Source organism: Schistocerca piceifrons, chromosome 1, assembly GCF_021461385.2.
Source record: "Schistocerca piceifrons isolate TAMUIC-IGC-003096 chromosome 1, iqSchPice1.1, whole genome shotgun sequence".
Lineage (NCBI taxonomy): Eukaryota > Metazoa > Arthropoda > Insecta > Orthoptera > Acrididae > Schistocerca > Schistocerca piceifrons.
This window is the reverse complement of record NC_060138.1, coordinates 896,687,072-897,760,008: the sequence shown is the minus strand read 5'-3', so window position 1 is coordinate 897,760,008 and position 1,072,937 is coordinate 896,687,072. Positions and strand designations below refer to the sequence as shown.

Genomic DNA, 1,072,937 nt, shown 5'->3' with positions numbered 1-1,072,937 from the left:
TTGAAACTGTGTGAACATTTTCAAATATTTGTGAGTCATGTCACTGAGGTGTAACATGGGGACCAGCCCCATATTCACCTAGTGGGATGTGGGAAACTGCCTAAAAACACATCCAGGCTGGTGAGCATACCAGCCCTCGTCGTTAATCCACCGGGCGGATTCGATCTGGGGCCGGCGCGCCTACTTGAGTCCAGGAAGCAGCACATCTAACACTCTTGGCTACCTTGGCGGGTAAACTATTGTACTGTAAAAATATTGGAAATAAGAAATAATGGTAAAAGAAGGGAACAGTAAACTGTCGTTCAAGCTGAAGCTGAGTACCTGGATCAGTAGGAAGTCCAATGTTATGGAACACACCTCAAAATGCAAGACACCCCTGTAATTATTACAACCTACAATGTATTGGTTATTCAACAGAGACTGTTTCATTCAAATGAACCCCATATGTTTTGGTCTGAAACAAAGAGCACAGCACATGATGACTGTGGAAAGCCTAGTGGGGACTTCATATGACAGATCTTCCATCACTCAGTATACCTCAACTGTTATTCAGAGTGGTCTGAAAAGTATGAAAGGCTGTTGCAGGGGACATTGTGTTGAGAAATAATTGATAAGAAAAAAATGTGATACATTGCACTATTTCTGACTTATTTAGCATCTAAGTTAAGCCATCAAGTCCGCAAATTCAAGCAACCTGCCACAAATAGTGTTGTTTGTTTCGTTTCCTCATAACAAATAAATGTACCTTTACCTCTCCTAGCTTAAATTTATCACTTACTTAAAAGGCACATTTTAACTGGTATAGAGGATTTGAACAAGTGGTAACTCATAGATGTTAGAGTAAATAAATCAGAACTGTAAATAAATCAGAACTGTGTTTCCTCTCCTTTCGTACGGTGGTGCTTGGTTCCATGTTGTGAATTTGCTCCTAAGAGTTTCTTTATTTTCCATGCTCTTACTCTATGAAGTTTTTGTTGCTCCTATGAGTCATATTTTATACATTAAAGGAAGAAGATCACTATTCCTAAATGTGTTGTGCTTTTGCTATAAAATTATATCCTAAGTTCAACCACAACAGGTTATGGGCCCAGATTTGAATGCTTCAGGTTCTGAGCATTATGGTATTCGTTTGCCAGACTATTTTTCCATTTACCAGGATATTCATGAGACTGCAAAATTTTTGGAATAGCAAACACATCACTTCAGTTGGATGATGATATTAGTCGCACAAACATTCGCAAACTGTCAAGTGAAGATCAGTGGGAAACATGGCAATGGCAGATTCAACTTTTTTTAAAGGAACATTCTCTTTATTTGATTGTAGATGGTACACAACAGTGTCCGTCATTAGCGGAAGGTGATGAATCGTCCGACGGTTATCGGCGCTGGCAACAGGACAATGCTCGGGCAGCTCCTATCATTCAAACAGCGCTTGGTGAGGAACGTAGTGATTATTGAATTCTCAATTCTGGGATACAACCAATCGGTTTTGACGTCAGAAGTTACCAGAGACGATGTATTGCACAGATTTAACACCAAAGACGAATGTTGAGAAACAAAAGAATGCAGGACAGAGGAAACACACAGTAGACATTTCTCACATAAATTCAAATTTCGAACATAATGTTAAGTATATCGCTGCTTTGAGTCCTGGTATCCTATTCTTCAGTTGACCTGTATAGCTCAACTGAAGAATGGGATATACCTCAGTTGACATGTACGAGTTGTTTCTCGAACTTCAGTTGATCTGTATAGGTTAACTGCTTAAGGAATACAAATTTATCGTAAGTCGACTTTTTCAGCTCGGTTGACCTATATAGGTCAACTAAAGTGTTGGATACAAATTTTACAGGTGTTTCATTTTTTGCTTCCGTACTACTAGTATCCTATTCTTCAACTGATGCTAGGACTAGTGAAAATGAAAAGCGCGGCATACGTAAAATTTGTGTCCCATACTTCAGCTGACCTATATAGGTCAACAGAAGAATAAGATACTAATGCTAGTGAAGATGGGATACACTTTTTTTTCCGACACTAATAGAATCACTGAACGTTATCGTTGTAGTGCTAGCGACGGTGTAGAAACCTACAACAGTAAAATTTGTATCCCATACTTCGGTTGACCTATGTAGGTCAGCTGAAGAATAGGATACTAGTGTTAATGATGGCGAAAAACTCGACATGCGTAAAATTTGTATGCCATACTTCAAATTGAACTGTACAGGTCAACTGAAGAATAGGATACTAATATTAGCGCAGGCGAAAAATAGCAACATACGCAAGATTTGTATCCCCTGCTTCAGTTCAGCTATATAGCTCGACTGAAGAACAGGATACTACCTCCGTATTTCAACTGAGGTACAGGATGCCAGTGTTACGTACAGTATCTAGCTTTTTTCGTCTTTGCTACTACTTGTATCCGGTATTTCAGTTGACCTATATAGGTAAACTGAAGTATGGGCTACAATATGTCAGTCGTTTCGCCTTCGATGGTGCTCATATCGATTGAGAAATACTGAAATGAGTAATAAGTGTGCTAGTGAAGGCGAAAAATAGCAACAGCTGTAAAATTTGTTTTCCGTACTGTTGACGAATCCTGCTTAAAGTGTTCCATATTCATAGGAATAGATAAATCCATACCTACAAACGAAAATCAAAAAGTAAAAATTGTACAGCACAAAAACACTTCTACCAAAATAACTCAGACTCACTAAGAATGAAAATAAGTACCGAATGAACTGAAATGAACAAATGATTTAAATTAATACAAGCGACGAAAATCGTACAGAATGTCTAGCACTGTCGTTTAAAAACACATTCATTTATTTCAATTTACAATGATGATGCCTCACCACAGAAGATAACATTTATTATATATGGCTCCAAAATAAAGACATTAATATCTCCGAATAAACTACGACGTTATTGTTCAAAGCCGACGGGGTTATACCCCGTTCTTTCAACTGACTGCAAAATATTTGGAATGGCAGACACAACACTTCAGTTGAGTGATGATGTTAGTCGTACAAACATCAGCAAACTGTCAAGTGAAGATCAGTGGGAAACACGGAAATGGCAGTTTCAACTTTGTTTAAAATAACACTCTGTTTATTCGATTATAGATGGTGTCCGTCATTAGCGGAAGGTGGCGAACCGTCCAACGTATATCGACGGTGGCAACGGCACAATGCTCGGGCAGGTCGTATCATTGGAACGGCGCTTGATAAGGAACCTCCTATTAATGTAAGAAAGAAGACTAACGCAAAAGAAATTTGTTGTACCCTTACGTCAGTATATGAACAATCTTCATTGCAGTTACTATATACGTTGTTCGATTGTTTCTTTGACATGTCAAAAGATGACGTCACGCCTATAACATAACACACGTCGCTACTTGCGAATATTTTCCATGACTTGTGCCTTGAACTAAACAAAATCAATCCAAATGTAACTTTGCTCCTTTCGCTGCTCCACCATCGTATTTTCAAAACATTAGGGACCGAATATCAGTTTTACAGGTCGACCTGGTATCGTGTTCCTGAACCTGAGCAGACGGCACAGGTTCTAATTGAGAATTTGCGTTCGATTGAGAATTCGCTAGCTACACAGGCAGCTGGTGCTTTCTACGCAAAATCGAATGAGCAACATCAAGAAGAGAAGAAATTTGCAACAGAGGGGAGTAAGTCAAAGAGAAAGAAAGTCGTACGTGTCTGTATTGCAAGAAAACTGGACATTCTATCGCAAACTGCCGAAAGCGCATGGCCGCAGAAGAAGCAAAAGCGACAACTAACAACAATAATAATTTGAGTTACAGGTTAAAAGTGAGCAACAAATCAAATACAGGGTGTCCCACTCAAACCTCCCTGATTTCAAGGACCCAGGAGAGAAAAACCACAGTAGATACGACAGTGAAAAATGCACCACATTGTAGTGTAGAGTATCTCAAAGAAATTATATTCCCACGTCAGAAGTGTCAAGTATCGTCGTCAGAGCGCAGCACGATCGTATGAAGTGAAAATGATGACCCCACAGCAGCGCGTGCAAGCAGTCATGTGGTTTGAAGAAATTATCGTAGTGTGTATGAATGTGATCCACCTGATGTGGAAACAATTGAGGAATGGTATATGAAGTTTCTGGCAACAGTAAGTGCTCTGAAACATTCTGGCAGTGCACATTACAGAGTTTCAGAAGAGACTGTGGAGGACATCAAACGTTTCTCAGAAGCCCACGTAATTCAATTCATCAACCATCTAGGCAACTTGATGTGTCTCGATCAACATTGCAGTTCACCAGTGTCTTCGTATGTGTGCTTACAAAGTGCAAATTCTGCGATATCTGACGCTGAACGACAAACCACACTGACAGCAATTGGCTGTGGATATGCTGCAGCTTAATGATATGGATGCCAGCTCCCTGGAAAGATGTTTATTGTCAGATGAGGCAACCTTTCATCTATCAGGAAGGGTTAATAGGCATAATGTTCGGATTTGGGGTTTACAAAATCCGCACATTGTCATTGAACATGTTCGTGATAGCCCTTCTTTGCGGAACAAACAATGAATGGATCAGTGTATTTGAACATGTTGGAGCAGTTTGTGTACCCTCAGATACAAGACTTGCAACCCAACATCGTTTTTCAACAAGATGGAGCTCCACCGCATTGGTTAATGGCTGTTCGCCAGTTCCTGAATAGGAAATTTCCCAACATTGCATCTGACACGGAGGACACATTACCTGGCCGCCACGTTCACCCGACATTATGTCACTTGATTTCTCCATGTGGGGATTTGTGAAGGACCGCGTGTATGTGACCAAAGTGGACAATATTCCCGCATTGCAACATCTTATCACTAATGCAATTGCAACAATAACACAGGAAATGTTACAAAGAACTTGGTAAGAAATTGCATATAGACTCTATATTCTTCTTGCTACAAATGGTTCACAATCAGAGGTGTATTCATGATAAATAAATAAATTCTTTGTGATGCTCTACAATTTGGTGCATTTTTCATTATTGTATCTACTGTGGTTTTTTCTACCTGGGTCTTTGAAATCAGGGAGATTTGAGTAGGGCACCCTGTACATTTCTAGCCACTAGCTTGTTGTCTCATGTTAATTTTGATAATGCAGATTATTGGTTTTCAGACTCTGGCACGACACACCATATTTCACCAAATACACGGCATTTCGCTACATTTGGAAAGTTTCCGATTCCACAAAATGCACAGACAGCTGGCAGAGAAGTTATTTTTGCACTTGAGACTGCCAGTTTCATATTAAAATATTCATGGATAAAAGGTGGAGACCTGCTTTACTTGAAAATGTCTGGTATGTACCTGATGTCAGACACCAACTTTTCTGTGTCCATCAAGTTACACAACGTGGATATAATGTAATTTACGATAACAAAGGTGCTATCATTGGGCGACGTTGTGAAATAGTCGCGATAGGTAGACTAGTTGGTTCAGTATACATTATGAACATGCGAGTTTGTCCTCAGGATTCACAATTTATTATTAACTTAGCCACTTCAGAAGAACAACCACAATGTTGGCATGAGAGACTCAGTCATCAAGATAAACGTCATGTACGAGATGTGCTCTCTCGTTTTAGTATGTCTGTTAAGTGTCCTGATACCACATCGTTTTGTGATAGATGTGTTCTTGGCAAATCCCACCGTGAACCATTTAGCCATCGCAGAAATCGTCCACAAACTGTCGATGAGTTGATCAATGCAGACGTTAATGGACCCATGTCTGTTGATTCTATAAATTTTTCGTTACTATGTGATTTTCAAAGATTATTATTCTCGTTTCGTTCGGATATATTTCATGTGATATAAATTTGTAGCGGCTAACAATTTGAAAACGTTTTTGAAGGGGTGTGATGCTGTTGGCCATAAGTAAAAGTATTTCGGTTTGACAGTGGAGGAGAGTTTAATTGTAACAAGGTAGCAGCTGTGCTACGAGACCGTGGTATTGAGTTTTGCTCAATGTTAACGTCTAGCAAGGTACCTTAATCATGCATGTGACAGCCGTTTTTCTGCCAAATCGTACTGGGAAGTTAAGTGGTCAAGGTAAAACACCTTTCGATTTGTGAAATGACAAAGTGTTTAACAGTTTTAGCTATCTACGAATTTTTGAATAAAAATTTTATGTTTATTTGCCCTAGAAATTTCGGTCTAAGTTCTATGATGAGGCTATACATGGCGATTTCATTGGTTACCTGAATGACAAAGATGGTTTCAAAGTGTGGGTTCCATCAAAACATCGTGTGATGAAATCACGCAAAGTTGATTCTCAAACAGAAAAGCTATGTACAACTGGAAATTCGATTGAATTTGAATTTAAATCCGTACCTGAAGAAACAGGAGAGAAACATGAATCTACTGTTGATCAGATTGAAACTAGTGACCAAGAATATTCGAATGAGTTACCAAATCGTCGTCCAGTTCGTCAATTACGTCCCCCAGTAAAATTTAGTGACTACGAATTAGAATACCAGCATCACCATTCTCAAGAAGCAAATGCATTAGTTTGCCTGACAAAAGCAATCCATGAAGAGCTTGCACCAACAAACTTCAACGAAGCTATGGAAAGTAGTAGTTCCAGTAAGTGATTTATGCGATAAAAGAAGAAATGAAGGCATTTGAAGAAAATTGTACCTGGGACTTGGTAGAACTGCCTAAAGGAAAACGTGTTATTAATAATCGATGGGTACTTCATATTAAATATAAACCTGATGGATCGATTGATCGATACCGTGTTCGTTTGGTTGTGCGCGGTATGTTTCAACATGGCGGACTTGTTTAAGCTGAAAGTTTTAGTCCAGTTGCTTGGTATGACGCTATTCGTGCTGTAGCAGCGATTGCAGCAGAAGAATATTTGAAACTTTGTCAATTCGATATTAAAACTGCATTTTTATATGGTGACTTGGGTACAGAAATAGGCATGGTTCAGCCAGAAGATCCGATGACAGGTCAGGTCGTGTTTGTCGCCTCAAGAAATCATTATAGGGACTTCAGCAATCACCACGTTGCTGGAATAATAAGTTTCATTCATTCATGACAAAAAATGGTTTTATTAGTTCGACAGCAGATCCTTGGATTTACATTCGACAAAGCAAAACAGAAATGGTGCTGATTGCTATTTATGTCGATGATGGACTTACCGAGGGAACAACTAAAAGTGCCGTGAATTCATTTTTAGATATGTTAGGCCTGAATTCAAAATAACAGTGGGATCCTAAGATTCATTTTTAGGTATGCAAACGGAGCAACGAGAGTCTGGCTTGTTTCACAGCGAGCATACACAGAGGGAATTCTACAACGTTTTAATATGGCTGATTCAAAACCATTAAAAGCTCCATGTGATAATGAACCATTAGACAGTGAATATAGCAATACTCTTGACAACAACGTTCCTTACTGTTCGTCTGTGGGATCATTAATGTAGTTGGCGTGCTCTACTCGCCCAGATCTCTCTTATGCTGTTTCAAAAGTTGCTCGATCTATGGCTAAACCCACTTCTTCTGATTTAACCACTGTAAAACGTAATTTCAGATAACTCAGTGGTACTTCAGACTTAGGTCTCTTCAATACTTCACTGGGCGTTAAACTTTGTGCCTATGGTTATGTTGACTTTGCTGGCAATACTAAAATACGACGATCGACAAATGCTTTTGTTTCAATGATTGGCGACATGTCTGTATCGTGGACATCTCGACTGCAGAAATCAGTTGCACTAATCACCACTGAGGCGGAATTTGTTGCTGCAAGCGAAGGAGCAAAGGAGTTAGTATGGCTCAACAGACTGCTGTTGGAGATCAGTAGAAAAAGAAACATGCGCACATTGTTCATTGACAATGCAAGTACCATTAAAGTAGTGAAAAACGCTGAGTTCCACAAACGTTCTAAGCACATCGAAGTATGGTATTATTTTGTGCGGGAAAAATGGGGATATCAATGTGGAATATATATTTTCTGAAAATCAACATGATGACATGTTTACAAAGCCTTTAAAATCAAACAAATTTAAAACAATGTGTATCAAGATAGGACTTCGTAACTAATGTGTTTTGACTTGTTACTTTTTATTTAAAAGTTGCTCAGTGCATCACAGTTTGACTTGCGGGAAGTGTTAAATCAAATAAATCAGAACTGTGGTTCCTCTCCCCTCCTACAGTGGTGCCTGGTTCTGTGTTCTTAATTTTTTTGCTCGTAAGAGTTCCTTTTATTTTCCATGCTTTTACTCTATGAAGTTTTTGTTGTTCCTGTGACTCGTGTTTTAGATATTAAACTAAGAAGATCACAGATCCTAAAAGTGTTGTGTTTTTGCTGTAATATTATATCCCCACAACAATGGACCTACAGATGTGTGTGCATTACCACATTTTAGCAAATGCGGTGCTTGAATTTGTGCGCACAGTGACCCGATCGACTAATTTCAATGTTAAATAATTCGGAAATCGTGCAACGTGTCAAATTCTTTTCTGAATATTTATTTCTCAGCACAGCCTTCCCTGCAACACCCTTTCAGGCTTTTCATACTGTTTCTGTCCACCCTGTTTATGTGATGGATGCCATTTTCTAGAAAGTGTCATTATACAAGAACAAGACATGATGAATCTGTGGCATATTAATTCATAAGTTCATTGCAACTAAATTTTTTCATTCTTTTTCGAACTGATGGTACTCATAGGATTCTTATCACTAAAAGTAAACATTCTCTGTCTCAGACAGTAAAGCATAAAGAAAAAATTTCTACTGGTGTATAACACAGATGAAAATTTAGGTTACAAAGGTCTTGCTGCTTTTCAACACTCTTTCTAAGGCAATTGCAACAATATGATTGATATTATGGAAAACATTTATCTCTATCTTCCACCATTGTTAAGATACATATCATAATCATACACATTAAATATGTAAAACACTTTCTGACAGCTGATACAAGATTTATTTTTATCATAACTCTGATATTATTTATAAAAAAAGGAAAAAGAAGAGGCATCCAGAGTTTTGATATATATATTGGATATTCATTTAATATATATCATATCATTGTTCAGAAGATGATTCAAATCAGCTGCAAAGCTGCCTCAAGAAAGTACAGAGCCAAAAGTAATAAATTTAACTGAAACATTTTCATTACATTGGTTAACTTTATTTAGGGTGTCAAAATAGCATCTTTAAACAACCATTATTCTACCCACACTAATTTTAATTTAAAATGTACATGTTCAGCTGTGAAGATGCCTGAAACTATCAATGAAACTTCTTAAGAGCATCTCTAATTTTAATCTGCTGTCACAAATTATATTCCATTAACTTGATATATTTTTCATTAAAGTAACACATTCTGCCTAATGATGTTGATTTAGGTATACCAACAGCACATAAAATGTTCTTCAAAAGCACAAGAATCTTCCTTCTCAGGCCAAAAGAATGACACTGCTGGTCCAGGTAGGTGGAGAAAAAGTAGTTCAATGTCTTCTTCTTCATCACCGACATTTCTGATGAAGGCAAAGTACCACCTGTCATCATATACAACTGCTAAAAAAAGAATTGTGTTGAGGATGAGTGCATGTCCATTGCAGGGCATTTTCAATTAATGAAAAAATCAAGGAAGGTATTTCAGAAGAAGTTACTCTTCTAATCTCTAAGGAATCACAAGAAAATGGTTTGTAATGGTGAAAATTCCTCATACCGTTTATTGTGCAGGTTGTCGAAAATCTCTTCTCAAGGTTCTTTCATAGAAAATCTGCATTGACTTACTCTATGAAGTGAAAAAAATTGTCAATATTAGCTTTGCAAAAATCGTAAACACTAGATGCAGTTGTTATTTGTGCACATCTACTAGTGAAGACTAGCTCTTTTCAATATACATTTTATATTTCCTCCCAAACCATTGCACACAGATTTACCATGGCTAGTAGTAGAAAAGGAATGCTCAGCATCAATAGAAAAATCGTTTTTGCGCTCACACAAATTTTTAAAGCTTTTTCTATTCTTATATTGAGTAGCACATTGATCAGTAAAATAATGCACTTTCTACACTTGTGGGTAATGCTCTGCCAGCCACTTAAACATTTCTTTCTGACAACATTTACAAATCCTACATCATGCTCCATATCATCACTTATAAAGCAGTGGTTCACTATTACCAATTTACTTTCTTCATTTACCATATAAACACACATAGGATGGATTGTACATCTGCTTCTTGTCCAGTGATAACTCTGAATTTCATTCAGAATTACATAACTGTAGTTCTCAGCAAAGTCCATTAATATGAGTGTTGGGACCTTAATAGTGGCAACTATTTATTTACAGTTCGTACAAAACAGATACATGTTTCAAAGTTTTACTGACCTTCAGAGTAGTCACCAGCATTGTGTATAACCTGTTGCCAGCGATGTGGAAGTTGTAGGATACTCTTTGCAGTGCCCGTTGTTTTGACAGTTCGATCGGCGCGGCATATTGCCCGACGAATTTGTAGCAGCTTGAAGTGCTTGAGCACTGTCCTGCAAAATGATGGTCAGATCTTGCAGAAAGTGTCATCACTTCTGTCTCTATTCTGTTCGTTTTTGGAACACAAACTTCGATCAGCTTAGAGACATAAGTGATGACACTTTCTGCAGGACCTGAGCATCATTTTGCAGGACAATGCTTAAGCATACAGTGCAAGATGTTACTGATTTGTTTGACTGATCGGGCTGCCAAGTGCTATACCACCTACTGCACTCCCCTGACTTAAGCCCTCGTGAGTTCAACTCGATTTCTAAACTGAAGTAAACACTTGAAGGCATTCGCTTAAGAACTGCTACGAATTTGTTGGCAATAGACCGCACCGCTCGAACTGTCAACACAACTGGCACTGCTATGAGTATCCTACGACTTCCACATCGCTAGCAAAGGGTTATACACAATGCTGGTAACTACGTTGAAGGTCAATAAAACTTTGAAACACGTATTTATTTTGAACGAGCTGTAAATAAATAGTTGCCACTATTAAAGTTCTAACCCTCATAGAATTGCTTTTTCCAGGATGAGATTTTCTTTCAATTATTTTCAGTGATTTTGACTGACACAAAGACATAAATGAGTGTGGCTTAAGTGCCTGTAATTTTGTTACCTACGAGTCTATGTGTTCATTAACGGTTGCAGACTGCTTTACCAATTCTACCCGATGATCTATGTCTATCCACTGGCTGAGCTCAATTTCGTCATCAGCATCTTTGTAAGCTAATTTCTGTTTCAATAATTCTGACAGTTGGTCATCACTGGGACAATTATCACAGTGATTTAGCATGCTGTCATACTTTTCAGGGTCATACAGGCTGCTACAAAAAGGTACGGCCAAACTTTCAGGAAACATTCCTTACACACAAAGAAAGAAAATATGTTATGTGGATATGTGTTCAGAAACGCTTACTTTCCATGTTAGAGCTCATTTTATTACTTCTCTTCAAATCACATTAATCATGGAATGGAAACACACAGCAACAGAATGCACCAGCATGACTTCAAACACTTTGTTACAGGAAATGTTCAAAATGTCCTCCGTTAGCGAGGATACATGCATCCACCCTCCATTGCATGGAATCCCTGATGCGCTGATGCAGCCCTGGAGAATGGCGTATTGTATCACAGCCGTCCACAATACGAGCACGAAGAGTCTCTACATTTGGTACCGGGGTTGCGTAGACAAGAGCTTTCAAATGCGCCCATAAATGAAAGTCAAGAGGGTTGAGGTCAGGAGAGCGTGGAGGCCATGGAATTCGTCCGCCTCTACCAATCCATCGGTCACCGAATCTGTTGCTGAGAAGCGTATGAACACTTCGACTGAAATGTGCAGGAGCTCCATTGTGCATGAACCACATGTTTTGTCGTACTTGTAAAGGTACATGTTCTAGCAGCACAGGTAGAATATCCCATATGAAATCATGATAACGTGCTCCAATGAGCGTAGGTGGAAGAACATGGGGCCCAATCAAGACATCACCAACAACGCCTGCCCAAACGTTCACAGAAAATCTGTGTTGATGACGTGATTGCACAACTGCGTGCGGATTCTCGTCAGCCCACACATGTTGACTGTTAAAATTTACAATTTGATCAAGTTGGAATCAAGCCTCATCCGTAAAGAGAACATTTGCACTTAAATGAGGATTGACAGATTGTTGGATGAACCATTTGCAGAAGTGTACCCGTGGAGGCCAATCAGCTGCTGATAGTGCCTACACAAGCTGTACATGGTACGGAAACAACTGGTTCTCCCGTAGCACTCTCCATGCAGTGACGCGGTCAATGTTACCTTGTACAGCAGCAAGTTCTATGACGCTGACATTAGGGTTACCATCAACTGCACAAAGAATTGCCTTGTCCACTGCAGGTGTCCTCGTCGTTCTAGGTCTTCCTCAGTCGCGAGTCATAGGCTGGAATGTTCCGTACTCCCTAAGGCTCCGATCAATTGCTTCGAACGTCTTCCTGTGGGGACACCTTCGTTCTGGAAATCTGTCTCGATACAAACGTATCGCGCCACGGCTATTGCCCCGTGCTAATCCATACATCAAATGGGCATTTGCCAACTCCGCATTTGTAAACATTGCTCTGACTGCAAAACCACGTTCGTGATGAACACTAACCTGTCGATGCAACATACTGATGTGTTTGATGCTACTACTCTAGAGCAATGAGTCGCATGTCAACACAAGCACCGAAGTCAACATTACCTTCCTTCAATTGGGGCAACTGGCGGTGAATCGAGAAAGTACAGTACATACTGACGAAACTAAAATGAGCTCTAACGAGGAAATTAAGCATTTCCGGACACATGTCCACATAACATCTTTTCTTTATTTGTGTGTGAGGAATGTTTCCTGAAAGTTTGGCCGTACCTTTTTGTAACACCCTGTATACAAGAATATAATAAGTTCTTTGTATATGTTTCTTCAATGCACTCTGCATCCAAATGCAGTTATGCGTTTTGGTTGATACCACACACACATTAAATGAGTGCTGGCAACATGAGCTAAAATACACCACTTTGGTCTTAGGAAACAAAATTTAGAAACACCAGTGTTAATGTTTGGATTCACTCAGTTAAAACAAGAGTACAGTTATCTTAACTTGCAAAAGATGAGTCATTTTGCATCTACACTTCCTTCTGAATGCTAACTTTGTGCTTTGCTCCTAGTAACATCTAGTACATTCATCATTTTGGTAGAAATCAGTGACAATCTTTACCACTTCATCAACAATAACTTTCCCCCTTAATGGTTTAGGAATTGGCAAAATACCCATTTCTGTTGTCAGTTTCCTTGCTTGTTGAACCATCCACTCACAAACCTTGAATTCGGACATAATGTTTTCTTTTGGACAAGAGGGTGGAACTAGAGTTAAAATTTTAATTTTTTCAGTTACTTTTATACTAGCTACTTTCTCTTTCATTAACAATATCATGCTATCAAAATCTTTCGCTTTTTTGACAATTCCATCATCAAATTTTTCTTCTCTACAGTAAGAATCCTCAATACTGCACTCTAAAACCTGGCACGGTTTTCTTTCCAGAACATGCTTCACTTTTTCTTGCTTCATATTGTCATATGAAGGCTTGCTGTGAATTGGAATGGAGTGAAGTTTTATGGGAGAGCGCTCCAAATTATTTAAGGTTTTATTTGCATCCTCAACACTTTGACTTTGCAGTACTGATTCAAGAAATGTCACCTTGGGATCATCTGCATCACATTCATTTCTGTCACTGATGTAGCTTTTCTGTTCACAAATCTTGTGCCATATTCACAGTTTTTGGAATGGTATTACATAGATTCTTTTATCACTTAATGTTTTAGACAAAGACAAGCAAATGAACATTAAATATTTTTTAACTGTTTGTCTGTGTTTCTGACTTTCATAAACTTTTAAGGAATAGTATTTGTGATGTCCACATATGGTAGCACTTTCTTTATCTTGTGGAAAGCTTACATTGGATCACAGCACTTTCAAAACTTTTTGGTCTTCTCTCAGCTCTTCTATTTTTTGTGTACAGGTATAAGTTATCAAATGACATGGCGTTTTTAGTAATTTTCCAACTGTGCATGAATTCACATTTTCCATTGCAATTAACTGAGCAATAATTCAATTTAAACATGCTTTATACAAGTGGAATGATAGGGCCCATCACAAGCAGGTGAAGCCTCTCTCATAGAAAGACAAAGAGTGACTGAGGCCAAATGTTGCATGCCATTTATTCTCAACAAAGAATTTCAGCAATTGTTGCATTGTTTTTGTGCCTATAAAGGTTTCAAGCAATGTACTGCTGTCTAAGAACACTTTTTTTTTATCCCTGTGAGCACGTGATTGGCTGAACACATAAATCATATATATTACAGGCTTTAAAAAAATCCTGAATTACTTAAATGAAAGGAAATAAATTTTCACACTTACAGTTAACTTGCCTGCCAAAATGGGTTATACATAAATATGCTAATTTCTTGGAGTGCACAGTGACAAGAAAATGAAATGGTCTTAGAATAGTATAAATCTCTGTAAGACCTTAGCTCTGCTATGTATGCTTTATGGGTTGTCAGTTGTAACGTTCCCTGGCAAACTCACGCTATTAATGAACAAGAGTTTATTTGTACCATATACGCCGCTCTGAGCAAGTTGTATATACCGTAATTATTGAACAAAGAATATTATGGAATTTTGTGTAAAAGACATTTGTTATTATCGTAATATTTTTTGTAGTAATATTCTCTCTGTATTTAGGATAGTAATTTTTCTATATTTATTATGTGATTGTGAAATGTGTCTGTATCTGCGATAACAGAGATGTGAAATTTAGCCAGAGGAGAATAATATTGTCAAATTACAAAGAAATGTTAATAGTCAGCAGTAGTATAAAAGAACCATGTACAGCGTATTCTTTGGTCTTCTCTGTGTAGAGCTGAATGCGAGAGGAAGCTGTGTCGAAGCGATTTATGAATGGGTAGACTTCTTTTGTCTCTGTCTAGATTTAGCCGCCATTAGAGCAGAAGTTACAAATTAATGTGACTTGAATTATTGTTTGATCTAAATATATCATAATTTATCAAAAGTGTGTATTATTAATGTAAATTAGCTTGCCCATGTCATCTATAAAATTTCTTTAAAGAATTTTCAGCATTTTTAGCGGTGTTGCTGGGCTGTGCCGCGACCAATCGATTTGCAGCGGCGGCACATTTAAAAAATTGTTCCGCTAAAGGAAAAATCAACCAAACCCGTAAATCGGGAACAGATAGATAAAAATTAACAGTGAATTAAGAAATTGTTCTTCTTTTACAGTGATCCTGAGACTGATGAATTTTAAACTAATTATACGTTTGTGCATTCGTAGGCAGATAGTTAATTTTAGTTAACATTGAAATTAAACAATTTTGGTTCTTTCAAATAACTTAAATGTATAGCGAAGTAGGTTTGATCAGTGATAATTAAATGTTGGCTTGGCAATAATTAACCATTTTCTGCTAATAGAGATAATCTTGTGTTCCATAGCTAACGCCGGGATAGAATTCAGTAAATATTTAACAAAAAAAAACCCACTGCATTTAGAAAATGTGTGCCAAGGCCGAATTATGTAAAGGATTTAATTCTCAACTAAATATTCTTAATCAGTTAATATGAGTTCACGTAATTCTTAAATGTACGTAATTCTTTTGAAAATGCATTTTTTTTTATTACCACACATAAATAAGAGAGAGGTTCTACAACAAAGTTCGTACTTACAGAAGACAGTTAAAGAGAGGCAAATTAATTAACTAAAAGCAATAATTATTATACTATCTTTAACGAAAATAAAAGCAATTTCGTTAACCAGTACATGTATTGAATCTAACTGCAAAAGTGGCTTACAATGGCTGTTTTCACTCACTCATTGAATGCGGCATTATTTTTTGGGCAACTAACCATTAGCAAGGAAAGTGCTCATTGCTCAGAAGTGAGCTTTAAGAGTTATATGTGGATAGTGCCCAAGAGACTCATGTACAAATAACTTTCAGAAACTTAAAATATACACAACAATATGCCAATACATTTTTTGTCGCATGTGTTTTGTCTATAAAAATATAGATATGTTTCAACCAAACACAGAGGAAGAAATCTGAGCTTGGTGCAAAAGGGTGTCCACTATACTGAAACAAAACTCTTTAATTCTTTTCCTCCTGAAATAAAGACAGAGATTCATAACAAGAGTAAGTTTAAGAAATAATCAAACATATTTGTTAGAAAAAGATTTTTACAGTCTAGATGAATTTTTAATCAATAAATTGTAAAATTTTTATATAATATAATACAAATTGACATAATGCCAGTAAGAATGTTATTTAACTTGACCTCTGTGCCCGTTTGTGCTCTGTATCTGTTTTCCTGTAGTGCTTTAATGAGTCTAAGAATATATGTATCTTCTTTCTTCTGTATTGCTACTCAAAGATATTATGCATACATTTTTATATAATTATGTACTCAAATGTCTGTATATGCTATAAGATTATCATATGGTATTTGTTGAAAACTGACTTGTTCCACATCCTTGTGAACCCAACACAATTGGACCTATGGAACAAGAAAACAAATCAGATCAAATCAATCAGATTTGAAAAAACTTTTTGCTCAATTACTGTGGTATCTACCTTCAACAACGAGATGATCTTCACTGTGTCCTACTCGAAATATTATTTGGGTGTCCCATTTCCATTATAAATTTTAAAAATGCCTTTTAATGTCACGACCAACTTTTTTTTCAGGAATCGGTTACTTCACTTCGTTTTTCATGTAATTATGTGTCTTCCTCACAGAACAGATAGTTGATTTTAAGACAAAATTTCTGAATTGACGATCGATAAATGGGGGACTCTTTCTCAACCATACCCTTTCTAGCATAATAATACTTCCAATAAGAATTCCTGCACCTTACATGAACAACACCAGCGGTATAGTTCTTCAAAACAAAGTGTTTACCAGCATTTCTCATTTTAATCCTCTCAATAAGCATTTGTAACTCTTTTTCTTTCACTGTGATCGATCTACCCCGTTCCTAACATTTTCACCACAACTAAAACATTCAGACATCACGCTTAGTTCCATTAACTAAACAACAGTAGGTTGACTACTGATGCCTGCTCTATTGCCAGATTTAACAGTTGTCAGTACAGGACCCAGCAAAAAGCACACGTTTTCGACAGCGGAGCAATTAAATACAGAAAAAGATTGTACCGAAGAAAACACCAAGAACGAATATTGGAAAAAAATAGTGAACGAAAAGTAACAAATTGTTGGTCATTAACAGCACAATGTTCATAAACGTGATAACGGCGATATTTACTAACCAGTTAGGTTTTACGCCACTTTCTTTGACTTTTCGAAAACACATTTTAATGCACTACAATTATTCACCTAGAATTTTTTTCGTCGAATTAGCCAGTACTCAGATATTGCACGTTTTATAGCGACTGAATAGGTGTTTACTGAAAAGTGAAAAACTAGCGTTTCCTGGTGTGCCGTGAAAGGGGTGGAGATAAAAAACTTTCTTGAATACGTTCACATTCAAATGTGGTGTTTATTTGTAGTAATGAGGATACAATTTGATTAGTTCTGTACCAACACTTACAATCATTTCAGTTGACTGCTAAGATACAAACAGCACGAGGATTTCCAGTTTCCACCGACAAATATCGTCAGAAAAGGTGGCGAAATTGCGAAAAAGCTTTTTCATGCTATAATTGTAATCAGTAGGCCTAATGTACCGACAAAAGTCGGTAAACCTCGTTGAGTTGCTGGCTATCGGCAACCTTAATTTAATTTCACATACATTACTGTCAATAAGAACCACATTTAAATGCAAATGTTACAATTTGCGCTTTCACGAAGGCTTGCAGTTTTAACCTGACATTTCTACAATAGCACAGAATGCGGTCGTATAGATCCTAATGCACTATTAACCCTGGAGCCAACTATCCAGATTTGCGTTCTGTTTCCGAGTATATTACTTTCACTAAGGTATTGTTCATGTCTAGGTATTACAACTTAAGAACAAGAAAAATTGTCATACGTGCTTACAGGTCCAGTTTGACAAGATGAGACAGGTAGTTGGCTGAGCCCTTATAGTAGGAACCATTCAAAAAACCACGGAAAACCTAAATTGGGATGGCCAGATGAAAACTGAAAACTCTACCTTCGTGAATACAGGACCAGTCAGTTTAAAACCATGCTATCTTATTCAGTTTATCACTAGTGTACTGTTTTACAAAGATGTTATTTAATAACATAGAAGGCTAGTGCTACACTGTTGTTTCATTTTTCACTCCGACTCACTGTACACCTACATTGTTTCATAATGTTACACTACACAGTTGATATCAGGACAATATCAATGATGTTTAGGTTCCCTTTTGTGTATTACAACTTCCCATTCGCTTGTGTGAAAAACTGTGTCAGCATCCCTCTACAATGACTGCAATGTTGAGCTCAGAAAGATCGTAAGTGTTAATATTGTACATTGCATAGTTTTGGCAATAAGTTTTTCTGGAAAAGGAAAAAGAAGAAAAGAATATAGTGTGAAGGTATCAAAAGCTTTAGAAAGATCTAAAAATATGCCTGTGTCAGACTCATCTTTGCCCAGAACATCAAATACCACCTTGTGAATTCTACTATGGCAGATTTTGTATTTCTATCACTTCAGAAACCAGACTATGATTCACTTAAAAGGCTGTATTTAGTCAAGTAATTCATTAATCTGTCTTTCATAACCGATTCTATCTTTGGTAGTGGTGGTGGCATTTTAAATATTCTGCATATTTCCTTGATGTGAATGATTAATTTATTATGTTTGTTATGGAAGCTTGTATGCTTCATATGCATTGTTTCAGCATACACACTGGTACTTCACCTAAATCTATTGCTTTATACAGTTTTGCTGATCTCATGCTCTGTAGTTAGTAGGAACATCATGGTACTTAGTGCTTAATTATTTAAAGGTGTTGTGGGTATTTTTCTTGTAAATTTTCTGCAGTAGTCGAAAAATGCACATTGACATAGTTTGCTAGGTGTGTGGATCATTTATTACTTATCTCTCTAGCTTATCAGAATGTTATTATACCTTTGTTTGTCTCCTGTTATTTCCTTTTTAATGACATTCCACATTGATTTGTTTTTTTTTTTCTCTGCACTGTGTATAAATTTGTCATAAAATGACTTTTTTGCAGCAAATATTTTTGACCTATGATAGGAATTTAAGAAATTTATCTCATTATGACACTTTTTCATTTGACTGAGGTACTTAAGGGTTTGGGATGACTTCTTAATTCCTATTTTTGACAGACATTGTTACTGATGTGGGCACTTTTGGAAATGTCTTTTCAAAGTTAAATTTAAATAATGTTGAGAATTTAAGAAATTTCGCATTTACATTACTTTCTATATATGCTTCATCCCAATTTTTGTTTGTTAAGTTGGAAAAAGAACATGTGTTTTAGATTTCTGAAAAGTGTCCTCTGTAGGCCTGCAGATTAGGGATTTTTGTCATACCCAATTACACTGCCGTTATTGGTCTGGAGTTGACTTATATTCAAAGACCTTTTACAGCTACAGCACTGTTATCGCTGTCCATATTTGTGGCCACATTGTCAATTACTGATGCAGTCATTGTAGCAATCCTTCTTGCACTATTCACCAACATGGCCATGCCAGACTCTGAGAGATATATATGCAGAAGCTAGTAGTTTCATTTATGATATTTATCTTTATGTCTCTACACATAAATTATATTGACTTTTTTACTTGGAACTACAGTTTCAAAGTCTAATAATGGATTAAAAATAGTGTCCACATTACAGCTGGGTAATTGATACACACACAAAATGATCAATTTCTTGGTGACGTCAAGCACTGGTGATTCAATAACTGAAATTACAAAGTGTTTATCTTCACTTACTGTGCTGTGGTCATGTCCTAATTTAAACTGTGTTCGTTTCCTGACATAAATGCAGGATCCCTCACCCTTTGAAGCAATCCAACAATAAGAGTCTGTCATTTGATACAGTGATAATATTACATAATGGATTTCTGTATCTCTACATCAGTGCTCAATGACATAAATTACTATGTAGTTAAAAGATTCCAGTTCAACTTCAAATTGCTGTACTTTATTTTTTATCAATTGCGTGTTTTGACAAAAGATTCTTAAGTCTGTGAAATGTTCCATGTTCCTTTTTGCAGTAGTTTCTCTATCTTTATCACGTACAGTACTGTGTCATTTGGTGTGTTAAAATCTGTCTTGTAACTGATTGTTTCAGAATTTTTCGACTCTAGGGGATCTTCTTAGACTGAGAACCCTGCTGTGTGGATTTATCCTACAAAAGACCAACACCCTCTACCCATTCCAACAGATATTAACTCTGGCAATGACAGATATCTGTTATTTGTGTTCATAATGAAACTATTAGATTGTGTTCCCTTTCTTCCTGCCTTCCTACTGTCTGCCAGTTCCCAGTAACCCTCTTCCCCTCTATCTCCCTTGATCTTGATCAACTACTACCCGCTCCTCAATCAAAAATTCCTGCTACATACTCAGAGTGCCAGGAAAGAGACCCTTCAGTTTTCCCACTGTTCTCCCTACTACACTCTCCACCTCCTACCCCCTTCCCCCCATCCTTCCCCACCCCGTGTGAAAATATTTCCTACACATTGGCAACACATTCCCTAATTACTACTCAATAATGGCTCTTACATATATCTCACTCATGGTCAATTGAAAAAGAAGAATTGAGTTTAACTTTTTAAAAATGTATTAAGTTGGTCAAAGACATATGTTTGGTTGTATGTAAACAGGAATGATACTAAAGTGTTTTGTGCTGTTGTCACTGTTTTTGTACTGTGTAGATGTAATGATAGAAGAATGAATTACGAGGGTTAGTCAATTATTGTCCGCAATTTAGTTATATTTTTGTTTATTTTGGGTGAACTGTCGTTTAAAGCTAATGACGCATGCTTTGTTTATTTGTTGTTATATCTTTGCAATTTACAAGCTGCTAGGTTAATTTCGTTATCACTGCCTTGTTGTTAATCATGGCTGCTCCGCTGTCTATTTGCACCAAAGAAGAGCAACGTTCAGTGGTCCGTTTCTTTGTGGTCGGAAGGCGTATCAGGGCCTGAAATTCATCGAAGACTTTCTGTACAGTACGGGAACAGTGTTTTGCCACAACGGAGTGTCTATGAATGGATTGAAAAATTCTGCACAAGTACACTCCTGGAAATTGAAATAAGAACACCGTGAATTCATTGTCCCAGGAAGGGGAAACTTTATTGACACATTCCTGGGGTCAAATACATCACATGATCACACTGACAGAACCACAGGCACATAGACACAGGCAACAGAGCATGCACAATGTCGGCACTAGTACAGTGTATATCCACCTTTCGCAGCAATGCAGGCTGCTATTCTCACATGGAGACGATCGTAGAGATGCTGGATGTAGTCCTGTGGAATGGCTTGCCATGCCATTTCCACCTGGTGCCTCAGTTGGACCAGCGTTCGTGCTGGACGTGCAGACCGCGTGAGACGACGCTTCATCCAGTCCCAAACATGCTCAATGGGGGACAGATCCGGAGATCTTGCTGGCAAGGGTAGTTGACTTACACCTTCTAGAGCACGTTGGGTGGCACGGGATACATGCGGACGTGCATTGTCCTGTTGGAACAGCAAGTTCCCTTGCCGGTCTAGGAATGGTAGAACGATGGGTTCGATGACGGTTTGGATGTACCGTGCACTATTCAGTGTCCCCTCGACGATCACCAGTGGTGTATGGCCAGTGTAGGAGATCGCTCCCCACACCATGATGCCGGGTGTTGGCCCTGTGTGCCTCGGTCGTATGCAGTCCTGATTGTGGCGCTCACCTGCACGGCGCCAAACACGCATACGACCATCATTGGCACCAAGGCAGAAGCGACTCTCATCGCTGAAGACGACACGTCTCCATTCGTCCCTCCATTCACGCCTGTCGCGACACCACTGGAGGCGGGCTGCACGATGTTGGGGCATGAGCGGAAGACGGCCTGACGGTGTGCGGGACCGTAGCCCAGCTTCATGGAGACGGTTGCGAATGGTCCTCGCCGATACCCCAGGAGCAACAGTGTCCCTAATTTGCTGGGAAGTGGCGGTGCGGTCCCCTACGGCACTGCGTAGGATCCTACGGTCTTGGCGTGCATCCGTGCGTCGCTGCGGTCCGGTCCCAGGTCGACGGGCACGTGCACCTTCCGCCGACCACTGGCGACAACATCGATGTACTGTGGAGACCTCACGCCCCACGTGTTGAGCAATTCGGCGGTACGTCCACCCGGCCTCCCGCATGCCCACTATACGCCCTCGCTCAAAGTCCGTCAACTGCACATACGGTTCACGTCCACGCTGTCGCGGCATGCTACCAGTGTTAAAGACTGCGATGGAGCTCCGTATGCCACGGCAAACTGGCTGACACTGACGGCGGCGGTGCACAAATGCTGCGCAGCTAGCGCCATTCGACGGCCAACACCGCGGTTCCTGGTGTGTCCGCTGTGCCGTGCGTGTGATCATTGCTTGTACAGCCCTCTCGCAGTGTCCGGAGCAAGTATGGTGGGTCTGACACACCGGTGTCAATGTGTTCTTTTTTTCATTTCCAGGAGTGTATTACACACAATGAAGGAGCCGGACGGCGATTTACCTCCACAAATGAAGAAACCATTGAGCGTTCATGTGAAATGATTCTCTTAGACAGACGATTAACTATTGACAAAATGGCACATCGTCTGCAAATTATTCACGGTTCTGCCTACGAAGTCATCCACAACAGGCTTGGGTTTCATACAGTTTGTGCAAGATTGGTCCCAAAACAACTCACACAGCTGCATAAACAAACACACTTGGACATCTGCAAAAAACATTTGGACCGCTGTGGTAACGAAGGGGACAATTTCTTAGACGGGATCATTACTGGTGACGAAACATGGATCCACCATTACGAGCTGGAGAGTAAACGGCAAAGTATGGAATGGTAACATCCAAATTCGCCATGCAAGGAAAAGTTCAAGACCCAACCGTCCGCAGGAAAACTGATGCTTAAGGTTTTCTGGAACGCACAAGGTCCAGTACTTGAACATTATGGGGAAAGGGGCACAACAATAAACAGTATACGTTACAGTGAGATGCTTACTGTCAGACTAAAGCCAGGAGTTAGAAGCAAACGCTGAGGATTGCTGTCAAAAGGTATTGTGTTGTTGCGCGACAATGCCCGTCCGCATATTGCTGCCCACACTGCTGAAACGCTCCAGAAACTCAAATTTGAAGTACTGGATCATCCTCCGTATAGTCCCGATCTTGCCCCTTCTGACTATCACTTGTTTGGTACACTCAAACAGGCATTAAGGGGCCGTCGATTTGCCTCGGACAAAGTAGTGAAAGAAACGGAGCGTACTTGGCTCGCTGCTCAAGCGAGAACCTCTTATGAGGGCATCAGGAAGCTTGTACAACGATGGACCAAGTGCGTTGAAATGCAAGGAGACTATGTCGAAAAATGATGTTCTTGTAAGTTTCCTATATGATTACGATAAAATTTTATAACTACTTGTGGATAATAATTGACTTACCCTCGTAGTAGTTGCTTTGTTTTTAGAAAAATTGTGTTAGCAAGATTATTTGTTTAGTATTTTAAACGTTTATAGCTGAGAAAATTTAGGCCTTGATCGCATCCATCCAACTAGCAAAGAATACGAAATGTGTTCAGAAATACGATTTAGAAACGTTTAATTAAACTTTTATGGCGCGATTAGAAACTGTAAAAACCAGTAGCTGATATATGAATTTTAGCCAACTAATATGAGTTTTTGACAAATAATACGGAGAATTTAGGGGTGGAAATAACACTGTGGCACTTAATTTGAGGGTCCATTGTGTCTTGCATCAAGTGGGCACAAAGATCGAACCACAGTCACGTTTCGGTGCTAAGTGTGATACATAGAAGGAACTACAAGAACAAGATGTCGGCTCTGAGATACATACTGATTGTCTGCTTCATTTTTTCTGGTGGTAAAACACTGGTTGTGGCTGGGAGAGCAAAATATGTTAGTATTGGCTTATAAGCTCTCTGATTGGCATCTACTTTTGTCCTCCACCATTGCTCGTATAGACCGCATTTGTAAGGGAGAATGTGCTGAAGATAAATATTCATCACGTACTGAAAGTGGCACCCTACAACGATAGTCCATTTTCACATGAAGGGTAGCAGATAAGCACTCTGAAGTTGTGTAGTTCGAGTCGTTCCTCATACAAAATTCTGTTATTTACTTACTACACTTTACATGCTAGTGAGAAAGTATCATTTCACCGTTTTTCAGTATCGGTAAGTAATGAGTGTATGTTAAATGGAGCAAAAAACTGCTACAACTGTCATCATTATTCCGCTGTGTGTCTATTTTCCTTAGATCATGAACCAGAATTATGTTCCCTGCTGGCTTTAAAACATTCTAGCTGCTTTATGAAACATATGCTTACTTGTCCAGTTTACCAAACACGTTGATGATATTTCACATGTTCGTGATAATCCTTTATTTAATATTTCTTATATGGTAGACGTTGGTTTACTGATAGAAAACTGGGGAAGTGCAATCAGTCTATAAAGGAGATTTCTTACAAATCACTCGTCCGACCCATTCTAGAATATTGCTCAAGTGGATGGGATCTGTATCATATAGAACTAACAAGGGATATTGACCGTATACAGAGAAGGGCAGCACGAACGGTCACAGTTTTGTTTGACCCATGGGTGAGGGTCACAGAGGCGCTGAAGAAACTGAACTGGCAAACTTTGCAGATAGGCGTAAATTATCCTGAGAATATCTACTAACAAAGTTTCAGGAACCGGCTTTAAATGGTGACTTTAGGAAAGAACTAGAATCCCCTACATATCCCTCACACAGGCACCGCGAGAACAAGATTAGAATACTTACAGCATGCAGAGAGGTATTCAAACAACCATTCTTTCCATGTTCCAAACATGGATGGAAAGGGAAGAAACCCTAATAATTGGTACAATGGGACGTACCATGTGCCATGCACTGGGCTATGGAAAAACGAGAGAGTTTTTATTAGACTGAATTTCAGCCAATCGCTGTTTGTAGTATACATCTAAACAAAGCAAATCTTTATAAAGTTCATAGGAGTGCTTTTATCATGTCAGGGTTTCTTCCGTTCTGTTGTTGGTTAATTTGTGGAATAAAAGGACACTTAGTACTTTCCTGTTATCAGTCTGGTCTCATCTGTAAGTGCAAATACTGCAGTGTTTGCTATTTATTTTCGAGTGGACATGGAGATGTAGATAATACAGCGGTGTAATTGTAGAGAATTTGGATGAATTCACAAAAAATTCATGATTCAGTAGAGCATGGGTTATTAAAGGGAGAGCAAACACCACATTCGTCATTACCTCCTGTCTCTTAATTAGATATTCATTGGGAAGATCTCTCAGAGGGGCGGCATTAATTACTACCTAGCTAGATAGGTGATCCTGCGTATCTTAACAGTCGCGATATGGAAGCGACTCATATTGTTGGTGGATACTGACTTAAGGTAGCATCATGCAGTGCAGCTCATTAAAACTTCTCTCGCTTTAACTGAGAGATTACCTTGTTATGGTCCATCATCAGAAAATTTTATTTTGATTGGGATTCCATCAGATCAGTGAGCAGGCTGTCCGGCGTCATTGTTCGAAAGCGGTAACCGATCAGACCCACGCAATCCTCACAATAAAATTTTACGAACAGCAAGGGAAATGACTGGAAAGGGGTTCTGAATTTCTGTTGTAAAGCAGTTTACAAAAGAACACGAATAATGTTTGATTGTCCCCCTCTGAGCAGTCTTCCGCAAACTTCTTTCAACTTTTTTTTGATGAAACACATTTAAAAGATACAATATAAATTGATTAAACGAGATAGAGACAGGATGGTTGTCCTTGTGAAATAATTAACATGATTAAATATGGAAAAATAGATCATTATTAAGCAATCAAAATTACACGCTACCCAACTTACATCTATTCTTTTCAAGGTACCATCAATGAAAAGACACACTGAAAATGCAAAGAAAAGTGAATCATCTCTATCTTTTATACTCAGCGACATGTCAGAAAGAACAGACACCATATCCATATAAGTATATAGTTCTGGCAATACCGGCCATGACCTTCTTCTGTGCGGATGCACACACATTCCTCGAACTCTTACGGGACTTGGTAAGAATGTCTTCCACGAGTAATGAGTGTGTTGGGGTGGGACACTTCGTATGTAGTGTGTGGACATACAAGATGAGAATGTGGTCTCGCGGGAAGCGTGCGCAAGATAGTCCCTGCAGTCGCACTATCCTCTGTGTCCTCGGTGGCTCATATGGATGCCGGCACGGTAGCTCAGCGTGTTCGGTCAGAGACCTGGTTGGCCTCTGTAATGAAAAAAACTGAGTGGAAGGGTCAACTAACGGACTGGAACAGATGTCACGTGACATCCGTAACGACCAAATACAACGATTAACAACAAACAAAGGAAAAAAAATAATAAAAAAGATAGAGCGTCTGCCATGTAAGCAGGAGATCCTGGGTTCGAGTCCCGGTTGGGGCACACATTTTCACTTGCCCCCCCCCCCCCCCCCAATATGTTTAGTGGTACCTTACCCATCTTTTAAAATAGATCACTACAGACATCAATTAGATAATAAGAAGATAATAAAAATAAAGGGAACCACTTCACATGTAAGAGTTCTGATGCCAGACCTGAGCGACATAATGGACAGACCAACTTAACATTTACCCAACAGAGTATAGGGAGCATGTTTTTCAAAAATTCCCAAATGTGTGTGAGTTCCTAAGGGTCCAAACTGCTGAGGTCATCGGCCCTAGTCTTATACACTACTTAAACTAACTTATGCTAAGAACAACACACACACCCCTAGTCGATGGAGGACTCGAACTTCCGGCGGGAGGGGCATGTTTTTCAGACCTCAAGGATACGGTATTGGTTGGTACTGCCCGTAAAAGTGAAACGTACACTGATGTGCAAAACTTAAGAATGAAAGTACTTTCGCATGATGTGCTCTGCCAAGTAACAAAGCTGAATGAAAATTGGGCCATACACTGAAAAAAAGCCATAGTATACTGCAGAAGGTAAATGAAACAAATATATCGGAAATGTGAGAGACGTGCAGAAACGCTACTCAGGCTTAATGTGATCTCATCCGAGAAGAGCACGCGACCCCGCACCTCACTGATACAGGACCTATGTTGTCGACACCATCAGAAACAATACCACCAATGTGTGGGTATCAACGGAACGCAACGTATTGGTTGTCGGCCAAAGCCGCCCGCTGTGGCCGAGTGGTTCTAGGCGCTTCAGTCCACAACCGCGCAACTGCTACGGTCGCAGGTTCGAATCCTGTCTCGGGCATGGATGTGTGTGATGTCCTTAGGCTAGTTAGGTTTAAGTAGTTCTGAGTTCTAGGGGACTGATGACCTCAGATGTAAAGTCCCATAGTGCTTAGAGCCATTTGAACCATTTGTCGGGCAAAGAGATCACCACGTGCAGTCGTTGTGCCATTGTGGAGCGTGAGACTGAGTTTCTTGCTGTCCTGTTCAAGTGTGCTTACAATAATTGCATTCGCTGGTTAACGGGGGTGCTTTGTTGTTTGCTGCACAATGTAGCGGTCGTCTGGTGTTCTAGTTGACCGTGGTCGAACACTTCTGGCAGTAGTGCCTTTGGTTCGGAAAATCGAAATGCTACCCATGCACGTGAAACAATGCTGTGAGCAATAAGAAATTGCTGGATACATTAGTCACGCTTCGTCGTTCTTCCAGTTTCCCGACCTTCACAGTGCAGAGGCATTTAGTTGCCGTCTCTGAGCCATGTTGTTTTTTTTTTTTTTTTTTTTTTTTTTTTTTTTTTTTTTTTTTTTTTTTTCACTTGCCGCCCTGATTTTACGACCCACCACCTAAGTGCTTAAGGTGGGTCTATTTTGACCACTTGGCCGCTACGACCGGTGTGCGGACTGTGATGTAGTTGATGAAACTCACACCAGTTCCCGCATCCGGTCGCACCGTTGCCCGTGTCCCGCCACGTGGAGGCGGGTCTGTGCTTTTTTTTTTTTTTTTTTTTTTTTTTTTTTTTACTTTGGCAGCTTTCCCAAAACCGATTTAACAAAAATTTTACAAAAATTAATTTTGAATTGGAAGAAGGAAATACAAGGAATAGTTTAGTCTGAAGAGGAGAAAAGACGATAGGAAAGGAAGAGATGATAGTCCCACCACCGTAGGGGACTGAGGATGAGCGTCTTGGGATTTATCTTCAAGCCTCTGATCCTCAGTCCCCTAACCTTAACCTAGGAAGTTCTATTCTATTCTAGTTGTGGCGTTTGATATCTCTATTTATGTTCTGTCTGGTTACTTGTATACAGGTTTAGAGTGCCGTGGTAGCTGATGGCAATTGCGACGGTGCGCCGACACTGTTTGTGTCTAATTTTATACATTAATCTATTGTCAGTTTTAGGTCTACTTATGTAAGTCTATTGCATGTCAGTTGTTTTATATTGAGACTTAGTTTAGTTCTTCCACACTATGGTGTCTGTCTGGGTGCTGCATATAGGTTTATTGTCTGTATGGTCTTCTGTTCCTGTATTCTTTGTGGCATTCGTCAGAAATTTTGTCTGTTAGTGCGTTCAGTATGTCCCAAAGTTCAGGTGTTCTGATCGCGTCGTATATGTGTTCCTCTGTCTGTAAGTGTTGTATCCCAGGTGTGTTCCTGTGCTGTCCGTATTTCCCGCAGAATAGGATTGTGTGTTCGGGGGTTCCCATACCTCCACATGTACACGTTGATGTGTCTCTAAGACTCACGCGATTTAAGTGCGTGGGATAAGGTCCGTGGCCAGTCAAGAAATGCACCATGCCGCGGCTAGGATCGGCATGTTTCATTCTTAATCTTTCCGTTATGTTCGGAAAAAATGTATAGACTCTCCGTCCCTTATCACTTGTGCCCCATTCCTGTTGCCATGTGTCGATTTTCCATTTTTTGAGGTCCCGCTTATTGTTCAGCGGGGAACCAGTCAATATGTTGACCTGGTCTAGTCTACCCATCTTTAACCAGTACAGAGCGGCCCGATATTTGATTGTGATATCTATCGGGAAAATTCCTAGCACGACACACAGTGCTTCAACTGATGTAGTGCCGAAGGCTCCCGATAGTCGCAGAAGGACGCTTCTCTGCCCTCGCCTAACCGCTGTTCTGTTTGTGACGAGGTTGAGTCTGTGCGCCCATGTACTGGCCGCAAAGCTTAGCACTGATTCGAAGAGTGCGCAGTGGTAAGTTCGTGTGACTGACAGAGGAAGTCTGTATTGTCCTGAATTAATCCTTGCCAGTTTATGTAGTAATTTTTCTGCCTTGTTTGTTGTTATTCTGATATGTTCATGGAAGTTCAGCTTCTCATCTATGTATACGCCCAAGTAGCGGGTTACCGTCATTCTCTTTATGTTGTTGTTCTGTATTTTAATAGATGGATTGCGTCTGAGTTGCCCTTTGAGCAGTGTGTATGTTGTTTTGTTGCCCGCTATCTTGAGTTTGTTTGCGTTGCACCATTGTGTTATTGTCTGCAGTGTGCCACTCGCCTTCTCCTCTAGCTGGGCTCTTGTATTTGCTGAGATGACCACCAGTAGGTCATCTGCATAGGCGACAGCACCGTCTGTCCTCATATCCTCCTCCAGCAGTTGCAGGAGAGGTTCAAAAATTATGTCCCAGAAGATGGGTCCACAGATCGATCCCTGCGGACATCCCTTGGTAATTTTCCTTATTACCTTCCGGTTGCCCACGCGCCATTCCACTATTCTGTCTCTGCAGTAGTCTAAAAGACTGTTGTATAGGGCTGCGGGTACTTCCATCTGGCGTAACCTCAGAAACAGTGCTGGCCACCACAGGTTGTCAAATGCTCCTGCGATGTCTATCATGATTGCCAAAGAGTATGTTTTATCTGTGTTTTGTGTGATTTCTAAAGCTCTGTTTATTGCATCATCGATGCTTTTCCCTTTCCGAAATCCAAACTGGTGGGGATTCATTCCAAGTAGGGTTCTGTGAGCCTGCAAGCGGTCACACAGTAGCTTCTCTTGGATTTTTGCCATGGTGTTTATGAGGCATATTGGTCTGTAGGATTTCGGATCTGATTGGTCTCTGTCTGATGATTTTCGTATGATGACTGCATTTGAGGTTTTCCAGACTGTCGGTACACGGCCTAGCCTTAAGGCGTCGTTTAGTAGTTCTGTTAAGTATGGGGTGATCTGTGGTGCTAGCCTCTTAAGCACTTCTGCATGGATCCTGTCGGGTCCAGGTGCTTTTTTATTCTTTAGCTCTCTTATCGCTACCGCAACTTCCTCGTGCGCAAAGGGACAGGTGACGGCGTCGGTGTTATACTGTTCATGAAGTTCTTGTCTGAGTGTGATCTGTTCCTGTGTGTCTGAGTCTGTGGCATCTTCCGGGAGGAGTTTGTTCAGCAGATATTGTGCTGTGTTTCTCCATCCCACTGTCATTGTGCCGTCTTCCTGCCGTAGCGTGCTTAATGCCAATGGGGTCTTTATTTTTTCTGTCAGGATCTTGTATTGTTCCCCCCAGATATTCTGTTGTGTGTGTGTGGTCAAGTAGCTCTCCCAATGTTGTTTCCTGGTCTGAAATAATGTCTTTTTGAAGAGTTCTTTGGCTTCCCTATATGCAGCTAGTCTCAGTAGTTTGTCTCTTTGTATCCATGTCCTCTGGTATAGTTTTCGTTTCCTTGTCATGTCACGTTTGAGTCTGGTTAATTCGTCTGACCATGGTGTTTCCCGTTGTTTGCTGTGTGTGTGCGTAGGTATTGCTGTTTCTTGTGCTGTTTGGATGATTTGTGTCAGTTTGTGTGCTCTGTAGTCCACGCTTCCCTGTATGTTGTATATATTCTCATTTTGAACAATTTGTTGTAGTCTGTCCCAATTCGCTCTTTTAAAGTTGAAGTGTGTTGTATTGTGTGTGGTGCGATAATTGTTTGTTGTGAGACTTATTTCTATTATGTTGTGATCACTTGTGGTCAGAGAGTCGTGTATGGTCCATCTTTGCAGTCGTCCTAATGTTCTGTCATTCGCCAGAGTAATATCGATTTTGGTGGCAGATCCGCCTGGACCTCTGTATGTAGGTGTAGGTCCGTCTTCATTTATAATATGTAGTTGTGTCTCCTGTATGACGTCGTTGACTTTCCGTCCTCTGTCGTCCGTTCTGTCCGAGTGCCATAGTGTGGATTTAGCGTTGATATCTGCACATATAATTAGGTTCTTATTTCTAGAGTATTCAGCAATGTCTTGTATCATATGTAGGTATGGCTCTATGTCGTCACTGTACTGTGCGTATAGTGATGAGACCACCCATGTGTCTCGACCCTTAGTTATTTCTGCTGTGGCCAGATGACTGTTACATAGCTGCGTAATCTTAGTGATATTTAAAGTTTTGTTGAGGACAACTATGGCAGCCTTGTAGTTTCGTCTGTCTGAGATTGTGACAGCGTCCCAGGGTAGGTTAGTTAAGTTTCCCTGGGTTGTCACATAAGGTTCTTGCAGGCAAAGAATATCCGCCTGCAAGTCCAGAGCTACTCGCGGCAGTTCTGCACTAACGAGTGTGCTTCTATTAGCATTAAGTTGTATTATTTTCATGGGTGTTTCACATGAAGGTAGAATTTGTGTCCTGTTTGCGAGTAGTCAAAGTCAGTTCTGCCATGTGCCCTCACTTGGTCCTTGTACACTTGGTGTGGGTTATATGTTTCCCCCCTCCGACTACACGCTAGTATGACTAATTTTTCTAGCTCTGCTGGGTCTGTAGGTGCGTTTGCGGTCTTTAAAGTCATTCTGTCAGATTGTTCAGTGGTCGGGAAGCATACATAGCTGCCTAATGGGTGAAGTAGTCTGGTTAGCAGTCTTTGTGCTGTGATGAAAGTATCCTTATATTCTAGCCTACTTAGTCTTAAGTTTAGTTCTACATTGTTGTAGTCAGCATGCCATGGTGTTTGGCCGACTTCTCTCTTCTGCTCTTTTTCTACATATGGGATGATTCCGCTATATTTATCTCGAAGTGCAGATGTCACCGGTGTGGTGTCTTGTTCCGTCTTCAATGGTGGTGAGGCTGATGAGCTGTTACCTGCGGCTCTTCTTCTTTCACCTTTACTTTTTCTTATGTTTACACTACCTATTGCACTGTCGTCACCTTTCTTTTTGCTATCACTATCTGTACACTCATCGTCACTATCGTGATTACCCGTAAGTAGGTTTGTGTCAAGGACTACTACCTTTTTCTTATATGTCTCGTTACATCCGGTCATCTGTTGTGTTTCATTATGTTGTTGAGGTGTTATGCGTTGTTGTGTATGATCTGCAGGGTTAATTATCCCTCCAGATACAAAATTCACTGGTTTTATATGTCCTATACATCTTTTTGTATTATACCTTTTTGGTGTGTTGTCATTTACTCTTTCTTCGCTGCTAGCTTTGGCATAATCAGGTGTTGCGTGAGATTTCTGTGTATTGTCCATTTGTTCGTTTTCCGTGTGTTTGTTTAGGTTTACAGACTTGTCTGTGTTCGTGTTTGTTTGTGTGCTATTGTTTTGTATTCGATCGGTGTTGCTGTGTGGATTGTATAGCACTTCAAATTCCAGCTCGTCAATTCTTGCCTGCAGTGATTGCTGGTAGCTGACCCAGTATTGCATCTGTTTTTTAAGTTGTTTGGCTATGTTATAATGTATAGCTCCATTAAGTACCATGTCGTCGATGAAGTCCATGGTATTTATATAACTGTCATGTAATGCGTGCATACCTTGAAGAGATGGGATATCGTCTGTGTGTGTGGGGTGAGTGGGAAGCAGTCCCATCTGCCTGCGCCAGCTTATAGCTCTTTGGTGGTTTCGATTAATAGTCGATGGTGATTTATAGTTCGTTTTTTGCATTCTTGATTGGGGCAGTGTTGGGCTGCTTTCATTCTCCATAATCGAAGCTCTGTAGCAGTCGATCTTGGAGGAATTTATGTGTTTGACAATCAAGACCTCTTCGTCTGGCACACAATTTGCCTCGGATTCTGCAGGGGATGCAGATGTCTTGTTCTGCTAGTTTGCACTGATTTCTTATGTGGCCCTTCCCTTTGCAATTGGAGCACGTGATTTCGGTGTCTTTACACTGCTTTGTGGTGTGTCCAATATCACAGCACTTGTAGCAGGTGGGGACTTGGGCGAAATTTTTGACAGTTAGAGACTGGAAATCTATATAGACTCTATCCCGTTTTGTCAAAATTTTGTGCAGATTCGGCGTGACTTCAATAACTTGATGATTGTATCCCCGCCCTCTTGGTCCTGTTCGGAATTTGATTTTTGTCTCTTTCAGGAAAGCCTCTTTCTCAACTTCCTCACTAAGGTTCAGTTCATAGAGGCTTTCAAGAAAGTCTTTGTCGCTGATTGTGTCTGGCACGTGGTGTATGATCACTAGCGGTCGTCTCTTCCGTGGTGGCTCGCACTTGATTGTGTTAATGTTCTTTGCTGACTCGAGCAGTTTTTTACAGTCGTCCTGTGTTGCAGTCTCAACTATGACAGCTGTTGCTGTAGTTTTGACTGCCTTAATTTTTATCTTGTCCTTTTTTGGGTCAAGTTTCTGTGTAAGGGTTTGTCGCACAGTTTTTGGGTCCTTATTTTCTGTCGAGGTGATGAAGAGTGTTGTCGCTTGTTTTGCTTTGGCGTGTTCTATTTTTAGTGTTTCTTTGGATTTCGGTTGGGATTTGGTGATACTGGCGAATGTTGGTATTGCTGGGAGTATTGTCTCTGGTTTAATTGTTTTTGCCTCATCCAGTTCTTTCTGTAGTTCTTGGTTGTCTCTTTTTAGTGTAAAATTTTCTACCCTGAACTCCTCTAATTGGACGGACAGCTTGTTATTCTCGTCTTTGAGAATATCAATCTGGCCCTCCAGTCTCGCATGTATGAGCGAGTCTGTTGCTTCAAGGTCATGTCTGGCTGCTGCAATTGTTTGTATTTCTACTTGTTGTCTTAGTCTTGCGTTTTCTTTTTCTAGGGCATGAATTTGTCCCTCTAACCTAGCTTGTGTCACTGCGTTGCCGATTAGCTTATTTCTAAATGCTGACAGTATGGTCAGTGACACTTTTTTTGCTTTTAGTTCTGTTTGTATTTCAGCAATGAAGGTGTCGATGGCATCGACCTTTTCCTCGTCGATTTTATTGGGCTGATCCTCCATGTTTGCACATTTTCGAGGAGTCCCCGGCGTGCTGGAGGCGTTGCTGGCTCTTCTCCTTACAGAAGCCAGCTTGACAGCCGCCGAATCGGCCTGTCCCGCGCTTCGCTCCAGTTTTCACACTTAGTGCGAAAGTGGAACGTTCGGTAGAGTTTTATTGTCCTATACCGGAGAAAACACCTACCATATGTTGTGGTTTTTGGTTTGTCACACGAGATATTTTGTAATCAACGTACTTTGGGCACTTCACAAACAGCGATTAGTGTTGTTAGTAATGTTAATACTGTCTGGGGTTCCTAGGGGTGTTAGTAGTGTTTTTCAAGTGTTAGTTGTCGTTTAGTACCTTTGTTGAGGTCCAGTTCCGTGCGTGCAGTCTCGAACTCACTGTGCACCGTTTTCTCACATAAAAACGCTTTTGACACTGTGTCACTACACACTGCACTGAAGATAGTCACTGTTGCTCACTATTTATGTTCAGTTTGGCGCGATTGCACCAATATAACTGACGCGAAAACTATTTAAGCAAGAGCGCGCGCGCGACACGTCCGCTCTATCCTAAGAACACCAGCACCATAACTACTCCCTGATCGACAATCGTTGTCTTTTCCCATTCCTTCAACTGCCTCGTGTTGTGAGGCAGTTCGTTCTCGCGCTATAGGCACGCTGACCTCAGGCCATGTGAGTCCAGCGTCCTGTGCACGACTTGGAGACCTCTGGCCAAAGCTCCCAGCACTTTCATCTGCTTCCACTGATTAACTGATATGTTACAGTATTTTATTCATCTCGTCCTTAAGTTTTGCAGAGCAGTGTATTTTGGAGGCGATCTCAACAGAAAATGGTTCAAATGGCTCTGAGCACTACGGGACTTAACATCTGAGGTCATCAGTCCCCTAGACTTACAACTACTTAAACCTAACCAACCTAAGGACATCACACACATCCATGCCCGAGGCGGGATTCGAACCCGCGACCGTAGCAGCCGTGTGGTTCCGGACTGAAGTGCCTAGAACCGCTCGTCCGCGGCGGCCGGCGATCTCAACAAACCATGTCGGGCCATTTTAGTAGAAAACTGTAAGCCACGTAGAGCAACAGCGTAAGTGTTGTTGCGTACAGCATTCGGCACGCAGTCATGCAAGCAGAAGACGCCCATTGCGCACAATGCAAAAATGAAATGAAATGATCGTATGGCACTGTTGGCCGGGAGGCCCCATAAGGGGAAGTTCGGCCGCCGTATTGCAAGTCCTTTTCAGTTGACGCCACTTCGGTGACTTGCGCGTCAATGATGATGAAGGACACACAACACCCAGTCATCACGAGGCAGAGAAAACCTGAGCCCGACTGGAATCGAACCCGGGAGCCCGTGCGCAGAAAGCGAGAACGCTACCGCAAGACCACGAGCTGCGGACAAGGCAAAAATGACATCCCACTATAGTCGCTCACCGCCTGTACACTGCAGCTCGTTAGATCATCTTATAAGAATGTTAGTATCGCCCCATGAATCAAAAAACCCCAGAGTAATACTTAGTAAAATCCAAACAGAACTCATCCAACTGACAGGTCTACTTATGACAACTAGCGTTGTGGTTTCTTTTTCACAACATTCTATTTTGTGAAAATAGATGCTTGGTTCACCTACTAGTTCTACTTAATATTCGCTGTTAAACATCTAATCAGGTTCAGTTTACATCGAAATAAACTGCTGAAATTTGAAGAGTAAACATTGAACATTCTTCTTCCTTAGAACTCTCGTTTCAAAATAACTATTGGTGCCTGTGTCATTGGTGCAGTTTCAATCCCGAGCTACGACCTTTCGGAGTGAGAGACACATCTGATTTGAATCACGCTTATCAAACACAGTGCAATTTAGTTGTGCTGAATAACTCAAACAATGTTCGAAGGAGAGAAAATTTTAGCTATCAGGAAGAAATCAAAAGGGAGTCCAACGACGTTCAATTGTGCGTCTACTCGTATTCCTTGTCTACCTGAATGATACTCCATTTTACACTCCTCAAACAGAATTGGTATTTTTTGCACATTATACTAGTGCTATAATAAAACCCATTCTAGAGAAATCTTGCAGAAGAGGTTGTTAATAATGTGTTTCAAAGAAATATTAAATGGTTTTCTGAATATGGAATATCCCTAAATTTTGAGAAAACACACTATATCCATTTCTGTACAACAAATACGAGTCTTACCAACAACAGATGTAGCACATGGGTAGGAATCAGTAACCAGGGAAGAATGCTCCTAATCTTAGGGCATACATTTGAGTGAAGACTTGAAGTGGAAAAAGTTACGTTTAGTTACTTTCGCTTTTCGTGTACAGTAATTGCTAGTCTTAGAAACAAACGAATTATCCTTCTGATATATTTTGCATATTTCCACTCAGTAACATCTTACAGAATATTAAAATCGTGAATACACAGTATTAATGTTCCACAATAATATGCATTTAATACTTCGGTGTGAACCGGCTTTCAGCTTCTTAGGTCATCATCAGATAACTTACCTGTTATCTGACGCTGGCCTACGAAGCTGAAAGCCGATTCATAACCAAACTGTTAAATAAATATTATTGTGGAACATTAGTACTGTGTGTTCAAGTATTTAATATGTCTAAGTTCCTCCAAGAATAGCATTTTTTAAAAAGATCTTGTGGAACGATATCCTGACGTAACTCTTCACTTACAAAGAAAATATTGATTCCACGAAAAGCTTCGTTAGCTGTCGGACTTCAGGCCTGGAGTGATTCCTTCAAATTGAATCACATGTATTCGTAATTGCGAATACAATTACACCTCTGTTGCCTAGTGGATTAGTGACAGTGAAAATTTGTTCCGGACCTGGACTCGAACTCCGATTTCCCACGCATCACGAGCGGTCGCCTTAACAACTTTGTCTATCCGAGCACGCCTTTAGGACCCACCCAAACTTCCTGTTATTGTTTGTCTACGTTCTGCACTTGCTCAGCTGCTGTGTTTCCCGTGAAGGGAGAGGCTTTCATTATTATTGTCGTGGCCTTGTCTAGGTGTGAAAAAAAAAGGTTTAAATGGCTCTGAGCACTATGGGACTTACCATCTGAGGTCGCCAGTCCCCTAGAACTTAGCACTCCGTCGTCAAGCCACAAGTGGCCCATCGGGACCACCCGACCGCCGTGTCATCCTCAGTTGAGGATGTGGATATGAGGGGCGTGTGGTCAGCACACCGCTCTCCCGGTCGTTATGATAGTTTTCTTTGACCGGAGCCGCTACTATTCGGTCGAGTAGGTCCTCAATTGGCATCACGAGGCTGAGTGCACCCCGAAAAATGGCAACAGCACATGGCGGCTGGATGGTCTCCCATCCAAGTGCCAGCCACGCCCGACAGCGCTTAACTTTGGTGATCTCAGGGGAACCGGTGTATCCACTGCGGCATGGCCCCCCTAGAACTTAGAACTACTTAAACCTAACTAACCTAAGGACATCACATACATCCATGCCCGAGGCAGGATTCGCACCTGCGACTGTGGCGGTTGTCTAGGTGTGAAATAATATTTGCAGTGTACATGTTGCATGTGTTTCTGAAGGACATGCATAGGTCATCGTCTAACACAGAAATTGCAAATACTACTCCTTCAAAGCGGGCTCGAGAGGTGTATTGTCCCATCGTCCTGAGCTTGTGGTACGACTGGAATTAAACCTAGGCCAACGGGACGTAAAGCTTTATCTTACGGTACTCCTTTCAGTGACATGCGGAGCTTTGTAGGCTCGTGGTGGTGCGCATTTGGACAAAACAGTCATAACGTTATGCTAGTGGGCCATGTGTGTGCCGGCTGCCAGGGCTTCGGTTAACACTGGCCGCTCTGTTGCCCTTATCAGCCGACGAGCTGTTGGCAACTCCGCTCGTCTGGCTTGGCATGGCTTGTAAGCCCATTGAGGGAACGAACTGGCGCCGGCCCGTCGACGTTAGTGCGCGCGCACTGTAGGTTTTTCCGCTAGAGTTGCTCTAGCTACGCCCTCTTTACACCGGAAAGTACGAAAGCGAACACAAGCGAATGCGCACCGGCAGACAAATCGTCTCTCTTTACTGAAATTAGCTTGTATCGTTGAACAAGCGTTTACACTAGCGGGAACGGAAAAGAACACGAGATAACAAATCTAGTCGATGAATGCTGCGTTATTGTTTTTTGGTGCTAATAACGACGATGCAAGACTCTGATATTCAGAGAGGATTATTTCGCACGACGAGCGTAGTGTTTTTGACGAAATATGCTAAATGGCCTAGGAAAGGAAGAATTTATGTGTTACAGTCTGTACGTGAACATGAAACGTGTGGAGGTAGTGCACTTCCTGAATTGCAGCTCCAGCATTCCTTAGCATCAGTCCAAAACCTTCCACGTTCGTCGATTTACACATTTCGCTGATTTTCATTGCAGTTAAGAAGGAAATTTCAGAGCAGAACACTAATTACCGACGACCGACATAATCTGAAGAGAAACTGCTTATTAGCAACCGGAGACATTAACGTTGGCGTCTGTTTCGCATTCCAATAGCTGCTATATATCCATGGATGTACGACATACCTCTGTAATGACGTGTGGGTAGCATTTCACAGATGTCAATAAAATATTATTGTTGAAATGTGAAATGCAAGGTGGTCAGAAACAATCTGAAAATTTGTAAGAGTGTTGTAGGATAGATTGTCCTGAGAAGTAATTGTTATGAAGTTAGCCAATTAGGCTATCGCGCGCAATTTCATGTGGCCCACCAGATGCAATTAGTGTCAGTTGTTCTCACAGAGTAGATGATAGCGCACGAGAGTGCTCAGCGTTTGACTCGGTTTCGATACCTACTACCCTCTTACGTCCAGTTTCTGTATCGCTCTCTTGTTACGTTTTAGGAAACCAAACGAAAAACACGTTTGGCGACAGAGTGTCCGGCAGGCTGTATGAGTGCAACGCTCTGATTGGATAATTTCAATGCCAGTTAAAATGTAAATGGAGAAACGTATCGATTTTTTTCTTAATTCGTATTTCTCAGCACAACCTACCCTACAACACCATCACAATAAGCTTTACAGACTATTCGTGAACACTCTGTACTTCCATGGAGGTATAATATATATCCATGTACATTTCAGACAGGTCTGCAATGACGTCTACAGTGCCGTATGCGAAGTGATTCAGGGGCTGTATTGAAACACGTATAAGGACCATAATGTCAATAAAATATGATTAATTAAATGTGAAGTATACATACGATCTGTCACATAGGCTACTTGATAAAATCTCCTAAAGTATGCAGTTCTTTAGAGGGCAGATAGCGTGATCCTAAGCAAACCATTTTCATTTATCATCAAAAATGTCTAACGTGACAGTGACATGTCAATCATGGAATTACATACCATGACCGTAAACAACGAGAATGATCAGGTCTTTGGTGCATTTTTTATTTTAATCAGTACGATAGATAAATGTTCGCCTTCGCTTACTTATTGTGCTTTTCCATTTTAATAAAAAGCTTGTGTTTATTCACTTCGTTGCCGCCTGGTGCAAGCATCTAATGAATTTATCGTCTTTCTCATGTCCTCTATAGGACGTTTCAGTGTTTTGGCAATTTTCTGCCAGTCACATTTCTTTTTCTTCGACATTTGTGCTGTGGATATCTTAGATCCCAGAAGCACGCATGATATCTATATTCTTGTGTCAGCAACATTACCTCCCCGTCAGACGACATCACTTCATGACACACACCTCACGTCAACAGCAAAAGCGGGCAAGTCAGCAGAAGAAAGCCTTCTGTTCTGTTAGCGGATACGACGCGATCTTCTTTTAAGGATCCACTAAATGCCAACAACCAGCAGAACATAAGCGAATGCGAACCGAACAAGACCGAATGTCGATTGCTCACGCCTACCTAGCATTTACACAGAGAGAATTATCGTTCGTTGTTGCGCGTTCGATCGTATTCTTCTAAGGTGTACGCCATGGGCATCTATAGAATACTTTCCAATGGGAGCAAAATTCTAAAATTGCCAGTTTTGATATAACTGAGCCGGTGAGTTTGAAAACATGTCGTACCACAGTAACTAAACCTGACAAGTAGAACACAAGACTTTTATTCCCTGAAACGGCAGACCGTTACTCACTCGGTGCTTTAAGGTAGATTGCTTTGATTCATAAATAGTAAACATATCACAATAGTATATGCAAAGTGCATCTTTTTATGTTACTAAAATGAATACGGATTTCACCATTCTGATCTCATACGGTTACATCCAGGGTGACAACTGAGTTATGAAATAAACCTACAAAGTATTCATTAAACTTTTATTAAAATTCACAAACATGAAAAAAGGTGAAAAGGATTGAACAAATTTTGTTGGGTAGCAACAAAAATCTATACATATTATCAAAATGTGTGTGTGTTGTGTTCCACATCTCCACCTAAACCACTTGTCCAATTTCAACCAAGCTTGCTAAACGTGTCCCTTACGCTCAGGCAAGGGGGTAAGTTCAGGAGATACGACGTCATAAGCAATTAGATGCATGAAAAACTTCCGCACTATGCATAACTTTTAATTTATTACGTCTTTTCTACCAACTCTATTTGCAACATATTTTGCAAGCAGTATCCAAACATGCCGCTGAATGTACCTATACAAATACGTCATTATACGACACATAGCTCAAGAGGTATGACGACGTAAACACTGAGATACGTGAGAAATGTCGCATCATGCATGAAGTTTTATACTTTTATTCTTTGCTACTAAGACAATCCTATAGTCGAGTCAAGTTAAGGAAATCCCTGATATCTGACAGCGATTTGACAGCTTTCAACTGCGAAACGCAAACGGCTGTAGGCGAGGAAGACAGCCAGCCGTCTATAGGCAACGCCATCTAGGTGGCGTTGCTATAGGACTGTGAAGAGGCCTTGCCATAGAGGCGTTTACAAGATCGCTTTGTAGGCACGCAAAGCACCTGCTCCCAACATACAGTAACTGTCTTGGATCATGTTTCTTGATTTGGATACAATGCTTATACATTTGTACATTATGCATATCTCTTCGTACGACTGTTTCACAGTTTCAGAGGTCTTTTCACAAGTGCAAGGAAATGAAACTTTTTCGGTACTTAACAACAAATACTGTTCATTTTTCGTTATCGTTTCTAATACAAAACTGCCAAAATCAATCCCCTAGCAGTGCCTTGTTTGCCAGCTAGTAACGGATAAAAATGGGAAATTAATTCTCTTCGGAGTGTAGAAAGAGGGAATAAACTTTGTATTACGCTTATTCAACTCTGATGGTATCTACAGCACTTTTTTTGCATAAAAAACTTTACAACTCACCACGTTAATAGATTTATTCCGTTGCTTTCATACCTATATTTTTAAGGTTGACTGGCGTAGCTAAAGTTGAATATGTTATGAAAGGTTTGTTTTTTTGGCTGGTCAGCTAAAGTGCAGTCTAGGGCCAGTATACTACTAGATGAACGCAGGAAATGTCCCAAAATCCCACTGGCCACCGGAACTGATCTCAACAGCTGAACCAATGCAATCATCGTCTGAAGTTTGTCGCCTTATTGTACAGTCATGACAAAGAAACTCCAGAATTCGTAGGCTGCACGTGGCACTGGATGAGTTCAGCGGAGCTTAAGGTCTCAATTCATGGAGAGAAGAAACGTTTCTGCAACCTGTAGTGTAGTAGAATAACAAACAAACATCGCTAAAAATTCATGAAGAAACTGTAATAAATAAAAAGGTTGTATGCAGATTACAGGAAGGGGCAAGTGCCCATTCTTGCTCCTCTCCGACATCCCCCTCCTGCGTGTGCCTATGGTGTGAAGACCCAGCATTTGCCTTGTACTTGTCACTGGTTTCCCATTTGCAACCTTTTTACTCGTACGTTGCGTATCCAGGCATGCTTATAGCACCACACCGACGCGTTCTGCTTTAGTTTAAATCTGCGCGGTTGTGTGAGACAAGCGCGTGACTCGTGAAAGGTATCATTCCTAGTTTCAACTTCTTCAATTTTTTATTTCGTTTCTAGTCATCTGGTGGCATTTGTCCCTTCCAGTTGCGAAAGTGACCCAAATCTGCTGCTATTCACCGTTCACTCACATCTCTGTCTAAGCCGACGTACGACGATTTGTTTAATTCCTTATTCCTTTCGTACTTCCTGTTCTCTCTTCTATATTATAGGCTATAGCCCTCCTTAGCGAAGTCAGTATGCTTATTCGTCGACCTATTGAATACAGACCACTAGCAGAGCTTCTGTCGATGTTTTGTATAATCCACTAAGCATCGAAGAGTTTAGACAAGTCTGATCTATTGCAGTTTATGTGGCCTCACAGTTTCTCTTTACTTCATGAGGAGGTTGTACGCAATCTGAAGTTAGACTGACTTTGTCGGAAGCTGTTTTGAAGATCCTCAGCATCAGAGCACCTCTTCTGAGCAGACATGAGATGTGTGTATTGAAGTTCCTGTTCTCATATAGGAACATGCGAAGTAATCCGGTAGTAAGAAAACTTAACTATTCTCTTTCTCGTTGAGTATATTCCGATCGCACCTGCTGTATGCCAAGATGAGAGAGTCAGTGTACTTCTGTTTCACTTGTGTTCTGATCAACCTAGCGCACTGTAGCGGACTACCCAAGAGACAAACATTCGCAGTTTCTCTCGGAATGGTGGATCCTCTTCCTCGCTGAATGTATTCTTATTGCACCAGCTGCATTCACGGATGAGAGCTTCAATGCTCTTCTGTTCCAATTTTGTTCTGATCCACTTAGTGCCCTGTAGGGGAGAACACTTTAGATACACATTCGCGTTTTCTTTGGGGATGGTGGCTCCTCTTCCTGTTTGAGTATATTCTGATTGCGCCCTCTGTATGCCAAGATGAGAACGTCAGTGCAGTTCTATTCCAATTTTGTCCTGACATACGTAGCGTCCTGTAGCGGAGAACACTACAGACACACATTCGCAGTTTCTCTCGAGATGATGGTTGGCTCCGCAGATCGTCGATTTTATTACCCTGTTTTTACAAAGCGTCTTGGAGCACAGATACTGACATTCTGGGATATTCAGCTCCGTTTGATAAACAGGCAAAGTGGCTACAGATTATCGGAAGCAGCGTACGAGTTTTAGTTTAAATAATGGCATGCTACAAGCGGTAAAAGTCCAGGAAACACCACCACAATGAAAACAAGATTTTCATGAACAGAAATCACTTTTAAAAGATGTCACAGACTGTGACTTGCGATGCCTAAAAAGTATTTCTCGATGGAGTCCTTGGATAAAAAAGTCTCGGTTAATTTGCCACCTCCAATTCGTATGAAATCACAAGCTTTCGAAGACTGCCTGCATCATTTACGTCAAGGGAAAATTCTGGTTGTCGTGAAGCTGGCGAGGTTCCCACTTTAATGCCCAGAGTCAGTGGGCACCACCTCAACATGCGCTATCTCCGTGGTACCATCATGGCGTAATTTAGACAATCAGTTGCCGACCTCTGGGTGTAAAAGCTGGAGCCTCGACAGTTTCATGATCCATTTGGCGATTGAAGACGATGATGCCAATAGTCATCGAAAGCTTATGATTTTATCTGAATTTGACGCGGCAAGTTAACGGAGAAATTTTTATTCCAGTCGTTGAACTTATCATCCTAAACCTGTTTTGGTATTCTGATTCTTTTAAATGGGTTCATGTCCTGTCAGTCATGTGTAAATGGTATTTACTTACTGGAAAAACTAACAGAAACATGTATTGAGAGTGAACTAACAATCCATTTAACATTCGTAGCCTTAGAAAGACTATATGACACGATGTCATTGAATAAGTAGTGGCTGAGTATGAGGAATATTGGTGCCTTAATACCGTACATTAATGCACTTAAAAGACATACATAGTAGAAGCGCCGACGGCCGCGGTGATCTAGTGGTTCTAGGCGCGCAGTCCGGAACCGCGCGACTGCTACGGTCGCAGGTTCGAATCCTGCCTCGGGCATGGATGTGTGTGATGTCCTTAGGTTAGTTAGGTTTAAGTAGTTCTAGGGGACTGATGACCACAGATGTTAAGTCCCATAGTGCTCAGAGCCATTTGAGCCATTTGAAGTAGAAGCGCCAGCTCAGTGCAAGTGGGTAATGTATTATCAGAGGAATTCCAAATTAGCAAAGGGCTTCGGTAAAGGTTGGCCAGTGGCTCATCTGTTTGTTAAAATTTATCCGGAAGAAGTATTAAAGACATGGAGAGGTTAATATAGCCCTACAGGAACGGCAACGGGAGTTGATAAACTATGTGCTCTGTTATGGTCTTTGGCGGAAGACGATTTGTCGCATTTGTTTGCGTTAGTCTATCCTCTTCACCTCTGCGTTACTACTCCATCCTACGTCCATTTGAAGCTGCTTGCTGGATTCCAGCCTACGTTTCCCTCTACCATCCCCTCTCCCCCCGGCCCCCTACCCACGCACCTGCACAAACTTCCTTTCATTACCAAACTGGCGATTCCTTGATGCCACAGAGTGCATTCCATCAACATATACCTTCTTTTAGTCATATAATGCAATAAAATTCTATTTTTCCGAATTTGATTCAGTACCTCTTCATTAGTTAATATTCAGTTCGTTATTCGTGTAATAAGGCTGCAGGTACATGTGTGGAAATTGTTTGAAGAATATGACAAGGGAAGTTAAAAATAAACACAAAGAAAGCTGTTTATATGATAGTAGATGGTGATGAATAGCATGATTTAAATTCTGGGAATTTTAATATTAAGTGTTCTTCTTTTAAATGCGTCGGTGTAACTTTCTCGCATGCTTACCTAAATGAAGTGCTTCACCTGCTAGCTTATTGTACTTATATCCACGCTATCGATTTACACTGGGCCAGTAATCCACCCGCAGTTCTTCAAAGAACTGGAATCCTTTGTATACAAGAGCTTAAAGTGTCTGATTACTTTAGAAATGAGTTAACGTGTTAAATATTTGATATTAAGCATGTAAAACATTTATGGTTGAGGACCCAAAACCCTGGCTATGTTGGTTGTATCAGTTTTGGATTACTCACCCATAGGTATCTTCAGTGTTATGTCAAACACTGGATGAGTATAGTTTGGGTAATTTGTGCTCCGTTTTAAGAAAAGCTAGATTTTCACGCATCTCAGTATTAATGATGCCACACCTCCTGAACCTTGTTTTGTAAAATGACATAATTTTGCAGGTACGTCCAGTGGTGTAAGTGGATACTGTCTGCATATATGTTGTGAATAGAATTAACGGTAAAGCACTAACAAATTAAAACGTCATGTCTCACCCTGAAGTTCTACAGCACGAAAAGCAAAAATATAATAAGCTATAAGCTTTTTCCTTTCATCATTTTGGAGGGATATCAGCGAGAAAAAGTTTCAAAAGGGTTTGAAATTACGCGTACAGTTTGTTGGACGTCGGTAAGTGCTCTCATTTTCAAACACTGGATGAATACAGTCTGGGTAAATTGCGGGCCATAAATTACACTGTCTCAAGACATAAACACAGTTTCTGAGTTTATGTATGATTTATAATGTTAAAGCCTTAACATAGGCTGTACTTTTTAATGAGTAGATTATGGCACCATTTTAAAATTTTACATTCGGTCAGTAATTATATGAAACACTGAAAACAGAATTTTTGTTTAGCCTGGAAGCTGCCAGATAGGCAACCTTTAACTCGCGACAGGTTAGCATTGTAGTCATTCAGTAATACATATTTGGAATAATTTCCAGTTGTATTAAATATTTATACCAAGGACAGCAAAGTAAATGTTTCTGGAGGACCTGTGATTTTATCAACTGAGCGAGGCTACTTCAACATAAACTCTTCGAACAGATGGAAACGACTCGTAGTTGAGTCGAAACTGGTTGTGCCAATAAAACTAGCCTGTGCACTAGAACTAAAACATGATTTTTTCGCAACCCTGTTGTTGTCTTCCATTGCAACGCATAAGTTTTAAATTTGGCTCAAAGGTGCCTTAAACCTTCCTCTGCAATGCTGCAAAAGCATGGCACATTGCATCACTCTCGGGCTCCAAGACACTGCATACAGCAAGGTATCGACAGAAGCGAAAAAAAGGCCAGGACTCATAATTTTATGTGAGCTGTAAAGTGGGTTAATGATGTCACACTGGCAGCAAATTTCACCACAATTCTGCCCAACGCCACCGTGAACTTGTCGCACGATGGGAACGTCTTCACAGTCCCTCTTACCCCATCTTTTGAAGCCTCTAGGATAGAGATGAGAACCGCGAAGTCCAGCCTTAAAATCACGTGGTTTTCTTATGAGAGGCCGAGGAAACCAGTCCAGACACACCATCGCTTAGAATCGACACGAAGAGGATGGCATAATGGGCGTCAAGGAAACCATTCTTGGGATGTTTATTCCCACACATTTTGCGGTCGAAAACGACCGACAGTTTGTAGTGAGATGAGGAAAAGGAAGGCTTTCTGGATAATCTTTGGCGGCCGTGGTGGCCGAACGGTTCTAGGCGCTTCAGTCCGGAACCGCGCGACTGCTACGGTCGCAGGTTCGAATCCTGCCTCAGGCATGGATGTGTGTGGTGTCCTTAGGTTAGTTAGGTTTAAATAGTTCTAAGTTGTAGGGGACTGATGACCTCCGATGTTAAGTCCCATAGTGCTCAGAGCCATTTGCACCATTTGATAATCTTTGAGACTGGTGACGTCTCCTTGACCCTTCACCCTTCTCTAAGGACATCGAGGCCTAGCAACCACCCTGAATGTAAACCCACCCCTTTGGAGCGCAGTACGAGTCCAATTTTTGCTCTGGGGTACTGGGCGGAACCACTAGGGACCGTTCAAAACCATTCGACGAAATTTGACTGTGATCTGAAGCAGCAAAGGGTCCTTAAGCTTTTGCAGTGCTACTGTTTCACGCCGCCCTGTGGCGTGATCATGGAGCGATATTGACACCCGTGTGAATACAGCGGCAAAGGGTCCCCCTAAAACCCCGTAGTTTGGCAATAACCTCGGTGGCACCCGAGAATTTTAAAAATATGCCGTTACACAGAAACCTCTGAAGTAGCCCTCGGCACGTGCACGGAGACAACCATTTGACAAAGTTCCGACGCCAGTTGTCTGCCTGCAGACACCTAGTACTACTTCGCATATTTTCTCTGTAAAGGTACATTTTTAAAGTTTTCAATAAATGTCGACAGGTGGCACCAAGGGTACTGCTGAACTGGGTGAGTGACGCTTTGTCATTGTATTCACGCAAGTGCCAATGTTGCACCTTTCTGTGATCACGTCACAGGAGGGCGCGAAACAGGAACACTGAAAAAGCATAAGGACTCTTTCTGTTTTGGATGACGTTCAGATTTCATAGAATGGCTTTGAACGTTCTCTAGTGGTTCCACCCTGTACACCAGAACAAAAATTACGGTCGCACTTCAAAGGCATGAGATCACGTTCAACATGACTGCGAACCCACGAGGTCCTTAGAGAAAGATTAAAGCGTCAGGGAGATGTCAGCAATATCAAAGACTGCCAGCAACGTCTTTCTGTTACTCATCGCACTGCAAACTGTCGTTTTCTACCGCGAAATGTTTGGGGATCAACGTCCCAACGAAACGGGTGGTTTCACTGACGTCTTTTACGTCACCGCCTGAGGCCTTTTCGTGTCAATTCCGAGCCGCGATGTGTCTGATATATTTTCCTTGGCCAACCGCTTGATTTCAACGCTGGGCGTCGTTGTTTTGACATCGATCTCAGAGGCTCAAAAGAAGGGGTTAAAGGCGGGTAAAAGGGACTTTGACGACGTTCACATCGTGTAAGACGTCCACGGTGGCGTTTAGCAGAAATGTGCTCAAATTTGGTTCCAAAGTGACATCATTAACCCACTTTACGCGTCACATGAACTTCTGAGCTATGGCTTTTTCCCCGCATGTGACGACACCTTCCTGTCTGCAGCGGTTTCGAGCCCTAGAGTGACGTCGCGGGCCGCTACGCTTTGCATCATTACAGAGAAGGATTGTAGACACCTTTGAGCCAAATTTCAAACTTACCTTTCGCAGTGGTAGACAATAACAGAGTTTCAAGAAAGCGATCGTTTAATTCTATTGTGCAGGGCTGAACATAAGTGCAATTGGAACGTTTCATTTCTGTAGTCTGATAAAAGTTAACGTTTACAGCATTATCATACGTTTCTTAGTAGTGTCGAAACTAGTGAAGAAACTAGTAAAGAATGGGAGGTTTACAAGTAAGACTATGAAGGAGGAAGATATCCTATAGTCTTGTGTGTGCTGGATTTCTTGTAGCTGCCGCCTATCATCTCATACAAATTATTCTGGGGGCTGTGACGAGTGCTGAAAGATTGGGGCGGACAACTTCGCGGCTCATAGGACGTTCCAGACTCAATAACGTTGAAGGCTAGAGATCTCAGGTGATTGTTTCCTGCTGGCTCATAGTCTCATGCACAATAAGTAGCACGAAAACTATACGAAACGAGAGAAACGAAGCATTGTGATGCACACCAAAAAATATGGAGTCTACCCTGCCACAGAACAGCGTCGCGCTACGCGTTTCGCGGTCGGGGCCACGTTTACACATGCTGAGGCTTGCTTCACCATACTGTTGCGCTAGGCTGTCGTGTAGTGTAAACGCACTTTAATTTGCTTCTTGGTGCATATAATACGTATCATTTACTTTTTTATTTAGTTTCATTATAGTTAATCGATTTCAATTTCCAACTGTGTGGCTTCACTTGAACAGTACTGCTCCTAATGGAGCGAAGGAGAGGATTACTTTGTGGACCCTAGTGCTGATTAAGGCGAAACCATTAAGCTCTGAGAACTTACAGATACTGCGATACTTTAAACTTATGCTGCAAAAGCGTTCTCTCATTGAGGCACTTGAAAGACATTCTAGTTCTCTCAAGCAGATTTTCACGTTGATCCTTTTTGCTGGAAGTGCCACACGTCAGGCTCTCGAAAGCTCGTGCCTGCTACCTCTGGCTGGAAGACGAATACTAGGAGGAGATGTGACAATTATCTTAATTCGCCCGCATCTCGTGGTCGTGCGGTAGCGTTCTCGCTTCCCACGCCCGGGGTCCCGGGTTCGATTCCCGGCGGAGTCAGGGATTTCCTCTGCCTCGTGATGACTGGGTGTTGTGTGCTGTCCTTAGGTTAGTTAGGTTTAAGTAGTTCTAAGTTCTAGGGGACTGATGACCATAGACGTTAAGTCCCATAGTGCTCAGAGCCATTTGAACCATTTTTTTCCACATTAGGGTCCATAACTGATGGCGATCTCTATTAACGGCAGGATGTTGAACATGACATTAGGCACCAACAGCAGAAATTTTAGCCTAATCGAGATATTCGAGATATGTTTTTCTTTAATGCGATGGCCCATCAATAACCCTGTTTCTTCATCGGCTAGTGCGTAGAATGATTCATTAATCTGGCCTGTACAATTTTTTCCATCCCTAATCATCAAGATCCTTGGGAGAGGCAGACACGACAAAACTATTCCACGTAGTGTTCAAGATATACTAGAAAGGCTACATACAAGTACCATCAGACGTCAAAAAGAATCTAATAATTCCAGTTTTAAAGACACAGGTGGTGGCGTGTGTGAATATTACTGAACGACCAATTAATAAGTCATGGTTAAGAAAACAACTGACGCCATATATTTACGAAAGATTGTACAGACTCGTAGAAGCTGTCATCCGGAAGGTCAGTTTGAGTTCCGGAGGGATCAAGGAACATGCGAAGCAATATTGACCACACAACTAATCTTAGGAAAGCCAAATCTACGTTTATAAGATTTGTGAAGACTAGAATACAGCAGGAAGGTAGCGGGAACAAAGTACAGGGAACGAAGAGGTAACAACAACTTGTACGAAACTCAGACTACTTTTATAAGAGGCGAAAGGCATGTTATGGGAGGGTAGCAGTAGTTGAGGCGTGTTTGCAGTCCATCCCGATGTCATTCAATGTGTACATTGGGCAAACGGTAAAGGAAACCAAGCAGAAATTTGGAATGCCAGTTGAACTTCAGGGAGAACAAATAAAAACTTTGATTTTTGCCGTTGAGACCGTAAAGCTGCCAGCCACGTAAAGGAGTTAAATAATAAATGTCGTGTGACTAGGGCCTCCCGTCGGGTAGACCGTTCGCCAGGTGCAAGTGTTTCGGTCTGACGCCACTTCGGCGAATTGCGCGTCGATGGGGATGAAATGATGATGAACAGGACAACACGACACCCAGTCCCTGAGCGGTGAAGATCTCCGTCCCAGCGGGGAATCGAACCCGGGTCCTTAGGATTGACATCGTGTCGCGCTGACCACTCAGCTAACGGGGGCGGGCACGTAAAGCAGTTGAAAAAATAGTTGAGTGGGATATATAGTGTCTTGAAAATACACTATAAGATGAAAAAGGAAAACAAGGATAATGAAGCGTAGTCGAATTAAATTAGGTGATGCTGAGTCGCTGTACGTGTGGTTCATGATACTTACAAATGTACAATTTTGTAATTAAGTTCAAATATTCTCTGTTTGTCATTAGTTATTACTTATTTCCACGTGCGTCATGAAATTCGAATTACAATTTAAACTTCTGAAAACGGAACTTTGTTGTTTCCACCATTCAGGCATAGTAACTTCTTGTTGCCATATACAGCGGATGCATAAAAATATGGAAACATAAAAACACAACACATTACCATGCCTAATGCAGTGTAGCAAAACCGTTGGCATTCAGAGCAGCTTGCAGTCGTGTCGGAATGGATAAATACAGGTCCAGTATGGTTTTCAAGGGAATCTTATACCATTCCTTCTGCAAAATAGCGCCAAGTTCAAGTAGCGCTGATAGGGGTGGATAGCGATCTCTCATCCTCCTATCCAAAGTAGATCACAAAGACTCAATTATATTGAGATTTGGTGACGGGTAGCCAGGGAATATGCAACAATTCACTCTTATGCTCACAAAACCAATTATGGGCGATGCGAGCCGTGTGAACAGGGCCCCTGTGTTCCTGGGACACAGCATCACCATTGGGGAATAAACATTGTACGATAGGAGGGATCTGATCAGCTAAAATAGTCGCATAATCCTTGGCTGTAATGCGACCGTGCAGAGTACCCATGACTGCCCAAATCATCGCAGAACCCCGGCCATGTTTCAGTCTTGGACGTTAACTCGACCAGAAGTTCGAAAAAATGACCAATAAGAATCATCCAATTAAATGGCTTTCTCCATAGTCCAGGTTTTATGGCTTCGTCCCCACGTTTACCTGTTACGTGCACTGGCTTCACTAATGAGTGATTTTGGAATTCCAGCTCGTGCTGCAGTACCCTACTTCTGGAGCTCCCTTTGTGTTGTTTTGGTGCTGTTGGGCTTTGCGAGTGCAATATTCAATCCTGCAGTGGCTTTTGCTGCTGGCATACTGTTATTTTTTTCTCAGAATTCTCTTCAGTGAACGTCTGTTCACCCAGCACGCAATTCCGTACACGTTGTGACGTACCGGAATGTGTTTTCGCTTCCCCTATTTGCTCTATAAATCTTCGCTTTGGTGGCTCTTGAAACACCCAACACTTCGGCTACCTTGGTTACGGAAGCGCCCACCTTACGATCACCTACAATTTACCCAAGTTCGAATTCACTTAGCTCGAAAAGATACATTCACGATACTGTTCTAACCACGACTCACACTTGCAACTTACTGAGGACATTGAACAGGTGCCGTTCGTGGTCAAATAAAACAGCACAACCTGCAGGCTTGACTAAGATCTCCATATACGTTCAATCATGCTTTTCTCGCGGTGTTCCCATATTTTCGCCCAGCCCGTGTTTATAGTGTCGAAGGTCGCGACTTAGTGTTACCTAGACCAACAGTTTCAGTGTTAGCAAATAATGGGACAGATTAAATGTAAAAATGAAAAAAAATTAAGATCTCTATGAATCGTTACACCGACTCTAGCATCGCTGTCGACGAAGTGTTTAACGCTAACCTTGGATCCTTTCTTCTCTTATAGCAGCAGGTGAAATTGTCTCCGATATTATTTAAAATTACGGTAACCCGCAGGTGGTTTATCACTACATTCGTTGTACATGATACGGGCCTCGGCCTTTCAGGGGGTCCATCACCGCACAACTTTTTCAGAAAAAGTTAAACCGTTAGTAGTGGTGAATCGCAGTTATAATACTGTTTACTATTATAAGGACATGACTGTGCAACCTTTAAGGCACGTGAAATGAATGAATATTGACATACAATTGCGTGTATATTTGAATGTTTGAAGAAGGTATTTAACTTAATTATATTTCATTAAGCCACTTATTACGTACTGTATTACAAATTGGCATAAGATTTTTATTTGCATGTTTTTGTTCAAGTATGGTTTAATGCACATCATCACAAACTTGTGCCATAATACGTATTAATGAGACGGTTATTTGCTTTACATTATTAATACAGCGTAACTAAAAGTCATTTGTTGCTAGATCCTCTCATTAAACTATTTCGACAGATCAGCGAAATTGTGGGACATCCAGAATACTCCCAAAGTCTGACTGACAGCTATTCGTCTGAATCACGGTTTTTCATAGTCCGGTTCACTTTTGTTGTATTGGCGATCATCTTTTATGTTTCTTTCACTAATTTTGAGTTTCGGCACAGTGAGTCTTTACTATGTTTCAAAGCATTTAGATAAAGTTTTCGTGGATACTTTAATCCCTTAAGTGACACTGGCAAATATACCTGTATATATCACTGGTCTTAAATTTACCATGAACAATCGATTTATTGGTATTAACATATTCACAATAGTTTCTCCGACAAATGTGAATACCGTTTTTACGTTTTTACGTCGGTATGTCTGAGGTACCAGTGAACGGTGAGCAATGGCACGAAGAGTTATCGATGGCCTTTGATGCCCCTATTTATCGATGGACTTTGAGTCATTCGTTTTCAGAGCTGGTATTGTGTTCATCTAGAGTTTGTCGCCTGTGGAATTACCTTTGTGATGTCTTCTGATATAAACATCGTTAAGTTCAATCCACAGTAACATTTTCTACACTATAAAGTTAAAATCAACGAGGGAGTTGTTAGTAAACTTGTTTACAGCTAGTTTTCTTCCTCGCCGTAGCTGTAAGCAAATAGATTTTCGTGAATTCAGGTCCTAATTACATTCAATTTTGCTGATTATATGCTGTGAAATGCTTCTAATGAGGAATGAACATTACAGATAATATTGTTTCAAAAATTACCTCGAATATGATAGTCACGGAAATAATATAAATTGTTTTTGCTGAAAGGGCACATGCAGGTTGATTACTGAAAACGTGAAACTTGACGAAAAGAGTTTATGCACGTAACTGAATATAGCAGGCATATTAATGACTCATTTTTGGCTCGTTTTTATAGTTAGAGGGAGCATACCGACATTCGTGAATATCTCTATATTTCTTTTAGATCTACAGGAATGACTTCGCAGAGGTGGCATAGTTCCATGGCGGATGAAATTCTGGATCATCATCTAATGACCTGCTGGGAAGAACTTACAGAAGAGCAAGCAGACGTTTTAGAATCTGGAGGAGACTGTGATGCAGATGATGTATAGTTTCAAACCGTACGACAGTAACTGATGGTAGTCCGATAACACTGTGTCAACTGGACCAGCGAGTGAAACGTCTATTACAGATTCAGCAGGTACGGTAGATTCTTTGCCTGTGCTCGAAGAGGCATTTTATGAAACTGACTCTGATACTCAAGTGGCTGCAAATGTTGATTTATGTGTATGATCTAAAGTTATTTGTGAACCCCAGTCTTTTGGAAAATGTCACTCTCCTGAGGCCACAAGTTTACTAACTGAGGTTGACACTGGTAATTTCCTGAAAATTTGTTTAAATTTTTCAGCACATATTTTGTCTCCTGATTCATTTGTATGAATATTTATTGTTTCTTAACTTATGTGAACTTAGAAATACATAATATATCGATCAGTTTTGTTGATTACTGTACCTAAAGAGCATACACTGATGCATATTTCATTGTTATGCTGGATAAAACATTGTGTCGCGTAAAGTGTTATCTTTGACACGTTACGATACGCCAGTGTTCCCATTCTCTCCTGCCACATATTGCAGTATTAGGTGTTTCCCAACCGATGTGTCGCAACATTTTACTGTGAGACGGGTAACTATAGCGTGTGTGTCGCGAAATTTTCTTCTTTCCAAGGGACTAAGTTTTTTACTTTTTTAATGTGAGCTGTAATAATTATGATAAGTTTCTAGACAGTCTGCACAAACCGGCTTCTGCAACGCCTGGTAAGTGTTACTTGTACTGTAAGCAATTCGGATGATGCGCTGTGACTCCCTTCATCCTCGCCCTAGGTGAATACAACAGTAAGAGCACTCTGGTCACTTTGGCAGTTTGGCTGAAGTAGGATGTGGTCCAAAAAATTTATTTAAAGTTTATGACTGTTCTTTACCATATACGAGGGCGTTGTGATAAGTAATGCCTTCGAATTTTTTATGTGTAAACTCTTAAATCTTTTTAAATAATACACGCATTATTAACATTCTACACCTTTATTCTTCATGTCTACATATTTATTTCTCATTATGGTCACTCTGGTGACTCTCACATTTCTCGCAAGGAGAGACCAGTTTGTTGATACCGTCATTCTAGTAGGTTTGGCTTTGTTGACGTAGCCACAACCTGACCCCGGCTTACACCGCTTCATTATCAGCAAAGTGAAGTCCTTGGAAGTGTTCTTTTAAGTTTTTGAAACAGATGAAAATCGGATGGGACCAAGTCGGGACTGTTGGAAGAAGATGGATGACAGTGAACCCAAGGAGTTCGATTGTTACAGATGTCGCAGTGCTCGTGTGTGGTCTGGCATTATTATTCTGGAGGATGGGGTGCTCCGTGTGAGGGTATCCTTTTCGATTTCTAAACTCGATTACAGCACACTGTTTCTCACGCACCGACGTTACACACTGCCATGTTACACGCTGCAATTCGAAGCCCTCCAGTGCAAGATGGCTGCAAATATGTAGACATGAAGAATAGAGATATAGAATGTTAATAATGTGTGTTTTAATTTAAAAACTAAGAGCTTTCACATAAAAAATTAGGAGACATTATTTTTCTGCACGCCCTCGTACATTCGGCTAATGAGAGTTAAATATAACAAGTAGTTTTTCTGTCTTGAGTAATGTTGACTATGTTGCTGAGATGATGGATCAAAAGTCTTAAGTGCATAGAATCTATTTGTCCTTACGCTGGTGGCTAAAAACATTGTCAAACTTTACTCTCGCATCTCATATGGACGTAAAATATTACGATTTTAACGGATAGGGGCTCTGCAGTTGATCAGTGTTACTGCACATTTTAGTCCTATGTCCGCCCAACTATCAGTTCCATTCAGAAAGTTATGGCCAATTATCGTGGATCATATGGATCATATTGAAACACTGATGTTGTTATGTTTTCTTCTCCTCCTCCCCCATGTGTATGTATATCGGTGTCGCATGTATGATAGTAATAATTGGTGGTGAAGTATGCTGTCGTGTTTTGATTTGTCGTGGATAAACTGATACAATGAAAGGAAGTGAGAGCGTGGAACCAAGAACTGTTACCCAACTTTCTCATTTCGAATAGCGTCATATTCTGATACATATTACACACTCTCCACTACACGACGTTCGATAGCCGTAGGAGTACAAATTTACGCACGCAAGGACTGTCCTTGCATATTACCTCTACCTGATAGGTGGGTCACGACTAACAGTGTCGAAGGACGGTTGGGGTTTAATGCCCCGTTGACGATATGGTCATTGGAGATGGAATAGAAGTTCGGATGCACAAGGGTGGGGTCTGAAATCCGCAATATATCTTTTCAAAAGGCCGTTCGTGCTGTAAGGAGTGTGCCAGAAGTCTCCATTACATTGAAAACAATATAGTCAACGCTATTCAAAAATGGTTCAAATGGCTCTGAGCACTATGGGACTTAACATCTATGGTCATCAGTCCCCTAGAACTTAGAACTACTTAAACCTAACTAACCTAAGGACATCACGCAACACCCAGCCATCACGAGGCAGAGAAAATCCCTCACCCCGCCGGGACAACGCTATTCTTTGCATTGTGTAAGCACTCAGAAATCGGTAATAACAATCTGAGGGCGAAACATGGGAGCGCGATTCTAAGCATTGTTGTGAGACGAGGTATGTCTGTGAGAGTGGAAGTAGTCGTCTCACTGGAGAGCTCGGAGACAGAAGACGTGCCAAACTGCCCTCACGTCGGTGATGGCAGATCTTACCAAATTCGAGGCCTGATTTCATCTATGTAGCCAGGAGGGATTTAGACGGATGGAATTCAAGGTAAAATTCGCAAGCATAGCGCAAAAGCAATTGCAGGGTTAGGCTCGTGATTGTTAGTCCGAATTTGCAATAATTCCATATTTTGCTTGTCAGTTAATGCTGCCTCCTTATGCTCCAAATAATAATTATTATTCTCCACATCTAATTAATAAATATGCTGTGGTTATTAAATGTTGATGTAACTTTGAAATTGAAGTAATTTGTTAATCAGGCATTCGGCCATTATTGATACTTGTGTAATTGTCATTGTCTATTATTGGTCATTAGAATTTCTTAGGTTTTAAATAGACTTAATTTATGAAATACTTTTTCACGAGCTATTTAGTAATTAACAGGACCCAAACAGACTCCTTTTTATTAAATTCATTTTTAGTAACAATAAGCTTTAGCCGCTGCTGCTGCATGCTGCTACAAATTGCTGTAAACCACATGGAAAAACGCAGTTATGTAAAGAGGTGAATGTAAAACTTAGAGCCAAAACACAGACACTGACACGCCACAACATGTCATGCACTCTGTAAATTCCGTTGCACCAGCCAGATTCTGTATCACTTGTAATTTCTTGTTCAAATACGCAGTCAGATAGCTTATCCAAATGTTAATTTTTTCATGTAACGATCTGTTGAGGGTTTAAATGACAGTGAAACTGACGCTAATACAGCATGCACACAGTGTTATGCAGGTTAGATTCAGTTTACTGATGGCTCAGGTTGTTTATCGAGTCCATTTTCACAGACGTCACATATTTTTATATTTTCTGCTTATACGTTACACTTTCATATGCCTAAATAATTTAGGGAGATCACATAAAATACAAAACTAGAGATCCTAAAGGATATTTACGTTCTGTTCTTCAAGAATCTGAGTCCAACGTCTAAAGGCATTAGAAACAGGCATGAAATACTGGCACATGTGTATGTGTGAGGGGAGGGGGTATCGTGAGTCACGTCTGGATGTTCAGCTAGCAAGATAATCAACTGCACAGGCAAATTTTCAGATTTCGGTCACTGCCCAGCACTTGATTCCGCCAGGAAGTTCCAAGCTTTTTAAAATCTAATTCCTTAGCCTTTCCCAGCGATTTTGTGACATCTGGTTGAATCGGGTGTACTGCCGGTGGTCTGCGTTTTTCTAACACACTGAAGGAGTGGCGATGGGTATACCCTTATCTCCGGTAGTAGCAAATCTGTTTATGGAGAGATTCGAGGATGAGGCACTTACGACCGCTCCCTACAAGCCGACCTGTTTCTTTAGCTATGTTGATGATACATTTGTCATCTGGTCACATGGTTGGGGAAAGCTGCACGAGTTTCTTGACCATCTGAACTCGAGACAAAAAATGGCTCTGAGCACTATGCGACTTAACGTCTGAGGTCATCAGTCGCCTAGAACTTAGAACTAATTAAACCTAACTAACCTAAGGACATCACACACATCCATGCCCGAGGCAGGATTCGAACCTGCGACCGTAGCGGTCGCTCGGTTCCAGACTGTAGCGCCCAGAACCGCACGCCCACTCCGGCCGGCGAACTCGAGACACCCCAGCATTAAGTTCACAATGGAACTAGAAAATAGTGGTCAACTTCCTTTCCTGGATGTCCTGGCGAAAAGGAAAACAGACAGCACATTAGTCATAGTGTGTATAGAAAACCTACACACACCGACTTTTACATATAGGCTGACAGCTGCCATCATGCGACACAGAAGAATGGCGTGCTGAGAACACTTGTTCATCGATCCAAAACACTGTCCGACTCAGACAGTTTGGCAGCAGAGTTAGAACACCTATAGCAGGTGTTCACAGACAACGGATACTCAACAAAGGACATCCTCAAGGCGCTACATCCCTCCAGACGACCTGATACTGAGGGAGAAGAACAAGAAGAATAGACCAGGAGGGTAGCCTTTCTACCGTATGCAGGACCTATATCTGCTAAGACCAGCAGAATACTGAAAAAGTACAATATCAAGAGTGCGTTCTGCCCTCCAAACAAGATCGGGGCGCTTCTTATAACGGTTAAGGATGATCTGGGATTGAGAAAACCTGGTATCTACCATATACCATGTGAATGCGGTATGTCTTACATTGGCCGGACCACCAGGACCGTTGACAGAAGATATAAAGAGCACCAAATGCATACCAGGCTACAACAAGCCACTAAATCGGCAACAGCAGAACATTACTTGGAACTTGAGCACACCATGAATTACGATAAAAACAGGATCTTATCTCAGACTTCCATATTTTGAGATAGCGTCATCACTGAATCGATCGAAATGAAGATGACAGAGAACTTGATAAACCAGGAAGCTGGATACCAACTCAGCACGGCGTGTAACCGGGCTTTGGACCTATTACAAAAACAATGGAAGAAAACACAAGACCAGGAGAATGACAGGGGCGCTGGAGAAAATCGGAACGGTCACCAACAGCAGACGCAGCCTGTGGACAGTGCGAGGAACGCGCCTCGCGGGCGCGGACTTGGTTGGGTACGCCATGAAATGGCTGCCACCGGGGAAAACAGCGGAAGCGGGCGCGGACGGAAGACGGAACTTCTGGCAACCAACCGACACGGTCGCAGCGGGAGCGGACGGCGTAGGGAACGCCAGACACCGTCCAGACATAAACACGGGACACTGTCAGCCTGTCATTCTGGAAGACCCACCTGACGCACCTCCTTAACAAAACCCGGCTCAGACAAAACCTAATACGACAGGTACAGGGACGCTTCCATGGCTGCAACACTCAAACGGCAATACATACATACAAAAACTTCATTCGTCCGGTTTTAGAGTACACAGCAGCCCCCCTGGAAGGCATACATGCACCGATCGCGAAAAAACTGTTTAGCACGGAATGCAGACTCTTACGAAGTATCACAAGTCTACCATATATAACACCCAGCAACGAAGTCTATGAGGCAACCAGAATGGAGCCACTACAAACCAGATTAGCCAGAATGAGAGCCAGATACGGAAATCATATCCTAAACGAAAGACCGGACATTATCACAGACAACCAAAGAACACACAGGAAACCTAAATTTAAATACACAACATCCTCTCACACAGTCGCACACAACACAGCAAAGACATACCCCGATCTCGCCACCATCCTATCATCACTAACAACAAATACCACCATCCTCCCACACCTAGACGAAAGAACACACGAATAAAACACAAACACTACCATGCACACAAGAACATGGCCCACAAAAGATCCACCAAGACATACCAAATAAAATCCCGACTCCCTCTACTCCTCCTCCCTCGCTCTGCACTCTAATTAACAAAATGGAAAAGAATTCTCTTATTACTATATTGTTATTACTATTGCTATTGATGACATCAGTTCCGTATGTTATGCTCTCCACATAGCTTCCAATGTTAAATAAAAACTGTAAAATATATGTATATGTATAGTAACATAAGAAATTACTTGTGCTGTAATCTATCTATAACTATGAACTATAATAGAAAGAAAAAAACTGTATTGTAATATTACCTAACAATTTCATTGTAATCGATCTAAAGAAAACTTGTCCTATGTAACAAGAGGAATGTAATAATTGTTTAAAAATAAAGTGTTAAAACCTATGGCTGAAAAGGGCAAGTAGCAAGCCCTAAAACAGCCCGCTCTGTCCCCTCAGGGCAGAGAATGAAAAGTGAAAAAAAAGAAAAAGCCTGTCGTTCAGTCACAGGAAGCACCTGATGAAGACGCCGAGGTACGACGTCGAAATATTGTGTTAGAAAAACGCAGACCACCGGCAGTACACCCGTTTCAACGAGATGTTTTTAAAATCTGATTGTCCGCAGCTCATGGTCGTGCGGTAGTGTTCTCGCTTCCCACTCCCGGACTCCCGGGTTCGATTCACGGCGGGGTCAGGGATTTTCTCTGCCTCGTGATGACTGGGTGTTGTGTGATGTCCTTAGGTTAGTTAGGGCAGAGAATGAAAAGTGAAAAAAAAAGAAAAAGCCTGTCGTTCAGTCACAGGAAGCACCTGATGAAGACGCCGAGGTACGACGTCGAAATATTGTGTTAGAAAAACGCAGACCACCGGCAGTACACCCGTTTCAACGAGATGTTTTTAAAATCTGATTGTCCGCAGCTCATGGTCGTGCGGTAGTGTTCTCGCTTCCCACTCCCGGACTCCCGGGTTCGACTCACGGCGGGGTCAGGGATTTTCTCTGCCTCGTGATGACTGGGTGTTGTGTGATGTCCTTAGGTTAGTTAGGTTTAAGTAGTTCTCAGTTCTAGGGGACTGATGACCATAGATGTTAAGTCCTATAGTGCTCAGAGCCATTTGAACCATTTTTTAAAATCTGATTGTAAATTAGAGAACAAAGTCGCTCAATGTACATCCTCCCTTCAAAGTAGCAGGAAGCGAATTAAACTGTGTCTCTGCAAACGCTGTTTGCCATACTCTTGTGAGGATTTCAGTCAATAATCACCTCTAGAGGGGAATATCCAGTAACAAAAGGCCTTCGAATATATCTTATCTTTACTGACTCTCGACGTTGCGAAACTACCCACAGATAACCTACATGCCATTCTGTGTTATCAACACAATCTTTTGCGTGGGAACATGGAAAGAATTTCATTTCAGCAAGGATCGCTGTATTAAGATACTCGTAATCACGAATTCAAGTCCTAAACATAGATGTAGAACGCCTGGTTAGGAGGCTATGAGCGTGGGAAATCTATCCTTAACAGCGCCGGGAAAACTGAGCATTTATTTTTCGCTCTCTCTCTCGATAGTAAACATTCCAACAGCGTATAATAAATTAATGGTTGTTATCTGTTGGTAACATTAGTAATAGCGGGTCACGTGGTTTCTTTTAAACTGCATCAATGTTTTTGCCTCTCCCCTTCTGCAGAAAAGAGTATTCCAAAGATAGAAAGATACATGTGTGTAAAATCTCTAAAAGATGACATGGTTGTCCATTTTTGTCAATGGTAACGATTGAGAAAGGTAACGCAGTTATTAAAATTATAAATTGAACACTTTACCACATTAGCTGCATTAAATTTCGACTAGTCATTATGACAGGTTTCCGTGGTTTCCCTCTATTAATGCAAGTAAATATTCAGAGATCCTTTAACAATTTGATCATAAATTTTTTCCACCTATTGTCTTTAAATCGTGATAGCGCACGTTCTCCAACAACCTAACTGTTGATAAAATAATAAAACGATAATAAACAGTCTTCTATTTGAAACATGTTTTTAATATAAGTTTCGTGACTGATCAGTGAGGTCCTACAGCTTAAATTGAGATACGAGTTGCTACGGAAAATTTTGGGAATACTGAAATCTTTGCGTTTGAAGTCACAAAAGATAGAAGTTTCCACATGAACGATCCGAGAATTCCACACCGTCAATTCCGACTCGGTTTATAATATTCAATGCTCTGTATCACTCAGGAAATAAGATGCTAAACCAAGACTACATTGTACTGATGTCCTGAAGATGGAAACTCCAATCTCTTGTTAAACATGATACTTGGCCTCTTTCCTGAAAACTCAAACTAATGCTACCAGATAACTGTTAACGAGCCGTGACGCAGTCACTTGTTTTTTTAATGGCAACATAGTGGTATCAAGACTCCACTACTACCGGTAACAGTGTTCACTTGCATCACAATCCGCTATTCACTTCGTAGGATTTTGTGTTCAAATACGCAGGGTGTAACAAAAGATACGGCCAAATTTCAAGGATACCTTATTCACACTCGGAAAAAAATATTTGCTTGGTTCTGGAAACGTTTTATCCCTTTCCCATAACTCATGTTTCACAATTATTCGTGTACGTTGCTCATGGAACACAGGAACAGAACGATTCAGCATACCACATGAAACTCATTGTTACAAGAAATATTCTAAATGTCCAACGGTGGCACCCATAAATACAGCAACCCTTCTTTGCACCGATTCCTGGAATCGCTGACGTATATGTCTCTGAATTATTGTAGATGGTTTCGTAGCATTCCGTAACACGGACAAGAACACTCGCTGCATCTTGAACAACGCTTCGATACACAAGGAATTTCAAATCCCCATTCCCACCCCCCCAACCCCCCACCTCCCCCACCCACCAAAAAAAGAGTCCAGTGATTTTAATTCCGAAAAATATCTGATGATAGAACCCAGACGATTATACTGGACGGAGATTGTTAAACAGAAACAATAATATCGCGTGTGCCTGAAGGAAGCGTAAAAGAAACATAATGTTTGCAATATATATAAATGATTTATCAGTTATGATTAACAGCAGTATAAGATTACTTACTGAATGATCGTGATTACTATTGATTCTGTAGAAGAGAATATCGTCAATGAACGATCATAAAGAACTACGGAAAGATTTGGATAAAAATTGCGCTTGGTGTACGAATAGCATTTTTCTTCAAATGTCATCCGCATGCCTCTAACAAAGAGAAAGAACAGTATAGTATCTAATTTCCCGCCCGGCTAGCCGCGCGGTGTAGCGCGATGCTTCCCGAGCGGGAAGGCGTGCCGGTCCCCGGCACAAATCCGCCAGGCGGATTAGCGTCGAGGTCCGGTGTCAGGTCAGCCTGTGGATGGCTTTTAAGGTGGTTTTCCATCTGCCTCAGCGAATGCTGGCTGGTTCTCTTTATTCCGCCTCAGTTACACTATGTCGGCGATTGCTGTGCAGACACTGTCTCCAAGTACGCCTATACCATAATTACTCTTCCACGCAAACATTTGGGTTGGTTGGTTGGTTTGGGGAATGAGACCAGACAGCGAGGTCATCGGTCTCATCGAATTAGGGAAGGACGGGGAAGGAAGTCGGCCGTGCCCTTTGAAAGGAACCATCCCGGCATTTGCCTGGAGCGATTTAGGGAAATCACGGAAAACCTAAATCAGGATGGCCGGACGCGGGATTGAACCGTCGTCCTCCCGAATGCGAGTCCAGTGTCTAACCACTGTGCCACCTCGCTCGCAAACATTTGGGGTTACACTCGTCTGGTATGAGACGTTCGTGGGGGGTCCACTGGGGACCGAACTGCACAGTAACCCTGGGTTGTGTGTGGGGCACCGGTGGGGTGGGTGGATTGCTGTAGCCTGTTGTGGGGTTGTGAACCACTGAGCGCTACTACGGGACGGAGCCTCTCCGTCGTTTCTAGGTCCCCGGTTTAATACACACAGTACAATACACAATAATATCTAATTACAATATTCGTGGTGAGCATCTCGTGCACGTCACTTCGATTGGGGATTTAGGGTTAATAACAAGAAACGACATGAAGTAGGACGATCACGCAAAATTAGTATCAGAGAAGGCGAGTAGAAGACTAGTTGGAAGATTTTTGGGAAATGCATCTGTAAAGGAATTCGCATACCAGTCGTCATTGCAGTCAATTCTAAGATATTTATTGCAGATATTTATTGTAGTTCTAGTCAAGTACGAATGACATCGAATAAATATTCAGGCACATGCTGCTAAGATCGTAACAGGTCGATACAGGCCTCGCAGAATCGTGTTGGATAAAATTTGAGAACTTGTATTCGAAGATGACTGTGCGACTTTATGCTGCCACTAACGTACATATCCCGTAGGGGTCATGAGAAAAAGATACGAGGGGCCAGGGTGCATAGAAAGGCATTGAGACAGTCATTTGTCCCTCGCTCAGCACGCATATGGAACAGAAAGGAATACTGATACGATATACCCTCCGCCATCTATTGTACAGTGCGTGCAAAGTGTTTATTTAGATGTAGTTGTAGAAAATGGAGGCCATGGGATTGGTCCATCTCTTCTTAACCATCTTTCACGTTATCTGTTATTTAACAGACGATCGTTCATACTGAAACAAGTAGGAGCATTATTGTGTACGGAGTACATCAAATCAAGCTCTGGAAATCTTTCGCAGTAGAAACATGGAGTAGCACGACCGTTACCGTATGCTACTGCACACGACAAACGGGCATCTGCTGTCTCCGCGTCTGCGTACACTTTCATTTCACTGTGTCAGAAACTACGTCCACGATAAACACTAGTAAACAGTTAAACCCTCACTTAGCCTGTAATAATCACTTAAAGAGTCGAGGTAAGGACAGAAAGTGACACGCGTGACAACGCAAGCATTGACGTGGGTCACGTCTCTGCTTTGCTATCAGTGAAACGGATGATAATATGTTGGAGTGGGTGCACGACAGCATGACCTTTAGCGCCCGTACTAGAACTTGTTCAATGAGATTGGATAAAGGGCGCAAAAACATTAAAAAACTGTAACGACAAGGAAAACACAAACGACGCTCTAAACACACACACACACACACACACACACACACATACACACACACACACATATATATATATATATATATATATACAGGGTGAGTCACCTAATATTACCGCTGGATATATTTCGTAAACCACATCAAATACTGACGAATCGATTCCACAGACCGAACGTGAGGAGAGGGGCTAGTGTAATTGGTTAATACAAACCATAAAAAAATGCACGGAAGTAAGTTTTTTAACACAAACCTACGTTTTTTTAAATGGAACCCCGTTAGTTTTGTTAGCACATCTGAATATATAAACAAATACGTAATCAGTACCGTTTGTTGCATTGTAAACTGTTAATTACATCCGGAGATATTGTAACCTAAAGTTGACGCTTGAGTACCACTCCTCCGCTGTTCGATCGTGTGTATCGGAGAGCACCGAATTACGTAGGGATCCAAAGGGAACGGTGATGGACCTTAGGTACAGAAGAGACTGGAACAGCACATTACGTCCACATGCTAACACCTTTTTATTGGTCTTTTTCACTGACGCACATGTACATACCATGAGGGGTGAGGTACAGGTACACAAGTGGTTTCCGTTTTCAGTTACGGAGTGGAATAGAGTGTGTCCCGACACGTCAGGCCAATAGATGTTCAATGTGGTGGCCATCATTTGCTGCAAACAAATTGCAATCTCTGCCGTAATGAATGTCGTACACGCCGCAGTACATCTGGTGTAATGTCGCCGCAGGCTGCCACAATACGTTGTTTCATATCCTCTGTGGTTGTAGGCACATCACGGTACACATTCTCCTTTAACGTACCCCACAGAAAGAAGTCCAGAGGTGTAAGATCAGGAGAACAGGCTGGCCAATTTATGCGTCCTCCACGTCCTATGAAACGCCCGTCGAACATCCTGTCAAGGGTCAGCCTAGTGTTAATTGCAGAATGTGCAGGTGCACCATCATGCTGATACCACATACGTCGACGCGTTTCCAGTGGGACATTTTCGAGCAACGTTGGCAGGTCATTCTGTAGAAACGCGATGTATGTTGCAGCTGTTTGCGCTCCTGCAATGAAGTGAGGACCAATGAGGTGGTCGCCAATGATTCCGCACCATACATTTACAGTCCACGGTCTCTGTCGCTCTACCTGTCTGAGCCAGCGAGGATTGTTCGCGGACCAGTAATGCATGTTCCGTAGATTCACTGCCCCGTGATTTGTAAAACCCGCTTCATCGGTAAACAGGTAGAACTGCAACGCATTCTCTGTTAATGCCCATTGACAGAATTGCACTCGATGATTAAAGTCATCACCATGTAATTGCTGATGTAGCGACACATGAAACGGGTGAAAGCGGTGACGATGCAGTATGCGCATGACACTACTTTGACTCAGTCCACCGGCTCTCGCAATGTCCCGTGTACTCATGTGTGGGTTCATGGCAACAGCAGCTAACACACCAACTGCACCTGCTTCTCCTGTGACGGGCCTGTTACGGACCCGTTGGCGTGCTACGACCATACCTGTTGCATACAGTTGGCGGTAGATGTTTTGCAATGTGCGGCACGTTGGATGCTCTCTGTCTGGGTACCGTTCTGCATACACCCTGCAGGCTTCAGCTGCATTTCGTCGACACTCGCCATATATGAGTATCATCTCCGCCTTTTCAGAGTTCGATTACACCATGGTCACAGCTCCTACAACACTACACTATCACAGACGTCTGGTAACACGGTGTACTACAGTTGGTCTGCGTGCGGAGACGAATGCAGAATAACAATAGCAGCAAGCGCTACATGCGGACACTGCGACAGCTAGACCAAACCACAACAGTGCACTACAGCCACACTCGTAAACACGATCGTCATCGTAAACATGTCCCTGCAGATGCTGCTCGCCGACCGAGGCCCGTGTTTGTTACAACACGCAACTGAACGTCGGAGGTTTCAAGCGTCAACTTTAGGTTACAATATCTCCGGATGTAATTAAGATTTTACAATGCAACAAACGGCACTGATTACGTATTTGTTTATATGTTCAGATGTGCTAACAAAACTAACGTGATTCCATTTAAAAAAACGTAGGTTTGTGTTAAAAAACATACTTCCGTGCATTTTTGTATGGTTTATATTAAACAATTACACTAGCCCCTCTCCTCACGTTCGGTGTTTGGAATCGGTTCGTCAGTATTTGATGTGGTTTACGAAATATATCCAGCGGTAACGTTAGGTGACTCACCCTAAAACAAACACTGAAAACTTACAGAAAAAGGAAAGGAGAAAGATTCAAAATAATACAGCAGTAGCCACTGGAATAAAGAGCCACTCTGAAACCCACTTAAATATCTAGCCTGAAAGATTGAACTGGAGTCCAGACACTTCACAAAACTTAAAAACCTTAGCCAGCCACGTCTCTTAGTAAGCTGAAACTGAGGGCAGATCCCTACAGATATTCGCTCCCGCCCCCTCTTCACAATACATAATCTAATCATTTAAAATGTGCCATACAGTGATTTGCTCACCACAGCCATCACATACTGGGGAATCCTCTCGCTGGAGTATGTGGCCATATGTTAAAGATCAGTGCCAATTCGGAGGTGGACCACTGTCACTTCATCCGATCCGAGAAACGGCGCGAGGAACGCCACAGCCAGACAGTTGCCTTCACCAACAACATTTTATTGTCCCTCACTGCCAACCACTTCCCCCTTCCCTTCCCCTACCACTGGATCTGACACACCAGTGAAATGAAGGCTTATAGAGGAATGGTATATTGCGGCGTGTCACGTTTCCAGCAGGTCTCCTTGGCAGCTTGGTCTGCTAGTTCATTTCACAAATTTTCACGTGCCCTAGTATCCAACAGAATAATATTTGCATCTCCCGCTGTCGAAGGAAATATGATTGTTTATGCATTAGCTGGACCATTTTCTCTGCTGGATACATGTGCTACAAGCATCGTAGAACACTAAGGGAATAGGAGCAGATGAGAAACTACGAGGGCTGTCCAGAAAGTAAGTTACGATTGATCGCGAAATGAAAATCACAGTGAAAATCAGGAATGTTTCATTTGTAACAGTTAGCTATACCTTTCAGCTACTTCTCTACGTAGTCACCGTTCTGACTCAGACATTCGTCGTAGCGTTGTACCAACTTTCCAATACCCTCATCATAGAAGGCAGCCGCCAGTGCTTTCCGCCAATTCTCTACGCTGGTCTAAAGCTCGTTGTCTGTGCCAAAATGTTGTCTTCATAGCCAGCGGTTCGTTTGAGCAGAGATGAAACTCAGTGGGAGACAATTACGGGCTGTATTGTGGGTAACCAAACATTTCCAATGGAAACGATGCAGGAACATCTTCAATGCCCCTGCAGAATGAGGTTGAGAATTGTCTTGAAGAAGAAACCGCACGACAGTTATATAATGTTGGTTGCATAGCTTCAGGGGGAAATTCTCACCAGGCCCTCGTACTTGGCGGGAGACACTATTTTCTATAACATCTTTACGCGCTCACTAAGAGCTCAGGAATGAAAAGAGTGACATAATTCTACCTAGAGTCATACTAGAGACACTGCCCAACACATCTCTGCAAAGCTTTATCGGATTTTCATAGTTGTTTCCATTTCGCGACCGATCGTAACTTACTTTCTGGACAGCCCTCGTATTTGCTTTGAAGACGCCTCATCTACTCGAGTGTCTTCAGGAACAGAAGAAATAGTTAAGAAGGGAGTGATACAAGGTTGCAGACTCTCCACAGTGATATTCAATATGTGCACTGAGAAAGACGTAAAGGGACAAAGGAGAAATTTGGAAAGGGAACTGAAACTCAGGAACGGATATAAAACTTGGAGATTTGCCGATGAGAATGTAAATCTGCCAGCAACGGCAAAGAACTTGGCAGACCAGTTGAATGGAGCGGATAGTGTACTGAGACAGGCTGTAACATTAACACCAACAAAACTAAAACAATTGGAATGGAATGCAGCCGAATTAAAACAGACGAATTTGAGGGAATTAAGCAACTAAATGAGACAATAATAGTGGTAGATAAGTGCAGCAAAACAAATAGATGATGGTCAAAGTAGAGGGGGTATAAAGTGTAGACTGCCAATAGCAAGAAAGCATTTCTGAGAAGGGAGAATTTATTAACACCTAATTTAAATTTAAGTGTTGGGAAGTCCTTAGTGAAGGTATTCGTCGGGAGTGTATCACTGTGGACTGTAAGCTAGTCAGACAATAAGAGAATAGAAGCCTTTGTGATGCCGTAGAAGAATGCTGTGTATTAGATAGGTAGGTCGAATAATTAATGAAGATTTGATGAATCGATCTGAGAAAAACTGTGGAGGTAAACTAAGGACTGAATACTGTAATCGGGTTGAAATGTTTGTAGGTGGCAGTAATTATGGAGAGATGAAGAGGCTTGAGGGGGATGGACTAGCGTGAAGAGTTGCTTCTGCGTCCACTAGTCTTCGGACTGAAGAACACCGTAACAACAACAACAACGCTGGTACCTTGTCTTCCTAACTTTCTCATGATTAATGTACGAGGGGTATCCAACAAGCAATGCAACAGATTTTTTTCCTAGAAGCAGGTTGGTTTCGTTCAGGATTCCAATACAGCGTACTATTCCCAATATTTTTGACTACAAAGCCCTAGTTGTCGATACAATCGCCGTTCAATGCGATGATCGTACGCTACTCTGCTGGGTCGGTCTGTACGCCCGCATGGTACACTGTCTTGCCGCATCAATAACCTCCCAATCACCCACGTACTGCTTCCCGTGAAGAGCATCCTCCATTGGGCCAAATCGATGGAAGTCGGAAGATGCGAATCAGAGCTGTAGGGTGGATGAGGAAGAACAGTCCAATGAAGTTTTGTGAGCTCCTCTCAGCTGCACAGACTTGTGCGAGGCCTCGCACTGCCATGGAGAAGAAATTCGTTTGCATTTTTGTGGAAACGAACACGCTGAAGTCATTTCTTCGATTTCGTGAGGGTAGCACAACTATGTGCGGCTGGATGGCACGCGTGTGATCGGACAAGTCTGCGTGAGCTTGTTGCGATGATGGCAGACGCCTCGCCCAACGACTCCCCATGCTTTTGTTCACCGCCATGTTTCCTTAGACATTCTGGAAGCCCCTAAGAATATCTACGATGCTCCGGTTTTCCGCCAAAAGAAACTAAATGACAGCTCTCAGCCTGGTACGCACCTCAGTTTTAGACGTCATTTTTATAGACGCCATTTTGAAGGCTAAGTTTAGCGCTGCCATCTATCGGAACTATAGTTACTGAAGCTGGAATATTCAATGATGTTATAGCTTCCGCTTTTTGTCAACGTAAATTGACGGACAAAAAAATGTGTTGCATTACTTATTGAATGCCACTCCTATTATGAAGAGTTGTAGAATATAAATTATGAGATAGAAACAAAGCACTCCGCTCTCGTATCGATATAAAATTTTCCTCTTCTGTGTGTAACGAATATCCGCTTAAAGACTGGCCGTATCGTACAAAATGTTGTTAGATGGGAGCAAAAATCGTGTTTATTTTCTTCGCGATTATGATAAATGATCTACCAACAATGTATCATCCTTTCGTTTACAAGATATGTTGGCTAACACTGACAGTTCAAACTATGATCCATATTTTGTGCCATTTTATTTTTGTCATTCTCGTAAATGCACAGAAAGATTTCATATCATTATTTTTCACTTCACCGAAACTGAAACACCTACATACTGGATAAATCATTATTTTTCCTGTTCTTGTTGTCAACATATTTGTAATACAACTCCTCTCAGTAGCTGAACGGTCCGTGTGCCTGACCGCCACACAAAGAGCACAGGTTCCGTTCCCAGTACTGCAAAGGATTTTTCCTTGGTGAGGTGATTGGAAACGGATGCATTTAGCCCATGAAGACAACTTTGAACTACCTGGAGAATAAGTAGTGGCATCATTGACCACGTTCCCGTCTAATACCGCTGCCTAATGGTCCCTTACGCTGAAGACGAAACAACTGTTCGTTGTCAATGCACGGTTTTCTGCACCCTGTCGTGGACATATGTAACAGGTAGGGAACCAACAAAATTGACACAAAGAGGAGATGGAATCTCCTGCAGCCTTGTAAGACTTTTTTTGCGGCGTGTACCTCGAGTGATTAATGGTGAAAATTACACATTCGTTGGCTGAGGAGACTTTGAGCCCGGTATCTCTAACTGCTTTGTTATTACGCTTGCAACCATAAGTTCCTTCCATATATTTCCTGTAGGCGAGATAAACAACAATTTCTCTGAGACGCTAGAGAGACGTTGAATAAATCCTGCAAGCATAAAAAAATAGAATAATTTGAGACCGAAGTTAATCTCATCAGTTTTGCTCCTGTTTATTCCGAAATGTTCAGACTGCCACGTCTCTACGATGAACCAACTCATTCATACATTTAAACAACTTCCTTTTCTCTCGGGCGTCCGCCAGACACCCGCGGACGCCTGGTTATGTGAGTTCTTATCAAGCCTTAGCTTACAACACAAAGCTACTCTTGAAGAAGCGCCGGGGAACAGCGTTTGGAAGCGGACTCGATAAAAAAAATCACGATACTAGTGCCTGCACAATGTAATCTCTGTATGTTGCTACTTTGGACTTTGTCCGGTCGAAACGAAGGCCAGAGGATCATCGATGTAGTCACACGTGCGCGTCTCGTGAGCTTTGAGCTCGTCCAGCTGACGGCCCAGTTTAATATCGCCGAGCTAGAGTGAAAGGAAGGAAAATACGCTCAGGTGCTCAGGTCCCATTGACGACAAGATCATTAGAAACGGAGCACAAGCTCAGATTGAGTAAGGGAAGAAAGTCAGCTGAGTCCTTAGCGAAGAAACCGTCACATCATTCTCCTTAACTTGGCTAAGGAAATCACAGTAACCGTAAATCTGGATGGCTAGGTAGGGATTTGATCCACTTTCGAGTGCGAGTCTAGTGTCTGAATCACCACGCCATCTCACTGGCTATCAAGAACAACCGATCCATGTATCTCTGATGAACTCTCATTTGTCTTTACCAACATCTACCTCTCTACTCTACAAAGCAGTATGAAACACTGGGAAAAGGATAGTTCCCGTTTTACCGCGTATTAGGATTTCTTCCAGTTCCAAATGTTCAAATGAGTGTGAAATCTTATGGGACTTAACTGCTAACGTCATCAGTCCCTAAGCTTACACACTACTTAACCTAAATTATCCTAAGGACAAACACATACACCCATGCCCGAGGGAGGACTCGAACCTCTGCCGGGACCAGCCGTTCCAGTTCCATTCGCTATTCGGTGGCTGGAAGAATGGTTGATTCAGTGCCTCTACCCGTTCCGTAATTCGTCTACTCTTGTATTCGCGGACTCTATGGATGCAAGCCTAGAGGGTTGAATAACCACCCTTTGTAGCGAGAACCCTTGCGACACGTGGAAAAAGAGAGTCAGTGAAGTTCTGGAAGGCACGCACAGGGATACGGAGCCAGCTGCGCTATGTTTCCAGGTTTTGGATCCATGGCGTTAACACCCTGTCCGAGATGGTCCCACAGATTCTCGACTGTGTTTAAATTCCGGGAGTTTCGTGGTCTTCGAATCTTTCACGTACACTGCGAGCTGTGTGACACATTGCATTGTCCTGCTGGTAGATGCCATCGTACAGAGGAAAAGCACACTTCATGTGAGGATTGACATGGTCCTCAAGGATATACGCATACTTATGCCGATCCGTTGTGCCTTCCAGAATGACGAGCTGTCAGGAGAATGCCACGGAAACATTCCCCAGACCACAACGCTCCTTCCTCCGAACTGGACCCTTCCGACGATTGTTGCAGGATGTTTGCCATCTGTCCGATGGAGCATAAAACGAGACTAATCTGAAAATGCTACCTGTCGCCACTCAGTGGACATCAAGCTGCAGTAGCCTAATGGCGTGTAAATGAGGATTGCTGATATTTTTAAAAAAAATGGGAATCCGATATATCAATATTTAAAAAAAAATCTTTACCGGCCCTCAATATAGGAAATAAATGTATCGACATATCGATATTCCCACGCAAAAATATCGACGTACCGGCCTATAAAAATATTGGCTGCACGTTGTAAATATACTGAATATTTATGTATTGGAAACATGGAAATGAGCGTTTGGCGGCATTGGCCGGGAGGCCCCTTACGGGGCAGGACGGGCCGCTTTGGTGGTGGTCTTATTACATTCGGCGCCACATTGGGCGACCTGCACGCCGGATGGGGATCAAATGATGATGCAGACAACACAACACCCAGTCCCCGAGCGGAGAAAATACACGACCCAGCCGGGAATCGAACCAGGGCCCCTTAGGACGGCAGTCCGTCACGCTGACCATTTTTTTCTTCTTTTTTTAATCTCACTTTTCTCTATATTGTCAGCTGAATTTGTTCGTGGCTGACGTCCGATGACACCCGTTCAGGTTGTTCGTTGATCCGTTCACTCAGTTTTTTTTTTTTTTTATTATTACAGAGGGTAGCTAAAACCTCTGACCAAACACGCTGAGCTACCGTACCGGCAGAATTTATTAAATACTTGAAACATGTTTTTCCTGCCAGTGCGGTAGCATGCTACGTAACAGTGACGCCTCGCAGGACGACTCAGCCATCGGGGCGGACATACTTATGTATTAACTTATTATTAGTTACTCTATAAATCAACAAGCTAGCGGCCTGCTTATCTCCCTTAGAGCAAGAACTGAAAGGAAAACGATGTACGTTCATATGCTTGGCGATAAACACTTTGCTAACAATGGTAACAGCATGTCAGTGGCACAATAAAAGCTGTCCGATGGGTTTCGTCACAATCGGATTTGCCTGGAGCACTTCATGTCGACTTCTCTATTCTTTCGTTTCTGCAAACGCCAGCGAACTAGTAGCTGTAGTGTCAAAATTTCGCGATGAAGTTAAACGTTGCACTTTCTGCTGATAGCGCCGAGCGCCGATTACGTCAGCATTTCTCCTCACACGTCATTGCCCACCACGAAGACCAATCTTGTCATTTACATTTTTGCTCATTATTTTCAGCAACTATTTTGTGTTTATGAATAATACCAATGTGAAGAAATAGCACATCAGTTGCGTTAAAAATTGTTTGTTAACGCTACTGAAAAACAAATTTTAACGCAACTGGTGTGCTACTTCTTCACGTCGGTAATCTTGTTATTCCGTTTACACCCCCCCCCCCCCTCCCCCCTCCTCGGCAGCCAGTACATTCGGACGTCTTTTGTGCCACCTATACTCGCTTCACACAGTCAAAGAGAAAGACTGGATGTGATGAAAGCCCAAAAAGTAGTAAGACTTCTTCACACAGTGAAAGTAAAATTGTGAACAATTACAAATTCAAGAGAACAGTTTCAAATTTTTACCAAAAATTGCGAAAGAATATAATATGAAATAAAAATATCTACATCCGGTATTGCCCTTTCGGTATCGATGTTTCATTTAGCGCTGTTATTGTCGGCATTTTTAAGTGGTATTGATATACTGATATACCGATATTTTATCAACAGCCCTAGTGCAAATACAGCTTTCGTCCTCGGTGAACAGGTGTCAGCATTGGTGCATAAACCACGCGCCAGATGCGGAGGCCCGTACGTAGCAACGATCGCTGAACGGTCTATCAGGAGACACTATCAGTAGTCCCCTGGTTCATCTGGGCGGTCAGCTGCTCAACATTCGCCCGTACACATCTTTGCAGCCGTCGTTAACCACTGTCATCCATGGCATGAGGTGCACCGCAGTTGGGCCGGCCGAGGTGGCCGAGCGGTTCTAGGCGCTATAGTCTGGAACCGCGCGACTGCTACGGTCGCAGGTTCGAATCCTGCCTCGGGCACGGATGTGTGTGATGTCCTTAGGATGGTTAGGTATAAGTAGTTCTAAGTCTAGGGGACTGATGACCTCAGACGTTAAATCCCATAGTGCTCAGAGCCATTTGAACCATTTTTTTGCACCACAGTTGCCTCGGCGCCGGTTTGGATAGCACCAGTTTTCCATGCATGATATATTTTAACCCCACGAATAGTTAACAAACTTCGCCATTTATTAAATACTCCCACCCTTGGCACAAAAGCCAATGATCATCCCCAAATGGGCGTCATATAAATCGCTCCGTTTCCGCATAACGACAACGACTGCACTGTTTTCCGAGTCATCCCGACACCCTTTATGTACCCTGGAATCTCACGAAGCAATAAAATGCAAACCGTGTGTAATACCTACAGCTGATCGGGGTGCCGTCAGAGTTCGATTAAAACAAATGTTGGATTGGGGTATAGTCAAACAATGTAGGAGCGATTACTGCAATCCTATCGTTATAGTTAAAAAACGGGATAACTCGGTCAGAATTGTATTAGATGCGAGAAAAATAAATAAAGTAATTGTAAGGGAATTAGACTAGCCTGAACGGAATGGACAGTGTCTTGAAAGGAAGATATAAGATGAACATCAACAAAAGCAAAACGAGGATAATGGAATGTAGTCGAATTAAGTCGGGTGATGCTGAGGGTATTAGATTAGGAAATGAGACGCTCGAAGTAGTAAATGAGTTTTGCTATTTGGGGAGCAAAATAACTGATGATGGTCGAAGTAGACAGGACATAAAATGTAGACTCGCAATGGCAAGGAAAGCGTTTCTGAAGAAGAGAAATTTGTTAACATCAAGCATAGATTTAAGTGTCAGGAAGCCTTTTCTGAAAGTATTTGTATGGAGTGTAGTCATGTATGGAAGTGAAACGTGGAAAACAAATAGTTTAGACAAAAAGAGAATAGAAGCTTTTGAAATGTGGTGCTACAGAAGAATGCTGAAGATTAGACGTGTAGATCACATAACTAATGAGGAGGTATTGAATTGAATTGGGGAGAAGAGAAATTTGTGGTACAACTTGACTAGAAGAAGTGATCGTTTGGTAGGACATGTTCTGAGGCATCAAGGGATCACCAATTTAGTATTGGAGGGCAGCGTGGAGGGTAAAAATCATAGAGGGAGACCAAGAGATGAATACACTAAACAGATTCAGAGGGATGTAGGTTGCAGCAGGTACTGGGAGATGAAGAAGCTTGCATAGGATGGAGCAGCATGGAGAGTTGCATCAAACCAGTCTCTGGACTGAAGACCACAACAACAAGTTAATGTCTAGTGTTGATCTGACCTCGGGATTTTGACAGATTCCGTTGCCAGAGGAAAGCAGACGGTACACTGCTTTCCTTTCCGAAGGGCGAAGCTACCGGTTTAGGGTAGTACCATTCGGACTTACAATTTCTGTGGCAGTTTTTGTAAGAGCGCTGAGTCATGTCCTGGGGGAGAGTCTAATGAGCAAACTCGTGATATACGTAGATGATATATTGATCGCTACAGCAACGTGGAATGAGCATTGTCGAGTTTTGCAGGAGGTCCCGGGTTCAAATCCCGGACGATCCCCCAATTGCGGGCTTTCAAATTACTACGCACTCTCCGACTCATCGTTGCGATACTACAAGTTTAGGCTGGTTTCGTTGCGTAGGGGCTGGGATACGTAGTTGCCGCATTACAGGCAAAATACTGCTGAGTCTACAGTATACGATAAGAAGACACACATGAATCGAATGGCCGAAGGTTTCTATCACTCGGCAATTGCGAATTATGAAAGTAACATATAAATTTATAAATGAAAGATTGCAATTAAATAATATATTCTGGTACTATCTTAACAACTTTAAATGATGAGTACGACAGTAGTACATTTGAGAGTGCGGTATATTTGTGCAGAACAGTTATTTATGTCGATGGTCCAGCAGTTAAATAAAATATAAGTTGAATAACAGGGAAACAATAGATTCCTACTGCACGTAATTAGTTATGAACGACATCATAGCTCGCGAGATATTCACTTCTAAACGCACTCTACGTCTTCACTGTAGAAGCCACGGAAATCTCTCAAGTGCACAAGTCGGCACTCCGAAGTATTTCTAGGCGTCCGTCGCGCCGATACGTCCAGCACTCCCGTGTCCCGTCCCGTACTCTCCAGAACTACTTCCATTCACTTCGATAGTCGCCTCCCTTAATACCGAGGGCTGTGATTGACTAGAGCGCTCCCTCCAAGTCTCCAAGCAAATGTACACTCACAAACCTATTGAAACACATTCGAAATACCGGATTTACATTTAAATAACTTGAAGTTAAATAAATATTCCTACGGCTGGACCATAAACACGCTCTAAGACAGATTATTAAATACATACATGAAATAAACATATTGCCAAAGGAATAGAAAAAAGGTAGGCCAGTAGCCTGCGCCGGCCGCGGTGGCCAAGCGGTTCTAGGCGCTTCAGTCCGGAACCGCGAGACCGCTACGGTCGCAGGTTCGAATCCTGCCTCGTGCATGGATGTGTGTGATGTCCTTAGGTTAGTTAGTTTAAAATAGTTCTAAGTTCTAGGGGACTGATGGCCTCAGATGTTAAGTCCCATAGTGCTCAGAGCCATTTGAACCACTAGCCTAATGTCTCTATGCTTTCTAAAACACAGTAAATATTTAACCAGTTTCTTCATGAGTAGTATACATCGGATATAAACAAAGACATAGATGAATAAGTACATTTATAACGATGCTGCTACCGTTTTTTCGTGTAACTGTGGAGTACTTATGGCCTGATGCGAACTATAGTAATCGGCCACTTTGACCTCCTATATCTCATGTACTATTCAAATTACATGCCTGTAATTTATACCAATTTAGGTTTACACTAATAGCTTTCTAAAGACACGTCGATCGACGAAAGCGAATGAAGCGTTTACATTTTGGAAATTCGTTGCTGGGTGTTACTTGTCTAATTTACAGTCAGATACTAAACTTTAAACTGATAAAGATATTGAAAATCTGTTTACACCATCAGAATCGTCGTGCAAATAATGGTAATGTACATGTTTCTTTTTTAGGTATCATGATTCCTCTGGCTACTATTGATTTCTATATGAACTGTGAAATGTCTGCCATTAAGGTTTCACAAAGTCCGCCGTCTTTGGCACTCCCGGCATAGAACTCTCCTTCATCGACACAAAGCACCGTCCTCGTCACAGTGTCAACATGGAATTCCCAGCCATGCGGTCGATGGACCATGTGGTCCGGCTATTGTACGGCATCACGCCGTTGCTAACGAGCCGGGGCTTTGACGAGCGTCCTGTGCAGCCGCCCCAACTCCGAACATAGAATATTTCCAGACCTCCACAACTCGCCCGTAAGCTCACAACCCTCCACTGCTAGTGCTGCCACCTACCGTCTGTGAGTGGTTATTGTATGTTGACGGCGAACATAGGCGGTGATGACATTAATGTGACTGCAGCGTGCACATACCTAGATTCCTCACATAATACCGGTTTGCGGGATAGTTCGCTTCTATCTTCAAGCGTTTGCCAGTTCAGAATTTTCATTATCTCCGTAACGCTCTCCCATGGGTCAAACAAAACTGTGGCCATCCGTATTGCCCTTCTTTAAATACTTTCAATATCTTCAGTTATTCCTATTAAGTATCAGGTACACACACTTGAGCAACATTCTCGGACAGTTTGCACGCCTGCTTTGTGAGGAAATTCGTTTATAGACTGATTGCAGTTTCTCTTTAATCTATCAATTTACCGAAGTCTGCCGCACGCTATACCTCGAAGTAAGCCATGTAATCATTCTAATTCATATCCCTGCATGTTGCGCACAGATATTTGAGTTAAATGTTTCCATTTGTGACTCATTAATATTCTAATCATTTGAAACTATCTTTTTACGTTTTGTGAAGTACACAACTTTACATTCTTGAACATTTGAAGCAAGCTTCCGATCTTTGCACCACTTTGAAATCGTATCCAGATCTGAAAGGATACAAGTGAAACTTTGTTCAGACACTACTTCATTATAGATTATTGCCAAAGTCAGACATTATTAATATTGTATTCCAGGTAATAATATACAACATGATCAGCAAGGACTCCAACACACTTCGGTGGGGCATACTTGAACCTACTTCTACGTATGTCTAGCTACAAAGACGACTGCCACAATAGAATCATTGAAGTTTGTGCTGTAGTGTACAAAGTAAATAATCATACATACTATTATCCTATTTTGGTTACACTACAGATCACTCCAGTTTAAAGGCTGTCATTTCAACTAATTACCGAGGGATTACAAGCGCGAACAGCTTAAACTGGAATCGTCACATAGAAACTATTGCAGTGAAGGCGAACAAAACATTGTGTGTTTTGTTTGTTTTTTGTTTTGACACATCACTTACAAGATGCAACAAACCTACTACACTATACAGGGTTATTACAAATGATTGAAGCGATTTCACAGCTCTGCAATAACTTTATTATTTGAGATATTTTCACAGTGCTTTGCACACACATACAAAAACTCAAAAAGTTTTTTCAGGCATTCACAAATGTTCGATATGTGCCCCTTTAGTGATTCGGCAGACATCAAGCCGATAATCAAGTTCCTCCCACACTCGGCGCAGCATGTCCCCATCAATGAGTTCGAAAGCATCGTTGATGCGAGATCGCAGTTCTGGCACGTTTCTTGGTAGAGGAGGTTTAAACACTGAATCACATCAGTCAGTCATAACAGTGCAACGACACTTCGGGACGAAGTTCAACAAAGATCCACCAACTGCTAACTCCATTTGGCGATGGTATGTGCAGTTTAAAGCTTCTGGATGTTTCTGTAAGGGGAAATCAACGGGAAATCAAACACATAACCCCACAGAAAGAAATCGCATGGGGTTAAGTCGGGAGAGCGTGGAGGCCATGACATGAATTGCTGATCATGATCTCCACCACGACCGATCCATCGGTTTTCCAATCTCCTGTTTAAGAAATGCCGAACATCATGATGGAAGTGCGGTGGAGCACCATCCTGTTGAAAGATGAAGTCGGCGCTGTCGGTCTCCAGTTGTGGCATGAGCCAATTTTCCAGCATGTCCAGATACACGTGTCCTGTAACGTTTTTTTCGCAGAAGAAAAAGGGGCCATAAACTTTAAACCGTGAGATTGCACAAAAGATGTTAACTTTTGGTGAATTGCGAATTTGATGCACGAATGCGTGAGGATTCGCTACCGCCCAGATTCGCACATTGTGTCTGTTCACTTCACCATTAAGAAAAAATGTTGCTTCATCACTGAAAACAAGTTTCGCACTAACGCATCCTCTTCCATGAACTGTTGCAACCGCGCCGAAAATTCAAAGCGTTTGACTTTGTCATCAGGTGTCAGGGCTTGTAGCAATTGTAAACGGTAAGGCTTCTGCTTTAGCCTTTTCCGTAAGATTTTCCAAACCGTCGGCTGTGGTACGTTTAGATCCCTGCTTGCTTTATTCGTCGACTTCCGCGGGCTACGCGTGAAACTTGCCCGCACGCTTCAACCGTTTCTTCGCTCACTGCAGGCCGACCCGTTGATTTCCCCTTACAGAAACATCCAGAAGCTTTAAACTGCACATACCATCGCCGAATGGAGTTAGCAGTTGGTGGATCTTTGTTGAACTTCGTCCCGAAGTGTCGTTGCACTGTTATGACTGACTGATGTGAGTGCACTTCAAGCACGACATACGCTTTCTCGGCTCCTGTCGCCATTTTGTCTCACTGCGCTCTCGAGCGCTCTGGCGGCAGAAACCTGAAGTGCAGCTTCAGCCGAACAAAACTTAATGAGTTTTTCTACGTATCTACAGTGTGTCGTGACCATATGTCAATGAATGGAGCTACAGTGAATTTATGAAATCGCTTCAATCATTTGTAATAGCCCTGTACTTGTCGCTCCTCTTCTGGAGTATTGCTGCGCTGTATTGCATTATCACGAAATAGGTAGAGAATGTCATGGATATTATACGGGAGTTGGGGTGGCAGTTAGCGAAAAAAGACCATTCTTCGTTGCCGCGAGATCTTCTCACGAAATTAGAATCACCAATTTTTTCCTCCGAAGGCCAAAACATTTTGTTTACTACAATCTATATGGTGGTAAAATAAGATTAATCGGAACTCCCACGAAAACATTTAGGTGTTCATTCTTCAACGTGCTTTTCCGAGAGTGGGGTGATAGGGAAGTGGGCTGAAAATGGTTACATGAACCCTTCGTCAAACACTTCAGAGTGAATCGCAGAGAAAACATGTAGATGTAGATAACGATTATCAGATTCTCATACCATGCAACATCGTTACAACTGTTTGATGTACAAAATCATTAGGCAGATGATCAGATTTTTAGAAGACACGTAGAAATTCATTACGATGGTGTACCTAAAGCGGCAATGCAGCCTTTATGGTAATGCTTTGATAAACCTGGAGCTATAACAATGGACCATCACGAAGACTACCTGATACATTACTTCGACCTACTATAGTTGTACTAATAAGGTAAGAAAGAACACGACAGTACAGAATTCATAGAAAAGAAACCGCCAGTTGTGAATCTGGAGGCGTGAAGGATATTAATCACACTGTTTTTGGATATTCATTGGAAGAAACGAAAACAGGGAACTTCCTGAAGCAGCTATGCAGTATGGGTGTCGAGAGCCTCTTCACAGCCACCACTCTTTTAGCAGTGGAAAATTTAAGAATCTTCAAACTAACTGTACATTTTCTTAACGATGTGTCTCTATATAACGACAGACGGACCAATTCATTGAAGTCCCTCTCTGGAGTATTGTTTCACACACAAACCCACAGGATTTAGCGGAAGCAACAACGGCTCCCTGAAAGAGGAGGCCCTAAGGCTAGTAAACATGGAACATGTATAACTAAACTAGTGGTGGAAACAACTTTTGTCTGAAGCTGAGGTCGCTAATATTATTTATTACACGATGACCGGTTTCGACAGAGGCTTGCTGTCATTATCAGATCTTCGGGGACTCAAAGTGCATAAAAGGAAGTCACATAGCGGGACACATTCCATTCACAGTACAGTGTAATCACATCTTTAAATGCGAGCAACAAGTTTACTGTTGCCAGTCACTGTTTATTTATGAAAAATGGTTCAAATGGCTCCGAGCACTATGGGACTTAATATCTGAGGTCATCAGTCCCCTAGACTTAGAACTACTTAAACCTAACTAACCTAAGGACATCACACACAGCGATGTCCGAGGCAGGATTCGAACCCGCGACCGTAGCAGCAGCGCGGTTCCGGACTGAAGCGCCTAGAACAGATCGGTCGCAAGGGGCCGGCCGTTTATTTATCTCCACGACGCGTTTCAAAGGTTTAAACCTCCATCATCAGGTGTAAATCCACCTGACGGTAGTGGTTTAAGCCTTTGAAACGCGTCGTAGAGATAAATAAACAGTTACTGGTAACAGTAAACTTGTTGTAATCACATCTGTTCGTCAATAATAAGAAAACAAAAATATAAAATACACATATGTGTCAAATGTGTTCGCTTAAGTGAAATAGGTGTCAAGCGCACCGTCGCAAACCGACAACGTCAGGATAGGAACTCAACCTCAGTCGAGCAGCAGCCGGAGGACGTCTGCGAAACTGATGAAGGCTCAGGACAGCCGCCTAACAGCACGGAGCACGCAAACAGCTGTTGCCGCACCGAAAAAAGAAGGGTGATATAAAATACAGTCGTCGGTATTGTACTCGTATCCATTCTGTACCTACTAGATTACACAGATAAACAAGCTATAGATATCTGGCATGGTGTTTACTTTTTGTAAACCTGAAAACTGTTTTGCTCTATCACGTCAGTTTTGAAGATATCAACAATAATTAATTTTCAGGGATCATCAAAAATGTTCAAGTGGCTCTGAGGACTATGGGACTTAACATCTGAGGTCACCAGTCCCCTAGAACTTATAACTACTTAAACTTAACTAACCTAAGGACATCACACACATCCATGCCCGAGGCAGGATTCGAACCTGCGGTAGCGGTCGCGCGGTTCCAGACTGAAGCGCCTAGAACCACTCGGCCACTTCGGCCGGCCAGCGAACATCGTTGATCAAAAAGTTTTACCCCCATGCAACGCCATAAAATATTTTCGTCGTCTGTGAAAATAGTTATACACTCCTGGAAATTGAAATAAGAACACCGTGAATTCATTGTCCCAGGAAGGGGAAACTTTATTGACACATTCCTGGGGTCAGATACATCACATGATCACACTGACAGAACCACAGGCACATAGACACAGGCAACAGAGCATGCACAATGTCGGCACTAGTACAGTGTATATCCACCTTTCGCAGCAATGCAGGCTGCTATTCTCCCATGGAGACGATCGTAGAGATGCTGGATGTAGTCCCGTGGAACGGCTTGCCACGCCATTTCCACCTGGCGCCTCAGTTGGACCAGCGTTCGTGCTGGACGTGCAGACCGCGTGAGACGACGCTTCATCCAGTCCCAAACATGCTCAATGGGGGACAGATCCGGAGATCTTGCTGGCCAGGGTAGTTGACTTACACCTTCTAGAGCACGTTGGGTGGCACGGGATACATGCGGACGTGCATTGTCCTGTTGGAACAGCAAGTTCCCTTGCCGGTCTAGGAATGATAGAACGATGGGTTCGATGACGGTTTGGATGTACCATGCACTATTCAGTGTCCCCTCGACGATCACCAGTGGTGTACGGTCAGTGTAGGAGATCGCTCCCCACACCATGATGCCGGGTGTTGGCCCTGTGTGCCTCGGTCGTATGCATACCTGATTGTGGCGCTCACCTGCACGGCGCCAAACACGCATACGACCATCATTGGCACCAAGGCAGAAGCGACTCTCATCGCTGAAGACGACACGTCTCCATTCGTCCCTCCATTCACGCCTGTCGCGACACCACTGGAGGCGGGCTGCACGATGTTGGGGCGTGAGCGGAAGACGGCCTAACGGTGTGCGGGACAGAAGCCCAGCTTCATGGAGACGGTTGCGAATGGTCCTCGCCGATACCCCAGGAGCAACAGTGTCCCTAATTTGCTGGGAAGTGGCGGTGCGGTCCCCTACGGCACTGCGTAGGATCCTACGGTCTTGGCGTGCATCCGTGCGTCGCTGCGGTCCGGTCCCAGGTCGAACGGCACGTGCACCTTCCGCCGACCACTGGCGACAACATCGATGTACTGTGGAGACCTCACGCCCCACGTGTTGAGCAATTCGGCGGTACGTCCACCCGGCCTCCCGCATGCCCACTATACGCCCTCACTCAAAGTCCGTCAACTGCACGTACGGTTCACGTCCACGCTGTCGCGGCATGCTACCCGTGTTAAAGACTGCGATGGAGCTCCGTATGCCACGGCAAACTGGCTGACACTGACGGCGGCGGTGCACAAATGCTGCGCAGCTAGCGCCATTCGACGGCCAACACCGCGGTTCCTGGTGTGTCCGCTGTGCCGTGCGTGTGATCATTGCTTGTACAGCCCTCTCGCAGTGTCCGGAGCAAGTATGGTGGGTCTGACACACCGGTGTCAATGTGTTCTTTTTTCCATTTCCAGGAGTGTATTTAAGGTACTATATAAAAAAATTTCGATGTCGCTTTGCTAATCTATCATATCTTTCTTTTTTATTTTCAGTTCAAAGTGATTATTACGGCGTCCAGAGGTTGCACAAATTTATCGTATCTGGTTTGCTATTTGTGAAGCTATTTAACAACAGGTCCCATTGGAAGACTTTTACGCCGTTTCTCAAGAATACATATGATCTATACTGCGATTCAGAAGTGAATACTGGTAAACTGTGGGCACCACATATCATCTGTTTGACAACTGCATGCAACTACCGCGGTTGGGAAAGGAAGACGAAGAAGGTCTTGCATTTGGAGTTCCTACGATATGACGTTAGTCAGTCAACCATATCACAGACTGTCATTTCTGTATGGCAAATGTAACCGGTATTTCATACAACATTAGTGCATATGTAATGTATCCAGACGTTCCATCTGTTTCTAAACCAGTTTCACATGATTCAGTCGTTTATCCAAGAACCAATAGCACCTACAGAGTACACAGTTGATGAACAAACATAGGAAGAAAGTTCTGTTTCATCTCCCAGCAACGTATCAGATACGGACTACGTCTGGGAAGGTACTCATTTAATGACCAGTTGTGATCTTTGTGAACTCACATGGGACCTGGCACTAACAAAAGGTCAGGTTTAACTGCTCGGTTCACCCCTCAAAAATTTTTGTTTGCTTGCAAAGGGTACTGCTACTTCAATTTTATTGTGAAGTTCTTTGCAATGAATGACACTATTTGCTTCTGTAGGGTCATCCAAGGTCTCAATGGTGTTTCTGTGGTGATTTAAACGTTATCATCATTCTCACGGGAATGTAGACAGGGTACACCAAGTACAGCCGTTTTATCTGCGAGTGGGACAGTAGAGATAGCAAGGTAAACGAATCAGGAACAGACTGCAGCCAGGAAATAAAAATGTCCTTCGTGTGCCGTTATTCACTGTGACAAAGTTATCATGCCATCGCTTCAAATCAAGCTGGGTCTCATGAAGAATTTCGCGAAGACTCTAGAGAATGACTCCGATACTTTTAGATGCTTTTGCAAGTTTCCAGAGTTGAGTTATGCGAAAGTGAAGTAGTGTGTGTTCATAGGCCCACAAATAAGGAAGGTAACGGCTGACACCCGCGTCCAAGACTTAGTGAATGATGCTGAAAAAAATCCATGATTGGCATTTAAATCAATTGTAGCCTATTTCTTTGGAGGGGGAGGAGATTAGTGTTTAACATCCCGTCGACAACGAGGTCATTAGAGACGGAGCACAAATTCGCATTCGGGAAGGATGGGGAAGGAAACCGGCCGTGCCCTTTCAAAGGAACCATCCCGGCATTTGCCTGAAACGATTTAGGGAAGTCATGGAAAATCTAAATCAGGATGGCCGGAAACGAGTTTGAACCGTCGTCCTCTCGAATGTGAGTCCAGTGTGCTAACCACTGCGCCATCTCGCTCGTTTACTTCTGTGTAAATTGTGAATCTGCTGGCTAAGTGAATGTTGTGAAGAGCTGCATCAGTGAGCACAAACAACTGCGTGTCAACACGTTCCTCAAAATAAATCTTCTCGATTCACATACTGACTTCTTCAAAAACGTAGGTTCAATTAGTGGCGAACATGGTAAATATTTTCGTCAGAACACCTCATTCATCAGGATGGATGGACTGCAGCAATGTTGGCTGACTACTGATGTCGCTAGGCGCTCGGTCCGGAACCGCGCGACTGCTACGGTCGCAGGTTCGAATCCTGCCTCGGGCATGGATGTGTGTGATGGCCTTAGGTTAGTTCGGTTTAAGTAGTTCTAAGTTCTAGGGGACAGATGACCACAGATGTTAAGTCCCATAGTGCTCAGAGCCATTTTGAACTGATGTCGACGGCCAAGAAATTCAAACCAAATAATGTGTCATGTGACACAGTCTCACTATTTTCTTAGCTAATTTCATATTCATTAGTACTCCAAGCAACAATAACTGCTCTAACGAAATATAAATGGTTATTTATCCAAAAACTTGTAGGGGATAGAGACAAACGATCGGCATATTTTGAATCAGCATGTTCTACTTGACTCAGAAAAAATGTTGGATACAAAGCTACACACCAATTTTTAAAATTTCTTTTTCAGTGTTAACATTGCGCCAGACTTCTGGTGACATAATTAATCTATTCCAAGCCAGTTAGAAGTTTAAGTATAGGAGGCGCACTGCCTGAAACACCAATCAAGAATGTAGCTGATGTAGTTTTCTGCAGACTTCCTTTTCTGTTACTGGGCAATTATAAAATGTATTTGTTTTACACTCCTGGAAATTGAAATAAGAACACCGTGAATTCATTGTCCCAGGAAGGGGAAACTTTATTGACACATTCCTGGGGTCAGATACATCACATGATCACACTGACAGAACCACAGGCACATAGACACAGGCAACAGAGCATGCACAATGTCGGCACTAGTACAGTGTATATCCACCTTTCGCAGCAATGCAGGCTGCTATTCTCCCATGGAGACGATCGTAGAGATGCTGGATGTAGTCCTGTGGAACGGCTTGCCATGCCATTTCCACCTGGCGCCTCAGTTGGACCAGCGTTCGTGCTGGACGTGCAGACCGCGTGAGACGACGCTTCATCCAGTCCCAAACATGCTCAATGGGGGACAGATCCGGAGATCTTGCTGGCCAGGGTAGTTGACTTACACCTTCTAGAGCACGTTGGGTGGCACGGGATACATGCGGACGTGCATTGTCCTGTTGGAACAGCAAGTTCCCTTGCCGGTCTAGGAATGGTAGAACGATGGGTTCGATGACGGTTTGGATGTACCGTGCACTATTCAGTGTCCCCTCGACGATCACCAGTGGTGTACGGCCAGTGTAGGAGATCGCTCCCCACACCATGATGCCGGGTGTTGGCCCTGTGTGCCTCGGTCGTATGCAGTCCTGATTGTGGCGCTCACCTGCACGGCGCCAAGCACGCATACGACCATCATTGGCACCAAGGCAGAAGCGACTCTCATCGCTGAAGACGACACGTCTCCATTCGTCCCTCCATTCACGCCTGTCGCGACACCACTGGAGGCGGGCTGCACGATGTTGGGGCGTGAGCGGAAGACGGCCTAACGGTGTGCGGGACCGTAGCCTAGCTTCACGGAGACGGTTGCGAATGGTCCTCGCCGATACCCCAGGAGCTACAGTGTCCCTAATTTGCTGGGAAGTGGCGGCGCGGTCCCCTACGGCACTGCGTAGGATCCTACGGTCTTGGCGTGCATCCGTGCGTCGCTGCGGTCCGGTCCCAGGTCGACGGGCACGTGCACCTTCCGCCGACCACTGGCGACAACATCGATGTACTGTGGAGACCTCACGCCTCACGTGTTGAGCAATTCGGCGGTACGTCCACCCGGCCTCCCGCATGCCCACTATACGCCCTCGCTCAAAGTCCGTCAACTGCACATACGGTTCACGTCCACGCTGTCGCGGCATGCTACCAGTGTTAAAGACTGCGATGGAGCTCCGTATGCCACGGCAAACTGGCTGACACTGACGGCGGCGGTGCACAAATGCTGCGCAGCTAGCGCCATTCGACGGCCAACACCGCGGTTCCTGGTGTGTCCGCTGTGCCGTGCGTGTGATCATTGCTTGTACAGCCCTCTCGCAGTGTCCGGAGCAAGTATGGTGGGTCTGACACACCGGTGTCAATGTGTTCTTTTTTCCATTTCCAGGAGTGTATTTCCAATCAGTTGTTGTGGTATACCGTTTTTAATTCCAGTGAATTAAGCAATCAGAACTTCACTCTTCATTTTATGTCTGAGTGTTCTTCGGATATTCGTTGGGAGCCGAACAATATGGGCGTAGTCAGTTGCGTATTGTACGGCCCCAATTGCGACTTCTGCGTTGTTAACTTAATATTTTCATGGGATTTTCAGTTTACGCTCCTAAAAACTAGCCGCGGTAATTTGGAAGAATCGTTGGGAATAGATGTCAGGATCTCACTGCGAGGGATATATATCCAACTCGCGAATTGACAAAGGAGACGACGAAAGAGGGACGCCACTCTCGCAGCGGTAAGTTTGGATTTCATTTCGTTTTATCATTAGCGATGAGTGAATCTGCTATAATTTCGAGTTCCAATAGTCTTACGTGGCGAAATTAATTGAAACATTTGTGTAGCAAAGATAAATGCTTGGAGTTTCATTGGGAATACGAACTGTTGTCGAACCAAGAGCGCAAAAACTGTTTCGATCGTCGCGGTCAGAGCTGTGTGACACTACACAAGGAAACCGCAACGTACATACAGTTTCCGCTTGAGTAATATTGTACCAACTCCAGAAAAATGATTGCGATAAAAGAAAAGAACACTGGGTTCGACAGCTGCAACTTGGGCATCGACCAGAGTTTCATCGCCGTGTCCTGCTGGGCAAAAAACTGTGTTCTACAAGCCGCAGGGGCGGAAAGTAAGGTCTCAGTCAAGACAGTGTGTGATTATTATGGTTTTTGTCTGGAAGTATGCTACGTGGTAGTGACAAACAAGTGTCCCCATCAGAGGTGAAAGTATGGTATTGGAAATAGACGAGTCGCATATCGCGACTCGTAAGTACGGAAGAGGACGCAAGCTGAAAAACGAAGTGGAACACCTTTGAGTTTTCGGAAGAATCGAAAGAGAATCGAGAAAGTGTTTTATAATTCAGGTGCACTTCAGGGACAAAAGAACTTTGCTGTCGCTTATAAAGTACTTTGTCCTCTCTGCCACCAAAGCCATAACTGATGAGTGGAAATCCTACCAAAAAAGAAGGCATTGACCATTAGTTCGTCAACCAGTCGGTAGAATTCGTGTTTCCTGAAGATCCATCAGCGCATACTCAAAACATAAAGCGGTTGAGTAAGTCACTGAAATCATCTATTCAGAGAGAGGGCAGACCTGACGACAGGGACGAACTGCACATTTTTCAGTTTCTCTGCTTCCATAATTTACAGTTGACAGGGAAATCTCTTCCTTGTCATACTCTGTTCATATTTCTTAGAGACATTTCGAGCCTATACAACACGATGTCCCTGACGTGTAAAGTAAGTGCAATTAGTATTTCTTCTATTACATTCGTGTTAGTGACATGAATAGTATTATAATTTTATGTTTTATCGAAGCATGTTTTCAAGACATTCGTCTTTTGTCGTCTCTTTCGTCAATTCGCGCGTTCGATGTGCATCGCTCGCAGTGAGGCACTGAAATTGTTTCACAATTATTGTTCCAAATTACCGCGGTCGTTGACCGGAGTCAAGTACGTGAATACTTCAGTCATCAAATTTTAGCTCTGGTTATAAACATTGGCTCAGAATTATTGGAAAAGGGGCTCACTACAAGACGTAGAAACATGTGCATACATTTTCGTGGCCCACGTGGGAGGCATCGATCCATGAAAATAATACATTGATACAATAATACCAGAGAGTAAACGTTACGGAGTACAGCTTATTGTCAGAATTGTCACCTTACTTTAAGTTTCTCTAGTTGCCCAACCGATATAACAGCTGCACTTACCAGAGAACTCGCGGTTGCCTCTGGGTCACCTACGAGAGATTTCTTTGTGCTCTTAGCAACTCACCAGACGCATTCCCTCATTCACACACTGCACTTAGCTCAACTAAAGGGGGGTCTTGGCCACCATGAAGGAACATATGGACAGTGGAGTTTCACGTATGAGTCGCTTTTTAGCCAGAAGAGAGATTACCCCTCTCTGTTCACCTCAGACGCCACTCGGACACGTCACAATCGTGCCGATATTATGAAAATGGGCGAGTGACGGCAGCAGTGTTCTGTTCTGCGGCGACATTACTTTAGGAATGTGTGTTTTCTATCGATCATGTGGCCTGTGCTCTATGGGGATGATTAAGACACTGGAAAAAAGTCACGATGATATCGTGTGACAACGCCAGGAGCAATGAGGATCGGCTCAATTTGACTAGAAATAGAGACCACAAGTTCCTTCAGATAATCCAAATCCAGAAGAACTCACTCAATGATGAGTAGATCCCGTAGAGCTACCAAATTGCTGTGATATTCATTCTTACGTTTCACTCACTGTTCCAAACAGTTTCAGTAGTTTTGTAAGTGATTAATATCGTGTGATTTAGCGGACCAGTCGAGGTGCGGTAGGGTGTGTTCGTTGTACCAGTATTGTATGCATGCAGCCTTGTGAACGTGGCTGTTGTTATCTTGGAAGAGACCACGGCATACCCATCACGAAGGTACACAAGAAAGGCCAACTCTCGGTCTCCGAGGATGTTGAAATAAACGTCCTAGTACATGTTCACGTTAACATCTATGAGTGTGCCCAAGGCATGGTACAAAAGCAACCCCAAAACAAAACATCCTGCAGTTTATATGCCTCATTGCTCCGTCAAAGCGCTCGACGGCTGCAACGTTTGGAAAAAGGCAAAACTGCTACTATCCAGTCAGCTATAGACCAGTCTCTGTGTCGTTTGGTTCATTGAAAACGTTCAGCCTCATGTGCCGCATTGAGCAATGGCCTTTTGCGAGGTATCCTAATCCACATTTCTATTGCATGCAATTTCTTTCGTAATGTTCGTCCCGAAGTTGGTTGAAGAGCACATGCTTTCACAGATATCAGTAATACCTGATGTGTATGAAACCAACTGTCGTTGGGTTGGTATCTTTTTACGATTACTGTTGTTATGCCGTGTTACGTAGCTGCAAGTGGTGCATCTTTCCTTGTAGACACGTTGGACAGCCCGCGTTGATACTCCAACGAGTCGGGCAACTTCATTGAACTTCCTGTGCTCGTACACACACGATAACTCCTTTCTGTCATTTCTCCATATCGAGCCAACTTACTATTCCGATTCCATACAACGCCACTGCTATGACTTAGCCAGCGGTGGACGCTTACATGACAGCCTGGTAGCAGTTCTACAACATATACAGCCTTTGAAAGCGACCATTGTACGCTTTTAAGAAGAAACAAAATATTTCGTCCGGTAAGTTATCATCAGTCACGTTCCGACGCGCAAGTCGTCCAATGTGGCATGGAATGCAGTAAGTAGTTGCCCTCAGCGGCCGAACTTCCCCGAATGGGGGACTCCCGGTCCACACTGCCGTACGCTCATTTCATTTCATGTCACGTATGCAACTTCTCCGTTGTGCATACGGCCTTAGGTTGTACCTTATCTGATGATAATCTGTGATCGTACAGGGTTGATGAGGACATCAAGCGCCTGGTCAGCTGGCTTCCCGGCCTTAAATCCGACAGAATATGCACGGGGCCGTACCATCGTCACCACGGCCCGTTACTAACCAGAGCGAAGCGTTGAGATGTATTGACATAAGCCATGATAAACACCCTTATCATTAATATAGAAGCCATTGGACAAGATGATCATAAAGTAAAGCAATCTAATGGGAAAATGAATAAGTTACAAAAGTTGTTGAAAGTGGCCTCCATTGCGCAGCTTACATAACTGAACAAGACTTTGCCTGTTTCTAAGCTCAGCTCGTGACGTTTGTTCAAGAATTACATGAACTCATCGTTCAGTTTCTTTCTGCAATTCGCGAATATTGTGAGAGTAGATTTTCACGCAGCGTCCGCACTGTTTAAAGTCAGGTGAGGATAAATCAGGCACCCAAGATTCAATCGAAATCACTCGTCCATGAAGACACTGATCAAAGAAAAGGTATGGCTGTTGCTGCGTAGATGTTTACATTGTCCTGTTGCAATCACTTGCACTATAACAGGTTGTCGGGTACAGTGTTTAAACATTATTGCACTATCTCTGTCTTTGTCCCTGTTTACTGACCCATGAAAGATTGTAAAGCAGTTCCTTCTACGCGACGTTTTACACAAGAGTAGTACCAGAGGCGTTCAATAAATAATATAACTCATTTTTTCTGAAAGAAGGTTGGTTTTACTCAGGATTCCAATAAACCATTTTGCTTCTCACTCTTGTGGCTATTTGTCGACATAATCTTCGTTCAATACGACGACCTTACTGGGAGGGCCTCTATGCCCACACGGTACCACTCCACCAGGCGACGACGGAGCCGTCTTACTACATCAATAGCCTCCCCATCATCCATGTACTGCTTCCCGCTGATTCATCCTTCGTTGGCCCAAACAGATGGAACTCGTAAAGTGCGAGATTCGGACAGTAGGGTGGACGAGGAAGACCAATCCATTGAGATTTGTTAGCTCCTCTCGGATGCGCCACTTATGTGAGGCTTCGCGTTGTTATGGGGAAGGAGAAGTTCATTTGCACTTTTGTGGCGACGAACACGTTGAAGTAGTTTCTTCAATTTCTTGAAGGTAAAACAACACACTTCAGCGTTAATCGTTGCATCATACGGAAGGACATCAATCAGGAAAACCTCTTCAGAGTCCCAGAAGACCATCAACGTGGCTTTACCAGTTGAGGCTGCTGTTTTGAGCATTTCCTTCGGAGGAAAGATGATGTGGCGCTACTCCACGATCCTTGTTGTGATGACAGACGTCTCTCCCAACGACTCACCACTTTTTTGTTCACTTCCAGATTTCCGTAGACATTTTGCAAGCGCCTATGAATATTCGCGATGCTCTGGTTTTACGCCAAAACAAACTCAAAGACAGCTCTCTGCTTGAAACGTACACACGTTACAGAGGCCAATTTGAAGGCTATGTATAGCGAGCGGCGCCACTTATCGGAACTTCATGATACTACAGAGGCTGAAACGGCAATATTCCTCGACATCCCACATATTTTTAACCGAAATTGGCATTACTTATTGAACACCCCTCGTACGTTTTGTGTTAGCGGAGGGGATTTGTGCAGATGATGCGAATTTTTCACAGCTCATTTGCGTGAATACTGTGCATTCACACACCCATCAAGATGGAATTACGCATCGTCAGATCAAAACCTATCATCGTCTTCTACCCCTCTAGCCATTCAGTTTAATGGACCACTGGCCGAAAGCTATATCTCTTCCATTGTCTTCCGGTAACAACTTATAAACAACACGAACCCTGAAAGGATGTGACTCGTGGCACACTTATGCAATGTCGTGTTTCCAACGGCGAAATCAGACTGGCAAGCTAGGTGTCGCACAAACTTATTTACTGCATCCTTAGCACACTTCCGTGCTAAGAATTCTGAGTCTCGGCATAAATGGCACAATTATGTACAGAGAGGCAATGAATATTCTCTACTGTAACGTGTTACCTACCCTTCCTCCTCAGTTTAATAATTCACATTTGCAACAAGAAAAGAAACGTTATTCCGCAAAGGTGCGCTGCTCTCTGAACTCCCTCTTCATCATACAATGCCACGTTTACCGACGTTCACGATTCCAACGGCAGAGGAACAGCGCTGGTTTTCAGAGGTACCAATATATTGATTGTATCATTGTGCCATATGTCAAAAAAATTTCCAGGTCACATCCTAATGCACATGTTACCACATAGCCTCATGTCGTTTCGTGGATCTCGAAATGATCATGAGTGCTGTTACAAAAATTCCACCTATACATTATTCACACTGAATCTAATGAGACAGTTACTAATGGACAACGATCTGCATAGGCATGGGGGCATTTGCCGAGTTACAGTATAGTCGTCGCTCAGTGGGGACGTGACGAAACCTCGCAGTGCTGAGGCTTCAATGTGTTTGGCTCAAATGGCTCTGAGCACTATGGGACTTCAATGTGTTTGGAAACTTCTTTAAGACTTGCGCTGATCATCGCATGGAAAAGATACCAGTTAAAATTTTGAACTTACTGCGCTGTGTTAATAGGAGAGAACGCATAGTATTCATTAGGGAAACGCGCAATCTATACCCACAACTGTTATCCACTGTATGCTCTTACCCCACAGTTTTTAGAGATCTGACCGTGATCTTAGTGGTCGGCTGTTGGACTGTAGGTGACAGACTTACTTCACGAGCGTGCAGGAAAACTAAACAGTGAGCTGACTGTTCTTGACATATCTATAATTTTCTGCAACAGAACTAATCATAATATTTTGCAGATTCTTTGGAAATAAAAGATGACGCCCTTTAACGTGAATTACTCATCTCCAAACAATGGAAAACACCCCTAACTGTAACACACTCATTACTTTGATGATACTGACAAATTTTGAAGTTCATACACTCCAAATACGCCATGGACAATCGAACATTCCCATTTCAACGAAATAGTTCTCTCAGTGCAATGCTAAACGCTTTATAATTAAACTTCTCGTGTTTCTGGCTCACAGCTCTTTCATTACATGCTCACTCGACCTAGTCTGCCCCTGTACTACCCTCGACCGTTCTTGTTTCTACTAACTAGCATTGTCACCGCGACACGACAATGCCCTGTCCGCCAGAAAAGGAGGGAGACTGCAGAGCGTTCTAGAAGCAGGCTGTCCTGCTGCTAGGTAGCCCGCTGCCATGGACGTCGATCACGGTATCCTTTAACCAGAAATGTTTCATCATACAGGAGCATGGTACACGGCTTCCCAACATTAACACATATTCTCTTAATAGCCATCTGAAAATGGATTTTGCATGTCTGAAATCGCTCATGGAACTATTTCAAATAAAGACTTGTAATCGCTGATTGATACTTCCTTTTTGAAATGAACTGCTTATATATTGTGTTATACCCACGATTCTTGCCACGTATATTCATGTAAACGCGTTAAGTATGAATCTGCCTATCTGCAAACAGGTTGTAAGACTCCCTCCTTCGGTTAAGTTTCATTATTCTCATGCAGCGTTTCTGTATTTTGGCCTATTTCTTAAAGAAACGGAACGAATTTGGAACAATTTAGGCATTTTCAAATGTCTCTCATTCAAGTTTAACACAGACAAATTTATTCAATAACCCTTTGAAATCAAACTTTACTTTCACAAACTGTGGTGCCTTCTTTCGCAATAAAATTAATACTTTGTTTGATATGAAAGGCTTACTGTGGCTCTGTATTAAAATATCTTTGACTAAATCTACAGTTCCGCGTTTGATAAAGTTCATTGGTCTACCAGGAGCAGAGGTCGGACACAAACTGTTGCACTCATTGTAGCAACCATCAACGGTTACAAAATGCCATGTTTGGAGTAATAAATATGCACAGACTTTTTCTTCCAATTCGATAATACTGTTTAAATCTCGGTTGCTGCTCTATATCAACACAATTGTTTAGAAAACTCATGCTGACTTAGAGTGTTCACAAGCTATAGAAATTAAAACCTTTAGTGGGATCGAATAATCACAGGAATTATTTACAGAAGAATGGGAAAACTGGTAGATATCAACCTCAGGGCACTTCAGTTTTACATTCATGCTCATAAATTAAGGATAATTGCAGAATGTGGTGCCACACAACGTGGCACTACACAAACCTGGCGCTAATAGCATAGGCATATAGGGGACACACACGACACAGATCGGTAAGCCCACGGTATTGGTGATACGTTGAGAAAACCGTCCCGAAACACATGTGCTACAAAACGCCAATGTTTCCTGCGCATGTACCCCGACATCAATATGGGATATGATCACCATGCACAGGAACACACGCCACACAACGGGTTGGCATACTCTGGATGAGGTGGTCGAGCAGCTGCTGGGGTATAGCCTCCCATTCTTGCACCAGTGCCTGTCGGAGCTCCTAAAGTGTCCTAGGGGTGTGAAGACGTGCAGCGATACGTCGACCGAGAGCATCCCAGACGCGCTCGATGGGGTTTAGGTGTGGAGAATAGGCAGGCCACTCCATTCACCTGATATCTTCTGTTTCAAGGTACTCCTCCACGTTGGCAGCTCCGTGGGGCCGCTCATTATCATCCATCAGGAGGAAGGTGGGACACACTGCACCCGTGAAAAGGCGGACATACTGGTGCAAAATGACGTCCAGATACACCTGACCTGTTGTAGTTCTTCTGTCAAATACATGCAGGGGTGTACGTGCATCAATCATAATCCCACCCCACACCATCAAACCACGACCTCCATACAGGTCCCTTTAAAGGACATTGAGAGGTTGGTATCTGGTTCCTGGTTCACGCCAGATGAAAACCCGGCGAGAATCACTGTTCAGACTATACCTGGACTCGTCCGTGAACATAACCTGGGACCACTGTTCCAATGAACATGTACTGTGTTCTTGACACGAGCTTTACGGGCTCTCCTGTGACCAGGGATCAGTGGAATGCACCTTACAGGTCTCCGGGCGAATAAACCATGTCTGTTCAGTCGTCTGTAGGCTGTGTATCTGGAGACAACTGTTTCAGTGGCTGCGGTAATGTCCCGAGCAAGGCTACCTGCAGTACTCTGTGGCCGTCTGCGGGCACTGATGGTGAGATATCGGTCTTCTTGTGGTGTTGTACAGTGTGGACGTTCCGTACTGTAGCGCCTGGCCACGTTTCCTGTCTGCTGGAATCGTTGCCATAATCTTGAGATCACACTTTGTGGCACACAGAGGGCCTGTGCTATGACCTGCTGTTTTCGACCAACCTCCAGTCGCCCTAGTATTCTACCCCTCATATAACGTCATCAATATGTGTTCTCTGAGCCTTTTTCAACACACAGTCACCATTAGCACGTCTGAAAACGTCTGCACACTTACTCACTGCACCGTACTCCGTGATGCACCAACACACCTCTGTGTATGTGGACTGCTGCCAGCGCCATACCCCGAGGTGATTTAAACCCGCAAACCCATCAGAGCGTTGTTTCACCATGTATCAGCATTATCCATAATTTACGAACATGAGGGTAGTTTCAAAGAAGTGGAGGAAGACGTGAGGCAATACTGACACTATGAATTATCCTAGAAAATAGATTAAAGAAGGGCAAACCTACGTTTGTAGCATTTGTAGACTTAGAGAAAATTTCTGACACAGCTGACTGGAGCACACTCTTCAAAATTCTGAAGGTAGTAGGGATAAAATATAGGGAGTGAAAGATTATTTACAACCTGTACGGAAATACATGGCAGTTATAAGAGTTGAAGGGCATGAAAGGAAAGCAGTAGCTGTGAAAGGAGTGAAACACGGTTGCAGCCTATCTCCAATGTTATTCAATCTGTACATTGAACAAGCAGTAAGAGAAAGAAAGAAATTTTTAGAGAACGAATCAGGCTTTAGATAGAAGAAATAAAACCTTTGAGGCCTACTGATAATTCAGTCAGGCCAGCAAAAGTCTTGTAAGAAGAGCTGAAGGAATGGACAGTGTCTTGAAAGGAGAATCTAAAAAGAACATCAGCAAAAGCAAAACAAGGGTAATGAAATGTAGTCGAATTAAAACACGCAATGCTGAGATTATTAGATAATGAAATCAGACATTGAAAGTAACAGATGAGTTCTGCTGTTTGGACAGCAAGACAGCTGAAGATGGCCGAAGTAGAGCGGAAATAAAATGAAGACCCACTGTAGAACGGAAAGTTTCCCTAAAAAGAAGAATTTGATAACATTTAATATAAATTTATTTGTTTACGAAAGATATTTGTTTTTTTTTAGCCATGTACAGAAGTGACACGTGGATGATTAGCAATTTAGATAAGAAAAGAATAGAAGGTTTTGAAATGTGGTGCTCCAGAAGAATGTTGAAGATTAGATAGATAGATCGCGCTACGAGTGATGAGATACTCAGCAGTATTGAGGAGAAAAATAAAATTGTGGCATAACATGACTAGAAAAAGAGATTGGTCTGTGGGATACATTCTGAGACATCAAGGAATCATCAGTTTAGTACTGGAGAGAAATGTGGGGGCAAAAATTGTAGAAGGAGACCAAACTTGAATACTGTTAACAGCTTCAAATTGATGTAGATTGCAGTAGTTATTCGATAAAGAGGCTTATACAGTGAAACGTCCCATTAGAAAAATTATGAATGACTGTGCTGGTAAATCTCTTACGTTATTTGATTTTCAAACAGCTGAGCAAAACTCAACGTACTCAAACAGTTTTCTCTGTACTTATTCTGGTCTTCACTAAACTGACACACAATGTTTTTTGCGCAGCGCAATCTGATTTTCAATAATCCCTACAAATGAATGGCCCTCACTAACAAAAACCCGTATCTTTCAAAAATCTTCGTTACTCAAAATCTGCAATACATCGAGCGCCAATACTGTCAGCTAAATAAAAGATTCTAACTACTGAAGGCACTAACTACTGATAGGCATAGTTAGCAAATGAAAGATTTTGATAGAGAACAAACAATGTATTTACCCTAATAATCTTCAAAAGTCATCATATATATATATATATATATATATATATATATATATATATATATATATATCAATTCATGACTTCCATCTTTACAAATTTCCTTTTTCTGACGGCCACACGTCCAGATCGTACGCTTATAGTGACCTCCGAAAACTCGGGCATTTCTCTCTCCACATCCACCACTGCTAGCGGCTCACCTCCAACTGCACAACACTACGCGCTGTTCGCATCCAACTAGCCAACACTACAATAGTGAATATTCCAACAATATCAACCAGCCACAGACTGCACACAGCACAGTGATTTTCATACAGAGCGCTACGTGGCGTTATCAACATAAAAACCTAAACAACCCACTTACAACAGGATAGAGCAATGTGAGGAGCTGCATCAAGCCGTTTTCAGACTGAAGACCCAATCAACAACAACAATCCATATAGAGCAGGGACAGCCAAGAATTTTGCATGTGTGCTGTGCTTTCGCCCTTTCATCTGGCTGCACACTTCCGTCACCACTACGCCACGCTATCTGAGCAGGAGAAGGAGGAAGGGGAAACTGCGAGCTCACTGCATTTAGATGCCAATGTAGTCGTCTAAATGAACACTGAAAGGCTTGGATGCGGCTTGGTTTCATATTTAGTATTCCTCAGTAACACAGATGACAAAAAATCAGTGTTATTCAATTATTTTTGGAGCGCTGAAGGTATTTTACAATTTTTATCTGGTTTAAACTGTCAGCATATGGTCAAACGCTGAGAATTTTGCAGATTGTCGTCACTCAGGTTGCCACGTAATCGTGACTTATTTAGCTTCATAATTGAGATAAGCCTTTCAGACACGTAGCCTATGTTGATCGAATATTATATCACCTTTGCAATCTCATCGTGGCGACATGTAAACCTTCTCTAAGAAAACAACAGAGAACTCCTGGACAGTTTTAACGTAAAAGAATTTGTCGCTTAAATGGGAATTACATTGCAGATGAATCAGTACCAGCTGCACAAATACAGAGGTGTTTTCAACTGAAACGGTCTCGAAAACAGCTCAGAAACAGATGGTTAGCTGCCCTCAAAATATTTCGGTAACTACCTTTGTAATTCTTTCAGCACCATTATGAGTTCCTCAAAAGTAGCTTTTTCTTTAATCCCAATGAAATTTAGGGAAATGGGCGGTGGTTTTTGTTAGATTTTGTCCCTCCCACAATGCGATCTTCTTTTTAAACAAACGCCCCACCCCCCTCAAATCACAAACGAATTGTTTCTCATCCTCTAACGTTTTACTACGGGCAGTGTGCAGTCGGGTGTACATAAAAGTGTGAGGTTTGCAAATACATACCGGATGCTTAAATTTTCGTTCCTGCTTTCCTTTTTCCTTCAGAAATTCAACTATAGCTGGTTTTAAATCGAAAAATCGTTCTTGGCTTATCTCTTGTCTTAACTAACGCACTTTGCAGTGGGTGTATGAAGTCTCCATGCTCTTCATTTGATTCTATTAAAAACTGTGACAATTGTCAGAGTTCAGAAAAGTTACTATTCATAACATTAATTTCGTCGCGTATTCCTTGCCTGCAAATTTCTTCTCGATTTACAGAACAATGAATCCCTTAAAATCCTATGTCGATCGCTGCAATTTTTTGCACTTTCATCTTCAACTAAATTTTTTGCGTGGTTTTGTAATGTCATTTCATTGCAAATCTGCAGTACCTGCAGATTATGCTACTGTATAATAGATACTGGGGCTCTTATCCTTCTCTTCTGTGATTCCCATTCATTTTTAATGCTTGTAACTATAGATCGCTACACTGCCTCGTTTTGTGCAAGCAGCAACTGATCCGTGAACTTCCTTTACATCAAGAACGTAAATAAACAGCGCTGAGACCATGATTCTGCCGAAGTGAGGAGTCTTGCCTATCGAAAAATGCCTCCCCACACTGCTAAAAGAAATGTTGCGTTGTACCGAGTATTTCCAAGAAGGAACGAGCCAAGCCGAGGGGCACTGAGACAGGCGAGCCTCGGACCACACAAGTGCAGCACACTGTGCACTGGTGCAGTTTTGCACTTCGTAGTGCCCTAATCATTCACTCAAAATTTAGTGGAAATAAGATGTAGATAGTGGTGACAATTATGCCCCAGAGAAGATCTCATGACAATCAATTAACACATCTCAGGGATATCACATACATATAAGCCGAAGAAAATTCCAATAAACTGATTTGCTATTGAATAATAGGTATGCACATGCACTAAATACCATGTAGTATTAAGTGAATCACATATGAGTGATTACACTTTCCGTTTGTTTCATTGATGTGAAAGTAAGACTTGTTGTTAGTAGTTAACAGTAGTACGTATTTAACACAACAAAAAGCTGTTTCCTGGTACATATTTGTAGCAGTACTAATGTTAGAATTTCGTTCGCTCTTGAAAAACTAATGTGGATCGGCGGGTCAGTGGATTGATTCAGACAACAAATCCAAAAGTGTTGAGTTCAGTTACCAGCACAGGTTAGAATATTTAGTATCACTTATTACTTCTTTGACAATGATTTTCTATCGTTGGAGTCCACGTTAAATTGTAGGCCCCCTACAATTGGCTGTTGTAAGTCAAATGACAGATCATCCAGCAAGATCATGCCTAGTAAAACCAACTTTGCGGTTACGAACAGCTTTACTCACTAAGGAGCGAAGGTTGAGCAGGCGCGCAATGCTCTACCTTTCTTGGTCTTTACATACTCGAGTTGTTCCTCCGTCTAAACCTGTCGTCTGATATGTACGATCCAATCCCATTAATTTGACCACAGCCTATATTCGACGTAAACGTGCAATAACCACTCACAGATGGCCGGTGCCATCACTAGCAGTGTAGGTCATGTAAAACGTGTCTGGGGGACGTGGAAAACAGTGCAGCCTTTGTTGTAATCTCATAATGGAACAATTTATCTGACGTCCAAAAGGATGATCACTGGCGTTCGGACCAAGCGTGGAAACATTTCCGAAATGGCTAAGCTTGTAAACTGTTTGCATGCCACAATGTTTAAAATATGCTGAGCATGGGAAAATGGTAGTATCAAAAACTGATGATGGGGTAACTATAGTGGACCATGGGCTGTAGATGCCATGGCTGAATGAAGGCTGTGGAGATGTGTACGTGCGAATTGATGAGCAACTGTTGAGCAAGTGACCACCCAGATGAACCAAGGTGCCACCAACAGTATCTGCTGAATGGCCGTTCAGCATAATTGCTGCATATAGCCCTCCGCATCCATAATGACTGATATTCATCGGCCAAGAAGGCTGAAGGAAATATCCTGCAAATGGTCCACACGTGTGGAGGGAGCGTTATGGCCTGGGGAATGTTTTCACGGCATTCTCTCTGTGACCTATTCCTTCCGGAAGGCACAGTGTATCCAGCACAAGTAAGCATGTATCCTTGGGATCTGTGTCCACCCCTACATACAGTTTGTTTTTCCTTGGCACTATGGCCTCTAGCAGCAGGATATTGCAACGTGCCACACATCTTGCAGTCTACGTGCTTGATTTGAAGAGCAGCAGCATGAGTTAACCGTACTCCACTGGCTACCGAGCTCCCCGGATTTAAATGCAATCGAAAACCTGTGGGACCACATCGCTCGGGCTGTCTGCGTCGTGGATCGTCAAACTAGAGACCTAGCGCAGCTGGCGATGGCAGTGGACTCGGCACAGCTCTATATACCTTTCAGAACTTCATTGACTATCTTCCTGCAGGTCTCGCAGCAGTCTGCGCTGCAAAAGGTGGTTATTCAGGCTTTTGACAGGTGGTCACGTTAATGTGACACGACAGTGTATGTGTGACATGCGGCAGTCGTACAAATTCCGTTGCACCTGTAAGGTAAGAAAAAAGCACGCAGATTGGTTATAGTCTTGTCTGTAATCTGAAGAACGAGCAGCGCTTTTGGTGGGGGAAGTGGCCTTCCCCGGAAGAACCCTGCCACTGGCCTACAGGGCAACCCAAAATCAGTTGCCCGTTACCTGTCTGTCTAGCGGTGTAGTTCGACTTGCAGTGATATACGTCGTTTCTATTCGTGGGATCTTAGTTGCCAATCTCAGTCAGTTGACTCTGTGTACTCACTGATATACTTCAGTATCCGGAAGTGATGGATAATCGCCCTGCATTGCAAGAAAATGTGCAGAATACGAAGGAGATATTTGCGCAGAACGAGCGTTCGATCGTCTCTGACGTTATTACAGCTTGTGTTAAGGAGGCTACACAAAAAGAACTGTTGGCTAATATTACCAATCCCAATCAAAGGGCTGCAGTTTATGCAAACGTCAGCCTCGGCAAAATAGGACGCATAAGGAAGGAATGCAAAAACAAGGCGCATGGTTTACTGGAATCGCCGCGAAGAAAAACTAATAATTTAGGGAGGAAACCCATCGTTATAGAGTTTCACAAAATCGGTCATTCGACAAACGATGGAGGACTTTTACATAAATCAAAAAATAATGTCCACATTACGGAAATTACTCACTGGTGTGAAACAAAAAATACATTTTCGTTGCAGAAAGATGTTTTACACCAGACATTGCTTGAAATGAGATTTACCTGGAAATACTTTTCAGACATGTGTATGAAGACAATGATAAAAAAAGCAGTGCGAATAGAACTAATTCAACACACGTAATTATAGATTTCTGGTTACTTTTTAAACACTCTTCGTGTTGCAGGAACTGTTAAGTTTTAATGCAGCCCTACAAAGAAAACTTTTACCTTTTAGTAGAAACACAAAGTAAGAACAAGCCTTAAATTCTACAGACACATACTTTCATATGAATAGGCATTCGGTTCTATGTTTGTATTAGAATCCTGACTTCTGTTCCTATGTTTATATTATTTACTCTATAATGTTTTGTTTCTAAGAAGCTATCGTCTTTTTTTTCCTTATAATCTTAACGCATTTGTCTAAAAATAAACGCAGACGGGACGTATCTGTACACAGTGTCCTCACAGATTTAAAGCGCGCGCCGCGGCAGGGACTGTACTACGTTGTGGAACAGCCTGTAGAAGCGCCCTGTGACGTAACAGGGTAGGCAGAGTGGGGACTCGCGCGCTCGCTCTTCAGTTTATCGACAGACTATACATGATCTCAAACTGTATATATGTTGACGCACGAAATTCGTGTCACGTAATTCGATGCTGTTAATAAATGAAGATAAATTTAATGGTAAAACAAAGAGCTTATCAGATATATGTTATAATCGAGGTGTCTGACGCATGAAATGCAGTACTCTCGAACAAAAACAATTCTCAGACTTTATTCAATTGTGCAGGAAGGAAGAGCTTATCAATGGAGAACTCAATTTGAGACATACCCTCTATATTTAGTATTATCCCTAAAGCATTAACTAGACTCATGTCAGTAACCAGTTAACTACAACAAGGAAGGTACAACATTCTGCCGAAGAATAATCAGACGTCGTTGCAAAACACATCGCCTCTGGCGGCAGGCGCGAAAATACACACATCAAATAATGTTTTGCATCACCCGGTTCCCAGCACTCCTGAAGATAGACGTTGTGGATATTGTATCACAGACATAGTCCCTTTGACTGTTCAGAGATGTCACTAAACCCGCGCAAAGATGTAAACAACGATGCATGAGCAGCGCCTATTAGACGGAGGGGGTCCGACAGCTGATCATTTCCAGTCACTCCACCAGGAAGGAGGTATACGGCTCTTGTTGTCTGTAGTTCAACCATGCCTAGACAGTCAATACCGCAGTTCGATCGCGTCCGCATTGTTACTTTGTGCCAGGAAGGGCTCTCGACAAGAGAAGTGTCCAGGCGTCTCGGAGTGAACCAAAGCGATGTTGTTCGGATGGACATGGAGGAGATACAAAGAGACAGGAACTGTCGATGACATGCCCCGCTCAGGCCGCCCAAGGGCTAACACTGCAACGGGTGACCGATACTTATGGATTACGGCTCGAAGGAACCCTGACAGCAATGGAACCATGTTGAATAATGCTTTTCGTGCAGCCACAGGACGTCGTGTTACGACTCAAACTGTGCGCAGTAGGCTGCATGATGCGGAACTTCACTCCTGAGGAGAGGTCCACCTTTGCAACGACACCATGCAGTGCGATATAGATGGGCCCAACAACATGCTGAATGGACCGCTCAGGATTGGCATCACGTTCTCTTCACCGATGAGTGTCGCACATGTCTTCAACCAGACAATCGTCGGAGACGTGTTTGGAGGCAACCCGGTCAGGCTGAAAGCCTTAGACACACTGTCCAGCGAGTGCAGCAACGTGGAGGTTCCCTGCTGTTGTGTGGCGGCATTATATGGGGCCGACGTACGCCGCTGGTGGTCATGGAAGGCGCCGTAACGGCTGTACTATACGTGAAGGTCATCTTCCGACCGGTACTGCAACCATATCGGCAGCATATTGACGAGGCATTCGTCTTCATGGACGACAATTCGTGCCCCCCTCGTGCACATCTTGATAATGACTTCCTTCAGGGTAACGACATCGCTCGACTAGAGTGGCCAACACGTTCTCCAGACATGAACCGCATCGAACATGCCTGAGGTAGATTGAAAAGGGCTGTTTATGGGCGACGTCATCCATCAGCCACTCTGAGGGATCTACGACGAATCGCCATTGAGGAGTTCGACAATCTGGACCAACAGTGCCTTGATGAACTTGTGGATAGTATGCCACGACGAATACAGGCATGTATCAATGCAAGAGGACGTGCTACAGGGTATTGGAGGTACCGGTGTGTACAGCAATCTGGACCATCACCTCTGATGGTCTCGCTGTATGGTGGTAAAACATGCAATGTGTGGTTTTCATGAGCGATAAAAAGGGCGGAAATGATGTTTATGTTGATGTCTATTCCAATTTTCTGCATAGGTTCCGAAGATCTCGGAACCGAGGTGATGCAAAACTTTTTTTGATGTGTGTACAAGCAATCAGGTCAGGTATTTTGGTGACACCGCTTTCTCTTCCGCATGTACCATGAGTCCCTTCCACTATTAGGGTACGTTGCTGACCAAATACGACACAATTATTGATATGTGGCAACTCGTTTTACCTTACCGTCAAAGTGTTGTGCTTTGGAAATGGGCCACCATTAGTGTCGTACGGACTATGAAAAAATAGGGAGGATAAGAGTTTCTACATCTACATGGATACTCTGAAAATCACATTTAAGTGTCTGGCAGAGGGTTCATCGAACCACCTTCACAATTCTGTATTATTCCAATCTCGTATAGCGCGCGGAAAGAGCGAACATCTATATCTTTCAGTGCGAGCTCTGGTTTACCATATTTTATCATGGTGATCGTTTCTCCCTACATAGGTCGACGTTAACAAAATATTTTCGCATTCGGAGGGGAAAGTTGGTGATGGAATTTCGTGAGAAGATTGCTCCGGAACGAAAAACGCTTGTTTTAATGATGTCCGTTCCAAATCCTGTATCATTTTAATGACACTATCTCCCCTATTTCGCGATAATACAAAACGTGCTGCCCTACTTTGAACTTTTTCGATGTACGCCATCAATCCTATCTGGTAAGGATCTCACACCGCGCAGCATTGTTCTAAAAGAGGACGGAAAAGCGTAATGGAGGCAGTGTCCTTAGTAGGTCTGTTACATTTTCGAAGTGTCCTGCCAGTAAAACGCAGTCTTTGATTCTTTAACGAAACATCGACAATAAGATCATGGAGTGAGGTCAACCTAGCAGCCAGCCTAACGTCGAGCGCGTTCGAGATACGTAGTAATCCAATGTTGCATATCGATTATGAGACGCAGGTCTACGCCAGTACTCGCCTTAAAGGACGACGGGCACAGAAAAAAGCTGATTCTTTGATATTCTCTATGCAATTCAGTCACAAGTAACTGTAGAAAAAAAAATCACTTGGAATGATTTTCATCTTTTGTAGTATTCCCAAATATTTACTGGAACATGAAGTCATTTCCCGGACGGGCGACGTCAGGCATATAAAATTCGGTTTTTTGAATATCAAATATTTTTGTAAGATAGTTATTGTCTGATAACTACAACTATATGACGAACAATTTGATCAAATTTTATGCACAGAGAAGCCAAAATGTTATCAACACTGGTATTATTTTGATGGATTGTGTGCATCTTTTTTTTCTTTTTTTTTTACATTGGATTCGAGTTTTTAAAAATAATTTCTTCAGTTTTATTCATATCAGATATGTTACTCAATTTAAAACAACGTCAGGAAATAACTGTTCGACAGGGTTTTGCATCATTATCTTAAATGCGTAGAGAAATGATTTCTGGATGCACTATCACTTCAACTGCAGATATAACAAACTGAAATTTTATTTCTATGACATGCATATCAAATATCAGCCCATTTTTAAAATATCGATATTCTGACGCAAAAATGAATTTAAATAAACATCTCCATGTCCTATTCTTTTCGTGTAACTTGCTTTTTCTCACAATAAAAATATAAATAATGTTTCTGCTAGGTAATTACAAGACAAACGTCAGAATATCTGCACTGTAATATTCCATTATTCCGTACACTTAGCATTGAATAGAAATTCGATGTGCTTCCCTCAGTTCAGCCACTCACACATTGTTTATTGCAACTGTGAAACGTAAGACCTCTGAGTCATACTGCATAAATCAAAATCTGATTTGCATAGAATAGCTTCCTTCATTATTTTGAGGTTGATACTTTCCTAATGTCAGCTGTGTTGCAACAGCGTCTCCAGTAATGCTGTGAACTAATTATTTTTCATATTTGCATTATTGGTCTTGTGTATATGTATGCTGACGTGCTCAGAACACACACCAACGTAGCTTTAGTTTGCTTTGTTGTGCTTTTTAATTCAGCCTAATAATACATTTTCATGGACTATTGAAGCGAGTTTTGACTCATAGTACGATGCAAATAATTTTCCTTTAATCAACATGGATTTTAGTGCTTTCTTACTGTTAAGAAAAAGAAAGCTAGAAAAGAAGCGAAATAACTGTGAAAAAAGCCATACTTACGGGCCCCAGCTAAATCACGCATTTGCCAGCTGCATGGTGCTAAAAAGAAGTCAGAGTTAGCTCTAAAACAAGCTGATTTGGCAACACTGCGTGCGGCAGTGCGAGTGACTATAATGTTACAACCGATGGTCAGCGCCCCGGAGAAGTCAGCGGCAACATTATTATATGAAAATGATACACAATTTGTAACGATTTATGATTACTACATGTTTTGAACTTATGATGACTGTCTTGAGTTTTGACACAACGTTAGCTTGATGTTCCTGAAAGTCGTTTTTGGACGTGGTCCGTTGTTGTGTGGTGATGTTATTGTTCTGAAGCAAATAAATCTCAATGGCAGAGAAGAAAATTAACTGAAAATATTTTGGAGTTGGAATTTTTATTTAATCTAGTTATTCCTTATGCATACATCACGTGAGACTGGGTTTAAAATATTTGGATTTTTTCTAAGAGAAATGATAAACATAATTCAACAAAACAGTATTTCTGTCGGTGATGGACGTTGACTTGGTGATTTCGCCGCGACTTTGTTACTTTAACTAATACGAGAGCCTCAAGTTACAAGTTCTTGAATTACGAACACTCTTGCTGTTCTCTTCCGACTGGCATGAAGAATCTGCAGTCGAATAAATATTGTTGTTGTTGTTGTTGTTGTGGTCTTCAGTCCTGAGACTGGTTTGATTCAGCTCTCCATGCTACTCTATCCTGTGCAAGCTTCTTCATCTCCCAGTACCTACTGCAACCTACATCCTTCTGAATCTGCTTAGTGTATTCATCTCTTGGTCTCCCCCTATGATTTTTACCCTCCACGCTGCCCTCCAATACTAAATTGGTGATCCCTTGATGCCTCAGAACATGTCCTACAAACCGATCCCTTCTTCTGGTCAAGTTGTGCCACAAACATCTCTTCTCCCCAATCCTATTCAATACTTCCTCATTAGTTATGTGAACTACCCATCTAATCTTCAGCATTCTTCTGTAGCACCACATTTCAAAAGCTTCTATTCTCTTCTTGTCCAAACTATTTACCGTCCATGTTTCACTTCCATACATGGCTACACTCCATACAAATACTTTCAGAAATAACTTCCTGACACTTAAATCTATACTCGATGTTAACAAATTTCTCTTCTTCAGAAACGATTTCCTTGCCATTGCCAGTCTACATTTTATATCCTCTCTACTTCGTCCATCATCAGTTATTTTGCTCCCCAAATAGCAAAACTCCTTTACTACTTTAAGTGTCTCATTTCCTAATCTAATACCCTCAGCATCACCCGACTTAATTCGACTACATTCCATTATCCTCGTTTTGCTTTTGTTGATGTTCATCTTATATCCTCCCTTCAAGACACCATCCATTCCGTTCAACTGCTCTTCCAAGTCCTTTGCTGTCTCTGACAGAATTACAATGTCATCGCCGAACCTCAAAGTTTTTATTTCTTCTCCATGGATTTTAATACCTACTCCAAATTTTTCTTTTGTTTCCTTTACTGCTTGCTCAATATAGAGATTGAATAACATCGGGGAGAGGCTACAACCCTGTCTTACTCCCTTCCCAACCACTGCTTCCCTTTCATGTCCCTCAACTCTTATAACTGCCATCTGGTTTCTGTACAAGTTGTAAATAGCCTTTCGCTCCCTGTATTTTACCCCTGCCACCTTTAGAATTTGAAAGAGAGTATTCCAATCAACATTGTCAAAAGCTTTCTCTAAGTCTACAAATGCTAGAAACGTAGGTTTGCCTTTCCTTAATCTTTCTTCTAAGATAAGTCGTAAGGTCAGTATTGCCTCACGTGTTCCAGTATTTCTACGGAATCCAAACTGATCTTCCCCGAGGTCGGCTTCTACTAGTTTTTCCATTCGTCTGTAAAGAATTCGTGTTAGTACTTTGCAGCTGTGGCTTATTAAACTGATTGTTCGGTAATTTTCACATCTGTCAACACCTGCTTTCTTTGGGATTGGAGTTATTATATTCTTCTTGAAGTCTGAGGGTATTTCGCCTGTTTCATACATCTTGCTCACCAGATGGTAGAGTTTTGTCAGAACTGGCTCTCCCAAGGCCGTCAGTAGTTCCAATGGAATGTTGTCTACTCCGGGGGCCTTGTTTCGACTCAGGTCCTTCAGTGCTCTGTCAAACTCTTCACGCAGTATCGTATCTCCCATTTCATCTTCATCTAAATTGTCTTCCATTTCCATAATATTGTCCTCAAGTGCATCGCCCTTGAATAGACTCTCTATATACTCCTTCCACCTTTCTGCTTTCCCTTCTTTGCTTAGAACTGGGTTTCCATCTGAGCTCTTGATGTTCATACATGTGGTTCTCTTATCTCCAAAGGTCTCTTTAATTTTCCTGTAGGCAGTATCTATCTTACCCGTAGTGAGATAAGCCGCTACATCCTTACATTTGTCCTCTAGCCATCCCTGCTTAACCATTTTGCACTTCCTGTCGATCTCATTTTTGAGACGTTTGTATTCCTTTTTGCCTGCTTCATTTACTGCATTTTTATATTTTCTCCTTTCATCAATTAAATTCAATATTTCTTCTGTTACCCAAGGATTTCTACTAACCCTCTTCTTTTTACCTACTTGATCGTCTGCTGCCTTCACTACTTCATCCCTCAGAGCTACCCATTCTTCTTCTACTGTATTTCTTTCCACCATTCCATTCAATTGTTCCCTTATGCTCTCCCTGAAACTCTGTACAACCTCTGGTTCTTTCAGTTTATCCAGGTCCCATCTCCTTAAATTCCCACCTTTTTGCAGTTTCTTCAGTTTTAATCTACAGGTCATAACCAATAGATTGTGGTCAGAGTCCACATCTGCCCCTGGAAATGTCTTACAATTTAAAACCTGGTTCCTAAATCTCTGTCTTACCATTATATAATCTATCTGATACCTTTTAGTATCTCCAGGGTTCTTCCATGTATACAACCTTCTATCATGATTCTTAAACCAAGTGTTAGCTATGATTAAGTTGTGCTCTGTGCAAAATTCTATCAGGCGGCTTCCTCTTTCATTTCTTAGCCCCAATCCATATTCACCTACTACGTTTCCTTCTCTCCCTTTTCCTACACTCGAATTCCAGTCACCCATGACTATTAAATTTTCGTCTCCCTTCACTATCTGAATAATTTCTTTTATTTCATCATACATTTCTTCAATTTCTTCGTCATCTGCAGAGCTAGTTGGCATATAAACTTGTACTACTGTAGTAAGTGTGGGCTTCGTATCTATCTTGGCCACAATAATGCGTTCACTATGCTGTTTGTAGTAGCTTACCTGCATTCCTATTTTCCTATTCATTATTAAACCTACTCCTGCATTACCCCTATTTGACTTTGAGTTTATAACCCTGTAGTCACCTGACCAAAAGTCTTGTTCCTCCTGCCACCGAACTTCACTAATTCCCACAAAATCTAACTTTAACCTATCCATTTCCCTTTTTAAATTTTCTAACCTACCTGCCCGATTAAGGGATCTGACATTCCACGCTTCGATCCGTAGAACGCCAGTTTTCTTTCTCCTGATAACGACATCCTCTTGAGTAGTCCCTGGCCGGAGATCCGAATGGGGGACTATTTTTCCTCCGGAATATTTTACCCAAGAGGACGCCATCATCATTTAATCATACAGTAAAGCTGCATGCCCTCGGGAAAAATTACGGCCGTAGTTTCCCCTTGCTTTTAGCCGTTCGCAGTACCAGCACAGCAAGGCCGTTTTGGTTAATGTTACAAGGCCAGATCAGTCAATCATCCAGACTGTTGCCCCTGCAACTACTGAAAAGGCTGCTGCCCCTCTTCAGGAACCACACGTTTGTCTGGCCTCTCAACAGATACCCCTCCGTTGTGGTTGTACCTACGGTACGGCTATCTGTATCGCTGAGGCACGCAAGCCTCCCCACCAACGGCAAGGTCCATGGGTTCATGGGGGGGGGGGGGGGGGGGGAAATAAATCCAAGATAATTATTCAAATTACACCAATTAACCGAAGGAAAAAGAAATCTGAATGTTGGCCTGTGGATTACTATTGGTTACACGGTCGTCCACGTGAAAAAGAAGTCCAGATACTAGGCCTTGTCCATTACTTCCTCACGGAAAACATTTCAGATTTTAATAATAGCTGTAACGCCGCAATTCAACTTTGCTCAGTACCCGGACTGTGTACCTAATACCACTGCTGTTAATGAAAATAATAGTAACACTACAACTTGGCTTAGTCCCGAGACGAGACTGAGTAACACTCCATTTATCAGTCCCCATAACAGCAGTCAAACCCCGACACCTCCATAACTACAGGCCACGAATGCACGGGGGTAAAACCCATACATGGACCTCCATAGCACCGAAGAGGACGAAACGACCTTGGTTCGCTGTCAGGCCACTTGAGCGCTGCAAGTTTAACGATCCAGCATTTCATTTCCTTATTGGATGATCTACTGTCTTCCGTATTTTTTTGGTTTCGTTCAAAACAGAAACTGGTTCCATATCACCATGTGCCTACTTCGAGTGTGTATTGCTAGCTCTGAATTGCACTAAGAATATGTTGCTCATATTCTGCTTCCTATTTGCTAGCATCTGTAATACTGGACGGAGTAAGTGATCCTATATTTGCTTTTGTTTCAAGTAAAAAGAAACTGGTTTCCTCGGGTGGTGGCCTGTTGACATTTGTATATTTGTTACTGCTTACGAATATGTGTGTTTACAGCTCGATCTAAACGCATACTAGTATATTGCTTTTATTCTACTTTATTTTTTCTTACAGCCATTTTCTGTACTTCCTCGCATTTAATTGAGAACATCATGATAGTAGCTTTACACAGATTTGGTATTCGTGTCACATGATGGTATATAATTCTGCTTTGAATGGTGTTTCTTCTTGCCACTGAGTGCCATGCAGTCCACAGTGGCTTGCAGAGTATAGATGTAGATGAGTACGCTTTGTAGTCTTAATGAGAACAACATTCTTCCTTGCAAAATCTAAAAATTCAACAGTAGCTACATAACTGTGTGCACACATTATTAAAAGTTACTACAAACAATACCTTTTAACAGATATCGATGTGCAATAATCACCCCCTACAAAGACAATTTCGGGGGTCTCCATTAATGCGAGAAAGTACCAAAAACGGATGCGAAAAAAGGTAATCTAGCATACGAGCCCTACCCCCATGAACCATGGACCTTGCCGTTGGTGGGAAGGCTTGCGTGCCTCAGCAATACAGATGGCCGTACCGTAGGTGCAACCACAACGGAGGGGTATCTGTTGAGATGCCAGACAAATGTGTGGTTCCTGAAGAGGGGCAGCAGCCTTTTCAGAAGTTGCAGGCCCAACAGTCTGGATGACTGACTGATCTGACCTTGCAACACTAACCAAAGCGGCCTTGCTGTGCTGGTACTGCGAACGGCTGAAAGCAAGGGGAAACTACAGCCGTAATTCTTCCCGAGGGCATGCAGCTTTACTGTATGGTTAAATGATGATGGCGTCCTCTTGGGTAAAATATTCCGGAGGTAAAATAGTCCCCCATTCGGATCTCCGGGCGGGGACTACTCAAGAGGACGTCGTTATCAGGAGAAAGAAAACCGGCGTTCTACGGATCGGAGCAGAGGTTGAAGTTACATATAGTGGGAATTAGTGAAGTTCAGTGGCAGGAGGAACAAGACTTTTGGTCAGGTGAATACAGGGTTATAAATACAAAATCAAATAGGGTTAATGCAGGAGTAGGTTTAACAATGAATAAAAAAATAGGAGCGCGGGTAAGCTACTACAAACAGCATAGTGAAAGCATTATTGTGGCCAAGATAGACACGAAGCCCATGCCTACTACAGTAGTACAAGTTTATAAGCCAACTAACTCTGCAGATGGTGAAGAAATTCATGAAATGTATGATGAGATAAAAGAAATTATTGAGATAGTGAAGGGAGGCGAAAATTTAATAGTCATGGGTGACTGGAATTCGAGAGTAGGAAAAGGGAGAGAAGGAAACGTAGTGGGTGAATATGGATTGGGGGAGAGAAATGAAAGAGGAAGCTGTCTGGTAGAATTTTGCACAGAGCATAACTTAATCATAGCTAACACTTGGTTCAAGAATCATAAAAGAAGGCTGTATACATGGAAGAACCCTGGAGATACTAGAAGGTATCAGATAGATTATATAATGGTAAGACAGAGATTTAGGAACCAGGTTTTAAATTGTAAGACATTTCCAGGGGCAGATGTGGACTCTGGCCACAATATATTGGTTATGAACTGTAGATTAAAACTGAAGAAACTGCAAAAAGGTGGGAATTTAAGGAGATGGGACCTGGATAAACTGAAAGAACCAGAGGTTGTACAGAGTTTCAGAGAGAGCATAAGGAAACAATTGACAGGAATGGGGGAAAGAAATACAGTAGAAGAAGAATGGGTAGCTCTGAGGGATGAAGTAGTGAAGGCAGCAGAGGATCAAGTAGGTAAAAAGACGAGGGCTAGTAGAAATCCTTGGATAACAGAATATATATTGATTTTAATTGATGAAAGGAGAAAATATAAAAATGCAGTAAATGAAGCAGGCAAAAAAGAATACAAACGTCTCAAAAATGAGATCGACAGGAAGTGCAAAATGGCTAAGCAGGGATGGCTAGAGGATAAATGTAAGGATGTAGAGGCTTATCTCACTAGGGGTAAGATAGATACTGCCTACAGGAAAATTAAAGAGACCTTTGGAGAAAGGAGAACCACTTGTACGAATATCAAGAGCTCAGATGGAAATCCAGTTCTAAGCAAAGAAGGGAAAGCAGAAAGGTGGAAGGAGTATATAGAGGGTCTATACAAGGGCGATGTACTTGAGGACAATATTATAGAAATGGAAGAGGATGTAGATGAAAATGAAATGGGAGATACGATACTGCGTGAAGAGTTTGACCGAGCACTGAAAGACCTGAGTCGAAACAAGGCCCCGGGGGTAGACAACATTCCATTAGAACTACTGACGGCCTTGGGAGAGCCAGTCCTGACAAAACTCTACCATCTGATGAGCAAGATGTATGAGACAGGCGAAATACCCTCAGACTTCAAGAAGAATATAATAATTCCAATCCCAAAGAAAGCAGGTATTGACAAATGTGAAAATTATCGAACTATCAGTTTAATAAGTCACGGGTGCAAAATGCTAACGCGAATTCTTTACAGACGAATGGTAAAACTAGTCGAAGCCGACCTCGGCTAAGATCAGTTTGGATTCCGCTGAAATGTTGGAACACGTGAGGCAATACTGACCCTACGACTTATCTTAGAAAATAGATTAAAGAAAGGCAAACCTACATTTCTAGCATTTGTAGACTTAGAGAAAGCTTTTGACAATGTTGACTGGAATACTCTCTTTCAAATTCTAAAGGTGGCAGAGGTAAAATACAGGGAGCGAAAGGTAATTTACATTTTGTACAGAAACTAGATGGCGGTTATAAGAGTCGAGGGGCATGAAAGGGAAGCAGCGATTGGGAAGGGAGTGAGACAGGGTTGTAGCCTGTCCCAGATGTTATTCAATCTGTATATTGAGCAAGCAGTAAAGGCAACAAAAGAAAAATTCGGGGTAGGCATTAAAGTCCATGGAGAAGAAATAAAAACGTTGTGGTTCGCCGATGACATTGTAATTCTGTCAGAGACAGCAAAGGACTTGGAAGAGTAGTTGAACGGAATGGATAGTGTCTTGAAAGGAGGATATAAGATGAACATCAACAAAAGCAAAACGAAGATAATGGAATGTAGTCGAATTAAGTCGGGTGATGCTGAGGGAATTAGATTAGGGAATGAGACACTTGAAGTAGTAAAGGAGAGGCTACAACCCTGTCACACACCCTTCCCAACCACTGCTTCCCTTTCATGCCCCTCGACTCTTATAACTGCCATTTGGTTTCTATACAAATAGTAAATGGCCTTTCGCTCCCTGTATTTTACTCCTGCCACCTTCAGAATTTGAAAGAGGGTATTCCAGTCAACATTGTCAAAAGTTTTCTCCAAGTCTACAAATGCTAGAAACGTAGGTTTGGCTTTCCTTAATCTAGCTTCTAAGATAAGTCGTAGGGTCAGTATTGCCTCACGTGTTCCAATATTTCTACGGAATCCAAACTGATCTTCCCCTAGTTCGGCTTCTACTAGTTTTTCGATTCGTCTGTAAAGAATTCGCGTTAGTAGTTTGCAGCCGTGACTTATTAAACTGATAGTTCGGCAATTTTCACATCTGTCTACACCTGCTTTCTTTGGGATTGGAATTATTATATTCTTCTTGAAGTCTGAGGGTACTTCGCCTGTCTCATACATCTTGCTCACCAGATGGTAGAGTTTTGTCAGGACTGGCTCTCCCAAGGCCGTCAGTAGTTCTAATGGAATGTTGTCTACTCCCAGGGTCTTGTTTCGACTCAGGTCTTTCACTGCTCTGTCAAACTCTTCACGCAGTATCGTATCTCTCATTTCATCTTCATCTACATCCTCTTCCATTTCCATAATATTGTCCTCAAGTAAATCGCCCCTGTATAGACCCTTTATATACTCCTTCCACCTTTCTGCTTTCCCTTCTTTGCTTAGAACTGAGTTTCCATCTGAGCTGTTGATATTCATGCAAGTGGTTCTCTTTTCGCCAAAGGTCCCTTTAATTTTCCTGTAGGCAGTATCTATTTTACCCCTAGTGAGATAAGCCTCTACATCCTTACATTTATCCTCTAGCCATCCCTGCTTAGCCATTTTACACTTCCTGTCGATCTCATTTTTGAGACGTTTGTATTCCTTTTTGCCTGCTTCATTTACTGCATTTTTATATTTTCTCCTTTCATCAATTAAATTCAATATTTCTTCCGTTACCCAAGGATTTCTACTAGCCCTCGTCTTTTTACCTACTTGATCCTCTGCTGCCTTCACTACTTCATCCCTCAAAGCTACCCACTCTTCTTCTACTGTATTTCTTTCCCCCATTTCTGTCATTTGTTCCCTTATGCTCTCCCTGAAACTCTGTAAAACCTCTGGTTTAGTCAGTTTATCCAGATCCCATCTCCTTATCCCACCTTTTTGCAGTTTCTTCAGTTTTGATCTACAGTTCATAACCAATAGATTGTGGTCAGAGTCCACATCTGCCCCTGGAAATGTCTTACAATTTAAAACCTGGTTCCTAAATCTCTGTCTTACCATTATATAATCTATCTGATACATTCTAGTATCTCCAGGATTCTTCCATGTATACAACCTTCTTTTATGATTCTTGAACCAAGTGTTAGCTATGATTAATTTGTGCTCTGTGCAAAATTCTACCAGGCGGCTTCCTCTTTCATTTCTTAGCCCCAGTTCATATTCACCTACTACGTTTCCTTCTCTCCCTTTTCCTACACTTGAATTCCAGTCACCCATGACTATTAAATTTTCGTCCCCCTTCACTATCTCAATAATTTCTTTTATTTCGTCATACATTTCTTCAGTTTCTTCGTCATCTGCATAGTTAGTTGGCATATAAACTTGTACTACTGTAGTAGGCGTGGGCATTGTGTCTATCTTGGCCACTACAATGCGTTCACTATACTGTTTGTAGTAGCTTACCCGCATTCCGATTTTTTTTTATTCGTTATTAAACCTACTCCTGCATTACCCCTATTTGATTTTGTATTTATAACCCTGTATTCGCTTGACCAAATGTCTTGTTCCTCCTGCCACCGAATTCCCACTATATCTAACTTTAACCTATCCATTTACCTTTTTAAATTTTCTAACCTACCTGCCCGATTCAGGGATCTGACATTCCACGCTCCGATCCGTAGAACGCCAGTTTTCTTTCTCCTGATAACGACGTCCTCCTGAGTAGTCCCCGTCCGGAGATCCGAATGGGGGACTATTTTACCTCTGGAATATTTTACCCAAGAGGACGCCATCATCATTAACCATACAGTAAAGCTGCACGCCCTCGGGAAAAATTACGGCTGTAGTTTCCCCTTGCTTTCAACCGTTAGCAGTACTAGCACAGCGAGGCTGTTTTGGTTAGTGTTACAAGGCCAGATCAGTCAATCATCCAGCCTGTTGCCCCTGCAACTACTGAAAAGGCTGCTGCCCCTCTTCAGGAACCACATGTTTGTCTGGCCTCTCAACAGATACCCCTCCGTTGTGGTTGCACCTACGGTACGGCTATCTGTATCGCTGAGGCACGCAAGCCTCCCCACCAACAGCAAGGTCAGTGCTTCATGGGGGGCAAAATAACTGATGATGGTTGAAGTAGAGAGGATATACAATGTAGACTGGCAATGGCAAGTAAGGCGTTTCTGAAGAAGAGAAATTTGTTAACATCGGGTACAGATTTAAGTGTGAGGAAGTCGTTTCTGAAAGTATTTGTATGGAGTGCAGCCATATATGGAAGTGAAAGTGAAACATGGACGATAAATAGTTTGGACAAGAAGAGAAGAGAAGCTTTCTAAATGTGGTTCTACAGAAGAATGCTGAAAATTAGATGGGTAGATCACATAACTAATGAGGAGGTATTGAATAGGACTGGGGAAAAGAGGAGTTTGTGGCACAACTTGACAAGAAGAAGGGACCGGTAGGTAGGACATGTTCTGAGGCATCAAGGGATCACAAATTTAGCATTGGAGGGCAGCGTGGAGGGTAAAAATCGTAGAGGGAGACCAAGAGACGAATACACTAAGCAGATTCAGAAGGATGTAGGTTGCAGTAAGTACTGGGAGATGAAGAAGCTTGCACGGGATAGAGTTGCATGGAGAGCTGCATCAAACCAGTCTCAGGACTGAAGACAACAACAACAACAACAGCATACGAGCAATATACTTACAATGCATTTAAATCGAGCAGTTCACTCGTGGATTCGTAATCAGTTACAAATGATTCAAATATCTCTGAGCGCTATGGGATTTAACTCCTGAGGTTATCAGTCCCCTAGAACTTAGAACTACTTATACCTAACTAACCTAAGGACATCACACAAATCCATGCCCGAGGCAGGATTCGTACCTGCGACCGATGCGGTCGCGCCATTCCAGAGTGTAGCGCCTAGAACCGCTCGGGCACATCGGTCAGCGAATCAGTTACAAATACACATGTGTCCACAGAATTCCATACGATGAAACCACCTTCTGTTTTACGTGAAGCAAAAACGAATAGGGAATCTTGAGAGTATTTTTGTTTCTGTCGTTGCAACTACAAAAATGAGTGATTTTTTCACCAGACGCGTTTCGCTTTATTGAAGTAAAGCTTCACCGGTGGTCTGTAATTAAGTTATTTATAATTTGATTTGCTTCTTGATCGCAAAACGGTTCGTTGAGGTCTAAAAGAAAATCAAAATGTAAATAACTTAATTACAGACCATTGATGATACCTTACCTCAACAAAGCGGAACGCTTCTGGTGAAAAAATCACTCATTTGTGTAGTTGCAACGACAGAAACAAAAATACCCTCAAGAATTATTATGCAACTACCGACACTATGGCCACACAAATGAAGAATAGGGAATCATTTACCCTACTCGGTACTATAGATGCGATCAAAAATATAGCAGAATTTTATCAACATATTTGTAATATAATTCAAAGACTGCAATACAAGAAGAAGGTTATTAATAAGAAATCATGTAATATCATGTCACGTCAGATGATTTTTAGGTTTTGACATGTGCTAAAGAGCAGTTATTTCCAGTTGATAATAGCCACAAGATCGAAATCGCAAGAGTACGCTCCACTATATGACTCTTCTAGAAACGTAATTGCACTAATTGAAAAATGACTGCGCTGTCGAGATGCAGAACTGAATCTCAAAGAGTCGACCGATCACACATCAAAAGTACCCAGTGCTTAGAAAATGCAGCAGAGGAAGACCTCTGGCTTATGGGCACCGAGTATGTCGTAACAGGCTGCAGCTGTTCTGTTGATGCGTGATGTCCGGGGAGGTTAATAGGTTGTGTCAGGCAGTGGAGGGTTGAGGGGGGGGAGGGGGAAGCCAACGAGGCGTCCCCTCGCAGCGGCGGCGCGCAGACAAGCGGGCCGACGTGCGCCACGGAACGTCACCAGCAGGCGACCAACACGGGGGCCTGATTCACGCGTTTGACCTCAGGCTCTCATGTGACGCCGTTTGTCGCAAGCTGAGGCAACTGCTGCCGAGGACGCGTGAGCCGTGCGGTACTGCTCTGTCTGTTTGGAATCGGGTGCACAGGTTGATCTGCCCACCTTACACCGGAACCCAGGGAAGCGAGCGACCACTGGTATACAATTCGTCAGTGTCCCCTACCGTTTGCTTGTACCTATAGACAAGCGTCACGCTGGAGGAAACAGAACACGAGAGAAAGAGCAAAACGTGCCACGCTTAACGAACGCTGCGCTATTTTGTATTTATTTTTTGCTAATAATAGGCATACAGGCTATACTTGCGATGCGAAACAGTGATATTCCTTTATAAGGCGAGCGCGATACTTTTGACGATGCTGACAAAACGGGGTAGGAAATGAAAAATGTAGTTGTCTGATCTTATTCACACAAGCATGAAACGCGAGGAGGTAATGCACTTGTCATTGGACTGCAGCTCCAATCCTCCTTAGGATTAATCCAGAACCTTGCAAGTATGTCAGTTGAAGCTTTTTGATCACTTCTCATTGCAACATAACCTGAAGAAAGACTGGTATTTACAGTCTGCATCTCAGCAACCGGACACACATTAGTAATTATCTCTCTTTCGAGTAGATACTATCTGTCAGATAGTTTCTGATGTCTGCAGTGACATGTATTTGTGGAAGACAATATAACTAAGATACTGGTACGATTAATGTAACGTAAAATGTAAATACACTCTGTCACAAAGGCTACTTATTAAAATTTGCTACATAATTTGTTACTAGTGACGTAGTATGACGGAGGAAAAACTACTTTTTCTTTATTCGGTTCTGTGGCACCCGATTGTCATGTGCTAATGTGCTACAGCACACTGTGAATATCACACTAAAATCATGCTATTTCTCTTCGAATGCGAGCCGATGTCATCGCTCTTCGATTGCGTGCTGGTATGCAAATAAAACAGAGGGAAACATGTTTTGTAGCACTCTCTTCACCATAACTAGAAACCAGTATCGTGCCCCGCTATGATCAACTCAGAGAAGGGACGCAGCGCTGTTTCCTATTGTGCCTTGTCTGACGTGATGTCATCCTTCCAGCACTAGGAGTGCTACGTTGCTCACAGTACCAGATCAGTATTTTTTCGAAAGTGCATGTAACATACTGCAAAAGTGTAGAGTATGAGGGTTTTTTGAGATCAGTTGACAGAATGGCTTTGGGGCCGAATGACCAACCGCACTGGTTCAAATTGCTCTGAGCACTATGGGACTTAACATCTACGGTCATCAGTCCCCTAGAACTTAGAACTACTTAAACCTAACTAACCTAAGGACAGCACACAACACCCAGTCATCACGAGGCAGAGAAAATCCCTGATCCCGCCGGGAATCGAACGCGGGAACCCGGGCGTGGAAAGCGAGAACGCTACCGCACGACCACGAGCTGCGGACGACCAACTGCACTGACTGGCAGTTCGTCGACTAGGGTTTTTTTTCGCGTTGCTACCATTATTTTTTCTGTGTATTTTATTCCTCACAATGTCGAACTATTAATTATAAAATTTAGATATATTTGAGCAGCCCAATTTATGTTCGTAAAATTAATATACAGGGTGTAATGTGTAGAAGTGGAGATATTTTTTGATATACTGTGCCTTGTTTTTCTCTGCGTGGAATAGTTTTCCCAAAAACATCGTCACAAAGTTTGTAACCTCATGTTTTCTGTGTGGCTTTTGATGCAGCAGTAACTGGACTACACCTATTAGTATAGACTAACCGTTATGCGTCCACGTGTACACACTTAACACCTGATCTGCTGCCTACGGGAAAATAAGTGATAATGACTTACTGTTGCCACATGTACCTGGAGGCAGTAACCAGCGTAAAAACATACAGCTTGTAAGAGCTATAATTATTAATCTGGAAACGTCAGATGCAAAGTTGTCCAGTACACCGTCCTCAGTCACTTGTACCCGTTACACCACGTATTCAATTCAGTAACATTTAATATCTTTGTAAGTCAAAAAGCTACAGGCAACCACTGGTAGCACGTTGGTAAAATGTTGCATGAACCGTCACTGATTCCGCTAGTAAGTCAAAAGCTCGTAATATAACAGTGATACATCAGTGATGTTATTGCAGCTGCCTCGAACATAAGTCACTAGATGATCAGACACTTTGCATACGTATAATTTTATATGAATTTATCGTTTTTCTCCGTCCATAGTCGGATCTTTGACTACGTCAACAATTTTGCACTGTACGTCTCTCGAAATCCACAAATACCTTTTATATCTTTATTCTTTTATGAGCAACATTACAGAATATTTTCACCGCTCCATCGCTCATGAGAATCATCCAACGACAAAAGTCGTTCACGTGCTAGAAGCCAGATGAATGCTCTCTATGCTGCGAACGCTGAAGCGGAGAATACGCTGAAAGACCAGCAACCTGTGCAACAGGAGTGAACACCTGTCACTCTGAACCGAACATGATCGAATCCCATTTTATTAAGCTTTCATACCTTAAAGACAGGAGAGAACGCTCCTCTATGTTTGTAAACATACAGCACACTGATTAAAAGCTCTCGAGTTTCCAGCCACCCGGCAGTGTGCAGTGTGCGACATCACAGCACATACGCCCAGAGGGAAACCGAGAGCTTTTCATCTGTCGTACTGTCGACTGTCGATGATTCAAAATTCAAGGGACCGAGGAAAACGTTTGAATAACCGAGAGCTTTTACTTTAAGCATATATCCTCCGGTAGGTATGAGTTTGCACTGACTAAGCCATTTCAATAAGCATTCTTGTAGACTCAGTAAATTACCTTCTAGAGTCCGCTTCCTCCACCCGTATAGTATGTTTTCAGCAATCCGATCTTTCTGTCTCAGAATTGTCGACAGCGTGGATGATGAAATCGTGAAAATTTTCGTTACATTCTTTTTTTTCTTATTTTCACACCACATACTACTGACTCAATAATCTGGTCCTTCCCTGTGAAAGTCAAACACTTGCAGTTCCTTAATGCCTTTTTTACGGGTGGTTTATGTACTACAGTAAATTATGGGATAAATAAAAACTTTGAGGTTCGCCGATGACATTGTAATTCTGTCAGAGACAGCAAAGGACTTGGAAGAGCAGTTGAACGAAATGAACAGTGTCTTGAAAGGAGGATATAAGATGAACATCAACAAAAGCAAAACGAGGATAATGTAATGTAGTCGAATTAAGTCGGGTGATGCTGAGGGAATTAGATTAGGAAATGAGACACTTAAAGTAGCAAAGGAGTTTTGCTATTTGGGGAGCAAAATAACTGATGATGGTCGAAGTGTAGAGGATATAAAATGTAGACTGGCAATGGCAAGGAAAGCGTTTCTGAAGAAGAGAAATTTGTTAACATCGAATATCGATTTAAGTGTCAGGAAGTCGTTTCTGAAAGTATTTGTATGGAGTGTAGCCATGTATGGAAGTGAAACATGGACGATAAATAGTTTGGACAAGAAGAGAATAGAAGCTTTCGAAATGTGGTACTACAGAAGAATGCTGAAGATTAGATGGGTAGATCACATAACTAATGAGGAGGTATTGAATAGAATTGGGGAGAAGAGGAGTTTGTGGCACAACTTGACAAGAAGAAGGGACCGGTAGGTAGGACATGTTCTGAGGCATCAAGGGATCACAAATTTAGCATTGGAGCGCAGCATGGACGGTAAAAATCGTAGAGGGAGACCAAGAGATGAATACACTAGGCAGATTCAGAAGGATGTAGGTTGCAGTAAGTATTGGGAGATGAAGAGGCTTGCACGGGATAGGGTAGCGTGGAGGGCTGCACCAAACCAGTCTCAGGACTGAAGACCACAACAACAACAACAGTAAATTATACTTTGCTGAGTAAATAAAGGAGTGTTATGAAGGGATGAATGACGAAACAAGTCCGTAAACAATTGAAAAAATTCGAATTACCGAGTATTAGACCGCCGCCGCCTTGAATCACACGGCCCAATCACAGTAATGAGACACTGCCTGTGTTCGATGTCAACGTGCAATAACCACTCAAAGGTGGCAGGTAGCAGCACTGGCCGTGCAGGATACAATATAAAGTATGTCTGGGGGGACGCGGAAAACAGTGCAATCTTTGTAATACGGAAATGGAGCGATTTATCTGACGTCCAGGAGGACACGATCATTAGCTTTCGGGCCAAGGGTGGAAGCATTTTCGAAACACCTGTCTGCAAAATGTTCGCGTGCCGCCAAGGTTAAAGAATATCGTGCATGTCAAAATGACGCTGCTAAACGACCGTTTAGCGAATGTTTCTACGTACAGGCCTCCGCAGCAGGCGCCTGGTTCGTGCACTCATGTTGACTGCTGTTCATCGGCGTCGAATGCTGGAATTTGCACGCCAGTAACGCAGCTGGACTTCCACTGAGTGGCGGCAGGTGGCCTTTTGAGAGGACTTACTTATTATGCTCCATAAGACAGATGGCTGTTGGCGTGTGCGGCATGAAACGTCTGAAAGAAAACACCTTGCAACAGTTGTGTCTGGGTAATGTTTTCGTGTCGTTCCATCGCCATTTTGGAAGGCACAATGGATTAACAAAGGTATGCATCTATCCTTGAGGACCAGGAGCACCGCTAGATGCAGTTTGTTTATCCTCGGCGCGATGGCATCTACCAGCAGGACAATACAAGGTGTCACAAAGCTCACAATGTTCGTGCGTGGTTCTAAGAGCACCAGAATGAGTTTACGGTACACCCCTGGCCACTAAACTCCCCACATTTAAACCTAATGGAGAATATGTGGAAATTCAATTGGGCTGTTCACGCACTGAATCCGAACCGTAAGACCTAACGCATCTGGTCACGGCACTGGTGTCGGCATGGTTGCACATGCCGGTAAGTACCTACCAGATCCTCACTGACTCTCTTCCTGCGCGTCTCGCTGCGGTCCGCGCTGCAAAAGATGGTTATGCAGGTATTTGGCAAGTGGTCATGTTAGAGTGACTGGACAGTGTATTACTTGAACTAATTTCTGAATAACGTTTTCATCCTGTACATCATTAGCGTCACAGTACATGAATCACTTGTAGATAACTTTTGAGATACCAATTTTTGTAATGTTTCCAGTTTCAGTAATAAAATTGGATATATAGTTTTCTAACTATAGGCAGATATGGTGAAAAACCGATTTTACTCTACGTTTTCCATAGCAATATCAACGCAAGTAAATGGAATGGTTTTGCAGTTTTTTCAAATAGATAACTAAGAAAAGCAGTCGTTGGAGCACTTGTCCGATAAAGACAAAGGTCCTTAATTCGAGTCCCGTTCCATTAATTTTAATTTGCCACGAAGTTTCAAGAGCGCGTATTTAAATTTATACGCAGTCTTGAAAATGTAACCGATATTAAAAATTCCCCTTCTATTCTGAACGCAACTTTGTTGGCAGACCTGCACTCAACCACCGTTACATTGAACTTGCTCGCTTGGAACAGCGATTACGAAGCTGATAAAAGTAATTGGTTGTCGTTACTGGTCTTTTTGTAGTTGGTGAAGTATTTTCGCAAATGGTTTCGTCTTCGGACAGCAAAACTAAAGAAAAGCCAATGCCCAGAAAATAAAATGAAAACCAAATTTAATACTGAATAGTGTAACGTCTACCATGCCTTACCAAAGGTCGATCATAGCACTAACTGTGTGCTCCTCATATTTTGTTGTGTCTCGCGGGGGCGAAAATGAAAAATAACCAAAAACTGCAGCACACAGAACCTGTGTTCATCAGTCGACCTCGAAAACCAGATCAAAGTAAGTTCTTACTTCATAACTCAGTTGTACAAGGTGTCCAAATCTGTGATTTATTTAACACAACACGTTTCGAGACGATTTGATCTAATTATCAAGCTCTATAAAACAAGGAAAACTCAAAGCGTTACAACATGTTGTACGTATCACTCTGCCCCATGACCACGGTCCTGCAAGGATAATTAATTACTCCAAAAACAACAGTCTCTGTTTCAAAAGGCTTTATCTCTACACACAACATGTTGAGTTAAATAATTCACATATTCGGGCAACTAGCGCGTCTCATTCAGTACTTATATCGTGACACAATGGTAGCACGGCTTCACAAGGGATTCTTATTTCACTTCTCACGGAAGTATACAGAAAAAAAGACAGCTGCGGAAGCATCATTTGTATTTCACTCAGTTAAATACAGTCATAGTTATATTTCTGCCAGTTGCTGCAGAAACTTAGTCTCGCAACTATTTCCTGATTCAGAAATCGCTGAAAAATGTTAATGTGGACACACAAACACAACGAAAATGATTTCATTAGTGCTACGTCCCTATTCAAAAGAGCAAATGATTAAGCATTTGAGTGAATTTTGTAGCAGCAAGCGGTATTTCTAGCTGCAGAGAAATCAGATTCAGTTTAGAAATGTCAGGTTCTTAACACTGTTCGGAAAAAATGTGGCAACCCTGCCTGGACCCTGTATTTCACTTACACACTGAGGTGACAAAAGTCATGGGATACCTGCTAATATCGCTCCGGATCTCCTTTTGCCCGACGTAGTGCAGCAGCTCGACGTAGTACGGACTCAACAAGTTGTTGGAAATCCCTTGTAGAAATACTGAGATGTACTGCCTCTGTAGCTGTCCATAACTTCGAGAGTATTCACGGTGCAGGATTTTGTGCGCGAACTGATCTCTCGATTATGTCCCATAAATGTTCGACGGGATTCATGTCGGGCAATCTGCGTGGCCAAATCATTCGCTGAAATTGTCCAGAATGTTCCTCAAATCAACTGCGTACAATTGTGGCTCGGTGACATAGTGCACTGCCATCCACAAAAATTCCATCGTTGTGTTTTTTAATATGAAGTCCATGAACTGCTGCAAATGGTCTTCAAGTAACAAAATATATCCATTTACAACCATGATCGGTTCAGTTGGATCAGATGCCTCAGTCCATTCAATGTAGATACATCCCAGACCTGGAGCGACCACCAGCTTGCACAATGACTTGTTGACAACCTGAATCTATGGTTTCGTCGGGTCTGCGTCGCACTCGAACCCTATCATCAGCTCTTACCAACTGTAATCGGGATTCATCTGAGCAGGCCACGGTTTTCCAATCGTCTAAGGTCCAATCATTATGGTCACAAGCGAAGGAGAGGCTCTGCAGGCGATGTCGTGCTGTTAGCAAAGGCACTAGCATCGGACATCTGCTATCATAAGCCATTGACGCCATATTTCGCCGCGCTATCCTAACAGATACGTTCGTCGTACGTTCCACATTGATTTCTCTTGTTATTTCACGCAATGTTGCTTGTCTGTTAGCACTGACAACGCGTCGCATACGCCATTGCTCTCGGTCGTTAATTGAAGACCGTCGGCTACTGCGTTGTCCGTGGTGAGAGGCAATACCTGAAATTTGGTATTCTCGGCGCACTCTTAACACCGTGAATCTCGGAATATTGAATTCCCTAATGATTTCCGAAATTGAATGTCCCAAGCGTCTAGCTCCAACTACCATTCCGCGTTCAAAACCTATTAATTTCCAACGAGTAACAATAATCACCTCGGAAACCTATTTACATGATTCACTTGATTACATATAACAGCTCCGGCGTTGTATTGCTCTTTCACACATTGTGTATGCGATACTACTGCCGTCTGCATACGTGCATATCACTCTCTCATGACTTCTGTCACCTCAGTAAAAGGTGAGGGGATTCACGCAATAGTCTTCTTTTTAGTAAAAGGCCAATATGAAACGCGTGAGTGAAAGAAAACAGTGGAGTAGAGTTAAACATACTGTCAATAGGTGAAAAGGTACCACCACAGCTGTATGTCTTGGAGACAGCGTGGTGTCGAGTGTAGACCCTTGGTGGAAGCTAGCCCACGTGTACTAGTAGCAAGGATCCCACAGTAAATGCGCCAAGAAAATCAAATACTCTTTTGGCAGTGGTGGGGCCTGAAGATGGTAGTAATGTGTCGCTGAAACTAGTCGTGTGATACAATAAAGACATTCTCAAGATACAGCTGTGGTGATACTTTTTCTTATATACCGGTATATCATTTGAATTCCGTCGTCCATGTAATAAGATAAACAGCCATAAATTGATACTGTCAATAATTTTGCCATTTGTAGGGGGTCAACTAACTTAATCATTCTACAACAAAGGAAGAAATCGGCCATTGTCTCTTGATCTTCGGAAACGGCAACAATAAGCAAAAACTGACGCTGTTCTATCTCTTTTTCTTAATAATAGTACCGGTACTTTTTTAATAATGGTTTTCGCATTACTTTGAACACTTTCATTTACAAAATTTCTGGGCCTTATTACTGTATGGTATACTAGTGGCCATTAAAATTGCTACACCACGAAGATGACGTGCTACTGACGCGAAATTTAACCGACGGGAAGAAGATGCTGTGATATGCAAATGATTAGCTTTTCAGAGCATTCACACAAGGTTGGCGCCGATGGCGTCACCTACAACGTGCTGATATGAGGAACGTTTCCAACCGATTTCTCATACGCAAACAGCAGTTGACGGGCGTTGCCTGGTGAAACGTTGTTGTGATGCCTCGTGTAAGGAGGAGAAATGCGTACCATCACGTTTCCGACTTTGATAAAGGTCGGATTGTAGCCTATCGCGATTGCGGTTTATCGTATCGCGACATTGCTGCTCGCGTTGGTCGAGATCCAATGACTGTTAGCAGAATATGGAATCGGTGGGTTCAGGAGGGTAATACGGAACGCCATGCTGGATCCCAATGGCCTCGAATCTCTAGCAGTCGGGATGACAGGCATCTTATCCGCATGGCTGTAACGGATCGTGCAGCCACATCTCGATCCCTGAGTCAACAGATGGGGACGTTTGCAAGACAACAACCATCTGCACGAACAGTTCGACGACGTTTGCAGCAGTATGGACTATCAACTCGGAGACCATGTCTGCGGTTACCCTTGACGCTGCATCACAGACAAGTACGCCTGCGATGGTGTACTCAACGACGAACCTGGGTGTTCGAATGGCAAAACGTCATTTTTTTTTCGGAAGAATCTAGGTTCTGTTTACAGCATCATGATGGTTGCATCCGTATTTGGCGACATCGAAGTGAACGCACATTGGAAGCTTTTGTTCGTTATCGCCATACTGGCGTATCACCCGGCGAGATGGTATGGGGTGCCATTGGTTACACGTCTCGGTCACCCCTTGTTCGCATTGACGGCACTCTGAACAGTGGACGTTACATTTCAGATGTGTTACGACCCGTGGCTCTACCCTTCATTCGATACCTGCGAAACCCTACATTTCAGCAGGATAATGCACGGCCGCATGTTGCAGGTTCTGTACGGGCCTTTCTGGATACGGAAAATGTTCGATTGCTGCCCTGGCCAGCACATTCTCCAGATCTCTCACCAACTGAAAACATCTGGTCAATGGTGGCCGAGCAACTGGCTCGTCACAATACGCCAGTCACTACTCTTGATGAACTGTGGCATCGTGTTGAAGCAGCATGGGCAGCTGTACCTGTACACGCCATCCAAGCTCTGTTTGACTCAATGCCCAGGCGTATCAAGGCCGTTAATACGGCCAGAGGTGGTTGTTCTGGGTACTGATTTATCAGGATCTATGCACCCAAATTGCGTGAAAATGTAATCATATGTCAGTTCTAGTATAATATATTTGTCCAATGAATACCCGTTTATCATCTGCATTTCTTCTTGGTGTAGCAATTTTATTGGCCAGCAGTGTACATTACTAATAGTTAATTGTTAATACAGTGCGCTTTACTAATTTAACCCTGACTCGTTACACTTCCGTAAAAGTTTGCGTCATTGATGGGATAAACGGAAAGATATATAGCAATGAATAACCGTCATCTCTCTCTGTCACTTAATTTGATAAATGACGTATCTCTAAACGGCTACGCTCTATTTTTCGATCTCATATTCACACTGTCTAATGGTCTTAGGTTCATACACAATTGTAACAATCATTATAAAGATTATGCAAAGGAAAATGGAACTTTTTTCATTTGACTCATAAACGAATACAATTTGTGGTAATTACCATAAAAACTAATGAAAGATAGAATTATCAAGTTACACTACTGTTGATCAAAATATTCGACCACGAATCTGTTCGGAATCGCAAGCAGAAGACTTTTTTCTGTGTAAGATGCAGGGAATAGTTGACAGTCCAATAGTTGCTCCATGGTCTGTGGCTCTCCACAGTCACAGTTGGCAGTACTCATGGGGAAGTGCCATTTCTGGAGAATACCCTTGGATCTTCCAACTCTAAACGATTGGGTGACTTCCACATAATCCAATTCTTTTCATAGCCAGGTGAGAGGGTCACGGAAGAGAGAAACTAGGCAGAGTTAATTTCAAGTAGAGAAATGTACAATTGTTTTCCTGCTGTAGCTGCTGCTGTTTGCAAGTCTGAACTGCTCTTGAGGAAACTTCCTCTGGACCTCATCCTTGGGCTGCTGGAACGTGCCCATGTAACTGATGGCTCTCCTGGTGAGCCTGATTTGTTCACTCGCTCCACGTTTGCAGTTACTTCAAGACGAACATGTGATGGCGCTATGTCAGGAAGTTGGTAGAGTATTACAAATTGCGTATGTTTCAAATAACCTATAATAAGCCTACACCTCTTTTACCGCCTTGACAAGTATGATTGCGTGAGTGGATTTGCACCAGACTGGGCACGCATACTCTGTGACATGTTGTTAGTGTCGTCGTTCTCACGCTTATAAGTCAGAGTACTATCTAGAGTGGCTCCAAGATATTTTGGATGAGTCGCATTTATTAGCTGATTCCCTTGCCACTTGATGTCAATTAGCGACGTGCCTGATTGTGCTTAAGATTCTTTTCTTTCTTTTCCGTGTCCAGATCAAATTTTATTTTTCCAATAGTTAGCCACCGCTACGGCTTTGTCGTTGGCTTGTAGCAGGTCACTAAAACTGCGGGGCTCCGGCAGTAGTCGGCACATGAGCAGATGTGCCTCCTCTTGTACCTCTCCGCATCCGCAAAGAACGTCGTCATCGTTAGTCAGCAGTCCCCACTTGCACAGATTAGTTTTGCATCTGGGTACACCAGCCCTCAGCCCATTTAGTGTTCTCCACACTGTATAAGGAAGTTTGTTTCCAGGTGCCATTTGCTCCTTTGGTATTATCTGCAGTGCGGTTTGTTCATTCTCCCATTTACGGACTCTAGTATCTTCATGTGAACCGTCAAGGATCTTGGTTCTTGCAATAAAGCTATTTCTAGACTTAAGCCTCCGAGCCTGGGTGACGTGCCCATTCAGTGGGTGTAGAGAATCTGTTTCTTTCTTTGTTCTCTCACCGTCTGCTGCCACCTGCCTTCTGATCTTGGATGGGGCAATTCCAGCAAGTAGGTACAAATTACCCGTTGGTATGGGTCTGAGACAGCCTGTAACAATTCACATTGTCTCATTTACACTTACATCAACCTGTTTAGCATGTGCAGATGCTTCCCATACTGGCGCTGCATAGTCTGCTGCAGAAACACACAGAGCAAGTGCTGATGTTCTCAGTACTGATGGTTGAGCTCCCCATTCATAGTTGGTCAGCCTGCGGATGATGTTATTCCTGGAGCAGATATTAGCCTTGGTGTTTTGGCAATGCTGCTTGAAGGAAAGCGTTCTGTCAAGTACAACCCCAAGGTATTTAGGTGTTGGACAGTGCTTTAGCTTCTTACCTTGCCATGTAACGTCGAGCTCAACTCCAGCATCTCTATTGCGCAGATGGAAGGCACATACTTGGATTTTGTCAGGGTTTGGCTTGAGGTGATTGGCGTCGTAGTATTGAGCCAGTTCTTCAAGCGCTCTAGAGAGATTTCCAGATGTTGCATCAAAATTTGACCCCTGGACCACCACAGCTATGTCATCAGCATATACGAACAGTCTTGTATCTTGAGGTATAGGTTGGTCATTAGTGTACACATTATAAAGGATGGAAGAAAGTACACTTCCTTGTGGTAAGCCATTCTTCTGCAGTCGCCATCTACTGTTCTTACCATTTAGGGAGACATAAAATCTTCGATTCTGCAGAAGACTACCAATAACCATCATCAACCTACAGTCCCCTGTGAGGTGATATAATTTGCGCAATAGCTTTCTGTGGTTTACCGTGTCATATGCGAGAGTAAGGTCTATGAAAGCTGCTCCAGTTATTAATTTTTTTTCAAACCCAACTTCTGTATGTTGCGTCAGATGAAGTATTTGCCCACAACAAGATCTTCCTGCTCTGAAACCGGCTTGTTCCTTTATGAGCTTTCCATCTATAATTTCTGCCACCCGGTTGAGAATCATCCGCTCCAGTATCTTATAGAGATGGCATAGAAGTGACACTGGTCTGTGACTTTTGGGGTCCTTTATCTCCTTGCCAGGTTTTAGTAAAGCCACCACTCGCGCCTGCCGCCATCGTTTTGGAATATTCAGCTCTTTAATACAGGTGTTCATCATTTGTAGTAACCAGTTTCGAGCTTTTGGCCCAAACTGTTTTATCTGCTCCGTTCTAAGGTCATCAGTTCCAGCTGCCTTATTCAGTTTCATACTCTGAATGGCGTCTTCCAGTTCGGTTGCTGTGAATGAAGCATTGAGGAGTCCGTAATCTTTTTGTTCTTGGGGTATAACTCTTTCCCTTTCGCTTTTCACTTTGGTTTTCTCATTCTTCAGAAGTTGGCTAGCAATTTGATTTGCTGTTGCCCCGTTGTTCTTCTGCTGGTGGTCAGTTGGGTCCCCACTTAAGTTTTTCAGTAATTTCCATGCACGTCTGCTGTTTTGTTTCATGTCAAGATTCTCGACTAGTTTGCACCACCGTGATCTCTTATCCTCAGCAATAGTCTGCATTAGTTCCTCCCCAGCCTCCATCGTATCTTCGGTGAAGGGGTCCTGAGTGAACAGCTTTTGGTACCTGTCAAGTAAGACCTTGCTGCTGTCGGTCAGACCCTGGATGTACTGGGTAAGGCAACCCCTTGGGATGTTTTTCCTTGAGATCCCTTTCACAAGATCGATAAATCTACCATACTCATCTGGTCGAGGAGGGATTTTCTCAATCTCTTCGTCCAATTGCTCTTTAAATTTCTGCCAGTCTGCCTTTTTGAAATTAAACCGTCTTCGGAAAGCCACCTCCTCTGGTTTAACCATGGCATTCACAACACAAATGACAGGTCTGTGTTGTGTACTTGGCGTAGGTTCTTCAACAAGCTTCATGCACTGTGCTACCAACTTCCTATTCACAAATATGTTGGCAGGATTATATCCCCTTCTCCATCTTCTGCTGTTGAACGATGCTGGCTGTTTTGGGTCATGAATGAGTCGTAGGTCATTAGTGTCAGCCCGGGATTCTAGCTGCACACCATTCTCATCAATCTCATTATATCCCCATGCTTCACCATGGCAGTTGAAATCGCCCATGACAAAATTAATATGGTCATATGTAAAATTGTTTGGTTCATGGAAAACAAAGTCCACATCTGGTGGTTTGTACACAGACGTCACAGAGAACTTCTGGGCGCGACTGGTAAGTACTTCAATGTTATTGACTAATGGCATGGCGGCTGATGTTGCGTTGAGCACGGGTCTGATGAAAATCGCACTCCCATACTTGTCGTGAGGTCTTTCAATGGCCAAATCCATTCCTGATATTTTAGGTATGTGGCTGGTGGCTCCCCGGTGTGTTTCCTGCACCAACAATACGTCGCATTTATGCTTATAGCACATGTCTGCTAATAAAACACTCTTATGACTAGAGAATCCCTCAATATTGATCGAGATCGTCACAAGGGGTGGTCTTGATAAAGGCCGTTGCATCTTGATGTTAATTTGGTTTTGGACTTTAACTTGATCTGGTGTTAGAAGGATTAGTTCACCGTTTCCAGGGTGCGCCCCATTGTGTCTGTGTTCAGTCTTTAGGCTCACAATCTTCTAGGAGGCTCCTTCCTTGTACACCTGTGCTTAAGATGAAACATACACAGCTGTGTTTTAGCTGGGTTTTGACGAATTTATTGTTAGAGTGCTAGGCGCTCAAATCTCTCAATGCGTCTGGCAGCTGGCCTTCAACACCTTGAAAGGATTTCCCTCGACTCGCTAATGCCAGATCATCGGCACAAAGGAAAGTGCTTGTGTTCGCCGGAGACAGGTATTACATAACATTGGGGAAAGAACACTTCCTTGTTGAAGTGGTTTCTTCGACATCTCCATCGACTATGCTGACCCTGGATATCCACATAAAATGTGCTGTTCCGGAGTAAACTTTACTTGATTTTGGTGTAACCGTAACCTTTCGTTATTCTGTAAATATTCTGTGACAATGCACGGTGACTGATAGCGCCATAAGCATCTGTCAGGTCGATAAATACTACTACTGTTGTTTGCCGGATTTGAAAGCCATGTTCAATAAAGTGTATGAGATTGAGAACCTGACATGTACATCTTTGCTTGTCTGAAACCGGCTTGTTCCTGTATTATAACTTGCTCTACAACATGAATCAAACAATTCAGCAACATTCTCTCGAAGATTTTGAGCAAACGGCATTAAGAAGGTTATTGGCAAGTAGTTTTCTGGGTCAGCCGCCAATTTTACACGTTTTAAATACGAATCACACGTGATTTCCTTCAGATTTTAGGGAATTTACAGGATTTTGTGGAACTTAAATATCATACGTGCAGTTATTTTCACCAAATAAAATTTAGAAGTAAATCTACAGTATCACACGGGAATGTTGGAGGAGATACGATAGCATCACTGTCGTCACTGCAAAAGGAAATATGGACAGATACTTATCTTAAAAGACGTTAGTGCCAAGTGTGCCTCTGACTGTGAGAGTTATTCCGATAAGATAGGGCAAAGCTTTTAAAAACAACTTTCTTTCTACTCTGCAGTTAAGCGCAGGATAGAAAAGAACTTTACTCCTTTCCAGAACTTTCTTTCGCGTCAAGATAACGTATGATAATTATTCTGCTGTGTCCAAAGTTCTGTGGCAGTAGCTTTCCAACGTAAATGCGACCGTCGTGTTTGGATTCTGAGGGTTGTCCTCTCAAGGTGGATATGACGGAAACTTACGAGTGGCAGCATTTTAGCAGGTTTCTTAATTTCACAGGATCCTAGTTGGTCGTCTGTAATACGCAAGAAGAGCTGCGCAGATCATGGAGAACAGGCGTAAGCTTGAATTAAAATTCTCCTCGTGGTTACCTTCCAGTACGTCAGAGCAACAGGGAACATACTCCGCTTAGAATTTCCAAGACTCTGTTGCAGAAAGTTATTCTGAACCCGCAAGTTACAAACAGAAAGCGCACTTCTTCTACTTCAACCTGCAAACTACATACATTGTTAAGTCAAATCATTACGACTGGTCGCTACATTACGGAGTGACGCGTCATGCAGAGTTGTAGACAAACTTCGAGGTACTGATTCAGGTCTACAGATATTCGTAGACTTATTCTGTCTGTAGTGCCTTTCACATACACTGCCTGACAAAAGACGTGAAACACACAGAAGGGAGGAAGAATCGAAATGAAACTTTATGAGTTGAGAAGGTGTGTGATGTTACTGTAGTGATTACTCTATAGAGTCAAATTACCAAACAACTTATCAGTATGACACAAAGGAATTAATGACATTGGCTGTCAGCGAGCATTGATGTAATCAATGTGAAAAGTAGAAAATTTGTGCCAGACCGCGGATCGACCCAGGTCTCCTGCTTACTAGACAGATACGCTGACCACTGCGCCATTAGGACACAGTGGTCATCGCAACTGCACGGATTATCCTGGCAAGAAGAATACCTGGGTTAGAATCACGTTTGGGCACAAATTTTCGACTTTGCCCATTGGATAAATAACCGCCCACTGGCAGCTGAAGTCATTAACTCCTTTGTATCTTGATTCATAGTGGCTGCAGGATCAAAGTAGTGTCTGTTCTTTTCGATATATCATGAAGACAGACACCGCATATACAGGGTGGTCCATTGATAGTGACCGGGTCAAATATCTCACGAGATAAGCATCAAACGAAAAAAACTACAAAGAACGAAACGTGTCTACCTTGAAGGGGGAAACCAGGTGGCGCTATGGTTGACCCTCTAATGGCGTTGCCATAGGTCAAACGGATATCAACTGCGTTTTTTTAAAAATAGGAGCCCCCATTTTTTATTGCATATTCTTGTAGTACGTAAGTAAATATGAATGTTTTAGTTGGACCACTTTTTTCGCTTTGTGACAGATGGCATACAAACGCATAAGTACGTGGTATCACGTAACATTCCGCCAGTGCGGACGGTATTTGCTTCGTGATACATTAGCCGTGTTAAAATGGAGCGTTTACCAATTGCGGAAAGGTCGATATCTTGTTGATGTATGGCTATTGTGTTCAAAATGCCCAACGGGCGTGTGCTATGTATGCTGCTCGGTATCCTGGACGACATCATCCAAATGTCCGAACCGTTCGCCGGATAGCTACGTTATTTAAGGAAACAGGAAGTGTTCAGCCACATGTGAAACGTCAACCACAACATGCAACAAATGATTATGCCCAAGTGGGTGTTTTAGCTGCTGTCGCGGCTAATCCGCACATCAGTAGCAGACAAATTGCGCGAGAATCGGGAATCTCAAAAACGTCGGTGTTGAGAATGCTACATCAACATCGATTGCACCCGTACAATATTTCTATGCACCAGGAATTGCATGACGACGACTTTGAACGACGTGTACAGTTCTGCCACTGGGCACAAAAGAAATTACGGGACGATGACAGATTTTTTGCACGCGTTCTATTTAGCAACGAAGCGTCATTCGCCAACAGCGGTGACGTAAACCGGCATAATATGCACCATTGGGCAACGGAAAATCCACGATGGCAGCGACCTTAGCGGGTTAATGTATGGTGCGGCATTATGGGAGGGAGGATAATTGGCCCCCATTTTATCGATGGCAATCTAAATGGTGCAATGTATGCTGATTTCCTACGTAATGTTCTACCGATGTTACTACGAGATGTTTCACTGCATGACAGAATGGCGATATACTTCCAACATGATGGATGTCCGGCACATAGCTCGCGTGCGGTTGAAGCGGTATTGAATAGCATATTTCATGACAGGTGGATTGTTCGTCGAAGCACCATACCATGGCCCGCACGTTCACCGGATCTGATGTCCCCGGATTTCTTTCTATGGGGAAAGTTGAAGGGTATTTGCTATCGTGATCCACCGACAACGCCTGACAACATGCGTCAGCGCATTGTCAATGCATGCACGAACATTACGGAAGGCGAACTACTCGCTGTTGAGAGGAATGTCGTTACACGTATTGCCAAATGCATTGAAGTCGACGGACATCATTTTGAGCATTTATTGCATTAATGTGGTATTTACAGGTAATCACGCTGTAACAGCATGTTCAAACGTACCTACGTTCTGTATTTTAATTTTAAAAAAATGGCTCTGAGCACTATGGGACTTAACTTCTATGGTCATCTAGAACTTAGAACTACTTAAACCTAACTAACCTAAGGACATCACACAAGACCCAGTCATCACGAGGCAGAGAAAAATAATTTAAAAAACCAACCTGTTACCAACCGTTCGTCTAAAATTGTGAGCCATATGTTTTTCGTTTGACGCTTATTTCGTGAGATATTTGGCCCGGTCACGATCAATGGACCACCCTGTATAGTTAAGGCGAGAACAGCCAATGAGCACTTCATTCCGGATGCACACCACGCTCGAACTCCTACGGGAATCGGCAAAATGCCACGAGTAACGAGGATAAAGGGGAAGGAGTTAACAATTTGGGTCTGACGGGAAGTATGTCAGGGTAATCCGTGCAGTTGCGAGAACCACTGTGTCTGGAGCACAGTGGTCGGCGCATCTGCCTTTAAGCAGGAGACTCATGTTCGAATCCCAGTTCAGAAAAAAATTTTCAACGTTCCCCATTGATTAAATCAGTACCCAGTGGCAGCTCATGTCATTTATTACCTTGTGTTTTAATTCATTATGGCTGCATGACCAAAATGGTGAACAGACACCTCATGCATCATCAGTATGACGTTGTACTCCCTCTGGCCTAGGTGCATGCACTGATTCAGTTGGGCATGTGCTCATAAAGCTGTTTTATCCTCTCCTGAGGGAAGCTGGTCCATGAGTATTGTAAGTGATCTTGAACATCCTGGATACTGACACTAGGATGGAGTTGAAGTATGAACTAGTCCCACACATGTTCTATTGCCAACAGATCTGGAGATCTTGCTGGCCATGGGAGAATGTTCGAAACTATCACATGAAGATAACACATGGGGACGCAGGTTGTCTTAACGAATTGTTCTGTCATCAGAGTTTCCTCTGCCATCACCAGTCGTGACCTGACTTCATACCAAATGGCTTCCCACAGCATGACAGCAGAAGTAACACGGGCTAGTCTCTCCAAAATACTGGAAGAGTGTTACTCCCCCCTGGTCGCTAACATACTCGCCGACCACCCAGTGTAGTACAGAACTGCTATTCATCGCTGAACACAACGCGAAGCCATTAGTAAGCAGTCCATTCTCCCTGGGTACGACACCACACCAAATGCAGCCGTTTGTATTGTGGCGTTAACTGCAGCCTACACATGGCTGCTGCTAGTCTCAGATCAATGGTGCGGGATGACACAGAATATTGAAGAGAGTCTATTACTTTTCCTTGGATGACAGGTGCTGATGTGAAGGAGCTACAATGTGCTTGGGACACAATATGGTGATGCTTTCTTGCTGCGGTCAGACATAGTCCACAACCTTGCCTGCTCGCACGTACCCACGCAGCCCAGCATCGGACCACTGTCACATCTGAAAATTGGACATTGGACAGTTCCACCAGCTGGCCAAATGGAAGCCGACAATGAGATCCCTTTCAGGCTCTGTCAGACGCTGATTTTATCTCCACGTCCTTCACAACGATAAGTCTAAATCTGACACTGTTCACGCCGCTTAGACACTATCAAGCCTGATAACACCACTAAACTCGAAGACACTGATGCACTCTAGTTGTCGTTCTACATGTGACATAGAACTACGACTCTAATCATTTATATACCCAACGATGCTGTATTCGTGTACGAAGTAACATTGATATCCGATCATGTCTTCTGCGTGATTCAATTTTTTTGGCAGGCAGCGTGGATGAGGAAGAACAAAGGATCTGTAACTCTTCTTTCTAAGATGCCAAATATCACATCGGTTTCACTCGATGACTTTCCACCAGTTACTATGCATTGTGACGTTTATGATTCTCATGGCCAGGTCTGACAATCATGTAGAATTTTTCAAAAGACACCATGATCACCGTTGACTAGATTTTTCTGAGAGGAAACCACGAATCCACTCGCACAATTGTGACAATAGTCCATAGACTTACTACTTGATTAGAAGCTGCGTTTGTGCAACGGTGTCAAAATTCTGGAAATCTAGAAATATGGAATCAATTTGAAAGCCCATTTCAATACCACTCATTGTTTCGTGTGAATAAAGAGTCAGCTGTGATACAAAAGAATGATATTTTGTGTATTTGTGCTGATTATGTGACAGTTGGTTATTTTCTTAGGCCTTTGAGTACTGCAGACGTGATATGCTGCGGCGCTCCACCTTGCCGCGGTGCCCGCGGACGTTGTTTGCCGCTGAAGTGGGCTTTCCCGTGGGCCCTGCAGACGGCATTCGCCGCGCGGCCTAGCCAGTACCTGAGTCCTAATGACGGCTTATACCGCAACCGGTTGCACTGCCTGTGGGCCTCCGGACGTCAATAGCCGCTCAGGGCTACATGCAGGCCCGTCGCAAGTTCTTTTGTGCCGTGCACTCCCTGGGATGAATGTACCCTATTTATTGATCTGTGCCGCTGTCCTTGTGTGCGGACATTTGCCACGATTTTATCTTCTCCCTTGTCTCCCCCTCCTTCTCCTCATCACTGTCGCGCAGTAAAGATACTTACTGAGCCTTTCCACTGGTTTACTTAACATAGGACCAGAATCTCTTTGGATTTTCCGCCACATTTCTAGAGAGACTTTCGTTGTGGAAACTATTAAATGCATCTCGCATTGAAATCCGCACTAAATTTCGAGCCTCAGTAAAACTTCGCGAATCTCGGAGATTTTGCATTCGTCTAAATTACACGTGCATTTTTCGGTGCTCCTGCAGCAGCTTTCTGTCGTGTTTTGTGTACCATGGGGGATCAGTTCCGTCTTTTATTAATTTATTTGGTCTGAATCTCTCAAGTGCTGTTGATACTATTTCTTTGAACTTAAGCCACATATGGTCTTCACTTACGTAGTTTGGAAGAACTGGAGACTGTCACTTAGAAAGACGTCAACCGAATTTTTAGCTGCTTTTATAAATAGATATATTTCGCGTTTAGTTTTGGTGAATTTGTTTGTTACGGAATTGAGCCTCGCTCGACTGTGTGTTCACTAATCCCTGTATCCGTCGTGCTGCTCATGATTATTTGTGGCTAAGAGATCAAGTGTGTTTTCGTGAGCAATTACAATTTGAATGTCTCCGTGAACTAATTGTTCAAAATAATTTAAAAAAATATTTAGAACAATTACGGAAGATGTTTTCTATCTACAATAGGGTCTTAAAATGTATTTTTGTCAACATACGGAAGGCAGATTGAAGTCACTGCCAACTATAATTGTATGAGTAGCGTACCTATTTGTGATGAGACTTAAGTTTTCTTTGAACTGTTCAGCAACTGTTTCCTCTGAGACCGGGCGGGGGTCGGTAAAAGGAGCCAGTTATTAATTTATTCCGGTTGTCGAATATAACTATCTGCTTCAATGTCGCTTGTGAGCTGAAACACACATTACATTATTTTCCTGAAGTTGTGCTTCTTGTTTCTGTTGTAGTGCAGATTATTACAATTACGGCTTTTCCCTCCAAAATCTAGGATGATTTCTCCGTGCCCCTGTAAATACCAGAGCTAACCAATGTAGAAAATAACGTACGTTACAAGCGTAGATTTCTGTAACACTTTATTTCCTTATTTCTAACATTTTAAAATTGTACGTCGACTTTAGATGACATGTCAATCATAGATGTTCTTATCTCTATTTAGCGAACGTATTTTCAGTCATGTTTTGAACATTGTCCCCCTACACTTTATTAACTAATGTTTCGCCGCAAGGGATAACGGATTTTAGAGAGTAAATTAATATGGAGTATGTCGTTCTTCTTTTCAAACATTCACATTCCCTTATCTTCTTTCCTTATTGTCTTTTGGGCATGCAGTTGTAGTAATTAAAGTAGGCACAAATGCAGTAATCAAAAAGAAATGATTAGCGTACATCCGCATTCTCTTTACATCGTTCCTTTCTTGTTGCACCCCAGCCGATGGACTGTTTCTATCGCAATCAGTAAGCGTGAAAGGAAGCTACCATACAGACAGAGGGATCTATATTTATACTTGGTAGAACCAATTACATACCGCAATAATCGTCGGTATTGCTTTCGTTTCCCAAAAGTTATAAATATTTCGATTTCGGAAAAGAAGCTCTGCATTTCGCAAAGATGTCGAAGAAGGTCTCTTACGTACTGGTTGCATCGAGTAAGATGAGGGATCGCTACTCAAGCTACCTGGCGAAGGGGCAAGTGTGGCAAATGTCTGACGTGGCAAATGTCCGGCATTCGCTGTCCCTGCTATCTGAGAAACACTCTGCTCCGGATTTCGCAGTTGCTGTTCGACATCGTGCTAGCTGATTCATGTGATCTTCTGCGTTCTGCTTTTGTGGTGTCGTTTAGCCATGTGCCGTTTCATCAGGATTTTTAGAGTTCTGTCACTTTTGAGATCAACAGACAAATGGCCCAACGGAGTCGTTGCACTGACGAAGAGATGCTGGAGATACTGACAAGGAGTGACAGCGACAGTGAGTGTGGCATCTTTAATGAATGGAGTGACGATGAAGATTCATCAGAAGAATCTCGTAGTAATGTACCTCGATGTACTTCACCTAGCAGAGCTCGCCAGGACAATTCTTCAGATTCTGAAAGTGAAGACGAATCGATCCGTAAAAGGCCACGCCTTAGCGAGAATGAGAAATTTGATTGGCAAAAACGTGATTTCAGTCCAGCACTTCATGCATTTGATGACTCATCTTCAGAACATAATTGCCAACTAGCGCCTGATTCAAGCGTTCTATCCTTTTTCGTGCTATTTCTATCAGAAGATCTGTCGAAATTTATAGCACTTGGAACGAACCGATTTTTCACTTTCACCATGGCAAATACGTCGGAATCAGTTCGTTCTCGACTATCCACCTGGAAAGGTACAGGTTTTGAGGAAATGTATAGCTTCATAGGTATTTGACTTCTCATGGCTCGTATTTGAGAATAAAGGAATATTGGTCCAGAGATGTACTTCTGAGTACTCCAATTTTTGGCGAAGTTATGTCCCGTGACCGTTTTATGTTACTTTTGAGAATGTTGCATTTTAGTGACAACTCGGCCAATCGTGGAGGTGACAGTTTATTTAAAATTAGGAAAATAATTGATACAGTTCGTGTGGCGTTCCGCAGTGCATTTAATCCATACAGAAGGCTCTGTGTCGATGAAAGCCTATTATTGTTCAAAGGTCGCTTATCTTTTAAACAATACATTCCTTCGAAATGAAGTAGATTTGGAATCAAAACATTCGTGTTGTGCGATTGTAAAACTGGATACGTCTTGGGTTTCATTGTATACACAGGCACAACAACAGAAATTGAAGTCCATAATTTGGGGAAATCTGGTGATATTGTGGCAACACTAATGACGCCATACCTTGAACGTGGACATACCCTGTATATGGACAATACGAGTCCAACCTTGTTCCTCTGGCTTCAGAACCAGAGAATAGCAGCATGCGGTACTGTACGTAGGAACAGAAGCAACTTTCCGAAGCTACAAAAGAAACTGAAACGAGGAGAAGTTGAGTTTATGTCAACTGACACAATGCTTGCCATCAAGTGGTGCGACTACCTGCAACACTAATAGAAATGCGTGACACGTAAAAGACAAACAGGACGACGGGCGAAAAAGTAATGAAGCCGCAATGTGTTGTTGATTATAAAGCAAATATGGGAGCAGTAGAACACTCCGATATGCTGTTAAGCTCTGTTGAATTTGTGCGTAAATCTGTTAAATGGTACAAAAAGTTTTCTTTTTTTCATGTTGTGGACCTTTGTGTTTTGAATGCTCACACTCTTCACAGATCGGTGACAGGAAGCAAAATATCATTAGCAGATTTTCATTTCTGTTTGGTACGAGAACTTGTGGAAAAATTTGCTACAGAACGGAGAAGAGATAGGAAAGGATGACGCTCTGATGACGAGAATCCTCTTCGCTTTACTGGGAGGCACTTTCCACATGTCATTCCAAGTGACCAGTCCAAGAAACACGGACTATGGCGTAGATGTGCAGTCTGCTCGAAACAGAATGTGCGTCGAGAAACGAAATATGAATGCAAAACATGCAATGTACCTTTGTGCGTTGACACATGTTTTGAAACATACCACACAAAGAAGAACTTTTAGCCAAGTTGTTACTGCTGGAATATGAAATGAAGCCCTTACTTCTGAAAAAAATTACTTAAAAATAAAAAAAATAATTACAAAAATTTAAAAAAATATCTTTAACTTCGCCATTGACGGTCCAAAGCCCAGGTGAAAAAGAAGGATGGGAAATATAACTGTGCAAAAAAAAGAAAAAAAAAAGAAATCACCGATTTATCTGAGCTTGAAGAGCCTCTCCAGATGAATTACGTTGCTGACAAACACCTTATGTGCGAACGAACATGTGAAACATCCAGTCTGTGCTGACAAACAGACTGGATGCTTCAAATGTTCGTACATAAGGTGCAAAAATAAAAACTTAGTACAAATTTATGTATTCTTCCATAACTTCTTGGTAGAAGTTAAACCTTAAACTCAGTGCAAATATCATTAACTCAAAAAAAAAAAAAAAATCTGGCATTATTATTACTACAAAATTGTAGCCTGGATTGCGGTAAAAGATATTTATTTAAGCGGCGACTTGTTTCGGGCGAAGCCCATTTTCAAACCACCATGTAAAACAAAGACTGCGACAACCACATTATAGCTGTTAGTAAAACCATAGCACATGGATCGCTATCGACATTCCAATGTTTTATTAACAGCTATAATGTGTTTGTCTCATACCTTTTTGACATGGTTGTTTGAAAATGGGCTTTGCCGGAAACTAGTCGCCGCTTAAATAAATATCTTTTACAGCAACCCACGCTACAATTTTATACTAATATTCAGTAACGGATTGCTGTCCTATCTTTTCCAGGACACTGGATTTATGAAAAAATTCTAGGCCTACACTTGGAAAGGGCGTCTCGGCACACGTTGGTCAGTTGCTAACACTCGCCCGTTTCTGAAGCACAAAAATTTCAAATGGTTCAAATGGCTCCGAGCACTAAGAGACTTAACTTCTGAGGTCATCAGTCCCCTAGAACTTAGAACTACTTAAACCTAACTAACCTAAGGACATCACACACATCCATGCCCGAGGCAGGATTCGAACCTGCGACCGTAGCAGTCGCGCGGTTCCAGACTGTAGCTCCTAGAACTGCTCGGCCACCCCGGCCGGCAGCACAAAAGGTCATTAGGAACTAAAGGTGACATTTAGTTAGGCAGTTTAGAAACTTGAGTATTTCCTGATCTAATTCGTAAACAAAAGTTATAAATCATTGTTTATTTCTATTGTACAATAACAATTACGTCCATTATATTTAAAAAGAATTCAGAAATGTTGGATTTTTTTATTTTGAAGTTTCCTTGGGGATAATTTATTGGGTTAATGCTCTCAAAACATAACGATTAGCTTCAAAAGTGTGTCTCGGCATCCAGACTGTTGTTTGCAGGCGAATTATTGCGCTAGTACAGAAGAATGTCAACGTTTGATCGATACGGATTCTACAGCGTTTACATCGTAAGTTGCGTACAAAAATCCGATAATTAAGTACGCCAAATAAAACACAGATGCATACTGAGACCTTATGACGATTCTCAAGAACCAATTGCAAATGAAAGAAAGCCTTTGATGAGGAGTTTCATGTTAGCAGCGTAAGCAGTTTCAGTGTACATTAGGTCTACAGAGCAATTCATCTCCAGATTCAAAGCAATGGAACAAGTATCCAGATATCCTTCGTTTATTTTGTAACGTCGGCGATCACACTAACTGCGAGACTGTCACGACCGCCGTGGTTCCAGAAATACTGAGGCAGAGTGCAGAGCTCAGGCACACAGAGTAGTCCGCAGAAGTGGCTGCCAGTGGAGGTACACAGACTAGGGGGCCCCAAGGGCAGGCTTAGCAAGGCTAGTCGTACGCGCCGGTGCAGCACTCAAAGGGTTACAGATACGAGTATTTCGTAATGTTGAACATAATTCTTCTTCCAAAATCCTACTTCAAATGTATGTCGGTGATATGTGCAGTTTCAACGAATATTCGTCGACTGCACACTGCACTGTCACACTCCACTCACAGTTACGTGAGACTGTCCATTTAAATTTTCCACCGCGGCATCGCCGGGCGAGCTCGCTCTTCCATCGTTTGCTGTTCCCTATTGGGGGGTGCCACGCATAAACGCCACCAGAGGACGCTAAATTGATATGACCTCACTGCCTGCAACATTGATTGACCAGCTCGTCTTTTTAAACAACCACACTCAGAGCTTAGCAACAGGTTCAGTGTATCTACAGACTTACCAACCTTAGTATGGAAGACTCCAATGAGGAAATTACACCAACATGACAAAATGCACCCAACATTATTGGTTACCAGTGACAGACTGTATCAGCATTAAAAACTGTTTGTTTCAATTAAGAACATTACCTTCACCGTATATAACTGAACATCAGAGAAGGACCTACAGGAATTCAGAGTTATGTATATCTTAATAATTTCATATGTTGTTGTCGTGGTCTTCAGTCCTGAGACTGGTTTGATGCAGCTCTCCATACTACTCTATCCTGTGCAAGCTGCTTCATCCCCCAGTGCGTACTGCCTACATCCTTCTGAATCTGCTTAGTGTACTCATGTCTTGGTCTCCCTCTATGATTTTTACCCCCCCCCCCCCCCCCCGCTGCCCTCCAATACTAAATTGGGGATCCCTTGATGCCTCAGAACACGTTCTACCAACCCATCCCTTCTTCTACTCAAGTTTTGCCACAAACTCCTCTTCTCCCCAGTTCTATTCAACACCTCCTCATTAGTTATATGATATACCCATCTAATCTTCAGCATTCTTCTGTAGCACCACATTTCGAAAGCTTCTATTCTCTTCTTGTTCAAACTACTTATCGTCCATGTTTCACTTCCATACATGGCTACACTCCGTACAAGTACTTTCAGAAACGACTTCCTGGCACTTGAATCTATATTCGATGTTAACATATTTCTCTTCTTCAGAAACGCTTTCCTTGCCATTGCCAGTCTACATTTTATATCCTCTCTACGTCGACCATCATCAGTTATTTTGCTTCCCAAATAGCAAAACTCCTTTATTACTTGAAGTGTCTCATTTCCTAATCTAATTCCCGCAGCATCACCCGATTTAATTCGACTACATTCCATTATTCTCGTTTTGCTTTTGTTTATGTTCATCTTATATCCTCCTTTCAAGACACTGTCCATTCCGTTCAACTGCTCTTCCAAGTCCTTTGCTGTCTCTGATAGAATTACAATGTCATCGGCAAACCTCAAAGCTTCATTTCTTCTTCTTCTTCCTACTCCGAATTTTTCTTTTGTTTCCTTTACTGCTTTCTCAATATATAGCTTGAATAACATCGGGGATAGGCTACAACCCTGTCTCACTCCCTTCCCAACCACTGCTTCCCTTTCATGTCCCTCGACTCTTATAACTGCCATTTGGTTTCTGTACAAATTGTAAATAGCCTTTCGCTCCCTGTATTTTACCCCTGCCACCTTCAGAATTTGAAAGAAAGTATTCCAGTCAACATTGTCAAAAGCTTTCTCTAAGTCTATAAATGCTAGAAACGTAGGTTTGCGTTTTCTTAATCTAGCTTCTAAGATAAGCCGTAGAGTCAGTATTGCCTCACGTGTTCCAATATTTCTACGGAATCTAAACTGATCTTCCCCGACGTCGGCTTCTACCAGTTTTTGCATTCTTCTGTAAAGAATTCGCGTAATATTTTGCAGCTGTGACTTATTAAACTGATAGTTCGGTAATTTTCACATCTGCCAACACCTTTCTTTGGGATTGAAACTGTTATATTCTTCTTGAAGTCTGAGAGTATTTCGCCTGTCTCATACATTTTGCTCACCAGATGGTAGAGTTTTGTCAGGACTGGCTCTCCCAAGGCTGTCAGTAGTTCTAATGGAATGTTGTCTACTCCCAGGGCCTTGTTTTGACTTAGGTCTTTCAGTGCTCTGTCAAACTCTTCACGCAGTATCATATCTCCCATTTCATCTTCATTTACATCCTCTTCCATTTCCATATACAGGTCGTAAATAAACTCATTAATGTGTCACCTTTTTGTAGATGTCTGACTGTCTTGAGTGGCCATCTGAGCTACCGACACATCAGTATGGGTTATAATTCAGCAGACTACTTCTGTTTCCTTTCTAGTGTATTGATGTGACTTGTGCAACTTTGCATTCCTTAGGAATGAATCTTTCGTCGAGCAAGTGGGTTCTATATGACTGCTAAATATGACGCTGTTGCATCAGTATAATCCGAAAGGAACAATATGGAACATAAGACAAATTTGTTATGTATTTATTATTTTGCTTAAATTGTTTTGCTGCACCAAGGATATGTACTTAAAAAATTACTTATGTTGGAAGCTATTCTTGATTCGAATCTTGGAACATTTACATTACGTTCCTCGGCGAATTAATTTCGGAAAACGATATTTAGTAATTCCACTCAAGTGGCGTTGTCGTCACTAACATTACCATTGCTATCGCGCAGTGAAGGTACTATTTGTCTCTTGCCGCTTGTGTACTTTATATACAACCACAATTTCTTTGAGTTTTCTGTCAGATTTCGATGCAGAGTTACGTTGCGGAAACTATAAAAAACATCTCGCATTGAAGTCCATACTAAACTATGAATTTCTATGAAACGTAGCCAGTCTTTGAGATTTTGTATTATTTCAAGTCTGTCACGCTTTTTTCGTTGCTTTTACAACAGTGTCCTGACCTGTTTTCTATACCGTGGGGAATCTGTCCCAGTTATTGCTAATTTACTTTGTACGAATCTCTCTATTGGCGTTAATATAATTTCTTTAAATCAAGAAACTGATTTAGGCTTACGTAGTTGGTATGGAAGGAGTGGAGATTGTCACCTCGGAAGGCGTCAAGAAAACTTTCGTCTGCTTTTTTTTTTTAATTGGAGAGGTAGTCGAATGAAAACGGGGAAGATAAAAAAGTAAGCAAACTGTTTGTTATTTAAAAAGTAATCGTCAAAGCTCTTAATACATTTGTCCCATTGTGAGACAAGAGGATCAATGCCTTCACGGAAAAAATATTTTTGGTTGCGGTTGCTTACAGAACCATGATTATTGCCCAGGCTTTCCCCTTTTATGTGGAAAACAAATACACGGCCACGAATGTTTTTCAGGGCTTAAAAATTAATATGTAGGAAGGCCATATGTTGCAAAGCTTGTTTCAACTATGCTGCAGACGTTTCGCTGGGAAGCAATTACGCATCCTGCGCATTACATTTGTGTATCTCTTACATTTTCACAATGTATTTTCATATTATTTCCAACTATAAGAGAATTTACTTCAGTAGATCCCCCCTTCCTCTCCTGACGTTAGTGATGGTGTTTTGCGTAAATAGTAAGATATGGTTAAGAGTTCCAAGACAAATTAAATATAAAAATTAATCAGTTTAACCAACGTGCCTGAGATATTTTTCATGGAACTATTCGGTAGTTTTTATGATACCCTGGCGTTAAACGTTTGGAACTACTACACATTCAACGACTTGTCAGGTGCAGTCAGATATACAATCTATTGCTGTTGTTTCGATCTTAATTAGTTACAGCCACTTTAAAATCATCTCCACCATTTCATTCTCGCTGTGAAAGTAAATAAGGAAGATATTCCTCCTGGAGAAGATGGGGAAAATTCAAATACTGCATCGTACAAGCTACAGTGCTTTTCTGTCACACTTCTGACATATTTTAATGAGTTTGTAGTGCATCAACTAGCCTTTTAGAAATCTTAACATTCACTGACAATGCAAAAGCGTATTAAAGAAAAGTGTGAACTGAACATCTTCTAACCAAACCATAATCTTGCAAAAACCTCTTGAGTGCAGTTAATATGTAATGAAAATAATTTATATGTCCCAGGAGTTGTTATTATTGATATCTTACGTGCGACAATTTATATGTAAAATTCTTTGATATCCATATCGATAATTTATTTCCAGTACAAACGACAAATTGAAAAAGTGATCAAAAATTAACATCGATGAGGTTTGTACCTAGAATTATCCATTGTTGTGTTCATCTGTCGGAAAGCCGGTTTGATACAGCTATCCATGCTTATCTATCCTCTTCCAGCCTCTTCATGTCTGCGTAACTACTGCAAACCCATCCAAAATAACCTTCTTACTGCAGTGAATCTTTGGTCACGCTCTACATTTTTACCCCATACTTCCCTGTATTAGCAAGCTGACTATACCTTTATGCCTCGCTATGTGTTCTATCAACCGATTTCTTCTTTTAGTCAGATTTTGTTACAAAATTCTTTTCTCCGCAGTTAGATTGAGTACCCCCTCATTAGTTATCCGATCTACCCATCTAATCTTCAGCATTCTTCTGCAGCACCACATTTCAAAAGCTTCTGTCTTTTATCTAAACCATTTATGGTCCATGTTTCACTTTCGTGCAAGACTTCACTCTATACAAACAATGTGAAGTCTATCTAACACTTAAATTTGCATTTAGGTGCGTCAATCAAGTACCAGCCTGACACATCTCATTTTTATTACGTAAATTCCATTAATCACAATGATACTCATGTTTCTACTGATCATCTTTATGCTTGCTGCTAGTTATGGTAATGATACCAGTGACTATAATGGTCTAGCCCTCTTTTCTTATCTATTAACCTTCTCTATTATGACTGGGAATTTTTGCATGTGGAATAGCAGACATCACTTGCGAACCCCATGGCCTTGCAAGCTGCGGGCCAAGATCAGTGCAGTGATATTCCATAAGGGAAAGGGACTGACTTCCGAGCCCCTGCCAACAGGGGGAGTGATAGTGCCTGCGGTCAGCCAGGGTGTAGGTACGTAGCCGATCCACACTGTTCTGCAGGGGTGCCATTTCGGTGGTCTCTACAAATTTTTCCTGTGAGCTGTCGGCGGTTAGTGGACGCAGTATGGGTCCGGCTAAAACGTTACCGTGATGAACCATGGGTAAAGTCGGCCGTAGCAAGTAAGTGGCCATTCTGCAACGAGGCCCAGGTCGATCTAAGCGTGTTTTGCAGAAGAGATTGTACCTAGTCCAGTGACTTCTCGAAAGAGAGGTGGAGCTGCCAACAGTTTGAAAAGATCCATATCTCCTGCTCCCCCGAAGGGAGCGACGCCATTCAGCTTTGTTTAATGTGTTTTCTGTCTCCTAGTGAAAGCGAGTTGCGTGAACCAGACGACAGCCCCGGTGCGGTGGGGATTTCTAGCAACAAAAGGTGCAAGGGTGTGAGACTTGTTGGCAAAAGGTACGTTTCCGAAGTTATTTACACATGGGCTCCTGAACTAACTGTTACAAATAATTTTTGGAGGAAGCATTTATTACGACTTCCGTTGATGTTTTATGCCTACCACATACTTTAAACACGTGTTTTCGCCAACATATCGAGGGTAGATTGAAGTCACCACCAATGCAGTAGCTGTCTCAAGTGAGACTCAAGTTTTTTTTAATCTTTCAGGAACTGTTTCACCTGAGTCGGGGGGGAGGGGGGGGTCATTGAAAGGAACAGATTATTAATTTATTCCAGTTGTCAAGTATAGCCTCTACCCACATTCACAGAAACTGCCTACTTCAATTCCACTACAAGGTAAACTACTATTAACAGCAATATATATGCCGCCGGCAGTAGCATTTAATCTGTCATTTCTTAATACCATTAGGTCGCTTCCAAAAACTTGTCTTTAGCCAGCTTTCAGTATTTATAACGAGCTTCAGCGCTTACTATTAACGCTTGACGCTCTGGCTCTTTCCCAACACAGCTACGACAATTCACAACTTTAATCCCGATCTGTCCTAGGTTTACCCTCATCCTTTGATTGGCCTGTATCCTTTGGGACAGAAGCCCTTTATGTTCTCTCACAAGAACTTCTGACCTAAAAAAACCGTCCAGTCCACTCTACACAGGCTCTGTTACCTATGTAGCCACCTTCTATATGTAATGCACCCCCAAACATATGAAGTGGAACCCTAAACCTCCTCACACGTGACACAAGACGAGGAATCTGTAGCACACCAGTGTCGCAGAACCGTCAGAGACTCTGATTCAGGCCATCCATCCGGTTCTATACCAAAGATCCGCCTGTTGATGATGCTGCAGATGGCGAACTCTGCCTTCACCTCACGAGAAGGCTAACATGCATACCACTTCAGATCGGCACCCAAAACCAAAGAGAATCTTTTCCAATCCAAAGCGACACACATCATTAGTACCAACATGGGCCAACAGCTGCAGTTGGCTGCACCCTGTGCTCTTCATGGAATCCGGAACCACCTGTTCGACATACTGGATCACCCACCTGGTATGCACATAGAGTGCGCACTGGACTTCTTCCCCTCCTTGGTAGCCATATCGCTAAGGGACTCCATAATATGCCTAACACTGAAGCGCCCAACAACTCACTTAAATATGTGGACATGAAGTCGTAAAGCGATATGAAATGGGACGCACATATGACGATTGTGGTACGGAAGGCGAATGGTCGACTTCGATTTATTGGGAGAATTTTGAGAAAGTGTGGCTCATCTGGAAAGGAGACAGGATATAGGACGCTAGTGCGACCTGTTCTTGAGCGCTCATCGAGTGTCTGAGATCCGTACCAGGTCGAATTACCAGAAGACATCGAAACAATTCAAAAGTGGGCTGCTAGATTTGTTACCGGTGGGTTTGAACAGCACGCTGTGGTAACTCAAATGAGAATCCCTGGACGGAAGGCGATGTTCTTTCGAGGAACACTATTGAGAAAATTTATAGAACCAGCATTTGAAGTTGACTACAGAACGATTCCATTGCCACTAACATATATTTCGCGTAATGGCCACGAAGATACGAGAAATTAGTGCTCATACAGAGGCATATAGACAGTCGCCGGTACAGGCTGTAGTGGTACAGGATAACCTCCAATACGCACCGTACGATAGCCTGCGCAGTATGCCTGTAGACGTAAATGTAGAAACAGGGCAAAGAAGGACATCTAGCTCAGGGTCTTTATCAGCAACAGACAGTGCCTGAAACCTGTTTGTCAGACGAACAGTGCATGTCTTTCGATACCCCCCTCCCCGCCTGCCTGGTAAGTCTTTCGCTGCCTGCCACACCTTGAAATGACCTCCCACTCGACCACAGTTGAGGGGTTAACCTCAGGGAGGGCAGCAACTGGGGCGACCACGTCATTAGACAAGCTGGAGGACATCTGGGATATGCTGGACCATGTCTAGCCCCCCACATGGAAACCCATAGGCAAGTCTCAAGCTGCATGATCAGAGACAACACCGCCTGGAGACGTGAGCGAAGGATCACCAACTCAGCTCGCATCCGAGGATAACAAATACGGTCCCAATCGATACTCAAGACCACGGAATTTTACACTAAACAGTTTTGTAAAACATTGTGCCCGGTAAAGATACAAACACGCAAGAAATTTATGAATTAAAACTTCAAAGCACAAAGGCAAATCATCCATGATTATTAGATTGGCATCTCCTTTTACATGCTCAATTACCCATTCAGTATCCTCATATGCTTTCTCTACCTATCCGTCTTCGGCTAGTGACGTCGGCGTCTATGTTAAACTAATGTCACTGACGTTGTTTTGCTGTCGATTCTGAAGAGAACAATCGCTGACCTGTACACTATTGCTCACTCCATGTCCAACCTTGTTGTTCATAACGAATCCTAGTCCTGAAACTTCCTGGCAGATTAAAACTGTGTGCCGGACCGAGACTCGAACTCGGGGCCTTTGCCTTTTGCGGGCAAGTGCTCTACCATCTGAGCTACCCAAGCACGACTCACGCCTTCCGTTAGTATCTCGTCTCCTACCTTCCAAAGCTGTGAGGACGGGGCGTGAGTCGTGCTTGGGCAGCCCAGATGGTAGAGCACTTGCCCGCAAAAGGCAAAGGTCCCGAATTCGAGTCTCGGTCCGACACACAGTTTTAATCTGCCAGGAAGTTTCATATCAGCGCACACTCCGCTGCAGAGTGAAAATCTCATTCTGGAATCCTAGTCCTGTTATGACATTCTCTGCTGCTGTTCATTTTACCTTATATTCAGCTGACCAGAGATTCTTAGCTTCCTCCAATTGCAGTTCACTGACCCCTCATTATCTAGATAGAACCTTTACACGTCCGTTTTCAGATTTTCTAGCTTCTTTAACACATTCAAACCTCTGACATTCCACGCTCTGTTTCGTAGAATGTTATCCTTGTTAGGGCAGTTTCCCATTCCAATGCAAGAAGTTGCCGTGAAATTCTGTCCCCTATTCCATCCTCTTTGACAAGGCCGTTGGCAGGACGAGGGTCACGAAAATTGGCAATGGCCGGGAAAGCCGTGTGCTCACCACATGCGCCTCCGCATCCGCATCCGGTGACGCCTCAGGGCTGAAGATGACACGGCTCCCGGTCGATACTGTTGGGCCTTCCAGGCCTATTCGGACGGTGTTTGTTTTGTTTATAAGCTAAATATTAGGCGAGCTCATGGTGGGGCGCAGGGATGGAGGAGCGTTTTTTGCTCCGGGACTCGCCTTACAACCGAGGGAAACCTCAGGAAAACTTAGCCCATACTGTGAAATTAGAGCTATTTTGAAATTATTTCTATGACAATATGTTTCAGGTAACAGTATGAACGACTCGTGCATGTTCAAGTATCTCTTTCTGTGTGTATCTTGGTAAAGACGATGCCTTGTTCGCTGCATAACTTGAGCAGATTTTAACATCTTTCATTTCCTTTTCATGAGAGAGAGACTGGCTGCTGCAGAGATTTATGTTCTGACAAAGAACCCAGTACGCAAAGGACACATTAGGTCTAAGTGAGCCTTTCTGCAGACCTTGGTAGGATTTAGTGGATTGATACTATTTTGATTGATACCTTGGACATGGTGTACTACAGTGTTGCAGACAAAAATCAAAAGATGCACTGTACCTGTTATCTGCTAACAGACTTTTTAAATCGATTTATGTGTGCTTAACCAATTACGAGTAGATACAATATGCAAATAAAATATGTTAAAGGTTAGTTTGCTTCAGAACAACTTTGATTTTGATGCACAACTGCCGATTATTACATTAGCAAGTACTCAATTTTTGGGACTATGTAATTAATTGCGTGCCACGTAAAATACCGACAGAGAAACAATTTACGACACTGGTTTTTACTTCCCACTGCCTGTCTGCTTTGAGTCACGTCAGCCGGCTTAGAAAAGGCCGCGAGCGGATAAAATTAGACTACGCAAGTCGCTTATGGCCTAGTTTCGAGCGCTTCGCTTAGACAGCGAGGCTCTCGTTGATGTGTTACTAACTTATTAGAAACCGCCACTTGCTGAACATAAGAAGGAGCTGAACAAAGTGGCGCAGTGAGTAAGACGTTTTTACTCTTATTCGGGAATATCTGATTGCAAATAGCCAGGTAACAGTGTGGTTTCCCTAAAGCATTTGAGGTTGATGTTGGAGTGATTCCTTCGATAAGAACACGTTGTTTTCCTTCCCCATCACTTTCCAACCAGACTAGTGCTCCATCTCTAACGATTGACATGTCGGCGGAAAGTAAACTCTACCGTTACCTCTGCTGGATACGAAATATCATTATTAAAATCTCTTAATTTCTTAATCTTTGAATTTAACATTGCTCTCAGCACGCACCATATGAGAACCAGCTGAAAGAATAAAAGCTAACGACAGTAAGACTAACATGAAAATAATTAGAATTAATGTTAATAAACTTACCTCGAAGAGAAAATGTGGTGGTCGTATACTATATACACAGCAACAATCAGATCTGGCTTATTTTAGAATGTTCACATAGAGATCGTGACCAGTGAATGCAATTATACGAGTAGTATTCGTAAGGTTACGATTATCACATCCGAAAAACGAACTTGCGTAATTTATTTACGTCCACCACAGACCCCCTCCCAACCCCCCCTCCCCCAACCCCACCCCTCTCCATACCCGAGGCATTGCCCCCCTGGAGGTCCTGGTGTCCCAAGACCGACGTACAACAATCGCAGCGATTGGCGAAAAAGCGAAAATCAGTCACGACAGGTTCATTATTTGGCCCCACGGACGTGAGAGACTTGACGAGTTCTTGAAACACCTCGATGACATTAACAATAACATCCAGTTCACCATAGCGGTAGAAAAAAACAATGCATTGCCCTTCCTCGACGTCCTCGTCGGTGCCTTGGTAACAGTGCCTACAGAAAGCCTGCCCACATAGAATGGTACTTCCACTGAATTAGCTATCATCATCCGGCACAGAAGCCACTGTATTAGAAACATTGGTGCATCGTGCAAGAATGATATCAACGCTGATACCTGCCCCATGAGCTGAACAACCTACGCAAGGTCTTCAGAAACAGCAGCTATGACTTTCATCAAATAAATGAAGTGATTTCAAGCTAGAAGCAGAATAAGACGAAGTACGAGGAGCAGGAAAATAAACTTGCTTTATTGTCGTTCTGTGGCTCCGCGTCGGGCAACATAAACCACCTCAAATCAATCTTCAGCCCTCCGACAAAAATCCGTCATCTACCGAGACCACTTAACGACGGAACAGTCTCAGAATACCTGGAGTCTACAAGATAACTTGCGAATGTGGCCAGGCTTACGTCGGACAAACAGAAAGCATTTCAGAACAAACCAAGAAGGAGCATGAGAGGTTTCATCGCCTACACTACCGAAAGAGAAATCCCCTTTAGCTGAGCAGGTTTTAGAAAACAGTCACCGGATAAAATTTAACGATACCGGTGTCGTAGCTCTCGCTAACGTTCATGGACTGTGTAATTAAAGAAACCATTGAAATAAAAAAAAACCTATAATACCCTAAATAGAGACGGTGGCCTGCAGCCCAGAGTGGTCTGCGATACACGACTGGAAACCGAGAACATTTTATTGAGTCTTGGACCAGTTTTGAACATCTTGCAAGTTCGCTGCCCGCTGAGATCCACGAGTGAGCACAAGCATTAAAAAAAAAAAAAAAAAAAAAAAAAAAAAAAAAAAAAAAAAAAAAAAAAAAACCAGCCGAATCGAGGCGGCAGAGAAAAGATTGCAGCTGTGTTACGCCAGTACGCCAGTACGCCAGTTCATATTTCTTTAGGCGCCTAATCACGAGGAACGAATGTTGGGAGTATCCCGGTGGCCCCGAGAGAAAGCAGCAAGGAAATATTGGTGAAAACACTGCAGAAAAGGGCAATAGCTCAACCATAATCGGCTAAGGTGAACCGAGTGGTTTTTGGGACTGCCATGAAGCGGTGCTAACAGATTACGCTCGTAAGGGGCAAATCATAGCAAATGCGTACTACCGAAATGTCGTAACGAGGTTACGGGAGTCTCTCAAAACGTCGCGGATAGCTGTCCGGTGGGTGGTGACTTTGCTGCACGAAAATACCCTAGTTCGTTCTGCACGAGACGCAGCCACCAGTACTGCTCCTTTGGGCTTCCAAATTTAGCTTCAAACCAACATTTTTGAAGCGATTTACAGAAATCACGAAAAACCAAAATCTGGATGGCTGGACGAGGATTTGAACCGCAGAAAAGACGATAGGCACAAGAAAATGGATCTGTATGTGGAGTGGTGTTCAAAACTTCAGACTGAAGGTAACCTTCGCGCGCTGTGTCACTGCCAAGTAACACATCTCGTTAAAATTTAGACCATAGGCTGAAAGATTTGCTGCACTATAGTACAGAACTTAACCGAAAGAAATACACAGTGAGACGAAACCAAATGATAGTTTTATTCAACGACAATAACTACAATGAAGTTACCATGATTCATCAATGGCTCCCTTGACATTAAAAACGGGGAGGGAGGATGGGAATGAAGGACATCGTTCTTAACAGCACGTGTGATCGTCATGGACAGCGATGAATGCTTTGCAACGTGCTCCCATGCATTTCTCTGACAAAGAAATTTGATCAAATATTTGTCATATTTCTTTGACAAAGATCTTTGACGGGGCGCAAAAATGGGTATTAAAACCTTCATCAAATATTTCGTGACTGTTCCTTCAAAGTGGCTGGCATTTAGTAATAGAAGAACCGTATGATAACAACTGAGAAATTGCTTCCTTTAATGGTGTTCATTTCACAGTTTCCAGTCAATAAACGGGGCGGTGATTTTTCCGATACCAGGGCATCGCATGTACCTACTTTCTTTTTCCTGGATGCAACATTTAGCCGCCCGCATCTCGTGGTCGTGCGGTAGCGTTCTCGCTTCCCACGCCCGGGTTCCCGGGTTCGATTCCCGGCGGGGTCAGGGATTTTCTCTGCCTCGTGATGGCTGGGTGTTGTGTGCTGTCCTTAGGTTAGTTAGGTTTAAGTAGTTCTAAGTTCTAGGGGACTGATGACCTAAGATGTTAAGTCCCATAGTGCTCAGAGCCATTTGAACCATTTGAACCAACATTTAGCCCTCTAGCATGTCTGCCTGTGACCTATTCTTCTTCATGTGACTATCTTAACGTATAGCTGGTACATATTCATTACATTTATCACAAAAACTCAATTCCTCTTCATTTTCAGCTACCACTGGCCCCATCATCGATGAATGCTAATGCTGATTTTCTGTTATTGACATAGAACAACACTTCTTCAATTTCCCGTTTAATAATATATCATTGTTGACAAATTAACTTGTCTTACATCTTTCCTAGTTTTAACTACTTATACAAATCTGTCTTTGCAGACTATTCTAATTCTGCTTTGATGAAAAGGAGTGATCTTTCTTTCCAGTCTACAATAGAGAAAAACATTTTATTTCATCTCAGAATGTAAAATGCTCTTCCATGTTTAGAAGTATGTTTACAGATACCAGCAGTTTGTGATTATTAGTAGATGATCTACTTCTCAAATCTAATTTGAGGAGCTAGATTTGGTCGAATAAATTTAACGAAATGCTACATTTGACAACAGTTCCCGATTACATTACGTGAAAAATATTTGACCAACTAACTTTGTCGAAGAAATTGGATAGTGTAACACCGGCCGTACCACTCCGCCTCCTCGTTCAGTGTTTCTGTTCAGTATTCAGTTCAAAAAGATGCATTTAGAACGTTTCAGTAAACTAAATGCTATTCTTAAAACATCAGTAGATAATTAGTGCAACCTCCAAAACACTCAGATCAAAGAGAAATGAACAGTTTAAAATATTTGAATCTATTTTAAGATATTCATCTAAATACTTAACCGAAAAGCTACGCAAAATTGATTCCTGTTATTGGACACGAAATATTTGGAACTGGAAGCACTGCGAGGTTAAAGAAATTACGTTTAAGACAGCAGTTAAGTAGAAACAACAGCACACGTAATTGAAATAATTATGTAAATCTGTTCACGCTTTTTGGCGTCGGAATATTTTAAGACAGCGTCGGCTTGGCTCTCTCGGCAAAGAACTGCTGTGCCAGACTGTGCCCCGGAACTGTTACGTCATCTCTGGCCCTTCCTGCTACAACCGCGTCACACACACATTCATTACTAGAATCACCGCCGGCGTTCAAAGTCCACTTTCGTTGCTGGATTTCCACGTCACACGCCTTTGACTAGCAGGAGTGTTTTGCCGGAGGTACAAAGTTTACTGTTGCTTTACGCCAGATTTCGCAATGCATCGTGTTACGTATGTGTTTGCACGTTCTTCCCCGACGCTCCCGAGCCTTCAATTTCATGTACGTGTGGCCACACAAATGAAGAATTTAATTTCATATACGTAGTTTACGGTCACTGCCTGTGAGATGTTCGTTACATTAGTAATAGTATTCTTTATTACGTTGCTTGCGTACACAATACAGACAGTCCACTGAATATTTATAGCAAAGCGTAAATTTTTCGGGCGTTTATGATAAAACATGTACTTAGTTCGATCTTCGTACTAAATTCTACCATCTTTGAGAATCTGAAGAAACGGCATTAGGCTCGGGCATCTGTCACAGCGTGGAGGTACCCTATGAGATTACTCCACAATGTACATCACATCCTCAGCCCCCCTTTTGTAATACGAAATGGGCCAGAGATTTTCTGAAAGATATGGGTTTCAAACAAGATGATTCTGTTTCACCTTAACTCCTCTCATTGCTTCGGGGGGGGGGGGGGGGGGGAGGGGGCTATTTTGCAAAGCCGGCCGCGGTGACCGAGTGGTTCTAGGCGCTTCAGTCCAGAACCGCGCGAGTGCAACGGTCGCAGCTTCGAATCCTGCCTCGGGCATGGATGTGTGTGACGTCCTTAGGTTAGTTAGGTTTAAGTAGTTCTAAGTTCTGGGAGGCTGATGACCTCAGATGTTAAGTCCCATAGTGCTCAGAGCCATTTGAACCATTTTGTTTTGAAAAAAATAACTGGGAAGATGAAGATATTAAAATCAGTGGGAGAATACTGAAATTCGCAGACAACATTATATTACTTGCTCGGCACATTAAAAAATCCTATGCTTAAGCTGCTGATGTTGTCACTAAATGTTCAAAAAATGGTTCAAATGGCTCTGAGCACTATGGGACTCAACTGCTGTGGTCATAAGTCCCCTAGAACTTAGAACTACTTAAACCTAACTAACCTAAGGACATCACACACATCCATACCCGAGGCAGGATTCGAACTTGCGACCGCAGCTGTCGTGCGGTTCCAGACTGAAGCGTCTTTAACCGCGCGGCCACTCCGGCCGGCCACTAAATGTTGCCTAGTTAGACTGAAAATGATATTTTCTCAAAATAAACAGATGAAACAGTTGTAGATGAGTCAGGAGGCACTCTGCAGTCAAAGACAGGATGAGGAGAAATCGCATAAATTGTGGTCTGTTACCATAATCACTTACGTTACAAAAAGAGCAACAACACTGATATTATAGTAGTCTGCCCACATTACCAAGCAAAAAAGACGACAGAAAGAACAAAAATAAGAAAGTGGTGTTGTATGTGGAGTGGTGTTGAAGACTTAAGGAAGAACGTAGCTTTTGTGTGATGTGTCACTGCCAAGTAACATAGCTCAGTAAAATTTAGACCATAGATAGAAAGACCTGCTGCTGTATAGTACGGAAGGTAACTGAAAGAAATACGCAGTGAGGCGAAACTAAATGATACTTTTATTCGAAGACAGTAGTTACAATCAAGCCACCGCGATTTGTGATGAACCCCAGGGCATTACAAACGGCGCGGGGATATCGTTCTTAACAGGGCGTGTGATCGCTACGGACAGAAACGTGCTCCCTTGCTGGCCACAAGGTTGATAAACAGTTTTTGTAGTAGAGCATTCAATTCCTCCACCAGCATGGTTGACAACTGCTGAATGGTCTTTGGTGCATGTGGATACGCCGCAATACGTTTCACAATGCAGCCCACATGTGCTTGATGGGATTTAAGTCGGGGGAATAGGCTGACCAATCCATTCGCAAAGTATCCTCTCGTTTCATGAGCTTCTTCACTTGCTCTGTTCAATGTGGTCGCGCATTGTCGTCGATAAAAATGAACGCAGGGCGAAATGTACCCTTGAAAAGACGCACATTGGGAAGGAGTACAGAGTCACAATGACATTACCGGTGAGTGTACCGTGTCCAAAGTTTTGGAAGACAGTACGTTCATGCATGAAGTACGTCCATCCATGAAGATTAGATGGGTAGATGGAAGTGAAACATGGACGATAAATAGTTTGGACAAGAAACTTTCGAAATGTAATGCTACAGAAGAATGCTGAAGATTAGATGGGTAGATCACATAACTAATGAGGAGGTACTGAATAGAATTGGGGAGAAGAGGAATTCGTGGCGCAACTTGACTAGAAGAAGGGATCAGTTGGTAGGACATGTTCTGAGGCATCAAGGGATCACCAATTTAGTATTGGAGGGCAGCGTGGAGGGTAAAAATCGTAGAGGGAGACGAAGAAGCGAATACACCAAGCAGATTCAGAAGGATGTAGGTTGCAGTAGGTACTTGGAAATGAAGAAGCTTGCACAGGATAGAGCAGCATGGAGAGCTGCATCAAACCAGTCTCTGGACTGAAGGCCACAACATCAACAACATTCCTGTAACATTACATCCCCCGACACCATAACACACGGACCACTAAAGCTATCATTTTCGACAACGCTCGACGAACACTGATATGGCGAGAGGAGGGAACATGTGATGCATCGAGGAACATTGTCGAAAATGATCGTTGCGGACGTCCATATGTTGTGAGGTATGGTTGTCTAATGTTGTATGGGCTCAGTGACAAATCTTTGAATATGGTACTTCCACCGATCAACGTTTTTATGACACTGTACTGCTTCCCCATGTACGGTTTTTCAGGGGTGCATTCGACCTTACTTCATTTTTATGAATGGCAAGCGCGATCGTCTCGAATAGCGGCGGTGGAGGAACTCTTGAAACGTGGAGGATATTCGGCGAATGTACTGGCCTGTCCGTTCCCCCGACTTAATTCCCATCGACCGCGTGTGTGGGATGCATTGGGAGAGCTACTGCAGCACTTCACATGTACCAACCGACCGTCCAGAAGTTGTCAACCACCCTGGTGCTGCTATGGTTCAAATGGCTCTGAGCACTATGCGACTTAACTTCTGAGGTCATCAGTCGCCTAGAACTTAGAACTACTTAAACCTAACTAACCTAAGGACATCACACACATCCATGCCCGAGGCAGGATTCGAACCTGCGACCGTAGCTGTCGCGCGGTTCCAGACTGTAGTGCCTAGAAATGCTCGGCCACTCCGGCCGGCTGTAGACCTGGTGAGCTCTGTCTCGTAGAGAGCATTCGTTCAGGACACACTGGCCCCACCCCAGGCCTTATGGTTTGGGGTGCAATAAGCTACAACTCCCGTTCACCTTTGGTCTTTCTAGAGGGGACGCTAACCAGTGCTCGCTAAACGCAGACTGCTGTTAGATCCGTTCTTTTGTTGTTCTTGCAACAGGGAGGTAATGTTTGTTCCAACAGGATAATGGGCGCCCATACACTGTCCATGAAACTCATTGTGCACTGCAAAACGTGCAACAACTTACCTGACCAGCACTATCTTCAGACTTATCTCCAATTGATCATGTGTGGATAAGCTAAGACGAGAAGTGACTCGTGTGATTCATCAACCAACAACTCTTACAGAACTACGTTAAAAGGTCGAGCAGGAGTTGCATAACGTATCCCACGACAGCATTCGCCATCTCTATGATTGACTAGATGCCAGAGTCAGCACGTGCGTTGCTGCTTGTGGAGGATACACCACGTACTAATTGGGTGTTTCAGCATGGGTCGATACCTGGTACCTGGTAACTGCTTGTGCTATTGATCTGTAAGTGTAATCACTTTGTGTACTCCATATGCATAGTTGAAACAATATATCTTGAGTGAACTGGAAACTCTAAAAGGGTGTACTAATTTCTTCTTCCGGAATATATATATATATATATTGAGAGTGTGTTTTAAGAGTAGTCAGGGACCTTTCAGCTTCCGAAGACTGTCTCAGTTTTTCAGGGACCCTTCAGCTTACGCTTCTTAAGACTGTCTCAGTTTTGTTCCTTGATGAGAAGGTAGACGTAACTCAGAACATCAGGTTCAAAAAAATGGTTCAGACAGCTTTGAGCACTATGAGACTTAACTTCTGAGGTCATCAGTCCCCTAGAACTTAGAACTACTTAAACCTAACTAACCTAAGGACATCACACACATCCATGCCCGAGGCAGGGTTCGAACCTGCGACCGTAGCGGTCGCGCGGTTCCAGACTGTAGCGCCTAGAACCGCTCGACCACTTCGGCCGGCCAGAACATCAGGTGTTTCATACGATTTCTTGAGTCAACGCAAAAGAAGAAACAATATGTGTTAGGATTATTCAGGTTACTGCATGTTAAACAGAGAAAATCGCGACGCGACGTGGTGATAACATAGCTAAACTCCTTGATACCAGTTACTGATACAGAGTTCGGCAGACATTATTTGTGAACCAAAACGGTACGCTCTATTCATGTGTTACAAAAATAAACTTCCATACATAAATAAGGGCCTGAAATGTATTGTGTTCGATAAATTTATGTACACTGTTTGTGGCTAATTTATTTAACAGGAATCAGAATCTTGCTATAAACATCCATCCAAACTTAACTTAGCTTGTTCTTGTTTATTTTTAGGTGATTTACCTGGTTTTATCAAAAGAAAATTGGGAGTATTAGAAGTTTTTCTGCTTTCGTACGGTATTTCGGAACGAAACGCTCCGTGTATTATGCTTTTTACATTACATTATGTATTAACCAACAGTTATTTTGTATTTTATCTCATTGTAGTTATGTGTTACGTACTATATAAGGTTTTGAAGTTAAAATGCGTTTTACTCGATTAAGACGAAAGTTGGCTTACCACCTCCTTTTCCTTCACCCTTCAGCTGTCTAAGGACAGAGGGGCAATGGGCTGTGCCGTTGAATTGTCAGTTGGGTGCTTATGGCCATAGCTGTTTTGCGCCCTAAAAGCATAATAATAAAAAAATATTGAATTGTCAACTTGGGGCGCTATGATTAACTCGAAAAGTTTTATTTACAGCCACAATACACATTACGTATTACAAGCTTTTTCTCTGTTGTGCAGGTTTTCTCAGTGTGGTACAGTCATAGAAATAACTGGAGTAGTAAACCGAAGTTCTCTGCAACGGGCACTGGCGACGAGTGTTCCGGATCTCAAAACACTCAACGAACAACCGTAACCAGCCTCTAAGAGTTTTTTCGGTATGGTTTGGACCTGTCCTGTGTAATATGTAGCTACTTAATTTACAAACTGTGACCCACAGTACATAGTATAAACTAAGAAAATATCACAAATAAAAACATTTCTCCCAAAATGAACTAATCTGTTCGAAGAAAAGTAAATTCTCATTACACAATAGTCTTCTTCTATCGGAGGATTGACTTTTGGTCACTTACGCGGATTTTAAAAGAGTCTCATGCAATTTGAGGCATCATTCATAACAAGTTCACATTTGCTACTTTGAGGACCTTGCAAAAAATAGATTTTATGCCCAGGTTTTTGAATCATTTAAATGCTTTCTCGATCGTCTGTGTGGAGGGTAACGATACAGTTTGAAAAAGAATGTTTGTTCCAAACAGTGAAGAGCGCTATGTAAGTACTGATTTGAGATTTTTTCCTGTGTGATTTATTGATAGAATGGTTACGGGTTTCTATTTAAGCTGACGTCAAATTGAACAGAAAACCGAAAGAAAGAAAGAGTCGTATGGCATCGTTGCCTAGGGGACTCCGAGATGTAAGCCAATAGCCAAGTGGGAAAGAATTTTCCTCACCGCACACAGTGGTGGCATATGAGAGTTGTGACTTAAGTGTATCTGTTGAGTATAGGTGACCGTAAAGGGTGGGTGTGAAGTGTGATGCTACGCTTGCATTGTTTGATGGTAAGAGACAAGGGAGAGCGAGAAGTTCGGCTCAGGTACATAGCCTATTGCGATGGAGCTGCACTAAGCAGGTCACCGACCTTAACGTCCCTGTCCGATGGACGAACCAGCACCAACGGTTTCACACGATCTCACTTCATAACACAACGCGGAGAAATTTGGTATTTAATCTAGGACACTACCGCAAAGTATGGTAATTGTAAACTACAGTCCAGTACCTCTCGCCTCCATGCCGACCAATTGCTGGTGATCAAAATTTTCTTCCCCGATTAGGATTCGAACTGACTGCCTCCGAGCTGAGAGTCACAGTACAGGCTTACATTAGCGACGTTGGCTGCGGACTTGTAGAAGCAGTAACACTTAGAAGCAAATTTATTGTGGTTCGAAGAATCCTTAAGCACGATATAACTGATAAGCAATAAGCGTAAATTCTTGATTCTATATTCAAATTGTGTCTGCGGCATTATTTGAGGACATAAGCCGTACACAGAGGTCGAAACTTGCTGTTTAGAATTTACGACTGTCAACGTATGATCCTCATAGCTTTTCCCAGTGGCGAATACAAATATCGCAGACAATATCTAGAGAGCACTTTGTATGTAATGTTAACAGCATGCAGTATGTGTTGATCTCCCCATGTTTTTGCCGTTATCGTCAGATCAAGTCAGTAACAGACTATTTTGCCCTCTTGAGTAACTACTCGTGAAATGATCTTGAGCAATGTGCAACCACTTCCCTCAGTCCCAAAGCACGCGATGAAGTAATCATAACCACGAATTCGTCATCCACTGTGTTCTTGGCAGTACTGCATGAATGAAGCAGCCGCGGTATCCAGTTGACCTTATCTGTTGAACAGCGTGTGTTATGTAACGCTGGATAAATCGTTACGCATAGACTGGACCTAAGAACGAAACGCCCCGGCATCCAAAAGTTTCCGAGTTATATGATATCTAAATAGGTCCAAAGTTCTTGATCTGCTTATCCAGAAGAGCGCGCTTCTAAACTTTAGTAGTACTGTTCCCAAGCATTTGTTGGAGTATTTATATCTGGAGCTGGACGAGAAATCTTTAGTGAAAACTTCCACTTTTTTATGGCAGTTTGGCTTCAGAATTGCTAACTTGCTTCGTCTGGCTGTCAGTTGTAAAATGATGACACAGTCGGCTTGCATTCATGCAGGAAGGTCCTTAGAAGGGGAAGGAGTACGTGTGGAGCACAATCGATAACTACATATGCTTCGACAGTATTTATTACTGAGCTCGGTCTTGGCGAACAGAAAGGAAAGCATAACAGAACTCATCAGACACCTATCTCACAGACCGGAAAAAAAACGCAACTGTTAATATGCTATTACTGAAAAGCGATATGCCGCTAATTATGTTTCTGTTTTTGAACAGAAATGCTACTGACAGTTTCTGACACATAAGGTGGAACTGGCCGAACAAAGTAACGTATTGAGGAGCAGCGGAATGAAAATCCCAGTCCGCCACCATTGTATTTCAATTCCGTAATCTCACCAAATATTCTCTGGAACGGCCACCGTCTCTTCCCCTCACCATCTACGTTCAATCCGAGCTTCTCTTCCGTCTCTCCAATCTGATCGCGACGAGACGTTTAACTTTAATCTGCCTTATTTTTTTGGTTGTAGCTGGAATCACTGAAGCAAGATCCAGAAAGGTGCGATGTTCTTGTCTTGCGGCTGCAGATGGAAAGGTACTCTAGCGATCCTAATGAATGACCATAGATATGCGTTTCACCGACTCCAAAAAAATACCACGATTGGTTCCAAGTGAATCGCTGCTCATTACATCTGAACGCTTCGCAAATTCTTACATGGACTCTGAATTATCTTCCTAACAAACGGCTCTACATCTACATCTACATACATACTCCCCATGTCACTGTATGGTGCGCGGTGAAGAAAGCCTTATACCATTACTAGCCATTTCCTTTTCTGTTCGACTCGCAAATAGAGTGAAGGAAAAACAACTGTCTAAGTGCCTCCGTACGAGCCCTAATTTCTCTTATCCTCGTAGTCAGCTTCAAATGCCGTTCTCAGTAGTGTTCCTGGAAAAGAACATCATCTTCTACATCTACATCTACATGGTTACTCTGCAATTCACACTTAAGTGCCTGGCAGAGGTTTCATCGAACCATTTCCATACTACTTCTCTACCATTCCACTCTCGAATGGCGCGTGGGAAAAAGGAACACCTAAATCTTTCCGTTCGAGCTCTGATTTCTCTTATTTTATTATGATGATCATTTCTCCCTACATACAGGGTGGCGCACGAAATGTGTTACCATTTTGTTTTTGAGTATAAACTTTATTGTCAATACAATCTGAAAGGAATATATACTACAATGAAGAGCCGTCTATGGAGATTTGCTCTAACTCAGCACATGCTCAATATGTCCAACATTTCGTTTCCTAACTTCCTTCAAACGAACACTGAAGTTAGTGATTACCCTACGGCACAGGTCTTCCATAATTTCACTGCAAGCTTGAAGAATAAGTCTTCTGAGCTCCATTAACTCACGTGGACGTTTCGGGAAAATTTTTTCCTTTAGGTACCCCCAAAGAAAAAAGTCACATGGATTGAGGTCTGGACTATTGGGGGGCCAATTTTGTCCATCATTGAAGCGACCTGGAAACTTGAGTGAAATGATCCGCATGTCGAAATGCTCGTGTAAAAACTCCAACACAGTGTTTGCAGTATGTGGCCTTGCTCCATCTTGCATGAAGCACTGCGTGTTGAAGGGCAAGGCAGTAGCAAGAAGCTGTGGAGTGAAGCTATTACGAAGCATGCTCAAATAACGCTCGCTACTCACGGTTTCTTCAAAGACAAAGGGTCCAATAAGTCCGTGACTGGAAATTGCTGCCCATGCTGTAATCCTCGGAGCATAATGTTGCCGTCCATGAAGCACTTGTGGGTTTTCAGTGGCCCAAAAGCGTACATTTTGTTTTTTAACCACACCATCTAAATGAAAATGCGCCTCGTCTGAAAGCCAAACGTTGTTGAGAGTTTCTTCCCTATCCTCTGCCGACTGAGCAAATAGTAGTCTCTGCTGCCTGTGTTCTTCAGTGAGCTTCTGTGAACAGGTCATCTTGTATGTTTAGGCCTACACTTTTAAGAATGCGTTGAACGGAGCGTCTGGATATTCCCAGTTGCACTACTGCCTTTCTACACGATTTCCCGGGACTTCTCTGTACAGCAACTCGTACCGCTTCAATATTCTCGGCGAACAAACAGGCTTAGGCCGAGGTCTCTTCGCTTCCAATACTGTTCCTTCCTGTACAAATTTATCGTACAACTTGTGGATGGTCTTCTTGCAAGGGACCCATCTTGTGTTAAACTGTTGTCGAAAACGCCTAGGTATTTAATCGAATTGACAGCCCTTAGATTTGTGCGATTTATCGTATACCCAAAATTTATCGGGTTTCTTTTAGTAAGCATGTGGATGACTTCGCACTTTTCTTTGTTTGGTGCCAATTGCCACTTTTCTCACCATACAGAAATTCTCTCTAGATCATTTTGTAATTGGAATTGATCGTCTGATGAGTTTACTAGACGGTAAATTACAGCATCATCTGCAAACAATTTAAGGGGGCTGCTCAGATTATGACCTAGATCATTTATGTAAATCAGGAACAGCTGAGGGCCTATGACACTACCTTGCGGAACGCCAGGTATCACTTTTGTTCTACTCGATGATTTACCGTCTATAATTACGAACTGTGACCTCTCTGAGAGGAAATCACGAATCCAGTCACACAACTGAGACGATACTCCATATGCACGGAATTCGATTAATAGTAGCTTGTGCCTCCTGGAAATCTAGGAATATAGAATCGATCTGAGATCCTTGTCGACAGCACTCAATTACTTTATGGGAATAAAGATATATCTGTGATGCACAAGAACGATATTTTCTGAATCCGTGTTGGTTATGTATCAGTAAGTCATTTTCTTCAAGGTGATTCATTATGTTCGAGTACAGTATATGCTCCAAAATCCTACTGAAAATTCCTTCCAGAGAGTCCCATTTGTATTCACGAAGTATCTTCGTAATATCGAACCTACTGGTAACAAACCTAGCAACCTGTCTCTGAATTGCTTCGATGTCTTCCTAGTGGGAATGATAAAGATTCGAACAGTACTCAAGAACAGGTCGCACTAGTATTCATCTACATCTACGTGTACATTTACTTGATTATTCTGCAATACACAATTAAGCGCCTGGCAGAGGGTTAATCGAACCACTTTCAAGTTATTTCTATACCTCTACACTCTCGGACAGCACACGGGAAAAACGAACACTTAAATTTTTCTGTGCGAGTTCTGATTTCTCTTATTTTTTATGGTTATCATTCCTCCCAGTGTATGTGAGCGCCAACAGAATATTTTCACACCCTGAGGAGAAAATTGATGGTTGAAATTTCATGAGAAGTCCCTGCCGCGGCGAAAGACGCCTTTGTTTTAATGATTGCCATTCCAATTCACATATCATACGCGCGGCTATCTCGCCCCTATTTCGGAATAGTACAAAACTAGCCGCCCTTCTCTGAACTTTTCCGATGTCCTGTGTCGATCCTATCCGACGCGCATCCCACACCGCAGAGCAATACTCCAGAAGAGGACATACAAGCGTAATGTAGGCAATCTCTTTAGTAGATTTGTTACATTTTCTCAGTGTTCTGCCAATAAATCGTAGTCCTTGGTTTGCTTTACCCACAACATTATCTATGTGATCGTTCCATCTCAAGTCATTCACAATTGTAATCCCTAGCTATTTACACTCCTGGAAATTGAAATTAGAACACCGTGAATTCATTGTCCCAGGAAGGGGAAACTTTTTTGACACATTCCTGGGGTCAGATACATCACATGATCACACTGACAGAACCACAGGCACATAGACACAGGCAACAGAGCATGCACAATGTCGGCACTAGTACAGTGTATATCCACCTTTCGCAGCAATGCAGGCTGCTATTCTCCCATGGAGACGATCGTAGAGATGCTGGATGTAGTCCTGTGGAACGGCTTGCCATGCCATTTCCACCTGGCGCCTCAGTTGGACCAGCGTTCGTGCTGGACGTGCAGACCGCGTGAGACGACGCTTCATCCAGTCCCAAACATGCTCAATGGGGGACAGATCCGGAGATCTTGCTGGCCAGGGTAGTTGACTTACACCTTCTAGAGCACGTTGGGTGGCACGGAATACATGCGGACGTGCATTGTCCTGTTGGAACAGCAAGTTCCCTTGCCGGTCTAGGAATGGTAGAACGACGGGTTCGATGACGGTTTGGATGTACCGTGCACTATTCAGTGTCCCCTCGACGATCACCAGTGGTGTACGGCCAGTGTAGGAGATCGCTCCCCACACCATGATGCCGGGTGTTGGCCCTGTGTGCCTCGGTCGTATGCAGTCCTGATTGTGGCGCTCACCTGCACGGCGCCAAACACGCATATGACCATCATTGGCACCAAGGCAGAAGCGACTCTCATCGCTGAAGACGACACGTCTCCATTCGTCCCTCCATTCACGCCTGTCGCGACACCACTGGAGGTGGGCTGCACGATGTTGGGGCGTGAGCGGAAGACGGCCTAACGGTGTGCGGGACCGTAGCCCAGCTTCATTGAGACGGTTGCGAATGGTCCTCGCCGACACCCCAGGAGCAACAGTGTCCCTAATTTGCTGGGAAGTGGCGGTGCGGTCCCCTACGACACTGCGTAGGATCCTACGGTCTTGGCGTGCATCCGTGCGTCGCTGCGTTCCGGTCCCAGGTCGACGGGCACGTGCACCTTCCGCCGACCACTGGCGACAACATCGATGTACTGTAGAGACCTCACGCCCCACGTGTTGAGCAATTCGGCGGTACGTCCACGCGGCCTCCCGCATGCCCACTATACGCCCTCGCTCAAAGTCCGTCAACTGCACATACGGTTCACGTCCACGCTGTCGCGGCATGCTACCAGTGTTAAAGACTGCGATGGAGCTCCGTATGCCACGGCAAACTGGCTGACACTGACGGCGGCGGTGCACAAATGCTGCGCAGCTAGCGCCATTCGACGGCCAACACCGCGGTTCCTGGTGTGTCCGCTGTGCCGTGCGTGTGATCATTGCTTGTACAGCCCTCTCGCAGTGTCCGGAGCAAGTATGGTTGGTCTGACACACCGGTGTCAATGTGTTCTTTTTTCCATTTCCAGGAGTGTAGTTGAATTTTCAGCCTTTACACTTGTGTCATTTACCGTGTAACAGAAATTTAGCTGATTTTTTTTAGCACTCATGTGGATGACTTCACACATTTCATTATTTAAAGTCAACTGCCACTTTTCGCACCATACCGATATCTCGTCTAAATCATTACTCGAAATGTACGTTGGTGACAGTTAGCTTCAAGTCGTGGTCCTCTATTTTTTCTCTGTAGTGTTCTCTAAAATGGACGCAGTCTTCTCTCGGGGGAGTCCCATTTGGATTCACGATGTATCTCCATAATATCGAACCCACCGGTAACAAACCTAGCAGCCTGTCCCTGAATTGCTTCGATGTCTTCTTCTAATCGACGTAGTGGCAATGCCAATGATTCAAGCAGTACTCAGGAATGGGTCGCACCAATGTTCTATACACGGTCTCCTTTCAAGATGAACTACACTTTCCTAAAATTCTCCCAATAAACCGAAGTCGACCACTCGTCTTCCCTACTACAGTCCTTACACGCTCGTACCATTTCATATCACTTCGCAACGTTAAGCCTAGATATTTAATCGACTTGATAATGTCAAGCAGTACACTACTAATACTGTGTTCCAACAATACGATATTGTTTTCCCTACTCATATGCATTAACTTATATTTTCCTACTTTTAGAACTAACTGTCATTCATCACACCAACTAGAAATTTTGTCTAAAACATCTTGTATGCTTCTCTAGTTACTCAACGAAGAGATCAAGCACATTTCTCAGTACTGTAGGCGAATGCGTTTCGCTATAACTGACTCTGAGATTAGGTGTGGTCTGTAATGAGATTAAAAGTTAAGCTATCGTTAATTCGAAGAATGGTCTGAACACCGCAGTGCCTTATTAAGAACGCTTCTATTCGAGGTAGTTTGCCCTCACCTTCTTCCAACCTTTGAACGGACTTACCCAACCAAATATAGGTAGACCTACAGTTCAACGTAAACTACGAACTAAGCTGCCTATTTTTCAGTTACACAGTCATTTCCACTGGTAAAAAAAGCGATAAGTAACAGAAAAATCCCAGAACTGCTAGAGGATTCAACCTTGATCTTCGAAGTTATACGAAAGGACTTCAGAAAGTATGACAGGCCAAGTAACTTATATTGCATGCTGCACTACACATCACAGCGACCCCGACAGATGACACAATTTTTCAGCGTAGTCATCAGATGTCTGTAAATGACGGTCGGAAAGTTCTCCCAATCTTTCAGACCTTTGACGACACCAATCCGTTCCTTTGGCTCTGAGCCAATCAGGAACCGCTGCGTGAACGCCCTCATCGCCGGAAGAACTGCGATACCTGCGAACCAGTTTCTCGATTGCCAAGACATTGTCGCCTGTCGTCGATGTCGATGGCCTTCCTTCTCGACCAGCATCTCCCACGTCTGGGAAGCCTCGGACAAATTGTTGACACCATTTCACCACGGCTGGACACAGGCCACCAGAATTTCACCGTGAATCTGTGTGCAATTCAGGCTCAGGCGCACACGAATCACACTGTCCCGTAAACTTCATCTATGTTGATAGTTGCAGCGCCATTTCACCTGTTAGCCATACTACAGCACAGTTGTGTCTCCATGGAACCCAGAACTCTCTTCTGACAATGCGTCACCCATGTTGGACAATGATCTTAGCGTGGTGCAGTGTTTGTAACTGAATTTCTCTCGTACTTTGACGCTTAGCCTCTTAGCCACCGAGCCGTACATAACAGGTTTAGGAATATGGAAAATAAGTGTACATACCGTGTAGCAAAAAGAGTTGAAGAAATCCAGCCTTCGCGCGTATCAAGAACGTTGGCCTACTACGAGGAATTTTCAACAGTGAGGTAATGCAATTTGCTGTTGTTGGATGTCCTAAAGTGCTACATATATTTTACATAATGTGTTTTTATCAGATTATGTATTTTTCGTAAATGATGACTGCATCTAAGCTGACAGTAGCGACATCTAGAGATGATGTAGGCAAACATATTTCTGGTAGCTACTGTACTTCAGTAGCCAGTTGCAATAATGACTGTGTGGACGATGCGGCCTATTCTACACCTTATTTTAGTCCTATATGACGATGCTATGCTGATAATATGTTTTGAAGATACCATTATGGCCTTATCACTTTAGGACATGGTGTAAAAAAGGTGCGTTTTACCATATTTTCTGTACATCTCCCTGGTTGTATGATAGTATATTGTGATACGACGTATTGCTGTATTACGTTGAAAGACACACTGCTCACTGGGAGTATATATTTGTATATTATAGATCTGAGAATGGTCATTATGGACTGAAACCGGTCATCGTCTAAAGAATTCATATTGTGATCAAAGACTGAAATGAAAAACATTTGACAGTATTAGATCACCGTTTGTATATGCGACCATGTCCCAGTTGGTGCAAATAATTTATCTCTCGCTTTTGTAAGACAACTACTATCGACTGTAGCGGTATTCAGCCTTTATCCCCATTAAGAAAACTCACTTTTAACGTCAATAATTAGGGGTAAAGTATTTTTAGACTGATTCTGGTCATCAACTATATTGGAAACATAAAAAAAAGCTCTAGCAATGGAAAACATAAATTTAATATTTACAATTATACCAGTTTTCACAAACAACAAATGAAGCTACTGTACAGGTGAAAAGGATATTTAATGTCGCTTGAGCTGAGATGGGTCACAGTTTTAGTCTACGAACAGAATGATAATAGGAAAGGGAGAAATATAAGGGTTAATGTCCCGTCGACGACGAGGTCGTTACAGGCAGAGCCCAATCTCAGATTACAGAATAAATGGTAAGAGAAATCGGCTGCGTCAGTTTCAAAGGAACTATTCCACTATTTGCTTTACACTATGTGATCAATAGTATCGGGACATCTATTAGTGAAGAGCACATTTAGTGTATCCACCCTTCGCCTTTATGCCGTTTTGAACTTTGATGAGGACACTTTCAGTGAGGTGTCTGAACGTCTATGGAACAACTGCAGCCCAGTCTTCCTCAAGAGTCGATACTGAAGAAGGTAGTGATTTTGGACGCTGGTGTCTGGAGCGAAGTCGACGTTCTAAATCATCTAAGAGATACGCCATTGGGTTCAGAACGGGATCTTGGGCAGGCCACTCCATTTTAGGAATGTTATAGTCCACAAACCATTGGCTCTGACAGGTGCATTTCCTTGCTGGCACGAACGATTATCGTCTCCGAACTCTTCTTCGGGTGCACAGAGTACTCAACGCTGTAAAATGTGTTCATATACTACTGCATTTTGCGTTTTATTAGGCATAATAAGGAAACAACACCCTAACCACGAAAAACACTCCCATACTAGAACACCAACTCCTCCTTATTTTACTGTAGGTGTTACACATGATGACAGGTAACGCTCTCCAGGTATTCACGAAGCTCATGTACTTCCATCGGATTACTGCACAATAAAGCGTGATTCAGTACTCCAAATCACACGTTTCCTGTCGCCCAGTTGCGTCACTCTTTCACCAACTCAAGTGGCGCTTAGGACAAGTTACAGAAATGTGTAGCTTATGAAAAGTTGTTCGACCACTGTACACCGTTCTTTTCAACTTTTTTACGCCCAGTCACTGGAAGCACTTTGGAACTCACAAGTGATTCCTTCCGCTGATTTCTTGTGGTTCATTACAACCAACCTCGGCAATGCTCGGTACTGATTTAAATTACTGGCCATTAAAATTGCTACACCAAGAAGAAATGCAGATGATAAACGGGTATTTATTCGACAAATATATTATACTAAAACTGACATGTGATTACATTTTCACGCAATTTGGATGCACAGATCTTGAGAAATTAGTACCCAGAACAACCACCTCTGGCCGTAATAATGGCCTTGATACACCTGGGCATTGAGTCCAACAGAGCCTGGATGGCGTGTACAGGTACATCTGTCCATGCAGATTCAACACGATACCACAGTTCATCAAGAGTAGTGATTGGCGTATTGCGACGAGCCAGTTGCTCGGCCACCATTGACCAGACGTTTTCAATTGGTGAGAGATCTGGAAAATCTGCTGGCCAGGGCAGCAGTCGAACATTTTCTGTATCCAGAAAGGCCCATACAGGACCGGCAACATGCGGTCGTGCATTATCCTGCTGAAATGTAGGGTTTCGCAGAGGTCGAATTAAGGGTAGAACCTCGGGTCGTAACACATCTGAAATGTAACGTCCACTGTTCAAAGTGCCGTCAATGCGAACAAGAGGTGACCGAGACGTGTAACCAATGGTACCCCGTACCATCACGCCGGGTGATACGCTAGAATGGCGATGACGAATACACGCTTCCAATGTGCATTCACCGTGATGTCGCCAAACACGGATGCGACCATCATGATGCTGTAAACAGAACCTGGATTCATCCGAAAAAATTACGTTTTGCCATTCGTGCACCCAGGTTCGTCGTCGAGTACTGCGTCGCAGGCGCTCCTGTCAGTGATGCAGCGTCAAGGGTAACCGCAGCCATGGTCTCCGAGCTGATAGTCCATGCTGCTGCAAACGTCGTCGAACTGTTCGTGCAGATGGTTGTTGTCTTGCAAACGTCCCCATCTGTTGACTCAGGGATTGAGACGTGGCTGCATGATCCGTTACAGCCATGCGGATAAGATGCCTGCCATCTCGACTGCTAGTGATACGAGGCTGTTGGGATCAGGCACGGCGTTCCATATTACCCTCCTTAACCCACCGATTCCATATTCTGCTAACAGTCATTGGATCTGCAACATGCGGTCGTGCATTATCCTACTGAAATGTAGTGTTTCGCAGGGATCGAATGAAGGGTAGAGCCACGGGTCGTAACACATCTGAAATGTAACGTCTACTGTTCAAAGTGCCGTCAGTGCGAACAAGAGGTGACCGAGACGTGTAACCAATGGCACCCCGTACCATCACGCCGGGTGATACGCCAGTATGGCGATGACGAATACACGCTTCCAATGTGCGTTCACCGCGATGTCGCCAAACACGGATGCGACCATCATGATGCTGTAAACAGAACCTGGATTCATCCGAAAAAATGACGAGCAGCATATGAGAAATCGGTTGGAAAGTTTCCTCATGTCAGCACATTGTAGGTTTCGCCACCGGTGCCAACCTTGTGTGAATGCTCTGAAAAGCTAATCGTTTGCATATCACAGTATCTTCTTCCTGTCGGTTAAATTTCACGTCTGTAGCACGTCATCTACGTGATGTAGCAATTTTAATGGCCAGTAGTGTAGCTGTGGTTATTGCTTCATGGTCCCATTACATAGTAGCATCGCCAACAGCCAACTTAGGCAGCTTTAGAAGGGCTGAAATGATGGATTTGTTACTCTGGTAACATCAAATGACTAGTCCACATTCGAATTCACTGAGTTCTCTTGCCGAGCGTTTCTGCTGTTTACTACTTCTTCACTGAGCACAACACTCCACACCTTCTTTATCCTGCCGGGTGCGCTTCTCGTGACATGTAAAATGGTCAGTTGTACATCATTGGGTGTCCAGATACTGTTGATAAGAGGGTGTACGTGACATAGGGAAACCTGAAAATATACAGATGGCTAAAAGGAGTACTGAACTGCCGTCCTACAAAAACGATGCTGGTATCTTACCATTGGCTCAGTGGGAAAGAATGTCGTCAAGTACCAATCGTGTATCAAACGCCGGCCGGGTTGGTGGGTGGCAGGGGGTTATTTGGGGGAGGGGGGGGGCAGGGGAGATATGGTTTCTGTCCGCCCCCCCCCCCTCCCCCAGTTCACTTAGAGATCTATGTATGTGATCCACTGGCGGAGCCAGCGATAAAAATGACGCTGTACGTCAACAAATATGCGATTAGTATTTTGGTTGACAGCGATTTTCACTTATGACTGAATTATACTACCGCATCGTTGAAGCTACTACCTGTCAGATAATGATAAACTTACTATAACACTGACTGTGCTTTGTCACAAGTTTCTGCAAAGGAATGGAATATCGTGTAAACAGGAATGCTTTGTGTCATATCTTGGCTACATTATGAAGAGAAGTGTGGTAATGTTCTCTGCTGCCGGCCGCGGTGGCCGTGCGGTTCTGGCGCTGCAGTCCGGAACCGCGGGACTGCTACGGTCGCAGGTTCGAATCCTGCCTCGGGCAAGGGTGTGTGTGATGTCCTTAAGCCGGCCGAAGTGGCCGTGCGATTAAAGGCGCTGCAGTCTGGAACCGCAAGACCGCTACGGTCGCAGGTTCGAATCCTGCCTCGGGCGTGGATGTTTGTGATGTCCTTAGGTTAGTTAGGTTTAACTAGTTCTAAGTTCTAGGGGACTAATGACCTCAGCAGTTGAGTCCCATAGTGCTCAGAGCCATTTGAACCATTTGTGATGTCCTTAGGTTAGTTAGGTTTAAGTAGTTCTAAGTTCTAGGGGACTTATGACCTAAGATGTTGAGGCCCATAGTGCTCAGAGCCATTTTTTGTTCTCTGCTATGACGTAGTGAGTAATGCAAGATCGCAGAAAGAAACGGATTTTCTTAAAGCAAGATTCTGCAATAGCCACATAAAACAACATAGACGAGAAGAATCTTTTTCATTGAGAGACTGTAGCAATTATTCACCAAGCTGCAAACAGAAGACCTGTGAATGAGTCATGCTCTACCTCCACTGACAGAACTAGAGTGCCAGAAATCCAGAAGTTACATATATATGCTATCTTAACAGCTAACCATCATAATAGATAATATCCTATACATTTACTCAAAAACACCTGCATTTCATTTATGTACATCTGTAGACAAATGCAATGAGGTTGATTCTAGAAACTGAGTGCACTGCTCGTTATTCCTGTTGTGTATGTTAACTGTTCTCAGACTGTCGGCAACACATACTGCATGTTAATCTGGTAAGACAGGAAGCGTTTGATTGTCAACATTGCAAACGTACATGAAAAATTCTGACATAATTCACGTCATTCATGGTGTAAAACCATAACATTCATATGACTATACTGAGAATTTTCAATCATTACCACCACATCTAACTGACAATCTGAGAATAAACCTATTACCAAAGTTTACTACCACTCTCTTTTTGGTTGTACATTATAGACAACAATATCACTTTAATACATAAGGTACGCCGGGTAGCAGTCTGACGAGCAGGCTGGTGACGGCGATAATGTGACCTTAGTGTGTGGTATTAGTTGTTGTATATCATGTAGCCTTTCACAGTGTTGCTGCTGCAGAGTGCATACAACAGCTGTGCTTCTTAGCCCAGTATTACAGGTATGTGCTGCGGTGCTGAATACTTAAACTGCAGATCCGATAAACCAGGTACGCCTACTGTAGGATGTTGCTGCTGCTTTGGTAGTGCAGGCAATATGAACTCAAATACATGCGTGAACATGGCGCAACATATCTGCTAATGCCACATCAGGGCCCCATTGCGCTAATGGAAAGAAAAAATCGTACGTAAAAATACTTGGAATATTAGTAAAGGAATAATAGTAATGAAGGAAACTGAATGACTAACACATACTTTTGAATGTGACAGAATTCTTATTGTTTTTATTCTGGCCAGAGGTGATGGCTGATCTCTGCTTGTGCTTCATGATCCTTTCATTACAGCATACAGGCGTGCTTCATGACACTTGCACTACAACACCCAGACCTTGAGTGACAAAACTCACATAATTCAAATAGTAATAAAACGAGGCCATCCTGCCATCCCATATCAATGAGGAGAGGGTGACCTTCACTTAGGTCATTATCTGATCCAGAACTCGCCATTTTTATGCCACACAATTGCCCTACAGGCGTGGGCAGTGGAAGGGGCAGCTTGTCTTGAAACGTGACAGGTATCAGGGTAATCCTACCCTTCAGTGTACCACACATAAGCGCCCAAGAGGCATGGCCACAGTATCGAGTTACACCATACCCTTGATTACCACACCCAATTGTCTGAGAGATGTGGGTGTGACCTTGAGATAAGATCATTATCTTTTCTCGTATGACCACTACTCTGCTAATACTGCAGAATAGTGTCCATTGCCCAATGTTTACATAATGGAATCATAGGAGACAACTCCAACTGCTAGAAGCTGGCAATATCTTGGGTATCCACAAGTCATAAAAAATGCGGATATTTAGAATACTGTTGGTGAAAATCTGTGACCATTCTAACTGCAGAATAGAACGCTGGAGTAGAAACTTTTCCCGAGTGCATTAATGAGAATGAGGCTCCACATCAGACGATATTTGTGTGTGCACGTTGGTTGACCCAGCGACGTCGTAATTTACCAATCATAATCGGATTGTTCTTAAGAACGTTGTGAATGAACCGTGGAGCAGTGGAAACGAGCTATCACGTTAGGTGAAACATGCTTTCTGTAATATATCAATGACTAAGATGTGATAACCCTGTTCAGCACTTGTAATTATTGCTGTCTGCACTAACATGTGAACGACATCAGTTATTGCTATCACTTGCAAATGATCTTCACTTATGTACATCTACACTTAAGGTAATTTTCATTGATGTATGGCCTCAGTTGTGCTACAGTTATTTTAGAAGGATAAGGATGATGATTTGAATCTGATGTTTTGGCTCAAACTCACTAATAAGAACCATGCTGAACACTTCTTGAATGTCAGCTCAGACCTGTAATTCTATTTGTAAGGAAAATCGTGGCAAATATTGTTTAAGACCAAGATGGACAATATATATACTTTCTTGTCCCTTATATCATTTAAATGATTGTGGATATAGATACATGTTACAAAACTGTCCCTCCACAATAAGCATATCAATATATGTCTTGGAAGGTAAAACATTCCCATAAACAATATGATTGGCAATGAACCCATATGAGTTTATTTAAGAAAACATTTAGGTGCTAATTTACAGAATAAAAACGACGTTGATAAATCCTCCAAGAGCTCAGAGCTCACAGTCAGATGCTTGTGAAAAATCAACAATTGCATAAAATAGCAAATAGCGGGATTCAAAATGAATACAAACTTTCATGTATGGCAACTGTGTAAACATGTCCTAAGGATTTACTTTAAAAAAAAAAAAAAATTCTTTTTCAGAATCTTCTGCAAATGCATTTAACTTCTAAGACAGATAATCAGAGATCCAGTTTTGCATCTACTAGCATAGATACATGTCACACATTTGACAAAATGTTACTCTGTTGAGAAATCACATCAATATAAAGATCAGAGAATAATCATTATTGGGTTTCTTCTGTTCCAGGATGCTAGATGTAGTTCTGTAAAAGCTTCAAAAACTGGAATTCACTAGACAGATATCATTTAGTTGTAGTGTACAGATACAAAAATAATGGTTCAAATGGCTCTAAGCACTATGGGACTTAACATCTGAGGTCATTAGTCCCATAGACTTAGAACTAGTTAAACCTAACTAACCTAAGGACATCACACACATTCATGCCCGAGGCAGGATTCGAACCTGCGACCGTAGCAGCAACGTGGTTCCAGACTGAAGCGCCTAGAACCGCTCAGCCACAGTGACTGGCTCCAGATACAAAAGCACTTCTGTGTTTTGCTTCCTTAGGATATGAAATATGCCAGTCAGATATGAAATGGCTACACATCCTCTATTGCTCTGCTCTGCTTATCTGGTACAAGGTGATTCTAACATGAAGTGAATTAGATATATAATGATAAACTGCATTTAGACGCAAAAAATATTGTTTCATGTGTGTCTTCATGAATTACCTAGGCTCTTAGACAATTACTGTAAGGGTCATGCTTAAAACTATGTTGGTTAGATGGAAAGAAGAAATAAACAGAATCTTCTTCCATAATTTTTTCAAGGAACGATCAGTCTGATTGTGGGCACATAAATACATTAACATACTGGTATGTATTTTCATTTTTTATCAAATAATAAATCATGTTTCTCATATCCTATATACACTCCTGGAAATGGAAAAAAGAACACATTGACACCGGTGTGTCAGACCCACCATACTTGCTCCGGACACTGCGAGAGGGCTGTACAAGCAATGATCACACGCACGGCACAGCGGACACACCAGGAACCGCGGTGTTGGCCGTCGAATGGCGCTAGCTGCGCAGCATTTGTGCACCGCCGCCGTCAGTGTCAGCCAGTTTGCCGTGGCATACGGAGCTCCATCGCAGTCTTTAACACTGGTAGCATGCCGCGACAGCGTGGACGTGAACCGTATGTGCAGTTGACGGACTTTGAGCGAGGGCGTATAGTGGGCATGCGGGAGGCCGGGTGGACGTACCGCCGAATTGCTCAACACGTGGGGCGTGAGGTCTCCACAGTACATCGATGTTGTCGCCAGTGGTCGGCGGAAGGTGCACGTTCCCGTCGACCTGGGACCGGACCGCAGCGACGCACGGATGCACGCCAAGACCGTAGGATCCTACGCAGTGCCGTAGGGGACCGCACCGCCACTTCCCAGCAAATTAGGGACACTGTTGCTCCTGGGGTATCGGCGAGGACCATTCGCAACCGTCTCCATGAAGCTGGGCTACGGTCCCGCACACCGTTAGGCCGTCTTCCGCTCACGCCCCAACATCGTGCAGCCCGCCTCCAGTAGTGTCGCGACAGGCGTGAATGGAGGGACGAATGGAGACGCGTCGTCTTCAGCGATGAGAGTCGCTTCTGCCTTGGTGCCAATGATGGTCGTATGCGTGTTTGGCGCCGTGCAGGTGAGCGCCACAATCAGGACTGCATACAACCGAGGCACACAGGGCCAACACCCGGCATCATGGTGTGGGGAGCGATCTCCTACACTGGCCGTACACCACTGGTGATCGTCGAGGGGACACTGAATAGTGCACGGTACATCCAAACCGTCATCGAACCCATCGTTCTACCATTCCTAGACCGGCAAGGGAACTTGCTGTTCCAACAGGACAATGCACGTCCGCATGTATCCCGTGCCACCCAACGTGCTCTAGAAGGTGTAAGTCAACTACCCTGGCCAGCAAGATCTCCGGATCTGTCCCCCATTGAGCATGTTTGGGACTGGATGAAGCGTCGTCTCACGCGGTCTGCACGTCCAGCACGAACGCTGGTCCAACTGAGGCGCCAGGTGGAAATGGCATGGCAAGCCGTTCCACAGGACTACATCCAGCATCTCTACGATCGTCTCCATGGGAGAATAGCAGCCTGCATTGCTGCGAAAGGTGGATGTTCACTGTACTAGTGCCGACATTGTGCATGCTCTGTTGCCTGTGTCTATGTGCCTGTGGTTCTGTCAGTGTGATCATGTGATGTATCTGACCCCAGGAATGTGTCAATAAAGTTTCCCCTTCCTGGGACAATGAATTCACGGTGTTCTTATTTCAATTTCCAGGAGTGTATAATGAAGACCCTCATAGGCATGAATTAAGTCACGCTCCATCTTCACAGAGAGGTGTGATTTGCCAGAAAGCCGGATATTACAAATGCATGCAATATCAACAATGAACAGATAATATCCAACACATTTCCTTAAAAATACCTATTTTTCGTTGGCATTCTCCATAAATGAGAAGCATATCGACTCGTTCTATTAAGGAATACATCATTCACATTCGCTTGATTCGACGATACTAATCTTACCATTCCTATTAGTGTTTAAATGTCAATGGCATGTTAGATATATACGCCGTATTTGGCGAATATTTTCTATTTACACAATATACGAGAGAGGATTGTCAGAGGATGTGCTTCGATAAGTGCCAGTGTGATAAGAAATACCACTCAAGCCATGATAAGAAGATTGCAGCACTGCACTGATACCAACGGTCATCACTTTGAACATCTCCTGTAAATGGACGTTCATGCCACCTTTCTGACCTTTGTTGACCTTCAAACACCTTACTATTACTCATCACTGGATTCGTATCGAGAGCTGCCATCAGAAAATAAGTACGAAACTGTAGCATCCCATTTAGGAAAAACAAAGTTGACCTTCATATCTCTGAAGCGATCCCACGTAGCAACAAGAAACCAACATCATATTATGGCCCCTATTGTCTCATGCAACTTTTGTCCCACAAAATTTTCAGCTCCTATCATACCTTTGGAGTTATCGTTGTTGGCAGTAGTTAGTGACTCACCCTGTACACACACACACACACACACACACACACATATATATATATATATATATATATATATATATATATATATATATATATATATATATATATATATAAGGAATACCATATATATATACAGGGTGGTCCACTGATCGTGAGCGGGCCAAATATCTCACGAAATAAGCGTCAAACAAAAAACTAACTACAAAGAACGAAACTTTTCTAGCTTGAAGGGCGAAACCAGATGGCGCTATGGTTGGCCTGCTAGATGGCGCTGCCATGGGTCAAACGGATATCAACTGCGTTTTTTTAAATAGGAACCCCCATTTTTTATTACATATTCGTATAGTACATAAAGAAATATGAATGTTTTAGTTGGACCACTTTTTTTGCTTCGTGATAGATGGCGCTGTAATAGTCACAAACAAATGGCTCACAATTTTAGACGAACAGTTGGTAACAAGTAGATTTTTTAAATTAAAATACAGAACGTGGGTACGTTTGAACATTTTATTTCGGTTGTTCCAATGTCATACACGTACCTTGTGAACTTAGCATTTCTGAGAACGCAAGCTGTTACAGCGTGATTACCTGTAAGTACCATATTGATGCAATAAATGCTGAAAATGGTGTGCGTCAACCTCAATGTATTAGGCAATACGTGTAACGACATTCCTCTCAACAGCGAGTAGTTCGCCTTCTGTAATGTTCGCACATGCATTGACAACGCGCTGACGCATTTTGTCAGGCGTTGTCGATGGATCACGATAGCAAACATCCTTCAACTTTCCCCACAGAAAGAAATACGGGGAGGTCAAATCTGGTGAACGTGCGGGCCGTAGTATGGTGCTTCGACGACCAATTCACCTGTCATGAAATATGCTATTCAATACTTCAACCGCATGCGAGCTGTGTGCCGGATGTCCATCATATTGCAAGTACATCGCCATTCTGTCATGCAGTGAAACATCTCGTAGTAACATCGGTAGAACATTACGTAGGAAATCAGCACACATTGCACCATTTAGATTGCCATCGATAAAATGGGGGCCAATTATCCTCCCTCCCATAATGCCGCACCATACATTAACCCATCCTGGTCGCTGATGTTCCACTTGTCGCAGCCATCGTTGATTTTCCATTGCCCAATAGTGCATATTATGAAGGTTTACGTTGCCGCTGTTGGTGAATGACGCTTCGTCGCTAAATAGACTGCATGCAAAAAATCTGTCATCGTCCCGTAGTTTCTCTTGTGCCCAGTGGCAGGACTGTACACGACGTTCAAAGTCGTCCCCATGCAATTCCTGGGGCATAGAGATATGGTACGGGTGCAGACGATGTTAATGTAGCATTCTCAACACCAACGTTTTTGAGATTCCCGATTCTCGCGCAATTTGTCTGCTACTGATGTGCGGACTTGGGCATCATCGTTTGTTGCAGGTCGTGGTTGACGTCTCACATGTAACTGAAGACTTCCTGTTTCCTTAAATAACGTAACTATCCGGCTAACGGTCCAGGATACCGAGCAGCATACATAGCACACGCCCGTTGGGCATTTTGGTCACAATATCCATAAATCAACACTATATCGACCTTTTCCGCAACTGGTAAACGCTCCATTTTAACACGGGTAATGTATCACGAAGCAAATACCGTCCGCACTGGCGGAATGTTACGTGATACCACGTACTTATACGTTTGTGACTATTACAGCGCCATCTATCACAAAGTGAAAAAAGTGTTCCAACTAAAACATTCATATTTCTTTATGTACTACACAAATATGTTATAAAAATGGGGATTCCTGTTTAAAAAAACGCAGTTGATATCCGTTTAACCTATGGCAGGGCCATCTAGCGGGCCAACCATAGCGCTGTCTGGTTTCCCCCTTCAAGCTAGACGAGTTTCGTTCTCTGCAGCTTTTTCGTTTGATGCTAATTTCGTGAGATATTTGGCCCGGTCACTATCGATGGACCACCCATATATGAGAATGGTTTAAATGTTGTAGAGATTTTACACTGGTTATAAGTAATATAAAATTTGTGTAAACTGTTGTTAGTCATTGAACAGACAGTAACAAACTGCTTTCATATGAAGTATGAATTATAACCAGACAAGGATATGGATCACATTATTTTTTACAAAATCCATGTGCTTGCATTGAAAAACATTATGAAAGGGATGTTATTTAAACATTCATTGCAATACTGGTATTTGAACAGTAATGACCTCTATGGAATCTCTCGCGCCAGTAAGACACATATGGCTAGCTCCTGTACACACCTAGCTGCAATGACAGACAAACAGCTGATATGGAATGCCATTCTCAAGAAAATATGACTGTATATTCATAGCTATGAAATTCGTGTACTTTTACTTATTTTGATCCCACAGTTATCTACATACTCTAAACATATTAGCAACTATACCAGTAATGGTTGACTGCTATTAAAAGGAAAAATATGGTGCTAATTACATGTCAGTTCTGCTTAAAAATGTTCAACTGGCAGAAAGAAAGCATGACTGCTATTTTATAACACATGTGTGAACCCATTGTAGAAATAGATGTCAGATTAGACAGTAGCCAGCATTTGTTGTAATGTAAATGGTATACCTAGTGAGTATGTGCTTGCCACGTATATTTGTGATGTTGGTGTACGACTAGCTGCTTGACTCAGATAACTCTACATCTACAACCACATCTGTATCGATACTCCACAATCCACTTTATGGTGCGTGGCGCAACACACACCATACAACTACTGGCCATATAGTTTCCTCTTCCACTCGCTAATAGAACTAGGGAAAAACGACTGTCTATATGCCTCCATATGAGCCCAAATTTCTTGTAACTTATCTCCATGGTCCTCACCTGCAATATTTGTTGGAGGCAACAGAATCGTCCTATAGTCAGCTACAGATCCGATTCCTAAATTTCCTCAATAGTATTCCTCGAAAAGAACGTCACCTTTCCTCCAAGGATTTCCATTTAAGTTCCTGGCGCATCTCTGTAATGGTGGCTGGTGTGTCCGAACAGTTCTAGGCGCTTCAGTCAGGAACTGCGCGACCGCTACGGTCGCAGGTTCGAATCCTGCCTCAGGCATGGATGTGTGTGATGTCCTTAAGTTAGTTAGGTTTAATTAATTCTAAGTTCTAGGCGACTGATGACCTCAGAAGTTAAGTCGCATAGTGCTCAGAGCCATTTGAACCATTTTTGAACACTCACTGTAGAGGATAATATGAAGGGCTTATTTCAATAGTGGTTCAAGTCCGTTTTTATATACACTCCTGGAAATTGAAATAAGAACACCGTGAATTCATTGTCCCAGGAAGGGGAAACTTTATTGACACATTCCTGGGGTCAGATACATCACATGATCACACTGACAGAACCACAGGCACATAGACACAGGCAACAGAGCATGCACAATGTCGGCAATAGTACAGTGTATATCCATCTTTCGCAGCAATGCAGGCTGCTATTCTCCCATGGAGACGATCGTAGAGATGCTGGATGTAGTCCTTTGGAACGGCTTGCCATGCCATTTCCACCTGGCGCCTCAGTTGGACCAGCGTTCGTGCTGGACGTGCAGACCGCGTGAGACGACGTTCATCCAGTCCCAAACACGCTCAATGGGGGACAGATCCGGAGATCTTGCTGGCCAGGGTAGTTGACTTACACCTTCTAGAGCACGTTGGGTGGCACGGGATATATGCGGACGTGCATTGTCCTGTTGGAACAGCAAATTCCCTTGCCGGTCTAGGAATGGTAGAACGATGGGTTCGATGACGGTTTGGATGTACCGTGCACTATTCAGTGTCCCCTCGACGATCACCAGTGGTGTACGGCCAGTGTAGGAGATCGCTCCCCACACCATGATGCCGGGTGTTGGCCCTGTGTGCCTCGGTCGTATGCAGTCCTGATTGTGGCGCTCACCTGCACGGCGCCAAACACGCATACGACCATCATTGGCACCAAGGCAGAAGCGACTCTCATCGCTGAAGACGACGCGTCTCTATTCGTCCCTCCATTCACGCCTGCCGCGACACCACTGGAGGCGGGCTGCACGATGTTGGGGCGTGAGCGGAAGACGGCCTAACGGTGTGCGGGACCGTAGCCCAGCTTCATGGAGACGGTTGCGAATGGTCCTCGCCGATACCCCAGGAGCAACAGTGTCCCTAATTTGCTGGGAAGTGGCGGTGCAGTCCCCTACGGCACTGCGTAGGGTCCTACGGTCTTGGCGTGCATCCGTGCGTCGCTGCGGTCCGGTCCCAGGTCGACGGGCATGTGCACCTTCCGCCGACCACTGGCGACAACATCGATGTACTGTGGAGACCTCACGCCCCACGTGTTGAGCAATTCGGCGGTACGTCCACCCGGCCTCCCGCATGCCCACTATATGCCCTCGCTCAAAGTCCGTCAACTGCTCATACGGTTCACGTCCACGCTGTCGCGGCATGGTACCAGTGTTAAAGACTGCGATGGAGCTCCGTATGCCACGGCAAACGGGCTGACACTGACGGCGGCGGTGCACAAATGCTGCGCAGCTAGCGCCATTCGACGGCCAACACCGCGGTTCCTGGTGTGTCCGCTGTGCCGTGCGTGTGATCATTGCTTGTACAGCCCTCTCGCAGTGTCCGGAGCAAGTATGGTGGGTCTGACACACCGGTGTCAATGTGTTCTTTTTTCCATTTCCAGGAGTGTATTTTGACATACAGAGTCCTAAAGTTAAATGACTGCTGAAAAATCTCATTTAACTTTAGGACTCTGTATCTCAGAGTGAACAAAAATGGACTTGTACCTCTATTGAAATAAGCCCTTCATGTAGTGTGTTCTGTAACTTAAGACGTTATCAAGCCACTCACATATCAGAGAACCTATTCCATATGATGGTACCTTCTTTAACAGCCTGCAATGGGGCACCTTGTCAAATGCTTTCCGGAAATTTAGAAATATGGAATATGTCTGTTGCCATTCATCCATAGTTTTCAGTATATCGTGTGAGAAAAGGGCAAGTTGAGTTTCGCATGAGCGATGCTTTCTAAAACCATACTGATTCATGGACATAAGCTGATTCATGGACATAAGCTGATTCGTGGACATAAGCTTCTCGGTCTCAAGCAAATTATATTAGAACTGAGTTTTGTTCAAGGATTATTAGGGATATTGGTCTGTAATTTTGCGGGTCCATTCTTTCACCCTTCCTATACACAGGAGTCACCTGCTCTTTTTACCAGTCGCTTAGGGCTTTGTACTGGGCCTGAGATTCACGATAAATGGAACTCAGTAAGAGGCCAGTTGCGTAGAGTACTCTTTGAAAACCCAAATACAAATTCCATCTGGACCTAATGACTTATTTGCTTTCAACTCCTTCAGTTGTTTTCCTACACCAGGCATGCTCATTACTATGTTCTTAATAATGGAGTCTGTTCGATGGTGAAATGACTGTGTGTTTGCACGATTCTCATGCGTGAACAATTTCTTGAACGGGAAATTTAAAACTGTGGCTTTTGTTTTGCTATCTTCAGCTGCCACACCAGACTAGTCAACAAGGGACTGAATGGAAGTCTTAGACCGCTTAGCGATTTTACATAGGTCCATAATTTTCTCGGGTTTTCTGTCAGATCGTTTGCTAATGTATGAAGGTGGTAGTAGTTATATGTTTCGAGAATCTTTTCCCAAACACACGAATCTCTACTATCTTTTACTTGTCGGCATTTGTGCGTTCTCTTTTGAACTGAGAGTGCAACAGCCTCTGCTTCATCAGCATTTTCCGGATCTTGTTACTAGACCAAGATAGGGCTTTTCCGTCCTTAATCCAGCTACTAGGCACGTAATTCTGCAGACCACGATTTCTAGTCTGCTTAATCTTTACCCATGATTCCTCTTCACCGTCTTACTGGATCTAAATGATGTCAGTTCACTGTCTAAGGGGGATGCTAACAACTGCTTATCTGCTCTTTCTACCAGAAACCCTCTTCTTATCTTCTTAACTGATTTATTAACTTTCTTAACCATAGTTGCTAATGCCCGTTTCTATACTGACGTTGTCGATAAGGGCCGGCCTATTTGTATCTACAAATTCTAAGATATTTCCATTGCATATGGGCTGCTGAACTAGCAACTCAAGGCAGTTTTCAGAAAACGTACAAAAGTACTTCAGACTCTGTCTGTACCCTTGCAGTGAATCCATAGACATTCCAGTCTGTACTCAGTAGGTTAAAGTCATCCCCAACCAGTAATGCTTGATCTGCCTGTTGTGCGCTACTTACCATATACGTTCTTTGAATGATTCTAGAACTGCCACAGTAGTACAAACTCTGTCACCGAGTTGTTTATGGAAAATGAAAATAACACAAGTTTCACTTTTATTTAAAATGTGGGTCTTCTGTGAAAATCAATTAAGAGTAACTATTATGCCCAAGTTCTTTCCCACCTTAGGTATGAGGTCATATCCTGGGGTAATTTGGCAACAGGTAAGCGAGTTTCAGAACACTAAAAATGTCATCAGAATAATAAAGCATGTAAACCTAGAAATTCCTGTAAGCCCCTGTTTAAGAATGCGGGTATCCTACCTTTACCATGTATCTACATTATGGAGACTCTCGTTTTTTTTTTAATTAATCTAATGGGCAATGAATAACAGACTATTTAAACGATGACAATCGTCACCATAAAAGTGTGGTCATCAGCGCAAAGACTGGTTTGATACAACTCTCCATGCTTCTTTACACCACACAAGCCTCTTCATTTCCGTGTAATTACTGCAACATATATCCTTTTGAAACTCTGTTTGGAGTCAGTTGCCTTGCAGTAGCCATTGCCAGTCCCAAGCCCTTATGGAGGAGGATTGGCCAATGGGCTAACAACCCAGTCCCGCAAAAAGGTCTCTGTTATGAAACACAAACTGAACTCAGACACAGATGCATACAAAGGAAGATGAAAAGTGCAAATATTAAAATGGCGTAAGATTTGGAAATTTAAATTCTAGCTCTTGGAATGTTCACAGCCTATACAGACAAGGAATTATCCACACTATTGTCTCAGAAATTAATTGATATAAATTGGACAAGATGTCTGGGTGAGGATATTCAAAAAGAAGATGAATGTACTATTTTACAGAGGGCATGCAGATAAACATGAATTTGGCACTGGTTTTGCAATACATCACAAAGCAACAATAGGAAAGAATTCAAAGCTGTTAACAAAAGAATATCCTACCTAGTACACAGAAACCAAGTGTCGGACATCACACTTGTCAATGTTCACACCCCGACAGAAGATAAAAGAGGTGAGATGAAGGAAGAATTCTATGACCGACTAGAATGAGCAACTGAGAGCACACCAACTATAAGTATGAAGATAGTTCTGGGCGATTTTAATGCAAAAGCAGGAAAAGAAGAATTCTATATACCAACTTAGGAAGGCACAATTTGCATGACGAGACCAATGAGAATGGTCAGTGGATATTCAACATAGCTATATCAAAGAACTTGAGAGTGAGTTATACATAATGGAATGTTTTGCTCACCGGATAGAACCACTACCAACCAATCAATCACTTCTTGGTGGACCAGCGTTATAGCCATAGAGTCATGGACGTCATGTCATATAGCGGAGCCATCTGTGCGTCAGACCACTTCCTCATTATGTGTAAACTTAAACTAATGTTTACCTGCATATATAGACACTAGAACCACCTCTGAATGTCGGGCAATTGCGAGAAGATGCAATTAAAGAACAGTATACTATGAAATCAAAAGCCATTTTGAGACCCTAGAAAACCTAGAAGTAAGAGAGAACATAGAGGAAAGGTGGGAAGAAATAATAGCCACAGTACTAAGTATTACAGATAATATGCTAAGAAGAAAAAAAGAGAATGAAGAAGAGATGATGATTAAATGAAACATGCCACAAGGCTACACAAAAGAGAAGGAATATGACGGAGGAGTGGCTGGCTGACAGGGAACATGAGCAGAAAAGGTAACAAAAAAAAATGGTTCACATTGCTCTGAGCACTGTGGGACTTAACATCTGAGGTCATCAGTCCCCTAGAACGTAGAACTACTTAAACCTAACTAACATAAGGACATTACAAACATCCATGCCCGAGGCAGGATTCGAACCTGCGACCGTAGCGGTCGCGCGGTTCCAGATTGAAGCGCCTAGAACCGCTCGGCCACTACGGCCAGAAAAGGTAACATTTTCTCAATATCAGAAAGGACTCAAAGCGAATTCTGAAAACAGTAAAGAGAATATATCTAATCAGATTATTAGAACAAGTTGTAGCAGAGAACCACAACAATAATTCAAGACTATTTTTCCAGTGCATAAAAATTCGCAAATGTGGATTTCAGAGCTCAACCTATTTCATTACCAATAAGAACGGCAACTTGATAAATGACAAGGAAAGAATTGTAGAAAGATGGAGAGAATACTTCTCAGAACTCCTGAATCGCCCTGAATCTGCTACCTGCAGACTCAACAGAGGAAAGGACAGATGAAAAAGAATGGGAAATGACAAAAGAAGATGTGAAGATTACAATCAAAAAACGCAGAAACAACAAGTAAGGACAGAATAAAAGGAGAATTAATCAAAGAGAGAGGTGAGAGCTTGCATTTAGAAATATACAAATTGATCCAGGCGTTACGAAAGAATCAGACAGTGCCAGAAGAATAGAAACTGATCATAATGTACCTAATAAAGAAGGAAAGGAAAATGGAACGAGGTAACTAGACAGATATCAGCTTGTTGAATGTAACCTACAAAGTACTGACTATCACTATCCTCAGGTAATTACATAGAGAATAACACTGGGGAAAACCTTGCAGGCTTTCGACCAAACCGATCGACAATAGATCGCATTTTCACCCTAGGACAACTGTTTGGAAAACACTGAGACTATGATAAAAAAACATCTGTAGTGTGTTCATCAATTTTCAATGTGCATACGACATTATCTGTAGGAAGAGCCTAACCAATACACTGCACAACATAAGAATCCGTGAGAAGCTAGTGAGAATAGTGCAAACCTGTATGGATGGATCAGCAAGAGGTCACATGAGAAAGGTACGGGTCTTAGACAGGGAGGTGCTCTTTCATGTATTCTGGTCAATCTCATCTTAGAGAAAGTAATAAGGGATTGCGAGCAACAGGAATGGGACGGAGTACAGATGAATGGTAATTTCAACTGTCTCGTGTATGCAGATGATACAGTACCGCTGAGTGAATCACTCCATGAGATAAAAGAAATGTGCCAGAAAATGGACAACTATGCACAGAAGTTTGGGCTATAGGTGAATGAAGACAAAACTGAGTTAATGCAATTAGGAAGAAGACAAGAGCAGCAAGAATTTCTTGAGACAGATGACAAGACATTCAAGAGAGTTTACACTTCAAGTACTTGGGACCTTGGTTTACCAACAACAAAAACATAGAAATGGACATCAAGGAAACACATGTATTCTCCCAGGGAGACATTCAGCTGAAAATCAATATCAGTTGATACTAAGGTGAGAATCTATAACACAGTGATATGCCCAGCAATCAAATACAGCCAGTCGGGGTGGTCGAGCGGTTCTAGGCGCTATAGTCTGGAACCGCGCGACTGCTACGTTCGTAGGTTTGAATCCTGCCTCAGGCATGGATGTGTGTGATATCCTTAGGTTAGTTAGGTTTAAGTAGTTCTAAGTTCTAGGGGACTGATGATCTCAGAAGTTAAGTCCCATAGTGCTCAGAGCCATTTGGACCAATCAAATACAGTTCAGAAACCTGGAACATCATAAAACGTGAAGTGGAGGAACTATTAATATTTGAAAGAAGAGTAATGTGGAAGATATCGGGACCATTAAGAAAAAGTGGATAAGGAGGATGAACAAAGAAATCTACCTCTTGATGCAACAACCAAAAATACTACAGAAACTGAAGGGTAAAAGAATCCAGTGGCAGGCAAAATGTTCAAAAAATCTTCTGTCTTTTCATTGGTAATAGAAGTATCATATACTTCTCTCCAAGACTGTTCACTGATTAGATACTGGAAGTATTCAATATTTTTCTGAGTATAAAACCTTTTATGGATAATATTTTGTACACTGGACAAAATGTTATTTACAGGTATAGTTAGTAATCGTGAAAGGTGATCACTGTAGCTGGTATCATAGTACATGTGTTGGAGAGCTAACAGTCAGACAAAGATTGTAGGCTTTTATAATATTTGAGAACTTTCCCCTGTGAAGGCCATGGCTCAGAAAGTCAGTATTAAAATGTCCACACAGTACCAGTGTTTTCCCAGTGGTCTTGAGTTTGCCTAAAGCAAGGTCCAGTTCTTTGGAAAAAAACACTTATGTTGCTAACAGGAGATCTATACACATATAAAATAATAGTTTTTTCAGATATTAACTCAACAGCTGAGATTTCAAAGTCTCTTTCACACACTAGTCTGCAAACAGAGGCTATAATCTTATAATCTACATTATCTTTTACACATATGCAAGTTCTCAGATGCTTTGATTCCATTCTACAAAAGCAGTTTGCAAGGTTAAAATGAAATATTTTAAGGATTGAAAATACTCATTCTGTAACCAATGTTCACAATAACATAAAACTGAAACTTCTTTCCATTAATTATTGAGGAGTATGTTTACTTCATCAAATTTGTTTGTTAATTACTGCACATTTTGGTGTACACTCTTCAATGTGTATTTGAAATTTAATTCTGCATCACCTTTTTTTGTGATACACTCTACTTTCTTAAAAATGTCTTACTCCCTTTTTATAAGCTACCACATCTTTTTTTATGACCCATTTTCCATGGTACTTTGGACTGCTTCTATACTATGCCTGTTGTGACTCAAATTTGCTAAACGACAGATTTCTTCAATCAAAAACTGTTTCCCACTGTGATTTAAATGAAGGCCATGGCCGGTATACATGGATCCATCTAATGTGCTTACATTTATTAAGTTCACATACAGCAATTTTTTGCATACTTCATCTATCTCTTTGTTTACTTTTCCTATTAATTTATTTACACATAACCAAGGAGGTAGATTGTACCGGTGTGGTTGATTTACAATAGCTACATGTGTGATGTCTAATTTGCGTAGCACGCTTTCAAGAACAGTGATGAGCTCTGGCAATATCTTTTGCACCTGCAAAAATTACGATACAGTCTTCCGAGTCAAGGTTTTAACACGATTTCAGCACTGTTGTTATCACTTCTGCAATGCCTGTTCCTGGTTTGACAAAGGCGTGGACACTTGGGTTAGTTTTTGTATCTGCCACCTTTTCTGCTATCTGACGTCCATGATAATCAGCAAAATTTAAGACTTCTTGTTCTTTTTTGCACACTTGAGGCCAGTCGACTGATTTTTTTAATCACATTACTGTATTCACGATGTGACACGAGCGAAAAATTTACAGTGCACGGTTGTTGTCGTTTGTAATTATTATCTGGACTTAGATGTTTCTGAGTGACAGTGTTTGTGGAATCACGTTTGTCATTATAGCTATTTGATGCACTTTTTTTATATTTCCAAGTTTTGCGCTGGTTTCCACAGTCGTTCTTCCTTTGTTTATCTCACTGGTAGCCGATCTTTGTTTAAAGTTGAGTCGATGTTCTGTTGAGTTTTACAACCAAGATGTTACAGCTGTTTCTCCAACAAGGCTACAGTCCTTTTAAGTTCACAGATTTCACTGTTTTTTGTAGTTAATATGAGACGAAAGTCATCACAATGTTTACATATGGATGTCACTGAATTTACATTTGCCACATAATAGTTTGATCTTGTAACGATTTCGTTTGCGTTTTTTGCTTTAACTTCGCAGCAGTAACATTTTCCAGCTCGAACAACGATACTGTTTTTTGCACTGAAATCATAAAGACTCGTTCTTTTCTTACATTTTTCATGAAACTTGATTTTCGTGTTCCCATTTTTCAACGCCACCTTTTGTTTTTGAACAAGCATGTCTGAAAAGGATGCTCTTAAAACTCTTCTGGCTGACGATATTTATCATTTATTAATAATGACTGCATCCGTCACAAAAGTAAAATAATGTTGGCGTGTTGGCGCCTCATACAAACTACATTACCGGTCCAGCTTAATATACTTCACCAGATTAATACATATAATGTCATTAGGCAGCGCCAAGACCCACAGGAAACGTCGCAAGAGGAGTTTGAACATGTATTCCAGGTTCACTAAAAATGTTGCTTTACACTGAACGAAATGCAGCTTCGCGTTGCACCGAGTCACGGCCGCCTCTAATACAGGCGGCAGTGACGTGGCTCTCGAAACTTCGTTAGTCGATCATCGACCATGTTTTGCAGAGACTACGTTGACGTCACGTGTTACTATTGGACCTCTCCCCTCCACAACCGCTCATTGCCTGCGATAGTATATAACTCGCGGCGAGCGGCAAAGTGGAACTAGTTGTGTTCGACACTTGCAGCTTTGTGTTGTGGCATTTTGGTTTGTGTTGTTTCTGGTAAGCTGGTAGTGGTTGAAGTCACATTTTGATTACCGTACGTATCCGTGCCGTTAGTTTTATTGTACTGTAATTTACATTTAAAGGAAGGGATTACAATGGCCGAAGCGCAGAATATGTCTGTAGCACCAAGACTGGAATGCGTCGACAGAGTTAGGACGCTCCCTGTTGTTGAAATGGCGTTGAATCAATCGGCTGACATGTATAACAGGGTTAAAGGATCAAATAGTGTCATTAACTGGACATTATCTACTGCTGAAGCAACAGTGAATAAGGCAATGGAACATGCTGCTCCCTTGGCCAAGAAACTGGAACAACCCATTCAAATGGTTGATGGAACGCTATGCAAAGGACTTTCGCTGGTGGAAGAAAGATTACCAATTATCAAAGAACAGCCGCAACAGGTAAGCAACAGAAAAAAGTATTATGATTAACGTAACTGTTTGAGGGCTAAAAAAAACTGTGAATTTAAGATTATAACCACGCAAGGGGAAAATGGAAATATACTTGTTCTAGCGAGTATAGAAATAGCTGAAGTCCTTTCTGATTATCTTCAACGATGTTCACGTGCTGTTTTGTATCGTGTTGTCTAACCAGTTTTTCTAGTTGTTGGACTAAGATTTACTGTTTAGTGTATTCTATGATTAAGCTTTAGTAAGTAAAGTTTAGTTCCATTTGACACATCTTAGTAACGGATTAAAAGATTAGATTAGTACTTGTTCCATAGATCATGATTACGACACTTCGTAATGAAGTGGAACTTGTCAGGCTGGTAGAAAAAGCATGCTGTTTAAAGTAGACTTTAAAATTAACAATTTTGTAGCTATTTGAACAAAAGCCAGCTGATCGGAGCATTCAGTGGTATCGGTGACAGCGCTGTAGTCTCCCCCATAGAAGAGGAAGTAACTTCTTGATTTTGCTGTCTGTTGTGATAGTACATCCAGAGATTATAGGAATGCCCATATTCAAAATATATGTTAAAGTTTTTAACTTTTTCTTCAGATATATGAAACAACAAAGAACTATGTTGCTGCAACTTTACGGCCAACCTGCAGCAAAGTGTCAACAGTGAAGGATGCTGGTGTGCAGAAAGCAAAGAGCCTGAAAGAGCTCAGCTGGAACAAGGCAAATGAGTTGTTGAGCACAAAGTATGGCCTTGCTGCTGTCACAACTGTTGACAGCACTGCAGCAGTAGCGGAAAAATACTTGGACTACTATTTCCCACCTGGTGAAGATGAGAAGCAAGCAGGTAAGTTGCAAAAATCTTTTCAAAGATGTTTCATTGAAGTATCTTAAAAAAAATGCGTTGGTGAGCAGTATTTTAACACTGGGCTATTATTTCAGTTCCAGTTTCCTCAAAAGATGACAAGGTTGCTCATACTGTTAGTACAGTGGGCCGTCTATCCAGTAAACTTGCACAACGTGTATACAGTACACTGGTAAAACAAGTTCAGAATCTGAACAGGGAAAATGTACAGGAGTATATTGCTTCATTGATAGCTGTGGTACAACTTACGAATTATATAAATGCATATCTTAAGCCAGCTGAAGTAAAAACGGAACAAGAGAAACCAGAAAGCCAAAATGTTTCTTCGTGAAGGAAGTGTAGAAAATTGTATAAAAATTTGCATGTTAAGACTGAACATATTATTTAACAATATTTCATTATTTATGTAATTTTATGGTTATTAAAAATTTTGCAAGAAAACTTTCTTCTAATATTGCTACCCTGAAATTCCAGTTGAGAATATTTTTAGACTGACATGCTTAGATTACCTGCTGTATTGAGGTATTTTGTGCAGCAAGTCTTGTCAAATACAAGATCTTGTTGAATTGTCTGTTTCATTAGGGATAGTGTAGATCTTATTGGTCAAGTGTCTTAATATTACATAATTTGGTGGCAATGTGTCATTGGTGTTAAAATTACTAAGGGGCCCAAACTTGTGAGAACTTCCTAGTTTTAGTTTGCTGTTTGTCAAGAGAGGTTTAGGAATGTGCACGTGCTCCTGACAAAGCGTCAACTTTGGAAACATGATTGATTGAAGGGGGTGGGGAGGAAAGTGGTGAGCATTAAAATGCAGTTATGAATATTTACATGAATATCATATTAAAGTAGTGCCTGGATTAACTTGTCAATGGCCTAAATTGTTTAGGTTGTTTGTATATTATATCTACATCTTATTTACGTGTTGCGCAACAGACCTGTAATACTGAAAAGTGCATGATAAGTAATTACAGGAAGTCATGTGAAAGTATTTTGGTGGAATTTGTTGCTTGTTTGCAGTTGGTTTGGCATAACTATTAGTGAGCCAGTGCTTCCCAATAGACATTTCTAGGGGACAGTGCTGTGGATGAAATGCCATCTCAGACTTTTTTTTTTTATGTTGCTGTATCATATTTAAGTGCCCAATAACTTACGTCACTCACAGCTGTAATATAGGATCTGTTTCTCACTGTATATCTCAGTTGTTTAATAATGCTCTAGGTTTTCATTTCTACAGTATTTTGTTTTCAGCATTGCATGCCTTTTTTTTTCCTTCAGTGTAGAATTAAATATTTATGGTAATGCAATTTTAACTCTTCATGCCAACTTGTCCTCATGGCTTCTTCCCCCAGCATGATACTTCGTGCTGACGAAATGCCCTTAACACATTGACTGTCAAGAGGCTGTTGCTGATGCAGCAGAACCATCTGCTGTGGGCATGGGTAGTCGTTTAAACAATTTGTCAACAATGTCTGTTGTATAAATCACTCACTGATGCTCTAAGTTTTCTCCAAATACTTAGTCATTGGTTGTTTCCATTGCACACCACTTTTGATTTGGTAGCTGCTGCTTGCTATATATGTCAGTATTATCAGCTGAGCCATTTACTGCCTTTTCATCTGAATCACTTCGGTGTAGGAACATGATGCCAAGGCCTGTAGAGTGGTAGCCTTCAACCATTACAGATGAATAAATGTAGAATATAGGCTAATCAAAAGCTGTTCAGCTTTTGATCTAAGTGTGCATAGCAATATTATCACACAGAAAATCTAGATTTGTTTTACATAATCTTAGCAATAACAGCCTGATGATGAACCTTAAAGTATGAAATATAGGTGTTAACTGGAGTGTTTCCATAGCCATGTGAACTAAATGCGTCCAAAGACAATGACTATGGAGGGTGTGAAAGTTGAGTCAATTATAACTTCGTCAGTCTTCATTATCCAACATCTTTTAAACCATGTTAGAAAAGTTTCACTGCCAAAAGGGTTCAAATTGTAAATTACAATGGATACTTGTAATGCAGTCTGACAAATCTGCTTTTTGATGTTTCCAATCGCAGAACACTTTTATGTACGAAACTGGGGAAAGATTCAATCGCAGACTGTTCCCATCCCCTGAATGCTGCCAAGAGGATGTTTGTCTGATATGTTGAAGCCAACCCTGAATATTTTCATGCAAGAAGAATGCATCAAAAGAAATGCACTGTCAAAACTTTAGTTTGTAAGGCACACAACTACTGCAGAGATGTAATTGTGACCCAAGTGATGAAAAGGAGAAAGAAAATCAAGGCAACAAATATTACATTACAAATGGCTTACGTAATTTGAAGCTTTTATTTATTGACATTATTTTATAACAATTCCCGTAGCACAGGTCATACAATATTTTTGAATAATGTAAAATTTGCTGATGGTGAGAAAGTTCCTTGTTTATTCCTGTAGTAGTCACAAAAATGTGAAGTGTGTATTGGATGACGAAAATACAAATTTTCTTTACACCAGGTACCCCCGGAAAGAAAGTTAATGCATTTAATCACATGACAGTAATTGCTGGTTTTATTTTTAGTTTAATTTTGTTTGTATAAGTGATTCCCCACCCAATCAAAAACAACTGTAGGAAACCCAGAGGTATAAGTGTAAAAGAAATACCCCCACAGATGAGAGTATTAAAATGTGAATGGTTAACTCTGAAGCATGCTTCTAAAAGCAGTGAAGCTAACATATTATTAGGTACTGAAAGTGGGCTGAAACCTGAAATTGATAGCAGTGAGATTTTTGGGGAAAATTTAAGTATATACCAAAAGGATGGGGAAATGTGGGTGATGCATTTGTCGCAGTAAAGAAATTCAAATCCAGTTGAGAAATTCAAGGTGCCTGTTAGATTGTTGGGTGGGCATAAAATAACTGGATCCTTTTAATGCCCATGGGTCTCATCTCCTAATGTAACTGAAAACTGTAGGGAGTTCACTTCTAAGTTCCCCAATCACACCAATCATCCAACAGTCAATTGGGAAAATTAGTTTTATTGATGGGACTAAGACATCCTGTGAAACATTACTAAATGCCTTCTCTGAAAATGATCTAGAACAGATAGTTAGGAACCCCACTAATAATAGAAATGTATTGGATCTAATGGTCTAATGGCAACAAATAGACTTAACATCTTTGAGGATGTCCACATTGAATCTAGTATCAGTGAACATGAACATGACATGGTTGTGGCAACAATGATTTCCAAAGTACCGGGACAATTAAAACAAGCAGAAAGGTACTTGAAAGATACCTATGCTCAGTAAACTAGATAAAAAATCAGTAGTGTCATATCTCAATGAGGAACTTGAAACATTCAGCACAAGGCAGGAACATGTAGAGGCACTATGGCTCAAGTGGAGGAAAAAAACCCATGCACTGGGTAGATATGTACCCAGCAGAACAGTTCATAATGGGAGGAAGCTTTTACAGTATAGTCACAGTCTAGAACTTCTAGAGAGACAGATTACTGCATAACAGTGTAAAACAGTGTGGTGCAATAAATAGAGCCTGAATGAAACACATTTGGCTATCAAGAGAGTAATGCGTGATGCCCCCAGGGACTACCATAGCAAAATACTATCAAATGACCTTTCACAAAACCCAAAGAAATTGTGGTCACATATAAAAGCTGTTAAGGCCCAAAGTTAGTGTCGAATCCCCAGTGACGCCGGCCGAAGTGGCCGTGCGGTTAAAGGCGCTGCAGTCTGGAACCGCAAGACCGCTACGGTTGCAGGTTCGAATCCTGCCTCGGGCCTGGATGTTTGTGATGTCCTTAGGTTAGTTAGGTTTAACTAGTTCTAAGTTCTAGGGGACTACTGACCTCAGCAGTTGAGTCCCATAGTGCTTTGAGCCATTTGAATCCCCAGTGAATGAGACGGGAACTGAAATTGAGGGTAGCAGAGCAAAACTTGACATGCTTAACATGCTTAACTCCTTTTCAAATATTCCTTTACAAAGGAAAACCCAAGAGAATTTCCCCAATTTGATACTTCTACCACCAAACAGGTGAGTGAAAAAGTATTTGTGTCATGGTGTTGAGAAACAGCAGAAATCGTTAAAAGTCGAGTAAGCTCCAGGGACTGATGGAATCCTTGTCAAATTATATACTGAATTTGAGACAAAGTTCGCTCATCTTCCTTCTGTAATCTATCATAGATTCCTCAAACAAAAATCTGTGCCAAGTAGATGGAAGAAAGCACAGGTCACACCCATCTACCAGAAGGGTAGTAGAAGTGATCCACAAAACTACCTTCTGATATCCCTCATATTGATTTGTTGTAGAGTCTTCGAACATATTCTGAGTTCTAACATAATGACATATTTTGGACAGAATAAGCTCGTCTGTGCCAAACAGCATGGGTTCCAAAAACATCAAATCATGTGAAAGCTAACTCACACTTTTCTCACTATTGAAAGCCTTATATCAAGGCAGTCAGGTAGATGATGTATTTCTTGATTTCTGAAAAGCATTTGATTCAGTACCGCACCTGCACTTATTCTCAAAAGTTCAATCATATGGGGTATCTAATGAGGACTGTTTGGTTGGGAGGACGCACCATGTTATCTTGGACGGGAGCCATCGTCAGTTGTAGAAGTAACTTCAAGTGTGCACTAGGGAAGTGTGTTGGCACTCTTGCTGTTCATGATGTGTATTTGTGACTTTGCAGAAAATATTAATAGTGACTTCAGCCTCTTTGCAGATGATGCAGTTATCTATAATGAAATACTATCCAAGACAAATATAAACATTCAGTCAGATGTTGATTTAACATTTCAAAGTAGTGTAAAGATTGACAACTTGCTGGAAATGTTCAGAAATGTAAAATTGTGCACTTCATAAAACAAAGAAATGTAGTATCCTATGCTATAATATCAAGGAGTTGCTGTTGGAATCAGCCAACTCAGACAAATACCTGCGATATGAAATGGTAAGATCACACAGGCTCAGTTGAGGGTAAAGCAGGTGATAGACTTTGGTTTATTGGTAGAAACTGGGAAAGTGTAATCAGTCTACAAATGGGATTGCTTGCAAATCTCTCGAGCAACCGAGGATATTGCTCAACTGTGCGGAAGCTGTACCAAATAGAACTAACAGGGGATATTGATGCATACATAGAAGGGCAGCACAAATGATCATCGGTTTGTTTGATCTTTGGAAAAGTGTCACAGAGATACTGAAGAAACTGAACTGGCAGATTCTTGAAGACAGACACAAATGATCCCATGATCATCTACTAACAAAGTTTCAAGAACTGGCTTTAAATGATCACAACAGGAATGTACTACAATCCCTTCGTGTTGCTCTCATGGGGATGAGATCAGAATAATTACAGCACAGACATAGACATTCAAACAAATTTTCTTCCCACACTGCTTACATGAATGGTATGGAAGAAACCACAAGAACTGGTACGATGGTATGTAACCTCCGCCACACATTTCACAGTGGTTTGCAGAGTAAAGATGTAGGTGTACATGAGTAAGAAATGGTTGTGTCCATTGTGTTCCATGTCAGTCATACATGATTAAATTCGTAAAAACGTGGTGATGCAAACTGATAGTGCAGAAATGACAATACTGTTCTCCAGATAAACCTGAAATGACAAAAGAGCTTTCAAAAATTGCACTGCCAAACAGTTTTCTGAAAACTGCTTTAAGTGCTAGAAGTTTTCTTTATTGGGAGTCTGAAACACACAGTTAGTTGTGGGTGGAATGAGAGTTATACCCTGAGATGACAAAAGTCATGGGATGCCTCCTAACATTGTGCTGAGTCTTCTTTTTCCCGTTGAAGTGCAGCGAGTTGATGTAGCTCAACAAGTCATCGGAAGTCGCTGCAGAAATATTGAGCCATGCTACCTCTACGGACATCCATAATTGCAGAATTGTTGCCAGTGCAGGATTTCGTGTACGAACTGACCTCTTGATTATGTGCCATAAATGTTCAGAGGCGGACAGTCTGGGTTGCCAGATCATTTGCTCAAATTATCTAGTGTGTTTCTCAAACCAGTTGTGAGTAACTGTGGCCTGGTGACATGATGCATTGTCATCCATAACAAATCCATCATTGCTTGGGAATGTGAAGTCAGTGATGCAGATGGTCTCCAGGTAGCTGAATGTGACCAATCAATGATCGGTTCAGTTAGACCAGATGACCTATTCCACCCCGCATCTGGCCAGGCCATGTTGTCTATGGTCCACTCAGTATGGTCACAAGCTCAAGAGAGGTGCTGCAGGTGATGTGCTGTTAGCAGAGGCACTCATGTCATTCGTCTGCTGCCATAGTCCATTAACACCAAATTTTGCTACACTGTCATAATGGATACATTCGTCATACATACCACATTAATTTCTGTGGCTATTTCATGCAGTGTTGCTTGTCTGTTAGCACTGACTACTGTACGCAAACACCGCTGCTTTCACTCATTAAGTAATGGCCATTGGCCATTTCATTGTCCATGGTGAGCGGTAATGCCTGAAATTGCACTGAAATTCTTGGCACACTCTTGACACTGCGGATCTCAGAACATCGAATTCTCTAATGATTTCTGAAATAAAGTCCCATGTGATCTCCATCATTCTGTGTTCAAAGTCTGTTAATACCTGCTGTGCAGCAATAATTAAGTTGGAAATCATTTCACATGAATCAACTGAATACAAATGACAGCTCTGACAGTGCACTTCCCTTTTATACCTTCTGTATGCAATACTACCACCACCTGTTTTTGTGCATATCGCTTTCCCATAACTTTTGTCACCTGGTTATGTATAATTTATCATCCTCCTGATGACAGAGGTGTCACTATGTGCAGGCCAAGAGTCCAACAAAAGCAACACATTATTTTCTGCAAATGGTAAGAAGTGTCAGATGTAACATTGAACATTATTCTCTCCCATTTTTCTAGATTTTGCTACTTTGATTACAAGCCTTTGGCAAGTAAACAGTCCTTTTTTAATTTTTGGTCCTAATTTGCTTTGATGTTCCTGAAGGCAGAGCTATAGCTGCAGAAACAGTAATCCACTGATACTTACCAGTGGCATTGTTGTATACAAATGCGTCATAGCACTCATCGACTGTACATACAACTGTCTTTTTTTCACTCAAAACGATAAATTGTGGTTTGCATGAAATCCAACTGATTGGCTTTATACACAACAGTCTAGAGGATAACCAGAACCTTCGTTTTACGCTAGGTACAAGTTTCTCTGCACATTTAGTTGTGAAGTTTGTAATTTGTGACTTCTTGTTATGTACAATTTCTGGAATCTGTTTGATCATGTCGAAGAAACCTGGAAATCAGCAATGTTCAACTCACTTCTTATTCCGAGTTCCCAATGGTGTAGATCTCCCTCAGTGGTGCATTGATTCTCACAAGCAGTGCTAAATTGATAGAATAATTTTTCTTTTATACTATTGTGAGGTTCATTTTCGTGCGTATTTCATACTTTATATAAATCTTTCTTCTGTTAAACAGTTCATGTACAGATTTTACGAAAAAAAACTGGCTTTGCACATTGCTTAAGTTTAAGATTTTTCTCCCTCCTTCATTTAACTAAGAAATTTACAGCATTTTATCTCTTGCTAAAATCTTACTATACATGTTTTCTTTGGGCTTCAAAGGCACTCTGTTTTTTGTTCTGGACTTTTATTAGCACATCTGTCATTGTTTGAATCATGACTTGTAGAACCCTCTGAGTTATTTCATGTTTCTTCTAATGTTTCCACAATTTCTAAAGAAATGTCAGCTTCATTGTAATGAATAACCAAGAAATTAACTAATAAATAACACATACATGGTCTTCAGGAGAAGTAGATGGTTTTAATTGTATGCCCTGTTCTTCATATTTCATCTTGCAAGGATAAAAATAATAAATCGAATTCCATATTACTGTGAAACTATGGCAACTGCACCGCAAGGCCAACTGCTAATTATTGTAAACATTAAAAGAGTTGCTGATTTGAGTGAATAGTAACTGTGACCAACTGTGTCAGAGAAACTATCAAAGGAAACTGAAATTTGCTTTACAAACTACGATCATGCTGTGCAGTGTTATCCGTTTACCAACGTGACACCAACCAAGGGCACGTACTCACCGCATAGTGCATATGTTGTTCTGTATAGCTATGGTAAAGGTGTACATTTTCCCAGCCACCTGGTAAGCTATGAATTTGGCAATTTCAACAATTTTTTTTTTTTTTTTTTTTTTTTTTTTTTTTTTTTGCAATGTGTCTTAGCAACTAAAATTTTACGTTGTGTTTCTTTTAGTGTATTCTTCTTGTATAAAAAATTTCAGGGCAGGTTTTGACTTGTCAGACTGGGCAGTTCCCTAGTGAGGTGTGGTAGGGCTGTTGTAACATCTGAATAATCACACTGTGGCTACTGAGTAGCACCTAAAATCTCACTGAAAGAAAGGGGACTGTTTTATGTGACAATAGTATAAGCACTGTTCACAGCAGAGGACTGCATCTTCCAAGGTGGCTGAGAATGTCCAGCGATAATCTCATAAATATGAGAATGAACTGTCTTTCCTTCTCTCCACAATTAGTGTATTTAAATATTAACTGTGAGAAGTTCTGGTGTTCTTGAACATAAGTGTGATTCTTTTTTCTTTTTTTGTGGGGTACTTTACTTGTTTTGTTTTTAATTATGGTGCTCTCCACATTACTTTACTTGTATTTTATGACTGCAATGTCAACTTTTCATTGGCAAATATTATTGTCTAGCAGACTACTTTCCTATACATCTGAATATGATAATGGAATGTTATGTGCTTTATAACTAATGAAAGCAGCACAGATAACAATTCTGTGTTTGGCTCTGTTGAACAGTCTATAAATACGTAAACAACAAAAGTTGCTAAGCTTTTGGACAATGTCCTTCTTCATAGTTAGGTAGTACAGAACACATTTACAAATGCAGATCTACATTGGAGCAGCTGACTATTCTGTACTGGTGCTGCAACTTGACTGGGGAGAGGGCTTGTGTAAGTGGCATCTATCTTTCCCCTAGCAACAAATGCTTCTAAATTCTTACATTTGTCCTCTAGCCATTCCTGCGTAGCCATTATGCACTTACTGTCAGTCTCATTTCTTAGACTTTCTTATTCCCTTTTGCCTGCTTCATTGACCGCATTTTTATATTTTCTGCTTTCACCAATTAAATTCAATATCTCTTGTGTTACCCAAAGATTTCTACTAGCCTTCATCTTTTTACTTACTCGATTCTCTGCTGCCTTCACTATTTCATCTCTCAGTACTAGCCATCCTTCTGCTACTGTATTCCTTTCCCTTCTAGTGTCTCCAGCTCTCTTCCAAGTTTACAACCTTCTTTCATGGTTCTTAAATCATATGTTAGCTATGGTTAAATTATGCTTCATGCAAAATTCTACCAGGTGGCTTCCTCTTTCATTCCTTCCCCCAGTCCATATTCACCTGTTATTTTCCCTTCTCTTTCTTTTCCTACTATCGAATTCCAGTTCCCCATGGCTATTAAATGTTTGTCTTCCTTAACTATCAAAATAATTTCTTTTATCTCATCATACATTTCTTCAATCTTTTCATCATCTGTGGAGCTAGTTGGCATGTAAACTTGTACTAGTGTGATGGGCGTGGGCTCCGTGTCTGTCTCAGCTACGATAATGTGTTCACTGTGCTGTTGATAGTAATTTATCCATGATCCTATTTTTTCTATTTATTATTAAATCTACTCCTGCATTACCCTTATTTGATTTTGTATTTATAATCCTGTATCCACCTGACCAGATGTCCTGTTCCTCCTGCCACCAAACTTCACTAACACTCACTATGTCTGCCTTTAACCTGTCCATTTGCCTTTTTAATTTTCTAACCTGCCTGCTCGATCAAGGGATCTGACATTTCACACTCCTATCCTTAGAATGCCAGTTTCATTTCTCCTGATAATAACATCCTCCTGAGTGTTCCCCACCTGGAGATCTAAATTGGGGACTATTTTACCTCTGGAATATTTTACCCAAGAGAATGCCTCCATCATTTAACCATATAGTAGAGCTGCATGCCCTTGGCAAAAATTATGGCTGTTGTTTTCCCTCGCTTTCAGCTGTTTATAGGACCAGCACAGCAAGGCCGTTATGGCTGATGTTACAGACAGCCTTCTGTTGTGGTTGCGCCAACAGTACAGCTATCTCTATTGCTGAGGCATGCAAGCCTCCCCACTAATGGCAAGGCCCATGGTTCAATAGGAAGAGCCTGAATCAGCATCATCATTGGCCATTGAACGTCTGCTGCTGGATACAGGCCTCCTTTACATATTTTTGTGTAGTATGTCTTCATCTACGTGTCTCCATGTTGCTCCTGTGTTTTTCCAAAGGCAACTGCACATTTCCCGTTACAGGTCACCTCAGTCTTTCCTGATCTCTTGGAATCCTGTAGAGAACTTCCTTTGTACACATACAATTTATTTGTCTGGTCTGTCTGATCTGTTTGTTTTGCTATTTCACAGATTTTATCTCACTAGTGCTTGCTGAGAAACCCTCAGTTTTTAAATAGGTTTTGGATTAAAACTCTACGTCTCTCTGCTGCAAGTCAAAACTGGCAATCAACTCTGAATGTAAGCTTCACTTTTCAGAGACACTGGAAACTTAGTTCTGAAACACTGTTTAGTTTACGAATAGCCGTCCATATTAGTTTTAATGTTCTGTTTATTTCTTTTGCTGTGGAAAATGGTAGTCCTCAACTGCCATAAAAAGGTTACAGGAATTTACCAACAGGTTCTATGACTTTTTTGTTAACATTTATTGTTTTCTTTTTGCTGTTTTCATTGTGCATTATTTCAGTATCATTAAAATTGATTTTCAGGCATACTTACAAACTTGCTGTATTTAATTTTTCCCTTCATGGTCACAGTTTATCTGCAACAAAGAAAAATTGTAAAATGTCAGCTGGAAAACAAATGTTGTCCAGATATATTCCATTAAAGTGTGTTCCTTCTTCATTTTCCTAGTTTGAGAATATGGAAATTTGGAAGCTGTATCACTGAGATACATATTCTTCAGTTTACTGACTTAAACTGAGTCGGTGGACTGATTCTCAAAGGTTTCTTACTTTTTTTAAATTTATGTTCTTTTCTCTAGTTTTGTTAGCTTGCAGATGATCCATAGGTCAGTCTGTTGCTTTGCCTGATTAAAATATAATGTTTTTTTTCTGTGTGGTTCACGATAATTTTAGAGAGCACAGTGTTCATTGTGCAAAACAGGCTCATGGGTCCTTAAATTTTTACATCTTGTTTGCCCTCTTTCAAGTGAAGGAGAATCATTCCAGTTCTGAGGAATCACCTTCTTGTGCATTTTGTAAATAGTTATGCAAGTTAATTGTCTATTACTTTTGCTTCATCTTTTCCTACTTGAATTCTTGAACAGAATGCCAATCAGCATGGATTTCGAAAATATTGATCATGTGAATCCCAACTCACACCTTTCTCAAATGATGTACTGAAAGCGTTTGATCAAGGCAACCAGGTAGATGCAGTGTTTTCTTGATTTCCAAAAATCATTTGACCCAGCACAACACCTATGCTTATTGACCAAAGTATGATGATCATATGGAGTATCAAGAGAAATTTGTGACTTGTTTGAGAACTTTTTAGTGGGGAGGATACAGCATGGTATCTTGGATGGAAAGTCATTGTCAGATGTAGAAGTAATTTTGGGTGTGTCCCCATGAAGTGTGTTGGGATCCTTGCTCTTCATGTTGTATATTATCATCTTGCAGACAATATTAATAGTAAAATCAGGCTTTCTGCAGATGATACAATTATCTATAATGAAGTACTACCTGAAAGAAGCTGCATAAATATTCAGTTGGATCTTGATAAGATTTTAACATAGTGCAGAAATTGGGAAATTGTTCTAAATGTTCAGAAATGTAAAATTTTGCACTTCACCAAATGAAAGAACATAGATCCTATGACTATAATATCAATGAGTCACTGTTGGAATTGACAAACTCGTAAAATACCTGGGTGTAACACTTTGTATGGATATGAAATGGACTGATCACATAGGCTCAGTTGTGGGTAAAGCAGGTGCTAGAGTTCAGTTTATTGGTAAAATACTGGGGAAGTGAATCAGTCTAGAAAAGAGATTGCCTGCAAATCACATCACATCCTATCCTAGAGTATTGCTCAACTGTGTGGGACCCGTACCAGATAGGACTAACAGGGTATATTGAAGGTGTACAGAGAAGGCCAGTGCGAATGGTCGCAGTTTTTTTTTAACCCATAGGAGAGTGTCACAAAGATACTGAAGTAACTGAACTGGCAGACTCTTGAAGATAGATGTAAACTATCCCAAGAAAGTTTATTAACAAAATTTCAATAACTGGCTTTAAATGATTACTCTATGGATATACTACATCCCCTTACATATCACTCACATAGGAACTGAACACACAGAGGCATTCAAACAATCATTCTTCTTGTGCTCCATACATGAATGCAACAGGAAGAAACACTAATAACTGGTACAATTGGATGTACTCTCTGTCATGCACATCACAGTGGTTTGCAGAATATAGATATTGATGTAAAAATGCAATCATCTCCAGGTGCCTTTACTTTCTTTACATTTTGGATGCCATTGTTTCCAGAGTGTCATTATTTTTCTTACAAATTATCTTTGGTCCCGGAATCATGTCTTACACTATATAAACATATGAATAAACATTGGGATGTTTAGACATTTTTGTCTATATTGCTACTTGTAGTCAGTGTCATCTTAATCGATGAAATGTGGTGTCCACACAAGGTATGTTTCTGTGTTGTTTCCTTTTTTGACATTGATTGTATATTCTTGTGTCCTCTCAAAAAAATTACAAATAATTTTGTGTAATTTATCATATTGTATGATTTTTTAAAGTTATCCCTATGACGGTGGTACATCAGTAATTGTAACTTATTATAATCCAAGTTTGTTTTCAGTTCCAACTGTAAACTTTTACAGCTGCGATGAGTTTTTATGTTTAAATTATCATCAGATAGCTAATCACACTGTGGCATTTTATCCAGGCTGAAGATCAGTTTGAAGTTGACCATGAACTGCACTTTCAACTAAGAAGATTAATGTAAAAAATCTCCAGATGGATCATAAGTCACAATAGCACTGCCTGTCTGGTGCTGGCTTAGGGACTGAAACTGCTCACAGCCATAAACATTTTCCATCAGGATTGACAATAAAATTGTTTTATATTCTACTGTTTGCTTGAAATTTTCATCTTCTTTAACAATGCCTGATTCCATTTTTTGTTTTATTTTTTATTAATTTCTTCATGCCTGCAAAATCTTGTGCTATTTACATAAGTATCTTTATTAAAAAATTGCCTCTTTCAGCTATAGCTGCATAACCTTCGTTTTCCAAGATTCAGAACTTGTTGCTTGATTTAATGTGCTGCTCTTCATTGTTCTTACATTCTGCCTTTCTTTGTAGCTTCATATATGTTTTTAATCTGCATCAGAGACTATGATAACATCTACATCCATCCTCGGCAAACCATTGTGAAGTGAACAGGAGAGGGTTACATCATATTATACTATAGCACAGTCTGTTTCTGTTCCATTCATATATGGAGTGTGGGAAAAATTACTACTTGAATGCCTCTGACATGCTTTAACCAATCTAATGTAGTCCTTGCTACTTCTACTGGAGTGATGCATATGGTACTGTGCTACTTTCCTAGACTTCACACTCAATGGTCATCATTGGAACTTTGTAAATAGGCTTTCACATTATAGTTGGCTTCTATCTTGAAATCTCTAACGGTACAGGTTTCTGAGCATTTCTAAGATGGTGCTTCTTCTTTCAAATAAATATATGGTCATTTGTGCTCTCCTAATCCATACACATTAAAAATCCTGTGTTAGTATTATTTGATATGATCACACAAGTGTTTTGTTAGCAGTTTATTTGTATCCTGACTGCACATTTTCCACTATCCTATCAATGAACTGAAGTCCATCACATGCAGTTGATCCTATATGATCCTTCCAATCCACATTCCCACAAATAATTACAACCAGGTATGCAGGAGATGCAAAAGTTGACTGATTCCATAAGTGCCTCATTGATATTGTAATTATACAATGCTATACACATTTAAAGCAAGTTTCCAATCTTTGCACAACTTTGAAATCTTACCAAGGTTAAATGGTATATTTTCTTACTCTTATTTTTCTTCTTCTTCTTTTTACACAGTACTTCTTTACAGATAACTGAATCATCTGCAAGAAGTCTGACATTACTACTTATATTGCCTGTTCCCCTAAATGTCTATTCATACATATATTTCAGCGCAAAGAAAGATACACTATACAAGGTACAAAGGCTGACTGTTACATTAACATGGTGGCTCATCAGAGCAGTTAGAGTTCAAATATCATGGTTTACGTGGTCGATGTGACCTATCGACACCACACAGGTCCCCCCCCTCCCCCGCAGTACGGAGTATGGCCTGTGATGTGAGGCCTGAGGGGAGGTCATGTGGGCATTGGCGTCGGAGTGAGTAGTGCGAGGAGGCAGGCGCACAACTGGAAGCTCCATCTCAGCCTGAGCGGCATTATCTTGTGTATCATTCCATCAGTGACGGAAGAGACTGAGAACTACACACGAGGCTGAGTAATGTTAGTGTCCTGACGTGAAGCTTTGGGACGAGTGGGGCGTGATGAGGCATAACTGAGTGGGAGGCGTAACTCAGTGGGAAAAAGCCGCACGAAAGCCACATGCCTATTACATGAGTGCGGTGTGCGCTTGTTTGGAGAGGTCAGCTGTGCACCCAGCATGGAGCAGATCAGGGCGCGCAGCGACTGTCTGTTGTTAGCTTTGCCTTGAGTAACCGGCATGGGCGAGAGAGGCATTAGTGTCGCGCAGGGAACAGCGATGGCTGCCGAATCACATAGTTGGTGTGCGACAGGGGGGGGGAATGTTTACCAACACGCGGAGTGGCTGCCTGCATGGTGGGCGTGTTCGCATCACACGCACGACTGTCATTAGAAGCACTGTTTGAAACACATGGCACTGCATGTGTGTGGCAGTTGCAGAGATCACTGAACGTGAATCGTCACACGCATTGAATGTTTTTGAACTACCCTGATTAGTGTCCGTGCTGGTGTCTGCTGATGAAGGTCGATCAGGTGAAGGAACTGTGGATTGCAGTTGCAGCAGTGAGGTAGAGCCACGGTGAGCTCGTCGAAAGTGTGAGCAATGTGTTGTTTCTAATCGTCGTTTTGCCGACAGATTTGCGCCGCTGCATTGTACTCTAACAGTAGATTGGTGACGGGACGATGAGTAGAATTGCCTGAGCATGGTATCTGAGTGTCAGAAGGGTGGTGTAGCACTGAACCTTGGACTATATTCAGGGAGAGTTTGTAATGGGACAAGAAATCCATGTCGAGAATTGGTTCGTCAATGTTGGTGATGTAAAAAGTCCCCGGGAAACGTAGTGAAGGAGATAGCTGCACCATAACTTTAGCAGAGCTGACAGTTCGTAATGTTGATTCGTTCACAGTGCATAGAAGTGACTTCGTTGGTGAAAAAATGGGAGGATCCAACAATGTAGGTATGAAGGACATGTCGGCGCCTGTGTCGACTAGGAAAGCAAGCCGCAACAAAATGTCGGTCATGTATAAACGACTGCTCGGCTGAGAGGGCAAGTGAATGGAATGCAATGTTTGAGGATGCCTGTGAAGTTCCCTGCAGGACTCAGTGTCTTTTGGATCCTGCGGTCGGCATTTGGGTGCCAACAAGGTAATCTGCACTTCTTGGCCTCATCCCCGAAAATCTTGTGGTACCAACAGTGTGTACGAGCCAAATGTGGTGGTGGCAGTGACTGTGACAGTGGAGGTGGTTTGTTCTTGTTTATCTGTTCTGGAATGTAAACCGGGATGTATGGTGCATGTGCGAATCTTGAGTGCTCGGAAAGAGAAGAGAGTGAACGAGTACTGCCCGGTGGTGTAAATGACGTAGAGGCAGAACAAGCCCTGCCTGAGTGGTCATGGAGGTGCGTGATGAGACATAGAAATTTAGAGTTGTTGTCAGTCACCTGATGTAACTCTAGAAGGTGCTCCACAAGTGCGAACCATTAAACGGGGTTGTCCTCATATAAAGGCGGTAGCTTTGACAGACGCCCGGGGATGGGGTGGGATGAGGGTGGCTTCGGCATATCTTTGAAAGCCTGCTGTCCTGTGACCTGGCACTACTGGTGTGGGCATGTTACCAGCAAACATGTCCTGAACAATAGCCCGTTGCAATGTCCCTGATGAGTCATGGAAGCACGATGAGGCAGGCATGGTGGGTACCGTGGGAACGAACAGATGAGCGGCACATGAGGTAGGCCCATAAACTGGACTGGAGGTTAAAGGCACAGTACCTAAATTGTTCACCTCAGAAATGACGTGGAAGGCCGGTGCAACAGGCGCAGACAGTACTGCGGAAGGAGTGAGCGGCTGTACGGTCAGAATCGGGGGCCCCCGTGAGGGAGGGGGGCTGGGGTAGGGGAGGGTTGGTTTGGTAGTTGGTGTGGCAACAGTGAGAGTTTTTTGTGTGCATCGTAAATGCAGCCCATGTGTTAGGACCATAAATCACTGGGGAAACCTGCTGGCAATAACATTGTCGTGGTACACCGTTCCTGGATGGCGAAGCGCCGTAGGGTGTGCTCAAACTCATGTGGTCGAGAAACTGGGCGACAGATCTGTTGCTTGAGTCTGGCAAACTTCATGTATAAAAATGTCCATTATTAAATTGTGAGGAAGGCAAAACTGGCATAGCTTTATAGCAGTTGACCGCGTGTGCGTTTTGCATTAATGGCAGTGTTGCACATGGTGCTACGGTAACCGATGTTGTGGCGTTTAGAGGATCAAAGCACGTGTGTGAATTTGGGTCCCTTTGAACACTACTTGAGCGATTGATCTTTACATGATTCTGGAAATTGTCCACTTAACCTTTCACATGTTGGTATGCACAGTCCGGTGACATGAAACCCGAGTCCATTGTTTGAGGTAATGGCGTAACACTCAGCCGTTGTAGAGCTACAAAGTTTGAGGTTAACTTTGTTGGAGATCGCAAATCACTGTCAGTTAGGGGCGAAACAACCATTGGCAGAGGATTGGAGTGGCCTGGTAGTAGTAGCTGAGCCTCCAAATCCTCGTATAAAACGTTGGATGAAGCAGCCATGGCATCAAACGTAAAACCTGTTGATTTCACACAGCTGGTGCGGAAGTCGCAGGAGACAGAAACTTCGGGGTCACAAATATGGGAAACAGGAATACGGATAACTGTATACGCAACAAACTGTTCCCATAAATGAAACTTCCTGGCAGATTAAAACTGTGTGCCAGGCCGAGACTCGAACTCATGACCTTTGCCTTTGGCAGGCAAGTGCTTTACCAACTGAGCTACCCAAGCACTTGCCCGCCAAAGGCAAAGGTCCCGAGTTCGAGTCTCGGCCCGGCACACAGATTTAATCTGCCAGGAAGTTTCATATCAGTGCACACTCCGCTGCAGAGTGAAAATCTCATTCTGGAAACATGTTCCCATAAATGTCTATACATACATACATATATTTCAGCACAAAGAAAGATACACGTGTACACTGTACAAGGTACAAAGGCTGACTGTTAAATTAACTTGACAGCTCATCCAAGCAGTTAGAGTTCAAAGACCATGCTTTATGTGGTCGATGTGACCTATCGACACCACAGTCCCAATACACTTCTCTGTGGCATGCCTGAAGTCACTTCTGCTTTCATTGGCTCTTCATTCAAAGTGACAACTTGTGTTCTCTCAAGCATGAAATTCTCAATCCGTTCACAAATGTTATATATTAACCCACTTGATAATACTTTTGCTAATAAACATGCTTTTCAGAAATAAAGAAATACTGCATTAACTTGGTTGCCTTGATCTGTAGCTTCAGGATATCATTTGGGAAAGGTGCAGTTTTTGAGCTTATTATGTGTCCTAAAATTATACAGCAGATGGACATGAAAGAGTATGGATGATGTTTGAAGGGTTCTTGGTTGTCCAATCAGATACGATTATCAAATGTTCATTATATTTTGTTGAATAACCGTTCTGCCATCATCAGGCAGTGTTGATGCAATGGTCTGTATACTCTCTGCCACTAGTATTTATCCTTTGTGGGTCCAGGTGTGATTCTGTGTGCTGATGGTGCTTGGTGTATCCGGTGGAGGGGGAAACAGAGACTGCGGTAGATGACGGGTGCACCCACAGTATATCTTTGGCAGCCACGACGAAATGATCTCATGTCTGGCTGCACCGTTGCTTCTTGATAGAGCTTAGTATTGGTTCCCAGGCTTTACTTAGTTGGTAAACAGTGTCCCTGCTAACAAGGTTGTCTGTTATGTAAATTTCTATGGCCTCTTTGAAGATGCAGTCCCAGTAGTTATTTCTGGAGGCCCAGTACTTTTATCTCATCATAATTCACTGTGTGCCCAGTATTTATGCAATGTTCTGCTATGGCTGGTTGGCTTGGTTGGCTTCGGCAGGTGTGGTGCTGGTTTTCTTTGCATCAATCTTGCACCACATGAACTGTTTGGCCAATATAGGGTTTGCCACAGCTGCATGGAATTTTGTATACACGCACTTTCTTGAGGTCAACATTGTCTTTCAGTGTTCTTAGTAAGGCACACATCTTAGCCTGTGGTCAGAAGACTGTGTTGGTCTCGTGTTGCTTTTGGATGACATGTTGACTGCAAAAGGTAGAAACACCAGGTCTTTTTTCTTTTCTTGCATTTATTCTTCATCTTGGTCACTGTTGTGCTTCTGTTGTTGGAATGCCCTTTGGATTTGGTGCTTCCCATATCCATTCTTGCAGAACACAGTCTTCAGGTTTTGGAATTCCAGTGATAGGTTCTGTTCGTCCAAGATTATATGTGCTCTGTGTACCAAGGTGTTAAGCACTCCATTAAGCTGCGGTGGATAGTGGCACATGGAAGCATGTAGGTACAGGCAGTGTTTGTGACCATGCATTTTATTTTATACTAAGTACCTCCAACTTGCTGAAAAATGGTGTGCTCAAGGATAAGGACATCAACAGTCTTTGACAATGCTCGGTGATAGCACTGAGGATATATGGCCTTCCAAACACCCACAAAGACTGGATGCAATCTATAGTTAGCAACATAGGGCCACCGATGTACTCCCCAGCACAGCATCTGGTGAGGCCGCTACAATCCTTCGTAGGCATATGTGTGCACTACATCCATAATTTGACAGACTTGATTGGCCACCTAAAGGATCTAACTTTACAAGAATCCAAATCGTGGTCAGCTGTGATGTCGTGTCACCATTTACATGAGTCCCCCTGGAAGATTCCACAACTTATTCAGTGAGAAACTTGGGGCAGAACTGACACAACTTTACAGGCATGTATTAAAATCAACCTACTTTGTCTTCAATGGCCAATACTATGAGCAGGCTAATGGAGTGACCATAGGGAGCCATCTCTCTCTGGTGGTAGCCAACCTATTCATGGAGTTTCAAAGAAGTAGCCCTGGAAACTGCTGAACTGAAGTCTATATGTTTCTTCCAATGTGTGGATGACACATTTGTAATCTGGCCACATGGAAAGGATGAACTACAAATATTTCTAAAACATCTAAATTCCAACCATAATAACATACTGTTCACCATGAAAATTGAGAAAGATGGACAACTATCCTTTCTTGATGTCCTGGTGCAGCACAGGTCAGATGACTCACTAGGACACAGTGTGTACTGACTTACATGCTTACATGCTTCCAGCTGCCACCATCTGGCTCAGCTGAAAGTGGTGTTTAACAGGTTGGTACACAGAGCACATATGATCTTGGATGGACAGAACCTACCAATGGAATTCAAACTCCTGGACACTGTGTTCCACAAGAATGGATATGGCGAGCACCAAATCCAAAGGGCCTTCTGACAACAGAAGCACAGTAGTGACCAAGATGAAGAACAAACACAAGAAGAGAAAAAAGGCCTGGCATTTCTATCTTTTGCTGTCAATGTGTTATCCGAAATAGGGAGACTACTGAGACAACAAGGGATTGACACAGTCTCCTGACCACCAGTTAAGATGTGCACCTTATACTAGAAATGATGAAAGACAATGTTGGCCTAAAAAAAGTGGGCATATACAAACTTCTGTGCGGCTGTGGCAAATCCTATATCAGCCTATGTCAGCGGAAGGTTGATGCAAAGAACACAATTGCTACCTGCCTAGGCCAACCAACCCAGTCTGCTCTAGCAGAACTTGCATAAACTCTGGACACACAACAAATTATGACGAGACAAAAGTACTGGGCTACACAAATAACTACTGGGACTGCATCTTCAAAGAGGCCATAGAAATTCATGTAATAGACAACCTCATCAACAGGATCACTGGTTACCAACTCAGTAAGGCCTGGGAACCAACACTAAGCCCTATCAAAAAGCAACGGTGCAAGTGGATGTGAGATCATTCTGCCATGGATGCTGAAGAGGTACTGCACTTCCCCACCCCCCCATCTACTGCAGCCTCTGTTTCCCCCCACCATCAGACACGCCGCACTTTGTTGATGTGCGGAATCACACCTGGACCTTCAAGGAAGAGCAGACAGACCATTCCATCAGGAACACCTGATTATGGCAGAATGGTTATTCTCCAAAATATCTTGGGCATTCAATGACCGTATCTGGCTAGACACCTGAGAACCCTTCAAACAGTATATATGCCCGGAAAGCCTCAGCTCACATAGGCATGGGTGATAGTTTTGTGTATCACCTCTGCTTCCCTTTTTATAGGCAGGTGTAATCTACTTTTGTCCAAATACTTGGTAATGTTTTCAGCCTGCATTGTATCTCTTCATGCAAATATATTGTGTGCAAACCCTCTGTGCAGCCACTCTTAGTATACAAGTCTGAGATCGACAGGTCAGATGTACTAGCCACTGAGCTGGTGCCTAGATTGAAGGGGGGAGAGGGGGAGAGATCCAACCATCTAGGAATGTTTTTATTTTTTCTTTCTGACAGACTAATTCATTGTCTTTAGTGTTAAACCAACAGCAAGGATTTCGCATCTACGAATTTTTCTCTGGCCAGGTGCACACATCCCTTCCATCATTCATTCAAGAAGAGATTACATAATCTTATACTTGTTATTTCAGAAAATGGATGATGAGCACGCTGTTAAGTGTTACACAATTTCTGAAGTTCACATTTTTATCAGCATGTCAGAATGGCAGTTTAATTGTGACATAATTATCACAACGATTCTCAACATTTTCTGGTACAAATATAATGGAGATGTTTTTGTAATACCCATAGGTGATGATTGATGAGATATGTTTTGATCACTGGAATTGTAAGTCCAAGATTGGATAGATTTTGTCATTGAAAAATAGTAAGGAAGGTCTGAGTGGTTGTCTTATGTGATGGCTTATTTTATTTGCATATATGAGATATGCTTTGAATAGTAGTTTTTCAAATACTAATTCCTCTAAAGAGAATTCAACATATGGTGGTTCATATATTATATTAAAATTTAAGTGACTGTGAACTATACTTCACTATGGTGGCAGTATCTTAACTTATTTTATTTGAATATAAATCAAAGATTGGTTACAATGCAGCACTTTCAGACTGCTTGAAATGCTATGAAGCATGGCCTCAAAAACATATGGTCTGAGATAAAGGCATTTTGTTTGCTCAACCCTTGGGTTGTGAACTTTTAACATTAGATAAAGAAGAGATAAATTTCTTCCTAGTACTCTGCAAGTCATAAGTTTCTTTTAGCATTTTTCACCAGTGTAATCAATTTTAAAGTCTTGTGTAATATGAAATTGCTCAGTGCGCACATCGCAGTAAAGGAAGATAAGTGTAGTTGTGGATGAATAGTATGACAGATTTGTTTATTGATGATGGATGTTATCTCACAACATTAAGTGGTTGTTAACATGAAGTTGTTTATATTATTTTGTGTCCTACAAGCATCACAGTTTACTTTTTCTGTAAGTAGTTCTTTTTAGTACTTGTATTGCTGCTTAATTGTTTTAATTGCTGTTTCAGTGTCATAACCCTGCTTTATTATGTGATTCTACTTTGTTATGTTTTCTTCCCCAACTTTTTGAGTCTCATAAAACTGATCAGATGTTAATAAATTATAAAGATTAGTTGATGATGGAGTCACAACATGGTTTATTAAACTACCTACTCTCCAAAAATGTGTTACAATATGTGTCTTTCATTAAAGTTGCACTGCTTTTGTCAGTAACTGTTCAGGATTGCATTTAGGTAATTCTTTCATCTCCTTAATGAATCTCTTCCATCATTAATATAAAGTAAAACACACGTAAACAGAAACAAGCAGTGCCAAGCTACAAGTTTAAACTTAACCTCCGTTCGTAAATGTCACACTTAAATGACTAAAATTGTGATTGTCTTCTCCAACTCAGTGAAATGCAATGGAAGTTGGCACATCTGAACAATGATGGGTGATACCATGGACTTTCCCTTTTGTGTTTCACTCTGAATTAACTGCGAAGTCAGCACTTCTCTTAATCATTACATACTGCAAATCTTACAGGCAGAGTATTTTCTGTCTCAGCTTGGCACCCCAAGTCTAGGCTTATGCCACTTGCACCTTACACCAGCCCTGGATCTCTCACATTTCTCATTCAAGCCCTCAAACTAAAGCATGGAAAAATTTGTGAAATACTGTCTTTTGTATCAGCTTGATGTAAGTTAGTGCACATATTCATTTCATTTCCCACATTTACACCAATAATGTCTATGTCAACCACAAAAATACACTTACAATTAAAAATATTTGCTACAGCCACACAGTACAATTATGCACTGTGAAGCATTTGTCAACGATTCCGATGGATACAAAAGTAACAGAAATATTCACTAAATATAATACTACTCCACGTTGCCACTTACTAGAAGGTAAAGTGCTCTAAACTACAATCTAAAGAAGCTGCCATATAAAGCAATGAAATATACTGATACAAATACCTGTTGACAATCTAATCCAAGAAGCAGTATCCAACAGAGTGCAGTTATGAATTTGCTTTTAAACTAAAGTTACACAGTGGATAAAGACCATGACATGCAAAAAGGAATTTAACCTCTTATTACAATAGCTAGAGACTACAACATGACTATATGTGTGAGGGAAACTAAAACCATGGCTGTTGTAGGATATGACCCAATAAGAACAAAAACAGTGGTGAACAATACAGTAGAGGAACAGGTCAGCAGTTTTAATTATTTGGATGCAATAGCACATGCAAGTATGATAACAATGTAGACAAGAAATTAGAAAAAATTGGAAACATTTGTGGAACTTTAACAGACACCAGTACTTTATAAACAAGACACAAAATATAATAAAAATGAAGTTTCATGTGGTAATGACTATCTCAGCATCACTCTATGGAAGTGAGATGTGGGTCATTTGCAAATGACAAGAAAGTAATATCCTGGCAGCTGAAATGAGCTTTCTTAGGGCTGCGAAAGACTGTGCCAGAGTAGATAGATTAACAAGTAATTAAATTCATTTGTTGTTAGAAACGAAATTGAACACAACAGAAGAAAATGGAGTGGGTATCTCAACTACCTTACAAAGACGAATTGTAATCTGGTAGGCTGAAGAAGTCTGGGAAGGTTGAGGAAGAGTTGGGCATTATAACAAGCAAGCACCTAACATTTGAAGTGCAGAAAAGAAGTTTTTTCTTTCTGAACAGTTCCATCTCTACTATAGAGCACTTCCTAAAATAGAAATAATCAGTACATTACTAACATGTAATGCTATATAAATACACTTTTTACAGAAATATGTCAATTGACAAATTCCATATCAAGGAATGTACATGATCAGCCACAATGGTCAAATAATCCTAGGCAGTAATGTGACCTTTTAGAGCATCCATGGGCTCATGGAATACCACAATATGGCTGCCCAAATCATCATTGTATCCCCACCATATTTCACTCTTGGGACATAAAATTGCCAAGAAGTTAGAGATTATGTGAAACATGACTCATCTGACCTAATGGCTTTCTTCCATTGCTCCATATGTCAGGTTTTATGATTTTGGGACCATGTTTTCCTCTTACTGGTATTTGTATCACTGATGTGTAGTTTTGGAATTCTGGTTTTCCCTGTAATTCTGAGCTTATTCAGCTCCCTTCATGTTGTTTTGGTGATGACTGGTTTCACAAAAGCAAAATTCAGTTCTGCAGTTACTTTTGCAGCTGTTGTCCTTTATATTTCATCAGTCCTCTACAGTGAATGTCCATCACAATCAGTTGACACACACTTTCATCCACATTGTGAATTAGAGAATGATGTTTTTCTGCTTTCCCTGCATGTGATATAAATCTCTGATATGGAACATCTTGAAACACCAAACATTTCAGCTACCTTGGTTACAAAAGCATCCACCATACAAGTCCCCCCAGGGGATCCACACCTCTTTTGTGGATACGTGCGTAGCGAGCACGGGGCCCCGAGCTAATGTGGCCTTCCTTCCTTTCCGGGCTGCATACCTTCCCTTTCCGCATCCTTCCCCTTCCCCTGTCTTCACCCCCCCCCCCACACCTCTGGCTCTTTCCTTCACTTTCTCCCCCTCTGGGAGTATGGTTTGCGCCTACGTCCGGAGACGGACGCTTGTAAATGTACCGCATTCTTCTTCTTCCTTGCTTGTATGTCTTCTTCCTTCCTTTGTCCTTCTCCTTTCCTTACCTCTTCTCTTTACCCTTTTCTCCGCTGCGGCGCTTGAGACCCCCTCTTCTTTCCTTTCCCTTTCTCTTTCTTCCTCCCTGTGCGTGTCTGAAGGCCGACCCACGCACTTCCATGCGTAGCCGGTGACGGGGTAACGCGTAATTCCCCGCCCCGGGTAGACAGGTAGGACACGTACGTACCCCCTGGTAAAGGCCAGGCCCAGGGAGGGGTGATTACCCGAGCTGATACCTTCCGAAAGTGCCGATTGGTCCCTCCGTCCGTTTGTCGGGAGGTGTGACCTGAGGTGTGAACAATCACCTAAGGCGGGTGTGCCCTCGGTGAGGGCCCCCACAAGGGAGGAGCGCGCCATCGGAGACGCCGGTAATCATGGGGGATTCTTCCGCAATGGTTTCCTCACCTTCCACTATGTCTGCTCACAAACGTAAGTTCACTGAGTCTCAGCCACAGACGGTTCTTCCATCGTTGCCACAGTTCCTTGTTGTTTCTCGGTCTGACGAAGGTCACGACTTTTCCACGGTCAACCCTTTCATTATTCAGAAAGGTGTCAACGCAATTGCGGGTCCTGTAAAGTCTTGTTCCAGATTACGGAATGGTACCCTGTTGTTAGAAACACACAGTGCCCTCCAGGCTCAAAAATTGCTGCGTACTTCTCTGCTCCACACCTTCCCTGTCCGGGTGGAACCGCACCGTACCTTAAATTCCTCGCGTGGAGTCGTTTATACACGCTCCCTCGATGGATTGTCTGACGAAGAAATTCAGCACTACCTATCTGACCAGGGCGTCACCGCTGTTCGTCGGGTTATGAAAAGGGTTGACTCGAACATCATTCCAACCCGCACTGTCTTCTTGACATTTGACAAAGTTCAACTCCCATCAAAAATCAAAGCAGGCTATGAGATAATTTCCGTTCGCCCTTATGTCCCAAACCCTACGCGTTGCTATCGATGTCAGCGGTTCAATCACACCAGCCAGTCCTGTTCCAATCCGGCCAAATGTGTTACGTGTGGCAAGGATGCCCATGAGGGTGCTTGTCCACCTCCATCCCCACACTGCATCAACTGTATGGGTGACCACGCTGCTTCCTCTCGAGATTGCCCCGTTTTTAAGGATGAAAAGCTCATCCAGGAAATAAGAGTGAAGGAAAAGGTGTCGACCTTTGCTGCTCGAAAGTTACTCGCCAGTCGACAGCCCACTGTGCCTCAGAAAGGAAAATACAGCACTGTCCTTGCTTCTCCTCGGCCAACAAAGGAGGCGGCCACGCAGACTTGCGACCTCACATTTAGTACCACGGTCGTCAGATCGGCCAGCGCAAAGATCGCCCGTTCAACCTCACCACTTTCGCCTGCCCACTCTATGGCTCACCCTTCGTCGGGTTCTGCTAAATCTCGAGCCCAAAAGTCAGACGCCAAGTCTTCGAAAAAAGAGCATTCTCGTGAAGAGTTTTTACGTACTGCAACTTCACAACCATCGGTTCCTCCTTCATCTAAACATCATACCTCCAAGAAGGCTACGAAGAAACACAGTTCCTCTCCTTCTCCGCCAAGGCGTGTCCCAACTACAGCACCACCTGGCGGAAATCGCCCTCGGCCATCTTCCGTGTCGCCGAGGCGCACTGCTGGTGGCCGGTCAACTGGCCGATCGTTGGTGGCAGGAGCTGCTCCTGACCAACCTATGGATCAGGATCTTCTGCCTTCGACTGAATGCCATTCCATGCTGTCGGTCGCAAGCTCTGAGCAGTCGTTGAGTTGACAGCACCCTTGGTCACGTTTCTCCATTTTCTGTTCACCCTATGTCCATTATCCACTGGAATATCCGCGGCATTCGCGCCAATCGGGATGAATTGTCGATCCTCTTACGATCCTACTCGCCGGTCATCTTCTGTCTTCAGGAAACAAAGCTGCGTCCCCATGACCGCTTTGTTCTCCCTCATTTTCAGTCCGTCCGATATGACCTCCCCTCTGTTGAAGGCACTCCAGCCCATGGAGGACTCATGATTCTGCTCCATGATACTCTCCATTATCACCCAATCCATTTAAACACTTCCTTCCAAGCTGTCGCCGTCCGTCTTTCCCTTTCTGGATACACGTTCTCTCTATGTACGGTATACATTCCATCGTCTACACCACTGGCACGAGCTGATCTCCTTCATCTTCTTGATCAGCTTCCAACCCCCTATTTGCTGGTTGGGGACTTCAATGCCCACCACCCGCTTTGGGGATCTCCACATCCTTGTCCACGTGGCTCACTATTGCTAGACATCTTCCACCAAGCGGATCTAGTCTGCCTCAACACTGGGGTCCCCACGTTTTTGTCTGCCTCCACGGCAAATTTATCTCATTTGGACCTTGCGGTCGGTACTGTTCCGCTAGCCCGGCGCTTCGAATGGTTCGCCCTTGATGATACACACTCGAGTGACCACTTTCCATGTGTCCTTCGACTGCAGCCTCAACTGCCATATCTGCGCTCGCGACGCTGGAAGTTTGCCCAAGCTGATTGGACACTTTTTTCGTCTCTAGCGACATTCGATGACCGTCGCTTTCCCAGCGTCGACGATGAGGTCACACATTTTACCGACGTTATTCTAACAGCTGCGGAACGTTCAATACCACGCACCTCCGAATTGCCCCGGCGCCCCCCAGTTCCTTGGTGGAACGAGGCATGCCGTGACGCAATACGTGAGCGGCGACGTGCTCTTCGCATTTTCCGTCACCATCCAACTTTGGCCAACTGTATCCGATATAAGCAGCTCCGTGCGCGATGCCGTCGCGTCATCCGCGATAGCAAGAAGGCAAGTTGGCAATTCTTTATTGGCTCATTTAACACCTTCACTCCCTCCTCGGAAGTTTGGAGTCGGCTTCGACGGTTCTCAGGCGCGCCTAGTTTCTCCCCGGTCTCTGGGCTCACTGTCGCGCATGATACCTTAGTGGACCCCGTCGCAATTTCTAACTCATTGGGTCAGCACTTTGCTGAGATTTCGAGCTCTTCAAATTACCCGCCAGCGTTTCTCCCGAAGAAACGTGCAGCGGAAGTGCGACATCTTGCTTTCTCCTCTCAAAATCGCGAAAGCTACAATACTGTTTTCTCCATGCGCGAACTCCAACATGCACTCTCTTCTTCTCGCTCCTCCGCCCCAGGACCGGATGGTATCCATGTCCAAATGTTGCTGCATTTATCAACCCATAGCCTGCGCTACCTCCTTTGCCTTTATAATCGAATTTGGACCGACAGTACCTTCCCCAGACGATGGCGGGAAGCTATTGTCATTCCCGTTCCGAAACCTGGAAAGGACAAACATCTCCCCTCTAGCTATCGCCCCATTTCTCTCACGAGTAGTGTCTGTAAGGTTTTGGAGCGTATGGTGAATTACCGTTTAGCTTGGTGGCTGGAATCCCGCAGTCTTTTAACACCAGCCCAATGCGGATTCCGACAACATCGTTCTGCCGTTGACCATCTTGTTGCTCTCTCCACTTATATCATGAACAATTTCCTCCGGAAACGCCAAACGGTAGCAATATTTTTTGATCTGGAGAGAGCATACGATACCTGTTGGAGGACAGGCATCCTCCGCACACTGTTCTCTTGGGGCTTTCGAGGCCGGCTGCCCCTTTTTCTTCGCGAATTTATGGCAGAGCGCACATTTAGGGTGCGGGTGAACACTACTCTATCCCGTATTTTCTCCCAAGAAAACGGGGTACCCCAGGGCTCCGTGCTGAGTGTTGTACTGTTTGCCATTGCCATTAATCCAATTATGGATTGTCTCCTTCCTGATGTCTCGGGCTCCCTCTTTGTGGACGATTTTGCGATCTACTACAGCTCTCAACGGACCAGCCTTCTTGAAAGACGTCTTCAAGGATGTCTCGATCGCCTCCACTCGTGGAGCATCGAAACCGGCTTCCGTTTCTCACCCAGTAAGACCGTTTGTGTTAATTTTTGGCGACGTAAGGAGTTTCTTCCGCCCTCCTTACATCTAGGTCCTGTCAACCTTCCGTTCTCCGACGTCGCTAAATTCTTGGGTCTTATGTTTGACAGAAAACTGTGCTGGTCCTCCCACGTTTCCTATCTTTCGGCTCGCTGTCTGCGTTCCCTTAACACCCTCCGTGTCCTGAATGGCACCTCTTGGGGAGCGGACCGAGTGGTCCTTCTCCGCCTCTATCGCGCCTTAGTGCGCTCGAAATTGGATTATGGAAGCATAGTCTACTCCTCTGCTCGGCCGTCTATTCTTCGGCGTCTCGACTCTATCCACCACCGTGGATTACGTTTAGTGTCTGGAGCTTTTTACACCAGCCCTGTGGAAAGCCTTTATGCTGAGACTGCTGAACCTCCGCTATCCAATCGGCGGACAGTCCTTCTGAGTCGTTATGCTAGCCATTTGTCTTCCATGCCTGCTAATCCAGCCCATGACCTTTTTTTCGACGCCTCCCTTGATGTCGGGTATGCAGGCCGCTCCTCCTCCCTACTACCCCCGGGAGTCCGCTTCCGTCAACTGCTCCATTCTCTTTCCTTCCGCTTTCCTAAAACCTTCTTGACAACTTGGGGTACAGCACCGCCTTGGCTCCGTCCCCGGATCGACTTGCTCAGAGACCTATGTCAATTTCCCAAGGATGGTACCCCTACACTTGTTTACCGTCGGGCATTTGCTGCTCTATGTGCACAAATGACGGAAGCCACATTTATTTACACCGATGGCTCGAAAACATCGTTAGGTGTAGGGAGTGCCTATCTCGTTGGCGACACCCCAAATCACTTTCGGCTTCCCGACCAGTGTTCGGTTTATACTGCGGAGCTTTACGCTATTCTCCAGGCTGTCCACTACATCCGCCGCCATCAGCAGATACAGTACGTAATCTGCTCAGATTCTCTCAGCTCTCTCCTAAGTCTCCAAGCTCTTTACCCTGTGCACCCTCTGGTCCACCGGATTCAGGACTGTCTGCGCTTGCTCCACCTGGGGGGCGTCTCAGTGGCGTTCCTCTGGCTCCCAGGACACGCTGGTATCTGTGGAAATGAGGCGGCCGATATAGCGGCCAAGGCTGCAGTCTCTCTTCCTCGGCCAGCTATTCAGTCTCTTCCGTTTACCAATCTACGGAGCGGTTTATGTCGCCAAGTTGCTCATTTATGGCATGCGCATTGGTCAACACTTCCCCATAATAAATTGCGGGCAGTGAAAGCCCTTCCTTGCGCATGGACCTCTTCCTCCCGATCGCGTCGTCGGGAGGAGGTAATTTTAGCTAGACTCCGGATAGGGCACTGTCTTTTTAGTCATCGACATCTTTTAAGCGGTGATCCTCCCCCACTCTGTCCCCACTGCTCTCAGCCGTGGACGGTCAGACACCTTTTAATTGAATGCCCCTATTTTAATCCGTTACGCTCCCGTCTACAGCTATCGCCTGATCTATCGTCGATTTTAGCAGATGACACGCGCTCAGCTGACCGCGTTCTACAGTTTATTAGTGACAGTGAAATGACGTCAGTCATTTGAAGCCTTTTTTTTGGGGGACAACCAACCCCTTTCTATAGTGGATTTTTAAGCATTCCTTCTGCCTTTAGTTTCTCAAATTTTATGACTTTGTTCCCATTGCTGCTGATTTTAAATTTCGTTTTTTTCCTGTTTTCTACGTCACGGACTGGGCGCTAATGACCATAGAAGTTTTGCGCCCTAAAACCACAAAAAAAAAAAAAAAAAAAAAAAAAAAAAACCCATACAAGCATCTACCATACAAGCACCAAAAATTTGCACATGTTTGAAGTAATTTATCTCTGATGTAATTCATCTCTGATTAGATTAGATTAGTTTTTCGTTCCATAAATCCACGCTGAAGAGATCCTTGTGGATGTGGAACATGTCAATTTTTTTAATTTATAAATCTGAAATAACAATACTAATAGTATGAATATATACAATACATCATTTGTTTCTGTTAAAAAATTCGTCAGTGGAGTAGAAGGAGTTGGCCACTAGTAAGTCTTTCAGGCTCCTTTTAAACTGATCTTTATTTGTAACTAAATTTTTTATGTTTGCTGGCAAATTATTGAAGATAAGTGTTCCTGAGTAGTGGACTCAGCTGTGAAGAACACTGTCACGACATGACTGACATTTGCAATGTATTGAGCACATTTCAAAGATGCCATTCATGGTCAAATACAACAGTACAACCTGCAGGCTTGGCTAGCTTCTGCGGTTATGTTCAAGCACACATTTCTCATGATGCTTCCATATTTTTGTCAAACTCCTGTATCTGTCTTTCCAGCACATCCCACGCATGCTCTGTAAGTGACAAATCTGGGGATGGCACAGGCCAGTCAAGAATCCATACATTCCTCAAAGTGTCTGTAATGTGAACTGCAGTGTGGCGTCTTGCATTATCTTACTGGAATAAGCCATTTAGATCCCTGGTCATGAAGAGTATGACAACAGAATTTCTCATTCTTACCACATATTGGCTAGCATTCGGCATACCTCCAACAGGTGTTAGATGAGTTCTGTTGTCATATCCAGTAGCTCCCCACACAATAATTCCAGTAGTTGGTGAGGTCGCCAAGTCATCTGTGGATACACTGGTGTCGATCTACCCCACAAACAGAAGCAAGAGTCATAGCTGAACACCGTAGAATGCTACTACTACTGTTGTATGTCATATGGTGACTTCTGCCTCATTTTCAGCTGTTCTCTTCTACAAGGATTATTCAGAAAGTAACGTCTGATTCACTGTAGCTAATTGAATACCAAGTGAACGTTGCAATGCACATATACACTAACTCCCGACTTGCTATATCGTCAAACAACACCATTTGCATTGGTATTTTCACAGTATGCTTTTTACAGAGTCAATTTGAAATGTTTAAAACAATTGATAAGACTGCTGACTGTATTTCACAGTCAGTGATTTGGGTTTTATCAGAAAGGAACATTGCAGCAGTAGGAAGCCATCAACAGACAAGTGAGGTGTATGGCTCAAATGAGATGAGTGACAGCAAAGTGCATAAGTGGGTGAGAGCATTCAAGGATGGACACCAAACTGTCCAAGATGAACCACAATCAAACTGACCATCAGTGATTTCAGAAGATTTGGTGAAAGGCATGGATGAAAAAATTCGTGAAGACTGTCAGTTCGTAAGATCAACTTTAGCATTGGAATTTCTGAATGTGGGTCAAATAACTTTGCACAAAATTGCCTCTGGTTATAGCCAAAGTCAGCAGACTTCTATGACTTAGGTATACAAAAGTTTGTAGATTATTATGACAAATGTTTAACAACTATGGAATCTATGTAGAAAAATAGAGAAACATATAAGGAATTAAATATATATATTTTTTAATCTGTGATGGATTATGTTTTACAAGAAATTGGACCTTGATTTCCAAGTAACCCTCATATCTGTCAGAGGCAGTTGAACAATTCAATGATTTTCCTATGGTGCAGTGCTTCTGGAAAAACCCATGCATTCTCTTCTTGCCACACTTTTGTCCTGAGTTCATCTCATCACCACTCATTATATAGTCACTGCACTACAACCAGTGTTGTTTGATCTGTTGGTATTATGCTTTCACTTCCCTCTTGCCAATGATCAAGACTTTCTTAGAGTCCAAAGACTGATGATGAGCTAGATGTGCACATCTGATGGGCATGTTATGTATTGTGATCTCCACATGAAAAATTCCAGTAATGTTAGACACACGCAGTAGCCATCATGTAGATGAGGTAACAGAAGTCATAGGATAATGATATGCACATATACAGATGGTGGCAGTATCATGTACAAAAGGGTGGTACATTGGTGGGGCTGTCATTTATACACAAGTGATTCACTTGAAAAGGTTTCTGACACGATTATGGCTGCACAGTGAGAATTAACAACTTTGAATGTGGAATGATAGTTGGAGGTAGATGCATGGGAAAGTCTGTTTTGGATATCATTAAGGAATTCAATATTCTGAGGTCTACAATGTCACGGATGTGCTGAGAATGCCAAATTTCAGGCATTATCTCTTGTCATGGTCAACACAGGCAGCAAAATATGGTGTTATGTCAGCAGATGACTAATGCTAGTGCCTTTGATAAGAGCACAACAATGCCTGCAGTGTCTCTCCTTGGCTCATGACTATATTATTTGGACTCTAAACAATTGGAAAACTGTGGCTTGGTCAGATGAGTCCCCATTTCAGTTGGTAAGAGCCGATGGTAGTGTTCAAGTGTGGCACAGACACTACAAAGCCATGGACCCAAGTTAACAAGGCACTGTGCAAGCTGGTGGTGGATCCATAATGATGTGGCTGTGCTCACATGGATCACATGGATCATTCGCTGGAAATAGTTATGTTCAGCTACTTGGAGATCATTTGCAGCCATTCATGGAATTAATGTCCCCAAGCAACAATGGAATTTTTTTGGGTGACAATGCATCATGTCACCAGGCCACAATTGCTCATGATAGGTTTGAGGAACATTCTAGACAATTTGAGTGAATGATATGGCCACCCAGATGGTCCAACATGAATCCCATCTAACACTTATGGGATGTAAACAATAGTTAATTTCATGCACAGAATCCTGCAATCCTGCACCAGCAGCGTTTTCACAATGGCTACAGATGCAGCATGGCTTAATATTTCTACAGGGACTTCCAATGACTTGTTGGGTACATGCCATGTCAACTTGCTGCACTACACCAGGCAAAGGGATGTCTGTCACAATAATAGGAGGCATCCCCTGACTTTTGTCACCTCAGAGTAAGCAGATCAAAGTCATCAATTTAGTCACTTGCTGACCATACTGGCGGCAGAGTGGTTGATAACAAAGGGAACTACAAAGTACTGAATTTGATCCTTTGAGATAGTTTCACTATTGAAAATCACAATATGGCTGTGCCATTCACTAATCATGCCAATGCCAAAACAGCATGGAATAGAATATAAACTAAAATTGCTTAACAGCGGGAAGGCATCGGTAGTACACCTGTGAAATTCCACAGAGAGATTATGTGAAAGAACTTGCTGCCCTTGTAACAGCAGTTTACTGTAGGTAGTTGGAACAATGAAGAATACCAACTGATTGGGATAAAAAATGTAGGTCATTCCCATTTTCAAGAGGGGTTGTTGGACAGATGCACATAAGTATAGACATATATCAGTGTCACATAAGTTTAATTTGGTTTACAGCATGCACCACCAAGAATGATGGAGAACTCTACTGTGCATCTACATATACATACATGCTCTACAAACCACTGTGCAGTGACGTAGGGTTGTACCATTTATTAGGGTTTCATCTAGTTCCTTTCACCTATAGAACATGAGAATAATGATTGTTTAGATGCTTCTCTATGGGCTGTAATTTGTTACTCTAATCTTTGCAGTCTCTACAGAGTGATAGGTAGGCTACTGCTGCATATTCCTAAATTCTTCACTTAATGCTGCCTCCTGTTTCTTTGTAAGTAGGCTTTCGTGGGATGATTGCTATTTAGCTTAACTAGTCTCTCAATTCCGGTTTTTTTAACATTTCTGTGACATTTTCCTGTGAGTCAAAGAAACCTATGACCATTCGTGGTGCCTTCGTTGTTTACGTTTAATATCCAGTGTTAGTTCTGTTTGATATGGTACCCCATACTTGAGCAGTATTCTAGGATGGGCCACGTATGTGTTTTGTAACCAGCCTCCTTTGTTGACCGACTCTTTTTTCCTAGTATCCTACCAATGAACTCAAGTCTGCCACCTGCTTTATCTACGAATGAGGCCTATGAACATTGCATTTTATATCCCCACAAATTGACTCCTTGGTCTCTATGACTGACAGCCTCCCAGATGTTGCCTAGATGTGGAGTCTTTGTCGTTAGACATCTACTCCAAAAGGGATGGGGTGAGAATTATTTGCTGGGCCTAAGGAAAAGACTGAACTTGCCTTAGCGATGCAGGACTAGGTAATTGGTTGTGCTAGTTGGATTAGCAATTTTTCTTCTTAGCCTTTGGTCTTGGTATAATATTAATGATTTGTTGCCAGTCCCGAGGCATGAATATGGGATAAGAGTTGATCAGGGCTAGGTCTTTCTTGGAAATGATGTGCAAGTTTATGGCTGCCCAATCGAAATCATATGGTTGGTTGGGATGGGAGGGTTTAGGTGTATCGGAAGAGGTGAAGGGATATAGAAGGTTGTGGTGTGGGTACATACCCTCTCACAGTGGTTTCACTAACATATCCATCACCATCTTTGTGGCTTGCTGGTTGTCCGGCAGCGGCAGATGGTCTTGGATGGCAGCCTCTTCTGCAAGTTTAGTAGTGATAGCAGCAACTTGTGCTGCTTCTTCCTCCTCTTCTTCTGGCTGCTGTGCCTCTTCCTGCATCTCCTCGACCACCTCCCCTACAGCCTGCATGTCCACATCAGCCAGGGAGGCAGTCCTCTGGGTCTCCGCATCTACCCCCTTCCTGGTGCCTCTTCCTTGCAAGATGCAAGGGTCAAGGCTTCCGTCAGTTGCCACACTTGATGGTGCACCTGTTCTAGTTCCACCCTCATGGCCGCCCTCTCCTCCACCATGGTGGATTTGAGTGCAAAGACGGCGTTGTCAGTGGCTTTCTGTAATAATTCACAGAAACATATCATTGTCGTCTTCTTGGTGGCACTTGGCCCCCTTCCTTTTCTTGGATATGGGGGCGGGGCAGCCACCTTGTCTTGTTGGGCCACCACTTTGGGTATAGCGGCCATGATCTTCTTGTTTTGCTTGCTCCAATTGTTGATATAGCTGCAGCGATGATGATTTGCAGCATGTGTGCCACTGCAATTAACGCACTTTGGGGAGCATCCCACGCTTCTTGCAGTCATGTGTGTCGTGTGCCTTTGCACACTTCATGCATGCAACTATGTTGCCACAGGACTTTACTGTATGGCCACGCTGTTGGCACTTGCAGCACTGCTGCGTATTCTTCTTCTTGCTCTTCGCACCTCTTCAACCAGGTGCTCCAGTAGGATGGTGAGAAGGCTGGATCTTGACTTCTCCTTGGGTTTGCCTCCTTTACCATGTCCACTCATGTCTGCAGCATGCACCAGCAGCAACAGCAATGGCAACAAAAGTGAGCCGCAAGGAGCCCCACAGATTGAGACATTGAGATATTTGTATGAGTTGACTACCACCAATTGTCACTCATTGGTATTTTAGTCAGAGGATGCCTGCACTTTCTAAAGTGCACAACTTGACACTTCTGTACATTTAAAGCATGTCACCAATCTTAGAACCACTTTGAAATCTTATCAAAATCTGTCTGCATATTTTTGAAGCTTTTCCAGAAAGTACTTCATTATGGGTAGCTGCATCTTGTACAAGAAGCCTGTGGTTACCATTACTGTTGTCTGCAAGGTAATTTACATAAAATGTGAGCAGTAAGCATCTCAGTACAGTACCAAGGTGCTGACCCAGGGTTGTGGGAACTCAACCAATAACACACTGCCGCGAAAGTAAAATACCTCTATGGTTCTGGGCAGTCAGGTCTTGAGTGGACTGTCTTTGGTGTGACAGTCTGTTCTTTGACATGCGATGTGTCAGTCACATTTATGTAAGCTCCAATACATGGTAATAAATCATCATTTATAGCAGCTGTGTACCACATGTTCAGAAATTCCCAATACGGCCTTCTAGGACTTGTTGAGGGGAGGGAGTACATAATAGTTTGAATAGGAACCCATGTCCTGCAACTTCATCCGATGACGCTATGGAAAGTCAAAATTATAGGAACTGGCACCTGTAAATATATGTATATAGAGGGTGATTCCATGATAATGTTGCAGACTTTCAAGGATGATGGAGAAGGCTAAATGTATCAATTTGAGGTAAGAGTCCCTGTACTGGAAATGAACGAGTCAAAAGTTACAAGCAAAAATTCTTCTGATACCTCTGACACTGGAATATGTGTACCAGTACTGCTGTTGCTAAGACTTTAGGGTAGGAAACTTTAAGAGGTGGTAGTATGGACCAAAACAAGAAAAAATGCCTGGTAAACATGGCTCTAAAATGCCCATGTTAAGAAAATGTTCAAATGTGTGGGAAATCTTATGGGACTTAACTGCTAAGGTCATCAGTCCCTAAGCTTACACACTATTAACCTAAATTATCCTAAGGACAAACACACACACCCATGCCTGAGGGAGGACTCTAACCTCCGCTGGGACCAGCCATACAGTCCATGACTGCAGTGCCTTAGACCGCTCGGCTAATCCAGCGCGGCACACATGTTAAGAGCTATGAGCACTTGTTTAATAGAGGATATGTATTTCCACTAACGAAGATGAACGAGTGCCCATAGCCCCTCAGATATGCATTTTAGAGCCCATGTTTGCTAGTCACTTTTTCTTGTTTTGGTTCATGCTACAATCACTGAAAGTTGCATACCCTACATTCTTAGCAACAGTAGTACTGGTACATGTATTCCACTGTCAGATGTATCAGAATGATTGTAGCTTGTGACTTTCACTTTGTCTGTTTCTGAAACAGGGACCCTTACCTCAAAATAATACATTTATCCATCTCCATCATCCTTAAAAGTTTGTTTCATCATCATGGATTCACCGTGTCAATACATACATTTACAGCTGCCGGCACCTATAACTTTGACATTCTGTAGTGTCATTAGATAACATTCCCAGACATGGATTCCTATTCAAAACATTATGTACTCACTGCCCTCTATAAGTCCTAGAAGTTTAAACAATGGACCCTACAAGTTTGTCACAGGAATTTCCGAACACCCTTTATGAACTGGCTTTCATTCTGTAACCACTACTATAGCAAGGAACTACAAAATTATTTCTGCTTCTGTCAGTGATTCCCCATCCAGGATAACATGCTGCAGCCCCCCTCATTCTGTGCAGAATTCCACAGAATCTGGAGATTTGTTTAATTTTAGTAATTTCAGCCATTTCTCAACACCATTGGCTGTAATATTTATGTCACCCATCTTTGCAGTGGTATAAGAACTAAATTGGGACAGTATTTCTGCATCCTTCCTGTATAAAGTATCATTTGAAAATAGAGTAAAACATTTCTGGTTTTACCTTTGCTGCCTTTAGTTTCCATTCTTGTATCACCCATGAGTGTCTGGATGCTAAATACGGTGCCACTGACAGCCTTTACATGTGACCAGACTTAGTTTGGGTTTTGTGAGACATAATTTGATAAGATATTGCCATCTTAGTTATTGAAGGTATCATGCATTGTTCTTCTGGCAGCCAAATTTGTTGCATTAAGTCACTCTCTATCTATAATCCTGTGCTTTATTTTAGACCCATTATGCAGTAGTTGTTGTAGTAGACAACCTTCCATTAGAACTACTGATAGCCTTGGGAGAGACAGCCATGGCAAAACTCTTCTGTCTGGTGAGCAAGGTGTATGAGACAGGTGAAATACCCTCAGACTTCAAGAAGAATATAATATTTCAATCACAAAGAAAGCAGCTGTTGGCAGGTGTGAAAATTACTGAACTATCAGTTTAATAAGTCACAGTTGCAAAATACTAACACAAATTCTTTACAGATTAATGGAAAAACTGGTGGGAACTGACCTTGGGGAAGATCAGTTTAGATTCTATAGAAACGTTGGAACACATGAGGCAATACTGACCCTATGACATACCTTAGAAGATAGGTTAAGGAAAGGCAAACCTACATTTCTAGCATGTGTAGACTTAGAGAAAGCTTTTGAAAATGTTCACTGGAATACTCTCTTTCAAATTTTGAAGGTGGCAGGTTAAAATACAGGGAGTGAAAGGCTATTTACAATTTGTACAGAAACCAGAGGGCAGTTATAAGAGTCGAGGGACACAAAAGAGAAGCAAACGCTGAGAAGGGAGTGAGACAGGGTTGTAGCATATCCCCAATGTTATTCAATCTGTATATTGAGCAAGCAGTAAAGGAAACAAAAGAAAAATTTGGAGTAGGAATTAAAATACATGAACAAGAAATAAAAACTTTGCGGTTTGCCGACAACATTGTAATTCTATCAGAGACAGCAAAGGACCTGGAAGAGCAGCTGAACAGAATGGACACTGTTTTGAAAGGAGGATGTAAAATGAGCATCAACAAAAGCAAAACAAGGATAATGGAATGTAGTCAAATTAAATCAGGCGATGCTGAGGGAATTAGATTAGGAAATGAGACACTTAAAGCAGTCAATGAGTTTTGCTATTTGGGAAGCAAAATAACTGATGATTGTTGAAGTAGGGAGGATATAAAATGTAGACTGGCTATGGAAAGGAAAGCATTTCTGAAGAAGAGAAATTTGTTAACATTGAGTATAAATTTAAGTGTCAGGAAGTCTTTTCTGAAAGTATTTGTATGGAGTGTAGCCATATATGGAAGTGAAACATGTACAATAACTAGTTTAGACAAGAAGGGAATAGAAGTTTTCGAAATGTATGCTACAGAAGAATGCTGAAGATTACATGGTTAGATCACTTAACTGATGAGGAGGTACTGAATAGAATTATGGAGAAGAGAATCTGTGACACAAATTGACTAGAAGAAGGGATCAGTTAGTGAGACACATTCTGGGGTATCAAGGGATCACCAGTTTAGTATTGGAGGGAAGCATGGAGGGTAAAAATAGTAGAGGGAGACCAAGAGATGAATACACTAACAGATTCAGAAGGATATTGGTTGCAGTAGTTATTTGGAGGTGAAGGGGCTTGCACAGGATAGAGTAGCTTGGGGAGCTGCATCAAAGTAGTCTCTGGGCTGAAGACCACAACAACAACAATGCAGTAGTTGCTATTTCTGTAGCAGTTTCTTCATGCAAATCATATACTGTGGAGGGTCCCTTCCATATGAACATCCTACTGGGTACATATCAATTCAATGTTGATCAACAGTTCTTTTGAACTTGAGTCACAGTTCCTCTACATTCTCACATCCAGAGGTAAATGTTTTGAGTCCCGTCTTGTGAAATAACAACAGTGTTTTTTTGTCATTTACTGAACATGTAAATCTTTCCTCTTCATTTAGTTGTCCTTTGAACTTTGGTATCATTGTGCCTACAACTGCCTCGCACTCACTGATACTGGTTTCAATGTGGAAATTTTCAAAGAGATCAGAACATCTACTATTATTTTACAGAGTGTCTTGTCATAAAGTCTCCTTCAGTGATGGTAGTATGATTGGAGAATTATGTATTAGTGAACTAATAGTTTATCAGAAGTTGGTAGTTACATTCAGGGGTTGGTCTGATGGAAGATTGAAGGATTCAGATCTTTATACTCTCCTTTTATACTGAGTCTTGCCTGAATAATCTCACTTGCCCCTTATCGTGTGTTGGATACTTTTTAGAGCACTTAAAACTACCACTTATGCAATATTGTGAGGACCATGCCTACTTTCCATTCTCACTCTGAAAGAGTGCCTGAATAAATTTTACTATGGAGATATATTTCAGTTCCAGCAGAAAATAATAAAATTAAATAAAACTTTGTTGGTGAAAAAAAGTTTTGTGAGGGATAGCTTGGAAACGTGCTTCTCCTTTCATAGTTTAGGTGCTTTCAAGAGACCTTCTAAATTGGCACAATACTAATATTATTTCATTTGGGATCACCAGTATTTAATGTTGTAAGAAAGCCTCTCATAACACATGGAAGTTAGTACATAGCATCTCTTCAAATTTATTTCAGTTGGATTTCAGACAAATTTTAACCTACTTTATACAAAATTGGAATTGAAATAACTCTGACTTCCATGTGTTTAGTGGGTAGCTCTTTTATTATAAACATATTACTGATAGTTTATTGACTGAAGAAAATACAAATATCTGGGCACTAACAATTACCAACCTGTTTCAGTCTGAATTCAAACAGTTTGCTTCTCATGGTTGTTTTTTGGCTACCCTATGTGTTTCCTATTAATATGGTAGGTGCAGTGTGTTAAGTTGGCCTAAATGCTCCCTCACGGTCTTACCAAATGCAACAGTCTCAAAATGTGGAGAAAGAAATTAAAAAAAGCAGGAGGTCTAGACAGCCTATTCTCCATGCAGATACTCCATCTATATATTAATAAATATAATATATATACAAAACATGCACTAAATTATGAAATTAGAGTGGTTTCACGAACAATGTATCAAAAATTATTGTCATTTTTACTAATTTGTAGTCACCACTTAAATTTAACCTCACTTTCCCACTCACTTTTGTAGTTTTGAAAGTTATTTACTTTTTTCTGAGCTCCAGGTCCACACATTTCTGTGTTTAAGTATTTCAAATCTTTGAACACTAACTATTGGGTTAGAAATATACACTATGAACAACTAACAATGAAATGAGGTATATGACATATTCTTTCAGTGGTGGCGGCATGGAAGGGCCAAGCCCCAGTTTCAACATCACTTGTGGTTGACAACATCTAGATTTAGTTTGTGATAACATTTAAAATTTTTTTTACAATGGAATGATTAAAAAGCCAGTTAACAACAACCAATAATCACAGAGTGCCAGAAGGGCTTACAAATTTGCTTTGAAATTTATCCCTTTTTAAAAAAATTATACAAGATCAACATCAATAATCACAGAATGCCAGAAGGCTCAGAATTTACTTTAAAATTCTTTCTTAAAAAACTTCACAACAAGATCAAAACCAGTAATCACCAAGCACCAGAAGGCTTAGAAATTGCCTTGAAACTATTAAGTATTACAACAAAGTCAAGATCAATACAGAGCCCCAAAAGGATTGAAAATAATTCCTTTAAAAATGAAAAAAACATTGAACAGAAATAGATCAAGATATTTTACAATTCTTCTGAAACAATTTAAGAAAGTAAATGCACAGTAATTGCCCTGTCAATCCCACAAGGACTGCTATTAGTTGGACCCCTTCACAGATCCACCAAAACACAATGCCACAAGTAACTCAAACAATAAAGTCTCTGTGCTGCAATAGGGACAAAGAAATTTTGTAAGTCCTTCTGGCGTTCTTTGATTATTGGTTGTTGTTACCTGGCTTTTTACAACATTCCATTGTAAAGGAAAATTTTAAATGTTTTCATGAAATAAATGTAGAAGTTGTCAACCACAAGTGTTGCTGAATGCGGGGCTTGGTCCTTTCACAAATTTCTGTCGCCACCAATGAAAGAACATTTCAGATACCTCAGTTCATTGTTAGTTGTTTGTGGTGTACACGTCTACAAAATCAGCCAACTGTTGTCCCAACCACTTCTGCCAGGAGCCTCAACTTTCTTCCAGTGCTGTCCAAACAAGACTCACCCAACGTGAAAATTTGGCCCACCAGCCATGGTGCTATGGCAGTGCAACTGGATGACCAGAGGAGAAACCACGCAGAGGAAGTCACCCGGAAGAGGAATCAATAAGAGCCAACATGGCTCAGTATCTTTACTTCTGTAGTGAAACACAGTAAACCAATAAAAGTTAGCAGTATAAATCACAATAAGCAGTTCTGTTATTTACATTTCCAAACCCTTCAATCAAACCATTTCAGTAACTCAAGACAGTTGGCACCAAGTGGCACATCTTACAACCACCATTACTCTAAAATCCTTTGACACTACACCTGTGCAAGCATGTCAGTGATTGTTACCCACTTTTATCACAAAATTTTAGCTATGAAAATACAAACATTATGTGAGTAGGATACCTAGGAGAGTACAGGCCCAGATAACAATCGTATCAATGCTGGTAAGTGGAAATGAACATTCAAAACAATCGTGTTGACAGAATGGTGAAATAATGTCTAAACTCAGCATTCGGAAAAACAGTGGCAATAAGAAGCTGTGCATATCATCCATTGCATGTAACAATGAAATGAATGTGAAAGAAAGTGTTAACAAAAACATACATCACAAATATGGGATGGACAGCCAGGGCAAAAACATTACATGACTTTTGAAAGAACACAAGAATTCAACATGTATTGTTAAGGCAGGAGCAACAACAATATATATTATTGGTGTCAATCTGCAAGACAAAACATTACCAAAAAGAGATTATGTCTAATGTACAGCAGATGCAAATGATGTTGCAAAAAACGAAGCAGGTAACTGCCTAGCAGAAATAAAGAAGTTTCTAGTATGTAATAAAAACCACAATACAACTGTTGCAACATTGCCATACAGATTTGACTTCGTACATTACCCATGTGCATTACTCATGTGTGAACAAAGAAATACAGAAAACAAACATTCAAATAAAACAGATGTGTTCTTTATTCTGAAAATGCAGTTTCCTTGATACAGGCAAATTGGACAGGCGCCAGAATACCAGTCATGGAATGCATCTAAATTATGAAGGGAGGAGCTCTATATGTAAAATGATAAATGAAATCATAGCAAGCAGAGAAAAGGTGAACAGCATAATTCCCTGTGTGGGACTGACATCAAAATTGGCAGAAATAGCACAATAAGTAGCAACAGAATGTAATAAATCAAACAGGACACCTTCTTCACAGCCCCTGCTATGCAAAAGTGGTTTCTGTGCAGAAAACTAATGAAAAATAGGCACCATCAAGGGGAGCAACAGTAACATTACCACAAAACAACCTGGGAAGGACAGCAAAATCAAAGTTTCCTACAAGTACTGCAGTGACAGCAATGACTCCAATAGCTACATCAGTAGTAAAGGTACCAACAACAACAATGGAATCCAGAGCACAGTAAGTGCCAATTTAAGGCCAAGGCCTACAACAAAAGGAGGAGGATTTGTGCTCTTCCCTCCACCCTCGAACCTCCAAGCCCCCCCCCCCCCCCCCCCAACCCCAGAAAAAAGATCACACTTAACATCTTCACTTGAAGTTCAGACATACAGTAGTGTTATAAATAAATCCAAACATTCCATTGTAATTAATGAAACAGTGGCAGAATTTTCTCACGGAAATGCATTGATTAGTGTGAAACATGACTCTGCCCAAAAATCTATTTTCATAATGTACAGGGATTTAAGAGTAAGCTAAATGGGCTATAACTTTTAACGAGTATCAGCAGTGAACTGTCACATACCCAAATACTATGTGTTTCTGAACAGTACATGAAGTTTCTCCAAATAGACTCAGTTGTGTTACCACAGTTAAAACTAGTGCATCACTTCTCAAGCACAGTCTTCAGAGTTGGAGGAAGCTGCATATCAGTAAAATACAGCGTAGCACCTTCACCACTGGACATATACGACCTTCACTCTATAGAAAAAGACATAGAATTATCAGGTGTTGAAATCAAAGATATCAGTGTGTATGTTATTTCAGTTTATAGATCTCATTCACGCACATTGTGCTCTTTTTATAGAAATTTGACACTAGTATTAGAAAAAGTGGTAAAAGGAAACCTTCAAGGGTCATAATCTGTGGTGATTTTAATATAAATTTCCTTACAGAAGGTGGTGATCAGTGTAATTTTAAACATTTCATGAACTGTTACAATCTTGATATGAAGAGAAAATCCCCAACTAAGGTAACCAACCAAAGTGTGAATGCTCTTGACCAAGTAGTTAGCGCATGGATTGATCTGTTGGGTCTGTAAATCTAGGATTTTCTGACCATAAGGCACCGATTATACAACCAGTCTTTCTGGGAAGTAAACGTCAAAAAAAAAGACAATATAAAGAAGAAATTTTTGTCCAAGCAATGTCCTTAATTTTTTGTACCGGATTCAAAGAGAAAACTGGGAGGCTTTATACCACTCTCAAACAACAGACGAAAAATTTTAAACCTTTTTAAACATTTTCTGTTATTATTTCAACTGCCATTTCCCTTTAAAAACAAAAAAATATTATGCAACAACAGAGTATCCTCCAACTGGAGACTTCAGCAAAGAGAAAGAGAGAGCTTTTCTCCCACCAACACCAAGACTAACCTTGGCAAAAGTGAACAATTTAAGAAGTACTTCACTGCACACAAAAGAATATTTAGAGATGTGGTGAATGCTGCTAAAAACTACACAATGACATCCTTCTGATGTCATCATATAATAAGAGCAAATGCTTGTAGCAAGCAATTGATGCAAAATGTTGGGAATAGAAATAACATTAGTAATATTAAACTTACAGTAAATGCAACATTGATTATTGACCAAGAGGAAGTAGCCCAAGAACTTAACTCAAACTTTAATGAAACGGTAAAAAAACTAATAGAACATCTAAAAAGTAATTGTCACCCCCCTCCCCCCAACCAGTCCTCAATACCTTCACCAACACAATGTTTTTATCACCAATATCAGGAGCAGAGATAGAAAATGTAATTCATAGTCAAATAAAGGAAAAAGTCTTTAGCAGGAGAAGACAGAATCCCATGCTTCTTCCTCCACTGTTGCAGCAAACTTATTAATGAGCCACTGTCTCGTGTAATAAAAGCTTCATTTCAGACACAGTATTCCCAATAAAACCTAAAAGTCATACCCATACATAAAAAGGGATCTAAAGAAAATCCTAGCAACTACCATCCGGTTGCAGTGCTGTCTGTATTCAGCAAAATATTTGAATATGCAATAGCAGCAAGACTAATATCATTTATTAGAAGAAATAGCATTCTTTCTTCTTCTCAGCATGGTTTCCTAAAACCACTATTGATGCAATATATGAATTTCTTGATACAACTCTACATCTTGTTGACAAGAAATGCCCAGCTGTAGGTGTGTTTCTTAACCTCACAAAGGCTTTTGACATGGTAAATCACAACATACTTTTGCAAAAGTTGGATTCTTATGGGATAGGGGGAACTACCCATGACTGGATCAGTAGCTATGTCAAAGACCAAGCACAGTACATGCATATAAACCATATAAGTAAAGTTAATCAAACAGGAACCCTAAATGAGGCGCAATCATCTACACAAGTCATAAAACATGCTGTGTCACAGGGCTCTGTTCTAGATCCCTTGTTATTTCTACTTTATATAAATGACCTCTCTTCCATCCTAACCACTAGTAAGACATCTCTCTTCACTGATGATACTAATATCCTTACATCAAATGCAGCTGAATCTCTTCAGTCAACAGTTAATAGATATAAAACCCAACTAAACTCATGGCTTGCATCAAATAGACTACTCCTAAATGCATAAAAGACAGTGTGCCTAATCTTCCACACCATTCAGAACAGAGCTCCCCAAGTTCCAACAGTAACGCTAAGTGGCAGCAATGTTAAATTTGTCAGTGAAACTAAATTTTTAGGGATTGACATCACATGGAAAAACACATTGACATGAGTAGTTCCAGGCTAAGCAAATTTTGTTTTAGGCTTCACTCAATATTTGAACTTCTATGTTTTATTAAACAAAACATCAGTAGATTGCACAGGAATCTGGAGAGTCACCATCATGATACAAGGTCAAAAAAATTGTTAAGACTAGGTCCCCACTCTACTAAAGTGTATAGCAATAGTGTTAAATGTATGGGAATTAAAATCTAAAACCATCTCCTGGAAGAAGTTGAGAATATTCAAGAATCAACAAAATTTTAAAAAATCTTAAGAACATTCCTAACAAAGAACTGCTTTTACAGCATACAAGAGTTTCTTGAATGTGATCTATCATACATTAAATTATATATTTTTATTATGTTTCAAAATGAAATTGTTTCATCAGAAATAATCTATTGTCCATTAATGAACTTTTTCTGTTTGATTATGATCAGCATTATTATTTGAACTTATTCTTAATTTGCTATTATTATGAATACATACATAATATATCTTCCGTAAGCTGTACACTAAAAGAAATGATGCTATGTCCATATAGTTCTCATATCATTTGTTTGACTTGTCTCCTATCATGCTGTACATTTCTGTACATTGAATGATTAAGTGCATCAATAAATATACAAATACAAATCACATCCAGTGTTATGTTACACATACAGTGTTAGGTTACAAACTTGGACTTCTTGTTTCTCCATCTCCCTCTCCCTTAGAGAAAGTTTGATCAAAGTCACCCAGGGATATCAACAGCACCTCCCCTACTCCCTGTCTCCCCCTATTCTTCTCTCATTTCTAGACAAATGAGCATCATGCACCCCCTCCACACTTTCATTTTTAAATTATAACTGGGGTACTTGTGTGGGATGAGTTACTTTGGCACTGGACAGCACAGGGAGAGAAAGTGTCTCTTTGTTTCTAACAATATTATGTGACAGCAGCAAAGATCTCATTGAGACAGATGTGTATGTACTTTCATCATTATGTATTTTTCATATTGTTCTCAATTTTAAGTATTTTTCACCCATTTTCATATTTTACCTGGTTTTCCACAGTTTTACATATTTTGTCAAATTACGTAAGGCAATCACAGTGCAGAATTAGATATCACTGATACTGAGGCGCACTTCTCTCCAACTCTATCTCTTATAACTGGGACATGAAGATAAGCTGAGTCTGTTTGTTAATAACAAATTACATTACTTGAGGTCTATTTGTTAATACTACATTACTATATTACGTGGCATTACAGTTAAATTCTGATGCCTCCAATCAAATATACGTTATTTGTAGCACATCACTACAAAACACACCACTAGAGAGAGTCATCCAGTATCTGCACCAATCACTGTGAAATTCATGTCAGGTGCTGGAGGGTAGACTGTCCACCCTCTCAGACTCCAAAGTGTGAGTATGCAGCCATATCACACTGCCATGCAAACTCAATAAAGTTCTAGTGTAATGCTCCCTGGTATTATGCCTAACATTGTCACTATGTTAGTCCTGGTTGAGGGATCTCCCACCTGCAGTAATAACAGCAATCAGATCCAAAGATCTAGGTGGGAATATCAAAGACTGTTGCAAATACATATTGCTCTCCCTCTGTATTCGCTTGATAATAGAGGTACAGTATGAACCTCCTTGTATGATCATGGCCACCAGGTCACGAACGGGAGAGATCCACATGTCTATCTAACATTATTCCCGACCACCTTCCCGGGCATGGTAGAGAAATTTGCACAATGAATGTGCAATCACCTTTGATGTATTAGCTGGCACAAATATCAATCCAATCATACAGGTACACAGTATCACACCACAGCAAAAACTGTCATAACTTGATGATGCGTTTGCAGATAAATCTTGCTAGTGCTTCAAGCCTTAAGTGCCTCACTCCCCTCGCTTCCATCCTTTCTCTTTCTAGACCACCACCTAGACAGAGCAGTCATAACCCACAAGACACCTAGATGATCACCAGAGGAAATCTTGGACTCCTTTGTGGATAACTGTTGCTAACAGTTTACGCACAAACACATCCCTCCCCATCACCCTTTCTCTCTGGACCAAACAGTAACATTTTCCCACTCCTCCCGCCATCCAACTGTTATGCTTTTAAAACTAACATTGGTGAATCCATTTAAAGGCCAGGTAGCACTCCCAGGTGGAAGAAGACTTGTAACAAAATAACCCTGAAAGTATAAGTGCTCTTACTTCAAGCCTCATATATTAACCACAGGGAAATCTTAGTTGGTATGTAATTTTGACTGATCCATAGAATTCAAAGACACAAGCAGGACAGCTATCACACTGTTTTATTGCCACAAAAACTTATCAGTGCATTAATAATAAGTATCCCTCAAATGTGAGCAGGACTGGTGCAAGAGATATATCCTGTACTACATGTAAACCATACTGGCTATATCATGGAAAAATTTAAGCAACAAAATGTAATTCCAGGACCAGACTGATGGTGGGTTAGATCTTCCAGACATGTAACTCACACAGCATTTCAATGTAGAATCACTATAAGACTTGTAAGAGGATGTGCAAATAATCTGAAGTATATATGACCTTGCCACATGCAAGTGAGACCGAGAAAGGGACTCAGTGCAGCAAAAATTAAATTCTTTCTACAGTCAAAGTCATAGACCTTCAGAGGTCAAGATACTATAAAATGCAACCTTAGAAACAAAGCACCATTTTCCAATCAGCATATCCTCAAAAGACCAATTATTAACAAGTTTAAAAAATGTGAACAACATATATTCAGTGACCACTATAACAGTGAATTGCACATACCTGATAACAGTGCAATCAGCACCATATTTGTGATGAAATGATTTGTGTCACTACAATCCAGGAAACATGGGGTTGAAAACTTCACTATGAGCCTGCAGTCAGCCCTGGGAACACTGACTAGTCTTTGGTTGTGCAACATCTCTTCCAGTAACCCCAAGGTCCAAACACTCAAAGGGTGGACATTGGCTGATGGAAAATAAGGGAAGCAGTCTGTACGAAACTAATAAATGGAGTGGAATCACCAGTCTGCATGTGACTATGAGTAATGGTATGGAATTCCTTTCCAACATGTTTCATCTGATAACTATCACTGCCTCTTAAGACAGGATGATCCAGTGACTGTTAAGAAACAGGATCCAACATGCTGGAGGAAGCTGGAAATTGATAATGTTGACAGTGTGTGCCACTTGGCAAAGACCAGTAACAGCCAGAGGAATAAAAATGTACTAAAGTTACTTTTATTGCACACCTGTGAGCTGCTGCATACAGTCTTACTAACAAAAAGAGCATTATCTAGTACCAAAAGCACTCCATACTTTTAATCATTACAATAATGGCCACAGATGTTTGATGTTAAGATTCTATCACCAATCCAGCTCTCAAATATTGTTAGAGCTCAAGCAGTACCCCATATATCACAGTGTTATTGATGACAAATCACATACCAAGTTATAAGAGAGCCTAATAGTTTGTGGGGATCGATATGTTACGTACGGTAATATCAAACCCAACATTAAGTTATTCACTCCTTTATAATGAATTAACTTTATTTTGATCATGTCGGTACAAACACTTTTGCTTGAATACAGAGCCCGGAACACACTGAGATCAACAGTTTTCAAAGAAGTTCGTTCTCAAAGATGAGGCGGTTGACTCTTGCAGTCCATAACTGCCACAGAGCCCCGCCGGTAGTGCAGAGCATGGTAAGGATGATGAGAGGCGTGTGTGCACCCAGCCGGCTGATGGCGCAGGTGCGCTTGACCGATTGTGTAATGGCAGGTGCTAGTGCGAGGCGCGATCGGACCGTTTCTTGATGTTTTGGTAGGCACGACCAGCGGTGAGAAGAAGGCGCAGAAGGCGTCCACAGGTTGACCATGCCATGCTGCTGATGGCAGGTGGAAGCAGAAGGCAGCGGCGTGTCGGTGGGGAAGAAAATCGTCATGCCGAGGCCATGCGGCGCAGCGGGCTTTTGATCTGATCAAAGGCGCGGAGTGCGTCGAAGATGCAATGTGAAGTATTGTCAAAGTATTTGCCGGAGAGCGCCGCGGTAAGTGCAGCGTGTCTGGTAACAGTTTGTTATTGGCTGTATGACATAAAGGAGCAAGCTTGCTGTGGCTTAACAGGTTGCGTAAGAGATGCCAGATGAGCAACACACGCGGTAATGATGGAGTTATAGAGGCGCTTGATGTCGCACCAGGGGATAAAACAGCAAGCTGCACATGACTGACCTTGGCAGTGGATGACTTTGGTGTAGACAGAAGCGTCACCTCAGAGTCCCTGGATGGTGAGTGTGTTACAGCGGTAGATGGCAGGATGTTCCAAGTGGAGTTGACAGTGTCAGTGTTTTGATGTGCGAAACAGCCATGATCGAAGGTTGGGGGGCATGGCCATGAGCCCAGTGCATGAGGCATGGCGACGGCAAGAGGTGGTGGAAGGCGAAACAATGGTTGGAGCAGGAAGGCAATGAGACGTAATGTGAACGTGAAGAAGTCGAATCAGTGGATGAACTACTGGTCCGTGGTGGAGAGGCAACACAGTTCGATGGAACTGGAGCTGTGTGTGCGCTGTCGCTGTTGGCGCTGCGGTCGAGTCATAAGGCTGCAAGCTGCTTGCGCGAAACTGCTGCACAGTCGTGTGTCGGAGCGGAAAGATGCTCACTCATTGAAGCAGAAATGGCAAATGTGCTAGTCATACATTGTGGAGGTAGTCAAGAGGGCGGCAAAGCAAGCGGCATGGGAATGCGGCTGGTTATGCCGTGGTACAGAAACAAAGTGTCTGGAACTACCAAGGAAAGGTGGCAGCGGCGTAAATAAGTTGCTTGTATCACATCAGTAACATAGAATTTCCACTTGAGGCGGCCTGATGATGACAGTTGTGACATCTGGGACATAGATCCATGTAGCATGATCGTCAGGATATTAGTTGTAGCTGGTAGTAATGGCAAAGGATCATCAGCAGTCGGAGGCGGAACAATGACAGGAGCATCTTGTTGCATGTCGTGCTCGGTTGATGTCAGCTGCAGCATGTGTAACTGATCTTGTACCAGCAAGTTGTATGTCGCAATTTGCTCACATAGCTGTCGCAGTTGTTCAGGCGAAAATGTATGTTGTGAAGCAGTCTGCTGTGTATCACTGAGTAAGATGGGGTCGAAATCAGAATCTGTCTCTATCAAAGGGCGTATAAGACAAGGTCAGCGGCACAGTATTGACATAACAGTTTGAGTAGAAGAGATCGTGTGTGCGATTGCGAATGTGAAACTCAGTACTCGGTGGCGGCGGAGTGAGAACACATTCACTGCTGTATGAAGCATTGATATGGCTGAAATTGTCTTCTGGGTTGGGTGAACAAGTTGCGGGCGTGATCGAGTAGTTGAACGGCTGGGCGGTAAGTGTGCGTAGTGTCGGCGAGTTGTTGACAAGATGTGGGTGCGGTAGCTGTGGCAGGAATCGTATGTTGTGCAGCTGTTTGTTTTGACTGGGTCGAGGTCAGTGAGCCAGCAGGCAGTGGCCGTGATGTCGCTGTCGGTAGCGGTCAAGCAGAGTCGGTGCGGCTCGGGTGCTGCGTAGAGGGAGGCATGGCATGTCTAGTGTTGCACTGAGAAACAGCTGGCATTGTCGTCGGTGTAATTGGTGCATTGTCGTTAATCGGTAGGATGTCCTTGATGAAATTGTCCCTGTGGTGCTATTATTCAATACCGGGTCGAACGAATTTGCACACAGCGTGGAAGACACGGTAGCCATGACGGGCATTTGTGAATTCGACCAGGCATGCGATTCAGCCGTAGTTTGGAGTTTGTGTGAACTGGGATTTGCAACATAGTCCCCGTTTGTTGCAATCCATTGTTTGGCATGATTGTCCAATGTCAAAGCACTGCACAAAGTTAATTCATTGCACAAAAGCAAGTCAAAATTGTCCAAATTAATCGGCAAAGGAGCATTGCACTGTCTGGTAGTGAAATTACCAAGGCATTGAGCGGGTTTTGATGGACAATGTGTGCACCTCAGTCGCATTGTTGATGTGTGAGAAGGTGATGAAAGTTACCAAAAAGCACAATTCACACAAGAGTCAGGAATTTACACACTAATTACACTTCCTGTACACTGCATCCAGATGCGGCGCGATGCAAAGTCGATGGACATAGAAATCCGACAAAGGGTTGCTGCATTGTTTGTCCATGGCGATGTTCCAGTACACATTTCTGGCATCGTAAGCAGTGTTCGTGAGCGTTGGGGTCACCAGTGTGGGAATCGAGATGTTACGTATGGTAATATCAAACCCAACATTAAGTATTAGGTCATTTATAATGAATTAACTTTATTTTGATCATGTCTGTACAAACACATCCGCTCGAATACATAGTTCGGAACACACTGAGATCAACAGTTTTCAAAGAAGTTCATTCTCAAAGATGAGGTGGTCAACTCTTGCATTCGATAACCACCACAAGTTCTTGGAGGAATTCTTGCAGAGCTTGCATGCACAGGTAGATTTTGTAAGGTTGATTGTACTAGGGAAAAACATTCTGAGACAAATAAATAACTTGTATTGTGTTTGCCATCATGATGGGAACCATTAAAGAGAACTCTGAGAGTATTTCTGCTAGATAGAGCCGATAAGCAGCTGTCAGCATCTCACTTAGACAGTGAATTGACATCACTTAGTTCCAGTAAGATGGATTTAGAGGAATTATGGATAAAGTTTAAGCAGATCATGGTCTGGAGAGTTATGTGCCTAGTAAGTGGATAAAGGATTTCCACCCCATTGTGGTTTAGTATTGAAATTTGGAGGATGCTGAGGAAGCAGAGGCTGTTGCACTCTCAGTTCAAAAGGGAATGCACAAATGATGACAAGTGAAGGTTAGTATAGATTCATGTGTCTATGAAAAGATCTATGCGTGAAGCAAACAACAACAACCGCCATCACGACTTAAAAAATCTGGCAGGGAAACCAAGAAAACTCTGGCCCTATGTAAAATTGCTGAGCAGGTCTAAGGCATCCATTCAGTCTGGAGTAGCAGTTGAAGAGAGCGAAAAGAAAGCTGAAGCTTTAAATTTCACATTCAAGAAATTGTTCACAAAGGAGAACCGTAAAAAGATACTATCATTTGTCTCTGCACAGATTCCCATATTGACAACATAGTAATAAGCATCCCTGGCATAGAGAAACACCTGAAAGATTTGAAAGCAAATAAATCACCAGGTGCAGATGGAATCCAAGTTTTGTTTTACAAAGAGTACTCTATGGCATTGGCCCCTTACCTAGCCTGCACCTATCATGAATCTCTTGCCCAGCATAAAGTCCCAAGAGACTAAAAAAAAGCACAGGTGACTCCAGCATATAAAAATGATACAAGAACAGACCCACAAAATTACAGATCAATATCCCTGACTACAGTTTGCTGCAGAATCCCTGAACATATTCTCAGTCTGCATATAACAAATGTTCTTTAAACTGAGAAGCTTATGCCCATGATGCTCAGCTTGCCCTTTTCTCACATGATATACTGATAACTATGGATGAAGGGCAACAGGCAGACTCCATATTCCTAGATTTCTGTAAAGCATTTGACATGGTGCCCCATTGCAGACCATTAATGAAGGCATGAGTATATGAAATAAGTTTACAGACATGTGAGTGGCTCAAAGACTTCTTGAGTAGTAGATCCCAGTATGCTGTCCTTGACGGTGAGTGTTCATCAGAGACAAGGGTATCATCAGGAGTGCCCCAGGGAAATGTGATAGTACTGCTGTTGTTCTCTATATACATAAATGATTTGGCAGACATGGTGGGCAGCAATCTGTAGTTGTTTGCTGATGATGTTATGGTGTACAATAAGGTGTCAAAGTTAAGTGACTGTAGGAAGGTACAAGATGACTTAAACAAAATTTACAGACAGTGTGATGAATGGTATCTATCTCTAAATGTGGAAAAATGTAAATTAATGCAGATCAGTAGGAAGAACAAGCCTGTAATGTTTGGATACAGTATTACTAGCGTCCTGCTTGACACAGTCAAGTTGTTGAAATATCTGGGTGTAACGTTGCAAAGTGATATGATGAGATGGTAGGGAAGGTGATTGGTCAACTATGGTTTATTGTGAGAATTTTAGGAAAGAGTGGTTCACCTGTAAAGGAGGCCACATGTAGGATGCTGGTGGAATCTAACCTTGAGTACTACTCAAGTGTTGGGATCCATACTAGGTTGGATTGAAGGAAGGCTTGGAAACAGTTCAGAGGCGGGCTGCCAGATTTGTTATCGGTAGGTTTGAACAACATGAAGGTGTTATGGAGATGCTTTGGGAGCTCAAATGGGAATCCCTGGAGGGAAGGCAATGTTTCTTTGAGAAACACTATTGAGGAAATTAAGAGAATCAGCATTTGAAGCTGATTGCCAAATGATTCTACTGCTGCCCACATACACTGTGCATAAAAACCACAAAGAAAAGATGTGAGAAATTAGGGCTCATATGGAGGTATAGAGACAATCAGTTTTCACTCACTCTATTTGCAAATTGAAAGGAAAGGAAGTGACTAGTAGTGTTACAGGGTACCCTCCACCACACACTGTATGGTGGCTTGTGAAGTATCTGTGTAGATGTAGGTGAAAAAATATATTCTGACAACATATGTAAGATTTGTGTATCACAAGGCAGACTCACACACTGTTTCCTATGAAGAAGGAAAAGGAGCTATAAACAGCCCACATGGTTTATAAGGTTGCTGGAAAAACCAATAATATAATGCTGGGCTTGTTATTTGTAGGATCAATCAATAAGCTTGAAAACACTATTGCAATCCAACATTGAGTCAATGTAATGTAAGGGAAAATAGACAGTTTCTTCTCTATAGCTCTGGTTTTGTGAGTGGCACATGGTGCCATGACAATATTATGAAAATGACAGCTAGGCACAGCAAAAAGACTGCCACAATATAAGCTTTTGCCCGACAAGGCCTTTGTCAAAAATAATCGATCTGAGTATCATCTTTGAACTAAGCTAAACATTATCTTTGTTCGGTGCCACCATGGCAGGACTTTGTAAGCCTTGCTTGTGTAAAGAGGTGAATAAATGAACTGTTACAAAATGGGAGTATTGTTTGGTGTAACCGACCCGAACTTCTCACTCACTGGTGACCCCGAATTGTAACATCTTCCGTTTTCACCGTTTTACTGTGTCCGTGGCCTCTTGTTCACAGGTCAACCTCCTCAGCCCTTCTCTGGTCCCTTTGACCTCTCCCCCGTCGCCTGCCTCGCCTTGTCGAGGTTTCTCATGCCCCCCCATCTTGAACGTGCCCTCGCTTGAGGTTTCATGCCTGTCCCCCTGGACATAATCCATGACATCTCTATAATACTACGCAATGACACACTATTCATCGTGTGTTTCCCTTCATCCTGTGCTCATGACACAACTTCCGCCATTCCCTGCCACCTGTGAAATGTGTTCCCCTCTCGCCCGACGTTGACCTGGACATGCTTCATGTGTTCATCACTCCGTTCATCGCCATCGCTCCATTCCACCCGCAACCCACCAGCCACCCTGTCACCGCATGACCAGCATGCCCAGTACGACGCCCGGTGCACTTCAACGACTTCCAGGTTCGGTGGCCGAACCTTTCTTCATGTCATTTGCCGACACAGCTCCCTGACGACGCTGTCAAGCTGTCCGTGGTCTGGCTATATGGCGCCAATGAGGTCAACACCAGAATCGATCTGAGTATCGTCTTTGAACTAAGCTAAACATTATCTTTGTTCAGTGCCGCCATGGCAGTTCTTTGTAAGCCTTGCGTGTGTAAAGAGGTGAATAAATGAACTATTGCAAAATGGGAGTATTGTTTGGTGTAACTTACCCAAACTTCTCCCTCATACATATATTTGAGTCGGCAGCCTCTGGAAGCTGAAGCCACATCATGTACATACCCAGCTAAAAATGTAACACTTACGTATTCTAATTTTAGAAGTCATAATCAGAAAAGACATCACAACCAATTCATCCTCAGTGGACAAGTTCCAGAATGATCTTAGAGATACATACACAGCAATTTTAATAGGTAATATTGACAAACAATGTCTCCTATACATATCAGGAAGGCATAATTTTTCTATATCACAACCAGCCAGACCCTCTAGAGATGCATAGTTGCTATTTGCATTCTCAGATTTACTCTCACTAGAACTTTCTGATTACAACAAATAGCCAGTCATCTGGATGGGCAACAAGGAATACTACCAAGATATAGACCATAGTGTATTGTCAGGACCACATTTTGTAACCCTTTATCAGACCAGTTTGCTGGAGGTGGACATGCTTCCACACAGTTATATCTACATTAATTCTCCAGATGGCATTGGGTTTTTCCCATGTCAGTCTACCTTAGTAATTTTGTATATCTGACACTTCATAGTTATTGTAGAGGTCAATCCAGAATGCATATTTCGCACATTAAATAATTAAAAGTATAGGGGTACAGTTCCATAACTGATTGTTTGACCTGATTGTCAGGCACATATGAGACTCTTCACACAACATCCATATCTACCATAGCCAACTGGAATGATGCATTTAGGATCTCATATTAGCCTTTCTTAATATTTGCCACTTCCCTCTCTCATTTCATCTTTTGTGTGCATGTGGTACACACAGGATGATGATTATTCATAATGATAGCAGAAAACAACATCTGGGTAAAGATGGAAGCACTTTTTGTCATATAGGGTCACTACACTTTCAGCCACTTAATATGTCTCTACTCAATACTTTTCCTCCTATAGAAATCTATACCACCACCAGTTAGGCCTCCCTCTGCATTATCAGAATTTCTCTCACAAGATTTTCTCATATTCTTAACACACTAGGAAAAACCTCTGTGAAAGATGATGCTTTTGATAGTTTTAAAAATTGTAAATAACAACCATGTCTCACAGACGTGATTCAGTAGAGTTTACCAGACCCCTGAGTGTAACGTGTCTGATGAATGGTCACTCATCCAATCTCTTCCACATTGAGAGTGGGGAAATACTTTGTTTCTTCAGCACACTAATTTACTTGTGAGGGATATCCAGCAGTGTATTGAAAAAGAAACTTGGTTTAAAAGCAATAATTTTTCAAATATTTTTACAATCTGTGGACTCTAACAGGAGGTGCTCGCAGAATGGCAGGTAGTGCTGTTGTTGGCAATGGGTGATTCAGTAGTGATGGGCATGACCTACCACACCCAGTAGTGATGAGGTATGGACTGGTAAGTGGTATACGATTACTGTATCCCTGATGATTTAGTTACAACAATAGCCGGGACATACCACACAGATTCCTGTAAAAATATGTTTTATGACTTTAATAATTAGCTCTGTCCCTTCCTGCAGTTATTCTAGGTGAGAGCATTCAGTGATTTTTATTCTGCGTCATATCTCCACCATAGGACTATTGCTAAAATCCTCCACACCTTACTGGGTGTCATTGGCAAGTCTTCTGTTCTGCATTCTTCACCTCAATCTCTACCATTTTCACTCTTCTTTTTTGCACACACAATACGTCAACTGCATTTAAAGGCTTAATTTCTTTAATGGAGAATGGCTTATGTCTGAGCAATATATTTACTCTTTTGCTTATGACTTGAGGGTTAGACTGTTTGTGGTTATCAGTCCTAATTCAGCCCTATCCTTATCTGATGGTATTGTGGAGAACAGTGTTCTTGACTGAGAGAAATATGTTTATACTGCTGTAATATAGTATTTCTGTGTAATATTTTATCCCTGTCTTTGTTGGAGTCAGTGTTAAGAATCTCCATAAAATGTATGCAGACAGAACATAGTTAATAAGCTTAATATAATAGTTAATAAGCTTAATGCAATGTTCTTACCCAAGGAGGATGTAAAAGATCCTCACAGTCACATGTCTGGACACTTTATAAAATCTATAAGGTTGCTACCAATGACTCTGTTCATATCTAGGCTTGTGATTTGACACATAAATTTATTATTATACCTTCACTCTACAGCAGAAAGTTATCCATGTTAAACAGGCTATTCCAACTGTCTTATTGTTGTACGCAATCACATTGCTGTTTTGCTGGCAGTCTCCCTCCATGCAGAAGTCATGGTTTGGTGTTACATAATCGGTATAAATGGTATCACTACTCTTCCTACATGTACTCATTACAGCTTCTCTCAAATGATTACCACACCTGTATAATGATTTAAATTTTTTCTAAGTACATCTATGATATCATGTCTATCGCTTCCTCTGTATAAATAGCACCAAAATCCATATACTTTTTTCCTATACATCTATGACAAGCTCTCTCTCTCAACCTTTAGCACATATCACAGTCAATTAGGAACCACATTGTGCAATGATTCTAATAGAACAGTCATCCTCATAGCTTTCTAGGAAACCATCCAAAAGATCGGCCCAGACACTTTGATCCAGAGTTTACATCACATTCTGACCTCAATCTACAATAAATGCAGATATCCTGTGTCACTATATAGCATTTTTCACAGAATTTTTGACATTTTTCACTTTTTTATATATTTATCCATACAGCAATAAGAGCACATTTATACTTGTACACTTACATATGGAAAAAATGTATATATGACTGGGTGGAAGCACATCCACCCCCACCAAACTGGACTAATGAACATTTACAAAACAAGGTCCTGATAGTAGTATTATTGTATACTCGGTGGTATTCCATGCTGCACATTCAGATGACTGTCTATTCGTCATAAGCAAATCAGTACAGAAAGTTCTCGTGAGAGTAAATCTGACAAAGCAAAGAACAACTATGCATCTCCAGAGGGTCTGGTTGCTTGTGATATAGAATAAATTATGCTCCCTGATACATATAGAAGACATTGTTGAGCAGACCTATTAAAATTGCTGAGTATCTACTCCTAAGGTGAACTGGATGTGACATCTTTTCTGGTCATGACTCCTAAAATTAAAATACGTATATTTTTAGCTGGATGTGTACATGACATGGGAGACTGTACTTTTAAAGGAGTATTCAATAATGGTAGGATCTACTACCTCGATACTCTATTTAAAAAAGGACAATCAGAACCTAAAATGATTTATAAAACATGCTGTATGCTTATAGTTTTAACATGGAAATAGATGAAACAGCTATACTGGTAGCTGAAGTAATGGTGGAGTTCAAAATTACTCTGCTGGATGACAGAGCATCACTTCATCTACTCTCTTCACCCACTCCCCTCCCCCCTCTGACTCGCTCACTCACTCACTCACTCACTCACACACACACACACACACACACACACACACACACACACACACACACACACACACAACAGTGTTTTTAAGTGTTGATTGATAGTATGAGTAAAAAGCCCAGCATTACATTGTTGGTATTGGCCACATGGGTTGACCATAGCTCTTTCTTCTTCTCTGCAGCAAACAGTGTGCGAGTCTATCTTGTGATTCATAAATCATAATGTAACAATACATAAGTTGTCAGGATGCTTTTTTTTAATGGTTCCCATCCTTATGGCAAACATCATCCAAGTTACTTATTTGTCTCGGAGCATTTTTCCCTAGTACAATCAACTTTATAAAATCTATCTGTGCAGGTAGACTCTGCAAGCATTCCTCCCAGAAGTATTAGGTTCTGATATACCCTGGAATGTGATTTGTCATTGATAACGCTGTCATATATGGGGTTCTGTTGGAGCTCTAATGATATGTGAGAGCTGGATTGGTGATAGAGTCTGTAATATTGCCCTCCCACATATCACCATTAAATTTCTCTGTCTCTGCAAAAGTTTCAAAAGCTTCAAGAAGCGTAAGATATACAAAAGTAAAACTTTTTACTAATCCTCATTTTCTCTTGTTGTTGGCTGCAGTTCTCACATCTAGAGGTACGTTCTTGAGGCTGAAATTTGGTTTTGTGGGTCGCAGCTGATCTAAATAATTGATAAAATACTTTCTGTTGCCATGACTTTCTTTTATTGTATCCCATTCTTCTATATCACACTGACCTCACAATCTCCATTTTAATAACAACAATTACATTGTTATTGACAAAACTAAAAAACGCATGTGTTTCTATCAGAGGCATGCTTACTCTTACTTACATTCTGCAGTACTCACAATATTCCAATATTTTGTAGTTTCAAATATTTCTAAAAGAAGAGTAATTTTAGCTGCACATATCAACTGTAACAAATTAATTTCTTTTTATACATTTTAGCCTGGAATATAATACATCGTATACAAAATCATTTGAAATTCATTTAGTTAAACAGCTGATATAATGTTCACCTATACAAGAATCGAAAGTATACACACATAGGGTGTTTGGGGAGGATAGGTCAATATTTTACACAGTGATAGTATAAGTAATGCTGAAAAAAAAGTTATATGAACATAGGTCCGCAAATGCTTTATTAGGGAGGTATGGATATTGAAAGAAACTTTAATTCTGCAAAACTGATGTGCACAACGTGAACGTACAAGCAATAAAAATGGACCTTAACGTGATTTTCTTGAAAACAATGTTACAGAGAAGTACAGTTATGTTACACATTTTTACATAATGTTTATTTAGTTTGCATTTTAATACATAATGCATTACAACATGCATGTTACATGTATTCAGCTGAAAAAGACATACCACATCTTTTACAAACAGCTTTAACACATATCGTACAGATGTTGTACAGTTCACAGAACGGGTTTGAATATCCCACCATGAACATCAATGCACTTTTGTGCTCTAATGATAACATGTTGTGTTGCTTGTTCAGTTGCCTGTGGTTGGTTCCTAATCAATTCAGCAACGTGCATGATGTGACAAAGCAATTCATCTCGTGTATTTATCTTCACTTTGTGCATCTCTGATTTCATCCAAACCCATACACAGAAATCTAAAGGTGTATGGTCAGGTGATCTTGGAGGCCAATGCAGTGATTAGGGTAGGTGCAGTTGAGATGGTCCCTCACACGTGAGGTAACATGAGGAAGGGCACTGTCGTATGGAAAGTACATTCCAGTTCACTTGGTTAAAGGAACGTCTTCCAGTAGTTCCACAAATGAATATTCCATAAAATGCAGGTACCTCTCTCCCATCAATTGCTGATTAATAATGAATGAACCTATCAAAAGGTTACCGATCCTGCCGCACCAAACATTTATGGCAAAACAAACTTGGAAATTGCTGTCAACTGAAGCTTGTGTATTTTCCCGTGACCATAGATGATTATTGCATGTGTTGTTTATTCCATGTCATGAAAACTGGGCTTTGTCAGTGCATAGTACGTATGGAAGCAAATGACTATTCTAAATTAACCAGTGACAGAATTGAAGTCATTGGGCACTGTTGTCAACATGGAGATTTTGGACACATTGTACATGCAATGGATGTTTTCTGCATGTAATATTTCCCATACACGCGTCTGTGGGACATTCATATGCAGGGACATTCTTCATATGCTTGTACTGGGACTTCACCCAACACTTGTGATAATTTATTCCTGTTCTTGCGAAGTTTGTTGATGTGCATGCTCGGATGAAAAATGTCTACTTGGAAGAGAGCCTATTGCACGCAAAGTAATAAACACTTTGGTAAACACCCTATGATCATGTAATCGTCGAGTCACAAAGTGCCTGTGGTATTCTTCTCTTGCAGTGGTAGCACTACTGTTGCAGAAGCCATAAACATACACCATATCTGCATATTCCTGATTACTGTAGATGTGTGGCATTGTTAGCAGCGCTTGTACGAACACAGTTAACACCATACACTACACAGCTAACCGATCTGTCGCCGGTACACTACACAATGTGGCATACACAACACAACCGCGCAAACAATGGATGACTGTACTACGTATGTCACATGACCATAATAAGTGGTAGGTTGCATAGTGTAAACACATCACATACCCGTGCATTGTTTGCAAGAAAATCACGTTACGGTCCAGTTGTATTGCATATATGTTCACATTGTACACATCAATTTTGCAGAATTAAAATTCCTTTCAATATCCATACCACTCTAATGAAGCATTTCTGGTCCTATGGTCATACAACATTTTTTGTTCAGGATTACTTATACTGTCACTGTTTAAAATATTGACCTTTCCTCCCCAAACACCGTGTGTGTCTATATATATATATATATATATATATATAATAGAGGGAAACATTCCACATGGGAAAAATATATCTAAAAACAAAGATGATGTAACTTACCAAACAAAAGCATTGGTATGTTGATAGATGCACAAACAAACACAAACACACACACAAAATTCAAGCTTTCGCAACCCACGGTTGCTTCATCAGGAAAGAGGGAAGGAGAGGGAAAGACGAAAGGATGTGGGTTTTACGGTAGAGGGTAAGGGGTCATTCCAATCCCGGGAGTGGAAAGACTTACCTTGGGGGGAAAAAAGGACAGGTATACACTCGCACACACACACACATATCCATCCGCACATATACAGACACTTATACTATCACTGTTTAAAATATTGACCTTTTCTCCCCAAACACCGTGTGTGTCTATATATATACAGTAGAGGGAAACATTCCACATGGGAAAAATATATCTAAAAACAAAGATGATGTAACTTACCAAACAAAAGCATTGGTATGTTGATAGATGCACACACAAACACAAACACACACACAAAATTCAAGCTTTCGCAACCCACGGTTGCTTCATCAGGAAAGAGGGAAGGAGAGGGAAAGACGAAAGGATGTGGGTTTTATGGGAGAGGGTAAGGGGTCATTCCAATCCCGGGAGTGGAAAGACTTACCTTGGGGGGAAAAAAGGACAGGTATACACTCACACACACACACACACACATATCCATCCGCACATATACAGACACAAGCAGACATATGTAAAGGCAAAGAGTTTGGGCAGAGATGTCAGTCGAGGCGGAAGTACAGAGGCAAAGATGTTGTTAAATGACAGGTGAGATATGAGCGGCAGCAATTTGAAATTAGCAGAGGTTGAGGCCTGGTGGGTAACGGGAAGAGAGGATATATTGAAGGGCAAGTTCCCATCTCCGGAATTCTGACAGGTTGGTGTTCTGAGAAATATCCAGATAACCCGGATGGTGTAACACTGTGCCAAGATGTGCTGGCTGTGCACCAAGGCATGTTTGGTCACAGTATGTGCGGATGTGTGTGTGTGCGTGTGTGTGTGTGTGTGTGTGTGTGTGTGTGTGTGTGTGTGCGAGTGTATACCTGTCCTTTTTCCCCCTTAAGGTAAGTCTTTCTGCTCCCGGGATTGGAACGACTCCTTACCCTCTCCCTTAAAACCCACATCCTTTCATCTTTCCCTCTCCTTCCCTCTTTCCTGATGAAGCAACCGTTGGTTGCGAAAGCTTGAATTTCATGTATATGTTTGTGTGTCTATCAACATGCCAGCGCTTTCGTTTGGTAATTCACATCATCTGCTTATTTCAACTTTCTGCACTCTTCCAGTTAGGTATGATTTAAATCATTTGAGCACTGTCCAATTCATACCACAGTACTTGAGCTTATCTACACAATCAAAAGCCTTTGATAGATCACAAAAAATCCCAACGGGTGACTTCCGGTTACTCAGAGCATTTAATATTTCATGAGTGAAAGTATATATAGCATTTTCTGTTGAAAAACACTTCTGGAAACCAAATTGGAATTTTGTTAAAACTTTATTTTTACAAAGGTGTGAAGCTACTCTACAATACATTACTTTTTCAAGAATTTTGGATAAGGCAGTCAGAAGAGAGATTGGGGGGTAGTTGTTGACATCAGACGTATCCCCTTTTTTATGCAGTGGTTTAACAATGGCATACTTCAGTCTATCTGAGAAAATACCCTGCTTCAGAGAACTATTACATATGTGGCTAAGAATCCCACTTATTTCTTGGGAACAAGCTCTTATTATCCTGCTGGAAATGCCATCAATTCCATGTGAGCTTTTATTCTTTGGAGAGTTTATTATCTTCCTAATTTCAGAAGGAGAGCTGGGTGGAATTTCAATTGTATCAAATGGTGTGGGTAAGGCCTCTTCCAGTAACTGCTTTGCTTCTTCTAATGAACATTTAGATCCTATTTTCTCTACAACATTTAAAAAATGATTATTCAAAATGTTTTCGACTTCTGGCTTGTTGTTGATCAAGTTTCCATTCGCTTTGATGGTGATGCCGTCATCCTGTACTTTTGGCTGCCCTGCCTCCCTTGTAATAATATTCCAAATTGATTTGATTTTGTTATCAGAGATATTAATCTCAGACATGATGCACATGCTTCTGGACTTTTTAATAACCTTTCTTAATGAGGAGTGGGGAGGCGGGTGTTTGATACTTAAACTGTTAGCAGCATTTATCTGCAAAGGCGTTGGTGAGTTATGACAGGTTTTGCTGAGGCAGGATGCCCTCTCCCTGAATGATCGAGTGTCATTTGTGCTAGCTACTTGGTTGGAGGTGATTACACATACATGATGCAAACTTCTCTACCACACTTGGAGGGGTGGTCCTGTGTAGTATTAGATAGACATGTGGATCTGTCCCATTTTCAACCAGGTGGTCCAGAATGTATAAGGAGTTCCATACCATACAGGAATTATCCAGCAAAAACTGGAGGGAGGCTAGTACGTATTTGCACCAATCTTTGATATTTCCACCTACATGTTGTGATCTGTTTGCCATTATTACCGTGGGTGGGAGCAACAATGTCATGCATCAGACCAGTGAGCATTAAACTGCAATGTTTACTGGGCAGTATGTCCACAAACAAAAGTATTTATTGGTACACACCCACATGACAGAGATGAGGGGGTGAGTCAATCAATCCTCCAGCAGGTGACATGACTTTCACTGCAATTGGTGCAGCTACTGGACCACTCTCTCTAGCGGTATATTTTGTTACAATGTACTACAAATACAGTACCTTTGGTTGGAGGCATCAGTATTTTACTATGATATCCACACAACCTAGTAATGTAGTGTGGTATTTCTTATATAATATCTTTGCTTAGAACTTAGTAGGGCTTACAGAATTCTCTATGATGTCACAATTTCTGCCAACATGTGTGTTTCTGACACTATGATGCCATACACTAGTAATTAGAGATGCACAGAACTGTTCTTTTCAGAGATCGGATTAGAACTGGTCCCTCACTGGAATGAAAAAGCTGTTTTCCATCACTCACTAGTCATCATCCAGTCATGTAAATAACTAAAAGGAAGGCCTTTTTATCTGATTTAGTCCTATTTTGACAGATCATAGAAAGAGAAGTAATCAGTTTATGTTAAGTTCCTAGTAGGTTTGAGATTTAAATCATTTGTTTGAAAGTAATTTTTGTAACTTGAATAACATGAAAAATGTGGCCTATAGAGAAAAAGTATCCCAGTACAAAATTAAACTACATTAAATTTCCCATATTAAAGGTCCTATTCAGTTTTTCTTTAGGACTAATAGTTTGCGCAAACACAGTGAAAGAATGTTGGAAATTCTGTGTGACCTGAATGTGCTGCACATTAGGTAATTTCTTTACGCCAATTTGAAGTCATTTCTTGACTTGATAGTCACAGGTGTCCCATGTCAAATTGTTGCTTCTCAACTTCTTCTACACCACTGCGTTACATTATAAACAGTCATTGTTTACACCCTGTATAAAGTGCAAAGTATTTTCTTCACTAATGTGGTGTTCTGAAGAACTTGTCTTTCTTATGTTTTGTACTTCTCATGCTGAGAAAAACTGCACACGTTTCCGAGATATGGAAATCCGTACATGCTCATGGTCTATAGAGCATTTTCTTGCAACTTCGGAAACATTTCCTTCGACATGTGTTGTGGAGCACTGTTGCAGCAGCCTGCCACAAAATCTTCGTTCTGCTCACTACTAATGTAACCAGAGAGACATTTCGGATCAGAGAAGTTAACATCCTTTCTTCCAAGTCTCTGATCACTCACTCCTTAGAAGGACCTGGCTCTCTGAAGCAATTCAGGAGCAGATCGCCCATTCTACTATTAATGGACTGCTGGCATAGCAATGAAACATAAATCAGGACCATTGCTGACAAAATCATGACGTCGACACAATGTGATGTGATGTCATGATGAGATCTCGTGACGTTACGACATGACATCGAGACATGACACAGTGCGACATTGACACCCATAACTCACCTAATAGGGCACAATCATCAAAATCGTGGAAAATACAGACAAAATACGTAAAACTGAGAGTAATTACACATCTGTTTGGGTGAGGCCTCTGCAGTGCCTCAAAGTATTAAACTGTTACAAACAAACATACCTTTTATTTATTCATTTACACGTCAAGTTCCACAGGACCAAATTGAGGAGCATATCACCAAGGTCATGGAACATGTCAGTACATGAAATTACAAAATAAAAGTAATAACAGAAAAACATAAAATGTTTATGAACCCGAAAAAAGTCAATCCATAAGTTTAAGTGAACACGTTCAACAATATAACAAGAATCAGCTTAATTTTTCAAGAAACTCCTCGACAGAATAGAAGGAGTGACCCATGAGGACTTTCTTCAGTTCCGATTTGAAAGCGCGTGGATTACTGCTAAGATTTTTTAATTCGAGTGGTAGCTTACTGAAAATGGATGCAACAGTATACTGCACACTTTTCTGCACAAGAGTTAAGGAAGTCCGATCCAAATGCAGGCGGGATTTCTGCCGAGTATTAATGGAGACTGAGTGAAAGCTGCTTATTCTGGGGAATAATCTAACATTGTTAACAAGAAATGACAGTAAGGAATATATATATTGAGAGGCCAATGTCAAAATACCTAGACTCGTGAACAGAGGTTGATAAGAGGTTCGTGAAATTACACCACTTATTGCCTGAACCACCCATTCCTGAGCCAAAAATATCCTTTTAGAATGGGAAGAGTTACCCCAAAATATAATACCATATGACATAAGCGAATGAAAATAAGCAAAGTAGACTAACTTTCGTGTCGAATGATCGCTCACTTCAGATACCATTCGAATAGTGAAAATGGCAGCATTAAGACTTGGGTCTATCCTTATGGTACCCAAATCCAGAGTGTCTCAGTTATGAAAGATGGAGTTGGGGTTGTGTGCCTGAGTATCAGTGACATCTCATTCTACATTGTCATTGCCTGAGAGCACCATGACGTCACGAACAGCCTTGCGTAATTGGACAAAACAAGTAATATTGTGGAAAGCCAGGTAAAAATACAAAACTGGGTGAAAAATACATAAAACTGAGGAAAATACGAAAAATACGTGAAGCTGAGTGCCCTTACATACCTGTCTTGATGAGGTCTCTGCTGGTGCCACATAATACTAAATTGTTACTAACAAATAGGTGTAGAGTGACGTAACACTTTCAAACAAATATCCGACAACTTATCCCTATGCTGCCAAGTGCCTCCAGTTAAACAATAAGAAAATTGTAGAAAAATACATAAAATAGGAAAAACTAAAAAAAAAACTTAAAATGAGAGTTGTCACATATCTGTATGGGTGTGGTCCATGCTGGTGTCATGTAATATTGTTATTAATGAACTGACAGATCCTCTGCTTATGCTGTCCAGCTCCAAAGTAACCCCTCCCACACAGATGTCACAGTTATAAAAGTTGATGGTGTGGAGAAGGTGCATGATGCTCAATTGTCCAGAGAGGATGAGAGGGCAGGATGAGGGGCTTGTGATTCCCCTGGGTGACCTTGATCTATCCCCAGGGATTCCTAGGAGAGAGAGAGAGAGAGAGAGAGAGAGAGAGAGAGAGAGAGAGAGAGAGAGAGAGAGAAAGATTGGGGGGTAGGGGGGGGGGGGGGAGGGGGGGCAGGGAACCTATGCATGTAATCTGACACTCAATTTGTAACATGACTCCAGATGCGACGAGATTGTTATCACAGCCTGTTACTCTCCTTGGTACCCTACCCATTTGAACAGCTTTACTTTCTTCGAATAAATAACAAAGGGACTACTGCAGACTTATTTTAGCAACATTACTTGGAAATAAATGACAGACATTTTATTTTCATCAGAGACTGTTACGTGTCGTTTCACTATACTGTACGAATCCTGAAGTCTGGCATAGGGTGGCTTACTGCTGCCCAGGCACAAATTATAAACAAACAGAGGTTTTAAGTAACATATATTTGAAGAATAAACTTAGAGCAACTTGGCTCAGGGCTTGAAACTAACAACAAAAAACTTTCTGGTGTGAGGAATTCACAGAAGGGATGTCAAAAACTTATTTAATGTCTCAATAAAGAAACACTTAGCCATTACTTTAAAGAAACAGTCACAAATGTGATAAAAAAGGAGATTTGCCCTTTTATTTGATTTTTAGCAGTAGAGTTTAAAAAAAAAAAATAAAATAAAATAAAAAAAAAATAAATAAAAAAAAAAACAGGAAATCTCCTGCAGAAACAGTAGATCTGACAACACTGTTCCCTATTCCCTACAGGTCTGAAACAGTCAGGAGGCTTTGGCCGATAGTCATTTGTTTTTGATTGTAGCACACGTTATCATATGAATAAACCAGATGGAAACAAACACAAATGCGATGATCGGTCAGAAGATGTAGCACACGTACACTGGTGTTGTTACGCTCTTGGAAGTAAGTCATACTTACATATGCTAACATATTAATGACCACAATGTTTTCCTTGATCATGCTTTAGCTATGTAGGTTTTATTTGAAAAGTTGTGTACTGTAACAGTTTCTGTACTGTTGAGCTCTGATCGTCATGCTGTTAATACACAGAATGAATATGACTGAGGCTATTTCCTGGTCCATAGTGAAACTCGTGGGTGGAACACAGTTAAAAGTGATGAGAAATAGGTTGGTCTTAATGTTTTTCATAAATTTGCAGAAAAAAAACGACTTTGAAGTTTGCTGAGAGACTGTATTTGATACAGTTGAGATACAAATACGTGTTGTTATTGTGGTCTTCAGTCCTGAGACTGTTTTGATGTAGCTCTCTATGCTACTCTATACTGTGCAAGCTTTTTCATCTCTCAGTACCTACTGCAACCTACATCTTTCTGAATCTGCTTAATGCATTCATCTCTTGGTCTCCCTCTACGATTTTTACCCTCCACACTGCCCTCCAATACTAAATTGGTGATCCCTTGATGCCTCAGAACATGTCCTACCAACCGATCCCTTCTTCTACTCAAGTTGTGCCACAAACTCCTCTTCTGCCCCAATTCTATTCAATACCTCCTCATTAGTTATGTGATGTACCCATCTAATCTTCAGCATCCTTCTGTAGCACCACATTTCGAAAGCTTCTATTCTCTTCTTGTTCAAACTATTTATCGTCCATGTTTCCCTTACATACATGGCTACACTCCATGCAAATATTTTCAGAAACTACTTTCTGACACTTAAATCTATACTCGATGTTAACAAATTTCTCTTCTTCAGAAACACTTTCCTTGCCATTGCCAGTCTACGTTTTATATCCTCTTTACTTTGACCATAATTAGTTATTTTGCTCCCCAAATAGCAAAACTCCTTTACTACTCTAAGTATCTCATTTCCTAATCCAATTCCCTCAGCATCACCAGACTTAATTTGGGTACATTCCATTATCCTCATTTTTCTTTTGTTGATCTTCATCTTATATCCTCCTTTCAAAACACTGTCAATTCCGTTCAACTGCTCTTCCAAGTCCTTTGCTGTCTGTGACAGAATTAAAATGTCATCAGTGAACCTCAAAGTTTTTATTTCTTCTCCATGGATTTTAATACCTACTCTGAATTTTTCTTTTGTTTCCTTTACTGCTTGCTCAATATATGGATTGAATAACATCAGGGAGAGGCTACAACCCCGCTCACTCCCTTCCCAACCATTGTTTCCTTTCATGTCCCTTGAACCTTATAACCGCCATCTGGTTTCTGTACAAATTATAAATAGCCTTTCACTCCCTGTATTTTACCCCTGCCACCTTCAGAATTTGAAAGAGAGTATTCTAGTCAACATTGTCAAAAGCTTTCACTAAGTCTACAAATGCTAGAAACGTAGGTTTATCTTTCCTTATTCTATCTTCTAAGATAAGTTGTAGGGTCAGTATTGCCTCATGTGTTCCAATATTTCTGTGTAATCCAAACTGATCTTCCCCGAGGTCGGCTTCTACCAGTTTTTCCATTCTTCTGTAAAGAATTTGTGTTAGTATTTTGCAGCTGTGACTTATTAAACTGATAGTTCAGTAATTTTCACATCTGTCAACACCTGCTTTCTTTGGGATTGGAATTATTATTTTCTTCTTGAAGTCTCAGGGTATTTCGCCTATCTCATACACCTTGCTAACCAGATGGTAGAGTTTTGTCAGGACTGGCTCTCCTAAGGCTGTGAGTAGCTCTAATGGAATGTTATCTACTCCCGGGACCTTGTTTCGACTTAGGTCTTTCAGTGCTGTGTCAAACTCTTCATGCAGTATCATATCTCCTATTTCATCTTCATCTACATCCTCTTCCATTTCCATAATACTGTCCTTAAGTACACCGCCCTTGTATACACGCTCTATATACTCCTTCCACCTTTCTGCTTTCCCTTCTTTGCTTAGAACTGGGTTTCCATCTGAGCTCTTGATGTTCATGTAAGTGGTTCTCTTATCTCCAAAGGTCTCTTTAATTTTCCTGTAGGCAGTATCTATCTTACCTCTAGTGAGGTAAGTCTCTGCATCCTTATATTTGTCCTCTAACCATCCCTGCCTAGCCATTTTGCACTTCCTGTCAATCTCATTTTTGAGACGTTTGTATTCTTTTTTGCCTGCTACATTTACTGCATTTTTATATTTTCTCCCTTCATTGGTTAAATCCAATATTTCTTCTGTTACCCAAGGATTTCTACTAGCCCTCGTCTTTTTACCTACTTGATCCTCTGCTGCCTTCACTATTTCATCCCTCAAAGCTACCCACTCTTCTTCTACAGTATTTCTTTCCCCCAATCCTGTCAGTTGTTCCCTTATGCTCTCCCTGAAACTCTGTACAACCTCTGGTTTAGTCAGTTTATCCAGATCCCATCTCCTTAAATTCTCACCTTTTTGCAGTTTTAATCTACAGTGCATAACCAATAAATTGTGGTCAGATTCCAAATCTGCCCCTGGAAATGTCTTACAATTTAAAACCTGGTTCTTAAATCTCTGTCTTACCATTGTATAATCTATCTGATACCTTCTAGTATCTCCAGGCTTCTTCCACGTATACAACCTTCTTTCATGATTCTTGAACCAAGTGTTAGCTATGATTAAGTTATGCCCTTGCAAAATTCTACCAGGTGGCTTCCTCTATCATTTCTTACCCCCAATCCATCTACACCTACTACGTTTCCTTCTCTTCCTTTTCCTACTATTGAATTACAGTCACCCATGACTATTAAATTTTCGTCTCCCTTCACTATCTGAATAATTTCTTTTATTTCATCATACATTTCATCAATTTCTTCATCATCTGCAGAGCTAGTTGGCATATAAACTTGTACTACTGTAGTAGGCGTAGGCATCGTGTCTATCTTGGCCACAATAATTAGTTCACTATGCTGTTTGTAGTAGCTTACCTGCACTCCTATTTTTTTTATTCATTATTAAACCTACTCCTGCATTACTCCTATTTGATTTTGTATTTATAACACTGTATTCACCTGACTAAAAGTCTTGTTCCTCCCGCCACCGAACTTACTAATTCCCACTATATCTAACTTTAACCTACCCATTTCCCTTTTTAAATTTTCTAACCTACCTGCCTGATTAAGGGATCTGACATTCCACACTCCAATCTGTATAACGCCAGTTTTCTTTCTCCTGATAACAACGTCCTCCTGAGTTGTCCCCGCCAAGAAATCCGAATGGGGGACTATTTTACCTCCAGAATATTTTACCCAAGAGGACACCATCATCATTTAACCATACATAAAGCTGAATGCCCTCGAGATAAATTACGGCTGTAGTTTCCCCTTGCTTTCCGTCATTTGCAGTACCAGCACAGCAAGGCCATTTTGGTTAGTGTTACAAGGCCAGATCAGTCAATCATCCAGACTGTTGCCCCTGCAACTACTGAAAAGGCTGCTGCCCCTCTTCAGGAACCACACATTTGTCTGGCCTCTCAACAGATACCTCTCCGTTGTGGTTGCACCTACGGTACAGCTATCTGTATCGCTGAGACACGCAAGCCTCCACAACAATGGCAAGGTTCATGGTTCATGGGGGGGGGGATAAATACATATCGAATGTATTATGGAATCGGTGGTGTAGTAGACTGATAATCTGTTGTAGTTCTTGGATTGGTGGTTCAAGCCTCGCCTTATTTATCTTTTTTTCGTTCAATCTGAAATACCTACATCTCGTAACTGTAAGACTCACCATCATTTTTGTGAATAATGCACGTCTTCTAGTTTCTAATTACATATTGCATGCGAAATTCCTGTTTCCATTTCAAATATAGATTCTTAATTATCGATATTTTATGAAAGATTGTTAATACAGGTGCTTAAATTAAGAAAACATAAAGTTTAATTTTTACGACGAATATGTAAAACCAAATGTTCTTTGTTTGGACTATGTCTATTGCTTTTTACCACAGATGTAGTTTCACATGAACTAGAGTGATTAAGTGTCGTAGAAACATGAAAAACAATCATTTTCACAGCATCGAGCACACTGCGCAAATGCCGCATTTTTATATTTGCCGCTGTAACATATAACAATATGAACCCAACAGAACTGATCCGGAGCCAAGTTAAGGGAGTCTTCGCACGAAATAACAAGACTGTTAAGCTGCCAGGCGTCGCCGAGTCTATGTGCGTGTAACACAACAAAAAAACGCATCTTTATGATCGTTCTTGACTTTACGGGACACTGCTTGGCTTCCGCTCGCCGTGAAACGAAATCCAATGAGATGTAAGCAAACGAGAAAGAATGCATGGTGTCATGTTTACATCAGGTTTATTCCTATGATGAACAGAGGATTGATGACTATACTTTACGAGTTAACTGATGTGCTATATTGTTGTACTTCACTGTATTTCGTACTGTTTCTTTTCCTTGCGATAACTGCACGTAACGGCTGCAGTCAACATCTTTATTAAGCATGTCAATATGTATGATGATTTCAGTTTCGTTTACGACCAAAGTTTGAGAGATTTTTACCTCCGTTCATAACTTATCCTTCCGCTTGAAGCGCAGTATATGTTGCCACCCGTGAGAGAGCAGGTGAAGCTTCTCATCCGCATGGTTCCTCCCTCTCTGTGGTGGCTGTGAGAACAGGGCGTTTTTCATCTGTTACCTGTTTCTGAAATCGGCTACCTTGCAGTATGCTGCAAGTGCCAGCAGTTAAAACAGTTTTCTTTTTCGTAACATTATAATGGATATGGTACCTAATGTTTAGTTGTGTTTTTCACTCGACAAAATTACGATTTGCTTGTGAACAACGCGTGGTCAGTGTCCTGTTTCTGCCAATGTGCTGGTTTTCTTTTTTTGATTTAGGGCCGGGAAAAGCTCTGTTCTTGTTTGTGTACAGAATTGTTGCCGACGATGTCATAAGAGATGGAGATATAGCACAGTTTGATAGTGGAAGTGGATAGGAATTACTCTTGGGTTTTAGAGAATAAATGGGCTCCTTTTATTCTGTGATGTTTTAGGGAAGCCATATGGAAATTAAAAACTGACAAGCAGATTTCAACTAAGGCCCTTCAGAGTAGTTGTACAATTTCTCACAGAAAACTGATAGCATTTAACCAGAAATGACACCATCTGGAGCATCCAATGAACGGAACCGTTAAAATAATGGTAGCGGCATATCTAAGTGATGACTCTTGACGATTCTGAATTTCAAGAAAAATATTTGTATTTTGAAAACACATCCAGAATGGTTTCCTCTTCTGCAGCGTTATTGGGAACTTTGACGTGTTATGTATTATCTTTCGTATGCAACAATGCTGCATTCCTTCTATTTACGTGTCTGCTGTTATTTGTTTATTGTCTCTTATCTTGCAAGAAACTTGTTGTCCCGAATCGAGGGGTATCGTGCCGTTTACAAAAATGTGCGTTGATGATAGTATTGTTGGTTTTTCTTTCATTATTAGATTTTAATGTGCACGTGTGTTATGGAACTCAGTGGCCTGCGTGGTAATTTAGCGGTGCTTGATCTACGTATAAAGAATGTTAAATGACAATTTGTTGAATCTCTCTGTATGAAGCATTAGAACGAAACGTATGTATTTTCCCGTCAACGACTAGGGTGAAACGAATAGAGGCAGCTGTCAACAATGCTGTGTTGCTATGCGTAACTATTTTACCGGTACTTGTTCGTGGTCATGTGGGCTTTTGTTTTGTTTTTAATTTTTTAAGTAACAAAATTTTATTTCACGGAACAACCCCCAAAAGTAACAAAACATTTAAAAGAAAAGCGATTAAAACGAACTTTCTGATCACATTAGATTAATTTATAGCTGTAGCTTTTAATTACAAGATTATTTTAACTTCGTATAACGTGTAATGTATTTCCGAGATGCATCAATTGCATGGATAACATGGCAGTGATTCTGGCATATGCACAGTAAGGTGCCAGATAGTTAGGCCTACTTCCAGCAGAAGTACTGATGAATACAGTATTAGCATTTGTAACATGTCTAAGCAACCGTAAAACTTAAAAATGGAGCTGACAGTGATGGTATTATTAATAAGACACTCAAAAAATAAAAATAAAAAACAGAATGACGTTCTCAATGCCAACAAGCATAGATTTCGATAGTATTGATTAACTAAAACCCATTTGCACTTTTCTCACATGACATACCGAAAACTTCGGATCAATGCAATCAGGTAGGTGCTGTATTTCCGAAAAGCATTTGACTCAGTCCAAACCTACGGTACGCTAGTTGTCAAAAGTACGATCAAATGAGGAATCAAGTGAAATTTGTCACTGGAGTGAAGACGTTTTGATTGGAAGGACACAGCATGTTGTCTTGGATGTAGAGTCATCATCAGATGTAGAAGTAACTTAAGGTGTGCCCCAGGGAAGTGTGTTGGGACCCTTGCTGTTCATATTGTATATGAATGACCTTGCAGACAATATTAATAGTAAACTAAGGCTTTTGCAGATGATGCAATTATCTATAATGAAGTACTATCTGAAAGAGGTTCCACAAATATTCAGTTAGATAATATTCAGTCTTGATAAGATTTCAAAGTTATGCAGAGATCTAAATGTTCAGAAATGTAAAATATTGCACCTCACAAAACGAAAACACGTAGGATCCAGTGCCTATAATATCAGAGAGTCACTTTTGGACTAGACCAACTCAAACAAATACCTAGGTGTAAAACCTTGCAATAACATGAAATGAAATGATCAGTTGTAGATAAAGCAGGTGGCAGACTTTGGTTTATTGACAGAATACTGGTGAAATGCAATGTGTCTACAAAGGAAATTACTTGCAGATCACTTGTGCAAGCAGTTCTAGAATATTGCTCAAGTGTTTGGGACTCATACTAGATAGGACTAATTGATTTGATTTGATGTTGACAGGGAAGCTAAAACAGATTTAGTCTAACCCGCCACCACCCGCACTGAAACTGAGTTTATTGTGCGGTATTGCTCCCTTTACCAGTTTTTTGTTAGACATAATTTTTTTAGGTCTAGTTGTCACGAAAATTCTGTGTCTCTTGCTCTCCAATGCCGTGCATTCGAAGATTAGGTATGATACAGTTTCTTCACTCTCATTACAGATCCTACATTTAGGGTCTTCTTCCATTATACCCATTATATGTAGGTGTTTTTTGAAATTCCCATGGCCAGTAATCAGTCCAACCATGAGTTTAATCTCTTTCCTGTTCAAGCCCAGGATTACAGAACTTCTTTTAAAACATGTGTCTGGCGTCATTACCTTACCATGTTTTTATTTATAGACCTTGGTCCAGTATTCTATGTGATGTCTTCTAAGCCAGTTCCGTAGTTCTAGTTTTATCATAGCCTTGGTGATTGTCAGGACAGGTTCCGGTCCAATGAATGGAGTCTTTGCCCCCATCCTAGCCAACCTGTCAACTTTTTCATTGCCACCGATCCCTGAGTGGCCAAGGACCCACACTAGGTTTACCCTATTACTTCCCCCTAAGCCCACCAGAGCCCTGTAACATTCTGCAACAAACTTAGATCTTGTTGCAGGAGCTGCCAATGATTTCAGGGCTGCCTGGCTGTCTGAATAGTTGTAGATGCTATGGTCCTTGTAGCATCTACACATATTCTTCTCCACACACACCCTGATTCCAGTAATTTCAGCTTGGAATACTGAGGCCAGTTTTTCTAGAGAGGTGAAGCACTCCAGTCTTGGCTGAACCCGGTACATCCCAGCCCTAGCACCTCGATCTGGTTTCGACCCATCAGTGATCCAGACATGTCTCCCGTGTGGTATCAAACTGTTTTTTTACCACTGCTCCCTGCTTCCAATTATTATATTGCATGGCTTGTTGAAGCGGTTGGGAGCTATTATGTAGTTGGTTGGCATTTCCCCAGCCATTCCTATATTTACCTCACTCACTATTTTAGTGTCTGATTCTGGATGTCCCAATGAGATCAGGTTTTTGCCCATTTTGAGCCTGTATACACCAGCTGCTCCCTTTATCTTGACCCAAAGATGTAGTGGAGGCATTTCCAGCATGGTTTCCATCCCAGTGGTTGGTCTGCTGCTAATTCCACCTGTTATGGCTAAGCACGCCAGTCTTTGCACCTTAGCAAGCTCCTTAGCTGCAACCTGCTGTTCTACCTTCTCCCACCACACTACGGCCCTGTAGCAGATCCTAGGTCTAACCATCATGGTGTATATCCAGTGCATACCTCTGGGGCTTAGACCCCAGTTTTTGCCACAAGCCCTTCTAGTACTCACTAGTGTACCTTTTGCCTTGGAGCAGATGCTCTTGATGTGAGTGGTCCATGTTAGTTTCTCATCTGAGGTTACCCCTAGATATTTCGCTATCCCTTTCACAGGTAGAGTTTCATTGAAGAGCTATAGATTCCAACTTGAGTGTTTGATATGCTTCTTCGTGAATGGTACCACAACAGTCATTTTAGGATTAACCCTTACACCCTGTTTAATGCATCAGCCTTGCACAATGTCCAATGTACCTTCTGCCATATTCCTAACTATGTCAATAAATTTGTGAAGTATTACTATGACAAGTAACTTCAGGTGTGACCTGTGTAAAAGAATTGACTGGAATTTAGTTCCTCAACGTGTTTGTTCATCACTAGATTCCACAATAAAGAGGAGAAAACTCCTCCTTGTGGCCAACCTCTAGTGGTGGTAATTACCATCTTCTCATTCATCATGGTGGCCTCTACCATCCTTCCTCTAAGCATGGCCCTAGTCCACCTACATATAGTGGTCCCTAGGTCATGCTCCTCTGCTGTGCTAACCATGGAATTGAAGATTGTGTCACTAAAGGCCCCTCCAATGTCCAGGAAGATGCAGAGGGCTATTTTTTGAAAGTGAAGTGCTTTCTCCACCCTCCCAAAGAGTTGATGGAGAGCTGTCTCACATGATTTACCTGGTTGATATGCATGCTGGTTTGAATGTAGAGAAGCCCTAGTTAGCCTCCTGTCCCCAACATGTACATTAACCGGTTTTTCCAATGGTTTAAGAATGAAGGAGGACAGATTGATTGGTCTCGTATCCTTGGCCTTGGTATGATCAATTCTCCCTGGCTTTGGAATAAAAACAACCTTCACTGCCCTCCAGGTATTGGGAATGATTCCTGATGCTAGGCTAACCCTGAATAACCCGCATAGGACTCTTATGAAATTCTCTTCTGCCTGTTGCCGGAGAGCTGGGAATATTCTGTCTGGGCCAGTTGACTTGAACGGTTGGAATGTTCCAACTGCCCATTGGATTGTACTGAAGTCGACACACTCCTTGGCCGATTCCCAGTCCTCTCTTTCAGTGCCTGAGAACCACTGCTTCTGAGGGATTGCATTCTGGTCTATGTTATCCACCAGAGCATATTGAGGAAAGTGAGTCTTGAGGAGCAGTTCCGGCATCTCATGTGGTATCTTCGTATATTGCCCATCCTCCTTCCTCAACGTACCTCCTGGATTAGTTGGTACTCTAGTGAGGATTTTGAAGTTTGGCTTGAGTTGCTGTGCCCTCCATTTCCTCACAGAAAGCCTTCCAGGATGCCTCCTTTGCTTGTCTAATTGCAGGTTGTAGTTGACAAGGGCCTCACAATATTTTGCCCATTGTCCTTTATGTCTTGCAAGGTTAAACAGTCTTCATACCTGTTTTCTTTGCATTTCCAAGTTATTGTTCCATCAAGACACACTCCTATTTGTGCACTTCTTGGTGATTGTGCAGTTGTGCTGGTATGAGGTCACTATGGCAGAGTTGACAGCCTCTGCTACTTCCTCAAACTCTACTGGATTCCTTATTGAGGTTTTAATTTCTGATAAGCTTAAGTCAAGGTTCCTCCTGTATGTCTCCCAGTCTGTTTTCCTGGAATACCTATAAGCCGTGATCTGTCTGATTCCCATTTCAATTTTGAATTTAATATACATGTGGTCCAATGAGGCTGGCTCTAACGCTACATGCCATTGTTTGACATAACTGCCCATCATAATGGAACCAAAGGTTATGTCAGTTACTTCTTCCGTTCTGCTGTTCCTGAATGTAGGTTCATCACCCCTATTCAGGGCCTCCAAGTTGTTGGAAAAGATAAATTCAAGAAGGCACTCACATCTACTATTGGTGTCCTTGCTGCCCCACACTAGGTTGTGGGCATTGACATCACATCCATCCAACAGTTGGTCACCTTGCTGATGGCAAGCTTCTGTCAGTCTCCTCACCTCCAAAGGAGGAGAACAGCTGTCTTTGTAAAGAAGGTATGCTGAGGCCAAAACAATTTCCCTCGTGATACCTTCCTCACATTGCTGCATCCTGATGGTCACCAGGTCCCTGGAGCAGAAATCCATCATTGGCACAAAAGAAATTCCATTTCTCACATAGATGCATGTTCTGGAGTTTCTTAGATTCCTAGCACAAATAAGCTTACCTCCAGTGCCACTGAGGCCCGATGCACCCTCTTTATATAAGTAGGGTTCTAGTATCAGGGCCAGATGCACTTTCTGTCTCCCCAGGCAATGGCTCAGGGCAGCAGTGGCCCCTTTACTGTGCTGAAGATTAATCTGCAGCACCTCCAGTCTATGTCTTGCTGCCATCATTGCTTTTGAGGTCTTTGTTTACCCTGTTGGCAACCTGCAAGAACCTTAAAAACAATTTCAGGTCTTGCTGTCTTGCTCTCGCATCGTCTTCAAGGACTTCTCTCTGACCTCCACCACCGGGGTTCGTCCTTCTGATACAGCCTTACTCTCCAATCCTCTGTTGAGACTTTTGGTTCTGGGCCCCTATTTTCTTGAACAGAGTCTTTGGAGAGACATCCTTAAGGATCTTTGGTAACCATATTGATACCTTTGTGGTCTTAAGACGCTCAGCTGCTGTCCTGACCAGCAGCTTCACACCCTTCAATGGGGGTATCATGGGCACCTTGTCCTTGAGCCATTCCACTGTATGAACACCCTCATAGACAAAAATGAGGGCACCACAATCTAGATAGACCCTCCTGAAATTGGGTCCTGGACCAGCATCCTCCTCCCTCCCCCCCCCCACCCCCCCAAATCTTTTCAAAGAGGACCATCTGTATGAGCTCTTCCTGCTGTTAGGTGATGCCTAGGCTCACTTATCCTGAGAGGAGGGAGTCATAGATTCCTCCCTTAGATAGGACTAATAGGGGATATTGAATATATACAGGGAAGGGCAGCATGAATGATCTCAGGTTTGTTAAATCCATGGATGAGTGTTCAGAGATACCGAAGGAATTGAATTGGAGTACCCTTGATGTAAACTATCCCAAGAAAGTCTATTAACAAAGTATCTAGAACTGTCTTTAAATGATTACTCTAGGAATATACTAGAACACCCTACATATCACTCACATAGGAATCATGAGTATGAGATCAAAATAATTACAGCATACACAGAGACATTCAAACAAACTTTCTTGCTGCACTCCATACGTGAATAGAACAGGAAGAAACCCTAACAACTGGTGCAATGGGACATACCCTCTGTATGCACCTCACGATGGTTTGCAGTGTATGGACGTAGATGTAGATTTAAGCATTGTAGTTGACCATGCACTGAGTAGACATGTTCCCAGCAGAACAGTTCATAATAGGAAGGACTATCCATGGTATGCAATCTCTGTAAAGACACTTCTAAACAAACAGGCACTGGTGCATAATGGGTGTACTATGAGACAAAGCATAGGGCTACAGATTGAGAGATGCTGAATGAAAAGTGTGTGGCTGTCAAGCGAGCAGTGCCGAAGCCTTCAATGACTACTGTAGCAGAATATTGTCTAATGGTCTTTCACAAAACCAAAAGAAATTCTGGTCATATGTAAAGGCTGTTAGTGGCTCAGAGTTACTGTTGAATCATTCGCAAATACAAGAGAAATAATTATGTGTCGCAGTGGTTTTGAGAAACAACTGAAATAATTAAAACTGGACAAAGCTCCAGGGCCCGGTTGAATCCCTATCAAATTCCATAATGAATGTGTGGCTGAGTTGTACCTACTTCTAACTACATCCATTATAGATCCCTTGAACAAAAAACCATGCCCAGTTGTTGGAAGAGATGACTTGCCACACCCATTTACAAGAAAGATTGTGGAAGTGATCCACAAAACTACCATCCCATATATTTGACATCAATTTGTTCTAGAATCATAAAACATATTCTTAGATCAAACAGAATGATATATCTCAAACAGAATGACCTCCTCCATGCAGCTAGCATGGATTATGGAAATGGTGGTCATACAAAACCCAGCTCACACTTTTCTTGCCTGACGTACTGAAAGCTTTGGATCAAGGCAGTCAGATACATGCAGTATTTCTTGATTTCCAAAAGGCATTTGACTCAGCACCACATCTATGCTTATTGTCAAAAGTACAATCATATTGGGTATCAAGCGAAATTTGCGACTGGATACAGAATTTTTGGTAAGGTGGTGCAGCATGTTGTCTTGGGTGGAGAGTCACCGTCAGATGTAGAAGTAAGTTTGGATGTGCCCAGGGAAATGTGTTGGGACCCATTTTGTTCATGTTGTATATTAATGACCTTGCAGAAAGTATTAATAATAACCTCAGACTTTTGCAGATTATGCAGTTATCTAAAAAATGAAGTATTATCTGAAAGAAGCTCCACAGATATTGTCAGATCTTGATAAGATTAAAAGTGATATGAAGATTAGAAAACTTGCTTTAAATGTTCAGAAAGATAAAATCGTGTGCTTCACAGAAAAAACAAAAAAAAGTAGTAGGCCTCTCCTATATGAATACCATGGTGTAACCCTTTGTAGGGTTATGAAATGAAATGTTCACATACGCTCGGCCATGGGTGAAGCAGATGGCAAACTTTGGTTCATTAGTAGAATAAAGGAGAAATACAATCAGTCTACAAAGTAGTTTGTTTACGAATAACTCGCACAACCCATCCTAGAATTTTCCACAAGTGTATGGGACCCATACCAGAAAGGACTAACAGGGTATAGCTAAGGTATGCAGAGGAAGGCAGCATGAGTGGTCACTGATTTGTTTGATCCATGTGCTAAATCTGCAGAGCAAGAACCAACTTGTTTTGCCAACTTTTGTTTTTATTAAGGAAACTGCAATAGACCACCAACAGTAACACACTCTTCAAAACCAAAAAAACATTAAGGATAACTTCTGTGGGTCAGGCAAATGACAACTAATTCCTATAATCAGAGCTCCCTTCTCCCTTCGACTCTGTGCCTGTACAACTGTTCCACGTTGAAGTCGGCTGTTAGCAGTTGGTACATAGCCTACACGACAGAAGCAATGTAGCACAACCGTTGCAGAAGAGAGGATGCCGTACCTACATGTTTGTTCTCAACTGTGGTACTTGCTTCTAAACACTTTTGCATTGGCCAGACTTCGCAGCAGAGTCGGCTACCTGCATCGCTGGCCTATCTGCGATGATACTGCTGCAGTAGGCGTCTGTGGTGACTGCAGCACCATGGAATAGTGTCACAGAGATACTGAAGAAACTGAAGTGGCAGACTCTTGAAAATTGACGTGAACTATCTTGATAAGAACTGGGTTTAAATGATGACTAAGAGTATATTACAACAATATATTACAACCTCCTACATATTGCTCACTTAAGGATTGTGGAAATAAGATTAGATTAATTACAGCATGCACAGAGGCATTTAAATAATCATTATTCCACATTCTGTATGTGAATGGAATGAGAAGAAATCCTAATAACTGATATAATGGGACATACCCTCTTCCGTGCACTTCACAGTGGTTTGTAGGGTTACATATAGATATTGTGGCAAATTGTGTAATCCAAATTACAGCTTCCATTTGCAACCGACAGCTTTAACTGGATGGAGTAAAGCCTGGAGTTGGTTGCTATTGTCCTGTTTACCACTTTGCAGCAAGTCACTATTGTATGGTGTACCACTTTTTATGAAGTTGATCTGGCACCTTATGATATTATTTTCATCACAAATTTTCCCACATTGTACTGTGGTAATGCAATTTTCATTTATTAGGTACTTGAATTACTTTGAGACCTATGGCCATTTAACAAACTTAGCCTTCTTTTAGAATGCCTGTAGGTGTAACTTTTACTGACTCAATAACTTCAGGCAAAGTTTAATCATTGGGGAATATTGATAATATGATGGGTGATATTTGTGAAACAGTACAGCAGTTGATGAGTGTGGTCACTTTTCTGTCATGCTTTCTTCTGTTGACAAGCTGACATTTTTTGTGCAGGTCCATTAGTCCCACTCAGCCTTCGTTTAAGCTGAGGGTTTGGGTATGCAGAGAAGATCAGGACTGCACATTTATTTGTAAAGCGCCATGTAGAAGAATGTCATTGCATCGTGATCCCTTTGTAGGTGCCATGGATTTGGTATAGGTATTTTTTAGACATTATAAAACTCTGCATTTGGTGCCTGGAATCAGTTAGGCTCTTAGGTTTGAAGAGCAATATGAAGGGACATTTAGTTTCTTTGCAGCAAGTGTCCCTGCTCTGATGTGTATATTTTTTTATTTCTGTCACTTACCACTATTTTTCTGTTTTATGTGGCCCTTTATCACATTTCCAAGACTGTTCTAGTTTATTTTTGTTTTTATGGCACTGCAAAATGAGCTGCTAGTAACCCACTGCCTTCGAAACTGTCCCAAAAACACAAAATTTGCCACACAGTAGTGACTATACCACCTGCATCTCCATTATTTGTCCTCGATTTTTTGTTTATTTTTCTTCTCTTTTTTTGGAGCTGTTATATAATGTTACATACTGGTAACACTTTGACACACACACACACACACACACACACACACACACACACACACACACACACACACCACACATACATACACACAGAGAGAGAGAGAGAGAGAGAGAGAGAGAGAGAGAGAGAGCACAGAGGGGGAGAGGAAGAGAGAGAGAAAGAGAGAGAGGAGAGAGAGGGGGGGGGAAGAGGGAGGGAGGGAGAGGATGCACTTGGTACAAATTGAGTAGTGCATCTACCTTGCATTTCTTGTGTTTTTAGTTTGCTATTCATACTTAATATGCACCAAATTACTCATTGGAGAGTAACCCAGTTTTCCCTTGTAAATCAATGGAAGTGGGCAATATAACCTGCATAAAGAAGTTGTCTGGCATCTTACGTACTAATCTTTTATGTCTGTTGATCAAATGATGAAGGCAAAACACTAAATGCAAACTCTACCAAAGCAAGTGAATTTGTGCTGAAATGATAACATTGTGTTTGTGTGAGACATATTCAATCTTCCAATTTCTTATTGAGTCATGTCTGCACACTGCGTCATCAGTGATTCATAAGGCACACTGTGGCTGTGGAGGATCAGCATAACTTTGTGAGATACCCTGTAGTTGCTTCTTGTGATGTATTGGGGTGAACAGAGTGGGGAATTATTTGCTCAGTCTTCAATTTACTGACCTATGAAGAAGGAAAATACATGAACACAATCTGGTGACCTACCTTATCTCACACTTCTACTCCATATATCCACCCACTCGCGCTGTTACATCCCTGGAACACAATTTATCCTTTATTAAAGCTATACTGTGCTTAGACGTGGTACAAACATCAAATATTTGTTTTCAACCCACTTCATATAAAGATAAACACTAATTTTATACTGTTAAAATAGTATTTTTGACAATTTGAAATTTTTCGATTCCCAGCAATGCGGATACTATTAGCCTCAGAGAAAAGATGAACAAGGCATTTTTATCGGAAATTTAATGTAGTTTTTACTGTCAAACATGTTTGCTAGCAGCCAATGTTTTTGACTTATTTGACAAAAACCTAGAAGTTATCTCTATAAATGCCCCCCCCCCCCCTCCCCACCAATGTTCAGGATTTTTAGCATGTTGTTCAGGAGACTCCCTACCACTGTGCATAAATTTGCAAGTAAACGATTTTTTCTCCTAGTCGATCTTTTTTGGTCTTCTTCAACTGCCTTATTAGTGGAAAGCTTTAAAAGCTGATTTGATTATCAAATGGCTGTTTTCTTTGCGTTATGTCCATGGGTATTCAATCTTTATATACCACCACCTCTTTTAAATTCTTGCTCACATTTACTAAACCAAACTGCAGAGGCGTGGGAAGATCACGTGTTTTGGAAAGTTGTGTATCCAAAAATAAGTTGCTGAGTTTGAGCATTTTAGGTCAAGGAGATGACTGGGCAATAAATGAATGCCTCACATTATAAGCATCTGTATAATATTAATGTTAAGCAAACCTACTGATACCAGACATCTGGTCTGACATTTTAGGTAAACAGCAATGAGGGATGGGAAGGAACGTCAGATGCACTCAATGTGTATGCCTGTGGGTCTCACTCAACATGTTGAAGAGGCTATTCCTGCAGGCCTTAACCCATTAAGTGGGTAGTTTGCGTGCGTGCGCCTCTTCCGCAGTGGGTAATATGCGCCAGCACGCCCTTGCGCAGTGATGCTGCATACTGTTCTCAAGCATAGAAGTTTTCCTTCATGTTTTCATTGTTGAATTTAAATTGATATTGGGTGGAAATGAATAAAATATATTGCAGAAGTTAACAAAACTGTGTTTTCACGATATTACAAGTTATTTTCAGTGTGAAACATTTTAAAACAAGGCGTTGCACACAAGGAAAATTGCATTCTCCACACCAGTATGAAGTCTCATTGCAAAGGCCTTTTCTCGTGCATGCCACACACCTCCTTGTTGGCCTTTTCTTTGTTGTGGGGGGCAGAAGGTCTGGAATATGCCTGGCTGTAAGGCATGTTGCTTTCGGTGTTCGAGGTGGGCGTCCCACTGATGTCCGTTGTTGTGGTGAAGATATGATCAACTGTTTGCAAAGGCTAATCATGAAGCTCATTCTACTTCATTCACCGTTATGCTGCTTGTACAGAGCATATGCGTTGAAACATGCAATGTCCAACAAGTGGTGGAAAAGCTTCTGATAATATTTTTTCAGCCTGCTCCTGGCCATCTGGTAGCTTTGTAACTGAGAATCGCCCACCTACCCCCCCCCCCCCCCCCTCTCCATATTCTTGTTGTAGTCAATGACAACATGTCACTTTTGAACGATTCCCTTCTTCGAGTTTACATTTAAAAATGTATCATCATGGAAGGTGCTGACCATAATAATGTCTCTTTTGTCCTTCCATTTCATTACCACCTGCTCACCTCTGTACCCTGTTATGTACTCCCCTTTCTTCAGTGTTTCCTTTTTTACAAAATCAGGGAACCTCGTTCTGCCTTCCGCATTGTGCCGACAACATCGGTGTTACTTGCTGGTTAGTTTGTCTACCAAATCTGGACTGGTGTACTAGTTGTCAAGATAAATGCAGTGGCCTTTCCCAAGTAGATTGTGTGCAAGCTCCAAAATAATTTGAGAGGTTATTTTTGCATCTGGTTGCCTCCATCCAAGCCATCCTTTCCAGGGCAACAACGATTCATCAATGGTGATGTTCCTTTCTGGCATATATACTGTTCTGAATTTACACCACAGATGCTCTGTAATGTGGTGAATTTTGAATAGTTTCCTGCTGATAGTGCCTAGTGGGTCACACGAGGTATTGTCAGCAAAGTGGAGGAATTTCAGTAAAAAATAAAACCGCTTTTCATTCATCAGTTTCCTGAAGAAAGGTGTGTCAGCTGAGTCTCTCTTTGAAAAGTACATCTTATGGTCTGGTTTGTGAAGAATTCCTTGAAGTATAAGCATTCCAATAAGTGTTTTTACCTCATCACATCTAGTAACCTGCCAACTGCGAACCCTGGAGCATGCTGCTAAATTGGGATGAGAAGCTAGGATCTGTTCTGCACATAGGTTCACCCGTCCAGCTTTTATTGTGCACAAAGCATCGTCCACAAAACACACAAAACAACTCATCACATCATATTGTTTTCGAGGCACAACTGTACCACTACTACCACTGAACAAATATTGATTACAAACTGAACTAGCATGCACAAATGCGCTAGGTACCGTCTGCTGCAGTAGTGTATTGTCGTCAGATGTTTCTGAATCAAACGCACTTTCACTAGCCTCAACATTTGTACCTTGTAAACTTTCAGAATTGTCACTGAAATTATCGTCATTTTCTAAAAGCAGCTGCTCAATTTCTGAATCTGATAAACAACTTCTTTTCACCACTGCAAAAGATCACTTACTAACATGGCAGTAAACACAGACAAAAAAGGTGCTCTTTTGCAGCTGCTTCACTGGACGCACACTGTCAACACCCGCTCGAGTGGACAATGTGTAAGTAGCCTAGAACATGCTGTTTTGTCTGACGAGATCTACCCTCTAGTGGACGAAGCTCAGCTAATACCACAGTGTCAATGGCAAGCTGATAATTCATCATTCCCCTGTACTCAGAAGGATGAACAGTATACAGAGTAGGGCAGCACTAATGGTCACAGGTTTGTTTGCCCCTTTGAAGAGTGTCACAAATATGATCAAAAGTTGAACTGAGAGACACTTGAAGGTATACACAAGCTGTCCTGAGAAAGTCTACTTAGGAAGTTTCATAAACCAGCTTCAAATTGTGAATGTAGGACTACAATACAACTCCCTATGTATCACTCCCATAGTGATCATGTGGACAAGATTACCCTAATCCCAGTGCACATAGAGACATTTTAACAGTCATTCTTTCCACTCTCCACACATGAATGGAATGGGAAGAAGCCCTAATAACTGGTGCAAAGGGACGTCCCCTGCGCCATGCACTTCACTGTGGTAGGCTGAGTGTGGATGTAGATCTAGATGATGTGGCATGTGATGTCATACGTGTGCAAATAGAGAGTAGAACAATGACAGTACATGTTTCGTAACTCTTTTATTTTTTGGAATGTACATTTTGTGGAGAAACTGATATATATAGTATAGCATGAGGTGTAGGTTAGTTTAAAAGATGACAGTTTTGTTGTGATTTGGTGAAGCCAATGAATGTGATCACAAAACCTTTGTTGTAGTGACATACTGATCTGTTATATATCCTTAATCGAGTTGGCATAAATTAATCCCTTATAGTTACTGGGTGCAGCAGGTTTGCATGCCTGCCGCAATCAGTCACGTAATACAATTTTGTAAAAGTCTCTGTGGCAATGTTTCAGTGCCCTCACAGCTCTATAGAGTGCTATTCTTCTCACTTGCAGCTCTTTGAGCTTCACAATTAAAAACTGTCAACAGTGGTTCCAGCTGCCATCGATCTTCTTATGCTGTCTCGAATGTAGATTAGTTTCAAAGGTGACTGATTGGTTATGAATTGGTGAAGCCAACATATGCGATTATGATATCTTATTTGTGGTGACATACTGATGTGAGGCATAGCCTGCATTTAGGTTGGGTTAATGATGATGGTTTGGTTGTGAGTTGGGAAAACCAATGATTGTGCTGTCTGAGAATATCTGCAATTCTTGTTATAGTGTTGATTGTAGTAGGCATAGATTTCAATGAGTATTTTTATGTCCACCATTTTCATGATGTTGGTCAAACCCAACAGTCAATTTTTCAAGTGTTTCATTTAACTTCATCATAAACATAAACATGGATTACAAAGTTAATACACTAGTAACACAAATACAGACAGCAAATTGAATGTGTCAAAATGTTCAGCGATGTATAATGCATAGCTCTAGAAGTACAAAAATATACATTTTTGTAATCACATTTTCTTTGCTTTTTATGTTTTAAGTAAAAAGTTCACTTACTTCATAACCCTTCAGTTCTAATGCAGTGTTTTTGGTCTCTCTTTTGTATGGACGAATCAATTGCTTGCTGATGTACTGCAATAAGAGAGTTTGATTTATTTGTATAAAAAGCATTTCTGTGTGTTGCATAGTTACAATAGATTGGTATTATGTGGTGTTTTTCCCAACATTGTAAATACACTGGACAAAAGATTGTTCTGTGTTTTGCATAGGTAAAGTTGAATAGTATTAAGTGGTGTTTTCTCAGCATTGTAAATACACTGGACAAAAGATTTGTTCAACCCAGCTGGCAATATCCCCATAACATTACATAAAACTGCCTCTGTCCTTGGTAATGGCCTCTGTTCAGTGACAAAGAGAGTCAACAAGTTTGTTCAGCTCTGCTATATGCATTGAAACCACTCATTAATGATAAGATATCATAGAACAACAAGATTGCTGAAATGTTGATTGCTTTGTTTCACCCACTGTTCCAATTACTCATATAGAGATTTTCGAAGGGATCAAAATTGGCTGAGTTAACCATCTAGTTGCGTTATGATACACATTGTTGGTCATAGTAGGAAAGTATGTTTGTCCCATTGTGAACATGGTTGTTGTCATCTTGAAAGATGGGAGTGGCCCACAACACATTTGTTGCAAAGTTGTGTAAGAGAAAACAACAGCTGCTCACCAATAATGTTGACATCCTGGCTCCTATTCACAGTAACCTAAATGAGTGGGCCCAAGTTGTAACACGAAACTGTACTCCCAAAACATCACAGAATTATTACCTGAATTACACACTCTACACAATAGAGACTGACTGCCCTATTGAGTAGTCATTGCCCTTGACACGTTGTGTAATTTGAAAAAGAGTCAAAATCACAACTCATGTGTCACAGTACATGCCTCAGGTCAGCTACTATTCTGTTCCATTATTGTCTGATATTATCAGTGACACACGGCTGTAAGCAATGGCCTTTGCTAGGTATACAACTCCAAATGTCCACTGACTGCAGTTTCTGCCACGTTGTTCACTCAGAAACTGGTTGAGGTAGACCTGCATTCATTGACAGCAGCAATTACAATTGGGTTTGAAATCGATTGTCATTGAAAAGGCGTGAGATTTGTTTCTGATCCTTGTCAGTTAAGGTCACTTTATGACCACTGTTCTTACACCATGTAATATGACCATGAGTAGTACCCGATTTTTATAGACATGTGAGACAGTCCACACTAATACTTTAACAAATCAGGAACCTCTTTCACAGTGTGGTCATGGACATGTTCAAAATCATGATACCTCACTTCTGAAAATGTAATGTAATCGGATAGGAAAAAAATCATCTCACCAAGAACATATGTATAAAAGCTATTATGTATGCAAGCTTTCGGAGCCAGTGGGTCCTTCTTCTCATAGAAGGAAGAGGGTTGAAGGAAAAGGAACAGTGAGGTTTAGAAAAAGTGGTAGAATTTGGAAAAGTCACCCAGAACCCTGGGGCAGGGGAGATGTACCGAACGGGAATGGTAGGGAAGACTGATTGTTGGGGGCTGAACCAGGTGATATTTAAGAACCTGAGAAAAGGGTAATATGCAAGAAAGAGATTATGCTAAAACACGTGTATGAATTAATAAGAGCAAAATCCTAAGCACATAGTATGTTTTAGAGGTGGGAGGGGGATGGCAAAAAATAGATGGGTTGGAAAATGAAAGATGTAGAAAACTAAAATGTAGAGAAGAAAGGAGTAGTTACTGTGAAGAAATGCTGCGACCAAAGAATTTAACATAAATTAAGGATAGGTTGGCGGCAAGGACCAAGGTCAAGTTGTAGTGCCAGTTCTCACTTGCAGAGTTCTGAGAAACTGGTGTCTGGGGGAAGAATCCAGATTGCACATGTGGTGAAACATACACCAAGATCACAACTGTCATGTTGCAGTGCATGCTCTGCAACAGGATATTGTGTGTTATCAGGATACACCCTCTGCCTATGCACATTCATTGTAACTGTTAACTTGGTGGTAAGTGTGCCTGCTTAGCTGAGTGGTAATGTGTTTCCCTACCACACAGCAGGTCCTGGTTTGATTCCCGGTCAGCTTGGAGATTTTCTCCACTTGTGGACTGGGCGTTGTGTTGTCCTCATTTTCATTTCATCATCACTGACAAGCAAGCTGCCCAATGTGGCATCACCTGAAATAAAACTTGCAATCCAGCAGCCAACCTTTCCCAAATGAGGCCTCATGGTTATCAGTGTCACACAATCATTTCATTTTCACTTGGTGTTAGTCATGTCAGTGTAAAAGGCCAAACAGTGTTTACATAGTAGCTAGTATATGACGTGTCATTTTGTAAGTGGCTCTCCCTTTGATGGTATATGTTTTGCCAGTTACAGGGTTGGTATTGGTGGTGGTAGGAGGGTGCACAGGGCAAGTTTTGCAGTGGGGACATCACAGGGGTAAGGGCATGGGTGCAGAAGGAGCATGGGGTCTGACAAGGATATTGCGGAGATTGGGAGGGTGACAAAAAGCTATTCTAAATGTGATGGGAAAAATCTCAGACAGAATGAGATCTGTTGGTGGTAACTGCCACTACAACTGGTCCTAGGTTCTTGCCTCCCAACTGACCTTTGGTCTCAGCATTTTTTCACAGTAACTATTCCTTTCTCCACTCTGTTTTAGTTTTCTACCTCTTTCATTTTCTGACCTGCGTGTTTTTCAGTGCCCCCCCTGACCACCTCTGTCACATACAAAGCACTTAGCTTTTTGTTCTTATTAACTCATGCATGATGTTCTAGCCATAATCTCTGTCTTGCATATTACACTTTCTTCCACCTTTAAGCTCTCAAGTTTTTGAATCTTGCCTGATTCAGTCTCCAACAGTAAGTCTTTTCTTCTCATCCCATCCGTTAAGTCTCCACTGGCTCAGGATACAGGATGACTTTTCTAATCTCTACCCCTTTTCCTAAACCTCACCAGTCTTTTCCCTTCATCCCACTTCATTCCTCTTCAAACCTTCTGTCAGAAGACAGAGCCATTGCCTCTGAAAGCTTGCAAATGTAATACCTTTTATATGTGGATTATCCTGCTGCTGCTTGGTGAGTAGGTCTTTTTATCTATCCAGATACATTATGTTTTTGAAAATTCATTATTTTAATTGATATGGTAGCTCATTTCTGCCACTCTGTCACAGCTCCACATCATCTGACCTTACTATGCTGATATCATGCAATGAACTGCTGCACACACCAGTTCACTGACATGACGTACATTAGCAGTGGAGGGTCATGTGACTGGCAGTTACCTATTCTACACCACCCATAGTCCTCCAATGCTCTTTTAAAAGGGTGACTAATATTTTGACCACTCAGCGTACTTGTTTCACGTGTTATTCTGTGTAATGTGTCTTTCGCTTTGTAGCTGTGATTGTTCCCACTGATATGTTTTACATATTGCATAAGAATTGATTTGAAGGGTTTTAAAACTGGGTCTGCAATTTTCACATTACCCTACATACTCGAATAATCCGCACATGTTTCTTCCTGAATTTTAGGACGAAAAACTGGGGTGCACGGATTATTCGAAACATTGTTGGTACTGCTCCGCCTCCAACAATACATCCCATTACACTATTGCATTGTTGCGGCCTCAGTCTGTGACGCATCACTAGCATGTTAGGAGTGAAGTATTAACGTCTTCAAACTTGTTACTTATGGCTACAAGTTATCGTTATCGCTCATACACTGCTAAAGAAAAAGTGAAAATTATTGAAGAAGCCAAGAATATTGGAAACCGTGCAGCAGGAAGAAAGTACAACATGAGTGAGAGTTGTATTCGTGACTGGCACAAAAATAAAATGCAGCTTCAAGAAACTAATAGTAATCACCGGGAATTTCGTGGTCAAAAAGCGAAGCATCCGGACCTTGAGAAAAGGCTCTGCATTTATGTAGATGAGAAGCGACAATACGGATGTGCAGTGATGAGTGAAATGTGCCAACTTAAAGCATTGTCTTTAGCCAAAGAACTAGGCATACCAGTTTCAAAACTAGCCGGGGCTGGCTATCAAGATTTTTCAACCGAAATGGTTTAGGATTCCGGAGGAAAACTACTATTGCTCAGCGGCTTCCAGGTGATTACGAGGAAAAAATAGTGAATTTTCATCGTTATGTGTTAAATCTGCACAGTAAACAGTCCTATATATTATTGCAAATTGGTAATGCGGATCAAACGCCAGTCTATTTTGAGATGCCACTCAACAACACAGTGAACAGGAAAGGAGAATCCAGCATCATGATACGAACTGGTGGCAGTGAGAAACAAAGATGTACAGTGATGTGTGTGTAACTGGCGACAGACGAAAGCTACCACCTTGTGTGATATTTAAAAGGAAAACTATTCCAAAAATATCAGTAAAAGGCATACCAGTATTAGTGAGAGCGAATTTGAAAGGGTGGATGGACAATGAACTTATAATTGACTGGGTGACACATGTTTGGCAATGTCGTCCTGGTGCATTACTGAATTTACGCAACATGTTGGTCCTAGACAGCTTCCGCGGACATACAACTAAGGAAGTGGGAGACAAATTACAAAAAGGGAAAACTGACTTGGTCATTATCCCTGGAGGCCTAACGTCCATCCTACAACCTCTAGATGTGTGTATAAATCGGCCATTCAAAGCTGCACTTAAACATCGATATACACAGTGGATGGCTGAGGAAAACCATAAGTTCACACCTAGTGGAAAAATCAAACGGCCGCATTTGTCCCAGATTTGTGAATGGGTGAAAAGTGCATGGAACTCCATTCCGCAACCACTGGTGGAAAAATCCTTCAAAAAAATGTGGAATCACAAATTCACTGGATAGAACAGAGGACGACGCTCTATGGGAAGATGGTGAAGATGACAATGATTTTCCAGCTAGTGATGATGATGAAAGTGATGAATAGAGTGGTAAGAGAGGAAACGTACTGGTATTGACTAAAATACTTTATTGCACATACCATATTAACAAATTCTTAAACAAGATAATTCACATTTCTTTTTTTGCTACTGTAGGTACGCATAGAGTCCCTGGTGGCGGTGATAATATTCCCCAGCCGCCCACCCATCTAATTGGCCAGCCGACCAGCCGGCCAGCTGCACGCTGCTGGCTGCCCGCCCGCCGGCTGGCCAGCTGCACGCCACTGAATCGGTTGTGTTTTAATGATGTATCAACCTGTACAGCAGCAATGCTTCAAACCAGTAGTTATTATACATACTTTTGAACACATCATAACATTGGAACAATTTTTTTTTGTAAATAAAACAAATTAAAGCAAAAAATAATTTTTTCCCCTCTTCCTCAAAATTGGGGTGCACGGATTTTTCGCGGGCACATATTATTGGAGTATGTACGGTATATTCTTAGTTGTAATCTATGATATAGGGTATAGTCACCAAGCTAATGTACAACTTTGAGCAGTGATTCTTGTCCATTAAAATCTTTGTTAATATATGTATTCTGTTATGTAGCAGCAGAATGTATATTTGAGGAGATACTAATTGTGTGGAAATCCATTTTCCAGCATCCTGATTTAATATTCCTGTAATTTTTCTACACCACTCCAGATGAGTACTCAGAAGCTTCCTTTACATGATCATAGCCTTCCTTCGTCATTTTTGTCTTGAATAGTGAATTCAATATCTGTAATGACCTCTTTGCCAACACACAGGTAAACCATTATAGTTTAACAATTAAACTATAGTGATTTTATATAGACTTTTGCAACTCCCCCTATCTTGTCTTTAACCCATATTTATACACTGCAGCGCCAAAGAAAATGGTGTAAAACATGTGTATTCAAATACAGAGATACGTAAACAGGCAGAATATGGCAGTGTGATCAGCAAAACCTATATAAGACAATAATGTCTGGTGCAATTTGTTAAATCGGTCACTACTGCTACATTGGCAGATTATCAAGATTTAAGTGAGTTTCAACGTGTTGTTATAGTTGGTGCATGAGCGATGGGACACAGCATCTTTGACATAGTGATGAATTGGGGATTTTCCCATACAACAATTTCACGAGTGTACCATGAATATCAGGAATGCAGTAGAACATAACATCTCCGATATACTGTGGCTGGAAGATCCTGGAGGAACGGGACCATTGATAACTGAAGAGAATCATTCGACATGGCAGAAGTGCAACCCTTCCCCAAATTGCTGCAGATTTCAATACTGGGCCATCAACAAGTGTCAACATGCAAACAACTCAACAAAACATCATCAATAAGGGCTTTCAGAGCCGAAGGTCTACTTGCATACCCTTGATGACTGCATGGCACAAAGCTTTACACCTCACCTGGGCCTGTCAACACTGACATTGGACTGTTGATGACTGGAAACATTGTTGCCTGGTCGGACAAGTCTCATTTCAGATTGTATCAAGCGGATGGACTTTTATGAGTATGGAGACAACATCACGAATTCATGAACCTTGCATGTCAGCAGGGGACTGTTTAAGCTGGTGGAGGCTCTGGTAATGGTGTGTGTGGTGTGTGCAGTTGGAGTGATATGGGACGCCTGACACATCGAGATACTACTGCGACAGGTGACACATGCGTAAGTATCCTGTATGATCACCTGCATCCATTCATGTCCATTGTGCATTCTGACGGACTTGTGCAATTCTAGCAGGACAAAGCAACATCTTACAGAATTACTACAGAGTGGTTCTAAGAACACTCTTCTGAGTCTTTACACTTCCACTGGCCACCAAACACCCCAGACATGAACATTATTGATCAGATCCGGGATGCCTTCAACATGCTGTTCAGGAGAGGTTTCCACCCTCTCATTGTCTTACAGATTTATGGACAGCCCTGCAGGACTCAAGGTGTCATTTCCCTCCAGCACTACTTCAGACATTAGTCCAGTCCGTTCCATGTCGTCTTTGCAGCACTTCTGCATGCTCGCAGGGGCCCTACACAATATTAGGCAGGTGTGCCAGTTTCTTTGGCTCTTCAGTGTATATGGCTGTCCATTTCATTTGGAAGCAACTAGTGGAAAAATGTTATGATCAGTAGGTTGTCACTCCAATTATTTAAAAAATGTGATGTTTTTATTACATTCGAAAGTGCCCTTTCTTGCAGTTATTAATTTCAGTTTTATGTCTGTCTCAGTATCTGTGAGAAAGATTTTTGTTCTTTTCATATACATTCTTTCTGATTGATTTGGCCTTCATGTATTTTAGTGTAACTTTTGTTTTTTTCTTAACAGATTTATGTACCTGGAGAAGACATAACAGATGCATCTGTAGAAAAGAAAAGTCAACTGCATATTAGAGATTCTGTTCATTCTTCCAATGTGACACAATTCTTTTATGTTGACCCAACAAATAAAAGACGAACGCCAATTATTGTCCATAGTGAGAAAAGTAAACCTAAAAGATTTTTCCGTGAATGGTCCAATCCTCATTATGGATTAACAGAACCAACTGTTGAATATGACAGTATAAATCATAATTTTGAAAATAAATATTTGAAAAACCAGAATGGGTCAGAGTATGCAGAAACAAAATATGTCAGAATGTTTGTGGCTGAGGAAGTTAACATCAATAATGTATACACTACACCTTCACCAACAGAAGATGATACTGTTTTTAGGAATCAGATGCGACCATTTTCTGACTTATGCCCTCACAAGGCAACAGGACAGTTTCCTTATAAAGCAGATTGCAGAAGATTTGTAAATTGTTGGAAAGGAAGAGCGTTTATTCAAGTCTGTGCTGCAGGAACGTTATTTAATCCTGAGACTCTTGAATGTGATTTCCCAGGAAAGGTAAAATGCTTAAAATATCAACATGATGCAGGATCAGGTAAGGATTATTTGATTCCTGTTCTTCTGCATGACATTCACAATTAACATTGTAATTGTAAAGCATAATTGTAATTTGTACAGTATGATCAAAATATCTATGTGATGATAAATTGCTATTCACCAAATAAAGGTGAAACCAGAACAGCAAACAGGCGAACAGATAAATACAATCAGAGCTGAACTTTTGGTCAAGTTGCACCCTCTCTCTCTCTCTCTCTCTCTCTCTCCCTCTCTCTCTCTCTCTCTCTCTCTCTCTCTCTCTCTCTCTCTCTCTCTCTCTCCCCCCCCTCCCTCCTTCCCTCCCTCCCTCCCTCCCCCTCCCTCCCCCCTCTCCCCTCCCCCCTCCCTCCCTCCCCCCTCCCTCCCCCTCTCCATCTCTCACTCCTCTCTCCCCCTCCCTACCCCCCCTTTATCCCTCCTCCGACCCCCCCTCTCTCTCTCTCTCTCCCTCTCTCTCTCTCGCCCCCCTCTCCCTCTCCCTCTAACCACTCCCTCTCCCTCTCTCCCTCCCCCTCTCACTCCCCATAGAGATGGGTCATTTGTGAACTAACGTGTCCAAAGGAATGGTTCATCAAGATGAACAGAATGAACGAGGAACAAATTCTGGAAATGGTCGGTCTCATTCCCACAACGGCACATCTGTCAGTCTCGTTCCAGCCTTGGTCCCGTTCCCATTGGTCTCGTTCTAGGTCGTGGCTTTCTACTTATAGTTCCTAGGAACGGGAAATAGTCGGTCTCATTCCTGCAACGGCATGTGGGCCGGTCTCATTCCAGCCTTGGTCCCGTTGCTGTCTGTCTTGGTCTCTGTCTCACTTGGCTGAAATCGTCCTTCTTCATATGGCCCCTCGTCGCAGTTCCACTGCTGACTGCTCATAGTTCAGTATCGAGTTGTTGTTCGTTTCATTCGCTGTCCGCGCCAACTCTAGATCTGTTTCAAACCTTTTTGTGAACTCTGAACTTCTGGTTCTTTCCATATTCTGTTCAGCATCCACAACCGGTAATTAAAATGTATTTTATAATTGCGTAAATTACCTAAAAATTACGCGGAATGTAATACATACATCTTTTCATGTAACAAAATGGCATATCAGCTTACTTCAGTATTTCAATAAACAGCAGAAGAAATACTTGTAAAAAGGCAAGATTTTATTTTTTTTTTAATTTTTTTTATTTATTTATTTATTTTTTTTATTACACATGCAAAGGAAGTCGGCATGGCACACAAGAGTAGCCATTTTCTGTCTTTTTTTGATCCAAGGTAAAAGAGCGTGTTCATTGTTGTGGAAGGTAGACCGACTTACAACCAAATGAAGCCCATGCTCCCTAATCGAGTGTCTGGTGTTGCCTTTTGTAAAGAGAGTATGATAACTTCTACAATATTATTTCAGTAGTACTGAGTGTCGCACGAAAAATTGGCCTTGAGTACTAGACTGCTCATTGTCGCCCACCAATCGTCATCTATTGTTTCAAAGTTGTCTGCTTTAGCTTATTTTTTATTTCTTCACTGCCCAATTATTAAGTGTTTATCTATTCTGCTCGTAGCAGTCAACAAATCATGTGTAATTGCAGTCTATACTAGGGGCCGGTTATTTATGCGCCACCTTATATTGTTTCACTGCAATCAGCCCCATAAAGCTACAGTTGGCTAAATGAGAGGTTTTGCACAATCACGAAAATTACAAGTGTGTGAGAATTCTGTTATGAATAAAAACTCTGTATTCCAGTGGGGAGGCAAGTGCCCCCTTTTGGCGCCTTCCATCTCCAGTTGCCTATGCCATTTATTTTCAATTTTTCATAAGAACCTTATACCAAGCACAAATGAACGTTGAACGGGTAAAAATGAATGGTTCCCAAAAAAGAGCGATCACTAGTGAACTAGTTTCCAAGGATGAATGAGTTTGCCCATCTCTAGCTCCCCCCCCCCCCCCCCCTCCCTCACTGTCTCATTCCACAGTGCTGCCCTCTTTAGAAGGAAGACACCTTGGTGGCCTAAGTTGAAACTGGTCTGTGATAAGACTTTCTGTGGTGTATATTTCATATGATGAAAATATTCAGTATCAGAAGGATGTAACTAATTAATTCTTAATACCTAAAGCTAGTACAGGGCTTCACAGTAAACATGCTTCACTAGCAGGTGGTGAGAGCATATCTGTGCCAGGGAGCAGGGTGGGGAGACATGTGTAAATGAGGAAACTGATCTTAGAGAAATGCTTGGAAAAATTTAGACTGTAATTACATTTGCTGTTGCATTACACATGAATTACTTCAAAAATGCACAGCAACGTGGTTTGGGTACTGGAAGCTACTTCATTTTCCCATTCAGCTATGCTACGGTTCCTGATATTTTTCCCCAAAATGACAGGAGCTCTGTCTGTATACATACAAACTATTAAATTCTATGACGAACCTGAATTTTGCACACTTTCTTCAGTGTTACTAAAGATGTCACATCCAGCTCTGTGCCTGCAATATCCATACATTCATAGAGCACTAAGAAATATGTAACCAACTACAAACTACAAAGGTTTTACAAGCTGGCTCTGAATGTTGTCTGCCACAACCTGTGTGGGATGCGTGACTATGTTGTTTGATAACAGCACCTTTCGAAATTGTTTGATCTGTGGTGGATATAAATGTTCAGCTGCAACTATCCAGTATTCTTTCATTAAATCACCAGCTATAAAAGGACACAAGGACTTTGCTAAAAGTAGTGCAGAGTTGTAGCTCAACCAAACATCACACTCAGTTTATTTTTCTTCCTCTTCTTCATTTCCAGAGAAAGTTTCTTTTTAAGTTTCAAACCCTCTTGTACACACCTAGGTCCTTTATAGTTAACATTTCTGATTTTTTTGATGTGGTAAGATATAAAATGTACTTCCTGAAAGTATTCGGCATCTTACGATACGGTAAACATTTTGTGAATCCATCTTTTTATGTAAAATGATGAGGTTCCTCCCACTGCAGATTGAAGTGTGAAGACACTGTCAGTTTTACACAATGCTGACTCACCACTGCTTTTATTAGTAGGCCCTATTGTCAAAATTGACCCTCCCCTATTTCGTAGTTGTAACTTCTCCCATGTTCTTGCTAGCACACACCATGCCACAAATGCTCTTCTTTTGAGGAAGAGCATGAGCAGGTGCGAGTGCCCATGCTCAAAACCTAAGCCCTGAACTAGTAGAAGAAGAGAGTTGTATAATATTAGGCTCCAAAAAAGGCTGTAACTTTGGGAGCACCACTTTTTCTCCAGTTTGGCTGAAAATATTAAATTGCAAATGACAACAGTTGAGTATGGTGTACTTTCCCTTGTACATGAACATATAACAAGTCATTCTGTAGGAGGTGATGGGACAAGCACAACAGACAATGTTTACTGTTGAAACCCTATCCACTGCACCTTGTCTCCAAAATGGCTGCTTGTTCTTACATCTGCATGACTGCCCGTTCCAGCCACAAGTGGTTTCACAGGTCATTCCTATGATTAAAAAAAAATTGACAATAAATTACTGACTAAACATAGCCCAAATGAATATAAAAAATGGAAGGGGATTTTTTGTCTGCAAATTACCCAGACTATCTATACTTTCTACAGGTAAGACTTCCATGTGAAAAGCAATTACACACGCACGTGTACGCGTGCGCGCACACACACACACACACACACACACACACACACACACACACACACACACACAGAGAGGTATATTTTTAATTAATGATTTATAGCAAAAGTTTACTGAATTATTGTTTTTTTTTAGTATTGAGTGAAACCAAATATTCTCTCTGTCTCTGTGTTCATTGATAAACTGAAACATACCCAGGGTGAGGGTGTGTGACCTTGTATCATTACAGGCAGAGCATACATGAATGGGACTCCATTCTAGTGACAAAATGGGCTGCAAATGGAGAAATTTTCTGACACAAACACCTTTAAGAAAAGGCATCTCGGAATTAGCATTTCTGAAATGGTAAAGCTTTTTGTGTGCTACTGTCATGAGCATATATGGAAAGTGGTTGGAGGAGGTGAAATCACTCATGGATTAGAAGATGGATGTGCAGAATCTCAAAGTTGGAGGCTTATCCATCCTGTAAATCAGGATAGGCAGTTATCTGTAGCTGATCTGAAAAATGAGTTCTGGCGGTTTCTGGTGACTAGAGGGAGCAGTGTGGTGCAGGTGTGCCAGACTCCCACTCCCACTTCATTATTGAGCTTACGTGGAGTTGTTTCGCCGATCTTCTTTTCAGGATAGCCGGCTGTGATTGTCTGCCCAACTCTTTCTCCGAAGATAAGATGCTGCTTTGGAGGAACTTTTTATATTTTTAAAATAACTCCATACACTCAGAATACCTTTCAACCAATCTCACTATATTTTCACTTCCACAAATAAGACACCATATAAATGATTCATTTTTGTAAGCCCAACAATTACTGGTCCGACAGATACTCTTACATACTTTATAACAAATACAGTCTAGAAAGCTCTAGTAAGTCCACCATCCAGACCTCACGAAAGTAAGTGAATGAGTGTCTTTTCTTTTCTTTAACAACATTCAACTCAATAATGACTGATGTAGCACTGTCACAGAGTACATCGTGTTTGCTCCTTGTGCTGGGCGTGTAACTTCTGAAACGAGCGCTGCAACTACGTGCCCACACCAATCAACCGTCCTATACATGCCAGTCCTGCACACACATAATCGTGGCGCAGTAGACACAGTTCCATTTTCACACACTCATCTTTAAAATAATGCTTCTTTGAGACGGTGGAAATATGAGTGTCTCTAGAATTTACCCCGAAATTCTCGAGGCACTACAGATTACATTACTGGTGCATGCACAAATGTTTCAGAAGACATAGTTCACTACACATTGTTGAACATGAGGCTCCACAGCAGCAGACTCTACATATTCCAATGTTGACCCAACAACATCATCAGTTACATTTGCAATGTGTACAGGATTGGCTGTGGGATAAATGAAACCATATTACCTGGCTGGATGATTCACATTATTTGTTACATCAGGTTGATGATCATGCCCAAATATGACATCATCTTTTGAACAGCTGCTTGAAATAAGTATCACGCCATGGATACAAGCAGTGTTATGTTAGGGAGGACATTCACAGGGACTTCCGTGTGCTCAGTGTTAGTAATTGAAGGCAGATGGGGACTACGTGAACATTATTGACAACCACCTGTATCCCTTCATGCTCGATGTCATTCCTGACAGTGATGGCGTCTTCCAGCAGGATAACTGTCTGTATCACAAGGTCACAAACATGCTACAGTGGTATGAGAAGTGTGATAATGAACTGACGTTGGTGTCTTCACTGCCAAATTTTCCTGATCTGAGAGTGATGGAACACACCTGGGATGCTGTTGGGCACAACTTTGTGCTGACAAATGACTGGCCTGTAATATACAGGAATTGTGTGAACTGAATGCTGACTTCTGGCGCCATATACTTCGAAAACATCATCAAGGACTTGTCAAATCCATTCTATATGGATCTGTTGCTGTATCGCATCCCAGAGATAGGCCAACATACTATTAAGATCATGTTCATCATGTTTCTGCTCATCAGTGTGTGTATGTGTGGTCTGGAAAAGCTGAATGTTTGTTTCTCAGACAGAAGTGTTACAGTTACTTGAAAGCACATTGAACTTCAGGCAACTTGAGATTTTTTTTTTTAAAAAAAAGAAAAAAACCCTTTTGAAATCTGCTCCTGGAATTGTCCATTAGGACATGATTCTAGCAATATATTAGATGAAATGATGGAAAATCCAGGATGGAATAATGACAGTATTATCAAATGAATAGATTGCTGCTCACCGTATAGCACAGATGTTGAGTCACAGGTACTCACAACAAAAAGATGGTCAAACAAGTAAGCTTTTGCCAAAAAGGCCTCCACCTCATCCCTGTATGCTCTCACAAGCAGCGCGTTACCATTCCCCACCCTGCTATTACTCTCCCTCTCCACCCCAGCCTCCTCCTTGCCCCACCAATATTGTGCCTTATTAGGTACAATGGTACATTTGTATCATGTATATGTAATCACATATGTATATATGACTGTACTAAACTTGTAAAAAAAATGCTATTACGTTTGCAAAAGACACCAGTTGGTGTCTCCATGCAAAAAAATACAATAAATAAATAAACTGTCCTGATTGCTTCTCCCAACACACACACACACACACACACACACACACACACACACACACACACATGACCACTGTGTCTGACTGCAGAGGCTAGACTGTGAGCAGCTGCGCATGTGAAGCAGTCAGGACGGTTTATTTATTTATTGTATTTTTTTTTTGCATGGGGACACCAACTGGTGTCTTTTGCAAACGTCGTAGCATTTTTTTTTACAAGTTTAGTACAGTCATATATACATATGTGATTACATATACATGATACAAATGTACCATTGTACCTAATAAGGCACAATATTGGTGGGGGAAGGAGGAGGCTGGGGTGGAGAGGGAGAGGAATAGCAGGGTGGGGGTGGGGAATGGTAATGTGCTGCTTGTGAGAGCATACAGGGATGAGGTGGAGAGAGGGTGGGGCAGTTAGGTGCAGTCGGGAGGTTAGTTTAAGAGTCGGGAAGCAAAATAGGACAGAAGTGAGAAAACTGTGAGTGTGTTGGTAGAATAGTGGGCTGTGTAGTTCTGGGGTGGGAACAGGGAGACAATAACAAACAAAAGTTGAGGCCAGGAGGGTTATGGAACGTAGGATATTTTGCAAAAAGAGTTCCCACCTGTGCAATTCAGAAAAGCCGATGTTGGTAGCAAGAATCCAGATGGCAGAAGCTGTGAAGCAGTCATTAAAATGAAGATCGTTGTGTTGGGCAGCATGCTCAGCAACTGGTAGTCCAGCTATTTCTTGGTCACAATAGGACAGTGGCCATTCATGCAGACAGAAAGCTTGTTGGTTGTCATACTCATGTAGAATACAATACAATGGCTGCAGCTCAGCTTGTAGATCATGTGACTGGTTTCACAGGTAGCCTGGTCTTTGATGAGATAGATGAAGCTAGTGACTAGACTGGAGTAGCTGGTGGTGGGAGGTTGTATGAGACAGGTCTTGCATCTAGGTTTGTTACAGGAATATGAGCCATGAGGCAAGAGGTTGGGAGCAGGGGTTGTGAGCAGGGGATGTCTGGTGATGGACGAGTATATTGTGAAGGTTCAGTGGGCGACAGAATATCATTGTGGAAGGGGTGTGAAGGATAGTGGGTTGAACATTCCTCATATTAGGGCATGACAAGATGTAGTCAAAAACCTGGTGGAGAATGTGATTCATTTGCTCCTGTCATGGATGGTACTGAGTCACGAGGGAAATGCTCCTCTGTGGCCAGACAGTGGGACTTTGCATAGTGGGGGTGACTGGAGAGGCTTGGCATGGGAGATCTGTTTCTGTGTAAGGTTTGGAGGATAATTATGGTCTGTGAAGACTTCAGTGAGACCATAGCTATATATTGGGAGGGACTGCTCATCACTGCAGATGTGATGACCACGGGTGGCTAGGTTGTATGGAAGGGACTTCTTTCTCTGGAGTGGGTGGCAGCTGTCAAAGTGAAGGTATTGCTGGTGGTTTGTAGGTTTGATGTGGACAGAGGTACTTATGTAGCCATCTTTGTGTTGAAGGTCAGCATTGAGGAAGGTGGCTTGCTGGGTTGAGGAGCACCAGATGAAGTGACTGGTGAAGGAGGTATTCATGACATCTTCATGAACTGGATTGAAAGTGAGGACACCTTATCCATTTTCCCCCATTTGCTTCAACTGGTCATCCTTAACCCAACAAGCCATCTTCATCAATGTTGACCTCCACCTCAAAGATGGCTACATCAATACCTCTGTTTATATCAAACCTACCAACCACCAGCAATACCTCCACTTTGACAGCTGTCACCATTCCTTACCAGGAAGTGTCTGCCCCAATAGCTGAGTAGTCAGCTTGACGAATTGGCGTCCTACGGGCCTGGGTTTGATTCCTGGCTGGGTCGGAGATTTTTCTCCGCTCAGGGACTGAGTGTTATGTTGTCTTCACCATCATTATTTCATCCCCATCTGGCGCACCCGTTGCCCAATGTGGCATCGAATGTAATAAGACCTGCACCAAGGTGACCGTACCTGCCCCGCAAGGGGCCTCCCGGCCAATGATGCCAAATACTTATTTCCATTTTACCAGGAAGTCCCTTCCATATGGCCTAGCCACCCATGACCAACATATCTGTAGCAATGAGTAGCCCCTCTCAAAATATACCAAGGGTCTCACTGAGGCCTTCACAGATGGTAATTACCCTCCCTACCTTGTACAGAAACAGATCTCTTGTGCTTATCCTCCAGTCACCCCCAACCAGTCCCCCAACCACCCTGAGCCCCACCGTCCAGCCACAGAGAAGCATCACCCTTGTGATTCAGTACCATCCAGGACTGGAGCAGCTGAACCACATTCTCTGCCAGGATTTTCACTACCTCTCGCCATGCCCTGAAGTGAGGAATGCCCTACCCACTATGCTTCCCACTCCTCCCACAGTAGTATTCCGCCACCCACCGAACCTACACAATACCTTTATCCATCACCACGTAACTCCTGCTCCCAACCCCTTGTTTCATGACTCATACCTCTGTAACAGGCCTGGATGCAAGACCTGCCCCATACATCCTCCCACCATCAGCTACTCCAGTCTGGTCACTAGCATCACCTATCCCATCAAAGGCAGGGCTACCTGTGAATCCAGTCATGTGATCTATGAGCTAAGCTGTGATCACAGTGCTGTGTTCATGTGGGCATGACAAACAACAAGCTGTCTTTCTGCATGAATGGCTACCAACAAAATGTGGCCAAGAAACAGCTGAACTATCTAGTTGCTGAGCACACTGTCCAACACAACATTCTTCATTTTAAAGTCTGTCTCCTTAGCTGAGTGGTATCGTGCTTGCCTACCAAGTAGCGGGCCTGGGTTCGATTCCTGGCCTGGTTGGAGATTTTCTCTGCCCATTGACTGAGTGTTGTGTTGTTCTCATCATCCTCTCATCATCACTGACACGCAATTCCTCTAAATTGGCATCAACTGAAATAAGAGTTGCACCTGGCAGCTGAACTCTCTCAACAGGGCCTCCTGGTCAGCAGTGCCACATGATCATTTCATTTTAGTGACTGCTTCACAGCCTGTGCCATCTGGGTCCTTCGTACTGACACCAGTGTTTCTGAATTATGCAAATTAAAACTTTCCTTGCAATATATCCTCCTGGCCTCAACCTTTGTTAGTTATTGTTCTTCACCCACCTATCCCCTTCCCTGTTCCCACACTAGGGATGCATAGCCCTCTAGTCCACCAGTGCACCCACAGTCTTTTTACTTCTCTGCTTTCCCCCCCACCCAACCTTTCCCTGACCTCTGTCCCAACTGCACCTAGCTGTCCTACCCGCTCTCCAGCTCATCCCTGTATGCTCCCACAAGCAGCATTTGCGTGTATTTATGTTGTCTGATGCAAAAGAGGGCCTTTTGGCTGAAAGCTTACTTGTTTGACAGTCTTTTTGTTGTACCTATCTGCAACTCAGTATCTCTGCTATATGGTGAGTAGCAATCCATTATTTTTATAAAATTGTCAGTATATTAGATGATAAATATCTCTGTATAAAAATCTCACTAGTGTGCAGTTTTATAGAGAGGAGGTGACTGTGCAAATGAAATAATATGTATGAAATTAAAGCACAAAGGTGAAACAAAATATATCTGACACAGTTGTGTGTAGCCAATGATGAATAGTGGTTGATCATGGATTCCATCAGGAAATTACGAATAAAATTTAGGCCTATAATGCTAGTGCAATTGATATGTAGCTATTATGGAATTCATGAATCCAAGGTCTCTTCATAGTCTCTGCTTTCAGCATTCTTTAGTCGCTATTACTCCTTACTGTTGCAGCTATTCTCAGATCAGATCTGTCATTCTTGAGTAGGTTTCAGGATAATTTCAGGCTCCTTTTCATATAGAGGTGCATTCAGTCTCATTACTGTTGATGAATTGCTGATGAAAACTCTTCACAAGCATGGATCGTTTTGAGCTGAATGGTTTGGCAAGCTAGATGAGGTGTTAAATTTCGCCAGCATGTTCACCAAATCACAATTCACACTTGAATGATCTTGAAGTATGAATCAGGGCTTTGTTGTCATGTAAGATTGTGGCCTTTTAAGAGCATGACAGTATACCATGGCTTGCATCTGTTATGATGCTGGGAATTCCTGGCTGGAACACAAATAACGACAGGCAGTCTCACTACACAATTGAAGCATTGAACCATTTACATACACATAACTGAAACTAAAACTTATCTCCATCTGAACAGGCCTTGGAAGGCCAAATTGTACCAATTGAAGGCCATGTCATCCTCAGCTGATAGGCATCACTGGATGCGAATATGGAGGGGAATATGGTCAGCACACCACTCTCTCAGCTGTTTTTGCTTTGGGGCTGGAACCACTGCTTCTAAATCAAGTAGCTCATCAGTTGGCCTCGTAATGACTGAGTCTACCCCATGTGCCAACAGCGCTCGGCAGACCCAGACAGTCATCCTTCCAGGTGATAGCCAAGCCCGACAGCACTTAACTTTGGTGGTCTGGTGGGAACTGGTGTTACCACTGTGGCAAGGCTATTGGCAGCAGGCACATAAACAAGATTGATGTCATCTCTAAGCTTTTGGATAAAGTTCTTCTCTGGAGCTAATAGACTGTTAGCCTTGAGGAAAAATATTGTCCAAAAGCTTATCAAGAATCTCGGTCATGTTTGTGTTCATGTCAATTGCTCAGTTCCTACACAGTGTGCTGCTTTAATTCTGCCAATTATATGCTACCTTTGGTCAGCTGAAGGACACACATAATATTAGGCTATAATAAATCCTTGCTAAATATGTTACATTGTTGTGGTGATGTATAATCTCTCTATAATTGTGATTGCCCTGGTTTAGTTTTCTAGCTGTGTACAATCGATATTATGGTCACATATTTCAGACTGTTCATCAAAACTAATGGTTGGATTTTCAATTTGTAGTTGCTGACCTGCCCCTGAGATTTAATTTTTCACATCTGATATCTGACTGGTATCATAAATTTCTATGTCTGGTTCATTCCATTGGCCCAATTCCATACATATATTTCTACATCATATAGTTGCTGAGTTTGTTCATCAGTCATTTTATCGTTGTGAAAATAAGTGCTACTGTCTTTCATCTGCAGCAGTTAATTACTAAGCTCATTAATTTTTGATTTTTTGTCAATAACTAATTAATTTTTGTGCTTGCTATAAACAAAGCTTTTTGTTCACAATTCATAAATATTTGTACATCTGATCTTGTCTTTTAGTCAATCCATTGTGTGTATCATCTGAATTTAGGGCAAGAAAGCCAATTGTAGCTAATCTCTGTTATTGTTTGTATTTATTGCTAAATCCAGGATATGTATCAACATTATGCAGTTGTCCATTTGCACACATTCACAGATTATTTTGATCTCTTTTTGTAGATATTACAGTTTCCTTGCAAGGCAACTGTTCAAAAGTGACACTTAAAGTACTTGTACTGGTTCCTGAGCACAAGTAAACTGAAGACTTAGGTTGTACATCAGCAGACTGCAGATTGATTATTCAAGAGCCTGGTTGGTTGTTGTCCTATGAATGAATATCACATGGACTACAACCAAAGTTGTTTATTATTTTTGCTTGCTGTTTGTTTAACTTTTTATGACTTCTTTCCAGCTGACCCTAGTACAACCAAAACTAATTCAGTTCATTGACGGCTGTACTGAATAAATGTTTTGTGAGAAATATGCAACAGATAATTACATAGATATTGCTGCATTAATCTGTATCTCTTCAAAGTGATGTTTATCTGCAATGGGCAGGCAACCACTCACCTTCAGTTGCCTCATACATCATGAATAGGCCCAAGTAACACACCACAGTAGCTTGTTAATTAGCTTTTGTGCCCTGGTGTTTTTTTGGCAGAAGTACACACATTCACACACATAAATACCCAAATGCACACTACCTTGGCCATGGAATGGTATATTCATAAGCTGAATAATAATGTATAAAGAATTATGTATGCCACATGATAAATAAATGGAATTAGAAGATTCTGTGGCACATCCTTTTTTGAATGGAGAAAGAGCAGCTGCAGTGAAGTTTATTCCATTCTAGTCATTTGCAGGTACAATGTATGGTCAGCATGCCTCACTGTAGCACACAATTGCACCGAGGAAGAACAATGTAGAGCATTATGAATGAGTGTTACTCCAGTCTTAATGAATGATGCCTGTGACACTATGGATGCAGATTTCGGGTTTTAGAACTTGGTGCCTTAATAGAGGAGGAATGGACAGGAATATTTCATTTTATACTGCCAACTTTGTGCAATGTGTTGATGTAGTGAAACATTTTTTTCCGAAGAGAGGCATTACACATATGAAACATAATGAGATGAAATGCATTCGTGTTGTTTCTTTTAAAGTTAATTGCTAATAACAGATGTCTCATTGTGTCATTATCACTTACCTCATGAAGTAAGAACTGTTTCATAATTCTAGAGTCTCTGATTTGAAATTAATTTCATGTCGCAGATGAATAATGATTACTGCCAATGAGCACCAAGCTGTGCTTAATTATTGGGTTTGGCCGACTAATTATTGCTATTTGAAACCTTCACCATCAAAATAATGAACTGAATACAATCTATGCTACAAAAAATATAAATCTTGTTAAAAATATACAGTATTTCCAAAGTCAGATAAATAACATTCATTGAATGTATGTGTGATACAGCTATATTTGCTTTTGTTTGATGCAGTGCTCAAGTCTTAAGTGTAGCCTCTTCTGGAAGATTTACTTACTGCATGTGCTGGTTCCTCAGTCATATGAGCCCAATATGCAGATTTATTGTATATATATTTGTTGCATTGTTACTATACACCGATCAGCCAGAACATTATGGTTACTGACCTGCCATCAATGGACAAATATCCAGGTGATAGCAGCATCACCTGGTGAGGAATGACTGCTAGTCAGACGCTTACAGTGCATGTAGTCTCAGTGAGTATACTGTCTGTGTATAGAATGGGGAAGGCATGCGATCTATCTGAGTTTGACCGGGGGCAGATTGTGATGGCCCAGAGGCTCAGCATGAGCATTTTAGAAACTGCACAATTTCTCAGATTTTCGAGAAGTGCTGTGGTGAGTGTCTTCAACATGTGGCAAAACCAAGATGAAACCAAGTCCAGACATCTTGGGGTTGAGTGGCCACCCCTCACTACATATGTCAGATGTTGTAGGCTGAGCAGACTATTAAAATAGGACAGGAGGTGAACTGTGGTGGAACTAACATCAGACTTTGATGCTGGACAAAGTACAAGTGTGTCTGAACACACAGTGCATCGAACACTCCGAGCGATGGGTCTCCACAACCAATAACCCATGCACTTGCCAATGTTAACGTCACGACGTGGGCACTATGACTGAATGAGCACATGAACATTGGCACTGAACGTTGGTGCAGTGGCAGAGCATTGCATGATCTGATGAATCCTGATACCTTTTTCATCATGTCAATGAGAGGGTGTGAATCAATCATCTTCCAGGGGAACAGCTCCTTGACACCTCTACTGTGTATGGAGACAAGCTGGTGGCAGCTCCATTATGCTCAGGAGAATATTCGTATTGGCATCCATTGATCTTGCAAGGCACCATGACAGCCAAGGAATATTTTACAGTGGTTGCGGACCACATACACCCCTTCATGATGATCATGTTTCCCGATGGACGTGGTATTTTTCAACAATATAATGCGCCACATCACAGGGCCAGGAATGTGATGGAGTGCTTCGAGGAACACAGTGGTGAGTTCCAGTTGACGTGCTAGCCCCCCCCCCCCCCTTCCACCCTCCCCCCCTCCATACTCACCAGGTACGAACCTGATCGGACACATCTTGTATGTGATTGAACGTGGTGTCAGAGCTCATTGCCACCTTCCATGGAATTTATGGGAATCTGGCGACCTACCAAGGACTCATTGCTTCCATGGCATGAAGCGTCACCACTGGTTTCCATGCCAAAGGTGGATGGACTGGCTGCAAGGTAGATGGTCACAATGTTCTGGCTGATCAACTTGTAGTGGTCTAGCAGTAAAGCATGTGGCTAGAAACCAAGAGGTCATGGGATTGAGTCCGGCCAGAACACAGAAGTTTGCAGCCTTTAATCCAGCCTTCACCTCTCAATGATGTGAGTAGTCACCTGGAATGGCACATTGTTTGAATTTCACATTAAACTGTAACTCCTATCCAGTTGGACAACTGAGGGAGGTTAGGGACATGCAAGTTGCTGAAGTAGCATCCAATTGAAGGCTTGTGCCTGGCCATTGAGCCACACAAAATTATTGTTATTACTGTAGTAACAACACTGCTCCTTCATTTTAAGACCACTTTGGTTATGCTTATCATTTAAAGAAACTCAAGACAAAGAACTTTTCAACACAAGCAACCAGTCTATGGCTTGTGTATGATGAATGTTGTGCAGGAGCACTTAATATGTAAATGGGTACAGCTCAATAGCATCTTTAACTATTGATGCATGGTTGGCAAATGGAAAAGGGAGGTGAGATTAGGAGTAGAAAGGAGTGAGGCAGCAAAGATGGAGGAAGATATGTTAGGCAAGGAAGTGGTAGATGTTTTTGGAGGCAGGAGATGAGAGACAAATGTAGCGGATCTGAGATGATATTAATAATGATACCAGTTAAAAATTGAAAGGAATGGAGTGTAAGAGAGAAATATAACAAACAAGAGAAGAGTAGGAGTACTGTTGAGCCATGACCACAGGATACGCATCACGTTCTCTTCACTGATGAGTGTTGCATTTGCCTTCAACCAGACAATCATCGAAGACATGTTTCGAGGCAACCTGATCAGGCTCAACGCCTTAGACACACCGTCCAGCAAGTGCAGTAAGGTGGAGGTTCCCTGCTGTTTTGGGGTGGCATTATGTGGGGCTGACGTATGCTGCTGGTGGTCATTGAAGGCACTGTAATGGCTGTACGATACGTGCATGTCATCCTCTGACCGATAGTGCAACCATATCGGCAGCATATTGCTAGGCATTCATCTTCGTGGACAACAATTCACGCTCCCATCACGCACATCTTGTGAATGTCTCCCTTCAGGATAATGGGATTGCTTGACTGGAGTGGCCAGCGTGTTCTCCAGACATGAACCCTATCGAACATGCCTGGGATAAATTGAAAAAAAGGGCTGTTTCTGGACGACATGACCCACCAACCACTGTGGGGGACTATGTCGAATCGCCGTTGGGGAGTGGGACAATGTGGACCAACAGTGCCTTGGTGAACTTGTGGATAGTATGCCATGATGAATACAGGCATGTATCAATGCAAGAGGGCATACTATTTGTTATTAGAGGTATTGGTGTGTACAACAATCTGGACCACCTCTTCTGAAGGTCTCACTGTATGGTGCTACAGCATGCAATGCATGGTTTTCATGAGCAATAAAAAGTGTGGAAATGATGTTTATGTTGATTTCTACTCCAGTTTTCTGTACAGGATCCAGAACTCTCGGAACTGAGGTGATGTCAACTTTTATTGATGTGTGTATGTGCGCCACTGGTGAGGCTGTTGTACAGAGCACATTAGATGACATGAGAGAAACAAAAATGGCACAATTCCAGACAAGTATGACAGGAACAGCTATGTTTCCATTACTGTGTAGCTTTTCTTTGTTTTTGAGGATTACAGTCTCTTTAATATTGGAGTATTGCAGATATATTACTGAATATTTTCTATGAGAATGGCCATAATCATAGCATGTATCTCTGATTTTGTGACTGTATAATTCAGGCAAGAAAGAACAATTTAGCCATCAGGTGTGGGTCCGATATTTTGCTAAGCTTCTCAGGAAATACGGGATTGGGAAAGGGGGGAGGGATGGAAGGCCGAGTGCTGATGTGTAAAGTAAATCCAATTGAAACATTTTATTCTTCTTAGAACTGATTCATAGAAATGGGTACACTAAAATGAAAGTTGAGACATCATTTTTCAAAATTCAGGTTCTAATTAATGTAGCCTGGATATAGGCAGTCTTCACATACTACTAAGAAATGTGCATTGTGAAATTAAATGGATTGCTTTCATCCAGTAGCAACATTTTGTGTTTGTGGATAACACATATCCATTACAAATGCCCCCAGTTACCTTTTGCAGTCTGTGGCTAACATGCCCACCTTTCTCAAGTCATCTACCACAAACATACATTTCTTTGTGCAAATCCTGTGTGTCTCTGTAGTGTCTCATCAGTCATTCACATTTATCTGGATATGGATGAGTGCCATTCCAGAGCCTGAAAGAGAGCTGTTGAAATGCTGCTGTCTTGGAATCACGTACACCAGTATATGTTACTTTGTATTAGGACTCAAAAATATTAGTAACATGTAGCTGCTTGTCATCCAGAATTAATTTGAGTGTGCAAATTTATGCAAAAAACATTGTACAGAATCATATACTGGCTAAACTACCTTAACTGAATAACTGGGAACAAATTCTTGTGTAAGACAGCTGTCAGCCAAAAGTGACTCTAGTTCTCTTGGTATGTTTCAGTACTCTCTTAGTTTCTTACTCACCAAACTTTCTGAAATCCTACATTTTATCTTCTTCACAATTTTGTGAATAATTGTAATTTGCATCAGATGATAACAAATATAAGATTAGAATCTATTCAGTTCTGTTCTCAGACATATGAACACATTGTTGGTCTACAAGGAAAAGTTGCTTTGGCCAGGTACAGCAATATACAGTTGTTTGTTTTATCTGTATTTTTTTCTCCTTCTTCTTATATGCTACCTCCTCTTCCTCCACAACTGCTGCTGTTTCTTGCTCCTTATCCTCATTATTGTTAATGATCATCACAGCCATATATGTAATGGTAATGATTATTTAGAATGAACCAGTAAATACCTCACATTATGTACTGCGACAATGAGAAATTTGTAGTTTAAAATGAAGTGGCTTTCTATTTCAGTATGAATTTCTAGCACTACATATTTTACTTTATGACATTAAGAATGTTTCATTTAATTTTTTTATTTTTATTTTTGCTTTTAGCATATTACAGTGGCACATTATTCCTTAAGGAAAAAATACCTGTCAACAGGACAGTAAGTGTGGATTCTGGGTCTGTATTACCTACAACCAGGAACAAAACAAAGACACAGGCACCACATTCCACTACTACTATAAATCTTGAAGGATGTTCTAAAATTAAGTCTGGAGGCATTTTACCACACCCTAATAATTGCAAGCAATTTTTGAATTGTTGGAATGGTAGAGCATTTGTTCAGGACTGTCCTCCAGGAACACTGTTTGATTCAGAGAAGAATCAGTGTGACTTCGCATACTTGGTAAAGTGCCAACAACCAGGTATGTTTAAAATGTTAAGGGAAAAAAGTTGAAGTTGGCACTGTAATTTATCATAGAATTTAACCTAGGATTCTTAGAGAAGTACTGAATTATATTCAAGCTTTTACTATTTTTTATTAGGTACAGCCATGTGTATTTGATAATTTCCTTTTATCTCCCAAACTGATACTAACAGAATAATTAGTGCTGTGGATAACATACAGTTATTTTGATTTAATTTTTGCTTGTGTTTCATTTGTCACATTCAGAGTATTGTTTATTTACCATTATGCTGTTACATCCTAGTGCGTGTAAATAATTTAGGAGTAAAGAGACCACTCACAGAAAAACAGAAGTGTTGAGTTGTCGACAAGTATTGGCTAGGCATGTTACACACGAGTAACAGAGCCAGTGAGGTACAGCGCATGATGAAGATGAATTGGAGGTGTGGATTGGGGGGGGGGGGGGGGGAGGGGAGGGTGGCAGGACAGAGGAAGAGGAACTGTTGGGTAGGGGGCATTGGGCAGTGGGTTAGCGGAGATTGAGATTGGGAAGATGCTACCCTATCCTGTGCAAGCTTCTTCATCTCCCAGTACCTACTGCAACCTACATCCTACTGAATCTGTTTTGTGTATTCAGCTCTTGGTCTCCCTCTATGATTTTTACCCTCCACGTTGCCCTCCAATACTAAATTGGTGATCCCTTGATGCCTCAGAACATGTCCTACCAACCGATCCCTTCTTCTAGTCAAGTTGTGCCACAAACTCCTCTTCTCCCCAATTCTATTCAACACCTCCTCATTAGTTATGTGATCTACCCATCTTATCTTCAGCATCCTTCTGTAGTACCACATTTCGAAAGCTTCTATTCTCTTTTTCTCTAAACTATTTATTGTCCACATTTCACTTTCATACAAATACCTTCAGAAAAGACTCCCTGATGACCAAATCTATACTCGATGTTGACAAATTTCTCTGCTTCAGAAACGCCTTCCTTGCCATTGCCAGTCTACATTTTATATCCTCTCTACTTGACCATCATCAGTTATATTGCTCCCCAAATAGCGAAACTCATTTACTACTTTAAGCATCTCATTTCCTAATCTAATACCCTCAGCATCACCCAATTTAATTCGGCTACATTCCATTATCCTCGTTTTGCTTTTGTTGATGGTCATCTTATATCCTTCTTTCAAAACACTGTCCATTCCATTCAGCTGCTCTTCCAGATCCTTTGTTGTCTCTGACAGAATTACAATGTCATTGGCGAACCTCAAAGTTTTTATTTCTTCCCTATGGATTTTAATTCCTACTCCAAATTTTTCTTTTGTTTCCTTTACTGCTTGCTCAATATACAAATTGAATAACATCGGGGATAGGCTACAACCCTGTCTCACTCCCATCCCAACCAATGCTTCCCTTTCATGCCCCTCAACTCTTGTAACTGCCATTTGGTTTCTGTACAAATTGTAAATAGCCTTTCACTCCCTGTATTTTACCCCTGCCACCTTCAGAATTTGAAAGAGAGTATTCCAGTCAACATTGTCAAAGGCTTTCTCTAAGTCTACAAATGCTAGAAACGTGGGTTTGCCTTTCCTTAATCTATTTTCTAAGATAAGTCTTAGGGATACAGGGAGCGAAAGGCTATTTACAATTTGTACAGAAACCAGATGGCAGTTATAAGAGTCGAGGGACATGAAAGGGAAGCAGTGGTTGGGAAGGGAGTAAGACAGGGTTGTAGCCTCTCCCCGATGTTGTTCAATCTGTATATTGAGCAAGCAGTAAAGGAAACAAAAAGAAAAATTCGGAGTAGGTATTAAAATTCATGGAGAAGAAATAAAAACTTTGAGGTTCGCCGATGACATTGTAATTCTGTCAGAGACAGCAAAGGACTTGGAAGAGCAGTTGAATGGAATGGACAGTGTCTTGAAAGGAGGATATAAGATGAACATCAACAAAAGCAAAACAAGGATAATGGAATGTAGTCTAATTAAGTCAGGTGATGCTGAGGGAATTAGATTAGGAAATGAGGCACTTAAAGTAGTAAAGGAGTTTTGCTATTTGGGGAGCAAAATAACTGATGATGGTCGAAGTAGAGAGGATATAAAATGTAGGCTGGCAATGGCAAGGAAAGCGTTTCTGAAGAAGAGAAATTTGTTAACATCCAGTATTGATTTAAGTGTCAGGAAGTCATTTCTGAAAGTATTCGTATGGAGTGTAGCCATGTATGGAAGTGAAACATGGACGATAAATAGTTTGGACAAGAAGAGAATAGAAGCTTTCGAAATGTGGTGCTACAGAAGAATGCTGAAGATTAGATGGGTAGATCACATAACTAATGAGGAAGTATTGAATAGGATTGGGGAGAAGAGAAGTTTGTGGCACAACTTGACCAGAAGAAGGGATCGGTTGGTAGGACATGTTCTGAGGCATCAAGGGATCACCAATTTAGTATTGGAGGGCAGCGTGGAGGGTAAAAATCGTAGAGGGAGACCAAGAGATGAATACACTAAGCAGATTCAGAAGGATGTAGGTTGCAGTAGGTACTGGGAGATGAAAAAGCTTGCACAGGATAGAGTAGCATGGAGAGCTGCATCAAACCAGTCTCAGGACTGAAGACCACAACAGCAAAGTCTTAGGGTCAGTATTGCCTCAGGTGTTCCAACATTTCTACAGAATCCAAACTGATCTTCCCAAAGGTCAGCTCCTACCAGTTTTTCCTTTTGTCTGTAAAGAATTCATGGGAGTATTTTGCAGCCGTGGCTTATTAAACTGATAGTTCGGTAATTTTCACATCTGTCAACCCCTGCTTTCTGTGGGATTGGAATTATTATATTGTTCTTGAAGTCTGAGGGTATTTTGCCTGTCTCATACATCTTGCTCACCAGATGGTAGAGTTTTATCAGGACTAGCTCTCCCAAGCCTGTCAGTAGTTCTAATGGAATGTTGTCTACTCCCAGGGCCTTGTTTCAACTTAGGCCTTTCAGTGCTCTGTCAAACTCTTCACGCATTATCATATCTCCAAGTTCATCTACATCCTCTTCCATTTTTATAACATTGCCCTCAAGTACATCGTCCTTGTACAGACCCTCTATATACTCCTTCCACATTTCTGATTTCCCTTCTTTGCTTAGAACTGGGTTTCCATCTGAGCTTTTGATATTTATGCAAATGATTGTCTTTTCTCCAAAGATGTCTTTAATTTTCCTGTAGGCAGTATCTATCTTACCCTCTAGCCATGCCTGCTTAGCCATTTTGCACTTCCTGACGATCTCATTTTTGAGACGTTTGTATTCCCTTTTGCGCGCTTCATTTACTGAATTTTCGTATTTTCTCCTTTCATCAATTAAATGCAGTATCTCTTCTGTTACCCAAGGATTTCTATTAGCCGTCATCTTTTTACCTACTTGATCCTCTGCTGCCTTCACTATTTCATCTCTCAAAGCTACCCATTCTTCCTTTACTGTATTTCTTTCCACCATTCTTGTCAATCGTTCCCTAATGCTCTCCCTGAAACTCTCTCCCACCTCTGGTTCTATAGTTTATCCAGGTCCCATCTCCTTAAATTCCCACATTTTTTCAGTTTCTTTAGTTTTAATCTGCAGTTCATAACCAATAGATTGTGGTTAGAGTCCACATCTGCTCCTGTAAATGTCTTACAATTTAAAACATGGTTCCTAAATCTCTGTCTTTCCATTATATAATCTATCTGAAACTTGTCAGTATCTTCAGGCTTCTTCCATGTATACAACCTTCTTTTATGTTTCTTGAACCAAGTGTTAGCTATGATTAAATTATGCTCTGCACAAAATTCTACCAGGCTTCTTCCTCTTTCATTCCTTAACCCCATTCCATATTGACCTACTACGTTTCCTTCTCTTCCTTTTCCTACTATCGAATTCCAGTCACCCATGACTATTAAATTTTCATCTCCCTTCGTTATCTGAATAATTTCTTTTATCTCATCATACATTTCATCAATCTCTTCATCATCTGCAGTGCTAGTTGGCATATAAACTTGTACTACTGTGGTGGGCATGGGCTTCGTATCTATCTTGGCCACAATAATGCGTTCACTATGCTGTTTGTAGTAGCTTACGCGCATCCCTATTTTTTATTCAATATTAAACCTACTCCTATTTGATTTTGTATTTATAACCCTGTATTCACCTGACCAGAAGTCTTGTTTCTCCTGCCACTGAACTTCACTAATTCCCACTATATCTAACTGTAACCTATCCATTTCCCTTTTTAAATTTTCTAACCTACCTGCCCGATTAACGGATCTGACATTCCACGCTCCGACCCGTAGAATGCCAGTTTTCTTCCTCCTGATAACAATGTCCTCCTGAGTAGTCCCCACCCGGATATCCTAATGGGGGACTATTTTACCTCCGCAACATTTTACCCAAGAGGACGCCATCATCATTTAAGCATACAGTAAAGCTGCATGCCCTCGGGAAAAATTATTGCTATAGTTTCGCCTTGCTTCCAGCCGTTCGCAGTACCAGCACACTAAGGCTGTTTTGGTTAGTGTTACAAGGCCAGATCAGTCAGTCATCCAGAATGTTACCCCTGAAACTACTGAAAAGGCTGCTGCCCCTCTTCAGGAACCATACACTTGTCTGGCCTCTCAACAGATACCCCTCCGTTGTGGTTGCACCTACGGTACGGCTATCTGTATCGTTGAGGAACATAAGCCTCCCCACCAATGGCAAGGTCCATGGTTCATGGGGGGATGAAGGTCCTATACATCTGAAAACATTGTTTAATTGTATTTTGATATTGCATTGCAGAGACCTTTGTCCTTACATGATACAGTTTTTTTAATTAGCCAAAAGAGTAAGTCCCCCATGAAACTTGTTACCCTGTGTGATCTTTAGTTGCTATATATCCTCAGTGCATAGCAGCAAAATATGAAGTGACGGATGTATCTGGTTTCTATACTCAAAATATGGATTTCTACTGGGACCATACAGTTCCAGAACTTTTCTTTGGTATCTCCGGAATCTGCGAGCAATCAGCAGTGTTGTGTTGTTTTTAAGAACATGTTGTGTCAAATAAATATACATTTTATGTAGTACCAAATTATGTTAGGATCAAAGAGTTTGTTGCAAGTTGTTGCGATCGACTTTGCTTCAGTAATCAATAATCGATCACTTAAATTATATCTCAGTATCTCCCAGAATTTTATACAAGGTGATAAACTTAAGTGTGAAATTCTATAACTTGGCATATATAATTTCTTTTAACCAATTATATATTCATTTGAGCAAGTAGCATGTCTCTCCCTAGCAAGCACTGGCATAAACATATTATTGTTAAAACTATAATTATTATGTGTACATTGATATTTTGCATTGTGTTAAGTATTAAAACACACCAGTGATATGAATCTCTTGTGTCTTTGTCTAATAGAGATTAGTTTGACAATTTTGAAAGAGGTTGCATGATAAATGGAAAAGCCATGTGGCTAGGGACTCCTGTCGGGTAGACCATTCGCTTGGTGCAAGTCTTTCGAGTTGATGCCATTTCGGCGACTTGCGTGTCAATGGGGATGAAATGATGACGATAAGGACATTACAACACCCAGTCCCTGAGTGGAGAAAATCTCCGACCCAGCCGGGAATCGAACCTGGGCAGTTAGGTATGACATTCCGTTGCGCTATCAGGGGCGGACTGCATGATCAGAAAGCACGATTCATACACAAATTAAAAAAAAATACACTGTAGAATAAAACTTTTTACCAACAAATAATTTGAACATGTTTGAATATGGTATGCATATCATAATAACATTTATGAAGAATCCAAGAATATTTATCACTTGTGTTCTTGTTCAGTAGATATTTGTGTAACATTTTCTAAATTGGTATCACAGGATGTGTACGACCCGGGACAACTGGGAGATCTGGGAAAACCCGCGAATTTTTTCAACCGGGAGAAAACTGGGAAAAACCTGGGAATTTTTTAGAATTTTGGGAATTTTTCATTGTTTTAGTTTCTAGTTAAATTTTTGTAATTTTGTCTGGTAATAATTGATACTCTAACAAAGGATATTACTGTAACCCGCTACTGCAGAATAATACTGCAACAATAAAGTGTCAATGAGAAAAAAAATGAAAATTAAACATAAATTGCAAAGGATATTTGCCATATACAACAACAAAACTCAGTGCTCATACAAGCATTTGCCAACAGCAAAATGTGTCAAAAGCTTTAGGAAGACTATGCAATGCTTCATAACAACAAATTGCCTCTGATGAGCGTGACATCACAACTGTTTACATTAGATTCATTTCAGCAGTTATGAGCGGGCTCATGCTCATGCGCAGTTGAGTGGCTTATGAGTAGTACCTTCTCCTGTTTCTGGCTACAGAAATATGGCTGTTGGCTGTGTAAGCAGTCGCAGCAAGCAGCTAGATGCAACAGGGAAAAACTTTACTGCCGCGCCCAAGCTGCCAGATTCATGCATGCGCAGCAGGCCCGGATCTATGAGAGAGGGGGAGGGGGGGGGGGGGGGGGGCACCAAATTCATATTCTTAGAGGAGAAAAAAACCTTGTTTCACAAAGCGCCTAGCATGCAGCTCATGTTGGTCTGTCAATTACTCATATAATTTTGATGCACAACCCTGTTGGTTTTTGAACACACTCTGTAAGTTAATTTCTGAATGAATCATAAGCCACGCAGGGTAGCCGTGCAGTCTGAAGAGACTCGTCACAGTTCGCACAGGTCCCCCCGTCGGAGGTTGGAATCCTCCCTCGGGCATGGGTGTATGTGTTGTCCTTAGCGTAAGTTAGTTTAAGTTAGATTAAGTAGTGTGTAGTGTTACAACTTCTGCACCACTTGTTAGCAGCAGACACAGTGGCTGCACCAAAGACTAAGACGGCATGGAGTTTTACAATTATTTATTGAACTTTCTTTACAATTTCTCCCTCATTGTCACTGCCCAGCACTGCAGATCCTTTCGCCAGGCTGCTGCTGTAGATTCTCCTACAATGCGTGCAATGCGCGCCGCTGATCGCACTTGGAGCCTCAGGCCACCAGTGCTCCGCTGCAGACAAGATGCCCTGTGTTTGAGATGAACTGCTGCATCGACAGCTGGGAAGCTGTCAGTTATGATGTCCACGAGGCCCTGTCATGGACGGCCCACATGCCATGGGCCGGGTTGCCATGAAGTCCGGTCGTCAGTCCCCGGTGGCACCTGTGACCAAGACCGCGCTGCAGTCGGTCCTGCTGGAAGTTCTCGCTGTAGTTAGTGAGCCATGGTGCCGACCGGACTTGGCCCGTCCTCCAGAGCTGAAGTTGACATCTGGCGGCGAACAGATGACTCCTGCGAGCTGGAACAGACTTTCGGAATCGTCACCTACGAAGATTGAACATTCGGACACGGACCACGTCCTCCTGCTGGATATAAATAGTGGAGCACAGGCAGCAATAGACAGAAGCCATCAGGAAGCAGTTCCTGATGGCTTCTGTCTATTGCTGCCTGTGCTCCACTATTTATATCCAGCAGGAGGACGTTTTTTACCCTCGGTGGTAGCTTTTTGTTATTACTCCTGCAGTATATTGCATCTTAACTTAGCGTGCTGGTCTCACTTCTCCTTACTCAGCAATCTCCAGGCTTCGCTCGGCACTCGGTCTGTGTGCATCCTTGCGTCAGCCGGTTGGTAGGCTGCTTCTGTCAGCAAGGCTATCCGTGCCGCGCTTACTTCGCAACGCCTCGGTCACCAGCTGCCTCTGTTTTGCCATTCCCCAATGCGTGAAGCAACACTTACTACATGTCGCCGCAACACTGCCTCCTCCTAAAAATTAAATTCGTCCCTGAATCCACCCTATACGTTAACTCTAGTTTCGTCCTATATTCTGCTTCTTCCTTACATACAGCCAGGTTACCCTGATTCATGCCCTACTGGTAATCCATTCTGCAGGAATCTCATGGAGTGGTCTTGCATTACCATGCTGAATCCTCCGTTTTAATAAGACATATACCACACCGATAAATACAATCAACAAAGTAATAGTACTGGTTGAAATACCAATGGTCACTATGCTACGTTTCCACCTGTTATCATACTCCTCCACATGCCTAATAATTGCTGCATTGAAATTTGACCTTTCTCCAAATCTACTAATTTATCTATCGTTTGCAATAGTGTAACATCCAAGGTGTTGTTAATATACGCCAAATTTTCTCCTGGAGTGATGCTGAATGACGTATCTGGCCAGTACAATGTCAGATGACTATCTGTAACCTTGGTGAGTCCTGTGACTGTCGCTGGTAAGCTGAAATGATTACCTACTAGTTCACAATTTGTCCCATTGATTAACAAACCACTGTCCCTTAATTCTATCTCCGTGGTTGCTGTCCAATTCCCATTGTCATAACACTTGGCTGATATCCTCTCTGTAGCGAATACTGAATACAACCAATGCCTCCCAGCTTGCCGAAACTGTGGTGTAGGCTTCACTATTATTCTCCGACACTCCGAAGCTTCTGCTTCTGCCCTAAATAACTGGATCTTACACGACCCCTTGCCCGTGAAAACAACCCGTGATGGACAAATGGAAACTGACTCTGTTAGACATCTACTTAACTCTAAACTCAACATAGTAGCTTTAGTATCCCCCACCTTAGAAATTAATAAAATCTCCTGTGTCCTGAACTGTACGCCCTTCCCCATGCGCTCCCACCTGACTGGATAAGGATGCACTGTGTAACAGTGATACTGTCTCCCCACGCTAGTTACTGGAAATTTAATCTCTATATACATCTTAACTAGATCCGTTGTTACCTTAATTCTAGGCATATGATAAAAAAGTGACATACTCGCTTCAATTATCGGCACTACGTGCTCAACCCCCTCTGGAAACTCTCCCTCTGCCTGCTTCAGACTCCGTCTGAATTTTTCTGGTGATGTGAACATCACACTCACCTGCCCGAGCAATGCATGATGCACTGCCTCTTGCAGTTCATCCATCCTCACTCGTGCATCACCAATGCTGTTAACCAGTTCCCGCAGCAACTTAGCCATTTCCAGCTTCCTTGCCACTATATCCAATCGCGTTTGTACCTGTTCCAGATCCGTATTCAGTAATTTCTGTGTTTGTTCTATATATGCTCGTAACTCTGAAGCCATTCCATACACCATGCGTGTCACATTCAATAACTCTGTACCTAATCCCCGTATCTCTGTAGTGTGTATATCCACTAACTTCCCTATGCTTTCCTCCCTGTCGCGGATAACTGTTAAAGAAATGTTCAAACCCTCAATATTGTCTCTATCTGCTTGTACCCCATCCTGCATCACCTACAAAATAGAGAGAGAAAGAAAAACTCCCATCACTACCCCTTAATACTAATAAAATAACCCTAGTCCGTGCACAAAAATAATACACACATTACAATTACTGCTAACTACACATCCCTCGAACGCAACTTATACTTAATACCTGGTTTACTGTCTGCTTCTGGCGCTTCTTTTCGCTTTCTGCCAGAAGGAGAAGTACTTATACATGGATCTACTACCCCCTGGAACGGCTTAACTCTACTAACGTGAACCACCGTTGTCTTGGTAGGCAATGAGTGCAGCAGCAATTTAGCTTTCATATTTGTTTTGTAGTTTGATCTTAATTTCTTTCCAAGTGTTTGTGCACTTGAATATTTAATTACATAAACTCCTTGCGTATTCTCGTATTTGAGGGGAGTAATATTGCTTATTGATAGCCATAGAGTATAAATTCGCAGAGTCGTTAGATGTTAGCAGTAGGATGGATAGGGTGTGTGCATGCTGTGTGCGGGCGCAGGAGGAACTGGCCGCAGTTCGCGAGCAGCTGAGCATGCTGTTGGCCATGGTCAGCCGCCTTCAGGCTGTTGCCTCGAGGTGCAGTGACGGCGTAGAGTCTGGCGTATCGCTTGAGACACCCCAGGTGTCGCTTGCTGCGTCCACTGACTCAGCCGCTGAGGCACCTTCTACTGTACCCGGCGCATTGGGGCCACCCTCACCTCAGGGTGAGTGGTGGACTGCAACGCTCGAGGCGGAGGGTTAATGTGGAGGCTGGCTGGCTGGCCTCGCCCGTTTGTTCTGTCAGTGGGCAGGTGGCTGCTCCTTCAGCAGGGCGCGAGCAGGCACACGGGGGCAAAGGCTTGCTGGTTATTGGGAGCTCCAACATTAGGCGGGTGATGGAGCCCCTTAGGGAAATAGCGCGCAGGGCTGGAAAGAAATCCAACATGCACTCGGTTTGTCTGCCAGGGGCCTCATCCAAGATGTGGAGGCGGCCTTGCGTGCGGCTATCAAGTGTACGGGGTCCAGTCGTCTGCAAGCAGTTGCTCACATCGGCACTAATGATGCCTGTCGCTTGGGTTCTGAGGCGATCCTTGGTTCACACAGGCAGCTGGCGGATTTGGTGAAGACCGCTGGCCTCGCACGCTGGGTGCAAGCAGAGCTCTCTATTTGCAGCATCATTCCCAGAGTGGATTGGGGTCCTTTGGTTTGGAGCCGAGTGGAGGGTCTCAACCAGAGGCTTCGTCGACTCTGTGATGGTGTTGATTGCAGATTTCTAGACTTGTGCTGTTGGGTGGGAAATTGTAGGATGCCACTAGATAGGTCAGGAGTGCACTACACAAAGGAAGGGGCTACTCGGGTAGCAGAGTACTTGTGGCATACACATGGGGGTTTTTTAGGCTAGGCAGTAGTGCGAGGTGACCTGATGAACACTCACCAGTTGATGTGCAGGCAGGAAAATCAGGATGCACTCAGTGTAAAGACACTTCAGCTATCAAGATATTAGCAGTAAATTTTCAGTGTTCGGAATAAAGTTCCTGAATTTACTGCCCTCCAGGAAGCGTGTGGCGCACAAATTATTCTTGGGACTGAGACCTGGCTGAACCCTGAGATAGGAAGTTCTGAAATATTTGGTGAGGGTTGGAACGTGTATTGGAAAGACAGATTAGACATCGTAGGAGGTGGTGTCTTCATTGCAGTTGACAAAAATATTGTGTCTACTGAGCTCAAAGTAGAGTGTGATTGTGAAGTTATCTGGACACGTTTAACAGGTCTATGGGAAATAAAGTTAATTGTGGGGTGTTATTACCGGCCACAAGGTTCCACCATGACAGTTCTAGAATCATTCAAAGGGAGTCTACATTCTGTATCACAGAAGTACCCGGATCATGCTATATTAGTCGGAGGTGATTTCAACCTACCTAGTATAGACTGGGATGTCTATGGATTCATTACAGGTGGTACAGACAAGCCGTCATGTGAATTACTTTTGAATACATTATCTGAAAACTGTCTTGAACAGCAAAATTGACAGCCAATGCGTAATGGAAATATTTTAGATCTGGTAGCCAAGAACAGACCAGACCTCATCGACGGTGTCAGTGTTGAGACAGGGATTAGTGACCATGATGTTGTCATTACGACTATGGTTATGAAAGTTAAAAAGTCGGTCAAGAAGGCTAGGAGAGTATTCTTACTAGAAAGAGCAGATAAGCAGTTGTTAGCATTCCACTTAGTAAATGATTTGACTTCATTTACTTCCAGTACGATGGACGTGGAAGAATTATGGGCAAATTTTAAACACGTAGTAAATCACGCATTGGACAAGTGGGTTACAGACGGAAAAGACCCACCATGGTTTAACAGCGCAATTCGGAGAATGCTCAGGAAGCAAATGCAGTTGCACTCGCGGTACAAGAAGGATAGGGAGAATGAGGACAGGCAAAAGTTAGTAGAGATTCATGCTGCTGTAAAAAGAGCGATGTGCGAAGCATTCAACCACTACCAGCGTCATACCTTAGCAAAAGATCTTGCTGAAAACCCAAGGAAATTCTGGTCTTACGTAAAGTCGGTAAGCGGGTCGAAGGCTTCCATCCAGTCACTAACTGATCAATCTGGCCCGGCAATGGAAGACAGCAAAACGAAAGCTGAAATTTTAAATTTAGCATTTGAGAAATCTTTCACGCAGGAGGATCATAAAAACACACTGCCGTTGAGTCTCGTACAGATTCCCGTATGGAGGACATAGTGATAGACATCCCTGGGGTTGTGAGGAAGCTGAATGGATTGAAATTAAATGAGTCGCCAGGTCCTGATGGGATTCCAATTCGGTTTTACAGAGAGTACTCTACTGCATTGGCTCCTTACTTAGCTTGCATTTATCACGAATCTCTTGCACAACGTAAAGTCCCAAGTGACAATATACAATTGCAGTTGTTTAACCGTTTGTGAAACCGGAAAATCTCATACTGCAGAAGTGAGATGAGAATCTGTCTGTACTCCGTCCTGACTGATAACATGCCTGAGATAGTTTACTTGTGCTTGTGCAAAATGGCATTTGTCCAAACTTAATGTTAGCAGTGCTGCCTCTAATCTTTTAAACACCTCCTCTAACCATTCCACGTGCTGCTCTATATCTCTTGAAAAAACTACAGTGTCATCCAGATACACCATGCATTTTTTAGGTTACAACCCATGAAGGACTCCATCCAACAACCTCTGAAATGTTGCTGGAGCGTTTTTTAGGCCAAACGGCATTCTTTTATACTCAAAGTGACTACAATGCGTCATAAATGCTGTTTTTGGCCTGTCCTCCAGACATACTTCAATCTGGTGATAACCGCTTTGCAAATCCATAGTGGAGAAAAATTTACACTGCCCCAGCTTGTCTAACGTTTCTGTGATATTCGGAATCGGATATACATCCGCCACTGTCCGTTCATTCAAATGTCTGTAAACGCAACAAAAGTGAAATTTTTTCGACCCGTCCGGTGTCTTCTTCGGAACTAGGACCACGTTACTAGACCAAGGACTATTACTGTGCTGGATTATCCCATCTTCCAGTTGTTGCTCTAGTAATTGCTCTACTACTGGGTGTAATTGTTTCAGTGGTCTGTATGGCTTACGATACACCGGAGAGTGATTCCCTGTCGGAAAACGATGCTGTGTTATCGGTGTAGCAGGTAACATAACCTGTGCTTCAAACATGTTTTATACTTTAGTAATAATGCTTCCATACCCGAACGATCATTTCCTCTCAAATGATTTACCTTGTCACGATGTGCAGACATACTGACGGTTTGCTTTACATCATAGTCTAGCCTCAAACTATCAATGTCCTCTTCATCCATTAACTCTACTCTGGCTGTTACTAATTCCTTCGGCTGATTGACATCATCCCGCCTAAAGTTATCTAAACTCACCCGAACCATAAACTGCCCATTTATGTCCGTTACCCATGATACACTCCTACGAATAAAGCAATGGTTTTTGTCTAAAACCTCATTACTCAGTAGTGGCTCTACCAAGAATAACCCCTGCTGTGGCACATCGACATCCACGGAAATCAACTTCCCTGTACCTGTTCATACTTTGCCACGTGAAATCACCTTTAATGCACTTGTACGCAGTTTAGTTGGTATCACCTTAGCTATCGGTGCACCTTGCGGTTCTGAAACATTTGCAACAGCTGTACACATTGAGAACAAGTTCCCATCGAGTTCCAGTGTATGTTGGAAAAGGTCAATTGTGGTGTGATGTTTAATCAGAAAGTCAAACCCAAGTATCGCTGAAAATCCCTGTCCCACAGTTGACAACACTTCCATTTGCTCCCGGAACTACACGTTCCTTATCTTAAACTTGAGCTGTGATGTCCCTAGTGTATCTAATTTTTTATCACCTACTGCGCACAATCTGTATCTCGGAGCTTCTAATCCTTTCTTGTCCATGAGGTCCACACTGACAACTGATACATGCACTCCAGTATCCACTAAAACTCTTTCCCACTTATCTTTTATCCAAACCATCAAACTACAATCTGCCTCTTCGTGCACTCTCTGAGTACCTCTTTTTACTGGGAATGCCTCGTGACGGCAGGAACACTCCCTTTTCCGTTTAACAGTTTTTTACGTGCTGTATCATTAACTGTTTCTTGGCTTTACACTGCCGTGCCTTATGCCCTATTTTCTGACAATTGAAACAGTGCGGTTTCCGACATTGACCCTAAAATGACCTTGCTTCCCACAACAGTAACACTCTTTGGAAGACGAAAAAATTTTCTTGTCATTGCGATCTCTAGTGGCACTATCCACTTCCTTCAAATGTGTAGCTATGCGCAATACTGCTGCTATGTCACTTGGATTTTCCATCCGTATCCGTCGTGAAAAATCTGATGAGACGCCTCGCAAAAATGCGTCTAAAGCTCTATTCTCTGCTTCTTTCAATAGAACTTCATTTGCACTCGCTTCTTGCGTTAACTCATACGTGTGCGCATTCGTTCTCCTAATTCTGTCTGAAAATTCTTCTACCGTTTAATACGTTTTTTGCATCATCCTCCCCAATTTTTTTCTAAAAAGTCTGGCACTGTTTTGTTTCCTAAACCTTTGCAATAATCCCTCAGCCAACTCTGTGAATGTAGTAGCATCCTTTAACCCTTCGTGGTATGCCACATAAGTCTTTGCGTCACCTACTAACCGTAACCTTGCCATTTGCAAACACATTTCATCTGACAAATTTATTGCAAGGAGCGACGTGATCTGTTAATCCACACACTACACATTTACATGGTACTAAGTTAACGTGACTATCATTCCCACGAAACTGCGATAAGTCTACAGGGCTGCTAGGTCTTTCAAATGACACTCTCACATCCCTTAACGTTACTCTCGACATGTCTAGCTACACAGAAAACATAGAGAGAAGGCAGTTGCTGGACTCACCCTATTCGGTGTTTCTTGGTTGCTCCGCACAGTGCTAGTCAAAGTCGTGGCGTGGGTGCGCCTGACACCACTTGTTACGGATTCTGCAGTACTTGTAAGCAGCAGACACAGTGGCTGCACCAAAGACTGAGACGGTGTGGAGTTTTACAATTATTTATTGAACTTTCTTTACAATTTCTCTCTCATTGTCGCTGCCCAGCCCTGTGGATCCCTTCGCAGGGCTGCTGCTGTGTAGATTCTCCGACAATGCATGCAAAGCGCGCTGCTGATCGCACTCGGAGCCTCAGGCCACCAGTGCTCCGCTGAACCCAGGATGCCCTGTGGTTGAGATGAACTCATCGCCGTGAGGTTAGCTGCCGACGCCTGCTGCATCGGCGGCTGGAAGCCGTAAATCGCGATGTCTGCGAGGTTCCGTCATGGACAGACCATGCGCCGTGGGCCGGGTTGCCGTGAAGTCCAGGCGTCAGTCCCCGACAGCGCCTGTGACCAAGACCCCGCTGTGGCCGGTCCTGCTGGAAGTTCTCACTGTAGTTAATGAGCCATGGTGCCGACCGGACTCGGCCCTACCTCCAGAGCTGAAGTTGACATCTGGCGGCGAACGGATGGCTCCTGCGAGGTGTAACAGACTTTGAGAATCATCACCTACAAAGATTGAACATTCAGACGTGGATCACGTACGTCCTCAGATCCGAACTGCTTCCTTATGGCTTCTGTCTGTTGCTGCCTGTGCTCCACTATTTATATCTGGCAGGAGGACGTTTTTTACCCTCGGTGGTAGCTTTTTGTTATTACTCCCGCAGTATATTGCAGCGTAACTTAGCGTGCTGGTCTCACTTCTCCTTACTCAGCACTCTCCAGGCTTCGCTCGGCGCTCGGTCTGTGTGTGTCCTTGCGTCAGCTGGTTGGTAGGTTGCTTCTGTCGGCAAGGCTATCTGTGCCACACAAACTTCGCAATGCCTCGGTCGCCGGCCACCTCTGTTTTGCCATTCTCCACTGCGTGAAGCAACGCTTAAGACATGTGGCTGCAACACCAGGAAAATGAAATTTTGTCAGAAATTTTTTGGCCGGATCGCTACACTAGTAAGGGTCAATTGTACAGTCCCCATCTAGCAGCTGCTTAAGTTCTATTCTGGAAGTAGCACGGAAAATGGTTAGTATGAACATAACAACGCCTAACCTGAGAGTAATCGGGGATAACTAAACCGGTGATTCTGGCAGGGTTAGTCAAGTTAACCGACGAATAAGTTTCGACAGAGGCAGGAATAGTTCCAAAATTAGTCGTGACAAGATTGTTTGCTGGAATGAGACAGGAGAAGAAACGGGGACATCTCACAAATTAGGGAAGAAATTGACGTTCCAAATTCATATAAAAATCTTGTACTACTACTTTTCGATCTCATTCTCGAGAAACTGAAGCGTATGAATGAAATGTGAAACTATTTTCTAACACAAAGCTTTTTGCTTGTAGTAGGCCTAATAGGCATTTTATGTTGGTCTTCATGAATTATATTCTGTCGTGTTATAAAAATGGCCATTTGTGGCAAAACAGTCTTGTTTATTTGGTGTGTGTGTTACAATTTCTGCAGTGTTAGAAAGGCCTATTTTGTTTTATTTAGCAGAAAGTGACAAAATAGATGTAGTCAAATTGAGGAACCACACCAGTCTTGGGTACTATCTGTATTGACATCTTACGCACTATTAGACAACAATATTTCGATTTTTCAAGTAGCAAAACGTTTGACGAACTTTGATGAGGTAATAGATTCTTTCGCAGAACGGAAAGCATGCCACGTAAAGCTGTAGCAAGATTAGAGAGAAAACAATGCTAGGAGCTAAGGATTGGAGAAATGTGTACTGTATTGCTTGTCTCTTGTCTTGACTGGTTTTTATGTATCCTATATTTAATTTTGTGTCACCCAAAATAGAAAATTATTAGCTAACAGGCAATAAAGAGTGCAGATTTTCTGAAGGGTTCTTGTTCTCCCAATTACAAATAATTCCATCCAGTATTAATTGCTAGTTTTTTTAATGTAGTTTGATGGCATCCAGTACAAAATATACACGTTTCAATTCCATGGAGCAAAATACAGCGAAGTGTGATAGAAAAATGCTGTGTGAAGAGGGGTGGCACTGCACTCTGGCACACTTAAGGCCCAATAACATGTCTTTCATTTCTTCAAACGTATATGTTTTATGTATCAGACTCTTCAGAAAGATGTACACTATAAAATGAAAATATTTTTGAAACTTCAATTTTTTTTAAATATTTGACGTCGTACCTCAAATGCTTGAGGGAGGGGGGCTGTGTGTGTGTGTGGGGGGGGGGGGGGGGGGGGGGCGCCACTATCTTAGTATTGCCCCAGTTCAGAAATATCATAGATCCGGGGCTGATGCTCAGAGTAGTCTGAGTTATAGTGGGGAAGTGTATAGTCTCCATGTGACCCGTGTTTACATTTAGTGATTTTGCTGTTTCTTCTTCGTTTACTTCTCTCATGTCAAATGAAAATAAAATGGATTGCTGTGGCCAGGAGCTATCAAGTGAATTAAAATCCATTCACATAATTATGGAAGGCTAGTCTAAGTTATTAGTTACAGATTTAATTTTATTTCCACTTTTCTGACAGGCATGCATTAATCGCCTTGTAAAACAATGAAGTTATTCTTGTCGGTCTGATAAAGAAATTTGGTTTTTATTAATCTCTTACACTGAGACAGTCAATGTGTTTGAAACAAAGTGTTTAGTTCCACACTATTGGCTAACTTGAACTGCTCGCTGCTTTACAAGTGCACTTTTTCATCTTCTAGCATGTATGGCATAATAAAGAATCAAAAATGAATTAATACAGTACTGGTACTCCAAGAAAATTTATGTCCTGAAACACATACTGAAAAGCTTAATATCAGGTCAAGGCCTACTTCATTGGGAATCTGGACATACGAATGTACTATTTAAGTGTGCTCTTGGAGTATCCTCTGACGTCCTTTTTCTTTTATGACATAATGTAAGATCTTTTAATGTTTTACACATACGGACATATGGGCTTCCTGCATCATAGCAGCTGCCAAAGTGTGGTGGCACCTGTTATCTGGCGCTCTCTGATGACTAGTGAAATGAACCTATTTCTAACAGGTTGCGGGAAAATATTCTGAATGATGGTTTGAAAAGTGTTACTTTGAAAGTAAATTTCCTTTTACACAAGTTGAACTATGTGCAAGAATGTACAATGAATTACTTAAATCACAGAGCGTTTGATGACGAGCCATTTAGAAGTATTTAGAGCCCAGAAGGTCTGACATTCACGTCGTTATTATGAGCAAATTGATGTAGTGCTATGAGAAGCTCTCTCTCTTCTGCAGTAGCTAATTTATTTGTGGAAAACTTTAAGGACAAGTCACTGGACATGGCTAAAAATTTTACTGGCACATTTGTGTGATATATCTTAAAGCGTAACACGCGCAAAAAAATCAACGTTATGTGTGAAATCTTAGTTTCTCTTGCAGCTTATTAACCTTAGAGACCAAAATTATAAGTGAAATACTTGCTTTTCTTGTAGCAACACTGAATATTAATTTAAAACATTAACTTTTCATGTTTGTGTATCCACACTACTTAACAGTGATGTTGCTATTAGCTGACTACATAATGTGTCCTGTGGTCTGAATATCCACTGTCATCGGCTGGTGGGATCATGTGACATGAGCTATGACTGGCTTACAGTAGCGCATCGCAATCTCGATTACAATGGTTCAGAAAGTAACATGCGGAGTTTTGGTTGAATTTGAATTTATACTTTTGTAGTATGAAAATATGCAGTGTACATGTTGCTGCTCATCAAAAATCTGTCAAAAAGGAGTTTTCTTCCCTGAGTTTAGTTTTCTAAAATGCTGGTAAATTCTACACCCATGTATAAAAACATAACCATTCAAAGGATTGATAAGTTTTACAGTTCTGAGGGAAAATATACTGTCACTTAATAACACGGAAAAAGTGTGTTTTCATCCGGGAGAAAGTATATTTTTAACTGGGAAATCCAGGAATAATCTGGGAATTCTTTTTCCTTGTCCACGTATACATCCTGTATCACATCCAAAAAATCATGAGTAATACACAAACAAGATAATTACAATATATTGTAGCATAAAAATTATATAAACAAAATCTGTGTATCTGTAAATGTAACATTTATACCACATAAACTTTTTTTGAAGATTGATGTATCTGTTACTCTTGCTCAATAGAAATTAGTGTGGCATTTTATGAATTGGTATAAAGGCAGTATGTGGCTGTATTTGCATGCCACTCACTGAAATTCTGCTGTGTACTAGTACTGACCCATATTGTGTTATGGTTTCACTCGATGCATAAACCACTCCTTATTTGGACTACTTTCAAGGGTGGTTTTCCCTACAAAATGAAAGTAGGTATTACCATTGTATGTGTGGTGTCTGCTCTTTTGGAAATGCATAATTCTGTAGTCTTATATACATATTGAAAGAGAAATACTGATTTCAGCTGCATCAGAGTATTGAAATAATTGAATGGTGACGAGTGAAAATTTTTGCCAGATTGGGACTTAAACCCGAATTTCCTGCTTCATGTGAGTGGTCGCCTTAACCTCTCAGCTATCTGAGCACACTTCACGACCGACCCAAATTCCCATCTTCTTGCACACTACTGCCCTAGCACCCTCCTCCCTATTTTCCTCATTGCTCGTGGCACCTTCCATGATTTCCACAAGACATTGAGCCTAGTGTGCATCCACACAGAAGATATCATGAAATGCCACAAAGGCATAAATATTACTATTATATCTGTGGTGTCTGTTCTTTTTGACATATTCAGTGGAACAGATGCCATGAAGTCATCGTCCTGTGGCTGTATATTCTTGTTGAAAAAGAAATACTGATGTCAGCTATGTGAAGGCATTGAAATAATTCAGTGACAACAAGCAAAAATTTGTGTTGGATCAGGACTCAAACCCAGATTTCCTGCTTTATGTGAGTGGTCATCTTAATGGCTTCAGCTGTCTGAGCACACTTCACATCTGACCCAAATTCCCAACTTGTCACGCACTAATGCCTTAGTGCCTCCAGTTGATTTTCCTCATTGTTTGCAGAATCCTGTATGATTCCTGCAAGATGTTGGACCTAACAAGCATCCACACTGAAGATATGATGACATTACAATTATGAATTATGTTGGTTGCAGATGATTCCAGGAGATTGGTCCCTGTGTTCCAAATATTAATAAATAAGTAGAATCATTTATTCTGAGTATGTGGTTTATCAGTTGTAGTAACCCACAGGGGTATGACTCACTTCATCAGACATTGCATTGAAAGCCATTGATGCCTCTGCTGCCAGCTGGTCGCATTTAGGACTAGTTTCTTTTCTGCCTTGGCAACTGCAGGGCTTGGCCACCATTGAGAGGTACTGCTGCAAATCTGCTGTGCAGAATGTCCATGCTGCTGGTCACTCGGAGCCTCCTCCAGAATGAGTTGCCTGAGGCTTTGCTACAGCCATCTATTAATGTAGCTGCAACTAGCTGCTCAGGCCTTTTCTTGTCTTCACTTGCTGTACTGTGCATGGACCAATCTCTGCATATGATACTGTTTGCTGTTGAACTGGATTATTCTTGCAGCTTGTTCTTTTGAACTGTGTTCTACATTTGTGACACTTGTATTGAACTTGAATTGTGAGGTGTATCAACTAACTGACTTGCCACACTATTATTTATGTGTGAGTTACAACATAAGTGATGATGATAGTGGTCCAACGTAGTGCTACATTGGGTGAAGCTACATTGGGTGAACATGGACCTGGCAGAGCATCACCTCCCATGAATCCTATCCACAGTGGTAATTTTTCAATAATTCTTGCAACAGCAGTTGGAAGAACAGAAGTGCCAGGAGGACCTCTTGGGCCAGTTTGCTTTCAAACCAGTTGCCTAAGCAGGCACTGCAGTTCCCTCCATACAATGAAATGGCTGAAGAGTGGGATCTATATGAGGAGCAACTCTAGCAGCGTATTGCTGCATTTAAGGTAACAGACACAGTGACTGTTAATTTATTCTTTTTGTCTTGCAAGCTTGCCCCCTTCACTGAATTGGCCCATATTGATTTTGGTGAAATGTTTGCTCTCTTAAATACTCATTTTCACCAGCATTGCTATGTTGTATCATCATGCATGGAATTCTGTCAATGTAGAAAACAGCCCAACCAGTCGTACAGCATGTGGGTGGCTGAATTACACGGTCTCAGTAGGAAGTGCCACTTTGTTACTCACAACCTTAAGGAATCATATGCAGAGTTGATTCAGGTTGGTATTATGGGTGTAGTCCCATACAAGGGACTACATCAAAAAGCTTTGCAATTGATGACTCCACCTTGGAGGAGGTATTGAAATTGGCTCAATCATTCAAAGTCTCCCAGGCAACCAGTGCCATTTAGAATTTAGACAGACATGGCGGCTGTTGAGTCTTACACAGGTAATGTGTACAGCTTGGTTGACAAGCTGGGACCCCTACCAGGTAGGACTGATAGAAGGGATAGAGAAGATCCAACGGAAGGGATAGAGAAGATCCAACGAAGAGCAGCACATTTTATCATGAGAGCATTACGGCGATGCTTAACAAATTCCATTGGCAGATGTTACAAGAGAAGTGTTGTGCCTCATGGAGAGATTTACTACTGAAATTTCGAGACAGCACTTTCCAGCAAGAGTTGGACAGTATATTACTTCCCACCACGTATGTCTCACATAATGACCCTGAGGAGAAAATCTGAGAAACTTGAGCCAATACAGAGGCCTACCAACAGTCATCCTTCCCATGTGCTATTTGTAAGTGGAACTGAGTTGGAGGCCTCAGTGGTACAAAAGTACTCTCTGTCACACACCATTAGGTGGCTTGCAGCGTATGATGAAGGTGTAGGTGAAATAGGTAACATAGAATGTAAACATCGCCACCCTCTGGCTCTGCTTTGCAAACAAGGTGTGAAGCCTCAGCCCCTCAACTGACACACACTTCTGTTGTGCCTAGATGTTCTCATAAGCATTCCCTTGATAACTGCTCCCACAGGTGGGCACAATACATAACCTGCAATAAAGATGGGCATTTTGCTTCTGTATGTGAATTCTCCTTGTTTTAATGCTCCCCTTGGGAAGAACAAATGGATATTAATGTCATCATCTCAGACTTTCAAGCTGCATTGGTGGTACCCAAGAAATTGTTCATTATGCTTGCAGTGTGTAACAGAGATATTCAACTGTAGGGAGACACGGGAGCATCAGCTACCTTGTTGAAGTTTCATAGGTACATCCAGCTTGGCCAACTGTTGCAAGAACCAATGGTTCACTGGCTAGTGACTATAACAAGCAACAGATTCTGATCAAAGGCCAATGTACCATTTAGGTGGTTTACAAGAATGATTGTACAGCACCTTACCTTCCTCATATTCACAGGGTAAACATGGCAAATCTTTTCAGCTTTATGTCTTTTCCACTTTTGGGTTTGCCATCAATGATTCAGTGAACCTTGCCTTCAACAGATACCTGTTAAGGAGTTAGAAGGCATTTGTAATAAGGACTCAAATAGTTTTTCAGAGACGTTTTTCAGAGACGTCTGCAAAGCATTGAATTTCACAGCACAGATCACATTAAAGACATCAGTACACCTTCATTTCTTTTGTGTATGACCCATACCCTTAGCAGTGGGTGATGCAATAAATTTATGTCGGTGAATGGGCAATACCATTGGCAATCATGAAGAAACCTTCAGAAAAACTTTGGTTCTGTGGTGATTTTGTGGTCACAGTAAATTCTCAGTTTGAAGTCAATACTTATCCAATTCCAAAGCCTAAAGAAATTTTCGCCATGCTCTTGAGGGGGAAATGTTTTTCAAAAACTGCCCTGATTGAAGCATACTTGATTGCACCTTGACAAAGAATTGTAAAAGTTATTGGTTGTCAGCACACTGCATGGCATTTATATCTTTGAACATTTGGTTTTTGGCATGGCCAGTGCCCTGCCACATTTTATATGTTCCTCAAACAGTTACTTATTGATATTTCAGGATGCATTAGTTATTTAGATGATATTGTTGTCACTGGGGGCACAATCGAGGAACATTTAGAGAACCTCCAAAAACTGTTGTGCACTGTACAGGCCACTGGCCTCAAATGTAATTTAGAAAAATCCAAGTTCTTTTAGCCATCAGTGGAATATCTCAGCTACATTCTCTCTCAAGATGGGCTTCACCATATGAAGAAGCATGGGGAAGTGTTCACAAGACTCCTCTGTTCCTCTGGCCTGAAGGAGTTCCAATCTTTTCTTGGTTAAATCACTTATTATAATAAATTCATCCCCATTGCTGTGAGGTTCATTACCCACTGAACAACCTCAGGAAGAAAGACGTCTACTTTTCTTGGTCAACAGATGGGCATTCCAGACTCTCAAACAGGTCTTAATCTTTGCACCTTGCTTGCCACTCTCCAACCAGGAAGCAGTTGGTGGTGGTGATCTTCACGTCTGAATGAGACTTGGGCACTGTATTAGAGCACTGTGATGCCAGCGACTTTGAACACCAATTGCTTATGCTCTCAAATTGCTTGATGCCACGCAGAAGTATTTCCAGATAGAATAGAAAGTGATAGCAATTATTTTTGTATTAAAAAAGCTTCACCTTTTTCTCTGTGGAGCCAGGTTCCACTTTAATCCTGATCATAAACTTTGATACACTCTTCACACTGGCTGCTTCGTTGAACAGCTCAACTCCTTCAGCAATGAGCTTTTATTCTCAGCAGTTATAACTATGAGATACATTTCCAAAACACTAATCAGCAAACAACTGCTGATGCCCTGTTGTCTCTCCTGATGGGACTAAATCCAGCATTTGCTCAACATGAGGTCCTTTGTTTACACTTAGACAATGAGGCCGAGCAAGCTGTGGACCATTTTCCCATCACCAGATCTCAAATCGCTGACCCTGTGAACAAGCACGTGACTGCGTGTGAGATCGCTTTCTAAGTTTTCATCTATTTTTAGGTTTCAGATATATATTTTAACTGTTTTTGTGATAATATTTACTATATAAGTGACTTATTAGTGGTTTCTTCATTCACCTCTGCATTTCTTGTGTTGTGGCCTGATATTTGTGAGTGTTTTGTATCGAGCAACTTAACCTCTTACCCGTGTTTACATTCCGCGCTGACCAGTTGCAGCTGTAGCAGCGCATCGAAAGCTAAGTACTAATTAATTGTTTGTGTATAGTAGTTTATTTAGGAACTTTAGTAGTCTTCAACCGGTGTTCTTGGTGTTTTCCGGTGAAATAACTTCAGAAGAAATTTTTGCGAACTGCTTTCAGTTTCGTTACTGTTATTAGATGTTTGATTTTCTTTCTGTGTTAGTATTTTGTTATATTCTCATTTGTTGTTGATTAATACTGTCAATAATAGTAGTTACTTCCCTTGTAGAGCAAGTTTGTGATAATTGTAGTCAGTTTTTAACATCTTCTTATTGTAGTAGCGGAACTTAGATAAAGTTGTTTTCTTGTTTCAATAATTGTAAAATTTTACCATGAGTGAGAAGTGTGTGCTTTGCCGTAGGTTCGTGAGTAGTGGATTGCGGTGTGAGGCTTGTTCGAAGTATTTTCACTGGGGGGAATGCAGTGGGGAAGCCAGTGGGCATTCTGGTGAGATCCTCTCCTGGAACTGCAGGTTATGTAGCAAGAGTAAGTTGATAGAGGAGCAGGAGCGTAAGATCTGTGCCCTTCAGGTGCAGTTGAAAAACGCACAGGAGGAGCTAGATAGGATGAGGAGGGAGAAGGGGATTGGGGAATGGGAGCTGGCTATTGGCAAGAGATCTGCTAGGAGAAGGAGATTTTCAGATAGTTTTACTATTGGTGTTTGTAATAGATATGACCAACTGTCAGAGTCTAGTGGAGAGGAATCTCTAGTAGCTGTAGATGTAGGAAGTATGCAGCAGACCTCAGCAGTTACGGTGGCTAGGACAGTTGCAAAGTCTAAGAGAAAGAAGAAGGTTCTGCTGTTAGGTAGTTCTCATGGTAGAGGTGTGGGCCAGCAGTTGCAGGAAGTTTTGGGGAGTGAGTAGCAGGTCACCAGCATTGTGAAGCCTAATGCAGGATTGGCTCAGGTGACTTTTAACATAGGGGGGTTATATAGGGATTTTACTAAAGAGGATCAGGTAGTGATTGTGGGTGGGGCTGGTAATAGTATTGATAGGGATGGAGAGTATGACATAGATGGTGACCTGGAAAAGATAGCCACTCAGACTGGCAACACGAATGTGCATTTCGTGGAACTGTTTCAGCGTCACGATCGGCCTCATCTTAATACAGCCGTCAGGCGTAATAACATGAGACTTGGGGGTGCCCTGATGACAGAAGGCATGAGTCACATTTCAGTGGTGTCGGTGGAGTCTATCAGTAGGACGGGTTTCACTAGACATGGCCTGCACCTCAACGGGTATGGGAAGGGGAGGTTGGCAAAACTTATAGGTGACAGCATAGATGGGGGTGGTGGGACCACTCATGGGAAAATTCCGGTAGTTGTGGGTGTTAGAGCTGTACCTTTTTTAGATTGAAGTCAGCTGATAGGTATTCCTGCTTAAGGGAAGTCTCTCTAACAAAGAAACCACTTTCTACAGAGCTTGGGTATCCGATTAATGAGGGAATTAGTATATTTCATCAAAATATACAAAGTATTAGAGATAAAGTTAGTGAACTGCTTATAGATGTTGACTCTGAAATTATTGGTATATCTGAACACTTCTTAAATAAGGAGATAATTCAGAGGCTTCCTTTACCAGGATACAGGTTGGCTGGCAGCTTTTCTAGGAGCTCTTTGCGGTGTGGGGGAGTAGCCATGTATGTGAAAAACGGTATCCCATTTGAGTCAATTGATGTTTCAAAGTACTGCACTGAAAAGGTGTTTGAATGTTGTGCAGGTGTGGTTGAATTTAGTGGAGCTAAACTTCTTACTGTTGTTATTTATAGATCCCCAGACTCCGATTTCACAACATTTTTGCTAAAGCTAGAGGAGGTTCTTGGTTCACTTTATAGGAAATACAAAAAGTTAGTTATATGTGGTGACTTCAATATTAATTGTATAAGTGATTGTGCAAGGAAAAGGATGCTGGTAGACCTCCTTAATTCATATAATCTTATGCAAACCGTATTCTTTCCAACGAGAGTGCAAGGGAACAGTAGAACAACCATAGACAATATTTTTGTTCATTCGTCATTATTAGAAGGGCATTCTGTTAGCAAAAAGGTGAATGGTCTTTCAGATCATGATGCACAAATTTTAAGTCTAAAAGATTTTTGTGCTGCAACACATGTTAAATATAGTTACCAACTTTTTAGGAAAGCTGATCCAGTTGCTGTACAGACTTCTGTAAACCTTATCAAGGAACAAGAGTGGCAAGATGTTTATAGTGCTGATACAGTAGACGATAAATATAATGCTTTCCTCAAGACTTTTCTCGTGCTCTTTGAAAGTTGCTTTCCGTTAGAACGTTCAAAACAGGGTACTAGCACAAACAGGCAGCCTGGGTGGCTGACTAAAGGGATAAGAATATCTTGTAGAACAAAGTGGCAATTATATCAAAACGTTAGAAACAGTCAAAATCTAAATGCAGCAGCCCATTACAAACAGTATTGTAAGGTGCTTAAAAAAGTTATTAGGAAGGCAAAAAGTATGTGGTATGCAGATAGAATAGCTAAGTCTCAGGATAAAATTAAAACCATATGGTCAGTTGTAAAGGAAGTGGCTGGTGTGCAGAGACAGGTCGAGAATATAGAATCAGTGCATAGTGGGGATGTCAGTGTTACTGATAAGTCGCATATATGTACAGTACTTAATAATCACTTTCTGAATATAGCAGGTGAACTAAATAGAAACCTAGTCCCAACAGGGAATCATATAGCGCTCTTAGAAAAAAGTGTTCCGAGACTGTTACCTGAAATGCTCCTCCATGATACTGACAAGAGGGAGATTGAGTTAATAATTAAATCTCTAAAGACCAAGAACTCTCATGGATATGACGGGGTATCTAGCAGAATACTGAAGTATTGTTCCACGTATGTTAGCTCAGTACTTAGCCATATCTGTAACTTTTCCTTTAGGAGTGGTCGGTTTCCTGACCGATTAAAGTACTCGGTAGTGAAGCCACTTTATAAAAAGGGAGACAGGGATAATGTTGACAATTATAGACCTATTTCTATGCCATCGGTGTTTGCTAAAGTTATCGAGAGGGTTGTATATACAAGGTTACTGCAGCATTTAAATTCACATAATTTGCTGTCAAATGTACAGTTTAGTTTTAGAAATGGCTTAACAACTGAAAATGCTATAGTCTCTTTTCTCTGTGAGGTTTTGGACGGATTAAATAAAAGGTTGCGAACGTTAGGTTTTTTCTTTGATTTAACGAAGGCTTTTGACTGTTGACCACAAAATATTACTGCAGAAGTTGGAACATTATGGAGTAAGGGGAGTAGCTTTCAATTGGTTCGCCTCCTACTTTAAGAACAGAAAGCAGAAGGTAATCCTCCGCAATATTGAAAGTGGTAATGATGTTCAGTCCCAATGGGGCACTGTTAAATGGGGCGTTCCCCAAGGGTCGGTGCTGGGGCCACTGCTGTTTCTTATTTATGTAAATGATATGCCTTCTAGTATTACAGGTGATTCAAAAATATTTCTGTTTGCTGATGACACCACCTTGGTAGTGAAGGATCTTGTGTGTAATATTGAAACATTATCAAATAATGTAGTTCATGATATAAGTCTGTGGCTTGTGGAAAATAATTTGATGCTAAATCACAGTAAGACTCAGTTTTTACAGTTTCTAACCCACAATTCAACAAGAACTGACATTTTAATCAGACAGAATGGGCATGTTATAAGCGAGACGAAACAGTTCAAGTTCCTAGGCGTACGGATAGATAGTAAGCTGTTGTGGAAAGCCCATGTTCAAGATCTTGTTCAGAAACTAAATGCCGCTGTATTTACCATTAGAACAGCATCTGAAATAAGTGACATTTCAACATGAAAAGTAGTATACTTCGCATATTTTCATACACTTATGTCATATGGTATTATTTTTTGGGGTAATTCTTCTGATTCAAAAAGGGTATTTTTGGCTCAAAAACGGGCTGTTCGAGCTATGTATGGTGTAAGTTCGAAAACCTCTTGTCGACCCCTATTCAATAGTCTGGTAATTTTGACATTGCCCTCACAGTATGTATTTTCTTTAATGTCGTTTGTTGTTAGCAATATTAGCTTATTCCCAAGAGTTAGCAGCTTTCACTCAGTTAATACTAGGCAGAAATCAAATCTGCATGTGGAATGCACTTCCTTGACTCTTGTGCAGAAAGGAGTGCAGTATTCTGCTGCATCCATTTTCAATAAGCTACCACAAGAACTCAAAAATCTTAGCAGTAGCCCAAACACTTTTAAGTCTAAACTGAAGAATTTCCTCATGGCTCACTCCTTCTATTCTGTCGAGGAGCTCCTGGAAGAGCTAAAAAATTAAGCAAATTCCAGTGTTACATTCTTGATTTTCTTTATTTAAACTAATGACTTGTCGCCTGAATATGTTTCTTATCTTTCATTTTATCTGTTTCTACAATCGTGTTATAATTTCATGTATTGACTCGTTCCATGACCATGGAGACTTCTCCTAAATGTGGTCCCACGGAACAATAAATAAATAAATAAATAAATAAAAGGATACAATATTGCAGCCAGTATGTTGCTACATCCTGCAGGGGTGGCTGGGTTCGAAGTCTAATCCCCGTACAGCATTATTTTCAACGTCATCATAACTCATTCTTGTGGGTGGCATCATTTTGTTACAAACAGACCAGAATGCTGCACGGGTGGTCCTCACGGAACCCCTTTGTGTGGACATCCTGCATCTCCTACACTATGGACCTTGGGGTGTGCTTGATACCAAATGCAAGCCTTGTGCTATATCTACTAGCTCAGAATTGACAAGCAGATCGTGAATCTCATTCGAAACTGTCATAAATGTGAAGCACAGCAGGCAGTGCCTTGCCAGTTCTTCTCACCCTGGCCAATGCCTCACAACCTTGGTAGAGAATTCAAATTGATTTGCTAGCCCCCTTCTGGACACCACCTGGTTAGTAGCCATTTACGCTTCCTGCACATTTCCCTGCATTGTAAACTGGTGTTCCACCAGTGCGGAGGCCACTTTTAAGATGCTCACCAGAATTTCTGCCTTACAAGGCCTTCCCTGCTCAACTGTGTCAGGTAATGGGTTCCAATTCTGGGCACAGCTTTATGACATTTTCTACTGGAAGAATGGCATTCAACACATCACATCACCACCTTTCCACTCTGAATTCAACAGAGAAGCTGAGTGACTTGTCTGCACTTCTAAAATCCAGATGAAGAAATACACTGAGTTGCATATGGATGATGCTTTTTCTGAGTCTGTACAAGGCTAAGTAATTAGGGAGATGAGTCCAGAGGGGCTGTTCAATGGCTGCTGGCCCTGTGCAGTCCTGCACCTCCTGTTGCCAGCACCAATTACATCACCCGCTCCACCATCTCCACGTTACATGCCAGGCACCTGAGTGTGAGCATGGGATTTCTGGTGCCAGGGCAAATAGATCCTGGCAGTTGTCCATCAGCAGAAGGGCTGCCATGTGTTCAATTTGAACATGGGTGATAGGACAGTGACCTGCCATCAAAATTAGCTACTCCTCCAGCAGGGTCGCCAGCCACCCCTGTCTCTGTTCACACTCCATGATGCTCCTCGCAAAGCCTTGTGATGTTCTTCTACTCCTCCATTCATATATTGAGGGTGAGACGTCAGAGGAGCCACAGCAGGAGCACTGCCGAACTTTCCAGAGCAGCACCTTCAACTGAGATTTCATAACCTTTGTGAGCCAGACATGGAAATGGAGTGCTCTCTGGAAACCTCCTCTCCATCACTTTGACCAAGGTACCACCACCACTTGGACTTCTTCCAGCCGCGTGCCCTCTAGTGGGCTGATGGGGAGCTGTCTGAACCTACCTGCCCCTCTGACTCTTCCATGGATGTCACGATTGTCCAGCAAACTCCTTGCATCTGACCAAATGAAGGTCAAACCATACAACATTGGTCATTGCTGCCATAAGGGGGGCAGATTGTGGTAACCGACATGTCTACCATCCCCTTTGGCAGGAATCAAAAGCCATTTATGCCAGCACCACCAGTCGTTTACCATTACAGCTTGCTTGTTTATGCTATGGCTATTGTGAGGCTCAACCACCAGAGAGAGGCACCACTCTAAATTTGCTGTGCAGGATATCTGCACAAGCATCACCCCTCACACCTCCTGCAGCAGTTTTCACTGTGGCTATCTATTTATGTGGCTGCCACCATCTACTCTGTCCTTTTTTTCATCTTCACTTGCAGTACTGTGCACAGATTTTTCTCTATGTATGAAACTATTTGCTGTTATATTGGATTATTATTGTGGTTTGTCCTTTTGGACTGTGTACTATATTTGTGACAGACTGTATCAAACTTGAACTGCAAAAATATATCAGTTAACCAACTTCCTACACTGTTTTTTGTGTTTCAGGTTCCAAAATTAGTAAACTTCACAAGATCCATAGCAACATATGTTGGCCATGTTGCTTCACTGTTGCTAACTTACCTTTGGCAGAAAATCACAATATACACAAATTGTAGGTCACATAACGTATCCCATGTCCTTTCACTCTGAACTGCCTTTGGCACCCCTTAAAAATCCGTTTATTGACCTGCCTCTACCCACTAGTTTAGTGGATATGAGGTCAGAAAAACAAAGTAAAAATGTGTATTCCATAGTGGCTGGGTGGCAAGCACTATTTTGATTTATAATACTTTTAATACAAAAGACATTGTCACTTGCATATTAAATTGGTCGGAATGTATACAAATGTGGTAGCAACAATAATAGAGTCAGCTATTCCATCCATGATGTGGAATGATGTGTGAAGTGTCTCACCTTAAGGAAATTATTGTACTGATTCCAAAACTGGTCTTAGATTTTGTGAGACTGCTATATATACAAAGTTATGGAGAAATTAATATTCTGATTGATCTTTTACTTTCCTGTTGTGTTTGGGATCCATTCAAATGTCTAAAATATTATCTTTTATCCTCTTAACATTAGTTGAATGATCTATATATTTGAAGACAGTGGTTGACTGGATTCTGATATTGGATAGGCGATTGCTTTGTCCATATGTGATACACTTTTGTAATTAACAAAAAGAGTTGGTTCCCCATGTCACCTATTATCCTATCATGAGCTCTAATTATTATAGAGCCTCAGTTTGTAGTAGCAAAATGTGGGATAATGGATTTATCTGGTTTCAACATTCAGGATATATATTTCTCAGTGTGATCTGAAAACATAATTTCAGAAGATTTGTTAGCTATGTACGGAATCAGCAAGCAGTCAGCAAAGTTGTGTTGTTGTTTAAAACATGTCTTGTACATAATAAAATTAGAATTTATTTATCACCTAGTTAGGTTAGGATCAAAGGGTTTGTTGCAGGATGTTGCAATAAATTTTGCTTCCTTATCCACCCCAAATGACACCCCCCCCCCCCCCCCCCCCAAGTCCACCTGCCAAAATGCAATCCCAGTATAATGTGTCCATCTAGAAATGTAGGGGAACAGGTGTGTGTGTGTGTGTGTGTGTGTGTGTGTGTGTGTGTGTGTGTGTGTGTGCGCGCGCGCACTCGAGCTCGAAAAAAAATTTAATCAGAAAGCTAGCAAGTTTTATTTCTCTTTTTTTGTGTGCACCTGTCAATGAATCAGTGCTCCTTCTCTTCAGTGAGTGGTCTTCTTTACTTCTAAATTATTGACATTATGCCAGAGCTTTCCACGTTATACACATACACTTATACATTATACACATATGTCAGATCTCAGCAGACAGTTTGTAACTTCCACAGCAGACCGAAGAATACGCTTTTCCATATTAATTTGATTGTATTTTCTGTTTTCAAACATTAACGTACTCATCGTGAGCTTGGTAAGGAGTTTTTGAATCAAACAATCTCAGGCAACATGTATCTTATGAAAGAACACTATGATAAAATGATATGATCAAATGATTTAGCAAGCAGTAGATATCAAATTTTATTGTGAACATCCATTTACTACATTCCTGCAGAAATTTTCAAACCATACGTACCTCTTTAAAAATGTCTACCAGTATAAATGATCAGTGACAAACTGTGGCTTATGCAAAGTTTGACTACCCAGTAAAGAGCAGGGTGCAGAACAAACTTTTACTTTTCGTGTGGACAGAAATTTACCATTTTTTGTGATTCTACTAGGTGCACAATTTTTTGTGCCTTCATCAGTTATTCATGTGAACCACTGAATATTCATTGCCATGTTAAGTTATTCCAGTTCCTATGTGAGAAATGAACTGACATTCGCCTGATTTAGTTTACTGGACCTTGTTTTTGTGATACTATGTAAGTTGGTGACTATTCTAGTTACAACTGCATCATGATTACTGATCTCAGTGGTTTTTTTTTTTTTTTGAAGTGTTAAGCATGTAGTTATATTTAAAAGTAGAGACACGGTGTGTATGTGAAATAACTGTTCCACATCATTACAATTCATTGTTCAAATTATCCATGGAACATAAAACTAACTAACTAACTAACTAACTTATATGAACATCCTCAATAAGAGCAGCCCTGTTTGTTATCAGTGTATTTAATATAATTTTCCATTGGTGAGTTTTAAACTTCTTGCACTAGATAAGCTCCAGAAAAGACTTCCGGAATTATTTTCCAGTAACTGTCTTGTCCATCACCCAAACAGAAGTATCTACTGTCAGATGCTTAAAGTTCCCTCCAACTCACTTGGGAACATCCTTACTAATGAAATGAGTTTTTTTCTAAAGTTTTTAATTATAAGTGAAATGAAAATGAGTCTGAGGTGTGTTGATGACTCAACTACATCTTTTAGCCATACTAAGTGTCAGTTAATTTTGACCAAACCATTTCATTGTTGTTATCTCCAATGTTTTAATTGTTATAATTAAAACAAATTCAGGAAAACCCTTGGAAGACCCTTTGCATAAGTAAGTGGAAACTCCAGAGGAAATCCCAGTTTCATAATATACATGGTCCCTAGCACTATTTTTAAACATTCCACATTTTAGTTGTCTGAGTTGCAGACAAGTCCTGCTCACAGGTTTGCCTATGAAGTAATACTGTGCATGCTAGAGACCTGTTGACAGGAGGAGGGTTTTCTTGTGTTAACAAAACAAAGTTCAGATTTTTGTTTACTACATTACTCTAAGCAATCTATAGGAAAACCAATAGCCAGCAAAGATATAAAATTTCTGACTCAAAATAAATTAGACATGAAAGACCGTTTGAAAAGTGAAGTTTGAAGGTAATATATAGTTAGATAAAAATGTATATACTTAGGGAGAGTATGCTACCTCTGAAATCACAGCAGTTGGCAGTTTTTATGGACAGGTGTTGCATTAACTTGGCTGAACAACATATGAGACATAATGTTCTGTATCTACTTCTCAGTACTTGCTGCTTCCTGTCATTAGGTATTATGGGTACTGCCCCTAAAATCATCTCATCCTGTTGGATTGACCACTTACGTTTGGTAATAAAATTTTCTAGGCTCCTGGTGCTGTTGCCTACAGACACATAATCTCGGAATCCATCAAGCAGTCCTGAGATCTTTAACGCTTGTATTCTCAGCTGCTGCTGAAGCTTAGGTCAGACATTCTATATTTATCACTCTGCAGTCTACCTGTAATTTGTTTTGTAATGTACAAGGCAATCTGTCTGAACTATCCCTGTATTTTGAGACACATCCAACAAAAAGTTTGGTAAACAATTTGGACTGTGGGGTAATATCACCAGTTGCTCTCTGGGATGTACTATCTGGTTGATGTCTTTATGTGGCTACCATCTGGAAGTGCCCAACACAGCAATTATGTATTGTTATGATTTGAGAGCCACATCAACATGCAGAAATTGATTACTACATTGCAAGCTCACCTACTGCTTCTGAACATGTGAATCAACTGTTTGTTTACTGAGGTCCTATCAGTAGCAATCTGTACTGACTGGGCAAGTAGATAACCTCCAATAATTCTGGCTTGGCTATATCTAATGGTCAGTTGTGTACTGCTGGCTTCTGGCTCTTGAGTAACAACAACAGTGTTGGAAAAGATAGGTTTCTACTTACTGTAAAGACAACACATCAAGTTGCAGACAGGCATGATTAAAAGATACTTGCATGTAGCTTTTGGCTACAGCCTTCATGAGTAAAGAGAGAGACACACGAACAAAACAAACAAACAAACACACACACACACACACACACACACACACACACACACACAAAAGCAAGCACACTTCGCACACGCATGACTGCTGACTCCAGCATCTTGGGCTAGAATGCAACGTCATGTAGGATGCAAGCAGCGATCTGGAGGGTGTGGGGATTGGGAAGGGGAAGGGGAAGGGGAATGGAAAGGGGAATGGGAAAGGATAGTAGTGTACGAGTGGGGAGAGAAATGAACTCTGTCTGATGGAGTGTGAAGGGACTAGACTGCTGACAGGTGCAGCATCAGAGAGTATTACAAGCTATCTTTCATATTCCTAGATACCTATCTTGACTTATTGCTGTGAAACTCCTGACACAATGAGAAAATGTTAAAACTGAACCTAACATCATAAGTGGGTTATATTTTTAGAGGAATATGAAATACAGTTGACATTTGTAGAAATATAGTTGGAAAAAAAAAAAAAAAAAACGAATGAGTAAGTGGATGTGAAATATTTATGCACTTCAGCTTTTTCCATAATTGTTATTTCATCTCCGTTGTCCACAGCGGCCTGCAGCTTATGACTTAAAAATGCAGATGACTTTATGTGAGATTCTTGAAACATAAAAGGCTATACGCCATGATGGCTAAAAACATAAAAAAGTGATATTCACCATTGATTTAGCTGTTGTTTGTAATCCTGATGACTTAGGGATTTGTGACTGTCAGGAGGTAAAGAGACGTGAGAAGTTAAGTTTGATGATTTTGAGTTGAGCAGTAGTTACGGTTTTGGTACAAAAAGATAGATGATGCACATTTTGTGTGGAGACATGATTAGAAAGGAATTCTTACAGCAACTGAGGAAGAGGACTGTAAACAATGCTAACTGAAAGAGAAGAAGAAATATGTAGAGAAAAGGAGCTGTGTCATGAAGAGGAAAAGTGTGATTGTGTTAAATTTGGAAGGAATGGTTGAATGCTGGAGAGATTTTGTGTTCAGGTGGGGAATGTAATAAAATTCCTGTAGTGTAGGAGTTCCAGAGCTGTTCATTGTCAGTGAGAAGTGGTGGGCAGAGATATTTTGTAAGTTGATACATGATTCAAATGGAGAAGGGTAAGTGCATATGTAAACAGAGGAACAGTGTATGGCATTTGATGATTTGGAGGGTGTGATAGAATTTTAGAGGCTGGAAATTAGGGAAAAGCTGGTATGGGAGTGGAAAAGTCAAATCAAAGGCTTTGTTGGTGTCGAGGAGGATAGAAGAATTCCCTATATTCGCCTGGTTAGTAGTTTTACTCTATTGTGGGCCATATTTTGTATGGTTGGTAGTTAGCTTTTCTATGTTAGTTTATAATTGGGAATTAGCCTGAGATATTTTGGTGAATTAACTAATTTTATAGGGCACGTGCAAATGATGATGTAGAAGTCATGGCAGTGGAAGTTGTAGGTGGTTCATACTATAATATTACTTAATTCTTGGAAGGGTTGATCTTGAGGAGACCCTGGTTACACCAGAAAGCAGACTGGTTGTAATTGAATCGATTGTTGAAGTTTCTCGGGGATGGATGCATGGCGAGGAAGATGGCGTCATCAGGGTTTGGAGGTTGATGGAGAAGGACTCTTGGACATATAATTTGTGCATGGTATAGTGTGAGTTAGAATTAATTCCCTATTAAAATTTGTTTACAGCTTTTTTAACACTTAACCAATTTTCATGAATAAAAAACATTTTATTCCTTACGTGTGTAGAACTGTTACACATTGCTAAAATTTGACATAAGCACCACTGCTATCTACCAGTTTCCATAAATGGATGTGGACATTTGTGACAGACATCTGCAGATAATCCTGTGGTACATTTTCAAGAACTTGGTGAATTAGCTCCTCCAATTCATCAAGAGTTTTTGGTTTTGTGCAATAAATATTCCTTTTTGCCCACCCCAGAGGAAAAATTCACAAGGCATTAGGTTAGAACTTTCTTGTTGGCTATTCAAAGGGGCCAAGACATCCCGACCAGCATTCTGGAAAATGAGTGTCAAGCCATACATAGACAGTAAACATGAAGTGATGAGGGCCCCCATCTTCCATAAAGATTAGTTCATTGTAATTTCTCATTTGGATACAATAGCTTGGACATAATTTTTAAAGCATATCAAGGTAATGTTTGGCATTCATTGTGTCCTGAATGAGATATGGACGCACAACTTTCATGGATATTATGCTGCTCTATGCTGTGGCCTTTGTCCAGTGTTGGCTTCCTTCAACAATATCCACAGGATATTAACAAAAATATTGGAGCAATCTTCATACCAAACAAGCATCCTCTCCCCATATTTCAACCAAAGATCACAGTCTTCCAGTGATAATTCTCGGCAGTAACTGGGTTTCCATGGAAAAAAATGCAAATCTTTCTTCAGAACAGTTCAGTTTGTATGTCATATTAAACTACATTTGAGATATGCCTATCTTTATGATTTCTGAGGACTTTGATTGAACATTTCCTGAACCACTTACACATTTTTCTCCAACCTGGTTATTGAGGGTCGACCACTTCTCCTACCATATTATACAGAACGTACTTCCATTGGCTTCAAGTTGCAATTTCTTATGATGTTTGCATCGATCAAGGTACAAGGTCCTTTCACACTTTGCCACCATTTTTGTACTTGTACCATGGACTGCCATACTTCCTATTGCCATGCCAGTTGAGGTCACTCAAGCAAGGGTAGACATTGCGCCATGGTCCATTGATATCTGAAAGCCATAAATGAGACATAATGAAATAAATTGTACTATTGTAAGGAACAAAATATTTTTGTTCCATGAAAATTAGTTTACTATTAAAAAAATTGTAAACACTTTCAGTAATGAGTTAATTCTTGTTCACCCTATATATACAGGAGTGGGGAGAATACAAAGTCTTGGAGATTGATGTGATTTATAGATATATTTGATGGACAATTATAGCAGTTATAATTTTTCGGAATGCCATAGGTTTGGATTTTGAAAATCAGTCTGGAATGCCATGCATGATCAAACAACTTATAGAGGTTATAGTACACAAAGATGGAAGATTTGCAGTTATTAAGTTGGTAGGATAGCAGGGGGTAATGTAAAAGACTTAATAGAGGAGAAATAGGGATGAAAGATATTTAGGAGAACAGTATATGCTCCTTCAGATGTTCATGTATGAGCAGAGAGCAGATAGATCTGACAGCTTGGTGAACAGTGAGGTGTAATCTGTGGTTTGATAGGAGGAGGTGTCACTGCTGTTAGTTTTTTGTGTAGTGTAGGTACTATTGAAGCAAGAGGTGTTGGTGCTTTCATTGAATATGGCAAATAAAATGTAATAAAGGGGGTCATTAGCACACCACTTCTGGCATTTGGGGAGGCACGTCGGCCCCATATTGACTCTGCTTGGGGAATTAACAATGAGGATGTGGTTTTTTAAGGAATTTCCTACATGTGACTAGATGAATACCAAGCTGGTACTCGTATCCCATGTCTGTTACATATCTGAATACATTTTCAAAGCATTATCACACTTTTACATGAGATAATTCAAGAAAAAACAGATGCACTACACATATTTCATTGTGGGGAGGAAGGGACAGCGACAGGAATGCATCTGGCCACTCTGACCATGAACATTGACAGATCCAGATTAACATGCCAACCCTGTGAAAACACAGGACAAGGCTTGGAAGAAGAAGAAGGAGCAGTAGTAATACAGGTAGAGAAGATATGACCTAGTTGGGAGACAGAGTTGCAAGGAGTAGAAAGGTGATGTCAGTCATATTTGTGCCTCAAGTAATGGTACAGTTGAAAGGAAAAGGTAAAGATGAGTTTAGGACATGGCCATAGGAAACTTAAAGTGAGTGCAATGAAAACATTACTGGTCTCCAGTGAAGTCACAGGTAATAGCACTAATATAAGGATGAAAGCAGCAGTCACAAGACATTGACCACCTTACAATAGTCAAGGAGCATCCATCCAAAAGCTTGTGATTATTGTCCATTTGATGTGGTTGGAAGCACAATATAATTTTATTATAATTGTATCAACAGGAGAACATGCATTCGTACATAGCATATAACCTCTCTTGCATGTTTGCTAATGAATTTGAAAATACCACTTACAGGAAATGTACTTGTGGCGTTGATAGTTCGTATCGACCACGAAACTTAATATCTGTGAACTGCAAGTGCTCTGTCGAGCCTCCATCTTAACTTTACTTTAGTTAGTTCTTTGTTATACATCATTCTGTATTGATGCAGTGTCAAGTTTAAATATACACGACCTACGACATATATAGGAATTAAGTTTTCTATATCCCGATTACCGTTCCCGTTCCCATAGTGGTGACCCCCAGTTTGTTTGTGTTTCACGTATTCCGTGCCAGTATTTATGCAACAGGTTATATGCACCACGCAATGACCATACCAAACAATGCCTTGTTCGAAGATGCGGAAGTACAACTCCGCTCACCGAGTTTTGTCGTTTCTTCACTAATGGCATATTCATCATTTATGCACAGTGACCCTTGTTCTCAGCCAGTGCTGTGTTCTAACCTCATTAGTTTTCAATGGTCAACAACTATGCCATTAGAGCGAACAATGAACTCAGGCTTCATGTCACTGGATTATGCCCATCCATCAGTGAAATGTGAACTGAACAATATTTCGAATTGTGTCTCTTCAAATTGACTGTTTCAAGAACAAAATGATCTCCATTCAAACACATGTTTTCAGCCACCCACCGGCATGTTACATCAGTTACTGTCAGGCTGTGTGCAACGCCACCATTACTACAAACCACGCCGGATCTGTTCCGCGCGTGGTGTTCCAGTAGTGTCTAATTTACATGCACAATTCAGTGTTTCGCGTAACATGGATCCCTTACCTCACCTCAGTGGCTCAGCACATGCACTACAGGCATGTTATGCAGCAGATAGTTTCCACGTGAGTGGCGTTCTGCAGCCATTTCGCCTAAGCTTCCCTGCACTGCCCATTTATTTCATTCTTAAGTGACCTGTATTCCTGTACTCATAAATTTCCTTGAAAATTTTTGTACTTCCTTCTTTCGTCGATCGCTTGAGTTATGGTTTCTTCGCAGCTACCTTCTTTGTACCTATGTTTTTCTTCCCATCTTCTGTGATGGCCCTTTTTAGAGATGTAAATTCCTCTTCAACTAAACTGCCTACTCAGCTATCCATTATCGCCGTATCTACAGCGTCAGAAAATTTCAAGTGTATCTCTTCATTTCTTAGCATTTCCGTCCGCCACTTCTTTGCGCATTGATTCTTCCTGAATTAAATTTCGGCCTACTCTTCACCATTACTGAATTGTGATTTGAGTCCATATCTGCTCGTGAGTAGGCCTCACATTCCGATATCTGATTTCGGAATCTTTGCCTCACCACGATGTAATCTAACTGGAATCTTCCTATTCACCGCCCTTTTCCAAGTGCACCTCAACCTGTTATGATTCTTAAACAGAGTATTCGCGGTTAGTAGGTGAAATTTATTGTAGTCCTTTTCCTCTCTCGTTCCTACGTTCTTCATAAGCCTCTCTTCTACTCATTCCCCAACAACCACGTTCCAATCCCCAATGACTTGCAGGGGTCACCTTTTTCGGTCACTCAACCGCCTGCCGCTCCCTCAGCACCACCTGTGTCTGTCGCAGCGGTCTCTTGCCCTGTCCCGGAAGCGAGTCATTTCCATCCAGCACTCATCACTCATGGTCCAGTTTCCAGGCTCCCCTCATGTGCCGTCCATCCGCTCATTTCCACGGTACCATCCATGCCTGCTGTGGCATGTTTTCATGACACACAGTCAACTATGTCAGCTGCTGCTACTATGGATTCGCTCGCCTGGTTTAAATCTGGGCCTACTGCGCCGGCCTCTGACTTAATCTCAGTTCAGCTGCTACCCCAGGAGACACTGAAGCCATTGTCGTCACCCCCTCCTGGCTGCCTGCCGAAGCTACTGCCCTTATACGAGGACAAACCAGCATCTTGGTTCATGCTCATCGAGCATCTGTTTGAGTTACATCATGTGTCTGACGACAACTCAAAGTTTCTCTGCCTTGTCACACACCTCCACAACCACTCGGATTTCATTTGTGACCTGCTCCTTTCGCCGCCACCTGCACCAAAATACGAGTTTGCAAAGAAGACTATAATGGAACGACTTGCATGCTCGCCACAAGAGTTAATAATCAAGATTCTCTAAGAGGAGCTCCTGGGGGAACGCACCCCCTTACAACTCTGGGGTCACCTTCAATTGCTTGTGAATGAGCATACCATGCCTGATGCCACACTACGGGCTGTGTGGTCTGCCAAACTACCTACCAATCTACAGATCCGTCTGTTACCACACTCATTCGAGTCCATTGGCTCCTGCCTACGCATCTCTGACCAGTTGTATTTGCTGCTGCAGCAACATCAGCCAGTTCATTCCACACCATTTGTTGACATAGCTGCCCCTGCATACCGACCTTCGCCCAGCAGAGGCAAGGCTCGCTCCACTGTCACCTTGTCTACTTCTCCTGGCAGTGTTGGCTCACTTTCTCCGCTGTCTGAACACTCCAGGATCACCCACGCACCTTACGTACCGATCTATTTACCAGAACAAATCAACAAGGACAAGCTGCCCCCGCTGTTGCAGTCTCCACCTTCACCTCACCCTGCTCACCCTTTCTGCAGGTACCACAAAGTATTCAGCGATGATGTTTGCAGGTTGCCATGCCAACACCCAAATGCTGACTGCAGGAACTAAGAGACACCGGGTCCTGTGGGGAACCTAACAGGTGCCCTCTTACATTACACTCCATCCACTCATCTGCCCAGCCGAGTGGTTGTCTCTATGTGACTGACATTGCATCAGCTCTAGCTTTTCTGGTCGACACTGGTGCTGACGTGTTGATCATACCTACTTCGATGGCTCCACCTGCTTCTTCACAGGCGAAGTCACTTCTACGAGCTGTCCACGCGTTGACGTTACCTACCTCACTCTCAGTAAAGGTTATGGTAACCCCATCTCCTTCTCTACGTTTTCTGTGGACATGCTATATTGCCAACAACGACGAACTGATCCTCAGCATGGATTTTTTGTCTCATTGTGAACTATCTCCGAACGTCATACAGGGTTCAGTGCTCCACCATCCTACGAACACTCACATACTGTGCACCCACACCTATGTTGATCGCTGTGTTTCCACTGCAACATACGATATCATACATGACTGCTCCGCCCTCATGGGCAACATTGTGACCTGTGTTACCGACCTACTGTCAGAATACAACTTGGCAACGCAACTCCGCCAGGACAATGAGAAGCTGAAACAACACATCACATCCACTTACAGCAAGCTCATCATGGCTCGTACCTCACTTCTGCAACTGCAGTCCACTGCACCGCCACGTAAACATGATTGCTCAGCTGAGCCTTGCTTGAACTCTCACCAGGCTAGTCCACAAACTTTACTTGCGTGTGACGTTCCAACCCCTCTGTCGCACTCTCCTCATCCAGAGCTGTGTGTTTCAAACATTGCTGCTAATGACAGTCGCGCATGTGTTTTGACCATGCCCATCTCCCAGATAGCTACCGTGCGTGTTGATAAACATTCCCCCTCTCTCACTCACTGGCCACATGACCCAGTGGCCATTGTGGCCCCACGTGCGACTCCAGCGCTGCTCTCCCCCCGCGCCAGTTGTTCAGTGCAAGGTTAACAGCGGACAGTCGCGGCCAGTTCACCTTCACTCGGTGTTGCGCGCACACCCACTCCCTCCACACAAGCGCACGCCGAGCCCCCATAAGAGACATGTGAATTTCATGATACCTTTCCCCACTCGCGCTAACGGCTACACCTTGTCGTGCCCTACTCGTCCAAAGACTTGGCGCCAGGATGTTAACCAATCTCATGTCCAGTTCTCAGTTTCTTCCATCACAGATGGAACAACACACAAGATAGTTACCACTGCTAGCCCTCCCGTTAGGAAAAAGTTTCAACACCTCAACACTATCAAGTTGCGCGCGGCGTGGCAGCAGATTAATGAACTTTAGGTGGCAGGTGTTCTGCAACCTTCAGACAGCAACTGGTCTTCACCAATCCACCTCATCACCAAACATGATGGATCTTTTCGAATGTGCGGCTATTACAGATGCTTAAATGCTCTTACCATCATGGATAATTATCCAATGCTGAATATCAATGACTTCACTCATATGTCATCGGGTGCCACAATTTTCAGTGTTATTGACTGTAAGTGTGCCTACCATCAGATTCCTGTTGTGCCGGAAGACATGTTGTGCCACTCGGTTTATTCCAATACCACTTCATGCCGTTCAGCCAAAAGAATGCTGTGCACATGTTGCAACGTTTCATTGACTCTAGCTTGTGACAGTTCGAGTTTTGCTTTGCTTATCTGGATGACATTCTCGTTTTCAGCTGCTCAGCGGAGGAACATGAAAATCATCTATCTATGGTCCTCCAGACCTTGAACTCCAATGGTGTTGTGGTCAACAAAGACAAGTTTCAGTTGCGCCAGGCATCAGTCTCCTTCCTAGGTTACACCGTCTCTGCTGATGGAATACAGCCTCCCAAATCTTGTGTGCAGGCTGTCACGTCTCTGCCACCCCCAGCTACTTACAAAGAACTATGCCATTTCCTCAGCACCATCAATTACTATCATCACTATCTGCCTTCTGCTACCGCTGTTCAGGCACCCATGATGGACGCGCTTTATCAGGCAGACAAACTTCCGGTATCAAACCCATCTCTTGGACTGCTCCAATGCTAGAGGCCTTCAAGGCTCTGAAGACTTCATTAGCTCATGCTGCAACACTTGCCCACCCCCATCCCTTGGCCAAGTTATTCATCACTAAGGACGCCAGCGACATTGTGGTGGGGGCAGTGTTGCAACAACACAAGGGTGACACGGTTTCTCCCCTTCATTTCTTCTCCAAGGAACTATCTATGGCTCAGAGAAAATATTCTGCATTCGATAGAGAGCTCCTTGCTGTTTACGAGGCAATCAAACATTCCCGCCTCCGCGTCGAGGGACGTTCGTTTTTCGTTCTCACCTATCACAAACCACTGGCAGAAGCATTCTGCAACTCACCTGAGGATCCACCCCCTTGATGTTACTGCCACTTTTACCTGGTTTCTCAATTCACAATGGATGTTCATTACATCAAGGGTCCAGATAATGTCACCGCGGATTTCTTCTCACGGGTGAGTGCTGTTTCCCGCACCGTTGATCTTTCCAATCTGGCCTCCCTCCAAGCTTTTAACGAAGATTCTCAAGCTCTTCTATGAGACCCACAAATATCACTTGTTTTCACAAAGGCTAAATTTCCTGGCATTCCTGACGAGGTGTGGTGTGATTCTTCGACCAGCATCCTATGCCCAGGCTGCGTAGACAGGTTTTTGACGCCCTCCATAACTTAGCCCACCCAGGCGTTTAAGCCACCACACATCTCGTGTCAGAACATTTTGTTTGGAAGAATATCAAATGGGACTGTCAGACATGGGCACACAGCTGAATCGCTTGCCGGCACAACAAGATCAGCCGCCACACCTCCCCGCCTTTGGGCAAGTTCGACATTCCCACAGGATAATTCTGTCATGTACACATTGATCTGAGCAGGCCTCTTCCTCCTTTGGGGGGCCATAGGTATATCTTATCAACTATTGACTGTTTGTCTCACTGGGTCGAGGCTGTCCCTCTCCCTAACATTACTGCTGAGATGGTAGCCAAGGCTTTCATTGGGTCGTGGGTCGCTCATTTCAGGTGCCCGACCGCTATCACCACCAATCATGGTCGACAGTTCGAATCCTCCCTTTTCACCATCCTCTGCAATATCTGTGGTATTAAAAAAAATCACACTACCACCTATCACCCACAAAGCAATGGGTTGGTGGAGAGATGCCACCGCACCCTCAAGCTCTACCTGACAATGTAGTCCAGGTCACTATTTTAAGCAAATATTCTCAGGGAGAAATAGTGTTTGTGTCACATTTTCTGTTGATCTAAAATGACCTCTCTTTTGATTTCAAGTGACTGCTGTTTCTCTTCAAAATTTGCATCAGTTTCATGATAGATATATTACAGGGATACAAGCCACTCACTTTTGTATGAGTTGACTTGTAGCAGGAGTGTTTTTCCTGTTGCTGATTTTATGTTGCACACTCATGTGCTAGCTCATAATGCAGTCTGATTGTCACAGTGCCAACTTCTGAGATGGTAAAGAATATTGTTTACAAAGAATTAATGTAGAAAGCTTAACATAGAAGCAATGCACACCTCTGTACATTTGTACCACAAATTTTTTGCTGTGGCTGCTAACACATCCAATGTAGTCTCATGTAACCAACTTAACCTAAGCTAACTAATATTTTAATTACCCTGAAGCTATACATATCTCTGCCCATTAACCATTTTATCATAATCATTGTTTTGCAGCTGTGTACACTTCTGCTGGCTGTTGTCACTAAACAGCTTAAAAAATTCATGAATATTACGTTAATATGGCTTGTCTAACTACCAGAGACAATTTTGTAATTTCTGGACTTACTTTTCATATATGATTGTACAAAAATCCGTATTTCTTTTCTATGTGTCAATTCATGTTATTCAAGCAAGTAATTCCCAAGAATATATTTATAAAAAGAATCCACCATAACTGGGTAAGGGTGTCAAGCTGTAGTCATAGCTGTAGGAGAATAAGTCATATCAAGACCAAATTTTCAGCAGCATTGAATACAAAAAGCATCACAGTAATTGTAAATGTAGAAAAGTTTCATTTGTTGGCAGTTGAGGTAAATAGAGAAATTTTTAATCTGTAAATATTGGTGCATGTACATTTTATGCACACATTAGTTTCCAGTTCATATTTCTGTTACCATATTCCCTTCTTCATTATTCTCTGTCCAGTCTCATTAATGTAACCACCTACCAAAAGCCTGACTAGCCATCTTTTGCAGTGTGGACATGCAGGAAAAGAGTCAGTGAGGTTCTAAAGGGACTGACAGACATGTGAAGCCATCCTGACACCAGTGCCATGGCCAGCTGGACTAAGTTGCTTGATTGAAGATCCATGGCATGAACAGCACAGTAAGTGTGGCCCCACAGATTCTCAGTTGGGTCTAAACCCGGTGAGTTTGATTGGCCAGGGAAAATAGTAAACCCATCCTGCTGATCTTCAAAACTATGCACGTGCATGTACACATCCATGTGCACCCCTCAGTGGAGATCAAATTGATTTATTGGCGTCTTTGTCACTGATGAACAGCAGTCAACATGGTTACATGAACCAGGGGCCTGCTGCAGATGTCCATTTGCAGCAGTGTTCCCTGCATAGTCTTGAGGAGACACTGCTGGTAGCACCTTGGTTCATCTGAGTGGTCAGTTGCTCAACAGCGTGACATCTATTCGCCCATATGTGTCTCCACAGCCATCATTCACCCCTTCCATTTATGGCCCATGGTGCACCACAACTACCTCGGTGCCAGTTTTGGATAGCACCATTTTGCCATACTCAGTATACTTTAACCATTGTGGCACATAAACAGTTTAAAAAACTCAGCCATTTTAGAAATTCTTCCTCCCTTGATCTGAAAGTCAACAATCTGATCATGCCCTTTTGGACATTGGATAAATCACTCAATTTCCACATTACAGTAACAACTGCACTGTTTTTGCCCCCTCTCCCCAACCCACTTTATATACCTTCTACTGCTAGTGCTATACCACCTGCCATTAATCATTGATGATGAACATAGTTGGTGAATGGATAACATATTTTAAGGGATGCCTTTTTTTATCTAATCTGATTACCATATTTACTCGAATCTAAGTCGCACTCGAGTCTAAGCTGCACCTGAAAAATGAGACTTGAAATCAAGGGGGAAAAAAAATCCCGAATCTAAGCTGCACCTGAAATTTGAGACTCGAAATTCAAGGGGGGAGAAAAGTTTTACACCGCACCTCCAAATCCATTGTAATATGAGACACAATTTAGGTCGACTGAATGACAATACAGCTACAGTAGTTTGGTTCGAGTCGTAAGCTTAGCAGTTAAGCTTTACCAGGTAGCCATTGCTATGCGTCAGGTGCTCCGTTCGTATTTATACGGGTACCCTTCCTTTTTCGCATACTTCGTCTGGTTTGAATTGATTGCTTATTTTTCTTTGATCTGATAAGTGCCGTTCTCTTTGTTATAGGTGTTTACGTCACAAAAAGCTGAAAATGCACTATTGTACTGTGTTATTTATGCATTTTTTTGTTGCATTCTGATAATTTGTGTTTATGTCCTGTCGATGCTCACGGCATAGCTTGCTTTTGTGCGCGCTACCACCGCTTACAATAAAAAAAGAGAGGAATTGTCTCATTAGCGAAACAATGGCAAGAGACTGCTATTTGATGTTACTTACACTGCTGCTTTCTTTGATAATGATAAACGAGAACCAAATAATAGACTGCGTATGATAGAAGATGTGAATGAGAGTTTAGCGAAAATTTTTCTCCGTTTGAAAATCTTTGCAGACGTCTCTTTAGTACATTACATTCTGCATAGAAATTAGTGTCATCTTAGATTTAAAAATCTAGTCAGTTGCCGTGCTTCATTTCTGACTGTCATAAGACTGACATAAGAATAATACGAATATAAACATGACATGATATGTATATTCTTTCGCATTTGCTGTTGTCTCACTCTAGTTTCGTAGTTTATTAGGCAGACAGGATTTAAATGAGATAGCAGCAAACACGAAAGAATACATGGAAAAATGTTTACATTCATATTATTCTTATGGTGAAGAGAATACTGCATGTGATTCACAATTCATATAAGTTCCTATTAGCAACCATCACTTGTCAGAGGTAGGAAAAAATTCAGAACATAGAGTTGGCCATATTGTCAAACATCCCAGTCTAGCCAGTCTCGGGGCATAGAAAAAAGCTCGTCTTCCACCTTTTCTTAAATTTATTTACTGATGCAGAGGTATTGGCGCCAGTATTTATCTTTGTGCCTGCAAAGCATGCCTGTGTAGTGCTACATATATTAGACGGCAGAAGTTCGTTGTGGTGGCACCTACCAACATTTTTGAGAACTTCCGCTTACTTAGCTCTTGATTCTAAGCCTCAGGAGGTATTTTGGATTACAAAAACAGGAAAAAAAGTATGGCTTGGATTCAGGTAATTCCGGTAATTGACATTGAAAAAGTTGAGAAACATTATACCTAAACTTATGGGATGTTTCTCTGCTATACCGAATGAGTTTTGCTTTAATACACATACTGCATCCTTATATTTTGTAATTTATGTTGTTTTGTCAATTTTATAGTACTTCCCTTTTCAAGTTTCTGCAGACATTGAATATAGTTTTTCATATGTTTCAACTTAGTGGTACATGTCATATCTTATTGGGAAGAATATTAAATTACTAGCTCATTCTGACCCTCTCCTTGCTTTGAACAATAATAACATTGACTATAGAATGTTGCTTGCAAGCCTCACTTTCTCCACAGTGAACTGCTTTGACCCAGTGCTTTTCAACTCTTTAAAAGCTGATCAAAGAGAAGATAGTTATAACTTTGATCTTGTTTTGAACTTGAATATTGTAATAATTTATATTACTTACCTTGTTTCATAATGTCCTTAATGGCTTCTGCTTGATCTAGGCACAATGTCTTGGAGTATGCATTATTCTGTGTGGGGTGAAAGGACATTAGGTTCATTTTATCATCTCTACAACTACTAATGAAAACTCATAGGTTTTTAAGGGCACTCAGTCATGGGAGTATTTCCAATGATTGGCCATACTAACGTTGGTATACATTTCTCGAAAACTATTTGTTCAAGCCAAACCAAATTTTAAACATGCGTACATTGACATGTATTCTTCAAAATGTTACAATATTATGAAAAGGATAGTTGCTACTCACCTTATAGCTGAGATGCTGAGTTGCAGATAGGCACAACAGAAAGACTGTCACAAAACAAGTTTTCAGCCAACAAGGCCTTTTTCAAAAATAGATGACAGACACAGACACAGGCACACACACACACACACACACACACACACACACACACCGACTAGCAGCTATCCTTTTCATAATGCTGTTACATTCCATCCTCGATTTTCCTTTGTTTGATTTCTCAAAATGTATTACTTATTATATGACAGTAGCATTGTTATCACACTAGAAATTAACACAAAAGTGTGTGATCTAAAATATTGGCATTTAAAAAAATAGGATTTAAATATTTCACACACTTTTTATTTGATTACCAAAGTTCTAGTACGTTTGTATGAAGTGATATAATTAACTCCTGTACCAAGTTTCTACTTTGAGAGCAAATTGTATCTAAAACTAAAAATCTCATATTTTGGAGAAAATGTATTTAAAGTTTTCGGTATGATCTGTTAAGCCTAAATTCAGAGTTAAAACTCGGTAGGCCTGTAGTTGTCATTGTTGTAGGTTTCTGGCCTCTTTTGTCATTTGCAGGGAACTTTCTTCAGCCTCTCGTACCCTAAGCTAGTCAATTGACAGAACAGTATTCTTCGTGTTCACCCGAGATTCTATGCTCATATCAATGGGAACTTTCAACCTGCTCACAGACTCAGGATTGAATCACAACACTGTGTGCATCTCACCAGTTTTTAGGATTCAGTGGCCCACAAATACTGTTTTAGGCAAATGTTTCAGACACAGCTATGGAAACTTTTGTTGGCACTTTACGTTCTGACCTGTCTAATTTTTGCCATCCCCCTCCCACCTCTGTTACACACAATACACTTAGCTTTTCACTCATATTAGCTCATGCACAATGTTTTAGTAATAATTTCTATCATGCATATTACTCTGTCTTCCTCCTTCAAACTCTCAGGTTTTCAAATCTCATCTGATACAGTCCTCAACAGTCTTTTCTTCTCATCCTGTCTGAGAAGTCTCCCCTGACCTGGGGTTCGGGGTTTCTTTTCTGAACTGTACCCCTTTCCCTAAGGCTCTCCAGTCCTTTTCCTTCACCCCTCTTCCTTCCCCTTCAGCTCTCCTGCCAGAAGAAGGACTTGATGGCTCCACAAGCTTGTAAAAGTTAAACACTTTTTTGTGTGTGTTCCCCTGCTGCTTCTTCGTGAGTAGATTTTTTATCAATCCAGTTACATGAAATTCTGTGTATGATTACCTATAACCAATTTATCTATGTTATTCAAAGTGTTATACACTCACAAAAACAATGAAGTTGTCAGTTGCTACTGACTAGTTCGTATCACAAATTTATGAGATATATCAAGATATTCACTAAATAAGAATAGTGTGTCACTTATCAGTTCCATTACATCATGTGGAGACTTCACAGTGATAGTGGTTTTGCATTACATTCGACCATCATGCCCATTTCAAGTACAACATTAGTTAAACTCACTATGTTCATCTGAAAGGAATCAGAAATTGTTGATTAAGTTATACTACAAAGATGCACAATTATTTATGAGCTGTTGAATGTTCCTGGCCCACTTCTTTGAAAGTCATTAGTAATTGCAGTAACTTGTATTTATTTTCATTTTTGACCTTCTGATTTAGATTGTGGTTGACTAGAAGCAAAAGGCCTGTGATCAACTACACAAGTTGCATTATATTCATTTACTTATTGATTCGTTTGTTTGTGTGTCTTACATTATTTCTGTCCTACTGACACCTCCAAGTTTCACTTGAAGATGTATTTTCAGAGCACCACAGTTAAAGAAAAGTGTAAGAGACATGAAAGAAGTTTTCTGTGCTGGCATACACTTGGTAATTAAAAGTATTACAAAATGGTTCATCAACAAATTTTGGTTACTTGAATTGTCAGCTTAGAATGAAATCCTCAACTTTCAAAAATAAAACAAAAATACTTGTATTGCATTATTAGGTAGAAAACCTCATATCTCAACTACTAGTAACCCAATGAGGCATAAAGAAGAATAAAGGAAACCACATATATTGTTAGGTAACCAAGTGAGAAAATGATGCGTAACTTTTCCGAGATATGATGTTTTCATTATAAGCCAATGACGCTACATAAATGTAGCATGTGCGCATGTTAAGAGGTGGCACATTATATGCTTTTTTTTTTCTTTTTTAGGACTCTCAGATACCAGATGGAGCAGTACAGATCATACCAGCAGAGGAAATTTATTTACTCGTGTAACTAGTGCTCTGGGATATACCTCTCATGTTTCCACTACACCATTACCAACTTTAGGGCAGAGGACATTTCCAACTGTATCTACATTCACTAAGTCTCCAGAACCAGTTTCACCTGATTATTCAAGTAATAAAATTCCATTTATACATCAGACTGGTTCCTCATCAGTTACCACTACAAAAAATCACAGCAGAGCAACCCCTAATGCTATTCGGAAAGTTATTATAACTTCCGATGTTAGTGGCCAAAAAGTAAGATTAAGAGGAGGCTCTGAACCCTGGGAAGGATATATTGAAGTTCATACAGAAGACACTGGGTGGGGAACAGTGTGTGACAACAAAAATGAATGGACAATAAAAGAAGCAACTGTAGTTTGCAGACAGCTTGGCTATTACAGGTTTGTACAACAGATTTGTAATGAATGTTTCTGATTGAAGCATAGAATCCAATAAATGACATTTTATTTTTAGATTCATTAATTTTAATGGTTTGGTATTAAAGCAGCAATAAATACTTCCTCTAACCATGATGGTGAAATAATAACAGTGAAACATTATGCGCCGGCTGGAGTGGCCAAGCGGTTCTAGGCGCTTCAGTCTGGAACCGCGCAACCGCTATGGTCGTAGGTTCGAATCCTGCCTCGGGCATGGATGTGTGTGATGTCCTTAGGTTAGTTAGGTTTAAGTAGTTCTAAGTTGTAGGGGACTGATGACCTCAGATGTTAAGTCCCATAGTGCTCAGAGCCATTTGAACCATTTTTGAAACATTATGCAACTCATATTTTGGAGAAAAATTATGGGAGTCACTGAAGGGTTATCGTGCTGAAGGACTAAGCTCTAGTTTTGGATAAATTGTATTTTCTACTTTGTTTGGTGGCATGTGGATAGGGCTTTTACGTACTAAAGGGCTATCTCCAATTACGGCTCATGTAGGTGCTGCAAAGGCCGGTAAATTGCATGAGAAGTAACTCCTATTACTTGTTCATGCTAAATGATGTAATTGCATAATATATTACATGAGTTGGCTATAGAAATTGGACATAGAAATTATACACTTCTGCTTGCTCCTGCCATTTTTTAACCTTCCTCTTGCATTGGTGGTGGTGCCTACTGGTCAATAGAACACAAGTTGCAGCATTAGAAAATTCCAGCAAAATGCAGGAAGATCTGCAGCAGGTAGGCACTGGGTGCAGGGAGTGGCAACTGACCCTTAACATAGACAAATGTAATGTATTGCAAATACGTAGAAAGAAGGATCCTTTATTGTATGATTATATGATAGCAGAACAAACACTGGTAGCAGTTACATCTGTAAAATATCTGGGAGTATGCGTACGGAATGATTTGAAGTGGAATGATCATATAAAATTAATTGTTGCTAAGGCGGGTGCCAGGTTGAAATTCATTGGGAGAGTCCTTAGAAAATGTAGTCCATCAACAAAGGAGGTGGCTTACAAAACACTCGTTCGACCTATACTTGAGTATTGCTCATCAGTGTGGGATCTGTACCAGGTTGGGTTCACAGAGGAGATAGAGAAGATCAGAAGGGTTATTTGATTAGCTTGATAGTGTTATGGAGATGTTTAGCAAACTCAAGTGACAGACTCTGCAAGTGAGGCGCTGTGCATCGCGGTGTAGCTTGCTGTCCAGGTTTCGAGGGAGTGCGTTTCTGGATGATGTATTGAATATATTGCTTCCCTCTACTTATACCTCCCAAGGAGGTCACGAATGTAAAATTAGAAAGATTCGAGCACGCACGGAGGCTTTCCATCAGTCGTTCTTCCCACGAACCATACGTGACTGGAACAGGAAAGGGAGGTAATGACAGTGGCACGTAAAGTGCCTTCCACCACACACTGTTGGGTGGCTTGCGGAGTATAAATGTAGATGTAGATGTAGATGAAGTATTTAGTTTCTGGCCCCAGCCTTTTGGCTTGTGACAATGACCTTGCAATTGTTGAAAAAAAAAAAAAAAGAGCAAAGGGAGTAAGCATTTCATTCTTATCAGTGTAATGAACACCGTAACAACAGCAGGCAATAAGCAACCATCAAATAGCTCAGATGAAAGGCAGTTATTTAATGGACTTTCATCAAGAAGCTGAATTGAGTTGATGACAGTAAGGTCATTGGTGTCATTATATTAGGGAAGGATGGGGAAGGAAGTCGGCCATGTCCTTTCGAAAGAACCATCCTGGAATTTGCCTGAAGGGATTTAGGCGAACCACAGAAAACCTAAATCAGGATGGCTGGATGTGGGAATGAACCGCCGTCCTCCTGAATGTGAGTCCAGTGTGCTAACCACCACGCCACCTGGCTTGGTAAAGTTGCTGATATGATCATTAACACAACTAAGGTTAATATCATTTCTGCCTCATAGATTAAAATCATCATGCCTGGGGTAGTTGAAGAAAAGGACATTTGTCTGAAACAGAGGGATTGGAAATGAAAAGTGTGTTGAAAAAAGGATGGCAAAGTGAAAATTTCAAAATAATTGCATTCAGTGAGGTCCTTGCACAAAAGGATTGTCTTCAGAAAAGAAAAGAAACCTCAGAAGTATAATAGAATACCTACCTGAATTGTACAAACATTTTTACAGTAACTGTGTGAAGACTGAACAGTAAAATGATTACTAGAGATGTGTTACAAAACTTGATTGGTTGACTCATACCATTTAGCACTTCAGCACAAATTTGTTTAAAACAGGCAATGTTTATTTGTTATTTTTGGCTCATACCAAGTGATAACTTACTTTTCTAAAGTCAATGAGCAAGTGTTAATGTGTAATTAGTGTACACTTACATTCTTGGTTCTTACATAAAGTTTCAAATGGTTCAAATGGCTCTAAGCACTATGGGACTCAACATTTGAGGTCATCAGTCCTCTAGACTTAGAACTACTTAAACCTAACTAACCCAAGGACATCACACACATCCATTCCTGAGGCAGGATTCGAACCTGCGACCGTAGCAGCAGCGCATTTCCAGACTCTAGCACCTAGAACTGCTCAGCCACAGTGGCCAGCTACATAAAGTGTCTCCTCAATAATGGTTCTACTACATGCTTCTGTGCTGCTCATGACACCTTTTCTGCCACTGATCTCACGGCCTCCTCCCCTGCTCTTGCAGCTGCACTACACTGGTCACCCCATGATCACCTTTGTGACAGTGACCACTTTCCAGTGATTTTATCATTCTCTTGACGCCACCAGGCAGGCAGACCCCCATGCTGGGCTTTCCACAGAGCCAATTGGGCTTTATATACGCCTGCTAGAAAGTACATTGTGTCATTTAGCCCATTTAGCATGATAACTCTCCAGCTGTAGATGAGACTTTTAATATCTTGTTAACTATATACTTACAGCATTTTGAATTTACGTTTTCATCATAACAGTTGAAAGTAGATTCAGGAAATGGAGAGGATGGGTGATTAACATCTGACTTCAAAACATCAGGTGTTAGGAAGGAAAAAACGTAATAAAATTTAGACAACTAGTTGTAATGAAGAAGTGGATATGAATTACAAATACTACTTCAAAGTTTTCTTATTTTCTTTTGTGTTACTGTGTTGTGTCATTAAAGGCAAAAAGTATACTCTGTGCTTAAAATAATAAGAAACTCAAAGAATCAAGCAAGAATGATATTCAACAAGAAACGAATAAAAACAGTGACACAAGTGACATTAATTTTCTTGGTTTTGAGACAGATTATAAAATAATGAAATCTTTGAGCAAGACTCTGATGATTCCTTAATGTCAAGGGATAGCATAGTGGCTAAAGATAAACAGTGAAGTACAGATGTTTTAGATATGTTATGATAAAAATTTATTACATGAACACTAAACACAAAAAATCAATTAGTGTGAAATAATGCTGTGGCCTTGACAGAATAGTGTGTAATTTTGTACAGAATATGAAACAAAAATCATTTAAGATAAAATTTTTCTCTTCTTGAATGAACACATACACATACTTTCTGGTGTTCTGATGTCACCTAACATAATGCCTTATTTTTTTTTTTAGTCAGACCGAACACTGTAAGCAATGGTTGTTATTGTTGCTATGTGACTGCCTGTTTTTGGTATTGTGATTGAGAGTGTTCTTCATCCATTTTTTAATTTGGTGTTTGACTTGTCAAAGTTGATGAATTGCGTGTTGAAATAAATAGACTTGGCTAGAGTGGTGAAAAAAATTATAGCCCTTCAGTTTTGTGTTTTAACAGTCTTTGCTGTACTTGTGCAGATGCTGCATGCATTTCTGAGCGACATCATTTCATGGATACAACCAGTGAAGAGATTATAATGCTCATCAAATCATTGACAGGCAGTCATGCTTCTGGTTAAAAGAATGCTTTACAACTGTGTTGTCATGCATGCTGTCCAACTTTGGTCATTCATAAGAATGGCAGTTGGCTAGCTGTTAATGTGAAATTCTTGATTTTTTTAGTAGGCCTGGTTCTGATGGGCAAAGATCTACAATCAATGGGATATAGTGGCTTTATGCATGGAATGTCTTGCTGCATATCTTTCACAGGGATAAGATTATTGGTCATAGTATTGAGAGCAAAGCCCGTACAAGGAAGCGAGCAGTGGGACATTAACCTAGTCACAATTGAATGGTGCTGTGGAGGAAGTGGGAATGCTTTTGAGGAACATATTTGTCATTTCAATTGTGACAAAGTAAGTCATAATCCCAGTATAAATTTGGTTTAGTTGTTTTAGTTTGCACTGATATCATTTAGTAGCTGTTAGTGGGTTTGTTGGGCTTCCTGAATATCAGAAGAAGATGTGGCACTGAGGGTCTGTTTGCGGACCAAGTCTAGAGAGAAGTTTCTGTCTACAGACATACTCTGCAAACCATGGTGTATGATAGAGGGATAGAGGGACTGTGGCAGCTGTCATTGTCAAGTTGAGAAAGCAAGGAAGTACAAGCTAATCACATCAACAGAGTGTTTCTTTACATATTTATAACAATGAGACAGCAGCAATGTTATACAAATATAGGTACACAGATAAAGTGCTCTAGACATTGTTGTAAAATGTTACTGATCTTTCACACCCTCCCCACCATAGTTGACTTCCAGAGGGAGGACCAGCTGGACTGGCCTGGTGACATCGCTTCCATCTGGGATAATGAGGATAACAGTTTGGTAATCCATCCCAACCTGTTCACAGTTCTTTCACTCTTACTCTCTTCCACATGTGGTGGGGAAGAATATCCTCTCGAAAGAGTGCAATATCTCCAGTCTGGATCTTCAGTGGTTTGCCAGTATTCTTAAATTGATGAAAGCTCCAAAAGAGCAAAAATACTCTTTGCTCCACCACTTCTAAAACTCGTCAGATATCTTCTGCAGCAGCATAGATTGCATTACAAAACCTGTTGTTTTTGGTGGCTCAGAGCCTGTGGGTAGGGTGGTAATTCTCCCTCCCATGAGAAAATGAGCCGAGGTAAGCACTTCATTCTCAGTTTTGTGTAATGGGTCTTGAACTGCGGGCAGCTTCTACGTTCATAAGTATAGATTCTAGGACACCCTGTCCATGCTTGCAGAGCCTAGAAAGTTGAAGATCTTTGCTTAGAGTGATGATTTGCAGGGAGAAACATTCTTTCTGCATAGTTTTAATCCAATAAAGATGAGCTTCTGCTACCTCTTCTGCAATGAATACTTCACATAAATCCATTTTTTGAAGGACTGTTATTTTGAAGCATAGGAGGTGACAGTGGTTCATAACAGTTCCCAGTAAGAGATGAATCTGTTTACATTTATGAGTGATTGTGAAGCCTGAGTGAGAAAATCCTGAGAAAATTTATCTAATTTCCTAGCTTTCAATAAAATTTTAGGCGCAATAGATGTGAAGTGAGTGCTTGGCCATAAATTAGAATACTGTGGTAGTCATGTTGGCCCATTCCAGCAGATATCCAATATTCACAACATGAGCTGTGGATCCTCCTGAAACTTAATCTGACAGGTTGTCTTTGCCTGGACAGTATCTCCACTGAGATGGCGTGGTGCATGTATGTATTTCTGACACTGTGTTGCATACAAATGTTCTAAAAGTGACGATCTCACCTTCCATCCATCCACGGGTTACAATGGCATCTGTCAAAGTTTCACTCTGCTAAGATCAGAGGTTGTGACCTTGCAATAATAGTATAGTAGTCAGGCTCCTATCAGTACTACAAGCTGTTCAAGCTGAGGAAGTGTTATTTTCCTCAAGGACACTAATCTACTTTTATTACACATTAGTTTGGAAATGTTGTCGCTAGAAGTGGCAGCACATGCTGTTTCAGATGCATCGTAGAAAACGTGAATATAGGAGCTATTGCTCTTGACAGTTGGATCCACCTTGGAATAGCAATATTAGATAGCTCAAAATGGTTCAAATGGCTCAAGCACTATGGGACTTAACATCTGAGGTCATCAGTCCCCCTGGACTCAGAACTACTTAAACATAACTAACCTAAGGACATCACATACATCCATGCCCGAGGCAGGATTCGAACCTGCGACCATAGCAGCAGTGCGGTTCTGGACTGAAGCATCTAGAACCACTTGGCCACAGCAGCCGGTGGGATAGCCCAAGAAGGTTTGGCAGCCAGGTGCTCTATCTAACCGACAGTTTGTAGGGCAGGGGTTCATCCCAAAATAGTCCAAGCAACCAAGTGTCTTGAAACAGAATTTTTCCTATGATGGATGTTGGAGTTATTAATCCCAGTGGGTCATAAAGACCTGCTGTTGCTCTTAGCAAATTTCTTTTTGTTGCAGTTGTCTCTGAAAATTTTGTGGTGACTTGTTGCTGACTCACTGAGAATGTGCCTTCTTCTGAGTTCCATGTCGTTAGAATCGTGACTTTTGATTGTTTGTTCCACCTTCCAAATAGCAGATAATTCTTCCATATTAGTCATCCACATTGACAGTGTCAATTTGATTTTATTCATTAGCGAAGATAACTTAACAATATAGTGAGACTAACCTACTTTCTGATTCACTTCCTGCAGTAAAGTCACCCATGTACATATTCTTATGCAGTAAGGCTGGTGCTCCAGGGAACTGCGATAGATAAATGTCTGCTAGTTCATGAATAGTTGCTGAAAGCAGGAACAGGCTGCATGTGAGGCTGAAAGAAAGACATGAGAATCAATAAATTGTCCTTTGGATTGCATCAATGTGATCTTCAACCTTGTTATTGTTGGTCTTGTACCAGAAGAAACTAGTAAGATCTCTATTGTCAATACAAAGAGAGCTGCAGGAAAATGTAAACAATGTCAGCAGTGACTACAAGGTGTTGCAGATGGAATCTCAAAAGGATCTCAATCGCTTCAGGCAACAAGTTAGGCCTGATTTCTAAATTCTCAGTAAGAGAGAGTGCACCTCATTTGTAAGTGTAAGAGAGGGTGCACCTCATTTGTGAGAAGAACCATCAAAGACTATCCACAAATTTTGTACTCCCATGTCTTGTTTGCTTGACCAATTGATGAGGCAAATAAAATAATTTGCAGGATTTTTGGTAGGAGCCAGCTCTATGTGGTAGTTTTTAATGTACTCCAACATTAACTTGCCATAAACAAGTCTTAGGTCAACATTTCTACATTATATTTTCCTGAGGCAACAAAATGTCACTTGACATTGTGAAAGTTGTTAGATAGAAAAGCATTGGATGGCTGAGGGAGGCGAACTACTCATCGTTGGTTTGCAAGCATGTACATTGCATGAAACTCAATGCCACTGACTCCTTCTCTTTCATTAATCATTCTTGATCGGTGCTGATTTCAGTTGATTCTAAATCCCAAAAGCTATGTGTAGTGCCATCATTCAGTTCTCCAACAGCTAAATTAATGAGATTAGTAGTTGCATATTTAGCTAAAACACCTAGTCAGCACCCACTGTTGATCCACCTTAGTTCAGAGAGCAACAATGGTAGACATGGAGAAACGTGCATTGGCACTGCATCATCCACTCTTTCCCAGTGGTGATCTGGACCAATAAATAATTCAGTGGAGTCTGCCAACTGTAAATGTTCAATATTTTGATTTATGTGGACTCCTTTCCCCCTCCCACCTCTTCCTTGCCCTGGTCCGATCCACCTCTCCTCTCACTCTCCCCTTTGGCTCACCCTTCCCTTTCCTCCCCCCCCCCCCCCTTTCCCTCCCTGGTAACTCTCATCCCTTCCAATCAAGGAACTGCTCCTCCTCCTCCTCTTCCTCCTCCTTGGCCAGAGAAGAAATCCCTTCCTCCGGCTCCTGCTAGGGAAGGGGTTCACTCTTGGGACACCCCTCCCTGGCATTCTCAAGATAGGAGACCTGCAAACTTGGGACCCATGCTCCAAGGCCCCCAAAGCTGCTCACTCTCTGTTCAATCCAGATATTGCTGCCACCTGTTCTCTTGCTGATAATATCTCTTCCCTCCCTCTGAGGGAGAAGAAAAAGCAGTAGAAGTCCAAGGACAAGGCTTCCCTGGTATCCCAGGGGGCTTCACCCCTCCTTCTCATGCTGAATTAGACCCTTCCTATCCTCACCAGTGATTAGCACTAACCAGATGACATGGCTTCCCCTTGGCTTCTTTATGTCTAACCTGGACTCTAACCACATGTAATCCAGTGGAATTGCAACAGATATTACTGCCATTTACTGGAAATACATCAACTTGTTTCCACTTATTCTGCATTCTGTCTTGTTCTGCAAGAAACACATTTCTGTTATGACCACTTTCCAACATTTCATGGTTACTGGATGTTCTGTCAGAACCGTGCGGGTCCTGAGATAGCATCTGGAGGGGTCTACACTTTTATCCGCACTGATGTTAATGACTGGATCCCCCTTCATACCAACATAGAAGCAATAGTGGTATGATTGCGAACAACCCCAACAATCACCATTTACAGTGTCTACCACCCTCCAGATGTTCCATATTCTTATATTGAACTGCCTACCTTAATACAGTAACTCCCACCCCCATATCTTCTCCTCAGGGACTTCAATGCACACCACCCTCTTTGGGTGAGTGCCACTTCAACAGGTAGGGGTCTTCTAATTGACCAACCTACTGCAGATTTTCACTTGTGTCTCCTCAATAATGGTTCTACTACATGCTTCTGTGCTGCTCATGACACCTTTTCTGCCACTGATCTCACGGCCTCCTCCCCTGCTCTTGCAGCTGCACTACACTGGTCACCCCATGATCACCTTTGTGACAGTGACCACTTTCCAGTGATTTTATCATTCTCCTGACGCCACCAGGCAGGCAGACCCCCATGCTGGGCTTTCCACAGAGCCAATTGGGCTTTATATACGCCTGCTGTGCACTTCGACATCTGTCTCTCGGAGTGCATTGATGTGGTCGTGCAAGACGTCTCTATCACTATTCTTCATGCCACTGGCACTGCTGTCCCTTTATCCATGGGTCCACCTTGTCATAGTCCAATACTGTGGTGGACGAAGGACATAGGAGCTATCATGGATAGCATGCTGCAATGATTTAAATGACACCCTTCACAGACTAACCTAACTGCTTTTAAACTTCTCCATGAAAAGGCTCACAATCTTACTAAGCAGAGTAAAAAGGAATCCTGGGAGCACTATATTTCCTCCCTGGTGTTGTATGCCTCTTCATCTCAGGTTTGGTCCAAGCTCCATACAACTATCCAGGGTCTTATTATACAGGGTGCTCTGTGTACTGATCCATCGGTACTTGCAGCACACCTCACGACACACTTTGCGGCAGCATTGGCATCCTCATCCTATCGTGCTACCTTTCTTCAGCAGAAACAATGAGTTGGAGAAACCCCCCTCTGTTTCAAACCTCACCAAGCTGAAACCTATAATGAATACTTCACTGAATGGGAATTCTTGCAGGCACTTAGCTCTTCACTTGACTCGGCCCTAAGCCCAGATTCCATCCACAACCAGATGATCCAAAACTTGGGCGTTAGCCAGAGGCAGCATCTACTCAGGGTCTTCAGTCACTTTTGGCTCATGGGTGCCTTCCCCTCACAGTGGCAAGACAGCATAGTTATCCCCATACTTAAGTCCGGGAATAATCAAATGTCTCTTGACAGCTACCGACCGATTAGTCTGACTGACTTCCGTTGGAAGCTGCTCGAGAGGATGTTTAGCTTTCAATTAAGTTGGGTGCTCGAATCTCAGAGTCTTTTGCTCCCATATCAATGTAGCTCCCAGGAAGGATGGTTTACAACTGAACATTTACTCAGATTGGACACAAGAATCCAAAAGGCTTTTGCTGAACTCGGACACCTTTTCGTGGTCATCTTTGACCTACATTAGACATGCAACACAGCTTGGTGCCTTCACATTTTAGTTACCATCCATAACTGAGGCTTTCGTGGCCCCTTACAATTTTTATCCATGAATTTTCATCCCATCAACTCTTCCGGGTTAGAGTTGTCACTCTACTCAGTACCCCTCAGATCCAGAGAACAGTATCCCACAGGTTTCTGTGTTAAAGTGTCACACTCTTCCTTATCACCATCAGTGGGATTGTAACCTCTGTTGGACCTCTGGTTACCACGGCATTGTAAGTCAACGATTTTTGCATCTGGTGCAACTCCCAATTGGTAGCATCTGCTGAAACCCAGCTTCAAAGTGGCATCCAACGGGCCTCCACATGGGCCCTTTCCCCATAGCTTCCACTTTTCTCCCTCCAAATTGTGATTTATGCATTTTTGCCATTGACATGCATTACAGCCCAATCCAGAACTTTATTTAGGCAACCAGCGCCTAGATGTTGTAGCACAGTTCCATTCCTTGGGCCTTATTTTTGATATTAAGCTGACATAGCTGCCCTGTATTTACCACCTGAAGACTACCTGCATGCGGAAGATGAATGCTGTCTGCCTTGGGGCCCACACATTTTGGGGTGATGACCATGCTACTCTTCTCCATCTTTACAGTGCTCCAGTTTTGTCCAGACTGGATTATGGTTGTCAGGCTTATGGCTCAGTGGCTCCTTACACTCTGAAACTCCTTGAAATTGTTCATCATTATGAGGTGCATCTGGCTGTTTGTGGCTTTCGCACTAGTCACATATAGAGTCTCCTCACAGAAGCATGGATTTTCTCTCTGCAAATACGATGGAGGTAGCTATTGACTTCTTATGCACTCACCATTTGATGATTCCCTGACCTTTCCGTGTACCCCATCCTCCTTGCCAGCGAGGGACACCTCCCTCTTAGTACCCATCCTTGGGTGGGATTGCGGGTTGGAATATGTCTCACTTTCCTCCATCAGGGGAGGATCTCCACCTCTACTCTCTGGAATGTGTCCCGCGTAGTTCCTCTTGCACCCTGCCATCCCTCCCCAACCCCCACCCCCCACTTCTCCTTCCTGGGATGGTGCCTAGACCACGGATTAGGACTGACCTATTCCAGGATCTCTGTCAGCCCTATGACATTCTTGCATCTTGTGTGTTACATACTTGGAAAGATCCAGATGCTGCCATGTTCTGCACTGATAGTTCTCAAATGATAGCTAAGACAGGATATGCTTTTACCTCTCCAACTGGCTTGGAACACCATTTACTGCTGGGACCATAGCAGAGCTGCTAGCCATTAACAGGGTCCTACATTTTGTTACTCATGCCTTTCTCCACAATGTTTTAATATGTAGCGATCCAGTGAGCAGCCTGCAGGTTATAGATCGATGTTACTCTTGTCACCTTTTGGTCTCTGCTATCTCCGACATTCTCTCTGCCCTTCTCCATGCCACCTGCTCCGTTGTCTTTCTCTGAGTCCCAAGTCGTGGACATCATAGGGAATGATCTGGCTGACCATTTGGCTAGAGAGGTAGATAGTTGTCCTTCCATTTCTTACAATGATTCCAGGTACTGATGTGCGGATACACATCAAATCTCTCTTTGCCAAAAAGTGAAATGACATCTAGTGCACTACAACTCTCAGTAATAAACTCCACACAATCAAGGAGACTACTGCTGAATTGTTGAACTGGTCCTCAGTTTCCTATGTGACAGTGGATTTTATTTTTGTTTATAAGATTTTACTTTACTCTTGGAGCAGTTGGTTGTGGTTGGGGCCTCTATTTGCATTTTCTGTGTTTGGGACCTATGAAAACTCTCCCTTGCAAAGGCTGCTCTTTCAACCCTCTGTTTTTGGATTTTCCTACACTATTATGCCTTCTGCTGTGTGTGTTTTTAGTTTTTTCGTTTTATAGTTTGATCCGTCTGACTGGATCCATCCACTTTTAGTGGACACCTCTACCTTACGCAAGTAATTTTTGAATCGCGGAACTGATGACCTCACTGTTTAGCCCTATAATCCCCTCAATCAATCATTTACCTTGATGTTTGTGGGCACAGTTGCATGTTTTGTGAAGTTATGTAAATTCTCAGAAGTGTTGAGCCTAACATGAGTATTCTTGTATGTGCTGCTTAGCTTGAAACATACTAATCTGTGAAGCATGGATGTCAAAGGAGATTCAGATGCTTTTACTGAGTAATGATAACCTGTAGGTTTAGACTGTAAATCAGATTTTGGCAAATGAATGTGGATTGGCTGCCTGCATCCAAAACACAATGTCTGAATCAGCTTTCACCTGTGGGCCCTATTACAAACACACGTCATCTGAAGTTGCATGAAACTTGATCATCTCGTGATGACATTGCCCTCTGATCTATTAATGGGATGGCTTAGACTGGTTCGATACATCTCAATTGATTGCTGATGAATCCTTTTGCAGTGAGAGCAGGTGGCTCTTCCTATCTTTGAAATGTCTTCAACAGTGTGGCCTTGATTGAGACAAAGAAAACACTGATTTCTTGATCTTAGTATCTTGAGGTGCCCAGGGATCACTATTTGTAAAAAGTGCAGTATAGCTTCATGGTATGTGTGGCTTTGTGGCTCGAATGACATTGTGTGCAGTAAATGTTGAGAGTAGCTGCAGCAGGAGCTAATGTGCCCAAGGACCAGACGTGTTTGTGAATGGTATGTCCTTGTGTAGGGATGGAAGAGAGTTGAAGCATCTGAGATGTGCTGCTACAGAAGAATGTTGAAAATTAGGTGACCTGATAAGGTAAGGAATGAGGAAGTTCTCTGCAGAATTGGCGAGGAAAGGAACATATGGAAAACGCTGACAAGAAGAAGGGACAGGATGATATGTGTTAAAACATCAGGGAATAACTTACATGGCACTAGAGGCAGCTGTAAAGGATAAAAACTAGAGGAAGTCAGAGATTGGAATACACCCAGCAAATAATTGAGGTATTAGATTGCAAATGCTACTCAGAGATGAAAAAGTTAGTGCATGGGAGGAATTCGTGGCAGGTTGCATCAAAGCAGTGTTGTTAAACTGTGAAGGAAGGGGCAGCTCTTCTTACAAGTATTCCTTGCAATATTTAATACCTTTAGTGGTGTGTCATCTGAATATTCTTCAGTTGTGGATACTAGACATGTGATAAGACATCTCTGATGAGATCGTTGTCTTTTGAAACTTTGTAAGTCTTCAAAAGGCATTGTTGTTATTGGCTTTCAAATTATACATTATGCATGCTGTAAAAATATTCCACTGTTCCAGGTAAGTAGAGATCGATGAAGTGAGGCAACTCATTGCTGTCCAGAGATGCTTGTGCCTACCACAGGCAACAATTGACAAGCAATTCTAAATTAAATATGCACAACCGTATGGTCTTTTCTTGGCTGGAAATGACACTTCCTAGTGTTTTTGTAATGGCAACAGCAGGCTCAGTGTGCTGTGGTAACTTTTTGTCTCAGCCACAAGAGCAGTGGGCAATGTCAACAGTCTTCTGAGTGGCTACTGTACAGCATGCATTTGTATCATACCCTTTAAATGTTGTAGAAACTCTGTCCTCCATCAGTGGCAAGAAGTCAGCAGTGTATCACGCAGTGATAGCCCATGAGCTCCCAATTCCCTGGTTTTGGCACCAGAAAATTTTGCCATTTAGAAAGCAAGGAAGTACAAGCTATTCACTGTAACAGAGTTTTTATCTGCAAGCTACAATAACAAGACAATTGATGATATAATACAAACATCCCTACAAAGACAAATTGCTGATGACATCTATGAGCAATGTCACTGATCTTCCACAGCAGCCTTGGTAAGATCTACATTATGTTGCAAGGAGTTGCTTATCACTGCAGGTATGGTGTCCATGAATTACAAGGCAGCAAGAAGACACCTTCTCAGGTGAAAGAACTGTGTAGCATTCATCTGCTTTATTTCTTCATTTGTTGTCCTCAGTGTCGATGTACTGTGTTGCTACACTGGATGAAAAATGGGTTGTGGAAGTACAACACTGACTACTTTAAATGGTGTAGCCAACAGGTGCACATTTGCATTTCACAGTACTTTACTTTCACTGTTCACAACCCCCAAATAATACAGAGTTATATGGCCAGTGCACTATTGTTTAACTTTCGATAAGCCTCATTAATAGGTTGCAGGTGAACATCCACATACTGCTACAATAGTTTACTGTTGGACACCTATGAGCAGTAAAAGCCTAACCACATAGTTCACATTTCTTGAAGAATAAAAAAGTACACATGGAAACAGATACTGTATTTGTTTTAACACACAGCCTAATTGTGTTACACTTATTTCACAATTAAGTTGATGCATTGTTGTTGATCCAACCAACACAGGTTTCTCGTCTGAAACTTGGTCATGGACAGACTGTCTCGTGACCAAAAATCGCCCCCTTATACATCCTCACAATAAAAGATACTAAAACTACATATTGTTCAAAGTTAAATTTACAGGAATTACAATTAAAAGTTAACTCATTAAATTAACTGAATAGATCAAAAAATTGGTTCTTTTTAACAGTTTCTTCTACTACAAGAGATAGGCTGAATTATTTGTTTGAATCATGAAATTAACAAATATCATTACACAGACAATACTTTTGACAAAACTGTTAATAACTTTGGAATTAATTAAGGGCTGGCTTTGCTAACATGTTTTCGAATAGAGCCAAATAGATCCTTTAAGAATACTATTAGTTGTTCCTCCAAATGTTTATAATTACTTCAGAAGTTACATTTGTTTATACATCAACAATAGAATTTAAGTTACGAAGCGATTACTGATTTCACCCAATAACAAAAGATACTAACGAGGAATAGTCAAAACAAGTTAGAAAATAAATTACATACATAAAACTAAGCACAAAATTAGATGTGGTGTTATAGTCATTAAAACTGAGGGCCAACCTTTCTCTTTTACGAAAATGCCAATTATACTCACGCATGTTTGTGATAATTAGTCAAAAATGAAATTTAAAGAGGCAGATGCAAAACTAGAGGGGAAATAAAATAATACCAGCTTGCTTCTTCTCAATTACCTGACTTAGAAATGGCGTGAGTAGAAAAAGTATAATGAATGACTTGAATAGAAGGTGTCCAGTTTCAGGAGAAAGGAGTGCAACATATCTTGGCCTTGAGACCAGACTGTAAACATGTTGTAAATAAATCTGTGAATCTGAATTAATTGGAGGTTTTAGTATGTCTATGGCTAGGAAGGATTCCCCTAGATTGCCCATAAATTATTCTGTATAGGAATGTACTGTGGAAAGGCCATAGCTGTAATGTAATGTAGTTTTAACAGAATCACATGGTAATCTTAACATTTTTGTAATCGTATTTGTTTACTTTTGTAAGATTTACTCTGTTTTCTGAATAAGTTGTGCATAAATATATGTTAAAATACAAAATTTACCTAGTAGTTCCAAATATTAACTACACTTTCATTTCTAGAGGAGCAGAACTTTCATGGCAAGGTTGTCCAAAATCATATTCGCAGAAAGTTAATCAGATTTCTGTGGATGTGGTGAGTTGTAATGGAAATGAAGCCTCACTGGAATTCTGCCATCTGTATCAGAAAGCAAAGGTGTCTCACTTAAATACACAAGCAGCTGGGGTGAAATGTTTTAGAAATAGAGCTTCTGTATGCCAACCAGGTGAAATGAACTATAAAAATTCTTGCTACTCTCTGATTGCTCTTCAGAACAGGAGTGACATTAAACAGTTTGGCTTTGAAACAGCGTTAGAGTACTGCAGCACTCAAGGAGCAACTCTGTTGGATATTTCTTCTCAGGTATTAAGCATGTTTATCATATGATACTTGATAAAATGTTTCATGATCAGAAATATTGCTCATTTCATATAAATATGAGGTTCGGAACTTTAATAATGGTAGCTTTTTGTTTCCAAATGATACAAAGTAGATGCATACTTTGGAGTTTTACTGTTCTTCAAAGTAATCACCAGTTTTGTGTGTAACCTGTTGCCAGTGATGTGGAATCTGTAGGTTAAGTTTAGCAGTGCCAGTGGTGTTGATGGTGTGAACTGGAGTAATCTGTTGCCCAAAGAGTCTCTGTAAAAGTTTAGCAGCGCCAGTGGTGTTGATGGTGTGAAATGGAGTAATCTGTTGCCCAAAGAGTCTCTAATCATTTTGAAGTGAAAGCAATAAAATGCTTGCTTCATCTCAGGAATCAAACCAAAATCATGAGATCTTAAGTCCGTGGAGTATGCTGGATAGTATAGCATTTTCCCATCACATCTGTCAAACAAATCAGTCACACCTTGTGTTGTATGCACCCAAGAATTCTCCTGCAAAATGATGGGTGATTTCTGCAGAAAGCATTGCCACTTCATTCTGAAAGCTGGTACCAGATTGCATTCCAAAAATAAACAGTATTACAGGGCAATGACGGCCTGCCATTGGGGAATAGTATGTGATAAGATAAGATCAATACAGTCATACACCAGAATCACAATGTCTTTCATTTTCAGTTGTTGTGGTGACACTTATGATGCCATTCATTTGATTGGTGCCTCAGGTGTGGCTCATACCATTTAGCCTGTATCTCATCCGGCATAATGATAAGGCATAAGAAGGCCTCTCCTTCATGCTCCTAATATTCCAGGTGGTTACCACCAGCTTTGTATCGCAGCCATTTCTGTCAAACCATGTAGAACGAGTCGTGAGACAGTGACACCATTTTTCACATGCCCAAATTTCCTTCAGTACGTGAAGCACTGTCATGTGCATTAGTCCCGTCTCCTGGGCTGGAATCAATCACTTTCCAATAACACAGTGATACACTCTGTCCATCATAAGAATAAACATGATGTAAACAAATACAAACATGATGGTTGGTCAGAAGCCATAGCATGCATACACTGGTGTTGTTACACTCTTGGAAGTAGGTCCTACTAACGAATTAAGTATCTCATTACTAAGTTACATTAAATGAATCCTTAAGATATTCTAATGTATTGCCAGCCACAAACATTTTTCTTAATCACTTTAGCAATTTAGTTTTTATTTAAAAAATTGTGTACAGTACTGTTGTGCTCTGATTGTAGCGCTGTTAATACACAGTATGAAAATGGCAAAGGCTGCTTCCTGCCACGTAGTGGAACAGGGTTAAAAAATGTTGAGAAATTTGTTGTTCTTAATGTTTTTCATAAATTTACATTAAAAAAAATCAGCTTGGAAGTTTTCCGAGGGGCTGTATTTACTACAGTTGAGTTATAAACACATGTAGGATGGATAGCCGAATCGCTAGTGTAGTGGATTGATAATCTGGTACAGATCATGGATTGCTGGTTCAAATCTCATCATAATTGTCTTTTTTTTTCTTCATTCAATTTGAAATACCTACATCTCGTAATTGTAAAATTCATGATCATTTTTATGAATAATGCACATCTTCTTGTTTCTAATCATATATTTCTTCAAAATTCTTGTTTTCATTTCAAATATAAATTCTTAACTATCAATATTTTTGACAGATTGTCAATAAAGGTTGCTTAAATTAAGAAAATATAAAAAAACAAAATAGACTAAATGATTTGGACTGTGTTCACTGTTTTATACCAGTCTCACATGAACCAGACTGATAAGTGATGTAGAAAAATGAAAAACAACCATTTTTACAGCATCGAGCTCACAGTACAAATGCTGTATTTTTACATTTGCCACTGCTGCACCACTACAATATGAACCCAACAGAACTGATTTGCAGCCAAGTTAAGCAATATGGCGCTAGAAATAACAAGAATGTAAAAGGTGCCAGATGTACTGGAACTAACACATGCAGCATTTTGACATGTCACTGCCAAATGCTGGCAGGATGTACAATGGCATGTCATAAAAGAAGAGGAGAAAATGCGGCACCTGGGTGGCTTCGGGGACTCTGTTGTTGATTGAGTTGTTATCAATGTAGCAGATGATAGTTCCATAACTGAAATGTATTTCTCAGATTCAGATAAGGAAGGAGCTAAGAGATTATCAGTTGACTGTTTTATTAGTGTTTTAATTTTGCATCTATAGATAGGCTTTTTTGTTGTATGTAGTTTTGGTAATGTAATTTGCATAGCTCAGTTTTTTTATTCTATTTTGCCATGATGGCTTCTCATTTAGATTGTATGTTATTATTTCGCCTAAATATTTAAATTTATCAACAATTTTGATTTCCTGTTCTCCTATTGTAATTTTGTTTGCAAGTGGTGGATCAGTTAGCATAATCTCCATTTTTTCAAATGATATTCTAAGGCCTACTTTCTCTGCTATTTCTTGTAGTGATTTCACTTGTTGCCTGGCTTCTTGAAAGGCGTTGGCTAGGAGAGCAAGATCATCAGTGAATCCCAAGCAGTTTAAGCTAATATCATCTTTTGCACTTCCAATTCTTATCCTCTTTGGATTGTCCTCGTACCATTCTCTCATTATGTATTCCAGTGCACAGTTGAAAAGTAATGGTGATAGGCAGTCACCTTGTCTTAAGCCTGTTTTTATGAGGAATGGTTCCGAAATTTCTCCTCTAAACTTCACTTTTGATTTGGTGTTGGTTAGAGTGAGTTGTATTATTTTAATTAGTTTTGGATGGAGTCCTAGATTTCTTAAAACTTGTAATACTGAAGGTCTGTGGAGACAGTCATATGCCTTCTTAAAAATCTACAAATGTTATTGCCAGAGGTTTGTTCCATTTCTTGTAGTATGCCATAATCAATTTTAAACTAATTATCTGCTCTGCGCAGCTTCTCCATGGTCTAAAACCTCCATGATATTCCCCTAACTCCTGTTCTAATTGCTCCTTGATTCTTTCATATAGGATCTTGGATAGAATTTTATATGTGCAATCTAGGAGAGAGATTCCTCTGTAGTTGTCTGGGTTGCTCTTATCTCCCTTTTTGTGTAGTGGGTGGATGATAGCTGTGGTCCAATGTTCGGGAAATTGTTCTGTTACCCAGATTTTTGTTAGAGCCATGTGTAAGCAGGTCTTGACTGTGTCACTTGCATATTTCCACATTTCAACAAAAACCTGATCTTCTCCACATGCCTTATAATTTTTTTGTTCTTTAAGAATTTCTTCTACTTCTTGGAAAGTTGGAGGGTCTAGTTTGTTAGGTTTGGTATTTATTGGGGTATTTATGTTGATTTGTAAGGGTTCTTGGGGTTCCTCGCAATTCAGAAGTTTGTAAAATGCTTTTGCCATGATTTCTGCATTTTCCTTGTTACCGTGTGTCATTCTTCCATCTTCATCTTTCAGTATTAGTGTAGGGGCCTCATATTGTTGTAGTTGTTTCCCAAAGATTTTGTAGTAGTTCCTGGAGTTGGTTTTATGATAATTACCTTCTGTAGACTTTATAATATCTTTATGAAATCCTCTCTTAATTCTTCTAATATTTTGAGTGAATTTTTTTCTTTCATTTTGTAGGTTGATGGCATTTTCTTCAGTTTTATGTGTTTGAAACTTTAACCATGCTTGGTGTCTATCTTCATGGAATTTGTCACGTTCTGATGTCCACCATGCATGTTTCCTTCGTGGGTTCAAGGGAGCTAGATTCTCTGCTTCTTTTTTAAGATTAGGCACTAGTTGTTCTAGATAATCTGTTAATTTGATGGTTTGTGTTATTTGTTGGTACTTATTATTTTTAATTAGCTGATGTGGGTCAAACCTCCTTTTTATTTTATTAGTTTTTCCGGTCCTCTTCTTTAACGGTGTGAATTTGATTTTAATTTTAACCATATAATGGTCTGAGCCTGTGTCTACTCCTCTCAGTACTTTTACATTGTGGATCTCCTTATGAAAATTTTTGTCCATACAGACATGGTCTAGCTGCCACTCGCCCTTCCTCCAGTCTGGATGTTTCCATGTTTTAAGTTTACTTGGCTTCCTCTTAAAGTATGTTGATTTAGATATAAGGTTGTGTTCTCTGCAGAGTTCGACAAGTCTTTGACCGTTTTTGTTTGTAAATTTATGTGGACTCCATTTTCCAATTATATCTTTATATTTCCTTTCTTTTCCCAACTGAGCATTGAAATCTCCCAATAAGATTTTTACATTCTTTTTGTTTACTCTGTTCACAGTTTGTTCTAGAAGGTCCCAAAATTTATCTACCTCTTCCTTTGTTTTTGTTAGACAATTTTTTTCGTTTGTTGGGGCATGAGCATTTATTGTTGTATAGGTTTTATTCATTGTTTTAAAGCTTAGAGTCACTATTCTTGGTGATACTGCTTGGAAATCTGTTACTGAATCTATTATTTTTATGGTTACTAAAAACCCTGTTCCAAACTGGGGACATGGTTTCATTGCCCTCGGTCCTGGTTTCCCATTATAAATTCTGTATCCTTGTGATTTGAATGGGCCCTCTGTGGTGTTTCTCATTTCTTGGATCCCTGTTATTAAAATTTTTTGTTTATTTAGTTCATCTGTGAGCTCCTTGAGTTTTCCGGTCTGAAGTAGTGAGTTTATGTTGTGTGTTGTTATATAATTTATTTGCTCATGTTTAATCTTCTTTTTGTGTTTTAGTGTGCATTTGGATGGTTGCAAACGCTCCGATTCGTTGCTGTCTTCTAGTTGACTACCCACCGAATCCGATGTAGCCTTTTCCTGCCTTTTTGAGCAGGACGGTGGAATTTTTTTCCTGAAAGACCTTTCCATTTTTGACTGTCGAAGGTTGTCAACCTTAGTTGGAGCAAGCTCCAATTTAGAACTCCGGTTGTTAACCGCAGAGGGTGTGTTTGGTCCGCGAGAGCTATTTTATTTCACTCAAGTCCGCCAGTAAACAGGTGAGGACTTCCCTATCCGCCACCTGGGACGCGCCACGTAGGAGTATCACCTCTCCTCCTACTATGACAGCATAGTAGGTTCGTGGTATCAGTTGACTGACTATGATTAATACCTTCAGTAGCTTCAGTGATCAACAATGTGGTGAAATGCCTGCAGTATGCTTTTACTTCACACATAGCTCACTCAGAAAAGTTACCCTGTATTTAAGCTAGGTATTTTCATCACTCTTGTTTGTAATTAGAATACTATGTTAGATGAGAATGAGAGCATTTTATGGTTTCCATCTAGTCACCTAAGAAGTGTGCGGTAGTGCTGGAGTTTTGCTGAATATTATTTCAGTCTTTTTAAAAACTAAATGACATTTGGAACTATATTGTTTCTCTGCTCATCTCTTTTTATGTCTGAAGTGCAACTGCTCTTATCATTGCAGGTTAGTTGGACCAGCAGGCTGGCCAATGCTGTCAGTTAAATGTGCAAGTAAAGTTGTTGTCCTGCATTATCACTCAGTCTGTGTGCATATAACACAGCATAAAACGTATCCTTATGATTGTACTTCACTGTACTGGCTACAGCTTGGCTTCCATTCCATGTGAAATGAAATTCAGTGAGATTCAAGCAAACGTGGAAGAATACATGGTGTAATGTTTACATCAGGTTTATTCTTATGATGAACGCAGTATAGGAGACCATTCTTACTCATTGACACAAGGATAACTTGGTTGATGAATGTCTGCCACATTTTGGCATACCTCGTTTTATGCACCTTGGCATAGTTGTAATGCAAAGCAGATTTCCTGCAAGTCTCCTGAAGACCTTAATAGTGCTGTCATGCTTTACATCTTCAGGTGTATTAAATTTTCATTCAGTTCCGTTGTTGTTGTTTTTAAAACGTATAGTTGAATTCACAAACAATGGTAGTTCTTGCTTGTTCATCATTTCCATTCGAAATTTGGTCAGGCATTTTGGTGTCTTCCACTTTGCCCTCTGAGGGGTAAGCCACTTCAGATTGTTGAGCGCAGTCGGGTATTCATCCACACTCAAGTGCTGCAGATTCCAAGCACCAGTTGTGGTACATGCATACACATGCTTTGTGATTGAAGAAATCATGTATTTTACAAATTATGTCTCTCAAACAATCGAAAACCCAGAATGGAATAACAACAAAGTAATGAAGAGTATAGTTGCTACTCACCATATAGTGGAGATGCTGGAATGCAGCACACACACACACACACACACACACACACACACACACACACACACACACACACACGCACACGCACACGCACACACACACACACACATACACACACACACACACACACACACACACACACACACACACACGTGACCACAGTCTCTGGCTGCCAGGGCCAGACTGCGAGCAGCAGTGAATAATGGGGAAAGCAATCTGACTGATGGGGGTGAGGATGAGGTTGGGGTGGGGAGGGGCAGGGCACACTACAGGAATGAGGTGAGAGAGGGTGGGGCAGCTAGGTGCAGACGGGAAGTTAGACTGAGGGCAGTTTGATGGAGGGCAAGGGGAGGCAGGGGGCAGTGGAAAAAGGCTAGAAGTAAAAAGGCAGTGGGTACATGGATGGAATAGAGGGCTATGTAGTGCTGGAATGGAAAAACAGTTCAGAAAAGCTGGTGTTGGTGGGAAGGATCCAGATGGCACAGGCTGTGAAGCAGTCATTGAAATGAAGAACATTGTGTTGGGCAGCATTCCGGCAACTGAGTCGTCCAGCTGTTTCTTGGCCATAATTGGTCACTGGCCATTCATGTGGACTGACAACTTATTGGTTGTCATGACCACATAGAATGCAGCACATTGGTTGCAGATTAGCTTGTAGATTCACAGGTAGTCCTGACTTTGATGGGATAGTTGGTGCTTGTGACTGATCTGGAGTAGATGGTGGTGGGAGGATACATGGGACAGGTCATGCATCTACATCTATTACAGGGATATGAACCATGAGGCTAGGGGTTGGGAGCAGGATAGGGATGGACAAGAATATTGTGTAGGTTTCGTTGGTGGTGGAATACCGCTGTCAGAGGGGTGCCATCTGTCTAACCTCCTTACTGCACCTAGCTGCCTTACCCTTTTCCCACTTCATCTCTGTGCACTCCCACAAGCAGCATTTCACAGTACCCCACCACTTCCCTGCTATCCCTCCCCTCCCCACCCCAGCTTCCTCCTTACCCCCACCACCATGGTTGCTTCTCCCATCATGTGCTGCTGCTCACAGTCTGACTTTGGCAGCCAGAGACTGTAGTCATGCGTGTGCGTGTGCGTGTGTGTGTGTGTGTGTGTGTGTGTGTGTGTGTGTGTGTGTGCGTGTTTTGTCTAACTCTGATGAAAGCCTGTTTGGCTGAAAGCTTTACTTGACCATCTTTTCGTTGTGCCTATCTACAACTCAGCATGTCCACTACATTGTGTGTAGCAACTATCCTTTTCACAAAATTATGTCTCCCATAAAAAAATAGGTGTGTAGGTAAGCTACTACAAAGAGCATAGTGAACACGTTATTGTGGCCAAGATAGACACGAAGCCTATGCCTACCACAGTAGTACAAGTTTATATGCCAACTAGCTCCACAGATGCCAAAGAGATTGATGAAATGTATGATGAGATAAAAGAAATTATTCAGATAGTGAAGGGAGACAAAAATTTAAGAGTCGTGGGTGACTGGAATTCGATAGTAGGAAAAGGAAATGAAGGAAATGTAGTAGGTGAATATGGAATGGGAGTAAGAAATGAAAGAGGAAGCCGCCTGGTAGAAATTTGCGCAGAGCATAACTTACTCATAGCTAACACTTGGTTCAAGAATCATAAGAGAAGGTTGTATACATGGAAGAGGCCTGGAGCTACTCGAAGGTTTCAGATAGATTATATAATGGTAAGACAGATTTAGGAACCATGTTCCATGTTTTAAATTGCAAGACATTTCCAGGGGCAGATGTGGACTCTGACCACAATCTATTGGTTATGACTGTAGATTAAAACTGAAGAAACTGCAAAAAGGTGGGAATTTAAGGGAATGGGATCTTTATAAACTTACAGAACCAGAGGTTGTAGAGAGTTTCAGGGAAAGCATTAGGGAACAACTGACAGGAATGGGGGAAAGAAATACAGTAGAAGAAGAATGGGTAGCTTTTAGGGATGAAATAGTGAAGGCAGCAGAGGATCAAGTAGGTAAAAAGACGAGGTCTAGTAGAAATCCTTGGGTAACAGAAGATATATAGAATTTAATGGATGAAAAGAGAAAATATAAAAATGCAGTAAATGAAGCAGGCAAAAAGGAATACAAACGTCTCAAAAATGAGATTGACAGGAGGTGCAAAATGGCTAAGCAGGGATGGCTAGAGGACAAATGTAAGAATGTAGAGGTTTGTATCACTAGGGGTAAGATAGATACTGCATACAGGAAAATTAAAGAGACTTTTGGAGAAAAGAGAACCACTTGTATGAATATCAAGAGCTTGGATCGAAACCCAATTCTAAGCAAAGAAGAGAAACCAGAAAGGTGGAAGGGGTATATAGAGGATCTGTACAAGGGTGATGTACTTGAGGACAATATTATGGAAATTGAAGAGGACATAGATGAAGATGAAATGGGAGATATGATAGTGCATGAATAGTTTGACAGGGCACTAAAGATCTAAGTTGAAACAAAGCCCCAGGAGTAGACAACATTCCATTAGAACTACCTCGGGTAAGATCAGTTTGGGTTCTGTAGAAATGTTGGAACATGTGAGGCAAATCTGACCCTATGACTCATCTTAGAAAATAGATTAAGGAAAGGAAACCTGCATTTTTAGCATTTGTAGACTTAGAGAAAGCTTTTGACATTGTTGACTGGAATACTCTCTTTCAAATTCTAACAGTGGCAGGAGTAAAATACAGGGAGTGAAAGGCTATTTACATTTTGTACAGAAACCAGATGGCAGTTATATGAGTTGAGGGACATGGAAGGGAAGCAGTGGTTGGGAAGGGAGTGAGACAAGGTTGTAGCCTATCCCCGATGTTATTCAATCTGTATATTGAGCAAGCCGAAAAAGAAACAAAAGAAAAATTCGGAGTAATAATTAAAATCCATGGAGAAGAAATAAAAACTTTGAGGTTCTTCGATGACATCGTAATTCTGTCAGAGACAGCAAAGGACCTTGAAGAGCAGCTGAACGGAATGGACAGTGTCTTGAAAGGAGGATATAAGATGACCATGAACAAAAGCAAAATGAGGATAATGGAATGTAGTTGAATTAAATTGGGTGATGCTAAGGGTAGATTAGAAAATGAGATGCTTAAAGTAGTAAATGAGTTTTGCTATTTGGGGAGCTAAATAACTGATGATGGTCACAGTAGAGAGGATATAAAATGTAAACTGGCAATGGCAAGGAAAGCGTTTCTGAAGAAGAGAAATTTGTTGACATCGAGTATAGATTTAAGTGTCAGCAAGTCGTTTCTGAACATATTTGCATGGAGTGTGGCCATGTATGGAAGTGAAACGTCGACGATAAATAGCTTGGACAAGGAGAGAGTAGAAGCTTTTGAAATGTGATGCTACAGAAGAATGCTGAAGATTAGATGGGCAGATTACATAACTAATGAGGAGGTATTGAATAGAATTCAGGAGAAGAGAAGTTTGTGGCACAACTTGACTAGAAGAAGTTATCGCTTGGTAGGACATATTCTGAGGCATCAAGGAATCACCAATTTAGTATTGGAGGGCAGCGTGGAGGGTAAAAATCATAGAGGGAGACCAAGAGGTGTATACACTAAGCAGATTCAGAAGGATGTAGGTTGCGGTAGGTACTGGGAGATGAAGAAGCTTGCACAGGATAGAGTAGCATGGAGAGCTGCATCAAACCAGTCTCTGGAATGAAGACCACAACAATGTTTCTCATTTGCTTATGTAGAATTTGTCACTTATCACCATTGTCAATGATGATAACTCACAAAAATGGAACAAAAATTCACTAAATAATTAATTGTGATCATATTTATTGCTCGCATTGGCTATGAAATTTGCAATAGAGTTGTCAGAATACTAGTACATGCTTATTAGCTGTAGGAGAATGTCTAAAGTAGATTTACAGAACAAACCTAAACAAGACCACTATCTTCACGATTCCAACTGTAGTTCTGCATGGATGTGATATGGGAAGGGAGAGTCAACTTGTGTTGAGGCAAGGGGGATGTATGTGACTAATGCGTGGTACAAACAACATTATTTGATTTCATTGAATTGAGTGTATATGGCAATGTGTTTATTATTTAAGTTTCAGCCCTCACATGTGGAAGAGTGTCAGTTCACATTGGGAAAAATACAGTTACCAATAAGTGATATTATTATTATTATTATTATTATTATTATTATTGCCATCTTCATTATCATCATCATCCCCTATGTCCGCCCCCGGTAGCTGAGTGGTCAGTGTGACAGACTGTCAATCCTAAGGGCCCGGGTTCGATTCCCGGCTGGGTCGGAGATTTTCTCTGCTCAGGGACTGGGTGTTGTGTTGTCCTAATCACCCCCTTCGACGCGCACATCGCCGAAGTGGCGTCAGATCGAAAGACTTGCACTAGGCGAACGGTCTACCCGACGGGAGGCCCTCGTCACACGACATTTCATTTCATCATCCCCTATCATCATCATTATCATCATCGTCATCGTGTTATTCTGATACGCTAAGGTGGCCTTTATTCTTTTGTTAATTTCCATTTTAGCATTGTCTGATTTAGTAATCCATGAGGAGATGTACTGCCTTGTGCATCACCTTTTGGGTAATAGTTTTCAAAGGCTATCTCCTTACCAGTTAACAAAACTTCTTTCTCTAATGTGACAAAGATTGCCCAACATTTAATATACTTAGTCACATCTCAGCTGTGTGTTCAATGTTAGTATGGCATAATAGAGTATTTCTAGCACCAGACCAGACACGCTCTTCTGTTTGTGACAATTTTAAACTTAACCTCAACTTGATTCCTCAGAAACATAACAATACAGATATTCCAGGAATTACTGAAATTTGCTATTGTTTTTGCCATTTCTGTTCAAAGTCACTCCAAAACACAGTCTCATCTAAATCCTGAGTTTCCATTAGTTGACAGTTTCAACATTGTCATGATGGATAACGGGTTGACAGCAGTGGTACATGACTATTAAGGGTCGATTGTGTAAAGCAGTTGACGTTAGTTAACACAGTATGTGATTTCAGATCAAGCTTAACTCAGAAATCTGTGTTTTACAAATGTTAATCCCAGATTTTATTATGGTGAGGTAAGGTGAATTGTGACTGGTGAAAATTCATGGATCAAAGTCTTGTTCACATGTAATCATCAGTTTACAGTGTAGTGACATTACAAAACAGTGCTTTTGCTCTGTGCAAATATAAACTGGAATAATAAAGAAGTTGTTATTAACTTTTAAACATGTAACTATGCCGCTATCACACCACTGAAGCTTGAAATTTTTTCTAGTCTATAAGGTTAATTTAAGGGACTTATCAGCTACATATGTAATGAGTGTAGATATTAATTTATTTCATAGCAATTGATGGAGATGTCTCACAATTTTTATGATTAATTTTGGGGTATGTTATAGACCCTCAGCAGCAGAGGAAGAAAGGAAAAATTGAAATATTTGCCACGAACAGTTACATATATTAATATTGACAACAGCCAATAGTGTTTGAACATCTCTAAATGTGCTCTCTCAGCTCTAGTAGCAGTAACTATAGAATGAGTATTAATTTTTGAACTGTTGGACATATGACTAAACTGCTATGGCAACTGCATGAGTACTAATGAATAAAGAAGAAATAAGTAGGTATATATAAGTTGTTTACGAAGTTATTATTTACCAGCACTGATTGAATAGCTGTTTCAATAGCTCAGCACTTATGTTCTGGTCTCTCTTATGAAGAAACCCAGTTTCAAATCCAGGTCAACCCTAAGGTTTTTTTTCCATTTGATGCTACTTTCTCTGTTGTATTGGTCATAAATATAATTATAACAACACTACATTCTGAAATCACTTAACTCTTACAATTTTCAAGCGTTCTGAGCCACTGTGGTGGGCATCATTCTGTGTGCAAGAAACTTACATGATGTGAAAGCTTCAGATGATAGTTGGCAATTCGTTGAAACAGATATAGCAACAGCTTGCAGGGTTTTCCTCAAGATATTGGCCTGCATATCCAGACTGAAGTAGGAATTCATCAAAATACCTACTGAAGAAAATAAATGACGAAAACACAGTGTAGTTTCTATCAAATATTGAAGTTTCCTGGTATTCAAGGTTCTGTGGACTAAGCTCAGTGCAGAAATATGTAGGACTTGTCACTGATGGTTTACATTGAATGTACAAGTGATCTCAGAAGCTATGCTTAATCATGGCGTATTAAAATGTGTAAAAGCATCACACATAAATTTGGGATGAAAATCTTTCTGCAAAGAAAGTCCAGAACCAACAGAAAATGAAGCTAACTGGAGTAACAATGCAATGATTGTGGAATTTATTGACAACATATTTACACGTTTTTCTTGTTTGTTGTAGTAGCTTTATCAGATTTTTGCATTCTGTTGTAGCGTTATGCTGGCTTAGTACGATTTCCTGCAAAAAATCTTTTTTCTATGAAGAGAAGTTCAAAAATTGGTTCCTTTTTTGTGTATTTTCCTTCATCATCATTACACGACTCTTTTGATAATAAATCCTGTGTACGTACAATGTATATGATTAATGTCTGCATTTGATAGCTGATTTCTGTGGTGTTGTCAATCATGTTTCTACCTGCTTTGGTGGATCCAAGTTTAGTGTTCTACAGTAGAATGGTGTCATGAACAGTGTTCAATTTCTGAACTAATGTCAGAATTGATCTCCAGTCAGCGATGCTTGTACAACCGGCCCTAAGAGTATGAAAATAGTGCCTGTAAATTCTCTACTCATTGTATCCCATAGCTCTGAATGATTTTCAATAGAGCTGCAAATTCAGATTCCTTCTAGTTTTTCATATGTAAACCATGGATTCCTTACTTTCCAATCATCATTCACAGATGCACAATAAAAGTCATTTTGTTATTGTTTTTCAAATTCTTATTAAAATTTGTCTCATATCTTATTGGCAACACTGCTAATTTATATCCAAAAGTTTCATTGTGAGCTGTCTCAAACATGCCTGTCCTACCCCTATACATACTTAATGCACTACTCTATGTAGATGTAGATCTACCAAACACAGTGTTTAGTTGTTTTGTAATATTCTCCTTGTATGTAGTTTTTCACTGTTGATCAGTTCATATCGCAACAGTGTCAAAAAAGACAACATGTTCCTCTGATATACCAGTGTTATCTGAAGTCGCTGGGGTGTGTAGGGAGTGGGACGGGTATGTGGATGTAGAGCATATTTAGTCTAGTATTGGAGTCTTAGAACAATAGACAGACCATCAGAGTATGGCAAAGTCATGTCTCTCACATTAAAAACTTGCTGACTAGAATTACTCACAGAAAAAATGGGAAGAAACTGAAGAGGTATGGGAATACCATAACTTCAACTTCAAAAATTTAAAGTAATCTCAAGTATCTGGTAGTATCTGGTAATGTGAAGAGGAATAAAGAAGGGCCAGCATATCATTGTAACTGTTATGCATCTAAAGAAAACTTTTGACAATATAAGCTGAAATTAACTGTCAGAAGTTTGAAAAACATAAGGATGAAGTACCGATGAGCAATTTACAGTTATCTTTCATAACAATTTCTGTGTAAGTTGTACAGCAAAGTGACAAAAGTCATGGCATTGTGATATGCACATATACAGATGGCAGTAGTATCACGTACATAAGGCATAAAAGGGTAATGCATTGGCCGAGCTGTCACCTGTACTCAGTTGATTCATGTGAAGAGGTTTGCAACATGATTATGGGCACATGATGGGAATTAACAGACTTTGAATGTGGAATGGTAGCTGGAGCTAAGTGCATGGGGCATTGCATTTCACTAGGGAATTCAATATTCCAAGATACACAGCGTCAAGAGAGTGGCAAGAATACCAAATTTAAGGCATTATGTCTCACCATGGACAATGCAGTGGATGACACCAATAATTTAAAGAAAAAGAGCAGTGGTGTTCTTGTACTCCTGTCAGTGATAACAGACAAGGAACACTGCATAAATTAACTGCAGGAATCAGCATGGGATGTACAACAAACATATCCATTAGAACAGTGCAATGAAATTTGGCATTAATGGGCTATAATAGCAGATGACTGATATGAAGGCCTTTGCTAACAGCATGACATCGCATGCAATGCCTCTCTTGGACTCATGCCCATATCGTTTGAATCCTAGATGAATGGAAAACTGTGGTCTGGTCAGATGAGTCCCGATTTCAGTTGTGGCAGGGTTTGTGTTTGGCACAACCCCACAAAGCTGTGGATACAAGTTCTCAACAATGTACTGTGCAAGCTGGTGGTGGCTCCATAATGGTGTGGGCTGTGTTTACATGAAATGAACCGGGTCTTCTGGTCCAAATGAACTGATCATTGATTGGAAACGGTTATGTGCAGCTACTTGGAGAATATTTGCAACTATTCAGGGACTTCATGTTCCCAAACAATGATGGAATTTTTATGGATGACAGTGCACCATGTTACTGGGCCACAATTGTTCATGACTGGTTTGGAGAACATTCTGGACAATGATTTGACCACTGAGATTGTCTGACATGAATCCCACAAACATTTATGGTACATAATCAAGAGGTCAGTTCATGCACCTATAGAAGCAGCATGGCTAAATATTTCTGTAAGGAACTTCCAAAGATGTGTTGAATCCAAGCCATGCTGAGCTGCTGCAGTACACCAGGCGAAAGGAGGTCCAACATGATATTAGGAGGTATCCCATGACTTTCGTCACCTCAGTGTATATCAAAGGCTAAATAAAAGAAGTGAAAGAGACAATTAGAACATAAATAAAAATGCAAAGTGATAATGAAGTTGCAATGAGCAAATTATGTTATAGTCACAACTGAGAGTAAAACATTCTATGAAGAATTATAATGTTCCTGAGACAACCAAATGTAAATAAAGCAAATCCAGTTCTACAATGGTGGAGAATAAGAATGTGTAGCAGAAGTGAAAAGAAAATGTAATCTGAGGATAAGTACAAAGAGAGACATGATGAATTGCTGTAGGGAAACTTCTTTTTTTCTTTTTTTTTTTAAGTACTTTACCTTTGTCAAACATTTACTTGGAATTGGTAAATAGTTTACTGTATTTCTTAATTGACTTCTAGATCCCTACCCATACAATTTATTATTTCCAGTACTTAATTTCTAAGCTTTCTTATCCAGTTCATTGACTCAGTTTATAATCTTTAGTAATTAATTCATTGGATTTCTCGATTCCTTAGCAGGTTTATTAATTGGATTAACTAGCCCATATGCAATATTTTGCTTAAATTATGTAGAGATTTAATTAGTTAAAATGAAGATTTAGGACTACATTTCATGGTATCACAATAGACTATGTTGGAGAGAGAGAGAGAGAATTAATGGATTTCCTCATGATCATTTGATAAACTAGGTGATAAAAGTACTATATACACAAACTAATAAGTAAATGGTTATTTTCATGTTATATCTAATTCGTTTTAAAAATTCATCCACAATTCCTCTGAAATTTCATTTCTTAAAATACGTACATTTTGTATATAGTGAAAGAGGTTCTGGTATATCATGTACTCTTTCATTGCATGTAATATCAACACAAATGTTTGAAGAGGTCATTTAATGCCACGAGACACCACAGCAATACTTGATTTGTGTATCCCAAGGGCAAATTGTCCATATTATCCATGATTCCACTTCGTGATTACTTGGCAGCATGTCTAGGAGCATGCATGATTTCAAATTAATATTGCAATAGCAGATTCTAACTTTCTACCACAATTGCTCTTCACGTACCAACATACATTACATAATAAGTGATAATACTGGCATAATGTTAAACTCTTGTTTTTAAAGATTGTACCCAAACTTTGTTTCAATAATTTTTTTGTTAGTCATCCATATGTTTTTAGATAGTAATTTACTTGTACTTGAAACTGTGTCTATTCAATGTCATATTACTTGTGTGCTGCAGTTCTATTTTCTTGTATGCAGAAATAATCTTGGATCCAATACATATTGAATTAGCATTTAATGATTTGGATTTCTCTCAGTACATCCCAATTCATTTTTGCTGTAGTGTAATTAATTTTTATCTTGTTGTTGGTTTCTAGCACGTTTAGTGATCAATCTCAATTCTGTAAAGTGGTGTTATTGTTATTGGAGATATATCAAATGTAAAACAGAACTCCTGGAATTACAGTCAATTTAGCTTCCATAATTGCGCATCCAAGTTAAAATTTCTGGAACAGTTTTTCTGGAGCTCAGCACTCTATGTAAATGAAAAAGAAATTGAGAAAGTTATGTTGGTTAGCAACAAATATAACTAAAAAAACTGTGAAAGTGAAGAAATGAGAAATCAACTTGAAACAAACTTGTTCAACCTTGATGTAGTCTAATTATAGTTTGTTTCCGTGTGAAACTTCACATGTGAGCACACTAATGGACTTATGTATTATTTTCATGCCTTCTATTACTTACCCTTTGATTATGAAAATGGCCTAGCTAGCAGAACAATGAAATACATGTCAATATGTCCTCTATGGGTACTATAATCACTAAAACTGCTCAATTTATTGTGTATAACCAAGTCCACTGAGAATTATTGGGTGGTAAATATCCATACTAGTGAATCAGGAGCACAAAATTGTGCATGGTGCTTTCATTGGTAAGTTTGAAAAAATGTACAGGAAGTTAACAATGTCAGTTACGGTCAGTAAACATATTCAGAATGAAAGGGATTCAAAACCAACTGTAGAACATGCATATAAATGTACATTTTCAGGCATTTCAGTATCAGGGTGGTCAGCTTCATGACTTTCTTAAAATGCTCTTCAGGCACAGGCAAACAGAATGCTTCTTCAAGCAGAGGCAAGCTGTCTACGCTACCAACATAATCTTTACTAGTTGTTTCATCCAGAGGGCATCTTGACACTCTGCTACCCAGACTACCATCAGTTACTGCAGTAGCATTTGAAATGGTAAAAATAGTACCTGCACCAGAGTCTCCTCCAAATTCTTAATCTTCTGCATGCCGTTATGTAACATCTTTCTAGCAGTTCATTACATGATCAGCCAGAACTCCACCTGCCATGGATATATATCACCTCCATAATATCATTCTTAAAGTTCTAAAAGAAACAGTCATGAATGTCAGTAAGAACTCTCTAAGAGCATTAACCAGGAGCTTCTAACACCTGAGGATTGAACCGACTTGGTCATTGTTTTCCTAGGTTGACACATTGTGCAGCCATGCCAACTGCAGTACAGAATTTGTAACTCTAAGTGCACGTCGCATTCTGTTACATCCCGTAGAGTTTGAGTAGGTCCCAATTCATGGAAATAACATTTTTTTTAAGCTTTTAAATTTGACATATTTACTTTTCCCCTCTCTTGATGCACTTGGGTCAGTAGATGTACAATAGTCCACAGACCAATGCTAGACTACTGCCATGATTAAGTTGTGCAGTAGGAGGAAGGGGGGGGGGGGGGGCATCCTTGTGGGTACAGTAGACAAACATGAGGTAGGTATACACAACCATGTTTATTTTGTGCTAGGAGACGTTTGTCAGGGTGTATTGAACTGGTTCTTTTTGCAGCTCAATGCAAGCTGCATGAAGAAGCAACAGAGAAAAGATTGGGGACTACTTTGACTCTGTAAAGCTTCACACTCATCTTGCCTGCAGCACAGAGCAGAAACCTTTACTGCACCAAAGAAAAGGCATTATTCCCTGTGAATATAATAGCAATCAAACAAACCTGAGTTACATAGTAATTTCACAAGCTACAATATTTCCCATTGTACTGGGCAATGCTGAATGCTTGGTTAAGTAGAATCACAGACAATTATTCAGATTTTTACTGTCAAATAACATGCTGTGTACAATCTAAGACTCTGACATAGGTGACTTGTCAATTTTGAGACTAACATACAGACTAACAAACCAATCTAAGGTGACCATCCATATGTATTACTTTACATGGTTATTACTTTTTTTAAAACAATCTATGGTTGTATATGGTGTTTGCAGAGAGGTACTATATAAATCATTCAAGAAATCTTCTACACTATAGTAGCATTTACTTTTAACATACACTCCTGGAAATTGAAATAAGAACACCGTGAATTCATTGTCCCAGGAAGGGGAAACTTTATTGACACATTCCTGGGGTCAGATACATCACATGATCACACTGACAGAACCACAGGCACATAGACATAGGCAACAGAGCATGCACAATGTCGGCACTAGTACAGTGTATATCCAACTTTCGCAGCAATGCAGGCTGCTATTCTCTCATGGAGACGATCGTAGAGATGCTGGATGTAGTCCTGTGGAATGGCTTGCCATGCCATTTCCACCTGGCGCCTCAGTTGGACCAGCGTTCGTGCTGGACGTGCAGACCGCATGAGACGACGCTTCATCCAGTCCCAAACATGCTCAATGGGGGACAGATCCGGAGATCTTGCTGGCCAGGGTAGTTGACTTACACCTTCTAGAGCACGTTGGGTGGCACGGGATACATGCGGACGTGCATTGTCCTGTTGGAACAGCAAGTTCCCTTGCCGGTCTAGGAATGGTACAATGATGGGTTCGATGACGGTTTGGATGTACCGTGCACTATTCAGTGTCCCCTCGACGATCACCAGTGGTGTACGGCCAGTGTAGGAGATCGCTCCCCACACCATGATGCCGGGTGTTGGCCCTGTGTGCCTCGGTCGTATGCAGTCCTGATTGTGGTGCTCACCTGCACGGCGCCAAACACGCATACGACCATCATTGGCACCAAGGCAGAAGCGACTCTCATCGCTGAAGATGACACGTCTCCATTCGTCCCTCCATTCACGCCTGTCGCGACACCCTGGAGGCGGGCTGCACGATGTTGGGGCGTGAGCGGAAGACGGCCTAACGGTGTGCGGGACCGTAGCCCAGCTTCATGGAGACGGTTGCGAATGGTCCTCGCCGATACCCCAGGAGCAACAGTGTCCCTAATTTGCTGGGAGGTGGCGGTGCTGTCCCCTACGGCACTGCGTAGGATCCTACGGTCTTGGCGTGCATCCGTGCGTCGCTGCGGTCCGGTCCCAGGTCGACGGGCACGTGCACCTTCCGCCAACCACTGGCGACAACATCGATGTACTGTGGAGACCTCACGGCCCACGTGTTGAGCAATTCGGCGGTACGTCCACCCGGCCTCCCGCATGCCCACTATACGCCCTCGCTCAAAGTCCATCAACTGCACATACGGTTCACGTCCACGCTGTCGCGGCATGCTACCAGTGTTAAAGACTGCGATGGAGCTCCGTATGCCACGGCAAACTGGCTGACACTGACGGCGACGGCGCACAAATGCTGCGCAGCTAGCGCCATTCGACGGCCAACACCGCGGTTCCTGGTGTGTCCGCTGTGCCGTGCACGTGATCATTGCTTGTACAGCCCTCTCGCAGTGTCCGGAGCAAGTATGGTGGGTCTGACACACCGGTGTCAATGTGTTCTTTTTTCCATTTCCAGGAGTGTATTTTTCAAGGTCTCCTTAGTATTTTTTAGATCTGGGTCACTTTTCTCCTTACTGATTTTATTTACAAATTTCATGCCCATGTGGTGGAGTTTTTCATACAGTTTGAGTCTGTGGGTAGATAGCATGTAACTTTCCCTATGTCTGGTCTCACACTGATGCAGGAAGCAGTTGTCCTCAAAACGTTGTGGGTTTCTTTTTGTGAAAATGAGAATCTCTATTTATACATTTTTGGAATAGACATTACATCAAGTTTTCCAAATAGAAGTTTGCAATGTTTATTCTTTTTAGCTCCCACCATGGCTCAGATTATCTCTTTTTGTTGTGTAAAGGCTTTGGGCACATTAGTTTTCTTAGATGCATAGAAAATTATGCTATACTTAACTATTAAAATAAAATACATGTAATATATGGTTTTCTTAACCATTGAATCAGTTATACTAGATAAGACATTCCTGACATACAGAAGACTGTTCAGTCAACTAAGAATACAGTCTATATGATTGCTCCACAACATATTTTTATTTATTAACACACCAAGGAATTTGACACAGCTTTCAGTGTCCAATTTTTTTTGTCCATATGGCTTATTTCACTTATACATCTTGCCGATTGTTTCTTGGTGAAATGAACAGTTTCAGCTTTTGCAAAGGTTAATTTCAAATTATTATTTTTTAGACATGCTTCCACTTCCCCAAGGGTCTGCTCAACCTGGCAGATTAAGTCTTCATTGATTTTTCTGCAGACTATTTCTGTTGAGTCATCTGGATAAAGGATGGTATCTGACTCAGCATGGCATATCATTGATGTAATACAAAAATAGTAGTTACGCTAATGTTTAGCCTTGTGGGACACCTAATTGTATGTATTTTCAGCCAGAGAGGAATTTATTGCCACTGTTCATTACCAATGCTATTTGTTTTCTGTTTGCCAAGTATAATGACATACAACTAAGAGATTTTCCTTGAAAACCATAACTAGTCAGTTTTTGAAGAAGCCGGTCATGATATACAGTGTCGAAGGCTTTGGTAAAATCACAAAAGATGCCTGATACATTCTATTATTGAGACAACTGCTAACTTTTGTGATCAATTCATTTATTGCATGGGTTGTGCTGCAGCCATTCCTGAAACCATACTGATTGCATAAAATAATATTGTCAAATGAATTGTAATTTTCTATCTGGCTACACGCAGCTCTTTCAAATATTTTTGAAGAAATTGGTAAAAGTGAGATAGGCCTATATTTTCCCATTTCATCTTGTGTGCCCTTTTTATGAATTGGTAGAACTTCAGCATATTTTAACCGATCTGGAAAGCATCCCTCTTCAAAAGACTGGTTGATTATGAGGGAGAGTGGATGCACAATACTATGATATACTGGTTTTATTATTATCACAACCCACTCGGTTTAAATTTTTAGGGACATTATGACTTTAATGACATCAGAGCTTGAAAAAGGTGAAAACTTAACACTCAAACAATTTCTCTCTGCCATACTAGGAACTGCAGTTGGTGGTGAGCATTTACCAATTTTGTTACAACTGAAAAAGAAATTATTGAAGTATTCATGCATGGCACTGGATTCTGTAATTGCCCTGCCATTTATCATTATTTTAGGAGGACATTTTCTCTGTGTTACACTGCCAACTTCACTTGTTACAACAGATCAAACAGCTTGGATATGTTGTTTGCATTTAAAATGAATGTATTGTGTGCAGTAAGATTTTTTAGTTTAACTACTTTGTAAATTGTTTTTTGTATGGGCTTACATATTTACAAAATTCAAGATTTCGATTAATGTTCACCTCTGTATGCAGTTTCCTCTTCTTAATGCTAGATGCTCTAATTCATTTTGTTACCCATGACCTACTTTTATGAGACTCAATCCATACTATTAATAAAGGAAGCATTCATTGTATAAGCTCATGAATCAGTTGAAAAGTTATTGTAATTGTCATCTGTCGAAGTGTGTTTGCTGACTGACCATACCGTGAGGCTTATGTTTTTAATAAATACCTCCACATTTTCTTGGCTGAAGTTGCTACATCTATTTGTTGTGGAACCTTAATTTAATTTTGATGAAGATAAAGATAGTGCTGCATGGTCTGAGACTCGTAAATCTGAAATATATCTTTCTTTGATGGTGTAATTATAACTACTTACAGTTTTTTTTCCACGTGGAATGTTTCCCTCTATTATACTTACAGTTTTATCAATACATGTTGAATTAATTGCTGTAACTCTTGTGAAATGATCAGAATTTAGATTTAGCCCATTTGTGGCTACCAAATTCTTGAAATGTGAAGCAAATTTGTTATTAGTTCTCACATCTATGTTGAAGTCAGCATGTATAATTAGTTTCTTACACAGATTTTCAGTGTTTAAATTAGGTAACTGAGTTTCAAATTTATCAAAGAACACACAGCTTGTATGCAATATATACTGGTAATTAACTTGTTATACTCTTTAAGTTCTGTACGGCTATTTTCAAACATAGTTCTTTTTTCAGATGGCTAAAATTCTGTCTGATTTCATAGTTTATTGAGGAATTGACCAATATGCAAGAGCCTCCACACACGTTAGTTGTACAAAAGCTGGTGGCCAGTTTGTAGCCTGGAAGTTTGTTAAGAAGACAGATATTTTCAGTTTTAAGCCAATGTTCATTTAGACTATTACCTTTACTGACTGTTTCATACTTTCTAACAGGATTTGCATAATATAAAGCTTGCTGACCATTCCTTCAGATACACCTCCTATGCTCAAATGCATAATGAAATTAGTACTGGATACATTATCAGTAAAGCGTCATTAGAACTAGTTTGTTTACGTGATAAAGTAACTTCTAACTGTGTATTGAATACTTCTTCAGTATTGTTAGAGTTGGGCCAAATCCAGTTGGAATTGGCCCCTTTCACTATTTTCCATGCATGTAGGCACTTAAGGCTATGGCTTGTTTGCTTTTGCAGCTGTTTTTGTGGATTATTTTGTCAGCAGCCTTGTTTATATCTGATATGAGTCTCTCCTTAACATATCAGTTCAAGCGTTGTCTTTGCCCTGTGAAACTAGCTTTTTCATAATCTTTGATGTCGAGAAGTCTTATGTTTTTAAACTTCAAACAAAAGTGTTTTAATTTTTCATTCATATGACAAATTTCACTATTTATGAAAGACCAGTCCACCAGATGAAATCTCATAGGTAGATTCCTCACTGTCATGTTTATACTCAACAGCAAGAGGAAGATAATGACTTTTTTTTTTAGAAGTAAATCCTACAATGAGAACAACACAGTCACTTTTAGTAGAAATGGCATGTTCTTGTTCGGCACTGCTAAACACATTTTCAAACTTCATTCCAGGCTTAACAAAAGCTGACACACTCACGTTTTCTTTTGCAGAGTCTGATGCAATGTTTGAAGCATTACGTGCACGGCTATCTCTGAATATTTTGAGTTTTATTCCATGATGAATTTGTTTTTGTGTTGGTGCAGAACTGTTCTTTGCAGATTTCATATAAGTTTTGATGGTCCACTTTCGCACGTGATTTTTAAGCACAACATTGATGTCTTTGACACTTTCAGACGCAAGCTTTTTATTGGTTGCATATTGAATATGTGTAGAACATTGTTCCTCATCTACTATTGTTACACAGTCTTTTGCTAAGTTTTCCTTTCCTACCTTTTTAGATGTAGCACATTTCTTGGTGGCAAGTGAGGTACATGTTTTGAAATACTTAAATTCATCCACTTTTAAACTATTGCTGTTCTCCAAAATTTTGCATCTTAGTTTTAAAACAGCACATTTCATTTTTAACACTTCTATATCACTGTGCATAGCTTGAATTATTGAGTCCTTGTCTTTGATAATGTTTAATACTTTTTTCACATGTTTCCATTACACAGGCATCACATGACCACGAGTAGTCTACAGTTACCAATTTTGTGTCTATTTTGCAACATTTTTGTGAAACCACTACGTACAACATTTGCACTGAATACCTTTCCTGATTTTCCTGTCACACAACTTAGAATTGCTAACACTTTTTAATTCACTTTTATCAGAGCAGTTTACATCTATTCTGATTGGGTCCATCTTGAAATATATATATTAGAAAACTGAGTAATGAAGAAATAATCTACACCCTCTGATTCTAGGAAGGGATAAATGCCCCTTCTGGCTCCCCTTTTCAGAAGCACATGCCTGTATAGTAAGCATTTATTAAATTGGACACTTTGTTCTTATTGATATTTTACTGATCCCAATGGTCACTTTAATTACGCTGCCCAAGAACCTTCAAGCTGTGCCAGTCATATTGCATTTCAGTTCTTTGTTATAAGTCATGCAGGGATTGATTATGGCTGGTTTACTTTGTTTGCTAACTTGGATGTATCACTTATCCTCCCTCAAATTTTTTATTGTAAGCAGTCTCTCCTCAGCTTTCCTGCAAGTTTGTCCTACAAACAGCTTGTTGAGGAAAAATGGACAGGGTAATAGTGACACATATCACTGAAGTAGTGAAGCTCATTAGTTGGACACCAACTACTCACTCTCACTTTCCCTTCAACCATTAAAACTTTTCTTTTACTGGCCATACTAATCTAAAATGCAGTCGCTTCATTACAAATCGTTATGGAAACTGACATCATGGGTACTGGTGACGTGTGAAGTCATTGTCACCACTGCTGTAGTGTGAATGCTCTAGTGTAACAATGAGGTGAGGAGTCTATATGACATCTATTGTTTATGGAAGAGTAGAGAGAAGAATATGCCAGGTTGCCGCATTACAACAACAGATTTCTGTCTACAGTGCGTTGAGTCTTAGAAAATCATTTTGCTAATTGAGGCTGAAAATGAAATTATATATGAGGTATATGCATATACAAGGTGGCAATTATTGAACTATACGGAAAAAAAAACTTTATTCAACATGTAAACATCACTACAGATATTCAGATCTAGGTTATGACATGTTCAATATGCCTGCCATCATTAGCGATAAACTGGCGCAGACAAACAGCAAAATACTGCAAGACTTGCTGAAGTATTGGAACATTTATGCTGTTGATGACCTCATGAATGGCTGTTTTCAGCTCATCAATGGTTTTGGGGTTATTACTGTACACCTTGTTTTTAATATAGCCCCACAAAAATGAGTCATATGTGTTCATATCCAGAGGATATGGTGGCCAATTGAGGCCCATGCCGGTAGCCTGTGGGTGCCCCAGAGCCAGAATGCTGTCCAAAAAGTTGTCCTCCAGGACATCAAATACTCTTCTGTTTTGATGGGGTTGAGCTCCATTTTGCATGAACCACATCTTGCTGAAATCGGGGTAACTTTGGATAATGGGGATGAAATCATCTTCTAAAACTTTCATGTACCGTGCCATCAAGGAATGTTTCACCATGACCAGACATTGCGCATGACACAGTCACCCATTGAGGGTGAAGAGACTTCTCAATCATGAAACATGCATTATCATTTCCCCAAATGCTTGTTGACAAAGCCATCCAAATGCAAGTGGGCTTCATTGCTAAACCAAACCATGCATGTGCATACTAATTCCTATCATGCTTCATGGCCAATCGTGCAACTTGAATGTCCTAACCCAAGCTGTTCAGAAGTTATGAACATTTTATTTCATGTAGTTGAATAACTGTCATCTTGTACATTTGCTGTTTTTAAGCAAGGAAAAGAAGTATGTTCCTTACAAGGAATGTGGCTGTACTGCAGAAATCATCACATTATGTACAAATCATCATTGTAACTAATGTTCTTATAAGACAATTCAACTGTATTTATTTTATTTGTTGACTTAATTATTGTGTGTGTGTGTGTGTGTGTGTGTGTGTGTGTGTGTGTGTGTGTGTGTGCAATATTGGAATATTGATATTGTTTTACACATGTTAAAACTTCATGATAATGAGTGATAAACTAAATGCAAATTCGGGAATAATATTTACTTTCAGCCATCTAATACTATATTTCTTAGTGCAGTATATTTAAGAAATCTAATTGGATGTTTCAAATAATGTCAACTCCAGATTGGAATATTAGCAATGTATTGGAAAGAAAGACTGCTTCTTACTAAAAAGATGACACGCCAAGTTACAGACAGGCACAACTAAAAGACATTTACATGTTAGCTTTTGGCCTCAGATTCATCAGAAAAAGAATAATGGAAGCAAGTACACTTTATGCACTCATGACTGCCATCTACAGTCCAAGATGCTAGAGATGGCAGTCATGTGTATGTGAGGTGTGCTTGATTGTGTGAATGCATGTGCGATTTCCTTTTTTGATGAAGGCTATGACTGAAAGCTAATGTGTAAGTGTCTTTTAGTTATGCCTATCTGCAGCTTAATGTATCATCTTTACAGTAAGTAGCAATCTACACTCCTGGAAATTGAAATAAGAACACCGTGAATTCATTGTCCCAGTAAGGGGAAACTTTATTGACACATTCCTGGGGTCAGATACATCACATGATCACACTGACAGAACCACAGGCACATAGACACAGGCAACAGAGCATGCACAATGTTGGCACTAGTACAGTGTATATCCACCTTTCGCAGCAATGCAGGCTGCTATTCTCTCATGGAGACGATCGTAGAGATGCTGGATGTAGTCCTGTGGAACGGCTTGCCATGCCATTTCCACCTGGCGCCTCAGTTGGACCAGCGTTCGTGCTGGACGTGCAGACCGCGTGAGACGACGCTTCATCCAGTCCCAAACATGCTCAATGGGGGACAGATCCGGAGATCTTGCTGGCCAGGGTAGTTGACTTACACCTTCTAGAGCACGTTGGGTGGCACGGGATACATGCGGACGTGCATTGTCCTGTTGGAACAGCAACTTCCCTTGCCGGTCTAGGAATGGTACAACGATGGGTTCGATGACGGTTTGGATGTACCGTGCACTATTCAGTGTCCCCTCGATGATCACCAGTGGTGTACGGCCAGTGTAGGAGATCGCTCCCCACACCATGATGCCAGGTGTTGGCCCTGTGTGCCTCGGTCGTATGCAGTCCTGATTGTGGCGCTCACCTGCACGGCGCCAAACACGCATACGACCATCATTGGCACCAAGGCAGAAGCGACTCTCATCACTGAAGACGACACGTCTCCATTCGTCCCTCCATTCACGCCTGTCGCGACACCACTGGAGGCGGGCTGCACGATGTTGGGACGTAAGCGGAAGACGGCCTAACGGTGTGCGGGACCGTAGCCCAGCTTCATGGAGACGGTTGCGAATGGTCCTCGCCGATACCCCAGGAGCAACAGTGTCCCTAATTTGCTGGGAAGTGGCGGTGCGGTCCCCTACGGCACTGCGTAGGATCCTACGGTCTTGGCATGCATCCGTGCGTCGCTGCGGTCCGGTCCCAGGTCGACGGGCACGTGCACCTTCCGCCGACCACTGGCGACAACGTCGATGTACTGTGGAGACCTCACGCCCCACGTGTTGAGCAATTCGGCGGTACGTCCACCCGGCCTCCTGCATGCCCACTATATGCCCTCGCTCAAAGTCCGTCAACTGCACATACGGTTCACGTCCACGCTGTCGCGGCATGCTACCAGTGTTAAAGACTGCGATGGAGCTCCGTATGCCACGGCAAACTGGCTGACACTGACGGCGGCGGCGCACAAATGCTGCGCAGCTAGCGCCATTCGACGGCCAACACCGCGGTTCCTGGTGTGTCCGCTGTGCCGTGCACGTGATCATTGCTTGTACAGCCCTCTCGCAGTGTCCGGAGCAAGTATGGTGGGTCTGACACACCGGTGTCAATGTGTTCTTTTTTCCATTTCCAGGAGTGTATCTTTTACTTACATTGTTAATAGGATGTTTCAATTGCCTTTGTGTGCATGCTCAATACTGCACAGATAGACTGAGTCCCTTCAAGTGGTGACCTTGAGGTCACCACTTGTAGTTGTCAATTGTCTTAAGAGTTGTTTATTGTCCATCTTAAACAATCCAGGTCAATATTGACTTATAATCTTTGCTACTGCAGGAAGAAAACAATTTTTTGTCTGAGTGGCTATTCCAGAAGTTTCCTACAATCAAGAGCGTATTGACTTCTGGCATCGGTGTGACAGTTTTGAACCATCATGTCTGGATCTGGCAGAGTACAGCTAATGGAATAAATTTCAACAAATGGTGGCCAGGTATAACATACTCAAGCTTTTTAGTCTGCTAATTACCTGTAATATTATGAAAGTACTGCATGAACCAAGTAAAACATGCATTAAGGACTTAGGTTGGTGTGAATTTACTGATCATTTGCTTAATTTAATATTTAATGAATATTAGTATTGTTTAAAAGTGGTTTTGACCTGCTTTTTTGCAATAGTAGGGATTCTGTTCTTTATTATGATAATGGAAATTCAAAGGCAAAAGTCTCACATATAGCTAATTGATACATGATGCAGAGCTACCTGAAGTGTGGGACAAGCCTGAACAAATTTCATAAGGCACTGTGCTCTTTATGTACAACTGTGTCATCAATACAGTGTGAGGACTCTGATTATGGAAAAAGTACTGATAAACATGTGTTAAGTTATATGCTAATGACAGGGGTCACCACTGACTATCACAAATTATAACAGTGGGTAGGTGGACTACATTGCAGTAAAGCTCTCACAGATTCATTGCTGGCAATACCAAAAACAACTGATGACCATATCTATCAACTAGAACTACTTCCTCACTAAGAGGCACAGAAACTACCACTCACACATGGACCTTTGCTCTCCAAATGTGACAGGCCACCATTGGATGTTTGAAGAATGTAAGAAGGAACTTCTGTAGTGATGAGCTGTGGTATACATGGTTGCATGCCACTCATAGAGAATGAGTATGTTGGAAACTGCATGAGGCTCTGCAGCCTTTGTGCCACAAGGGAGTCATTCACATCGGTAGCTGAAGATGTTCATGTGGAATGAAATATAACCCTTGGTATATCTGCCATCTTCTTTTACAAGCAAAAGATACAAAAGCTTACCTTCTGACCACGTGCATACATTTTCTTGCACACAGCACTTGCAGACATTACACCACTCCTTCAGTCTTGAAATATTAGAATGCATTGTGGAACATCTACAGATGTGAGGGTGCTTGTTTAACCACCTTGTATTACCTGATTGAAGAGTACACATCTTCAGCACAGCTCTGACCAGTATCCAAGAGTTGTGGGTGGCAGCTCAGTGGTTATGGATCAAGATGGTTCCAGCATTGTTCTGTTGTTTCAGTGCCTCAAGGAGTAATGCTATGTCATGTCACTAGTTCCAGCAGTGCTAAAGTGGATCAAATTTTGGACTTAGAGAGTTTACATCAGACCAATGCATGCATCTCTGTATTTTGACTCCTCCAACTACCATCACCTATGACAGAATAGTGCTGCACTCAGGGTGTTCATTCACTGTCCACCAAAAAAAAAAGGCCTTTATAGTTAACCAACACTTCCAAGTATTTTTTCCATAGGAAAAGTTTTACGCATCTTCAAATAAAGTATGTTTCTTACAGAGTGTTTTCTCAGGGAAGGAAGTAACTGAAGTAAGAAGAGAAGTTAAGTGTATGTATGTTTTGGTGGTAGTATATCAGCAACAAATGACAGGGATTCTAAAGGTATCAGAAAGATTGTGTCAACTATACTTCATAAAAAGCTTTCACCTTTCTCTGCTCTGTCAAAGTTGAGTAACTTGATGAAGATTTGATGTTTACCAACTTCCTTGCAAATGTGATATAACAAACTTTGACTAAACGTATGTGCAGTAAAATAACTAGAGAAGGTAAACCAGTACTATACTGTCTGCTGTTAAAATCCAACAAGTTTTTCATATAGGAACTTTGCATCTCATAGCAACATGCAGTCGAATGTTGTTGTTGTGGTCTTCAGTCCTGAGACTGGTTTGATGCAGCTCTCCATGCTACTCTATCCTGTGAAAGCTTCTTCATCTCCCAGTACCTACTGCAATCTACATCCTTCTGAATCTGCTTAGTGTATTCATCTCTTGGTCTCCCTCTATGATTTTTACCCTCCACACTGCCCTCCAATACTAAATTGGTGATCCCTTGATGCCTCAGAACATGTCCTACCAACCGATCCCGTCTTCTGGTCAAGTTGTGCCACAAACTTCTCTTCTCCCCAATCCTATTCAATACTTCCTCATTAGTTATGTGATCTACCCACCTAATCTTCAGCATTCTTCTGTAGCACCACATTTCGAAAGCTTCTATTCTCTTCTTGTCCAAACTATTTATCGTCCATGTTTCACTTCCATACATGGCTACACTCCATACAAATACTTTCAGAAACGACTTCCTGACACTTAAATTTATACTTGATGTTAACAAATTTCTTTTCTTCAGAAACGCTTTCCTTGCCATTGCCAGTCTACATTTTATATCCTCTCTACTTCGACCATCATCAGTTATTTTGCTCCCCAAATAGCAAAACTCCTTTACTATTTTAAGTGTCTCATTTCCTAATCTAATTCCCTCAGCATCACCCGACTTAATTCGAATGCAGTGGAATATGGTGACACAAAGTTTCTTACCAGGCAGTTACATATTGCTACAATGTTGTGAAAGAGTATGTGGCAATTCACAATGTGGACAGCTTTAACTATCCTTTAGCTTCTTGTGTGCCACACTCCTAATTTACTAGAGATGTTAGTTACAAATCCACTACTAGGCTCCTCTTGGTAGGAGGGATAACTTCTAGTTTTGATAGTTAATTTATGTATATTCATATTCAAAGCATGGGATCATGTATTCCTAGGGAATACTTTACTGTAAGCATAAGTTTTAAGTGAATAATTAACAGATTTACCACTACATTACAATAGCAGGCTCTTGACTTTTGCAGAATACATATTCATACACTCATACATATTTTCATCCTTTTAAGGTTATATAGTTTAGCATTTTAATTCAGAAGATATCATTAATATTTCTTGTTGAAATAAATTCTCAGTTGTTACAGGCAGACATATGTGAATGCAAAGAGGTTGGGCAGAGATGTCAGTCAAGGCGGAAGTACAGAGGCAAAGATGTTGTTGAATGACGTGAGGTATGAGCGGCGGCAACTTGAAATTAGCGGAGGTTGAGGCCTGGTGGGTAACAGGAAGAGAGAATATATTGATGGGGTTCCCTTCAATATATTCTCTCTTCCCATTACCCAGCAGGCCTCAACCTCCGCTAATTTCAAGTTGCCGCCGCTTGTACCTCACCTGTCATTCAGCAACATCTTTGCCTCTGTACTTCCGCCTCGACTGACATCTCTGGCCAACCTCTTTGCATTTACATATGTCTGCCTGTGTCTGTATATGTGCGGACGGATATGTGCGTGTGTATACCTGTCCTTTTTTCCCCCTAAGGTAAGTCTTTCCGCTCCCGGGATTGGAGTGACTCCTTACCCTCTCCCTTAAAACCCACATCCTTTCGTCTTTCCCTCTCCTTCCCTCTTTCCTGATGAAGCAACCTTGGGTTGCGAAAGCTTGAAATTTGTGTGTGTTTGTGTGTTTTTTTATTGTCTCTATCAACATACCAATGCTTTCGTTTGGTAAGTTACAGCATCTTTGTTTTTAGATATAAATCTTGTGGTAATTCATACAAAAACTTTCTTTTGTTTCTACACACAATAATAAGACAAAGATCCAGACAGCACAGTACTCAGAGTTGCTACATTTCAGCATATGGTCAATCTCTTATAACTCTGAATATCATATAGTGGCTATTGTTGCATCTCCTGGCAGACAGTTTCTCAGTTGCAGGTGATGATTTTCCACTAAGAAAACTGTTACACATCAGCATGTGCATTTGTGCCACTTCTCCTTCCTCTTTATGCATATAAAGCACTACTTTTTTTACCAAGTTTTACATTTGAAACTAATACATAAACACATGATCACACCATCATAAAATTAATCACTTACTATTGATCTGTAATTGGAAATAAGCGTTTGGTGTCAATGGCCGGGAGGCCCCTTACGGGGCAAGTCTTGGTGCAGGGCTTATTACATTCGACGCCACATTGGGTGACCTGTGCGCTGGATGGGGATGAAATGATGATGAAGACAACACAACACTCAGTCTCTGAGTGGAGAAAACCCCCGACCCAGCCGGGAATCAAACCCGGGTCCCTTAGGACAGCAGTCCGTCATGCTGACCATTCAGCTATCGTGGCGGACATTGATCTGTAATTGAGGTTATGCGACAGTTTATCTTCTGACAATGACCACTCTAATTTGGCCTATCACACAATACATTAAACTGGGGTGCCATATTTCTGTTGAAGAATAGAAAGAAACTAGCCCTAGGTTTGCTTAACAACTGATGCTCACTGGAAGATTTCTCCTCACAGAACAAGAAATTAGTGGCGGTATCAGATGCTGTTATCATTTGAACATCCCCCATATTTCATGTTTATGACCAGTAGTGTACGTCTCAATGTTCAAAGTGGCTGATGAGTGAGGACATGCAAATTTACTATAGAAGCAGGTCCTCCCGTGCACACCATATCTCAATTATGTCAAGTCACTGGATAGTGCTGGCATGCCGTTGTCAAATATTGTGATTTCTACTATGCCATCCTGCAAAATGTCCCATAACTACTCAAGTACAACACATTATTTTGCAGTGCTCCAGCTAAAAGCAATAGAGTGAAAATATGAAATACACTAGTTCCGAAATTAAAGCAACAAACCCCTACTTCCCTGTCCTGAGTCTAATTCATGATATAATCATACAAACTGTAAACAGATGTCCGTGCGATTGTATTCCACCGCATGGAAGATACCATTATGGTCAATGAACAACCATGCAAATGGCCAAATCAGGGCACCTATCATGTGAGGTAGTGTTTGCTGTGTACACAGTCATATATGGTGCTGTATGGCACAGTGAATATGCCTACCAGACTCTCTGTAGTGGGGGGACATAGGAAAATGATGTGGCCTGATGGCTTAATGTGAATCAGTCTATTGTTTTTTGGATGTGGCGACAGTTCATAGAGATCGGAACTGTATCCCAAAGACCAGACCAAGGCCAACCAAATGTGATATCAGAAAAAGGGGACCATTATTTGGCTGCAGTGAACAATGGTACTGGCTTAGTACTGCATGTCAACTGTCATTTCACATTGCAGCATCCACTGGATGTATTGTATCAAGGCAAATGGTATACAGAAGACTTCTGAAGAGTGGCCTTTGTTGCTGGAGACATGCTGTATGTGTACCGGTACCTCTGACTTGTATCCACTCAAGAGAAAGTCTGGAGTGGCACTGTCAAGTTCCACCTGGTCGGTCGAACAGTGGGCCAATGTTCTTTTCACAGATGAGTTCCAATTTAATCTGGAGAGTGATTGTCAATGGATACACATCTGGAGGGAATGTGGAACATGATTTTGGGGCCCAAAATTGTGGAAAGATACCAGTATCAAGGAGGGTCCCAAATGGTGTGAGAAGGGATTTTACTGACCACTTGAAACCTCTTTGTGAACTTGTACATTTAAATAAGCAAGGTTTACCAGCTGTTAGGTATCATGATGAGATTTTGGGACCTCATGTGGGATTGTTGCAACATGCTGTAGGCCTAGACTTCATACTGATGAATGATAATGTTCGACCTCATAGAGCATGGGTGGTTGATATTTTCTTCGAAAAGGAAGAATTTGCATGCATGGCATGGCCTGCTCGCTCTCTCAATTTGAATCCCACAGAGCAAGTCCAGGATGCATTAGGGACACAGGTTGCATCTTGTTAGCATTCAGCAACCACTCTCCAAGACTTGTGAGCAGCTCTGCAGGAAGAATGGAAATTATTGCCTCAACATGAGATTGATGACATTATTTACAGCATGCCCCATCATTGTCAGGCCTGTGCTGCTGCCAGAGATGGTCACACCCCATCCCGAGCACATTAACCAGTCGTCAGAATCTGTGTCTAAATTCGTAACTGGGAAAAAATGAAGAGCATATTTGTCTGCCATTATGCATGTTGCTGTTGTTAACATTCCGTATATTTTACATTGTTTCTACATTATTATCACCTGTTTATACTGTTTTGTGGCAAAATAAATGCATCTTTGCAAAACTCCTGTTTGTTGCTTTAATTTTGGACACCAGTGTATAAGCTTATGCAATGAATGTTTCCAGCTACACAGGAACTTCTCAGGGTTATGTTTTAAGTGCCTGACTGTTTACACTAACTACAGAGTGGGAGTGAGTAAATTTCTCTGTGACAAGATGATTTAGTCATTAACAATATTGTGGTTTTAAGACAAACAACTGTACTTAAAAAGTAAAATAAAGCACTTTTCTGGATATATAAACACAATTATTTCAAAATGTATAAATAAAGAAATAGTGGGTTCCAAACAAAATCAACCAAGTTCTACTTATACAATCTTTCTTTAACATTTGAGCTGCTTATGTGCACTATGATCAAAATGTTCAACACATTCAGTGCAAGCTGCACATTTTGATCTTATCGAATCATGTCTTCTCCTTCTCCTCAACTTTTCACCCTTTCAGTTGCCTATAGCAACATTTGAAGAACACCAAATCCAGAAATATTATATTGTGCTTTCTTGAAGATATGGGATGACAACTCAAAATGAAATGTTACGTTAAGTCATTCAATCCCCGGATCAAGATGGCGCTGTGTGTAGGTAGTGAACTGTATACCTTTGAAAGTAAATCAAAAAATAATGTAGGAAAGTGTACAAAATATGTTAATTTTGCTATATAATGTGATGATAACTGTATTTCATGCTTCATTGTATCAAAAGTTACTGAAAATATTGTGGCAGAAGTAAACAGAAAAGTGAATTACTAGTGTGACGCAAGCACATATTCACATGAGTATAACTGCCATGTAGTGTCTGAAAATTTAAACTCGGAACTATGTTCCTGCAAAAAGAGAGCAAATAAAGGTATCATATGTTTTAACTGTAAGACTATTTATCATCTCAGTAATGCGAATGCTAATCTAAGTCAGAAAATCTGGTTCTGCTCAAAATGTGAAAACAAAGAATTAGGCATAAAGCTAAATGAATACAGATCCACTACCAAAATTATTTCAGTGGTACTTCAGCAAACGCACTTAAAACAAAAAGTAATACAGCATGAAGCATTTAGTGTGTTGGAAGAACTCAATAATGGTAAGACCCAAAGTACTTCAAATGAAAATGAAAATTTTTGTGCAAATCTTTGCAAAAAGTGTTCCAAAAACACAAGGAATGGTGTCGTATGCGTGTGCTGCAAAAGCACATTTCATTATCAATGTGGCAAACTAGAACCCTCACTAAAGAACAATGAACATTACGTACAAGTGTGGAAGTGTGAATTATGCAGGCTCAAGAAGAACAGCAGTCCAGATTTCTCCGAAACTTCTGATATAAACATCGCAATTAGTGCTCGCCAGTCATACAAGTGAAAAAGGGTTCTAAGGATTATAGTGTTTACAGTGACAAAACCCTTTCATCACAATTTATAGGTGAAGGCACACATAATCGGCATATGACAGACATTCAAATAAGTGGTGCTAAAGTGAATAACAGCTCTGAAGATAATCAGTCCAGTCGACATGCAGCTACTCCCGAACACCATCACCCACAATCTCAAAGCTGCAAGGAAGAAAAATCAAGAAGAAAACTGACGCTTATTGCTGACAGCCATGGGCACAGAATCGCCTCTCATATACAAAATGAGGCATCTACATCGATTGCTGATGCGGGATTCATCAAACCAGTTACAGGTTTAACTGAACTGAGGAAACATGCAAACTTGGCAGAAGTCAGTAAGTTGTCCACAAATGATTACGTTGTGATAATTGGAGGACCAAAAGACATCTTTAAAAACGAAACACCAAATGCCTGTCAGGAACTTAAGGAATGTTTGAGTCACAAAACTCATACTAATGTTGTTGTTCTCAACACCCCTCATTGTCATGATATAGCACAATGGCCATGCGTCAATCATGAAATAAGTGCAGCTAATAAGCAATATAAATCAGTTGCTAAATACATCAAAAACATTACCATAGTGAATATAAACAATATTGGCCGCCAATTTCACATGACGTTTTGGTAAGTCATTCAAACCCTGGCCTGGGAAAATGACTTCTAGTGAACTAAGTGATGAGTGAAACAGGAAATAAGCCTCAAGAAATAATCATATTGTCAATATCATTAGATGACCATCAGCAGTCTGTTTCTAAGGCTTTTTAAGGCTAAATGTTAAGACTGGTGATTCTCCAAGATGTAATAATTCACCAAACAGGCCGAGTTTATGGGGAGATGCTAAGCTATCAAAGTGTAGTTATGAATCAAGAAAAACCAGTAGTAGTAAACTCTGTGTGTTCCACCAAAACATCAGTGGTCTCAGAAACAAACTGGAGCTTCTAAATTTTGATGTTATTGATGTTGAATCTGTAAACCATACACAAGTAATATGTCTTACAGATCACCATGTGAGAAGTGGAACTAAAATGCCTCAAACTGATGGATACTCATTCGCAGCCATCTACTGTAGATCCATAAAGGAGAAAGGAGGGACTGAAATCTATGTTAAAACTAATATAAAATATAAATCCCTAGGTATAAGTACTTACAGTGTAGATTCTCACTTTGAAGACTGTGGAACTGAAATTACTAAAATAACAAGTCATTTATAATTTTGGCAGTATCTTTCTAAAGCATTTGGACAACTTTTGAACCAAAGATATTCAAAACAGAAGGATTCAATTATCATGGATGATATAATATTAACTTCTTAACTACAAATAACAGCAGAAGAGAACTAGAACACCTGATGGAATCATTTAACCTTATTTCAGTAGTTAACTTTCCCACTAGAGTAGCTAGTACTTGTAAGAGCCTAATTGATAATATATTCCTGGACAGACACAGAAGCAGCAGTATTATTGTAAGTCAAATTCTCAATGGTCTGTCATATCATGATGGTCAGCTGCTTACAGTAAATGATATCAAACTGTGTGATAAAAACTCCTTTAAAACTGTCAGGCCAATCAGTAATGATAACTTAGAAATCTTCAACTTTCTCTTACAGCAGAACGACTGGACCCTTGTATTTATGGAGAGGAATATTAGTGAAAAATTTAATCTGTTCTCTAATGAGTTTGTGTCATTATTTGAAACTGTAGTTACAAAAATAATCTTGAGAAACAATCCTCAGGAAGCAAAATGGAAACACTGGATTACTAAAGGGATCAGAATTTCCTGTAGAACAAAAAGAAATTGATATGAATCCCTAAGGTAATCTAATGATCCCATTGAAAAGGAGGACTATAGATTTTACTGTAATATTTTAAAAAGAGTAATAAAAAATCCAAAACTATGTACGTCTGAAACTGATAACTCAAACAACAAATCAAAAATCATCTGGCAAGTTATAAAAAGGGAGATACTGAGGAAGCTGCTAATATCTTCAATGGCAACAAAATTAAAACACTACAAAAACAGTCCCACAACCAGAAGTAACATACGCAAGTGAAACCATCTGCAAAACAACAAACACTGTACAAATAGACAAAATACTCAAAATAGAGAGAAGAATCATCAGAATGAGCATCAACAAATCATACCAGAAAGATGGACACTGGAGAGTAGCTACAAATGAAACAGTCTACAAGGAAATAGAACTGGTAATGAGTACAATCAGAAAGAAATGCATTTCATTTTTTGGACATCTAATCAGAACACCAGATAACAGGATCATCAGGAGAATAATAGAAAAATTGTGGAATAGTAAGTGGATTGCAGAAATCGAAGAAGATATGGATGAGCTACAGATAACATTGGAAGACCTAAGAAACAAAATTGACAGAATCAGGAAACTCACAGACAAAGAAACCAGACTGCAAATGAGAATCAACAGACAATAAGAAGGGTGATTTCCAATGAAGAAAGAAAGATGAGATCCGAGAAAATGAAGAAGTACTGGGCTGACAGGAAACTGAAAAATTCTTCATATAAAGTTGGCCAGAGTGGCCCAATGAAGGTCATAAAATAAAAAAAAAAAACCATAAAAAAACATTTTTTAACAGCTGCAGAAAAAATTGCTGTGGAGGCACAGTGGATGATGTGATAGCCCTTCTGCATAAAGCTAACAAAGCCAGAGTTTGACAGATAACCCCCATAACAATCAGTGAGATCAATAAAACAATCAGAGATATGAAGTCAAAAAACTCTTGTGGGGTTGATAATATTTCAGCTAAGATACTCAAGCACTGCTGTGGCTATATAAATGCAGTCTTGTGTCGCATTTTTAAAGAATCCCTAAAACAAGGTATGGTTCCACTTAGATTAAAATATGCCTGTGTGAAACCACTTTTCAAGAAAGGTGAAAAAACTGATGTAACAAACTACCGCCCAGTATCCCTGCTAACAAGTATTTCAAAGGTCCTCGAGAAACTGGTATACAGGAGAATTGTTAGTCACCTGAACAACCATAACATTCTCAGTCAATGTCAGTTTGGTTTCTCGCATGGCCTATCAATTGATGGTACTATTTTCTCTTTCACCAAACAGATTCTCGAATCTCTTAACAGAAAATTGGCACCAATTGGAATCCTGTCTGAACTATCCAAAGCTTTTGACTGTATCAACTGCAAAATTCTGCTAAATATAGCAGACTCGACATGTTCTGAGGCATCAAGGGATCACAAATTTAGCATTCGAGGGCAGTGTGGAGGTTAAAAATCGTAGAGGGAGACCAAGAGATGAATACATTATGCAAATTCAGAAGGATGTAGGTTGCAGTAAGTACTGGGAGATGAAGAAGCTTGCACAGGATAGAGTAGCATGGACAGCTGCATCAAACCAGTCTTAGGACTGAAGACCACAACATTTCATTTTCATTTCATTTCATTTTATTATCTTCCTGTATATCATTTACATGATGTAGGAATTGTCACAACAAAGTTATCATACTAGTACAAGTACTACAGACATAATAATGGAATATCACTTTCAAGGCATTTTTTAAAAGTACAAATTTAGACATACAAATTAAAATTTTTGGCAATAAATTTACACTCAATCAAAGTACTCATCTACGTCATAGAAAGTTTTGCTTAAAAGATAATTTTTAAGTTCAGTCTTAAATTTTACTTCCATCTATTATTGCCTTCATGTACACTGGCAGAGCATTGTAGAGTTTTATTCCAAAATAACTTACATGCTTTTGGGTTTGTGTTGTCCTTACCCTTTCTGCATACAAATTCTTACGAGTTCTAGTATTATAATTATGGCAGTCCTCATTTGTACGTAGATTTTTCATATGTGCTCTTGTACACAGAATGCTTTTAAAAATATACAGTGATGGTATTGTGAGTATTTGCAGTTCTTTGAAAAGGGGCCTACAATGAGTTCTTGGAGAGTTATGTGTTATGATTCGTACAGCTCTTTTCTGAAATTTGAAGATACCTGTTAAGCTTGATTTAGTTTTACCCCAGAACACTATGCCATAAGACACGATGGACTGAAAGTAAGCAAAATACACTAGTCTAGTACAGTCTGTGCTGCATACTCTAGATAATATCCTCAATGCAAAACATGCTGAATTGAGCCTGTGGGCTAAGTACTTGAGATGGTCTTTCCAGCTTAAGTTTTGATCAATGTGCATGCCCAAAAACTTTATGGATTAAATACTGCCTTACACATAGGAACCAAAGGGTAATAATTACTGACAGTAATGGAGTCACAGCTTTATCCAAGTGGGGCACAGTCAACACTGGAGTGCCTCAAGGCTCAGTACTGGGACCCTTATTGTTTCTTATATTTATGAATCACCTCCCAGATGGCACCATGTCAGTGAGCAAGTTCACCCTATTCAGTGATGATACTTCTCTACTTGTTGACAAAGCCACAGGGAACAACCAGGAAACATCTGCAAACAATGCATTTGATGACATTCTGAAATGGTTTAACTGTAATGGACTCTCTCTAAATATCAAAAAACTCATTATGTACAGTTTCACATGGCACATAAAGAACTGGGGGATATAAATATGGAATGTAATGGACAAAAAATAAAGCAAGTTGACTCAGCTAAGTCCCTGGGTGTGTACATAGACTGCAAGCTAAATTGGCCCAACCATATCCTAGATCTAGAAAAAAGGCTACATTCTGCAATATTTGCCTTATGTATAACTGCATCAGACACACATAAGGAGGCCATAAGAGCTGCTTATTTCAGATATTTCCATGCACTTTTGGCTTACGGAATCTTCTTTTGGAGCAACCACTCCTTGGCAAAAAAAGTTTTTACTGCTATACATATGCATGAGTGGTGTGCAACTGAGGCATTCATGCAGGAATTAGTTTAGGAAACTACAGGTATTTACAATGATATCTGAGTACATATACTCCCTTGTATGTTTCATTTATAAAAACTACTATCTCTTCAAAACCAATAGTGAATATCATGGTCACAACACAAGGTTGAAAGAGGACTTTCATAGTAACAAGTCAAACTATGCCCTTGTACACAAAGGAGTAAATTATACAGGCATCAAAATTTACAATGCTCTACCCAGTGTCATCAAAAGTCTTGCTCCTGAAACACCAAAGTTAAAGAGCAAACTGAAGGAATATCTAATACAAAAGTCATTCTATTCAATTAGTGAATTTTTTAGTACATAGGAGCAGGTTTTTATTATACAACCGAGTTAGCCATGCAATGTAAGAATAAATGAAACTACTTGTTGCTGTAATGTTATATTTTTGGTCAATTACTTTGATATTGTTAATCTGAGTGTGTACATATAAGTGTTAATTCTGATGTATGTAATATGTTTTTATTTCTTCAAATGTCTCATGTTATTACAATGAGTATTGTCATGAATTAACCATATTGTGTGTTGCTGTATGGCTAACTTTGTAAAAATACTGATCGTTCCGTATCCTTGCAACTTAATTGCTATCAGGATCAACAGAACTCACAATAAAATAATAAAAACAAATAAATAATAAAATGAATTATAAAACAATAGAATGTTGCCTGTCTCCAGATTGTTGTTGAGATGAATCTGCTGCTTTCTGACAAATATTCCTACATGTGATTACAATCGCATGTTTTATTTACATCTTTTCACATGTAAAAATGTGACTGAGGACACTTCAGCTGTTCATTTATATGTTCAGCTCAGTATATACAAAAATAAACAGTAAAAATTTTTAGTGAACAAAAGAGGCTATGAGGAGAACTGACACTGGATCAATAGAAGAGAGCAATTGGGGTGACACTTGCTACCTGCTCTGTGCCAGAATAAAGTTGTTCACAAATGTTTTATGTTAGTTGACAAAATTCAGAATGTAAATTGCTTCCATCAACATGGGAAGTTCAGACCAATCATGGCAGTTTACAAATAATATTCAAAAGAAGCTGAATGGTTGAACAACAAGAAATATGTAAAATAGCCCACAGCATTTCATGTATTTCTTTTCCATTGCAGTGGAAGAGAAAAGAAGACATACTTGCCATGGTTTTCTAGTTTATCTTAAATATGACAGAAGAAATGGTGAGAAGTGCTCTTTCAAAATGAAGAAATGGTATTGTTGAACAGGACAAATGTGGCAAAGATTGACCATGTAACAAAGTTTCAGAGAGTGATGGTGAATATATGAGGCAGTACATCTCATGTCATCCATTTACATCTATACTTATACTCTGCAAATCAAAGTATGTGAAGAGCAGACACTTAGAGATGGATGCAAACTATCCTGAAAAGCCTAGTTACTAAATTCCAAGAATGACAAGTTTCTTTGCTTTCCCAGGGCACTTTTTTCTGTTTTGTGTGCCGCTAAAAATTCTGATTTCTGCTAAACAATATGACATTGATAGTTTTATGTATGATGTTTCACTCATTTCTGGACAGATGATTGAATAAGATAAGACCATGTGACCAGCTGCAGAATTCCAGCATGGGGTGTTTTCACTTGATGTGCATTAATCATTATTACATCTACTGCCTGGTCAGCAGTGGGATGTATCATATCTTTCCCCAAATTATTATTCAGTACTTTTGTAAATTCCAGTCAAGCTTGTTAATATCCTCCTCATTGCTTGTTGCATTGTACGATCAATCAATTTGGGGAGTGGAAATTGAAGATCCTTTTCTTCTGGGATTGCTCCAACATTTGTCAAGGCTACTTGCTCCAACATTTGTCAAGGCCTCTTGGCTGCATTTTCTCATGGTTAGACAGTCCTCTTACATAACAACAGTCTTTCCATATTACTGCCGAAATCACTGTTTGGTGTACAATATGTAATCATAGGTTTCTTTGTAGTTGTTGTTGAAGTTCCTTTCAGCTGGGAAGCTCTTATATTCCTTTCAGTTGGGCAGTTACTGATTCTATTTATATGGAAGGTTCTGTTACTCTCATTCACAGCAATTTCATGAGGTAGACAGGAAATCTTAAGTGTATTGAGACATCAAGCCTCACAAGTGAAACTTCATTAGAATCACAGATGTTCCTTTACAGACTGACATATGATAACAGTAATTGTTTCAGGGCCAGCATATTTAAATCTAAATCTCACTGGCTGTCCACAAAGTTCAATGCTTTCAGAAAATGCTGTGAAAAGATAGAAATTTATGTTGAGGTGATTAAGGAAGGGACAAATTCTGAGAAGTTTATCATTTTGTCAGGTGCAATGCTGCTGAAGAGTGAAATTATTGTTGAGATGAAAATAGTGCACAATTTCTAAATATCTGCAATGATTCATACATTTTCATATGCATGTTATATCTAAACCCTCATTTCCTGTCTAATACAGTTGCTCTTGTGGGAATATGCAGTAGTCCATGAAAATCAGTATTTCTACAAGCTTTCTGATACATTCTTTTGGCAGCTGAAAGTTGTGATCATTTTCCTGGGAGGCATACTGAACACTTTCACTGACAATGTGGCTCAACACTGCTTCAATGAGTCTCACTTGGAATAAGACAACTCATACAAATATGTGAGTGTATCAGTGAGTAGAGATATTAAAAGAATGTGGTATAGGTACAGTCATAGATAACAAAGGTAGTTAACTTTGGTTCATTGGTAGAATACCAGGAAAATGTAAACAGTCTGCAAAGGAGATTACTGTAAACACTCATATGAACCATCCTTCCATCACTTCACATTTTTCTACATCACAAAGATGTTTAAAAACCTGAAGTGATAGACACTATCCCATGAGAGCATGCTTAAAATTTTCAAGAACTACCATTAAATGAGGAATATTACAAACCCTTACATATCACTCCTGTATGGACTGTGAAGACAATCTTAGACTAATTAATTCACACACAGAAGAATTTAAACAATAACTCTTCTTGAACTCTATAATTAAGTGGAACACAAATTAACCCTAATAAGTGCATGCATTTCACAATTTTTTGTGGAGTATAGATGTAGAAGCAGAATGTGTCTGGTGTGGTATGCAACACATACAGTTGCCAGCCATAACAATACAACCATCTACCTAACAGCTGGCATGTCTGCTTTTGGCATGAATAAGAGTGGCAGTTTGTCATGGCATGGATGCAATGACGCCTTGGTAGGTTGTTGGAGGGAGTTGGAACCACATCTTCACACGCAAGTCACCGAATTCCTGTAAATTGTGGGGAGGGGGGTGATGAACTCCGACTTCAATCACTTTCCAGACATGTTCGATCAGGTGCACCTGACGAGTTGTGGGGTCATCATATCAATTGAAACTCACCACTATGTTCCTCAAACCATTCCATCATAATCCTGGCCTTCTGACAAGGTACAGCTTGCTGAAAAATGCCACTGCTATCGGAAAACATGATTGTCATGAAGGGGTGTATGTGGTCTGCACCCATGGACGATACTCCTTAGCCATCATGGTACCTTGCACAGACTCCACTTGAACCATGGATGCCCATGTTAATGTTCCCCAGAGCATAGTGGAGCCACTGCCAGCTTGTCTCCATCCCACAGTACAGGTTTCAATGAACTGTTCCTGTGGAAGACAATGCGTTCACACCCTCCCATCAGCATGATGGACAAGGTATTGGTATTCATCAAACCATGTAATGCTTCGTCACTGTGCCCATGTCCAGTGTCGATGGACATGTGCCCATTTCAGTTGTAATTGCCGATGTTGTGGTGTTAACATTGGCACATGCATGGGTCGTTGGCTGAGGAGGACCATCGTTAGGTGTGTTCGGTTCACTATGTGATCATACACACTTGTACTCTAACCAGCATTAAAGTCTGATGTTAGTTGTGCCATAGTTTGCCATCTGTCCTGTTTTAACAGCCTGCCCAGCCTACGATGTCCAGCATCTGGAATGAGTAGTGGCCACCCAACCCCACAATGTCTGAATGTGATTTCACCTTAGTTGTGCCACATGTTGAAGATACTCCTCACAGCACTCCTTGAACAACTGACACGTCATGCAGTTTCTGAAATGCTCATGCGAAGCCTTTGGTCAGACTCAGATAGATCACGCACCTTCCCCATTCTATACACAGGCAGCACACTCACTGTTACTACATGCACTGTGTGTTTATCAGGGAAGCAGCCATTCCTCGCTAGTTGATGGTGCTGTCGCCTTGATAGGTATGTAATGGTGGAAGGTAGGTGGTCATAAAGTTCTGACTGATCGGTGTAAACGTGCAGTCATCAATAAAATATGAAAATCTGTTTAGTTAGAAGCAAGTCTTGCTATCAATTTCTGTTTTGAGAGGAATTATGACCAATTTACATTATTATTCACAAGCACTTTCACTACACTTGCAGTTGTTATGAAGCAAATTTCACACACACATTGCTTCCTGACACATTCCCACGTTCAGACGAATGACTCAGGTTTGGGATTTTTGCTGCCTCATTATTGTTGTATGGTACTCTGACCCATAGTAAGATCATTACACAATATTTCTCTGTCTTGTGCAATTTTTTTGTGTACCTCCTATTATTTCCTTCTGCCTTTCCTTTTTCTTTTCACCATTCCTTCCAATAAATCTGTTAATAAGTGGTGTCTTTGTAGCAGTATCCTAAGTTATTTATGGTGAAAAGAAAAGCAAGGATTCATTGGTTGGTTGTATAATGCTTTAAGTCCAGATAGCAATGTACTTGAGCTGCTTTTTGTGCTTGGTACATTTCACTGTATCGATCTGTCACTCATCTTCATATTATTTTTTATAATGTTTGGTCACCTTTATGAACTGTTCTGGTGGTCCAGCTATTCTGTGGAACAGCAGCGTATGAACTTTCCCTTCTGAACTTTGATGATACTTCGCAGAGTGATGCTGAAATATGGGATCACGATGACTACTTCAAGCCATGAAATAACGTTTGAACTCTTAAGTTTCACTTCTCTATATTTTGGATTCTTCCTCTCTCACAATGACAGATCCCCTTAATTACAACTCAAAATAGTCTAAGCTCTGAACACAACATTATACATGTGACCCGTAGGCTGTACTTCAAAGTTCCATCTTTTTACATCAAAAAGGGATTTATTAGTTTCAGGTCCCCATTTTCAGTGGCCCTCTTACTCCATGTCATCCATGACACCGCCAACTTGGAGTGTCGAAATATATCTATAACCTTATGCAGCAAGTGAGTGGCACTCATCCCCTGACAACTAACCACTGCTCTCATTGTTACTGCTCATGCATCCTCTGTACAAACACTGACTGGGGCACACAGTATCTGCTTCTTTTTTCTACACGACTTAACATGTATCAGCTACCAAGGTTATCTTTAGCTCAAACGAGTATTAATAGTGGAGCAGAGTATTTGATAAAAGCTCTGTTACATACGTATCCTGCACTCAAGCTAATGATGTCATGCCAAATTATCTGTTCATATTTATCTATTTTATTCACTCATCCTGTATTTAATTTATATGTCTCAATGTTGATTCTTAATCCATTACATAATTAACAATATTAAAAAAAACCATATTTGAAATAAGAAAAAACATATATTGTTCATTATAAGGCTCATATATCATATTTAAGCCTTACACCATGTCATAACTCTTGTTTTTCTTGTACAATGTATGCAAACTTGTTTCTTTAAAACTGCTTAACTTCTCTCAGTAGGCAGGTGTAACTTGTCGTCTTAGTACTTTATCTAATTTAAGAGACCGATTTGCTTTAACTAAAGTGGCTCTTGCTTCCTTGCATATATATTCTCATACACATGCTTTCCTTACAATTGCCTGTTTCAGAGGAATCATAGATTGACAACACCTCATTTTTTTCTGAATACACATCCAAATTTCAAATATTTTCATGTTAATATGCATGGGAATGTAAAATATTCTTGTATGCTGTAATTAGGAAAATCGTTCATCTTAACTAGCTGGGAAACCTCTTCTTGGGCATGATAAAATGTCAGTCCAACCCTTTAAATCATTTTATTGCATTATTGCTGATTCCCTTCTGTGAGTAGGTACTGTACAATCTTTTTTTTAATCATCTGAAAGTGCCTCATACAAGTTCCCTACTAATATAAAGTACGGGCCATTTCTTTCCCAAATGTACCTGACCCATTGCATAGATCAGTCTCTTTCATGGATCTGTCTATCTGTCTTTTCATTTATACCTTCTCCTAATGTGAGTACACTTCCATTTTTATTTTAAACAGTTGCACAGCACCTCCTCAACTTTTCTCCTATTTTCCCCTTTACATCAGTTTGAAGAGATTCCTTCACTTGAATTTACCCAGATGTCAACCTATACTCATCCTCATTTCATGTCTTACACTTCCTTATACTCTAATTACCTCCTTTTATTCAAAGCAAACCCATGTACTTGTAATTTTTTTTACAATAATTCCCTGTCCTACCTATTTAATTAATGGTCAAAGCTTTATACCTACCTTTATATTACCTACCATGGCTCATGCTTTTCGCTGTTTAACTTTATTAGCCACTTTGTTTATAGCACATGTGAGACAAAGTTACTTTGTGTTTGTAACTAGTGTATGTTCTTGGGTCTACTCATCCCCTATTCAAACAAATGATTCTTCAAATACAATGTGTTTAGTGTGTCACCTTCTATGTGCCTGCCTATTCCCCAAAAATTTTTGATGCAAGTAAACCTATTAATAATTACATTATTTGTCATAGTTGTCAGTATCTTACGTCACACAGGAGTAGAGCAATCTGTGCGTCCTGTGAAAAAATATTGAAGTTAAACAGAAATGAGAAGGGTTCCACATTGGGGACTGTTGCTTATGGAAAGGGGGAAAATAAGTTCAGGTCTCTTAAAGGAGAAGAAAGAAACGAAAAAGAAGAATGGATTTGTTGAAATTGAAGAAGAAAAGAAACCCCAAAGACAGATTCCCATCCTGCTTCCCACCCCAAAAAATCCCTGCTTGGATAAGTTCTTCATCAAAGTGCTGGAGAATGGCTTATTTCAGCTTCACCAATACAGGCCCCAAAATTGAACTCAATAAACCCCTATTGTATGCCTGGAGAGAGTGATCCAACACCATGTGTGTGTGTGGAAAAAAAAGTGTACATTTTCTTCCAAAATAACTCTTTCTGGTAATTTGTTTGCAATGTATTTGATTCCTGTTATCTAATGATAAGGAAACTAATCTATATCTAAAAACAAAGATGATGTGACTTACCAAATGAAAGTGCTGGCAGGTCGACTGACACACAAACATACACACAAAATTCAAGCTTTCGCAACAAACTGTTGCCTCATCAGGAAAGAGGGAAGGAGAGGGATAGACGAAAGGAAGTGGATTTTAAGGGAGAGGGTAAGGAGTCATTCCAATCCCGGGAGTGGAAAGACTTACCTTAGGGGGAAAAAAGGACGGGTATACACTGGCACACACACACGTATCCATCCACACATATACAGACATAAGCAGTAAATATGTCTGCTTGTGTCTGTATATGTGTGGATGGATACGTGTGTGTGTGCGAGTGTATACCCGTCCTTTTTTCCCCCTAAGGTAAGTCTTTCCGCTCCCGGGATTGGAATGACTCCTTACCCTCTCCCTTAAAACCCACTTCCTTTCGTCTTTCCCTCTCCTTCCCTCTTTCCTGATGAGGCAACTGTTTGTTGCGAAAGCTTGAATTTTGTGTGTATGTTTGTGTGTCTGTCGACCTGCCAGCACTTTCATTTGGTAAGTCACATCATCTTTGTTTTTAGATATATTTTTCCTACGTGGAATGTTTCCCTTATTATAAGGAAACTAATCAGTAGATTAACTGTACATCTATTTATTTATTTTACTTTTAACAAAGTAGTGGTTTACAAATCCTTAGCTTCTCTACCTTGTACAGATCGTTTTATTAAACGTTATTTGGATCAACCGAGAAAACATCTTTTGCATGTGGTATACTTAGTATCTTATATGGTCCACTGTAATGAGAAAAAATGTATTCATTTTCTTCTGTACATTAGGACTGTGATGTACTTCTTTCACTAATATTAAGTCATCTGTATTACATGTTGGTGCTCTTGCATTCTCATTACATTAACTTGTCTTTCAGCTGTTTGCTGTAAATGATTCCTTACTATGTCTTCTAAATTTTCTCCTGTGATCATATTGTCATATGGCCATTTAAACAATTTAAACAAGCATTCACCGATAAATTTATGTTTCATTACATCTGCTGGGGATAAACCTGTAGACACAAGTGGTAACTTGTTTAATATAACCTGATATTCCAGTATCATTTGTGCCCAAGTTGTATGTTTGGTGCAACTATATGTTCTACACAATCATCCAATTTCGTTCTTAATATATTCACATAGGTTTGATTTATGTTATACTTCGATATAGTTATATGATGTATGCCTTCCCAAGCTAAGAATTCCTTAAAATTCTGATTACCATTATCAGTTAATAGTCATTTCAGTTTCCCATCCTCTGCAACATAATTGCACATACTATTGATCATTGTATCCATTTTGCTTGTTTAATAGGATATAATATGATTTATTTTGACCAACATTCTAAAAGTGCATGGATTTATATTGCGCCTCTCTTACCCATCAGTAAAAGATCGTAAAAATCCTATGCCTTTAAGCCATGTAAACTCTTCAGTGAACTAGGATACATTATATAATTAATACCACTGTTATCCACCTCAACTTTTTGACAAATTTAGCATGTCTGTATCAATGTAACAACTTTCTTTCTTAACCTCTTCAAGCAGTAAAACGTTTTCTTATGTCTTATACATTTATAAATACTGAAGTGACCATAACTTTTACATATGAAACATACTAACTTGGTCTCCTCACACTGCACAATCCATAGCTTCCAGCATTGTGTGTGTATTTTCTCTCCAAAATAATATTTTATCTACTAGTGTCCATAGGTATTCTAATCACAGTAGTGATTCCTGTATACATTGTTGAAGCTTACTTTTGAAATAGTCATCCTCATTTAATCCTCATCATATCTGTCCTGCTATAACTTAAACTTAAGAAATTAATTGAGAAAATTACTCCAGGCCCTTTAGTTCTTTTCATATCATTTATTCCCAGCAGTAACCTTGACAGGGTGGAGCTTGATTTTTAGAATCTTTAATATGTATAATGTCAATGCTAACCTGTTGAAAAACAGTACCCATCTCATCAGATGCCTGTGCAACAATCTGCTTGATGATCAGTGTATACTACTAAGTGCGATCCCAAAATAAGTATTTCAAATTTTTGTATACTCCGAACGATGGTTAGTAGTTCTTTTTTACTTGCAGAGTACTTTAGTTTGTATCTGCCTAGGCATCTATTAATGAAAGAAATTGTTCTATGCTCCCTGGCTTTGAGGTCCCATTCTCCCTGAAGTAATTTTGCAACTATACCATATTCTGATACATCACTTGCTAGTTTAAATGGTTCATTTGTTATTGGATGTCATAATACTATAGCGTTTACCAGTGCGTCTTTATTATTCTGAAAAGCTTTTGCAGTATTTTCATCCCAAATCCAAATAGATATCTGTTTCAATAATGCAGAGTGAACATGGATCATTCATTTCTTCTCCTTTTATATATCTATGATAGAATCCTGCTAGTCTGAAAAATGAACATAAATGGTTCAATTTATCAAACAATGGAAAATCCAGGATGGAATGTAACAATATTATGAAAAGGAAAGTTACTACTCACTATATAGCACAGATTCTAAGTTGCAGATAGGTACAAAAGCTTTATTTATGACAGTCTTTTTGTTATACCTATCTGTGACTCAGCATCTCCGCTATATGGTGAGTAGCAACTTTCCTTTACATAACAAATGGTTCACCTTATGTGGTTCTTGGCAATCCTTCATAGCTTTTATTCATTCGTGGTCTGTATTTATAGCATTTACTCCCACTAGTTGTCCTAGAAACTTTAATTCTTCTTAATCAAAATATGACTCTCCTGATTTGATAGTTACTCCTTTTGCATGGGATTTTTGCAACAACTTAGTTCATAAGGCACAATTTTCTTTTGTAGTAATAAAATATTGTCTACATAAATTAGAAGTTCTTGTAACAATTCTCTTCCAAGAACTTGATCTAGTGCTCTAATAAATACTGAAATGAAAATAGGTAACACTAAATTGATAAGATTTCCCATCGTATAAAAATGATGTATACTATCTATAATCTTCATTTAATCTTATCTGACAGTAAGAATCTGTGAAATCTACTGAAATAAAGAATTTTGCTTGTTCAAACCGTGCCCATGACTCATCAACACTTACAGGTATAGCATGTTCCATTTCTAAGTGCCTATTTAATGCTAGGACAGGCAACATGATTCAAACTCCTGTGCCTTTCATAACTATAGGTAAAGTGTTATTACAGACACTTAAACTATGTTTTATTACTTGGCTATCTATCATTTTATTGATTTCTTCTTGTACTGCTGCTTTTAATGTTATAGGAACTGCATAAGCTTTACAAAAGAATGATTTTTTGTTTTTGATCTTAAAACTACAAATGTAGTTGCATATAATGCCCTGTTTGTCTGAAAAATACTGTTTTGTAAATTCATACTATATACACCTGTTATTGGTAAAATAGAAAATAATTCTTTCTTCTCACACATAGTCATGAATTCTTCTGAGATTGAGGAAATCTCGCTACCTGAATCAAAATAAATTTCTACTTTTCTATGTCCTGTTTCCCAACTCACTAAAGTTTTTGGTATAATTTCCTTTGTTTCCTTATCTTCTCCTGGTAACCATTGTCTCTTTGGTATTATAGGTAACAAATGTATCATGTATCAGCCAAATACTGATTAGTTACATACTGGATTTTGGCGTGCAATCCAGGACAATCTTCATTTTCCGTGATTATAATTGCATAATTGTTCTGAGCTATATCGTTACTGCGATTAGTTATGTCTCCATTCTTAGAATTCATCTAGATATTTACCCTTTGTAAGGGCACTCAGCATACTTTTAATATGTACCTCAAGAACTATTGTAATGTTTTGGTTCTAGTAGTTCCAGTGTTACTTTTTCTGTGTGTTTGAAGACCAACACATTCACTTAAAACTGTCTTGGAAATCTTGCCAAGATTTAAAAACTTCTGAGGGGGCATTATTACATTCAGCTGCATTTGTGGTTAAATAACCTAAAGCAAAATTGATTTTCTTTTGATCATCTCACCTGCTTGGTGATGATCATGAAAATAATCTTAAAAAGTATATCGGATGAAACTTCCCCACTGGCTTAAATTTGGGAGATTGTTTTGACAAATGTGTGCATGACAATCAGTATTGTAGATAAACCCACAGAAAAAAATGATAAACTTTATACAGACATAAATAATATACAAAAAAATATTCAATTCACTATGGAAAAAGAAACAAAAGCAAATACATTTCTTGTATATAACAATAAAGAGAGACAACAGTAAACAAACATTTGACATCTTCAGAAAGCCAACAGCCATATATACAATTATACGTTTTTCATCCAACCAGCCACAAAATCAAAAATTAGCAGCCCTGTGACACATGTTACAGAGACTAAATAACATCTCACTCAGCAAAGAAAACTACGGAAAGAATAACAAACAATACAACTCATAGCCACAAAAAAATGGTTACCACACCCATCTAGTACAAAATCTCAACCAAAAAATTAAAACACAATTAAAGAAAAATGAAAATAAGCAGAGAACACAAACACCAAATGACGCCATGTACACTACAGCACACACAGAAACATACAACAGTAATGCTTACGACATGGCTAACAAAAAAAATGGTACACTTTAAAACACAGATGCAAAGCAACACACAAGATAGCCAACATATTAAAGAAATAGGGATGATGCATTTCTTACAGAGCAAGAAACAGACTCCAATCACATTTAAAAACAACAGACAAACGCCAAGGGGCAGGTATATACCAGCTATAGTGCCAACAATGTAAATCAGTATGTCTATGGATATCTAGGTAGGCACTTCAAAACTAATAAAGAACATATAAGAAGTTGGAAATATGGAAATAGCCATTCTACCTTCACCAAACACCTGATAAAACGTGGACATGAACTATCCAACATGGAACATGACGTGACAGTTATTAGAATGAATAATCACAACAAAAAACTCCTGACATTGCAAGAAAACTTTCACACACAAAGAGCCATTGCAATGGAAAGGAAGGTACTCAGTGACCAAATATATACAAACAATAACTCTCTGCTCATGTTAGTAGCAAAAAAAACCCAAAAAAAAACAGAGATCCAGAACATAACCAGAATAAATAATTAATTAATCTTCCTCTCCCCCCCCCTTTCTCTCTCTCTCTCTCTCTCTCTCAAACACACATAACAAATGAAAATATGAAACCACACACACAACACAAGCAAAAGATGAGAGATAAACACACAGTGACAATTGGCAACACTGCACACTGAAAACACACACATATTGAATACAAAATGTAAAGTGTAAGTGATGTGTTGAATCAAATGTGGATGACAGAACATTGGAAATCGAGCAACTGGACCATGGAGACTAATGAGCACATCTCCAGGACTACACAAATGGGGTAACAATGATGGAAATCGTAACACTGAACGATAATTTCACATCACAAAATTTCTGCTACAACAGAACAAGAGTATAACATGACAAAATGTAACATAGTAACATACTGTGACTACCACATGATACATTTATTGATACATTTATTGATATGGCAGCCAAGCGACTAGCGCGAGGTTTGGTGTTCTCGTAAAGATAAGTTATTTTAGATTATAAAACACATAGATTAGTACTGATTACGTGGTAAATAAGTGTATTAGTGTGCCGTTTAAGTGTACCATTAAAGGTTTCATTTCTCATTACGTAATATAGCAGAAAACGCGAAAAGACCGTACAGTCGTATTTTCTGTTTACGTTCTGCTGCAGCAAATCTATAGAATTTCGTTTAGTTGTTCCTTGCTCTCTCCAGCAATTTAACTTAGCGTACCTCTTCATTATTTAACTAGCATTTCCGGAAAGTAACGTAAAGTTTAACTTGTTGTTTCAGAAACTTTGCACTTTTGTTTTTGTTTACACACAGTTGCGTATAGGCCAAATTTGTGTAACCATATTTTCGTGTTTATCTGTAATTTAACTGACTTATTCTTAATAAATTATTACGTTTATCATGAGTGAAAAGTGCTTGACTTGCCGTAGAATTGTTAGGTCGGGGCTTTGGTGTGATGGGTGCTGTAGTTTTTTCCATGTGGGTGACTGTAGTGGCGTGGGAATAGGGGAAGTAAATGAGACTCATCAGTGGTTTTGTAGGATTTGTAGTAGAGATAGGAAGATACTGGAACAGGAGGGGAAAATTGCTGCCCTTCAGGCTGAGTTAGACAAGGCCAGGGGAGATCTTGACAGGTTAAGGAGGGAGAAGGGTAAAGAGAGGTGGGAAGTGGCAACAGGCAACAGGAGGAACAGGCCTAGAACTTTGTCTGACAGCTTTATGGTGAATGTGGAAAATAGATTTGACCTGTTGCTTCAGTTAGAAGCTGGTGAGCCTCAAGCAGTTACAGGTGTAGACAGGGCACAACAAACTTTCAGCAGCAAATTGAAAAGTAAGAATGTAGGGAAATCAGTAAAGAGAAAGAAAGTGTTGTTGTTAGGTAGTTCCCATGGAAGAGGTGTTGGCCAACTCTTGCAGGATGAACTAGGATCAGAATACCAGGTCACCAATTTTTTTAAACCTAGTGCTGGTCTGGAGCAGGTGACAGAGGATTTAGGATCACTTTGCAAAGATTTCACTAAGGAAGACACCGTGGTTATAGTGGGTGGGGCAGGTAACAGTATTGACAGAGATCCTGGGTACAGCATAGAGTGTGACCTGGCGAAGATTGCATCAGCATCGAGGCATACCAGTGTTGAGTTTGTATCTGTTCTTGGGCGCCATGACCGACCTCATTTGAACTCTTCTGTCAAGAGAGTTAATTTGGAGCTGGAACGGCTGCTCATGTCGGGTGCGGGGTCACACATTGGTGTGGTTCATGTTGATTCTGTCAGTAGGTGGGATTATACTAGGCATGGCCTTCACCTCAACAGGAAGGGGAAGGGTAAATTGGCTGGGGAAATAGCAGGAAAGTTAAAGGGGGGAGGCACTGTCATGAGTGGTAAAATACCAGTGGTTATAGGATTCAGAAAAGACCCTTTTTTAGGGTAGGGAGGACAGAAAGAAAACAAATTTTAAGAGAGGTTAGAACTGAGACAAACCTTCAGTTTGAGAAAGAAATCAAAAAACATAATTCCAGCTTATTACATCAACATAAACAGCCATTGGTTAAGAATTTTCAACTGTCAGCAGATATTTTAACTCCATCCAATTTTAAGTCAGTCAATGTGAAATGTCAGCTATCTTTATTGCATCAAAATATTCGAGGACTGAGAAATAAAATTAATGAATTAACTATCTGCATAGATGAATTAGAGTCTTCAAACCCAGCTGACATAATCTGCCTCTCTGAACATCATGTGACCACTGGTATAGAACTTTTAAGTGTTACAGGGTTTAGGTTAGCATCTCACTATTGTAGATCAGAAATGGAGAAAGGAGGAGTTGCCACATTCATCAGGAACTGTCATAAATTTAAGAACATAGACATTCATAAATTTTGCCTAGAACAGCATATGGAAGCATGTGCAACAGAATTAGATTTTCACAAAAAATCTTTCATAATATTAAGTGTATATCGAGCACCTGCAGGTAACTTTAATCTGTTTGTAAACCACCTTGAAGCTGTACTGGCCCATTTAACAACCAAAAACAAAGAAATAGTGGTTGCTGGTGATTTCAATGTAGATTTCCTTAAAGACTCTCCCAATAAGAACCTATTTGAGTTAGTAACACTATCATTCAACTTAATTCCCACAGTAAAGTTCCCCACTAGGATAACCACTTGCTCACAAACAGCCATTGATAATATCTTTATAGAAAAGTCAAATGAACAAAATTATATTACAAAACCAATAGTCAATGGCCTCTCAGACCATGACATGCAGTTCCTTCTGTTAAATGTTAATACTGAACAGGATATAAAATCTGTTAAATCTGAGCTCAAGAGGGTAATCAGTAAGCCAAAAATTGATTATTTTAGGACACTCCTCAGAGACATTCACTGGACTGATGTTTACAGTGCTCGTGGCATGAATGAAAAATATAACATTTTTGCTAATAAAGTGCTTACCTTATTTGAACACTGCTTTCCCCCAAAACTTACCAAGGTTAGAGCAAAGTCTACAAAGAAGCCATGGATTACTCGAGGAATAGGGGTATCTTGTAAAACAAAAAGAAAACTGTATCTGTCAATCCGAAACATTTCCAATGTTGATGCTATAGCACATTATAAGAAATACTGCAAAATATTAAAGACTGTAATACGGATGTCAAAGCAAATATATTACAAGGAAAAGATAGTCATATCAGATAACAAAATAAAGACAATATGGGATATAGTGAAGGAGGAGACCGGTAGAACCAGACATGAAGAGGAACAAATAGCATTAAGAGTAAATGATGCATTGGTGACAGATGTGTATAGTGTTGCAGAACTTTTTAACAAACATTTTATAACTGTTACTGAAAAGATGGGGTTGTCAGGTTCGGTAGATGCTGCTATGGATTACCTTAGACCAGACATTTCAAGTAACTTCCATAATATGAATTTGACCCTCACTACCCCAACAGAAATAATGTCCATCATAAAATCTTTAAAATCAAAAACATCTAGTGGGTATGATGAAATATCAACAAAGTTAATTAAAGAATGTGATTCTGAGCTAAGTAACATATTAAGCTATCTGTGTAACCAGTCGTTTATCAGTGGAATATTTCCCGAATGGCTGAAATATGCTGAAGTTAAGCCACTGTTTAAGAAGGGAGATAAAGAAATAGCATCAAATTTCCGTCCAATTTCACTGTTGCCAGCATTCTCAAAAATTTTCGAAAAAGTAATGTACAGTCGTCTTTATAACCATCTTATCTCAAATAACATACTGTCAAAGTCACAGTTTGGATTTCTAAAAGGTTCTGATATTGAGAAGGCTATCTACACTTACAGTGAAAATGTACTTAATTCATTAGACAAAAAATTGCAGGCAACTGGTATATTTTGTGATCTGTCAAAGGCATTTGACTGTGTAAATCACAATATCCTTTTAAGTAAACTAGAATATTATAGTGTAACAGGAAATGCTGCAAAATGGTTCAAATCTTATATCTCTGGCAGGAAACAAAGGGTGTTATTAGGAAAGAGACATGTATCAAGCTATCAGGCATCATCCAACTGGGAACTAATTACATGTGGGGTCCCACAAGGTTCCATTTTGGGGCCCTTACTTTTTCTTGTGTATATCAATGACCTTTCATCAGTAACATTACCAGATGCCAAGTTTGTTTTGTTTGCTGATGATACAAACATTGCAATAAATAGCAAATCAAGTGTAGTCTTAGAAAGATCAGCCAATAAAATATTTGTAGACATTAATCACTGGTTCCTGGCCAATTCTTTGTCACTAAACTTTGAAAAAACACACTACATGCAGTTCAGAACTTGTAAGGGGTGTCCCAAGAGTATAAGTCTAACATATGATGACAAGAAGATAGAAGAAGTGGACGGTGTTAAATTCTTGGGATTACAGCTCGATAATAAATTCAACTGGGAGGAGCACACCACAGAACTGCTGAAGCGTCTTAACAAATCTCTGTTTGCAATGCGAATTTTGTCAGACATAGGGGATATAAAAATGAAAAAGCTGGCATACTATGCTTACTTTCATTCCATAATGTCATATGGGATTATTTTCTGGGGTAATTCATCAAGCCAAGCTAAAGTTTTCCGGGCACAAAAACGTGCAGTAAGAATTATATGTGGTGTGAACTCAAGAACATCCTGCAGAAGCCTGTTTAGGGAACTAGGGATACTAACTACAGCTTCCCAATATATTTATTCCTTAATGAAATTTGTCATTAAAAATATATCACTTTTTCAAACCAACAGCTCAATTCATGGAATCAATACTAGAAATAAGAATAATCTTCACAAGGATTTAAAGTCACTTAGTCTTGTACAAAAAGGTGTGCATTATTCAGGAACACACATTTTCAATGACTTGCCAGCAGCCATAAAAAGCTTAACAACCAATGAAATTCAGTTTAAGAGAAGCCTAAAGGATTTATTGGTGGCCAACTCCTTCTACTCCATTGATGAATTTCTGAGGAAAACCAACTGATTTGTATATAAGTACAACATAACTTCTGCACAATTTCAGTGCAGTAATGTGTTCACTGAAAATTGTGTGTGTGTGTGTGTGTGTGTGTGTGTGTGTGTGTGTGTGTGTGTGTGTGTGTGTGTAAGTATAATCTAACTTCTGCACCATTTCAGTGCAGTAATGTGTTCATTGTAAATAAGTATTACAGTAGTTGTATTACATGTTTCTTACCTTATAAATAAATATAAAACTTTTTTATTTTAAATTCAGTGCAATAGTATTTGTAAAATGACTCTTAGTGTTCATTAAAAAATGACGATCATTCCACTTGGGACCTGTGGAATGGTACATTAGCTTATTTGTTTTAGTTTAAATATTTGTCATGTATTGTTGTTTTTCTGACATGTTCCACATCCTGGAGGACCTCCTCACTACGGATCAATTGGAATGAAAGTAAATCTAATCTAATCTAATCTATTTACTTGTAAATTATAGAGTGCAGCAATCAGTTGTCCTTTTTGAATTTTAATATGCAGATCCATATTTTGGCTAGAAGCTAGCCATTCTCAATGCACTATTATTTTTGCTAAAAGCATGTAAGTCCCTGTTGATTGGTTGAGTAGTATTTAATGAACTGTGGGTGAAAGCCAATCAACAGGGACTTATATGCTTTGAGTGAAAATATCAGTGCAGTGAGAATGGCTAGCTTCTAGCCAAAATCTGGATCCGCATATTAAAATTTAAAAGGGACGACTGATTGCTGCAATCTATAATTTACAAGTCAATATAACAGTCACTGAGTGCAACAGCTTTCCGGATGGACATTTATGTTTGTTGTTGTTGTGGTCTTCAGTCCTGAGACTGGTTTGATGCAGCTCTCCATGCTACTCTATCCTGCACAAGCTTCTTCATCTCCCGGTACCTACTGTAGCCTACATCCTTCTCAGTCTGCTTAGTGTAATCATCTCTTGGTCTCCCTCTACGATTATTACCCTCCACGCTGCCCTCCAGTACCAAATTGGTGATCCCTTGATGCCTCAGAACATGTCCTACCAACCGATCCCTTCTTCTAGTCAAGTTGTGCCACAAACTCGTCTTCTCCTCAATTCTATTCAGTACATCCTCATTAGTTATGTGATCTACCCATCTAATCTTCAGCATTCTTCTGTAGCACCACATTTCAAAAGCTTCTATTCTCTTCTTGTCTAAACTATTTATCGTCCACATTTCACTTCCATACATGACTACACTCCATACTAATACTTTCGGAAACAACTTCCTGACACTTAAATCTATACTCGATGTTAACAAATTTCTCTTCTTCAGAAACGCTCTCCTTGCCATTGTCAGTATACATTTTATATCCTCTCTACTTCGACAATCATCAGTTATTTTGCTCCCAAATAGCAAAACACCTTTACTACTTTAAGTGTCTCATTTCCTAATCTAATTCCCTCAGCATCACCCGTTTTAATTTGACTACATTCCATTATCCTCATTTTGCTTTTGTTGATGTTCATCTTATACCCTCCTTTCAAGACACTGTCCATTCCGTTCAACTGCTGTTCCAAGTCCTTTGCTGTCTGTGACAGAATTACAATGTCATCGGCAAACCTCAAAGTTTTTATTTCTTCTCCATGGATTTTAATACCTACTCCGAACTTTTCTTTTGTTTCCTTTACTGCTTGCTCAATATACAGATTGAATAGCATTGGGGAGAGGCTACAACCCTGTCTCACTCCCTTCCCAACCACTGCTTCCCTTTCATGTCCCTTGACTCTTATAACTGCCATCTGGTTTCTGTACAAATTGTAAATAGCCTTTCGCTCCCTGTATTTTACCCCTGCCACCTTCAGAATTTGAAATATAGTATTCCAGTCAACATTGTCAAAAGCTTTCTCTAAGTCTACAAATGCTAGAAACTTAGGTTTGCCTTTCCTTAATCTTTCTTCTAAGATAAGTTGTAGGGTCAGTATTGCCTCACATGTTCCAACATTTCTACGGTATCCAAATTGAACTTTCCTGAGGTCGGCTTCTACCAGTTTTTCCATTCGTCTGTAAAGAATTCACGTTAGTATTTTGCAGCTGTGACTTATTAAACTGATAGTTCAGTAATTTTCACATCTGTCAACACCTGCTTTCTTTGGGATTGGAATTATTGTATTCTTCTTGAAGTCTGAGGGAATTTTGCCTGTCTCATACATCTTGTTCACCAGATGGTAGAGTTTTGTTAGGCCTGGCTCTCCCAAGGCTGTCAGTAGTTCTAATGGAATGTTGTCTACTCCCGGGGCCTTGTTTTGACTTAGGTCTTTCAGTGCTCTGTCAAACTCTTCACACAGTATCATATCTCCCTTTTCATCTTCATCTACCTCCTCTTCCATTTCCATAATATTGTCCTCAAGAACATCGCCCCTGTATAGACCCTCTATAAACTCCTTCCACCTTTCTGCTTTCCCTTCTTTGCTTAGAACTGGGTTGCCATCTGAGCTCTTGATATTCATGCAAATGGTTCTCTTTTCTCCAAAGGTCTTTTTAATTTTCCTGCAGGCAGTATCTATCTTACACCTCATGAGATAAGCCTCTACATCCTTACATTTGTCCTCTAGCCATCCCTGCTTAGCCATTTTACACTTCCTGTCAACCTCATTTTTGAGTCGTTTGTATTCCTTTTTGCCTGCTTCATTTACTGCATTTTTGTATTTTCTCCTTTCATCAATTAAATTCAGTATCTCTTCTGTTACCCAAGGATTTCTACTAGCCCTCATCTTTTTACCTACTTGATCGTCTGCTGCCTTCACTGTTTCATTCCTCAAAGCTCCCCATTCTTCTTCTACTGTATTTCCTTCCCCCATTCCTGTCAATTATTCCCTTATGCTCTCCCTGAAACTCTGTACAACCTCTTGTTCTTTTAGTTTAGCCATGTCCCACCCCCTTAAATTCCCACCTTTTTGCAGTTTCTTCAGTTTTAATCTACAGTTCATAAAAAATAGATTGTGGTCAGAGTCCACATCTGCCCCTGGAAATGTCTTACAATTTAAAATCTGGTTCCTAAATCTCTGTCTTACCATTACGTAATATATCTAAAACCTTTTAGTATCTCCAGGTTTCTTCCATGTATACAACCTTCTTTCATGATTCTTGAACCAAGTGTTAGCTATGATTAAGTTATGCTCTGTGCAAAATTCTACCAGGCAGCTTCTTCTTTCATTTCTTAGCCCCAATCCGTATTCACCTACTATGTTTCCTTCTCTTCCTTTTCCTACTGTCAAATTCCAGTCACCCATGACTATTAAATTTTCGTCTCCCTTTACTACCTGAATAATTTCTTTTATCTCATCATACATTTCATCAATTTCTTCATCATCTGCAGAGCTAGTTGTCATATACACTTGTACTACTGTAGTCGGTGTGGGCTTCATGTCTATCTTGGCCACAATAATGCATTCACTATGCTGTTTGTAGTAGCTTACCCGCACTCCAATTTTTTTATTCATTATTAAACCTACTCCTGCATTACCCCTATTTGATTTTGTATTTATAACCCTGTATTCACCTGACCAAAAGTCTTGTTCCTCCTGCCACCAAACTTCACTGATTCCCACTATATCTAACTTTAACCTATCCATTTCCCTTTTTAAATTTTCTAACCTACCTACCCGATTATGGGATCTGACATTCCACGCTCCGATCCGTAGAACGCCAGTTTTCTTTTTCCTGATAACAACGTCCTCCTGAGTAGTCCCCGCCCAGAGATCCGAATGGGGGACTATTTTACCTCCGGAATATTTTACCCAAGAGGACGCTGCATACCCTCAGGGAAAATTATGGCTGTAGTTTCCCCTTGCTTTCAACCATTTGCAGTACCACAACAGCAAGGCCGTTTTGGTTAGTGTTACAGGGCCAGATCAGTCAATCATCCAGACTGTTGCCCCTGCAACTACTGAAAAGGCTGCTGTCCCTCTTCAGGAACCACACGTTTGTCTGGCCTCTCAACAGATACCCCTCCGTTGTGGTTGCACCTACGGTACGGCTATCTGTGTCGTTGAGGCACGCAAGCCTCCCCACCAACGGCATGAGCATGAGTGTACATGATTCTTTTTATAGATTTAATAATGGACATTCATTACATCTATAAAAAGAATCATGTACACTCATGCTCATAAATTAAGGATATTGCTGATCCATGGTGAAACAATGCTCTGGTGGGCGGTTTGTAGGTTTAAATCACCTCAGGGTATGACCATGCGGTGCATTTGACCTGCGGTCATCACACGGTGGTGCTGGCAGCAGTCCACATACACAGAGGTGTGTTGGTGTATGTCAGAGTACGGTGCAGCGAGTAAGTGTGCAGATGTTTTCAGACATTATAGTGGTGACTGTGTGTTGAAAATGGCTCAAAGAATACATATTGATGACGTTATGAGGGGTAGAATACTAGGACAACTGGAGGCTGGTCAAACACAGCAGGTCGTAGCACGGGCCCTCCGTGTGTCACAAAGTGTGATCTCAAGATTATGGCAATGATTCCAGCAGACAGGAAACGTGTCCAGGTGCTACAGTATGGGACATCCACAGTGTACAACACCACAAGAAAACTGATATCTCACCATCAGTGCCCACAGACAGCCACGGAGTAATGCAGGTAGCCTCGTTTGGGACCTTCCTGAGCCACTGGAACAGTTGTCTCCAGACACACAATCTACAGATGACTGAACAGACATGGTTTATTTGCCTGGAGACCTGCAAGGTGCATTCCACTGACCTCTGGTCACAGGAGAGCCCGTAGAGCCTGGTGTCAAGAACACAGTACATGGTCATTGGAACAGTGGTCCCAGGTTGGGACGAGTTGAGGTACAGTCTGAACAGTGGTTCTCACTGGGTTTTCATCTGGCATGTCTCGCGTCCGTCGGCCGTCGTAATTTATTATATTATTATTGTTATTATTATTTTTTGATTGTTGCCGACTTACGTGGTGGGCCTTAATAAAAATGATATTTAAGTTGAACAATGTAATAAACTTTTCGTATTAATTTCCTCGGCTAGTCAGTTCACTTTAAAGCAAGAAATCTTTAGTTATTAATTAAAATTGCGGCCCACACACGCGCGAGAGTATTTTTCTTACCTCCGTTAGCCATTTTATTGTAGTCGGAGTCCTGGCTCTGGCTCTCGGCTATGGTACTGAAAATAAGAATCTTAAAGCTAAGTACTTTCTGCAACATCGGGCGGCTGTGGAGAAAAATTAATATTATGTTAATAGCGGGCGAGTTTTCCGCTTCCGCTAATTTTTTATAAGTTAATATCGCCACATAATGGCGTCATTGGCTGCATCGGCCGCTGCGATTGTTGAACTGCGAATTACTTGAATGCAGGTTAATCCAAGGAAGGCGGACATGAAATCGGGATCACCTCTTACAAATTAAAAGTGCACAATAATATTAAATCAGTATATTATATGCTTAACTCATACAAATATGCTTACATTCGTCAGCACACGCAAGATGTCCCTCTAGACACATTCAAGACAAAAGAAGAAGTGAAGTCGACTAAAAAAATTAACAAAAGAGCGTATCTTGTCGTCTCTTTAGATCATTCTGTCATAAATTATTTCTTTGCAATCTAAACCTACACAGAGAAATTATTATTTTACGGCTACATGATAAAAATTTGGCACTGGGGACGCTATATTGCCCCCCGAAATGTTTATGTCATAAAAAATGTTCGTGTTTTTTGACATAAATATTTCCTCTTTCATGTCCACAGTGTCCACACGCAGATTTTTCTTTCACAGTTTACATATGTCACATCGTATGTTTACACAGTAGTAATTACTGAGGTGTGTTGCACACAAGGTGTAATACAGATGAAGTTCAAGGTATACAACCACGAGTTAGTCCGGAATATTTGAAGTCCCAGGGGTGTCAACTGTTTGCTCCCGATTTGGCGCGGCCGTAGGGAAACCTGGGGAAAACCTCGGCGGAGTGACAGACTAACTGCTTTGGTCACTTTCACTTAATTGTTTCTGGAATTTCATTGGAGTACAGGATGTGCATACAAATATTTTTGTTGCAATATGCAAAAAATGAGGTCATTATAACATTTGATTGCGGTGTCGTTGATGATCTATGCCGCGACGTTTAGCTCGCGACGGCGTCGGTTGGCGTGTTCGGTGCTCGGCGTTCGCGGCGGCTGCGGAGAGGTCAACGCCCGCTCGACGCCAGCGTGTGTCTTGCCGTCGCGGAACATCAGAATCAGCTGATCGGCTGCACGGTTGGCGATGCGCTTCTGTCTCGACCAGGCGTGACAGAGTGGGATGATATCCGCCTCCCGCGCTTGTTTGCAGGAGTCAGCTCTGCTACGCATCTCCGATGTAGTACATGAAACATACACACAACCAACGTAATATTTGTTTCCCGCTGCAGATGGTTACGCTGGTGGGAAAGAAGCATTTATTAGTGCGGCAGTTGTTGTTAAGTTTTCGCCAGTTTCCGAGTGTCAAGCTAGCAATGTCTTGCAGAATACATGACATGGACCTTCTCCCGTGAATGCAGTTTTGATGCAATACTGTTTCCATCACACGTCAGTTTTTGTCTTGACAAAATTATTTGTTTTCGCCGCACTCGCAGGCACTGGTGAGTGTCCCAACAGTCCACGCATCACATTCCAATCTCACATTGTTGTACTCACTGAAATTACAGTCTGTCCCAAAAATATTGACTGTGGGTTCACTTCACGTTAACAGTTCACATTTATAAGCAAATTCACAGTTTTTCGTGCGTAATATTGGCGTTTGGCATCTTTACCGCTGTTGAACGTTCAATACTAGCACTTCACTGTCCATATCACAGTTTCACCTTCACAATTTTTCACACTGTTTAAAGTAACTGTTTCGATTAGTTCACAAACACTAATGTATTTCATTCAGTCTGAACTGGATTTTGGCTTGTGCTGGATTTTACCAGTCTCTCGCACTAATTATCTCTTTTCATTTTCCACTTAGAGTCGTACTTGCCTTCAGATATTTTGACTATACAATTGTATTTCCGTCTCATCTGAGGTAAGTCCCCATGTCATGTCTGCCCACTCATTGCGTACTTGCCCTCCAGAGCCAGGCTCGACTTTACAAAACTTTGCCTCTCGCATTATTGTAGACATTTTATAATCTAGGCCTAGCGTGCAAGTTCCTAGATTAATGTTAGATTTGTGACTTTTGTTTACACTACAAATTCGTGCAAATCTCTGCCTTAGCAGATGGCAATATATTTTAACAGTGCTTAGCGGTAATCGCATTTACTGATTTGCTTTGTACCTTGTCCACAACACATGAGGTACCTTGGGTGATGTACACCCTGCACTCATGTTGTTTAGTAAATTATGATTGAGCATATTTCAAGATTGGTATAGACATAAATACATGGAACAACATATACATTATAATATTAAATTTTCATAAGTTTCATTACTACTACAGTTCAAAAATATTCATGACACTAATAAAAAATTCTGTCATCATTACATGCTATTGAAAATTTTTTTTTAATATTTTTTTTTAGCATTTTTCAACATGAAATTTTTAAAATATTCTTAAATCTATGTTCATTTTTTTTTCAAAATGCAATTGTTTAAAAATACTATTATTCCTTAACATCTACAAAATTGAATCGCACTAATCTTGTGTGCCTCATTGTCTTTAAATGTTACACTAAAATCTGAACATTTACTCACAAAAAAATACACTATAAACTTAACCTATTATTCACATATGTAAAAGTTGCTCTACTGAGCGAACTTCTTTAAGTCTTTGTAAGTATTTTTTCTTATTTCCTTCGTAATTGCCTCCTTATTTGACCATGGGATGGTGTAGTTTGCGTGACAGAAAGTATCGTGAGGTACCACTTCTATGTTATAGGTGTAGCCCTCGATAACACCGGGTTTTTCCGAAAACACATTCTCATAATCTGTAAGTAGCTGAGTCAATTCGTTTCGTTGTGCTTCCGTCAAATGTTCTGACTCCCTAACTTTCATGGCTATCAGTTTCCTTTTTTCCTCTTTATCTCCAGTAATAAATTCTTTATAATATGCTTGTCTTGTACTTAAGTCAGAATATAAATTCATTACCTGTATTCCTTCGAATCTCGTTTGAAAGCTCCGGCAATATTTACCGTGCACTTCCCGTGTCCTCAACAACGGCAAAACTACACGTCTATCCTCATTCATAAGGCTTACTTCCCCGCACAAGAGGTCGATTTTTGCGTCCCTCTGGCGTAAAAATTCCATTCCCAGGATGCAAGCAACACCTAATCCTTTAACTACTAGGAACGAGCTTTTCATTGCTTCATTTCCTACCGTAAACTCGACTTGCACCTGGTGCTTTATGATATGAGATTGTGCACCTATTGCACCTGTTACACAACAATTCTTCACTGGCAATACTGGTATTCTATTATTTTGACTCAAGTACTTGTAAAAATTTGCACTCATGACATTGGTTGACGTACCGGTATCAACTGTTATCTGTATTGGTGCTCCGTACATATCTGCTTGCAATATAGCCTGCACAACACTTTTGCCGGTTCAGTTACATTTCTGCAGTATGTCTACAAGTTCCTTTTCTATTTTTGTTCCTTCATTGTATCTCAGCATACAAAGCTTATGGCTGTCATCCGTGAATGTGCCCTCACTACACCATCCTGCAGCCAACAACGGAGAGCGTATTGTGGCTGTCTTTAGTTTAACGGATGAGCATTAGTGGGTTGACAGTTGTCAGTCACTTCCACTAACCTCATATTGTGTTTCTGGTTGTTGTTGTTGCTACTGTTGGGTTGGCCGCCCTGCCTCCCCGATGGTGTATTTTGATATTGTGAATGGCTCTGGTTTTGCGGTGGTCGGTTGTAACTTCCTGACATGTTCTGTGACGAACCTGGGTTGGCGTTCCATTGTGGCGCTGTATTTTTTTGCCACTGTGGTGTCGGTTCATTACAACCATGCCACTGGTTTCGGTTGTTCCGCCATTGCGGATTGCCATTACCATTATATCCATTACTCATACGTCCATCATGATGTCTCTTTCGATTTTGACAATTATAACCGTTGCCGTTATAACCATTGCCATTGTTTGTGCCTCGATTCTGTTGCCAGTGCTCTTGCCTATTCCCGTTACCATTTGGTACTAAGTTACTACCATTACTGTGGCTGCTATTGTAATCGGCTTTTTGTTGATTACGGCCTGCATGGTTCCACTTGTTTTCGGTTTTCATATCTTCGATCAATAAGTCAACAGAATCCACTATTTCCATGAATTGTTCTATATCGTATTCCGGCACATTGATGAAATATCTTTTAATTTCACTGGGCAACTTCATTTTTATTAATCTGATTATCTCACGATCGGACATTGGCTCATCCCAGTACCTGGTTCTGTTTATATACTTTTCGAAATATTTGCGTAACGTTCCCATCTTAGGATTGTACATTTCTGGACTGTACAACTCCTTTCGTAGTCTTTCTTGGACGCTATCAGACCAGAATTTTTGCAAGAATGCACCTTCAAACTGTTGCATCGTTAGACATTTTTCAGACACGTCGGTGGCCCACAGTGCCGCGTCACCTTGAATAAAGGAGACCACAAACTGTATTCTTTGTCTTTCCGTCCATGTCCTGGGAAACACATTCCTGAAGCTCTTAATAAATACAACAGGGTGAACATTTCGTTTTTCGCTATTGAAAGGTTGGAATGTCCTGTGTTTTATTACATTGTCCTCTTTTTTGCACCTCTGATTGCTACATTCTGGGACATTCATCACTTCGTGATGTGCGCTGCATGGTATCGCATGTTGTTCGTGCTCATAATTCGCATTAGGTTGCGGTTGCGCACTCGCACCCTGCCTACCGTCAGCGTTATTACAGTAATCAGTACGCGGAGTCGGATTCATGATCTGTCTGCCACTGTTTACATTGCTTTCCAACGCAGACAGTCTCCGCGCGACCTCCTGTTGCCAATTTGGCAACTCCGCTGTCACACGGAATTTGATCTCTGTTAATTCGGCATGTAGTGCAGCAGCGCTAGCGTCAATATTTACACTCGCGGCCGCAGTCGCTTGTTTTTACGTCGCTTTCAATCCTTGCAGATATCTCGCGATCCTTTACTTCTAGCCATTCATTTAATTGTTTTTCTACTTTTTGAGCTTGCACTTCCAAATATGCGTCAATACTTTTCCGTGCATCTATCTCCACATTATCCACACGGTTGGTTAAAGTCTGGACATTGTCTTCAAGCCTAGGCTGTGATATCTGTAATTTTTGGATCTCGCCGGCTAAGCTTTGCACAAGATCGGGGATTTCTTTGCAAGCGTCCCGCATCTCGGCAAGTTCGCTTTGGATCCTATCTAGTTTCGCTTCATTGCGCTGCTCTTGCTCACGTAGCATCTGAGCCAGCTTTTGATCTCTTTCCCTATCTCTTTCTTCTAACCTGCGCAGAAATTCTGCAAATGGGTCTGCAATCGGTGAGCATACTGGTGCCCCGCTTAATCTAGCACTCGATTGGCCCCCCTGCCCAGGCAGTGGAGTTGTTACTCTATACCCATTCTGCTGTGGAGCGTCATTCACCGACCGGAGATCCTCGCCCCCCGCTCCGGAAATTATGTTATCCGAGGCGGTGGCTTGGGATTCGGTTACGTATTGCAAATGATCCTCACTTTCCATATTAACAAAATTTTGTTCGTCTGGTACGGATGCTTTAGCTTGTCCTATCTTACCCATAATAAATTCACTTTAAGCCACTGACAAATCTTTAACACTGATACACACACGAATAATTATCCCCTCCAAAAATAAACATATAAATAAACAAAACGAATAATTATCCCCTCCAAAAATAAACACATAAATACACAAAACACCGAAGGTATCTCATGTGCACATGGGTTCGATATTCCGCACAGAGCTACACAGGATGCTTGCACAATAGGCCTTACCTTACTTATTTTTCTTTCTCGCAATCCTTTTTCTTTTCTACACTTTTTCCTCTCCAGATCTCCTCAGGGTGTGGTTTTGTTGTTGTACATGTAAAAGAATTCATACAAGCATTAATATTTTACAACAATTAGACACATACATAATTACATTCAATACAATAGAATCATATTAATCGGGCCCCAAAGTTGCGGCGCCAATCTCACGTCCGTCGGCCGTCGTAATTTAATATATTATTATTGTTATTATTATTTTTTGATTGTTGCCGACTTACGTGGTGGGCCTTAATAAAAATGATATTTAAGTTGAACAATGTAATAAACTTTTCATATTAATTTCCTCGGCTAGTCAGTTCACTTTAAAGCAAGAAATCTGTAGTTATTAATTAAAATTGCGGCCCACACACGCGCGAGAGTATTTTTCTTACCTCCCTTAACCATTTTATTGTAGTCGGAGTCCTGGCTCTGGTTCTCGGCTATGGTACTGAAAATAAGAATCTTAAAGCTAAGTACTTTCTGCAACGTCGGGCGGCTGTGGAGAAAAATTAATATTATGTTAATAGCGGGCGAGTTTTCCGCTTCCGCTAATTTTTTATAAGTTAATATCGCCACATAATGGCGTCATTGGCTGCATCGGCTGCTGCGATTGTTGAACTGTAAATTACTTGAATGCAGGTTAATCCAAGGAAGGCGGACATGAAATCGGGATCACCTCTTACAAATTAAAAGTGCACAATAATATTAAATCAGTATATTATATGCTTAACTCATACAAATATGCTTACATTCGTCAGCACACGCAAGATGTCCCTCTAGACACATTCAAGACAAAAGAAGAAGCGAAGTCGACTAAAAAAATTAACAAAAGAGCGTATCTTGTCGTCTCTTTAGATCATTCTGTCATAAATTATTTCTTTGCAATCTAAACCTACACAGAGAAATTATTATTTTACTGCTACATGATAAAAATTTGGCACTGGGGACGCTATACATGAATCAGGAACCAGATACCAACCCCTTATTGTCTTTGAAAGGGACCTGTATGGAGGTCATGGTTTGATGGTGTGGGGTGGGATTATGATTGGTGCACGTACACCCCTGCATGTCTTTGGCAGAGGAACTGTAACAGGTCAGGTGTATCGGGATGTCATTTTGCACCAGTATGTCCACCTCTTCAGGGGTGCAGTGGGTCCCACCTTCCACCTGATGGATGATAATGCACGAGACCCCACCGAGTTGCCATCGTGGAGGAGTACCTTGAAACAGAAGATATCAGGTGAATTGAGTGGCTTGCCTGTTCTCCAGACCTAAATTCCATCGAGCATGTCTGGGATGCTCTCAGTCAATGTATCGCTGCATGTATTCAAACCCCTACGACACTTCAGGAGCCCCGACAGGAACTGGTGCAAGAATGGGAGGCTATACCCCAGCAGCTGCTTGACCACCTGATCCAGAGGATGCCAACCCATTGCGTAGCCTGTGTACGTGTGCACGGTGATCACATCCCATATTGATGTCAGGGTACATGCACGGGAAACAGTGGCATTTTGTAGCACATGTGTTTCGGGACAATTTTCTCAACTTATCACCAATACCGTGGACTTACAGATCTGTGTCATGTGTGTTCCCTATGTGCCTATGCTATTAGCACCAGTTTTGGGATGGCAGAAAATAGTGAGTCGGCATTGGAATGGCACCAGTGACCAGTACAAGACAAAAGTTAGACCAACAGCAGCCATCTACAGTGTTGTTGGGCTGATGAAGTGGTGATAACTTCAGCAGCTGATAGGAGATAGGAGTCAACCAACAATGGCCACAGGGGCCAAGATGGCGCCTGCAGAGCATCTGTGCCCAGTGGAAGGCACAAGCTTAATCAACGATGTTTGCCAGAGACTTGAAGGTGTCAGTAGGGTACTGGCCCAGAAGCAAGGCATGTATCAAGGTGGTGGCAGTTTGCCTGGATGCAGAAGGTATGGTGCATCATCAGCCCAGGTGCCATCAGGCTCAGCCAGATGCAGGTTGGCAGATGGGATGTCAGCAACCCATTCGTGGCTGATGGAAGGCAGATGCTTGATTGTTGAGGGTCATTTGAGCTGCAGTGATGCTGACGAGGTTGGCTGGATTCTGTGGGCCAGTGGGACATCAGGCACCAGCAGGCTCAGCTAGACGTTGGAAGGGCAAAGGCCAGGTGGGACACAACTCTAGTCATTTCTAGACACAATGCCAGGTGAAGATGCTGGAAATGGTGACAGAAAGGCCTCACTGTCAACTTTTGTGGCCTTAGGTGGTGGCAAGGTTAGCTAAAAATAAACAACTGTTTCCCAGATAGGCATCTGTAACATTTTACTGCACAAATAAAGGCAAAGGTTAACAATAGCACATCTGGTAAATAAAACTGAGAATGCTCCTCTGGATCTGGTGGGCAGGGTGCTGACTAGCCAGTCCTAGTGGCATCGTCATGAGCCTGCAGGATCCTGGAATAATGCTATTGCATAGGTGCAGCTGTCGACTTGTGTGACATTACAGCAAGGATGCACCCAGTGCCTGGCATGATGCTGGGGTGAGGGTGCAGCTGGCACCCAGTGTGATTCTGTGGTTGGGGTGTGGCTGGTGCTCAGTGTGATGTTGCAGGTACAGGATTGGCAGGAGCCCAGCATGTATTGCGGCACTGGCTTTGCCGCAGTCTGGTACGATGTTGTGATCTGAGTTTAGTAGGTGACTAGTGATGCTTCAACACCAGCTTGGCTGCAGTTCAGTGTGGAGCAGTGCCAGAAGCACTGCAGGGTGTGGAAGCAACAGAGTCAGCTCGGCAGGAGCCTGATGTGAGCTGTGATGGCAACATGGCAGAAACCCAGTGGGAGCAGCAGCATTAGTGAAGCCAATGGGCCAGCAGCAGTGACTGTTGAGAGGAAGCAGTTGACCATTGGCGGCCACCTGGGGTGCAACAATACTGATGGGCTGATGCTTTTTCCCTCACTTAGAATAATGATTGTCATCAATAATTGTTTTGGCTGTGTCCCACTTTCACATGTTCATTTACATAAGACCCTTATTCCCATACTTACAGCACCAATAAATATTTATACTTGTTGCTCATTTATTCCACTTGCCTTTTTGTCTTTCATTTCATTAAGACTCTTTACTGCTTTGTCTTTCAGAATGTGGTAACCTTTCTAATCTTCACCATCATCCAGCAATTTGTCTTCTTCAGTAGACAGGCACCTTTCCTTTTGTTTTCTTTCACTCAGGTCTTCAGTCTACTATTGTGGTATGTTAAACACTTTTCATTGCTCAGAAAGTGTAATTATCTCATTATGATCAGTTGCCATTCAATTTATATTTCTTTTCTCATCTTCAAATACTCTTTCTTTAACTCTCCTGTATAAAATTTCATAATTTCCTAACTTCTTTAATGTCTCTATTACCTCACACTTTTGCATCAGTTTTCCTATCTTTGTTCTATGTTGATTTACCTAATCTTCTATATTTTTCCCCATTATTTTATGCTACATTTTCATCAACATTTCATGAGTTACCTATTCTTTTCTAACTTTACTTCCCTTCATATCATCTATGGACTAAAATCACTTTTCTATTGCTCTCAATCAGATTGAGACATCCGAGTAAAATAATGTCTTTTATGGTTGTTAGAATGTTGGTTTCCTATAATCAGGAAATTTCATTTTTCTTGGTCCCGTCCATATTTCCAAAAAATATCACCACCTACCTTCACTGTCACCATTCCATTCCATTACTTTCTTGTGTCAGTATCGTTCATGGGAAAGGAAAAGGGAAATTTTATATGGTAATGGAAACCCCTTGGTGGAATGTAAATAATCGAAAGAGTGAACGTAACAACTCGTAGTATCGTTGAGCATTGCATGGTCAACAGGCCCATAAACAAGACTGAAAATATTGCTAAGTTTTCAACCAGTGTCGTTCTTCAAAGCCACCTAGTATGAAATATAGATACACCTGCACGTTTTCATTATCCTGTCCAACTACATTGTAATGTTGTTACAACCCACTTGGACTTCCAAGCTTCACACATCCATTTTATGCTTATTACTATATTTAATCCTTATTTTCCACTGCCACTGAGGTCTACTTATTGTCCCTGCTCTCCTGCTGCCCAACATCTCCCTAATCCGTCCTTGTCTTCACAAATAAACACCTCCCAGTTGAACACTCCTTTCCTCTCCTGCATACTTGTCTGCTTGGACAACTGCAATTAAACATTGTGTGTGTGTGTGTGTGTGTGTGTGTGTGTGTGTGTGTGTGTGTGTGTGTGTGTGTGTGTGTTATGTTTTTTTTGTTGTTGTGTGTATCTATGTGTCATGCATCTTTCAACTGCAATAGAGTCTTTGCTATTAATCACTTCTGTTTATTTCTTTGTAATGAAACAGCTTATATGAATTATTTCTGGAATTGTTCCAAATAGATTAGTAATTTATGTTACTATTACAATTCTGCTGTCCATTTACATTTTTATTTAGTCTTGCTGTTCTAGGTTGGCAACTTGAACTTGAGACTCCACCAGCTACTGCTACACATCCATTATGTATTGTAATCAGTCGAACATTCCCATGTATTTTGGATGAGATGACAACAGCATGTGAAACTGATTATTTTTATTGGAGTGCAAGAGACTGCAATGAGCTGTATGCAGATGCTTTTATTTGTAAACGTCCATATGATGCTGTTGGTAAGTGAGACTTTGAATGCCACATCAATGCTATGAGAAAGTTAGTTTATACATATGAAGTAATTTTAGTTACTTGAAAGTCTCTCAGACATGCAGCCAGATTGAATGATTGTTGTAGAATGAATTTTCAGTGGCATAATGCACCACCATCATCAGGTGATAATGGCACGTTACTCCATTGAAAATTTGTTCTACAATGATGAATCAATCTCTCTGCATGCCTGAGACACTTTCAGTTGGCATATTTGCTGGGAAAACCTATGAACACATATTAGTTTAGTTATTCCCTCACTGATCAATTGAGTATCATGTTGAAAATAAGTTTCAACACAATATCAGTGGCATTTATTTTAAATAAGAGAACATTCAACTGGCTACTCATATGAAAATTCTTCCATTGCTAGGACACTTTTCAAAGTGTGAGTCTTGTCTGTGCATACCCTTGTTACAGAAACTTGCCAGTTTTGCTGGAAATGATTTCATGCAGTATTGTTTATGTAAACTGGAAAGTATGCCTCAATATCATGATGTGACTGTTCTTAATAATTACTGTACGAACATGTTCTACCAGTCACTACATGTTCTCAGTCACTACATTTACAGTGCTGGCGATGTCAGAAATCTTCATTACTTATGGACAGTCTAAAATCTAGAATGAGATTTTCACTCTGCAGCGGAGTGTGCGCTGATATGAAACTTCCTGGCAGATTAAAACTGTGTGCCCGACCGAGACTCGAACTCGGGACCTTTGCCTTTCGCGGGCAAGTGCTCTACCAACTGAGCTACCGAAGCACGACTCACGGCCGGTACTCAGAGCTTTACTTCTGCCAGTACCTCGTCTCCTACCTTCCAAACTTTACAGAAGCTCTCCTGCGAACCTAGCAGAACTAGCACTCCTGAAAGAAAGGATATTGCGGAGACATGGCTTAGCCACAGCCTGGGGGATGTTTCCAGAATGAGATTTTCACTCTGCAGCGGAGTGTGCGCTGATATGAAACTTCCTGGCAGATTAAAATCTGCCAGGAAGTTTCATATCAGCGCACACTCCGCTGCAGAGTGAAAATCTCATTCTGGAAACATCCCCCAGGCTGTGGCTAAGCCATGTCTCCGCAATATCCTTTCTTTCAGGAGTGCTAGTTCTGCTAGGTTCGCAGGAGAGCTTCTGTAAAGTTTGGAAGGTAGGAGACGAGGTACTGGCAGAAGTAAAGCTGTGAGTACCGGCCGTGAGTCGTGCTTCGGTAGCTCAGTTGGTAGAGCACTTGCCCGCGAAAGGCAAAGGTCCCGAGTTCGAGTCTCGGTCGGGCACACAGTTTTAATCTGCCAGGAAGTTTCATATCAGCGCACACTCCGCTGCAGAGTGAAAATCTCATTCTGGAAACATCCCCCAGGCTGTGGCTAAGCCATGTCTCCGCAATATCCTTTCTTTCAGGAGTGCTAGTTCTGCTAGGTTCGCAGGAGAGCTTCTGTAAAGTTTGGAAGGTAGGAGACGAGGTACTGGCAGAAGTAAAGCTGTGAGTACCGGCCGTGAGTCGTGCTTCGGTAGCTCAGTTGGTAGAGCACTTGCCCGCGAAAGGCAAAGGTCCCGAGTTCGAGTCTCGGTCGGGCACACAGTTTTAATCTGCCAGGAAGTTTCAAGTCTAAAATCTGTTTGCCTTTTTTTTCTCAGGTCTTATTACAGTGTATACATCTACGTCTTGTTTGTACCAACCTCTAGTTGCAATTTTATAACTTTTTTTAGGTTTCCTGGATTTTTCCACATTCAAATACGAGCATTTGTATTGATAGTGTAGAAACTGAGTAAACAGATGAAACTCATATTTAAATTATTTACTACATAAAAAATGTAAATACATATGCAGAGACATGGTCTTTATATGTCTATTTCTTCCATAACCAGTATATGTGCCAAATAGACACCTAAAACAGAAAGATTACAATTAAAATTATGTTTATCATTCATAATGCAGTGCAAATGGTACAACTTGAATAAAGGAGGGATACTGACTCCAACATTACACTCGTATGCGAAGTCTTTTCTGCCGTCATTCCGTGTTTGAAATTAATCCTTTTCATGACAGACTATATCTTCCCTTACCAACTTTCCGTGAAAATAATACTAGAAACATATGCAGCAATAGCACTTGAAACAAATCAAGCCTTCACCCCATTTTCAGGCAGTCCAATCTGAGTCGTTCTCAAATAAATCATCTGAAGATTATTAAGGAACTTGAGGAATCATTTTTTCCAAATATTCCTCTTATACAATGCACATTTTAAACAGACATAACATGCATGCCTGCTCACATTTATGAGTAATGAAGTGTCAATAACAAAATCCTTGAATAATCATCAGTTTTTTATGATATTGATTGTTAATGACATTTGACATCTGCAGTAGAAACTATGATATCTCTAAAGCTCACTAAGACATCTGTGGCACTCATAGATGTACTTGAATATTGCCTTGAGTTCTAGTATCATTCAGTGTGCTGTGGTGGTTAGTGTTACTGGCATGCCGCAGGTCACCAGTTCATCCCTGAACACCAGTATTTTTTTGTTGTTTGCTATTCATTGTTTCTGTAAGGTTCTGAAGATATCTTATGTGTTTAATGTTTGTATATTCTGGAATATGTAGAAATAGTACAGTCTGGAATATTCTGTGTTTGTATAAATAGCAGCAACCTATGTTCAGGAATTCAGTTCTCTCGTAGTTCTGTGTTGGTGTCAGTAGTAAACATGCTTTGCGTTGTAAGAGTTGTAATTCATTGATAACCTTGAGTTCCAGTTTGGAATTTATTGTGGTTTTGATGTGACATTGTTTGGTGGAGATGCATGGCTCCAATTGGGCAACATAAAAGCAGTCTTACACAGACAGGAACCTAAATACAAACTGTACATCATTCATAAGACCCATATATTCAGGAGACAGATGCATTCCAAAACAGCAGTAACTCAGCTGCACATCAGGCACCCATCATTGTTTTCCGGAGATACTTGTCAGGAACCAAACATTTGCCTCAAGGGACTCAGCTGAGTCACCAAATAGAACAAGTGGGATGATATGCTGTGTTTTGCAAATGTGTACCCTTATCTAGAGGGAACAGTCCAGCACTAGTTTAAGAATAATGAAGAGAAACTCAATAGCTGGGACAAAATACCAGGCTGAACTGAAGATAATGGTTGGTGACAATCAATGGCAAGTCCACCTGGTGGAAGAATAGAACAAGGTCAAATGTCATGGTGAAATGGCACAGTTGTAGATAAAAAATGATTTGACCCTGTGCCACATCATGTATCTGAATATGACAGAACTGGACAAAATCCACATTTGATGAAAAGAGTTGCAGAAGACATATGCAAGCACTTCTGTTAAAGTATATCACAACAGACGAATTCATCAAATGGTGCCAGCACAATGTGGAAATACAATAATAATAATAATAATAATAATAATAATAAAACACACACACAGGGGTGGAGAGGGGTGGTATGGGGTGGGGTGGGGAGGCCTGATGAAAGAGACATGCTCGACTGTTGAATGTTGCCCATGTGACAGTCATAGGAGACCACCACAAGCTCACCTCTCTCGTACACAGGATAGTAACAGAAGAGACACAGAAATGGATGGCAGCCAGAAATTTTGCACTGAGTATAGAAGAGACAGCAGCCTTTGATGTTGACTTGGTGCATCAGGAGGTAGTAGAGAATATTGAGGAAGAGGTGTATCAGTCTTTAGCACTAACCTCTGCCACCAGCTAAACATGCCCGGAAGAATGGGCTTGGCTTACTAGGACTCATAGCTGTCAGGCAACAACCCAGTCCCAGACTAATGTAGCTATTACCAAATCCTCCACCAAGTACAGTGCCCCACAGAAGAACAGACATTTGGAGGACAGAGAATGACACACCAGTGTGTTTCCACTCTGCATGCCCTGGACACGTAAGCAACTGCAGAAAAAGAAGGTGAATTTATGACAAGTATTATGCTGACAGACATCAACCATCAAACAGTTCTGTTGATGCTAGTCAAATGCAGATGATTGTAGTCAACCTGTGAGACAAAGCACATCACTATACCATAGATGAGGTTGCTCTCCAACATGCTGTTGCCATTCCCTGTTAGATTTACTACTACAGAAGTACCAGACACTAGTATGAATGCTGAATTTAGGAAAACCAAGCAAGGTGACCATTTATGGAAGTGAGGCCACCCATGATGCAAATTCTCTGTGGATAACAGTCATGAAGATATCAAGAAATCTCATTGATGTCATCACTGATGGCTAACTTGTCCAAATGATGGTTCACTTAGAAGCTTCCACTTTTGTAATGTCAGATGCTATTGTTATCAGCTAAGGAGACTACAATCCATGATACAAAAATTATTGTGCTTAAAGTTATGTATAGTAAATACACCCAGCCAACAGGAATGCAAAGTGCAATGCAGAGTAGCAACACATATAAAATAAGAATGAAAATAACTTAGAAATTAAATGCTGAAATTTAAAACAAAATTTTATTTGGTTTGTAATACATCTTATACGAAATGTTTAAAATCTCAGTCATGATTCTGAATCACTATCACTCGATTCTATGTTGCTCATTTCTTCATACAGAGCATCATCCTCCATACCTCGTAGTGCATTGGATATCGAACATTTTTTAAATTCTTGTTGCACAGTCTGATTTGGAACACGCTTCCATGCATCATAAATCCATCGGCACACTTGCGACAAACTTGCATGTTTTACACATCCTGTTGGTGTTAGTTGTCTGTTGCTTTTTGAAAGCCAGTCTGTGTACATGCGTTTAAGCTTGTTCTTAAATGGTTTATTCAAACAGACATCAAGTGGTTGCAGAAATGACATCATCCCACCTGGAATTACTGCCAAGTCTGTTTTGCTTTTCCTCTAATTTTTGTTTTACTGCAGGTGTTGTATGGCCTGCGTACGCATCTAATACCAACAGACTGCCATAAACCAAGCATTGCTCCAGGATGATGATTCCACACACGCCAAATACATTCCAGCACCTTGTCCTCTGAAAATCACCCAGTTTTATTTGCTGGTACAATTACAGTTTTTGGAAACACTTCTGATTTCAGTAAAGTCTTTCACTTGAAAACTATGAATGGGTGTAATTTATGTCCATCTGCTGTGCAAGCAAGCATGACAGACATCTGCCGTTTTTCACCCCCTGATGTAAGAACACTTATGTCTTTCCTTCCTTCTGCGTAAACCATATAATTTGACAACATGTCAAAATATATGGGAGTTTGGTCAGCATTTCCTACCTGACCAAGAAGGTATTGCTTTTCTGTCCACTGCCTAATTACGAAGCACTGAAATTCCAGAAGTTTTTCGTCATAATTTTTCGGCAGCTTCTGTGCAACTGAAGTTCACCTCTGAAGCGAAAAACCCCAGTGCTTCATAAACAGATCAATCCAGCTGTGACTAGCCTTAACATTTTTGGTTTTTTGCTCTCTAGTAATTTCATGTGCCTTAATTTTAAAAATTTCAGCATTCACAGGCAGGAATTTCTGACGATGTTCCTTAACAAATTCATTTAAAATTACTTCTTGCGCATGATATCAACCACACTTTGGCCTACTAAATGCTTTCTTGTTACTTGAACATTCAAATAATTTGTTTCTCTGCAGTCGCCATTGCCTGACGTTGCTCTCATCAATCCCGAATTGCAGATCTGCAGCATGATTAGATCTTTGTTCCATGAAAGAAATATCTCCCCTCTTGGATTTGGTACTATAATGAAGCACTTCATTATGGTTCACTAACATCAATAAGCACTTCACAAAATTCCATGAAGCAATAGGTGCTGCTACATGAAATCTTAATGAGCCCCAGCATATCAACTCGTGCAACAATCCTAGAGCCTTGTGCATTGTTGGTAATTTTGTGTAAAGAAATTTATTTTTGTTGCTATGAATATTTGAAAGGCTGCTTCATTTGAAGATGAACAATAACAATACGGAATTTCTATTTACGGTACTTCATTGTACAATGTATGAAACTGCAGTGGTCAAACCTTGGGGCGGAGAAAAAAGCTCGTCTTCTACCGTTTCTTTTTTTTTTTTTTTTTTTTTTTTAAATATATATTTACTGACACAGAGGTTTTGGCGCCAGTATTTATCTTTGTGCCTGCAAAACATGCCTGTGTACTGCTACGTATATTTGACAGCAGAAGTTAGTTGTGGCGGCATCTACCAACATTTTTCAGAACTTCCGCTTACTTTGCACTCGATTCTAAGCTGCAGGCGGTTTTTTGGATTACAAAAACCAGACAAAAAGTGAAGCTTAGATTCAAGTAAATACAGTATATGGCATGGAGAATCAACTTCACAGTGTGCGTGTGAAGATCATGACGTACACATACACCACTGTAATTTAAAAGACGTAGAAATTGTGAGGTTCATGACATACACCATTGTAATTTAAGAGAGATAGACGTTCAACCTTGCGAGAGTGTTAATATTTGACACATGGTCCATTACAAAAATAAATAATTATAAACATTGTTAAGTATTTCAACCACCTTACACAAGATACTTGGTCCATAATATAAAATAAATTGTTGTAAACACCATTAAACGATATAACCCCCTTTATATGGATGCCTTAAAGATTCTCATAAAAGATCCAGCATTCAGGAATACAAAAGAGAAAAAAGCGTCTGTGGAGAGGAGAGGGCAAGGGCGCTGAGGTGGGCATAGCAGGCAAGGGTAAGATCCGGATTAGAATTACCAGAAATAAATCAAACCAATGTACTCACGTTACTCATATATATACAGTCTATACTGCAATATTATTTAAGTATGCACCCCTTTTTGCCTTTTGTCATCTTGAATGCTTCATCTTTTATGAGAATCTTTAAGGGCTCTGTGTAAAGGGGTTTGTAACCTTCAACGATGTTTACAATCATTAATTTTATATTGTGGAGTTGTACGAGACATGCTCTTATGAATGGTGGTTGTAATCCTTAATGATATTTATAACTGTACATTATTATAACAGACCATGTATCACATATTTAATGTTCTCACAAGTTGAACTTCTGTCCCTTAAATTACAATGGTGTATGTCATGATCTTCACATGCACAGTGTGTAGTTGGTTCTCCATGCCATATAATACAGTGTCATCTTGTACCTTTACAGAAATAATGTAAACAGCTTGTTAAATAAACAGCTCCACTACCTGGTTCCCTGATATACCATAGATTACACGGTGCATAACGAAATGTCGCTGTGATGATCTTTGACAGCTGTTTCACTTATGTTTATGTTGATTACTGCATAGAAACAGTGAAACTAGATAAAGTTACCCATTTTATTTCACAGCCTTATTCTGTTAATAAAGTATGCAAGTCACCAGCCAATTAACATATCACAAAATGTTATCACTTTTACTTACAAAGCATTGGGTTTACATAACCAAAGATGTATATTTTAACAAGGACTTGCGATCCACAACAGTTAAATGATTTTTGACGTTTGTAACACTTAAAATGTAGATCTCATGATAAATTGTACAGTCAAATGGCGGCTATATCCTTTAGTAAACATATCTAAGTGGCATTTCATGGATCTCATGGACTAGGACTGGTTACAGCAGGAAAGGGGAAGTATCTGTCTGAAAATTTAAGTGAGGCAAGTCTAAAAGCTCTAAGTTTAACACAGAGGTGGTTCAAATGTGGCCAGAGACTGTGGAAAGTACAGCTCCTTAAATGGCACACAGTAAAGTTGCTTGTTGGTGGTAAACAGGTAAACACTCAAGTGTATAAATTGTTGTGAAGTATGGATCATATTGAATTACAAACTGTGATGAAGTATTACTATATATATATGTGGCGTGTGTGTGTGTGTGTGTATGTGTGTGTGTGTGTGTGTGTGTGTGTGTGTGTTCTGTTGGACATGTCTTATAGATCAGACACTACTTTTGTGATACAGCAACTGTGTGTGTGTGTGTGTGTGTGTGTGTGTGTGTGTGTGTGTGTGAGTGAGTGAGTGGTATAGAAACCTGCATTACTAATGAGATTGTGACAGCAATGTACGGTGTAGTGATTTTTGTTTTATGCTTCTTCTGTTGTGGATGAAGACACATTTCTCTGTGTAATGTATTGTCTTCCAGTGCTGGAGACATCATTAGAAGCTGTAACACCTCAGAAAGCAATTACGATCTCAATCGGAAACTTGGGCTGTTCAGCTTGCTGAGTTTGTTTGAGATTATAACAGCTTTCTGAGTTGTTATAGCCTCCGATGATGTCTCCAGCATTAGAAGACAAAAATTTGGGCAGAGAAATATGCATTGGACCACATTCTAATGCCCACAAAACAAAAACCACCTGAATTGTATGTGTATTGTGTGGTTGAAGACCTAAAAATGACAAAGAGGCTTCGTCCCACCGTAGCCCTCAGTGGTTCACAACCCCACAACAGGCCACAGCAGTCCACCCACCCCACCACCGCCCCACATTGAACCCAGGGTTATTGTGTAGTTCGGCCCCCAGTGGACCTGCCTGGGAATGTCTCATACCAGACGAGTGTAACCCGAAATGTTTGTGCGGTAGAGTAATGATGGTGTACTCATACATGGGGACAGTGTTTGTGCAGCAATCACCGACATAGTGTAAATGAGGCTGAATAAAGGGAACCAGCCCACATTCACTGAGGCAGATGGAAAACCGCCTTAAAAACCATCCACAGGCTGGCCGGCACACCGGACCTTGACACTAATCCACCTGGCGGATTCGTGCCGGGGACTGGCAGACCTTCCCGCTCAGGAAGCAGTTCGTTAGACCATGTGGCTAGCTAGGTGGGCCTACATTGTATGACTATACAGAGTACCCCAGGAGGAATGGTAAATATTCTGTGATATGACAGGAATGATCATTAGGAGGAAAAATTTCTAGTAAACTTGGGCTCTAAAAATATTGTGTACTATCCTATCCTTTGGGCTCTAAAACCCCCACCTTCAGTTTCATGAAATGTATTTACAGTTGCATATAAGAACAACTGTATAACGGATTGACGACAATGAAAATTTATGCTGGATTGAGACTCAAATCTGGATTTCCAGCTTTACATGAGCTGTCACCTTAACCGCTTTGGCTATCAGTGCACAACTAATGGCCAGACCTAAATGTCCATAAGTTGTAGTTCCTGCATCACAACCTGAACTCGTACACACATTATGTAATTCGGGAGGACATTTTAATTGAAAGTTGCTGCCTAGTATTGGCAGATAAATACAATAATACAGTGCCTATGTTGTTAAGAAGAATGCTGCAAAATTCCTTTATACGTGCCGATGCAGCTTTCAATTAAAATGTCATTACGTATATGGAAATTGCATAAGGTGTGAACAAGCACAGGTTGTGACACAGGAACGATGACAACATATGGAAGTTCCGGTCTGCCTGTTCATTGTGCACTTGTAGCCAAAGCGGTTAAGGTGCCCACTTGCATAAAGCAGGAGATCTGAATTCAAGTCCTGGTCTGGCACAAATTTTAAATGTCGTCGTTCCCCTATACAACTCATGATTGTTTGCAATTGCAAATACATTTCATGTGTTTCATAACGGTTGTAGTTGCTGCAGTGCTTGTTCCTTCAGACATATGTGCATGTCTGAAGGAACATTGCATTATTCTTCTTAACAACACAGGCAGTCCAGTATTGTCTTCATCTACAGCACTGTGATCCAAATCTCTTCTATAGCAAGCTGTATGCTTTTCATACTTTGGGTTGCAAGGTAATAGGACCGAAACAAGAAAAAATTGTTCAGTAAATATGGGCTCTAAAATGCAAACCTTAAGAGATTCAGTGAAACAAATATTTTCTACTGTAAGCTCTTTGTTTTCCATACTTTGGGAGGAGATAGTAAAATTTTCTAGTAAACATGGGCTCTGAAACTGCATTTATTATGATGTGGGTGTGGCAAAGCTCTCTGCTCCATGGATACTATGCCTGTGAACCAACATACAAATGTTCCCTCTTATTATCATTGCTGAATATAGTTTATACTTATTTAAAAGTAATTACAGTGAGTTTATTTGGCATTTTATGGCAGTAGATGAAGCATGGAATTAAAATTATGTACCAGCATTGAAGGAGGGATTGAAGCAGCGTCTGGAAAACTTTGAAATTCCACTCAGGGAAGCAAACGTTTGCAGGACAAGTCATGTCTACTTTTCCAGAACTCTCAAGGTTTGGTTCAAATATTATCACCAGAAAGGCTGAACCATCCCTGAGGTTTATTATACTTCAACGTTGGACAAATTTAAGATTTATATTTGTTTTCTAAATACCCACTTCTGACAAAAAAGTTCTCTTTTTATCAATAAAATATTTTCTTCAGCACACTTTGTATGGAAGCATGAAAGATCTTCATTTCAGAGAGACTTCACATTAGCCACATTCACAATATCTGAATTCCAGTAATTGCATTTTGCTCCCAGTATTGATGAAATCACTGGCAGGATGAAAATTGACATTGTCTGATGAAATTTAGGCTGAGATAACAAAGTTATTTGTACATTTGGATAACTTTATTTTACTAAGTGTATCAGAGAAGTGGAAATTTCTTGAACTACATGTACTGATTAAGAAGGTGAGTAAGGTGAAAAATAAAACATTGTCTTCACAATTTTGTTTTTTCTGTGTCAGGCCAAGAAGTTATGCTACAGAGTTACAGAAATGCACATCATAAATAAAACAATAATGACAGTGAAAGATCTGCCAGCACAATATTTTTGTTTTATTTGCAGTTCACGGATATCACTCCATTTTCAATTACCAGAATGTGGTTTCAATTATATGTCTGTATCAGAGGAAAACATATGCATGTCTTCACCATTTATATTTTTCTTTGTGAGGCCAAGAACTTATGCTATGGCGTTACACAAATGCACAGCATAAATAAAACAGTAATGCCAGTGAATGATCTCCAGGCACTATATTTTTGTTTTGTTTGCACTTCAGGATTATCACTCCACTTTCAAGTACCAGAATGTGGTTTTAATTATATGTCTGCATCAGAAGAAAATACATGCATACTCATTTTCATCATTGCCAATTAACATTTTACAATCATCACATGCACATTATTATAGCAACATTTGTATTTGGTTTCAAATAAAGATTACACATATACTTCAGTTTGGTGCACTTTTGTGTTCATTATGCCTATGGGTGCCCAAAAGCTTAATAAAATCCTGTTATTCTGAATTTCCATCTTGCACATATTTCATTCATGTTGTAATGGCTTCATTATGCTCTTTACTGTTAATATATCCTGCTGTAAGCTCCAGCATTGCAAAACATATTATCATCTTTGGGTGCACCCTTGTGACTTATCAACTGATCTATAATTAGAATGAAATTTTCACTCTACAGCCTCTGTAAAGTTTGGAAGGTAGGAGACAGGTACTGGTAGAAGTAAAGCTGTGAGTATGAGGCGTGAGTCGTACTTGGGTAGCTCAGTTGGTAGAGCACTTGCCCACGAAAGGCAAAGGTCCCAAGTTCGAGTCTCGGTCTGGCACACAGTTTTAATCTGCCAGGAAGTTTCTGATCTATAATTGCTGTCCAACATTTTAAATGTGTATGCCCAATTGTAAACTATCATTAGAATGAATTTATGGATGCAAATAGTCTTCAACAGTAACATTTGCCCTGCTATCACTGAGCATGCTGTAGAACTTAACAAGGGGGTATGGGCAATTGTTTCATCACTTAGTTATTTTGGCCACACATACTTGGTTACTATCAATATTTATTATGCTAGACTGTCACCCTTTTTCACTACCTTGTGTGTGTGTGTGTGTGTGTGTGTGTGTGTGTGTGTGCATGGATGCATGCAAAGCAGTCTCAGGGCTATAGCGCAACAACAGCTAGAACAGCTCCAAGGAGAGCATATTGAAACAGAAATATATTCCTCCTGGATATATGTGCAAGCAGTACAAAGGACTCCTTAAAATTCTCAGACATCAGTATCCAAAAATGCCCAAACCAATTTCACATTGATGCACACAGTCTTCTTTCCTTGGCTTTCCTTTTACCCCTTTTATAGCAATTTGAACATTTTCAGGACATGATCCCTCATCTATTTGTTCACAAATCTACTCCAGCAGTCAATAGCAACAAAATGTGAATTCATGTAGAAACTGGTACCTCAAAGACTCACTGAGTCTCTCTTTCATCTGAAGCCATTATATATGTAATGGCTCTTGTTGCATGCTACTGTAGTTAGTTAAAGTATCCAGAGGTCTAATGGTACCAATTATATTAGAGCATTATTTTGAAATTTTAAAGTTTTACTTATGACCTGTTAAATATATGTGGTTAAATGTGGTGCTTTCCAAATGACTTTCATTGTATTTAAATCTGCTCATATGTGTAATTGTATGGTCCAATAGATTTTGGTATGGAACACATCAAATAATCAAGACTTTACTACTCACTGTTTTCCCAGATGTAGTTTTACAGTGAAAATGACGTTCACATATCTCATTAAGAAATAGTGTCTAGAGTATTCATTAGAAATTTTAAAATAAAGTTGCAGAAGATCCTGCCATTTAATATAAACTGTCCACCCTACTTAAGGATAAAATGGATTATTACGTTATTGCTACAGGTTGTGTTGTAAGGAATGGTCGAGACTATAGTGGAACAGCTAACGTATCTGTGACTGGTCTGCCATGCCATTACTGGAATCATGAAAAGGTTAAATCATCTCTGGAGAAAATTATTCCACATGAACTAAGATCAACATTAATTAATCACAATTACTGTCGCAATCTGAATGGAGGTGAAAGCCACCCTTGGTGTTTTGTTGGAGATGATGTTAGATTTGAATACTGTGATATCCCTATTTGCTGGACTACAGGTTTGTGCTGGTTAAAATTTCGTATTTATTCATGCCTATGATAAGAACCACACATTATCAGATTATTCCGTGAATAAAAGAAGAGCCATAACTGCAGTTTTTGTTTCAGGAATCAAGAAAACTCCAGTAATTCAAGGATGTGGGCCAAAGAAATTTGAGTGTCAGTTCAATGAGTGTATAGATGAATCCTGGGTTTGTGATGGTGATAAGGTTGCTGGCTGATTTTATATCTAAATGTTTTTTCTCATTGATTTTTTTTTTAAATTAATAGATTAAAATATTTTTGAAGTAATATGACAAATTTCTTCCATGTGGTAGGACTGCAGTAATGGCCATGATGAGACAGATTGTGCGTCTTATTTGGACAGTTTTTCAAAGTTCTCCTCAAGACGTTTGAAAGGTCATGATGTTGAAAAATGGTTATACACAAGTGTCAGCAAATGTGCTCGTAGATGCCTGGAAGCTACAGATTTCATATGTCATTCCTTTAACTATAAGTAAGTATTTAGGTCAAAATTTATGTCTGTTTTTAATTCATTATTGACAGGGAATAGTGACAAGAAAAGGTAATAATGAATTGTGCTGTAGAAGGCTTTTTTGTGCATTTGTGCTGTGGAGTGCTTTTTGTGCAAAAATCAGATTAAACCTTTATTATATCCTGCTGCTGAATAAAAAGTTGCAGTCTGCTGTGCCAGCACCTTGGCTCCTCATTCTTCACCACAGTCTGTGTACAATGCACTTTGCAGTCTACATAGTCACAAATGGATTTATCTTTCATTTAATGTCTTTTGAGATGTATTCACCGTCTGCAGCATTAAATTTTTGTAACAGTTTATGAGACTGATCTTATGGAGGTAATAAAGGAAAGTACTTCTGAGCTATGACACAACTCTGTTTGACACATTCTACATCAGCTGAAAGTTTACATCGTGAAGGGCTCCATGTTTGAGAATATATGTTTGTTAAGATTAGTCACCTTTACTTTTTAACTCTGAACTGTTACTTATTGATTCAGTTCCAGAGTAAGTGTGTACTACTTCTTAACTTTAGACTTTTTCTCCATTGCAATTTTTCCTGTGCTGAAAACTGAAAGCCCTTACCTAGCTTCAACTTTCTACCAGTAGTAGAAAGTATGCCTTTAGAAATTAGATTGTAATGAATTTCCCTTTAGGAAGATTGTAGCACTTCATAAACACAGGTGTTCTGTTTAACATGAATGACTTTTTCTTAGCCCATACTGGCAGATAGAATGTGTCTTCTAGTTTTTTTTATTTTTTGTGACATCATCTGAATTTTCAAGGTATTCGTGTTCCATGGTGTGTGGGAAATCTTGTAGCCAGGACTGCAGAATGGAATAAATCACCAAACCAGCATTTACTGCAAAATAGTCTAACAGCAAAAATCATCCCACCTTGCAGACACTCTGTGTCCATCCAACCCTTTGTACATACAAGAATACAAAAAAAAACTTTTAAACAGTATGAGATTCTCAATTACTTAAATAATAAAGTGAATACTTTCAAGTATCACAACCATCATTCATTGGTCAGGCAGCCATTTGGTAGTGCATCGTTTTCTCCAAAGTCATATAATGCACCACATATCTCCTGTCTTAGATGAACAAGTCACTACATTCTTGCCACAAAATTAAACAAAGAGTATTCATACTCATGAATAACTTTTGGCATTTACAAACTAAAACAGTGACAGTTTATCTGTTTGCTATAACCACCTTTTTAAACTTTGCAAACTGAAAACCATTAACATATGGTACTTGTACTAAGTATTTCTGAAGAAGAGAAATTTGTTAACATCGAATATTGATTTAAGTGTCAGGAAGTCGTTTCTGGAAGTATTTGTATGGAGCGTAGCCATGTATGGAAGTGAAACATGGACGAGAACTAGTTTGGACAAGAAGAGAATAGAAGCTTTCGAAATGTGGTGCTACAGAAGAATGCTGAAGATTAGATGGGTAGATCATATAACTAATGAGGAGGTATTGAATAGGATTGGGGAGAAGAGGAGTTTGTGGCACAACTTAACTAGAAGAAGGGATCGGTTGGTAGGAAATGTTCTGAGGCATCAAGGGATCACCAATTTAGTATTGGAGGGCAACATGGAGGGTAAAAATCGTAGAGGGAGACCAAGAGATGAATACGCTAAACAGATTCAGAAGGATGTAGGTTGCAGTAGGTACTGGGAGATGAAGAAGCTTGCACAGGATAGAGTAGCATGGAGAGCTGCATCAATCCAGTCTCAGGACTGTTGACCACAACAACAACACTAAGTATTATTTCCTGTAATTCTATTTCAAAGCCTCGTAAACCATGACATAATCCTAATCATGTTATCCGCAAACCACCCAAAAAGAAACAGTAATGATTGATCATTGTTCAGTATTTGATCTCAAGTGTGCTTTTATCAAGATTACACAGACACCCTTACCCAGTAGCCACTAATTCCATATGAATGGAAATTATTGAAGTAAATAATAATTGCAAAATGTTCTGATTATAAAATATTTTTTACATTGTCTCTGCTTCTTTATACAAGTGGACTATCCAAAAAGAGGGCTGGTAAACTAGTTGCACCTCTATTTTAAACTATCAGTAGTTCGGTTAAACAGGATGAATATTTATTGCTTAATCAGGCCCGTGTGACTCTTCAATTCTATATGTATGGTAAATATCACAATATTTTAAGCATAAGTTATCTGTAAGTTGCTTTCATTTAGTTACCACTGTAGCACACACTTAAATTCTGTTAGTCAAACTAAACATATTTGGGTTACTCAAGGTAAAAGATGTAAGCTTTTCAGCACTAACACACAGACAGACACGCACACACCACACACACACACACACACACACACACACACACACACACACACACACACACACACAGAGAGAGAGAGAGAGAGAGAGAGAGAGAGACAGACAGACAGACAATTAACAATCTTTTGTTGCCTTTCTTACTATACCTCTTTATTCTTTATTTTATATGTTATGAACAGCTCATAAAGCTCAGACTACTGTGTCTTTCTTATTCACTTATTATATCAGTGTATGAAATAGGTCATGTAGATAGGTTCCTTTACTTTGCTGCTTTGAAGAAAACCCCAGAACCAATAGTTTATCCTTCCACCAATGGATATTCCTCAAAACAAGCATCCAAGTTTCACAGTGATAGTGCCCCTTGTTTCTTCCTCTGTTCAGGCATAAGTCACTTTTTCTTTTTTCCATCTACACCATAAACACCAATCAGTGTAATTGCTGATATTTGTTTTACGGTTATAAGGCTGTGGTCCAAGGCATAATTCTCTGCCCAATGTTTCATCTTCCAATGCTGGAGGCATCATCAGAGGCTTTAATGACTCAGAAAGCAGAACAGCCCCGAACAAGCTCATCAAACAAAACTGTTTATATGTAACATGATGATGTCATCAGTCCACTACCTAAGATGATGGAGTTGAGCCTATGTGTGCTGTGGAACCTGTGGTGCCATTTATTGTACTTAGCAGTAAGACCAACAACTTACCTAAGTTCAATCCTTTTTTTCTGTTAAAATTGTTTCCGTGCTTCTGACTTTCTATGACCTCTCTGTACATCCGAGTCTCATAATTATTATGCAGTGCTAAATATTCATGCACCTTTCTTGTTGGCTTAAACACTTTATCAGTACCATGTTGTCTGAGTACTTTACTGAAGCTTTTTATCTAAACGAGTTGCCAAAGAAACAGTCATAGAATCAGCCAGGATATTGCTTATGAGAAAACCAACTAGCAGTAATTCAATGAAAGGTAAGATGGAAGTTCTCTGAGATTTAAATTCTGATAAAAACATTCTAATTCATCCAGCAGATAAAGACAATACTACAGTCATAATGAAGAAAGAAGACTAATGCAGTAAAGTTCAAGACTTATTAGAACCAGGAAGATACAGAGAACTTAAGGGAGATCCCACAACTTCTGTTCTCAGGCTAATGGATTAGTTATTGAAGGCCTCTTTTCCCATTGACAAGAAGGTCTCATCAAATCAGAAGCATTGTCACCAGCATTGTATAGTCTACCAAAAATTCACAAACAGGGAGACCAATTGTTAGCACCATTAATTACCGGAGGTATGAAATTGCCGAACATGTAGCCACTCTCCAGTAATCACTTATAAGAAAAACACACTTATATTGCAGATTCTGGTCATTTTTTGGAAAATTAAAATCTTTTAGGCTAAGTGCAAGTGTTATTATGACCAGGCTCAATGTCATATCACTGTCTACTAGGGTTATTCTTCGTGAGGTTGTTTCATAGTTGGAAAGTATTTTTACAAAGGATATGGTAGATCTCTTTAGACATTATCTCGCATCAACTACTTTCAGTGGGACAACAAATTCTGTGAGTAAACTGATGGTGTGGCCTTGGGGAACCCATTCAGTCCAGTTGCAGATAATTTTTGTATGGAAATATCTGATTAAGCAGTTCTTCAAAGAAGCAGTTCTTCAGACAATGAGGAAAAAACACTTATGTATCAAAATAACTTATGGGAATGCAGTGATGTGACATCATTGACAACCACTGATATTTCAACAGGAGCACACCCTGCCATTTTCAAGGCAAAACTGCAATTAGTAAGCACTGTGCAAGCGAATTTAAAACCCTTCCATATAGACACATGCGCGCGCCCACACTCACACACACACACACACACACACACATTTTAAACACTAGTGCAATTACAAAACAAAGATAACCAGACCAACACCAGAAGTTATCAACAGCAAAATTTTTGATCGATGGGTGAATGGTTGAGGTAGCATAAACTCTGTCCCTCTGTTTTTTGACAAGTGAGAGAGCAGGATTCCACGCAGAATTTAAACAAGAACCACCATCTCTATCCATAAGGTTACTTGCTAATTTAATTTCAACAGCTTCCTGAATGAAACTGTCCCAATAGCTGGAAGTGCATGCCAGAATCTCCATCTTGTTACATTCCATAGGATGAACGGTGCCAAGACAATGTTCTGGGCGTGTATGCCACATATGCTCAGTACACCGGTTCTCAACAGTCCTGATACTTTGACCAATATATGACATACCACAGCTGCAAGGAATATGGTAGATACCCACCTTATGCAAAACAAGATCATCCTTTATAGAACATAAAAGGATCCTGATCTTAGACGGTGGACAAAAAAGCACACTTCACATCATGTTTCCACAAAATCTGACTGGTCCTGTTCAAAATGCTCCCTGCGTAAGACAAAAAGTCCATAGACTTTGGGTGCTACCTTGGCAGCAGTCACCCAGTGCACAGTTGGTTGATAGTGCAAAGCACATCTAATCTGCCTTTCACTGTAACCATTCTGACAAAAAGTGACTTCGAGATGGGATAACTCAGGTGACAAGCTCTCGGGGTCTGAGATGTCATGGGCCCTGTGAACCAAGGTACAAAGTACCCCTTCACATTGAGCTGGATGGTGACAGCTATCAGCCTGCAGGTACAAGTCAGTGTGAGTAGGCTTCCTATAAATGGCATATCCCAATGTACTAGCCACCTTCATCCTGGCCAACTCATCATGGAAGGGATGGGAGCCATCTCTTTCCACCTCCATTGCAAAACTAATATTCAGATGTTCTAAAAAATTGGTCAAATTTTCACTGCCATGAGGCCAAATAACAAAACTATTGTCTACGTATCTGAAAAACATGCATGTTTTGAAGCCACTGACTCCAAGACATGTTTCTCGAAATCTTTCATAAACAAATTGGTAATAGTAGGAGACATCAGGCTTCCCTTCACAACTGCATTTGTCCACTTGTAGAACTGGTCATTGAATAAAAAAGTAATTCAAATCAACACATGTCAAAATAGGTTTGTTAATTTAACACCAAACCTAACCTCAGTCAACCATAACGAATCAGACAGGGGAACATGAGTGAAGAGAGAGACCACATCAAAACAAACTAGAATATCAGAGTCAGTCAAATGCAGTCCCTCTGAATGACATAAAAATCTGCCAAGTTCTTAATGTGGTCCTTACACTGACAACTTATGGGGCTGAACAGACTAGGAATGTATTTTGCTACGTGATATGTCAGAGCACCAATGTTTCTCGAAATTGGACAAAGAGGAACCCCCTCGTCGTGGACCTTAGGGGGGCCATATAACCTAGGGGGGCACAACACAATAAGAATTGACACTCTTGACAGTCTCCTGTGATAAGGAACTTTTCTTCAGGAGAATTTTGGTCTTTGGTTGGTTGGGAGATGGTGGTTTTTCTTTAAATTCTGCAAGGAATCCTGCTCTCTCACTTGTTGAAAAGCAAAGGACAGAGTTTATGCTACCTGACCCATTGGTTATTAATATCACTATTGATAACTTTTGACATCGGTCATCTCTCGTTGGTGGTGGTGACGATGCTAGTGTTTACAGTGTGAGTGTGTTTTATCTTTATGGAGTTCCTTGAAAACTGAGGTTTGAAATTCACTTGCACAGCATTTACTTGCTGTAGTTTTGCCCTGAAAATGCCAGGGTGTGCTCCTTTCAAAACATCGGCAGTTGCCGATGATGTAACCTTACTGCATTCCTGTAAGTTATTTGAACATTCTATATGCTGGGAGAAACTAATATCTCATGAATCATTATGTAGGTTCATATGTGGATGATACTTCATTACATGGCCTCATGGAGAAAAAGAACTCTCTGAAATTTTTAAATTCTCTTATTACTAATAATCCTAATATGAAGTTCACTATGCAAAAAGATCAAATTTCGTTTTTATATGTGCAGATAGTTAGAAAACATGACAGAGCTTTTCCAGTATAAAGAATACAGAAAGCCCGTTCATACATATGGATACCTGCACAGAAATTCCTGACACCATTCCAGGAAGATAAGAGTTGTTGGTACTCTGGGATGAAAGAAACTGTGAACCAGAGTACTTGGAGGACATGCTCGATTGTTTAAGAAGAGCCTTCAAAAGAAATGGCTGCTCTGATAAATAGGGCACATCATGCTAAAAAGTCTAAAGAAAAAGTTTTGTTTCCATTTTTAAAAACTGTCACAGACTGCACAGCAAAGTGCTCAGAAAACATGATATTGATACAGTGTTTAAGCCAACAGGAAAGGTGGGCAAATATTTGAACACTGCAAAGGGCTTACCTTCACTGCTTGCCACAGCAGGAGTATCTAAAATCCATTGCATCTAAGAGTCAGTGTACATAGGAACAACAAATAGAAGCATTAACCCCCACCATAAGAAACACAAGAGCAATTGTTGCCTGGGCAAGAAGGATAAATCAGCAGTAGCAGATCATTCACTAGGACCATGAGACCACCAAATTTATTTATCTGAAACTGTGGTTTTAGCAAGATGCAGGATGTGCAGAGAGGCCATAGAAAATCAAAAGCATAAAACAATTTTTGGAATTAGATAAGGTGTACCTTATGCTAAGTAAAAAAAAGTAGTATCAATTCTCCCACACTACAAGTTCCACAGCATACATTATCCCAACTCCATGATCTTAGGCAGCAGTCTGATGACAGCACAAACTGATCATTGCATAGGTACAATTAAACAGTTTTGCTTGCTAGGTTTGTTTGATTCTATAACTGCTTTCTGAGTCTTTAAAGCCTGTGATAATGTCTCCAGGTTTGGAACACAGAACATTAGGCAAAGAATAATGCTTTGTACCACAGCCTTATGTCCAAAAAAACAAATATCAGCAGTTATATAAATACCACCCAAGAAAGCCTGTGTTCTGTGATTACACCACTTATTTCTTCTCTACCCTTCTATATTTTGAGGCAAACTACTCCTATTCTACATAGAACCTGTACCTCATTACTGAGCGTCCTCATCTGCTTTTTGTTAAGTGTATTCCTCTCCATTCAACTCACCATGGCCAATATTATAATTTTCATATATTAAAAGCACATTTTACTGTCGTGCCTTTATATATCTGCATGCAGCTTTCGTCTGTATCCCATCTGCATCTCACATGGGTGTTAGTACACCAATTGTTACTGTATGTGGGTCCCTTGCCTTTTCTTTCCCCACTCAACATGATGTCATTAATAGGAAATATTACATCTACATCTACATCTACATTTATACTCCGCAAGCCACCCAACGGTGTGTGGCAGAGGGCACTTTACGTGTCACAGTCATTACCTCCCTTTCCTGTTCCAGTCGTGTATGGGTTGCGGGAAGAACGACTGCTGGAAAGCCTCCATGCGCGCTCGAATCTCTCTAATTTTACATTCGTGATCTCCACGGGAGGTATAAGTAGGGGGAAGCAATATATTTGATACCTCATCCAGAAACGCACCCTCTCGAAACCTGGACAGCAAGCTACACCATGATGCCGAGCACCTCTCTTGCAGAGTCTGCCACTTGAGTTTGCTAAACATCTCCGTAACGCTATCACGCTTACCAAATAATCCTGTGACGAAACGCACCACTCATCTTTGGATCTTCTCTATCTCCTCAGTCAACCAGACCTAGTATGGATCCCACACTGATGAGCAATACTCAAGTATAGGTCGAACGAGTGTTTTGTAAGCCACCTCCTTTGTTGATGGACTACATTTCCTAAGGACTCTCCCAATGAATCTCAACCTGGTACCCGCCTTACCAACAATTAATTTTATGTGATCATTCCACTTCAAATCGTTCCGCACGCACACTCCCAGATATTTTATAGAAGTAACTTTTACCAGCGTTTGTTCCGCTATCATATAATCATACAATAAAGGATCCTCCTTTCTATGTATTCGAAATACATGACATTTGTCTATGTTAAGGGTCAGGTGCCACTCCCTGCACCAAGTGTCTATCTGCTGCAGATCTTCCTGCATTTCGCTGCAATTTTCTAATGCTGCAACTTCTCTGTATACTACAGCATCATCTGCGAAAAGCCGCATGGAACTTCCGACATTATCTACTAGGTCATTTATATATATTGTGAAAAGCAATGGTCCCATAACACTCCCCTGTGGCACGCCAGAGGTTACTTTAACATTTGTAGACGTCTCTCCATTGAGAACAACATGCTGTGTTCTGTTTGCTAAAAACACTTCACTCCGGCCACACAGCTGGTCTGATATTCTGTAGGCTCTTACTTTGTTTATCAGGCAACAGTGCGGAACTGTATCGAATGCCTTCCGGAAGTCAAGGAAAATGGCATCTACCTGGGAGCCTGTATCTAATATTTTCTGGGTCTCATGAACAAATAAAACGAGTTGGGTCTCACACGATCGCTGTTTCCGGAATCCATGTTGATTCCTACTGAGTAGATTCTGGGTTTCCAGAAATGACATGATACGCGAGCAAAAAACATGTTCTAAAATTCTATAACAGATCGACGTCAGAGACGTAGGTCAATAGTTTTGCACATCTGCTCGATGACCCTTCTTGAAGACTGGGACTACCTGTGCTCTTTTCCAATCATTTGGAACCTTCCGTTCCTCTAGAGACTTGTGGTACATGGCTATTAGAAGGGGGGCAAGTTCTTTCGCATACTCTGTGTAGAATTGAATTGGTATCCCGTCAGGTCCAGTGGACTTTCCTCTGTTGAGTGATTTCAGTTGCTTTTCTATTCCTTGGACACTTATTTCGATGTCAGCCATTTTTTCCTTTGCGCGAGGATTTAGAGAAGGAACTGCAGTGCGGCCTTCCTCTGTGAAACAGCTTTGGAAAAAGGTGTTTAGTATTTCAGCTTTATGCGTGTCATCCTCTGTTTCAATGCCATCATCATCCCGGAGTCTCTGGATATGCTGTTTTGAGCCACTTACTGATTTAATGTAAGACCAGAACTTCCTAGGATTTTCTGTCAAGTCGGTACATAGAATTTTACTTTCGAATTCGCTGAACGCTTCACACATAGCCCTCCTTATGCTAACTTTGACATCATTTAGCTTCTGTTTGTCTGAGCGGTTTTGGCTGCTTTTAAACTTGGAGTGAAGCTCTCCTTGCTTTCGCAGTAGTTTCCTAGCTTTGGTGTTGAACCACGGTGGGTTTTTCCCATCCCTCACAGCTTTACTCGGCACGTACCTGTCTAAAATGCATTTTACGATTGCCTTGAACTTTTTCCATAAACACTCAACATTGTCAGTGTCGGAACATAAATTTTTGTTTTGATCTGTTAGGTAGTCTGAAATTTGCCTTCTATTACTCTTGCTAAACAGATAAACCTTCCTCCCTTTTTTAATATTCCTATTTACTTCCATATTCAGGGATGCTGCAATGGTCTTATGATAACTGATCCCCTGTTCTGCACTTACAGAGTCGAAAAGTGCGGGTCTGTTTGTTATCAGTAGGTCCAAGACGTTATCTCCACAAGTCGGTTCTCTGTTTAATTGCTCGAGGTAATTTTTGGATAGTGCACTCAGTATAATGTCACTCGATGCTCTGTCCCTACCACCCGTCCTAAACATCTGAGTGTCCCAGTCTGTATCTGGTAAATTGAAATCTCCACCTAAGACTATAACATGCTTAGGAAATTTATGTGAAATGTATTCCAGATTTTCTTTAACTAAAATATATAATTTCTTAATTAGTAACTTCATTGTTTTAGGGATTTATAACATAAGCTACTTGGGAAAGCATTCCAACACAAAACTTTAAATAATGTTTGTGGCTAGATAATTTTCAGAAATATACAAACACTGTGAGTGTTATTGGTATTCCTTATTTATAATCACTTATTATGTAAGCATTATGGGTGTGATAGTGAGATCACACACACACCTAGTTAATGTAATATATACATACAGCAAAACACTCTTTTTACACTTTTAATGGACTGACACAAAAATGCATAAAATATAAGGAAGTGTCAAGTAAAGGAAAGCATAGGCAACAAAATAAGCTGTAGATTTCATGCCAATTGTTCTCTGTTTATGAAGACTGCAACTTTAGTGTTTTAACTGATATTATATTAAAAGTTTTATTTACTGTATTTTTTATAATGATTATCAATAATAAGTCTCACATTAGAACACAAATATCTTTTTAATGTGGTTTCACAAAAGACCTCTGCATCAGTGCTTTATTGAAACCGTTGGGCATGATCAGAACTAAGAAAGAAATGTGTGTTGGGGTGTGTTAGCACTCAGCCACTGTCTTTGTGATAATCACAAAAATACTAAAGTTGTAGTCTTCATAAACAGAGAACAATTGGCATGAAATCTACAGTTTGTTGCTGACAAGGAGGTCACTTGGCTCAGGGACATCCAGGGTGAGAAGGAAGGCAGAAATTGTCATCATATTATGGAGCATCTTGAGGAGGAATGTTTACATCTGAGATCCGGTCATGCCAACCTAAGACTGCATGCCTAGTATGTATTAACGTGTTTCAAACAATGGAAAATCCAGGATGGAATGTAACAATACCAGAGAAGGAAAGTTGCTACTCACCATATAGCGGAGATGCTGAGTTGCGATAGGCACAACGAAAATATTCACACAATTAAAGCTTTCGACCATAAGGCCTTTGTCAGCAGTAGACACACACACACACACACACACACACACACACACACACACACACACACACACACACACTCACGTAAACGCAACTTGCACACACATCTGCAGTCTCAGAGAGATGAAACCACACAGCAAACAGGAGCACCAGTGCATGATGGGAGTGGTGACTGGGTGGTGGTAAGAAGGAGGCTGTGGCAGGAAGGGAGAGGGATAGTATCGTGGGAGTGGCAGACGGTGAAGTGTTGCAGTTTAGACGGAGGGCAGGAGAGAAGGTGTAGAGGGGGGAGGGGATAAGTATTGCAGAAAAAGTTCCCACCTGCGCAATTCAGAAAAGCTGGTGTTGGTGGGAAGGATCCATATGGCACAGGCTGTGAAGCAGTCATTGAGATGAGGAATATCACGTTTGGCAGCATGTTCAGCAACAGGGTGGTCTATTTGTTTATTGGCCACTGTTTGTCGGTGGCCGTTCATGCGGACAGACAGCTTGTTGGATGTCAGGCCTACATAGAATGCAGCACAGAGGTTGCAGCTTAGCTTGTAAATCACATGACTGGTTTCACAGCTAGCCCTGCCTTTGATGGGATTGGTGATGTCAGTGACAGGACTGGAGTAGGTGCTGGTAGGAGGATGTATGGGACAGGTCTTGCATCTAGGTCTATTACAGGGGTATGAGCCATGAGGTAAGGGATTGGGAGCGGGGGTTGTGTAAAGATGAACGAGTATATTGTGTAAGTTCGGTGGACGGCGGGATACCACGGTAGGAGGGGTGGGAAGGATAGTGGGCAGGACATTTCTCATTTCAGGACACGATGAGAGGTAATTGAAACCCTGGCGGAGAATGTAATTCAGTTGTTCCAGTCCCAGATGGCACTGAGTTACGAGGGGAATGCTTCTTTGTGGCTGGACTGTCGGACTTTGGGAGGTGGTGGGAGGCAGGGAAGATAAGGCACAGGAGATTTGATTTTGTGCAAGGCTGGGAGGATAATTACGGTAAGTGAAGGCTTCAGTGGGACCCTTGGTATATTTTGAGAGGGACTGCTCATCACTGCAGATGTGACGACCTCGGATGGCTATGCTGTACAGAAGGGAATTCTTGGTATGGAATGGGTGGCAGCTGTCAAAGTGGAGGTATTGCTGGTGGTTAGTAGGTTTGATATGGATGGAGGTATTGATGTAGCCATCTCTGAGGCGAAGGTCAACATCTAGGAAGGTGGCTTGTTGGGTTGAGTAGGACCATGTGAAGCAAATGGGGGAGAAGTTGTTGAGGTTCTGGAGGAATGTGATTAAGGTGTCCTCGCCTTCAATCCAGATAGCAAAGATGTCATCAATGAATCTGAAACGTGAGAGGGGTTTAGGATTATAGGTTTTTAGGAAGGATTCATCTAGATGGCCTATGAATAGGTTAGCATAGGATGGTGCCACGGGGGTGCCCATATCCGTACCGCGGATTTGTTTGTAGGTAATGCCTTCAAAGGAGAAGTAATTGTGGGTGAGGATATAGTTAGTCATGGTGACTAGGAAGTAGGTTGTTGGTTTGGATTCCATAGGTCATCTGGAAGGGTAGTGTTCGATAGCAGTAAGGCCATGGGCATTAGAAATGTTAGTGTACTGGGAGGTGGCATCAATAGTGATGAGCAGGGCACTGTGTGGTAAAGGGACAGGAACTGTGGAGAGTCGGTCGAGGAAATGGTTGGTATCTTTTATATAGGAGGATAGGTTCCGGGTAATAGGCAGAGATTCTCTCAATGGGGGCACAGTAACCGGCCACAAAGGGGTGGTTGGGTTTCAGATTCATTGATGACGTCTTTGCTATCTGGAATGAAGACGAGGACACCTTAATCACATTCCTCCAGAACCTGGTCCTACTCAACCCAACAAGCCACTTTCCTCAATGTTGACCTTCACCTCAGAGATGGCTACATCAGTACCTCCATTCATATCAAACCTACTAACCACCAGCAATACCTCCACTTCAACAGCTGCCACCCATTCCGTACCAAGAAGTCCCTTCTGTGCAGCATAGCCATCCAAGGTCGTCGCATCTGCAGTGGTGAGCAGTCCCTCTCAAAATATACGAAGTGTCTCACTGAAGCCTTCACTGGCTGTAATTATCCTCCCATCCTTGTACAAAAACAAAAGTCCCATGCCTTATCTTCCCAGTCCCCCACCACCTCCCACAGTCTGGCCACAAAGGAGCATTCCCCTCGTAACTCAGTACCATCCGGGACTGGAGCAACTGAATTACATTCTCTGCCAGGGATTCGATTACCTCTTATCGTGTCTTGAAATGAGAAATGTCCTGCCCACTATACTTCCGACCCCTCCTACCGTGGTATCCCACCGTCCACGAACCTACACAATATACTCGTTCATCTTTACACAACCCCTGCTCCCAATCCCTTACCTCATGGCTCATACCCCTGTAATAGACCTAGATGCAAGACCTGTCCCATACATCCTCCTACCAGCACCTACTCCAGTCCTGTCACTGACATCACCAATCCCAGAGCTACCTGTGAAACCGGTCATGTGATTTACAAGCTAAGCTGCAACCTCTGTGCTGCATTCTATGTAGGCCTGACATCCAACAAGCTGTCTGTCCGCATGAACGGCCACCGACAAACAGTGGCCAATAAACAAATAGACCACCCTGTTGCTGAACATGCTGCCAAATGTGATATTCCTCATCTCAATGACTGCTTTACAGCCTGTGCCATATGGATCCTTCCCACCAACACCAGCTTTTCTGAATTGCACAGTTGGGAACTTTCCCTGCAATGCATCCTACGTTCCCGTAACCCTCCTGGCCTTAACCTTCGTTAGTCATTGTCCTCACATGCCCAGCCTCTTCCCTGTTCCCATTCCAGCACTAAACAGCCGTCATTTCACCACCACACCCAGTCTTTTAATTTCTTTTTATTTCTCTCCTTTCCACTACTTATCCCCTCTCTACTATGCGCCTTCTCTCCCGCCCCTTGTCTAAACTGCAACACTTCACTGTCTGCCACTCCCACCATACTATCTTTATCCCTCGCCGCCACAGCCTCCTCCTTACCCCCACCCAGTCGCCACTCCCATCATGCACTGGTGCTGTTGTTCGCAGTGTGGTTTCAGCTCTCTGAGACTGCAGATGTGTGTGCAAGTTGCGTTTATGTGAGTGTGTGTGTGTGCACATGGTGTGTATGTGTGTCTACTGCTGACAAAGGCCTTATGGCCGAAAGCTTTAATTAATGTGTTTCATGTGGAAATAATGGTTATTTGTGAAAGCTCATTATAGAGACAGTCATCTTCAAAAGCTGCGTTTGTTTGTGCAAATGAGCATGAACATGAAATTAAATTAAAGCTGTTGTAATACACCACAATGAGCAGAAGGAAAGTTGCTACTAGAGTCATGATCTTCAGATCATTATTTTCATTAAGGGAATCACTCATCATACTTTCCCACCCTTACAAACACTGGAAACCTAAAATACAGGCAGCCATGACTCCACATGCCAACAATGAAAATCTTACCACACCAACACTACATTATGTGATCAGTAGTTTTGTGTATAGTTTGTGTTTTCTGCTTTGTTCTAAGGCTAACTTTGAGCAAGAATATGATTCTCTTATTGCAGAAATCTGTGTGAAAATCAATGAAAAAAGTCATGATGGCTTCAGACAAAACTTAAAATGTGGGCAATATTGTAACACAGAATTAATTGTTAATGGTGGGAAACCATTGTGCGGAGAGCATAGGACTTCTGTTGTGACCAACTAAAATGAACATAAAAAGTGGGAAAACATTAAGTGCTGGAACATCAATATGTGGTTTTACTATATATGGTATTTTAAGCAATTTATTTAATCATTCAACCTGGATATAACCTCATTAAGTGCAGAATGTATTTGTCACCTGATATAGCTCTGTACATCATACTTGGATACGGGTCATAGGAAAGTCAGTCAGTGTACTACATCCAAACATTCTGTCATTGGCATTTGTTCTTTGTGGCCACAATATTACTTGTATCTTACATTATCACATAATTGGCAAAGAGTGAGGTCATTTCCATATTTGTTGTTCCATCAGTTCTCATGTCCATGGAGGCAATGCTCAAATCTCTCCTCAAGTAACAGCAGGCTCTTACAGTTGCCATCACAAACTAGTCAGCCACACTGACTATGCAGGCTCCCACACTGTCAGCATATCTGCTGTCATTCCCCCCTTACAATGATGTGGCTGAAGACTGGGAAGCTTATGAGAAGCAGCTTCAACAATACTTCCTCACTTTTGGTGTCACTGATGCTAAGATGAATTTGGTTTTTTTCTGTCTTGGGTTCCCCCCTCAGGTTTAGCAGTTGTTGTGCCAGTTACCGCATTTACTCGAATGTAAGCCGCACTTTTTTTCCGGTTTTTGTAATCCAAAGAACCGCCTGCGGCTTAGAATCGAGTGCAAAGCAAGCGGAAGTTCTGAAAAATGTTAGTAGGTGCCACCACAACTAACTTCTGCCGTCGAATATATGTAGCGCTACACAGGCATGCTTTGTTGGCACAAAGATAAATACTGGCGCCAAAATTTCTGCGTCAGTAAATAAATTAAAAAAAAAAAATGGTGGAAGACGAGCATTTTTCTCCGCCCCGAGTTTCGATCACTGAATTTTCGTACATTATCCAACGAAGTAAATACAAATTCCGTATTGTTCATCTTCGAATGTAGCAGAATTTCAATGTACTACGAAAATCCGACTGGCAAGACTGTTTGGGATGTTTGTCAATATGGCCAACTCTACGTGCTGAATTTTTTACTACCTGTGAGAAGAGGTGGTTGCTAATAGGAACCTGATGAAATGTGAATCACATGCAGTATTCTCTTCACCATAAGAATAATATGAATGTAAACATTATGCCATGTATTCTTTCGTGTTTGCTGCTATCTCATTTAAATCCTATCTGCCTAATAAGCTACAAAACTAGAGTGAGACAATAGCAAACGCGGAAGAATATACGTATCGTGTCATGTTTACATTCGTATTTTTCTTATGCCTAATAGTGATACAGTCAGAAATGAAGCATGGCAACTGATTAGATTTTTAAATCTAAGATGACTAATTCCTGTGCAGAATTTGATGTACTAGAGAAGCGGCCGCAAAGATTTTCAAACGCAGAAAAATTTTCGCCTAACTCTTGTTCAGAACATGTTCTATCATATGCAGTCTATTATTTGGTTCTTGTTGATCATTATCAAAGAAAGCAGTGTAAGTAACAACAAATAGCGGTCTCTTGCCATTGTTTCGCTAATGAGATGATTCCTCTCTTTTTTTTTTTTTTTTTAATTGTAAGCGGCGGCAGCACGCACAAAAGCAAGTCATGCCGCGCGCGGTGGCAGGCCGTAAACACGCACTATCAGAATGCGACAAACTATGCATGACACAGTACAGTAATGCATTTTCAGCTTAGAGTGATGTAAACACCTATAACAAAGAAAACGGCACTTATCAGATCAAAGCAAAATAAGCAATCGATTCAAACCAGACGAAGCACGTGAAAAAGGAAGGGTACCCGTCTAAATATGGGCGGAGCGCCTGACGCATGGCAATGGCTACCTGGTAAAGCTTAACTGTTAAGCTTACGACTAGAACCAAACTACTGTAGCTGTATCGTCATTCATTCGACCTAAATTGTGTCTCGTATTACAATGGACCAACTTTGTTTCGATTTGGAGGTGCGGCCTAAAACTTTTCTCTCCCCTTGAATTTCGAGTCTCAAATTTGAGGTGCGGCTTAGATTCGGGAAATTTTTTTCCTTTATTTCGTGTCTCATTTTTCAGGTGCGGCTTAGATTTGAATGCGGCTTAGATACGAGTAAATACGGTAGATCTTCTCCAGGAAACAGTGTCACTTTTGTTTTAGTGAAATGTGTATGTTGTTGTCTAATTATCACTGTAAATACATGCATATCACTGCAGCATGTGTTGAGTTCTATCAGTGTTGTAAACAGCCATTTCGGTAATACTGATCTTGGGTGGTCAAGCTCCTTGGCCTTGGTTGCAAATGCAGATTTGTCACTGATGCCCATCATGATTCCAGTGCTGATTCTATGGTCTGCGATGCCATCATTTGGTTGGTACCTGACAAAGAGGTGTGTCAACACTCACTACATCAACACTCACTACAGTGCAAAAATCTGTCTTTGGGTGAAATGTTAAATATTGCCCAATCCTTCTATGTGTTTCATGCTGCTGATGATCAGAGTGAGGCTTGATGTGATACTGCTGCAGTGGCTCCTGTTCCTAGTCATTGGATATCATTTAGTACTCAGGGGGAGGATGATGCAGCGGTAGTACAAATGTGGCTTCCTTGGCACACTGGGCAGTGATGTGCCAAACAACAACAGCAACCATAACAATCTCAGCAGTGGTAGCACTCAGCACTCTCACACTGTCTCATGCAACATGACAGGGCCACATGCCCTAAGCTCTGGGCAACCTGCAACAACTACAAGAAAAAAAAGGACATATACCATCTGTCTGTTGTTACCAGTCTTCTCCTGCAGGTATGGACGTGGACATTAATTGTGTGTCTCCAGTTCTTATGCATACTATCAAACTGTTTATTGAGGTGTGAGTGATTGACAAAGTGCTCCGGCTACAAGTGGACCTAGGTGCAGCTGTTACATTGCTGAACTTACAAATTTATGTTGATCTCTGGTGTTGTCTCCTGTTACTCAATGGTCGGTGAATTACAACAAGCAACATATTCCAATTATGGGGTAATTTACAGTTCTCATACTGTATAGATCAGTGGTTAGCTCCTTGACTTATTTGGTAGTGGATTGTGGGGTAGCAGGTTAAATAAGACGATTGTTTGTTCGCTGTCTTTCTCACGCGAGCCTGGCAACTAATTTTGTGGTCAGCCAGAAAGCAAAGGAAAACATACTAACCTTAGTTTCCAGTCTGCATATTCACATTCTGGTCCAACCCACTGAAAGAAATGTTTCTATTCTCCTGCTACTTAGCGGGATCAGGATTATGTTTTTAAATGAAAGTATAAAGTTCTAGTTCGTACATATATTGAGTAAAGTCTCTCATGTACAACACTTTAAAATCCACTATGTTTAATTGACTGTATATATTTCTATCATAAATACCATAACTAGGAGTTCAGAGATGACCTCTATGGTATGTTCCTACCAGATTGTCTTTTGCCCTGACTTATAATACTCAAATGAATGTTTGAAATAAATGCGCACCATAAAAGTGGAAATAATAGTCGCCACTTGCCAAGCAGATTTGTAATTATCACAGATGGCACACTAACAGTTACTTTAATGAATCCTAAGTGATCCAGGATGGTACACACTCCTTGCGGGTTCTCTATCCGTTTTTACCGCAAATTCGCGATTTGTCACAGTCCGACATCATCCGATGCAGAGCGTGATCCAACATATAACAGATGTGGATCTTACAGTGGCTGAGTGCAAAGTTAATCTCTCACCTGCCTCTTGAGCTGTATTTATATATGTGCTGCAGCAGACGGCCGAGAGAACATCTGCTGTTATCTGCCTTTTGTGTACAGCAGCAACCTGTGAACGACCACTTTGTCAGACATGTAAGCTTTAAGAACAAAGTTATGAATTAATTCAGTAACTTCTTAAGTTTTACATGTTGTTAAGTAAGTTGTTTGAAAGCACAGAAAATGTTTCAGCTCACTTGAATAAAAACTTTGCCTTTACTAGAACTTGTATTGAATGTTATTGTTATTAAAGTTCTAAAATTTGGAATAGCTCTATTGTTTAGTAAGTTTTAACATTTTCTGTAACCGAAATTCTCTACTATTAAAATAACAGGTACTTAATCTACTACAATTGGGTATATTTTAGTTACAAAACTGGTTTTCACTTAATTACTCAAAAACTGTGAGAGATAGCTTAATGTGGTCTCTTAGTTACGATTTTTAGGGTGAACTGAAGCATAAAACAAATTTTTACGTTTGTAAGTCCAGTTTTTAGTGCCTTCCATTTTTCTTAAAAACGTGGATTCTGGTTGTAATTTTCGTTCTTTAGCTTTGAAACTTGCACCAATTATTTATGAGCTCCATAGGCACACTGTGACCAAATTCTGGCTTTCTAGCTTTATTATTTAGTGCAGATGCATTAAGGTGAAGTGGCACTACTAACAGTGAACTGGGGTAAGTCCCAGCACACTCGCTCGCCTTTGTATCTCACACATGATACAGCGCTTGTTTTGCTTCGGGATGATACTGACAGCGACAGTTCATCTGGTATGGATGCTTTCAGTGCTTTTGGTTTTCCTGTTGCAGATGCAGTGCACTTTTTTCTGACCAGGTCTCCTTACCAGCAGTTATATTCTTTACATTCTGAGTTCTCTTATATTTTTTTGGATGGGTTAGGTCATGCCACTAATTTTATGGCCCACATTACTCTGAAACCTATGCCACGGCCATGTTTCTTCTGTGCATGCCCTATTCTGGTGGCCTTGCATGATCAAGTGATATCTAAGTTGGACAGACTGAGGTCATGGCAGTCATCCAGCCTATTATCTCAAGTGAGTGGTCTACCCACCTCATGACTGTTAAAAAACTGAATAGACAGCTTTAGCTCTGTTGTGACTTTAAAGTGTTTGTTAATGCTCAATCTACCCTTACCCTTTCCCCCTTAAGACAAGTTATTGGCCATTTTTTTTTCTAAAATGATTTATCTGAAGTCTATTTTCATGTTACATTGGATGAGAATCCAGAATGGCTCCTTGTGATTAACATGCCCTTCAGGTTGTACCAATACTGGCACCTCCCAATTGATGTGGCTAGAGCCCCAGCAATTTTCAGCATTTTCTGGAACAGATGAAGTGCCCTTTTCAGGGTGCAGTAACTATCTCAATGACATTTTCATGAAGGGTGCATTCATGGATGAACAGTTACGCAACTAACGCTCATTGTTCATGGTCTTCCATACTGCTGAATTGAAGCACAACTTTGCCAAGTCCCACTTTTTTTGGCTGTCATTTGTGTATATATTTCCAGGACACTTGTGTATACTGTAAGGTGGCTGCTACAACCATCACCACGTATAATAGTGCCTGGTTTAGTTGTCATTTTTTTAGGGAATAATTTGTTATTGACAGTCAGTGTTCTAAATAACATATGCCTGAAGTGTTTAGTAGAGCAATATGTTATCGGTTATATTTGTAGACTTTGTTGTTGTTGTTGTTGTTGTTGTTGTGGTCTTCAGTCCAGAGTCTGGTTTGATGCAGCTCTCCATGCTACTCTATCCTGTGCAAGCTTCTTCATCTCCCAGTACCTACTGCAACCTACATCCTTCTGAATCTGTTTAGTGTATTCATCTCTTGGTCTCCCTCTACGATTTTTACCCTCCACACTGCCCTCCAATGCTAAATTGGTGATCCCTTGATGCCTTAGAATATGCCCCACCAACCGATCTCTTTTTATGGTCAAGTTGTGCCACAAATTTCTCTTCTCTCCAATTCTATTCAATACCTCCTCATTGGTTATGTGATCTACCCATCTTATCTTCAGCATTCTTCTGTAGCACCACATTTTAAAAGCTTCTATTTCCTTCTTGTCTAAACTATTTATCATCCACGTTTCACTTCCATACTCCATGTCCTTTGCTCTCTCTGACAGAATTACAATATCATCGGTGAACCTCAAAGTTTTTATTTCTTCTCTGTCGATTTTAATTCCTACTCCAAATTTTTCTTGTGTTCCCTTTACTGCTTGCTCAAGATACAGATTTAATAACATTGGGGATAGGCTACAACTCTGTATCACTCCCTTCCCAACCACTGCTTCTCTTTAATTCCCCTCAACTCTTATGACTGCTTGTAAATAGACTTCATATAGTGCATAAAGGACATCATTAAATTTTGAGGTGGATTCACTCATCACATGTGTGTAGTAGCAGTTGTTGATCGAGTATGTGATGCATTCTGCATCAGCAACCACGTCGTATTAGTGGCACCGCAAACTAGAGCAGCAGCAGCAGCTGGGACACAGTACTGCATCAGGATCTGCCAGCTACCCGATGTCATCCCTGTCAGCCACAGCCATGACCACCTCTGGGGTTGTCAGTCAACTGCCTCTTATTGAGAAAATTCTGGAGGCAAGCAGCCAAAATGGTATGATTCTCTGCAGTAATAACTGAAGACAGAAGACAATGCCATGTCACAGCAAGTGAATGCTAGCACCTTGACAGTCATGCCAACGAACACCATATCACGTTATCCTTACCCACCATTGAATATGATTGTGGAATCACTTTGGCATTCTATGATGACATTGTCAATTGCCTTCAAGAAGTGAAGAAGTTTTCTACTCTGTAATGAACAAACTGACCTAGAGAGTGTCCAAATGGGCCATGTTTCAGTCAGGAAATTGTAAATCAGATTCGGTAGATTGAAAGCTGGTGTTGAGCTTCTAGAGCAGGAGAACCGCAGGCTGACAGAAAAAGTGGCTACATCTGTTCCTTCAAAGCTAATCAGATACACAGCATTAAATGTGAGCCACTGAAGAAAAAGAGGCCTCTGATGTCCTGACAGATACAAAGAGCAATTTTGTGAAATTTTAGAACTTTTACCGCCTTCCCAACAAGTTGGTGAAGTGCTGTTTCTCATTATGTGTCTGGTTGATATGTGTGTTAGTTTACATGCAGAGGAACCTCAGTTAACTTCTTTTCCCTAATGCACACATTTTTTTAATGTTTTTGGAAGAAAGGAGGACAGACTGATTGGTCTCATATCCTTAGTCTTGGTGTGATAAGTTCTCTTTGGCTTCAGACTGAAAACAACCCTCACTATCCTCCAAGCATTGGGAATGGTTCCTGATGTTAGGCTGATCCTAAACAGTCTTTGTAGGAATATAATTAATCTCTCTCCTGTTAATTGATTCCATGTGGGATTATTGACTTAAATGGTTGAAATTATCCCACTGCCCACTGGATGTTTTTGAAGTTTACACATTCTCTGGGAGCTTCCCAGTTCTCCCTTTGATTACCTGCAAAGCAGTGCCTCTCAGCGACTGAATCTCTGTGTATTGTCTGCCAGAGTGTATTGAGGGAAATGAGTCCTGAGGAGCACATCCAGCATCTCATATGCCATCCTTGTATACTCACCACCTTACTCCTTAATTAGTTGATTTTCTGGTGAGGATGAAAATCTGGTACAGTAGCTGAATCTTCTAGAATGATAGTTTTACTTGCTTAGTCATATGTTTGTATTTGGTCAGGGCTTCAAGATATTTTTTGCATTGTCCTTTCCTTATTGCAAGTTTGAAAAGTTATCTTACCAGTTTTCCTTGCACTTCCAGATTGTTGGTTTGCCTGGGTATATTTCTGTTTGTGCTCTTCTTGGTGATTGGACAGTTTTCGAAATATGAGTTTTTAATGGAAGATGTTGGTGTGTCTGCCATTTCCTCGGGATCTACTGGATTTCTTATTGAAGATCTGACTTCAGATAAGCAGAAGTTGAGGTCTTTCTATAACAGACTCCGTCTGTATTCCTAGGATTCCTATAGGCAATGGTCTGTTTAACACCCACTTCAATCTCTAACTTAACATACATGTGCTCAGATAAGAATGGCTCTAATGCCTATCCATTAGAGTGGACCCAAAAGTTATGTCAGGTACTTTTTCCCATCTTCTATTCCTGAAAGTAAATTCCCTATTGTTGTGTTCAATATTTTCAAGTTGCTATTGCTGCTTCCCCACACCAGGTTGTGGGCATTGTTATCACAACTAACCAAAAGTTGTTCATTCTTCTGTTAGCAGCTGTCTACTAGTCTTGTCACTTCCAGGAGATGGAGTACTGTCATCAGAAGGTAAGTTGAGGCCCATAAAATTACCCTTGCATTTCCCCCTCACTCTGTTTCATAATGATGTCACTAAGTCCCTGGAACTAAAGGTAACCATTGGCATGAAATTCAGTTCTTTACATAAATGCATGTTTTGGAGTTCTTTAGATTTCTAGCACAAATAAACTTACCTTCAGTTCCACCAATGCCTGAAATGTCCCTTTTATATAAACAGGATCCCTGGACCACAGCCACACCCACCTCTTGATGAAAACTTCTCAGGCTTCCATCCAGGTAGCTGCGTTGAAAATCCGCGATGTTTTGATGAGTGTCATTCTCATCATCTTCTGGCTTCCATCTGGGTAGCTGCATCAAAATGTCATAGATTTTTGAGCAGCTACCCAGATGGAAGACCAATAAGATTTCATCAGCAGTATGCACCGGGAAAGCCTACATTCACATCCACCTCTTGTCTTCCTGGGACATGACTCAGACAGCTGTTGCCCTTTTACTGTGTTGGAGGTTTATTTACACTTGTAGTCTCCAGCTTGGAGCTATGGTCACTTCTGATGTATCTGATTATCCTCATCATAACCTGCAAGTATCCTGAGCAGACTTTCAGGTCCTGTTTTTGCATTACCCTCAGGAACTTTTCACAGACAGCCACCACAAGGGTTTGTCTGACCAATATAACCTTTTGACTGATTATCCTCCAGTCCTGTGTTGAGACCTTCTGTGGTCATACCTTCTTGAAGAGAATCTTTGGAGAAGTATCCTTGTTTCAGTACCCAAATTGACATCTTTGTGGTCTTGAAGATTGGCACCATCTACTTAAGACAGGTCACCAATTTCATATCCTTACAGACAAAGAGTCTTTGTCCAGATAAACCCACCTGAATTGGGGGCCTGTGCTTGCTTCCTCCCCTTTCTTCTAAAAGAGATCCATCTGAGCAATCTGCTGCTAGGTCATGTTGACAGGTGGGTATCCCTATTGGATAACCACATTCCTGCAGCACTATCGGTCTGTTTCCCTATTTCTTGTCTCAGCTTTTACCTATCTGATTATCCTGAGAAGTGAGAGTATTAGATTCTTCCCTCTCTTGTTCCCTGGCTTAGAGGTAGGTCTGACTACCCCCTTCTTTCACCGCTCAGTGACAAGTTCCACTACTTGGACGTGCCTATCACTTGATCCAGCTGTAGAAACAGATTCCATCAGTTCCAGCCCCAACACTGTGTGTTTAAAGACTCATCAAACCCTTCAGTTTTTGTTTTATTTTGTTCTTTGTTCTCCATTTTGGCCCCACAAGAATTGGGGATTTATTCGTCAAGGGCACAGAGCCCCAAGCAGTGCAAGGTTAATTACCTAGGGAGGTTGTTGGGTATCCATGAGGCTCCATAAATGACATATCGGCCCATGTGCTATGCACTCCTAGACACATATTGCTTCACATCTTGGTTTGGGTATCTGGGGAATTGAGGAAGGACTGTTGAAGTGGACATGGGAAGGATGTTGTGGGACACTCTTTGTCCACTTCAAGTGCTGATGTCTTTCTGGTATGGGAGACCCTGCCAGTAGCTGCACTACAGCAGGATCAGTGCTTCAACAAGGCATTGTCCCCTAGAGAGACTACTACAGGAAATAAACACATTGCCTGGTGGCCAGGTTGACAGTTCATACCTTGTTGTTGAAGCCTCTGTACACCAATTCACAAAAAAATATTATCTTGCTTTCTGGACTTGGAATTTTCTGCATGTTCTTGATTGTGATACTGACTTTGTTTATAGATATTGATTTGAGCTCATGTTACCCGCAGTTGTAACATTGATTTTCTTCTACATTTCTACCATCAGCTTAATGTAAATCTTGATTTGTGGAAATGACCTGCGAAGTTTATTTCAAATTATAGCATTAAATTTTCTCCTTCTGTTGTTTGCTCCCATCAAGGGCTTTTCAATACTCTGTTAATGGAGATATTATTTCTGTGCACATGCACAGTTGCGGTTCCAAGGGACCTGATATGGATGTTTGTGTGTGCCGGTGAAGAACAATACTGGACACACAAATGCACTGATGCATTTCAACAAGTTGGCTGTCACAGTTTCCTTCTGTCACTCTGACAAGCACTGGCTGCCATCTTATTTATCTTCTTTGAAATGTACTATTGTCTGTGTGCTATTTACAAATGGTGCAAGATAATTGCAGCATTATTTGCTTATGTGCCATAGTTTGTACAGTGCTAATGAGGTAATAGTATCACGTATTTCACATCAGTTGCATTATATTTCCAAAATTTGTCATGGCTTTTATCATTTGTCATTAAGTTTCTTCTGCAGTGGTTGTTTGTATCAAAAGAATGACTCATTGGCCCTCAGTAGAAGATTCAGTATTGCGTTCATATCTGTGTTACTGTCCAATCTGTTGTGATCAATTTATTTCTTAATAATGACTTTTTACACATTTCATTTTGTAGCTCATATTATTCACTTTATAAATGGATGCCATCTGTGTTCTCTAGCTGTTAAATTTCTTCATAACAATGAATTACTTGCTGTGCTTCAATAACAGCAATGAATGTTATATATATCTACTTATTATTTTCCAGGGAAGATGAGAAACTCTGTTTGCTTGCAGACAGTAACAGTGGCTTATCTGGCCACCTGTTCCCATACCATGAATGGGACTACTATGAAAAGAGGTCTCTGACAATTAGCTGTGAAAATATGTTTTTATGCAAGAACATGAAATGCATCAATTCTTCTAAGGTGAGCACACTTCATATCAACAAAACCAACAAAACATATTTTGCAATATTTGAACACAATTTTCCATACATGTCTTGTTTCTTATAGAGATATCTGCAGCAGGAACATTTATTATGACTGTATCTCATAGGAGCAGGTTAAAATTTCCTTTCCACAATTATGTCATAGGTTCCCCCGTTTTTCTCTAAACATTTCATGTAAATGCCAGGATAGTTCCTTAAAAACTGTTGTGGTTGATCTCACCCCTCTTTCTTTTGGAACTCCTCTAGTGCTGTGTCTCTGATTAACCAAGTGTCAGGAAACATATTTTCCTTTCTTCCTATTCTTTTTTTTTATTTTTTTATTTATTTATTTATTTTTTTTTTTTTTTAAGCTGAGGAATTGCAGTCATCAAGCTCTATTCCCATGTGTTTGCTAGTGTTTCACTCTGATACACACCTAAAACACCAAGCAATTCCTGAATCTGCCTTAATTAAATCACAGCTGGCCTGTGTTAGTAAAGAACTAGCAAAATATCACTTTTTCAAATTCATTGAGTACATCTGTGTCTCCCACTTTATTTTGTGAGTTACTTTGAACCTAAGTGAGATGTCAAATGAGTCAAGTTATACATTGACAGTCAGAAGCAGTTACAATTGGCTACTTCTCTGAAATAACATACACACACACACACACACACACACACACACACACACACACACACACATTGTACTTAATAATGTTACTGTTGTTTTCAAACTGTGGTTGGCTGTTGACAATAAACGTCATAAGGAAGTTTGTGTACTGTGTACTGCTGAGAAGAACTTCTAGAGTATTACCATCCTACCCTCTGTTACTTCAGTGTAGCCATTTTAGGCAAGGAGGAGGATCAAAATAATAATTACAATAAAATGTACTCATCTGGTTCTTATAGCTTCTTGCGAATGTCATGGCTTGTAGAAAACATGTCTCACTGAAAACAATACTTTTGTCTAGGTGGTATGGTCAAGCTCTTGTAGGTTTGACAGTTTAGACACTGTGTGATTAAACTTCTTCATCATTCCTTTTATTTTCATCATTTCATATTTCACTACAATTTCACAAATCTGTCTCCATTCTGATACAATCCATACATTTGAACACAACAACTTCATATCAACCGCTCCATAACTTCTTCTTGTACCGTCTCTATAACAACTGCCACTGACTCAGAGAAGAACAAAGATAATACAAAAGGTCTCAGCTGAGCTGACACCTTGGAGTCATTTGACTCTGATTCAGAGCTTAACAATTTGAGGACCACCCACTTAGAAAAATTTGGGCCCAGAAGACCAGATATGTATGTCATCATTTAAAATTTCACTGACACATTTGTGTTTGATATATCTTAATGGGCAAGACATGCAAAAAGAGAGCAATGTTTATGTGAAAGCTTAGCTTTTCCTGCAGCTGTACTGTATGTATATTTTGGCAAGCTCCCATATCTGCAGTGATATACATTCCAATTTTCGTACCAAACTTGCAGTTAGTGCAGATCAGTACATCATTTGTAATGCCTTGCAAATAATGTAGCGTGTATTTGATGGCATTTTGTTGCTCTTCTCTCAGATTGCTGCTGAACTGTGTTAAATATGTTGTTGGATGTGCTAAATCTGGCCTTGTATCCATTGTCCAATAAAGAAAAATTTTGACTGTGGTTCAGTATTTTGATGCACCCTGTTCACTGAGCTTGCCTCATGCAATAAACCATAATAAACCCATGGGTTAGCTACTGATGGCAGCATACCCTACTTATACAAGAATTCATCGGGTGTTTCATTTCATCTAATGCCAGACTGATGCAACTCATAGGTCAACTTTTCAAGTCTCCACATCCACTCACCAATATTCAGTCCTTCCATACCTGGTATGCTGTTGATTTTTCTTTTTTCTTTTCAGTAGATCTGTGAAACCCCTGGCTAGTTTCACATACACTTCATCTTTTATGTTGGCCATCAAATTTACCACAATATTTAAATGATAAATTTCCCAATCTCGTTCAACTGCTATTCCCTACAAGTAATTACAATTCATGCTCTTTATCTGGCATTTCTTCCACTCTCGTCATATTTCCACTCAAAATTCATTTTGTTCATATCATCTTTGTGTTGTTAGTACATGACACACAAATGCCCAGGTCCAGTTTCACATTAAATTTTTCAGTTCTTGTGGCTGCTTCTTGTTGTTTGTTTTTATCATCAACGGATGTGACTTCCTGAATGATTTATTGACCTTTTTATATTGATGTACTCTCCTTTTCAACTGCAGATACCTTCTTCTTTCCTCTTGTCTTGTACTCTGTCATTTCAGTGGTTTGACTTGTCACCCAGAACATGTTCTGCAGTTTTCATTTAATGAAGTTCTCATAGTTCACAGTCATCATCCTTTGTTGTGATGTGGTGTAATCATTATCAGCATTCTTGTCCTCCCCCTCAGTCTCCTCCCCTACATTGATATGTTCATAAGGTGCATGTTTCCAAATTTTCATTTTGATCAATTCAGGTGCTTCTCCTTCTCACATAACATCTACATCATGTAATACTCTTACAGCATCTGCAATATTTGTGGCCTTCAGATCAATCGCGTTGGTAACAGCTTTGTTCAGTTTTGCAGGAAAGATATCTTCATTAAATGCAACATCTCTGACAATTGTTATTATTTCATGTTTCTGGATACCCGTCTCTAGGCTATCATGATTTATGAGTATTCAGCCATTACATGAGGTTGCCCTTTTAGTTCAAAATTGGCCATATTGGTTTTTTATTTTTGCCCACATACAACATCCGCATAATTCAAGATGGTCAGTGTTTGGCCTCATTCATACCATCATTTGAAGTGACTTTCTGAATCATTTGCTGTAGTCAGACATCTAATTTGCAAGTACTTTGCCATTGCTACTGCTTTGCCCCGGAAATTTTGTGAGATTACACTCTCCAAAAGCATACATCACACAGTATTTGAAAGGAGTTGAACCATTCTGCAGCATCATTTTGTTGAGGTTAGCTGCCTCTGAACTTCTCTTTTAGCAAATATCTCTCTTAGCAAATATTATTCAGATTCTTTACTTACATACACTCCTGGAAATGGAAAAAAGAACACATTGACACCGGTGTGTCAGATCCACCATACTTGCTCCGGACACTGCAAGAGGGCTGTACAAGCAATGATCACACGCACGGCACAGCGGACACACCAGGAACCGCGGTGTTGGCCGTCGAATGGCGCTAGCTGCGCAGCATTTGTGCACCGCCGCCGTCAGTGTCAGCCAGTTTGCCGTGGCATACGGAGCTCCATCGCAGTCTTTAACACTGGTAGCATGCCACGACAGCGTGGACGTGAACCGTATGTGCAGTTGACGGACTTTGAGCGAGGGCGTATAGTGGGCATGCGGGAGGCCGGGTGGACGTACCGCCGAATTGCTCAACACGTGGGGCGTGTGGTCTCCACAGTACATCGATGTTGTCACCAGTGGTCGGCGGAAGGTGCACGTGCCCGTCGACCTGGGACCGGACCGCAGCGACGCACGGATGCACGCCAAGACCGTAGGATCCTACGCAGTGCCGTAGGGGACCGCACCGCCACTTCCCAGTAAATTAGGGACACTGTTGCTCCTGGGGTATCGGCGAGGACCATTCGCAACCGTCTCCATGAAGCTGGGCTACGGTCCCGCACACCGTTAGGCCGTCTTCCGCTCACGCCCCAACATCGTGCAGCCCGCCTCCAGTGGTGTCGCGACAGGCGTGAATGGAGGGACGAATGGAGACGTGTCGTCTTCAGCGATGAGAGTCGCTTCTGCCTTGGTGCCAATGATGGTCGTATGCGTGTTTGGCGCCGTGCAGGTGAGCGCCACAATCAGGACTGCATACAACCGAGGCACACAGGGCCAACACCCGGCATCATGGTGTGGGGAGCGATCTCCTACACTGGCCGTACACCACTGGTGATCGTCGTGGGGACACTGAATAGTGCACGGTACATCCAAACCGTCATCGAACCCATCGTTCTACCATTCCTAGACCGGCAAGGGAACTTGCTGTTCCAACAGGACAATGCACGTCCGCATGTATCCCGTGCCAACCAACGTGCTCTAGAAGGTGTAAGTCAACTACCCTGGCCAGCAAGATCTCCGGATCTGTCCCCCATTGAGCATGTTTGGGACTGGATGAAGCGTCGTCTCACGCGGTCTGCACGTCCAGCACGAACGCTGGTCCAACTGAGGCGCCAGGTGGAAATGGCATGGCAAGCCGTTCCACAGGACTACATCCAGCATCTCTACAATCGTCTCCATGGGAGAATAGCAGCCTGCATTGCTGCGAAAGGTGGATATACACTGTACTAGTGCCGACATTGTGCATGCTCTGTTGCCTGTGTCTATGTGCCTGTGGTTCTGTCAGTGTGATCATGTGATGTATCTGACCCCAGGAATGTGTCAATAAAGTTTCCCCTTCCTGGGACAATGAATTCACGGTGTTCTTATTTCAATTTCCAGGAGTGTATTTGCCTCCACTGTCTGAACATAGCATTCCTATTTTTTTTTCTTGGTAGTTTTCTGCATATGCTTTGTATTCTTAGAATGATTGAAACACTGCACTTTTAGTAAATATGTTACTGTATATCCTGAATAATTATCAGTGAATGTGACAATTTATTTTGCTCCACCTAGTGAGTGTGGGCCAGATGAATGCACATTATATTACTGTGTATTGAACACATTGATTCACTTGATCTGTTTTCCAGGCTGTTTGGGGAAAGGCTTGGCTTTCATCTTGTCTTCAGTGCACAAACTGCACAACTGAATCATTTGGTTGTCTGATGCTTCAGGAGTTATTCCACAATATATCTGCTTTTCTTTTTCTTCAATGAGAATATGGTCTTTGGTACCATAAACCAGATTCCCAACTAGTTGTAAGACCTGTGACACAGCGACATGCACTCATTGAGATACTCCCCTCATTGACTGATAACGAATTACACATTATGTGTGGAATATGCAATGTATTGTTCAAGTTGACCTTTTGGCCTCCACATTCTTTCCACAGATATATGCACACAATGATGAAACCAATACATAGCAAATATGCACCATCAGCTACTTTTATTGATTATTTGCATTTGGTTAACATGGTGAATTTATCAGAATGGTAAGTCATATGTTCTGTATCACTGCTGTCCAGAGCCCACACATTGTGTCTTTCACTTTCACAGAAAGTGGTGTATGTCACATGTGAAAACATGACAATGTCTGACATGATTGCACTTAATTTATTTATAGGGTGACATTTAATGTCATAGTGTTTTGCTAACAGTAACACACTTTTGTTAGCTGTTAGGGTCACTGAATATGAAGATGTGTTTTTATTTGCTTTCTTTCTATAGTTTTCGTCTTCGTTGATTAAAATGTAATCATCAGACTGTGGGCAATATATCCATACACTTGACAATGATGACATTGAGGACCACACTCAAATGTTTTATAATAACTGCCAAAATCATTATTACACTGGCTGTTACTATGGCCTGGTCTACTTTGAACACTTCCACTCTGATTTGTTTGTTGTGGTTGGTCTCTTCTGACCTTTGAAACTTTTAAAGCTGTCCCCTCACTTTTGCATTTCATGTCTGTGAGCCATGGTCCCTCATCTAAAATATGGCTTTTGAATTTCTTGAGAGATAAATCTATTTTGTCACATCATATACTTCCTACAAAAGTTTAATATTTGTAAGGTAGATACATCAAAGAAAGCACAGCTGCTTGCTTATCTGATAAGTATATGCCAGAACCACAAGTTTTGAACAGCAGTGTGCTGCATCTTGGAAGTTAATCTGACAGCAGTTCATTCTTTTCAATGTTCGTGTGTTCCTTTAACTCAAGCATTCTGCCACACAAATCAAAATGTTTATGGGAATCTCTCAGTGCACCCCATTTTTCTTTAACAGTTTTGCAGTCTTGTATATCATCAAGAGAATAATTATTAATTGGTGTTAGCAGAATTCTGATAGCCTTTAATTTGATTTTTATTTTTCTGCCTTGCATGTATTTCCAATGCCAGGGTTATTAGCACACGAACACGGCTTACTTATGAGAAATTCATTAATACTTTGTGACTAGTAGTCACTTCATTCAACTGTTATATTTCTTGCTTGTCCACCATGTTTGATCATTTACTTATGTACTGTTAATGTGTTGTGCAGTGCATAAACTTTCCCATTCATATATTTCACCAATTATTCTCGCTGAATTTAGCCCCATCTATTACTTTCATACTGATTTTGTAATATCACTTACAAATCTTCTTTGTAATATACAAAAGATCTTCCAGTCTGTCTTCTCATTTAGATGACTTCCTCTCTTCTTCTCAGTGTTCATTGGTGATCCTGGGCCATAGTCCTTTAACCTTGTTTTAAAAATGGTAGGGAGCACACACAAACATGTAGCACATCACAACTGAAAGAACACATTTTATTTGAACATATATACATGGGGAGATTTCCATCTTGCATAATATGTCATACAAAAACCGACAACACTTCAAAGTTCACAAGAAAGGTAGTCCATGTCACTGACAGCTTCTGCAAGGTATTTAATTGTCAGATTTATACAATATTCTTACTGTACACTTCAGTAGAATTCTATAGCACAGTACTGAGTGAAAATATGCAAAGTATGCTAGCAATACCATCTGCTGGTCAACGCAATGAATAGGATTTCTAATTGCAAAAGAGACAAAACAGAGATTTTGGGTTGACTTTTCCATCTCTGGTGCCAACTCAGTTTATTATTCATCTGGATGCCAAAAAATTTCACGTATGGAGGATCATCCACTCTGTGCCCAAGAATTTCCATTTTTATTTGTCTGTAATTGCTTCATACGAGTCTTTGTAATCTGTTATCTGTGTAACAATTGTAAGCATATCCCATTATTCTTCTGTGTCTGGTATGGATATGTTTAAATAAGACTAAATATTTATAGATGTAAAAAAAATTCTTTGAGAATTACGATTGTAATTCAGTAAATACAGCAAATGAACTGCAGCTATGTAGTAAAACCGAGGAGGTAGCAACTTTTTCAAAGTACGGCTTTCTTACTAATTTACCTGCCTGAATTCACACAACATAAGCATGAAGAAGAGTAAGCAATAGAGTGACAGCTGAATTTTAATATAGTATGCAGATTAAGTTTCTACAATGTCATTGTCTCATGTTAATGTACACCTTGATTTGTTACTCCTTCCTAAATGTTCCCTTTTGTGATAAAATCTACAGAACACAATGAGTGAATGAATGAGTGTCTCTTCATGAACATACTAGAATCATCAGCAAATATTATAGTTTTTGAAGAATCATCCAGTGTCCCAGGTGAATCTTGTGGGTCAAGTTCCCTCATCTACATCTACTTCTACATCTATACTCTGCAAACCACTGTGAGGTGCATGGCAGAGGGTACATCCCACTGTACCAGTTATTAGTGTTTCATCCTGTTACATTCACGTATGGAGCATGGGAATGCCTCTGTGTGTTCAGTAATTATTCTAATCTTATCCTTAATGATCCCTTTGTGAGCAATATGTAGGGGGTTGTAATATATGCCTAGCATAATCATTTAAAGCCAGTTCTTGCAACTTTGTTAATAGACTTACTTGGGATAGTTTATGTTTGTCCTCAAGAGTCTGACATTTCAGTTCCTTCGCAATTTCTGTGACACTCTCCCTTGGATTAACCAAAACTGCAACCATTTGTGCTGCCCTTCTTTGTATACAATCAATATCCCCTGTAAGTCCTATCTGGTATGGGTCCCACACACTTGAGCAATATTCTAGGATGAGTTGCACAAGTGATTTGTGAGCAATCTCCTTAGTAGACTCATTGCACTTCACCAGTATTCTACCAGTGAACTGAAACCTACCACCTGCTTTACCCACAACTGAACCTGTATAATTCCATTTCATATCCCTACAAAGTGTTAAACCCAGGTATTGGTATAAGTTGGCTGATTCCAACAGCGACTCATTGAGATTATAGTCATAGGATGCTACATTTTTTCCATTTTGTGAAATGCAAAATTTTAAATTTCTTAACATTTTTGAGCAAGTTGCCAATCACTTCAACATGTTGAAATCTTATCAAGACATGACTGAATATTTATGCAGCCTCTCTCAGATAGTACTTCATTACAGATAACTACATCATCTACAAAAGGTCTGAGGTTACTGTTAACATTGTCTGCAAGATCATTAATATACAACATGAACAACGAGAGTCCCAACACATTTCCCTGGGTCACGTCCAAAGTTACTTTTACATCTGACATTGACTCTCCATCCAAGATAACATGCTGTGACCTCCTTAACAAAAAGTCTTCAGTCTAGTCACAAATTTCACTTGACACCCAATACGATTGTATTTTTTACAATAAGCATAGCAGTGGTACTTAGTCTAATAAGTTTCGGAAATCAAGAAATGCTGCATCTACCTGATTGCCTTGATCCAAGGCTTTCTGTATGTCAAGTGAAAAAAGCGCAAGTTGGGTTTCACATGATCACTGTTTTTGAGAACAATGCTAGTTGACATTGAGGAGGTCATTCTGTTCAAGATATGTCATTATCCTTGAACTAAGGATATGTTCTAAGATTCTACGACAAATTGATGTCAAAGATGCTGGATGGTAGTTTTCTGGATCACTTCTACAACCCTTCTCGTAGATGATTGTGACGTATCTACATCTGACATTGACTCTCCATCCAAGATAACATGCTGTGACCTCCTTAACAAAAAGTCTTCAGTCTAGTCACAAATTTCACTTGGCATCCAATACGATTGTATTTTTTACAATAAGCATAGCAGTGGTACTTAGTCTAATATGTTTCGGAAATCAAGAAATGCTGCATCTACCTGATTGCCTTGATCCAAGGCTTTCTGTATGTCAAGTGGAAAAAGCGCAAGTTGGGTTTCACATGATCACTGTTTTTGAGAACAATGCTAGTTGACATTGAGGAGGTCATTCTGTTCAAGATATGTCATTATCCTTGAACTAAGAATATGTTCTAAGATTCTACGACAAATTGATGTCAAAGATGCTGGATGGTAGTTTTCTGGATAACTTCTACAACCCTTCTCGTAGATGATTGTGATGTATGCTTTTTTCTGAGAACTTGTCATGGTTTTTTGTTCAAGAGACCTATGATAGATTACAGAGAGAAGATGGGCCAACTCATCCACAAATTCAGCATAGACTCTGATGGGGATTCCATCAGGCCTTGGAGCTATGTTCAATTTTAATCATTTCAGCTGTTTGTCAACACCATTGACCCACTCTGAATTTAGTCCTATTCCTGTCTACCATTTGAAAATGTGACCCTTGATTATTAAGATAAGACTCCATCCATGCAAGGCGAATACTTAACACAAAGCCATTTTATAACGGTCAAATGAATATGAGACAGACAAAAAAAAGTGAACTATTTATTATTTCAAAAGCAATCACCACAGCTGTTAATACATTTATCCCACTTTAACGCAAAATGCTCAACATCTTCATGGATAAATATCCGTGGTTGCCTACAAAACCATGATTATTTCCAGGCATGCACTTCTTTGTACAAAGCTAATCAGTGGCCACAAATGTCTTTCTCCAGGGCTCCAAAAATACACAAATCTCATGGGGATGCATCAGGACAGCACAGAGTATGTGTAAGGGCTTCCCAACAAAACTTCTGCAGCATAGTCCAAATGCCCAAAATGGATGGCACCCTCCTATTGCAGGATAATGCCTGCCTTCATGTTTCCAAGATTGTTTTGACTTTGCTGCAGAAGTTCTGCTGTGAAGCCTTTAAACATACTCCATAAAGTCCCAGTTTCTCCCCCATGCAATTTCCATAGTTTCAGTGCCCCAAAGACAGAAATTTGTGGCATTGATTTGCTTCGAACAAATAGGTGCACACCTAGGTACAATCATGGTTCTGTAGGCAGCTGGAAACATTTTCTTGCGAAGGCATTGAACATCTTGTCTCGCATTGTGATGAATGAACTAACAGTTATGATGATTACTTTTGAAATAATAAACACTTTACTTAATTTTTATTTCCATCTGTCTTGTTTTCATTTGACAGCCCCTTATAGTTTCCTTAGTGAAATGTTACAATATGCACAACTGAAAGCTTTGGTAACATCAGGGATAATGCCAACAGAGTAATTTTTATTGCTTATTTCTTGAGATTATATATTGATTTTTTTGTATAAAAGTTTCTATGGAAGCCAAATTCAGGTTCTATTAGAAGGATGTTCTCAAAGATGCTTCAGTATTCTGTTGTAATCTACCTTTTCAAATGGTTTTGAGAACAGGGGAAGGAGGAACATAGGTCTATAATTAGAAGTCAGTTGCATATCTCCACTTTCATAAATAGGTGTTTCTACCATATATATCAGCCTCTCAGGAAATATGTCTTAGCTCACTGACTGGTTACAACAGCAGCTCAAAGGCTGCAGAAGATTTTAGCACTTTGGTTGAATGCCATCATAACTGGAAGAACAAGCGATTTTTAGTGAGCTGATGATTTTTGTGATCTCTGTAACTGATAATTTAGCAAAACTGATTTATTGTGGAGGGATATGCAGTGCAATCTAACTAAATCTAATGGATCTGCCTTTGATTGACCATTTTTTGCCTCTGTTTTGTTAAACTGCTATTAGGAAGAGTTCATTGAATTTAATGGCCAGTGATGTGAATGTTACATCATTTGTTTGAGTACTACTGTTATAATGGAGTTTAACAGTATTTATTCATTTCACGCTTAATAGTGCTCCAAATTTTTCTTGTCTTGCTCTTGGAATTTTGAATTTTTCGTGCATAGTACATGGTGTATGGTCCTTTGATGACTGAAGAATTGTGTAATATTGTTTGTATTTCATTTTTAAGTCTTGATTAGTGCTAGACCTCTACATAAAATAAAGCTCTGTCTCCCAAACACTAGATACATTTTGTTTCATAAAATACTGTGCTGCATCATTGTAACTGCTGTGGTCCTCTTCAGGGCAATTCACTGTCTCAAGTCTGTCAAAACATTGGCAGTTTAGCTGTTGTAATAGTTACAATGACACTCAGTACCCAAAATTATTTTATCCAAAATGACACTGGCCATGGAAGCCTATGAACTTATACTGGATACGTTCAGCACCCTTTCCCTTGGCATTCAATGTAATAGTCTACATCTACATCTACATTGATACTCCGCAAGCCACCCAACGGTGTGTGGCGGAGGGCACTTTACGTGCCACTGTCATTACCTCCCTTTCCTGTTCCAGTCGCGTATGGTTCGCGGGAAAAACGACTGTCTGAAAGCCTGCGTGCGTGCTCTAATCTCTCTAATTTTACATTCGTGATCTCCTCGGGAGGTATAAGTAGGGGGAAGCAATATATTCGATACCTCATCCAGAAACGCACCCTTTCGAAACCTGGCGAGCAAGCTACACCGCGATGCAGAGCGCCTCTCTTGCAGAGTCTGCCACTTGAGTTTATTAAACATCTCCGTAACGCTATCACGGTTACCAAATAACCCTGTGACGAAACGCGCCGCTCTTCTTTGGATCTTCTCTATCTCCTCCGTCAGACCGATCTGGTACGGATCCCACACTGATGAGCAATACTCAAGTATAGGTCGAACGAGTGTTTTGTAAGCCACCTCCTTTGTTGATGGACTGCATTTTCTAAGCACTCTCCCAATGAATCTCAACCTGGTACCCGCCTTACCAACAATTAATTTTATATGATCATTCCACTTCAAATCGTTCCGCACGCATACTCCCAGATATTTTACAGAAGTAACTGCTACCAGTGTTTGTTCCGCTATCATATAATCATACAATAAAGGATCCTTCTTTCTATGTATTCGCAATACATTACATTTGTCTATGTTAAGGGTCAGTTGCCACTCCCTGCACCAAGTGCCTATCCGCTGCAGATCTTCCTGCATTTCGCTACAATTTTCTAATGCTGCAACTTCTCTGTATACTACAGCATCATCCGCGAAAAGCCGCATGGAACTTCCGACACTATCTACTAAGTCATTTACATATATTGTGAAAAGCAATGGTCCCATAACACTCCCTTGTGGCACGCCAGAGGTTACTTTAACGTCTGTAGACGTCTCTCCATTGATAACAACATGCTGTGTTCTGTTTGCTAAAAACTCTTCAATCCAGCCACACAGCTGGTCTGATATTCCGTAGGCTCTTACTTTGTTTATCAGGCGACAGTGCGGAACTGTATCGAACGCCTTCCGGAAGTCAAGAAAAATAGCATCTACCTGGGAGCCTGTATCTAATATTTTCTGGGTCTCATGAACAAATAAGGCGAGTTGGGTCTCACACGATCGCTGTTTCCGGAATCCATGTTGATTCCTACATAGTAGATTCTGGGTTTCCAGAAATGACATGATACGCGAGCAAAAAACATGTTCTAAAATTCTACAAGAGATCGACGTAAGAGATATAGGTCTATAGTTTTGCGCATCTGCTCGACGACCCTTCTTGAAGACTGGGACTATTTGCGCTCTTTTCCAATCGTTTGGAACCCTCCGTTCCTCTAGAGACTTGCGGTACACGGCTGTTAGAAGGGGGGCAAGTTCTTTCGCGTACTCTGTGTAGAATCGAATTGGTATCCCGTCAGGTCCAGTGGACTTTCCTCTATTGAGTGATTCCAGTTGCTTTTCTATTCCTTGGACACTTATTTCGATGTCAGCCATTTTTTCGTTTGTGCGAGGATTTAGAGAAGGAACTGCAGTGCGGTCTTCCTCTGTGAAACAGCTTTGGAAAAAGGTGTTTAGTATTTCAGCTTTACGCGAGTCATCCTCTGTTTCAATGCCATCATCATCCCGTAGTGTCTGGATATGCTGTTTCGAGCCACTTACTGATTTAACGTAAGACCAGAACTTCCTAGGATTTTCTGTCAAGTCGGTACATAGAATTTTACTTTCGAATTCAATGAACGCTTCACGCATAGCCCTCCTTACGCTAACTTTGAAATCGTTTAGCTTCTGTTTGTCTGAGAGGTTTTGGCTGCGTTTAAACTTGGAGTGGAACTCTCTTTGCTTTCGCAGTAGTTTCCTAACTTTGTTGTTGTACCACGGTGGGTTTTTCCCGTCCCTCAAAGTTTTACTCGGCACGTACCTGTCTAAAACGCATTTTACGATTGCCTTGAACTTTTTCCATAAACACTCAACATTGTCAGTGTCGGAACAGAAATTTTCGTTTTGATCTGTTAGGTAGTCTGAAATCTGCCTTCTATTACTCTTGCTAAACAGATAAACCTTCCTCCCTTTTTTTATATTCCTATTAACTTCCATATTCAGGGATGCTGCAACGGCCTTATGATCACTGATTCCCTGTTCTGTACATACAGAGTCGAAAAGTTCGGGTCTGTTTGTTATCAGTAGGTCCAAGATGTTATTTCCACGAGTCGGTTCTCTGTTTAATTGCTCGAGGTAATTTTTGGATAGTGCACTCAGTATAATGTCACTCGATGCTCTGTCCCTACCACCCGTCCTACACATCTGAGTGTCCCAGTCTATATCTGGTAAATTGAAATCTCCACCTAAGACTATAACATGCTGAGAAAATTTATGTGAAATGTATTCCAAATTTTCTCTCAGTTGTTCTGCCACTAATGCTGCTGAGTCGGGAGGTCGGTAAAAGGAGCCAATTATTAACCTAGTTCGGTTGTTTAGTGTAACCTCCACCCATAATAATTCACAGGAACTATTCACTTCTACTTCACTACAGGATAAACTACTACTAACAGCGACGAACACTCCACCACCGGTTGCATGCAATCTATCCTTTCTAAACACCGTCTGTACCTTTGTAAAAATTTCGGCAGAATTTATCTCTGGCTTAAGCCAGCTTTCTGTACCTATAACGATTTCAGCTTCGGTGCTTTCTATCAGCGCTTGAAGTTCCGGTACTTTACCAACGCAGCTTCGACAGTTGCACTGTGAAAGAAAACTCTATTCATACTATTGTAAGAATATTTTTAGGAGGAGCCTTAACTGTAGAGAGTATGTCACGAAGTGGTGGATTAGGAAATGCTCATCTGCAGCTCCTGGCTGTTGATAGGTATGAGGGAAATAAAATACCTCCTATTGACCAAAGACATCAGAGACAAAACTCAGTTAACAAATCCAGCTGCTACAGGCCCAGCAAGCCAATAGTGGGTAAAATGCATACTGTCATACATGCAACAAGCTGAGAGTGAATGGGAACAGTAGAAGATGATCCATCTGTTCCCAAGGATTAAGATTTAACACATTGAACACACAGACAATGACTGGGAAGGTGAGGAAGTGGTGGACTTGACAAATAGAAGGAGACTAGATATTCTATTCTAGTACTGTTAGAAATTTGGTGGAAGAGTAAAGGAAGTAGAATTGGGGAGTAGATAAAGGCTGTACTCATGTGGGATTGAGGAAGAAGGAAGACAAGAGTGACACTAGCTATGAGAGCAGGGTTAAAATAGGAGGTGAAAGGAGTAACTGAAAGGATCATGAAAGGCAGAGTGAAAGTGAAAGGGGCACATATTTGCCCCAAAAGTTGGGTGTTCTGCTAAAGAGGAGGAAGATTTTTGAAGAGGAAATGCAGAGACAACTACTAAACAGAAGGTAATTATAATAAGATACCTAAATGCACATGTGGACAAGGAAAGAGAAGCATATTGATAGTGGAGGAATGGGGGAGGAGAAGGATGAAGGACAATAATGTTAGACTTCTCTAAAAGGAATGAAACAGCAGTAGGTAACACCCGCTTTACGAAAAAAGAAATTCATAAGGAAATGTGGTACAGTGATGATTTATTGAGTAAATCTGTAGTAGATTTTATGGTGTGTGACCAATTCACAAAAAGAACTGTCACCTCCAACATCCTAGATAGCGATCACTGTCTTTTTGTAGTGATAAACAGAGGAATTAAAGAGGAAAAAAGTGACAGAAAGAAAGGAATGGAAGATAAGGATGCTGAAGTTAAAAGAAAATATATTTAAAAAATCAGAAAATAGTAAACAGCATCATACCAGTGGATGAAATGCAGTCAGTAGAGGAGGAATGGGAATGTTCAAAACAATGGTGGTGGAAGCAGCAGAAAGAGTTTTGCAGAAGAACTAGTACTATGAAACCCTGGTAAGCTCCCTAGTGAAATGTTAGATAAGGCAGGAAGTTGTAAAGAAAAACAAAGCATTTTGTGTATGCTTTCAGAAGAGAGCAGAAGGAGCAAGAAAGGAAGACCAGAAGAAAATAGTAGTGCAAAATTTTTTGGTGCATGTCAAAACCCTTCTTTAGACAATTGAAAGTGTAGAAAAGTGTGAAAAAGTATTGAAAACTAGCATCACGTGTAAGGAACGCAGCAATTCAATGCATTTTTGATGTGCTAAAATTGATTCATCAATGAAAGAAAATAGCGAATTGATGACAAGCTGGAACTGTAGTCAATGATGCCTTCAAAACTCTCGCAAAAGTGCAAACAAAAATTGTGGGTGTCAGTGTGAATTACCAGCATTAGTTGAAGATTTAATGAATTAAATTCAATCTCTTTAAGCTAAGTTTTCCTTACTTAGTGAAAAGGTGAACAAAAGTGATCAACAGCTTCTGCTGAATGACTGCAGGCTTAAATTAAAAACCCAGGAGAGATTTATGGCTGTTATTACTCAAAACAGGTATCAGATTCTTGATGAAATAGTGGAAGCTCCAGCGTTTAAATCCATGCAAACTAAAATCAAGTAACCAGACTGAAAAAAAAAAAAAAACTACCAGTGTTAAGTTCAAAAAACACCAGGTCCTAACCTCATGTGCTAGCCTAGTGAGTGAATGCAAACAAACTGTCAAAGGTAATGACAGTGAAATCTGTGAAATTGTATGCAAAAAACTGTCCGAAGAGAACAATAGAAGAAGTAAAGAGAATCATAAATACAAGAAGGGCTGGATTCTAATACACCCTAAGACAAAAAGAGGATGCACCATAATGGAATTACCCAAATGGTATGGAAATCGGTAGATAGGCTGTACATGTACACAAAAACAAATGATTACAATTTCAGAAAAATAGATGATTTATTCAAGAGAAAGAGCTTCACAGACTGAGCAAGTCAATAACGCATTGGTCCACCCAAGTCAATAACGCATTGGTCCACCTCCGTCCGTTATTCAAATAGGGGTTCATTTTGGCATTGATTGTTAGAGTTGTTGGGTGTCCTCCTGAGAGATATTGTGCCAAACTCTGCCCAATTGGCATCTTAGATCATCAAAATCCTGAACTGGTTGGAGGGCCCTGTCCATAGTGCTCCAAAAGTTCTCAGTTGGTGAGAGATCTGATGACCTTGCTGGCCAAGGTAGGGTTTGGCAAACACAAAGACAAGCAGTAGATACTCTCACCATGTGTGTGCTGGCTAAAATGTAATCCAGGATGGTGTGCCATGAAGGCAACAAAATGAGGCATAGAATATCATCAATGTAGCACTGTGCTGTACTGGTGTCATGGATGACAACCATAGGCCCTGCTCATGAAAATAAATGGCACCCCAGACCATCACTCCTAGTTTTCAGGATGTATGGCAGACAACAGTCAGGTTGGTATGCCACCAATGTCCAGAGCATCATCTCTGGACATGTCTTTTCTGGTCTTTGGCATTTCAGTTCAGGTGTGACTCATAGCTGAAAGACAGTCCTACTCCACTCAATGAGATTCTGGGCCGAATATGTGTCTGGAGGTGGCCTGGACATTGGGGCCATACCAACTGGACTGTCACCCATCATATGGCCCAACATCCAGGAGTGATGGTCTTGGGTCCATTTATTTTCATAGCAGGACCCCTCTGGTTGTCATCTGCAGCACCCTTACAGCACAGTGGTATGTCAACAGTATTGTATGTTACCCTTCATTGCAAACCATCCTGGGCTTACATTTCAGCAAGATAATGCCTGCCCATAAGTGGCAAGAGTTTCTACTGCTTGTCTTCATGCTTACTAAACCCTACCTTGGGCATCAAGGTCACTGGATCTCTCCCCAGCTGAAAACCTTTTGGAACATTATGGACAGAGCCTCCAACCAGGATTTTGATGATGTAACATGCCAGTTGGACAGAATTTGGCATGATATTCTTCAGGAGGACATCCATAACTCTATCAATCAGTGCCAAATCGAATAACTGCTTACATGTGGGCCAGAGTCGGACTTACATGTTACTGACTTGCTCAGTTTGTGAAGCTCTTTTCCTTGGATAAATCATCCCATTTTTCTGAAATTGAAATCATTTGTTTGTCTGTACATGTATATGACATCTACCAATTTCCAAACCATTTTGATAATTCCTTCATGGTGTCCCCCTCCCCCCTCCACGGAACATTCATAGTATCTGAGATGACTACAGTTGTGATTCACATGCAACATGGAGCACCTCTTTTTGCTTTGATGGCGCTGTGTATGCAACACAGTGAATCTTTCTCATTAAATAATTGTGTCATGGACGTGGGGGATACAAATGAGGTAGCTAAAATTCAAGCAAACAATCTATCAGACTCGTGAGAAGTACACTTGGTAAGTTAATTGGTGCTAAAATAACTGTTAACATTACACAGAGACATGATCTAATAGAGCAGCCTATTGTGAACTTGAAGTACATAAAATAAACGCTAGGCTTAAAACCATATGTAGTAAATTTTACTATGTGTTTCTGGTAAATGTCGCCAATCTAGAAAGTGTCCTGCATACAACTAATGGCATGTGCATGGATAAATGAGGTAAAAACATTATCAGTAAATTAATTGTCAAGAAAATTAGATGAAATTTTAGAGAAATTGGTGTAAATAAGTGTATTCCCATGGAATGGCAGAACCCACACATATAGGATATGCCAAACAAACAGCCAATGCTGGAAATCTAAAGAAACTTTTAAAGCTGGTTGGCCGGCTTGGTATCCCTAAATAACCCTGTATGGTCCAGCAGGTGAAACTCAGCCTTAATATCATATTGTAGATTTTTCTTAGTCTCAAAAATAAGCAAACTGTTCAGAGTGACACCTCCAACCTGTGTTCAGCAAATCAAACTTAGATTCAGATTAATGTAACAGAACTTTAAGTATAATAGGACTAGCAGCAATTAACTGCAAATGAAAGAAAAAGAACATAATTATTATAGGGGTGTGTAGACCTCCATGTGGTAGCCTAGATATTTTAAGTTCTTAATGACCTTCTTGCTCCCATAGACCAGTGGTTGCCAACCTGGGGATGACTACCCCTTGAGGAATAAAATGAAATTTTCTAAGGGTTAAGAACGAAATGATCTTATTCTGTTTCAGTCACAAAACTAAATTGTTTTGAAAAGATCATTACTATTATAACAATTTTGTAAGACTCTAATACTGATCATATAAATAATCAATAGGTTTTCTCCATTAGTAGCATTAATGCAGTGGAGCTTATGGGTTCTTCACATAGTTCACCCACAGCAAACACTAAATATCTCAAGAAAATGTCTTCTCCAAGTTGTAGATAGTAACTGCAGAAGTACAGAAACTGCTTCATTATGCGCTTCAAGACAGATAAATGAATTAATTGACAGCACACTGAGCAGTAACTACATTTAAGGGCTATTATAATGCTGTACACAGTGGTGTTATTATTATTAGATTGGTTAGATACAAGGCATTAACAGCCAGAAGTAAAAAATTTCAGCCGGTTCAGAAGTGAGGAGTACAGCAATCGAGTGATTTATAAACAATATGTAAGTACACACGTCTGCACGTGTGTGATTTTAAATGACATTGCTGTGTGCAGGTCAAGCAAGTGCCAAGATGGAGAGGAGTAATGTAGGAGAAGTTTTTTTTTGTAACAATTGTCTAACCTCACTGCAGCTAGTTAGCTTTCTAATTTGAGAAGGAGTGGTAGGTAGCACTTACAATGCATCACATCATGAATTCCTTCTTCATTCATTCTAACACACACACACACACACACACACACACACACACACACACACACAAACTAAGTATCATCATTTTAAAAATAAACTTGTTCCAAGAAAAGTCTTTTATTTTACAGTTCTGTTGGGTGCTCCAGTTGGTGATACCACAGGGGAGGTGGGGTGGGGTGGGGTGGGGGTGGGGGGGGGGGGGGTAGGAGGGCAACAGATGGCAAGGGGTGGGTGCAGGGGTACTAGCTAATATCTGATGACACTAAGGAGTAATGGTCTGAGAAAGGTTGGGAACCACTGCCATAGACACTAAATAAAACAATTGGAATGACTCCTTACCCTCTCCCTTAAAACCCACTTCCTTTCGTCTTCCCCTCTCCTTCCCTCTTTCCTGATGAGGCAACAGTTTGTTGCGAAAGCTTGAATTTTGTGTGTATGTTTGTGTTTGTTTGTGTGTCTATCGACCTGCCAGCGCTTTTGTTCGGTAAGTCACCTCATCTTTGTTTTTATATATAATAAAAGTGGCTGGTTTAACATGATACTAATTGGAGTTATAAACACTGACTTGCTGTCTACTGACACCAGCTCGAAAAAACTGATGCTGACATTAGTTAAGTTTAACTCAACTTTTCTAATAAATGAGCCCACAAGAGAGGTCAATAGGATAAAATCATGACTGTCAACATTATAACTAACATTTCTCACTTTACTTACAATGAATCAGTACTGAAGCTTGCCATTTCTGACCATCATGCTGCACACATACTGATAGAACCTGAAAATCTTCACATCAGCACCAAAAAGAAACCACCCAAAATGACATCTTTGAAGATCTCAACAAAAAGCTTACAATGGATGAAAAGAACTGCATTACTTTCAGTGAATTTGCATCAAATTTTTGTTATTGCTTCAATGTCTCATTCCCAGAAATGACCATGAAGTGAAAACACTAAGAGAAAATCTTTGACTTTTCCAATGTGCAGAACTAAAGAATAATAATAATAGTAGACTAAAGTTTAAACTTAAGAACTGACATGATTATTACAAAGATGTGCTGTCAGAAACTAAAAGTAAAAATGTTCTCACACCTTTAAGCAACTGTACTAATACTGGATTAGCTGTTTAGAAAATTGTAAGAACAAATCAACTAGTGATTATACTGTCAACAGTAAAGAGATTATCATCAAATGCTAATATCAAATCACACATGTTTTTAGTGAGTGCTTTTCTACTGTTGGAAAATCTATCAAAGACTATTTCAACAACCTTCATCCTATATATTTAGCATTCCAGTCAAACAAAGGCTATACCTGGCCCCAACTAACAGAAAGGAAATAAAATACATAGTATGGTCACTAAAAAATACAGCAGGCTATGTTGCATTGTCCATCAATGCATTAAAAAGGTTTGTGGACAACATATCTGAGGCCATGGTGATAGCAGTAAATGAGGTAATTGTGTTAGGTAGTTTCCCAGACAATCTAAAGATAGTTCAAATAACCTCAATTTAGGAGAAATGTGATAAATCTTGGAAACTACCAACCCATCTCAATCTTACGTGCATATTCTAAGATGTTTGAGAATGCTTCTTTTTTTACTAGACTGACGACATTCCCGAGTGAACACAATGCAATATTTGAAAATCAGAATTGCTTTATGAAAAAAAAGTCAACTTTAGTGGCCAGAGCACAATTAATAGGTGAAATAATAAGTACCATAGAGAACAATTAGTATATTATTGGAGTGTTCCTTGACATAGAAAAAGCTTTTGATTGTGTCAACATCACCATATTACTTGACAAGCTGTAGAACCTGGGTATTTGAGGAACTGGCTGTGAGTTAATAAAATCCTAATGAGCAACAGGAAACAATTTGTGTTGCTTGAAACAAACAGTGGTGATATCAGATATGGAGTGCCTCAAGGTTCCATGTTGAGACTCCTTCTTTTCTTGATTTCTGTTAATGATATGCAGATGATACATCAACTATGTACAAACACAAAGCCTATGACAACCTGGATGTGCTGTGCAACAGCATAACAAATGAAATGCTGAGGTATTTCAATGAAAGCCATTTAAATGTAAGTGCTTCAAAGAGAGCAATAATAGAATTTAACACGAAGAAACAAATAGAATTTTGCATGAAATTGTCCATAGGAACTGACATTGTAATAAAGGAAAAATGTATAAAATTCTTAGGAGTCAAAATCCAGGACAATCTCAAATGAGACATGCATTTCCATAGCCTGTGTGCTGTCTAGAAATGTAGCTAATATTTCAAGGATATGTGTGTACTAAAATCTGCTTATCATACTTAAACTATGTGAAAGAAATAGAGGGCACAACAACAGAAAGCAAGTGAACCACATTATTAAAACTGCAGAAAAAAGCCATCAGAATTATTTGTGGTACCAAACCTAGAGAACCAAGTAGAACCTGTTTCCAGTATTAGGTGAGCTTACTATTATAGGTCTATATATATATTAAAAATAATATTGCATGTGAAAACAGTAACTCCAAGTCAAGTATAGACTTAAGTGTTAGGAAGTCATTCCTGAAAGTTTTGTATGGAGTGTAGCCATGTATGGAAGTGAAACATGGATGATAAATAGTTTGGACAAGAAGAGAATAGAAGCTTTCAAAATGTGAAGCTTTTGAAATGTGGTGCTACAGAAAAATGCAGAAGATTAGATGGGTAGATCACATAACTAATGAGGAGTTATTGAATAGAATTGGGGAGAAGAGGAGTTTGTGGCACAACTTGACTAGAAGAACGGATCAGTTGGTTGGACATGTTCTGAGGCATCAAGGGATCACCAATTTAGTATTGGAGGGCAGTGTGGAGGGTAAAAATCATAGAGGGAGACCAAGATATGAATACACTAAACAGATTCAGGTGGATGTAGGTTGCAGTAGGTACAGGGAGATGAAGAAGCTTGCACAGGATAGAGTAGCATGGAGAGCTGCATCAGACCAGTCTCTGGACTGAAGAGCACGACAACAAACTGACGTATTCAGAGGAATAATCTGTATGATGTCCTGAAACCATATTATTTCTAGGGGTTGTATTTGGTTATCTGATGTTGAATGAATATTATTATTATTATTAATGTACACTGAGAAGAAGGTGAGGACTAGAAAAGAGAGAATAGGAAAGGAGAGGAAATGGATCGAATAGTGCACAAAATGATGGAACACCACAGTAAGTGGAGTAAGAAGGTCCACTATGGAATGATTAAGGCTAAGAAGAGAAGTTTGATGGAAAGTATCATGAGATCAATAAAGAAGGAAAGGAAATTTAGAATGTACTGAAAATCAAGAAACTACAGAAGGAATATTTTGAAGAATTACCAAACCATAATGGACAATATTATGAAAAGGATAGATTGCTACTCACCATATAGTGGAGATGTTGAGTCGCAGATAGGCACAGCGAAACTACTGCTGTTGGCTGTCAGCAGCCAGACTGTGGTCATGTGTGTGTGAGTTGCATTTGGATGTGAGTGTTTGTGTATTGTCTAATTCCAGGAAAGAACATTTTGGCTGAAAACTTGCTTGTTTGACAGTCTTTTTGTTGTGCCTATATGTGACTCAGCATCTCCATTATATGGTGAGTAGCAAATATCATTTTCATAATATTGTCATTATTCCATCCTGGAATTTCCATTGCTTGATTAAACCCTAATGAAAATATGGGAGGAAAATGAGAAGAGGAAGTGATAAAAACCATGAAAAGAGGAAAAGTACCTAGACTGGATGAAATAAGTATAAAGATAGTGGGGGCAACTGGCATTGTTGGAGTGACGAGGCTCTATTGGGTCATAAGAATAGTATGGAAAGAAGGAAAGACACCTGAAGACTGGAAAAAGGGAATCATAGTACCAATTTTTAATAAGATTTGCAATAAAATATGTCAAAATTATAGCAGAGTTATTTTGATGTGGCATTTTACCAAGGTGTTTGAGAATGTTCTGGAAAAGAGAATATGGAAGAGAGTAGAAGGAGGACTGAGAGAGGAACACTATTGGATTAGACCACGAAGATTAATAATGTATCTGATTTTTAATGTAAGACAACTGCAAGAGAGACACCATGAATATGGTAAGGACTTTGTAGTGGTGTTCTCAGAAACTGAGGTGGCATGTGATAGTGTTAAAAGAAGCAAGATCTGGAAAACCCTTCCGAAAATAGGAATAGGATGGCTGACTATGAGAAGAATGAAGAAAATATCTCAAGGAAGTGTGAGTTGTGTAAAAGTGGGAGGAAAGAAGACAGACTGGTTTGAACTGAAGAATAAACTGAAGGAAGGAAGTGTACTTCGCTGAGACTTTTGTCATCATTATAGATGAGACAATGACAGCAATGGCAGCACCAAAGGGACATGAAAATGTGAACACAATTGTGTTTGCAGATGATTTAACGGTGTGGGGAAATGGAGAAGGAGTAGTACAAGAAAGGCTAAATGTATGGGAGGGAGTGGTGGGACTGATGGGTTGAAATTTAATGCAAGGAAATGTAAAGTGATGGTGACAGTGAGGAATAACTAGAGATTAGTAATGGATGTAAGTTTTAGGGGACAAGTACTAAAGGAAGTGAAATGTTTCAAATTCATGAGAAACATAATAGAAGATCACGGGAGGAAAATAAGGAGATTAGTAAAAAGGGATTCCTGCAGTGCAAGAAGCCTTGTATAGAGCAAGGACATGCCATTCAGCAGCATTCAATTGTTATACTGAGAGTACTCACATATGCATCAGGAAATTGGGTAATGAAATAAAAGGTAGGTGAGTAGGATACAGGCTTGCAAAATGAAATTTCAAAGAAGCAGAATAAAACTCATTAGAATGGATAGAGTAAGGAATGATAAGTTAAGAGAAAGAATAAAAGAGATATCCATGCAAGAGACAATAGAAATGACAAGATTAGGATTGTATAGGCCTGTTAAAAGAATGGGAGTGAGCAGGATAGAAGATAGGTGCATGAAATGACAGTAGGAGACAAGAGATCTAGAGGAAGACTGAGAGGCAAGTGGATCACTGGACTGAAGGAGAGATGAAGAGAGAAGACTGGGTTGGAGTAAAGAGAGAAATGTGTGGGAGGATAGGAAAAGATGGAGAGGCTCATGTACTAAACAGACCTAGCCAGGGGTTAGAAACTGCAGAAGATTATGACGATGACTCAGTCTGGCGTCGGCAGCCGGAGACAGCAATTATGTCTGTATGAGTTGCGTTAGCATGAATAGGTGTGTGGGTGTTTTTTGCCTAATTCAGAATAATGCTTTTTGGCTGAAAGCTTACTTGTTTAGCAGTCTTTTGTTTTGCCTGTCTGTGACTCAGCATCTTCACTATATGGTGGCTAGCAATATATTCTTCCCATAATATTGTTTTTATCATGTCTGGAAGGTATACTGTAGGGGTAAGGCATACATAATGATCCCCCCTCCCCTCCCCCACACTGAGGGATGAGATGAGATGAGATGAGAGGAGAGGAGAATGACAGTTCAATGAATTGTAAATTACTGAAATCTGAATCTTATACTAAGGAGGAGCCAAGACAGTCCTATGTATTACAATGATAAGAATTTTGAAGCTTGTGCTACAGGATTAAAAACTCTTAGAAAGTGAACAGCAATTATCACAATACACCTGCCTCAAGCTGATAGTTTGTAGTTATTCGTGAAACACTTTGATGCATTGTTAAATTTTTTAACTTCTAAACAGAATAATATAAAGTTAACTAAAGTATTTATTTTAAATTTTTTAGAGCACATCTGTTCTAGAGCTGCTTGAGTCATTGCCAGTGAGAACCAACAGCACTGGTATTTACACTGTCTAGTCAAATTAATATAACCACCATTTAAAATTCTGAATAATCATCTTCTGCAGCAATGGCCACTATGTGATGTGCAGGGAGAAAATTAGTGAGGTTCTGAAAGATGCTTACAGGGATGTGGAGCCACACTGACTCCAATGCTTTGGCCAGCTACACTAGGTTTCTTCATTAAGGATCCATGGCACAAACAACTCAATCGAAGTGGTTCCACACATTCTTGGTTTGGTTTAAATCTGGGGAGTTCAGTGTCCTCTGTGGTATGGTAACCTCATCCTGGTGCTCTTTGAACTATGCACGTACACTGCAGGCTGTGTGACACATTGTGTTGTCCTGCTGGTAGATGGCATTGTGCAGAGGAAGAACAAACTGCATGTGGAGTTGTACATGGCCCCATAGAATGGATGCATACTTGCGTTGATCCAATGTCCCTTCCACAATGATGAGATCACCCAGAAAATGCCACAAAACATTCCCCAGACCATCATACATCCAGGCTATTTGATTTCATATTTTTCATGCTGTACACACCAACGGCCATGTGTCTGATGGAACATAAAACATGATTCATCTGAAAAGGTCAACTGTCACTGCTCAGTGGACATCCTTTGCAGTATTGGTCAGCAAATTCCAGCTTTCATTGACAATGAAGAGCAGTCAGCAAGGGTGCAAGAAACAGGTGCTTGCTGCTGAGGCCAATAAGCAGCGATGTTCAATGAACTGCCATTAAGAGGAGACACAATTGGTAGCCCCTCGGTTCATCTAGGTCTTCAGTAGCTCAACAGTTGCACATCTGTTTACCCATAAATGTCTTCACAGCCGTCATTCACTCCTGTCATCTTCAGCTCTTGGTGCACCACAGTGACTTTGACATTAGTTTTGAATGGTGTCATTTTACCATGCATTGTATACTACAACCACAACATCATGTGAAAGTTAACCCACTTAGCCATTTTGAAAGTGCTTCCACCCTTCGCCTGAAACCCAATGATCATGCCATTTTGAAGTCAAGTAAATTGCTGTTTCTGCATGATGACTTCTGCACTGTTTTCTGTGTCCCCCTGACACACTTTATATGCTCTCCAATTCTAGTGCTGCCACCTGTGAGTGGTTACAATACTTTGATGTTGAACAAAGGTGGTGGTCACATTAATGTGATTGGACCATCTGTTATGTTTATAGGTACATTAAGACTGTAAATTCATTGTGTAAACCCGATAGTTGATGGTATCTCAGATAATGATGCTGGCGTTTAATACAATGGTGCATAATATTTGTAATAGCTGAAAATCATGAGGGTAATAAATGGAAAAGTAATTGAAGGATTCAAGGAATATTTGAAACTACAGCATGGAAATATGTGCACAGCATACCCGGTATAAATTAATAATAAATTAAAAATATAACCTATTTTGTAACATAGTCACAGACTACTGAGAAAAATGTTGTCACAAAAAAATTAATCTTTATAAATAGATGCCATCTGGTGAGCAAGATGTGTGAGACAGGCGAAATACCCTCAGACTTCAAGAAGAATATAATAATTCCAATCCCAAAGAAAGCAGGTGCTGACAGATGTGAAAATTACCGAACTATCAGTTTAATAAGCCACGACTGCAAAATACTAACACGAATTCTTTGCAGATGAATGGAAAAATTTGTAGAAGCCGACCCCGGCAAAGATCAGTTTGAATTCAGTAGAAATGTTGGAACACATGAGGCAATGCCGACCCTATGACTTATCTTAGAGAATAGATTAAGGAAAAGGAAGCCTATATTTCTAGCATTTGTAGACTTAGAGAAATCTTTTGACAATGTTTATTGGAATATTCTCTTTAAAATTCTGAAGGTGGCAGCTGTAAAATACAGGGAGCGAAAGGCTATTTACAATTTGTACAGAAACCAGGTGGCAGTTATAAGAGTTGACGAGCATGAAAGGGAAGCAGTGGTTGGGAAGGGAGTGAGACAGGGTTGTAGCCTCTCCCCGATGTTATTAAATCTGTATATTGAGGAAGCAGTAAAGGAAACAAAAGAAAAATTCAGAGTAGCAATTAAAATCCATGGAGAAACTTTGAGGTTTGCTGATGACATTGTAATTCTGTCAGAGACAGCAAAGGGCTTGGAAGAGCAGCTGAACGGAATGGACAGTGTCTTGAGAGGAGGATATAAGATGAACATCAACAAAAGCAAAACGAGAATAATGGAATGTAGTCGAATTAAATCGAGTGGTACTGAGGGAATTAGATTAGGAAATGAGACGCTTAAAGTAGTAAATGAGTTTTGCTATTTGGGGAGCAAAATAACTGATGATGGTTGAAGTAGAGAGGATATAAATTGTAGACTGGCAATGGCAAGGAAAGTGATTGTGAAGAAGAGAAATTTGTTAACATCAAGTATAGATTTAAGTGTCAGCAAGTAGTTTCTGAAAGTATTTTTATGGAGTGTAGCCATGTATGGAAGTGAAACGTGGATGATAAATAGTTTAGACAAGAAGAGAATAGAAGTTTTTGAAATGTGGTGCTACAGAAGAATGCTGAAGATTAGATGGGTAGATCACTTAACTAATGAGGAGGTATTGAATAGAATTGGAGAGAAGAGGAGTTTGTGGCACAACTTGACAAGAAGAAGGGACCGGTTGGTAGGACATGTTCTGAGCCATCAAGGCATCACAAATTTAGCATTGGAGGGCAGTGTGGAGGGCAAAAATCGTAGAGGGAGACCAATAGATGAATACACTAAGCAGATTCAGAAGGATGTAGGTTGCAGTAGGTACAGGGAGATGAAGAAGCTTGCACAGCATAGAGTAGCATGGAGAGCTGCATCAAACCAGTCTCTGGACTGAAGACCACAACAGCAACGACAAATAGATAAAATGCCATATGGACTAGACGCTTAAAACCATTTCCTGGATCATTTTAATCGCCTTCATCCCAGCACCAAGTTTACAAAAAAGGTCAAAGAGTACTGAAAGCTTTCATCTCTGAACGAATGGGTTTACAGAAAGGATGTTGGGACTTGGGACACAGTATTTGTAGAAAACAGTCATGTACAGCCTGGTCATGCACGGGGATCCTGAGGACATTAGCAATGAGGGCTTATGAGATCTCCCATTTTGAAACCACATAGGAGCTAGAACACATTAAGATCATGTTCAAGGAGAACGACTACGCTGAAAAACAGATTTGTCATGCTTTAAAGTTTGGACTGTCACCAGAACCAGTAAATGTGTGTATTGGTTGCTATGCAATCATATACTGGGGTGTATCTTCAAAGATTGGAAGGACTTGAAAGAGATATAGCATAACAGCACTCCTTGGTTTGGTTAAAGACAATTCATAGGAGAGGAAGTCCAGTTTTTACAAAATCCCTTGCCATTGTGGGAAAATGTATATTTGGCAGAAATTCACGCAATTCAGGACATGTGTTGAGCACCATTATCACACACAGTTACTACAACCTGAGAAATCCTGCAGTGATGGAGCACTGTGTAATCGAGGGACATAGGATGATATGCGATGAAAAATGGATAGTAGCCCCTTTGTCTTTCTATTGGTATGTGTCTTAAAGGAATCAATCAAAATTAGACTGGCAGACTATTCAAAGAGAGGCAAGAGCTACTTTTAATGGTAAAAAATGAGGAACCCTGTATATCTGGTATAAATAAACAGTGGTATTTGACTCAGGCAGTTGAATATATTAATCCACGTACATGGATATAGTTCTACTAGTTTTCACCACAGGGATGATGCACCGTGCTTGCATCAGAGGCCAGCAGCAACAAATTCTGGCACATACACTGTTGGTGTTCCATGACATGTGAAATGGCTGCTGATTGAGGTAGGAACAAGTTCCATTGAGATTAAGAAGCACTGTTCTCACCTGAAGGCAGCCAGATAGACCACTTGAACATTGTTTCTAGATAATTATGTGATCTGGCTGCAGTCCTGAAAAGAATATCATCAGTTAATACACTGAAAAAGTTTATGCAGTCACATCAGATTTATTTATTTACACTAGGGTGACCAGGGTGGTTAAAGTAGCAAAATTTTGGGAAGAATTACGTTTTGGTGCAGCAAACTGGGAGTGGAGGGGGGTGGGGGGTCAGTTGGTGGAGGTTACGAGAAAGATTCAGTGATGGACCTAAGGTATTGAGCAAGCATTGAAGGGCATGTAGTACTTTTAATAGGATCTTTGCAGTCACCCACTCATTTCCTCACCCCAATAACCTATCCCCCCTCCCCAATATCTCCATCTATAACATTCTATTGATCGTACTAGCAATAGAATGAGTTTTCTCAAGTTCTGTATGCCTGTGCCCATCTTTTGTTGTACTACACTCTGTCAACCCTTGCGTCTCCCTGCCACTTACCCCTCCCTCCCCCACCTCTTTCCCATCACACCATTTGTGTGTGTGTGTGTGTGTGTGTGTGTGTGTGTGTGTGTGTGTGTGTGTGTGTGTGCACTCATTGTGTGTGTGTGTGTGTGTGTGTGTGTGTGTGTGTGTGTGTGTGCACTTAAGTGCCAGTTCTTTCTCTTGTGATGTCACTTAAATACCATTTCATAGATTTTCCATATTTTTGTAGGTTTGCGATGGGAAAAATGACTGTGGTGATGGATCAGATGAAAGGAACTGTTCCTCAATAATAGTTGATCACAAAATTCGTCTGGCTGGTGGGAACCTATCTAATGAAGGACGTGTTGAAATGGAAGGTATGTGAAAATTTCTTTAATGAGGGTTGTTGTGGTTCTCCTCTTCACAACATGATGATTTTAGATGGGATGTAAGATTATGGAAACCAGCATACTGCACATTAGTTATAATACTACTGTTTAATTCCAAAATATTTCAGTTCATGACATGAGAACATAAGGCCTCTTTCTGATGTCCCTTCCTTAAAACAAAGACATTAAGCTTAGCAGCATTTGTGGGCGATTCTAGAAAAGTGTGCCCTGTGCTAAAATTGTGTACAACCCTCTTTCTTCTCTCTCACTGTCATCAACTTCTACATTTCTACTCCTAAAGCCACTGTACAGTTGAATCTTCCTGGTGCATTAAAATTGTATGCCATGAGACTCAAACACTGAGCTATCTGGGTACACCCAGACGTCACAGGTTTTGTTCTGCTATTAACTTTTTCCTCATTGTGCAGTTCATGGCAGAAGCAATATTAAACTCTTCACACTTTCATTGCATTTGCTTAATGCTAGACACGTACATTTAAAACACTTGACATGAAAATCATGTCAGTGGTGGTAAGTTAAAAGGCTGACACCAGGATGGAAGTACCAAATGAAATAAATTATTTATTTTATTAATTTGAAAAAATAAATAAAACAGAGAAAACCCTTATAACTCTTGCATCACAAAAATAACATTGACTTTCAGCTTATTACATGCTTTTCTCTTTCCTTCTGTACTCTGCAGAGGCTTTCCTATGGTGCTGCAAGACTAGCATTTCCAAGAGAGTGGCGAGTTTGGCTATCTGTAGCCCCAGAACTTTTGCTGAGATTGAGTTGAGGATAGCCTAAGGCTAATTAAAGCTTAAAGTTGATCCATTAGATGCCCTTGCATAGTATACATGGTAGCAGACTGCCCAAGAAAGATATGGATGCAGGTTCAAATCCTGGTGCAGTGTACAGTTTTCCAACACGGCATGTACCCGGCATGGAAAAAGAAGAAATCATTGTCAGCAAAAACCCTAATGCTGTCTGTAGGTCCAAGTTTCCTCTACATTCCTTCTCTCACCGGTGCTAATCTGACAATCTGCTGGGAGTGTATCTGCTGAATAAGGATGGGACAGGAAAGTAAGGCTTTGAGACAGTCTGTGAGCTGTGCTCAGAAGGAAAAATTGGTGGTGTGCTGCCCATGGATGGCAGGAATCTGATTTGAATTTCAGCTACATCCATGAATTTAAAGTTGTCGCATACATGTTAAGACATTATTAACTTCTTATGTTCCCTCCAATACTTCCATCCCAGCTTCAGTAGTGAACTTGTAAGCCTTGAAGCTATCATGAGTCTATGACAAAATAGTAATAGCACTCTTAATAAACTCAATATTAAGTGTCATTTGGATTGATCAGCTCTGTAATATTTTAAATATAATTCTTTAAATTCAGACAACAGTCCACATCCTAAACAATGCATTTCATGCAGCTTCAAGTGGGACTTTACAGTTTGTACTGATTATGCTAAGTTATACTACATACTCTATATTTCAGTACTGCTACAGTCAAAAATAACTCTTGAGATTACATATACGCTATGATGAACATACGTGACAGTTTGAAATCATATGTTCAAATCATATGTTGAAAGAGTGCTACAACCAGGATTCCCATCTTTTGCAGGCGGCACAATGTGTACAAATCTCATGGGCAGACTTGATTTCTACTTGTTTGCCTACTTACCTTACAAGATCCACAGAGACTCTTCTGTTATGCCACAGGACTAGCACTTCTAGGAGAAAGGAGACAGTTGAAAGTTCAGTGTAAACATAACACTAAGTGTGTTGTTGAGTGCATTTTTCTGTTGTTTGGCAGGGTATTTGTTCTGATAATACTTATAACAACATATAATTATATCCCACTGGATACAGAAGGCAGCAGAAAAGGTGTGAGTGCAAGCAAATTGATAAATATTATTATTGAACACATCATAATCCTACTAACTTCATTAGCAGTAGCACAGAAGCTTTCTTTGGACTGTCTGGATGTGTTTGTAGCAAACTAATGAGATCTGTATTAAATCCAGGCATTTACAGTGAAAGGTTTCCAGGAACCACAACACAACCAAACTAGGATTGGTGCAGTGGAGAATGAACCCAGTTTTTCAGGAAATGGATCTGTTCTTTTACTGTCATGACACATTACATTCTGCTTTCATTTGCTGTCCTCTTGACACAATACAAACTATGTTTCACTAAAGTGATTGCACTCTTTATCTGTAGAACCAAAGAAGCAGTCAAACTGGCTATTTTGAAATTTTGTCGGTTTATAACAACAATGTTATAAACATAATACTTTTAAATGTTGTGACTTTTATTTCCTTTCAGCAGAGACTGCACTGCAAGAATTAAAGAACTGTAGCTATGCTTATTGCTTTTATTTCTCCCTGTATACCTGAAACCACAGCAGCTTTATGTTTCTTTATGTATGTATATCATCTTAGAGATCAGCAAATAGACAGTTATGTTATATGTAACTGTGATGTGGAGTTGCAATGTATGCTGTAGCTTTTGAAGTGATTATTGCGTCTTTTTACACTTGAATTGCTTGGCTGTGGGTAATCCATGATACAGTTATTGTCATACCATAACCATGATCAAGTTCAAATCTGAAAGCAGGATCATGGATGAAATACAGCATTTAGCACTGGAAAGCATGCTTATTACAAACACCAATGTACAGCCAGAACAGAACTGAATTCCTGGACTGAGAGGACTGCTATTTGTACAGACATAAAATATTCCACGAGATACAAATGTTACAAATGCAAGAAAGTTTGATAACTTTCCATAAACGATAAATACTAAATAACAAATAATTTCTGGTAATTGGGTTTGAACTGGCAATTCACAGCATACCAGCCAGTGATGCTAACTGATGCTGTGCCACACCGCATGCAGCACAGATCACAACATTCCTCTGTCTTCTGGAGAAAAGCAACATGCTCTTTCAAAACTTCTCATTGGTCCTTTGTGACTGACAGCTCTTACTTTACAGTTGTATTGTACTATCCTCTTCACTATGATGAGTGTCAGAGATAGCCCCCCCCCCCCTCCCTCTCCACCACCAAGTGAGTCTTCAATTCCCGTGGCCCCTATTGTCAGCCTTTGCCTCAGGACTGCAGCAGGGCTTCATATGGAAGATACAGTATCTCTGATCTTTTGTCTTCTTGATGAACAATTGTAATACCTGACTTCATGCGTGACATCCAGTAAGCAAGAAACAATTGATATGGCCCAAAATAATGCTGTAGTAACTTTTCCAATAGTCCCACTTTCCACACTGTCATGGAAATTCATACCAAGTCTTCCAGGCTGTTTGACACTGGTTAGATCTTGTCATTATATTGCTCTCAGTGCTTCTCCCAGGTGTCCAGTGTCCACATGTAAATTAGCTGTCTTCTTTCTTTGGCCATTATGATGATGAGGGGCTCCTGTTGTCAATCTGAGTATTGTCTGGTTGAAATGGGTGCTGCCGCAGCATGTAATTACTCTGATACCATTCTTAACTGTAAAACTTTTCCACTGTCAGAGGACATCACATGAGGTACTCAGGGCTTCAGAATTTTCTTTTATATAGGGAATTTGCAAATTCCTGAGCTTCAGCAGTCACTACAGCTTCGGTGGTAGCATGTTGGGTGAGGTAGTTAGTGCAGACTATTATCTATTGGTTCCTATTTGTCGAGTTTGGGAACTTCTTCAACAGCTTGATTCAGATTTGGTGGAATTATACTGTCAGAGGTGGAATTGGAAGAAAATGCCCTGGAGGTAACTGTGGGACATGCTTCCATCGCTGGCATTCCTTGCAGTGGCTGACATCTGAGCAGTGTCTAATGGATGAGTAGAAGCCCGGGTGACCTTATGTTGACATGTCATGGAAAACTTTGGTATAACTGGCTGTAGATGAGCTGGGATGATGAGAAACCCATTTCCACCCTGTTATATCGTAGTTCCTCATATACAATATTCCGTTTATTAATTGGAATCTCCTTTGGTTGGGTCTTTCTCTTTCAGAACAGAACTGAACTCCTGGATGGAGAGTACATACATTAATCCGTGTTCCATATATCATGAATATGACATTTCGTAATAACGTGGAACGTGTCACTTTAACATAAGTTTTATTTACACAAAATAATTAATTAATTTTTTAATATTTTTTTTATTTATTTTTTTTTTCGGTACTTCATTTCTAAGAATTCATCTACTGAGTGGAAGGAGCTTTTAAATGTTGGTTGGCTATCTGTCAGACTTTTATTACTATTTGGCAAATGACCAAAGATTTTTGTGGCAGCATAATTCACCCCTTTCTGTGCCAAAGTGAGATTTAATCCAGAATAGTGAATATCATCCTTTCTTCTGGTGTTGTAGCTATGCACTTCGTTGTTATTTTTGAATTGGGATGGGTTATTAATAACAAATGTCATAAGTGAATATATGTATTGTGAAGGTACTGTGAATATCTTGAGTTCCTTAAATAAATGTCTGCAAGATGATCTTGGGTGGGCTCCAGTTATTATTCTGATTACACACTTGCAATGAATACTTTCTCTGTTAATGATGAATTGCCCCAAAATATGATGGCATATGGAAGCAATGGATGAAAATAGGCATAGTAGGCTACTTTACTGATATATTATCACTAAAATTTGCAATCACCCTTTTAGCATAAGTAGCTGAACCTAACCATTTCAGCAGATCATCGATGTGTTTGTTCCAGTTCAACTTCTCATCAATGCACACACCCAGAAATTTTGAGTATTCTACCTTGGCAACCAACTTCCGTTCATAGTCTATATTTATCAATGGTGTTATGCCATTCACTGTACAGAATTGTATCACCAGCGAAAAGAACTAACTTCGCATCTTCAAGAATATAGAGTGGCAGGTCATTAATATATATTAAGAACAATAAGGGACCCTAGACTGACCCCTGTGGGACACCATTCTTGATACCTCCCCAGTTAGAGGACTCTGTTGGTTTTTGTAGACTATCTGTATTGTTTATTTCAACCTTCTGCATTCTTCCAGTTAAGTATGAATTAAACCACTTATGCACTGTTCCACTCATACCACGATACTGAAGCTTATCTAGAAGCATTTCATCATTCACACAATCAAAAGCCTTTGACAGATCACAAAATATCCCGATGGGTGATATTCAGTTATGCATTGCATTTAATATTTGATCAGTGAAAGCATACATAGCATTTTTTGTTGAACAGCCTTTCTGAAAACCAAACTGACATTTTGTTAGTAATTCATTTTTACAAATATGTGATGCTACTCTTGAATACATTACTTTTCAAGAATTTTGGATAAAGCTGTCAGAAGTAAGATTGGGCAGTAGTTGTTAGCATCTGATCTATTCCCTTTTCATGCAATGGTTTAACACTAGCATATTTCAGTCTATCTGGAAAAATTCCCTGTTTCAGTGAGCTACTACATATGTGGCTGAGAATCCTACTTATTTGTTGAGAACAAGCTTTTAGTGCTCTGTTGGAAATGCTATCAATCCCATGTGAGTTTTTACTTTTGAGTGAATTTATTATTTTCCTAATTTCAGTAGGAGAGGTGGGTTGAATTTCAATTTTATCAAATTGCATATGTACTGCCTCTTCCATATACTGCCTTGCATTTTCTAATGAATAACTGGAACCTATTTTCTGTACAACACTTAAAAAATGGTTATTAAAAATGTTGTCTACTTCTGACTTCTTGTTAACTACATTTAATTGTGTTTGATAGAAATACAGTCTTCCTGTGCTCTCAGTTGCCCTGTTTCCCTTTTCACAATATTCCAAATTGTTTTAATTTTATTATCAGATTTGCTACTCTCAGACATAATGCACATACTTCTGGACTTTTTAATAACTTTTCTTAATACAGTGCAGTAGTTTTTATAATGTTTCATTGTTTTGGGATCATTACTCCTCTTAGCTATAAGATACATTTCCCTTTTCTGTTTACAAGATATTTTTTCCCTGTAGTAAGCCATGGCTTTTTACATGGTTTCTTACAATTATATGTCATTGTTTTCTTAGGGAAAATGTTTTCAAATATACTCACAAAGGTATCATGAAATAGGTTAAATTTTAAATTAGCATCATGTTCCCTGTACACCTCATCCCAGTCTAACTGTTGCAAGATTTCCCTAAAATTTTGAAGTGTTTAATTGTTAATGGAATGCACTATTTTGGAGGACTGTTTTGCATTGCCGTATGGAGCCATATCATATACTGTAACTAGCTGTGCATCGGGACCAGACAGACCATTCTTAATAAGAAAAGTTTTTATTTGATTGAATTTATCTTGGTCTATGAAAACATCACTATCAGTGTGCTGCTTTCCTTTACCTTCCAAGTAGGAAAGTCAATAACTGATGTCAAATTGAAAGAACCGAGTAATACTTCAGGGTCAAGCTTTCTATCAGATTCTTTTAGAAAATCTACACTGAAACCCCCACAAACAGTAATTTGCTTTTCTTTGTCTGACAGGTAGCACAACAAAGAATCCAAGTTTTTCAAAAATAGTTGAAAATTTCCCAATGGGTACCTATACACAGCTACAATCATAGAAGTGACTTTATTTAGTTTAAGCTCACGTGCACATGCTTCTATGTGTTGCTCTATGACAAATTTTTTAGTTTCCAAATTTTTCACACTATGACTGATTTTAACATATATGGCAACTCCTCCTCTCTCCATAGTGTCTCCACTTACATGTGTTGAAAGCTTATATCTATCTACATTTACCTTTCCCATACCTGTGACTATATGGTGTTCAGACAGGCATAGTACACCTATTCCACCCTCAGTTTCTAAATTTTCTATACAAACAAGAAGCTTATGTACTTTGTTTTTCGATCCCCTGATATTCTGCTGCAATATATTAACATTATTTTTTACTGTGCTTTTATGTGAATCTTGTAACATGCTATCATTATTTTTCACTGTACTGTTATGAAAATCTTGTGATATTTTCATGTCACTAGTACCTGCTTGTTTGAACTTTTCATTAAGCTTAATTTCAATCAATGTAGGATGATTGGATACTGATCTTAGCCTAAAAAATTACTCCCAAGAGTTTCATGGCCCCCCCCCCTCCCAAAGATTTTGCTACATTACAAACATAAGAATTTTCAAAAATCACATTACAAATGTAAGAAATTTCAAAAATCACATTACAAAGCTAAGAAATTTCAAAAATCTTCCAGAAATAATAAATATTAACCAATAAATAATTGCAGGTGGGTGAGTTTAACCTTCCAGAAATGATAAATATTAACTAACGAATAATTGGCAGTGGTTGAATTTAGACCGCAACTCATAGGACACCAGCATGTGCTGCTAACACCTGTACTACATTGCATGCACTGCAGTTCATGGCCCTTAAGACGCCAGACAAAGTAGTTATGGAATATTTAGGACATGTGCAGTGAGTTTCAAGGCAACAGTCCAGAGTAATGAATCTGAAAAATAAGTAGGAACTAGTAACTTTGATTATATTCCAGACACAGACAGTGCTGAATCAAGTGAGAGTAAAAGAAGTTATACCAAGAACTATTGCAATTTTAAGAGAGATCTTTCTATCAAAGCCAGCATATCATTCGGCTTGGGAACTTTGCCAAGAGATTGATTCAAATTTGGTGGAATTGTGCTGCTATAGACAGAACTGAAACCAAATGCCCTGGAGGTAACTGCAGCACATGCTTCCATGCTGGCATTCCTTACAGTGGCTGACATATAAGTAGTATCTAATGGACGAGCAGAATCCCGGGTGACCAGATGTTGACGTGTCATGGAAAAACTTCAGGATAGCTGGCTGAAGATGAGCCGGGACGATCAGAAACCATTTCCACCCTGTTAGATCATAGTTCCTCTTATACAATATCCCAGTTATTAATTGGAATCTCCTTTGGTTGGGTCTTTCTCTTTCAGAACAGAACTGAACTCCTGGACGGAGACAGTAGATGACAAGGTGAGTGTTTTGTGGGCTGTTCAGAATTTGGAGAAAACTGTACAGAATGAAAGATTTTGGATCATATCATATATATACTTAGAAGATTACAGAACCAAAGTGACATGAAAATTCACAGCACTGTTAGTGCTTGGTTGCTGTTTGTAAATGACACAATATTGAAATACATAAAACTGTGTGTTGACACACACAGACATATGCAACTTGATCTAGATACTTTCATTGCAGTTTTATATAAAAATACATTTTTTGTGCCAGGGGAATTGATATTGACAACTTGTGGTCAGAAACCTAGGGACCACAGTTCTTCCATGATACTCTGTTGAGAAATGTATCTAAATCCGTTACAACAATGGAAACTCCAAGTTTGTTAATAATTGTAATATTAATTTTTCCTGAGAGCACCCCCATTCAGATCTCCGGGCGGGGACTACTCAGGAGGACATTGTTATCAGGAGAAAGAAAACTGGCTTTCTGTGGATCGGAGTGCGGAATGTCAGATCCCTTAATTGGGCAGGTAGGTTAGAAAGTTTGAAAAGGGAAATGGATATGTTAAAGTTAGATATAGTGGGAATTAGTGAAGTTCTGTGGCAGAAGGAACAAGACTTCTGGTCAGGTCAATACAGGGTTATAAATACAAACTCAAATAGGAGTAATGCGGGAGTAGGTTTAATAATGAATAGGCTTTTCCAGGGGCAGATGTGGTCTCTGACCACAATCTATTGGTTATGAAATGTAGATTAAAACTTAAGAAATTGCAAAAAGGTGGGAATTTAAGGAGATGTACCTGGATAAGCTGCCAGAACCAGGGGTTGTAGAGAGTTTCAGGGAGTGTATTAGGGAACGATTGACAAGAATTGGGGAAAGAAATTCAGTAGAAGAAGAATGGGTAGCTTTGAGGGATGAACTAGTGAAGGCAGCAGAGGATCAAGTAGGTAAAAAGACGAGGGCTGATAGAAATCCTTGGATAACAGAAGAGATATTGAATTTAATTGATGAAAGGCGAAAAAATAAAATGCAGTAAATGAAGCAGACAGAAAGGAATACAAACATCTCAAAAATGAGATCGACAAGAAGTGCAAAATGGCTAAACAGGGATGGCTAGAGGACAGATGTAAGGATGTAGAGGATTATCTCACTAGGGGTAAGATAGATACTGCCTACAGGAAAATTAAAGAGACCTTTGGAGAAAGGAGAACCACTTGCATGAATATCAATGCTCAAATGGAAACCCAGTTCTAAGCAAAGAAGGGAAAGCAGAAAGGTGGAAGGAGTATATAGAGGGACTATACAAAGGCGATGTACTTGAGGGTAATGTTACAGAAAGGGAAGAGGATGTAGAGGAAGATGAAATGGGAGATATGATACTGCATGAAGAGTTTGACAGAGCACTGAAAGACCTAAGTCGAAACAAGGCCCTGGAAGTTGACAAAATTCCATTAGAACTACTGACACCCTTGGGAGAGTCAGGCCTAACAAATCTCTACCATCTAGTGAGCAAGATGTATGAGTCAGGTGAAATACCCTCAGACTTCAAGAAGAATATAATAATTCCAATCCGAAAGAAAGTAGGTGTTGACAGATGTGAAAATTAGCAAACTATCAGTTTAATAAGTCACGGCTGCAAAATACTAACATGAATTCTTTAGAGTCAGATGGAGAAACTGGTAGAAGCCAATCTTGGGGAAGATCAGTTTGGATTCTGTAGAAATGTTGGAACACGTGAGGCAATACTGACCCCATGACTTATCTTAGAAAATAGATTTAGGAAAGGCAAACCTACGTTTCTAGCATTTGTAGACTTAGAGAAAGCTTTTGACAATGTTGACTGGAATACTCTCTTTCAAATTCTGAAGGTGGCAGGGATAAAATACAGGGAGCGAAAGGCTATTTACAATTTGTACAGCAACCAGATGGCAGTTATAAGAGTCAAGGGGCGTGAAAGGGAAGCAGTGGTTGGGAAGGGTGTGAGACAGAGTTGTAGCCTCTCCCTGATGTTATTCAATCTGCATATTGAGCAAGCAGTAAAGGAAACAAAAGAAAAATTCGGAGTAGGAATTAAAACCCATGGAGAAGAAATAAAAACTTTGAGGTTCGCCGATAACATTGTAATTCTGTCAGAGACAGGAAAGAACCTGTAAGAGCAGCTGAACGTAATGGACAGTTTCTTGAAAGGAGGATAGAAGATGAGCATCAACAAAAGCAAAACGAGGATAATGGAACGTAGTCGAATTAAATCGGGTGATGCTGACGGAATCAGATTAGGAAATGAGACACTTAAAGTAAATGAGTTTTGCTATTTGGGGAGCAAAATAACTGGTGATGGTCAAAGTAGAGAGGATATAAAATGTACACTGGCAATGGCAAGAAAAGTGTTTCTGAAGAAGAGAAATTTGTTAACATCGAGTATAGAGGTAAGTGTCAGGAAGTCGTTTCTGAAAGTATTTGTATGGAGTTTAGCCATGTATGGAAGTGAAACGTGGATGATAAATAATTTAGACAAGAAGAGAATAGAAGCTTTCGAAATGTGGTGCTACAGAAGAATGCTGAAGATTAGATGGGTAGATCACTTAACTAATGAGGAGGCATTGAATAGAATTGGAGAGAAGAGAAATTTGTGGCACAACTTGACCAGAAGAAGGGATTGGTTGGCGGGGCATATTCTGAGGCATCAAGGGATCACCAATTTAGTATTTGAGGGCAACATGGAGGGTAAAAATCGTAGAGGGAGACCAAGAGATGAATACACTAAGCAGATTCAGAAGGATGTAGGTTGCAGTAGGTACTGGGAGATGAAGAAGCTTGCACAGGATGGAGTAGCATGGAGAGCTGCGTCAGACCAGTCTCTGGACTGAAGACCACAACAATATCAATTATTAATATTAATGATATTGTTAATATTGAGACCCTATTATTTTATGCTATGATATCGGTGAACAAAGGTCAGCTAAAATCAAAATAATGAAGTCTGCTTTGATCACATAAGCTTGAATTAATTGTTTTGAAAATTGTTCCCTCGAAAAAAGCAACATCACTGAAGAAAAATCCTTTCCTGCTATGGCCAGATGCAAATTTACACAATACATGGCAAGTAAAGTACCAGAATCTAGCGTCAAATGCTGGTTAGCATACCTGGGAAGTTGATCAAAGAATCAGATAATTTCTTAAGTTTTAGCATTTCTGAATAAGTTGTACCATTACTGAGAAGTAGAAACGATAGGTCAACTGATAATTTATTCACACCTGGCTGAAGTATTGAAGAGGAAGGACATAAGTTTAGTGGGTACAATGAACCTTTTGGGAAGAGAGGTAACACATCAAGAAGGATGTCAAAAGCGTTACTATAGAAAAGTAACAATATTATGATAAGGAAAGTTGCTACTCACCATATAGCAGAGATGCAGAGTTGCAGATAGGCACAACAAAAAGACTGTTTCAGAAAGCTTTTGGCCGACAAGGCCTCTGTCAAAAAGAGATGACACACACACACACACACACACACACACACACACACACACTTAAGCAAATGCAGCTCTCACACACATGACTGAGTCACAGAGCAAGCTGAAGCCACAGTGCGAGCAGCAGCACTAGTGCATGATGATTACTAGACGGGGGTAAGGAGGAGGCTGTGGCAGGGCGGGGAGGGATAGTAGGGTAGGGGTGGGGGACAGTGAAGTGCAGCTGGGGAGTGCACAGGAATGAGCTGGAGAGAGGGTAGGTCAGCTAGGTGCAGTTGGGAGGCTAGACAGAGAGAAGTAAAGGCCTTTACAAATGTCTGCTTGTGTCTGTGTACGTGCGGATGGATATGTGTGTGTGTGCGAGTGTATACCTGTCCTTTTTCCCCCCTAAGGTAAATCTTTCCACTCCCGGGATTGAAATGACTCCTTACCCTCTCCCTTAAAACCCACATCCTTTCGTCTTTCCCTCTCCTCCCCTCTTTCCTGATGAAGCAACAGTTTGTTGCGAAAGCTTGAATTTTGTGTGTATGTTTGTGTGTGTATTGACCTGCCAGCAGTTTTGTTTGGTAAGTCTCATCATCTTTGTTTTTAGATATATTTTTGCCACATGGAATGTTTCCCTCTATTATATTCATTGGATGATAAATAGTTTAGACAAGAAGAGAATAGAAGCTTTCGAAATGTGGTGCTACTGAAGAATGCTGAAGATTAGATGGGTAGACCACATAACGAATGAGGAGGTATAAACAGAATTGGGGAGAAGAGAAATTTGTGACTCAACTTGACTAAAAGAAGGGATCAGTTGGTAGGACATGTTCTGAGGCATCAAGGAATCACCAATTTAGTATTGGAGGGCAGCATGGAGGGTAAAAATCGTAGAGGGAGACCAAGAGATGAATACACTAAGCAGATTCAGGAGGATGTAGGTTGCAGTAGGTACTGGGAGATGAAGAAGCTTGCACAGGATAGAGTAGCATGGAGAGGTGCATCGAAGCAGTCTCTGGACGGAAGGCTGTAACAACAACAAACAACAGTGAATAACTTTACACTTTTCTTTATTCAGGGTCAACTGCCAATTTTCACACCATTCAGATATCTTATCAGAATCATTTTACAATTCATTTTGGTCATCTGATGACTTTACAAGACAGTAAATGACAGCTTCATCTGCAAACAATCTAAGATAGCTACTCAGATTGTTTCCTATATCGTTAATTTAGATCAGGAACAATAGAGGGCCTATAAAACTTCCTTGGTGAATACCGGATATTACTTCTGTTTTACTCTATGACTTTCCATCTATTACTATGAACTGTGAACTTTCTGACAGGAAATCATGAACCCAGTCACACAACTAAGGCGATATTTCTTGGGCATGTTGTTTGGTTAGGAGATTCTTGTGAGGAACAGTGTTGAAAGCCTTCTGGAAATCCAAAAATGCAGAATCAATTTTACATCCCCTCTTTATAGTACTCAATACTTCATGAGTATAAAGAGTTAGTTGTGTTTCACTAGAACGATATTTTCTGAATCCTTGCCACCTATGTGTCAATAAATCATTTTATTTGAGTTACTTCATAATATCTGAACATAGTATATGTTCCAAAATCCTACGGCAAATTGACATTAGTGATATGGGCCTGTAATTCAGTGGATTACTCCTCCTCCTCTTTTTGGATATTGATGTGACTCGAACAATTTTCCAATCTTTAGGTACAGATCTTTCTGTGAGTGAGTGGTTGTATATAATTGCCAAATACGGAGCTATTGTACCAGCATACTCTGAAAGGAACCTGACTGGTATACAATCTGGATTGTGACTTAAACTGGTTTGCTACGCCGAGGACATCTACTTCTGTGTTTCTCATCCTGGCAGTTGTTCTTGACTGGAATTCAGGAATATTTACTGTGTCTTCTTTGGTGAAGGAGTTTCAGAAAATTATGTTTAATAACTCTGCTTTAGTGACACTGTCATCAGTGACTTCATTGTTGTTATCATGCAGTGAAGGTATTGATTAAGACTTGCCACTGGTGTGCTTTAGATATGACCAAAATCTCTTTGGGTTTTCTGCCAGATTTCAAGACAGAGTTTCATTGTGGAAATTATTAAAAGCATTTCACATTGAAGTATGCACTATATTTTGATCTTCTGCAAAATTTTTCCAGTCTTGGGGATTTTGCATTCTTTTAAATTTGGCATGCTTCTTTTGTTGCTACTACAACAGTGATCCAACTCGTTTTCTGTACCGTGGGGGATCAGTACCATCACTTATTAATTTATGTGGTATATATCTGTAAACTGCCATCAATACTATCTCTTTGAAATCATTCCACATATTTTCTATGCTTACATGATCAGATCAGAAGGAGTCTCTTAAAAAGGCGTTAAGAGCATTTTTGTCAGCTTTTTTAAATAGATATAGTTTGCATTTCTTTTTTATGGTTGTAAGTGTTACAGTATTCAGCTTAGCAGCAACTGCCTTGTAGTTGCTAATCCCTGTAGTCATCATGATACTTCCTATTTGTCCAGGATTATTTATTGCCAAGAGAACAAATATGCTTTCCCAACCATTTATGCTTTGAGTGGGCTTATGAACTAATTGTTCAAAATAATTTTCTGAGAAAGTACTCAATACAATTTTGGATGACATTTTATGCCTGCCGCTGGCTTTAAATGTATAATTTTTCCAGCATATCAAGGTGTAATGGGTCACCCTCCTCCAACATTACCCTTTTCTTTTATGTAAATAACCGATACCTCATATACTCTCGAATCTGGTATAGGTGAACATTCTCGGCTGTTTAACTGAATGAACTTCATATGATTTTGTATATGAAGTATTATATTTCAGGCTAAAATGTATAAAAAGAAATTAACATGTTACAGTCGATATGTACTAACAGTTAAAATTGCTCTTCTTTTAAAAATATTTGAAATTACGAAATTTCTGGCATACTTAAAGTTCATATTATTTATTGTAGAATCTAACATTAGTTATAAAATTTATTTCTGAACTCATTTATTAAATAATGATATATTTTAGTGAAGATTCTTCTTTGGTTGAGAAAGTTTGTAAACTACTTGCTTTGTAAACTCTTTGGAATATTGTGAGTACCATATGTTAGGTGTAGTGGGCATGCCTCTGATGGAAGTAGACAAATTTCTAATCTTTTCAACAACAATGTGAATTCATGTTCTGAAGTGGAATTGTAAAGTCGGTGTGATATAAAAGAATGGGATAAAATAGAAAGACATTCATAACAACAGGCAAATCTTCATCAGTTATTCAACAAGAACCCACAACGTTATAAAAATTAAAGCCTCAAGAATTTGCCCTAGACACTAGACTTGGAGCAAACAACAAGAAGATAATGAAGATAAGTAAAAAGATTTTCTTTTGTATATCTTACGCCTCTTGAAGATTTCAAAATTTGTGCAAAGACAGAGAATTTTAATAGTGATGTGTGGGAGGGTAAGATTACAGATGGTAGATTGAAGTCACCACCAACTATAATTGCATGAGTGAGATACCTACTTGAAATGAGACTCAAGTTTCCTTTGAACTGTTCAGCAACTATATCTTCTGAGTTGGGGGGTTGGTAAAATGATCCAATTAATAGTTTAGTCTGATTGTCAAGTATAACTTCTACCCATCCTATTCCACAACTATTTACTTCAGTTTCGCTAAAGGGTAAACTACTTCTGACAGCAATATATACTGTATTTAATCGATCCTTTCTGAACACTGTTAGATCATTTGGAAAAATTTCAGGTGAACTTATTTCTGGCTTTGGCCAGCTTTCTACACCTCTGACTATTTGACAGCGGGGTCAGGGATTTTCACCTGCCTTGAGATGACTTGGTGTTTGTGTTGTCCTCATCATTTCATCATCATTCATGTAAGCGGCGAGATTGGGCTGAGAAAGAGTTTGGGAATTTGTACGAGCACTGATAACTGTGCAGTTGAGTGCCCCACAAACCAAACATCATCATCATCTAACTATTTGAGCTTCAAGTGCTTTCCATTAGGGCTTGGAGCTCTGATTCTTTTTCCAACACAGCTATGACAATTTACAACTACAATACCGATCATTTCTACAACTACCTTAGTGTGTTTTATCTGCCTCCTGTTAGGTGGATGCCCTTTTCGTGGTTTCCTGAAACCCTCTAACCTGAAAAACCACCCAGTCCCTCCCACACAGCCCCCCACTACCCATGTAGCCACTCCTGACCTATTAAGCAGAACCTGGAAACCCTCCAGCCGATGGCACAAGTCAAGGAATCGCAAGCCTACACAGTCACAGAACTGCCTGTGCCTCTGATTTAGACCATCCACTCAGCTCTGCACCAAAGGACCACAGTTGGTTCTATCAACAATGCTACAGATTGTGAGCTTAATCTCACAAGCAAGACTGACAGTCTTTACCATTTCCACTAGCCGCCCGAAACCAGAGAGAATCTCCTCCGGAATCTCCTCCAATCCAAAGTGACACAGGTCATTGTTGCTGACATGAGCCACCACCTACAGTTGGCTGTATCATGACCTCTTCATGGCATCCGGAAGCACCCTTTCCACATCCAGAATGACTCCCCCGCCGGCAAGCACACAGAATGCACGCTGGTTTCCTTCACCTCCTTGACAGTCATGTTCATAAGGGGCCCTGTTAGGCGTGAAATGTTGGAGCTCCCAACTATCAGCAAACCCACTGTCTGTGAATGCGCAGACCTTGCAGGCCAAGAAGTTTCCTCTGGAAATGGGTGGATGACTGTATCCGACTTAAGAGACTTCATCAGCTACAGATAATGCTCGAAACCTGTTCGTCAAATGAACTGGGGAGGCCTTACGATTGGCCCCTCGTAAACTCTTTTGCTGCCTGCCAGGCTTTGGAATGATCTCCCACACACGGGTGAGCGGTCAGCTTCAGTGCAGGCAGTACCCGGGGCGGCCACAGCAGTGGACCGATTAGGAGACATGTGGGACGTGCTCAACGTCCCTCACATACCCACGTCTGAGCCTCCACAGTTTTGTCCCTTGGCAGCAGCCTCCAGCTGTGTGATGGAAGCCAACACAGGCTGGAGCTGTGAATGAAGGGTCATCAACTCAGCTCGCACCTGTACACAGTAATCACAGTTCCTATCCATTACTGAAGATGCTCCTTTTTGAAACTCATAAAAATATGTGACAAACGAATGGTGTACTTGGCTTATCAGCAAAAGGAATATGAGGTGCTCTGTCACGGACAGTCTTTCCAACACCGTGCTACACTAACCAAAACAAACAAAAGCCTGTATGATACAAAGGCATGACGAGAGGTAGTTGAAACCATGGTGGAGAATGTAGTTCAGTTGTTCCAGTCCTGGTTGGTACTGAGTTATGAGGGGGACACTCCTTTGTGGCTGGATGGCAAGACTTTGGGAGGTGGTGGGAGCCTGGAAAGATAATGCATGGGATATTTGTTTTTGTACAAGGCTGGGAGGATAAATATGGTCTGTGAAGACTTCAGTGAGACCCTTGATATATTTCGAGAGGGACTGCTCATCACTGCCGATGCTATGACCACAGGTGGCTAGGCTGTATGGAAGGGACTTCTTGGTACGGGACGGGTAGTAGCTGTCAAAGTGGGGTTATTGCTGGTGGTTAGTGGGTTTGATATGGACAGAAGTACTGATGTAGCCATCTCTGAGGTGTACGTCGACATCTAGGAAGGTTGCATTTTGGGTTGAGTAGGACCAGGTGAAGCAAATGGGGGAGAAACTGTTGAGGTTCTGGAGGAATGTGGATAGGGTGTCCTCACCCTCGATCCAGATCACAAATATGTCATCAATGAATCTGATCCAGGTGAGGGGTTTAGGATGCTGTGTGGTTAGGAAAGATTCCCCTAGATAGCCCATGAATAGGTTGACATAGGATGGTACTGTGGGGGTGCCCATTGCCATATCCCAGATTTGTTTTTAGGTAATGCCTTCAAAGGAGAAGTAATTGCGGGTGAGGATATAGTTGGTCATGGCATCTAGGAAGGATGTCGTTACTTTAGAATCCATCTGGCATTGGGAGAGGTAGTGTTCAATAATGGTAAGGCCATGGGCACTATGGATGGTTGTGTAAAGGGAGGTGGCATGATTGAAGACCAGCAGGGCACCATTTGGTAAAGGGACGGGAACTGTGGAGAGTTGGTGGAGGAAATGATTAGTTTTTTAAATATAGGAGGTAATAGATTGAATGTGTTGGTCTATGAGAGGAGAGATTCTCTCAGTGGGGGGGGGGGCACAGTAACCAGTCAAAATGGGGCGTCCAGGGTGGTTGGGTGTATGGACTTTAGCATCTAGAAGGTAGGAGTGCGGGGAGTTGTAGGGGCGAGCAAAGAGATGGACTCTGGGGAGGGGTTCTGGATGGGCCTAAGGATTTGAGGAGTGACTGGAGATCCTTTTGGATTGTTGGGATGGAGTCACTGGCAAGGTTTGTAGGTGGATGTATCTACCCTGCTATATAAACTATACCACCCATTTCCCCATCGACTCTCCACGGCTCCTGTGACTTTACCACTCAGTGCCCTGCTCATCACTATTAATGGCACCTCCCTTTACCATTACTGAAAACTACCTTTCCCAATGCCCAATGGATCCCAAACCAACAACCTCCCACCTAGTTGCCATGACCAACTACATCCTCACCCGCAATTACTTCTCCTTTGAAGGCATTACTTAAAAACCAACCTGGGCTATGTCTAAGAGCACCCATGTGACACTATCCTATGCTAAGCTATTCATGGGCAATCTAGAGGAATCATTCCTAAACACACAGAATCCTAAACCATTCACCTGTGTCAGATTCATTGTTGACATATTTGCGATCTGGATCAAGGGCGAGGACATGCTATCCACTTTATTCCAGAACCTCAATAGCTTCTTCCCCATTTGCCTCACCTGGTCCTACTCAACCCAATAAGTCACCTTCTTAGATGTAGACGTCCACCTCAAGGATGGCTACATCAATAGTTCTGTCCATATCAAACCTACTAACCACCAGCAATACCTCCACTTCGACAGCTGCTGCCCATTCCATACCAAGAAGTCCCTTCCATACAACCTAGCCATGCATGGTCATCGCATATGCAGTGATGAGTGGTCCCTCTCAAAATATGTCGAGGGTCTCACTGAAGCCTTCACAGACCGTAATTATCCTCCCAGCCTTGTACAAAATCAGATCTCCTGTGCCTTATCTTTCCAGTCTCACATCACCTCCCAAAGTCTCAACATCTGGCCATGGAGGGGCATTACCTTCGTACCTCAGTACCACCCACGACTGGAGCAGCTGAATTACATTCTCCTCCAGGATTTTGACTACCTCTCATCTTGCCCTGAAATGAGAAATGCCCTGTCCAGTATCCTTCCCACCCCTCCCACAGTGGCATTCCACCATACACCAAACCTACACAATATACTTGTCCATCCCTACAAAACCTCTGCTCTCAACTCCTTACCTCATGGCTCATACCCCTGTAGTAGACCTAGATGCAAGACCTGTCCCATACATCCCCCTACCACCACTACTCCAGTCTGGTTACAAACACCACTATCCCATCAAAGGCAGAGCTACCTGTGAAACCATTCATGTGATCTACAAGCTAAGCTGCAATCACTGTGGTGCATTCTACGTGGGCATGACAACAAACAAGCTGTCTGTCCGCATGAATAGCCACTGAAAAACTGTCACCAAGAAACAAGTGGAGCACCCTGTCGCTGAGCGCACTGCCCAACATGATATCTTTCATTTCAATGACTGCTTCACAGCTTGTACCACATGTGTCCTTCCTACCAACACCAGCTTTTCTGAATTGCACAGGTGGGAACTCTCCCTGCAATATGTCCTACTTTTCCGTAACCCTCCTGTCCTCAGCTTTCATTAGTTGTTGTCCTCACCCATCCAGCCCCTTCCCTGTTCCCATTGCAGCAGTACATAGCTGTCATTCCACCAATGCACCCAGTCTTTCTATTTCTTTTTTCCACTACCCCCCCCCCCCCCTCTTCTCTCTTGCTCTCTGCCTAACCTCCCAACTGTACATAGCTGCCCTATCCTCTCTCCACCCTGTCCATGCATGCCCCCTGCAGCACTTCACGTGCTCCCCACCCCTTCTCTACATCCCTCCCCCTCCCCACCCCCAGCCTCCCCCTTCTCCCCACCCAGTGCCACTCCATTTATGACAAAGACCTTGTTGACTGAAAGCTTATGTGTGAAAGTCTTTTTGTTGTGCCTATCTGCGACTTTGCATATCTGCTATATGGTGAGTAGCAACTTTCCTTTTCATAATACTATTACATTCCACCATGGATTTTCCATTGTTTTCTATAGTAAAGTACTGTGATAAAGCATGGAGACACGACTTTGTCACTTTATCAAAGCAAAAACAAAATAAAATAAAATTGTTCTCATTCTAAGTATGCTCCATTTAGTTATAGTAATTGGGAATACACTATATGTCTTCCAGAAGACTAGAAAATGTTCAGTGGAAGCAGCATTGATGAACAGCTCTTTCAGCTTTACAGTACACTGGACTTCACCAAACTAAATACATGGATTCTTTACACAGAGGTTTCAGGGAATGTTACCAAACAAACACAGTTTCTGGAGCATCTCAGGAGAGAACTAAGACAAATGAAAATTATGTTTGAAAACATATTACCTGTAATCAGCAATGGTTCAAATAATAAAGGTGAGCCACAAAGTAATAAAATTAGGTGGCAGGGCAGAGCATCAAATTGCAAGAGCTAGAAAATATGACATGTGGAGAAGTTGCACATAAAAAATGTAAAACAAATGTAATCTTGAAGCAGAGCATTGTTTGTGTGTCAGGCCACATGATTACAATATAAAAAGATTTTATTTTCTGTTGTTTTAATATCCCATAATAGATCCACTCACAAATAAAAACGATGACTAGAAATAAAAATGATGCACATTTACAGTTTGAATGTTCTTCTCGAAAACAGTTTCTTTGTTTTTTAAAATTAAATATGTGCTAAAATAGAAATAAGCATAGTTCTGTTGCTGCACTCAATTTGAATGCTGCTGCAATTTTAAATTTGTTAAAGTCTTCTATTTCTAGTGGTAAACTGGAGGACTCTCTGCTTCTTGGATTAATTTGTAACCATGTTTGTTTGCAGTATTTGGTAAATGGGGTGTGATATGTGATGATCAGTTTGGCATCGAAGAAGCTACTGTGATTTGTAAGGAACTGGGTTTCAGTCTTGGAGCTATTGATGTCCGCCTACACTCATTTTATGGTAAAAGCAATATGAATGGTACTTTTCTCATGGATGAACTGCAGTGTATTGGCAATGAATCTTCTCTCACTGAATGTTATTTCAATGGATGGGGTGTACATGACTGTGGATCTGAAGAGGTAAGTTTCTGTATATAAGTAAGTAGATGATCTTCTTTCACTTACTCATATACTACTGGGTAATGCACAGGGAAACTGACATATAAATACATCACAGCAATTTTTTGAGTGCAGGTCCATCAAACCAATTTTACCTTGGTATTTACTAGAATAGGGATTAAGATATGTAAAGGAGGTTACACATTCAAAAAGAGAGGAATGAAATTTGTGTTAATTGTGTGTTTATTGCTGACTAAATATTAACTGCAAAGCATGAGATAATTTCTATTACCTTGAGATGTAACCACCAAATACTTCTGAAAGAAGCACCTAAAATGTAGCCTGGCACTTTTAGCCTTCAGAGCGATATTTTCTTTCTCCACGGAGGAAGAATAAAAAGATAGAAGAAAAGGGGAAGTTGGCAAAAATAACATGAAGAGGGGTATCTCTCATACAAAAAAGGGAGGGGCAAGAATACTTAATTAAATAAAATAATAAAACAAAAAATTCTAACAAACACCATTAGCAAAATAGGGACAAGGGCAGTTTAATATAAAGGGGATTAAGGGCAGGTGGTTGGTAGTGGGAGAGGGTACATTGGAGAGCTACTTCCCATCTCCAGCCCTCAGGGCAACTATTAATGGATTGCAGGACCGGTAGGCTTGAACAGTATAGCAAGCACTTGTGTCTCTCAGGTAATGTACAGAATGCTCAGACATTGTGTTCAAGACATCACAAAAGTGGACATTTTTTCTGCACACATTCAAGCATGCAGTCTGCCAGTTTGGTAATAGTCATCCTTACGTAGAAACCCATGCAGTGGGTGTGATTAGTTTCACATGTTGCCTGCCTTAAATGTCATTTGATTTGCTAGTGGTGAGGTTGAAGTAGGTGTTAGAGGTGGATTGGATTTTACAGTTTGAATGGTTGCAACTGTAGAAAGGATAAGAAGGATGTATGGAAGGGAGTGTTTAATGCGAAAGGAATGGTACCTGTTGAGCTGGAGATATGTTATGTTTGATTCACAGGTAACAAAGTTTGGATGGCAGAGTTAATAAAAGTGGAGATTAAGAAGATGACCAGGTGAATTTCAGTTGGGTAAAGGAGTTAAGCTGTAGCCAAGAGCCATATTAAAAGTTTGGCATACAGCTGGACCATCCAAGTTCTCATGGCCATTTCCCTCATCTAGTTGAAGATGAAAAGGGGAGCAGGAATAAGTAAGAATGAAGTTTATTAATGTGTCAATGAATGATGTGTTTTTGGGTACTTTCAGGTGAGGATCAGTAGAGGTATGCTCAAGATGTGGGTGGCTACATGGGTATTCAGGTAGAAAAAAGTCACATTGATGTGACAATGAAGGATTCAAATTGGGTAGGGTGGGAATAGATTTTACACTTTGTGAGACGTGATTGGTGCCTTTTACGCTGGGTGTGAGGCTCCCTGAGATAAGCAAAAATGTGCTGGAATGAGATTTTCACTCTGCAGCGGTTTGTGCGCAGATATGAAACTTCCTGGAAGATTAAAACAATGTGCTGGACTGAGACTCGACATGGGACCTTTGCCTTTCACAGGCAAGTGCTCTACCAACTGAACTATCCAATAACGACTCACGCCCTGTCATCACAGCTTTAATTCTGCCAGTACCTTGTCTCCTACCTTCCAGATGTCACAGAAGCTCTCCTGTGAACCTTGCAGAACTAGCACTCCTGGAAGAAAGGATATAGCAGAGACATGGCTTAGCCACAGCCTAGGGGCTTCTGTGAGGTTTGGAAGGTAGGAGACAAGGTACTGGCAAAATTAAAGCTGCGAGGATGGGGCGTGAGTCATGCTTGAGTAGCTCAGTTGGTAGAGAACTTGCCCGTGAAAGACAAAGGTCCCGAGTTTGAGTCTTGGTCCGGCATACAGTTTTAATCTGCCAGGAAGTTTAAAAAGTGTGCTGGTTCACCACATCTGAGATTTACTGAATTGTGTTCTTAAGACCCTGTCTCAGTGCCACCCATGCCATTCATTCTACACTCACACCTTCATCTCTACAGCCTACTTTCCACCATTGTGTCATATCCTTCCAGTCCACATTATCGCCATACACGTAGCTCCTCATGCACAAGAGTGAGCTCACATACCTTACATTCCCATCCTGTACTCATGCTCCTTCTCTCTCCAGCCATCAGCCAACCTTCCCTCAATCCTTCCTTCTTCTTCTCACCTTATTTCTCCTCTCAAGCACTCTTATTGAAACACCCTCTCAGACTGCCGAGCTGCAGCGCTGGTACAATGTTATCAACTGGGGAAATGTAGCCACAGAGGTGCATGTGTGTGTAAGACTATGAGTGTGTGTTCATTTATAGTACTAGTTAGTTCTGAAGAAGGACACTCCTCTAAAGTTTAGCAATGGTAAAAGTCTTCTGTATGTGCCTCTTGATCACCCAACATCTCTCTGTACTGTGCTTAGTCCTTCCATTATTTAGTTTAATTTATTTGTCCTTACATCGTGATATCAGGCATGTCAATTTAACATGGATATGGTGCGCAAAATTTAAGGCCAAAAGTAACCTTCACATGATGTGTAACTGCCAAATAAGATAGCTGAATGAAACCTGGACCATACATACAGTGAAGAGTCAAAGTAAGTCGTACACCTGTCCAATATCATGTAGGGCCCCCACTAACATGCAGAAGTGCCACAACATGACATGCATGGACTCAACTAATGTCTGAAGTAGTGCCGGAGGGAATTGACACAATATGGAGATATCTTCTGAACAGCACATTGCAAGGCATCTCGGATATGCTCAATAATGCTCATGTCTGGTGAGTTTGGAGGCCATCAGAAGTGTTTAAACTCAGAAGAGTGGTCCTGGAGCCACTCTGTAGCAATTCTGGGCTTGTGGGGTGTTGCACTGTCCTGCTGGAATTGCCCACATCCATCGGAATCCACAATGGACACGAATGGATGCAGGTGATGAAACAGGATGCTTATGTTCATGTCACCTGTCAGAGTCATATCTAGATAAATCAGGGGTACTCCAACTGCACACGCCACACACCATTATAGATCCTCGATGAGCTTGAACAGTCCCCTGCTGACATGCAAGGTCCACAGATTCATGAAGTTTTTCTCCATACCCGTACACATCCATCTGCGCAACACGATTTTAAACGAGACTTGTCTGACCAGACAACATGTTTCCAATCATCAACAGTCTGACGGCAGTGGTGACGGACCCAGGCAAAGCTTAAAGCTTTGTGTCATGAAGTCATCAAGGCTACATGCGTGCGCCTTTGATTCTGAAAGACCCATATCGATGATTGTTGAATAGTGTGCTCCCTGCCGCCGTTTGATAAGCAGCTGCAGCAGCAAGTCGTATACTCCTAGCTCACTCATTTGTTACATAGTTTAATTCTTAATTTCTTTGCGTGTTTTTGGTACTTGCATTGTTTAATTCATAAATTTCGGGCGTATTATGGTATTTGAGAGTGTAGCATCGCGTTTTAGTACCTGAATAGTGTAAATTCGCATAGTCGTTTGTCTTCTGTTTTTGTTTTGAACGGCCAGTGTCAGTTGGTCACAGTCAGTGTGCTCCCTGCCGCCGTTGGATAAGCAGCTGCAGCAGCAAGTCGTATACTCCTAGCTCACTCATTTGTTACATAGTTTAATTCTTAATTTCTTTGCGTGTTTTTGGTACTTGCAATGTTTAATTCATAAATTTCGGGCGTATTATAGTATTTGAGAGTGTAGCATCGCGTTTTAGTACCTGAATAGTGTAAAATCGCGTAGTCTCCTTCCGCCGCCGAGCAGTGTCAGCAGTGCGCAAGTAGCAGCATTACTGCATTTACTAGGCAATCTTGTATTTTAATAACCGTTTAAATTTTGTCAATTTGTTTGCGCTCTCTGTAGATTAGTTCAGACGTTCTTTGCAAAACAGTTTTTAGCATGGATAGGGACTGCAACTGCTGTGTTCGGGTGCAGGCTGAGTTGGCATCCCTTCACTCCCAGCTTCAGGCAGTGTTGGCTTCGGTCACACAGCTTGAAGCTGTTGCCAATGGGAATCACTGTGGGGGTCCGGATGGGGGTTTGTCGGGGACGGCCAGCTCGTCCCACGCATCCCCTGATTGGACTACGACTGTGGTTGCCTGGGATACTGCCCGCATTGAGGCTGATCCCTCACCTGTGGTAGAGTGGGAGGTCGTCTCAAGGTGTGGCAGGGGGCGAAAGACATTCCGGAGGGCTGAACGGAAAGCCTCTCCAGTTTGTCTGACGAACCGGTTTCAGGCTCTGTCTCAGGCTGATACTGATCTTCAGCCTGACATGGCTGCTTGTCCTGTTCCAGAGGTTGCCCCTCAGTCTGCAAGATCCGAGCAGTCGCAGAGGGTGGGCTTACTGGTAGTTGGGAGCTCCAACGTCAGGCGCGTAATGGGCCCCTTAGGGAAATGGCAGCAAGAGAGGGGAAGAAAACCAATGTGCACTCCGTGTGCATACCGGGGGGAGTCATTCCAGATGTGGAAAGGGTCCTTCTGGATGCCATGAAGGGTACAGGGTGCACCCATCTGCAGGTGGTCGCTCATGTCGGCACCAATGATGTGTGTCACTATGGATCGGAGGAAATCCTCTCTGGCTTCCGGCGGCTATCTGATTTGGTGAAGACTGCCAGTCTTGCTAGCGGGATGAAAGCAGAGCTCACCATTTGCAGCATCGTCGACAGGACTGACTGCGGACCTTTGGTACAGAGCCGAGTGGAAGGTCTGAATCAGAGGCTGAGACGGTTCTGCGACCGTGTGGGCTGCAGATTCCTCGACTTGCGCCATAGGGTGGTGGGGTTTCGGGTTCCGCTGGATAGGTCAGGAGTCCACTACACGCAACAAGCGGCTACACGGGTAGCAGGGGTTGTGTGGCGTGCGCTGGGCGGTTTTTTAGGTTAGATGGCCTTGGGCAAGTACAGAAAGGGCAACAGCCTGAACGGGTGTGGGGCAAAGTCAGGACATGCGGGGACCAAGCAGCAATCGGTATTGTAATTGTCAACTGTCGAAGCTGCGTTGGTAAAGTACCAGAACTTCAAGCGCTGATAGAAAGCACCAAAGCTGAAATTGTTATAGGTACAGAACGCTGGCTTAAGCCAGAGATAAATTCTGCCGAAATTTTTACAAAGGTACAGACAGTGTTTAGAAAGGATAGATTGCATGCAACCGGTGGTGGAGTGTTCGTCGCTGTTAGTAGTAGTTTATCCTGTAGTGAAGTAGAAGTGGATAGTTCCTGTGAATTATTATGGGTGGAGGTTACACTCAACAACCGAACTATGTTAATAATTGGCTCCTTTTACCGACCTCCCAACTCAGCAGCATTAGTGGCAGAACAACTGAGAGAAAATTTGGAATACATTTCACTTAAATTTTCTCAGCATGTTATAGTCTTAGGTGGAGATTTCAATTTACCAGATATAGACTGGGACACTCAGATGTTTAGGACGGGTGGTAGGGACAGAGCATCGAGTGACATTATACTGAGTGCACTATCCGAAAATTACCTCGAGCAATTAAACAGAGAACCGACTCGTGGAGATAACATCCTGGACCTACTGATAACAAACAGACCCGAACTTTTCGACTCTGTATGTACAGAACAGGGAATCAGTGATCATAAGGCCGTTGCAGCATCCCTGAATATGGAAGTTAATAGGAATATAAAAAAGGGAGGAAGGTTTATCTGTTTAGCAAGAGTAATAGAAGGGAGATTTCAGACTACCTAACAGATCAAAACGAAAATTTCTGTTCCGACACTGACAATGTTGAGTGTTTATGGAAAAAGCTCAAGGCAATCATAAAATGCATTTTAGACAGGTACGTGCCGAGTAAAACTGTGAGGGACGGGAAAAACCCACCGTGGTACAACAACAAAGATAGGAAACTACTGCGAAAGCAAAGAGAGCTCCACTCCAATTTTAAACGCAGCCAAAACCTCTCAGACAAACAGAAGCTAAATGATGTCAAAGTTAGCGTAAGGAGGGCTATGCGTGAAGCGTTCAGTGAATTCGAAAGTAAAATTCTATGTACCGACTTGACAGAAAATCCTAGGAAGTTCTGGTCTTACGTTAAATCAGTAAGTGGCTCGAAACAGCATATCCAGACACTACGGGATGATGATGGCATTGAAACAGAGGATGACACGCGTAAAGCTGAAATACTAAACACCTTTTTCCAAAGCTGTTTCACAGAGGAAGACCGCACTGCAGTTCCTTCCCTAAATCCTCCCACAACCGAAAAAATGGCTGACATCGAAATAAGTATCCAAGGAATAGAAAAGCAACTGGAATCACTCAATAGAGGAAAGTCCACTGGACCTGACGGGATACCAATTCGATTCTACACAGAGTACGCGAACGAACTTGCCCCCCTTCTAACAGCCATGTACCGCAAGTCTCTAGAGGAACGGAGGGTTCCAAATGATTGGAAAAGAGCACAGATAGTCCCAGTCTTCAAGAAGGGTCGTCGAGCAGATGCGCAAAACTATAGACCTATATCTCTGACGTCGATCTGTTGTAGAATTTTAGAACATGTTTTTTGCTCGAGTATCATGTCGTTTTTGGAAACCCAGAATCTACTATGTAGGAATCAACATGGATTCCGGAAACAGCGATCGTGTGAGACCCAACTCGCTTTATTTGTTCATGAGACCCAGAAAATTTTAGATACAGGCTCCCAGGTAGATGCTATTTTTCTTGACTTCCGGAAGGCGTTCGATACAGTTCCGCACTGTCGCCTGATAAACAAAGTAAGAGCCTACGGAATATCAGACCAGCTGTTTGGCTGGATTGAAGAGTTTTTAGCAAACAGAACACAGCATGTTGTTATCAATGGAGAGACGTCTACAGACGTTAAAGTAACCTCTGGCGTGCCACAGGGGAGTGTTATGGGACCATTGCTTTTCACAATATATATAAATGACCTAGTAGATAATGTCGGAAGTTCCATGCGGCTTTTCACGGATGATGCTGTAGTATACAGAGAAGTTGCAACATTAGAAAATTGTAGCGAAATGCAGGAAGATCTGCAGCGGATAGGCACTTGGTGCAGGGAGTGGCAACTGACCCTTAACATAGACAAATGTAATGTATTGCGAATACATAGAAAGAAGGATCCTTTATTGTATGATTATATGATAGCGGAACAAACACTGGTAGCAGTTACTTCTGTAAAATATCTGGGAGTATGCGTGCGGAACGATTTGAAGTGGAATGATCATATAAAATTAATTGTTGGTAAGGCGGGTACCAGGTTGAGATTCATTGGGAGAGTGCTTAGAAAATGTAGTCCATCAACAAAGGAGGTGGCTTACAAGACACTCGTTCGACCTATACTTGAGTATTGCTCATCAGTGTGGGATCCGTACCAGATCGGTTTGACGGAGGAGATAGAGAAGATCCAAAGAAGAGCGGCGCGTTTCGTCACAGGGTTATTTGGTAACCGTGATAGCGTTACGGAGATGTTTAATAAACTCAAGTGGCAGACTGCAAGAGAGGCGCACTGCATCGCGGTGTAGCTTGCTCACCAGGTTTCGAGAGGGTGCGTTTCTGGATGAGGTATCGAATATATTGCTTCCCCCTACTTATACCTCCCGAGGAGATCATGAATGTAAAATTAGAGAGATTAGAGCGCGCATGGAGGCTTTCAGACAGTCGTTCTTCCCGCGAACCATACGCGACTGGAACAGGAAAGGGAGGTAATGACAGTGGCACGTAAAGTGCCCTCCGCCACACACCGTTGGGTGGCTTGCGGAGTATAAATGTAGATGTAGATGTAGAATAGTTCACACATTGACACTTGTTGGTGGCCCAACTTTGAAATCTGTAGCAATTTGTTGAAGTGTTGCACTTCTGTCACATTGAACAATTCTCTTCAGTTGTCATTGGTCCTGTTCTTACAGGATTTTTGCCCGGCTGCAGCAATGTCGGAGATTTGATGTTAACTGGAGTCCTGATATTCATGGAGCACTTGTTAAATTATGGTACGGGGAAATCCCCACTTCATTGCTATCTCTGAGATGCTGTTTCCCATCACTCATGTGCCAATGATAACACCACATTCAAACTCACTTAAATCTTGATAACCTGCTACAGCAGCAGTAAATGATCTAACTGTGCCAGACACTTGTTGTCTTATATAGATGTTGCTGACTGCAGCACTGTATTCTACCTGTTTACATATCTCTGTATTTGAATACACATGCCTATACCAGTTTGTTTGGCACTTCAGTGTAGAAAAAACTGCTATAATGTATCAGAAGAGCTAACTGAAAGAAATATGAAACAGACATGAAGAAATGACATTTTTATTCAAAGACAATAATCATACTGAAGTCACTGTGATTCATGATGGATCTATGGACATTACAAAAGGTGGGAGATGGTTTTTAATAGGGTATGTGGTCACCATGGATGCAAATGCATGCTCTGTGTTGTGCTCCCATGCTGGCCACAAGGTTGGTAAAGGGTTCTTCTGGTAAGGCACTCCATTCCTGTCCCAGTGTGGTTGACAACTGCTGAACGATCATTAGCGCATGTGGACATGCTTCAGTACGTCTTGTCACAGCCCCACACAAGCTGAGTGGTATTTAAGTTTGGGGAATGGGCAAGCCAATCCATATGCTGAATATCCTCTCATTCCAAGAGATCCTCCACGTGCACTGTTCCATGCAATTGTGCATTGCCATTCATAAAAATGAAGTCGGGGCCAAATGAAACCCTGAAAAGACACATGTGGCGAAGTACAGTGTCACAATAATGTTGACAGGTGAGTGTGCCATATTTAAGGATTCGGAGATCAGTATGCCCATGAAACATTATGCCTCCTCGCACCATAACACCTGGATAACCAAAACAACCATGTTCAGCAATGTTACTGGGTTTATTACGTTTTCCCATCTCTTGCCTTATGAGGATACATGCAGCTTTGTTGAACATGATGATATTGGTTGTCCAGATGTTATCATGTGGGAAGGCAGAATGTTACATGTGTGTACTGATCTCCAAAACTTTGAACGCATTACACTCACTGGTTAATGTTTTTGTGACCTTGTACACTTTCCCTGTGTGTGTGTTTTCAGCAGTGCATTTGGCTCTGACTTCATTTTTATGGATGACACTGTGTGACCACATGGAACAGCACAGGTGGAGGATGGATGACACTGTGTGACCACATGGAACAGCACAGGTGGAGGAGTCTCAGAATGAGAGGATATTCGATGAATGACTGGATTTCCTGTTACCCTGAGTTAAATCTCACCGAGCACATGTGGGATACATTGGGGCAACATATTGCAGTCTGTCCACAAGCATCAACAGCCATCCAGCAGTTGTCATCTACACTGGTGGAAGAATGGAATGCCCTACTACAAGAACTCCTCACCAACCTGGTCAGCATGGGAATGCATTACTGTCTGTGGTGATTCCACACCCTGTTATGACCCCTGTCCTAACTACTGTGATGTTCAGGGGACCATAATGAACAGTGTCATTTCTGTTTGTCTCAGTGCATATTTCAGCTATTTTTTGTGCTATACTGCAGCAGTTCATTCTATGTATGGTCCAAGTTTCATCATGTTATGTTATTCAGCAGATACATGCTGTGCAAAAGTTATTTTCGTCTTTAAGTTTTGGACACCAGTGTACATACATACACACACAGATACTTACTACTTATGAAACAAAAACACAAAATATATACGCAAATAAAAGTGCACATACGTATAGAGTGTAATATACCATGTCTGCCTCCATAGCTGAGTGGTCAGTGTAGATGGCTGCCACGCGGACGATCCGAGGTTGACTCTCAGTTCATCTTAATGACAACTTTACCCTTGTACTGAAATGTTCTTGTAATTACTTTCACACAATGAATGGTACCAGTTTCTCTTTTATATCTGCATACTAACAATGACTTTTTAAATCACAAAAAACACAAACTAGATCAGACAACATAATATAACTGTGAGAGATAAATTTTCACTTTTATCACTACATTTTCACTGTAGACACAATTATACCCATAAGTAAAATACAGCTTGTATTTAGTTGCATTGTTATTTGTGCAAGTATTCTGATATACTGTAGTAACAAGCCGCAATCAGGCAACATTTAGTTTGTGTTTAGTTGGTGATACAACTTTTATATTCTTTATGTCATATAGGAGCAAAAATGCATCCTGCTTCTACAAGGTCCTTATTCATTAGTTTCAGTTGTTTACTTGTACAGTTGATAATTATTACTGCTTGTAGTGTAATAGGCATACAAATCTTTGTTCATGGATACATCATTGTGTTCTTTCAAATTCAAATTTGCTTCACATACAAAGTGATGGAAATGTCAAGATTTTGACTGAGTGAGGTAGTACAGTGGTTAGAACACTGGACTTGCATTTGGGAAGATGGTGCTTCTAATTCCATCCAGCCATCCAGATTTAGATTTTCCATGATTTTCGTAAATCACTCCAGGCAAATGCCAGGATGGTTCATTTGAAAGGGGTATGACTGCTCTCCTACCCCTATCTTCTGTATGCCAAGTTTGTGTTCTGCCTCTAATGACTGCACAGTTGACGGGATGTTAAACACTCATCTTCATTTTGAAGATTTTGAGTTTTTCTCTGTAGGATTCCCTTGACTGTCATTTTGCAATACACCTTATAGCTATCTTTCATAGCTTAATGTCAATGACCACACCAAAGAACTTGTAACTGCTTGTGTCATATAGATTTTTGTTCCCCAGTTTAAGACTGATGTCTTCAGTTTGGGCACATCTACTAGCATGCACCTGTAACCTGTATGTACCTTATTTTTGTACTATTTATTAACATAATGGTTTGCATTTTCTTTGTTCACGGCAAGTGGAAAAACAATGGACCCAGTACTGACGCTTAAGACAAACCATGTTTAACTGGTTGAAATTAGGAGTAGATATATTATATAATTTTCTTTTCCATTTTATACACATTTCCACACACTGTTCCCCACAAAAAATTCTATAAAGTCATCTACTTTCATCTCAGGGACTATTGATGAAGATTATGCAAATAGTATCATGACATGCACAATCAATAGTTTTGGAGAGATCTAGGAAGAATCTAGCAAATTTCTTTTTTGTCATTTCCTCCTGTCATTACATGCCTCACAAAATTTTCAGTTCCTGTCTTGACCTATGTTGAAGAAAAAATGTTGGGCATTGTTTCCTATTTACAAATGTAACAGCCTGTGTTTTATGGCTGTCTCTACAATCTTTCATAGTACTGATGTTATAATGATGGGTCTACAAATTTATGGGTTGTGCGTGGTGCCCCTTTTGTATAAAAGAATCACTTTATTCACTTAAAGCCATTCATTACCACTTTATTAAATGCAGAAAAATAATAATCAACAGTGTTCCAGATTTACTTTCTATTCCATACCTACATCTGTTTCCACAGTAATTCAGTTGCATTCATGCCATATCTAAGCGCTTTTTAAGATTAGTAATGCTGGTGGCCTCTTGTTATATTGATGGGTCTACAAATTTATGGGTTATGCGTGGTGCCCCTTTTGTATAAAAGAATCACTTTATTCACTTAAAGCCATTCATTACCACTTTATTAAATGCAGAAAAATAATAATCAGCAGTGTTCCAGATTTACTTTCTATTCCATACCTACATCTGTTTCCACAGTAATTCAGTTGCATTCATGCCATATCTAAGCACTTTTTAAGATTAGTAATGCTGGTGGCCTCTATATTTAAAAGCCTGCTCTTAAAAGGCACATTTAAACAATCAATTTGTGATGTTCCATCAAGTTAATTATTTCCACTGTTGTAAAAAGTCATTGTTCTCACATCACACAAATAAACAACTTTCCAAGCCATTCGTTTATTTTTAATTTAGGTTGACTTCTTGAACATCTATTATAGATATATACTTTTAACATTTTGTCTTATAACAACCAAAAATAGTGTCATCTTAACAAATGAAGGCATGGGAAGAGACAGCCAGTCACTTTATAGTGAAAATCTAAACCAGCTCTAAACCAACTGATAAAATGCATAAAAAATATGAACAATCAAGCTCAGCTTTTGAACATACATTCTTCATTTAAGAATCTAAGATTTATCTCTCTCTCTCTCTCTCTCTCTCTCTGTGTGTGTGTGTGTGTGTGTGTGTGTGTGTGTGTGTGTGTGTGTGGAGGGTGGGGAGGGGGGAGGGGGGGGGGGGCGCTGCAAACACTCTGAGGAGAAGATGTATCTGAAAGCTGGGATGCAGTGTACAACTTCCACTATGAGCTTATCAATTGCTCTCCACTACATAGTGAATGCCTTTCTTTATCCATTTCACTGTTTGTATTCTGCCCAGGATTTCTTGTTATTATATTAAATGTAATAATAACCTTAATTGTTATAAATCATATAGCAGAGATGCTGAGACACAGATAGGCACAACAAAAAGACTGTCACAAATAAAGCTTTCAGCCAGTAAGGCCTTCATCAACAATAGACGACAAAACACACACACACACACACACACACACACACACACACACACACACACACACACAAACGCAACTCACTCACATGACTGCAGTCTCAGGCAACTGAAACCACACTGCGAGCAGCAGCACTGGTGGATGATGGGAGTGACAACTGGGTGGGGGTAAGGAGGAAGCAGGGGTGGGAGAGGGAGGGATAGAATGATAGGGGCCTGTGTGTGATGGTGGAATGGCGGCTGTGTAGTGCTGTAATGTGAACAGGGAAGGGGTTTGGATGGACGAGGACAGTGACTAATGAAGGTTGAAGCCAGGAGAGTTGTGGAAACTTAGGATGTATTGCAGGAAAAATTCCCACCTGTGCAAGTGTGACCCTCAGTATATTCAGTGAAGCCTTCACAGGCCAGAATTATCCTCTGAACCTTGTACAAAACCAAATCTCCCATGCCTTATCTTTCCAGTCCCTCACCACATCCGAGAGTCCCACTGTCCGGCCGCAGAGGAGCATTCTCCTCATAACTCAGTACCATCCACAACTGGAGCAACTCAATTACATTCTCCTCCAGGGCTTCGAATACCTCTCATCATGCCCTGAAATGAGAAATTTGCTGCCCACTACCCTTCCCACCCCTCCAACAGTGATATTCCGCTGTCCTCCAAACCTACACAATATCCATCCTTACATGACCTCTGCTTCCAACTCCTTACCTCATGGCTCATACCCTTGTAATAGACCTAGATGCAAGATCTATCCCATACATCCTCTCACCACCACCTGCTCCAGTCCAGTCACAAACATCACCTGCCCCATCAAAGGCAGGTCTACCCGTGAAACCAGTCATGTGATTTACAAACTAAGCTGCAACCACTGTGCTGCATTCTATGTGTGCATGACAACCAACAAGCTGTCTGTGCACATGAATGGCCACCAACAAACTGTGGCCAAGAAACAAGTGGACCATCCTGTTTCTGAGCATGCTGCCAAACATGACATCCATGCTTCATAGCCTGTGCCATATGGATCCTTCACACCAACAACAGCTTCTCTGAATTGCACAGGTGGGAACTTTCCCTGCAATATATCCTGAGTTCCCATAATCCTCCTGGCCTTAACCTTTGTTAGTCACTGTCCTCACCCATCCATCCCCTTCCCTGTTCCCATTCCAGCAGTACACAGCCATCATTCCACCAACACACACAGTCTTTTTATATCTCTCTTTTTCTGCTATTGCAGCAAATTGACGCATGGTGCAGGGAATGGCAATTGAATCTCAATGTAGACAAGTGTAATGTGCTGCGAATATACAGAAAGATAGATCCTTTATCATTTAGCTACAAAATAGCAGGTCAGCAACTGGAAGCAGTTAATACCATAAATTATCTGGGAGTACGCATTAGGAGTGATTTAAAATGGAATGATCATATAATGTTGATCGTCGGTAAAGCAGATGCCAGACTGAGATTCATTGGAAGAATCCTAAGGAAATGCAATCCGAAAACAAAGGAAGTAGGTTACAGTACGCTTGTTCGCCCACTGCTTGAATACTGCTCAGCAGTGTGGGATCCGTACCAGATAGGGTTGATAGAAGAGATAGAGAAGATCCAACGGAGAGCAGCGCGCTTCGTTACAGGATCATTTAGTAATCGCGAAAGCGTTACGGAGATGATAGATAAACTCCAGTGGAAGACTCTGCAGGAGAGACGCTCAGTAGCTCGGTACGGGCTTTTATTGAAGTTTCGAGAACATACCTTCACCGAAGAGTCAAGCAGTATATTGCTCCCTCCTACGTATATCTCGCGAAGAGACCATGAGGATAAAACCAGAGAGATTAGAGCCCACACAGAGGCATACCGACAGTCCTTCTTTCCACGAACAATACGAGACTGGAATAGAAGGGAGAACCGATAGAGGTACTGAAGGTACCCTCCGCCACACACCGTCAGGTGGCTTGCGGAGTATGGACGTAGATGTAGATGTATTCCCGCCGCCCCTCCCCAACACTCCCCTGCCCTCCATCTAGCCTGCAGCACTTCACTATCTGCCACCCCTACTATACTCTCCCTCCCCCTCCCAGCCCCAGCCTCCTCCTTACCCCCACCCTGTCACCACTCCCACAATGCACAGGTGCTGCTGCTTGGAGTGTGGTTTCACTTGCCTGAGACAGGAGTCATGTGAGTTGCGTTTGCCTGTGTGTGTGTGTGTGTGTGTGTGTGTGTGTGTGTGTGTGTGTGTGTGTGTGTCATCTGTTGTTGACAAATGCCTTACTTGCCAAAAGCTTTGTTTGTGACAGTCTTTTTGTTGTGCCTATCTGCGACTCAGCATCTCTGCTATATGGTGAACAGCAACTTTCCTTTTCATAATATTGTACCATTCCATCCTGGTTCTTCCTTTGTTTAATTCTGATAAAATTCAACCAAGAACAAACTTCAGTTTCTATGATGTAATTAAACAATTTAATATGTTTAAATAATTCTACCTCCATTTGCATATTTTATATACGCTAATCATTTAATTTTGTGGTTCCAGGAAGCAGGAGTTGTGTGTCGTGTACCTGGTCTAATGTGCTCTGAAAATATGTGGCAATGTTTGGAGAGTAAAGAATGTATTAACGTAAAATTCCTGTGTGACCAGGTTGAGGACTGCAATGATGGTACTGATGAATCGTCATTATATTGTGATGTAAGTCTCAAATAGTTTGAAACTGAGTGTATAATTGTGTTTTTTTCTTGAAACAGTTATAATAACTATAATTACTATAAGTGGTGTTTGACTATATCTTAGACATCAGTGAATACCGGTGCACTAAGGCACCATTAAAAGATAATAACAAAAAGAATCTAACTTATGATGATTACTGTGAAACTGTGTTAATACTACATCTGTTTGTGAATTTAAACTGACATGTTAGTTGAAATTTACAGCAAAAAGTGCAACTTATTAAAGCAATGGGAATTTCATATAGGTTAAACGCTATCTACTCAAATGGGTTACTGAGCTGGATTTGCAGGAAAGGACTGTACCATTTCAGTTATCTGAGGATATACCATGTTGTGATATTCAATGTGAATGTTGTTTAGATGTGCTGCCATCAATGCCTCACTGACCACTTTCTACATCCAATGACTTTGTCTTCAACTCTTAATGGCCACTTGACTAAAACAAAAAAACTGAACATAACAACATTCCAGAAAACTTATTTGTTCCACAATACACAATTTGGTTGTCACTTCATGTCCTCTTTAACCTCGCACTCCTTGTGCATTCCGGGTGGAGTCATTCCTGATGTGTAAAGGGTCCTCCCGGATGCCATGAAGAGCACAGGGTGCAGCCAGCTGCAGGTGGTGGCACATGTCGGCACTAATGACGTGTGTCGCTTTGGATCTGAGGAAATTCTCTCTGGATTCCAGCGGCTATCTGATTTGGTGAAGGCTGCCGGTCTTGCTTACGAGATGAAGGCAGAGCTTACCATCTACAGCATCGTTGACAGAACTGACTGTGGACCTTTGGTGCAGAGCCGGGTGGAGGGTCTGAATCAGAGGCTCAGACAGTTTTGCGACCGTGTTGGCTGCAGATTCCTTGACTTGCGCCATAGGGTGGAGGGGTTTCGGGTTCCGCTGAATAGGTCAGGAGTTCACTACACTCAGCTGGCGGCTACATGGACTGGGCGGTTTTTAGGTTAGAAGGCCTTGGGAAAGTACGAGGTGGGCTGCAATCTCAAATGGTGCATGGCAAATACAGGACGTGCTGGGATCAAGGAACAGTCGGAATTGTAGTTGTAAATTGTTGTAGTTGTGCTGGGAAAGTCCCTGAGCTTCAAGCGCTGATAGAAAGCACAGAAGCTGAAATCGTTATAGGTACAGAAAGCTGGCTAAAGCCTGAAATAAGTTCTGCAGAAATTTTTACAAAGTCTCAGACAGTGTTCAGGAAAGATACATTAGGCAGAATTGGTGGTGGAGTGTTTGTGTCTGTCAGTCGTGGTTTATCTTGTATTGAAGTCGAAGTAGATACTCTGTGCGAATTGGTATGGGTGGAGGTTATACTTAACAGCTGAACTAAGTTAATAATTGGCTCCTTCTACGGACCCTCAGTCTCCGATGATATAGTTGCTGAACAGTTCAGAGAAAATTTGAGTCTCGTAACAAATAAATACCCCACTCATACGGTTATAGTTGGTGGGGATTTCAACCTTCCCTCGATACGTTGGTGAAAATACTTGTTCAAAACCGGTGGTAGGCAGAAAACATCTTCCGTGATTGTCCTAAATGCTTTCTCTGAAAATTATTTTGAGCAGTTAGTTCACAAACCCACGCGAATTGTAAATGGTTGCGAAAACACACTTGACCTCTTAGCCACAAACAATCCAGAGCTAATAGAGAGCATGATGACTGATACAGGGATTAGTGATCACAAGGTCATTATAGCTAGGCTCAATACCGTTTCTTCCAAATCCACCAGAAACAAACGCAAAATTATTTTTTTTAAACAGCAGATAAAGTGTCACTAGAAGCCTTCCTAAGAGACAATCTCCATTCCTTCCGAACTGACTATGCAAATGTAGACGAGATGTGGCTCACATTCAAAGATATAGTAGCAACAGCAATTGAGAGATTCATACCTCATAAATTGGTAAGAGATGGAACTGATCCCCCATCGTACACAAAACAGGTCCGAACGCTGTTGCAGAAGCAACGGAAAAAGCATGCGAAGTTCAGAAGAACGCGAAATCCCGAAGATTGGCTAAAATTTACAGATGCGCGAAATTTGGGATGGACTTCAATGCGAGATACCTTTAATAGGTTCCACAACGAAACATTGTCTTGAAATTTGGTAGAAAATCCGAAGAAATTCTGGTCGTATGTAAAGTACACAAGCGGCAAGACGCAGTCAATACCTTCGCTGCACAGTACCAATGGTACTGTTACCGACGACTGTGCTGCTAAAGCGGAGTTATTGAACGCAGTTTTCTGAAATTCCTTCACCAGGGAAGACGAATGGAATATTCCAGAATTTGAAACATGAACAGCTGCTAGCATGAGTTTCTTAGAAGTAGATGCCTTAGGGGTTGCGAAGCGACTCAAATCGCTTGATGCGGGCAAGTCTTCAGGTCCAGATCGTATACTGATTAGGTTCCTTTCAGATTACGCTGATACAATAGCTCCCTACTTAGCAATCATATACAACCACTTGCTCACCGATAGATCTGTACCTACAGACTGGAAAATTGTGCAGGTCGCGCCAGTGTTTAAGAAGGGTAGTAGGAGTAATCCATCGAACTACAGACATATATCATTGATGTCGGTTTGCAGTAGGGTTTTGGAGCATATATTGTATTCAAACATTATGAATCACCTCGAAGGGAATGACCTACTGATACGTAATCAGTATGGTTTCAGAAAACATCGTTCTTGTGCAACGCAGTTAGCTCTTTATTCACACAAAGTAATGGCCGCTATCGACAGGGGATCTCAAGTTGATTCCATATTTCTAGATTTCCGTAAAGCTTTTGACACCGTTCCTCACAAGTGACTTCTAATCAAGCTGCGGGCCTATGGGGAATCATCTCAGTTGTGCGACTGGATTCATCATTTCCTGTCAGGAAGGTCGCAGTTCATAGTAATAGATGGCAAATCATCGAGTAAAACTGAAGTGATATCAGGTGTTTCCCAGGGAAGCATCCTGGGACCTCTGCTGTTCCTGATCTATATAAATGACCTGGGTGACAATCTGAGCAGTTCTACTAGGTTGTTCGCAGATGATGCTGTAATTTACCGTCTAGTAAGGTCATCTGAAGACCAGTATCAGTTGCAAAGCGATTTAGAAAAGATTGCTGTATGGTGTGGCAGGTGGCAGTTGATGCTAAATAACGAAAAGTGTGAGGTGATCCATATGAGTTCCAAAAGAAATCCGTTGGAATTCGATTACTTGATAAATAGTACAATTCTCAAGGCTGTCAATTCAACTAAGTACCTGGGTGTTAAAATTACGAACAACTTCAGTTGGAAAGACCACATAGATAATATTGTGGGGAAGGCAAGCCAAAGGTTGCGTTTCATTGGCAGGACACTTAGAAGATGCAACAAGTCCACTAAAGAGACGGCGTACACTACACTCGTTCGTCCTCTGTTAGAATATTGCTGCGTGGTGTGGGATCCTTACCAGGTGGGATTGACGGAGGACATCGAAAGGGTGCAAATAAGGGCAGCTCGTTTTGTTTTATCACGTAATAGGGGAGAGAGTGTGGCAGATATGATATGCGAGTTGGGATGGAAGTCATTAAAGCAAAGACGTTTTTCGTTGCGGCGAGATATATTTACGAAATTTCAGTCACCAACTTTCTCTTCCGAATGCGAAAATATTTTGTTGAGCCCAACCTACATAGGTAAGAATTATCATCAAAATAAAATAAGGGAAATCAGAGTTTGAACAGAAAGGTTTAGGTGTTCGTTTTTCCTGTGCACTGTTCGGGAGTGGAATGGTGGAGAGATAGTATGACTGTGGTTCGATGAATCCTCTGCCAAGCACTTAAATGTGAATTGCAGAGTAATCATGTAGATGTAGATGTAGATGCAGATGCATCAGAATGGGTCCTTTGTACCCATGGGTGTGATACATGGCATTGTTAAAACATATCCATGGCAATATTTTGGGGTCTTCAACATTTGTCATTTACAGTAGTGAAGTGCCACATTATCTTCATGACTCATATTGTCTTGTCTTTTGTGATTTCAATTGCCTCTCTGATATTTGGTCATTCCAGCCCAGGCTGCTCAGCAAGAACATACTGTTCTTCAGATTTTAACATGCACATTGCCCTTGAACTTCAACTACTGCAGTTTTCCTATCTCTCTTTAGACATACATGGTCACTAAATTTAGTTGTTGTTAATGCTACTGTCTTCAGTTTGAAGGCTGATTTGATGCAGCTCTCTATACCACTCTATCCTGTGCAAGTCTGTTCACCTCTGCATAACTAATACAACCTACATCCACTTGAACTTGCCTGCAGTAGTGAAGACTTGGTCTTCCTTTGCAGATTTCAACCCCATACTTCAATCTATTACCAAATTACTACTTGATGCCTCAGGATATGTCCTATTATTGTGTTCATTCATATAGTCATGCTGTGCCATAAAGCTATTTTCTCCATAATTTGATGTAGTATCTCTTTATTAGCTACTCTATCTATCCATATAATCTACAGCATTCATCTGTAACACATTTCAGAAGCTTCTATGTCCCTTGTGTCTGCATCGTTCTTTGTCCACATTTTGCTTCAAGTAAGGCTTCCCTTCAGTGAGATACCTTCTGAAAAGGTTGTCCTGGCACTTAAAATTTACAATTATGTTAATTTTTAAGGTATTTATCTTCCTCAGAAACACATTTTAGTATTGACAATCTGTGTTGTGGATGCTCTTTACTTAAGCCATTATCAGTTATTTTGCTATTCAAATAGTAGAAATCATCTACTACTTTTACTGTCTCATTTGTTAATCTTATTCTCTTAGTGTGGTGTTATTAATTTTACTGTACTTCATTAGCCTTGTAGCCTTATTTAACTTTTTTATTTTCATATTATAATGCCTTTTCAAGACACTGGACACTATCCATTCATTCTGTTCATGGATGTTTCAAGTTCTTTAGCTTTTTTGAAAGAATTTCAATAAAAGAGGCCAACTTTATTTCTTCTCCCTGGACTTTAATTCCTTTTCCAAATTTCTCTTCATTTCCGTTACTACAAGTACAGATTGAATAACATGTAGGATGTGATACAACCCTGTCTCATTCCCTTGTCAGCTATTGCCCCTGTTTCAGGTCCTTCAACTACTGTCGGGTTTCTGTACAAGTTTTATAGTGCTTTTCACTCCCTGTATTTTAAGCACTATAACTTCAGAATCTCAAAGAGAGTAGTCAGTCAACAATATCATAAGCTCGTTCAAAATTTGAAAATGCTATAAATGTGGGTCTGGCATTTCTCAAACTGTCCGCGGCTTTTGGTCTTGCGGTAGCGTTCTCGCTTCCCACGCACGGGGTCCTGGGTTTGATTCCCGGTGGGGTCAGGGATTTTCTCTGCCTCGAGATGACTCAGTGTTGTGTGTCTTTCATCATCATTTCATCCTCATTTACTCGCAAGTCCCCGTAGTGGTGTTAAAGAACTTGTGGAGTGGCGGCCACCAATGTCATATGCTTATTATTATTATTATTATTTCTCAAACTCATTCTTTAAGATGAGTCACAGTTCAGTGTTGCTTTGCATGTCTGTACACTTCTCCAAAACTCAGACTGGTCTTCCACCATGCCAGCCTCTTGAACAGAATTCATGTTAGTGTTCTTCAACAATGAACTGTTAAACTTTCATATGACTTCCAGCACCTTCTTTTGTGTTGGGGTAATAGTTGAAACACTTGACAAATAGCAGTGGAAAGCACTGTAGGAAACAGAAATACCATAATAAATTCACAGTAATTGGTCGTCCAAGACAACTATGTAATATTACAGGAGGCCAATGGTCTATTTAATTAGTCATTTGCTTGGCCTATCATACGAATTTTAAAAACTGATTTTATTGTCTATCAGCATTTACAGTTTGAAGAAGAGCTGATGAAATGTATAGATTATTGTTTAATTTATCCTTTCTGGAACAGATCAGTGAATCTTCCTCTTCCCCTTCTTCTTCTTCTTCTTCTTCTTCTTCTACATTTGCCCTCAAGCTGGTGGGGTCCACAGTTGTGAATCTCTGACACCAGTTTATCTGATCTTGTACCTGATCAGGGAGCAGGCCTGAGATCTTGAGATTTTCAAGCAGGGTGTCATACTATCACTTCCTATGTCATCCTACTGGTCATTTACCATTTACTCTCAAACTAAAATCAGTCTCTGCAGCTGTTGTTGCATCTGCTCTAAGAACATGGCTATACCCTTTTAGATGACTTTCTCTCATCTTGTCTGCTATTGATGCTACTCCACATAATTTTCAAACTTAATCAAGTGTGACATGATTGTGCAGTGTCAATCCAGATGTCATTTCCATGATAATAAGTTATTGTTTCACTTCTTTTGTTGAAGGTCAGCATTTAGCACCATACAGATCAATGAATATTTCAGAAATTTCAAAAATTCTGTTTAACTTTATGCCATTTCTCTTTATTCTTTTGTTATTGATGTAGTTATGTCCTATCTTATATAGAATTGTGCATATTCTATTTTGTGAAGGTTAACTGAATCTCCATTATCTGAAATTGAAGCAATAATCATTGTGAAAACATCACAGATCACATTACCAACAAAGAAGATTATTTCAGTATTGGAACAAAATGGTAACACATTTGTATGTATGATGATGGGTACCCATTACTGAGCTCAAATTGGTTCATTTAAATGATTTATAAGCACATGTGAAGTGTAGCAGAGTAATGATGATCTATTTCTAGCACATTCCGTAGGAGTGCTTCATGACAACTATTCCGTGTTATGCCTTCATTTATGTTATTTCTCTCAACATTCTCCTTTATGATGGGATCTAAAAGACATGATTTATGAGTGAATGGAAGCATGTGACTCATTAGTGATTCATCGTGAGCCCAATGATAAATACAGCTGCTTTCCTCTTGGACTGTTTTTAAGCTTGATGGGGAGGACAGGGCAGTGGGTACATTATGGGCTTCAAATTGTAGTAATACCATACTAAAAAAGGAAAATTTACTGATATTTAAAAATTTCCCTTCATTTTTGATATTTAATTAAATCATGTGTAAGTAGTCAGTAGGTATAGACTGAGTTAATTAATTATTGTAAAGAGTAAAATTGTGAGAATCAATAAAATAGTATTACCAACTGTGGAAAATCTAGGTTGGAATCTCAACAGTATAAGGTAAAGGTAGATTACTACTTACCATAAAGATGATATGTTAAGTTGCAGACAGGCACAACTAACAGACACACATTGGCTTTCGGCCACAGCTTTTGTCAGGAAAACAAACACACACATTCATTCACAGAAGTAAGCACACACTTCACACACACATGACCCCCATTTCCAGCAACTTGGACTGGACTGCAGCTGTCACGTAGAACAGAAGCAACAATCTGGAGGGAGAAGTAAGGGCAAGGATAGCAAAGTACGGGTGGGGGAGGAGGGGAAGGGGGGGGGGGGGGGGGAGAATGCTGTCTGGTGGAGCATGCAGACTGCCGACAGGCACAGCATTGGGAGGCTGCAGGGCAGGGGGGAGCAAAAAAGGAGAGGGCAGGGAAGGGGAAAGATGAATGGGTGCATTGGCGGATAGCAACACGAGATGGTGAGAGTGTTGAACAGGGACAAGGTGACAGTACTCAAGGGGTGGAAACTGTTCGTTGGAGAGCATGGGGACAATGTGTTACCATGGGTTGAGGCTTTGAGAGCAGATAATGTATTTTTAGGATAATTCCCATCTGCAGAATTCATAAAAGCTGGTGGCGGAGGGAAGGATCCAGATGGCTCGGGTAGTGAAGGAGCCATTGAATCAAGCATGTTATGGTCAGCTGCATGTTGTTCCAAAGGTTGGTAGTCATACCAATATAAAAAGCTTTGCAATGATTGCAGTGGAGCTGGTATATGACATGGCTGCTTGCACATGAGACTCAAACACTGAGCTATCTGGGTACACCCAGACATCACAGGTTTTGTTCTGCTATTAACTTTTTCCTCATTGTGCAGTTCATGGCAGAAGCAATATTAAACTCTTCACACTTTCGTTGCATTTGCTTAATGCTAGACACGTACATTTAAAACACTTGACATGAAAATCATGTCAGTGGTGGTAAGTTAAAAGGCTGACACCAGGATGGAAGTACCAAATGAAATAAATAATTTATTTTATTAATTCGAAAAAATAAATAAAACAGAGAAAACCCTTATAACTGTTGTATCACAAAAATAACATTGACTTTCAGCTTATTACATGCTTTTCTATTTCCTTCTGTACTCTGCAGAGGCTTTCCTATGGTGCTGCAAGACTAGCATTTCCAAGAGAGTGGCGAGTTTGGCTATCTGTAGCCCCAGAACTTTTGCTGAGATTGAGTTGAGGATAGCCTAAGGCTAATTAAAGCTTAAAGTTGATCCATTAGATGCCCTTGCATAGTATACATGGTAGCAGACTGCCCAAGAAAGATATGGATGCAGGTTCAAATCCTGGTGCAGTGTACAGTTTTCCAACACGGCATGTACCCGGCATGGAAAAAGAAGAAATCATTGTCAGCAAAAACCCTAATGCTGTCTGTAGGTCCAAGTTTCCTCTACATTCCTTCTCTCACCGGTGCTAATCTGACAATCTGCTGGGAGTGTATCTGCTGAATAAGGATGGGACAGGAAAGTAAGGCTTTGAGACAGTCTGTGAGCTGTGCTCAGAAGGAAAAATTGGTGGTGTGCTGCCCATGGATGGCAGGAATCTGATTTGAATTTCAGCTACATCCATGAATTTAAAGTTGTCGCATACATGTTAAGACATTATTAACTTCTTATGTTCCCTCCAATACTTCCATCCCAGCTTCAGTAGTGAACTTGTAAGCCTTGAAGCTATCATGAGTCTATGACAAAATAGTAATAGCACTCTTAATAAACTCAATATTAAGTGTCATTTGGATTGATCAGCTCTGTAATATTTTAAATATAATTCTTTAAATTCAGACAACAGTCCACATCCTAAACAATGCATTTCATGCAGCTTCAAGTGGGACTTTACAGTTTGTACTGATTATGCTAAGTTATACTACATACTCTATATTTCAGTACTGCTACAGTCAAAAATAACTCTTGAGATTACATATACGCTATGATGAACATACGTGACAGTTTGAAATCATATGTTCAAATCATATGTTGAAAGAGTGCTACAACCAGGATTCCCATCTTTTGCAGGCGGCACAATGTGTACAAATCTCATGGGCAGACTTGATTTCTACTTGTTTGCCTACTTACCTTACAAGATCCACAGAGACTCTTCTGTTATGCCACAGGACTAGCACTTCTAGGAGAAAGGAGACAGTTGAAAGTTCAGTGTAAACATAACACTAAGTGTGTTGTTGAGTGCATTTTTCTGTTGTTTGGCAGGGTATTTGTTCTGATAATACTTATAACAACATATAATTATATCCCACTGGATACAGAAGGCAGCAGAAAAGGTGTGAGTGCAAGCAAATTGATAAATATTATTATTGAACACATCATAATCCTACTAACTTCATTAGCAGTAGCACAGAAGCTTTCTTTGGACTGTCTGGATGTGTTTGTAGCAAACTAATGAGATCTGTATTAAATCCAGGCATTTACAGTGAAAGGTTTCCAGGAACCACAACACAACCAAACTAGGATTGGTGCAGTGGAGAATGAACCCAGTTTTTCAGGAAATGGATCTGTTCTTTTACTGTCATGACACATTACATTCTGCTTTCATTTGCTGTCCTCTTGACACAATACAAACTATGTTTCACTAAAGTGATTGCACTCTTTATCTGTAGAACCAAAGAAGCAGTCAAACTGGCTATTTTGAAATTTTGTCGGTTTATAACAACAATGTTATAAACATAATACTTTTAAATGTTGTGACTTTTATTTCCTTTCAGCAGAGACTGCACTGCAAGAATTAAAGAACTGTAGCTATGCTTATTGCTTTTATTTCTCCCTGTATACCTGAAACCACAGCAGCTTTATGTTTCTTTATGTATGTATATCATCTTAGAGATCAGCAAATAGACAGTTATGTTATATGTGACTGTGATGTGGAGTTGCAATGTATGCTGTAGCTTTTGAAGTGATTATTGCGTCTTTTTACACTTGAATTGCTTGGCTGTGGGTAATCCATGATACAGTTATTGTCATACCATAACCATGATCAAGTTCAAATCTGAAAGCAGGATCATGGATGAAATACAGCATTTAGCACTGGAAAGCATGCTTATTACAAACACCAATGTACAGCCAGAACAGAACTGAATTCCTGGACTGAGGGGACTGCTATTTGTACAGACATAAAATATTCCACGAGATACAAAAGTTACAAATGCAAGAAAGTTTGATAACTTTCCATAAACGATAAATACTAAATAACAAATAATTTCTGGTAATTGGGTTTGAACTGGCAATTCACAGCATACCAGCCAGTGATGCTAACTGATGCTGTGCCACACTGCATGCAGCACAGATCACAACATTCCTCTGTCTTCTGGAGAAAAGCAACATGCTTTTTCAAAAGTTCTCATTGGTCCTTTGTGACTGACAGCTCTTACTTTACAGTTGTATTGTACTATCCTCTTCAGTATGATGAGTGTCAGAGATAGCCCCCCCCCCCCCTCTCCCCCACCAAGTGAGTCTTCAATTTCCTGTAGCCCCTATTGTCAGTCTTTGCCTCAGGACTGTAGCAGGGCTTCATATGGAAGATACAGTATCTCCGTTCTTTTGTCTTCTTGATGAACAATTGTAATACTTGACTTCATGCGTGACATCCAGTAAGCAAGAAACAATTGATATGGCTCAAAATAATGCTGTAGTAACTTTTCCAATAGTCCCACTTTCCACACTGTCATGGAAATTCATACCAAGTCTTCCAGGCTGTTTGACACTGGTTAGATCTTGTCATTATATTGCTCTCAGTGCTTCTCCCAGGTGTCCAGTGTCCACATGTAAATTAACTGTCTTCTTTCTTTGGCCATTATGATGATGAGGGGCTCCTGTTGTCAATCTGAGTATTGTCTGGTTGAAATGGGAACAGTGTATCCATTGTCATTTTGGCTACATGACCATGGAGCACAAAGAACAGTGTGAAACCTGTAATGGTTTTCTTGCTGTGTTACATACAAGTGTCACAATGGCCAGTTCACACTGGTTAGTATTGTATCCCAATCTCTCTGTTCAATATCATTGTACCTCAAGAGCATGTGTGCCAATGTTTTGTTGAAGTGTTCTGTGAGGCCATTCATCTGTGGGTAGCAGGCAGTCATCATTATGTGGGTGCTGCCGCAGCATGTAATTACTCTGATACCATTCTTAACTGTAAAACTTTTCCACTGTCAGAGGACATCACATGAGGTACTAAGGGCTTCAGAATTTTCTTTTATATAGGGAATTCGCAAATTCCTGAGCTTCAGCAGTCACTACAGCTTCGGTGGTAGCATGATGGGTGAGGTAGTTAGTGCAGACTATTATCTATTGGTTCCTATTTGTCGAGTTTGGGAACTTCTTCAACAGCTTGATTCAGATTTGGTGGAATTGTACTGTTAGAGGTGAATTGGAAGAAAATGCCCTGGAGGTAACTGTGGGACATGCTTCCACCGCTGGCATTCCTTGCAGTGGCTGACATCTGAGCAGTGTCTAATGGATGAGTAGAAGCCCGGGTGACCTTATGTTGACATGTCATGGAAAACTTTGGTATAACTGGCTGTAGATGAGCTGGGATGATGAGAAACCCATTTCCACCCTGTTATATCGTAGTTCCTCATATACAATATTCCGTTTATTAGTTGGAATCTCCTTTGGTTGGGTCTTTCTCTTTCAGAACAGAACTGAACTCCTGGATGGAGAGTACATACATTAATCCGTGTTCCATATATCATGAATATGACATTTCGTAATAATGTGGAACGTGTCACTTTAACATAAGTTTTATTTACACAAAATAATTAATTAATTTTTTAATATTTTTTTTTATTTTTTTTTTTTTCGGTACTTCATATCTAAGAATTCATCTATTGAGTAGAAGGAGCTTTTAAATGTTGGTTGGCTATCTGTCAGACTTTTATTACTATTTGGCAAATGACCAAAGATTTTTGTGGCAGCATAATTCACCCCTTTCTGTGCCAAAGTGAGATTTAATCCAGAATAGTGAATATCATCCTTTCTTCTGGTGTTGTAGCTATGCACTTCGTTGTTATTTTTGAATTGGGATGGGTTATTAATAACAAATGTCATAAGTGAATATATGTATTGTGAAGGTACTGTGAATATCTTGAGTTCCTTAAATAAATGTCTGCAGGATGATCTTGGGTGGGCTCCAGTTATTATTCTGATTACACACTTGCAATGAATACTTTCTCTGTTAATGATGAATTGCCCCAAAATATGATGGCATATGGAAGCAATGGATGAAAATAGGCATAGTAGGCTACTTTACTGATATATTATCACTAAAATTTGCAATCACCCTTTTAGCATAAGTAGCTGAACCTAACCATTTCAGCAGATCATCGATGTGTTTGTTCCAGTTCAATTTCTCATCAATGCACAGACCCAGAAATTTTGAGTATTCTACCTTGGCAACCAACTTCCGTTCATAGGCTATATTTATAAATGGTGTTATGCCATTTACTGTACAGAATTGTATGAACTGTGTTTTCTCAAAATTTAGTGAGAGTCCATTTGCAGAGAACCATTTAATAATTTTCTGAAAGACATTATTTGCAATTCCCTCAGTTGATTCTTGCTTCTGGGGTGTAATTACTATACGTGTATCACCAGCGAAAAGAACTAACTTCGCATCTTCAAGAATATAGAGTGGCAGGTCATTAATATATATTAAGAACAATAAGGGACCCTAGACTGACCGCTGTGGGACACCATTCTTGATACCTCCCCAGTTAGAGGACTCTGCTGGTTTTTGTAGACTATCTGTATTGTTTATTTCAACCTTCTGCATTCTTCCAGTTAAGTATGAATTAAACCACTTGTGCACTGTTCCACTCATACCACGATACTGAAGCTTATCTAGAAGCATTTCATCATTCACACAATCAAAAGCCTTTGACAGATCACAAAATATCCCGATGGGTGATATTCAGTTATGCATTGCATTTAATATTTGATCAGTGAAAGCATACATAGCATTTTTTGTTGAACAGCCTTTCTGAAAACCAAACTGACATTTTGTTAGTAATTCATTTTTACAAATATGTGATGCTACTCTTGAATACATTACTTTTTCAAGAATTTTGGATAAAGCTGTCAGAAGTAAGATTGGGCAGTAGTTGTTAGCATCTGATCTATTCCCTTTTTATGCAATGGTTTAACACTAGCATGTTTCAGTCTATCTGGAAAAATTCCCTGTTTCAGTGAGCTACTACATATGTGGCTGAGAATCCTACTTATTTGTTGAGAACAAGCTTTTAATGCTCTGTTGGAAATGCTATCAATCCCATGTGAGATTTTACTTTTGAGTGAATTTATTATTTTCCTAATTTCAGTAGGAGAGGTGGGTTGAATTTCAGTTTTATCAAATTGCATATGTACTGCCTCTTCCATATACTGCCTTGCATTTTCTAATGAATAGCTGGAACCTATTTTCTGTACAACACTTAAAAAATGGTTATTAAAAATGTTGTCTACTTCTGACTTCTTGTTAACGTACATTTAATTGTGTTTGATAGAAATACAGTCTTCCTGTGCTCTCAGTTGCCCTGTTTCCCTTTTCACAATATTCCAAATTGTTTTAATTTTATTATCAGATTTGCTACTCTCAGACATAATGCACATACTTCTGGACTTTTTAATAACTTTTCTTTATACAGTGCAGTAGTTTTTATAATATTTCATTGTTTTGGGATCATTACTCCTCTTAGCTATAAGATACATTTCCCTTTTCTGTTTACAAGATATTTTTTCCCTGTAGTAAGCCATGGCTTTTTACATGGTTTCTTACAATTATATGTCATTGTTTTCTTAGGGAAAATGTTTTCAAATATACTCACAAAGGTATCATGAAATAGGTTAAATTTTAAATTAGCATTATGTTCCCTGTACACCTCATCCCAGTCTAACTGTTGCAAGATTTCCCTAAAATTTTGAAGTGTTTAATTGTTAATGGAATGCACTATTTTGGAGGACTGTTTTGCATTGCCGTATGGAGCTATATCATATACTGTAACTAGCTGTGCATCGGGACCAGACAGACCATTCTTAATAAGAAAAGTTTTTATTTGATTGAATTTATCTTGGTCTATGAAAACATCACTATCAGTGTGCTGCTTTCCTTTACCTTCCAAGTAGGAAAGTCAATAACTGATGTCAAATTGAAAGAACCGAGTAATACTTCAGGGTCAAGCTTTCTATCAGATTCTTTTAGAAAATCTACACTGAAACCCCCACAAACAGTAATTTGCTTTTCTTTGTCTGACAGGTAGCACAACAAAGAATCCAAGTTTTTCAAAAATAGTTGAAAATTTCCCAATGGGTACCTATACACAGCTACAATCATAGAAGTGACTTTATTTAGTTTAAGCTCACGTGCACATGCTTCTATGTGTTGCTCTATGACAAATTTTTTAGTTTCCAAATTTTTCACACTATGACTGATTTTAACATATATGGCAACTCCTCCTCTCTCCATAGTGTCTCCACTTACATGTGTTGAAAGCTTATATCTATCTACATTTACCTTTCCCATACCTGTGACTATATGGTGTTCAGACAGGCATAGTACACCTATTCCACCCTCAGTTTCTAAATTTTCTATACAAACAAGAAGCTTATGTACTTTGTTTTTTGATCCCCTGATATTCTGCTGCAATATATTAACATTATTTTTTACTGTGCTTTTATGTGAATCTTGTAACATGCTATCATTATTTTTCACTGTACTGTTATGAAAATCTTGTGATATTTTCATGTCACTAGTACCTGCTTGTTTGAACTTTTCATTAAGCTTAATTTCAATCAATGTAGGATGATTGGATACTGATCTTAGCCTAAAAAATTACTCCCAAGAGTTTCATGGCCCCCCCCTCCCAAAGATTTTGCTACATTACAAACATAAGAATTTTCAAAAATCACATTACAAATGTAAGAAATTTCAAAAATCACATTACAAAGCTAAGAAATTTCAAAAATCTTCCAGAAATAATAAATATTAACCAATAAATAATTGCAGGTGGGTGAGTTTAACTTTCCAGAAATGATAAATATTAACTAACGAATAATTGGCAGTGGTTGAATTTAGACCGCAACTCATAGGACACCAGCATGTGCTGCTAACACCTGTACTACATTGCATGCACTGCAGTTCATGGCCCTTAAGATGCCAGACAAAGTAGTTATGGAATATTTAGGACATGTGCAGTGAGTTTCAAGGCAACAGTCCAGAGTAATGAATCTGAAAAATAAGTAGGAACTAGTAACTTTGATTATATTCCAGACACAGACAGTGCTGAATCAAGTGAGAGTAAAAGAAGTTATACCAAGAACTATTGCAATTTTAAGAGAGATCTTTCTATCAAAGCCAGCATATCATTCGGCTTGGGAACTTTGCCAAGAGATTGATTCAAATTTGGTGGAATTGTGCTGCTATAGACAGAATTGAAACCAAATGCCCTGGAGGTAACTGCAGCACATGCTTCCATGCTGGCATTCCTTACAGTGGCTGACATATAAGTAGTATCTAATGGACGAGCAGAATCCCGGGTGACCAGATGTTGACGTGTCATGGAAAAACTTCAGGATAGCTGGCTGAAGATAAGCTGGGACGATCAGAAACCATTTCCACCCTGTTAGATCATAGTTCCTCTTATGCAATATCCCATTTATTAATTGGAATCTCCTTTGGTTGGGTCTTTCTCTTTCAGAACAGAACTGAACTCCTGGACGGAGACAGTAGATGACAAGGTGAGTGTTTTGTGGGCTGTTCAGAATTTGGAGAAAACTGTACAGAATGAAAGATTTTGGATCATATCATATATATACTTAGAAGATTACAGAACCAAAGTGACATGAAAATTCACAGCACTGTTAGTGCTTGGTTGCTGTTTGTAAATGACACAATATTGAAATACATAAAACTGTGTGTTGACACACACAGACATATGCAACTTGATCTAGATACTTTCATTGCAGTTTTATATAAAAATACATTTTTTTGTGCCAGGGGAATTGATATTGACAACTTGTGGTCAGAAACCTAGGGACCACAGTTCTTCCATGATACTCTGTTGAGAAATGTATCTAAATCCGTTACAACAATGGAAACTCCAAGTTTGTTAATAATTGTAATATTAATTTTTTCTGGGGGCATGCAGCTTTACTGTATGGTTAAATGATGATGGTTATCCTCTTGGGTAAAATATTCCGGAGGTAAAATAGTCCCCCATTCAGATCTCCGGGCGGGGACTACTCAGGAGGACATTGTTATCAGGAGAAAGAAAACTGGCATTCTGTGGATCGGAGTGTGGAATGTCAGATCCCTTAATTGGGCAGGTAGGTTAGAAAGTTTGAAAAGGGAAATGGATAGATTAAAGTTAGATATAGTGGGAATTAGTGAAGTTCTGTGGCAGGAGGAACAAGACTTCTGGTCAGGTGAATACAGGGTTATAAATACAAACTGAAATAGGAGTAATGCGGGAGTAGGTTTAACAATGAATAGGCTTTTCCAGGGGCAGATGTGGTCTCTGACCACAATCTATTGGTTATGAAATGTAGATTAAAACTTAAGAAATTGCAAAAAGGTGGGAATTTAAGGAGATGGACCTGGATAAGCTGCCAGAGACCAGACCAGACAGCGAGGTCATCGGTCTCATCGGATTAGGGAAGGAGGGGGAAGGAAGTTGGCCGTGCCCTTTCAAAGGAACCATCCTGGCATTTGCTTGGAGCGATTTAGGGAAATCACGGAAAACCTAAATCAGGATGGCCGGATGCGGGATTGAACCGTCGTCCTCCTGAATGTGAGTCCAGTGCGTACTAACTAGAACTCTGTGTCATAGATTATTGGTTTTAATGTTTCCTGGGTATAAACAGCTCATAGTGTTCTCGGAAATCACTTAAGATACACATATTCTTAATTTGAAATGACAGATGAAAACAGTGGCTGAGCCGTGTAACAGAGCAGTGGCTTTTTCTGAATAGCTGCATTTACTCCTAACATAATTTTAAGTAATTCCCATAACTATATACGTGGGTAGATTAGCAGTAGTCATAGTTTGTTCTTAGTATACTTCACACAGTAGTAGTTTCCAGCGACTGCTTCTCTTGATTGATAAATAAGTTGACTTAAGTGAGACTTCATTTGAAGGTTCTTGTTCTTGCCAGTCGTTTATGAACCATGGTGTGTGAATGAAGGAACCTAATTCTGTGTATACTGATTTTACACTCCATGCTCCTTAGATGCCAGCATGAGGGAAAGCCCTCAAGGATATGTAACCAAATTGAATACTCATTACCAGAGTCTAGCAGCTGTGATAATTTTGTTGTATAGATGAGATTGATAACTAAGTGTCATTAAGAATAGGCAGCTTATGTCATTTGTTAAAGATACTTACTATGCTCTAGTAGCAGCTGAGAAATATTACAAATTTGTGTCCAACATAATTAGTGTGAGAAATGGAATTTAAAATAAATCTATGTTTTTAGTTGTAAAGCCAGCTACTGTTCTTCAACCACAATATGCTTAAAAGCTGTTTATGAATAATAACAGTGTGTGACGGAGGTATATTTACAATAAACATTCTTTGCTACAGTGATAACAGTGATTTTCACCCCAGAAACCAAATATCGGGATAATTTATAGAAGTCGTGTGTAATAAAGAGCATAAATAAGCATTTTAGATTTGCCCCAAATTACTTGAGATTGCAGTTTCCTTTGTATTGTCTGTGGACAACTCGTTTAGAATAAGCATTTTAGATTTGCCCCAAATTACTTGAGATTGCAGTTTCCTTTGTATTGTCTGTGGACAACTCGTTTAGAATTTTGGATCCAAAATTAAGTTCCTACTTTGTTCCATAGACAGTGATGACTGGTTTTCGACTGTTATGCCATCATCAGATGCAAAGATAAGTATGTCGTGCATTTCGTTGGATCAAAGATTTTAAACTTATGCATCTACAGAGTATCTCCATTTACAGAGATGAAAAATATTAACGTTAGCATTAGGGATAAGACAAGAAGGATTATTTCAGTGTAAATGAAATGTAAGATTATTCAGATAAGATAAAATATGTGACGCATCAACTAATGAACTATAGACAAATTACAACAGTTGCACATAGAATAACATAACTGAACCATAAACTTTGGTGATGTATTCCAAAGATGTGGCTGATCAAGATAATGTTGTCTTTAATGGTTCCTAAAATCAAATAGGGGTAATTAAGGAGTAGGTCTAATAATTAATAAAAAATAGGAGTATGGGTAAGCTACTACAAACAGCATAGTGAACACATTATTGAGGCCAATGTAGACACAAAGCCCATGCCTACCACACTAGTACAAGTCTATATGACAACTAGCTCTGCACATGATGAAGAGATTGATGAAATGTATGATGAGATAAAAGAAATTATTCAGATAGTGAAGGGAGACAAAAATTTAATAGTCATGGGTGACTGGAATTCGATAGTAGGAAAAGGAAGAGAAGGAAGAAACGTAGTAGGTGAATATGGAATGAGGGTAAGAAATGAAAGAGGAAGCCGCCTGGTAGAATTTTGCACAAAGCATAACTTAATCATAGCTAACACTTGGTTCAAGAATCATGAATGAAGGTTGTATACATGGAACAGGCCTGGAGATAATGGAAGGTTTCAGATAGATTATATAATAGTAAGAGAGAGCTTTAGGAGACAGGTTTTAAATTGTAAGACATTTACAGGGGCAGATGTGGTCTCTGACCACAATCTATTGGTTATGAACTGTAGATTAAAACTGAAGAAACTGCAGAAAGGTGGGAATTTAAGGAGATGGGACCTGGATAAACTGACAGAACCAGAGGTTGTAGAGAGTTTCGGGGAGAGCATTAGGGAACAATTGACAGGAATGGGGGAAAGAAATAAAGTAGAAGAAGAATGGGTAGCTTTGAGGGATGGAATAGTGAAGGCAGCGGAGGATCAAGTAGGTAAAAAGACAAGGGCTAGTAGAAATCCTCTTGGGTAACAGAATATATATTTAATTGAATTGATGAAAGGAGAAAATACAAAAATGCAGTAAATGAAGCAGGCAAAAAGGAATACAAACATCTCAAAAATGAGATCGACAGGAAGTGTAAAATGGCTAAGCAGGCATGGCTAGAGGACAAATGCAAGGGAGTAAAGGCATACCTCACTAGGGGTAAGATAGATACTGCCTACAGAAAAATTAGAGAGACCTTTGGAGAAAAGAGAACCACTTGTATGAATATCAAGAGCTCAGATGGAAACCCAGTTCTAAGCAAAGAAGTGAAAGCAGGAAACTGGAAGGAGTATATAGAGGGTCTCTACAAGGGCGATGTAATTGAGGACAATATAATGGAAATGGAAGAAGACGTAGATGATGATGAAATGGTAGATATGATACTGTGTGAAGAGTTTGACAGAGCACTGAAAGACCTAAGTTGAAACAGGGCCCCAGGAGTAGACAACATTCCATTAGAACTACTGACAGCCTTGTGAGAGCCAACCCTGACAAAACTCTACCATCTGGTGAGCAAGATGTATAAGAGAGGCGAAATACCCTCAGACTTAAAGAAGAATAGAATAATTCCAATCCCAAAGAAAGCAGGTGGTGTCAGATGTGAAGATTACAGAACTATCTGTTTAATGAACCACAACTGCAAAATACTAACGTGAATTCTTTACAGAAAAATGGAAAAACAGGTAGAAGCTGACCTCGGGGAAGATCAGTTTGGATTCCTTAGAAATACTGGAACACGTGAAGCAATACTGACCCTATGACTTATCTTAGATGATGTGTTAAGGAAAGGCAAATCTATGTTTCTAGCATTTGTAGACTTAGAGAAAGCTTTAGACAATGTTGACTGGAATACTCTCTTTCAAATTCTGAAGGTGACTGGGGTAAAATACAGGGAACCAAAGGCTATTTACAATTTGTACAGAAACCAGATGGCAGTTATAAGAGTCAAGGGGCATGAAAGGGAAGCAGTGGTTGGGAAGGGACTGAGACAGGGCTGTAGCCTATCCCTGATGTTATTCAATCTGTATATTGAGCAAGCAGTAAGGGACACAAAAGATAAAATGAGTAGGAATTAAAATCCATGGAGAAGAAATAAAAACTTTGAGGTAGCCAATGACATTGTAATTCTATCAGAGACAGCAAAGGACCTGGTAGAGCACTTGAACGGAATGGATAGTGTCTTGAAAGGAGGACATGAGATGAACATCAATAAAAGCAAAACAAGGATAATGGAATGCAGTCAAATTAAATCAGGTGATGCTTAGGGAATGAGATTAGGAAATGAGCCACTTAAAGTAGTAAATGAGTTTTGCTGTTTGGAGAGCAAAATTGTTGTGACAGTGCCATGACATTCAAAAGTGCCGCTACGTTAGTACGCGAACATGGCGATAGAGGTGCTCCGCAGCTCGGCCGAGCGCGGGAGCGCCACCTGGCTATGAACGGCGCCGGCCGCATGTCACGTCACGGCAGTCGAATGACAGATACGGAGTTAGTAACATGTAACCTGCTAGTGTTTCTACTTTTGTATATCCACGCAATTTATTAGGATTAAAGGTTATAACACTTTTTGGCGATGGGGATGGGATATTTTTTTTCCTGCGTTGTGGAATTGTGTGTTCGTGTCAGGGCAGACATGGAACAGCTTATGCAAGTGCTTATTGAACAACAAACACAGCTGACGGCTGCTATTCAGGCGTTGTTGACGTCGCTTACTCATCGTCTGTCTTCCTCTTCTCTGCCTCCGTTCCCTCCTTATGACGAGGCCGCTGAAGACTGGGAGGATTATGAGAAGCGTTTGCGGCAACACTTCTTGGCTTTCGGCGTTGTCGATGCTCCAATGTGTAAGTCGTTATTTCTCTCTTGGATTTCCCCACGGATCTATCAGCTGCTATCTCAGTTAGCCCCTCTGCGGGAACCTGCTTCTCTGTCCTTCCAAGAAATGTGCGACTTATTGTCTAACTATTACCGAAAAAACACCCATGTCATTGCCGCCCGCGTGGCGTTCTACCGGTGTCGTAAACAGCCCCATCAATCTTACCGGGCTTGGGCGGCGGAACTACACGGTCTGAGTCAGAAATGTCAGTTTGTCACGGACACTCATCATGAGTCTTATGCTGATTCAATGGTTCGGGACGCTATTTTACAGCTTGCTCCTGATACAGAAGTTTGGCAACGTGCCTTACAATTGCCAAACCCGTCGTTGTCGGAAGTTCTCAGCATCGGTCAATCGTTTGAAGTGTCTCACACTGCTGGTGCGCAAATAGATGCGTGGTGTGATGTAGGCGCTGTACAAACCACTTTCGACACGGACAATTGCCTGTTTCACAGGGAAACGACGATGTGGCGGCGGTGCACTCGCGTCAACAACGTCGCGTTGGGCCGCCACGCTCGCAGCGAAAACAGCAACCATAGAAGCAGGTTCGTTCCGCCTTTCCTTCTTGTCCACATTGTTTCGTACAGCATGACAGGGCCGCGTGTCCAAAACGTTGGGCCACGTGTAATTCATGTAGGAGAAAAGGCCACATTGCTTCTGTGTGTCAGTCCCCTAAAGTTCCTGTCGACGAGGACGAGGCATCGGACATGGATGTTAACTGTGTGCTTTCTCAAACGAATAAGTTGTTTGTTACTGTTCGTGTTCTGGATAAAGACATTCGCATGCAAGTGGACACTCGCTCTGCAGTAACTCTCATTAATTCTCGCACGTATTTGGAGTTGGGCTCCCCTCCCTTGTCTCCAGTTACGCGAAATCTACGAACTTATAATAAGCAGAAAATTCCTATCGTTGGCCAGTTTGATGCTTACACTGCCTACAAGTCTGTTGTTAGGCCCCTCACGTTTTATGTGGTGGATCATGCGGGCACTGAAAACCTGTTCGGTTATGATGCTTTCCAGTTGTTCGGGTTCTCCATTGATGATGATGTGCACCTCATATCTGAGGACATTCCGTATCAACAGCTGGATGGCTTGTGTTCTGAATTCTCGTCCGTGTTCTCTGCTGGTCTGGGTCGTGCCAAGGATTTTGAAGCCCACATTACTCTTAAACCTATGGCTCGCCCTAAGTTTTTCCGGGCACGCCCTATTCCGATGGCGTTGCGTGCACCTGTCAAAGCTGAGATAGACAGGTTAACAGCTTCGGGGATTCTCCTTCCTTTTACCTCTAGCAAATGGGCATTGCCCATCGTGGTGGTTTCTAAACCAAACGGGAGTCTGCGATTGTGTGGTGATTTTAAAGCCACTGTCAACGATGAAAGCATCATTGACACTTATCCTCTTCCCCGCCCTGAGGAGTTATTTACCAAGCTCGCTGGGGGCCAGTTCTTTTCCAAACTTGACTTATCGGAGGCGTACCATCAGTTGCTGTTGGATGCATCTTCCGAGGAATTTCTCGTCATCAACACTCCTTGTGGGTTGTATCAGTGCCAGCGGTTACCATTTGGCGTCGCTAGCGCGCCGGCCATTTTTCAGCGGTTTTTGGAACAGCTCACAGCTTCCGTTCCCGGCTGCATCAACTACCTGGATGACATTGTTGTCACGGGGGCCTCCACTGAGGAGCACCTTCGCAATTTGCGTGCACTGTTTCGGGTTCTGCATTCAGCTGGGTTGAAGTGCAATCTGGACAAGTCACAGTTCTTCCAACCCTCCATTGTGTATCTTGGTTTCCACTTGTCCCATGAGGGTATATGTCCTCTACGACAGTACATTGCGGCCATTACCGCTCTACCCCGGCCGTCTACGGTCAAAGAACTTAAGGCGTTTCTAGGCCAGGTTGCTTATTATCACAAATTCATTCCCTCCACGGCGGCGGTGGCTCATCCTCTGCATCAGCTGTTACCCAAAAACGTTCCTTTCTGTTGGTCCGCCGAGTGTGAGCAGGCTTTTGTCTGCCTGAAGGCTCATTTGCAGTCAGCGCCTTGTCTTGCCACATTCCGTCCAGGTCAGCACTTGGTTCTGGCGACTGACGCGTCACAGTATGGCCTAGGGGCTGTTCTCGCCCATCGGTATGAGGATGGGTTGGAACGACCCATCGCCTACGCTTCCAAGACCCTCAACGATGCCCAACGGCGTTACTCTCAAATAGAAAAGGAGGCACTCGCTATCATTTATGCTCTAAAAAAGTTCAGCGTTTTTTTGTATGGTTCTAAGTTTCACCTCATCACCGACCACAAGCCGCTGGTCTCTCTGTTCATCCCCTCGGCGTCGCTTCCGGATAAGGCAGCTCACCGCCTGCAACATTGGGCCTTATACTTGTCTCGTTTTCACTATGAGATTCACTATCGCCCCACGGCCCAGCACGCCAACGCTGACGCGTTGTCGCGTTTGCCGATGGGCCCCGACCCGGTTTTCGATCGAGATGAACTACTCTTTTTCCACATTGATGAGGAAGAACGTCGTGCGGTCGAGGGTTTTCCACTTACAGGTTCGCAGGTCGCGTCGGCTACTGCGCAGGACCCGATCCTGCGTCAGGTGATCAGTTTTGTTCAGCGGGGTTGGCCGGACAGAACCAAGGGCCGGGCATCGGATCCCCTTCGCAACTACCATTCCTTGCGCCTTCGTCTGTCTGTTCGTGAGGGTGTTGTTCTTCTGGCCATGGATGGCGCATCTCCACGGGTTGTGGTGCCCACCTCTCTTCGCAAAGATGTTCTCAAACTATTGCATGAGGGCCATTGGGGGATTTCTCGGACTAAGTCCCTGGCCTGCAGGCACGTTTATTGGCCCGGTATTAATTCGGACATCGCCCACATGGTCGCTGCGTGTGATCAGTGTGTTCAACAACTGGCTTCGCCTCGTACTCTGCCCTCTCCGTGGCCTGATCCGGCGCGGCCGTGGGAACGGGTGCACGCTGACTTTGCTGGCCCCTTCCTCGGCACTTATTGGCTACTGTTGATTGACGCCTTCTCGAAGTTTCCGTTTGTTGTTCGATGTCCGTCGCCCACCACTGCGGCGATGACGCTGGCTTTGTCCAAAATCTTTGCGCTAGAAGGTCTTCCATCCACGATTGTCACGGACAATGGCCCTCAGTTCTCGTCGCAGGCCTTCCGTGATTTTTGTACTGGACAAGGGATTCATCATGTTACAGCACCGCCCTTCCATCTGCAATCGAATGGGGAGGTCGAGCGCCTTGTCCACACTTTCAAAAGCCAAATGAAAAAATTCCTTAGTGATTTTTCCACAGATGACGCTCTGTTGCAATTTCTGAGTTCTTATTGCTTCACGCCTCTGGGTGATCGCAGTCCTGCTGAACTCTTGCATGGCCGCCAACCGCGCACTCTACTGCACCTGCTTCACCCTGTCAGGCCTTGTACTGTGTCCCCTAGTGCGGGAAAATACTCTGTGGGCACCGACGTGTGGGCACGGGGGTATGGATCTCGCCCTAAATGGATTCCAGGGGTGGTCCAGGCTCTTCGCGGCCACCGGCTTTGTGAAATACGTACGGACGACGGCATGGTTGTTCGCCATTACGACCAGATGCGCCCATGAGTGGTGGCCACGCCAGTACCACCGCCCCTTCTTTCGTCTCCACCAGCCCGAGAAGCCAGTCCTGTCGCTGCTGCCGATCTTCCGGGCGTGTTGCTGCCGCCGCCGTCGCTACCGCTTCCGAGTACGCCGGAACCGGCCCCAGTCGCGACGCCGCCTTCTCCGGGACCCATCTCGCTGGAGCACACCCCCAGGTCCACGACACCTATGGATGCTGCTCCGGAGTTTTCACCCATCATCTCGTCCAGGAGGCACGTTCCACGCGCAAGCTACCGTCCTGGACATTTTCAACCATACTCTCGTGTTTCTCCGCGGGATCTTCTCGGGGCCTCCCAAGAGGCCATGGATGTCTCCGCACTGTCCGTGTCTCCAAGGAAGTGAGTGTTTTTCTTTCAAGGGGGGAAAAGTGTTGTGACAGTGCCACGACATTCAAAAGTGCCGCTACGTTAGTACGCGAACACGGCGATAGAGGCACTCCGCAGCTCGGCCGAGCGCAGGAGCGCCACCTGGCTATGAACGGCACCGGCCACATGTCACGGCACGGCAGTCGAATGACAGATACGGAGTTAGTAACATGTAACCCGCTAGTGTTTCTACTTTTGTATATCCACGCAATTTATTAGGATTAAAGGTTATAACAAAAATAACTGATGATGGTTGAAGTAGTGAGTATGTAAAATGTAGACTGCAATGGCAAGGAAAGCGTTTCTGAAGAAGAAAAATTTTGTTAACATCGAGTATAGATTTAAGTGTCAGGAAGTCTTTTCTGAAAGTATTTGTATGGAGTATAGCCATGTAGGGAAGCAAAACGTAGACGATAAATAGTTTAGACAAAAAGAGAATAGAAGCTTTCGAAATGTGGTGCTACAGAAGAATGCTGAAGATTAGATGGGTAGATCACACAACTAATGATGAGGTATTGAACAGAATTGGGGCAAACAGGAATTTGTGACACAACTTGACTAAAAGAAGGGATCAGTTGGTAGGACATGTTCTGAGGCATCAAGGGATCACCAATTTGGTATTTGAGGGCAGTGTGGAGGGTAAAAATCATAGATGGAGACCAAGAGATGAATACATAAGCAGATTCAGAAGGATGTAGGTTGCAGTAGGTACTGGGGGATGAAAAAGCTTGCACAGGATAGAGTAGCATGGAGAACTGCATCATACCAGTCTCTTGACTGAAGACCACAACAAAAAATGGGTCCTAAATTACAAACAGATAATACATAATAGTGGTATTAAACAGGTAGGTGAAAAAGTTGTCTTCTGTTAGAACTAAGAGATTATTTACAAGTTAGTGTTAGAAAAAGGGCCTGTTTTCTGTTATAGTCCAGTTTTTCAAAAATCTTTTAAGAAACTGTTAGGTATAATGTGGGCACATAGTTAATCTCTTTGTTGTAGTTTTTGTAAATGCTTTGTTACTTGACTGATACCCAAACTAGGATACAAAATCAGTCTTTCATTTTTCTGTAAACTAACTTATATCAAGAAAAATTCTTTACAGCTAGAATAGCTGACCAATACTTACCCTAGGTACCATAACTACCAATATGCAAAATTAAGAGCAGAGAAATTTTACCTAGCTTTTGAATGAAACCCTACTACTTTAAAACGTGTCTGTCAGTAGTATTTGTGACTCCACTTCCTATAGGTAAGCACTGGCCTATTTCATCATGTTAATTTCTTAAAAAAATTTCACTGAATTTCATGCTGAAGGTACTGATACTATTATTATCTGCATGACAGTACTATGCTAAATTTCATTTGTGATACAGTTTTTCCTTTTTTTAAGGTGGGGTTCTCACTGAGGTAAAATGATAAATGATTTGACACATTGCAACATAGATCACGTGACATGATGCTTATCAGTGTGATACTCATGTTCCCACTGGAACAAAACAGTATGCAGTATGGTACACAGTGCATCTCATGATATGACGAGTAACAAGACAACACAAATCACATTTCTGTTCCAGTTTCAGTGGCAATCATGAGCTCTTCTAAAGAAGACGTTATAGCAGTTTATCATCATTTAAAGTACAAAAATCTGAAAAAGAAAAGGATGCTCTGAATGTCCCTTATATTGCCATAAATATCAAACATATCAGCTTTATCAAACAATGGAAACTCCAGGTTGGAATATCAACAATGTAGGAAAAGATAGATTTCTGTAAAAATGACATGTTAAGTTGCAGACAGGCATTATGAAAAGACACTTACACATAAGCTTTCAGCCACAGTGTTTGTCATAATGAGAAAGAGCAAGAGAAGCACACACCATTCATTCACCAAGCAAGCAAACCTCAAGCATGCTTGACCACCAACTCCAGTGGCTCGGATCAGAATTCTGGTCTGAGCTACTGGAGTTGGCAGTCATGTTTTTGTGAGGTGAGGTATACTTCCTTGTGTGAATGAATGGTGTGTGTTTCTCTTTCTTGTTCTGGTGAAGGCTGTGGCTGTAAGCGTATGTGTAAGCATCTTTTAATTGTACTGGTCTGCAACTTAATGTGTCATCATTATGGTAAGTAACAATCTATCTTTTCCTATGTTGTTGATAGTTTGGCTGTGTTTCTCATGAGGTCTCCCAGCACAAACACAAATTACATGAATTCTGTAGAAAGTCCAGTCAGTTTCCACTTTTTACTCAACTAATATTAGCTCCTCTGACAAAACAGGACACAAATTTTTAAATATCTATTTCTCCTGCTTATAAACTGCTCATTACAGTAAGGTACATTGATTAAAGTTTCTAAATAATCCTTTATGTAACCTTATTTATTTTGGTACAAACTTAAATAATAATTACACAGTGTGGTGATTCTTCTGGAGGATCTAGAATTCTCAGGGAATTACATTTTACCTGAAAAAATCAGGAAAGTCTTCAGGAATTTTAGTGCTTTCATAAAATCTCAGGAAATCCCATATTTTAACATGGTATTGAAATTTAATTTTGTTGAGTTTTATAAATCACAAATTTTAAAATACTTCATATTTCCATATAAATTATCACTGTTTAAAAACTGTGGTTAAACTACTGTTTATTACTAGTATACCTCAGCTGAGAAGAAAGAAAAGTCATTATTGTAGTATGCCCCCCCCCTCCCAACCCATTCATTTATCAGAAGCTTCTTATGACACCATCTTCCTCCCCATATCTGGAGTTCTCATGGATTTTTTTTTCATGTATGAATAGTCAGACTGTTACAAATTAATAAAGTTAAGATAGTATTTCTGCAACTGTTCAGTTTTGCAAAGTAGTATATGATTTAGCTTTAGGAGTATTCAGAAGAAACGCTGGGTTTGAAGTGAGCCTGTCGTGGGTGGTGAGCTGTGCATAGGGGTAGGCGGTGTGTTGGAAGAAATGGAAGACTCTCATGTTGTTAAATAAAATCATAATGTGTCCTTCTTGGCTTTGTCCAGTTGTTCATCCAGAAGCAATGTAAATTCTTCTTTCTGATCTCTTTTATGATTGTTACAAACTTTCCTGAAATCAGCGAAGGGAGCAACAACTGAAAAAACATCCAGTCCGCATCAGCAGCTGATGAATGCTGGTTGTCTTTTCATTTCAGTAATTTTTTTATAACCAACTTTGACTTGTATCCACAAACATACAAAAAAGAGAAACATGAGGCAGCTCCACATAATAGGTGGCAATAGCCTCACGTGCGGTACTTAGCTGCCAACTCCTCTTGAATAACGTCCAACATGCCTTGTATATTTTCTTGAGAAATGAAAGAGGTATTGCTCTCCTTTTAATTTTAGGAACAATTTCAATATATTAGCTATATTTCATGTGCGCAGTGTATCACCTTAAACCCACCATGCAAACTAGACAGTGACAATATTCTTCGCAGAAAACTCTCAAAATACACTCTTCAGAGGACTTAATACTGAAGTATAACAATAACTATGGGCAATAGTGAAAAGAAAGCCAGTTCATTATCAAACTATGGTGTGGGACTAAAAGATGTGAAAAAATCAATTTATTTACTAGCTAGTTTCCGTAAAATCAAATAAGAAAGCCTGCATAACAGAGAACACATGCAAATATAAAAACCATAGTTTTGTAATTGAAGAAAAAGCTTTATTGAGAAACTATGTAGAGAGATGGGTATAACTTTGCTTCATTTACATAAAACAATTTTTTGAGGCACTCCTGATGACTCAAAATTTGTATCGTATGATAGAGCATCCGGCATCCCTGTTGTGCTGGATGACATGATAGAAATATGTGTTGGTGTTGTATCCCGTTGTCCCTGTGTGAACCAGTTAAGTTGTTATAACTCTTTTTCTATGCACCCCACCAATTCATGGTTGCTTCTGCATTATATCATGAGTCACATCGCGCATCATATATCACCTCACTGAGAACCATGTCTAATATTTTCTAGATTATTTTTGCTTTAGTCTTTGAGTAGAGTTCTCTCTTCTTGGCACATGATACTTTCAACCAAGTTGAACTGGAATATTATTATTTATGTTATTATTATTATTATTATGTTTTAATTAAATAAATTTAAAAAATAGCTACAGAGAACTTTTGTAGGCTGTGTGCTGTGATATGGGGATATCAAATCAATATGCTCTCTGCAGAGATCAAAGCAAATTGGTTGCTGGAATCCACATTTAATTCCACAAAGGTCTCTATCCCTCTTGATTAATTTAAGTGATACTCTCTTTTCAATCACCTCCTTTTTATGCTGCCCTAGAATTCTGCCAGCTTCACCACTATATGCTGATAGCTTCAATATCTCAGTTAATGCTCATAGATGAGTCAATGTTCAGTGAATACTTATTAAATGGGCTACTTAAATTTGGTGGACATGTTCTTTTCATTCTTTCAGTAAACATTTATTATGCTTATTGCAATGAAGTCATGAAAAACTGTTAGAGCTAATATGAAATTGCAATGTCACCTTAATTTTAATTTTTGTGCCTAATGGGGCTCTCAGCAGTTGCAGTTGAGTCTTTAATTTAACAACTCCTTTTTCACTCCCAACTGTTGCCTCTTTTTGTGCCAATATGTTCCTTAATTAGTGGGCTTATACTTTGGTGTCTTGTTGGTCTTTGCACCCTTACTTTACTTTTAGCTTGTTCCATCTTCACACTACCTGTTGCAACACAGCTTGCTATGTGCCAGTCCCTATTTGGATGGGTTCATCATTTTATAGATAGAATGATAGTATGATACTTGATATTCCTAGGGAAACAGCAATTACATTGTCATCTGAGATTTGGAAGAACTCCTCTTAATTAGTTTGGATTTGAGGTTCTTGATTTTTCCACTCTGGTATTTGCCTACTTATAATTCGAATACATAAGTGACACCAAGTCATGCCTTTTCATTTGTTGATTTATTATGTAACATATGCCCTCTGGATATCTTATGAGTATTCATCACATGTTCTTGTCATACTGTTGTTCACTTAACATATTTTTGGTCATTGGGTTTTGCTCTGCTTGAGTTTTTGATGTTGTGACAACTAATTACGATATATCATCAGTAGTGATAATACTTAGGTGATAGATACATCCACTATTGTGTACTTTGTAGGTTGCATTGCAATGTTTTGCTTTGAATGAGGACAGGTTTCCCTAAGAAATAGTGTGCTTCTCGTCTATAAAAATTAGGCTTTTTATATTAAAAAATGGTGTGATCTGTTATAACTCTGTGACATCAAAATAGTTTGGTGCCAACTATTATGTGGATGTATTCTTTTTTGTTATGCTGCATGTGCACAAGTACTTTTCTTAACACTGCAAATTGTATTTTGTGGGTTTAAGGTCTTTTATTATTACACTTCATTTTCTGCGAAGTCAGCTGTAGTGTACTGTGATATACATTAAGTATATACTCATTTTTAATATGCAGGAGCCTGAAGATGGCATTATTGAGATGCCAGAACTGGGTATCTAAATGAAATAATCTTCAAAACACAAGGCTGTTTGGCGATTATGATTGGTAAATATTTGACCAATCACTGTCACTTATTCACAATTGATCAACAAAGAAATATATTACACTCTTCTTTAAGCCAAGATTATTAGTGGAACCCTATTTCATCATCAGTGAATAATCACTGTTATAAATAGGTAGTTCACAGCCTATAAACATTCTCTGTTTTTTTTTATTAAAATATCCTGGTAATAATAATAATAATGATGATGATAACAGTACCAATAGTGATTATGTTAAAAGTCTGTTAACAAACTTATTCAATTCAGTGTGTTGTACAAATGGTTTGTGGTATGTCTGAGGAACTGTGAAATTAATCAGCTAATGTAATAAATATATTAATGCTTACTGTGAAGAGTATTGTAAAATTTGGATTCATATAGAAATACTTGTGATAAATACAGGAGTGACTTAAGATGCAAAACTTTTAAGAGAGCACTAACTGTTATACCCTTGCTGTTATATGGTAATGAAGAAACATTACAGCACTGCTAAAAAAGGAAATGGAAATAAATCACACAATGAAACAGAAAATATAGACTCATGTGTTGTGACCATTCTGGAGTTTTCATCTATTAGTCCTATAAGACCTGTAAAGCCATTGAACATAATGATTCGGTTAGGTGATGAGAGTTTTTAAGGGAATTTAGTAAGCTGCCATGCTGTAACTATGTAACAGTACGGACTTTCTTAATACTGAAAAATGTTTTTGTGTGCTCAGAAAACAAATGCTTGGACAAATATTCAGTCTATAGAAACAGCTTTGTATAATTATTTGATATTATTTGCAAGTATGCACAAATGTTGAATAACTTTTAGCAAAGATTCCCACAGTTATCTCACTACTGCCTCTGTAGTCGAATGGTTATCATTGTTTCCTTCCATTTGAATTTGATTCCCACTGCCACATCAGATTTTTTTCTGAGGTAGGGGGGAGGGGGGGAGGTCTGGAACAGGGTCCACTCAGCTTCATAAGGTCAAATGAGGAGCAGCTTGAATAAGGAGGTAGCAGCACCATCAGGATTCATCTACTGGCAATAATGGTGGGAGGAATCGGTGTCGTGCTAATTACATGCCCCATGATCATAGATCTTTCCTCACACTGCCTTGTAGATAGTAGTCTGCCTGTTGGAATGATCTAAGGCCTGATTTGTGAACAGTGTGTATATTTATTTTAGAGTATCTCACTGAATTCTCACACTCACTTTCCATTATCTTACTTCTGTCTAAACTTTACTGACACTAATTTTTGCACAGTTTTGGTAAAATCTGACATTATCTCAGAATGGTGCACAGTCAATGATCGCTGTAGTTCCGATCACTGTAGTTCTAAACAGTCTATTCCACATCTGCAAACATAGAGTTAATGTCCTGTTTGAGTTCTGTCTTCATAACTTAAGGACATAGTTTCACATTTAATGCATCAGCGTCTCGGCACAGACATGGTCTGTGTAATTAGCTCCTTCATATCATAACATAGTTCTTGTAACTTAATGCATTCATTAACTGTGCACTTCTGATCAAGACTGTTACCTAATGTTTCTTATGTATGATATTTTGATTATTTTATCTTTATTTGATGTCACACTTTTCATTTGTGTTCAGTCCTTGAATGTACACATCCTCAGATAATCCTCATTCTTCATTATTGTTTTTATCATTATAAGCATATCTGTTGTACACACATCAAAAAAAGTTTTGCATCATCCCGGTTCTCAGAACTCCTGAAGATAGACGTTGACTGTGGATATTGTATCACAGACACAGTCCTTTTGACTGTTCAGAGATGTCACTAAACCCTCCCAAAGATGTAAACAACCATGCATGAGCAGCACCTATTAGACAGAGGGGGTCCAACAGCCAATCAGTTCCAGCTATTCCATCAGAAAGGAGGTACACAGCTCGTGTTGCCTGTAGTTCAACAATGCCTAGATGGTCAATACCATGGCTCAATCACATCCGTATTGTTACTTTGTGCCAGGAAGGGCTCTCAATAAGGGAAGTGTCCAGGTGTCTCGGAGTGAACCAAAGTGATGTTGTTCAGACATGGAGGAGATACAGAGAGACAGGAACTGTCAATGACATGCCTCGCTCAGGCTGCCCAAGGGCTACTACTGCAGTGGATGACCGCTACCTACGATTATGGCTTGGATGAATCCTGACAGAAATGCCACCATGTTGAATAATGCCTTTCGTGCAGCCACAGGACATTTTGTTTTGACTCAAACTGTGCACAATAGGCTGCATGATGCGCAACTTCGTTCCCGACATCCATGGCAAGGTCCATCTTTCCAATCACAACAGCGTGCAGCGAGGTATAGATGGGCCCAACAACATGCCAAATGGACCACTCAGGATTGGCATAACATTCTCTTCACCGATGAGTGTCGCATACGCCTTCAACCAGACAATGCTCGGAGATGTGTTTAGGCGCAACTTGGTCAGGCTGAACACCTTAGACACACTGCCCAGTGGGTGCAGCTAAGTGGAGGTTCCCTGCTGTTCTGGGGTTGGATTATGTGGGGCTGACGTACGCCACTGGTGGTAATGGAAGGTGCTGTAATGGCTGTATGATACATGAATGCCATCCTCCGACTGATAGTGCAACCATATCGACAGCATATTGGCGAAGCATTCATCTTCATAGTCGACTATTCCCACCCACATCTTGTGAATGACTTCCTTCAGGATAATGATATCGCTCAACTAGAGTGGCCAGTATGTTCTCCAGACATAAACCCTATCGCACATGCCTGGGATGGATTGTAAAGGGCTGTTTGTGGATGATGTCATGAATGACATGACCCACTAACCTATCTGAGGCATCTGTACCAAATCACCGTAGAGGAATGGGACAGTCTGGACCCACAGATGAACTTGTGAATAGTATGCCACAATGAATACAGGTACACATCAATGCAAGAGGACGTGCTACTGGGTATTAGAGGTACTGGTGTTTACAACCAGCTGGACCACCACCTCCGAAGGTCTTGCTGTATGGTAGTACAACATGCAATGTGTGGTTTTCATGAGCAATAAAAAGGGCGGGAATGATGTTTATGTTGATCTCTATTCCAATTTTCTGTATAGGTTCCGGAACTCTTGGAACTGAGGTAATGCAAAACTTTTTTTGCTGTGTGTATTACAACTGGTAATTAATGCCTGCATTTCGTTTCTCTTTTCCAAACATTAGGCACCTATTGAAATACGGCTTTCAGGTGGTAACAGCTCAAGAGAAGGTCGTATAGAAGTGCGATACCATGGTTTGTGGGGGACAGTGTGTGATGATGACTTTGGGGAAAACGAAGCTGAAGTGATGTGCCGCATGTTAGGGTTTAATGGAGTAGCTGAACCAAAGAAGAATGCAGCTTATGGTCCAGGTCAAGGACAAATCTGGCTTGATCAGCTTCATTGCACGGGAAAAGAAAAGTCAATCAATGAGTGCTTTCATTTTTCTTGGGGAAACAGCAACTGTAGACATGATGAAGATGCTGGAGTTTTCTGTCACCCTTTTGATGATCAGTATAGTGTGGTGAGTATATGGTGGATGAAAGAAAGTAATGTCACTCTTGTATTATATTTATTTAATGCTAGTGACATTATTAATTCTGCATGGTTATTTATATTAGCTGCTTAACATTTTAATAGTCACATTTTTTGTTACGTACCTCAAAATGATATACTAGGAAAAAAGAATCAGAAGGGGGACAACAATGTTTATGTAATATGAAAGTATTATGGTATGATTGGTTCCACAAGTTCATTCTTGTTCATTTTTTTCTTTATCTTAAATATGAAGAGACTGATAATATATCTCCGTAAGAATAATCTGTGTTGTTTCACTATTGCTGTTATAAGAAGTTTTCACAAACGTTTTCAAGCATCAAAAAGAGCTAAGTTCACTTTTATATTTCATGTGACACAATATTTGTTCTTCTGAGATTTATAAACTATCCTGTGTTCATGAGTGAAATTACAAAGGTTTGGTAGTCTATAGACATAAAGAGTGCAACTGACATAATGATTTAGTTATTACTTTACAAGGTTTCATCATCTTGTCTTTATGATTATATCTGTGTTGAAGTTTCTTCTACAAGTAAGAATAAGTATGCAGAGTGAAATTTACACTCTGCAGCAAAGTGTGCACTGATATGAAACTTACTGGCAGATTAAAACTGTGTGCTGAACTGAGACTCGAACTCCTCTTTGCCTTTTGTGGGCAAGTGCTGTACATCCTGAGCTACTCAAGCATGACTCACAACCTGTCCTCGCAGCTTTACTTCCATCATTATCTCATCTCCTACCTTCCAACCTTCACCGAAGTTCTCCTCTTCCAGGAGTGCTAGTCTAGCAAGTTCAGCATGAGAACTGTGATGTTTAAAGGGTAGGAGATGAGGTACTGGTGAAAGTAAACCTCTGGCGATGGGTTGTGAGGTGTGACTGGATATATCAATGAGTAGAACACTTGCCTGTCAAAGGCAAAGATCCTGAGGTTGCATCTCAGTCTGAAACATAGCTTTAATCTACCAGGAAGTTTCATATCAGTGCACACTCCACTGCAAAATGAAAATTTCATTCTGGAAACATCCTCCAGGCTGTGGGTAAGACATGTCTTTGCAGTATTCTTTCCCCAGGAGTGCTAGTCTTGCAAGTTCTCCAGGAGAACTCCTGTGAAGTTTGGAAGGTGGAAGATGAGGTACTGGTGGAAGTAAAGCTGTGAGCCTGGGTTGTAAGTTGTGCTTAGGTAGCTCAGTCGGTAGAACACCTGTCTGGGAAAGGCAGAGGTCCCAAATTTGAGTCTCATTCTGGCACATAGTTCTACTATGGCAGGAAGTTTCAAGAATGATTATGTCTTATGTGGTCACAGGAGAATGCTCCTGTTGGTAAATTCAGTCTCCTAAGATTCCTATATCAATATATGCTTGGTGCACAAAAAAGAGCAGGAGATATTCATTCATCTGTTCATTATCACTTTGTGTTGTGTAAATGCTATCATGAAGAAGATCCTTCAAGGATGTGGAACACTCATGTAATATGTGAACAGAAGTAAGCAACCATTGCAGGCTTCATTGGTTATGTATAGTAGAAACTAACTACAAACAGTGCCAATACACTTACACCATTAATTATGGTAATTACTTGTTATAAATTGTGGAATTATTAAATTAATAGAAATGCTGAGACTTTGGAAAAACCACTGGTCTTCCTCTTACATTATGTGGCTGCTGTTTTCATTCGCTACTTTATACTAAGTATTAATACAACTTCAGTTATTTCACTGTTATTGACACTGTTAGCTGTCTATACAAGGTGAACCAGCTACAACTTGCACCGCAAATAGTGTGGAAATGGAAAGTGCTATTGATATGCAGTTTTCACAGAATTGGTTGGTAGTCAGGGACTTGTATTGTTAGCCAATCAACAGATTATAATAATACTTAAAAAGTGAATGTCTTGTGCAGACCTGTTGTTTTTTTAAATGGAACAATGCTTATTAACAACAAAAAGTAGGGCAAATTAGAATGTCAGTGGTGTTTGTTGCAGGATTCTAGTGCAAGTCATTCATTAGATCTTGTATTTTGAAAAGTTTTGACATCAACATTTGTTTGTGTGATTCAACCTGCATAGTTGCTGAGTACAATGTTGTTATGTTTGTTTACAGTGTACTTGTGAGTTCCTTGAGTTCACTGTGAATTACTAGTCAGTTAGTGCGTGACAGTCCAAGCAGAAGGCCATGAGTGGATGATGGTATTTACCAATGCAGAAAAAGATGACATGCTCATGGTGTATGGAAAATGTAGGAAGAATGCAGTTTATTTTTGTACATTGTATGTGGCAAGATATCCCAGTAGACATCAACCATCTTGACAATTATTTATCAATCTCTTCAACCTGTTATGTGAAAGTGGTAGAGTAACACCTATACAATGTAATAAATGCAAACAAATGATGACAGATGGGGGGAAATTAATGTTCTTGCTGTTGCAGTTGGTTCACATGTTAGTTCCTGCACAATCGTACAAGGCAAGTGTCCTATACATTCCCCATTGACAAAGATACTATTGCTATCACATCTCTCTCCATTAAGAGCTGCGTGTAAATGATTATGAGAATCATGTTAACATCTGTACATGGGTGTTAAGAGAGAATACTCTAGACATATCTACTTCTAAATCTACATGAATACTCTGCTACACACAATAAAGTGCCTGGCAGAGGGTTTCAATGAACCACTTTCAAGTTGTCTCTGTACCATTCCACTCTTCAATGGTACACATGAAAAAGGAGCACCTAAATTTTTCTGTGCGAGTCCTGATTTGTCTTATTTTATTGTGATGGTCATTTCTCCCTATGTAGGTGGGTGCCAACAGAATGTTTTTGCAATTGGAGGAGAAAACTGGCGATTGAAATTTCATGAGAAGATCCCGCCGCAGCAAAAAATGGCTTTGTTTTAATGACTGCCACTCCAATTCACGTATCATGTCTGTGGCACTAACTCCCCTATTTCATGGCACTATCTCCCCTATTTCGTGATATTACAAAATTAGCTGCCCTTCTTTGAACTTATGGTGCAATCCTTTGTATGTTAAGTGCAGGCATGTTGCAAGGACATGGCACTAGTAATAGTGAATTGGGGTAAGCCCAGCACACTTGCTGGCCCCTGTACCTCTTACAGTGATACAGCACTTATTTCACATCAGGAATAATACTTTGAATAAGAACCCATGTCCAGAGACTTACCATTTCCATGCTAAATCCATTTGGAAACATGTTTTCTTTGTAGATATACAACAGGGTAGTGATTTTTTTTTTTTTGGGGGGGGGGGGGGGGGGGGTTATGTTGGATAGGCTGATGTCATTTGATGTCTATCCTACCTCTGTAACTTGGATCAAGCATCATTAATGTGTCTATGAGTGTCAGAGCAATACGGTTGAGTGCATGTTTGCAAAATACACTGACATGATCCTTCAGAATGATGAAGCTTACAGTAATGGAAGAGCTGCTTGTCACTCCTATCAATATCATTCTCCAGAAAATCTGACTCCATTGCATATCCTTTTCACCAAAATTATGCAACAACTTTGAGAAAGGGTACACTCACCATCAGCAGGCATGACTGTGGTGGGCTAAGGTGACACTGCACGCTTGAATTGGAACAGGCTGTACTGGAGTACATTGAAGAGAACCCATGAAGTGAATGAGCATTTTATTCAGTTACTTGTATAAGTGATCTTATTACAAACATGTTTTCAGATGACTGTATCATGGAAATGGTACATTTCTGGATATGAATTCAGTTTAAAATATTACCTATTCACTACCCTCTAGAAATTCTAGAAGTTTGTAACAGGAATTTCTGAACACTGTGTATAAGCAAATTTCATCTTCTCCATCATTCCTGATTTGGATGCAGTCATTTCATGTTTTGTCATCAAAACAAATATATTTCTAGTGTTTCTCTACTTCACAAATAGCAAATGTTGTCGTTAGTAGAACTAAAATTAATTTTTTTTTCAGGTTGTGGGCAATTAGATCTTAGCTAGCTCTTCTCTGTTTTTCAGTGCTATAACTGTAAGACTACCTTGCAAGTAAATACAAAGCTTGTACCAGACAACAACTAAAGCCTTTTTTACTGCATATGACCTTGCAAGGCAAAACACATAGCAACCAGGGGAACATGAATGCCACAAAGATAGCAACACAAATATTGTCTGTACACCTTTCCTGCCAGTACTAGTGACAGATGCTACTGTATGTTTTTTTCTGGCTTCTATGTGATGTGTGGAAGTTAATCCTGCACTGCTGAGCACATGCTCATGATATTCCATGCTTGGTTTCTACTGGTTGTATTTTAGCCCTTTTTATAATAGCAGAAAATATTTTGATGTATTTTAAATGCTCTTTTAGTGTAGCCTCTGCTACTACGATGTGACCAGAATTGTTAATGCATATTGTTGCTCCATTTTAATCAGTTGCTAAAGATATCTTTGTAAAATAGGCAGTCCATTTGGAGCACCAAAAGGCCCAATGACATTTGTAGAGATTGAAATGGTGTATTAACTGGTACAACTTGCTGAGTGTACATCTAATTGGAGCTGTAGATATGTGTCCATTATGTTTATCTTCAGAAATAATTTGTGTCTCAGCAGTTTGTCAGCAGGACTTCTGGAGCTGGGTTTCTGAAACAGAAACTTGTCCATGGAGTAGAAGGAGTTGTCCAAAAGAAATGATTTTAAGCTAGATTTAAAACTTGATCTGCTACCTGCCAGACACTTTATGTTGTTGGGCAAATGACCAAAGATTTTTGTTGCTGAATAATGTACTCCTTTTTGAGCAACTGGCAGCTTCAATAACAGATAGGAAAGTTATTTTTCCCTCTAGTGTTGTACGTATGAACATCACTGTTCTTCGTGAATTGAGATAGATTATTTTGAACGAATTTCATTAGCAAATATATGTGCTCTGATGATTAAAATACCGAACTCCTTGAAAAGGTGCCTACATGATGTCCTTGGGCGAACACCAATAATTATTCTCACTGCTCTTTTTCGTGAAATCAATACTTTATTTATAAGTGGTGAGTTACCCCAGAAAACTATTCCATAAGACATTATTGAGTGGAAATATGCAAAGTATGTTTGGAGGCTGATCTGTTTATTACCAAGACTAGCGATTATACGAAGAGCGAAAGAAGCTGAACTTAATTGTTTGAGAAGCTCAGTAATATGCTCCTTCCAGTTCAAGTTGTCATCAATGTAAACACCCAAAAATTTGGAGAAATCTACTCTGTTAACTGAGCCCTGTTCATATGCTACACCAATTGACAGTATGACTCTATTGGTGTACAGAACTGGATACAGTGAGTTTTTTCAAAATTAAGGGAGAGTCCATTTTCTGAGAACCACTTAATAATTCTTTGAAAGACATCCTTAACAATATCTTCAGCTGCTTTTTTTTTGAATGGGATTTATTATAACACTCATGTCATCTGCAAAAAGTTCTAATTCCACTTGCTGAACATTAAGTGGGAGGTCATTCACATGAATAAGGAACAGCAGAGGACCTAAAATTGAACACTGTGGGACTCCCTTTGTGATAACTCCCCATTCACTAGAATTTATCACCCTCCCAACATTATTTGTGCTATTCAGCACAACTTTTTGCTTTCTGTTCATTAAGTATGATTCAAACCAGCTGTATGTATAGCCTTCAATTCCATAAAACCTGAGTTTTTCTTAGAGTGAGACATCATCCACACAGTCAAATGCCTTGGAGAGATCACAAAAAATACCAACTGGTGATAATTTTTTACTTAGGGCTTGTACTATTTGATGGGTAAATGTGTAAATAGCATTCTCGGCTGAGTAATCCTCCCGGAATCCGAACTGTGACGTGCTGAGTGAATTATTTCTGCTTAAATGTGAGACTGCTCTTGAATACATAACTTTTTCGAATATTTTAGAAAATGAAGTCAGTAATGAGATTGGTCCATAATTATTTCAGTCACTCTTCTCCCCTTTCTTATGAAAAGGTTTGACAATTGTGTATTTCAATCTGTCTGTGAGTTACTATAAGGACAGCCATTGGCAGAAGCATGTGCTCAAGTTACCTCTGGAGCATCTGATACCAAACTTGCCTACAACAGCACCATTCCACCAAACTGTAATTGACCTCCTGGGGAGGTTTCTGAAGTTGATAAGTGATCATTGATAGATAACAGTCTTCATTGACCATCGAAGTTGATAAGTGATCATTGATAGATAACAGTCTTCATTGACCATCTCACCTGTTCTGCTTTCACCAAAGCTAGGCCAACAGCCAAAGCTCTGGAAATTGCAAAGTTCCTTGTTTGCAGACATCATTTTGAAGCAGGGAGCACCCTATGAGACAATCTCTGAGCATGGAATAGATTTCCAGTCGATATTAGTATCAGAGGTAATTTCATGTTGTGACATCACCCATAGGGTGACAATCTACAGCCTCTTAGAATGCTTTAATAAGACATTGACAGAAATGTCCTTGATGTACCTTGATGTTGAAGAGAGAGACTGGGATACAATATCGTCCGTTGTGTCAATAGAATATTACACTGCAAAGCAGGGCACTATGTGCTTCAATGGCTGTTTCTGCTCCTTGGTCACAAGCCCGAGATGAGGATGGATGGCCGGCCGCGGTGGTCTTGCCGTTCTAGGCACTGCAGTCCAGAACCGCAGGACTGCTACGGTCACAGGTTCGAATCCTGCCTCGGGCATGGATGTGTGTGATGTCCTTAGGTTAGTTAGGTTTAAGTAGTTCTAAGTTCTAGGGGACTGATGACCTAAGATGTTAAGTCCCATAGTGCTCAGAGCCATTTGAACCATTTTTTGAGGATGGATGTGCTGTTCCCAATTAAATTAAATGATATTCAGGATGACTATGTGGATCACCTCATCACCAGGACCAAAGCTAGCTTGCATACAAAGCCTGAATGCACAGAAGAAAGACAAAGAGCACTATTACACTAAACACTGGCCAATGAGATACAGCCCGGGACACTTGTTATGGATTGTTGTGCCTGTGTGGAAATGGGGGCTATGAGAAAAGTTACTAATGCTTGACTTCGGCCTGTATCATATACTTTGTCACTTGTTGGATATCACATACAAAGTCAAGGATGGTGACTCTTCATCAAGAGGACAAAACTGGGTAGGCATTGTTCATATCCTCCATATGTAGCCCTACTACAGTACCATCCAATGGGGTGAAGTTGACTGCTGGTGTGAAACCGACTGAAAAGTTCAGGAAACAGTTCTTGTTACATATCTAAATATTGTGATGAAAATTCATTTATTTTAGTTACTGTATTGTTTGAAAATTCTTAATTCATTGTAGTGGATAAATGTATAGTATTCCAAACCCCTGTCTGAATACAAGAACTGCTTTTTTAATGTTTATAATAAGCTTAAACATTTATTTGTGTCACTGACATAAAACAACTCTTGTCTTTGTCTTATATAACTCGTGCATTGACCCTTCACAGTGGCAATTCCAGCAGTAACAGATTATAGACACAAACAAAATTTTGCAAATTTTTGTTGGAATTGGGGTTAACCGGATCACCTGAGAAACTTCTGGTGAAGTTGACTGAGTGATTCTCTCATAGACAAACATTCATGAATGCAACAAGAATGTGACATAATGAATGCAGCAACAAAGTGACACCATGGCTGCAGAAACAGCTATCTGTAACAGTCTATTGTAGAGTGAAGAAGTGATTGTTGCAGGTGTCTGTATGTCAACTTATAAATTTTTCATACTGATTGCAGTTCTGTTTGTTGCAACTTACAGTTGAGATCATAACAGCTGCCACTGTGAAAATGTCCCAGATATAAAAATTTAAACTGGGTGAACTAAAGAAATATAGGCTGGATGTTTATTACTATATGTTACTGTAAAATGGGCTGAAGTTGACTGCCAGGTGAAGCTGGCTGAAAACTGAAAAATGGATTTCATTTCTTCTAACAAATTTGCCAAACCCAGGGGGAGAATTTTAGATCTGAAGCTGAAATGTTAGGGTTTAATGTACAGTGAATACGTTTTTTGTGTGTATTTCATTGGAGTTTCATAAAGCAAATTTGTGGTCAGATTTTTTGTCCTTAAACTCTCTTTGTACGTTATTCTGAAAATAGTATTACAGTTTAATTATTATGGAAATTTATTTTTCAGTTGCTGATAAAGTTTCAGAACAATTAAAGTCACCCGAGAGTCCTAAAAGATTCGCAGTTATTTCATAACAGATAATCAGTCAAATTCACCACCAGGTGGGATGAAGTTGACTAATGCTGTTTTGGTACCGTAGATCAACACCCATGCACTGAAAGAAAAATCAACATATAAATTTCATAGCTTTCAGAAATATTTAAGTTTAACCCTTTCCACTCCAAGGGTGAGCGGCACACAAAATTGCGAACTTTTTTTCCACTCTGAAGTTGAGCCTCGTTTGACATGATTTTTAATAGCTCTCACAAGCTCTAGTCTCAAATGTGACTGCACTACACATCAGTGCTTCATAGTATTGCCATCTAGGGAAGCCTGTTTTAACGCAGTGTAGAGTTGTAGCAGTTGTGTTATTATATTCAAGTCAGTAGGTGCATAATGGCTAGTTCTGAGGAAGAAATTGTAAAGCCTTTAGCGAAATGTGTAAGTGAAAAAGAGAGTGACAGTGATTTTGATGATGGCAATGATTCATTTGTAAATACTCAAACAGTCCACGGGTATACTGCTGGTTCATAGTGTCCAACGGGCACAATATTTCAGCGATCAGACATGTCGCCATTGTCAGGTGCGCTGACGAACTGAGCTCGTGAGGGCGGGTGGCCGATTTAAATCCCCTCCCCCGTGGGCCACTCTCTTCACCGTCCGCGCCCATGCACCAGCGGTCGCGAAGACATGGGTGTCAGAATCTGTCGTATCGTCGATGTGCTTCCTACGTCCACCCTGATTGCCAGTTCGTACTTCTTGCTGAGAGTCTTCTTAATTACATTCAATGCCGGGTCCCAAGTCTTGCTGAGATTGTAGCTGCAATCTCGGTTGATAAGATCTTCCCTGGTGCAAATTTCAACAGCCTCCCTTGTAACGCTGTCCCAGTATTTAGTGGTCTGAGCCAGGATCTTGGTACACTCATAATCCATCTCGTGTTTCTCGGACAAACAGTGCTCTGCTACCGCTGACTTATTTGGATGTTTCACTTGAGTGTGCCTTTGATGTTCTTGGCAACGATCTCCGTTGGTGCGTACTGTTTGTCCAATATAAGTCTTCCCACACTCACAGGGAATTTGGTATATGCTGGCCTTCCTCCAACTGAGGTCATCTTTCACACTTCCCAGTAATGCCCTTTTTTTATTGGGCGGGCAAAAGATGGTTTTAACTCTGTGTTTCTTTAATATACGGCTGATTTTCCCTGATAGTGCACCATTGTATGGAATAAAGACAGTGGCTACCTCTTCTTCCGTGACTTCATCCGTCTCCACAGGTTGTGCTATGTTGGTGAGACAGAGAGCGTGTCTAATCTGCCATTCTGAGTAACCATTTTTTCGGAACATGGTTTTGAGGTGTTCCAATTCCTGGGGAAGATTCTCTGCATCTGAGATGCTGCGCACCCTGTGTACTAGTGTTTTTAGTACTCCATTCCTCTGAGAAGGGTGGTGGCAACTGTATGCATGCAGGTACAGGTCAGGGTGTGTTTTCTTCCTGTACACACTGTGGCTCAGAGTACCATCAGCTGTTCTCTTGACCATGACATCCAGGAATGGTAATCTTCCTTCTGCTTTGGTCTCCATAGTGAATTTTATGTTTGGATGTATGGAGTTGAGGTGTGTAAGGAAATCCAGGAGCTTGTCCCTACCATGGCGCCAGATGACGAACATGTCATCGACATAATGGAAGAAACAAGTAGGTTTCCAATTGGATGATGCCAAGGCTTCCTCCTCGAAGTACTCCATGTTCAAATTCGCGACCACCTGCGAGAGTGGGCTGCCCATTGCGACTCCATCTGTTTGCTCATAGTATTCCCCATTAAACAGAAAATACATTGAGGTCAAGACATGCCTAAACAGTTCGGTGGTCTTCTCGTCAAATTTCTGCCCAACTCTCGTAGAGGCACCCTGGTGAATAGTGAAACCACGTTGAAGCTCACTAGGATATCAGTGTCTTTCCATCTGAAGTTGTCGAGATGTTTCACGAAATCCACAGAATTACAGATGTGGTGAGGGCATTTACTTACATAGGGGCTAACTAATTCAGCCAGATATTTTGCCAGCAAGTAAGTAGGTGCCCTAATGTTGCTGACAATCGGGCGCATAGGTACCCCCTTCTTTGTGGACCTTAGGGAGTCCATAAAGTCTTGGTGGTACAGGTCCTTGAGGTGACAATCTCCTGGCGTCCCCCTCTGGTATATCCGTGTCCTTGAGTAGAGCCCTGGTCTTGTTCTCCACCTTATTCATGGGGTCAGTGTTGATCTTCCTATAGGAGTCATCATCTAGCAGGCGCTCCATCTTCTCAATGTAGTCCTTACGGGAAAGAACAACAGTGGCATTGCCTTTGTCAGCGGGTAAGATAACAATCTCAGAGCACTCTCTTAGGTCCCGAATGGCCGCTCTCTTTCTACTGGTAATGTTAGTCTTCTTAGGTTTAGTTCTGGTCAGAGCCCGGCAGGTTTCCCGATGCACTTCTTCTGCTGCTTCAGGTGGTAATCGCGCTGCAACCTGTTCCACTGCACTGATGATGTCCGCGACTGACGTGAACCTAGGGGTGGGAGCCGTTGTATGGAATAAAGGCAGCGGCTGCCTCTTTTTCCATGACTTCATCCGTCTCCACAGGTTGTGCTGTTATATATAGTTTGAGTTAAATGATGATGGGAACAGTCCGTCCTAAAAGTTCAAAAATTATCACATAGTGAAAAGTTTTGTATTTAATTCTTACGTAAATATATTTGAATGAAAGTGCGTTTTTTGTTTTAATGTATACTCTAACTGTTGGTCAGTGACCTCATTGGTTCCACAAAGAGACACACACAATTCTCTGGGGCGTGCTTGCTGCTCGGGTAGTGGCAATTTAAATAATAGCACATAGAGATCCCCTTTTGCCTGCACTACAGAGTGCAAAGGATTGAAGTCCATAATCAGTCAGCTTCACCCCATTTCATTGTACTGATGCACAGGTCTGCGCTGGAGACTTCCTGTTACAGGAAACTGAAGACCCACTCTAAGTCACAAAGTTTCAATGGTAAGGGCTATCTTTGATTCTCCCGATAGTGAGAGGATGTGAAAACACAATCAGAACATGAGTGATGCTAACACTGCTATACAGAGGATCACTGACACAATATGGATCTAGAATGTTGTATTCAGCTCCATTGTGTACTTCTGAAATGGTGGTTTGCTGTTTCTCTAGGAGAGTGAATTGTTGTGCATACAGTTGAGATAGTGGTTAATGTTGACTGGTATACTATTGGTTGCCAGTGCAGATCCAGCTTCAGCATTATTATGGAAAGGATAGATTACAACTCACCACATAGACTAGATATTTAGTTGCAGAAAAGCACCATGATCCATAATGCTAGAAATTTCAGCCTTTGGATGAAATCCTTCTTCAGAAGTAGAAAAAACACACAATAACTCACACACGTATGGCCCCTGTCTCTAGGAACTAAGGCCCAATTGCAACTGTGTCTGATGTAGGAAGCAATCTAGCTGGGGTGCATATTGGGAGTAAGGTAGAACCAGGAAAGGGGGAGGGATAGCATAGCAGGATAGGGATGGGGAAAGATGCTAGTGATGCCTGTGAAATGGTACAGGAGGAGGAAAGAGAGAGGTGAGAAATAGAGAAATCTGTTTTTAGCAAACAGAACACAGCATCATACAATGTAAGCTTTCACGGCCAGTATTGTCTTCACTTAAAACTTCCGGGCTGATAGGCCATGGTCGAAGTATAAAACTCTCCCCTGACGTTTCGTTTCCGACTGTGGGAGACATCCTCGGAGGTACAGTGGCGAACTGCGAATAAAACTCCAGGAAGCGCTGATTATATAGGCAGCACAGAGGGTGCCACTGTCGATGACGTGGTGTTGGCTATGGGATTGTCTCTGGTAATGCCAACATTCTCGATTGAAAGTAATTGATCGTCACATTTGCGGTGCAATGCTGACATCCAAATTTTATCTAGTTTAACACCTTTGTCTTTCCTGTTAAAATTATTATGGTGTTTATCAATCTCGATAGCCTCTCTATACAAGCGTGCATAATAATGTGAGGTTTTTGATATGACGCTCGTCTTGTTGAATTTTATTTCATGATCACTCTCCTGGTAAACATGTTCTGCTATGGCCAATTTATCCATGTGACCCAGGCAGCAATTCCTCTTATGTTCAACAAGACGATGTTCACACTTCTCTTTGTGGTACCGATCTAAACCTGTCCACAACTACAAGGAATTTTATATACCCCCGGTGTAGCCAGAGTGTGTCGTGCATCTTTTGCTGATCTTAAATATTCTTTTATTTTCCTGGTGGGTTTGGGTCAACAGTAATTTGTCGCAGGCACAAAGGAAGGTGCTGAGGGATATAAATGCAGATAAAAACATTATTGTTCTTAAAGCAGGTAAGGGTAATGCCACCGTCATACTGAACAGTGAGGACTATCATGGAAAAATCTATGATATTTTGGTTCCCTCCAATTACAAAAAACTCCAGAAAGATCTGACTATGAAGATTTTAAGAATGACCAATGGACTGGTAAAAGTGCCTTTATTCGCCTCTGATGTTAAGAAGCTGCTTTGTAAAACAGCTTTATGGCTTACCCAAAGTGCATAAACCTGAGATTCCGTTGAGGCCAATTGTCAGCGCTATAGGCGGACCAACTCACGAGTTAGCTAGACATCTTGCCTCATTGCTGCAGCCTTATGTGCAACCTTATGTTAAACTTTATGTTAAACCTCAATGGCTGCAACCTTATGTTAAATATTCAGCTCATTTCATTGACAAGTTAAAGGAAATGAGCATGGTCCCAGATGATATCCTCGTCAGTTTTGGCATTGTGTTGTTATTTATCATGGTTCCGGTAAACAAAGCTATCTTATTCATTGCGGATATTTTTCCTACCGATATAGTGGCATTATTCTGACACTGCCTCAACACAACCTACTTTCAATACAATAATAACTTTTATGAACAGATTGACAGGGTGGCTATGGACAGTCCTCTTAGTCTTGCAGTGGCTAACTTATTTATGGAGACTTTTGAACAACGGGCATTGCCGACTGCCAGTAAGAGACCAGCCAGATCGTATTGCTATGTCAATGACACGTTCGTAGTATGGACACATGGAGCAGAGGAGTTGGATGCCTTCCTGACACATTTAAACAGCATTAATCCAAAAGTCCAATTTACTATGGAGACGGGAAAGATTGGGCAATTGAATTTCCGAGATGTGTCTATGATTATACGATGGGACGGAACGTTGGGCCATAAGGTGTATAGAAATGCCATGCATACTGATCGTTATCTACAGAAAGATTCAAACCACCACCCTAGACAAAAAAAGAGGTGTAATGAAAACCTTAGTAGACAGGGCATACAAAATTTGTGAACTTGTTTATTTAAAAGATGAGATTGAACATCTACGGTCAACTTTTGTGAAGAATGGCTATTCCAGCAAGTGTATAGATTGAGAACTTCGATCTAGGCAGCAATGACGAACAAAAGTCGCCAAAGGGCAAAGTTTTTCTTCCGTTCATTAGTAAGGTCACAGATCGCATTGGGAAAGTTATAAGCAAGTATGGGGTGGAAGCTATTTTCAGACCCACCAGCAAAATAAAAGAATATTTACGATCGGCAAAAGATGCACGACACCCTCTGGCTACACCGGAGGTATATAAAATTCCTTGTAGTTGTGGACAGGTTTATATCAGTGCCACAAAGAGACATGTGAACACCCATCTTGTTGAACATAAGAGGAATTTTCACCTGAGTCACACGGATAAATCGGCCATAGCGAAACATGTTTACCAGGAAGGTGATCATGAAATAAAATTCAGCGAGACGAGCGTCATATCAAAAACCTTGCAATATTATGCATGCTTGTATAGAGAGGCTATCAAGATTGATAAACACCATAATAATTTTAACAGGAAAGATGAAGGTGTTAAACTAGATAAAATTTGGATGTCAGTGTTGCACAGCAAATGTGACGATCGATTACTTTCAATCAAAAATGTTGGCATTACCAGAGACAATCCCATAGCCAACACCACATGATTGACAGTGGCGCCCTCTGTACTGCCTCTATAACAAGCGCTTCCTCGAGTTCTCTTCGCAGTTGACCACTGTACCTCCAAGGATGTCTCCCACAGTCAGAGACAAAACGTCAGGGGAGAGTTTTATACTTTGACCATGGCCTATCAGCCCGGACGTTTTAAGTGAAGAGAACACAGCATGTTGTTCTCAATGGAGAGACGTCTACATACATTAAAGTAACCTCTGGTGTGCCACAGGGGAGTGTTATGGGACCATTTCTTTTCACAATATATATAAATGACCTAGTACATAGTGTTGGAAGTTCCATGTGGCTTTTCGCGGATGATGCTGTAGTATATAGAGAAGTTGCAGCATTAGAAAATTGCAGCAAAATGCAGGAAGATCTGCAGCGGTTAGGCACTTGATGCAGGGAGTGGCAACTGACCCTTAACATAGACAAATGTAATGTATTGTGAATACATAGAAAGAAGGATCCTTTATTATATGATAGCGGAACAAACACTGGTAGCAGTTACTTCTGTAAAATATCTGGGAGTATGCATACAGAACGATTTGAAGTGGAATGATCGTATAAAATTAATTGTTGGTAAGGTGGCTGCCAGGTTGATATTCATTGGGAGACTCCTTAGAAAATTTAGTCTATCAACAAAGGAGGTGGCTTACAAAACACTTGTTCGACCTATACTTGAGTATTGCTCATCAGTGTGGGATCCGTACCAGATCGATTTGACGGAGGAGATAGAGAAGATCCAAAGAAGAGCAGCGTGTTTTTGTCACAGGGTTATTTGGTAAGCGTGATAGAATTACAGAGATGTTAGCAAACTCAAGCGGCAGACTCTGCAAGAGAGGCGCTCTGCATCACAGTGTAGCTTGCTGTCCAGGTTTCGAGAGGGTGCATTTCTGGATGAGGTATCGAATATATTGCTTCCCCCTACTTATACCTCCCGAGGAGATCACGAATGTAAAATTAGAGAGATTCGAGCACGCGTGGAGGATTTCTGGCAGTCGTTCTTCCCACGAACCATATGCGACTGGAACAGGAAAGGGAGGTAATGACAGTGGCACGTAAAGTGCCCTCCACCACACACCGTTGGGTGGCTTGCAGAGTATAAATGTAAATGTAGATGTAGATGAACAACTGGTTCACAGTCATTGATGACACCTTCATGATCTGGAATGAAGGTGAGCACATCCTATCCAGATTCCTCCAGAACTTTCACCTTCTCCTCCATTTGCTTCATGTAGTCCTCCTCAGCCCAACAATCCACCTTCCATGATGTCGACCTCAACCTCAAGGTTTGATACATCAGTACCTCTGCCCACAGCAAACCTAGAAACCACCGATAACACTTCCACTGCTGCTACACATTCCATACCAAGAAGTCTCTTTCATACAGTCTAGCCACCCATGATCACCACATGTGTTGTGATGAAAACCCATCTCCAAATACTCCAAGAGTCTCACTGTGGTCTTCACAGACCAGTATTTCTCTCTCAAACTTGTCCAGGGACAGATCCCCCATGCCTTGTCCCTCCAGTCACCTTACCTACCCCAACATACCTACTGTCTATCCACAAAGGAGCACTTCTCTTGTGACACATTACCACCCAGGACTGGAGCAACTGAATCATGTTCTCTGTCAGGGATTCTACTATCTCTCATTGTGCCCTGAAATGAGAAATAACCTCTCCATCCCTTACACAGTGCCATTCTGCTGCCCACCCAAGCTACACAATATCCTTGTCCATCCCCAATCAACCACTACCCCAAACAACTTGCCTCTTGCCTCACATCCCTACAAAAGGCCCAGATGCAAGATCTGTCTCATACATGCTTTCAATACCACCTGCTCCAGTCCTGTCACTGGCATCTTCTACCCCACGTGAAAGCAGCCATTAGATATACAGATTTTGTTGGAACCACTGCGCTGTGCTGTGTGGGTGTGACAGTTAACAAGCAGTCAATCTGCATGAATGACCACCACCAAACTGTGGTCAAGAGATAACTGGACCTCCCACTTGCTGAACATACGAACCAGCATGATGTACTTTACTTTAATTACTGCTTCACAGCCTGTGCCATCTGAATTCTTCCCATCAATACCAGCTTTTCCGAACCACTCAGATGGGGACTCTTCCTACAACATATCCTTCATTCCCATAACACCCCTGCTCTCAACATTGAATAGCCCCTGTCCTCTACCTGCCTATCCCCTTCCCCTCTCCTACACCAGTACTACACATACCCTCTATCCTGCTCTGTCACCTACATGGTGCATTCCCCTTCATTACTTCTCTCCTACTTTCTCTCCCTTTCCCCCTCCCCCCTTCCTTCCCAACACTGCTTCTCAAATCTGCACAGAGCAACCCTATTCTGTCCCTGTACACTCTCAGAGGCATCACTAACATCTACCTCCATCCCTACCCTATGCCTCCCTCTTCCTAGCTCTTTGTTACTTCCACTATCTGCCCCAGCTTGATTGATGCTCATATGAGATACAGTCACAGCCAGACCTTAGCACCAGGAGACAATGGCCATGTGTGTGTGAGTTGTTGTGTGAGTTTCTTACTTATGCAGGAAGACATCGTCCAAAAGCTGAAATTTCTAGCATTCTTTTTCATTGTGTCTGTCTAGAACTCAATGCCTACTGTGTGTGGTGAGTAGCAATCAGTCCTTTCCATTTTGTATTTATTCCATCCTGGACTTTACATTGTTTCATCAGCAATTATTTACCATTTCTGAAAGGTTCTTGAAATTTCCTATGTTTATAGTACACTCATGTTCAGAAAATACAAAATATCTTGAACTTATAGAGAGAGGACATTCATATTCACAGGACCTGTACATTAGAATGTTCTGCAGAAATAATTGGAATTTGAACCATGTTGTTTTCAATGTCAACATGGATATTGCAGCGCAACACCACCTACCAGTAAAATGTGCCTGTGCCTCTTGTTGTCACTATAAACCAAAAGTAATAGATCAGTGTGACTTGAGCAGATATGCAGCACACCTCTCAGATGTATGTGCAAACCATACTGTCAAATCGATGAGTTTGAAAGAGGGCACATTATTGGCATGAGAAAATGTGATGCATCCATCTGGCAAATTGCTGCTTATGTGATATGAAGTGTTTTGGCAATGCAACGAGTGTGTGCAGAATGGTTCATGAAGACTATAGACCACAACGAGATGGGTCAGTTCACACCACCCAGATTATCCCCCAAGAAGACCAATACCTCATCCAAATGGCATTACAGAACATATCTGCATCCTCCATGGTCCCGGCACAATAATAGAACAGTTTAACACCTTGTATACTATGAGGGGTGACAGTCTGTTGCTGTTTATTGTGCCATGGGTTACGTGCGCATCGTCCACTTCTCTGCACACCTGTGACAAATGTGCAGAAACACTAGATGGCATTGGTATATGGAAAGATGTCTCTGAGGACAGGAATGGTGTCAGATAGTGTTTTTGGATGAATGTAGATAATGTTTGTTTGAAAATGATGGCTGCACTTTTATTTGCTGCAGAAAGTGGGAGCAGCATCACAGTGACTGCATTGGTGCAAGACATACAGTGCCAGCTCAATGCCTTATGGTGTGGAGTGCCATTGGGTACAACAAAAAATCACAGTTGATGCTTGTCCAGGGCACTGTGACTAGTGTGACCTACATGGATGACATATTGTGACCCATAGTCATATCCTTTCTGCATAACACCCAAGCTGCCATTTTTCAGCAAGACAATGTGTGAACACATATTGCTGCATGAACATGTGCCTTTTTGGTGTCGCAGGGTGTCAGTCTTTTGCTCTGGCCTGCCAGATTACCAGACTTGTCGCCAATTGAAAATATGTGGGATATTGCGAAATGTCGGGAGCAGCACTGAGATTCAGTGCCAACTGCCATAGATGAATTTTGGAACCAGGCGAACACAGCATCCATGGCTGTACCCCAGGATGCCATTCATGCCTTATACACGCCGACACCACCATGCATGGAAAAAGTTATCAGGACCCGCAGTGGACCCTATGCCTACTATACAACAATATATCTGCAGAATTGAGGTGAATGAAATGCTAATAATTTCTGCAGAACATGCTAATTTACATGTCCTGTGAATATGAACATCCTATCTCTAGTCATTCAAAGTGTGCTGTTTTTTATGAACATGAGTGTATTTGTACAGTTTGCAACACTGGATGTTTGTATTAAAACCTGCATTCTTGATACAGGATTTCAGTTCTGTTGTGGCTGTTATGCTGATGTTCATAATAATTTTGCTTTCATTGCTAATTGTTGTATTTGATTGATGACTCTGAATTTGTATTTGAATTTGAGTGTGGTTATGATGTGACAATGTGAAATACACTTTAAGACAAAGGAATTATCTGAATGAGGTGGGAAGCAATAGAGGAGATTTAGATATACACACAAATAAATGATTACAATTTCAGAAAGATTGGATTATTTATTCAAGAGAAAGAGCTTCACAAATGAGGCAAGTCAGTAAAATGTTGGTCCACCTCTGACCCTTATGCAAGCAGTTATTTGGCTTGGTGTTGATTGATAGAGTTGTTGGATGTCCTGGTGAGGTATATCATGCAAAATTCTGTCCAATTGGTGTGTTAGATTGTAAAAATCCTGAGATTGTTGGAAGGATCCTCCTGTAATTACCCAGACATTCTCTGCTGGTTAGAGATCTGGCAACCTTGCTGGCCAAAGTAGGGTTTGGCTAGTATGAAGACAAGCCGTAGAAAATCTCACAGTGTGGACATTATCTTGCTGAAATGTAAGCCAAGGATGGTGTGCCTGAAGGGCAGGAAAACAGAGTGTAGAATATCATTGACATACTGCTGTGCTGTAAATGTGCTGTGGATGACAACCAAAGGAATCCTGCTATGAAATGATATGACAATACAGACCATTACTCCTGATTGCTGGGGTATGTATTGCAAGTGAGAGTTAGGCTGCTCTTCATGGCAAGCCATCCCAGGGTTACATTTCAGCAAGATAATACCTGTCTCCACACAGTGAGAGTTTCTATTGCTTCTCTTCATGCTTGCCAAACTCGAACTTAGCCAGCAAGATCACCAAATCTCTCCCCAGTTGAGACTGTTTGGAGTGTTATGGGCAGGCCTCTACATCAGCTCAAGATTTTCTGATCTAACATGCCAATTGAACAGAATTGTGTACAGTATCCCTCAGAAGGACATCTAACAACTCTATCAATCAGTGCCAAGCTGAATAACTGCTTGCATAAGGGCCAGAGGCGGACCAACATGTTACTGACTTGCTGAATCTGTAAACTCCTTCTTTTGAATAAATCACTCAATTTTTAGGAAATTGATCATTTATTTATCCATCCACATACATCACATCTACAAAGTTCCTTCCCATTTGGATAATTCCTTCAAATGTACACTCAGTGTATAATCTTGACTTTGTAGATATGATGATGAGTTAATGCATGTTATAGCATGTTAGTGGTTGGATTAAACGTGGTACATTTTGATACCTCTCATTGCATCTTTCTAAATATTATGATAATAACACACTGGGTGATCCAATGCACAACAACCTAACAGGAGTGATGATTAAGGACAAGCCAATACACACTATCTGATAAAAAATATGCAGATACCTATTAGTGGATATTAATATGAGGTGTGTCCAACTTTTGCCATTATGATGGCTTGAACTCTAATGAGAACATTTTCAGTGAGATATCAGAATTGCTGTGGAGGAATGGCAACCCAGTCTTCCTCAAGAGCTGGAACCAGAGATGGTAGTGCTTTTATTTTGTTGCTTCCTTTAGACCTACTCTCTCTATTTATACAACATGGTCAACTTGGACAATGCATCAACCACTAACAACCATATGTTACCCAAAAATGGACAAGTAAAATTGACATGGACCCTGTCCAAAGGATGCTCCAGCAACAGCCAAGGAGAGAACTATGTGTGTTGCAGTATGTAACTTTGCACAGACCCTGCAAGCCTGCAACAAATGTTTGATGTCATGTTGGATCAGTGGCCAGTAGATGTGATGTAATGCCAGTGCCTTCATATGAGTCATACCCCAATGTCACATGTCACACATGCAGCAACTGGAGTATGTGAGAGGGCAACATGGGGCAGGGCAGTTTGAGGTGGCCACTTGACAGCATTGCTTCTCCATGGCAGGCATGAGGACCTCCTGCACCAACATTGAGTCGAGCATGTGAGAGGAAAAATGTTCGCCATGACACATGTGCACCTGAAGAGATGCTCTCCAGCCAACCCAACTGGAGGAGTGAAATTATTTTCCAGAAGAACAGGTTGCTGGCCTCAGCAGTCATGATTTCTCATGCTGTCAGTGGAAAATACAGCAGGGTTTGCTGCGAGAAATCACCAAACGTGAGCAGAAGAGCCTCCTGCCAATTGAACTATGGATCAGGCCCCACCAGTAACTATGACAGCACATAAGCTTTGGCATGCTGGGCGGTAGAGTGGTAATGCATGTAATAGCAATAATTACTCAGAAAGAGGGCACACATAAGCAATTGATGGGCAATCATATCCATCAGCTTGGAATCAGGGCCAAGTAAGGAAAACAGGGATGAGGAGGCATCTTGCCTCATACAAGAAATTGTGAAACTTTTTAACTCAGTAAATAATAGCTAACACTTCCTTTTACATTTGTGAATAATTACGGTGTGCAGCAGAAAGCATCTTTGTTGTGTAAGCAATGGGCTTTTCAGTGCCATCCGGATTCCAATGGGACAGAATAGCACCAGTGCCATAGTGTGAGGTGTCACAGGCGAGGGTTAAACATTTACTCAGTGTAAAAGAAGACAGCCAGGAAGCACATCACAAACACTGCTTGAGAGACTCAAAAAAGTCCATTGACAGTTCACAAACCATATAAATTTAATGCCCTTCTGGAGAAGCCAGTTAAGAGGCTGACAGATGTGTGCAGCCCAGGCAGTGAACTGACCATAATACAAAATCTTGTCCAAAAAAGACTGGCACTGCTTCAGGTTCTTAAACACTGGCAGGTTGACAGTGACTTTAGTGTGATTATCCCTAGGGACAAGGCCATCTTTACTAAACACATGACCCAAAAAATGCACCTTTGGAGAGAAAAGAAACTGCACTTTTCCAGCACGCAATGAAGTCTATTCTGTAGGAAACATTGGAAAACTGACAGAAGGTTTCATAAATGCTCCTTTCAATATAGGTCATTAGTCAGATTTATTCAAGGTAACTTATGCAACATGAATCAGATGCTTCCAATATCACTGATAAATTCCCGGTGCAGATGAGATTGCAAAAGGCAAGCAATTAAACTGGTAAAGACCAAAGGAGTGTTGAGAAGAAAGAAAGTCCATGAAACTGTGTCCAACAGCAACAACAGGAGCGCATCATATAGGTCAGTGTGTGGAAAAATACTGGCCCTTGATAATTTCAGCCGCAGCTCCATCTGCCACAGAATGGGATATGAGTTCGCAACATGCTGTGTGTTGACTGTCAGTTTAAAAATGCCACAAAGGGGTGTGGTACCATTTGACTTATGGATCACCACCAAAGGTGTGGACCACCAGTTCAATGAAATTGGGGAAACGATTCCTTGATCCTGCCATTGCTGGAACTCTACCTTTACCTTGTCATGCATGGCAAAGGGAGTGGACCAGAAACAACAAAATGTAGATATCACTGATGGCTTAAAAGAAACATGTGCCTTGAAATTTTCTGTCCAGCCTAAGGTATCCTCAAACAGCGATCTGTTTGAGAAATGATGAAAAGGAACAGAGTGTGGCACTATACACACTTTGTCAACGATCTGCAAGCCAAAAACAGAAAAAGTATATGGAAGAAAACTATTTTGTGGCAATGGTTAACTGGTCATTAACAATGTAATTTGCCATTCCACATTATTACAATACACAGAGACAGATAATTACTTCTCAGAGGAATGTACTGTTTACTATAAGATACAATGTGATGTAGCAGCTTTTATAACTCTGAGCACCCCAAGAGCCTGTACATATCAAAATTAATGAAGCTGACCATTTCTCGTGCATTAATTGAAATTTGTTTCAAAACTGCCATTTCTTCTGCAGCTGGCTGAAACCTGAAGTGGAAAGCTCTGATATATTTAGCAAGTTGTGGAATTTATATTGGGAAAAACAGATTAGAGGCCATAGGAGAAGAGTGTTCATTGCAGTTGATAGAAATATTGTCTCTAATGAGGATGAAGTTGAGTATGACAGTGAAGTTTTCTGGTCATGTATAACAGGTGCAGGTGAAACAAAGTTAATTGTAGGATGTTTTTACTGACCATCTGATTCTGCTGTGACAGTTCTAGAGTTATTCAAAGAAAGTCTATAGTCTGTACTGTGTAAATACCCAGATCATGCAATACTAGTCGGGGGCAACTTTAACCTGCTGAGAATAGACTGGGATGTCTATGGATTCACTGTGTGTGTGTGTGTGTGTGTGTGTGTGTGTGTATATGAGGGGGGGGGGAGGGGGGGCTGCAGACAGACAGTGAGGCAAAATACTTTTGAAGACTTATCCTGAAAATTGTCTTGAGCAGCTAGCTCGGCAGCCCAATTGCAATGAAAATAGTTTAGACCTTGTAGCTACTAATAGGCCAGATTCGATTGACAACATCAGTATATAAATGGGGATTAGCGATATGGTTTCATTATAGCAGCTTTGATTACAAAAGTTAATAGATCAGTTAAGAAGTCTAGGGGAGCATTTCTGCTACATAGGGCAGTTATTAACGTCTCACTTAGACATGGAATTGACTTCACTTAGTTCCAGTAAGGTGGATGTAGAGGAATTATGGGCAAAGTTTAAGCAGGTCATAAATCATAGTGTGCTTAGTAAGTAGACAAAGGATGGAAAAGACCCACCATGGTTTAATAACATATTGGGTGGCTGCTGAGTAATGAGAGGCTATTGTGCTGTTGGTTCAAAAGGGAATGCAGAAATGATGACAATCAAAGATTGGTAGAGATTTGTGCATCTGTGAAAAGATCTATGCATGAAACATACAACAACTACCACCATCACACCTTAGCAAAAGTCCCAAGTGATTGGAAAAAGTGCAGGTGACTCCACTATATAAGATGGGTAAAAGAATGGACCTGCAAAATCACAGACCAATATCCCTAATTTCTGTATGCTGCAGAATCCTTGAACATATTCTCAGTTCAAATATAATAAATTTTTTTAAGATTGAGAAGCTTCCATCCACAAATCAGCATGGTTTTAGAAAGGATTGCTTGTGTAAAACTCAGCTTGCCCTTTTCTCACATAATATACTGAGAACCATGGGTGAAGGGCTACAAGCAGATCCCATATTTCTAGATTTCCAGGAAGCATTTGACACAGTGCCCCATTGCAAGCTGTTAATGAAGGTACATCATCATCATCAGGGTTCTGCCAAAATGCAGGTATTCACATGGTAGTTCTCCAGGCTGTCCATTCTTCTGCCATCCTCTTCAGGTCTGCATAATTTCCTCTTCCCTTTATGTCATCTATCATTTTCTATCTCCTTATTCCTGTCAGTCATCTCCCACAAACCAATCCTTAAAAAGCATCTGCTAGCACGCACTCCTTTTTCAATGAATGTCCTAACCAGTTCTTTTTCCTTTCTCTTACAACCTTCAGCAGACACCTTCTCTCACCACCCCTCTCCAATACTCTTTCATTACTCACTCTTTCCATCCAGCTTATTCTCTCCATTCTCCTCCACATCCACACATCAAATGCTTCTAACCTTTTTTCATCCTCTCATCTGAGCATCCATGTTTCTGCTCCATATAGTGCCACACTCCAGACGAAACATTTGCCAAGCCTTTTCCTTAGTCCTTTATCTAATTTGCCACATAAGAGTCTCCTCTTTCTGTTGAATGCTTCCTTCACTATGGCAGTTCGAGTTTTCACCTCCTCGTGACATCTCAAGTCTTCAGTGATTGTGCTTCCAAGATATTTAAATGCCCTTATTGGCTAATAGTAGATTGTCCTATTTTAATATTGGACAGTCTGTGTCTTGTACTGATGACCATACTTTTTGTTTTTGCTGTGTTTATTTGCATCCCATATTCCACACAAGCTTCATTCAGATCTTCCAGCATATTATTCACTGTCTGCTCACTTTCTGCCACTAATGCCTTGTCATCAGCAAATCTTATACATTCTATTCTCATTCCACCAATACATATTCCTCTTTTCCCATCTAAGCCTTTTGCAATAATCTTTTCAATATATGCATTAAACAACAGTGGGGAAAGGCAACAACCTTGTCTAACACCTCGTCCAATGCTGCTACCTTCTCACATTTCCTTTCCAATCCTTATCCTTACTTTCTGGTGTAAATATAGATTCTGTATCAGTTGTCTCTCTTTCCAAGCTACTCCTTTCCTCTTTAAAATATCCATCAGCTTGTTCCATTGAACTCTGTCAAAAGCCTTTTCTAAATCTCTAAAAACAGCAAAGATTTCTCTACTTTTTTCCATATATCTTTCCCATACAGTTCGTAACAGGACAACAGCATCTCTTGTTCCTTTTCCTCTTCTAAATCTGAACTGCTCTTCTGCAATTCATCTATCCAGCTTGCCATTGTTGTTGTGGTCTTCAGTCCAGAGACTGGTTTGATGCAGCTCTCCATGCTACTCTATCCTGTGCAAGCTTCTTCATCTCACCATACCTACTGCAACCTACATCCTTCTGAATTTGTTTAGTGTGTTCATCTCTTGGTCTCCCTCTATGATTTTTACCCTCCGCATTGCCCTCCAATACTAAATTGGTGATCCCTTGATGCCTCAGAATATGTCCTACCAATTGATCCGTTCTTCTACTTATGTGCCACAAATTTCTCTTCTCTCCAATTCTATTCAATATCTCCTCATTAGTTATGTGATCTACCCATCTAATCTTCAGCATTCTTCTGTAGCACCACATTTTGAAAGCTTCTATCCTCTTTTTGTCTAAACTATTTATCGTCAACGTTTCGCTTCCCTACATGGCTATACTCCATACAAATACTTTCAGAAAAGACTTCCTGACACTTAAATCTATACTTGATGTTAACAAAATTTGTCTTCTTCAGAAACGTTTTCCTTGCCATTGCCAGTCTACATCTTATATCCTCTCCACTTTGACCATCATCAGTTATTTTGCTCCACAAGGAGCAAAACTCATTTACCACTTTAAGTGTCTCCTTTCCTAATCAAATACCCTCAGCATCACCCGATTTAATTCGACTACATTCCATTATCCTCGTTTAGATTTTGTTGATGTTCATCTTATATCCTCTTTTCAAGACACTGTCCATTCTGTTCAGCTGCTCTTCCAGGTTCTTTGCTGTCTCTGACAGAATTCCAATGTCATCAGCGAACCTCAAAGTTTTTATTTCTTCTCCATGGATTTTAATTCCTACTTTGAATTTTTCTTTTGTTTCCTTTACTGCTTGCTCAATATACAGCTTGAATAACATCGGGGATAGGCTACAACCCTGTCTCACTCCCTTCCCAACCACTGCTTCCCTTTCATGCCCCTTGACTCTTACAACTGCCATCTGGTTTCTGTACAAATTGTAAATAGCCTTTCACTCCCTGTATTTTACCCCTGCCACCTTCAGAATTTGAAAGAGAGTATTCCAGTCAACATTGTCAAAAGCTTTCTCTAAGTCTACAAATGCTAAAAACGTAGGTTTGCCTTTCCTTAATCTATTTTCTAAGATAAATCATAGGGTCAGTACTGCCTCATGTGATCCAACATTTTTAGGGAATCCAAACTGATCGTCCTCAAGGTCAGCTTCTACCTGTTTCTCCATTCGTCTGTAAAGAATTCGTGTTAGTACTTTGCAGCTGTGGCTTATTAAACTGATAGTTAGGTAACTTTCACATCTGTCAACACCTGCTCTCTTTGGAATTGCAATTATTATATTCTTCTTGAAGTCTGAGGGTATTTCGCCTGTCTCACACATCTTGCTCACTAGATGGTAGAGTTTTGTCAGGGCTGGCTCTCCCAAGGCTATCAGTAGTTCTAATAGAATTTTGTGTACTCCCGCGGCCTTGTTTTGGCTTAGGTCTTTCAGTGCTCTGTCAAACTCTTCACACAGTATCATATCTCCCATTTCATCTTCATCTAGATCTCTTTCCATTTCCTCAATATTGTCCTCAAGAACATCACCCTTGTATAGACCCTCTACATACTCCTTCCACCTTTCTGCTTTCCCTTCTTTGCTTATAACTGGGTTTCCATCTGAGCTCTTGATATTCATGCAAGTGGTTCTCTTTTCTCCAAAGGTCTCTTTAATTTTCCTGTAGGCAGTATCTATCTTACCCCTAGTGAGATACGTCTCTACGTCCTTACATTTGTCCTCTAGCCATGCCTGCTTAGCCATTTTGCACTTCCTGTCGATGTCATTTTTGAGATGTTTGTATTCCTTTTTGGCTGCTTCATTTACTGCATTTTTGTATTTTCTCCTTTCATCAATTAAATTCAGTATCTCTTCTGTTACCCAAGGATTTCTATTAGCCCTTGTCTTTTTACGTACTTGATCCTCTGCTGCCTTCACTATTTCATCTCTCAAAGCTACCCATTCTTCTTCTACTGAATTTCTTTCCCCCATTCTTGTCAATCGTTCCCTAATGCACTCCCTGAAACTCTCTACAACCCCTGTTTCTGGCAGATTATCCAGGTCCATCTCCTTAAATTCCCACCTTTTTGCAATTTCTTAAGTTTTAATCTACATTTCATAACCAATAGATTGTGGTCAGAGACCACATCTGCCCCTGGAAAAACCTTACAATTTAAAACCTGGTTCCTAAATTTCTGTCTTACCATTATATAATCTGTCGGAAACCTTTCAGTATCTCCAGGCTTCTTCCATGTATACAACTTTCACCTCAGAGATGGCTACATCAGTACCTCCGTCCATATCAAACCTACTAACCACCAGCCATACCTCCACTTTGACAGCTGCCACCCATTCCATACCAAGAAGTCCCTTTCGTACAGCCTAACCACTCGTGGTCATCGCATCTGCAGTGACAACAGTCCCTCTCAGAATATACCGAGGGTCTCACTGAAGCCTTCACTGACCGTAATTATCCTCCCATCCTTGTACAAAAACAAATCTCCCGTGCCTTGTCTTTCCAGTGTCCACCGCCTCCCAAAGTCCCACAGTCCAGCCACAGTGGAGCATTCCCCTCGTAACTCAGTACTATCCGGGACTGGAGCAACTGTATTACATTCTCCACCAGGGTTTCGATTACCCCTTGTTGTGGCCTGAAATGAGAAATGTCCTGCCCACTATCCTTCCCACCCCTCCAACAGTGGTATCCCGCCGTCCACCAAACCTACACAATATACTCGTTCATCCTTACACAACCCCTGCTCCCAATCCCTTACCTCATGGCTCATACCCCTGCAATAGACTTAGATACAAGACCTGTCTCTCACATCCTCCTACGACCACCTACTCCAGTCCGGTCACTAACATCACTTATCCCATCAAAGGCAGGGATACCTGTGAAACCAGTCATGTGATTTACAAGTTAAGCTGCAACCTCTGTGCTGCATTCTATGTAAGCATGGCAACCAACAAGCTGTCTGTCTGCATGAATGGCCACCAACAAACTCTGGCCAAGACACAAGTGTTGCTGTTGCTGGATAAGCTGCCAAACATGATATCCCTCATCTTTATGACTGCTTCACAGCCTGTGCCATACAGATCCTTCACACCAACACCAGTTTTTCTGAATTGCGCTGGTGGGAACTTTCTCTACAGTACCTCCTACGTTCCCGTAACCCTCCTGGCTTCAACCTTCGTTAGTCACTGTCCTCACCCATCCAGCCCCCTCCCTGTTCCCATTCCAGCACTACACAGCTGTCATTTCACCGCCACACCCAGTCTTTTATCTTTTATTTCTCTCCTTTCCGCTACTTACCCCCTCCCCCCTCCACAACTTCTCTCCTGCCCTCTGTCTAAACTGAAACACTTGACTGTCCGCCACACCTACCATACTATCCCTCCCCTTCCCTGCTCCAGCCTCCTCCTTACCCCCATCCAGTCACCACTCTCATCATGCACTGTTGCTGCTGTTCGCAGTGTGGTGTCAGCTCTCTGAGACTGCAGACATGTGTGCAAGTTGCGTTTATTTGAGTGTGTGTGTGTGTGAGTGTGTGTGTGTGTTTGTGTGTATGTGTGTCTACTGCTGTCAAAGGCCTTAATGGCTGAAAGCTTTAATTGTGTGAATCTTTTTATTGTGCCTATCGCGACTCAGCATCTCCGCTACATGGTGAGTAGCAACTTTCCTTCTCTGGTATTGTTACATTCCATCCTCGATTTTCCACTGTTTGATTTCATCCTTCTTTTATGATTGTTGAACCAAGTGTTAGCTATGATTAAGTTATGCTCTGTGCAAAATTCTACCAGGCAGCTTCCTCTTTCATTCCTTACCCGCATTCCATATTCACCTACTACGTTTCCTTCTCTTCCTTTTCCTACTATCGAATTCCAGTCACACATGACTATTAAATTTTCATCTCCCTTCACTATCTAAATAATTTATTTTATCTCATCATACATTTAATCAATCTCTTTGTCATCTGCGGAGCTATTCGCCATATAAACTTGTACTATGGTGGTAGGCGTGGGCTTCGTATCTATCTTGGCCATAATAATGCGTTCACTATGCTGTTTGTAGTAGCTTACCCACATTCCTATTTTTTTTATTCATTATTAAACCTACTCCTGCGTTACCCCTATTTGATTTTGTATTTATAACCCTGTATTCACCTGACCAGAAGTCATGTTCCTCATGCCACTGAACTTCACTAATTCCCAGAGTCTTCAACAGTTCTGCTGGAAACTCATCAATTCCACATGCCTTCCAATTTTTCATCTCCTTCAGCGCCTTTTCTACTTCTGCTTCCAAGATGGTGAATCCCTTTCCATCTTCCGACACAGATTGCTCCTCTTCAACCTTAATTTCGCTTTGTATTTCATCCCCCTTATACATACATTCAGTATGTTCTTGCCATCTGTTCAAAACCTCCTGTGGTTCTTCTGCTAGAGTATCATTCGCTCTTTATATTTCCATGTTATTCCTCTTTCTTTTACGTTCAAAAACTATCTCACTAGCCAGTCTATACATCATTTCATACTTTCCCTCTTTCTCTATTTTGTTACCTTTCTGTTTCATTCATTTTTTCCTTGCTTCTTCAGTTTCTCTTCTTAATTCATTATTCAGTTTTGTGTACCTCTTTTTGCCTTCTTCAGTTTCTACATTTTTCCACTTTCTCTGCTCTTCCATCTTTTTCAACATGTTTTCTGGTATCCATTCTTTCCTAGTACTTTGGGATACTCTAATTCCAAGTGCTTCTTTGGCAGAGTCCATGAGCCCTTCCCTCATTTTTATCCATTTGTCATTAACACTTTCATCAACACTACCTCTTTCCCATTTATCCATAAATCTATTCTCAAAACCTGATGTCTTTCCTACCTCTTTGGGTCCTTCTATGTTTAGTCTTCCCTTTGCTCTACCTCTCCAGACTTTTTTCAACTTCACTTGTATTTCTCCCACTACTAGGTTGTGGTATGAATTTATATCTGCTGCTGGATAAGCTTTGGCATTCTTCAAACAGTTACTAAACCTTTTTTGTATCAGGATGTAGTCAATTGATACCTTTCCCTTTTCAAATTTGATGTCCATGTGTAACACCTCCTTTTGTGGTGTTCAAATAATGTGTTACCCACTGCTAATGAATTTTCTTTACAGAAACTAATTAGTCATTCACCTCCCTCATTTCTTATACCTAATCCAAATTTTCCTACTGTATTTTCATCTCTTCCTTCACCCGCTACTGCATTCCAGTACATGAAGTACAAGCATATGTAATACGTTCACAGAAATATGAGTGGTTCAAAGACTTCTTAAATAATAGAACCCAGTATGTTGTCGTCAATGGCGATTGTTTATCAAAAACAAGGGTTTTGTCAGGAACGTCCCAGGGAAGTGCGGCAGGACCACTATTGTTCTCCATATACATAAATGATTTGGTGAACAGTGTGGGCAGCAATCTGCAGTTATTTGCAGATGATGCTGTGGTGTATGGTAAGATGATGAAGTTAAGTGACTGTAGGAAGATACAAGATGACTTAGACAAAATTCCCAATTGATGTAGTGAGCGGCAGCTCGCGCTAAGTGTGGAAAAATGTAAGTTAGTGTGAATGAGTAGGAAGACTACTGCAACCCTCACAAATGTTTGACTGGACCCATTTAATTTCTTGACAAATTCTCAACTTTAATTGAGTGATGTGAAGCTGAAACTGCTGGCTCAGGACCTAGCTAAGTGTTACAAGACAGTTTGTTGAAGTCTGGAGCTCTACAAAAGCTATGAAGTGCTCATCAAACACACTGAGTACAATCTAAGATGTTCACCAGGGCTCTTAATTATTTTCTCCTTATATTGTTAACAAATGACCGCCCAGAGTACATTTCTGAAGTGCTCTCTGCGGGCAACACAAGTATACTGACAACTAGTGGTGAAGGTGCATTACAAGAAATAGTGCAAGCAAATACTTCTCACCTACAAACTTATTATGGGCAGATGGTTTACATATAATAGCTCAAAAATCTATATAAATGAGTTTCTACACAAAACATAATCTCACTGCATTAAATACAGAAGTACTTTGGTTTTTTTGGACTGCATACCAGGAACACACTAAGCTGGAAAATGCATACACACGTTATCAAAGGACCTTATCAAACTTTGTTTATTACTGAGGTTAGTATGAGATACAACCTATTAAGGCACTTTAAAGCTAGTGTGTTATGCTCTACTGAGATCTGTTGTGATGTGGGGAAATATGAGGGTGGTTTGGGAAGTAACCATCTTCTAGTGTGGCACTAGTATTTGTTCACAGAGCACCACCATTGTTACATCTGCATGTTCTCTGATACATTAAGCATACGGATGTGAAAGTATGAACCTCATTCTTTCATGCATTCAGTTGTTATAACCTCAAAATATGAGTACTGTGATAAAAAATCCTGTGGAATGCAAAGGCAGTAGTAAGATTTTTTCTGCACAAAACATTTCAGGAGCAGACATTCGTCATCAATTATGTGCTGTACGTGGTCCTAACATTATGGATGAAGTTGTTGTTCAACAATGGGTTGACTTTTCTAAAAGTGGTAGTACAAACATTCATGATGTAGAGAGAAGAGACAGGCCTACTGCTGTCAGTACTGATCTTGTCAAGAAAATTGGTGAAAGACCTCATGTAAATCAAAGATTCACCGTCTCTGAACTTTCTGAACAGTTTCCACAAATTTCTTGTACAGTTTTGTATGAGGTTGTCACTGAAAACTTAGGCTACTGAATGCTCTATGCTCAATGAGTACTAAAATTTCTCATAGAGGTCCACAAAACCAAACAAATGGGCCCTGCCTTAGACTTCCTTCCACGCTATGACACAGAGGGAGAAGGTTGTTTGAAAAGAAATGTGATTGATGGCAAAACCTCAGTGGCATATATAAATGTCAAAATTAAACAATAATTGATGATAAAGGAAAAGTACCAGTTTGCTTTTGTTTTACAATATTACTTTTATTGTGTTAACTGTTTTTGGCTTACATTGTGATCTTCAGACATTTACTGAGTATTGTCGCCAAAGAAGTTACAATGTTTGCAAACAACATTGGAAGAGGAGTAACACGTCTAGACTGAGCAGAAACATACAGTAAGTAACATCTTTGAGAGTGTGGTGGTAATGCAATGAAAAAGTAAAAAAAAAAATCGAACAGTAAATAAATAAAAAAGGAATAAACAGGAAAAACTTTTTAAAGTGGAACACAAACCAATTAAAACAAGAAACAATTATCAATGTAACTACAGAATACATAGAGAGCTTAAGCAATATCAATAAGATAAACAGAAATAAATAAACGCAGGAAAATGGAGGAGTTTGTGGGATCATACAGTAAGTTGTTTCATCAAATATTGTTTATATTTTACTCCGTTCATTTATTTAATGCAAACTGTTACATATCCATAGTTTTGAATATAATGTTAATGTTAAAATGCAGTACCAACACACACTCAAAGATTGCATCTATTGTATGTTCCCTCAGACTCCTCCACTTTCCTGTATTTATTTATTTCTGTTTATCTTATTGATATTGCTTAAGTTCCTTATCCATTCTGTAGTTACACTGATAATTGTTTCTTCTTTTAATTGGCTTGTATATCACTCTCCATGTTTTATACCTCCTGATGCAGCCTTGTCAAGTACTAACTTTATTTTATTTTATTAGTTTTGTTTATTAATAGACACTGTTATGTAGGCATGCTGTTCCTATTCTGTGTTAAAGTTTTTCCTGTCTACTCCATTTTTATTTATTTACTCCATTTTTATTTATTTACTGTTCAATTTTTTACTTTTTCATTATATTATCTCCACACTGTCAAAGATGTTACTTACTGTATGTTTCTGCTCAGTCTGGACATGTTACTTCTCTTCCAATGTTATTTTGCAAACATTGTAACTTCTTTGGTGACAATACTCAGTAAACGTCTGAAGATGGCCTTGTAAGCCAAAAACCAGTTAACACAATAAAAGTAATATTGTAGATCAAAATCAAAATGGTTCTTTTCATTTATTATAATGTTGTTCTACCAAGAACTGATGGAAGATTTTGTTAAGAATAATTCTTGGTTTGGTTGTTGTTGTTGGGGTCTTCAGTCCTGAGACCGGTTTGATGCAGCTCTCCATGCTACTCTATCCTGTGCAAGCTTTTTCATCTCCCAGTACCTACTGCAACCTACATCCTTCTGAATCTGCTTAGTGTATTCATCTCTTGGTCTCCCTCTACGATTTTTACCCTCCACGCTGCCATAACAATTCTCCATGCAAGCCGAAGAAATCTCAATAAACTTTGTCATTGAGGAAGGTTATGGCTACAGTTTTTTGGGATGGTGAGGAAGTTTTGTTAGGTGAATTTATGGAATGTGGCATGACTGTCACTTCAGATGTCTACTGTGGAACTCTGCAAAATCTTTAGTGAGCCATTCAAAACAGACTTAGTGATATGCTTACATCTGGTGTTGTATTTTGCATGACAGTGCTCATTGTCACTGTGCCCAGAAAACTCTAGAGATTTTGAAGCAATTCAAATATGATGTTTTTAATCATCTCCCATACATCCCAGACTTGGCACCAAGTGATTTTCATCTCTTCATTCACATGAAGAAATGACTTGCACTACAGCACTTCGATGAAAACAGACTTCAAAACGCTGTGAAAGGTTGGCTATGCATTCAGGTGGCAGAATTTTATGAAGATGGGTTTTGTAAATTAGTGAAACTCTGTAACAAATACTTAAATTTAAATGGTGACTATGTTGAAAAACAGCAAAGAGCTGATGTTTCAAGAAGTATATAACTAAATTTCTCACCCTGCGAGGTTTTTATTTACAGACAAATGGAAACTTTGTTCCAAATGGCATTTTCAGTTACAGAAACAAACAGTTAAAATACTTTCATTACAAAATATACACGAGTACAATAGGATACTTTTCAAATAGTTTAAAATGTGTCTCCAACTTTAAACCCCCCTCCCCCTCCCCCCCCCCCCCCCCCCCCCCTCCCCCAGTATAGCTATGTATATAGATAATTTGCACTGCTGCATAGGCCAACATTTAAAACCCTACACAATAAACATAATTCCTATTAGATAAGAATCAAAAATTACTTACAAATCTTGACACAATGAAATAAGGGCACACAATGATACTGAAGAGGAATCAAAACATGCCATCTGAAACATAATAAAGACATTATGGTACATTGCATCAGTCTTAGGTGAGAATGTTTTGTACTGATCGCATAATATACCAGTAGAGGTTGAACCTGAAATACCTCATTATGACTCTGCTAACCTCAACAAACAGTTTCAGAGTAGCCGTTACCAAATGCTTTGTGTACTCAACTTTGCTCAGAGCTGTTTGTTGCTTATTGTTTTCATGTCTTATTTTTAAATGAGTGAAGAGACTAATCTTGGTCTATTGTGGGCTTTGGCAGTGACACCCAAAATTTTAGAAGGGAGTGGTGAACCCTATGACCATGTATTAATTTTACGTTCGTGAAAACATTTAATAGGTTGTGGGCTACCAGCCCTCTGAGAGGGAGATGGGGCTTGTTCCTTCACACTGCTCCACATTCCTCATGTAGTCTTAAGTCACTTGCTAATGTCTACCTTCTTACTGTGTCCACACTACAGCACATATGCTACTACCACAAAAATCTTCAACATAACTCTCTAAAGCCAAGAAATGGGCAGCAGTGATAAATACAAGGATTTAGAAAAACATCTTCCAAACAAAACTTCAACAATAGAAATGAAAGCCAGACAAACATTTATTACATCATTGCCTATTCTATGTTGCAGAATTTCCAGAAACTAAAGTTTGAGGTTTTACATTCATAAGTTTTATTTGTCTGTATATCACTTATGTATAATATTTAAGGATAGGCATGTTGACATTCAGATGACTCTGTATATTATAGCTTACAGTTAATTTATTTTTGATTATGCATGTAAATTTTATAAATATTTCCTCTACCACAGACTTTTATTTATCTTATTGTAATATAACTGAACTATCCTGTATCTATTGGGTAATCATGTAGACTTAATGATTTAATCCATTGGCCAAATGAAGACTCAATGAGGGCAACTCTTCATTGGTAGCATATGTATAATGCTAGCACAGAAATTTTAGCAAAACACTGTGATGCCAAGAAATGGGCAAACACAGATAAATACAAAGAATTAGAAAAATCATCAGCTTTACCTGTGTATTGAACAGATCATTGATGTATCACATAAAAAGTCTCTAAATGTGCATTAGCGACAAACCATTTACTGAAACTTCTTGGCAGATTAAAACTGTGTGCCAGACCGAGACTCGAACTCGGGACCTTTGCCTCTCGCAGCAAGTGCTCTACCATCTGAGCTACCCAAGCATGACTCATGCCCCGTCCTCACAGCTTCACTTCTGTCAGTACCTCTCTCTTCCAGGAGTGCTAGTTTTGCAAGGTTCGCAGGAGCCCTTCTGTGAAATTTGGAAGGTAGGAGACGAGGTACTGGCAGAAGTGAAGCTGTGAGGAAGGGACGTGAGTTGTGCTTGGGTAGCTCAGTTAGTAGAGCACTTGCCCATGAAAGGCAAAGGTCCCGAGTTCGAGTCTTGGTCCAACACACAGTTTTAATCTGCCAGGAAGTTTCATATCAGCGCACACTCCGCTGCAGAGTGAAAATCTCATTCTGAAACCATTTACTGCTTTGCATTGTATATTTTAACGTTTCTCATGTATCACAGGGCACAAATTAGTGGGAGCATCAATAGTATATTGTGTGCTTTAAGCCTCATCCCACTATTATACATAACCCTCCAACATTGATGTTTACATTTTTCTGCAGCTGCTCTGGTTCCAGTTCAACGTACAAATTTTCATGTCTGTGTGTGTGTGTGTGTGTGTGTGTGTGTGTGTGTGTGTGTGCGTGTGAGTAGTTTTTTCTGTCTTTTTTATGGATTTTTGAGTATGTTGTCAAATGTCAGTGCTTTCATGCATTGTAGTAGCATCTTGAAAAAATTAATTTGATAACGAATTTTAATTTTTATGTTTCTTATTATTTTCACATTGAATTGCTATTTTATAGGCTTCAAAAAATACTACTATTACATATACAACAACTGCTGAACAAATACTACCTACCGAATGTGGCATGAGAGAAATAAATAATTATGTGGATGCCGTAATTTCAGAGGCAAGAGTACTGACTGGCTCTGTTGTGGAGAAAGGTTCATATCCTTGGCAGGTAAGTGTGCTATTGCAGTAGTGCAAACAGAGTAACTAAGATTTACATTGCTAAAAAGAATGTCAAGTAATTAAAAAATATGGACTTTTTGATGTCTCATAAGTAACTACATATTTCTTTTGATGTGCAGATTCACAAGCTAGGGAATTTTACCTTTGTTATGGAGAGTGAAAGAGAGAGTGAGTGAGAGAGAGAGAGAGAGAAAGAGAGAGAAGGTTGCACCATGTGCGTGTCTGGAAATATGTGTGAGCTTAGACATGATGGGAGTACAGAATGGGTCAACACAGCCCTCCCATTTACCTCTCAAAACACAGTGCACAATCCTGTTACATTCTGATCAGGTTACCTAGGTAGTGGTCATCAGTTGGTGTTGGCAACCACAGACAGTCACTACAAGCCAGAACTTAAGTATATGGGATCCCATAGTAGTGGCTGAATGTACAGATGTTGTCACTGTGGTGGTACTTTATCATTTATCTCACTCTTAATAAGATTAATAACAGCAGTGAATGCACAATGTGCATATAATGTCTAGCCACCATCACATTAAAATCTTTCATCTCAGGATACACTCAATTTTTTGACTGTCAGTCATGTAGGCTTTCAGTGGATGTAGATCTAGTTATATGTATTATAAGAGATCATTAATATTTTCTATTTATTCATAATAAACATTGTGATGCATTAAATTATTCTCTTTATTGATTAATGAAGTGATTTCTTATCTTAGGCAAGTATACGAGTCCGCACAAGTATGAAATCAGTTCACTGGTGTGGCGCTGTAATAATCTCCCCTCTACACATCTTGACAGCTGCACATTGTCTTCAAGATTTTATGAAGGTAGCATACTTTGTTCGAGTTGGTGACTATGACACAGAGGTATGTAGATCAGTCCAAATTTTGATCCAATTCAGTCTCTGAATATCTCAGAAGTTGCTCCTGTAAATAATGAGCCTAGCCATCACCCATGATCATTTATTCATCCTTATAATTACAAGACAGGTTTGAGCTTTTTCCTGAGTATTCAGGGAGCCTACTCTGTTAGAAAAATACATTTTATTATTGCTCTTTTGGATTTTAGCATCTATTGCATGTTATCTTAATTTATTCAGATTACATATTAGCTCAGTTCAATTTCAGTTTTGTTTTGTGATATCACCTCCACGGTTACAGAGTAATGACTGGCAGTTTAGAAATTGTGTACTTAATGTTGCAGGTTTTTGACGAGGCAGAACAAGAAGCACTAATTGATGAAATTTATATTCCTGAAGGATTTAATAAAGGTTTACGTCTTAACAGTGATATTGCTTTGCTGAAACTTAAATCAAGGGGAATTTTGTTAGGAGACATGGTTCAACCAGTATGTCTTCCAGAGCCAAATTCAGCTTATCCTTCTGGGCTTAACTGTACAATATCTGGATGGGGCTCTGTTAGAAGCCCTAAATCAGGTATATTTCTATACAACAGTTAAATTCTTTTACCATTTTACCAGTTTAAGAATTAGATGCACACAATCAATATTTGACTTGTTTTTTCTTTACGAAATTGAATTTCAGGGCATTCCCGGCTACTAAGAGCATCGTGGGTTCCAATATTATCACAGGAAACATGTCGAGCACCATTTGTTTATGGTGATAGAAAAATTACAGATGCAATGTTCTGTGCAGGGTACTTGGATGGTGGTGCAGATTCATGTAAAGGTGATTCAGGAGGGCCCCTTGTTTGTCTAAATGAAGGTGGGTGATATGTACATTACATACTCTTACCTGCACCTTTGTGTGTGTTTACATGTTCGGAAATGTGTTTAAATGTTTGGAAAAGAGAATATGTTTTCTAATCATTTGAATCACCCACCCTATCTCTCTCTCTCTCTCTCTCTCTCTCTCTCTCTCTCTCTCTCTCTCTCTCTCTCTCTCTCTCTCTCTCTCTCTCTCTCTCACGCACACACACACACACACACACACACACACACACACACACACACACACACACACACTAGCCATTAGAGGAAGAAATGCTGCTGCCTGGAGGAAGTTGATGCTGTTTTTTATCTTTAGCTACTAGTCATTGCATGTGCTAGGTGCATTAGCTTCAGTAGTAGCCATTATCAGCCATTTGCTTGCAGACAAACACAAAGCAAAAGCTGTTTAATATAGAAGAAGTTGAGAAAGTTTTTGTAAGATGTAAGATGTTCTTAGGAAAGAATTTCTGTCCAAGAAATTAGAGTTGAAAATTAATCTTAAATAATAACAGTTAATATGTGAAGATAATGACTAGTAAAAGCCATTATATTAATATTCTTACAATTAATAGGGAACTGTAGTTGTATATTATATGTTATTGCTGATGAAACAGTAATTCAGTCAGTAAGTGTGTCTTGTTTGGGGGTATTACTAGTGGGGTACGATCTTTTTGTAATGGTCACCACACTCACTAAATTATTAAATGAGCCATCATTTGTCCACATGGGCTGTATTTATTTGGACCTCTTCTTTGTTACACATTCTGCCACTGTAGCTTAGTGGTCAGTGTGTCTGACTGCTGTGCAGAAGGTCCGTGTACGATTACCGGTACTGCCATGGATTTTTCCTCAATGGTAAGACATGAACAGGGTGCACTGAGCCTCATGGTGCCAACAGAGTAGCTATGTGAGTGAGAAATAGTGCCTTGAAGCTCAAGAAGGCCAACAACGCTCAGAAGAGCTGTGTGCTGAACCCATGCCCCTCCATACTGCATCCAAATGATGACACTAGCATAGGATGACATGGCAGCAGTAGATCTGGAGTGGCCTGTCTGGGCCAGCACACGTAGCCTTGTTTGCTTGCTTTGCTTTACTTTGATACATGACTAGTCCCAGGTTTTTAATCCCTTGTTGAGTATTTAGCTTGAACAAGGTGTCTTACGCATGAAAGTGGCAATGTATTCGTATCATGTGCTGTGGTTCAATTTCATTTACAAATTGTCCTTTTCATGGTGCACTTAAGTGGACCTGTATCTGTAAAACTCATATTCTAGTATAATTTGTAAATTAACATAAATGGAAGCACTTCTAAATATGCTACCACTTTCATTTGTTGTTTGAACTAAACACTTGACAATGGGTTGTAAATGCCAAAACTAATCAGATAACAAAAGAAATGGTCTAAATAAGTACAGCCTAAGTGGAGAGATGCTGCCTTCAGTTAATATATAGTAATATGGATTGGAAACAGATGTAGCAGTTGTCTGATTATTGGAAGGATTGGAAATTTTCCACTATAATTCCTTGCCTCTATTGCTTTATATCTGGGAGCAGATTTTTAGAATATCTTGATAACATTTCACAGGAAAATTCTGGACTCCATGCATCTTATGGAAATGCTGTGACAATTATAAAACAGACTAAGCAGTATCTTCCTGAATGAGTTGTGTTTTAGTCTTGATTGTTGGATGACTATTTCCCCCGTTCAGGCATCCATTTCATTTTTGGTTCATGATGATAATACTGTGGAAAAAATTATCTTGCATTTCAGTCCAGCTGCTTTTGAATAAGTGTCAATACAGGTGTGGTAACAAGTTTGGACAAGATAAAATAATCAGCCTCCAGGAAATTGGTTTGTTGTAACATGATATTCAATTATACAGGTTATGCTCATTTGACAGTGATGCATGTGTGGGACTGGTGGATAGATGATGTTTGTATTCAGTAACAAGCAATTAGTCAGAATTGTAATGTGACTACAACATTGGATGATAGCTGTCTTGCGCTCTGTTTGCAGCTCAATCCACAGTGTTGTCTCAGCTCCGGAACCCTAATGTACTAACCGAGACAGTAAATCATGAAGAATAGCCAGTACTACAGCAGCACCTATGCATGGCAGTAGCAACCAGCACATGCCAGGTTGGTTCTGCCACTGCTGGAAGGCTGGTTATTCTTCATGGTTTATTGTTGCTATTAATACATATCACTGAAATGAATATCACACTAGACTAATTTGAGACCATTGTATTGGGGAGGTCTGTAGAATTCCATTTTAAAAACCATTTTGTTTGTAATGGAAAACAGACTGACACCTTTCTTCAGCACTGGATGTCACATGAAACATGTCATGAGTGGCATTTGTTTAGGCTGACTTCTATTACATATCACAAAAATGAAACTGCAAATAACACACACACATCTTAAGTCAGAGACTCAAACTGGCTTTCAGCATGTGCAATCACTCACTTCCCAGTTAATGTTTACTGACATGCAACAAACAAACACACACACACACACACACACACACACACACACACACACACGTGTGTGTGTGTGTGTGTGTGTGTGTGTGTGTGTGTGTGTGTGTAAGACATAATTTAGTATTTTAGCCATCATTCAACATGGAGATGATGTGTTCAACTGAGAGACTCATCTGGAGTCTAAATCGTAACTTATTGTGAATCTCATATTTCCAAATGTACTTAACAATTGAGTAACTGGTGGTCATTTGAGATGAGAGTAGATTAGATTAGATTTAGATTCAGTTTCAGTTTTCATTCTGTAGACCCAACAGGAGATGATTCTCCATGTCAGATTCTTTCATGTCAGAAAGTGTAACATAAAGTATAAAGCATTTGAATATAATACTCACTACCCTGATCATTTGTCAGGAGATGGTCAAAACAGGTAAATACATTACAGTAAACTGGAACTGTTAATATTTACAGAATTAATACGCCTTTAATAAATTTATCACACACAACAATACCTAATCTTGACTTGTCATTAAGTGCTGTCAAAACTGAAATCCGCCAGACTTTTTACTTAAGCTAGTCTAACAGTCCCAGTTAAGATATTCATCTGTAGAGTGCAAGGAGTTGCCTATCAAAATGTCTTTCAAACTCTGTTGAAACTGTGTTTTATCTGAAACCAAGTTTTTAATGGTTGCTCGAAATTTATTGAAAATATGTGTTCCTGAATATTGGACCCCTTTTTGGACCAAAATAAGTGATCTTAGGTCTTTATGTAGAATGCTCCTAGTATTGATACTAGCTACTGGACGGAAATATAGATATATTACTTGCAAAAAATTTCATTAAGGAATAAACTTACTGAGAAGCAGTGGTTAGCATGCAGAGCTTGTAACGTGCGCGTGGGGCACACAATACTCATTAAAGCCTGTACTATGGTAAGTGAGCGGGGTTCACCTTACACGACAGGATTTTCATATAGATATTGACCGCATGTACCTGAATGGTGGCAAATCAGACTTACACCCACTCTGTACTAACAATGATCTGTCAAGTAAGTTCAAAATGCAATTACACGTCAATATGTACCAAAAGCAACGCTGAAGATGCTACCAATTTGATAATAATACGGTCGCCAGCCTAATTAGGGATTAACTGAGTTTCTTCCCTGTACAAGTTGATGTACATTCATGCAAAACAACAAGTAGTAACACTGCATAATATAGTAGAATTTTAGAACCAGAAAATCTATTGAACTGATAGTTTCACGTTCTGTACTGATATGGAAAAAATCATGAATACATAACACTGCACTATAATGTATACTACAAGACTCTATACTGTCTATTGATCTGATTAAAATCGGGCATAGGTTACCCTAGGAATAGCACTTTCGAGCCACACATAAAATGTCAATTTTGATAAAGATAAAACACTGATAAATTTTGACTTATATATTGACTTTAACTTTAAAATGGGGGGGGGGGGGGGGACCCTAAAACTGTTATAATTACGATATAAAAAAAATTGGTTACTGAAATTATCATGCATTTAAGATTTCCAGTATATGAATTACTACTCCTTTTATCTTATTTACTTCTCATTTAAATACCTTTATATCTGTCTCGAAATAATTAAACTTCATTACTATATCAATATTAAAGTTATCTTTCAACTTCGTTAGGCCTTCGTTATTCATTTACTGGTTCATTAACAAAACAGTTCTTTAAACATCATTCTAACATAACTAGGTCTGCAAGTAATTATTATTAACACAAAATTTAATTTTTCATTTCGGGACACTTGGATTGCACAACATTTGGAAAGGACCCTGCCTAGGTTAGTTGTGAGGATAATCAAATGAGGGGAAAGTTCTGGTACAATTTAGGTTATTATTGAACAGTTCACTCTATGGTCCATACGAATACAGTACTAAAAGTTTCAACCTGCTTGTATCGATGCGGCAGTTGGCGGGCGGTGAGATGGCGAGGCACAGAGCACACATACAACCACAGCTATGGCTCTTGACGTATCGGCACTTTAATTCTTCTTAGCGTCGCAGTACTTTTCCATTTAGTGCCTATGGAATTTTGCCATGCTGTGTGGGCGTTGGAACAGCATACCCGAGGCTCAGTGAAACTACGTCTTCCAGGAGAGCCTCCTCGCTCCAGAAGGTGTTGCTCAGACCAATGCCAAACTCCAACTACAACTGCTGAGCCCGTTGTGCCGTGCAGTGCCCGCATGCATTTTCCCGCGCTCGCCTGCCATCCACCTTTTACCACTCCCCGATAGCCCGGGTATTCACCCAAGGTTTTGCAGTCTACATATCCTAACACACTGCCTACGTATGGACCATACGCACAGTTACAATTTTAAACATCTTACAACAGTTTCCACGTTTCTTACATTTCAATTCTGTTACAATATTGCTTGACATTTGACATAAACATAAATATTCACATTGAAACTTGTTTACAGTTTCCTTAACACAATGGCATGAAACAAAAAAGAAATGAAATCAGAACATCAATTACATTAATTTATCAAAAAATCAGATGGAAAAAAAATTTACTTATATGTACAATAGTACAGCGTCGTTGTTGTTACAAGCTCCTTGAAAAAGATTCTACATTATGTTCTTGAATTTACACCATAAATGAGTCTTATTAGATGATTTTGCATGCTAAAAACTTTTGCTTGGTTTGATGAGTTACCCTAGAATATGATCCCGTGTGATATGATAGAATGAAAGTAAGCAAAGAAGCAAGTTTTTGGATATTTATATCTCCTACATCTGAAATCATTCTCACTGCAAATACAGACTTATTTAGGCACTTCACCGATTCTGTGGTATGCTCTTCCCAACTGAATTTACTATCAAGTTGTAATCCCAGAAATTTAACACTCTCAACCTCTTCTATCTGTATGTCTTCATATGTTATACACATGATGGAAGGAAGACTCTTACAGGTTCTGAACTGCATATAGTGGGTTTTTTCAAATTTTAATGACAGTGAATTAACTCTAAACCATTTAATAATTTCAGTGAAAATTTGATTAGCAGCTATTTCTAAATCTGTACTTTGAATTGCTACATATTGCAGTGTTTGTATCATCTGCAAACAAAACAACCTTAGCATCTGGCAATTTAACAGACAAAAGGTCATTAAGGGGGGACATTGATGAAATTGACCAAAAATGTCAACTTTCGATTTATTTTTTATTTGTTAGTACAACTCATGGGCAATAAGTTCCCAAAGTTTCAATTTTGAATATTGCCCTGGTTCGGAAATATCGTAGATCCAGTGCTGATGCACAGAGCGGTCTGAGCTGTAGGTCGGGAGGTGGGTAGTCTTCTTGTGACTCATGCTTATGTTTAGTGATTTTGCTGTTTCCTCTTCGTTTATTGCTCTCATGCCAAATGAAAACAAAACGGATTTCTTTGGCTGGAAGCTATCAAGTCAATTAAAATACATTCATATAATTATGGAAGGCTAAAACATGTTATTAGTTTCAGATTTTATTTTATCTGGACCTTTGTGACAGTCAAGCATTAATCACCTGGCAGAACAATGAAGTTATTATTGTCGGTTTGCTAAAGAAATTTGGCTTTTAATAAATCTTTTCCACTGAGGCAGTCAATTTATTTGAAATGAAATGTTTAAGTCCACACTATTGGCTAGCTTCAACAGTTTGCTGCATTTCAGGTGCACGTTTTCATCTTCCGGCATGCATGGTATTTCAATAATAAAGAACCAAACATGAGATAATACAGTACTGGTACTCCAAGAAAATTTATATCCAAATCTGGACATACAAATGTGCACTTCAAACCAAACAATGTGTTTTAGTATGGTTCATGAAATTCTGATGCTCTTAAAGTGTCCTCTAATGTCTTGTTTCTTTTATGACATAATGTAAGACCTTTTAATGTTTTACACATATGAACATAAGGGCTGCGTCATCGCAAGCGCAGTGGTGCCTGTTATCTGGCGCTCTCTGGTAATTGCTGAAACGAACCTATTTCTAACTGGTCGTGGGAAAATATTGTGAATGGTTGTTTGAGAAGCATTACTTTCAAAGTAAATACCCTTTTATGGATGATGAACTAAGTGCACGAATGTATGATGAATTTCTTAAATCGCAGAGCATTTGACTCTCATTTAAAGATCAACTCTTTGAAGATAACCATTTAGAATAATTTTGAGCCCAGAAGATAAGTCAGTTATATCATTGTTAAACACTTTACTGGCACATTTGTGTGATGTATCTTAACATGTAACAAGCGCAAAAAAGATCAACATTATATGTGAAAACTTTGCTTCTCTTCCAGCTTATTAACCTTCCAGACCAATATTATATGTGAAAGCTTTTCTTTTCTTGTAGCAACACTGTGTTTATTAATTTAAACTTTTAACTTTTTCTATTTGTGTGTTCGCACTACTTAACAGTGATGCTGCTATTGGCCGATTACATCACGTGTCCTATGCTCTAAATATCCGCTGTCATCGGATGCTGAGATCACGTGACATGAGCTAAGACTGGCTTACAAAAGCACATTGCAATCTCCATTTCAATGCCTTGGAGAGTAACATGTGGTGTTTGGTGGAATTCGAATTTATACTTTCGTAATACGAAAATATGCAGTGAACATGTTGCCGCATATCAAACATTTTTCCAAAACGTTTTTTACCCTGAGTTCCCTTTTCCAAAATGCGGGAAAATTCTACACTGGTGTATAAAAGCATAACCACTCAAAGGCTGATAAGTTTTACAGTTCCAAGGAAAAGTACACTGTCACTTAACACAGAAAAATGTGTTTTCATCTGAGAGAAAATGTATTTTTAACCGGGAAATCCAGGAAAAATCCGTGATTTTTTTTTCCTCGTCTGAATATACACCCTGTTTTCAGTTCTAACAAGTCTCATCTCCCTTCATTACTAATGCCCATGTGTAATTCAAGGTTCCTGGCAAGTGTACCACATCATTATTTCCAGAAGTCGTCGTCTGCTTGTCAGTCCGAGAATCATACTGCATAAACTATTCAAGCTAAGAGGCAATGCTTCACATAATGTATTTACAATAGGTTTCTGTTATAAGCATCATTATTTTTTATTCAGTTGTACAACACTGCTCTGCTGAGATATTGATGGGAAGACATCCTTGCATTTTTAATCTGCCCAAAGGCCCAGTCATTAGAGATAAGACCCAAATCACACTCATGTACTCAGGAACTAGGGACACATAAAATACAAATGTTTATCAATGGAATGCTGACAAACAACATAGTGATGTTTGTTCAGACAATGATGATTGCTGTTACTATGGATACTTTTCAGGATATTATTAGTGAAGTATTGTAATGAACGAATGGATACGCATAGCAGCACAGTGATGTATTTGAACATTTTGTATAGGGTTCCCATCCAAACTGATTTTTCTGCTGCATTCACAATCTTTGATAAACTGTCTTGGGGTCCCTAAACAGTCCTTGGCGTTAGTAAAATGTTCTTGTTTTTCACATAATGTAACTTGACTTCAGCTTTTTATTTGTAAACTAATCATCTGATCTGTTCTTTCAGAATGAGGACAATGTTCCCTTGCATTATTTCAGTTAATGTATGAATTTGATGAATGTTGTCATTACAGGTAATTTTCCTCTCAAGTTCAATATATATTACAGATTTTTTTGTAAACTTGTAGTCTCTCCTTCAGCAATGTGATGAATTTGGCCTTCTGTGCTTAGTTTCCAAAGCAGTGTGTATTATGTCATATATTGCAGCATCATAATTGCTTCAAATACTTATTGGTACCATGTTGAAAAATGATATTGTAATATTTCCTGTATTAGTCATGGAGAAATGTAAGTTTAAATATAAATATATGTATTACATTCCTCCATCACTAATACAGGAAATATTACAATATCATTTGCAGCATGATGTCTGTAAGTATTGGATCACTAAAATATTTCATCATTGAAGGAGAGGATGAGAATGAATTATATTGACTGTGGTATCTTCTGTCATCATCCAGCGTCATGACGTGTGGGTTTTTGCAAGTACAGTACCACGAAACTTTCCCGCTACACGCAAGAGACGCTATACGCAAGTGACATTTGTTGTCATTTACTCTTTGATTGTTGATTTCTGTTCCACGTCCTACTCCTTGACAAGAAGCATGAATCCAAGTGTTAGATACGGAATGATTTACCGTACTCAACATTTCTCACACCTTCACATGAGTTATTGATTGCAGTGTATTATGGTCTGTTCTACCAGTAGGGCTTCGTTAATAAATTGATACATCAAGCTGAGTCAAGCCTACTTTCCTTATTCAGCCTACAAACACACGCAGATGTTAAACTGTCAATCGTGATAATTCAAACCGGTACCAACAAGATGGTGACCCTGACATGATTTCCTGCATGCACACTGAATTTACGAGAAGTCCTTGCAAGAAATTGAGATGGCGGCGAATCCAACAGAGCTAACAAATACTTGTGTGGTACATCTAGCGGTGCCACTACCACCCTTCTGGCCGCGCAATCCATCCCTGTGGTTTGCGCAAGTTGAAGCAAATTTGTTCTATGCAGGTATCACGGTCGATGCCATAAAATTCACGCTAGTGGTCAGCCAACTAGATCAACAGTACGCTGCTGAGGTTCAAGACATCATAATTAGCCCACTGGGAACGAACAGCTACGACCGATTGAAAGCAGAACTAATTCAGCGAGTGTCCACTTCGCAAGAAGAACGAATTTTTCTATGCAGGTATCACGGTCGATGCCATAAAATTCACGCTAGTGGTCAGCCAACTAGATCAACAGTACACTGCTGAGGTTCAAGACATCATAATTAGCCCACTGGGAACGAACAGCTACGACCGATTGAAAGCAGAATTAATTCAGCGAGTGTCCGCTTCGCAAGAAGAACGAATCTGGCAGGTGCTTACCCAAGAGGACACTGTTGTTGTGGTCTTCAGTCCTGAGATTGGTTTGATGCAGCTCTCCATGCTACTCTATCCTGCGCAAGCTTCTTCATCTCCCAGTACCTACTGCAGCCTACATCCTTCTGAATCTGCTTAGTGTATTCATCTCTTGGTCTCCCTCTACGATTTTTACCCTCCACGCTGCCCTCCAATACTAAATTGGTGATCCCTCGATGTCTCAGAACATGTCCTATCAACCGATTCCTTCTAGTCAAGTTGTGCCACAAGCTCCTCTTCTCCCCAATTCTATTCAATACCTCCTCATTAGTAATGTGATCTACCCATCTAATCTTCAGCATTCTTCTGTAGCACCACATTTCGAAAGGTTCTATTTTTTTCTTGTCTAAACTATTTATTGCCCACATTTCACTTCCATACATGGCTACACTCCACACAAATACTTTCAGAAACGACTTCCTGACACTTAAATCTATACTTGATGTTAACAAATTTTTCTTCTTCAGAAACGCTTTCCTTGCTATTGCCATTCTACATTTTATATCCTCTCTAATTCGACAATCATCGGTTATTTTGCTCCCCAAATAGCAAAACTCCTTTACTACTTTAAGTGTCTCATTTCCTAATCTAATTCCCTCAGCATCAAACGACTTAATTCAACTACATTCCATTATCCTCATTTTGCTTTTGTTGATGTTCATCTTATAGCCTCCTTTCAAGACACTGTCCATTCCGTTCAGCTGCTCTTCCAAGTCCTTTGCTGTCTCTGACAGAATTCCAATGTCATCAGTGAACCTCAAAGTTTTTATTTCTTCTCCATGGATTTTAATACCTACTCTGAACTTTTCTTTTGTTTCCTTTACTACTTGCTCAATATACAGATTGAATAACATCAGGGAGAGGCTACAACCCTGTCTCACTCCCTTCCCAACCACTGCTTCCCTTTCATACCCCTTGACTCTTATAACTGCCATCTGCTTTCTGTGCAAATTGTAAATAGCCTTTTGCTCCCTGTATTTTACCCCTGCCACCTTCAGAATTTGAAAGAGAGTACTCCAATCAACATTGTCAAAAGCTTTCTCTAAGTCTACAAATGCTAGAAACATAGGTTTGCCTTTCCTTAATCTTTCTTCTAAGATAAGTCGTAGGGTCAGTATTGCCTCACGTGTTCCAACATTTCTACGGAATCCAAACTGATCTTCCCCGAGGTCGGCTTCTATTAGTTTTTCCATTCGTCTGTAAAGAATTCACGTTAGTATTTTGTAGCTGTGACTTATTAAAATGATAGTTTGGTAATTTTCACATCTGTCAACACCTGCTTTCTTCTTGAAGTCTGAGGGTATTTCGCCTGTCTCATACATTTTGCTCATTAGATGGTAGAGTTTTGTCAGGACTGGCTCTCCAAAGGCCGTCAGTAATTCTAATGGAATGTTGTCTACTCTGGGGGCCTTGTTTCGACTCAGGTCTTTCAGTGCTCTGTCAAACTCTTCACGCAGTATCATATCTCCCATTTCATCTTCATCTACATCCTCTTCCATTTCCATAATATTGTCCTCAAGTACATTGCCCTTGTATAGACCCTCTATATACTCCTTCCACCTTTCTGCTTTCCCTTCTTTGCTTAGAACTGGGTTTCCACCAAAGCTCTTGATATTCATGCAAGTGGTTCTCCTTTCTCCAAAGGTCTCTTTAATTTTCCTGTAGGCAGCATCTATCTTACCCTAGTGAGATAAAAGCCTCTGCATCCTTACATTTGTCCTCTAGCCATCCCTGCTATCCATTTTGCGCTTCCTGTCAATCTCATTTTTGAGACTTTTGTATTCCTTTTTGCCTGGTTCATTTACTGAATTTTTATATTTTCTCCTTTCATCAATTACATTCAATATTTCTTCTGTTACCCAAGGGTTTCTACTAGCCCTCATCTTTTTACCTATTTGATCCTCTGCTGCCTTCACTATTTCATCCCTCAAAGCTACCCATTCTTCTTCTACTGTATTTCTTTCCCCCATTCCTATCAATTGTTCCCTTATGCCCTCCCTGCAACTTTGTACAACCTCTGGTTCTTTCAGTTTATCCAGGTCCCATCTCCTTAAATTCTCACCTTTTTGCAGTTTCTTCAGTTTTAATCTACAGTTCATAACCAATAGATTGTGGTCAGAGTCCACATCTGCTGCTGGAAATGTCTTACAATTTAATAACTGGTTCCTAAATCTCTGTCTTACCATTATATAATCTATCTGATACCTTTTAGTATCTCCAGGGTTCTTCCATGTATACAACCTTCTTTCATGATTCTTAAACCAAGTGTTAGCTATGATTAAGTTATGCTCTGCGCAAAATTCGACCAGACGGCTTCCTCTTTCATTTCTTAGCCCCAATCCATATTCACCTACTATGTTTCCTTCTCTCCCTTTTACTACTCTCGAATTCCAGTCACTCATGACTATTAAATTTTCGTCTCCCTTCACTACCTGAATAATTTCTTTTATCTCCTCATACATTTCATCAATTTCTTTGTCATCTGCTGAGCTAGTTGGCATATAAACTTGTACTACTGTAGTAGACATGGTCTTGGTGTTTATCTTGGCCACAATAATGCGTTCACTATGCTGTTTGTCGTAGCTTACCCGCACTCCAATTTTTTTATTCATTATTAAACCTACTCCTGCATTACCCCTATTTGATTTTGTATTTATAACCCTGTATTCATCTGGCCAAAAGTCTTGTTCCTCCTGCCACCGAACTTCACTAATTCCCTCTGTATCTAACTTTAACCTATCCATTTCCCTTTTTAAATTTTCTAACCTACCTGCCCGATGGAGGGATCTGACATTCCATTCTCTGATCCGTGGAACGCCAGTATTTTTTCTCCTGATAACGACGTCCTCTTGAATAGTCCCCGCCCAAAGATCCAAATGGGGGACTATTTTACCTCCAGAATATTTTACCCAAGAGGATGCACGCCATCATCATTTAATCATACAGTAAAGCTGCATGCCCTCGGGAAAAATTACAGCTGTAGTTTCCCCTTGCTTTCAGCCGTTTGCAGTACCAGAACAGCAAGGCCATTTTGGTTAGTGTTACACGGCCAGATCAGTCAATCATTCAGACTGTTGCCCCTGCAACTACTGAAAAGGCTTCTGCCCCTCTTCAGGAACTACTCGTTTGTCTGGCCTCTCAACAGATACCCCTCCATTGTGGTTGCACCTACGGTACAGCTATTTGTATCGTTGAGGCACGCAAGCCTCCCCACCAACAGCAAGGTCCACGGTTCATGGGGGACATAGGCGACAAAAAACCATCACAGTACCTACATCATCTGGGGAGTAAGATAGACGCACATACAGTCCCGGACAGCTGACTGCACACAATCTGGAGCAGCTGGTTACCACCACCAGTGAAGGCAATCGTGGTGTCACCGAATTAGCAAATAAGATCCAAGAGGCAATGATGCCATCAATAGTTAGCTTCACCACTGCGGTGTGCGCCTGCGCTGCGACAACTGTCTCATGCACAGATTATGATGTTCTGTCCAACAAAGTGGACTTGTTATCACAGCAAATCAGCGAGCTGTTAACACTGCCATGACACGGACAACAGGAGCCATAATCAATTCCGTCGTCGCTCATGCAGCCAATCATCGACTGCCCCGTCTATGACAGGGACAGAACAGACAGTCTGTTGGTACCATTGCAGGTTCTGCGAGCAAGCACGTAAGTGTATGATGCCCTGCCCCTACTCAAATGGCAGTGGCAATCAGAAGTGAGCACCTCCTCTGGTAGCTGTCTGACATCTGGGTGCCTGTTTGTGAGTGACCGACATTCCACCTGGAAGTACTTAGTAGACACTGGTTCCAATTTGTCAATCTTTCCTCGAACCATGCTACATCAGGAGCGACCACCTATGACCATTTGCCTCACAGCTGCTAATAACTCCCAGATTACAACATATGGCATGAAGTGCTTGGAACTCAACCTCGGGTTGCGGCGCACTTTCACGTGGTACTTTACTGTCGTGGACGTTGCTGAACCAATCATCGGAGCTGACTTCCTCGCCCACTACAACCTGCTGCCTGACATGAGGAACTCTCATCTGGTCAACAACACCACCAGCCTAACAACTCCCGTATTCCATCGAGACACCGCTGTCCATACTGCCAAGGTAATCCAGGTAGAGGATGGCGAGTACGCAGAGCTGCTGCGAGGATTTCCATCACTGATGTGACCATCTGGGGCACCTAAGGAGGTAAGACATGATACCGTCGATTATATTGAGACTAATGATGGACCCCCTACCTCTTGTAGGCCACGACGTTTAGCCCCAGATCGCCTCAAAATAGCAAAGGGAGAATTTGACTCTATGTTGTGTGAAGGTGTAATCTGGCCTTCGAACAGCTCTTGGTCCTGACCATTACATTTAGTGCTAAAGAAGGAAGGCGCATGGAGGCCGTGTGGCCGATTATAGAGCCCTGAACGCCCGCACAATACCCGATCGTTATCCCGTATCCTTGTTGTGCGATTACAATTACGCATTGAGTGGTTCAGTAGTGTTCTCTGTGTCAGACTGTGCAAAGACCTTCACACAGACACCTGTAGCTGAATCTGACATTCCAACGACAGCCATAATCACTTCTTTTGGTTTATTTGAGAGCATGTTCATGACTTTTGGACTGAGGAATGCCACACAGACATGGCAGCGCTTCATAGATTCTGTGCTACAGGGTTTACCTTTTGCGTTTGCATACCTGGACGACATTTTGGTTTTATCGTCATCACCTGAGGAACATTGTCACCATCTAACCGAAGTATTCAAGCGATTGGAACACTACAGAATTGTGCTCAATACCTCAAAATGTTTCTTTGGCCAGCCTGAGTAGACTTTCTCGGACATAGAATTTCTGCAGCAGGATTGCTACCACAACCTGAGAAGGTGGAAGCCATTTCGCACATTCCGAATCTCGCTACAGTCAAGGAACTATAGCATTTCCTAGGGATGTTAAAATTTTTCCGTCGCCATTTGCCACACTCTGCTGAGCTACAGGAACCTTTAGTCGCAGTGCTAACTGGTCCAAAAACCAAAGGTAATGCGCCTATAACTTGGACTCACGAAATGACTGTCACATTTGAAGCAGCCAAGAAAAGCATCATCAATACAGCCCTGCTGGCACATCCAGATCCTACCGCCATGTTAGCACTGGTAGTCGACGCTAGCCAGACAGCAGTCGGCGCTGTGTTGCAACAACAGTGTAATGACACATGGCAGCCACTCGCATTTTTTTCACTCAAGTTGACAACCTCACAAAGACTTTGGAGTGCATTCGATAGAGAACTTCTGGCCATTTATGAATCTGTCAAGTACTTCAGACCACAACTAGAAGCACATGACTGTTATCTTTACAGATCACAAGCCACTAACATATGCATTCTGTCAGAACAGCATGAACTGTTCCCCCAGACAACACAACCAGCTCTTGTTTATATCTCAGATTATCACTGATATACGTCATGTGTCTGGGATCGACAGTGTAGTGGCCGATTGTTTGTCCAGAGTCAGCAGCATCACCGATATGATCGATTACACCAACCTCGCTGCAGCTCAGCAAGCTGATGCGGAATCACAAATTATTCTGTCAAATGGTGAATCAGCACTGGACCTGCAGCTGGTTTACATTCCTGGAAGTGATGTAAAGCTATATTGTGACATGTCTACATCGAAGCTGAGACCCTCCATACCTCTGGAATTTCAGAAGGATGTTTTCCACTCACTGCACAACTTATGTCACCCAGGCATATGAGCTACGACACGCTTAGTAACAATGCATTACCTGTGGCCTGGAAAGCAAATGGACTGCCATGAATGGGCGAGATGCTGCTCGAAATGCCAGCATAGCAAGATGAATCACCACATCCACTCACCAGTAGGAAGCTTTCCGATCACGACAGCACAATTCACTCATGTCCACCTTGAGTTGTTGGCCCACTGTCATCATACAATGGTCACTGTTACGTATTTATGATGTTTGATCAGTACACTCGATGGCCAGAAGCTGCACCAGTGGACAATGTTATGGCAGAAACTATCGCTTTCACCTTCATCACACACTGGGTGTCACATTTTGGTTGCCCGCTGAACATTATGACGGACAGGGTACATCAATTTGAGTCCGATTTGTTTCAAGAGTTAACAAAATTTTATGGCACACTTCACCACTGGACGATGCCCTATCACCCCACCAGCAGTGGTTTAATACCCTAAGAGCTGCCCTAATGTGTCATTACACTGGATGAACCAAAGCACTTCCTGTGGTATTACTGGAGCTCTGAAGCACATTCAGCCAAATTGGTTTACGGCCAAGCATTTTGCCTGCTGGGAGAATTTGTGGCTACCGACGCTCTCCCGAATCATACGGGCGACCAGCTGGAATTTCACCGCCAACTGCAACAACATGTGGCTCACCTCAATCTGTAGAACCTCACCGACACGGGACTCCTGCCCTGTTTGTCCATCATGACCTATCCTCCTGCACACGTCATGTTACGAATGGAAGGTGTTAAACCCTCACTCCAACCATCATCTTCTGACCCACACCATGTTGTAACCAGAGGAAGCAAGACTGTAGACATCTTGATCAATGGGTAACTGACTAGTCTCCATTGACCATGTGAAGCAACAACACCTGACCTACCACAACTTCTACTTCACTCAGCATTCACTCCCAAAACATCGTCACCGACACACACGGAGCCGGGGACCACAGTTGACCCACCACTACACTTTGAAGATACGGGCAACATGTCAATTTTCCAGCACACTATTTGGAATGACACTCTGCTTCCACCATGGGGGCTGATGTGGCATCCTCTGTCATCATCCAGCACCATTACATGCATGGGTGTTTGCAAGTACAGTGCCACGAAACATTCCCGCTGGACGCCAGAGACGCTATATACAAGCGACATTTGTTCTGTGATTTACTCTTTGATTGTTGATTTCTGTTCCACGTCCTACTCCTTGGTGAGAAGTGTGAATCCAAGTGTTATATACATAATAATTTACCATACTGAACTTTTCTCATACCTTCACATGAGTTATTGATTGCAGTGTATTATGGTCTATTCTGCACACAGGGCTTCGTTAATAAACTGTTACATCAAGCCAAGCCTACTTTCTTTATTCAGCCTACAAGCACATGCACATATTAAACCACAGATTGTGGTAATTCAAACCGGTACCAATGTTGACTATAGAGCTTATCACACAAAATTTAGCATTGGCCACAGAGCATTGCCTAACATTATAACTCAAGTGAAGTCAAACAAACATAAAGTTGCTCTTCAAAATAGATAGCCCAGATTTAAAATTGATATGTACTGGTACTTACTGAAAATGATTACAGACATTAAAAAATAGCTTGCAGTTCAAGGAGCTACAAATTATTATACTAAGATGCAAAACCAGAGTATTTAATTTGATGGGCTGAACCGATGATATAATTGAATGCTGTTCCACTAGATGCTTTCAAATGAAACCGTTTATCATGACTGTAACTGTGTCATTTGCAATGGAATAGCTAATCAAAGACCTTAAAGAAGCAGAATGTATTTAATTAATGATTGATTCTTCCAACCACACAGATTTTAAGCTTGTTAGATTTTACCATACAGATAATGTGTAGTAGGTCGAGTCTTGGAGTCAGTAAATTTTGTTTTAGGAAGTGCAGATATCGTAGAAGATTTCAGCATTGAGGAAAAAAGTAGTATCAATTTCAGCTTACAGCAAATATCATTTACTGCTCATACTGTGCATAGTGTGCTTCACAAAGCTCCAGACTTCTCACTAAAAAATTAGGTTTCCAACATTATCATATTAGTGCTGCACATCTTGAGACACTAAAATCACATTGTGAAGTATCTAACGGTTCTCTTTTAATATGCTATATTGGTTTTATGCTTTTGATACTATGTAAGATAAGAGGTTAGCATTAATTATTTTCTTTACGTAGGTGAGACCATGAGAAGTAGAATATCTTAAAGGAGGCCAAAATAAATGTTTGTTTTCAATTTAAATGAGTGCCAGGCTCCCTACAAGATTATCGTAACTGGTTTTCATCTAAATACAGTTGAGGCCAAAGTTCACAGATCTACGACAAATGGTATCTCTGAAAATATTTGAACTCTTGCAAAATTAACTCATGGAACTACCCAGATTTAAATTAAATAATGTTTTAAAATGATTTTATCACCTCTGCTCTTGTGGAAAGCTGTAAGAAAAGTTAATATTAAGTCCGCTGCTTAATGGCAGCCAATTATTGCCAGCCAGCGATCACTGCTTTCGTCTTCTTGATAGCTTTTTTATCGTCTAGTCAAAAGAACAAAAAGAACATCAGCTAGAGTTCAATGCTACACCTGACATCTGTCTAACAATAGTAACATGAGAATCAGAAACAGCAGAAGAACGAGTAATAACTTATTTTTTCCATCTTCTATAGTTATGCAAAGACATAAATGTTCGATTTCGCCTTATTCTTTACTGTGATATTGTTTATCATCATTGTTGTCTTTCCTTACCGTAGTATTGACATTATAGTTTTTGTAAATAATTTTATATTTTTTTCACAACTGACTTTCAGTCTGGTCTGTTTGGTCTTATTCAATATTTTTATACACACTTCAAATGCATTATTCTTAAACATCGCAAAAGGGACACTACAAATAACTGAAACAGAATATAAAGAGTCTTCTAGGCCAATGCAAAATTAGATGGTTTTCTCTGTTGACAATTGCTGTAAGAGTGACTGCTGTCTTACAAGCTTTAAGTCTGACTTCCTGTCTCTAAGAGAAGCTCTCTCATCCTAAAAGACTTTTTATAAATCCTCTCACCGTCATCACTCTCCAGTTTTTTTCACATCAGCTGGACATTTTCAGCAGTATTTCTTTATTGAAAGTGAGAGAGTAACTGTGACATAAGTGCCCAATGAATTAATTATATTGTTGATAAAATTAAAGGCAGAGAGTCTGAAAGACTTTTTACACCAGCTGTAAAATTACAGTTCCATATCTCTCAATAATGTGAACCATTTCCAGAACCTATTCAATCAAAGAAGTGTTACATGGACAAGTATGCAAGAATTCTATAATTTTGTAAAATCAAGTCTCTCAAACTACGCTTTACATGTGGGGAAAACTGTTTGATGAATGTGGATGTGGGAGTAAATACTGTAAAGATAAACTGCTGGATTGGACTAACAAACCATATATTACGGTCAGTGAAAATGTACGGAATTTTTATTCTCATTTTGACAGTGAATGTGTTTACTTAAACCATATCGGAAGTTTGGCTGAATTTTCTCTAGCAGCACATAACTGCCGCAGGGGATATTTCCAATCTCACTGAAATATGCTGTTCTTGGCAAGGATACTGGAAAATATGATGTATGTAAGAACCATAACACACCTATCTCAAAATAAATATGCTAACAGAAAGTCACTGTAAAATGTAAAAAATTTAAGCAGTAAAGGTAAGAACGTACTGAATTGTAAAGGTGTTGAGTCATTGGAAGGTCATGTAAACAAGACTGAGTACTTTGTTAGCTTTCACACGAATCCTTTTTCAATCTATAGATAACACATACAGATGCATAATATACATGCATGTAATTAAAAAGTGTATAAGATACTACGAGCAGCAGCAACAGTGCACGATGGGAGAGGTAACTGGGTGGGGATAATGAGGAGGCTGGGGTGGAGAGTGAGAGGGGTTGCAGAGTACACCAATACCTGCAGCCCATTACCCAGAACCTACTCCCCTGTATGAAAGATACCAACCATTTCCTCCACTGAATCTCCACAGTTCCTGTTCCTTTACCACATAGTGCCCTGCTCATCACTATTGATGGCTCCTCCCTTTACAATGGCATCCCTAATGCCCATGGCCTTACTGCTCTTGAATACTAGCTTACCCAATTTCAGGATTCCAAACCAACAACCAATTTCCTAGTCACGATGGCCAACTATGTTCTCATGCACAATTACTTCTCCTTTGAAGGCATTGCCTATAAACAAATCTGGGGTATGCTTATGGGCTCCCACATGGCACCATCCTATGCCAACTTATTCATGAGCCACCTAGAGGAATCCTTCCTAAACACCAAGAATGCTAAACCTCTCACCTGGTTCAGATTCATTGATGACATCTTTGCAATCTGGATCAAAAGTGAGGACATCCTATTCAGATCCCTCCAGAACTTACACAGCTTCTCCCCCATTTCCTTCACCTGGTCGTACTCAACCCAAGAAGCCATCTTCCTAGATGTTGACCTCCCCTCAAAGATGGCTACATCAGTACCTCTGTCCATATCAAACATACTAACCACCAGCAATACCTCCACTTTGATGGCTGCCACCCATGGGCATTGCATCTGCAGTGATGAGCAGTCCCTCTTGATTATATACCCAGGGTCTCACTGAAGCCTTCACACACTATAATTATCCTCCCAACCTTGTACATAAACTTATCTTTCCAGCCCTCCACCACCTCCTGCAGTCTCACTGTCTGGCTACAAAGGAGCATTCGCCTTGTAGCTCAGTACCACACAGTTCTCGAGCTACTGAATTACGATCTCCACCAGGGTTTTGACTACCTCTCGTTGTGCCCTGAAACTAGAAATGTCTTGCCCACTATCCTTACCGTCCCTCCCACAGTGGTATTCTGTCATCCTCCAAACCTACGCAATATACTCGTCCATCCCTACACAACCCCTGCTTCCAAACCCATACCTCATGGATCATGTCCCTGTAGTAGACCTAGATGCAAGACCTGTCCCATAAATCCTCCCACCACCACCTACTCCAGTCTGATAATAAACATCACCTATCCCATCAGAGGAAGGCCTACCTGTGAAACCAGTCATGTGACCTGCAAGCTAAGGTGCAGCCACTGTGCTGCATTCTATGTGGGAATGACAACCAACGTGCTGTCAGTTTGCATGAATTGCCCAGATAAACTATCACCAAAGAATGATTGGACCATCCTGTTGCTGAGCATGCCGCCCAACATGACATTTCATTGTCTGCTTCACAGCCTGTGCCATATAGATCCTTCCACCATCACCAGCTTTTCTGAATTGCACAGGTGGTAACTCTCCCTGCAATATATCCTACATTCCTGTAATGCTCCTGGTCTCAACCTTCATTAGTCATTTTCCTCAGCAATCTATCCCCTTCCCTGTTCCCATTCCAGCACTACACAGCCCTCTGTTCCACCAGTGCACCCTGGCCTTTTACTTCTCTCCTTTTTCACAGTCTCCCCCCTCCCCCCCTTTCTCTCTCTCACCCTGCCCACTGCCTATCCTTCTAACCTCCCAGCTGCATCTAGCTGCCCTACCCTCTCTCCACCTCATCCCTACACACTCCCCAGCAGCACTTCACCATCCCCCTGCTATCCCTCTAACCCCCCACCCCACCCCACCCCTCCTCCGTACCCCCACCCAGTTACCACTCCCATCAGGCACTGCTGATGCTGCTCGTAGTCTGGCTTCAGCTGCCAGAGACTGTGTGTGTGTGTGTGTGTGTGTGTGTGTGTGTGTGTGTGTGTGTGTGTGTGTGTGTGTGTGTGAGTTGCGCTTGTGTGTGTCTGTTGTCTATTTTTGACAAAGACCTTGTTGGCTGAAAGCTGAGTATGTGACAGTCTTTTTGTTGCACTTATCTGCAATTCAGCATCTTTGCTATATGGTGAGTAGCAACTATCCGTTTCATAATATTGTTACATTACATACTGGATTTTTCACTATTAGGTACTCATGTTACATTTGTATACATCTGTAGTTGTGTATGTATGTATACTATGTACAGGATTCCTACGAAAGAAGGGGTGAATTTACATGATTCAGATGTATGTTTGCTGTTGGTATGTATATAGCTTCACCATACTTCGACATGGCCTCCATCCATTTTGAAGTTTTGTGACCATCGTTGAAGGGTGGATCTCAGCTTGTTTTGAAACATATCTTGTGAAATAGCCAACACTGTATATCGGCACCAAGCTGTTATCTATCTGGATATCTGTTACCTTTGCTTTGTATAGTATTAACTTCATGTAACCCAACCAAAGAAATCCAAGGGTATCAAATCAGGTGAACCTTATGGCCGCAGACTTGCTGAAACTCTGCCTATCCATCTGCTAGTGAGTCATTGATATACGTACTCCCTTCCTCTGAGAGCAAAATGATGCTGTGCTCCATCCTGTTGGAATACAGTAGTGTCAGTAATTCCTACTAGGTGAAGCTGTGGCTTCAGAAATTACTCAGGCATATCAGGCTAAATGTTTCTTGTAATTGTCCAGCATTCAATGTAAATGTTTCCAGTAATTGTCTCTTCTGCAAAAATGAAGGATCAATTAACTATAGGCTTTGTGAATCTAAGCAACACATTTAGTTTTGGTGTGCCTCTTTGCCATTCAGTAATAGCTGGAGATGGCTCATTACTCCACATGCAGCAGGTATGTTAATTAACTTTTCTGCAGATGTGGAATGTGACCTCGTCAATAAAGAAAATGTAAGTTGTGTGGTATTTGTTGTTCACAGCTACTATCAAATGGTAACATGGATTTTTGTGAGCTGCATATCTTCAGGGTGTAATTTGTGAAGCACCTGAATGTGGTGCACTTTTTTCTTGAGTGTAAAGTTTAAACCTTTCAAAATCATTGATTTTGGCATATAAAACTCCTTGCTTAAATGAATTAATGCATTTGGAATTGTTTTGATTGCTTCTCAAATTCACTGAACAACCTCATGTGGTGCAGGTCATCTCCCAGAGGGTGTTTCATAGGCAACATTTCCATTTCTTGGAACTTATTGACAAGTAGCCAAATGTTTGCTCTTGTTGGTGCTAGCATGTGAAATTTTTGAGTGAACTCATGGTGCACATACAGATAAGATAAACCATGGAATTGCACACCAACAACAGCCACAGGTTCTTCTATCATAAGCATTATTCTTGATTATCCTGCAAAAAAGATGATAGGTCCACATTATCTCAGAAATGAATGGTTGTTATGTAGTATGTAAATGCATGCATTATTTCTTGAAAATGGATCAAGACTTTGTGACCCACCTGTATTTATTGATACTGTATTTTTAACTATTTCAATTAGATGCTGCAGTTGTAATGATTATTTATTTGACACCAAGGAACTTTCCTTTAACCTTATGTTTATTCACATCTGATACATACAGTGGTTCACCATAATTATTTTGAAATTCAATACAAATACAATATTTCTCATACATTTTAATTGATCTGTGGGTGACTTGAAGATGACCACTTGTCCAAAACTGGCTGTCTGAGAGTAAAACAACTTTTGTTGGCGTCAGTGGTACAGTTCTCCAAATACATTGATGCTGTGCAGCACTGTTTACAGAAAATATTCTGCAACTCTACTACATCTATATGAGTGCTCTGCAATTCACACATAAGTGTTTAGCAGAGGGTTCACAGGACTGCTTTCGGGTTATTTCTGTATCATTCCATTCTCAAATATTGCATGGGAAAAACAAAAACCTATTTTTTTCTGTGAGAACTCTGATTTCTGTTATTTTATCATGGTGGTCACTTCTCGTCAGGCAGGCAGGAATTGACAGAATATTCTGGTATTCAGAGGAGAAAGTTGGTGAGTGTAAGTATGAGAAGAGATGTTGCTGCAACCAAAAATGCCTTTGTTTTAATAACTGCAGTTTGCTTGTCATACTCATGACACTCCATTACCTGTTTCATGATAATACAAGATGAGATGCCCTTACTGAACACTTAGTGAACAGCGGGTGCAGAGTCATTGACAGGCACACACAAAAATAGAGATAACTTGCTAGCTTTCAGAATAAATCTTTTGATGAACTAGAATACACATCACACACACACGCATCCACATCTACCCCCCCCCCCCCCCCCACACACACACACACACATATTCTGTGCTGGCTGTACCCACAATGCTGGGATTGCATTTCAGCAAGTGGATAGGCTAGGATGGAGGTTGTGTTGCGTGGGATGTGTAGAGAGAGAGAAAGAGAAAGGTGGGAAGCAAGAAGAGGGGTTGGGGGTGGATAACTGATGAGTTGGAGGGAGGCAGTGTCACATGCTGCTCTATGAACTAGCCATTGTCTAGGTCACAGTTAAAACACTATCTTGGCAACAAACCATTACATTTCATCACCAAATCAAAATTTGCCATACAATGCTCGCATCAGAATTTTGCTCTGTGAAGGGCATATCTGATGCAGCAGTCATCCCTTCTTCCCACATTCTTATCTAACAAAACTGTTGCCTCACTCTGACTCATAGCTAACCATCCCAAACCCCTCTTTTTGCCTCCTGCCTCCCCCCCCCCCTCTCTCTCTCTCTCTCTCTCAGCCCACCCCACTGACACAACCCCATCCAATTCTAGTCCCCCTGCTGATATGCAATCCTGGCATTGTGCATCCAGCCAGTATAATGCAGAGTCATGTGTATGTGATTCCAAAAGATAGCAAGATTTCTTTGTCTTTTATGTATGTCTGCTGATGACCCGTACTTTTTGGTGAGTGGTTTCTTTTACTCTTAAATTATCTACACAAGCTGTTCATAATTGTAGGCCCTAGGTATTTAATTGATATAACAACCTTTAAGTTCATGTGATTTACTGTTAACATGAAATTTACTGAAATGTTTTAGTACATGTGTGGAGGTGTGGAAGACTTCACACTTTTTATTGTTCAGGGTCAGTTGACACTTTTTTTAAATATCTGTATCATCATGGAATTTGTCTTGATCTTTTAAGACTTTACTAGATGGTAAATAACAGCATCATCAACAAACAATCCAAGAGGATTTTCTCTGGAAACACTTTATTTCAATGTTAGAGCTCATTTTCTGTGTCTCTTCATAATCATATTAATCAGGTGAAACAAACAAAAACAGAACATACCAGCGTTACATAAAATGCTTTCTTTCATAAGATGTTGAAAATAACCCCTTGATTACATTTGGTTAGAATGTACAGTAAGTTGTAATTCTTAAGTTCATTGCCAGTCTTTGTTTTTCCAGTTGAATGAAGGTAATGTTGACATGTGGTTCACTTTGTTGGTTTTGTGACATGAGACTAACTTTATCACTCTACTAGCATCAAGCATGTAGCATCAACTGCTTAGTGTTCATCACGGACTCTGCAAGCACATAGCATCAACTGTGTACTGTTTCCAGTAAAGTGCAATGCTGAGTTCGCAGATGCCCATTTGCTGTACAGATTAGCAGATGGTAATGGCCACAGTGCTCAATGTTTGCGTTGGGAGAGGTTTCTACAACAACAATGCCCCAGGAAGAAGGATGTTTGAAGCAGTTGCTCATCGTTTTATAGGAAGCCTGGGACATTTAAGCTTACTGATTGCGACTGGGAGAGGCCTAGAAGGACAAGAACACCTCAACTGGAGAAGTAATTTCTTCATGCAATTGATAACAATCTTTGTGTCAGTGTAATTTTTTTGGATGTGGATAGTTGGAACTTTTCCATCGATTTGATTGAGAATTAAGTTCTGGCTCAAAATCTTGTATCCAGGTTTCATCAGGTGCAACAATGCTTTTCAGAAACTTTTGTCTTTCTGTTTGATAATGTTGAAGCAATTCTGCTATCCTTTTGCGAACTTCCTTCTGCTCTTCATTCAGATCATGTGGAAACCATCTGGCGGCAATTTTTCTCATATTTAACTTTGAGTTATGATTTTATAAACTGAACTGACAAACATTTTGACCTCCTGCTGCCCACCTCTTTGCCTCTTATCCATCCTCACCCACTCCACTCCACCCAACTACCCCTCACCCATATGTGTGTGTGTGTGTGTGTGTGTGTGTGTGTGTGTGTGTGTGTGTGTGTGTGTGTGTGTGTGTGTGTGTATTTTTCTTAAGCTTAGAGAAAGATTCATCTGAAAACTAGCAAAGTTTTCATTCATTTTTGTGTGCTTGTTGACAACTCATTGCTTGAGGATTTGTTACCTCTATTCCCAAATTATTTATGTTCTGGTAGAACTTTCCATGACAAGAAATGACCTAGAGTACTAATCTAAGATGAATTGTTAACATTGAGAAACAAGCAGGACAAACTTGAATGCAAAAAGCTGTCATACTATATCAAGAAATGTGGAGGAGGCCTATATCCAACAACAGATTATAAATAGCTTATGTCAGTGAACTGAAATGGTTGCAAAGCACTTTCTTACTGGACAGCCCTCTATTTTTCTTTCTTTGAACAATTTTGTTTTGGCATCTTCTGTTTGGATACTGGACCTCTTAGTATCTTCACTTCATCAATCAAGAATTTTTGTACATAAATACTTTTCATCAGTTCTAAAATTATTTCCTGCAAAGAAAATCATATAGTTCTTCCCCCTGTCTAAGATTACCTTGCAAAGTTCTTTGTATATCTGCAGTATTTTTCATCTAGCATTCTTACAACAAATATGAGGACTTATGTGTTTCCATCCTTCCATTCTCATCTTCTTGTAGTTGCAGTTCATCATTAGCTGCAACAGGCAGAAGATATGCATTGTTGGTGATGCACATTTTAGTAACTTTGACCAAAATAAACTCATGTTGTAGCATTCTTCTTTGGCATGCCAGTGTTGAAGTGTGCACAGAGACAGCTAAGTGAAAACTCTGTGCAATTCACACATTTATTTATATATAAAAACAGACTTCAGATTTTTCTTTTTTTGTGTGACCATGTGCACAACATTCACAGACCACTTTGAAGTTTTTTATTCTCATATTTTACTGTCTGCACCCCTTCAGCACAATCTTCGATGGACTATATGAATACACATTTGTATTGTGATGTATTGTGGAATTTTGAACATTTGCAAATGCTGTGATAGACTCTTACTGTTAATGTCAATTACAGGCTTAAACTTAATTGTGCTCTTTTAAAATTTTTGAGAACAGTAAGTCTATCCTCATTCAAAACAGTCGTTCTCTAATTTCATTGTACAATTATGTGAGAAATAGGTTATTTTTGAGAATTTTCAGACACTAACAAAAACCATATTTTCAGAAGTTAACAGTGAGTATTTTGGATATATATTTTATTTAATTGAAAATCAGTGCTTGTGTCTCACAGTTACTGTCAAAGAATACATCACCCCTGAATTTCATTGTACCTCAATGCAAATAAATGTATGTTTGTCATAATTTTCAGAAGCTACCATAATTCTTTGCATAATCTATTAGCAATTTGTAGTAAATCAGCATTTGTGATTTAACTACTGGAAACATTTATCATAAATTAACCGTGTTTTCGAGTTTGCTAACCACTATAATTAATCTCAAAACATTTTAGGGAACTAGTAATTTTTACCACAGATTTTTGTGTCACCTTAAAGCAACCCTGTTTTCTATATTTGCTTCAATTCTTATAGAGAATTAGCAACTTAGCTCAACAGATTAAAAGATTATAAAAAGGCTAAATTAAAAGTTATTTGTTCACTGCCTTGTAATATGTTGCACCAGCTAAAACGCAGCCGCACTGTGAATGCCATTCTATAAGGGGCATTCAAAAAGAAACAAGCCAGAGGCATAATTACAGAAACCAGCACCTGTGTGTTAGAAGTATTGACCCTGGTTGTTGAGACACTTGTCCCACTGTGACACAAAGCAGTGAGTGGCTCTCTCATAAAATTTCTGGGGCTGCGATGTTAACCAGTTCTGCACGTACAGCTGGACATCACAGTCCACATGAATGCAGAAAAGGTTATGCTTACATTTTTCTTTGACCAAGATGGCCCCCTTCTGATTCACTTCATGCAGCATGGGACAACAGTGAATGGCCAACATTACTCACAAACCTTGACCACCATTCGGCAAGTGATCAAATCAAAATGACCCAGCAGTCTCACCCGTGGAGTCATTCTGCTCCACAACAATGCAAAGCCTAATATGGCCAACACAGTCACGGCTCTCCTGCAGAAATTCAAAAGGGAGGTTCTCCGCCACCCTCCATACAGTCCGGACCTCTCTCCCTGTGATTACACCATTTTTGGTCTCCTTAAAAAGGCTCTGCGGGGCAAATGATTCACCTTGGACGACAACGTCCAGCTGTACATGTGGAACTGGTTAACATCGCAGCCCCAGGAATTTTATGAGACAGCCATTCACCGCCTTGTGTCACAATGGGACAAGTGTCTCAACAGCCAGGGTCAATACTTCTAACATACAGGTACTGGTTTCTGTAATTATGCCTCCAACTTGTTTCTCTTTGAATGCCCCTTGTACATGGGATGAGATGTTTGATGTTTATAAGCAGCTGGAAATCTCCCTAACTACTGTCAAACAATTGGCAGCTGCCACAAATTGGTGTTGTGGAAGAACTCCTGAGAGTTGTGTACCTGTGACACCGGTACAAGAGGTACCTCATGTACTATTCTCTCTTGTGGACCCTGCCTCCTCTTCAGAAAGTACAGGATCTGTCATTACTCATCCACTTCACTGCAAGTAGCGAGACAATGATAGATCCAGGTGTAGTATACAAGGTAGACAGGGACCAGGGAGGACTCAGGTTGTTGTACTGATTCCCCTAAAAAACAGGATTGAGATGCTATCTTTCACTGAAACTGAAACTAAGCCAATGGGACTCACTTCACCTGTTTTGGGGAAACCTGTTTTGTCCAGTGTCAAGAGGAGGCAAACACGAAATGGTAGAGGTCTATTAATCATCATCAATTCAGACGTATGGTGAACGACTGTACCCATTATGAAAAATGATAGCAAGCGACAGGAAAGGGCACCAGGTGCACTCAGTGGGCATGCTGGGAGGGGGGCTCATTCAACATGTTGAAGAAGCTATTCCAGCAGCCATTGAGAGAATAGGATGCAACCAACTGCAGATTTGGTGCATGTTGGAACAGTTGCTGTCATTCCAGTGACTGGCAGAGAATTTTGAGATTACCAGCCTTGAGCATGAAGTTTCAATAATTTGCAGCATAGTTCCCAGAATTGATCATGGCCCTTTTATTCTGAGTCACATGGAAGGACTGAACCAGACACTTTGATGGTTCTGTGACAAGTTAGGCTGCAACTTCCTGGACTTGTGCCTTAGGGTTGAGAACTGTAAGGTCGCCCTAAATATGTCAGGTGCGCATTACACATCAGAGACTGCCACTCAGGTAGCTGACTGTGTTTGGGGCGCACACAAGGAAGTTTTATATTAGCCGACTCACCATCCAGTCCAGATAACGACAGCTATAGATACCCAAAAGTATCAGCGTAAGTTTGAAAGAAATGACTCCCACAGATGAGAGTATTAAAATCCTAATGTTTAACTGCCTAAGCACTCACAACAAAGTGCCAGAGTTTGAAGCACTCCCAAAAAGTCATGAAGCTCACAAATACTAAGTACAAAAGCTGGTTGAAACCTGAAATTAATAGCAGTGAGATTTTTGGGGAAGATTTAAGTGTATGCTGAAAGGATAGGCAAATGGGAAATGGAACTGGTGAATTTGTTGCAGTAGACAAAAACTCAAATCTGCCGAAATAGAAACTGAAGCTGCATGTGAGATTGTCTGGGTAAGACTCAGTATCAAGTTTGGGTATAAAATGATAATTGGATCCTTCTATTGCCTACCAGATTAATGTCCTGGTGTAACCAAAAACTTTAGAGAGAACCTCAGTTTGCTTGTATGTAACATTCCCAATCATACTGCAATCATTGATGGAGACTTTAACTATCCAACAATTAATTGGGAAAATAACAATTTTGTTAGTGGTGGGCATGATAAGACAACCTGCGAAACCTTACTAAATGCCTTCTACCTAGAACAGATAGTTAGGAACCCCACTCATGATGGAGAGTACAAAGTTAGGAACAGGGATCCATCTTTGACTGGTGTGATGTTGCAGTTGCACATAGGCAATATTGGATCTAATGGCAACAAATAGACCTGACCTCTTTGAGGATGTCCACATCGAAACTGGTATCAGCGACCATGTCACATATGTGTCAACAATGTTTACCAAACTACAAATGCCAGCTAAAACAAGAAGAAAGATATATATGTTCAGTAAACTAGGTAAAAAAATCGGCAGTGTCAACTAGATAAAAAAAATCAGCAGTGTCATATCTCAATAAGAAACATGAAACATTCAGTACAGGGCAGGAACATGCAAAGCAACTATGATTCAAGTTTAAAAGAATAGTCACCATGTACTGGATAGATATGTACCCAGTGAACAGTTCATAATGGGAGATAATTTACGTGTTATGATGTCAGTTCATTGTCTAGCTGGATCTATTAATTCGTCATCAGCCATGTACTGTTTCCCAAGGGTCCACCTTCCACATGGCCAAACAGATGGAAGCAACAAGATGTGAGATGGTGTGGCACCACTCCATAGATTGCTGTTTTGTTTCCCATTCAAAGTGGTGAACCCATGTCTCATCACCTGTGACAATATTTGAGGAAAATTGACAGTCAGCCTTTTTAACATGCAAGCTGTTCCACACAGATTGCCCTTTGTTGCTCTTTATGTTCCTCTCTTAGTTGGTGAGGGACCCAGCAGGCACACACCTTTGAGTACCCCAACTGGTCGACATGTGTGTCAGCACTGCCAACAGAAACATCCAGTTAAGCAGCACGGTGTTTGACTGTGATCCGTTGATCACCTCAAATGAGTGTGTTTGCACCTTCCAACATTGCATGAGTCACAGCTGTGTGTGACTGACTGGCACGTGGGAGATTGGACAGGTTTGCTTGATGATATTGCAATGACAGGTGCCTCTCCCAACCATTCACTGTGCTTTTGTTCAATTCCATAGGACTAAACACATTCTGCAAGCGCCTATGAATATCTGCAATGCCCTGGTTTTCCACTAAAGGGACTTCAATGACAGCTCTACGTGAAACACACCTCCATCACAGACACCATTTTAAAGGCTATGTATAGTGCTGCCACCTATTTACACTACATGAAACTTTGGGGACTGGAGCAGGAACATCCCACAATGTCCCACAACCAAATCCCCATTTTTTCAACTGAAATTTGCCAAAAGAATAATGTGTTGCATTACTTACCGGATATTCTTTATATAATTCAAGAATGTACCATGTACTGTGCATGAAACTGCTGAACATCTATTGCATTTGAGTAGCTGAAAATATGTCCTTTATGTAACATTGTAAGTTTTAAGTAATTGTCAGACAGGATGATGTGGATGGGCATATGTCGAGGAATTAATTGGCAAAGTCGTACTGTAAGCTTGTGGGAGGCTGAAAAATCCTTCTGGAGCTAGCTTACATCACAATTTTTGATCTAAGTGCAGATGATTAACTACTAAAAAATATAATGAATGTAACAGAGTACTGTTGTCTGATTACTGGTTAAGTTAGATATCTGACAAGTCAAATGTATGGTGCATCACCATGATGTTCTTAGGCTTTATAACATGATCCAGTCACATTAATGTGACCACCTGTCAAAAGCCTGAATGACTACCTTTTGCAGAACAGACATCCACGAAGGGAGTCAATGAGCTTCTGGAAGTTACTGGCAGGGATGTGGACCCATGTCATCTCCAATGCCATTGCCAGCTGTGCTAGGTTCCTCAGTTAAGGATCTGTAGCATGAACAGCCCATTCAAGGTGGTCGCACAGGTTCTTGATTTCCTGCTGGTAGGTGCCATTGTGCCAAGGGAAAACCAAATTACCTATAGGAGTGGACTTGGCCCCAAAGACAGATGCATACTTTTGTTGATCCATTGTGCCTTCCAGGATGATGAGATCACAAAGACCTTTCCCAGACAATAATGGTCCCTCCTCTGGCTTGAAGCCTTCCAACGATTGTTGCAGGGCCGTCCATGCCCATGGCCATCTATCCAATGGAGCATACATACATACATATATGCATATATACATACATTAACCCTTGTTCCATAGATCATGAATACGACATTTCGTAATGATGTGGAATATGTCACTTTAACACAAGTTTTCTTTACACAAAATAATTTTTTTCCCAGTTACTGCTTCATATTTAAGAATTCATCTATTAACTAGAAGGAGTTGTCATTCAGAAATTCTTTTAATTTGCTTTTAAATGTTGGTTGGCTATCTGTCAGACTTTTAATACTATTTGGAAAATGTCCGAAGATTTTTGTGGCAGCATAATTCAACCCTTTCTGTGCCTAAGTGAGGTTTAATCCAGAATAATGAATATCATCCTTTCTTCTAGTGTTGTAGCTATGCACTTTGCTGTTATTTTTGAATTGGGATGGGTTATTAATGACAAATTTCATAAGTGAATATAGGTATTGTGAAGGTACTGTGAATATCCTGAGTTCCTTAAATAAATGTGTGCAAGGTGATCTTGGGTGGGCTCCAGCTATTATTCTGATTACATGCTTTTGTGAAATGAATACTTTCTCTCTTAATGACGAATTGCCCCAAAATATGATGACATATGAAAGCAGTGAATGAAAATAGTCATAGTAGGCTAATTTACTGATATGTTTATCACCAAAATTTGCAATAAACCTAATAGCGTAAGTAGCTGAACCTAACTATTTCAGCAGATCATTGATGTGTTTCTTCCAATTCAATTTCTCATCAATGCACACACCCAGAAATTTTGAGTATTCTACCTTAGCAACAGACTTCCATTCATAGTCTATGTTTATCAATGGTGTTATGCCATTTACTGTACAGAATTGTATAAACTTTGTTTTCTCAAAATTTAGTGAGAGTCCATTTGCAGAGAACAATTTTCTGAAAGACATTATTTGCAATTTTTTCAGCTGATTCTTGCTTCTTGGGTGTGATTACTATACTTGTATCATCAGCAAAAAGAACTAATATTGCATCTTCATCAATATAGAGTGATAGAGTGGCAGGTCGTATATATATATATATATATATATATATATATATATATATATATATATATATATATATATATATATATATATATATATATATATATATATATATATATAATGGAAGGAAACATTCCACGTGGGAAAAATTATATATAAAAACAAAGATGAGGTGACTTACCGAACAAAAGCGCTGGCAGGTCGATAGACACACAAACAAACACAAACATACACACAAAATTCAAGCTTTCGCAACAAACTGTTGCCTCATCAAGAAAGAGGGAAGGAGAGGGGAAGACGAAAGGAAGGGGGTTTTAAGGGAGAGGGTAAGGAGTCATTCCAATCCCGGGAGCGGAAAGACTTACCTTTGGGGGAAAAAAGGACAGGTATACACTCGCACACACGCACATATCCATCTACACATACAGACACAAGCAGACATATTTAAAGACAAAGAGTTTGGGCAGAGATGTCAGTCGAGGCAGAAGTGTAGAGGCAAAGAAGTTGTTGAAAGACAGGTGAGGTATGAGTGGCGGCAACTTGAAATTAGCGGAGATTGAGGCCTGGCGGATGACGAGAAGAGAGGATATACTGAAGGGCAAGTTCCCATCTCCGGAGTTCGGATAGGTTGGTGTTGGTGGGAAGTATCCAGATAACCCGGACGGTGTAACACTGTGCCAAGATGTGCTGGCTGTGCACCAAGGCATGTTTAGCCACAGGGTGATCCTCATTACCAACAAACACTGTCTGCCTGTGTCCATTCATGCGAATGGACAGTTTGTTGCTGGTCATTCCCACATAGAATGCATCACAGTGTAGGCAGGTCAGTTGGTAAATCACGTGGGTGCTTTCACACGTGGCTCTGCCTTTGATCGTGTACACCTTCCGGGTTACAGGACTGGAGTAGGTGGTGGTGGGAGGGTGCATGGGACAGGTTTTGCATCGGGGGCGGTTACAAGGATAGGAGCCAGAGGGTAGGGAAGGTGGTTTGGGGATTTCATAGGGATGAACTAAGAGGTTACGAAGGTTAGGTGGACGGCGGAAAGATACTCTTGGCGGAGTGGGGAGGATTTCATGAAGGATGGATCTCATTTCAGGGCAGGATTTGAGGAAGTCGTGTCCCTGCTGGAGAGCCACATTCAGAGTCTGGTCCAGTCCCGGAAAGTATCCTGTCACAAGTGGGGCACTTTTGTGGTTCTTCTGTGGGGGATTCTGGGTTCGAGGGGACGAGGAAGTGGCTCTGGTTATTTGCTTCTGTACCAGGTCGGGAGGGTAGTTGCGGGATGCGAAAGCTGTTTTCAGGTTGTTGGTGTAATGATTCAGGGATTCCGGACTGGAGCAGATTCGTTTGCCACGAAGACCTAGGCTGTAGGGAAGGGACCGTTTGATGTGGAATGGGTGGCAGCTGTCATAATGGAGGTACTGTTGCTTGTTGGTGGGTTTGATGTGGACGGACGTGTGAAGTTGGCCATTGGACAGGTGGAGGTCAATGTCAAGGAAAGTGGCATGGGATTTGGAGTAGGACCAGGTGAATCTGATGGAACCAAAGGAGTTGAGGTTGGAGAGGAAATTCTGGAGTTCTTCTTCACTGTGACTCCAGATCATGAAAATGTCATCAATAAATCTGTACCAAACTTTGGGTTGGCAGACATGGTTACCCAAGTCTGCCAACCCAAAGTTTGGTACAGATTTATTGATGACATCTTCATGATCTGGACTCGCAGTGAAGAAGAACTCCGGAATTTCCTCTCCAACCTCAACTCCTTTGGTTCCATCAGATTCACCTGGTCCTACTCCAAATCCCATGCCACTTTCCTTGACATTGACCTCCACCTGTCCAATGGCCAACTTCACACGTCCGTCCACATCAAACCCACCAACAAGCAACAGTACCTCCATTATGACAGCTGCCACCCATTCCACATCAAACGGTCCCTTCCCTACAGCCTAGGTCTTCGTGGCAAACGAATCTGCTCCAGTCCGGAATCCCTGAATCATTACACCAACAACCTGAAAACAGCTTTCGCATCCCGCAACCACCCTCCCGACCTGGTACAGAAGCAAATAACCAGAGCCACTTCCTCGTCCCCTCGAACCCAGAATCCCCCACAGAAGAACCACAAAAGTGCCCCACTTGTGACAGGATACTTTCCGGGACTGGACCAGACTCTGAATGTGGCTCTCCAGCAGGAACACGACTTCCTCAAATCCTGCCCTGAAATGAGATCCATCCTTCATGAAATCCTCCCCACTCCGCCAAGAGTGTCTTTCCGCCATCCACCTAACCTAACCTAACCTCTTAGTTCATCCCTATGAAATCCCCAAACCACCTTCCCTACCCTCTGGCTCCTATCCTTGTAACCGCCCCCTGATGCAAAACCTGTCCCATGCACCCTCCCACCACCACCTACTCCAGTCCTGTAACCCGGAAGGTGTACACGATCAAAGGCAGAGCCACGTGTGAAAGCACCCACGTGATTTACCAACTGACCTGCCTACACTGTGATGCATTCTATGTGGGAATGACCAGCAACAAACTGTCCATTCGCATGAATGGACACAGGCAGACAGTGTTTGTTGGTAATGAGGATCACCCTGTGGCTAAACATGCCTTGGTGCACAGCCAGCACATCTTGGCACAGTGTTACACCGTCCGGGTTATCTGGATACTTCCCACCAACACCAACCTATCCGAACTCTGGAGATGGGAACTTGCCCTTCAGTATATCCTCTCTTCTTGTCATCCGCCAGGCCTCAATCTCCGCTAATTTCAAGTTGCCGCCACTCATACCTCACCTGTCTTTCAACAACTTCTTTGCCTCTACACTTCTGCCTCGACTGACATCTCTGCCCAAACTCTTTGTCTTTAAATATGTCTGCTTGTGTCTGTATGTGTGGATGGATATGTGCGTGTGTGCGAGTGTATACCTGTCCTTTTTTCCCCCAAAGGTAAGTCTTTCCGCTCCCGGGATTGGAATGACTCCTTACCCTCTCCCTTAAAACCCACTTCCTTTCGTCTTCCCCTCTCCTTCCCTCTTTCCTGATGAGGCAACAGTTTGTTGCGAAAGCTTGAATTTTGTGTGTATGTTTGTGTTTGTTTGTGTGTCTATCGACCTGCCAGCGCTTTCGTTCAGTAAGTCACCTCATCTTTGTTTTTTATATATATATATATATATATATATATATATATATATATATATATATATATATATATATATATTAAGAACAATAAGGGACCCAAGACTGAACCCTGTGGGACACCATTATTGATACCTCCCCACTTAGAGGACTCTGCTGGTTTTTGTAAACTATCTGTACCGCTAATTTCAACCTTCTGTATTCTTCCAGTTAAGTATGCATTAGACCACTTGTGCACTGTCCTACTCATACCACAATACTTAAGCTTATCTAGAAGAATTTCATGATTCACACAATCAAAAGCCTTTGAGAGATCACAATTATCCCATTATTATGTTCGGTTATTCATTGCATTTAATATCTGATCAGTGAAAGCATATATAGCATTTTCTGTTGAAAAGCCTTTCTGAAAACCAAATTGACATTTTGTTAGTACTTCATTTTTCCAAATATATGATACTACTCTTGAATACATTACTTTTCAAGAATTTTGGATAAAGCTGTGAGAAGTGAGGTTGGGTGGTAGTTGTTAGCATCGGACCTATCCCCATTTTTATGCACTGGTTTAACAATAGCATATTTCAGTCTATCTGGAAAAAATCCCTGTTTCAGTGAGCTACTACATATGTGGCTGAGAATCTTACTTATTTGTTGGGAACAAGCTTTTAGTACTCTGTTGGAAATGCCATCAATTCCATGTGAGTTTTTGCTTTTGAGTGAATTTTTTATTTTCCTAATTTCAATAGGAGAGGTGGGTCGAATTTCAATTTTATCAAATTGCATAGGTACTGCCTCTTCCATATACTGCCTTGCATTTTCTAATGAATAGCTGGAACCTATTTTCTCTACAACACTTAAAAAATGATTATTAAAAATGTTGTCTACTTCTGACTTCTTGTTAACAAACTTTTCATTATGTTTGATAGAAATACAGTCTTCCTGTGCCCTCAGTTGCCCTGTTTCCCTTTTCACAATATTCCAAATTGTTTTAATTTTACTATCCGATGCGCTACTCTCAGACGTAGTCCACATATTTCTGGACTTTTTAATAAATTTTCTTAATAAAGTGCAGTAGTTTTTATGTTTCATTGTTTTGGGATCATTACTCCTCCTAGCTATAAGATACAGTTCCCTTTTCTGTTTACAAGATATTTTTATCCCTCTAGTAAGCCATGGCTTTGTACCTGGTTTCTTACAATAATATTTCATTGTTTTCTTAGGGAAATTGTTTTCAAATATACTCACAAAGGTATCATTAAATAGGTTAAATTTTAAATTAGCATCATGTTCCCTGTTCACCTCATCCCAGTCTAGCTGTTGCAAGCTTTCCCTAAAATTTTAAAGTGTTAAATTGTTAATGGAACACACTATTTTGGAGGACTGGTTTGTATTACTGCATGGAGCTATAGCATATACTGTAACTAGCTGTGCATCATGATCAGACAGATCATTCTTAACAGGAAAAGTTTTTATTTGATTAAATTTATCTTGGTCTATGGAAATGTTATCATCTATCAGTGTGCTGCTTTCTTGTACCATCCGAGTAGGAAAATCAATAGCTGATGTCAAATTGAAAGAACCAAGTAATACTTCAAGGTCAAGCTTTCTATCTGACTCTTTCAGAAAATCTACATTGAAATCCCCACAAGCAATAATTTGCTTTCCTTTGTCTGACAGGTTGCACAGCAAAGACTCCAAGTTTTTCAAAATAGTTGAAAATTTCCCAATGGGGACCTATAGACAGCTACAATTATAAAAGTGCCTTTATTTAGTTTAAGATCACATGCACATGCTTCTAAGTGTTTCTCTACGCAAAATGTTGTAGTTTCCAAATTTTTCACACTATGACTGATTTTAACATATATGGCAACTCCTCCTCTCTCCATAGTGTCTCTACTTACATGTGCTGAAAGCTTATATCCACCTACATTTACCACTTCCATACCTGTGACTATATCATGTTCAGACAGGCATAGTACATCTATTACACCCTTAGTTTCTAAATCTTCTATACAAACAAGAAGCTCATCTACTTTGTTTTTTAATCCCCTGATATTGTGATGCAATATATTAACATCTTTTTAACTGTGCTTTTATGTGAATCTTATGACATACTAACATTATTTTTCACTGTATTGTTATGAGAATCTTGTGATATTTTCACATCTCTAGTAATTGCCTGTCTGAACTTTTCATTAAGCTTAATTTCAATCAATTAGGATGACTGGATACAGATCTTAGCCTAAAAAAGTATTCCCATGAGTTTCTTTGCCCCCCCCCCCCCCTTAAAGATTTTGCTATCATCCCAGCCAGTTTACCCTTCCTTCTTCTATTGAGATGCAGGCCATATCTTGTGAAGTCCCACCTACCAATATCATCAATAGGAACCAAACCTATGCTTGACAAAGTAGCCGTCCGAAGCAGCTGATCTTGCTCCATATTGACCCTCCTGACAAAGCTGTTCAATTGGGGCCGGTCATCTTGCATGAAAGCAGGAATCAAGCCAACATTTGTATGGTTCATTGCAGATGCTATAAAGTGTGATTCATCTTAAAAGTCCACCTGTAACAATTCAGTGGAAATCCAGTTGCAGTATTAGCATGGAAATTCCAGCCTCTGTCACCAATCAACACCAATCAGCAAAGGCGCATGAACCAGATATCTGCTGCTGAGGCGCATATGCAGCAGTGTTCACTGAACTGTTGTTGAGGAAGCACTGTTGGCAGCCCCTTGATTCACCTGCATGGTCAGTTGCTCTACAGTTTCCCATCTATTCGTCCATACACACCTCCACACTTATTTTTCAAGCCTATCATCCATGGCCCGTGGCACACCGCATTCACCTCAGCACTGGTTTTGGTTTAACCATGATGGCACATAAACAGTCTACAAACTTAGCCATTTTGGAAATGCTCTCCTTTTGGCCCAAAAGCCAATGATCATGCCCTTTTTGATGTCATATGAATTGGTCTGTTTCCACATTACGACAATGACTGCACTGTTTTCCATGTCCCCCAACACGCTTTATATACCCTTCACTGTTAGTGTTGCCACCTGCCATTCATGAGTGGTTATTGTACACTGACATCAAACATAGGTGATGGTCATGTTAATGTGACTGGACAATGTATGATGATGTCTTTCTCAGTGAGTTGAACTAATATAAAGTTTTCTGGTTTCCAGCCAGGTGAATTCATTGAAAAATTTCACAATTTTAATGAGCTCACCTGGTTGGAAATCCAAAAATTAAGTATTATTTCTATTTAATGTAATTAATTGTAATTAATTTTAATGGATGCTTATAGAGCATTGTATATGAGCATATACAACAGCATCATTGTTAAATCAATATGAATGCTGTATAGAAGGATTCAGTGTAGTTGACGCACCAGGCATACACACTCCAGGGGAGTTATGGTGACCTCTTTCTTTGGTTGCAAAGGCCTGCTGCTCATTGACTTTCTGGAACACAATGCCACAAGTAATGCACAGTGGTATGTGGACAATTCCCAAAAATTGAAGTGTGCTTTCAGGTTCAGATGCCCAGGAATGTTGCAGGGTGATGCCCACGCATTTGTTCCCAAGGTTGTTTTGACTAAGCTGCATAGGTTTCTCTGAGAAGCCCTTACACATTCCCCATACAATCGCAATCTCTACCCACCTAATTTCCATATAGCCGTGAAGAAATAATTTGTGGCCATCGGTTTGCTTTGGTTGAAGAGGCATACACCTGGGTATAATAATGGTTCCATAGGCAACCACAAGCATTTTTCCATGAAAGCATTGCCTCACATTGAGATAAATGTATTGAGAGTTATGGCAATTACTTTTAAAATAATAAACGGTTTACTTACATTTTTTGCATTTGTCTTGTTTTCATTTGACTGCCGCCGATACAATACTAGTGTGGAACATTGTGCCCTAGCAAAAGTGCTTGATAGTTATTGATTTACAGAAGGCCTATAGGTCAGCAAAACTATAATGCTTTATTGTATGGTGCATAAAGAAATTTTAAGAAGATCACCACCTATTTATCATTGATTGCTGGATATAGACCTCTTCCAGACCTCTCCACAAAGTACGGTCTTCAACTTTTCCTTTCAGAGTTTGTCCTGATTGTTTCTCTATTGTCAATCCATCTAACATTAGGCTCTCCTGTGTGTTTGTTTGTGTGTGTGTGTGTGTGTGTGTGTGTGTGTGTGTGTGTGTGTGTTTATCAAAAGGAATCCAACACAGAATCTCCTGAGTCCCACTCCAAATATTTTACCTCACTATGCGCAGCCCATATTCATTTCAGTTTCGTAACAATCACCATCAAGTCCTCAACTGAACTCCTGTCTTTTCTCTTTGATTGAAAGGGATCAGGGCTACAGTATTGAGTGTGACCTGGTGAAAATAGAATCGGCAACGACCCATACCAATGTTGGTCTGATGCCTGCTTTCGTGCGGCATGATCATCCCCAGTTGAACCGCTCTGTCAGGAGGGTAAATATGGAGTTAGATCAATTGCATAGGCCAGCCACTCTGTCAGACATTGGATTGGTTCCTGTCAAGGCTATTGATAAGGGGGATTTCACAAGGCGTGCCCTACACCTCAATAGGAAATGGAAGGGTAACCTGGCAGGGTTGTTAGCGAAATCCATAAGGGGGGACACTAGTACTCATGGATGTACCTCTTTTTTAGACTAATATCAGTGTCCAATGAGAAGATCAAACAGGCAGGTGTTAAAGAGGTCCAAAACTCACAAAATTCTCACAACAGGAAAGTAAATAATAATGTTACCATATTTAACCAAATTATTGGTGGATTAAAGAAAAAAGTAGATTCTCACAAAAGTAAAGTAAGTAAAGTAAAGTAAAGCAAAGTAAAAAATAATGTTACCCTTTCTCACCAAAATATTCCAGGACTGAAGAATAAAGTAGATAAGCTCCTGGTTTGTTTAGATGACATTGAATCTGATAATGTAATAGATATACTATGCCTGTCTGAGTATCACATTGTGTCTGATATGGAAAAGGTAAATATCAGTGGTTATAAACTAGCTGCACATATGGGTAGAGAGAGTAAGGTGAGAGGAGGAGTTACCATATATGTCAAAAGTTATCACTGTGTAGAAAGCTTAGAGACATAAAAATTTTGTCTAGAGCAACATATAGAAGCATGTGCCTGTCAACTTAAACTGAAGGAGGGCTCTTTTATAATTGTAGCAGTATATAGGTCCCCTTCAGGAAACTTTCATTTATTCCTGGAAAATGTGGATGCCTTGTTGTGCAATCTGTCTGATAGGGGAAAGCAAATTATTATTTGTGGGGACTTCAATGTTGATTCACTGAAAGAGTGTAATAGGAAGAATGACCTGGAAATCTTGCTCAGTTCTTTCAATTTGACATCTGTCATTAATTTTCCTACTCTGATAGTAAAGGACAGCAGCACATTGATAGATAACACTTTTAAAGACCAAGATAGGTTTAAAAACATAAATTCTTGTCCTGTTGAGAATGGGCTTTCTGAACATGATGACGCTCAGCTAGTTACAGTATATGACATAGCTCCATTCAGTAATTCAAAACTACCCTCCAGAGTTGTTCGTTCAATTAATGACTCAACAATTAAAAATTTCAGAGAAAATCTTCAGCAGTTAGACTGGGATGAGGTGTACAAGGAATCCGGTGCTAATTTAAAATATAACTTATTTCATGATACACTTGTAAGAGAATTTGAAAACTGTCTCCCCAAGAAAGTAGTTAGATCTAATTATAAGAAACCATGCAAAAAACATTGGCTTACTAAAGGAGTAAAAAGGAGTAAAAAAAACCACAAAAGGGAACTGTATCTAACAACAAGAAATGACCCAGAAAGGTTATTAATGAAGTATGCCATTGATATACCACTGCATAAAAAAGGGGATACATCTGATGTCAACAACTACCGCCCACTCTCTCTTCTGATTGCCTTATCCAAAATTCTTGAAAAAGTAATTTATTGTAGAGTAGCTTCACACCTTTGTAAAAATAAAGTTTTAACAAAATGTCAGTTTGGTTTCCAGAAGGGTTTTTCAACAGAAAATGCTATATATACTTTTACTAATGAAATATTAAATGCTCTGAGTAACCGGAAGTCACCCGTTGGGATTTTTTGTGATCTATCAAAGGTTTTTGATTGTGTAAATCATGGAATACTTCTAGATAAGCTCAAGTACTGTGGCATGAATGGGACAGTGCCCAAATGGTTGAAGTCATACCTAACTGGAAGAGTGCAGAAAGTTGAAGTAAGCAGTTCACATAATACGAAAAAAACTGATGATTTCTCAAACTGAGGAACAATCAGCAATGGGGTGCTGCAAGGTTCAGTCTTGGGTCTTCTGTTGTTCTTAATATATGTTAATGACTTGCCATTCTCTATTCACGAAGATGCAAAGCTAGTACTTTTTGCCGATGATACAAGTATAGCTATCACACCCAACAGACAAGAATTAACTGGTGAAATTGTAAACGATGTTTTTCAGAAAATCATTAAGTGGTTCTCTGCAAATGGGCTCTCATTAAACTTTGAGAAAACACAGTATATATAGTTCCACACAGTAAATGGAATGACACCATTAATAAATATAGACTTCTATCAGAAATCGGTAGCTAAGGTAGAACATTCAAAATTTCTAGGTGTATGCATTGATGAGGGGTTGAAATGGAAAACACATACTGAGGATCTGCTGAAACGTTTGAGTTCAGCTACTTATGCTATTAGGGCCATTGCAAATTTTGGTGATATACATCTGAGTAAATTAGCTTACCATGCCTATTTTCATTCTCTGCTTTTGTATGGCATCATATTCTGGGGTAACTCATCATTGAGTGAAAGAGTGTTCATTGCACAAAAGCCTGTAATCAGAATAATTGCTGGAGCTCATCCAAGATCATCCTGCAGACACTTATTTAAAGAGCTAGAGATCCACTGTAGCCTCACAATATATATATATTCACTTATGAAATTTGTTATTAACAATCCAAATGAATTCAAAAGTAATAGCAGTGTACATGGCTACAACACTAGGAGAAAGGAGGATCTTCACTACTCAAGGTTAAATCTAACTTTGGCTCAGAAGGGAGTAAATTATGCTGCCACAAAAGTCTTTGGTCACTTACCTAATAGCATCAAAAGTCTGACAGATAGCCATATAGCATTTAAAAGGAAATTAAAAGAATTTCTTAACGGCAACTCCTTCTACTCATTACATGAGTTTTTGGATGTAGTAAGTGGGTAATTTCCCCAACCCCCATAAAAAAATTATTAAGTGACATGTAATATTTTGTGTAATGTAATATCTTGTATAGACACCTTTTATTAACCTGACACGTTCCACATCATTATGAAGTGTTGTATTCCTGATCTATGGAACAAGTACTAACCTAATCTAATCTAATAGAATCTAATATTACCCACTCCCCCCCCCCCCCCCCCCCCCTTTTCACTCTCGTTATGCACAATAGGCATCTTTTCATTGCTCATTCAATTTTTGAACTGTTTTAGCAGTTGATGTACATGTTCTTCTTGCACAAGACACCTTTCAACTTTTATTTATTTTTTAAAGTTTTCCACCAAAGTTCAGGACTTTTCTTTATTGTGTCTGTTTTGACAAATTTCAGGGTTTTATGGAAATTTTGTGAAGTATACTTTGTACAGCAGCAGCGGTGATTTGAACCCTGAAGTAACTCCTTTTTACAGTATTGCTCTTTCCACAACAACAAAGGCACATGAGTTGTATTTTGCTTCAGTCAACAAATGATGAGCAAGGTACCGTGGAAAGATTTATACGATGGTCACTGGCATGTCATTTGTCACCTGTGTGTAGCTATTGTTATTTGCCTCATCAGTCGAGCAGGTGTTTTCTACTGTAATGTGTGGTTTTTTTTTATTATGTTGTATTGGCATGTCTTATTAATCAAGAGATTTATCATATTCTGGAGAACTCTGATACTGAATCAAAAAATTACTTTGAATTCAGATGGCAGTTTTCTGCCAGAGGCAACTGACGATGAAGGTAGTGAGTCTGGGGAGGAGTTACAATCACTCGACATCTTTACATTCCAATTCTCTCCATAACAGTGACGGAATAGAGTTTAAAACCCCACTTCTTAATAGTGATGATGGCTGATAGAGATAGAACAAAGGGATGATAGCTAACACACTGCTGCTTGGAAGGAAGGTTGCTTTGAATGTCCTGAAGAAGAGAGAAGGAGCCACTTTCTGCCATGTGGATGACTCCATCATCATTTTCTTCTGATATTTTTTCTAAACTGATATGATATGTCATTAAAAAAGGCAGAATTAGATGATCGAAATGAATTATCACAACTTGGACTGTGTTGTGGGGGATTTTGAGGCTTTGATTGTTACCATGTACACCAGAGATGTTTTTTGTGCTAATCATGTTTCCCTGGATGATCTTTTGTTGCATTCATGGTGCCCTAATTATATCAGTGATAAAATGACAAGAGAGAGATTCAACAAACTTATCAGTTTCCTCCACTTTGATGAGAAGTCATCCCTAGCTCACCACATCCCTGTCAACATGTTTGCTCATATTTCTGCAGTTCGGAACAAGTCTAAGGGAAACTACTTACACTGTTATTGCTCTGGTGAAAGTATTTGAATTGATGAGCAGTTAATTTTAAGCAAGCAGGTTTACTTAATTTGTGCCAAACAAACCTGACAAAGCAGATTTCAGTTTTGGACAGGCTTCAAATACATTAGCAATGCCTTCCCTTACATTGGTAAGGAGAAAGGCTGGGCAGATAACAAGCAAAAACTTCTTCACAACCCATTTAGCTTGCAAAGAAACTTCATTAGAAAAAAGTATCATTAGTGGAAACAATAAACAAGATTCAGTGAGATATCCTAAATTGCATTAAGAAGTACAATGCTGACTTAAATTACACCATCATCTTGAATAATACTGACAAGCCAAAAGGCACCGTAACACTATACCAAGGGAAGAAAATAAAAATGTCATTATTCTTAGCACACTGCATCCTAAATTAGTAGTGAGTGAAGAAGGAAACAAGGAACCATAAACTGTTACGTTCTGTAAGGCCACGAAGTATTGTGTGGATGTCATTGATGAAATGATTTGTAAATACTAAACTGAGATTGCTTATAGGAGATGTATGATGCATTTATTTTACAATAGCCTAGAAATGGCAGCAGTAAATGTGTGGCTCATCAACATTCAATTAATCTGAAGTAACATGAAGAAGAGAAAGATGTTCCTTATTCAGCAGGTAACTGAACTCAGGACCAGGGACCAACAAGGAGCAGTACAGCAGCAAAAAATGATCACACAGCGAAGGCTTTCAAGACCAGATGTCTTATCTGCCAATAAATCTTCTGGTTTGTGTGGTTGTGGTCCACAAAACATTTCCGTTCTTAACATTTCATCCCAAGCTGTGCTGGACATCTTCAGAGGTGCTAGTGGTTCCACTGAATCTTGCCAACTGATGGGTCAGACTTCTGAGAATGGCACGTGTGTTGTGAAAATGGGGCATGATACAAGTTTATTCGTAATCACCAGAGATTATCCTTGTTGGAGATGAAAGTCAGCTACCGAACTGTCATTTGTCAAGGGTAAAACTTATTTATTTATTTTGTGTGCTACTTTCCATATATGACCAAGTATCATAGCTTCTTTTTTGCTGCTAAAATTAGTACCATGCATATATATTTCAATGGCTTCTTTATGTAGCTGTGGATATCAGTTCATCATTGCAGATAAAATTTTTGTGTCAGAAAACCTCTTCTTCATTTCCTGATTGAAGAGCATGCTCTGAAGTAGCTGATTTTTCTACTATCACTAGTCGGCAAACACTTTTATGTTCCTTCTGTTGTGTATTCACAGTCCTTTTGGTAGTTCCAATATAGACCTTAAAACATTTATAGGGAATTATGTACACCCCATATGCCAATATAGGTATATTTTCACTGTTTGTCTAAAAACTGGTCTGATGTGACATTTCTATAAAATCTTCCCTTTCTGAACAGTTACTTTTTTAATAAAAGGGAAAGAAACTTCGTTCTTCCATCACTGTGTAGTTTCCTTGTCCTTTGGCTTACTGTTATTTAATCATAGAACTGTATTTACTTATTTTCATTAGTAGCAATAATCTCAAATCCAGCATCATCAGATGTTTTAAATAGGTATCCAGGAGTTCTGGCATGCAAATTCTCTTGGTTCTGTTGGCAAGACTACTGATGGCACTTCTTGATTGTTGTGGATGATGGTTGGAGTTCCTGCATAAATATCTGCCTGTGTGTTTGACTTTCTGAAAAACTTTATGTTCCGACCTCTCATCAGTCTGTCTCATAACTAAATATCCAGGAAGAATATTCCATTGTCATTTCCATTCCATTTACTCATGTCATTTCCATTCCATTTACTCATAGACCATTTAAAATGGGATGATGAATTTTATGAGCAAGTTGATGGTGTTGCAGATGGTATACCACTGAGTCATGCAATCACTGATTTTTATTCTGAAAAATTCGAACAATCAGCCCTCAGATATGCAAATAAGAAACCATCTTAATGGTAATGGTTTTTGGAGGACACAGTTATGGTTTAGTCACATGGTAAAAGGTGTTTGGAAGAACACTTCTGTTATCTAAATAATATAAATCCAAAAGTCCAGTTGGCCATGGAGATGGAAAATGACAACTTCCTGGATGTGTTAATTATGAGTCAGACTGATGGAAGGTTGGAACATAAAGTTTTTGAGAAAGTCACACATATGGACAGATATTTATGTGAGAATGCCAACCATCGTCCACTACAAACAAGTGCTGTCATCAAAAGTCTTGTCAACAGAGCCAAAAGAATTTCCATGCCAGAACACCTGGACACCTGCTTTAAAACATTTGAAACAGGCTTTTGAGAAAATGGCTATTCAGGAAAAGAAGTGAGGAGAGTTCTGTGACTAAATAACAGTAGGACCAAGGACAAGGAAATAACACAATGATGGAAGAACACAGCTTGTCTTCGTTTTGCTAAAAAAGTAACTGATCAGATTGAGAAGGTTTTAATGAAACATGACATCAGGCCAGTTTCTACACTAACAAAGAAAATATACCTGTAAAGGATAAACACTCTCCTCTACCAGTGTACATCTTACTTGACTTATTTACTTTGGTCCCTATGGAGGCATGGGGCATCCAGGAGAACTGGCCATCCGTCTAGGTCTTCAACCATTTCCCTCAATTTCACTCTGGTCTTGTCAACCCTTCATTTCTCCCCTTCCACCATCAACTTCTACATATCTCTAGACATGCCTCTCTTCCTTGTTCCTTGGGGATTCCATTTCGATGCCTTCTTCTCAGCTGCTCTGTCTGGCTTCCTCAATATCTGTCCCAGTCATCTCCACTTTCTCTCACATTTCTGTTCTTGTGTAGGGATGTAGTTCATTTTTCTTCAGAGATTCTCTCTCTTTTTTTCCTCCCTCCAGATATTTGTAATGCGCTGGAGACAACTATTTATGAATCTTTGTAATGGTGACATTACCATCCTGTCTACTTTCGACCTTTAACTATTGTAAAGGAGACAGCATTCACATTTGTATTAAAAATACAAATTTTAGTTTTGCATGTAATGTTTCTGTTTGTATGTATTACTTTAATGGTTTTGGTTGTATGAAGGCAGCATTTGCCTTTCTAATGTGGTTCTTCACATCTCCTCTAGTTTCATCATCTTTTCCCACCACCCACCCAGCATACTGGAATGAACTGACAATCTCCTCGTGCTGTTCCCCTACAAAAAGTAGCACTTCCATGTTTCCAGAATTTATCATCTTTCCTTTGTTTTGCTTATATTTAACTTGAGGCCAGCAACCTCTGCTTTCTTCTTTTAGTGAATTTAATTTAGTCTTCACACCTGTGAGCCTTTGGACTAATAAAACTGTGTTGTCTGTGAACTCAAAATCCTCAAGACATTCATGGATTCCCCATTTGATTCCTTGTCTCCTGTCTGCTATGACTTCTCATAATCAAGTGAAGGACAGGTAGAAAGAGCATTGGTGACGACATACAAACCTGCTGGACTCCTGTTGTTACCTCTGTTGATTCTATGAGACTTCCCTTGTGGAGCACACAACATTTGTAGCCATCATATGGATCTTTGAAGATGATTAGAATCTTTTGTGATATACCATACTTCTACAACACCTGCCACAGTATTTGTTTCACAGAATTGAAGGCCTTTTCAAAATCAATGAATGCCAGGTACATGGGCGCCTAGCATTCTTTGCATTGCTCTAATATGCTTCTAAGAGAATTTATAAGATCAACACAACTGTGTTGTGCACAAATCAAATCAAATTTTCATTATCAGATAACATGCCTTCAGGCTCGGATCTGGGGCATGGAGCTGGGTGGGGTGGGGGGGATTGGAGTATCTCCCCTGGCTGGCAAGAACACATTGGTCTATTGATTATTCATATGATTTTGAAATGCATCCCTGTTGGTTTTGAACATTTTTTGAACACATTCTAAGTTGATCTCTGAACAAATCATAAGTTGATTTTTGAATGCATGCATGGTGTACATGATATCTTTGCCAGGGGAATCCCTGTCACCTCAAGAAATAAAAACCTTTCCCACAGACAAAAGGGGACAGGGCTAAACGAGCTGAGCTGAATAAACCCAAATGGATGAATACCAATTACTGGTTGATTGGATGTGTGAATGATAAGCAGTGTTATAGCTATTAGCGAAATACATAGATTAAGACTACCAGAGTGGAAATAAATGACTAACAGGTAAGAAAGATTACATATTATCATCTAGTGTATCCAAGAAAATGAAATTTTGTCCAAAAGATTTTGCCAGAATGCTACACTACTAAGGGTCAATTGTACGGTCCCTAGTTAGCAGCCACGTAAGTTCTATTCTCGGAATAGCTTGGAAAACATGTTGTATGAACACGTAATAATGCCTATCCAGAGAACCAGTAATTCAGACAGGGTTAGTGAAGTTAAACAGAGAATAAGTTTTAACAATGGCAGGAACAGTTGCAGAATTAGTGATAACAAGATTCCAGAATGAGATTTTCACTCTGCAGCGGAGTGTGCACTGATATGAAACTTCCTGGCAGATTAAAACTGTGTGCCCGACCGAGACTCGAATTCAGGACCTTTGCCTTTTGCGGGCAAGTGCTCTACCATCTGAGCTACCGAAGCACGACTCACGCCCGGTCCTCAAAGCACTTGCCCGCGAAAGACAAAGGTCCTGAGTTCGAGTCTCGGTCGGGCACACAGTTTTAATCTGCCAGGAAGTTTCATATTAGCGCACACTCCGCTGCAGAGTGAAAATCTCATTCTGGAAACATTCCCCAGGCTGTGGCTAAGCCATGTCTCCGCAGTATCCTTTCTTTCAGGAGTGCTAGTTCTGCAAGGTTCGCAGGAGAGCTTCTGTAAAGTTTGGAAGGTAGAAGATGAGATACTGGCAGAAGTAAAGCTGTGAGGACTGGGCGTGAGTCGTGCTTCGGTAGCTCAGATGGTAGAGCACTTGCCCGCGAAAGGCAGAGGACCCAAGTTCGAGTCTTGGTCGGGCACACAGTTTTAATCTGCCAGGAAGTTTGATAACAAGATTGTTTCTTAATACGAGGAAGGAAAAGAGATGGTGACATCAAATAAATTATATGGAAGAATATTACAATTTCAAATTTATATAAAAACTTTGTACTACTACTTTCTCATGCTTGAGAAACTGGAGCTTATGAGCAAAATGTGAAACTATTTCCTAACATAAACCTTTTTGCTTGTAATAGTTCTAATAGGTATTTGATATTGGTACTACATGAATTATATTCTGTCATATTATTTATGTAAATGAGGTAGATAAAATTGACCGTTTATACTAAAACAGTCTCGCCTATTTGGCATGTGTTACAATTGCTGCAATATTAGGAAGGCTTATTTCATTTTATCTAACAGACAGTAAAAAAATAGATGTAATCAAATAGAGAAAGTACACGACTCTTGCGTACAGTTCATATTAACAGCTTTTTCAGTATCAATGACAATGACATTTTGATTTTTCATGTAGCAAAAAGTTTGGCAAACTTTGATGAGGCAATAGATTCTGTTGCAGAAAGGAAAGTATGCCATGTAAAGCTTTAGCAAGATTAGAGAGAAAAAAATGCATAGACCTAAGGATTGAAGAAATGTGTACTGTTTTGCTTGTCTTTTGTCTTTACTGATTTTATGTTTCCTATATTTAATTTTATGCCACACAAAACAGAAAGTTATTAGGTAATAGGCAATAAAGATTGCAAATTTTCTAAAGAGTTCTTATTCTCTCGGTCACAAATAATCCTGCCCAGCATTAATTGTGAGCTTTTTGTAAGGGGGTAGGATGTCAAACCAGCCAACTGGCAGCAGAAGAGGCACCACAGAACATTTTAATTTCCACACTGCTGAACACAGGTTTGTTGGCTTCCATTGCAAAATATAAATGTTTGAATTCCAGAGAGTCAAATACAGTAACATGTGATAGAAGAATGCTGAGCGAAGAGGTATTGCTCTGCACTTTGGCACACTTGAGACCAAATAATGTGCCTTACATTTCCTCGAACATATATGTTTAATATATCAAAATCTTCAGAATGATGTGTGCTGCAAAATGAACATATTAAAAAAAAAAAAAAAACTTTTTTTTTACATCCTATCTCAAACTCTCAAGTGGGAGGGAAAGGGGGGTGTCACTATTAATTTTTGTCCCCAGTTCAGAAATATTGTAGGTCCGGTGTTGCATGCCTCATACAATCAAAGATTGTGACATATGTGACTTGTCAATTTTAAGACAAATCTACTGACTAATAAATAAGGCGACAATAATTCTTTTTAAAAAAATCTATGGTTATAATTTCTATAGTGTTACTTGTTATAGAGAGATTATATTATACATAAAGAAATAAACTACACTATAGTAGCATTTATTTTAAAATATTTTTCTAGGTCTTCAGTATTTCTTAGCTCTGGATCACTTTTCCCCTTACAGGTTTTATTTGCAAATTTCATGCCCATGTTGAGTGAAGTTTTTTCATATAGTTTGAGACTGTGGGTAGGCAGCATGTAACTTCCCCTAGATCTAGTCTCATACTGCAGAAGGGAGCAGTTGTCCTCAAGAAGTTGTTGGTTTGTCTTTGTGAAAATGAGAATCTCATATTTACACATGCTTGGAATGGAGAGTAGATCTTGTTTTTCAAATAGAGGTTTGAAGTTTTTATTCTTTTTAGCTCTCACCATTGCTTGGACAGTCTTTTTTTTGTAGCCTAAAGACTTTCAGGAGATTAGTTTCCTCAGGCCCTCAGAAAACTTTACTACTGAAACAAAATATGCATAAAATACAGATTTCTTAACTACTAAGTCAGTGGTACTAGATAAGACCTTCATGACATACACAAGACTGTTCAGTCGACTAAGATCACTCCACAACATATTTATTAAACACACCAAGGAATCTGACAGCTTGCGGTGTCCAATTTTTTGTCCACATAGCTAATCTCAGTTGTACATTGTGCTGATTGTTTGTGGTGAAATGAATAATTTCTGTTTCTGCAAAGTTTTATTTCAAATTTTTATTTTTTACTCATGCCTCCACTTCCCCAAGCATCTGTTTAATACAACAGATTAAGTCTTCATCGGTTTTACAGCAGACTATCACTGTTGAATCATCTGTGTATAGTATGGTATCTTGACTCAACCTGGCATAGCATATCATTGATGTAATACAAAAATAGTAGTGGCCCTATTATTGAGACTTTTGGAATACCCATGAACCATGGACCTTGCCGTTGGTGGGGAGGCTTGCGTGCCTCAGCGATACAGATGGCCGTACCAGAGGTGCAACCACAACGGAGGGGTATCTGTTGAGAGGCCAGACAAACGTGTGGTTCCTGAATAGGGGCAAGCAGCCTTTTCAGTAGTTGCAAGGGCAACAGTCTGGATGATTGACTGATCTGGCCTTGTAACAATAACCAAAACGGCCTTGCTGTGCTGGTACTGCGAATGGCTGAAAGCAAGGGGAAACTACAGCTGTAATTTTTCCCGAGGGCATGCAGCTTTACTGTATGATTAAATGATGATGGCGTCCTCTTGGGTAAAATATTCCGGAGGTAAAATAGTCCCCCATTCGGATCTCCGGGCGGGGACTACTCAAGAGGATGTCGTTATCAGGAGAAAGAAAACTGGCGTTCTACGGATCGGAGCGTGGAATGTCAGATCCCTTAATCGGGCAGGTAGGTTAGAAAATTTAAAAAGGGAAATGGATAGGTTGAAGTTAGATATAGTGGGAATTAGTGAAGTTCGGTGGCAGGAGGAACAAGACTTCTGGTCAGGTGACTACAGGTTTATAAACACAAAATCAAGTAGGGGTAATGCAGGAGTAGGTTTAATAACGAATAGGAAAATAGGAATGCGAGTAAGCTACTACAAACAGCATAGTGAACGCATTATTGTGGCCAAGATAGATACGAAGCCCACACCTACTACAGTAGTACAAGTTTATATGCCAACTAGCTCTGCAGATGAAGAAGAAATTAAAGAAATGTATGATGAAATAAAAGAATTTATTCAGATTGTGAAGGGAGACGAAAATTTAATAGTCATGGGTGACTGGAATTCGAGTGTAGGAAAAGGGAGAGAAGGAAACATAGTAGGTGAATATGGATTTGGGCTAAGAAATGAAAAAGGAAGCCGCCTGGTAGAATTTTGCACAGAGCACAACATAATCATAGCTAACACTTGGTTTAAGAATCATGAAAGAAGGTTGTATACATGGAAGAACCCTGGAGATACTAAAAGGTATCAGATAGATTATATAATGGTAAGACAGAGATTTAGGAACCAGGTTTTAAATTTTAAGACATTTCCAGGGGCAGATGTGGACTCTGACCAAAATCTATCGGTTATGACCTGTAGATTAAAACTGAAGAAACTGCAAAAAGGTGGGAATTTAAGGAGATCAGACCTGGATAAACTGAAAGAACCAGAGGTTGTACAGAGTTTCAGGGAGAGCATAAGGGAACACCTGACAGGAATGGGGGAAAGAAATACAGTAGAAGAAGAATGGGTAGCTTTGGGGGATGAAGTAGCGAAGGCAGCAGAGGATCAAGTAGGTAAAAAGACGAGGGCTAGTAGAAATCCTTGGGTAATGGAAGAAATATTGAATTTAATTGATGAAAGGAGAAAATATAAAAATGCAGTAAATGAAGCAGGCAAAAAGGAATACAAACGTCTCAAAAATGAGATCGACAGGAAGTGTAAAATGGCTGAGCAGGGATGGCTAGAGGACAAATGTAAGGATGTAGAGGCTTGTCTCACTAGGGGTAAGATAGATACTGCCTACAGAAAAATTAGAGAGACCTTTGGAGAGAAGAGAACCACTTGTATGAATATCAAGAGCTCAGATGGAAACCCAGTTCTAAGCAAAGAAGGGAAGGCAGAAAGGTGGAAGGAGTATATAGAGGGTTTATACAAGGGCGATGTACTTGAGGGCAATATTATGGAAATGGAAGAGGATGTAGATGAAGATGAAATGGGAGATAAGATACTGCGTGAAGAGTTTGACAGAGCACTGAAAGACCTGAGTCGAAACAAGGCCCCCGGAGTAGACAACATTCCATTGGAACTGCTGACAGTCTTGGGAGAGCCAGTCCTGACAAAACTCTACCATCTGGTGAGCAAGATGTATGAAACAGGCGAAATACCCTCAGACTTCAAGAAGAATATAATAATTCCAATCCCAAAGAAAGCATGTGTTGACAGATGTGAAAATTACCGAACTATCAGTTTAATAAGTCACAGCTCCAAAATACTAACACGAATTCTTTACAGACGAATGGAAAAACTAGTAGAAGCCAACCTCGGGGAAGATCAGTTTGGATTCCGTAGAAACACTGGAACACGTGAGGCAATACTCACCTTACGACTTATCTTAGAAGAAAGATGAAGGAAAGGCAAACCTACGTTTCTAGCATTTGTAGACTTAGAGAAAGCTTTTGACAATGTTGACTGGAATACTCTCTTTCAAATTCTAAAGGTGGCAGGGGTAAAATACAGGGAGCGAAAGGCTATTTACAATTTGTACAGAAACCAGATGGCAGTTATAAGAGTCAAGGGACATGAAAGGGAAGCAGTGGTTGGGAAGGGAGTAAGACAGGGTTGTAGCCTCCTCTCCCCGATGTTGTTCAATCTGTATATTGAGCAAGCAGTAAAGGAAACAAAAGAAAAATTTGGTGTAGGTATTAAAATTCATGGAGAAGAAATAAAAACTTTGAGGTTCGCCAATGACTTTGTAATTCTGTCAGAGACACCAAAGGACTTGGAAGAGCAGTTGAATGGAATGGACAGTGTCTTGAAAGGAGGGTATAAGATGAACATCAACAAAAGCAAAACAAGGATAATGGAATGTAATCTAATTAAGTCGGGTGATGCTGAGGGAATTAGATTAGGAAATGAGACACTTAAAGTAGTAAAGGAGTTTTGCTATTTGGGGAGCAAAATAACTGATGATGGTTGAAGTAGAGAGGATATAAAATGTAGACTGGCAATGGCAAGGAAAGTGTTTCTGAAGAAGAGAAATTTGTTAACATCGAGTATAGATTTAAGTGTCAGGAAGTCATTTCTGAAAGTATTTGTGTGGAGTGTAGCCATGTATGGAAGTGAAACATGGATGATAAATAGTTTGGACAAGAAGAGAATAGAAGCTTTCGAAATGTGGTGCTACAGAAGAATGCTGAAGATTAGATGGGTAGATCACATAACTAATGAGGAAGTATTGAATAGGATTGGGGAGAAGAGAAGTTTGTGGCACAACTTGACCAGAAGAAGGGATCGGTTGGTAGGACATGTTCTGAGGCATCAAGGGATCACCAATTTAGTATTGGAGGGCAGTGTGGAGGGTAAAAATCGTAGAGGGAGACCAAGAGATGAATACACTAAGCAGATTCAGAAGGATGTAGGTTGCAGTAGGTACTGGGAGATGAAAAAGCTTGCACAGGATAGAGTAGCATGGAGAGCTGCATCAAACCAGTCTCAGGACTGAAGACCACAACAACAACAACAATTGTAGGTGTTTCCATCCAAAAACGAATTTCTTGCCACTGTTATTAACAAGTACTCTTTGGTTTCTGTTTGCTAAGTATAATGACATCCAACAAAGAGATTTTCCTTGAAAACCATAGTTACTCAGTTTTTGAAGATGCTGGTCATGGTTTACAGTGTCAAATGGTTTGTTAAGATCGCAAAAGATGCCTGATGCACACATTTTATTATTGACACAACTGCTAACTTCTGTGACCAATTCATTTATTGCATGGGTTGCACTGCATACTAATTGTGTAAAACAATATGTGGGATGAATTATAATTTTCTATTTGGTCACATGCAGCTCTTTCGAACATTTTTGAAGAAATTGGTAACAATGAGGTATGCCTATAGTTTCCCATTTCATCCTGTTTGACCTTTTTATGAATTAGCAGAACTTCGGCATATTTTAACAAATCTGAAAAACATCCCTCTTCAAAAGACTGGTTGATTATGAGCGAGAGTGGATGTACAACACTATAATGTACTGATTTTATTATTCTGGTGGGAACCTCATCCCAACCCACTGAGTTTAAACTGTTTAGGGACATTATGATTTTAATAAGATCAGTGCTTGAAACAGCTGAAAATTTAAGACCCGAACAGGTTTTCTCTGCCATACTAGGAATTTTACTTGGTAGTGAGCAGTCACCCATTTGGTTACAACTAATGAAGAAACTAAAAGGATTCACATACCGCACTGAGATCTGCAACTATCCTACCTTTATCATTAGTTTAAAGGGACATTTTCTCTACAGTTCACTGCCAACCTCACTCCTTATAACAGACCAAACAGCTTTGGATTTATTTTTTGCACTTAAAATGAATGTATTGTTTGCAGTATGCTTTTCTAGTTTATCTACTTTGTCAAATGTTTTTGTATGTGCTCACATCTTTAAGAAATCCAGGATTTAAATTGACTTTTGTCCATATGCAATTTCCTCTTCTTAATGTTAGACACACTAATTCCTTTTCTTAGCCACGAACTACTTTCATGAGATTCAGTCTAGACTGTTACAAAAGGGAAGCATTAGCTGAATATGCTCATGAAATCAATTGAAAAGTTATTGTAGTTGTCATTTGTTGAACTGTGTTGGCTGAGCAGCCATACAGTGAGGCATAGTTTTTTAATAAATGCTTCCACGTTTTTTCGGCTAAAGTTACTACATCTGTTTGTTGTGCTGCCTAAATTTAATTTTGATAATGATACAAGTAGTGCTGCATTGTGTGATACTCCTAAATCTAAAATAAATTTTTCTTTGAAACTGGAATTAGAATTAGTTGCAGTATTATCATTGAAGTAGTTGCTGTAACTCTTGTGTAGTGGTCAAATTTTAGATTTAGTCCATTTGTAGCAATAAGTTTCCTTAAATGTGAAGCAAATTTGTCATCAGTTCTTACATCTACATTGAAGTCAGCAATATAACTAGTCTCTCAAGCAGTTTTTCAGTTTCTTATTTATGTAACAGGGTTATAAATTTATCTAAGGACACATTTGTTTTAACTGACCTCTTCTTTAAGCAGTCAGTATTCAAGTGAATATTTAATCCTATTTAAAATAGCTGGTGAGGACCTTACTGGACACTGACAGAAATGTAATACTATGCCAGCTGTTACAATCCGACAAATTTCCTTTGTATGAAAGGTTTACCACCAATCCATTTTTCCTCCCCTTTGGGGACATCTCTTCAGCAAGGGATGGAGCTTTTTAGCACTACTTTCAGTATCATCTTTTAAGAGCTCAGATGCTACCTTGTCTAGGTCTGGAGCCTTTGCACTTTTTAGACTTCTCAAAGCAGTCCTAATTTCACCCACTGCAGATTTATATTTTGATCTGCTTCAACTTCCTCTGAAAAATCTTTCACCTGTTGTTGGTAGTTGTCTTCATGATTTAACAGCTCCTCGAAATGCTCCCCCCATATCTGTAGCTGTGTGTGTTGGGTTACAACCATCACCCCTTCTTTGCTCTTAACTGGTACTTCACGTCTAAATCTCTATGTTGAGAATAATTTAGTGATACTGCACAGCTCCTTTATATTTAGCTGTCCTGCTGCCTCTTCTACTAACTGCACGTGCTCATCTGTCCATTTCCTTTTATCTCTCCTTATCTCTGTTCTCATTGTTTTGTTTGCCACATTGTATTCTTTATGCTTTAGTCTTCTTGTTCTTGTCTTACAAAGACTTATCTTTTGTGTTAATGCTTTCCTGCAGCTAATTTAATTCCACATATAATCAAAAATCCATTCTTTTCTTTGATGTGTCTTAAATCCTAAGATGCTCTCTCCAACACCTACACACATCAAAAAAAGTTTTGCATCACCCCAGTTCCCAGAACTCCTGAAGATAGATGTTAACTGTGGATACTGTATCACAGACACAGTCCCTTTGACTGTTGAGAATGTCACTAAACCCTCCCATAGATGTAAACAACCATGTATGAGCAGCACCTATTAGACAGAGGGGGTCCAATAGCCGATCAGTTCCAGTCATTCCACCAGAAAGGAGGTACACAGGTCATGCTGTCTGCAATTCAGTCATGCCTACATGGTCAGTACTGCAGTTTGATCTAGTCCCCAATGTTGCTTTGTGCCAGGAAGGGCTCTCAACAAGGGAAGTGTCAAGGCATCTCAGAGTGAACCAAAGCGATGTTGTTTGGAAAAGGAGGAGATACAGAGAGACAGGAAGTGTCAATGACATGCCTCACTCAGGCCACTCGAGGGCTAATACTGCAGTGGGTGGCCGCTACCTATGGATTATGGCACAGAGGAACCCTGACACCAATGCCACCATGGTGCAGCCACAGAATGTCGTGTTAACGACTCAAACTGTGCGCAACAGGCTGCGTGATGCGCAACTTCACTCCCAACATCTGTGTTGAGGTCCATGTTTGCAACCACAACACCATGCAAAAAAAGGTACAGATCGGCTCAACGACATGTGGAATGGACTGCTCAGGATTGGCATCACGTTCTCTTCACCGATGAGTGTTCCATATGCCTTCAACAAGACAATCATTAGAGACATGTCTGGAGGCAACCTGGTCAGGCTGAATGCCTTAGACTCAGTGTCCAGCGAGTGCAGCAAGATGGAGGTTCCCTTCTGTTTTGGGGTGGCATTATGTGGCTTAACGAACTTGTGGATAGTATGCCACGGTGAATACAGGCATGCATCAGTGCAAGAGCATGTGCTACTGGTTATTTAGAGGTATTGGTGTGTACAGCAATCTGGACCACCACCTCTGAAGGTCTCGCTGTATGGTGGTACAACATGCAATGTGTGGTTTTCATAAGCAAAAAAAGTACGGAAATTATGTTTATGTTAATCTCTACTCCAGTTTTCTGTACTGGTTCCGGAACTCTCAGAACTGAGATGATGCAAAACTTTTTTGATGTGTGTTGATAGTTGGCTTTAAATCTTTTACAACCTGTTTCAGTTCCTTCCCGCCTAAAGTTTTCCTGAGAGAGGACCTAGAATCTGTTTCATCGTTCAAGGGCAAGTCTTTCTTTGATATGTTGAACTTTTAACATCACCTAATCTATTTTTTTGGCCCTGTGACTTGGTTGTATTTGCCACAATCTTCAATCTGAACTCAGTCAACATAGGGGGTGGTGGCTTCCCATGTCTGCTCCTCTCTTATTTCTGACATTTATCAGAAAGTGGCAAAATTTATAGTTTGCAACTATGTGATCTATTTGATTTGCAGTTTTAGATTAGATTAGATTTACTTTCATTCCAATTGATCCATAGTGAGGAGGTCCTCCAGGATGTGGAACATGTCAGAAAAACAACAATACACGACAAATATTTACAACTAAAACAAATAAGCTAATGTACCATTCCACAGGTCCCAAGTGGAATGATCGTCATTTTTTAATGAACACTAAGAGCCATTTTACAAATACTAATGCACTGAATTTAAAATAAAAAAGCTTTTTATTTATTTATAAGGTAATAAACATGTAATACAACTACTGTAATACTTATTTACAATGAACACATTACTGCACTGAAATGGTGCAGAAGTTAGATTATACTAACACACACACACACACACACACACACACACACACACACACACACACACACAAATTTTCAATGAACACATTACTGCACTGAAATTTTGCAGAAGTTATGTTGTACTTATATACAAATCAGTTGGTTTTACTAAGAAATTCATCAATGGAGTAGAAGGAGTTGGCCACCAATAAATCCTTTAGGCTTCCCTTAAACTGAATTTCATTGGTTGTTAAGCTTTTTATGGCTGCTGGCAAGTTATTGAAAATGTGTGTTCCTGAATAATGCACACCTTTTTGTACAAGACTAAGTGACTTTAAATCCTTGTGAAGATTATTCTTATTTCTAGTATTGATTCCATTGGTTTGAAAAAGTGATATATTTTTAATGACAAATTTCATTAAGGAATAATTATATTGGGAAGCAGTAGTTAGTATCCCTAGTTCCCTAAACAGGCTTCTGCAGGATGTTCTTGAGTTCACGTTTTTGTGCCCAGAAAACTTTAGCTTGGCTTGATGAATTACCCCAAAAAATAATCCCATATTACATTATGGAATGAAAGTAAGCATAGTATGCCAGCTTTTTCATTTTTATATCCCCTATGTCTGACAAAATTCGCATTGCAAACATAGATTTGTTAAAACGCTTCAGCAGTTCTGTGGTGTGCTCCTCCCAGTTGAATTTATTATCAAGCTGTAATCCCAAGAATTTAATACTGTCCACTTCTTCTATCTTCTTGTCATCGTATGTTAGACATATACTCTTGGGACACCCCTTACAAGTTCTGAACTGCATGTAGCGTGTTTTTTCAAAGTTTAGTGACAAAGAATTGGCTAGGAACCAGTGATTAATGTCCACAAATATTTTATTGGATGATCTTTCTAAGACTACACTTGATTTTCTATTTATTGCAATGTTTGTATCATCGGCAAACAAAACAAACTTGGCATCTGGTACTGTTACTGATGAAAGGTCATTGATATACACAAGAAAAAGTAAGGGCCCCAAAATGGAACCTTGTGGGACCCCACATGTAATTAGTTCCCAGTTGGATGATGCCTGATAGCTTGATACATGTCTCTTTCCTAATAACACCCTTTGTTTCCTGCCAGAGATATAAGATTTGAACCATTTTGCAGCATTTCCTGTTACACTATAATATTCTAGTTTACTTAAAAGGGTATTGTGATTTACACAGTCAAATGCCTTTGACAGATCACAAAATATACTAGTTGCCTGCAATTTTTTGTCCAATGAATTAAGCACATTTTCACTGTAAGTGTAGATAGCCTTCTCAATATCAGAACCTTTTAGAAATCCAAACTGTGACTTTGACAGTATGTTATTTGAGATAAGATGGTTATAAAGACAACTGTACATTACTTTTTCGAAATTTTTTGAGAATGCTGGCAACAGTGAAATTGGATGGAAATTTGATGCTGTTTCTTTATCTCCCTTCTTAAACAGTGGCTTAACTTCAGCATATTTCAGCCATTCAGGAAATATTCCACTGATAAACGACTGGTTACACAGATAGCTTAATATGTTATGTGATCTGATGAGATGCACATTATCTTATGGCAGCTGGGATGTGGAATCAGTGTGACTTGAATGACTAGGTCATGCTCAGAGCACATATCTATCAGCAGTTCACTATTTGCATTTCAATTCCAAATTCTGTGTACACATATGATGTGTTCATACCCACCATTTTCTAAACCAGATATTGCATTCAAGTTCCCTATTAAAATTTTTATATCTCTACGGTTTGTTAAGGACTCCATTTAGCTGTGTATAAAATACTTCTTTTAATTCTCCTTGAGCCACTTCAGTAGGTGTAAAGGATTGAATTACAGTGATGTTTCACACAATCTTTGTTATGTGTGTGGTTATTATCCTTTCTGAGACTGCTATCCACTCCACTAACCGACTTTTGTAGTTTTTAGGTAGGAAGAGCCCCACACCGTTCCTAGTCATTGCATCTTCACTTGTCTGTCCTACATACAGCAGCACTCCACCATTTTGTGTTTGAATGTCCCCAGATTCCAGCCACCTTATTTCACTTCATCCTAATATATCTAATCTGTAGTTCTCTATCTCTTTTTTGATATGTCTTAACCTTCCTGACACTCACAATGTTCTTACATTACAAAATCCAATAGCCAAAGGTCATAGGCTTAAGATCCATTCAGCTATTTCTCCTTTTAGTTTCCATAATTTGATTTTCTTTTTTTTTTTTTTTTTCTTTTTTGTGCGGTTGTCAGACCACAGCCCTCGAGTGTCCTGATGTGACTGTCATGTCAAGGCCTAGACACCTGCCAAGGTTTTATTTCAGGACCTTAGCCCTTTGATAGCTTGTCTTCACCTTGATTCCAGAATGCTCTCCATCCCTCAACAGATCTATGTGCATCAATATGTCTTGGTTAGCAAGGACTTTCCACTGCCACATAAGGGACTGTGCCTGCTGCCACACAGTCATATGGGGTATACAAAATTCCATGTGCTAAGGTCTATATTCTAACTACCAAAATAAACATGAATACACAATTGAAGGAACATAAAATGGTTTGCTGACTAGGCAAACTCGAAGAATGAGCTGTAGCAGAGCATGCTCTTTGATCAGAGAATCATGAAGTAAATTTTCCTGAAACAAAAAAATATATCTACAGAGATGGACTATTTTTCCCTTATATAGAGAAACCATCAAAATATATAACTTGTGTTAATTTTAACTGTAAAGAAGAAACCATGAAAATCAGTGATACATGGGCAGTAGTGCTCCATAGAATCTACAGATAAGTTTATCTTTGAGAAACAATTGTTTGATAGTTTTGTTTTATCTCTGACAGTTGCATGTAAACATCTACCAATCTTCTTGTTCACAATATTTACATTGCTCTCAGACATCCATTGTCAACCCCAAGACCCGGCAGAACCGAGAACATCTCTGAAGATGTCCAGTGCAGCTCTGGATGAATGTTAGTAAGGAAAAGTTTCATGGGTCACAACAATACAACCCAGAAAGATTTAACAACAGCAAGAAAGACAATCAAACAAAGAAGAATTGAATGCTAAGCCATTTTTACCCTCCTGTTTATTTCTTTAAATGTCCATCCCCTTGTTGTTTTCTTTTGTCCTAACTATACAAATGTGTCAACTGTTTTCACAGCTTCATCATTAATCTCTTTACATACTGATTCTACATCACTTTGATCTTACTGTACTTAAATAGTTAAACCTTACTATCAAACTTGCTCTGTTCAGTTCATGTATTCTTTGCTGAAGTTCTCCTGTATCTGAATCATAAATGGAATCACTGGATGTTGGAAAAGGAAACATGAACCAGTATATTTTCCTGGCCAACAAACAGTCTTCTGTTTTGGTGTTTGGTGGTCTGTCTGAAACATTTGTAATGTTTGTATATGGATTGTTGCCAGAATGGTCTTTTCACTAAAGGCACATTGTTCCAAGAAAACTGTGTAAACAGACAACCCCCCCCCCCTCCCACACACACACCCTTTTTCTATAGATTAGTATAAATCTTTTTCTGTATGTTGAAATTTTGTAAAGCAAAAAGTCACTTACCTAACGTGTAACTTTCATTTTCAGGAGTGTTTACATTATATGGAATAATAAGTTGGGGTGAAGACTGTGGACAGCCAAATAAACCTGGTGTATACACAAATGTTGCTGCACACCGCGAGTGGATAAATCAAAAAATTGAAGAATCAATGTCCGGCAGATAAATATTTCTCTCAGTTTAGTGTTAAACTCCTTTTAACAAAGTGATTAAAAACTATTGAACTTACAATGTTGTAGTTCAGTGTTTTTTAAATTGCATTTCTGTATGCATTGAACTGTTACAGATAGTAGTTGTGGTTTATTTATGAGTATGTTATCTAATGAAGCAATTTCAGTCCTTAACAGTGAATAAAACATTGTCTGAAACTTTGTTGTCCACAAACTCTGCATAAAATTGACTTTCACTTTTGATGGTCAGATTATCTGCAACAAAAACTCTTAAATCAAAATGGACACACCAAGGAGAAACAGAAATATAGTATTTTAATGTGGTTCCTATTAAGAGAAAACAATTTCTTTGTGTTTAAGCCTTATTACAATGCCTTGTGCATGGACAGAAAGCTGAGTAACTAAGAAGTACAAGTACATGATCATGTTTTTATAAAAAAAAGTTCACAAAGTAGAGAAGTTATGTCTTTGTAGAGAGTAAATTGAATGATCAAAGTTTAATCCATGCATATAAAAATACAATACAAGGAAGGACAATAAATTGTATTGGAAATAAAAAAACAGATATAGTTGTAAAATGGGGCCAATTAGAGAATGGAAACAGATTAATACATTGTAGTTTCCCATTCTTTAATGACTTGAGGAAGAAATGAATAACTAAGATTTCAGTAGAAATAAAAATGAAGAACAATATAAAAGACATTGGCATACAAGAGGAACTATGAACAAAAAGTAAAGAAAACTTTCTAATCAAGTATTCTGTCAAAGGTATAAGAACTCCAATGATTTAAGATAATTATGTGTTACCATTAGTGATGTAGCATAATATTTTCACTTTGTGAAAGTATTTCTCATGTGTGTTATGTTATGGCAAACAAAGTGTTTTTAAATAAATATAGCTTTTCCTCAAAAAATTCAGAATGTAGTACAGTTTTAGGGAACAAGAAAGTCAATTTTTCGTAATATGTACAATCTGAGTTCTCATAAAGAAATGGAAAAACTGTACAAGTATCTGTTGATTACCAACTTTGTGTACCAATAACAACAGAAAGGAATATTATTTTATCCAGGAAAAGTCTTTTATGATTCTGCTCAAACATTAACATGGACTCCTCTGCGGGAAACAGTTTTCTCAATGAAATTGACTTTTGTCTCTTTTTTTCGTGTGTAATTTTTTTTATTTCTACAATAAGACACAGTTGAAGATGTCAGAGAAGAATGTTGAAGTAGTGATAATAGATATATAATTTTATGAATGATTTCTGAAAAATGCAAATGGCATTTCACTGTAGCAACATTCACTGAGACTTTCATTACCAACAACATAGTGATGATGTATGTGATAAGCATTTAATGGCATCAGTTGTGAAATATTTTATCATCATCCTATAATTCACAGGAGACAGGATACGAGACAGAAGTCTTCATTCTTCTCATGCTTATCTACCACAAAGTATTATGAATACTGGTTGCTCAAATGTACCTTTACGAAGGAAAACCCAGGAGAATTGCCCCAATTTAATCCTTGTACCACTGAAAAGACTAATGAAATAAGTATTAGTGTCTGTGGAGTTGAGAAACAGCTGGAATCATTGAAATTGAACAATTGAACACAGCACCAAGCCCAACAGAATCCCTGTCAGTCTGTACTGAATTTGCAGCTGAGTTAGCAAAAACTGTGTTCAGTTCTCCGAAAAAAGCACAGGTCACACCTGCCTGCCAGAAGGGTAGTAGAAGTCATCCACAAAACTACCGGCCAATATCCTTGACATCAATTTGGTGCAGAATCTTACAACATATTTTGGGCTTAAATATAATGAGGTATCTTGAACAGAATCACCTCAATGCCAACCAGCATTGATTCAGAAAACACTGGCCATGTGAAACTCAACTTGCACCTTCCCCATGACGTACTGAAAGCTTTGGATCAAGGCAATCAGATAGATGCAGTATTTCTTGATGTCTAAAAAGCATTTAACTCAGTACCACACCTACACTTCCTGTCAAGAGTATGATCATTTGGGGTATCAAGTGAAATTTGTGACTGGATTGAGGACTTTTTGGTAGGAGGGACACAGCATGTTATCTTGGATGGAGAGTCATTGTCAGATGTAGAAGCAACTTCTGGTGTACCCCAGGAAAATGTGTTGGGACCTCTGCTGTTCGCGTTAATGACCTTGCTGAAAATATTAATAGTAACATCATGTTTTTTGGAGATGATGCAGTTATCTGTAATTATGTACTATCTGAAAGAAGCTGCATAAATATTCAGTCATATCTTGATAAGATTTCAAAGTGGTGCAGAGATTGGAAACTTGCTATAAATGTTCAGAAATGTAAAATTATGCACTTCACAAAACAATGTAGTAATATATGACTAAAATATCAATGGTCACTGTTGGAATCAGCCAACTCATACATATACCTGGGTGTAGCACTTTGTAGGGATGTGAAATGGAATAATCACATAGGCTCATGTGGTAGACTTAGACTTCAGTTTATTGGTAGAATACTGGTGAAGTTCAATCGGTCTACAAAGGAGATTGTTTACAAATCACTCGTGTGACTGGTTCTAGAATATTACTGTAGTGTGTGGGATGCATACCAAAGATGACTAACAGGGGATATTGAACATATTCAGGGAAGGGCAGCACAAATGGTCATAGGTTTGTTTGATCCATGGGAGAGTGTCACAGAGATACTGAAGGAACTGAACTGCAAGATTCTTGAAGATAAACAAAAACTATCTTGAAAAATTCTTTTAACAAAATTTCAAGAACCAGCTCTAAATGATGACTCTAGAATTATGTTATAATCCCCCATGTATTGCACACATAGGGATTATGAGGATAAGATCAGAATAATTACTGCAGTGCAGGGTAATTTAAACAATCATTCTTCCCATGCTCCATGTGTGAATGGAATCGTTCCCTAGCTTCATAAATGAACGGAACAGGAGGAAACCCTAATAACTGGTACAATGGGACATACTCTCTGCTATGCACCTCACAGTGATTTGCAGAGTACAGATGTAGATATTAATTTCCAGTGAACCAATTAATTTATTTTTTGTTTAAGTATTGATGAAGTTGAAAGTAAATATTCTGTTTGACAGTTTTCACAACATCCTGTTTGATAGTATAGATTATGTTTCATAGGGAAGCTATCTGTTAAGTACTTAATAATTTTAAATCAGCTGTTGCGTTTTTCCCATGGTCAATAGAAATATTACAGGGTCCAGACACATTAATGTTACCACTGCCTATATTTGATGTTAAGTACCATTCACACACAGCAGATGGCAGCACTTGTAGACTCGGGATGGAGGGTTGCGGGTGGGGGTGGGGGGTTGCTTGTATAGAGCCTGTCGTGGTACATGGAAAACAGTGCAGTTGTTATCATAATGTGAAAATGGAGCAATTTATCTGATGTCCAAAAGGGCAGGATAATCGGCTTCTAGGCCTAGAATGAAAGTATTTCAAAATGGCTAAGTTTGTAAACTGTTCACATGTGACTATGGTGAAAGTATACCATGCATGGCAAAATCATGCTATCCGAAACTGGCTCCGAGGCAAGCGTGGTCCGCCATGGATTGTAGATGACAGGTGCGAATGATGGCTGTGGATATGTATATGAGGAAACGGATGCATAACTGGTGAACAGCTGACTGCCAAAATGAACCAAAGGGCTACCAACAGAAGTATCAACTATCATTGCTGGAAATGGGCCTCCTCAGCAGGCTACTTCTCTTCAACAATGAAGGCTGGAATTGGAACTGATGACCACTGAGTTCGAACAGGTGCCCTTTTCAAATGAATCACATTTTATGATCCATTGGACAGATGACTGTCGGTGCGTGCAGTGTGAAACATCTAAAAGCAAATACCCTGCATGCATTATAGTTTGGGGAATGTTTTGTGAATGACATTGTCATTCTGGAAGGCACAATGGATCAACACAACTATGATTATATCTTTGAGGACCATGTCCACCCTTATCCTTGGCATGATGGCATCTACCAGCAGAACAATGCAATGCGTCACACAGCTTGCACTGTATGTGTGTTTTGAAGAACATCAGGTTGAGTTTCTCATACTCCTTAGGCCACCCATCTCCTCAGATTTAAACCCAATCAGTAATGTGTGGGACCATTTTGATTGAGCTGTTCATGTTATGGATCCTCAACTGAGAATGAGCAAGGCACTGGAGTCAGCACAGCTCCATCTCTTTATTGGTACCTTCCAGAACCTCACTTACTCTCTTCCTGCATGTCTAGCAGTGATCTGCGCTGTAAGAGGTGGTTGTTCTGGCATTTGACATGTGGTCACATTAATGTTACTGGACAATGTATCTAGTAACATCAAGGAACAATCCAGGTAATTAAGACCAAAGCTAGAACAAATTTCTGGGAAGCAAGGGTGTATTCGGAGTGAGCTCACTAAACAATAAATATGCTTATGAGAGACATGGATCAGTGGAGGATGAGAAGCAGTGGCACAAAGACATACACAAGGTGACAGAAGTCATGGAACAGCAATATGCACATATATGGATGGAGCTAGTATCGTGTATTCTAGGTATAAATGGCAGTGCATTGGTGGAGCTGTCATTTATACTCAGGTGATTTATGTGAAAAGGTATCCAACATGATTATGGCCTCACGATATGAGGCCACGACCAACGAAGGACCTTACGACAACAACAAGAATGAAACAACAGATTCAAGAAATCCTAACTAGACAACCACGTCCACTCGTAAACAAAACACGAAAGTAAATACGCTGTCTAAGGCTAGGCGATATGTCCTGAGACGTACGCAAGGTTAGACTGGCTGGCTGAGCGAGAGGCAGGCACTTAAATACTCTATTGGGGACACCGCTATTGACCGCTGCAACCACGTGTTCCGCTATGGCACCCTCACTTTAAATGCGGGTCAGGAGGCAAGCGCCGCCACAGATTATGGCACGATGGTGCAGAGACCTCTAAAGGTCTTCGACTTCCATGACATCTGACAGCAATTCAAATTCTGCGGCGCGTGGTACCAGAAAGCTTTTTAGAGAAAAGAAACAATACAGCAGTGATTAACCAGGCAAAAAAATTGGTGTGTGAACCAGATGTATGTAATATAATCACAGTATAGAAGATAATTACAGCAGTGAAGAAGATCTTGGTTGTATTCTCACAGAATACTGCACCATAATGTTTTCCTCTTCTTTGATAACACTCCATTCAAATTTGATGTCATTTAGGACAGCGGTTACTTTTTTACAGTGTTTTGAAACTGGAATTTTAATTTTATCATCCTGTGTATCCTGGTGACTTTTCTGCAATATTACATTTTATGGAACTGAGATATAATACTGCACCTTCCACAGCCATATAAACAGAGAAGAAACTCAGGCACCAGTTAGGATGATACATCTGAATGTGCAGTATCCTAGAAAAAAGGCACTGTATACTACAGGTATCACTACACAGCCAGCATGGACTACACATGAAGAGGAAAGGCAAATTACTGTTATTGAATGAAATAAAAGGTCTCTGTGTCCTATTCAGCAATGGGATCACTTGCCACATTTGTTAGTATTAGGTGAACATGATCTAAAATGTAATGAAATTAGCTACTATAAACTAGATAGTTCTGTATTGGCAAACAGTTACTGTAGACAGCGGCATAAGGGTGGCAGTATGACAATCTTTGTCAGTGTACATATTATGATTAAGAAACTGGCACTTATTGAGAATTACAGTAAAGAGGGAACATTATAAGTGAGTGGTATTCCAATTAAACTAAAAGAGTATGGAGTTGATGTAATAAAACATAAAGTAATACAAATATATAGACCACATTGTTAAAATGTAATCCATTTTTGCAACAGTTTCACTACCATAATCAGACATACTGGTCCCAATGACCTTACTATAATTGGAGACCTTAACATTTATGCAAACACCAGCAACATGGCTAATATAAAACTTGTAGACATTAACGTCATACAATCTTAGAAATATAGTTTTCATGGACACCAAGGACTCAGCTTCTAGTTCTATTAGGATAGATTCTGCAAAAACTAACAAAATTGCTGGAAACACTGATAATTGCAGTAACACAGACTGTCATTACTCTGACTACTTTGCACAACAGACAGGATACAGAAAATCAGCTCTTTAAAAATAACAAAAGCTTTTGAAAAGAAACAAACTTTGAATAACAGTAACACCAACCCTCTTAAAGAAACTGAGGAGACATGGGATGCAGTCTATCATATGGAAGTGTCAAAAACAAATGGGATGAGTTTCACACTATTCTACTGAGACACTTTGATTCCTGCAGCCCCTTTAAAGAAATGCAGACAGGGCCAACACATTCTCAGAGTGGAAGGACTGACAAACTCAGACTTCCAGTCAACCTTGGTAAACTTGTGCAGAATATTCCTGACCTAGATGTCTTGTAGAAATCAATGAGACTGCACATTTTCAGACAAAATATAGCACAGTTAAAAAAAAAAAACACTTTAAAGCAGAACTTTTACAAATTTAGAACACAAATCCATGATAATGAAATATCATATTCCAGTAGTGTAAGCATGGCCTCCTGGTAACTGATCAGTAAGTATTGAGAAACCTCCGCAACTAGAACTAACAAACTCTTATGCATTATACAAGATAATAATATTATAAAAAAAAACCAAAAGTAGTATGTAATCTTTTTAATAAACTTTTTGCATCACTAACAGGAAATCCAACACACATTATAGACATGCATGGAGGGGCACCAAATCATATCACTGAAATAATGGATTCTGAATTTGATGAGTTTAATCAAAATGAAATAAGCAAGATAATCCTCACATTAAAGAACAGATAGTCAGCTGGATGGGACGGTATGTTAAGTGCTACAGTTACAAAATGCATGAAAGAAACAGTTAAACTACTAACTTACCTCATAAACTGTAGTATTAGGGATTAGGGAAAATACTTATCATACGAGTCTAAAAATAAGCACTGGTGAACCAGTGCATAAAAAGAGAAGTAAAAAAAGAGGCTCCAGTTATTATTGATCCCTACCTTTAGTAAGGTCCTCGAAATAGTAATCCATTCTCAGCTTTCTGCTTATTTTACAAAAAACAAATTTTTTAAGAAAAACACAGCACGGCTTCAGAAAATATCGCTGCACAAAAACTGCAGCTACTGAAGTCTCCATAGAGTGTACACTGTTCTAGATGAAGGAATGGAAACAACAGACATATTCTTAGATCTTTCCAAAGCCTTTGACTCAGTTACATAATGGTTGCTCATTAAGAAATTGAGAGTGTACTACTTCAAAGACTCATTTATGCAGTTACTGTATACATACTCAACAAATTGCAAGCCATATACTAAACTTCCATGCAAATTTGTTAATTAGGTCATTGGTTTCAGTCTTATGAAGATACAGTAATCCAGCTTCCACTGTAGGGACCAATCCTTGATCCCTTCCCCTTTGTAGTTTATGTCAATGACATGACACAATCCTTGAACTCACATCTAATAAGCTGTTCTGATTACAGCTCCCTCTTACTTTATGAAAAAGACTTTGAGGCATTACAGTTAGTTGCAAATATGGGTGTAATGGAAATAACCAGATATTTTTTAGACCAAGGGCTAAACACAAACATCAGGAAACCCCAGCTACAAGGGTTGTCCAGAAAGCAATGCACGACATTTTTTTTCTCAGCCAAAAACAATCCTATGAATGAGAAACGCTACATATGTATTATTTGAAGTCTCCTGAGTGAGTGCACCAGGTTTCCATCACTTCCAGCAGAGAGCATAGCTGCAGGACAGTTTCAAAATGGTGTCTTTAGGTGAGGTACGTTACAAGCAATGTGCCACCACTGAATTTTTCACTGCAGAGACAGAAACTGTGGGAATATTCACAAACACTTGTGCACAGTCTGTGAAGCATCTGCTGTTGACAGAAGTACAGTTAGTTGCTGATCACAGAGGGTGAGGTCATCAGAAGGCAGTTCAGCTGAACTACATGATTTGCAGTGGTTGGTGAGACCATCCACGGCTGTCACACCTGACACGTTGCAGTGAGCAGATGTTTTCATCCACAAGGACAGAGACATTACAATTCGGTAGTTTGTGCTGCATCTGTTAATCAGCAAAGGAAGTTTACACAGTGAAGCATTTGCTCCACCACCAGGACAAGGACTGGTACCAACAGGGCATACACGTCCTTGCTTCATGCTGGAGGGAGGCCATAGAATGGGATAGAGATCACACAGAAAAATAGAGTGTGTAGATAAACACTATTCTTTTGTGTGTGTAATTCTCATTAACTTCAATAAAGAATTGTTGAAGGAAAGACTGCAGTGCATTACTTTCTGGTCAGCCCTCATACTAACATTTAAGACAATTGATTCCCATGAGGTTGAAATACACAGTAGATGCAGTATTACACAGTGAAAACAGGTAACATTAAATTTCTTGGTGTCCACCTGGACAAAAATCTTCCTTGGGTGAACCACATTAATTCTGTATGTGTGAAAAATCAGCAGTAGTTTGGATCTGATAAGTCATTTGGCAAAAACAGTTCTAAGTCAAACCTTAAAAATTGTATATCAATTATCTGTTTCTTGTTGTTGTTGTTGTTGTTCTGGACTTCAGTCCTGAGACTGGTTTGATGCAGCTCTCCATGCTACTCTATCCTGTGCAAGCTTCTTCATCTCCCAGTACTTACTGCAACCTACATCCTTCTGAATCTGCTTAGTGTATTCATCTCTTGGTCTCCCTCTTCGATTTTTACCCTCCACACTGCCCTCCAATGCTAAATTTGTGATCTCCTGATACCTCAGAACATGTCCTACCAACCGGTCCCTTCTTCTTGTCAAGTTGTGTCACAAATTCCTCTTCGCCCCAATTCTATTCAATACCTCCTCATTAGTTATGTGATCTACCCATCTGATCTTCAGCATTCTTCTGTAGCACCACATTTCAAAAGCAACTATTCCCTTTTTGTCTAAACTATTTATTGTCCACGTTTCACTTCCCTACATGGCTACACTCCACACAAATACTTTCAGAAAAGACTTCCTGACACTTAAATCTGTACTCCATGTTAACAAATTTCTCTTCTTCAGAAACACTTTCCTTGCCATTGCCAGTCGACATTTTATATCCTCTCTACTTTGACCATCATCAGTTATTATGCTCCCCAAATAGCAAAACTCATTTACTACTTTAAGCACCTCATTTCCTAATCTAATACCTTCAGCATCACCCGGTTTAATTCGACTACATTCCATTAGCCTCGTTTTGCTTTTGTTGATGTTCATCTTATATCCTCCTTTCAAGACACTGTCCATTCCATTCAACTGCTCTTCCTAGTTCTTTGCTGTCTCTGACAGAACTACAAAGTCATCGGCGAACCTCAAAGTTTTTATTTCTTCTCCACGGATTTTAATACCTACACCGAATTTTTCTTTTGTTTCCTTTACTGCTTGCTCAATATACAGATTGAATAACATCGGGGAGAGGCTACAACCCTGTCTCACTCCCTTCCCAACCACTGCTTCCCTTTCGTGACCCATGACTCTTATAACTGCCATCTGGTTTCTGTACAAATTGTAAATAGCCTTTCGCTCCCTGTGTTTTGCCGCTGACACCTTTAGAATTTGAAAGAGAGTATTCCAGTCAACATTGTCAAAAACTTTGCTAGAAACATAGGTTTGCCTTTCCTTCATCTTTCTTCTAAGATAAGTGGTAAGGCCAGTATTGCCTCACGTGTTCCAAAATTTCTACGGAATTCAAACTGATCTTCCCGGAGGTCAGCTTCTACCAGTTTTTCGATTTGTCTGTAAAGAATTCATGTCAGTATTTTGCAGCTGTGACTTATTAAACTGATAGTTTGGTAATTTTCACATCTGTCAACACCTGCTTTCTTTGAAATTGGAATTATTATATTCTTCTTTAATTCTGAGGGTATTTCGCTTGTCTCATTCATCTTGCTCACCAGATGGTAGAGTTTTGTCAGGACTGGCTCTCCCAAGGCCGTCAGTAATTCTAATGGAATGTTGTGTACTCCCGGGGCCTTGTTTCGACTCAGGCCTTTCAGTGCTCTGTCAAACTCTTCATGCAGTATCATATCTCCCATTTCGTCTTCATCTACATCCTCTTCCATTTTCATAATACTGTCCTCAAGAGCATCGCCCTTTTATATACCCTCTATATACTCCTTCCACCTTTCTGCTTTCCCTTCTTTGCTTATAACTGGGTTTCCATCTGAGCTCTTGATATTCATACAAGTGGTTCTCTATTCTCCAAAGGTCTCTTTAATTTTCCTGTAGGCAGTATCTATCTTGACCGTAGTGAGATAAGCCTCTGCATCCTTACATTTGTCCTCTAGCCATCCCTGCTTAGCCATTTTGCACTTCCTGTCGATCTTATTTTTGAGATGTATGTATTCCTTTTTGCCTGCTTCATTTACTGCATTTTTATATTTTCTCCTTTTATCAATTAAACTTAATATTTCTTCTGTTACCCAAGGGTTTCTACTAGCCCTCGTCTTTTTACCTACTTGATCCTCTGCTGCCTTCACTACTTCATCCCTCAGAGCCACCCATTCTTCTTCTACTGTATTTCTTTCCCCCATTCCTGTCAATTGTTCCCTTATGCTCTCCCTGAAACTCTGTACAACCTCTGGTTTAGTCAGTTTATCCAGGTCCCATCTCCTCAATTTACCACCTTTTTGCAGTTTCTTCAGTTTTGATCTACAGTTCATAACCAATATATTGTGGTCAGAGTCCACATCTGCCGCTGGAAATGTCTTACAATTAAAAACCTGGTTCCTAAATCTCTGTCTTACCATTATATAAGATTATCTTCTAGTATCTCTAGGATTCTTCCATGTATACAACCTTCTTTTATGATTCTTAAACCAAGTGTTAGTTATGATTAAGTTACGCTCTGTGCAAAATTCTACCAGATGGCTTCCTCTTTCATTTCTTAACCCCAATCCATATTTACCTGCTATGTTTCCTTCTCTCCCTTTTCCTACTCTCAAATTCCAGTCACCCATTACTGTTAAATTTTCGTCTCCCTTCATTACCCAAATAATTTCTTTTATCTCATCATACATTTCATAAATTTCTTCATCATCTGCAGAGCTAGTTGGCATATAAACTTGTACTACTGTAGTAGTAGTCACGGCCTGTGTGTCTATCTTGGCCACAATAATGCGTTCACTATGCTGTTTATAGTAGTTTACATGCACTCCTATTTTTTTATTCATTAGTAAACCTACTCCTGCATTACCCCTATTGGACTTTGTGTTTATAACCCTGTAGTCACCTGACCAGAAGTCTTGTTCCTCCTGCCACCGAACTTCACTAACTCCCACTATATCTAACTTTAACCTATCCATTTCCCTTTTTAAATTTTCTAACCTACCTGCCCGATTAAGGGATCTGACATTCCACCATCCAATCTGTAGAATGCCAGTTTTCTTTCTCCTGATAATGATGTCCTCTTGAGTAGTCCCCGCCTGGAGATCCGAATGGGGGACTATTTTACCTCCGGAATATTTTACCCAAGAGGACGCCATCATCATTTAACCATACAGTAAAGCTGCATGCCCTCGGGAAAAATTACGGCTGTAGTTTCCCCTTGCTTTCAGCCGTTCGCAGTTCCAGCACAGCTAGGCCGTTTTGGTTATTGTTACAAGGCCAGATCAGTCAATCATCCAGGCTTCTGCCCCTGCAACTACTGAAAAGGCTGCTGCCCCTATTCAGGAACCACACGTTTGTCTGGCCTCTCAACAGATACCCCTCCGTTGTGGTTGCACCTACGGTACGGCCATCTGTATCGCTGAGGCACGGAAGCCTCCCCACCAACGGCAAGGTCCATGGTTCATGGGGGGGGGGGGGGGGGGGGGGAGGGATAAGTATGGCATTTAACTTTGGTCCTGTGTGTCAGACCTGCACTTGAGTAGAGTATTAGTATCAGAGAAGAGAGAAATTAAGTCAATGCATGGATTAAGATCCATAGAGTCCTGTCATGAAAACTTTGTCCTACATAAATATTTAACAATATAGTTCTTATGCAGTATCTGTAAAAGCTTATTATATTTTTTGTGAGTAGTGAAAACAAAGCAAATAAGTGCAGTGACATGCATAATTGTGAGAGCAGAAGTAAGGATGTCAGTCAGAGGATAAAATTAAAAATAGCTGTCAGTAGTCCTTACATTAATTATTGCGAGTTCTACGCTACATCTCTTCTGTCACAAATGTAATATATTTAGAATACTAAGATGAATAAATGTACCACTACTATATGTATTATTTATATCAATTTATTGCTCAACCTCATTATGACATTTGCAAAAGTCATCAGCTTGATTGCTACATGCAAAAAAATTTAAGTCAATAAATAAATGTTCCTTTTGGTCAAGCCTGAACTGAAATGATGTTTAATGGTTGCAGATAGAGCCAATTTTCAGCAAACCATTGAGCAGCATTTTGCCACAAATATTATGTAACACTGAACAAATCTGCTGTGGATACTTTTGTTATGACCCTTTAAGTTTATAAAAATGGTATCACATTCAGACCATATGCTTTTAAGTAGCATAAAAAATTCAAAGATGGCTAGGAAAATGGCAAAAACAGTGCTCTTTGTCCCCGGTACTGACAAAGCCAATGAAAATGTTGTTAGAGTGTGATAACTTTTAATTAAAACTCTGTTCATTGATTTTTGACTAATGATATGCAAATGTCAAAGGTGAATGTAAAATTACTTCCACATGTTTTGTCAGATGAACTAATGGAACACTGTGCATTGTTTTGTCATCATCTGTCAGGATATTGGAGAAAAATCAAAATTTTATGGACAGAGTGATAACCAGTGCATACCATCTTCTTTGACACAAATGGTGTGCTTCACAAGGTGTTTACACCTGCCTGAGAAACAATAAACGTGAAATTTTATGAAGAAGTGCTTGAAAATTTGAGGATTAGGGTCTTCTGTGTCTGAAGGACGTTTCTGATAGCATCATTACAAGTACCCATACAACGGACCCATCATGTTTAGAAAACTGCATGTGAAACATTGGTCAAAGAGAATGTGGCAGCACTAGTCTAACCATCCTACAACCTAGATCTGACTCTTAACAACTTTTTATAATTCCACCCAATCAAAAAAACATTGTATTGGGGTGGCTGATGTGGTCCACACATTTTTGACAAGGTGCTCAATCAGCTAAGTAGTTAATGACTTCCAGAAGGCAAAAGTGTTAGCATTGCTGCATCAACACAGACGCGCGCGTGTGTGTGTGTGTGTGTGTGTGTGTGTGTGTGTGTGTGTGTGTGTGTGTGTGTGTTTTTATGGCTTCAGCACCTATACTTGTTGGGCAAACCCCATGTCACATTATATTTGGCATACTGATGTATATTCTCTGCACAGTGGATGTTGTGACCATTGTTTACTTGCTGAGTGCAGGCTCCAGGTAGTATAAGTTGTATTGGATGAAAGGGTCACAAAGTGACAACTATCACTCATTCGGTAACAACATCCAGGAATTATTTATGTCGAGATGATAAGTTCTGGCCTTACTGTCATCTGCTCATCCACTGCTACCAGGACACTTATTGACAAATGTGGTATGGTCACGGAATACCTGGATATGACATTTTACTGTTGTTTCATCTGGATATTGCACATTAGTAATGTATTCATGAATGTTGCAGGCCGATTATGAAGAGTGTAGCCAGCAGTCAGTTCAACACAGAGATAAAGACTGAGCTACACCACATACTGCTGTGCATCACTTGATAATATGTATCAATAGTAGAGGAGAAAGTTGACAAAAAAGCTCATTGATACTAAAATTCACACTCCATCTGTCATGGAAGTTCCCTAGAGGATGGTGTCCAGCTCCTGAAAGAAAAGTCCCGAGAGCTTTTCTGTGGAGGGGGGGAAAAAAGATAAATAAAAAAAATGCAATTCTATCATAATAATGAATTTCTCATAGGGTTGTGATTATGACAATAGTATTCAAAATCCAGTCAAGAAGACAGCTCAATTTAATACACTCATGCTTTCTGTCACTTAATTCAAATGGTAAGAAAATAAAGAGTCTAGGCAACTGACATACTGTTCTGTATCTATTCACATTTATAGCCTGTTACACACTAACATTCCTTCCTTCAGTTCAGCAAGATTCCTACCCCATGAAGCAGGATGCTGATGTTCTGCATTACCAGGGAGCCTGTCTGGTATTTTGAAGGTAATAGTTGTATTATTACTCAATTTTTATTCAATAGAAATGCTTTTGGTATAGTGGCCTAAAGCAACTTTAACCATACGTAACAGAGAAATAAAACTTGGTGTTTAACTTATAACAGGTACTCAAGTATACAAGTTTCTGGAGAATTAATACAGCATTAATACATCAATCTTGAAACATTATATGAAGTCTTAGAAACTGTTGAGGCATGTCATTACTTGTGTACAACTATAAAAAAAGAAGAACATCATTTTTTACAACTGAATATTAAAAAAAAAACTGATTAGGTGGGAGTAGGATGAAGTCACCTGACAAAAACTAGTTGGCTTCTGGAACAAAGAAGATCACCATTCAACTAAAGAGAAATATGTGGAGGAAATAAAAGCATTCAGTGAGGAAGTCCATTCTGGAGTTCATATCATTGGAGACAGCTGCATCACAATTCATGTTGCTTTTTATACCTTGAAGGTAAACTTTGTGATAGTGTAATTATTGCCGTACTTAATTCACTATAAAATGGCACTTTGTAATTCTCTGCTGTCACATTATATAGCACAACTAAGTCAAATTTAACAGTATTTCCCCTATCACCTTTTTCCATGGTTACTCACTTGACCAAAGGTCCAAGATGATTTTTCTGTATGAACAGTTTCAGGTCCTCCACTGCTTTTTCTCCCCCATTAAATGAAAGAACCACTAGTTTCAAGAGTCAGCCAGTATTTCTGTCAGCTTTTATGTATATTTGTCAATCAATTACTTCTTGATGAGCAGATGTATTTCCATCATTACTTGTTTTAAATTTTACTTTGAATAGTCTTTTCTTTATAAATAATATTTGTTCTAATTAGTTTAAATAAATAATAACCAAGCAATCAAATGAATTTTTCACATTATAGTCCATAAAATATTTCACTTGAGTAAGGATGCATATGGTTGGATTCTGTATACAAATATATAAATGTGTAGGAGTATAAAGGAGAGCACACCTTTTTGCTGGCATATTCAAAATTTTAGGACTGTTGCCACTGTCTCTTGTTTACTTACTTCACATCTTCTGATTTTTTCCCCTTCTTAACAATGATATTATGATCATTTTTCCTTTCCTTGTTTTCTAGCTACAATATTTTATTGTCCTCTTTGAAACAAGGGACAGATTGAAGGTATTTATGGTTCAACAATTCTGAAGTTTAAATTAAACTGCAAAAATGTTTTATTTCTGATAAAACATATGTCCTTGCTACAATATCGTACAATAATTTACAAGAGGAATTTACCACATTTTTACAATATTTTGCAATATTCAGAAACAATTAAAAATGAAATAACTAACAAATTATTTTAGTTCAACATTTTTTCATCTTTAAAACAATCAGGACTATACACAATAGTGGGGCTCAGGACTAGGAAATATGTTATTGACTAAATATTGATATGAATTGTCAAGCACATTGTCTTTCATTTTGGTTATTGATATGAATTTTTTTCAAGTTCTTGTAACATTACAGTATGTCCCTTGTTACTGTGTGTTGGTGAAGCTCTGTTGTTGTTAACACAGCCAAAATTAAGGAATGCTCTCGTAGGGCTGTCAATTACAGTCATCCCTGATGACCCAATTACATGTCCACTTCGACCTTCTCTTATGTTTGATGAAGACAAAGAGCTTGAACTTACTCCAGAGTCACTGGATTTTTCACTGAAGCTACAACCTCTTCCTCCACCTGTAACAATATTGCCACTCTCACAACCCAATCCAAGATCACTACTCCCACCCACCACATACTTCACCATTGTCAGCTTAGCATTTGTCTCACATGTATCTTCAATAATACCACAAGGGGGTGGTGAAGCTGACATTTCACTACTTACCACAGGAGAGCCATCAGAACCAAAAATACTTGGAGACTGTCTGCTGCTTGGTGACTCTAAAATTTGTTGCTTTTTACTGCTTCCACTTCGTGAACCACTAATTGGAGAAGACAGGGCTGGTGGAGCTCCTTTTCTAGAGGAATCGATAGATACAAACTTCCCTCGTGCTAATGTGAAAGAGTCTGCTGGGGTTCGTACAGGGGAGTTGGAAACACTGACCATGGACTTGTCCTGAGAAACTTCTGTAGCTGATGAAGCCGTAGTCCCAGACAGTGAAGTTACAGGAATATTTGGAAGGAAGTTTTGCTGTTGTGATAGCAATAGTTGTTTGTCCAATTCACTCATATCCAAAGATTCATGATGGGACAGAGCAGTGTGGACTGCATGTGAATGCTTGTCACTTACACCCACAATTTCATTTTTTACTGTGTTACTCTGGCTCTGAAAGAGCATACCCGAGTCCAAATTATTAGGAATTTCTTTTACACTGCTGCAATGCCTTAAATTTAAACCACAGTCTCTCACTCTTGAGCCAGTGCAGTCCACTTGGCTAGAACAATCCTGTTCACATTTCTGAGAGTGATGACTGTGATGGTGATGGTGCTGCATCACAGTTCCACTGTGTCCTTTCCTGTGATGATGGTGTTTGTGATGTGAATGCATTCTCTCTTTCATAGAAGCATCATAACATCCAGAGTCTCGAGGAAACTGGAGACGTTGAAATGAGGAGCATTTACTATTTGAACTGAATTGTGATGTTGAACATTCTGAATGCTGACTTATTGAGCCTGCATCATCTTCAGTACTTGAGTTTTGATCTTCTTCGTCTGTATCAACAGGACTTTCTGGAGCTAAAAAATGACAAAAGAAAATAACAAAGATCGTCAGATCTTCAGACAAAGAACCTTTGTTTCATTTTTTTAGAAGAAAAAAGTCTGGTAACAGTTCTGAGCTTGATATTATTAGTGGAAATTCCTTGATAGATTTCACTTAGTCTGATAGTGTAAGTACTTTGTTCTTTAAAATTAAAAATTAAAAAAGATGGAGGAAAAAAAAGGGAGAACACAATTTAATGACTGACTCTTTCTTTTTACACTGCAAGTAAATACTGGTAGTAAAGTCATTCTGATCTTCTTATAGTAAAATATTAAAAACACAAAAAATACACTGAAAATCCATAATGGAAGAACAATATGGAAAGGTTAGATTTCTACTCATCACATAGAGTAGACTTTGATTGGCAGACAGGCACAATGAAAAAGACTGCTCGATATTATTGAGCTAGCAGTGTAAGTGCATCAACAGACAGAGACAAAACAAAACTCACACACATCACACAAGCACAGCTCACACACACATAGCCATTGTCATCTCTTGGGCTAAGACCCAACTACACCTGCATCTGCACTACCACAGCAAACACACACACCTCACACAAGCACAACTCACAGACACATAGCCATTGTCATCTCTGGGTGCTAAGACCCAACTGCTATCACATCTGACTTATCGTAGAAAAATGTTGCTGCTCACCTCTAATGCAGTCACAGTAAGGCCTTGTGTGCTTGCGTGAATGTATGTGAGTTTTGTTTTGTCTACATCTGGTGCAGAACTTATTCCAATTGCTGAATAATATTTAACAGTCTCTTTCATTGTGCCTGCCTGCCACTCAGTGTCTCCTCTATGTGACGAGTAGCAACCTATCCTTTTCATTTTGTTGTTAAAAATGCTTAATACACTTGCACCTTGAGAGATACTGTAAATTAAGAGTGAAGTTACTACTAAAGCATAAGATAAAGATTTTTTTGTCTTTTTTGTTGAGTTTGGTCAGCACAACTAGAATATTTCAGTGTATGCATTATTCACATATTTAAGGAATCTTCATTAGTGGCTTACAAATGTGATGGTAATTTATGTATTTATCCTGTGTGTTAACTAGTGAGGTCTTTCAGTTTATTTGATCTGAGGGAGTATGTATTGAATATGTGCTAATGAAACAAAAACAGCTGATATATAGTTAAATGTAGCTCCAAAACATTTCTTTCATATTGCAATAATTGTGCTGCTCAGTGGCCAATTGTAAGTTGGTGTACTGTTCTGCACATATACAAGTTGTATATTTGTTCACAACAGGATTTTTCTCCAGTAAATTAATCTCAGTTATTTGACAGCATTAATAACAAAACATATTTAAACACTATTCATATTACCATCAATAAGCTGCAAATACACAAGTGTCACAGGACTTCTTATTGTCAGGCACTTAATGTCTAGTCTTCAAGTATCTGTTGATGTGCACTTTATATCAAATAGTTATGCCAATAGTTTCACCAAAAGTCATTACAGTTATTTACTCCACTTGTTATTTGCCATTCGTGTATTTAGATCACCACCTCACAGTCTCAGAGCAACCAACCTGCTCTTCAGTGTACACTTTTCATTGTAATTTCTTACTACTTGCTCTCCTTGTCTCTAATTGTCTTCCTTTCTGTGTGGCAATATGCCTTCCACTTTCTAAATGGTGAATCTCCACAACTGTTTCATCTCCTTTCTAGCTTTACACATCATAATTGTTATACAGGGTGATTCTAATTAATGTTCCAGTTTCAGAATGCTGTAAAAATGGAAATGTTGCTCAAAATGGTGTCAAATTTGAATGGAGTATTACTGAAGAAGAAGGAAACATTACTGAAACAAAAAATATGAACAAAAATTTTCCCATAACATGGCACTGAAGGCATCATAACATAAATGGATTTGGGTACAAATGACCGATGAATCGCAATATAATGGCCATGGTGTGAGTTGCACATTAAATCAATTACACTGAGCAATGTTCATGACCATACACATTTTTGTCATTCAATGGTTGTAGCACTGTTAGGTAAGCCAGCCCACACCACACTAAATGGAAAAAATTGGTTTTTAATTGTACAAAGGCCAAAAATTGTATAAAAAGCAATTTTTAATTGTTTTAAAACTGACAAAGGACATGTTCAATAAGTTGTCCAACATTTTCTGCCAAAAGTTGAAAATGAGAAAAAGTGTGTTCCACATCAGAGTGTCTCAAGGGTCATGCACATTGCATGTCTTCAGTTCAGCTAAATTTGTAATCCGAGCACTGCACACAGTGTCTTTCAGATAAATCCACAGACAGAAGTCACATAGACTAAGTTCAGGTGATCTGGACAGCCAGGCTACCTGAAAATGACTGCTGATAATTCTAGAATTTCCAAAATGCCTTTGCAGCAATGGCTTTGAAGGGTGTGCAGTGTGTGAAGGAATGCCATCTTGCATAAAAATGATCCTACCTACACATCCTCACTTTTAAAGGGTTGGAATGATGTTGGTGCATAGTGTTTACCAGTGATGGAGCACATAGGATGTGTAGGAGCCACCTCCTCAAAAAATTATAGCCCTGTGATAAAAGATGCCATCAACCCACACCACACAGCTATCTTTGCAGAAAGAATTGGTACCCACTGATATGCGAGACAATTGTTCATATTATATTCTGCAGTTCTGTGTATTGAGACGAAAATGCATTTCTTCTGTCCACATGGCCATTCACTGCCACTACCATTCAAGCAAGAAATTCTAGAACAAATGTTTGTCAAACTGGCAGATCAGCATGAAGCAACTACTGGACATGGGTAATTTTGTACGGATAGCAATGCAGGACATCTCATAGAATTTTATGCATTGTGCTGACAGGCATGTCCAAAGTTCAGGCTATTCCCCATGCACTGCATGTTTGCACACTGGTGCTCGAGCCCTCCTGCAGTGCTGTGGCCACATCTTCTATTGAATCAGACCAATTGTTCTCCTCCCACTGCCACACTGCCCTTCAAAATAATCTGTTTTTTTCATAATCATTCTCTCCAGGTCCTTCACAGATAACAGACCAGTACCTTTTTTCATACCTTTGAGTGCCTGGAACTCCTGCATAGGTACTGGCACAGTGTCACTATTCTCGTAAAAGTGCTTCACCAGCAGTGTGTGATCCTATATTGAGACAGTGAGGCCAAGCGTACCTGGCACAAACTAAGGAGCAGCCATGTACATTGTGTTTTTTCTTTTGCATATTCTGCCTGTTACAATGCACAGTGGTAAAATTTTTGTTAATCTTTTTCCCCTTCTTTGATAACACTCCATTCAAATTTGATGTCATTTAGGACAGCGGTTACTTTTTTAGTGTTTTGAAACTGGAATTTTAATTTTATCATCCTGTGTATCCTGGTGACTTTTCTGCAATATTACATTACTACATTTTATGGAACTGAGATATTGTTTTTTAAAGTCCATTGTTTGATTTTCATTCAGTTCTGTATTACTTCTTTCCATCTATCAGAAACTGGAAGTGTCATCTCATTAACACATCTTGCAACTCATCACACATGTACCTCTCTTCTTCATCTACATAGATACTGTATAAAGAGTGCTTGGTTACAAAGTGTGTTATGTCTGTGACGCAGCTATCTTTTGTTGTGTTGTTACTGATTAAAACTATGTCACATAGAACATTTGTGTATAGCACCATCTAAACCTTCATTTCTTTATCATCATCTCTGTTTCTGAATGTAATTCTTATGTTTGCCCAAATGGTTACAACTTGTTAGTAGCAGTTAGTACATTTACTTTGTGGCGAATGTGATCAGAAAGCTGTTGTTTGATGGGAGTATTTGAGGAAGCTTGTTAGATAAATACCAAAAAATCCAATGCTTTACATGTCTCACATTCTGTTATGCAGTATATGCACATAGAAATGGCCAAGCATTACTCTTTCAAATAGAGCAAAGCCTAAGTAGAGTTTATCTGTTTCATCAGTTTTTGAGAATGCAGTCACGACACAATCTTCCAATATTTCAGTTCAAAGCTTTCCAGCCAATGTCAAGAGTAATCAATGAACTTAGCATGAATCGGTATCTATTTTTCACTGAGACATCAGGACAAGGTATAACATGAAGCACAAGGCATGCTAGTCACAGATGACATTTTAAATGTAACCACTGTCACAGATAACTGTTGTACAGTTTAATAAGAAATGCATGATAGATTAAAATGCATTAGTACCAAGTGCAAAGAAACACAGGGCTGCCTGGTAGATGCTGCCAAACCAAAATGATAATGAATTAACTGGACATTGTTAAAACCATTTGTGGGTGTCAGAATGCTAATAAGTGAATATGTAATGAGAGTGAAGATGAGTTGCAAGCGGAGTTTTCTCACTTTATTAGGTTGCCTACCAGACATATTTCTATCACATCCTTGACCAATGAATTGCAAAAAAAGGAGAGGTTGTGGCTAGGATCTTAATATTGTTATAATACATTGTGTGACCAATGGAAATATAAAATTAAGCAATAGCAGATTTATATGATTGAATATGAAGGGTGTGCTGCTGATATCAATGCACAATTCTTATTCCATGTGTGTGTTTTATGCTATGTAACATTTCCCACATTCACACAAAATTTTCTAGAACTCCATCTTTCATGATGTGTCACCCTTACCATCGCCACATAACCTGCCATTTTGGTTTGTAGACAGAAGATCACTATAATATCATGTTTCTGACTATCCATCAAAAAACACTTTTCACATGCTGAAGAGGTACCAAAGTTCAAACAACTGTACATGTATAAGTTCATCTGGAAGATTTCCAGTGTCCAAAACTATTTATATTTCCAGAATGAAATTTTCACTTTGCAGCAGAGTTTGCACACTTATATGATACTTAATGGCAGATTAAAAACGTGTGTCAGACCAAGACTCGAACTAACAACTTTTGCCCTTTGCGTGCAAGTGCTTTATCAACTGAGTTCCCCAAGCATGACTTGTGACCCATTCTCAAACCTTTACTTGCGCCAGTACCTCATCTTTTACCTTCCAAACTTCATTGATGTTCTCTAGCAAAACTTGAGGGACTAGCACTTCCAGATGATGGGATATTGCACAGACATAGCTTAAACACAGCCCGGGGAATGTTTCCAGAATGAAATTTTCACTCTGCAGTGGAGTGTGCTATGATATGAAACATCCCCCAGGCTGTGGCTAAGCCATGTCTCCACAATATCCTTTCTTCCAGAAGTGCTAATCCTGCAAGTTTCACAGGAGAACATATGTGAATTTTGGAAGGTGGGAGATGAGGTGCTGGCAGAAGTAAAGGTGTGAGGATGGGTCGTGAGTCATGCTTGAGTAGCTCGGTTAGTAGAACACTTGCCATTGAAAGGCAAAGGTCCCAAATTTGAGTCTCAGTCTGCCAGTGTCATATTTATATTTTCATGAACAAAGATGAGATTAACCAAGAACATTATCAATTTAGCTTCACCAAATGCCTATGAATGTATGTTGTGTTTTAATTTAATGATAAAAAAACTGGAATGTGTTGGAAAAAGAGTAGTAAGAGAAGAGAGGACAAAAAGAGGTAAAAGTGACTTAAAATATAGAAAATAAGAGAAATGGGAGTTGCTAGAGTATTTTAGCATCAGCAGAGGTGACAGGGATCAGAAGTGCTAACATTAGTGTTATCAAAATGAACTGTAGGAGTGAAACATGAACACAAGAGATTGAGTTGCTAATGATACAAGTTCATAGGATCTTTCATCGTTTGTATGTTTCTTTTCTTATGTCTTTTTGCACATACCAAAGTGTTTCATTTCAGAGCTCAGGAAGGTATTATAGTAAATACTGCTGCTGCTGTTATTGTCAGGTAAGAGATACTTCCTCTGCAGTTTTGCAATAGTTTTTCTTGAACACTTGCATGTGTTCCTTTCCAGTTACTTCTTTATCAACTGAAGCATTTTGTCATATGCTTTTTAAAAATATTTTCCATGACCTTTTCTTTGACTTTTTCTTCATGAAAGAGGTAGGAATTTTTTATTCATAAGATATCAGAAGATTGTCTGCATAACTGGATATCATTATATTACAGATATAGTTTGGTCTCTCAGCAGATGTCCAATATTCTTTTGATAGTCTAAGAAGATCTGATTATATTTGATTATGTAAGTTATAAAGAGGACACCAACTCCACATTAGTTGCAATGTTGTGTTTGGTGTCAGGCAGCATGGAAAGATTTATGGATTGTAGAAATAAAATTTGTAACAGTAAACTTTTCCTGCAGTATAAATGCTCATTTGTATCAGAGGCATTATATTTGGGAAAAGGAGCAAAGAGGGGACGGAGGGGGCGGGGGGGGGGGGGGGGGCAGGAGTGAAACTGCCAGTTGAGTATCGCATGTTTGTTGTTGCTACTAACTGATATTTAAGTTATAACAGTGTACAGAAAACGATTAAAGAAAACCATGAAACTATCAAAAACAAGTCAGTTATTAGAGTCCTATCAAACATTTAGGTTGTGTCAGAATTAACTGCAGATTTAAATAACTTTATACAAGGAAACAATAATTTTTAGTAGATAACTCAGTAACTTGTGTCTGTGGTTGAAAAGAAAGTGTGTGCAAAACCAATTTTTATATGGAAATGATAACAAAAATTGATTTTTCTCTCAGGGTCAGTGCTATAGAGTACAAGCAAACCAACAGAACAAACCAACAGAATAAGAAATTATTGGGTATCGTTATTTAAACAGTGATAACTTACAGTCATAATCATGCAGCAACTCAACAGCAGTCAGTATTTTTGCTCGATGTTCTGGGTTATTAATTCCTAGATAATCAAGGTCTTCTCCTTCCAGATCTTTGAACAATTCCAAATCTTCATAGCCATTTAAAACAAAAACAGATATATGTTCCTGCAAGTTGAATCATAATAAATTAATAATAGGAAGACTGGGATCTCTGCAGTTATACAGTTACTATTATTAATGTTAGTACAGTAATATTTTAAGCTTTCTACTTGTTATATTTCATGTACTTTTGTTATATGTGTCCTCTTGTTATTGTCTCTTTTACTGTCTCTGTGCCTAGTGTTCATATTCACTTTTCTGTGTGCTCTGTCTATAGCATACTCATGAATATAAAACAGAAATTCCATAATCATACTCTGTAAAATATCAAAATTAATATAATGATGACAACAACAACACTAATGAACATTCACCATATGAATTTACTTTATTTTGGATATGTTAGTAATGGCCAAGGAATGGGAAAGGTGTCAGTTGCTATCAGCAAGAACCATCATAACATTTTCCTGAGCTGATCTGGAAAATTAATAAACTCATGGTTTTGTCAAGGGGAAGAAAGGCTGAGTAAAAACTTTTGAATGAAAAATCAAGTTCTTTAACCAAATCTAGCCTTTTATTCATAAGGCCAAATCTAGCCTTTTATTCATAAGGGCAACAGTACATTATGCAATGAACCACATTTTTATCTTTCCTAGCTCTTATAACTTAGAGACATAAAACAAGAGGACTGTCCAACATATACTATCTGTGATACAGAAGAAGTTGAACCACACAGTCTGTACTTGTGAATGTTGTTGAGTAATTCTTCATAACTGATATAATGTTCACTCATTCACACTTTGTCTTCTATAAATGCAATAATGAAGGAGAGCCTTCAGAAATGTGAAACAAGGTAAGTCATGCATTAAAAGGCAGTAAAATCCTTCGCTGGATACTTCTGTAAAGTATACTAACAACCAAATATAACTAGAGATATAGTAATTCCACATGTGATTAATTATGGGAATTTTTTTAATTATGGGAATTTTTTCCATGTAACTTTTTTCTTTCTGTGTGTAAATAAAAAAAGTAGCTACTTTGAAACAATTACTGCTTTTTCTTTTAGACCTTTTAGTAGCTGTTTTTAGCTACTACTTCATACCAAACATTTATGTAATTTTATTAATTTCAGAAACAGCTAATTGTTTTCTTTACATTGGATAAGTTAGAAACTGTTTAATATTAGCGTTAATGGAATTTACAACTCTGATTCCAAATATTCTGATAGATTATAGAAAGAACAGTTAATTAGTTTCTCTTTTACTTCATTTTCTAGTATCTAGAGGTTTCTAATTTCCTGGCTTATGTCTGAAACTTCAAAAGGGACACACACAGTCCATATAGAAATCATTTCCACTTCTAATATTCAATATTCACATTATGGCTGTCAGTGTCACCATTCATCCTAAATAAACTCTTACTGTGAACTCAAAATGGCTCTCAGCACTATGGAACTCAACATCTGAGGTCATCAGTCCCCTAGAACTTAGAACTACTTAAACCTAACTAACCTAAGGACATCACACACATCCATGCCCGAGGCAGGATTTGAACCTGCGACCGTAGCAGTCGCGCGGTTCAAGACTGAAGCGCCTAGAGCCACTCAGCCACCACGGCCGGCTACTGTGAACTACAAGCACCATTAAGGAGTAAACATATTGACACATGAGTGTAAGGATTCCAAGGTCCATGAAGAGGTTTCAGCAAGGTGCTCTGTTAGCAGCCTTACATAATATACTTATTGCATGATCCTGTACAATGAATACCTTCTGAACTTTAATTGTTAGCATTAGAAAATAATGCTACAAAGCAGAATATTACACTGAAGTTTGCAAAAAATGCTGGCAATCCCATCTACAAAACCTAAAATGGTCAGAATCTTGCATGGCGCATAATCAGTTTTATTTATGTGGCATCTAGTTTCAAACTGAAATACATTTTAAAGTTACCACATAAGTCAGTTACGCAGATCATCATCGATCAATTCATAAAATGGTAACAGTGCATCAAAACATCATGACTAGAGGTAAAAGTCATGTCTAACATTATGAAAGTATTAAGCCAAACTGAGCAGTAACTGTGGCAGACTGTACCAAAGGACACACCACACTTTTAAGCAGTCTATAATAGTTAATAGATTGTTTATGTTTTGACACTGATGAGCTGTCTCATATATGCTGCCAGAATAAAAAATTATTACACTCCTTTAGTGGTTTCCAGTTATCTCAAAATTTATTGTTGTAACAGTGCATATGGAGTACATTAAATGATTACCTTTACCAATCAATAGTACAAGTGGTTCTGAGGTTCCAGGTACCAACCTATGCTCAAACAATGACATTTGTACATGGTGTAGCCTCCACAGTTGGCAATGCTGGTGCTGACTTTGACATCCAGTTGATCATACAGACGGCAAATACTGTCCTGGGATATGTTATACTATGCCTGTTTGACCTGTTCATGTAGTTCTGTAAGAGTTGTTGGTTGATGAGTCACTTCTAGTCCCATCATATCCCATATGTGCTCAATTGGAGAAAGTCTGGAGATTGTACTGGCCAGGAAAGTTGCTGCACTTCTTGCAGAGCACATTGAGTTTCACGGGCAGTGTGTGGGTGAGCATTATTATGTTGGAACAACATGTCACCTTCCTGTTGCAAGCATAGCACAAGAACAGGTCTAAGCGCATTCTGCATGTACTGAGTGCTGGTTAGCATCCCCTCCAGAAACACCAAATGTGAACGAGAGTTGTAGCTTATCATGCTCCAGACCATAATACATGGGATGGGGCCAGTGTGTCTTGGACAAATGCACTATTTGAGACAGTGCTCACCAGGTCTACTTTTTACATGCTAATGAACATCATTTGCTTACAGGTAGAATCTGCTTTCACTGCTGAAGACCGCAGCATGCTATTCCATCTTCCGAGTGATCCTGTGGCAACAGCAATTGAGCCATGCATGTCCTTCCTGTGGCATGAGTGGAAGATGGGCTAGAGGTGCACGTGCCCGTAATCCCATTGCTAATTAACAGTTTGCAACAATCCGTTTTGACACATCTGGGCTCCCAAGTCGTCTTATCTGTTCTGTGGTAGCTGTACGATCTGCCACTGCTGCCCTTACAATATGACGATCCTGGCAGATCCTGCATGGACATACAGGAGTGAGAATGTCTTTGTGACCACTGATACCAGCATGATTGCACAGCTGACACCGCATTTCTCTCAAAGGACCACTTGGAAGGCCACAATTTGACCCCTTTCAAACGTGCTCAGTTGGCTGTAGGAAGCATGAGTGCATCTCTGTGGCATGGTTCCCTGCTTGCCTCACACGTTTGAACCACACTGAGCCTTCTGGGTGTGAGCATTCCCAATTAAAGGTTAGACACAGATAGTGCTCTGGTAGTTATGCCACTATGTTATCTGTTGGCAGACAACATGGAAACCATTATCAATACTTCTACTATTCCCCCAGGTGGCATAAGCCACCACTGGATCAAAATCAATGCCATCTTTCCAGGTGTACCAAGTTTTTTTTCCAGAGTTCAAAAGCAGAGAAGAAGACAAGAAGCAACTTTACACAAGTTGGTAAAAATTCCAGGAATATCAAAGGGCTAATTGGGACAGAGTTGTAAGAACATTTGGAATTAAGAATGATATAACAGAGAGGAATAACAAATATGCTAACTAGTGATCAAAAATGAACAAGAGCTCATGCACCATAAATTAGCTTAGTAGTGAGTAAGTTAAATGAAAAAGTTTTGAACAGAATGTAAATAATTTAGGAGTAAAGGAAACAAGTTATCCAAGAGTGGGAGTATGGTGTCATTGACAGCACATGTAAAAGAACAAAACTGTGCTAACTTTCGCAATAATCCTTTTTAGAGATAGAGTATGCATGCATGCAGCCCTTATTCTGAAGGTGGTAAGTTTATCAATTATCTCCATAAAATCCCATTACTCTCCTTTCAAGTTAACACAGTCTCACATCATCCAGCATACACAATTTTTAGTCTCTTCTAACATGATTCTATTTCCACAACAAGCTCCATGTTTACAGTTTTGATCTTCAAAATTTGTGCTAAGGTATTGATAGCATTTGTAGGTAATGGGCTAGGGAGAGTTGGGACACAAAAAAAATTTGCATAATTTATATGTTCTGAAAGAATGGACATTGGCAATAATTTATGCTCTTCTTTGAGCTCAGTACAAAAATACCCAGAAATCTGGAGCCGAGTTCTAGTCTCTGTCTGCAAATATTACTCTTGACAAATCATGGGAATAATGCTGCTGAAGTGAAGATAAAGAAAGAGGGGGTTATGGCATGGGCTGCAAGAAGTGGAAGAGATGTGAATGATATTTTAATGCATATTATGTAATATGTTTATAGCTACCTCAAGATTTATTCTCCGAAGTAGATCTTCCACAGAGTGTGGCTTTCCCTTAGCAGAAACACAGTGATGAGAGTACTTTCCACTAGAATGATGACGTTTGCTGGATCTTCCTTTCTCAGTCAGGACTTCAACATTGATGAATTTGAAAGTACCTACTTTGTTGTGCAAAATACCTTTCCACAGCCCACTGGGATTCATTGTAACTATGTCGATGATGTCTCCTTTCTGAAAAGTAAAATCATATCATACTAATGTTTACATAGTTAGATCCAACAATTTGTGGAATGTGCTTAATAACATGATGACACTTGGGTCCATTACAAATAAACAAATCTTTCGAAAATGTAGGGAAAGACAGATCACTACTTACCGTAAAGGAGGGCCACAATTAAAAGACCCTCACATATAGCTTTTGGGCACAGCCTTCAGCAGTAAAATACACACACACACACACACACACACACACACACACACACACACACAAAAGAAAAAAAACGGAAGATGCACACCTCATTCACACAACTGGCAACTCCAGCATCTTGGGCCACAGTGCTAAAGTTGGTGGTCATGTGTGCATGAGGTATGCTTGCTTTTGTGTGTGTGTGTGTGTGTGTGTGTGTGTGTGTGTGTTTTTTTTTTACTAATGAGGGCTGTGGCCGAAACCTAAATGTGTGTGTCTGTTAATTGTGCCTTTCTGCAAGTTGATGTGTCTTCCTTACGGTAAGTAGTAATCTGTCTTTTCCTACACTGTTGATATTGTTGTCTGGAGTTTTCATTGTTTAATTTTTGCCAAACAAATCCTTTGAGAGCATTAGATAACTTAAGTGCTTTCATTTTGTGCATAATCCTTTTGGCACCATTGTCTGTTTTAAGCAGATGAGAGCACTGTTGAAATGAATGTACAAATTGTCAAGAGGGTGACAAATCAGAATTCTTGTAGATAGAAGCCCAGTCTCTGTTACTTTGTTTTGAATTAAAGTGTAAATTCCATACCAAATACACTTTTTATGCACAATGCTCACTGATTATTTTCATCTATCCTTCTGCCAATGTGTGTACTAAAAGAAGTGAACTGGGCAACTGTTTATGTTCAGTCAGCTCCTTAGTACTGCATAATAAGTCTTTTGGCTACAAACCTTTAAAACTGGCAAAGTCACAGTCAAAATGATCACAAATTAAGATGGCAACCATAAAATATTATTATTTCATTATATATTTGTCAGCATTGATTAAAAATCCTAATTTTTCTACTTGAATATGATTCCTGTGGCAAGGGGTTGGGAATGTGAGTGGCATAGGCATGGTTGGTTGTGTGATGGAACATCACCACTTTAGGAAGGATGGGAAGGCCCTGCATGGAATGACTCTTATTTCAGGATATGTTGATAGATAATCAAAACCCTGACGGAGGATGTGGTTCAGTTGTTCCAGTCCAGAGTGATATTGGGAGAGGAGAGGGCAAGTGCTCCTTTGCAGCCCCAAGACTAGCTTCCCACATCAAACATACTAACCACTTCCTTCACTAACTCTGCACCACCCCCACCCCTTTACCTGCCTGGATCCCTGATCATCACTGCTGATGCCACCCTCCCATACACCAAAATCCTCAATGCACATGGCCTTGCCTCTCCCATCATCCTTCAGACGCTAAACCAACTACCTCATTCCATACATACCTTACCAATTATATCCTCACACGCAACTACTTCAGCTTTGAAGGGAAGACACAAAGAAAATCAGATCCACAGCCATGGAGACCTGCATGGCATCCTCCTATGCCAACCTGCTTATGGGCCATCTAGAGGAAACCTTCCTAGCCTTCCAAAATCTCCAACTCCAGTCTGGTTCATGTTCACTGATGATATCACCCTGATCTGTACTCAGAACCAGGATACCTTACCTTAATTCCTTCACAACCGCAACACCTTGTCTCCCATTCATATCATTTAGTTCTCCTCAACCCAATGTTCCATCTTCCTGGATGTTGGCCTCCACCCCTCTGAAGGCACCATCCACACCTCGGTCCTCCACACCGCCACCACCAACTGTATCTGCATTTTGACAGCTGCCATTCCTTTACACCAAAAAGGAGAGAAGTAAAAAGACAGTGGATGCATTGATGGAATAAAAGGCCGTATAGTGCTGGAATGGGAACAAGGAAGGGGCTAGATGGGTAAGGACAACAACTAATGAAGGTTGAGGCCAGGAGGATTATGAGAACATAGGATATATTTCTGGGAAGCTTCCCCCATGCATAATTCAGAAAAGCAGGCATTGTTGGTAAGGATCCAGATGGCACTGGCTGTGAAGTAGTCACTGAAATGAAGAAAGTTATGTTGGGTGGCACGCTCAGCAACAGGATGGTCAAGCTGTTTCTTGGCCACAGTTTGTAGGTGGCCATTCATGTGGACAGACAGCTTGTTGGATGTCATGCCTGTATAGAATGCAGCACATTGGTTGCAGCTTACCTTGTAGATCACATCACTGGTAGCCTTGCCTTTGAAGGGATAGGTGATGTTTGTTACTGGACTGGAGTAGGTGGTGGTGGTGGGAGGAGGTGTAGGACCTGTCTTGCATCAAGGTCTTTTACAGGGATATGAGCCACGAGGCAAGTAGTTGGGAGCAGGGGTTGTATAGGGATGGGTGAGGATATCATGTAGGTTAAGTGGGCGATGGAGTATCACTGTGGGAAGGGTGGGAGGGATAGTAGGTAGGACATTCCTCATTTCAAGGCATGGCGAGAGGTAGTTGAAAGCCTGACAGAGAATGTAATTCAGTTGCTCCAGTCATGGGTGGCATTGAGACATGAGGGGAATGCTCCTCTGTGGCTGGGCAATAGGACGTTGGGAGGTTGTGGATGACTAGACAGATAAGGTATGAGAGATCAGCTTTTGTACAAGGCTGGGATAGTAATTATGGTCTGTGAAGGCCTTGGAGAGATCCTTGGTATATTTCAGGAGAATCTTCTCATCACTATAGATGCAACAGCCATGGGTGGCTAGGTTGTATGGAAGCTACTTCTTGAAATGGAATGGGTGGCAGCTGTTGAAGTGGAAATACTGCTGATGGCTGGTAGGTTTGACATGGATGGAGGTACTGATGTAGCCATCTTTGAGATGGAGGTCAACGTCAAGGAATGTGGTTTGTTGGGTTGAGTAGGATCAGGTGACGTGAATGGGGGAGAAGGTGTCGAGGTTCTGGAGAAATTTTGGTACAGTTTTCTCATCCTTGATTCAGATCATGAAGATGTCATCAATGAATCTGAACCAGATGAGGGGTTTGGGATTCTGGGTGTTTAGGAATGTTTTCTCTAGATGGCCCATGAGTAGGATGGCATAGTATGGTGCCATGCATGTGCCCTTAGCTGTGCCCCAGATTTGCTTTTAGGTAACGCCTTCAAAGGAGAAGTAATTGTAGGTGAGGATAAAGTTTGTCATGGTGACTAGAAGAGATGTTGTAGGATTGGAATCCATCGAGCATTGGGAAAGGTAGTGTTCTATAGCAGTAAGCTCGTGGGCATTAGGTACATTAGCGTAAAGGGAGGCGGCATCATAAGTGATGGACAGGGCACCATGTGGTAAAGGAACAGTGACTGTGCAGAGATGGTGGAGAAAATGGTTGGTATTTTTTATATAGGAGGGTAGGTTGCAGATAATAGGCTGAAGGTATTGGTCTATGAGAGCAGAGAATCTCTCAGTGGGGGAACAGTGATTGGCCACAATGGGAAATCACAGGTGGTTAGGTTTATGGACACTAGGGAGCATGTTAAGGTAGGAGTGAGGGGAATGGTAATGGTGAGGTGAGAGGTGGACTCTGGGGAGATGGGAGGGGTCTTAGAATTTGAGGAGGGACTGGAAATCCTATGGGATTTCTGGAATGGGATCACTGTTGTAAGATTTGTAGGTGAATTAGTCTGACAGCTGCCAGATTCCTTCTGCCAGGCAATTCTTGTGGTTCAAAGCACCAGAGGTGGAGCTTTTGTCATCAGTTACGATTATAGGGTAGGGTGCCTGATCTCTCCAGTCACCCACCACCTCCCAACGTCCCACTGCCCAGCCACAGAGGAGCATTCCACTTGTGTCTCAGTATCACCCAGGACTGTAAGACATTCTCTGCCCCAGGGTTTTAACTACCTCTTGTTGTGCCATGAAAAGAGGAATGTCATACCCACTATCCTTCCACCCTCCCCCACACCCCACAGTGGATTCCATCACCCACCAAACCTACACGATATCCTCATCCATCTCTACACAACCCCTGCTCCCATCCCCTTGCCTCATGGCTCATATCCCTGTAACAGGCCTAGATGCAAGACCTGTCCCATACATCCTCCCACCACGACGTATTTCAGTCTGGTCACAAGCATCACCTCTCACTCAAAGGCTGGGCTACCTGTGAAACCAATCATATGATCTACAAGTTAAGCTGCAACCATTGTGCTGTATTCTACGTGGGCATGACAACTGTTATATCCTAGCCAGTAATGCCACCTGAGCCCACTGCCAAAAGGTTGGCATCATCAAAGTCCGGACGCCGTCCGCATAAGCAGCGCCAGCGAGACAGGAAATCGCCGCAAGTCTGCGCGCGCCACCGCTGGCTTCTGGTTTCTTAAGCGCTGGAGTCGCGAGCGCTAGGACAGTTCCGTATTCGCCGCTCAGTTGTATACTCGCCACCGAATTGTGTACTTGCTAGTCAGTTGTGTGTTCATCGCAGCAGAGTTGTTGTTTGTCGTCAGCCGACGTTGACCTAGCTGCTCCGACTCGAACTAGACAGATTTCTGTAGACACGGAGTTCACTACTGTGTTTCTGTATCTTCGTTAATAAAGATAAGTACCGACTTTTATTTAATCAGTATTTTTGGGTTTTCATCTTTCTGTTCACCGTTCCAGCGGACCGGTCGGCCCGCTATTAAAAGTGTGGCGGTGACTTTGTAAGCCGTTTCTACAGCGAATTGTTTGTCGCTACGAATGCCGCCACAAAACTGGCGACGAGGACTTCCGGACTCGTGTGCAGGGCTGGTTCACCTTGTTTCTGGTTATACTAATTATAGCGATAAAATTTTGGGGACTGGTTTAATTTGTGTTCACCATGTCTGCCGAATTACAACAGTTGATCTTGTTACAGAGTCAGCAAATACAAAGTCTGGTGGAAGCAATCGCCAAACAAGCGGCTAATCCTCCAACACAAAAGGAACAAGCACAGGCAGCACCACCTTTCCGTGCTTTTGATGCATCAAGAGAAGAATGGCGAGAATATTTCGCGCAGTTGCAGGCGCACATGACAGTCTACAAAATCACAGGTACTGAGCGGCAGCTTTATTTAATTTCCACTGCAGGCGTGGAAGTCTATCGACTCCTATGTAAGTTGTTCCCGGAATCCCAGCCAGAAGCTTTAGACTATGATGTTGTTGTTAACAAGCTTGCTGAGTATTTCGAGTCGCGAGTTCATGTGGCAGCAGCCAGATTCAAGTTCTTCAGATTAAAGAAACTGCCTCATCAATCTAATAAACAGTGGTTAACAGATTTACGGGGCCTCACCCGTCAGTGCCGATTTAAGTGTGTGTGTGGAGCTTCCTACAGTGATGTCATGTTACGAGACGCTATTACTCAAAACATTGCTGATTCTCGTATTCGTGCTGCTATCTTAAAGTTGCCTGACCCGTCATTAGAGACTGTGATGAACATCATTGAAGCCCAAGATACTTTTGACTATGCTGTGTGAGTTAGATCAGCCATGTATTTCTCAAATTGCCTGTGCTAAGCAAGTTACGTCACGCCCGCGGCCCCACCGGCAGAGTCAGACTGTAAACACTAGCCGGCCGCGTCATGTTAAACACATTCGTCAGCCGCGTGTGCAAAATGATAGAGTTAAGTCTTGCCCTAAGTGTGTTCTTGCTCATCCTCTTGAACGTTGCCCGTTAAGAAACGCGGTTTGTCACTTTTGTCAAAGGAAAGGACACATCCAGACTGTTTGTTTGCGTAAACGCAAGAACAATTCTAGTGCTGCCCAGCCCATGGATATTCATGTTCTTCAAAGCCAGCCCGCCCAGAAGGTCGCGTTTAAAGACTCTTCCACGGTTCGTGTGGGTAATAAACTTGTTCGCAATAAGCCACCCACCCAGCCCTCTGCTATGCGACCCAAGCGTAATTTAAATGCTGTAAAAAGTAATGTACAGACTGCAAGTGAAGCGGGAGTTGTTGTTCCACCCGCCCAACCCACGAGTTGTCGTAAGCAGTGATCACGCGCTAAACGTGCTGATTTTGTGTCTTCCGCCTCCACTGCACCGATCCAGAGACAGTGTAATAAACTATTTGTGAAGCTACGCATCCGGGATAAGACCTTCAATTTTCAATTAGACACTGGTGCGTCTGTGACTCTCATAAATAGTGCTACGTATGCGGCTATCGGCTGCCCTAAACTTTCAGCGGCAAAACATTCTTTGGCTACTTATAGTGGAGAACAAATTCCTGTGTTAGGTGTATGTAGCGTGCCAGCCACATTCCGTGGCAATACAAAAACAGTTTCATTCACAGTGCTCCGCGCTACAGACAGTGTAAACATTTTCGGATTAGACTGTTTTGACTTGTTTGGCCTGTCTATCCAAGACAATGTATTGCAAATTAATTCTGTTGTTGTTCCTGAAGACAGCATAACCGATTTGTGTAAACGATACAGTGACATATTTAAAGACGAACTAGGTTGTGCTGCGAACTTTGCCGCTCATATTACGTTAAAAGATAATGCTCAGCCTCGATTTTGTCGTGCTCGTCCAGTGCCTCACGCCCTCCGGGCACCTGTAGAAGATGAACTTCGTCGTTGGCAAAACAACGGTGTTATTCAACCTGTTTCAGCAAGCCAGTGGGCTTCTCCCTTAGTTATTATAAAAGAAACCGTCTGGCAAGTTACGTTTGTGTGCTGATTTTAAGTCGATAGTTAATCCTCAGACTGTCATTGATTCTTTTCCTTTGCCTAGACCGGACGAGCTGATGGATAAGTTAGGGGAAGCTCGTTTCTTTTCCAAAATTGATCTCCGTGAAGCATATTTGCAATTGCCCCTCGACGAGCAATCACAACAGTATTTTGTCATAAACACGTCGTTGGGGTTGATCCGTTTTCTGCGTTTTCCTTTTGGTTGTGCATCAGCTCCAGCTGTTTTTCAGCGTTTTTTGTCACAACTTCTGGCTAATGTGCCATCGTGTTGCAACTATTTAGACGATATTGTTGTGTCCGGTCGGACGCCTGCTGAACATTTCCGTAATTTGGAGTGTTTGTTTAAAGTGTTGTCTCAGGCAGGCCTACGTTGCAACATCGACAAATGTTCATTTTTCCTTACGGAGATGGAGTATCTGGGACATGTTATTAATGCTCAAGGCATTCATCCCGCCCAGTCACATTTAGCAGCTATTCGTGATTTGCCCGCCCCTCGCAATCTGCATGAATTGCAAGCAGTTCTTGGCAAATTGACGTATTATATTAGGTTTATACCTAATGCATCGCAGATTGCTGCACCGTTGCATCGTCTCCGCCGTAAGAATGTTCCGTTTGTGTGGTCAGCTGATTGCCAATCAGCCTTTCAGCAGCTTAAAGAGGCTTTATTGAATGATCGTTGTCTGGCCTCTGGTGTTAGCTTGTGATGCCTCTTCTTTCGGCCTCGGTGCTGTGTTGTCTCACCGAGTCGGTAACACCGAACATCCTATTGCGTTCGCATCTAAATTGCTAAACAAAGCTCAGAGTAATTATAGCCAATTGGACAAGGAAGCGTTGGCTATTGTGTTCGGTGTCACAAAATTCCATCACTACCTCTATGGTAGACCATTCTATTTAGTCACAGATCACAAGCCCCTGACGTCACTGTTTCATCCGTCTAAACCAGTTCCTCAGCGGACAGCTCAGAGACTACAACGTTGGGCTCTTTTGTTATCACAATACCAGTATGAGATACTGTATCACCCTACAGCTCAGCATGCAAACGCTGACGCGCTTTCTAGATTGCCGATTGCTGCGGATGATGTCTTCGATTCCTCTGACGACTCTTGCCATCAGATTGACGCCGATGAGCATCAATCCCTCCGGGATTTTCCGATTGATTATCGTCAGGTGGCACGTGAGACAGCTACGGATCCTCATCTGAGTTTACTATTATGTTTTGTTCAACGTGGTTGGCCGTCCAAGGCAAAGGACATATCGGATCCTGTGGTTCGTCGCTATTATCCGCAGCGTCATCTGTTGTCTGTTTCGCACGGGGTTTTGCTGTTACACACCGAGAATGACCAGCTTCGTGTAGTGGTTTCCCAAGTGCTCCAATCCAAGGTCCTCGACTTGTTGCATCAAGGTCATTGGGGAGGGGTCCGCACCAAGCAGCTTGCCCGCCGTCATTGTACATGGATCGGCATTGATAAGCAGATTACGCAGATGTCTACAGATTGTTCGACATGTGCCGAACACCAAGCTGCTCCGCCTCAACGCTATTTTGAGTGGGCACGCCCTGCCGGTCCCTGGCAGCGAGTACATATTGATTTCGCTGGTCCATATTGGAATTCTCGTTGGCTCATCGTGATAGATGCATTTAGTAATTTTCCGTTTGTTGTGCCCATGCAGTCTACAATGCCTGCACAAACTATACAGGCGTTGACTTCAATTTTTTGTATTGAGGGTCTTCCAGAAGTTTTAGTGTCTGACAATGGTCCACAATTTACCTCTGCTGAATTTGAAAGTTTTTGTTCTGCCAATGGCATTCGCCATGTTCTTACTCCGCCGTTCCACCCTCAATCGAACGGTGCAGCGGAACATTTTGTACGCACTTTCAAGGATCATATGGACCGCCTTCGTGCTACGCACTCTCGTCAGCAGGCCCTCATCACGTTCCTGTCGTCGTACTGGACCACGCCACGCGACAGCCCTTCGCCTGCGGAGCTTCTCCACGGCCGTCGTCATTGCACCCTACTATGGTTGTTGCACCCCCCGGATCGACCCGCCGCTTCTGAGCATCGCACGCGTTTTCAGCGCAACGACGCCGTTTTTTTCAGAGTTTGTCACGGTCGCCGTCGTTGGGAACGTGGTACCGTGATAAGTGTCCAGGGTCGCGGTTTTTATACTGTTCAAGATGCTACTGGGGAGCACAGGAGGCATCAGAACCAGTTGCACCGCGCTGGCCGCCCGGATTCTGCCGCTCGTTATTTGTCCACAGATTTGGTCCGCGGCGGGTTCCAGCCGCGCCTTCCGACTTCGCTGCCGCCCCCAGGGCAGCAGCAGCAGCCGTCGCCGCTACCACGCCGACAGCCCGTCCCGTTGATGCCTCCCGCGCAGCTTCATCCGGGAGCGCCCCAGGTGGTCGCTCCGGCGCCTGCTGTCCCTCTTCAGTCGCCACCGCCTTCGGAGCTGATGGACGTCGACCCCTCAGCCGGGCCGCCTTCCCAAGCGGTGGCTGTGCAGCCTGTCCTGCAGCCGCTTTTCTTGGGCACCCCCAAGGAGTCTGACACCGCAGCGCCTTGTCCAGCGCCCACTCAGCAGCCGTCGACGCAGCGTCAGGAGACGCTGCCTCTCTTCGTGGGTCCCGACGCCCCGTCGCGTCCAGTACCAGAAGCTGCGCCCATGGTCACAGGCGTGCACCCTGACCTCGGTTTTCAGTCGGTGTTTCCCGAGGCCCCGCGCAGCCAATGCTGGGGTGCGGACCGGGGACTGCCACCGACAACAGTCTCCCCCCGGTCTCTTCTGCTACGCCTGCGGCCAGACCCCTCCCCCGCCGTCGACGCTCGCCACGTCATTATTCAACGACGGTGCGGCGATTTGGGGGGGAGGAGTGTTATATCCTAGCCAGTAATGCCACCCGAGCCCGCTGCCAAAAGGTTGGCATCATCAAAGTCCGGACGCCATCCGCATAAGCAGCGCCTGCGAGACAGGAAATCGCCGCAAGTCTGCGCGCGCCACCGCTGGCTTCTGGTTTCTTAAGCGCTGGAGTCGCGAGCGCTAGGACAGTTCTGTATTCGCCGCTCAGTTGTATACTCGCCACTGAATTGTGTACTTGCTAGTCAGTTGTGTGTTCATCGCAGCAGAGTTGTTGTTTGTCGTCAGCCGACGCTGACCTAGCCGGTCCGACTCGAACTAGACAGATTTCTGTAGACACGGAGTTCACTACTGTGTTTCTGTATCTTCGTTAATAAAGATAAGTACCGACTTTTATTTAATCAGAGTGTTTGGGTTTTCATCTTTCTGTTCACTGTTCCAGCGGACCGGTCGGCCCGCTATTAAAAGTGTGGCGGTGACTTCGTAAGCCGCTTCTGCAGCGAATTGTTTGTCGCTACGAACGCTGCCACAAAAACAACCATGAGTTGCCACCTACAAACTGTGATCAGGGAAAAGCTGGACCACCTCGTTGCTGAGCACTGCACCCAACACAGTGTATATGAAGATGGTATCTGTTCTCTCAGTGTCTGAAAGAACAGATACCATCAGTGACCATGCAGCTCTCTAGAACGAAATGATAATTAAATCAAGACCCTATGCTGCCAACAGGCATTGATATACATCAACAGGGACAGTTGAAAATGTGTGCCCTGAGTGGGCCTCTATCCCCGGGATCTCCGGCTTACATTGCAGATGCTCTATCCATCTGAGCCACCGGGACCACAGAGGATAGTGCAACTGCAGTGTCTTATCCTTTGCATGCTCCCTATGAGACCCACATTCCCAACTTAACATCCATACACTACATTTGTGGTGCCCCTGCCCATTACACTCATTACTCGTGGCAGACAATCTTACCGAGTCCCATAAGACTTCGGGCAATGCATGTGCATTTGCACATCCCTCAGTGGCTCAGATGGATAGAGCATCTACCACGTGAGCAGGAGATCCTGGGTTCGAGTCAGGGCACACATTTTTAACTGTCCCAGTTGATGTATATCAACACCTGTCAGCAGCATAGGGTCTTGATTTAATTATCATTTGATTCTAGAGAGCTTCACAGTCACTGTATCTGTTCTTTCTGACATACCATCTTCATATAGTTAAGGCTAACCGGCCACTGACCTCCTCCTGTGTGGATGCACAAGCATTGCCCAAACTCTTACAGGACTCGGTTAGATTGTTTGCCGCTAGTAATGAGTGTAATGGGCCGGGCACTATGAATGTAGTGAGTGGTCGGAATGTGGGTCTCACAGGGAGCATGCAAAGGATAAGTTCCTGCAGTTGCACTATCCTCTGTGCCCCCAGTGGCTCAGATGAATAGAGCATCTGCCATGTAAGCAGGAGATCCCGGGTTTGAGTCCCAGTTGGAGCACACATTTTCAACTGTCCCTATTGATGTATATTCAATGCCTGTTGGCAGAATAGGGTCTTGATTTAATTATTATTTCAACACAGTGTACTTCATTTCAATGACTGCTTCACAGCCTGTGCCATCTGGATTCTTCCCACCAACACCTGCTTTTCTGAATTGCGCAGGTGGGAACTCTCCCTGCCATATACCCTAGATTTCCGTAACCCTCCTGGCCTCAACCTTCTCTAGTCATTGTCCATACCCATCTAGCCCCTTTCCTGTTCCCATTCCAGCACTACACAGCCCTTTATTCCACCTACACATTCCAGCACTACACAGCCCTTTATTCCACCAACACACCCCCAGTCTTTTTAGTTCGCTTCTTCTCTGCTTACACCCCATCTAACTGTGCTACACTCTCTCCACCGTGTCCCTGTCTGCTCTACCAAGCAGTACTTTACTGCCCCCATCTTGTCCCTATTATCCCTTCCGTTTGCCGCCTCAGCCTCCTCCTTAATCCCACCACTTGCTTGCTTCTCCCATCATGCGCTACTGTTAATAATGTGGGCTCAGCAACCAGAAACTCTGGCCGTGTATGTGTGTGTGTGTGTGTGTGTGTGTGTGTGTGTGTGATGAAGGCCATGTCAGCCGAAAGCTCATTTTCTGGCAGTCTTTTTGTAGTGTCTATCTGTGAATCAGCATCTCTACTATATGGTGAATAGCAACTATCCTTATCATATTATTGTTGCATTCCATCTTGGATTTTCCATTGTTTAAATTCATAATATCAGATGGTGTACACTGAAATGCAAAGAATTTTAACACCCGCAGTTTTTTGGTTGGGTTCTGAATTTGCTTTTGTTGAGTCAGTTATTTTATATCATTATTACTGTATTAATGTGTAATATCTGTGCTAACAAAAGCTATCAATGACTGACAAATAAATTTAAATATAGCTTATTTTTCTAGCACATCCTCTGCACTTTGTTTAAGTTATATTAAAGTCTTCTGTATGCCTATATGATTTCTTTTCATTTGTCACCATTATATCTGCCCTATCTTGTTGATACTATTTTCATTAGCACCACATCAACATGATTATTTGTTCTTCAAAGTATGTATATGGATTTGTCAAGCTGTTTCACTGTTTTAGAAAGTGATTTATTTTTTCTTCTCTTTTTGATCACTATATTTTTTTTCTTCTTGAATCTCTGGAATCATTAAAGAAAGATTTGTAACTTAAATAATTTACTTATGTTTGTATTATCACCTACAAACTCTTACCTCATCTCAGAATGATACTTAACTATTGTAAAACTACAGAGTACTTTTGTACTGAAAAATTGAAAATTTAGTTTGCAATTTGAGTGCTGCTGCTGGTAATGGCAGCATTTTCTTTGTTCAAAACTAACTTTTTATTTATTTTTATGATGGACTTTTCTGATACTGATTAATTATTGAGGGGCTAATAAATAGATTTGCTCATTTTATATTTTAACTCCCAGTTATTTTATTGTAGTTTAAAATTGTGTTAAACAAAGGAATTAGTAGAAATTACTTTGGCACTTAATGATTAATTTGCATATTCTCTTCTATAGACTGACAAAGTAAGTATACCACACTCATTAGTGCATCAGGTATTTTCCTCCATTTCATACCTTAAATTTGAGAGCATCCTTGTCGTATGGGCTAGGAGTGTAATCAACAAGGGCCCGAGCTCTCCCTATAACTGGTCCAATTATGGAAGTATCACAGTCTTCAGCTGATATTGAACTATGATTACTGCTTGCTGGTACAAGGGCCTGGGTACCTGTTTGAGACAAGAATGAAGTAACTGTAACACATTTTCATTGCTTAAGAAATTATTTATACAAGGAAGCCAATAATTTAAAAGCATTAGAGCAGAAGCTCATTGTGTAAGCCAAGGTGGTTAACATGCATCCATGTTCCCGTCTCTGCATAGAATAAAAAGTTAAAAATATTTTCAATGTGCGCAATGATTTAATCTTGGTTCTCAGCTACAATTTCACGGTTTTCCAACTCATTAAGATCAAAACATATTCTAAGCTCACTGGACAATATGTCACCTCAGCGCATATGTACAGATGAATCCTGAAGCCTTTACAGATTGTGCAGAATCAAGTCACATACTCAACTGCACACCCATTGCCCCTATGTGAGCACAAGGCAGCAGTAATCACTGAGACATTGATGTTTAAAGCAGACATTGGATGTAAACATGGCTAAATGTAAGGACATGACACAGTAGCAAAAAGGGGAAATTATGTTTGGCTGTACCCATGGCCATATGGTATGTGAAGTTGCTGTTTCACAGTAGACTGTTCAACATGCCTATAATCAGAGGCCATGAAATGCAATTTCAGAATTGTGGTCATAGTAAGACCCTGACAGAGAGAGACCGGAGACATTTGTCACGGCTTGTGAACCAGAATCACTTCCTGACCTAACAGGTCTTGCTGCAGGCAGTGAATGAAGGTCCATCACACCTGTTATCAAGATAACATTGGGTTAGGAACTGCATGCAATGAACATTTGGAGTCAGGCCATTGCTCACCCAGGCAGATAAAGGCAATAACAGCAAAGTTCATAGAGCTGGAAGGATACGTGACTGGTTTTCTGAACACTGACCCACCCTATTATATCTCGATTGGCATGCAAAATCACCGGACTTGAATCCCATAGAAAATCTGTGGGATATGTTGAAGCGACAAGTAAAACACCGACATCAGCATACCAGCAGTTTGATGGAACTGCATGCTAAAAGCCTCAGTAAAGGCCTTACCTGGATGCAGTGTACCTGCACAACCCTGTGGATTCAGTTCCTAATCAAATCCAGGTGTTTATCAAGTCCGGGGGCAGTATTACATGGTATTAAATGATTTCGCTAAGGGTCATTTTTTGTCCAGTGAGCTTATTTTCATAATCTTATACATGGTATTAGTGACAGCCTTGAAACCAAAACCAAGCAATATTAATTTTCATCCTGCATCAACCCATTTCCTCCCCGTGGATCTAACTTTTGTGAGCACTGTATGCTCTACACAAAGTAATATTTTACCCTTCCCTATCTATTCATCTCTCACCATCACTTCTCACTACTGAAATACCAGATACAGCATGGTTCTGTTACTACTCTTCTGTACTTCAGTTTTACATGCATATGTCAAAAGTCAGAACAAAAATTTAATGTAGGAAGTGTGGTTTGTAAGGACATTCATGTGCAGGCTGTTGTTCCTGAGACAATGGAGAGGAGATATTCAGTATTTAGATCTGCTTCTCTAGCTGATGAATGAGGTCTGTGAAATAATCTGCTATTTTAAAATTTTCAGGTACTTTTTCCATAAACTTATTCAGCTATCTGTCTGACTCAACTGTTACTTTTATAGAAAAATAAATTACAGGATAGCAAAATCAGTTTATAGAGTCCATAGACACATACAAACACTCTCCTCCTGCTGACTGAGCTCACCAGTTTAAGATAAGCTAGTGATACCACACATTGTTGCAGACATGCATGTTGATCATTACTATAAAGGAGAAGAAGTAATACCACAGGGAAACTGAGATAGTAATAAAAGATGTTTCCATTCTATTGAATTTTGACCCAAACATTAAAGATATCTTTTGTAGCCTTAAACAAAACTTCTCTCACAGTATTTTAAAATTTTTGTTGAGCCCTAAGAAGATACACACATCTCTCCTTGCCTTGTTAACAAATAGATATTATGTTCATTATCCTGATATACACCAAAAACTCCTTCTAAACCTGAGCCCAACCACAAAGTTGTGTCCCTTTGTGATACAGATCCATCCAGGATTCAAAAAATTGAACTCATTCCTGATCATGCCCTAGAGTGGTATTTGTTAACCAAATATAAATCCCCTTCTGTGCCTACTTTGGTCTTGTTTTACACTCCAAAAGACAAACATAATATTTAGATAGAAAACTTTTCTCATACATCAAACCACCACCTTCTATTCTTCCCGCATTATTCGCATTACATATTGTATTGAAAGAAAAGCCACATGTGAATGTAGCTATGTCTGCTACCAGTTTCACTGTAACTACTGCACAGCATTCTACAAGTGTATGACCACCATCAGTCTAGATTAATGGTCAACTTTTAGGACTGAGGACCAACTGGATCATTCAGTTGTGGATCATGCAGCTAATCACAATGTGGTTTATTTCTTGGTTGTCTTGCATATCATGCTATCTGGTGCCTGCTCCATAACCCCAGATTTTCTGGACTGCATAAATAGGAACTGTGCCTCTGACATAGTTTTCATTCCGACAACTCCTGCTTCAGTCTCTATTGGTCGGTCTCTTCCACCTGCCTGTATGCCCATATCAGCTCCCACCTCATTCCTTCCTTCTGCCTCTAAGGAACTTCATCTTTCATTAGTACTTTCCTAATGTATCCTATCTAATTCATATCTTCTTCTCTTTGTGTTTCACTTGTCTTGTCTAATTTGTGTCTAATTTGTTTATCATCCATGTTTTACTTCCGTACAAGACTACACTCCTTACAAATACCTCCAGAAAATACTTCCTAACACTAATTTATATTTGATGCTAACAAATTTTTCTTTTTTATAAATGCTTTTTTTGCTATCAACAGTTGAATCTGATATCTTCTCTTCTTCATCCATCATCAGCTGCTTTGTGTCTCAAATAGCAAAATTGAAAGTGTCAGCAGAAGAAAGTGCTAACATTCAAATTATTAGTAAGGATTAGTCTGAACACAGTACCTATTGTGTTCTTTCACCTGCTGGTAACAAGTAGTTCCAAAAGTATTACTAAAAAACATATTCTACTATACAAACTGCTTTCTCTTATTGTACTTAAGTTCTTGTCTTGGAATTTAGCCAAACATATAACACACAGTAACACAAAATATGCTCTTGTGAATTAACACTTTCTTCTGCAACCTCTTCAATTCATCAACTACTTTTAGTGTCTCATTTCCCCTATATAATTCTGTTAGCATCACCTAACTTAATTTCACTACATTCTATTACCCTTGTTTCATTTCTGTTGAGATTCATCTTATAATCTCCTTTCAAGACATCGTCCATTCTGTTCAACTGATCTTCCAAATCCTTTGCTGTTTTTGAGAAAATACAATGTCATTGGCAGACCTTTAAAATTTTATCACCCCCCCCCCCCCCCCCCCCCCAAATTTCAAATTTTTCTCTTTTGTTTCCTCTACTACTTGTCCAATGTACATATTAAGTGACACCCAGCAGATGCTACAACCTTGTCTCATTCCTCCATTCATATCCTTTGACTCTTCTAACTGCAGTCTTGTTTTTTACAAATTTTAGAAAACCTCTTGATCCCTATATTTTATCACTGCTCCCTTAAGATTCAAAGATTGTATTTCAGTCAGCATTCTCAAATGCTTCCTCTAAACTACAAATATGTATATAATACGTAGGATATCTGTTGAGTCTATCCTCTAAGATAAGTCATGGGTTCAGTATTGCCTCAGATGTTTTTACATTTATTTGGTGCCCAATTATAAGGTACCACTTTTTTATTTACAAAATACTGCAAGGAAGCATTGTCAATAGAAATAATGGGTTTGCAGTGTTTTATTCCATGATGATATTGTAATGAGAGGAAGTGCAACTTTAATGAGACAACATTTTCATACTTTCCTCTGCTTCATTTCTAATGTCATTTTTCTTTAATCCAACAAAATCAAAGTTATACATATGGAAAACCAAATTGGTTGAAGCAATTTCTTTTCAGCTATAATACATCATGCATAAAAGAAAATAAAAAAAAGGGTAGTCACATAAAAAATAAATAAAAATTCTGATTAAAAATTGTAACAGCTTCAAGGACTTGCATATGCATTCTGACAATTTAATAGTTAGTTTCTGTAAAAAGATTATGAGAAATGCTGGTAATTATACAAATATGAATTTCTAGGTAAATGCTGATGCAATGCTTCTACAAAGGTAACATGAGTTCATTATCTTACTAAATGGCTCTAAAGTCTGCAGCATGTATGAAACAAATGCCACCCAGTTTCTTAAAGAAGTACTGTAAAGTAAAGGACAAATGATAAAAATTCTGTTTGGTGTATGAAAAACAAAACAGTCCTGGTTCCTGTAGTTCAGATAATAACCTGAAAGACTGATAATGAGATTTGATAGTGAAAGATGAATAACACCTCATACACAGAAAAATCTCAGAAAAGAATGAAACACTTGTTGTATTAGTTTCTGCAATGGATACAGAATGTTTCTATTTTCTTCTTGCAGACCAAGATTATTCTGACAAATGTTTTCAGAAAGAATCTTTAACATGGTCTTTTGATATAATTTAGATCACAGGATCATTAACTTCTATTTGCATAGTGTGACAGAATACAACCTTGCCATATGGAATATGGGACTCATAGAACATACTGAACAGTGAAATTCAGAGGGAGTCTTATGCAGACTAATTGAGAGACAAAGTGTCGTGCACCATTGATAAATGTACTGTTTGGATGAAAGGTGGCAGAATAACTCAAAAGTTTAAGACCATTTTAGTAACACATAAGAAACAGATTCAAAAAATGAAGTTTATAAGTGATTAATACAGTTATTTTATGAGTACATTCATCCCTTAGTTAAACTGAAATTACAAGTTTATGTTATGGGAGAATATTTCTTCTGGCCTTAAGTCCTATATCTTGATACTCCAAACTCTGATTTAGCATTTAAAAAAGTACATACTGGAGCCAGAGCCACTGGGTAAGCTCTCTACAGAGCTTGTTGAGGGAAAAGCTTTCTCCGTACCATCAGCTGCAGCTGACCGAAGGCGTGACCCTTTCTTCTGTACATCCTGTCTCAGCCCCTTAGAACGTGTACTCAGAGTCACACCCGCTCGGCATCCTGACTCCGTCTGTCATGGATCAAAGAGAGATCATACATATTACTATGTGAATGACAACATGGCAATCATAAAAATAATAATTTCTGAACTACAACACAAAATTATATCCATCTTATTAACTACGACTTAGAAGTGGTGAACTATAATTATATATTTTATGTGAAGTTACATCAGGATTAGAAACAACAAAACAGTGAGTTTGATTTGATGTCATTCTTTCAACCTAATATGTGACTGTTTGAACATGACAGTTCTTCTCTTGTCACAATCTTGCTGGAGTTGGAATGTTTTTACCTTCACATTCGTGGGCCAACTTCGGTGGCCAGGTATAACAGATGAAGAATCTGACCTATAGTTCAGTTTCACATTTTTCTTACATTCAAAGCAGTAACAGATAAGAAACTCATGATAAGCGCCAGAAGATACTGTATGGTCGACTTGGCACCAAACCGAAAAATGTAGGATTTGTATTCTGGTAAATATTTTCTGGGACACGAAATCACTCACTGTTTTGTCTTGCACTTTTTTCAAAATATATTTATTACATTTGTAGTAACAGTAACAAAAAAACACTTTTCTTCAGAAAACTGTATCGTGTCCAAGAATAAGTGAACCTCTTTTCTCTCTCTCTGTCTGAAACTTCATTAAACTCACTTTCCATGAATCTCATTAACAATGAGCAGAACCTTCAAGAATATCACTTGACTGAAAAATGTATATTAAATTATGTGTCTTAACTGCATAGTGCTGTTTAACAACATTATATTAAAACACCTCATCACTGTATGTATGGTCTGTTTTAAGAAAATAGATGCTGCTGTTCTATTTCAGGCTTCTGTTGGTTAATCACAATCTTTACATTTACAAGGGCAAAAGAAAACTGTCACATGATAACAGATATTTTTATACAGCCAAAGATACCATTTTTGCATAATATGACATCCTTTACATTTTTAGTTTGGTGTACCTAGATGTTATCAACGCTGTTGACTAAGTGTGTGTTTTGTTGTAAGGTTTTTTTTTCTTAATTTCAAATTTCTTTCAGTATTTGCAGCATCTTAATGCAAAATCCAACATATATACATACATGTAAAATGCAGATGTTAAATAGAACATTCCTTGAGTCACCTTTTCCAAGAACTGGTACAAAGAAGAAGTTTTTGGAAAAGAGTACTTACAGCATGAACTGTAACTTGCTGGACACTCTGTAGCTCCTCTTGATCTTCATAATCAGAACTCTGACTTGGAGAAAGACCTTCTTCACTTGCACTGCTTCTGCTCTGTTCGTGACGAAAATAAATATTATTCATATACAGTTTGTGTATGTGCTGTGTAAGAGCTCATGTCTTATTTGTGTAACATCTATTGAGTTTCCTATCATTAGAAGAGCTCAGAATTAATGGCAGAATGCATACTGTTTAAAAATCTCTCCAGGATACTAAAGGAAAAGTCACTATGACTTTGGATGAAGTAATATCATTGATGTACTTTTAAGGTTTGCAGTAAGTGTTATAATGTGACTCTTTTGTCTGGAATACTGATCAAAAGACAAGAAAAATTTTAATCAGTAGCCACAAATACGTGAACATAATAGATTAAGGGACAAAGGTTGCATTTATGCTTCCACCTCACTGCTGGTCAGCATGGCCCAGCTATGATGAATCAAACCCACTGAGTCTTACCAGCCCATTTAATGTGCACCACCATTGCTTGATATGCTGCTTGCAATGATTCTCACCATGCTGCTCTGTGTTTCACACTGTGACCATCACTGTATGTCCTGAAACTTGAGCCCTGATTGGCTGCTTCTAGGTCACTCCAGCAATACCACATTTACTATGCTAGCTACATGAACAGCTGTGCCACTATTGCTCCCAGTGAGCAGCAAGGCTGTAGCATAAATGCAACAAAGCTACCAGCTAGTTGTGAGGTGCAACATGCCAGTAGAGAGATGCCAGCAGCAAGGATACAACATAAATGTACCCTTAGGTTTCAAGCACATTGAAGATATATACTGGTTAAGTGTGATCATACTCTGTTGATGTCAATTAGTCAATTTGGAGGACTGGTTATTTGGATAGCAGCCTAGAAAGACAGGTGTTCTGTCAAAAAATTTTCATAGGAGTTGCACATACTAAATTCATTATTCATAAGATTAATGTGAAAAGTTAATTATCAGGAAAGTACTAAACTGACTCTTTAATACACTTTGCCTGAGTAATGGTGTGACTAGCTGGTCTCTGAAATGTACCACTTCTATATTATGGTCACACAACATTTATCATGCAAATCTGTGTTAGGAAAATATCATGTAAGTGTGTAACTGAAATTATACTTTAACAACATTTGCAATGCAGGCATATAAACATAAAAAACTAGTCACCATCAAGAAATTGTATGCAACTGTGACTCAAACCTGAATAAATGACAATCAAATTTGAGTTATTGATCCTTTCACTTCACAAATGTTGGTATTATATAAAACAGTTAATTTTTATTGGGTACTCAAAAAGGCAAAAATACAAGCCTCTAAAAAAATCAAATTACTACACAACAAGGAGTAATTATACAGTACTCTTTACACAAAGAAAGAGATACCGTAGATGAAATATGAAATTACGAGCCTACAGCCACATGTGTCACATAAAATGTAACAGGGAAAAGAATAATGCAAAATCATCACCAAATGCACATGAAACATGTGAACAAGGAATGAATAGCTTACTATACACTAACAAAGGTGAGTGACACATAAATCTTAATTGATAGGAAAGAAAGAGACTCAAGGAGTAATGTATTCTTATAATAAACAAAAACAGAAAACTGCAACCGTTTATTCATACTTCACAACAAAAATAGCTTTTATAATAGATTATATGACAATAAGTCAGTAGTTTCAGAGATTCCAGGTGAGGAGAAAAGGTGTTCCTATATTCAACTGATATTTATGTATAACTAACATATAAACTATTTTTGAAAAATGTTATTGAAAACTAAGAGAAATATTACTAGATCTAAAGATATAAAACTTTTTTGTTAAATTGTTATAAACTGTACTTACTGTGTATCCCATAGTTTTTCGAAAATGTCGTCCCTTGCCCATTGTCATGTGAGAAATGTAGGAAGGTGATGAAATATTAGTTGGATTTTCTGTCTGTTCAGAACGACTTGTTTCTATTGACATTGTGGACAGTCGTGATCCTGTAGATAGGACATTTGTTTTTCAGTTTTTGAGTAATATGCAGCAATATATTACAGAGTAAATAAAATTTTTCTTTATGGTACACGTGAAAGTAATAGTCTGAATGCTACAGACTGTACAAGGAAAAATATTTGTTACACAATTTTGAAACTGTGTCATCATGAAACAACTCATACCAACACAAAACAATTAAGATTTTGAACGGGAACTCATGTTTTAGGTTTTTAATTATATCTGATCACATGTATTGCCAGTAAATATGATGGGTTTCTCAGTCCTTCAGTTTAATTTTTCAATATTATTGTTAAACAGACCTATGTCTTTGAATTCCTAGCATTTACTACAAATGACAACACATATGGAGACACTAAAATTTCATGTATTGCTGACATCTGTTTGTTCTTTCTCAAATAGTTCTGGCAGCTTTGATTGCATATTTTATAATTTCATACAGTTTTTGCGCAGTACAAAATGGAGAGGGACTACACTTATTGTGTGCAAACACAAGGAGGATTGACAGCGGTACAGAAACAGCATTGGTCGTGATTCACAGGTTTCAGTCTTCTACTCAAAGCTTCAACGAAACTGGGGCACTAGTGGCAAAAGCTGTGACACTTTTGGTGCTATTGAAATCCCAAACAAGTACCTCATGTGGCATTATAGGAACATAACTTCACCTGGTTCTCAACTTTTTCACCTTTCTTAAAGGGAAAAGAAGTATGAGAGACTGGGTCTGTTCCACTTCCTCCCTCTTGAAGCGTCTCAGTTTTTTGCTCGCCATGCAATCCAAGTGCCTTCTGGACTTCCTCTCTCACTATCTGATGAAGAACACTTTTGAAATCAGTTCTTCCCTCCATCACACACATCAATACAATGTTTGGAAGCTGTTCAAACTTCTTGCTTATAATTCTTTTTGACGCGTTGTCTCGATATACTGGCACCATTTTATGAAGTCGTCTGCTGTCAAAACCTCCTTCAGGAGTAGGGCATGATACATGTCCTTAGCAACACCCTCCATGAGATGTGCAACCTTATCTTCCTCCTTCATTCTAGGATCCACTATTTTACACAGCTCCAAGACATCTTGAATGTAGGATGCTGCAGTTTCTCCTGGATGCTGTGCCCTGCACTTTAATTTATCTTCAGCCTTGCACTTCTGTCATTGTGTGTTGCCGAAGTACTTATGCAGTTCCAACTGGAATACTTCTCAGTTTGTGAGCTTCTCCTCATTGTTCTCATACCATTGCTTGGCAGAGCCCTCCAAGTAGAAAAATATGTTAGCTAAACACACGGTGTCATCCCTTTTGTTAAATGTGGCTATACGCTCATATACCTTCAGCCACTGATTTGGATCTTGGCCATCGTCACCAGAGAACCCGGAAGGATATCTCATGTGATGGCACACAGTTGCTGTCATCATAACGTCCTCTTCTTCTTCTTCTTCTGTCTCCAATAGATTGCGATCTGTTGAATATGGCTCGAATGCGGGTTTCTCGCCACGTAAACAGTGGCTCTGTCATGGCCTGATGCCTGCATCATCAATAATGTGCGCTATGACAAGTTCCAATACCCAGAATCTCCACCAGAATAATTTCACGTACAAGAATGTGTAATTAGATGAATGATGAACACTAACTTCACTTAACGAAGATTTATTCAGCACTTGCACATACAAGAGCGCAGTGCGAACTGCCTCTGGCCAGAACACATACTGTATATATACAGTTACAGAACATTCCAGTATAATGATTCTTGATATTTGTGGATACTTCTAGAATGTACTCAAACCAAACATAGAACTTAAAATTTTACAGTTCAGGTGAGTTTTGAACTCATGACCCTCCTTGCAACAGTCTAGTATCATAACCACTACACCACAGTGACTGTGCTACTCAGCTTCTTCCGTGACAATATTGAAAGTAAAATTTTGCCAACTAATCTGACTAAAAGCCCTAAGAAGTTTTGGTCTTCTATACAATCAATAAGTGGATACAAATAATCTATTCTGTTGCTCTGTGACCATATTGGCACAGAAATGGAAGAAGATAGAGACAAGGCCAAAATACTGAAATTGATCTTCCAGAACTCTTTCATCCTGGAAGATCCTAATATGATCCCTCTATTTAACCATTGCACAAATGCCAACATGGCAGATTTTGAGATAAGTGATCATTGAATATAAAAGCAACTATAATTGCTTAGCAGTGGAAACGTATCTGAACCAGATGAGACACCTGTAAGATTCTGTAGGGATTCTGTAGGTTATCAAAGCTCACTTGAGCAACAAGGGGTACTGACCAACTGAAAAAGAGGCACAGATCATTTCCATTTACAACAAGGGTCATCAATCAGTTGTACAATTATGGAACATGTTTTATATTCAATAAAAATTAACATGGATTCCACAAACAGAGTTCTTGAAAAAACAGCTCACTTGTCTGTCCATCAGATCTAAAGTGCCACAGTCATCAGCACTCAGATTAATGCCATGTTCCTTGACTTCAGGAAGGTATTTAACACAGTTTCAAACTACCATTTAGTGAAAAAAATATATGCTTATGAGTACTGGGTCAGATTTGTGACTCTATTCAAGACTTCTTTGCAGACAGAACTCATTACAGTGCTCCTAATAGGAAAAAATTAACACATCTAAGTGCTCCAGGGAAGTGTGATAGGACTGTTACCGTTCTCACAATATGTAAATAATCTAGCAGAGAATGTCAGAAGTTCCATGAGGCTGTTTGCAGAGAACAGGTGACTCTGAACATAAATAAATATAACATATTGTGCATTGAAACTTCCTGGCAGATTAAAACTGTGTGCCCGACTGAGACTCGAACTCGGGACCTTTGCCTTTCACGGGCAAGTGCTCTACCAACTGAGCTACCGAAGCACGACTCACGCCCAGTACCCACAGCTTTACTTCTGCCAGTATCTCGTCTCCTACCTTCCAAACTTTACAGAAGCTCTCCTGCGAACCTTGCAGAACTAGCTCTCCTGAAAGAAAGTATACGGCAAGTGCTCTACCAACTGAGCTACCGAAGCACGACTCACGCCCGGTACTCACAGCTTTACTTCTGCCAGTATCTCGTCTCCTACCTTCCAAACTTTACAGATGCTCTCCTGAAAACCTTGCAGAACTAGCACTCCTGAAAGAAAGCTGTGGGTACTGGGCGTGAGTCATGCTTCGGTAGCTCAGTTGGTAGAGCACTTGCCCGCGAAAGGCAAAGGTCCCGAGTTCGAGTCTCGGTCGGGCACACAGTTTTAATCTGCCAGGAAGTTTCATATCAGCGCACACTCCGCTGCAGAGTGAAAATCTCATTCTGGAAACATCCCCCAGGCTGTGGCTAAGCCATGTCTCCGCAATATCCTTTCTTTCAGGAGTGCTAGATCTGCAAGGTCCGCAGGAGAGCTTCTGTAAAGTTTGGAAGGTAGGAGACGAGATACTGGCAGAAGTAAAGCCGTGGGTACCGGGCGTGAGTCGTGCTTCCGTAGCTCTGTAGGTAGAGCACTTGCCCGTGAAAGGCAAAGGTCCCGAGTTCAAGTCTCGGTCGGGCACACAGTTTTAATCTGCCAGGAAGTTTCATATCAGCACACACTCCACTGCAGAGTGAAAATCTCATTCTGGAAATATTGTGCATTGGTAGGCAAGTAATCCACTGAAGTCGTGAATGATGGCAGACGAGTTTAGGCTCGTTTGACACAACTACATCATGCATACTCCAACAGCCAGTGAGCGTTCAGTACTGTTCTGAGTGCTCTGCTATGAATGCCGTAGCTATTGCCAGCATTAAAAGTGATTGTAGCAAGTTGTTTAGTGAATCTGTATTTCATTTGTAGCAAGTTGTCATCGTTGATAGGAGGGGTTAAGTGATAAATTTTGCACAAGCTAGTGTGAGAAATAATTTGCAGGATATACACTTCCTTCAAGCGGAGAGCACACACTTGTGTGTATTTGCAACTGTTGCTTGGAATTGTCAATCATGCCATTCCTGTCTGTGCCTCAACATGCATAAACCACGATCTTTCATGGGTTGAACTATAGTGTACGATTACAATATTGATGTAACATAACTGGAAACAGCAACTGTTGTAAAATACCTAGGAGTGCTGGAAATAGTAACTAGTATAAAATATCTAGGAGTAACAATCCAGAGTAGTCTGAAGTGGACTTACCACATAACAGATAGTAGGAAAAGCAGATGCCAAGATGAGATTCACAGGAAGAATTTTGTGGAAACATAATTCATCCACGGAAGTAGTGGCTTACAAGGCACTTGTTCAAGTATTTCTTAAGAATTTATCATCAGTGTAGGACCCCTACCAGTTAGGATTAATACAAGAGAGAGACAAGATTCAATGAAGAGTGGCAAATTTCATCATGGGATTGTTTAGACAGGGCAAGAACATTATAGAGATGCTCGACAAACTCCAGTAACAGATGCTACATGAGAAGCGTTGTGCATCTTTGAAAGGTTTACTATTGAACTTCCAAGTGAGTACATCCCAGAAAGAGTTGGGTAACACATTACTTCCTTCCATATAAGTCTTGTGAAAAGCTCACAACAAGAGAATCTGAAAAATTAGACCTAATAAGGAGGTTTAGCACCAATCATTCTTACCATGCACAATTCATGGATGGTAGAGAGAAGGGGAGAGAGATAGTGGTACCAAAAGTACCATCTGCCACACATCATAAAATGGGTTGTGGAATAGAGATGTAGACAGCAGTTAACATCCACTCAGTTTTTCTCCACTCTTTTAGTGTGATGAGGAGATGTGGAGGAAACCATCTCCTGCTCATAAGAAAAAGAGCAGAAATCGTGAGCTTCATCCCCTTGTGTAATACTGCCAGCACAAAAAATGACACCAGTGTAATGTGCTTCATGGTAACCCTTTATCTAGTTAAAACTGACCTGCAGGAGTAATTACCATCTAATCAAAGATAAAAAAAAACCTTCTTGAAAATGGAGACTGCTTCATGAACAATTTTTACAAAAAAAGGCATAACAAAGGAAATACGGTGTTGACAAAAGTACTATAACTATTACTGGTCACTACAATGTTGTTGTATTACAGGGCACAACACACTTGATAAAAGTCTTTTGAATACTGCCACATTAGGACAAAGGAATCAAGAAGCAAAGAGAAAATTCACAGATAACGTGTACCGTTGCCCTCTACACAGCGCTTTTGTTGGCTCATCACTGACAGTTACTGGTGCGAATGTCATCCACTGCTTTCTAGACTGGTGTGCAGCATATAAAATTTGCAATGGGGAGATCTGCAGTAGCAAGATGTGTGTATGTATTGTAATAGTGATACACCAGACAACAGTGCTATTCTGCTGCATCTATTTGTTGTAACAACTACGGCCTGCATGTTGAAATCCGGTGTTGATTTCCATGTTAGTGAGTGAACAGTGATACATACAAGTAATGTTCAATAAGTAATGCAAGACTTTTCTTCTTGGTCTGTTTCAGTTGGAAAAATGAGGAATTTGTTGTGGGACATCATGGTGTATTCCTGCTCAAGACTCTGAAGTTTCATGAAGTTACAATAGCTGACAGTGCTATATGTAGGTTTTAAATTGGCGTCTGGATCAGGGGCGTGTTACAAGGAGAGAGCTGTCACTGAGTTTCTTTCCATGGAAAATCAGAGTATCACAGTACACATAGATGCTTACAGAATGTCTATGGAGACCTGGCAATCAACAAAAGCATGGCGACTCATTGGTCCAGGCATCTGTCATCACCACAGCAAGGTCCAACAAACCTCACCGATCTCTCATATGCCCGCCAGTTGCACAGCTGTGACTCCTGCAATGTTGAAATATGTGTACACTCTCATTCAAGAAGATCGATGAATCACACTCAAACACCTTGCCGACCAACTGGACATTTTTGTCGATAGAGCTGACACATTCATCCACCAGTTGGGTGGTGGTGGTGGTGGTGGTTAGTGTTTAACGTCCCGTCGACAACGAGGTCATTAGAGACGGAGCACAAGCTCGGGTTAGGGAAGGATTGGGAAGGAAATCGGCCGTGCCCTTTCAAAGGAACCATCCCGGCATTTGCCTGAAACGATTTAGGGAAATCACGGAAAACCTAAATCAGGATGGCCGGAGATGGGATTGAACCGTCGTCCTCCCGAATGCGAGTTCAGTGTGCTAACCACTGCGCCACCTCGCTCGGTGCCAGTTGGGTTACTCAAAGATGTGTGCCCACTGGGTTCCTCACCTCATAACAAGAGACCATAAAGAGCAATAAACACCACCTGTGCGAAATTGCGTGCATGTTATGAGGTTGACCATGACAATCTTTTGTTCAGCACTGTCATGGATGATGACACATGGGTTCATCACTTTGAACCAAAAACAAAACAGCAATGGATTGGCACTACACCACCCCTTCTCCAAAGAAAAAGTTCAAAGCCATACACTCAGCACGTAAAGTCATGGCAACTGTCTTCTGGGACTCTGAAGTGGGTATTCTGTTTAATGTCCTGCCACATGGTGCAATGATCAATTCTGAATGTATTGTGCTACCCTCAGGAAATTGTAGAACTGACTTCATGTGTTCATCGTCAGAAAAATGTAAATGAACTTCTCCTCCCACATAACATTACAAGACCTCACCCAAGTCTGCACACCTGAGAGGAGCTCACAAAACTTTATTGAACTGTTCTTCCTCATCCACCCACAGCTCAGATTCCCTTTCTCTCCTTTTCTGCTGCCCCCCCCCCCCACCTCTCCCATTCCATGCTCTCCATCTCACCTGCAGCACTTCACTGTCCACCCCCCCCCCCCCAATACTATCTGTCCCCTTCCCTGCCCCAGCCTCCTCCTTACCCCCGCGCAATCACCACTCCCATCATGAACTGCTGCTGCTGCTCGCAGTGTGGTTTCAGCTGCCTGAGACTGCAGTCATGTGTATGAGGTGGGTGTGCATGTGCGTATGTGTGTCTATTGTTGACAAAGGCCTTAATGGCCGAAAACTATAATTGGGAGAGTCTTTGTTGTGCCTATCTGTGACTCAGCATCTCTGCTATATGGTAAACAGATATATAAATATTATTACATGACTCTACCAACAATTTAAATTTATTTTCATACAATTGCCTTGTGTCACATTGTATATTGTTGAAAAATATTTCGCCAACATGTAAAAAATTATTTTTTACTTTACTTATTCAAGTCTAACAAATGTCCAGTAAGTCTGTGTTACTGATTCCATATGAGTGCACATGTGATCTAATTGCATAAATGTGGACATTGTATTTGGCATGCATAATTACTATGAGTATGTGTCAAAAGGAAACTAAGTATTTTGTGTTCAACAAAGTATTGCCTCCAAGAAATTAAGTTACTTGAACCAAAGATACATCTAATAGCTTCCTTCTGGCAGAGAAAGACTTCTTTTGCCCCATTGGAGCTTCTACAAAGAAGTTTCCCACAGTCTAAGTGTGTATGGAAAAAGGCATAGTATGCCATAAGCATGAGCTCTTTACTTACACAATCTTTAGTTTCCTTAGGAGATACAAAATTCTTGCCAACTTACTGTGGATCTTTCTTGTGTGGGTATTCTGGCAAATTTTACTATTGAGAGAGATTTCTAACAGTTTTACGGAGTGCACCAGTTAATTTTCTACATTATTAATATGGGAAATGAACATGAACATATGTTTAGTTTAACTGTTATTTAATAGCAATCTCTTTTCTGAGAACCACTGAGTTGCATTTTCTAGCATGAGGTTGTTCTTTTGTGCGACAAACTGTACATCCTTATGTGATGTGAAGAAATCTGTGTCATTGGTGGACATCATGGATTTATGTGGTAATATGTTGGGCAAGTCATTCAAATAGACAATAAGTGAGAAAGGTTGCAGCACAAGCCCTTGTCAGAAGCCATATTCTACATTCAGAAGGCCAGATTTGTTATTTGAATTAACGACAAATATGAACAGCCAAATATGGTTTCAGTAGTGCTAGTTCTGTTTCAGTTATTCCATATCTGTCAAATTTCTTAATGTAAAACAATGACAAAGGCCTTGGTTAGATCTACTTGGGTGGTATAACTGTGCTGCCTATTTTCAGAACTGGCTTAATTGTTAATAGCCCACTTCAGAAACAATATTGGGCTTTGTTAAGTAGGTTGTTAGACTAAAAAAAAAAAATTATTTTATTAGTCCGTCAGTACTTGTACTAATGATATAGGTCTTTAATTTTGGGCAGCACAGTTGTCTGTTTTGGACAGTATGGAAATGCTACCTCTCTAAACATACCACTTATAAGGTAAGATACAAAAGGTGAATCACTTGTTAGGCATAGAGTATTTATCATCAATGTAGAGTATTGTTCATTAATCTTCATATTTACTTATTTTATGATTTAGTGTACATTAAAGTTATGTACTGAGTAATCATCACTTCTGTAATTTATATGGAAATTATTTTTGTCATCAAAATACCCATAGTGCTGACACTGTCTTGATTTATTGAAGTGGAGATTTGGAACTGGGATTTTTTCCTTTTTTTATGATAATAATAATAAGCGACAGGACATTGTAGTTTCCAGAGACTGAAGTTAAAGTTGGGAAAACCACATCTACAGCTACAGTGCAATGTGCAGGCACTGACATAAAAGGGTAAGACATGTATTTTGTCAGGGTCCCACCATTCTGGGCTTTGGTGAGAAAAGTGGCATTTCATAAAGTCAAGCAATGTTTAGTACAAGTGGCATGGCTGGCTCACCTGTGCACAGGTTCCCTATTGGCTCTAATGGAGTGGATGTGAGCAAAAATGCAATTGGCACAGTGCTGAACCTTACACCACAGCAGAAGAAATAGAGTGCTATCAATTGTGAGTTATTGATGATCTACACAGACATTAAACAGTTTTGATTCCCCATTGAAGGATGACATTTTACAATTTTTACTGACCACAAACCACTAACTGGTTTCTGCCAATGCACAACAGATTGTGACGCACCATGGCAGTACAGACATGTGGAATATATAGCCCAATTTACAACAAATGAGCATCACATTTCAGATAGAAACAACATTTCTGCAAACTGGCTGCTGCAAAATTGCCCAGCCTGCAATGGTGCCATGAGTTGAGATAGCGGCCCACAAGCTTGAGGATACAGTGCAGCATGACTTGCTCAAAAGTGAACACACAGCCCTGCAGCTGTGACAAATTTTTGTTCCACATTGAGCCATTACCATCTGCCGTGACACGTTCCAAGACAAACAATGCACACACATTGCCACAGAATTTCCTATGCCGAAAGCAAGATTTTCACAGATACATGAAGATTTAGAAGGACTGTTACCCTACTCTGATAGTTACTGCTATCTAGTTACCATATTGGATCATTTCATGATGTGGCCTGAAGTTACTCCCATACCAGACATCTGCGTGGAGTTGATTGCAAAGGCATTGTTGCTTACAAGGTTTTCCAGGTTTGTCATTCTTCAAGCCATTATGACTGACCATGGATGCCAGTTTGAACTGCAGCTGTTTAATGAGCTGCTTCAACTGCGCAGCTGCAACCATCTTTGCACCACTAGCTACCATCTCGGGCTGAGTGGCTGCATCACACACTAAAGGTGGTGCTAATGTGTTACTCATTGGTGTATGGATGCCTAGCTGCTGGCATTTCTCAGCCTGCACATAACAGTAATGGATGGCCTGCAGTGTCCACCAGCCCAACTGGCCTACAGCGAGCAGTTGCATGTGCCAGGTGAACTCATTGTACCAGCACTACTTCAGCCAACTGCTCCAGTAACTGTGACAGAATTTGCACAACAGTTCAGCTCCCACATGAGACGTTTGCATGCAGGCCCACCTGTCAGTCATGGATAGAGAAGGGGTTTCATCCATAGAGATCTGCATACAACATCACATGTCTAGGTCAGAGATAATGTTCTCCACAGCCTAATTTTGAAAGTGAAGAACACTTTCAAGATTGACCAGAATGGCAGACATGAGAAGTCCCCATAGAGCAACTAACGATTGCCTACCTCTACCAGGAGGAACCTCTGCAGCACCATCCTGTCAGTTTTCCACCAACCTGCACCAAGCCCTACAATACTGAGTGATGCTGCAGCCTCCCAGAAGACTCAAGATGGAGGCCTACACTATCCTCCCCCCTCCCCCCTCCCCCCCTCCAGCTGATTGTCCTGACGGCTTGCCAAAGGTTAAGCTCTAGTACCCCGATGCTCCTGGAGTGCCTGGGTTTAAAAAGGGGGGGGGGGGGTGGCTCACATGGCAAAATCAGTTACTATGCAAGTAGCCGGCACAAGAGACAAATGATGAATTGCTGGTCTGGAAGAGAGTATTTATTATCATTGTAAAATTGTGTTAATTATTCTTTGTGTTTATGTTGGTTAAGATTTGGTGTGCAATAAAGTTACGTATTGAATAATGATCATGTCTACAATTTATATGGGAAGTACTTCTTGCCACCAAAATACCCATAAGTGGAATGGATACTGTGCTGCTATCTATTATTCTTTCTCGATAAAATTAGAGGAACCATATATGTCTTTAGTCCTGGAGTAGCTCAGTTGTCTGGGTACATCCAGTATATCCTTAGGATAGATTGTTCAGCACAAAAATTTGCAAGTCTATCTTCAGCTCTGCTTCTTGTGAACTGGGAAGTCTATTGATATTGTCATCCAAACTATTTTCATCTGGCAGAATTTGTGAAATCCTATTGTTTAGTTTATTCACATTTGAAGGAACAGGTAAATTTTCTGTAGTGACCCCTGTTTCCCCTCTAACTATTTTCCAAGCTGTTTGAAATTCGTTACTAGATTGAGAAACGTAGTTGGCAATGGCTTTTTTCTTTGTGGAAATGATTTCTTTTCTGCAATTCTCTTTTAATTAGGCGTGTGAATGTCTACACTCATTATTAGTGCAAGATTGGTCACAGTAATTTTTTAAGAGAATCCTTCAATTATTCTAAGGTCAGTTATATTTCTCTTCTGTTTCTCCTTTGCATTTAACCTCTTGTGTTTACATATGAGGGGACACTACTCATTAATGATAGTCACAATGACATGAAATAAATAATTACAAGCATCACTTAATGACATGTTTTTCATGACAGTGGTACACCAATCAAGGCTCAAAAGTCTTTGTGTGTAATTTGTTACATATATAATATTATTCCAGTTTAGTGTCTTCAGTTTGTCCCTATAATTTTCAGGAATACAGTGGAGATGCTGAACCTCATTGTATGCGCATCACCTCAGTATTCAGCATGTGACTGAATCTGTGGTATCTTCAGCCAAATGCACACATGTTCTCTGTCTGTCGATAATGTGTAATGTTGCTACCAGTAGGCCTAAGCAAGCTATCTATGACAATGATTTATACTCTTTATCTAATGAGTGTTCTGTTTAGATGCTCCATCTGCTGTAGTACTGGAATTAAATGCTTTTTTCTAAATTTGCACATCATGTGGAAAAATTGCATTACAATTCGAAGTTAATCTTCTTTTTGCCCTTTATTGCTCGCCTCACTGCATTTTGCTACACCAAAGTGAACACATCAATATCTAATGATATTCCTGAAGGAAGAAAGTAAACACTAAAACAGAAAACAGGATCAAATATGAATAATAACATAAGCATTAACAAGAATCATGTGGAACCATAAAATGAAAGAAAAGCTAACAATGCCCATAGCAGATAAGTAAGTAATCTTGTTTTACTTCTTATTTCTTTGATGCCTACAGTGCAGGTTGGTTATCTCTAAATGGTTCTCCCAACTACCTTAAATTTCCTTTCAGCAGCAAAATGAATAATTAGCAAGGCTGAAAGGCTTGTCCCTAGTCATATGAAATAGAGTCTGTACTTTTAAGTCTACTGTTATTGAATGGTAAGACACCACACCTATGCTCTGAACATCAGATCCAGCATAGTCTCCACTCTCCCGGTGACTGCTTGTGATAATTGGTCCAGAAGGAGGTACAAGAAGACCACGTCTTGCTGAAGAACGCTGCACTCCACCTATTGTTTGTGCTCGTGCCCAGGAGCTGCTGCCAGTTTCCCTTGGAACAGATATGTCTCCTGCTGACCTCAATGAGATCACTCCTTCACCATGAGGCTGTTGCCTTAGGTTAAGTGTAAAACATACCCTGCAAGGAGAGATTCACAGGAGATATTACCCTTTTTTTAAAAATTTATTCTACAAGCTAAAAGATAAATATGGACATGAAACAACTTACAGAAGGGAAAGACAAGAGTAACAATGGAAGTGGAGCGAGGAGTATTCAGGTTATGTTACTGGACCTTCACGCAAATTATATATTATCTTACTATTACAGTAATTTTTACTGTCAAAGACTAGACAGTTCTTTGAAGTTATTTAAAATATTTGAACATTTTATGTGCGCTGTACAAAAATCAACTGTGTTACAATTTATTCAAGACATATGTACATATTTTTAAATAGGAACAAACAGCCATTACTGGAAAGAATGATATCACATATATGACCGAATTATTTCACCTGTTCTAAATATTTGAACAGATGATGAAATCAGTGATATATGTAAGCTTTGTGCAGTACTTTGTTATATCGCTTTATGAACCAGAACTTCTTTGACACAAATACAACTTCACTTACTAACTTAACTCATTAGTTTTATAATCAAGAACAATTGTGCAACCAATGACAATGATAAAAACAAACACCTCTAATGACGATCTAAATATTCAAATCAAATGTCAAGATTTTAGAAATATGAGAAAATTATAATAAATAATATTTCCTTTTGTGGATTAGTGCTCACGAGACATAATATTATTTATGAATGAGCACTACTATCCAAAAGCTTTTAAAGTTAGGTTTTTGCTCTTAGCAGAATATGGAAGACAATTTTGATGCCCTGGAAACTAAAAGTGCGTCATAACCCTGTGAGAACTACATGGTGAATTTGCGACATTTAGCCACTGGTTCCATTGTGTTCTGACAGGACAGGGCCAGTACTGTACCTTTTAAAGTTGCTGAATCCATGAGATTAAGTGATATTATGTCACCAACAGCACACACATCGTAACTAGGCTGGAGTTATTGTTAACCAAGAGAGTAAGTGTACTGAACAAAAATGGAAAATTTTATTATTTATATGTTAAGTTGGCTGCAGTTCAAAGAGACTGACAAAATTCCATCAAATAAATAAAAGTAGGAACCTTTTAACATACCTCCCATTTTGGATAGTGGCAGTTGGAACAGGTTGTCCACCCATGAGAAAGTCTTCTGGATCACTCTCGTAGGGTGGCTCATCATACCAGTGTGGTCCAAGACCAGAACATCTTGCATCATCATCATACATATAGGTATCATCTGAAAAAACGTTCCTAAATTTTAAACCTGCCCCTAAGGAGGTACATTAAGTGATTACTATTTTTCCTGATTTGTACAATCCTAGAACACACAAGATTACACAACACCAAAATATATGGATAACTGACAGCTACAAAATTATCACTGAATATCATAATCTGTTACCTAACTGCTGAATTACATCCTAGTATGATACTGTAGAACAAATTATTTCACTTATTCATAGTTTTATGTACACACATCAAATTATTGTCTGAGGATTACAGAACTAAGCAAAATTAATGTGTGTGATGACACTCACCAATCTGAACACCTTATTAACCTTGCAGAAAATTGCTCCATGTCAAATACAATCAGTGAGTCCCTTTATTTGGGGAAAACCATCACTGACAGTCAACTGTTGTGGGGAACACTTGTCACTGACAAGAGTTGTTTTGACTACTGTAGGTTACAACAGAAGATATATGGGCTGCAGCACATCACACCACCCATCAATTCAGTGTCAGACAACAATGATAAATGTGCAAGTGTTCCTCCAAGAACCACGTCTGCACTATGGGGTACAGATGCTTTCATCTAAGATGTGTGCTCTACACGTTTCACAGACAGAGGAACCCAAGAATTAGATGCTCAAAGCATAGAATCTGCCATCTGGTCTCATAAGTTGTAGTGCTGTTGGTACATGCTGTCAGTAGGGTACGATTACATTGAAAACTAAATGTGGTAATGAATCTCACTTGCCAAGAGGACACCATTTGTGCTGGTGGTAGAAGTTTTTTTTGTGTGGGGAATGTTAACATGGTCTGAAATGGGGCTGCTGGTACATCTCCCATTGTCTCTCTTAGGTGAACAATTTGAGAACTTGCTCTCAGTGCATGTACATCCATTTGTTGGGTTACAGCAGCCCGCAGGTGAAATTTAGCTTCAGCAAGATAATGCATTGCCCTGCCACTTTATAATGGTGTAAGAACTGTTTGAGGATCACTCCACAGACTACAGGATGATTATATGGTCCACCAGATTGCCTGACTTCAAACCAGTTGGGCACATCTGGAATGTCACTGAGCATGAAGTATATGCCTTGTGCTCAGCGCCAAACAATATCCATCAATTATGAGAGACAATTGAGCGCCAGTGGATCGGGATGCCGTCTAAATGCTTTTGAGTCTATGCCATGGAATACCATTAGGCAGGTGGGTATCTCAGAGGCAACTAATTATGGTTGCATATTAAGAGTAATATTATTTACCAAAACTAAACTTACACAATGAGCTACCCTAGAATAATACCCAAATAAAATTACCTAGAACAATATAACACGAAATCAAATAAATTACATGCTGACCAAAATTAACTGGTGCCCATCCTGCAAGTGTCAGAACCCTTGCTGCTATCACATTAAAAGGCAATATTAAACTAAATTTGACCCAAAATCCATTCTATTTATTTTTACAAAAAATACACTGAAATTTCTTCAGAGTCTGTGAGCAAGTATCAAATTAACAACTTTTCCCTTTCTCTTTCTATCTTCATGCAATAAGATTTTTGCTTTCATAGTGTAAAGTATGATTTTTATTAATTGATTAGTAAGCCATAAGACATATAAAACATATTCCTTGTACAGTAATGAATGTAAAATATTCTGATACCTTAATAATTTATAATTGCTACCCCATGTTGGCAAACTGTACTTGAAAATTCTAAACATTCCATTATTATTTAACAACTCCAGAAGAAGAATCTACAGGATGTCTGGAAATTTCTTATTTTAGGGATAATATAAGGTTATAGGATACTGAATAAGTTGTTTTTCTTTCTTCATTTGTGATATTAGGTCATTTGTTGTCTGTTACAGTGTCACCTTTCCCTTCATTTGCCAACATCACTTTTTTCTTTTGGCTTAAAATTTTTTAGCAGGAAAGGAGATGCTCCCTTTCTTAGCTTTGAATTATTAGTGTATGACATTTTTGATACTTACCTGATGCCATGATAGGTCGACCACCTTCTCTCCCTAGTTGCTTCAGTCCTTGTTTAATGTCTCTCAGGATCTGAAATTTACACAGAAAATATAAACATTTATTAAAAGAAAATACAGTTTCAATCATTAATGGAACATATATTTACTGATCAACAAACAGCAATTCATTCTCACTTCCCTCTGCATCAATCCTGTGCCTATACTCATAACACAGTATCTCTTCAAAAATATCTTCATGTGAGATTACACTTGCAAGAGAGGTAATGAACTGTCAATTTTATTTCACAAAAAATAACAATACATTTGAAAGGTTTCTTGAGTACAGCTTTAATTTTTTGAGTCCATGAGATCACTTTAACAAAACATGAAAGCAAAATGCAGAAGGAAAACAAAACTACTACTGATTTTGTGATAAACAAAGTGTGCAAGTTTTACTTAAGACCATATTTGTAGCTGTCACACACTATTTCATAATGTAGAAGGGCAATAGTTCTCCTCCAGCACATGAACAATGTTGGAAGCATTAGAAGTGTGTATGCTCATTTAACCACAGCCTAACTCAGTGGTGGGCTGGAGCAGGATTACCATTCTTCTTCCATAAATGAAGCAATGTGGGGGTGTTGCAAATGTAGTCTCAGGACAAAACAGGTACAGCCTTAGGTCAAAACAGTCAGAATTGGACTTGTGTCCCTTCTTTTATGCAAACAAAATCTGTTTAAAGAGTTCTGTCTGACAAAAAATAATGTTACTGCAGCAACAAGTAAATAAAAAGGAGTAGCATCATCTTGCACATAATTCAAATAGTATTTCCAATGATATTCTACAAGAATGTAACACAGAATGATGAGCATCATGCAAAATATGAAATTTTAATTTCTACAGCTGCAACAACTGACAGAACAATAAATTCAATGTAAAGTACAGCCTCACAAGGAGGAAAACAATATACATGCTATTTCCTGAGCAAGACCTTTCACCTCCTACACATACACACTGCTCATCCGTACAGTTCAGTACACTGCAAAGAAACTATCTGTATTGTGGAACTTAAGTTACACATGTGTACCACAGAAACCTTCCAGTCCACACAAAGTAAACAATGCTCTGGAATAAAATTCAAATATTTATTACAAAAAATAATATATAAAATACACTTTTATTTTATTTCCACTGCATACATATTAATGCATGGGTAAAGCATTTTATTTTATGTTTAGAGTGACTGTGCTAAGTTCCTAACTTTTGTTTATTAATAAATTCTTGTCAATATTATAGATGTGATAGGAGGCTCAATATTAAACTGCTGTAAATTGATGTGGGTGGTAAAGGAGTGCAAATTGAACAATCCTGTTCTTGAAGCCAAAGAGCTTTAAAGTTTGATAATGTGAACTTTCTGCTAATACATCCATTAAAATATTTGCTCAAATGAAGAACATTCCTTGAGGAGTCACAACATCAAATTGTTATTTCATTCCCAAAACATGTTGCATGATATCATTTACAATTGAATATTGAAAAATTGCTTGTACACACAACTCTACCTCCACAGCTATATGTTAAGTGTGTGTGACAAGCATTCTGCACATCTAATAGTGCTAAAGAACACTTCCTTGATTGAAGGGCTGGAACAGGGTCCACCCAGCCTTTTAAGAACATACTGAAATATCTACCTGTAGGAGGAGATTGATATTGAAGCAGAGAGAGAGAGAGAGAGAGAGAGAGAGAGAGAGAGAGAGAGAGAGAGAGAGAGAGAGAGAGAGAGTGAGTGAGTGAGTGAGTGAGTGAGTGTGTGTGTGTGTGTGTGTGTGTGTGTGTGTGTGTGTGTGTGTGTGTGTGAAATTACTGATTGTCACATTTAAGTATTGTGACTGAATGGAACATTGTTGGTGGTACTCCACTTGTCTGACGAGATGTTAACTTGAGGCCCTTGGTGCTCTTTGGAAGGAGTAGATTCTGTCCTGCCACAAGGTTATATCCTCTTACTTCCTTTCATTCCACAATCATCCTTTGTAAAATGACATTACATTACTCACAATTTCATCCAAGGAATATAAATAATAAAGGTATAGACTTGGCACTTCACAACAAATTAAAAGAATAATTGTAGGCCAGCTCTATAACTTTGTCCAGTACAATAACTGTTCCCAGCTCTCAGTATTTGAATACTAGACTATACCTAATTCTGGTTATATGTAGATGATGCAGTCTATCATTTATTCTGTTAAATGTATTGTGTATTATGTCTGAAATGAAGTTTATGGTTATTATTTTCCCCAATCCTGTAATGCAACCACAAGGTGGACTTGCACTTTCGATCAGCCCTATTTTGCATAGTGTTCAAAGTTTTCTACTGAATTAATTTTAGGTTTTCTGTCATGTAGTAAAAATATAATTTGTAGAAGGGAACTAAAAGAACACAAAAGGAAAGAACCAGAAGATGCAAAATAAAATGAAAGAAAGATCCATGTGGTCCTTTACATTACTGTAATTGCTTCTAACTAAAAACCATGTCTTCAGTATTGTTTAATGACAGTAATGAGGTAAGGCAGATTCATTTTTGTAGTATTTAACTTCTAACAAGTACTATTTATTACCAAATTTTACCTAGATTGTATGGATGGACATTACTTTGTTTTCATCAGATGTGTTTAGGTGTGGTCTTTAAATTGACATGTGATGTTATTAGAAATGGAACACTCCATCAAACAGTACAAGGAAGAGGAAAGTATTTTGAATAAAATAATTTTGGGTGTTAAGCCATGTCACTGAAAAATACTAAACCAACTTAACTGCCAACATTTTGATCAACTCGCTGTGGTGCTCTTCAGGGCATCTAATAACTGATGGATACTTGTGAATGTCTTCTCCTATATACTGGCTCACATGTTTGGAATGTCACTGGTCAATTTGAAGAGAGGCTACTATGAGAGAAATGGCTATACAGTAGGCTATTGCCAATAGTACTCTGGTAGCTGATTGGATGCAATTGTAGTACAACTGATACGAAATGGCATATCGGCAGGCTACTGCCTGTGCCACTCTAGAATGTGACTGACAGGCAGCTTCTGCTGGTGACTGGTGGGCAACTAGTGTCCAAGGGATAGTGTTTTCCAGCAGAAGTGCTAAGCCCACATGACAATTCTCTCATTACTACTGTTTATGCTGCTAAACCCAGGGCAAGTGGTGTTGTTGGCTGAGGAGCACATATGATCCACTGGCCTGGAATCGCTGGCAGCCAGGCTGTAGGTAACTTAAAGCCATCCCCCCCTGTTCACGTTGTTAGGGTGTTTGATTCTGTCAATAGCGTCTCATCCATGTTTATAAAACAGCCACATTCCCAGGGGTGTTCAGCTACAGTTGATATTTTAGATCTGTCCCAGTTGTACATAATGCTAATGCCGTGATAGCAATTTGCCATGATGTTAAAAAAACCATGCAATAATTTTGATGATGTGATGTAGGGAAAGTAAAGAATACCAATTAATGTTAACGGATTTGTTTTCAACTTTTTCCATATAGAAGTCTAGCAACTCGACCTTGATTCATATATGAGGTGATTCAGCTAAGCTTTTCACTTCAAATATTTCTGGAGTTGCTTAAGGTATCATAATCTTGTTTTCACCCAGATAAATTGTGAGACTCTCACTAAACTATGCATAGTCCCTTTTCTTTGCTATATTAGTTACAGAGATAATGACATGAAGTCTGCTTTTTTTTTAATGGAACTAAAATAAATTATGCTCCTAGTATCATAGTTCTGAAACAGACAAATTCAACAATGTTTCACACTTCAAAATCCGGTTATTAGTTTCAGAGTGTTTAGGCTACAATATTAGAACTTACGATTTATCTGTTTTGGTCATGGAACCGACTGCTGTCTTACACAAATGTTGGTGATTTCAAAGAAGGATGGTCGCAAATCGTGGAATGCTGAAAGGAAAAAATATCCATTATTGGGCACTTAGAATACACATCGACTGCGGCACGTTGAACACCGGAGGCAGTGGAATGTGAACGCTTGGCGTTGGATTATTGAAGACTACTTACTTGGCTGAAGAAACCTTAACGAATAAGAGAAACGCACAACTTTTGCTGAAGTGCTACCGACTCTCCTAGGGGAAGCATCATTTGAAAGACATGGATGTAAGTGATACCATCATGATGGATGATCGGCTCACCACTCGCATATGGCTAGGAAAGCGCTCACCTGGCTCTTTCCTGTCCTTTGGATAGGACATGAAACCACTATCAATTAGCCTGCACTTTCAACTGGTTTGACACTACTGGACTTTTTTTTCTGTGGAGTAAAATTACAGCTGAAGCCTATGCTAAAGTTCCGACAACCAAAGAGGACTGAAGACATCGCACTGTTGCAGCTTGTGCAGTAATACCATAGGTAACGCGTCAACCCTTCCAGAAATCCTTGCACCACCAGTGACTGCAAACGTTCGTTCTAGTAGACGATGGTCATTTCGAAAATATGATGACTTAAATGGAATTTTAAGGAAGTGTTTACGAACATATTCTTTTGTTAATGTCTTCTTGTCGCTGTTGCTGATGTCATTTTGCATGAACACGAAGTTGATATTTAACAATTTTTGTACCAAGTCCCCTGTTTCAAAAACTCAATCAATTTTTGACGTGCGGCTTTCTTTCATGGCTCTGGAAGAAACAAAAACAGAACTCTCAATGCCACGTCCTTTGCCTTCCTGTTGGCAGTTCAGTCCAATCACATGTACCCAACCGTCATTAGTATCAGTTTCTCCAATCTTCCACTTTTGTAAGTACACTTTCTCAGCTGTGTCAAGCTAGAGCGCGCCCTCAGTTTGACACAACAGTTTCATACACCAACACGGCCTTTCGTATAAGAGAGCAATCGGCTTCGTGCTCAAAAAAGATAAATCTTAAGTTCTAAATATGTAAATTCCTTTGAAGCCACTAATCGGATTTTGAAGTGTGAAAAGCCATTGAATTTGGCTCATTTAGAATTACTATACTAGGAGCAGAATTACAATAGTTCATTCGAAAAAGTGAAATTCATACATATTTCTCTGTAACTAATATTGTTGTGAAAAGAGACTACGCGTCATTTAGTGAGGACTTTATCGCAGTTTATTTGGGCGAAAACGGAATTACGATATCTTAAACGATTCGGGAAATATTTAAGATGAACAGGTTAGCTGAAGACCCCTGGGTATATGACACAGTCAATACTTTTGTGTGCTGGGGAATACCGTTTTGCCCATTAGATATCATAGCACTCAAAGAAGAGACTCTGGAATACTTTCTCCTCAGCCACTCTAAAAACTTGGCCTTGTCAATATTCCTGGCTTCGTCAAGTGCTGGAATCGACAATATTTCAGGCTACGTATCAACACATTAGGCTACTCCAGAATTTTGTGACTATCAGTATTCACTACTAACATCGGTTAAATCAAATCTGACATTTCAGTTAATTTGCAGAGTCACATTATATTTGGTATTATTAAAGGAGATGCTATATTCGTTTCACTCCTCAAAACCTCATGAAAGATCGGCTGTGTGGTGGAATTTCGTGCACTTCTGGCAACATCATCTGATCGGAAGATCGGTAAGACTGTACACTCTAAAATTTACATATCTTGGTCATCTGAAATAATGACAAAATACTTGCTTTTGGGACAGTACATGTTGTTCTTTCGTGTAGAAATGTTGAAGCCAGCTTTCATCGCCAGTGTTGATGGAAATGCGCCACCATCTTCCATTACACATCAGACGTGTTCCAACATGACCACTCCTCATGCATTTTACTGTTCAGCTAGTAGCATCCTCAGCAACCATCCCAAGGGGTATGTCTTGTCTTCCCAATAAAAGTGCCTACAGTGGAAAATGTTCAGCTTCTTTGTTAATTTATCTAGTTCGATCTTCTGTTTCAATGGCAGGAGCCATGTCTGTCGGTCGTGACCTTGTTTCAAGTGCCCTATGGGCACATACATTTCATTAGGATGTTTTGGGAAGATTATCTGATTTAACAAGACAATATCACCTACGCGAATCAGAACAGAAAATTATGGAGATTTTAATTCACGCATCGAAACTAATGGTTTACCTTGGCGGAAGTCGTAAGTTGGCGGTCGATGTGATTGCTGGTAGGGCTCCCTGTGGAAGTAGCTAATTCGTTCATTCGTTCACTATCCAATGTGCGTCGCGTCGAGATTGGGCAACATAGGAACAAATGGCGTTATGCGTTCACTTTTGACCTTATATAGAATGTAGCCTCACTACTGAACACTATACGTGAAAGGGCACTCACCTCTACTCCCCGAATTAATTCACAAAACCTAGCATGTTGTTATCACCATCCTAAAGAGTTGTAGTAAAATAAGACAGACGCACACTTCAGAAATGGCTAATACTCAGCTGTCATCACGATTAGACTTCTGTGGACTACGTACAAAGATCTGTTGAATGAGCTATGTGCCTTGAACGAGCACGTGGAAAAGATCCGTGGAGACCTCGTTACATAAACAAATAATGTCTCGACACTGCTTCTGCTGCCATCGAATGCTTCATGCTGTAGGAGGTGCACGCCGTAATCTCATACGAAAAGGCTAAGTGAGAGTAGGGCTCGCGATCTGAAGGTTCCGTACAAACTTAATCTCTGTGTATGTAAATACTTCATCTATAGGTTATGGTGAGTCAATATGCGTGTATCAAAATTGTGACATAAATAGCCGTATCTTTTGACTGTGCCGACTTATAAACAATTTTTTTTAACATCGCCAAGGGACCGTATATCTTAGTATTTTACATTACCTTCAATTTGACACCCCTACTCGTTCCTGAGAAAAGGGGTCTTAACAGTCGAACAGACAGATGGACAACAAAGTGATCCTATAAGGGTTCTGTTTTTACCAACTGAGGTATGAAGCACTAAAAATCACTCCGCGTAGCTTTACAGAATTGTGCTATGTTGAAGAGGGAGGCCGTAAAACGCCTTTTGTTGCCGTGTTATCGCAATATCTGCTCGACGCATGTTGTGTATTGAACGAGCGAGCGAGCAAATAGGAAGAGGACCCCTACCAGCAGCCATTTGGAGGGGTAACTTACAACTGGCGTAAGTAGAGAGTTACCCTAAGTTTAGATCTTCATTCGCCTAGAAGATTAGTCTTGTGAAATCAATTTGAATCTTTTTGAAACAGCGTGTGTTACAGCCAAATTTACAAGGGTTATTCTTCCCACGACTCGTCGTTTCACCACCCTCGTTGTTTATTGACTTGGTTTCCTATTTTTGTCGGACACAGTCCACGTGGGAGCCGCCACTTGGTGGAGGACGTGATTGTACTGAAGGTACAGGGAGCGCCTGCCCCCTGCGTTCCCGCCACTGACAGGACGCGCAGGGCGTGCGCGCGTGAGCGAGGTTTATGATTATTTGCAGCTTGGGAATTAAGTGGTCGGCAGCGGTAGTTACAGGGGGAAGAAGAGCCAAAAGGAGGGGACCCGCAGTCGCACCCGGGGCGGTATCAGCAAAAGGCGAAATCGCTGACAGCGTCATCAACTCGGGCCCTCCCGGTGGCCCCTGGGGCAACAAAAGCTATTCTGCCTGGAATTTCACCTCTGCGCCACCGAGTCTGGGGAGGTCCGTTTCATCGACCGATTGATAGGTTGAGAAGAATTCCGCTTCTATCGCTGGTGATATCATGCGACTCGAAAATAAAATTCTGAAGATAAAATTTAAGTACTATGAGCGAAATGCTTGAGACATCAGTAAATGTTTACAATTTCTGGCCAGTCTAAACATACCTTTTAGTCTGAGCTAAAATAAACAGGCCGTGACATCAAGTGAAACTGACTTGCTGATGCGCTATCGTTTGCCAGGTTGCACTGATACCAGTCCTCACAATTCATTGCTACGCATTTTCCACTCCGACCAGCTAGTTTCTCATTCGAGCGGTCACGTATGTAGAGGACAGAAAAGTCTGGGACGAAGCGTTTCTAGTTGTTCTGCACAGATGACACAGGCATTCTGAAGGTTATGTGATCGAGTATTACCTTCCTGGAATTTCATTCCATTATTCCAGGGAGGGAATAATATGATTTTGTTTAAGGGTTGTTCACTGACGGAACTTCAGGGTATTTTAATGATTCATCGGATTTCACAAGACTATACGTTCTACATGAACGAAGATATAAATTTGGGGTGAGTTTTAACTAAAACAGCACAAATAAAAGTTTACCTTGGCGCCAGTTGAGAGTTAACGACTCATGTTGTTCCCGGTAGAGGTCTCTTGTGCTTTTCGCTGCATTTCGGTGATTATCATATCAACATTAATTATTTTAAATATAACAATATTTATAGACTTTTTCAAAAATACTGAAACTCTAAGAAGCGCGATTTTTGTCGACAGTATAGCACTGCACTCCCTATAGCTCAAGGTGAGAACGGAACTCACATTGTACCATTGATCACAAGCGTGATTTATTTCTATATCAACTTGTTGTTGGTGTTTGTGGAAGACAACGTCTGCGTGCCTCCCCTTCCAAAAGCTTTGTGTGGACTTTGACACCCTATAGCAAAACCAGTGAAAGCAGTAACTCCATACGTGGTCATATAAATACGGAACATGTTTGATTGTTTTCTTGATGTCTGCCGAACGTTCGGTGTAAGGCACACTGAGTATTTGAGAAAGATAAATGTAAACTTGGCACATAAAGGTAATTGTAAAAAGTACTCCAAAGTGCATGCTTGCAAAAATATACCCATTCTTTTGCAAATAAAGTCTTTGTAGTTCTAAGCGTAAGTTAAAATTCTGTCTTCACTAGTATAGAAGAAGCAATATGTATCGCAACTCATATTAGTTCTGATCGCAGGTGACACACGCCGACGCATAATATCACGTTTGCAAATCGTACCACGACGCTTAGTAACATATGCTCGAACACGATCATCTGCCGCAGACATCTCTGTGCATAGTGAGAGTGAATGATTCGGCTCAAACCCATGGATTGACGATATCCACGTTGTAGAAAATGTCGTTCGTATATTAGAATAAGTCTCACACAAACATAATGGGAGACTGCACTGATGTTGCACGCATTTTGAAGAGTCAATTGGACTACTGACATGCGTGATGCTACGATCCGTCTCGACCATCATCTTTGGTAGAGTGTGTTTCAAATGGTGGGTGTTCACAACTGGACTGCTACGAAAAGGAAATTGCTAACAACAAAACATAATAGTCCTTCAGCATGCTCCAGGGGCCTCTGTTCAAGTAAGTTACCGAAAACCACGGGACGGTCACAGTTTAGGGGATTACCGGCGTCGTGATCATTAGGTACACTACCGCAGGTGTACAAGAAGAGGGAAGTGATCAGTCGTTATTTGTTTACGGAAAAATCCTGTCATTCGCTGATACTAATTTAGAACAATCACGGAGAAACTATATACAGATGTACGGACACGTATTTGAATGCTGTTCTTTCCGAACAGGATATGCGTGGTATACGGAACCACTCTTTACACTTTACAGCTCTGCATACGGTGATTATTCCATGTCCTACCCACTGTCTCATTGCTCTGATGTTCTATCAGTTTCATCATTTAAAAACGTGCGATTAAAGTAACTCGGAGTCTCCACAGCTCATAACTAATTAAATATGTAAGTGGATCAAAATAACCTGCAAAGTAACCTTAGAAATCAGTCCACGTCTCTCTATTTGGTCCTGTACTTGAGGAATTCTAAGCGTTCGACACAAAACATCAGAACTCTTTAAAAAATCTAACTGTGTCAGTCTGAAAGTTTGGTCACTTTATTTTATGGCCATCAATGGAATGTACCATACATTTGATGTTTTCTGGTAATTACTTGATGGTACTGAAATTTTTAGGGTCTTTTGTAGACCATTTTAATATGAGGAGAAATGATTTATTGCCACGCTGATCACCACAGACGAATGTCTTAAAACTATCTGGTGATTCATGCATAAGGTACTGTCGAGAAGTTCCTATGAGCGTATTAACACGTAACGACCGGTAGTCCGACTTTTCTGTTATTACACTACGCAACAAAATAAAAATTTTTACCAGCTGGGTTGAAAATACGTTCCTTGTAGTAATTCATAAGCGCTGAATACAGAGCTGCAGTCGGATTCGCTCTGATACGTAAGGAAAAAAGTTATCTACGCGTAAAGGCTATCAAGAATAATACTATTAACTACGTTGAATTGTGAATGTGAGAAATTTTAGGAAAATTAATGTGCGTACTTTGCGACGAAAACATTAAATATTATAATTAGGAAGTGAATTGTAAATGTTTGTTTATTCACGCCTCCCATATTTGATGGAAAGGTGAGACGCGAATGCAAGAAATGCAGCATTAATGACATTCGGCAACCGAGGTTCCCAAAAAAGCTGTGCACAACAAGCACAAATGTGTCCGTAGCTGATAGTTCTCGTTCCGTGAGCACCAATCTGAACTGTGGATCTCGAATCAATTTTCGTGTTTCTGGTCCGACGAAGACTTCAGCTTTCAATCTTTTTGTCTTGTAGGTACTGAAAACTACGATTTGTTTTAGCCATCGCTGCAACAAACTGTTTCATAAGACCCGGTTTGATATGGAGTGGTGGTAAGTAAATCTTATAGCGATCCACAAGAGGCACATGAACGCTGTGCTGTGCGCCTACAGGTTAATTTCTGGGTGACCAATTTTTCACTATATGGTGATTCTTGTCAGCGTGACTACTCCACAGGCAAAGAAAGCACATGTGCTTTATATACCCTGTCTGCATTTCTAACAGAAGGGCTACAACGTTCAGATCAGCGCAGATATTCCAATTATGCTCTAAGTACTTAATCAGCATCAAGAGAGTGTTCATTGTTTCGTACGTTTCCTTCTTGCTCATGGCATGAGCAATAGGAATTGACGGTTTCTGGTTGCCATTGTGTAGTAGTGCAGTTTTGAGACTACTTGAGCTAGAGTCAATAAAAAGTCTCCAAACTTCTGCTACGTCTTTGTTATCTAGTTTCTTTATGAGCACTGTAACGTCATGATGGAAGCAAATACCGCTTTCAACAGCACAGTATGCCCGCATTTTCTTGTGGCGATCTCAAAAACGCGTAACTGTAGCACCTCTCTCGGATAAGTTCCACTCCTTCAGTCTGGAACCCAACAGTCCAGACTTTTCTTTCGACAAGGACAAATCGCAAACCTGGTCGTCCAGTTCGGCTTGGTTGATCAAAAGTGACTTTTTAATGTCATTGTGGGGATCAGTCGTGTATTCCGTAGCTCTTGCGTCACTGTCACTACCTTCAGTATCACTTTCTCCGTTGTTCATTGCATCGGATGCAGGAGGAATTGATACTGGGTAATCTATAGTATGCACCACAGGCTTCAGAGCAGACTGACAATCCGGATACATGATTTTTGACTTGTTCTTTTAGCTGTACAGGTATATGCTGATAAAGTAGAAATAGCAATCCGAGTGGTGATTTTTCTGCTCCCGCATTCGACTTCACTTACCGTTACTGGGTTAGGCCGGAGTTAACACATGATGCAACAGAGATGAGGAGCCAAGTATTTTTTTTAATCTCCGATTTCACATCTGAAGTAACGTTTGTAAACTAAACGTAGCTCTCTGGTCATGTTCTTGCGCTGGTCGGACGTCCTAACCTTGCCACAAAGGTAACAAAATCAGTCTGGGCAATTTACACAACTGCGCCTATTCATTTTTCGTTTACTAAATTATCATATACCGTATTACCGAATCGTCTTATCCTAAATCACTTAAATGCATGTTACTGCTACTGTTGATTAATAAAACACAGAGCCACACTAGCACGAACTAGTCTCTAGACACCTCCGAATCAGACTGATGGACGAACAGGAGAAACTGACGGGAACTAATTTTATTAAACATGTTGAATCCCGCCTGCATGCTGTAGTTCGCGGACGAGTTAGAACTTGTCCAAGTCTGCCTGTTTGTTTTCACTACTGCACACTTATCTTTCCACAGACGCATAAAACAGAGTATCCTTGAGAACACACGCGCACACACACACACACACACACACACACACACACACACACACACACACACACACACACACAATCGTACATCGAACATGGCTCGTTAATGCAGTTTCCTGCACTGTACATCTTCGACTCTTCAGTTTTAAATTTTTAGAAACTGAAGAAAGGCGAAACGAATTAAGTTTGGTAGTACCAAGGATAGCAAGCTAGTATCATTTTTATTTTAGCACTTGCACAGTGTGCTTCATACGTAACAGTGCATTGACACAGAGACGTGTATAAATATCTGCAGAACTTTCTGGGACTTTCTCCTCATCCTCTCCCTCTAACATCTACAGATACCGCGACATAACTCTGTATTCACTGTTCAACGAGAACGGACAAATTTTTCACCAACTGTTTCTTCAGAAAGCTCTTCACTTGACGAGCATATGGGCAACAAATTTTTCTTGATTATTATACACCGACGGGAGCAGGGTCATTCTTAAAATCGCGCAGCTTCAAAAAAATGCCATTGAATATAGTAAGAGAGTTCCCCAATTCTCAGCAGGCTGCGACAGAATGTCAATCCTAAGGACCCGGGTTCGATTCCCAGCTGGGTCGGAGATTTTCTCCGCCCAGGGGCTGGGTGTTGTGTTGTCCTAATCTTTATCATTTCATTCCAATCGACGCGCAGGTCGCCGAAGTGGCGTCAACTCGAAAGACCTGTACCTGGCGAACGGTCCACCCGACGGGAGGTCCTAGCCATACGATGAAGATTCAAGAGTCTACCGTCACCATCTTTTGGCGAATTATAAAAGTGGCCTACTTGTTGGAGCTGCGACCAAAACATTTCCTTTTTTCTCAAGAATGGTAGAATGGCTAAGAGTATGAAAGACTTACGATACACGATCACTTTTTGAGTTTGCTTCTAAGAAGTAGTTGAGCCACTGAGAATACAGTATTCTTGTGGTTATCGATCTATCGATGGGGTGCGAACGTTTAGTTTAGATCAACCTTCCTGGAAAAATGACTACGCACCTACATCAAACGTTAACGGTTAAATGCCGATGACGTATGACCGATAGGGAATGCTATACGTCCACAAATCATCGAGTGGCCACTTCTACTTGGCATGAAAATCCCAACTACGTAATTAACTGCACCTAATATCTTGTTTCGCTATTGTTAAAGAATGTAATATACGTTGATGCACTGGTGCACTGAGAGTGCAATTTTGTTTCCATTCTTCCAGAAGTATTGTGGGTTATTTCCGTGAATTGCTCTGGAACAGGACCGACTCTGGGTTATTCCTAAGATGTTCGGTGTGGTTCAAAAAAATGGTTCAAATGGCTCCGAGCACTATGGGACTCAACTTCCGAGGTCATCAGTCCCCTAGAACTTAGAACTACTGAAACCTAACTAACCTAAGGACATCACACACATCCATGCCCGAGGTAGGATTCGAACCTGCGACCGTAGAGGTCGCGCGGTTCCAGACTGTAGCGCCTAGAACCGCTCGGCCACTCCGGCCGGTGGTGTGTTTCAGATCGGGGCTTTGAGCATCCCAAACCAGCAAATGCTCCAGATTTTTGGCTTTTTCCAACGGTGAAGGATGCTCTCGCTGGCCCTTCAGTCGGGCTGCACGTGCATCAGCAGCTTTCTAGTGGGCCCAACAGCCCCTAAAGAAGCGTGCACAGCCACCGTGCAGGGATGCCGCCGACGTAGTGTAAAACCTGTTCTTATTCAAGGAGGCTATATTGGGACAAAAACTAATTTTCAACTACTTGGTAGAGTAGTACGTCAAGAATACAACAACACACTTTAAGATATTATAATTTGCATACAACTCGTACATGTCTTTGCACATTTGTTCCCTTATGGCGACAACAGAAATAGGTAAGTGGACAAAAAAATAAGAAACATAGTAGTTGTCTTTTAAATATTCCAGTCTTTTCAGAATCTACACATATTTAAAATTTCAAATGAACATCGCTCTTGAAAATATATGGTATCTTAGACTGAATGCCAGTGTGACTAAATGCGCTAAGAGAGAGTCCCTGTAAGCAATACAGACGTACAAATGGGGAAAGGGGAAGGGTGATGGTGGGCGGGGGGGCCGCATGAGGAGGAAAGGGGGGGGGGGGCGAGCGGGGAAAATTGTGTCTGTATGACTTTCTATTGTAAAGTTAAAACTGAGCCATCGCATGTAGAAGAATCCATACTAAGAGATTACTAGTGAAAAGGTGGTTACAATATTTTAAACGTCCTTCAAAAGAAGGGTAGCTGGGAAAGAAATTCCTGAACTAATGACAGCTCCCAAGTGAAGCCCGTAGATGGCCGTCCAAGGATGTAGAAGGCGAAAGGCAGTTCACATTCACATACAAAAATGATACTGCAATATTTTACCATGGCGTTTTCTCGAAGTGTTTTACCCCCTCCAGAAACTAATTACTAACTATTCTACAGTCATTGTCAGCGATTCCGTTTGACATGTACATGCAGAACAAAATATAAGCGGTTTTTTTAAACAACAGATACAAAGCATGCTTACACACAACAGAAAGCTCATCACTATGGTTACTTCTACACAACACAAATGTTCTAAAAATACTGTTTTTCGAGTTCGAACGTATTTTGTATTTCGCTAAATAGTGGAAGAAATGGGAAGTAACAGCGATGCACTAAAAGCTTCGAAGACAGCCACTGAAGCAAGTGATGTTCTCAACTGACCTCCTCGTGCTCCTTGTGGAAGCGCTCTCTCTTCTTCAGGACTTCTTGCACTTTCAGCTGTGTGGAGAAACAAAAGCGTTAGTGAGTGTGATTGCAATGTGAGCATGAACTCAGCGATCTATAGAGAAAGAAAATGAATTTGCTTGACATTTATCAGTTAACTGTTCCACCGAAAGTACCGGTATATATGATGTACCTACCTGTTTGCGTGTCATCTAAGGTAACTGCATAAATTCGTTTCTGAAGAATAACTGATTACCGGTACATGGATTGAGCGTAGTACGAGAGCTACTCGATGTATTATGCTGAAAACGAGGCCTAACGACAACTACTAAAAACATTACCTTATCTGTACTATACTTTTCCTGAACCCGTATCTTCACCAACGTCTCGTTGATTTTACATGAGATAAGTTCATACATTTATAACGTACAATACTGTAAACCTAACATGTAGCTGATGCTAAAATTGCATAACACATTTGTACGAACAGCCTATACACAGCCTCTTTTCCCCTAACAGTCCTATCTGTTTCTAAATCTTATGAAATATACATCAGATATAGTCGCTAAAAAATTATATTTAACTGACTGAAAACATGAGAAATCCTTGGCTACTGTGGAATCACATTCGTGTTATTGCACCAGCATTACCATCAGATGTCAGTGGTCCATTATACACTGCCGGAAAAAATGCAACACCCTCAAGGATTGTGTTCAGTGGCACCAGGGTATAATATGAGGAGGTACCCAAAAGAAACCGAACTAATTTTTTTGTAGGCAGAACTTCCGTAGTCCCACATTTTGCCGCTAGCAACGCACAGAGCAAACATTGCAGTCAGTAAGCCGAGCGCCGTCCCTGATATGATCAGGACTGGTTTCGACTTAGTTTATAGTGACAACTGTTTTTTATTATTGTTACTTTGCAATGGCTGATTTTCGTGAACAACGTGCGGTGGTGAAATTCTGCTTTTTGTTTGGAAAAAGTGCTACAGAAATTCTTGAAATGTTAAAAACTGCGTACAAGAACGATGCGTTGGGGGAAACTTAAGTGTCTGAGTAGTTCTCCCGTTTCAAAAATGTCTGTTGATGATAAACCTCGTTTTCGTCGTTCTTTCACGGCCCGAACACATGAAAATGTTGCAAACATTTGTGCAGTCATCAACAAAAGTCGACGACGGACCAGTGAAGAAATTTTGGAGCTGTTGGGAGTGACGTGGAATTCTATAAAGAGAATTGTGACAGGAGGTTGGGAAATGGAAAGGATGGTTGCCAAATTCGTGCCACGTCTGCTGACTGCTGAACAAAAACTAGGTCGCGTGGAAGCATTCAGTGCGTTGGAAGAAGTGTCCCGAAATGATCCTAACTTTTTTTTTCAAAAATTATCACAGGTGACAAATCTTGGTGCTATGCTTACGATACTGAAGCAAAGCAACAACGAAGCCGGTGGAAGACTTCGCCTCGCCCCAAGAAAGCTCATCAGCTGAAACCAAACATTAAACCGATGCTATGTGAGAGGAGTCGTTCATTCAGAGTTTGCCCTGAAAGGTCAGACTGTTAACCAAGCTCTCTGCTTGGAAGTTTTGAAGGGACTGTGCAACAGTGCAACAGTGCGTGGTGGAAGTGGTCTGATTTGTGGCAGTAGGGTGACTAGTTTTTCTATCATGACAATGCCCTTGCTAACACAGCACAGCCCTGCCCTGCCCTGCCTATACGACAATTCTTGACCAAAAATTGTATGACCCCTGCTTCGTTTCTATACACCCCCCCCCCTCTCCCCAATACTCACCTGACCTTGACGCGTGCGACTTTTTGACTTATTTTGTTTTTCGTTTCCTACAATAAAAAGAGACATGAAAGGAAAGCGTTGTGCAAATGTTGCTGACGTGAAGAAAAGAAAACGGAGGAGGCGCGTTCAAGCATTACGAAAACAAGAATTTAAGCAACGTTTTGAACAATGGAATTAAAGATTAGACAAGTAAATTAGTGCAAGTAGAGAGAACATTAAAGAAGACTGAAGGTTTGTGCTTAAAATGTGAATAGATAAGTCAAAAAAAGTTAGGTTTCTTTTCCCCGTATGTGCGTACTGAGGTGTTGCAGTGTTAGAGATTCATTTGTCACGGTCAGCGGCGATCAGTTGCACTCACGAGGCCTGCCTGTCCACCCTCTGCTTTGACTCTGCAGATGGTAACTGTGCAGAGTATAGAGGTGATCAATGTTAGCAACATTCATTGTAGGGGACAACCATGCCCCACCGACGAGTATATACTCCTGTTGAACAGCTTCAGCCTTTTGAGGGGGATCGCAATGTGTGCCCATGGGACGCTAGATGGACGCATCGACGAATTGCTGCGCATGCTTTAGAAAGTGGTCTGTGGAACATTCCCACACTTGTAGAACAGGTTCAGGACGTTCGCGATGTACAGACGCACGACAAGATCGACGCATCATGCGAGCAGCGGTGACCTACCGAACACTGTTACATCTGCTGTATTATGAGGGACCACTAGGAACCGTCTGCTTGCAGCAGGATTAAGATCACGTGTGCCTCTCACCAGGTTGCCACTGATACCACGACGTTACCAAGTATGGCTACTCTGGTGTCTTGAAAGAGTTAACTAGAGAGTGGGATGGTCGTCTGTTGTCTTAAGTGATGAGAGTAGGTTTTGTCTTTATGCGACTCGTGGACGCATAAGTGTATGGCGTAGAGCTGGTGAGCTGCCTCTTCCAGAATGCACTCGTCCATGACACACTGGTCCCAAATCAGCCTTCATGGGGTGGGAAGGTCATCAGTTGCAAATCGCGGTCACATTTGGTTTTCCTGCAGGGTAAAGTAATCAGTGCCAGGTACATTGTACAGGCTGTTGTGCTTGTGCTGCTGCCGTTTTTTCGACAAGAAAGGAGAAGTGTTTTTTCAGCAGGACAATGCACGTCCACATGCGGATGCTGTGACAGTGTGCCCCTAGTGGTGTACAGTAAGTAACCTGGCCCGCAAGATCACCAACTGAACACGTATGGGACATAATGAAGCGGGATTTTACTCTTTCCCCGGGGTCCGCAAGAACCTTTGCCGAAATGCAAAAAAAGGTGCAATATCCCAGGAACAGTCTATCGAAGGATGCCATTCGGCGCCTTTATGACTGTTTGCATGTGAGAATAGACGCCTGCGTTGCCGTCGGAGTGTAGTACACTGTGTATTGGTACGATTGTTTGTGCACCCTTTACTGTGACATCTGTGTTTCATTAGGTCTGAATTTGTCACCATATAATCTTAAAATGATGAATTACCCGTTACCTCACTTGTCAACAAAATGACCTTGTTCTTGAGGGTGTTGTATTTTTTACGGCACTATATATCCCTAAGCAATACATTCACGAACAGTGTGAACATACCCACCTAAGACACATTAAATACTTACTAATGGATTTAAAATAGATGTCTAAATGGAATCGACTTCTCTCCATTCTCTCTAAGTTTATGTACGTCATCTAATCTGTAGCGCACATTCACCACTAAGATAGTAATTTTTATACTATTTCTGACAATTTTTTTTATTTTGTGTCTCCGTACGTCTCCAATAAAAAATAATAATTTTTCTGCTCTTATAATGAATATCTCGGAAAATCAACATGAGTTGCCACGGTGAGTTATATAAATGGCACAAGCTATGCCACTTATTTATTTGCTGGTGCTTTTCCTGACAACAAAGAAATCTTTGGAAAGATTAAAACATGAGCAAAATACGGGAACTGCTGCGTGTAGATACGCCATTAAAATTCTATTAATTTCATTTTTACCCCAAATCAATCTACTACTATCAACTATTATGACCACTGCCTTCGGCGAGGACAAGATCGTTCAGAAATAATGTTACTAGCCACACAGCTATTTAAAATAATAATTAATCTTCTTTTTAAATTTTGTAAGAAAAGTTTTATAGTTCCCTTTTGCTTAACTTTTATACCGTCCTACAATATGGTTTACTGACGTGTTACTGGATGGCGCCAACAGAAAATCACAGGTCTGTTATTGGTTGCGTAGTTCTGGTACTGGCAGGAAGGGCACCTTTGGGCAATTTGCAGAGATCGTATGTGCAGAAGATAAATGTTGCCGAGTTCGTGTGAGCCAGCCAATATAGGGTTCCAAAGTAGATGATTTATGGTAATGGAGTTGGTCGACGGCAAACACTTGAATTTGTCGCAATATCGATACTGCACTGCTGCTGCCTATACTCTCCTCCAGTGAGTCATGCTTCTTTTTCATGGGGCGGATGAATCTCAATGCGTCCCGTGAGAAACCTCTGGGACCAGACGCTTTCTGTCCACTGCTGAACGAGCTCAATATAGCGCGAGAAGTCTAATGGCCTGGGAAATGTTTCCGTGCTGTTTTCAGGGACCAATCGTTCCGGTGAAAGGCACCCTTCATTGATCTGGCAATGAATCCACCATCAGAGATGGCGGCCACCCTAAGTGACCACTGTCTTCGGCGAGGACAAGATCGTTCAGAAATAATGTTACTAGCCACACAGCTAGGAACGGCCACAAACCTACAAGTACCTGTGCAGACGTACCAGAACAAGACTGAGTCACTTCCAGCTGCTGTAGGCGCTACAGGCTGGTTGCTCTGGATACCACAAATTGAGCATAACAACAAAACTCTGCAGCGTTATATCAACTATATGAGACTGAATACGGATGCATTTGCCGCTACGTTCTTACTACCAAACCCATTTCCTGCTTTATTTTCTAATTTTACATAGCCAATTAACAATGCTTTCCCTTAAATCTACTATGTTATATTACCTATTCTAACTACAACTACAACTGCTGTACCACTGCTGCTGCTGCTACCACCTCCTTTGATACTAGCACGAACAGTACTATTATTATTAGTAATTATATTTTAAAATTACTGTTTATATTGCTACTGTTTTTAGATTGCATACTGAGTACCCTGTTCTTCGAACAGATGTTTCTCTCTGCCCCGAGAGGACAGAGTTGCTGTTGCTTTAGAAATAAAGCTGCTCCATTACCAAATAAAGGTATGTAGGTGCAGTATACAATTTCGAGCCGTTCTTGAAAGCATTGGTTAGCTATCCAGCTTTCCCGTTTACCTATGCTACCCCTGCCCAGACGTTCTACCACACTGCTGTTTCAGTGTTTGCTAGTCAATTGGTAACCTCTGAGCTCAACAAAACTGTTTTACGGTAGCACCCAGAGACAATTTGTATCAAATGTGTGCTCCATTTGTACTGTTTTATTTATTTATTTTTTTCTACTGAATTATGTCAGAAGGTAAGCGAGGAAGTTCAAGTATAAACAAACACCGTCCGAACAGGCTTATGCGTCACCGGATCCGGAAGGACATGTGGTCAGCACACCGCTCTCTCGGCCGTTGTCAGCTTTCAATCGAGTAGCTCTTCAATTGGCTTCACAAGGGTTGAGTGCACCTCGCTTGCCAACAACACTCGGCAGACCCGTACAGTGACCCATCCAAATGCTAGCCAAGCCCCACAGCGCTTAAGGGGAGCCGGAGGTGCCTATGCTGCCCATGTTAAAATCACTAAGTTTGAGGAACATTTATGAATAAACTACAAAATAGAAAAATTTGATTTTTTTTACATATAGAGTGGTTTAGTATTGCAGTTATGACAGAGGGATTTTGGAGTATCTTTTCTAGTTTCCTTCGAATTATTTATTTTTATTAATGACCCAAATTTTTTTACAAATAATTGCTTTATAATTAAACTGAAATGAAACTACTGAACATATTGCCAAATGGCTGTGTTGCAATGTAAGTTTGACCACTAGGAGTGCTGTATAAAAATTTCATCTCTCTAGCTTGAGTGGATTTTGAGAAAATGTTCCTTATATTCGAAAAATTCTAATTCACGGGAAATGGCTATCAAAGTTTCTCAATACATTTCTGCACTATAGGATGGATTATCAGGGTCTTCTTCTTCATCCTCTAAAAGCTTTCTCTTCTGTCTTCTTTTCTGGCCTGTTGTTCCATCGTACTTCATATGCCTTTCTCTTCTTTCTGCTCCTCTTATCCTTTCTCTGTCAATATTTCTTAGTGCTCGTACAGTGTTCACCCCAGCTGTAAATCCTAATGCCTTCAGAACTTCACACTTCACACTGTTCCCTTGGTTGTAGGTTGCTATTGCATCATAAATGCCAAAGTGCAGTGTTTTTATGATTACAAACACCCTTTTAGGAATCACTTTCCAAATCAAATTGTTTACGCTCTCATTAGGATTCTGCGTCTTTCCATGTAGACATTTGTGTAACAATTCTGGCTGTGCTAAGTCATGAAAAATTGGTTTTATTGCATTTATCACAGCTGCTGGCAAACCATGTTTGTGATAATAGTCCTTTTTTGCATTATATTTGCACCAGGAATCTTTTGGGCACAGGCTGTGTTGAGGGTATTCATTGGAAGAGGCAGTATGAAGGAACAATGCCCACACTGCTTTTCGCATGTCACTAACATTACTAGTATTTTGCCTTATAGCATACCCATAGTATCTCTGTAGACGTTCAATCACCTCATCAGTAAGCCTGCCTCTCCCTCCTATTGTCTTTCCATCACTGAGCTTACTTGAACCCAAAGTTTGTTTGAGCCTTCGAAGCCGTGCACCCATACACTTTGCACATGCCCAATGCATTCCAACTTTTCAACTACAAATTCATTTCCATATGGTTTCAGTTCCTCTATAGTCTTGAAACCTTCGGAGTCACCATCCCCAAGGTAGTATTTGTACCTAACGTTGTATCTGGGAACTGAACGTTCAAAAATTTGTTTCACTCCATCCACTTCCGTTGCTCCACTTGATCCACTAAAATTTGCCTCACAGGTTCCACTGTGCTCTCCTTTGATTTTATTTTTGCACCTACAATGTTTTGATAATATTGCAACATCTATCACTTTTGCACTATCACCACAAGTAGCAGTTACAACCCCATTCAGGGATTTATGACCCCTCTTTTGCCAGGAACCATCTAATGCCACTACCAAATCCCTCTTAGCGCTTCATTTGTCACAGAAAACAATGTAGCCAACCCTTGCACACTCGCTGTATGCGTAACATAAGGCGCTGTATGCGTAACAGGCCGAGAAAAGCCCAAGCAGTTCGCCAGGAAGTCACGAGAGGGTGTTAGATGCATTCAGCGGCCGCCCATTTCCTCTGCAGGCGTGGTGGAAAATGGTAATAACTCCACTTCTAGGGCGAGTAGAACCATTTTTGAACCAAAGTTTACATTAAAGAGGAATGTTCCAATTAATTTAATTTTCGGTAGAAAAAAAAAACGTAATTTTTTGGATTTGACCATCTCCGGCTCTCCTTAACTTCGGTGATATGACGGGAACCGGTGTTACCACTTCGGCAAGTCCGCTGGCTAGGAAGTTCAAGTGGACCACAGATATTGCTGCAACCTTTTCATATGATCAAGATTATTGTCCTCAGTACGAGGTAAAGCAGGTTCGATTAATCCCTTTCCTAGGCAGCTAGACAGACGCGAAGCAAAGATAGCAAATTCCGCATCGTCCTCCCACGCGTAATAAACAACAAAGGAAACTTGTGTAGACCGAGATATTCTTAATCATTGTATGGTCAACTAGGAAAAACACACCGTAAAATCAGAATGACTTTCAGTACTCGGTTAATTTTAGTCATTTGTGTTTTTTCTAGTGAATTTTCTGGGATCTTTTTTTTTAAGTTATCAAAAGGCAACTAAAGTTGTCTACAGATGCAATGGTACTCATGTCACCTCCATAAATGGCGCTACAGATCGCATTTTGCTTGGGAGGAGTTGGTGATTTTTGTACTGTTTAATCAAGTCAGATTTCCTCAACTTGTCACTTATTATGATCCTCCTGTTGCAGTACTGACGAGGCATACCCCCTGAACAATTTATAAATATCATAATAAATGTGTAACGAAAGAGCTATTTTGCTTTATTGACAATGTAACATAATTGTTGTTCTCGGTCAGTCTGAATACTGAAAGTTTTTAATCTGGAAGGACGCAACCTTTACTAACATACCACTTACAGTAACAATGCAAGAAATACGTTCGAAATACTAAATCTACTTCATTAAAATATAGTATGATGTTTCACTTACCCTGTGAATGGTCTCCTCGAAGCTATTCGGCGCTCCTCCGTTCATCTGCATGAATCGCAGCCGGTCGTAGTCCCTTGGGTCGACGATAGATGGCAGCATGCTCTCCACTACGCTGTCTGGTGTCCCCACCTAGGCAGAAACGCGCCCTGCTGAGCGGACGCCCCCACGTCGTGTCTGCGCGTCTTAAATTGATAATTTCCCGCAACTCGTGGAGTAAATTGTGCCAATAGCTCCACATATCTGGGCCGCGGAATTAATTTCTCGGAACGAGGAGTCTGCGCTTCTCCTCAAACGCACTAGGTAAGATGATGAGTTTACACTGCCGGAACATGACAGGAAACTTCCGTTTTAGGGGAGGTGGTAGATGTTTAACAGATCGTAAACCGACTACAATATTATTTACTGCGTATTACGAATTCTAATTGTATATGTGAACACAAGTACAATCTCCGTATGGCGGCAGACGGTAAAAAGAAATTATCTTCAGTGTAACATTGCAACACCGTCACATTGAATTTGAAATTTATTTCTTGGTTACATATTTTAGTCCACACAGAGAGACAATAAAACAAAACAGAAGCGTTCTTCTTATTTTCTTCCTCTTCTTTTTCTTTATGTTTTATAGAAAATGTGGTCACAATATTTTACTGTGCATACTTCCATTCATCACAATTATCTTTACTGTGTAAACAGATAATATCTCTGACGTGCAGAAAATGAATGCAGAATGACCATAAATAAGACCACGGCGCAGTCTTTGCACACGGAAGCTATTTGAAAGCTCTGTGTGGTGACAATATGTCGTCTGTGATACCGGATGTGAAAAATATTTATGGATCGCGAGATCCATCGTTGGGGTCGCTTTATACTCGTTTTACATATCAGAAATGAAATGGTAAGTGGAAACAAAATTTCATTGCATGCTGTAGGAGATGGCACAAACTTGAATTTGAAATACCAAATAATACATCTGTATTTCACATGGCATGTAGAGTTTTTGTGTTGTTCAGACATGTAGAAATATTTTATTAATGACTGTAAGTTCAAATATGAGTTACTGGCGGCTTTTACGATGAAAAATGACCAGTTATAAATCACATCGGGAGCCTGACGCGTTAACGGCGGTGATTATCACTCCGTTACGTAGTCTTCTTCTTGTTTTTCTGTTATTTTTGTTAAGGGAGAGAAGGGCAATTTGGTGGAAATGAGGTTTTCTGGAATCGGTTGGTTAAGTTGGAAAAAATACTAAAATTTACATATTCGCTATTTATGCTAAAAAATGAGTCTTATTAAGGACAATAGCAGCCAACTGATTTTGCTGTACTTCATTTCTTTCACTAAAGTGTAATTTGATTTTTCTTTAGCATCTGTCATCTACTCTATTGAAGTAGAAAATATGGTAGCATATTATTATTTACTAATTAAAATTTATCGACTTTTCAAAGAAATGGATTACATAATTTTAATACGCTGTAGTTCTACTTTGTGCTTACCAGTTTGTACGGAATTTTCACTTAAAAGTGTATTTGGAGCTGGATCTTGATTAAAATATTGTATATTGATTAACGAAAAATAATTTCGGATGTTCACGGCCGCTATTGTCCGCAATCTGATTTGGGAATGAAGTAAATACCGTCAGTTGCAAGTGACAGGCCTGGACTGATTGGCATGACACTGAAGAGGTATTAGTTGGTTGGTTAGTTAGTTACGTCAAGAAAAGGTGAAGGCGAGTTTTGACTGCCGGCCGCGGTAGCCGTGCGGTTCTAGGCACTGCAGTCCGGAACCGCGGGACTGCTACGGTCGTCGAATCCTGCCTCGGGCATGGATGTGTGTGATGTCCTTAGGTTAGTTAGGTTTAATTAGTTCTAAGTTCTAGGGGACTGATGACCTAAGATGTTAAGTCCCATAGTGCTCAGAGCCATTTGAACCATTTTTTTTTTAGTTTTGACTGATGTCGCAGTGACAGAGGGAATGAGCAGAAACTCAATGGAAAAACATAAAAATGATTTTAAAGTGCAAAGATGTGTCTAAGCCATCATCCATCATGGTCATTATCTGTAAAACTCTGCATTTGTGTACAATCGGTGTTTGAATGTTACGGATACTACAGAAGCACAAGTAACTCGAAAGACAATACCGTGCAGCAGACAATTATGGCCTGCAGATTGGCAAGAGTCATAAACATTAGTTTGAAAAGATGTGTCTTAACAGGTGCAGCACTTACAGAGTTATTATTTTCCAAAACATAACTTGCTGTATTGCAGTACTTTCTTTCTTTAATCAGAGAAGTGCGAATTTGGAGTTACAATGTAGTGATTCAAGTACAGCGGTGTGAAACAGTAAGTACTCTTCACGAATGCAGCTTGCCTACATGCTACTCATTTTTGGTGTATCTACACTGCAATAGCCCGAATATTAAAAGTTATAGTGATCACATTATCAAATAATATAACAGGAACATCAATTTCGTAACCAGATCTCCTTCGCACTTATGTTAACATACCTCTGCATCTCGGTGCAGATGGTTGTGGGTTACACAGCGAAGACGGGTGATGAAAACATCGACTATGTAACGAGACTTGTGGTTTGTCAATTTACAATCGTGCAAAATGAACATGACGTCTTTCGTAGATTCTGAACTGTCTAAAAATATATACATCTAGACGTTAGTAGCATTTGGTTGTTTTTTGTGGCTGTATATTTAATGTAATACTCTTTCTGGATAAACATTCAAATATCGCTTGTACAAAAACGCAGTGTTTTGCAGAGAAATGACCCAGAAAGTGCTAGAGCACACACATCTCCGCATTTAAATATTCTATGCGGGTTTAGCTGTCCAAGCTGGGATGCTTCCCTTGCAAGTACTACGCAAGAACGGTGAGTATGGGCATGGAATGCAGTACAGCAAGCACACAAAGGCCTTCTCTATTTTGCAAGGCAGCATACGAAGTGTGTTATAAACGTTATGGGAATTTTGTAATTTCACGTGTTGTGTTAGTCCGAGGTTTTAGTTGGTTTGTTGTTAGGCATAACTGAAAAGTATCTGTACGTCCATATCAGACATTGAGTCTGTTGTCAGCCGTCAAATAGGTTACATGTATTTTGGTACTACTGGCGATTATTCATTTTAAATAAAAATGGATCAGACAATTTTATTAAATTTTCTATGAGAAATAAATGAGTTGCAACAAAGTTTTAGAAACGTTAACTAATGCTGTTGGTGGATCCGGTACCAGTAGAGAAAGGGTTTACGAATGGTATAAACGTTTCAAAGAATGCCGTGAACATGAAGATGAGAAGCTCCGTGGACGCAGCGGAACATCATAAAACGATGAAATCGGGGGAGAAGTGAAAGAAATAACTGTTAACGATCGGTGAATCACAGTCAGACAGGTTGTCGATAATGGTGACATATCAGTTGGCAGGTGCAATGGATTTTTTCCCTTGTTTTGGATATGAAAAGTGTGACATTTCCTAAATTGTTGAATTTCGAATATAAACTGCGGTGAAAGCAAGTTGCTCGTGTGTTGCTGGATATAGTCAACAACGATACAGAGCTACTAAAACGGCTCAGAACAGTTAATGAAACTTGAGTTTAAGGATTCCGGCGCTGTAGATTCCAAAAATACGTATAGAGAAGTTTCCCTATATAATGGATTAGGAACGGAATGTGGGCATAAAAGGTCAAACAAGTGAGCAACGCATAATGTTGGTTTCATTATTAACCGCCTCTTATACAATTTGTCCAATATGAGCACCGGAGACGTCGCGAGATGATGTACAACGTCAGATTTGCACCTGGTGGCCAAAATTGGAACTAATTTTTTCCGGCGTAAATCGGTTCCGAATTAACGCATTAGAATACATACCAAGTTTCGCTACCGTACGATAATTACAGCACATATTGGACCTCCTTGAGCAGCTGCATTTTAATAATAACCACCCGGTACTTACAATTCAACGCCGTCTGCGTGCAACTAAACGCTATCTCAACATCGAGATCCAGAATTGTTTCGGGGATTGGAAACAGTGCAGGCATAAGTGTATAATATCTAAGGCGGACAACTTTCATGGGGGTAATATTAATGTAGAAGAATAAATAAAATTCTTTCTAAAAAGAGAAAGTTCCCGTTATTTTTTGAACATGGACATGCCTCGTATGCTGGAGGAAACGCTAAAACCGTGTGAAAAATTTCTGATTAGTTAACAGCAATGTATAACATACTGAACAAAATTAGGAAGAATTTGCATACATTTATGGAGAACTTATTAAAGCAACATTTAGCCCGAACTGTCTGTCAGCTCTCGACATTTGTCATAGCAGAGTAAGTTCGATAATTTTCTTCGGAGATGGGGCACTATACGTATCTGACAAGACTCTTGGTGGCCATTGTATTAAACATATAATAAAACTGTGGAAACGGTAGATTATCATGAGGAGTAATACATTTTCGAAATTGTACCTATGAGTTTGTCCTTGAATTTTTAAAGAAGAAAATGTACGTCTACCTATCTATGTATCCATCAATCTATACATTTTATAAATTAAAGTCACCCGACGGGTGTGTGTGTGTGTGTGTGTGTGTGTGTGTGTGTGTGTGTGTGTGTGTGAAGATTAATCTCAGGCACTATTATAGGGATTTTGATACTATTTCGTCAGGAGATAAACTCATTCACGAGGAAGACTTGCGTATATATCACCGCTACGGCAGACAAGTTGTTCGGCTGTAGGTGCTTAGTGCTACACGAACGAAGCCGAGGCAGTTCGCTAGTTTAATGTAAATCTCCCACGGCTAAGAGTTTTAGTTTCAGAACTTAAAAAAGATTTATTTTTGATACACAAGACAATAATAATAGAAGTTGTGCGACACTAAATTACATACGAGGCGTGTTCAAAAAATAACAAGTACTTTTGTTTTTCAGAAATAATTTTATTTGTTCTTCTACATTAATATTATTCTCGTCAAAATGGTACCCCTTAGATATTACACACTTATGCCAGCGCTGAAGCTATATTCAAGACATTTATCTACAAAATGTTTCGCTTTTGAGAAAAGCTGAAGAACTATGTAGACGACCCATAGCTCAAGTGACACGAAAGAAACTGTGCTGCATTACTCACTGGATTTCATTCGCACCGTATGATTATCGTCCTCGCTAATAAGTTCTGCGCGCTACTAAAAAGCGCAATACGACAAGCACAAGAAATGAAGCTTATGTGACAAGAAGCAGAAATCGCTAAGAGCTAACGGAAGCACCGTGTTTACCCCGCGATGACTCAACTGCTAACACTAATGACCAGCGCACATGCTCGTATTACCGTGTCCGTGGTGCACTTAATTCCATGAGAGAGCGTAATTAACTAAGTGTTCTCCAGGAAAGGACGCACTCGACGGGCCACTTACGTACACAGCTGTCGTTACCTGTTCTCCTGTCTTCCCCTCCCTACACCTTCTCTGTACGAGCAAACGCATAAGCGTGCACACGTAGCCACACCATCGTCACGCAAGCTCCACAAAAACAAACACTACAGAGAAATTGGAGGGAAAGGGGGGGGGGGGGGGAGAAGGGAAAGGAGGATTCAGTGAGAACTGTAAACAGATACGAAGACGGGCAGGTTTTGTGTGTATCGTAGGTAGTATGGGCAATCAAGAAGAGACGCTTCCCGTAGGAGACGATCCTTTTCTTGTATCTTTCAAATAAATCCGTGAACGACATCATCTACATCCATACTCCTCTGTTCATCTCATAGTATGAGGTGGAAGATGCTTTATTTACTATTGTTACTTCTCCACATTTGGTGGGTGCGAGGAACCAGTGTTGGTGAGATTCCGAATTGAGTCAGAATTCTCTTCACGGTCTTCTCCTGAAATAAACAGCGGAGAGGGACATACACTCTAGGAAATTTAACAGTAAACCTCACCATGATGCAGAACATCTCTCTTGGAGCGTATGCTACTGGAGTTGGATAAGCATCTCCTCTACGCTTTCGCGCTTTCTCAACGAACCAGTGACGAAAGGCGCAGCTCTTCTTTGGATCTTCTCTATTTCCAGTATCGATCCTGTCTGTATATTTCCACTATCGTTCCTGTATGCTACGGTTCCCAAGCCGGCGAGCAATATCCCAGTATCGGTCGAACGTGGGTTTTGCAAGTCTACCTCCTCTGCGGATGGACTACCTGAAGATTCTTTCAATGAATCTCAGTCTGTCATCTGCCTTTCCCGTGATTTGTTTTATCTGCTCGTTCCTCTTTAAATCGCTTCTTAGCATATTTACAGGCATTTAACGGACGTGATTGCTTTCAATGATCGTTCGGAAGTATGTAATCAATACAGAAATGGGTCTTCCCGTCTACATCATTACAATTAGACATTATTATATATATATATATATATATATATATATATATATATATATATATATATGAAGGAGATCGACAGTACACAGATTTCGTTCAGGCACATCTTAAGTTTGTTAGAAACGCAAATAAATCACTTACTCACTTACTTTAAGAGTTACCGGAAACGTCGTTTCTTAGAATTAGATGCTGAAGAACAGCAAATTTTTTCGGTGATAGAATCATAAAATACACATGATTTAAGGCAAAGCTAGCGATATCGGTTACCAGTAATTGCCTTCTTACCAGGCAGTTTCGAAGCAGTGAAGTTTGCGTTCTAGTACATTTTAATACAACCTTTTCTCCGTCTTTCTAATTGTGGCACTTAATGTCTGTTTTTACTAATTGAGAACAGTTGGTGAGTGAATGATTAGCGAATACAATACATGTGATAGACTTGTTCAAATGTGTGTGAAATCCGATGGGACTTAACTGCTTAGGTCATCAGTCCCTAAGCTTACACACTACTTAACCTAGGTTATCCTAAGGACAAACACACACACCCATGCCCGAGGGAGGGCTCGAACCTCCGCCGGGACCAGCCGCACAGCCCACGACTGCAGCGCCCGAGACCGCTCGGCTAATCCCGTGCGGCGATAGACTTTTGTTGGCAGATTTAGAATACGTATGTGAATTGCTTCACAGTTGATTCGTTGCATAACTTCATTTCTCAGTCAGTTGGAGCAATTACCAAGTCGGAAATGGCTGTCGCCAAGTTGAAATAACTTCAGGAAACTACCGACGATATCTAAGAACCATACCGCATTGCTATCTGTTTCATGTTTCCAGTCTTATCTTCCAGCAAAAGCATGCATCATCTTTTTTGCAGTAATGTGCTGTCTATCTTCTCGGACATTTAAATTAAAACCAAGTCGTGTAATTTGAAGTGACCATTGTATTTAAACCTGCCCCTTTTTACTCCTTACTACTCTTTGTCTGAGAACTATTAATATACTGTTATCGTTTAATGATAGTTTATCAAAGCACCATGAAAGCATTGCATTATTTATGAGATTCAGATAAAAAACAGCAGGCACGGAATGAATACCAGTTACGAAATGTAAAAACTGATGATTCCCAAACAGTCACCAAAATGGACAAATGAAGTTCGAAAATGGAGCGGTTGGGCGTGGGAACAAAGGTTAATTCAGATGAATAGTTCCCGTATTATATTCAGTGCGTCAGCTTGATTCTATGATGAAGTCATGCTAAATGGCTGAGACGCAAGGACTTTCAAAACAACTGCAGTCACTGAATAAACTGAGAGACAGCAGCGACATATAACGTGTAATAACCATTGTCGGCTGTTTGACATTTTATTACATATGGCCAGTATGAAACTGTTTTAATCTGCCAGGAAGTTTTGTATCAAGGCACACTCCGCTGCAGAGTAAAAATTCGATCCCTGCTACGAATAGTATCCGTGTTCTTTCTAAAAACAGTAATATGAATGACTCTGAAATATGCTGTAGCGCAGCCGTCTGAATGTGACTATCAATACTGAACACGGAAAAGCAATAATGTGTTCTTAAGAAGTATCTAACAATGATAAAAGAACTATTCGCATTTTTAAAATATACAGTTTATTTCAGCATATGAAAGATATGACAACCGCTGCTTTGGGTGACTGCTGGAAGCTTCTGCGGGCACGACTCAGAAAGCGTTCTTGCCAGACCACATAGGACAAAATGAGATCTAACGATGAAAGCGTCTTATTAGGAGGGTACCATGTCCATGTATAGGTGGTGTAAGCCGATTCTGGTCGAATATCGATGGAAAAGTCTCTGAAGCTCGGCAACCACCATTCCCTATTGAGGTGAAAAGCGTAATTTTCTAGTATCTCACACCTTCACGGAAGTAGTTCAGAGACACATACTGTTCCAGGACTCTTTTGGTCGTGTACCTGCAAAAATCAGAAGAACCACATGGACGGAGTACTCGTGTTTAGCGCCAATTCAGGCATTATATTCCAACATTCTGAAGAGATTATAATTCGCCACCACGGAACAAGATAAGGGACCAGCAGCTGGCAAATAAAATTATGCTAATTGTATTTCTGGATCAACGGGGAATACTGCAAGTTGATATGCTGTTCGAAGATAGCACAATTATTAGGTTATATTACGCATCACAGGTACAGTCACTATGTGGAACTACTAAATCGGGCAGAAAAGGGACGATGACACAGTGCCAGCAACTTCCGTGGCAATGTACACAAAGTTCACAACCGCACACTGTCGAAGTCGAAGCACAGTTGCAGAACTTGTCAAATTCTACACTAAGTCTTCCTGCCTACCCCGTTCCCATTTTCTCTCTCTCTTCTACGCCACATTACGTAACTCTTGCCCCTTTATACTAAAAGTCGTTCTCTTAGGGCAACCACTTGTTAAACGACAGAGTACAAATTTTCAAAATCATATTGTGCATTTATGAAAAACAACCACTCTTATTCAGAGGATGCTACGGGGAGTGATGTGCCAAGTATAGGACTAAAACGGCATCGTGGAAGCCACCAAGAGCTTTTGCAAGTATTTTGCACCCTGACTAGGCTCTCTCTCTCTCTCTCTCTCTCTCTCTCTCTCTCTCTCTCTGTCTGTAGAGTTCAACCCTGAGGTTGCTTTGCTGCAGTACACCATTCCCCTCTTTTGTCTGACTTCCTCCGCACTTCCGCGTATGTAGTGCATCCGATATCATTCATAATCTGCTGCATACATGACATACTTAGTCCTCCCCGACGATTCCTTCCCTCAACAGCTCATTTTGCTATTGTTACAATGATGTTATTGTGTCTTAAAATGTGTCCTACGAGTTTTTTTCTTCTTTCCTGGAAGTGCATCCGCCGAGATCTGTTTTCCTGTACTCTGTAGTGTCTCTCTGCAGCACCAATTCTCCAAGGTTCCAAGCTGTCTTCTCTCTTCTTTACCTGCTGTCCAAGTTTCACACACCTATAGGGTCATATTCTAAAGTAAAAATAAAGGTAAACTGATGTCTCCAAAGGAGTGAAAGCTCTCAATGATTACAAAGATGTTGGTGGTTCCTCGACCGTGTGTTGTAGACATAATGAATATGTGCAGCACTGTTTACAGACTGTGTAGCTCCCTGATTATTGAAAAATGAGTCAGAAAAATCTTTACTGGACAGACCTTTCATGTACTGATATGAAGACTTCGACCTCTCGTCGCCAGTGAAAGAGATGGAGCCTTGGCTAAGATGGAGGCAGAGACAAGAATCAACCAAGGGCTTGTTAAGGGAATCATCCCAGCATTCTCCTGAAGTAAATTAGGAAAAATAAATGACTGATGGATGGCGGTTTCTACTCCTGAATGCGAGTCAGAATTTTTGAAACACTACATTAAAATTTCCAAACAACGCGACGTTGTAAGCATTTTACGATACTTTAAAAGTGAGTGTGATCATGTGGCAATAGTAGTCGAAGAGGTTAAAGTGGTCATAAAGAGAATACTACAAGAAACGCGCGTACTATGACGTAGACTCAAACGGCAGTCTCAGGAAGAGATGGGAAAGACCTTAAACAATTGGATATGTGTTGTTGTTGTTGTTGTGGTCTTCAGTCCTGAGACTGGTTTGATGCAGCTCTCCATGCTACTCTATCCTGTGTAAGCTTCTTCATCTCCCAGTATCTACTGCAACCTACTTCCTTCTGAATCTGTTTAGTGTATTCATCTCTTGGTCTCCGTCTACGGCCGGCCGCGGTAGTCTCGCGGTTCTAGGCGCTCAGTCCGGAACCGCGCGACTGCTACGGTCGCAGGTTCGAATCCTGCCTCGGGCATGGATGTGTGTGATGTCCTTAGGTTAGTTAGGTTTAAGTAGTTCTAAGTTCTAGGGGACTGATGACCACAGATGTTAAGTCCCATAGTGCTTAGAGCCATTTGAACCATTTTTTCTCCGTCTACGATATTTACCCTCCACGCTGCCCTCCAATACTAAATTGGCGATCCCTTGATGCCTCAGAATATGCCCTACCAACCGATCGCTTCTTGTAGTCAAGTTGTGCCACAAGTTTCTCTTCTCTTCAATTCTATTCAATACCTCCTCATTAGTTATGTGATCTACCCATCTAATCTTCAGCATTCGTCTGTAGCACCACATTTCGAAAGCTTCTATTCTCTTCTTGTCTAAACTATTTATCGTCCACGTTTCACTTCCATAAATGGCTACACTCCATACAAATACTTTCAGAAACGACTTCCTGACACTTAAGTCTATACTCGATGTTAACAAATTTCTCTTCTTGAGAAACGCTTTCCTTGCCATTGCCAGGCTGCATTTTATACCCTCTCTACTTCGACCATCATAAGTTATTTTGCTCCCCAAATAGCAAAACTCATTTACTACTTTAAGCGTTTCATTTCCTAATCTTATTCCCCCAAAATCATCCGATTTCATTCGACTACATTCCATTATCCTCATTTTGCTTTTGTTGATGTTCATCTTATATCCTCCTTTCAAGACACTGTCCATTCCGTTCAGCTGCTCTTCCAGGTCCTTTACTGTCTCTGACAGAATTACAATGTCATCGGCGAACCTCAAAGATTTTGTTTCTTCTCCATGGATTTTAATTCCTACTCCGAATTTTTCTTTTGTTTTCTTTACTGCTTGCTCAATGTACAGATTGAATAACATCGGGGATAGGCTACAATCCTGTCTCACTCCCTTCCCAACCACTGCTTCCCTTTCATGCCCCTCGACTCTTATAACTGCCATCTGGTTTCTGTACAAATTGTAAATAGCCTTTCGCTCCCTGTATTTTACCCCTGCCACCTTTAGAATTTGAAAGAGAGTATTCCAGTCAACATTGTCAAAAGCTTTCTCTAAGTCTACAAATGCTAGAAACGTAGGTTTGCCTTTCCTTAATTTGTTTTCTAAGATAAGTCGTAGGGTCAGTATTACCTCAAGTATTTCAACATTTCTATGGAAACCAAACTGGTCATCCCCGAGGTCGGCTTCTACCAGTTTTTCCATTCGTCTGTAAATAATTCGTGTTAGTATTTGGCAGCCGTGGCTTATTAAACTGATAGTGCGGTAATTTTCACATCTGTCAACACCTGCTGTATATGTAAAGAGACTAAAACAAAACAACGTTAAATCGATGGAGATGAAATGGTGTATTGAGGTTGCATCTGGATTTCGGAATTGATGGTCACGGAATGGTGGTGACGATTAAAATGGATATGAGGCAAACAGGACAATGGAAAGAGGCTGTCGGCCGAGGAGCTTCGTACGTGGAACTCGTTGGGGAGCTGACTGCCGGCACTGAGTGGAGTGGCCGCGCCCGCTGCCTACTTTGCAGAAGAAGAGAGGCGTGCTGCCTTTGAAGCCGCCCTTATCGCCATTAAGGCCCGCAACTGTGCGAGCAGAGCGGCGGCGGCGGCGGCGGTGGCAGTAATGAACATTTTCATTGTCACCGAGGAATTTCATTACGGAGGTGCGTGAGCGTGCGCGTGTGTGACAAGGCGCTCTTGGCACCGCCTAACGCGATTAGCCGCAGTCGCTGGCTACAGTCGGCGCTACTTTTCTGTACGCACCCTCGCGCCAGGGCGGCCCCGCAGTGTTTCCTCATACGCGTTGTACACAGACACCAACTCGCTCAGACACAGCAGATTTGAGTGCTGTCATTTGGGAGCAACAAAGTAGGTCCGGAAGTTAGAGGGAGACAAATTTGGGAAGAGTCAACTATTCTTCAGTGAAGTCTTACAAGGGACACTCCCCATCGAACCCCCTTCAGATTTAGTGGTAAGATGGACCAGGGGACAATCCGTAAAAACTGAACACAGATCAAGCATGAAAACAGGAAGAAGGTGTACCGAAGTGTGAAAAAAGAGGAAAACTCGAAACAGTGAGCGGTCCAAGCTCTACATGTGCAACATTGCGCGAATTTCAACTGCCACTCAAATGGTTCAAATGGCTCTGAGCACTATGGGACTTAACATCTGAGGTCATCAGTCCCCTAGAACTTAGAACTACGTAAACCTAACTAACCTAAGGACATCACACACATCCATGCCCGAGGCAGGATTCGAACCTGCGACCGTAGCGGTCGTGCGGTTCCAGACTGAAGCGCCTAGAACCGTTTGGCCACACCGGCCGGCTCAACAGCCACTGCGTCGTGGTTGTGCAGTCACGGTGTTGGACTGCGAAAGAGACGATCCCTGTTCAAATATCCCTCGTACCCCTTTTTTTTTCACAAAATTATGAACTTCCCGTTCAGTCATTGACGTGTCTGTTTGCTCTATTAAAATCTGTGTCTGTGTCGTGGCGTAACGTCCATTTGCAACATCGAGGTGTAAGGCACGGACCTCCTGACGTACGGATTTCCTATTTGTTTTACACAAGTACCAGATGTTATGCCTCTTGCGTTCCGTTTTGGAAGTTCCGACCCTTGAATTCCTCTGTTGTAACATAGTTCACACCCGTTAATTGTCGTTTTCATTTCTGTGAGAGGTCAATGCGGCACGTCACCTGTTCTCACTATTCATCACATTTACTTGCGACGGTAATAAATTCTTTCCACGTGACTCATTTTCTTCAGCCAATGTATAGAATGATAATTGCCAAGACTGCAGAAGGATAACAGACACGTCAATGACCGGGCGGAAAGTTAATAATTTGGTGAAAAGAAATTAAGGGGTACGAGGGAGTTGAACACGAATTTCCCACTTTACAGTCCAACACCGTGACCACACAACCACGGCGCCGTGACTCTTGCAGAGCCTTCGATGTTACACATCTTGAGCTTGGACCGTTCACTGTTTCTATTTTGCTTCCTTTTTCACAGTTCAGTACAATTTCTTCCTGTTTTCATACTTTATCAGTGTTCTGTTTTTGACGGGCTATCCACTAATGGGAAGTTTACCTTGTTAGTAAATAAACCTCCTGCAGGCCGACATGAACGCACAGCCGTTCAATTTTTATTGTGTTTGGAGAGCCAGCGATGACAAAACTCTCCCTGCTCTGCAGTGCAAGATGAATGAGACAGGCGAAATACCCTCAGCCTTCAAGAAGAATGTAATATCTTTACAGAAGAATAGAAACACTGGTAGAAGCCAACCTCGGAAAAATCAGTTTGGATTTCGGAGAAATGTAGGAACACGCGAAGCAATATTGACCCTACGATTTATCTTAGAACGTAAGTTAAGGAAAGGCAAGCCTACAGTCATAGAATTTGTAGACTTAGAGAAAGCTTTTGACAATGTTGACTGGAATGCTCTCTTTGAAATTCTGTAGGTAGCAGGGGTAAAATACAGGGAGCGAAAAACTATTAATAACTTCTATAAAAACCAGCTGGTAGTTGTAAGAGTCGAGGGGCATGAAAGGAAAGCAGTGGTTGAGATTAGATCAAATTAGATTCAGTTTTCGATCCACAGACCCAAAAATGAGATGGTTCTCGTGGATGTGAAACATTTTAGAGAAGGCAATAAGACATGAATGTACCCTCCTCCTGATGTTATTCAATCTGTTCATTGAGCAAGAAGTAAAGGAAACCAAAGAAAACTTTGGAGTAGGAATTAAAGTTTAGGGAGAAGAAATAAAAAGTCTGAGGGTCGCCGATGACATTATAATTCCGTAAGAGACAGCGAAAGACTTGGAAGAGCAGCTGAATGGAATGGACATTGTGTTAAAAGGAGGATACAAGATAAACGTCAACAAAAGCCAGACAAGGATAACGGAATGAAGCCGAATTAAATTAATAAAATGTGGACTGGCAAAGACAAGAAAAGCGTTTCTGAAGAAGAGAAATCTTTTAACACCGAACATAGACTTAAGTGTTAGGAAGTCTTTTCTGACGCTATTTATCTGGAGAGCCATGTACGGAAGTACGTTACACTTAGACGATCAAGAGATCAAAACAAAGAGAAAATAGAAGCTTTTAAAATGTGGTGCTACAGAAGAATTCTGAAGATTAGATAGGTAGGTCGCGTAAATAATGAGGAGGTACTGAACAGAACTGGGGAGAAATTTGTGGCACAGTTTGATTAAAAGAAGGGCTCGGTTCATAGGACACAGTCTGAGACATGAACGGATCACCAATTTAGTACTGAGGGGAAGGGGGAAGTGTGGGAGGTAAAAACTATAGAGGAAGATCAATAGATGAATACAGTAAGCTGATTCAGAAAGGTGTGGGTTGCAGTAGTTATTCGGAGATGAAAAGACTTGCACAGGATAGAGTAGCATAGAGAGTTGCATCAGACCAGTCTTCGGACTGAAGACCACAACAACAACAACAACAACAGTCACTGGTGCTCTCCCTTATTTATCGGATATCTCCTTGCGGAGATGCGTTGTATCTGCCAGGTGAACAGTAACGACGCGGAAGTAAATGTGTACAAGTCGATCAAGGTTAGCACCAAACAAATAAATTTCGTTCTTTATGTATTTTATATTTAAGTTCATTGAAAGGAGCGGTTGTCGTCAAGTCGATGTTCGAGTTTATTAGACAGAGCAGCAGTAAATCAGGTGCAGAAGGATGCGGGAAATAATGTTTTACAATGTCGAAGAAACAGTGTGGACTGATAGCGACTGAAACATCATTCCTAAATAGATATCGGCCTACAAATCCAAAGGTTTGAGGTTTAATACCCATTTGGTCCAAAGATTTTCTTTTGTCCCCTGTAGCATATCGTTGTATGTGTAAGATATCCCAACGCGCACCATCTTTCGGAGTCGGCATTAAATCGGCGCATCTGCTATACCTGGCTGGGTAAGCATGTTCAAAGGTAAGAGGAAGGCTACGTCCGGTACGATCATGCCTAGTCAAGAGGCATTGCGGTGTTCAAACCCACAACCTTGCCTTATTTACGTTTCTGCAAAAAGACAAACTGAGATGAACAGGCTATGATTTGAAACTAACGGTGTTTCCGCCCCGGTTGTAAGCCCAGAAAGCGATTACTTCTATTATTTGCGTTACAGTGCGATTTTTGACTCTTGATGCAGTGCAAAATGAACTGTCATACCAACTTCTCAAAGTGGGTCCTTCTTGATGTTATACAGCAGAATACTGGCAAAAGGATGCAGCGATGTCTGTAATGGCCGACATTCTGGCGTTGTCAACAAGTGCATGTCGAGCGCCCTTAAGCTCCAAACATACACACGACGAGTACAAATTCTCTGCCTTCCTACATTAGCATATACTTTCTTTGTACGTGGTACTAGAAAGAAAAAGAAACGAAAATTGATACTGATTACCCAATCATCTCTATTTCTTAATCTAGTTGTTAATTTGAAGATAGTCCCTTTGTACAGAAGGTGGCGCTATTTCGACTAGGTAATGAGTATTGGAATATACTTCAAACAAGCTTTAATCAGCCTACATATGTAAACTGAGATGATTTGCACGAGACCGGGGAAGCGTAACTGGGTCAATGGTTTTGCACACTCACGTACTGTTCATAAGTGTGATCTCCACTGCGCCCTTGTAAGCTTCCAATCAGTTGTTTCACTGGGGTTTTTAATTTAGATAGTCGTGCAGTGGTTGTTTAATATTATAACGCTGTTGTTGGGTCCCTGGAAATTCCTTACGTAAATCTAATCGAGCTACCCAGTTCCGTAGATGAAATACACAGGTCTCTGTCTTGAATGAATCGTCTGAGCTACTTCCTTACATAATAACTTGTTTTACGTTAAGCAAAATTTCTGTATATGGTCACAGTGATTTATAATTTACATATACGTTGAAGAGAGAGAAGCCTATTGACAGCGCATAGCCTTCTCCTCTCAGATAGCACCGAAGAGTTTAGTGTACCCTTTCAATGGACGCATCAGAATATCGACCACGCTACACGCCTTCACTTCTAGGAAGGCTTCGTCACATAGCCTGACGATCAGCTATGGTACGCCACTCTCTCTCCAGTCATTGTAGGCCACACATAGTGACGAAAACTTGTTTCACCGTCGGGAGTGAAGCTACTATCTGCGGACGGAATGTAAACTTCCTAGCATTTGTCAGAATTATCTGCAGACGAGGTTGCTTCGTTAATCTAAATAGAGTGAAAATAGATAATACAATTGCGTTTGCTGAAAATAATTATTAACGATGAGCGACGAAGACTCGAAGCAGGAATGAAATCTGAGCCGTACTTTTGAGAGAAACAAAATAAATTGAGATATTTCTTGTGAATGTATGCTTTCCCGGCGTATACAGCTGGTGAAGAGTTCTCGAGATTCCAACCGGGTGGCGGTGCGCAGTTTGAAGACACCGCCACCCGGCTGGAAGCCCGAGAACTCTTTACCAGAGATATTTCTTTCTTACAGTAGAAAAATGAGTGAAGCCATGTGTGCCTGCGCTATGTAGAAAAGTCGGAAGAATGTGACTCGCCTGTTAACAACGGAATGTTTCATACCCAATTTAATCAGTGTTAAGCTTGCTTCTCTGTTGACATTTTAATTCTCAGTCTTTACAAACAACTAAAAAACACACAATAAAGCGTGATAAATATACAGCATAAGTTTTTTGTAGTCACAAGAGGAGCAGATGAAAAGAAAGCGAAGAAAACAAGTAAAAGAACGGAATCTAGACCGAGAGAACACAGGATTGAACTGCCACAGGTTCCGTGTTCGAGTCTCGGTCCGGCACACAATTTTGATCTGCGGGGAAGTTAGGGGGACTTTCCCGCAAAAATTCCGTAAGCGCCCATAAATAAATAGGTTACAGTTTTTGAAACAAACGAAAGACAATAAATGATACTCTACTGTCATACAGGAGGAGAACATAAGTTTTGTTCTAAACGTTGACATTAGTAGATGATAATAATAATAATAATTCCTTGTGGCTCAACAGCATGTTGCAAGTCATTCAGTTGAATGCCACGTAGACGACTAGTCCCCCCTCCCCCACCCCACCCCCAGTAATCGTAATGAGGAAAGTGGACCTTCTGTTTAGCGTGTAATCTGAACGAAAAGTAGAACATGAATGTAGTAGTGCGACTCCACTTGTATCGCAGTGTAATCTCATAGAGTAGGTATAGCACTCTGATGCACAGAACATGTTTGTCGCTGTTGTGCGAGGCAAGGTTTGTCCGTAAGCGCTCTGTAGATTTTCAATGTCATTACGTCGGTAACACAGACAGATCCCGTTTAAAAGTGGCTCTTGAAAACGTTTCTCACAGGAATCTTAATAATTTGCTTTCGATATGTGGAACAAACAAGGTGTAAAGATTTGAAGATATAAATGCAAAGGCATTTCGCTTGCGTGTGAGAATTGTCTCAGCTCGTACAGGGGTTGGAAATCAATATGGAAGCACCGCGAGATACGTACGCTTGAACAAAACTGCAGGTTCTAGCCTGACCAGCACGTTCCATTCGTGTATGTGACGACGAACGGCAGCTGGGCAACATCGTCAATACGTTGCAAGTGTAAGGTGTTGTCAAAACAGTGTTCTGTGTAGTTGAGAGCGCATTAAGTCGGAGCTATGTGAATTCGAACGTGGGCAAATTGTAGGTGCTGGTATGGCGGGTGCTTCTGTAACCAAAATAGCCGAAGTGTCCGGAGTCTCAAGAGGCACCGTATCGAAGATCTATACCACATACAGGGAAAATGGAAAAACATTATCAGCTAAGTCACAACTCGGACGAAACTGTGTGTGTTAAATGATCGTGACAAACGGCCGTAGAAGAGGATTGTCACAAAAAATAGCGGGACGGTAGCTGCAGAAGTCACTGCAGAACTGAATGTCACACTCGCGAACCCTGTCAGCACCAAAACAACGCAAAAGGAGCTTCATAATCTGGGAATTGCAGGGCGAGATGGAATATCTAAACGGTACATGGATGTTGCAAACGCTCGTAAAAGGAAAACATGACGACGCCGAAGCCATAAGACGTGGACTGCGGAGCAACAGAATTTTGTTGTACATTGTTCCCAGCTTCTGGCCGCGTTTACGCCTTAAATGTGAAACACGGCGGAGGTTCGGTGATGATTTGGGCAGTCATACCGTGGTATTTCATGGGCTCCATGGTTACTTTGCAAGGTCGCTTTACTGTCAAGGAACATGTATACACTTTGTCTGATCTGATCAATCCCAATGGTATAATATTTGTTTCCAATTGGTAATGCTTTGTTCAAAGACGACAGGACGCTGTTCACACAGCTTGCATCGCCCAGGATTAGTTTTGTGAGTACGAGGATGAATTATGGCATCTCGCCTCGCCACTACAGTCATCATATCTCAATATTTTTGAGCCTTTTGGTTTACTTTGAAGAGAAGGGTGCGTGATCGCTGTCCACCTCCATTATCACTACCTAAACGTGCCACCACTTCGCAGGAAGGACAGTATAAGATTCCCTCGAAAACCATACAGGACGTTTTATCCGTGCCGAGATAAGTGGAAGCTATTTTGAATGCCAACGGTTTTCTTCTGCCGTGTTAGTAATATGTTGTGTTTGAGGTTGTTTGGGGAAGGAGACCAGACAGCGAGGTCATCGGTCTCATCAGATTAGGGAAGGATGGGGAAGGAAGTCGGCCGTGCCCTTTCAGAGGAACCATCCCGGCATTTGCCTGGAGTGATTTAGGGAAATCACGGAAAACCTAAATCAGGACGGCCGGACGCGGGATTGAACCGTCGTCCTCCCGAATGCGAATCCAGTGTCTAACCACTGCGCCACCTCGCTCGGTAATACGTTGTGTTTCTGGTGTTCCCATATCTTTGCCTACACTTTGTACATCGCTATTTTTTTGTTATAAGAAAATAAGGGATAGCCGCCGCAATTATTTTGGTTTTGTACCGCACCTGATCGTATTGCCGAGAATCTGTTTTAATAAATGAAGCTACGGTTCTTTTGCGAAATTACATCCTACTTTTCTAAAATAAACGCATCCCGGGAAAATCGAATTTGGATATGTGATATGGAGTAAATTAGCCATTTATCACATAAGAAATATTTTTAAGAACTGAATGATTCTGCCTTTCTTTTCTGGTACCATACGTTCAATCATCGTTCACCATTGGGAAATTAAAGTACGCACATCAAAAAAAGTTTTGCATCACCCCGGTTTCCTGAATTCCTGAAGGCAGACGCTGCCTGTGGATATTGTTATCACAGACACAGCCCCTTTGACTGTTCAGAGATGTCCTTAAACCCGCCCAAATATGTAAACAACCATGCATGAGCAGCGCCTATTAGACTGAGGGGGTCCGACAGCCGATTAGTTCGAGTCATTCCACCAGGAAGGAGGTACACGGCTCGTGTTGTCTGTAGTTCAACCATGCCTAGACAGTCAATACTGCGGTTAGATCGCGTCCGCATTGTTACTTTGAGCCGGAAGAGGTCTCAACAAGGGAAGTTTCCAGGCGTCTCGGAGTGAACCAAAGCGATGTTGTTCGGTTCGGACGTGGAGGAGGTACAGAGACGCAGGAACTGTCGATAACATTCCTCGCTCAGGCCACCCAAGGGCTACTACTGCAGTGGATGACCGCTACCTACGGGTTATGGCTCGGAGGAACCCTGACAGCAACGCCACCATGTTTAATAATACTTTTCATGCAGCCACAGGAGATCGTTTTACGACTCAGAACTGTGCGCAATAGGCCGCATGATGCGCAACTTCACTCCCGACGTCCACAGCGAGGTCCATCTTTGCAGCCTCGTCACCATGCAGCGCGGTACAGATGGGCCCAACAACGTTTCGAATGGACCGCTCAGGATTGGCATCACGTTCTCTTCACCGATGAGTGTCGCATATGCCTTCAACCAGACAATCATCGGAGACGTGTTGGAGGCAACCCGGTCAGGCTGAACGCCTTAGACACACTGCCCAGCGAGTGCAGTAAGTTCCCTGCTGTTTTGGGGTGGCATTATGTGGGGCCGACGTACGCCAATGGTGGTCATGGAAGATGCCGTAATGGCTATACGATACGTTACTGCCATCCTGCGACCGATAGTGCAACCATATCGGCAGCATATTGGCGAGGCATTCGTCTTCATGGACAACAATTCGCGTCCCCATTGTGAACATCTTGTGAATGACTTCCTTCAGGATTACGACATCGCTCGACTAGAGTGGCCAGAATGTTCTCCAGACATGAAGCCTATCGAACATGCCTGGGATAGATTGAAAAGTGCTGTTTATGGACGACCTGACCCACCAACCACTCTGAGGGATCTACGCCGAATCGCCGTTGAAGAGTGGGACAATCTGGACCAACAGTGCCTTGATGAACTTTTGAATAGTATGCCACCACGAATACAGGCATTCATCATTGCAAGAGAATGTGCTACTGGGTATTAGAAGTATCGGTGTGTACAGCAATCTGGACCACCACCTCTGCTGTATGGTGGTACAACACGCAACGTGTGGTTTTCATGAGCAATAAAAAGGGCGGATATGATGTTTATGTTGATCTCTATTCCAATTTTCTGTACAGGCTCCGGAACTCTCGGAACCGAGTCGATGCAAAGAATTTTTTGATGTGTGTCTTAATCGCACACACTAATTCCCCATGCCATATGTACTACAACATTTTACTTTAAAATATGCATAATGCTTTAGAAATCTGTGAAATGTGGAGGTAAAGACTCACACTATCATATATGTGTTTCCTACAGGTGAAAATTACTCGAACTGTTTATAGACAACATTGAAGGGATTTACTGGCAACACATTTCCACTGTATCAAATTTATCTAGCACTTGTCTTGTAAATATATGGCCATACAGTGATACAAATTAGCCCTACGATATTAACTGTTTATTACACTGTGTCTCGATGTAAATCAACACACAAAGCGCATGTCAAAAGTTTTATAACGTAATTAGTTCTTTGTAGTGCTTATCTACTGACGAATTTCGATTTTCGTCCGTAACAAGAATAATTCAGCATCACTTCTGTCACTAATAAATAAATGCGTGAAAACAACGCAAATAAGTGTAATCTGTAGCAAAATGTAAACGACGCGATATACCAACGTCATTGTGACTACTTCACTTTGATGATGGAGATGATGGAGACATGCGCTGTACGCCACGCCAGCTCCATTGATATTCCTATGCTATGTGGAATCCTCGAGGCATTTCAGACCCACCTTACGTGCACGTGCTTCTGTGGCGTTGTGATCCAGCGAACCTTTCTTACTCAGCGCGAGAGAAGGGGACGAAACAAGAAATATTACGTGTAAACTTGAGAAGATTTTATATAAACGTTCGAGTTTTCCAATAGAGGAAACTACGTTACATCAGTCCGAGTTCTCTTTTGATGGAACACGCTAGCGATCTAAAACTCTGAACATTCACCTCCGCGTCGTGCAGCTATGAGTCAACACAATAGCCGACATTTTTCAGCTGAGATTACGAGGGCGCTGTACCGGCTGCAAGCCGCAAAGTTTGCGGCCCTTTGTGCGCAACTCGTGCCAACTTGGGCAATGATTAAAGTTGGGCGCCGGCGTGTAGCTACAAGGAAAGGAAATATGTAACGAACACTGCTTGTCTTAACAGAGCCCGGCCGGGAAGCTGGCCCCAGGGCGGTCGCGGGATAAGGCGAGCGGGACCCCAGCCGCTGCGCTTGTGGCGCTTATTCGTCGCCTAGTGATGGGAAGAAGATTAACGACTTCGGCAAAGTCACAAATTCAGAAACGAACGTGCGGGAGAAAATGGAGGGTCGGGCAGGCGCGGACGGCGGGAGAAAAAGTCGGCGAGAGAAATTGAGACGGCGGGGCAGAGAAAGGCGGCAAAGGATAAAATGGAAATGACAGAAAACGCATTAACTCTAAGTAGCCGGGGGAGAGGTGATAAATGAAAGAAGCGAGAGTGGTTAGCCTCCTGTACGAGCTCTGTGCGTCTCTGACTGAACTCGAGTCCATTCTCCTTATGATTGCTCTCCGTCTCTTTAGCTGCTCGTTTTCCGAAACGAAACTCGATCGTTGCTGTAACGATCGCGTAATTCGATATTGTTCGGCTTGAGGAAAGTTGTTTTTGGTAACTAAAACAGCTTTTCCGAAAAAAAACATTGGTATTCAGACTTAACACAGATACGTCAGAGAGATTTCTACCAATTTCTACAAATCCTCAGAAGCAACATAAATATTTTCTATGCACATCTTAAGCATCAAAATTTGACTGATTAATGTTTCCCTCTTCTCCTTTTCCTATGTGAAGAAAGGAAGTTCTATCAAATCTTGAGAAAGTGCTTTAACGTGAGCAGCCTTTAGTGTCCTCTGTTCCACTATTGAGACAAGTAAACATATTACTTTCTCCTACTTACATCTTTCGAAATGATTATGAAGAGAAAGAAAAATTTGAGCTTATTCAGGGCCTTACCGATAGCTGTATTTCTCACGCTTAATTCAAGAACGGAACAGGACAAAGAGAAATTGTAGTGGTACCAGAAATATCTGCCGCCATACACTGGAAAGTGTCGCAGACGGGACAAGGTAGTTAAAACTGGCGTAGAGCTGTGCGAGTGTTGTGACGTCACTTCCTGCTATTTGACGTTGAGGAAGCTTTCGTCACAAACTACAAAAATAGTTTTTAGGCACTAATTACGTTATTTATTCATAGACAAGAAATGTTCGATTCCACCCATGTTGTACCTTTAGTGTCATGATTCATCATGTACGAAATTTGCTCTATTTCTTATTGCTGATTGTAACTGTAATTTGAACACAATTGTAGCGACTGCTTTTTATAATTTAACAGAGTTAACGTGATGATGTGGCTTCTAGCCTACGAAACCTACCGTAAAATAAATTATTTATAAGCAGCCAAGCGATTATTATTGAAAATGTCTACTTATGGCTGCAGTTGTCCCTCATACAAAATACTGTGTAACAAAAATAAGTTTTGCAATATTTCGAAAACAGACCACGTAAAGAAGAACAAATAAGAGGCAAAAATGCTCTCTATGTCACAAACAGCACCTGCGAGACGCCATGTTGTATTTATCCTTTTCTGTTGTTTTTTTTTACAACTTATATCCTATGAAAATACGCTGTTTCTAAGCAGCAGCACGTCGAAGATCTCTCAAAACCGCATCGTTTTAGTACGATTTGTTGAAAAAAAGGAAGGGAAAAGTCATATTAGTACTTAAAGAATTTGCGTGTTGCGTTAGTTTCGTGCTATAATTTGCGTTATGAAAATACGCCGTTTTAAGGCAACTGCACATATTACACAATGTGTATGGGGTTCTAATCTAGCTGTATCTTTTTTTTTTCCTCTTTCGCGTCTTCTGAAAGGTTGCGAGACTTTCTTATTAAATTAATACGTATATTTTCTGTAATATTTGATGTTTTATAAATATATAGGTGCGCTGTCTCTCCGAAGTGAGTTTGTAAGAGTTAGTGAAATTTTATAAGATGAATGGCCATGGAATTTTCCTTTTTCTCTTATGAAATTTCATGGATTTTAAAGTTGCTACTTATGTATAGTACAGACAGAACAACATGAATAGCATATAGACAAGGGAGGAAATGTGCGTTTTAATGGAGTTAACGTATGCGCATCCATTTTCGTAAACAAACCGTGTGATTTGGCAGTCAGATACAGCGGACAGCTGCCACAGGAGAGCGCTTCAGTCGCAAATCACGTTAAACAACACGTCTCATGTGACAATGGCGTTCTGTCTCGTGGGATCTATTTCCCGTTCGCGTCAACATTAGCTTCCTCGTCCCGTGTGAGACGGCTTGTTGAATATTGTTCGAAAGGGTGACTGGTATGAGTGGGTGTCGTATGTAAAGCCTTTTTTAGCCTGTTAATGATGATCAAAAGGAGTAGTGAAAGTCTGAAACCCTTTGCCATCACAAGACAGAGATCTCCCTGGTGCGAGTATAACTTTCCTATTAATTGCATTATAGTACACATTTCTGAAGGTGGCCATCAAGGAATTTTTTTCTTTAGATCATCTGTCAAAATGATTTTAAACTTGACTAACTTTATTAGTTGTCATAGGAGGAGGGATCCTTATAATGAAACACTCGGCAAACAAAGCAAATATCCTCTGCACGTTAACTACCACATTTTACTAACTTCCACGCACTTCATGAAATGATTTCGATTTCTATGTATGATATTTAATACCTGTATATTATTTCACTTCCTAAACTTATCACATGCTTCTCATACAAAACACTCAAAATACGAATTTAAATGTTACATCTGATAAAATATCTCCCACAGTTAATTTTATGGTCTTGGGAAGTAATTTTCTAAGCTTTTCTATGCCTGTGATAATGTTTTCAGTTTTGAAAATCGTGGATCACTTGCAAAGAATATTTTATTTAATTTATCCACTTAGCGATCAGGGATAAATTACATTCCCTATCGCACAGAACAAAAAGCTGCAAAATTTACGCTCTGCGTTTGTTAACACACAAATAGCATGTAAAATTTGGAGCACTTCCTGTTCACTAGTCTGGTACTTCGTGTAACAGAAATAAAGCAATTAGGCTAGCAGCGATTCGGTTGAGCACATTTTGCCGCCGCAGTATTCAGAATTCCGCTTGTTGATTTCCGTGTAATTCGTATTACAGTCGCGTAATAATTACATGCAAAATCTATGGATGATGCGTGTCACATTTATGCCATGTATCTGAGCCGAAATAAAAATTAACTAACTCTATTTTGGCGGTTGGCAACAGTGTGATCGGTTGGAAAGCGGAGGCCGTAGCAGAGTTGTCGGAATATAATCATGCGGATAGAGTCAAAGCAACGAGAATTGTTCCCCACCAGGAGGAAAGATAAATTACCTTTGTACAAAGACTCACTTAGTTTTTACAAACGTATTTTACCTAGCGTGTTAATGATGTTTTACAAAAAAATAAGACAACTGAAACACACACTGCCACCGGGGTCTGTCGGAGAACTCACATTCCGAAAAAATGCACTCTTCTGTCACTGCTTTTTAGAAGAATTTTATATTTAGAAACGAGCCCACAGAACTGTGGATGTTTTACTGAAATTTATTTTTATTACGTCTTGGTTTCCAACTGCCAAAAAAATATCCACGTGACAACTGAGTGCTATTGTCTAAAGAGTAAATTTGATAAAAAAATCAAATAAGATTTCTAAAAAGTCGGAATTTCAACAAAACAATCGTAATCTCTGTGTTGAAAAAATACGCAGTATAAATGAATATCAGTAGTTTCAACACCAAAGAGCCTGGCCCATACAAATGTAATGTAAACCAATAAGGGAAATGTGCACATTGTATAAAATTGTATCAAGAAATGATTAAGAAGAAGATAGGATAATATGCTTACCGTCCATAGATAAAAGAAAGTAAGAAATTAGATTCAATGGAGTGGTATCGAAGTGTTGTTACATGGACAGGAAAAGCGAACAGGAAAGACAGAGTTTAAAGTCAATGACACCAACTGTATGGCCGGCCGGTGTGGCCGTGCGGTTCTAGGCACTTCAGTCTGGAACCGCGTGACCGCTACGGTCGCAGGTTCGAATCCTGCCTTGGGCATGCATGTGTGTGATGTCCTTATGTTAGTTAGGTTTAAGTAGTTCTAAGTTCTAGGGGACTGATGACCACAGATGTTAAGTCCCATAGTGCTCAGAGCCATTAAAAAAAAAAAAAATGTGTTGTACACAGGAAGGGGAAGAAATTGCTCTCGACTGTACTGAAGATGTTATCCAACACTGACCTGATTTAGAGAAATGAAAAGCGTCGATCTGGATAATCCGGACGAGGTTTGTTCGCTATACCTTCGCAAAACAAGAAGTGCGTCGTACCACTACGCCACCTCGCATGCTGTCGACGAAGCACATTGAATTTCATTTCATTGTCTTCAGCAGCTTAATGCTCCACACAGACAAAAACCTGTCCTGTAACAGTTCTAGCAAGCCAAGGACGTTACGCTTCTTCATTCATAGCCGTAACTATGTTTCTTCCCCAGCCTTTTCTTGATATCGCTTGCACTCTATCTTTAATGACCCTGATATTGATGGGGCGTCAGGCCTTTTTTTTTCATTTCCCTTTTTTTTCTGAAACCTGCTACTCTACTCAGTTTACAATTCACGTATAATTTTTCTTAGGAGTCAAAACAGAGTGAATATACGATACGTTCCCGTCATTGTACTGATCTAATCTTGGACAGCAGCTAATTCGACTTCAGTCACATCGAACTTAAATACGTGCAACTCATTTTTATAGAGGAGTAGCGTTACCCCGTACGCGATCGACACCAATGCCACACATCTCCTCCTTCCCACGTCTCTTGCCCACCTCCTCGTCTCCCCTCTATCTGTCCGACTCCTCCTACCCTCTCTGCCTCTTCCTCTCTTTCTGTCCATCTCCACCCCCCCCTCCCTCCTCTTTCTTTCAATCTCCCCCTCTCTGTCCATCTACTGTAAAGCTGAAAGAAAGAGAAAAATTAATGTACGCCTTAACACGAGACAAACGAGATCATTAGAGATGAATCAAAAGCTTGGATTGGGGAAGCATGCGGAAGGAAATCACCAGAATCCTTTTAAAAGAAAGACGTGCAACCTAAGTCTGCATAGGCAGATGGGGATCTGAGCCACCACCATTCAGAATGCGTTAACCAGAGTGCCACCTCGTTCGGCTTATCATAGAACACGAATGACGACTGTATTCTAAAGAGCTGCAACGTAGCTGTATACAGCTTCGCTCCTCCACTGTGTACTTTGGAGAATTAGGCTTTGCAGACGCCAGAAAAATGAGGTAGATCTTTTATATGGTTCAAATGCACCCCGTTCTAGAACGGAGCAATGAGTATGAACCATAAAATTTGCATAGATTCATAGCTTTTAGATAACAAAATCGGTAGTGACAGCCATTAAGAAACAACACATTGACTCAGCCTATACTAGTATAACGGAGAAAATACACGTCGCTGCAACAAATTTCGTTGGACATCACAAGGCTGATGAGAGATTCCGAACTGAGAGAGGAGTCAAGAAACCTATTCTCAGGCGCCTTAAAGAAAGTTTTGAGATTCCTAAAATGTCTAACAGAAGAACGACTAAGTGTTGCTGGAGCATACACTATTTGATCAAAAGTATACGGACACCTATTAGTGGACATTAATATGGGGTGTGTCCACCTTTCATCTTTGTAATGACTTTAACTCTGCTATATACACTTTCAGTGATGTGCCTGAAAGTCTGTGGAGGAATGGTAGCCTATTCTTCCTCAGGAGTAGCAACCAGAGAAGGTTGCGATGTTAGACGCTGGGGTTTGGAGTGAAGTCCACATCCTAACTTACCTCAAAGATGTTCTTCTGCTAGGTTCAGGTCGGGAATCTGGGCAGGCCAACCCCTTTCAGAAATGTTATTATACCAGAATGTTATATCCACAAGCCACTGTCTCGCAGATGATGCTTCATGACAGGGGGCATTGTCATGCTGGTACCATCATCGTCTCCGAAATGTTCCTCTACTGTACGCAGTACACAATGCTGTAACATATGTTCGAATACGTTTGCATAAGCGCTATAAGGCGACCACTCTCTAACCACAAATAGCACCCCCCCCCCCCCCCCCCATACCGTAACACCACCACCTCCGTGCTTCGTTGTTGGCGCCACACAAGACGGCAGGTAACGTTGTCTAGGCATTCACCAAATCCAAACCGCTCCATCGGATTGCCACAGGGCACAGGGTGATTCATCACTTCAAATCACTCGTTTCCAGTCATTTACTGTACAGTGGCGTCGCTGTTTTCACCACCTCAAGCGTCGCTTAGCACTGACTAGAGAAATGTGTGGCTTATGGGGAGCTGCTCGACCATTGTAGCCTACGCGCAGTCACTGTGCGAGATGGGCTGCTGGGGGCACTCTGGAACCCACGATTGATTCCTTCCACCCTCGACAATGCTCGACGGTCCCCGTCCGTCAGTATATGAGATCTGCTTGGTCTTGATTTAACTGTGGCCTTCCAGCACGTTTAAATTTACAATCATATCACGAACAGTCAACTTGGTTAGCTTTAGAAGGGTTGAAATGCTCCTGATGGTGCTGTTACTCAGGTGATATCTAGTGACTAGCCCACACTCAAAGTCACTGAGCTCTTCTGATCGACCCATTATGTCGATATTGCTTCTCTTCCGACAACACAATAGTCACCGTCTCTTTTTATGCTGTCGGATCCATCTCTCTTGACATCTAGTGATCAATTCCGCACGACATAGATGTGTCCGGATGTTTTTGATCAGATAGTGTATCTAAACCACCTTCGTTGAGCTAATGACACTTAAATATTTATCTCTAGGACAGACAGTCTTCAAAAATGAATGGGAGGGCTTAATAGAGCAAGTCTGAAAGCCATTAGAAAAAGTCAGTAATAAACTATAATGAGCCCATCTGAAATCACTATGTACAAATTAAGTCGTGGAATCAGTTAATAAGTTCTTTTATTTAGCGAGGAGTTGGGTGGGCCATGAAGCCACGGGAACGGATAGCAGATGAACCGAGAAAGTTCTCTGACGGATTCCAAGAGATATGAGGAAATATGCAAGAGCAATGTGGATAGATATTGCTGAAGGTAATAAATGGAGAAGTCTGGATCAGCGTCTTTCCAGCAGTAGAGTTAAAAGGACTTATATTTGTAAACTTTCTCATACAGCCAGTTTATTGGTATATTTGGAAACTGCAGTTATCTTTTGTAAGTGCTACGTGTGTTTAGAGGGCACATAGCGCGTTAAGTTATAATCCAATAGATTCTCTGAATTACATTGCGGTGTATGCGGAGAACATACATAGTAACGGCGCATTAAATGGCCACTATGGTGGCTGGGGCGGGTCTAGAATCTCCGGTCTACATTGTACGTGATAGTGCACTACCCAGAGACGAGGGAGTCCGCCAGCAACTCGAAATGAACAAACGTATCAGCCACACAACAAAAAGGACGACTGTGCAACGCATCACCTTGATTATTGTTTGATAAGATCTGCGGATGCGGAGGAAAGAAATAAGGGCTGTTGGACGGGAATCTGAATCGGGCTCCTTCCGAATAGGAGTACGCTTTCGTAACAACGTATGGATACCATATCATTGTGTAGAATCTTCTTATCGGAAGTTTCGGCCTTTTTGCTGAGGTGTTCTTTTGGGGACTGACTCCATCTTGTTGCCATCTGTAACTTTTGTGCATTATAAGGATTTCCCGCGTTTATCGACATAAATGATTGTTCGCTGTTGAATGGCGTTACCGTGAGTGGTGGTAGTGTTCACCGATATTCTAGAGACTGGTGGCTTTTCGTATTTATATTTGCATAGCCTGGTAGCGTCCTTGTAACAATAAGCGCCGGTGCCCGCGTCGCCGACAACCAAAAGCCGTCCTCACAATTAAAATTATTCTATCGTTCAGTAACAGCGACTGCATCCCTGTTTTTTCGTAGACTGCGTTATCAGCTACCGCTCAGAGTTACTCAAGAGCTGCAGCTGGTAACTTCTGCAGTGCGTTCGTGGGGGAAAACAGTTAATTACTCAGCAAGCAACAATCATCTTGCCAACTGAGTTGGTGCATTTATTGGTAGATAATGAAAGGGGCCAAATATTCATCTTTAAGTGATCTGTCCAGTCGATAAATACTATTGTAACCACAGAGTACATCGCGGAGTAGTTGTTTCTCCTGCAGGAGTGGCAAGAGATGCAACTTTGTAATTTCATAAGGATCGTCGAAGAAAATTTTTATCCGATTTTATATGAAATGTCTAACTCGGAAAATGAAAGCCACTGTAATCATATTCGAAATAAATATTCCAGTTTAATGATGCAACTTTTACGTATATTATCGGCGTATCTTTAAAAGCCAATTTTTTTTTAAATTTTACACCGAAATCTTGGAGGAATATTGCAGTGTTTATTTGTTGCAACAATACTTGATTTATTTCAAGCACGTCTTCCGAACGTCTATGTAGGAAACCTATACAATCCGTAACAACATTAAAGGAAAACAAGAAATTAAAAATCATTATTGTTGTGGCAAGAAGATCACTGTCTCCAGATCTCTGTTACATTTATTACAATCTGTAGACTGAAACATACGTGTTTACTGTTTTATCAAGAAGGTCAACATCCCTAAATCTGTCTTAAGGTTATATGAATTTATAGACTGATATTTACATGGAGATTACATCCATTGTGAAAGCCAGAAGCCGTAAGCGTATGCTGCAGTATATAATTGACTCGGATCGTGGATGCGCCGACCGCTTCAGTTTTCATTCGTGCGTTTAACGGAATAACTGAACCGTACATGGAAGCGCATTCATCACTTAAATTATAGCAGAGCCGATCACGGATGAACTAACACAGCCGTGTCCTCTGGGATATCGTCAGCAGTAACCAGTTCGGGAAATAGTGAATCTCATTTCCGAATGCTTTACACTCCTTTAGCGTCTTACCGTCAGTTTTTAATAGAATATATTTCGGTGCCCAGGATTTATTAGTCAAACATTATCAGTAAATGCAGTAATTTGTCATTGATTAGCAATGCAAATCAATCTACATCGTTCAACATTAGCGTGTTGCTCGTGAATCAAGCGTAACACCGTGTGCTGCTGCTTCTATTCGCCCGTGCTCATATTCGAGGTATGTGTGTTATCGTAAAACTGCTAAACTTTCACAAAGGAATTATTATTATAGTAAGTTTTAATGACTGTCAAAAAGTATTTTCCCCTCGACTGAAATGCGCGAAATGGCGTCTAACCCTCACTAAGGAAGGTGAATGTCCACTATTGATAATAACATGTTTTCTGCTAGGTTCCAATTCTGAGGGAGTATTTGTTCATTATTTGCAAGTTATATTAAATATGTAATAGCATAACAGATTAGTATATTTCTTTCTCTGTTTCCAAGCAATTTACCCTTTCTTTTTAAAGACACAACAGTAAGTGTAAACAGTGTTGTCAACTTTCCGAGATAAGGATTTTAACAGATCCACAAAAAAATGCCAAAGGATATATGAGTGAAGAGAGAAATTAATTATAACACCATTAATTTTGGTCACTTTTGTGAAAAGAACATACTACCGCCATCAGACCTGTGACACATACTAGAAACAATGTGTAAGGGGCAATGAAATGGAAACGGGACTTACGGAAAAGTGTGTAAACTGTTCATCATTTCAAAAGTAATCGCCATAAGTGTTAATACATTTACTCCACTGGGAAATCGTGTGGTGAGAGATGTGTAAGTGCTTCCCAGCGGAACCTCTATAGCGTACCCAAAAAGCAGTCACGCCAGCTCCGAGAGGGTCATGATGACCTTTTTCTTTGACTGCAAGGGCCTGCTGCTTATTGACTTTCTGAAATAGGGCGCCGCAATTAACGGACATCGGTACGTGTACACACTGTAAAAATTTAAGCGCACCATCAAGTCCATACGCCAAGGAATGTTGACAGACGGCATCATTCTGTGGAGGATGTTGCCAAGGCTGTTTCGAGTACGGTGCAAAAATTTCGCTGGGAAGACCTTACACATCCCCCATACAGTCCCGATCCCTTCCAATGCAATTTCCATGCCGTGAAGGCACTGACCGTCTTGTATCACACAGGGATCAATGTATCAACAGTTGTGGCGTTTAATTTTCATCTCTCTGTTTTTCATTTGACTTCTCCTTACAGTATGTTAATGGAAGACAGGAAGTCTTTATAGAGGTCTGCGACCATGATGTACTTATACACAATGTTTTCTGTCTAGGCAGCCCTTTGTTTCTTGTATGTACGCATTTCGTTAGACTACCACCATCTGACGAATAACTTAAAGCATCAGTACAATTTATTACGTCAAACAGTAGATGATCGTACGATCATGTACTATCTACTCAATACTTACATTGATTCTTAAGTTATTGTTATGATTATGGCAGTCTACCGAAATGCGAAATTAAAAGAAATAAATTGTGATCTAGACAGAAAATGTTCTTGCGCAATATAGTATGTAATTACCAACTGCAACCTCATTTATGAATTTACTTAGAGAATGACTCCTTTGGTAATTGAGGTCGCTGAGCGGAGCAGAGAGCCCTTAAACAATAACAGTAATAACTATGATTGGTTTATAACTTCTACATATACATCTTCATCTCCATCTAAACTCCGTAAGCCACTTTAATATGTGAGGCGGAGGGTTCTTGTGTATCAGTGTCACTTCCACCTTTCCCTGTCCCATTCGCAAAAGGTTCGCGGGAAGAACCATTGCTGGTAAGCTTCTGTGAGGGATCGGACATCTCTGATATTATCTTCATGATCTTCTCGTGAGATATACGTAGGAGGAATCAATATATTAGTTGACTCTTCCAGGAATGTAATCTATCGAGATTTAATCAGTGAATCACAGCATGATGCAGAAAGCTTCTTTTGCAGAGTCCTGCTATTATGTTGGCCGAGCATCTCCGTGACACTTTCGCGCTTAGTAAATGAACCTGTAACGAAACGTGCTGCTCTTCTTTAGATCTTCTCTCTGAAACAGTAACTAAGGTCTACAAAGTATCAAACATCCCACGACATCTGTCTGCGCACCACCTCGTATCAGCTAGTTCCGTGCTACTATGCCTCACACTTCTGGTGACAGCTGTATGGTCTTTTCACAAAGTGCAACAAAAATAATGCTATCACAATGAAACCTTAATTCGATAACAATTCATTTGTGTCGTCACTTACTATCCTTTTGCAGTCTTGTGGCGGCACTGTTGTCAGCATATGTCAGAGGCCACTAAACAGGAACCACGAATGTGTGGTGGAGAGCTTTATTTTTGGTCGTAATAATTTAGTGCAAACACACAAAAAGAAGAAAGTTGGGACGTCGCAATGTATGCAATTATCAAAATTATTTCGCTTTCAGACCGACGCTATGTGCTGCTTCTTTAGAAGATTGGTTAGACCTATCTGAATACGACTGGCAATGTAAAATACTGGAAGGCATATAAATATCCACTCAGGTACTAGACCACTAGCGTCAGACATTTATTTTTGATGATAAACAATTATAGCCAAAAAATGAAAATTATTACAGTGAATGAGTTTTGCTGCTGTGGCGTGTGCTTTTGAATGTATCGCTAGTAGGGTCACTTTGCTCGTAAGTACAAACTGTTGAGATGGAAGGAAATAATATGTTAATGTCTGAGAGGTAAAAGGCTCAGAGGTATGTTTTATTAGAAAAATGTCGCATGTAGTACGGAATTTTTTTTTTCATGCAGTGTGTTTTTATTCACCGTCCCATTAATAGATTTAAAAGCTCGAATGATAACGGACCTTTCCTGAGCGTGAGGCAGAGAATTTGCGTAAGAGACGACTGTACGTAAACGATTCGCTCACTGACATTTATGAATGCGTACGAGACAGTTCCCAGCACCATGTTTACCGTCTCATATAACTGTGGTAATAACGATACGGCACAGTGGCAAGCATAAAGATCTCTCTGTTTCGGGCAAAGAAACATACAAAATAAATTAAATCAAATAAACTGGACAATTGGGAGTAGGTTTCGCGCTTTGAGGGTTCCGCACGATCTTAATAATATGTATAGAGAGTTCATTTATACATTTTAATGAGTGAGTTTCCCAGTATCAAAATATGTGATATAAATGGCGCTATCTTTTGACTGCATTAACTCAGAAGCTTACAATTTTTAGACTGCCAAAGGACCATGGACCACAGTACGTGACACGAATTTCAACTTAATACCTCTACAATTTAGTACTGGAGGGCAGCGTGGAGGGTAAAAACCGTAGAGGGAGACCAAGAGATGGATACACTAAGCAGATTCAGAAGGATGTAGGCTGCAGTAGGTACTGGGAGATGAAGAAGCTTGCACAGGATAGAGTAGCATGGAGAGCTGCATCAAACCAGTCTCAGGACTGAAGACCACAACAACAACAACCTCTACCCCTTCCTGAGAAAATGGGGTCGTAACAGACGGACAGTAAAGTGATCCTATGAGGATTCCGTTTTCACCCAGTGAACATGGAACCTTAAAAAGAGATACTTGGGATTGCTTGAAAGCATGACTTATGTTGGAGGCATGGTGAGTGTGGCAGCATTCCTTAAGCACACGAAAGTATTTTCTGATTTTAATGTTAACATTATGAATGGCTATTTGGTTCAAATGGCTCTGAGTACTATGGGACCTAACTTCTGTGGTCATCAGTCCCCTAGAACTTAGAACTAATTAAACCTAACTAACCTAAGGACATCACACACACCTATGCCCGAGGCAGGATTCGAACCTGCGACCGTAGCGGTCGCGCGGTTCCAGACTATAGCGCCTAGAACCGCTCGGCCACCCCGGCCGGCTGAATGGCTATTTCTATAACTGCTTTTCAAATGCCAAACTCGTAATAAACTGATAGATCTTATACGGAGGAGAAGGCTGCCATCTCTTCTATTTAAAATATGATCTGCTGTAACTTTATCATATGATTATATTATGATTAGTTCTGAATGAACTACGTAAATATTGATGTTAGTTGGAAGTAAACAATATGCAAGTATCAAGAAATGAAAAAGGGGAAGGAATAAGGTATCCTGCTTGGAGTTGCAGCAGTCTACTTTTTGGTCACAATTGACTGACTCTACTGTTTTAATAACGCACTTAATCTTATCCAGCAGTAAACATTTTGTAGTTAATATCCAAGAAAATAAGAATTGTTCCGTGACATTGTGTTACAAGCACTTACATCTAGCGGCAAATTTTGTTTCGTAATCCGCTAAAAGAAAAGGGAACTTATTATTCAGTTTTTTCGTTAATCTGACTTCATAATCTTCGAATGTTGATATAAATATCAATAACACTTTTCAGAAATCAATATAATATAATTATTCCAACTTTTAGAAGGCAGCCAGCCAGTGTGACCGAGCGGTTCTAGGCGCTTCAGTCCGGAACCGCGCGACCGCTACGGTCGCAGGTTCGAATCCTGCCTCGGGCATGGGTGTGTGTGATGTCCTTAGGTTAGTTAGGTTTAAGTAGTTCTAAGTTCTAGGGGACTGATGACCTCAGAAGTTAAGTCCCATAGTGCTCAGAGCCATTTGAACCATTTTAGAAGGCAGTTCGGACAGAGGTAGTCGTCATGTCTCGACAAAGTGCGCAATTACAGCGTTTTTCTTGTACATCTGCCCTGGGAGATTTTAACAAAAATGTATCGTGTTGAACTACAATAAAAGGAAACAGCTGTCAAAATATTTTTTTTCTAACTTTTCCTTTTGGTTTTGAATGAGCACCTACACACAGGACAAGTTTCTAATAATACTTCAGTTACCAGTGGTAATGTACACTGTATTGATTTAGACATGAAGATTGCACAGTGAGCTGCCCCACAGTAGAGTGCAGCTATGAACCGTGTGCCACTGTGGGGGGAGTCGAACCAGGCGCCGCCGGCGAAGCGTTCCCACGCGCCCGGGGAATCCCCCTTTAGCTGGCAGCGCCCCATCTTGCAGGCGGCAGGCGGCCCGGGAGCGCAAAGCGCCTTAGCCGGCTGCCGCCAGAGCTGCTTAGTAAGCAACCGTAATAAAACGGCTTAGCGACAGCGGCTGCGCCAGCACCAGCGCTTGCTCGTGCCCTCTTCTGCCCGTCAAATGCTCAAACGCATACACAACGCAGTACTTCATCCGCGATAAGCGGCCATTCGTGGCGAAAGAAATGACTTGCTTTTCTGGCTGCTTGCTTTCTCGAAACCTTTCCGCACGAAATGCAGACGCGCAAAGATTTAGCACTGAGACGAATAAAAGTTGTCATATTCGTTTGCCGAACTGTCCACCCTATGGGAACAACTATCCGAATGTTGTACTGGATCAAATTACAGTACACGGTATTAACTACATTATTTCTGTCTAGCTGTTGTACTTTACAGTAGGTTTTCTTTCTTTCAATTCATTCCTTCCTCTGCACGCAGATATCAAATCTGCAACCTTTCATGAATTAGGATCACTTGTTGACCACAGCACGATGATATTAATTTGACCGCAGATGTATCTATATATATACATCAATATACCGCAAGCCACCTGATGGTGTGTCACGGATGGAACTTCTGGTAGCATTAGCTGATCCCCATTTCCCATTCGCGAATGGCGGGTGGGAAGAAAGATTGTCGGTAAGCCTCTGTATTAGTTGCAAGTCCGCAGCTCGTGGTCGTGCGGTAGCGTTCTCGCTTCCCACGCCCGGGTTCCCGGGTTCGACTTCCGGCGGGGTCAGGGGTTTTCTCTGCCTCGTGATGACTGGGTGTTGTATGATGTCCTTAGGTTAGTTAGGTTTAAGTAGTTCTAAGTTCTAGGGGACTGATGACCATAGATGTTTAAGTCCCATAGTGCTCAGAGCCATTTGAGCCATTAGTTGCAAATTCTCGACTTTTTTCGTCTTGGACGTTTCGCGAGATGCATGTGGGTGGTAGTAACACGTTGCCTGATTGTTCCCGGAAACTCTCTCTCTAAACTTCAATAGTAAACCTTTCCGTGATGCACAACGCCTCTCTTGTAACGTCTGCCATTTCTGTAACGCTCTCGCGCCGACTAAACGATCCCCTGACGGAAAGCACCGCTCTTCGTTGAATCTTGTCCACCTCTCCTGTCAGTCCTAGCTGTTAAGGGTCCCAGCTTGATGGAAAATACTCAAGAATCGGTCGAACAAGTGTCTTGTAAGCCATTTCTTTCGTGTAAGAGTTACATTTCCTTAAGATTCTACCTATGAATCTGAATTAGGCGTCTGCTTTCCCTGCAATTTGTTTTATGTGGTCACTCCAATTAAGGTCACTCTGGATGGTTATTCCCACATATTTTACGTTACATGCTGTTTCCAAAAATTTGTCATCGATATTGTAGTTGTACAGTGCTGGATTTCGTCCCCGGATATGCACAAAAGTGTTACATTTATTTACGTTGTGTCAACTGCCGGAGACTGCGCCGTTCATCAATCTTCTGTAGCTCATTTAGCAAATCCATACTGTTTTCTGGCTTTGATACTTTCGTACAGAAGACATCATCTGCGAACAAAGTTAAAGAGCTCCTGACATTTCTACTAAATCATTCATACACATTGTGAACAGTAACGGTCCTATTACACTTCCTTGGGGTACTGCGGAAATTACATTTGTATGTCTTGTTCCGTTAAGAGCGACTTGTTGGGTGTGTCAAACGCCTTTCTGAAGTCAAGGTACACGGCTTCAGCCTGAGCCTTTCTCCTGCTTCATTTTCTTACGCATTTGTCACTCATCGGCTTAGAGTCTGTACTGTTATTAATGGATTTGCCATGATTAGTTTAAGGGGTGGCCTAATGCCCTTGGTGTCATCACCCGTTACTCCACAGGACGAAGTATGTGTACTCCACCAGCCTACGTGAAGTGTTATTCATGTGAAAGTGTGCGAAAGTTTTCTAAATGTTTGCAAATCGTGTAAATGATCCGAGATGGGGGTACCAGTGCGGTATTCGTCTAATAGAATGTATGAAAGCGCCTACAAACCACCTGCAGACTGGTACGCACATCGGCTCTGCTCGTTAATCCACCAGGCGATTTCGATCCGCGGGGGCGCAACACTCCGTCCCGGAAGCGGCGCTTTAACATTCACGGCTATCCGCGCAGGTGTCAGCAGATATAAAGCTACTGCGTGGATTTGTTGGAACTGAGAGACGCTTAACTAATCTACTTCTCCATCGGGATCATTATCACTACCATTGAGTTTCCTACTGTGCAATCTTCGTTTCTCGTTATTCAACCACAGTACTTTTGCGTGGACTATAGCACGAACATTAAGATATGATACAGAATGTTTTGATCTCTTCTGTTATCGAAACGAACAGCAATCTGCCCTTCTTAACACTCCTTTTTTCGTGAAACAGAGAGAAAATCTGGATTCACCGACGAGAAGGCCTGGTATTAGAAAGGAGCTGCTTCCTTTCGCACACTTTCAACAAATTCGTTTAATGTGCTCAACAATTCATCAGGGCTCTTAATGGCATCGACATGGAAATTATTAAGAGCTGTATTTATAAAATAACAAATTTACAGTTGGTACTTTATAGGCAGAATTACAATTTTGCGAAGGTTTCGATAACGTGTCTCGCTTGGTTGCCTGACCAACAGGCGTATGCTACCTGGACTTTCGCAACTTGAGTCCTCAGTCCTTACTGCTGGCTAGTCCCACGCTTTATGTGATTAAAATCTGATGACGTGATTGACAAGACTGCGTCTTAGTAACTGATTCTAGGTTTTACTCTGATATTATTCTAATCCGTTTTGTGACCCACAAAATTTGACTTTTCGGCGATGCCAACCTACAGGGCTGCACAGACCGTAAATACATTCGCATTTCAAACGTTAGTTCTGAACATTTCTCGTTTTTGGTTCTGATATTTAGTTTCGCGCAGAAATCACTGTGCCCACCTGAGGCACACAGAATTACAGTACAAACATCAAGAACAGCTTTTACTAAAAAAAAATCTGAGGTTTCGAACACATTCGCTCTCTTTTTGAAAGATTGTGATTACTTCAGCTGTGGTGGTCTACAGAAAGTAGCAATTAGGCCAGGCATTGTATCAGAGTTCCATTAGGTACAAGACAGTCAAGGCTGTATATCTGATGCTACTTGTTCGCACAGGGCTCCGCGACGTAATCATAGCCGAGAGAGAATGAGGGAATGTTTTAACTTGGCACCCCCACTCTGAAACGAGTGCGGAATTACAAACCTCTGTTCACCGGATTGAGAAACAAACGGAAGCGAGCCGACTGGACGTCTTAACAACGGGTGACACTGACGGATAGCGCAGCCCGTATTATGCGCATCGGGAGTGCCTTTGACATCTCATTCAACACGTGCACCAATAAATCAGGGCGGGGAAGAGCATTGCGATCAATGCGGCGCTGCGGGCAGTCAGACAGATTGAGGAGCAGAAAGCCGCCAACAAAAGACACAAATCCGCGCTTGACATCCAATCTGGCACTTCTCTACAATACTACCAAACTGTCTAAAATCGTGCATAGCGCCGGAGGTACTGATGAAACAGAAGCGAGAAGTTTCAAAATTTTCTGTTTTAGGTTGAATGCGTAATATTTACGAAAGACAGGTATAAATCTGAACTGTTTGTCTGGTGTAACTATATGAGGATTTTGACGTTTGAGAGAATCTGTACAATGTCAACTGAGTAATACTGCAGTGTGCGCTAATGACCACGAAGTGTCTCACATAGGAGGACCACATTTTTTTCAACCTCCGACAGGTAGCGAAATGGAAACCATAGTAAACAATCAAATGTTTTATTGGTAACATTTAGCTCACCTTCCAGCTACTTCTCTATACAATCTCCGTTTCGACTTAGAGATTTTTCGTAGCGTGAGTATCAGTTTCCCGTTACCCTCATCATAGAAAGCAGCCGCCTGTGATTTTCGGCAGTTCCCTAAATTGATGTGCAGTTCGTTGTGTGTGCAAAATGGTTTCCCCATAGGCAGCGGTTGACGTAAACGAAGACATGAAAATCGGAGGGAGCAAAGTCGGGCTATTTGGTGGGTGATCCAACACTCCTGATGAAAAACGTTGCAGGAGCGCCTTCCCTTGACCTGCAGTATGCGGCCGACGTCATGACAGTTAGGTTATATGGGCTGCACGGAATTAGGAGAAACCCCTCAGCAGGACTTTTCTTGGCGGATGACAGTATTTCCTAGGCATCTTTGCGTGTGCTCTTTTCGCTCAGAACTGAAAAATTGGATGAGATGATGATGGTTGGTTTGTCGGGTGCTAAACTGCACTGTCATCAGAGCCCGTACAAAGTCCAAATTTTTACGCAGTCCAATTTTTTTCACAGTCCAGTCTAGCCACTGTCACGAATGATGATGATGATGATGATGATGATGATGGTGATGATGAAATGATAAGGACAACACAAACATCCAGTCCCCGAGCAAAGAAAATACCCAATCCGTAAAGTTGGATGTGTTGTGATAGACAGGCATGCTGGAGACTCTCCGTGACAAATGGCTCTGAGCACTATGGGACTTAGCTTCAGAGGTCATCAGTCCCCTAGAACTTCGAACTACTTAAACCTAATTAACCTAAGGACATCACACACATCAATGCCCGAGGCAGGATTCGAACCTGCGACCGTAGCAGTCGCGCGGTTCCGGACTGAAGCTCCTAGAACCGCTCAGCCAACCTGCCGGCCACTCCGTAACACACCAGTGCAAAGCTTTACCAGTTTTTCACTGTGGTTTTTATTTCGCGACCAATCGAAGGTTGAAAAAAAAATAGTCCTCGTACAAATTATTTATGTTATGAAGCACGACAATCTCTTAATAATCGTGAGAAACTGGCAAATGAACATTCAGATTATCACGAAGTAGATAACGTATTCTACAGTTAAGAATTTGAGACGGAGGTTTGTACATCACATAAAGGGTTCATAATGCTCCTTAAACGTCACACAGTGAGAACGAAGGAAAGACGGCTAAAGCATAACGTATTATTGACATCACCGTTACTAGGGATGGAGCACTAGCTTGTATTGTTCAAGTATCGGCTGTGGACATATTGAAGAAATTATCCAATCATTTGTCTGAAGTGGTTCGGTCAATCCTCGGAAAACTCCAGACCGAATGACAGGACGGAGGATTAAACTTGGCTTTTCTGGGATACGAGTCCAGAGCAAAAACTACAGTCCCAAGACGTGCATAACGTTGAGAAATGACATCGTTTCCATTAGGCTGTAATTTTGAAACAGTACTATATTAAGCACTATTCACTAGCATGGTGCTTTGCTCATTCTCATATGCAAAATATGTGGATACATCATATTTCCTTTCCGGGCACTCTTATGCACTTGCGACGTTTGTATATGCATGTGTGGATTCCAATTCCGAGCTCAGGTACATTGACGACTGTGTTATACATAACTGTGCATGAGTAGCGAATTTTGTTTCATACAACTTACAGGAATGGTCTGTATACATCTACTACGCACTGGAAAATGAGCGTAGCTCTAAAATAGCTAGCAGTGCTTCATAAAGTAAAAGGTAAAGTCTGTGGGGCTCAACCCGTGAATGGGCTTCTGGCCTGACTACTGCAGGTGGAGTGCAGCCCTTCGCTCGCCGCCGCGCTATGTGCAGGAGGGCTGCGAGGCCATCGTCTTTTAGACCCTCAAGAAAGATTTCTGGTACTCTGTTCGATAGCGGGCTAAGTGGACCTGAGACGGCTCTGGAGAGAATGGAACAAGAAAGAATCCCCGGGATCTCCAAGGTCGGAGTCTAGCACTACCTGCTAGACCACCACAGCCACCTTAATAAAATACTATTTTAAAACAGTGCCCCGGTGGAATCCATGTCAAAACTTCGTATTTATCGTAGCTGTGGTGTCCACTCAGAAGAAGTCATCGGCGTTTGTAGTTATTTACTATTCCGACGTTTTTCTCTGGAGGATCTATTTGTAGTTAAAATAGTAGCGAATAATTCATTTCGTTTGTGGCAGTAATACGAAATTCACTGTATCTCCCTGTCTATACATAGTGCGGATCGCATGACTGGCACAGTACTAAGTTTGAAGCTGGATTCACGAAACTAGAAAATCGGTCGACTGTTGGAAAAGCGCTGACATTTCAGAAATTTTGTTGTTAGGTATACATCTCAAATAGTATCTCTGACTGCGTTTGCTCGATACATAGAGGTTAAACAAATTTTCCATTTGCAAAGTCTTGTACAGGCTGTTCAATTTCACTTCGGACAGCAGTAACCCTTCTAAAGTAAACGTTAAGTTAATATTTTCTGAAAACAAGTTCTTGCGATTTTTTTAAGGATCAAAGTTACCGTAATTTAATAAAAGCACACGATTCTGAGATTCGTAGTTGAAAAATTACTGAAAACAAAATTTTCAAAATTCAAAATGAAGTTAAGATTGTATAGCTCAAGATTGTGTAGTTTGAGGCGGTATTTGTGCGGCATTTTTAGAACTAAAATTTAATGTAATTTTCATCCTGTCTCATATTTTTCCGCAAAACACAATTTTAAATGAAATGAAAACTATACCATATTGTTCGGCATGTGATTAAATGGAAAGATGCACGAAAAATACTCTGTTCGATAGCGGGCTAAGTGGACCTGAGACGGCTCTGGAGAGAATGGAACAAGAAAGAATCCCCGGGATCTCCAAGGTCGGAGTCTAGCACTACCTGCTAGACCACCACAGCCACCTTAATAAAATACTATTTTAAAACAGTGCCCCGGTGGAATCCATGTCAAAACTTCGTATTTATCGTAGCTGTGGTGTCCACTCAGAAGAAGTCATCGGCGTTTGTAGTTATTTACTATTCCGACGTTTTTCTCTGGAGGATCTATTTGTAGTTAAAATAGTAGCGAATAATTCATTTCGTTTGTGGCAGTAATACGAAATTCACTGTATCTCCCTGTCTATACATAGTGCGGATCGCATGACTGGCACAGTACTAAGTTTGAAGCTGGATTCACGAAACTAGAAAATCGGTCGACTGTTGGAAAAGCGCTGACATTTCAGAAATTTTGTTGTTAGGTATACATCTCAAATAGTATCTCTGACTGCGTTTGCTCGATACATAGAGGTTAAACAAATTTTCCATTTGCAAAGTCTTGTACAGGCTGTTCAATTTCACTTCGGACAGCAGTAACCCTTCTAAAGTAAACGTTAAGTTAATATTTTCTGAAAACAAGTTCTTGCGATTTTTTTAAGGATCAAAGTTACCGTAATTTAATAAAAGCACACGATTCTGAGATTCGTAGTTGAAAAATTACTGAAAACAAAATTTTCAAAATTCAAAATGAAGTTAAGATTGTATAGCTCAAGATTGTGTAGTTTGAGGCGGTATTTGTGCGGCATTTTTAGAACTAAAATTTAATGTAATTTTCATCCTGTCTCATATTTTTCCGCAAAACACAATTTTAAATGAAATGAAAACTATACCATATTGTTCGGCATGTGATTAAATGGAAAGATGCACGAAAAATAAGTAGTAAATAGAAACAGCGGCTACAACCATGAATCTTGACAAGGTCGCTTTCGATCATCTGCTGATTATGTAGTCCATTGCTACCTAAACGCAGAGTGAACTTAAACAATTATTATCCAATTATTTTTGTCACATTTCAGACAAGGGGCTCCATGAAACTTAAAACTGTAATCAATATGTAATAAACGGAGGTTCAGGCCTATGTATAATGGATCTCAATGAGATCTGTTTATGCTTCATACATGATTAAAAGATTTTTAAAATTATATTAACTATTGTTATGCTGTTGTTCTGTACCTTCAACAACAACAGACATACAGGTTCAAAATGAGTCGTAGTTCGTTGAAATCCGATTTAAGGTTCTTGAGTTAGACGGCAGACAATTTGTCACGTTCCGTGAATAACGCTAACTTCACCGAATTTTATCTTGAAAACTTGTAAGAAGTTTTGAGAAATTTTGTCAAAGTTGCTTTATTTCACAGTAGCTAACACATGTGAAAAATATTAATGACTTAAAAACATACGAGGTCACTTTTCTCGTATTTCGACGACTTGAAATGGAATAGCCTGTACATGAACTTCTCTACAGACTAAACCCAAGTGGTTACTTTAGTTCTGTTGGTCTTCCGATAGCTAATTCGTAATTACGAAAAGGCAAAAATATTGGCAATCTTTGACTGTGTACACAGTCTATATGCAGGTTGGTTTAAACCTCGCAGTGTTTTACAAACTACGTCCTACTGAAGATGGCGTGTTTTCTTTCTTTCTTTCTTTTTTTTTTCCCCGACCTACGAAACCACTTACCCAGTCAGATGTACAGTGCTATGTAGTTTAATTTTTAACTATGTAATTTGGCACTTTTCACATACACAGTGAACAACAGGGTTGAAATATGCATTTAAGTACATAAATAAATTTAGGACCAACTGTGAATCAACTACTTACCCGTCCCCCTTACAAAAAATGGTTCAGATGGCTCTGAGCTCTATGGGACGTAACTGCAGATGTCATCAGTCCCCTAGAACTTAGAACTACTTAAACCTAACTAAGCTAAGGACATCACACACATCCATGCCCGAGGCAGGATTCGAACCTGCGACCGTAGCGGTCGCGCGGTTCCAGACTGTAGCACATAGAACCGCTCGTCCACCCCAGCCGGCCCGTCCCCCTTACACCGCGAGCCTTTGGACGCACAAAATCACATACACACACAAACATTGAAGCGTACTCATCACTATGACTGACTACTGTGATGGTTTTTCTACTGTCACAGTTACTGTATTTCTGGTAGACCTTTTGCAATTTAAAAACTGTTATTTATGTATGTGCGGTGTTCTGTTCTAGTATAGCGTCCAGCCAACTATAAACTGAATCAGATAACAAAGATTAGAAAGTTTTATATAGTGACGGAAAACTATTTCAGTTCCCTTCGTCTGCCTGAAGAGTAAAAAAGTAATAAAAGAAGTGAATGCCTATTAACATGTGCCGTGCGGATTCATAAGTGAAAGTGTGTAACTACCTATGCTATTTAAGCACCAGTTAATTGCTTTACAGAGGGATACATTCTTCTAACACATGTGCCTTGTTACTTGCAGCTGCTGAAAGAGACAAGCAGGGAAGCATCGAAAGACAGGTCTTAAAGTGGCCTTTGTGCCGGCATATCAACATGGCTAGGTCTGTCATCTCCCGGAGAAACCGTGAGTAATGCTAATTGCTATTCTCAGCTGTTTTGAATTTTTAACATCTCTAAACTGGACATGTTTATCTATCTCTGTCCAAATGTTTGTTTTACTGCAGTTACACGGCTAGCGATGTAAATAACAATCTGATATGCATTTAAATGACCGCGGCATCAGTTCCGTGAATGTTAATTGTCTGTGTCTCGAAGCTGTATTTTATTCATGCATTAAATTTTATGTATTCTCCTACACGGTACGTAGAGGCGTTTTGAATACATAAGTGTCCGCAATGACGGGTGTTTGAATACATTTAGTGTCTCCTAACAGCAGCTGTCCTAAGGCACATATATTATCGTAAAACTCGGTAATAAACGCTTAAAAGAGCTATATCCGTGCGTAAATCAGACGATGTCATCGTATTTCAAGATTACTTGTGGTGAGTAAAATCCTTAAAATTTTAACCATTGCCCGAGAGCAATTTCCGATTGATGTTTCTTTTTTTTTTCCTTTATGCGTGAGATACAGAATGACTTGACTCCTTCCAATCACAGGTTTCTTTTAGTAACAAAAACAATGGAATAGTGTCCGGATAAATTGAAGAAAGACGTACTTCAAGTATCACTTTAAAGACACTTTGCAACAAACATGTACTGTTGGATTTAGCCGATAAGCCCATGCACACAATCGTGCACACTTCCAGGATAAGTTTCAAAAGGAGTCGCAGAAGTGATGGAAAATAACGTACACAATTTAAAGAAGTTGAAACAAGCATCTCTGAAGCCAAAATTACAGTAAATTCATATTTTCGTTTCTAAACACATACACAAACGAAAGTTGTCAGGCGATGAAGGTGGTAACACTCTCGCCCCGTATTTGTTTTCCTCTTAATTTCATTTCTGTCATTCATTACGAATCGTGTCTCAACTTTCCTTCGCGACGGCACAGACAAGATGGCATTCTGAGTATTTTTGAGAACCACCACAGCAGTGCGAAATCTTTTACATTTAAAGAGATTCAGAAATATTTGACATAAGGTTTTTTATTTCACTGAACGTTTTCACATCCGTTCAAACATGCGAATAACACAGTTTTGTTGTTTCCCAAGTATGAAATTCATCCCACTTTTTATCTTTTGATATAACGTAATGGAAAGCATCCTAATCTCCCAGCCAGCTTTCAAATAATCCCTCCCAATGACAGCACCGAGGACTGAACTAAAGTCTTCAGTGTGCAAGTCAGACACGCTGATCGTTCAGCTACGGAGGCACAGGATTTTAAGCTCTGTGTCACTGCTCTTAACCAAACATATAACATTGTCAGTGTGCTGTCATTTTCAACTGAACTCTCCTTGGTTTCCTGATTGTAGGTGCCAAATAAGAAACGAAGTGGATCTCTATATGGCTAATGTCGAAATATTTTCTCTAAGAATGGAGTCCGTTGTAAGTTTATTTTCAATGCGATAGAGAGAGACAGACCTTGATGGAGAGCGCATATTGGACTTCTGATTCCTCTTTAGGTTTACTGTTAGCTCGTCGTACGCTCGCTTAGGCAAATGCCTGGATACATCCTCTTTCAGCTTAAAAAGCCAATATGCGAACAGTAAAGATGTATTGGACAGGGCTCATTTGGTGCCTAGATGAATGACATACTTGAATTGTCTTCTAACTAACTGTCTATGGAAACACATCTTTTCTTTCAATCGTTACTTTCCGCTCACCGTTGTGGAGCAACGCGAGGACTACTTCCACACGTACCCCATGTCGAGCTCTGGGTCATCGCGGATGTAACTCCGTTCCGTTGTTACTTGAAAATTTTTATGTAGTCCACGTCTCTTTCTCTGCCCCGACCTTCATAACAAGTTTTTCATGCATTCCTTATACAAGGTGCTCCAAGTGGCTTAATGCAGCAAAGAACAGTCTATCTTTGATAGTCTAACTTGCAGCCATGTCCATATTCGCAGAGCAATCAAGCTTCCAAGGATTCAACGCCCCTTCTCTTAACATCGGAAGCAAAGTAATTGTGATGATAAAGGCTTACCGTCCCATCCCATCAATGACTAAGTGTTTTCCCTCTTTGCATGAATCGTCTTCCCGTTTTCGCAGTGTCTGTGAAAAGAATTGGTTTTGATAAGACTGAGGATTGGGCAATGTTTTCTGCCCACATGTACTATTTCCGGCAGGTGACTCCACCAGTGTGCTGTGCACCACATTTTACTTGACTGCATTTCATGTTCTAAGAAGATGGCAACAGTTTTTAACGATTTGTCCTCTGTTTCAAATAACAATGACACGAGTGTGGAAAAAGTTGTAAGGTTTCTCATATTGTCCGAACTGCTGCCAACATTATTAGGTAGGTAAGTTTAATGTATCTCCATATGGTTAGATCATACTTTTTACTCAGTGCGTACGTCAGCAACGATTATATGAATCGTAGTTTTATAATTTTAACTGAGTGTCAGTTTCTCTTTAAATATATATTTTTCAACTGAGACTCGTGTTCTTATTTAAGCACTGAGAGCTGTTAAACAGCACTTACTTGTTCTCACAGTGGCTGTCTCCTTCCCAGTTTTTATTAGTGGTCGGCCAACCACATGTAGCACAGAGTTACTTTTAGTTCTTTTTTCAGCCATTTCTCGTTTTATTCAATATTTTATGTCATGAGTACGTGAAACATGGCGAGGCAGTCAAACGATAAGATTTGAGGACTGGCTGGTTGCTGTGATGGGGAATTATGGGAATGGGGCACTTGACCTTGAGCATGGAGACAAGTGGATGTTTTAGTAACCAAGGAGCGTTGGTCAAATGCGCAGCTTGCGTTTGATGCACAGGCGAATTACAAAAACTTGTATAGTTTTGTTGGAGTTCAACGCACTTTACGTCGATAGCTTATTTTATCTCCACGGACTTCCGTGTCATCTTCCAACGCTACCATCCCATAGGGGAGAAACTGCTAACACTACAGAGAAAACATTTGGTAGAGTAAAAAAGAAGTCAGACCCAAGAGAACACTGATCGTGTACGTGAGGCTTTACGATGAGCTCCGTGAATATCGCCTAGACGACACAGCACAGAACTCAGTCTCTACCAGCAGGATGGTACAGCCAGCGATACAACTGCAGTGTCAGTGGATTTGGTTGGACTCGCGTTCACTGGTCGTCCCATAAGTAAAAAATGGCGACTTCCGTGGCATCTTCAGTCATTGGACTTACTGACTCCAGACTTTTTTTTTTTGTTTTTCCAGTAATACCTCAAGTCTAATACTTGCCAGGAAAACTACACAAGAACCAAAGATTATTCGAAGGAGCGAATTCACCAAGAAATAAATTACATTCTGTTGGAGATGCCACACAACGCCGTGGGCCGATTCACTTCCATCCCCCACCCCCCCATTTTGATTATGAATGCGAAACCAACGACGCCAGCTGAGTGATGACTTATTCAAGATATGATAACGTCCAAGATAAAATTTCCACTCACGTACACAAGAATCGTGCCAAAAATATTAAATTTTGTTTAAATCTCCAGTCTGTGCGAAATTTTTTAATCTTCCCATTTGACTGCCCCATCCCGTAATTTTATTCAAGCGTAAGGAAAGAATAGTAAGTAAGTCGTGTGGCTAGGGCCTCCCGTCGGGTAGACCGTTCGCCGGGTGCAAGTCTTTCGATTTGACGCCACTTCGGCGACGTGCGCGTCTATGGGGGTGAAATGGTGACGATTAGGACAACACAACACCCACTCTCTGGTCGGAAAAAATCTCCGACCCAGCCGGAAATCGAACCCGCACTGACCCTCTCAGCTACCGGGGGCTGACAAAGGAAAGGATATGAATGTTCGTTTAGATATGCACAACCCCATGTTTGATTTTTATTATCCATATCAATCTACTGATAAGCAACCATGACACGTGTTGTCATAGCTAGACTGTCTTTCAAGCCGCTGATGTGTGACTATGGACGTCCCAGTAAGATTGCTTATGAGTAAAAACTTCACTTACACTTAACACTTCGTTTAGATTCTGCGAGGAACACGATAATCATGCCGTTGACCGCCCTGTAACCAATGCCAGTGCCTTCAGTGTCACGTGTTCCTGCTTGATTATGTAAAACACCTTCCCCGATGCGATGTGTAACTTAACGATGCCTTCACTTACTGGTCATGTAAGCATAGTGATGATACGAGGAGCGTTCAATATGTAATGCAATACATTTTTTGTGAAAACAGGTTGGTTTTAGGTAGGATTCCAACACACCGTATTATTCCTCATACTTTTGGCTAAAAACGCAATTTTTGAACACAGTCTTCGTTCAACGTGACGGCCTTGGAAGGCCTGTATGCACGCATGGTACCATTCTACTAGTCGACGTCGGAGCCAATGTCTTGCTGCATCAGTAACCTCCCCACCATCCACGTACTGCTTCCCGCCTAGCGCTTCCTTCGTTGAGGCAAACAGATGAAAGACGGAAGATGAAACACGGTCATTTGTTGCTCTTTATGGCCCTTTGTTAAGCGGCGAGGAACTGAGCGGGCACACCCTGGTGGACGAGTGTGTCAGCACTGCCAACAGAGACGCCCAGCTGAGCAGCGAGATGTTTGATTGTGATCTGTCGATCACCTCGAATGCGAGTGTCCGCACCGTTCCATCATTTTAGGGGTCAAAGTTGTAAGCGGCCGACCAGCACGTGGGAGATAGGATAGGTTAGCTCGATCTTGTTACAATGATGGCAGACTCCTCACCCAGCGACTCACCGTGCCTTTGTTCACTGCCAGGTCTCCGTAATCTGCAATCGTCTGTGAATTATCTGCGATGCTCAGTGACAGTTCTCTGCCCTGTACGCACCTGCGTTACAGACGCCACTTTGAAGACTACGTATAGCACCGCCCCTGGAACTTCATGAAACTAAAGGCGCTGAAGTGGGAATATTCCACTGTGTCCCACAACATATATCGCATTTTTTCAAGCGGAACTGGTCAAGAAAAAAAATTGTTGCATTACTTATTGAACGTCGCTCATAAACTTGGGCATTTCGTAAAAGCTACAGTGCCTAATTTGTAATGGCTACAGTTACAAGAGTGCCTTTATTACGGATGCCATCATAAGGCACATCGTGTCCACGAAAAGGTAAATCTTTATAGGCCTTGTTTTGGTGTAGACAGCACTTTCTGCTGACGACGAGGCTAGCGCCAAAAGAAGGCAAAGAGAAGAGACGATGTACGGATATCACATGAAGTGAAGCCACTTACGCGCTACATCGAATCACATGTGAAATGCGTGGTCACCTGTTAGGAATTAGCACATTAGTGTAGGATTGACGGAAGCGGCGAGAGGTGTAAACTTACCCTCTGTTCTCGCTGTTGGCGGGCGCGCGCATGCCGCGGAGAGCAGCCGCCGGAGGCGCCGGGCGTCGAAGCCTTGTCCTTGCGGTGGGCCGTCTTCAGGCCGCGAAGGAACCGCGAAAAGCTCGTCTTCTTCTTGCCGCTCTGCTGCTGCTGGTTCGCATCTGAAACACAACGACCTGTGTGAGAATACAGAAAAAGTAGAGGCGGGCGAGATAGGCCAACGCAAAGGACGTAGGCGAAGTGAAAATGGTTCAAATGGCTCTGAGGAAGCCGAACGGTTCTATGCGCTTCAGTCTGGAACCGCGAGACCGCTACGGTCGCAGGTTCGATTCCTGCCTACGGCATGGATGTGTGTGATGTTCTTAGGTTAGTTAGGTTTAAGTAGTTCTAACTCTAGGGGACTGATGACCTCAGATGTTAAGTCCCATAGTGCTTAGAGCCTTTTGAACCATTTTTGATGGCGTAGACGGACATGACCACCCACCTGATGTAACAAAAAACTTAATTCATCGGACCAGGCGACACGTTTTCACTCATCCAAGGTCCAATGTCCGCGATCTTGTGCCCACTGCAGTCACAACTGACGTCGTTGTTAAGTCAACGTAGGAAAATGCAAGAGCCGTATGCTGCAGAGCACCATGTTCAAATTATGTAGGCTGAAAGGTATTCTGCGAATCGTGTACTTATACCAGCACTACTCTGTCGTCACTTATGCCACAGCTAGCCGTCTGTCTTGCTTTACAAAGCGAGCAGGCCTCCTACTTCCACATTCTGTGATGAGCCGTGGACACCCAACATCTTGTTGTCTATTTGTCGCTTCACCATTTTTCAACCACTATCCGTTGTTGCTCACGACAGTAGCACGCAAATAGCTGACCAGCTTCTCCATTTCCAAGAGGCTTGTTTCCAGGCCATGGGCCATACCAGTCGGCCACTTGTGTCAGTGGATATCCTGTTTTAAGGTCTGTATCATCACTGCAATCATTCCCCAGTCGTCAAGCTATGCATATTCAGGGCGATTCAGCTGCCCCTGTCTATAGGTTTTATGCAGCCTGCAATGTGTTCAAAAATCACGTGCAAGATTTTCATGATCTCTCGCTTGCTATGCACAAACTATTAGTTCTATAGAAAATATGAAGAGGACCTTTTTGTAGGAAATTTAGTGTTTGATACAGTTCCCCACAGTCGTTTAATGAACAAAGTAAGAGCATATGGACTATCAGACCAATTGTGTGATTGGATTGAAGAGTTCCTAGACAACAGAACGCAGTATGTCATTCTCAATGGAGAGAAGTCTTCCGAAGTAAGAGTGATTTCAGGCGTGCCGCAGGGGAGTGTCGTAGGACCGTTGCTATTCACAATATACATAAATGACCTTGAGGATAACATCGGAAGTTCACTGAGGCTTTTTGCGGATGATGCTGTGGTATATCGAGAGGTTGTAACAATGGAAAATTGTACTGAAATGCAGGAGGATCTGCAGCGAATTGACGCATGGTGCAGGGATGATTTAAAATGGAATGATCATATAAAGTTGATCGCCGGTAAAGCAGATGCCAGACTGAGATTCATTGGAAGAATCCTAAGGAAATGCAAGACGAAAACAAAGAAAGTAGGTTGCAGTACACTTGTTCGCCCACTGCTTGAATATTGCGCACCAGTGTGGGATCCGTACCAGATAGGGTTGATAGAAGAAATAGTGAAGATCCAACGGAGAGCAGCGCGCTTCGTTACAGGATTGTTTAGTAATAGCGAAAGCGTTGCGGACATGATAGATAAACTCCAGTGGAAGACTCTGCAGGAGAGACGCTCAGTAGCTCGGTAAGGGCTTTTGTTGAAGTTTCGAGAACATAGCTACATCGAGGAGTCAAGCAATATATTGCTCCCTCCTACGTATATCTCGCGAAGAGACCATGAGGACAAAATCAGAGAGATTAGAGCCCACACAGAGGTATATCGACAATCTTTCTTTCCACGAACAATACGAGACTAGTATAGAAGGGAGAACCGATAGAGGTACTCAAAGTACCCTCAGCCACACACCGTCAGGTGGCTTGCGGAATATCGATGTAGATGTAGATGTATTGGTATAAGTTTTCGCTACAGGCTGTAGTTTTCGAATTATTCCAGAAAAACGCACAAACGTGACCTTCAAACGCGTTTTTCTTGAATAATTCGTAAATCATGGTCTCCATCGAAAAGTTATCCCAGTGCAAATCAAACGACATTAAATTTTCTACAAAAATGTCCTGTTCATTTTTTTCTGTGGGACTAACAGTCTGCGCGCAGTGAGAGAGACAACATGAAAATCTTGCACGTGGTGTTTTAAGGCGTTGCAGGCTGCATAAAACTGAGCAGTAGGGGCAGGTGAATCACCCACCATAATTTTCTCCCTGCGTGATCGGCCCGCAACGTCACCAAGCGCTGTCTGATAATGGGTGGAGGTCGTAGTGTTTTCTGACATCAGTGTATCATTCTTACTATACTAGAGCAATTTATAAAAAATTAAACCAAGGCTTATAGGTTTCACTGATTACAATTTTTATAGGTATCAATATGGTCGAAAACCTCATTCGACTTTTTGTCGTATTTAAAATATTAGAGAATTGTTACACAAGAGGGTTGTAGGCTCACAGTTATTGTGTGAGTTATTCTACGCTACTAGCCATTAAAACTGCTACACAAAGAAGAAATGCAGATGATAAACGGGTATTCATTGGACATATATATTATACTTGAACTGACATGTGGTTATTTTTTCACGCAATTTGGGTGCATAGATCCTGAGAAATCAGTACCCAGAACAACCACCTCTGGTCGTAATAACGGCCTTGATACGCCTGGGCATTGAGTCAAACACAGCTTGGATGGCGTGTACAGGTACAGCTGCCCACGCAGCTTCAACACGATACCACAGTTCATCAAGAGTAGTGACTAGCGGCCACCATTGACCAGACGTTTTCAATTGGTGAGAGATCTGAAGAATGTGCTGGCCAGGGCAGCAGTCGAACATTTTCTGTAAACAGAAAGGCCCGTACAGGAACTGCAACATGCGGCCGTGCATTATCCTGCTGAAATGTAGGGTTGCGCAGGGATCGAATGAAGGGTAGAGCCACGGGTCGTATCACATCTGAAATGTAACGTCCACTGTTCAAAGTGCCGTCCATGCAAACAAGAGGTAACCGAGACGTGTAACCAATGGCACCCTATACCCTCACGCCCGGTGATACGCCAGTATGGCGATGACGAATACACGCTTCCAATGTGCGTTCACCGCGATGTCGCCAAACACGGGTGCGACCATCACGATGCTGTGAACAGAACCTGGATTCATCCGGAAAAATGACGTTTTGCCATTTGTGCACCCAGGTTCGTCGTTGAGTACACCATCGCAGGCGCTCCTGTCCGTGATGCAGCGTCAAGGGTAACCGCAGCCATGGTCTCCGAGCTGATAGTCCATGCTGCTGCAAACGTCGTCGAACTGTTCGTGCAGATGGTTGTTGTCTTGCAAACGTCCACATCTGTTGACTCAGGGATCGAGACGTGGCTGCACGATCCGTTACAGCCATGCGGATAAGATGCCTGTCATCTCGACTGTTAGTGATACGAGGCCGTTGGGATCCAGCACGGCGTTCCGTATTACCCTCCTGAACCCACCGATTCCATATTCTATTAACAGTCATTGGATCTCGACCAACGCGAGCAGCAATGTCGCGATATGATAAACCGCAATCGCGATAGGCTACAATCCGACCTTTAACAAAGTCGGTAACGTGATGGTACGCATTTCTCCTCCTTACACGAGGCATCACAACAACGTTTCACCAGTCAACGCCGGTCAACTGCTGTTTGTGTATGAGAAATCGGTTGGAAACTTTCCTGATGTCAGCACGTTCTAGGTGTCGCCACCGGAGCCAACCTTGTATGAATGCTCTAAAAATATAGTCGTTTGCATATCACAGGATCTTCGTCCTGTTGGTTAAATTTCGCTTGTGTAGTACGTCATCTTCGTAGTGTAGAAATATTAATGGCCAGTAGTGTATGTAGGTTCGGTGCACATGAAATAATAGGATGTCGTCAGGCAGTACTGGTTTCGTTGCCGTTAGTAAATGTGAAATGTAGAGGAGTTGTTACTGCTGAGGAAGGGATTTTTCGCTATCCAGACTCATTTGCTAACGACGAGGCGAAGTGAGGAAAAAGAACACAGAGAAGATCACTCAGCAGTCCGGTCCAGGGCGGAGGTGTGTGATACAGCCACGCCCTCGCAGGACTCTGCGGTGACGTCAGCGGCGCGCGGGCGAGCGATATTCTGGTCCGGCGAGGGTCGCCGTGGCCGGGGAGACGGCTGGTCGTTAGTTACTTTCACCCTCCCGTGCTCAGCGAGGGCAGAAAGCTGTTTAAAGGTAAATTATTGCGTCGCCGTAAGAAAGGCCGCGGCGCGTGGTGTATGTATGCAAATGCCGGCCCGCGGGGCGTGCTGTCCGCGCCGCCGATGACGTAGAAAACAAATATATGCATGGGGAGGGATCGCGGGGCGGACGCTCGCAGTATTAGTGGCGGCTAATTTATTTGCCCTCGTCACGGCTTATAATCGAGTTGCTCTTTTTTTTTTTTTTTTTTTTTTTTGACGCGCCGCACAGCTCACAAGTGACGGCGGTGCAACTCGCACGCACTTCCCCGGGGATTGTAGCAGGGAGACAAGTTTAGAACAGCCAGCGAGGCGCAAGCGTCCAAAAAGTGCGTGTCGGTGACGAAGCGCACAAGATGAGAACGCTTCTCTGCTACATTCGCTCGCAAAATAAAACGGGGAGTTTTAGTTTGATGCAACGGGACGCAGAAACTTGTCAGACGACGTCGATGAAAGTTAGTTCCCTCAGGCTACACAACGATGCAGTCAGCTGCATGAATGCTGATCACTGACCTTCACTGTTACCTTGTGTCGAGCACATCTGGTGAGCCTTCACCCACGGACACATAGCCATGCTCAATGGACAGACATAGGTAAACATTATGTTTGCAATATGAATCTGAGCACGTGGCGTAAATCAGCACTGAGGACAAACAACGCCTTTTCGGGTACAGCTAGGAGTGATGCACACGCCAGGGAAATGTTCGTTGAAGTAGTGCTATTCTTAATGCAATAGTGCTCGTCATGAAGATCCATTTGTCCCTAATCCAGTCAGTGACAGTAGTGGCTCTGAGCACTATGGGACTCAACATCTGAGGTCATCAGTCCCCTAGACTTAGAACTACTTAAACCTAAGGACATCACACACATCCATGCCCGAGACAGGATTCGAACCTGCGACCGTGGCAGTAGCACGGTTCCGGACTGGAGCGTCGAGAACCGCTCGGCCACCGCGGCCGGCAGTGACGGTAGTGGAAGTGGTATCGGATACAGATTAATCATTTCGGCGATGATATCTTCCATGTAAAATCTGAAGGTGACATAGCTCCATGTACTGGTGTTCGAGGTACACCAGTCTCAATAGTATGTCATCGGCAGTCATTAAAATTTACATTTCGCGACAGACAAAAATTGTTTGGAACATACCTCAAGCATACAACGGTTCTGGTAGCCAGACATTCAGCACCTATTACTAAAGCTTCTCGCAATAAACCAGGTAATAATGACTGCTCCAACTACATATTGCCATCTGTCATGTAGTTATCCGACCTATTAGGTTGTCACGGTAACTGGCACGAAAAGTCGTTTCTGCTGAGCAGCGAATATATTAAGCAGGACAGAAATGGTCGTCCCGCAGATGGAAATAAAGTTCATAAATTGGCAATAAGATAACACAGATGCTTAGAAATTTCCATGGAAAGATGCGCCCATTTTCAAATTTTGTGTTTTAATAAAAACCAAATATTTTTATTTGTATTTCTGATTTTTACATTTTACATTTTAACATATTTTGTAGTAAACTTAAAGCAAAATAGTTTTAACTACATTCTTAATGTCGGATGTGTACACACAATAGCAAGCTTCTATAACGAGATAATATTTCCATTAGATTTACAAGGAATAGATACGAGCAAATATTATAACACTCTTTAATCAGGCGTTCCCTCAGCCGTCCGCACCGCGGCTTTATATATAAGAACACTGCGCGAGGAAGCAAGGCCCCAGTTCACTCCAGACGCTGAATGACACGCCATCTGTGTCGGTAGTCGCGTCGCATCAGTGTATCTGCTACAAACAGCCTCGGGTGCCGTATTAAGTTACTAGAGATACGCGGAACCATGAAGACATTTTATGTGAAGTGTTAATTCTGGGATGATTTTCATTAACTAGCTTCAGTTTGCGTATTGTCGTATTTTCACGTGCCGTCGCGGGACAGACCTTCTACCAAAAATTTAGCGTGGCGTTTGATGAAATATTTTCATCAAATTATGGCGAGCATTCTTTTTAACATTTAATTCGGACATTTATAGTTGCATCAGCGCATTAGACTCTGAACTGCTCTGTTAGTTAGGTTATAGGGATACTTGTGGTTTTTATCAGTGAATTTCAGAATATACTCAACTATTTTGGAAAACCGTTTTTGATTAGAAATCCCGGACAATCTCCTAATTCCTCAGAGCTATAAGCTGCAGCTATAATAACATTCTCAGGTAAAGTGGGCACTAGGATATCTATTTACTGGCTCCAAGTTTTATTAAATCACTTTCTGGGGGCCACGAAGTAAATAGAGAGCCAGTGTTGAGAACGGCAAAAGACAGCAATAACAACATTCTAAAAGCTAGAAACTGATTCAACACGCAAGCATTCATACAGTAAAAAATTACTTTTTACAAATTTATCCGCCGCCCCACAACTCGGAATTGTTCGCTATCGAAACACTGTATTTGAACTGCGTGTTTCATTGCAGCCATTATTATATTTCATCACCGTATGCTTTAAATGAGTTTAGGTAGTACTTATTAATAACAATTAGAGAAAAGATATCATGGTGGTTTTAATGCTTCAGATGTTCTTCATAGTCTCCCCCAGTCCTTACTTTAAGTACAATGTACAGAACGTTCATTCTATGCGAAACTACCAGAAAAGTCCTTGTTTGTGATAATGTTCAACGCTCACCTGATATTAGTACCTTCTTCGGACTTGGCAAAGCATCAAACGCCCGTTCGGTACTTTCTTGTTTTGTGGTAAGTTCGTATTAATAACACTACGTCTTATCACTCATGATGATTTTTTCCAGAAAAGGATTGTCCACTTTTTGCATTTCAATTAAGTCGCGACAGGCGTCCACTAGTTATCACTTTTGTTGGAAAGTTACGATGTTTGGGACAAACTTTCCAAGCACTTTTCTCTTCTTCAAAATATCCTGGGAAATGTCTTGAACACTTCATTATGATATGTTACCCCACTGCGGTTTGTGACACAACAACGTTGACACACTAATGCCGCACGCCCCCTTCTTAACACTGCCAATTCACAACTGACTGGTCGAATGCACATCTGTTGTTCACAGCTGTCAGTCCAAGATGGCGCTGACGTCGCTTATACGGCAGGAATAAAATCAGTGTCTGTACTTTTACGAAGAAAACGCAAGCTTATTTGCATTTCCATGTCACCGTTCTGTCGTGCATAAATATTTTTTGATCAACAGAATGGACTTTTCTTGCCAGTTAGACCTGGAGCTACGACCTAAACACAACCTAACAGCCGGCCGTTGTGGCCGTGCGGTTCTAGGCGCGTCAGTCCGGAACCGCGCTGCTGCTACGGTCGGAGGTTCGAATCCTGCCTCGGGCATGGATGTGTGTGCTGTCCCTAGGTTAGTTAGGTTTAAGTAGTTCTAACTCTAGGGGACTGATGACCTCAGATGTTAAGTCGCATAGTGCTCAGAGCCATTTGAACAACCTAACAGTGCGAATAACTGCATGACATATTTCATTCGAGCAATTACTATTTTTTACTGTAATACGTTTCAAATTGTTTTTGGTAATTTTATTAAGTAGACTGTTTAAGTCTGTAAGTGGACAGGTTGTGACTAAAAACTGGATAACGCCCTATATTGTAAAGCAGACATCGCTACACTGGCCCGTCAGCGGGAGAAGTTACACACGGGACGACAGTATAAGCTGACGTGATCTGTGTGTCGACCGTTGGCGTTTTATGCATAATAATTTTTGCTAAGCTGAGTGGATTTTCTGTGCTAGTAACGCGGCGACATATACACAGACTAATAGCTCCGTCAATTACACTACAGAGGGCAGTGTTTAATACTCTAGCTGCTGCTATTGGCGTTTTAAACATTATAAATGTAATAGTAGATTGGAAGGCACAGTATGACGTTTTCGTGTAGACTGTGACTTTTTTTCTATTTACAGACGCGCTACTTATGGCTTTTTATCGTTTTTATTCCGGGTCACGTGAGGAATGGTGGGTGGAGCATCCCTTTTGTTATGCTAACATTTGCTTGCTAGTCAGGAGCTCGTGAGAGGTACCAGTCACTATCACACTGCGGTTCCGTGCTCTGGCTCCTCTCGTTATCTGTGCAACACATCATTTTATATGGCATTTAATGTTTTTTTATGAACCATGGACCTTGCCGTTGGTGGGGAGGCTTGCGTGCCTCAGCGATACAGATGGCCGTACCGTAGGTGCAACCACAACGGAGGGGTATCTGTTGAGAGGCCAGACAAACGTGTGGTTCCTGAAGAGGGGCAGCAGCCTTTTCAGTAGTTGCAAGGGCAACAGGCTGGATGATTGACTGATCTGGCCTTGTAACAATAACCAAAACGGCCTTGCTGTGCTGGTACTGCGAACGCTGAAAGCAAGGGGAAACTACAGCCGTAATTTTTCCCGAGGACATACAGCTTTACTGTACGATTAAATGATGATGGCGTCCTCTTGGGTAAAATATTCCGGAGGTAAAATAGTCCCCCATTCGGATCTCCGGGCGGGGACTACTCAAGAGGACGTCGTTATCAGGAGAAAGAAAACTGGCGTTCTACGGATCGGAGCGTGAAATGTCAGATCCCTTAATCGGGCAGGTAGGTTAGAAAATTTAAAAAGGGAAATGGATAGGTTAAAGTTAGATATAGTGGGAATTAGTGAAGTTCGGTGGCAGGAGGAACAAGACTTTTGGTCAGGTGATTACAGGGTTATAAATACAAAATCAAATAGGGGTAATGCAGGAGTAGGTTTAATAATGAATAAAAAAATTGGAGTGCGGGTAAGCTACGACAAACAGCATAGTGAACGCATTATTGTGGCCAAGATAGACACAAAGCCCATGCCTACTACAGTAGTACATGTTTATATGCCAACTAGCTCTGCAGGTGATGAAGAAATAGATTAAATGTATGATGAGATAAAAGAAATTATTCAGGTAGTGAAGGGAGACGAAAATTTAATAGTCATGGGTGACTGGAATTCGTCAGTAGGAAAAGGGAGAGAAGGAAACATAGTAGGTGAATATGGATTGGGGGGAAGAAATGAAAGAGGAAGCCGCCTTGTAGAATTTTGCACAGAGCATAACTTAATCATAGCTATCACCTGGTTCAAGAATCATAAAAGAAGGTTGTATACCTGGAAGAATCCTGGAGATACTAAAAGGTATCAGATAGATTATATAATGGTAAGACAGAGATTTAGGAACCAGGTTTTAAATTGTAAGACATTTCCAGGGGCAGATGTGGATTCTGACCACAATCTATTGGTTATGAACTGCAGATTAAAACTGAAGAAACTGCAAAAAGGTGGGAATTTAAGGAGGTGGGACATGGCTAAACTAAAAGAACAAGAGGTTGTACAGAGTTTCAGGGAGAGCATAAGGGAACAATTGACAGGAATTGGGGAAGGAAATACAGTAGAAGAAGAATGGGTAGCTCTGAGGGATGAAGTAGTGAAGGCAGCAGACGATCAAGTAGGTAAAAAGACGAGGGCTAATAGAAATCCTTGGGTAACGGAAGAAATATTGAATTTAATTGATGAAAGGAGAAAATATAAAAATGCAGTAAAGGAAGCAGGCAAAAAGGAATACAAACGTCTCAAAAATGAGATCGACAGGAAGTGCAAAATGGCTAAGCAGGGATGGCTAGAGGACAAATGTAAGGATGTAGAGGCTTGTCTCACTAGGGGTAAGATAGATACAGCCTACAGAAAAATTAGAGAGACCTTTGGAGAGAAGAGAACCACTTGTATGAATATCAAGAGCTCAGATGGCAACCCAGTTCTAAGCAAAGAAGGGAAGGCAGAAAGGTGGAAGGAGTATATAGAGGGTTTATACAAGGGCGATGTACTTGAGGGCAATATTATGGAAATGGAAGAGGGTGTAGATGAAGATGAAATGGGAGATAAGATACTGCGTTAAGAGTTTGACAGAGCACTGAAAGACCTGAGTCGAAACAACGCCCCGGGAGTAGACAACATTCCATTAGACCTACTGATGGCCTTGGGAGAGCCAGTCATGACAAAACTCTACCATCTGGTGAGCAAGATGTATGGGACAGGCGAAATACCCTCAGACTTCAAGAAGAATATAATAATTCCAATCCCAAAGAAAGCAGGTGTTGACAGATGTGAAAATTACCGAACTATCAGTTTAATAAGTCACAGTTGCAAAATACTAACGCGAATTCTTTACAGACGAATGGAAAAACTGGTAGAAGCGGACCTCGGGGAAGATCAGTTTAGATTCCGTAGAAATGTTGGAACACGTGAGGCAATACTAACCTTACGACTTATCTTAGAAGAAAGATTAAGAAAAGGCAAACCTACGTTTCTAGCATTTGTAGACTTAGAGAAAGCTTTTGACAATTTTAACTGGAATACTCTCTTTCTAATTTTGAAGGTGGCAGGGGTAAAATACAGGGAGCGAAAGGCTATTTACAATTTGTACAGAAACCAGATGGCAGTTATAAGAGTTGAGGGGCATGAAAGGGAAGCAGTGGTTGAGAAAGGAGTGAGACAGGGTTGTAGCCTCTCCCCGATGTTATTCAATCTGTATATTGAGCAAGCTGTAAAGGAAACAAAAGAAAAATTCGGAGTAGGTATTAAAATTCATGGAGAAGAAGTAAAAACTTTGAGGTTCGCCGATGACATTGTAATTCTGTCAGAGACAGCAAAGGACTTGGAAGAGCAGTTGAACGGAATGGACAGTGTCTTGAAAGGAGGATATAAGATGAACATCAACAAAAGCAAAACGAGGATAATGGAATGTAGTCAAATTAAATCGGGTGAGCCTGAGGGAATTAGATTAGGAAATGAGACACTTCAAGTAGTAAAAGAGTTTTGCTATTTTGGGAGTAAAATAAATGATGATGGTCGAAGTAGAGAGGATATAAAATGTAGACTGGCAATGGCAAGGAAATCTTTTCTGAAGAAGAGAAATTTGTTAACATCGAGTATAGATTTAAGTGTCAGGAAGTCGTTTCTGAAAGTATTTGTATGGAGTGTAGCCATGTATGAAAGTGAAACATGGACGATAACTAGTTTGGACAAGAAGAGAATAGAAGCTTTCGAAATGTGGTGCTACAGAAGAATGCTGAAGATAAGGTGGGGAGATCACGTAACTAATGAGGAGGTATTGGTTCAAATGGTTCTGAGCACTATGGGACTTAACATCTATGGTCATCAGTCCCCTAGAACTTAATACTACTTAAACCTAACTAACCTAAGGACAGCACACAACACCCAGCCATCACGAGGCAGAGAAAATCCCTGACCCCGCCGGGAATCGAACCCGGGAACCCGGGCGTGGGAAGCGAGAACGCTACCGCACGACCACGAGATGCGGGCGAGGAGGTATTGAACAGGATTGGGGAGAAGAGAGGTTTGTGGCACAACTTGACTAGAAGAAGGGATCGGTTGGTAGGACATGTTTTGAGGCATCAAGGGATCACAAATTTAGCATTGGAGGGCAGCGTGGAGGGTAAAAATCGTAGAGGGAGACCAAGAGATGAATACACTAAGCAGATTCAGAAGGGTGTAGGTTGCAGTAAGTACTGGGAGATGAAGAAGCTTGCACAGGATACAGTAGCATGGAGAGCTGCATCAAACCAGTCTCAGGACTGAAGACCACAACAACAACAACAACATGTTAGTTTTTACGATGGATAAGTGTTTGTTATACATTACCCATCATAAACGTTATATAATTCAGAGCGTTCTCCTGAGGATGGTCTTACGTATCGAAACCGGTAACCAAAATTAAAATTTATTGCCATATGGACAATTTTTTATTAAAAGATTAACTACAGGTACGATCGCTATTGTTCCTTATTAGGTTAAAAATGATTACTTTCCAGTTTTGCACTAACTACTCATTTCACATCATCTTGAATGAATGATCGACAGTAGCAAAAGATTATTAAAGTGGTTTCTGAAAACTTCGTTCAAGCAATCGTGACATCTGTGATAAATAATGCATCTGTTGTGATAATACTTTTTCTCTCGTAATACTGCACGGTCACACACAATTCGGAAGATAGTAATAATTAACGCGGAAAGTTCTGTCATACCAGAGTTATATATTCCAAACTGAAGCATCATATTTGGCTTTTTGTGAATATAGTGAACAAAACTGGACCGAAAACGGTCTCGGTAGAATCATAACCTTCAAACGATCATGATAAAATCATCTACAGGGACAAAAGTACTGCTTCAATTTTTATGTGAATGACTTGTATTTGAAAGTATTTGCAGTGCATCAGTATCAATTCATCAGTGACGGGCAGGACACTGTCACCGTGAACTTGCAGGGTGACCCACTTAACACAGACTCTACTAATACACTATGACACCCACAACTTTATTCACTGTCATACTGAGCATCTATAATTCCTTTTAATGCATCCAAGTTCCTATAAATCTTGGAAAGACGATTACAGTGATGGAGTTCTTGTTAAAGTTTGCCGTGAAACTAGATGCTAAAACAGGTAGAAAGTGCGCTAAATGTAACTCACACTGGTGCCACAGCTTCATTGCCACCTCAACCATCAATAAAGGGGCAGAAATTGCTCCCAACAGCCCATCTTGGTCATAAACTCTCCGTCTCTTTCAGCGTACTGTTTCATTGCAAATATTGTCATACGTGCATTTTTCCTTTCAAGAGCCCTCGACTGCTTAAATTTTTTACATAATTCTAAACTAGCTCCTCAGATGAAGAAGCAACGATATCTGGCCTTACAATAAAGTACGTACTTATAAGTGGCACGGTCATGTGACCATTTTTTACAAACTTTTCGCCTGCTAGACCTCTTGTTTGCTGTCGTACTAATTCTGCATCAGACAATTTAGCGTGTCAGGACGACTTACTCCCGAGGTAAACGTATCACTATTGCAAGTTCCATAACCGTCTGCCTATGATATACATATCCTCTCAAACTGTTACTGTCAATATAACTGACTCGGTGGACATACTATGATACAAAGTGATCTTGATATTGAACAGTTTATTACTAACACTGAGTTTATCATGTCTAGAGTTCATGAAATGGTCACTACGTCGAGCTAAAGTCCATTCAGAGCACACATTATTCACAGTTTGAGTGCAGTTAGCCACTCCCCTTTAATATTCCGTTCGGTGGCTGTAAAGGAAAATATTCTGATTCACATTGAACAATATTAATAATAAAATAAATACTTCACGCCCCTATTTGCGCCAACTTTTTCCGCGCTCGAAACTCGTACTAGCTCACTCCATGAGCAGACCCCACAGACTGACTGCTTACGCGACATTTCTGCAGGAACCAAAAGCTCTCCTCTGCCCGCCCCCCCCCCCTCCCCCCGCCCCCCAGCTGACAGGATGTCGCCTGGTCAGCTGTGATCGTAGGTCCAGCAGAGATGGGTAACGGTAGTTTTCAATACATAATGGCTCTATCGATATCTGAGCCATTACATAGTGTCTTCGCGTAAACTGTCACTCGTCAGAAATTTTGTTTTTGATATGTAGAACTGTTTGTGAAATATGTCATGCGGGGCATCCACTACATCTGGAAGCCTCGGGATGTGTAAACTGATTTCTTTCCCTTTGTTTGTTTCCTCGTGTTTCCAAAGCAGTTTACTTCGAAACACACATCAAAATAAGGAAAGGGCAGAAGCTCCCGCTTCTTCCATCCGCGTGATGTGGCCGATCTGTGCGCCCGAGTGCTTCGCTCCCCTCTCGCAGGGCCAGCCCCGGCCCGTCCGATATCCGCCGCTGGGAAATCACATCCGGCCACCGCCAGTCTCCCATCGGATAATCTATATTTTAATGAAGAGGCGGAGCTGACGCTCGTTGCTCTTACGAGCACTACAGAACAAAGAGTCCAGCCGACGAACCTTCTTCAGTTGGCTTCAGCTCCCCGGAGACATGTCCGAGCCTTTCGATTCCCTATGATACTGCTTACCGGTATTTTATTACGTTGCAGATATTGGTGAATTATCATACATATTGCAGTTTGGAAAACGCTTTCACTTCGAAAAATACGTCACACATCTGCAATGACCATTAAGAGGTCTGCGAAATGCTTATCAGTTTAACCAAATTATCACAAACCGTAGAAAAAGTTATACGTCAATTGTCTTAACGTTGCCAGGCAAATGTAATTGCTTCACGTTTCCGTATTTTACTAATTGTGTTTGCTGTTATTACAGAACTAATCTTCGAGCATTCGGATGACCTGCCTGTAGCCAGAAATCTCAGTTATTCCTTATCCTCTCTCATAAATGTGTTTTGCTCTCATTTTATATCGTATTAACATTCATAGCTCGTCGTGTGATGCAGGACTCATCTGAAAATAATTTATGAAATCTTTCGGGTCCATGGCAGTCAGTAAATTAACATGTCCAGTCGCTTCTTTCATTTCATCCCTCTCGGATCCATTCACTCTTTATCGTTGTTTTCTGTGGCTTGCTAACCATAGCTAATGTAATTGCAGCATACGATTCCTTTGGGTGTTCGACATCTTAAACTGATGGTGCGACGTCACTTCAACATATTGAATGTTTGAGGAACTGATACTGTCAGTAAATGTTGAACCTGTGCACCCTCTGTGCTGCAGCACGAAGCTAGAGGAGCTAAAACAAAATGGAATGGCCCACTGATGAAGCTGTAATGAAGGGGAACAACTTTGCAACAACCCTGTTGGGTTGGTGGACGTGTACTGCATTAGTGCAGCATCAAGTGACACAGAGGCGCAGAAAGTGTGGTCAGATAAGTCTGAACGACGAAGACCGAAGTGGCAGACTATCTCTCTGTTAAGATCCGGGAACCGCAAGGAAAGTAGTAGACCAGACCGTAATATTACACTCGAGGCAGCTGTGCAAGAAGTTAAAATCAGCTTTTAACGTATTATAAGACATTTTCAACATTTCAAAGGCCGCCCACTTTATTCTGGGATTGCTCGCACTTGTTCCAAAAGGCCGTCATATGGGGGCGGGAACTACGTATAGCGTTGCAGCTGTGTCAGGCGCATGCAGATGATTTCGTCAGCTACCTGTTCACCATGGACGAATGCTGAGTGTACCAATGTGACCCCGAGACAAAGGAGCAAAGCAAGCACTGGAAACATGCGAATTCACTACCGCCGAAAAAGGCGAGCAACCGACCATCATCGGATAAGGTGCTGCTGACTGTATTTTGAGACTGTGGTGGCGCAGCATTAACAGATTGTTCTCTTAAGGGTCAAACCGGCACAGGAGCATACTTCCGAAATCCTCTGACGATGCTACGGGAGGCCGTGAACACGAAGCATCGCGAAAACCTATCCGGGTGCGTTTTTGTTTCACGACAACTTCGCTGCTCATTATGTACAGCCGTTAGTCACTCATTATGCTTATTTATTATGATGATTTTTGGCTGAGGGCGCTAAACAGTTGTTTCCTTGGGCTACCATATTTTGCCTCACCCCAACCTGTCTTTCCTTGTACGAAGTTCTACAACCAAGGGCTCCACCAAGTCATCTGTCGTTGGGAAAAATGTGACGCACTGAAAGTAAATATGTAGAGAAGGACTATCATCATCGCCATATTTCAAGTTCTTAGTGACATTTTTGATAGTTAAAACTTCATAACTATCCCTTGTAATTAGTTATTTCTTAGAAATACTTAAACATACAGCCATCAATATTAGGAACATAATCCACAGCAGCGCATTTCAGGGGTCGAGCTGTCATCATCTGGATGTCTCAGTTAATCCTTCATTGTAGGATTAACGTAGACAACTTGAAGATGGAAGCTTGACTCCCAAAATGCGTTGCTGTGGAATACGTTCCTAATATTAGTGGCTGTATGTTAAAATATTTATAACGATTACTTAAACAACCGCTACCTTCAGGCCTTAAGACTGACAGTATTAGAAATCAGTTATTCTTCCCATGATCGATCTGTGAATGGAGTGGGAACTAAGTGTAATAGACGGTACCATCAAATGTACCTTTGCATGACATTCTTATTTGTTGTAGACGAAGATGCATGACAAGTGATTTTCTTGCCACGCATTGTGTTAAAACCAACCATCTTCGTAAGTGCTTTGCTCTCTTGTATCACAGATAGCATGAAAATGGCATAAAATACGCGTCACTCTGGAGCAGTGAGTGCCTCGAAGGCGGCGCGGAACGTGCGCTCGGCGTCTCGCAGCCACTGCCGACTTTGCGGACTCGCCGCCGCGTGCGCGAGACCCACAGCATAGAAAGCTGGACGTATGAGGGCGTGCTGAAAAGCAGTGCCGCGAGTATTTTTTTTTAAGACTCTTAAAGATTTTAAAATGAAACAAAACATTCTACGCCTTCATTCTTTGTGTCTACGTATTTATTTCTCAACATAGTCATCCTGGCGAGAAACACGTTTGTCCCAACGAGACCAGTTTGTTGATACCATCATTGTAGAATGTTTTATTTTAATCACGGAGCCGCAACCATACCTCTGGTCGCATCGCTCCATCACTAACAAAGTGAAGTCGTCGAAGGCGTTCTTTAAGTTTTGGAAACATGAAAATAGGATGGGGCCAAATCGGGACTGTATGGAGGACGATCTAAGACAGTGCGCCCACGGCGTCGAAATGAGATGAGAATTAATTTAATACCTTCAGCTGCTGACATGTCCGAAAGAACAGGCACCATGTCCATATAAGTATATAGTTCTGGCAACACCGGCCATGACCTCCTCCATCTGTGCAGCTGCACACATATTACCCGAATTCTTACGGGACTTGGTAAAAATGTCTTCCACGAGTAATGAGTGTGTTGGGGTGGGACACTACGAATGTAGTGTGTGGGCATACAAGGTGAGAATGTGGGTCTCGCGGGAGGCGTGCGCGAGATAGTCCCTGCAGTCGCACTGTCCTCTGTGCCCTCGGTGGCTCAGATGGATAGAGCGTCTGCCATGTAAGCAGGAGATCCCGGATTCGAGTCCCGGTCGGGGCACACATTTTCACCTGTCCCCGTTGATATATATCAACGCCCGTCAGCAGCTGAAGGGATTAAATTAATTCTCATTTCGTTCTAGACGGCTGCAGGTCATCAGTGCTGTCTGTTCTTTCGGACATGTCCGAAAGAACAGGCACCATATCCATATAAGTAGATTACTGGAGATGTCGCGGCGCTCGTGCATGGTGTGGCATTGTCATGCTGAAAGAGAGGATGCTCCACGCGTGTACGATCTCTCTGAATTCAAAACTCGATGACAGGACACTGGTTTTCACGCACCTATATTGTAACACGCAACAATTCGGATTCCTCTTGCGGCAGACGGCTGCAAATATGTAGACATGAAAACATATGTAGAACGTTAATAACGTTTGTTTTATTTAAAAAGCATTAAGAGTTTTCATAATAAAATATACGGAGGCGTTAGTTTTGAGCATCCCCTCGCACTAACAGTGATGCCATCATTTCTTAGTAAGCACAGTGCGCTGGGAGCTCTAAACACGACAACGCAAACGTGGGGCTCCAGAACACATTTATTACTGCAATAAGCTCTCTCGTGGCTGTCGGAAACAGTCATCCAGAAGTACCGGCACATTATTAACGGTGAAATGTTGAGCAGGAATATGTGTGTGGCAGCAACTGGGGAACTGTGCCCAGCGAGACGGAACGCGTCCGCTGGTGGGCAGCAATGCGCTTTATTGAAGTCCGCTGTACAACAGACGGCGCGGCCCAATATCGGAGGCGCTGTGATTGTATTTCGTGCGGTCGCGGGATCAAACGCGCGGGGCCCAATTAGCTTGTGGCAGCCCTCCCACTGCTCTGGTCGGGCAACCGGCGGCAGGTAGTCGCCTCTACCCCACCCCGCTTCTGTTCTGTTCTCTTCTCTTCTCTTTCCCCGACAACGCCATCCATAATTTCTGACCCCTGTGGCCGCACGCTGATAGAGGTCACCGATCACGACTCCACCGGGACTGCGCGCGTCCTTGTTCCTTCAATAATACAGCAAATCCACGTTGGCCGAGGTCTTCAAAAATCATCGCTAAGGGCAAAAGAGATAGTTAAAACCCCTCCAAATAAAGGTTTTCTCGGGAAATCCTCCGCCCCGTCTGACAAGGCCGTTGGCAGAACGAGGCTGTGGTCACCATTGTTAATGAAACTTCCTGGCAGATTAAAACTGTGTGCCCGACCGAGACTCGAACTCGGGACCTTTGCCTTTCCCGGGCAAGTGCTCTACCATCTGAGCTACCGAAGCACGACTCACGCCCGGTCCTCACAGCTTTACTTCTGCCAGTATCTTGTCTCCTACCTTCCAAACTTTACAGGAGCTCTCCTGCGAACCTTGCAGAACTAGCACTCCTGATAGAAAGGATACTGCGGAGACATGGCTTAGCCACAGCCTGGGGGATGTTTCCAGAATGACAAAGGTCCCGAGTTCGACTCTCGGTCGGGCACACAGTTTTAATCTGCCAGGAAGCTTCATATCAGCGCACACTCCGCTGCAGAGTGAAAATCTCTTTCTGGAACCATTGTTAATGATTTTTATCCAGAATTTAGGGAGGGGCTGAATTCGAACCCGGGACACATGACGTTTTACAACTACATCTACATCTACGTACATACTTCGCAAGCCACCGTGCGTGGCGAAGTGTGCCCTTTACCACTATTAGTCATTTCTTTTGCCGTTCCACTCGTAAATAAAACGAGGGGAAACGACTATCTATATGTCACCTAATTTCTCATATGATATATTCGTGGTCCTTCCGCGAAATGTATGTTGTCGGCATTAAAATCGCTCTTCAGTCAGTTTCAGATGCCGCTTCTCTAAATTTTCTCATTAGTGTTCCTCGAAAAGTGTTCGAACATACCGGTAACAAACCTAGCAGCCTGCCATTGAACTTTTTCTATCTTTTCTTTTAATCTGACTTGGTACTGTAACGGAACCTATTAAAGGCTTTATTATAACGAAGTATGCGATACCCTCCTAATTCAACCAGTTTAACTAGCAATTATGGTAATAGAAAAGTAATTGTGTATGTTAGCAATGATTGCATAACATGTCTACATAAACAGTCAACCCATTAAAATATAATTAATAATTGACCCACACAAAACTTTACATCACTTTAACACTGATACAGCAGATGTCATTATGTAAAAACACTATATTCAACTGAAAAAATTAATATGAAATACGAATAATATTGGTCAACTTACGTATTCTGGATCTCCTTAAATAAAAATTACCTAGTGAAACCTATTTATTCACTATGACTGTTTTCACTCACTATTCACGTAAACACATCTATTTTAAACGAGAACCACTGTAATTTTTAATAATTCACGTTATTTACTTATGTATGCAAATGAGAGAAGTCAATAGATGTACCTCTGAAAAACGGCCTTTTTGCAACAAAGAATTGTTCTGACAAGTTGACAGATCTGTATATTATTTTAATGACCTGTTAAATTATGTCACTCGATGTAAATTAACAACTTTTTTTTGCACAAATTACGATAACAGATGGATGCCTGACTTATAAACCGCATCTCTTCTTAGTAGTTCTTTGACGAGGTTATAAATACAAGCAGGAAGAAGCCTCGTCAGCTCAGTCTTGATAGAACTTTTGTAAAGTGTGTATGTTATTGTCTTACGTGGAAAAACAATGCAAAGATGTTGTAAAAGAAGTGTTACTCTGTACTGTGACAACGTCTTTGAGTGGTCAGCGGAGTTAAGATGACTACCATGCCAATAAATAGTTGAAGTTCACTTATGCTGTCGTCGATTATTTATCAACAAGCACATCAACAACACGGGACCCCTCTTTTTACCCCTAGACGAATACATATAGAGCCAACATTAACATCAAGATACAGCAGTGAACCAGCCAGCAGCAGCAACTATTACAGGGAGGAGATTAGTGTTTAACGTCCCGTCGACAACGAGGTCATTAGAGACGGAGTGCAAGCTCGGGTGAGGGAAGGAAATCGGCCGTGCCCTTTCAAAGGAACCATCCCTTCATTTGCCTGAAGCGATTTTAGGGAAATCACGGAAAACCTAAATCAGGATGGCCGGAGACGGGATTGAACCGTCGTCCTCCCGAATGCGAGTCCAGTGTGCTAACCACTGCGCCACCTCGCTCGGTGGCAGCAACTATTACAATACAATTTAATGGCGCCAACCCAATTCTCTACATCAAGTGCTAACAAGCTTCGTATATTGGAGTGATATAGTGCGAATATAGAAATATCAACGATTGGGCGACCATTATAGTACAGATCCCAAAAACTGAAGCAGTACTCAAGAACAGGTCGCACTAGCGTCCTATAAGCGGTCTCCTTTACAAATGAACCACACTTTCCCAAAATTTTCCCAATAAATCGAAGTCTACCATTCGCTTTCCCTACCACAATCCTCACATGTTCGTTACGTTTCGTATAGCTTTGAAACGTTACACCCTGATATTTAAACGACGTGACTGTGTCAAGCAGGACACTAACAATGCCGTATCCGAATATTACGCGTTTGTTTTTCTTACTCATCCGCAATAACTTACATTTTTTACTACGTTTAGAGCTAGCTGCCGTTTATCACAACACCTAGAAATTTTGTCTACGTCATCTTGTGTCTTCCTATAGTCAACCATAGCGCCATCAGCAAACTGTCACAGATTCCTTCCACCCCTGTGCGCCATATATTTTATGTATATAGCAAATAATAACGGTCCTATTACACTTCCATGGAGCACTTCTGACGATACTCTTGTCTCTGATGAACATTGTCGAATCCGATGAGAACAACCATATCACTGAAATTCAGTTTCATTATTAGTCGAAGACGCTATCTCTAGACAACAGGTTATGGCCTCCAGTCTTAGTACAGATTAAAAATTGCCGTGTTACAATTTATCAATGGGCTGCACCATTTTAGTCTGGCTGCATCATTTTACTTTGGCTGCCCTAGCGGCATGCTACGGTATTGTTGCGCGTGGAATTCGGTGAGTACTGGGACTAACAGACACGTGTCTGAAAAGAACAAACAATTAGCTACGTAACTTCATTTTTTCGAGGTGATGGTTAAAACTTTGTGCCTACCCTCATAACTCTTGCAGAGGTATTGTTATTACCGATGTTGTGACTACTTTGCCCCGTTTTTCTTTTTGGGTGTCCGTAAAGATCAAATTTAGTTTCTAAAAAGTATCTCGCATTCTTAAAAGCTGTTCCATTTAGTTCTAATTTCATGCATCCATTTGTACCTCGGAAAATTTGTTTTATAAAAAAACTGAGTTTGCTTATCAGACGAAACAGATTACCATTAACGAAAAGTGAGCATTCGGCGAAATCGTATCTGTCCTCTCAATCGAACCTGAAATATTGAACTAAATAGGTTTGCGTATTTCTGAGACGTCTTTGTGATGCACACAATGAACTTTACGTTAACAGTATGCATGAGCGGGATCTGAACCCAGATCTGTGCCATTCGTGGACGACAATGCCACAACTGAAGGTTTGAGTAACACAATCTGTGAAGCAAGCAAGTCAATAGTAGAAACTGGAGTTCGAGGGACGGTCTGGAAGTTAATTTTACTGCCACGAAAATTCATACTAACATACAGCACTCTGCAGAGGGTAACTTTCATTCTGGTAATTGATTCGAGTGTGGCAAAATTCTAGCGGAAAGAAAAAAACCGATCAGCCGCCGTAGGAGGTATGTGCGAGTACATCTGCAGCGCAGGAGGGGCTGTTACTCTGCTTATCTCACTGAAGCAGAAGAATAATAAAAACAACGAACAAAAAAATTTTTCAATCGAAAACGAAATTTTGGATGCTTGAACTGCAGCTTGGATATAAACTTGTAGCCTTCAAGTTCTGATGACAAATATTTGGATGAGAATCCTCTTAGAGTGAGACTTTACTCGAAATCGAGTTGCAATGTACAGAAACAAATGGGAAACATTTCGCTAATTCACGCGAAGGTTTCTACAGATTTTGTGGTTTAGGTGAACGTTCTACAGATCGTGCAGAGACTATTTACGACAAATTACGGATCTAAAAGTGAGGAATGACTTAACATTCATGTTGCTCATGAGACATTTTTGCTACCTGAAAGAAAAATCTTAAACAGATCTCTAATATAATGTAACCATAGAGCACTGAGAACTATACCGTGCCCCCCAGTAGAGTATAATGGCTATGAGGCCATCAGTTCAGTCTGTTAACGAAGCATGAAAACATCTTTTCATAAGCAGTGAATGACTCCCTTACTCTACTTAATGTTAATTTAGTCAACGTTTAAGGCTGCATGGAATATTTGACAAACATAAACAGCTCTCTTTCAGACTTGATTGGGCATTTTGCATTGCAAATCAGGGGTTCGTTTTCCTCTGAAGATGCAAGGGATCTATCGCCAACAGCAAGAAGCTTTACAATATCCGATTCTTTGTTCCCTTACATTTCGTGCCTCACTCAGAAGACGAATGTTACCTCTATTGTATGAGACGGAAAAGTAATATGGAGCACGGTCACCTCAGCATCACCAAGTATAGCAAATTATTTCCTACTCGTATATCTGGTACACATCGACACAATTTTTTCGCAGATTTTTATTTCTTGTATTATATGAATATTTTTTCTGAACCACTGATCAGTGATGGAGGGATAGGGCAAGCAAAGTGAAAACCATAAATTAAATATCTCATTTTAAGTTTTTCTCTGCCACCTCAGTTAAAAAAGTAAACCTATGTAGTACGTTTCTCGGATTCGAAATTATGTTTCGATGTGTTTATGACCTACCATCATCACGCGTTGAAAAATACAAGCAAGCACAGGTTTTCACCATACAGCTTCACTTTAGATTTCTGAAGGAAAACTTTCTGGAAAAAGCTCGTAAGCATTTCATACGTAGCCTGTATAATATGTGAGATACACATTCTCGAGTAATATTCATGGCTGATACTGGCGAATAAAAATCATGCCATTCCACATTCAGCAACTGCATGTTGCTATCCCCAAATCCTGTCAAACACACCCAAGGAAATGCAGCAGTCAGCATGAGTAAAAGATGTAAACCACTTCAGTACGTATAACAAATTATTTGCTCCTTATTACATACCTGATATACATCGACGTTATTCCTTTTCGCAGTGTTTTATATCTTGTATCATATGAATATTTTTCTTTAATCACTAATTAGTGATACGTAAAATAGTAGTGACATGACTAGGTGCAGTGTCAAGGAAGGAATACACTAAGCTGAGTCTGACCATTTAAACTTGAGTCGAGACTGGAGGGCAAATGTTTACTGCTAGAAAAACTTCCAGAAAACAAGGCAACCCGAGAAACAGCCTCAAAAATATAGGAAACAATTAGCATACGGAGGATAATATCGGCATCTACACTATATTCTGAAAGATACAAGCATGCTGTATTACTTTACGGCAGTAAAAACAGATAATTAGGTTTGTTGCCACAGAAATTACTACAGCTCTGTCGTTTATTGACAAAACACAAAAAAATAACAAATGACGGCATCACATCTCTTCTCTATTATGTTACTAGCACATGACATAACAATAATAACAGCGCTACACCATTCCTTATACATTTGCAAATATCTCTCACTCCAGCCAAAACATCTATCAGACCTCTCTGGGTTATCATGCTTTGTTTTGGTATTAACAGAAATGACACAGAGATTTAGAAGAAACTATTAATGGTTCATGCCGTTGCCCTAAATGCTCAGCTACGAATTAAACCACTGATTAATTTGTATGTCTGATATCTTTTAGTTATGTACTTATCAGCACTCAACTATTCCCCGAGTTGAAAAGTAGTCCACTTGCCTGAACTCTACTAGCTATAAGGAGAGAGGGAGAAGAAACGTTAAAAGTTCGTGCACAAACTCTTTAGAGGCGATATCGCGACAGGAGGATTGATGGCTCATGGTCGCACCAGCAACTGCTGGAAGACTCCGGACGGCCCGGGATAACAGCGAACTTACATCGCGTGTGTGAGAAAGAGAGAGAGAGAGAGAGAGAGAGAGAGAGAGAGAGGCGGGGGTGGGGGAGAGGGAGAGAGAAGCAGCGAGATTAAGTGAGGCAGGACTCGGGGGCTCAGTGTGGATGTGCGACCTGGGGCTTGATGGTTATCTCAGAGATGCGAGTTCAGGTCAGATGGCGCGTGACAAACGGCTCCAGACCACACACACACACACACACACACACACACACACACACACACAGAGAGAGAGAGAGAGAGAGGGAGAGAGAGAGAGAGAGAAATTACCTGCCTCAGTTGTTGCTTCTACTCCATACGCACCGTAATTACTGAAACTATAAAACAACGGTTTATGGCAAACGGAAATTGGGTTTTCTTTTCGTTTTCTAAAAATCTAGATCCCGTGTAAGATGAAACAAAACTATAAATAAATCGAATAAAAATCAGTAACGCAGGACCGATTATACGGAGGGCTAGAGAATGCGAATAAAACTTTCTAGCTAACCGAATCCATTGAATATAAGATTCCAAGCATTTTCGCTAGCGACCTCTTTTTTTAATGGGATGTCGACTCCACACCCTAACAATGTAGGATAAGGCTAACTGCTTTAGACTACTGCTTCTTTTTTACCCCAACAATCTTAGGGTCATACGTCGGAAACTCAATCAGGGATTCCTGGAGAGAGTTTACAGTTGCGATATAGTCTAACAGCAAATGAAGTGCATGGTGCTCCTTTGTATAAAACAACATTCCTATAATTGTATTCGCCTCTAGATACAAATAACCCACAAAAGCAATATGAAGACTGGTGACAGTTTAAAATAAAACGATGCACATTCGCCGAAATGCTTGCGCCAAAATACCGTTTTAATTCGCTTTTGTACCACGCGGGATTAGCCGAGCGGTCTCAGGCGCTCCAGTCATGGACTGGGCGGCTGGTCCCGGCGGAGGTTCGAGTCCTCCCTCGGGCATGGGTGTGTGTGTGTGTGTGTGTGTGTGTGTGTTCTTAGGATAATTTAGGTTAAGTAGTGTGTAAGCTTAGGGACTGACCACCTTAGCCACCTTAGCAGTTAAGTCCCATTAGATTTCACACACATTTTTAACATTTGAACATTTTCATTCGCTTTTGTTATGTTCTGAAGCCTAAACAAGATACCTCTGCAAAACTGTGCATCTGTTAAAACACGCAACTTTTATAAACCACTGACAAATTTTTCCGCATCTTGGACTGATATTTACTTTGTCTTTAGGCTCTTCTGGCCGAATTTTTCGATTTCGACACGGAATCAACTACGCAGTGAAGAATTTATTCAAATAAAAATTTGGACCCAAGGCAACTGCTACAAGCAAGGAAAGCTAAAAAAAATTCTTTAAGCCAAGGAGAAAGTTTTTTGAAACAAGATTGGTAATTTAACTCTGTCTGCCATAAACTGTTACTTGCATACCTTAACGTTTACGAAGCCATCCATAGATACAGGTGTGGTCAAAAATATGGGAACATCAAAAACACAGCAAATTTATAGCTAATACTGTGCAAGAATCCCGTTGGCATTCAAAATAGCTTCCAGTCGTCTCGGAATGGATAAATACAAGTCCTGTGTGATTTTCAAGAGAATCTTATACCATTCTTCCTGCAAAATAATCAGACTTTCACTTGACGGTGATGTAGATGGATAGTGATCATGCTTCCTTCTCTCCAAAGTGGATGACAAACGCCGACTAATACCGAGATCTGATAACTGGGGTGCCCAACGGAGATGCGACACTTCATCCTCGTGCTCACAAAACCAATCCTGGACAATGGGAGCTGTATGAACAGGGGCCCTGTCGCTTTGAAGCACAATATCACTATTGGGGAACAAACATTGTACTGTGGGATGGACCTGATCAGCCAAATTGTCACATAATCCTTGACAAGAATGCGACCTTCCAGAATAACCATGGAGCCCATGGAATACTCTAATGGTTACGCAGATCATTACTCAACCCCGCCATATTTCACTCGTGGGACGTAAACTCGGCCAGAGGTTGGAAACACTGTGAAACAAGATTCAACCCAACTAATGACTTTCTTCTATTGGTCCATAGTCGAGAGTTTGTGGCTTCGGCGCCAAATTTTCCTGTTACGGGTATTTGCATCAACAATGAGTGATTTTGGTACTCCAGCTCGCGCTGCAATTTCCTCTTGTGCGGCTCTCTTCGCGTTATTTCGGAGCTGACAGGGCTCGCGAGTGCGACGTTCAGTTTTGCAGTGACTTTTGCAGCTGTCTTCCCGTTATTTGTCGTCAAAAGCCTCTTTAATGGCCTATGTCACGATCAATCAACACACTTTCGTCCACGTTTTGTTTCCTCTTTTCCTGTATATGATGTAAATCACCGATAAGGTGCCTGTTGAAACACCAAACTTTTCGGCTGCCTTGGTTACGGAAGCAGTCACCATACGAGCACCAACGATTTGTGCAACCTGCAGGCTTGGCTAACATCCGCAATTATGTTGAACATACATTTCTCGCGGTACTATCATATTTTATGCAACCCCTGTAGGTAATAGTTTTTCAGTCATTTGCAACATATGGATAAAAAATATGGAGAAAATCTTAAGAAAATGTGCAACATTACAGTTCTACTGCTACATGACTGCTAAGCAGCATGGTGCAGAAAAGAGATCTGTGAAGATGAGCACCATTACTTTCATAAATCACAGAAAATACATACAAAATCAATTCCTTATCTGAGGCGCAAACAACTTATTTTCTCAGGTAAAAAAGTAAATTTCAAAGGTAATCAACTGGAGATTAATTTATTCAACAAGATGATACGTAAGACAGTTTCGGTGCTGCACATCACACATACAAAAGTGCTTAGTTTACCATGAGGCAAGCTACAGCGTACAGATAGGTTTAAATACAATTAAAATTACATGTTATTTTGCTGAATCAAAAATGAATCGTTTCCAGTGAACATCGTTATTCAGATCTCTTGCGGTATCGGGCGAACAGTAGATTCGTATTGAAGCAACATTTGACGAGAAGCACGAGTACAAAATTCGACTGATAATCCAAGAGTGGCCGAGCGGTTCTAGGCGTTACAGTCTGGAACCGCGCGACCGCTACGGTCGCAGGTTCGAATCCTGCCTCAAGCATGGATGTGTGTGATGTCCTTAGGTTAGTTAGGTTTAAGCAGTTCTAAGTTCTAGGGGATTGATGACCTCAGAAGTTAAGTCCCATAGTGCTCAGAGCCATTTGAACCATTTTTGAACCAATCCAAGAAAACGTCATCAGTATTGTAATATATGAAAAGCAAGCGTAAGTGTATTGTAACTAAATTAATAGCCGTACTGTCACAATGGATTATTTAATGAATATTTGAAATACTTAACATAATCAGCAGTGGCATAGCCTTATATACTGAACTTCGAGCAACAGATGAAGCCACGCTGACGAAGAATCTAGTTTACAGCAGGTTTTTATTTTTTCAGTTCTCTTAGAACATAGAACGGCTTAAAATACTTACAGACTTACAAATAATCTTCTTAAGGCCATTTATTTCCGCAGAAGTTAATATTACGAAAGTCGATGTTTAATAGGAAGAGGATCAGGATGCACTCGAACAGGTGTAACGCATTCACATTCATCTTACGCCGGCTTACCACACGTTCCCGCCAGAGATAGCATTTCACGGTAAATGCCACAGCACCGTATTGTACAGGTTAATGAGGAGCACGAAGCTTTTTAAAGCGCTGAGGAATGAGGGACACTGGTGCTTCCGATAACTGTTCGCCAGCACAAAAGAGAGACGTAAATTCTTGGCATAGCGTAGGCGAGCCCTTTTAAAAGCTCTTATCTCCCACGTTTAGGCTCCACGTCTGTTCTACGTTTCAATCAGTGTGCAGGTAGCGAGATCAGAAGCGGTTCTTCTTTAAGTGGCCGGCATTCGATAACGCGAGTATGCTTTACAGACGGGGCCATTAATTTACTGCTGACCTTGCCAGGAGGACCACGCGAGTCCATTAAGCTGACCGTCGGGATGCTGGAACACGGCTTTTACAATATAATTAACGGAAGTCGTAGAAGCCGGCCGGCAAGAGGCCAGAGGGACCACTGATGTGGCCAGCGCGTGTGACAAAGAACGTCTGCTGCTTTCTCATGAAGCGTTTCCTTTCTTCTGTACTGCCCTTGACATGAAGGGTGTATTACCATTATTATTATCACCATGTCATTGTCTTACATTGCGCTCTGGTAACACTTAATCGATTGAGTATATCTACGTGTGAGCTTAACCAATACTTACACGATATATGATGTAGACCATATGCACAAACAGTGCTAGTTATTCTCTTTAACAAAGAGGTGAATTTATACGAGGGTTGAAAAGAGTTTCGCTTGAATAGCGATTTGTTGACGTCAATATTTCAAAAACGATGCAGTTTACCAGTCGTATTTTACCCGGCATATTTAGCCAGGCGTATTTATTTGGGCACTATCTAGCCACCGTTGCTAAAAACACAAGCTACTATTCGGTTCAAATGTACCGACGACATCGCTATTTTGTATAGGCCTTGTTCGTCATTTATCTTCGGGGAGTATTGTCACCGTTTCTTCTATACTGTAGGCGAAATTTGCTGGCATTCTTATTTCGGTACTAATGTGGCCAGTGGCCAGTGGTGAACAGTTTTGTTCATCCTAATGCTATTTTATGTAACATAAATCTAGCTTTCGAGGAAGCCAGCCTTGCAAATCCACCGAATTTTCTCTGAAGCGCCGTGTCATTGTCCTTGCCTGTTGAGTAGATGTACTGTCATTCCCACGGACAAAAGATTGTCCTTAAATTCTTGATACAGTTTCTGAGTCACGGTCTTAAGTATTCTCGTAAACACATACGTTCACTTTTATCGTCGCCAAACCAATGGTACATGTGTAGTGTAGATAGACCAGCCCCATTGAATCCCACCACCCCCATTAAATTTCACGAAACACACCAGAAAAAAATTAGTAATATCCATGAGACATGAAGCTATACCGATAACACCGCCCCTAGTTTTCATAATGAGCTCGGTTCGGAGACGAAAAAAGGCCCAAAAGCTTTTTTCAGGAATACCGTACAGAGCTGAAGCAACTACACGGTCCAACCAAATTAATATGACCACCGGCTGTGTTCAGTGTCAACGTGCAATGACCACCCAGAGATGGGAAGAGGCAGCACTATCATTGGAGGGCATATAAAGCATGTCGGACGGTGGGGGGGGGGGGGGGGGGGGGGAGGATGTAATGCGAAACGGAGCGATTTGTCTGTCATCCAAAAAGGTATGGTGACTGGATTTCGGTCCAAGGGTGAAAGCATTTCAGAAACGGCTAGGTCTGTAAACCGTTCGCATGCCGCCGTGGTTAAAGTATACCGTGCGTGGCAAAATTGTGCTATCCAAAACCGGCAAGGAGGTAAATCTGGTGGACCAGGGACCATAGATGACAGGGGTCAAGGACGACTGCGGAGATGTGTACCGGAGAATAGATGTAAAACGGCTAAGCAACCGACTGGCCAGGTGACCCAAGGGGTCTCCTCGATGACTCTTCAGTGAAAGTTGTTGAATATGGGCCTCTGGAGTGGGCGCCTGATCATGCACCTGTGCTAACTGCTGTTCATCGGTGACTAAGTCTTGAATTTGTACGCCAGTACAGTAAATAAACGTCCAACGATTGGTGACAGGTGGCCTTTTCGGATGAATCTCGTTTTATGCTCCACCAGACGGATGGCCGTTGGCGTGTACGGCCTGCATAAATCGTCCAAAACCTCCAGGCCGGACGAAGGAGCGTTATGACGTGGGGAATGTTTTCCTGACATTCCCTGCGTGATCTCGTCATTCTAGAAGGCACAATGGATCAACACAAGTATGCATCTATCGTTGGGGACCATGTCCGCCACTACATTCGGTATGTTTTTCTTCGGCACGATGGCATCTACCAGCAGGAAAACGCGACATGTCACACAGCTCGCAGTGTACGTGCGTGGTTCGAAAAGCACCAGGACGAGTTAATCATACCCCCCTGGCCACCAGACTCCCCGTATTTAAACCCAGTCGAGAATCTGAAGGACCATCTGGATCGGGCCGTACGCGCCATGGATGCTCAATCGAGAAACCTTGTGCAGCTGTCCACGGCACTCGAGTCGCCGTGGCTCCACATCCCCGTCGCTACCTTCTAAAACCCCAATGATTCTCTTCCTGCTCGTCAGCGCTGCAAAAGGTGGTTACATTAATGTGACAGGGCCGCGTAATTGATGATTACTTTCCTTAATGCTACAACATTGCCGGATTGTTGATTGCTAGACTTCACCGACCGTTCCAAACAGTTCCAAACATTTTTTATGCGATTCGAGTGATTTAATGTCCCAGTCGAGGTGCAATAGGGTGTCTGAGTGTTCTTCAAACTATAAAAGTATACGCGTGGCGCTGTGAACATGGCTGTTGTGAACTTTGGAGTGCCCACAGCATACCCACCATCAAGTTGTATGGGGTGATTCCGTGATGATTTTACAAACGTACAGAGATGATGGGCAAATGAGGGAAGGAGCCCTGGTTGGGAAACGACCGAATGGAAAGTTACAAGCGAAAATCGTTCTGCTACCTCTGATGGTGGACAGCTTCTACTTCAAGCTGTTTCTTTCCATATTTTTGGAGGAGGTAGCATGAACAGCAACTAGAAAAAAAACTGTCTAATGAACATGAACTCTAAAATGCGCACCTTGAGAGCTATGAGTACTTCAGTAGAAGAGACGGGTTTCACAGTAGCAAATATGAACAAGTGTTCATAGCTCCTAAAGTATGCAATTTAGAGCCCATGTTTACTGGACATTTTTTCTTGTTTTGGTCCGTACTACCTCCTTCCAAAATACGGAAAGCTGAAAGCTTGCAGTAGAAGAGGTCCACTGTCCACTGTGAGAGGTATCAGAACGCCAAACTTTTACATTTCTGCTCTTCTATAACATTCAAGAAAGTTTGTATCATCGTCACGCAATCACGCTGCAGAAAAAAGCGTGTCAGTTTGTGACCGATAATGTTCAAATAAACAGCCTGGTTTATGTTCATGGTAATTTGAATGAGTGAGCACTAGTCATGGTACCGAAACACCTCGATAACAACATTCTTATACGTCGTCATCGGCGCACTCGACTGTAGCATAAACTGAGAAGAGGCGAAATTGCGACTCGTCGCACCACAAAACACGGGTACAGTCGTCTCCTGCCCATTTTCTGTGACGTCTGGTCTACTGAACGTGCAGCTTCCTGTGGCGCTATGAGCAATGGTCTTTTGCGGGGTATGCGACTCCCTATGTTCATCACATACAAGTCCCTTCGCAATGTTATCTAGGAAACCGTTCGAAATAGACTTGAATTCACTGACAGTAGCAATTCTAGTCCGGTTTGAAAAAGATTACCATTGATAGGATCTTCTTACAACTACTGTTGTTACACTGTTAACACTGCTGCGAGTGGTGCACCATTTCTTGTTGACACGATGGAGATCCCGCATTGTTACACTAACAAACCGGGCAACCTGATCAGCGGTGTCGTTATGGCCATGTCGAATCACGACAAATCCTTTATATCACTGTATCATGTGTCCGCTGGTTCCATACAACCGAGTGGCACAATTTCATCTGATTCTACGTCTACATGACTACTATACAAATAACATGTAAGTGCTTGGAAGGGAGTTCATAGAACAACTTTTTGACTGTTTCGCGACTGTTCCACTCTCAAATATCACATGGGAAAAATGAACACCTAAATAACTCCGTGTGTGCTGTCCGCAACTCGTGGTCTAGTGACTAGCGTGGCTACCCCTTGATCACGTGGTCCCGGGTTCGATTCTCGGCCGGATTGGGGATTTTCTCTGCCTGGAGACTGCGTGTTTGTGTTGTCCTCATCATTACATCATCATCATCATTCGTGACAGTGGCTAGATTCGACTGTGAAAAAAAAATTGGACTATGAAAACACTGGGACTCGGCACGGGTGCTGATGACCAATCAGTCGAGCGCCCCACAAACCAATCATCATTATCATACGTGCGAGGTTTGGTGTCTCTTATTTTATTACGATTGTCATTTCTCCTTATGCTGGAAGGAGTGAAAAAATTCTCGCATTCACAGGAGTAATTTCGAGATCGAAATTTCGTATAAAGAACTTTCCGCAACAAAAAACGCCTTTGTTTTAATGACTGACACCGCCCATCCGTGACACTATCTGCCCTACTTCGCGGTAATACAGAACAAGCGCTCTCTTTTCGCACTATACAGGTATCTTGTCTAAATCAGTTTGCAATTCGATTTGATCTTGTGATAACAACGTCATCTGAAGACAATCTAAAAGGGCTACTCAGATTATCTCCTAAATCGTTTATATAGATTAAAAACAGCAGAAGTCCTATAATAGTTTCTTAGGAAACCTGAAGTATCACGGCAGTTTCGTTGAATGACTTCCCGTCGATCACTACGAACTGTCACTTTCCTGACAAGAAATCACGAATCCAGTCGCACAATTGTAACGATAATGCACGGGCATGCAATTTGATTAGAAGTTGCTTGTGAGGAATGGTGTCAGAAATCTCATGGAAATCCAGAAATATGGAATCAACTTCAGATCCCCTGTCAACATACCTCATTACACCGTGTGACTGAAGAGCTATTTGTGAGCCACGGGAAAGATATTTTTTGAATGCTTACTGTTTATACATCAACAGATCTTTTTTCAAGGATTGGTGTGACTTGTGGTACTCTGCAGTCTTAAGGTACGGATCTCTCGTCAAGCGAATGGTTGTATGTGATTCTCAAAACTGACCTGGCGTGAGTAGCACTCGCGCTTCGAAGGTTTCGTACGATGATAATTATATATATAAACAGACCATCCATCTCAGGAATCGAGAATCTCGATGATTTTTGCCTGTTATGGACACTGATACTGGCAAGATATAGGTCTCGGGTTGAGTTGCGAAATAGCAAAACTACGGTTCAGTAGTATTGGTATACAACATAAATAACGCAATAAATGATGGGCTTACTGGTAGAATTGGTACGGAAAGAAAGGTAAATGAATGTGTAAGAGAAAGAATGGGAGACAACGACTTTTGTTTGTTTGTTTTGCACATAATTAAAAGCGCATATCATTCAGTGTTAGTCCATTGTGTATTTTATATCTTTACAGAACGAAAATTGCATTTTATAAGTAATAAAAATTAGTAGATCGCTTAACTTCTGCGCTTTTATGTAATCAAAGAAACTCCTTTCGATGTAAGCACAGCTTACATGCAGAAACATAAAAAATGTGTATAATTATTATTGTTATTTTGTACTCTTCAACATGATCAAAGGCAAGAGTTTCCTGTTATTATTCCTAAATTCGGAAGTTGTTTATAAATAACAGAAATATGTTTTATGTAAGTTCGACGAAGTACTGAAGCGATGTCTGATATAATTTTGTTTTGCGTTTTCTTATTTTACCTTTCTGTTGAGTAAATTACGTTTTCTAGCGCTATATCATAAATCTGTATTTTTTTATTTTCACTGCAATATCCTCTTTTTTACGTTGCAAATAAACAATTCTCAAACAAAACGTGAATTAAACAATGGCAGTTTCAGTTTTGCTGTAAATACTGTTTACTCTTGAGTTACAGAGAGGAGGATAACAATATAGAACAAAAATGTTCCATAGGTTACCCGGCCCTTTCACATATTCTTACTGAGTTCGTAGATGGTGCATCGATTCCGGTTTTTATGGGAATTTAGTAAGCCACTGATCGCATACGTAAAGAAAGCTATCTTTTGAGGTAACGCCTCATAGGAGTGCAACACATCCAACATACAGGTGACGTGGGTACGAATTAATTGACCAAAGCTAGTAAGGAAACTGCTGTAGTCTACACTTATTTTTGGTAGACCACGGTAGTTTGACAACTCTTGTCCTGAGAATTCCAAGACTTTCGAGAGCGTTTTAATTTTAAGTTTGTAGTCAGATAACAAATTACAAACTTTTTTCTTGTGATACAGTTACAAATTCACAATTTTCGCATTTTTTTCGTATAGTTGTACTGAGCAAAAGCTTCTTGCCAAATTTCATGATTCTAGGGTTCTGAGGAATGAATTTGCGAATATCAAAACATGTGACATAAATGGCAGTATGTTTTGACTGCATTGACTTCAGAAGCGTAATTCTTTTTTTTTTTTTACATCGTCAAGGAACCGTAGACCCTAGTGTGTGACATAAAATTAAACTTGACAAGTATACCCGTTCCTCAGGCAAAGGCTTCTTAACAACCGGACAGACCGATAGACGGATAACAAAGTGCTCCTAAAGGGTCCCATTTTCACCGATTGAGGTACGGAAACCTAAAAACGGACCTGTTTCATCACCATTCTCCGAAATGAACACACAGACGGACTATGTTGCTACCATAAATTATATCAACGGTGGAGGACCACGTGGTCTCTTCTGCTATCAGTTCTACACCATGTACAGAGCTCCAAAGAAACTGTGTTCTTTTAACCGTTTCATTGGCCCTCGATAATCAGAGGACGATTGGGAATTTGCTTCATGTCGTTGCTAAGCATCACTGTACCATTGGGTAAGTAGTGCCTGCTGGCAATCTGCAGAATTCTAATAATCACAACTTGAAGGCTGTGCTGCCTTCAAGTTTCATTGTTAATCCTCTGCTACGTTCCGCTTCGTATTGTCGCACAGAATTAGTTCATGCCTGCAATAGCAGCCCGAAAGACAGAATTGCAAAGCGTGCTGCTGTCGCCCGTTCCCGAATAATTCGTGCCGGTGAGATGCACGCACGTATTGGTGTGCTGTGTAACAACGGTGCACCTGTAATGTGAGTTAAAAGCTTGCAGACAAGCTTTATCCACTGACGCTGACGCGTGTGTGTTGTCTGTACGTCTTTAAGTTTTTTCGCAGTGGTCCTTTGAAACGCCAGAGTTATAACCTTGTGTGTCTCACAACATCCTGCATTCGATAACGAAAGGGCAGCACACACGAGAGCTTTTTTTTTTTCCAACCTCCGATCGGTCGCGAAATGTAAACCACAGTGAAAATCAAAAATGTTTTATATGCAACATTTAGCCACATCTTCCAGTTACTTCTCTACATAGTCGCCAGCCCGACTTAAAGATTTGTCGCAGCGTAGTACCAACTTTGCAATACCTTCGTCGCCTGTGATTTCTGCCAATTCCCTGCACTGGTCTGCAGCTCGTTGTCTATTCCACAATTATGCCCTCGTAACTAGCGGCTCAAGTAAGCGAGAGGTGAAAATCAGAGAGAGCCAAGCCTGATCTGTATGGTGGGTGATCAAACACTTCCCACCGAAAACGCTGCAAGAACATCTTCGTTGCACCTGCAGCGCGCGGTCGGAAATGTGACAAAGAAGGAAACACATGACAGATACGTCATGTGGCCTGCATGAAATCAGGAGAAACCCCTCAACGGGACCGAACGGAGACTGAAAAAAATAGCCCTCGTAAACCACAGTGAAAATCAAAAATGTTTTATATGCAACATTTAGCCACATCTTCCAGTTACTTCTCTACATAGTCGCCAGCCCGACTTAAAGATTTGTCGCAGCGTAGTACCAACTTTGCAATACCTTCGTCGCCTGTGATTTCTGCCAATTCCCTGCACTGGTCTGCAGCTCGTTGTCTATTCCACAATTATGCCCTCGTAACTAGCGGCTCAAGTAAGCGAGAGGTGAAAATCAGAGAGAGCCAAGCCTGATCTGTATGGTGGGTGATCAAACACTTCCCACCGAAAACGCTGCAAGAACATCTTCGTTGCACCTGCAGCGCGCGGTCGGAAATGTGACAAAGAAGGAAACACATGACAGATACGTCATGTGGCCTGCATGAAATCAGGAGAAACCCCTCAACGGGACCGAACGGAGACTGAAAAAAATAGCCCTCGTATTTTGAGGGTGGACGTAAAGTTTCTCCCTTCTTTATTAACAGAGCCACCAACGATGATGCTTTGTAGAGATAGTCCAATTTTATATCAACAGATGGTGCTGGCTGTATTAACTTTATGCTAGTCTGTATTACTGATGAATCACAGTGAACTTATCTGCTGATGGCAAGTGTTGTTGTGATGGCCCACTTCTTCTAAGCAGATCATTCTCATAAATCTAACATAGTATTGCCTGGGAAGATAAAGAAAATTTGTCATTCAGTATTTTTTTACGTATGCTTGTGCTTTCACCTAATTAAAGAAGAGAAAAATAGTTAATATTATCTCTAAATTTTAATAAGGAAAATAAAAAAGAACAGTTGTGTAAAAGTTAAGCTTCTTCTGTCTAATGGATTTACACATTCCTTATGCAAATAAATGTTTAACTTTGTCTCTAAATTGCTTTATGGTTATTTTCGTTTTTCGACGTTTTTAAGGCTGTCATTAAAAATGGGTCCAAAACGTAAACATACTCTTTCCCAGATTCGAGGCCGCCATGGCTGTGGAATGTCCGACACTAAAACTGCTAACATTGATTGCCTGGGAAAGAATCCACACCTACATCTTTACAGCAGCATCTGTGGGGTAAAAAACTGTATGATGTAGTCTTCAAAGAACTTCGTACACATAACAGAGACCAGCTTGTTGCATGTGTGCAGGATGAATGGAACTCAGTCAATCCTGAGGAGACAGCAGTGCTCGCGGAGAGCTTTGGCAGACTATAATCACGGATGTAATGTAAAATACTGAAAAGTGAACAGATGATTGCCCGAGTCATTCATTAAAATGTAGAGATGTGTTCCTGTAAAAAAACTGTTGGATAAAAATATTCTAAACAAGCATGAGGAAGAAACTTCCCGTCGACGCTGTTCAAAAATGGCTCTGAGTACTATGGAACTTAACATCTGAGGTCATCAGACCCATAGACTTAGAACTACTTAAACCTAACTAACCTAAGGACATCTCACACATCCATGCCCGAGGCAGGATTCGAACCTGCGACCGTAGCTAAATAGTTCAAATGGCTCTGAGCAATGTGCGACTTAACTTCTGAGGTCATCAGTCGCCTAGAACTTAGAGCTAATTAAACCTAACTAACCTAAGAACATCACACACAACCATGCCCGAGGCAGGATTCGAACCTGCGACCGTAGCGGTCGCTCGGTTCCAGACTGTAGCGCCTAGAACCGCACGGCCACTCCGGCCGGCTGCGACCGTAGCTGTACTTTCGACTATGACATTAATTAAAATAACCATGCATTGTCTTTCACCCCGACGAAAGACTGGTCGTGAAAGGGTTAGGGGCTGACTAATATTTCGTCCGGTGCGCTGACATATCCATTTCCTTTCGGAACGCGTCTTTCGCTCGACGTGAGCTCGGTGTTGTCATTAGCAGGTAGGCATTGTCGCGAGTAGTCGGCCGGTGTCCAGTCTGGCTAGACTCTGCGGGTGCTGAGCCGACGCCGCTGGGGCGGCACGCCGTCTGCATCTGCAATTGCACCGCGCAACAGCTGTGGGCGGCGGGGGCGGGCGGAAGCTCGCGTGGCCGAGGCGCGCCCCGTAAATCTCGGCGGGCCGTAATGAACTGCGCGGGTCGGCGCGCCGGCTCAGCCCAGGCGCCGCCCGATAAAGCCGCCCATTAACCTTCTAATTGCGCCCATCAACCACGTCCCCGAGTCGCCGTACCGGCCGCGGTAATCTGAGGCTCCGGCCGGCCGCGGGCGCCGACTCGCGCCTTGCCGCTACCGCCGCCGCAGCCGCCGCCGGCCGGCGTTTTTCTGTGATACAGACGTCACCGCGGCGGGGGCGGGCGAGAGGAGGGGCGGCGCGTGGGCGGTGCCACCGGACCCGCGGACCGGCTCCTGACGGGCCTTAAAGTAACATAAACCTTCACTAAGCTGTAAGTGGCCGTCATTAATTCTTGTCTCGGCCTTATCGGAACTTTATCTCGACCGGAAGACAAATGCCAGCTCCGTGAACACGTGTGGCCCCTCGGGCGGTGCCTTTCGTACGCCTCGCCGTCCAAACAAGGCGGTCGAGTATTCTTCAGTGTCGCGTACGTGAGCCAAAGAATCAATAAGACGGTACATGTGAGAGCTTAATGCTATCTGCTCAAAAATCGACACGGCGAGAGGCTGCAGTGTGTAGCAGATAAGAGGTACGTTATTTTCTTCCCGGTGGGAATGGATACTTCTGATCCCAGTGACTGTTTCTGAAATATGCCATTAACTAAAAGCAAACAACTTACACATAATTTTGAGCGCTATCAAACAATTGCTTCGGTAACTCAATGCAGTGAATGGAATTAAAATTCAGACTGAAAGGATATCAATGAGAGATTCACAAGAAATAATGGAATAATAAACAATCTGTTGCGCACGGAATACGGGCTGGCAGTAAACGAAGCGAAGAAGAAGGTAATGAGGAAAAGCAGAAATGAGATTAGCGACAAGCATAACATTAAAAATGGAAACCACGTAGTAGAGGAAGTGAAGGATATCTGCTATCTAGGAAGCAAAATACAGCATGGCGGATGAATCAGACTAGCACAGGAAAAGAGGGTATTCGTCAGAAGTAGTCTGCTAGTATGAAACACAGACAGCTACCCGCAGGCCGACCACCAAAACAGATCTGAGCGGATAAGAACACTGCTATCCACATCCACAGATACTAAAATATTATAAACCACTTTAACTCGTTCGGTACACTAACGTTCCTACGATAAGCTGACGCCTTAACTGAATTTTTCTCTCTTGATTTCGAGTCTCGTACTTCATATTCCGAAGGATACGAACGTAGTGTCGATCATGACTCCATTTTAGTACAACATAATCAGTCACATCCCGGATATTTTGAAACATTAACCATACGAAATGTATGTTAGCTCACTGTAATGTTAAATAACGTTAAATTGCTATACTTATCAACATAAGCGCGTTATACTGTGCACTTGGTGGGCCGTTGTGGCCGAGCGGTTCAAGGCGCTTCAGTCTGGAACCGCGAGACTGCTACGGTCGCAGGTTTGAATCCTGCCTTGGGCATGGATGTGTGTGATGTCCTTAGGTTAGTTAGGTTTAAGTAGTTCTAAGTTCTAGGGGACTGATGACCTCAGATGTTAACTCCCATAGTGCTCAGAGCCAAAAAATGGTTCAAATGGCTCTGAGCACTATGCAACTTAACATCTGAGGTCATCAGTCCCCTAGAACTTAGAACTACTTAAACCTAACTAACCCAAGGACATCACACACATCAATGCCCGAAGCAGGATTCGAACCTGCGACCGTAGCGGTCGCGCGGTTCCAGACTGTAGCGCCTAGAACCGCTCGGCCACTCCGGCCGGCTGTTAAGAGCCATTTGAACCATATTTTTGAACTGTGCACTTGCAATTTAAAATATATTTCAGAGTTTACACAGCACTGATTTCATACCGAACATTAATTATGGCCTATGCGATACACAAACAGACCATGGAGCGAAGCGTGCAATGGATGGTGTGTCACAGAACAGCTTTCACAAAGCTCTGAGGCTACTTTCGGTAATTACATAAGTTATCTTTGTTAATGTGAACTAAACAGAAATAACTCAGATTCAAAGCAGAAGCCGGGTCCAAGGAAGCGGGATGCACGTGTGTTGTGCGGAAAAATGGAAAAATCGGTAAGTGGTCGTCTCTAGCCCCTGCAGATGTCAATGCCTCTATCGTTTCGAGGATGCTGTGCAATTAAACCGATACAATGGCACTACGTTCCGAATGGGTATTGATAATAACTTAAACATTAAACATCATTATCGGACGCTTTTAACGAAAAGTGGAATGTGTTTATACAGTCGTTTAACTTTTTATTGCAAATTAATTACTGCTCCAGATTCCCACACGAATATCCAAATCGGAGCAGGCTTTGATCCGTCAGGTTCATATTACTGTGGATATATTCCACATATCTCTACCCATTGTTCGCGAATTCCCTCATACTGGCTTGAGAAAACACGGTGAAGAGGGTGGCCAATTAGATCACCTGACCTCAATCCTACTAAACACATCTGGCGACCCAGCTCCGATAAATCTCCATGAACTGTGAGCACATTTGATTAGTGATGGGCCACAGAAAACAAACACCACCACTCACCCCGCGCTCGCTCTTCTAGCATCTGGAGGAGCTAAGGCGACGACGCGTTGCCGCCGATATCAGGTACCACTAGGTAGGTCTCTCTAATTCCATTGCTTACGTGTGTGTAAAATGAAAGTAAAGCTTCCTGGCACATTAAAACTGTATGCCAGACCGAGACTTGAAGTCGGGACCTTTGCCTTTCGCGGGCAAGTGTTCTACCGTCTGAGCTATCCCAAGCACGACTCACATCCCCTCCTCACAGATTTACTTCTGCCAGTATCACGTCTCCTATCTTCCAGATATCACAGAGGCTCTTACAGGACGTCTCGTTCTGCAAGTTTCGCAGGAGAGCTAATGTGAAGTCTGGAAGGTAGGAGACGAGATGTGGCAGAAGTAAAGCTGTGAGGAGGGGGGCGTGAGTCGTGCTTGGGTAGCTCAGACGGTAGAACACTTGCTCGCGAAAGGCAAAGGACCCGAGTTTGAGTCTCGGTTCGGCACACAGTTTTAATCTGCCACGAAGTTTCATATCAGCCCACACTCCGCTGCAGAGTGAAATCCTCATTCTGAAAAGGAAAGTAATGTACCGGTTCCTTTAGTGATCCTGCAGCTCGCAAGGTATTTGTAGTGATAGCGTTAAGTGAATTTAGTTTTGGATTAACAACTGTCAACCAATTTGCAGCGTGTTGCTAAGGCGTCATCGGTATGATTCGTGAATCACGAATGCCATCTCACTAAGAGGTTTGCCATAATACGCAGTTTGTGTGATGAGCGTGAGTGAGTGGGAGAGGCTGGAGAGCGCGGAAAGTGGGGGAGTGCGAGGGACACCGCCCAGTGACTCATAGCTTCGATGAGAAGTTGGCTCTGAGCACTATGGGACTCAACATCTGTGGTCATCAGTCCCCTAGAACTTAGAACTACTTAAACCTAACTAACCTAAGGACATCACACACAACCATGCCCGAGGCAGGATTCGAACCTGCGACCGTAGCAGTCGCGCGGTTCCGGACTGAGCGCCTAGAACCGCTAGACCACCGCGGCCGGCATCGATCAGAAGTCTCCGTGGGTTTTCTCATCTGATACCACTTCTTTTAACTATAGACGGCTTCAGATATTTTAGAAACGTATTATACTTCTGAATTAGCGGGCCATGAAGTACTATTAAAATAACACTTTCCCGTAGTTTAATGTCTCATTTTTCTGTTGCACCACGAATAGCAACTAATAAGATTGGAAGAGGACGCAGTGCGGAAACGCAAAAGGCACTGTTCAGTGACTCATGGGTTACTGCTCTCATGAGAAGATTCACTTATTTTTCTATATTCCTGTGTTAGCACTTACTACGCGTAACATTTCAACAGCCCAACGAGGAAAGCCGGTTTACAGAGTTCCACTTAGTATTTCCACACAACTTGGACCGGGACTCGAAACAGAGATCTTCTGTCTATCACAGTTTTAATCAGCCAGGATGCTTCTAATCAGCGCACACTCTGCTGTAGAATGAAATTTCATTCTGGAGAAAATAAATACTATCAACAAAAGATACAGTCATGCATAGTTCCCGCAGTAGGCACACTTTGAATGACTGTATGTGTTACTTTCTCATCATTTAGTAGCCTCGTGTACTAGTCACGGGAAAGACGTACCGCGGTCAGATGCACGGCCCGTTTAGATAGTTAAGTGCCATGTGACTACTGGTATGGGAGGCGGAAAGAGGACGAGGTAACGACGCTAATCAGAGAAGCGGTTGTTCCGCTTACCGCTCATTCACGCGCACCTGCAAGTGCCAGCGACGTCTAGGCCCCGGAGGGAAACGCGCTAAATCCACAGTTCCTTGTGAAGTCAGACGAGTGTTTCCGGCTTCTTCCAAAAATTTTCGAAGCATCTAAATAACATTCTGTACCTGTCGGATTTATTTAATATAAATTAACATATCAGAAATAGGAATTACGATGAAGAACTCAAGTGTGTTGTCCTACTTAAGCTGCACATGCCTAATATTTCGTGGATAGCGTAAGACATATAAAAAGATTTGCACCATCCGAATTTTCATAAATTGTTCTATACTCTATAAGCGTGACTTCGTATCTACCAGTACTGAAATACTGGAACAATTTCTGCTTTTTTAATGGGTACACTACCACTCGCGTTTAAAGGCGTTAGAAAGATCCAGAAAAAAGGTACAACGATGTGTAGTTCGTTAATATTTGAACTAAAATGTTTTGAAGGAAGCAGCAGGGAAATGTGCAGGCCGAAGCCCGTCGAATCACTGTAAACGTCGAATAAAGGGGATAAAACAGCACTATGTTACCATTCATTTAGGCAGAAGAAAGTGACTCTGTATAATGACGTGTACTGAATACCTTGTTCCGATATCTTAAATTAATTGTGAATTATTAGTTTCCGTATGAAGTGCGAAACCATATGAAATACGTAACTCCAGATTTAGTATGCCCTGCAGAGGCAGTGAACTGTTTAATTTATTGGCTGAAAAGAAGAAGAAGAAGGAGGAGGAGGAGGAGGAGGAGGAGGAGGAGGAGGACAGGCTCCGCGTGTATAAAGATTGATAATGAAGCTCTGATTGGATAAAATTAACTGTTTAACTGTTACACATTAATTCTGCTTTGTTGTCCATTGGTTACTACATAGCTAATTTAAGCTGTGTTCGTAGACTTTTGACAGAGGGAATTATCATCATCAAAATAACAACACGAATATCTAGTAAAAGCATGACTAGACATCACCCTGGTGTATGGGTTTGGATATTTCTGCAAACAAATGTCAAAATGGTTCAAATGGCTCTGAGCACTATGGGACTCAACATCTGAGGTCATCAGTCCCCTAGAACTTAGAACTACTTAAACCTAACTAACCTAAGGACATCACACACACCCATGCCCGAGGCAGGATTCGAACCTGCGACCGTAGCAGTCCCGCGGTTCCGGACTGCAGAGCCAGAACCGCTAGACCACCGCGGCCGGCAACAAATGTCAAGTTGCGCAATTACGAATGTAGTAGTTTCTGTTCACCGAAAAAAAACGAGCCCCAGCTGGAATCAGGCGTGTATACAGAGCTGAGAGATCTGAGAGAGGGGCACTCATCTAAGTTTAGTCGTGGGCACGACAAGGAAGAGGCTCTGGTTCATTAACGGTACACAGATAAACTGCAGCTTGGCTGCTAACGAGATTGCCTACGTATCACTTGTACTAAATTCACTAAAACGTTGCCTGAGAATGTGGCATCCGTATCATGTTCATTTAAAAGCAGAATTAGAACGTAGACAACAGAACAGCGTGAACTGTCATAGTTTTGTTCGACTGGTAATAGCTTGCATAGCTTGTAGCACACATGCAGCGAAACCTGAACTAGCAGCTGATTAAGTTTGTCCGGTGAATTGTCCAACTGTGCTGGAAGACTGTAAGAGTGAATCTTATTGAAAAGTCGCAGCTCTTCAACATTGCATCGGCTGTTATATACAATAGACATTGATTTAAAAAATATATATACGTGCATTACTTATAATTATTTCTCTCTGTCCATAAAAATTTCATTTCGTTAAGTCATTCCTATGTTATTTAAACAGCTACTTCTAAAGGTAACAAGGATAAAAAGAACAGGCGGCGAAAGCTTATCTACAACTTCTGTAAGAGGCAGACTGCAGTTATAAGATTCGAAGGACGTGAAAGGAAAGCAGTGGTTGAGAACGGAGCAAGACAGCATTGTACGCGTAACCTATCCCCAATGTTATCAAATGTGTACACTGAGCAGGCAGAAAACGGAGACAAGGAGATATTTAGAAAATAAATTTAACTTCAAAGCGCACAAATCAAAATTTTGAGGTTTCCCAGTGACATTGTCATTCTATCAGAGACAGGAAAGAATATGGAAGAGCAGCTTAGCGGAATGAATAGAAAAGAAAAAGGATGATGGATTGTGCTCGGATTAAATCAGGCGATACTGAGGGAATTATGTGAGTGAATGTTACATTACAAGCAGTAAATGAGTTTTGTTATTTGGGCAGCAAAATTACTGATGATGGCCAAAGTACAGAGGATGTCAAGTGAAGACCGGCAATAGCAAGAAAAGCATTTCTGAAAAAGATAGATTTCGTAACGTCGAATGTAAATTTAAATCTTGAGAAGCCTTTTCTCAAAGCATTGTGGACAACAAGCAACTCAAGTAAAAAGGAAATAGAAACTTTTGACATGTGGTGCTACAGATGAGTGCTGAAGATTAGATGGATAGTTTGGGTAACTAATCAAGAGGTACTGGATCGAACTGGAGATAAAAGAAATGTAAGGCACAACCTGACTAAAAAAAAAGGATCTGTTGACAGGACACGTCCTGAGTCATCAAGGAATTGTCAGTATGGTAAGGAAGGATCGTGTGAAACGTAAAAACTGTAGATGGAGATCAAGGCTTGAAAACAGTAAGCGGGTTCAAATGGATGTAGGCTGCAGTAGTTATGCAGAGATGATGAGGCTTGTATAACAGACTATCGTGGAGAGCTGCACCAAACTAGACTTCGGATTGAAGACCATAACAACACAACAATAACCTCAGTGACTGCCATAATCTTAATTCTTCATAATAACATAGTTAATGTCAAATTATTTGTCTGCATTGTCTGAGATTATATAATTATTGTGTAATTTTTTCATAGTACAGAGGAACGCATCATACAACATGCTGTTGAATTCCACAGAATTGCTTTCAAGGAGTAGGAAACATTCCGCATATTCCACACATTTCCTGCTTTTTCTGTCATTGTGTGTCCTATGACCAGTGGAACAGTATTTCTAAATCGCTTAGAGACCATGTTATATCCAGGTTTCTCATCCACAGTAAGTATTGTTTCGTAGTGTTAGACAACAATATGGTCATTCGCAATTTACTGTCTTCTTTTCAGCTGTCGAAATTATTCGTCGTCGTTATTTTATGCATTAGGTTTAAATTAGACTAAATCATCATAAATGAAATTTCTAAGAGCTGTGAAAGGCTGTACTAGAGAAGCAAAATTTGAAACGAAGTAATAAGGGATGCAACCAATAACCAAAATGGCAATCTAGTACAAAGAAAACTGAAGATAACATATACTTCATACGCCAACACGAAGACTTTCTAGACTGGCAATGGATTATTATAAATCATGGGGCAATATGAATGTGGGAAGACCGAGGGTAAAATGAAATTATAATGAAATCCAGACCTTTAGCTGCTTACAGGCGTACTGTCCCCGTTGACATTTCTCAACGCCTTTAAGCAGCTAAAGGTCTGGATTTCATTATAATTTCATTCTTCGAGAGCTGCAAGATCACGAATGGTATCTGTACAGATGCCAGCTTCATACGAGGATAAAATGGTGAGACCGGAACAGGCTCTAGTTCTACCCTGGACTGGCAGAAGAAGTAGTAGTTTAAATCGGAAACTGTGGAATGCAGAGGAATATATAAGATATAATGGGTGTAAGTGCAGATATTTCCGTTGGTGACTGAGGACAGTGAACTGAACAACATTAACTCAGTAATTACGTCATTTGCCATTACAAGTCGTCTTTTTTCAGATTGGTTAGTACCTACAAGTACACGTGGCAACAGCTAGACAGTAATGCTTATTTTCCCCTGGTCAGCATTTCGGGTGCTGCGTATTAACGCGTAGTCGCAAGACGGTTAGTCTATACCGACAGGCGCAGCCCACTGAATGGTGAAGTTACAACGCAACGACGCAGGAGACATTAAGTCGTCAAGTTGGCAACGTTGTGGAGAGACTGTTCGATGAAAAAAAAAAGTTATTTGTGTACAAATTAGGGTACCACATATAAAAATATCTGCACTTACACCTGTTACACCCTGCTTACACCACGGACAACCAACCCCAATCAAATGATAGAAGCGAGCGGGATTATCAGACTGGCAAGTGGGTCTGTGTGCCACTCACAATCGGGTAATATTGACTGACATCATCTGTGGTTTTTTTTTTTTTTTTTAATCTGACCAGATGTATTATAATGTGTCATTCAAAAATGGATCACGGTTGGATTCTTACCTTATTCTTGTCGAACAGAACGCTTTATCGATACTGACATACTCAGCTCTCTGTTGAGGAATGAGCTATACAAACATACATACTCTGCCTGTTTGTCGTAATTATTATAAGAACAACCTCTATGAAACACAAGAGAAGAAAGATTAGAGTGTAACTTCTCGTTGACGACGGAATCATTCCAGATGGATTACTAGCTCGGGCTGCAAGGAATGAGGAACGAAATCAGATATATCATTTTTTTAATATGCCTTTTTCTTTCAAGTTATTGAGATAAACCAAGGAACTGTAATTGTGGACAGCTGAACAGAGATTTGAGCGCCATTCTTCCCGAATGCGAGTCCAGTGCCTTAATCACTGCGTCACCTTCATCGATGTGAATTAAAATTTAGATTAAAAGAAAGTAACTTACATACAGACCTTTCTCCAAAGATACTAGATCGTCAAATGTAGACTGCATTTACTCGCTCTTCTGTCTGTCGACTAAGTTCCGACGGTTGACATTGACACGAGGAGCAAGAGCGAGAAGGCGCAAAAAGATAGCGTAATTCTGTCCCATGTTCTTCCTTTTCATTTAGGTCGTACAAAACTTGTAAATGTAACGCTTTCAGGGCCTTCTTTTTACCATTTCTGAGCATTCTTTGACGCATTATATTCCTGTGTTATCTGTATTTGAGTACCTCCAACCGCTGAATATTTTCTCGGAAGACGTCCCAGTCTTCTTAAACTCAAGGGGTTCTGCAGTGGCGCGGGAGAGGGTAAATTCTATCAATTAGGCTAAAAGCTCTTTTTGCAACAAAGCGTATTTACTGGAAGTTCATGATTCGCATTTCAGAATTCTCTTCGTTCGTTTCCCGCAGGAAAAAGAATGTCTTTGAAGAGTAAGTTTTCTGTTCTGACTAATTAGCTGCTTCCCGTACGTCAGCACCTACGACACCCATCGCATGAATTTAACAAATGGGAAATGGATTCGATGGATAATGGTGGAAATATGCTCCGCCAGCAGCAACTCTCCTTTCAGCGAAATGGAATTCTGTATCTTAATAAAAAATATTTCATTAATTATTCATTTCTCCCCAACTCTTGAGACTGAATATTAATCAAAGGGTTTAATAAACGTTCCAAAGCGACATCGGATGTCACTACAGTTCTAAATATATCTTTCAAATTGTTCCAGTAATGCGAAGAGCTGATATACCGTGGCGAGCCTTTTCTTGTCCATTAAAAATGCGCTCCTACAGTGGTCACCGCAGTTTTACTTCTTGCTAACTCTGAACACGACAGTTACATGCAGTACAAGTAATAACATTTTACTGTATGAGATGCTGGGTGATAAAAATAGTGGACTCTTTCTCGTGCGTTCAAATTCCGATACTTTTGTCCTGATAAGCCAGTCTTCCATCTCCGTCGACTACAATGACGACTAGACTTTAATCCAGCCAATGGGGAATGATAGTTTTTATTTACAAACAATTTACGGGAATTCAGCCAGGTAATGTTTACAGCGCCCGCCGATATTTCGGCGGGAGTACACCCCGCCATTTTCAAGGCACACACTGCCGAAATATCGGCAGTCGCTGTAAATATTACCTGGCTGAATTCCCGTAAGTTGTTTGAAAATTGTATACGCCGGGAGAAACTCGGGTCTCAAACAGTTTTTATTTAGTGTGAAGTACATCGAACAAATAGTTTACGCAGACAGGATTCTGTTCATCTAGAAGGAACTCTCGAGAAGAAATGGCGGGATTTATAAGACGGCGTGTCTAAAGGATTGCAATGATTATAGAGGTAATGTTTTCAGAAAAGCTGCGCTACAAGCAACACCATGATTTCTTTCTACAACTGTTCAAATTTTTTCCAGAAGGGAATGGAATGTTGCTACACACTACGTAAAAGAAGTAGGAAAATCATTCCTCAGGTTTGCGTACTGTCCTCTCGCCCTCCCCTGTACTGACGTTTTTTGTCACATTGATTAGTTATCTTAAGATTCCTCAGTTAATTGTAACAACCAGACAAATTTACTAAATGTCTTGAAGAAATATATGCTTGTAGCTACGTACACTGCAAGCTCAACGCCAGAACTTCTTTCAGTGTAGACTGTATTACTTATATTATTTACTGAATTACGTTAATGGAAATGAAAATAGCAAAGTATGACTTGGATTACATTAAATTGCTGATTCGAGGCATGATGCCTCGGGATGGTGGGTCCGCAACTGCTCGTACTGAGTAAGTTTGATAATTTTTTTTATTTTTTTGGGCGTCTCAGCTGCATGAATATACAATGTTCGTTGCTGTGGTTACCGGTTTCGGACTGACACGTCCGCTCTCAAACCACACATTTTGTTATTAACCGTAACTGGTCATACAGTATGGAGCCAAACGGTGGCTTCAGTACGGAAAGACAATTTGTGGGCAACAAGTACTCTCACTGGCAAGTGAGCCTATGTGTCATACAGTATGAAAAAAGAAAAAGAAATTATGACCAAAACGATACTTGAACCAGCAATTATCACTCTCGAGCACTACTGATACTTTTCCATTTTTATGTATCTTAAACTTCATGGAAATTCTGATAGAACATGCATCTTTGTTGACAAACTTTCATCAGCTGGGATTCTAACCTACATCTCCTACGTGGCAGGCAAGCATTCTACCACATGGCTACGTTCCTGTCAAGAAAATTCGACCTTGCTTTAGCAAATTGAGGATGATCGGGAAGTTTGAAAGACGATTATCCCGCGAGAATTTTTGAAAGTTGCATCAATTTATTTTGGGGGATATTTGAGTTCTGAACGTCAGGTGCAAAAAAAGAAAAAAAAAAAAAAGGTTGCCGTGTGATCCCTTTGTGAAAGGATAAACTGGGAGCAAAATAATGATGACAAAATTGTTTCGTCTGCTAACGCGAAGCAAAAAGTTTCAAGTTTAATTTGAACAGTAGTATTAGTTTTTATTATTCTGGCCAAAAGTGTCTTAAAGCACTGAGTTTAGTCTAGCGAGTGTAACTAAGCTGCAGTAACTTTTACTAACTAGGCGCGGAAGCGCATACAAAGACTTTTTTAAGTATTCTGCTTCTGCTCTTGTCAGTGGCGTATCTATTTAACGTTGTTTTATTGCCACGCTCTCTAAATGAGAGGATAGAAGGTTAGGATTCGTATCGCTGATATGGCCGTTATTATGGACTGGCCGTTATTATGGACTGAAGGCTATCGCAATCGAAGACGGATTCGTCAAGAAATCACCAGTGCTACGTTGAATAAAAAATTCTACCAGTATTCAAAACTAGTTGAAATAACAACGAGAAACCTAAATAAAGTTGGCCGCCTCCCGGGGGAGAGTCCAATGTCTGAAACAGTGAGGAAAATAATTTTCCCACTCGCGACACACACTCAGCCTCCTGATCGCGGATACTTCAAATAGTAAGTTACATATGTTGTTGTAAGTTAAGATTGTTAGACAACAAGTGTGGCGCATTGTAAGAAGAGAGTAGGCCTACATGTTCTGGTTCAAAATGGTTCAAATGGCTCTGAGCACTTCGGGACTTAACTTCTGAAGTCATCAGTCCCCTAGAACTTAGAACTACCTAAACCTAACTAACCTAAAGACATCACACACACCCATGCCGGAGGCAAGATTCGAACCTGCGACCATAGCGGTCGCGCGGTTCCAGACTGTAGCGCCTAGAACCGCTCGGCCACCGCGGCCGGCCACATGTTCTGGGTTTCCTGTAGACACAATTCTTCTTTAATACGGATAACAGAGGCATCATAGTGCGGGAGTGAAATGGCGCAGCAACTGAAAACGTACTCCAAAATTGAAGTACGTGGAAAACATGATTCTCATAAGCAAAATGTTTAAATTACGAGTAGAGTCACCGATGGAATTCTGGACGTGTATGGACCAAATGCAGAGCCGCGTCCAGCCGTAGTGAAATGGTGCCATCATTTTGACTAAGGCCGCACAGTCTTGGGCAATGCTGAACAGGACGAAAGGCCACCGGCTTCGACCACAGACGACAATGTCTAGGCGACTGAGGAAGTGGTTCGCAGCAATCGCAGATTTTCCGACGATGAGAACTTTCACACGTGGTGCTAGAAAGACTCCGCGAGCAAGATGCGAATTTCCATCCTCGAGGATCTGAACGGTTGGTAGACCGTTCTGACTGTGGTTTACAGAGACTTGTCGGTTATTTTGAAAAATAGCGTCACTTGTCTGTATCACTTTGAAGTGTAGTCCAGCATTCCATAAAAGTTACTTGGACCGCCATGATAATGTGCAACTTACTTTTTAAAGTTCTCTCGTACGTGACGTGACGGCTTTTCCAGATCACTCTCTCTTAACGGTGACATTTGACATTTACGGCGATGTCACACTCTTATCTCACTAAACTTAGATATGAAATGCGCTGCATCTCTTCTCTCTTTTTTATATAAGACGTGCGTAGGACAGTGTCGAGAATATTCGTCTCCGATCCAGAATATAGCCACAACAACCTGAAGCAGGCAAATGTGCATCTCCAGCAAGCGTCTCAACACTTGTAGTCTATCACTTCGAAACTAGGTACTTCGGAACACTTCCTACGTTACGCCGCCACATTTTTTTGTCATTATTTGTCATTCGTTCACATACGGAAACATAGATCTTATCCGCACACCAAGCTTCGTTTGCTCTACTTACGAACACCTCACGATTTTGAATAAGAGTTCTAATGTTCTCCCACAACTAAGACAATCCTTTATACTGTGGCAGATGTGATTTTTGTCTGCTCAACTGCGTCGACCTCTTTATAAAACGCGATAAAGTTCCTGAAGATAAAATCAAAGAAAGAAACAGCGTGACAGAGAGGAAACAAAATTATTGCTACCTTTCATCTTTCTCTAGACCATAACTACATTCGTGACCGGTAGCCCGGACGACAGACAAACAGCTCACAAATCATTAACATTAAAACTTGTGGACTGATATCGATCGGTGACATAACTGCGACCGTGCGAAGCAGAAACACATGTCGGCTATCATTCGCGTTTGATGTAGCAGGTGCTCCCGACGCGAGTTGCTATATTTAATGAGTGTCCATACCCTACAGCAGTGGAGATACAGGATATGTTTCCGCAGGCACTACAGTCAGAGAATACATTTCCGTGCGAACGCACCTACGCGCTGTTCTCGTTGACAATCCCGCAGCTGTTCCTAACAGAAAGAGCGTAGTCAAGATAATCACGTGTTGTGTGAATATTGCCGTTATCACTACATTTACGTTTAGCTGATGGGAAAAACTGTCTGCATAACGAAATGCTCGTTAGTAAATGATGACGATACAGTTTGCTGTTCTTAATTTCCCATTAAAGAGGTCTGGGGCAGGTGCGACTAATGTTTTCCTGAGTTACTGACCCCGCAAATTCGACTTAACGTTTAATAACGAACACAGAACAATGAGAGACCAGTCAAAAGTCACGAATAGGTCGTTATCTCATGTGGTCTCATGTAAATGCAGTGCATTTTACACATCACAAAAAGAAGAGTCAATGACATACTTGTAACGTAATGCACCAACATTTACAATTTTCCAGAGAATGCCAACTGTCACAATGCTGTGAAACTTGCCAAAAACGGGAGAAACAACAGTTGTGATAATGAAACATCACGAACGGTACAAATGCATGATGATTAAAAAGAATCAATTTTTCGTACATATACTAGGAGTCTGTTGACTTTTTCACGGAGAACAGTAGAGTCAGCCAACATATAACAAGTGCCAAAACGTAGTACTAGATATCTTCAGACGTTTGTTCGTGAAAGGCATGTGAACATTATTATTTACATTTAAATTTGTAATACACAATTAGCTATAAAGGTGGATGCTATTGTTCAAGTGGCGAACACAGCGCGGGAGAGAAGAGTATCTCTGCGCCTCAGTACGACCCCGAACTTCTGTAATTTTATTATGGTGGTGACGATCTAAATCGAACCAAGTAGTACAGTGGTTAGAATACTGGACTCCCGTTTAGGAAGACGGCAATTCGTATTCCCGTCTACATCGAGATTTAGGTTTCCCGTCCTTTCCCTTAATCGTGGCAAATTTCCTTTTCTAAACTTAGACTAATCCGAGCTCGTGTCCGTCTCTAATGACCTAACAGTCGACAAGGCGTTAAATCCTAATTCTGTTTCTTCACGTTATGTGTATGTGGAAGTAACAGCAGTAAGTACTTCCCAACTTGTCTCGGCAACGAATGCTTTCCGTAATGCAACCGTGAGCTCATGAAAGAGTGTACAGAAAATACGTTGCATACGTCACTCGAAATGCCGATAAAGAAAAAAAGGAAGGTAGATTAAGGTTTAACGTTCAGTCGACAACTACATTATTACAGGGTGAGCACAAGACCTGCTTCGCAAAGAATAAGGTATCCTCGCGGCATTAGTCTGAAGTGATTTATGGAAATAATGGGAAACTAAATCTAAATGGCGGGACGGGGATTTGAACAGTCGCCCTCCCAAATACGAGTCCAGTGTCTTACCAGTCCACTGTCTCACTCGGTGCATTTGTGGCTTATAGAGTTACAGAACATTTTTTTCTTAGAAAGTAAAGGAGCTGTACAATAAAGGTAATAAGATGCTGTGCTAAGTGTTTAGATTATGCTCAAGGATAAAAGAAGACAACACAGAAAGCAAGCAAAGAAAAACGTGTTCTACCGTCTTCATTAGAGAGAGAGATCACTAAAGGTGATGAATAAGGACTGTGTAGGGAATGGGTGATCGCCTTCTTTATGGAAATATTTCGCTCAATCGCCCAATTAGAGTATCGGCAGCTGAAATCAGCTGGGAGAATTCAGATAGGTCCTTACACAGATCTTCGACAGCCGAGGAGATCAACTTATCACAACTACACCGACGGGGATGGGAAGCACGCTATGAACACCTCAACCGCACGCAATCAGATTGATAGTCTTGTATTTCCAAGCATGTGGAATATGTTGAATAAAATTTCATCCTTAGACAACTTTTTTTTTTCAATACTGAAAAGCCATTCCTACTGAAGAAAAGCAGTGAGAGTACATGATGTCTGTTGGATGCGTCCAACGATGATGAAACTTTTCAGGTGGAGATCACCTTCACGGCATGGTCAGAGGGTGAGCACGTGCTACTTATCACAATGTTTTGGACTTTAAGAAATACCGAATGACTGGATGGTCTGAGCGACATGAGAGCATAGTACAGACAGATCGCAGAGAAAATCGGCTGTACTTCAATGACTGCATCGCCCGTGGCGAAGAGATGGACACAGAACAATAGTGTGGCAAGAAAAGTCGGTTGGGTCCTCATAGAAGCGCTATGCACCAAACAAGATAGCAGAATTATTCCTTTTGGTCTGACGAAGTGACAGATAAACAGATGAAATCCGGGATGGGATTAGTAGCATAGTGTCACTTCAAACCGTCGGCAAAAGATAAATGGACGCAGGGTTGATATCTCGAGCTGTCATGTGTTATTTAGAGCTGAGACAATACCACGGACGGCAGAGACTTGCATGATGTAGAGTCAGAGTCAACTGGGACATTGAACGGCATTCCGTGGTGCTCAGCGATGAGTTTCGCTACTCTTTATGGTGGTCAGATCGGCACCAACGTGTCTGTGGACGATCTAGAGGAAAGTCAGAGGAAGCAGCGATTCCACCCGTAGAGATCCACACCTCTGCAGCTACTGGATTACGGTGTAGGTAGCTACTGGACACGACAGCAGGACTGACCTCGTTGAGGGGAGGCCGGCAGGCGATAAGAATGGTGAGCCCTATTATCATAACTTTCGCGAGCAGCTTACCAAATAGCATACTCCACCAGGTTAATGCAAGACCCCCACACTGTAGTTCACACCATAACCGTCTTGAGGAATGTACATATCCATGGTTGGTCCGCCTTATTCCCTGAATTATCATCCACAGATCATGTCTGTGATGCAATGGGAAAACCATGCTTTCACATCAGCCTCCGGTCACCAGTCCTCATTAACTGACACAGTTTGTGTTATAGGCATGGTTTCTCAAACTGACATTCGGAAACTGTTTGCTTGCATGCCACAATCAGAACTTGACGACTAATCGTAGCAGATCGGTGCCAACGTCCCAGTAGAACGTAACTGCGTAATTTGATATCGTAGGTGCTAAAAAAATGGTTCAAATGGCTCTAAGCACTATGGAACTTAGAACTACATAAGCCTAACTAACCTAAGGACATCACACACACCCATGCCCGAGGCAGGATTCGAACCTGCGACCGTAGCGGTTGCGCGGTTCCAGACTGAAGCGTCTAGAACCGCTCGGTCACTCCAGCCGGCGTAGGTGCTAAAACTAACTAACTGTTTAATACACGCCACGCTTGGTGTGTAGTAGCCCATTAACATTTTCAAAAACTAGTAGCACTCGCGAAACCCGCGGCCAGCCTTTGTCCCGCTCGCGAATGAGCGGTGGCGGAGGTACCAGGCGGTGGGTGGTCCAGGCGTGGGCGGCGCGGCGCACGCCTGTGGTTGCAGCTAATGACCACCTGTCACTTCCGGACGCGCCGCTGCGCTGGCCACCTCGTTTCCAAACCACCGCTCCGCTGCACCAAGCGTTTCCCAGAAGCGTGCCTGGTCTCCACGTCACTTCCCCACGGTTCACCTCCACTCGTTATTGGCTTCCTGAAGGTATCTGTTACATTCCGCTAACGCATTTATTTCTAATCACCCCTCCTTCCATACAGTGTATCCCCAACTTTTAGGGTCAAAATTAATAAAGATGGTAGCTGATCCTAAACTGCTGAAAATGAACATTTACTTTCTTTTTGACATAATTATGAGGCAGAAAAAGGCGTGTGTCATTTATAATAATCCTTATCACAAAAAATTATTAATTACAATATTCTATCAGCCACATGCGAGATACTCTGTGTGAACGGTGACCTTGGTCGTTACGCAACCGCTTATCGCTCTGTGTTTGCAAACATGACAAGCCTTATGTGGTGGTGTTCTTAACTTTACCATTCTATTAATTATAATAAGTTTTAAGAACTTCTCTCAGTGCTCAGTTGATGCACCACTGTCAAGACTGGACTTTAAGTCATCACAGAACTATTGCAAACAATAGATGCAGGTGAACAAGTACATTTTATCTTCTTAGATTTCCCAAAGGCGTTCGACAAGGTGCTGCATTCTCGACTCCTACGCAAATGTGTGGTTGGCTCGAGGAATATCTGACTAATACAGCCGAGTACGTAATACTGGACGGTGGTCGGCCGGAGTGGCCGTGCGTTTCTAGGCGCTACAGTCTGGAACCGAGCGACCACTACGGTCGCAGGTTCGAATCCTGCCTCGGGCATGGATCTGTGTGATGTCCTTAGGTTAGTTAGGTTTAATTAGTTCTAAGTTCTAGGCGACTGACGACCTCAGAAGTTAAGTCGCATAGTGCTCAGAGCAATTTGAACCATTTTGAACTGGACGGTGAATGTCCCACAGAAGCGAAAGTACCACTGAGCGTGCCTCAAAGGAAGTGTACTAGGACTTGTAATGTTTTGAAAATACAAATCATTTATCAGATACTATCAGCAGCACTGTAACATGGTTCACTGACAATGCTGTTGCGTGGAGGAAAGTACCGTCGTTGGCTGAAGGAATTGCTAAAAAACGTGGATAAGATTTCAGTTCGGTGTAATGAGCTCTCTTTAAATATGCATAAAAGGAAGAGAGTTCCTATAACAAAGTGAAAGACCTCAATAGCGGATCAGAAGATTAGTTGTGACCTATGACATTAAAACAAATCTTACAGGACATACAAAAGAACTTTTTATTGCTAATTTAGATACACGTTCATCAATATGGATTGAATTAGGAATATCTCTAAAGTGTAATAACGGCGATTTATCACTTCTAACTGTATTACCAGCAGGATTTTTATAGCATACTACTTCTGTGGATCCAGTGTTTCGTCATGTGTAATCCTTTCAGTATACTGTGAATGTAAAATTTGCTTTTTGTCGGAATCCTTTGTGAAGCCTACGTAACTTCGTACCAGGGTCCGACTTCAGTTAACGTCTACTTTGAATTGTCAAAACAAACGGTAATCTGTGTTGAGACGGCTGCGTGGCCACGGCCCGAAAGCCAATAAAAAAAAAAGAAAAAAACTGACACGCCAAATAGTAAAAGTTAGTACGTGCAATAGTAAAAACGAAATATGAAATCGTCCGACCACGTAAAATCAACATTAGGGAAAGCGAATGCAGAACTTCAATGTGTTGGAACGGTACTGGGAAAAAGTAAAGGATCTGTAAATGAAATCAGATATATAATGCTAGAGCGACCAGTTATAGAGTCCTGTTCCATTGTTTATCAAGTAAGCATGACAGCATACGTCGAACGAATTCAGAGTAGCGCAGCTAGGACCGTAGCCCACATTACCATAAATTCTCGGAGAAATCAAATATGAATCCTTGTAAGAAAAACGACCTCGTCCTCTCGAAAACCTTTTCGGCAAATTTAACGAACCTGTGTACGAAGCAGACTGTGCGCCCATATATTATTGCCAGCGGTTATCTCGTTTTCGTGTAGCGATCATGAGACCAAGATAAGACAAATTACTTTCGCGTGTATAGCTATTTTTCCCTCGCTCAGTACGTGAATGAAATAGCAAGGATAATCGATAATACTGGTCAGATATACCTTCCGCCGTGTGCTGTAGGGTGGATTGCGGAGTATATACACGGCCCAGTCACATTAATGTTACCACCTATTAAAAGTCTGAATAACCACCTATTGCAGCTCGGGCGTGCAAGATGAGATTCTGGGAGGTACCGACATGGATGTGCAGCCGTGTCACACCAGTGCTGTGGTCGGACGCGCTAGGTTCTCTGGCAAGAATCTGTGGCGTGAAAAAAAGCCCTATGGATTGGGTTTAAATTCGGGCAATTTGGTGGCCAGGGTGGTACGGTAAAGTGATCCATATGCTCTCCGCACCACACTAGTACACGGCGAGCTGTGTGGCACATTGCATTGTCCTGCTGGTAGAGGCCATCGTGCCGAGGAAAAAACAAACTGCGTCTACCGGTGGACATGGTCCCCGAGGATAGATACATATTTGTGTTGATCCATTGCGTCTTCCAGAATGACGGGATCACCCAGGGAATGCCACTAAAACATTTTTCAGACCACAACGCTCCTTCCTCCAACCTAGACCCTTCCGACAGGTGATGATGGGTCGTATACGACAACGGTCCTCTGTGCAATGGAGCATAGAACATGATTCATCCGAGAAGGCCATTTGTCGTCTCTCTGTGGACGTCCAGTTATTGGCGTGCGAAGTCCAGCCTTCGCCGCCGTTTAACAGCAGTCAGCATTGGTGCATGAATCAGGCGCGTACTGCGGAGTCCCATACGCAGCAATGTTCACTGAACGGTCGTTGACTCTGTTGGTAAGTTTCGATGGCCATCTCTGCCATCGTCGTCAAGAATAAAACCACTGACACTGCAGGGGCTGGTAACGTTTCCCATTTGTATACTACTGCGACTCGGCCTCTGGTATCAATCGGAGAGGGTCGAAACGATGCGAGTACGAAATGTGATTGGGCAGCTCATAGCTCGATGTCGAAAAGAAGCAAAGACGAATGCTTGGCGCTTGTAGGGAGTCGGCAGTGGCAGTGTTAACAACTACTCCTTCATTGGTCAACGTCGTGCCGTTGAAGAATCAGTTTCAACCCTAGTGGCTAATAAATCTCGCTGAAGGTCCTTACTTGTCTTGTGAGAATGAATTGTTTGTATCTAGAGATTTTCCAGTTCTAAAAGTGGTTTTTCCTTTTTGTTTACATTTGCCTTTTCTCTTTGGAGACAATGACGCAGTGTCACTATATGCCTTAAGAAGTCTTCAGACACTAGATTTTCCCACACCAACAACAGAGGCAAGGTCTCTTACGGTCATAGATGTGTTTTCATGATGAACATCTATTTGCGCCTGCGTCTGAGATGAAATGGACATTGTATTAAAACACAAAATTGTCCTGTTGATAACACAGAAATAACACACGTTGTTGCTGCATATACATGTACTCAGCGAAACTGGAGGGTACCTACAATTGTTATTCATAGTCAAGGCAACAATAATCTGCCACGAGTACAACAATTGGGCACATAAAATTGGTTACAGCTATCCAGCTTCAGTACATCCGAGCCATCACAATCCGCCCTCGGTCAAGCTCAGACAGATGGCACGCCTTCCCGTTCTACGTACGCACAGCAAGCTCGCTGACACTGCATGCACCCTTCTTGTGTCTGACAAGCAGCCATTCCTCGCCAGCTGACGCTGCTGTCGCCTGGACAGTTTTATATCAATAACAGGTCTCGGGGGTCGTAATGTTCTGTCTGATCAGTGTATTTTGAGTTCAGTGACCCTTTCTGACCGTTTAGTGCAACACTGTTATTTTTGCGGCGCCGTATTAGCAACACTGCGTCAATAACGTTGTCTTTGTAATGTTATAATTTAAATGAAATGAAATATTTTGCTGTTTTGCTGTTGATTGTTGCGTAAAGGCAGATAATATACCTTATATTGCACTTCATATTTTCGTGAGATGATCTAGTCATAATAGAATCCCGTTATATGCATGTTATTATTTTTACTTCTCAGTCGATGAATATTACTTTAACACGAACATAGTATTTGTGAATTGTCAAACTGTCTAATAAATGCATATTTTATAGGAGACCTACAGTAAAATTTAAGAAATGGGAGCAATTCAGCACTGTCGTAATCTTTGAAGGAACAAACAAATTTATATACCTATACAAAATAAAAGTATCGAGCTTTGGGGAAAATTTTATTCACTGGGAGCATCGTGCGAGTGAAATACTCTCGTCGCCGTGGACTGACTCTTGTCTTCAGTAAAGTCATTTTGTGTTAATGGGCAGGTCCCGTCCTCGCCTCAGTCATTTACTCGTCAGCAGCTGTGTCAGTCACGACTTAAGCACCTCTCTGCAGATTACGCATCAGCGGCGGCGGTCCACCGCAAAATGCAGATCTTTATCGTCTGGGACGAGCGTGACTGCCTGTGTGGTCCGGTGGACATAACCGGCGTACCAGGGTGTTGACGTGGCCGCCCGTCCTGCGGAAGACCGCAGTTATCTACGCTGCCAAGCCCTCCAGAAGCCGGTACGAGAAACAGCCAGCTACACACCTGAAACATAGGAGCTGCTATATTTTCTGTCTGCTTATGGCACCACGGTAGTTTACTTCATCTGCGGTCTAATCCACAAACTGACACCCGGTACCTGTACACCATAATGCATGTACGTTTGCATGCTTGCATTCAACATTCTGGCAGTTACACCAGTTATTAATGTACGAGCATTTCAAGTTTGCAATCGCTTCTCTCCCACTTCCCTGTCATCTTGGAATGTTAAGCACTTGAATATGTTACCTAGACAAATATATTCCCGAAATTTCATTACTCTACATCATCAGGGCTTCCCAACGTGTGGTCCGCGGACCCCTTAGGGGTCCGCCGGCACTTTCTAGGGGGTCCGAGGACACCTTTCACCAAATCGTGTAAAATAATGAGTAAAAGTATTGAATAAAAATGTGAAAATCAAATTCATCACTATTTTTTTAAGTGTGAAAAACATGTGTACTTTTACTTTAGGTCGTATTCCCAGGCAGCCTTTGCGGTTCCGAAGTGAGAACGCCAACACAGTTTAGTGCCGGAGAATGCGGCTTCTCTGATTCGACTGTTTCGCAACAATACGGGGGTCGTTTGTGCGCCGGCTCACGGCACTAGATGCGCTGAAACCTTTTACGCATGCGGCCCCAGGCATCGTTAAATGCTAAACTTGCTTTGTCAGTGCACTACCTATTTCATAAGTCGATTTTTTACCAGTTTATTACTTCTAACATGGATCCGTGGCTGAAGTCGGAATCATTGAAGAAGGATGCGGTTTCTCCCATCGCCTTCACAACAAGGGAAGTTTCCAGTTTAAATGAATGCGGAGGAAGGACGACCAAAGGAAGAACAATCACAAGAAGCTCCAAAGACTATTGATACTTCGGGGGGGGGGGGGGGGGCATTGGGAACATGGCATTTGCATTAAGAAGCTTTCAGTTCCCATGGGTTTCGCTTCTGAAATTTAAAGTTACTGTATTCTTGACTGACTAATGGTCCGCCATGTATTTTCGACTGTAGAAGGAGTCCGCCAGCTGAAAAGGTTGGGAAGCGCTGCTCTACATTAATTATTTTTGGTCTTGAGATTTTTTCCGTCAGCATAAAAAAGTATTGCACTAGCCTTAAGTCCTGTACTGGTTATTAAAGAAGGAATAAAAATCAAGGCCACCATAGTATCAAAAAATCGGCAATGCTCATCAGCAAATTTGGTAGTGCCTCCTGAGGATGAAAGGGATGGTTATCAATCCACGCTGCAATCGCATGACGTGGTCGCCTCCAATTCTACAACTGGCGGCCGGAAACGCTGCCGGCAGTTATTGCTGTACGCGGACAAAGAGAGTACGGAATGGAATGCCGTGTGGCCTTTATTTCCTATGCCGGGAAGGAGGCCGGAGCAGTCGAGGGAGGGTCCATGCGCGCACGCCGGGCGGCCCGGATGACCTCGTCCGGAGAGGCTCTGCAACGTCGGGAGCGAGTGCCTTTAAATAAATTCATGAATTAATTCCGACCAGACCAGGTGCAGCTTTTCCAGCGCCGTGCTCTCACTTCGTGGGATTTACTGGCGAGACGAACGGCTGGCAGGTACCGGCGACCCATTTCATTTAGCAGAAGCTTTAATCTAAGGCGTGCCTGTAACAGCAGTCACAGACGCTTTTGTTATTCCTTGGCTGTCTGAATGAGTTATCTTCGTCTCGAGAGGAGCTAGCACGAAGTTCTGTCTAAGCAATCTTTGTTTTCAAAATAATGTTTGCGGTTATCTCGTTTTATTCCACCGTAGGATTCGTTTTCTCCGAGTGGAAACGTGACTCATTCTCTTTTAATTTCCCTTTCAAACTATTCCAAAAAAAATATCACGTCTAGAACAATTTTCACCTCAATTCAGTACTTTGCAATGTGTGGTTTAAAACAATCACGAAAACCACATATGTACTTGCAGTAGTTTTGTGAGGTTCTTTACGCTGCGAAGTTAAGAGTTTCCCAGAGTTTCTACATTTATAAATTTCTTAGATCGGATTTCCGTTATGGTAGGTGTGGAAGAGACATCTTACTAATACTTATCTTTGTATTACTGTTCATACTGATGGTGCTGAGATCACACTAGTTGACTTTGATCAATCTCAATTCGGTTAACGCCTCCTCACCCGAAAACTGTGTGAATCTAGTTATTAGATAGTACTGACGTTTCACCATATAGCACATTGCCTATAAATCTGCTAATATATGAGCTTAATTGGTCATGCCCCTCACAGTAGGACGTGCATTTCTGAAGTACAGGAGAACTCGTTGTTTGGCCTACGCTTTCCTTTAATTCATTCGCTTGGAGATTCTTTTTATTGTTCGTTGTTTATTTGTTTGATTAAGTTCGTATTGGTTAATTGTTTATCTGCCACTGGTGTAGCGGAGCAAGCGCTGAAAGCCGGAGCACAGTCCAGTAATGTGCGCAGAGAAACATTTAGTTTTATTTTCACGAAACTGTTCTGGGTTGTGCAGCGCATTATATAATAAAATGAGGAACCAACCTTTCAATCAATATTGTAAGTGGCCTCATCGTAGTATGTAGATACTAACGAATTTTATGGAAACTTACGCCGTCTGTGAAAGCCTTTGAACATACACTTGGTTCTCTCGGCATACAGTTTTATAAATAACGGAACAATGTGCTTCATATCATGTGATATCAGCATAAGAGCATATCGGTTAAATTTTATAACTGGCATTTTAACAAGCAAATGGATGTATTGAGTTTCGAACGAATCATTTAATCTGGAATGGTTTCACACAGATCCTTTTAAAACAGACACAAGTATTGAAACGCAAAATTCGTTAAACAATGCTGATTATTTTACAGTAGATCAACGTAAATGGGGTCATTTTTTACATTTTAGTCCTCGAATCTGATAACGTAAACAGGGTAAAAATGTGAAAGATAATTTTTTAATGAATTACATTGGTCTTTCAAAACTCGACAGTAGTCCAAAGTTCGTCTTATCGTTAGGTATAAACCTTCTTTCGCGTATCCCGAATTTCGCTTACTGTTAATTAGAAAACAGGTTTCGAGTTTGTATTCAGTAGGATTGTCACTCTGCTTATAACTGGAGACCAAGACACAACATAATTTCAGGTTTCATGTTTCTACCGCTCGAAAGTACCGTAAAGGATCAATTAAATGCCTAAGCTCTCAACAACGCATAGGATGTGCAGTGAATTTTCCGGCAGGACGTTTCATCCTTATATACTCTGCAAACTATCGTGAAGTTTATGAGAGAGAATGCTTAGCATTGTACCACAGGTCAGGGTTTCTTCCCGTTCCAATCGGATACCGAGCACGGGAAGGTTGCTTGCTTAACTGTCTCTTTGCGAGCAGTAAATATTCTACTATTTTCGTGATGCCTGCGGGAGTGACACGTGGTGGGCTCAAGTACGAGTTGCTACCCGAAAGTTCACGAAATCTAACACTAAATGCAATCACATTTTGTAAGATTTTTATTCGCCTCCATCACAATCAATACAGTCCCCTTAGGAGCACAGGCGCCGATGCCAGCGCTTCTGCCACGAACGGCATACATCATGAAAGTCTTATTTAGTCAGTGTGTCCAGCACCAGATGGGATTCCGCTTGAATCTCCTCTATCGTGTCAAATCCTGGTCCCTTCAATTTCATTTTCAAGTTGGGAAAGAGAAAGAAATAGCATGGGGTCATGATGCGTGAGTACGGTGGACGAGGAAGAAACGCTGCCTTTTTCTTCCCAAAAAAATTGCTGCACGATGAAAGTTGTACGTGGCCTCGAACTGTCGTGGTGAAGGATCCAGTCATACCTGCGCCTCCAGATGTCGAGGATAGTCTACTTACGATCATTCATAATCGTATTCCGAGGCCCGAACTTTCATCATCATCATTGCTCGGTCACTTTCAAAACGTTCATACAAGTCACACGTTTGTGCATGGCCCAAAGCGCCATTACCGAATGCTTGTACCAATATTTTGTGCGTTTCTGCGGCTGTTTTGCCAAGTTTAAAACAGATCTTGATACACAAATGCCGTTCTCTCAGGTCGCTAACACGGTAACCGTCACAATGGATAACTAACCGCCAAGAATAAACACGTCCACTTAGATCGAAGCCGCTAGGCATACTGACGAGCGAAACATGAAATACGCTCGCTGTCTGGTCTCCTCCCCCCAAAAACAACCCAACAACATGAATTACGCTGCTCCTAGCGGCGTTTGGTTGCACCACCATTTGTAAGCCGTGTCATACACATATCCGGAACTTCTGGGTAACACCTCGTATATTTATAAATTCCTCACTTAATTCTGGCTCTTGAAACTTTTACGTAAGCTTTCAGGGGATAATTATAGGCTGCACACTATCTTGTATGAGAGAGAACCGCGGCAGTAAGTAGATATTGTGACTTATAACCAATTGGCTGATCTTGTTCATATTTTTTTTTTTAACGATCGGTTTCGTAGCCTAGAAGCCACACCATAAAATTAGATATGTTAAATCATGACGCAATTATCGAATGGTTAGATAAGCAGACTGCGTGGGTCCACGGTTCCTGAAGCGTGCCATGAATCCGGAACGGACGACAGTACGCAGAATATACAATGAAGTGACAAAAGTAATTGGATTCGAACTAAAATCGTGTTGGACCTCCTTTTCCACAGCAACAGCAACTCCACGTGGCATGGACTCAACAAGTTGTTGGAAAGTCCCCTGCAGAAACACTGAGCCATGCAGTTTCTATATCTGTCCATAATTGCGAAAGTGTTGCCTGTGCAGGATTTCATGCACGAACTGACCCCTCGATTAGGTCCCATAAATGTTCGACAAGATTCATGTCGGGCGATCTGGGTGGCCAGATCATTCGGTCGAATTGTCCAGAATTTCTTCAAACCAATCGCAAACAATTGTGGGTCGGTGACATGGCCCACAGTCATTCATAAAAATTCCATACTTGTTTGGGAACACGAAGTCCATGAATGGCTGGAAATGGTCTCCAGGTAGCCGAACATAACCATTTCCAGTCAGTGATCAGTTTATCTGGCCCAGAGGACCCAGTCCATTCCATTTAAACACATCAACGCACTGTTTTGGTGCCACCACCATCTTGCACAGTGCCCTGTTGACAGCTTGAGTCCATGACCTCGTGGGATCTGCGCCGCACTGGTACCCTACCACCAGCTCTTACCAACTGGAATCGGTACTCATATCTGACCCTAGGGTCCGACCGATGTGGTCACGAGCCCAGCAGAGGCACAGCCGGCGATGTCGTGCTGTTAGCAAAAGCACTCGCGTCGTTTGTCTGCTGCCATAGGCCATTAACGCCAAATTTCGCCGCACTTTCCTACAGATACGTTCGTCGTAAGTCACATATTGAATTCTACGGTTATTTGGCGCGGTGTTGTTTGCCTGTTGAACTGACAACTCTACGCAAATGCCGTTGCTCTGGGTCGTTAAGTGAAGGCCGTGTCACAGCGTTGTCTGTGGTGAGAGTTAATGCCTGACATTTGGTATTCTTGACACACTCTTGACAATGTGTATCTCGGAATACTGAATTCTCTAACGATTTCCGGAATGGAATGTACCATGCGTCTAGCTCGAACTACCCTTCCCCGTTCAAAGCTTGTCAGTTCCGGTCCTGAGGTCATAATCACGTCGGATACCTTTTCACATGAATCAACTGAGGACAAATGACAGCTCCGCCAATGCACTGCCCTTTAATACCTTGCGTACGCGATACTAGCGCCATCTGTATATGTGCACGTCGTTATCCCTTGACTTCCGTCACCTCAGTGTAAACAGTTAACCATTAGTCCAAGGGTCACAATCCACTAAGAGTGGCAAAAATATGGATTATCGCCTAACGGTTAACCGTTTTATGTTCGGCCTACTTTCGTCCGTTCCGGATTCATGGCACTCTTGAGGAACCATGGACTCATGCCTTCTGCGCCGGCCGTGTGGCCGGGCAGTTCTAGGCGCTTCAGTCTGCAACCGCGCGACCGCTACGGTCGCAGGTTCGAATCCTGCCTCGGGCATGGATGTGTGTGATGTCCTTAGGTTAGTTAGGTTTAAGTAGTTGTAAGTTCTAGGGGGCTGATGACCTCAGAAGTTAAGTCCCATAGTGATCAGAGCCAATTGAACCTTCTGCTTTAGCTGACGATTCGATAATTGCGTCATTTATTCATAGACAAGGAATGTTCGGTCCCGTCCATGTAACGATTTAACGTATGTAACCTAATGACGTGGCTTCAAGGCTACGAAACCGGTCATTAAATGAATTTTTTACAAGAGCAGTGAAGCAGTTATTATACAAGACGTGATAATTATTGGCGTCTTTCACCAAGCATCTGCCAATTTAGGTTTATCTGCATTTCCGTGAGTCTCTCCCGTCAGTTAAAGAAACCTGTGATAATTTATGCTGCTTGAGCAGGGAATCTACGGATTGCGGTAGCACTGAAACGACGGGTTTTCGGTTATATCGGTCTTTTTCAACGCCAGTTTAACAGGACTTGTAAACCGTCCAAAATAACCGGTTTCTTCCTCTAATAAACGTAGAAACTGAACAACGGTTGAATAATTTTGAGCCGGCCGGACTGGCCGTGCGGTTCTAGGTGCTATAGTCTGGAACCGAGCGACCGCTACGGTCGCAGGTTCGAATCCTGCCTCGGGCATTGATGTGTATGATGTCCTTAGGTTAGTTAGGTTTAATTAGTTCATAGTTCTAGGCGACTGATAACCTCAGAAGTGCTCAGAGCCATTTGAACCATTTGAACCAATAATTTTGACTTCTTCAGTTTCAAGATACACTGAATCAAAATATTAAATGAAATAGGCAAAAAAAGAAATCTTAGTCTGCTTTTCTCGAAAAGTGATAAATCGTTAACTACTACAAGAAATCAGAGTATTCCCGTACTGAATCTAATTTTTTGAAACTCTGCTCAAATATCATGTTATAATAGGAATCACACAACTATTTGGACATAAGGAATAGTCAGCGCTAATGAGTGAAAACTGTGGCTGGAGAACTATTTTCCGAGTTAATTTGTCCGTTTTCAAGGTCTACAAGCAGATAAAGACATGTTATGTAGACACAGGCATCAGATCAGTTGCTTTCTAGTTTTATTGTAAACTATGAATGAATTGTCAAGTTTTATCTCTCTTTATATTATGTCACAAATTGGTTATGGCTCCTCCCATTTTTAATATTTTAAAGCAAATAGAGCACTGTACATCAGTGATACCGCACTTCGAAAAATACTTTCAGACCACGGATGGTGCCATCCGTTATACAACTGACGTTCCACGACGAGAGAGTGAAACTACCATAGAGGTCAGATGGGGCAGTTCTTAGTCATTGCTTGTACTCGCGGCTACAAAATGGGCCACGCCACATTGTTCAAATGGCTCTAAGCACTATGGGACTTAACATCTGAGGTCATCAGTCCCCTAGACGAAGAACTACTCAAACCTAACTAACCTAAGGACATCACACACATCCATGCCCGAGGCAGGATTCGAACCTGCGGCCGTACCAACAGCGTGGTTCCGGACTGAAGCGCCTAGAACCGCTCGACCACAGCGGCCGGCACGCCACATTGTAACAGGTACGTTATTATCTCAGCAGTGCTGCACCAACTCTTATAGCATGTGTCTGTGAGACCTACGGCCTGTTTGCCTTACACAGGGAGCATTTCGAACAGGATTGGTAGTATTTTGCGGAAATATGATGTGAAGTGTGTTTTTCAAAATGTGTGTGTGAAATCTTATGGGACTTAGCTGCTAAGGTCATCAGTCCCTAAGCTTTCACACTACTTAACCTAAATTATCCTAAGGACAAACACACACACACACACACACACACACACACACACACACACACACACACACACCCATGCCCGAGGGAGGACTCTAACCTCCGCCGGGACCAGCCGCAGAGTCCGTGCCTGCAGCGCCTTGTACCGCTCAGCTAATCCCGTGCGGCTGTGTTTTCGACCACCATCTAAGATCAGGGTTCTTTTAGGTTCCATAAAGGATGATCTTGGTTTGCATAAGGCAGGTGTGTACCGTATTCCTTGTAGTTGTGGCATTTCTTACACTGGTCAGACTGAAGACTGTAGAGGACCGGTATAGCGAGCGTTAAGTGGCACACACGCTTACAACAGCCGAGCGTATCCGCCATTGTAGAACACTGTCATCCTATGGAGTATAACAGTACGGACATTCTGGCATGAACCTCCAGTTATTGAGATAGGGTTATTAAGGAAGATGCTGAAATTGATCTTATAAGTAGAGACGGTGTTTTTTGTGTATATTCCGCGGGGAATCCTGCTCTCACTCGTCAAAAAGAAGAGGGAAAGAATTCATGCTGCCTCACCCGTTGAATATTAATTTCACTATCGATTACTTCAGACGTCGGTCAGCTTTGGTTTGTGATGGCGCTAGTGTTTACTGTGTGTATGTTACCTTTATGGAGTTTCAAGGAAAACTGAGGTTTTAAATTCGCTTACTTGTTGCAGTTTTACCTTGAAAATGGCAGGGTGCGCTCTTGTTGAAATATCGTCGGTTGTTGATGACAGCGCCCGGCTGTATTCCCATAAGTTATTTGAACATGTATTTGCTGCCCGTTTCTGTCAGCATTGTTGTTAAAATGACACTGATCACTTTTCCTACAACAACGCAATATTTCAAAGCATTACAAATTTTATGAATAAAAATTACTCGTTCTTTAAAAAATGTGTATTTTAAACGAAAAATATTAGTTCTGCTGCTATGGCAAATTCGTATTTCTTTTTTTTTATACCAGGCTATTAGCAAAAAATAAAAACATGTTATAACGGAGACGAAACAAATACCGGAAAATACCGTTTGTTGTGTTAACCGATCGGTTTTTCCCCATCCCTAAGCGAATCACATGGAACACGTACTTGTGTAAGACACTGTATGCATACAACGGGTAGGATGCGGGCCGTGGGTAACAGGCCAGGATTCGATCGCGGACTGGAGAGTGAGCAGCTGCGTAGCGGAGTCCGGCGCCGCGTACCATCTGCCCGGCTGCTGCAAGAAACCGGCTGGCATTTCAATTAGAGGAGCGCACATCCTGCGCCAGGGCCGTGTTTTCGCTTCGCCTTGTTTATCGCTGCCAGCTTCGCGGGGAATGAGCGGAAACAGCGGCCGCTCGTCACGCAACACCTGTGCCGGGCCGACTGCCATCCATTAGCAGCTCCTCCCAGCGGATAAGCAATGACAATTTTACGTGAAAAACTGTCCGCGAGTGACTCACGCCTCGCTTCACCACCCGTGAGAAATCTGTGCCGATAAAAAAGTTCTCCAAAGGTAAAGACGTCCGGCTGATTCAGCAGCGCGCGCTAAATGCAAGCTGTTCCTGAAAGGAAAACCCGACGGTGCGATTAGCCTGGAATCTGTATTTTGCGGGCTAACGAGTTTCGAAGCCCTATGTACTTCTCAGCAAGTTTTGGATATGTTTTTACGGTTGCTAAAAGGCCAGTTCACCATCTTGAGAGCACACACGACTTCTTTCGTAGGGTCTTATGGTCCCGTTGAAAAGATCATTAACGGCGGATGAACAAGAATTCCGCGTAGAGCCTGCGTGATGTTTTAACTGGCCGTATCCAGTCATTAGCGTGAATCCATAAAAAAAAACCACTGCCGGATTTTAGTGCTTTATTCCTGAAAAATAAGAGGTTAATCTCTATGTTTACTCATTGCTAGGAATTATGTTGGGATGTTTGAAGAACTGCTGATGTTATTTATCAAAATGACAGTTGTTTGAACATGATGGTGTTTGAGGTTTTTTTTTTTTAATTAAAATGGCTCTGAGCACTATGGGACTTAACTTCTGAGGTCATCAGTCCCCTAGAACTTAGGAGTACTTAAACCTAACTAACCTAAGGACATCACACACATGCACGCCCGATGCAGGATTCGAACCTGCGACCGCAGCAGTCGCGCGGTTCCAGACTGTAGCGCCTAGAACGGCTCGGCCACTCCGGCCGGCGTTTGAGGAACTGTTAGTCATGATAAAAACTATTAGTTCGCAGTTACGAACAACAAAGAGAGGCATACGGACGACAATAAGTTACATGGTTTGTATAAGATAAGCGTCCCATGGATGCTCTTCTACGATTACGTTAAAGTATCTGTACGATTACATTACCGTATCTCACAGCTCCTTCAAGCTGAATCTTCACAGCATACAAAGTCTCTCGACAACTTGAAGCGATCGTCATCACATCCTTTCCAATCTTTCATTTTTGTATGAACGCAAAAGCCAACGCCTCAGTAGCCGTTGATGCATACTGCAACATCTGGCATCGTCCGGAATTTTTCTCCAAGTTAGCATTACATATGGCTCTGTAGCCTCTCTCTCCCCTTCCATTGCACCAGACATCCATTAATTTCAGACTTCATACATAAACGTAGTTTTCGACATTTGGAAGGTTGTGTTTCCTTTTCAAGTTTACGTACCTCAGTCTTTGAAAACGGAACCTTTATAGCATCACTTTGTTGTCCGTCTGTCTATCTGTTGAAAACCCTTTTACTTAGGAATGAGTAGACTATCAAGTTGGAATTCATGTCACATATTAATATCTACGCTCCATCGACGATGTAAAAAATTGAAGCTTAGTGCAATCAAAAGATAGGACCGTTTACGTCACACATTTTGATACTCGCAAACTCACTCATCAAAACCGACAGGGTACTTCCTGCTGGCCTAGAATTATGAAATTTGGCAAGAAGCAAGGATTCACGCTACAACCAACGGATAAAGTCCAAAAATTGTGAATTTGTAATTATATCACAAGATTTTTTTTATCGTATCTTATCACACTGTCTGTCGGCCCGTCCGTCTGTTAAGGCCTCTTTTTCTCACGAAAGGGTAGACGAATCAAGTTGAAATTTATGTCACATACTAACATCTATGGTCCCCTGGTACTATATTAAACGTTAGTTTCTAAATCACTGCAGTTCAAAGATACGCCATTTACGTCACATATTTTCGTACTCGCAGTCTTAATCATCTCAATCTACAGGGTACTTTCCGGTGGTCTAGAATCTTTAAATTTGGCAAGAAAAAAGGTTTCACAGTACAAGTAAAGGAAGAGAACCACAAAATTGTTAATTTTTAACTATACTACATCAAAAATATTTCTTTTTTCATTTATTATCCGAGTTCAAACTTAAAATTAAAACTTTCTCGAAAGTTTTGGAATCCCTGGGGCCGACATCTTGTCATTATCAATGTCGATAATAGGCAAAAATTGTCAAGATCCTCGATTGCCAGAATGGATGAACTGCTTATATATGAAACTAAATTTGTAGGGAACCCTCAGCGCGCAAGTCCTATTCGCGAATGACAAATAAAAAAAAAAAAAATTAGTTCGTGTATGACTTTCATCCAGAGCAATGCTCAGAATGTACGCATTTTCAGTAACCTCTCCTTCAATCCCACACTAATAATTAAGATTCTTCGAAGACTGCAATTATAGCGGGCATTAGTTTGGTAACTTTGCTTTGTCTTCTTTGGATATTTTACCAGAGTTCGTGTACCTTCCCACTGTAGCTTCAGTATCGAACATCGAACAACATAAAGCCACATGCATTGATTGCGCTGTATGTAGGATGAATCCTTGAAATATCTTTACGTGATTACCGGAATCTAATGAATCACAAGTCGTATGTTGGGAAACCCATGCTGAAACAAACTGCTGTGCTATTGGTGTAGAAGAATTAGCTGGTACTACCATCGTTAAGCTGGGGAAGATTGGTAGTAAATTTCTGCTCAGTCTTCGGTGTGTCTTTTACCATTTAAATGATGTGCTCTTCATTTGCCACGACTATTGAAACATATTCGTAACTCTTTCTAATGAAAGTCTGACGAGTGATCGTTTGGCATCACTGTCGTATGTTCCACGAAATGTTTGTCAGATATAAATTATGATCTGAAAGACATAATTTTAATTTTTTCTTGTGCTGACCTGCATCTTCGTGATTACTCTGTGTTTCACAGTTCAGTGTCTGGCATATGATTCATTGAACTACGTCTAAGTTACTTCTCTACCATCCCATTCCCGAACAGTGCGCGGGAAAAACGAACTCTTAAATGTTTCCGTACGAGCTCTGATTTCTCTTATTTTATTTGATGATCATTTCTCCCTACATAGGTGGGCGCCAACAAAATATTTTCACACAGTGTGGAGAAAGTTGGTGATTGAAGTTTTATGAGAAGGTCCTGCCGCAGCGAAAAAGTCTTTGTTTTAATGACTGCCACCCCAATTCGTATATCATATGCGTAGCACTCTCTTCCCTATTTCACGATGATATAATACGAGCTGCACTTCTTTGAACTTTATCGATGTCCTCCGTCACTCCTATATGATGGGAATCGCGCACCGCACAGCAGTACTCTAGAAAGAGCTGACAAGTGTAGTGTAAGCAGTCCCTTTAGTAGACATGTTACATTTTCCAAGTGTTCTGCCAATAAATTGCAGTCTTTGGTTTGTTTACCCCACAACATTATCTATAGGATTGTTTCAGTTTAAGTTATTCGTAATGTAAGTAGGCTGTTTATGCCAGAAAGACCCTGTAAGTAGGTTGTTTATGTTTTCTTATTGGCAACGTTACGTAGCGCTCTGTATGAAAATCACTGGCTGTGCTAGTAGGCTGTTTGTGTTTTCTTATTGGTGACGTTACGTAGCGCTCTGTATGAAAATCACTGGCTGAGCTGTGTGCAGTCTGTGGCTAGTTTGCATTGTTGTCTGCCATTGTTGTGTTGGGCAGCTGGATGCGAACAGCACGTAGCGTTGCGCAGTTGGAGGTGAGCCGCCAGCAGTGGTGGATGTGGGGAGAGAAATGGCGGAGTTTTGAAATTTGTCATGAACTGCTATATATATTATGACTTTTAAGGTAAATACATTGTTTGTTCTCTATTAAAATCTTTCATTTGCTAACTATGCCTATCAGTAGTTAGTGCCTTCAGTAGTTTGAATCTTTTATTTAGCTGGCAGTAGTGGCGCTCGCTTTATTGCAGTAGCTCGAGTAACCAAGATTTTTGTGAAGTAAGTGATTTGTGAAACGTATAGGTTAATGTTAGTCAGGGCCATTCTTTTGTATGGATTTTTGAAAGTCAGATTGCGTTGCGCTAAAAATATTGTGTGTCAGGATAAGCACAGTCTCGTATATAATTCTTCAAAAGGGGACGTTTCAGTAATTGTAATCACTAATGAAGCATTTAAGTATTTAATTGCTAATTCTGTTATCAGTTTCGATTAAAGTAACATGTATGGAATGGATATTTAGGAGCTGGTTCGTTTTCAGGAATAGTTATTAATAAACCTCAAACTCTACTCTGAGAGGTAATCTCGCTGTTATTTTCTTTCAGTATTTGTGGTGATGTAGGTTCAACTCACTGTGCGCGATACGTCCTGATTCAAAATCAGGTGCTACAGTGGGCACAAAAAAAAGAAAAAAAGGAAGAAAAGTGGTCCAGTGCAAATGCGACAGAGCGTCGCCCTGTACAAGGTTTACCTCAGGCCCAGATTTTCCTTCTAAATGATTAACCACGTCGTTCTTCCAGCGTTGCAATATTACCCAGCAATTCATAAAGTGAAATTGAGTTTCCGCGCGGCTGACCCTGACAATGGGATCAGTCGTAATATAGCGGCGGCCCAGCAGAGGAGTGGAGACAAAGCGGCCAGATCCGTCCACATCCCGCGGCCGGAAACACATTTTAATGACGGCGACGCCAAAGGAACAGAACACGCGGCGACAGCCCGGCCGAAGGCCGGACTGTTTGAATACGGCTGATTGTGTTGACTCTGCAGAGGTGTCCGCCGTCTTCTTTTTATTTCCCCCCTCCTCCGCGGACTCCTCGGAGGCGGCGGCCAGCTTGGCGCGTGTGCCCAATGACCCGCGAAATAACTACGTCCAGAGCCGCCGCCCACGCCGGCTCCCATGCGTCCTGCCGCGGCGAAAACTCGGACGGCGCCTTATGCCGCAACGCTGTAACTATCTGGCAGTCGCTGGTTACCTCCCGAGCCCACATACTATTGCTATGCACAACTCAGCATTCCGAGCGCAGGATGTTATCTTTTGTCCTCCAACGAGTAAATCATGCACAATTGATGTTACACACTTCTAGAGATGTTAGAGAAGACTTTAATGGGATCTAGTTTTACATAGGAATCAATTTCCGGAAAAGTCATGCAACGACGCTACTGAGCATGAAAGCTATAGGCACCGGCGCCTGTAAATGTATGTACATACATGGTGATTCCGTGATGACATTACAAACTTTCAAGGATGATGGAGAAGGAAACATGTATTAATTTGAGGTAAGGATCCCTGTACCGGAAACGAACGAATCGAAAGTTATAAGCGAAAACCGTTGTGATTCATCTGACAGGGGATTACATGTAACGGAACTGTTGTTGCTAAGATCGTAGGGTAGGTAACTTTCAGAGATGGTAGTATGGACTAAAAGACGAAAAAAGTCTGGTAAACATTGGCTCTAAAATGCATATCTTAAGAACTATGAGTACTTGTTTAATAGAGGAGATGTCTTTCACACTAGTTAAGATAAACAAGTGCTCATAGTTCCTGGCGTATGCATTTTAGAGACCTTATTTACTGGACATTTTTTCTTATCTCGGTCCATACCACCACTTCTGAAAGTTGCATATCCTACATTCTTAGAAACAACAGCACCGGTAGATGTACTCGTATTTCAGTGTCAGATGTACCAGAATGATTTTCGCTTGTGACTATTGACTCGTTCGTTTACGAACAACCCTTACCTCAAATTGATACGTTTACCCGTCTCAATCATCCTTGAAAGTTTGTAAAATCATCACGGAATCAATCTTTCATACATTTTACAGGCGCCGGCGCCTATAACTTGACGCTCTGTAGCTTCGTTGCCGGCCGCAGTGGCCGTGCGGTTCTAGGCGCTTCAGTCTGGAACCGCGTGACCGCTACGGTCGCAGGTTCGAATCCTGCCTCGGTCATGGATGTGTGTGATGTCCTTAGGTTAATTAGGTTTAAGTAGTTCTAAGTTCTAGGGGACTGATGACCTAAGATGTTAAGTCCCATAGTGCTCAGAGCCATTTGAACCATTTTTTTGTAGCTTCGTTGGATGAGTTTCCGGACATAGGTTCCTATGTAAAACTAAATCTACGACCTCCCCTCTACAACCTCTAGACGTGTGTAACAGGAAGTGCGGAAAACCCTGTAGGTGGTGCTATGGTGGATGCAGAAACTACACCACCGGCCATTAAAATTTTAACTCTAGGAAGGATAGGAACTAACGAAAATTTTACTACTATTCGTATACATTATAGTATGAACAGAACATGATTAAATTTACTGATGACTTCATGGTACACAAAGTGCGAAATTTTGTACAGAGCTGAAACATTTGGCGGCTACAATACTGTAACTCGGCTGGGTGCAAGCTGACGGTTTTTTATGTGCCGTTGCCTTACGTGTAGGTGGAGTACTTTAATTGGAATCTTTAATTAAGCATATTAATCTGGTTCAGTACATCTGACATAGGTAGATCATCACCCCTCCAAATAACGATAAACAAATTCATACGACTACAAAGTAAGACAAATATCTCAATGAACTCAGTTTATTACAAGTAGGTTCAAATGGTTTGAGCACTATGGGACTTAACATCTGAGGTCATCAGTCCCCTAGAACTAAGAACTACTTAAACCTAACTAACCTAACAAGGGAACCTCCCCATCGCACCCCCCTCAGATTTAGTTATAAGTTGGCACAGTGGATAGGCCTTGAAAAACTGAACACAGATCAATCGAGAAAACAGGAAGAAGTTGTGCGGAACTATGAAAAAATTAGCAAAATATACAAACTGAGTAGTCCATGCTCAAGATAAGCAACATCAAGGATACTGCGAACTCAGGAGCGCCGTGGTCCCGTGGTTAGCGTGAGCAGCTGCGAAATGAGAGGGTGTTGGTTCAAGTCTTCCCTCGAGTGACAAGTTTAATGTTTTATTTTCAGACAATTATCAAAGTTCAGGCACTCCCACATAATCAACTTCGCTCTCCAAAATTCCAGGACATGTTCAGATTTGTTTGGACATATGCAGGATTTGTCGATCTACACACGGAAAAATTTGAAAACGTTAAAAAACATATGTTTTGACAGAGCACAGGGAAAACTGTGCGACTGTGAAACTTTTGCATTCATTTGTTGCAGTTTATGTGACAAACTGTTATGTTTTCATCACTTTTTTGAGAGTGATTATCATATCCACAAGAAAACCTAAATCGAGCAAGGTAGAAGAATCTTTTTACTCATTCGCCAAGTGTACAAGTTAGGTGGGTCGAAAACATATTCCTGTCATGTGACGCACATGCCGTCACCAGTGTCGTATAGAATATATCAGACGTGATTTTGTGTGGAGGAATCGGTTGACCTATGACCTTGCTATCAAATGTTTTCGGTTCCCTTTGGAGAGGCACGTCCTTTCGTCTACTAATCGCACGGTTTTGCGGTGCGGTCGCAAAACACAGACACTAAACTTATTACAGTGAACAGAGACGTCAATGAACGAACGGACAGATCATAACTTTGCGAAAATAAACTTTTCACTCGAGGAAAGGCTTGAACCAAGGACCTCCCATTTCGGAGTTGCTCACGCTAACCACGGGACCACGGCGCTCCAGAGCTCACACTCTCCTTGATGTTGCCTATCTTGCGCATGGACTACTCAGTTTGTATATTTTGTTTATTTTTTTCATAGTTCCACAAAACTTCTTCCTGTTTTCCCGATTGATCTGTGTTCAGTTTTTCAAGGCCTATCCACTGTGCCAACTTATAACTAAATCTGAGGGGTGTGTGATGGGGAGGTTCTCTTGTAAGAACATCACACACATCCATGCCCAAGGCAGGATTCGAACCTGCGACTGTAGCAGTCGCGCGGTTGCGGACTGAGGACCCTAGAACCGCTTGGCCACCGTGGCCGGCTACAAGTAGGTCATTCAATTCAAAACGTATGGTTTAATAATCTTTGAAAGCAACAAGTTAATTCGCTGGCTAATCTAGACAAGGGATCTGGAATGTGATTCAAGTGAACCCGTATTGTCCGCAGGTCGTGGTCGTGCGGTACCGTTCTCGCTTCCCACGCCCGGTTTCCCGGGTTCGATTCCCGGCGGGGTCAGGGATTTTCTCTGCCTCGTGATGACTGGGTGTTGTGTGGTGTCCTTAGGTTACTTAGGTTTAAGTAGTTCTAAGTTCTAGGGGACTGATGACCATAGATGTTAAGTCCCATAGTGCTCAGAGCCATTTGAACCATTTATTTTTTGAACCCGTATTGAGATAAACATTTACATTCGCTGGAGTCGTATTGTGACTACTGAAGGTTAATGCGTAGTGGTAGAAAATACCACAGAAGTATATGCGTGTGCATGTATTGCTGAGTTTAAAACATGTTGAACCTGCAATTGCAGACACGTCTTTAGAATGGAGACTGAAACTACTGAAAGTCGTTACTGTTCCCTACAGTTCGCTGCAGAATCAGTCATTTTCCTGGCACCCATAGCTCCTCCCTGTCTGCGTCTTAGTTCAACTCAGCCGGATGAGAGGCTCTCGTCCCAGATGAACCCCGAGAGGCGTCTAGAAGTGAAGTCTGCACACGGAGAAGTCTTGCCGTCAAGACTCCAGCCTGAAAAGAAATCTTCCGCAGAAATGACTCTGCAGAGCACCTCCAACAAGGAAAACTCTGCACTCCGCGTTTTTCAGCAGTGCACAACTTTGATTGGCTGATAATAATTCCTGTGAGTGGCGACCAGGAAAACGTTATCTTACAAGATGCTGGTCTTTATACTCGCACTTCAGGTAGTTAACCAGTTAAAAAACTTGTTTGTTTTGGTAATCCAAAATGTGTCCGACTTACTTCCTCTTTCTGCCTACTCTCGTGTGCTGCCCAATATAGTAGGATCTTTGTAAGCACAATCGCACTCCTTATTCTCGCTTCTAAATTACTTACGTCAACCAATGGTAGCCGTTCTAACATTTCATTAATCACTCGGTTTGGTGGAACCCGGGCGAGGTGTCGGCATTTCAGTGTCTTTAAAGGAGCCCTAAACTTTCTGAGCCTGTTCCACTTTTTAAGATGTTGTTTAAACAGTCCATGTTTATCAGCAAAGTTTGACTGTCAGCTGTTTCCCTCCACAATGGCAGATCTGTCGGCACTCTGCAGTTAAGCAACATGCATTCCGTGAACACACACAGCTTGCAAGAAACAGACTCTGTTGTCCTGCACATCCTGGAGACATAATCTGCACTTTATGACTTCAGACGGTTTCTTTCAATATTCATTCAACCAAACCGCAGTGCAGCCTGACACTATACCCGCCTAGCGTTTCCCGTCACACCACGGGAGAGCGGCGATTCTATGAATAGGGCTGGAGGACTGAAGCGCTTCTCTCATTCTCTGTGGAATCCAACTTGTTTTCGTAATGGCTTCCCATTTAGCTGTGCAAACAGTTTAACATAAGAAATTGTAATCTAAGAAGTTAAGTATTGGTAATCACTGGTACTGTTTCACATTTCGTTATATGGTGAATATTAATTTACTCTCATCTTATCTGACTCTATTCAATGAGTCTTACATCACTTACTCCTCAAGTAATGGCGTGCTAGTCTCTCATCAACTCTTATATTTTCTATGGATGAGAGAGCTACAGAACGTGCTGGTCAGAAAAATGTTCAAATGCGTGTGAAATCTTATGGGACTTAACTGCTAAGGTCATCAGTCCCCGAGCTTACACACTACTTAACCTAAATTAACCTAAGGACAAACACACACATCCATGCCCGAGGGAGGACCCGAACCTCCGCCAGGACCAGCCGCACAGTCCATGACTGCAGCGCCTTAGACCGCTCGGCTAGCCCCGCGCGGCGTGCTGGTCAGAACAACCGTGGAACCCACCCTGTATTGTGTTAGGTCAGCAAGGGCAACTGGTTGTCCTGCGTTATTGGTTGGTTCAAATGGCTCTGAGCATTATGGGACTTAACATCTGAGGTCATCAGTCCCTTAGAACTTAGAACTACTTAAACCTAACTAACCTAAGGACATCACACACATCCATGCCCGAGACAGGATTCGAACCTGCGACCGTAGCGGTCGCGCGGTTCCAGACCGAAGCGCCTTGAACCGCTCGGCCACTGCGGCCCGCTCTGCGTTATTCTGTGAAAAGATAACGTCACGGAAACTTCGTGGACAGTGTGCAGCACCTGTCTTAATGTGATAATTTTCGTTCATATTATCGGCTACTCGAATCAGAGCTGATTCGTTGTGTACTCAATGGCACCCCATACCATCACACCGGACGTTGAGCCCATATAACGGTGATGAGTGCATTCTGGCAACGTTCGTTCTTTTGAGTCTTCACACGTGAATACAGAACCGGATCTCGTCTGAAAATACAACCTGTTATCACTTTTGTGTACACTGTTATCATTGGACGCACTACTATCGGCGCATCTCTCCATGTTTTCGCGTCAAGAGAAACCATAACAATGATAAGTGTGCTGACAGTTCGTGCTGCTCCAGGCGTGGATACGTGTCTTGGACTCTCTTTTGAGTCATCAGCCTTACGAATAGTTTGAAGCGGCCCACCACTAATTACTCTCCTGCCCCATCCTCTTTATCTCAGAGCAGCACTTGCACCATGAGTCCTAGGTCATGCTGCTAACAAGCCCTTTTCCTGACTCAAGGCACAGCCGAGCTAACAGTAAGTCTGTCCTTTCGGGCAGTAAATACTGGTGGCTGTTGCGATCCGGCATGCTGTTTTGTGTGGTCTTCCTGAACTGATCTGTTCCATTTTTCGCCCGACAATCATGAAATCCGTAACAACGCAGTAGCAATATCGGGAAACGAAAAACTTCAATCTCGGTAGACAACGGTCCACCAGTTACTGAACTCCGACATGTGCTGGTAGACGTTTCTTCTTCTTACACAACGCATAACACAATCCACATCCAAGAAGACAACATTCAAATACGATTTGTAACTGAGAATCCCGTTGCGTAATCCTTATATACATAATACTGTTTTCTCGTATCTACTTTGTGTCGCTCTGCTGAAATGCTAATTATTAGCATATACTTGCATGTACTTCACTCCACGCCAGACTGATGTCGTTGCGTGCCGCCTTTATTGTGAAGCAATTTTAGTGGTCACAAGTATAACATGAATTCTTGTATACATACACCCAATTTCCTAAACTTCTTTCCGAAATATCTGCAACGCATTGACGTCTTTTTTTTTCCTTCACCTATAACGCCTCTGAATCATTAAATCTGTGATAGTGGTTCAGGATTATACATCGCCTTATCGGATCTTACGGTCTTCAACGAAAGCAAATTACTCTGCTACGTAGGTAGACTGTGAATCTCGTAACGAAAATACTGTGTAACAACAACGAAAATACTGTGTAAAACTGCAAAGCTAAACATTGACAGGACAGCTGAATTGTTATTTTTTGGATAAACCATGGGGAATCCAAAGGAGAGTGTTTAATGGCTGAAGCAACACATAACCTTGACTAAAGATCAACAGAAATAGATATAGCCCGAAAAATCTTCTTTTATAGTAAGCCTTACCGCATAATGTACTTAGGCATGGAAGGAATACAGAGGCCTTCTTTGAAATGTAAAGAAACATTGTGAAGAATCTGTAATGGTTTTACCCGGTAAAATCGTGGTTTTCAGTAGTTGCTACTGACACCCTGGAAGTAAATGTAATTAGTTACTTCAGTGAAATCATTTTGGGCGATCTTATTCAGTCAGTGGCGCAAACAAAGCTACCAGCAGGGAACTACTACTTCCGAAACGATAATGCTAGAATTCGCAAGACCATAAACGTCGAAGTTTGGTGTCATCTCACGTCCTCATCTGCGAACTGAGACTGTTTTATACGCCAGTGGTGGTCTCACAATAGTAGATATATGTTAATATTTTCTTGTCCAACGCAGTACTCATGAGGGCAAAGTATGCTGAGCAGTCAAACTCATCAGCTACACAATACTGATTAAAAAAAAAACTTTTCCTAGATGTGTTGTTAGTATTAGTACGCCTGTATTTCGAAGATGCATAGCTTCTCCTTTATAGTAACTGGTGCTAGTAAAATTCGAGTTTCCTCAACTTCCTTTCGTTTCAGGCGGCGTGAAACACTATTTAATTGACTATGTAATGAATTGAGAAAAGACCTTATTTTAGCAGGGAGACAGACATGAACATGTGGTACATATTTCAGAGTTATTAATAAATGAATTTCATATTCTGAGATACCTGTGTACATGATTTCATTTGCTGGTGTTGCAAGTCTTGTGACATCCTTGGTTCAACAATGTTACAAACACTTTCTCAGTAAAAGATTACAGTACTCATGAATTCTCAAAAGACTGTCACATTGCAAAGCGCATCTTTCGTCTGATATACCGCTAACAAACTGCTCGGATAATGGCTTGATCGAGCTTTTATAGAAATTAAAACTAATTCAAGAACCAATCATTTTGAGATTACCTTTTACTGTTAAATCAGGGAAAGATATGCGTTTTTTTGATCGTTTTCGCGTCTTTGTCCCCACTTGCAGTACACAGCCGTACTTTCTCGAGGTTCAGTTTTGTTACTAAACAGTATCTGCAGCCACATTATTTCCCAAATCTGGCTAGTACAACGCGGAGCGACGCAGCCCCAGTCGACTAATCTGACATCTGTCAACATACACATCGTTTTGTGACCGACAGGTTTTCCGTGATGTTACTTAAGTATAAATACACTGAAAGAACAGCATCGAACAGTTGCACCTTTCACGATACACGATATTTCTGCCAAGCGAGTCCAGGTTCCAGTAGTGGTGTTTTAGACTACTCGAACACCAAATGCTTCCTGAAGGCTAACAATCTTGTTTTCCGGTTGGCGTGTTTAACGGAAATCACGTCTGGCACCTTGCTGAAGATGAAAGTGAATCCGCTTGGAAGTTGGAGCAATGGCGTATTTGTATGGACGGTCGCTGCGGAACTTTTTGTCAGGAGTCCGTGCGCGAGCAAAGCGTCGAGAAGTGTTCCGTGATTTGCGGCAGTAAGCGCAGTATGTTTATTTGGCAATATAATGAAAACATGTCCTTTCGCAGTCACGCAACGACTCCTGCTGAAACTGTCGTACATATTTATTTCCAGCCGTTTACGACCGTAGTTTTAAAGTCTGGAAGCGGCGTAACACCAAAGGAAAAAGGACTGCACAGCTCCTTCATCCGCGAGTTATCTATGGTGTAAACGCAACCCAAATTCCTTAAGGACGCCATGAGCTTACAGTCTTTGGTTAGAACTCTGAAAGCAAATATTTTACGTACTCCCAAGTCCGTTTCATTAATTTAGCTACTGTCACAAATGTCTTGGAAATAAAAAATGGGACTTAACATCTGAGGTCATCAGTCCACTAGAAGTTAGAACTACTTAAACCTAACTAACCTAAGGAAATCACACACATCCATGCCCGAGGCAGGATTCGAACCTGCGACCGTAGCGGTCGCGCGGTTCTAGACTGAAGCACCTAGAACCGCTCGGCCACACCGGCCGGCGAGAGGGAAATACATTTTATTTTTCTTTTCAAATACATTCTGATATGTTCGCTTAAGGTGCGCGAAAAAGAAGAAAGAAACCCACTATAGCAGTTGATCGACGATTGTAAACTGAATATTCCAAAAGATTCTTTGCAGATTCCTTTAAGGTATTATTTATGCTTCATGTTTTGGTAAATGGTAATCGCTACGCTAAGAATGACGAAGTCAGGTTACTGGACTATGTATTACATCAATGATACAAACATCACCCATTAATCGTAACGACTGAAGTTTCTTTTCCTGTATTACTTTCAGCGCAATTTAGAATACAAAATTCCCACAAAAATGGCACACCAAAACTAACTTTCCACTTTTCTACTTGCTATCAAACTCGAATACTGTATCTGGAGATGAAACTTGGACCTATGAGTATGTACCTGTGACGAAAATTCGAGTTTTCCATGGGAAACCAGTGGATCTCCTCGCCCTGAAAAGGCACGTTATTGGAAATCGAATATCAAAGTCACGCTCTTTTTTTTTCGGTATTTACGGCACAGTGCGTTCCGAGTTCATTCCAAGAGGAACAACAGTAAGTTCCGAACTTTACAAGAGCGTACTGCAACGTTTGCGAAAAGATGTACGAAGAAAGAGATCAGAAAAATGGCCCAATGGCTTGCTTCACAACGACATCGCGTCGTGCCTCACCTCGCTTTTGATTCGTGAGGTTTCTTTGCCGGAAAAAGTAGTCCTTTTGTCAGCATCCGCCTTACCTACCAAATTTGGCTCAATGCTACTTCTGGCTCTTTCTAAAAATTAAAACCGTGCTTAAAGGAAAACGTTTTGACACCATCCCTGACATTGAAACGGCCCGACAGAGCAGCTGAACACCCTTCCAAAGGAAGCCTTCCAGAAACGTTTGGTTCGTGGATTCAACGTTGGGATAAGCGAATTGCTAGCCAAGGACAGTACTTTGAAGGAGATTAAATCAAATTCCATGTAAACTTATTACTTCGTTTCTAACAGAATTTTCAGCGTATTTTTTGATCACACCTCGTATTGACCAAAAAAGAGAGAAAGAAAGAATCGTGAGAAAACATGCCACACTTCGCATATTTAGAAAAGCATAACTGAAACTGATTGTAGTGAAAATAAATTCTCTTGTACTCTCGGACGATAAACGGCAATCAATATACAGGATCACAATTATTGAACTGTTTGAAATAAAACCGCCATAACTTGTGAACGGTTTGCGATACGACGTTCAAACTGCACTGTTGGCCGCGGGGCATTATGGGAATTAGGATGGTTTGGTTTAGCGACTAAGCCCACTTTCATTTGGGTGCATTCGTCAATTAGCAAACTTGTCGCATTTGGGAGACTGAGAATCCAAATTTCGCGATCGACAAGCCTCTTCACCCTCAACGGGTGACTGTGTGGTGTGCAGTGTCTAGTCACAGAATAATCGGTGCGATATTCCTTGATGGCACGGTGGCTACCGAACGGTACATGAAGGTTTTGGAAGATAATTTCATCCTCATTATCCAAAGTGACCCTGATTTCGACAACTTGTGGTCCATACAAGACGGAGCTCTACCTCATCGAAGCAGGAGAGTGTTTGATGTCGTGGAGGAGCACTTTGGGGACCGCATTCTGGCTCTGGGGTACCCAGAGGTCACTGGCATGGGCCTCGATTGGTCATCATGTTCTCCGGATCTGAACACATGCGACTTCTCCTTGTGGTGTTCAACAATTTCCCCAAAACCACTGCTGAGCTGAAAACAGCCATTCAGAAGGTAATTGACAGCATCGATGTTCCGACACTTCAACGGGTCATGCACAATTATGCTATTCGTCTGCGCCACATCATAGCCAATGATGGCAGGCATATCGAACATGTCATAACCTAAATCCCAATATCTGTAGTGACATTTACACGTTTAATGAAGTGTGTGCACGCCGTCGTTAGTAACGAATTTAAGTTTTTTTGTGTAGTTCAATAATTGTCACCCTGTATGTGACATTAACTTCAAAGGAACTTGATACTGGGTTATTCAACAACACATACCTCAAACCCTATGATATATTACTTCTGGTCTTAGGTGGGACAAAACCATCACCGTTAACAGATTAAGAGCAGGTTTCATGACTACCAAATAACGAAACGCGTGCAAAAATAATACCTTCTCTGAGTTGTAATTACTATACAACTGAAGATGAAGTCCAATTTTTTTGATTGTAGTATATGAAGTTAAAAAAGGGTGAAAACACTATACAAAGAACTCAAAATTGTTGATTACACCTCTCTCTAGAACTCTTTGAACTACCAAACCAGGAAGTGTATCTGTAAATCCAGTAGACGTTGTAAAATGAATCCTTAAGGATACTTTTAAGTTTTCACTTATCACCTGACTGACTGCTCAGGTTTATGGGAAAGCCTAACTTTGAATGACGAAATGTTCCGTGTCCTCGATTTCATGACAAAACGTGCAAAAGTTAATTTTTGAACGTTCATTAGCTTGAGGTCGATTATATGTAGTAACCACAAATTCCTCCCCGATGAACCATGGACCTTGCCGTTGGTGGGGAGGCTTGCGTGCCTCAGCGATACAGATAGCCGTACCGTAGGTGCAACCACAACGGTGGGGTATCTGTTGAGAGGCCAGACAAACGTGTGGTTCCTGAAGAGGGGCAGCAGCCTTTTCAGTAGTTGCAAGGGCAACAGGCTGGATGATTGACTGATCTGGCCTTGTAACAATAACCAAAACGGCCTTGCTGTGCTGGTACTGCGAACGCTGAAAGCAAGGGGAAACTACAGCCGTAATTTTTCCCGAGGGCATGCAGCTTTACTGTATGATTACATGATGATGGCGTCCTCTTGGGTAAAATATTCCGGAGGTAAAATAGTGCCCCATTCGGATCTCCGGGCGGGGACTACTCAAGAGGATGTCGTTATCAGGAGAAAGAAAACTGGCGTTCTACGGATCGGAGCGTGGAATGTCAGATCCCTTAATCGGGCAGGTAGGTTAGAAAATTTAAAAAGGGAAATGGATAGGTTGAAGTTAGATATAGTGGGAATTAGTGAAGTTCGGTGGCAGGAGGAACAAGACTTCTGGTCAGGTGACTACAGGGTTATAAACACAAAATCAAATAGGGGTAATGCAGGAGTAGGTTTAATAATGAATAGGAAAATAGGAATGCGGGTAAGCTACTACAAACAGCATAGTGAACGCATTATTGTGGCCAAGATAGATACGAAGCCCACACCTACTACAGTAGTACAAGTTTATATGCCAACTAGCTCTGCAGATGACGAAGAAATTGAAGAAATGTATGATGAAATAAAAGAAATTATTCAGATTGTGAAGGGAGACGAAAATTTAATAGTCATGGGTGACTGGAATTCGAGTGTAGGAAAAGCGAGAGAAGGAAACATAGTCGGTGAATATGGATTGGGGGACAGAAATGAAAGAGGAAGCCGCCTTGTAGAATTTTGCACAGAGCACAACATAATCATAACTAACACTTGGTTTAAGAATCATGAAAGAAGGTTGTATACATGGAAGAACCCTGGAGATACTGAAAGGTATCAGATAGATTATATAATGGTAAGACAGAGATTTAGGAACCAGGTTTTAAATTGTAAGACATTTCCAGGGGCAGATGTGGACTCTGACCACAATCTATTGGTTATGACCTGTAGATTAAAACTGAAGAAACTGCAAAAAGGTGGGAATTTAAGGAGATGGGACCTGGATAAACTAAAAGAACCAGAGGTTGTACAGAGATTCAGGGAGAGCATAAGGGAGCAATTGACAGGAATGGGGGAAATAAATACAGTAGAAGAAGAATGGGTAGCTTTGAGGGATGAAGTAGTGAAGGCAGCAGAGGATCAAGTAGGTAAAAAGACGAGGGCTAGTAGAAATCCTTGGGTAACAGAAGAAATACTGAATTTAATTGACGAAAGGAGAAAATATAAAAATGCAGTAAGTGAAACAGGCAAAAAGGAATACAAACGTCTAAAAAATGAGATCGACAGGAAGTGCAAAATGGCTAAGCAGGGATGGCTAGAGGACAAATGTAAGGATGTAGAGGCCTATCTCACTAGGGGTAAGATAGATACCGCCTACAGGAAAATTAAAGAGACCTTTGGAGATAAGAGAACGACTTGTATGAATATCAAGAGCTCAGATGGAAACCCAGTTCTAAGCAAAGAAGGGAAAGCAGAAAGGTGGAAGGAGTATATAGAGGGTCTATACAAGGGCGATGTACTTGAGGACAATATTATGGAAATGGAAGAGGATGTAGAGGAAGATGAAATGGGAGATATGATACTGCGTGAAGAGTTTGACAGAGCACTGAAAGACCTGAGTCGAAACAAGGCCCCCGGAGTAGACAATATTCCATTGGAACTACTGATGGCCGTGGGAGAGCCAGTCCTGACAAAACTCTACCATCTGGTGAGCAAGATGTATGAAACAGGCGAAATACCCTCAGACTTCAAGAAGAATATAATAATTCCAATCCCAAAGAAAGCAGGTGTTGACAGATGTGAAAATTACCGAACTATCAGCTTAATAAGTCACAGCTGCAAAATACTAACACGAATTCTTTACAGACGAATGGAAAAACTAGTAGAAGCCAACCTCGGGGAAGATCAGTTTGGATTCCGTAGAAACACTGGAACACGTGAGGCAATACTGACCTTACGACTTATCTTAGAAGAAAGATTAAGGAAAGGCAAACCTACGTTTCTAGCATTTGTAGACTTAGAGAAAGCTTTTGACAATGTTGACTGGAATACTCTCTTTCAAATTCTAAAGGTGGCAGGGGTAAAATACAGGGAGCGAAAGGCTATTTACAATTTGTACGGAAACCAGATGGCAGTTATAAAGAGTCGAGGGACATGAAAGGGAAGCAGTGGTTGGGACGGGAGTAAGACAGGGTTGTAGCCTCTCCCCGATGTTGTTCAATCTGTATATTGAGCAAGCAGTAAAGGAAACAAAAGAAAAATTAGGAGTAGGTATTAAAATTCATGGAGAAGAAATAAAAACTTTGAGGTTCGCCGATGACATTGTAATTCTGTCAGAGACAGCAAAGGACTTGGAAGAGCAGTTGAATGGAATGGACAGTGTCTTGAAAGGAGGATATAAGATGAACATCAACAAAAGCAAAACAAGGATAATGGAATGTAGTCTAATTAAGTCGGGCGATGCTGAGGGAATTAGATTAGGAAATGAGGCACTTGAAGTAGTAAAGGAGTTTTGCTATTTGGGGAGCAAAATAACTGATGATGGTCGAAGTAGAGAGGATATAAAATGTAGGCTGGCAATGGCAAGGAAAGCGTTTCTGAAGAAGAGAAATTTGTTAACATCCAGTATTGATTTAAGTGTCAGGAAGTCATTTCTGAAAGTATTCGTATGGAGTGTAGCCATGTATGGAAGTGAAACATGGACGATAAATAGTTTGGACAAGAAGAGAATAGAAGCTTTCGAAATGTGGTGCTACAGAAGAATGCTGAAGATTAGATGGGTAGATCACATAACTAATGAGGAAGTATTGAATAGGATTGGGGAGAAGAGAAGTTTGTGGCACAACTTGACCAGAAGAAGGGATCGGTTGGTAGGACATGTTCTGAGGCATCACCAATTTAGTATTGGAGGGCAGCTTGGAGGGTAAAAATCGTAGAGGGAAACCAAGAGATGAATACACCAAGCAGATTCAGAAGGATGTAGGTTGCAGTAGGTACTGGGAGATGAAAAAGCTTGCACAGGATAGAGTAGCATGGAGAGCTGCATCAAACCAGTCTCAGGACTGAAGACCACAACAACAACAACAACCACAAATTACATTTTGCCTCGTGCTTCTGAATTTTGCACTTGGTCGCATGGGTAATTGCCGAAACCAGCTGAAATAAAATAATATTAATATATATAAGATAATTAATATTATATAAATAATTAATATATAAGATATGGAAATATTTGATGATACACTTTCTTACTAAACGCTAAACGTAATATCATCATTACAGAAGAATGAAGACTACAAGGAGTAGGAGGAGGAGGAGGAGGAGATTTAGTACTTAATATCGTCTCGAAAACTAGGGCGTTAAAAGGGGAGCACAGGTAGAAGTTCTCATTAGACAGAAATTTGGAAAATAATAGGCTTTTAGTTCTTGAAAGAAACCATCCTAGTCGCGCGGGATTATCCGAGCGGTCTGAAGCGCTGCAGTCATGGACTGTGCGGCTTGTCCCGGCGGAGGTTCGAGTCCTCCCTCGGGCATGTGTGTGTGTGTTTGTCCTTAGGATAATTTAGGTTAAGTAATCTGTAAGCTTAGGGACTGATGACCTTAGCAGTTAAGTCCCATAAGATTTCACCCACATTAGAACAATTTTTTTCTTTTTTTTTTTTAAACCATCCCAGCATTTGTGTCTTTCTACATAGGGCAAGCACGGAAAGCCTAAATTATGTTACAATGATGGCAATGACGATGATCCTGGGCTTTGTAGTGCAAGCAGATGTTTTATCAGCATTGTCAATGCGTAGAGCAGGAACAACAAAGACGCACAAGAATTTTAAGGTAGTAAAAAACGTAGGAGTTTACAGATACGCAGGACGTCCTCCAAGACAGCGGAAAGTTGTTGACGGCAAGCGGGTCACGTAAACGCAAAGCGTCCCGGAGGCCCAAGTTTCGCGTCAGCCTCCTTGGCGCACAGAGCACTACACTACACTGCATTCCGCGTGGCCCTTTTTTGGACCGTGTCACGCTTATGAGAGTGGGGGGCATGGCTCGAGACGTACATACAGATGGGCGGACGAGGGGACAGTGGCTGAGTGTAGATAGCGCCCAGGAGGGCAGATCACCTCGCTTTGCTGTTGTCGAAAGTGGAACTGCAATCGCAACGAAAGAGACGGCCCACCACGGTTAACCAAACACAGCAGGAAGTCCATAATTGTGTTAGATGAGCTCCTTACATTTTTCTGGCTACTGCCCAAATTTCACCATCAGTTTCTCTCAACAAACATTAAAGCCCCATTTACAACACAGAACAATTCGTGATTTTCGTTGAGGTACGTCAATACTTCCACTTCCGCCATGTATAACTAAACTAGTTCTCTAGATTTTCAATTAACGGTCTTAATACACAGCATCATGTTTGTCGTGTGAGACATAATTAAAGTGCTTGCTGCTATGTAAGCATAAACCAGTGTGGAGGGCAGCTTAGTTACAATGCATCTGTGATCCAGAATTCCTCCGTAGTATTTCTAACAGAAGAGAGTGCTGTCATTTATGAATAAACTCAAGGACATAACAAAAGCTCAACAGCTGCTTGTATACGTTTTAAATTTTGAATACGAACTTTATGCCCTGCAGCTTTGAAGTGGATATAAAAAGATACACTTACGAATTTTAATTTTCCTTTTTCTTAAGCTAGTGCACACCGACGATTTCAAGCTTCTGTGGTACTGACGTATATTATCTTTTTGAAAACAGGAAAAAATGTCACAATCTTTCATAAGGGTTGCACTTTGTTATCAGTAAATCTTGCAGAAGTCGTTATGCGAAAACTCGTCGACTATGAACCCCTCAAATATGCAGCTGAATTTAAGCGCCGGCACTCAAGTCTTCCAACGTTCGCTCGTATTGGATATCGAAGTGACATTTATGTATTATTCATTGCTTCTACCAGCTAAGCCTGAAGTCTTGTTTCTAAAGGCAGCTTGTACAACACAAATTGTAATTGTGATGAACATTAAAACAAGTCATTCATAAAATCATTACACATTGTTCAGCTGGAATTTATACGTAAGCATCCAGAAAAAACAAAGTGAATTACTCACTATGACTACATGCTATGTTGTTATAGTCGGCGTACTATTGATTTACTCTGTCCCATGTTTCGTTATCCATTGCGCTGGAGGTCTTTCAAATAAGAATTTGTTTTCTTTCTCTGAATATAAGATGACCAGTGTGTCGTCAGGTTTTCCGGGTATCACATATGGGGCTCTCTACAAATTCAAGTCTCTCTGTGCTAGCATCTAACCAACACCACATCACCACTGTATTCATAAAGAGCTATTTCTCCTGGATTGTCCCGGGGAGAACTCGGCATTGGGAACACGAACAGTCCTCCTCCCACCCCCCACCCCCAAAATAATCACTTACAAAAATTATCTCCTAGTAGTAGTTCTTTTGACAGTGTTGTTCCATAGACTACATGCATTGTTATAAAGGTCGCATTTTGCCATACTATTAGTGCTGTTTCTTCATCTGCAGCGGTCGTTATAACTTGCTGGTTTGTAATTACTAGTGAAATGATTTGACTGTTACTCACTTTACTTTCTTGCTGGAGTCTTCTTATATTTTTATATTCATCTAGTTTAGCTCTCCATGTGTTATTCGCTCGAGTATCAAGCAGCTATCACATTTTCTCTGTACGGACTCCGTAATTATATCACTTTCAAGCAAAGTATACTCAAGTGTACATGCGTGCCTACCAATTCATGGCAGCCCGTCCTTACTCTATTCTTTCTTATTCTACATAAATATGCTGGAAAAGGGCCACGTCCGCATACTTGTGAAAAAAACCGATCCAATCGCCATGCAGTTCTTAGCGTGTCCTAGCCAAGTGTAATTCGGCAAGCATCAATTCCTTTAATTGTACATTGTCAATGATGTTCTGACCAATAAAGTCTTGTACTTTTGTTAGACTGTCTTTGCGCTGCTAGATACCTTACTTCGAGGCCTATGGGGCAAATTCCTAAAAAGATCAGGAGAGTATTCTCGGTTTACTTGTCGCGTCAGACACGGGTAAAATGTCAAGCTTTCGACGAAATCCTCCATCGTCATCGTCAGGAAGAACTGAACGTCGTGGCTGCTATTGTGGTGATCATTTATAGCTCATAGACGGCTTGTTATGGTTCGGCTTACGTCATCAGTACGCCACGCTGTCGGAGACTGTGTCCACGTCTGCACTCAGAGTGCCAGCGCTCTCATATTAGCGTAAACGATTTAGCGCATTTCTCTCTGTCTTCACAGCGTCGAGAGCTCACATCCAAGCACCATTAAGATTCGGTTGAAGTGGTTCTCGCACATTCCAGTTGTTTCTGCTGATTTTTTAATAGAAAAATCACAATATGTAGATTTTTTAGTTCCATAAAAAGCCAGTCTGTGTTTATTTGTGGGACTGTGTTCAGCAACTGCAGGCTTCTCAAGTTCTCTATTTTTTTAATGAGCCTTTTGTGTTATGCACAATGGCCGGTACCGGTGCGAATGGACTAATAGGGGTTGGAAAACTTGCAAAGTGCGACACATTTGTGGAGAGGCATGTCTGCGGAGGCTGGGGCTGCTCCTGGGATGAGCGCCTTCTCGCACGTAACATACAGGCACGCTAAGAATTTGTTTGGCAATGTAGCACAGCGTGCTGTAGTTTATGACACGTCTTACTGTGAATATGTTTCAATATATAGGGATACTAGAGACGAGTCATTCTTTTTAAGAGTTCTATATATTTCAAAGTATTACACGTACAAATACTACTGATAAATGAATAGAACCGTAAGCTCACCGAGTTTTCATTGTGCCCACCAGTTGGCGTTACGAGTGCAGTGTCTTGACACAATAGCTACAAAGCAAGAAAAGAGTTTTGGTGAATTGGAATATGCGAGATGTTTATCCGTTACAACACTGCAGCGTGCATTCAGAAGGAACTATGGAAAAGAATAGCCATTTAGACAGAGCACTGAGTGCTGGTATCGACAAATTAGGAACACTGGTTGTCTCTGTAAACAGAAAGATATCGGTCGACCATGTCAGGTAGGTGCAACTGTGGAGTATGAGGGAAAGTTGGAATACCCCAGCAAATTGTGCGGAAGATTCTGCGACGGCGGTTAAATTTGAAACCGTACCGTCTACAGCTCGTCCAACAATAAAAACCGGAAGATCTGCGTCATATTGCAGGAAGCACTTAAGGATGAACATTTCGCCCCCAAGCCGATATTCAACGACAAAGCAACCTTCCATTGATGTGAAAAGGTTAATCGCCACAATGTTAAACTGAGATGAAATACGTGGTTAGGGTCTCCCATCGAGTAGATCGTTCGCTTGGTGCAAGTACTTTTAGTTGACGCCACTTCGGCGACTTGTGTCTAAGAGGATGATATGATAGTGAAGAACAACACAACAACCAGTCCCTGAACGGAGAAAATCTCCGACCCAGCCGGGAATCGAACCCGGGTCCCTCGCATGGCATTCTGTCGCGCTGACTACTTTTTATTTTCATTTTGTTCGTTACTGTTCGTTTCATTTGTTTGGGGCGGTCGTCCCATGACACCTATTCGAGTTCATCGTTGGTCCATTCACTCAGTTTTTTTATTTTATTTTTTGTTTTTTTAATTTTTTTTAATTACAGAGAGTACCTAACATTCTGACCGAACACACTGAGTCCCCATGCCGGCATTCACTAAGCTGTGGAGTCGGACAATGTTAAACCATGGGGACAGAAAATCCTCAAGGAAATTGTGACGCATGAACGAGATTCCGCGAAGTGAATGTTTTCTATGCAACGGCACAGACGAAGCTGTACGGCTATTGCCCGAATTCTTCTGTGGGGAAACTTTGACAAGTACCTCTTACCTTGATATGCTATTGTTTCCACGACTGACTGGTGGTTCCGAGAATTTCATCTTCCAACAAGACGGGGCACCCCCTATACGAGCATCAATGATCATCATTTAGATAGCAATGAACTTTCGCAGTGCTGGATTGGGCGTAGAGATAATGTTGCCCCCCGCCCCGGGATCATCTGACCTAACGCCCGGTAACTTTTTCATTTGTGAGCACATTAAGGACAGCGTTCCCTCACCCGCAGTGCGAGAACACTGGAACAGCTGAGAGAACGCACCAATGCTGCTATGATAACCATTGACATGACGTTGCTACATAAAATATGGAACGAACTTGACTATTGCTTGACGTGTGTCGTGTGACCACAGCGGCACTCCTAAAAAATGTGCAGAGTGCATAATGCAAACTTGGCGAATTTACGGTTTTATTCATGCATAAATCATATTTGCACACGTAATACTTTGGAAAATATAGAGGCCTAAAAACTAATTATCATTTATGTATGTTGAAAGGTTGGAAAAACTGCGACCAGTCACTTCTGTATGAGAATTTATTTTGCTGGAATGTGACAATTTGTCTGTTAGTTGACGAAGCCAAGGAATGTTGTTGTTGTTGTGGTCTTCAGTCCTGAGACTGGTTTGATGCAGCTCTCCATGCTACTCTATCCTGTGCAACCTTTTTCATCTCCCAGTACCTACTGCAACCTACATCCTTCTGAATCTGCTTAGTGTATTCATCTCTTGGTCTCCCTCTACAATTTTTACCCTCCACGCTGCCCTCCAGTACTAAATTGGTGATCCCTTGATGCCTCAGAACATGTCCTACCAACCGATCCCTTCTTCTGGTCAAGTTGTGCCACAAACTTCTCTTCTCCCCAATCCTATTCAATACTTCCTCATTAGTTATGTGATCTACCGACCTAATCTTCAGCATTCTTCTGTAGCACCACATTTCGAAAGCTTCTATTCTCTTCTTGTCCAAACTATTTATCGTCCATGTTTCACTTCCATACATGGCTACACTCCATACGAATACTTTCAGAAATGACTATGAAAGAAAAAAACCTGGTTATGGTGACATCCTGGTATTTAGCTTAGCCGAAGATATAGGTTAGGTTGGAAGGTGACAATCTGTTTATGATTTGGAGAAGCCGACGATTGTGAAGGCAAAAACCTACCTGTCCTGTGATCCACAGAAATTGCAACACATTGCTTCACCGGAGAAGTGTCACTCCGCAGAACTGCAACAAATTCAGACTGTCATTGTAGCTGATTCCGCAACGAAAGTGCTGGCGCAATCAGCGCAGACGTGATCTCTGGCAGCATGATGTAAACATTTTCTGAATATGAAGGTTCCGATACTAAGTTTGCAGTGATCGCTAGTAATTCCTTTTCTTTCCTGCACTCGCTTTTATGTGTGAAAGAAGGAAGTTATCACTGTCATTAGCATTTCTAAAACTTTTTTTGTACTTTTAGCTACATTTCACTGGCAGTAATGTATGGTCTACAAGGTAGTAACCAGTTAGCTCCAAGATATCATACTTTTCCAATATACGCTTTGTAAATCAAGTGAACGTGCTCGACAAATAGCGTGATTTCGCCATGACTGTTACGAATTATGAAAAGGTAAATGGTTTAGTAAGAAGCTAAGATTCCACGCTACCACAAGTGAAAAACTCAACTTTTTTTAATCGCCCACTTTCTTCAACGTCGATTGACAAACGTTATGGAACTAAAAAATCAAGCGAAATGAAAATTAGCATTTTTCTTTTTTCACAAGATTCATAAAACAACATCTTCAAGTTTTTTTACAGCTTAAAGATCCCAGCATAAGATGCTCCATCGAGAGTGAGGGAAATCAAATGCAGTTGCTCTCTCTGTGCAAAGCGACTACACTGACATCTGCCGCACTTCCACGGAACTAAGTGCACTGAACAATTCGAGCGAGAGTAAACACCAATGCAGACCTCTGACGTGATGACGACGTACGCCGACAAATGAAAAGCCGTCTATGGGCCATAGACGGTTACTACAGCAGCAGCCACAACAGTCATGTGCTCCTAAAGAAGACAATAAAGGATTTCGTCGAAAGGTTGAGGTTTCACCGAAATTAAACAGAGAATATACGAAGATCTCACGGGAAAAAACTTCGACCTCACAAGACCAGGAGTGCTTCGACAGGCGTTGTCTGAAAGTACCCGTCCGTCGGAGCAGCATTCATTTACGGAAGTGAAAGTGGCAGTACAGATTACAGATGATTGTGTGTCTTCTGATCTCAGCCGGTGGCAAATAAAAGAGCGCGGACTGGGACGGTGTGCAGGCGAGCCAACACCACCTAGAGCTTCTCACGGGTGGGGCTCAGCCGCGAGCGTAAAGTCCGCTGTTGATGTGAGCGGCCGTATGCCACGGCTTCCTGGAAGCCGGGCGGAGCGTCGTGCTCGCGACGGTCGCAGCGCGTGATTGCCTGCTCACGACCCGTGTCCTCTCAATGTTACTGCCGGCGGGCACTGTACGTACCGTATTATACCTATCTCGACCGCAATATTCGTGACTTGTAGCGGCTATGAAACGTCAGTTGTACATGTCCATCATGTTATTTCGGAATGGCTCTGAGAGGCACGCCCTCGCCACTGCTGTGCGCGCAGAATCGAAATCGGACGTGGTTAAAACTAACGTATCTTGTGTGACAAGTTAAAGTGAGTATACACACGTAATCTAACGAACACCGATGCAGGAATGGGGCAAAATAAAGTTTTACAGCGCCAGTCGTAATAGAAACGATTTAAACAAGATGAATTGGTTGGGTTGTTTTGGGGAAGGAGACCAGACAGCGTGGTCATCGGTCTCATCGGATTAGGGAAGGACGGGGAAGGAAGTCGGCCGTGCCCTTTGAAAGGAACCATCCCGGCATTTGCCTGGAGCGATTTAGGGAAATCACGGAAAACCTAAATCAGGATGGCCGGACGCGGGATTGAACCGTCGTCCTCCCGAATGCGAGTACAGTGTCTAACCACTGCGCCATCTCGCTCGGTTTAAGATGAATTGACTGCCTCATTAAAAAATGGAGAGCATCTGGAAGGTAGCTGTGTATTTAACAGATTTTTACTCTCTCATGTTTGAACAAGGAACACACAAATACAAATCGTTCCCGAATGTCCGCAATATAATACACGACTGGCCATTAAAATTGCTACACCACGAAGATGACGTACTACAAACGCGAAATTTAACCAACAGGAAGAAGACGCTGAGATTTGTAAATGATTAGCTTTTTAGAGCATTCACACAAGGTTGGCGCCGGTGGCGACACCTACAACGTGCTGACATCAGGAAAAAAAATGCTTCAAATGGCTCTGAGCACTATGGGACTTAGCATCTCAGGTCATAAGTCCCCTAGAACTTAGAACTACTTAAACCTAACCAACCTAAGGACATCACACACATCCATGCCCGAGGCAGGATTCGAACCTGCGGCCGTAGCGGTCGCGCGGTTCCAGACTGAAGCGCCTAGAACCGCTCGGCCACCAACGGCCGGCGACATCAGGAAAGTTTCCAACCGATTTCTCATACACAACCAGCAGTTGACCGGCGCTGCGTGGTGAAACGTTGTTGTGATGCCTCGTGTAAGGAGGAGAAATGGTAACCATCACGTTTCCGACTTTGATAAAGGTCGGATTGAAGCCTATCGCGATTGCCGTTTATCGTATCGCGACGTAGCTGCTCGCGTTGGTCGAGGTCCAATGACTGTCAGGAGGGTAATACGGAACGCCGTGCTAGATCTCAACGGCCTCGTACCACTAGCAGTCGAAATGACAGGCATCTTATCCGCATGCCTGTAACGGACTGTGCAGCCACGTCTCGATCCCTGAGTCAACAGATGGGTACGTCTGCAAGACAACAACTATCTGCACGAACAGTTTGACGACGTTTGCAGCAGCATGGACTATCAACTCGGAGACCATGGCTGCGGTTACCCTTGACGCTGCATCACAGACAGGAGCGCCTACGATGGTGTACTCAACGACAAACCTGGGTGCACGAATGGCAAAACGTCATTTTGTCGGATGAATCCAGTTTCTGTTTACAGCACCATGATGGTCGCATCCGTGTTTAGCGACATCGCGGTGAACGCACTTTGGAAGCGTGTATTCGTATCGCCATACTGGCGTATCACCCGACGTGATGGTATGGGGTGCCATTGGTTACACGTCTCGGTCACCTCTTGTTCGCTTTGACGGCACTTTGAACATTGGACGTTACATTTCAGATGTGTTACGACCCGTGGCTCAATCCTTCATTCGATCCCTGCGCAACCCTACATTTCAGCAGGATAATGCACGACAGTATGTTGCAGGTCCTGTGCGGGCCTATCCGGATACAGAAAATGTTCGACTGCTGGCCTGGCCAGCACATTCTCCAGATCTCTCACCAACTGAAAACGTCTCGTCAATGGTGGCCGAGTAAATGGCTCGTCACAATACGCGAGTCACTACTCTTGATGAACTGTGGTATCGTGTTGAAGCTGCATGGGCAGCTGTACCTGTACACGCCATCCAAGCTCTGTTTGACTCAATGCCCAGGCGTATCAAGGCCGTTATTACGGCCAGTGGTGGTTGTTCTGGGTACTGATTTCTCAGGATCTATGCACCCAAATTGCGTGAAAATGTAATCACATGTCAGTTCTAGTATAATATATTTGTCCAATGAATACCCGTTTATCATCTGCATTTCTTCTTGGTGTAGCAATTTTAATGGCCAGTAGTGTATAAATGACTTTTGAAATGCAGTATAGCTGGTAAAGTATAAAGGACAGTATAATATTTAACATTGCAAATACGCTAATTCTGTCTTAATTGAAAATAACCACAATATAAATAACTAGTCGGATCAAAATTGTTAAGGTGGACCCCACTCATTGGGACCAATGTTGGCGCCAACAGTGTTCGTTCAATGTGTGTATCGATGAAGTAGCATTGGAACCTACGTCGGATCCAATGTTGGTCGAACCAGTTGCTTGTCGGTTCAAATGGCTCTGAGCACCATGGGATTTACCATCTGAGGTCATCAGTCCCCTAGAACATAGAATTACTTAAACCTAACTAACCTAAGGACATCACACACATCCATACCCGAGGCAGGATTCGAACCTGCGGCCGTAGCGGTCGCGCGGTTCCAGAGTGGAGCGCCTAGAACCGCTCGGCCACATCGGCCGGCTTGCTTGTCGGTATTTCGACCAAACATCAAGGGACATTGGGCCGTTATCGATACGCTGACCACAACTGCGCCAGCGATGTTTTATTTCTGTCTTTGCCGATTCGAAACCGAGTTTGTTCGTTCATTCGTCGTCGTCGTAATTATTTCCATGTCGAGTTTTTCGAGGGAGTCTAAGGAACGGTAGGGCAATATTATAAACGCTCAAAACCGCAAATGCACCGTTCGTGTTCTGGGTGTCACGCATGTTTACGTAGACTCTATACGAACCCAACTGAATGTTGGCTCCAATGTCTTGGCGATGTCCTACAAATGTTGGCCAATTTTGGTGACAGCATTGGCGCCAGTGTGTGGACGAATGGTAACTGTAACAGGAAAACACTGTTAATGTGGGAGCAGAGTCAATCATTGAACGCGAGAGAATATTCAGAAAGGACGTAGCTGGGCTGGACTAGGAGTCGCGATGGCCCCAATGATCATTAAACCTGTGGCGCTATAAATGTTACAATTTTTGCTTGTATGTCGATAAAATATCTACATTGTTACTGCAGATGATACCACCTCATTAAAATGTACAAATCCAAACCACACGTGTAAACTGAAAATGAACGTGCAAAAGGTAGCGAAATTTTCTGATAGTTGTTTGTAAAAGACTTTTTATTTAGCGAAACTCACAACACTGCCAATCTATGCCGTGGTGCTGAAACCAAACTGATATCAAGTATTCTTGTAAAGTTTGGACTTTTTATTAATATCAGCAATGCTCGTAACTATTTGTATCATTGTACTACTGCATTGCTTTAAGGCAACCGGCCTTATCTAATTTTCTTAACTCAACTGAGAAGTCGCATTGCGTGTTGTGGTTAAATTAGTCCATGTTGCAATAGTACAGATCATTCCGTATCTGATTCGATGTGTATGTGCATGAATATGGCGTGAGTGTGTTAAAACGGTGTTTGAATGATTTGTGTTCCTTCCTGGTACAGCTTTCATATGAAGAAATTTGGCTGCGTTGCGAGATACGCCGTTTCTATAAAACATGGACTTGTAATTACATTGATATGTGCTTTATATATATACGATATTTCCTATGAGGCATACTATTTTTCGAGTGATTTATGCAAATTTGTAAGGGGAATTTATTCCGTACATTTCTGTGTTCAGTTGGGTTTCGTTCAAATAGTCAGTCTAACTCAGTCTGTGCTCTGTCTGCTTGTGAACAATTAATTATACGCCTACACAGCATCTGGGTTAACATACGAGTAGATGCGTGTCTCTGCCCAATAGTACTTAACGCTGCAGAAGCGCTGGTAACGGTAGGCATTTATTATAAGTAGGGTGCAATTATTTCTTCTAGTCTATTGAGGCCTGTAATAACATCTTCATATAAAGATAACAAATTGCTGTCACGTCACATTAGCGAAGTAAAAATTATAGGAAGCTGTGATCAACACAGCAATATGACTCAAGATGAGGGAAGTAAGGAAATTTAAAAACAGCCCAGTCCAGAAAAAGAGATGTTCTGCAGACAAGAAAGATAAATAAGCTGATGACAAACCTTACAACCTAAGAAGCTAATTTTCAATGTGTGTACAGCATAGCACTGTATGAAAGCTATATGTGGGTAATGGTAAAACCTGTCGAGCCAGTATACTAGTGCCATAGAAGATTAGGCGACGAGAGAATACAAGAAGGAGGTCTATAATAGAGAGACATGTGGTAACGTAGCATGGCAGTGAAAGGGTCAGCAGGATGGAATGAGACAAGGGACCTCAGAATACACATCACAGTGAACTATGGATGCAGGCTAGACCAGGTATACAGGCATGAATAGGATAGCACAAGACAGAAAGAAATTAGGTACTGTGTAAAGTTTTTGGCCCGACAAATGTAATACAAATAATAGTACTAATAGTAACAATAATATTAATGGAAACTTCTAAAGAAATAATGATGACATGCTCGCGGGTGTCCACTTTTAAACTACTATCTTAGGTTCTATTAACCTACAACTTCTAGGAAAACGTTATCCTCAACAAAATTCCGCGCTGACAACAAGACAGAAATTGGGTATTATATGACATCGAAACACGTCGGACCACAAACATGTTGACTGGGAACAGACTCAGTTTTAACTAGATTACAAAGCAGTTTGCGTAAATCGTATTAACACTAGAAAAATAAAGAGACGTTGGAGGAATCGACATGTTGATCAGCTGAGTGGATACTCTGGAGCAGTACAAAAAGTTGCACTGTTCACATCCGTAGATTCAATATTTCCGTAATTAATTCCAATTCCATTCATACCCATCACTGTCTCTACCTCCGCCAGGAACTTAATTTCCCTTTCCTTCCCTGTTTCTTTAGATTTGGTACTAAGCCTGCAGGTATGTCAGTTGAGAGAGCCTCTACTTCACTTTACAACAGCAATTGCATTTTTAATGAACAATCCCGGTGTTGGCCTGAAATGATGTGAGGAAATTTCAGGCAGTGTATGAGATTAAACTGTACCGCGATCTGGACACCTCTCATCTGTAATTCGAGTCCATATTGTAACCACACCACCACCGCCTACCTCGATAGCCAAAAAATGATGTTCTGGAATGTGCGTAAAAGCATCTCTGTTGCTGAGACGATACGCTATAATATACATAAGACAATATTACATCCACTAAATAGCAACTTTCATGATAGTGAAAGCAAAGCCAACGTTCTTTGCTGAAGGATCGCATGCGATACTGTGCTTTCAGATTTAGTGAATAACTTCAGTTGTCACTCCTTGGGTAATAAGTACTTTCACTCCTGCTCACAAAATCGATCGCCGTTCGCGTAGTATTTCTCGTACGTTCAGCCAGTGTAAACCGTAACAGTCTGTTCTCTCCTCCTAGTTCTTTTCTTTGAATCTCTCGAACGCGTTACAGGGCCCCAGCCCAACTCTGGTTGCTGTTGATGCTAATAATTCAAGAACCAGAGGTCTTTTGGTTTTACAACGCGGTCAACGGCTAACAAATCGTTTGAAACCTGTGTTTCGCAAATAATTCAATAGCGGTCTTTGAATCTCTGCCACGTACTTTATCGTCCTAACAATCAATCTTCCCCGGAAGTTGCGATCGGCAACCGAGCTATTTTGTAGAAAGTGAAAGATAACACTTCACTTTACTGCCAAGCAGCTGCCAGCATCGAGGGATGTACGTACGGATACACTTCAATCCAATTTGCGATATTTCATCCTCTTCGTTACAAGTCTTGAAAGCGGGAGAAAGTTTGTGTTTCAGACTAATACGTGCGTTAAAATTTTGATACTCTTTTCGGTTACCATGCTTTAATCATTTGTGGCCACGTGAAATTCGTCTGCACCATAATCTCTCGACTAACGACTGAACAATGTACAAGTAGGATGACATCAAGACAATCTGTGATTCAAGTAGTGTGCGTCGTTTTAATGCGTGCTGCGTGTCAGAGTGAAAATACAATCGTGACGAACGTAATTTCTGTCCTCCTGGAAATACTGACATTGCCACTGTTGAATTTTATGATACTGCCTATTACGTTACAAGATAAACAATTTTTGTATTAAAGGGTTTTCGTCTTTAAACGAATTTCCTATGGTTGCTTTCCTTCATGATCAGGGATTTTATTATAGGCCGGCATTTCACTTCATCCACGTGTACACGTGTCTGGTCGTCAATGGCGGCAGAAGTAAAACATGGTAGGTAAAGTAAACGAACTCTTTTTATTATTGGAACATATTACAATCAACAGACAGTATCACGCAATTAATATAACGCCATAACGCCCACAGGGCAAAAAATTTAACATAATTAGTTTTCCGATACTGCAAGGACGTCGCAGAGCTACGTACGGTGAACCACGAGCAGCATGTGTCGTTAATCTCTGCTAATAATGCTGGCATACTAATGTGTGCCATAACTCTTTCTCGGTGACGCGTGTAACGGCATTATTTCGCACCTTAAACATCCATATTCATTAACAAGTTGATCGAGCGCCTTGCGTCACAGATTAGCTAATAGACTGATCAGCTTCTTTACCAGATACTCTTCTACTGCAGCAACGCAAAGCCATAACGGCGCGAGGCCGTAACATGAGACCAATGGCATTCATGCGTCGATTGCAAATGAAGTAGTGGTTGCCGTAAAGTTATCAAATATTTTTTAATACACAGACCATTATATGGCCCCATATTAGGCGACGCCTTTCTAAACAATGCCGTGATCAACTTCTTTTTAGCCCTGTGGATTATGCACCTATTCAAAGCAATTGCCTTTGAAGAAAAAGGCAAAATGTAACGTCCTAATTTTTGATTAGCGTTATTCCATAGATATATCCGTAAAATGCAGACACAACAAAGCTATGACAATGGATAGGAGAAAAAAGAAGCCCGCACCCAAATTGGAGAAATGCTGTAAGGTATTTCATGATAATCTTTTAATATTTTATTCTTTCCCCTTTGACTGGAATTATGCGACAATTGCAGTTGTGCTAGAAGGAAATTTTGCGTCTACAGAACAAGACCTGGTGAACAAGGCAGTGTAAACTTTGCAAGAACAAGTGTTTATCTACGCCAAGTGTGCATTCTCATTTTATTTAGATTCAGAATCTACATCCACAAGAATACCCCGAAAACGAGTGCAGTGCACGTAGGAGGGAAATTTGTTCCATTCTGTTCCATTAACCATTCGAAGAAGGAAAGAAATGAATAATCATATGCCGTTGTACGCATCAAAATTCGTTTTACATTTTCATATCGTTCTTTCAAGGCTTCATAATAAGAGATAGCAAAATTCTGTTTTATGTTTTGTCTCAAAACTTGTTCTTTAAAATCTTCCTACAGTGTTTCGCGAAAATAAGTTACTTCCAAAGAGTCCGAAGTGAGATTCATCCACATCTACATCGACATCTACGTAGATACTCAACAAACCACCGTACGGTACGTGGCGGAGGGTACCCTGTACCACTCCTAGTCATTTTCTTTCCCTCTCCACTCGCAAATAGAGCGAGGAAAGAACGACTGTCTAGATGCCCCTGTATGAGCCCTAATTTCTCGTATCTTATCTTCGTGATCTTTACGCGCAATATATGTTGACGGCAGTAGAATCGTTCGACAGTCAGCTACAAATGCCAGTTCTCTCAATTTTCTCAATAGAACGCCATCTTCCCCCCACGGATTCCCATCTGAGTTCCCGAAGCATCTCCGTAACACTTACGTGTTGTGTGAACCTACCGGTAACAGATATAGCAGCCCGACTCTGAATTGCTCCGATGTCTTCCTTTAATCCAACCTGGTACGGAGCCCAAAAATTCGAGCATGTTCAAGAACAGGTCGCACCATAGTCCTATATGCGGTCTCCTCTACAGGTGAACCACTCTTTCCTAAAATTCTCCCAATAAACCGAAGTCGACTAATCGCCTTCCTTACCGCAGTTGTCAAATGCTCATTCCATTTCATATCGCTTTGCAATGTTACGTCCTGATATTTAAATGACTTGACTGTGCCAAGCAGGCTGCTGGTAGTACTGTATCTGAACATTACAGGTTTTATATCCCTACTCATCCCCATTGGTTTGCATTTCTCCACATTTAGAGCTAGCTGCCATTCATCACACCAACTGGAAATTTTGTCTTCAGTTATCTTTTATATTATTACAGCCACTCATCTTGGACACCTGACAGTACACCACACCATCATCAGCAAATAACCGCAGACTGCTGCCCACGCTGTCCGCCAAATCGTTTATGTATGGGACTCAACTGCTAACGTCATCAGTCCCTAAGCTTACACACTACTTAACCTAAATTATTCTAATGACAAACACACACACACCCATGCCCGAGGGAGGACTCGAACCTCCACCGGGATCAGCCGCACAGTCCATGACTGCAGCGCCTTAGACTGCTCGGCTAATCCGGCGCGGCCTATGTATACAGAGAACGAAACTGGTCCTACCACATGTTGTGCATCTCAGTCAAATCCAGTATCACGTCTCTGGGATCCTCAGAAGATCAGATGAAAATAGTAGATCGACGGGATTCAAAGAATTAAACAGTACTCAAGAGCGGATGTACCTATACCACACGTTCTTAGCACCTTCCCATTTAATTTAAATCGTCCATTTACCATCTGTAGTTTTCACTTTAAATCACTTCGTAGCAATACGTCTAAATATTTAATGATATAACTAAGTCCAATAGAAGATAATTAATTCTGTATCCAGAAGATATTTAATTTCTCTTCTATTCATGTGCATTACTTTGCGTTTATCCACATTCAGGACGCATTTCCACTCATGATACCAAATGCATATTGGATCCAATTCGTTCGAAATTACCCTTACAATCAACCAAGGATGAATCTTTCTTGCATATAACAGGGTCATCTGAGGGTACTGATCAGTGTCCAACATTTCGAGAACCCGAACACCACTGCAAAAATGACGGATGTGGTTCATATATGTTTTATGAGAAACATGGTAAAGGTACTATTGGTCCACGAAGCTCGTTACTGTGTAATACGGTACGAGGGCGTGTTGTAAAGTAATGACTCCTATTTTTTATGTGAAATCTCTTAAAGCTTGTTAAATAAAACAAATGTTATTACCATTCTACACATTTATTCTTCATGTCTGCATATTTATTTCTCGACATAGCCACCTGGGGACGAACACATTTCCCATAACGACAAAACACTTTGTTGATAACGTCACTGTAGAATGGAGCCACAGCCTCACCTCTGCCTGCGCATCATCACCACCACTATCAAAAGTAAAGTCCTCGAAGGTGTTCTTTAAGTTTTGAAAACAGAGGAAACTCGGATGCGGTCATGTGAAAACTGTATGGAAAGTGATCGATTACGATGAACCCAACGCGTCGGATTTTTGCATATGTAGCAGGGGTATGTGGTCTGGCATTATCATACTGAAGGAGTGGCTGCTCCAAATGCGGACAAAATCTTCGAACACAAATTCAAAACTCGATTGCAGCACGCTCTTTCTCATGCAGCGACATATTTACGTAACACACTGACCCGTTACACGCTAAAATTCGGAGCCCTCTAGTGGCAGAGAAGTGCAAGTATGCAGATAGGAAGAATAAAGATGTAGAATGTTAATAATGTTTGTTTTATTCAAAAAGCTTTATGAGTTTTGACATAAAAAATTCGGAGGAATTTATATTAGCACGCCCTCCTAATTATGATTAATACGGTTTGTCAATCTAATTACCTTTGTTTCAATGAAAATACGTTCACATCAGTGAAAAAGCCTGTAATACGCGGTCACCAAAACGTACAACGCAATACACAGTAATACAACACCTTTCCTACAGCAAACCAGAGACAGAACCGAGCAGTAGCTTGAAGTGTAAAGTGGGCATATGTATTGTCAATAGCAATTAACGTAAGTGAACGAAACAAGTTTGTTTGCAAACGAGATACACAGCGCATACCGTCGACGTTTGCACTGTTATGCAGATATTTTCAGCGCAATACAAATACAAAGATAAACAGAGTAAAAAATAAAATGGGGTGCTGTTACTCTGTAACAAACCACCGTACATTATAGGTCACTTGTATCAAACACTCAGAAAATATCCCGAAACAACTTACGAAATTTTGTCTATGGAGTTCGAGTCCATCATGTGCAGACAGTATAAGGGCGGTCGTATCATTAAAAGACGATTCAATTTTCCACCTTGGCTATTATACAATCAGAGTCACGTGTTTCACACGATCATCTGATTTAGGCCGTTTTGCATCTTCAAGTGCTTACTGCTATCCTCGTAGTTCTACCCATATTTATAAGGCAGCACTTGAAGATGGCAAACAGCGTAAATCAGCTGATCATGTGAAATAAGTGACTGACTATATAGTAGCTAAGGTGGAAAATGGTGTTGGCTTTTAATAAGTTCGTGGCTGTGGCAATCGTCATAAAAAAAATGAAAAAAATCCTTACGTTCCTATCATGCTTGCTTCCGGTACACCAGACTAAGCGTTTGTTTCTGATGTATACAAACTGTCTAGGACAGCGAGCTGAATTCTATTAGTTTTTTTTTTTTTCGGGACAATTACATATTAACGAAGTAACTTCAGAAAACTCGTACCTGTCTTGTCAGGCAGTTTCATGACACCGTTTGGAAATTCTTTGGAAAAATCGGCACACAATATGCCTGTTTGGTTCTGTTTATGTTTCATGAGACATCTGGTGTGGAAACCGCGAACATGTTTCGGCACTTTCTGAGCTATTTTCAGAGCGTTGTGTTTGTTACTGTCTCATATGACGCTACAGCTTAGTTTTTCGTTGGTAGTTTTATATCTGCCACACATTCTACAGCTTGTCATTGTGTCTGACGATGTAATTTCGCTTTCCATTGTTTTAGGTGTATTAAATCACTTATTTCCTTTGCTATCACTGTTTTTAGCTGTTTGGGTCAAGCAAAACTAAACAACAGTTTTCTTGCACAAGGCGAAATTCCACTCCAATCTTTCTTGGCAAGCGCGGAAAGTATGGAGAGCTACAAGATCCGATCCGAAAGAGGATTGTACACTACCCAAGAAAAAAAGTAAATCTGATGTCAACGTAACTTCGTACCTTCGTACACTTACACACCATCGACGCGTATGTAAATGATTAGTTTCAGGTCTGTGAGTCAGGTGGAATGGTCCACAGATTGCTTTAGTTTTGTTCGTGTCTAGTGTTGTTACCAGGCCTGGTAGTGCATGTATTTCTTGTTGTTGTGGTCTTCAATCCTGAGTCTGGTTTGATACAGCTCTCCATGCTACTCTATCCTATCTCCCAGTACCTACCGCAACCTACATCCTTCTGAATCTGCTTAGAGTATTCATCTCTTGGTCTCCCTCTGCGATTTTTACCCTCCACGCTGCCCTCCAAAACTAAATTGGAGATCCCTTGATGCCTCATTCCCTTCTTCTAGTCAAGTTGTGCCACAAATTTCTCTTCTCTCCAATTCTATTCAATACCTCATCATTAGGTATGTGATCTACCCATCTAATCTTCAGCATTCTTCTGTAGCACCACATTTAGAAAGCTTCTATTCTCTTCTTGTCCAAACTATTTATCGTCCATGTTTCACTTCCATACATGGTGGGAAATACATACAAATACTTTCAGAAACGACTTCCTGACGCTTAAATCTGTTCTCGATGTTAATAAATTCCTCTTCTTCAGAAACGCTTTCCTTGCCATTGCCAATCTACATTTTATATCCTCTCTACTTCGACCATCATCAGTTATTTTGCTCCCCAAATAGCAAAACCTTTACTACTTTAAGCGTCTCATTTCCTAGTCTAATTCCCTCAGCATCACCCGATTTAATTCCACTACATTCCATTATCCTAGTTTTGCTTTTTTTGATGTTCATCTTATATCCTCCTTTCAAGACACTGTCCATTCCGTTCAACTGCTCTTCCAAGTCCTTTGCTGTCTCTGACAGAATTACAATGTCACCGGCGAACCTCAAAAGTTTTTATTTCTTCTCCATGGATTTTAATACTTACTCCGAATTTTTCTTTTGTTTCCTTTACCGCTTGCTCAATATACAGATTGAATAACATCGGAGATAGGCTACAACCCTGCCTCACTCCCTTCCCAACCACTGCTTCCCTTTCATGCCCCTCGACTCTTATAACTGCCCTCTGGTGTCTGTACAAATTGTAAATAGCCTTTCGCTCCCTGTATTTTACCCCTGCCACCTTCAGAATTTGAAAAAGAGTATTCCAGTCAACATTGTCAAAAGCTTTCTCTAAGTCTACAAATGATAGAAACGTAGGTTTACCTTTCCTTAATCTTTCTTCTGAGTCGTAAGGTCAGTATTGCCTTACGTGTTCCAACATTTCTACGGAATCCAAACTGATCTTCCCCGAGGTCGGCTTCTACCAGTTTTTCCATTCGTCTGTAAAGAATTCGCGTTAATATTTTTCAGCTGTGACTTATTAAACTGATAGTTCGCTAATTTTCACATTTGTCAACACCTGCTTTCTTTGGGATTGGAATTATTATATTCTTCTTAAAGTCTGAGGGAACTTCGCCTGAACTTAGCTCGTTCAGTGTTATGTCAAATTCTTCACGCAGAATCATATCTCCCATTTCATCTTCATCTACATCTTCTTCCATTTCCATAATATTGTCCTTAAGTACATCGCCCTTGTATAGACCCTCTATATACTCCTTCCACCTTTCTGGTTTCCCTTCTTTGTTTAGGCTGTTATTAATACCACAATACGCACGACTGAATTTGGAGTGGTGCCGTTACCGAAAAGCACGGACTGCAGACGAATGGTGTCGCATGGTTCTGCACTAGTCAGGGTGACCATCGTAGACAAGTATGGCAGCGTCCTAGGGAGGTACAGCTGTGTTAACCTTGGCGTCATGGTGTGGGGAGCCATCGGGTATGACTTCCAGTCACGGCTGGTGATACTGAGGGAACTCTGAAGGCACAACGGTACGTGACGGTCATCCAGCGTCCTCGTGTGTTATCTCTCATACGACAGTATCGTGGCACAATTTTTCATCAGGACTATGCTTGTCCACACCATGACACGTGTCTCAATGACCTGGTTGCGTGATGTTGAGGCACTCTCTCGGCCAAGGAGTTCCTTAAAATTGTCGCCAATACAACTTATGTGGAATCAGAACGGACGTCAACTCCGTCGCAGTGGCAGTATGCAGGACCAGTTACAACAGTGTACGCCAGCGTCAGAAGAGGATGTCAGTACTTCATGACACCTTTAGTGCACGCATCCAGGGCAGAGTTGTGCAATGTCGTACTGATAACTGGGCTCATACTGCTACGTTCTTCGTATATTTGAAAATGGCTCTGAGCACTATGGGATTTAACTTCTGAGGTCATCAGTTCCCTAGAACTTAGAACTACTTAAACCTAACTAACCTAAGGACATCAAACACATCCATGCCCGTGGCAGGATTCGAACCTGCGACCGTAGCGGTCGCGCGGTTCCAGACTGTAGCGCCTAGAACCGCTCGGCCACTTCGGCCGGCCGTATATTTGACTCGATTTTTTTAATCACTGAAATAATACGAGGTGTGATCAGAAAGTAACGGTAATGTTTTAATTTCGTGCATCCAATTTTCAAAACTTTTTTATCTTGTTAGTACACATATCCTCAAGTACGTTTGCTTTTCAACTGTTTTAAATATTTGGTTTACTGTTGCCAGCCGGAAAGGTTACAAGTGTTTTTGAGTGCTCGGCGAAAAAGATGGATCAAAGAACTTGTATTAAATTTTGCTCGAAAAACGGAACAAAGTGTAGCACCGCATTCAAAACGTTGACTGTTATTAATAAGACAAAAGTTTAAGAGTGGTATATACGTTTTATAGAGGGTCGAGATGACACTGAAGATGACGACTGCCCTGGTCACCATAGTACATCAATTACGGACGGCAGCGTGGAAGAAGTACAGAAAATGATTTGGAAAATCACCAGATCATTATCAGAGAGTTTGCTGACGATGTCGGCGTATCCTCTGGCTCTTGTCAAGCAATATTTTCGATTGTTTTGGGCACGAAACGTGTAGCAGCAAAGTCTGTTCCGAAACTGTTGAATTTCAAACAAAAATGACGTCGCGTAGACATCGCTCGGGAACTGCTGAACGAAGTCGAAAACGATACAGAGGTAAAGAAGTTTGTAACAGGTTACGAGACACGGGTATACGGGTATGATGTCAAAACAAGGCCCAATCGTCTCAATGGAAACTGCCTGAAGAGCCAAGACCGAAAAAGATTCAACAAGTTCGATCACACGTGGATGTTGTTCTCAGTGTTTTCTTAGATCGTAGTGTGATAGTGCATCATGAGTTCCTTCCATGTGGTTGTACAGTCAATATGGAGCACTGCCTGGAAGTTATCCGCCTTTTTCGTGAAGCGAACCGAAGAAAGCGAGTAGGAGTGTGGCAAAACCACTCGTGGAAATTCCATCACGATAATGTTGCCGCTCGCACCTCAATGCTTGTTCGTAATTTTATGGCAAGAACAAAATCGTTACGTTGCTTCAGCAACCGTATTCACCGGAAACGGCCCCCTGTGACTTCTTTCTATTCCCGAGGCTGAAGACAGCCATGAAATGACTTTGTTTTTTCACCACTTATGAGATAAACACAGAATGGTTGAAGGTGCTGCGCACCATAACGAAATGTGAGTTTCAGAAGTGCTTCCAAGATTGGAGAAAGCGCTGGAGCAAGTGTATTATATCTGAGAGGTACTATTTTGATACTTTAAGAAAAAGAAAAATTCCTGTCACTTTCTGGTCACATCTCGTATATCCTCTCAGCACGTGGAGTTTCATTTAGTTTCCTCCTCCTTTTCTGAGTGCTTCACTTTTTTTGTCAAGGAGTTTATGTCACTATAGCCGAGCTCAAAATAAGTCTTAGTGTCCTCTGATGGACGGGAGTAATTGAGACTGGTCTATAATGTTGCATCTAGTCCCATTCTACCTACATCTACATCTACATACATACTCCGCAATCCGCCATACGGTGCGTGGCGGAGGGTACCTCGTACCACAACTAGCATCTTCTCTCCGTGTTCCACTCCCAAACAGAACGAGGGAAAAATGACTGCCTATATGCCTCTGTACGAGCCCTAATCTCTCTTATCTTATCTTTGTGGTCTTTCCGCGAAATATAAGTTGACGGCAGTAAAATTGTACTGTAGTCAGCCTCAAATCCTGGTTCTCTAAATTTCCTCAGTAGCGATTCACGAAAAGAACGCCTCCTTTCCTCCAGAGACTCCCACCCGAGTTCCTGTAGCATTTCCGTAACACTCGCGTGATCATCAAACCTACCAGTAACAAATCTAGCAGCCCGCCTCTTAATTGTTTCTATGTCCTCCCTCAATCCGACCTGATAGGGATCCCAAACGCTCGAGCAGTACTCAAGAATATGTCGTATTAGTATTTTATAAGCGGTCTCCTTTACAAATGAACCACATCTTCCCAAAATTCTACCAATGAACCGAAGACGACTATCCGCCTTCCCCACAACTGCGATTACATGCTTATCCCACGTCATATCGCTCTGCAATGTTACGCCCAAATATTTAATCGACGTGACTGTGTCAAGCGCTACACTACTAATGGAGTATTCAAACATTACGGGATTCTCTTTCCTATTCATCTGCATTAATTTACATTGATCTATATTTAGAATTAGCTGCCATTCTTTACACCAATCACAAATCCTGTTCCAAGTCATCTTGTATCCTCCTACAGTCACTCAACGACACCTTCCCGTACACCACAGCATCATCAGCAAACAGCCGCACATTGCTATCCACCCTATCCAAAATATCATTTATGTAGATAGAAAACAACAGCGGACCTACCACACTTCCCTGGGGCACTCCAGATTATACCCTCACCTCCGATGAACACTCACCATCGAGGACAACGTACTGGGTTCTATTACTTAAGAAGTCTTCGAGCCACTCACGTACTTGGGAACCAATCCCATATGCTCGTACCTTAGTTAGGAGTCTGCAGTGGGGCACCGAGTCAAACGCTTTCCCGAAGTCAAGGAATATGGCATCCGTCTGATACCCTTCATCCATGGTTCACAAGATAGCATGTGAAAAAAGGGCCAGTTGCGTTTCGCAGGAGCGATGCTTTCTAAAGCCCTGCTGATTCATGGACAGCAACTTCTCTGTCTCAAGGAAATTCATTATATTCGAACTGAGAATATGTTCGAGAATCCTACAACAAACCGATGTTAAGGATATTGGTCAGTAATTTTTAGGAACCGTCCTTCTACCCTTCTTATATACAGGCGTCACCTGCGCTTTTTTCCAGTCGCTCGAGACTTTACGTTGGGCAAGAGATTCGCGATAAATGCAAGCTAAGTAAGGAGCCAATGCAGTAGAGTATTATCTGTAAAACCGAATTGAAATCCCACCAGGACCCGGCGATTTATTTATTTTCAACCCATTCAGCTGCTTCACAATCCCAGGGATGTCTATCACTATGACCTTCATACGGGAATCTGTACGAGACTCAAACGGCGGTATGTTTGTACGATCCTCCTGCGTGAAGGATTTCTCGAACGCTAAATTTAAAATTTCAGCAACAAGAGTTTACTTACTGCTATCGTGAGAGGCAGTTTGGTTAGTATTTTAATCTTAGTACGAGCAACTATGACGGACGATAAAAATAGCCAACACGGTGTCCGGAGTATTGGTAGCTCAGAGACACGTACGAAAGGAGAATCTGTACTCCTTCCCTATCAGGTTGACAAGGGAATCACAAGAGGAATACCGAGACGGAAGGGTAAAATACGAACGTGTTCTTTGTGGTGGCGACCTAGAGAGGAAGCGCGTGTGCGCCTGTTGCGAGGTCGGGTTGCGACGCCGGGCCCCCGGGCAGCTGGCCCGCCGGGCAGGTGGGCAGCGGCGCGGCGCGGCGCCTGTGAGCGCTGGCCGGCGTAACCCTAGCCGCCGCCCGTATCGGGTGGCCGCGCTCGCCCTCGAAACACAATCCCAGATGCTCGTCTGCTCGCTTGCTTGGCTTGCCTTGGTTCGACTTCACTTGGCCCGTCGGCAGCTGTGACCGAGTCCGCGGCTCAGCGACTCTGCCGGAACCTCCCGCCCTCAGGCGAGCATCCGCTCTAACTTCTTGCACGCCTGGAGAGTTCGCCCGATAAAACAACAATACCAACATTAGTTTTTATTCGAAAAAGTGAAAATACTAGTGTTCTACGAGAGGCTTTGATGTGTACATAGTTCCGCGTAGTCAGCGCGTACACAACTTTCCCACTAGAGCGCGCCCCGCTAAGCACAACAGCGCAGGCGCAGCTCTCGTCCGTCTCCGCACTATGGGATGGCGCTGCCTTAGAGACGGACCAAATTCTGCTTCCGCCGATCCGCGTATTAATGTGTAACGCAGCCAATGAGATTGCTGCTAACGTAGAACCTTTTCTCCTCACGGATCACACTCGCGCAGTGATACCTGAACGCGCGAGGTATTATAACGAGTGTACAGACCTCCGATTAGTCAGTCTGCATTAGTCTGTACGAGTCTGCATTTGTCTGTACCAGTCTGCACCTAAGAAGATTATCATATTCCTGTACATAGCCATGAAGATAAATGTATAGACACTTTCTCAAGTATCAGAGATATGTGAGAATAAGATTAACGTACCAAGACCAATTGTCAGATTGTCAATTTTGGTCACTGTCAATCTGCTACTCTAAGCGTGCAAGTGGCATTTCTATCGTCTGACCTAACGGCAGAAGATAATCATGCCACGATAAGACCACGAGACATATTGCTGACACTCGCCTACTTCATTAGAGCGACAAGTCACACAATCTGATGGTGTGTGTACGGAAGGTCTTACAGTACGCACACCACAGGCTTTCAATAAGTAATGCAGACTTTTTTATGGAAGTAGGTTGGTTTTATTCAGGATTCCAATACATAATATTATTTCCAACCTTTCGGCTACAAAACCCAGTTTTTCAACAGAATCTCCGTTCAGTGCAGTACGTTTACGCCACCTTACTGGGAGGGCCTGTATTCCAGCATAGTACCATTCTACTAGTCGACGTCGGAGCCAACGTCTTGCTGCATTAGTATAACCTTCACATCACCCAAGAACTACTTCGCGGAGGAGTGCATCTTTCACAGTCCCAAACAGACGGAAGTAGGAAGCTGCGAGATCCGGCCTGTAGATTGAATGAGGAAGACCAGTCTAATGAAGTTTCGTGAACCCTTTTCAGGTGTGCAGCCTTGTGTGAACCCTAGCATTGTCATGAGGTAATAGAAGTTCGTTGACATTTTTGTGGCGACGAACAAGCTTCTTCTGTAGATACTGTAAGACTTGTATATTTCACTTGTCTATTGTCAAACCACATTTTATGAAATATGTTTATATTTTATTGATAGGATTAAGTAGGAATAATTAATATTTGTCATGTTCGAAATAATTGTGGTAGCAGGGAATGTCTGCACCAAAGTATTGTTGGCAAGAGAGACCGCACATTGATATAATTTTAAAAAGGGCGGGAGAGACAGCGTATGGATACATTTTAAGAAAAGAGCGGGAAAGACCGCGCATTGATACATTTTGTAATGGTAGCAGGGATTGTCTGCACCAGAAAGCATTGTTGGCAGGAGAGACCGCACTTTAGCGTTCGTAGGAAGTCAGTAGTAAGCGACAAATGAAGCGAGTCGGTAGCAGGTCTGAAGCGAGAGGTAGAGAGGAGCGGTGTGCCTGCCAGCCATTAGCTATGATTTACAAGAGATTATAAACGGATGATATTATTGAATTAATTTTTTGAGAAATTCAAGGCTACTGAAGGTATGTTTGCGCATTGCTAGTTGTAAGATTATTGTAAAAAATAAGTCCCATTTGAACGTTTGTAAAATCATTTCATTCAGAATATAATTAATTTTTGCCAGCAATATTGCATTACTGATTATAATCCATCTCATAAACCATCAACGTAAAACTTCGCAAAATTTTATTGTTGTCGAGAAAAAGTTTAACTATGAATTACGTAACTTCAGTCAAATTAATTAAAGAATAACGTCAGCTTCGCTAGTAAAGAATAACGTCAGCTTTGGTAATAAATACAGCCACTTATTATCACAGCCCACCAGCAGTTAATAGAGTATAGTAAACCAGAGTAAGTATATTCATGTCGCAGTTCGATGTAGCAGTCAGATGGCGATCCAGTAACAGTAAAAAAGGTAAGGAACAGTTTTGGGTTATTGCAGGTAACGACTGAGGGCCACGACGACGACACATTCTATGTTTCGTCGAAATAATCAGAAAATCACTTTTAATAAGCAGCATTTAAATTTGTATGCGAAGATTGAGAAAGAGAATTAATTTCAGAGGGAGGATTTCAGTTGTTGTTATTAAGCAAGAGATAGAAATCCTAAGGGAAGGTCTCATAGGTTATTGTAGAAGGGAAGGTTGCGTAACAGAAAAAGAGATATAGAGGAGACGGTAAGGTTTCAATACTGAGGGTAGAACAATACATTTCAGAGTTGATCGTTGGACCCTGATGGAGGACATAAAACCGTCGCCACGATTCATATCTGCTGAAGGTGCGGCCTTGACCTTTTTCTTCGGAGGAGAGCTGGTGTGGCAACACGCCATGGATTGCTCTTTTGTTTCCGATTCGAAGCGATGAACCCCCGTTTCTTCGCCTGTGACGATGTTCGACAAAAAATTGTCACGATAAGCCTCGTAACGAGCAAGCGTTTCCGCACAGATGATTCTTCATTGTTTTATATGGTCTTCTGTTAGTACACACATTTGAGTACCCCAACTAGAGGACGAGTGCGTCAGCTGTACCATCAGGGACGTCCAGTTGAGCCGCGAGATGTTAGACTGTGATCCGTCGATCACCTCGAATGAATGTGTCCACGCGTTCCAACACTGCAAATGTCACAGGAGTATGCAGACGGACGGCACGTGGGAGATCGGACAGGTTTGCGCGACCTCGCTGCGATGATACACGCTTCGCCCAACAACTCACCGTGCTTTTGGTCATTGCCAAGTCTCGGTAGGCATTCTGGAAGAGCCAGTGAACCTCTGCGATGCTCTGTTTTTCCGCCAAAAGAAACTCAATGGCAGCTCCCTGCTTGGAACGCACCTTCGTTGGTGATGCCATTTTGTACGCCACGTATAGCGCCACCACTTGTCGGAACTTCATGCACCTATAGCGGCTGAAGCGGGAATAATCTACGATGGGGCGAGATCGTTAAATCCTGCTGGTACCCGGTTAGATCCCAGTGGAGCAAAAAATTATTTGTACCGTAATTTGGCCGGAAAAGTTGCAACATGCGTATCTAACCATTTTCAAAACTGCAGAAATAGAATATTCAGGATAGAGTGAAGAATAATCAAGACACGCACCAACAGGAAAAAGTGGATGCCAGAGCCTGATTCTGGAGACTGTCAGCTGCTGGTAATGCTGTTTCATACGAGTACACGGCATCCCCGTATCCTTTATAGTAATCATTCAACATATGACGCTGTTCACGGCCTTTATATTCTTAGCCGGCCGAAGTGGCCGTGCGGTTCTAGGCGCCGATGGTGTGTACGTGTACGAAGTTATGTTGACAAACGACTGTGTATTCTGGATGCTACACTTTTCTTGTCAGGCAGTTTATAATCAGCTTCCAGGTTTTGTAACTCTTCTACATTTACGTACTACGGAAGCCACCGTACGGTGTTTGATGGAGGGTATCTTTTACCACCACTAGTCATATCCTTTCCTGTTCCGCTTATAAATAGGGCGAGGAAAAAACGATTGCTTAAAAACCTCCGTACGACCCCTAATTTTTCGCATCTTATCTTCATGGTCCTTAGGCTGGATTCACACGTTGGCGCCAACAGTGTTGCTTCATTGTGTGAATCGACGAAATAGCACTGGAACCAACATTGGTCCAAATTTTGTTACGGCTCCGTTGCTTGTCGGTATTTCGACCAAACATCATAGGGCACTGGAACCGACACCGGTAGACCGACCACACATTGTCACCAACGAAGCTTTGTTTTGGTTGTCTTTTCGAAACCCAGATTTCTTTGTCGCTTGTACTGCCAGGTCGGATATTTCAAAACACTGTGTCTCAGGAACAGTCGAGTAACTCATAAGTTCTTGAGTTTCTTGTAACTTTACTAGCAGGAAATACATTTGTGGAATCACAAACACAAAAATCGCAATTTCACTGCATGGCAACCAAAGATTTACACAATTGCTGCATCTCTTTTCGGAGACGTAACTATTATGGCATAAACACACGCACCTATCTAAAAAAAGATTGATTATTGATGAATATATTTTTATTCATTCTATAACTGTGCTTTGCTTTTATTGATGTATTTGCTTACTTGCGCAATAAAGCGTGATTCACCCAAGTTCTTGCCATACGCCTCTTGCCATTTGATATTCCGAGAATTTTGCGACGATGGAGAATCCTGACAAAGGCTTGCATTGTATTCTAACATTTCCAAAACATCAGGAGCATAAGGTCTTTTTACTGTGACTGAAAACTTAGTTGCTGGATGCAAGGTATGGTGAATTACGTCTTCTGTCTACGAGTATTATAAAGCAGGCTAACTAATTTGGTTTTTGAAATGTTGCAATTGGTATTACTCGAATTAATGTTTTTGTTGGTTGCTGGAAATTGAAGAAGTATGTTAGAAAATAGAGATTACAGACAGAAACATCTGTAACTTTCTGTGAGCAGACAATTTATATGCAAAGTAGAGAAAAGTTTAGCAATGTAATGTCTTAAGAATATGAAATTAATTCTATCAGCCAACAACAACGTTGTATGTTCGACTTGTTGGGTGGACTAGGTCGTAAAGCATCTTCTTATCCGTGAGTCATAGTTTCCGTGTTCCATCCAAGTAACACACAGTTTCATTCAAATACAAATTTAATCACATGCTACATAATATTTACGAAAACATTTTTAGAACGTTTTTCTCTTAACTCTGTTCTGCAAAACTTGTGGCTTACACATATCTCCAACTGATTTTGGAATTTTTCTGCAGTGAATTTATCTTATGTAAAGTAAAGGGTGCATTAAACCAAACGGAGACTGGTCCTAGACGAATTTTCCAGACCACGTATTGTTACTATCAGAGCTACGCAATAGATTGTCTGAGACTGGAGTATTTGTATGTACTCGTATGTGTTACACCCATTGCCCACCATACCTTTTACGTGTTTCGTTTCTTGTTTCGCAACGTCAAAATACGTCCAGATCCGCAAATTCACCGGCCGTGATCTGTCCGCCAGACATGCTTACGTTTGCTCCTTGCGAATTCAAACGAATGTTGGCTCCATGTGTGAGCAATGTCCCATAACTATGGGCACCAATATGTGAAAGAAAAGTTATTAAAGAATTATTAAAGAAAATCTTTCTTTCCGCGCTTGCTAAAAAAATTGAGTGAAATTTCTCCTTGTGCAAGACTCTGTTTCTTTTTAAAAACAGAAATAGCAAAGGAAATAAGTGCTTTAAACGCCTAAAACAACGGAAAGAAAAGCAACATCATCAAAAACCATGAAAAGCTGTAGAATGTGCGGCAGGTATAAAACTTCCAGCACTAAAGAACCCATAACGTCAAATGAGTCTATAATAAAAAAAACGCATTGAAAATAATGAAATAATATGCAATTATCCTTGGAACGATAGAAAAATAAGATCTAGAAAACAAATCAGACAAAATACAGAAATTCAAAAACCAAAAAAGGTGCACTACAAACCAAGGTCAACAAATAAACAATGAGAAGAGTGATTTCAGACGAAGAAAGAATGATGAGATGCAAAGGACGAAGAAGTTCTGAGCCAACAGATGAGAGAAAAATGATTTTTTATAAAACTGACTAAATTGCTATACTGAAATGCATAAAATGTTGATAAATAAGTAAATGAAATATAACAACTCCTGATCACCGGACTGTTCTCATATGTTTGGACAAATTCCACAGTGTCACACGTAATGAGGGCAGACAGTCCGATCATCGAGTGTGGATATTAATATAATTTCGACGGGTCCTTCGACAGGAACAGCCTGGATGCTGGAACTGGGCTTAGCCCTTCCCTCGCTTTTGTCTGCATAATCACTCTGCGCTGGGAAACTAGACAGTTGCACATCTGATACCAAAATTGGTGTGCTCGTTAAAATGGGACTCACATTTTCATATTTCGTACATCACTGCTGTTCGTAAGAACGTGGTATATGGAAGAAGAACACTAGGGTCATTGAGACATTCGATATTATCATTTCTTTCAAATATTAAGAACTTGGATACACTATCGATAGCAGTAGAATATTTTATGAACTGTTTTCTTGAGTGTGATACTAAATTTGTATTCTGGGGAGCTAGGTTGAAATCTGTGTATGACCATGCACGTGTCTTTCAATCATTAGAGCCGAACACTCTGATGGTCCCTTAACCAAGGCTACGGCCGATTTCCATTTCTAGCTTTGTCTACTCGAGATAACGTCTCATCTCACGTGACGTCGACAGGACATTAAACACTTACTCCCTCCACTTGCCTGTTGGACTCCGGATATTTACTCATCTGGGCCCAGGTGGTTCCAATCTCCGTTCGTACGCACACGTGTAGTAAGATCTACACCTGGAACTACTCCTGTGTTGTGTGTTTCAAAGGCGAGGCACTATACTGTAGGAGGCTGGCGGGGAAGGAGAGGAAAGAACTACTTGTATCAGCTCAATCAGGACTCTGTGCAGCATCAGCAGCGTCGGGTGAAAACGTGCATTTATCGCCATTATGCGGACTATCTCGGCAAGCCTATCGGCCCACACTCCCAACTAGCACCACCTATCTGCAGTCCCTGTCCATATCCTCCGTGCTCCCGTAGGATATCGGACGTAATTGTGCATCCGCACTGAATGTGGCGAATTCATTGTCCATTGAGGAGACTCAGTTTCAAGAATACGTGGTGTCTGTTCTTTCGGACATGTACGTGCCGAGATATTTCGCACAGTTGCAATAAACACAGTGTCCGGGTGGCCCAGTACTTAACGCAACTGCCTAGTAAGCAGGAGATCCCAGGCTCGGATCCCGGTCCGGTACACATTTTCAGTCGTCTCCTGACAAGTCCGAAATAACGGTCACCACGCATTCATATATTATCATCTCTTATTAGTGAATCAGCTGAACCAACTTCCAGTGATCTGGATACTAACAGTGCATTAAATCACGTGAGTGAAATGGAACCAGGAAAGAAATGTGGCATTAAAAAATATTCTCAACTTGTGGTTCTCTTTAGCCTCTTTCGACAACTTTAATGAACTTAGAAATTACGGGGGTTTATTTGCAATTACTTGTGCAGAGTTTATGAAACGACCTGAGGATCAGGTTACAGGAAGTGCGTCATCTGGATGTCAGTAAACGTGTTAATAATGTATAGGCCGCTGAAAATATACTTGTTAACAATTTTAATCCGCGTTGAGTCATTGATGGCTTTTTCAGTGTGGCAGGTAAACCAGGAAACAAATACATTTAATTGCATAGATTTGCAACTGCCTGCTCGGCTAATTTGTATCTCCAGTCCTGAGGGAATCATGAGAGCGGGATGCAGCTCCAAGCAATTTCCTTCCTGCCGCTCTCTTGAAGAGAAGAAATTAAAACTTGCGACACCCTCGCGCCTTAGCTTTTGTAATTACTACGGGGCAAGGCATTAAACTGCAGTTCGTATTTCGCTCTGTGCTGCTTTTGTACACGTAAAAATTACATCCGGCAGCTAGTATGTCCGTTTCTACTATCGAAGGAAGGAAGATTGCGTTTAATGTTCCGTCGACATCGAGGTCATTTGAGACGGAGCACAAGTTCGGATGGTGTCAAGGATGGGCAAGAAAATCGGCCGTGCCCTTTCAAAGGATCCATTTCGGTATTTGCCTGGAGCGACTTAGGGTAATCACAGAAAACCTCCATCTGAATGGCCGGACGTGGGTTTGAATCGGCGTCCAATGTACTAATCACTACATCACCTTGCTCGGTTCTACTATCGAACTATGAAGTGTACACTTCCATGTTAATCAGCTATGAACGATAATCATTTCACAATTACGTACTCTTAATGAACAATTTGGTGGCCCTGTGAGTGTTAAAATATAAGTTTAGTGTTCCAATGTTTTACCTCGAACTCATCGTAGTTTTTTAATCACTTAACGTAACTTTTATCTGTGGGAGTGATTTGTGCATGCGGAAGTTGACAAATTGCAATGTGGTTCGTTTCAAGATCAGGCCTGACTAACAGAAACACAATTTCTGACGCCTCAGACGCCTCTTTGTTGGTTCTGTCTGCTGACTATACCACAGAAACAGGAATTTTTTTTTTGTGCCCATCGCTCTCTCCTTATCATTTTTCCCGCCAGTCCAGTTCCACCTGTCCTTTAGGTGCTGAGCATGACCAGTGCTTCGGAGGTGGTGTATCGTAGACCAAGGTCGTTTAGCAGGTTTCCTGAAATACCTTTGATATCGCTCTGTCAGCTTATTACTACTTATTATTGTTATTATTACTTTTAGCAATAGTAGTGGTGGTAGTAGTAGTAGTAGTAGTAGCAGTAATTAATTTTATGTATGCTGTAACTCATTTTTGTGTCATCACACATCAAAGCGTAAACGGAAAGTGGAACTTTTATGTCGCAGCTACACATTAATTCCGGCGAAGTAGCCGTTTTATGTCAGTAGTAAAATGGCAGGCATCGTTTACGATCCTCTCATGCATCGTCAAATAGTGTGTCAACGGAACTGAGTTTTCCTACCAAAACTTTGTAGGCTAACCATTGTGAGCACAACATGGGAACCGTAACAGCTACGTAAAGAACTCTTGATGTTAACGTAATAACCATTTCACTATCGGAAATTAAAGTTTCCTCTCGTTAACGGTAATTGTGTATATCATAGTTCAAGCTTACGATAATATTTTTTCACGATTAGAGTTTTAGCAGCATATTTGATGATCTGAAGATACTTGTTTCCAGCTTGCTCAACAGGAAAAGAAAAGAAGATTATTGTTTCAGTTCCTAAAACACTTCCCTATTTTCAGTGGTTTGTCGAGCGTCGTTTCCTAGACGTCTTTACTCTTCATTATGTCGTTATGGAGATACATTAAAGGAAAGTACGGCACTTTTATCTTTTCACTGATCTAAAACAGTTATATTAGAATAAAAAACAATATTTTGTCACATGAAAACAATAACACCCTATAATAATTCTCTAATGAGACCACAGCGCGAGCTTAAATTTTGTAGCGATCACCGCATGTATCATCTGTCGCAGTACGTCTCTGAACAATGAACTGTTTCCCATAAAGCAAGCGAAATAATGTCTAATAGAAGTGTGAAACAATAACTTACCAGACGGCGGGAACTCGTAGAAATACGCAGACCTCGGGCTCAAGCAGCTGAAACATAAAAACAGAAATCGCATATAAAAAATACTGACTTTCTCATGAAAAATTTAGTATGGTCACATGAAGATTCTGCATTACCTTTTTAATACCGAATAAGACGCGCAAAAATGGTTCAAATGGCTCTGAGGACTGTGGGACTTAACTTCTGAGGTCAGTCCCCTAGAACTTAGAACTACTTAAACCTAACTAACCTAAGGACATCACACACATCCATGTCCGAGGCAGGATTCGAACCTGCGACCGTAGCTGTCGTGCGGTTCCAGACTGTAGCGCCTAGAACCGCTCGGCTTGCTCAGACGCCGGCTCAAGACGCGCAATTACTCTAGATTCTATCATAGAGTTAACTGACTAGGAGTTTGATGGGGACACAGATGGGAAACTTTCTGCTGACATTTGTGTCTCAAGCGTTCGTCGATGTTGGCATCGCAGTGAGAAGACTACCTACACCTTGTTTTCTACAGTAAACGTAAAGAGATTTCTGTTTAAAACTGTAACAATCGAAGTATCTACCCTATCACCTAGGTCTAATAACATGAACAAATTATTTATTTTTGGCATACACGGTTCCGGAACTTGCATGGCAGTGGATAGTTTCATCTTGCTTAACCTACCATGTGCTGGTCCTGATAAGACGAATATTTAGATGAAGAGAATCGAAGCGTTTGAGGTGTGATGCTACAGAAGAATGTTGAAAATTAGGTGGACTGACAAGGAATGAGGAGGTTCTCGGCAGAAACGGTGAGAAAAAGAACATACGGAAAACATGGAGAAGGAGAAGGGACAGGATCATAGGACATCTGTTAAGACATCAAGGAATATCAAAAAATGGTTCACATGGCTCTTAACTTCTGAGGTCATCAGTCACCTAGAACTTAGAACTAATTAAACCTAACTAACCTAAGGACAGCAGACACATCCATGCGCGAGGCAGGATTCGAACCTGCGACCGTAGCGGTCCCTCGGTTCCAGACTGTAGTCCCTAGAACCGCACGGCCACTCCGGCCGGCCAAGGAATATATTCCATGGCACTATAGCGAGGAGTAGAGAATAAAAGCTGTAGAGGAAGACAAGTTTGGAATACATCCGGCATATAATTGACGACGTAGGCTGCAAGTGGTACTCTGGGACGAAAAGGTTTCACAAGAGAGAAATTCGTGGCGGGCCACATCAAACCAGTCGGAAAACTTGATGACTAAAATTAAAAAAAAAATTAAAAAATGCGAAAGTAAGTCCCTCTGCACTCTGAAATAGTGCAGAAAGAAGGATGACAGAAGACAGGTCTTGACAAATGGTCTGACAGCCTGGGTATCAATCAGCGACTTGTTTGCTGATGACGTTGTGATGTACGTTGAGTGGCTGTAGGAAAATACAAGATGACTTAGACAAAGTTTCTAGTTGGTGTGATGAGTGACAGGTGGCTCTAAACGTTGAAAAAAAGAAAGAAACACAAGTTAATGCATATGAGCAGAAAAAACGATCCCGTAATGATTACAGCATTAATAGTGTGCTCCTGACAAAGTCAGGACGATTCAATCTCTAGGCGTAACGTTGAAAAGCGATATGGAACGAGCACATAAGGACGGTAGTAGGGAAGGCGAATGGTCGACTTCGGTTTATTGGAAGAATTTTAAGGAAAGTGTGGCTCACCTATAAAAGAGACCGCGTATAAAACACTAGTGCAATCCATTCTTGAGTATTGCACGAGTGTTTGGGATCCCTACCATGTCGGATTAAAGGAAGACGATCGAAGAAATTTAGAGGCGGGCTGCCAGATTTATTACCGGTAGATTCGAATGATTCGAGTCACGAAGATGCCTCGGGAACTCAAATAGGAATCCCTGGAAGGTAGGCGACGTTCTTTCCACGAAACGTTGTTGATAAAATTTAGAGAACCTTCATTTGAAGCTGATGCAGAATGATTCTACTGCAGCCAATGTACATTTCGAGTGAGGACCAAGAGAAATTTGAACTCGTACAGAGGCATACAGAGAGTCGTTTTTCCCTCGCTCTGTTTGCGACTGGAATGGGAAAGGAAATAACTGGTAGTGGTGCAAGGTAACCTTCGCGATGCTCCACACGGTGGCTTATGGAGTATGGATTTGGATGTAGATGATAGGATACTGGTGGAGTTTTTTGTTAATGGATGCGAATTGTAAATGACTTTAACTGTTAAAGGAGCTAGAGTAGCATCTGTTGGCTTTAATTCGGAGACTGAGATCGTAGTGGGCAAAGATAATGAAGGAAGTCGGCCGTCGCCTTGTCAACGGTACCGTACCGGTTTTCGGGTTAACTAACGGAAAATTACAAACTCTAAATTTCAAATTCTAAAGGTGGCAGGGGTAAAATACAGGGAGCGAAAGGCTATTTACAATTTGTACAGAAACCAGATGGCAGTTACAAGACTCGAGGGACATGAAAGGGAAGCAGTAGTTGGGAAGGGAGTGAGACAGGGTTGTAGCCTCTCCCTGACGCCGTTCAATCTGTATATTGAGCAAGGAAACAAAAGAAAAATTCGGAATAGGTATTAAAATCCGTGGAGAAGAAATAAAAACTTTGAGGTTCGCCGATGACTTTGTAATTCTGTCAGAGACAGCAAAGGACTTGGAAGAGCAGTTGAACGGAATGGGCAGTGTCTTGAAAGGAGGGTGTAAGATGAACATCAACAAAAGCAAAACGAGGATAATGGACTGTAGTCGAATTAAGTCGGGTGATGCTGAGGGAATTAGATTAGGAAATGAGATGCTTAAAGTAGTAAATGAGTTTTGCTATTTGGGGAGCAATATAAGTGATGATGGTCGAAGTAGAGAGGATATAAAATGTAGATTGGCAATGGCAAGGAAATCGTTCTGAAGAAGAGAAATTTGTTAACATCGAGTATAGATTTAAATGTCAGGAAGTCGTTTCTGAAAGTATTTGTATGGAGTGTAGCCATGTATGGAAGTGAAACATGGACGATAAATAGTTTGGACAAGAAGAGAATAGAAGCTTTCGAAATGTGGTGCTACAGAAGAATGCTGAAGATAAGATGGGTAGATCACGTAACTAATGAGGAGGTATTGAATAGAATTGGGAAAAGAGGAGTTTGTGGCACAACTTGACAAGAAGAAGGGATCGGTTGGTAGGACATGTTCTGAGGCATCAAGGGATCACAAATTTAGCATTGGGGGGCAGCGTGGAGGGTAAAAATCGTAGAGGGAGATCAAGAGATGAGTACACTAAGCAGATTCAGAAGGATGTAGGTTGCAGTAAGTACTGGGAGATGAAGAAGCTTGCACAGGATAGAGTAGCTTGGAGAGCTGCATCAAACCAGTCTCAGGACTGAAGACCACAACAACAACAACAACAACGGAAAATTTGGATGGCTGGACGTGCATCTGACGAATGCTCTTTGCATTCAACAGGAAACTGGATGTACAATGTTGACTAGGTTTTCCTCGTATTGGAAGGGGCTGAGTTCAATCGCCCGGCTAGACCGACGCAAATGTTCTGTGATTTCCCGAGATCATGTCAAATGAATACTTGTCTGATTCTTCTAACATGCCCTATTCTTTACCCTACCCTTTCAATTGTGCTCATGTTGAGTCTCTAATACACACGTGAATGACCGTATATGCAGACCTACCTTTTCAAAGAACCAAAACGCGGCGACTGCGCTTAACAGTCCGGTGAACCTATCAGCAGTGCCTTGCAGCACCCTTATTCAACGCTGCATTGGAGAGAGATTTGATATTTATTCGGAGACCCAATCTGGTTATCTAATGTCAGCAGACTCTAGAAGCAGATGCAATGCGCCGGGACACGTTTGAGTTATTCTGAACAGTGGAATTCTGTGGCCTACATTGAGGCAGTGGTGGGGCTTTGCCTACGCATGCACGCTGGCCGCACTGCGCAACCTCAAACATGTTGCCGCCGCGGATTACGGATAATCATGATAAACAGCCTCGCCACCTGACCACACAGGCTTCACTGCTTTGAGTCCAGCGGAGCAGCTCTCAACTGTATCCCCACTGCGCACTAGACACAGTGTGAGGGGAGAGAATCCTCCTGCTGGAGAATCGTGGATTCAATCTCAGTTTTCTTTTCTTCTCGCTCTTACACTTACAGCTTTTATGAACAGGTATTAGCATTAGGCGAGCCTATCGGAGCTACTATGAAGCAGCTGTGTTAACAAATCTGTCAACAGAAGAACCGATCTTATGTATCAGGGCAAACGATATTCGTATTTCACAGTGATGGGGCCGCACAAGATAGTGACGAGCGGTCGTGACTCATAAAGACGAATAGCATGCTGATAGGTTAGAAAGATAAATTATCATGCAAAAAAAACGATCTAATTACTGCAGTATGATTAAAAATCAGTGCCTTATAAATGCTATTTTTTAGGAAAGAATACAAGAAAGAAAATGTTGGCTATTGTCATGGATCTTCGCTAAATTATCTAAAGACACAGGTTAGTGTAAGAGGACGGTCTGTCTGTATAGGATACGTCAAAAGATTTTCAGATGGCACTAATTTCATGCTCATATGAAGCCTTTACTTACCATTAAACTATTATGCGGGAAAAATCAAAAGAAAATCCGGTCATAATGTTGGAAGAAACTATGAGTATAATATGTTTTGAATATTTTATACGGACGTTAAAATGTAATAGCATTTAACAACAGGATTAATAATTTGCAAATGCAGCCGGAGGGAATTACAGTGCGCGAGCAAATGAAAGGAATATGCCTTATTTGTTTGGGCTTGGTAAAAGTTAATCGCAGGCTACCTGAAATTAACGTGTATCAACGAAATGAGCTTATAAAACGCCGGCATAATCGTTCTGTAATGCATCAATAAAATAATAGTATTGCAAAAATCGCTTTTTTTCATTCGTGTCTCAATTATCATTCGCTGAGCACACACAGTCATATACAGCCTATTACATATGGACAGAACTGTGCTGTAGTGGAACGTGTTGACGGTCGTGAGATAAACAGTAGCATAAAATAACGGAGGATGCAGTATGTACGCAGAGGCACAACACGAATAATCACATACTCGTTGTACTGAAGAGGGAGGGTACCAAAAAGTTTGTTGGGTATGGCGAGGTAGACGCTTGGAATGAGTCACCTAGTTTTCCTAGTGGGGCAACTACGAAGCGCTCCGCTGACAATCTTAAAACAGGATTAACGATTACTCCAGCAGAAATATCTAAATATTATTCTCAAATACCGTCCGCTAAGGGCATGAGAAAAAATCTTAACATCGACCAGTTTTCAACGGTTTTCGGCGTAGAGAAGCAGAGGTAGATTGTATTAAGAAATTTCTCAATTGTTAGAACTGTTTTCATTTGTCAAATGACGACTGCAGATTGTTAGCAACAGTGGAATTCGTTGCTTGTTTGAAAGCTTCCTCAAGTTTAGCTTACGACAGCACTGTTGCTTAATTCAAATATGCTTCTTACAAACTGGCGATATGTTGTTTTTGCGATGTTTCTTCAGAATATGGATACAAGTTTAATAAAGGTTGACATGCTACATCATCATTAATTTGTGTTAAATCTTATTGTTAGAGTAATTGTATTTCATATACAGCCGAAGTGACTTGGCTGGATGGTTCAGGTGGTAAACAGCACTTTTCCTCCGGCCTGGTGTATTTGTAAAGTGTGGTGGAAGCACAGACACATGCAGGTAGCTAAAATGTCTTTGAAGGGTAGAAAATTAGATTTAGATGCCTCGTTGACAATTAGGGCATGGGATAAGCAAACGGCCGTAGTCGTTTTTAAAAATCAGTTCCATCTTTCATGTTAAGTGGTTTAGAAAAATGACGGAGAACTTAAAGCTGGATGGCGTCACTCTTCTCAAACACGAGTCCAGTAAATTAACCATTGTCGCATTTGATTCGACAAATGTCTTTGACGCCTATCGCCATGTGTGTCACAGTACTTACGACTGCAAAAGACAGCTAACAGGACAGCTCCCTTGCTCAGAGAAACTTTCCAGAATTTGTGTGAAGAGATTTAGAAAACGAAATGGGCAATCTAAATAGGAATAGTTGGATAGATATTTTAACCCTTATCCTGTCTCACCCAGTAAAAAGAGGGAATATTTCGGTTTGTCTCCCCCACTGTACTCATCAGAAATTACAAGCAGAGTTCATATGTGAACATTGTTAACTATTAGCGAAATTCTAAAGGAATAGGCTATGTGCTATAGTTGGAGTCACAAAAGATGGCGGTCCAGTTTAGGCTTGTTCTGCGCACCTACGACACGTCTTCTCCGACAACCAATGAGCGTGCATTAGTGTTCAGAGCGCTTTGCTGTGGATGTCGTAGCCGATGCGAGCACTAAATGTGATCGTAGCGAGTTATTAACTAAATTTTTATTCCATTTGTTGTGAATTTTCATGACTGATGGTGGTGGTAAGCGACAAATACTACACAAGCAAGCCAGAGGTATAATTTTCCGGATACACGCTTTCATAAAGAGCAAATTGCTTGTATGCACGTACCGCAACTGTCGCTTGGAATAGGTAACAATGCAATCCTCCGTGTCTCGAGCTCCGCAAACTGCCATCGTTCGTGGATCGGACTTGTAGTACCGAGTTTCATCCACTCCCTTTTCTTATCATCATACAACACAAACTTAAAACTACATTACACACACATACATTACATGAGTCTACACTTCTCAGACACACTTAAACACAGAACTCTAACAAGTCGCGAAGAAAAGATGTAATTGTGCGCGAAGGACAGAAAAATCTTCTCAATTTGCGGTTGAACCTTCCTTCTGTGGTTTTCCAGCCAACAATGCCATAGGACTTCACTTTTCTTAGATCTCCGTACGTCAAATCAGTAAAAGCGGAATCCATATCAGACCACTCTAGTGTACGTCCGTCTACCAGTCTGCTAAGGCCTATTTTTCTCAGGAGCCGGTAAAGGCACCTAGTTCAAATTTATGATGAATACTAAGGTCTACAGCCCCTTGGCGGTGCAAAAAATTTAAGCTTTTATTTCAACGTAATCAAAAGATACGGCCATTTATGACACATATTCTGATACTCGCCAACTCACTCATCAAAACCTGTAGACGAACTTCCTAAATTCATAAAGAGGTTTGCACGGAACCCTTAGAGTATGGCTGCTATCGCATTTTCTCGGCTTTTTTAAGAGTAGTGAATATACGATTGTCCTTCCTTCCTCACATGACGGTAAATTTAAAATACTCTCGCATGTTTTTGTTTTCTGGATAGCATCACTATGATAGAACGATGAAAAAATATTGGCTGTTTTAATAAAATATATTCTCTTTTTCAGAAAACTATATTTGAGTCATCTTACAACGCATCTTTTTTTAGTGTAGATATAAATGGAATGTGTGTGCTTGTGTTGTTCCCAAGACAGGGCAGGCGCGGCATTTCATCCTGCTAAACGGATGAAGCTGCAATGTTGGTGGTCAAGTTTTACAACAATTCAGTTGCTCGTATTTTTTGTCTTTCTTTCATATATGTCAGTTGATAATGCCGCATGCGGAACTTGTATGCGAGCTCTTATAATTGGGCATCTCACAGATTTTCAGACTCCGCTACAGCTGTTGCAACTTGTTTTTGTATGTTGTGGCCCCGATGTACAGAAATGAACTATTCCGGCTGTTTAATGACGCCGAGGGAGGAAAAAGTCGAGAAGCAGCAAGTTTAAAAAAGCACGTGGAAAGCGCGACGGAGGGTCGTTCTTTCCAGTAACAGCTTGCCAGCCTTTCCAAAAGAAATTAACGTTCATGCTCGTGCCATAAATCAGGCCGCTTCGGCTGGGAAGCGCGCTTCGGTCCGAGAGTGTGTGCGAGTGTATCCAGAGCGTGTGTTTCGAAACGGTGCAACTATAACCCTTATTTACGCAGTGAGCTAGCCGGCCGCAGATATTCTCGTTTTTTTTTCTTTTTTTGCCGTTTTGCTGGAGCACTCTGGCTAGTCGCTGGACCTAAAGCGGCTGTTTGGCCGCTGCAGTTAGGCGGAGCATATTTCATAAACCCAGTGGTGCTGAGAAGGTTGCCCTGCCGACAAAAGCTGTTGTCGTGAATTTGGCCCTCGTAGACCAACAAGTGTTTCTCGTAACGCAAGGCAAACATTCTTCCCTGCCGTATACGAAACATTCCTTTAAGACCGTGCTTGCAATCTTTAATTAATACATTTTGTGCAATGAGCTGTTGCAATGAAGTAGCGAAACTTGCTATTTAGGTCAGCTGCTGGATAAATTAAAATTTGCTTCTGCGCTGTGTGTTTCAAGGAAGTTAGGAACATCAACTGCTATAACGTCCAAAACAAATCTTTAATTTCGCAATGTGGAGGTTGACAGGAATAAGTGGTATAAAAATTTAAAAAACTGACATACTTAATTTACTTTCATTCCATAATGCCGTGCGAAAAGATATTTTGGGTTAACTCATCAAAACAAGTAAAAGACTTCTGACTCCAAAAGCTTATAATACGAATTAATTCTGACGTGAATTGAAGTCGTCCTGAAGAAGGCTATTTAAGGATCAGGTAATATAAACTACTCCTTTCCAGCGTATATTTTCTTTCATGCAATTTGTCTCCATAGTATATCTCTTTTGCTAACAACCAATTTAGTTCATGTAATCAATACTACAAATAACCCTCATAAAGATTTAAAGTAAGTTTCTTTTGCACAAAAAGGCGTCCATTATTTAGGAATATACATTTTCAATAACTTGCCAGCAGTTATAAAAAGTTCAACAACTAATAAAGTGTAATTTAACAGGAGCCTGAAAGAGTTGTTGGTGGCTAACCCCTTTTGCATCATTAACGAATTTCTTAGTAGACCCAATTAATATCCGTACTATTAATAATTTCAAATAACATGAGTGTTCCGTATAATCCGACTTCTCCACATATTCAGTGCAGTAATGCGATCTGTGTAAGCAAGTATTGTAAACTACATTCTGTCTGACGATGCGTGGTTTCAATGCTCTAGGAATTATCTCATGCACTTCAGTTTACATGTTTGTCACAAGTTTGGTACTAACTTTTAAACGAAAATATATTTGAACTTTTTTTACTGTTTCAGTATCCTTGAGGACCATAAAACTTGAGATCTGTGGAAGCAGCATGATCAAAAATTTCCTTTTGTAAATGTGAATTTTTGTTGTATTAAATATTCTACATCATTGAGGATCACCTCAGAATGGATCTACGAAACAAAAAGGACATAAAGTATCCGCTGACACTTCCTAGCGACAGTAAGCGTCTTTTATTATTGGTTATGTTCGAATTGTGACAGTGCATAGGCACTATGCTGTTTTCGTATACAATGTGTGTTGCCTGTAGTCCTGTCATCTGCTCCCTGCTAAAGGATGTAGGCCGCGCTTCTAAAATATTTTTCTCTGCTTGGAGAGACTCATTCTGCCTGTATACTGGGGCAAGTAGTATTCAGCTGTAGCACACTAGGTTAGTAGCTCTTGCTACTTCGGTGACATCTGATCACACCAGGGCCGTAGAATTCAAAACACGTAATGTCGGCGGGAAGCGTCAGCGAACATTTTGTGTCTAACAAAAACTGTTCCCTATGACATGACACGATTTGTCATCCTTAGACGTTTGATGCCGATACCTTGAAAACACATATATAAGGGAGCAATAAAAATATCCCGTTCGAAGGCAGCACTGTCTAGAGTCGGTTAAGCCAATCAGGCAAAATCGCCGTGAGCATCGAGAAAATTATTCCATCGCCTCACCAAGTTGAAGATACCCATTTGGTGAAACACCGTGTCCTGCTGCGTGAAGAAGTCCGTTATTGCCTGCTGCGAATTCTCGTCCGACATGAATCGTCGACCCTTCAAGATCCTTGTAAAGGAGCGAAAGCGTATCAATCACATGAGGAGAGATCAGGGCTATAGGGCGGGTTATCAACTGTTTCTCACTTGAGTTGCTAACTTCTGCGTTATGACATTTGCGATATGTGGACGCACGTTGTGTCGAATCGCGAGCAGCATGGAACTTGGATCACCATTCCACAACGTTGGTTTTCGACAGGCATGGTGTCCCATATACATTCCCCGTTCACCGATGGATGTCTACCGATGTTTGTCTTTCGGCAGCCAAGAAAAGAATAACTGCACGTTGATCCCGTTTGGACGCTTTTGGTAATAACGTCGGCATAGTTCACGTTTTCCACGTTTACCGCGTGCTGTCTGAAAAACTACAAATGCCAGGCTAATCGTTTGTCTAAAATGGGTACTTATATACCCACAACGGAGTCGCGCCACGCTGCACATACGCTGCAGCAATGCCCTCAAACTGGAACATTTTCATCGTTCGTTGGGGATGGCTTTTTTTTCCAACCTCTGATCGGTCACGCAATTGAAACCGCAGTGAAATTCTGGTGAAGCTTCGGGCAGATGTATTGCGCAGTGTCTCTAGTATGCCCGTCTATCACGTCACGTCGCTCGTTCCAGTTCTGAGCGTACAGTGAGCACCTAACGATGCCTACAATTAGTGCCTCCTGACATGGGAGAATCGCCTGCTGAGAGGTTTTGCATGACTTCATGCACACCACATAATGTAACTGTCATGCGTTTCATTCCACATGACAATCGGCTGAACACTGTAGGTGCAACAAGACGCTCCTACAGTGTTTTCGATTGGAGGTGTTTGAACACCATACAGACTTCTGTTTTCATCTTTTCGCTCACATGAACCATGGTCTATAAGGACAGCATTTGGGCACAGATGACGAGCTGCAGACCACCGTAGGAAATTGGCGGATATCACAGGTGGCTGCCTTCTATGACTAGGGAATTGGAAATATGGTACCACGCTACGACAAATGTCTACGTCTCGGAGTGACGACTATGTGAGAAACAACTGGAGACCGTTGAAAATAAAACATTTTTTATTTTCACTGTGGTTTTCATTTCGTGACCGACGAAAGGTTGAAAAAAAAACAAACAAACAAAATAGCTCTCTTATAGACCGAGCGAGGTGGCGCAGTGGTTAGACACTGGACTCGCTTCGGGAGGACAACGGTTCAATCCCGCGTCCGACCATCCTGATTTAGGTTTTCCGTGATTTCCCTAAATCGTTCCAGGCAAATGCTGGGATGGTTCCTTTGAAAGGGCACGGCCGACGTCCTTCCCCATCCTTCCCCAATCCGATGAGACCGATGACCTGGCTGTCTGGTCTCCTTCCCCAAACAACCCAACCCAACCCTCCAATCCTAGGAAAGCACCGTCAACCTGCTCTTTCTCTCTACACACCCGACAGCTTTCTTATATACCAATAAAAACAATATTCTCTCGAACGAACAAGCAGACATCTGTGGATCAGTTTCAGAATCTGGCTTGTGGTTGTGCCATGAGATAGCAATCGCAAGTGACTCGAAAAGTTCTAAACGAATTTTAAATTGATGAGTGTAACGAAAAAAGTGTGTTTTTGAAATCATGCATGCATTAAACGAATGAATGAGAACGACGCAACGTCGTAACGTCGAAATCACAGGACGGTGGAGCAAGGGACTCCGTTGTTGTCTGTTCCTTTCAGGCTGAAGTAGTGTTTTAGGGGAGGAGACAAGGAGAGAGAGGTTAAAGACAAAAAAAAGGGCAGGACGTAAGCGAGAGCGGCAGCGCCCGTTCTGGCTGACAGGCCAGCGACGCAAGAAGCGCCATTCGCGCTCTGTTGGGCGGGCAGATTGCGGCCGCAGCAGCAACAACAGCCGAGAGGTCGCGGGCCTCTGCTCGAGGCGGAGGCAGCGTCCGTGTATCCGGCGAGCCTGATGGCCGATGGCATAGGGTGGACCGGCGCGTCCTAAAAACACAACGAGTGAGGTCGCCTGTCTTCTCACTCATCTCTACAGCCGTACAAGTGAGAGCAACAGGTAGGTTTGGTTTGGTACCTTATCTTCACATGATATGCAAGTGGAGATGGGAGAAATCCGAGAAAATTTCGTTGCGCGATCATGCGAAATTACAGCAGGTTTATGATTAGACCGAGAACTTCTTGACAATCAAAACTCTTGGCCAGAATGAGATTTTCACTCTGCAGCGGAGTGTGCGCTGATATGAAACTTCCTGGAAGAATAAAACTGTGTGCCGGACCGAGACTCGAACTCGGGACCTTTGCCTTTCGCCGACAAGTGCTCTACCAACTGAGCTACCCAAGCATGACTCACGCCCCGTCCTCACAGCTTCTGAAAGGTTTGGAAGGTAGGAGACGAGGTACTGGCAGAAGTAAAGCTGTGAGGACGAGACGTGAGTCACGCTTGGGTAACTCAGTTGGTAGAGCACTTGCCCGCGATAGGCTAAGGTCCCGAGTTCGAGTTTCGGTCCGGCACACAGTTTTAATCTGCCAGGAAGTTACAAAACTCTTGGCATTTTCCTGGACACAGAATCTCCACAAACGCACCAGCAATTGCTGATCCCAAGGAAGTCACAGTGTTTTAACAATAACAGGCCCTCAAAAAGATTCTGTTCCAAGGCCGTACAGTTCATAATCGGTTCGTCAATCAGACAAAATCGTCGTCAGCATTGAGGCAATCCTACCACCGACGCACCAGGTTAGAGATACCTGTTTGATAATACATCGAATCCTGCCGCGCGAAGAAGTCCGTAAGTGTCTACTACACATCTGCGTCCGACAGGAATCGTCGACCGTTATAGGGGACCGAAGGCATGAAAATCACTTTGGGAGAGATCAGGACTATGGGGCGGGTGCTCGAGTGTCTCCCACTTCAGTTGGCGTAACTTCTACGTTACAACATTTTCAATTCGGGGACGTGCGTTTGGACGAAGTTGCACAACTCTGTCCACAATAGTGGTTTTCGACAAGCATGCTGCTCCATCCACATACCTCATTTTCCAACGGATGATCACTGGTATTTGTTCTTCAGCAGCCAAGAAAAGAATAACGGCACGTTGGTTCTGTTTGGAAGCACTAATTCCGTCTCGGGGGTTCGGGATGACGGCAGGAAAGGCATCCGGCCACCCCTTAAATTAACCTTGCCAAAATAGTTCCTAACTACGCCGAAGCGGCGGGACAAAGCCGCAATACATATTGATAAAAAGAGTATTGCACTAGACTGATATGGGACGGCTCTATCGAACCGGAACATAAAATTCCGTTCTGAATATAATTTCGTTTTAACGGAAAACAAACCGACGCTTTCCGTCGACACTGGGAGTAGCATGAAATATGTGATGAGCAGTGTTTGTTTGGGCTGACTCCAGGTACACATCTTAAAAAAAAAACTAAATTGAGACACCTGCCGAAACACCATAAAAAACGCGCTTGACGACTAGTAGGAAGTATATAATATTCCAACAACTTTTTGTTCCTAGATCCACTGTAAATCACTTTTGAAGGATACTCCTTGATATTTTACATCCGTAATTCACGCTGGTTTCTATGTCGACAGTATACGATTACTCGCATTTTTCGGAAAATTCGTTACTATAACGCCAGAAAACGTGGACAGTTCGCTGGCACTGAATGCTAGACACATTTAGTATGACAGATCCTTATCTCGTATGTCGGATGCAACATCTCGACCGCCTCTGTATTCGCAGTAAGAACAATCATAAGGACGTCTCCATGCATGCCTCTTTGGTTTAATTTTCCCTTCATGATCGTTAAAGGAACTAGCAGACTGAGATATGTGGAAAGTGTCTTAAGTAAAGTGGATCCATGAAGGTAGTAAATTTATTTGCGGTCGATTGTTAAATGTTCCATTATCATGGAACCCTTAGACCCTGGAATAGCGCAACAGATAAATTGAGCAGCACAGTTGCTCCTGGATTGTGTCACTCTGTGAGAGGGCGACAGCATTGACACTGCTGGCTCAGTAGAGAAACGAAGAGGCGCTCTTAAGCTGCACAATGTTTTGTGTTGGCAGCGCAGATGACCACTCAAAATGAGATGGGCATCTACAAAACTTACTGAAACGGTGAGCAGTTGTAATTTGCAACCAGGTAGCCGATAAATTAATCAACCTCTTCTGAAGTTCTTTTGCAATCTTAAAAGCAAACGTATTTTAGCGGCTACTTAATTATTATTTCACCATCGTCAGGCACATTTCGCTTTTAAATTCACGCAAACCTAGATCGTACACCGCAAAAGTGAAGGTAAGTGATAAGAGCGGCCATGCTGCAGCAAGTTCAGACACAGAGGAGCAAAATTGTGGGTTGTCCGTTTACGCAGTGTCTACCGACATACATGCCCACGATCCGCTGTCTGCCTGCTAATGTGTAGTTACGACATAGATGGTTTTTAAATTTTACAGCACGGTACTACTGGTGATTATTTGATACAGAGACAGAACGGTTCTGATGACAATAAAATAGTAACTGAACAACTCGTGCAGGCGGTTTTCTTAGCTGCAGTCAACATATAAAGAGAGACACGACTTTCGTGGTGTTAAATAACGAAACATTATGTTCTGAGAAGGAAAGTTGCTACTGACCATATAGCGGAGATGCTGAGTCGCAGATAGGCACAAGAAGCTGTCGCAACTTTCCTTCTCATAATTACATTCGATCCTGGATTTTCCATTGTTGAAACATTGTGTTCGATGCTTAGAAACAAATTGCTCGTTTATAATTTTGTCTGGTGTTTTTGAAACAGTTGAAAAATCTGACGTACACCGCACTAAAGAACACCGAAGACGAAACATTTAGGATTACGTTACGTTTTTGTACGGGGGTTTCTACTATTAATGTATACTTGCATCCGCATGATGGTGTAGTTTAAGAATATTCACCTTCTCGTCAACGTTTTTTGGTAGTCATTTTGTACACGAAAAACATAGACAACCAGGACAAACAGACTCTTCACTTAAAGCTTACAATTTTACTGTCACAGTGATTACTTCTTGCTTATACGTTTTTGAAAGACAATACGTACAAATTTTGTTAAAAATCGGTGTGAATGCTATTACATAAGGGCTGCTGAATAACAAAGGAAATCACATACGGTATATTTCCTCTGGTCGTTTTTCATGATAGTGTCCTTCTAGCGATTGACGATTAGCACTCGCTATTGCCAGTGAAGTTGAAGCTTAATACTGAAAAGCAAAACGAACCTTAAAAGGAAATCACTTCTTTCTTCTTTTCCATCTTTTCGGACAGATTCAGATGTATAATATAAAAAAAATTATGAAAATATTTTGATTGCTTGCGTGGAGTCGTAAAATACCGATAGTCTGCTATCCAAATTTTAGGAATTACTGCACAGAAATACCAAATATGCGAGTGGAAAATACAGATTTGCTTGCTTACTTTGTACAGTTCTCTACTCAACCGAAGAGACAATACGGTGAAATTTAATAACGGTGCTGCGGAGACTGGCATAACACAATGCAATCTGTCTACACATGCAAAACGCTAAGCGATTACGTTCGTCGCCGTGGAGCCGCCAGTGCAGCGTGTACACAAACGGGCAAACATATCAAACACCATGTCCGCGCGTTTATCGCTCCAATAGAATGCCGCCATCAAACGGACTGCTGCGAGGCTTACCATAATGACGAGATTATTACGGATTTGATTAATTTCTCGCGCTTGATTGGGTATTATGGAACGGGGCGCTTGCGCAGTATTCAAGCTGCGTGGCGCGGGTTGCAAAACCTGCTACTCCTGCTGTTGGCGTTGCTTAGTAAACATATAGAACAAGGAGTCTGTTGCACTAATTCCTTGTACAACAAATAATCCACATATGTTGTTGTCATACACTTGCAGGAAGTCCCAGGCGTGTATCTGACACAATATGTTCGTAAATCAATGGCAGTAAAATTGCGAGATCTTCATACCTGAACACCACGGTAAAAACGTTCGTAAAAGCATACGGCTAGAAACCTGTCTTTCTGTATATATGGCAGGTGGCGTATCTCGTAACTGAGATCGAAGGAAAAATAATCGAACATTTATTAGGTTATTGTCCTCTAGGTCGAAGTCCTTACAGCAGATATTTCTCCCGCCACTAGAAGCATAATGTTATTAAGTATATGAAGTCCGCGCTTTCAAAATTGTCGGTCTATTGTCAAAATGATTCCTGTTCACTTTCATTTTGATTGCACCCCGAGTATCTGCAGCCCTTAATATCCGCGATTTTTTTTTCATAAAAAGCCATTACTTTCCAGTAATGAACAGAGGCTACTACGCCCATTCTGAGGATGAAGAAGACTGTTTTTGAGTGGTACGCAGAAAGTAGTCAGCTTATTTAACGATGCACACCCCAGGCAAAAATTAGAAACTAGCCACTTCCACATACACGTATGTACTTGGCAAACTACCATTCGCACCAGCATCATCTGACCTCTTTCCTATTCACTGGAAGATCTTTCGCAGGAAGAACGAACGTACGTCTCCGTGCAATCCTCACCTCCTCTCAATTTTTCCGTCATGATCCGTACGAGAAATGTATGTTGGAGAGATGTTCTGAAACGTATTTTTTCAGAACTGTGAGAATAAATATATATGTGATGCAGATGTCTTTCTTCCAACAACTTACGACTAAGGACTAGTGACAATTTGTGTCACTCTCGCACAGGATGAACAAACCGGAAACAAATTGCTCTGGCTGCTCCGGCTTTTCCGTTATTGCAGGGTGGAATGGGTCGTACATTGATTACTAGTAATTAAGAATCGATCGCACAAGGATTTTGCAAGCGATGTCCTTAGTGGATGGAGCTATAAATACGTGCGAAGGATTCTTCCAAAGCATTTCAGTCTGTAAACTGCCTTCCCAGTAACTAATTTTATGTGAGAGATCCATTTTAGAATCACTCCAGAATGTTCTACGGCTGTGAAAACTCTACGGTGATGCAGTATCAATTGTTTCGATTATTTACACACATTATAGTGGGTTGTGCCGAGGGTCAGCTGTTAGTTTTTACCCCAAATACGAATAACCTGAAGTTCAAATATTCCTTATATGAGTAGTTGTTATGAAACTACGGCATGCGCGATATCTGATAAAGTTTAAGCAAGGTGAACACGAACTCCGCCCGTAAAAACTCAGAAACTGGCCTAGGATTTTTTCTGAGTGTTTTGGCATAAGGGAACAGTAGTATCCGGTGGCTCGTTACAGAATAATCGCATTTCGTTTGATTTCTTATCTTCATTTACCTTTGTGTCTTTATTAAAAAATTCACTGAAAATACCTGCACAACAGTGCAAATGAAGACACGGAATACACTGTGTATCTTGTTTGAAAACAATGTACCGTATTCACTCATAGTACTACTTTTCATTCAACATTAGTAATGACCGCTTTACTCTTTGCCCTAAAGCTTACATTCAGTATTGCTCGGTTCTGATTTGGGTTAGTTTTTTCAGCAGTGTTAGTTTGTACGTTAACAGTGATAGGCAGCATTTTCGACAGGTTTACTGACGAAGTCAGTACGCACCTCTCGTAAGCGTTCAATGAACTAAGTGGAATAGCGAGGCAACGTCACTATGTTGAGCTGTTCCCGCAGCGCCTGTAACCACTTCAGTCCTTTTGCATCTGAGGAATTTGAATTACTCTTCGTTTTGTGTTATAGATATTGGTGATTGCATATTACGTACTTCTTCACTGTTGTGAAGGTATTTTCAGAGAAACGAAGGTAGTTGTAGCAACAAAGTGAATAAATCACAACTACACTATAACGCTAACGAACCACCGGAAACCACGCATCCCTTATATCAATTTCGTCAGAAAATAGTCCTGAAAATCTCCCGGATTTTTGTCTGTGGCTTTCGGATTCCCCATATATATCCTATTCAACTGTTTCTTAGCAAAGCAGCAGCGAAATGGAAAAATCAGGAAATTGAAAAACCTTAAAATTTGGGAGGTGAAAAATATTGTTTTATGCAGATGATTGGCCCTTTGGTATCTTGTGTCATTTAACTGACAAGTTCTGTTAAAAACTATTGCCAAATGCTGTCATCTAGCGTGTGGAACCAACGCTATTACTCGTTCTACGAAGCATGTATGTATCACTGTCACGAGTGAGCGATTGTTGAGGATCGTGATATGTCTGAGGAATGAAGTACATCTAATTTTATTAGGTCTCTTTTTTATTCCTTTAACCTAAAATAAAGCTAATTAACTTCCAGCTTTACGAACTGAAGCAATGTAGGTTTCATCAAGACTGGAAGAGCTTGCTGGACACAAAGCAGGACTGCACTGCAGGGAGAGGAAGGGCTGGAAGGAACTAGCCACATCTCTCCAAGTAGTTCTGCCAACAGAGGAAATGTGGCCTCGGTAGATTTCCTAGGAAGTTAAATGTGACATGCAGAAGTAATGAGCGCTCGAAGTTCCACGTAATGGATGTTAAAACTACTTCTCGAAGGAGGAATCGTGGGTGGGACTAGAGATGGACCATGAACTGCTTCATTACTCTTTTTAGCCCACGAAAACCTCCAAGTGCAGGGACATGGTGTTCCTTTCTTATCTACAGTGTCATGTGTTAATTGTGAATCAGCTCCGTGTGACTTAATGTGAGAAATAGTTATACCACACGCTGTTTTTGCACTGTCATGGGTAGATACGATATGAAAACGAAGGGGAGGGGAGGTCAATATTAGTTTCAACATTTGCCATTTTGCCATATACCGTAGCAGTCGATGTCAACGTGTCTATCCTTAAAACGGATCACCGTCGTCACAGTCTCTCTCTCTCTCTCTCTCTCTCTCTCTCTCTCTCTTCCCCCTGAAACATTATGGAGAGGTCTGAGGTCTGATACTGAACTCAGCAAGATATAGTATCCAATGTCCTCCACACCATATTTACCTGCAAATAGCAATATGTGGGTGGACACAACGACCGAAACTAGAAGACAAAACTGATATACTCTTAAGTCATTACGAAACAAAATATCACCTGCAGCTGGAGCGTAAAACCATGTACAACAAGCAGACGTCCACAAGGATTATTGTCTTAAATGTATTTGCTTTGCGGGTGTCATCAGACTTCTGTGCCAACCACTTCACTTCAGAGTAGCATTCACAACCTAAGTTCTCAATTATTTGTTCCGTGCGTACCAGTCTCTATCTTCCCCTAAAGTTTTCACACTAGACAGTTCCCTTTGCAATCATGAAATGATTTCTGATGTCTTAACATACGTCCTGTCACTCTGTCCGTTCTCCTTGTCAGTGTTTCCCCACATAATTCTTTCCTCGCTGATTCTGTGAAGAACCACCTCATTTCTTATCTCATCAGTCCACAAAATTTCCAATATCTTACTACACCACCACATCTCAAATGCTTAGATTATCTTTTTTTTCATATTTTCCCCACAGTGTGTAATTCACATTCATACAATGCTGTGCCTCAAACGTAATTTCTCAAATATTTTTCCCGAATCAAGGTAAATGCTTGATACTAATAACCTTCTTTTGACCAGTAATACTCGTTCTGTGGAGGTCTCTGTTTTATGTCCTCCTTACTTCGCCCGACACAGGATATTTTGCTTCCTTGTAGCAAAATTCCTTCACCTCTCTACTTCGTCTCCCCAGTTCTGATGTTAAGTTTATCTCGCCTCAGCTACTCATTACTTTCGTCTTTCCGCTGAGGTTAGCAGTATACCAGTGATTCTTATCATTGATATATTTTTATCCTGAATTTTAATTCCACTCCTGAAATTTTTCGTTAATTCCGTCACCGTTTCTTCGACGTACAGTTTGAAAAATCGGGGCTAAAGTTACATCCCTGTCTTACCTCATTTTTAATCTGAACACTTCACTCTTGGTCTTCCATTCTTATTGTTCCCTCTTGGTTCTTGTACACGAGGTATAATACCCGTCTTTCCCTATATCTTATATCTAGGAATTTCGAACATCTTGCATTATTTCACGGCTTCGCACTGCGTTTCCAAATCGACAAATTCTATGAAAGAGCTTTTGAGTTTAAGTATTTCTTTCATTATTAAGCACATTGTTAGAACGCTTTCTTCAGTTCCTTTACGTATCCAAAAACCAAAGTGATCAAATGTGTATGAACTGAGGTTCGAAATGTACTGTGATTTCTTATATGATACGAACAAATAAAATGCTCCTAGTTACTCGTTTATTAGAAAACTCTACATATCTAACAAATTAAATCTTATTAGTGCTAAATGATGGTGCTCCAGTAATTCAGTCGACGAACAGGAGCACAGCTTCGTCTGGAGAAAAGACCCGGTGTCGCCAAGGGCTGCGCCGCTTTCCGCTCACCGACAGTAGCCTCACAGCTGATTGAACGGGAATGGCGAGCCATTCGCTCAAATAGATCCCTCCCCGATAACTCATTCACCAGACTTATCGGTCCATCACGAATTGGACCGTCTCCTTTCCCGCAGACTGCGTCATATTCCATTTCTTTTCTTCGAGGGAGAGACTCTGCGCGTTAAATCAAATAACATCTCCCGCGAGGCTGGAAGTGGTCGCATGCAGCCTCGGGGCGCGTCGGAAATATCAAGTCTTCGCTGAAGATCAGTCTTCAGATCGAACTGGGGGTCAGAACCCGATTTACTAAGGCGACGGTTAACGATTTGCGGGATATTGCAGCAAATAAACGATATTGCGTCTGTCTGATAAACCGTAGCAATGTTCCAGCGTCTCTAGGCTGGCGATCCCGTTTTCTTTGCGTTATAGGTTACTTGTGACGCGATTTACGCTATTTTTCTGGGTCTTGTAGATACTAGGCTCTTTGTGGATACATTGAGATACAGGGCGAACATCTTGAGTTATGTTGCACATATGGAAAAGTCTATCATCGTGCGAAGCACCTGTCAGAACGATTTCAGTTTATAATTTTATTCCTTTTAAATCTGGAACGCCCTAAGTACGTCAAGTGTAGAGGACAGAGTAATTTTCAACTACAAGTTTTACTAGATTAGTTTGTTACTATACTACCTTCATTTTAATAATGACCTTCTTGTCTTATTATTTAGTAGCGAGATTCAAATCCTCATCGGGCCATCGCGATAAAACTTCTTCTTAGTTTTCCGAAAATTCTGGGGTTGTCCCTTCAGCGACATCACAGCCGAATCTTTCCTCGTTTTTTTTCCGATTCGAGCTGGTGTTCCGTACTCAGCAACCCTAGAGTCGATGGCATATTGAAGTTGAACCGACTTTTTCCCACATGATTATCATACGACTTCCGTTACTGAAAAAAACTATTCATTGCACTTCTAGAATATTGTGTTACTGAACACAACTGGTATGTGAACAATCAGAGTTAGGTAATACTTCTCCTTTGTGATGTACTGTTTCTCTAAACAGTTTACAAAAACTTCAGAAGTTTTCATTTACGGTATCCGTACTTGACTGTATTTTAGAATAACAAAGAGGTGTGGTGAATATAAAACTAGAAAAACTGATACTTAAGCAGTTAAAGATAAAACCAGATTACCTTCGTGATATTAATATTTATTTCAAATGGTTCAAATGGCTCTGAACACTATGGGACTTAACAAAAAATGGCTCTGAGCACTATGGGACTCAACTGCTGAGGTCATTAGTCCCCTAGAACTTAGAACTAGTTAAACCTAACTAACCTAAGGACATCACAAACATCCATGCCCGAGGCAGGATTCGAACCTGCGACCGTAGCGGTCTTGCGGTTCCAGACTGCAGCGCCTTTAACCGCACGGCCACTTCGGCCGGCTATGACTTAACATCTATGGTCATCAGTCCCCTAGAACTTAGAACTAATTAAACCTAACTAATCTAAGGACATCACACAATACCCAGTCATCTCGAGGCAGAGAAAATCCCTGACCCCGCCGGGAATCGAAACCGGGAACCCGGGCGTGGGAAGCGAGAAAGCTACCGCACGGTCACGAGCTGCGGACTCCTGCGTTTTAATATGACAGACATATAGCAGTACGTTGTAAGATAAAATCCTCTGCCCAAGAACACAACTCAATTGATAATTTCGAGTAGGACGTGTAACTTGCAATAGCAAATGCACTGTGGACACAGAAAAGTGAACATCCAGTTTCTGTAGTATAAGTCCTGTCGAGATGGATAATGTATTACTAGGAGTCGGCCCTCGAATTCGCAGAAGCGTGATGCAATGAATTTTTTTTTCCTCTCGAGCATTTTCACTTGCGGTACTGCCCTTATGCTTATGTTTGCTACCGCATTTCGCCTGTATCTGCTTTGAAGGCTATTCAGATTATTTCTAGGATATATTCTAGCCGGCAGCTGTGGCCGAGCGGTTCTAGGCGCTTCAGTCCGGAACCATGCGACTGCTACATTCGCAGGTTCGAATCCTGCTTGGGGCATGGATGTGTGTGATTTCCTTAGGTTAGTTAGGTTTAATTAGTTCTAAGTTCTAGGGGACTGATGACCTCAGATGTTAAGTCTCATAGTGCTCAGAGCCATTTGAACCATTTTTTATATATTCTAGGTCATGATTACGTCAGAATATCTGTTAACATCACCTAGCGATAAATGCCGATATCTTCTGTTTTTAGTGACTATTACCGAGCGAGGTGGCACAGTGTTTAGCACAATAGGCGCACATTCCAGAGGACGACGGCTCAAACCCGCGTCCGGCCATCCTGATTTAGGTTTTCTGTTATTTTCCTAAATCGCTGGGATGGTTCCTTTGAAAGGACACAGCCGACTTCCTTCCCATCCTTCCCTAATCCGATGGGAGCAATGACCTCGCTATTTGGTCCCCTCCTCCAAAATCAGCCAACCAACCTTAGCGACAGTTATAAGCCGTGGCGAGATTGAATATTGTAACCCCCAAATCCTCCAAAAACAAATGAAAAATATACCTATTCAAAAAAAGTAGATAAAAATGCACTTGACGCCTTCCTGAGAGAGAATCTCCACTCCTTCCAAATTAATAATATAAGTGTAAACGAGATCTGGCTTCAATTCAAAGAAATAGTATCGGCAGAAATTGAGAGATTTATACCAAATAAATTAACAAACGACGGAGCTGATCCTCCTTGGTACAAAAAACAGGTCAGAACACTGTTAGAAACATCGAAACAAACATGCCACATTTAAACAGACGCAAAATCCCCAAGATTGGCGATCTTTTACAGAAGTTAGAAATATAGCGCGGACTTCAATGCGAGATGCTTATAACAGTTTCCACAACGAAACTTTGTCTCGAAACCTGGCAGAGATTCTGGTCGTATGTGAAGTATGTTAGCGGCAAGAAACAATCACTGCCTTCTCTGCTTGATAGCAATGGAGATACTATCGAAGACAGTGCCACAAAAGCAGAGTTACTAAACACAGTCTTCCGAAATGCCTTCATAAAAGAACACGAACTAAATATTCCAGAATTCGAATCAAGAACAGCTGCCAACATGAGTAAGGTTGAAGTGAATATCCTCGGAGTAGTGCCGGCCGGAGTGGCCGAGCGGTTAAAGGCGCTACAGTCTGGAACAGCACGACCGCTACGGTCGCAGGTTCGAATCCTGCCTCGGGCATGGATGTGTGTGATGTCCTTAGGTTAGTTAGGTTTAAGTAGTTGTAAGTTCTAGGGGACTTATGACCACAGCAGTTGAGTCCCATAGTGCTCAGAGCCATTTTGAACCTCGGAGTAGTGAAACAACTTAAATCGCTTAATAAAAGCAAATCTTCTGGTCCAGACTGTATACCCAATAGGGTTCCTTTCAGAGTATGCTTATGCATTAGCACCATACCTAACAATCATGTACAACCGGTCGCTCGACGAAATATCCGTACCCAAAGGCTGGAAAGTTGCACCACGCACACCAATATTCAAGAAAGGTAGTAGGAGTAATCTACGAAATTACAGGCCCATATAGTTAACGTCTATATGCAGCAGGATTTTGGAACATATATTGTGTTCGAACATTATCAAATACCTCGAAGCCGGCCGGTGTGGCCGTGCGGTTCTAGGCGCTACAGTCTGGAGCCGAGCGACCGCTACGGTCGCAGGTTCGAATCCCGCCTCGGGCATGGATGTGTGTGATGTCCTTAGGTTAGTTAGGTTTAGTTAGTTCTAAGTTCTAGGCGACTGATGACTTCAGAAGTTAAGTCGCATAGTGCTCAGAGCCATTTTTGAAATACCTCGAAGGAAACGGTCTATTGACGCACAGTCAACACGGCTTTAGAAAACATCGTTCTTGTGAAACACAACTAGCTCTTTATGAAGTGTTGAGTGCTATTGACAAGGGACTTCAGATCGATTCCATATTTCTTCATTTCCGAAAGGATTTTGACACTGTACTACACAGGCGTTTTGTAGTGAAATTGCGTGCTTATGGAATATCGTCTCAGTTATGTGACTGGACTTGTGATTTCCTGTCAGAGAGGTCACAGTTCGTAGTAACTGCCGGAAAGCCATAGAGTAAAACTGAAGTGATTTTTGGCGTTCCCCAAGGCAGTGTTATAGGCCCTTTGCTGTCCCTTATCTATATAAACGATGTGGGAGACAATCTGAGTAGCCGTCTTAGGTTGTCTTTTGCAAATGACGCTGTCGTTTATCGACTAATAAAGTCATTAGAAGATTAAAACAAATTGCAAAACCATTTGGAAAAGATACCTGAATGGTGCAAAAATTGGCAGTTGACACTAAACAACGAAAAGTATGAGGTCGTCCATGTGAGTGCTAAAAGGAATTCGGTGAACTTCGGTTACACGATAAATCAGTCAAATCTAAAGGCCGTAAATTCAACTAAAGACCTAGGAATTACAATTACGAACAACTTAAATTGGAAGGAACACATAGAAAGAACACCCAAAAAATGTTGTGGGGAAGGCGTTTTGTTGGCAAGCCACTTGGAAAATGTAGTAGACCTACTAAGGAGACTGCCTACAATACGCTTGTCCGTCTTCTTTTAGAATACTGCTGCGCGGTGTGGGATAGGACTGACGCAGTACAACGAAAAAGTTCAAAGAAGGGCAGCACGTTTTGTATTATCGCGAAATATGGGAGGGACTGTCACTGAAATGGTGCAGGATTTGGGCTGGACATCGTTAAAAGAAAGGTGTTTTTCGCTGCGACGAAATCTTCTCACGAAATTCCAATCACCAATTTTCTCCTCTGAAGGCGAAAATATTTTGTTGACACTAACCTGCATAGGGAGAAACGATCACCACGATTACGTAAAGATATAGGTGTTCGTTCCCTTCGCGCGCTGTAAGAGATTGGAACCTTCTGCCAGGCACTTAAATGTGATTTGCAGAGTATCCACGTAGATGTAGATGTATGCCCGCCTGTGACACTTTCCTTTTTCTCCGCAGAGCAACTCGGCTTAGTTGAGGGAGAACAATAGAAATATTCTGCTACGGTCGCAGGTTCGAATCCTGCCTCGGGCATGGATGTGTGTGATGTCCTTAGGTTAGTTAGGTTTAAGTAGTTTTAAGTGCTAGGGGACTGATGACCACAGAAGTTAAGTCCCATAGTGCTCAGAGCCATATGAACCATTTTTGAGTTTGTGTCGTACACATGTATTTAACATGTTTATTAGTCACTAAGTAGCAGAGTGTAAAATGTAATACCAATCCACTGCACTCAGTGTGATTAAAAACCCAAAACAATGAACTTTCTTAGTATCGCTGTATAAATCTTCTTCCTTCGAAGCTGATTGGCACACCGATGAACGCAGAATATAATGTTCACTCATCTGTCTATGCACAATCTTGATGAATCTCTCAAAAATTATAAATACTTGTACAGACTTATGAAGAGGGCAATATTTTAATTTATTTTTAAAATTAATTTGATTGCCTGAAAATTTTTAATATGTAGCTATTAAATACAAGAATTCGATGCTGTTTCAAACTGCGACTTTTTGTTAATGGTAAATATGAAGAGAGATTACTGTGTACTGAGCAGTTGAGTAGCTTCTGGAAGTATCTCTGGTTGTCTACAGTGTCTGCAAGAATGTCGAAGATGAATACCACGTGTTACTGCACTTTATGTGGAACGAATACCTTGTATCTTATTGATTATCTCTCTTATAACCTTATTCCGTAATCTGCAAATGAAAAAGAGCAAAATAAGTTTAGTAACATTTTCACCCAGAAAACAAACAACTATTAGGGCTCTGAAATCCACATCTAAATATGAGTACTTGATCTTCAGTGTTGTGAAACACATCTCTTCTATTGTAAGCTCTGTGGTTTCCATATTTTTGGAGGAGGTAGTATGGACAAAATAAGAAAATAATGTCAACTAAATATGGACGCTAATGTGCATACATTAAGAACCACGTGTAATTGCTCATTTCGATACTGTGAACCATATCTCGTATACCGAACAAGTGCCCATAGTTCTCAAGGTACACATTTTAGAGCCCATGTTCACAGACATTTTTGTCGTGTTTTGGTCCATACTACCACCTCTGAAAGTTGTCTGCCGTAAAATCTTAGCAACAACAAGACGGGTTCATGTAGTCCACTGTCAGAGGTATCGGTACGATTTTCACTTATAACTTTCGACAGGGTCATTTCCAGACCATGACTCCTTACCTCAAACTGATACATTTAACCTTCTCCATCATCCCTGAAACTCTGTAACATCATCACAGAACCACCCTGTATATTAATGATCTAGTGGATAACATTGCAGGCTCTGTGATGCTATTCGTGGACGACAGTGACGTCTATTGGAACGCTGGAAGTGAGAAAACGGTAGAGGAACAAAGGAAGACCTGCATAGGACCGACAATTGGTGCAAGGACTACCAGGTGACCATGAGTGTAACCAAATAGAAGTTCATCCGTTACTGGAAAGAGTAACTACCGTAAAATACCTAGCAGTAGCTGTCCAGAGAGATCTTAAGTGGAATGAGTATGTAAGATTTGTTGTTGAGAAAGCAGAAGTCTGGCTGAGATTCATTGGAAGAATCTGAAGGAAATTTAATTCACCCACTAAAGCAATGATTTACAAACCAATAGATCTACCAGTTCTTGACTACTGATTAAGTAGGGGCGTCCGCAGAAATTTATCTAGGGGAAGGGGGGAGGGCATTATTTACATAACGTAGCTTGTCAGTTTCGAGACGTGTCCTGCCACAAGAAATAAATTTGGTAGAAGATAAAAAAAATGTTCAAATGTCTGTGAAGTCTTATGGGACTTAACTGCTAAGGTGATCAGTCCCTAAGCTTACACACGACTTAACTTAAATTATCCTAAGGACAAACACACACAATCAACCATGCCCGAGGGAGGAATCGAACCTCCGCCGGGACCAGCCGCACAGGGTAGAACATACAAAAGGGTTATCATATCCCAGAGAATTCTAGAAGTGCATGAAAAATCTGTAATGAATAAAAATTCTGTACTCCAGATCCCAGGGATTGGAGATTGGGACCGGGCGCGGGAGGAGGGGAAGAGAGAGGGAGGTGCCGAGTGCACCCTCTTGTCGTCCCCCCCCCCCATCCCCCACCCCTCCTCTTCCTGATGGCTATGCTTATCAGTCTGAGGCCCTCACCAGATTGGATTTACTGAAGAGACAGAGAAGAATGAGGGAGAGCGGCGCGTTTCGTCATGGGATCACTTGGTTTACGCGAGACCGTTACGGAGATGTTCAACAAACTCTAGCGGAAGCAGTTACAAGAGAGGCGTTGTGTATCAAAGAGAAGGTTATTCTAAAAGCTCCAAGAGAGATTAAGTTCCAAAAAGAGTGGGGCGATATATTACTTCATCTAATATACGTCTCAGGAAATGACGACGACGAAAAAAGCGTTAGGAGACTCATCGGCATTAATTTTTCCTATGTACCATTCGTGAAAAGGAACAGCAAAGGGGGCAGAAGACAGTGTTATCAAAACGCAACTCACGGTTCGGTGGCTTGCGGAGTATAGGTGTTGATATAGAACAATTAAGACTTGTGAGGTAAAGTTGACGTTTCGAGCGAGAGGTGCCGACTGTCGTCAGGGAGCGTTGTAATGAGACGGCCGGGGCGTGGCCACAGCTCACAAAGAAGGCCCGCCCCGCCCCATGGCACTCGCACTCAGGGCGCTCCCCCTGCGTTATTTCCGCGTAATCGACTCGGGGCGGAACGGAGAATTGGGCCATAAACAAGGGCCGGTAGGTGCGCGCGGGCTGGCGAGCGGGACGCGCCGACCGGCAGCTTCCGGGGGAAAAGAAGTGAAAGCAAGATTAATTTGCACTTCGCAGTACTGCCAGTTTACTGTTAGGAATGGCGGTTTTTTGTGCTACCCTTCGGTTGTTGGAGGGAAGAAAATATGAAGTGCATCGTAGGACACTTTAAGAGGCAGAATGTATGGTACTATTTGCACCGTACTCATTTGCGAGTGCATGTGCAGTGAATGGCCGACGATGTAAGTGCCGTAAATTGCATATCACGTCGTAACCCCACCGCCCCCCTATCTTTCTCCCCTCCCCCCCTCTCTCTAGCCCCATCTATACACACCAACTGAAACGCTTTGTCACGTGACGTCTGAATCGGAAGTATTCTGTAAGTCGGCCGTGGACCCAAGAGGAGAGCAGGTGCCCGCCTCCTACCCCTCCCCCTGCGCCACCCCATCACCGATTTTTCTGAAAGGGTTTATATTTTTATATAGTCCCATCTCTAAACTTTTCACCGAGAATACAATACTGTGAGAACTAACAGTCTCTAAATCGGCAAGAAATACTAAAAGAGCTTAATGTAAAATAGGATACTCTTCAATTGTGTTCCTAAGGGTTAGCTCACGTGGACTGGTTTGCGGCCTGACTGACTTTATTAAACTTCCCATGTGGGAAAGGGCACCCATTCACGGGCTGACCGTATCTGCTGCCAACGATTTATCTGACACGATTCGTGACTCCACAGATGGAACCGACAAAGCACAGGAAGTTGAGGGATGGCGGTACAGAAGGGCAAAGACGCTCCACGGGGAAAAATTACACTATCTGATCAAAAGTATAGGGACACCCAATGTAATGTGGTATTGGCTACCAGAGGTAGAGAGTATTGTGTTGCCAATAGAGACTCAATAACTGCAGAATGGGTTGGTCATGAGAGCTCAGTGACTTAGAATTTCGACTAGTCATTTGATTTACTCTAGGTAACAAATCAGTGATATTGCAACCCTTCTAAAGCTGCCCACGTCGACAATTCGTGATGTGATTATGAGGCGAAAACTTTAAGGAATAACCACACTTAAATCAAGATCAGGGAGATCTACGTACTGACGGGCAGAGAACGTGTGGTTGTAAAATAATTGCATGAAATCAGCGGAAATAATCGCTCGTGGTGCTACCACCTTTCTAGTTAGTGCAGTGACTGATGTAGCGAATTAAAAAGCACGGGGTACGATGGTCGAACACCTCCTCAGCAATCTTACATTCCTGTAATCAATGCTAAATGACGCTTGATGTGGTGTAGAGAGCGACGCCACTGGACGCTAGATGACTATAAATCAGTGATTTGAAGAAATGAATCACTCTGTGTCCTGTGGCATTCCGATTGAAGAATTTTGGTTTAGGAAATACCTGGAGAACATTGCCCGCCATCATAGTGCCAACAGTATAGTGTAGAAAAGGTGGCGGCTGGCCAGAGTGGCCGAGCGGTTCTAGGTGCTACAGTCTGGAACCGCGCGACCACTACGGTTGCAGATTCGAATCCTGCCTCGGGCATGGATGTGTGTGATGTCCCTAGGTTAGTTAGGTTAAGTTCTAAGGGACTGATGACCTCAGCAGTTAAGTCCCATAGTGCTCAGAGCCATTTGAACCAGCCAAAAGGTGGTGATACGGTTTGGGCCTGTTTTCCGTGCTAGGGTATGGCTCTCTTAATGCGCTCAAGCAGATACTAAATGCGGAAGAATGCCACCACATTTTAGAGCATCGTGTACTACGTACAGTAGAAGAACAGTTCGGAAACGGTGATAGTATCATCATGACACTGCATCCTGTCGTAAAGCGTCTGTGAGGCAATGGTTTGTGGGTAAAAACATTCCTGAAATGGGCTGGCCCGGCTCAAATGGCTGTAAGCACTGTGGGACTTAACATCTGAGGTCATCAGTCCCCTAGACTTAGAACTACTTAAACCTATTTAACCGAAGGACATCACACACATCCATGCTCGAGGCGGGATTCGAACCTGCGACCGTAGCAGCAGCGCGGTTCCGGACTTACAAGCCTAGAACCGCTCGGCCACAGCGGCCGGCGAATAACTGCTTGCATAAGGGCAAGAGATGGACCAAAGTGTGACTAACTTGCTGAATCTGTAAAGATTTTTCTCTTGAATAGCTCATCAAATTTTTCTGAAACTGCAATCATTTGTTTGGCTGCACATGCACATCACATCTACTGATTTCCGTCCCGTTCGGATAACTCCTTCATGGTGCGTCGTTTTTTTGTCTTAGATTGTATTACATAAAAACAATTTTTAGATGCCTAACTGTGAATTTCTGTACTGGGCGTATGAGATACCACCAGCGGCCGTGTACACACACAGGCGTGGCCGCAGTGAGAGGTCGGAGCGCGCTTAGCAGTCCGCTCAGCGCCCAGCTGTGAATGATTACAGGTGTCCTGGCCCGCCGCCGCGCTGCCTGCATTTTTTGGATGAACGGCCTTTTGTTGCTTCTGTCGGCAGAGGTGAACCTGCCGGAGAATTTCGCTTTAATTACGAACACTTTTTCGCCTTCGGAACGGGTCCTGAATGGTGAGTTGCAACTTTTCCGCTGTAATTAGTTTTGGAACTGCTTCGGTAATTATGTTCCTTTTTCTCTGGCGCTTTTTCGCTTTGGTCTGGGAATTTTTACATTAAAGTTTGTGGCGAGTGACACACACACACACACACACACACACACACACACACACACTGGAAATACTTAAAATTTCTTATATCTGTTGGCATAGTTTGTTGTTTGATACTGTAATTCAGCCATTTATGTAGACGCTACTGAAGATGAATATGTCGTTCTCAGCAACTTCTGGCGTTATAGAAGCAACCCTTTCCCCCCCTCCCCTCCAGAATAGCCGTCTGTGAACTGATCTCGTGTAGGACAAGAACTATTTCAGAGAACATAAAAAATAATTCTTAAGGATTCAGGGACGAAACTACCTTACGTAATCGCTATCTATAGTAAATTGAACGTGCTCCATGCATACCACTTGCATGCATCTCGTTTTCGTATTTGTTTGCGACCAATGCCAAATCACAAAATTTCATCTACGATGTATGTGATCCTTTATAAACTGTAAATTCATAACGAGAACTTTTCATTGATAGTGAAGTTACTGTATTTTCTTTAGATTTGTGAAAACTGCAGTACTGCAAAAGAAGCATGCATATAATTGATAAACTTAGAGTATGGCATGTAGCTCATCATTATTAAAGAGCGATGCTCGAGCAGCGACGATGTAACTCAATGCACCACAAGATAAAAGACTCTAAAGTACTACTGAACGTAGTATTTCGTTGTTTGACAACGCCAGACGTCGCCTGGGAGACTGCTGTTTCTTGTCGACAACTATCAAGTGCCGGAAACTGACCGCAGGTGAATGAACGGCTTTCCAGTGCGAGATTTGTCTGTCGTATCATCACACTGCAGACCACCTAAAGTATGCTGATTCCACAGAGATTGTGTGTGTGTGTATGTGTGTCATAGGTCGTCACCTTGAGCACTATTAGACTTCAGGATTGTTTATCCTCATTATCTGAGTATGTATGTTGCTTTGGGACCGATATCCTTGCGTCCAATCAAGTACGCCAGTCGAGATTGACACAGCGATTTGAGGTAAATATTTTTTTCCGTCGTGTTTCACTTTAAATACAGTAACGACGACTATCGGATGCGTGAGAGACTTTACAAGCGTGAACACAATACCCTCAAGTGCGTTATCAGCAAGCAACTGCTCGAAATGTTTTTCAGTGGGTCCATCACCGCGGCTCCTCCCAGGTGCTAGTGCCATTCCTGAAGCTATATTCCGAAATTAAAATCCTCAGTTTATCGTTAAAAACTATTTAAGACAATTCTGTTCGCGGCAGATACCGTTTCGATCCTGACAGTGACACACATGTGACATGTCGCTCATGCAATCTCTCTGGCCTGCAGTTGGCGGCGACCCACTCTTGACTTTCATCCGTTTCCCAGGAAAGACACGTACACTATGTGATGAAAACTATCCTGACACCTGGCTGGAAATGACTTACAAGTTCGTGGCGCCCACCATCGGTAATGCTGGAATTCAATATAGTGTTGGCCTGCCCATAGCCTTGGTAACAGCTTCCACTCTCGCAGGGACGTTCAATAAGGTGTTGGAAGGTTATTGCGACGCCTTGCACCAAGTTAGCGTTCCAAAACATACAAAAGGTGTTCTATAGGATTCAGGTCAGAACTCTCTGCATGCCAGTCCATTACAAGGATGTTATTGTCGTGTAACCACTCCGTCACAGGCCGTGCATTATGAACAGGTGCCTGATCGTGTTGAAAGATGCAATCGTCATCCCGGAATTGCTCTTCAACAGGGGGAAACACGAAGGTGCTTAAAACATCGATGTAGGCCTGTGATGTGATAGTGTCACGCAAAACAACAAGGGGTGCAATCCCTCTCCATGAAAAACGCGACCACACCATAACACCACCGCCTCCGGATTTTACTGTTGGCATTACACACGCTGGCAGATGACATTCATCGGGCATTCGCCATACCCACACCCTGCCATCGGATCACCATATTGTGTTCCGTGATTCGTCACTCCACACAATATTTTTCCACAGATCAATCGTCAAATGAATACGGTCCATACTCCAAGCGAGGCGTCATTTGACATTTACCGGCGTGATGTGTGGTTTATGAGCAGCCGCTCGACCATGAAATCCAAGTTTTCTCATCTCCCACCTTTCATAGTATTTGCAGTGGATCCTGATGTAGTTTGTGGTTCCTGTGTGATGGATTACATATTACGACACTTTTCAACTGTCGTCGGTCTCTGTCAGGGAACAGATGAGGTAAGCCTGTAGGCTTTTGTCCTGTACATGTCCCTTCACGTTTTCACTTTAGTATCACATCAGAAACAGTGGACCTAGGGATGTTTAGGAGTGTGGAAATCTCGCGTACTGACACCCAATCACCTGACCACGTTCGAAGTCCATGAGTTCCGCGGAGCTCTCCATTCTGCTCTCTCTCGATGTCTAATGACTACTGAGGTCGCTGATGTGGAGTTCCTGGCAGTAGGTGGCAACACAATGCACCTAATATAAAAAACGTATGTTTTTGGGAGTGTCCGGATGCTTTTGATCACACGGTATATTAGAAAAAAAACAACATTAAAGTCTCTTTGATTCAGTGTAATGATACGTGTAATAGAAGCGTCATTAAACGTTGATTTTGCATATTTAATATTGTTTCGTTGCTCTTTGGGTTTAATGAATCCTTTGTACCGCCGTATCGCTTTCCTAAATTAAATTCCAACTTTCAGTCCGAAATTCAGCTCTCCACGCTAGTCTATCCTTGTGCAAGCATCTTCACCCCCAAATAAATACTGCAACTTACATCCCACGTGAATCTCCTTACTGTATTCGTAATTTGGTCTTTTTATACAGTTCTTTCCTTCACACTACCCTCCATTACCAAATTGACGATTTTTTCACGCCTCTTGATGGTTCCTATCAACCGACCCCTTCTTTTTGTCAAGTTGAGCCACAAATTTCTTTTTCTCCAATTCGATTCAATGCCTTCTCAAAAGTTATTCGACGTCGCCCTCTAATCTTCACAATTATTATGTAAGTCCACATTTCAAAAGTTTCTGTAGTACCTGCTGTCTGGAATGCTTATCGTCCACGTTTCACTTCCGTACAAGTGCCTCATGTCCTCCACAAAAGACTTCCGGCCTGACACTTAAATGAATGTTGTATGTTACCAAATTTCTCTTTTTCAGAATTGTTTCTCGTGCTATAGCCAGTCCGTTTTTTATACCCTCTGTACTTCGCCCATTATCATTATTTTGCTGCCCGCATTGGAAAACTCGTCCACTACTTTTAGTGTGTAATTTTCTTAGCTAATTACTTTAACATTACCTGATTTAATTCGATTGCATTCCATTACCATTGTTTTACTTTTGTTACTGTTCATTTGATAACTTAGTTTTCAAGACACTATCCATTCCGTTCAGCTACTCTTCCCAGTTCTTTGCTGTTTCTGACATTACATTAGAATTTTTATTTTTTCTGCTTGAATGTGAATTCCCTTTCCAAATTTCTCCTTTACTGCGTGCTCGATGTACAGATTGAATAACATCGGAGATAGGCTAATCGCTGTCTATGCGAAAATAAATACGAATAGAAATATTTACTTTAGATTTTGAAACTGTCCGTGCCTTTCACATAGCATCTTTATCATCATCATCAGGAGTTTCTGAAACCAAATTTGTTGTAGAAGTTAGAGACTACGACTCGCCGTACACGCGCAATGACATACTGATATTTTAAATTGATCCTATGGATAATCTTGTTTTAATTGATTTAACATAATACTTGATTTTTTTCTTACTTGGAGCTACGAAGCTTTGAGGTATGAACGATGCTAAGCGTGGGAAAACCTGCTGTTGAATGGAAGGGAAGAGAATTTATGTTGATTAGAAAGGTTTTGGTTTAAAGGAATAAGCTAGGATGCCGAATTTAACGAAAAGGAAATTAAGTTTCACAGAAACTTCAGGAATTATTGCTCGCGAAAACACACACGGAAATTAGTTGACAAGAGAATAAGCTGCCAAGACTACAACCTTACCAAACAAAAATTTCCTGTATCTCACTTTTTCTCAAAATAATTGATGCCCACTCTCTTACAAAGTACTAGTAAGTCAGTAATAAACTAAAGACACTGCTGCATATATCTTGAGATTTGTATACGTATTTTATGCGACGTGTTCACTAGGAAGTGTATCTGCTTTTGACGTATTTGAGCTGAGGAAAAACGTTCCTCATTACATTTTAACGTCTCTCGGGCTATAAGATGGTATTATAGCTTCAAGAATTTTGAACGAGGATAAATCATATGTACCCTGCTGATTGCGTGGTGTTGTCCGGAGACATGCGAATGCTTTTAGTTGCCGACGAGAACACGTTGTGTAACTTCGAGCGCACGTATTCGTGCGTGACAGGAATGCATGAATCCTTTAAGAGTCTTGCCCCAGGAGACATCGTACCGCATAGCGGTTGTTATACTGATACTGGTATTTCAAAGGAAGACCTTCGTGGTCACGGATCACTTTCATCGTACCGATGAAGAACACTTGTGATAGTACATTACAAGTGCACACGCAAAGATGGTTATCGAAGGAAGTGAATTTATCTTTGTGCCTGGTTTTGTCCGAGAAGTCAAGTATTGGCATCATCCATACATATACCGGCACTTTTTTTGCCCATTTTTCTGATCGATAACTGCTGACACGAATCCAGTAGTCTGAGGACTTTGAAGAGGTAATGTTGATAACGACAGCCGGATTTACTGTTGGCGCAAATCTAATATACCATCCCGTGGGCTCTCGTGCTGTCTGTTACTTTGTCCCACGTTGTTTACGGAGTCCTTATTCATAAATGTAGGGAGAATAAATTCCAAGAAGATGTTGACACTAGGAATCTTTCGTATCGTCTAGTACTTCTCGTTAAGGGAATTTTCTGAGCCCAGAGAGATTTTAAGAGAGATAAAAACTAATTTCGATTTTTAATGACGCATACAGTTCCCGACAATGCTTTAGTCATTGCGTTCATCACTGTCCGGTTCGGACGTATTCTGACGTGCTTACAAAATTAAGGAAGAAATGTTAAGAACTTAAGGAGCCGTCGAGGGCGAGGTCTTTGGGGGTAGATCAAGAACTCGGTTGGAGAAAGGACAGAGAAGAAAATCGGTCGTGTTCATCTCAAAGCAGCCTTTCCAGTTTTTGCATTAAGAAAATTAGGGAAACCACGGAAAACAAAAATCTGGAGGACAGGATAGAGATTTTAAAAAGTTACGAGTCCAGTGTCTTACTACTGCGCCTCTTCACCCGATACAAGCGTGATTACATTTGTAAGCTTGCCGATGGTCAGTTTACCATTAACAGTATGCTTGCGGGTGTTACGCCGAGTTGTTCGACGAAGGATCCAGCCGTCTTCTTCAGGTGCTGCGAGTCTTGTTGTTATGTGTATTGGCTGCTTCGACTTCAACCAGATTTGCATAAAATGAAAATAACAACTCGGCAGAACACCCGGTATTAATCAACCGCACCGAGGAAAGCCTGAAAGATCGTTGTTTACCACGCTTTGTGTCTGAATATGCAATATAAGAAAAAAAAATGCACCTCGATGGAATTATCTGAAAGGAACGGACATCCGTAGATATGATGTATACATGTATAAACAAACGATAACAATTTCAGAAAAATTGAATTATTTATTCAAGAGACACAAACAGAGCAAGTCGATAACGCGTTGGTCTCCCTCTGGCCCTTATACAGGCTGTTACCCAGCTTTACATTGATTGATAGAGTTGTTCGATCTCCCTCTGAGGGATATGACACCAAATTCTATCCAACTGGCGCTTTAGGTCATCAAAATTGCTGGTTGGAGAGCCTTGGCCATAATGTTCTAACCGTTCTCATGGCAACAATGAAGAAGAGCAGTAGAAATCTTGCCGTTTAGGGCAGGCAGTATCCTGCTGAAATGTAAGTCCATGACAGCTTGCCACGAAGGATAACAAAACAGGGCGAAGAATATCGTCGACGTGCCGCTGTGCTGTTGGGGTGCCGTAAGACAAAAGGGGTCCTACTATGAAATGAAGTGGCACTCAGTCCATCACTCCTGGTTGTCGGGACGTACAGCAGCGGCAGTCATGTTTGTTCCATAGAGCTGTTCGGGGGGTCTCCAGGCACATTTTCGCTTGTCCTCGGCGATCAGTTCGAGGCGGGAATCATCACTAAAGGCAATTCGTCTCTAGTCAATGAGATTCCAGGCCGAACAGGTATCTTGAGGCACCACAGAAAGCGGTGGGATTACCAACTCGACTGTCGCCAGCCATACGGGCCGACAACCAGGAGTAATAGACTGGGGTTCCATTCCTTTTCATGGCAAGCCCTTCTGATGTTACATTTCGGCAAGGTAATGCCCCCCAGCACACGTAAGAGTTTCTACTGCTTGTTTTCGTGCTTGCCAAAGCGTACCATGGCCACAAAGATTGACGGATCTCTCCCCAACTGAAAACGTTTGGACCATTATGGGCGGGGTCCTTCAACCAGCTCGCAATTTTGGCGATCTAACGCGCCAGTTGGACAAAATTAGGAGAACTTCCAACAGTTCTATCAATTAATAACTGCTTGGATAAGGGCCAGAATTGGAACAACGCGTTATTGACTTACCTAGTTTGTGAAGCTGTTTCTCTCGAATAAATCATTAATTTTTTTCCAAAAATTATCATGTGTTTCTCTGCACATGTACATCACATCTATCGATTTCCATTCCATTCAGGTAATTCCTTCGTGGTGCGTCCTTTTTTTCCCCCTTGTGTTTATTTATGTAATTATGGGGTAGCCTGAGAAAATACTGTACCATCTGACTTAGTGCTTTTTCCTAAGGAAAAAAAAAAATCCAGTCTTCTAAATGAAAAAAGATATGCAATATCACAACACACTCAGTTTAGGCAATACGGCTCATTTATTGACTTCCCTTACCGAAAATCGATTTATATCAATTCTCCGGTCTGACGAAATACTATTTTGCATACTAAATCACGTCTGGGCGTAATCTGAAACTGGTTCTGCGATACTATAAATTTGAAATGGGCTCAGTCGCAAATTTCAGCGAACACATTGCTCGATCTACGTTTATAGAACGCAGAGATATTAAGTGGCTATATTACTTAATGGCGTGGCCCTGTGATGGGAATTAATTGTATATTAAGAGAGCAATGTTCCAGAAAATTGTTGCCTTCGGGCTTCAGTAATTTGTGACTGTGGTGCTGTAGCGGTTCCCGATCTTCCAGTTAGATTTGCAACTGAATTAAAAACTTACTAACAAACGGAACGTTATTATGGATGACAAGTTATGCGCAGGCACAGCAGCAGTATCTAGTGTGTACCGGGGAGGTGTGATACAATCAGTTTCTTCACTTAATGACTTAGCGGGTAGAATTTATCGCAATGTCAGTCTCTCTGTAAACGATACAGTTACTGATGACAATGCGTAAAACTGGTAGGAATAAATAGTTAGATATTAACAGAAACTCAATCTGGCGCAAAACTTGAAAAAATTAGCATCGTGCTCTTGGCGAAAGGTAACTTTTTTTTTTTTTTAAACTTTAGGCTACACAAATAGTAGTTCACTACCAGAGTCACTCGAGGCAAACAAACAGCTGGGACCAAAGTTACGTAGATATACGAAGTGGAACAATCTCGTGTGCTATGTTGTAAGCACGATGTACGACGGGGTTATATCCAGCGATAAGAGATACGAAAATCGATGTTTTCCCATACTAAAACACTGTTCAAGTGTATGGGATTTGTACTGTTGTTGTTGTTGTTGTTGTGGTCTTCAGTCCTGAGACTGGTTTGATGCAGCTCTCCATGCTACTCTATCCTGTGCAAGCTTCTTCATCTCCCAGTACCTACTGCAACCTACATCCTTCTGAATCTGCTTAGTGTATTCATCTCTTGGTCTCCCCCATGATGTTTACCCTCCACGCTGCCCTCCAATACTAAATTGGTGATCCCTTGATGCCTCAGAACATGTCCTACCAACCGATCCCTTCTTCTGGTCAAGTTGTGCCACAAACTTCTCTTCTCCCCAATCCTATTCAATACTTCCTCATTAGTTATGTGATCTACCCATCTAATCTTCAGCATTCTTCTGTAGCACCACATTTCAAAAGCTTCTATTCTCTTCTTGTCCAAACTATTTACCGTCCATGTTTCACTTCCATACAAGGCTACACTCCATACGAATACTTTCACAAATAACTTCCTGACACTTAAATCTATACTCGATGTTAACAAATTTCTCTTCTTCAGAAACGCTTTCCTTGCCATTGCCAGTCTACATTTTATATCCTCTCTACTTCGTCCATCATCAGTTATTTTGCTCCCCAAATAGCAAAATTCCTTTACTACTTTAAGTGTCTCATTTCCTAGTCTAATACCCTCAGCATCACCCGACTTGACTACATTCCATTATCCTCGTTTTGCTTTTGTTGATGTTCATCTTATATCCTCCCTTCAAGACACCATCCATTCCGTTCAACTGCTCTTCCAAGTCCTTTCCTGTCTCTGACAGAATTACAATGTCATCGGCGAACCTCAAAGTTTTTATTTCTTCTCCATGGATTTTAATACCTACTCCGAATTTTTCTTTTGTTTCCTTTACTGCTTGCTCAATATAGAGATTGAATAACATCGGGGAGAGGCTACAACCCTGTCTTACTCCCTTCCCAACCACTGCTTCCCTTTCATGTCCCTCAACTCTTATAACTGCCATCTGGTTTCTGTACAAGTGGTAAATAGCCTTTCGCTCCCTGTATTTTACCCCTGCCACCTTTAGAATTTGAAAGAGAGTATTCCAGTCAACATTGTCAAAAGCTTTCTCTAAGTCTACAAATGCTAGAAACGTAGGTTTGCCTTTCCTTAATCTTTCTTCTAAGATAAGTCGTAAGGTCAGTATTGCCTCACGTGTTCCAGTATTTCTACGGAATCCAAACTGATCTTCCCCGAGGTCGGCTTCTACTAGTTTTTCCATTCGTCTGTAAAGAATTCGTGTTAGTACTTTGCAGCTGTGGCTTATTAAACTGATTGTTCGGTAATTTTCACATCTGTCAACACCTGCTTTTTTTGGGATTGGAATTATTATATTCTTCTTGAAGTCTGAGGGTATTTCGCCTGTTTCATACATCTTGCTCACCAGATGGTAGAGTTTTGTCAGGACTGGCTCTCCCAAGGCCGTCAGTAGTTCCAATGGAATGTTGTCTACTCCGGGGGCCTTGTTTCGACTCAGGTCCTTCAGTGCTCTGTCAAACTCTTCACGCAGTATCGTATCTCCCATTTCATCTTCATCTACATCCTCTTCCATTTCCATAATATTGTCCTCAAGTGCATCGCCCTTGTATAGACCCTCTATATACTCCTTCCACCTTTCTGCTTTCCCTTCTTTGCTTAGAACTGGGTTTCCATCTGAGCTCTTGATGTTCATACATGTGGTTCTCTTATCTCCAAAGGTCTCTTTAATTTTCCTGTAGGCAGTATCTATCTTACCCCTAGTGAGATAAGCCTCTACATCCTTACATTTGTCCTCTAGCCATCCCTGCTTAGCCATTTTGCACTTCCTGTCGATCTCATTTTTGAGACGTTTGTATTCCTTTTTGCCTGCTTCATTTACTGCATTTTTATATTTTCTCCTTTCATCAATTAAATTCAATATTTCTTCTGTTACCCAAGGATTTCTATTAGCCCTCGTCTTTTTACCTACTTGATCGTCTGCTGCCTTCACTACTTCATCCCTCAGAGCTACCCATTCTTCTTCTACTGTATTTCTTTCCCCCATTCCTTTCAATTGTTCCCTTATGCTCTCTCTAAAACTCTGTACAACCTCTGGTTCTTTCAATTTATCCAGGTCCCATCTCCTTAAATTCCCACCTTTTTGCAGTTTCTTCAGTTTTAATCTACAGGTCATAACCAATAGATTGTGGTCAGAGTCGACATCTGCCCCTGGAAATGTCTTACAATTTAAAACCTGGTTCCTAAATCTCTGTCTTACCATTATATAATATATCTGATACCGTTTAGTATCTCCAGGGTTCTTCCATGTATACAACCTTCTATCATGATTCTTAAACCAAGTGTTAGCTATGATTAAGTTGTGCTCTGTGCAAAATTCTATCAGGCGGCTTCCTCTTTCATTTCTTAGCCCCAATCCATATTTGTACTAGGTCGAAATAATAATAGGCAAAGTGTTCCCAAAGGAAAAGCAACGTGAATGTCCCCACTCTTGTTAGTTTAGCGAATGAGTGTAAAAGGAAGCCTGAAAAATCTCACTCGGCAGACATTCAAGAAAGGATTCCATCTTCTCGAGAAAATCTGAATAAAATTGCCACTAATGTGATTTCAGAGTTAAAGCTATGAATAATCTTCTGTCTCATGAGTACTGCTGCGAAAGAGTACATGAATACAGAACTAACAAGAGCTTGCAAATGGGCGAAGAAACAATTCTTTTTCCCAACCTCAATCCATGGCGAAAATAAGAATAAATCTTAACATATTCTACAATAACAAATATGCTCGGCCACACACTTTACAGCGTTTAGCAAAATATAGATGTACATGTACGCAGCTATATGCTTCTGTCTCTGCTGAAATAGATTTACTCTACAGTACAGATGGGAAAGAGGCTTAATGTAAACAGATACGTCGGCAGAGAAATCTATTTCCTGTTTGTGCGAACAATATAAATTGGGTGACAGTAGATGCATACTACGATTATCTATACTGCAGAAATTTTTATTGGTGACTGAGGAGAGTGTATTGAACAACATTACATCAGAACTTACACTTCATTTACAGAATAATAAGGTTTGTCAGTATCTCCAAGTACAAGTGACGACATCAAGTCATTAGACATGCGTAGCCCCCCTTAGTGGTACAGTTACGACCGTATAGGCCAGTCATGGTTCTAGGTTGCAAAACGGAAAACCTGTTGGTAATGTTGGTGTTTGGGATTCGTATCATCATGTCCCCTTCTTCATATCATTGTTTTCCACATCGTCCGTTCTTCATGATTCTGCGATGAAGTCACCTCATATCTTATCAGCCTATTTTATTCTGATCGTCTGTAACAGTAAAAGTCAAACGCTTCGATTCCCTTCTTTTCAGGTTTCCACAGCAAAAAATGTAAGTGCTCTGTCAGTCTGTTGTTTTGTTGATAAAATATATGAGTGATTCTCCTAAAACTGGAACGTGTTACATTTCAGTTGTTTTTGGATCATCGGGTACTTTGAATGCAATAATACAGTTAGTTAATAGTAGATGCGGTGTGCGGACATTTGCCACGATTTTACCTGCTCCGAAGGGTTGGGTCCCTTGCCCCCCCCCCCCCCCCCCCCCCCTCCCTCCTCGCCCAACGCCCGACCTGCAGTAAAGGTACTTACTGAGCCTTTCCGCTGGTTTACTTAACATAGGACCAGAATCTCTATGGATTTTCCGCCACATTTCCAGAGAGAGTTTCGTTGTGGAAACTTATCAAATGCATCTCGCATTGAAATCCGCACCAAATCTCGAGTCTTAGTAAAACTTCGCCAATCTCGGAGATTTTGCTTTCGTCTACATTATACGTGCCTTTTTCGGTGATCCTGAAGCAGCTTTCTGTCGTGTTTTGTGTAACTTGGGGGATCAGTTCCGTCTGTTATTAAGTTATTTGGTATGAATCTCTCGAGTACTGTTGATACTATTTCTTTGAACTTAAGCCACATATGGTCTTCACTTACATTGTTTGGAAGGATTGGAGACTGTCTCTTAGAAAGACGTCAACCGAATTTTTAGTTGCTTTTTTAAATAGATATATTTCGCGTTTAGTTTTACTGAATTTCTTTGTTACGGAATTGAGCCTCGCTGCGACTGTGTGTTCACTAATTCCTGTATCTGTCGTGATGCTCAGTATTATTTTTGGCTAAGAGGTCAAGTGTATTTTCGTAACCATTTACAATTTGAACGGCCTCGTGAACTAATTGTTCAAAATAATTTAAAGAAAAAGCATTTAGAACAATTACGGAAGTTGTTCTCTATCTACAATAGGGTCTGAAAATGTATTTTTGTCAACATACGAGAGGTAGATTGAAGTCACTGCCAACTATAATTGTATGAGTAGGGTACCTATTTGCGATGAGACTCGAGTTTTCTTTGAAATGTTCAACAACTGTTTCATCTGAGACCGGGGGTCGGTAAAAGGATCCAGTTATTAATTTATTCCGGTTGTCGAATATAACCTCTGTCCTTACTAAGTCACAGGAACTACCTGCTTCAATGTCGCTTATTTTTCCTTAAGTTGTGCTTCTTGTTTCTGTTGTAGTGCAGATCATTACAATTACGGTTTTTCCCTCCAAAACCTAGGATGTTTTCTCTGTGACCCTGTAAATACCAGAGCTAAACAATGTAGAACAACAACGTATGTGGCAAGCATAGCATTCTGTAGTACTTCATTTCCTTATTTCTAACATTTTAAAATTGGATGACATGTCAATCATAGATGTTCGTATCTCTGTTCACGAACGTATTTTCAGTCATGTTTTGAACATTGTCCCGCTACACTTTATTAACTAATGTTTCGCCGCAAGGGATATAGGATTTTAGAGGGTAAATTAATATGGAGTATGTCGTTCTTCTTTTCAAAAATTCACATACCCATTTTTTCTTTCCTTATTGTCTTTTGGGCATGCAGTTGTAGTAATTAAAGTAGCCACAAATGCAGTGATAAAAAAGAAATGATTAGCGTACATTCGCATTCTCTTTACATCGTTCCTTTCTTACTTCTCCCATGCCGATGGGCTGTTTCTATCGCAATCATTAAGCGTGAAAGGAAGCTACCGTACAGACAGAGGGATCTATATTTATACCTGGCAGAAGTAATTACATACTGACATAATCGTCGGAATTGCTTTCGTTTCCCAAAAGTTATAAATATTTCGATTTCGGAAAAGAAGCTCTGTATTTCGCCAGGATGTCGAAGAAGAAGGTCCCTTACGTACTGGTTGTATCGAGTAAGAAGTGGAGACGGGGGTTTGAAAGCGAACAGAAGTAGTACGAGGAAGGGCGTTCCTTACCTGAGGGATCGCTACTCACGCTACCTGGCGAAGGGGCAAGTGTGGTAAATGTCCGGCATTCGTAGACGCGACGCAGTGGTGGCAGAGGTATGAGGTATGTGAGAGTTTGGGCTGCTGTATAATAGCAGTGAGTCAGAGCTAAGCAGGTCACTTCCGCGGCAGGGCGGCACTGAGGCAGCGAGGTAGCGGCGCAGGGGCGGGCCAAAGGGATTGTGATGGCCCGGTCTCGAATTTCGGGCCTCGGGGCCGCCCCTTCCGCTGTGTGGGCAGGCGCCGCGCAGCAGGAGGTACCGCCTCGCACAGCGGGGCAGATCTGCCCTCACGTCCTGCGTCTTCAAACCTTACTGCCTCGGCTGAACTCAGTCTTCCACGTCTCGCCCTGAACATGCGCGAAACCAAAGGTGGGCGTAAACACATTGTTAGGTTGGTGCAAAAGTTAGTTACGCTTTTATTTTGCATGATACGAGGCGTGCTTTTTAAGTAAGTACCGTTTTTAAATTAAAAAAAGAAAAAAATTCGTGCTAAGATATCTCAATAATTTTATTTTTACATGAAAGCCTGTAGCTTAATCTACGCACTGCCGCCATTACAGTCTGATTCTTCCTTGTTTACGACGTGTACTGAGTATATAAGATGCCTCCGATAATTCTGAGTCCTGCCGACTGTGAAGTACGGGCTGTTATAATATTTCTTAGTGCTAAAGGCCTCAAAGCGATCGATATTCATCGTGAGATCTGTGCAGTCTACGGAGAAAACATTATGAGTGATGGAACGGTAAGAAAGTGGGTGAGATCATTTAAAGATGGTGGCACAAATGTGCATGATGAACAACGGAGTTCGCGTCCTTCGGTCGTTAATGAAAGTTTGGTGCAGGAAGTGGACAATAAGGTGAGAGAAAACAGACGCTTTACGATTTCCTCATTGCGGGATGACTTTCCTAATGGTTCTCGTAGTGTTTTGTATGGCATTGTGACCGAGCACTTGAATTACCGAAAATTGTGCGCACGTTGGGTACCGAAAATGTTGACGGACGTGCACAAAACCAAACGTTTAGACAGTACACTGACTTTCCTTGAGCGGTACCACAACGACGGTGATGATTTCTTAAGCCAAATTGTTACGGGCGATGAAACACGGGTGGCCTACGTCACACCAGAATCAAAGCAACAGTCTACGGAAGTTGAGCAAGGGCATCGTTTTGCTGCAAGACAATGCCCGTCCGCATGTGGCGAATCAGACAAAAAGATCTCATCACATCTTTTCAATGGGAAACTCGAAATCATCCTCCGTACTGCCCCGATCTTGCGCCCCGTGACTACCATCTGTTCCTGCACTTGAAGAAACACCTGGGTGGTCAGCGTTTTCAATACGATGACGAAGTCAAAACAGTGATGATGCAGTGGTTAACAAGTCAGGCGGCAGACTTCTATGAGGAGGGTATTCAAAAACTGGTACAACGTCATGACAAGTGCCTCAATATTGACGGAAATTATGTAGAAATGTAGATTAATGTACAGGCTTTAATGTAAAAATAAAATTATTGAGTTATCTTACCACGTCTTTTCTTAATTTCAGAACGGTACTTACTTAAAAAACACGCATCGTAGTATTCCGGTTGCTGAGGGTCTATTTATCGATTGTCATTTTTTTGTGGTTCATTTTTGCTATTTCAGGTTACATATTGTCATTTTGTGATTTGTGACAGGAGCTGTGGACGCTGGAAAATGGATTGCCAAGTGCAGAAATCTGAACATTTACGACATATTCTTGTGTTTGAGTTCAGTATATGGATGACAGCAGCGTAGGCAGCCAGAAACATTTGCGCCATGTCTGATAATGTCACTGGACAGAGCACGGTAAGAAAATGGTTTCCTCGTTTTAAGAACGATCGTCTTGACATTAGTGACGATTTTCGGAGTTTGATGAAGATCGTTTGAACGCATGAATCTACTATGATCCTCCTCAGTGGACTCGAGAGGTGGAAAATGCAATGAACTGTGATTGTTCCCCCATCATCCGATATTTGCATACAACAACGAAGGTTTGAAAATCGGGTGTGTGTGTGTGTACTGCATGCTCTAAGCCAAAATCACACAAATCAGCAGGTGGCCATATGCACATATCAGCTTTCTCGTCACCAATTGGCTCGTGAACAACTCCGACCATTCCTATCCTGTATCGCTTCTGTTGACGAGAAATGGTGCCTTTATGCTCACGTAAGGAAAAGAACGGAATGGTTGAGCCCAAACAAAGCGGCAACTCTCCGTACAAAGACCTGTGCGCAGCATCTGGTGGAACATCGACGGTGTTGTGAACTACGAATTTCCTCCCCTAGGTGTAACCATCACTACTGACATTTATTATCAGTAACAGAGGCGTCTTGAAGACACAATCCAAGAACTACTACCAGGAAGACTGAGTGGAGTGATGCTCCCACACGATAACGCTCGCCTGCATTCTGTAAGTCTGACAGGAAACACTATACGGGATTTGGGTTGCTAAGTCATTACGCACTCCATCTTATTTACCTGATCTTGTGCCCTCAGACATTCACCTTTCGCGCTCTCTATCGAATAACCTTCAGGGAACTTCCTTTCCGGATGAAAATGCGCTCCGGACTTGGCGGTCGACGAGTTACTCGCAACAAAACGACGTGATTCCAACAGGCGCAGAATCGAAAAGTCACGCTACCGTTGACAGACTGTGACAACTGTGAAGGAGAATATACTGTATTATTCATGTCGAAAGTCACTGTTATTTGTATTTGTCGTATTTATTAAACTTACAGAGAAATGCTACGAACTTATGCACCAACCCAGTATTATGATTACATGAAAACATTTTATCTGTTCCATTCTTCTTATTATTAAAATACTAGGTACCTGCGGCACATTAACTGTAAGTGACACCAGTCTATAGTGGGACATGTGGGAGGGGGGGGGGGGGGGGGGAAGGACTGGGAAAGACAGTAGAAAACTGTACCTCCTCTCGTCACAGCCCCACCCCACTCCTACTCAGAACCAAACCTTGGATCAGGAAGCCCAGATACAGGATGAATCCGAAGTCCAACCGAATTCAGAGGTTGTTTTGGGAAATTTTCTAAATGTTTTGTTGTAAGGACTAAGGAGTATATGAATCCCTGGTCACGGATGGTTCCTTCCAGTGAAAGTGTATTTCCCTGATTTCTTGCCCTCATTTATCTCCTTTGGAAACAAACTTGATCCATTCACTCACGGTATTTGGTGTTTATACACTTAACTCTTCGCCATCAAATTTGCATTCAGTACAGCTCGGTTATCTCTCGGGTCTGTTCTTCTGGTAGCGTTGGTTGTACGTTAATACTGATACATAGCAGTGTTCATGGGTTTACTGGTGAAGACCAGGCCGATACGCACTGCATACACTGGAAGAGTACAATGGAAGAGCGGCACAACGACACTGTGACGAAACTGCACGTATTTCTGTGACAGTCATTACGTTCCTATGTTGTACTCCTCTGTGATAGCATATTACAGGCTTTTTCTTTGTTGTTAACGTATTTCCACAGAAATTCAGATAAAATGACAAAAGAATCGTAATTACATTTTTACTCTGCAAAGAGCTACCAGAGACCAAGGATCCCTTCTGCCAAGGTATATTGATTTACTAGGACTTGTGTCGATGCCTAGTACGCAATGCTTCACGCAACTGAAAAATATTATCTGACGACATTTGTTAGTTTCCAGATTTCACAGTACCTGTCCATAATTTGCTGGCTGAATCAGTTCTCAGGTCGAAGTACTATAGCAAAGGTACGCCGTCTACAACAGTGACTCGCATATAATAATGATACGTTCAGATCAACCCTTGCGTCTGTTCCACGTATATATCGGTGAAAAATATTGCGAATTTGGCTGAGACGCCGTCAGCGGAAAGTTGTTGCTGTCATCTTGAGTTTCTGAAACACACTTTCTTCGTGCTGATAGAAGACACTGTATTTTTTATTATTTATTAAATACCCAAACGTGTACTACTGTTTTTTTCTCACGTAGCGTCTTTTTCTTTCCACGTTATGTATTGTACAATTATTGTTGGTGCCGCTTTTTCTGGAGACTGGAGCATGTCATATTCCTTTGAACTGAAGGTTTGTACAATTTTGTACTTCTATTGGTTTTAAATATGTTGCCGATAGTAACAGCTTGACATGAGCTCTTTACTCATGATTTGCCACACACTTATCATCGTAAGAAATGAGTGAGTGATGTCTAACAAATGTAGTCACTGGCAATGCTGTGTAGCGCAAAACGTGTTCCGCTTTGGCAGTGGTAAACCAGCACTTATTAGTTTACGAGGAAAAAAAATATTTTTTACCCATATGGTGCATTGAAAAACTACGAAGACCGATGTTTCTTAGTTTTTATGATTACCGGCGACGTGGTAATTTTATACAGCAATAGTGCAGAAGTCTGAAGCACAATGGGCACTTTGAAAGATTAAATACTGTAAGACTGTTAATAAATATTTTAAATAATAAATGTTGCAAATGAAAAAGGGGATCACGCGACAGATAAATGCCATTATATGCTGCGTTAGTAACACTGAAACCAAAGAATAAAAACAGTGAAGTTCATTTCATTTCCCGTTGTTGAGAGCAAATTGCTTCCTAGAAAAGCAGTAAAACGTATAGTTCTGGGTGGGGAAAAAAAGAAAAAAAACAGAGGTTTCTGGTGGTGTATCTTTCGCGTCAGACCTAAACGTAATAACCACTTTAGAGGCGCTAATTAGAAACAGGAGGTAATGTAATCCGAGATGGGTCACATACGGACAGTTTCATGTCTGTCGTGGCGTGTATGGGCACTTGCGCTTTGCCGAGTCGTGGTATCCACGGTTGCTGCAAGCGGCATTCATCGCGTGTAAGCTATTTAATTATTTACGTTCCACTCGGAAACTCGTTGAAATTGGACATTGTTCCCGTCCGCTGACCAAGCGCAGATGTTTCAATGAATTCTTTAGCACATCTAAAGCGAAAGCGGCCATTTCATCTCAATCTCGATGCGCTGAAGCGGCAGCATAGTGTTACGTAACTGAACAAGGTAAATGTACAGATATGAAATAAGAGAAATATAGAAATATAATGGTTTCGAAACTTTATCTGCAGCAAGTAGTGAATGTTGTTGTAAATACAAGAAGTCAGAAAACATATTAGAAAACAATGCTGCAGAAGCAGCATACTGGTATTTCTTATATCTCGCCATTCACTCCAAATGCTTCACGGACAACGAAAACGCTAGATCAATACTTTGCCTAATAGTAATTACTACACAGATCGCATGGTACAAACAAATTCAGGTAAAAGGTCATCGTACAGAGCGTAGAACGAAGGAATAAATAAAAGAAAGTAAGATGGTCGGAGGGAAGAAGATGAAAGTCTATTAAGAAGCAACACTTTTATTGCAATAACGACTTGATCCACTAAAAACAATCATCTTTGGAACATGTTGAGTAGTGCACATCTTTTCGGCACCATTCACAAAGCACTTTATCTACCTACTGCACCGCAGCTCTCAATTCGCCTCATTACTGTGCTTCAATTTCCATCCACTGCATCCCTAGAGTAACAATGCACAGTACTACCACTTCTCCTATAATATTACTACCACGGCCACTATCACTACCACTTCTGGTGGATCACTTTTACAACAGTAATACAGTATTACTGTCTAAGAACAAAAAATGTAATTCTCGTATGCAAGCATATACATATTTACAGGTAAAGTTTGACAATAACAGGACAAGTAGTCGGCTGTGGCCTTGTATTCGGATTTATTCCGGCGTCCGCAAAAGTAATATAGGGAAAGCATGGAAAACCTAAACGTGGATGGATTGATGTTCTCCATCCTCCCAAATAAAAGACAAATTTATAAAAACTGGAGTAACTAAGCGACAACTGAGGGCGCGACACACCTAACAATTTGTTTTATTCCATTTCAACACATTTTACAATAAGAGCTATGACTTAGCTGAGCAGGAAACTGTACGTTTCTGCCACTCGCTGTGATAAGAATATTCCTTACTTAAAGTTATTAGTTCTCTTGACTCTATCCGATATCACAAATGCACCATCTCTGTCGATCTCACTGCCGGTGGTCAACTGAACTACGAAAACAAAGAAGGTGATTTACAGTGCCGATGTTTGGAAACGCAAGTTTTTTTTTTTAAGGAACAAATGAATGTACAACAGATTCCACATCAACTGAATAGCACGCCAGTCAGTAAATGAAAAAAAATAATAAAAATTTCACGAGTCTTTAAAGAAAAGAACTTTGTAGCTCGTCTCCGAAATGCTTATTTTCCAGATTCTGTCGTTGTAGCGTACCATATTTCGTGCGGAATGTAGTTGGAGACGATTGCGGTCACGCAAGCGTAATACGTTTTGAAGCGTATTTGTTGAAGAAATATAAATGTTAAAATTAGAGGATTCTTTCAAGGTAACACTACAAGCACCTAGAGGCCATGTGAATGCTAACGTAGCACCACTGATTCCCTTGCGAACTACACATAATCGTCTACAAAGAAGATAATCGATAAGAAGCCTGTGAAACAACTTCCGAGCCAATTTCTGAATTCTACTGAGGACGACTGGTTTCATTAACTGTTGGCAAGCTGGAATATTTACTGATATTACACGAAAGGTAACGCGGATCGCCTCTCAAATATTGATTTGCTCCGATGTGTGCTATTACGATAAAACCACTTCATCGCCGTGACTGATTGGCGTTAATAACGTCAAGATGGCGTAATATTGGGAACACGTTATGCAAATACGATGCTATGGACTTGAAAATCGGACACGCGGAACCGGTTTCCTGTACACACAAAGTTCTGTTCTTTGCGACCTTGACATTACCTTTTGTTGCACTCAGAAGGACGTAGCGTGTGCAGCGTCAAAGCACACAACACCCTCTGTTACACACACCATCTGTTGGCTATCAAAGGAGCTGCATTTGCGGTTTGGTTCTCTTTGCCGAAATGATTACAGCGTCCTGGGCAATAATGTTCGTAATAAGCTTATTGCTGTGTAAAATTTTTTAAGAAAGAAACCTTTGTTCGTCAGGACAAGTACTTGACGCAAAAGACACACCGGGATGAGAAAAGTATTTCATTTGTTCACTTAATAACAGTATAATACTTGGAAGCTGCAAGAAAATATTTGGGAGGATTTTAATAAACCATGCCAGCAGATTATGAAATACTTTCTAGCAGCCGCTCACTAGATCACTTTGAAGTAAAAAGAAGCGATCTTAGCTTTACTGAACTGTCTTTTCCCATCGTAAATTAATATAGTGGAGGTTTGTACTTTAAGCTGACTGCTTGTGCCAAAATCATCACGGACAGTATGGAAACAATGCTAAGGCGTCGGAGAGTGTGAAACGACCCGAAACTAAAACCTGAGGCGACCTGCTCATTCATTTCCGAATATTTATTTTATTTGCTGAGGAAGAATGACGCTCTGTGTTTGAGTAAGTACACTCCTGTTCTTCAGAAGCTGAGGTCTTTCATAACTACTTCAATAATAATAATGTACAATTAACTATGTTATTAATCGAAGCACAGCTAGTCATTCCGTCACATTCACTGATCTAAAATCAAAATTACTCGTATTTCATCGTACATAGATGTATTTCCGAATGGACTAGTATTTTATTTATTAATTCCTATTGCTAAAGTAGACACCTAGATTTCCAAAATGGGTTGTAGTGTTTTACGATGTTTGATTTTTTCCACAACAACGAGTAACAATATCATTTGTACATAATGTTGATATTTATGCGAAGCCAGACTTTTACTATACAAAGAAAAGAAAAGAAAAATTTAAAGAAATAAAACAAAATGAAATAACGAGTGAACGAAACAATAAGAAAAACTCCTGTCAACACCACAAACTACCTATAAGGAGTGTGATGACTGGTACCGGTTCCCTCGTTCTGATTCCATTCGCGAATGGAGCATAGCAAACCTCCATATGAGCTCGAATTTTTTATTTTCCGCTCCTGGCCATTTTGCTAGTTGGCTGACTATGCTTAGAATTCATGTTTACGTAATTCCAACAGTAAACTTCTGTTGCTATTCTGCTCTGGATCTTCTCTGTCTCTTCGATTGACCCTGTTAACGGTCGCAGACTAATGAGCCAACTCAAAAACTGGCCGAACGAGGGTTTCCTTAGGATTCTCACCAAGAATCTCAGCATTACTTCTGTCTTTCCTGCAATTAGTTTTACATGTTAGTTTTAAATCGCTCCAGACACATGCGCCTAGACATTTTATGGATGTTACTGTTTCCACTGATTTACAGCCAATCGTATCATCGAATAATAATCGGATTCTTCCGTTATTTAAGCGCAGAATGTTACATTTGTTTACATTAAAGATCGATTACCAGTATCTGCACCAAACAGTTATTCTCTACAGAATATCTTTCATTTTTCTACAGTTTTGTGGAGTTGCGACTTCCCTGTCTACATCATCATCCGCGAACGACCTTACTAATTACGTGTTCTTATTTCGGACGCAACTATGCCGTTACTAATTCCCTCACTTGCCAGGGCTTTAGTTGATCTGGTGCAAGGTCAAGAAAAACTTGAGCCAGTCCTACCCGTGATAGTACATCTAAGTGTTGTGAAAGTTCTGTACTAAGTCTACAAATACGTTACGACGCAAATATGGGCGCCTGCGATTCAGATATGCTCTTCTAGTTAAAAGGGTGAATCTGGCGATATTGCGGACATGTGGTATTCCTATGATTTTGACGCAAGTATCCTCTCTTACAGATTGTTGATGGAGAGCGCAACCAGCAGCAAATACTTTAATGTAAACAAATGTAACATACTGCGCTTAAATAAGTGAACAATCCGATTCTTCTGAAAAGCTTTTATTTTGGGAACACTTCAGGTTCCGCATAGCTATGCCGACCTTCAGACGGTTACACGAACAACGATTACACTGTAGTCATCTGAAGATGTGTATAGCTGTCCGAAACCACCAATGGCAACAAAATAAAGACCGTTCCGAAACATATAGTTCTGGTTGTAATAGCCAGCAACAATATCGAACTGAATACAAGCTTGCAGGAGTTACTCGAGTTTCCTGTGAAAACCCGAGTACCGGTTAAACCACGTCGGGATGTCTAAAGCCGGCCGTGTGGCCGAGCGGTTCTAGGCGTTTCAGTCTGGAACCGCGCGACCGCTACGGTCGCAGGTTCGAATCCTGCCTCGGGCATGGATGTGTATGATGTCCTTAGGTTAGTTAGGTTTAAGTAGTTCTAAGTTCTAGGGGACTGATGACCTCAGATGTTAAGTCCCATAGTGCTCAGAGCCATTTGAACCATTTTTTATGTTTAAAACCCAGATATACCTAATCGGAAAATAATTCACGTAATATAATTCGTTCATTATACGAGTGTTTAATTTACGAGTCGGTCTTGTATGTGTAACTGAAATTAAAAATTCAGCTTTTAATCCGAAGAAAGCTGAGTTGGTAAAGCTAAACTCAATAGCCGTTACATTGAACTTTACACGCGCAGTAGCTATTCAGAAGTCAATAAAAAAAACTGATTGTGTTAGTGCATATTTTAGAGATTTACCAATGAGGAAGAAGCGCAGGTTCTTCTAAGGATGCTGAAAAGCAAGCAAAAATATCAGTATGGTAAAATGCAGTTCTTCGCTTCAGTGCCACCTTGTTTATATTGTTTTATCAGTGTCGTTGAAAAACAACGTAAGTGTAAGACATCAGTTTGAATTTTAGAGCTGTAAGCGTTAATTCTGGCTTTAGACGTGTCAGTTCCGAAAAAAATACCTAATAATTGTTAGACTCGCAAAATATCCCGACTTTATACAAAAAAGAAAAGTCGACCTTGACTGAATAACAGCTAGCTGTTTCACCAACATCCATGATGGTTAAGGTGAGTATCCCTTTATCTGGACAATGATCGGTTCGCTGTTTTATCTAAATAAAATGGCTCAAACATGAAGCTGCGGGGGAACAAACAAACAGATGTTCACGATCTGACAACAGAATGCTACATGCTTTGGCTATAACGAGAAATAGACATACAGGGGGATATCCTATTTCATTCCAAGCAAAAGCTTGCCTTATAATGGTACCATCGCAGGCAAAAACTTGATTTTCAGTATTTCATATAGTTACTGACCGAACTTAGAAATTTAAAATTCTGTCATAATCTACACATTGATGATGATGATGATGATGATGATGATTGGTTTGTGGGGCACTCAACTGCGTGGTTATCAGCGCCCGTACAATTTCCCAACCTTTGCTCAGCCCAATTTCGCCACTCTCCAGGATGATGATGAAATGATGAGGACAACACCAACATCCAGTCATCTCGAGGCAGGTGAAAATACCTGACCCCGCCGTGAATCGAACCCGGGACCCCGTCTACACATTGTGAGGTATAACCTTGTGCGAAAGGCTTAGCACAACAGGTCACGTATTATACTTGTAGTTAGAAACAGTGTACATGTCTTGAGGCAGCCACCAAGCGACGTGGTGCAGTGGTTAGAACACTGGACTCGCATACGGGAGGACGACGATTGAATCCCGCGTCCGGCTATCCACATTTAGGTTTAATGTGATTTCCCCTAAACGCTCAAGGCAAATGCCTGGATGGTACCTTTGAGAGGGTACCACTGATTTCCTTCCCCTTCCTTGACACAATCCGAGCTTGTGCTCCGTCTCTAATGACCTCGATGTCGACGGGGCGTTAAAAAAACTTCTTTCCTTTTCTTGAGGCACCCTAACTCATGGGGCGCACATTATCATGACTATATTAATCCAGTATTTGAGAATGAGATCACTTAACAACTTCCGACAAATTTTACACGTATTTCCAAACTTATACGAAAGTTTTTCTCGCTGGTAAAAAAATGAAAGATGGAAAGTTTATCGCTTACTACATTTTCCCTGTTCATGCAATAAAATCTGCGAATATTCATTATTTTTTCCATTTCATCATGTCACAGAATATGTTCGATGAAGCATGCTTTATTGAGTGATACAGACATAAACGCAAACAACAAAATAGATATGGGAATACAAATTATACTGATTATGCCTAACGTGACATAGCCTATTCAAGTCTATCTGGCAGGACTCGGTTCTATGAGGGATTTGTAAGTACAAAACATACCGCAAGTGCCGGCCCTGTGGCCGAGTGGCTCTAGGCGCTTCAGTCCGGAACCGCGCTGCTGCTACGGTCGTAGGTTCGAATCCTGCCTCGGGCATGGATGTTTGTGACGTCCTTATGTTAGTTAGGTTTAAGTAGTTCTAAGTCTAGGAGACTGATGACCTCATATCTTAGATCTCATAGTGCTTGGAACCATTTGAACCATACCGCAAGTATTTTATTGTTGTTTCAAATCATCGAGTGTGTTTGGACTGCAACGGGGAAAAATCTGATCTTTATCCGAGAACATGCACATACCTTACCAATGATAACATAAAACAAGTGAGTTCAAACTATACGTAGACGATGGTTACTTGACGATCAATACAAACTAAAAATCACTGTAACCGTTCATATTTATTATTCTTTTCACTACCATTTTTGGGGAGTTTAGTCTCCATCAGCAGATCGATTTATGTCAATAGTACGGCTTGTGTGATGACGGAGGCTTAAATATCCGAAAGGCATTATGTAAATAAAAAATATTTTCAATCAATATTCATAAAGGTCACGGTTGCGCCTGACCTAGAACTTAGCATTTAAAAGATTAATCCAACTATGAGATGTGGTGATAATGGTGTACGAGAAAACTCATGTTCATGAAGAAAATAAAGAGATGATAGTTTTCCTAAAAAATCAAAAGAATGCAGGAGGCGACAGTTCTTCGTTTTTGGTGCACGAGGAGGAAGAAGCGAAGGGTTAGACTGAGTTGAGCCCAGTGGTTGAACCTACGTAGGGATGTGGTTAGCTACGGCTGCATGGAAGGGTACATATCGGGGCTTATTCCATTGTTGAAGAATAAGAGTTGAAAATCCGACGTGAGAAGGTAGAAAAGGCATGGAGAGATACAGTATAAAAGTTGGGACATAAGTTTAACGTGGCAGCAGAGTACTGAATGTAGGAGACACTCCACAACAAAATCATCCTCCCAGCTAGGCAGCCGAACAATCCCATATGGCGTCTCCCGGCCAATAATGGCATACGATCATTTCATTTCATTTTAATCACTGTCGGAGAAACATAAACTGTCATCGTGCCATACCGAGCGTATCACACACAATAGCAAAATTAGACACGAGTGAAAATGTACAACAATACAGGCAGAAACATACTATTAAACTTGCGTCCATAACGAGCCGATTGCGAGATAATTGTCCGTTGTGTGGTTACAAGATGCCGCTCTCTTCAGTATTAAATATTGTCCTATAGTCAGATTAAAATTAATTGTTAGGTGATGTCTGTCGCTGCACTGCAGGATCCCTCTGCTGAGCAGAAGAAGGACGCCAAGATATCTCAAATTATGCTTGCCTTAAATCAGTCACAGGATGTAATGAAATGAAATGTCGTGTGACGAGGGCCTCCCGTCGGGTAGACCGCTCGCCTGGTGCAAGTCTTTCGATTTGACGCCACTTCGGCGACCTGCGCGTCGATGGGGATGAAATGACGATGATTAGGACAACACAACACCCAGTCCCTGAGCAGAGAAAAATCTCCGACCCAGCCGGGAATCGAACCCGGGCCCTTAGGATTGACAGTCTGTCGCGCTGACCACTCAGCTACCGGGGGCGGACAATTTAAGGTAGTTATTGGTTTACTTTGCAAGAAAAACTTGGATCTGTTTGGAAAGAGGTGGCTACCAGTGATTCCTAAACACATGCTCTGAGATGTACAGAAATTCCATGACACACCTGAAGCCGGACATTTAGGGTTTATTAAGACATACGACAGGATGCACAAGAGATTTTTCTGACCAGATTTATTTAAGAGTGTCCGTCACTATGTGTCGCACTGTAGAGAGTGCCAGAGGAGAAAGGCAGTTCCTCAGAGACCACCTGCCCGACTCATACCAATTCCTCCAGCCGAAACGCCTTTCCAGTGTGTTGGGATTGACCTCCTCGGACGACTTCCAACGTCTGCTAGTGGTAATAGATGGATTATTGTTTGCACTAATTGTCTGACACGCTATGCCATCACAAAAGCCGTGAAAACAGCCGAAGCATTCGAGGTAGCCAAATTCATCGTGGAAAACATTGTATTAAAACACGCTGCCTCGAGGACTTTAATTACGGATCGAGGGAAAGTTTTTCAGTCTAAACTTGTGACAGAGATAAACCGTCTGAGAAACATTACTCATCACGTGACGACTGCCTACCATCCGCAGACTAACGGGCTTACTGAACGCCTTTTGGCCGACATGGTATTAGTGTACCACAATGTTGAGCAGAGCAACTGGGATGAGGTGCTACATTTCGTAACGTCTGCCTTACAACACCGCCAAACAAGACACCACAGGATTTACGTCATTTTTCCTGGTGCATGGGCGTGAGGCGATGACGGCGATGGACACTGTGTTTCCGTTACATCGTTATGACGTGGACGACGACTACATCGGCCAGGAGTTAACCAGAGCTGAGGAAGCTCGACTCAGCACGCTGCAGGCTCAAGAAAACGATCGCAGCCTGGTGACCTCGTCTGGATCAAAAAAATGGCTCCAAGCACTATGAGACTTAACATCTGAGATTTAGACCTACTTAAACCTAACTAATCTGACATCACACATCCATGCCCGTGGCAGGATTCGAACCTGCGACCGTAGCAGTAGCGCGGTTCCGGACTGAAGCGCCGAGAACCGCTCGGCCACAGCGGCCGGCTCGTCTGGGTCTTCACTCCTGTTCGGATGGTTGGTCTCTCTGAGAAGCTCCTCAGGTGCTACTTTGGACCTTATAAGGTTGTAAGACAGAGAGGAGGAACCAAATTTTGAAGAAAACCTCTGATGACGCATTCGCGATATTCTCGGAAAGGACTCTCATTTGTACTGGAGCATTTCTGCTTCTATTGTCGTGTAGTTTCAAGCATATTAGGTTTTGCTGTTAATTATGATACATCTACATCTACATGATTACTCTGCAATTCACATTTAAGTGCTTGGTAGAGGGTTCATCGAACCACAATTACACTATCTATCTACCATTCCACTCCCGAACAGCACGCGGGAAAAACGAACACCTAAACCTTTCTGTTCAAGCTCTGATTTCTCTTATTTTATTTTGATGATAATTCTTACCTATGTAGGTTGGGCTCAACAAAATATTTTCGCATTCGGAAGAGAAAGTTGGTGACTGAAATTTCGTAAATAGATCTCGCCGCAACGAAAAACGTCTTTGCTTTAATGACTTCCATCCGAACTCGCGTATCATATCTGTCACAATCTCTCCCCTACTACGTGATAATACAAAACGAGCTGCCCTTTTTCGCACCCTTTCGATGTCCTCCGTCAATCCCACCTGGTAAGGATCTCACACCGCGCAGCAATGTTCTAACAGAAGACGAACGAGTGTAGTGTAAGCTGTCTCTTTAGTGGACTTGTGCATCTTCTAAGTGTCCTGCCAATGAAACGCAACCTTTGGCTCGCCTTCCCCACAATATTATCTATGTGGTCTTTCCAACTGAAGTTGTTCGTAATTTTAACACCTAGGTACTTAGTTGAATTGACAGCCTTGAGAATTGTACTATTTATCGAGTAATCGAGTTCCAACGGATTTCTTTTGGAACTCATGTGGATCACCTCACACTTTTCGTTATTTAGCATCAACTGCCACCTGCCACACCATACAGCAATCTTTTCTAAATCGGTTTGCAACTGATACTGGTCTTCGGATGACCTTACTAGACGGTAAATTACAGCATCATCTGCGAACAACCTAAGAGAACTGCTCAGATTGTCACCCAGGTCATTTATATAGATCAGGAACAGCAGAGGTCCCAGGACGTTTCCCTGGGGAACACCTGATATCACTTCAGTTTTACTCGATGATTTGCCGTCTATTACCACGAACTGTGACCTTCCTGACAGGAAATCACTAATCCAGTCGCACAACTGAGACGATACCCCATAGGCCCGCAGCTTGATTAGAAGTCGCTTGTGAGGAACGGCGTCAAAAGCTTTCCGGAAACCTAGAAATACGGAATCAACTTGAGATCCCCTGTCGATAGCGGCCATTACTTCGTGCGAATGAAGAGCTAGCTGCGTTGCACAAGAACGATGTTTTCTGAAACCACGCTGATTACGTATCAACAGATCGTGCCCTTCGAGGTGATTCATAATGTTTGACTACAGTATATGCTCCAAAACCCTACTGCAAACCGACGTCAATGATATAGGTCTGTAGTTCGATGGATTACTCCTACTACCCTTCGTAAACGTAGCGCGCCTCTGTAGCTCAAGTGGTCAGCGTGGATGGGTGGTATACGGGGGACCTGGTTTCGACTCCCGGTACTGCCACGAATTTTTCTTTTGTGGGAGGAACGGGGTGCACTCGGGCTCCAAGGTCTGTAGAGCCGACAGCGGCCGGCAGAGTGGTGTGCTGGCACCAGGCCCCTCCATATCGCATCCTATGATGCCTTTGGAAGAGGATGACACGGCGGTCGGTCGGTCCCGAATAACCCATCGAGGCTAGAATGTGGAGTTTGCTTTGCTCGTATAGACGCCGGAAGAGACTGTGGTGGATCTAGGTTCGACGGCAGGGGTCGACGCTCCGGGAGGCGGCCAATGAAGCAGAGAAGAGCGGCGGCTCCTAGGCAGCGGCAGCGGCAGCTGCGGCCTCCGCTCGCGCAGGTGTTCGGAGTGGCGCGCTGACCCGGAACGTAGCGGCGAGGCGCGGCCGTCCACCCCGGGCCGGACTACCGTTACCGCGGCCCCGGGATCGATCCCTCCTTCCCACACACAATATTCCCGGCCCTCAATAGCGGCGCGCTTTATTACTCGGTGCCGGCGGCTCATCGCCAATAACGCGTCCGCCCAGGAGCTCGGCTCAGCTGCGACCGGCAATCTGCAGCGCTGCCCGTCGCGGCGAAAACTGCTGGCGGCCGGCTGTCCGCTGCGCTCGATGGTGCTCGACACACCTGCTGCTGGCGGCAGAGGAGATACAAAAATACACTCCACGTTTTTACGGAGCGTTGTGCTCTCGCTCCATAGGACGAAGTACAGTCTCTCTCCGTCTCGAAGGGCACTAATTGTACTCAAAAGCTTGAGAGGAAGTTTCGGACTATTTCACGTTCGTGTTTGAAAATAGGTGCCAACTGCGCAGAATTTGCCCTTCAAGACTGAATGTAAGAGGTAGGTTCCAAAAGTTTCCCTCTTTATTACATTTTTAGGGTTATTAAACTAAAACAAAGATGCTATGTTCAACGTGATCACCTTTTATTTCGCCGGCTGGTGTGGCCGTGCGGTTCTAGGCGCTTCAGTCTGGAACCGTGTGACCGCTACGGTCGCAGGTTCGAATCCTGCCTCGGGCATGGATGTGTGTGATGTCCTTAGGTTAGTTAGGTTGAAGTAGTTCTAAGTTCTAGGGGACTGATGACCACAGATGTTAAGTCCCATAGTACTCAGAGCCATTTGAACCATTTTGAACCTTTTATTTCAATACACTTTTCGCATCAGTGAATTAACAAAAAGTAATTTGATTGTTTATGGGCAAAATGTCCCCTTAAAGCAGCTTCCACTTCATCATCATCATCATCATCAAATTTTCTTCCTCGATGATGTTTCTTCATTTCGGAGAAGAGATAGTAGTCACTTGAGGCTAGATCTGGACTATATAGGATGGGTGGTCAACCTCTTGGACGCCGCTTTCCTTTACTGCAGCGTTCGCAATTGCCGCCTGAAGCACTGGCACTTTGTCGTGGAGAAGACGAACATCATGTGACAACCCGCTTCATCTCTTCAGGTTGGTGGAAGTGAAGTACGGTATTGCGCGTTCACACTGGTATTCCTTTCTTTGAAATCAACTAAGAGAATTCTCCTAGATTGTTGCCATGACCTTATTTGTGGACTGAGTGACCTTCGCCGTTTTTGGTGGAGCTTCACCTGGTTTACACCATTCAAGCGATTCTCTTTGGACAGAGGTTCATAATAGAGAACAATAGTTTCATCCCTGTAACAGGGATTCCAGTAATTCTTTCTGGTTGCGACGGTACAATTTGGATTCCAGTAGTTCTTTCTTGTTACCAGGGCACAGCTACGAAAACGTGGTGCAACAATCCACGCGCTGCTCCTTCTGCACAGCAGAGAGAAGTCTGGGCACCCCCATCTCGCACTGAACTTCTTCATATGTAAATGATTAAGCATGAATCGTAACACGGTTGTTTTAGATAACCCTAACCTTGATGCACTTTCCTTGAGCTCCAACCGTCTGTCGCTCTGAACTTCACTTTCAACATTTCCTCAGTCACCACCTCAACAGGTCGACTAACATGTGGATCATCAGCAATGCTCTCCCTGCCTACACGAAACTGTTTACACCATTTATTCACTGTAGAGTATGAAGGGAAAGCATCAGCATAAACATCATCCACGCGGACTTTGATTTCAGCTGCTGCAAGCCCTTCTTTTGCCAGGAACTTCATCACTGTACGACACTCCATTTTATCCACTGCAACACCACAACACGCAGCGTCTTACTCATACTTATGTCATATTCGATTGAGGCTAGTAGTGGACTGCAACTCACGTGTACATCTACGGACAGATGTCCCCAGCTCCCCTTCAAGGCTTTTTAACCTTCGCGCGCTATTCAAGGTCAGGCAGGTAACTTATGGAACCTACCTCATAAGTGCTATTACTTCTTTATTTAGGAGAAATTCATTTGAAATTCTGAAGTTAGCAGGGATATCATATGCAGAGCGAAAGGTAATCTCCAACTTGTACAGGAACCAGCCTGCAATTTTAAGACTCGATGGACACAAAAAGGTGAAAATAGTTAATAAGGGAGTGAAACAGCGTTGCCGCTTATTCCTTGTGTTTTGTGACCTATACGTTGAGTAAGCACTAAAGGAAACCAAAGAAAAATTTGGAAACAGTTTGTAGCTTATCCCCTCATGTTTTCAAATCTGTACATAGAGCAAGCAGTAAATGAAGCCAAAGAAAAATTCAAATACGGAATTAAAGTTAATGGAGAAGAAAAAAAAAAACTTCAAGGTTTGCGAATGATATTCTAGTTCTGCAGAAGAACTCGTTAAACGGAATGGATAGTGCCTTGAGAATTGCTTCGAAGATGAATATGAACAAAGATAAAACAAGAGTAATGCAATGTTCTGATCTAAATCAGGATATCGTCAGGAGAGTTCCAGGGAAGCGTGATAGGACCGCTGCTATCTTTTATGTACATAAATGAACTAACAGACAGGGTGCGCAAGAGTCTGCGGCTGTTTTCTGATGACGCTGTGCTGCACGGGAAGATGTCGTCGTTACGTGACTGTAGGAGGATACAATATGATTTAGACAAAAATTTCTGTTTCGTGTGATGAATGGCAGCTAGCTTTAAATGTAGAAAAATTAATGTTAATGCAGATAAGTAGGAAAGGCAATTCCATAATATACGGATACAGCATTAGTAGTATACTACTTGACACAGTCAGGTCGACTTAATATCTAGGCCTAACGTAGCAAAGAGATACGAAACGGAATGATCACGTAAGGACGATTGTAGGGAAGGAAAATAGGCGGCTTCGGTTTATTAGGAGAATTTTAGGAAAATGTGGTTCCTCTGTAAAGGAGACCGCGTGTACAACACTAGTGCGACACAGTCTGAGTACTCGTCGAGTGTTTTGGTTTCCTACCAGGTGGGATTAAAGGAAGATATCGAAGCAATTCAGAGGCAGGCTGCTAGATATATTACCTGTAGGTTCGGTCAATAAACGAGTATTACAGAGACGCTTCGTGGGAATCCCTGGAGGAAAAACGACGTTCTTTTGCGGAACACTGTTGAGAAAATTTAGAGAACCGGGTTTTGAAGCTGACACAGGAAGATCCTAGTGCCACCAACGAACATTTCATGTAAGGACCACGAACTTAAGAGAATTAGGGCTCGAACAGAGGCTTATAGATAGTCGTTTCTCCGTCGCTCTATTTGCGAGTGGAACAGGAACGGAAATAGTAGTGGTACAACGAACCCTCCCCTACGCACCGTACTACGGCTTGTGGAGTATGTATGTAGATGTAGATGCTGAGCGAATTAAATTAGCAAATGAGTGGCTGAAAGTAGTAGGCAGGTTTTGCTATTTGAGCTGCAAAATAACTCGCGATGGCCGAGACAGAGAGGAATAAAACGCAGACTGGAAAGAGCAAGAAAAGTATTTCTGAAAGATACATTAGTTAACACGAATATAAACTGAAAGATTATGAATTTTTTTCCTGGAGATTTTTGTATGGTACGTTGCATTGTCTGTAACGAAAATATGGGCAATAAACAGTTTGGACAAAGATTCGAAAGGTTTTGCAGAATAAAACAGAAGATTAAGTAGATAGGTCGTCTACTAATGACAAGGTACAAGACTGAAACAGGCAGAAAGCTTTATGGCACAACGTAACTTTTAAGAAGGGATAAGTTCACAGGACATATCCTGAAGAATGGTACTGGAGCTAGTTGCGTCTATGTTGATGACGTGGGTGCTGTAAACGGAGACCATCATTTGATTATACAGCAAGTACGTTCGAATGGATGTGGAGTGTAGCAGTTATGCAGAGAGAAAGCGGCTTGCACAGGATAGAACAGCGTTTAGAGCTGGATCAAAACAGTATTCAGACTGAAGATTACAAAATGCGCAAAAATTTTCTCTTTCACTGTCTTTCATAAGAATAGATAAATAACAGCTACTGATGTGCGATACGTAGCGAACTCCGCAGAAATATGCGGACCTCGTTCATGTCCATGCATGTATCGTCAAAACTTAGGAAATTGTCAAATTTACTATATTTCTGCCTTACTTACAGTTTCCATATGGTAGCAACTACAGTGTAGTGCAGTACATGCTCTAATTACGATAGATTAAACACATTCACAAAATGAAGGCTGTACTCTTCGTTTTAATTTGTACTTCTGTGCCATTCATACTTTTGGTTTCGTTGTTACTAACTGGTATTAAAATGTGTATTATTTAAGTCAGCCGCGCGGTTAGAGGCGCCATGTCACTAATCGTGCGGCCCTTCCTGCCGCTTCGAGTGCTCCCTCGGGCATGGGTGCGAGTGTTGTCTTTATCGTTAAGTTAGTTGAACTGGTGTGTAAGTCTAGGGACCGATGACCTCAGCAGTTTGGTCCCTTAGGAATTCACACACATTTGAACATTTCTTTAAGTGACCTCAAAAATTGAAATTCGATTTAATATAAGATATAGAACCGACACTGTAATAAAACTATGTAGAATTTTGCCATCGTTATTTAGCATACAACACATAAATCTGAGGAATGCAGTCCACAGTTACTCATTTCGGGAGTCAAGCTCCCATCACCTGGCTGCCTGCGTTCAACCCTTCACGCTCATACAATCCTCATGAAAGATAATATTCATACTTGCTTTAAAAAATTAAAAATAAGGTTTTACCAATAGTGTTTAGATATTTATAATGCGTTTTATGTAAATTGGAAGAGAATAAATAGCTCGAAAGCTTTTGTAACATTGTCACTGCACATCATCATTCTGTGTGAACAGTATAGTGTAGCCTATCACATTTTTCTGTGGAACCTCTCATTGTGAAAACTCTGAAACTTTGATACATTGGACTACAATGCACTCATGGTCATAAAAAAATCAGTGGATATCATTATGAAACCTAGTTCCAAGAAAGTATGCTACAGAATCTTTACAGTTATTACTGTATATTCCTGACCTTTAGACCACACAATTTCCTCGGCCTATTCGATACTTTTGCATTCCAGAAATGCGATATCTGTTTCTTTTAACGTAGACACGCACTACAGATTGAGGAGTTTGCTAAATCATGAAATTTTAAAGGAACGTTTTGCTCCCAAAGCTGATAAAAATGAGGAATTCTTAAGCATTAGCATCAGCCGCAATATAGGAGAAGACAGCTATGCTTTTCAGGAGGTTGATGATGAACAGAACAGGTTTTCTCATTCTCTCATAGCATAAAACCATCACTGGGCGCACCATGGCTCTTTCTCCGCTGTGATATGTGGTAAATTATAAATATTTACAGAGTACTTCCAATGTTAAAATTTCGACGCGTGTGAGCTGAGACTCTCATTGAAGATTTTGTAGTTTGCAGATCTCTTTATGCCTAAATAATGTTTCTGAAATAACACAAATATCTATAAACTGAGGTATATCTGAACGCGCCTGCTAATAATAATGAGACTACGGTATTACTCATCCGGTAACGCTACGTCTCCGAAATAGGGATTCTGTTGCCAGAAACGAAATTATTCGCACAAGTTATATTGTCGTTTGTGTTCCTCTCCCGTAGGAAAGGTGGTTCGAGTGTTGGTGTCTTCCAAGGGGTTGACAAGTAGCCTTTTGTCCGCGAGGGGGGGGGGGGGGGGGGGGGAGGGGGGGGCAGGAGTTTATTCCTCTGTATGTATTTGTTTCCACTGAAACTCATTAGGGGCTTAACACAGCAGGATCTAATACAGAGAGCCTTGCCCCGCGTGGAACACTGGCTCCTCATACGTATTCCGTCTCCTTGGATAAGATCTTATACACAGTCCGAGTCAATATAACTCGTGGGACCACCCGCGCTTCCTTCGTTACTAATTGGACAACGGTTTCTCGGCACATAACACGCTACGATGTATCTTAAACCAACCTGAATTATAACACAGCGTCCTTTATTGTGGAGTGTTAGTTGTGAAGTAGCTATCGAATGATACCGTCTGTACCATTCGTTCTTGTCCCTACGACTCGAACACGGCGAGAGCGCGTAGCGGCGTGGAATGCTCCTGGCCACCATCGTTTCCAGTACAACCTGTCCCATTCCTCCTGTCAAAACCTTATCGAAGTTTACCAGCGGAGTTAACATTATTTTAAGTTAACGGTCTGGGTACGGGAAGAGATTAGAACATTTTAAATTCTGGAATTTTATTGGCTCTCGTCTGAGACACAAATTGATACGTAGGTTATCTTTTGTCTCCCCCAAAAGTTGTTTCAGAACAGCTATTTCATGCTGTACGCGAAATGAAACAAGTGCGCACATTTACAGGCTGTCCAGCAAAGGAGACCCTGATTTCAAAATTAAATATCTCGAAAACTAAGATGGATATTTTTATTTTGAAAATTGTAAGAATTTTATACAGAAGTTGTACAGACGTTTCGAAATAGTTCGAAAAGCTGCTAACGGATGGCGCTGTAATGGCAGGACGTAGTGCCTATAAATATCGCGCCGCAGCTCAAAGCGATCGTTTCACCACTGAAAGTGAAAGGAGGTTAGCGTACCGACAGAAAAAATTGAAATCAGTCTTTCATTTAACAAAGCGTTTTTCTGTTGCTGTGATACTACAGGTTAGAACACAGTTCGACGGCAACAAGGCGCAGTTTTCAAGCACTATTTAATATATTCCAGTAGGAAACGATGCGAAAGCCGTTCACAAGCACTTCGCCGAATTCCAGCGGACAGGGAGCGTGGCAGATGAACTAGCGGGAAATGTTAGCCTCAGGCAAACTGTAGTTACTCCTGAAAATGTCGCCACGGTTTCTGAAATTATTCAACAAAATTCGACGAAGTCTCTCCGAAGAATTGCGGCAGATACTGGTTTGAAGAGTTGCAGCAAGCAGAAAATACTGAGACAGGGCCTACACATGTGTCTATTCAAAGTCCAAAGCCACTAGGCCGTACCTCTACGAAAAGTGCGACGGATTGCTGACTTTGCGAACCTGCTTCCCACAATGATTTATGTGGAAGGATTTAATATTCGCTGCATCTGGTTTGCAGATGAAGCATACTACTATCTCAGTAGTGTTGTGGATTAAGAAAACTGGCGATTTTAGTGTTCCGAAAATCCATGTTTGTATGAAGCGAAACCACAGTATTCTGTCAGAGTTACTATTTGGGTTCTAGTATGCAGCAGAGGAGTGTTTAGCCCATTTTTCATGCGTGGAAAGATCACTATTGAATGTTACGTTGCAATATTGGAACAATTTGTCGCCACAAAGTTAGCGTTGGACAATCGACCAGGCGCCGAGTGGTTCATGTAAGATGGGGCCAGACCACATCGCTCCGAGCAGGAATTTCGCTTTCTTGAGGAATACTCCGAGGATCAATATTCATTACGTGTGATTATTGCAAATTTACTGGGGGCAGGGATGGATTCGCCTCCACATATTCGCCCAATCTGATTCCTTGTGACTACTTTTTGTGGGGCACAAAAACGACACTCTCTACCGAAACGATCCCACCACGCTGGACGAGTTGAATCGGCGATGTGATTGGCATCTGAATCCATTCCCGTTGAAACACTGCAGAATGTGAAGGCAGATTTCATTCTTCGTTTGCGCCACTTCTGTACATTTCGAAAAGACTAATGTGACTGCAAACACTACTGCAGAAAACGAGTATAATTATGCAGGCTGAAACTGTACGCGCTGCACAGGGTACTGCGTCATCTGTTAGCATCTTTTCGAACTATTTCGAAACTTTTGTATAACTTCTGTATGAAATTCTTATAGCTTTCACAATAAACATACCTCTGCGCTTTTCTATCGATCTTAGTATCCGACTGGACTCGCATTCGGGAGGACGACGGTCCAATCCCGCGTCCGGCCATCCTGATTTAGGTTGTCCGTGATTTCCTTAAATCGCTCCAGGCAAATGCCTAGGGATGGCTCCTTTGAAAGGGCACGGCAGGCTTCCTTCCCCGTCCTTCCCTAATCCGATGAGACCGATGACCCCGCTGTTTGGTCTCTTCCCCAAACAAACCCAACCCCCCCCCCCCCCCCTCTTAGTTTTCGACGTATTTAATTTTGAAATCAGGTACTCATTTGCTGGACACACCGTATGTGCAGACTGAGCAACAATGAATATGAAACTTCCTGGCAGATTAAAACTGTGTGCCGGACTGAGACTCGAATTCGGGACCTTTGCCTTTTGTGGGCAAGTGCTCTACCAACTGAGCTACCCAAGCACGACTCACGCCCCGTCCTCATTACTTCCGCCAGTACCTCGTCTCCTACCTTCCAAACTTTACAGAAGCTCTCCTGCGAACATTGCAGGACTCACTCCTGAAAGAAAGGATATTGCGGAGACATGGCTTAGCCACAGCCTGAGGGATGCTTCTAGAATGAGATTTTCACTCTGTAAAGTTTGGAAGGTAGGAGACGAGGTACTGGCGGAAATAAATCTGAGAGAACGGGGCGTGAGTCGTGCTTGGATAGCTCAGTTGGTAGAGCACTTGCCCGCGATAGGCAAAGGTCCCGAGTTCGAGTCTCGGTCCGGCACACAGTTTTAATCTGCCAGGAAGTTTCATATCAGCGCACACTCCGCTGCAGAGTTAAAATTCTCATTCTGGAAACAATGAATGTCTTCCAGTATCTTGAGAAAATTATGGAATCGATTACTACGCAGTTTGCAGTCCGTGTAATATTATACGTAGGCTTCTGATTGCTGCATAGAGGACTTTCAAATCTATTCAGGGAAAATAATTGTGGTTACTGTGGATATTAGCTGCACTACTGCCCGCCTTCCAACATCTTATACGTAAAATTTCAATACCCGGTAGAACCTTTAATCTCTGTGTTTTTAGTTTCTTAGACGTATAATAATAGCTTCCATTAATCTAATATTCCTCAGTTCCACATGAGGGCAATGCGTGAATCCATAATGATTCTTTCACCTAGCAGCGGAGGATGTGCTGCTTTTGAAAATTTTTAGAAGTTCAAAATTGCATTCTGGACTGGGCCACGAACCCGGAACTTTGCCTTTCAATAGCATTGCTCGTACCATCTCAGTTATCCAGACACGACGCAAGACCCTCCATCACACTCTTGGCAAACAGTTTTAATCTGATAGGAATTTTCAAATGCAAAGTTAAAGAGCTATTCTGGAAATAATCCCTTACTCTGTGGCTAAGCCAGGTCTCTGCAGTATCCTTTCTTCCAGTAGTGCTAGTCCAAAAAAGTATTCAGGAGAGCTTTTACGCAGTTTGTAAAACAGGGGAGAAGCACTAACGAAGCGTGGATCAAACTGTGCTTTGATATTTTCCAGATGAGCTTAATTAATGGCTCAAATGGCTCTCAGCACTATGGGACTCAATATCTGAGGTCATCAGTCCCCTAGAACTTAGAACTACTTAAACCTAACTAACCTATGGACATCACACACATCCATGCCCGAGGCAGGATTCGAACCTGCGACCGTAGCAGTCACGCGGTTCCGGACTGAAGTGCCTAGAACCGCACGGCCACCGCGGCCGACTCTTAATTAATAATAAATCAACAAGCTTTAGTAATGAAGTTACAATCCAGATTTGTTATCAGAACTCAGAAATGTAATAATTTATATGCCAGTTGTTAGTGAGATTATACGGTTTTTTGATTTTCACTTTTATAATGACGGTAAATCACAATGCAGTCTGAGGATCGCTTTCACTAGCATCAAACAACAGTTCATTCAGCCTACGTATTTCGCTCGATGGTAGCATTTAAAAATCCGATGCCACGTATAAAGGCAAGGACAATGAGAAACATTTTATGCTTCCGTTTTCGCTTTTTCGTTGGGAACGAGGGACGAATTAGAAAACAAAATATTGGAGTCCTCACAATCCTTTATGGAACTGCTAAATTATATCCCTGCTTCCACTCATTCGGAAGTGCAACGTTATCCAAAATCTCCTCAAATTTTGGAGCTCTTGTTTTAAACACTGTGAAATACATTTAGTAGTCATAATCTTCCTTGTAGAATGCGGAACCCTAAAAAAAATCAAAGTCTTACAGAAAGTTAATACATGTCGAAGTGTGATTGAATGCAGCGAGTATCAGTAAGTGAGAAACAAAAATGATGTGCTACAGATGTTTAACTGTTTCAGTTCTAAATTTTGATTTAAATTATAAAAGCTAATGAATTTAAACCCGAATGAAAGAAATGTTGTACAAAAATCATCTCAGAATAGAGAGAGAGAGAGAGAGAGAGAGAAATAAGTGTATCGCTGCAACTTCGTTTACGAGCACCTAAAACTTTTTCTTTCATTATTTTAGTTAATGTCGGATACATAAGATAGTATGACCTCAGTCTGGAAAGTGGTAGCCTTTTTCGTTTAAATCTCATACTCTGAACTTAACATACAACGTTAACAACTGGTTTTCTGGTTCCCCTAGATCCGACAGATGATTTCTGTAAGCGACTTTCTTAACTTAAGGTATTGAGAAATTTTGGTATTGAGAAATTTTGTATAGATCAAGCAAGTAAAGCTGAGTCAGAAATAATAAAAAATTTGAAAATCAAAATATTATATTTATGCCCACACACCAAAAACTTCTTCGTTTTGAATATTAAATTCTCGTAAAGCGTAGGAGATCAATGACAAAGAATACATATACCAAACCAAAAAATGACAGAAATAGGTGGCAGCAATAATAAATGAAGCATTCCCGGTACCTGCCTCGATTTAACAACCATGAAGAAAAGTTAGAAAAGTTGTAAAACTAGAGTTTCCAAGATGTGAAAGTTATTTCGAATACTGAAATCAACAGCGAAAAGCACCAACCGCAATAGGAATCTGCATTTGACATGTAGCGATGAAGTCGCAATAAAACACACTGATTTTTAAGTTAAGTGACTTATGTTGATGTTTCTACTAGGAATTTAAAAAATCTCCAAGAACTTGGAAAAGGAGAAACAAGGGTACGACTTTAAGCTACGGGGAAGAGGTTTCCAATCCCAGCTTTATTGAGCATTCTGTACTCATCAACATTTTGTTTGCATTATGGTGTATTTAGTACAAGACAAAATGAATTCTTGACATTCTTCCTTGGTTTCTTCATTGTGAGGCAATGATTGACTTGGGACAGTGATTTACAAATGAGATACTGAAAGGGAGTACATGGTGCCAGCCGCTGAGATTAACACATGCGCAGCAGGTATAAACCGATAACAGTAAACAGCTGCACGGAAATGAGTAACTGAACGAGAATTAACAGACTCATATGCAAATGTAGATCCCGTATTGATCTCCAGCGGAGGCCGATAGTGTTTTGCCAGACTGTGTGTTCATTAGTACTAGATTGCCATTTATCCCTTTATTATCGCTACTGCGTTGATTGCCAACACCTCCTGCAAATTGAAACTATTGCCTGGGGTGCTTCCCTCGGTACATCAATTTCGAGCTGTCAAGTACACGGTCCCATTTAATGTTATTTACTGACTGTGCATTTTTATCTTATTCAGCAATTTCAGTTCCTGCTTTCGTGTTACTGGGAGTAAACAACAGTAAGTATGTACCTGTTTGTTATGAGAGCCAGCAGAAAAATAATGCCTCCGAATTTTTATGTAAAAACTCTTAATTTTTTAAAAATAAAACAAGTTTCTCAACATTCACATCCTTATTTTCCATGTCTACACATTTGCAGCCCTCTACCGCTAGAGGGCTCCGAATTGTAGTGTGTAACATGACTGTGTGTATCGTAACTATGTAGGTCAGTAAGGAACAGCATGCTGTAATTTAATTTCGAATTGGGAGAGTTCATCTACACGTGGAGCACTCTCTCCTTCACCGTGGCAATGCCAGACCGCACACAACAATCCGACGTCTTGGGTTCACTTCATCGATCAACCTGCATACAGGCCCCACTTGGCTCTATCCGATTTTCATCTGTTACCAGAACTTAAAGAACATCTTCGAGGACTTCACTTTGATAGTGATAAGCGATGGAAGCAAAGGTGAGGTTGTGGCCCCGTTAAAAAAGCCAAACGTTGTACACTGACGATATCAAGAAACTGGTCTCTCGTTGGGCGAAATGTGTTTGTCGCCAGGGTGACTGTGTTGAGAAATAAATGTGTAGACATGAAGAATAAATATGCAGAATGTTAATAACGTTAGTTTTATTTATAAAGCCTTAAGAGTTTTGACACAAAAAAATTCGGAGGCATTACTTTTCAGAAATGTCTCGTATAGTTACTGAAGTGTTACGATTACTGAAACGGTTGTAATTTTGACAGGGGCCTCGCCCATAATAGATAACCAGTTTGTAAATGAAAGGTGAGTGTGATGACAAAGACAAGTGTCATAGTGAGAAGTTAGTTCAGAGATGTAAGGCCGTATCTTTGCGTTCAACGTACTCAAATTTCGTATCGCCTACGTCGGTAGAAACTGAGGAGAAACATGTATAATACTCTGTTTCTGCTCTTCCTCTGTGATATAGTAATAAGACGCTTTTCCAAAATTATAGGAACTAAATAACAAGTCACACTTGCTCTAAGTCTTAAATAGAACATAGTAAACAACCAGCCATAGCTAGGAATCTTATGAGAGGGAACCGAAAGCAGAGCCTTCTGCAGTAGCTTATACTGACTGATTCAGATTTAATACTCATGCAGTAAATTAATGGAATTGCTCAGTCCCCAGCATTCACAGAAATTAAAGTAACTTATTGGCCATTAATGAAGTAATAGTATAATGAGGAGAACTGTTGAAAGCACTTCATCGTAGTTTTAGATAGGGAAAGCCCAATTGGATCTAATAGTCCAGGAGAATGAAACTATTTTTTATATTGCTTTTCCACGAGATTGACAATGTGACAGCTACCTCCAAATCAGAAAATTTAAAGAGAGAGAGAGAGAGAGAGAGAGAGAGAGAGAGAGAGAGAGGAAGAGGAAAGTGGTCCTCTTTATACCAAGTACCAGGGGTGATAATAACTAAACTGTGTTCCGAGAGCTTCAGTGCGGGTTGTATACATCGCTGGATGCTCAAACATCAAAGGTATGTTCATTACTCGGTGTGCTCGAGGAGTACGCTGAAAAAATGTTCCTCTTTTTGCCGTCAGGTTAAAATTTGGTGCTGTAAGCATTCAGCATGTGAAATGTTTTCTGTTTTGACATGAGATGCTATTTGTCGTTTGGCGACGCGTGCTGATTACTTTTGTGAAGTTACTGTTGGTGTAACGGGTTAAGAAAGTTGAAATGCCTTGGCTCTTGAGAAGAAGGACCGTGCACTGCTGGCAAATATCACATTACGAAGAGGCCCCATGTCAAGAATATGATCAAGAAATCTGAAGAAAATGTGCATTACTTGGTGCAGCGGGGGAGGGAGGCGGTCCATTCCCATGGCAGCTGTTGATTATGTTGCTGTAGCTGTAGCCGACCGTACACCACATGCCTCACATTCTGCAGCCAATGCTCGAGCTGTGTCACAGGAGTTGATACTCCCCTGGTCAACAGGTCAAATGATTTTGAAGCGCATTTTACACTGGCATCACTACAAGATTCAGACTATGCACCAAATGAAGCCCCAAGACGGGCGACAACACCGTGTCTTCGGGCTTCGTTTTTTGGCACGCATGGAAAAGGGTGACATATGGCCGGGGAATACTCCTTGGACGGACGTTGCGTATTTTACTCTACACGGTGCCACGAATGCACAGAACCTCCGCATGTGTGGTTCTAATCCGCCAAATGTCGAGCAGGAACATACAATGCTCCCAGTTTGTGTGACTGTGTGATGTGGTTTCACAAGCTCCTCCATTCTTCGTCCGTTTTTCTTCGTGGAGATGGCACCTCATGTAACTATTAGGTGTAGAGTGACATGCGCACGTCATATGGACCTCCTTGTACAACACGTGATACTAGCTTTGCAAGAACGCAACTGTGTCCACACCACTACTTCAGTGCAAGATGGGGCGACAACAAATGTCACGTGCTAGGTGAAAAATTTGCTTCTGTAAACCTTTGGTAACTACCACATCATCTCTAGGCAATTTCAAAGTATGTACCCTTCCAGGTCCCCCGACCTAAATCTGTGTGACTTCTAGTTGTGGGGATGTCTGACAGATAGTGCCTACCAAGGAAGTATATGGACTCTTCCTGGTCTGAAGGATAGCATGCGACATGAATTCATGCTGTGTGCAATTGTCAACTATGCCGTGCTACGGATGCTGCATGTTGCTTAGTCGAGAGACAGATACGTTGTAATTTGCGACCATATCGTAATAGATTTGCGAGTACCGTCGTTATTATGTGTTTGATCGTTCCGCCTATTTTTCTGCGCCCACGCCTCATTCTGACTGTTATATGTCCACCAGGCCCCAGCTGCCTTTCGATGCCGGGAAGGATCCCAGTACTCAGTTTGACAACAGGCTGAATGAATGTGAGGCCATCCTGGAGGGACTGAAACGAGGATAAATCACTGCTCCTACCAGGGGTTGAACCCAGGACCTCTAGGGCAGGAGAGTAAGTGTTCTTGCTGCTAAACCACATTGACCACATTATACTAACAAATAGACCGTATGAAAATAAATGAAAACTACGAAGTATTCTGTAAGGCTAAAGAAAGAGCACTTCTCAACCTGAGGGCTGGCTAGAAATCCACAGGTACGAATCTTGAGAGGCGTATGCTCTCGCTTTACTCTGAGCTGAAAATGTAATCGCCACTACCTGAGGCAACTACGGGTTAACGTCGAATCTGAGCTACGGTACTTTTTTTTTCACATACGAAAATCATAACCGCACTGGAGACTTGCAGTAACTGGCAGATTAATACGTAAGATAATTCAAGAAATTAATGAATTCTAACCATTGTCGGCTTTCTAGCCTGTCTTTTATTTTTTTACAAGTTGGTTATATTCCACTGCCTGTGTCACCTTCTTTCACGCCGATACTACACAAGTTTCTTAGAATCACCACTGTTCTCCCACTGGTCCGCAGAAGTCAATGTCGAACCACATACATCGCGGCCTTGCGATGAACGTCGTACGGGAGATCCCAAATTTTTGGTACCCTCAGATTTGAAGTAACTGCCACGGAGCACAAATTTTTGATCAATTAGAATGTGCACCTAGTCGAATGAGTCTACCCTTTGATACTGCTAGCAAACCAAAGAGGAGCACTAAGTCAGCTGGCGAAAGTAGACCCCAAACCGCCTTCATTTACTCTTAGACAACTCAATTAAAGGAGTTACTGCTACTATGAAGACTTAACGTTCAATTAACACTCGCAACGAAGCCGAACGGCAGTAAATCGCAGTAAAGTCCTTCTGCAAGTCGAGAGACAGTTAACCGTGTTCTTAGAAATCGAGAAACGTCAGATTCATTAGTTCCGCATACTAGTGAGTGGCCGGTTCTGTCATCGCAACAGTGAGTATAACGTGCAAAATCCATCACTTCTTAACAACTAGTCTAGTTGTTAAGAATCTTTGGAGGATCAGAGACAAAGATACTGTAAATAAACGAGTGGATTGTGCGGGAGCGCGGTAGGTGCTGTGTTCTCGCGGGATATTCCAGGAGGAATGACTCCTGACGAGCCCCCTGAGGGTGCGGTTTCGGAATTTCCAGAAGATACAGTGCCTCACACAAGGAGGACGATTTTGTGTCTGAAATAATTCCAGTGGACTGGATAACGTAAAACTCGGACAGAGTAATCAGTAGTAGTATCACTGCAGTAATATAGTGTTTAGCTGCAGTGGCTAACTACACACTGTTCTCTTTGAACAGTTAAGTACACGCTGAGTGCCAATACATTAGCCGTCCCTTTATATTAGTTTGTATTTCAGCTGAAGAGTTGACAACCAAACTGCGTAAAAAGATGTCATCATATTGTTAACAGGAGACGGGATCAGCCAGATAAGACACCAGATAAAAAATTAGTCACTTCCAGCACAAACACTAATACTTTGTAGCACCGCCGCCAGCACTGACAGTAGCCTAAATCTGGCGAGGAAGAGAGTGCAAGAGTTTCTTGAGGGATACCATATTCAGCCGAAGTCACTCATTGATGATTAATCGCCGGCCTGAGTGGCCGAGCGGTTCTAGGCGCTACAGTCTGGATCCGCGCGACCGCTATGGTCGCAGGTTCGAATCCTGCCTCGGGCATGGATGTGTGTGATGTCCTTAGGTTAGTTAGGTTTAAGTAGTTCTAAGTTCTAGGGGACTGATGACCTGAGAAGTTAAGTCCCATAGTGTTCAGATTCATTTGAACCATTTTGATGATTAATCCCATAAAGTAACCAACTTCCAGAGATCTTGATTGCTCCGCTTCACAGACTGTTCTAAATAGTCTCAGACATTGTCTGTGACATTATACCCAGGGGATTTAATGATGTAGTAGGATGCGATAGATAGGAGTGTCCACAGTGTACTCATCGTGAAGATGTAGAATAAACGAGAGTACCTGTTGAAACAAACATGTTCACCGTTACCCAAGTAAATGGGGCCCAAATGACTACCAGAAAACCTTAGAACTACACCTTCCACACACCGTGTTTTAAACGCCTCTTTGGGCCGTAGGTGTGTTCTACACCTTGCATCGTTTGAAAAAGAGCCCAAATCGCGACTCGTTGCCCAACCCCACGGGCCTCCATAGGGCAGGCATCTCGTTTCTGTGAAGTGTAGCCTACTGAAGACGTGCAGCTTTATGCACCGCTGTGAGCGATGGCCTTCAGAAGGTGCGTGACTCCAAACGTCCAGTTCCCTTCCCAATGTTCACCAGGAAACTGTCAGAATTTTACTTTCATTTAATGTAGCAGCAACTTCTGTCTCGTTTGAAACTGCTTGTCCATTGATAAAGTGTGACATTCGCCTCCAGTCCAAGTCTGTTAGAATCTTTAACAACTGTTGATACCACCGTTACATGACTGTGAGTGGTACACCATTCCTCTTAGAGGTGTTGGACGGCCTGCATTGACACACCAACAAATCAGGCAGCTTCATCAAGGTGTGATAATGGTCATATTCATTCTCGAAGCCTTCTTTCTGCCATGTCGCCTTGTCGACCCATCTAATTCTGCTAATTCCATACAACCGACTAACAAATACACAACACTTCATCGACACCACATTCGTTAACTGTGGACGGACACTTTGTGAGGTCTCCGTTATTTTAAGAGATCTATTTTTCAAATCTTACGAAGTCAATTCGCTGCATTAATCAGTGTCCAGGAAATTCCGGCAGTGACCAGGAAGTCGGTCCCCATGAAGGCAAATGTAGCAACCAGGCCATATTGTGCGATTGTGAACCACAGGAGTGGAGAGGGGAACGCGAGACTTGATAACAGATCTTAGTCGGCAGTAAAGATGTAAGGGAACCACTGGTGTTCTGACTTGAAGTGCCCGTTTTACTTCATTAAATATTAATGATTTAAGTCATTTTTCGACGTAATTGGCATTAGGAGCAGCTTACGGTTCATCAGAGCATTAAGACAATAATACCACAATGTAGTTAACATGTACATTGAATAAAAAATGAATAATTTTAACTTATTGAAGATATACGAAGGGCTATCAAGTATTACGAGGTAAGCAAGAGATTTCGGGAGTGCACCAAGCTCGCAGTTGGTGACAGGACATACCCCGCGCCTGTTCATATGTGAGAGTCGCCAATAGAATGTAATCAGTTACTGTCCAGGTAGGATATTCGGCTTTACCATGCTCTCGGAACTTCTTAACTTTGTGAAAGGAATCCTTTTATGATACTAAACTGTTAATATTGTACGGTATTTGTGAAACGTCTCGGGCTGTATCCAGCCCTTTGATAGGATGGCACGCGAAAACTTCGGGAACGGCGATGTGCCATAGGGTGTCATTATCAAGTTTCTGGGAGGAGGAATTAGGATAGGTCGGCGTTTGGAATCTTTCAAAAAGTGACTCTGAACCTTCCAGAACGAAAGTGTTAGGAGTTTTCAGACTGGTGAAATAAAATACGCGGTTTCAGACTGGCCAACAGCGCAGTTTAGGCGGAGCAGGACAGCTATGTATCACGCACTTCTTCACCGGTAGCCATAGGAAATACACTTGGTCGTTGAGAGGCGTAGAGAACATACTAATCACCGCGAGAGAAGTAGTGGATTCACGAGCAGAGGGCCACGCCATGACAGCGTCTGTCTCCCTCAAAAGTGTAGCAGCAAACGGCGTCCGAAAAGGCTGGGTGATCTTTCGGCCATGATCTTACTCACTGGCCTCTATTTCTCTTTACTTACTAACCTTCCGATGCCATCATCACCAACATTTTGATTTTGCAATTAGCAGTCAGTTAACACGATTTGTTGTTCGTTCGGTTTATTTTTTGAGAACTTTTCCAGTCCTTTCTCTCGGAAGATCCACAAAGATTTATATGCACTCATTTTCACATTATGAGTGTTTGATTCTTGTTTGTTCTGAGCAATCATAGAACTCACAGCCGATAAATGTACGTGATTTGTAACCCTTGTTTCATTACAGAAACAGATAGTCCCCATTACTAATTAGTAATCATTATTGTTTGATCAGGGCCACAACTACAGTACACGTGTTAGCGCCAACCCTTTCCGCCCCGTGTGCACAATTCCTGTACCGTAGAGGGGGACTTGCACCTTGAGAGAGAATACTCAGTGCATGTCAGTGGCAAAACATCTAAATCTACATCCATACTCCGCAAGCCACCTGACGGTGTGTGGCGGAGGATACTTTGAGTACCTCTATCGGTTCTCACTTGTATTCCAGTCTCGTATTGTTCGTGGAAAGAAAATTGTCGGTATGCCTCTGTGTGGGCTCTAATCTCTCCGATTTTATCCTCATTGTCTCTTCACGAGATATACGTAGGAGGGAGCAATATACTGCTTGACTCCTCGGTGAAGGTTTGTTCTCGAAACTTCAACAAAAGCCCGTACCGAGCTACTGAGCGTCTCTCCTGCAGGGTCTTCCACTGGAGTTTATCTATCATGTCCGTAACGCTTTCGCAATTAGTAAATGATCCTGTAACGAAGCGCGCTGCTCTCCGTTGGATCTTCTCTATCGCTTCTATCAACCCTGTCTGGTACGGATCCCACACTGGTGAGCAGTATTCAAGCAGTGGGCGAACAAGTGTACAGATTGACTAGAGTCTTGCATTTGAAAATAAACGCGTCAGAATGGCATCCCGGAATTTATTTCACAGAAAATAGCTACACTCACCACTAAGAATCACTGGTCTTCCGAAGAATCCAGTGCGTACCAGATCTGCATTTGGGAACACCATTTACGAGAGCTTCATAGATAACAGGAAGGAGGAAATGGTACGTGCCGATACGCTAAAGTAATCAAAGAATGGATCACCTTATCTAGTGCATATACGGATATGGTGTCTGTTCTTTGGGACATGTCCGAAAGAACAGACACCATATCCGTGTAAGTACGTAGTTCTGGCAACACCGGCCATGACCTACTTCTTCTGTGCGGATGCACACGTATTCCCCGAAGTCTTACGGGACTTGGTAAGAATGTCTTCCACGAGTAATGAGTGTGTGGACATACAAGGTGAGAATGTGGGTCTCCGGGAGGCATGCGCGAGATAGACCCTGCACTTGCGCTATCCTCTGTGCCCTCGGTGGCTCAGATGGATAGACGGTCTGCCATGTAAGCAGGAGATCTCGGGTTCGAGTCCCAGTCGGGGCACACATTTTCATCTGTCCCCGTTGATATATATATATTATTAAAATGTAATTCTAATTTTATCTAGTGCAGTCTTCGGGGAAAGGCTTGACCACTACATTGTACGTCAACTACACCACTTTCTACGGAATAGCAATTGAAATGAGAAACTTGTACGAAGGTTCTAATGCACGAGGTAAGTTTGCACAACATGAGCGCCTGGTAAGGGTTCTACGCCATCCACAGGGCCAAATAAACCCATGTTCTCTTTCAGTGGTTGATCGATACTTTGTTCGGCGAGCTTATCTTCCAAAACAGGAAAAGCTGACTACGCAGTGTGACTCACCTCTGGTAGGGCACCTGAGGGGAGAGCAGCACCTTGTGCGCCGGCGGCTGCCGCTGCAGCACCTGGCGGCCGTAGACGCCGTAGCCGAAGCCGTAGATCTCGTCCTCCTCCCTGTCGCTGAGGCAGCTGGACGGCTGGTACTTGCCCGGCACGTAAATGGGCTGCGACAGCGACGTGGTCAGCTGCTGAGGGCTGGGGTTCGAGTCCGGCGTGGAGGCCGGCGTGCCGCCCGCAGCGCCCGCCCCCGCGCCGGAGCCCAGCACACGCATCCGCGGCGAGAGCTCGTCCCACTCGCGGCGCCGGAGCTCGTCTAGGTGCTCCAGCACGTCGCCGTAGTGCGTGTTGAACAGGTCCGCGTACCGCGAAGCCAGCCCCTCCAGGTAGCCCCGCTCGCCAGTCTGTAAACCACAAAGCGCAACACTCTTCAAACTGGAGGAAGGATATTTTATCTCTTGTCACAGTATGCCTTATGTTGATAATTTTGACAGTATATTTATGCATTAACGCGAATGCATTGTCTTGGCATGGTTGGAAGTTTGAGGAAATTTTGTTATTTATGCATTTATTTCAACTGGCAAATATAGGGCCTTCAGGACTAGAATACATAACAACAAAGATTATTATTATTCTTTCCTTTCTCAGACGTTATGTGTGGTTAAAAATGGAAAGTGACGCGGACCTTGATCAAGCGTGACTTCCTTTTAACTGTACGGTATATGTTACATTGCATTTAGAAACTTTCGGGTAATTGAACTTGTATCAATAATTACGGATTTCTGTAGTTGTATATATACGCTTGGATGTAGCTATATTGCGTTGATGTACTGGTCGATACTGTGTGATATGACTCCTGTAGTTGATAGTGTAATTGGTATGTCAACTTTATCCTGATGCCACATGTCTTTGACTTCCTCAGCCAGTTGGATGTATTTTTCAATTTTTTTCTCCTGTTTTCTTCTGTATATTTGTTGTATTGGGTATGGATATTTCGATTAGTTGTATTAATTTCTTCTTTTTATTGGTAAGTATGATGTCAGGTTTGTTATGTGGTGTTGTTTTATCTGTTATAATGGTTCTGTTCCAGTATAATTTGTATTCATCATTCTCCAGTACGTTTTGTGGTGCATACTAGTTTGTGGGAACGTGTTGTTTTATTAGTTTATGTTGTATGGCAAGTTGCTGATGTATTATTTTTGCTACATTGTCATGTCTTCTGGTGTATTCTGTATTTGCTAGTATTGTACATCCGCTTGTGATATGATCTACTGTTTCTATTTGTTGTTTGCAAAGTCTGCATTTATCTGTTGTGGTATTGGGATCTTTAATAATGCTTGCTGTATTATTATTATTATTATTATTATTATTATCGTCATTGTCGTCATTGTCGTCATTGTCGTCATTGTCGTCATTGTCGTCATTGTCGTCATCGTCGTCGTCGTCATCATCATCATCATCGTCGTCGTCATCATCGTCGTCGTCATCATCGTCGTCGTCATCATCGTCGTCGTCATCATCGTCGTCGTCATCATCGTCGTCGTCATCATCGTCGTCGTCATCATCGTCGTCGTCGTCACCATCGTCATCATCATCGTCATCATCATGATCATGATGAGAGTGATGGTTTTGGTAACCTATCTAAACCATTTGAAAACAAAACTGCAGTGAAATAAGAATATGAACTTTCACCAATTATGTCTGATTGTGTCCTACAGAAGGTAACTCAAGAGTGGCAGATAAAAATGAGTCTCTACAATATCCCAAACGGCGTCATGTTACGCTATCAAGCGAGTGGGCTTAAATTCAACTGCCTTCCTTTCAAAGGTGATCTAGTATTTTTAGCGCAAAATCTGGACATTGCAAACAACGAATAAAAGTACTAAAAGAAAATACGAACCACATACAAACAAATGCAAAAGATCCAACGTGGGCAATGAAAACAAATTACGGTGACATCAAAAGAACACATTGTTCATGTTGTAGGAGAGATTCTCACCCCGAAAATCAATGAGGAGACAGCAGTTTCAGGACACCCAGAAACAGGGAGACAGCAAATGGATTATGTCAGAACACTTACGAACGTAAATTCCTATCTTCTATTACACCAAATTCAGTCAAACATTAATTTTTATTTGCAAAAGAGACAAATGATGGAAATGGACGTTCTTAAAGACAAAAAAGTAAGGAAATGTCTGTGCAAAAAAAGTAACAAGCGAAGAGTTTCATTTAATTTGATATCAGGCAAGGAATTACATGATAAGTCAGCGACAAGGTGTTTTGTTGCTGTGCAGCCTTTCATCGTTGCGAAGTGACTGTGTCAGTTACATGTACTTGCGCCCCAATACGTAGTATTAACAGTCGTATCATGCACTGAGCAGCAAATGTGAAGTACTGCGAACTGAATGCTCTGACTAAATCATCTTGGTAACGGCGTTGCGAGGACAACATGAATCAAAATTGTATCTATTTAACTTATTTCTGTTTTTCATTACCAAACACACTCCATTTTATGTAACAAAAAAATGGTTCAAATGGCTCTGAGCACTATGGGACTCAACTGCTGTGGTCATTAGTCCCCTACAACTTAGAACTTCTTTAACCTAACTAACCTAAGGACATCACACACACCCATGCCCGAGGCAGGATTCGAACCTGCGACCGCAGCAGCAGCGCGGCTCCGGACTGGAGCGCCTAGAACCGCACGGCCACCGCGGCCGGCTTTATGTAACACATTGAGATATATGTATCTGATAATCAGCAACACTAATACTGCAATTATTTTTATAAATAAAAACATGTCGTTGTTGATGAAATGTTCTCGCTTTATTAGCTGAGTCGTGTCGTCCTGTTATCGCAACGCCGTCTCAGGTTTTGGGTGTGTGTGTGGGGGGGGGGGGGGGGGGGGGCCAGCGGCAATGGTGTGGTTGAGCGGATGTCTGTGCATCGAGTCCTGTCTATTCCGTCCACTGCCTACGCCGCTTTCACATCATTAGCTTTCGCAACACATTTTTGCTAGCGCACATACCGTCCGGAACTCAGTTGGAAACAGCTGTACAAGCTGACAAGACCATGTACTTGGTCGGCCGGAGTGGCCGTGCGGTTCTGGGCGCTACAGTCTGGAACCTCGCGACCGCTACGGTCGCAGGTTCGAATACTGCCTCGGGCATGGATGTGTGTGATGTCCTTAGGTTAGTTAGGTTTAATTAGTTCTAAGTTCTAGGCGACTGATGATCTCAGAAGTTAAGTCACATAGTGCTCAGAGCCATTTGAACCATCATGTAATCGTGTTTTGATTGCCTCCTTGATGACCGAACGCGTTGGCGCGGTACAGTACCTTTGTCTGTTGAAAAACAACATGTGTCGTTCGTTGTAACTGTACTCCGCTACCGCGTACTTGTCTGTTTAGCCAAGGCGAACGCTACTCTTTTGCTCCGAAAACCGCTATGAGAAGCATCGCTGTGGCTGGCCGATGTACTGTACGTCACACTCACAGCTGATTCTGTAGAAGCCAGGGGCCCGTAGTCATAGCTGGGCTTTGACTGAACTAAGCATATTCTCGATTTTTACGGTTGAGAGGAAAATGGTTTATATAATCTATTTCTCTACTATCCTGGCAGTTTTGGCTGTGGGGTGGTCCTGTGTACGGAGGGCACGACAGGCGCTTGGTTCCATATTCTGCGTCATTTTATTTCTTTTCCTTTCTCTGCTGGAGAGCGAGTGTTAATCGAGTTTCCGAATAGCTGTTTCTGCGAAAGATCTCTCGCAGATGCGGCAGCTTGGTAGAATGACTCTCCTTGTCGCATACGGCTAGCGCTCTGTGTACCAGGGTGGTGAGCACAGATTTACATTTCGATGGGTAGTGGCAGTTATTGGCGTTTAGCTGTAGGTCCGTGTGTGTCTTCTTCCACAGGCGAATAGAAACATACTTCTTACTCTTTTGAAACGTTTACACGGCATTTTATGGTAAAGATGTTTTCTCCTGTGGTTTCCAGTAATTTTCGGAATGTATTCTGTATGCGTTCTTATTCTATTTTTGCGATGCTAATGAAATAAAATAAGAATATTATTCATCAAATTTAAACATTTAACAGCAAAATAAGGATATATTTATAGCAACAGGTAGCCAGAAAGCTGACTAAGATACTGACCATGAATCAGAATTTTGTTAACAACCATCCTAATAATTAAAGGACTAATTAAACTAAACTTGTTTTGGTATTCTATCAAATACAATTCGGAAACAACCGGAATTTTTTTTTTATAAAAAAGCATAAACAACATTCTAATTTCTACTTGGGACCATTTCTCGGTTCTAACATCAACTTCCGACCGCGTCTGGAGTTTGATTCGACTCTTTATGACGTTCTTGTGCCCGAAAGAGATGGAAAGCTTCCTAAAATTAAAGCAAAATGGGGTGAGAGGATGAGGAAAGAGGTTGGAGGATTGAAGGAGGGGGAAGGGGGAACGAGAGAATTTTCAAATCAAGAAACCGTTTTCACTTACAACAGAAATAACTCATTTGCGATGAAATATTTATGTTTCATAGGATTTTTTTTTTGTTTAAATCTTGTCCTTGCGTTAGACATGAAGACATATCGAGAGTAATCATCGTGTGATTGGCTCCTGTTCTCGGAAACGTGATTCCTGAGTGCCCCCGAAACTGCAAACTTCAATCATCTCGTTCTCATTAACAAAATATGGTTAGTTGTGGGAATTTGCGAAACCGAGGCAGAAATAGTGGTTACATTTTTTTTTAGGTATTACCTTCCTATCTAACTCTCGTAGTTGCGAAATGAAGGCATTGTTTTTAATAAAAGTTCCTGTAGAAGAGAAACGTCCCGTACGCAAACGGAAAGCCACGCGCAATAACAAAGTGGTGTAATTATAAAGTGAGGTCCCTAATTTGCCTTTAAAGTACTAGTGGACGCACACCTGCGCAGACACTTCGCACGCGTGTCTACACAGTGGGGACCGATGGACATCCTGGAACCACAGGCTCTTGATTATCGCTCACTCTTCCGGCCAAGTGCTGCAGCGTCTCGGAAAGAGATGAGCCTTTTTTTTCCTATGTGCATTTTTGTCTGAAGATCACCGAAGCACGAATGTACCTCCTAGGATCCGACAAAGCGTAACGAACTCTCTCCAGAAGCGACGATAGAGGAAATAAACTCACTACTAGAGAGGAAACTTAGTAACAAATTCCAGTTGGAGCGACACAGGCTCTCACACGTTCACGGATGTCAGTATCCGTTACGTAACGCTCGTATACGGACACTAGCTGAGAATGTGCCCCCTACCGTGGAATGTGCTCCCCGGCATACTTTTCCTGCTGATACGCCAACAACAGCCTCACGTCTAAAGCCTCGGCAAGAATCTCTCCTACCTTGCGTGCTTCGTTCATGTTGTCTGCCTCGTTATTCACAGGCAGCTTCGAGGTCAAACACAACTCACAGGAGCAGACTTTTCTCGTTGCCCGCTTACAAAAACCTGTCTTTCGTCGCACCGATATTCGTTAGCGCAGTCACGAGTGTTAATGGCAACTTGTTGTGTCCCATTTCACAAGGTATTTCGTTGTTAGAGTGCTGAAGGAGAAAGAAAATTTTAGGTAGTCTCTATATAGAGGTCATTAGAGACGGATCGTTAGTTGCGATAAGGGGAGAAGAATGACTGACTTCGTTTTTAAAGGAACTAGCCTATTAATTGTCCACACTGATTAATGTAGGCCATCATCAGTTCTTTACAGTGGTAATGATGTATGTGTTTCATTCCTGAGCGCAGTGTCAATGTGAAAACGTTTTGCTGTCCAGGCAAGGCAAGTACGGAGATAGCGTGTCCGTGTCATTTTGATTTTGTGGTACGATTATTACTAATGAGCTACAAAGAGCAATCAGAACATTCAGAAATGGCTCTTACAAAATCATAGCATATTTTGCCCCGAAGTATTTACTCCATAAGCTTTAAAGTAGGAACTGAGACACTTTCGGATAGCGAGCCACTGCTTAAAATATTTATAAATATGTTTTTATTCGGAGCTAATATTCAGAAACGATGGAGAAGTTTTTCGTGACTGCTGTGTCTGCGGGCAGTTCTACTAAAAACTTTTCGAAACGGCAAATTAATCCCCGATACATAGATTTAGGAAGGAAAGTCTCTTCGTGTAAGCACTGAGATCAAGAAAAATAAATGCAAGAAGTTTTGGATTTATTCGTGTAACACTCGTATACGAACAGTACGTATAAAAAAAAAAAAAAAAATCGCGAAGAGTTGATGGAAGCTTTCCTTTGAAGTCTGCTGAGAGGGAGAATCCATAGGAGGAAAAGAAAAATATTCAGGACATATTGTGCCGGTAACACACGACTGAGAAGAAGTTGTCTTAAGCAAGCTTTGCGGCCTGAGTTCCCCACCCGATCCTGCAGTCCCAAGGGATGCGCGGGAGAAACCGATTTTCTTAATGTAATCAAACCAAGTGGAAACAAAAGAATTGCCTCTGCGATGAAATGAAAGCACCGCAGGAGGACTGGAAGGTTGCTGATATCCACTTACGGCTCTGCCAAACTGTATTTAATACGTAGTACCGTCGTCATTCTATAACCAAGGGTTATTCATCATTCAGATAAAATATTTATTGCTGCGTATGAATTTCATTATGTCTTGAAGAACAGACATGGCATAGACATGGTGCCAGTAGGTGTAAAGTAATCTTACGTTCTGATCATTATTTTTTTGATACTAAATGCCTCCCGTACGACAGGATACTGTGGGAGATATATCGTGTTCTCAGGTGCAGTTTCAGGTGTAACAATACGCTTTTCTGCATGTTTAGATCTGCCTGACAGGCATTGTATCTAATAACTGGAACTACTATCAGTTCTGACGAGCCATTAAACAGTTAGCACGAAGAGACTTTGCAGTGAAACAAAGGAGAGCGATGTTCAATGTTTCTTTTAATTTTTCTGGATATACTGAAATATATATCTCCGGTGATTGGAGAAGACTGTCTTCATCTCTCCACCATATTAGTATAGTTAAATGGATTTCAGATGAGAAGACACCATTGTCACGAACGCTCCTCGCCCGGATCGGGTCCTAAAGCGTCACTGAAGGACGAACTAGTCGAGAGAGAGAGAGAGAGAGAGAGAGAGAGAGAGAGAGAGAGAGAGAGAGAGAGAGATACGTGTTCTCCAAGCAGATCAGTGAATTCTTAGACCTGACACCACATGCAGCTCGCTCCTGTCGAAAGATCACGTTAAAGATGGAAATTTTATTCCTCATATACCCCATGACCCAGAATGGAAGCGTAGATGGCAGAAGCTCAAATAACCTGTGTCTTCTCGCTACATGAATTACTTTGATACAGTCGACAAGATCTGGCTTCCTTGCAGCAGTATACCAGTCAAGTGACAGACAAATGAGCTATACAGTCGGTTTTGGGCAATCAATTGTAAAAACAACTGATATTTTGACCGCATGTCTTAAGTAATCTTCCGAGTTAGCGTAAATCTGAGTGCATCTATCGCAGTCCGAAAATTCTATCCTATCAAAAAATTAGTGGTGTTGGTTTTCTTTATTGTAAGTGCAGTGTAGAGAAGTGTGACGTTAGACAAAATTAAGCACAGCTGTAATACTGGCTCTTTTCCATCGTTTTCAAGCTGTGCGATGGTTTATGAATAATTCCTAGTACCAGTGTGGGATGGATATCTACTCGTATTATTGTAGATTTCAGTTTCAATGTGTGTTACCTTCCGTGATTTATGGCAGTCAAAGTTTGGCGGACAGTAGTTCTGGTAACACTGTGTGTTCCATCATTCTCAGTTCTGTTCAAAAATGGCGCGTGGTACAAATGACTATCTTTGAAGCTTTGCATGGCATCTAATTTCTCTATTTTCCTTTTAGTGATTATTGGTAGAGATGTATGTGGGAATACCAGACGGACTGACGAAGGACATCGAAAAAGTTCAAAGAAGGGCAACTCGTTCTGTATTACCGAGAAATACGGGAAAAATGTATATGGTAAGGGAAATGGGATTGCAATCATTGAAACAAAGGCGTTTTTCATCAAGGCGTTTTTAATTGCGACAAGATGTTTTCACGAAATTTAATCTCCAACATTCTCCTCCGAGTGTTGGTACTCATCTAAAGAGGGAGAAGTGATCTCTATAATAAAATAAAGGAATCAGATTTCGCACGGAGAGAGTTAAGTGTTCACTTCCTCCGCGCGCTGTTCGAGAGTGAAAAAGTAGAAAAACAGTGTGAAAGTGGTTCGATGAATTCTCTGCCAGGCACGTATGTGTGAATTGCAGTTAAGTCACATAGATGGAGATGTCGTTGGCAGGAACCAATATGTTGCCCGAATTTTCTTGGGATGTTATCTCTCAATATTTCAATATTCAACCTCTAAGTGATGCACAAGCCTCTCTTCTAGCGTCTGTCACTGGATTTTGTTGAGCATCAGATGTTGGGAATTACGAGGAAAGACAGGATAACAAACCTATGGGTAAGAGAACGAACTGGAATGGAAAACGCAGTTACGAGTGTGATTGAATGAAACGTAGAAGGGCGTGTCATGCAGCCAGACGAATGGGTGGAACACTGAAGTCCTTTGCTGGATTACAAGAGAGAACAGATCGAGACGACAACCTGGGTAGCCTATATACCGGATAAGTATGGACGTATGTAGTCTTAAAGTGGTCATAATGTACGCAAAAGTCAGTAAGTAGTATTTATCCAGCAGTGGATGTCATCAAACAGTCGATAGTGATGATGATGGTGATGATACAGATGCTAGTAAATATCACGGTAATGTTGCAGTTACATGTCAGTGAACATCTTGAATGGTACTGTGTCGCCTTGATGATGAGTGTGTGAGGGACGCCAAAAAAATTTTAATGGTATCGACGTTGCAATACTGGCGTTGCAACACAGAAAAAGATGCGTTTTTAGTCTTTCTAAGTAGTAAATAAATAATGTAGATATACTCAAAAGCAATTTATTTACTGAGTGTTTTAACCTCCAGGCGAATTCAGAAGTGTATCACAGACTATTGGGACTGAAACTAGCGTAGAAGAGATAATTACACTCCAAGACAATAAAAAACGACGCATCACGAAGGAATTATCCGAATAGGATGGAAATCGGTACATGTGACTTAAATATACAGACAAATGAATATGATTTCAGAAAAAAACGGATGATTTATTCAGGAAAAAGAGGTTTGAGCAAGTCAATAACACATTGATCCACCTCGGGCCCTTATGTATGCACTTATTGGGCTTCGCATTGATCGGTAGATTTGTTGGATGTCCTCCTGAAGGACATCGTGGCAGATTTGTCCAATTGGCGCCCTAGATCGTCAAAAATCCGATTTGGTTGGAAGGCGATGCCCATAATGTGCGAAACGTCCCCAACTGGGGAGAGGTCCGATGACCTTACTGGCAAGCACGAAGACAAGCAGTAGAGACACTCGCCGTAGGCGGGCGAGCATTGACTTGCTGAAATGTAAGCCCGGAATGGCTTGTCATGAAGGGCAACAATACGGACGTAGAATATCGTCAACGTATCGCAGTGCTGAAACGGTGCATCGGATAACAACCAAAGGGGTCCTGCTTTGATACGAAATTGCACCCCCGACCATATCTCCTGGTTGTCGTGCCGTATGGCGGATGACAGTCAGGTTGGTGTCCATCACTGTTCGTGGCGTTTCCAGACAAGTCTTCTCTGGTCATCAGGCCTGGAATGTCACTGACTAGAGCAGAATTATCTTCAGTGATAAGTCCCCCTTCGAACTGAGCTCCGATGCCCAACAAAGACGTCCCTACAGACGCCCCGAACAACGGTAGGATATCATCCTCACTGTCACCCGCCATGCGGATAATGATCTGGCGTGCAATTCCTTCGTGGTGCATCGTTTCTTTTTTTTCGTAGAGTATATTTTGAACACAGTGCTGTTCAACAGCATTCAACGAAACTGCAGTAAATAGCGCTCGAATGAATTACTTATTGTAGTTGTTGTCTTCAGTTGAAAGACTGATTTGATGCAATTATCCAAGTTAGTCTATGCTGTGCCGCTCTCCTCCTTGTAGCTACTGCAGCCTACATCCATTCGAACCTGCTTACTGTAGAAACCTTGGTCCCCCTCTACAATTTTTGCCCACCACACGTCCTCCCATTAACGAACAGATAATTTCTTAATGTCTCAGGATGTGTCCTACAACTTATCCTTTTTCCTAGTCAAGTTGTGCCACAAATTTCCTTTCCCTCTGTGCTACAATATTTGATAATCTCATGCCATTTCACGTCTCAGCATGGTATAAACTCCGAAGTACAAGTGAAACTGGAAACGTCCAAACTGATTTAAAAGCATACATCTGAGATCATTGAATTATATCAGGCAGTAATAACAGAAATTAAGGTGTAGCTTCCTGTGTAATCTTCGGCACCGCGCTGTCATTATCTAGACACCCCAGAGAAACCCACAAAGAGCACGGCATTCCACCATTACTGTAATCTTTGTTATCTGCGCCGCAACGTGTGCAGAGACTGAGAGCATTTTCTTATGCGGAATGATTTATAAGTACGGGTATGCGTGACCTGCGCGGCCTAACAATGCAAGAAATTTCCCCGAAGACCGCTCATTGTAATTCTACGCTGCAGTGGCAGTTAAAAGCGTATTAGAGGCCGTGCGTTTGACAGCTTGCTGCTTTATGATCCCACTGTATCAGAGCAAACCAGTCTTAAGAGGCGGCCGGCCACCCGTGCGTGCTGGCCAAGTAGCCACCAATAAATCTTCAACTCCTTTTGCCAATTTTAGTCTGATGCCTCGGTGAGTGCGTCAGAGAGCCTGCCATTAGAACCACATTTACGGATATCACCTCCAACGAATAAGCACAAGATAGTGGAGCACATACAAACATTGTTCCACTGACTGACAGTTTGTGAGCTGTCCGGTGCCGTGGGAAAACAGACAGTTCATTTTGAGGGAAGTAAAGGAAAACAGGCACACATTTTTGCCAAAACTGGCAGCATTCCGTACAGGATAGGACAGATAAACATTTTTTTCATCGAGCAGTGAACAGCTACATTGAAATAAGCCTTGAATCTAGACTTGAAATTGATAGCTGACGATCATGTGTTGGGGGCAGAATTGTTCCAATATTATACAGATTCCATGGGTTGGACGCCCATTGTATTTCGAGTAACTGTATGCGTGTCTGGGTCCATGCATACGTACATTCAACAATATTGGTACTGTATACTTGTGGGAGCAATATTTAATTCTAGGGGATGATTTTTTTCAATGTATGGCTTTGTTACTTCTGAGTAACTTTAATTTCATTCTTTCGGCTCAGAATTCCATATGTGGAATTAATCAGTGTTACCTAATAAAATTATCTTCATTCTGTGTAACATAACGAGTTTACATCACCATTTGATTACACGGTCACTTGCACTTCGTAAATTTAGGTCGACCAGTCCCGTCGAGTTACAACTGCTAACAGAAAGTGCAGTGACGTATCCTGAAAATTATGATGCCAAACTAATAACCGCCCAAAACTATGAACGAGTGCAAGGAAAACGTTAAGTGAACGCCACTAAAGATACCTTACACAGCACTCAACTATAGTTCGTAATAAGCTAAAATACACAATTTAGTGAGACCTACACACACACAACCAAAATAAAAATCGTGCATTAGACATATCAAGAAGCCAAAAATTCATCTCATAAGCCTCATATCAGATCCACTACAACAAGGTAGTTTCCAAAGTTGCCTAATACATAGAGTGAACATTAATAAAATCGACAAACTGGAGGTATGGAATCCTGACTGGAATTGGAGGAAAAAAGGTGCTATGAACATGTGTCCAGAAATGAACGGTGTGGGTGCAACGACAGCAAATCATCCCGGAACACAATACAGAGCTGCACTGCATCCACGTCACAACAGATGTTCAACGTGACCTCCAAGCGATGCAGTGCAAGCGTTCACACGTCGCATCATAGACTGCTGCACTGTTTTGCACGTTCCGGCCTCCCTCCCGATAGCTTCGCAGACGTCATGAACACGCTGTTGAAGGGGCTGGACATCAGGAACTGGTTCACCATACACAACGCTTTTCAGATGCCCCCAGACGTAAACATCCATGGGGTTTAAGTCCGGTGATCTAGCAGGGCATGCTACAGGGCTCCGCGTCCTTTCCAACGTCCGGAGATGATGATGTTGAGCTGTCTCAATATCCTGTAGAACCAGGTCCTCCAAATCTGGTGTAGGCACAGTTCTCCGCCTCCCTCCACGTTTGTCTGTCAGAAAGGACCCATGATCACAAAAACAAATAAAAAGGGCTTGAAATATTGCATGATGTGATTGGTGAGGGTACTTGTTTTGGTATAGCCATGCCGCTTCTCGACGGTTTCCATCTACTTGGCCGTACTAAAATACTATCTGATGCTTACAGTACGCTGCCTCACTCACACAGCCTGCAATACACAATGACCATACTGTACATGGTCAGACGATCTTTCATTCGTCAGCGCTATCTATCGTAGCAACGATGCATTTCTGGACACGTGATCCTAGGACTCTTTTTCCTCTATTTCCAATCAGAAATCCATCGCTGCAGTCTGTCGGTTTTATTAATGTACATCCGACAACAGGCCAATTTCGCAGCCAATCGGAACGCGTGGCGCCACGTTTCCGTAGTTTAAAACTGGTGCGTTGTCGACCTACACAACATTAGTAATTTTGGTTCCTACTGTCATCAGCTATCCAGGGTTGAAATTTCGTGACTTAATTTTTCTCGTATATATGAGAGCAGGTAGTGTAAGAAACCTGGGGTATTAGTCACAGTGATCTGGAAAATGCTTTAAGGAACCTTTAGTAAACTGCTTATACCGGGGCTGCTCTCGACTTTCGCAAATTTTGGCATATCACGAGAAATGCTGCAAAATCGTGGGATGGAGCTTTAATACAGAAGTAGAAGTAGGAGTACATAACAAGTGCTGAAAGCTAGCCAGTAGTTCCGCAGAGGCAATGCTCTCAGGCAGCCTAATGGCAGAGGCAGGAAATTCGGTGTAATGGCAGCAGTAGCAGCAGGAAATTCCCCTTCCCCGGCAAGCAAGGGCGCGCTCTGAAGCTGTAGCCGGGACACGCCTCTAGCCACAGCATCGGTCTGCGCAAACTTTAGGCTCCCCGATTTCTAAGCGGACAAGCACTGCGCAGAAATCGCTGCTAAGAACTTTCCGAGTCAGCCACGAACGGATCGTGTCAAGTTTGTAATACCAATCAGCGGGCGAAAACATCGACATCGATTATATCTGATTCCCACGACTATTAAAGAGGTTTCTTTATAGGTTAAGAAATATTTTCTGTTGTCTGCTTCTCTTTGCCTGTTTCTCGATTGTTCAGAAAGGCTGGAAAACGGAGGCAAAGACAGAATTTCTAGGGAGAATAGGATCACTCGAAAAATGTATCTTCAGTAACTAGCTCCTATCACCCTTTACTAACGAAGTATTTAAAGCCTAATAAAACATAAGAAATATTTTGTGATTGTAAGGGGACATCCTCCTCTAGCACTACTTTTCTTGAACAAGAGTTGTCGAGACCTTGCCTGCAGATGGAACTGTCTTCGCCTTTTTTGGAGCTAATTCTCTTCCTTCAGTCCACTGTTTTTACTGTGCCATCGTCTCATATGCCAAGTCGTGGACTCATGTTTCATCCATGGTTGTGAATCGAAGCAGAAACTCGTTTCTTTTGCAGCGAGACATCGCCAAACACTGAAACATGCTCACGTCCATCTAGCGACCAGCTTTCTCATGTCCAAATTTTCAATCAGAATGCGTGTACAGCACTTTTTAAAATGCCTACGACATCTGCTAGCTCGTGCACTTTCAGTGGGTGGTTACCGACCACCAATTTTTGTCGTCGTCACCTTATTTGGCTGACTACTGCAATGTTCATCTTGGCAGGGGTACGGCCTCACTTTAACTTTGTTGCAAACGAAGGAGCAGACTCCCCCAGAATAGAATCGGGATGTTCCTAATCTATACAAACGATACGGGAGACAATCTGAGCAGCCCTCTTAGATGTTCACAGATGATGCTGTCATTTACCATCTAGCAAAGTCATCAGAAAATCAAGACCAACTGCAAAATGATTTGGACAAAATATATGTATGATGCGAAAAGCGACAATTGACCCTAAATCACGAAAAGTGTTGTTAGTTCATGCGCATGAGTACTAAAAGGAATCCGTTAAACTTTGGTTACACGGTAAATCACACAAATAAAAAAAAAGATTATCAGTTCAACTAAATATCTAAGAATTTCAATTACGAACAGCTTAAATTGGAGCGATCTCGTAGATAATGTTGTAGGAAGGCATACCAAAGGCTGTGTTTTATCTGCAGAACACTTAGGGGATTCAACAGGTATGCTAAAGAGACTGCCTACACTACGCATTGCTGTCCTGCTGCGGTGTTGCTGTGGATTATGGGATCCTTAACTGATTGAATCGACAGAGAACATCGAAAAAGTTTACCCCAAACCTGTAATATTCACGAATCGGTCGATCAAGTGTTTACACAAGTCACTTATTTTATGGCCGGCCGCAGTGGTCTCGCGGTTCTAGGCGCGCAGTCCGGAACCGTGCGACTGCTGCGGTCGCAGGTTCGAATCCTGCCTCGGGCATGGATGTGTGTGATGTCCTTAGGTTAGTTAGGTTTAAGTAGTTCTAAGTTCTAGGGGACTGATGACCACAGCAGTTGAGTCCCATAGTGCTCAGAGCCATTTTTGAACTTATTTTATGGACGAATTACATTTCTTTAAGATTCTCTCAGCGAATTTCACCCTGGAAACTGCTTTTCCTACCATGTAGTTTAAGTGGTCATTCCACTTTAGTTCGCTCGGGACGGTAACTCCTACGTATTTTACAATAGCTACTGTTGCCAGTGATTCGTCAACAATAGTGTGTCCAATAGTAGTGGATCTTTTCGCCTACATATGCTCAATACGTTACATTTATTTACCGGATTACTTTTCGGGTTATACAGCTGCAGGCTACTGAAAATGGGCATCGCGTCCAGAAACTGATTTGGCCTAAGGGACTGGTTGCTATCAACTGTAATTCACAAATAGGAACAAATTCATTATTATGACTGGGATTTTAATGACTTTAAAACAGCGAAATATGCAAGCATTTATTATCTAAAACTTATATATATTTGGCTTTAAAAATAAAATATGACTTCATATAAATTTATTTAAGAACATTCTTGTTGACCTTGTTATATACTACATAGGCCTAACACAATATTTACTTCCGAAAAATTGTGAGTGCCATTCGCAGTGTTTGAAACTAAGACTTATTTTTTAAATGTCTTCATGTGTGTGGAAAAAAAAAGAAACACGAACCATAAGAATGATTGAAGATGGACACGAAACTCAAATAACAGCGTTAGTCTGCTGTCACTGGCAGCACTTCTCTTCGCACAGCTGCTGTGTACGGCGGTGTTACAGAGTTGTTGCACATTAAAGTGTTTTTCTGCACTAACTTCACACGGTTTCTTGTCAGTGTTGAAGAACTTGCCCCCAAAATCACAAATAGAAACCTCGAAACATCGTATTGTTGGAGCACTTTACTTACGGCATGTGGAACGTGGAACTAGACTGAGTTTGTATTCAAAATGAATAATGTGACCACGTAGCATGTGTGTGAAATTTATTATTTCGGAAGCCGCCTTTGTTGACTTCGAGAGGTCACGTCGAACCAGCGCAACTATGTCTTACGTCAGCGAATAGACTAGTGTGTTACGCTGTTTGTCTACTGTGGTCTTGATAAACAAAGCTTTGTTATAACTACTGTGTTTATTTGTGATAATATCACGTGAAACATTGTCGTGTGAGCAACATTTTCATGTATTTATGCTTGTGTCCTTAAAGATACAACCAATATTTGCAGTTTTCGCAAAAGTTGGCCGAAGTATGGCAAAAGTGGCCAAAATATGAGCTGTTACTAAGAAAAGGTACAAATATGATTTTTATACACAATAAGAAAACATTCTTTTACACTATAATATTTGGATTTGTGCATAAATTGTTGTAAAGTTCATCATAAAGTTACGAAAAAAATATGACTTGGCATAAAAATCCGGGCCCATTTCATTACGTAGGGGTAAAAAAAAAAACTACATATACGAAATTTTAGAGTGTTTGGAGGAGACAAATAGAAACACTTTTTTTATGTGACAAAAATGTCACATGTGCATTGTTTCCCCGTCAAGTTCCCATGGATGTTTTGAGTTAAGGGGTTTTCAGTGACTGTGTTAAGACTGCCGTGTGATGAACATTCTTTCAGAGACATTCTGACCTCCTATGGATTTCCTTTTGAAGGGGGGCAATGAACAGTTTGGTGTACGAGACGCGGAAATACCAGAAGAGCTGGTTGCCCGTTTGGCTAAAGCTGCAGCTAACGACTGGCTATTCTGAGCGTATTACACAATCATTAGCATTCAGGTGCCAGTTGTGCCTTAGTGAAACGGACTACGTTTTCAGCAGTATCTCTAAAACAACAAAGACAATTTCAATACCGTCTCTGAACATCACTAGCGTTAAAATCTTCCAAGGACACCTAGCAGAGAAATAAAGCTCTTGTGACATTTTTGTCGCATTAAAGAATTTTCCTTTTTGCATCCTCAACACACTAAAATTTTGCAGACGCGTCCAGAAACATGTATCTAAACTCGAGCTGCTAAATAAGAACAGAAGATGAGCACACCCCTTTCTTTACCATTCTAACATGCATCAGACAAGCAAGCATTTTGTCACCATTCCTTTTCAAATAGCGTAACATTTGGTAGGAATAATCCGCAACTGAGATCCATAGTGGAATCAGACAACCAACCACTTCAGTTGTAAATAGTTTTATTGGTTCAAAAGCACAAGTTTTGAGCAATCATAGGCCCATCTTCAGGTGTACAAGAACCACGGGACGCGTGCACGCAGCACGCAGTGAATACAAGACTGCGGACGTGAAACCGAGATACGGAATGACGCGGTTGATTATCTGAGTCTAGCTTTTCATATTACTCATACATTTGATAGTGGAAAAAACTATGGACGATTCCAACATACGTTGCAATGAGCAGTTTAGGTTTACAGATCTGTATTTTGTTCATAACGTCGTTCTTGTGGCAGGAACGCCACAGAGTTTACGACTAAAGAATACCAAGCTGGATGGAATTGCCAGTTCTGTGGGACTAAAAACAAATGATGATAAGACAAATATAATGTGTATGAAAGTGAAAATGTATCACTCAGACTATAGTGCAAAAGAAGATACTGCAAGATGTCACCCGATTTCCATATCTCGGCAGCCGTATCTATTTTAACTGGAACACAGATGCATATATCAGCAGCAGACATGGAAAAGCTTCTGCCGTCTTCCAACAAATTCTAAGTATATGGCAATGAACTTTGTAAGCATGTCCACAAAACTTCGGATATATTCCTCTATCATCATACCGACAGCCATGCATGCATGTTATATCTAAGAGATGCCAGAAATATCGGCAAATAAGCTCAATGTTTTCACGAACGATATTAGCGGTGAATATTGAAGCACAGTTATTGCGACCATGTTTGAAATGATGAAATGCTGAAAACATCGAAGAATCCCAAACAGCATTATTACATTAAAAAAATGGTTCAAATTGCTCTGAGCCCTATGGAACTTAGAGGTTAAGTCCCATAGAACTTAGAACTACTTAAACCTAACTAATCTAAGGACATCACACACATCCATGCCCGAGGCAGGATTCGAACCTGCGAGCGTAGTGGTCTCGCGTTTCCAGACTGTAGCGCCTAGATCCGCACGGCCACTCAGGCCGGCGTTACATAAAACAACGGATGGATATAGAAGTACAAAAAGACCTTGTAACATTTGGAAACGAATTTCTGCAAAGTATCTTCAGTGCATGGACATACACTGGTAGGATGTGAAAATGTGGCAGGTGATCGAGGTCGCTAGAGAAAATTTGTTGGCAAATTGCTACTTATCACAAGAGGAACTAAGCAAGTAGGTTTTTATACCCTGTATATCCATAGCACTCGGATATCGGGTGTGGGAACATCAACACTCCATCTTTCATAGTTGAAAGTTGATGATCCATCAAACAATCCTCTTAGCAGTCTGTTTCCATTGTTCCTGATCTCCTGCATCTCGGAGTAGCTGACCCAATATTTAGTGTGGCTTTTCCTTTATATTGTCTATCCATTGTCTCCGTTGTCTTCCCTGCAAACTTTTTCCTTGGATTATTATCTTTTCCAAGTTATACTCCTGTCATCGAACTATGTGACCAAAGAACTTCTGGACAACATCTTCTCCATCCCAGATTCTGAAGGACTGATTTGCTGGTCCACTTGTCCATGTATGATATTCTTAGTAACTTCCTATTTGTCCACATCTCAAAAGCAAGAATTCTTTTGCGGTCTCCTGCAGTTATTTTTCACATTTCAGCGCAATTGAAAAAAAAAACTGGAAACACCAGAGATGTCAGTACTCTCAATTTTGTACGTCTGGTTATTGTTCGGTCTTTCAAAATCACTGTCAGCTTCGATGCAGCATCCCTACCTGAAACAATTTTACGCTGTATTTCCTGTGTAGAGCCACCGTGTTTCTGGACCACTGGGCCCAGGTAAACAAAGTGATCAACTTCTGCATATTCTAATAGCATATTAGTAGCTGGTAGTGACTCACCTCTGTTAGTTATCGTGATCTGGTCTTTTTCTTATTCACTGGGAACTGAAGTTCCTCGCTTTATTTCCCAACTCTGTCCAGCACTTCCGTCATTTCCGCTTGTTATTATGCGCAGCATGGTGTCATCACCAAAACTTAAATTATTGATTATTCCTCCTCCACCAGCCCAGACGCGAAGGAATTTACTCATAATGTATTTTTTATAGACGTTAAGTAGAACTGGTGATAGAATTCACCCCTATCTAACTCGTTTACGTGGTTCAAAAAGACTGATTATTGCCTTCTATCAGAGTAGATATTTCTGATAAGAGTAATAAGATGATCAGGAACGTCCATTTTTGCTAACACGTTCCACATTTCTTTCCGTCGCACGCAGCTGAAAGCTTTGCTATAGTCCAAGAAACAAAGAACTAAAGTGATACTGAATTCTCTACATTTTTCAGTTGTCTGTCTGAGATTGAGAATCTGCTCTCGTGTTCCTTTATTGTACACAAGCCCAGCTTGCTGTGGTGATATTTCTTTATTTAAGTACGTTCTCAGATGTTCATCGATGACATTTTGAAGTATCTTGCTAGAACTTGAAATAAATGAAATGGTTCTGTAGTTCTCACAACGAGTACAGACATGGTCCAGCCTTCTATCCATGTTCTGTTATTCCATATGCTGTCCCATACACTTAAAGACCAAGAGAAAATCATGAATCACGAAGGAATTATGCGAATAAGTCGGAAATCGGCAGACGTGATGTACATGTACAGACAAACAAATGACACAATTTCAGAGGAATTGGATGATTTATTCAAGATAAAGTGCTTCACGTACGTCGTCGTCCTGGGAATCTCGTTGACTGGAGTAGAATTGTCTTCAGTGATGAGACCCTATTCGAACTGAGCCGCAGTAACCAGCGAAGACGTGTCTCAAGACGCCCCAGGCAGCCGCATAATACCAAGCACAGACTGTCACCCGCCATTATGGACACACAGTCTGAGGTTGCCCTTTTTTTTCATAGTGGGACCCCTTCGGTTGTAATCCGCGGCACCCGTACAGCACCGTAGTTCGTCGACGACATTATGTGCCCCGTTTTGTTGCCCTTCATGGAAAGTCATCCTGGGCTTACATTGCGGCAAGATAACGCCCGCCTACACATGGTGAGAGTTTCTCCTGCGTGTCTTCGTGCTTGCCAAACCCCACCTCGTCCAGCAGGTTCCGAGTCTCTTCCCAATTGGGAAAGTTTGGAGCATTATGGACAGGACTCTCCAACCAACTCCGGATTTTGACGATCTAGCGCACTAGTTGGACACAATTCGGCACGATATCGCTCAGGAAGGCATCCAACAACTATATCTGTCAATTACAAGCAGAATAACTGCTTGCAGGGACTACCCCAGTACAATGCCCTCCCTAAGACAAACTTCAGTCCACACCTTCAGCCCATTTTCCCCTTGAAAATGTCCAAATGTGTGTGAAATCTTATGGGACTTAACTGCTAGGGTCATCAGTCCCTAAGCTTACACACTATTTAACCTAAATTATCCTAAGGACAAACTCACACATCCATGCCCGAGGGAGGACTCGAACCTCCGCCGGGACCAGCCGCACAGTCCAGGACTGCAGCGCACTAGACCGCTCGGCTTTCCCCCGTGAATTGTCAGTAGGAAGGTGTCAAGTGAAGTGTGTGTTAGGGAGGGCGATGGACTAGGATAGTCAGTGCAGCTGTGGTAGCCACAATGCTAAGGTGGTGTAGTGCTTAGCACATCTATCTAGTAAGTGGGAGACCGGGGTTCAAGTACTGGCTGTGGTACAAATTTTTATTCGTTGCTTCAGCTTCTATCCTTGTTGCAGTACGTTCTTCACCGGTCAGCAGCTAGTTCTACGTTGATTAGAGGTGTGGGATATAGCACACATAGCTTCATTCTCCGGTTAAGCACGAAGGTAATGCAGCTCGTGTGCAGCGCGGCGCCTGCCCTGTAACTAGCGGCGGCTTACTTGGTGTTGATATGAGTGAAGTGTAATTGCCGAACACAGGATTATATGTGCGTAAAATCAGCGTGCTCTGTGCTGCTAAGCAGCAGCACTTGAGACGGAGCGTGTGAATAATGTGCAGGCTACCACTCAGCGCGGCCGCTCCCTTTGATTGAGGAGAGCAGAGGAGAGCCGCGTGGCGCTCGAAGCAGGCGGCATGTCGGCACCTCCAGGCGCCTCGCCTTCTCGCCCGGTCGCGAGAGGCGAATTTCCCGCCGCCGCTCGGCCCAATTAGCTAATGAACCGCGTCAAGCTGCAGGTTCAACGCCGGAATTGCTATCGGAGATATTTTAATTTCTTAATTAGTCGTTGGGGACCGAGCTGGCGATGAAAGGCTCCCTTCGGCATCCGAGGGGGCCGCCGGAAAAAAAAAGAAGAATTAAAGAAGCCGTGCAGAAGCTGCTGCATCGGCATCGGCGTGTAACCGTGCGTGCGTGCTCGCGCGGGTCCTCAGCGGCGACAAGACGCACCGCACGCCCATTTACGCAGCGGGCATTGAGCGGGTCTCGCCCCCGGTCTGCGTATGCGAGCCCTTTTAATGGCGCCCCGCGATTCTCTATGCGGCTCTTGGAAACGTCGAGTTTTATAGCGTGCCTGGTCCGCCCCGTGAATGCGCCCCTGCAGACTCGCGACCAGGTGCCGTTATTCACGACACTGCGTCCTATGTGCGGTGCCCACAGGTGCTTGTCTTTTTTATACTCTCTTTCCGTTATTTGTGAGAAAGACGCACGCTTGTTACGCAGAAATTTACAGGTATTGCTGCTGTATCGAAGAAGAGGACTTTTTCGTGTGCTTCCATAGGGCAAGTTTATCAAAGAAATTTACTACTGCGGCGTTAACCCATTTTTACTTTTATCTGCTTCCTGCCTCTATTTTACAACATTTAGAATGGGCTCCTTTTGCTAGATAAAGAACAAATTTCCCTGAAATTCTCCAATTCCCTCACTTTCTGTTCCAAATACAGGTCGAAACCTCTTCATGACGGTCATCCAGTCTTCGCAGGACCTTAAAAGTAAACGAATTTCTAGTCGCCATTACTTAACCTTATCACAACTTCCGAAAAATTTAGTTTCGCATTTTTTAAAGAACGTCATGATCACCAGGGTTAGCTGCTGCTTGAACGGAAACTATTTACTCACCAGCAGTCAGTTTGGATCACATTGATCATTATTAGATTGTAAAAGGTTTTCCACTGCATGGCGCGGTGATATAGCAGGCTGTATGTATTTTTTTGTTTTTCGAATCATCAGTCTTCTGACTGGTTTGATGCGGACCGCCAAGAATTCCTCCCCTGTGCCAACCTCTTCATCCAACCTTTTGCAACCTATGACATCAATTATTTGCTGGATGTATTCCAATCTCTGTCTTCCTCTACAGTTTTTGCCTTCTACATCTCCCTCTACTAACATGGAAGTCATTTCCTGATCTCTCAACACATGGCCTATCATCCTGTTCCTTTTCCTTATCAGTGTTTCCACATATTCCTTTCCTCTACGATTCTGCGCAGAACATCCCCATCCGTCACATTACGAGTCCAGCTAATTTTCAACATTCGTGTATAGCACCACATTTCAAATGTTTTGATTCTATTCTGTTCCGGTTTTCTCACTTTCCATGTTTCACTACCTTACAACACTGTGTTCCTAACGTACATTCTCAGAAATTTCTTCATTAAATTAATGCCTATGTTTGATACTAGTAGACTTCTCTTGGCCAGGAATGCCTTTTTGCCGGTGCTAGTCTGCTTTTGATGTGCTCCTTGCTCCGTCTGGCAGTGATTATTTTGCTGCCTATGTAGTAGAATTCCTTAACCTCATCTACTTCGTGATCATCAATATTGATCTTAAGCTTCTCGCTTTTCTCATTCCTGCTACATGTCATTACTGTCGTCTTTCTTCGATTTACTTAAAAAAGAAAAATAGCTCTGAGCACTATGGGACTTAACATCTGAGGTCATCAGTCCCCTAGAACTTAGAACTACTTGAACCTAACTAATCTAAGGACATCACACACATCCATGCCCGAGGCAGGATTCGAACCTGCGGTCGTAGCGGTCGAGCGGTTCCAGACTGAAGCACCTAGAACCGCTCGGCCACACCGGCCGGCGTTCGATTTGCTCTCAATCGATGTTCTGTACTCATTAGACTATTCATGCCTTTCAGCAGACCACGTAATTCTTCTTCACTTTCACTCAGCATACCAATGTCATCAGCGAATCCTACCATTGATATCCCTTCACCTTGAATTGTAATTCCACTCCTGAAGCTTTCTTTTATTTTTATCACTGCTTCTTCGATGAACAGATTGAACAGCAGGCGCGAAAGACTGCATCCCTGCCTACACCAATTTTAATCCGAGCACTTCGTTCTTGGTCGTCCACCCTTATTCTTGAATTTTGTGCATATTGTATATTACCCGTCTCTCCCTAATGCTTACCTTCTTTTACTCAGAATTTCGAACATCTTGCACCATTGTATATTGTCCAATGCTTTTTTCAGGTCGACAAATCCTATGAATGAGTTTTGATTTTTGTTTAGTCTTGCTTCCAATTTCAACCACAACGTCAGAATTGCCTCTCTGGTAAATTTACATTTCCTAAAGTCGAACTGATCAGCATCTAACACATCTTCAGTTTTCTTTTCCTTTCTTCTGGATGATATTTTTCCGAAAGTAAGTTGGTACTTCGCCAGACTCATACATTCTACACACCAACGTGAATAGTCGCTTTGTTGCCACTTCCCCCAATGATTTTAGAAATTCTGATGGCAAGTTATCTATCCCTTCTGCCTTATTTGACCTTAAATCCTCCAAAGATCTCTTAAATTCTGATTCTAATACGAAATCCCCTATGTCTTCTGAATCTAATTCTGTTTCTTCTTCTATCACATCAAATAAACCTTCCCCTCGTAGAGGCCTTCGCTGTATTCTTTCCATCTATTCGCTCTCACCTGCATTTAACAGTGAAATTCCGTTACACTCTTAATGTTACCACAGTTTTTTTTTTTTTTAATTCCACCGAAGGTTGTTTTTGACTTCCCGATTTGCTGAGTCAGTCCTTCCGCCAGTCATTTCATTATCTATTTCTTCACATTTTTCATGCGTCCATTTAGTCTGAGCTTCCCTGCGATTCCTATTTATTTCATTCCTCAGCGACTTGTGTATCTGTATTTCTGAATTTTCTTCAACATTTTTGTACTTCCTTCTCTCATCGATCATGTGAAGTATTCCTCCTGTTATCCATGATTTCTTTGTAGTTAGCTGCTTTGTAGCTATATTTGTCTTTCCAACTTCTGTGAATGTCCTTTTTAGAATTGTCCATTCCTCTTCAACTGTACCGCCTACTGAGCTATTCTTTATTGCTGTATCTACAGCCTTAGAGAAATTCAAGGGTATCTTGCCATTCCTTAGTACGTCCGTGTCCCACTTCTTTGCGTATTGATTTTTCCTGACTAATGTCGTAAGCTTCAGCCCACTCTTCATCACAAATACATTGTGATCTGAGTCTGTATCTGCTCCTGCGTACGCCTTATACACAACTGGCCATAAAATTGCTACACTACGAAGATGACGTGCTACAGACGCGAAATTTAACCGACAGGAAGAAGATGCTGTGATACGCAAATGATTAGCTTTTCAGAGCATTCATACAAGGTTGGCGCCGGTGGCGACACCTACAACGTGCTGACATCAGGAAAGTTTCCAACCGATTTCTCATACACAAACAGCAGTTGACCTGCGTCGCCTGGTGAAACGTTGTTGTGATGCCTCGTGTAAGGAAGAGAAGTGCGTACCATCACGTTTCCGACTTTGAAAAAGGTCGGATTGTAGCCTATCGCGACTGCGGTTTATCGTATCGCGACATTGCTGCTCGCGTTGGTCGAGACCCAGTGACTGTTAGCAGAATATGGAATTGGTGGGTTTAGGAGGGTAATACGGAGCTCCGTGCTGCATCCCAACGGCCTCATATCACTAGCTGTCGAGATGACGGGCATCTTATCCGCATGGCTGTAACGGATCGTGCAGCCACGTCTCGGTCCCTGAGTCAACAGATGGAGAAGTTTGCAAGACAACAACCATCTGCACGAACAGTTCCACGACGTTTGCAGCAGCATGGACTGTCAGCTCGTAGACCATGGCTGCGGTTACCCTTGACGCTGCATCACAGATAGGAGCGCCTGCGATGGGGTACTCATCGACCAACCTGGGTGCACGAATGGCAAAACGTCATTTTTTTTCGGACGAATCCAAGTTCTGTTTACAGCATCATGATGGTCGCATCCGTGTTTGGCGACATCGCGATGAACGCACATTGGAAGCGTGTATTCGTCATCGCCATACTGGCGTGTCACCCGGTGTGATGGTATGGGGTGCCACTGGTTACACGTCTCGGTCACCTCTTGTTCGCATTGACAGCACTTTGAACAGTGGACGTTACATTTCAGATGTGTTACGACCCGTGGCTCTACCCTTCATTCGATCCCTGCGAAACCCTACATTTCAGCATGATAATGCACGACCGCATGTTGCACGCCCTGTACGGGCCTTTCTGGATACAGAAAATGTTCGACTGTTGCCCTGGACAGCACATTCTCCAGATCTCTCACCAATTGAAAACGTCTGGTCAATGGTGGCCGAGCAACTGGCTCGTCACAGTACGCCCATCACTACTCTTGATGAACTGTGGTATCGTGCTGAAGCTGCATGGGCAGCTGTACCTGTACACGCCATCCAAGCTCTGTTTGACTCAATGCCCAGGAGTATCAAGGCTGTTATTATGGCTAGAGGTGGTTGTTCTGAGTGCTGATTTCTCAGGATCTATGCACACAAATTTGCGAGAAAATGTAATCACATGTCCCTTCTAGTATAATATATTTGTCCAATGAATTCCCGTTTATCATCTGCATTTATTCTTGGTGTAGCAATTTTAATGGCCAGTAGTGTAATAAGTATCTGATTTCGGAATCTCTTGTCTGACTATGATGTAATATACCTGAAATCTTGCCGTATCTCCTAACCTTTTCCAGGTATACTTCCTCCCCTTGTGATTTTTGAACAGAGTATTCGCTATTACTAGCTGAAAATTATTACGGAACTCAGTTAGCATTTCTCCTCTCTCATTTCTTGTCCCAAGCGCATATTCTCCTGTAACCTTTTCTTCTACTTCTTCCTCTTCAACCGCATTCCGATCCCCCCATGACTATTAGATTTTCATCTCCCTTGACGTGCTGTATTACCCTTTCAACACCCTCATATACTTCTTCTATCTCTTCGACTTCAGCTTGCGACGTCGGCATGTATACCAGAACTATCGTTGCCGGTGTTAGTTAGCTATCATTCTGGTAAGAACAACATCATCACTGAATGGTTAACAGTAACACACACTCTTCCTTACCTTCATATTCGTAATGAATCCTACTCCCGTTATACCATTTTCTGTGCTGTCCATATTACCCTATACTCATCAACCAGAAATCCTTGTCTTCTTTCCATTTCACTCCACCGACCCCCTCTATATTGGATATTACCTTTGAATTTCCCTTTTCAGATTTTCTAGCTTTCCTACCATGTTTGAGCTTCTGACATTACACGCCCCGACTCGTAGAACGTTATCCTGTCTTTGATCATTCAATGTTTTTTCCATGGTCACCTCACCCATGCCAGTTCCCTCCCGGAGATCCGAAAGCGCGTCTATTTCGGAATCTTTTGCCACTGGAGAGATCATCACTACACTTTTTCAGTTACAGGCCACATGTCCTGTGGATACACGTTATGCGTCTTTAATGCAGTGGTTTCCTTTGCCTCCTGCACCCTCATGCCGTTGATCTTTGCTGATTCTTCCGTCTTCAATGGCAGTTTCTCACCCCAAGGACAAGAGAGTGCCCTGAACATCTGTCCGCTCTCTTTGAAGAGGCTGTTGGCAGGACGAGGGTGACTTCTCATGGGGGAAGTCTTTGGCCGCCGATGCTGGTTATTAATCAAAATTTAAGCGGATTTCGAATGCGGGAACGTGAACGGTTTGCTTACTAATCGAAGACACTACCCCTAGACCACAGGTGCTTTCACAACTGTAAATTACATTGTAATAAATGCGGCAACCAGCACCAAGTTTTTTAATGACTTTATTGTACTGTTAATAGTTTTGGGCATGAGCCCAACGTCAGATGGTAGCATTGACTTCTTTGCAAATTTTACATTTGTGTCCTAAAATGTCCTAAAATGTACAAAAGGTTTTACATTTGCGTCCTAAAATACGATGAACTTTTTGTGATTACATAGTTTACAGGTATATATGCTCCACACATTGTACTTACTTCCTCAAAAGCCCTCCTTTACATATCCTAAGACACAGGTATGATTTTCTTTTAGAATCCATCATCTGCCTTACAATATGTGAAGGAGGCTCTGTCGGTCGGATGATGGCATTCACTTATCGTATAGCCATTACGGCGCCTTCCATGACCACCAGTGGCGTACGTCAGCTCCACATAATACCGCCCCAAAACAGCAGGGAACCTCCGCCTTGCTACACTCGCTGGACAGTGTGTGTAAGGCGGTCAGCCTGACCGGCTTGCCTCCAAAGGCGTCTCCGACGTTTGTCTGGTTCAAGGCATATGCGACACTCATCGGTAAAGAGAACATGTTGCAAGTCCTGAGCGTCCATTCGGCATGGTGCTGGGCCCAACTGTACCGTGCTGCACGGTGTCGTGGTTGCAAAGATGGACCTCGCCATGGACGTCGGGAGTGAAGCTGCCCATCATGTAGCTTATTGCACACAGTTTGAGTCGTAACACGACGTCCTGTGGTTGCACGAAAAGCATTATTCAACATGGTGGCTTTGCTGTCAGGGTTCCTCCGAGCCCTAACCCGTAGGTAGCGGTCATCCACTGCAGTAGTAGCCCTTGGGTGGCCTGAGCGACACATTTCATCGACAGTTCCTGTCTCTGTATCTCCTCCATGTCTGAACAACATCGCTTTGGTTCACTCCGAGACGCCTGGACACTTCCCTTGTTGAGAGCTTTTCCTGGCAAAATAACAATGCGGACGCGATCGAACCGCGGTATTGACCGTCTAGACATGGTTGAGCTACATACAATACGAGCCGTGTACCTCCTCCTTGGTGGGATGACTGAACTGATCGGCTGTCGGACACTCTCCGTCTAATAGGCGCTGCTGATGCATGGTTGTTTACATCTTTGGGTGGGTTTAGTGACATCTCTGAACAGTCAAGGGGACTGTGTCTGTGAATCAATATCCACAGTCAATGTCTATCTTCAGGAGTTCTGGGAACCGGAGTGATGCAAAACTTTTTTTGATGTGTGTAGGTTTATCCGAAACAGTTCTAATACTACATTTAAGATGGCATGCTTAGTTTCCTCGCAACAGTCGTGTTTCTCCATACAGCTCAATGTGTGGAAACATAGAAATTGATTACATGGACTAGAGAAACATCCGTAGTAAGTTTAATAATAGATGTGTGCTTTTTAAAATGGTTCATGCTGCTTCGCTGTTTCTGGGAGGTGCAGAGATAAGAAAAAGATGACAGTTTGCACATGTCAGAGATTGATATCACCAACTTGCAAATGTCAAAGTTTTTTTTAACACATTCCTAGAAAAAAATCTCAGTCTAGTTTGCACATGTCAGAGATTGATATCTCCAACTTGCAAATGTCAAAGTTTTTTTTAACACATTCCTAGAAAAAAATCTCAGTCTAGAGGTTAAGGCAAAGGTGTATTTAGCAAGTGTAGATAATGAGAAATTTTTAAGTCAGAAGAGTGAGGACGAATGAATTATACATGCAGCAAAAAAAAAAATATTCACCGCATGCATTGCTCTGCCATTTTCTAAGCAAATGTGATGTTACAGATACCAATCATTACAGAAACCAGCACATGATTGCTGTCTATTAAAACTATGATGTACAGAAAACTTTTGTCGAATCTACTGCTACCGTCTTGTTTTCGCGAAAACGTGACATATGATCTCGTAATTTTGTTTTCTCTTTCAATTCCTTTACACGCATATGGAGAAGTTTAGAGAAATGAAAGTCTTATCAAAACGGCTCTGAGTTGCATTCAGAGGAAAAGTAGAAATCTAACATAACACATGTCACCAAACTCTGTTCATATTTACTGTTATCTTTTTACGTTAGCCTAAGGTATTTCGTTACTGAGTTCATCAATATGCCGTACAGAAAAATTTCGGAAATGTCTACAACGTTTTGTAACAAAAATACGCAATGTGACAGTTACACATACGTCGGATTGGTTATCCAACATACCTATACCGACGATTTCGTCGTCACGGGCAATATAGGGGACTGCAGAAACTGCTATCGACTTTCGTTAGTGTTCGATATGTGCCTCTCTCAAGACTTCATGCAATCGTATCGGAGATTTATAAAAACACGTCATTCTTTACAAGGTTTCTTGTAATTCTTGTCATAATTAAACGTCACATAATAATTCATTGGCGGTTAATGCATTCATGACAGAGTGTCTCTCAGGTGTAAGTTGTTATCGTCAATAATTTACAAAGTAAATATGAAACACACTTCTATTATAATTACAGAATGTCATTTGAAGGAACGGGGCATAGAAAAATTATCACAGACGTATCACCCATATCATTAAATGTCGATTGAAATGCATCAACGATATAAGCCTTCAAGTCACTCTTATGATAAGGAGGACAGGAGACTAATATCACACGACGAAGTGCTAGCGTAATAGATACTGTCGTGATTTATGGTTCAAATGGCTCTAAGCGTATGGGACTTAACATCTGAGGTCATCAGTCCCCTAGAACTTAGAACTACTTAAAAATAGTAACCTAAGAACATCACGCACATCCATGCCCGAGACAGGATTCGAACCTGCGACCGTAGCGGTCGCGCGGTTCCAGACTGTAGCGCCTAGAACCACTCGGCCACCCCGGCCGGCGTAATTTAAGAGCGCAGAAAATATTTATCAGCTCCGGTGGAGAGATTAAGTGCGTCTCAATGACTTGCTTTAATGTAACCGCGTCACTAGTGCATACACTTATCGTACATACTTCTCCGCTCTTTTATTATTTGTTACACTACTCGACCTTCTCCCTGTGGTATAAGCAGGCCACGAGGCGCACAAAACACCCGATGCCCGAGACAGCAATTTCGCTGCCACTTCGTATTTACGCCAGTAGGCAGTCTTGGGCGGGTGTTTTATGGGGTGAGCGTACGAGAAAAGCTAAGGCCGTGGAAAGGCTTCAATCCGGCGGAGCTAGCGCGCCTTTTAAAGCCGAAGCTGCGCACTAAATTATGTGCCGCCTGCGCGCGAGAGCGCCCGACGCTCGCCCCGTCACGTCGCTGCGTGATGAAGATGACGTCCATGGCCCCATGCTTCTCAGATTTGTTATTCTGGCATTTTTGTGGACACGTATACTGTATCGGTCGTAAAGGTAGTGTCTACACTACGCTAGACAAAGAATGTTTTTTATTTTCTTCGTTGATAGCCAGATGAAAAACAATGTATATTTTTGGAATCAGCGACTAAAATCTCCATTAAAATTCTGAGGGCCCTCCGTGCCACGTATTGTCGTATGTTTATCATATTGGAATTTAGAGCTCGGTTCCCATGCTTGCAGAAAATAGCAACGAATTAAGGATAGGTCCACTTTTTTGCAAATACGCAATTAGTGGTTTGCTTTAATACCCAAACATGTTTCACCACACCTAGTGGCATTCTCAGTGGGCTCTTTATTTTTCTGAAATACATACGTACAGATTACATCTAGGTTAGGAACATATTGCACCAGATTTTGTTGTTATTTAAATTACATATGTACTTTACCGTTTATTTTACATTGTGTGTGTGTGTGTGTGTGTGTGTGTGTGTGTGTGTGTGTGTGTGTGTGTGTATTCTGTGGCTGCAAACCAAACCCAGTCACATGCCTAAATTACTGTATTATGCTGTGTCATCTGCAAACATAGGGGATGTTAGGATATCGTCCGCATTCCATTTTTATCTATAGTGTAACATTTAAAATACGAATTGCGATAGAAAATGTGGCTCATGCCCCATTTTGGCCATACAATTGCTGTGTTTGGCTTGTTCTGAGCTGTGGCTGCTTTGTATGTGTGTGTCGAAGATGTTTTTGTTCTTTTCGTGATTTTTTTTACCGGAATACGTATTTTAAAAGTTGGATTATAGACAAAAATTCACTGCAGATTGTATCTTAACATTCCTTATGTTTGCAGTTGACACGGTGCACTGATTTGGAGCCGGCCGTTGTGGCCGAGCGGTTCTAGGCGCTTCACTCAGGAACCGCGCTGCTGCTGCTGCGGTCGCAGGTTCGAATCCCGCCTTGGACATGGACGTGTGTGATGTCCTTAGGTTAGTAAGGTTTAAGTAGCTCTAAGTCTAGGGGACTGATGACCTCAGATGTTAAGTTCCATAGGGCTTAGAGCCATTTGAATCACCAATTTAGAGCTGAAGCTGATTTCGGTAGGCAGCCACACGACACACACATTGTAAAATAGTATGTAAAGTATATATGTAATTTAAATAGCAACAAAATCCGATGTAACCTGCTTCCTAACCTAGATGTAATCGGTATTTATGTATTTCGGAAAAATAAAAGAAAAAATCCACTGACGATGCCACAGCTGTGATGAAACTTTTTTGGGTTCTAAAGCAAAACAATAATTGTGTGCACGCAAAAAGCCGTATACATCCGTAGTTCATTACTGGCTGGCTCTGAGCACTATGCGACTAAACTTCTGAGGTCATCAGTCGCCTAGAACTTAGAACTAATTAAACCTAACTAACCTAAGGACATCACACACATCCATGCCCGAAGCAGGATTCGAACCTGCGACCGTAGCGGTCGCTCGGCTCCAGACTGTAGCGCCCAGAACCGCACGGCCACTCCGGCCGGCTATAGTTCATTACTGTCGTGTATTTATTTGTGGAAGTTTCTGTTTTAATATCAGTCGTCTGTTAGTGTTAGAGATTTATTACTATTTACTTGTACCCGTTATAGAAGTGTGAGACCGCGCAGCTCATTAACATTTGTACCTACGGACGTTAAATCCTATGTGATAACATCATGTATCACCTCTTTCCTGTCTCCATTACAGGGAATAAGCGAACATTCTCCACAGTCAAAAACAATCTACATTTACACATATCACAAGTCAAGGCCCAAGCCACTAAAGCGTGCACGCTTGTTATTAGCCATCAGGAAAGTAAAATACCTACATATGGAGGACACGTTAACTTCATTTGTTTGCAACAATCCATAACTGAGAAAACTGTGTGCAAGCCGTGTATCTTACATACGAAACTCATTAATTCGCAAAATATGTTAGAAAGTGTCACGGATATGATTAGCGAGTTGGGGGTGGCAATATTGGAACAATTACGTATTTCGTTGCTGCGACGCGTTTCCCGAAATTCCGGTTACAAGCTTTCCCCTCCGAATGCCAAACTGTTTTCTTGGCTCCCACTTACATAAGGGAGAAACGACCAGCTTCATAAGAGAAGAGAAATCAAAATTTGCAAGGTAAGATTTAGGTGTTCATTTTTCTCACGTGGTAGTTGGGAACAGAACGACCGACAGATAGTCTCAAAGTTATTCTATGAATCATCTGCTAAAGAGTTGAGTTATGTGTGAATTGCTGAGATATCAACAGCCAATACACATTTTCTGAGTACTTTCCACTCCATCTGCTTCAGCATTTACCATAAGGTGTAAATGGCACACTTCTAGAGGATTTTGGTTTCCAGTATTCAAAACTACCAACAACTGAACAACTGTACAACTGTCAGGCAAGTTAGAGAAATTTACAAACAAATCGTAATACATTTGTTACAACATTACCCGGCAAATATGCCTACTTTAATCACTATTTCACATTTCTTAACGTGTGTTTAGACGTAATGTATCTCTGTGTAATGGTCACTCACAGAAAGCTTCATGCAACATGATTTCCTATACTAATGTACACGTAAAGGGGCAGTGACGAACTTAATAAAAACATCATGTCATTTTTCAAGTCTGTCAGTTCAGTTTCACTGCGTAAAATATGTCCAAATACACAATGTAATGGGTATAAGTGTAGTTATTTCTGTCGTTGGTTGAGAAACGTGTACTGAACAACATTGCAGATTAATAATTATAGGTGTTGCAAGTCGCATTTTTTGGTTGGTTAGTACCTGCAGTATGCGTGGCAAGAAGACGTCATTATTATTTATTGTCCCCTGGGTAGCAGGTCAGATGATGTAGTGTGGACATGCGGATGAAAAACGGTTAGTCTAAACTAACAGGAGAGGTCCACTTAGGGATGCCGTTTCAACCGAGCAGAAAAATCGGATCATAAAGATTTTGACATGTTTGTGAGAATGCTGTTTCACACAAAAATTGAACACATTGATTTGTGCACGGCTTTCCGGGCGGGAAGGAGCGCCTGGTCCCCGGCACGAATCCGCCCGGCGGATTTGTGTCGAGGTCCGGTGAACTGGCCAGTCTGTGGATGGTTTTTAGGCGGTTTTTCCATCTGCCTCGGCGAATGCGGGCTGGTTCCCCTTATTGAACCTCAGTTATACTATGTCGGTGATTGCTGCGCAAACAAGTTCTCCACGTACGCGTACACCACCATTACTCTACCACGCGTCTGGTGTGAGACGTTCCCTGGGGTGTCCACCAGGGGCCGAACCGCACAATAACCCTGGGTTCGGTGTGGGGCGGCGGAGGGGTGAAGTGGACTGCGGTAGTCGTCGTGAGGTTGTGGACCACTGCGGCTACGGTGGGGACAGGGCCACTCCGTCATTTATAGGTCCCCGGTCAATATACAATACAATACAATACAAGGTACAACATATAGAAATATCTGAACTTATAAACCTTACCCCCTGTTATGATACACTTAGGTATCATAGTATGATAAGTTTACCAGAAGATACACTTAGGTATACTAAAACCAATTTTCTCCTTTATAATGAAAACACAAAGTGTAATTAAGTTCCCATTTTTAATCTAAAGTCTTCAACTAGGCGTGCACTGGTTACCTGAGTGAGGTTTTCCACAGAAGAGTAATACTTTTCAAGAAAGTGTTGTTCATTGATGTGGTTCATTGGTGGAGGCTTTTAGATTGCAAAATAAGTATTTCACTCTACAGCGGACTGTGCGCTGTTTTGAAACTTAAAATGAGTGCCGAAACGGGAGTGGAAACCGAAAGCCTTACTTTCCGTGAGCAAAGTTCTTACGAGGCATTTGCCTGGCTAGTGCAGTTTATAATGATTCCGTTTCGACTTTCTGACCAATACACAATTTTAATCCGCCAGATAATTTCAGGTTTTAAGATTACTACCCACTCCGCACATCTGAAGAAAGTTTAAGGCCGTGTTTTTCAACATGTGGGTCGCGATCCCCTGAGGAGTCGCAAAGCCTTGCTGAGGGTGTCGCGGTCGCAGGAGAAAGCAGTTGCAGCATGGCTGGTAACGTATGTTTCATAACGGTCATCTGCTATGCTATAAATGTGACATGGAAGTGACGAGGTTTTGTGAAAGCATCTTGAAAATTCGCTCACGTTCAGGTCTGGTACTTATTTATAATAATGAATATGAGTTTAATTTAAATCTGATGAAGAGTTCATATACGCTAACACTTGCAGCAGTGAGAAGCAACACGATGTATATCGATCTCTTCTGCGGAATGGAACTAGGGCGGCGAGAGTCACTAAGTCTCGTACAGATAATGTTTACCTCTGAGAGGTTTGCGGGGTGAGGTAAAGGACCACATCAACTTCCGGGCTGGAATGGCGCCGCAGTGGCAGCGTCTTGTGTATTACTAACAACTTAGTTTACGTGCCAATCATCTGCTGTGATAAAAATGATCACACAGAACCAGAACAATTTATGAAAGCGCATTCAAAAGAAAATGAAATACGTTGCCTTTGAAATCGCTGACATACTTTTATTATGGTTCTGGGGGTCGCCAGAATATTTTTACTTGGAAAGCGGTCGCGTATTCAAAATGGTTGAAAAACACAGGTTTGAGGGATTTTCAGCAATGACTGCTAGCGCTGTCGCCTGGTTGACAAACACCATTTGTTGAATTATTGAGCTATAGCGTATAGAGAAACGTCATACGACAAAACGATAATAATTATATATGCTAACCTATAGATCACGGAACCTATTTTTTATTTTTGTATATACATGCTAAGTTCCTGGCGCCTATCTGGCTTTTTCTCTCTCTCTCTCTTTTTTCTTTCTTTCTGCAGAGGATTGGTCGGTGTCGCTATCTGAGGAAGAGTCTCAGTATTTATTTATTTTATTATCTTATTTATCCTGGCAAGTTTAGGACCACAAAGTCACTAATGCATATAAACAGGCCATCTCCATATTTTACACTATGTTCGTAGCGACATACTTGTTACAATAAGTCGTAAATTTATACGAGACAACACTTAAAAACTACTATAATGTATATAGCGGTAACAGTAATAGCTTTCGTACGAAGAAAACCCAGTTTCTATTAGATCATGAAAGTAGAATATCAAAGACACATTACAAATAGGTAGATTTAAACTAAGGGCCCCGCATCAACACCACCTTCCCTGCATAAAGACGGGGAATATATACATTTGCTTCGGGCTGAGCGACGATTCTTGTCATTCATAGTGGATATCTTAAAAAGACATCGTGACGAGCTACTCCAGTAACATGTAGCACGCGTCCGATTCTCTCAGTCGCATCTGTGCGACCGCCTGGTTCTCAAGGGCGTTGGCGCCGGAACTCAGAAACGCGAAACACGAAACGACTTCCGTCTTGAAATATAGTTGGTTGTTACACGGCACCTTGTCCGAAGAGGAAACTTTCTTTTGTTCCCTCCTCGGCAGGAGTAACTGGCCCGTCTCCGTATTATCACGCTGGAGCTTTCCCGTGATTAGATTTGCCACCGGGAATGAAAGTGGAAAAAGCCATAGCAGTTCTCTCCACCGGCGAAGGCGTCTGAATAATTTCTGGGCTGGGGGAAAAGAGTAAGAGAGGAGGAGGGGCGGGCAGGGAGCCATGGCGTGGCACCTGGCGAGCGCGGGCGGCCGGGGCTCCCGGGACCAGAGATTTAGTGCCCGCGACGGCAGTAGCGGCGGCGCGGCGCGCACAATTGCATTTATAACGCCGTACCGCGCAGCGGACATTGCCGAGCCCTCAGCCCATCCGGCTTTACGTCACCGGCGGCAAGGCGCCAACGTCTGCCCTGGAAGAGAAGCTGCAGGAGCGACCGAAGTCTTTTCTTTCTTCGTCTGGGTTTAACGTCCTGTTGACAGCCATGTCGTTACAGGTGCAGCTTTAGCATCCGCTCTGCTAAGTGTAAGTGTGTGTGCGTGTGAGCGACTGAGAGTGAGTGAGAGAGAGAGAGAGAGAGAGAGAGAGAGAGAGAGAGACTTGAAATGAATCCGAAGACTAGGCGGCATTACGCGGGACCTACGGTTTATTGGGAGAATTTTGGGAAAGAGTGGTTCACCTGTATAGAAGACTGCATATAAGATGCTGGTGCGATCTATTCTTGAGTAGTGCTCGAGTGTTTAGGATCTGTACCAGGTCGGATTGAAGGAAGACATCGAAACAATTCAGAGATTTGTTATCGGTAGGTTCGAACAACACACAAGTGTTACGGGGATGTTTCGGAAACTCAAATGAGAATCCCTGGACGGAAGGCAATGTTCTTTTCGAGAAACACTGTTCAGAAAATTTAGAGTAGCGGCATTTGACACTGACTGCCCAAGGATTTTACGCCGCCAACATACACTGCGTGTAAGGACCACGAAGATAAGGTACGAGAAATTAGGGCTCATACAAAGGCATACCGGCAGTCGTTCTTCCCTCGCTCTATTTGCGAATGAAACAGGAAAAGGAATGACAAGTAGTGGTATAGGGTACCATCGGCCAAGCACCTGCGGTAGCTTCTAGAGTATCGATGTAGATATAGACGTACTGGTAATATTCAGAGAAGCAATATAAGAGGAGTGTGAAACAGAGGCAAGTGTCATATACTGAAGCGTCAAAAGTAATGCGATACTTCCTAATATCGTGTCGGACCTCCTTTTTCGCGGCGTAGTTCACCAACTCGACGTAGCATGGAGTCAGCAAGTCGTTGGAAGTCCCATGCAGAAATACTGAGCCATGCTGCCTTTATGGCAGTCCATAACTGCTAAAGTGTTGCTGGTGCAGGATTTTGTGCACTAACTGACCTCACGATTACGTCCCATAAATGTTCGACAGGATTCATGTACGGCGATCTGGATGGCCAAATAATTCTTTCGAGTTGTCCAGAATGTTCTCTAAACCAGTCACGAACGGTTGTGATATGGTGCATTGTCATCCATAAAAATTCCATCGTTGAATGGCTACAAACTGTCTCCAAATAGCCGAACACAATCATTTCCAGTCAATGATCGGTTCACTTGGACTAGACGACCCAGTTCATTCCACGTACGCACTGCCCACACCATTATGGAGCCGCCACCAGCTTGAACAGGTCCTTGTTGACAACTTGGGTACATGGCTTCGAGGGGTAAGCCACACTCTAACTCTGGCAACAGCTCTTGCCAACTGAAATACGGATTCATCTGACCAGGCCACGGTTTTCCAGTCATCTAACGTCCAACCGATATGGCCACGACCCGAGGAGAGACGCTCCGGGAGATGTGCTGTTAGCAAAGGCACTCGCGTCGGTCGTCTGCTGCCGTAGCTCATTGTAATAATTATGGGGGCTTTTTCCTGTTCCATTCACGACCAGAGCCCGGGAAGAGTGATTCCTTAAACGCCTCTGCGCCCACTGTAATTAGTCTAGTCCAGTCATCGCAGTCCCTATGGGACTGAACGTAGGGAGTCGTAGTATATTCCTAGATTCCTACTCTGTCCGAAGCAACGCCTTAAATTTATCTATGGCGGTCTACACATTATAAGCCATGAATGTCAGAGCATTTTGAAGTCATAATTGACCTTAGCCAAGGAGACGCAGTGTTTTCAATACTTTTTAATGTAACTTTAGAAAAGACAGAGAGAGAACAGCAAAAACTTGCATATGCGGACGATGTTGTTCTAATAAGAGGTAGCAAATAAGCCTTGCAGCTCATGACAAGTTCATACAGAAATTCATGGAGGTGTGTTCCGTCTATGTAATTAAATGTCCGCCCCGGTAGCTGAGTGGTCAGCGTGACAGACTGTCAATCCTAAGGGTCCGGGTTCGATTCCCGGCTGGGTCGGAAATTTTCTCCGCTCAGGGACTGGGTGTTGTGTTGTCCTAATCATCATCATTTCATCCCCATCGACGCGCAGGTCGCCGAAGTGGCGAACCTGCACCAGGCGAACGGTCTACCCGACGGGAGGCCCTAGCCACACGACATCTCCATTATGTAATTAAATGAAAGGCAATTTGTTTTTGCCATAGGAGCTTCGCTTCTTTTATTTATGCAGCATCTTCAGTGGCCTGTAATACATTTTTATTTTTATAAATACAATGAGTGCATTACGTAGTAATTAGAATATGTTACTATGTTAAATTTTGTCTTGTTTTTCTTTTTCTTTAGATTATAAACAACTTTTGTAGCACATATTTCGTGAGATTAAATTCTCGTTTGGTGTTACTTACTGTTTCAGCGATGATAGACCAAATGTGTTGTCCTGGAGATGTGTTATTTGGTCCCCATGCTCCAGCTGGCCGATTTCCGGGGTTCTTTCGTCCACATTAATGTGGTCTAGTGGCTAGCGTTGCTACCTCTGGATCACAGGGCCCAGTTTCGATTCCCGGCCGGGCTGGGGATTTTCTCTGCCCGGGGACTGGGTGTTTGTGTTGCCCTCATCATTTCATCACCATCATCATCATTCGTGTCAAGTGGCTAGATTGGACTGTGTAAAATAATTGGACTGTGTAAAATTTGGGACTTCGTACGGACGCTGGTGACCGTGCACTTGAGCGCTCCTCAAACCAAACATACCATCATCCACATTTATTACCACACACCACCTGCACTTTTCATTTTGTGATCAACTTGTGTGCCTTTAGCGTGTAGTGTTGCCAACAGATAAATATCTGTGTGTTTATCTATCGTCTTTGGTTCGTGTTGAGGGTGTGGTTTCATATTTTTCATTCGTTTTGTGCCCGAGTGCGCGCGCTCATGTGCGTGTGGGGCAGAGAGAAGGAGATTCATCAATTATTTACTTTGGTTGTGTTTCTGTTTCTTATTGTTATAGTGACTAACATGATCAGAGAGTTATTGCTTATATTGATTTGGTCATTAATTATTTTCTTTTTCATTGCAAAGACTCTTTGTATGTGAAAGTTTTCTTGTAATGCCAAAAGCTTTTTGTTGTGATTGTTTACTCCAATAATTTTCATGTTGGCTTGTTTATGTCCACGTTTTATCAGGTGTTCGGCAAAGGTAAAATGGCTATTTTCATACTTCCAGCTTCTTATATGTTCTTTATACCTAGTTTTGAAATTCCTGCCTGTCATCCCCAGATATACTAATTCACATTCTTGGTATTATAACTGGTATATACCCGCTCCTTGATATTTATCTGCTTTGTCTTTTGTTGTCTGTAAATATGACTGGGATACGTTGCTTGTTTTGTAAGCAATGTGTACTCCTATTTTTTAACATATTTGTTATCCTTTGTGCTGATTTGTGTTTGGATTTTAAAGTGTGCCATTTCTTTCTGTTAGTCCTGTCATGAGTGTTACTTCTCTCTGCTTTACCATGCGCTTTGGTGCTCATGTTCTCTGTTTGTTTTCATTTTTCATTAGCTGTGTTTTGATTTTTTGGTTGACTCTTTGTGTTATGTGGGTGTTGCGGCTAAAAGTTGTATTGTTTGTATTCTTTTTCGTAGTTTTCTTTGCTGAGTGGTGGGATATTATTTAGTCTATGTAACATGTGAACATGGCCGGCCGCGGTGGTCTAGCGGTTCTAGGCGCTCAGTCAGGAACCGTGCGACTGCTACGGTTGCAGGTTCGAATCCTGCCTCGGGCATGGATGTGTGTGATGTCCTTAGGTTAGTTAGGTTTAAGTAGTTCTAGTTCTAGGGGACTTATGACCACAGATGTTGAGTCCCATAGTGCTCAGAGCCATTGGAACCATTTTTTTGTGAACATGGGTCATAGGGCCACTAATTTTTGGTTTTGCAGGTGGCTGGATGAAGCATGTATAATTGTATCTGTGGCTATTGGCTTTCTGAAGATGTTAAATGTGTGCTTATAGCTGTCTCTCCTTATTGTTATATCGAAGAAATGTATTTACTTTTGTGTTTCTTTTTCCATGGTGAACTGAATATTTTATCAGAGTAAATAACTCATGAATCTTCCTCTCCTCCTACTCTTCTTCCTCCTACTCTCTCTCTCTCTCTCTCTCTCTCTCTCTCTCTCTCTCTCTCTCTCTCTCTCTGTAAAAAAAATAAAATAAATAAAAAAAGCTCTCACACGGAAAGACACATTTACACATAATAAAGTACACACACACACACACACACACCAAGCAAAAGACGAAAGATATACACACACCAACAATTTGTAACACTACACACTGTAAAGACACACATGTTGATCACAAAATGAAGGGTGCGGCTGGTGAGTTGTAGTAAATGTGGCTGGAAAATCCCCAGAAATCGGCCATGCCGAGCATGCCGACTGAATGAACACATCTCCAGGACCACACATATGAACTAACACTACTAGAAATCGTTACATGAAACCATAATTTAATCTCGCGAAGTTTGTGCTACTAAAGTTGTTTCTAATCTAAAAAACAAGACAAAATGTAACATAATAACCTATTCTACCTACCACATAATATATTTACCGTATTTATAAAAATAAACATGTATTACAGGCCATTGAAGATGCTTCAAAAATAAAAGAAGTGAAGCGCTTTTGCAAAAAACAAACTGCCTTTCAATTTGTTGCACAGACACACCTCCATGAATTTTGAAGTAACCAAGAAACGACGGGAAACGGAAAATATGACGATCTTATAGAAATATTGCAACGAAAAATGTTTTACAAGTTAGTGATGCGAAAACTGAGTACATTATCGTGTTAGGTCACTGGACTCGTATTCGGGAAGACTACGGTTCAAACCTGCGTCCGGCCGTCCTGATTTATGTTTTCCGGAATTTTCATAAATAGCTCCAGGCAAATGATGGGATGGGTGCTTTGAAAGGACACGCCCAATTTCCTTCTCCAACCTCGGAAGAATCTGAGCTTATCCTCCGTCTCTAATGACATCGATGTCGACGGGACGTTAAACCTGAATATTCTTTCCTGATTCCTTACATTGTCGTGAGCAAAGCAGCCAGTGACGGTACTCCACTGACTGTTGATGAAGTAGCCTTTAAAAGAAGAGACACACTTAAATATTGAGGAAGGATTTTTAGTGAGTAGAATAAAATGGAAGTTGAGATTAACTAAAGCTCGCAGCGGCAAATAGAGCATATTTTGTATTACGGGACGTGCTGTGCGTAAGAACAATTTCGAGAAATTTTCAAATCGGACTATACAACAGCTAGCCCTGAATGGCTCGGAAATATTTACGTTAAAGGAAATAGATGAACAAAAACTGCTAGTCTTCAAGAAAAAGATATTAGGGAATATTTGGGCCCAAAAGGGGCAGCAATCACAGGAATGGAGGATATTAAAAAACCAGGAACTGCCAAACCCGTACTGACAAACTGATATTGTCCGAAGAATGAAGGGAAGAAGATTGATGAGGACAGGGTAACTAATTAGCACGGAAGAGGAAAGACTACAACGAGTAGCATTCTCGAGATCTGTGGAAGGCAGAAGGGGCCAAGGAAGGCCACGGACAAGATGGAAGGATGATATCAACGGGGATACGGAGACGACGGGCCTGAGAAAAAGAGAACAGGCCACAAAAGTCTTAAACACAAATGATCAGTGAAGGAATGTAGAGAACGTGTATGGTCTCTCAGACCAGAGCGATGGTTAAGAAGTACATGCAGTTTTGTGATGTACATTCAATTAAATTTATTTTCTTTTTGGAATCAGCTGTCACGTTCACAGCGTGAATGTGTAATGTATATGATGATTCGAATAAAAACAGATTTATTGACTGTGTCATGTTGTCGAAAATTATTTTGATTTCCTTACTGTGACAGTTAAATCATTTGAACTTAACTTTAGTTAGGAAAACTACATACACAGCGGTGATAAACTATTTCTAATTTTAATTAATAAATAAAAAATTTGAGTGCTTTTATTTTTAACTTATCAGAATCGACAATGAAGCCCAGCAAATTGAGTCACTAAGAGTGCGGAAAGACAGCTTCTTAACAAAGTCCATAAATCTACTCGTACCTGCCTGTCGTTAGACTTTCAAGCAGGAAACAAGACGTCAAAACGTTGCCTTCACCTCATGCCAACTGTCGAAGACCATTGCTCTAGTGGGCATGTACCATGTCCTTAGTTAAAAGAGAATTTAGCACACAGCATCAGGTCTGGAAGAGGGGAAATTACGTGCACAACTTTCGGAATAATGGTTTCGTGACTGGAGCATAGAAAGCAGTTCGGCTGGCAAGCACTATTTGCACTGTTTGCAAATCTGGAAATTTCGTAGCGTTACACCGCGTTAACCGGGGGCACATACAGGGGGAAAGGTCGGGAAGTCAAGAGTTCACTAACAGCAGCCCCAGGTGCTACTCTCGTCGTTTTAAGGAAATGAGAGAAGTCCTTCACAAATACTACTATGACTGTAAATGTTGCTTTCGTAACGACAGGCTGTATTTTTGAATTTTGTGCTTATTGACGTTCGGCTACATTACACCTAAAAATGATTTCTAACTATCACAGAACCGACTCGTCAGCTTAGGTGCACTTTCACCATATTCTTGATCATGCTGATTTTTTCAATAATTTAATCTAAAATAAACACACGGGCTGCCTATTGAGTGAGTCCATTGAAAACGTACGACGGTTCGTTGAGTTTTCGTGTGCTCACCTTATCCCTTAGACAAACTCACTTGTTTGTAATTCATAGAATTTTCTGTTAATACAGTTGATGCTGTCCAAGCTGTAATTACAAATTTCGATGTTTTTCTACGGTTGAAAATAACTAAGAATTATACTATACTGGCTTCAGAGGAAATGCACACCTCAGAAACGACACCCGTTAGGATGAACACGTTTCACCGTTATTCCGGACTTCTCATTAGAACTATTCGATTATACACTATCACCTGCACCTACATAAACATATATACTTCGCAAGCCCCTGTACACTGAAAGTAAAAATTGTAATATCATATGGCACACCAGCCTGGCGCAAGTACTTCAGCTGGACGGCATGTAGTACAGCCTAACGTACTTGAAAAATCATTTAAAACTTTGTCATATATTTCTTTCAAAGAAATGATTGCATATTTTTCGTTGTGCCCCACCCACGGAGCAGAATGGTATAAGGCACTGTTTGTGTAATGTTTGTATGAACGTTAAAATTGTTGGGAATATCGTCTTAAAAGTAAGACATAAACTGGTTCAATTTAGACTAAGGAGTATGGAATCTCTAACAAAATCATTAACGAGAAGAAGATATTGTAATATCATTTCAAAAATGTGAAATTATTTTTAATGCTCAATACCAAGTCAGTGTTACTGTTACTTTATTGACTTCCATCACTCGTGCACCAAATGTATTTTCTGGTCTGTGAATAAATATATATGATGCCTAGTAATAAATTCTATAAACCATTTCTGCCCAACAAGACAAGTTTCTTTGTCAAATCTGTGTAGGAAACTATTTATTTCTGCTAGTTGATTGGCTAATGATCTGACAATGTATCATCGTTGTACTAAAGAGTCTGCTCTCCATTGACTACAGGTATACTACCAGCTCATCATCTAGTTGTGCAGTTAACAAATTTCCAAACTTTCCATCTAGTTTGTCAACACTGTCTTTGAGATTAATCTTAGCTTTACGAACGTATTTTTCCAACGTTGATTTGGTTATGTTAAATTGCTTACATGCTTTTAAGACTGCCATTTCAAAGATAAAAAGGCTGCAATTGTCATTTCCATTATTTTAATATCCCATTATTGTCGATCAATTTTTTGTAATGTAAATTCGCAGTATCTGGAAAAGCAAGGAAAAAATTGTATAGTTTTAAATCTACTCACATCAAAAAATGACCGCACAGAACAGGTTCAAAATGGTTCAAATGGCTCTAAGAACTATGGGACTTAACATCTGAGGTGGTGGTGGTGGTTGTTGGGATGTTTAAGGGGACTAAACAGCTAAGGTCATCAGTCCCCTTAACATCTGAGGTCATCAGTCCCCTAGACTTAGGACTACTTAAACCTAACTAACCTAAGGACATCACACACATCCATGCCCAAGGCAGGATTCGAACCTGCGACCGGAGCAGCAGTGCGATTCCGGACTGAAGCGCCTAGAACTGTTCGGTCACAGCGGCCGGCCGCAAAACAGGACCCTATCCCATTCTGCCCCATTGGGTTCCACCCCAAGAGCGCATTTCTGGATAACGACTATTATAGAGCGTAATAACTGACGGATTCAAACGTATTATGTGACTAACGTAAAGCGAATGGCAAGCACTTTACGTGTTATTGAAGGACGTTCAATTAACAATTAACAGCTTATCTTGCGTTGAAATTAACCAAAAGTTTTAAAAACACAACTGGGAAAGTGAAGGACAACCGTTCACTTACAAGTCCCACTCCACATCAAGTCAAAATGGCTGTCGTTTTTCTTCCAGGGATCTACATTTAGGTTAATCGGATCTTACTTTTACATTTTCGTATGGCCTATACCAACCTGTTAAGATGCTAGCAACGTGGCTCTTAACCCGTTTCTCGTCTGCTGTCACACCTACTTGATAAGGACTCCTTGCACTGAAACAATACTCTAGAACTGGTCGCAGTCGCGGTTTCCTTTACAGATTCATTGGATTTTCCTCGAATCATCCCATAAACATCTGTGTCTCCCATTTGCCTCCCCTAATATTTTAGGTGATGGTCCATTTCATGTCGCTTCTTGTTATTACCCGTATATACTTTTAGGAAGTGACGTGTTTAAGATTTTAACTACTAGCGTTGTA

The 1,072,937-nt window shown here is 41.2% G+C and overlaps 3 protein-coding genes and 1 non-coding gene across 7 annotated transcripts; 3 read left to right on the top strand and 1 right to left on the bottom strand.

Moving 5' to 3' along the window:
• Positions 1-195,248: 195,248 nt before the first annotated feature.
• LOC124793536 (lipid storage droplets surface-binding protein 2) lies at positions 195,249-197,026 on the top strand. Its single transcript, XM_047258028.1, has 4 exons — positions 195,249-195,318; positions 195,405-195,722; positions 196,321-196,567; positions 196,663-197,026. The coding sequence occupies exons 2-4, from the start codon at positions 195,417-195,419 to the stop codon at positions 196,914-196,916; spliced, it is 807 nt and encodes a 268-aa protein (XP_047113984.1). The 5' UTR covers positions 195,249-195,318; positions 195,405-195,416; the 3' UTR covers positions 196,917-197,026.
• Positions 197,027-218,359: 21,333 nt separating this feature from the next.
• On the top strand, positions 218,360-688,743 carry LOC124716918 (serine protease svh-1-like). 4 transcript variants are annotated; one of them, XM_047243493.1, is made up of 21 exons: positions 218,366-218,633; positions 292,090-292,687; positions 309,863-310,177; positions 360,352-360,811; positions 376,150-376,489; positions 404,163-404,316; positions 449,332-449,526; positions 462,174-462,425; positions 462,535-462,635; positions 462,744-462,922; positions 488,321-488,480; positions 517,857-517,983; positions 538,604-538,842; positions 553,841-553,993; positions 587,825-588,163; positions 624,166-624,324; positions 625,055-625,204; positions 625,542-625,773; positions 625,882-626,061; positions 669,149-669,296; positions 688,259-688,394. In XM_047243493.1, the coding sequence occupies exons 1-20, from the start codon at positions 218,580-218,582 to the stop codon at positions 669,286-669,288; spliced, it is 4,527 nt and encodes a 1,508-aa protein (XP_047099449.1). In that variant the 5' UTR covers positions 218,366-218,579; the 3' UTR covers positions 669,289-669,296; positions 688,259-688,394. The 4 variants fall into 4 exon arrangements, with proteins under 4 accessions (XP_047099473.1, XP_047099449.1, XP_047099464.1 ...); XM_047243517.1 differs by lacking the exon at positions 587,825-588,163 and having other exon boundaries at positions 218,360-218,633; XM_047243508.1 differs by lacking the exon at positions 309,863-310,177 and having other exon boundaries at positions 218,367-218,633.
• Positions 688,744-703,860: 15,117 nt separating this feature from the next.
• On the bottom strand, positions 703,861-1,046,266 carry LOC124776439 (SAM and SH3 domain-containing protein 1-like). Its single transcript, XM_047251441.1, has 16 exons — positions 1,046,138-1,046,266; positions 1,028,060-1,028,457; positions 948,447-948,493; positions 826,443-826,603; positions 776,171-776,299; positions 768,047-768,103; positions 753,326-753,395; positions 751,206-751,347; positions 749,892-750,136; positions 737,848-737,987; positions 735,965-736,066; positions 734,627-734,795; positions 729,529-729,680; positions 716,614-716,838; positions 712,140-712,290; positions 703,861-705,385 (listed from the first exon to the last, which is right to left on the bottom strand). The coding sequence occupies exons 1-16, from the start codon at positions 1,046,264-1,046,266 to the stop codon at positions 704,133-704,135; spliced, it is 3,570 nt and encodes a 1,189-aa protein (XP_047107397.1). The 3' UTR covers positions 703,861-704,132.
• Trnat-ugu lies at positions 843,726-843,800 on the top strand. The gene has a single exon. It is a non-coding gene; the product is annotated as a tRNA-Thr (tRNA).
• Positions 1,046,267-1,072,937: the final 26,671 nt, after the last annotated feature.

Coding starts and splice junctions, on each gene's coding strand:
- LOC124793536 (XM_047258028.1), top strand. CDS start 195,417: ATGGCCGAAGCGCAGAATATGTCTGTAGCACCAAGACTGGAATGCGTC. Junction 195,723..196,320: donor TCAAAGAACAGCCGCAACAG/GTAAGCAACAGA, acceptor CTTTTTCTTCAG/ATATATGAAACAACAAAGAA. Junction 196,568..196,662: donor TGAAGATGAGAAGCAAGCAG/GTAAGTTGCAAA, acceptor CTATTATTTCAG/TTCCAGTTTCCTCAAAAGAT.
- LOC124716918 (XM_047243493.1), top strand. CDS start 218,580: ATGAAGTTGTTTATATTATTTTGTGTCCTACAAGCATCACAGTTTACT. Junction 449,527..462,173: donor ACGTCCATATGATGCTGTTG/GTAAGTGAGACT, acceptor TTATTGCTACAG/GTTGTGTTGTAAGGAATGGT. Junction 553,994..587,824: donor AATCGTCATTATATTGTGAT/GTAAGTCTCAAA, acceptor TCCAAACATTAG/GCACCTATTGAAATACGGCT.
- LOC124776439 (XM_047251441.1), bottom strand. CDS start 1,046,266: ATGCAGGAGATCAGGAACAATGGAAACAGACTGCTAAGAGGATTGTTT. Junction 776,300..826,442: donor GCCAACAGCGAGAACAGAGG/GTAAGTTTACAC, acceptor GTTTCTGCCTAG/GTGGGGACACCAGACAGCGT. Junction 750,137..751,205: donor GCCACTATCCAAAATGGGAG/GTATGTTAAAAG, acceptor CTCTCCTTGCAG/GGTATGTTTTACACTTAACC.